The sequence below is a fragment of the Sciurus carolinensis genome, chromosome 11 (genome assembly GCF_902686445.1).
Source record: "Sciurus carolinensis chromosome 11, mSciCar1.2, whole genome shotgun sequence".
NCBI classification, from domain to species: Eukaryota; Metazoa; Chordata; class Mammalia; order Rodentia; family Sciuridae; genus Sciurus; species Sciurus carolinensis.
This window is the reverse complement of record NC_062223.1, coordinates 50,223,383-51,376,815: the sequence shown is the minus strand read 5'-3', so window position 1 is coordinate 51,376,815 and position 1,153,433 is coordinate 50,223,383. Positions and strand designations below refer to the sequence as shown.

General features: G+C 35.2%; 4 protein-coding genes, 1 non-coding gene and 1 pseudogene across 9 annotated transcripts; 2 read left to right on the top strand and 4 right to left on the bottom strand.

The window, feature by feature from the left end:
• Nucleotides 1–353,801: 353,801 nt before the first annotated feature.
• On the top strand, nt 353,802–795,115 carry Ano3 (anoctamin 3). 3 transcript variants are annotated; one of them, XM_047517051.1, is made up of 27 exons: nt 353,802–354,190; nt 597,396–597,590; nt 598,586–598,657; nt 619,596–619,714; nt 670,349–670,507; nt 681,825–681,925; nt 690,588–690,632; nt 695,721–695,852; nt 698,844–698,950; nt 701,104–701,159; nt 703,513–703,634; nt 706,868–707,002; nt 712,757–712,853; nt 718,698–718,758; nt 749,718–749,800; nt 750,215–750,355; nt 751,162–751,326; nt 758,416–758,452; nt 764,245–764,356; nt 765,116–765,173; nt 770,760–770,857; nt 773,516–773,649; nt 774,669–774,821; nt 778,781–778,928; nt 784,843–784,923; nt 785,358–785,463; nt 792,206–795,115. In XM_047517051.1, the coding sequence occupies exons 1-27, from the start codon at nt 354,037–354,039 to the stop codon at nt 792,386–792,388; spliced, it is 3,054 nt and encodes a 1,017-aa protein (XP_047373007.1). In that variant the 5' UTR covers nt 353,802–354,036; the 3' UTR covers nt 792,389–795,115. The 3 variants fall into 3 exon arrangements, with proteins under 3 accessions (XP_047373007.1, XP_047373008.1, XP_047373009.1); XM_047517052.1 differs by lacking the exon at nt 353,802–354,190 and adding an exon at nt 493,027–493,164; XM_047517053.1 differs by lacking the exon at nt 353,802–354,190 and having other exon boundaries at nt 597,510–597,627.
• On the bottom strand, nt 454,555–456,793 carry LOC124958344 (kanadaptin-like; annotated as a pseudogene).
• Muc15 (mucin 15, cell surface associated) lies at nt 717,983–732,443 on the bottom strand. 3 transcript variants are annotated; one of them, XM_047517055.1, is made up of 5 exons: nt 732,426–732,443; nt 731,736–731,801; nt 724,365–725,083; nt 722,375–722,524; nt 717,983–720,277 (listed from the first exon to the last, which is right to left on the bottom strand). In XM_047517055.1, the coding sequence occupies exons 3-5, from the start codon at nt 725,056–725,058 to the stop codon at nt 720,117–720,119; spliced, it is 1,005 nt and encodes a 334-aa protein (XP_047373011.1). In that variant the 5' UTR covers nt 725,059–725,083; nt 731,736–731,801; nt 732,426–732,443; the 3' UTR covers nt 717,983–720,116. The 3 variants fall into 3 exon arrangements, with proteins under 3 accessions (XP_047373011.1, XP_047373010.1, XP_047373012.1); XM_047517054.1 differs by lacking the exon at nt 732,426–732,443 and adding an exon at nt 731,941–731,957; XM_047517056.1 differs by lacking the exons at nt 731,736–731,801; nt 732,426–732,443 and adding an exon at nt 730,072–730,255.
• On the bottom strand, nt 786,151–786,224 carry Trnaa-cgc (transfer RNA alanine (anticodon CGC)). The gene has a single exon. It is a non-coding gene; the product is annotated as a tRNA-Ala (tRNA).
• Nucleotides 795,116–803,112: 7,997 nt separating the features above from the next.
• Nucleotides 803,113–864,841, bottom strand: Slc5a12 (solute carrier family 5 member 12). The gene is made up of 15 exons (XM_047518593.1): nt 864,503–864,841; nt 856,760–856,825; nt 855,465–855,516; nt 854,509–854,576; nt 849,083–849,237; nt 848,836–848,976; nt 836,015–836,144; nt 834,644–834,732; nt 826,818–826,930; nt 820,659–820,726; nt 815,258–815,344; nt 813,429–813,589; nt 810,038–810,141; nt 805,346–805,473; nt 803,113–803,298 (listed from the first exon to the last, which is right to left on the bottom strand). The coding sequence occupies exons 1-15, from the start codon at nt 864,839–864,841 to the stop codon at nt 803,152–803,154; spliced, it is 1,848 nt and encodes a 615-aa protein (XP_047374549.1). The 3' UTR covers nt 803,113–803,151.
• A 283,617-nt stretch (nt 864,842–1,148,458) lies between these two features.
• On the top strand, nt 1,148,459–1,152,641 carry Fibin (fin bud initiation factor homolog). The gene has a single exon (XM_047519473.1). It carries the CDS (start codon nt 1,148,891–1,148,893, stop codon nt 1,149,524–1,149,526), a length of 636 nt encoding a protein of 211 aa, XP_047375429.1. The 5' UTR covers nt 1,148,459–1,148,890; the 3' UTR covers nt 1,149,527–1,152,641.
• Nucleotides 1,152,642–1,153,433: the final 792 nt, after the last annotated feature.

The window sequence follows — 1,153,433 nt, the reverse complement described above, 5'->3', positions numbered from 1 at the left end:
GACAGTAATAGAACAAAAAAGTTCAAAAAATTGATTAAACGAAAAGTTGGTTCTTTAAAAAGATAAATGACATTGATAAACTCTTAGCCAAGATAATGAAAATGAAGAGAAAACCCAAATTAATAATATTAATGGTGAAAAAGGAAATATCACCATGGTCACCATTGAAATACAGATTAAAATCAGAAGTTACTCCAATGAAATAGAAAAATTGAAGACATTGATAAATTTCTAGAGATGTATGACCTATCCAGATTGAATCAAGGGGGTCATGGAGAATATAAACAGATTTCTTTCAAGCAATGAAATTGAACACACAATCAAAAACCTATCAATAATGAAAAGCTCAGTACCAAACGATTCTCAGTTGAGTTCTACAAGACCTTCAAAGAAAAACTTACATCAATACTCCTCAAATTATTCCTTGACATAGAAAAGGAAGGAACCCTTTCAAACTCATTCTATGAATCTAGTGATTACCCTGATACCAAAATCATATAAAGACATATCAGGAAAAGAAAACTTCAGACCAATATCCCTGATGAACATAGATGCAAAAATTCTCAATAAAATACTAGCAAAATACATACACAAAATGTATTAAAAATCTAGTGCACCATGATCAAGTGGGGTTCATCCCAGGGATGCAAGGTTGGTTCAACATACAAAAGTCAACAAAAGTAATTCTCCACATCAATAGACATAAAGACATGAATCACATGATTCTCTCAATGATGCAGAAAAAGCATTTGACAAAATTCAGCACACATTCATGCTCAAAATACAAGAAAAAATTAGGGATAGGAGGAACATACCTAACATTGTAAAAACTGTGTAAACTAGACACAAGGCCAACATCATTCTTTTTTGGAGAAGTATTACCAGAGATTGAACTCAAGGGCATTCAGCACTAAGTCACATTCCCAGGCCTAGTTTGTGTTTTATTTTGAGGCAGCGTCTCACTGAGTTGCTTAGCACTTGATTTTTGCTGAGACTGTCTTTGAACTTTCTATCCTCCTGCCTCAGCCTCCTGAGCCACTGGGATTAAGGCCAACATCATTCTTCATGGAGAAAAATTGAAAGCATATCCTCTAAAAACTGGAACTAGACAGAGATACCCTCTTCCACCACTCTTATTAACATAGTCATTGAAATCTCAGCCAGAGAAATTAGACAAAGGAAGGAAATTGAAGGGTTTGGAATAGGAAAAGAAAAGCTCAAATTATCCCTATTTGCCCATGACATTACTCTATATTTAGAAGACCCAAGAAACTCTACCAAAAAGCATCTAGAACTCATAATCAAATTCAGCAAAGTAGCAGGGTATGAAATTAACACCAAGAGAACTCAGGAAATCTCCCTTTCACAGTAACCTCAAAAAAAAAAATAAATCAATAAAACTTGGGAATCAATCTAACAAAATAGGTGAATTCACAATGAAAACTACATAACACTAAAGAAAGTAAGTAAAGAAGACTTCAGAAGAAGGAAAGATTTTCTTGGATAGGGAGAATTAATATTGTCAAAATGGCCATATTACCAGAAGTGCTATGCACATTTAATGCAATTCCTATTAAAATTCCAATGACATTCTTCATAGAAATAAAAGGAGTCATGAAATTAATTTCAAAAACAAGAGACCCAGAATAGCCAAAGCAATCCTTACTGAGAAAAGAGATGCAGGAGGCATCACAATACCAGACTTTAAATATTATTATAGAACTGTAGTAACCAAAACAGCATGGTACTGGCACCAAAACAGAGAAGAAGACCAATGGTGCAGAATAGAAGACACATATATAGAGTTATCTCATACTAGACAAAGGCACCAAAAACATACTTCAAAGAAAAGAAAGTCTCTTCAACAAATGGTACTGGGAAAACAGGAAATCCATATGTAGTAGAATTAAATTGAAACCCTATCTCTCAACCTGCACAAAACTTAACTCAAAGTGGACTAAGGACCTAGGCATTAGACCAGAGACCCTGCACTTACTAGAAGAAAAAACATACCTAACTCTTCATCATGTCAATTTAGTAAACAATTTCCTCAATAAGACTCATAAAGCACAAGAAGTAAAATCATGGATCAATAAATGGGACAGTATTAAAGTAAAAAAGCTTCTTCACTGCAAAGGAAGCAATCAAGAATGTGAACAGAGAGCCTACAGAATGGGAGAAAATCTTTACCACCTTTACCTCAGAACATTAATTTCCAGAATATACAAAGAAGTTGAAAAACTTAGCACCAGAAAAACCAAATAATCCAATAAATAAACAGACAAAGGATATGAACCATCACTTCTAGAAGAAGAAATACCAATCATCAAAAAATATGTGAAAAAAATGTTTAAGATCTCTAGAAATTGGAGTTACTCAAATTAAAATTGCACTGAGATTCCATCTCACTCCAGTCAGAATGGCAGTTATCAAGAATACAAGTAACAATAAATGTTGGTGAGGACGTGGGGAGAAAGTTACTCTGATATATTGTTGGACTGCAAATTGTTGCAACCACTATGAAAGAAATTTGGAATCCCTTAGAAAAGTTGGAATGGACCCATCTTTTGACCCAGCTATTCCACTCCTCAATTTATAACCAAAGGACTTAAAATCAGCACACTACAGTGACAAAGCCATATCAGTATTTATAGCAATTCAATTTCACAATAGACAAGCTATGAAACCAGTCTATGTGTCCAACAGATGAATGGATAAAGAAAATATGGTACAAAAACACAATGGACTGTTATTCAACCAAATAGAAGAATGAAATTATGGCATTTTCCAATAAATGGATGGAAGTAGATACTATCATGCTAAGTGAAATATGCCAGTTTCAAAAAACCAGAGGTTAAATGTTCTCTCTGATATGTGAACACTAACCCACAACAAGGGAGGGTAGAGAGGGGAAGAATAAAAGTTCATTGGATTAGACAAAGGGGAATGATGGGAAGGTAGCGAGAAGGAGAATAGGAAGAACAGCATAATTTCCTACTTTCCTAGCTTCGTGTTTGAGTACATGACCAGGGTAACTCTGCATCATGTAGAACCACAGAACAGGATGCTCATGAGAATAAGTTTTATCCATGTATATATAATATGCCAAAACACATTCTAATGTTATGTATATCTAAAAAGAACAAATTTTTTTTTTATTGTAAACAAATGGGATACATGTTGTTTCTCTGTTGGTACATGGAGTCAAGGCATACCATTTGTGTAATCATAAATTTACATACGGTAATGCTGTTTGATTCAATGTTATTTTTTTCCTTCCCCCCTGCCCCTCCCACCACTCTTTTCCCTCTATACAGTCCTTCCTTCGTCCATTCTTGCCACCCTCCTTAACCCTAACCCTAAACCTAAACCTAACCCGAACGCTAACCACTCACACCCCCCATTATATGTCATCATCCGCTTATCAGAGATATCATTTGTCCTTTGAATTTATGAGATTGGCTTATCTCACTTAGCATGATATTCTCCAATTTCATCCATTTGCCTGCAAATGCCATAATTTTATCATTCGTTATGGCTGAGTAATATTCCATTGTGTATATATACCACAGTTTGTTTATCCATTCATCAATTGAAGGACATCTAGGTTGGTTCCACAATCTGGCTAAGGTGAATTGAGCAGTAGTGAACATTGATGTGGTTGTATCTCTGTAGTATGCTGATTTTAAGTCCTTTGGGTATAGAACAAGGAGTGGGATAGCTGGGTCAAATGGTGGTTCCATTCCAAGCTTTCTGAGGAATCTCCATACTGCTTTCCAGAGTGGCTGCACTAATTTGCAACCCCACCAGCAATGTATGAGTGTACCTTTCTCCCCACATCATTGCCAACACCTATTGTTGCTTGTGTTCTTGATAATAACCATTCTAATTGGGGTGAGATGGAATCTTAGGGTGGTTTTTATTTGCATTTCTCTTATTACTAGGGAATTTGAACATTTTTTCATGTATCTGTTGATTGCTTGTACATCTTCTGTGAAGTGTCTGTTCATTTCCTTAGCCCATTTATTGATTGGATTATTTTTATTCTTGGTGTAGAGTTTTTTGAATTCTTTATAGATTCTGGAAATTAGCACTCTCTCTGAAGTACGAGTGGCAAAGATATTCTCCCACTCTGTAGGATCTCTCTTCACATTACAGATAGTTTTCTTTGCTGACAGAAAGCTTTTTAGTTTGAATCTATCCCAGTTGTTGATTCTTGCTTTTATTTCTTGTGCTATGGGAGTCCTGTTAAGGAAGTCTGATCCTAAGCCAACAAGTTGAAGATTTGGACCTACTTTTTCTTCTGTAAGATGCAGGGGCTCTTGGTCTTATTCCGAGGTCCTTGATCCATTTTGAGTTGATTTTTGTGCAGGGTGAGAGATAGGGGTTTAATTTCATTCTGTTGCATATGGTTTTCCAGTTTTCCCAGCACCATTTGTTGAAGAGGATATTTTTTCTCCATTGCATATTTTTGGCCCCTTTGTCTAGTATGAGAAAATTGTATTTATTTGGGTTTGTGTCCATGTCCTCTATTCTGTACCATTGATCTACCTATCTATTTTGGTGCCAATACCATGCCGTTTTTGTTACTATTGCTTTGTAGTAGAGTTGAAGATCTGGTATTGCAATACCCCCTGCTTCATTCTTTCTACTGAGGATTGCTTTAGCCATTCTGGGTTTTTTATTCTTCCAGATGAATTTCATAATTGCTTGCTCTATTTTTGTAAGGTACATCATTGTGATTTTAATTGGAATTGCATTGAATCTATATAGCACTTTTGGTAGTATGGCCATTTTGACAATATTAATTCTGCCTGTCCAAGAACATGGGAATTCTTACCATCTTCTAAGGTTTTCTTTCATTTCTTTCTTTAGTGTTCTGATGTTCTCATTGTAGAGGTCTTTCAACTCTTTTGTGAGATTTACTCCTAAGTATTTTATTTTTTTCGAGGATATTGTGAATGGGGTAGTTTTCCTAACTTCTCTTTCTGAAGATTCATCACTTATGTATAAAAATGCGTTGGATTTATGAGCATTGATCTTGTAACCTGCTACTTTACTGAATTCACTTATGAATTCTAAAAGTTTTCTGGTGGAATTTCCAGGTTCCTCTAAATATATAATCATGTCGTCAGCAAACAGGGATAGTTTGAGTTCTTCTTTTCCAATTAGTATCCCTTTAATTTCTTTGGTATGTCTAATTGCTCTGGCTAGAGCTTCAAGGATGATGTTGAATAGAAGTGGTGAAAGAGGGCATCCCTGCCTTGTTTCAATTTTTAGGGGGAATGCTTTCAGTTTTTCACCATTTAGAATGATATTGGCCGTGGGCTTAGCATAGATGGCCTTTACAATGTTAAGGAATGTTCCCAATATTCCAATTTTTTCTAGTGTTTTGAGCATGAAGAGATGCTGTATTTTATCAAATGCTTTTTCTGCATCTATCGAAATAATTATGTGATTCTTAACTTTAAGTCTGTTTATATGGTGAATGACATTTATTGATTTCCTGATGTTATCCCAACCTTGCATCCCTGGGAAAGAACCCACTTGATCTTGGTCACTATCATTTTAATGTATTTTTGTATGCGATTTGCTAAAATTTTGTTGAGAATTTTTATGTCAATGTTCAATAAGGATATTGGTCTGAAATTTTCTTTCCTCGATGTGTCTCTGTCTCGTTTAGGTATCAGGGTGATATTGACTTCATAGAATGAGTTTGGGAGGGTTCCCTCCTCTTCTATTTCATGGAATACTTTGAGGAGTATTGGAATGAGCTCTTCTTAAAGGTTTTGTAGAACTCCACTGAGAACCCATCTGGTCCCGGACTTTTCTTTGTTGGTAGGTTTTTGATGACCTCTTCTATTTCATTGCTTGAAATTGATTTATTTAAGTTGTGTATATCCTCCTCGTTCAGTTTAGGTAATTCATATGTCTCTAGAAACTTGTTCATGTCTTAGAGGTTTTCTGTTTTGTTGGAATATAGATTTTCAAAATAGCTTCTAATTATATTTTGTATTTCACTCGTGTCTGTTGTGATATTTCCTTGTTCATTCCGAATTTTAGTAATTTGAGTTTTCTCCCTCTTTCTTTTTGTTAGTGTGGCTAAGGGTTTATCAATTTTGTTTATTTTTCAAAGAACCAACTATTTATTTTGTTAATTTTTCTGATTTTTTCTTTTGTTTCAATTTCGTTCATTTGGGCTGTGATTTTAACTATTTCCTGTCTTCTACTACTTTTGATGTTGGTCTGCTCTTCTTTTTTCTATGGCTTTGAGCTGTAGTGTTAAGTCATTTATTTGTTAATTTCTGCTTCTTTTGTTGAATGCGACCAATGAAATAAATCTTCCTCTAAGTACTGCTTTCATAGTGTCCCAGAGATTTTGATATGATGTGTCTTTGTTCTCATTTACTTCTAAGAATTTTTTTATTTCCCTCCTGATGTCTTCTGTTATCCATTCCTCATATAATAGTGTATTATTTAAACTCCAGGTATTGGAGAAGTTTCTGTTTTTTATTCTGTCATTTATTTCTAATTTCAATCCATTATGATCTGATAGAGTACAAGGTAGTATCTCTATCTTCTTGTTTTTGCTAACAGTAGTTTTGTGGCATAAAATATGGTCTAATTTAGAAAAGGATCCATGTGCTGCTGAGAAGAAAGTGTATTCGTTCTTTGTTGGATGGTATATTCTACATATGTCTGTTAAGTCTTAATTGTTGATTGTGTTATTGAGATCTATGGTTTCTTTATTCAATTTTTGTTTGGAAGATCTATCCAGTGGTGAGAGAGGTGTGTTAAAATCACCTAGTATTATTGTGTTGTGGTCTATTTGATTTCAGGAATTAAGAAGAATTTGTTTGACGTACATGGATGAGCCAATGTTTGGGGCACAGATATTTATGATTGTTATATCTTGCTGATTTATGCTTCCCTTAAGCAGTATGTAATGTCCTTCTTTATCCCTTCTCACTAGTTTTGGCTTGAAGTCCACATTATCTGAGATGAGGATGGATACTCCAGCTTTTTTGCTGTGTCCATGTGCATGGTATGTTTTTTCCCCATCCTTTCACCTTTAGTCTATGGGTATCTCTTTCTATGAGATGAGTCTCTTGCAGGCAACATATTGTTAGATTTTTCTTTTTAATCCAATATGCCAGTCTATGTCTTTTGATTGATGAGTTCAGGCCATTAACATTCAGGGTTATTATTGTGATATGATTTGTATTCCCAGTCATTTGACTCATTTTTGTTTTTTGACATGATTTGGTTTCTCCTTTATTTGGCTATTCCTTTAGGCTAGTTCCTCCCGTTACTGATTTGCATCGTTGTTTTTCATCTCTTCCTCATGGAATATTTTGCTGAGAATGTTCTGTAATGCCAGCTCTCTTTTTGTAAATTCCTTTAGCTTTTGTTTATCATGGAAGGATCTTATTTCGTCGTCAAATCTGAAATTAAGTTTTGCTGGGTATAAGATTCTTGGTTGGCATCCATTTTCTTTCAGGGCTTGGTAAATGTTGTTCCTGGCCCTTCTAGCTTTTAGTGTCGGGATTGAAAAATCTGCCTATATTCTTAATGGTTTCCCCCTGAATGTAATTTGATTCTTTTCTCTTGCAGCCTTTAAAATTCTGTCTTTATTTTGTATGTTAGGTATTTTCATAATAATGTGCCTTGGTGTGGGTCTGTTGTAATTTCGTGTACTTGGAGTCCTATAAGCCTCTTGTACTTGGTTTTCCATTTCATTCTTCAGATTTGGGAAATTTTCTGATATTATTTCATTGAATAGATTGTTCATTCCTTTGGTTTGTTTGTCTAAGCCTTCCTCAATCCCAATAATTCTTAAATTTGGCCTTTTCATGATATCCCATAATTCTTATAGATTCTGTTCATGATTTCTTACCATCTTCTCTGTTTGGTCAACTTTGTTTTCAAGGTTAAATAATTTTTCTTCAATGTCTGAGGTTCTGTCTTCCAGGTGTTCTATCCTATTGGTTATGCTTCCTATGGAATTTTTAACTTGGTTTATTGTTTCCTTCTTTTCAAGGATTTCTGTTTGTTTTTTTTTTTTTTCAGTATCTTTAACTCTTTATTGAAATGATCTCTTGCTTCCCCATATTTTCTCTTTTAACTGTTGATTGGTGTGATCATTTAATGCCTGCATTTGCTCTTTCATCTCCTCCTTCAATGCTTGCATTTGCTCTTTCATCCCCTCGTTTGTTTCCCTGATTGTTTTAATTATGTACATTCTGAACTCCCTTTCTGACATTTCTTCTGCTGTGCTGTCATTGGATTTTATTGATACAGTATCTAGGTGTGTTTGGGACATTTTCTTCCCTTGTTTTCTCATATTGGTCAGATATCAGTGGGTCTCTGAGCTATTGCAGATTTCCTCTATTGGCTTATAGTGTCCCTGTAGATTTCCAGTATATCATCTCCCAGCCTTCAGTAGCCTGAAGTCTTGGAGGAACTTGATAATGCAGTGCTTCGGAAGAAAGTTGCCCCTAGCCCGCTACTGGTTCCAGAGCTTAGAGCTGGCTCTGTGCAGAAAGGCTCTCACTGGGTTGTCTGCTCTGAGAAGCTGGCAGTGGAAGGATCCTGCCAGCGGAGGGAGCAAGGCTGCTTGGAGAAGTCTCTGGCTGCCCTGCCCTGGTCCCAGAGGCTGCCTGCGGGTCAGAGCTTGCCGCTGGCTCTGGGACTTGGAGCTGGCTCTGTTCAGAAAGGTTCTCACTGGGTGGCCTGTTCCGAGAAGCTGGCCGTGGAAGGAGCCTACCACCGGAGGGAGCTGGGCTTCCTGGGGAAGACTCCAGCTGCCCTGCCCTGCTCTGAGAAGCTGCCCCTGTCTGGGCCTGCCACCTGGGATGAGCTTCACCTGCTGGGGGAGACTCACCCCGTGGTTCTATGTTAGTCCGAGTCCCTCAATGCCTCCCCTTCTTGAATCCTGGGTTCTGGAGTGACAGGAGATGCAGTCACCCTCCAAATAAAAATTTTTTAAAAATTTTAAAAACTTAAATGATGCTAGACCAGGAGCAGTGGTACATTCCTATAATCCCAGCGGCTCATGAGGAGGAGGATCACAAGTTTGAAGTCAGCTTAAGCAGTTTATCAAGGTCTTAATCAATATAGTGAAACCCTGTCTGAAAATAAAAAATAAAACTGGCTGGGGATGTGACTCAGTGGTTAAGCACCCTTGGGTTCAATCCCCCATACTAAAAAATTAGATGCTAAAAGCCTTAGAGTAGCATATAACATAAGCAACATTTGTTCAAAACAAACCAAAAAGTAAGCAAATGAAAGGAAGAACTACCTCTGGATTCATAATGATATGAAGTTATTGCTAAATTTTAGGCATGGTTATTACATTACATTAATGGCAAAACCAACCCTAAACTTTCAGGGGTTCATATTGAATTTTTTTATTGATAAAATGATAAAATGTCTATTAGTGGTTTAAAATAATCTAGTAGCAGAGTAGAAAATGGTTAGGAAATTGATAAAATAGTATGGACATGTATCAATAAGTATTGAAGCTGCATGATTAGAAAAGATAGATCATTACATGAGTCTAATTCCATACATTTTTAAAAATTTCTGTGGTAGGTCAAATAATGGACCCACAAAATGTCCACATCTTAATCCTCAACACCTCTTCATATATTACATGGCAAAAAATGAATTTGTACATGGGATTATTAAATGGATTTTAAGATGGAGTGGGAACTATAATATTCAGCATGAACCTGTGAAATCAAAATTGTTCTTATGAAAGGAGTTATAAAGGAAAGTCAGGGTAACTTAAAAGAATCAATAATTTTCTTTTTTATAAAAGGACATCAGGGAGTTCAGAATCAAGACAGGAGATGTTTTAATGGAAGCAAAGGTGGAAATATATGGGACTACAGTCAGGAATGTGGATTCTGGAACCAGGAAAAGGCAAAGGAAATCATCCCTACTTGGGCCTCGAGCAGGAATGCAGTTCTTTTACCCCATTTTTTATTATCTATTTCAAAACTGTAAGACAAATAAACGTTGCTTTAAGTTAACATATTTTTTTGGTAATTTGTCACAGTACCAATATGAAAATAATACAATTCTCTTGTAATATACTAAAAGAATGAAACAATGAGTTAAAACACATTAGAAATGAAAAATAAACATCATTTTATATTTGAAATTTCACAAGCCATAGAAAATCATGATGCAAACTCAAAACATCACAAGCAGAATGCTTATAAAATACAACAAATAAATAGGAAAGGGTGAATACATTTGATGAAGTTGTAGCTATTTATGAATAAATATTAAGGGCTACACTCACATTTTGTGGTGCTGGGAATCAAATCTAGGTGGGCCATTGCATGGTATGGTGACCATAGATAACAATTATGTACTCTGCATTTCAAAAAACTGGAATAAATATTTTAAAAACTTTTCACCACAAAGAAATGATAATTATATCATTATATTTGAGAAAGTATTAGTCTGATTTAAACCTTATGAAATGTATGCCTGTAATGATTATTATTTGTTTGTATAGGCTAAAAATAAAAGAAAATGTAGAAAGTAAATTTTAAAAAGCATAAAAGCTAAATATAATGGGCATTAGAGCCAATAAAAAAGCTAAGTGTTACTAAAGAGAACTTTAACAGCTGAAAGATGAGATTAAAACACACATGCAAACACACATACACACACACACACACTCAAAAAGATGCAATTACAAAGATTGCTTTATTGAAAAATACTAACCAAATTGACAAAAAGCAACAAATACTATAAATCATAAATGATTTATGACCCAAATCAAGAAAGTTTAAATAAAATGTGCAAATATCTAGAAAAAAATATAACTTGCTAAAAATGACTCAAGGATAGCCTTCATATTCTCATGACAAATTCTATGAAAAATTGCAGTATTATAAATAAATCTTAGAACCAAATAAGGTTTTTCTGTTGTTGTTGTTCTTTCTTTATTTTTGAGATAGAGATCTTTTTTGCTTAGTTTCTGGTCTTGAACTTCTGGGCTCAAGTGATCCACTCACTTCATCCTCCAAAGTAGCTAAGACAGGCATGTCCGGGTTTAAATGAATTTTCAAGGTGAGTTATAAAATATTTAAAAGCTGCATATTGTTCTTTTCTCATATAAACTCAGAAAAAAGAAAAATGTATTAATACCAACCAACACAATATGTGGGTCTAAAATTACCTCAACGTAAAAAACAGACCAAAAAATTATAAGAAAGTCAATTTTCAGTGTAAACTCATCCTTGATCATTGCGAAAAATGTCATAAGCACAATATTAGCAAAAAAAGAATGTAAAATGAATATATTTTGGAGCAAGTTAATATTTTCCCAGAAGTGCAATGGTTGATTCTGGAATGATCCAAAATTTTAATTTGACTCATGGGTTCAGAATAGGCATTTTTCAGTATAATAGAGAAAACATGATAATATAAGAACAATAAACATAATGAATGGACTAATTCCTTTCACAGATATAAAACACAAAGAACATTTTTGCATGTGTTCACAGGATACTTTGACATGAGAAGTGATGTCATATGTAAATTAACAAACATACAAAATACACTCAAAAAATTCACGCACAGTAACATGCATAGTTAGAATGAAAAAGTCACAAGAACTCATCTCCCACAGATCAACAAAATAACTAGAAAGATAGAAAATAAGTTTTCCTTTTTTAAATACATAAGCAAACAGAGGAAAAAAGATATCTAAATGAAATGAAATCTAAAAAGAAGGACAAGACACTTTTATCCTTGAGACTTGCTTAGAATAGAAGCTGTCCTGTCACAGATGGAAGACTTCTGAGTAGAAAAAAATCAAATTATCTGTACTTTAATGGGAGCCCATGGGCTAAGAGCAAGGATTAAAACACATTTGCTCTAGATGCAGAGTGAACTTGTAGCTGCCAATTCACTTTCAACTGAGTCTCTTCAGAAGGCCAGGTATCAGCACAAGGACTGGTCTCATGCAAGGAAGATGAAGACCCTATGGAATTCAGCACCACACTGTACCCAAGGATAGGACACATAACATGGTGGAGGGATGTTCTATGCAATGGAAAGTCAGGAGGACAGGAGAGTAGGAAAAACGGTCTTGCAGTCCCAAACTAATGTGTGTCCTGTTGAAATGTTCAGCCTCAGTTGTGGATGTATTCCAAGCTTTATTGTCAATGTACATAAACTAACTAACCCTTCAATAAAAACTGCATGCAGATCAACATTAAGATACATTTAAATGTAAACAGAGTAGAGGTAAGGCAATAAATTTTAAGGGGTAGATTTTATGTACTTTACCATCAACTATTATTTAATTCAGATTGGACATATAGTCAATAATTAAGAAACAAAGAAAAGAGGAAAGAACTATTCTTAAGAAAAATGCAGCATAATTAAGCATAGATGATACAGATTATGGAAATAGTTAACAGGAAAGTGAAATAAAGATTATAAATATGTATATGATTTTGTGTAAAACAGCCATCAACTCCAAGAATAGAGAATTTTTGTAAAGAGACAAAAATTGTAAGAATAAACAAATGGAAATCATAGAACGGGGAAATTAATAATCATAAATGATGCATGTTTTCTATAAACTCACCAGAAGGGTAAGCCTAGAGTGTAGAAAAAATGATTAGTGCAATCAGATACATGACATAGAAAAATCACAAAAAATTTAAATCTAGCTGGACATAAACTTAACTAAAACATGCACAGAACTTAGAGTTTGAGACTTAGAATAATATATAATATCAAGCATCCATGAAAGAGAAAATGAGACAGAACAAGTGGCAAAATCTCTCAGCACGTACTGATGAAAAGAAAATATATAGTAAGTCATATTTTAAAGATAGTCAAGATCATAACTCTCATATGAATAAAAATTAAAACCAAACTCATAGTTGATAATCGCTAAGAAAGTAGATCTCAAAAATTAAGTACGTATTACAGTTTGGATCTGGAATGTTTGGAATATTTTCTTTGTTAAAGTCTTGATCCCCAATTGTCATGCTATTGGGAGGTCTTGACAATTTTAAAATGTACAACCTACTTGGAAGAGGTGGGTTAGTGGGTGTGTGCTGTGAAGGGTACATGTTGTCCCCCATCTATGTCATTACCTCTTTCTTTTTCTGTCTCCTTCGTGGACACCGTGAGTTGAGCACCACCATACACTCCCTGTCATGATGTTCTTCTGCACCACTGACTCAACTAGTGATCAATAGAACCAGATGACCATGGACTGAAACCCCTGAAATAGTGAGCCAAAAATGAATCTTCCTTTCTGCAAGATGATTTTCTCCATTATTTTTTGTAGCAATGAAGTGGCTAATGTAGAAAGTAATGTATGTGTTAATAAGACTGATTTAGTCATTCCACAATATATGCATATAATCAAAATATGTTGAACACCATATATTCCTTGTATTGTCAATTTAAAAAAATAATGCATAATAAAAGTAATTTCAAAAGACAAATTGATATAATTCTATGCAACCACTGGAGTAACTAGACTTAAAGTGACAGCACCAAGTGTCAGTTAGATGTGACATATCTAGAGGTATGATCACATTCCTGAAGTGAGAGCAAATTGATACAAGTTATGAGTAGTTTTTCAATGTGTTATGAAATTAAAGATAAATTTTAACTCAAGAAAAATAGCATATAACCACAGAAACATTTTAGGAAGAATATTTATTATAGATTCATTCATAACAGTCTCAAACAGGAAACCACTTACATATTCTTCAACAGGAGAAAGATAAATGATGTGATATGCTCATCTAATGGTGTGTTATTTCAATTAAAAAAACCACACTCTTGGACTATACATCATCATGGAATTGTATCAAAGATATTATATAAATGAAGCCAGTAACAAATTATACTCACTCTGTTTTAGACCATTTATATAAAATGCAAGAACAGAAAAGCTAAGCCAAATGACTAAAATTGAGGAGGTTACCTGAGTAGGTCTGATAAACTGGAAAGGAATTTGCTGTGACTTTCCAAGATGATGAAAATCTTTATCCTAACTGAGATAGTGGTTAAACAGCTGTACAAAACTATCACAACCTATGAGATCGGTCCATCAAGTGGGATGATTAAACCTACTGATCACAGAAAACAAGGGCCAGGAGGACAGTAGGGTGCCTCTTCATCCCTTTTCCAATACTAATTACCAAAGGTTAACTGTCATCCCCTCCTACATACAGAACAGGTATTGATATGAATCCAATGAAGATGTGAATTTCCTAGAAAAGAAAAAAAACTGATGATATGACACATTATTTCAAAAGGCTAAGTATAATGTGAAATGGGTATGAAAAAAAATAGTAGTAATAAATTTTGCCTTTAGAGCTACAAATAAAGCAACTATGTTCAAATGTTCAAAAGTTAATGTTCAAATGCATTCTATTTGATAGCTTATATGAAGATTTCTAATGGTTACTCACCTTAAAATTTGCATTCAGTTGCAGGTGTGACAAAATAGATTTTCTCTTTCAAATACTGCCCCCATTATTTTACCTTTACTTCCAGGTAAGAAATGAAAAGATCTGACTGATTCTAATCATCATTATAAAAGCGCCAGACATTCTGGTACACAAAATAATGTCATTTTTGACAAAGATCATAGAGATCAATGGAATTACATTAGCATGATATCCCTGATTACAATTACATGTGGGAAACAAAGTTCAGATTATGGGTTTATGGGTCATAACTTTCATGAAATGTCATATAAAAGAGATGACCTCATTGGAGGTATAAAATGAAGATGTTAAAAGCTACACATGTATTTCGTTAATAAAAACTGAGTCAAAGAGAATGCATTCAGTGCATCAAAAAAGATTGTAGAAAATACCTGAATGTGCTTGAACTTTTCATGTTTAGTCCTTGTCTATTGATTACTTGTATGGCTGAAATGATTAGGAAAATCTGAAGTGAAGATCCCTGTATATAGGGAATCTGCTTTGGCAACCTCATCTTGTATATTCATTCATCCCATGTTCTGTACCATCACCTTTTCCAGCTCTGTGATCCAGGAGACTGATCTCTATAGACTCAATCTATAGCTTTAAGTTGCTCATTGTATAACAATGATAGAATTTAGAATGTAGGGTTAGAGAAATAACAGGATATTGAGAGTTGCCCTTCTACCACTGCTCCCTCCCTGTCTTGCTGTGGGTCTGGAAGTGGTTGCTTTAAGGTACTAGCTCTGTATGATGATCCCTCTTCCATATTTTCTCTCCAGACTTCACTAGCCCTGTTTCCTGCCCTGACTCTTTAGGCCTAGATGTAGTAACGGTTTCCTGATGAGGTTTGTGTTCAGTTCTCTCGCATTTTGTTAGATGCTTTATCCACTTTATATCCCTGTAGTTGCCCTATATTAAATTTGTGAGTAAACCCCATTTTCTGCAGGTGACCCAACTCCTATATCCATCAGAGACATTTTCAATGAACTCAAGATCTCTTCACAGTAATATTCATTTCTTTAGTTGTTGTTGCTTTGATGTAGGCTAAAATTTTGTGTTTGAGAATGTGAGTCCATATAATAGCTAAGATTTCATGGTGTTTTGTTTTCAAATAAATACAGCCATGAGAAGATTAAACAGTGAATCTAGGGTTCATAGAACTATAGACAACAAAGCAAGTTAAGACTGGGGAATCTGTTATTCTTAAAGGAATTTCCCTCCCTAAACATTATATTTTATTTTATGCTTTTATACAAAGGTCCTGTGGGGCTTCAATTTTTCTAGCTCATCGACTCATCAATCACTGGAACTGAAATGCCTTAGAGATAATCCTGTCAGTTCCTTCAGTTGGCTTATAAGGAAGCTGACTCCAAGGATTAAGAAGTAACTTCTTTCAAATCTAACATTTCACAGGCATCAAAACCAGTTCTGGATCCCCTTTTTCCCACATACCATGATATTAATGGGAGAAACATCAAATTAATTCCTGATTATAAATTGTCCTATACATAAGTGTTATGACTGACTTTTGACACATTTGTCTTCTTTATAGAATAGTAAACACAAAGTGTGAAAAACCATACCTGACATATGGTAAAACATCAAAAATATTTATTATTGGCATCCCAGCATAGCCAAACCTCCTGAAAACTACAACATTATATTAGCCCAGTCTGTAAATTATTTGACATTGAAATATATCTGATTAAACATGAAATTCTAAGAATGTGTGAAAAAAATAAAAGAAATATATACCTCTCATGAATCTCAGGGTTTTAGAAGTGTTTATGTTTGATATATATAACAAAACCTGAAACAATCTGGTGTAGACTACAGAAACATTTAGCAACTCAGGAAGGAGAGATAGTAAATTATGTAAAGAAGTCAGGCATGTTGGATGTGAGCCATGTGTTCCATCTTGTTTAAAAGAAAAGAAGATGTAGAAAAGGAAAACAAACTTTTAAGGTAAGAAGAAAACCTTAGCCATAGGAAAAGGCTTTAATTCATTCTTTTTTTCATTGAAACTTAATTCATTCTTTTATTCACTAAAACATTCTTCCATTCATTCACTGAACAGATATTGATACAACAAATACTGTAGAACAAAAATTCCCTTCTAATAACATCTTTATTGAATTTGGAAATAAAGCAGTTAATCAATGAATAAATAATCAATATAGTTCAGATGAGAATTATTGTAGAGATATTATTGTAGAGATAAAAGAACAGTAAAAGAGCATATGGATTGTTGTAATGTATCCAGTGGTAAAAAATGGGCTCACTTAAGTAGTTACATTTGAACAGAAGCCTGAGGAAGTGAAGAAAGTCACAAAATTTCTTTGTGATGACAGTGGCAGTGGAAAAGATTCAGGGACAGTTCTGTGTTGTCACTGTGTAGTTCCAAAGAGACTTGGAGAGAACTAGTTCCTTCTTTCCTTATAGTTTTGAAATTGTATAATACATTTTATTTTAAATCCTTCCTTCCTTCCTTCCTTCCTTCCTTGAATTGTTTTATACTTTTCTTTGAGAAAATCATTAAGCTCCTGCTAATACGTATTTTGAGAGGTGCCAAAGGGATTACAAAAACTTTTATTGTCCTTTCTTCAAATTACTTACTATCTATTGCATAAAATAAAACTGATGCGAGCAATAAAAATGCAAATTAATCTATTATACAAGCTAAACTGTACATAAAACCAAATACTTTGGGATCACAGAGAAGAAAAGAACTGATTTTTCTTGGTGTACTTACAGTTATGGATACCTGTATTTGCATATCATTGATTTCATGACCTCCTCAGGTAGTATAACTTCTCTTTATATCTTCTAAATCAGAGCTTTGAGCCTAATCTTTTTTAAATGTTTGTAAGATTTATGATAAAAAGTAAAATCAATGTTATATTATCACATGATCTGCTGTTAGTAAAATATAGGCTAACTCTTTAAGGGGAAAAGTAACCAATTGGTCTGAAGAATATGGAAAATTTTTACCAGGTCTGAAACATCTAGAGGCATAACCGATTCTTTAAAAAAAAATACCATAAGTGTGAAAAAGTTCTGTATAAATCCAAATTACAACTGACCACATTTGATCTAGGAAAATAGGAAAGTCAACCAAACTTATGTCTAAAGCATATAAAAGCCTACATGCTAATCAGTCTTTCTTTATGGTAATAAATACTTGAGACAATTAACTCATAAAAATAAAAAGGTTGTTTTGGCTCATGGTTTCAGAAGTTCCAATTACTGATCTGTGGCAATACTACCTGTAGCCTTGAGGCAAGGCATTTCCTCATAACATGAGTATATGGTGGAATAAAACAACTACCTCATGGCCAGGGAACACAAAGGAGTAAAGAGAGCGCCAGGGTCTCACGAGCCCTTAGGAAGACCTATCACCAAGTACATAAAGACTTCCTAGCCGGCCCCACCTCCTAAACATTTTACCACCTTTCTGTAGTGGCACTTTGTGAGACCACATGGACCTTTGCAGGACATTTAAGATACAAACAATAGTAGACTACAAATTTCACAGACATGATAACTTCTGGGAATATAGAAAAATGAGCATTTCACAAGCCTATAAAAAACAATCACATTTAACTTGAAATTCCGGGCAGGATTTTCCTTTGCCCCGGGCTTAGTTTTTACGTATTTCTTTTTCTTATTGTCCCCAGACACACAACAGCTTTCTGTCATAAAACTCTCTGGCAAGGGATGTGCACCTGAGTGGAACAGCAAGAAATTAAGCAAAATGTCCTGCGCTTGCCATTTTTACTTTCCATTCCTACAGTTCATTAAGAAAAAAATGAATATTGCTACATTTAGGAGCTTCAAACGTTGGAAAACACATTTACATTGAGCATTAAACCTTAATCCCTAAGTAAATTTTAAGACAAAAATGCATGATTTATTTAATTTTTGCTATGCTATTGAACAATATGAGGCACAATTTCAATTGGCAGGAAAATGGGACAGAGAAAGTATATCCTTTGCTTTCTCTGTGTGACTTTGACATTATTCTTTAAGAAAAGCTGCTGAAAATAACTTGTCATTTTAAAGTAATTTAACATACCCAAACTGACAATTCAATATGTCCCTAAGCATTTCATGATCCATTGCAAGTTTTCTAAGGATAGTCAAGGAAAAAAAATACTGAAGAATCAAAAGACCATTTCCTAAATGGATCCACCTAACAGGGAGGACATTTTCAGCATGAGGAGAGGACCCAAGAGGATACTTCAAAATAGGCAGAATCTCTGAGGCAAAAATGGATCCTTAAAGATCTAGAAATCTAGAGTATTGTTAACTGTAGAGAAGTTTTTATAGAAGTTACTGATAAGGTCATTGATAATGTATGGAACACTCTGTAATATTTATTGTGAGTGACCATCTCCAGTAATCCACAAGACATCAACATCAGTTTTTTTCAGTATATGGAATGACAACAAAACAGAACATGGGCAGCAGATGTCTTAAGTATGGTTGTTATACATTCAAAATGTAGTTATAATTCACTGTAAAGCTTGGGAATATTAATCTGAATGCCTGAGGAATTTGACAGGATATTATCATCTGTCCAAAAACCACAAGCAGTTAAGATTCAGTTCATTCTATTTATAATCAAGGCTTTCTCTCCTGTGTAACTGACTCAGTCTCCCATGTGATCAGTGTGAATCAAAATACCTCACCTTTGCTGTCAATTCACTAAATAGCTGTGCTCCTACAAGATTTCACTGAAGTCTCTTTTAGCGGTTGAATCCTGGGAGTTAAAAGGTTCCCTTAATGTGATCTAGTCTCCAACACTGTAATGTACCACATATAGTCATGCAAATAGCAACTGTGTCATATTTAAATGACATATCATATTTAAATGGATCTCAACACATAACTGTTCCACCAGTATATTGAATGATAAAAAGTAAATTCAGTGTTGTATTATCACATGATATGATTTTACCTACCATATAGGATAGCTATTTAATAGGAAAGTAACCAATTGGTCTGAAGAAAAGTAACCAATCAATCATTCAACATTGTTACTGATACATGACATGTAACCAGTTGTATTGAATTAATGCATTAATGTCCACTGCTAAATTTCATCTCAAATAATTCTTCAATTAATAAAATAATAAGAACCTTATGATGTTTTCTTACACTGATGCTATCTTCAGGAATTGTGGGGGTATTTTGTTTTGAGAATCTATGCCTGTTATTCCAAAAAAGTATAAGATATGTTTCCCTTTTCTTTATCATTTCATCTCTATGACACAAGTGCTAAAATTCCCAAATAGGGACATAATAATAATGAAATCATTTGTCATCCTTGAAGAAAAGGAGGATAGTGAAATCCTCTTCAGGATATCCCTGAAGAGTCCCTCCTCTGTCCCAAACCTGAAAAGGGATCAATAAAAGCAAGTCTAGGATGAAATTTCCAGATACGTAGTATCCTGGGGGACACTGACTTTATCTCATACATGCTGAAAATTAGAGCTAGTTGATGTTATCTGGAGAAAGCTGCTTTCTTGCATACATACTAAGTTCAAATGAAGAAAATGATGATAGGGCTCAAAGAACTAGTCAATTCTACAAATATGAAGACCAAGAAAGAAACCTAATATCCTCCTTCTATTATTCAGGGAAAGAACAATCTAACTATCAATGAAAATTTACCACAATTTATCATGTCCTACTTCTAATATTCACATAAAGAACAATCTATCAATACAAACATAGAAATGATATAGCAACAGATTTTACCTAAACATTTAAAAATTATTCTGTATAATAGTACAATATACATTATTTTGAGTGCATAAGGAACATTCATCTAGAGATACCATATTTAGATAATAAAACAAGTATCAATAAACTTAAAATACATTCTCCAAATATACTAGAATTTAAGTAAATGTAAAATCAGGACATATCTACAAAATTCATGAACATTTTGAAATTAGTATATTTCCAAATAACTATAGCAAAGGAAAATTACAAATCCTTCTAACCAAAATGAAAATAAAATCACAGCCTAATAAATTCTTGAGATGCTCTTCTGAGTTACTTCAAAGGAAATTCATAGTATCATATATGTATATTAGAAGCATAGTAGCTCAATCATATAAATTTTTCCTGAAGCACTTTAAAAATAAAAGCAAGATAAACCTTAATTAAGCATAAAGATGAAATAACAGAGGCAGAAATCAATAAAATAGAAAACATAAAAATTGTAGATGTAAAATAATGAATTCAACATTTGCTTTTTATGAGCATAAATAAAATAAACCAAAAGTAAGGGAAAGAAGTTCAGATTTTCTGAATTGAGTGTGGCAGGTGACATGTCTTTTCATTCTTTAAATGTCAAAATCATAATAAAATGTTATTAGAAACTTTATTCTGATCAATTAAAGGTAAACATAGTTGAAAATGTCCTGGAGTGATACAAATTAGCAAAAATGTCCCAAAATGAAAGAAATAACAAAGGCACAGATGTATAAAAATATTAATCTTGTTTCTATATAAAAATAGTAAAAATTGGGAATTAAAATTTGAGAAACTAAAATTTATACTATTTAGATTTGAAAGCACTTTTCATAAGTTGGACAAAATACTGACAGTAACTATATAACTGATGAAGTAAATATTTTTGAAGTTCAAAATATGGAGAGGCACACCATGTGTACTTATTGTAACATTAAATAGTGTTAAGATGATATTTGTCTCAAAATTTATAAATTTGTGTCACATCTTTTTAATGTCCTACAAATTTTTCATAGAAATTATTATTTATTCCAGAATTTAATGGGAATACACATACAAAGCAATTTTGAAAAGTTATGTTGGTGGTTTTCCTCTGCCTAATTTCAGTATTTACAATAATTATGCTGTAATCAAGATATTGTGGAATTCACATAACAATAAAAATATGGGCCAATGGAACCAAAAATAGTGTCAAAATAGACTCAAAGCCCATACTTCCCTATATTGCTAATTAAAAAGAATTGTGGAAAACCAGTTTTGGCAGTTTCTATTTGTTTTTAATGCAGTAAGCAATGTATCCCATAAAATCTACTTGTGAACATTTATTCAGTGATCAGTAAACATATTAAAATATAAATGTAATTTGAAATTCTACCAGTGATGTGAATTACCAAAATCCATCCAAAGTAAAAGGGAGAATTCCTGGTTCTGGTTCACTTGGGCTCAGTGAAACAGAAAGGTACTTGAGAAGGCGGAGTTAACTCCATGGATGATATAGAAAGGCTTTGAACACGTGAGTTACAAGAACTCAGGGACTGTGATAGCAAAACCATTGTACAAAATCATGTTTGAATGACAGCAACTGGCCTGGTTTAATTCTGCTCAAAGTTTTGGACAGAGCAGATCTCACAGAGTAGGTTAGCAGCATCGTTCTCACTCATTTTCTGATGGCTCCCCCAGTGTTACATGGTTGTTCATGGTCTCTAAGTTTTTTCAGTGGACAGAGTCAGGAGGCTTTCCACACACACACACACATGCACACACACACACACACACACACATACACACTCACAGAAAGAGAAAAATATACATATATGCACATGTTCATAAAAAAAATGACCACGTTCTTTGAGCAAGTATATATTTAATCTGAACATTTGTCCTTATCTCAATGTCTTGTTATTTTGGTTTTCTGAAATTCTTTCCTTGTCAGATTTCTCAAGACAAGCCTCGTGGAAAAGTACTCTTGATTGTTTGCTTTATTGATAATTGTTCATGTTCCTTTCCAGTTCAAAATTAACTATATTTTAGCCATCGTCTTATGACAAAATTTAAGGATAATTTTATAAAATAATTGAAAGATGGTAGAGTTCCAAGTGCTTTTCATCCAGTTTTCCCTCTTGTACTGTCCTGTGTCACCATGATACATTTGTCAAGACAGAAATTGCTACATTGCTTTGCATTGAATTCCAAAATTTATTTAGATTTCCATAGTTTTGCCATTAATGAAATTTGCTGTCCCGGCATTCAAGACAAGACAGCATAGGGCATGTATTTATTGTGTCCTTAGCTTCCTCTTGTGCATGATTCACGGACTTGTCTTGTTTTATGTGACTCAATATTTTGAGTAGTGGTCAGGTCCTTTATAAAATGCTTTGCATTTGGGATTTTTTTGGTTTTTTAAATGATGAGATCAGACTTTTGAGGGCTTGTGAGAAACACCAGAAATTTGAAGTGCTATTCTCACTGCAACATATCAAAGGTACAAACCATCACTGTGGCTTATCACTGATGATGTCAACCTACATCATCTTATCCAGCGTTTGTCAGGTTTCTCCATGTAAAGTAACGTTTCATTTTTTCTAACCCTTATATTACGTTTTGCCAAGAAGTCATTAAGTTAATTTTTTCTCAGAACCTGCCTGCTTAATGTTGTTATTTTAAAACTTCCTTACTTTCTGACATTAAAAGTCATTGCATACACAGATGGATATTCCCCCTGGACCTTTGAATCAGTCATTGCTCTCAGGCACACTGTTTCCTTGTGCTGAAAAATGACTTTTGAGAACCAGTATCTGCGTACTGACTGTGCTTGCCACTATGTGTTATCATTTTTAAGGCCAATAGGATGATATTCATCCTACTTCACATAAAATTATGTAAATGCATTCAAACAGTTTCAAACAGCATTTAAAATTCAGTATCTTCAATTGTATTTGCACTTCTTATGTTATATAAATTCAAATACACCTCTGAGACTGTGATTTCACTCCCAGAAAGTAGAGGGAGGATGGAAATTTCAGAAAATTCCTTAGCAATGAAACCCTGGACTTTCTCAACTTTGCCATGCTATAGAAAGAGGGTTGACTGGAGATTGATTTGAGCTACAAATACCTGATGGATATGAAGACAAGAGCTGGTAATACTTCAGAGATTAGTGTCTTAAAACAACTTGGTGGGTCTTGATCCCATCTATCCACTGATAACCCTTAATCAGTGCACTGACCTGGTATCTCTCTCAAATCTGGTTAATGGAAGGGGCCTAAAATTGATCCTGCACACTTTTATGATTCTGACCTGGCCTTTGGGCATCACATAGTGTAACGAATACAAAATTGTCTTCAAAAGGAAACTGTGAGGCAACTTTACTAATGAATGAAAGCAGTCTCACCTGGTCCATGTTATGAATGCCCTTGCAGTGCCTCCTGCCAGAAGCACACAGTTGAAGAACAAGAAACAGTTAATTACATAATGGACTAAAGTAATTCCCAGCCAATGATGTTACTCACTAGTGCCGGTATTATATGTATCTATCATAATTCCAAAATAGTCAGTGCATCATATGTCAAACACTTAGTTCAGATACTAAAAAATGAGCTTGATAATAGTCACTGCCTTACCCCTTACCCTAATTTAGACCACGTAGGCTTGCTATCTCCTGATATGTCGTATAGCATGGGTTCATGACTCACTTTACAAATCTTGCAGGAAATCTTACGCTTTAGTTTTCTCATATATATATATATACATATATATATATATATCTTTTATATATAGAAATATATATAAAAGTAAGACCATAATACAACAAACCTCATAGTATTATTATTTTAAGTAAGTTTGATAAAAAGTCTTTTGAAGAATATCAGTCTTTTTATACAAATTCACAATATGTTTTAGTTATTTTGACCATTGTTATTACTGATAATAGAGATTACACATGTTTTTCATTTTCAGGAAAAAATGTGAAGACACACCAGAGTATTGCTTGTAAGGAATTTAGTTACACAGCATTTATAAGAAATTTTAATCAAGTAAATAATCAAATAAATAAAATAATCAAATAAATAAAAGGAAAATTCATGTAGACCACACATTGTAAACTTATATAATTGCTTTCTCTCAAAACCTTTTAAAAATGCATACTGTAACCTATACTTTGTAAATAATTTCTCCCAGTCAATCTCAATATGATAATAACATGCCCTGAAAAATTGAAAGTGATGGTTGAGAGGACCATTTCTTATGGAACAAGAGAAATTTTAACTGGCTTGCTTTACAAGAGATTCACTCTGTTTGAACTCTCCAAGCTGAGAGGACAAAATTAATTCAGAGCTGAGGCAAGATAGTTGTGAAGCTCATTCACTAATGGTCAGATGTGAATGGGGAATAGGAGGTGTGGAACTGAAAGTTCATTGGTGAACTGGGGCCAGAGATTAAAAAGGTCATATTTAAACATGACACTGCAGTTGCTGAATAACAAGAAAACTTCCCCTTTGATTACAGCATTTAGATTTGTGAGTGAGAGACAGACGGCAATGTGGACAGACAGATTAGATTTAGACAAGATATCAAAAGTAGAGTGGCAAGGTGGGGGGCTATGGCACTACACCAAGGGACTGATGATTAGGGAGAAAGTCTTCTCTTGCCAGTTGGAATGCAAAGGACAGTTAAATGTGTGAAATGCATATTACATTTATAAATTATAAAAGCAATTTTCTTCTATGATATGAAGGAAATCCTTTGAATATCCACTTATGTAAAAAAAAGTAACACTGTGCTTTCATAAATGAGGGAAGATTTCTTTGTCCCTAATCACAGTTTGGTTTTGTTCTTCCAAGAACTCCTGAATTTGAATGAAAAAACATTATATTCACTAACTCCAGAGCATCAAGGGAAAAATAAAATATTATGAGGTCATTTTTTAATCAAAAGTGGGCTGATGTCCTTTTGAAACAGAGACAAAATGAGCACTGTTATTTTAGATTTTTAGTGTTTATTCATTTCAGTGGTATATCTGTCTCCTTTATGGTTGTTAAAAACTATTTTAATAATTTTTAGAACAACAAAAAAATCACCTCCTAGTTGGTGAATTGTTCCTTCAATATCAGAAGCCTCTCTGCAGAGGAAGCCCTGACACAACTGGAGTGTGTTCAAGAAAGTGAGAAACATTGTTTTGAAATACTGATCCTTGAGTACTGAGCATTATTATTTTTTGTCACATATGAAAAAGGCTAAAAGGAAAATTAGTATGCATTAATTTCCCATCATAGGCTGCAAGTACTTGCAAGACAATGTGATGTGAACCTGCATTTCTGAAGAATTTAAAGGAAGAAATAATATACATTTTTTCTTTTTTTTAATTTATTTTTATTGTAAACAAATGGGATATGTCTTGTTTCTCTGTACATGAAATAGAGGCATACAATTTGTGTAATCATATATTTACGTAGAGTAATATTTTTTGATTCATTCTGTTATTTTTTTCCTTCTGCCCCCACCCCTCCCACCCATCTTTTCCCTCTACACAGTACCTCCTTCCTCCATTCTTGCCTCACTCTCACCCCCCATTATGTGCCATCATCCTCTTATCAGCGACATCATTCATCGTTTGGTTTTTTTGAGATTGGCTTATCTCACTTAGCATGATATTCTCCAATTTCATCTATTTGCCTAAAATGCCATAATTTTATTATTCTTTATGACTGAGTAATATTCCATTGTGTATATATACCACAGTTTCTTTATCCATTCATCAATTGAAGGGCATCTAGGTTGGTTCCACACTCTGGCTATTGTGAATCGAGCAGCTATGAACATTGATGTGGCTGTATCTCTGTAGTATGCAGATTTTAAGTCCTTTGGGTATAGGTCAAGGAGTGGAATAGCTGGGTCAAATGGTGGTTCCATTCCAAGTTTTCTAAGTAATCTCCACACTGCTTTCCAGAGTGACTGCACTCATTTGCAACCCCACCAACAATGTATGAGTGTACCTTTTTCCCCACATCCTCTCCAGCACCTATTGTTGCTAGTGTTCTTGATAATCGCCATTCTAATTGGGGTGAGATGGAATCTTAGGGTAGTTTTGATTTGCATTTCTCTTATTACTAGAGATGTTGAACATTTTTTCATATATCTGTCGATTGCTTGTACATCTTCTTCAGTGAAGTGTCTGTTCATTTCCTTAGCCCATTTGTTGATTGGGTTATTTGTATTCTTGGTGTGGAGTTTTTTGAGTTCTTTATATACTCTGGAAATTAGTGCTCTAAATGAAGTATGAGTGGCAAAGATATTCTCCCACTCTGTAGACTCTCTCTTCACATTGCTGATTGCATGCTTTGCTGAGAGAAAGCTTTTTAGTTTGAATCTATCCCAGTTATTGATTCTTGCTTTTATTTCTTGTACTATGGGAGTCCTGTTAAGGAAGTCTGATCCTAAGCCAACATGTTGAAGATTTGAACCTTATTTTTCTACTAAAAGATGCAGGGTCTCTGGTCGGATTCTAAGGTCCATGATCCATTGTGAGTTGATTTTTGTACAGGGTGAGGAGAGGGGTTTAATTTCATTCTGTTGCATATGGTTTTCCAGTTTTCCCAGCACCATTTGTTAAAGAGGATATCTTTTCTCCATTGCATATTTTTGGACCCTTTGACTAGTATGAGAAAATTGTATTTATTTGGGTTTGTGTCCATGTCCTCTATTCTGTACCTTTGATCTATCTGTCTATTTTGGTACCAATACCATTACATTTTTGGTACTCTTTCTTTGTAGTATAGTTGAAGTTCTCATATTGCAATACCCCCTGCTTCACTCTTCCTGCTAAGGATTGCTTTAGCTATTCTGGGTTTCTTGTGCTTCCAGATGAATTTCATAATTGCTTGCTCTATTTCTGTGAGGTACGTCATTGGGATTTTAATTGGAATTGCATTGAATCTGTATGTCACTTTTGGTAGTATGGCCATTTTGACAATATTAATTCTGCCTATCCAAGAACATAGGAGATCTTTCCATCTTCTAAGGTTTTCTTTAATTTCTTTCTTTAGTGTTCTGTAGTTCTCATTGTAGAGGTCTTTCACCTCTTTTGTGAGATTGATTCCCAAGTATTTTAATATTTTCGAGGATATTGTGGATGGGGTAGTTTTCCTAACATCTCTTTCTGAAGATTCATCATTTATGTATAAAAATGCATGAGATTTATGAGCATTGATCTTATATCCTGCTACTTTACTGAATTCACTTATGAGTTCTAAAAGTTTTCTGGTGGAATTTTCTGGTTCCTCTAAATATATAATCATGTCATCAGCAAATAGGGATAGTTTGAGGTATTCTTTTTCTATTCGGATCTCTTTAATTTCCTTGGTATGTCTAATTGCTCTGACTAGAGTTTCAAGGACAATGTTGAAGAGAAGTGGTGAAAGAGGGCATCCCTACCTTTTTCCAGTTTTTAGGGGGAATGCTTTCAGTTTTTCACCATTTAGAATGATATTGACCATGGGCTTAGCATAGATGGCCTTTACAATGTTAAGGAATGTTCCCACTGTACCTATTTTTCTCGTCTTTTGAGCATGAAGGGATGCTGTATTTTATAGAATGCTTTTTCTGCATCTATTGCAATAATCATGTGATTCTTGACTTTAAGTCTGTTTATATGGTGAATTACACTTACTGATTTCCGAATGTTGAACCAAACTTGCATCCCTGGGATAAAACCCACTTGATTGTGGCACACTATCTTTTTAATATATTTTTGTATGCAATTTTCTAAAATTTTGTTGAGAATTTTTGCATCAATGTTCATTAAAGATATTGGTCTGAAATTTTCTTCCTCGATGTGTCTCTGGTTTAGGTATCAGGGTGATATTGGCTTCATAGAATGAGTTTGCGAGGGTTCCCCCCTCTTCTATTTCATGGAATACTTTGACAATTATTAGAATGAGCTCTTCTTTAAAGGTTTTGTAGAACTCAGCTGAGAACCCATCTGGAACCGGACTCTTTTTTGTTGGTAGACTTTTGATGACTTCTTCTATTTTGTTACTCAAAATTGATCTATTTAAATTGTGTATGTCCTCCTGGTTAAGTGTAGGTGATTCGTATGTCTCTAGAAACCTGTCGATGTCTTCAAGATTTTCTATTTTGTTGGAGTATAGATTTTCAAACTAACTTCTAATTATGTTTTGTATTTCACTCGTGTCTGTTGTGATATTTCCTTGTTCATTCCAAATTTTACTAATTTGAGTTTTCTCTCTCCTTCTCTTTGTTAGTGTGGCTAAGGTTTTATCAGTTTTGTTTATTTTTTCAAAGAACCAATTATTTATTTTGTCAATTTTTTCTATTGTTTCTTTTGTTGCAATTTCATTGATTTCAGCTGTGATTTTAACTATTTACTATATTCTACTACTTTTGGTGTTGCTCTTTTCTTCTTTTTCTAGGACTTTGAGCTGTAGTGTTAGTTTGTTTATTTGTTGATTTTTTTCTTCTTTTATTGAATGTGCTCCATGAAATAAATTTTCCTCTAAGAAATGCTTTCATAGTGTCCCAGAGATTTTGATATGATGTTTCTTTGTTCTCATTTACCTCTAAGAATTTTTTTTATTTCCCTCCTTATTTCTTCTGTTGTCCATTCATCATACAATCGTGTATTATTTAATCTCCAGGTGTTGGAATAGTTTCTGAGTTTTATTCTGTCATTTTCTTCTAATTTCAATCCATTATGATCTGATGGAATACAAGGTTTTATCTCTATCTACTATCTACAATGTTGTATATGCTAACATTGGCTTTGTGGCATAGAATATGGTCTATTTTAGAAAAGGATCCATGTGCTGTGAGAAGAAAGTGTATTTTCTCTTTGTTTGATGGTATATTTTACAAATGTCTGTTAACTCTAAATTATTGATTGTGTTATTGAGATCTATAGTTTCTTCGTTCAATTTTTGTTTGGAAGATCTGTCCAGCGGTGAGAGAGGTATGTTAAATCACCTAGTATTATTGTGTTGTGGTCTATTTGATTTCTGGAATTGAGAAGGACTTGTTTGATGTATATGGATGAGCCACTGTTTGGGGCATAGATATTTATGATTGTTATGTCTTGCTGATTTATACTTCCCTTAAGCAGTGTGAAATGTCCTACTTTATCCCTTCTGACTAACTTTCGTTTGAAGTCCACATTATCTGATATGAGGATGGATACTCCGTCTTTTTTGCTGAGCCCATGTGCATGGTATGTTTTTTCCCATCCTTCCACCTTTAGTGTGTGGTTATCTCTTTCTATGAGTTGAGTCTCTTACAGGCAGCATATTGTTGGATCTTTCTTTTTAATCCAGTCTGCCAGTCTATGTATTTTGATTGATGAGTTCAGGACATTAACATTCTGGGTTATTATTGAGATATGATTTGTATTCCCAGTCATTTGACTCATTTTTGGTTTTTGACACCACTTGGCTTCCCCTTTATTTGACTGTTCCTTTAGGGTAGTTCCTCCCTTTGCTGATTTACATCACTGTTTTTCATCTATTCCTCATGGAATATTTTGCTGAGATTGTTCTGTAGTGCCGGCTTTCATTTTGTAAATTCTTTTAGCTTTTGTTTATCATGGAAGGATTTTATTTCGTCCTCACTTCTGAAGGTAAGTTTTGCTGGGTATAATATTCTTGGTTGGCATCCATTTTCTTTCAGAACTTGAAAAATGTTGTTCCAGGCCCTTCCAGCTTTTAGGTCTGGGTTGAAAAATCTGCTGATATTCTTATTGGTTTTCCCCTGAATGTAATTTGATTATTTTCTCTTGCACCCTTCAAAATTCTGTCTTTATTTTTTATGTTAGGTATTCATTATAATGTGCCTTGGTGTGGGCCTATTATAATTTTCTGTATTTGGAGTCTTATAAGCCTCTTGTAGTACTTGATTTTCCATTTCATTCTTCAGATTTGGGAGATTTTCTGATATTATTTCATTGAATAGATTGTTCATTCCTTTGGTTTGTTTCTCTAAGCCTTCCTCAATCCCAATAATTCTTAAATTTGGCCTTTTCATGATATCCCATAATTCTTGTTGATTCTGTTCATGATTTCTTACCATCTTCTCTGTTTGGTCAACTTTGTTTTCAAGATTAAATATTTTTTCTTCAATGTCTGAAGTTCTGTCTTCCATGTGTTCTTTCCTATTGGTTATGCTTTCTATGGAGTTTTTAATTGGGTTTATTGTTTCCTTCATTTCAAGGATTTCTGTCTGTTTTTTTTTTTTTTTTTCTCTTTCTTTTTTTCTCTTTCTTTTTTAACTCTTTATTTAAATGATCTTTTGTTTCCCACATTTGCTCTTTTAACTGTTGAGTGGTACGATCATTCACAGCCTGCATTTGCTCTTTCATCTCATCGTTTGCTTCTCTGATCATTTTAGTTATGTACATTCTGAACTCCTTTTCTGACATTTCTTCTGTCATGCTGTCATTGGGTTTTATTGATTTAGCATCTAGGTTTGTTTGGGACATTTTCTTCCCTTGTTTTTTCATATTGGTCAGGTGTCTACCCCTCTAGTAGTGAAAATCTATTGGCTTATATTGTCCCTGTAGATTTCCAGTAACTCACCTCCTAGCCTTCAATGGCCTGAAGTCTTGGAGGAACTTGATAATGCAGTGATATACAAGGAAGCTGCCCCTCTAGGGGTGTTGGCCTTCAGGTGAAGTGTATTTTCTGCTGATGGGAAGAGGCGCCTCACTTGTGGACCGATGCTCAGTCAAAAGGGGGACTAGACTACAGGCTGGGGCATGGCTGGTCTGGGCCTGTGTCTCTGGTTCTACTACCCTGGTGGGAAAGCCTTGCCCAGCAGGAAAGACTCACCCAGTGGGGACGTCTTCCTGGGCAGCTCTCCTCTGAGAAATTCCCTTCAATCCAGAACTACCCCCTGGGCTGGGCAGCCCTCCTCTGCGATGTTCCCAGGGTTCTGGACCTACCTCCTGTGCCAGGGAGCCTCACCCTGTGATTGAGACTCTTGCTGGGCAGCCCTCCTCTTCGACGTTTCCTGGGACCCAGAACTACCACCCGATCTGAGGGACCTGGCCCCGTGAGGGACTGTCTCTCCAAGCAGCCCTCCTCTATGATGTTCCCTGGGGACTGGACCTACTGCCCAGGCCTGAGACTCTCACTCCGCACCAAAGGCTCTTCCTGGGTGGTCCTCTTTTCAATGCTCCCGGTTATCTGGGTTCACTGCTCCAGTGGGGTAGTCTCATTGGGCAACTCTACTCCACGAAGTTCCCTGCATTCCAGGACTACTGACCTGTCCAGAGAGCCTTGCCCAGTGGGAGAAACTCACTCGGCTGCTCTGAGTTGGTCTGGAGTCTCTCAATACCTCCTTTTCTTGAATCCTGAGTCCTGTCAAAGGGCCTCCGGTCTCCGGTCTCCTGTAGGTGACTCAGGAAGGGATCCACCCTTCCAATGATAATGGCCACACCCTCAGGAATACTTCAAAATGCCTGCACCAGCCTCCAATGGAGCTGGGAATCCCCAGCAAGGGTGTACTGAGTCAGCACAGAGGTAAGTGCAGTGTCCCTCAGCAGTAGGGTGGGAGGCAGGCAGGCTCAGCGATGGCATCGACCTTGGCTTAGGGGTCAGGCGGGCTGGCTAGCTCCGCTCGATGGTGTCTGACCTCGGCTTGGGGCTCAGCAGACTGGCTAGCTCAGCAATGGCTTCCAACCTTGGCTTGGGGTCAGGCGGGCCCAAAAAAAATATTTTAAAATAAAAATAGCCCTAAATGTAGGAAAGAATAGTTAAGGAAGAAAGAGAAAAAATTTAATGGGTCATGATTTTTTTTCAATGTCTACTTCTCTCCATAATCTACTATATAATCTACTATACATCTAGTTAACAGAAGACACTACAACATCCTCAAAAAACTAATTGCAGGACCACAGGTAATTGAGGGAGAATTATAAATGGAATGATCAAACAGAAAGCATTTAAAACCGTTGATCATATTTGAAATTGTGTTAACATATTTGACACACAGCCTTTTGACTGTATGTCACTGACTGCAATGACCAATAAATAAGGCACATTTGATGAAAATATAGCACTTTTAAGTTTAAGAATATTTAAGATTCATTATGGGAGTACAAGTAACATGGAGAAAATAGTGGTAATAGCAAAATGTTATGCAAGAATGTGAATATTGCATGAGCACATGAACTCATGGGCAACACTTAATATGATTCGAGTGTTCCTCAAGGCTTCCTGTAGAAGGAGACTTGGTCCCAAGACAGAATTGGGAAGTGGTGGAACTAATAAGAGGTAGGGCTTAATGGGAGCTCCTTAGATCACTGGGAGACCTGCCCTAAGAAATGTTTAAGGAAGTTCTCACAAGAAGGTGGTTATAAAAACAACTAGCCTGGCACCCTCACTCTGTCTCTCCCTCTTTCCATCTTCATCTGTCTCTGTTTATTCATTCATACGATCCCTACATGACATGAAACCATCCACCTCACTCTTCAGAGGCTGAACCAATGGAACCCACCTGATCTCAAACTTTGAACTTATGAAACTAAGAGATACATGAATCTTTTCTATTACAATGTTAGCCTATCTCAGGTATTGCATTTTAGTTATGCAAAAGCTGATTAATACAACATGTTTAACAGAGGAAGCATTAATTATACTGTGACAGAGAACTCAGACATACCACCCTTCCATAATAGGAAAACCTATCCTGAACCGAAGCCTCTCTGAAAAATTTTTTAAAAGCAAAAAATGGAGTAAAAGAAACTTAAAGAAGTGAACTACTTCCCCCAAACTTGGTGATAGGACAAACACATAGCCCTTAAAGGATACTAGCAAATCTCAGATATCATATTGTTATGCATCTACTACAAATTTATTATACATTCCAAAAAATAAGGAAATACAGCCCTGCATTAGGACACAAATAAGTCAGTTGGGTGGTGGAGAGAGAAGTGAGAGTTTTGGGGACCAGTGACAAAGGTTCTATGGCAGTTTTCATAAATATATTGTACAGTTTAAAAGATAGCACAGACTATTGAAGTGGGACATAAAAGGTACTTATTAAAAGCAGTGTCCAGAGGTGAACTGTATACTATCTTAAATAAAAATGCAACTGGATGGGATTAAAATGTTAGACATTTCTAGCTGAGTGCCTGTTTTTCTAGTGGGCCTGGAGGTCGAGGCAGGAGGGTCACAAGCAAAGTAGTGAGACTCTTTCAAAATAAAGTGTAAAAAGGTCTGGGGATGTGACTTGGTGGTTGAGCACACCTGTGTTCAATCTTTGGCATTGAAAAGCAAAGCAAAATATTAGACATTTCTGAAAGATTAATCAACTTAAAGATATGTCAACAGAATGTGTAAAACTGAAATATTCATAAAATGACTAAAAATAGATTTAAATAAGGTATGTTAGAAACCTAAAGGAAGAGAAAAGTAGCAGGAAAAAACTATCTGAAATAATTACGGTTGATGTGTTTCCAAATTTGATGAAAGCTATAAACAGACCAATCCAATAAGCTAAGAGTGTGCAGGGAGTGGGGCAACAAGGCCTTTGTAGGACACATACACACACACAAACACACACCAGCCAGGTTAAAATCAAATTGCTGAAAATCACTATCAAAGAAACTAACTAAAAAATAGCTAAACAGCTATAGCTCAGTGGTAGAATACTTGCCTACCATGTGTGAGGCCATGGGTTTTGATCACCAGCACTGAAAAATACAACCAAAGAAATAAACAACAAAACAGCCACAAATGTTGGAACTAGGGTGGAGAGATATACTTCAACAAGATAAATAGAGATCCAATTGATTATATTTTTTCTTTTCAGAAAATATGTATGCAAGAATAAAATAGAATAATATTTTCAGAGTTTAAATTGTGCAAGCCATAATGGACCCTCCAATCCCAGTCAAACCATCTAATATTTGTAGTCTCAAGAGTCATCCCAGGAGAAAAGTGGAAGAATACTCTGGTTGACAACAAATAAAATTATTAGTCATCATTCATTTTTTGGGTTTAAGACACTAAGTTTTAGGTGCTCTTAGTTTTCCACAGAACAATATACAACTCACTCAGAAATCAATGCCAGATTTGAAGTGTTACCATAACTGAAACCTAAAACATGTAGCCATACCTTTAGGATGGAATAGCAAGGGAAAGGCCAGAAGGGAGGTGAATGTTAGTGAATATTTGAGAAATAGTGAGAAAACTGTTATTAGAGGCTGTTGTAAGTTGGAGGACTGAAATATTACCCAGTGAACTAGCACAGGTACATAAGACAATTTCCAGGCAGAATGTTGCAAAACCTGGATTAAAACCTGAATTTCTTCCCTGAAACAAGCAACTTGCCAAACACAGAAGCTTCTTCCATACCTTTCTGCACAAAATTTCAAATACAGATTTGATTTGCACTTTGGTATAACTGAACTGCACAGGAGTTTAATCTACTTTAATCTTAACACACAACTCACTAACAAACATAAACAAACACACACACACAAAGAAGTCCATGATGTGAAATTTTATACCAGATTCAACTTGTGAAATTCCCTTAGGGCAGTTTAGTTATACTCGATAATTAAGAAGATGCTATTATAAGTTACATTTCTGCATAAATTTGACTATAATATACAGAATTGTAAGGCTGAATTTATTGACTTCTATTAAAAAGATCATTAAAAAAAAATTGTTTCCAACCCTCTTAAGAGAAGAAGTGTGGAATTGTCCAAGGCAATTACTTGAACATCACAGTAGGGATAGCATCTCTTCAGGTAACTCAGTCCAGCTCTGCATCCAATAGGTGACATTGAGTGAAAGCCCGAAATCCAATGAAACATTGAACCTGTAAAGATCTCAACAAGACTTTGAAGCAGAGGCTGAGGAAAATTCAGATGAGATTGCTCAGAAGAACTCTGCCTTCTCATTTCCTTACAAATGGTGCTTAGCTTTTACTGTGCTACATAAGACAAGGTCAAAAAGACAGCAGAAAATTACTCATAGAAAGGAGTATTTAACCCCTTCATAAATTTGTTTTCCACCTCCCTCCTGATCCTGTTCAGAATAAACAACTGAAATATTTCATACTTTCACTATGAAAATTCATTCCTATCTTTGAAAAGCACAAAAAGAAATTAAAAAACAAAAAACAAAAACAAAAAAAAAAAAAACTCCCGCTCTTTCAGTTTCACACTTCAAGCACCTATTGGTAAAGTAGAAAGACTGAAATCAGGGAAAAGGAAAACAAGGGAGGGAGCAAGTTTGGAGTTCATATTAGTTCTATTGTGGTTTAATTAGTATAAAAATAATTAATTGTACTGTAGTAATCAGTACAAAAATAAAACTGGTCTATTTTATTATGTAAACATTGTTTCCAATTTTGTCAAATGGATTTGTCATTAGATTCTCATCTTCCTTGTTTTCAGTCTCTGTTATGATCATTATCATGCAATCTATAATCTGTATTCTATTCTACTTCTCTTCTATTCTTCTTCAATGTACATAGGATTACATGTATGTTTATAAAATCTTTAGAACCACCACACACATGGTATTTACTTTGCAAGTGAGAACACTGATCTTCAGAAAGAGTAAATTAATTTTACAGGTAAAAAAATAACAGGTTTGGGGACAGATATCCATGTTTTTGGACTTATCAAGGAGTCTCCTATAATATATTTTGGGGTTGATTAGTTATAATAACTACCTACTGCTTTTCCAGTTTGGTTTTGAAGCACTTAGGTGAAATATGAAACTTCCACTTGTTCTATATCAAACTAACATGTGGCAATATAGATCTTTTATTTTTTAGATATTCCATTAATGGTAAAATGATTTACTCTTGTCATTTGAATTCAATTTTTCTTGGTGACTGATAATGTTAAACACCTTTTGTATGTGCTTGTATGCCATTGGTATATCTTCATGGAGAAACATCTATTATTCAAGTCTTCTTTTTCCTCCATCTTTCCCTTTTGGTGAATAGGTTTTCATTTATAAGAGTTCTTTATGCAGTAAGTGTAAGTCCTTTGACATATATATGCTGAGAAGAAAACTTTTTGCCCTCTGTACATTTGCCTATTCATTTTCTGAGCTATTTTTTTATAGAAATAACATAGATAAGGTAGGTTTCTCTAAACTTTTCTAGAAGCTGGAAACCCAAGGCTTTCCGAGATTTTTCTAACTGTCCTTCTCTGATCTCTATCCTTCATGGGTGGCTTCAGGAGGTCCTGTTCACTTCAGCTCTCTGATTTGCTTTGTTATAATTTTCAAGGCTTCTATACCTTGTTTGAATTATAAGGATGAGAGTGAAAATCATTAGCAAGTTTCCATATCCTAACCAGAAGGGAAAGTCTGTTCTGTCCAATTGTAAAATATGTTACCAAAAGTTTCATAATATAAACAAATCACTCAATAGAAATACACTAAGCTGGAGATCTCAGCCCTAAGGTGTAAGAGTAACTGATTAAAAACAATAAGCCTAGGGGCCAGGGTTGTGTAGCTCAGTGGTAGAGCACTTGCCTAGCATGTGTGAAGCACTGGGTTTGATTTTCAGCACCACATACAAATAAATAAAATAAAGGTCCATCGACAACTAAAAAATAAATAAATAAAAAATAAGCCAAAATAGCAGCAATAATTTCAGCAGGAGTCTAACCTGGCCATGGTGCCAACTCTCCTCTGTTCCATCTCTCCACTCTCAGAACCAGTGCAGGGGTGCAGAGTCAGGTGGAGCAGCACAGAATGTGAGTCATTTCACTGTCAAGGGAGCTTCAAAAAAATTGCTCCAGTTAGGGATCCTGAGAACTTGGGGGAGAAGTCCAGGGAGAAGGGTTAGGAGTGGAAAAGAACTGGTAATGAGCAAGAAGAGAAAAACATGTCTTCAAGGATTCCCCCCCTCTTAGGAGTCTTTGACAGAGATGCTAATAGGAGATTTAAAATGAAACTCCAAAGAAATAGACCTAGAAATGAAGAGGTACGTAGGTTCAAAATGCATATATGCATAAGAGATTATCAACCCCAGGATCTGAGTCCTAGACTGCAACTTCTCTTAGAGACTATAATTCTCTGTCTATTCACCAAGTCTGCTGTGGTTGGGGAGGGTGACTTTCCTTCATGATGCCTGCTGGGAAACTCTTTCCAATTGTCTTAGGTGAGCTTAGAAAATCATGTATAGGTTTTTGAACAGAAAGCTTTTGTCTGTCTTTGACAATGGGAATATCAAATATCTGCTATGCAATGATGTTTTAATGATGTTGGATGGCGCATTCTATATCTAATACTTTTGTAAAATGTCATTTAACCATGCATAATCTGGGCAAACTGAATTGTAGATTTGTTATATGATGTTGAAATGCCATATATCCAATCCAAGCTACTATTTCCTCATCTACAATATGCAGATAATAAAAGAACCTTCTCCATAAAGTTATTTTAACAATACTGGAAAAATTCTGGGACCTGTGCCTATCCTTCTGTAATAACATAATTAATGTTAGAATTTGAGAGTTTTTTAAATTAGTTTTCTTTTAACTTATTATCCAGTTATTCCCTAAGGCATTTCACAGTATTCTGATAGGAACTGATCATCAACCATAATCTGAAGGTTTTGAGAAACTGGTGTTCTACACGTTGGGGAATCTTATATTCAAACAGTGCTTAAAAGTTAAGAAAGTGTTAGAAATCACTATGTTCTTTACACCTCTTGGCCCCAGACCAATTCTATTCTCAAAACCAGCAGACTTTACAAACATTTCATAACTACCATAGCTTTCTTGTTCCTGTATTGTGGGAAAAAAGGCAGGCCGGCACAGGGAATAACTAAATAGAAACACAAATGTTAGAAATATAAATAGACATTTTTGCAAAATCTAACATAATATGTATGTGGCAAGAGACAGTTACCTAAATTGTCTCAATTTCAGTTTCTCTTTCTGTATAATGAGAAAAATAAAACTTATTTGTGGCATGTAGAAACTAATATTAGAAAAAAATTCAGTCTTTTCTCTAGCATTTATAAAGCAACAGTAATAGTAGCTATAATAATCTTATAGTAGGTAAGATAATGCTCCAATTAACGGACTCATATTTTGTTTCATGTTCAATTGATTGATATCTGAATGCTAACTTTGATTATTTTAGTGTTAAAGTCCTACTCTCTATTGCAATGAGAAAAAATAGTACTTGTTCTACCATAAAATTGTCTTTTTTAAACCACTTTATTGAGCTGAAAATGACATTCCAAAAGGTGTACATATTTAATGCATACTACTTAATGATTTTGGAGATAAGTGTACATCTATAAAATGCCTCTAAAATTGATAATATTAATATATCCACCATTTCCAAGTTTCCTCCTCCCCCTTTTACTTTATTATTTCACATTTGTGATAAAAACACATAATTACCAAGTTGGAAAATATTTAAGTACATAATGCATTGTTCTTCACTATAGATATACATTGTACCATAGATCTGGAGGACTTGTTCACCTTGCAAAAACAAAATTTTTCACCCTTTAAAAAATAATTTGGTTTCCTTCACTGATAACCACCCTTCTACTTTCTGCTTCTATGAATTGGACTATTTTACATTTCTCATATAAATGGGACCACATTCTTTCTCCTTTAACTTACTGAACTTTTTATGAAGTTTTCTAGGTTCATTCTTTATCACAAATGTCAGTTTCTGTTTTTATTAAGGCTAAATAATATTCTATTTTATGGGTATATCACATTTTCTTTATCCACTCATGTGTTGATGAACATTTAGATTGTTTCCTTCTCTTACCTATGTGAATAATACTTCAATGTGCATGAGATTGCAAATGTCCCTTCAAAATCCTGATTTTAATTATTTTTCTATGTGATATTGGTGAACTATACGGTGCTCCTATTTTAATTTTTAAGGAACTCCATATTCCAATATTCATTACCACCAAGAATGTACAATAGTCTACATTGCATCACTATTTACTTGTTTGTGTTTTTTGTTGTTGTTTTATAGTATCCAACCTAACAGGTGTGAGATGATAGTTCATGGTCATTTTAATATGTATTGGCCTAGAGAGTAGAAATATCCAGCAATTTTTCTTGTATTTGTTGGTCATTTGTGTACCTTTTTAGAAAAATATCTATTTGGATCTTTTGCTCATTTTTAAAATCTAGGCCACTATCCTTATTATTAGTAGTATTGCTATTGACTTAAAGGAGTTCCTTATATATTTTAGCTATAGACCCCTAAAATTTCTAAAAATATTTTCTCTTATTCTGTAGGTTACCTTTTCATTCTTTGATTATTTTTCTGTAGAGTTCCTTACTTTGGTTTAATAACACTTGTCTATATTTACTTCTGTTGCCCATGATTTTTATGTTATATTCAAAAATCATTGCCAAGGTCAATGTCAAGAAAAAAATTTCCCTATGTTTTCTTTGAGGCTTTTTACATTTTCATATCTTCTAGTTCTTTAATCTGTTTTATGCTGACTTGCCAGTAAAAGATAAAATCTGACTTCATTCTTTTGCCTGCGGACATCCAGTTTTTCCAGTAGCATTTACTTAGGAGACTATTCTTTTCCCATTGTGTATTCTTGGCAAGTTTGCTGAAGATATGTTAAACAGGTATGTGTGGGTTTATTTCTGGGCTATTTGATTTCATTGGTTTGCATATCTGTTTTATGCCACTACAACACTTTCTATTAAAGTAACTTTGTAATATAGAATTAATGATGCATAAATAAGTAATATCATAGGGGACTATCTTGACAATTATATGCCAGTGTATTGGATAACTTAGAAGAAATGGTTAAATCCTACAAAGTTACAACCTACCAGGACTGAATCAAGAAGAAGCAAAAACTGAATCAAGAAGAAACAAAATCTTTTAACATGTTAGTAACAGAGAATTTACTTAGTAATCAAATGTCTCTCCAAAAGGAATATATGAGTGCTAGATGGTTTTACAGGTGAATTCTACCAAATATTCAATGAAAATAAATGAAAATAAAAATTAAAACCAGCAGAGGGAGGAACTACATTAGAAGAATAGTCAAACTAGAAATAAATCAAGATGACAGGGAATAAAAATCACCGCTCAATAATAACATTGAATGTAAATGGTCCAAACTCATCAAACAAAAGACATAGACTTGCAGATCACATTAAAAACAAGACCCAACAATATGCTGTTTCCAAGAGACTCACCTCATCAGCAAAGACATCAACAGAGTTAGGTAAAAGAATGGGAAAAAAATATATCATTCACATGGATCTTATAAACAAGCAGATTTTACTATTTTCATATCAGATAAAGTGAACCTCAAGGTAAAGTTAATCAGAAAAGACAAAGAGTGTTGTTTCATACTGCTTAATGGAATTGTACAACACCACAAAATAACAATTGTAAATACCTATGCCCCAAACAATGGATCATCTATGTACATTAAGCAAATCTTTCTCAGTATCAAGAAGCAAATAGACCACAACAAAATAGTACTAGGAGAATTTTATGTATCTTTCTCATCACTGGATAGATCTTCCAAAAAAATCCTCTAAATGCCTTTCCAAAAAGCAAGAGTTAACACTTCCAAACATGCTTGATGAGGATGACCTTTCTCTGACACTAAAGTCAAAGACAGCATGGAAAAAGATCATTACAGGCCAATATCCCTGAGGTAGACAGATGTGGAATTTATCCCCAGGATGAAAAATTCATTCAAGGTACCAAAATCAATCAATATGGCCCATGACAACTAACAGAATGAAAGATAAAAATCATCTGATCATCTGAGTAGACACATAGAAAGCATTTGAGAAAATTCATTACACTTTCTTGATTAAAAACTCTCAACAAATTAGACATGGAAAATACTTCCTTCAACACAATACGACATATATGAAAAGTTCAACAGCTAACATCATACTCAGTGAAAAAAAATGAAAAGTTTTTCCTCTAAGATATGAAATAGGACATGCGTTTTCACTCTTAGTACTTATATTCAACATAATACTGGAAGTAATAACCAGATAAATTAGACAAGGAAGAAAAACTTCATTTTAGTGGTTGAAATATTGGCACCAAATCCAGTAATTTGTGTAGATTTCTTTGTCTTTGGATTGATGAGAATTGCAAATAAATTTTTATAACGAGCAAGCCCTACGGACACTTTGTGTACAGGTATGAAAATCCCACATGTAGAAGACTCCAAACTGGGTTTAATGATTTTGAAATCCCTAATCAATTTAAAATAAAGATCTCTCCTTTTCGTTTTTCACTGGGCCTATTAAGCCTACAATCTGTTAACCTGAATTATTTGCATTCACTCTATGGAATTATAGACACCAAAGTGTAAAAGCTATGCCCATGAATTTTAATATCAGTCTTATTTTTCTCTGCTTTTCAGAAAGGCACAGGCCCTGAACTTGGGTAGTTGAGAATGCTTGTGGTCTAGCTTGGTCTTTTGTGTGTGACCCATGTTGTTTGTTCTCTGCTGTTCACACTGAAAATTTGGGACTTAAGTCTCTCATACTGAGTATCATATAATGCTTCTGTTCTTTTGCAAAGTAAACATTTTAAGTCCTAAGTGTTATTTTTAAAATTTCTTTGAAAGCCTATTTTTCTCTTTGAAATGTTATATACAGTCTCTCCTCTGGTTCAGTTATTGGTCTGTTTCTGTGTTCTCATTGCCAACTGTTACCTAAACTGCTATGATTCTGCCTGCAAAGTGAAGGAAACATAGATTATAAAGCTTTCTGTGTGTGTGGGAAAAGTAATGTCTACTGGAAATTCAGTCTAAACGTAGATCTCCATTAAATAGAGAATACAGACAGCATAACATATACTTTAAAATACATAAAATGTCTATCTATCTGAAGAAGTCACTTAGAAGTAACTTGATCCTATGTTGCTGGCCAGGCCTATAGTTATGAGAGAACATTTTTGAGATCCAAAATCTATTTCTTTTTGTCAAGCAATAGTATTCCAACTTTCTTCTGGTGGAAAAATTTTTCTCTTGATTCAGTGAAACTCCATCAATTGATAGGGATAAGAAGGAGAGAAAGTAGAAATAATTTGATCTAGTCCTGGATAATCAACATAACCACAGATCCTCATCTACAGAAATTATTTGTGTGTTCTTGAATTGGGTTGTTTCAATCAAAGTGAACACCAAAATTTATGTCAAAGTTATCAAGGAAATATTTTCTCTTGTCCAATGAAAACCCTGACAGTAAGGATTATTTATGTTTAGATGTTTGTGATTATTTTTATTCAGTCTAGAAATAAAGAACACATTGTCAAAGTGTGAGGATGAGGTTTAGTTTCATGGGTCATGTTGCTCTGGAGTTTTTACATGTTATCAAACAACAGGTTGTTTGGTATACAATCTATTTTCAATTTTTTTTCTACCACAATAAAATGGTCCTTAAAAAAAAGCAAAATGGTTAATTAATCCATAACTCATTTTTCTGTGTATTGTTCTTGTTCATATTTAATTCACCTTCGTTAATATTTTCACTGTGTTTCTGATGTTTTTTAGTGTTTACAAGAATTAAGAAGAGGAAAAGTTTTGGCAATTCCAAGAATATTATTCTTTACAGTGTTAGAAAAATTATATTTTGTCTTTTAGATGTATGTGACTGTGAGATATTATTCTAATTTACTAAAATGCAGACCTAACACATAATATTTTTAAACATTCTGTAAGAAATATTAAATATTACTGATATCATATTTGAAACTTACATGGTTTGATACTAAGATCCAAGGCAAACTTTTTTTTCCTAGTTAATTTCAGTACAGATATGTATAAAATTATAATCTACATTATCCCTAATATATTTTCCAAATTTTCATGTCAACCAACAATGTTATTTGTGTACCATCTGTGCTAATATTTTAGTATTTTTCTCTAAATTGGCTCAACCTTTAAAATTTATCTAGTTATATTTTCTTAATATGTAATTTAAAAATGTTTTTATTCGTTTAATTTGTTGTACATGACAGTAGAATGCATTTATACATTTTGATCATGCGTAAGTGGAGTGTAATTCCTCATTTTTCTGATTATACATATTGTAGGATCACATCAGTCATGCAGTCATATATGTACATGAGGTAATAATGTACAATTTAAATTTTAAAGTTCCTCTGTATGTAAACAATTTATGTTGTATACAGATATTAATATCACACCTCTTAACTGATATCAAGTTGAAAGTGATCCTGTACATATTATAAAGGAGGTTCAGTTTTGATGTGCAGTGTCTCAACAACAGTATGAGTGTATCCTTGTGCATACAGTTAGTTGCTACTTTAAATGTGCAATCATACACATGTTCTTTCTGACATATATGATTAACAGTGCTCACACAATAGATATTGAATAAATGATTTTAGATTGTTTTTATACCTTGACTAAATTATAGAAGTGTTCTTGGGAATGTCTTTTGAGAAAATATTTAATTTCAAACTAGGTAATAATGAACTATAAAACATAAAAATGTATTTGATAAGGTGAATTGCACCTACACATGTTATTTTTACTTTTCATTCCCTTGTATTATAGATAGCACAGATCACAGGCTGGCATAATAAGGGATTCTGCAGAGTATTGTCTCTGACAGTTCATGTCAAATTATAGACTATAAAGAAGTACGCAAAGCCATAGCAATTTCAGTGAATTGATATAATTTTAATGTGCATCTTGCTTGATTGTTTTCCAAGAAATCAATAACAAATACTGTTCCTGACAGATGGCTCTAAAACTCTTTTTTCATACTGCAGAACAACTCTCATAGGGTATCTGTGAAATGTGGCTCAATGACACCATAGTTGACACTAAACTTGACACCGTAGACACCTAAACTTCAAGTTTCAGACTTTGAGATTACATGAGAATTGTATGCCCTGGTTCTTAATAACTGAAGCTCCACATTGAAGGATAACTCATTGTTTTTGTGGATTTTGCTAGATAACAGCATGTACAAAAATGGAACATTGACTGTGATATGTATCACTTACTAGTCCTAAATCTTTTTTTCATATTCTCCACCTAACAAGGCATCCCAAGAGTATTCCAGAAGTGTTCATTTTATGACTTGTCTATTCTTTGTTTCTACTAGAGTTTGACCATTATATATGAGGTGGGGTAGAAAAAATAAAAGGCATAGGTAGAAATAGTAAAAGAAATACAATGAATTACAATTTTTGTTTAAAGTTCTGTATACATTTCCAGGCCTGTCACTCCCTAAGTCAGTTTCTTCCAGACCTGACCCTCCCAAATTTCTGAAAAATCTCTAAACTTTACACTTAACTGTAAATTCAGCCACTTATGGTAATTAATTCTCTCCTGGTAAGTAGCCCAACAATAAACATATTAAGCAAAGAGAGGATGTTCTTAAGAAACCAATCATTTAAGAGACTTTCCAGCATTATATATTGATAAGATAATGAAGACCACATCAGCCTAAGGATCCTGAGAAAGATCCAACCACCTTGTGGTCACCAGACTAATGTCATTCCTATATACCTTCCTTTACAGATAACTCACCAAGAGTCCTCTATAAGAGGAGCCAGGGAACCCCCAAACACTTTTCATTCTGAAGATACCCCCATTCTCCCTTGTATCTGCTTTTCTAAATAAATCTCCATCTGTGCCTCTGACAGGTGTGTACTGAAATTCTTTTCCTTCCAATACACCAAATATCCCCCTGGTTCTGAGTCTAGTTCTCCCCTATTTCTCTGAGAAATCTCAAGACCTTCTTCCGGTGACATCCTCTCTTCAGTGACATGGAGTAGCTACAAAAGAGTGGAAGGTGGAGTAAAAAAATGGTTCCCTATTTTCTTATTTGTAAGTAGGTAGGAAATGAGTTTCTTTCTTAATGGCTGCATTGCTAGACTGGTAATTTCCATGTTGAACTAGAGCTTTCTCTCAGCTTCTAGTAATGATTATCACCTTTCATTTCATTATATTCATGGGTAGTACTGGCTTAACTATTCTGCTATTTCCAGGATGCTTCACCAACTTTACTGATTTTCTGTGAGTTTCTCATATAGTTCTTACATTAAACTAGATTTAATCACTCCTGTTGAGCTTTCTGGAACCCTGATATGTTGATAGTAACAGAAGATCCAAGAACATAAATTTAAATGGAAATATGAAGCTGGATTGTTTATTTCACGAACACATTAATATCCTTCTGGTCAGGACAAATGGGACCCTGGTACTATACAATTCTAAATGGCAGTGTGATTATAGAATTGCAGTGATAGTGGCAGGGAAAATAGTGAAAACGGAAGACAAGTTGTGTGACTTGGAGGACCACTGGAAGCTTATTGAATATGATGACAATGGTGATGAAGGAGGAGTTGTGGATTGTGCTGCTATTTCTGATAAAATTAGAGGTTAGACAGAGAAATGGACACATACAAAGCATTTAATGCCCAATTTAGGACAGCAGAGTAAAGACTGCTAGCCACATTTTTTTGTTTTGTTTTTTAATTTGTATTTTTGTTCTTTTTAGATACACATGACGGTAGAGTGCATTTTACCATATTATATGTACTTTTAATCATCGTGGACCAATCTCTAGGTCTGAACAGAAGTGTTGTAGAGTTGCAGAATTGATTAAAAGTTCAATATCTCCAATTTTAACATAGAAGAAAATAACATAGAAAAGTTTGACCCTTGCGGTATAGAAATGGGGAAATTTGTTTCAACTCACACGAGAATCTTGAAGATTCTTACAAAAAGATAGTCTTAACTCTCCTCTTTACCCCAGAGTCCATACTGAGAGTTAGATGTAAACAAAATAGGTACAGAAAATAAAAAAAAGTTTCAAGAAATGAACTGTACATCAGAATTACAAGATCTTTCCCATTTGACTCAGAATGATTATGAGTTCATGTATGAAATCAGACTTTTTTAAAAAAAATGGTCAACATGGATACAGTGAGATTTGATGTGTTGGCTTATCATTAGAAGTTGCATTAGTGTTCTGATCTCAATTCTATTGCCATTAAAAGATTGTTTTTACTAATAGCATGGAACAGCACATTGAAAGCTTGAGTAATGACTAGAAAAAATATCCTGCAATTGTGTTTCTAATGTAGAGGATGTAGTATATACCCCAGATGAACACAGACACTAAGTGTTGTCATTATGAGCAATTTATTGTCTCAAAAGTTCCATTAAGATTTTCTTTATCATAATGGACATCAATTTTCTGAATCTTTTCATCATCTATAAAAACAGAAAAAATTAATATAGATTCTGGCTACCTGTGATGATGCATATAAAAGTGAATGAATAATAAGGGTCCTACTTTACATTGCTCAGTTTCCTCTCTTTGCATTCATAGTCTGTGAGCCTTTATTAAACCACAATATACAGCACTCCAGTTATGTTACCTGATCTACATTTTTAAAATGAATATACAGAACTTTTTCAGTGTAAGTGCTAAATTATTTGTAGGTGTAATATTTATGCTCCATAAAAATTCAAATATCCTATTAAAATAGGAGGTGAGAGTTGCAAAATAACAGATGCCCTTTTAGGTCTATTTTATTTATTTACTACTATGTTTTGTCTGATTTGCTATCAAGGAATTATTTAAGCATTAGTCTTTAGTACCTATAGTGAATGATTCATTTTCATCTTTCCTAGATAATGCTATGGTATGATTAGTAAAGAATAAGGATTAAAGTACTATAGACATAAACTCTTAAGAATAATTACAATCTTGGGTAACTTTCATAAGTGATTACATTTAGTATAGCTAAATAAATAGGACAGATTAAAAAGAGTGCTAAGAAAAAATAATTTAAATTTTGTCTACAATTGCAATCACTTAAACCCAAAATGTTTAAATAAATGAAATTTGTCACTACACAAATGAGGAAAACAAGGGTTTGGGGGGCAAAATTTAAGTTTCTGATGTGCATATTATCTATGTACTGATGAACAACTTAGCATAGATAATCAACAGCAGAACTCCACAGAAATCCAACATGATAGACGTTACTACCCGCATTGGGAAGACTAGGAACCATAATCTTCTCAAGGCAACAAACCTACAGTTAGTAGAAGATTTCTGTAATTGTGGAAACCAATTATATTCTCTTCTTCATAAGCAGCCTTTCAGTCTCTCTCAACTCTTTCTGCCTATTTGCTTTTTTATTTTTATTTGTTCTTTTTTACATATACATAACATTAAGATTCATTTTGATGTAATAATAAAAGCATGAAATATAATCCTCCTTTCCCTTCCTTCATCATTCCCCTGTTCCCTTCCCACTACTCTCCAGGTCTCTGCTGTCTACTTTATTTTTTTTTTAAATTAGTGTCTCCTGTATGTACATGATGGTGAGATTCACTGTGGCATATTCATATAAGTACATAGGAAAGTTAGGTCACACTCATTCCACTGTCTTTCTCTATTCCTTCCTTTCCCTTCCCTTCATTCCCCTTTGTCTACTTCACTGATCTTTCTACAAATTTTATCCCATCCAGCAAATGTCATTAAGTTATTCTTTATGACTGAATATGCCATTCTTACTGGACTGAGATGAAATTTCAATGTAGTTTTAATTTGCATTTCTCTAACTGCTGATATATGAACATATTTTCAAATATTTATAGACCATTTGCATTTCTTTGTTTCAAGAAATGTGTGTTCAGTTCCTTTGCACATTTATTGATTGGGTTGTGTGTGTGTGTGTGTGTGTATGTGTGTATTAAATTTTTTGATTTATTTGTAAATCCTGGATATTAATGCTCTATCTGGGAAGCAGGTAGCACAGATTTTCTCTCATTCTATAGGCTCTTTCTTTATACTCTTAATCATTCCTTTGTTGTGAAGAAGTTTTTAAATTTGATACCTTCCCTTAATTGATATTTGAATTACTTCTTGCACTTTAGAAGTCACGTTAGTGAACTCATTTCTCGCCAACATGTTGCTCTACTGTTTCTTCTAGCAGTTGCAGAGTTTCTGTTCTGATTCCTAGGTCTTTCATCCACTTTGAGTTGACTTTTCTGCAGGATGAGAGATAGGGGTCTATTTCATCTATTTCATATGAATTTCCAGTTTTCCTGGTTCCATTTGTTAAAAAAGCTATCTTTTTTTCCAATGTATGTTTTTGGCATCTTTGTCTAGCCTGAGATAACTGTACTTATGTGGGTTTTTCTCTGTGTATTCTGTTCTGTACCATTGGTCTTCATGCCTGTTTTGGTGCCAATATCATGCTGTTTTGGTTACTACAGCTCTGTAGTATAAATAGAGGTCTGGTATTGTGATGCCTTCTGCTTTGCTTTTCTGGTTAAGGATTGCTTTGGCTTTTTGGGGTCTCTTGTTTTTCCAAATGAATTTCAAAATTGCTTTTTATAGTTCTTTGAAGAATATCATTGAAATTTTGATGGGAAGTACATTGAATCTGTATAGTGCTTTTGGTAGTATGGTAATTTTGACAATATTAATTCTCCCTATCCAAGAACATGGAAGATTTTTCCATCTTCTGAGGTCTTCAATTTCTTTCTTTTGTGCTCTGTAGTTTTCATTGCAGAGATCCTTCACATGTTTTGTTAGATTGATTCCCAAATATTTTATTGAGGATGTTTTTAATGGAATAGTTTTTCTCATTTCTATTTCAGCTGATTCATCACTAGATTATAGAAACAAAATTGATTTATGGGTTTTAATTTTGTATCCTACTATTTAGCTGGATTACTTTATGAACCCTAGAAGTCCTCTGGTGGAGTTTTGGAATTTTGGGAATCTTCTAAGTACAGGATGAGGATATAGAGAACTTAAACAGATCCATATTAAGATATCAATTAATGAAATTGAAGTGGTCACCAAAAGACTCCCAACAAAGAAAGTACCAGGAATGGATGGATTTTCTGCCAAGTTCTAATAGACCTTTAAAGAATAACTAATACCAATCCTTTTCAAATTATTTCATGAAATAGAAAAGTAGTAACACTGTCAAACTCATTCAACAAAGCCAATATCACCCTGATAACCAAAACCAAAGACACATCAAGGAAAGAAAACTTCAGACCAGTAGCATTGATGAACAAAGATGCATAAATTCACAATAAAATATTGGCAAACTATATACACATTAAAAAGATAGTGAAGATAATGTGCCATGATCAAGTAGATTTAGTTCCAGAGATGAAAGTTTGGTTTAACTTACAAAAACAAAGTAATTTACCATATAAAACAACTTAAGGACAAGAATTACATGATTATCTCAGCAGATTCACAACAATCATTTGACCAAGTATAGTACCCATTCATGTTAAAACCACTCTGGAAAGCAGTGTGGAGACTCCTTAGAAAACTTGGAATCGAACCACCATTTGACCCAGCTATCCCACTCCTTGGCCTATACCCAAAGGACTTAAAATCAGCATATTACAGAGATACAGCCACATCAATGTTCATAGCTGCTCAGTTCACAATAGCCAGATTGTGGAACCAACCTAGATGTCCTTCAATTGATGAATGGATAAAGAAACTGTGGTATATGTATACAATGGAATATTACTGAGCCATAAAGAATGATAAAATTATGGCATTTGCAGGCAAATGGATGAAACTGGAGAATATCATGCTAAGTGAGACAAGCCAATCTCAAAAAACCAAAGGACGAATGATATCACTAATAAGTGGATGATGACACATAATGGGGGTGGGAGGGGTTAGTGTTAGGGTTAGAGTTAGGGTTAGGGAGGGGGGCAAGAATGGAGGAAGGAAGGACTGTATAGAGGGAAAAGAGGGGTGGGATGGTGGGGGGATGGGGAAAAATAACAGAATGAATCAAACAACATTACCCTATGTAAATTTATGATTACACAAATGGTATGCCTTTACTCCATGTACAAACAGAGAAACAACATGTATCCCATTTGTTTACAATAATAAAAAAAAAGACTGAAAAAAAATAAATTATAAGAAAAAAAAAAAAACTAGGAATAGAAGAAATTATCTCAACTTTGTAAAGGTTATATTTGACAAATCCAAGGCCAGCATCATACTGAAGGGAAGAAAACCTGAAAGCATTTCCTCTAAAAACAGGAACAAGATAAGGATGCCCACTTTTATCACTCCTATTCGATGTAGTTCTTAGAACTCTAACCAGAACCATCAGGCAAGAGAAGGAGATTAAAATGATATAAATTGGGAGGAACTCAAATTTTCTCTATTTTTGCTTTTAAATCTTTTTTAGGTAATGGAGATTGAACCCGGAGCCTCATGAATGTTAGAGAGGGGCTCTACTACTGCGCTATATCCCCAGGCCTTTTCTTCCTCTTCAGATAGAGATGCTAGTGATTAATCCACTTCTCTTTAAAAGAAGTTTTTGCAATTCAGTTTGGCAGCCATGCCTTCATTCTCAATCTGCAATCTCCCAAGAGTACAGAAGTTTGTATATTTACTGCTTATATCATGCCATCAACATACCTAACCATTGGTCCCTTCTTATTCAACTATTGAAAGTATACAATGAATATGAACTGTATTACCACTCTTCTGTATCAGAATCTACAACCTCACCGTGACATTCAGTGACAAATGCATCTCTTCATTTAGTATATGGTATTAAGTAAAATTAGCATTTTCCATTTTTATCAGAAACAAATTAGCAACATTTGTATTGTACTACTTTATCTTATGATTTTCCTATTTCTTTATCAATTCAAAGAGCATTCTCTGAGTGCCTTACTGAAGAACAAGGATCATTTTACATGGTACTTTATGGTTCAAAAAAGAGTTTTGCCAAATAAATTCATGTTATCTCTGCATAGTACTCTTCATATGCAGAAAGTAATTATTTAGAAATTGCAATGTCTCTGCCCTTACAATTTTTATATTAGTTGGGGAGAACAGAAAGGCAGAAAAAAAGTGAATATCAGCACGATTCAAGCTAACACTGATTTTCATGATTCACAGAAATGCTTGGAGAAAGCAAGGAAATCAGGTAATCTTCTGTAAGTCATTACTCCTGTGGAGAATTTTGAAATGTGACTACGAATTGCTTTAGGGAAGAATGCTAGAAAGATATTCCAGGAAGACCTACATGCAGATAAAAATTTGCACAGATTTGAAGACAGGTTACGTCTCATTAACCAGATATATCAAATAAAAGAGGATAGAATGAGATTTAAAAGTAGCTACCTTGAACCAAATGGTCTGGGTTCACAGAACCAATTTTGCCACTTGCTATTTGAATAGTTTGAACAAGCTACCTACTTCTTTGTGCTTTAGATTATCATAGTAACCTCATAGGAATTACAAAAATTAAAAGAACTCTTATGTATGTAGACACAGGAGAAGGATGCTTTTTGGCCTTAATTTCACATGTGACCTGTATACATTTGCTTTTTGAAAGAGTAATTGAAGTGACATCATGATTATGGGAGAATTAAACATTTTCATATGCAAATATGTATAGTTAGAATACAATTTGTGCATGATTTTATGGAAATGTTCTATTGAATTTATTGGGAACACACACTGTCATAACCTGACTGAAGGAGTTTCTTAAGCCGGCATACTAGATCTTATTCTAGGTTGTGATCCCAGTCCCTCAGTTGCCATCAATCTGAACAAGTGGTTTCCAACAGTAACATTTTTAGGATGTTATGGTTTTTATCACCTGATCTAGGAAGAAACTAATGATTTGGTTGGGTGGCAGAGTTTTAATTAATCCCAAATACATCCTCAAACCCTCTGACATTTTCCAGGGTAAAGCATATATTAGGATACATCAGAGTGTTGTCAGCATCCATGTGAAGACCATGCATCATGTAGCATTTCTTCTTTACCAATTTATATTCTCAGTGCTCAATGAAGGCTGTAAGAATAGGTTGTACACATCAAAGTACTTAAAATTTAATAAAATATAACAAAATAGTGAATTAAAAGATGGCTTGGTACATCTAAAACTATTTTACCTTTAGTGCAGATGTAACTACCCAACATTTTAAAAAGTAGGTTAAATATTTTCCCTTATCTGCATAATAGGGATTTCCTGTGTAGAGATCCAGATTCATTAAACAAAAACATACTGAATTTTTAAAAAAACCACTTTTTGGCATATGGTCTGCACTTCATAAAGCTCAGTTGTTAGTTATCTCAACATTGTTCTGGGGACATGGTAAGCTAGTGGAGAGAGGAGATCCAGCATGGCAGACATTGTCTCAATTTTATAACTTCAAAACCTAAAGCTCACAGAATCCTGAGAAAGTGTGAAATTTATTCTCATTTTGATATACTTTCTTGCTTTCTATATTATTTCAGGTTACTGTTTTTTTTCCTCTAGCACAATACATCTTTGAAACATAATTTCGTAAGTAAAATCGATGTTCTAAATAGCACTTTAGCAGCAAATAGTCCTTTGTGGTAAACATGGTGCTTGTAGTCCCCATGGATCTGCCTGATAATGAATACAGAATCAGCTCTGCCTCACCCCTGAACCTTCTTCCTGCAGTCATAAGTTTCTCTAGGTAGGATGCAAGTTTCATTAAAAAAATGCAAACATCCAACCATTCTGTTCCCTTGATGGTCAGTACAAAAATGAAGATTTCTAGCTTTGAGATTTTACAAAGGCTGCCTATAACTCATATTTTTTAAAATAGTCTATAATTTCAGTTTTTAATATGTATTTATTGATTTCATTGAATAGCATTTTTTTTATATATAGTACCAGGTATAAATGTGCTTTCTAATGTTTTTGTCTCTGGTAAAGTAATAAACTAACATCATTTATGGAACTGTTATCCTCCCTAAATATAGATCTTATAGAAGTTTTTAGGACAATGATGATATTTAAAGTAATATTTAAACCTATTTATAACCATAAAGGAAAAATTAGAATCTATTTGACATGAATGTAATTAATTAATCTTTTTGGATACATCTAAAACTTAATGCAATCAGGTTATCACAAGAAATCAAGTCAAGAGAAAATGCATAATTATTTGTTTCTGTTTATTAAAAAAAATTAAACGTTTACATAAGTAGAAAGAATAGTGTAATTTAATTTATTTCTCATTAAATGCAGTATAAAAATCATTTCACCCTAAAATTTTGCATTTACATCCAAAACAAAGGTTTACAAGTAGCTTAATAGTAATAGTGAAAAGTTGTTTGTTAGTAATGAAAAAGAGATGTATACACTGCGCTAGGTATACCTTCAACAGAATTGCTTTTCATTTTCTTGTCCAGAACAAAAGCTTGACAGAAACTATGCTTAAGTAATTATCTGGTAACTTAATGAAATCAACTATAGTCACTTGGGTAGATTGAATAGAGAATATACATGAGATGATTATATATTGTGGTAAGTGTTTTGGCAGAGGTGAGCAGAGTTTTGTGGGAATGCAGAGAGGGAAACAACAACTATGTCTAGTGATAATGAGATATTTTCCTGAAAAAAGAGATACTGAGCTCAGTACTACCAAACAAAGATGACTAAAAAGAGAAGAGGAACATTTTTCCTAACAAAGATTAATATACAAAATGTATATATGCATGTAAAAATATGAAGAGAAAGCAATTACATGATTTATTTATACAATTTTGGAATTATTTTTGTGAAGCACAAACACTATGTGAAAAAAAGGGAATTAATAGTTCTCAAACTTCTACAGGTGACAAATACTTTACACATATTAACTCCTTTAATTCTCCTCTTATCTCTATTTTAATATATAATTGCCTAGATATTTTAAGTAAGTAAATGGGTGATAAGAAATTACTAACATGCCAGAGATTATATAATTACAAAACACTGGAAATGGAATTCAAACCTATGTGTGCAACTAATCATAAAATCTTTGGGTTTTCAATTAAGCTATATTGACAAGTAATTAGATATTAATAAGATCAGTGATACTAAGATGTCTTAAATGTCCATGTCCCTATTTTATATCCTCTGAATATTTTACGTTTCACAATGGAGACACAGATTTAATATTTTTCTCTAATATGTTTTCACATTTTGAAATTATTTCACATTTTATATCTCAAAGCATGATTTTAAAAAAATATGTTGTGACTTAATGGCTACTATATGCCTGAATACATTTTTGATTTGGAGCAATTGGTTGAAATTCAAGAACTAAATACACACACCAAATTTAAATTAAGAGTAAAATTACACTTGTCTTCAAGTCTATTGTTAATGTATGATGAAATATACTTTGAAATAGGTAACTTTTCCCCTAAGGAAATTTTTTGAGAGGTATAAAACTGAGAGCATTGGATGTTAAATAATAGTACAAACACTACAGCTATCCTCTTCTTTGACTAAGAAAAACTGGATCTACACCCATACTTTCCTGCCTTAGGCCTAAATGTGTCCTAGAATTATTGTTCAACACTACTGCAGATAACACAACAAAACCATAATCAGAGTTGGTAATCAGCTGTCATTCCCTGGAGTTGCTGTTCTTGAGGGTGATTTTCAACTCAAGCATGGTGACTTTGTTAATTTATACTGGATGTCTGAGATATGTACAAGTATACAGAAGAAAATTATGATATTATCCCATTTAATATGAGTTTGTGGTGAAATCCTTCAAAGCTAAAGTTTCTGAAGAGTCTAGAACATGGTCAGAACTATACTGGCACAATGGAGAATAGGAAACATGTATTCAACTTGACTCTTTTTAAAAATGTTTTAGGGACTTATTGAGATAATTTTACTTTGTCTTCTGTAACTCAGAAGATGCAAACTAATCAGAACCTCCAAAATTAAAAAAAAAAACAAAACGGAAATTATATTCCTGTTTTCAGAATAGCACCAGAAGGACATCTCATGTAGGCATTGGGCAAACCCTACCTATTCTTATCCCCAAACACAATATTTGTTAGATCTTTCCAAGATGATTAATCTCAGAGTAGATCCAAACATTTTTAGCCTGAAATTATCATAATTTACATAATTACTTGTGGGACTATTTACTCTTCAGTTTTACCTATCAGACTAATCACATGTGAGGTTAGAGATTATGACATCCTTTTCCATTTATGCATCAATGCTGTTTAATTAGTGCTTGACCCATGTAGGACATAATCAAATTTGTTGAATCAGCTAAATAAATAGACTAAGACTCTTCTATTCACACAATTTCAGACCTCTTGCCTTCATTGTAGGCAAGTGTGTGTATTTGTTTTATTCTTTTCTAGAGACAAACTATATATACTACATTTATTCATGTACATGTTCTTCAATATTCATTTCCTAACTTTTGAATCCCTTCTTATTACTATTGTTTTAAAATGATATGAGAATAAAATAAACAATCAAGCACAATCTAATTCAGAATTTACTGTATTAGACCAGATACTTTAGAAAAACATGTTCATCATTCATAAGGGTGAAATATTAGTGTTTGGATATTTGACAGTTGTATCCAAGGGCAGCAAGTGAGTGTGTGGATTTTTTAGGGTCATCTCCTTTATCCATTCTCTAAAGAATAATTGAACTTAGGTCATATTTACTCAGGGTTGCTATGAGAGCATTACATCTCCATGTCTTCAGCTGCAAATCCAATGAGCTATATGGCATTATGGGGGCAGTGGGTGAATCCCTTTTTGCTTGTTGAATACAAAGGACCCAGTTGGTAAGTCAACATGATGAGATTTTGCAGCATGAAAATATGAATACCTTGCTGTCTTCAAAACTCACTAGCCATAGATAATCTTACTTAAATATAAGTATTGCAAAGGATGATTAGCTGCCCAGGCTTGATGAGGACCACAGATATTATCCATATTTTCTTCTTTGAAGTAGAATTTAAGAAAAGTAGGCTCGTCATTATCATCACCAATTTTTCTCTGTGTGGATCTTATTTCTTCTCTGGGAAAATAATTTATTTGATATTTATTGAGTATTTAAAACATATGAACCAAAGGCTAGCATTGCCATGCAATTCTACAAATATTATTAAAACAGGCACCAGCCTGCCGGAACTTAAAGATGCGGAAGGGTTTGTGTGTCCACATGCGGAATTGTATGTTGTAAATTCTTTAAGTCACAAATTAACTATTAACTTTCCTTGTTTTTTGTTTTTGTTTTTGTTTTTTTTTTTTTTTAATAGAAGCAAAACAGCACTTGTTTTGGCTGAAGCTTTGGTTCCTTATGTTTTTAAAAAATAAGCATTCTATCTTTGGTAATTCCAAGCAGGTACCTTGAAAATAGGCTTATTTTCTGAGAAAGAAGCAGTAGAGATTTATCCTTTGCTACTAAACAGACTTAAGGCACATGCCGATGGCTGCTGGTTTTCCTCCTGAGAGATTCATTTGGACACCCTCCTCCATTTTACTATTACTAATGGATACAAATCACTGATGTACTGTGTGCCAAGTCTGAATTCCAAAGCTTTCACTTTTGGTCATTCACAAGCCGTTTTACTACCCATCTCTTGACACTTACAGCAGCAGTATATTGTGAACAAGTTACTATATTGCTTGGTAATCTTTTTGTTTCTACTGTTTGCCACAAACATTTCTGTCTGCAGCAGATGGAGTTAGACCCAAAGTCTGGAAGTACACCTGCCATGACAGAATGATGGGTCTTTCAGTTCCTGACATTAGGTTTCTTACATTTCACTGAACTGGAAATATCTCCTTTCTTTTAATCAATGAGAGGACAAAGGAGTGTCTCTCAGGTTCTTGCAATTCTGTCAAGGCTTTTTCAGGGTCAATCTGTAATAACAAGCTTAATATCTTTCAAATCATTCTGCACTCATTCCAAATCATGATTGGCAATAATAAGTATAAAGCAAAAATTTGCAGTCAAATTTTCACCTCAGGTCCTTCCCCAATCTGAAAACACCAACCAAGGGAAGATTGATCACTGATAAGATGGAGAAGCTAGATATTTGCATCCCAGGAACTAGGCTAGACTTGTTCTTCCTTTTCTTGTTCCTCTTTATCTTCATCAATCAAATTTGTAAATGATGCTGGGTCCGGTGGTTCACACCTGTAATCCCATCGACTCAAGAGGCTGAGGCAGGAGGACTGTGAATTCAAAATCAGCCTCAGCCATAGTGAGGCACTAAGCAACTCAGTGAAATGCTGTCTCTAAAGAAGTACAAATTAGGACTGGAGATGTGACTGAGTGGTTGAGTGCCCCTGAGTTCAATCCCCAGTACCAAAAAAAAAAAAAAAAAGTAAATGATTTTCAGGATAATCTCAGAACCTACCTCCTCTAGTGTGATTTCCAGCAGAAGCAATATGATTTTAAAATTGACTGAGTTCCCTCCGTGATAACTCATCCAGTCACCATCAAAATTCGATAGAAATTTTGACTTCATTAGTACATGTGAGACTTGAGGAAAATATTCTGTCTTATGCATCTCGGTTTCCTCCCTAGACAAGTTAAAGTTTAAAGACTTTCTTATAGAATTGTTAAGAAATTTTCATGTGAAAATAATACAGGATACTGAGTAAGTGAATATTTCATTCATTAAAGATCAATGAACCTTAGCTATCACTCCCATTCTTAAATTCTATCTTTATCTTTTGTGATTTATACTGTTCTTTCTTGTAATTTTTAATTCTTTTGCATTTACTTCTTATTTCTTCAAATATGTAACACTTTTTTTTTTTCTTTAACCAGGGATTGAACTAAGGAGTGCTAGCCCCTGAGCCATATCTCCAATCCTTTTTATTTTTTATTTTGAGACAGGGTGTCACTAAGTTGCTTAGGGCCTTGCTAATTGCCCAGGGGGGCTTTGAACTTGATTTTCTCCTGTGTCAGCCTCCTGATCTGCTGGGATTACAGGCATGTAACATTGTGCCTGTCTTGTAACACTTTCAATAACAAAAATGGAATTTTATATTGTTTTGTAGTTTCTTATGCCCAATTTAGATAATTGGGAGTCTGAGAAGTCACAGGGAGAATAATTGATTACATAGAGGTATGAGCTGCTGTTTATTCAAAAGAATAATTGTGCTTGTGTATCTGTGCCCACATGCACACATACAAAGGAAAGGGTAAGACAAGGACAGCCATAAGAAGTCCATTGGACCATCTTCACCTGGAGAAGTAGCTTTTATGAAAAATAAAATAATTATACTGATAAAGCATATTTTAAGGAAAGAAGAAGTCTAGTTTTTATAAAGTTTAAAAGTGGGCAATCGGGGTTGGGGCGCAGTTCAGTTGTAAAGTGCTGGTCTAGCAAGTGAGAAGTCCTGGGTTCAATCGCCAGAACCAAAAAAAAAAAAAAAAAAAATTAAAAAGAACTGTGGTTGTGGTAGAAAGTGTTATGGGTGGGGAAAAGGTGAATTGTTCATGTTATGACCAATTGAGAATGTTTATGTGGAGTTATGGCCAAGGAGTAGTGTTTTAAATTCATACAGTGACATGTTATAATTTTAAAATTCTTTATGATATTTTGCTGCCATATTTTATGTCCCCAAAGTGAATCATACATTCTGAGAAAACTCAGCATTTATGAATAAAAGTGAGTATGCTTCTCAATTTATTTATTTTCTTAAAATATTCATTTGATTTAAAGAGATCAAATTTGCCTTTTAGCCAACTTTATAAAGACTTCCTAAGACTCTGAACCTCGAGAGGTTCTGAAGAGTTTATAACTTTTAAAACTGATTTCATAAAAGAGATGAGACAAACATGTTTACTGAGATCAGCCAGTCACTAACATGTTGTCTTCCTCTTTACCTATCTTTCTACCCATCCTCTCTCTCTCTCTAGATCTGGCTCTCCAAAAGAAACAGGTAGAGCACTCGGGGAAACACATGTTGAAAATGAAGTTCTCCCCTCTCTATTGTCTCAAACTGTGTCTGTTCTAAAAATGCAGTTCTATGTGCTAGTAAGGTACAGGACAAGGGAGTGCATATGAATCAACATATAATGAATTAAAGTTTTGGCATCCAAAGTCATTTAATGGAGAGATTGTCTCACAGGGCACAATATTCTTGTTATGTAATTGAATATATAAATATGATGAATGAAACAATATAGAATCATGAAGAAATTTGCTTTACCCATAGGAGAGGAGGAAATATGAATCACTAAAGAAAATATAATCAGTTTAAATGTCAGCCTCACAAAATATTTGCCTTTGCTATAAAACTTTGCATTATTTCATGCCTTAGTGACATAGACACTCTAAAAGGAAAAACAAAAAACAATAAATTGTAGGTAATTAACTGAATATTCCTGCTCCCATTATTAGGGATATTTTTATACAGTATATCTTAGTAATAGCACTGTTATACAAAATGTATGTTTGCTATTACACACTTAATACCTAAACTTGGAAAATGTTTAAGGGGATATTGCTAATCCGTCTCTGAAAGCTGTGATTGTTAACCTATGAAAACCAGTTACCATAACAAAGGCCTTCAGATGCATTCAAAAGAGGTAGCTGTTATTATTATGTTGAACTGATTTAAGAAAACATAGGTTCTAATCAAGCGACACACACACGTAATTGTATTAAAGAAATAAAATCTATTATATATCACAAGTAACTATAATGTCATTCAGATTTCTTCTTTAATGTTAAGTGCAACCTCATTATATAGCACTTTGAGCTTCACATACTCTTTTCACAGACTAAGAAAGTGACATTGTAGAGAATAATATACCAAACTGAAACTTAAACTGAATCTGGAACACATGGGAATAAAATATATTCTGATAAAGAAAAGTGAGATCTTATCTCACTCATGAAATTTCCAAGTTTATAAATGTATGTGAAGACATTTTTTCCTTCAGTGGATGTCATAAAACTAGAATTGTAGACTTATGACATCTGATGGAAAAAATGCCATTATCCACTTAGAAGCACTAGAGAGAAAGAGTTAGCCAAACCAGCCGATACCTAATTTTATTTCATCCTGGATCACTCTGGTCAATGTGTGCCTCCTTCATCTGTGACCATCTTCATCTTTGGAAATGAACATATTTCAGTTCACTAACTTTATTTATCAAAGTCATGCCATGTACCCCATGAGCATTCTAAAACGAGTCACTGAATTAAGTTCTGGTTAATGAATAGTATTACTTAATGTCTTCATGCACAAAGAACTATATATCCACCAAAGATGCAGATCAAATTCACCACCATAAGCTCCCTAGCAAAGACAACTGACTTTACAAATTAATTATTACAGCAATTAGCATGTTTAGTAACACAGGGTGATTAATAATTTTAAACAAAAGTGCTCTTTATTATGATTTTTTTATTTGTTCCTGAAATAAATTTAAAATTATGAAGCAATGGAAAAATATTTTAACTTTCCACATTTCATTTTAAAACAGAAAGGTTTTTACTGAGTAGTTATTTAATTCATCCTTTTCATTAGGGGAAATTGGCACCACTGTCTCCTCCACTCTGTGTCAATTATAGCTCTTCTCCACATTTCCAGATTTCTGTGATATGTTGCCATAGCACAACCTGCAGACAGATTTCCCTTTTACACTCATCAAGAAGATGCCTGGACACATCAGTGGTATATGGTGCAGCAGGTGTCATCTATCACCATGCATTTCCAATTAGTTCCTTTTTCTGTCACACTAGTTAAGAAGTAAGTAATTAAGGGCTGATAGATACCTATTAGTTATGGTTCTGCAGTCAGCTCTCTTAAAAATCAAAGTCATTATATCTGTAAGTTTGCAGAATTGCTCCTTTACCAGTCTGAAACTTATGTATTAAGAATCCATTAGCAAGTCAATTAGAAACATACACTAATAATTATAAAAAAAAATTTTCCCAGTACCCCACAAGGATGAAGGTGTGTCTGCATTGGAGAGAAGTAGATAACTGAAATGTTAAAGATGGATCACTCTCTCAATGATAATCAATTAGTTCTGGGTGAATTACAAATAGAGTTAAATTTTGAACTGTATATTCCACAGAGAGAATGAATGGTGTCTCCATCTTCCCAGTGGACATGAGGTGATTCATGATGGGTATGTTAATGGCTAGAGAATTATTATTATTATTATTGTTATTATTATTTGCTCAGAAATGTTTTCTGTTAAATGTTTTATTCTCCATAATTATTGTTTTAGTTTATTGAAAGAACAACCTTAGATACTCTGAAGCATGTAGAAACTAATTTCTAAAATTTTAGGATGATTTGAGAAATCATTTTTTGCATGAAAATAATCCCAATTCACACTTTAATTAATCTATAATTTGTCGTGTTCATAAAATTCTGCAGCAGTTGTCAATGTAAATCCACTGAGAATTACCACAATTTTTATATGGTAACAGTTACTGGGAATCTATATATATATCATAGATTATTTAAATTCTCATAATCACAGTAATGGAGTATGCAAAATAATCACTGAAATAAAGCAAAATAAACATTAAAAATAAAACTATGTTGCAATACTGGAATATCCTTTAAAGCACAACAAAATCAGAACACATTTTTTTTCCAGTTTAGTTAAAATGACCCCAGACTTCATAGGATTTTAGTTTTATTTTCAGAATTAATAGAATAACAATGTTCTTGGCTACATTTTCCATGTCTCTTGGGAGAATTAAAAAAATAATTCTATAACTATTATCTTAACCAATGTAAATAATTATGTATTACTAAATACAAAGAGAAAAATTTGTATATGAATATATATTTTGCTGATTCAAATAAAAATGCATTTTCATGTCCTGATAGATGTTTTCCATTATTTTATCCAGGCTTGCTGTCATAATAATGCAGGTATGTCTTTCAGACAGGCCTAAGAATTCTATAGAACTACTTCAGAACTTGGAAGACTGAAATGCAAGCCAATGGAAATGCACCACCTAGAGGGCATTTCAACCTATTGAGGACTGCTCTCCAGCTAACTGTGGTATTGTGGCTTTTTTTAACAGTGCAATACTGAAAGTATGATTTCACTATGGACAATGGATAAAAAGTTTCTTTCTCTTCCAATTTTCCAATTCATTTTTAGTAGTTATTTGGTAGGTTCCCCCCCACCCCACAGCATCTGTGAAATTTGTGTCCCCACCGTGTCCCAGTTCCCATCAGATCCTGCAGCCCTAATGGTGAGCATAGGGATCAGGTATGTGTCTCACTGTATAAGACAAGGATGTTATTTCTTCATCTCATAATGTTAACAGAGAAAGAGGATTGGATCCTGTCTCAGCCCACATTATCACATATCAATTGGGGGGGGATTTTAATCTTGAAACAGAGGCTTGCAAAAATAGAAGAAATAATTGGACTCATTTTTTTTTTCAGCTAACTCATTATAGTCAGCTAATTTCTTTTATGAAACAATTTCTGTAATTCCTGTTTTGTAGGATTCTGTAAGTGATTTTGCTTCTGTCTTTCTGTTGGTACTGTGAGGATCCAATGCTCTTCTAGTACAATATCTTTTTGCACAAAACATTTTGCCAAGCATTTGTCTACATGACTAGTATATTAAGAGGATGAAGAGAATTTTTTTGTTTGTCTGCTTCCCTGGCATTGGCAAAAAAGGCAAAAATCTGAAAAATCAAAAGCTCATAAGAATCCAAATTATAAAGAGAACCACCAACCTTTAACTTTTCATATTTGTCTCTAGGTTTGTGGAAAAGATGAACTACGATTGTATTATCAGCTAAATTCCTGTGCTTAAGCCATATGAGAGTTTTTCGGGAAGCTGGATGTGACTGGTCTGCAAAACTTGTCTTGGGTCTGTGCAGAGATCAAAGTTCATCTTAGAGGGATCTTTCTAACATTATTTGTGGCCTTCTCAACTTCCCAAAGTCACACAGGGGTACGGGTACTCAAAAAGAGTCAGTCATAGAGATTAGGGGTCTATGTTATGATCTAAATTGTTCACCCCCCAAAATAATGTATGCATTGAAGTTATAACTCCCACTATTTCTGAATGCAACTATACTTGGAGATCACATCTTAAAGAGATAATTAAATACAGATGCGGTCATTTGGTTGGACCCTGAACTAATACGACATGTATACCAGTAAGAAGAGAACATTTGAACATAGCCTTTTGGAAGGAAAACAATGCAAACATACAGGGAGAATATAATTTTCTGCAAGATTAGAAGAGAAGGCTTAGGAAAACAAAAATCTACCCTGCCAACACCTTGTCTGTGGCCTTCTAGCCTCCAGAACTCTGAGAAAATTAGTTTCTGCTGTTCCAATCACTCAATCTGTGATCTTTTTGTTGTTGTTGTTGTTGTTGTTGTTAATAACAACTTCAGCAAGTACAAAGTGTGAGGTGAGACTAAGCTTACTACCTTAGCTGTTTACTTGATGAGCTAATTAACCTGAAGAGTCTCATTAGTCAAGTCACCAAATCAAAGCAGTTCATGATTACAGAAATAATTTGATATACTCTGACGTGACTTTATTACTGCCCATGAACATAAAGCCTAGGACCTACTCTTTAATTGGGGATCTCGGGAGATGGAAGACATGATAATAAATTTCAAAAACATTTTAAAAAATGTATTGGATTAGGGAAAGATGAGTCTTTATGTCTTAGCCATATTCTTATATCCTTAAAATTTACTGTATCTCCATATTAGGAAGAAAATATTCATAGTATAATAACATCTCACTTAGAATTGATACAAAGGGTATGTTTTTGGAAAATGTGAAGGTAGATGCTGTTACTCTTCTTGAAAGGGTTATAAATGATGGCAGGAAACAAATTAAGTGCAAGTACAAAATTTCTCCAAAAAATTAAATTAAAACATAAAAAGAACTCTCATTGTATATGAAGAAACTAATCACTGCATTGAAAATATCAGAGCAATTGTGTTGTAGCCCCATCACCAGCATGTAACACATTGCAAAAAATACCTTCTGTTCCTATTTTATCTTTCTTCACCAACCATGAAAAGTTTTATCCCAAAAGGAGGGGTCACGTAGCCTCAGACCAAGACTTTATTATTCTAAACCAATGTTTAGTTATGAGAGCAAGAATAAAAGAGCATTTCAAATCCTTCAAGCCTGAGAATAATAGAGAAGAGTTAAACAGATGAAACTTAAATTTACTATGAGATTTGAGTTTTGGATTTTAATGCAATAAAGTAAAGGGAAAGCTGTAGTCTTCACCTGGTATATTTTTAATGGATAGAGAAAAGAGATTCAATAACAATTGTTTTCAAAATTATATTACATTTCAATAGAGTCCCAGCGGATAAACAATTTTGACACAATGCACAAGAATGATCTTCTTGAAGCACAGCAAAAACAACAAAACAAATCTTCATTTGTTTCTTAAAGGATAAAGCATTCATTTCTTTGTAATCTCTTTCAAATTTTCCTTCCTACACATATATCCTGTCTACACATATTCAACCTATTCTTGTAATACATACCCTAAGGACCAATAAGCAACTTTATATTTCCCAGAAATACTGACCTTAATGATGCTTTGCCTTATACAGACCTTCATTTTAACATAATGGAGATAGAGATTATAAACATTTAAAATTGTGTTCACCTTCTTTAAAAGTGAAATGACCTGTAGGTCAGATTTTTATTTGAAAAGTCTTTTAAAGAAGATTCAGTACTATAACTTCTAAAATAGGTACTGTTAGAAGTTGTGACAGGTAAAGGGAGGGGCACGTTTCATTCACGGCCACAAAAGCTTCATCTCTTCTATAGTTTGTCAGAAGGATGTAGAGTCTTCATGATATTTGAAACTCATTCCAAAAATATAATCGACCATTGTGATTTCTATGAATAACTTACTGAAATGATCTTTAAATGTAAGCTACAAAATGCCCCTACCAAGTATGTTTCTAGGAAATTGAAAACACTACAGATGAAATTAATCATTTTTATTTCAGTCATTCCATGGTTAAATAAACTTTTTCAGTCCTTCTAAAAATCAGAAAGTTCCGAAGTCTTTAAGTATTCACCTTCTGTTTTCAGATTCACCAATAATGATTTAAAAAAAATTACTGGAGAATCATCACTAAAATTTAGAAATCCTTATTTGATCAATGTCTCCTCTAACCTCCTACCCACTCTTATTCCCTAGCCCTTGCTTTGAATATTCCTAACAATCTACAACACTTTATTGATTAGAGTAGTAAGAGCATGTCTACATTTCTAATCCCTTAATGGAAAAACAGAATGAAATAAATAAAATAAAATAAATACATACAGGATGGTGACATTTATATAATTAAAGTTTGCAATACTGACTTCCCAAGTTGAAGTAATGATTTTTTCACATTTATAAATATATTTATATACAATACTGAAGTTTACCAGTTTTAGAAATATATTTTATGTTATAGGATTGTATTTTAATATAGGAAGTTGAATATATAGCATATAATTCTATTTTATTTATTTTATTTTTTACTGAGTTTGTTTAGTTACATATAAGATTCAGATGCATTTTGACCTAATGACAAAAACATGGAATATAATTTGCTTTAATTTATTCCCCAATACTTCCCGCCAACTTCTCCTTTCCCCTGCTCCCTTCCTAATATTTCTGTAGTTTATTTGTAGGTTTAGTGTCTTGTGCATATATTTGGTGTTGAGATTCACTCTGATATATTCATGGATGTACAGACTAGAGTTGGGTCAGATTCATTCCACTGTTCTTCCCCATCCTGTTCCTCCTTCCTCCCTTCAATTCCCTTCATCTACTCTACAGATCTTTTTCCCTCTATTTTGATGAAATTACCTCTTCCCTTTTTTACCCCCTTTCTCCCTCTCTTTAAACTAACATGTTTATTAAACCATGAGAGACTGGAAAACTTAGAATAAACGATCATTCACAGACAAAAGATGGCTTGTAACTTGACGATGATTGCTAAAAGGCAAGATACCAGAGCATTAAAATATGCTTAAATTAAAATGTGGGGGGAAAAAGATTTACTAAGAAATAATAGTTACAAAAGTTGGGCTAGTTTGTCCCCTGTGTTTGGAATCCGGACAAAATGGGAGCAAATTATGAAGGGAGAAGAGGCACCCTTATCCTGGGTGAAGAATTGGGCTGCTGGTGTTCACAGATGCCTTGAATGCCTGCCATAGGACAACTACTGGCCTGTCATGCTCTTCTGAGCGCAGGTTAGTGCAAGGAACTTATCTTATTTTAAATAACTTATTGCAAAACACAATTGTCCAGAAAGGTTTAGAAGATATATTTGGATTTGAAATATATAATTATAATATAAATACCTATACAACTACTATCCAGTTTAAAAATATTTTTTAAATGCCAGAACCCACAACACACCTCCAAACACACATAATGTACCTTCCCTAGTTAACAGTCCCAGTCTCCCCTACAGGAATCACTAAATTAGAACAAAGGGATTTTTAAAATAATTTTTTACTTACTGAAATTCAATCAGCACAAGCATATTAAAAGAACCCTGACTTATAAAATATCAATACCCTTCTCCTTTCATTTGACAAAACTTTTAGTGTAATTCTTGTTTGCTTTATTTTATTATGTAATCCTATATTCTTAACATAACTACAATTAATATGTGTACAGCATATCTTCCCTATTTGGAGATATATGAGAGGAAGTTAACTAAAACACACTGAAATGAGATTTCCAGGGGAGATAAAGCAACGTAAACTCATCATTTTGCAGTTTTGAAGGTAACAAGTTCATGTTCCAGATGTCAGCATGTTGGATTTCTTCTGAGGTCAATCTCATAGACTTGTAGAGGACCATCTTTTCCTTGTGTCTTCACATGGACTTGGATTCACATTGAATCCAGGAACTTATATATGCTAGGTAAGTGCTCTAACACTGAGCTATACCCCTACCCCTTTACTATATTTAACTGGGTTATCGATTTTGCTGCAATTGAGTTGTTTCAACAAAATGAGATTTAACTAAACTTAAAAATGAATAAACTTAAAAATGAAAGACAGCTCAGCTACTTTTTATTTATGCATTTTTTCAACTGTGAAAGGGAAAACAATAGAATAAATAGCAAAACCACCTACTGATATCCAATTTTGTTAGCATAAAATATTTTCAAAAGGTAGATAATCAGCATGAAAAGACACAGATTTTCTTACAAAATGTGTGAATGTTTATAAAACTCAGATTTTTGTATTTGTTTCCCAATTTCTATAGCTTGTCTCATAAAGCGGACTAAAAGCATAGCCCCTTAACAAGCTGGTGGCAATCACATTGGTCAATTCTGAGCATGTATTTGGAAAGTTCATAACTCTCTTTTTCTTTATGTGTACATATACGTTGTGCAAACATGCAGATGTTACTTATTTCTATAAGTATATAGCACACACATGTTGCTTATTTGTGTATGTGAACACATAGTTACATGTCTTTCTCTACATATGACAATGAATATATAAGAATATGAATATACAAAATATCATGCATGCTATGATCTTATTGTCCTCACCATAACTCATGGTGAAATTTAATTCTCATTGCAAACCATGTATGAATAGGATGAAAAATTGACTATGGTATTTCTGGACATTTTGGAAGTAACTAAAGTTAATGAGACCATAAGAGTGGTGTCTTAGTCCATTGGAACTATGGCTTTATAAGAAGAGAAGACAGCTGGGTAAGGAAGTTCTGTATCATCTAGTGATGCCCTTTGTATCTTGGGACACTGCAGAATCTTCACCACCAAGGACCTCACCAGATAAGCCTGCCCAGTCTTGAAGTTCCTAGCTGTCTGAACTGTGAGACAAATAAGACTTTATTCTTTATAAATTACTAAGACTGTGGTGTTCAGTTCTAACAACAAAACATGTACTAAGACATACATACAAACATTTCCACACAAAATATTTTTCCATGAAAATATTAGAAGGTAATACTTGGTTATGCCAGATTATTGACTTAATGTGTATCTTTATTATAATAATTACATTTTACACTCTTATTTATGTTATTATGTATGCTTACATCATTTTATAAAATTTTTTAAAACATATTAGATTTACTTACAAGTGTCTTGGCATCATAACCTCAGGTTCTGCCTGACACACACACCTTTCCCGATATTGATCCTGGCCTACTATCTGATTATGTCAAAAGGTGTTTAAAGTTAAGAGTACGAACTACGGTTCTAAATTACATCCTACCAAAATGAAGTTCCTTTATGTTTAAAATATCTATTAAATATATTAACTATAGTGTTAAACAATAGAAATTTCTCTCTGTAACTTTACATTGTTAAATTCTGTCGCATTAATTGAAAGTGAAACTCAATAAGTGAGCAACTCAGAAATCAGGCACAGAGATTCACACACAGTTTATTTGCCAGTCAGAGCCTGACAAAGGCCATCGCTCAAAAAGACGAGAGAGGGCAAGGAAAATCTAACCCTGGGGTTTTTTATAGGGTTATTTTGCATAGGCTTTCATGAGCTGTCTATGCGAAGCCCATGGTGGGCTTTTCCTAGTAGAGCCTTTGGTGGGCCATTCCTAGGAATTGCTTGTGTAAAGACTTGGAGTTGGCTATTTCTAGTATGCAATGTACGTGTGAAGTTTTGTGGTAAGCCCCTAGGAGAACAAAGGGATGTTTCAGTTAAGTTGGTTAATAGGTGATGAGGGGGATGGGGTGTTATCTGCTAACTTTTCATTTTCTTATAAATGTCTCTAAGATAGGAAAGTAAAACTTGGATGGAGGAGCTACCTGCTGACCTCCTGTTTCTTTGCAAGTCCCTTTCTATGGCAGGAAAATGAAACTTATTTTATAAAATGACAATGAGGACTTAAAATGGTTGCACAGATGTTAAGCTATGGACCTTATATTAAATGTAACTAGAGATTTAATATATCTCAGAAAGAAATTCATGTAGACAGACTGTGGTTCTATTTATTGGATCATTTTCAGAACACATCTTTACAAATAGGTAATTATTTAACAGGCAATAGAAAAATTTTTAACAGACTGCATTTTGATTCATCATACACAAATGGAGTACAACTTTTTGTTTTTATGGTTGTACATGATGTAGATTCATACCATTTGTGTAATCATACATGGACATAGGGTAATACTACCTGTCTTATTTCACCATTTTTCATACCTCCATCCCCTCCCTCCTCTCATTTTTCTCTTAGTAATCTAACGTTCCTTCATTCTTCTCTTACTCCCGACTTCCATCTCCATTATATATCATCATCCACTTATCAGGGAAAACATTCAACCTTCTGTTTTTTGGGCTTGGCTTATTTCACTTAGCATGATATTTTCCAATCCCATCCATTTATCTGCAAATGCCATAATATTATTCTTCTTTATGACTGAGTAGTATTCCACTGTGTATACATATCACAATTTCTTTACCATTCATCTGTTGAAGTGCATCTAGGTTGGTTCCACAATCTAGCTATTGTGAATTGCTACAATACAGTGATATGGCTGCATTACTGTAGTATGCTAATTTTAAGCCCTTTGGGTATAAACTGAGGAGTGGGATAACTGGGTCAAAAGGTGGGTTCATTCCAAGTTTTCTGAGGAATCTCCATACTGCTTTCCAAAGTGGCTGCACCAATTTGCAACTCAATCAGCAATGTATGAGTGTACCTTTTTCCATACATCCACACCATCTATTTTTGTTTGTGTTCTTGATGATAGCCATTCTAATTGTAGTAAGATGAAATTTTAGAGTGGTTTTAATTTGCATTTCTCTAATTAATAGAGATGTTGAACACTTTCTCATATATTTATTAATCACCCATATATCCTCTTCTGTAATCTTTTAAAACATGAAAGCATCAAGGTAAAATTAAGATTTTTCACTTAATTAAATGGAAGAAAAATAGAAATTTATTTATACTTATTGCTGCCTAATAAGGAAATTACTTTGTGTTTAATACTTGTTTTAGCACATGCTTAGTTAGATATTCAAGTGATAGCTGACTTGCACATCACTGGATTTAATTTTCCAACAATTTTAATGGTATTAAAAAGCCAAATATAGTTGTATTTCCCAAATGGATTTTATCAATATATGATACATATTACATATACTAATATGATATACATTCATAATGTAGTTTATACAAAATTTTAGTGTGATTCCATAATGAATTGAATATAAGTACCACGGTGAATGAAATAACTAAAACACTAACACATTGATCAGTAATAATAGTAATATTGGCAATTCCACACAATTCAAAAGATGACACATGTACCTCTTGGCATTAGAAGAACTGGAGCTCAACTCTTTGCTCTCAGCAACCTCCCTCTCTGGTCTACTGCTTCTGTGTGCGTGACATGAGAAGGCAGAGCTGCATGGTCCACAGTATGGAAAATATTTCCTGTGTTTTTGGACTTTTCAGTCACAGAAAGCAATTGCCTTTAAAGTATGTAAGAGACGTTCCTCCCACCCACTCTCACCACCTATGTCTTTTAAAGTATAAATTAACAGGAAGGAGACTTTACATTTTAGAGTTTCTATTTCTGACTGGAGACCAGGCTTTTCATCAGATGATTTGCATAATGGAACTCATTTTAAACCTCCCAATGATGCCATGATGCATTTTTCTTACATTTTGATTGGGGGCCCAGGAAAATGGGGGAAATAGACAATCAAGAGTAGTGGAGCTACTGTTTGGACTTGGATATGTCCAATGACTGTATGTGGTATATATTAGCATGCTCATCCCATAATTCTCTCCTGCCTCAGAAATTGTTCTGAGTCACAGCATCTCTAAAACCCTTTTATCTACAAGACTGCTCTATTCAGTTAGTAGTTTTCTTATCAGTTTTAAATCAATTAAACAGGGATGAAAATTTGACAAATCTTGGGACAGAAGATAGCTCAGTAAACGCTGTTCTACAACTCTAAGGATAGTACGTCAGCTTTAGTTTTAAATGCAGTCTAACTGTAGCCTCTGTATGTTATCACCCCAAATAGGAGACCAACCCACAGAGATTTCACGTGGCTTCTTAATATACCTCAATATCTAGTGTTTTTCTTCTATTACAAGAAAAGAGAGAATCATGTTTAATCATGATAAAGTTAAAATTATATTGTAGGGTAGTCAAATGGGATAGGGAAACTCGTGAATTAAGGTTTCTCTTTGTCAGCTCTGGTACTGATGGTTAATGACTTCTGAAACCACCTCCTTCAGATAACGACTGGTGTGTTGATTAATTTTGATGTCAACTTGACTGACCAAGTAGTGTTAAAATTAAATCTTATTTTTGGGTGTGGGTGTAGTGTAGTTTCTGGAAGAGATTGACATTAGAATAAGTGAGCTCAGTAAATTGCCTTCTCCAGCATAAATGGTCATAATTAAATCTATGTAATGCATGAATAGAACCGAAGGTGAGAAAAGAGGATTTCTCTTCCCCTTTCTTGCCTCTTTGCTTGAGTTAGAACATCTCATCTCTTCTGCTCCTGCACTGGACTGTCATTTACACCCCAGGATTCCATGAATCTCAAGCCTTCTCATTGCGACCCAACTTTCTTGAATCTCCAGCTTGAAAAAGAGGTCATGGAACTTCACCTTCATGATCACATAAGCCAATTCTTCTCAGAATCTATGCTATCATTTTTATTTGATAAACTGATTTCTCTCCTCACTACCTCCTGCTCCCCCATGCCCTATTGGTTGTTGTTGTTTTTTTTTTGTTTTTTTTTTTTTTTTTTTTTTTTTTTTTTTTTCTGCTCACTGGCTTATAGAACTGGAAAAATTTAAATAGTTATATAATGCAGTTATTGTAAGAATAAGATTTGCCTTCGTTTTTCCTAATCCAGAATTCTTTCTCAGTTTATTTCCATATGAGTTAGCTGGTCTCTTAATGTATAATTTCTTTAAATGCTATAACCACAAAGTTTAAGGTTGTCCTATGTTTTATTTTGTATTGTGAATTTAGAGAGAACCATAACCTGTCTTTAAAATTTATTTTTGACATAAAGCCAACCTGTTTTGTTTCTGGAGCTTTTCTCTCTAAATTCTAGTTTTTCATGTTTTACTGGTATTACATTGTATCCTTAATCCTTTTTGAGCAGAGTCAAATAAGGCAGCTCTTGGCAAAGGGCATTTAGCATAATGAGACACTAAACATGCTCTAGAGAATGCTCTTTCCCAATCATCGCAAAACATGATGTCATTCTGTAATGTTTGCCACTAATCTTAATTTTGGAAGCATCAATGTTAAAAATAAAAATGCCAAATCAATTTTTCATTTAATTTTACCCTTGTAACCCATTAGTAACTAAACACAGAGATAAATGCCCACATTCACACTTTTATGTTTAGTGCTTTTTTTTAATGTTAATGAGTGAAGAAGTTCTATTCACAATGAGATAAATAGCAAACACTAACACAGTTTTCTCCCTTATATGCTATCAAAGAAATTTAACAAAATAAATTCAGGTCATCAATGTTTTAATAAAAACTATCAAATTTTGTTTATAATACCCATTGCATAAATTTTTATTAGAGAGTAGATAGTGGACTATTGATAGTGAAAATTTGTGTAAACTTGTTATTGTTTTAGTACCTGGGATTGAACTCAGGGTCACTCAACCACTGAGCCACATCCATAACCCTATTTTGTATTTTATTTAAAGACAGGGTCTCACGGAGTTGCTTAGTGCCTCACTTTTGCTGAGTTTGGCTTTGAACTTGAAATCCTACTGTCTCCGCCTCCTGAGTGCATGGGATTACAGGTGTGGGCCACGCCCAGCTTGTATAAACTTTTGAAAAAGCAACAGGGTACTATAGAAGAGTAGTTATGAAAATATTCCCCCATGAAATGTATTACATTATTACCAAAATAAAATACAAAATATTTAGAGTGAAGGGATTTTCAGCCATGCACTTTTTTTTATTATTAAAAGAGAAGAAAAGTATATGGTTCCACTGGTGTGCACAGTATTGATTAGAGAACACACTGTAGCTTAAGCAGTCATTAGATGTGCTACTTTTATGAAGACTAAAGGTGCCATCTTGAAAAAATCAATTTTGAAAAGTGTGTAAGAATAATAAAATTGTGTACTTACACAAAAATTACAGCTACAGAAACTTATCATGAGTCACAGATTATTATGAACACTTCATGTGAATTAGTACAATTAATCCTCACAGCATGCTATGAGCTCAGTAATATTTGCCCCTTTTATCAGACGTTTATAGCTGTCATCACTGTGAACTAAACGAAACCAATTTCACCTTCACTGCTCTTGTTTTTTGTTTGTTTTGGTAAAAAAATCCATTGTTCTAATGACTATGTCTCAATTCCTCAAACTCACTGTCAAGTGGCACATTTTGATGAGATTTAAATATCAGCACTAATTTGCTGCACAGGGAAACATTTCTCAACAAGAAGGTACATGTACATATCCAAATGTATATATGCAACAGGTTCTTATTCTCATCTCTTGAAGGAGGCAAAGTCTCAGTTCTCTGTCAGAGGACATTGAAATGCCCTTTGGATGGTTTCTTTTAGGGAGAAACAACACTGGTATAATGGGAGTCATAGTAAATTGTCTAGTTTAATCAGGAGGAAATTATTTTGTAGGTGCAGGAACAAGGAATCTTATCTGATCCCAAAGCTGGTTTCCACTCTGAGCATACACTCAGGCAAGGATTTTGGATTTTCTTAGTATAAAGAGTTATGGAATTTTCTAAACAATCCACATTATTTAATATAAGATAAGTCTCTAAGGAAAAATTACCTCTAAAGTCACCAAGCAATTAAAAATAGTAAAGCAATGACCACATAGCCCAATGAAAACACAGTTAGTGTGTCATGCTAGAGAATGTGTAATTGCCCTGAAGAACACTGGAACTATCACATAGGTATAGATTAAATTGCTCATGCCAACATTTTTAAAGCAAGTTAGAGAAACAATAAAAATCAAGACAATTGTTTTGCTTTACAAATTTTATTTTGCACATGAGTATACAATTACATTTATTCAACCAAACACTGAGTTATTGCAGTATGATATACAAAGTAATGGAATCAATTATTTTTACAGAGTTTATGCCTTGATAAATTCATGCTGTAAGTTTTCCTTTTTTATAATTCTACTTTGAGGAATCTCAAACAGGACACCCCAGGCAACTACTATAGGCATTTTGAGTGTGTGTGTATGTGTGTGTGTATGTGTGTGTGTGTGTGTGTGTAGTGTTAGTGGAAAGAACCCTAGTCTCCAGCCTGCTGGACAAGTGCTCTACCACTGACTTATACCCACAGACTCTCACAGGCATTTTTATAGACCATTCTCTAAAATTTAGTTTTACAAATGCTGTATATCATCTCATAAGAACCAAATTAAGTAAAAAAGTACACATATCTGTTGAGTTCTTATAAACAGAGATTGAGAAGTATTCACAGTGAGTTAAATCTTCAGTATAAAAAAATAGCCATATCAAATCGAAGTGATGTGAGACCTGTAAAATTAATGACAACATAGAATTAGGGCATATTTCAGAGGAAAGAATTTATTTGCCATATTCCCATATCAGTTTTACCAATCCTCTTGTGAGGAGACACCCTGTATCAATTCCCCTGTAGGGAACATACAAAATATACATTCTTCTAATTCTTGTAGTCCTAAAGTATGATCCAGTTATTATCAGAGTTATTTTAAATATCAGATTAAACCATCTCTCCTATATTTGTAATATCTGTACTTAAAATAATGTCCGAGAATGTCATTGGAATTCTGATATATTTGGTGCTTCAAGCATCAGACTGCTTATTGAAGAGTGTCCATATTGATTTTATTCCACTTTGGCTGAACCTCTTATTTTGTACAACTGGATGAATAAGAACAGAAAAAGTGGCACTCACCTGACCTATTAAAGAGAAGGTTTCCATTCCCTGTGGTATTTTCAAAAGCTGTAAATGTCCTCTCTTCTCTATTTTTCCTTTATGTCCTTCAGGCAACTCATCTGATTCCCAGTGGATGAAGGCATAGGTGAGTGTATTACAAAATTCTGTCCTGGTCTTGTGAATATTGCCAATATGACTCCAAGATCTGTTTAAACCTTCATCCATTATTATTCTGTCATGAGAATAATTTGAATAAAAAGTAAAATTTGCATTGATTTTGGTTAAGGAAAAAAAGACTAATTGGGCTAATTCTATTTTCCTTAAAATATTTTCTCCTCTCATTACGAGAACTATAATAATAAAATATTATAGTCACTCAGTTCTCTGCTATAGAGAAGATAGAAAAGTCACTATGTCTCAAATGTTCTTGTTTATTTGCAAAAAATTGTGAATGATTTCCTTCTTCATGTTAATGTCATGCCTCCTCCCGTGTGACAAAGTGTTGTGCTACCAACAGGGGATTTGATGCCAGAGTTTCAGTTCAGAATTCAGTCCCTGCCACTTACTGGCTTGGAGAGTTTAGAGAATTGACATGTTCAATTTTGCCATGGTTATGTCCTTTACAAATTGATAACAGTAATGATTACTACCTAATAGAAGTGTTCTCAAACACATGTAAGTTGCTCATCCCGTACTAATTATTTTTCTAAACAGCATTTCTGCTCTTTGATTAGATTGAAAAAAAACTTTGATGTATAGTAAAATAGTTGTGATTTTCTAGCACTGAATTCTTTTCATAAAAAAACTTGTAATTTATTAACATAATTATGACATCTAATGAAAGCCTGATCAGTGACTTTACATCTGAGCTGATTATTGATTTCAACTTATATTAATTAAAAAACACACAGAAATCCTAATGTGATAGTATAACTTGATGCTAAAATGTAAACCAATGAATTAATCATTTTAATTAATCAAAATTAATTCCAGTAGGGGGCATCTAATTCCTAAAAAAAATAAAAACATTGTGAATAAAGTGACTAATGATTTATACATGGAGATAAATTACTACCTCAAACATTATGTTAAGAAAATAACTTATTTAATAATAAACTTTCCAAATGTATCTAAAAATCAATCAAAAGTTAAGGGCACAGAAAACAATTTATACTGTACTCTTGGGTCTGCATTTTGTGTTATTAAAAGTTGTTCCTTCAGGGAGATTCAAGATGGCAGATTAGAGGAAGGCTACATTTCCATTTGATCTGTGGCTTAGTATTAGAGCAGGAGAAGCATTGCTTCTCAGCAGGGTGAATGAAAAAGGAAATTCAGTGAAATTCAATATTGGACCTTCAGAGTTGCTTAGAGACTCAGAAATTCAGGTTCATTGAAGAAAGAACAAGAAAAGTATATTGGAGCCAAGCTGGTTGCCACAGGGGCACTGGCACCAGTTTGCTCCAGAGGGAAGGGATGACACACAGAAAGAAATGTGATGAACACATTTGGTATGGAAAAATCCCTAGAACAAACAACCTGAAATTAGCTGAATCAGAGGTTGCACAGTAAATTGTTTTTAGAACAGTGCTCAGTGTTTCTCAACTAGCAAGCAGGGAACTGAGGCAGGAGCCATCTTGAGGAGGTCATGCTCTAGCTTGCTGCTGTGGGAGCCCAGGAGGTCATAGTAATATTGGCGAACTGTCCTGGCAAGTGGTCTAAGGTATACCTAGCAGAATGTGATTGAAACAGGCACAAAGAAGATTATACGCAGTGTTGTTCAATTCAGAGATACGGAGGAGAATGTAACTCACTTTCCCTTTGAGTAGGGCAGGCATGAATGCAGTTAGAGAGTAAGCCTGGAAAGGCCATATTTGTGCATGATGGATTGTGAGAGATCAGTGGAAGATTGTCTTCCTTTTCCTATGAGTAAAATTTTTGGAGGCTTCTGAGATTCAGACACCCAGTAGAGATCAGCATCTGCCTGGCCTTAGAGGTATGTGGACCTAGTATCTCCTAATCAGATACCACCCAATGAAGTCCCAAAGACCTGATTAGAGCTCAATCCCAGCTGCAAAGAATACCCTATTTAGAACTCTGCAGCAGCTACAACCTGGTAGAACATTGATCTAGTTTAACTGGAAAAAAAATATCAATGAACAATATCTATTCTGTCCTACCTTATTAGTGGTGGGGAGGGAAGCCGACAGCTCTTTCAACCAGTTTTAGTTTTAGCTTTCTCCAGCTGGCAGTTTAGTGAACACGAAAAGAAGAAAGATTTAGCAAACCCTAGTCCTTGCTCTCTCTAAGGGGTATATAGTCCAAGAAGATATGAAAGAAGGACATTGGGGTATAGGATGTATCATCACCTCATTGACAGTTTTGGCCTTATCGGTGGAGACAATTCTTCCATTTTCCATTAAGAATCCTTTTCTTGGGCTGGGGAGATAGCTCAGTTGGTAAAGTGCTTGCCTTGCAAGCACAGGGCCCTGAGTTCGATCCCCAGCACTGAAGAAAGAAAGAAAGAAAAGAAAGAAAGAAAAGGATTCTTTTCTTTCTTTCTTGTTCTTGCTATGCTGATTGGTTCTTGGATATATATACTTTTATATATTTGGTTTTTTTCCTCAATTTTAACATTCTTTTTACAATTGTCATTTTTTATTGTCTTGTCTCTTGAGAGTTAGAGTTTTTTGTCTATTTTTGTTTTTCTTTCTCTCCTTTATTTTCACCTAATTCATCCATTCATCAGCCCCCTCTATCTTTAGATTCTTTCATTTTGTTCTACTACTTCTTTATAGACATAACTCTTCTGTCTTCTCTCTGTTCACATTTTAAATATTCTAAACTTTATTTCACCTTGCTATCACATTTTTTTTTCTCTTAATGAACTTCAACTTTTTCTATCTGTTAAACTATTGGTTTATATAACTCCTGAACTTCATCACATTCATGTTGCTGTAGTTGTTAGTACTTTGAATAATGTAATTGACACCTGCTGTTTGCTTTAATGCCAGATCTCATTCACAGGTAATTATAATTTTGCCTGTTGTCATTGCTGACCCTACCATTCCTGTTTTTCTGATTGTTTGTTTTTTGTGGTAATTAGTAGTGTAGATATCATAATAAGCACTGGATGTCTGTTTTAATCCTGCACATTGCTTGCTTCAGTTGTAGCTATTGTTTGTCTCCCCCTTTTCTGGGAGGTGCTGAGACTTTAAAAGAACACAACAGGTTTACAGGACCTGTTGCTGAGCTAAATCCAGCAAAGAGACAGTACAACTGGCCCCATACACAAGTTAATGATGTTCAGATTTCAATGATATTTTAAGACAAAAAATAGACGAGTCAAAAATATCCCAAATGAACTACCAGGCCACAAATACTGATGACTGGTGGGGCCCTCTGGTTCCACTCATTGGCATTCATTTCATTAACAAAAGAAAGAGAGAATTAACACAAAGGCTGTTGATACCACATCTGTGGTGGTATCTTAATCAAGATCACTCTCATATCCCTTTAGAATACACAGATTTGTTAAGTGAAGAAGAGCAATCAAATTACTAAAATCTCCATTTGAAAATATATTGAAAATTTCACCATCAACTGATATCCAAGAACATTTTGTTAAGAGAAGACCGTACCCTAATAAAGTCTCCACAGATAAGAGTAAATGAAAGCCATCCTAACAAATCATATACATCTTAACACAAGAACTATGAGAAAATGAAGCAAAATAATGCCTCCTCGAAGTTCCTAATTCACCCCGAAGATATTGAAGTAGATAAAATATGAGATAAAAAATTTCAAAGAATGATTTTTAGAAGATGAATGAATTCCAAGAAAACTAAGAAAAACTGATGAATTAAGAAAGTCAATATAGGATATGAATGAAAAATTCAATAAGGAGATGGAACTATTGAAAAAGAACCAACCGATCTTCAAATAACATGGGCAACTTCTTCAGTGAAATAATAACAGAAAGTTTCCCAAACCTTGAGAATGAGGTGGACTTCTAGATACATGAGGTATTCAGAACTCCAAATAGACCAGGTCAAAAGAGAACCTTTTCATGAAACACTGTAATTAAAATGTCTAACACACAGAATAAGGCAAGATTCTAAAGACCTCAAGGTGAACACATCAGGTCACATTTAGAGGTAAGTCAGTCAGAATTACTTCTGGTTTCTTACCACAAACTCTAAAACTCCAAGACTGTTTAGAATGATGTTTTCTAGGCCCTGAAAGGAAATAGCTGTCAACCACAGTTATGATATTCAGCAAAACTATACTTTAGAATTGAAGAAGTAAAAATCTTCCAAGATAAGCAGAATCAAAAAGAATTTAAGACTAAGACAGCACTGCAGGAAACACTCAAAGAAATTCTATATGGAGAAATTAAAAACAAATCCCAGAACTGGCAAATGGACAGATCTGAAGAGTGAATAAATAACATCAAACTAAAAAGCTTCTGCACAACAAAGGAAACAATTAAGAATGTAAATAGAGAACCTACATAATGAGAGAAAATGTTTGCTAATTAGTCTTCTAACAGAGAATTAATATTCAGAATAAAGTACTCCAAAACCTTAACACCAAAACCAAACAAAAAGTAGCCCAATGAATAAATGGACAAATGAATTAAACAGCAACTAATCCAAAGAAGAAATGGAAATGACCAAAAATATATAAAAAATATGTTCAACATCTTTACAATTGGGGAAATACAGATCAAACTACACTGATATTTTATCTCAATACAGTTAGAATGGCAGCTATCAAGAATAAAAGTGATAATAAATGCTGGAGAGAATGTGGATTATAAGCATCTCTTTAACTCTGTTTTGGGGATCAGATGTTAGTACAACCATTATGGAAATCAGTATGCAGTTTCCTCCAAAGACTGGGAATAGAACCACTATTTGACCCAGCTATACCACTCCTTGCTATTTATTCTAAGGAATGAGTGTCAGCATTCTATAGCAATACATGTTTACCCACATTTATAGTAACACAATTCACAATGACCAAATCATGGAACAAGTCGGAGTACTTGTCAATGTATAAACGAATAAAGAAAATGTGATACATATATACATTGTATTTTATTCAGTAATAAATGAGAATGAAATTATGTAATTTTCAAGAAAATAAATGGAACTTCAAAACATTATGTTAAGCAAAAAATGCAAAGTTCAGAAAATCAAGGGTTTTATGATTTTTCTTATATGTGGAAGCTAGAGATCAAAAAGGAAAAGAAAACTGGGGCAGAAAGGCAACTCATAAAAATGAAAGGGAGATCAGGAACCAGGGGGAGGGAGGAGTGGAGGGAAAGAGGAAATGTTGGGGAATTATATTGGTCAAACTACATTGTTATTTCATGTGAAAGAATGAATATGTAATAAAAAATTTCACCATTAAGTATAATTATTATCACCAATAAAAATATGAGAAAAAAAGTTGTCCCTTCAGTTGGCACACTTGAAATATACATATATGATTTTGTCAAGGATGATTTTATTTCATAATGTTTAATGGAAAACATTTTTATTATTCTTTAATCCCTTTGCCAGGAAATATCAGAATAATATGGAATAAAACTAATTGAGTCTTCATTTCTGATTAGTTCTCTTCCTAACCATTGCCCATTTCATAAAGTATCCTGCTCAGCAATTTCAGAAAATGTGAATTTTGCTCTTTTCAAATATTATTAGTGCTTATGAATATATTTATATTGTATTTATACTCCATTTTCTCCTAATAAAAGCTATTTGAAACAGCTTGCAAAGCAGAAATAAAGCAAAGTATGACTAAGTAGCAAGAACAAAATTTAAGAAAGCATGGAAAGCAAGCTAAGGGATGAAACTTACTGCCAGACCTCATTCCTAGAACAGGATAGGACCAGGATATTCAGTACTGAGACCCAGCTCACCACTTTTTAATAGTGGAATATCTGGAAAAAAAACTTCAGTGTATTGTTCTAAACTCCTGGAAAGAAAACATGGTTTAACAGATGACATTTAATATATAGACCAGTATAAAAATGTTGAGGTCAGTTTACAGGTGCTGGTTTATCGAGACCTAATGAAATTTCATCTTCTCTCCTACATATTTGTTCATCTGAAATTCCAAGTTTATTACCTACTACCATTTTTCTATGCCTTTTGTGAAGGACAATGATAACATCTGTCTAGCTCCTACTAAGTGCAAGAAACAGTGTCAGCTATACTATTGCGTGGTTTGCAACAGTAGGGGAACTATTGGTTTTGTCATATGTACTTGTGTGTCTTCATGCTATATAGTAAGAAGATACCTTGAACAGGAAAACATTTTCTAACTCATACAAAAACGTCATTTTGGAAAATGATGCTGTATACTATGCTTAGTTAAATGTATTAACAATTTGTTTGCTTATAAACAGCCCTTTATAAAGGACTATTATTCTTATTATAAGCATATAGAAATTTAAATGTAGAAAGATTAAAATGTGTTTAAATAGCAGAACTAGTCACTGGAAAATCCAGGAGCAGAACTCAGGTCTATCTAACTCCAGGGTCAATATTTTTAAAATTTTAAAGCTACACATAGTCCACACATAATCCATCATCTTCATTAGGTAACAACATTATGCCATTTGTTTCTTCTATATCATCACCCTTTTCTCATCTTCCAGTCAACTATTTTGTAATTGTATTTACATACTAAAAAGAGGAATGTTGAGTGTTAGGTTTTATCACTGTGACAAAATACCTGAGAAAAGCAATGTAAAAGAGGAAAGATTTATTTTGGTTCATGGCTTCTAAGGTTTCAGTGCACGGAGAACTGGCTCAACTGAGTCTGTGATAAGGCAGTTATCATGCTGATGAGGTACCATGGAACAAACCTGCTCTCCTCAATTCAGTTAGGAAATAGAAAGAAGGGACAGAGAATATATAGACATGAAGGAAACACCCACAAGGACCCACTCTTTTCAATGAGAACCTGTCTACTACAATTTCTATCATCTCTCAATATACAAGCACCTATGAAACCATCAATGGATTATTCCATATGACCTAATCACTTCCCAATAGCCTCATTTCCAAACATTGCTACACTGGGGACCAAGCCTTCATTACCTGAACTTTAGGAGACATTCCATACCCAAAGCACAACATTGAGTAATATCAACAGTTCATACTGATTAGAGTTAGTATAAAGATTAAAGAATATATTTGAATTATACCTGGACATCACATAAAGAAACTGGAGACTTTGAGGGAAAATGCTTTGTTATGCATATACTATAGCATTTTCAACAAAAATATAGGGCTTTGTCAGTAAAAATCATATTTAAAGAAATTATATTTCCAAAAGAGGTCCATCTGAAAATGCATGTCACATTTACTTATACAAAAGAGTTATTCATTTTTAACTTTCCTAATTGGATCATTCTTTCAGTACTGCTGATGGATACAATAAACACAATGTATGCAAACAACTTTCTTAACACAATTTTCTTAACACAAGGACATGCTAATGGGAAAAATAATTTAAAATGGTATTCTTTTGGTAACATGCAGTATCTATTTTGAAGGCATCTGAATTTTTATATCTTCATCTATATTTGACTATTTTCATCTTAAAACAGCAGAATATTGAACATCTAAGTACTCAATTTGCCACAATGCTTTTGTAATCACAAAATATATACTTACATACCAACAATTATGCACTATGTAAAAATCTAGTTTATCCACAGCTTGAAAACGTAACTATGTCTCATCATTTGTGATTTAGTTGCAAAGCATAAAATGTGAGGACTTTAAAGAGCAGGGCATTTTTTTTTCTCATGAATCATTTCTCTTTGGTTGTTCATTATGAAATAAAGAAAAATTATAAAACTAAACACATCTTCTAAAAAATGTGATTAGTGTGAAGCAGATTCATTATGCATTGATTGACAACTGGTCTTTACTGTGCAATACAACACATTGATAAGCAACAAGTCACCTGCAGTGAATTTATCCTTTACAGATATACAACAAGAACAAAAGAAACTGACCATTACTTTTGGGCTTAATGTTCTGCTATTGCTACCTAGAGACTCTCAATGCTGACTTCAAACTGAAGTCTGATGGGAAAATGGAGCACTTGCTTCAAGACAGAAGTGCATGCAATATGTGCATGACCCTGTTCCCCTGCTGTCCTATTGGCAAACTGCATTTTCAGTGTCCCATAAGAACGAAAAGTTGTGAAATTAATACTTCAGTTGTGAAGCAGACTTTCTTACAGACTCTGAGTAAACTTTCCCTTGTTATAATCTCTCTGATAATTTGATCCGTTCCCGACAAATTGACTGTGAAAACTGCCACCTAATCTTCATCTCTTCATACCATGGAAGGATAGGCTTTAGGCATCATAATCTCCACTCACAAGTCTTCTGAAATCTCTTCCACCAGCAAGTTTAATTTAACTTCTGAGAAAAAACGCACTGAAGATTCCTTTATTTTGCTTTAAAATTTCTTGTTTATGGGTAATTTTATTAAACTTTCTTAAGAATCTGGTTTTCATTTTCATAAATTAACTTTCTTTTACTTGATGATGTTAACTTAAACCAAGTTTAAGATTTTAGGTAGATTTTAAGTAGTCATCTGTGTATCTGTATACATATCCTTCATTTGATTTTCTACCAACCATGTCAGATATTTTAGTCATAAAAAATTAGAAATATGATTGAAAGACGAGAAAAATACTTGCAGATGAGAGCAGTCTTTTTTGATTCTTTTAGAAATATTATGATATATAATGTGACCAAGTTCAAATTAGTCTACAGATAGTGAATGACATAAGGCCTAATTACCCCATTTCCGGATGTGTGAGTGAGGTCATTGCCATGAATTAATCCTAAAAGCTTCAGTAAACTTATCAGCACATATAGCTTAAAGATGAGTCATCTTAGTTAAATCCAAACCAAATACCAATCCTACAGAACAATGAGGAAATAAACTCATTGTGTGTGTGTGTTTGTGCATTATAACCAGTGCATTTGAAGGATGGTTTGCAAAACTAATTGCCAAAAATATGTAGTATTTTGTTTACAACATGGAGCATAACAATAAGTTGACTAAAGAAATATGGAGAATATTTTTATGTTACTGAATTTAGATTTAGTAGGTTTGCTTTTATAAGTTAATAGTGATGTTCAAAATTGGTGCTACCTTGCAGGTCTGTAATAATGAATAAGTTTCTTTTTCCCATAAAAGACTAGAAGACATTGAGAAAATAGAAGTATTCAATGAATCCTCCATTGGACCAGTCACTAAACCAGGAAATTTTTACATTTTATTAAAACAAACACATATATTTCCTTTTTCCTCTCCCCATTTCAGAGAGTTTTGAAAGCAAGACAGTTTTACATATACACCATTGTTTTCTGATAGGCCATACTTCAAAAAAGGCAAGAGAATTAGGAGCTGAAAATGTATTCCATTCTCTTCTCTGTTGGAAACTTCCTATTCCAAACTTAAAGCACAAGTAGTAACATTAATTCATCCCCAATTTGTTCTTAGAAGCCTTTATAGGGAGTACTCATATAATTTAGTACTGGGAAGGAAAAATTAATATATTCTGACATAATGTGATGTTGGAGGTTAGGTTAGGAGGTTTGACACTGTGGAATATGTACTTTTCCTAGCTGTTTGACCTTGAACAAATTAATCTCTAAATGCCATTATTAATTAGTAAAATAGAATTCATGGTAGTTCATGCCCTACAGGTTTGCTGTGATTTTTAAATAAGAGAACACAAATAGAGAGTTTCCCTCCCCACCTGGGTAATCTTACCTATCAAATTAATGTTGATTGTTAACATGATAACCCTGACTGCTAATTATTCAGTTTATCATAATGTAGAATAGAAATAATAACCAGCAAGAATGTGGGAAATCATCAACCCCACATAATATATATTTTAAAATTTTTTTATTATGTTAGTCCCACTCAAACTGTATCAGAAGTTATTCTAACCATGCTAAGGAGAAATGTGTGTATAAGTGATGAGCAACTAACATTGTTAGTCTGTATTTAAATCAATAATCCATATTCTACAAGTATGATCTAAATAATACTAAAATGTTTAACATAACACTTTTGCTATGGCTAGAAGGATAATGTTTGAAAAACCTTCAATATTCTCTATATCATGTAAAACAATACGTGTTTTTTAAAAATCCAAGGCAAATTTCTGTGAATATCTCGCCAAACTGCCTTTAGTATTTTTCTGGACTCCTAGATTTGACCCAGTCAGCTCATGCATAAAAACACTGAGTCAAAACTCATCTGTGCTTAAAAAGTTTAAAAGTGCACATTATACGTAGTGTTTCCAAGAACCTTTCCTAAATAAGTTCATATAAACCAGGAAGATTGACCTACTTATAGGATTGATTTTCTTAGTCTTAAATCAGATAATATAGGTCTTATTCCCTATCATTAGATGAACTTACTTTTAATAGTGCAAAGGGCCCTTTCATTTTTCTTAAATAAAACAAAGAGATGGAAAAACCTGACCTTACCTTTATGTGACTGGGCACTTCTAAGGTGCAGCATCCAATAGTGCACTGATTGAGACAGGGAGAAATGTGAACAGTTAGAAATATTCCCAGAATGCTTGGGAAGTTAAATGGTACATTAGTCTACATTTGGTAAAATGTGCCTGAGTCTAAATAATAAATATTGCTGTCATTTTCTTTTAAGCTATTCCCTTGGGGAAAAAATAATGACATATATTATTAAGAACTCCTGGGAACACAAGTCCCTTTGGCCTTAGGTCTTTGCTATTTGTAGCACCAAATGACTTTTTTTAATTTTTATTTTTTGTGAGACCTGTCTGTTTATTATCCTTGCTGCAAACCATAGGTGAAACTTGTTCTTTTGCCTTTATATCCCTTCTGGGATATTTCCCTAAATAAGTTGTGCACTTTGCACATTTTTAAATATCCACCAAGAGTGCTCAATTTTTGCAATCGTCATGAGGGTAATAATGCATATTTCAGAGAAGATTCAATGGGGTATACATTAAATGACTTGATATTAATAAATCACCCCCGTTTTTACTAAACGTGGGTCATTTTTAATTTGCAGAGTCAATGTACCTACATCTAAGTTTCTTGGAAACAGCTCCAGTCCTGGACGTTCATTTTTGAATTACACAAAAAAGAGGGAAATACTGTAACTCAACTTTCTGTATTCTTATAATAGATTATTAGTCATATTTCAAAATTATAGATAAATTGATATTGAAACTCAAGGAGCCCAAACCAGTCCTTAAGCTCCCACACCAAGCTCCCATCAGAAGAAAAGCTACAAACTTTGTTTCCTATCTTCCAATTGTTGTATTACACACTTAGGTGTCTTAGTTGTCAAAAACTTTTTTATTTTCACTTGTGTCTGTTGTGATGTTTCCTTGTTCATTCCGAATTTTATTACTTTGAGTTTTCTCCCTCTTTCTCTTTGTTAGTGTGGCTAAGAATTTATCAATTTTGTTTATTTTTTCAAAGAACCAACTATTTATTTTGTTAATTTTTCCAATTGTTTCTTTTGTTTCAATTTCCTTGATTTCGGTTCTGATTTTAACTATTTCCTGTCTTCTACTACTTTTGGTGTTGGTCTGCTCTTCTTCTTCTAGGGCCTTGAGCTGTAATGTTAAGTCGTTTATTTGTTGATTTCTACTTCTTTTTTTGAATGCGCCCATCTAATAAATCTTCCTCTAAGTACTGCTTTCATAGTGTCCCAGAGATTTTGATATGATGTGTCTTTCTTCTCGTTTACTTCTAAGAATTTTTTTTATTTCCCTCCTGATGTCTTCTGTTATCCATTCATCATATAATAGTGTATTATTTAACTCCAGGTATTGGAGAAGTTTCTGTTTTTTATTCTGTCATTTATTTCTAATTTCAATCCATTATGATCTGATAGAGTACGAGGTAGTATCTCTATCTTCTTGTACTTGCTAACAGTAGCTTTGTGGCATAAAATATGGTCTATTTTAGAGAAGGATCCATGTGCTGCTGAGAAGAAAGTGTATTCGTTCTTTGTTGGATGGTGTATTCTATATATGTTGGTTAAGTCTAAATTGTTGATTGTGTTATTGAGATCTATAGTTTCTTTATTCAATTTTTGTTTGGAAGATCTATCCAGTGGTGAGAGAGGTGTGTTAAAATCGCCTAGTATTATTGTGTTGTGGTCTATTTGATTTCTGGAATTGAGAAGGATTTGTTTGACATACGTGGATGAGTCAATGTTCGGGGCATAGATATTTATGATTGTTATGTCTTGCTGATTTATGCTTCCCTTAAGCAGTACGAAATGTCCTTCTTTATCCCTTCTGACTAGTTTTGGCTTGAAGTCCACATTATCTGAAATGAGGATGGATACTCCAGCTTTTTTGCTGTGTCCGTGTGCATGGTATGCTTTTTCCCATCCTTTCATCTTTAGTCTATGGGTATCTCTTTCTATGAGATGAGTCTCTTGCAGGCAGCATATTGTTGGATTTTTCTTTTTAATCCAATCTGCCAGTCTATGTCTTTTGATTGATGAGTTCAGGCCATTAACATTCAGGGTTATTATTGTGATATGATTTGTATTCCCAGTCATTTGACTCTTTTTTGTTTTTTGACATGATTTGGTTTCTCCTTTATTAGGCTATTCCTTTAGGCTAGTTCCTCCCATTACTGATTTGCATCAATGTTTTTCATCTCTTCCTCATGGAATATTTTGCTGAGAATGTTCTGTAATGCAGGCTTTCTTTTTGTAAATTCCTTTAGCTTTTGTTTATCATGGAAGGATCTTATTTCGTCCTCAAATCTGAAAGTAAGTTTTGCTGGGTATAAGATTCTTGGTTGGCATCTGTTTTCTTTCAGGGCTTGGTAAATGTTGTTCCAGGTCCTTCTAGCTTTTAGGGTCTGGATTGAAAAATCTGCTGATATTCTTATTGGTTTCCCCCAAACTATCCCTGTTTGCTGATGACCTGATTATATATTTAGAGGAACCTGGAAATTCCACCAGAAAACTTTTAGAACTCATAAGTGAATTCAGTAAAGTAGCAGGTTACAAGATCAATGCTCATAAATCCAATGCATTATTATACATAAGTGATGAATCTTCAGAAAGAGAAATTAGGAAAACTACCCCATTCACAATAGCCTCAAAAACAATAAAATACTTGGGAATCAATCTCACAAAAGAGGTGAAAGACCTCTACAATGAGAACTACAGAACACTAAAGAAAGAAATTAAAGAAAACCTTAGAAGATGGAAAGATCTCCCATGTTCCTGGATAGGCAGAATTAATATTGTCAAAATGGCCATACTACCTAAAGTGCTATACAGATTCAAAGCAATTCCAATTAAAATCCCAATGATGTACCTTACAGAAATATAGCAAGTAATTATTAAATTCATCTTGAAGAATAAAAAACCCAGAATAGCTAAAGCAATCCTCAGTAGAAAGAGCGAAGCAGGGGGTATCGCAATACCAGATCTTCAACTCTATTACAAAGCAATAGTAACAAAAACGGCATGGTATTGGTACCAAAATAGACAGGTAGATCAATGGTACAGAATAGAGGACATGGACACAAACCCAAATAAACACAATTTTCTCATACTAGACAAAGGGTCCAAAAATATGCAATGGAGAAAAGATAGCCTCTTCAACAAATGGTGCTGGGAAAACTGGAAAATCATATGCAACAGAATGAAATTAAACCCCTATCTCTCAGCCTGCACAAAACTCAACTCAAAATGGATCAAGGACCTTGAATCAGACCAGAGACCCTGCATCTTTTTTTTTTTTTTTTAAGAGACCCTGCATCTTATAGAAGAAAAAGTAGGTCCAAACCTACAACTTGTTGGCTTAGGATCAGACTTCCTTAACAGGACTCCCATAGCACAAGAAATAAAAGCAAGAATCAACAACTGGGATAGATTCAAACTAAAAAACTTTCTCTCAGCAAAGGAAACTCTCAGTAATGTGAAGAAAGAGCCCACAGAGTGGGAGAACATCTTTGCCACTCATACTTCAGATAGAGCGCTAATTTCCAGAATCTATAAAGAACTCAAAAAACTCTACACCAAGAATACAAATAATCCAATCAACAAATGGGCTAAGGAAATGAACACACACTTCACAGAAGAAGTTGTACAAGCAATCAACAGATACATGAAAAAATGTTCAACATCTATAGTAATAAGAGAAATGTAAATCAAAACTACCCTAAGATTCCATCTCACCCCAATTAGAATGGCGATTATCAAGAACACAAGCAACAATAGGTGTTGGCGAAGATGTGGGGAAAAAGGTACACTCATATATTACTGGTGGGGTTGCAAATTAGTGCAGTCACTCTGGAAAGCAGTATGGAGATTCCTCAGAAATCTTGGAATGGAAACATCATTAGACCCAACTATCCCACTCCTTGGCCTATACCCAAAGGATTTAAAATCAGCATACTACAGATATACAGCCACATCAATGTTCACTGCTGCTCAATTCACCATAGCCAGATTGTGGAACCAACCTAGATACCCTTCAGTTGATGAATGGATAAAGAAACTGTGGCATATATATACAATGGAATATTACTCCGCAATGAAGAATGATAAAATTATGGCATTTGCAGGCAAATGGATGAAATTGGAGAATATCATGCTAAGTGAGATAAGCCGATCTCAAAAAACTAAAGGACGAATGATCTCGCTGATAAGCGGATGAGGAGATATAAATGGGGAGTGGGAGGGGTTAGCATTAGGGTTAGGGTTAGGATTAGGGTTAGGGATAAGGAGGGTGGTAAGAATGGAGGAAAGAAGGACTGTATAGAGGGAAAAGAGGGGTGGGAGGGGTGGGGGGAAGGGAAAAAATAATGAATCAAACATCATTGCCTTTTGTAAATTTATGATTACACAAATGGTATGCCTTGACTCCATGTACAAATAGAGAAACAACATGTATCCCATTTGTATACAATAATAAAAAACTTTTTTAAAGACATATTTTATACATTTTTCTCTTAATTAGTGCTTTCATTTGTAACTTGTATGCCTTTAGTGTTTAAGTTATCAAGTTCTTGAACATTTTAGGTTAGCTTTTCCTTAAAATTTAGAAGAAAAAAATCTGTAAAACTATCTAGAGCTCCCTGTACAATGGTAAGGTGAGTTAGAATAATTCCAAAAGTCCAACACAAAGAAGATATTGAACTGCAAAATTTCCTATGATATTTCCTTTGAACAGTCATATAAGTCACAAAGAGAGCCTAAACTTCTCTTTTGTATTAGGATATTTTGAATGGTGATCATCCTTCTGTATTTTATTTTGTGAAAGTTGTGTACACGCAAACACACACATGTATAGCCCTTGGTTATTTGAAGAAGGAACTAAAATTAGCTTTCTTGGGGACTAATTTTTATAAGATTGAAAAATAAAACAATATTTCAGACGTTGTAAGGGGTTTTAAAAAGTTTTTCTACAATTCCTCCAAACTGACTTAAGGTATATTTTTCAGCAATTTCAACAGCAAATATCATTTAAACATAAAGCCAAACCACAGATCTATGCACATACAAGATTAGAATGACCTCTAAGTTCAGACAGTTTTTGGAGCTCTCAAGAGTTTGTTGCTCTACTTTGCTTTAAAAATGCATTTTCCATTCTGCTTTTAAATGCGATAATATGAGCATACATAGACTAAAATATTCATCATAGAACACAATTGGCAGCATACTAGGTCCCAGCTTCCTCAAAGTTTGTGCTAGTGGAGAGTTCTTATAAATTTTCAGTTCACTGTACAGTAGCTACTGAGAAGATGAGGAATTCTTCCCTCAAAGCCATCTATTTTATTTTTGTAAATAAAAGGTTCTTTATTACACAGCGTTTCCAAAAGAGTGTCTGAAAATATTTACTAAGCCAAAAACAAATGTTTAACTTTGGTCAACTACATTAAGGAAGACAAATGCTTAGGTGACAGATAGGAAATTTACTAGAATGTCAACTTTTCCTTGAATGTATCCTGAATACTTAGAATAGTACTTCAGGGATTATAGATGTCCACTACATTTTTATTAAATGGAAAAAATTATTTTTGTATTTAATTAGAAGCAAAAACACACATGCAAATGTACGAACTGTTAGAAAACAGAAAGCACACATCTGGGAGACTGAAAAGTTAAATTTTTAGGTTTCAAAACAAGCAAGCCAAAAGTACAACCTAGTCTCCAAACATGGTCATATATAAAATCTTAGGTGTAGGAAAAGCACCAAATATGTCTTATAAAAAAGAGAAACATATTTGCTTCCCAGAGAAAACATCCTCCAAATTTGGCAATCATTAATCCTATATAATCACTAATAGTTATTATAAATTTAGGTTCAATTATTTTACACATATCAGCAAATGTGTAAGTGCATAATTATTTTTACAAAAGAGGATAAAAGTTGTGTAAAAAGACTAAAAATGGCAAAGAGAAGATAATCTTAAGGTCTATCAGTTTAAAATGAATTCTGTGATCCCATGAAAATCAGAGATCAGTAAAATACAGGAAATGAACCAAGGGAGGGAGGAGGGGAGGGAAAGGGAATTATTAGAGAATGATATTGGCCTAATTACACCTTTATACTGTGACTATACATATGAATATATATATATATATATACACACATATATATAACAACAAATCAGACCATTATATGCCATAAAATATACCATAAAATATGGAAAATTAATATACCATAAAATATGAAAAAAATGAATCCTGAGAGAAATACATGGAAATTCAGACAATTAGTTAATTAGAATTTAATATCAAAGGGCTGTTGCCCAAACATATAATTGAAAATTTGGGGAAAAGAATATTATACTCCCAAAATAATCTGTTTCTGGACATTTTGAATGCATTTCATTATTAAAGATATAAGCCTAGACTTAGAAAAGGCAATTTACAGATTTCATCCCACCATCATCCACATGAACACTGCAATTTTATGAGAAAATTGGGATTAACAGATGAGTTTTCACATTTATTTCTTCCATGATATATAAATTTTCTTAATGTCTATGTTAGCATGATAACGTAGAAAAATAAATTTTCTTAATGTCTATGTTAGCATGATAACGTAGAAAAAAATTTGAGAATCTCACATTTTTAGATAATGCCTTTAAAGAAGTCTGGAACAACAATATGATAAAACTCTAAACTATGTCATATGGAAGTTTTTTGATTTCTTGGATAAGTATCAAATGGCATTTAATTAGATTCATGCTTCCCACATGCCAACGCACTCCAGTTGATTAGTCACTAGCATTCATTGGTCTGGTCAAGTGCTTGGTATAAAGAGTCAGTGAAGTATGCATTGGTGAGCTAATAGCAATAATCACAAGAAAAAAAAAAAAAAAACACCTATTCTCTTAATATAAAGGGCAAAAAAAAAAAAAAAGAATTTCATTGGTCTTTAAATCCATAGCTATGAATTTCAGAGGCTCTTTATACTACAAAATCTCATGACTGGAAAGGGTCTTAGATATTTTCAAGTTACCCCTTAATGCTAAAATTTTCTGAACCATAGTCCACTGATCTCTAACTTTTACATGAACTCTGCTATTAAGTACAAGTAAAGAACCATAGAGCAAAGATACTAGAGATGTATCAAATACACTGGTTCTAAGAGTTGTAGAAAAATGTCTGATTAATCTACCTTCAGAAACCTTAATTTTGAAGTCATGCCAAAATATCTAAAACCTTCTCTTGACCCAAGAAAGAGACCTCCTAATAATTTTTTTTAATATAGCTTATATTATTTCAAATTCTAATTGATATTCATAAAAATACAATTGAATTGTGTGACTATGTCTCCTGTGAACTCATTATGGTCCATTTGTGTTCTAGGAGTATTTGTAGTCTTCTGAGTTTTACATTTTGCAATATGACATTAGAGCTGGGAATGTTTTACACTTATTTCAATATGCATTATATTTAATTAATTTATTTATTGTCAAATATTACTTGTTGCATTTCTAGTGTAAAGTGGAAAAGCAAGATGAAAAAATATGCACTACTTGTCTCCCAATTTTAAGGGGGAAAAATTCAATTTTCCAATTCTATGAATGATGATCTTTGTAAAGATTTGCCTCAGAATAGGAAGGTTGACTGTATTCTTAGTTCACTGAGAGTGTTTGTCATAAATGAATGTTAAATTTTGCTGAATGCTTTCCCTATAATGGTGGATGAGGCTATATTATTTCAATTTATAAATATAGTGATTTGAATTGATTATTCTTATTGTGGAACCATATTTTTGTTTTGGTTTGTTGTTTTGCTTTGCTTTGCAGAACTGAGTATATAACCCAGGAAATCATGCATGCTAGGCAAGAGGTCTGCCACTGAAATGCTAACCATCCATAAACCAGATTTTAATTGCATGCATAAACACCACTTGATTTTGAAATAATATACTTTTTACATTAAAAAAATTATAATAGATTTATTATTAATTTCTTGAACATTGATACCCTCTCTTAGTAAATGATATTACTCTGCTGTATTTGTTTCTTATAATGTGTTTGTTTGATTTGAGGATTAAGACTATGTGGGCCTATTAAAATCAGTTGAGTCATATGTTCTATTTTCTAGAGAAGAGTATGAAGGAATGATTTAATTTATTCTTTAAGTATTTGGAAGAAAACAAAAATTAGACATCTTTGCCTTGGTTCTTGACTGCAATTCAATTTATTCAATATAACACTATTCAGATTATTTTTTTTCTTGAACGAGTTTTAACAGGCTCTTCAAGGAATTTTTGTTGTTATATTATGGGCATACAGTTATAATTTTTCTGTACTATCTAGTATGTAAACACTTACTATACAAAAATGCTAAGGAATGATGTTTAGGAAAAAGAAAATGAAATCTAATGAAGATAGAGTAAGAAGTAAAAAGTAATTAAAATTAAAACATCAGTCTTGCTGTCAGGCACTGTAGTGCATGCCTGTAATGCCCAATGACTGAGGAGGCTGAGGCACAAAACTCACAGATTTGAAGCTAGCCTTGACAACTTTGATAGACCTTGTCTTGGGGAAAAAAAAAAAAAAAAAAAAAAAAGTTGCTGGGCGTGCCTGTAATCCCAGCAATTTGGGAGTCTGAGGCAGGAAGATTATGAGTTCAATGCCAGCCTCAGCAATTTAGCAAGGCCCTAAGAAACACAGCGAGACCCTGTATCTAAATAAAATATATATTTTTTTAAGAGCTGGGGATGTGACTCAATGGTTAAGTGCCTTTGAGTTCACTCCCCAGTATCAAAAAAAAAAAAAAAAAAACTTCAATAAAGAGTTGTGGATATAGCTCAGTGGTCAAGTGCCCCTGGATTGTTCAACTCCAGAACTAAAAAATTAAAATAAGATATCAGACTTTTAGACTTACTGATACTTGTTTTTCTTATAAATTCCCTTTAATTTCTTCATAATACATGTAATTATTCAAATAAAATTAATAATGAAATTACGACTTATTTGGGGAATTAAAATATAGAGTCAATATATAGAATTAAAAAGATAAATGGTAGGCAAGTAATAATGAAGTGATACAAACAATCATAATTAGATATGAAATATTAAGGGTATTGTTCTTAGAGTATTCAACTAAAATTAGAAATGTATATTAAAAGGCAATGAAAATATTGAAATGGAATTTAAAAATTGGCAAATAACATACATCTAAGAAAAGGGAAACAAAGGAATAAAATCAAAAGGTGAAAATTAATACACATAGAATATGGTATATCCAAATCTCAAAATATCACACTATGCATAAATATAATAAGAACACACCTTAAAAAGTAGATGTTGTCAGAATGAATCAAACAAAAACAAAAACTAAACAAAAAGTTTCAACTATAAACTGTCTATGATCGTCATTTGTACTGCTGAATAAATATTCTATTATATTCACATACCATGTACACTTTTTACTAATTCACCAACTATTGTACATATGGGATATAATAATATCCTTTATTAATAAGTAAAGTTAACTTGAATATACATACACACAAGGAATTAAGCAGCCATAAATGTTTATTTCTCCTGAATGAAATCATGTAGTTACTCTGTAGTTAAGTTTGTTAAAAAGAAACTGTTTCTACAAAATGGCAATACTATTTATATACTCCCAAATCACTGAGAGTTCCAGTTATTCTGTTCATTTGTTAGAACTTGATGTAATCAGTCTTTGAAAATATAGCTACATAGGTGCATATGTTATCTGAATGGACGCTTCTCTGTTGTGTAATTGTGTTGAGCAAATTTCTATATGCTTACTCGTCATTGGTAAAATTATGTATACACATATATATGAAGCAATAAAAATAAAATCTTGACTGTAAATGATATTACTAAGTAACTAAAAATAAGAACTACAAAATTACCCACAATATTTGCAAATCTGTACCCTAAAAATTGAATCTAGTATAAAAATTATAGTAGAAACAATAGAGAAAACATATTTGCAAACTATATGCCTTATGAAAATTGTATCCAGAGTATTTCAAGAAAATTTCCACCTCAGTAATGAAGAAAAAATAACCCAATTAAAATAGACAAAGTAATCAAATAGACACTTCTCCAAATTACATATGCAAATGGTCATTAAGCACATGAAAAGATGTTCAACTTTGATAGGAATTTAGGGAATACAAATTATAAACACAACGAGGTACTGCTTCATGTCCTGTAAGATGGTTATACTAAAAAGAAAAGAATAATTGTTGGAGAGAATCTGAAGAAATAAGACCTTCAATTATTGCTGGCATGCTCAGATGATGGTAAGCTGCTAAAAAACCTTAATTGGTGCAACCACTCTGGAATATTTTGGTAGTTTTTAAAAACATTGAAATAGTATTAGCATGTCACCAAATAACTACATATTTAGGTATAAGGAAAAAGAAAACATGTTCACAAAAAGACCTGTACATGAATGCTCAAAACAAACATATTTATAATAGTCAAATACTGAAATAACCTAAATGTCAATCAACCAATGAATATATAAATAAATGTAGTATATCCCTGCATTAGGACATTCTCCAGCCATCAAAAGAACAAAGTATAATATAACCAACATTGAGCAACATTGTGATAAGTAAATAAAATCAGTCAAAAGAGACATTTTATTATGTGAAATTTATGTGAAGACATTGGGTAGGTTTTTGTTAGCCTAGGTCCAATTACGTGTGAAGTAGGATGCAGTAAACATGATAGAGGGAAATGGAAATTGAGAGTTGCTATGGACAGACTGAAATTTTTCTAAAATCAGATTATGGTAATATTTGCCCAATTGTGTGAATATATGAAAAAAATAATTGCATTGCTAATTTTGAAGAGATGATCTTTGTGGTTGGGAATTATATATCAATAAAATAGATGTAAAATAACCTTGAAAATAAGTTTGTGTATCTCTCTGTGTATTTGTGTATGAATAAACGGTTCTCTGGTCCTTACTATTTCTGAAAGGTATATAGTTTGTCAAATATTTTCAAACAATTTATGATCCTGAGATCCTAAATATAATAAAGAAAGGTACATCAAATTAGTCATTGATTAGTCTGACGCCGGTGACAGGTCCTCAGTTCCCTCATCTACAAGAATTGAAGACCCCATGTGCTGGTTTAAGAGAGAATTTCTCTAATCAAGAAATGTAATTGACTCTGGAATGAATAACTCAAAATCTCGTTTTGGATCTCCTTGGAAGCATGACTGGTAGAGAGCAATTAGCTTCCTTGGACTACAGAAGTTTTCACATATTCCAAACAAATTAGGAACTCAAATTTAAAATCTCTTGTGTGGACAGAGAATAATTTTCTTTCCAAGTGTGGAAATTGGTGCTAAGCAGTCCAGAGAGCTACCCAATTACTTGCCAGCCGCTGTGATACCAGAAATGTTTTTCTTCTAGCAAATCCTCTAGTCATAATCCAAAGTGAACACTGAATGGACAGAGCAGCAAGAGGCAATGGGAACAAGGAGGCCTAGATTCTAATTCCTATTCTCAGATGTTGGAGAAGTCATTTACAATAACCAGACTGTTTTCATTACTACTATAATGGTCTCTTTCTGCTTTAGATTTCTGTAATTCGAATATAATAAATTGGAAAAATCCCTTCAACAGTACATGAGAGGACTGTAGTCTCGCATCTATTCTCTGAGCCTGTGAATGACAAGAAGAGGAAGATGTTATAAACTTGGAATTCTCCACTGCTGTGATCTCTTATCTTGTATGATTCCACAAGCTCTGATGAAGCTCAATGAATCAATACAGCAATATCAGTAGAATTATTTTCTTCACCCAAGCTTTAGCATCACCATAACTGGGACTTGAGATCACAGATGAAATTCATGACTTTATTACTATTGTGAAATAACTGACATCTAATACCAGGGGTGTAGATAGTGGTTTCTTTTTATTCGATACCTTTTCTCCAAATATGTTGTCCAAAACACATTTATTTCCCCACAATTAAATTCTCAAAAATAACATGTATATAAATAAATATATGCATATGTGTATATTCATAAACCAACAGGTTTCCTTTGTTTAAAGTTCCTACGTGGAAAATTGGTTTGTGTTGCAAAATAGGAGCCTTATACTTTCATATTGCCTTGGGAGGTATAGACAGTAGACTAATAAAAATTTAATATGAATTAAATGTTTTTTGTACTCAGTTCACAGTTTTAATTTTCTGAGGATATTTGATGCAGTATCACACATAACCCTATTAATGATTCTATAAGACAGACAATCTTGTCACTCCTGTTGTACAAATAAAAGAGTTGAGGGACAAAGATGTGGAATAAATTATCCAAGGTCACAAAGTATTGTAAGGATTTGAATGCAGGTATTCTAACCTCTAGTTTGGTTATAATGGCCACTATGTTATAATTCCTTAGGGGGAATTTACCCTCATTTTCTTTGTAATTATAATAGCATTTACTTTTCTTCTTAAAGAAGGTATGTTAGATGTGAACTTGTACAGTTGACACTGCTTGGTTGTTTACTACAGTGGAAAACACTAGATAAATGACTTTCCAATTGCTGCCTATGTTATATTGCTGACTTAAGGAATTTAATATGTGAAGAGATTACTTAGGAGACTTAAACTAGACATTAATTATTTAGAAGATTTATAGTAGAAGCCAACCCAAACCAGATAAATCAAACTGGAAAATGTTCGATGTAGATAGTTTTATGTGGAAACCAAAGAAGAAATTGTCCTCAAGAGGAAATTTTTTAAAGTAAATAAATTAACTAACAATTAATGAGGTTTCTTTATTTAATCTTTATGTCTTTTGGAAAGTCAATATTGACTACCTCTTTTTGTCAATTCCAAAATGGCTAGACTTCCTTTGGTTCCCTGACAAACAGGGAAAACTACACCATGTCACCCTCCAGCTTTATAGGTATAGTCATGATATATTTATTTATCCAAATTGATATTCATTTGGTCTTACTCCTAATTTTAATATCCTAGTTGGGAAAATGAAATTAACCCTTTTTTTAGGTCAACCATAACCACAAGGAATTCATGAAGAAAAAAATGTGGCTATGAGGTAGATAGTTATTGATCACAAGTTGAGAATATATTCTGAAGATTAGTGATTGTTATTGGGTTTGTTAGTCACAATCCAGGTGTTCTTCCTCAATAAGAAGAACATTTAATATCAAAGATGAAACTTGGTCAAATCTTGTCCTTCAGTGCATATCATAAATATACCCATGAGTTAAAGAATAAATTTTGTTTAATATTTCAGCATTTTCCACTAGTTCTCTCCAAATATTATTAACTGATTTTTAATAATGAAAACTCTGAGGCAGATACTGTTTGGGATAAACCACCACTGGCCTAGAAATGTACAGGCAAATTGACAAGTTTCTTATTTTCAAATTATTTAGCCCGAAAGCTGCCTTTCTCAGAATTCTTTGCTCTCTTAGCTCCAATTATTATTTGCCAAAGGGAAACTTTGTATGAGATTTAGAAGGCTTATTTACAGCAGCAACTGATCCCTTCAGAAAGCATTTCAAGTCAGATGAACATAAGATTCAATACAAAGATACTTGGTGGGTACCATCTTGTCATCCTTCTTCAAAGTTCTACATCCAGTGTGCCATTCTCATTGTCAGCCCTGATAACAAAGAGCATCCCCAGTCCACTTCCAGATGCTTAGCTGCAGATTCATCCAGGAAACATTCACACAACACAGATTCCCCTGCTCCCAGATCTTTCTAAGAGCACCCTCCTCGGCATCCTGCTTTGACTACTGAAAATAATTTGATTTCTCAGACTTCCCTACAATCTCTGAATGGTTCACTCAGGCAGCTGATGTTCCCTCTGCATCTCTTTCACTTCCTAAGCCTCTGCTGCAGGTTGTGCATATGATCTGCATTCCAGAACACTTTCAGTGGCTCCATTCTACTCTTCGTAACAAAGTTAACACAGAGATGAATGAATGTCTAGTCTAGCCTACCTATGATGACTGATGTTTCCATTGACTATAGATTAACGTTAATCTCTAAAAATGACAAATAATAACAATACTTCTCAAATTGACTCAAATTGTCAATATCCTATCATAGGGACATGTATCATTTTATTGAAGTTTTATTCATGCCTCTATAATTATACTTATGAATAAACTAATTTTCCTTTCCTTAAGTTATTATTAGTCCTTACTTGGATAAATCAAGTTCAGTTCAAGATGCCACCTTCATTTTTTAATTTTCCTCAGTTAAGTATAGTGATCCTAAAATGATTTCATATCACTTTTTTACAAATAATGGTTTTATTAAAACTACCACTTTAATAAAATTATTTGTGTCAGAATTTTTTTTTCTTATACTCTAGTCCCTAAAAATAAGACCCACTGCAATAACTACTTACAAGGCTTAGTATATATTGAATGACCATGAACCTGTTGTAGAATCAATGAAGAGTTATGTTAACCATAGAAGACACATTCAATCTTAATTGAGTTTGAAGTGTCTGGGGAAGTTTTAAAAATAGTCTCAAAATTGAAAGGCAGGTATCTATGTTTTTTCTTCTTGAATGAAAGAAGTCTTATGACCACTCAAGCAACAAAGCCCAGAAAAGGTGGTTCTATGTGTCTTTTGTCTTAATCTTAAAATGTTAAAGAGAGATAAGTTCTGTCTTCTTGTTCTGGAATTCTAAATCTTAAAATTCTTGCCTTTAGGGATCTAGCCACTATACTAAGATACGTTTAAGCTACAGGAAGATACCATGAGTGGTATGAGGATAAAATGTCTCAGATAAGCTTGAGTGCAGGGGAAAATGTGTGAGTGAAGGAGTCATCCTTAATTCCCATGCACATCCCTGGAACTCTGGTTTCCTAGATTCAAATCATATATCACTCCAACAGCCTTCTGGTCCTCCCAGCTGAAGTCCACAAATTACCACTTCCATACTCTGATCCACAGCAATTTGTAACATAATGAACTATTGCTATTGCTTATAGATACTATATTTTAAAGTTTGTTTTCTATGGTAAAAATACTAGTATTTTGTTCTACTGAACAAAATCTTAGACTATGTAGCACTGATTTGTGGAACAAGTGGTAAGAGAAATCAGAAGAGCTTTATGAAGAGTGTTGGTAGGGGCACAATGTAACTTGGGAAAAATATTACTAGAAGGTGTAGTAAAAGTAAATTAATGTTCCTAATGAATTTTGTCATTATACGAAAAGAATTTGAGGCAATGTTAAAGTTTCAAATGTTATAGCTTCTTCCAGCTACCTCTGAAAGAGGAGAAAGATGAAGTCAAATTAACTAACAAGAAACTGTTAAATTTTAAATACAAAAAAGCTCAAGTTAGTACTTCTAGTGAACAAATGCTCCTTAGTAAGAAAGGTCCTCGGAGTGTAAGTTAAATTCAGCATCAATAGGAAAATATATTTTGTACATGCAGATGATGGTAAGGATGTAACTTTAAAACTGTTTAATAAGACCTCAGAAAGAGATAAGGTGATGCCTTATAGGCCCCATCCAGACAAATAAATGCCTTTTTAAAGGCTCCAAGGTTATGCTTGGCAAATGTAATCCGTTAAACAATATGACTTTTAACTTAGAGCAGTCTCACAGAGGCCCCAATACAGATAAAAGTTTATCTCAAAGTGGTATGTGAATTTGTCCATAATCTAAACAAAATTGAGAAAGTATCCACAGAAACCTGTCTGGATGGAAAGAGAAAGTGACAGAACAATATGAAACCAGGACTTTGTCCTCTGAACATCTATGTATAGAAAGTCTGTTGGAAAAATCTACCTGCTTGAATATCCTGTTTTTTATAGATATAGTAAGTCAAAGGACAAGACTAAGAAGGAAGGGGAAATATCCCCACAGAACAATCCTGGGCCTAAATCACAGAAATGGAAGCACATTCTCCATGGATTTTAGAATTGCTCCAGACCAGGAACTATTGAATATCATATTTTCCTTCACTTTGAATAGGTGTTGATCCATGCTTTTTGAATACCTAATTATTCTAGGATGGATGTGGGGGACAAATAATTTGCTTCTTTAACTCACAGAACTTCAGATTAAGGGGAATATGTAAGATATAAAACTCAAAGGATCTCACTTGAACTGGGCCTAACGTAAATGGCAAGTTTCCAATCATTAAGCAGAAATATGAAACTAAATCATGATACAGTCATGTGGGGTGTTGGGAAGTTCTGCATGTATTTTTCACATAGAGGGAATATAAATAATTTGTGGAATGAGAATTGTGGCACTTTAAACCATGACCTCAGAATTCTTGGACACTAGGGTTGTTGAGAAGTAAAGTCTATAACTCACCCTTTGAATTTGATTGGACTGTGACTTCTTCAAACAATATGTAAGCTGGAAATGTTATGTGACTTCTGAATAAAAGTTCTAAAAGGCTGTACAGGTTTTACATAATTCCTTTGAAATTAGGTAAAAACATTTTTTGTAGAGTTGGGGTATGTCTGGGGGCATAGCCAGTACATAGAAAGCCTTGTATTCAATCCCAGCACTGCAAATAATACTCATATTTTTGTGTAATTCTCATTTCTGGGCTACTGATTCATCACTCTTAGGATACAGCCAATATTTTGTAAGAGATCCATTTTTTTTTACACGTGGCCTGTGTACCTGTAAAAGTCCAGTGACCAAGTTAAGTCCAGTGACCCAGTTAAGAATGTCTGAATCCTCACAGTCAAAAAAACAGACTGTGGGGGAGGAGAGTGTACTGGAATTGCTTTCTCCTTTGCTCACTGCTCTAGTGCCCAGGTGTTGGAGTCACCTCAGATTGTTTAAGGAATTCTAGATGAAGTGCCAGACTGGTGCAGCAAAAGAGTGCCATTCCTGTTCTTCCTATCTCAGATTCTAAAGTTGCAGAAATCATGATTATTATAAAGCAGTTATAAGTGTATGTTACTAAAATATAGCACCTTGCAAACAAAGAAATCCAAATTGAAACAGGATTGATATCATATATTAGTACATTCCAAGCCATGATTTCTGGAACTGAGAGATCCTTATTTCACTTGTTTATTTTTTTTTTAAATTAAGTTCATTTATCCTCCATTTAAATACGATCTCAATTAATTCATGAGTATTGAGTCACATTTTCTTCAAATGCGAAAAGGCATTTTTTAAAAATGTTCTGTGTCTTTCTGAAAGCTTTCTCATTTGGATTTCATTGTTTCATAGCTAAATTACTACTAATCTAAATTACAAATGACAGTTCAGGAATAACTGTAAGGAGAACTTTGCAGAATTATAAAAGAATAAAGCAAGCAAAAGAGAAATTTCATTCATAGAATTTATAACTCAATGAAAAAAAAATAAATGGAGACAAACAGCACAGGTGCATACCTTCCTGTACTCATAGCTTATAGTAGGAAAATATGTATTTTTTATTTTTTTGCTTACTACACACCATGAAATGATTCCTAGAGCATTTGTACAGTCTGCTTGTTTTCAGGTCTGTGCTACTTCATAAGCAGTGATATAATACTGATTATGTCTTCATTCTAGAAGGACACAGAAACATGCGCACAAAAAATTCATGGAACACCACAAGTATGTGAAACTGGCACATGAGGAGATATTTACTACATTGTGCTATAAAACCACAGCATTCTAATTGTTCTGTGAGAAGGTAAACTTCTATAATTGAATGATTATATCCTCCCAAATTTCATAAGTTGAAACCTAATCCTGTATAAGAGGCTATTAGAGGTGAGTAATTCAGGAGATGATTAGTCGTGAGAAGGAATAGCCATGAACAGGATAAGTGTTCAAATAAAAGACATCCCAGAAAGTACCCATTTTACCAGATGAGGCAGCAAGAAGGTGCCATCTATAAACCAGGAAGTAGGCTCTTCCCAGATGCCAAATCTGCCAGTACCTTCTGTTTGGTCTCCCCAGCTTCTAGAACTTTGAGAAACAAACTTCTGATTTGTATAAGCTACTCTGTCTAATATGTTTTGTATTAACTGCTCAAACAGAATAAGACTCCTTTCAAATCACTCTTTTAGATTCAGAATCTATAACAAAATCAGTTGTAGTTGCAATCCACTCACTATATTTTCTCTAGAGTTTCAAATCTTTTAATATCAAGTATATTGAACAGAGCACTAGCGTACCAAAAGTAAGAACCAGGACAGTGACATGTATAACAGATTGTATTATACTAGGCCACTGGACCAAGAGATTCCTAAAAAGATTTGATATTTAGGAAAGCAATCTACCCATCCACTGAGCCATTGCTACTAGTGACAGAAGGCCTATGTCAAAATTCAAACCCACTCATTCCTACTGGCAATGGCTTAAAGCTAGAATCAGATGAATGGCTGCTTCTTTCTGTCTTGCTTACAGCTGTTTGCACTCTGCTTCGTTGGTTGTTAAAAGCCAGAAGCATCTCTGGGAACATTCAGAAGATCACCCTTCTAAAGGAAATTTAATAACTGTTGTCAATCTTTTCATATTTCTCCCCCATTTCCATGCTGATAAATGATAGCCTGAAAAATTGACAAAGAAACACAAAGTCTATTTGTATAGAGAACAGAAGCAACATGAGAGATGAAAAAAAAAAAAAAAAAGAACTTATGCTAAAGGCAAATTGAACAATAACATGGACATCCTTGTGAATGTACTTATTTAATCTGGCAAGTTCAAGGCCCCATGACAACTGGAAGCCTAGAATGTCTGTCCTACATTTATTTGCAAGTTCATATCTCTATGGAAGACATTCACTGGTTATTCTCTATGTGCACTTGGTAGTCTTTGCACTGAGAGGAGAAGTTTTACCTGTTCTTTTCTCAAGCAATGCCTTCACTAAATGCTAAGCAAATCAAAGAAATAGCCTAAATGTGGTTAAAGGCATGTGGTGATCTTGATAGATCACCCACTTATTCCTCTGCAGTAAGTGCTTTCCCCTTAAAGGAGAATTTTTCCTATTTTAATATTTATCAAAGCAGAGATTAAGGAACAAAGTGCCAGAGCTATTTCTATTTTGTACATTTAATAACACAGGTACAAACTCATTGTTCTTTCATTACCTAAAATGACTTTATACGTTAATTGCTATTGCTTAAATGCTTTAACCTGCTAAATACTATCTTTCCTTTGGGTTAGAACAATAAGTAAACAAAAAAGACATAATATCTGCTATTATAGATAATTTTAAAGTACATAATCACTGTGTCATGAATTGGGTAAATTCCATGATGAAATAGAATCAAAAGCAAGGTTATATAATAATAAATTCCAATTATTAAATAATAATAAATTCCAATTCTACCATCTTGAGACCTTGGGAAAAAATGAAGTTTAGTAGTATATGAGGTACACTTTAGCTGAGGAAGAGGGTTTCAAGCAGAAAGAGCAACATTCATGAAGATGCTGTGCTAAGAAGTAACCAGTAAAATTGAGAAACAGAAAGCACTGTTGTGATTGGATCAACAGAGAGGGGATCAGGGCAGGTAGGGGCCTTTAAAGCAATGTTAACTATGGATTTTGGCCTTTAGGAAAGCCATTAAAAAACCCCGAGAATATCCAGATGAAGAAGCCCTGGTGTAGAAACTTTGTTCATGAAATACACTAGTGGGGAGAGGGAGAGGGATTGAGAGGTCACTGCAAGAACCATAGAAGAGATGTGAAGGTCTTTGGTGGCATGTAGTCATGTGAAGGAATGAAGAAAAACTCACATATTTAAGAGAAATTTAGAAGTAAAACTAAAAGCATATACTAACTGGTTAGGAATGGAGATGAGAGAAAATAAATCAAAATAACTTCAAGATTTCTTAGTTCAAGTGATGATTGTTATTAAAAAGTACCTACTTGGGCTGGGGCTGTAGCTCAGTAGCAAAGCGCTTGCCTAGACTGTGTGAGGCACTGGGTTCTATCCTTAGCACCACATAAAAATAAACAAAATAAAGCATCTACTACTAAAAAAAAAAAAAAAAAAAAAAAAAAAAAAAAAAAAAAACAAGAGTACCTATTCATACCTTTGTGAAAAAGGTCACACTGTCGAATAAGATTTTTACTCTGTATCAAGTTTTAGTGTAAGGGATAAAAGCAACAGTGAGATAGGGAAAAGTTTGGTTTTCTAATAATATTCAGTTCTTTTCCTTTGCATTACCAAGTTCATTGCTCACAATGAAAAGAAAATGGTTTTCAGTAAATCAATATTTTCAACCTAAGTAAGCAATGATCATAAATTCATAGATCCCTGATTTATTAAATATAAGTGACCCCAGACAGATCAGGTATGTGCTGATACAAGCATTTCATTATGAAGGACTCTCCAGGTGGCAAAAGACTAATGTTTTGGTGATCTATTAGTATGTTTACAAGGGGATTTGGCTAGGTTGCTTGTCTCTCCTTGTCTTCTCCCTGAATAAGATAAAGTAGGTTCCATCAATTTTGTTATGTTTTCCTTCAATTGAGCAGAGAAATTCTACTTTTCTTGCTTATAAATAATACTTATTGGGGAAAATAAGCACATTTAAAAAATGTAGAGTATTTAATAATTTTTTGAAGTGCTGAAAAGCATGGTCATCAGTCCTTATGACAACCCTCTATAGTGTAGTATCATCATTTAAAGACAAAGACATGGATACCCAAGAAGTTACATAACTGACAAATGTCTGCTCTAACTCCAGTATTCATATTCTTTTCTCTCTGCCACATCATCTCCTGAATATCTTTTAAAAGGCAATTCAACAGTTATCTCATACTAGACAAAGGTGCCAAAAACACACAATGGAGAAAAGATAGCCTCTTCAATAAATGGTGCTGGCGAAATTGGAAATCCATATGCAGTAAAATGAAATTAAGCCTCTATCTCTCACCATGTACAAAACTCAACTCAAAATGGATCAAGGATCTAGGAATTAGACCAGAGACCCTGCACCAAATAGAAGAAAAAGTAGGCCCAAATCTTCATCATGTTGGCTTAAGTCCAGACTTCCTTAACAAGACCCCCAGAGTACAAGAAATCAATGCAAGAATCAATAAATGAGATTCAAACTAAAAAGCTTTTTCTCAGCAAAGGAAACAATCAATAATGTGAAAAGAGAGCCTACAGAGTGGGAGAAAAATCTTTTCCACACACACTTAGACAGAGCATTAATCTCCAAAATTTATAAAGAACTTAAAAAACTTTACACCCAAAATACAAAGAACTCAATCAATAAATGGGCAAAGTAACTAGGCAGACACTTCACAGAAGAAGAAATGCAATCAATCAACAAACATATGAAAAAGTGCTCATCTCTAGTAATTAGAGAAATGCAAATTAAAACCACCCTAAGATTTCATCTAACTCCAATTATAATGGCTATTATCAAAAACACAAGCATCATCCATTTATCAAAGAAAACATTTGACCTTGGTTTTTATAATGGGCTGGCTGGGTGGGGATGAGAGTAGAATGGAGGAACTTTAGATTACATAGAGGGAAATGCAAGGGGGGGTATAAAAATGGTGGAATGAGACAGACATCATTACCCTATGTACATGTATGATTACACAAATGATATGAATCTACCTTGTGCACAACCATACAAATGAAAAGACGTACCCCATTTGTGTACAATGAATCAAAATGCCATCTGTAAAAATAAAATAATAATAATAATAATAATAAATAACACAAGCAATAATAAGTGTTGGCATGAATATGAGGAAAAAGGTATACTCATACATTGCTGGTGAAGTTGCAAATTGGTGCATCCATTCTGGAAAGCAATAAGGAAATTCCTCAAAAGACTTGGAATGGACCCACCATTTGACCCAGCTATCCCACTCCTCGTTTTGTACCCCAAGGACTTAAAATCAGCATACTATAATAATTCAGTCACATCAATGTTCATAGCTGCTCAATTCACAATAGCTAGATTGTGGAACCAAACTAGATGCCCTTCAATTGATGAATGTATAAAGAAATTGTGGTATAGACACAATGGAATATTACTGAGCCATAAAGAAGAATAAAATTATTGCATTTGCTGATATAAATGGATGGAGTTGGAGAATATCATGCTAGGTGAAATAAACCAATCCCCAAAAAACTAAAGGCCGAATGTTTCTCTGATAAGTGAATGATGATACATAATGGGGGGAGTGGTGGGGGACAAGAGAAGAGTGGAGGAACTTTGGATGGTGTAGAGGAAAATGGGTCAGGAGACTTTGAGGGAGAAGGAAAGATAGTAGACTGAGACAGACAGTATTACCCTATGTATATGCATGATTACATGAATGGTATCAATCTACATTGTGTACAACCATAGAAATGAAAAGTTGTACCCCAATTGTATACAATAAATCAAGACACAGTCTGTAAAAATCAAAAAAATTAAAAAAAAATAAATAAACAGGAAAAAAATAAAATAAAAGGCCATTTGAAATGAAGGCTAAATAAAATTGTAAACTTACATACTTCCCACAAGGTTTAGTTAAATGAATAAAAAATAAATGTTTGAATGCATAATACAATGTTATTTTAATGGTTATATTCATAATTCCCTCCATTACAGGGTAGTCAGCCACTCTAAGCAAGATTTTTATGCAAGCTCATGATAGTTGACTGCTTAGTTTGCTAATGCTCAACTGTAATCAGATTACATTTTGACTGATTTTATTTTTTTTTAACCAGGGATTGAAACCAAGGACACTTATCCCCAACCTTTTTTTTTGTTTTGTTTTTTTATTTTTTGAGACAAGGTCTTGCTAAGTTGCTTAGGGCTTCAGTAAGTTGATGAGGCTGGCCTTAAACTTGTGATCCTCCTGCCTCAGCCTTCTAAATTGCTGGGATTACAGGTATGTGCCACCTCAACCAGCAAACTGTTTGTTCTTATTTTGTTTTTATTTTTTCTTCACCTTCTAGGCTTCCTAGATTTTCCATAAGAGTAGAAAATGAGAAAAAAAATTTCATTTTCATTTATATTTTTACTATTCAGTAGTAGAATTCACAAATCGAAATGGTTTGAACCATTGTTAATATTCACAATATTTAAGTAAGAAGCAAAACCAGGTATAAATAGGGAAACAGCACTAAAAACTGTCTCACTTGACCACTTGTCCATGAGGTAATTTCTCTTATTGATGTGAAGAACTCCCTGAAAGTAACAAAAACATATTTTGAATGGGATTAATTCAGTAATGTTATTCATCTCTACTTAATCTAATCCCAGGGACTTTTCTCTCTCCCTCCCTGTCCCAGAATTTTGGAAAACACCTCATGAAAATTCACTACATATAAGAGTGGCATCTACCGAGGGATGTAGAAGGTTGGACAGAGAGTCACTCTTACCCTCAGGATAATAAAGATGATGACTAGCTTCAAGTTCAAGACTTTAAAAGTCCTTTGGGAAGCAGAAATCATAGAGCACAGAACTGGTTCAAAAACCAAGGAAAATTCCTGGCATCAGGGAAAGAGGAAATATAAACAGAGGCTGCATGGTATAGACAGGACTCAACAGGTGGAACTAGAGCACAGCTAGAGAAACAGACAAATCCATGAAGGCTCAGAATGGGCTGAAAGGACAATTTAGATGTGTTGGCCACAGTTGCTGTGGGAATTCAAATTTATTTCTGCAGAGTAAATACTAAATAAACATATGTAGCTAGGTTCAAGGTAAAGAATCCTAAAGCACCACAACCCCAAGAGTAGAGACGTGGTTCAGAACTGAGAGTGAACCTTAATCAGAACAGAGACATCACCCTTGGCAACCACCACCTAATGTCAAGTTTGAGACTTTAAATAACCACAGCAGATTCTTAAGTGACAGGGAAAGGAGACAAACAAGGTCATCTAACTGGAATGCCTTTAAAACATAAGACAAAGGGAAAACCTAACATTTAGAAGAAAATGCATCTTACTCTGATAAACCAAAATGGTTTAGTTCAATACCATCCTCACTTAATCTAACTCTTCCAAAAACATAATAATGCATAGTCACTAAAACAATGCTTAGTCCTGTTTTCATGTCTAGTCAAAAAAAACTATGTTTTCTCCCCAGATAGAGTGTCATAAATGAGTTCTCTCTATACTAATGCAAATGTGAAAGTAAATTCATATCTTAACTTTGGAAACACATTTTTTAAAAAGAGATAAAAGTTAGTTAACATGCTATCTAGTAGTTTTATGTTCATATGTTTCCTCTCAGAAGTATATAATCTTCAATAGACTGTAAACTTGTACTCAAAAGTTCTTATTATGCTGATTTGTAAAGTTAAAAAAAAAGAAGAAGAAAGAGAGAAAACAAATTGATAGTGGAACAAAAAATATTAGTGTTAATTACAATGATATAATAGTGTGATGAAATGTTTTGTTGTCATAAATATAATGTCTATTAAACATTTAATAATGTGAAAATGCTTATGCTAACAACATAATAAAATTTGCAGATAATATTGTCACAAACATGGAAAACAGGTCACACACATAAAAATGATAATACCTATACAAGGCAGTTAATATAGTTGTCTTTAGGAGGTAAAATCACAGACAGAATTTGCTAGGCAGAAAGCCTTGTGGCTTTCCATTTTCTGGTCACAATGGCTGAGATTATCAGGTGTAAGTTTTGGTAATTATGGATATCAGTTCACAATTGTGAATAACTTAAGCACTGGATGCCAGGGTACCAGACCCTTGGAGATGATGCACAGGTGCAGAGATGCTAGAGGATGTGAGCAGAAGCTGTGCTCAGCACACACTCATCAAAACAGACAGGTTTTAGCCTTTTTACAATTCATACTCAGTGCTCATATTTTCATTGCATATCACAGACCAAATGTCGCAGAAAATAGATCTCCTTAATGGAAAAACACACGAGGATAACTGAGGAAAAGGAGGACATAAAAGATAGAGATGAGAAGACAATCATCAATCTGTTAATTATATAACACTGAATGTTTCCTGGTCTGTGAAATTAGTAAGGGATATTTTACTCATATTCATATTTTCAGTATTTTCTAAATTTGCAACAATCAATATACTTGTATAATAAAAGTAATAAATAGTTTAGTAGCATTGAATGATCTTTTCTTAGCTTATTGGACCTGCCATAGAAAATAGATTTATTGGACCTGCACAGATTAGTGACTTAAACAACAGAAATGTACTTCCTCACATATCTAGAGACTAAAATTACCCATCCTTTCTTTCTGTTGAGTTTTGATATTTCAATAGGGTTTGAAATAATACAAATGCATACCTATGTATCTCTTTAAGGATTTCTTACTTACCCTTTTTAATGGAGATAATATGGCCAATCTCTTGCTTTCCCAAAATATATGATCAACTACAAAATAACTATTCATCTTTATTAAGATGACTACAGGGAAATGTGCAGGTTCATCTGTGTTTCTAAATATGGTCTTTCAACAGGAACAATACCTAGAAATGTAGACTTCACTTATATCCTTTGTTAAAGTGATTCCAAAATTTACTTTCTTAATAAAAAGGAAATTTTTAATTTCCCACAGTTCTTTATTTATAGAAAATGAACAGTAGAATTTTACTTTATAAAACATTGATATGAATGTGGCAAATTGTATTGGATGATTGATAACACAGATAACAGATAAAGGAATTATATTCTCTCTTAAAATAAAATGTTAAAATACTTTAGTTTGAAAATTATGCAATAGCATACTATCAAAAAGTAGACACAAATATTCATACCACTTTTATAACCTCAATTTTTAGAAATTTCAACTTCAGTAGTAAACAACTTGCTTCTGGAAATTCAGTTAATGAAACATGCAATTTGACCAGGAAATCATGCACACATTCAGTCCGTTCCATATGCAGCTCATTCATTCAATTCTATGGGAGAGCAAGGGAGGAGCACAACTGAATCTGTGAATTATGAGATGGGACGAGCCACAATTGCCTCTTTATTAAAATGATTGCACATCCTTTCCTTTACATGCAAATATACACCAAATGGATCCATGTACAGAAAAGAATAATAAAGGAAGATTATTTATTTATGTTCTTCTTAAATAATAAACCAACATGTAACATGTGATAAAACCCAACACAAGGAAATCACAAATTGTAGACCAGTCACACCCTGCTAACTATTTATCTCTTTGCAGGGAAACAACACACAATAACATGTGATAGGCAATGGGGAGGCACCATACTATCCTGTTGCTGGTAAGGAACAGGTCTCTTTTGCTATGCCCAGAAAATAGGCTTTGGTATTATGTAAAATGATTTTAATTGCAATGCCACCACTTACTAGCTAGGACAATTTAGTGAGCTATTTGTCCACTGTATTCCCCAGATTGTGATTTTTTTTTTTTTGAAGACTAAAATGAAACAAAGACAACAAAAATCTTGACTGCCCATATAAAATGTTGGCACTTAAACAAGCCAATAAGTAGAATAAAGTATTATATGTCAACATTGTTTTAAGACAGAAAGAACATTTTAATACCCCAAAAAGAAGAAGAATTCAAATTCAAAATAAGAAATCACTCTTTAAATTGAAGAGAGGATGGAAGAGATGAGGATAAAGGTACTGATTTATGGAAATGTTATTAATACATTGTTGAATTTTTCTAGGTCCTTTTTCTACATCTGCATTTTTGAAAACTTGGTCCCAGGCAGCATTTACCTATGGGTCAATTGCTGTGTATCAATATTTACAAAACACAGACAAAATGGGTTTGCCTTTTCCTCTTTGTTTGTAAAATAGGATACTGCAGTTGCTCTCTATATAGTGACATCGAAGTGAAATGAGATGATGCCTCTAAAGAATACAGTGGGTGCTTAAACATGTGAATTGATCTCTTGATCCCTTTTGTGAATTAAGACATTTAACAAAAGAACAAAGAATGTATCTCAGATCAGAATTCCTTTCCTGCTTTTTAGCTGTATGAATTTGGGAAAACTAATGGAAGAGTCTGAAACAGACTAGATGATGGTATATCAAGCCTTCGTCCCTGAAACGTATAAATGCTCTCATATGAAAAAAATCATCCTTTTGTAGATGTGATTCAGCTAAAGATCTTGAAGTGTGGAGATTTTATTTTTATTATTATAAAGGTGGACTTTAAACAAAATCACAGGTGTTTTCAAGTGTCCAAAGGTTATATAGCCTATTCTCAGAGAAGACCATGAGAAGATGAAGCAGGAAGATCTGGAGTCTGGAGGGATGTGACCACAAGCTAAGGCTTGCTGACAAGTATCGGAAGCTGAAAAAGGAAGGGAGAAGATTTTCAGTTAGAGCCACCAAGGAAGGTGGCCTTATTAATGCCTTGACTTTGGCCTTGTGAAACTTATTTCAAACTTTTGGAATCCAAAACGTGAAAGAATAAATTTCTGTTGCTTTAAGTCATCCATGTAAGTTTCCTATTAAACATAGGAAACAATACAAGTTTCTTAAGACCAGCAAATAGGCTGTTCTATTTTGTGTCTTAAGTAGAGGAAGAAAAGTGAAAGGATAATAAATCTTCCTCAAGAAAATTTCACTCAGGAAGACTGGAAGATTTTCATGATCTGTGGATATCTTTGGCCTCAACTTCAGCATTCCCTTGAGAAATGACAAGTCTCCACAAAGAACTTTCCCCAAACCTGCTGAGAAGTACAGAGACAGGTCGTTCTCCACTCACTACCAGCCAGCTTCCCATTCATTGTCTCATGAGAATTGTCTAAAATGAGAAACATGTGCACCTGAACCTACTTACCTCAGTATTTTTTTATTTAGTTACCTGAATGAGATGTCCTCTGGCAAGTCAACAACCACAACTATATATCAGCCCGTATGTAACTTATTTACCCACCCTTATAAAAGTCTAAGGCAAACCAAACTTTGTTGATACAGTGCCACCATACCATCCTGCAATAGTCTAAATAAAGTCAACTCAAAGCCTTGATGTGTTTTCCATTTAAGAGAACTCATTTATCAAAATAAAATTTGTAATTAAAATAACCTGCATTAAAAAATCATGTAGTTGCATTAGTATCTTTTAAAAATGAACTAGATGGAGAGGTTTAATAGTTATTCACTGATGCCTCTCTTTGGACTTTACTTTTGTGCTCTCTGAGCACTATTGGTATTAATCACTGTTCTACATAGAAGAGATGCCACTTAGAAGGATAATAACATTCACCCCATACTTTAAAAAAAAAAAACCCAGCCTAATTTATAATTACACATAATCAGCAAGCCCCAAATTCAAGAGCTATCAGTGACATATTAAGTATCAGAATGAAATAAAGCATAAAAACTCTTCAGTTTCCTTTGCTCATTTACTCGAGAGATGGAAGGGATTAGAAGAGAACAAAAATCAAACAAAAAGTGCACTTTATTTCAAAGGGGAAAATTGGAATTGGAGTCAAGAACCATGTTCCCTGGAAATACATTTGAACATTGAGGCAGTAGTTTAACAACATCAACATTTACAAGTTTATTTAAAAAGTACTGCTTTGCATAAATTTTTTTTAAAAAGAAAGAAATTGGATGATAATAATGAGAAAGAAAAAAGTCACAAGATAGAACACAAGCTGCTGAATCTCAGCGATGAAGCTGTGTCTGAGTGTGACTAGCATGTAGGTTCTGATAAAGAGTTTCCATTGACTGATCCGGTAACTGCAGGAAAGTCACAGTCCATCTCTGAGCTCTCTCATTTGTAACGTAAAAGAGCTCAATTTGTTGAAAGCTCAACTATCTCTAGCTTGAAAAATGACGTAATTTTATTCCCAAAATATTGTCTTCTAGAGTAAAAGGCATTTATTGATAGATTCTAAAGTGAGTGTACAGATTCTCATAAACCATATTCTAAAATGTCATTAATCTACTGCAGTTAGAGAAACCTCAAACAAGTAGCAGACTAAATACCATCTTATACTAATAAGCAGTGCAGATGAGGATACCAGTTCTGTTTCCTGAATCAACCACAGGATCAGAAAGGAAGGGCCAAAAATATGTCTCGATTGAGTGGGTCATAGAATTATGAATTAATCTATGCATAGGCACATTTGAACATTATGAAATTATCTTAAATATTATCTACTTTCAGCTTTATTTTCATTCTTTCAAGTGAATATGAACATTTTTTAAGGTTATCCATAAAATTCCTGCTACGATCACAAAACTGCAATCACATGATTGCATGCACTTAATTTATGTTATGAGATGTTTGATGTGAAGATTGATACTTGGTAGAAAAAGAAGTCATTAGGTTGAAAGATGTCAGAAACATCCCTCAGGTCTGCAGTGTCTTGGAGGGGAGACCAGGTCTTCATGAAAAATATCACAGAAACAAGAATGCTGTGTATGAAGTTAATCTTTTCCGATGGTTTGTTGCACTGATGTATTTTAGCCCAAAAGGATAATGGCATGTGGTCCCTGTGACAAGTGCAGCAGGAAATGAATGACCTAGCATATTATTTAAAATGATAGATCTGCCAGAAATTCATTTGAGCCTGCAAATGCCACACAGAGAATGTGGAATAAGAGCAAACAAGAATCATACAAATCATTACCAAATTCAGTTTTAATTTGAAAAAGCTGGCAGAAGTTTCTCTCCTCTGCTTTGGGACTTATTTTCTTACTCATTCTCTCCTCTCATTGTCCTCAGACAATACTACTCTGCTAAATGAACTCCCCCTGGTCAAAAATGTGTAAGCAAGTATAATACAGGAAACTGGGCATGAAGTCCCAGTGCTAATTAAAAGGTATTGTTGCATTTCCTTTCCTCAGCACATTAGAAAAAGAAATATATTTACCTCTAAAAGTTGGAAACACTGCAAAACTCATTTAGGTTGAACATTAAGTCTCAATCCCTAAATGTAATTCTTGCTATACTATTTAACAAGATGAGACACATTTATGAGCTGTGGGAAAATGGGTTGGAGCAAGCACATTCTTTTTTTTTCTCCAGTGTTATCGTTTAAACAATATTGCCAAGACTCTTCACCCATTTTAAAGTAATTTGAACATATCTCAAACTGAAAATTGAATGTTCCCTTAAGTTCTTGTTCCATTTCAAGTTTTCTCCAGCTATTAAAGAGAATCATAGCTAAGATCATTTTTTTAACAGCCCTGTTAGGCTTCCAGAAGATAAATGTAGTATTTGGAACTCATGAATATATTAAGACTGAGTTTGTCCCTTATGTAAACCTGGGACCCTCATCACAGCTCAGGCAACTTAAATATTAAAAGCCTTAGCTGGAGGTTATTTTTTTAGATGGAACCAACAACTAGAAATAAAAATAGTGATTGAAAGAAGTCAACACACTTGCTGACATGAATGTCCCAGATGCATCTAGACAAGCCAAGATAATCAGTCTCCATAATGCCTATTTCTCCACGTCCTTTCAATGTTCTGAAAGGAAGCAGTAAAATCCACTTCTTTCCTTTGGGTATTCATAGAGGGAAACAATGTATGTTCCCTCTACTCAATGTCACTCATTCCCTGTGCTTCAGAGCTTGAGACTGATGATCCGTAGAGAGTTGGCAGAGATTTATGTAAGCAGGATTCTGCATCCAGGAAACACTTGGTTGTGGGCCAGCAGGGTTGAAGGCAAATGCAACTGAAAAGTTGTGCCCTGTGTGTACTCCTCCTATGAACACCACCAAGTTCTTGAGGCAATCTCTATGAAACATGCATTTTGCATAAAGCACTTCATTTGCATAAAACCTTTTGATGTCTTTTCTACATCTTACTTAAAGAGTCAACAGATTCGGCATTTAATGTGCAGTATAAAAATAAAACAAATAATGAGACAGACATCATTACCCTATGTACATGTAGGATTACACCAATGGTATGAATCTACATCATGCACAACCATAGAAATGAAAAGATGTACCCTATTTGTGTATAATGAATCAAAATGCAGTTTGTAAACATAAAAAATTTTTAAATGAAAAAAAACCAAATATATACTATTAAAGGTATGTTTCATTTTTTATAAAAAGTATTCAGGTGTAAATGAAACTAGTTTTAAATACTGAATAAATAATAGTACAAATAAACAAAGCCAAAAATTGTGACATGCCTGACTAAAATTGAGAAGCCTCAGTTCAGGTTAAATTCCAAACACCACAGCAGAGAGCAAAGTTCTCCACCCGTTCCTGATCTGTCTAGCTTCATTTTTAGAGACCCATTTCCTGTTGCTTGCATCTACACCCTTAGTGTACATTCAGGAGTTCCCTTGCTTGAGGGACCATGTGGGTTTCTTGTGTAAGCTGTGCCCTCTCTCCAGAATGTGATTCCTTCATTTGTTAGCTTTCCCCACCCTCACCCACACTCCTGACCCCACCTTACAAGTGCACATCATTAAAGTGCATTCTGTGTACATTTTCTTACATTTTAATGCTGGGTTAGCTGCTTCCACTCCATTGTATAACATTTGTCACTTCTGCCATGCTTCGACCCCTCCTGTGACAGCTCTGTGGGTTCATGTTACACTCAGTTCTTTTGATATTCATCTCCTCTTCTGTGTTGTATTCCCAGAAGTCACCACTCTTAATGATGCATAATTCCAACTAATTATGTTGAACAAATAGATTGTGTCCACTGCTAATTCCCAAAGCAATAAAGCATTACTAGATTTTTAACATTCTAATGTTATCTTAGAAGGAACCGTGGGCTTTACTTAATTTTTCTCTAATAGTCCACTTTCAGTATATAAAATGGTATTATTATATCCAATCTTTATGTTAATAATTTAAAGTATTTAACAAGTCTCCACATTGTCTTTGATCCTCCTCCTTTAAGATGTTGAAATTTATATCCTCTCCTCTTGAATGTGGTTAAGGGTCTACTCTAATGAGTAGAATATGAGAGAAGAGTTCTATACTTCTTACCAGATTAGCTTATAAAAAGACTATATATTCTGTCTCTGGGATGTGCTCTCTCCTTTCAATCTCTCACTCCAGAAAATGCCATTTTGTCTCAAACACTTGTTAGGAATACTAACAGCCACCCACAGCCATGATAAGAATCTGAAAGTGGATCTTGAGGTCCAGTAAAGCTTACAATGATGCCATCTCATTTGACACTTTAATTGAAGCTTTGAAAGACTCAGGGCCAGAACAACCCATATAAGCTGCAGCTGTGCCCAGATTCCTTCTTTAAAATTATTTTTTTTATTCTTAATTGAAACAAAATAATTGTACATATTTATAGGGTTCAATGTGGCATTTTACTATGTGTACAAAATATGTAATGATCAGATCAAGAAAAATACACATCTATTACCTCAAAATTTATCATTTTTTTGTGTTGAGAACATTTAAAATCCTCTCCAATAGTTATTTTGAAATGTAAAATAATTGTCATCCACCATAATTATCCTACTGTATTGTTTAAAAAGTGAAGCTTTTCTTTCTGTTCAGTAGCACCACTGTACCCATTCGCTGTTGACTCTTCCTCGCTTCCTCCCTCCCCTACAATCATCCACACCACTGGAAGACACTGTTCTAATCTCTGCCTTTATGAAATCAAGTGTTTAGCCTCCACATATAAGGAAGAGCATGCATCATCTGTCTGTCTGTATCCGTCTTATTTCTCTTCAGTCTTCCAGTTTGATCCATGTTGCCACAAGTGATAACATTTCATTATTTTTATGACTAAATATTATTCCATTATGTATATGTACCACATATACCAGATATTCTTTATCTGTGCATCTATCCCTGGATGCATAGATTGGTTGAATATCTTGGTCATTATGAATAGTTTTGCAATATACATGGCAGTACAGATGTCTCTTAGATATATTGGTTTTATTTCCTTTAAAAGTGGATTGTCTATGTCATATGGCAGTCTTATTTCTGTTTTTTTTTAGAAATATGAATACTATTTTTCGTAATGATCTTATTAATTCACATTACCACCTACAGTTTGTGAGATGTTATTTTTTGTTCTTTTGGTAATGCCCATTCTGACCAACATGATGGGGAAGATTTCTCATTATGGTTTTAAGTTGCACTCCTATGTCCAGATTCTTGATCCATTGAAGCTTAAAGATAATAAATGTACATTGTTTTAATCCTTTAATTTTAAAGAAAATTATTACTTAGAAGTGGATAACCAAAGCAAAACATAGGACTTAGGCACATTGCTCCACCTCTTTGAGTAGGAATTTCCTTGCATGTAAAATTGAAATAATATTTTCTATAATTCTTATGATGGAAAAGGACCTAGTGATTAGTCCAGCAAAATTTCCATATGTGTGCATTTAAGAACAGTTAGATATTTTCCCTCTATCTCAAATGCATGTGACTTCCCTTTCCAAACATGGTTACCATTAAATTAAATATTCATGTAAACATGCCACTGTGCTGGGATATACACAAATCAAGAACAAATATGGATAACAATAATGTACTATACATTTCAAAAAGCTAGAAGAAAGGATTTTTAAAGTTTTTACCATAAAGAAATGATAAGTGTTTGAGGAGACAAAATGCTTAACCTGATTAAAATATATAATGTATTCAAGTATTGAAACATAACATGATACTTCAATAATATGTATAATTTTGATGTGGTATGTATCCATAAAAATGCATTTTTAAAAAAATAATTAAAAGTATTGATATGACTTCCATATTGAAAAGTACCATCCTCACTTCAAACTTGATTTTGTACCTCAAGCCACTGATCAATTGATAAAGAATAATTTTTTTAATGAAAGACATAAAAAGTATGTTATCATATATCTGTGTTTCAATGAAGTTCACAACCTCATTATGCAAGTGGTCATATATGTAGTAATTCTATAATGGATAAAAGACCAAGAATGACTCCCACTACCTGCAATCCAAACCTATAGCCACATCCATAATCACCAGAAAACCCAGAATTAAAATTTCTAATTAAGGCTCTATCTCTTTATAAGTAAAGTATACCAGTAGAAGAAAGAAAGCACTTACTCAAGATCATTGTGTTATAACAGACTTGTTAATTCATACATCTCAAATTGTACTCTACAAACCACCTGTCTCTTAATGAGGTGTATGTATGTATTGTGGGGCAGGTGGAGGAGGGTTACTCTTTGTTAATGTTGATGATTACCAGACCCATGGAATTCTTACTTCTATTCATCATTTCTTGACAATGGCTGGAAACATTCATTAACTTTAAAAAAAGGCAGAGGAGCCTCCAAATGAATCTTTTACTCACACACATTTGAGAATATTGGTGTATAGTGGTTCCTTATTATCTGGATGTTCACATTTCATCAAAGGATTGTACCCAGTCTATCACTGAGCTACATACACCCTAGGCTCACTTCACAAACTTTGCAAAAGCTCCTCAGATGACATTGTTCGGCAATCAAAGTAAGGACACTGATCTAGATAGACCTTGCCACCTGGCTCATTTTCTGCCTTTGCATTGTTCATTTGGCACTTGACTATATTTGATCTTGCAACCTCTATGTTCAGAATCTGACACCCACCAAAAATTTCAACTTCTTGAAAACAGTGACAAGAGATTGTATGCTTTTAGCTGGAGGAAGAGGTGAGAGAGTTTCCAACTAATAAATGTCCCCAAAATGTGGGAATTGTCAATGGGTGAAAAGTTACCATATAGGGAAAAGGATACCAGATAAAAGAGGAGCCAGGAGCAGTGGTCCACATCTGTAATCCCAGTGACTCTGAGGCTGAGGAAGGAGCAAGTTTAAGGCAGCCTCAGCAGTTCAGGAAGGACCTAAGCAACTTAGGGAGACCTCGTCTCAAAATAAAATAATGAAGTAAAATTTAAACTTAAAATTAAAACAACAACTTAAAATAAGAACGACTTAAAAATAAAATAACGATTAGGGTTATGGCTCAGTGGTAAAATGCCTATGGGTCCAATCCCCATTACCAAAAAAAAAAAAAAAAAATTAAAAAAAAAGATAAAAGATGAAAGGCACTTGCATATTATGTGTGTATGTGTGTATCTACATATATACACACATAATTTTTACCATGTCCTACATTCTACAAGAAAAGCAGACATTTTAAGTCACTTAAATCAAGAGCAGACACATAGAAGTTTTCAATTTCATCTAATAGGAAACATATTTGGTGGTTTTTCTTTCATAAAACAGTGAATCTCACCATCATGAATATCCACAAGAAATTGGTTAAAAAAAAAAAAAGCTATGGGTAAATGGCAGAAAGATCAATAGAGGGAAACAAGCAGGGAGTAGGGAAAGGGAAGAGGAAGGAGGGGTACCATGGACTGAATTAGAGTAAAATATATTCCATGCTTGTATAAATATATAAAATGGATTCTATTGTCATGTAGAACTAAAAAAATAAAATAAAATAAAATTTTTAAAAATCCTCAGGAAAATTGACCATAAAGCAAAGTTGTTCTCCCCAAAATCAAATATTAACTTTCTCCCATGTTTCCATAATAAGCGTGAATTTAGTATTCATTTCAATGCTCTCCACAATCTCATCCCTGACTCTCTAATTCCCAGAATCAGATCCTGTGGTGCTCCCTGATGTACCCAACACTCTAAGCTATTTTAAATTTGTTCTCCTACATCTTTAATTTTCTGACTTTACACCCAATGTGAAGTTTGATGACTTCATAACTTATTTTTCCCCTCTTAAAAGTAAGTCTAGCCAGGCATGGTGGAACATGCCTGTAATCCCAGCAGTTTGGGAGGTTGAGGCAGGAGGACCATGAGTTCAAAGCCAGCCTCAGCAGTTTAGCAAGGCCATAAATTGTTTACTTGGTAAATCCTGTCTCATAAAAATAGGGGAGTTTTGGGTTGGGGTGGTGAGACTGGGGATGTGACTTAGTGGCTAAGTGCCTGGCAGGTTTAATTCCTGGTACCAAAAAAAAAAAAAAAAAAAAAAAGTAAATCCACCTTCCCCTGAAACTGGAACATTTTATTTTCATTTCTTAATAACTGTGTTATGTTCCTCTTTACATTATTTGTGTATGTGTTTAAATATCAAAAAAATTGTATGCCTGGGTAGCCTGTTTTACTCCACAGATTTGTAGATTTTTGATAGAGCAAGAAAGTCTGAAATGATTATAAATTAGTGGTGTTTTATTATTATTATTATTAGTTGTGGTGTAAGGGATTGAACCTAGGGCCCACCACTTGCTAGGAAGATTTTATTGTTTTTGTATCGTGCCTTATTTCCCTTAGCTACAGACAGATTTCTTTTCGAACAGCAAATACCTTGAGTTTTTCTCCAAATTTGTCACCATCATTGAAGACCTCAACATCCTTTCAAATTTCTAAGCAAGAAACAGCTAGTGGAGACTAACAAATTCCTTGATTAAAACTTCATAACATGCTTTAAATTGCTCAAAACAATGTTTTAATCTTTAAAAAACTCCTGTTTTTTGACTCAAAGCAAAATTCTCTTTTCCTTTAATATATCTATAATGCTAGTTATATTCAATTTTTAGAGCAATATAGAATTGAATCCTAATTTTTTTTTTCATATTTTCTCAGCTCTCTGTGCCCCAGTTGTGGGAACAGGTAGGCAGCTGAGCCTACTGGTCACCCAACTCACTCTAATAAATTATGTTCATAAAGCCCTGAGAGCTTGGTTAGAGCTCTTAAAGGGGAACATACCTTATTCATATCCAAAGAATAATTTCTTTCTTACCCTTAAAGCCAAAATGTTTAGACAATGAATATTATGCTGAAAGTGACTTTCTTAGTACAATGAACCATTTTTTTAACACTCGCATATGTTTTCACAAAAGGTGCCATTAAACCTGTGAAATGTATCTTATATTTTGAGACTTACATTCATTGGAACTTGGATTTTCTCTCTTTTTAAACTCAACTTGAAATTCCTTAGTATATTTGGGGCACAGTTTTTGAGACTTAAAAAGAAAGGAAGAAAATAAAAGTTAAAACGGGGAAGGTGGAAGAAAGGGAAAGAGGAAATACAAGAAATGAGCAAATTGTATTCCATGGAAGACTATGTTAAAATGAGCCCCAATATTATGTATAACTATGATGCACTAATTAAAATAATTTTCAAATAAAATATAAAAATATAAATGTACATTCAACAATTTGATTCATATAGTTAATATAAAACATGATACATTACAGTGCTGAAACTAATGTATAGAACTGTATTTTCCAGACTGAATGTTGTTCACTATAAAACACTTACTTTTGAAAACAAATGTAATAATTCTTAATAACTTTTATTCCTCAGTACTATTGAATGGCATTCCAAGAAAATTCCTCCAAGAGAAAGGTTTTTGTTTGTTTATTTATTTGTTTTAGCTTCTTTGTTTTGTGGTACAAACCCAAAAGCAATAATTTTTGTTTAAATTCTCTGTTCTTCAAAAAGGGGAATTCTGTCTCTTTTCACTGTTGTGACCCATACACAATAAGAGGTATGACTCTCTAAACATATTCAAGTTTGCCTTGAGTCCAAGAAGGTACTCTTATTAGTTATTTTTCCTAAGTCACTCATCTTCCTATCCTTTCCATCCTAGTGTAGCAAGCCTATCTTTGGATTCCTCCTTTACGTCTCTTCTTCATTCATCAATTTCAAACTCAGAAACTTTAGACTCAAAAGGATCTAAGAATTTCCATTCCAGAAATCAAGAATCAGTTAGTTCTCAGTGAGTGTTCTCGAGACCCTCAGAATGCACCTGACTTCACAGGAAGGAAATCTGTGGGCAAAAGAAATTCCACAAGTTACATGAAAAGAAAGATGATTTGTGCAAAGAAACTGAGTACCAATGGATACATCACTAGGCTTTCCACAATTGGATACTAGAGCTGTTTCTAGGTGCAAAATTGGTTGGTCATTTATCACAGTTGCTTAGTTGTAACCCCCAATGAAAGAGGTTAATGAATCTTCTAGATCTCCACCCAGATCAAAGGTTAACATTTCTGGGTCATCTTTCTTGTGCCCACTTTCAAGTTCATGTCTGCATGCAGCAGTCTAATGTCTACATATCCCAGGTCACCTAAGACCAGATACTTTAATGTTTTATTTGTTCTAATTAGTTGTACATGACAGTAGAATGCATTTATACATTTTGATAGATCATATATACGCTTTGAAATGTTCTTTAAAATTTGCATTTTCCCTAGTTTTCTAGAGGATTTTATTCTATATGTCAGGAAAACAATGATCTGGAAATAAAAATTTATATACTCTGATTCTATACACTCCATTCAACAGTTTTAGAGTGAGGTTTTAATTCAAGACAAAAACAAACAAAAATAAACAACAAAAACAAGGCTCAGGGTTAGATACCAGGATGACAAAGTTTTTGTACTCATACTAGCTAGTACTTGTGCTCAGAATAGGTACAGGCTAAACCACTACTTAGATGAGAATAATGAGAATAATGTATATTAGGTACTACAAAAGAGAACATTTACAGAGCTATATTCAGAATGCAAGGAAGATGAATAAATCTACTTGGAGGCAATTATTATAAAGTGAGTCATTGCTTCAATAATTCTTTAAAGATAAGTAGAAATTTGAATGATTAGGCAAAAATGAAGGAAGACATTCCAAGTAAAGGAAAAATCATGAGCAAAGACCTGGAAATGGGAGAGTTATAGATAGGATGCAGGAGCAGAAAGTCAGCCAGTTTGGTGAGTGTGATGTCCTGAAATATACATTTGTTCTCCGTCTGTATTTACTGGCATGTAATCCTTCAAACCCTTGGAATAGTCAAAATGATAAGTATATTTTACACATGCTAATAAGTTGACTGATGGCCGACAGTCCTTAGATAACTTCAGAATTGTGGCTGGTCACCTGAAAGATCAAGGCAAGATTAGAAGTAGGAACTTTCAGCCCCACCCCCAACTCTGGTGAGGGGAGAGGGTTAAGGAAGTATGCCTTTCTAAAGAAGCCTCCATAAAAACTGAAAAGGAAAGGTTCAGAGCTTCCAGACAGTCAATCAGGAGGAAGTGCCTGGAGGGTGGCATTCAGGATGGGGCAAGCAGCTTTGTCCCCTTGTCCTATAACTTTCCCCATCCATCCCATCCTCTGGTATTCATCATCCCCCGTTGTAATATCTTTACAATAAACTGGCATATTGAATTGTTTCCCTCTATTCTAACGAATACCTGAACCTGTTGATGGTGAAAGGAACCTCACCTTCTCATTCATCAGTCAGTAACTAGAGGCCTGGACTTAAAATTGGCATTCTAAAGAATGGGGCAGTCTTGAGGGACTGGATTTCCTACCTGTGGGATCTGATGTTACCTCGAGATAGTGTCAGGATTAATTTCATTTGGAGGACACAGCTGGTATCTGCTAGAGAATTGATTGCTTGCTTGAAGGTAAGGAGAAATCCCACACATTTTGGGATCCCAGAAGCATGATACGTTATGACAACACAGTAGAAGAAACTGAGCTTGAATTTGTTTCTTCTACTCAGTTTATAGGGCCGAGGTGAGGTAATTGCAGATGATAATATTAAACACATAAGCAGGCTTTGGAGATAGAATGTGTACCTGAGTCGATTGGTGCATCAGAATGATTTAGAGGTTTAAAACAGATGTGTGGTGGTATATGGCCCCTTCCAGTCTGCTGTAGCAGAGTATGAAGGCAGAATCTAAACAGAAACTAAATAGACTGAGTATAGCAGCAAGGCAGTATAAAAATGCCCATGGAGGTGATAATGAAGGGCTGAGTCAAATTTTCTATAATGGTCATATCAAAATCTACAGAAATTATTCACTGATCTTATATTTGGAATTGTTGTTGGAACCTGCATACTTTTGAAAATTCCACAGAAATAAAATATAAAGGAGAAAGACATTTTGAGCGAGAAAGTTTATCAGTTTGGATAACAAGGATTTAAAGCACTTGGAGTTCATACATGGAGACCCATATCTAGAGAGCAACAAAAGTGAAATGATAAAACACATGTTAGCAAGGATCAAAAACAACCATTAATTACAACCAAAATATATTGAACTACCAACATATTTCTTCCTATAACACCCAAAGTACAGGTGCTTCTAGGGAGCAAAGCCAAAAGGAATTCATGGAGAATAAATAAAGATTATTGCGAAAAGGCGATCTCCCCAGACATTCAGAACAGAAACCAGAGCTGTGAGTTAAGGAATGGTATGGAGCACCATGTCCAAGTAAGGAGGGAATTCTACAGTACTCATTGTTGCTGAATGATGAGAAAAATAAATTAAAACTCTCAACTTTTTTTTAAAACATTTCACTTATTGTACAATTATAACAGCATTATAGGAAACTGGAAAATAAATTCATCTAGTTTCAGGCAATAATGGATTTCTGTGTAGACTCCATGTCTTTCACAGTCATACAGATTCATATTTTCAGTCACAATTATATACAACACACATCACTTTGTATTTTTAAAGCTGTTTTTCAGGTCTTCATGTAGTTTTCATATTTATCCTTACTTAGTATAAATGTAATACTCTGTAGAGTTCAATTTAAAAATTATAAAATAATCTCCCTATGATGAGAGGTTCCATTTGTTTTCAGATTGGGTTTCAGTAGGATTGGGGAGCAGTCTTGGTATCATTCATTATTATAAATAATATCATTATAGTCCCCAGATCGGCTGGAGGTTCCTGCAGAAAACGTAATTACTTTTTTCACCATTGTATCAACTCAACATACTGCATATGTTGAGCTCAACCAGTCTTTTGATAAACTGTATTTTCCCTTTTGATCACTTTTAGAATGCAATGGAGAATAAAAGTATTGAATAAATCAATGTTTTCATGTTTACATTATCAAAACATGTCAATTTTTATTTAGTTCTGTATTATGAATTGACTAATGTGTATTAATCCTCCGTTCTATGACAACAGTGTGTTAGAAACTTGAGATCAAAGGTAAATATAGACATATGATTACTGAGCTTGAGGAGCTCACAAAAGCTGCAAATTAACATCCCTTTTCTCTGTCACTATCCCCCCCACACCAGTTATTGAAGCTGACCTGTTCCCCATAGGATAAAGAATGGAGCATCCCACACATAGTTGGGTGTGTCACATGTCCTATCCTATTCTGGAAATGGGGAGGTGACTTCCTGGAACTTGCATTTTGAACTGAGTAGAGAATGATTATAAAGGGTTGAATACATTCAGTCAAATTGAGCTCTGCTATAAAATCAAAGCCGTCCTCACACTTCTGACCTTGTGGTGTTGTTCTTCTCTAGTCCTTCACCAAGCTTTTCTTTCATAGTCTCTTTCATACTCCAAGTTTCTGATGTTCTAGCATAAACTGCCTGGGTTTTTTTGTTTTGTTTTGTTTTGTTTTTTTTTTGTTGAAACTGACCAAAATCAGTGTTTGCTCCTTATGATCATAGAAGCATGGGAGAAACTTATAATACAAAACAAAAAAGTGCTGTTGCTGGGATAGAGTTTTACACTGGGAATCAACAGGAGGGATAGTTGGCCCAATGGAAAGGCTCAAAGAATAATAGCAAACTCACAAGGAGTAATGGATGGATCACCCATTAAAAAAAATGCTGTAAATATTTACACATGTAGTTTTAATTAGTATATCTTTGATTACTATTTATTTTTCCACTTAGTATACTTACATACACAAACATACTTAATTTTCTCATGGGACAAAAGTGTAATTTTAGAAAAGATCCCAAATTTTTAATTTTGAAGCAAGGACAAGTAATATAGCCATAATACAAGATTCTTTATTTACTTGTTTTTTCTTTGTGTGTGGGATGCTAAAGAGTGCTTGGTACTTCAAAGCAAGGATAATAAGAGGACGTGAATGAATTATTAGGGTGCACAAAAAACAGAAGAAAAGATAAAGTGCAAATTTCCTTCCTCCAAAAGTTTCCTGAGAACTTTTCCAGAGCTAATCTATTAAACAGCTAGATTACTAACTTAGCAGTTCATATGTTAACTCAGAAGTTATCTCAGTCAACTTCATTCCAGGAAAAATAAGTATATGAATTAATTCTAATAATAAAACAATGAGAGCAATTGAACATGCAATCTTGTGTTTTAATTTTAAAATGTTGCATTGAAGAGCTGTTGTATGTAGCACTATAACCCTCAGGTAGACCTTTACTGAAAAATGGCTTGGCATTATTTGAAAACAATCTTTTTGACTCTGTAAATTAATTTCAGACTGAGGCCTAACCTGGAGGAAGGAAACTGAACTTTGATGCCTGAGAAACCTGAGTCCTTATTGTAGCTTAACAAAGGAAACATGTTCCCAGATAATTTATGTCAACTGAGTGTCTCAATTTCCTATTCTGTCAAATGGGTTCAAAAACACTTACATATCATGGTTTTTCTTAGGAAATGACAAAACAAATATAAAATACTATAGACCCCATTAGATACTGTATCTATGAGAGCTCTTTTATTGTATTGTAAAGACTGCGAGAGTCAGAACAAAGATTTACATCTCAATGGATGGGAAATGTAAATTCAAAATGAATGTTTTCTGAAGAGAATGATATGAGAAAATAGGTCAGGATGCTGTAGTAAGGAAGCAGACTGTCTCAAGATTTATGAAGCAGAGGTGAATTTTTATGCAACTTAATGCAATTTGTAAACATAAAATTATTTGAAGCATATGTAATAAATTTATTAAAAGTAATTGTATCTCTTTTACTATTTTTAAAACTAGAAAGGTAAATATTCAATAACTACTTATCTGTATTATCTTATTAGTGAGAAAACTGCTCTAATGAAATTATTATGTTGTTTGATTCAGGTATGTACATAATTTTTCATATCAGCATTGCCTACAAAAGCAAAAACTAAAATTAACTAATTTCCCTCAGTGTAGGAATAAATAAATTATAGTATATTTGCATATTTCACATATAACAGTGAAAATTAATCATCCTACCATGATATGAAATCATATTAATACAAGTTAAAAATACAATACTGAGTGAAGGAAAAACCACTTCCATCAAATTATACACAAAGTTCCATTATACTGAGGTATAAGAAAACATGTACACCTATGAATTGAAGAATTGCAAACACCAGAAAACTTTTAGAACTCATAAGTGAATTCAGTAAAGTAGCAGGTTACAAGATCAATGCTCATAAATCCAATGCATTTTTATACATAAGTGATGAATCTTCAGAAAGAGAAATTAGGAAAACTACCCCATTCACAATAGCATCGAAAAAAATAAAATACTTGGGAATCAATCTCACAAAAGAGGTGAAAGACCTCTACAATGAGAACTACAGAACACTAAAGAAAGAAATTAAAGAAAACCTTAGAAGATGGAAAGATCTCCCATGTTCCTGGATAGGCAGAATTAATATCGTCAAAATGGCTATACTACCTAAAGTTCTATACAGATTCAATGCAATTCCAATTAAAATCCCAATGATGTACCTCGCAGAAATAGAGCAAGCAATTATTAAATTCATCTGGAAGAATAAAAAACCTAGAATAGCTAAAGCAATCCTCAGTAGCAAGAGCGAAGCAGGGGGTATTGCAATACCAGATCTTCAACTCTACTACAAAGCAATAGTAACAAAAACGGCATGGTATTGGTACCAAAATAGACAGGTAGATCAATGGTACAGAATAGAGGACATGGACACAAACCCAAATAAATACAATTTTCTCATACTAGACAAAGGTTCCAACAATATGCAATGGAGAAAAGATAGCCTCTTCAACAAATGGTGCTGGGAAAACTGGAAAACTATATGCAATAGAATGAAACTAAACCCCTATCTCTCACCCTACACAAAACTCAACTCAAAATGGATCAAGGACCTCGGAATCAGACCAGAGACCCTGCATCTTATAGAAGAAAAAGTAGGTCCAAATCTTCAACTTGTTGGCTCAGGATCAGATTTCCTTAACAGGACTCCCATAGCACAAGAAATAAAAGCAAGAATAAACAACTGGGATAGATTCAAACTAAAAAGCTTTCTCTCAGCAAAGGAAACTATCAGAAATGTGAAGAGAGAGCCTACAGAGTGGGAGAATATCTTTGCCAACCATACCTCAGATAGAGCGCTAATTTCCAGAATCTATAAAGAACTCAAAAAACTCTACACGAAGAATACAAATAATCCAATCAACAAATGGGCTAAGGAAATGAACAGACACTTCACAGAAGAAGATGTACAAGTAATCACCAGATATATGAAAAAATGTTCAACATCCCTAGTAATAAGGGAAATGCAAATCAAAACTACCCTAAGATTTCATCTCACCCCAATTAGAATGGCAATTATCAAGAATACAAGCAACAATAGGTGTTGGCGAGGATGTGGTGAAAAAGGAACACTCATACATTGCTGGTGGGGTTGCAAATTAGTGCAACCACTCTGGAAAGCAGTGTGGAGATTCCTCAGAAAGCTTGGAATGGAAACACCATTTGACCCAGCTATCCCACTCCTTGGCCTATACCCAAAGGACTTAAAATCAGCATACTACAGAGATACAGCCACATCAATGTTCATTGCTGCTCAATTCACCATAGCCAGATTGTGGAACCAACCTAGATGCCCTTCAGTTGATGAATGGATAAAGAAACTGTGGCATATTTATACAATGGAATATTACTCCACAATGAAGAATGATAAAATTATGGCATTTGTAGGCAAATGGTCGAAATTGGAGAATATCATGCTAAGTGAGATAAGCCAATCTCAAAAAACTAAAGGACAAATGATCTCGCTGATAAGCGGATGAGGACATATAATGGGGGGTGGGAGGGGCTAGCATTAGGTTTAGGGTTAGGTTTAGAGTTAGGCTAAGGAGAGCAGTAAGAATGAAGGAAAGAAGGACTGTGTAGAGGGAAAAGAGGGGTGGGAGGGGTGGGAGGGGTGGGAGGGGTGGGGGGGAGGGGAAAAATATAATAAACATCATTACCCTATGTAAACGTAAAAAAAAATAAATAAATAAATAAAAAAAAAAGAAAAAAAAAGAAAAAAAAAAAAAGAATTGCAAACAAAAACCGATATTCTGTGACAGTACAATGTATTATAGGAGTGGGAATGAATTCATAGCTAACTTCGGTAAGTCTGAAATATTCTGGTTTTTAAGTGATTAACAGTTTTTGAGGTGATAACTCTCCTGGATCAGAGGCTGAGAGGGAACAGCTTGTCCAGTTGGCCACCCTTGGGCAAAGTCTCAAAAGGGAGAAGGTGCTATTTTTGTTTTTTGCAAAGCATAAGAGAGGTCATGTGAAAAGGAAGTGCACCTGCCTACCCAATTGGCACTATGTCTGCCCTGAAAGATCTCACTGCCCTAGCACAACAGAGCTATGGACCTCACAGGTGTATAGGCAGAGGAATTTAAATTGCACCATTTAGGCACTGAATAAGAAAAGTTGGTCTCTAAGTAGTGCTTTTAAAGTTCTTACCACAGCCACACAAAAAATTATTTACAGTTGCTCTATAAAACCATTGTCAAACATTTCTGTTGAATTTTCATTTAATATAAAATTAATGGTTGGTAAAAACAAACAAATTCATAGATGGTTTGTTAGCATTGTTAAAGTGCCTTAAAGTGGCAATAAATTATGAGAAATAGTAATGTAAGTCATACAACATTGTATATTCTCTAGGAGAGAATGACCCCATACTAACAAGAGAAATAGTATATTACTACTTCAAAGGCATACTGAAGATGAATGTTTCTATATAAAACTGAATTACTAATTCCTACATAATTAATAGACATTTCTTTCTATTTCAATATGAAATAAATCTTTGTTTACACCAGAATGGGCCTGAGAAATGACTGCTAAATGCAGAGCTTGTAACTAAACTATTGTTTGTAATTTCAAGATTCTTTAAATAATTTGTAGATTTTTCAGATCTTACATATAAATGTATGCATGACTAATATGCAGAATGAAGCTTAACTGCAAACAGTATTGGAAGAGGCAGCAAATAGTGTGAGAATTTAGGGAAAATGTGGTTTTCTTGGAAGGAAAGTGTTTTTGACAATTTAAAAATATGGACTAAAACAAAGGGATTTTTCTTTTTGGGGGGAGAATCAAAGACATAGTAACCTTAATTAGTACTGAAGTATTCTTGTGATGTGCAAGAAAATGTGGTTGTATTGTGTGTGCACTGCCATAAGTTTCATCAAAAATCTCATAAGTTATCACAAAGATGAGAATACTGTATCTGAGCAGGTAATGACTTTCTTTAAAATATAAGTGCATAATAATAGTCATGCTAATGATCATATTTTGATTTTCTATCACAGGTCACACCAAAACCCAAAGAGGAAAATTCTGAAAGAAGAAAAAGAAAAAAGTTCATAAGTTAAGTTTTTTTGTTTTTTAATTATGTACATTGCTCCATATAATATCTCAAGAAAGTATGGCGGCAATTTATTTTCATAGGAAAATAGTATGTAATTCATGTTTTTAATCAATCTTTGTTACTCAATAGCAAAAAGAACACAATTTTAAAAATTAGCAAAAGACCTAAATTAACATCTTTCAAAAGAAGACATACAAAAGGCCAATAAGAACTTGAAAAAATACTCAGCATCACTGATCATCAGGGAAATGCAAATCGAACTACAATGAGATGTCATCTCACACCTGTTAAGTGGTTTATCAAAAGGATGAAAGGTAAATATTGGCAAGGATGTGGAGAAAAGGGAAATATTGTGTGTTGATGTTGAGAATGTACATTAATTAGTATAGCCATCATAGAAAACACTATGATGGCAACTTACAAAGCTAAAATAGAAACACCATATGATCCATTCCTCTGTAGGAGATACACACACACACACACACACACACACACACATATCCTTTATATATATATATATATATATATATATATATATATATAAATGAAATGAAATAATTTTGAATTTTGAAAGGCTATCTGCACTCCCAATAGTCAGGCCATGAAATTGATCTAAATGTCCATCAACAGATGAATGGAACAAAGAAGTGTGATGTATGTACAAAATAAAACACTATTCAGCTTTAAAGGAGAGGGAATTGTTATTTTCAAAATTGTGGATGAACTTGAAGGATATAATATTAAGTGGAATAAGCCTGGTGAATACCTCATGATCTTTTATATGTGAAATCTGAAAACAATTATAATAATAATAATATTAATAGCAAATAAATAAAGTCATAGTGAGAGAGTAGAAATATGGTTATCAAAGGCTGAAGTGAGAGTCAAGGAAAGGAGGGGTGAGGAAATTGTTGGTCAAAGGGTACAAAGTTCCAGATAGACTAGAAGAACTAGGTGTGAGATCTATGGCACAGCAGGGTGACAACAATTAATAATAAATCAATAATACAAAATAACACAGGAAATTTAAAACATCTAACTAAGCACCTAATACCAAAATCTTTCTTCAGAACTTTAACCTTGTTCACTCTTCTGTTATTTTAAGAGAAACAGAAAAAACATAACTAACTTCAATTTCATTCCATCAGGAGACAGTACTTCTTGGTAACTTTTAGCTTCCTAGTCAAAGCTAAATGTAATTATGTGAATGCTTTCATATTATGTGTGTATGTCTATATATATAATATATGTGCTTGTGTGTGTGTAAAATACTACAAAACATATACTCTACATAAAATCTGAAATATATTATTTATATGTCTTCATACTTACATATATATGTAATTTATATGTATTTATTAGATGCATATATTTTACTCACCAATGTACAAATACTATCACGTTTCTTTCAACTCTTGTCTGTAAGATATTTTTCAAAATATTTTCATTATTGAGAGACATTATTATTATGAAGCTTTTACAATCCCTCATGACATATCATGGCAACATACAGAGTTACTTAAAATGTAAATCACTCACTTCAAAATATTCCCAAGAATTAATATACAGAAGGGGGAATGAGAAGGTCAAACATAATGTCTATGGTTAATTAAATGTTGAAATAATACTGGGATGTGCAGTAATAGCAGATTCTACATGTTGTCATATTTACCTATATTTTGGGCATATCTTTTGGTAGATGATAATATAAAGACAGATTTTAATGAGAATGACATAAAAAGATATATAAGTCTGTAGTAAAGAATGAACGTTGAAGTGGAGAACGAAAGCATTCCCAATCTAAAACTACTATTTAGCACCTAAAAGTGTGTGTCTGGAAACATGACGAGGTGGAATTCTGGAAGAAAATTTTTTTTTTTCACTAAAATTGGGAATTGAGTAAACTACTTGATGCACAATTGCAAATAGATGTTGACATTTCTAACAAATGCATTTTACACAGAAATTTGCTTAGGCAGTATGAGACAAAGTAGAGGGATTGAAAAGTTTGTTAATTTCCCTGAAAAATTGAAGTTTATTCTTTATATCCTTCTTTTTGTACACATCATATTCAGGTTACTGTGAAACTATTCTCATTTTTATTTATTCATTTATACAGAAATATATACAAGTCATCAAAAATGCATTGGAGTCTTAAAAGTTCCTGGAAATTTGCTGATGGGATTGCTACAGTACACAGATGGCAGTTAGCACAGCTGGAATCTGTAGATACTCAAAGAAGCAATGAGGCTTTGAATAATATTGTAGAAAAACAAATTTCTAGAAGAAAAAACTTGAAGGCTTATTTAAAAATGTAAACCATGTCACAGAGGGCCAGATCCAGGTGCTATTCTGCTCTTATTTCTGCCTCTGATAGTAGCCACAGGAAACATCAAAAATTACCTTAGGAAACCCCATACTGTTATAAAACATGTGCCTGACAAAAACTATAAGTTTAATAATGTAGTGATCAATCATTCAGCGAATAATTATTGATCACCACAATGTGTGTTTAAGGCACTATGTAAACACAACTGATTAAAGGAGATCAATGAGGAAGGGAGAGGACTTAACAGATGAATAAATAGGGTTTATTCCTGTTTTCTGTTTTGTTTTGTTTTGTACGAGGGATTGAACAGAGGTGTGCCTAACCACTGAGCAATATCCACAGTCATTTTTTCTATTTTATTTAGAGAGAGGGTCTCACTGAGTTGCTTAGGGCCTTGAAGTTGATGAACTGGCTTTGAACTTGTGGTTCTCCTCCCTCAGCTTCCTGAGTTGCTGAGACTATAGGCATATGCCACTGTGCCCGGCTAGGTTTTATTACTTATAAAAACTCACTTAGTAGGAATGGAAGTCAGACTTGTAGCTATAGTGTTACTTTCTGTTTCTGTTAAGATGGAAGATATTTGGAATATTTCTCAGAAGTAGGGACATTTCTAAATCAATTATGCTGTACTTATATGAATATGTGATGTGAAACTTTTATAATTTTGTATGAGATAAATGCTGGTAAATGCAATATTTCTCTCATTAAATGACAACCAGCTGTGTAATTTTTATAAATTACCTAATTTCCCTATACTTCAGGAAAATGAAGATAATAATGCTTCCTACCGAGTATTAATTTTGAGAGAATGAAATAAGTTCATGTAGGCATCATTTTGTCTAGTATACACTAAGGAATCACTAAATATTATTTGCTTTGATATTATTGTTATACTCTTATAAAAAATTCTCCATCACAAACACTACTCATATGAAGAAAACCATTCACATTTGATATCAGCATGCGGTCATATGTCTTATGTTCTGGAACATAGGTCAAATTATTGCTACTATAAAACTAGTGCTTAAAATTTTAAATTCATCTTAAAGAAATAGAAAGTAGGAGTTTATAAAGTAGTAACAGTATGTATTTTTATATATTGTAAGGTTAAAACTTGAAATATATTCTTCCATTTTGAACCAACAAAATATTAGAAGTGTGAAGTAACTGGGGAAGATCAGATTTTTTACTATGGTACAAATAATGAAAAAAAGATCATACATCTGATCTTTTCAGTTTATTGTAAGAGAATTTGAGATTTTACTGGGCTATTTAGTAATAGCTGATTACTAATATGGATGGGACTGGTGGAAAAATAAGTGACAACCAATGTAGCAAGCAGAAGCTAAAACTTGTCACAATAGTGCAGAATTACTCCAACTGGTGCTCAATGTCCAGGGGTGGCAAGTTCAGGTATATTTGACCAACTATTCGAGTAAGTTGAGAGAACTGATTTTAAACCCACATAGGTGGAACACAGCCTTATAGGCTTCAAGAAATGGTAAAAGCCAATGAAAATCATTGTTGTTTTAGTTGATTATCAAAGAAATAAGAGATAAGAAAAAAGGATATTTTATGTTCCCTATAGGAAAGGGCTAGAAAAGCATTAGAAAGTATTTCTCAAGTGTTTGACGAAATCAAATACACTTTAAATAATTATTCCAAATCCCAGTAGTAAACTTTATATTGATCTATAAAACACTACCTATAGTGGTCAAAATTATGAGATGTTAGGGAAGGAATTTTACTCTGTATGGCTAAAATCACCCAGTTATGTAGGTCTTTGGTAGCAAGGGTCCTTGTTGGTGGAAGGAAGATTCATGCCATATGTTCTGTATTTATCAGGTTTGATTCAGGAAGAGAAGGTATCAGTGTCTAAAAATGACATCCCATGATAAACTTAGCCATGGGAAGCTGTGGAAGAAAAGCAAGAGAGAGAGAGAGAAAAAAATGTAAATAACATCACTAACTCTATCCTGTAGTTCAAGCAAGAGCTGGACCATAGGTGTAGTATAAAAATTAGCTAGGCAGGTACAGATAACTCAAATACAATAGTATATCACTTACATCTTTGTATTTTGTTTTTTCTTTGTTTTATTTTATCATTTTCAAATTAAGTCTTAAATTAAAAAGTATAATGCTAATAGATCCTTAAGTTGGAACAAATGGCCAGAACCTCAAGTTCATTTTTATTAGTGTAAATCAAGTCTAATTGAAAAGAGGTAAGTAAACTCCTACTCTGATGCATATTGAAATTTACATTATACATAGGGCTAAGGATAAAATGTTAGAATATAAGTTTCATATGGAAAGCATGGCTATCATTAGACCAATATCCCTGATGAACAAAGATGCAAAAAATCCTTAACAAAATTCTGGCAAATCACAAACAAAAACATATTAAAAAGATAGTGGACCATGATCAAGTGGGGTTTATCCCAGGGATGCAATGTTGGTCCAATATCTGGAAATCAATAAATATAATTCATCGCATCAATAGACATAAAGTTAAGAATCATATGATTATTTCAATAGATGCTGAGAAAGCATTTGATAAAATACAGCACCCCTTCATGCTTAAAACACTATAAAAAATTAGAATAATAGGAACATAATTTAACATTGTAAAGGTTATCTATGCCAAGCCCACAGCCAACATCATTCTAAATGGAGAAAAACTGAAAGTATTTCCTCTAAAAAACAAGACAGGGATGCCCTCTTTTACCACTTCTAGTCAACATCATCCTTGAAACACTAGCCAGAGCAATTAGACAGACCAAAGAAATTAAAGGGATATGAATAGGAAAAGAAGAGCTCAAGCTGCCACTGTTTGCTAATGGCATGATTCTATATTTAAAGGACCCAAAAACCTCCACTAGAGAACTTCTAGAACTAATACGTGAATTCAACAAAGTGGCAGGATATAAAATCAATATGCATAAATCTAATGCATTTCTATTCATAAGTGATGAATCCTCTGAAAGAGAAATTAGGAAAACCACTCCCTTCAGAATAGCCTCAAAAAAAAAAATACTTGGGAATCAATCTAACAAAAGAGGTGAAAGACTTCTAGGATGAAAACTACAGAACACTAAAGAAAGAATTGGAGAAAACCTTAAGATGGAAAAATCTCCCATGTTCCTGGATAGGTAGAATTAATATTTTCAAAATGGCCATTCTTCTAAAGGTTCTATACAGATTCAATGCGACTCCAATTAAAATCCCAATGACATTCCTCAAATAAATAAAGAAAGCAATCATGGACTTCATCTGGAAGAATAAGAGACCTCAAATAGCCAAAACAATCCTGAGCAGGTAAAGTTAAGCAGGAGGTATCACAATACCAGAAGTTAAACAATACTACAGAGCAACAATAAAAATAACATGGAATTGGTACCAAAATAGGTAGACCAATGGTACAAAGAAGACACAGAGACAAACCCACATAAATACAGTTACCTCATACTAGACAAAGGAGCCAAAAAATACAATGGAAAAAAGATAGCCTGTTCAACATATAGTACTGGGAAAACTGGAAATCCATATGCATAAAAATGAAATTAAACTTCTTTCTCTCACCCATCACAAAATTCAACTCAAAATGAATCAAGGACTTAGGAATTAGACCAGAAGACAAAGAAGGTCTGAATCTTCATCATGTTTACTTAGGATCAGACTTCCTTAACAAGATACCCAAAGCAAAAGAAATCAAAGCAAGAAACAATAAGTGGGATGAATTCAAACTAAAAAGCTACTTATCAGCAAAGGATACAGTCAATAATGTGAAAAGAGAGCCTACAGGGTGAAAGAAAATCTTTTCCACACACACTTTAGATAGAGCACTAATCACCAAACTTTATAAAGAACTTAAAAACTTTACACCAAAACCACAAAGAACCCAATCAATAAATGGGCAAAGGAACTGGACACACTTTACAGAAGACATACAGGCGATTAATATATATAAAAAAGTGTTTTATATATTTTACATTTCAGTAATTTGAGAAATGCAAAGTAAAACAACTCTAAGATTTCATCTTACTCCAATTAGAATGACTATTATTAAGAACACAAACAATAATTGAAGTTGGTGTGGGTGTGGGGAAAAAGGCACACTTTTACATTGCTGGTGGAGTTGCAAATTGGTTCAACCACTCTGGAAAGCAGCGTGGAGAATCCTCAGAAAACTTGGAATGGACCCACCTTTTGACCCAGTTATCCCACTCCTTGTTTTATACCCAAAGGTCTTAAAATCAGCATACTACAGTAATGCAGCCATATCACTGTTTATAGCAGCTCAATTCATAATAGCTACATTGTGGAACCAACCTAGATGCCCTTCAGCAGATGACTGGATAAAGAAACTATGGTATATATACACAATGGAATATTATGCAGCCATAAAGAAGAAGAATATTATAGCATTTGCAGATAAATGGATGGACTTGAAGAATATCATGCTAAGTGAAATAAGCTAATCCCCCCAAAAAACAAAGGTTGAATGTTTTCCCTGATAAATGGATGATGATATACAATGTGGGTGGGGGATGGTGAGAGAAGAATGGAGGAACTTTAGATTATGTAGAGGGAAATGAGAGGGAGGGGGCTATGAAAAATGGTGGAATGAGACAGACATCATTACCCTATATACAAGTATGATTACACGAATGGTATGAATCTACATCATGCACAACCATAGAAACGAAATGATGTACCCCATTTTTTACAATGAATCAAAATGCAGTCTGTAAAAAATAAAATAAAATGAAGTAAATCAACATGACTCTTGAAGAATGCCTTAATGAATGGTGTAAACCCATAGAGAAAGAGGTCGCCACTTAAGTTCAGAGAAGTTGACAACCACAGAACCATTTTCTCTTTAATTTATTGTGCTTTTTTTTTGTTTTTTAACTCTTTTGGTTTTACACATCATACACTTGTTTGTTGTCATTTTGTGTATCCTGACAAACACTGAAAGTACCAAAGTAACTAAAACCTGACTTTTCCCTCAGTTTATTCAAACTAAAAAGCTACTTATCAGCAAAGGAACAACTATAATGTATTTACATATAATATCATTATTATTCAATGTCTGAAGTGTCAATCATTCTAATAACGGCATGGCATAAATAGGGCCAAAATGATGTCCACAAATGTACAACTAACAGAAATTGCACGTTCAGGCAATTCTCTTAATACACTCTTTCTTTTAGTCCTCCCTAGAACTTTAAAAGTCTTATTCTATTACTGTATCCACTTTAGAGATGAGAATCTGTGTCTTACAGACTAAGGCTTGATAAATCTCAAGGACCGAACAGCTAGTGAAGTGCAGTGCAGACATTCATATTAAAGTTAAATGATCTCAACATACTGGTCTCATCCATTTGTGAATCTGGAAATTAATTTTAAAAGTGTATTTTTATTCGGGTAAAGTTAATGTGAAGACATTTTTAAAGTTGAACCATCTTAAGTGATGAGTTTGGAAAATATTTCCCATACACTCAATGTGTTTCAAGTAATATTTGAGCAAGAAATAACAATAAAAATTCATAGCCCAAGATAGATTTAAATGTTCTAAAATGTTCCTGATGAGCATGGCTGCACAGAAGGAAAGGATAGGTGTCTCTGGAAGCTAAAGATTAAAATAATTACTTAACTATGGAGCTCAGTAGACATTGACTTTAGGTGAATACTTTAATATTTGAACTATAGTTATGAATATTTTTAGATAATATACTTGGTCCATCTTCGATCTCTCCTATTTTATAAATTAGAGAAAAATAGAAAAAAATTATAAAAATCATTAGGTCATCTCTAATATCTGGTGATATATAATAGTATCATGAAGCCTACACACATTTAAAAAGGAAATTAAGCCCACCAAATGTTTAAATAATGCTTTTAAGCTTTGTTGACATCCTTCTATGAAACGTTACATCAAGTTATAAAGCACCACTATTAAAATATTCTGAAAAATGCTTATTTTAGATTTAGTACCCAGTAACTAGAGGAAATGGATTAACATGTGGGCTGCTGATTAGTAGACAAACGAGGTAATTCATGCCCAGTGGGTCACGTTTTTGCTGAATTCAATTGCTTTTGGCACAGATTTTTTTTAAAATTCAGAGCATAACTTTTTATGCAGAGGGTCAAAGTGAATAATTTAATTCATCTAACTTGTGGTTCATTTTGGTTTATATCCGAACATGAACAAGTGAATAAGCTGAGCCATCCTGAGTATTTAGAATCACAACACTCCTCCATACTTACACCACCAAAATCGGGATACAAACATCTGGACGTTTGCAGAGTGACAAGGCTTTATAAATATGTACTTTTAAATTCAGATTTGAATTTCAAAGATAGTTTCTTGAAAGCCTACACTTTCCATGTCATGTGTTAGATACTGAAAGGTGTATGGATGTGCCTTTAAAAGAAATGACTTCCTCAGTAATTGAGTTGGGGGTTTAACTGCATAGCAAACTGTAATAGTTCACAAACAATCATAGGTGTGCCAATTTATAAGCTGATTTTATGTGAATTTCATATTCATAATGTTTGAAATCATTCACATACCTAAAATTCGGTTCAAACTTGAAGCAAACATATAAATATCAATAAAATTTTCTGTCGCTCTCGCCAGCAAGAACGACCCGGAGACGTGATGGGTGGCAAACTTCCCTATTAACAGCTGATTCTTCTTTTTATTTCTTCCCCTTTTGGGAAGTTATTGTCACTTATATAGGTTATATCAACTAATTAGAATATTCATGATATGTGGGGAGAAGATAGACGTATATGGGTATAACTTGAAGCACCTAAAAATCACGCAAGAATCATGCAGAGGCCCTGACCAATTACTGAGAATTCCTCAAGGTGAAGTTAGTTGTATACGTGCAGAATAGCAGTTTTTCAACTGCACTGGCAGCTTGCCAGGCGCCATCTTGGCCAGGCTCCACCTAGGGCCAGGGGTCCGGCCGAAACCCCGACAGTTCCCCCTTTTTTCTTTTAAAAGAAAAGCTTGGGACCAAGCCTGTCTTAGGCGGAGTGGTCAACCACCGTCCTTACCCGTCATCGGATAACTGCAGAGCATGCTACAGCTCCTGTCTTAGGTTGGTACGGCGTTACCTACTACCTTACCCGTCTGGTCAATGGTCCAGCCTCGCGAGCCACACTTGTGGGGAGCTGCCGGCCTCTAGGGCAGCCATGGCCTGATGGAAGATGATACAATCTCTAACTTGATCTCGGCGCATGCGCATGATAAGGCGTGTGAGGAAGATAACAGTAATAACCATGAACATACAAAAGGCTCCCATACCTGCCCATTGCTTACAAAGCTGAAAGAGGAGGATAGCCAACTTAGCACTTCGGACATAGGGGCTACATTAACTCTAGTAGCATTGAGACTAACAATTTGAGATCTAAGAATAGCAGTAAGATTATCAAATTCGTAAGACCAGTTTGTTTGTAGCTGAGCAGACAAGATTCTAGACAAGTTTGCTGCATAGCTGAAGTTATGGTAAGCTACAGGTGTAACGCACAGTCCCGCCAGATGATAAATACATCCCACGTTTAACAGTTCCTGTAAAATGTCCATTTGTTCTTGAAGTAAGTCCACTCGCTGGTTCATAAGGAGTATGCCTGCTGTTAGATGTTGGTTTAGGGTCTCTTTAGTCTGTAAGGCTGCAGCTATATTTTCGGCCAAGTGATTGACTGCTGTTGCTGTAGGTATGGCAGTTGCTAGTGCTGCTGTTGCAGAAACCACTATTGCAGTGACCATAGCCGCTGTGATGTCAAATTCTCTCCTGTTTCTTGATAGTAACACTGGCAATTTTGCATCTGTAACAGAGACTGGGACTGGTAGGAAGGTAGGAACACACATTAAGTCTGCCAGCAGGAATCTAGAAGCATTTTAGCACAAATCTAAAGTACAATTGAAAGAAGCGGTTGTTTTGTTACATAGTTGAACTGTTCCTCCTAAGAGACTAAAAAGAGGTAGTAAGTTAGTTTATTCCGTGGAAACACACAAACTGAGCCACAGCTCCAGTAAAGCACCGAGTTACCCTTATTACCCAGAGTTAAAAAACCCCAAACAAAGAGACAAAGAGAAAGTTTATCTTTAGGGGACCTGAAGGTCTCCTCTATTCCCCCTTTTTGTTTATAAAGAACATTTTTGAGGGTGAGATGTGTATGTTCAACAATACCTTGTTTTTGTGGGTTATAAGGTACATCTGTGGTTAGAGTTATTTTAATTTTAGTGAGGAATTGGTTCTTACCAATTTTAGTTTTTAAAGAAAAATATAGACTTTATAACGTAGTACAATCTTTAACAGTTGTTTAACCATAATTGTATAAACCCCTATTTTTAAGACAATTGTTCTAAAGAATAAAACTTAAGAGACACAAAGTTAAGAGTAAATTAGTGTTTCTAAGAAATCCTTGTCATTTTACCATGTCATTTTACCATATAGATTAAACTTTGGCTTATATCAGAACATTAGTATTTCACCTTAGGAAAAACCTTAAATAGCTTTAGCTGTTTTACATACATACAACCAACTTAGTTACACACAGATTTGTTGAAACTTGCCCTTTGTTACACACAGACTTTCTTATCCAGAAACATTTCCTTTTACCTTTTACTAAATATATTTCTATACCCAGAACCTTTTATTTATTTATTTATTATTATTTTTTTTTTATCTGTTGACACCTTTTTGTTCACATTTTGAAACAACACTTATGAAATTTCTGAATTTAGATAAATCACCCTATTTTAATAAGATTAAATATTTTGTTGTTTATAGTACCCTTAATTGAAACACAGTTGAAACTTTTGGGACCCTTTATATATAGAATTCCACTTGTTAGGACATAACTTTTAGTAACCTTGTTTTTAGTTTAGTGATGGCACAAAGCAAGTTTAAACCCTTTTATTTACCAACCTATGAAAACACCAATAATGTTTAAGTATGATACCCCATGGAATTTGAGGAGTTAAAAGTACTTGATGTTATTTAACAATTAGCATTTCAACTTTGTAAATTAACCAGACGTCTCTACAAACACATTTGAGTAATCCCATACATGTTAACTCCAATTTATTTATTTTATAAAAACCAAGATATCAGACAAGTGTCCTGAACAGGATCCGTTGCCTCTTTCCTGCTGAAGAAAAGTCCTAGAAGCAATTGATATTAGACATTGTTTAACATTAACATTTCATTAGTTTGACCACCTGGAAACTTGCAAGTTATTTTTAAAAATATTTTACTTTTATTAGTTTACCCAATTTAAATTGAACCCTTTTAAATCACGTGAATAAAAGTATTTGGATCCATTTTTAAATTTTAATTTTAAGAGCTCTCAGTTTTGATGCAGATAAGACATAACACCAGACAGTACGACATACAAATAACACAAAATCAAAGGCCTTGTAATTTATAGGTAAATGTTCATTGCAATGAAACAGCTGTTTAAAAAACTTCAGTTGAATAAAAAATAGAACTGATCAAAAATAAAATCATTAACCTAGGTATGTAGGATTAAAATTATGAGCTCAAAAATACAGCATTAAAGAAAAAAAAACAAAACAAAACAAGAATCCTGAAGAATAAGTCAGTTTTATGCAGCGGCCCAGGAATTTAAAACGGACACTTTTTTTCTTCTTTTCTTCTTATCTTTAGGTTACCCCCCTTTTCTCCTTGAGACGCTGTAGTCACATTCCAATGTGGCAGGGGGAGGGAGGATCACCCAGGACTTTACTTTTTAACCCCTTTTTTACCTGGTTGAGAAATCAGGTTAGGTTTGAATGCAGAAAATCACAAAACATTATTTTTTACTACTTTTAAGGAATGGAGCTGCTGAGCTCTCTGCTTAGGGGGACCCTCCCCTAAACTGATTTTTCTCTTTGTGCTCTGTTTGTGGTTTTATTTGTACTTTCTCCCTTTTTTTTTTTTTTTTTTTTTTTTTTTTTTTTTTCCACTGCGCCACTGCATATTTTTGTAAGCTCAACTCTTTTGAGTAACTCTTTTTTTTTTTTTTTGTAACGCCTTTTTTTTTTTTGTCTTCTAGCTGCTGCCCTATGCCCTCCAATTCCCTTAATGCCTGTTGACTAATTGAACCAGCTTGAGAACACTTTGTTTCTTTACTAATTTTATTTAACTCCATCTCTGAGAGTCCCTCTTCGCTCTCATCAGAATCTGACTGAGCGCTAACAGAGCCCTTTTGTGACTCTTCTTTTACCTTTTTCAATACTTCCTCTCCCTGCGCAACTGCCTTTTGTAAAGCCTCCCGAGGGGAACGCAAACAAGTTCTGACTAATGACCAAACTGCTAACATCCCTGGGAGCGTTACCGGACAGCGCTTTAAATCTTCCCCCGGGTGTTCCCACTGTGGGATAGTTAACAATCCTTCTTCCAGAAACCAAGGTGAAATCTCCTCTACCTGCTTTAAAAATGCCCAAGCAGTTTGTCTTTAAGGAAGTGCCGTTAGCTTTAAGAATTTCTTTCAAGGGACCTTCCATTCTATATCTAGCAACCTCGTTCCCCATTTTTTGAGGAAACTTTCACCTCTCGTTCCTAGGAACTTTATCACAATCACAATATTATCGTCTCTAGGAAACCTCCCTGTCCACTGACAGATCTGGGTGCACACTTTCACCGATCCGTTGCTCACCTCACTCACCTCTCCGCGGCACGTAAGATTCCCGGGGTTCAGCACCACTTGTCGCTCTCGCCAGCAAGAACGACCCGGAGACGTGATGGGTGGCAAACTTCCCTATTAACAGCTGATTCTTCTTTTTATTTCTTCCCCTTTTGGGAAGTTATTGTCACTTATATAGGTTATATCAACTAATTAGAATATTCATGATATGTGGGGAGAAGATAGACGTATATGGGTATAACTTGAAGCACCTAAAAATCACGCAAGAATCATGCAGAGGCCCTGACCAATTACTGAGAATTCCTCAAGGTGAAGTTAGTTGTATACGTGCAGAATAGCAGTTTTTCAACTGCACTGGCAGCTTGCCAGGCGCCATCTTGGCCAGGCTCCACCTAGGGCCAGGGGTCCGGCCGAAACCCCGACAATTTTCATCTTAATATAAACAATCAAATATGGGTGAGAATTAATCTGTCACAGTGTTTTAGAGACAGACTTGGTTTGAATTATCAGATTCATAATGTTGGCAAAATTACAAAAGATCTCTTTTTATTGTTGTTTTTTAGTTTACAAAATGGAGATTAAAAAAGGGAACTTAAATTATAAAGTTGCTGTAAATATTAAGTTAGCTAATTTACTAACAATGCTTAGAGCAGAATCTTACATATTATAAATGCAGTAAAGGTTTGCAATTGTTATTAGCAGCAATAAGAGAAGACTTGGTCATTTTTCACCTGTGCAAGAGAGAGGACTTTGAAGAATGTTTGTGAATAAATCAACTACACAGTATTTATAAGGAATATTTAAGAAGAAAATTGAGTAATTGCTGGGGTCCAGCCCTAGCAGCAGTCGGGGGTCCTAGGTGGATGGGAGGCGTCTGTGAGGAGGAGAAACAGCAGACAGAGACACCAAGTTGTTCTGAGGCTGAGTCTGAATGTTTATTGTTCACAGAATCTTTTTGTATGTTTTTTCTTTGGTATTGATTACATCATTTCATGGTTAATACAAGGAAATGTTAAGTAAAAAAAACTTTTAAGAGTATAATTAATGATCTTATTTAAGAAATATGTTCTTGCTGTATGATATGTTAAATTAAAAAAAAAAACAAAAAACAAAAAACAAAAAAACAGTTCCCAGCAAGGTAGAGGGCACCATGCTCTGTTTAGTTTTAATTTCCCTGAAAGAATACGTCATTAAGTTTCTACAGAACTTAACCTTTCCAAGAACTCTAATGTTAGTTATTAACAGTGGAAAGTTTTAGTTATTACTAACAGAATAGAGGAAATAGCTTATAGTTAATATTTGTTCTATTTCATGTACTCAAGGGCAGACTAAAACTCTATTTTGATATTTAAAGAACTAGACATAGGAAGAATACAAATTGTACTTATGATTAACCTATTTATTTTTTATTAAGTGGGAAAAATATCCTTAAACTTAATCATAAACACTAAGAAAGCAATGAAGACCAAGCACTACATCAAAGTTCAGAGGAATACTCTCACATACCTATATATAACTTTCAGAGAATTTGTATACTAAAAGAAATCACAGGCTCCTTACAAATTTGAGCAAATCATAATTGCTCCTTTATAATTTCATCAAAGTATTAATATTAAACTTTATTATATAATTTTGTGTCTCAGCACCATGAAATCTCTCCAGTATTCTCTACAATCTGAATCTAAGGATATACTGATTATTAGTATTAAAAGCAACTGCACATGGAGACATGCCACACCTATGGCCCCCAAGAGGAAGGATGATCTTTCACCATGTCAGGTGTTGAATCCTCTACTCCAACAGAACCGTGTCAAGTGTCAGATCCTCTGCTCCAACAGAACCATGTCAAGTGTTGGAGTGGTAGGAAATAGATGCAGCAAGTAATAGTCAATAAATAGTCAATAAAGGAATTAAATATCATGTCTACAGTTCTTAGCTTGCAAACAGTAAAAAGAAATGTAGACTATTGGTATAGTTTGGATCTTCAGTGACCACAGTAGTCCTATATGTTAAAGGTTTGGTCCCCATCGCAGGGCACAGGGGAGGTGGTGAAACCTTTATGAGCTGGGACCTAGTAGGAGGAAATTAGGTCATTGGGAGCATGTCCTCAAGGAGTTTTTAGGGCTCCAGCCTTTCCATTTCCTCTCTTTACTTTCCAGCTACCACAAGGTGAACACCTTGCTGTCACACATGGTCCCTACCATATGTCCTGCTTCACTACAGGTCTAAAGCTCATGGGATCAAGTGACTATGAACTGAAACCTCTGGAACTGTAAGCCAGAATGAACTTTCTTCCTTGTAAGTTGATTATCTCAGGCATTCTATTATGGCAATGTAAAACTGACTAACAGTTATATAATCTAAAACTCAAGGCAACTCTCTCATGGCCCATAAGATGCTGTAGTAACAATTGCTAGGAAATTGAATTTGGTGATTGAGGAAAAGAATCCCTTACCTAAACAGGGTTTTAACTAACAGGCTTCACAAATGGGTATCATTTTGAAATTTAGTTTAGTGTTTATTAGACCTTAAAAATGAATTCAGGACATTGGATTGAAAGGCATACTTAAGAATTAGATAGGAACAGAATACAGAGAATAAGGGACTGAACACAGGAAATTGAAGTCTGTCATGATAAATCTGTACCGGATTATAAAATTATTTATTTTTATAATTGCTGAGAAATTAAACATAGTTTAATTTCCAAATTGAGGAATTACAACATAATTATTACATGATTTATATTAGGATCAGCAAACTAATGGCCTACAGTCCATTCTGTGATTAAAAGAAATGTAGATGTCTTTTTAACCTTTCCTCCCAAATCTAGTCTATGAGTTTTTTTTGTAAATAAAATTTTCTTGGAACACAACCATGACTGTACATTTAGGTATTGTACATTGATGCTTTCAGTGGTAAAGTTGAGTACTTTCAAGAAAGACAATATTGTCAGCAAAACCTGGAATATTTATTTCCTATATTTTTACAGAAAAAAAGTCCAATATTTATATAGTATCATAGTCAACTTTATGTGCCACTTGACTAACATTACTTGGGGGGATTCTGTGAGGGTGTTTTAAATGAGAATAACATTTAAATTAATAAACTATAAAGCAGATCGCCCTCCATAAATGAGGGTCTCATCCATCCAATTGACTGAATGTCTGAGTAGAACAAAAGACTGGTTCTCCCACAATAAGGGTCCTCTCTGATGACCTTCAAACTGGAACACTGTTCTTCCTAATTGTACAACAACGTCCAGCACTGGAATTGCAGCTTCCTGAATTTGGATTCTAATGAGAGCAAAAGTTCTTCAGATTTTATACTAGCTATCCTCCATAATCACTGAGCCAATTCCATACACACAAGGCAGAGATGGAGTCACTGACCCATGTGATAATAGGACCACAAACCGGAACTAAGGTCATTGCAGTGCAAGTGTAAACACAATAAAATACATGATGCACTATAACTATAGATCACCAAAGTATTATTTCTTTGTCAAAAAAAAAGAAAAGAAAATTCCTGCTACAACTGTTTATTAAAGTGAAAAAGTGGCAAAACTCCCACTCCTGCATCAAGAATACGTGTCCTTTCTAATTTTGTTAGAACTTTATCCTTCCAGAAAGTTCTGAGTTCAGTAGGAAAAAGAGTGACTTCCTAGAAAATCATGGTTATGATTCTAAAGCTTCAAAGACAGTGTTTAGAAGGTCACTTCTAATCAGAGATGCGAAAGTATCTTTCTAAGGTACAGCTTAATGAAGGACAAGGTTAGAATTAAGGGTGTTTACTATTTTTCCTCCATCACTGTTCTAAAAGCTATCCTGGTAACCTGAGGTTGAGGAAGAAATCTACTTTTCACTTGTAACTACAATGGGAGAAACCTCAATTTGGAGTAGCAGCTGAGCTCAGAAGCTCTTGACCTTTGAGTTAAAGTATTATTTTTCACAAACAACCACCAGAAAGAAGAGGGTGGAATGACAGCTCTTTATTCCAGAGCCTCCTCCTTCATTATGTGAATAATAATGATGAATAGCAGCAAAGGTAGTTTGCATCTACTTTGCACATACTGATGCTTAAGGTACATTTGAGACTGCTTTTCTGAAAGTTACCTGGATGTCATTTCTATTTTTAAGTACTAGAGAGAACAGCTCTTCCCTCACCTGCTCTTATTGCAAAAGATGCATCTCCTCCTATGGTCTACTGTGGTGCCAGGTATCTTCTTGAAGGTCTAATTTAAGGTCAATAGAGGAATGAAAGAAGGGATAAATAGAATTATAAAGGAGGCTTTTTATTTTCCCAATGACCTGGATTATTATTAATTTTATCAAACAAGCTACTTCTATATTTTTAAAACAAAAATACATTGGTGGGATAAATAGGGTTTTCAAAATCAGGCAAAGATTGGTAAAAATCATCTTGTTATAGATGGAAACATGATGACAATAACAATAAACATAATGCGATTTCATTTTCCTTAGCAGAAGAGGAATATTAAAAATGTTATGGCTGGATATTTTATATTGAATCTTTTCCAGAACAGTGGATATAAAGAACTGAAAAGAGATAAAAAGATGCTAAGGAGTCATTTAGTTCACACCTTTCTATCTCTGGTGAGAATAGAATTGCAAGCATTTAAGTCAAATACTGACATATACTCTGATCATATAAAACTGGGAGGGAGAGAAGCAAAATTGAAGAATAAAATTTATAGCCTGATAGATTCCTGATGTCTCATAATTGTCTTTTCCTAGATTGGATGATTTGATTTGTGCCATATCTACGACAGTTCAGGAATAACGGCACTGCAGGGTCCAGGAGGACTAGTGTGCAATGAAGTGAATACTAAAGTGATTTAAACTTAGATTTTTTTCCTCAACTCTCTTCTCTACAAGGACTCACCCCTTTTTTGTTTGCATACAAATTCCCTGTTTGCAAATATTTCTGCTGGTGTTTCATTTCCTTTTGTTTTGTTTCAAAGTGTGCACAACAAAACATTTTGTGTATCGCCATAGTTTGAACCTGGATTGTTCCCAAAAGGCCTGTGCTCTAAAGTCTTAAGTTTCCAGCCTGCACTGTGGGGAGGTAGTGGAAATTAAGAGGTAGTACCCAAAGGGGGGCTTTCGGTGATGAGGTATGCACTCAAAAGGAATTGGGGGGTGCCAGTTCTGTTCCTGTTCTGCTTTCATTTCTGGGCTAGGAAGTGAACGGGCCTCTGACACCATGCGACCTCACCATGATGTCCTATGCTGCCATAGACCAAAAGCAGTGTGGCCAATTGGTCATGGACTGATATCTCCAAATGTGTGAAACGAAGTAAATCTTTCTTATTTATCTCAAGTATTTGTTATAGTAACTGAAAGCCAACAAACATGAAGTTTTTTAAATTGGCTTTGACTTTGAACTATTCAAAGATAGTGAATCAGACATTCCTTCATTATTTTATGAGAACTGATACAAAATAATACTTTCATTGGAAATAAACAATGATATGTTTTGTTTTGTTTTTGTTTTTATTTTTCCATTCAGATTGAGGAGGTTTTAGACACAAATGAGCTCCTCAGATGGCACGGTATTTGTTCTTGGATTCATTTCTAAGGATGCATATTCATATTGTAACTAGTGTGTATGGTACTTTGAGGAAATAAGATTCTACCTCTCTTCAATATTACATTTTCTTATCCATTTACCTTTTTTGTCAAATTGTGTTACCTTCTATTTAGCCTGGTCCATTCCTTTTGCAACTTAAATGTAGCATTTTCTATTGTATTCTTCCAGATCATAAAATATTCTTTAAACAGCAAACATGAACTGAAGAAGAGGAAAGAAGAAGCAGAAATAAAGTATCTGCAAGAAAGGAGGAAGCAAAAGGAGGGGGAGGGGAAAAAGAAAGAAGTATTACTGCTTGATGTGTAGAATAGAAATTTCCCTGCTGCATTCTCCAGTGACTATGACGAATTTGTGCGCAAATAACAAGAATCATTAGCACATTGATAGAGTTTGGATATTGCAGGTTCAAAATCCAACCTTGGAACTATACATTTTCTATTTGACATCTCCTCTTTCTTTTGTAATTGAAAGCTGAAGTACAACAGATGAGTTTGATGCCACTGGTTTTCTCTCAGTCCACATCATTTAAGTGTTGGCATAAGTGACTCTGTACAAGAAAGGTACTGCAGCATAGAGAAAAAATTATGTGCATGTAGTAGACATGCTCACTTAATCCAAAACTCACTTGTGCTTTTTATTATTCATAATATTTTATTATGATTCTTAAAAATTAAAAAAACATAGTCAAAGAAAGAATTCAGTATGAATTCCAAATGATGACCAGAAATTCACCAATTTTATGGTAGCACAGGTAATAATATGCCTAACTGAAAAAGACTGACATCATAGAAAAAATATAGAGAGACTAGCTGGGTTCCCATTTAGCTTCTTTCCCTCCATTCGTTGACTTTTTTTTTTTTTTTTTTTTGGTACCGGGGATGATTCAACTCAGGGGCACTCGATCACCACTGAGCCACATCTCCAGTCCTATTTTGTACTTTATTTAGAGATAAAGTCTCACTGAGTTGCCTTGTTCCTCACTTGTGCTGAGACTGGCTTTGAACTTGCCATTCTCTTGCCTCAGCCTCCTGAGTTGCTGGGATTACAGGTGTGTGCCACGGAGCTCAGTTACTTGACTTCCTATTATCAAACTTTAGAATTGCCTAAATCTCACACTGCCACATACCAAACATAATAGGAATCTCTTTTGCTCTTCATTTCCACCAAATGCCAACTTACTTTGAACTTTAATGATCTCTCTGTATCATTTCTACCTACTACTACCCTCCGTCTCATCCTCATCTTTCATCTACATTCACAAAGACAATAGTGTGACACTCTGAAATACATTTCTTATTACTTCATACACTAATAATTCTCCACAACCTGAAAATGTAGTTCTCTATGAGTACCCCAGTTCCACACTTTAAATGATCCCTTTACTATAGGAATAGGTTTATATTTCTATGGTAGTAAATTTTCACAAATTTAGCAGTTTTAAACAACAAAAAATTATTATCTTTCAGTTCTGAAGAGCAGAGTTCTGAAACCTGTCGCATTGAGCTCATGTGTTGGCAAGACTTTTCCTATGGGATTTTCTCAGGCAGACTCTGCTTTGGTGTCTTCTTCAGCTTCTAGGGCCCAACTTCCTCAGATCACTCCAACCTTAGTCTTCTATTGTCACATCTACTAATATTGACTGATCCTCCAGTTCTTCTTTTATAAAGACCTTTGGGGTTCCTTTGAGTGCTTTTGGAGAATTGAGGGAAATATTCTCATTTCAAAATGTTTAAGTCAATCATATCTGCAAAGTCCCTTTTACCATGTACAGTACCTTATTTACAAGTTCTGGGTTAATACATGGACACATGTGAGGATTCAGTTTACCACAATAACTGCACAATGAACATAAAATAAAATTCATCTTTACTCATAACTTTTAAATGATATTAATTTCTCAACTAATGTAGAAGATAAACTAAGAAAAAGGAGAGACAATAAAATAATAGGTATGTCAGTATTTAGCTGCTGGACCACAACTGCACCAGAAACATGCCAAGGCACTCAGAAACCTCATTGCAATGCCAAGTATTATGAATGTAGCTGAATAATACCACTGATCTGCAGATATGGTACCAGCAAATCAAAAGAGGGGTCACATTCATCAATAAGAAGTTCAGACATAGACTGAACATATGAATGGTCAGAGCAACTTTATTTATAATAGTATGATCAGTTGAATGGTTACAGAAATTTGTGGTATATCCATATGTATAAACATGAATTAATCTCAAAAGGAAAATGATGAGTAAGAGAAGAATGATTATAAAAATAACTTACTTCTCTGTGGTAAAATTTATAAACAGATCCAGCACATTATGGACTGATATGTAGCAACAGAAAATAGATCAGATCTTATGGAGAGAAAAGAGAGGGGGAAGAGAACTGATTAAAGGAATGAAGAAAACCGGGGAATGAAAAACTTGTTTTATATCTTTTTATGATTAACATTTTGTGCATGCGTGCATATATAAAAATATAAAACCATACAATTTGTATATATTTAGCTTATGGTGCATTAATTATATGAAAATAAAACTTTAAATACTTTAAGATGTTTATGACTGGAGTACTGGTAATACTCTGCAAATATTTTGATCAGAAGAAAAATAATATCTGTGTGGGTTTCTCTTAGTACATTTTTAAGACTCTCTTCAGGATTAAGTAGAGGAATGTGTACCTCCAATCTGGTCCTGTTAAATTAGCACTACATCCAAGCTGATGACAAGCCAGGCTTTTACCTCCTGCAAATTTTAGAGCTATCTTCTGTGGGATTCTTTCACCCTGCATGTATCTTTGGGCCATAACCTCTCAAACTCATCTTTGGAAATATCTGAATCTATGAATTAGGACCTACTAATTATTGCTTAGATCCCATGTCCTGATGTAGTCACCTCATAATATAAGCCAAGATCACTAGAGATTCTGTCTTTTAGCAGTCCATGGGAATAGGTTGTCTGATAAAGTATACGGTGCCTACTTACATTTGGGTTTTTAGACACACAATGAATAATATTTTACTATTACTGTAAGTATGATCCAAAGTTATTTATTGCTTATCTGGCAAACTTGATTGATCTACATAATTTATTTGCCAAGTCTGGAAATTCTCCTTTGTTTTCTCACAGTTGATTTTGACAAAAACAGAGAAACAAAGATATTAATAAAGTATGGAGTAGTTATTTCGGATATTCATCGTTTTCATATATGGATTATGGAGGTTCTTAAGAATCAGGAAGTATGTATACAATCAAAATTACTTGTAGATTTATTTCCAGCCCAATGATAAAAATGACCATGTGAGAGCATTAGGACATATGAGTCCTGTTAATGTTTGCAAGATTACAAGGGCATGAGAGAAAGAATGTGTTTCTGTAAGTTTTCAACTAATTGGTCTATCATACCTTCCCCTCAGTTTGAATAACAAGAAATCGAAGCTAGCAAAGAAAGTGAATGAGAATAAAATCAATGATGAAATGAACTCTGTTGTTGTTGAAACAACTCACTTTCTTAGTAGAAGTCATGGCCACTTACCATTTTATCTTAACTTGAATGATGGAGAGGAATATGTGGCTGTAGTATTAGAATGTGAATATAAATTTGGGAGATTTGAATTCGGGAAGAGATATTCTTATTCCTCTTCTAATGGAAAGATACATCAATTTCCAGAAAGAAAACAAAGGACCAGTCCCCACTTCACAAACTAACCAAAGTGCCCATAATCCCTTCTTTCATTACCATCTCCATGACACTAAAGGAGATCATTTCAGGGGACGAGCAAAATATCCCAGGGTGGGACACTGGAGCTCTCTAAGATATGGAAGTAGAAAGAAAAACAGCCATGGGTGAAGTTACAAAAGCAGGAAGAAATCATTTTAGCAAAGAATGTGTCAACTATGTTGTCTATTACCAAGTGGTCAAGAAAAACAAGAACAGAGACAAGACTTACTGTATAACCACAAGGGAATTATTTGTGACCTCATAAAAGAATGGTGGTCTGGGGTATGTTATCAAGGCTATTGAGAGACTAGAAAATGGAAAAAAGGGGAGAGGCAGAAGAAGGGAAGGAAGAAGAGAAATCGATATTCTAAAATAAGTTATGGTAGTTTTAGGATTGAAGTTTTTGAAGGCACCACACAGGATCATCTCTAGGTCACAAGTTGCAGAGGAGGAGTGTTGATCCAAGAGAAGAGCAGCTCTGTGGACAGTATTAGGACAGAACTTCTGTGTAGTTGAAAAATGGACTTTTTAATCTTATAATTAATATGAGTTGAGGTTTCCAGTTGAGATGGTTGTCGTCATGGAATGGTATAAAGGGAAGAAATATGACAAGGGATGAATAGATGTGCATTAACTATTTGAGAGGATGGGGGAATCTCATTATTTAGAAAGCACTACACAAGCTTCCTATGCCATGTTGAAGGCCATGTGATATCTGTGGTCCAACTATTGCCATTTCTTCAACAGCATTTAGCTGAGCCAGTGCAGGCAGAGAGAAGCTGGACATAGAGCTGAAAAATTAACTAAGAGAGAGTAAATTCATCTTCAGTGTCAGCCACAAAGTGGCAGTGACACCATGGACAGTTGGGCAGTTCAACTGACCCTAATATTATGTATCACATTATATAGATCAAGTGAAGTTTTCAGACTGGATAAAACTTAATGTGTTTACCAGTAAAGCTTCATATAATCTATTAAATATGTGAAGTAAGAAATAAGAGAAGAAAGGGAAGAAGGAACAAGCTGGGAAAAAATGGGGGGAGGTACGAATTATCCAAGAAATTCTCATTTCCATGACAAACTCTAAGAAATTAGGCAATTAATTCTACTTATTCTACTTCAAATGTTGCATCTGTCTTAATTCTGGTTTTATCACGCTAACTGCTTAGGAGCCTTGATATGCCTAAGTACAATTCTTAGGCATATTCACTCTCAATTCTGAAGCATTCCATATGATCAGATGAAAGAGCTACTACTATGTAGTTAAACTTAGAATTCCTTATATACTCTTTTAAAATATTTTTATTAGTGCAAAAATTTCTATTCTAAAATCTACACAACTTCTCATTTGATAACAGTTACTATTTGCTAAGTACTTATGATGATTACACAAGCACAACAGTTTTAGAAATCACATATAACAGCCTTTATTGCATAAAGTAATAAAGTAATAATGTATCGACTTTTCCAAAATGAAAGATGATACCTTTTGAGAAGGAAATAGGGTATTTTTGTTGAATTGCAATTATGGACTTCAGATCACATATCACATATTTCAAAATATGCTCTTCAAAAAGCATCCTAAAAATAGGAATGGTACTTGTAAAAATTGAATCGGTCTACTGTGTAATAATATTTATTATTTTTATTTAATGCTCACAACAACTCTGTAAGAAAGGAACTAATAAAACTTGGCAGAGAGAAGGAGAGAGGAGGGGAAAGAAGTTTTAAGGAAATGAACTTGTAGGAATCAATCTATTAAACATGTTATATTACTGTGATTAAAATTGCACAGCTCTGAGGAATCACTGACTGAAAGTTCTTGTTTAAAGCAGTTTACCTTTGTATTTTTGTATGTAGAGGAATATGATTTTGTTTGGTTGCCTTGTATTAACTGGTATGTTTCAAATTTATCTAATAATATGTGGGAGCCTAAATAAAGGTGAAGAACCAAATGTGTGTCTGTGTGTACACATGTACATATATATTCATGCAAATGTATATGTATACAAATATATGTTTGCCGATATTGAAAAACTACATACATAGGCACAACACAAATATAAGCAAACTTTTAATGATAGTATTAAAAACAGCACATTAAATTACATTGAAATCTTTATTAAACAATTGGACTTTTCTGGGATTAGTTTTTGAGAAATAATCCCATAAACAACTCTATTTGAATGTTTTCAACATTTTCCTGTTTTGTGCTAAGAAAAATAATACATATTAATTTGCTTTAACAAACAACATGTATTTACTGTAAATTACTCAAGTCCAAAAATTCGAAAGTTTCCAGACTTTAGTCATTTAAAAATAGTTCATGTAATGATGAATCTAACCAAATATAATTTGAGTTGAAAACAAATTTAACATGTCCATAGAGTTATAACATCAGTGTGCTTTAAACTAAAATTTTGTCCTTCATTTTGTGTCAATGAGCTCTAGAAATTGGGTAGGTGGGTTTGCATTTCACTAATGACCAATCCTATAGTGCTAACTCAATGATTTTTATGAACTGAAATTGAGATTATTGTGCAAACACATCTTTTTTTTATTTTGTTAATTTGAAACAGTACAGATTTAATGTTTTCAAAGAAGAAGCAACAGGGAACTTTTGAAAATTAAATGAAGTGAAATTATCAGTTTTGAATTTTGATAACTCATTGTGGCAAATAAATACCCCAATTCTATTTCTCAAAGCCTCTCATGTTGTAGGATTCTCCATAATGTACAAGTTTAAACAAATTATTCACAATATTAACAATCATTTTTACATTGTTATCATTCTAGCCTAATGATTCTATAGCACTGATGAAATGCAGAAAGTTAAAAATGAGACTATAAAATTTTTACTTTTCTTTTGTTTTCTAAATTCATTTTGCTTTTTTGTCCAATAATTGATACAGCTATTTAAAGAACAGAGTTCCAGTTTACTCGTTCTTGCTTAAACATTTAAAAAATATTTGTAAATGCCCAGGGTAACACATTAATCTAGTCTGCTCTTTGCTCTAGTGGATGGCCTCTGGAAACCAAAAAAGATCAATAAAAAAGGAGTCACTCAGCAGAAGAAATCTCTTTATATTTTTATTTTTTTGCCTAGAACCCAAGAATCTTGGTGGTTTATTCAAACTGAACTCTTTTTTATGTGCCTAGTTCCTATTGAACTTCTGAATTCAATATTCTACAAATGAAAGAAGCTGATCTTATATTTTTCCTGCTTTGGAAGTTCACCTAATAGCTGACTTTGCCTCTTCTTCAGGACATTAGCTGGAGGTACCAATTTATGACACTATTTGCCCAACTCCATTAGGATGGCAGCTATTGATAATTCAAAAATGATAAACTTTACCCTATGACACTAGTTTGGGTCACCAAGATTGTGATCTAGAAACATTGGTCACCTTCCATTAAAGAGTTGTCAGATACCCAGTAAATGGATGGAATTAGATGGTATCCTGTTAAGAAAAAAAAATAATAATATATCAGACTCAAAGTCAAGCGTCTTACGTTTTCTCTCATGTGGAAACTAGAGAGAAAAAGAAATAAAAGAGATCCTGAGAAAATAAAAGGGAAACTAAAAGGGTAGAGAAAGGAGATCTGGAAGAGGGAGATGGGAAAGGCCAGGGGAGGTATGGGAATGAAATTGAATGAATTACATCATGTGCATGTATGAATGTGTCATAATTCCCACTATTATGTACAATTGTGCACAATACAATTTTTAATTAATTTTTTAAATGACCTTTAATACAGTGGTAGAAATAAGAGTGGTTAGTTGAATGCAAATAAATGACTTAAGAGTTGGGATCAGGGCTGGGGATATAGCTCAGTTGGTAGAGTGCTTGCCTCACAAGCACAAGGCCCTGGGTTCAAATCCCCAAAAAAAAAAAAAAAAAAAAAGAGTTGGGATCAAACTTTTGACTGGTTATATAGCATCATTTAAAAAGTATTATGGTGAAAAGCATTAAATTATATAACATTTGATTTCAGAAAAAAAAATAAAGAGAAAAATGAATGTCATAGCCTGAAATGAAAATTAAACAGATAAAACCCAGATTCCATCCGAGATTAGAGATATAATCTTAGGCTATAATCTCTAAGAAAAATGGTTGTTAATCGTAAAGGCTAAAAAATAGTCTGGTTTATTAGAATGGCAAGTTACTAGGTCCTCCTCTGAGAGATTCTAATTCAATAGATATGGATTGCGGTTCATGAAATTGCATTTTTAATAAAAATATAAGTTTATTTGCCCATCACAGTTCAAGAAAATTGGCCACAACAGATGAATTTTGGTTGGGTAAAGAAAGTTAGTCTTCTGGCCAGATGTAAGAGACTTCATCCTGAATTGTAAGAGTGCAAGAGAACAATGATTTCTCAGGAGACTATCTTCACTGTTATCTCTTACTGAGATCGCCACAGAGTAATGTTAATGTTTCTAGTGCAGTTAGGTAGTTTTTCTCTCAATTATTTATTGAAAGAGCAAATTTGCAAACCCATTTTTTTACAAATCATTACTAGTCATAATTGGGATTAAAACAAACACACAAACAAAACAGTAGGCAAAGACCCTAGTTTCAAGGATCTTTCAAAGTCTAAATGAGGATGAATAGTATTCTATACAGAATTTCAGAGAACATGGATTTTCTTCCATATAATGCAACAGGGATTTAGAAAAAATCAGAGTAGAGTGTCATCTAGATTAAGGTAAGTGAACAAAGACTTTTTGGAAAAAGTGACCTTACAAGTGGTAGAAGGTATATTCTTCAATTCCACTTTACTTCCCAGTGCATCAGGGCCTAATTCTACCTTCTTCATATGTGTTACTATACTTAAATTGTGCTTTTAAAAATTATTCTCATTGAGACCTAACAATAGACATTGCACATACTTACATGTTGCATTACAGATGTGTGTTATATACACACATATGGAGTAATAATATGTGATATTTTGATATGTATATGCATCATGTAATGATAAAACAGGTTGCATATATCTATGTCCTCAAACATTTATCATTCCTTTATGGTGAAATCAACCTAACTCTTTTCTTCTAGCTCTTTGCAATGTCATTATCTATAGTCAAACTACTGTGTAATAACACACCCTGATGTACAAATATAATTTAGTAACAATTGATGAACTCTTTTTCAGAAAATTTCAGCTGTAAGATAGTCAATACATCAACATGAGGCTACATATACTTTCTTAATTCATTTTTAGAAACAATTTTCTTTATTAAATTTAAATCATTAATAAAAGCTTACAACGTATTATGCAATGATAGGAAGAAAGAATTGAGGTAAATACTCCAAAGTTTTGGCTCTTATAAAGTTTGCATTCTTAAAAGGAAAAATAGAAAACAAAAATAAGCAGATAAAATACAAAAAGAGGGCAGTCTAGTCTAATTCCAAGGTGTTTAGTATGAATAACTGGAGAATTTCTTAACTGAGGTGGGGAAGGCATCAGAAGAGCAGGTTTAGGGAGAGATCAAGAGTTTGATTCAGTAACATTAACTTGATTTAAAATTGTGTATTTTCAATGACCTTTCAATATATAGTATGTATAGAAATTTTTAAATCCCAAACATCACCATGTGCTGTAATATCTTCAGTTTGTATATAATTGATAAATTGATATAACAGAATGGAGGTTGTCAATTAGGCAAAGAAGATTTCATTTCAAAATTGGAGTTCTATCAGTCAACAGTGACATCCTTATTTAAATTTGATTTTCAGAACATGTCATCCATAGACTCTCAGAAGTGTTAGTTCATTGTTTGCCAATGAATCATGTTTTTCTAAGGCTCTTTAAACTCATTGATATTCTGGTGTTTCTGCTCTTTGTTTTCTCTTCTCTTGAACTTTAATCACAACAGGTCCTGGTGGCTCTGATCTGTCATCTTCCTAATCTATGTTCTACTTTCACTTGGATAAATGGAAGTTATCTAAACTTCCAGACTCAATGATCTGCCCACATATAGATTCCTTGCACATTTTATAACTCCAGCACTGAATCCCCGCCTATGTCCTGCACTGATATTCAACTTGTCTATTGATGTCCACTCTTGCCCAGTTATTTCTTATGGTTCAAATCTCCATTTAAGTGTCATCTCTTTAACCCACTCTGACCTATCACCATATTTAAATTAAGATTCCTGCTCACAGTTTCTATCCTAACATTTTTATCTTCTTCAAATTTCATAGCAAATTTGTGCCAGTTTCCTGTTTCCCCTTTCTAAAAATCTTTATGAAAAATGTTAGAAACTTGTCTCTTTTATTTTCTATGATGATTTCAGTACCAGTCATGGTTTAGATATTAGGTGTCTGCAAGGATATTCAGAGGAGAAATGATTGGATTATGAGAACTTCAAAATAATCCATGTATTAATCCACTATGGATTGGCTGGATGGTAACTGTAGGCAGGTAGGGTGTGACAAGAGTAAGTAGGTCATGGGGCATGTTTTGGGAGTTTATATTTTGTCCCTGGCTAGCAAAACTCACTCTGCTTCCTGGTGTCCATGGTGCTGAAATACTTTTCTATGCCCTGCACTTACACCATGATGTTCTGATCAGAGCTATAGTGTTGGCCTCTAAAAAACTTTTCACTTCCTCTACATTATTTTTCAGATTTTATGTTCACAGTGACGAACAACATGAATACACATGGAAATCATCCTAGGAGTTCCTTTTAAATATTGATGCCTCAGTGGTAGATCACTTGTCTGGCATGTACAAGGCCCTTTTATTAATCCCCAGCACTAATAATAATAATAATAATAATAATAATAATAATAATATGCCTGTAGTCCAGCCTCAATGATTCTGAGTTAACATTTATAGGTTGAATTGTGATATCTATGATATCAGAATTTGCTAATTACTAATGGCTCTAATATTCAGCAGTATGAAAAATCCTCATTTATATAATAAATAAATGGATAAATGGAATACATTAGTAAGGACTGCATTTAATTATCTGAGGAGAAAGAATGTATTCCTCTCCTCCCAGTAAATAGCTTATATATGAATGTAATAGAAATTTTTTAGTCTATTCTATAATTCATGTTTTTAATATTTTAGCCTTGCCTAATTGAACTTATAGGTTCATTAAAAAAGAGAACAAGGAATGGAGATTTTGCACACTTGGTTACTGTGGTCTTCCATAGTCTTTCTAATCTTTCAATGAATATAAAGTCCTTTTTGGTTCCACTCTGATAATAGGGTAACCTCTTAGAGATAGTACTTTTCTAAGAAAGAATAAAATGTACCTTGCTCTTTTTCATTGCTCCTGAAATATCAGAGTGAATTTCACCTAGAGAAAGTCACGTTTGAGATAGACAAAAGTGATAAGATGTTGATTATAAAAAATTTTGTCAGATAGACTTGTATTCTCCATCAGAGCTTTCATTCAAAAAATAGAACAACAAACAAACAACCCCCTGCAAAGACACAAGTTCTTTATCAACAGTTCTGGTGATTAATTTCTACTTCTGCCCTCTCTTTTTTCTCATAGTCTCCCCTAGAAACCTACATAGTTATAGATTGACTTCCAATTCTATTTCATACAACAATCAGTGAGACCTGTTTTACTTTCACCTGTTTCCAGGAGTGTGATAATTTCTCTGATGTATTTAGAAGATCCTGTAGTGAGAGGAATAGTTTACTTGTTTCCTACATGCTGACATAAAGGTTCTGACTATAGTGGTTTATACTCAAGGGGACATGACATGTCCACCTTTGAATCCTGTTATCTTTCTGTGAGCATCAGCCTCCCTTATTCAGAATATCTCCCCTTAGCACCACTTAAATCAAATCAGCCAGTATTCTTCTCAATTTCACTGAATTTTGATTCTGATACAACCATTTTCTTTCTTATCTCCTATTACCTCTGACTTCTATAAGATCAGAGTAGCTGATCAGATGTGATTGTGAATGATTAATGAAACATCAGGTTGCCATAAAATATCACAATATCCCATATGTTTGCATATTCAAAAATTTATTTTATAATTCCAAACTCTGAAACTAGCATTTGTATTACATTTGAAGAAACCAAGATTCAAAGAATAGACGCAGCTAATATTTGGTTTAAGTAACAAGGCAACCTGAACTAAGTTAAACATGACAAGACCAGTTGTATCTCACACACAGAAATACGAGATAGCAGATCCTGAATAAAGGAAAGGGATATTTGTCAAAATGAAGGAAGAATATAAGATTCTAGAGAAAGGTTTGTGCTATGATACTCTGACAGATTAAGGTCAGTTTGGGGCAAAATGCAGAATGGAGTAAGACCATGCAACATTAACATCCAAGCATTTGGAGGCGTGGCACAGAGGTCAACAGAGAACAGGTCTTAGTTACCATACAACCTGTGGACCAGCATGGAAACAGTACAGAGTTCATTGCTTCAAGTCACCCATTGGATCAGAAAAGCAACAGTTCACACTGCCTGTGTCTCATAAAATAGTTTACACCCTACGAAACTGCAACCATTTACATCATGCACCAGGAATGTACCTTTAAAAGTGCATTCTATTTTCTTCTAGGCTTTCCTGTAAATGGTAAGAATTTTTATATAAAGATCATAACTCATTTATTTGGAGACCCAGCGGTGTGCTTTCTACTTAATATGACAGATGATAATGCTTACTGTTAAGATGAACTTGTCTCCTGCTAGAATAGCTCTTTAGAAAGTGTCACATTTTTGAACTTCATTGTAAAAAAGCAGTTGTGAGGGAAGCAGCTACTACAATTACTGGAGAGGGGTTAGAGATAAGACAGACACACTGTTCCTTCTCATTTATCTTGTTTTGTTAAGATGCCTAACCCAGATTAAGAAAATAAATGAACAGGGTTAGAAAGATGAAGGAACATGGGGAGGAGGGTTTTGAATACAAAAAGCATGGAAGATGGTATGCCACACACACACACAACTTTTCAGTTGGTTACCTTGAGCTTGTTTCCCTAATCCTTGGTTCCTTTGACTTCATTGCCCCATTCTTCTCTATCATTACACTTGCATAGTTTCCATCATAAAATTTATTATTGACTTTATATTTAACACATACACACACACACATATATACACACATATATGCCTGCATTTATATATATATATATATATATATATATATATATATATATGATCAATGCACACTGTATACCTAGTACTTAGAAAGCTTCTCAACACATAGAAAGTGTTCAAGGAAGAATTTTTGAATAAATTTATTACCCTAGGAATTTTTTCCAAGGAAGCAAGTGAAAGTAAGTTATAAGATTCTTTATTTCTAAAAGGAACATAGATAAAATACCACTTTCTTGGTTAATGTACCATCATCTTGCCTGGCCCTTTCCTTATCTATTACTAAGGAACAGAAGGTCTTGGAATTGGAAGCTATGTCAGGAGTAAAATCAGCCGGCTGACTCTGAAAAGCTTAAACGTGATCCTTCCTTTGTAAGTTGTGGTGCAGCAATGAGAACACCAGCGAGGCAGAGCTGGAGCATCTTGGCCAAGACCCAAAGTCCACCTGGTTTTGAAATACAAATTATAGGAAGCAATGATGGTTCTTCTCACTTGAGTGAAGGACCACACATTCTCTCTAAATTGGAATGCTGGCTCCTCTAGTCATAATACATATGAAAGTGGGGTCTATGAAGAATAAAGGTATATTTTGAATTAAATTTCCTAAGTATATTTCTCAAAATTAGAACATAGACACTGAAACGAATGGAAAGTGACTTTTATATGAATGGATTTCAGCTATGTTTTCATCAGATGCTTCTTCAGCAAGGAGAGTTTTTCAATTTTAAACCATCTGAACAGTGGTTTGATTGACTAATCCTGCAAAATGTCTAATCCTGCTAAATGTTCAGGATAATCCCAAAGCCACTGAATCAGCAGCATTCAGCAATTTCTTACCTGTCATGGCTACAGCTGTGAGCTGTCTGTTTCAATCTCTTAGGTTTTTGACTCTTTCATTGCCTTTTAAAACCAGAGACCTGAATTTTAACACCTCTGTCTTTTACTTTGGCTCTACTGGATACACTGTAGACTTTCTTTGACTCCATGTCCTTTCACACTGCCCACACACCTCTCCCCAACCCCCACTTCCTCTCTTTTTCTTTCCCACACCCCCCATCACTTCTCACCCCCAGAAGCCTTGGGTTATTCTGAAAATGACCTGGCATGGCTCAGCTAATTCTCTCCTCAACTCACACCATGCATCTGTAATTTAACAGAGAGAGACAGGTATGGACACTACTTAGGTCTAAATTTAATTCAGTCCCATTAACAAGTCCTGGACAATTTTCATGAAATACAATACAATTGTAATTTCCTTTATATACTTTCTTCCAATATGTTTTCAACCAATTGACTACTATTCATTTTGAAGTTGCTGGAACAGATTTCACCTAATAAATATCATGCAAATCTTATATGCTTTGTATCTTCCTGAACCTTATAACATACTCCCTTTCCAAGGCCAATTTTGTCTCTTATTCTTCCTTTCTCCTGCCTTTTCACCAACTCATCCTTCTCAGATGCCTTTCCATGACCTGTCATAGTAAAATGCAAACTCTGCACCTAAAAAAAATCATACTCAGGTCCCTGTACACACTTTACAGAGCTTATCCTCTAGAATCCAGTCCTCACTGAGAATGTTTTATCTGCTTTGCCATTTATGTGTAGATCTGCAAATATTCCAAGCTTAGGTCTAACATATGCAGGTGCTGCTCCTTCTGCCTGGAATGCTCTTCTTCCATGAATTCATATATTTCCCTTTGTCTTACCTTTTATGTCTTGGTTCACATATTACCTTGTAAACTTTCTCTTTGGTCACATTATCCAGACATTCTCCATCCTCAAAGATTTGGTGTGTGGCATTTCCCAATGTTATTCCCTTGGTACTATTCATTGCTGTTTTAAATTATTCTAATTGCATTTATTATTTTATTATACATCTTCCACCACTCAAATGTAATATTTTCAGGGGCAGTACCTTCTAAGTATTGTTCTATGTCCTCCCTGTCATACCAATGTGTGTGTTGGGATCAGGACACTTAAGATCAATTAATTCCTTTAGAAAATTTGAAGTAACAATATAGTATTATTCACTCTAATCACTATGCTCTACACCAGATCCCCAGACCTTAACCCTTTTTAACTAAGAATGTGTACCATTTGACTATCTCCCAATTCCCCCCACTCTCCAGTTCCTGTCAACCACCTCTCTACTCTCTGTTGCTATTAATTCAACCCTTTGGTCTTAACTTTCCCCTAAAAAATTCTCAAATTGAAGTCTAGCAGCCAGAAGAAAAAGTCAAGGAGAAAGGGACAGATGATAGAGGAGCAGGTGGTAATTCTTCACTTGCCATGCATTTTGTGACTTGGACTTTTCCTTTCTTTCTTTCATCCATGAATTAACAATTTCCTTGCTAGGCTAAATATAACTCATTATTAAAGGAAAAGATAACATTCTTTTCCCTTGATATGGTCATTTGGGATGTCTCCTTTGAACATGTACATTTGATCCTCTGGTTGCTACTTATATCGGGATGGATGAAGTTTGAAGTTCCCTGTACACACGTCTACCATCTTCCATCTCAAATAAGACACAGAATACAACCACCAAAACCTTTGCCTTAAGTAGTAATTATATTTTTGTTTGTACAATCATTTATTTATTTATTCATTCCTCAAATATTCATTAAGTATTTCTGTGAACTGCACTTTTTCAAAACCAAAAGGGTTAAGACATCTAGGACTTAACCTTGATAAAGGTCACATAGGATTCCCACATAATTCTTTATGTAAAACCAGCAAAATGAAAGTTATATTATTGTTATAAGACTGTTCAGATTTTGTATTTCTTCTTGAGTCAGTTTCAGTAATTTATGTTTTTTTGTTAGTTTGCCCATCTCACCTGAGGTATATAATTTGGTGGTCATGCAGTGGTTCATAGCATTTTTTTTTATTATTATTGTATACAAATGGGATACATGTTGTTTCTCTATTTGTACATGGAGTCAAGGCATACCATTTGTGTAATCATACGTTTACATAGGGCAATGATATTTGATTCATTATTTTTTTTCCCTTCCCCCCCACCCCTCCCACCCCTCTTTTCCCTCTATACAGTCCTTCTTTCCTTCAATCTTACCACACTTCTTATCCCTAACCCTAAACCTAACCCTAACCCTAATGCTAACCCCTCAAACCCCCCATTATATGTCATCATCCGCTTATCAGCGAGATCAATAGTCCTTTAGTTTTTTGAGATTGGCTTATCTCACTGAGCATGATATTCTCCAATTTCATCCATTTGCCTGCAAATGCCATAATTTTATCATTCTTCATTGCGGAGTAATATTCCGTTGTATATATATGCCACAGTTTCTTTATCCATTCATCAACTGAAGGGCATCTAGGTTGGTTCCACAATCTGGCTATGGTGAATTGAGCAGCAATGAACATTGATGTGGCTGTATCTCTGTAGTATGCTGATTTTAAGTCCTTTGGGTATAAGCCAAGGAGTGGGATAGCTGGGTCAAATGGTGTTTCCATTCCAAGCTTTCTGAGGAATCTCCAAACTGCTTTCCAGAGTGGCTGCACTAATTTGAAACCCCACCAGCAATGTATGAGTGTTCCTTTTTCACCACATCCTCACCAACACCTATTGTTGCTTGTGTTCTTGATAATCGCCATTCTAACTGGGGTGAGATGCAATCTTAGGGTAGTTTTGATTTGCATTTCCCTTATTACTATGGATGTTGAACATTTTTTCATATATCTGTTGATTGCTTGTACATCTTCTTCTGTGAAGTGTCTGTTCATTTCTTTAGCCCATTTGTTGATTGGATTATTTGTATTCTTGGTGTAGACATTTTTGAGTTCTTTAAAGATTCTGGAAATTAGCGCTCTATCTGAAGTATGGTTGGCAAAGATATTCTCCCATTCTGTAGGCTCTCTCTTCACATTGCTGATAGTTTCCTTTGCTGAGAGAAAGTTATTTAGTTTGAATCTATCCCAGTTGTTGATTCTTGCTTTTATTTCTTGTGGTATGGGAGTCCTGTTAAGGAAGTCTGATCCTAAGCCAACAAGTTGAAGATTTGGACCTACTTTTTCTTCTATAAGATGCGGGGTCTCTGGTCTGATTCCGAGGTCCTTGATCCATTTTGAGTTGAGTTTTGTGCAGGGTGAGAGATAGGGGTTTAATTTCATTCTATTGCATATGGTTTTCCAGTTTTCCCAGCACCATTTGTTGAAGAGACTATCTTTTCTCCATTGCATATTTTTGGAACCTTTGTCTAGTATGAGAAAATTGTATTTATTTGGGTTTGTGTCCATGTCCTCTATTCTGTACCATTGATCTACCTATCTATTTTGGTACCAATACCATGCCATTTTTGTTACTATTGCTTTGTAGTTGAGTTGAAGATCTTGTATTGCAATACCCCCTGCTTCGCTCTTGCTACTGAGGATTGCTTTAGCTATTCTAGGTTTTTTATTCTTCCAGATGAATTTCATAATTGCTTGCTCTATTTCTTCAAGGTACATCATTGGGATTTTAATTGGAATTGCATTGAATCTGTATAGCACTTTAGGTAGTATAGCCATTTTGACAATATTAATTCTGCCTATCCAAGAACATGGGAGATCTTTCCATCTTCTAAGGTTTTCTTTCATTTCTTTCTTTAGTGTTCTGTAGTTCTCATTGTAGAAGTCTTTGACCTCTTTTGTGAGATTGATTCCCAAGTATTTTATTTTTTTCGATGCTATTGTGAATGGGGTAGTTTTCCTAATTTCTCTTTCTGAAGATTCATCACTGATGTATAAAAATGCATTGGATTTATGAACATTGATCTTGTAACCTGCTACTTTACTGAATTCACTTATGAGTTCTAAAAGTTTTCTGGTGGAATTTACTGGTTCCTCTAAATATATAATCATGTCATCAGCGAACAGGGATAGTTTGAGTTCTTCTTTTCCTATTCGTATCCCTTTAATTTCTTTGGTCTGTCTAATTGCTCTGGCTAGAGTCTCAAGGACGATGTTGAATAGAAGTGGTGAAAGAGGGCATCCCTGCCTTGTTCCAGTTTTTAGGGAGAACGCTTTCAGTTTTTCACCATTTAGAATGATATTAGCCATGGGCTTAGCGTAGATGGCCTTTATAATGTTTAGGAATGTTCCCACTACCCCAATTTTTTCTAGTGTTTTGAGCATGAAGGGATGCTGTATTTTATCGAATACTTTTTCTGCATCTATTGAAATAATCATGTGATTTTTAACTTTAAGTCTGTTGATATGGTGAATGACATTTATTGATTTCCGAATGTTGAACCAACCTTGCATCCCTGGGATAAAACCCACTTGATCCTGGTGCACTATCTTTTTAATATATATTTGTATGCGATTTGCTATTATATTGTTGAGAATTTTTGCGTCAATGTTCATTAAGGATATTGGTCTGAAATTTTCTTTCCTCGATGTGTCTGTGTCTGGTTTAGGTATCAGGGTGATATTGGCTTCATAGAATGAGTTTGGGAGGGTTCCCTTCTCTTCTATTTCATGGAATACTTGGAGGAGTATTGGAATGAGCTCTTCTTTAAAGGTTATGTAGAACTCGGCTGTGAAACCATCAGGTCCTGGACTTTTCTTTGTTGGTAGGCTTTTGATGACCTCTTCTATTTCATTGCTTGAAATTGGCTTACTTAAGTGTGTATGTCCTCCTTGTTCAGTTTAGGTAATTCATATGTCTCTAGAAATTTGCTGATGTCTTCGAGGTTTTCTGTTTTGTTGGAATATAGATTTTCAAAATAGCTTCTAATTATGTTTTGTATTTCACTCGTGTCTATTGTGATGTTTCCTTGTTCATTCAGAATTTTAGTAATTTGAGTTTTCTCCCTCTTTCTCTTTGTTCGTGTGGCTGAGGGTTTATCAATTTTGTTTATTTTTTCAAAGAACCAACTATTTATTTTGTTAATTTTTCCAATTGTTTCTTTTGTTTCAATTTCCTTAATTTCGTCTGATTTTAACTATTTCCTGTCTTCTAGTACTTTTGGTATTGGTCTGCTCTTCTTTTTCTAGGGCTTTGAGCTGTAGTGTTAAGTTGTTTATTTGTTGATTTCTACTTCTTTTTTTGAATGCGCCCCATGAAATAAATCTTCCTCTAAGTACTGCTTTCATAGTGTCCCAGAGATTTTGATATGATGTGTCTTTGATCTCGTTTACTTCTAAGAATTTTTTTATTTCCCTTCTGATGGCTTCTGTTATCCATTCATCATATAATAGTGTATTATTTAATCTCCAGGTATTGGAGAAGTTTCTATTTTTATTCTGTCATTTATTTCTAATTTCAATCCATTATGATCTGATAGAGTACAAGGTAGTATCTCTATCTTCTTGTTTTTGCTAACAGTAGCTTTGTGGCATAAAATATGGTCTATTTTAGAGAAGGATCCATGTGCTGCTGAGAAGAAAGTGTATTCACTCTTCGTTGGATGGTATATTCTATAAATGTCTGTTAAGTCTAAATTGTTGATTGTGTTATTGAGATCTATGTTTTCTTTATTCAATTTTTGTTTGGACGATCTGTCCAGTGGTGAGAGAGGCGTGTTAAAATCACCTAGTATTATTGTATTGTGGTCTATTTGGTTTCTGAGATTGAGAAGGATTTGTTTGACATACATGGGTGAGCCATTGTTTGGGGCATAGATATTTATGATTGTTATGTCTTGCTGATTTATGGTTCCCTTAAGCAGTACGAAATGTCCTTCTTTATCCCTTCTGACTAGTTTTGGCTTGAAGTCCACTTTATCTGAAATGAGGATGGATACCCCAGCTTTTTTGCTGGGTCCGTATGCATGGTAAGTTTTTCCCCATCCTTTCACCTTTAGTCTTTGGGTATCTCTTTCTAAGAGATGAGTCACTTGCAGGCAACATATTGTTGGATCTTTCTTTTTATCCAATCTGCCAGTCTATGTCTTTTGATTGATGAATTCAGGCCATTAATATTCAGGGTTATTATTGAGATATGATTTGTATTCCCGGTCATTTGACTCATTTTATTCATTTATTTGCTTATTTTTGACACGACTTGGTTCCTCTTTATTCGAGAGTTCCTTTGGGATATCTCCTCCCTTTGCTGATTTGCTTCTTCGTTTTCAATCTCTTCTTCATGGAATATTTTGCTGAGAATGTTCTGTAATGCTGGCTTTCTTTTTGTATATTCTTTTAGCTTTTGTTTATCATGGAAGATTTTATTTCGTCGTCAAATCTGAAGGTAAGTTTTGCTGGGTATAAGATTCTTGGATGGCATCCATTTTCTTTTAGGGCTTGAAAAATGTTATTCCAGGCCCTTCTAGCTTTTAAGGTCTGGATTGAAAAATCTGCTGATATCCGTATTGGTTTCCCCCTGAATGTAATTTGGTTCTTTTCTCTCACAGCTTTTAAGATTCTGTCTTTATTTTGTATGTTAGGTATTTTCATTATAATGTGCCTTGGTGTGGGTCTGTTGTAATTTTGTGTATTTGGAGTCCTATAAGCCTCTTGAACTTGATTTTCCATTTCATTCTTCAGATTTGGGAAATTTTCTGAAATTATCTCATTGAATATGTTGTTCATTCCTTTGGTTTGTTTCTCTAAGCCTTCCTCAATCCCAATAATTCTCAAATTTGGCCTTTTCATGATATCCCATATTTCTTGGAGATTCTGTTCATGATTTCTTACCATCTTCTCTGTTTGTTCAACTTTGTTTTCAAGGGTAAATATTTTGTCTTCAATATCTGAGGTTCTGTCTTCCAGGTGTTCTATCCTATTGGTTGTGCTTTCTATGGAGTTCTTAATTTGGTTTATTGTTTCCTTCATTTCAAGGATTTCTGTTTGGTTTTTTTTCAATATCTCTAACTCTTTATTGAAATGGTCTTTTGCTTCCTGTATTTGCTCTTTTAACTGTCGATTGGTGCGTTCATTCAATGCCTGCATTTGCTCTTTCATTTCATTGTTTGCTTCCCTTATCATGTTGATTATGTACATTCTGAACTCCCTTTCTGACATTTCTTCTGCCATGCTGTCATTGGATTTTATTGATGTAACATCCAGATTTGTTTGAGGCTTTTTCTTCCCTTATTTTCTCATGTCGTTCAGGTGTCAGTGGACTGCAGAGATGTTGCAGATTTCCTCTATTGACTTATAATGTCCCTGAAGATTGCTAGTGTATCCCCTCTTATCCTTCAGTAGTCTGAAATCTTAGAGGAAGTTGATACTGCGGTGTTCCCCTAGGAAGCTGCCTCTCTAGGGGTGGTGGTCTTCAGGTGGGGTATATTCCCTGCTAGTGGGCAGAGGTGCCTCTACTTGTTGACCAATGGTCATCCAAAGGGGAACTAGACTGCGGGCTGAGGCAAGGCCTGTTTGGGCCTGTGTCTCTGGTTTTACTGTCCTTGTGGGAAAACCTCACCCGGCGGGGAAGACTTACCCGATGGGGAGGTCTCGCTGGTCAGTTCCCCTCCTAGAGGTTCCCCTCAGTCCACAACTACCGCCTGGGCAGGGTAGCCTTCCCAGGTAATGTTCCCAGGGGCCCAGACCTACCTCCTGGGCCTGGGAGCCTCACCCTTTGCAGACGAGTCTCCTTAGGTAGCCCCTCCTCAGAGAAGCTGCCCGCAGTCCTGGAACCTTCGCTTCGCCCCTCAGCTTGTCTCTGTGTAGCTCTTCCACCAAAAGGCGCCTAGGTCCCCGGACTGTGCTTTGCACCTAATCGCCTGTCTATGCAACCCCTCCTCTGAGCAGCCCCCTGGAGCCTCGTACATATGCTCCGAGCCCCAGTGACCCGCCGCTCGCCTCTTCCTCCAGGCAGCCACCTGGTGTTCTGTGTGGGCGCTTGGAGACCAAGCAACTCACTGCGCACCTCCACCTCCTTAGGACGCCCCCCCCCCCGTTGTTCAGGAGGTTGCTCTGAGTCCAAACAGCTCGCTGTCCAGCTCTTCCTCTGGCAGCCGCCGGAGCCCCGGCGGGTTGCTCCGAAACCAACGTTGTGCTGAGCGGCGTCCTCTGCAAAGTTCCCAGCTATCCGTGTTCACTACTCCAGTGGGGGTAGTTGTCTCTTGCCGCCTGGGCAGGGCAGCCTTCCCAGGCAACGTTCTCAGGGACCCGGACCTACCTCCTGGGCCTGGGAGCCTCACCCTTTGCAGACGAGTCTCCTTAGGCTGCCTCTCCTCAGAGAATCTGCCCGCAGTCCTGGAACCTTCGCTCCGCCCCTCAGCTTGTCTCTGCAGCTCTTCCACCAAAAAGTCGCCTAGGACCTGGGACCCTGTTCTGCACCTAATCGCCTGCCTATGCAGGCCGTCCTCTGGGCAGCCACCGGAGCCCGGTGGTTTACTCTGAAACCAAGCGCTGTGCTGAGCAGCTTCCTCTGCAAAGTTCCCAGTGGTCCGTGTTTACCGCTCCAGTGGGGGGAGGGGTGTCTCGCTGAGCAACTCTACTTCACAAAGTTCCCTGCATTCCAGGACTACCGCCCCATCTGGGACGCCTCCCCAACGGGAGAGACTCACCCGGGGACTTTGAGTTGGTCCCAAGTCACTCACTATCTCCTCTTTTGAATCCTGAGTCCTGGAGCAACATGAAATTCAGCCACCCTCCAGTCCGCCATCTTGAAAACCCCCTGAATTAATTTCTTGATGTCACTGCTTGTGCTTATTGGAATCTACTACAAATTTATACTGACTGAATTGTAAAAGATGTAGAAATATTACTCCTCCACAGCTATTCTCTCTTCCACTTTTTGTACTACAATTGTTATGCATATTACATCTGCATATCTTTAAAACTCGTAATACATTTTACGTAATACTATTTTACGTGTGTCTTTTGCAAAAAGTACATTTATAGAATTTGTTATATTGACCTTTCATTTTATCATTTCTACTTTTTCATATCCTTGATCACATCAGATAGAAATATTCAATATGGTAATAAAGATACTTGCAAATAGGTTTTGGGAGAATCTACAGACAATAGGAGGAGGTGACAGGAAGGTTGCCAAGAGGATGTGGACATGCTTCACTGAGCAGGAAAATCTAACATGCATCACCCCACGTAACTAGTCAGCATTCTCCAGATGGAGAGACCTTAAGAGATAGATAGGTAGGTAGAAAGAGAGTAGATGGAGGATTTGTTAGGGAAATTAGGTTATGCGATTAGAGATAGAGAAGTTCCATGACTGCCATCTTCAAGTCAAAGACACTTTGATGCAAGTAGCATGACTAAGTCTAACTTCAGAAGCTTCAGAACCAGCAAAGCTGAAGATGTAATTTTCAGGTAAAGGATGAAGGAATCACTTACATAAATTCTGAAGTACAAAAGGTAGAATGCCTGAGAGTTGTGATTGAAAGGGAAGAAAAGCATTCCAGCCCAAGAAGAGAAAGTGTGAGGAAATCACCTTTTTGTTCTCTCTGGGCCACAGTCAGTTGGCTGAGGCCTGCCCATAGGAGAGCAGGTCTTCCCTGGTCAATTCATCTACTGACTCTCCACTCTTCTCTGGAAACACCTTCACAGACACACCCAGCAAGGATGCTTTAACAGTTTTCCATGTATTCCTTAATCAAGCCAAATCAACATCTAAAATTAATCATCGCACAACCTATTCTGCTGTTGCTAATCTTGGGCCATAAGGGGTTCTCATGAGAGTGCAACATTGTTAGCTGAGTCAAGAATAGTATTCCCCATTAAAAGTTGTTGAGGGCTTGAGATATGGGAGTACTGCTGTGAGGAATCCTATAACCCAGTGAAAAATCCTATAACCCTGAATTGGCTGACAGTGAAAAATGAAGATTGGAATTTCAGTTTCCTCTAATGATAGTATTTTATAAAAGTACAGTACAGTATTACAACCAGCATATTAACTTTGGTGGACTCAAAATGCAGAAAACATTCATTGCTGCAAGGATATTCTATGTTGCCGCTGCCATTTATAGCTACAACCATGTCTTCCACCTTTATCCCATCCTTAACTGCTTAGTAATCATGAAGATATTCTCTATTTCTATAATTTTGTCCTTTAGGAATGTAATATGAATTGAATCATAAACTGTATGAACTTTTTCATACTTAATTCTCTGGAAATGCATCTATATTGTTTATAATGACAATTAGTTCCTTTTCATTTCTGAGTTGTAGTCCATAGTATGTATGTACCAAAGTACATTCAATTATTTACCTGTTGAAAAACATTTGGCTAGTGTTTCAGTTAGGACAATCACAAATAAAAGTTCTATAAACATTAATGAGCAGGATATTTTGTAAATACAAGTTTTTTCTTTCTCTGGGATAAATACACAGGAGCATAATTGTTGATTCATATGTAAGTTGTGCATTTAGACTGCTAAGAAATGGCTCTAATTTACAGAGTAAATGTCTGTTTTCCATCACATGTACTCATAAGTATCACTCAGCAGTGAATAATCCTGTTTCATGCATCCTTTCCAGCATCTGGTGTTGCCTCTCTTCTTGAAAAAAATAGCAACTGTGATACATGTATAATGATATAATGTTTTGCATTTAATTTGTATTCATTAAATGGCTAATAGGATTTTCACATCTTTTCTCACCTGTGTATGTCTTTAATAGAATTTTTTTTAAACCTTATGGTCATTTTCTGATTGGATTTTATTTACTATTGTTGTTGAAGTGTTATTTGTATATTCCAGATACTAAGCCTTTTACACATTATCTGTCTAACAAATATTTTCTCCTAAATTGTAGCATGTCTTTCCTTCCCCTTAAAAGACCTTTGGCAGAACTAAATCCTGAAGTATAAGTTTTTAGTTTCTTTCATTCTTATTTTGATGAAGTCCATAAATATTTTCTTTATGGTTTGTGCTTTTGGTGTCAAGCCCAGGAATATTTTACCTAGCCCCAGATTTCAAATATTTTCTCCCATGTATTTTCCTGACAGCTTTACAGTTTTATATTTTCTATTTACACCAATGATTCATTTTGATTTAATATTTATATAAGACGTAAACCTTAGGTCAATGACACTCTAGCAATATTTGTTTGTAGAGTTGATTTTCCTCCTTTGAATTTTTTCTTAAATCTTTCTTAAATATCAGGTGCTCATATTTGCATGAGTCTATATCACTCTTTGACCATAGAGTATAATTTTAGATATCACATTTTTCAAGTTGAAAAAGTTCACCTCCACTATTTCTGAAATTTTATTATGCATGTTATTCATTTGTCAGATATCTTTGCATATATTGATATAACTATATAATTATAATTTTAGTCTGTTAGCATGATGGATCACAGTGCTCTTTTTCAAACATAAATTGTTCCTATATATCCCTAAAATCATATATACCAGATTGGAAAAAAAAAATGTTTTCCTTTTCACTATTACAGATCAAGAATTCAAGGTTATATAAATGAAAGGTGTCAAAGAAACTGCCTTTCATCAGTTTCTCAAAAGTTATGAGCACATTATTTCCCCTGGCTAGTCAACAGGTTCCTGAAGCTCAAGTGATTCTGTAAGCACTCTTCTTGACTACCATCCTAGCAGGGGAAATAGATTATTTTAGAACACTGGAGTTGAACATTAGCACTTTCAAGTGATATGGTTACATGGAGAGGAATAGAACTAGATCTACTAAATTACCCCTTCAAAGTAGGAACCCTGATAAAGAAACAGAGGCAAACTCAGCCACCATTTTACCCAGGAGGAATGGGGTGGGATATACAGGATGAAGGTGAGCACAGGGTTAGTGAACAATGAGGAGTTATTCCATTGGGTGAGAGGAAAAGCCTCCACGTGCCTGTTGTGGGAAGGCTTCCAAGAAAAACACTGTCTTTTTCTATAGGTGTCCTTAAAATCTGCCCAATTGTAAGTGAAGAAAACTTAGAACAGTCCAGTCCTCATTTTCCCAATAAAAATGTACACAATTTTCACTTTAAAAAAAAAAAATCATCTATTTTGAGTACCTCTTTTGTGTTGTGCCAAGCACTAGGCAGATGAATAGGGACACAAAAACAAAAGTGAAATAGACTTTGAGCTCACAAAACTACTATTTTGCATTTCTAGATAGCAGGAAAGGGAATATAAAGTGCACAGGAAATGAAATACGATAGCCTGTATAATGGAGGTCAATAAACCATTAGCAACAGAAACCAAACAAAAACCCAGTAGTTGTCATTCGTTCAACTCGAAGTCTTCCCTTCTCTGTGCAATACACATGCTAACTTGGGTCCTGTGAACTTGGCTTCCTCCATTTTCATGTTTTATCCTGATTGAATAGACCTAGACAGTTAAATGGTTGGTCAGCGTTTATGCACATATGATTGTCACATGAGGATCATCAGCTGCAAAGGAGACAATGAACTCAACACTAGGACAAAGTAAATGGCAGGTGGGAGAGAATAATGTGATGGAGATCAGTAGGCAGTGACTGCTGAAAACAGGACAACAAGCCGCGGGCCAAGGAAAAGTGACTGAGTTCTGCTGCTATGATTAATACTTAGTATGTTTCCTATCTCTCAATATAGATTCCTGCATTTCAAGTTAAATGCCCTTGAAAAATAGTTTTCAAAATATTCACCTCAAAATTGGAGTTGGACAAGTCACAGATAAAGCCCAAAGGTGGGATTACAGAAATTGATCTTGAATATCTTGAAAGATTATTTTTTAATCATCACTTAATTATTTACTTGTCTCTATCTTCTTCCCCTTCCACATAGTGTCAGCTCATCTGAAGCTCAGACTCTACCTTACCTTGCTTCCCAAAGGGTCATCCTTTCAGGTAAAAGACTATGTGGTTCCAAGAGTTATTTCAATTCAACAGAAATAATTTTAAATTCAGTACATGTCTGGGAAATACTGTTATTTGTCGACAACTCTTTTTTTTTTTTTTTAATCTTCCAAGTTGTTTTTATAGACATAGTCCACAGAGGTATCCCTAAGGAAGGCGACACTATTTTATATTTCTTTTTCCCTTAGTACCTACTAAGAAACTTTCACCCTCAATGGGAAAGAAGAAATGAGAAAAGCTTTGTCTTTGCAAGTTACTTGAGTTGATTTGGAAATGATCGTGGTTCCTGACAAGAGAGTTTTATTTTTAGAAAGGAATAGCATCTCTCAATATTGTGGTTATAATTTATCAAAGGAAGAAATAAGGCAGAAAAATGAATTCTGTTTTACATTCTGAGAAAGGAATAAGATTTATATTGCAAAATTGAGCTTCAACAACAGAAGACAATTCCTCTGGATGGGGGTTTGAAAATACACTGAGTATGTATGACAGGACACGCCATCCTCAAAGTGGTTACTGAACCCAAACATTAATCTTCAGAGGATACAAAGGGCCCCGGGAGGTTCTACTTCATTGTGAGGACCATACAAGATGTGTAAAAATTCCAGTTTTTGAGCATCAAGCCTCTTTACTGAACAAGATAAAAGTTATAGATCTTCTCTGAATGGGAGAAAAAAATGTGTACTTTCCCATAAGAGCTACTTTACAACTATAAGAATGAATATATAAATGTAACATTTATCCCACATTCATAAGGATTAAAAATGTGGGATAAAGAGGCTCAGAAAAATAGCAAGGACCTTGTTCCAGAACACCCACCTACAGCAAAAGAGTGTTAGGGTTCCAAATAAATCAGTTTGATCTGGTGCTCACCTCACCAGATCTATTGATCTTGCTAGTAAAAACACAGGGGGCTAGATTTTGCCTCCATATAAGGAAGTGTAGCTCAGCTGTCCAATGGGAAAAGGAAGACTTCACTTAGACTCTGACATTGAAGCAGTTCTACAACAGGAGTTTGCAAGCATTTTCTGTAAAGAGCTAGATAGATATTAAATCTACACTGCTCAGGCTATATGATCTCTGTTACAGCCACTCAGTTCTGCAGAGAGAATTTTAATGCAGCCAAAGGCAAGACATAAGTCAAAGAATGTGACTTTGGAAACTTCATTTGTGGACACTGAATTTTGAATTTCATGTAATTTTCATGTGTTACAAAAAATTCTTCTTTTGATTTCTTTCAATTATTTTTTAAAAATAAAGGGAATTATTAGAGGTACATAGAAAAAGGGTCAACTTTCTAGGCATTTGAGTTTTTGTTTATATGCCATGGAAGAAGCTCATTTGATGCCATCATTCTCACTTTTACTGAACACAAAGATTTAAAGCACAGTAGTATGGAGGTGGTAAGGAATTTTAAAACTAATGCACTGTAAAACTATGAATAATTATGTTAATTACAATTAAATAATTATACAGTCTTTAAAATGCATTCATTGAATACCTACTATGAGTTAGGAATTATAAGAGATTTATAACATATTGTTGAATTAAAAATGTTTTTTACCATCTTGGACTTTATAAACCAATGGGAAGTGAGTATAGATGTGTTCCTAGACATTCTCTCTCTCTCTCTCTCTCTCTCTCTCTCTCTCTCTTTCTCTCTCTCACACACACACACACACACACACGCACACACACGCACACACACAATTATATATCATGTTAACTCCAGTAAAGCACTACTTCTATTATGAGTCAAGTAAGATACACTGTTAAGGCAGCCAATGGCAATATATAAATGAAAGAATTCAACTTTGGAAAGTTTATTTATTTATTTATATTTTTACTTTTTTAAAATTCATTTTATTGTAAACAAATGGGATACATCTTGTTTCTCTGTTTATACATGAGGTAGAGGCATACCATTTGTGTAATCATAAATTTACATAGGGTAATAGTTTTTGATTCATTCCGTTATTTCCACCTCCACCCTCCCACCCCTCTTATCCCTCTATAGAGTCCCTCCTTCTTCCATTCTTGACCCCTTCCTACCCCTTACATGTGTCATCATCCGCTTATCAATGAGATCATTTGTCCTTTGGTTTTTTGAGATTGGCTTATCTCACTTAGCATGATATTCTCCAATTTCGACCATTTGCCTGCAAATGCCATAACTTTATTATTCTTTATGGCTGAGTAAAATTCCATGGTATATATATACCACAGTTTCTTTATTCATTCATCAATTGAAGGACATCTAGGTTGGTTCCACAATCTGACTATTGTGAATTGAGCAGCTATGAATATTGTTGTGGCTGTATCTCTGTAGTATGCTGACTGTAAGTCCTTTGGGTATAGGCCAAGAAGTGGGATAGCTGAGTCAAATGGTGGTTCCATTCCAAGTTTTCTAAGGAATCTCCACACTGCTTTCCAGAGTGGCTGCACTCATTTGAAGCCCCACCAGCAATGTATGAGTGTACCTTTTTCCCCACATCCTCTCCAACACCTATCGTTGCTTGTATTCTTGATAATTGCCATTCTAATTGGGGTGAGATGCAATCTTAGGGTAGTTTTGATTTGCATTTCTCTTATTACTAGAGATGTTGAACATTTTTTCATATGTTTGTTGATTGCTTGCAGATCTTCTTCTGTGAAGTGTCTGTTCATATCCTTAGCCCATTTGTTGATTGGGTTATTTGTGTTCTTGGTGTAGATTTTTTTGAGTTCTTTAGAGATTCTGGAAATTAGTGCTCTATCTAAAGTATGAGTGGCAAAGATTTTCTCCCACTCGGTAGGTTCTCTCTTCACATTGCTGATAGTTTCCTTTGCTGAGAGAAAGTTATTTAGTTTGAATCTATCCCAGTTATTGATTCTTGCTTTTATTTCTTGTGCTATGGGAGTCCTGTTAAGGAAGTCTGATCCTAAGCCAACAAGTTGAAGATTTGGACCTACTTTTTCTTCTATAAGATGCAGGGTCTCTGATCTGGAAACTTTATTTATGAACACTGAATTTTGAATTTCATGTAATCTACACGTATCACAAAAAATCCCTCTTTTGATTTTTCAACTATATTAAAAATAAAGGAAATTATTAGAATACATACAAAAGTAGATGAATGGCCTTGCTCTCATACATCTAGTAAATGATGCTGTGCTGTACATTTATAAGTTTGAGAGTAGATCTCGGGTTGCATATTCATATCACAATAGCAATGTAGAAGAAAAACGTTGCATCGGAAGATCATTCTTTCTGCTCTAGGGTATTTTCGATTGCCTTTCTCAACTACATCAATGGTATGCTGATCAGCCAGCTCTAGGGAGGGAGTGAGTCTCATTTGTGGTATTTGCCCCCTTTCCTGGTATAAGTATTCCCACTGTGGCTAATTTTAAGCTTCCCACATAATATCTCCAGCGGTAGACTTGGAAGAGATGTGCATAATTGGCTTTTCCAGCAGTGTGAAATGAGATCCAGCTCACTCAGGCTTTGTCCTACCTTATCAATGTCTCTGCTTACCTGAGTGGGTCACTATTTCCTCCTTTTTTTTTTTCAGTAATAGAATCCAGGGCTTTACCACTGAGCCATATCCCCACTCCTCATTTGTTAAAAATAAAATGTTATAAAGATTTGAGTCACAAAATCAAATAAGTCATGTATTCTGACAATGATATAGGAATATTGAAATGCAGAACATATAAAAATATTTTTAAAAGATTCTGTATAATAATGGAATTATTAGTTCAATAATAAGAGCAAAGGTATTTTTAACTCAGGATATCATATAGTCATAGGATTGTCTAGGTTATCCTATAAATTGATAACATAATATTAGGAAAAGTATTTACATTTTCTTCTCTCCATTTGGTTTGTATGTTAAATGACACACATAAGAGCATAGAATACATAGGGTTGTGCTAGATGAAGGAATTCATGCCTGCTTAATAAATACAGTTTTGTTGTGATTTCCACTATATAAAATTGTGTAAATATATTTGGAGTCTGATTTTTTTTTTCATCAGACAGAAATTAGACCACCTGTCACAGAAGTATTGTGAGCATAAAACTGATAAATGGAAAGCTTAATACTAAGATCAGGAATGATGGAGACTGTTAGAATATATGAAAACACATTACAACAAATTAGAAGTAGATAATTACATACTCAGAGTCACTTAGCCTTGTGACAACTTGCAAGATAACTCATTTTACAGATGAGAACATTGAGATGATAAGAGTTTATACAATTTCCAAAAGCTACAAGGGTTTGCAAGTGGCAATCCTGAGACTGAGTTTGATCTCTCACTTCTGTCAGGTCTCGACTCCATTCTCTGTGATGTAAGTCACTGTTTACAGGTGGCTGGACTCCCCCATATGAGTCATGGTTCCCCCACATGTTGATTCAAGATTGTACAGCAGATGCCATCCTGGTACATTTATTCATAGTTCTGATTATTGTCTCCTAACTTCTTGTTTTTGTCCTCATTTCAGATGTAATTCATTGTTGATGGTCTTCTTGTAACAGCTGTTTCAGGATTCAGCCAATCCATTAATAAAAATTTGAAGTTACAGGCTATATTCTACTTATTCAAAATTTTTAATTATATTCTACTGTTCCTGAATAATGACCTTTTATCCAAACAAGTCTATAATGAACCCAGTAGTTTGTGCTATCAGACATGAACCCATTTTAAAAATATTGAATAAGTAATCATCTGGAGATTTATGTTATATGCATGTTTGGTGTTCAGACACATGTACACACAAATAGTTTGGTACACAACTAAAGTAAATCATTATGATATATCAGAAATGGTGGGGATGGAAGGTGGAAAATATGGGGATATAGCTTAAAAACCGAACAGATACAGCACAGCAAACACCTTCAAATTTCTATTCCTGGATTGTCTGAACCCTAAGACAGCAGTTTAAAAAGACCATCAATAATGAATGGCACATGAAATGAGGACAAAACTCATGTTAGGAGACAATGTGCAGGACTCTGAATAAAATGTATCAGGATGACAAAAGCTGGACATTCATAAAATGACATGTGGGCAAATACTGAGGCATGCCATAAAGACACAAAATAGGTGGAAGGAAGGGTAATTTGTAACACTGAGGGATTTAAACTGCCCAGCATTCCTGAACACGTCAAAGGTTTTCAAGCCCCTTTTTCTTTTTCTTCTCTAAACAATCTCAAACACACAGAAGTAGTCACAAGCATAATACAAAGGCAGTGTTCTTTTCTTCTCTGAACATTGAGAGCACTGTAGTGCTCTGTCTCATTACCCCGTAGAATTTACTGTGGGTTTCCTTCTAACAAGAACGTTCACTCCTGAAGGTGAATTTGAATCCTCTTTCTCTGAACACCTTATAGGAATTGAAGTTAAGGGCCTTCAGGAGCATAAATATGCCAATTTTAATCATTCATTTAGCTAATTGTTCAAAAATACTGAGCTTCTATATGTGTGGGGGGATGGAAACCTGGGGTGCTGTCAACATGTGTTCTCAATGTGGGTCCTGGTGACAGGGCTGTGTGCAGTTAATGAACAACAATCCAGCTGTGTGCTTATGATATGCACACTTTTCTGTACATATTTAACCACTTTTTTAAAAAAAGTTATGAAAATCTGATACTGTTAAGCTTAAACCTGTGATGCTTGCAAAGCAATGTGAATGTATTTAATTAGACACTTAAAATGTCTGCAATGGTAAATGTCATGCTATGTAAATTCTATCAAAATAAAAAAAATAAGAAAGGATGTGAGCAGTGGCACACTTTGGTAATCCAGGGACCTGGGAAGTTAAAGTGGGAGGATCACAAGTTCCAGGCCAGCCTCAGAAACTTAGCAAGACCTATTTCAAAATAAAACATCAAAATAAAAAGTTCTGGGGATGTACTTTAGTGCTAAAGTGACCCAGTACTAAAAAATAAAAACAATTAAATGAAGAAACTAATTAATTAATTAATGATGTGTTTTTTTTTATTTTTTTTTTTACATTTACATAGGGTAATGATGTTTATTTTATTTTTCCCCTCCCCTCACCCCTCCCACCCCTCTTTTCCCTCTACACAGTCCTTCTTTCCTTCATTCTTGCCGCTCTCCTTAGCCTAACTCTAAACCTAACCCTAAACCTAATGCTAACCCCTCCCACCCCCCATTATATGTCCTCATCCGCTTATCAGCGAGATCATTCGTCCTTTAGTTTTTTGAGATTGGCTTATCTCACTTAGCATGATATTCTCCAATTTCGACCATTTGCCTACAAATGCCATAATTTTATCATTCTTCATTGCGGAGTAATATTCCATTGTATAAATATGCCACAGTTTCTTTATCCATTCATCAACTGAAGGGCATCTAGGTTGGTTCCACAATCTGGCTATGGTGAATTGAGCAGCAATGAACATTGATGTGGCTGTATCTCTGTAGTATGCTGATTTTAAGTCCTTTGGGTATAGGCCAAGGAGTGGGATAGCTGGGTCAAATGGTGTTTCCATTCCAAGCTTTCTGAGGAATCTCCACACTGCTTTCCAGAGTGGCCGCACTAATTTGCAACCCCACCAGCAATGTATGAGTGTTCCTTTTTCACCACATCCTCGCCAACACCTATTGTTGCTTGTATTCTTGATAATCGCCATTCTAATTGGGGTGAGATGAAATCTTAGGGTAGTTTTGATTTGCATTTCCCTTATTACTAGGAATGTTGAACATTTTTTCATATATCTGGTGATTACTTGTACATCTTCTTCTGTGAAGTGTCTGTTCATTTCCTTAGCCCATTTGTTGATTGGATTATTTGTATTCTTCGTGTAGAGTTTTTTGAGTTCTTTATAGATTCTGGAAATTAGCGCTCTATCTGAGGTATGGTTGGCAAAGATATTTTCCCACTCTGTAGGCTCTCTCTTCACATTTCTGATAGTTTCCTTTGCTGAGAGAAAGCTTTTAAGTTTGAATCTATCCCAGTTGTTGATTCTTGCTTTTATTTCTTGTGCTATGGGAGTCCTGTTAAGGAAATCTGATCCTAAGCCAACAAGTTGAAGATTTGGACCTACTTTTTCTTCTATAAGATGCAGGTCTCTGGTCTGATTCCGAGGTCCTTGATCCATTTTGAGTTGAGTTTTGTGCAGGGTGAGAGATAGGGGTTTAATTTCATTCTATTGCATATGGTTTTCCAGTTTTCCCAGCACCATTTGTTGAAGAGACTATCTTTTCTCCATTGCATATTGTTGGAATCTTTGTCTAGTATGAGAAAATTGTATTTATTTGGGTTTGTGTCCATGTCCTCTATTCTGTACCATTGATCTACCTGTCTATTTTGGTACCAATACCATGCCATTTTTGTTACTATTGCTTTGTAGTAGAGTTGAAGATCTGGTATTGCAATACCCCCTGCTTCGCTCTTGCTACTGAGGATTGCTTTAGCTATTCTAGGTTTTTTATTCTTCCAGATGAATTTCATAATTGCTTGCTCTATTTCTGCAAGGTACATCATTGGGATTTTAATTGGAATTGCATTGAATCTGTATAGCACTTTAGGTAGTATAGCCATTTTGACGATATTAATTCTGCCTATCCAGGAACATGGGAGATCTTTCCATCTTCTAAGGTTTTCTTTAATTTCTTTCTTTAGTGTTCTGTAGTTCTCATTGTAGAGATCTTTCACCTCTTTTGTGAGATTGATTCCCAAGTATTTTATTTTTTTCGATGCTATTGTGAATGGGGTAGTTTTCCTAATTTCTCTTTCTGAAGATTCATCACTTATGTATAAAAATGCATTGGATTTATGAGCATTGATCTTGTAACCTGCTACTTTACTAAATTCACTTATGAGTTCTAAAAGTTTTCTGGTGGAATTTCCAGGTTCCTCTAAATATATAATCATGTCATCAGCGAACAGGGATAGTTTGAGTTCTTCTTTTCCTATTCATATCCCTTTAATTTCTTTGGTTTGTCTGAATGCTCTGGCTAGAGTCTCAATGACGATGTTGAATAGAAGCGGTGAAAGAGGGCATCCCTGCCTTGTTCCAGTTTTTAGGGAGAACGCTTTCAGTTTTTCACCATTTAGAATGATATTAACCATGGGCTTAGCGTAGATTGCCTTTATAATGTTTAGGAATGTTCCCACTACCCCAATTTTTTCTAGTGTTTTGAGCATGAAGGGGTGCTATATTTTATCAAATGCTTTTTCTGCATCTATTGAAATAATCATGTGACTCTTAACTTTAAGTCTGTTGATATGGTGAATGACATTTATTGATTTCCGAATGTTGAACCAACCTTGCATCCCTGGGATAAAACCCACTTGATCCTGGTGCACTATCTTTTTAATATATATTTGTATGCGATTTGCTAAAATTTTGTTGAGAATTTTTGCATCGATATTCATTAAGGATATTGGTCTGAAATTTCACAACTTAAATAAACCAATTTCAAGCAATGAAATAGAAGAGGTCATCAAAAGCCTACCAACAAAGAAAAGTCCAGGACCAGATGGGTTCTCACCCGAGTTCTACAAAACCTTTAAAGAAGAGCTCATTCCAATACTTCTCAAACTATTCCATGAAATAGAAGAGGAGGGAACCCTACCAAACTCGTTCTATGAAGCCAATATCACCCTGATACCTAAACCAGACAGAGACACATCGAGGAAAGAAAATGATGTGTTTTAAAAAGGGAAAAACGAATAAATATCTGTGGAACTGTTGAAAGAATGTATAATAATGAACAAAGAGTAAAAAAATTGTTCTATAATTATGTAAATCTAAACAATTTCTTTGTTTATAGACTCTTCCCAAACTCTTCTCTATGTTCTATATTAAGACATTTAAGAGATATCCATTTGTTTACTTTTAAAATTCTGGCATATATATCTGCAAAGTTTCTTCTGTAAAAATATGTATTAATTTCTCATATAACAGCTCTAACATGCCTCTGAGTAGAAAGCATCTTGTGTTAGTAAACTTTTCAGGGAGGGATCTGAGAATATTCAAAAATTTCCTCTGCAATTCAGAACCCAGTTATTCTAATGAGTGATACTGACATAATATGCTGTTCACATGAATTCTCTGCCATTTTTTGAATCAGTCTCTCTGAACATTTCTGCCTACAAGTGAAGAAAGTTTGGTCATTATTAAACCTCAGTTTCTTCATCTCTAAAGGAAGTGTAAAATAGTTTTACCACACTCAGGCTTATTGTGATGATTAAATCAATTAACACATGCAAAATTGTTATAGCTGGCATATAGGACACATTCTAAAAATAGTTATTAGTCATTCAAATTTTATGTGCTTTCCATGCATCAGTTACTATAGAAAATCTTAGATATTTGTTTGATAGAGTGGCATAGCATCCCTGATTGCTGATCTCAGTAAACAGTGATCACACACAGTTGTGTTTTCAATCTAGAAGAAAAACAGGAACAATGAAAAATATTTAATGACCGAATCGAACTCAGATATGAGAAGGGGTGTGATCAATGAAATTTCTGTGAAGAAAGTGACATCAAGCTAAAACCTGAAGAATGAAAAAAAGGTAACTGAGAGGTGTTTTCTGTTGAGAAATGCATGTTGATTTTATTAAGTGTATGTCCTGCAAATAAGCATATTGGCAATTTGAACTATTATGAAAGTTTTACTCTCAATTTTAAGTTATTTTTTTCTTAAAGAATGAGTCTTTGATTTATGTGCTATTTGGGAGCAAGTTCCAATGATTCTTCTGCTATTCATTTTTTTTTAATTTTTCTCCTTTTTTTTTCAATGATTAACTATTTTACCAAGTCTTTAAAATAATTCCTTTAAACATTATTGTTCCCCTGCTTCCCACAGAAAGATCATTATCTGCAACAGAAACCAAGGACTGCCACAGTGAAAAACATTGAATATCTGATGCAAACTTTATCTATCCTAAAACAAATCTTACCAATGCTAGTACAAGGTGTTAACCCTAGTTTACAGAAATAGCAGCCACTTAGTGCATCAGATAATTTTATGTATTCAGTCAGCTATCAGAACCAAGCTCAAACAAAATAAAATAAATTCAATGTTGTCTAAAAACCTATAACACAACTCTGTCTCTGAACACTTTCAGCAAGTCTTTTTCAACATCTCAAATCCTTTAGTCAAAGCAGAAATTCTTTATTTACCCATTCATTCATTTTCAAGCATTATCTTTTAAAACGTTCTTATAAATTTCATTGCAGTGTCCAGTTGACCAGAGTGAGTTTGTCACAATGAAGTTCTCAAGGGTTAAAGCTTTCTTTTCAGCATTGTTCTTCTCTTAGGGTTGACCTATTTAAAAATGATCTGCTTCTCTTAATCTGTCTAAAGTTATATGTATTTATGAATCAACTACTTAGAATTGCTACTTTTTAAAAAAGACACCTAAGTTCCTTGAGTTATTTCTATGATTTATTTTTCTTTCTCTGGAGCTTTCCATTTCTCATTCTGTGAACGGCCTAATGCACGGTCATCTTTCATATTCGGGGGCTCACCCTTCACCTCTTACTTCTGCAGAAGTCTCTCTAAGCATCCTTCCTCCCTACCATCTTTCTCATTTCAATTTCCTCTTAAGGTTAGTACTCCTTGTTCCTTTGCTCTCTGAAACAGACCTCTTGGGCATGTCTGCCTCTCTTTTTCCCTCGTCAGAGGGAATAAAAGATTTAGTAACAGAGCTTTTCTCTCTCAGCAGTCAGCCACTTCTTTCAGGAGAAAATTAACAGAAATCTATCATGCCAGTGGCATTCTTTTAAAAAGCACAGAAAATCATATCAACTTTGCTCTTTCCCTTTGTTTTGAAGTTCAAAGTCAGGTTCATCTACTGTCTGGCTTCTTATCTACATCAATCTTAAGAGTTCTCTTTCCCTTCTACATGTTGAATGATTATAAACCTGATGTGTTTTTAAATTCACATGGAAAATTGAAAATAAAGAAAGAACAAATTATCTTCTTCCTCTGATTTCCTTGACCTTGATGCCCACCCATGATTTTGAGTCTAACTTATAGAGCCCTGGACACACACCTCTCCTTCATTTGTGCTGAATGGAAAGTAAATATAGGGTTGACACTGGGACATCACAGTTTTTAATTTTGCTCTGTTCTTCACCCAGGTTATGATAAATCACTCAGAAACTGATCAAAATCCACCAATCTACCAAGTCAGAAAATAATAGGAAACCACATTCTTCTGTTATAGGGATAGTGAATATGAAAGATACTTGTTGAGCAGTGGATCAATAACAAGGATTGTAATTGATTTCTTTTAAATGTTTTTAGTTGTAGATGGACACAATACCTTTATTTATTTATTTCATTTTTAGGTGATGTTGAGGATGGAACTCAGTACCCCACACGTACCACGCAAGCGCTCTACCACCGAGCCACAACCCCAGTCCCCAGTAATTATTTTTGCCCAACTACTAACTAGGTCTTTTATTATGAGAACTTAGATATTTTTATCATTTAAGTAGGATAGTAAACATAGTGATTTTATATAACTGCAATTTTATAACATTTTTATCTAACAGCAATTTTTTTTTATTTTCCAGCTTTATTGAGATAAAATTGACATATAAAAATCATATGCTTCACATTTATACCACAATGATTTGGCATATATATACATTGCAAAATGATTGCCACAATCAAGTAGATATTATTTATTACCTCTCATAGTTAGGCTATTTTCAGGTATGGATGAGTGATGAGAATACTTGAGATCTACTCTATTAGCAAATTTCAAGTACATAATATGTTACTATGAACTACAGTGATGAGACAGTACATTGAGTCTTCATGATTTATTCACCCATCTTAAGACCAAAATTCTGTACCTTTTAACCAATATTTCTCTATTTCCCTTACGTTGGGGCCCCTGGTAACCTCTATTCTCAATTTCTGTGAGTTATGCTACCAAAAAAGGACACATTAGTCAATGAAACCAAATAGAAATCCAAGAAGTCTATGCATATATGAGTAACTGATCTTTGACAAAGGTGCTAAGAACATACAATAGACAAATGAGTAGCTTTTCCAAACACTAATGTTGATAATGCTATATATCCACATCCACAGAGTAAAACTGCATACTCACCTTCACCATATTAAAAATCAAATTAAAACATATTCAAGACTCAAACATAAGACCTGAAATAAAATTATTTTTTTTTTAAATCTCCTAGAAGAAAGCATGGGGAAAGCTTCATGATATTGGTCATGGCAATGATTTTTTAGATATAATATCCAAACCCAAGCAACATAAATGGAAAAACAAGTAACACTATAACTAAGGGTATTATTTCCCTTAGTCAATATTTCTAAAAGGTTTATCCCTTAGACTGTGGCTGGACCCAAAAGCCTGAGTTCAAAGCTATGCTCTTTCCATTATTTCTTTTATTTATGGTCTCTTAGTCTGTCATGATGTTTTTATTTTCTAATTAATATTCCAAGTAAATTAAAACCTTATATTATTAGCAAGCTTTTTTTTTTTTTTTTTTTTTTTTTTTTTTTGCAGTGCTGGGGATTGAACCCAGGGCCTTGTGCTTACGAGGCAAGCACTCTACCAACTGAGCTATATCCTCAACCCAGCAAGCTTATTTTTATCATTCACCTATATTAGATAAGGCCAATTTTAAGCACAAATATTAAGAGCAATTATATTGCATGTGGAATCATGAAATGATACAATTCTTATCTGGTGCCTTGCCCAGGGAAGGTGCCCGGAAGTGGCCAGAACAGCAAATACAAATCAGACTTAGGAAGATTGTAAAGATGAAGAAAAAATCAAGTCAACTCACAGATGTGAAGGGTGTGCTCTAAGACAAGTCACAATCATGGGGCAGGTTCAGGCACTCAGCAGGCACCAAGGAACTCTGTTGTGTCACAAGCCTAATGGCCCAGGGTGAACGAATGTGCCAGCTGCTAGCCTCTCAACCATTCCACCAGGCAAGTGGAATTTCCCATGCTCACATCCAGCATAGTACCAAGAACATAGGTTGGCAGGGGAGTGTGCTGCTCAGAACCCATCCAACAGATACAGAAGCAGACAGGATAATATGGCAATCCAACCTGCAGAGCAGGCTCCATTGACCCATCAAACTTTACTTCTAACATAGGATTAAAAAGATTGAACTGTTAAGAATGGTAAAACATCAGTTAGAGAGCACTGAACCTCAAGTGTAAGGTCCTTGTTGTGATTGTGATTACCACAGTAAAACACATATGAAGTCATACCTGTATCTTTCTTTTCTTTTGTTTTCCTTTCCTTTCCTCTTCTCTTCTTTCCCTTTCCTCTTTTTCTTTCTTTCTTTCTTTCTTTCTTTCTTTCTTTCTTTCTTTCTTTCTGTGTATGTGTATGCATGTATGTGTCTGTGTGTGATGATGAAGGAAAATAATAATATAGAAACAAATCTTGTCAGGCCTTGTCGATTTATCCTGTTTTTCTTAATAATGTTATCAGTGTGACACCACTCATCTACAGAGTTGTTACATAGTTTGAAATTGGGTGAAAATTTTAAAACGTGTATCACATTATCCTAAGGAAAAGAATTTCTAGTTCCTATAACTCTTAGCTAATAATTAACTGCTTAGAGACAAGTTAGAGATTATTTTCTGTATAACTTTTTGACAGCAAAAGGGTAACAAAATTTTCAAAATTGCTGGCATTCAATTTGGTGTTTGTCTTCTTTCAGCCATTCCTAGGTTCCAAAGGGACACAATTACCATAACAAGCAAAATCTGTAAGATTGGGATTCTGCAATATAAGAGTTGAATTTTGAGTTACACAAGACTAAGGGAATATGAAACCAATCAGGGTTATTAAATTATTCATGTAACCGATAGTACAAATATTTTATTAAATGGCCTTGGCTTTTATTAGAGATGTAAACTAACTTTCCAGTCAGTAACACAGGTAGCATGGGCTTCAATAATGATTCTGTATAACAAGGAAGCACTGTGGAGCAGACTGAGTGGTCTTCTGTGGCATTAATAGATGAGGAAGCACTCAAGGAGAAAACACAGGTTAATTCTTGAGAAAAAAAAAAATCCATACCCAAAGAAAATCTGTAATGTTGCTTAAATATGCACTTCTAGAGTCACTTTATCCAAAGAAAAATGACCAGCCCTTTGTTGTTTTGAGTTTTCCTTTATCTTTGGAAGATGTTGATCTGATTTTTTAAATTCATTAATTTATTTGATTAAAGGCCAGTGTTGAAGACAGTGCCTCTACAAGGGAGATGTGTTCAAAGGATCTATTGGAGAAAGGTGTGTAGACTCTTTGGGCACAAAAGGGAAGAAGAGAGGTTCCACAATGCCAGATCCTTCATTTTCTTAGAACTTATGTATTTATTGAAATGTTCATGAGAAAAACTAATAGACAATAAGTCACACAAGTTATCTTATGAGTCATTGCCTATAATATGGTAGAACTTTAATGGGAACACAAACTTGCACATGTTTTTCTTAATAAGCCTTCATAAACATATTTTATTGTATTGAACACCATTCTTATGTAAATTTCACTACATCTTTGAAGAATTAGAATACACATTTAGAATGTATTTTAACTCAAAACACAAGAGGGCCTCTTAACCTAAGGGTTCTGAATAAATTGAGTAATATTCTGCATGGATATGCATGTGTGCACAGGTGCATGTGCTTGTGTATACATTCATATTTATGCCCTTGAAGGTTTCAGGTATCAGATTTGCCATTGTTTTTTGCTGGGTGAAACTAAATGAAAGATTGAGCTCATATTATATGGAAAATTAGAGAATATAATAACCACTGATTTTTGTTTTGACAATAAAATGTAAGACGATGTATAATTATAATCTATTCTGCTAATATTAAACATTAACAATTGATAAGATTAATTCCTCAATTATCATATTGTAGTGTTTGAAAACACAGTGGGATTTTATGGAAGAATAGAGCCCATATATTGAAATATAAGACTAAATTATTTTAAAATCCAGAAAGTTAAGTTTATAGGAAATAATTATACTGTAAGTTTTTGGAGAAGATTTACTGAAATTTATTCAATTATCATATTATCATTAGAAGCAAACTTTATGATCTTCTAAATAAGTCTACTATTTTATCATATAAAGAAAGTCTAAAGATTAAATGATTCATTCCTTGGATCACTGTATAGAAATAAATTGTAATATCTAAATTCTACCTCATGAATCTTTCTCTAACTTAACTTGTTTCCCTATTAACAGGATGTTCTCCATTTCTATAATTTAAAAATACTGCATAAATGGAATCATAGAGTTTGTGAACTTTGGGATTGGATTTTTTATTTAGCATAATTCCTTGGAGTTTCATTTAGGTTTTTGCATATAAAAATTGTCCATATATGTGATTGCTGAATAGTATTCATAGAGTAAATGCATCAGGTTGTTTAAATATTTGCCCATTGAACACATTATTTCCAATTAGGGGCTATTATAAATAAATGTGCTATGAACATTTGTATGCTTTTTTAAAATATAAGTTACTTTTCTGAGAAGAATGACCAGGAGTGAATTGCTGAGATATATGATAGTTGCAGTGTTTGGTTTTATAACAAACTGGCAACTTATTTTCTAATAAGTCATAAAAAAAATCACATCTTTTACATTTCCAGTAGAAGTCTGTGAGTGATCCATTTTCTCCATATTCTCACAAGCATTTGATATCACAATATTTTATCTGTGTTGCTAGTAATATTGGTCTTGGAGATCAGGAATGGGTCCTCCTTTCTCTGGTGTTGAATACCTGAGAAACTGTGAGGCAAGTGAGGAAAGCGAGTTTTATTTAAGAGATGGGCAGAGACAGTAGACTTTTCTGGAGAGAAAGGGGACCAGAGCTGGGTGCCCATGGCAGTGGGTGTGTGTGTTGCTCTTTTATATACCCACAGATTCTCCCCACTTTTTCTTTCTTCTTCATATAAGTGCCTGAGGGCAGGAAGGAGCAGCACAGGGGGTGATCACTTATCTTGGGAAGTGCTATCCCCTGTTAGCAACCCCTTGAGCTGGGAGTGTGATCCCTGAGGTTAGCTACAAGCAACCCAGTGACAAGCAGTTATCATCCTCTCTGGACTCCCATCATTCATTACCTACACTGACTCACAGGGCTTCTGCCCTCTGCCTCAGTTTGTTTGGGGATGTAATATTTCTGTCACCCGAGAGTAGGTGGGACAACAAGCAGAGCACTTTTTGGCAAAGAAAGCATGTGGAAAGTCAGTACAACAGGCTTATTTTAATGAATTATTCCCCTAACCTCATGTTCCCACCATCCTCATCTATCTGTCCTCTTACAGTAAATGTGTAAGAGAATTGGAATAGGGTTTTAATTTGAATTTTTCTCAATAGCAATAGAATGTATCTATTACATACATAAAATATATATTGGTGCAATGTATATATTATACATATATATATACAATACATATATATATACACTATACTATATGTTTATACTATATATATCAACCCCTCAATGTATGTTCTACTCCTCCTACATTTACTAATTCCTTAACATTTTGTCCTATTATTAGGATAATTTCATGAATGATGATTTGTATATAATGTCATCATTTCCTATAATTTCCATGCAATAAAGAAGGTTTGAAACCATGTCTCTCTGCTATTCAGCCCTATGTCCCAGCTAAACTTATTTTTTATGTAACTACTTTCCTCTTATTGTATCTTTGAGTAACCTTAAAGCAGTTGCTCTCTGTTTTACAAACTAAAAGATGTGTTATAAATAGTAAAAGGAAGAAATTATGAGTAAATAAGATTTTTTTTTTTTGGAAACTTATTTTTAAGAAAATCAGTCTAGTTGTGAGGAGCAAATAGCTGGTTTTCAAATACAGAAGGTCAAGTCTATAACAAGAATCTTGTTTGACAGAAATAGCCAAATCTAGGGTCACACAGAGTATGAGGTCAGTTTAGTTATTAAACTAGTGGTTATTTAGGTTTACAGAGAAGCAGAGTAATCCAAAGAAAATAGGGTCACAGTTTCAAATGTGCTTCACCACTGACCTTCATCTGCTTGCAAAGATCTCATGATTCACTTCACTTGTGATAGCTTTTTAAAAATTCTCATCTTACAAGGCAGATATGGTTCCAGCAATGCAGTGGGAGAACCATGAACTGAAAACTTCCTTGACTGGATCCTCATCATGAGAGTTTTTAGCTCAAAAGATACCTGCTTGAAAATATCTTTCCTAATTACCTCACCCATGACTGCCAACACATCCAACCATCTCCCTCATACAATCTTGTTTTCTTCCTTTTAGTTTTTGTTTGACTCCTCTGTAATAATGTAAACGGCCTGAGATTTTTTTAAAAGTATTCTCATGATGTTTGTCTGTGTCATCAAAGCCAGGAATGACATGATTATTACTCAGTAATTATTTCTGAATGATAAAACAAATATAGTGAGCTATAGTTTGCTCAAAGCAATAAGTGGCAGAACCAGGATGCAAATAAACCCAGTTCTTCTGGAGTCAAATTTCATTATATTTAGTCTATCATGACTTTTAATTAATTTGAGATTATAGATTTCCCTTCATCATGAATCACACATTCAAGATACTAAACAGTCTTGTATGACTTAAATAAACCCAGCCCTCCAAGACTGAGGTATTACCTCCAAATTTTACATCTAAGGTAGAGGCACATCCTTCAGTTGGTTTGAGTTTGGGCAAGGGAAGGCAAGTTCTCTTTAAGCTTTACTAGTTTGTAACCCAGATTAGATAGTACAAGACTCTTAGATGTGTGGCTGTCTGTTCAGTGACAAACCGAACTCCTATATTCTTTGAATGCTCCTAGGTAAGGGATTAGTTAACCACTGGGAAGCACCACTTCAAACACAAAATTTTAAATAATAGTTGAGACCTTATATTTAACTACAAGCTTAACACCACTTAAAGTTTATGATGATCTTGAAATAGGACAAGGACATCTTAAATTTTAAAATTTGTGCATAGATTTAAAATGTTATTTGCATGCTACAGTCTACAGATAACTTATGGAGAATGGAGTTGTTCTGCATGCATGCATACAAATATTTATTAAGATCCACTATTCTTTAGGCATCTTTTTTGAAGTGTAGTGCTTAAAATTGTTTAATTGTCCAACAGCAAAAGTGCCCAGTACTTCAAAAACAATGTTAATTATTAATACAATATATCAATTACATTGACCACATAAAAATTCCCTACTGCATAAGAGAAGAAAACAAACATGATTTATTCTGTGTTTTGATTTTGCAAAGTTTCAAGATAGGATAATATATACTTCTGATATATGATATATATTGCTTTACTGATAATGAGCCTCAAAACACTATTAAAAATACTCTAAGTCTTTTTATACTCTATTCTGTTGGTTTGAAACTGCATTAATTAAGTGCCAAGGGGAACATTAATTGGATTATTCATATCTGTTGTCTACATTCAGATCTTTTACTGAAATTACTACTAGTCTGTCAACTTTAATAAAGTCCCCTACTTCATAAAATGCATGATAGCATCAAACTGACAATTCAACAACCCTCTCTCTCCTTTTTTCAATATGTCCTAATTCTATTGCCCAATTCATATCTGATCTTCCAAATACACTAATAAATATCCAGTTTGAAAACCAAAACCCAAGATCTTCCTTTCATTCATTCTCTATACCCATACTCAAATCATCCAGTTGCCAAATACTAACAAAATGGAAATTGAGATGTTCTAAAAGATCTCTTTATTTTTCCAGTTATTATTTCTAAGGCCATAATTTCATTTTTCATTATATCTTAATGAACACTAACTTTTTCTCCTCTAAATACATTCCCACTTGAATTTTAAGGTACCCTTTTGAGAATGAATGTCAAAACTTCCTTTTTGATTTACATTGCCTCTAAAAAAAAACCTAAAAATAAAATCCAAGGCCCTTTGTAACCCAGCTCCATCCCAACTTCATAGTTTTAATATTGTTCTCTTCCTGTGACTCTTCCATCTTACAATCTCTACCCCTCCCTACATATACTCCAGGTTTTACTACATTATGTAACATTATATCATTTTCACATATTTCTCTGAAGGTGACATACTGTTCTCTCTGTCTCATATTATCAGTCCCTGCTCATACCTTAAAACTAAGCCCTACCACTGCTTCCCTGACACAACTGTGTGAAAATTCCATAGGATCTAGAGCACTACCATGCCCCTTTTTACATTCAAGTACTGCAAGAGTTTCCATGCTTTATCATAAGGGTGTCTTTCCTTGTTTCCTCTCACTAGGCCGGAAGCTCCTTGAGGCTATACACTAGTGTATAATAATATACATTATTGATTTGCGGGAGTCCACCAAAACATTAGGAGAAAACTTAAAAATCATAAAACAATAAATATCAAAGAACTGAATCATATTTATTCTCATTCTCCCTGGTCTTCAAATATTCACTCACTCATGTGATGTAGTTTATGATTAAATTTATGATAGAATACTTAGGCAGAAAGCAAAGGAAAATAACACTAATTTTCTATGCCAAATATCACCCTCTCAGTTTTATTAATGCCTCAATAGGAAAATGCTTATTGTGGGACCATTTTCGCTGTAGGAAGATAAAAGTATAAAGTAACTGAAATTTTATGAAAGACATGATTATTTCATAAAATGCCACATTCTGAAATAAGTCAATACAAGAAAAAAAAATCTCTTTGATAAAAATGAGGAAAAAAATCTGACTTTGGGGAAGATTATTTGAATCTGATTAAGGATAGAATCATATTGCATGCCATAAAGGTTTTATGTGCTATAAAATGTGAAGAGTAATTCAAAGTTGTGAACTGACAAAGGTAAAATACTAAAGAAGCTCAGAAAAGTCCTAAATTCCAGTCATAAGTATAAATCCTCCCTTAAGGATTTCTGTGTATATATTTCAACATCAAATCTAAGGAAATAAACCATTCAGGTATTGAGGTGGATAGTATTTGGATATTCCAGGCCAAAAACGGCTGGTTAACATCATCCTTGACAAGAGTCCATCTTCATACTCCCTCATATGGAAATATGATCCTATAACTTTCCCAATAGCTCACTCCATCTTCTCACCACTAGCAAAATTACATAAATACAAATGCTTTAAGTAACAAGGCTTTTCCAAAGCAGGTTCTCAACTCATGACAGAGGATTTTCACAAAGACAGTGGTATAGCAATCAGATTTGAAAACTAGAGATAGTGTCTCCAAATATGTCAGAGGCAGATATGTGTCCAGGCCAGACAGTAAAGAGAATGTGTCCCTGCTGGGGAAAGTGGTTAGACTTCCCTTGATAAGATAGTCTTTTCTAAGACCAGGGCCCTGGGTTGTATCATAGATCCACTGTATGCATTATTTGCCTGGACCTGCTTCACATCAATCCTATGCTAATAGGAACACAAATCAAGAATTTTAAACTATTGAAATCCATTGGCTCATTGTTTCCTTACCACAGAAGATGAGGAAGTGTGAGTGCTGATCTTGCAGCTGCAGTCGCCTGAAGAATCATTCAGGCATGACACAACTTCACTTGCCTGGATTGTATGCATCACAGTCCATGGTCTGATTTGTAACTTTCTTTTTTAATTTTTCAAAAAAAAATAAAGTTTAATAGAAACAGTATTGATGACAGCATGGGGGAACTAACTTTCTCTTACACTGCAGGCAGGAGAATATATTGTACAACTTCCCTGGAAGGATATTGACCAATACAGCACATTTTACAGAACTTAAAAATGATGTACACTTTAGCTGGACAATGCTTCCATCCAGATATTTGTCTTACATACAAACCCTTATATATACAAAGTAATAAAAGCACATAGATATTAATTACAGCATTGTTTGTAATAGAAAAACATTAGAAACATTTTACAGCAAAGGGTTAAGTAAATCAAAATGCATCACTGTTGCTATATGTTGTCATTTAAAAGAAATACCCTTATTGATATTAATATGGGAAGGTCTAAAATATATTAAATGACAGTTATAGAATAGTATGTGTTTATCATCTCTTCTTTGTGGAAAATACATAGAACTAAATATATTTGGGGGGGTAGCTTGCAACTTTGTTGTGTGTGTAGAACACTGATGTATAAAATTATATGTATTTACTATACATAACATGATATTTTGAAGTATATATACATGATGCAGAATGACTAAATCCATAATTAACATGTATTATCTTTTATAGTTACTGTTCCTGTGGGAGAAAACTTTATATCTACCCTCTTAGCATTTTTAAGAATGCAATGTGACACATAATGGGGGGTGGGAGGGGTTAGTGTTAGGGTTAGAGTTAGGGTTGGGGGGGGGCAAGAATGGAGGAAGGAAGGACTGTATAGAGGGAAAAGAGGGGTGGGGGTGGGGGGAAAGGGAAAAAAATAACAGAATGAATCAAACAACATTACCCTTTGTAAATTTATGATTACACAAATGGTATGCCTTTACGCCATGTACAAACAGAGAAACAACATGTATCCCATTTGTTTACAATAAAATAAATAAATAAAAGAATGCAATGTTACTAGATATAGTCAACATGTTATACAACAGACTTCTTGAATTTGCTGAAATTTTGTAACTTTTGATCAGTATCTCCCTAATCCTACTAACCACAGCAGCCCCTGTTAACTATTATTCTACTTTATACTTCTGTGACCCAATAGGCATATGAACAAATGCCCAACATAATCAATCATCTAGGAAATGAAAATTAAAACCACAACAAGATATCATCTCACCCCAGTTATAATGGCTATTACAAAGAAAAAAGTCTTGGTGAGGGTGTGGAGAAAAGGGAACGCTTGCACACTGGATGGAAATGTAAACTAAGACTGTCATTATGAAACACTATATGCTCAAAAATTTAAAAATATGACCATATGATCCAGCAATCCTGCTACTTGCTATATGTGAAAAAGAAATGAAATTACTTTGTCAGAGAGATAACTGCCCTCTCATGCTTAGTGTATCCCTATTCACCATAACCTAGAAATGGAATCAACCTTATTGCCCATAAATGGATGAATGGATAATAAATGGGTTGTATGTCTGGGTGGGTGTGGGTGTGTGTATGTGTGTATACACATACAACCCATACTATTCAACCAAAAAAAAAAAAAAAAAAAAAAGGGAAATCATCATGTGTGACAACATGTATGAACCTTAAGGACTTTATATGAAATGAAATAAGCCAGAAACAGAAAAAAATGTCATATAAACTCATTCTTCTCTGGAATCTATAAAAGTTGTCCTCATTGAACTCCATATAAATTTGAGTGCATTGCCATTTCTACTTAACTTCTAGTAAGAGTAACATCTCAGGGAACTGTATTGCTAAGAGACAAAGGTATGAGGGACACAATTTCTCACTGTATCTCCTTAAGTACCTTTCAAATTTGGTATGCACACATGAATCATTTGCTTAAAATAAATAAAAATCATAATGTAAAATTTATCTAATTTGAATATTTGTTCCCAAAGAAAGACATTGACTGGAAGTTCCCCAATGAGACACTAGTATTGGAAATGATTAGAGATAATAAACAACATAGGAATATTTAGGGCAGTGGTAATACTTCTGGGGAAGGGAAGTCTGAGGCAGTTGTTTTGGATCACAGGAAGAGAGCTACTGGAGAATAACGAACAGCCGTGATTCATCCCTGCTGGGTCTGCAGCAGGAGGAATCAGGGCAGATGGGACTAGAGTTACAAAAAGTAGAATTGTTAAAGTGCTCCACAGTCTTGGTGGAAGCTCACAACTAGGTCACTGGACCAAGTTCTTCTCAGAGGAAGTCACTTCCAGACTCTTCTTTATCTTATATGTGTGTCTTCTTCACCAACCATATAACAAAGGGTGGTTTCACTGACCTGGCTGATTTCCACGTGATGCAGAGAGCCGTCTGAGGTTAGGCAGGGCACTGAAGGATGGGGAAGCTTATGGTCACTGAGGATGACAGGAGAGGGCAGAGCTACTTTCGTGGCTGAGTGGGATTGGGAACTTATGATCAGCAACAATGGCCTACAGGAGGAAGGCAGGCTTATATCATACTTTACTTCACAGATCAGTTTAACTATGTACATTCTAAACTCCTCCTCTGACATTTCTTCCGCTGTGGTGCTGACCAATTCTGTTATTGGAGTATCTTGGGATGTTTGTGGCAATTTGTTCCCTTGTTTTTCCATGTTGTTTTTGTGTCTACCTATCTAACACTACAGATCTAAGGCAGTAGAATTTCTACCCTGTGGACTTGTAGTGTCCCTGAAGGTTTCTAGTATCTCACTTGTGAGAAACTACCTATCTCCTTTATTCTTTTGATGTCACAGAGCAGTCAGGAATGTGACCTCCTCTAGTCCACCATCTTGGTTCTCCCAATCTGTAACTTTCATAACATGCTACACATTATGCACTTGATCTCTTTCACCTGCCATTACATTTTCTGTCTTTTTATCTTCTCTGAAAAAGAAAAAAAAATATTTTATTATCTCCTCTATATGAAATTTTTACCCAAGCTATGAAATAAAATTTACCCAAGTTTTACCCCAGCCATGGACTAAAATTGTTTCTTTTGGAAAGTCTCCATTTTAAATTACTTTATTTTGCATTATTTGCATTTATACATTATTCATATATCAAAACTGTTGAGCAAATATCATGTACCAATCAGTAATAATCAGTAGGAAAATGGGTGATAAAGAGTGCACACTTGGTTCCTGATCCCTCAAATCTTAGAGAGCAAGAAAAAAAATGTTGTAAATGAGCAATGATGATTGTTATAGTTTAGATATGAGGTATCCCCCAAAAGCTCACATGTGAGACAATAAAACTAAATTTTAAAGTGAAATGATTGGATTAAAAGAGGATAAAACTAATCAAGGCACAATACCCTAACAGGGATTATGTAGCTATAGGCCGGGCAGATAGGCTGCAAACAAAGAAGCTAGGTCCTTGGAGGGCATGGCTTTGGAGTTTATAATTTGTCCCTGGAAAGTGGAACACTCTCTCTCTTTCTATCCCTGCTTCCTGGTGTCATGTTCTGAGCCACTTTCTTCTGCCATTGACCTTCTGTCATGATTGTGCTTCACTTGCCATCTAGAGACTGAGACCTCTGAAACCATAACAGTCAAATACACTTTTCTTTCTCTAAAATTGTTCTTGTCAGGTCTTTTGATCACAGTGGCAAAAAAGTTGACTAAAACAATGATAAAACTCATTACCAGTTCATAAAGAAATAACAGGAATACATGGCAGGGAGATCAAATGGTGTACAAGGCACACACTTGGAAGTCTTTTCTATAGGAAAGATGCTTCAGTTGACTGAGGGAAAGTAGCAGAAGCTCACAGAAGTACTGGATACATGGTTGCTCATTGTAGCCCATGGTCTAACACTGACCATGGCATCTGCCTAATGGTAAATATTTTCAGGAAAAAAATTAATAAAAAGTACACATTTCTTTGGTTTTTTATGTATTGTTTTCAAATTTCCAATACTTTAAGAAATAAATTATTTTAAGCTTTATATGTTACTTCCTAAAAAGTGATCAAAATTATCCTTAACGTAAATATTTTCAAGGCCTGTTATGGCTATCATATTATTATATCACCCGGGAATCATTCTCTGCAGACCAGGACACAGGTTAATAAACCCAGCGAAAGATGTGATATGTCAGTATCCTAGAACTATGATGAACACTAAAATATACTTTCTAGCTGTGGTGTGGAAGCAATGTAGGTGGAATATTATCCTATTTAATTAATAAATTGAATTATCAATTCTGATTAAAGCCAGAGAGATGCTTCCATTTGCACTTGATAGACAGGAAACCACTTGTGGCATATGCTTAGTAGAAATAAATGACCTGAATTGGAACCACCTGTAAGTCCACTCATCCATCTTGTCATCTGACTGGAAGGAAATTTTTTAAAAATTTCCCACTGACAGTTAACTTTATTCTGTCCATCTGCTGAAGGGATTTGATGCAAAGTTATTTAAGAAAACTATGTTGCAGTCACTCAAAGTGCTTGGAGTCATGTCTAATTTCATATCTAAATATGGTTATTTTATTACAACTTACACCTTGCTGCCACTATTTCAAGTATGAAATCAGTAAGAGTGTATAATCTATTAGTAGCAAAAGGAATATAATCAATTTTATTGTCTATATTTATAATAGTGAACTGGAAGATGTGTTCATATTACACAAAAATATCTAGTGTATAATGAACGGCTTTAAAATTTTTATTATTTCTTTTCACTTGTGAAAAACATTAAAATCCATTTTAAAATAATTAAAAGCATGGAATATAATCTGCTCTAATTCATTCCCCAGTACTTGCCCTTTCTCTATATATACTCCCTCCCCCATTCCCTTCTCTCTAACCTACTGATCTTCCTGCTAATACTTTTTACAATTAATGCCTTGTGGATCTACATAGTGAGATTCAATGTGTTGTATTCACATATGTACATAGAAAACTTAGCTCAGATTCATTCCACTATTCTTTCCCTATCCTGTCCCTCCTCCATCCTGCACTACCCTGTTCTTCCACTCCACTGAACTTTCTTCTGTATTGATGGAATCTGCCCCCTTTTCTTTTTCTTTCTTTCTTTTCTTCTTTTAGACTAGCTTCCAAATGTTAGATAAAACATTCCACCTTTGGCTTTCTTGATGTGGCTTAGGTGACTATGTATGATGGGTTCCAGTTTTACCCATTTACTAGCAAATGCCATAAATTCATTCCTCTTTATGACTGAGTAATAGTCCATTCTGTATATATATCACATTTGCTCTAGCCATTCATCAGTTGAAGAGCACCTACATTGTTTTCATAACTTGGATATTGTGAATTGTGTTGCTATAAACATTGATGTTGTTGTGTCCCGAAAACACTGATTGTACAATTTTTGGATTAAAACCGAGGATTAAGATGACTGGGTCGTATGGTGTTTGCATTCTCAGTTTTTTGGGAAATCTCCATATGGATTTGTAGAGTTGTTGCACTAATTTGCAGTCCTACCAACAATGTACCTTTTCCCCACACATTCTTGCCAACACATTACTATTTGTATTTTTTTTTAAAGTCCTTCTGTCTGGAGTAAGATGAAATCTCAATGCAGTTTTGATTTGCATTTCCTTGATTGCTAGAGATGTTGAAGATTTTTTAAAAATATCTACTGACAATCTGTATGTTTTTCTTCTGAGAAATGTCTGTTTAGTTCTTTCATCAATTTATTAATTAGGGGATTTTTGTATTAAGCTCTTTGAGTTCTTTAGATATTTCTGAATATTAATGCCCTGAGGAGCAGGTGGAAAAAATCTTCACCCATTCTGTGGGCTCTTTCCTCAGTCTCATGTTCCCTTTGATATGCAGAAGCTTTTTAGTTTGATCCCATCCAACTTACTGATTTTTGGTTTTATTTCTTGTGCTTTGGGAGTCTTGTTAAGGAAGTTGGTTTCTGTGCTAATATGTTGGAGTGTTAAGTCTACATATTCTTCTAGCAGTTGCAGAGTTTCTTGTCTAATTCTTTGATCTCTGATTCACTTTAATTTGGCAGGGGTCAAGATAGGGCCAAATTTCATTCACCTACAATATGTATTTCCAGTTTTCACCGTACGATTTGTTTAAAAGCCTATCTTTTTTCTCCAAAACATATTTTTCGCACCATAGTCTAGTATCAGATGAATGTAGCTGTGTGGGTTTGTCTTTGTGTCTCCTGTTCATTGGGCTTCATGTCTGTTTGGTGCCAGTGACATGCCTTTTTATTACTATAGCTGTGTTGCATGATTTGAGGTCAGAGACTGTGATGCCTCCAGCATCCTTCTTTTAGTTCAGGATTACATTGGCTCTTCTGGATCTTTTCTCTTTTTCCGTAAATGAATTTTATAACAGTTTTTTTCTAGTTTTGTGAAAAATGTTATTGCTATTTTGATGGAAACTGCATCAAGTTGATAAACCCTCAGCCAAACTAACCAAAAGAAGGACAGAGAAGGGTCAAATTTTTAAAATTGGGGATAAAAAAGGAAATATCACCACAGACACTACTGATATCTAGAGGATCATTAGAAAATCTTTCGGGATTCTTTTTCTCCAATAAGTTAGAAAATTTTAGATATATTGACAAATTCCTAGAAACACATGACCTATCAAAAGTTAACCACAAGGATACAGAAAACTTAAACATATCAATATCAAGTAAATTGCTATAGCCCCAATAGAAATCTAATGCACTGAAATTTTTCTTTTTAGTTCCCCTCTGCAATATATGGAATTATTATCTGAATTGTGTCAACAATACCACCTCAAAATAAGTCATCCTGGAATAACTTCAGTAGTTATGAAATAAATTATATGAGCTTTCTGTTCTGGTTCACTATCGCAATAAACAAAGAATCTTTGTGAATTTCATATTTGTTCAATTCAAATAGTAATAATAATGATATTGATAATGAAAACATAAAAGGATTCACTTTATCAAAGTAATAATTTAAAAAGTAGTAAAACTACTGGAATTACAAATTTCTTAAATGCTGCCCTTTTTAAGGCACTTTATGAAATTATAAAAGTTACTTTGAATATATCTATTGGTTTTAGCCAGTCAATCACATAAATCACTATCATAATAACCATACTTTCAAACATATCAGAAACCAAATTCCCATATGTTGATTATTTTATAATCATAGATCCATAGAATTTATGGAATAGAGAAGACATCAAACTCAACAGGTGTGAATATTTTGCTCAGGTATTTCACAGTGTTGCAATGCTAATAGAGGCAATACCAACTTTCACTGCACTGCTGACCTAGACCATGAATCCTGCTGAGTGTCAGTGACAGAAAAATAACCAGAAGATCCAGCATCAACTTTTCCCACTGGGACCAAGACTAGGTCATGTTTAAGGAGTTGCCTAGGGAAAAGAGATTAAGGAGGCATCAGATGGGTGACTCTTCCAGAAAGTTTATTTCCAGAAATAGTAAGCTGACCTTTGATTGAAGTCTACCAACTCTTACCACTTAGTCTATTAGCCAGCAATCCTGACCCTGCTAGAGTAAAAGAAAGCAGCCTAGCTCATGCTTAACTTCTTTGAGACTTTCTGTGTCATAATGAAATAAAGAGAGGCTTTATCCATTGTGAATTGTACTCACCTGCAGGGAATAGGAAGCCCAGCCACAATGGATTGCACAGAAGAGTATATTTTACTCACATAACAGAAGTCTGAAGAGTATATTTTACTCACATGACAAGAGGTCTGAGTGGTTGGGCTGCACAATCATGATTTTAGCAATAAAGGCTCATTTTCTCCCCAATTCCTCATTCAAAATTTAGTGAGCATGAATTCTATACCCTCTGGTTCTAAGGGCAATGATATTTAGAACACATTATTATATTCTCTGAAGGAACTCTAGGAAGTCAACTTCTTAGTCTAAAGGTCACAGAACTCCCACAGATATGTTGCATTGATAGTAAAATGTGAACAACTAAAAAAGAAAGTTTAAGAACATAAATTTTCCAAAAGAAATATATCATTCCTCAGTGACTCAGCTTATCTCAACAATTTTGGAGAGGCTGTATTCGTTTCTCAAAAGGCAAGTACTTCGAACTTTAATTTTAGTAGTAATTTGAGTTATACGTAGAAGAACCTTATTTTAAATGTCATTTTTTCCATCCATTTTCTTTTTTAAATATTAGGGAATTTATTTCATCTTTATAAGGCTATTTCCTCATTTGAAAATTAGCAATATTAGTTTCCTGATTGTTTATATACAAAATTTTCCTATATTCGGAACTTAAATAACACAGTATGTGTAAGCATAGATATTAATGGTGAATATTCTTTTAGCACAAAAATGTAGTAGGAATTTTTCTTTTCTAAAAGTCAAGTACATATTTCAGATCCTTTTTGTTGCAAATTTGCAATGAGAGGTGGGGCTACCTTTCAGTCTCTCTACCCCCATTCACAACTTAAACCTGTGCCTTGTATCAGTCTTGAATGGAATTCAGTAGATGTAATGCTGTAAGTACTTCCAAGACTAGGGCATAAAACATATCATGACTTCTTCCTGGAATGCTCTCAAAACATTAGTCCTTAAACCCAGTCAACATATTGGGATGAAGCCCATGTGACATGAAGAGGTTGCCTCCTATGTGGTTTCAGCTACCAGCCTTAGCCAAATCTCAAAGGAAAAGTTGTCTTCAACCAAAAGACAGGGGAGAGACTGCACCTTCAAATAATGTCAGGTTCCAGGAAAGCTATTAATTTTTGGAGAACTATTTTTTAAAATCTTTTTAGTTGTAGACGGACACAGTACCTTTATTTATTTATTTTATGTAGAGCTGAGGATCTAACCCAGTGCATCACACATACTAGGAAAGCGCCTTACCACTGAGCTACAACCCCATCCTCTGGAGAACATTTTAATAATGTATTGAATTAAAAATTTTCTTGCTTTATTGAGGCATAATTGAGCAATAAAAATACTGAAGATTTAAATCATATACAATGATGATTTGATATATACATATGTAATGATATACAAATTAACATATCTATCATTACAGCAGACAGAATTTTCTTATTTTTATGCTGAATAATCATCGTGCGTGTGTGATGTGTAATAATCATTGTGTGTGTATGTGTGTGTGTGTGTGTGTGTGTGTGTGTGTGTGTGTGATTTTTGCTTTATCCATTCATTCATCCATAAAGATTTAGGTTGTTGTTTTATTCAGCTTTTGCGCTGCTGGGACTAAACAACCTGACCAGAACAACTCTAGAGGAGGAAAGGTTTATTTAGGAGCTCATGGTGTCAGAGATCTCAATCCTTAGACAGCAGGCTTCATTCCTCAGACTTGAGGTAGGAAATAATGGTGGAACTATGTTTCAGAGGGAAAAAGCTCGCATGATGATCAGGAAGCAGAGAGAGAGATCTCCTCTTGCCAGATACAAATGCATATCCCAAAGATACTCCCCCCAATGCCCCATCTCTTCCAGTCACAATCCACCTGACTTCATTTACCTCTCAATTAATCCCATTAGGTGATTAATTCACTGGTTAGGTTAAGGCTCTTGGAACCTGATTAATTCTTCTCTGAACCTTCTTACATTGTCTCACATGAGTTTTGGGGGTAACACTTCACATCCAAACCAAAACAGTTGCTTTCATATCTTGGTAAGTGTGATTGATGTTTCAATAAACATATGAGTGAAAATATATCTTTAATATATTCCCTTTTTTTTTGAATACTTACCAAGAATGTGGAATCACAGGATTGTATTGTGGTTCTATTTTTAATTTGCATTCAGGGCAGCATCAATTTCTATCAAAGGATGCAAGGGAACCCTTTCCTCCTCAATTCATTCAACATTTGTTATCATTGTCTTTTTTATAATAGCCACACTTAGAGAGGTAAACGGAACTCTTGTTTGGTTTTGATATTATTACTCTGATGATTAATGATGTTGAGGGTTTTGAACATACTAGTTGGCCATTTATATGTTATCCTTAGAAAACATTTATTCAAGTTTTTTGTCCATTTTTAAACAGTTTGTTTTACTTCCTATTTCATTTTATGAGTTCCTTATACACTTTGTATAGTAACTCTGCATCAGATAAATGGTTTGCAAATATTTTTTCCCATTCCATGGGTTGACTTTTCATCTCATTGGTAGTTTCCTTTGCTGTGCAAAAGCTTTATAGTTTGATATTGTCCTGCTTGTTTATTTTTGCTTTTGTTATCTGTGCTTTTGGTGCTATGCAAAAAAAAAAAAAAAAAAAAAAAGTCTGCTAAGAATGTCAGGAGTTATATCCCTGTTTTCTCCCAAAATTGGTATTATTTCAGGCCTTACATTTAATTCATTTCAAGTTAGTTTTTTTATATGCTAAGACAAGGGGCCAACCTCATTCTTTTGCATATATTCCCAACACTGTTTATTGAAGAGACCATCTTTTGCCCAATGCTTATTCTTGGTCTCCAAGTCAAAGATTCCTTGACCCCTATGCATGGATTTATTTTGGGGCTTCACATTCTGTTCTATTGGTCTACATATCAGTTGTTTACTACTACTTTGTAATGTTTAAAATCAAGGAGTATGATGTCTTTAGCTTTATATTTATTTCTTAAAATTGCTTTATATTTGCTGTATTTTGGAGTGTTTGTTACACAATATTTCTATTGGAAATTTGATGTTGTTTTAAATGTTTGTAAATTTTAAAGCAAATAAATGGCATTCAGAGAAATGATGTTACTTCCCAAAATACCAAAAAGTAAAAATTTTGAATCTATTTCCTTTTATAAAATTTTCTCTTCTATTTTCAGCCTATTTTCTCTCCACTTAAACTGAATTGTTTTAGTTCTAAATCAAAATATGATCACTTATATCAAAGAAATTTTGAAACAGACCACTTTTGAGAAACTGCTGTCTTCCCAATGAAACTGTTTCAGTTGAATCCAGCACTTTGGTTGTAATGAGATTTATGGGGAAAGGTATTTTTTTCCATAGTTCCATTTTTGTTAAAAAAAAAATTCGATGACACACACAATTAAATGAAACAAATGTACTATAAAAACCAATATATTTTTCATGATTTTTAGTCTTGGTATTCAGCATGACTAGATAATTCACATCTTCTTAAATGCATCATAATCAGCTGAAATATTACATTCTATTTCTTCTTGTCATTCATTAGAAGAATCTTTATCTTCAAGGAGTCGCTATCTAAGAGATTAAAAAGGTAAGAGGCTAAAAACAACAAATTAAAAGAGGTGTAATCATCACTTTCAACAGAATAAATGACTTGTTCCAACTATTGTTAAGTACTATTGGTTTATTATTTGTTGTTTGTTATTTATAATTCTAGGGGATTCACAAAATTTTGTAATCTTCACGGAAAATCTATGAGTTAAGGGTGATTAAGATTATGATTTAAAAATCTGTTGGTCATGGCTCAGAATATTTAAGTAATTAATCAACTAGTAAAGGAAAAAAAGCAGTTTCTTAATTATATTTCATCCTTATTACATAGATCTGGGGAGATGAGACAGAGAGACCAGTTCCAAACCCATTACTATATTGGAATACAGAACTCAGAGTGCCCACTATCTTACTTAAAGGAATAAACATCTATTCCCTATATAACACTAGCTATTATTTATTTCAATACTTGGGTCTCAAAATTTTATGTACACCTGGTTCCATTTAATAATCTGGGAAAGAAGTTGAAGTATTACTTCTTCCTCCCTCTTTTGTCAACATATTTTGAAAACGAACATTGAAACCAAAAAGAAATTTTTGTTGTTGTTTCATTTTCTTTTGTTTTTAAGTCAAGTGGAGGTTGAACTGTCTGAAAACTAAATACAAATTGTGTGTCCTTGACTCAAGAGAGTTGTTTTAAGTTCCTTGAAACTGAGTGGGAAAAAAAACAAAGCAAGAATCTCTTAGAAATTCTCAGAGAAGATGAAAAGATGGTACCTATGCTCTTGCTTATTCACACGGCACCTTTTTATTAAGAAGTATTTAATGTGAGGCAAATAATAATGATATTTGTCAAATTTATGCACTAAGTTCAAATAAGAAATCTAATTCAATTTTCTCCCAAATGACTAAAACTAGAATCAAGATTGAATCATTTTATTCTCATTTTGAAATTTCTTTCAACATGCACAATATACAATAGGTATGTTTTCAGAGAAAACAGAGTAAAGTTGGTCATGAGATCTAAAAATTGATGCCATATCAGTATGAAAAAGCTAATATATTTTTATATAAATTTCTCCTATTGAGAATGCTGAGGAATAACTGCCAAATAATATCAGACTTCTTATTGAAGAAATTAGTTTAGGCCCTTCTCTGCTTATATCTCTTTTCAAAATAGCAAGAAAGAGAACATTCCTGTGTTTGAAGCATAATTCTCCCAGTGAGCCTTTAGGGCCAGATAGTCTCCAGAGTGAAAGAACACTAGTTCCTACTTGACTTCTCAGATATGTTTGTGACAAAGTCTGCTTGCCCCTCCTTTTTATTTTTTCTGCCCATACTGGGGATTGGACCTTGGACTTTGGACCTTCTGCATCTAAGCAAGCACTCTACCTCTGAGTCACATCCCCAACTCCACTTGATCCTACTTTTAATTAATATATTTAATATAGTTTAAACATCTATCAATGTAAGATTCTATACCATTAGCGAGCATGTAAAAATAAGTAATGCAAGGCCCTAACCTAAGGAACCATAGGTATATGGTGCCAGTCATCTGTAAAGGCCATGTTGAGTATACGTAGTGAAGATAAGATTGGCACAAAAATGATTGGTTTTCCTGGTAGGAGAGGAGAGACAGTGGTAGAAAATATTTCACTGGAAAACAAATAAGAAAACTGGAACTTATACAAGTTATAAGTTGAAATTGACTGTAGTATAAATGATAATAGGAACAGAATCAGGGACTTTGATGGGGAGTGCTCTCCTGGGGCTCTGATGTTTTCTGTGAGGCAAGGGACAGTCATAGAAGAATGAGGGAAGCAACTCAAGGGACAGAGCTGAATTTGGGATAATCAAGATGAAGAGGCTTCAGAGTCAAGCTCAGGGTTGCTGAACTATTTCTTTACAGTCAGCAGTAGCCACAGACACTGAAATTCTCAAAAATTTAGTGTTAGGTATGATTCGTAATTATTTATGGAAATCAGGTCAGTGAAAAAGATGACGAAAACACGACTTTTTCCTTCAAATTGACAGTATTAGCAAAGCTAAGTTTAAGTTGTGCACGGAGATTTCAAAAGATTAAGTGAGAACATCTCTGAAGTTTTGTAAAAGAGAATGCAGAAATTTTCTAATGATCTTTCCACCTTTTTCTGTAGGTTTAATATTTTGATTGCAACTTGGCTCGCTGAAAGTACACTAATATGTTTAAGCTAATGTTTTCTAGAATCCCAAATTCATATGGACTATTGGCTATTGGAAAATCTATTCTAAAAGAACATCCACCAATAGAACTTTATCCGGATAATGAAATGGAAGATCTATAACTAGATAAACAATTTTTTGGACCGAGAAAACATTTTGGCTTTATGATTTGGATTTTATAGAGAAAAGTATCATAGGTACACTACAAAAGTTGTGATCTCAGCTAAACACTAAGCAAAGTAGAACAGTGAAACAGACTGATGAATACTTAAATGTACAAAATAAGAGGGAGTCCCTTGGTTTAAACAAAGAAAACTAAATAATGATGTCCAACCCAGAAAATGAAGAGAATTTTGAAGAAGCTATTAAACCTATGAACACAGCAAAAAAATATAACTCAGATACCAATCAATATTGAAAATATATAATAATAATTTCTAAGTAAACATATCCCACAGATTTCATCATTTTGGGTTTAGTTTATGCCTGAAAAACTTTATGACCTAAAAAGTTTAAGGAACCTTTCCTGTTTGAGGTAAAATTCCCCAACACAGTCACAGATTTGAGCAAATACTCAAATCAAAAATATTTACAGTGTGAAGCAAATAAAGATGCTTATACTGTGAATAATCACCATTGATTAAATACTGCATTCTATGGAACAGGCAAACGAGGTCATTTCAAAGTATTTAAATTACTCTGAAGCTATTCTTATTTCTTTCAGTATAACATGTTAACTCTTAATTGAAGAATACTGTTTGGATGAAATCTTTTCCAGGACAAACATCACAAAAAAAAAAAAAACAGACAGCATTGCACTTACACTTAGTATCATAATCGACTTATAGATCTCATAAACAGCATGACAGATACCCAAGAGTATCTAACTATCAAGTTGAAAATAATATAGTAAAGTCAAGTTCTGTACCTCTGACTTCCTTAGGTATATAGATTATCTGTATTAGTAAAAAATGGATGTGTTCAAAAATTTTAATAATATATAGCTCAAAGACACACAAGTGTTTTTTTTCAATGAGATACTGCTAAAGAGGTTATTATTATAATCTTTACATAATTCACAAATTTTATTAATATAGTTGAATGTCTCAAATTTCAACAACTCCCCAATTATTGAATCTACAATTACCCTGTGTAAGTTGATAAAGATTAGAAAGATATCGTCTGGTTTGTGCTCCAGTCCATATAATTCTAAGAGAAAAAAAGAACTGTTAAATAGTTTCCTAATAAACATAAATATGATTTCTCATTTTAAAGGAAAAAAAACATATTTTTCAATGATTTATTTGGTGACACTGAAGTTCTGTTACTCTCTTGTACTTTTTTTTATATCAGCATGAACAATTAAGAAGGAAATTTTAAGCCCACTTTTTCAATGAGTAAATTGAATCACAAAACCTTTTAAAAAAAATGTTCACTTCTCTTAATCTGTCTCTGCTTGACTTTCTAGATGTCATCTTGCTAGATTTTCACCCTTTACTTTAAGTTGTTCCTTTCCTCTTCATATTGTTGACACCCCAAAACTGGATCATCCCAGAATCAGTGTTTTTCTTCCTTCAACCTACATAAACCTCTTTGGTGGTATGTAATCTGGTAACTTTGCATTGAGTACCATCCCTCTGCACTAGCAAACCCAGTTGTGTACTTTAAGTATAAATCTTGAAGTAGATCTCCAACTAGATAAACACATCCTTTCCTCTTCCCTGAATTCTAGATGCACTGCATACAACTGCATCCTCATGGCTGTTTTGTCCTGTGTCAAGTGGCTAAGATATGATACTTCCCACAATTGTCTTCCCTGTGTATTTCCAACTTTGGGTTGGCAACACAAAAGAAATAAGATTTAGAAACAAAGCAGGAATCATTAAATACCTAGTGTTGATACAGGTGCAAGGTGTTGCTGCAGCTTACACAAATTTTCACTGGTATGCTGGTTCACCTTGCTAATGAGGAAGGTCACAGTACCCAATCTTCCCTGGCTTCCATTGCATTTCTCTTCCAGCTTCTTCTATTTAGGGCCAAGCACATTGGTATCTGTGGCAAAGCCAGCCAGCTTCTTCTGTAGTTCAATTTTCATCATCGAGATTAGGAAAAATGAGAGATAGACACATGTTCTAGTTTGTTCTCACAGCTTCCACTTTTCATTATTGGTTGTCCTGTGTTTATTTTTGTGTATTAATTTCCATACCGCTAAGTCTGTTGCAATGCCTGGGTTTTCCTCAGTTGCCAGCCTGCTGTTGAACAGTGATTCCAGAAATACACTAACAGTATTGAAGTAACAGTCTTCCAAAGAATTCTTCATGGCTTCCAACATTTGGAAAGTCTAATCACTAAAATAAATCTCTTTTGCCATATCATTTTTCTGGTTATGCTTCTATGATTGAATCCTAATTGCTGTGCTACTTGAAACTCCATTTCACTTGACTTCTCAAATGTAGCATGATATAATAATAATAATAATAATAATAATAATAATAATAATACAAGTGGATTTATAATATTACTTTTACCACAAACTTGCTCCCTCAGATTTTCCAGAACATAAATAGCAATTTGGTTCTTCCTTCTACTTAATCAAGCATCTTGAAGTCATTCTCGATGTTTCTTTCACCCACGCTCAAATTATTCATTTTAGAAACTATTATCAGTTCTACCTTTAACATGCATTCTTTCCGTCTTCTTCCTATACAACATTCTTTCCCAGTAAGCATGTCTCACTGAGACAATTATGTTGCCTTGTAAGGTGACTTCTGGCTTTTTATTCCTCCTCAAAAATCTATTTCCCTATCATTATTTTTTCTTATCACTCCTCCTATTCTCCTTGTGGATGACCTGGTCTATTTACCTCCTCACTCATGGCAACTCCATGTTTGCCTTTCCTTTGGTGTATACACTCCTTTCCTTTTGCTGGACATAATTATCTGCAATCACAGGACTTGTCCTTCCAGAATTTTTAAAACCTCCAGAACACCTGCTATTTTAAAACCCCTAGTCCATCATAAAATATCTTCCCTCTCATTATATAATTTTGTCCCTTAGAGCATAGTTCTGATTATAATATTATATATATTTTACTTATTTTAAGTATGCTCTTCTACACTGTAAATTTGAGGATGGCAATGACAATAGTATAATGAAACTCCACAGTACCATGTCCAGTAAATAGGCCCATAGTAAATATTTATTGAACTAAATGAAGAGATATTAATGTGAATATTAATACAGAGACCTAAATCATTAAGTCTAGAAGAATATCTGTTACTAAAACTGGAGTTTAAGATGAAAAGAAATTCTCCACTTGTGCTAGTGGGTGAGGTTGCAAGTTTCTGCAGCGAGAAAACCCACTTTATTTTTAGTAGCCAATCACAGCAGGGAAATTCCTGCCAGCTTCAGCTCCAAGGGTTGCAGCATGCAAAGCCAGATTCTTCTCTATTGCCCAGCAATTTGATGGAGCTCCAATGGTGGGTCGTGTCCCCTGGTGTTGCAGTAGATCCCAGAAGCTCACTGCCACATTTCTTTCTGGATTTTTTGTCTCATGAATTTGAAAAATGGACTCAATAGACAATTGAAAGGGGTAGTATTTTTTTAAGTGAGGAAAAGAAGTAAACTTTTAGTAGTTTAAAGGGGGACCTGATAGCAGGTGAACTATTTAGGTGCGTTAGTCTAGGGGTTTAATATAGTTATTGTCAAAACCTATTGCCAAACAGATGTTAGAGATATGTTAATGTTATTGGTTATTCCTGGAGTCTGTAGCCTTTCACTCAGGTCTGTCCTTTATCCTGTTTCCCTTCACTCCAGGACAAAAAGTATTAGCTAGACATTTGGAATGCTTCTATAGAGCGAACTTCACAAAGTGCCTTTACATTTTAAAAAAACGTCTACTTGGGGTCCATTACCCCTGACTTCCTGATCATTTTACTATCTATCTTATCCTATTCACTAAAATAGCTGCTGTGTAAAAAGACTATGCCATTTCATCTGTTACTTTGAACCATATTAAATTTCTAATTTTTGACTAATAGCTTTATACAGATAAAATCTGCTATGGTTCAAACCTTCTATAAAATGAGGTCTTAACCAATACAAAGCACCTGGTAAATTAATCTTCTACAAAAGATATTATTCAGGGATTTTTCCTCCTTATTGTATTTATTCTGACTGCTTTCTTCGTCTCACAGTTTACCAATATATTTCAAGAAATCAGAAAACTACACACTAGTTGGATATCAGCATTATTAGCAATAAGTAGGTTTGGATTATTTAGAATGCAACTATTTGTGATTTGCCTGCACTTTTATAATTTAATACAGGTAAAATGATGGTATTGGTATTTTAGTGGGACAAACATAAAGAAATGATGTTTGAAGAGATAGATGGATTTAAATTGACTTAAACATTAAACAATGTATATACATCAAAACATTACATGATATTCCATTAATATGTACATTTTATGTTTTACATATCAGTTAAAACAATTTTAAGGAAAAAAAATGAAAGAAGCCTTACATTCTTTCCTTAACTGTAGAACAGAGAGAGTCTTATGTCAAACTATTCTTGATAATCAAAGTCTTCCTGTGAATATTGATCAAGTATAAACCTATCTATATAATTACAGGAACACATTACCTGTTCAATAATACTTTAACATCATTAAGGTAAGTATATGCTTTCCTGTGTCTATTGGCTATTCCATGGGTGTAAAAATAGAATGCACACTACTCCAACATACGGACCTCTCATAAAATGAGAACATTTTTCTTAAATTTGTTTTTGACATCTGATTTATATTATGTGGGGTGGATATTTGACAAAGGGGAAGGATAAAACATGGACTTTCCAAATCTTATTTCATGACAATGGAAACCAGACTATAAGATAAACCGAGATAAATTTCAAGTTATTGTGGAGTTTGCATACATTAATACCCTAAATATTTACTATATCATTAGTCCAAATAAAATAATCCAAGTTTTCTGGATTTAAACTGTGTATTTTATTTAATGTATTGTTTATTTATTTATCTACTCACTTACTTGTAGTGGGAATTGAACCCAGGTGTTTTTACCACTGAGCCATATCCCAGCCCTTTTTATTTTTAAATTTGAGACATGGTCTTGTTCAGTTGCTGAGGCCTTGGCAAATTGCTGAGGCTGCTTCTAATTTATATTCCTTCTGCCTCAGCCACCCAAGTCACTGGGATTACAGGCACCATGCAAGGCTAAGCTCTGTATTTTAAATGCTATCGTCTGCTTGGGGAATGTGGTGTTGAAATTTAGTTTCTACACTTGGGTTAGTGTAATGTTTTGGCCAATTTACAGACTGGCTATTTGTGACTGCATTTTACCACATAAAGGGTAATGTGTACACCATTTTATTTTATTTTATTGTTGATATTGAATTTGTTAACCTTGAGAGTAAAGTAGATAGCACATACAGTATAAAACCATTTTGATAATGCATGACACAGTCAAAACCTGTTCAAAGATATATATTTAGCTTTTCATCTCTATTGGAAGCAATTGAGTTCAAGGGTATTTCCATAGTGCCCATCTGACACTCCTCTCTCTTGCATGGGAAACTGATGTCTTAGTCAGCTTTATGTCACTGTGATCAATACACTAGACAAGAGCAACTTAGAGGAGGACAAGTTTCTTTTGGTTCACAGTTTCAGAGGTTTAGTCCGTGGTCGGCAGATTCTATAGCCCTGCACCCAAGGTGAGTAGTACATCATGTCAGAAGGGTGTGGCAGAGGAAAGCTACTCAGCTCATGACAGCCAGGAAGCAGAGAGGACTTGAGTGCCAGGGAAAAAATACAAATCCCAAAGGCCCCAGTGACTTATTTGCTCCAGTTGCACCCTATCTGCCTATACTTACCTCCTATAAATCCATTCAAATTACTAATCCTACAATGAATTAATACACTGTTAGGTTATAGCTCTCATAATCTAATCATTTTGCATCATCTCACACATGAGCTTTTGAGGGATACCTCATATCCAAACTATAACTTGCAATTATTTGAGATCAATTAAACTCCTACTTATGTCAAATAAAAATAGGCTAAAAATAAGTATGTTCATACTATTACTATTATGCTAATCTCATTTTGCATAGGAAGTAAGAAACTGAGACAAGTTAAACAATTTTCCCCCAATTCCTCTAGTGATTAAGTGTTGGAGTGAGGTTTCAAATTAAAGTATGTATACATTTAAAATTTAGAAATTTTACTGTGTATTACAACCCCTTTCCTTAAAAATACATTTGTACATATATGACATATGAGATTAAGTAAAACCTGTCAATAATTCATAGTAGCTCTGTATCACTGGTATCCTTGTAAATTCTGATTAATTAACCCTCACTGAAGGGATCTCCCAGTTTTCCCAAAGATCCATTGTATTATTCTGTTTTATGCCATGCCACTTATGTAACTTCTTTAGATCTGAACAAAACTAAAGAATGGAGGGTAAAAATAGAGCCCAATTATTTCATTGTGTATTGTCCTAGGATCTAATAATGTAGTAAATCTGAAGTACTTCACATGACCTTTGGAAATTAGCATGCCACCTCAAGTGGAAATGATTATTGGTTAGAGCATGAATAAAATATTTTCAATGATAAATCAAAGAAATTTTGAAGAGAGAGTGCGAGCTTCAAAGGTAGGCAATTTTATTCCTAAAATAGGAAAGCAATATTATCTTATTGTCCTTGCGTAAGAAATTTAAAATCTGTTGGAGATATTTCTGGAAATATTCTTTTACCATTGCCTTTGTTATAAAGGATCATATACTGATTTAGCAGGAACAATATTTCCTTGGAATACATGAGCTTTCAGAGAATAGTATATTATACATATATATAATTTTTAAAAATTGAAATATTGTACAAAGAGAACTAAAAATAGAAACAAAAACAATATTTGTAATGTAGCATCAAACAAAAACAAGTGTTAGGAAGATTAGATCTACTCTGCACTTTTTCTACAAATTATTTGGTTCAAATTGCTAAAGAGCCAAGGAAAATGATAAAGATCTTCTGCATCTATGTGCTCTTTTAGTCAGTTTTTTAGCTGCTGTGACTAAAAGACCTGATGAAAACAATTTTAGAAGGAAAAGTTTATTTGAGGGCTCACAGTTTCAGAGGTCTCAATCCATAGACAGCTGGCTCCATTTCTTGGGGCTCGAGGTGAGGCAAAACATCACGGTGGAAAAGTGTGGTGGAGACAGGATGATGAGGAAGCAGAGAGAGAGCTCTGCTCAACAAGGACAAAATATAAACCCCAAAGGGTAATCCACCTCCTCCAATCACACCCTACCTGCCTTCAGTTACTACTCAATTCCTTCAGGGGTTTAGCACACTGATGAGGTTAAGGTTCTCTTAATCAAATCATTTCTCCTCTAAACCTTCTTGCATTGTCTCACACATGAGCTTTGCAGGACACCTCACATCTAAACCATAACAGCGCCTGCCATGACTTTTACACATCTTTCACAGAACATATAAAGAAAGCAGACTATTGGACTCACTCAGAAGAACCCAGATACGTTCACTTATCTCATGGGAAACATTCTCCCTCTGGGATCTGACCAGCCTTTGCAGGGATGAAGTGTCCTTGAAGGAGCCCCAGGTCACAGAGATTGTTAGATGAGCACTTTCGTTATTCTAACTTCCTGGCCAGGACCCTGTAAAGCTTTCCTGGGACTCCTCAGCTACATGACTTCAGGAGGTGGTGTTTCCTTCCATATGGTAATGCATTTTCTTCACTTTCTCTCTCACATTTCATTTCTGCCTTTACTTTTGCTTTCATATTATTACTAAAATAAATGTTACCATGTGTAAAAAGAGTGTCTTTATTGTCTATTGGATCTAACCTGCTAAATTCAGCAGCTGCAAACATATATGTAACACTTTAACATTTCAGTAGCAAATGCAGATAAAATTCTTAATACAACTTTTAAGTGATGTATTGGACACTGAAGCTATAACCATAAAAATAAGTGCAAACAAAGCAAAAAAAAATCCATTTACAGAATTGTCCTTCCAGAGGAGTGTCTAGGGAGGTATTTTAAGGAAAGCAAATTTGACTTCAACTAGAAAATGGTTTAGAGAAGACCTTGTATTTTTTTGTGTCTCTTATGCCTTAGAAGTATCCCAACTGGACACTTAGTAAAATTTACATACATTTCACATCTGTCTAAAATCACAGAGAACTGTTCTGCCAGATGCTATTTATTCTCCTAGCATGAACAATGAATTGGGGATGACTGAGAATATGATCTAGAAAGCAAATGACACATTAGTTTTTTCTCAGAGTCACTGCTGGGGTGAATGTGAATACAACATGGTAGACTGAGTAGGCCCGCATTTCATCTCTGACTACGCAGTGCCCCCTGCCTGAATCGTTGATGTATCTCATCCATTCCTCAGATTTTGAAGGTAACCATGTAAGGGACTAGGTTGGTGTTGTTAAGTCAACTGAATTTGAAGTTGGGGAGGCAAACCCACTGTGCAATACAATGTGAAACAAGGTCAAGAATACAGTTCTTTTTTGTAGGGAGAGGGTCGTCTCATTGGTTGTTTTTTCCTAAAAGAAAAGAAGATGCTTTAAAGTTTCTTCACAAGTATTTCTCAACAAACACTTGAAGTCTGTAACAGAGGGAAACTGTTCAGCCTTATTAGCTTCAGGGGTGTGTGTGGAGGGTGTGTGTGTGTGTGTGTGTGTGTGTATGCACAGGTGTGAATGTATGTGCAAAGGTTGGGGAGAAGAGCTGAACTGTGTTCTCATTCTCAGATGTCCACAGTGACCAATAATAATCTTTCTAAGAAGAAAGAAAAATATTATAATGAAAAGATAAAGGTGAAGGTGTGTTAGGGAGCCAAAGTATGAGGTAATCTAAAAGAGAACGAGGTGGAATACTCTGAAGTAGAATCAAGGACAACTTAGTTCTGTCATCTTTCCTCCTCACTTCCATCATTTCTAGCATTGTTGTTTATTAGCTAAATTAATTATATATAAAGAGACCAATTATAAAAAGAACAATGCCCAAACCATATTGAAATGGAGAACTCTGAATTAGAACCTGAGCAACACCCCTAGAAAGCAAGTCACAACCTTTGAAGCAACCCACCAAAAATGAATAAAACTTGGTCAGTAACTGCCAGTTTTCCTAATTTTTCTCCAACTTAATATGATTCTCCCCAAATATGCTCCTATCCACAATCATATACTATGGCTACACTAATTTAGCCGGGTTCCACATGACCAGGCAAAATGTTTCCAGTCAGTGTACACCTGAAGTCTTACTATTTTCCACTGTGCACTTTCATAATTCCCCTACCTGCCTTTGAGTCTCTGCCAAGTGATGGTGGTTGACTCCCTGGCTAATCAAACTCTGAATAAACATCCTTTGATTGTACTTATTGGGGCAGTGTGCATTTATTTCCATATTATTATACTGATTATAGCAATCAGTCCATAATATTTTATCAGTTCCTAAACTAGACTATAAAAGTACACCAAATTTCATTAATTATTTCTGAAACAAAGTTTACTGAAGTTGTACTTTGAGATTCAAAGTGCCACTGGCAGATACCATGCTAATCACTTTATTTAATGCTCCCTTGTCTAGAAGACAGATGATTATTTACCTCATTTTATGGATAAAAAAACTAAGATAGAATTCTAAGTAACTTACTATAAGCAGTTTCAGAAAAGCTAATATTTGGTAGAGCTTATATTTGAGACAACTTGAAACTAAATCTACAGCCAAAAGCTAAAATAACTCCAAGAAGGTGATTTAGTACAGTGATTTAGAGATGACCTCTGGAATAAACCAGCTAGGGTTGAATTCACTACTGTACACAATTACATAAGTTGCTTTCTCTTTGCACTTCAGTATTTTTTTCTGTAAAATGGGAATAAACTATTTCTACTATATAGAAATGTTGTGATAATTAAGCTACTAAATAGAAAGTTCTTAGAATCATGCCTGCATACAGAAAAAATGCTCATTTCATATTTATCATTTTGAAGACCATGGAGAAGTCTAAGGAGGAGACGGAAATGGTCTGTCTCCTCTTCCCATGTGTTAAGCTTTCAACCTTTGACACCAGCTGTACTCGAAATGAATAATAGATGGAATTTTTTAAAATCTTAGAAATAGGGTTATATTAATGATGAGAATTCTAGTCTCAAATGAGCCTACCTGATGATTTGTATTTCATGCACCCGCCATTGGTCACTACCTTCAGTACTATTTCACAGGAAATGTTTTGTGAGGGCAATTACAAAAGCTGGAAATGCATCTTCTTCTGTAGTTCATTTCCAACCCTTAAGCCCAGGGAATTTATTATCTTTTCATAGGGCAGTAGGGATGGGATTGGAGCATCACCCAGCACAGATACAATGATTATTTGTATACTTCAGCAGTTTCTCTTAAAAGATAGAGAAAAGGCTTTGCTTGTTATTCAGTCTTCCAAATTGATTCTACCTCATGCATTTGGCTTAGATAACCTTCTGGGTAGATGAAAACTCAGAGGCACTTACCCTAGCACGTTGTTGTGGTTCAGATTCTTTGCAAGTTTCCCAAATTAAAGCAAGATTTAAACAGCAAATAAATTATCTAGCAAAACACTTGGATTTTTCCAATGTGTTTAATTTTGAAACTCTATTTAATAAAGCATTACTATCAATAAAAAATTATTTCAAATTACCCCTTGTTTTATTAAGGCTTATCATATGGGGGGAATGAGTCCTTTTTCCTTTCTCACTTTTTGTCAATTATAATTTCATGTCAGTTATAATACCTTGGAGATTTCCTGTTACAAATAATGAAGGTTTTATTTAAATTATCTTGAAAGAACAAAGCAAAAAAAATGTATAATTCAGAATTATGTTTTAAATTTTAATCTAAATACTTACTTAGTATCTTACCAACAGATGTTTTAAGAGGATATAGTCAATAAACAGAACTTACCAGTAATATCAGTTGTTTTGAAGATTTTCTGGATAAGTTCAGAAAATGGTTGCTACCTTGGCAACTGGACATTAGAATAGTAGTGAACAATTTTTTTTCTCCTAACTTCTGAAAATTGAAAACTATGAGTAAGACTAAGGGGTTGAATTTTGGATATTCTAATTGTTTGCTTTGTGATCTTGCAAAAAATATTTAAGCTTGCCCAGTTTAAATCTGAAAAATAATAACTAACTTGAAATTTTGTTTTTAGAATTATAATATAAGGTATGTATCACATGCATACAGAATATGCCAAACTTAAGTCATCTAAAACAATGTTATCACCAGTCTTGTCTTTATCCTCAGTCTCATTAATTGTGATTCCTACAATGACCAACTGACTTGGATTGACAAATCTAATTATGATCATGACAAACTAGACTCTATCTATCTAGAGTGAAGTTTGGGCATTTCATAAACATCAGAGCACTTTTATTAGTATGCTTTACAAAATCTATTCTGAGGAAATGAATTGACATTTACCAAGAATTCTCTCTCAGGAGGTGCCATGAATGTATTTTGGGATATTAATTCTTCTGGGATATCATTGGCAGTTCCAAAACCCCAAATAAATATGTAGTCCAGGGAATAGTGGTAAATTTATGAAAAAAAATGCATGACCTACCCTCTAATTGCTTTTTCTTTCTACACATCACACACATTTAGAAATGTGGAGTCTATCCTACTTGATACTGAATATTTTATCCACAGTATTTAATTTTACCTCTGTAACACTTCTACAAGTAGACAATATTCTATTTCACAGAAAAGAGAATCATACTCAAGGATAGTAACTAACTTTCAAAGAACTGCCAAGCTAAAATGGCTTAGAGAATGATCACCAATGAGTCCAGGCCAAGCAATTCATTATTTAATATAAGAGTTACATGCATAGTATAACTACAATATAATAATAATAGTTTATCAGTGAAGCCCTCACAAAGTCTAAATAACAATGAGTTAAGATTATAGACTATAAGAAAAGTTCTATGGAGCCAAGATGAAACCCTAGAATCCATCATTAACATTTATTCAGTGTTTGGTATGTGCTGGGTACTGCTAAGTGTTTTAAACATATTAGTTAATTCACTGCCCTGAGTATTAAACTATTGTCGTCCTTCACTTTATCCATGAGAAAACTGAGGATGAGAAAAGAACTTGCCCAAGGGGACACAGCCAGCTATTGATGGAGCCTGGCTGGAACATAGATAATCTAAATCATCCTGAAATCTTATCTGCCATGCAATGCTGCCTTGTTGCCTCCAGACTTTGTCCCAGTTGTTTCTGCCTCATAGAAGAATGCTCTGCCTTAAGGATGAGACATAAATGTGTAGATAGTTTTAGTCGTTTTGTGAGTGGGATATATCTTTGTATTTTTGCAATTCTTTAATTCGAGCTTCCCCGGTAAGTACAAGCAAAAACTATTGCCATATAAAATTAAAAAAAAAAAAAAAGAAACAGAACTTCCTTGCAAAAGCTGTTATAGAGATCTGAACTTTTGTAGCTGTGATTGAAATTCAGCCAGATTTGTACATAAGTAAATCCAACACTTTACATCTTACCATCTCATGATCACCTTGGTCACACAGATGCCAGGCAAGCTGAATTCTGCTGTGCTCAGTCTCCTTGCACAATCTTTGGTATTATTTTTCCATCCTATTGTTCTTTCCACTTCACATACAAAGTCACACACATGCACTTATTCACATGTTTGTTACTCCAATCCCCGAAATATAAAGTAGTCTATGTTACATTTTATAAACAATTTTAAAATAAATTACAAACGGCAAATGATTGTGCTATAATATAGAACATATCCTAACTGGGCATGGTGATGCATACCTGCAATCCCAGCGACTCAGGAGGCTAATGCAGTAGGATTGCAAGTTCAAGGACAGCCTCACTCACCAACTTAGCAAGTCCCCAATCAAATTAGTTAGAACCTGTTAAAAAAAAAAAAAAAAAAGCATGTGTATGTGTGATGTGTGTGTGTGTGTGTGAACAGAATTTCAGGAACTCTTAGAATTTTCCGAATGAGAAGACTGCCATTGTCATTCATAAGGATCCCTATGTAATTATACCTGACACAAACTAATTAGGCAATTTGAGGTAGATTTTTAAATTGTTTCAAGATAGGAACAGTCCACATCAGAAAACTAATACAAGACTTGATGGTTGGGACATTCAACTTTGCTCCACTCCCACCTCTAAGAAGGCAGGGGATCTTCAATCCTCTGATAAATGCTTCCCAATTGAAAAATAAAAATATCCACATTTCAACAGTCCAATAACTGCTTAATATGCACCTTGAGTGTCTGGGCACAGTGTCATTATCCAGTCAATCCAGATGCCTGCATTCAAAGAGTAGAGGTGACCAAAGTTTTCATTCCATGGCAGCAGCTTGAATTCTGCTTCCCTAATGGCCTCCCAACTCCACTTCTGAAAGCTCTCTCAATGTTGCTTTCATGTTGATTATCCTTCTATTTGCCCAATCGACTTTGATTCCAAATGAATATTGATAGTTTCCAAAAGCAAACTTCCATTTTAAAAGAGAAATTGTGCCATATTTGAGAAAATTCAGGGTAATTTGCCTAAGGAAAAGCTACAGTTTGTGGAGAGAAATTAATCTCAGGAGCCCCTTCAAGCCAGGAGCAAATGGAGCATGGATTATTAACCACTCACAGATAATGAGAATGAAACCATGATCACTGAATACAAGTGCTCTCTGCAGTTATGGGGTCACCCTAGCAAGTGCACATCATACAGGGAGTACACCATCTTCTCTTAGCATGGAGATGAGGGGTTGACAATGAGTTCACTTAATCTCAATATAGGCTAGCTCACTGAAGGTTCTTCATCTCTTTCTCACCTATAGGTCCTACCTCAGAATTTTACAAGCAGCTGCACAGGGAGAGGAGGGAAATAACAGTCCTTTCAGACACTGATGGAGCTACTACGCCTTGTTGCTCTGGAAAGGGTGCAGATTTCAGGGCCAGAAGATGATGTTACACATCACTATCTAATGTTCTTGGTAAAATCTGTGTGGTCACTCAAATTATAAAGCCTTTAAATTTAAATTTCAACAAGAAGGTAATAAATTGCACTTCACATGGTTTTTGGAGAATACAATGCAAATACTCCTGAGTATGCTCTGTGATATGCAAAGCTCTCTACAAGATTTTGACTTTTGTTATTTTTATTATACTATAATTCATACAACATATATTTTTCATCTATACATAACAAATAAAACCAGAAAATAAATAATGACTTTCCAAATATAAAAATAACAAAAAATAGCAAAATATTTTAATAATTTCAAAGAAAATATTAATAATATAAAATAATATCAGCTTTTCATAATTGCATATATTTCATTGAAGTGTGCATATTATGTCTGTTACCATATATGTATAATATCAGTGGTCAAGAATAACAATTTGCAAAATGATTTCTATAAAGAAAAAAAATTTACAGAGAAAATTAGGTCAGGAGTTCAAATAAGTGAATTCTATCATTACTTTTTTGGTTAGACTTCAAAATATGAATTTTCCACTACCTAATCATTCCACTAAAATACAAGGTGCTTACTGATGGTAGAATAAATCCAAACCATCAAACCTTTAAAATGCTATGATATTTTGTATTTGTTTCTAGAATCTACATAACTAAAGGTTATTATAATAGAAATACCCATTCGCCCTCTTATTTACAGCATGACTTCTTACACTGCTTAGCTCAACATGTGCTTTCACATTACACTTTATTTGATCCTTGAAATAAAACCAATGAGAAAAGAGACACACAGAATATTATTCTCATCTTTTAAATGATAAAAAACAGAATTAATACAGATTAAATACTTTGTACATTTTATAGCATTATTAATAGTTTTGACTCCATGAACTGTTCTTGGATCAAAATGATATCTGTCAAAATTTACAAGAGTATTTAGCTCAAGTGAGTAGATCAAAAGAAGGAAGAGTCCAAGATTAGGAATTGGAGATTCATGTAATTTATTTTTTTGTTTTGACCATGCACCTTGATTCTTGTCATTTTGAATAAACAGACTCTTGGGAACCATCAGAAACTGTGAATTTCCAAAAATGAACAAGTGTCCCTTCAATACTCAAAATTCAAACAAGACACTGGCAGATTGGAAGATTCATTCATACACTCAAGTAATGCAAGCATCCACACCTTTGATTTCTGCTGTGTCTGAGTTTAATGCACTTCCTGCTCAAGCTCAGTATAGCTGCTAAGGGAATCTTGCAAGACTCACAGGGCTAGGCTGTCAGTTAGACTCTTAACCTTCTGCTGAGGATTCTGCAAGTATCTTGACAATGTAAAAGCATTCTTTTCAGTTCAGATTGCTTGAAATGAGAAATCCAAGGTTAAGGTTAATGAAAATACATTCCACTTTCCTCTCAACCTCAGTGTAAGGAAGAATACATTTTTCCCCCTTCTAACCATAAATGATTAATGCTCATCTGAGAGCAAAAGAGAAAGCAGAAGTGTTAGCAAATGTTACTCACTCTAACGATGTTTGAAACAGCTATAGTCACTCAAGGGAGCTAGTAAAAGCATGTTAGAACAACTGCTGCTATTTTAGGAGGGCAGCAACTTAGAGTCTGGACAATCCATTAAACTATAGGCATTTGCAAGGCATCAACATCAGCATCTCATATTTCCATGTCAGGAGACTGCCCAAAAGCACACATAGCCCCAAGGGCTGCTATTACTGTTAACTGTATTGTTTAAATTCTTTAGCAACAAATAATAACAGAAAATTATAAAGAAAATCAATACAAATTAAGGATGCTACCAAAAAGAAAGAATCTAGACCTGGATGTGGTGGCACATGCCTAAAATCCCAGCAACTTCGTGGGCTGAGACAGAAGAATGGCAAGATCAAGGTCAGCCTTAGCAACTTAAAGGCCCTCAGCAACTTAGTGAAATCCTGTCTCAAAATAAAAATATAAAATGGGGTGAGGTTGGGGTTCAGTGGTAGTGTCTCTGGGTTCAATCTCCCCATACCAAAAAAAAAAAAATCTATAATGTAAATTACGAACTCTGAACAAAGAAAATAAATTTGAGAGTTAATATGTAAATAATGATTTAAACAAAACAAACCTACCTGGTCCACTGTATATTGAGACTTAGAGTAACATAGGGGCACAAAATCTCTTCAGAGAAAAGAGAAATAAAATAATTTGTTCACAACTAATATGTAACAGGGATAAGACCCAGATTTAGATTTTCCTGACTACCAGTTCAAAATTATACTGCGATAATAGTTTGCTCTGTACCCAGAGGTATTAACAAGGGAATAGGAAGATCAAATTTAAAACACTAGAATTAGGCAATAAACACAGCAGAGAAAGGAATCACCACAAATGCCAAGGAATCTAGGAGTCAGTGCAAGGAAAGACAGTGAATCCAAAGTGGACCAGTACACCAACAGATAGAGGTCTTTCCATACAGAAACTAAGCAGAATAAATCAGAAATACAGGCTAAAGAAGAATTTAGGGCATCTTTGTATCATATGGGCAACAATTTTGACCAGGAAGAAGGAACCAGTTGGAGAAGAAACGAATCCCAAGGTTACCACTGGAGTCCTCACAGGTGGAGCAGGATGTGGGGTGAGGAGAAACAATGATCATGTCATGGTAGTTGTGAAGTGAGCTGTGTTAGAATAAGACAGAGGATACTGCTGCTGAGCAAAACATGAGTGTCTCCAGAGACAGACACATTGGTTCAAAGTCTTTATGGCTTTTTATGTAAACTTGGGTAAGTTAACTTCTCTGAGCTTCCTTATATAGATTTTCTTCTCTGTTAATCAGGAATCATTTCACTTACCATTTTGGATTATTGCTTTGATTAGAGGTAATAAAAGGAAAATACCTTACACAGTATCCCACAAATAGTAGATACTCAATGAATAGTGAGAGTAGCTGCTTTCACTCAATTAATACTATTATTAGCTTCACATATATTTGCATGACCTAGAAAATAGAAGCACATCATTAAAGCCTGATAATTAAATGAACATTTTTACACAGAGGAGGAAAGTTTAGAAAGCCTAAATAGAGTGGATGCATCAGTCTTCATTCCATAGAACTCTAGTAATATGAGGTTAAAAAAGAGAAAGTGAGAAGAAGAAATTCCATTCAGTGGAGAAAAGGGAGAATTAATTCCAAAAGAAACCCAAGTGTTAAGTAAAGATCTATGAAATTTAGAATATCAAAGATTCTGTTCTGTTTCTGTGCTTTTAAATTTGAATCACAGAAAGGGGAGAATTCCTCATTGTTACCCATGTTACCAATAATTTCATGTTTCCTTAAATACAAAGAATATATCTGACAAAGTCAAAAATAATAATTCACAAAACTTTTAGCTTTTATGCAAAAGGAGAATAATTTGTAGAAATTTTTATATATTTAAAAAATTAGGGACTAAACCTTCTGAATGGTCAATAGAAATTGAGCTCCTCATTACTTTAATTCTGCTAGATTATGAACTCCTGGAACTCAGAGCCCTGATTTACTAGTTGGTACTTTTTTCCCATAAGGAATATTACAGTGTATTAAAAATCATCCAACTGAGAAGATATTGAATGGATTTTTTGAGTTAATAAAGAAAACACATAAAAAGGTAGTGTTTTCTAAGAATAAAATAAAGGTAGTCAAAGGTGTATTCTTTCTGTGATAAACTAAAAAGATTTGTGCAATAAAATTCTATAATAAAATGTTTATATGTTTTCTATCTTAATATTACCTAGAAAAGTCAGCATGACAAATGATAAGACTATGACAGAGATGTTGGCATTGCTCTCTGAATCGCAGAAGATAGATTACAAATTATTTACTGTATATCATGTCAAAATAAAGCATAACTATGTTTACAAATTATCTTCATTTTTATGTATGTTTATAAAACCACTTTAGAGTTCCACTCAAGAGTCTCATTATCTTCCATTATAATGTGTATTTTAAAAGTTAACTTTGATTTCTAAATGAGTGAGATAACTCCTCACAAAATGGATTGGTTATGGTAATAAAATACAGTGAATTCATGCCTTTTACAATGCTGGGGTTAAAAGTTGGTTTGTATCCAGAAGTCAAGAAGTGTTTGGATGACAATTATTTTACATACACCCACTGTGACTTCAGAAAGTTCTTTAAACTTCTGAGCTTCAAAAATTTTATCATAAAATTAAATATAATAAGCCACGCATGGAGGCACACACCTGTAATCCCAGCAGCTTGGAAGGCTGAGGCAGGACCATCTCAAGTTTAAAGCCAGCTTCAGCAACTCCGTGAAAACCTAAGCAACTTAGTGAGACTTTATCTCAAAATAAAAAAATAAAAAAGGGTTGGGTATGTGGTTTAGTCAATAAGTGTCCCTGGGTTCAATACCTAGTATCAAAAAACAAAAAAGGAAAGAAAAGAAAAGAAAAATATATATATAATAAAATCCTTCTTACTGGATTATAATGAAGATTAAATGCTTAGTTTACCATGTGGCACATAGAAACCGTCCTTAAATGTTTTTATTAATATCTTCTATTGCAACTATTAATCATGATTTTAATCAATATTTTCCATTAATGCTACTATTTTATCCTCTCATTGTTACTGTTGCTGTGATAAGTATTGAGAATTTCTTTATGAAAAATCATTTTTACATTTTGATTAGTCAATTGGATTTATGAATGCATAGTATTGAAATCACATTAGGGTTTATTTTTTGTAGGAAAAAAAAGTATAGAAAATAGCTTCACAATGAAAAGTAAATGCATTGTATGACCTCATGTAATTGTCTACTAGTCATATCATTCAATATGGAAGAACAGAAAAATTTAATTTTTTAAAGAAATGTAACTACCTGGTGTGCTGCCGCATGCCTATAATCCCAGAGGCCCCAGAGGTTGAGGCAGCAGTCAAAAGCAAAGCACTAAGCAACTCAATGAGACCCTGTCTCTAAACAAAATATGAAAATAGGGCTGGGGATGTGGCTCAGTGGTCAAGTGCTCCTGAGTTCAATACCCTGTACCATTCTCCCCTCAAAATAGCCAAGAAATATAAGATGATCAAGATGATCAAACTATAAGATGGTCAAGATCTTATTGTTACAAAATGTTCATATTTATATTTTCAAATAATTTTTAAAACTTGGTTGCATATACGACCATAGAGTACAAGTATGTGTGAGGAATAAAGACATTTTGAGAGAATTCAATTTGTGAGTTTTGATGTGGGAGGTTAATTTGCACTGTAGTAAGTTATAGTTTAATTCTTTTTTTGGCTTCCATTTCTTTTTTATTGCTATCACAATTAATTTGTGCTCTTGGTATAAAAATAGTTTTAAAATATCCCAAACTAATACATAAGCAAGCAAACCAACCTGTCAATAACAACTTATCAACTCAAATGGGTTAAATACACAGGCCCAAGGTATCATGGGAATGGTCTTTCTAGGGGTTTCCTGGAGAATGGCAGTAGACAGTGTTCTGTTTGTTCTGTTTACTCTTACAAATTAAACTACATGTAAGATAAAATGAAGATCTCCCCTTGTGGGTTATTATTGATACTAACCTGTGTTCTGAAATTTAACGTGACATTTAGCTTCTGTTCATATCCATTTTGTATGCCAATCACAACGCCAAGATTCCACAAGTGTCTTATTTAAAGATATGGGCATGGGTTTTCCCTTAGGGAACAAGGATTGGTGGGGCATAAATATCTTTGATATCATTAATTCTGATCTTTCCCATTTTGATTGTAGTCATTCAGAATAAAAAAAGTGACTGCATATTATTTTTAAATAATTATTAAATTAACCATGTTTGGTAGCACATGACTATAATCTCAGTGATTCAGGAGGCTGAAGCAGGATGATCATAATATTGAGGACAGTTCAGGCAACTTAGTGAGAATCTGTCTCAAGATAAAATAAAAAACAGAGCTGGGGATGTAACTCAGAGAGAGACCTACCTCTAAGGGTAGACAAATTCCTAGTACCACAAAAAAATTAAAGTAGCCTTATAATAACATATGATGCACATATGTAACATATATAATGTATATAAAGTGCATATGTTAGCAACATATAGTTACATCAAATATAAACTAAAAGCAAATTTGACTTTTACACAACAGAGCAATCTCAGTTTCTGGAATAGAGAAAGAGACAAGCATGGAGCTATAAAGGAGAAGTATGTATGGAGGAGTAAATCCCAGAGTATCTTATTAGATTCTGCAAGTATTTTGACTTTTACTCTGAACGATATGAGAAGTCAATTTGGAGTTCTGAGGTGAGGAAAGACCTACATAACTTTCATTTCTATAGCATTCTTGGAGCTTCTATGTTAATGAGGGACGGGGTAAAAAAGGAAACCCATCAGGATATTCTTTAATACTTCAGAAAAGAGGATGCGGAAAGGTCCAGCATGACAGTGCTGAAGACAGAATGCACAGGATTGGTTGACGGACAATGGTGTTGGGTATGGGAGAAAGAAATGTCAAAGGTACAGCCGTTTGGTTTTGTTTGGTTTTGTCTAATTTCCAAAGATGAGGAGGCATGTGGGAGGAATAGGTTTGAGGGTTGTAATTGAATTCCATGCCTCAGGTATTGTTGCAGGAAGTGGCTTTGAGCAAGAAAGGTGAGAGAAAAAATGCAACCTAGTGTTCCACTGGATTTTCCAGTTAGCAGGGCTCTATGGCAGCACAAAGAGGCAGTGATAATAATAATGTCACTGATGCTGAGGCATGCCACAGTCTAGTGAGTCGTGCTGAGGAACTAATCTTATGAGCAGAAAGGACAATATTCATGTACAGGGCCCCTATTTTCCTCACTCATTTAAAAGTCTAACTCCCTTCAAACACAAAATGGTGAAAAGCAAGGAGGAAGTAAGTATATTAGTAAATTTAAGAAACAAGTAAATCAAAACCATTAACCAAGTACCTTATCCTAGCAACACCACCCTAGACCTCTCAATAATTCTTATTAACAAAATAAATTCAAATCTATCTGATGACTAGATATCCTTTTTTCCAATTTCATATTAGATATACAAGGAAAATTAATGATTTTGAAGATAGTTACCATGAATGGATACTGATCCTCTCCTAAGCCTTTCTTTAGCACTTTCTACACATAAACCCTTTCCTTCCTCAAAATAAGTCCATAAGGCGAAGAGATTTTTACAGATGAAAAACTATGGATTCCTACAGGCTAAATTGCTTAATCTAATAGAATCAATGGATATTCAGCTCTGTCTCCTTGGACTAAAGCATTATAATGAGAACTGATGTTCAAAATGATATACTTGACACCTTGGAAGAATTCTAAACTTTAAGAGTTTAATGTTACAGAACTATTAAAGGATTAAAAGAATAAAGGTATATTTCTTTTTTGGAGATGAATAGAAGTATATCTAATTTGTGCTACTTGTTTCTTAACAAGGACATTTGATTGGACCAAAAATTCATTCCATAAACTCTTATGATTTGGGTAAGTCAAACTGCTAATCCAGCCATATAGTGATTACATATTTAAATATCTCTCAAGGAATACAAAGATCCATTCATTCTGCTTACCAATATTGTATTCACTTTTTATAAATTGTCATAACCTTTAAGCAAATGAGTATGGGTGAACGTTTACTTAACATACATCTGCATTAAAGATTATTATACTCACTAATCACAGGAAGAAACAATAAAGAGAAGGAAATAAAATTTTGTTTGCTATTTACTATTTTTTTGATGATGTCTACCCTTCCTATTGAAATGTAGGGAAAACCACAGCAAACTTCAGAAAATGGCTAATACAAATTGGCAAATTTATGGAATATTTTCCAAGACTATTTGACTAGATAAAATTTGTAAGTTATATTAAATGAAACACAACATATAATAAACCTTTTTAGATGAGATTTCTACCATTTAAAAATTTAAAATTAGCCAATATATAGTAAGTACTTATTTTTGTGGTGAAAAAAATGGCATACAATTTATGCACTCTTATTTCCTTCTGTATTTTGTTCCTACATGAATATGTTTTGCCCTTACAGTTGAGAAAATAAAATCCCTTGAAGTTTTAATAAATATTTTTAAACAATATGATAATGAAATTCATAGTATAACTCTTTCTTTAGGTTTTCACAAGTGGGTCATACATTACAATCTCTTCATAGTCCTCAGAAATTTGTGGGAGATTAGATTTAAAATAAGGTCATTTTCCAAGTACCAGTGTGTGATACATGCTCCTAGGAATCAAATATAAATTATATGAAAGGTGTGCTATGCGTCATAAGTCACAATGTGACCAGAAGAATGAAAACATAAAAAGTTTTTAAGCATCAAGACAAGTAAATACATTTGGAAAATAAAGGAAACCAAAGAATATTTTCTGGTGTCCAATTGAAGTAAAGAATTTACAGAGAGAAATTGAGTTATCATTAAATAGAGTCTGTTTCCTAAACTCTGATCTTCCCATCTGGTGGGCATTCCAATCTTATTGGTTAGAATGGATTCTTTCAGTCTCAGACTGCAAAAACCATCTTTGCAAAGGAGCTGGTCTGAAACTGTGTTCATTTGCAACTATCCCCAAATCTGTCCATGAAGCTACAATCATATCAGGAACAAATAACAATTTTTATTGTACAGAAAAAATGAGGTATTCACCTTGTTTTAATTTGCTTTTTTGGTTGTATGTGAATACATACAATCACCTAAGTTTTTATTCCTTTCCAAGGGAAACTTTTCATAAAACAGTTGTTGGTCACCATACTTGGTGCTCTTGTTTGACCACATAACAACCTTTTATTGGATACTCACATTCAATCTTATTTGTGTTGATATATGTTATGTGCAACGTTGAAAACACTATATCATGCTATATTTTATTATATGGTATGTATAGTATCCAGTATATAATATGTTTGTACTGGTATTTACATTCCAAAAGAACATGGATCATTTTGTATGATTTAAATTTAATATTTTTATATTCTGTAGAATTTAGAATAGTCTAAGAAATTTTAGGAATTCAATAAATATGTAATTTTAAAATCTGAATAAATAAACCTTACTACATATGTATACATAATAAGCAGTATTGGAAGATTCCACAATTTTTTGCCTAGTAAAACTTCTTTCATCACTTATTTATTAAAACATCTAAGCTATATACCTGAAATGCACAACCAAGTAAAGACATGTTAATATAGATTTTTAATAATGAATATATAATTAGCCAAAACAATCAATCAATCAGAACTTGTCAATATTCACCATTTAAGACAGGCAAAAAGAACTAAAGTAAATCACAACGATAATAAAAAAATCTCAGACATATTGTGCACTCAATATATATGATTCAAACTCATGTCTATTCCATTTGCAGACAGGCATAAAAATCCATTTACAGAGTGGTGACCCTGAAGCACTCTATTACATTAGGAAGTGCCCCATCCACTTCACTTCAGGGTTCTTAAGGAGGCAAGAAGAGAGCATATTTATTTTAGAGAGATTTACAGTAACAGAAGTTGGACCACAATTGATTTCTTCTTAAAATCCACTAGATGTCTCACTAGATCAGTGGTCAGTAACCTTATATTTTGCTCATTTTTAGACATCTCCCTTTGAGAATCTGATGCTAGTTCTGCGTTCTGGACAAATGAAATTTTTCCTCTACCATCTTAGATGCCCAGAGCTCTCTCTATGCTAAATCTTTATTCTCAGTAGAATCTCCCTTCCATTCTGCAGCAATCAGGAAAAATCAGCCTAGCTGATTTTCATAGAGTTTAGACACAGGGTTCCATGTCTCCTTTGTTTTAGCACCATTTGGGAAAAAAAAAATGTGCTTCTACTGTTTGGTTTGAAGTGGGTATAACTCACTCACTGTATAGATTGAGGTTGGGTTCTTTGCTGTGTCTGTAGGGATTCTGAATGAAAAGGAGATTAGAGTTATAAGTTGCTTCTCAACCCTTTAAAATATTTCTTCTAAAATCTGACATTCCCATAGTATTAATCCAATATTCCAACAAAAAACTAAAACAAATAAATATAACTCATGTCCAAAAATTCTTCCATCCATGAGGAAGACATATCATTAGTTTTATACCCCAATGAAGTATGGATATAAAAGTTAGTTACAGGGGAAAAGGGGTGGGTACAGAATATACATCTTGCTGATGCAAAAAAGCAAGAGAGTACAGACACAGATAACCAAACTCAGCAGCCAACTCCTAATTTATAATTATAGTTTTAACACTTCTCTGTTCCCTGACCCAACTGTTGGCAACCACCAATCTTTTCTAGATGTTTTATTCATTTCAAAATATTTCTTGTAACATTTTGGATATTGCCTTTTTAATTTAAATTTTACTTATCATGATTCACCTCAAATCTATCCACATCATTGCATGTGTCAATAATTTGTTCCTTTTTACTACTGAATAGTATTTCATTGTAGGGCTGTACCACAGTTAACCATTTAATAAGGGAACCAGGTTTTTTTCAGTTTGGGTTAGCACAAAGAAAGTTTCTTTGGTAACTTGTTTAGAGGTAATGATTTGAGCATAGCTCTTTATTTTTTTTTATTTTTATTGTAAACAAATGGGATACATGTTGTTTCTCTGTTTGTACATGGAGTAAAGGCATACCATTTGTGTAATCATAAATTTACATAGGGTAATGTTGTTTGATTCATTCTGTTATTTTTTCCCTTCCCCCCCACCCCTCCAACCTCTCTTTTCCCTCTATACAGTCCTCCCTTCCTCCATTCTTGCCCCACTCCCTAACCCTAACTCTAAACCTAACACTAACCCCTCCCACCCCCCCATAATGTGACATCATCCACTTATCAGCAAGATCATTCATCCTTTGGTTTTTTGAGATTGGCTTATCTCACTTAGCATGATATTCTCCAATTTCATCCATTTGCCTGCAAATGCCATCATTTTATCATTCTTTATGGCTGAGTAATATTCCATTATATATATATATATATATATATATATATATATATATACCACAGTTTCCTTATCCATTCATCAACTGAAGGGCATCTAGGTTGGTTCCACAATCTGGCTATTGTGAATTGAGCAGCTATGAACACTGATGTGGCTGTATCTCTGTAGTATGCTGATTTTAAGTCCTTTGGGTGTAGGCCAAGGAGTGGGATAGCTGGGTCAAATGGTGGTTCTATTCCAAGTTTTCTAAGGAATCTCCACACTGCTTTCCAGAGTGGCTGCACTAATTTGCAGCCCCACCACCAATGTATCAGTACCTTTCTCCCCACATCCTCGCTAACACCTGTTGTTGCTTGTATTCTTGATAATCGCCATTCTAATTGGGGTGAGATGGAATCTTAGGGTGGTTTTGATTTGTACTTCTCTTATTACTAGACATGTTGAACATTTTTTCATATATCTGTTGATTGCTTGTACATCTTCTTCTGTGAAGTGTCTGTTCATTTCCTTAGCCCATTTGTTGATTGGGTTATTTGTATTCTTGGTGTAGACTTTTTTGAGTTCTTTATAGATTATGGAGATTAGCGCTCTATCTGAAATATGATTGGCAAAGATTTTCTCCCACTCTGTAGGCTCTTTCTTTGCATTGCTGATAGTTTCCTTTGCCGAGAGAAAGCTTTTTAGTTTGAATCTATCCCAGTTATTGATTCTTGCTTTTATTTCTTGTGCTATGGGAGTCCTGTTGAGGAAGTCTGGTCCTAAGACGACATGTTGAAGATCTTGACCTACTTTTTCTTCTATAAGATGCAGGGTCTCTGGTCTGATTCCGAGGTCCTTAATCCATTTTGAGTATAGTTTCATGCATGGTGAGAGATATGGGTTTAGTTTCATTCTATTGCATATGGATATCCAATTCTCCCAGCACCATTTTTTAAAGAGGCTATCTTTTCTCCATTGCATATTTTTGGCCCCTTTGTCTAGTATGAGAAAACTGTATTTATTTGGGTTTGTGTCCATGTCCTCTATTCTGTACCATTGATATACCTGTCTCTTTTGGTACCAATACCATGCCGTTTTTGTTACTATTGCTTTGTAGTAGAGTTGAAGATCTGGTATTGCGATACTCCCTGCTTCGCTCTTTCTCCTAAGGATTGCTTTAGCTATTCTGGGTTTCTTATTCTTCCAGATGAATTTCATAATTGCTTGCTCTATTTCTGTGAGGTATGTCATTGGGATTTTAATTGGAATTGCATTGAATCTGTATAGCACTTTAGGTAGTATGGCCATTTTGACAATATTAATTCTGCCTATCCAAGAACATGGGAGATCTTTCCATCTTCTAAGGTTTTCTTTAATTTCTTTCTTTAGTGTTCTGTAGTTCTCATTGTAGAGGTCTTTCATCTCTTTTGTGAGATTGATTCCCAAGTATTTTATTTTTTTCGATGCTATTGTGAATTGGGGTAGTTTTCCTAATTATTCTTTCCAAAGATTCATCACTTATGCATAAAAATGCATTAGATTTATGTGCATTGATCTTATATCCTGCTACTTTACTGAATTCACTTATGAGTTCTAAAAGTTTTCTGGTGGAATTTACTGGTTCCTCTAAGTATATAATCATATCATCAGCAAATAGGGATAGTTTGAGTTCTCCTTTTCCTATTCGTATTCCTTTAATTTCTTTGGTCTGTCTAATTGCTCTGGCTAGAGTTTCAAGGACGATATTGAATAGAAGTGGTGAAAGAGGGCATCCCTGCCTTGTTCCAGTTTTTAGGGGGAATGCTATCAGTTTTTCACCATTTAGAATGATATTGGCCATGGGCTTAGCGTAGATGGCCTTTACGATGTTAAGGAATGTTCCCACTATCCCCATTTTTTCTAATATTTTGAGCATGAAGGGGTGCTGTATTTTATCAAATGCTTTTTCTGCATCTATCGAAATAATCATGTGATTCTTGACTTTAAGTCTATTGATATGGTGAATCACATTTATTGATTTCCTGATATTGAACCAAACTTGCATCCCTGGGATGAAACCCACTTGATCATGGTGCACTATATAGTTCTTTATTTCTCTAGAATAAAAGCCTAAAAGAATAATTAATGAATTGCATAGTAAGTATATGATTAATTTTATGTAAAACTGCCAAACTGTTTTCCAGAGGGCTGTCCCATTGTACATTCCCACCAACAATGTATTAGAGATCAGGTTCCCTGTAACCTTTTCAGCATTTGGAATTATCATTTTTAAAAAAATTGCCATTCTAATAGCTATGTAGTGATACCTAATGTACTATTAATTTACAGTTCCCAAATGCTAGATATATTGAACTTCCTTTCCTATATTTAGTTGAAATATGCATATGCTCTTCTGTTATGTGGATTTCATGTATTTTGTCCATTTTTAATGGGACTTTTGTTTGCTTTTCATTTATCTATTTATTTTTATCTGTTCTAATTGGTTATATGACAGGATGCATTTGACATTTTATACATAAATGGAGTCAGAATTCTTTTGACTGCAATTATGTAGAATTGCACCAGTCATGTAATATATGCACATAGGGTAATAATGTCCAATTGATTCCCCTGTCCATCCCAACCTCATACTCCTCCCCCACTCTCTCCCTCTGTCTGATCCAAAGTACTTCTATTCTTTCCTACCCCCTCATTGTGAATTGGCATCTGCATGTCAGAGAAAAATTAAGGCTTTGTTTTTTGGGGATTGATTTACTTCACTTAGTATGATATTTTCCAGCTCCATCCATTTACTGACAAATGCCATGATTTCATTCTTTAAGGCTGAATAATATTCCATTGTACATATATACCACATTTTCTTTATCCATTTTTCTGTTGAAGGGTACCTAGGTTGGTTCCATAGGTTAGCTATTGCAAATTGAGCTGCTATGATCCTTGATGTGGCCGTATCACTGTAGTATGCTGCATTTTATGTCCTTTGGGTATAAACCAAGGAGTGGGAAAACTGGGTCAAATGGTGGTTCTGTTCCAAGTTTTCTGAGGAATCTCCATACTGCTTTCCACAGTGGTTGCACCAATTTGCAGTCCCACCAATTTATCAATGTACCTATTTTCCCACATCCTCACCAACATTTATTGTTGATTGTATTCTTGATAATTGCCATTCAAACAGGAGTGAGATGAAATCTTAGAGGAGTTTTCATTTGCATTACTCTAAATGGTAGAGATGTTGACCAGTTTTTCATAAGTTTATTTATCAGTTGTATATCTTCTTCTGTGAAGTGTCTGTTCAGTTCCTTAGCCCATTTATTGATTGGGTTATTTGTTTTTTAGATGTTAAGTTTTTAGAGTTCTTTATATATCCAGGAGATTAGTTCCTATCTGATGTGCATGTAGTAAAGATTTTATCTCATTCAATAGACTCTCTCTTCATGGTTGTTTCCTTTGCTCTGAAGAAGCTTTTTAGTTTGAATCTATCCCATTTATTGATTCTTGATTTTATTTCTTGTGCTTTAGGAGTCTTGTTGAGGAAGTCTGATCCTAAGTCAACATGATGAAAATTTGGGCCTACTTTTTCTTTCATTAGGCGCAGGGACTGGTCTAATTCCTAGGTCCTTGATCCACTTTGAGTTGAGTTTTATGCAGGATGATGTTCAATTTCATTTTACTACATATGGATTTCCAGTTTTCCTGGCACCATTCGTTGAATATGCTATCTTTTCTCCAATATATGTTTTTGGTACCTTTGTCTAGTATCAGATAACTGAATTTATGTGGGTTTGTCTCCAACTCTTCTATTTTGTACCATTCGTCTACATGTCTATTTTGTTGTCAATACCATGTTGTTTTTATTACTATAACTCTGTAGTGTAATTTAAGGTCTAGCATTGTGATGCCTCCTGCTTCACAATCCTTGCTAAGGATTGCTTTGACTGTTCTTGGTCTCTTGTTTTTCCAAATGAATTTCATGATTGCTTTTTCTATTTCTGTGAAGAATGACATTGGGATTTTAATAGCAATTACATTAAATCTGTATAACACTTTTGTTAGTGTGGCCATTTTGACAATATTATTTCTGCTTATCCAAGAATGTGGGAGATCTTTTCATCTTCTAAGGTCTTCTTCAATTACTTTCTTTAGTGTTCTGTAGTTTTTAATTGTAGAGTTCTTTCACCTCTTTTGTTAGATTGATTACCAAGTATTTTATTTATTGCTATTGTGTATGGGGTACTTTCCTAACTTCTCTTTCAGAGGATTCTTCACTGTTATACAGAAATGCATTTGATATATGGGAGTTGATATTATATTACTTTCCTGAATTCTTTTATTAGCTCTAGAAATTTTCTGGTAAAATTTTTTGGACCTTCTATATGTATAATTATGTAATCAGCAAGTAGTAGTAGTTTGAGTTCTTCTTTTCCTATTTGTATCCTTTAATTTCTTTCTTCTCTCTAATTGCTCTGGCTACTGTTGCAAGGACGATGTTGAATAAAAGTGGTGATAGAGGGTATCCTTGTCATGTTCCAATGCTTAGAGGGAAAGCTTTCAATTTTTCTCCATTTAGAAAGATGTTGGACTTGGGTTTAGTATAGATAGCTTTTACAATGTTGAGGTTTGTTCCTACTATCTCTATTTTTTCTAATGTTTTGAACATGAAGGGGTGCTGAATTTTGTCATTTTTTTCTGCATCTATTGAAATGATCATATGATTCTTGTCTTTAAGTTTATCAATATGATGAATTACATTTATCTAATTCTGTATGTTGAATCAAACTTGCTTTCCTGGAATGAACCCCACTTGATCCTAGTGGGCTATCTTTTTAATGTGTTTTTGCATGCCATTTGCCAGAATTTTAATGAGAACTTTTGCATTTAGGTTCATCAGGGATATTGGTCTGAAGTTTTCTTTCCCTGATGTGTCTTTATCTGGTTTTGGTATCAGGGTGATATTAGCCTCATAGAATGAGTTTGAAGGGGTTCCCTCTTTTTCTATTTTGTGAAATAATTTGAAGAGTATTGGTGTTCATTCTTCTTTGAATGTATTGTTGAACTCAGTTGAGGATCCATCTGGTCCTAGGGTTTTCTTTGTTTGTAGGCATTTGATGGCATTCTTCTATTTCATTTCTTGAAATTCATCGGTTCAAATTGTGTATGTCCTCCTGGTTCAGTTTGGGTAGGCCATGTGTCTCTAGATATTTGTTGATGTCTTCAAGATTTTCTATTTTATTGGAGTATAAATTTTCAAAATAGTTTCTAATTAACTTCTGTATTTCAGTAGTGGCTGTCATCATATTTCCTTTTTCATCATGAATTTTAAAATCTGAGTTTTCTCTCTCTTTCTCCTCATTAGCTTGGGAAAGAGTTTACCAATTTTATCAAAGAAAAAATTTTTCATTTTGTCCATTTTTTGAATTGTTTCTCTTGTTTCAATTTCATTGATTTCAGCTCTTTTCTGTCTTCCACTACTTTTGTTGGTGATTTTTTGTTGTTGTATTTGTTTTTGCCTAGAGTTGTGAGATGTAATGTTAGTTTATTTATTTGTTGACTTTTTATTCTTTTAATGAATGAACTCAGTGTGATGAACTTTCCTCTTAGCACTGCCTTCATGGCATCCCAGAGATTTCGATAAGTTGTACCACTACTCTCATTTACTTCTAAGTATTTTAAAAATTTTCACCCTTAATATCTTCTACTATCCATTTATCATTCAATAGCATATTATTTAGTCTCCAGGTATTGGAATAGCTTCTATTTTTATTTTATCATTGATTTCTAATTTTATACCCTTATGATCTGATAGAATGCAGGGGGATAGTATCTCTAATCTCTCTCTCTCTCTTTTTTTTTTTTTTTGTATTTGCTAAGAGTTGATTTGTAGCATGAACTGTGGTCTGTTTTAGAGAAGGATCTATGTGCTTCTGAAGAAAGTGTATTCAACCATTGATGGGTGAAATATTCTACATATGTGTTAATTCTAAATTATTGATTGTATTATTCAGTTTAGAGTTTGTTTAGTTTTTGTTTGGAGGATATATCCAGTAGGGAGAGAGGTGTGTTAAAATCACCCTATATTGTGATCTATTTGATTCTTGAAGTTGAAAAGGATTTTTTCACTGTATGTAAATGGTCTATTGTTTGGGGCATAAATACATAGGAGTGTTATGTCTTGTTAATCAGTGTGATATGTCCTTCCTTGTCTTTTCTGGTTAATTTCAGCTTGTAGTCCACTTTATCTGACATAAGGAATGAAATCCCTGCTTGTTTATGTGAGTGATATGCTTTTTCCTATCTTTTCACCTACAGTCAGTGAATGTCATTGCCTATAGGTGAGTCTCTTGGAGATAGCATATTGTTCGGTCTTATTTTTTAATCCAATCTGCTAGTAGATGTCTTTTGATTGATGAGCTTATGCCATTAATGTTCAAGGATATTGTGGAGATACGATTTATATTTCTGGTCATTAGAGTTTATTTCTCATTTTTCATTTGAATGAAATTATCTTTTGAATGACTATTCCTTTAGTGTAGTTCCTCCCTATTTTTAAATTTTATCTTCATGGGATATTGTCCCAAAAATGTTCTGTAGTGCAAGCTTTTTGGTTGTGAATTCTTTTAACTTTTATTTGTCATGGAAGTTGCTTTTCTTTTTTTTTTTTTTTTTTTCAATCTTCAAATCTGAAGCTTAATTTTGCTGGATAAAGGCCCTTGGTTGGCAACCATTTTCTTTCAGAGCTAGGTATATATTATTTCAAGACATCCTAGCTTTGAGGGTCTGGGTTGAGAAATCAGCTGAGATTCAAACTGGTTTCCCCCACACATTATTTGATATTTTTCTTTCATGGTCATTAAAATTCTCTCCTTATTCTCTATGTTAAGCACTTTCATTATAATGTGACTTGATGTGACTCTGTTGTAATTTTGTACATTTTTGGTCCTAGAAGCCTCTTGTATTTTATTTTCCATTTCATTCTTTAAGTTTTGGAAATTTTCTGATATTATTGAAAAAATTTTGCATTCCTTTAGTTTGTATTTCCATGCCTTCATCTATCACAATAAATCTTAAATTTAGTCTTTTCATGTTTTCCCATACTTCTTGGAAGTTTTTTTCATGGTTTCTTAACATCTTCTCTACATGGTCAGCTTCATTGCCTGAGGTTCTGTCTTCCAAGTGGTGTAGATTGTTGGTGAGGCTTTCCACTGGATTTTTAATTTGGTTTATTGTTTCCTTCATTTTGAGGATTTCTGCTGGATTTCATTTCAGAATCTATCTCTTTATTGAAATAATATTTTATATCCTGAATTTCATCTCTGATTTTATTCCTGATATTGTACTTTACCTCATGAGTCAGTTTAACTATGTACATGCTAAACTCCTTCTCTGACATTTCTTCCACTGTGGTGTCAATGGGTTCTACTGTTGGCACCTTTGTTTGTGTGGGGTAATTTGTTCCCTTGTTTTTTCATGCTGTTTGTGTGTCTACTCATCTAGCAGTATGTATCTGAAGTAATAAAGTTTCTACCTGTAGACTTTAGTGTCCCTGAAGGTTTCCAGTAACTTGTCTTTAAAAGGAAGACAAATAATAACAGCAACCAATGCAAGCAATGTACAGCCTTAAACCAAATAGAGCCAAATACGACATTTACAGTTTTGTTTCAATGAACAGAAATGATGTGTTCAGATATTAACTACAATAAAAACAATGTGTTTGCCAAAGGGTTTACAATTTCAATGGTGGACAAAGAGAACAGGAGTGGTGTAGGATGTGATGTTTATGAGGAAAGAGGAGAGATGATAGAAGTAAAAAATTATATGAAGTGTGAAAGAGGGAACAACAGGAGCAAAGAGAAAGAGAATCAAGGGAAACACATGAGAAAGAAAAAATATATAAAGTATTTTTTAAAGTAAAAATAGAAAGAAAAAGGTATAAATAAAAGAATACAAAATAAAACTTTGATACTTTGTTCAGACATCCCAGTCCTCCATAAACTGAAAAATAGTTGGTTTCAAAAATGGTAGAAATGTGAAAAGAAAAAAAAAAAAGATAAAGGAAAGAAAGAGCTCTATGAAAAACTGAACAATTGTTTCTGTCGGAGTTCAAAAGTTTCTTGTAGCTTCTTTCAGCAGTTAGGTGGGGTTGTCAGCCATTCTGAACAGGGTAGATCCAAGCAGAACAGGAGAACCTAGTGGTGGGTGTAGGGACTTGGGGGTGGGTGCTGGGACCTGGAGCCAGTGGTGAAGCTGCACACTGGACTGAAAGGGTCTGCAGCTAATTGGCATGTGGGGTAATTTGGGACCTGGACAGTGCAGCTATTTCATGCACTGCCTAGTGGATTAAGGCCAGGTGCAGTGACCTGTGGGCCAACCTTGAAGTTGAGAGAGATAAGCCCAGTTGGGGGTCAGAGAGGGATTGAAGGACTTGGAATTGGGGAACTGGAGAGCCCCATAGGGAGCTGGAAAGATGCCAGACCTAGCAGGATCAGTAGATGCCAGACTGTGGAGGGAAGAAGATGGGTACTAAGCTGGTACCTAGACCTGGCAAGTGCAAGCCCAGAGTGGGCCTAGGAAACCCGGTGGGTGCTGGACCAGCTGACTGGGTGAGCTGAGGGTAAAATGGCCTTACACCCTCTCCCAACATTCCAACTCCAGCACACTACAACCAGTTCCCTCAGTTCCCAGTAGCCTCTGGGCTCACAGAGCTAGGGACAGCCCAGCTCTCTCCAGCCTCCCTATCCTGTGTTCCCCCAGGCACAGTGCACCTGGTTTCTGACTTTCCACGGGTTTGCTAGGCTCAGATAGACCCATCAGACCTCACTGCAAACTCATGGATCTGGGTTTCCAGTTTCCTTAGGCTCCATGAGTTGCAGTTCCAAGATGGTTTCTGGAGTCTGGATGATTGATAAACTCCAGTGGATAGGTTTGTTTTCGTTTGTTTTTATGTGATTAATGAGTCAAATAGTCTCTGGTTCCGCTAGGGCAGACTGCCCCTCCAGGCTCAGAAATTTTCACTTTAAACCTCAGGGAGACATGATATTCCCTCTGTTTGAATTCTTGGTAACCAAGGTAAGAGAAATGCTGCCTCATGCTAATCCACCATCTTTGATCCCCTCCCCATTCAGTTATGAGGAGTTATATATATTATAAAAATAAATCTTTTTCACATGATATATAATTTTTTTCTCAGTCTATAGCATTTTCTTCCCTTTCCTTCATAAGATATATTTAACAGATTTTGTTTAATTTTGAGGAAGACCTATGTATCAAAATTTTACTTTATTAATCATATTCTAAATGTCATGTCTAAGAACTCCTCACACAATCTAGGTCCTTAAGATTCTTTTCTATGTTTTTTTTTAAATGTTTTGTAGTTTACATTTTATCTTCAAATCCAAGATCCATTTTTTAACTTTTATATATTATGTAAGCTTAGGTCATGTTTTGCTTGTTAATTTTGTTTGTTTTGTTTTGTTTTGCTCTGATGATGAGTAACTCCAGCAAGTTATTGAGACAGACTATGCTAAAACTATCCATTCTCCATTGAATTTTGAGGAAGGAAGCACATTTTTTTTAACATATATTGAACACAAGTGAGAAATTGAAACATTTAAAGGAAACAGGGTTAAAATACTTAATAGCTTTGGATCATGGTAGTTAAACCCTTAGAGAAAATGATTTTTATCCCAGATTTTATTATGCAACATTTTTCCTTTGGGGGACAGAATCAGGTCAGGCTAGACACTTCCATCAATCAATATGCTTTCCTCTATATCTGGAATGCAGGCAAAGGAGGGGAATTTAAGTGTTTATTTCGGTTGATGAGCCCTAACTGGTATCCAAAGCCAAGCACAAATGAGATCATCTACTGAAAGAAAGTAGCTAGAGGAGAGAAAATGTCCAAGGACTAATGCCTGGGGCACCTCAAATTTCAGAAGTTAAAGATTTAAGAAAAACAGACAAGGATGCTAGTTAGGAAGTCTTAAGGACAGGAAAAAAATCAAATAAATGTGGGATCTCAAATACAACATAGGGGAACAAACTTGGTCAGGAAAGGAAATGATCACATTGCTTTCTCTCCACACAACTAGTAAATTTCCTCATTGAGTATGTGCACTGAAATTTTTAGTTCAAATTCTGTATGTGGTCATAATAAAGACTATAGGACAGGCCTAATTCTACTATGGTTTTAGATGGAGAAAATATGTGAAATAACATTTTTTAGTATTGTTATATTAGGATGGAGCATAAAAGGATATTTATTGTAAAAATCAGCTTCCACACCAACATGATTCTCTTCATGTGCTAAGGACAGTTCATTGATATTGACCATCACTTTGAGATCCTTGATTAGGGAACCCCACGTGTCAGAAAGGAAAGTTGCAAAGAAATAACAATAATTGACATGCTTTATAGTAAATGACTGTCCTGAACTCCTTTCTCTTCTGAATCATTATTTACCCATAAATGAAGGTTCCACCAAGTCAAGTCTTGTAAAGTATTAATAATTTTCATGTTCAACATCTCTAGTAATAAGAAAAATGCAAATCAAAACCACACTAAGATTCCATCTCACCCCAATTAGAATGGTGATTATCAAGAATACAAACAACAACAGGTGTTGGAGAGGATGTGGGGAGAAAGGTACACTCATACATTGCTGGTGGGGTTGCAAATTAGTGCAGCCACTCTGGAAAGCAGTGTGGAGATTCCTTAGAAAACTTGGAATGGAACCACCATTCGACCCAGCTATCCCACTCCTTGACCTATACCCAAAGGACTTAAAATCAGCATACTACAGAGATACAGCCACATCAATGTTCATAGCTGCTCAGTTCACAATAGCCAGATTGTGGAACCAACCTAGATGTCCTTCAATTGACGAATGGATAAAGAAACTGTGGTATATATATACAATGGAATATTACTCAGTCGTAAAGAATGATAAAATTATGGCATTTGCAGGCAAATGGATGAAATTGGAGAATATCATGCAAAGTGAGATAAGCCAATCTCAAAAAACCAAAGGACAAGTGATATCGCTAATAAGTGGATGAGGACATATAATGGGGGGTGGGAGGGATTAGTGTTAGGGTTAGAGTTAGGGTTAGGGAGGGAGGCAAGAATGGAGGAAGGAAGGACTGTATAGAGGGAAAAGAGGGGTTGGAGGGGTGGGGGGAAGGGAAAAAATAACAGAATGAATCAAACATTACCCTATGTAAATTTATGATTACACAAATGGTATGCCTTTACGCCATGTACAAACAGAGAAACAACATGTATCCCATTTGTTTACAATAAAAAAAATTCTGTTACAATAAAAAAAAATAATAATAATAATTTTCAACTTACCCTTACATGGAATCATTAGTTGCTCCTACAGAGAGAGAACTGACTACAATTACTAAGCTGCTATTTCTTGCTCTCCAGAAGGGTTGTTTAACTTTTCTTTGTCTTTTAAAAACAGGGATAAAGTGTTCTCTACCATGTCTCTTTCAGGCAATGTGACTGTTGATGGGTTAATGCCTGTAGACAGTTTGTCTCTCTCTCTCTCTCTCTCTCTCTCTCTCTCTCTCTCTCTCTCTCTCTCTCTCTCTGTCATACACACACACACACACACACACACACACACACACACACACACACCCCTGTTGGTTTTCAAGACCACTGAAGGAAAAACACAAGGAATTATCTTCACAGGATGGGGATGTGGGGGAAGAATCCTTTTGCCTGCAGTAGAGAACCCAGTAACTTTTCTTGTACAAAGGATTAAGATGAGTGTTCTGAATGTCTTGGAGAAACCTCCTCTTTTGACTAATTTACACTTTTCTAGGAATTCACTTGGCACTTATAGTTAGCACTTAGAAAATACCTTAAATGTTTTACTTCTTGGAAAGTTACTTTCTTCTCATACACTCTTATGGCCAGACTGAGTCCTGAAAGTAACTCTAATATTTTTTTTTTTCTTTTTCATTCATCACAACTGATCCATCTTCAAATCCTATCTTCTCATCTTCCTAAGAATACTGCTAACTACAATTGTCCCCTGGTTCTTACAGTAACCACCTGACCTCACATTCCCACTACCTTCTCATCTTGACTCTGGTGATGGTCTCTCATCTGGCCTTCCTTACCATCAGTCTTATGCTTCTGTATCCTCCAAAGATGACCTATTCATTCCTCTTTGATCTCATTTGTATTTCTGCTAGCCTACCTTAGCCATGCCATTCTCCTGAATAATGTGTTTACTGCAGTTACATTGAAGTACTTACCATTCTATGAGAGCACAGTCCATATTTTTAGCTTTGTGCAAGTGGCTTCTGTCAGAAATCCTCCAAATTTTCACAAGGGAAAACAACATGATTTAGTAATCAGGGACAAAAATTTTTGTGCTGGGATACATATGCTCAAATCCTGAATGCATCCACTTCTTAAATGTATTTTTCAAAACTGTGTTCCATATCTTTAAAGTAGAAATAGCACCTATTTTGATGGTCATTGGGTGGATTAAGAGCATCTTAACACAGGCAAATCAACTAGAATCATGCTCAGCACACAGAATAAGAGTTATATATTAATTATTATTGTTTTATATTTTGGTTCATTTCAACATGATTTTTTTAAAAAAATATGTATCTTCTGTATTTCCTATTTTGCTTAGATTCAGTACTGCATTTTGCTTTGAAATTCTCAGGATCTGTCTTTTTTATTTATTTTGATCGTTTTAGTTATACATGACAGAAGAATATATTTTGGCATATTGTACATACATGGAGTATAACTCTAATAAGGATCATATTCTTAAAGTTGTAATGTTCTCTCTGATATTTGGATGCTAACCCATAAGAAGGGAGGATGGGGAGGGGTGGAATAGAAGTACATGGATTAGACAAAGGGGAAAGAAGGGAAGGGGAATAGGAAAAGCAGTAGAATTAATCGGACATAACATTCCTAGTCTTTGAATACACGACCAGTGTAACTCAACCTATGCTTTTATAAGCCTCAATTTGCCTCTTTCTTTTCTGCAAAACTTTTCCTACCATTCTTCTACTATCACAAAAACTAGGTTCATGTTTTCCATATTGACCTTCATGTGTACATAGTATTATATCACAGGCATATTCATATTATTTGTTTATATATCAATTTTGCTTACTTCAAATTGAAGAGCATTTCAAAGGCAGGACTCAGGACATTTTATTTCGTTCTCATTTCTTGATATTGATGTAGGCAGCAGAAGAGTGTTTAATAAGACTACTAAATGAATGAAGAGTGGAGTCCAATGTCTTCTGTTGGTGACTAGCATAGGAGGATGAGAGAGAAATCACTTCTTTCCTCTTTATCATAAGTGCTTTGAGTATGAGAAATGGACTTCGATTTACATGTGTGAATGCTCAGCTCTCTGCACTCTGAAATGAACTTTCTATTCAGAAGGACATTTTCTTCATTCAGTTGTACCTTTGGAGAAATATCTCCACACCATCCACCTGACAAGTACATTGACAAAGTAAAATTGTTCGCTGAGCAGAAGTCAGATGGCTTAATGGTTAATTTGAATTGTCAACTTGATTGGATTAAGAGATGCTGATGTTTAAGAGACCTCTGGGTATATCCCTGGAGGCATGTCTAGGAATGATTGGGATGTGAGATAGGAACTGAGCATGGGCAGCACTGCCCAATAGGATGGAATAAAAGCCGGAAGAACAAGGAAACAGAAGCAGATGCAAGCTCGGCTCTTCTTGAACTGATTCTTGATTGTTGCTTCGATCACCTGAGGATATCACACTCTTGCTTCTTCACTCTTTCATAGTGGACTCTGCTAGTAATTCTCCAGGTAGTTTCCAGAAACGTTGGTCTTAGACAAGGGTAGCACTATTGATCTTTCTTGTTCTGTGTCTTGGACCATGCAGCCGCTGGTTCTTCCAGCTCTCCAGCTGCAGACGGCCATTGTGGTGGACCATCCAACTTCTGGTTATGTAAACCAAACTAATAAATTCCCTTTTTATAATCATACCTCCTGTTGATTCTGTTCCTCTAGAGAACCTGACTAAAACAGATGGCTTGTGGTAGTATCATAAGAGAAGGTTTGAGACAAAAGGTATGTATTGAAATATGTGAGCATGGTCTCACTATTCTCCTAGGTACAATAGGTATTGATTGCGCTTTGATTATTACTAATCTGGCTTTCTTGAAACCTACTGTATTTTACAGTTATATATTTTATAAATTCTCCTTTAAGTAGTGTGTTTGAGTTTATACTGTATTTTGTAGCTCAAGGTTTCAGTTTATTGTTTAAAACTGAATATAAAAACTTAGCTGGATATTTGTTTAACATTCCTATTAACAAACCAACACAAATTTCTCTAAAAAGTGCCACTATTAATGAAACTATTTCCTTCATTTTTCATAATTTCAATAAAAACTAATTTCTTAAAAATTTTAGGGAAAGAATTGTGAAAATCACATGAATATTTAGTTTCCAGAATTAATGATTAATATTATTTTATTTGTATGTGTGTGTGTGTGTTTGTGTGTGTATTCTCCTTTCTGAAATAATCTTTTTCACTATTTTGCTGTATGTTGAAAGAAATATTTTAAAATGCATCTCTGGTGATAATCAAAATATTTAATCATGAGTTTAGTTTAGGCATGTTTAAGAATATTGGCTTGAACTTCCTAATGCCTCAACATTTGACCCTACTGAGCTGTTTTCAAAAATTATAGTAATAAATTGTCTTTGCTTCAGTAATAAACATTGACTAACCCACTAGAGCCAAATACACAAAGGAAGAGAGAAAACAGATCTTTTTTCTATCCGTTTCTATTCCTTTCTGAATACCTTTAAGCAGCATATAGCATCTTGCTTAATGAGCAGACAAACATATTTGTTTTTCATTACCCAGACCTCCCAGCCTCCACTTAGTTCATTAATTGTCCTCCTGAGGAGTCAATATGATTTTTATTTCATGAGTTTATAGGTGCTGGGTTCTCTGTTTATTATCAAAATAGCTTAGCAAAAATAGGATTGTAATGAGCTTGAATTAATGTCTCCGTTTCCAGCTCAAACAGTGTATTGAACAGATCCACAGAGTATAAACCTGTTGTAGGCAAACAACTTAATAGAGAGGTGGAATATTTTGGTAACTATAAAGATAAAAATAGAATACTTGCAGCTTGCAAAAAAAGAAGAAGGATACATTAAATTCTCCTTTAAGTAGTGGGTTTGAGTTTATACTGTTTCATTTCTTTCATATAAATGGAATGTATTTGCAGGCCTAATTCTGCCATTCATGGATTGTGGGATAGCAGGTGAGTTAAACACTCTGAGACACTTTATTTATAAAAAGAGCAAAATCATAATAAACTGACAGTTTCTTGAAGAGTACTGGAGGTAATTTTTTGAAACCCCTTAACACCCAACAGATCTCATGACAAATATACTACAAATTATAGTCAAATTAATTGACAACACCTTCCTTCTCTGAGATCTTCTTTACCTCAAGGTATGGTGATTGTATTCTTTCATATAGCCTTTCTTTTCTTAGCTCTAGCTTTGCATTATACAGATACATTTTCATGGAGATTCTTTGAAGATGAAATTTCAGATTCCATCAAGTTATGGTTAAAGTCAATGCAAAAACATTTCAAGTTCTTAAATCACGTTTAAAAGTATATGGGTAAAAATCTTCTCATACTTACCCAAGAGAAAAAAAATCCAAGAAAATTTGTAGTTTTAACTGTTTCTATGCTTAAAGAAACATTGTTTCTATTGATCACATGTATATATTATTTTAAACTTTGTATTGAAAAAGAATCTGGCTCCTAGCAAGTGTGTAGTCAGTACTATGGTTGGAAATAATGGTGAATTTGACTGGGACACCTGGATAAGGTAGTTGTTCTTCTAGGAATGTCTCCTTCAATCGTGCTTTGATATCAGATATCAACAGTTCCCATTTCAGTCACAATTAAGGCAGAACCACCATTCGACATGCTATTTAAAGACATTATTCCTTAGTTTAGAAAATTTATGATTAAACTGAAATAAAAACCTTTAAGTTGAAAAAACATGCTTTGAATACAGATTTGGACCCAGACCTTTCTTTCATTATTCAGTACTTTGATGAGCAATACCTACTAATTGTGTTTATCATCCATAGATAGGGGTGAGGTTAATAGTATCAACTTTATTTATGACCAACATTCTGATTTGGATATGGTTTAAGCTTTCATTTGTTGGAAACTGGTGTAAAAAGATAGTGGGAAATTTAGGAGGTAAAATCTAGAAGTAAGTCTTTAGTCACAGCAGGTACTGCCCTCAGAAAATATTAGCAAAGTTCTTATGGGACCCTGTATCAGTTCTTATGATAGGGTTGTTATAAAAGAGTTTGCCCCTCTTTTCACTCTGGCTTTTGATCTTGTACTTTCACCATGATGCTATCCAATCATCATGTGACTCAGGCAAAGGGGCCCTAGCAAAAAGCAACAACACACAATTTGTAATTTCAGTCTCAAAAACTTGAGACAAATAAATTTATTCTGTTTGTAAAGTAACCAGCCCCAGGTATTTTGTTATAGTAATAGAAAATGAACCAACTCAACAAGGTTATCTACTTTGAAATGATAAATCTTTGCAAAAAGTAGTGGTTTAAAATGACCGCGATATGATTGTGCTTATGAAGCTAGCATTTGAATATTTCTCAGTTCTAACAGGCTGTGTTTAGATACAGTAAGCCCCAACTGGACTGTGTCTAAATTGGAGAATTGGAATAATTTGAATTTTTTTTTCACTCATATCTGGCAATTGATTCTCAATATTGATATTTTCCTTGGCTGAAACACAGACAGGTAGCCTCTCAATGTGTGCCTGGCTTCATTGCTTGGTAGTTGAGTTGTAAGGGTGATTATCCGAAAGAGTATATCATGGAGCAAATGTCACCACTTATGACCAAGCCTTAAAAGTCATGTCGACTCTTTCTCTATTTTATTTGTTGAGGTAGTCAAAAAGTCAATGAAAGGAATATAGAATTCCCATGGTATGGTTTGGATCTGGATTGTCCCCCAAAGCCTCATGTGTTGAAGGCTTGGTCTCCAATCTGGCAATATTCAGAGGTGGATCATTGGAGAAGCAATTGGATCATGAGGGCTCTGCATGAGATCATGACCTCAGCAGAGGAATATTCCTTTCATAGCTGAATGGATTACAGGGAGGTAGTGGAAACTACAGACAGATGGGGCATGTTTGGTGAAAGTTAGTCACTGACACCATGTTCTTGGGACTGTATCTTATTCCTGACTCCTTTCTTCCTCTCTTATCTCAGCTTCCTGGTTGCTGAAGAGCTGTCTTCTGTCATGCCCTTCCTCCATGATTTTATGCCAAACCTTGTGCCTGAAGAAATAGGACCAGCTGAATGTGGACTGAAACAAACCAAAATAAGTATTTTCTTATATAATTTGTTTTTGTCAGGGCTTTTGAGCACAGCAGTGAGCAGTGGACCAATACTCCATGAATCCGTCATGCTCTGAAAGAAGATGTGAGATGAGAAATATTGGTGTACCACTAAAAAAGAAAGATGTTTATATATTTTTGTATATGATAAGTGAAGAAATGTCACCACTTATGACCAATACCACCGTCAGCACCAGAGTATTTCCAGGCATTTAACACAGTATAAAAAGATATCCCAGACCATTTTCTTTGAAATTTGCATGCATAGGAAGCAATCTAATCTTCACATGACTCTTGAAATGTAATTACTATCCTCAATTTATACATAAGAAATAGTATTAAATTACTCAAGGAAAACTATACAACCAATAAATGGAATCTTTAAAAATTGAAATCAGGTATTTCTGGTACAAAGATTACATATTTTCAAAGCCAACTTAAGAAGATTTTGTAATAAAAGCATTTAAGAAACAGTTCCCACCTCTCTAAACTTCTAAAAATATCATAAGTCACTACTAAGTGATGAACAACATTTTGAAAATAGTTTATGTTCATTAATATTATTTTATTTGCTCACATTTTATTTTCCAGGCAGAGTGGTTTATGACTTCCCCGGAGTGGTTCACTAAGAAATCACCTCACTTTCTAAGACAGTAAGATATTGTAGTACAGAGATAATTGACTGTAGAATCAGAAAGTATAAGCTTTCGCCTTGGTTAAGTACTGATGATGGGGTGGAAGAAAAGAGCCTTGGACACTAGCATTATCACTGAGGAGTTGAATAGAGACTAACAACTTCCATTCTGACTTCTTGCCATGGAACAAAGCAACCTCCTTCTGTTTAAACTACCGGTATGGTATTTTTGATTTCTTGCAGCTCAATACAATGCCTAACTGATGCAGGTTCTATTTCTTCATCATCAAAACAGACTTCTCCAGGAAATCTAATTTTCTACCACAGTTCACAAAAAATGTTCCTGTTCTCAAATCCTGTAGTTAAAGAAAACATACTTCCATGCCTCTCAGGAGAGTGCTAAAATTGTTTACTTTTAATCCTGGTCATAAAGGTGAATCACTTCATATGGCATTATAGTGGATAGGTTCATGCTGTGGTGATACTATTTAAATAACATACCTATAAATCAAGGAAAATCATGATAGAAATTTGTATTTTTTATTTTATGCCATTTCATTCCTTAAGCACGTAGTGTTCTCTTTTGTTACCACCACCTGGGTAATTAGCACTAAAAATTTTCCCCAAGATTTTTAAATACAGTGTTCTATAATTAAATATGTTATGGGAATGTCGCATACACTGCCACCCTTTGGGGATATTCACAAAGCTTGTTAATATATTCAGGCTGTTTGAGAACTTTCAAGTTTGGTCAAGGATTCCAAATTACTGAACCACTTCTTTATATTTCTGCTGCTATTGCTACTCTGTGATATTAATTAACATTACTGGGAATCAACTTTTAGTAATGCTGAACATAACTATTTCATTCTATGTATGAGAACTTACTAGATATTTTCTCTTAATCTCACAAGTTTTACTTACATATAAAAAGTAAATAATAAATAAAAAGTAAAAACTAATGTATTTTAATGCATTAACTTTTTTCACCTACTTATTCTCAAGTGTGCATCAATTTACCTTTCATAAATTAATTAAAGATTAAAGGATTCATGATACTGTTGTTAGAATAACTTTTCTGGCACATACGCATTTCAAGAGAAATCAGATATAGAAAATTCTTTGTGATATCAATGAATGATAATTTCATTTCCTTATTTGTTCAGGAAAAATCCTTGGAGTCATTCTTGATACCTTTATTTTTCTTACACCCTATATGCTATTTGCCTTCAAATTCTGTAGAATCTACCATTTAAATTCATCCAAAATCCATATTCATCAAAATATGTCTTTATTTCGACCACTTCTTACCACCTACATTACTACAACTCATCTCTAAACCACCATAATATGTTGCCTGGATTATTGTAATAGTCCACAAACTCATCTCACTGTAATTATGTCCACTCCACATACAATTCATTCTAACAAGCGTCTAGAATTACTGTTTGTTATAATTTGGATATGACGTGTCTTCCAGTCAGCTCACATGACAAACAAGGCAAGAATGGTCATAGATGAAATGATTAATTTATAAGAACTATAACCTTGTCAGTGGATTGATCCATTTTGTGGATTTAAATTTTGAATGAATTACTGGGTGATAATTGTAGGCAGGCGGCACATGGTTGGAGGGAGTAGGTCACTGAGGCTGATCCCTTGGAAACTATTTCATCCTTGCCCTCTCCCTCCCCCCTCCTCTCTCTCTCTCTCTCTCTCCTCTTTCTCTCTGCTTCCTGGCTGCCATGAACTGAGAAGTCTTCCTCTGTTGTGCCCTTCCACCATGATATTCTGCATCACCTTATGTCAAGAGCAATGGGACCAGCCTATCATTGACTAAACCTTTAAAGTCATGCTTTTCCTCCTCTAAATTGTTCTTGTCAGGTATTTTGGTCACAATCATGAAAAAATGACTAATATGCCATTTAAAATTAGAATTCAGAAAGTTCATTAACGGCATCTCAACTCAAAGTAAAAGTCAAATTCCTTATAGGAAATGATAAGGCTCCTTCAAGTTACCCCTCCAACTTCATTGCTCAGCTCTTCTGTGAGTTTGCTCCTTTGCCACAGACACTTTGGCCACTCACCCACGGTTCTGCTTATGTGACAGCTGCACTTCCTCTCTTTGAACCTTTGTTCTTGAAGTTCAATATATCATTTGTTACTATCCACAGGACTCACTCCCTCGCTTTCTTTAAAAATTTCTTTTACCGAAGCCAATCTTCAGGAAATCCTTCCCCTGCCGTGAACTTATATCTGCCACCTTCTTCTATCTTCCACTCTCCCCTTCCCTTTTCTATTTTTCTTCTTCTTATTTTTTATTTTTAATTACTACTCATTGTTTATCATCCCATGTCCTACATATTTACCTTGACTATTTTCTCTCTCCACATCTAGAATATAACCTCCATGATTATAGGGATTTTTCTGATTCATTTTTCTGTTCTATTCCCAGAAATTGGAAGATTCCATGGACACAGTAATTACTAAGTCCTTAATATGTGATTGAATAAATAATCTATACTTTTTTCAACCCATAGCTATTTTAAGTCTGTTTGGCCTCATGAAACACAATAATTATATGGAATAAATAATATATTTACTTACATTTCTGCAACGTAGAAGTCCAAGATCAAGATACCAGCAAGGTGTTTCTGGTGAGACTTCTCTTCCTGGTTTATACATGATCACCTTCTAGCTGTGTCTTTGCGTGGCCATTCCTCTGTGAAGGGAAAGAGAACTCTGGTATCTTCTCCTCTTAAAGAACACCAGTTATAGGATGTTATGACCCCACTGTTATGACCTTATGTAGTCATAATTACCTCCCTAAAGGCCCTATCTCTAAACAGTGATAATGAGGGCTAGGACTTCTACATATGAACAGGGAGAGGATACAATTAAATCCTTACCATTTTTGAAAGCTGTCATTCTTACTAAAGAGTACTTATAATTTCATACTTTTACACATGACAAACACATGTGTATATGATTTTATAATATTTCAAATCAGAGAGCCCAAGAGAAGTAAGCTGTAGTGCTTAAAAAATAAACTATTCCTGTATAATATTGACAGCTGAATTTTTCAAATATTCTAAATATGAGAAGAAGGCATTTTTTAAAAATTGAAATTTTGAATGTTTTCTCTCATATGAGGAAGCTAGAGCAAAATAAGGGAAAAAAAAACAGGGATGGAGAATCCCATGAAATGGAAGGGAGATCAATGGAGTAGAGGAAGGATATAGAGGGGAGGGAGAAGAGATGGGAAAGGGGGGAGCAACAGAATGAAATCGACCAAATTATGTCGTGAACATATATGAATATGCCACAGTGTATTTCACAATTATGTATTTCTATAAAGCACCGATTTAAAAATAAATAAACAAACAAATGGGAGATCAATAGAGTTGAGGAAGGGAAACAGAGGAAAGGAGGAGCAGAAGAAAGAGAAAGTACTAGGGACTGAAATGGAGAAAGTTATATTTCATGCATATATGATCATGCCAAAGTTAACCCCAAATTCATTTATTACTGTAATGCACTAATGTATTTTTAAAAATTAAGAAATATAAATATAATGGGTAAAGACTACGTCCAAATTAGAACCTTGGGAATCCTCTGCAAACTCTATTAGTGATCCCAGTGCAGAGAAATAATAATCCCCATCATGAAACTGTGTCAGATGACAATAGTCACCTCCTTCAGTAAAAGAGTCAATGTTCCATTTAATCATAAGCAATGGAAGAAATGCAGAAAAAGACAAGATCATAAAATACCTGGTTAATTTCCCATACCTGGTTAAATTTTTATTTATCATTATAGGTGCTATTTGTTTTTTTTTTTTTTTTCATGTATATATATATATAAGAGGGATTCAGCAGTAGTATTTATTTCTAATGGATTATGAGATGCTTATAATTTGTTTTCTTTTTCTGCCATAACAAATTACTACAAATTTGGTTTCCCCACCAATAAGCTTAACTTTATGTAGATTCAATGCCCACCTAGTCTCATTTTGAGTCTCTGCTGTGGGATTCAAGGTGGACAAGGTTTTATTTCTGACTGGAGAAACTGGAGAAAAAGCTGTTACCAAACTCATTTAGGCTGTTGGTTGAATACAGTTCTTTTCAATTACCAAATTGTGGCCCCTGTCTTCTTACTGACTGTCAACTGGGAGCCACTGGGAGTCAGATTCTGTTCCTAAAGGATACTTGTATTCTTTCTAAAGTATTTCATATAGCCCTGGTAGGAATGACGATGAATCCTATTCAAACCCTGACTTCTCCTTCTGCCCCATCTTTCTAATTCCAGCTGGAGTAAATTCTTCACTTTGAAGGATTCACGTATATAATTATCAGGGTCACCTGGCTAATCCATAATAATTACCCAAACTTAAGGAATATAACTTTAATGTCACTTTTCAAAGTTCCTCTCCACTCAACATGATAAACTGATATTTTGCACATATAATGACATGAATATTTTAAAGAGGCCATTCTGCTTTATTACAGGCTTCAAAGAATTAGAAGAACAATAAAACTATTGATCTGTCCTGGACAGATCGATAAGGTATTTTGTTGCTAAAGATGTTGACTGCATAATAGAAGAAGAGTTGTCTTAAATGTTTGCTAGGAAATTTAAAATAAATGTCACTCTCTACTCTAAAATGAACTTACTTTAAAATATTTTTTTAATTTCTAAGAAAATCATGAAAGACTATACATAGTCCCATTATTTCCCACATCCTGTTTGCCCTGTTTTTGTTGTACAGCTCTGTGATACATTCCCCACAATCAATGAACCAATATGGCAGATTATCAGTACCTAAATCTCTGCTTCATTCATTTTCCACTTCCTGTCCTGGAATAATTCTCTGGAAATCTGGAATGACATGCACAAGGTCTGACTGCCCTGGGATTTCCATTCTGGAGAAGTATGTTACAGGCACACCATCTTAGGCTTTCCTACAGGCACGCAGCCAAGGGGTCAGATAAGTGAGCAAAACTATTTAGAACAACTTCGAACAGTCTACTCACAAGCTGAATTCCACTCAGTGAACTCAGTCAATGCCACATGAAGCAGAAGTTAGCCTAACTGAACTCTTTCTGAATTCCTAAACAGTGAAATATAGCTTTTAGTAAAAGAGCATTGATATTGAGATAATGTGTTGCAGGAAAGATAAAAAGAACAATCAACTCATCCCAGATTTTAAGATGCAAAAACATACAAAGTATATTCAATGAAACATTTTTAATTCCCTTCTACCACTAGGATATTGCTCAGTTTTCCAAGCTCTTATTTTTCCTAAAACTGATTTACTCTTCTTTATTCAAAGTGTCAAGCCTTCCTCTCCTGTCCTGAGGTTTGACATCCTAGTAGTTGTAGTTTGTAGGTAAAGTTGAAGACTGGAGACACCTGAAAATCAGGGCAGTCCTCTGGTCACATAGTCACCTACATGAAAGTTAGGAACTAGCAGGCACTGATGGGAATAAGATGATAGGAACAAATATTGCTGGGGAGGATATCTACAAGTATGGAAGAAACAAGGTCAGGAAGATAAGTTGTGGGGATGTGATATGACTTTGAAACATGCTCAAGTGTGTGTGTGAACGCCACTTCTTTGTCTAGGCTGGTGAACCTGCCAGGATGTTGCAGAGTTTAGTCAAGGGACATAAGTAATTGCATCTACACATAGGAAAATATAGAGGATTAAAGAAGAAAAACTGCTCTTCATGTACCTAAGAGATGTCATGGTATTTGTGGACTGGCAGTATGAAGTTATGTCCAAACCTCGCTTTCTAGAACAAATAAGAAATCAATGATGCAAAACTATCACAATATACTTTAATGAAAGTAACTTCTATAGTTTAATAGATTTCTAAAAAAGGTATTTTAGACTTTCAGAGAAGTCTAGCTGTCAGGTCCACTAATTTTCTTTATGGTAGCTCTCTGTGCAGTCCCAGAAACCCCCTCTGGGGTGGAGAAAACCCATGAAAGTAGTTGTGAACACACAGAATACAGCTCACCTATAATGCTTCACATATATTTTATTCAACAGTAAACTTTTGAAAAAGCACAGTTTTCTCTTTGGTTTGTGTGTTTTTTGGATTTCCTTCTGTGCCCATGAAAACAGCAACTCCAGTATCACAGAATCTCTCAAGGGCCTGAACACATAATAAAAAATATTACTAAAGAAAATGTGTGTGTTAACACAATCTGAAGGAATAGGGTAAGATATTCACAAATGTTTTACAGATGCAGTGTCAGGTGGCCTCTATAACCTGAAGTGTATTATTCCACTGGACAAAAGTGTTAGTTATGATGAATAAAACTGCAAAAGAATGGAAATTTTTATCATGGAGTTGGTTACAGGATTCTATGATGTAAAAACCTTTTCCAACCTATGCATGATTGACATTTTGAGCTGTCAGATTCATGTTGTAGGTACGGTCCTGAGCACTATATAATCTTTAGGCAGAATCTCAGCTGCTACCCTCTAGATGCCAAATAAAACTCAAGTTATGACTATTTAGATATTTCTAGATGTTGCCAAATATTCCCTGGGATACAAAATCATTCTCAGGTGAGAACTGCTTTCCTATAAATTGGGAAATGTGTCCCTGTAATCAGACAGATGTTGTTTCCCATTCAAGTACTATTACTTGGGAACCAGCTAAGTTACAGCATCTCTGCATTGAACTGTATTGAATTGTATAAAGTATTAGTTGTAGGAAAGACTAAAAGAATTTTAAATGGATCAATGGAATACATGGTACCCTTAGGGAAAAATAAGTCATATCTAGCAAGAATGCTAGGTTATCTGATTCTATGGGAAATTTCACCTTTCATTATCTTTGAGATACTTTACAATTCCATAACTTACAGAAAACTGACAGTAATGTAAATAATTCTTAATGATCAAAATCATTGTCTCATAAAACATTATTATTAACCTGAAGATATTAACAAGTTTTTCTTGATTTTGCATTTGCTTTTTAATTTGTTTCAACAGTTTTTATCTTACTAAATATATGTAGTACTGTAAATTCTCCTTTGCAACTCTTATAACTCCATGGTGCTTCCCTCATTAATCAGTAAATAAAATGAAATAGTGAACAAGTGTGCAATTTATATACCAATTCTATACACATTTGAACAATTATAATACTTAAAAGTTTAAAGGTAGAATCATTTTTTAAATGTACATAAATTGGATAGTAAGAATCTTAAAATAATTATTACTGTAGTTACCACTAACAATATCAAACATTAAATACATAGCAAAACAACAGAATTTTTAAGTTTAGTTATTTGTAATAGATAGCATGTTATTAATATTACATTAAAATTATGATTTTAAATATATGAATAAAATGAAAATAATGCATGGAAGAAAAGATGTTCAGTTGTTTTTTCTAACTCTAATGCTCAATATTTCCATGTTAAGGTAACCAAACCTTTGACTTTCAAAACTGTTCTTTTTCTAAGCTGCCAAAACCCTACCTAGTATTATGTGATTTCTTAGGTATCCTTTTTTTACTTTTATTATAAAGTTTCAGAAATAATTACACCAAAATAATATTTTGCCATTTATAAATCACTAGGGGTTTTCTTCCCTTATTCTAAATTAAGTCCCAACTATGTATTGAGGCCCAGTATATGCCCAGTACCGTGTTAAGCACTATACACAACATTCACAATAATGTTGATGGCTAAACATGATTGTTTATAGTTTGCTCTGTGTGAAGCATTGTGGTAGCTCTTTTACATGTATTGCTTCATATAATCCTTCGTACAAGGACGTGAAGTCACTGAGGGACAGAGGCAAGATTACACACTCCAAGACTTCAGGTTCCAAAATCAAGCACCCTTACTCAACAACCACACTGCCTCTTTCATTACACACTTTAATCCTTACACCATTCTTTTCATGTGTGCATTATGTCTCTCACTATACGGTTATGTAAATGAGTTTAGATATCCAAGTTACATAGCAAGTTAAGTAGCACTTCAGCATTTGAATCACTTCTGCGCTGCTTTCCTCTTGTAAATTCTTTCCGCCTCTTGTGTGACCTTTCACAAATTCATAGAGAATCCTTATTCCTCCTTCCTTCTAATAAGAGCATTTGCCATGAAGCCATGCTTGACCTTTCAGTTTCATATAGTTACTTTTGTAGCTCTTATTTAGACTGTCACTCAGTCCAACAGACAAACCACCTGAATATGATTACTCTATACCTTTTGCCTTAGGATTTATTTTAATTTCCTTTACTATTTAAAATACTTTCAGTTTTTCTCCAGTCACCCAAACAAATGTAACCACTTTCATATTCATTTATCTATTACACCTAGTTGTCCATTTCTCACATCTGCTGATCTATCTCAGATACCGACATGGTACTGAACACATAAAAGTCATTGGACAAGTAATTTCAGAATAAATTTAGCAGTGGGCTTGTACCTCATTTTAACAGTTCCTATTCTTATTTCTGCACATTTCCCAATCTTGAGAATCCCTCTGAGGGCCCTCTGTCATTTCATAAGTTTGAGCCTTCAACAGAGAATCTATCCTACTGTTGGGTAGATTTTTCATAAAGAACTTTCCAATATCCCCAGGAAAAATGAAGAATTTTGGCCTGGCATTTAGGACTCCCACAATCAGGTGTCAGTCAACACTTTCAGTTTTTTATGTGGTCGTTTCCTTAGACATTTGTGTTCTGCAGGTCCCATTTCAAATCACATTCACACCATACATTCTGATTTTAGAGTTGTACACTACCCTGCTTTTATATGTTTGCAATTCTCAATAAAATATATGTTATGTCACTTGTACTAGAAACATTTACAATAGCTATTATAGTAGATAAATATACATACCTTGATGATCAAATAAAATTATTTCTCATCCGACCATTTATATTAATCTAGGGTTCTTAAATTTTTCTCTGGTGTACTTCTCCAATTATGATTCTTTTTCTTAAGACAAAAAGGAAATTTAAAAAATAGTATTATTTAAGAAAAAATACACATAAAATATTTTCTCCCATTCTCTAGGTTGTCTCTTCATTCTGATGATTGTTTTCTCTGCAGTAGAGAAGTTTTTCAGTTTTAATTAATCCCTCTATTTGCTTTTGTTTCTTATGTTTTAGTGTGATACACAAAAAAATCATTGCCTAAACCAATGCTTCAAATGTTTCCCATACATTCCCTTCAAGGAGTTTCATAGTTTTACATCTTACATGTAGATTTTTAATGCATTTCCTATTGATTTTTATTCAGGGTGAGAGAGAGGAATTTAGCTTCCATTGTCTGAATATGAATATCTGGTTTTCCCAGCACCGTTTATTGAAGAGAATGCCCTTTCTCAGAATGCTCGTGGCTTTGTGGAGAATTACTTAACTAATTAATTTCCAGAATGCCTTTTCTGTTTCATTGGTCTATGTATCTGTTTTTACACCAGTTCCATGCTGTTTTGCCTATTTGACTCTATAGCATGTCTTCTAATAAGGTATTGTGATGCCTCCAGCTTTGCTCTTTTTGTTCAAGATTGCTTGGACTATTCAGGGTCTTTGTGGTTTTAGAAATAAATTTTAGAATTGTTTGATCCAGTTCCATGAAGAATATCATTGGTATTTTGATGAGGATTGCCTTGATTCTGTAAATAGTTTTGGTACTATGGACATTTTAACAACATTGATTCTTCCAATCCATGAACATAGGACATCTTTGTATTTTCTAGTGTCTTCTTCAACTTATTTTATCAGTGTTTCTTATTTTCATTTCTTGAGTTCTTTGACTTTTTTGGTTACATTTCTTTTTAGATATTTTATTTTTTGAAGCTATTGTGAATAGGATTGCTTTGCATGATTTCTTTTTCAACAAGTTTATTATTGATGCATAAAATGTTTCTTATTTTATAGGTTAATTTTGCATCCTGCAACTTTGTTGAATTTGTTCATCAATACTAATAATCTTTTGGTGGACTCTTTGTATAATTATATCACCTGCCAAAGGGAATATTTTGACTTTCTTCCACCCTAACAATCTTGGTTTTGCTTGGTTGTTATGAGTACATTGCAAGAGCCTTTGTATACTAAAATTTATAGTATTTTAAGTTATTATTTGAAAAGTACAAAAAAGTAGTTTAAGTGACAACATTAAAATGCACTATGGATAAAAAAATTTCAAATGTTGCCAGTCTCCAATTAAGTTAACCATAAGTTTTATTTTAAAAACTGAATGTTTAGCATTGTGTATGTTAAGAACATTCAAAATCATCTCTTGTACTTATTCTAAATAATTAACACAATATTTTTGACAAATATTTTAAAATCTTAAAGTACTGATTACAAAATTAGAAATAATAACATTTTGAAAGTTTTAGACAGAGATGGTAATGCCATGTGTCTTCATTTAGCTATTTTCTAAAATAAAAGAATATCTGGTTCATATACATGAGTTTTATGTTTATACATGTTCATATACATAAATTTGCTTCTCCAAACCTGCTTTCTTCATTCATTTATCTTTATCTACCTAAGGTTGTCTGAGTTAGAGAGAGAATGGTGCAATATACTTGACTTTTAAAGTATTTAGACCCTCTGACCCAAAGAGATTGACTGAAGTGTAGCAACCGTGATTGTTACTTTCGTGCACAATTTAACCTGAGGAGACCTTGCAAGTAAACATTATAGACACTCATAAATCATTTGTCTGAAAGCAAATATTCCTGCCTTGTGAAGGTCGCAGGACTGGCATATTAAAGTTAGTTTACCAGATGGCTGAATTCCAAAGTAAATCACAATCCAGGTGTTGGCAATTCCTTCATGAATTTATAGCCCACAGAGAGCCTTGTTAACATTGCATGTTAATGCTGACCATGCACACAGGAGGCTAATGTTCTCACCTTTACTATTTGGCCCAAACAAGTATTGCCTCTAACATGAATCAGGATACATAACAAAGTAGAAAAAGCAAGTAGGTGAGCAATTTTTGTCAGAGGCTTTGTCCACACTGCTCAGACATGAAAAGTAATGGCATGACCAGAAATTAGCTTTTAAAGATCTCAGTTGTCATGGTTAATTTTGTCTCCTCCAAACACTGTTTTTTGATACATGGTTTTATTTATTCTGATCTCATTTCTACATACCCATGTACAAATAGCTGTGCCAAGTAGTAATAGAATATAAAGACAGCTTGGCTTCTTTCTGATGGAGCCCACATTCAGTGCAGTGTTTTGTGCAATTTCTGCCTTTATTTCCTTTAAATTGTGAACCATTTATGTAAAGAAGCCAGAATTTTATAACAGTGATCAGCTGGAGAACTGAAGCTCCCTGGAAGAAAATCGAGACCAGCTGTCAGTGTCATGAGGTGACCTTGCACATTCTAGTTAGGGCTATATTATCCAGCAGAATATGACTTAACTAGGGGACTCATGAAACCAGCAAAGAATGCCAAACCAAACCCCAGAATGAGAAAATCTAAATCGCTACTTAAAGTCACTAGTTTTAAGGGTAGTTTTGCTCTTTGACATAGATAACTGATAGACTGTCACTTTATATTTTTTCTAATTATCCATACATGATATTGTCTGAGTCAGAAAAGTGACTCTTCAAACCTTTCCACATAATTTAGTAACATTTTTGCAGTTTGCTACTTTTTTGTACAATTCACAATGTAAGTAACTTGACTCTAATTGCTCCTACAAGTCTTCCCTTCCTGGTGAGGGCTCCTATATCACACAAAACTTGATTTATGCTTTTCTCCTGCTTGCTTACTTTGTGTTAGGTCAGTCTAATTGTCAGACCCATAAAGTACCCAAACAGGTTGACCTACGCGTTTGTACAAGAAGTTCCCAGTGCAGGCAGGAGCAGGCTCCCTACTTTGAGACAGCCAGAGATACTGATCCAAACCACTGCTCCCCACATCAGTTAAAAAAAAAAAAAAAAAAAACTGTTTCTATAAATATCATTTCCTAGAGTTCCCAACAACCACTTGCTTGACATTTGAGGAACTAATTTTTTAAAAAATACGTATAATTCTAATACTTTTTGGGTAATCAATGAAGGCTACTTTCTCTTTTACTACTGACACATCAATAGATAGATGAAACAGTAATAAAAGAGAAATTTCAGAAATACCATGATGTACATAAGAAAATCCAGGATACAGATGCATCTCAATGATGGAAAATGAGTTTTTTAATAACTTATGGTGGGCAGCCTGAAAAACATTTGAAGAGACAAAATTAAAATAATCTATTGTAAAATACACAAAATAAAAGTCCAAACTGACTTGAGGTATTTAAAAATGAAAAACAAAATAATCATATCAATACTAGGGAACATAGGCTAACTTTTGCAATCTGAAAATTAGAAAGAAAAAATTAGAAATTAGAAAGAAAAAAAAAGAAACCTTTCTCAAGTATGGCTCAAAAATCTAGTTAAATAAATGTATAATAAATTCAAATACATTACAATAGTTTGAAAGATGTAAAACCCAGCAGCTAATATTAAAAGACAGATAACAATTGAGGAAATGTTTAATGTATTTATGTGATAAGATAATCTCTCTAGCATAAAAGGCCTAATATAATTTGTTATTGTTTCGATGTGTGGTGTCCCCCAAAAGTTCATGTATGAAACAATGCAAGAAAGTTTAGAGGTGAAATGATCCCATTATGAGAATCTTAACCTAATCAGTGCATTAATCTCCTATTAGGGATTAACTGATTATTGATTTAGTGAGAGAGACCTTAAGCAGATTTGTAAATCTTTGTCTCCAAATAAAAAATGAAAACACTATAAAGTGTTCCTGGGTTCAATCCCCAATTAAGGAAAAAAAGAAAAAAAGAATGATTCTCAAGAGACTGAGGCAAATAAGATTGCCAAATTTGAGAAGAAGCTTAGAGAGGCCCTAAGAAGCTTAGAGAAGCCCTGAGAAACTTAGTAAGGTCCTGTTCTCATAATAAAAAATAAATAAATAAAAATAGCTTTGGGTGGGGCTCAGTGATTAATCAATCCTGGGTTCAATTCCTGGTACCAAAAAAAAAAAAACTTATAACCAAATCAAAATATATGATGCTTGATTGGAGACTAGAAAGAAACAAGAAACAAAACAAATCATTAGGAAAGAAATTATCCAGATAATTGGAAGAATGTTATAAGATGTGTGTGTATGTGTCTATATAATTTTATCAATATTATATTTCAAGAAAATATTTAATTTTAATTAATATTTTTCTAGAATATATATAATTTTATTAATATTATAGTTGAAGAATATATGTGTGTATAATTTTATCAATATTATATTTCTGGAGCTTGATAGTTGCATTGTGGTTATATGGGAGAAATCCATTCTATAGGAGATACTGGCTAGATTATTTAAGTTAGAAGTTGTGATGTCCGGACAATACATTCAAATTGTTTAGTCAAACAAAACAGATACATTGCTAGTAACTGATAAATCTAAATCTAAAGTGTTCATGTTTGTTTACTCTTCTACTCTTTTGATTTTTATATAACTTTATATTTCAATTGCTAAAGTGAAAAAAATATTCCCACTACCTTAACCTACTACCCTCTTGCAATGTCCTTCAGACATTTTGTTTCTGGATACCATGTCGTCTTTCATTTATGGAGCTCAGGGCAACAAGGACAATTTATTTTGAATTGAGTATTGAGTTAAAGCATTTATCTGAATAAACAGTAAAATGTTATTAATTCATGAATTGTGAGGCTCCTACATACTTAGATTCCAGTATGGTAGAGTAACTGCAGGATACAGCTTTGTATATGGAATCTTAAAAATATACCTAAGGGAGATTTTGAAGCTGATTATTTCACAATTATATTTTATATGGTTGCTAAAACTGACTGACTTATAGAATAACCTGAGAAGAAATATATAACTGTATATATAGTTGTGAGTTTTGTTTGTTTGGTTGTCTGGGCATGGATAGTCCAGTTGCTGCCAGTCCCACTGAGCAAGACCACCTGAGAGATAACTAGGATTTGTGTTTTAAATATTCCAAAGAAGCAAAATATCAAGGCAAATAATCCCTCATGAAATTGTGATTTGGGGAATCAACAATAGGTAATATTCTAATTCATCAAGATTCCTGGCAGTTTCCCATGGAAAAAAATTATGACAAGGTCTGAGGAAAGTTGTAAATCTTAGGAAGTCACTTGAAATTCTGTTTGGGGGAGCAAAATGTAAATTAAGTACATTAAATTAAAGTATTTGTTTCAGCCAATAACTTCAACATCACTTTTAGAGCACCTTATATTTTTTATTAGGACTACAGCATTTCTCTTGCTCTACAAAAAAACTTTTTGATTAATTATCATCATCTTAATTGTACACATTATCGGGTACAGTATGATAATTTTTACATGAATACAATGTGTCCTGATCAAATCTGGGTAGTAGATGCTCCCATTACCTTATCATAACTCTGCAACTCAAGCCTTTGAACTTTTCTCTTCTAGTTATTTATAAAACATTTAATAAGTTATTGTGAGCTACAGTCCCCCTACTCTGCTTTAGAAGATTACAATGTAATACTTCCCTCCAACTGTGTTTGGTGCCTCAGCTCTCACCTCTCTTTATTTCCCCCAGCACACCTTCTATGACCTCTAGAAATCACTATTTTACATTTAGATCTGCCATTTGAGTTTTTGGTCATTTGCTTTTATATCTGTCTGTGACAGAGAAATCAATGGATTTGTCTTTCTGTGTTTGATGTACTTCACTTACCTTCATGACTTCCAGTATCATTCATTTTACTGTAAATGATAGGATACCACCCTTTTTTTGCTGGCACAATAATTCTCCACTGTGTGTACAAACCTCTATCCATTCATCTATTACCAAGCACCTAGGTTAATTCCATATCTTAACTATTGTGAGTACTGTCAAAATGAACATGGGCATGTGGGCATCTCTTTGATATTATATCACTTCCTTCTGATATATACCCAGAAGTGGGAGAGTTAGACCATACAAGGATTTTATATCTAGAGTTCAGTTATGGTTTAGATATGAAGCATTCCCCTAAAATTCATATGTGAAATAATATAAGAATTTTCAGAAGTGAAATTATGAGATCAGGAAAGGTATAACATGCTCAGTGGATTAATCTACTGATTGGGATTAATTGGGCGGTAACTGTAGGAAGGTAGTGTATGGCTAGAGGGAGCAGGTCACTAGCGGTGTGCTCTTGAGGTATATATTTTGTCCCTAGTGAGCTGAGCTTGATCTCTGTTTCCTGTTGCCGTGTCCTGAGCTGCTTTCTTCTGCCACACCCTTCTACCATGATGTTCTGTCTCACCTTGGGTTCAGAGCAATGGAGTTGGCCATCTATGGGTAGAGACCTCCAAACTGACCTCCAAATAAACTTTTCCTCCTTTATGTCGTTCTTGTCAGGTCTTTTGGTCACAGCAACAAAAGCTGATTAAAACATATTCTGTGGAACCTCTCTACTTTTCTCCATATTGGCTTCATTAATTTACATTCTCATCAACATTGTATAAGAATTCTAAGGAAATGCAAATCAAAGTCACAATGAGATATCACTTCACTCTACTTAGAATGACTATTATGAAAAAGACAAAAAAAAAATGTAGTGGTGTCTATGTTGGGAAAAGGGAGCTCTTATTTTTATAAATCAAACAAACAAACATAAATCGAACATAAATCCACACTCGTAAGGTACACACAATTTATTCAGACACTCTGTGAAGGAAAAATGGAAGCTTTTTTTTTTTTCTCCTCAAAATAAGTCGTGGGAGCAGAAAACAAGACTATGCACGGGATGTCAGGATGGCAGCAATAGACCAGCTAACTATGCTACATTCTTAAGTTTAAGTGTTTCCATAGCTACTTAACGAAGGACGACAGCAGCTGGCAATTCTCTATGGACTGTCTGTGATACTCTCAGCTAAGGGCCTGTTAGACATGAAGCTTATTGGCCAACTTATATTATTATATTGCATGCACCTATGAGTATGTAACAACAAGTCCCACCACTATGTACAACTATAGTGACCCAGTAAAATAATGTGGGAAAAGGAAGAAAAAAGAAATGGAGCTGCTGCCCTGCACCACCCCGTGTTAGGACTGATGGAAGAACTAGCAAGTAATTCAGTAAATAAAAGTGGCAACAGCAGAAAAAAGACTAGCGATTTCGGTTGAGAACGTCCCATGTGGGATATTAAATGCCAGTTGAATATATCTGAATCTTATTCAGGAAGTAATGAAGAAATTTGAAAAGAATCAAATTCACTTATTATAGAGTGTATGAATGGTACAGTTTCTCTAATAACTGATAATTTTGAACATCTTCTCATGTGTTTTTAGTTCTTTGTATAACTTCTTAGAGAAATGTCTCTTCAGATGTATCCAATTTTATTTGGATTATTCATTATTCCATTATTAAGTTTTAATAGTTCTTTATATATTCTGGATTCAAGTGTCTTATTAGATGTCTGACTTATAAATATAATCATTTCTTTGAAGTTAAGAAATACACTTCAAAAAAAAAAAAAATAGAATAGTCACCTAAAAAGAAACTCAGGTTTAATTGGAACTTGCTTAAGATTGGTTAGGTTTCACAGGAGAATGAGAGCAAAATTCTAGAGCTAGACTTAAGATTTCAGGAGAATTTTTTTTTTTTTTCTAAATCCTGCACCACACAAACTGTCCTGCAAGCCAGAACACTTACATTTATAAAAATATTTTATAAAATATACTAGAAAATTTCCCATGATATAATTCTTTCTATATATGTTCTTTCCATTTAAAAATCTTAAATATTAACTCTCAAGGCTAATTCCTCACTAATTATTTTCTTTTTCTTAGGTCTAGAGGAATATTTTGGTCTCTTGAGGTACCTTCTTCCTGGATCACCTCTTGTCAGGAAAATGCACCTCAGGGGCCATAGATAAATTCCAGATAATACAGATTTTATTAAATACAGATTTTAGCAACCACATATTCATCAGCTTTTAAATGGCTTCCTCGCTACACAGAATTTTGTTTTCTGCAAGTCAACAACATAAACAGGCTTCTGAAAGCAGCTATCCCAGCAAGAGAAGCAATGGTTTATTGGTAAATGTTATCACATCTTGACCACAGACTTGGTGTGTATTTAATAGTTAGTTTGCATTTTTCAAATCAAATCATAAGTACTATCACAATATTGAGAACTATAGTCACTCTATAAAAATGTTTAAAAGCAATAAATGTGGAATTGTAATTTATATTACGTATTTTTCTAAGACTGTTGCTCTTGTAAAGTCATTCTCATAACATTTTTACTATTGTCTTCATGTTACAAGAAGAAACTGTGACACTGAAATTTAAATTTACTTGTCCACAATCACAGAAGGATTAAATAAATTCTCCATATCAGAAACTTGAGCCAGACTGGTGTAACATGCCTGCAATTCCAGCAGCTGAGGAGGCTGAGACAGGATGATCTCAAGTTCAAAGCCAGCCTCTGCAAAAGCAGAGGCACTAAGCAATTTAGTGAGACCCTTTCTCTAAATAAAATACAAAATAGGACTGAGGATGTGACTTAGTGGTCAAGTGTCCCCGAGCTCAAACATTGGTACCACCCCCCCAAAAAAAAGACAAAGAAATGAAAAATAGAAACTTGAATTTGAACCTTAGAGCCCACTACCTTAAGTACTAGAATAAAAAATGTTATAATCTAAATGCTTTATTTCTGCCTTAAGTCAAATTTTAAAATCATATTCTCTTTAGGGTTAATACTACTAATAAAATGAAAATACTAAACTAACAAGAAATACTCTGCCCTTCAGTATTTTAACTATGGTTATTTAGGGCCACTCATCATTCATTAACAAATATTTATTACATATGCATGTACTGGAGTTGTCCCAGTTTTAAGAGAGCCTGACTGGAGTCAGATTCTCATGGAATCTTAAATTTTAAGATAGGAGCAATTAAAAAAAAAAGAAAGAAGAAGAAGAAAATAATCATTTAACTTCAATGTTTCAAAAAAACTAAAATATTGGTTTCTTGATTATGATAGAAAATTGCAGAGGGGAGCAAGTTAATTCAAACATATGTTGGAAAAGTCTCTTTGAGAAGGTGACATATAACTTGAAACTGTTGGGACAAGAAGCCAGACAGGGGCTAACCTGTTTGAAAACTGCTTCAGGTAGAGGGAACCAACCGCAAGGACTAAGGAAAGACAGTTAAAAAGTAATTTTTGTCTTTTCTTGGTTTTTTCTTTCCTTGGTTCTGGTGCTGAACTTTGAATTAAGAACCTCATGGATGCTAAGTCCACACTCATCACCAAGTACTCCATCATCCACTGGAAGTTGCTTATTGATAACGTAGACTCTGGAAAACCCAGCACTAAACTCAGTCACAGAACAATTTCCATGGGGTTGTGTCTTTACAAAGATACAGGTGTCCTGCCTTATAGACGTAACCCATGAAGCAGCTTTTAATAAGCATAATAGGTTATAATTTAGGATGTGCAATGAAATCTCAGATCATCTGTTTATCCTTAAGAAATATTTAGTAACTTCTGAATTATAAAATAAGATTCTTTACTATGGCAATGCATATTTTGTGTTTATAAAAGCAACTCATTATCAAGTAAATAATATTTCCATGCATTATGGAGTATAAAAACACATTAAACTTAAATAACCATATTGGCACTGCTAGTCCTTCTTATTATGCTTGACTTTTTTTTTTCCTCATTTGCCCCTTTGTAATTTACTCTGCAATTAAGTCTCTGCAGAATTTATTTTTTATAAATTGATTCTTATCACAGTATATAAGCTTCACACATACCAAGGACATGGCCAGCTGTGTTCACTGATGGAGAACCTGAACGATGTTTATCCCATACAAAACAGAAAGTAGTAAAAGAATAAACAAATGGATGAATAAATATGTAATTATATCCAATGAATGAAAATTAAAATAAAAAAAACTTATATTTGGTCACTATCTACACTATTTTTAATAGTATAGAATTAGACAAAGTCATCTCAAGTTATTTTCAGCCTCTCACATGTATGATTCGAGTCAAGACCTAACATTTAACACTGAAAAAAATTGCTACATTGTATAAATATTCACTTACTTTTTAGCATTAAAAGGGATGTTTTACTTTGACAAATCTTTAAAAATTATACAACCAAATGGATATTATATTAAAAAGTAGAGACTGACACTTTAAATAATCTCATACTTTTGACACATGTATTGTTTTCTCCTTTTATTATTTTTCCTATTTATTAAAAATGATATTTTAAAATAATTTTTCACAACACTGAGAGACATAAGAAATAAAAGAATCTGCTCAACATAAGAGCCAGAAGTAAACATCATCTTTTTCAAGGACATCTACAGTGGTTCGTGCTGCTTTGAAGAAAAAAAAAGTCTGCTTTGAAGAAAAAAAGGTCTTCAAATTCTTAATCTCTTTTATTAAAGGTTTTTAAAATAATAATTTCTCAAAATCTATTTATTGTCATTGTTTCCAGGCTAATTTTAAGTGCAGTGTTGAGATAACACAATATATAATTCTTGCATAAGACAAATCCATTATTTTTCAAACAAAAGAAAATTAATTAGTAGTCATTTAGTGAAAAAATGTTATCTGAATTTTATTGAAAAAAATAGGACACTTATATCAACTGAGGTAAAAACTAATAATTGAAATCATTTGGGGAAAAGAAGGAATGCACTGCATCTTATTCTGATCTAAAAACTTTTGGGGAGAGGAAATTTTTATATCTTATTACCAAGATTTTTAGATAGTTGACTTTTACCTTTTAAGTAATCTTTAAACAGTATGTCAAGGAAAATACCCAATTTTGTTGAAGAAAATTAGCAACAGTAAACAAATATCTATAGCTAGTAATTGAGAAATGCAGAAGACAAAGAGTAACACAGCTTCTAATAATACAAATGTTTCCCTAGAATGATGACTTCAGTCCACCTGAAGTATCTACTTTGGAAATCTCAAGGTTGCTGGAAGAATTTACTGTTTATTTCAACAAACTCCTGAAGATAGGGTTTCTGTCTTCCAGTTTCTATGGGAGAGTAGGAGACTAGAAGCCTGCACAGTTGGTTTTGCCACATGAACCGATCTTCCTTCATGCTTTCTGTAAATTTCCACTTCCCTGACCACTAGATCCCTCTCCCCACTTCTTCATTCTTCCTATTTAACTCCCAGTCCCCTCTTAAAGCATGGAAGTTGAGTTCTATTCACCCTGAACTCTTCTTCTTATTCCAATAATTATTATTACCAATTAAGATATGTACACACTATTTTAACTAATGACTAGTTTTGTTTACTCTTGACAGGAGACAAAAGGACATATGTGTGCAGGTAAATGTTAAGGACATACTTTAGCTTGAAAGAATGGTTTCCTAGAATTGATCTCAGGACATCAAAAACAAGCCAATAGAAGCAATATAAGGAATGATATGCCTTACCTCCCTCAACATATCATGAAGGCATCCACCTAAAGTTTGCCAACATATGGGTAGGTCATGAAGATAGGAGGGGTTATCTTCCAAAGTATCTCCATTCTAGTCTAAGTCCTTGTAGTTAAACAATGGAAGTTTGTTTCTCAAACCTTGTGAATGCAAATCAGAAAGGTTGATTCTCCATATCCAATTGCCATTCAGTGGCATTACTTGTCATCAGGGAACTTGAGGCTTTATTCACTGCATCAGTTACCACCTGCAGTTCCCAAACAAAGATTTCATTGTTGACCATGTGAGCATTTGATAACAAAATTCAAAGCAAGGGTTAAATATAGAATATATGATTAGAAGACCTGGGTTCAAGTTCAGGCTTTACAGTTTGATTTACTAGCTTGGGACTGTTGTGTAAATCACTACAATCTTCAAATACCCTGTATTCAAGGTTTAGAGTACCATCATCATTTTCTCATAGGATTACTTCAGAAGGGAAATGTGAAAATAATATGAAAGTTTGTATATACACTGGAGAACTGAAAAATATTACTTCCTAAAAAAGGACTATCTATTCACATGATTGGCAAAATCATAAATCACTGGTATCACGTAAACAAACTAACACTGTGGTTACAAAATCCCTCTCCTTATCAGTCTCTGGATCCAGATCATCTTAATGAACCTATAGTAACAACACTTGTTTTCTGTGACAGTGGGTATGAGCTCAGTTTCCTTTTTTGTAAAGGTAGTTAATAATTTATTGCACTGATTGCTACATGTGTTAGATGCAACAACCTTTGGGACCCTTGGGAAAATATCTGGGAGAGAATGCATGTAGTAAATATTGACTGATGATGATGATGATGATGATATTGATGGTGATCATGACATCCTTTCCTCCTACTTCCCTGAAGAGATTTTCTTCTAAACTCTATGAATAATAGTCACTGTTTACTCATCAGAATATCCATGTCAAATTTTTTTATAATGAAAAAAAATTTTTCAACATTTTTCCAGGTTTTATTTTTGCATGATACTTAATGCCATTAAGATTATAAAATGGAAATTAGTAATTTAAATTAGAGATTTATAACTGTGAATTTTAGAGGTGTGTAAAATGTGTAGACATGGAAAAATAAAATTGGTTAACTACAAAATCTCAGATTTGTGGTAAGTTCTAAACATCAGTGAGCACAAGAATTTGGATTGCATTGAGTTTGACTTACTTCAAGGACAATTTATGTTTTCAGCTACAAAGACCTTACTGTACTTAATAGAGGTAAATAATTAGATTTTATAACCTTGCATCTTTTGAAGCTTTCATTCCTTATTTCTTTTTTCCACTGCTGAATATGTATTAGCTCTGACATGAAATCTATCTTATTAGATAGTAGGTTTAATGAATTAACATAATGTTAAAAAGCATTCAGTACCTTATAGATGGAAGCAAAAAAGATTTCAATTCCTTGATCAAACTCATTTAAGATTGGCAGGTTGGGTTGCTATGTAGAAAAATTGTCTAAGATCTCAAAAAGACAAAGCATTATGGAGATGTCTGCTAAAGGGGCATGGGAATCATAATTGGAACCATGAAAACGAAGTATATATTACTGATGATTTTTATATTGTAGAATGAATAACTAGATAATAAGAGCTCTCACAATTTACTAGCAACAATGTTTTTCCATATAAACCACAGAAATTAATCAGCGATTACTTCATTTCTGCAAATAGGACTAATTTATTAATATTCATATATTTCCTGAAAAATGTAGAGATACACACAATTTTTCTCTCAGCAGATAGACATATTACAGAAACCCTTTAGCTGCACAATTTGCATTATGAAACTTATAATTTGCATTATAAAGCTTCTTCATTCATACATATATTTGATGAAAATCATTGAGAGAGACAGAGATTGAATCCCTTTTTCTACTTCTACCTCCTCTGTTAAGGCCCAAGATTTTGAGTTGTTCGAGGATCTATTTATCACCTGGGTAATTAATACCAGAGAAGACTAGGCCTTCATAAATACAAACAGGTGATCATATAAACATTTATACAATAAGAAATACATGTATATGTGCCAACAAAAAGTCTCACAGACTAAATTTTGATGACATACTTCATTGAAGGGATCTTCATATTGACTATTCACCAAAATGCAAGTCTTCTTAATTGCATGTCCCCACAAATTCTGTTGTCTAACACACTGTAAGCATTTTTCTACCTTTTTTTTATTTAGCTAAATGTAATCTTTTTGGAAATTAACTAAAAATTAACTATTAAATTTTAAAATAACTAACTATTAAAATGAAGTATATGTTGTACAGTTATATCTATTGAACACCTGCTGATTGTCATACTGGTACAGAATTATATATGTCATGTTGCTCCATAATATTCCTGTTTAATAAGCAAGATTAAGATGTTTATTTTTTTAAGGAAAAATTAAGCCTAAGGAAGTTGAGTAAAATGAGAGTTGTAGTTGGTATTCAAATACACATCTGTCCAAAGATTTAACAATTATGTCACCTTGTACACTCTGGGTAATAGCACAAATAAATAGGCTGTTCAGTAAGTCTTACAAATATATGAATGATTGATTTATAATCAATATACTAAGGCAATTCAAACAGTTGAATTAATTGGGTGTTCATATATATGGAAAAATGATCATTAAAATTTACCTTGGTTGGTGAATTTGACACTGTGAATTACTTGTTGTTTTCCTAAAACAATCAAAAAACAAAACAGAAAAAATAACTAAAAACAACTGTCAAGTATATAAATGTGAGTCAAAGAAGAAGAAGATAATAAACAACTATGGATTTAAATACTGCTCCTTCTTAAATCTTTTGTTCAATAACTGTGATCACTTCCAACCTGTTGAACATATTTGAACTTTAAAAACCATTTATGAGCCCTGTTCTCTTTACATATTTCTCTGGGTTTGTCTACCTTCAATATTAGAATTAATCATGTCAGATCCTCTACGAACCTCCTTATTGAAGCACCAACTATATCACAACACTGACTTAGCATTTAGTTTTGTGTCCTTATTTCTTTGTACATACAGCTTTCTCTTTCTAAAATATTATTTCCCATTGTGTTTTTTTAATTGATGATGGAGCTTTAATTTATTCTTCAAGATTCAACTCTGATACAACATTCTCTGGAAATCTTTCCTAACTTTTCATAGCAGTATGTTTTGATGCTCCCCTGACTCTATTTTCTAAAACAAATCCAAGAAATATCTTCTGAAAATGGGATGAAATATTTGAAATTTTAATATCAAAGAAACTATAGCAATAGAAATACCTACACAAATCAGGTGGAATCACTTTCAATTATAGCAGCAGTCAAGTATAATATCTATGAAATTTTTTTATATTTTACTTTCCATATTTTTCTTTCCTTATAGTTCTACCTCAAATTCTGACACCTATTACTTGTCTAATACTTGCCTATTAGATGTCTATTAAATTTAATCTCCCTGCAGTCTTATTGGATGAAACTGGGCAAAGAAATTCATCTACCTTTATCAGCAATCAATTGATACTTTGTCAATGAGGCAATGAATTTAGACATGATTTCTTAAAATATCGGGCTTATCTACAGACAATGTATGGTCAGTCCTATCCTTACATCAACACAGTACACAGTACACAGTACACCAGAAGTTTATAGCCTATTCTATAAAGAGTAGAGGTTCCTAAAACTACCTTGTTCAATTGTTGACTTACAGGCTTCCGTAGTTTATGACTGGATTAATTCCTGGTTAGCTAATCTGGTGTTAAGAGTATTGTTGTGCTTACCCATAGTTAGCCTGCCAGGGAAGATACTGATAAAGGTCTACAAGGATAAAGTGTTAAAATCAAACTTACAGAACAGAAAAATTTATTTGTGATAATGTGTTGATAAATGTCTGTGTGTATGTGTGTGTTGTAAAATTGATCTAAGACTTGATTTTGTAGTAGAGTCCTAGGTAATAAGGAGATATGGAGGAGGCCTATAGTCCTTACCACATTTGGATTATTAGTGCTGTTTTATTTACCCTAGAACCTCATAGTTAGACGTGACCAAAATTACTTACATCAATTTACTACAAAGGATAAACCTCTTTTATTATAATAGAGTTATTTAGCCTTGTTTTGATGATAGAGTAAATGCCTTTTTAGCTTTCAAATCTTTAACAAGGATAGAAAGAAGTATCTTTTTAAGCTCATCAAATTAAATGTTGTTTGTAGCTTGTTTTATTGATAGAGGAAAAGGTAAACTGCTTATTTTAGCAGTTAAATCCCATAACACATTGACCCAATTTAACCTCATCACCTGATCTTTCAGGCTGTCTCACACAGTCCACAGTTCCGTTACATCACCACTTCCCTAGACAAAATGGAACCACAAACTGTTGAGCAGCTGCTTTTGGCAAGAAACTCTATGAGCTGCATCAAAATTTTATTCTTAAATTTACCAGTAGTCTGGTAGAGGGAGTTAGTTGATAGGCCAATGAACTCCTGTTGAAATTGAGATGAATGATTGACTCTGGATGTTTCAGGAGTGTTTTACAGATAAATTCATAAATTTCTGCCTACCAATTATAATTCTATTTGTTTTCTGACCTCCTGAAGATGTCTATGTTGTTCCATGTAACTATTACATCCTTCTCATTTATAGTTTTTACTTTCTGGCAGACTTCTTTGTTCATACTTCCATTTCTGTTTTCCAGCTTTTAAGGATACCACTTCTTTTTATTTCTTGGGAGTATTTTATATTACCTACCTCTTCTCTAGTCCCACAGTAGACTAGTGATGAGTGCAGTTCAGTAACCGTGTGTTTCAGTATAAGTCTTGAAGCTTAGATATCTAGAATATTGCTTAGCATATAGAATTCTTGAAATCTGTTTATGACATTAAAGAAGTTATTCAAAAATAATTATTATTTAGAAGATTTTTTTCCAGGACAATGAAAAACTGGATACATCCTTCAAGAAGTCTTATTTGCTTTCTCTTACTCAAATCAAACCAATGATAAGAGTGACTGAAAATGTTATTCATTAAACCAGTTAGATAAGGAATTGGGAACATGAAGAACTAATTTATCTATATAATACTGAGTGATTGTTTAAAATGATGCCTATCTCTATGTGTCTCCCACTCAAATGCTACTTCTCTCACACATATTTTCTAGTTCTGTTCAGATTATTTAAATCTTGCCCTATGAAGAGATTTAAAACCCAATGAAAAAAAGTATTATTACTGTTTTCCCATGGAATTTATCCACTTTACTTTTCTATTTTTTAAATAAACTTGAACTCTCCAAAGCTTCACTGTACATTTTTTTCCTTTCTTTTTCTTTTTTTTTTTATTGTAAACAAATGGGATACATGTTGTTTCTCTGTTTGTACATGGAGTCAAGGCATACCATTTGTGTAATCATAAATTTACATAGGGTAATGTTGTTTGATTCATTCTGTTACTTTTTCCCTTCCCCCCAACCCTCCCACCCCTCTTTTCCCTCTATAGAGTCCTTCCTTCCTCCATTCTTGCTCCCCTCCCACTCCCCATCATGTGTCATCATCTGCTTATCAGCGAGATCATTCGTCATTTGGTTTTTAGAGATTGGCTTATCTCACTTAGCATGATATTTTCTAATTTCATTCATTTGCCTGCAAATGCCATCATTTTATTATTCTTTATGGCTAAGTAATATTCCATTGTATGTATATATATATATATATATATATATATATATATATATATATCACAGTTTCTTTATCCATTCATCAATTGAAGGACATCTAGGTTGGTTCCACAATCTGGCTATTGTGAATTAATCAGGTATGAACATTGATGTGGCTGTATCTCTGTAGTATGCTGATTTTAAGCCCTTTGAGTATAGGCCAAGGAGTGGGATAGATGGGTCAAATGGTGGTTCCATTCCAAGCTCTCTGAGGAATCTCCATCCTGCTTTCCAGAGTGGCTGCACTAATTTGCAACCCCACCAGCAATGTATGAGTGTACCTTTCTCCCCACATCCTCGCCAACAACTATTGTTGCTTCTGTTCTTGATAATCGCCATTCTAATTGGGGTGAGATGGAATCTTAGGGTAGTTTTGTATTGCATTTCTCTTATTACTAGAGAAGTTGAACATTTTTTCATATATCTGTTGATTGCTTGTAAATCTTCTTCTGTGAAATGAACATTCATTTTCTCAACCCATTTGTTGATTGGATTATTTGTATTCTTGGTGCACCCCATTCACAATAGCCTCAAAAAAAATAAAATACTTGGGAATCAATCTCACAAAAGAGGTGAAAGACCTCTGCAATGAGAACTACAGAACACTAAAGAAAGAAATTAAAGAAAACCTTAGGAGATTGAAAGATCTCCCATGTTCTTGGATAGGCAGAATTAATATTGTCAAAATGGTCATACTACCAAAAGTGCTATACAGATTGAATGCAATTCCAATTAGAATCCTAATGATGTCAGTCAGTAGAGTGCTTGCCTTGCAAGCACAAGGCCCTGGGTTCGATCCCCAGCACCCAAAAAAAAAAAAAAATCCCAATGATGTACCTTACAGAAACATAGCAAGCAATTATGAAATTCATCTGGAAGAATAAGAAACCCAGAATAGCTAAAGCAATCCTTAGCAGAAAGAGCAAAGCAGGGGGTATTGCAATACCAGATCTTCAACTATACTACAAATCAATAGTAACAAAAACAGCATGATATTGTTTCCAAAATAGACAGGTAAATCAATGGTACAGAATAGAGGACATGGACACAAACCCAAATAAATACAATTTTCTCATACTAGACAAAGGGGCCAAAAATATGCAATGGAGAAAAGATAGCCTCTTCAACAAATGGTACTGGGAAAACTGGAAACCCATATGCAACAGAATGAAACTAAACCCCTATCTCTCACCCTGCACAAAACTCAACTCCAAATGGATCAAGGACCTTGGAATCAGACCAGAGACCCTGCATCTTATAGAAGAAAAAGTAGGTCCAAATCTTCAACTTGTTGGTTAGGATCAGACTTCCTTAACAGGACTTCCATAGCACAAGAAATAAAAGCAAGAATCCACAACTGGGATAGATTCAAACTAAATAGCTTTCTCTCAGCAAAGGAAACTATCAGCAATGTGAAGAGAGAGCCTACAGAGTGGGAGAAAATCTTTGCCACTCATACTTCAGATAGAGCGCTAATTTCCAGAATATATAAAGAACTCACTGTACTTTTTAATGATTTGTGATTTAATGAAGCACAGCAACAGCACAGTGCAGAGTGGAGGAGGAACAGAGAGAGAGAGGGAGGGGAACCTAGAGAGAGAGAGAGAGAGAGAGACAGACACAGAGAAAAGTGCAACAGGTGAAATTGACTTGGAGGACCTGTGGGATAGAGAAAGAGGTTGAGGTAAACTGACCCTGAAAAGGTAGAGGAAGTTGTTGAGTGAAAAGTGATTAAAATTACTGGGTCAAGGGGCAAAAAAATCTCGCCAGAATGAGTGATGGGGTGGTGGAAACCATTTATGAGTCTGGAGACTGGGGATTCATAAAGGAAGCTGCCAGCCTGACAGAGAAGTTGCCTCTTATAGGGTCCAGACTATGTATGGACCAGCATGATTCACAAATAAGCACAGAGGGGACTACTCCCAGTGACAATGAAAAGAGAGGGCTCTCTTTGTTGGTGGCGTCCTACATGAGAATCTGGGAAGGCGCCAGTAACCTTTTAGCAAGTCGCTTCTCTGCTCCATGACTGATCCTGGGTAATTTACAACCATGGAGATGGGCTATTTGAAGCCTGTCAACGTTAACACTCCTCCCTCTAAAAGTAGAAATTTGGGAAGGTCCCTGAGATCCAGACATCCATCAAACAGAAGGTATGGACCAAATTTCAAATAGTCACCAACAGAGTTCCAAGGTTTAGTCAAGACCAAAGTCCAGTCACTGGAACTTACAATTAAGAATTCTTCACTAGCCCTGCTGTGGGAATACACTGATTGTCAATATTCCCCAGTCTCTTCCATCCTATACTAGGAGACTGGAAGCCGAGAGTTACTACAACCAGTTTTGGCTACTGGACGACAACAAGTTTTGGCTCCTTGGAGAGAAACACAAAAATATGGGACTTAACAAATTCCAGCCCTTGATTCAAGGGTTACAGAACAAAGAATAGCAAAACGGCATAAGCAATGAACATCTTTTCTTAAATTTTTTTTAGGTATAGATGGATGAAATACCTTTATTTTATTTATTTTTATGTGGTACTGAGGATCGAACCCAGTGCTTCACTCATGCTAGGCAAACACTCCACCACTAAGCCACAACCCCAGCCCCCAGGAACATTCATTATTGCTAACAGTGTTGACCACCTCAGAAATAATGTGTCTATTTTTCTCATTAAGAAATTTTTTTTTCATATTCCATCCTTTTTCCTCTTTATAAAATTTTACTTATTTTGTTTTTTATACTGTTTTATTTTTATTTTTATCCTATTAATTATTTTTACATTCTGCATGTTTGTGTATGTATGGGTAGGTGTGTGTATGAGTTCCTGATGTGCAGACATGTTTGAAGAATATATATCTATATCTATATATAGATGTCTGTATATGTGTATATAAATGTATATTATTTTAATTTTAATTGTTCTATTTTTTAGTCATTTATTATTTAGCCTTAGTTTTTCTTTGGTGGGGTAAACTATTATGTGGGTTTGTTATGTTTTGATCTTTTATTCACCTGATTCTTACTACCATGGTTTTTTTTTCCTCTTATCACCTTTTCTCACTTCCCCCACTAATAACCTAATTTTCCAGTTCCCTCTTCTTATAAAAAATATTTTATTTGTTCTAATTAGTTATACATGACAGTAGAATGCATTTATGCACTTTGATAAATCACACATAAATGGAATGTACTTTCTCATTTGTCTGATTGTACATGTTGTAGAATCACATTGGTCATGTAGTCACACATATACATAAGGTAATAATGTCTATTTCATTCTACTTCCTATCCCCATACCTCCTCCCCTGTCTTCACTCCCTTTACCTAATCTAAAGTAAAAAATACCTTGCTCCAAATATGGCAGAGGTGTGAAACAAGAAAAAATTTAAATAAAATAAATCTTGATGGAAAATGGAACACCTATCTCCGTTGGCTTTCAAAAGTTTCTCAGCCTAGTTTCTCACCTTTCACAGAAGTGCCAGGCCCAGACTGCCCCTCACAGACCCAGTCACTATCTCACAGATTGGGGCTTCAGATGCCCCAAGCTCAGCTACTGTTACAGTCCCAAGATCTCAATGCCACTCCAGTTTGCCAAGAGACCACCAGGGATGCACTCACACAAAGGAATGACCCTGAGAAGCAGCACCAAGATGGTGGCCACCAATGCTCCCCACAGGAAGACCTCAGGCACAGCCAAAGCTGCAGGCACCCTGACCCTGAACCTGACCGGGATCCCCAGAGACAGCTGCACACCGAGATGGCAGTGGTAGCAAACCTACTGGCACCCTGGACCCCAGGCTCTGGCTGGTGTTCCAAGATGGATGTAGCCACATGGAATCAAACCTGTAGTCTTCCTGGCAGGGGACCTCTGGGCAGCGGTGCCAGCAGTAGTGGTGGGAAGTCAGTGCAGTGGGCAGCTGGTCAGTGGCAGCTGCAGTGGCAGCTGTGGCAGCACCCAGAGAAAAGACCTCCAAGAGACGGTGGCAGCAGCATCAGGGCTCCTGTTCCCTTCCTCTCTCTTTATCTCGCTATTCTTAGTTATTGTTTGCTCCTCCATCTTTATAGCCACCCATCATCTGCTACCTGTTTCCTGCTTTTCCTTTGCTCACTGTATAAATATTTCAAGCTTTCTCTTACCTTTCTACTCTATTTTCTCTTCACTTAAGGAACCACATAATTCCACTAATAGAATCAGTCATTCTGTTGTGATTGTTAATACAGCATGCAACCTAGTAGACACCTGCTGGTTAATGTCTGACCTAAGTCATGTCTAGATCATGATGTTAAATGCTGACCCCACCATTCCTGTACAAGAAGTAATCAAGATGTCAGAATAAACATTGAACATTTATTTTTAAGGCTGCATATTACTGGTTAAAATTATTAGTATTCCTTGTTTTCACCTTTCTCTAAGAGGGTCTGGGAAGTTATTGGGACACTGCAAGATCACAGAGTAGAGATTCTGCTGAGTAGAAACACAGCTCAGCCAACTAATAGCAAACCTCACTCCACACAGACTAGCCTCACTTAAGCCTCAACAATACTTCAACACATAGATAGGGGGAGAAAACAAATCAACAAGTCTGCAAGAAAGAACATTTATAGGGGACTTCAGTTTCTACTCCTGCACAATTACTCATATAGCAAAAACAAAGAGAAATCCCTAGAACATAAATGATAACTACAGACAAAAGGATGAAAATATAAAAGAGAAAGAGAAATCCAAATGGAGGATGTGCAAGTTCAAGACTTCTGAAAAAAAAAAAAATGAGGAAACAGGCAAATGAACCAACCCTGCAAAAATTCACAGCTCCCCAACAAAGAAACCCACAGATATGGAAGTGGGAAAAATTCCAAAGAAAGACTATAAAAATCTGATTATTAAAATGTGCAATGAACTAAAAGAAGATCTAAGAAATAAATTGAATGTAAGTACAGGAGCTGAAAGAACATTTCTATAAAGAAATGGATATAATTAAAAGAAACCAATCAGGAGACATAAAGAATCAAATTAAAAATTCAGTTGAATTTCATCCCAGGGATGCAAGGTTGGTTCAACATCAGGAAATCAATAAATGTAATTCACCATATCAATAGACTTAAAGTCAAGAATCACATGATTATTTCAAAAGATGGAGAAAAAGCATTTGATAAAATACAGCACCCCTTCATGCTCAAAACACTAGAAAAAATAGGGATAGTGGGAACATTCCTTAACATTGTAAAGGACATCTATGCTAAGCCCATGGCTAATATCATTCTAAATGGTGAAAAACTGAAAGCATTCCCCCTAAAAACTGGAACAAGGCAGGGATGCCCTCTTTCACCACTTCTTTTCAATATCGTCCTTGAAACTCTAGCCAGAGCAATTAGAGAGACCAAAGAAATTAAAGGGATATGAATAGGAAAAGAAGAACTCAAACTATCCCTATTTGCTGATGATATGATTATATACTTAGAGGAACCAGGAAATTCCACCAGAAAACGTTTAGATCTCATAAGTGAATTCAGTAAAGTAGCGGGATATAAGATCAATGCACATAAATCCAATGCATTTTTTATACATAAGTGATGAATCTTCAGAAAGAGAAATTAGGAAAACTACCCCATTCACAATAGCTTCGAAAAAATAAAATACTTGGGAATCAATCTCACAAAAGAGGTGAAAGACCTCTACAATGAGAACTACAGAACACTAAAGAAAGAAATTAAAGAAAACCTTAGAAGATGGAAAGATCTCCCATCTTGGATAGGAAGAATTAATATTGTCAAAATGGCTATACTACCAAAAGTGCTATACAGATTCAATGCAATTCCAATTAGAATCCCAATGATGTACCTCACAGAAATAGAACAAGCAATCATTAAATTCATCTGGAAGAATAAGAAACCCAGAATAGCTAAAGCAATCCTTGGCAGAAAGAGTGAAGCAGGGGGTATAGCAATACCAGACCTTCAACTCTACTACAAAGCAATAGTAACAAAAACAGCATGGTATTGGTACCAAAATAGAAAGGTGGATCATGGTACAGAATAGAGGACACGGACACAAACCCAAATAAATACAATTTTCTCATACTAGACAAAGGTGCCAAAAATATGCAATGGAGAAAAGATAGCCTCTTCAACAAATGGTGCTGGGAAAACTGGAAAACCATATGCAACAGAATGAAACTAAACCCATATCTCTCACCATGCACGAAACTAAACTCAAAATGGATTAAGGATCTCGGAATCGGACCAGCAACCTTGCATCTTATAGGAGAAAAAGCAGGTCCAGAGCTTCAACATGTCGACTTAGGACCAGACTTCCTCAACGGGACTCCCATAGCACAAGAAATAAAAGCAAGAATCAATAACTGGGATAGATTCAAAATAAAAAGCTTTCTCTCAGCAAAGGAAACTATCAGCAATGCGAAGAAAGAGCCTACAGAGTGGGAGAAAATCTTTGCCAATCATACTTCAGATAGAGCACTAATCTCCAGAATCTATAAAGAACTCAAAAAACTCTACACCAAGAATGCAAATAATCCAATTGACAAATGGGCTAAGGAAATGAATAGACACTTCACAGAAGAAGATCTACAAGCAATCAACAAACATATGGAAAAATGTTCAACATCTCTAGTAATAAGAGAAATGCAAATCAAAACCACCCTAAGATTCCATCTCACCCCAATTAGAATGGTGATTATCAAGAATACAAACAACAACAGGTGTTGGCGAGGATGTGGGGAGAAAGGTACACTCTTACATTGCTGGTGGGGCTGCAAATTAGTGCAGCCACTCTGGAAAGCAGTATGGAGATTCCTCAGAAAGCTTGGAATGGAACCACCATTTGACCCAGCTATCCCACTCCTTGGCCTATACCCAAAGGACTTAAAATCAGCATATTACCGAGATACAGCCACATCAATGTTCATAGCTGCTCAGTTCACAATAGCCAGATTGTGGAACCAACATAGATGTCCTTCAATTGATGAATGAATAAAGAAACCGTGGTATATATATATATTCAATGGAATATTACTCAGCCATAAAGAATGATAAAATGATGGCATTTGCAGGCAAATGGATGAAATTGGAGAATATCATGGTAAGTGAGATAAGCCAATCTCAAAAAACCAAAGTACGAATGATATCGCTAATAAGTGGATGATGATACATAATGGGCGGTGGGAGGGTTAGGGTTAGGGTTAGAGTTAGGGTTAGGGTTAGGGAGGGGGACAAGAATGGAGGAAGGAAGGAGTGTATAGAGGGAAAAGAGGGGTGGGAGGGGTGGTGGGGAAGGGAAAAAATAACAGAATGAATCAAACAACATTACCCTATGTAAATTTATGATTACACAAATGGTATACCTTTCCGCCATGTACAGAGAAACAACATGTATCCCATTTGTTTACAATAAAAGAAAAATAAAGAAAAAAAAATTCAGTTGAAGGTTTCACCAACAGATTAGATTCCAGAGAAAAATAGAACAGCATACCTGAAAGAGAGAACTTTAACTATATGCTATTTGCAAGAGACTCATCTCAGTCAAAAACATTTCTAGTCTAAAAAAAGTCTGAAAAAATTCCTGTACAAATGCTCTGAAGAAAAGTAGGAGTAGTTATTCTCATATCTGACAAAGCAGATTTCAAGCAACAATTGATCAGAAGAGATAAAGAAGGTGACTACATACTGGTAAAGGGAATAATTCAACAAGAAAATATAACAATAGTAAATATTATGTCCCAAATATCAGTGTACCTGATTACATTAAATTTTAATGTAAATAATTTTTATGTTAAATTCCAGAAAGACACCAGTGCAATAATACTGGATGATTTCAACATATCCCAATCACCACAGACAGATCATCCAAACATTAACTCAGTGAAGGTTTCTGACCAAAATAATACTATAAATCAAATGAACCTAATACACTTATGCAGAAAAATTTACCCTAAAACAGATGAGTGTACTCTCTTCTCAGCAAAATAAATCATATTATTTGTCACCAGATAAGTCCTAGAAAATATAAAAGAACAAAATTATATAATTCCAGGCACCCTGTCAGATCATAATGAAATGACAAAATGAAAGTAGAAATCAACAGCAGAAAAAACATGAACAAATGAAGACTAATGTTAAACAATAATATGTTAATAATATGTTGAACAATAATGTTAATCAAGGAATGAATCAAAAGAAATGAGAGGAGAGTAAGAAAATTTTAGAAACAAATGATAACAGAGACATGATATATCAAAATTTCTAGAAGAGCATGAAGGCATTGTCTATACCAGTGAGTGCCTACATTAAAAAACAATATATCTAAAATGGATACTTAAATGTTCCACCTCAAGACCTTAGAAAAAGAAGAACAAACTAATGGAAAATCACTAGTAGACAAAAAATAATTAAGATCAGGGGCAAAAATAATGAAATTGAGAATTTAAAAAAAATACACAGGTTCAATGCAAAGTAACTGAAAAAGAGAGAAGACACAAATTAATAACATTAGAGATGAAAAAGGAAATATCACTACAGACACTTCTTCAGAAATCCAGAGAATAACTAGAAATTATTAAAAAATTTTTACTCCATTAAACTGAAAAATCTAGAAGACATTGACAAATTTCTACATACATATGACCTGCCCAGATTGAACCAGGAACATATAGAAAACCTAACAGATCAATATTGAACAATGAAATTTAAATAGCAAATAAGAGTCTTCCAGCAAAAAACAAAAATGCAGGTCTGGAAATGTTCTCAGTTGATTTCTATTAGACTTTAAAGAAGAACTAATACTAGCCTTCCTCAAATTATTCTGTGAAGACAGTACAACCCTGATACCAAAAACAAAGACACATCAAAGAAAGAAACAGACCAATATCCTTGATGACCATAGATACAAAAATCTTTAATAAAATATTAGCAAACTACATTCAAAAACTCATGAAGAAGAGAGTGATGAGTGATGAAATGGATTTTATCCCAGGGTTGCAAGGTTGTTAAACATATGCAAATCAATAAATGAAATTCATCACATAAATAGAACTAAGGGCAAAAATCTGAAAAATATCTCAACAGATGCAGAGAAGGCTTGGGATAAATCTAATATCATTTATGTTAAAAAAATCTAGAGAAACTAGGCATAGAAGAAACTTACCTTGCCATTATAAATGTGATGTTTGACAAACCTAAAGTCAATATCATACTGAAAAGAGAAAAAACTAAAAGTATTTTCATCAAAATCAGGAACAAGACAAGAATGTCCACTCTATTCAAAAGAGTTCTATTCCATACAGTCCTTGAAACTCTAGCCAGAGCAATCAGGTAAGAGAAAGACATTAAAGAGATACAAATAGGAAAAGAAGAAGCCAGTATTTTTTTCTTTGATAATGACATGAACCTATGTCTAGAAGACCCAAAAGACTCCTAAAAATACTTCTAAAGCTGACAAATGAATTTAGCAAAATAGCAGGATGTAAGATGAATATTCACAAATAAATAGCTTTTCTGAATTCCAAAAGTGATTCTTCTGAGAAAGAAATTGGGAAAACTATCCCATTCACAAAGGTTATACATACAAATACCTAGATGCATACATACACATACAAAGTATTTGGGAATTAATCTAGAAAAGAAGGTAAAATAATTCTATAATGAAAATATTAAAACACTGAAAATATTAGATCACCGAAGAAAGAAATTGAAGAAGACCTGAGAAGAGAGAAAAACCTACCATGTTCTTGGACAGGGAGAAATAATGTTGTCAAAATGGTCATATTACTAAAAGCACTAAAGAGATTCAATGTAATCCCCATCAATATCCAATGCCATTCTTCACAGAACTAGAAAAGGTAGTTCTAAAATTATTTGGAAGAACGAAAAGACCCAGAATAGTCAAAGCAATATTGATTAAGAAAAGTGATACTGGAAGTATCATAATAACTGGTCTCAAATTACATAACGAAGTTGTAATTTAAATTTAAAAAAAACAGAATGGAATGATATTAGCATCAAAATAGATGTGAAGAGGAAGGAAATAGAATGAAAGACACATAGATAAAACCACAGTGCCGCAAACATCTGATACTTGACAAAGATACCAAAAATGTATGTTGGAGAAAAGAAAGCCTTTTTCACAAATGGTGTTGAAAAAACTGAATAACCATTTGTAGAACAATGAAACTAGATTTCTATCTCTCACGCTGCACAGGAATCAAATCAAAGTGGATAGAAGACTTCAGGAATTAGATCAGAAACTTTGCAACTCCTAGAAGGAAACATTGGGTTAACACTAATATATTCGCATAGGCACTGATTTTCTTAACAAGACTCTTAAAGTGCAAGAAATAAAACCAAGGATCAGTAAGTGGTATGCTATAAAATTAAAAGTCTTCTGCAAAGCAAAGAAATGATTAAGTGCATGAAGAGAGAGCCTACACAGTAGGAGAAAATCTTTGCCAGCTGCTCCTCTGCAGGGGATTGATACCCAGAATATATAAAACTTAACACCAAAACAAACAACCTAATCGATGAATGGGCAAAAGAACTTAACAGATATTTGTCAAAAGAAGAAACACAAATGGCCTACAAATATATCTAAAATATATTCTACTTTTCTAGCAATCAAGAAAATTCAAATCAACTACACTGAAATTTCATCTCAATACAGTCAAAATGGCAATTATCAAAAGTACAACTACTAAATGCTGGTGAGCATATGGGAGAAAAGGTACACTCAAACATTGTTGGTGAGACTGATACTTAGTACAACCCACTCCAGAAAGGAGTGTGGAGATTCCTCAAAAACTAGGAATGGAATGATCATATAACCCAGCTATCCCACTCTTTGGTATCTGTCCAAAAAAATAAAAAAGAAAAAAAATAGCTTACTATAGAAATAACATCTTTGTCACTGTTTATAGAAGCACAATTCACAATAGCCAAATTATTGGATCAGCCCTGATGCCTATCCATAGATGAATGGACTAAGAAAATTGGAACATATATACAAAGGAGATTGTTTTTATTTTTTGAAATATTTTTTTTTAGTTGTAGATGGACACAATACTTTATTTGTTTATTTTTATGTGTTGTTGAGGGTCAAACCCAGTGCCTCACAAGTGCTAGGTCAGCACACTGCCACTGAGCCACAACACCAGCCCACACAATGGAGTTTTACTCAGCCACAAAGAAGAATAAAATTATGGCATTTACTGGAGGATGGATGGAATTAGAGAACATCATGTTAAGAGAAATGAGGAAAATAAATCAGATTCAGACAATCAAGTGTCAAATGTTCTCCCCATATGTAAAATCTAGAGGAAAATATGGGGGGAAATGGAGGCGGAAGTAGACACCACAAAGATATAGAGAATATAGTAGGAAAGAAGAAAGAGATTGAGAAGGAGGAAGGAGGGACAGAAACAGGAGAAAAGGCAGAATGAGTTTCACAAAATTATGATATGTGCATGCATATTGGTATGTGCATATATATATATATATGTGTGTGTGTATATCTATATATCTCAGTGAATTCTATCCTTACGTGTATCTATAAAACATCAATTAAAAATATATAAATAAGTGGAAGACCAGTAAAGTAGAAGAATGAGAATAGAGAAAGGGGGTTGGGAGATTACCACAGTCTGAAATGGAGTAAATCAAATTCCATGCATGTATGATTTGTCATAATGAACCCAGCTATTATGTCCAATAATAATGTACCAATAAAAGCAAAAAAAAAAGTCTCTGAATAGAATATCATCTACATACTTAGTATGTTTCCAAAAGTAAACCATTGTAGTCAATGTTCAGTCCTTATATTTTTATGGGTAAAAAAATGGAAAGAGCATTGATATGACTTAATTCAAATCAAAATAAATGAAGTTCACATGGAAACTAACAAGAGTCACAAAACATTGCTTAATATTCCCAGATTTACTTATGTTTACCTCATGTATTATTTTAAAATCTTGACAATATAGTAGGAAAAATATCTGAGGTTGTATTTTCCCATAAGAGGACACACACATAATTGGCAGCTGAAATACTTGGTTTATGTAGGAAAGGGCTTGACATTTGAAAATCTCTTATTTCATGAATTGATCTTATCAATATTTATTCTAGTATCAATGTTTGATGAAGAGTATAGATCATAGAGTCAGGAAGATAGTTCAAATGTCAGTGTTACTACTGTTTCTTACAAATATAACCTTTGGCAAATTCATTAACTTTTCTTAGCTTCAATTTCCTCTCTGTAAAAAAGCGTAGATAATAAAATGTAGCAAATCAGGAAATGGTGAAAATTGAAGGAATTAGTATATGTATATACCTGTTCCTTTTGTACTAAGTAAATGAGGTTCCTGCTTGTTATATGTGAATTGTCTGCTTCATAATTAATATCCCCAGTGCTATCTAAAGGAATAACCTAATAGTTTCCTCTCTAACTCTCAGGCACACAGTTCTTTCTGTCAGACACTCTTCCACATTTTTGATTTCCTGGGTCATTCCTTTTTGTTCTTTGGTGCTCAGAAATATTCCAATTACACTTGAACTTGTTAACATATTTCCTGCCTGCTATCCCATAGTATGTTCTGCTTACTACTGCTATTTGTGCATATATCACAACTATATAATTTTCTTCCCTCATACACAAAACTGAAAGCACTTTCTTTTGGGTAATTAATTACATCTTACAATACTTTTCATCTTATATCCTCATTGGGAGCTACAGAAACTCTTGTTCATATGCAGTATATACTATTTCCAATACTGTTTTTATTTCTATCTTTAAATGCATATATTAATTTGGGGGGAACTAAAGAGAAAACACATTAAATTCTGTTTCACTGATAGACAAGAGAAACTGGAATACATGCAACCTGCAATCTTAAGCCTTTGATGGTCTTTGCTTCTGCTCCTTTACTGCCATCTTCTGACATGATCTATATTTGCTGTTGGGATCAACTGTCACTTATCTGAGCCTCTCTTTATGGAGAAGGAATTTGAACTAAACCTACTGATGCTGTTGTTAAAGATGATGTTACTTTTACCTGAAACTCAGTGCATCTTCTAACTCATTTTCCTGATGAGAAAGGCTCAATGACAGCCAAAATCTATCCATTGGAACTAAAGCAACTGAAATAAAAATATGCCTCATTATTCAATGTAAGAATTATTTCCTTGTTGATGATTTTGTGAATGTTCCCTTCAGAGTTACCAGCTACAGATTATAGTTAAATTTTAACTTAAAATATCGGTAGGTTTCATTTATCTGTAAAATGATAAGATTGAGAGTATATTCCAAGTATTTTATAGATTTTTTAAAATCTCAATTTTGTGGGAGATTTCATTCTCAGTGTTGTATATGGTAGAGAAATTTTATTTCATGAAAATTGATTTCAAAGTATGTTCACATGGCTAGTCTCAGAGATACTTTTAATCTCATGCTAAATAAGCTTTTTCCATTTCATAGTTGAGGAAAACTTACACATGTATTTAAGGCTAAAAGTAAATTCTACCAACAAAAAGTCTGTCTTCTTCCTGCCTCAGAACAAATTATTATGTTTATATTATATATATATATATATATATATATATACATATATATATATGTTATATGTGAATTGTCTGTGAAATATATATATATATATTTCAAAAATATACAAAGGTTAATTTTTATAGAAAATAATTGTTTTAGTCAGTTATTTCACAGATACAAAAATATACCCAAAGTTACACCCCAATTCCCCCCTCTCTAGCTACACCCTACCACTTCAGTTACCACTCAGTTAATCCCTATTACAGGATTAAATCACTTAATGGGTTAAAACTCTTACAACCCAATCATACCACTCAGTTAATCCCTATTACAGGATTAAATCACTTAATGGGTTAAAACTCTTACAACCCAATCATACCACTCAGTTAATCCCTATTACAGGATTAAATCACTTAATGGGTTAAAACTCTTACAACCCAATCATTTCTCCTCTGAACCTTCTTGCATTGTCTCACATGTGAGCTTTTGGGGGACATCTCATACCCAAACCATAACATTCTACCCTGAGCCCCCAAAAAGCTCACAACCATCTCTGAGTGCAAAGTACATTCTTTCCTTTTCCAAGAGTCCCCATAGTTAACAGTCTGGAAACTGCTCAAAGTTTATGTCCAAAGTCTTCCCTGAGTCTCAAGGCAATCTCACATTGTGAGCTCCTGTAAAATTAAAAGCAATTTATAAATACCCAATATAGAATGGTATAGAGTAAACATTTTCTTTCACAAATTAGGGACATAGAAAGAAGGGATGGGACCAAAGCAAGACTAAAATTCAGCTGGGCAAACAAGTCCTGTAGCTCCACATCCAGAATCTTGGGCACATGGCATCATGATGTTCTCTCCAAAGGGCTTGTGTATCTCCAACCCTGTTGCCTTGTTGTTTGCAGTCCAAGTGGCCTTTCTATTGGCTTGACTCTGCTCAATTCCTGCAGATTTCCTAGGGTGATATCCCACATTACTGGCATTTCTTTTTTTTTTTTAATTTATCTTTTAATTTTTTACAGACTGCATTTTGATTCACTGTACACAAATGGGGTACATCATTTCATTTCTATGGTTGTACATGATGTAGATTCATACCATTCATGTAATCATACATGTACATAGGGTAATAATATCTGTCTCGTTCCACCATTTTTCATGCCCCCTCCCTCTTATTTCCTTCTACATAATCTAAAGTGCCCACATTCTTCTCTCACTCCCCACCCCCCACCCCCATTATATATCTATCATTCTCCACTTATCAGAGAAAACATTCAGCCTTTGCTTTTTGGGATTGGAGAATTTCACTTAGCATGATATTCTCCAATTCCATCCCTTTATTTTCAAATGCCATAAAATTATTATTCTTTATGACTGAATAATATTCCATTGTGTATATATACCATAGTTTCTTTATCCATTCATCTGTTGAAGGGCATCTAGGTTGGTTCCACAATCTAGCTATTGTGAACTGATCTGCTATAACCATTGATGTGGCTGGGTTACTGTAGTATGCTGATTTTAACTCCTTTGGGTATAAACCGAGGAGTGGGATCACTGGGTCAAAAGGTGGGTCCATTCCGAGTTTTCTGAGGATTCTCCACACTGCTTTCCAGAGTGATTGCCCAATTTGCAACTCCACCAGCAATGTAAAAGTGCTCCACTGCAGCTTCAGCTTCCTCCTCACATCTTCACACTTTTGACTTCTCAGGGACTGCTGCGGGGACTCTGACCCTGCTGCATCTTGCCTGGCCTCCAAGGCCTTCCTTTGAAATCTTGGTGGAAGCCCCCATAAACCACTACCTCTAGCATCCTTTACTCCTACAGAGCCAGCACCATGTGGTTGATACCAGGGTTAGCTGCCATCTTGAGCAGTAGCCAAGTTTCCAGGTACCCTGGCTATAGCAGCCTCTGAGTGTCTGGATGACTGAACATGTTGAGAAAACTTCCTGGCCCCTTTGTCCAAGAAGCATTCCCCATTGGTCTCTTCTCAAAAGAATTTTCACCTTACTCCCTGAGCTTGAGATAGGTCTGGTCTTGCCAGTTCCTGAGATGTTCTCAAGTCACTTTCTTATTGTCTCTGGCAAGGTCTTTAGCATTTCTTTAGAGGCAGTAATGTCTTTAACAACTGCAACTTCCTTAGCCCTAGTTTTACTCCTGCCTTTCAAGTCCACATTTTTCAAATCTTTCTGCTCTGCTTTCTGCTCCTGATAATCACCAGTAATATCCAGGCACTGCATGAATGCTTTGCTGCCTAGGCATTTCTTCTGCCAGTTTAAGAAATACATTGCTTCTAAAATCAGTCTCACTGACAATCTCTGGATATGGGCAAAATGAAAAAGACTTCTCAGCCAGAACATAACCTCTATAGCCTTTACTCCAAATTCCAATAGAGAAAACTTCTGAACTCTCTCGAACCCTGTCTTCATTGTTCCTGGTCCTATTGGCATTCTGGTCTTCCGAGCTCCCACCAGAATTGGCCATTAAGCTCCACTTACCACAACCTAAAGCATTTCCAGCTCCTAGTGTTAAACATCTCAAAATTCCTCCAACCAATTTCAAAAAACTCAGAAAGTTTCTGAGACACATGGTCAGGTTAGTCACAGCAATGACCCCACTCTTGGTCAAATTTCTGTTTTAATCAGCTTTTATGTTGCTGTGACTAAAACACCTGACTAGCACAATTTTAATGAAAAAGTTTATTTGAGGACTCACAGTTTCAGAGGCTGGCTCTATTCCTCAGGGCTTGAGATGAGGTTGAACATCATGACAGAAGAGTATAGTAGAGGGAAGTAGCTTACATGTTGATCAGAAAACAGAGAAAGACTCCACTTCAGATATTAATATGTACCCAAAGCCATGCCCCAATTCCCACATCCTCCAGCCACCACCTACTACTTTAGTTACCACTCAGTTAATCCCTATCAGGGGATTAAATCACTGATTGTGCTAAGAATTTACAACTAAATCATTTCTCCTCTGAACCTTCTTGTATTGTCTCACATGTGAGCTTTTGGGGGACACATCACATTCAAAAAAATAATAATAATAGAACATGGACACATATAAAATATGGAATATTAAGTTTATTTCAAAACAAAAGACTGAAAAGCATTTTTAAAATGAAGAATAACATACCAGAAGAATATAGGTAAAAATCACTTCAATTCTACTTTTCTGTAGATGACAAAAATATAAGTGATGTTTCTCTTTAAAGTAAAATACCACGGGGCATGGTGGTGCACGCCTGTAATCGCAATAACTTGGGAGGCTGAGGCAGGAGGATCATAAGTTCAAAGCCAGCCTCAGCAACAGTGAGGCACTAAGCAATTCATTGAGACGCTGTCTCTAAATAAAATACAAAAAAGAGCTGGGATATTGCTCAGTGGTTGAGCGCCTTGAATTCAATCTGGGTTACCACCTCCCCAAAAAAGTACACTACCCACAAAATGTGATATGAACCAGATGATACTCTATTATGACTTTGTTTAGTAAGATTTAATGTAAATGGTTATCAATACCCAATATATTGATTAAAACTGAGTTAATAAATAGAAAGTAAGATGTATAAAAACTAGTCACTATCCCTTCACATCCCAAATGTTTCATTGATGGTCCTTGTAGACATTTAATCATTCTAATCAGAAACACCTGAAAGAACTCCATAGCAATACTTGTTTAAAAAAAGAAATATACATATATATGTTTATTTATATAAATATGTTTACCATCTATAATTTTAGATTATGGTCAGCTTAAATTTAAAACTTCTTTGTTTCATTTTGTTTCTTCTGTAGAGTTGCCTTAGTGTGTAGGGTCTACTTAAAACAATTTATAACTAAATAATTACAGATAATGAATTCTCTTTAAGTTACTTGTTACTGTCTTATACATACTTTCTCCCAATCTAATATGTTTATTGCCAGGCGTGGTGGTGCACCCCTGTAATCCCAACTGCTCAGGAGGCTGAGACAGGAGGATCAGGAGTTGAAAGCCATCTTCAGCAAAAAGCAAGGCACTAAGCTACCCAGTGAGTCCCTATCTCTTAATAAAATAAAAAAAAGTAAAATAGGCCTGGAGATGTGACTCAGTGATCAAATGCCCCTGAGTTAAATCCCCAGTACAAAAAAAAGAAAAAAAAATAACTTTAAGTATAAAAGATAGGATGAAGGTATATTTTTCACAGAGTTTATATGTAATGTTTTATTAGAAATAAGTCCATTTTCATTATTGCTAATTTTATATGTGCTAATAAAATTATAGGTGTTTCTAAAGAGAATTTATTTTTAGAGATAAATATCACTACAGTTCCCTTTTGCTATATAACAAATTAGCCTAAACCTTAATGGGTAAAAAACCCCAAGAATAAAGCCATTGTTATCTTTTATTCTGGAGGTTGAATGGACTCAACAAGGAGTTTGATGTCTCTTGTGTGGTGACAATAAGGTGGGGCTGAGCTTTAAGTCACCTCTAGGTCTCCTTACCTCACTTGTGAGGAGATTGATGCTGACTGACAGCTGAAACCAAAGTAGGGGTTGTCAGTCAGAACACCCACATGCCCTGTACTCGTAGCCTCCATTAAAGTGCAGTGACTGAGCTCAAAAGACAAGTTCCAAGAGAGAAAATGTGGGCGGCCAGTCTTGAGACCTGGGCCTGGCAACTTCTGCCCTACATATCAATTCCACCACATCCTCTTTTCAAACAAAGGAATTGTTGGTTCAAGGGGAGGAGGTACAGATTCTACCTCCCAATGTGACAAATATCAATAAAATTGGTGACCATGTTTTGAAACTGCCATAGTTATTTCCGTAATCACAAATTATTTACATACCAATTCCCTTTCAAAATCACCCAAACGCAAAAACCCTTTCCCTAAAGTAGCATATCTGTATGGATTCAGCTCAGTCTTTAGTTCTGGATATAGTTTTCTATGTCAGGCACAGATATAGATGAGAATACTGGGAGTATGGCTCCTAGAATAAAGGTTTTTTTGGTTTTTCTTTTAGTTTTTATTTTTTTTCAATTTATTCTAGTTAGTTATACATGACAGTAGAATGTATTAATGCACTTTGACATATCATACATAAGTGGGGTATAATTTCTCATTTGTTTAATTGTAAATGTCATGGAATCTCATTGGTCATGCAGTCATATGTGCACATAAGCTAATAATGTTTTTTCATCTTAGTATCCTTCCTATCCCCACATTGCCTCCCCTCCCCTTCCTCCCCTCTATCTAAAGTAATTCTATTCTTCCCCAATGCCATCCCCCGCCATGTGAATTAGCATCCGCAAATCAGAGAAAACATTTGACCTTTGGTTTTTTGAGATTGGCTTTTTTGCTAAGCAGGATATTCTCCAATTCCATCCATTTACTTGCAAATGCCATAATTTCATTTTTCTTTAAAGATGATTAATATTCCATCAAATATATATGCCACATTTTCTTTATCCATTCATCTATTGAAGGGCACCTAGATTGGCTCCATAGTTTAGCTATTGTGAATTGAGCTACTATAACCATTGACATGACCACATCACAATACTATGCTGATTTTAAGTCCTTTGGGTATAAACTGAGGAGTGGGATAACAACTGGTCAAATGGCAGTTCTATTCCAAGTTTTCTGAGGAATCTCTAAACTGTTTTCCATAGTGGTTGCACCAATTTGCATTCTCACCAACCATGTATGAGTGTACATTTTCCCCATATCCTTGCCAAAATTTATTGTTACCTGTATTCTTGATGATTGCCATTCTGAATGGAGATAGATGGAATCCTAGAGAAGTTTTAATTTACATTTCTCTAATTTCTAGAGATGTTGAACATTTTTCATATATTTGTTGATCAGTTGTATATCTTCTTCTATGAAGTGTCTGTTCAGTTCTTTAGCCCATTTATTGACTGGACTGTTTGGGTTTCTTGGTGTTAAGTGTTTTGCATTCTTTATATTTCCTAGAGATTACTGCTTTAATCTGAGGTGCAGGTGGTACAGATTTTCTCCCAATCTGTAGGCTCTCTCTTCACATTATTGATTGTTTCTTTTGCTGAATTGCTTTTTAGTTTCAGTTCATCCCATTTATTGATTCTTGATTTTATTCCTTGCACTTTAGGGGTATTGTTAAAGAAGTCAGATCCCAGGCTAACATGGTGAAGATTTGAGCCTACTTTTTCTTCTATTAGGCACAAGGTCTCTGTTCTAGTGCCTAAGTCTTTGATCCACGTTGAGTTGAGTTTCATGCTGGGTGAGAGGTACAGGTTTAATTTCACTTTATTACATGTGGCTTTCCATTTTTCTCAGCACCATTTGTTGAATAGGCTATCTTTTCTCCAGTGAATGTTTTCAGCACCTTTATCTCGTATGAGATAACTGTATTTATGTGGGTTTGTCTCTGTATCTTCTATTCTGTACCATTGGTCTACAAGTTTGTTTTGGTGCCAACACTATGCTGTTTTTGTTACTATAGCTCTGTAGTATAGTTTAAGGTCTGGTATTATGATTCCTCCTACTTCAGTCTTCTTGCTAAGGATTGCTGTGGTTATTCTAAGTCTTGTATTTTTCCAAATGAATTTCATGATTGTTTTTTCTATTTCTATGAAGGAAGTCGTTGGAGTTTTAATAAAAATTATATTAAATCTGTATAGCACTTTTGGTACTAGGGTTATTTTGACAATATTAATTCTGTCTACCTGGGAACATGGGAGATCTTTCAATTTTCTAAGGTCTTCTTCAATTTCTTTCTTTAGTGTTCTGTAGTTTTTACTGTAGAGGTATTTCACCTCTTTTGTTAGATCGATTCTCAAGTATTTAATTTGAAAAAATCGACAAAACAAAAAGTTGGTTCTTTGAAAAAATAAATAAAACAGATAAACCCCTAACCATGCTAATGAAGAAAAAAAAGAGAGAAAACTCAAATTACTAAAATACATGATGAAAAGGAAATATCACAAGAGGTATGACTGAAATGCAGAAGATAATTAAAAACTATTTTGAAAATTATGCTATCTAAAATAGAAAATATCAAAGATATCGACAAATTAGAGACAGAAGACCTACCCAAACTGAATCAGGAGGTTATACATGATTTAAACAGATCAATTTCAAGTAATTAAATAGAAAACACCATCAAAAGCCTACCAATCAAGAAAAGCCCAGAACCAGTCGGATTCTCAGACAAGTTCTACACATCCTTAAAAGAAGAATTAACACAAATACTCTTCAAAGTATTTCATGAAATAGAAAAGGAGGGAACCCTTCCAAACTCATTCTATGGGGTTAGTGTCACCCTGATTTCAAAACCAGACAAAGACACATCAAGGAAAGGAAACTTCAGACCAATATATCCGATGAACATAAATGCAAAAATTCTCATTAATATTCTGGCAAATAGCATACAGAAAGGATCAAGTGGGGTTCCTCTCAGGGAGGCAGGGTTAGTTCAATATACAGAAATCAATACATATAATTCATCTTATCAATAGACTTAAAAACAAGAATCATGATCATCTCAGCAGATACACTAAAAGCATTTGAAAAACTACATCACCCCTTCATTTTCAAAACACTAGAAAAACTAGGGATAGTAGGAACATACCTCAAGATTTTAAAAAGCTATTTATGCTAAACCCAAGGCCAACATCATTCTAAATGGAGAAAAATTGAAAGCATTTCCTCTAAAAACTGGAACAAGACAGGCACGCCCTCTTTCACCACTTTTATTCACCATTATCCTTAAAACTCTAGTCAGAGCAATTAGAAGAAAGAAATTTAAGGGATACAAATAGGTAAAGAAGAACTCAAAACTATCACTATTTGCTGATGACATGATTCTATATTTAGAAGCTCCAAAAAAATCCACCAGAAAATTTCAAGAACTAATAAATGAATTCAGCAAAGTAACAGGATATAAAATCAACACCCATAAATCAAATGTGCTCCTATACATCAGCGATGAATCCACTAACAGACGAATTAGGAAAACTACCCCATTCACAATAGCCTCGAAAAAAGAAATAAGAATAAAAGTTTTTGAGTGTAATTTCTGTCAGTACGAAGAACTCTGAACCCAGAAACAATTATTTGCCCCACCCCATGCAATTAATATAATATGCAGAGAGAGAAAAATTTATATTCAAAAAAGGATAAACAGGATTCACATAGCAGTTGCTAGGCCCTAGAAATTTTGAAGTGTAGCTAGGCATAAATTGCCAACTCTTGATTAGGGCTCAGTCCTATTGCCTGGGAATGATGCTGCAGGGCTTTTGATTATGTCTTCTGGCTTTTGTTTCCCTCCCTTTTTTGGAAGAAATTACTGGTTCTTTCTGATAGGTAGTTTCCTGTTCCTGTATTAGATGAAGGATCAAAAAAACTCATCATTTTAATTATTTATCTACTTTTAGTACAAACTGTAGTAATTTTACCAGAATTTAACAACAGGAAAAAAAATTACTTTAAATTTTTTCTAAGAGGTGTATGAATCTAATTTGGGTTACTGGAAGACGAAAACTGCAACCACAAATCTTTTTATGTTCTTTTTTTTTTTTTTTTTTTTCCCCTACCCTATGCTGGAGTTGTAATCCAGGGTCTTATACATTCAAAGCAAGCATCCTACCACTGAGTTACAGTCCCAGGTTCAAATCCATTATTATTATTATTTTTTAAGATAGGTACTTCTCTACCTTCAGTTCCTTAAGGAGTTGATGTTGGAGCACATTTTTCTGACCTTTGGAAGCTTTATTATTTAACTGAATCTGTGAGACAGACCCTTAAGACCCTTAGAAGATCTTGGTCAATCTAAATGGCTTCATGAGTAATTACATATTTCTGATATCTTTTTCTTTAAATGATAATATTCTGACCTGGGTTTTAACATCTGACCTTAAGCCCTTCTGCTCTCAGGAGATGGTAGGAATAAGAAAGTTTAATTTTTGTATCTAGAACATTCTGATTTCATTTTATTTACCAGTAGTTTCTTTTTTTTTATTCTTTAGTTCATCTTTTTTCTTCTCACATGTCATCATACACAACAGGAGGAAAACAGGATGTACTTTCACTCACTTACTCTGCCTAGAGTTCTCTTTAGAGATCTAGATCACCAGATCTATTATGAGCATTTCCTGTTTTCAACATTGCTTTGTGAGACAGTGTTGACAAATTTCTGTTATTACATTACAAAAGTTCGATTTCCTCCAGCTTTATATCATTGTCCTCTCTTTCAGCTCTCAGTGATGACTTCTCTGAAGTCATTTAGGTTTTCTGTGTTTTTCTTGGTGTCCTTTCTGCTTTACAATGCCTCTTAATATTTCCTTCCCTTCAATTTGCCAACTGCTTCAGGAGTGAATACTGTGTATTGCAAGTTGTTATTGTAGCGCAAAATTCTATGTACTGAAATATATTTGAGTTATCATCTGTTGTATGAAAAGTTTCTCCAAATTTTAAATGAATTGAAAATACAAAGTTTATTTTTACTTACCTCTTATGGTTTGGGTAGATGCCTCGGCTGAACTAGGCATTTCTTGACCCTATGTCTTTCAGGGAGTTGCTTTCAGATGGTGGCTGGGACTAGATTTATCTTGGACACTCACTGGTACTGTCGTTGATGCTGACTGACAGTTAGAGACTTTCCTATTGAGTTTCCTCACAGTGTGGTGATTTTATTTTAGTTCAAGAATGTTTCAAGAGACAGACGATGGAAGATTTCAATTTCATAAGGCCTGAGCCTAGAAAATTACAAACATAATTTCTGCTAATAATTCATTGGTAAAGTAGTCACAGGTTCATAGGTAGGGTTCACACATGCCAACTCTTGAAGAAAGAAATATTAAAAATTAGGAAGCATACTTTTAAAACCTCCATTAACACTGTAATGTTCATGGTTGAAATCATTAGCATGTCAGATTTGCTTCACTAATTTGGGGTAAAAGAAAACAACGAGGATAAAGTGTCCATAATAGATCCTTATTGAAATTGGGTAGTAGTATATGGAGTTTTTTAATCAATTCTCTCTACTTCCAGATGTCTTAAGTTTTTTATTTATATTCTGAAGTTTCAGGAAATTCTTGACCTAATTTTACATTGTTTTTCCTCAAAGTGAAGTATTCAAATTCTAATTCAAAATATTGATTGCATATAGATTGATTTTAATTATTTTTTATGGTCAGTATAAATTTTTTCTTAGAATATTCTAATGTTCTCTCAGCTCTGTTTTGTAAACTCTTTAAGCAGTGCAGAGATGAACTCTCCTAAAAATAATTTTCATCTAGTGCGCCTCTACATACAGAAAATTAGTATGAACTAATACTTCATGCCATAAATTCCTAGTAAGTTGAATATAAAATGTGAATACAAAAATTGTGAACATATAAGATAATTTTTAAAAAATTTTTGAAACTGCCTTCCTGGGAAGATATCTCATTTCATAAGAGAATAATGTGACAGATCATATTTGATATTTGCTTTGTGTACTATAAAATGCCTTACAATTTTATGCCTGAATATTTCTCTTGATCACAATAAATGTATGCTATGTGTGGCAATAAGGAATCACAGACCTTATTTCTCTGTATTTAAAAAAGACTAGGAAAACCAAAAAGAAAGTGAAAGCAGCAACTTCTCAAAATAGAAAAGTTATAAAAATAACATCATTTCATACATAAAGAGAGTGGGCAGGGGGAGTTTCTAATTGACAAAGTAGATCATACTACTCTTAGTTTGTGTATCAGGTAGGTAAAATAGCAACTTATCATCCTGACTTTCTAAAGAGTAAGGAAATCACAGAGAATTACAAATTAACTGTGTTTTCTTCTATTTTGAAGTCAGGAAAGTAAAAGTAGCACTCAGATTAACTGTACTCAAAATACAAATTACAAGACACAAAATATTGACAAAATAGGAAATGTTTGCTTTACTGATTGGCAGCTTCCAGGTCAATGAAACCTGCCACAAGAAGGTGGTGGCAGTAGTCAGGGTCTATCACATATTTTGAACATACAAGAGAAGGAAGTGAGAAATGACTGAAGAGTTCAATGCCAGATTACATGCAATCAAGATAGAAATGTCAATCAAGATAGAAAGGTCTCTGGTCCTATAAGGTTGCCAAGGGAAAGGAAAAGCAAGGAAGATCGCAGGGCATGTTGTCCTCCTGGTGGTATTCCATTTGAGTCTTAAGCAGTCTGTCACACACATCTACCCAACTAGATCTTTCAGAGTGATGGGGATGCAGTGACACAGTTATTATGATTTTAAAGCTTCAAGTAGCACATTCCATCTCAGGTGACAAATTTAGACCATAATAAATTCATTATGACCTTGCTTGTGCTTTGTACTTTCACCCTAAAACTTTATTAATACACATTGTTTTTCATAGTCAGTCTGATTTGAAATGACTAAGTATTCACCCCTTTTTGTTTTGTGTGATGACTACTATTGGTCCACAACTTGTATTTCTGGTCTGAGTCATGATGGCATCTAGCTCTCATCATGAGTCTAGACTTTTTGTAGGAATATGTCCTTACTAGCAAAACAATTTCATGTGGAACTGAGATTTCAAGATTTGAAACTTTGTCCTGATCTAATGTCCTCATTTCCTGTCTCAGTATCTCATGCCATCCTACCAGTGTCACTCCTTAAGTGCAAGGGTCTACAAACTCGATCTGTAAAATGTCAGATGGCAAATACTAGATTTTTCAGGCCTATGTTATTTTTGGCAACTTCTCGACTCTGCCATTAGAGCAGAGCTGGTAATATGCAAATTAATTACAATAAAACGTTTTTACAAAAACTTTCTTTTCAAAGCCTGGTGGTGGGCAAGATATGGGCAGAAATAGACTTGTTTCTTCTTTACTGTAACACACATGGTGATTGGGCACTTTATCTAAAAATTTACCTGCAGGCCTTGGGATTGATGTTCACCCATATCTACTATTGAAGATAAAGTACTTTTAAAAAATTGCAATTAGTCTTGTGTTCTTATTCAGACATTCAAAGTTTTTAATTTGTCCTTTTCTTTGTGCACATTCTGTAACTTGATCAGAAATTGCAGCATATGCTTTCATTGTTTTTAATCATCATTACCACCCACAACAGCAATGTGTGTAATAGACTTGTTTCTCAAAAGCTTGACTCTACTTGTATTATATTCAGGGCTGAGTATATAATTTCTAGGGCCCAATTCAAACTAAAAAATTCAGGCTCTGTTTCAAAAAGCTTGAAAAAGATTTTAGCTTTCTTGTGGTTTTTCAACTATCATGGAGTTGTCATGTGTTATTAATTTGACGCCATCCAACGGAGTCAATTTGGCATGGGAGACAAATGAAGAGCGAGGCTCTTGAATTCGGAAAGGTTTATTGTAGATTCAGGAAACCCGGGAACTGGAACCTGGAACCTGGAACCTGGAACCTGGAACCTGGAACCTGGAACCTGGAACCTGGAACCTGGAACCTGGAACCTGGAACCTGGAACCCCTGTGCTGGAGGAGAGCCGGCTTATATCCCCTCCAGGAGGAGAAGGGTAGGGCTGACACCAATTATGCGAAGATTAGGCGAGGAACCAGCTGCCCAATCATGGTAAAGGTCAAAACGAGCAGGCACGATCAGGAGCACTGGAGAACACATGTGCATGCATTGTATGTGTGGACTTGATTGAATACGGCCAATGACAAATCACCTAAGTGTGCTTATGTTAATTAACCTCCTCACTGCCGATGTGACCAAAACAACTTCTGACTGGCTGCCAGGCGCCATCTTGGCGTAGTCTGCATGGCATAGCCCCCAACATTAATTATTATATTTTCTTGAACATGGGAAATTTGTACATGAATCTAGATTCTCACAAGTGCCCATCACTAGGTAGTGCAGCATGTGCATGCCTGACCTCAATCCTCCCGATGCCAGTACCTAGTTGTCTACTAAGGGCGAAGTTGGTATAAGCCACTGGCAAGGATAGGCAATTGGTAGCTAAGAACCCATCATAGGAATGTGGAGAGGCAGTACACTGGGACCCGGTGTAAGTTATCAAAGGTTCAAGCCTCTGGCATGAACAAGCCTCATGGAACATTGTTTACATAATAAAAGTTAATGACTGCAAGACAATGACTACAGAGTAATGAACTCCAAACCTAGGGTCTTTGTGATCATACTAGTATAAGCCAATTGTGTTGATATTGATTGTAACCATCTTGTAGTAGCAAAGCCAGTGATAATCTGAGTAGCTACAATACCACTGAAAATGATGAATTGCCATTTTTTTCCTTGCTTCTTCACAAGAAAGATATAATCAGCACTCATAAAACATATGAGCAATCTAATTACCAATTCCCATTTTTGAGGACTTGTTTCCTGGAGCTACACCTGATATAATTACTATATTAGGGTCTCAGCAAGAAAATATATTATCCACTCTATTTAAGAGATTAAATATATTCAAGGAAAAGATTATTTACAAAGTTGCGAAACAAAGTTGATGAAAAATAACAAGAGAGTTTTAAGCGCCCTGAAGTTAAGAGGGATAGAAAATAGTACCATGTTTAATTTTGCAAGGAAAAACAGTGGTAGATCTTATCAGAGAAAAACCTCTAGTAGTAGAACAACCAGACAGGCACTGTAGCCTCTGCTAGAGGGACACAGCCTCCGCCAACAACAGAATAGGATGATGGAAGTTGGTAGAATAACTTTCTCTTCCTCTTCCTTTTCTGCCACTCTCTTATCTCCTGCTGATTCCTCCCATTTGCCAACCAAAGCACTCCAAATGATAGAGTTCATAAAGATAACACATTTCCCAGAGGCAGAATATCATAAAGTGAGTTGGAAAATGGAAATGGTGAACTAAAAAAGTGTGACATGAAAGTTATTTTTCACTTACATGTCTGTTTCTGTATACCCAGCAGTGTGTCCCCAACACCACTCCCAAAATATTAAAAATCATATGTGAACCTATAAATTGAGTGGGCTGATATTTTAGATTTATAGAAAACCATGAAACCTGCCCTCAATCATTTTCACATTCTGAAAATTAAAGTTTAAGAATCTCCAACTAAGAACAGTTTGACGGGTCCAAAAGTTTATATGGATTTCAATAGAACTGGTTTTCAAACTTTGAAATCATTTGTCAGAGATAAATTTTTACTTCCTTTCTGTGATAACAATAAAAATGACAACAATAGCACAACAAGAAGCATGGCAAACTGGGCCATGAGTTAAATAAATTCACTGAAACTCTACTGACAATCATGTGAAATGCACTGTCAGAGATAGTTCTCCACAGGCTCTTATTATACAAGATTTTGTTCATATCTATTTGTAGAATAAAAATAAAATAGAAGAGGTGTGGAGGAAAAGTACCTTGGCAAAAATATATAAGACAGATCATGATTACTTAGTGTATCATACTTAAGGAAATCTCAAGAATGATTGCATATTCTAGGAACTACAGTGCATGTTAATCCATTACTGTTTAGTCAGTATCCAGTGTGTTTAATGTTTGTTCTGACCTGTCTTGAAGTACAGAGAAAGAACATATACTTATGCTTAAAATAATATACAATTCTGCTTAAAATCTTATTGACTACACTATGATCATTCACTCTGATTTGTATTTTGTTTTTCTTTCTTATAATTAGAAGGAGTACACTACAAAATAATGATAAAAATATAGCAAATGTCTGTTTATTATCATTGTCAATATTATTGCTATATACAATTATGTATGCTATGCTTTTATATAATCAATAACACACAGTAGGTTAATTGGCATTAGCATCATCACAAACATATGATTAACGTGTTGCCCTATAATTTACAATGGCTCTGATGTCATATGTCAGGGGGCAAGAGGAATTTTTTGGTTCTATTATGATCTTATGGCACTTTCAACACATGTGTAGTCCATCAGAGATGAAAACATCATTATAGATAACAAGATTATATGTATTTCCATATTTCAAACATCAACAGAAGTTAACCTTCTTTAGGAATACTCCCTACTTTCTCTGACTTTAGTATACTGATTTTAAAAAAAAACAAAATAAAACAAAATGTAATGTGTTCTTAACCAAAAGTTTTCTGGGTGCTAATCTACTGAAGATGATTGTCTAAAAATAGATCAATTCATAGGTATGTTTAAAGCAATGAAAACTGAGAGATATCTGTTCTTCAAGAGTGTCAAACAAGAGGAAATCTACAGTAATTACCTAGACAAAATAGGCTTTAAAAGGAGGAGACGGGACTAATACATCTTTGATGGATATGTCTGGTTGGGGGAGTGAGTTTCCTTACAAGCAAGAAAGAGGCAATGCTTATCTCCGAGATATGATCTTTAAGGACCTGCTTAAATTACACTCATGAATCTCTCCTCCCCAGCTGATGAGTTAATGGAGTTTTCTAAGACTCTTGGCACATCTGTGGCACAACTCTCGTAGCAATGATTTGTACACTTCAGAGATTCACAAAACCTCTAGTCCAATTTTACTGTAACCAACAGAAATTTTGTCGTACAATTTTTGACTTTTCAGAAAGGAACAGTCTGGAACAAGGCAGATTTATTCTCAGTGCTGCCACTTTATTTTGATAGCGGGTAAGTTTGTTGCCTCAGAAGCCTATGAGAACATCAGAATGATGAGAAGTTCTGTTGATGCCATGTCTCTCTAACACAAATGTAGAGAGTACAAGAAAAGTCTCTCTGTGAATGTCATTCATACTGCCAACACAAATCACATCCTGGTTTTTACTCATTTTTTTTTCATATGTTTTATTTTCCCTTTTAAACAGTAATCAAGCAACTTTGATGCACATAGATTTAAAAATGAGGCTTAGGCAATAAATAATCCTGAACAGAGCTCATTTTCTGATGTGTGCTTTTCCTTTTCTTTAAGTATTTAATAGTATTAAAGACTAGATAATGAATCATAAAATGCAGTAGATATTGGAAAATAGAAATCTACATTTTAAATCTAGTGGCATGAGTTTGGACTCAAAGTCAAACTTATAAAATTTTAGGAAGCAGCACAATGTACCTAAAACAAAATATTACCAACATCCTTTTGACCAAAACATCAGTAATACTTTTAAACAAATGAATAATCTCTAAGTACAGTTAAGAACACTATTTTTCTTAACTTTCTATAAATGTAGACCTGCAAAATGCTTCTGGAAAGAAGCACACCACTTTTAGAATATTTGCAGTCTGAAGGAGGTTAGCCAGAGACTCACTATGTAGAATTGATTTCTATTGATTTCTAAGACACTGTATTATTTGTGTGTTTTTAAGATGTAAGACTTTCATCATTTATTGATACAAGTTGGCAAAATTGTAGGCTTTTTTTTTTTTTTTTTTAACACAGGATCTCACTATGTTGCCAAAGTAGACTATAATTCTCCCACCTCAGCCTCCCCAGTAACTAGCTATTGGTGTGCACTAGTACTCTATTTAAAATTGAGAAGTGAATGCAGGTAAAGGTCATTAATGAAACGGGGACAAAGATACTGTCTCAGCATTGCCTAATCAGTGCAGGAAAACGTTAGCTACTCAAAAAAGATTTTAACACTGAAAATTAGTTTTACATTTCAACTCTGGAAAGCAGTATTTCTAGAACTTTAGTCCAAAATGATCTGTACATCAAATAAATGCAGTTTTCTAAGTCACACTGTAAAAATTCTAAACCAAGATTTTTGAAGGAACAGCAGTAAGAGTATGTATTTTTAAGTAGTTTATGTAGTTTTGGCATCAAGTAGTTTAAGTAATTTTTCAAGAAAATTTCTTCACACTAAGCTTAGAGAAACCAAACTCAGAATTATTAGTAGTGTAATACCAGTTATTCTAGAATTTTCTCTTAAACCCTCATAACCCCTGATCTAATAATCACTAAATCAAATTGATTGTGTGACTTCAAAGTCACTGATGACTTCTCTTTCTTATCAGCACCAACAGTATAATTCAGATTTTACTTATTTCTAAGTAACTTTGCCTGCAGTGTTTAATACAGTAGCCACTAGCCACATATGACTATGAGCATTTTAAATGTGACAAATGTGCAAAAAAAATTGAATTCATACTTTATTTTAATTAACTTTATTATAATTTTACAAATGAATATTTCATTTTCATTGGAAATGTTAAAAGTGTATGTGAATTGATTTGTAATTATAAATATACTTTCCCAACTCATAAATTGATGCAATCTCAGTATAAATCAAATATATCTGATGGAAATTTAGCATCCAAATTGAGATGTTATTGTAAGTTAAAATTATGCTGCAGGTGGCTGGGATTGTGGCTCAGTGGTAGAGCACTTGCCTAATATGTGTGAGGTACTGGGTTTGATTCTCAGCACCACATATAAACAAATGAATAAAATTATGCTGCAAATCCCAGGAGTTTAGTAGAGAAAAAGAGAATAAAAAATATCTCAAAAATTTTATATTGTTTACCCACTAAAATACCAAATAGAGTACGAAGATATGTTTTTAAACTCAGCTTTATCTGTTTCTTTTTATGTTTCTAATGTGGTTGATAGAAAAATCTTTACATTGCATTTATGATTTTCATTATATTTCTGTTGAAGAGTTTGCACTATCTCACATGAAGTGGAGAAGGAACTACCATTGAGTGTTAGCAGAACCATCCCTACCTACTAATGAAAGAGAGATAGGTTTCAGGGGAAAAAAAAAAAACTAGCAGATATGAGGTAACAAAAAGAAGAGACAGTCATGATAGGGATGGTGGACAGGAAAACTGAAACTATAGATTTTCACACACTTCACATTTTAACGTAGACACTAAGCAAACAGAAATACCAATATTAGATTTGTTTTGCTACCAACACTTCAAGGATTTTTCCTCAGTGTGCAGGAACTGTTACTTTCTCACAAAAGACTGACACCCAGGAAACAGTAATGAAGAAACCAAGGAGTAAAAATTGGAAGGACATTATTTAAAGTTTAAAGTATCTGCAAAGTTCCAGTCATTTAATTTCATAATTAATAGTGTCATAACTTCTGCTCAAGAATTTTCTCCATAATTGTTCTTAATTTTTTTTTACAATATTCTTTCAAGAAGGATTGATTGAAGGAAGTTGTAAAATAGAGAAGAGGATCAAAGAAGCAAAACATTCAGTAAATCAACTCAATATGTGTTAAAATCAGGAAAATTATCCTTTCTTTTCTTCTTACCCTATCATTTTCTGCCATTTTAGTCTCTTCTTCTTATCTTGCTGAACAATCAAGTCCTGAAGTTATTACACAGAGATAAGCAAAGTAGTAGTCTACCCTGAGGATGATGAGCCAGGGTGGCTAAAGCAGGGTGTTAGAGCTCAGAGGGATGCTCACCCCGGGGGCAGAAATGGAAGTAAGAAATGGAAACCCAGAAGTGTAAGGAGGTAGTCCAGCATGGGACACTGAGCCTAGTGAGGAAAGGCTGGTGTCCATGTGAGGTGGGGCAGGCGGCACTTTGGAGGGTGCAGAGCCTGGGATGAGTGAGGAGGACTTCTGCTCTGTGATGATTTGAGGAACAACGTTATGGATCATGGGCATAGTTAGGAGGGCCTTCACAAGTGGGTAGCGAAGTCTGAGCACAGACGACTAGAGCTAAAGCTGAATGAAGAGAAAATTTACACAGAAGAGTGAGTCTTGTGACTAAAGGATGTTACTTAAATAGATATATCAGGGGCAATGAAAGACAACTGAGTTGCAAAACTTAGGAAAGAGAAAAGATATGAAGGTGTTGAATTTGGAAGTAGGATTGGAAACTCATAGCTACATACATACCTAGTTACATACATACCTACCTGTGACTTCTTAGCTTTCATAGTATTATTTTCTTTTCCAACACTGCAATGTAGTTTTCTTTCCCACTAGGGGCTCTTAGAGACATAACTAAATCCAAAGATAGGGCAACCAAACTTGAAGATAAACCTGGAAATGCTTATAACAAAAATAAAAAAGTTCTCCAAGGATAATTCCTAAAGGAAATGAATCAAGCATGTTCCAAGACAATTTGAGTACAAAAACAAATATGAAAGTAATAAATTATGCTCTACTTAAAAAGGGACCCCACAGGTCCAAAATTAAAAAAATGCATTAATAAATTGAAAGTTTGATAGGAAGTAGAATGTTTGACGAGCCTCCAAATTTCCCTCTACCAAATACTTATTGATTACAAAGGACAAATTAGTTCTAATTTTAATTATGAAAACCATTCTCTGGCAATTATCACCCATACCAAGATACCAAACATCATTGGGACAGTGTGAAATCTTGTGTCTCTGGTAGGCTGCAATAAAGAGTCTGAGTATAATTTCTGCAATATCCAACCAATGATCTATAACCTGAATCTACTTATCAAGACTCATCAAATTAAACCAATTAAAGAACATTCTGTAAAATGCTTGGCCTTATGAAACTACTAGGAGAAAACATAAGGGAAGTGCTTAGGACACTGCAATGAGAAAAAGTTTTTCAACTGTATCCTAAAAGCATAGGAAATAAAAGCAAAAATAGACAAACAGGATTACATTAAAGTAAAAAGCTTCTGCACAGCAAGGGAAACAGTGAAGAGACAACCTACAAAATGGAAAAAAGTACTTGCAAACTATACAAAACTATATAACGGGTTGATTTCCAGAATATATAAAGAAATCCAAAAATTAAATAGCAAAATAAATAAATAAATTACTTGCTTAAAAAAATGGGCAACAGGGCTGAGGATGTACCTTAGTGATAGAGCACTTGCTTAAGTGCATGACACCATGGGTTTAATCCCCAGAATCACCAAAAATATTAATAGTAAGATAATTAATAATAATAATAAGTCATAGATCTAAATTGATATTTTTCAAAAAAGACATACAAATGACCAGAAGGTATATAGAAAATATTTTGAACATTACTAATTATCACAGACATGCAAATAAAAACCACAATGAGACATCACCTCCTCCCAATAGGAATGACTTTGCTATATAACGGGTGTGGGGGCGTGGGGAGTGAGAGAAGAATGGAGGAACTTTAGATTATGTAGAAGGAAATGAGAGGGAGGGGGGCATGAAAAATGGTGAAATGAGACAGACATCATTACCCTACATGTATGATTACACAGATGGTATGAATCTACATCGTGTGCAACCATAGAAACGAAATTATGTACCCCATCTGTGTACAATGAATCAAAATGCAGTCTGTACAAAATTAAAAAAAATAAAGAAGTAATTTTTTTAAAAAAGGCTGAAGAATAACAAGCACTGGCAAGCACATAGAGAAAAGGAAATTCTTGTATACTTCTGGTGGGCCAGAATTTACATTTCTACCTTTGGTGGAAATGTAAACTAGTATAACTTTTAACTCAAAAGGTGAAAGGCACAACAATATGTTTCAGCAAACATACTACTAGGTAAAAATCCAGAAGTCGATATATGTCCAAAACACATCTACATTCCCTCATTTCTTGTATCACTATTCATAGTAGCCAAGATATGGAATTAACCTGTGTCCATCTACTGGTGAATGCATAAAGAAAATTTGTTTCATATACTTAATGGAATATTATTCAAAGTAGAATAAAATTTTGTCATTTCCAACAACATGGATGGAACTGGATTATTATGTTAAGTGGCATAAAACAGGCACAGAAATACAAATACCACATGATCTTACTGATATATGGAATCTTAAAAAGTTGGTCTCATCAAAGTTGAGGATAGAATGGTGGTTACCAGTGATTTGGGAAAGTAGGAAGTAGGGGGCATGGGGAAAGGTTAATTGATGTGTACTAAAATACAATTAGGAGCAGAAAATTCTCATGTGCTATGGTGCAGTAATGTGACTATAGGTAATAAGAATTATATTATATATTTCACAAAGGTAGAAGAAAGTATTTTGAATGGTTTCATCATAAAGAAATAAGTGTTTAAAGCGAGAAATATATTTAATGTGATTTAAACATATAATATGTAGATGTATCAAAATATCACATAGAACCCCACACTTATGTACAGTTTTTATGTTTCCATGTCAGTCAAAACAGAAATTAAATTTAAATTTTAAAAAACAGTCCAAAAAAAAAAAAACAGTCCATAAACTTCAAACTTCAAAAGTATCAAGGTCATGAAAGTTGAGGAAAGACATTGGAACTGTTCCATCTAGAAAATGACTAAAGAAACAGAAATAATCATTCTAAGTATGATGCTGAAATGTATTTTTGGACTCTAGAGAACATTTTTTGGAAAATGTCCACATTGGCTGTGTTCTGAAGATTAGATTGGTAATAACTCAATGTTAATTTACTGATTGCAGTGTTTTGTCATTTTGTAAGAACTCTAAAATAGCATTGTATTTCAAGAAGAGGAAGCATTATGTTCACAAATTATTGACAAACAGTTCATAAAAAAATCAAACTTACTTTACTCTTCTTCCCACTTTCTGTGCATTTCAGGGTGTTTCCAAATAATAACTGAACAAAATAGGTTTATTTTTTTAAATTCATGATTCAGTAAATTAACAATTTTCAATTATTTTCTATTTATTGAACCTCTCTTTCCACATAATGAGATGTGATAAGGAAACCCAACAAAATGGGTCTGCTCAGCTACCTCTATCACTCCTTTGAGATGCTCTTCAGACCTATTCTCTGTCTGATGAAACAAATAGGAAGCCTATACGGTGGACCAAATAGTGAATTTTCAGAATTCATATGCAGATAACTAAATCAGTGAAGAGAAAAAGGGATTTGAAAAATGAGAGGTTAAAATGCAGAGAGTATGTAAAGTATGGAGGGATCTTTTTGTTTTTGTTTGTTTTGTTTTTTCAATTAAATAGGAACCAGTCTTCTGCTGAGGAGAGGATAGATGAGGGTTTTGCAGGTAAGAGAGAAAGGAGGAATTTGAGTTTGCCCTTTAGAACAGGAGAAAGAAAGGAAAGGAGGGCTACAGGGAGTTGCTGACATTGGGGGCCCACTTGAGAGTAGATGTCATACATTTAAAGGGAGGTCATTGTGTTTTTTTTTTTTTTTTTAGAATTTTTATTCACTTTTGCTAACCAGATGGTCATGAAATACTCTGTGTTTTTTTTAAGTATATATTTTTAGTTGCAGAAGGACATAATATCTTTATTTTATTTATTTTCATGTAGTGCTGAGGATCGAACCCAGTGCCTCACAGGTAGGAGGCAAGTGCTCTACCACTGAGCCACAACCCCAGCCCGTCATTGTGTTTTTTTGTTTTTTTTTTCAGTTATATTCATCTGCAAAGGTGCAGGTTAAACTGGAAAGAAAGTTTGACTTAACTTAGATTATGCTCTATCCAAGGATGTATAAAAACATTAAAAATGGAAAAGACAATTGAGAATATTTGCAAGGAAGTTATAATGATTGACTGTGAGAATATAAGCTTTTTAAAGTTATAAATCTAATGAATACTGTTTTAGTCAGCTATTTCACTACTGTGACTGAAAGATCTGACCAGAATAATAGTAAAGGAGGAAAAGTTTACTTGAGTGCTCACAGTTTCAGAGATTTTAGTCCATAGAAGGCCAGTTCCATTCCTCTGGGCTCCAGGTGAGGCTGAACATCATGGCAGGAGAAGGTGGCAGAGGGAAGCAGCTCACACCATGGAGATAAGGAAGCAGAGAAAAACTCCACTGGCCAGATACAAATATATATACCTCATAGCCGCACCCCAATTCCCACCTCTTCCAGTCACACCCTACCACTTCAATTAATTCCAACGGGATTATTCCACTGATTGGGTTACAACCCAATCATTTCTCCTCTGAACCTTCTTGCATTGTCTCACATGTGAGTTTTTGGAGAACACCTCACACCCAAAACATAACACTGATAAAGAAAAATAGGCTGTTTTTCTTTCGTTTTTTTGTTTGTTTGTTTGTTTGTTTTTTTACTGCCTCACACTTGTTAGTGCAGATGTTCCTGAAATTCTTCCATTTCCAATAGGACAAAAGCATGCCTGCCTTTTGAAACAGACAGAGTGGCTTATTTTCCTCACATTACAGTGAATGTCCCTATCACTAGCGCCACAGTATTATTTCACAATTATCTGTGTTTTTGTTTACATCAACACTGAGGAGTTCTAAAGAATGAAAACCTCTTTTTTTCAGCACAATACCGTCATAAATCCAGATATATACTAATGTGTCAGTCTTATAGGAAGTAATTTGACAGTTTTAGAACACATCATCTTGTATCAAAATAAGAATGTTTCACTGTATATTTTTAAAATATTCTTGATCTTAGAAATTATCGACATAACTGATTGCCTTCTGGTTCTTGAACTCTGAACTAGATAGAATTAAATATTAAATTAAAAATGAGGTGTTTTCTCAGGATACTCAATTTTCACATCTTTGCATCAATTTATATATAGTTTAAATGTCTGGTTCTATTTAAAATATTGCAGTTTGCTTGTTTGTCTCAAGAGAAAAACTTCAAAAATGGTAAAGACATCTATTTCAAGGACATTGAGAAGCTTCCCAGGATTCAAATACAGAAAGTGACATAGGGTTAGACTTCTTAACAACTGAAGAGAACATCAAGACACAAGACAGGAGCTACACCTCTCAGGGTCAGAAATTGTGTTCTGCCCCTCTTTTCCTTTTGCTCTCTCCACAGATCTTTCATAGGATCCTCAATTGAACAGCATTTCACCACTGGCCCTAGCCCCTTTCTACAGACACTCATTGATTTCAAATTCACTAGCTAAATGGCATAATCCCTGTGTCTCAATCCTAACATGCAGAAACATCATCTCACTGGTCCAGATAATCTCTCTCAATAGACCTGTCTGCTGGTGGGTTCCTTATCTGATCCGTTTTCATCTCCTAGTTCATCAGGTCCATAAATTTTCAGCCTCCAAAGAATCTAGAGGAAAGCCTGAGTCAGGTCTCAATCAGAGAAGCAGAACCAGTGAGGAAAAGAGCATTATGAAATGGGGAATGTGTTATAAGAATTAGACCTTACACAGTTATGGGAGAAGTAGGACCCAGTAAGAAGAGTTGAAGGATGACAGAAAACTCACCGAAGGAGAACAATTCTCAGCATTAAATCATTAGAATGTCATGGAAATGCAAATTTGCTCCTGTAGAAGAACTATAAACTGAATGGTTTAGGGTGATTGTTTTCTGTTGCTAAATTCTCTCAGTAACACATTCCTTTGAATATACTATTGTTGATTAACAGTTTATAATACAACATGATTTATATTCATGAATACCTTCATCCCTGCAGTTTCTTTTATATCTAGGCATATCTGAGGATTTTCTTTGGTTTTAGAATATGAAAGGAAACCAAATGTCTTGCATGGTGAGTTGAAAATATGCATAGAGATTTCTGGGGACTGGAATATTCAACCATTGTTTGAAGACTGAGGATTATCACCGAAAAAATGCTGAATATCAATTGGAATTTTTTTTTCCACACAATATCTTCATGAGGAGAAATTTGCTACAATATATGGAAAAGATATGTTATGGAGAAGAACTCAGCTGTAAATGTTTTTGAGTGAATTTAAAAGTTTTCCAAGCAAGAGAACACAGAAAACTGAAAAAGCAGAAAAAAATTTCCTAAATTTTATTGCCACTTACAGAGTTATGGAGTTTTGAGGAAGAAAAAAGTCAAAATCCTTATCCCATAAAATTTGAATTTGTCATCCTCAATTTTATTTGACTAAACAGGGCCAGGTGGAATTAGGCTGCTTTTATGAGTGTCTGGCAAGAATTATCTCCTTTAAGTCAGATAAGAGGAAAAAGTGAAGGTTATGGAATAATCAGTATTGGTTTCTGATACAACAATATTTCCTATAAATCTGTATGCAGATTTGAAATTTTTGCCTTCTAATTCCATGGCACATGTGCCCAGGTCAAGTCCTATAACAGCATTTAGGAAGTTCGTCTCTGTGTTCTTGACTTACCTTATTTGAATTAGTAATGTTTATCACACCAAAGGGCTTATAAGAACTGAAAAATATTTCCCTAAAATGTAGAGTATCCTTCATGTATGTGCCAGGTAAGTACAATCTTCCAGAACCTGGTATCAAAGGAAAGTGCATCTTAAAATAAATGACACATGTGTCATAATATGACAGCATCTTAAGCTGTAGTCTATGAAGTCACCTGTCAGATGTAACAAAATATTCCCCAGCCAGTGGTGAGTGTCCTACTCATTCATAAAGATGTCTATTTCAACCATCCAGGTCATAGATACTTTGTCAAGATATTCTTCACAACTCCCAGTTTTGCTCTATCACTATGTCTTTGTCAACAAATTCTCCTATAGTCTCACTTTGATCTTAACACTTCTCTTGCTATGATGGACTGTTGCTTAGATCTGTCAAAAAAAATGTATCACTTCAGTAGAAGCTCATTGGTATTAGTGATTAGGGTGTAACTGGGCACCTTGCATATCCAGATGACTAATAAAAAATAACATAACTCTATACTGACATGATTATTTGGTGGAGAAAATATTCCAGAGGCTCAAAGTAAATTTACCTTTTCAACCTAACATTCCTTTAATCAGATCCCATAATGTCTGTTGCTACCTCAAAGTCACTGATAGAATGAGGAATACAAAGGTATAAGGAAAGAGACAAAAAGGTTTTATTGACTATGATTACAATGTCTTAAAAACTTAAAATAACGTGTAACTGCACTACCTAAAGTCACTTACAAGGGACCCCATGTAAGTGAGGACCCCCAACTCTTTAATCCATAACTTCCTGGTAGATCTTCATGACTGTAGGCCTTGACCTAGATAAGATGAATACCTGAAATATGGTAGTCTATAAAACTTAACTGTTAAATGATTGAATTAATATGCTAAAATATAGAAAAGAAATCCAAGTTTGGATATCAGAGTCACTGCTATCTATGTGACATGTTCCTCCAGGGTGACAGATCTCCTACTCTTCTATTTTGTCCATCACTATCTACTGATGAACTCCAGGGCCATTTTTCCTTCTTACACTATATATATCCCTGAATGCATGTCCAGACTTCCAGTGCAGGCTCTGACATCTAAAGAAACCTTAGCCTCAAAGGCAATATCTTGATTAGCATCTGCATCTTCACACCTCTACATGCAATCTCAGTCAGTAAAAGACCCTATGCTATGCTGAGCATCTTGACCCCTAATGACAAATTTCTCATTTCAAAACAGGATGGTGGTTTACTTTGACATGGCAAAAAAACACAATTTAAGTGTTTTGTTTAGTCACACCAGAGACAGAGGAAGTCCTTGGACTTCCACTCATTTCCTCTAGCAAAGGGACCTCACATGGTAGAAGGTAGTGGAAAATAATCTAAGTTGCATGAAAACTTCAGCAAGAATAATTTTCAAAGTACCCCACTGATATATACAAGGTGAAGTGAGGTGGGTACCTTAAAAGGGTTCCAAATAACTGTTGAGTTGGGGGAAAAAAGAATCTTCTGACAATTGTTGCAATCAGAGACATTTAGTAATGGAAGCTGCAGATACTCCTAAGATAGTGGTGACAACAGAAGAAAGAAAAATGGCAGCCAAATAACTAAGGTTTTGAACATCAAACTAGAAAAGTTTGACACTGTAGGTGATAAGCAGGCACAGAAAGCTACTGAACAGAGGCCAGACATAATCAGGTCTATCAATCAGAAAGTTCATTCTGAGTCAGGGATTCTAGAGAGAGGGGGAAGAGACAGGACAACTGTCCAAGGAAGTCCAATAGGAGAAAATGGAGCCAATAACAAAGGGAAATGTGGGAAAAGTCAGTTTATAAGAAACTTTAGACTGAATTTCACCAGAAAAGTTTTAATGAATAGGTATTGGATTGAGCAGGTAAGAGCTGGAGTTATTTGAGTGAAACACAAATCACTTCCATGTTTGTGTCATATGTATGCACTCTAATTATCAAACTTATGCTGTACTTGTAATTCTATTCATCTAATAATAAATGGAGGGGGAAGTTGGCTTGTTTCCACATGTTAACCATGATGCAGCTCACAAGCACAAGGATTTTAAGTAATAGACATCAAGGTCCTTGGCAGTCTGCATTCATAAATAAAACAGCAGTCAATTTTTCTTCAGATAAGCATATATTATACCATCATACATAAATTTAAATAAAATGTGCAACTTTGAAAGAGGGTATGAAACAGTGATTTTATTCAGTGATAGCTGAAGGACATAGAGAGCCTCGTTAAATTGCAATAAAGTTTGTCTACTCAAAATCTTCTTGATGGATAGCTCTGGGAACTTAGAATTTTCCTGGGAAAATTTATTTTTCTCTTTTTCAGAGAAAGAAAATGAAGCCAGTAAACATTCAGGCCTTCTGCCAAAGGAAAAATATCTATGCCTAGAATGGACAAATTCCCAGCATTGGGAAACTTTTTCTCTTTATCTCCATAGCATAGTCACGTCTTATTCTAAAAGCCTCTGGAAATTGCTAGAAAATTGTTGCCTAACCATTGGATATGTGTCAGGAAGACCACCTTCTCTCCTAAAAATAATTGCATATCAAATCCTTGATAGTGATTCTTAGTGTGCACACACAGTAAAATTTTTATGAAATCTAGCCTAGTAACAGCTATTCAGAATATGGAAAAAAAATACTTCTTGAGTTGCTAATGTATGCTGTGGAGTGTGCACAGTAATTCATGTTCATGATCTCACTTAGGACTTGAGACAAACCATTGAGCTGTATGTTACTATCCTGACTATACATAAGGAAATTGAATTGCAGGGAACATGAAATTTGCACAAAGTTAAAAGACTTAAATGAGTCAAAAGATTTGCATTTCTGTCAGTTAGATTTTATAGCATGAATGCTTCTTTAGGAACTCAGTTTAGAAATCAATATTTATTGAACATATTCCTAGGTGGAATTTTAGAGTTCAACATTCCAATAGAAAAAGAGACTTTGTGACTTGGCCACTCTGCAAAATGGTAGTTGAAATAGCATAGCACTATTCATGATAATCTCTCCATTGAATAATATTTACTACATGACCTCCTAATAGTAATTGGCTATACGATGACTCCAAGAGTATACTCACTGCTCTCACTAATGGCTTACCAGTCTGAGCAATCATCTCCACACTCTCATACTGCAAGTGACTCTTGAATGGCCCCTTATGTTCCACTTATGGCACTGTACACTCAATTGCCCAAGGGAAGTACAAGGAAGAATTTAAAATGTAAACTAAATCATATCATATCTTATCCTGCTCAAAAATCTTGCTAAACTTGGCTTTGATTCATGGCTTCTTCCCTGGCCTCATTCCTTACTGCTTTTCCTGTCCCTCCTGTACAGTGCAGTAGCCAGCCTGATCCTGCTGGAATTCAAAGCAGTCAAAGCTGGCACTTGCCTTCAGGTCATGGTTCTAGGCCTAGTGCAGTTTCCCTGTGATTTGCAGCTTTTATCGTGTAGGTCACTTCAGAAAGGTCCTATCTGAATGTTCTAATGAAAAAACACACTTGACTCTTCTTTCCTGTCACTGCTTGTTTTTACCTGAACAGCTCTTACCACACATATAAGCTCTTCATAAATACTTCCTATAAGAATAAATGATGGGTGAATAAAAAAGGATCAGAACCTCATTGCCACTTTTCTCCTCTGGTTTCATAAGCATTGTGAACCCATAGAGGACCTGAGAACCACTTTACACACCGACAACTGTGAACAATCATGCATTTGAACTTCAGAGGTCTGGGCAAAGCCAGGACACTTTTTTTTAAAGAATTTCTTACCATTTTATATTTTTATGTACTATCTATATATCCATCTAACAGTATTCATCCAACATTTGAATTATAATTAACAAATGAAAAAATCACATATATTTAAAACATACATGATGCTTTCAAATGCATATACTTTGTGTGATTGCCACGATTAGCATATGCATCACTGCTGTAGTTAAATGTGTGTTTGTGTGTTGAAAACACACTTAAGACTTTGCTTGTTATTTTTTATTTTTGTTATTGGTGGGAGAGAGAAATCCACTATTTTCCTATTTTCCATGAGGCAGACATTGCCTGGCAGGTCACGATCAGTGCCAAGAAAGGGAAATAGGAGATGATGACAGAGAGATGGCACAAACCTCAGGACTCTGAACCTTCCTACAGTGAACCCCAACCCCACACTTCTGAAATTTCTGCTACATATTTGACCTACTAGTACCACAGTCACTGGGATTTTTATTACTTGCAAAAGCAGTATGCTCACATCACTTGTTGGTTAATAAAAATACCTCTTAATCATAACTAATTTCACAGTCAGTATATCATTTCACAACATATATAACATTTAAAATAAGATCAACCCAAATTCGAATTAATGCTATACCTTTGGGAAGTATTTAAGGATTAGGGTATCACTGCAGTAGCTGAATTTTTACTGAAGTTGCTTTTACACCATATTATTTCTCTGTTGGCTTTCATATATTTTAGTTTTCTCAAGGACCTCTGGTTCTAAAAGATTTTTCTATCTTTGAAGTGTAATTGTCATTACACACTAAATTGATGTCTTGGTTGTGAGACAGGAGATTGATATTTCAAAACACACATAAACCCATCTGACTTTAAAAAAATTAATGGCATAAGAGAGAAAATCTTGGAAACTGCATAGAAATAAGAGGAAGCTGAGATAAATGCATGAATAGGTGCAACAGATTTCTAATTTTATATTTCCTTAAGGGAGAATATGCAAGAATATATCATAACATGAGGTAGTTGTGCCAAGCAAATGCAAAATCAGCTTCCTCCTTGACTCAGATTCTTTTTGAAATTTGAAAAATATAATATGCTACGATTTTAGCGGGGAAAGGAAGAGTCTTATGGAAAAATTGTACATGTTAAAGAAACATTAGACATAAAATAGTAAGAGAAATAATATGCTAGGGAAACAGGGAAAATTAAATTAAAATTCCGTAGGACTCTGCAACACAAGAGTTAACAACGTCATAGTTGTCCTCACAGATTTGAAAAGTACCTTATAAAGATGAAGACATTTCTGTGTTATTGAATGCTTCTATAAACAAAGGTCATGGACTGGCCCAGGGAATAATGTGTCTGGATCCTAGAATCTACATTCCATAAAAGCTGGAGACTGATTTTATAATTCATATTAATGTTAACCAGTCTGAGCTTTTGAAAATCATTTTAGAAAAGCAATTGTTTATGTCATTTCCTCAGTCTAGTTATTTGTCATAACACTGATGATGGCCTGGTTTAATGAATTTGGCATTTCCCACCCAGTATTCTACAGCACAGTAAGTTTCTCAAAATTCTGGTAACTGCAACTATAAACAAAGTAAAAATTTTAAAGAATATTTTAAAAAGGAAAAGAAAATGATGAATAGAACTGATTCTCTTTTCAAGTACATAAATAGAAAAAATACTAAAAAAAAGTGAATCTGCTTTTAAATGCATAAATTGGAAAATGCTGAAATTAACATTGAACAGAAACCTACAAAACATATTGGAGATTCAAAGATTCTAGTATGTATTTTAATATCCTCAAGGGACATATTTTCCAAATTTATGAAAATGCCTTTAACATTTAAAGAAATTAGTTTTCTAGAGAAGAGGATTTGGAATTTACTTGTGCATTTCCAAGAGAATTAGATTATAAATGAAACATTCCTGGACATTTTCATAATACTTTCCCCCAACCATTTTTCCCTCTCTTTTTTTTCTTTCATTCCTTTTTCATTAAATCTCTTCTAAATAACAATTGTGATCTATTTTTACACCAGTATACTGTAATTGTAGATTTTCTACTTTTATGACAACTTAGGAAATCTCATTTGCTACATATGCCACTGTAAATAAATAGAACTTTCTCAATAAATGCTCTTTGAAATTCTTTTTCTATTAATATTGAATCTGAAGTCTTTATCGCATTCAGAAGGTCATCAACTAATATTTGTTTGATGACCTAAAGTTTAGGGAGAGACAGAACATAAGTTCTGTGAGACAGTCCATAGTTCTAAAACCCTTGAAGGCAAGGATGTGTTTTTGGAATAGACCTGCCTTACCTGACGATGGTAAGCATCCTTATCCCTTTTACTAAACAATACCCTACATAAAGTTAATGTTTCAAGACCAATCATCATGGTAAACCCCCCCTAGTATTTGTCATGGTGAATTTCAAAGTAATATAGAAATATTAGGGCAGGCTGAATGGGATTAATAAAGACTGGAATTAAAATTTTTTTTTGAAAAATGACATAGAAACTGTTTGGAATCCTACATCTTGAGATCACTAGTGGATTCTTATTTGCTTGTCTGACAGACTGAACTAGAGGTTTCTAAACAACCAAATACTTAAAGGAGAAATGATGAGGACTTTGTGCTCCTGGCTAAATATTGCTAATATAATAAGAACTACCAAACATTTGAAAAAGTGAAATAGTCAACCAATAAAACATTTAGTCTAAGTGATACCCCCAAAATTTGAATTATTTTAATACCTCTGAGGTGAATAAAATCACTGACTCCTGCAGCACTGTGGGGATCTAGGCAAGTATCACTCAATAAGCTGTCAAACATTCATTGATCCTTCCATTTATCTGTAGCTTTGGGGATAACTTAGGAAAAGTACACAGGTTCAATATTCACAGAAAGAACTTCTTGTACTCCACACACTTTGGAGTAAATGTGAAACATGCATTTTGCCTCTATCTTCCTACTGGTATCAGATAACCCTTCATGATTTCCTCAAATTATTCCATTCTTCATTGTTCAAAATGCATTTATTTTCTCACCTTCTCTACACAAGAATATTTTGAATTTTCTCATAATTGTTCCCTTAATAGTTGCTGATAGCACTCAAAGTGGAATATCTGCAAAGGAAACATAACTCTCTTTTGTTAATATAATTTGCCTCTCACACATGGTATAATTGCAAGAATGAATAGGCTAATAAAAGTCTTCTTTCTCATAAGGTAAACAGTGTAAAACAAAACACACATTCCAATTTGGAGCAAGGAGGCTTCTCATAGACTCTTTCTCCATGTTCTTTAACAACTGAACTCAGACAGGTGTGGTGGTGTTGCACATTTGTAATCCCAATGCCTTGGGAGGCTGAGGCAGTAGGATTGCAATTTAGAAACCAACCTCAACAACTTAGTGATGCTCTAAACAACTTGGGGAGACCCTGCCTTAACAAAAATAAAATAAAATGAGCTGGAGATGTAGCTCAGTGTTAAAGACCCTCTGGGTTCAATACCCAGAACCCCCAACCCCCAAAAAAGAACAAAACACTGAACTCAACTCGAGGAAACATCTGTCTTAGTCATCTCCTTTAGCTTCTGTGGCTGTGCAACTAAGTTCTAGTGAGTAAATCAGGATTTGAATTGCTAAGAGTGACTCAGAGTCCATTCCCTGGGGGAGAGAGGATACTTGTTTTACCTTTCTCTTTGTTGTTAAGTAGGTTGAAGATGTCTGACTGGAGTTTGTGTTTTATCCTGGCTTCTTCTTTACTACCTGAGGAAGTTTAGAATGCAACTTACTTTCTCTTAGCCATTAAAGGTATTACACTCCTTTTTGTGAGAATATAATAGATAATACATTGAAGTGCTTATTAAAAACATGTTACTTTTAAACACTCAATATTAGCTCTTATCATTATTCCTCAATAGATTAATGATGAGTTCATACATGAAATGGACACTCCTACATTTTAGCAGATAAGCCAGGAAGATTTAACCAATTAGTGCAACGTATCTTCCATTTATTGAGAATTAGCCAGCTGCTCCTTACAATATAAGTAACCACATTCATAATCTTACAGTACTGATGAGAGAGAGATCTAAAATGAGGCATGAAAGGTTTGAAGCATATTAAAGTATATTTTATTCAAATTTTGAGTAATTAGAGAAATGAATTCGAAGTAAAACTGAAAACAGATGTTTTTCCCACCACTGTACTCAATATGATTTGGGTCATAAATTGATTTTTATTAAATTGGAAGCAAATATGACAAATTCCATCTGAGACATAAAATATTCTTTCTTTCTTTGGAGATTTCTTCTTGTGAAGTATTTAATACATTGTAAGTCACTTTAATGAGATCTTCTTGAAGATTAGATAATTTTTAACTACCACAACTTCAAAAGGATCTATTCACTGGTGAAGATTAATTTGTATTTCTGTGACACACACAGACACAGGAGTAATAAATAAACATTATAACTTTAAAACTGTTTGATACACTGAAAACCTAGTTTATATGTATTTTCTGCTTTCCCTTCTTCCAGTTTAATAGATATTCTTTCTGGTTTATTTTGCTACCTTTAAGTTCCCAGATAGTTCTATCCCTAAGCACATTTTTTCTAGGTCTCCTATCTGAATTAGTTCTTTCTTCTCATAACTTATATTCCATATATAACTAGTGATGTCAAAAACTGTCAAGATTGGAACTCATTTTGAAATGTAGAAAAACTCCATCAAATAGGGCTCATAACATTAATTCAGAGTCCTATTGGCGTTTTAAGTACTGTAGGCCAAGGATGTGAGACAGTCTTAACAACTCTGTAAAGCAACTTCAAGTTTGATTGAGGTTTAAGACACATATGATTGGTGAATTTATATCCTACAGGTAAAATTTATTGTTGGTGAGATAGCTTCCATAAATTTAAAGAGAAACAGCACCACCACACAAAATTATAACTATAACTCAAGTCAAATTTTCTACTGTAATAAGTTATTTAAAATCCATTTACTCCTTTCTTTCATTATTTAACCTTAATTGATCCATAAACACCTAACAAATAACTCAGAGCTGTCATTTTGAATTAAATAATAGCACTAGGCCTTGTATACATTGATACACAATCATTTGTATACAAAAGATTTTATGTACTTTTAGAAATAGTAGATATTAACTGCAAAATTTTTCATTCTGTTTTCTGATTAAGGCAGTAACACAAATGTGATTGCTTTGAAGTATGGCAGATTAGCTGCTAAAATAAATTAATCACTAATTAATTTTTTATCAAAGAAGCCTATTTTGTGAAGGCTACAGAAAAATTAGTAACTTAAGAGAAATGTGGCAAGTTCTATGATGTACATAGAATCATCTCTGCTTGAAAAGGAAAGGAAAGGATCTTAGATGTAGTACTTTTTTTAAAGGCCTGGAATTAAGCCAGATTTATTTGAGCAAGGAACGAAGGCAAGGTTGTTTAGAAAAAAGTATGTTCTAGAGTGGAAAAATGCAAAATGTTGTTTTACACTATGTAAAACTTAAGGTTTCATGGAATTACAGTGAATTACTACAAAATTGTGAACTGCGGATGGATATAAGAACTTGCTTTGGCTAAGGGATTTGGAAAACTTCCTTCTACTGCTTTTTGCCTAGAAAGTTTTGGATGAAATAATATAAATGGACCAGTGATGGTCAAATATCTTCAGCTTCATTTCTCATGTTCTATTGTAGCTGATGGAAATAGTTCATTAGTCATTTTACTCTATTTTAAAAAATTATAAATATGATGGAAAAAATTTCTGGAAGCAATTATGTCAGAACTTGAAAAGTAGTTATTTCTAAAAGATAAGAATATGCTGTTAAAAATTTCCTTCCTTGAGAAAATCAGGGGAATGGAAATGGGAACCACAAGGGTAGAAACTGCATAATGATGTTATACTATGGTAACACAGCCACATCAATGTTAATAGCAGCTCCTTTCACAATAGCTAGATTGTGGAACCAACCTAGATGCCCTTCAACAGATGAATAGATAAGGAAACTGTGGTATATATACACAATGGAATATTATTAAGTCATAAAGAATAATAATATCATGGCATTTGCAGATAAATGGATGGAATTGGAGAATATCATGCTCAATGAAATAAGACAATCCCAAAAAATTAAAGGCCAAATGATTTCCCTGATAAGTGGATGTTGATATATAATGGGGGTTAGGGGGTCAGGGGTGAGAGAAGAAGGGAGGAACTTTAGATTATGTAGCAGGAAATGAGAGGGAGTGCAGTATGAAATATGGTGGAATGAGACAGACATCATTACCCTATGTACATGTATGATTACATGAATGCTATGAATCTACATCATGCACAACAATAGAAACGAAAAGATGTACCCCATTTGTGTACAATGAATCAAAATGCAATCTGTAAAAATAAAAAAAATAAAAAAAATAAAAATAAAAATTTCATGTTACATACATTTTACCACAATAAAAAATAAATAAGCCTTGAAAAAAAAGACACTGCATATAATCTCCAGAATCTATAAAGAACTCAAAAAACTCTACACCAAGAATGCAAATAATCCAATTGACAAATGGGCTAAGGAAATGAATAGACACTTCACAGAAGAAGATCTACAAGCAATCAACAAACATATGGAAAATGTTCAACATCTCTACTAATAAGGGAAATGCAAATCAAAACCACCCTAAGATTCCATCTCACCCTAATTAGAATGGCGATTATCAAGAATACAAGCAACAACAGGTGTTGGCGAGGATGTGGGGAGAAAGGTACACTCTTACATTGCTGGTGGGGCTGCAAATTAGTGCAGCCACTCTGGAAAGCAGTGTGGAGACTCCTTAGAAAGCTTGGAATGGAACCACCATTTGACCCAGCTATCCCACTCCTTGGCCTATACCCAAAGGACTTAAAATCAGCATATTACCGAGATACAGCCACATCAATGTTCATAGCTGCTCAGTTCACAATAGCCAGATTGTGGAACCAACCTAGATGTCCTTCAATTGATGAATGGATAAAGAAACTGTGGTATATATATACAATGGAATATTACTCAGCCATAAAGAATGATAAAATTATGGCATTTGCAGGCAAATGGATGAAACTGGAGAATATCATGCTAAGTGAGATAAGCCAATCTCAAAAAACCAATGGACAAATGATATCGCTAATAAGTAGATGATGACACATAATGGGAGGTGGGAGGGGTTAGTGTTAGGGTTAGAGTTAGGGTTAGGGAGGGGGGCAAGAATGGCGGAAGGAAGGACTGTATAGAGGGAAAAGAGGGGTGGGAGGAGTGGGGGGGAAGGGGAAAAAAATAACAGAATAAATCAAACAACATTACCCTATGTAAATTTATGATTACACAAACGGTATGCCTTTACGCCATGTACAAACAGAGAAACAACATGTATCCCATTTCTTTACAATAATAATAAAAAAAGACACTGCATAATGAAATTGATAAAATTATGTAATATATGGGTATGAATATGTCACAATGGACCCCGTGGTTATACATACTTGTTGTGAATGAATTAAAATTTTAAAAATATTTTCTTAAAGTGTTTTATAATTTAAAATTTATTGAAAATTAAATACAGGTACACCACAAAATGAGGTAATTTAATTGGAAAGTTGAATGATAGATCAATGAAACTGAAAATAAGGCCAGTAGATGAAGACATAGTTCAAGTAAGAGGTAATGGTTTTCTGTAAAGGCAGTGACCACAGAGGAAGATTGCATTCCCATGTTCACTGTAGTACAATAGAAGTGATCTGCACAATGTAATATCTTCCATCTCAGTTGGTGGGGTTCCTTCATGTAACTAGAGATATTTTTGTGATCAGCTGTGTGGATAAAGTTTTTACACTGTCTAAATGAAGATGATAGTACCTAACAACCCTTAGTTATGTTTGGCGACTCTAAATTAATTCTGTATTATTTTGGAAGAGGTAGTGCATAATAAAAAGTTAAAGTGTAGAAGGCTTAAACTAAGAATCTACATCATGTTAACCATAGAAACAGAAAGTTGAACCTCATTTGTGTACAATGAATCAAGATACAATCTGTAAAAATAAAAAAAAAATAAAGAAAACCAAAACTAAGGTAATTTGTACAACTTTTCAAAATGTAATGTAAGAGTATTGTTGGCATTAATTAACTATGGGGGAAATGAAAGCAGAGAGTTTTAGAAACCTATGCCCTGAACTCACAAGGTATTCAAGAAATGTAGGTGTACGTGTTGTCTAAAACTTTGTAGAACGTGTGCCCTACTATAACACATCCTTCCAAGGGTTGGAACCTAGCTATGCCTCTACTCTTGATTTACAGCTTATCTTCATTCTTTTCCAAATTTTAAAAAAGTAAGGCAAATCTGAGAGAAAAACAGTAATTCAATTTAGTCTATGACTGGGTACCAGAATGAAAGGACAAATTTTAATAGTTCTCTGCCTAGATCCATCAGAAGAATATATGGAGTAGTTCAAATCATGGCTTAACAGTAAGAGGAATAGTATTAAGCATTGGGTTCAAGAGTACAGACACAAACATAGGAGACAATGGACCATGAGTTTCAGATAGAATCCAGTGTGTGAAAGTCCTGGATTCATGATATGGGTTATAAACAAAGCAAGACTACTGTGAGGGCATTTTTACTGGGTGATATGTACATGGATAGTTGTCCTTATACAACTTTATAAAGGGAGACTCAGAATATTTATGTATTACATGTAATTTAACATGCATACGCCCACAAGTGAACTATTTTTTTTTTTCCAAATGATGTCTTTATGTCTTTGAAAGCCATAATTTACTGCCTATACAGTATGTATCTGAGGGCTTTGAGAATTTTTAGGGATCCTTAAAATATATTCTAATTTTCTTTTTGGAAGAATCCCTGTGTCCTAGTTCACTGAAAGAGAGTATTACAGGCCTTTTCTCCTACTTAAATATGTTCCACTCTTTCATGTCTCGCATTCCTGTCCTTGTAGTGCCTAATTGTTCTTTCAGTTTATATTTGAGTTTGACAACAAAATTATGTGTTACTCCATTTCCTCTGAATTACAGTAAACAAAAATGTTTAAATATGCCAGCATTTTGTTAGAGAAATTCATGTTGGAGAGGAAAAAGGAAGGATCCTGGACAATCTAGGAAATTACTTATACTGGAAATTATTCTATTTCCCCTTAACAGGAAAACCTGGGAGAGTAACTAGCCCCATGAGAAGGGAAGAGGGTGAGAGAGTTGTTTAGAATTCTCCAAAAAAAACCCTACATTCTAAGGAAGTTTGGGGAAGGTAGGAGTCCTTGAGGTGTCCCATGTAGTCTTGGAGTTCAGCTGAACTATGTTGGTTAGGAGCAAAAGGTAGGAAGTGAGACCCGGCACAAACACTGCAATGGATTTCAGTGGACACTAGCTGCAGGCCTTGGTTACCTGGCCTCTCTGTTATGGGAGATCTGCAAGGTACCCTATCATAGCTGCCACAGATGACTCCCAAAGCTTCATGAAAAATTAAAATTTGCCAGACATCATGCACCCTATTTATTAAGAGCAATGAATATTAGTTGAATTTTATCAAGAATTTCTCATGCTTCTCCAAAAATCTTTATATAGTTGGAAAAAATTCATGAGATTATCATTTTAAAAATTATTTGCATGGATTGAAGAATTGAAATCCATATTAAAAAACATAAGCAAAATGGAGAGTAACAACATAATCTAGAACAAAATATGAAAAGTGTATTTTCCATGCTCTCGATTGTTTTCTTTGCTGTGAAGAAACTTTTTAGTTTGATGCCATCCCATTTATTGATTCTTAGATTTTACTTCTGTGCTGTGGTCTTGTTGAGGAAGTTGGTTCCTAGGACAACGTGATGGAAAGTTGGGCCCACATTTTCCTTTAGTAGGCACAGGGTCTCTGGTCTAATGCTTAGCTCCTTGATCCATTCTAAGTTGAGTTTTATACAGGATGAGAGATAGGGGTTCAGTTTCATTTTGCTGAATATGGATTTCCAATTTTCCTAGCACTGTATGTTGAAGAGTCTATCTTTTCTCCAGTGTGTACTTTTGGCACCTCTGTTTACTATATGATAACTTTATATATGTTGGTTTGTCTCTGTGTCTTCTATTGTGTACCATTGGTGTCTTCATGGCTGTTTTGGTGTCAATACCAAGCTATTTTTTTTTTTTTTTATTATAGCTCTATAGTCTTCTTGTGAGTATTGCTTTGACTACTCTGGGCCTCTTATTTTCCAAATGAATTTCATGATTGTTTTTTTCTATTTATTTAAAGAATACCATTGGAATTTTAATAGAAATTACATTTAATCTGTGTATTAGTCAGCATTTTCCCTGCTGTGACTAAATCACTCAACCAGCACAACTGTAGAAGGGAAAAGATTTATTTGAGAGTTCACGGTTTCAGAGGTCTTAGTTCATAGAAGGACAGCTCCATTCTTTGGGGCTCCAGGTGAGGCAGAACATTATGACAGGAGACCATGGCAGAGGGAAGCAGTTCACATCATTAGGAAGCAGAGAGAGAGAGAGAGAGAGGCTTCACTCTCCAGATACAAAATATATACCCCAAAGTCACACCCCAATTCCAATAATCTCCAGCCACACCCTACCACTTCAATTAATACCATCAAGAATTAATTCACTGATTGGGTTAAGACTCCTACAAACCAATCATTTCTCCTCCGAACACTCCTGCACTATCTCTCATGCAAGATTTTGGGGGACACCTCACATACATACCATAACGATCTGTATAGCACTTTTGGAAATATGGTCTTTTTGACAATATTATTCTGCCTATCTAAGAACATGGGAAATTTTTCCAACTGCTAAGGTCTTATTCAATTGTTTTCATTAGTGTTCTGTAGTTTTCATTGTAGAGGTCTTTCACCTCTTTGTTACATTGTTTCCCAAATATTTTATTTTTTGAGGTTATTGTGAATGGGATAGTTTAACTTATTTCACTTTCAACTGATTCATCATTGATTTATAAGAGTATAATTGACTTTGTGTATTAATTTTATATACTTCTGCATTGCTGAATTCATTTATGAGATCTAGAAGTTTTGTGGTTGAGGTTTTGGGCTCTTCTAAATATAGAATCATGTAGTCAGCAAATACTGGTAGTTTGAGTTATTTCCTATTTGTATCCCTTTAATTTCTTTCTTTTGTCTAATTACTCTGGTTAGGGTTTCAAGTACTATGTTGAATAGGAATGATGAAAGAAACAGTCTTCTTCCAGTTTTTGGAGGGAATGCTTTCAATTTTTCTCCATTTAGAAAGATGGTGGTGTGGATTTAGCAAATAGAGCTTTTACAATGTTCAGGTATGTTCCCACTATCCCTAGTTTTTCTTATGTTTTGAGTATGAATGGATGCTGAATTTTGTCAAATGCTTTTCCTGCATCTATTGAGATAATCCCATGATTCTTGTCTTTAAATCTATTGATGAATTACTTTTACTGATTTCTGTATGTTGGACCAATCTTGCATCCCCAGTATGAATACCACTTGATCATGGTGCACTATTTTTCAATTTGTTTTTGTATGCATTTTGCCAGTATTTTATTAAAAATTTTTGCATCAATGTTCATTAAGGATATTGGTCTGAATTTTTCTTTTCTTAATGTTTCTTTGTCTGAATATGTTATCTAGATGACACTAGCTTCATAGAATGAGTTTGGAAGGGTTTCCTCCTTGCCTTTTTCATTGAATAATTTGAGGAGGATAAGTTTCAGTTCTTATTTGGAGGTCTGATAGAATTCAGCAAAGAAATCATCTGGTCCTGGACTTTTGTTGGTAAACTTTAGATGGCATCTTCAACTTAATTGCTTGAAAATTATCTATTTAAATTTTCTGTCTTCCTGATTCAATTTGGGTAGGTCATATGTGTATGCAAATTTGTCTATCTCTTCAAGATTTTCTATTTTATTGGAGTATGAATTTTTAAAATAGTTTGTTATGTATTGCAGAAGGGTCTGTGGTGATATTTCCTTTTTCATCATGATATTTAGTACTTCAAGTTTTCTCTCTTCACTAACTTGGCTAAGGGTTTATCAATATTATTTATTTTTTCAAAGAACCAACTTTTGTTTTGTCAATTTTTTGAAGTTGTGTTTGCAGTTGTTTCAATTTCATTGATTTTGGCTCCGTTCTTAAATATTTTCTGTTTTCTACAGTTTTTGGTGTTGATTTGTTCTTCTTTTGCATGGACCTTGAGATGTAATGTTAGGTTATTTATCTGTTTACATTCCATTATTTTAATGAATCAGCTCAGTGCTATGAAGTTTTCTCTTAGAACTGCCTTCACAGTGTCTCAGAGATTTTGATGTGTTGTATCACTATTCTCATGTTTTTTGCTATTTTTTATTTTAATTTCATACTTGATTTATTGTGCTATCCATTGGTCATTCAATAGTATATTGTTTAGCCTCCAGATGGTGGAGTATCTTCTTTTATTTTATCGAAAATTTCTAATTTCAATCCACTATGATCTGATAGAATGCAATGTATTATATCTACTTTTTTGTATTTTCTAAGAGATGCTTTATGACCAAAGACATGGTCTATATTAGAGAAGTATCCATGTGCAACTGAGAAGAAAGTGTATTCAGTCATTGATAGATGAAATATTCTATATATGTCAGTTAAGTCTAAATCATTAATTGAATGTTTAGCTTCTACAACTTCTTTATTGAGTTTTTGTTTGGAGCATTTATTCAGTGATTAGAGATGCATATTATTGTGTTGTATTCTATTTGATGCTTAAATTTGAGAAGGGTTTATTTGATGTATGTAGATGGTTCATTGATTGGGCATAACTATTCACAATTGTTTGGTCTTATTGATTTATAATTCCCTTAAACAATATGAAATGACCTTATTTGTCCCTTTTGATTAACTTTGGCTTAAAGTCCACTTTATCCAATATGAGGATAGAAATCCCTGCTTGTACGTACCTCACAGAAATAGAGCAAGCAATCATGAAATTCATCTGGAAGAATAAGAAACCCAGAATAGCTAAAGCAATCCTTAGCAGGAAGCAGGAAGCAGGGGATATCACAATACCAGAACTTCAACTATACTACAAAGCAATAGTAACAAAAATGCCATGGTATTGGAACCAAAATAGACAAGTAGATCAATGGTACAGAATAGAGGACACGGACACAAACCCAAATAAATACAATTTTCTCATACTAGACAAAGGGGCCAAAAATATGCAATGGAGAAAAGATAGCCTCTTCAACAAATGGTGCTGGGAAAACTGGAAATCCATATGCAAACAGAATGAAACTAAACCACTATCTCTCACCCTGCACAAAACTCAACTCAAAATGGATCAAGGACCTCCGAATCAGACCAGACACCCTGCATCTTATAGAAGAAAAAGTAGCTCCAAATCTTCAACATGTCAGTTTACGATCAGACTTCCTTAACAGGACTCCCACAGCAGGACAAATAAAAACAAGAATCAATAACTGGGATAGATTCAAACTAAAAAGTTTTCTCTCAGCAAAGGAAACTATCAGCAATGTGAAGAGAGAGCCTACAGAGTGGGAGAAAATCTTTGCCAATCATACTTCAGATAGAGCACTAATCTCCAGAATCTATAAAGAACTCAAAAAACTCTACACCAAGAATACAAATAACCCAATCAACTAATGGGCTAAGGAAATGAATGTTCATTTCACAGAAGAAGATCTACAAGCAATCAACAGATATATGAAAAAATGTTCAGCATCTCTAGAAATAAAAGAAATGCAAATCAAAACTACCCTAAGATTCCTTCTCACCCCAATTAGAATGGCGATTATCAAGAATACAAACAACAATAGGTGTTGGCGAGGATGTGGGGAAAAAGGTACACTCATACATTGCTGGTGGGGTTGCAAATTAGTGCAGTCACTCTGGAAAGCAGTGTGGAGATTCTTTAGAAAACTTGGAATGGAACCACCATTTGACCCAGCTATCCCACTCCTTGGCCTATACCCAAAGGACTTAAAATCAGTATACTACAGTGATGGAGCCACATCAATGTTCATAGCTGCTCAATTCACAATAGCCGGATTGTGGAATCAACCTAGATGCCCTTCAGCTGATGAATGGGTAAAGAAACTGTGGTATATATATATATATATATATATATATATATATATATATACACACAATGGAATATTCCTCAGCCATAAAAATAAGAAAATTATGGCATTTGCAGGCAAATAGATGAAATTGGAGAATATCATACTGAGATAAGCCAATCTCAAAAAAACAAAGGACGAATGATCTCGCTGATAAGTGGATGATGATACATAAAGGGAGAAAGGAGGGAGTGTGTAGAGGGAAAAGAGGGGTGGGAATGAATCAAACACCATTACCTTATGTAAATATATGATTACACAAATGGTATGCCTCTACTTCATGTACAACCAGAGAAACAAGTTGTACCCCATTTGCTTACAATAAAAAATAAATTTTAAAAAAATCCCTGTTTGTTTATGAGATCTATGTGATTGATATGTCTTTTCCTATCCTTTCACCTTTATTCTGTGGATGTCTTTGCCTATATGAAGAGTTTCTTAAAGACAGCATATTGTTGGGTCTCTTTATTTTTTCCCCCAATCTCCCAGTCTATGTCTTTTGTTTGATGAATTTAGGACATTTATATACAATGTTTTTTAAAAGAAATGATTTTTATCCCCTCCCATTTTGATTCATTTCTGGTTTTTAATTTGAATTGATTTCTCCTCTGATTGACTATGCTTCTAGTGCAGGTCCTTCCTTTGCTGTTTTTCACTTTTATTTTTCATTTCCTCTTCATGACATATTTCATTAAGTATGTTTTGTAGTGCAGGCTATTTACTTTAAAATTTTTTAACTTTTGTTCATCATGGAAGATTTTATTTCATCATCAATTCTGAAACTTAATTTTGCAGGGCGTAGTATTCTTGGTTGGCATCCATTTTCTTTCAGATCTTGATATATATTATTCCAAGACCTCCTAGCTTTTAGGGTTTCAGTTGAGAAATCAGCTGAGATCCAAATTGATTTCCCTCTAAATATGTCCTGTCATTTTTTTCTGGAAGCCCCTAAAATTCTATCCTAATTTATTATTAGGCATTTTTATATTAGTGTGTCTTGGTGTGGGTCAGTTGTCTTTTTGTATATCGTAAGCCTTCTGTAATTTCTTTTTCATTTTGTTTTTGAGGTTTAGAAAATTTTCAAATATTATTTTTTGAAAAGATTATGCATTCTTTTGATTGTATCTCTGAGCCTCCAACTAGTCCCATAAATCTACTTTTCATGTTTTCATGTTACCTGTATTTCCTGGAAGTTTTCTTAATATCATGGTCTCTTAATATTTTTTCTCCATGGTCAAATTTATTTTCAAGATTATAAGTTTTGTCTTCATTGCCTGAAACTTTCTTCCAAGTGGTCTAGTCTGCTGGTGATGCTTTCCAATGAATTTTTAATTTAGTTTACTAATTCCTCCATTTTGAAGATTTCTACTTCAATTTTTTTTGAATCTCTATCTATTTATTGAAGTAATCTTTCATTTCCTGTAGTTTCTCTCTGATGTCAGTCTTTACTTTATCCTTTACCTCACAGGTAAGTTTAACTATGAACATTATAAACTAACTCCTTCTCTAAGATTTCTTCCACTGTGGTGATGGTGGATCCTGTTATCAAATTATTTTGGTTTGTTTGTAGCAGTTTGTGTCCTTGATTTTTCACGTTGTTTGTGTGTCTACCCATTTCACACTATGGATCTGAGGCAGTAGAGTTTCTACCCTGTGGACTTATAGTGTTCCTGAAGGATTCCAGTACCATACAGTTCTTGGGGAGACAAATAATACCAACAACAAATGCAAACAATATACAGCATTATAGCAAATCGTTTCTGCTATGACATCTGCAGTGTTTATTGTCACCATCAAGGAAAGAAAATTTGAGAACACTATCCCTGATGAACATAGATGCAAAAAGCTTTTTCAAATACTTGAAAAATGGAGACAAAAACACATTAAAAATACACTGCACTATGATTAAATGGGTTTCATCCCAGGAATGAAAGATTGGTTCAACATACAGAAATCTAAACATAATTTATCATGCTGAAAGACAACAATCACATGATTATCTCAATAGATACAGAAACATCATTTAACAAAATTCAGTTAAATCCCAAGGCAAACATCATTCTAAACAGAAAAAAATTGAAAGCATTCCCTCTGAAAACTAGAACAAGATAGGGATGCTCTCTTTCACCACTTCTATTCAACATAGTCCTGGAAACTCTAACCCTGAGCAATTAGAAGAAAGGAGGAAATATAGGAACACAAATAGGAAAAGAAGAACTCAATTCATTATTTTCCAATAACATAATTCTGTTTTGAGAAGACCCAAAAAATAAAAAACTCCACCAGAGAAATTCTAGCACTCATAAATGAATTCAGCAAAGTAGCAGGATATACAATTAACACCCATAAAATAATTGCATTTCTGTACATCAGTGATGACTCAACGGCAATTGAAATTAGGAAAATTGTCTCATTCACAACACCCCTCCAATATTAAAATATCAGGAATCAATCTAAAAAAAGAACTGGAAGATTCTATAATGAAGACTAAAGAACACCAAAGAAAGAAACTGAAGAAGATCTTAGAAGATGGAAAAATGGAAATAGGCAGAATTAATGGTCAAAATGGCAATACTACCAAAAGCGCTATACAGATTTAATGCAATCCCTATTAAAGTTCTGATGATGCTCTTCATAAAAATAAAAAAGCACTCATTAAAATTATTTAGAAAAATAAGAGGCCCAGATAGCCAATGCAATCCTCAGCGAGAAAACTGAAACAGGAGGCATCGAAATACCAGACCTGAAATTATACTACAGAGCTGTGGTAACAAAAATGGCATGGTATTGGCACCAAAAGAGACATGAAGACCAATGGTACAGAATAGAAGATACAGAGACAAACCTGCACAAATACAGTTATCTCATACTAGACAAAGTTGCCATAAACATACATTGGAGGAAAGATAGCATCTTCAACAATTGATGCTGGGAAAACCTGAGATCGATATGTAAGAAAATGAAATTCAACCCCTATCTGTCACCCTGTACAAAACTCAACTCAAAGTGGTTCAAAGACCAAGGCATTAGATCAGAGACCCTGTGCCTACTAGAAGAAAAAGTAGACCCAACTCTCCATCGTGTCAGCTTAGGAACCAACTTCCTCAATAGGACTCCTAAAGTGTAAGAATTAAAATCAAGAATCAATAAATGGGATGGTATCAAACTAAAACCTTCTTCACAGCAAAGGAAACAATCAAGAACATGAACAAAGAGCCTACAGAATGGGAGAAAATCTTTGCCACTTGAACCTCAGAGCACTAATCTCAAGGATATATAAAGAACCCAATAAACTTAACACCAAAAATCCAACTAATCCATCAATGAATAAACAAAGAACTGAACAGACTCAGAGGAAGAAACATGAATGGTCAAAAAATATGTGAAAACATGTTGAACATCTCTAGTAATTAAATAAAAGCAAATTAAAACTACACTGAGAATTCATCTCACTCCATTCAGAATGGCAATTATCAATAATACAAGTAAAAATAAATGCTGGCAAGAATGTGGGGGAAATGGTACACTCATACATTGCTGGTTGGACTGTGAGTTGGTGCAATTCCTCTGGAAAGCTTTATGGAGATTCCTCGGAAAACATGGAATGATACAACAATTTGACCCACTTCTCCCACTCCTGGGCATATACCCAAAGGACTTAAAATCAGCATACTATAGTGATACAACCACATTGATGTTTATAGCAGATCAATTCACAATAGATAAGCTATGGAACAAACCTAGGTGTCCTTCCAGAGAGGACCAGATAAAGAAAATGTGGTATATATACAGGATAAAATATTACTTATCATTAAGAATAAAAATATGGCTTTTGCCGCGAATGGATGAAACTGGAGACTATCTCATGCTAAGTGAAATAAGCCAATCCCAAGAAACCAAAAGCTGAACTTCTGTCTGATATGTAGATGCTAACTCACAATAAGCAGGGAGAGGGGATAGATGTTCACTGGATTAAACAAAGGTGAATGAAGGGAAGGGCAAAGAGATGGGATTGGGAAAAATAGTAGAATGAATGGGACATAACTTTCCTATGATCCTTTGTGAATACAGTACCTGTGTAACTCAGATCATGTACAACCACAAAATTGGGAAGTTATACTCCATGTATGTAAAAATATGTCAAAATACATTCTATTGTTTTGTGTAACTAAAAGTAACAAATAATTTTTTAAATGCTGTCACAATAAACAGAAAGGATATTATCCATTATTGCCTATAGTAAAAACATTGTTTATGAAAGTGTTTACAATTTTGAATGATGAACTGGGCGAGCACAGAAGAGATATAGGATGTCATTATTATGAGGGAGGAGTAGAGAAAATAGAAGTTAAATATTAAAAGAAGAGAAGAAGACAGAACAATAGAGTGTTGGCTGTTAGCAGAAGAAAGGAGACAAAGAGAATCAAGGAAAACAAGCGAGAGAAAAATTTTACATGAAATAAAAGTCAAAAAAGAAAAGAAAACAAAACAAAACTGAAATATAGTAGTCAAATATCTAGCTCTCAAGACTGAGTCACAAAAAATTACTGTCTTCAAAAAATGTTTGAAATGAGAAAAGAGACAAATAGGTGTACATGAACCATTCAGTTCACAATTAAACACAGGAAAGAAAAGGAAAAAAAAAAATATCAAGACAAAAACTTACAGAATTGTTTATGTTGGAGTTCTTGGTGTCCCTTCTCAGTAGTGTTAGGTGGGGTGGAGTGAACTGGTGAGTGTTCTGTGAGAAGAGATCATATAAGCAGAAAATTGCTGTCAAAATACATTCTGTTCCACCTCCTCTGTTGAAATTTATGCGTAGGTAGCTCCATGTTCTTTCTTGCATGTCAATTGGTTTGAAGATTTTAAACCAGTACACCTCCAAGGCCAAGGAGTTGCTGGTTCATGTGGGGAAGACTGTGTCCCAGGAATCTCTCCTGTGTTCTACTCGCACAACATAGGAACCAATTCTTTGTCACCTCCATCACCCATGGACCCTGTGTTTCCTGGTCTCTTGGGTTCAGTCTCCAAACACAATCATTCCCACCCCAATCCTTTTGATTTTCTTACTAGCACTTCACTCCCAGTTGGTCATGTAAGTGGCCAACTGAAGCTGGAGATGGTGAAACCAGGTAGGTTTCCATGATCCGTATTCATCCTGTGTAAACTCCTCTCTCTGTCGGACCCTCTCCTATTCGCTCATGCACTCTCTATGTCCTACCATGCGGGTTTGCCAAGCCTGCACTTTGGGCCCAGCTCTGGTTTGCCAGGAATTGGCCCCCACATCTGCTGTCCCCCATGTCACAGCTACAAAAATGGCTCCTTCCTCCGTCTGCAGGGAGTCTGGAGAGATGTAGCCCTTCTCCCATACAATGATAGTGAGCAGCACACCTTTCAGGTTAGTCTGGCAGTGTCATTGATCTCTGATCTCTTTGTACCCAAACACACCAAAGCATCCTAAAAATATTTGTTCCTTTAATTCCCATATCCCTCCACTTTGCTCATGGCTGTTCCATGTGGTGCCATTGTGGCACTGAGTACTCTTTCCTTATTTTATTATATCCAGCCTCCTGAGTCCCTGATACACTTTGAATGTCCAGTATTAATTTCCAGTAAAATCTCCTGACCTTTTTTTTTTTTTTCCCTCACCCACCTTGCTGAGAAGTTATCTATCTGCTTTCTTGGTTTCACACCATGGAACAGTCAGAAAAGTGTCCTCTATTCTCCCTTCCCAAACCCTAAGAGGTAACTTGAATACAAAGGAAGTTTCAAACCAAATTTATTAATAACTGCATTTTATATTAATGCATTACTTAAAGCACAAAGTTTGCTTTTTAAAAAGCTCATGTTCTCCTTAGAAGAAGCATAGCTATAATAATACAAAATGCATGAAAGTAAACAGATGGGAAATATCTTACTATATACATATATTGACAAAAATAAGTCAAGTGTTGCTGAACTACTTGTCAGACAAAGTTATATATAAGCAGTGTTAGACTTAAGGAAGATGATTTTATTTTTGTAAAGAAGAGCTAACTATGAATATGCAACCATTGTAAATTTTGATACACCCTGATAATATAACCTCAAATTTTATGAATGTAAAAGAAATTTAAGGAAATGCAGGCAATTTTATATTCACAGAATATTGTAACAATTTCTGAATAATGAAAAAAGCAGAGAAAAAATACCAAGCATATAGAAGGTTTGAATGACATCAACAAATGACTTCACTGACTACACAGAACATTTTACTCAACATCTTTCTTTGGGTCAGCAAAGTAAATTTCAACAGAAGTCCAAGAACTGACTATCACTGTCAAATTGATAGTTAAAAACATACTATTGAATAGCACAGTTGAAAATTGTTAAGATGAAGATTTTAAATGCTCTCTCACAAAATAAGAAGTAACCAAGATAATGTGTATGTTAATTAGCTTGAATGGTTCATTTCATAATATATACTTCTATCAAAACCCAAGTAGCACACCATTAAAATATATAATTTTTACTTGTTCATTTTTTAAAAGTCTAAGAATTGAAATCATTCCGAGTGTGATCTCTCTCATAGAACCTGACTTATAAACAAAATAATAAGAAAAAGAGAAGGAAGAAAGGAAGAAAAAATTTCTTTGAGGTTTACAAATTAAACAAGTACTTAGTAGTTTATAATGCAAATTAGAAAGTAATATGAATATAACAAAAATAAGAGTAATTATGAGAATCTATATTAAACTGTGTGAGCCAAACAGTAAGTTTCACTGCTAAAGCCATGTTTAAAGGAAAATCAGAGCCTTTAAATTACATTTTACAGAAGGCAATTGAAAACCAAGGTCCTATGTATGCCTCATAGGCCAATTAAATCCAAAGAGAGCAACAGGAGGAAACTTTTAAAATAAGTGTAAAAACTAATGAGATATTTTTATAAATGAATAATAAAGAAAATTAACAGTTCCAGCTATTGACAATTTGCAAACATGAATAAAATTGATAATAACCTGGGCAAGACTAATCATATCAAAGGAGAAAAGTCATATACCATCAATAACAGGGATCAAAATGGATATAACAGATACTACAAAGATTATTGAGATATTGAGAGGATATCATGAAAATGATTGAGAGGATATTTTGCAATTTTTTTAAAATAGACAAACATGAATATTACTTCCAAAAGACAATATTCTACAACTGACTCAGGGAATGAAGAAAAATGCTGAAGAGCTCCCTAACTATTAAAAAATTAAATCAGTAGAGAAGAGTTTTCAAACTAAGAAAAATTCCAAATTTATGTGGTTTTCACAGTTAATTTATTCAAACACTTTAGAAATAAATGATATTTTTAGAATTCTTTCAGAAAATTAGAAAAAGAATAATTTCTAAGTTTATAAAAGGATGGCATATTTTTAATACCATACCTCACCAAGAATATGAGAAATAAAACAGCATGCTGATCTATCATATAATCATATATGAAATGTTAGCATCTGAATTCAGCTATATAAAAAAATCAGATGTATAAAAAAATCAAGTTCAAGTTGGATTTACTGTAGGTATTAAAGTTAGTTTTAAATTTGCCAATCAATTTAATCAGAAGAGGAAAAAATATTTGTCCTTTCACTAGTAATATAAAAAGCATTTTACTTTATTTTTTTTTAATTTTTTTATTGTAAACAAATGGGATACTTGTGTTTCTCTGTTTGTACATGGCATAAAGGCATACCATTTGTGTAATAACAAATTTACATAGGGTAATGTTGTTTGATTCATTCTGTTATTTTTTCCCTTCCCCACCACCCCTCCAACCTCTCTTTTCCCTCTATACAGTCCTTCCTTCCTCCATTCTTGCTCCCATCCTTAACCCTAACTCTAACCCTAACACTAACCCCTCCCACCTCCCATTATGTGTCATCATCCACTTATTAGCGATATCATTCATCCTTTGGTTTTTTGAGATTGGCTTATCTCACTTAGCATGATATTCTCCAATTTCATCCATTTGCCTGCAAATGCCATAATTTTATTATTCTTTATGGCTGAGTAATATTCCATTGTATATATATACCACATTTTCTTTATCCATTCATCAATTGAAGGACATCTAGGTTGGTTCCACAATCTGGCTATTGTGAGCTGAGCAGCTATGAACACTGATGTGGCTGTATCTCTGTAGTATGCTGATTTTAAGTCCTTTGGGTATAGGCCAAGGAGTGGGATAGCTGGGTCAAATGGTAGTTCCATTCCAAGTTTTCTAAGGAGTCTCCACACTGCTTTCCAGAGTGGCTGCACTAATTTGCAGCCCCACCAGCAATGTATGAGTACCTTTCTCCCCACATCCTCGCAAACACCTGTTGTTGCATGTATTCTTGATAATCACCATTCTAATAGGGGTGAGATGGAATCTTAGGGTGGTTTTGATTTGCAATTCTCTTATTACTAGAGATGTTGAACATTTTTCCATATGTTTGTTGATTGCTTGTAGATCTTCTTCTGTGAATTGTCTATTCATTTCCTTAGCCATTTGTTCATTGGATTATTTGTATTCTTGGCATAGAGTTTTTTGAGTTCTTTATAGATTCTGGAGATTAGTGCTCTATCTGAAGTATGATTGGCAAAGATTTTCTCCCACTCTGTAGGCTCTTTCTTCGCATTGCTGATAGTTTCCTTTGCTGAGAGAAAGCTTTTTAGTTTGAATCTATCCCAGTTATTGATTCTTGCTTTTATTTCTTGTGCTATGGGAGTCCTATTGAGGAAGTCTGGCCCTAAGCCGACATGTTGAAACTCTGGACCTACTTTTTCTGCTATAAGATGTAAGGTCTCTCTGGTCTGATTCCGAGATCCTTAATCCATTTTGAGTTTAGTTTCATGCATGGTGAGAGATATGGGTTTAGTTTCATTCTGTTGCATATGGATTTCCAGTTTTCCCAGCACCATTGGTTGAAGAGGCTATCTTTTCTCCATTGCATATTTTTGGCCCCTTTGTCTAGTATGAGAAAAATTGTATTTATTTGGGTTTGTGTCCGTGTCCTCTATTCTGTACCATTGATCTACTTGTCTATTTTGGTACCAATACCATGCCGTTTTTGTTACTATTGCTTTGTAGTAGAGTTGAAGATCTGGTATTGCGATACCCCCTGCTTCACTCTTTCTGCCAAGGATTGCTTTAGCTATTCTGGGTTTTTTATTCTTCCAGATGAATTTCATAATTGCTTGCTCTATTTCTGTAAGGTACATCATGGGGATTTTAATTGGAATTGCATTGAATCTGTATAGCACTTTTGGTAGTATAGCCATTTTGACAATATTAATTCTTCCTATCCAAGATGGGAGATCTTTCCATCTTCTAAGATTTTCTTTAATTTCTTTCTTTAGTGTTCTGTAGTTCTCATTGTAGAGGTCTTTCACCTCTTTGTGAGATTGATTCCCAAGTATTTTATTTTTTTCGAAGCTATTGTGAATGGGGTAGTTTTCCTAATTTCTCTTTCTGAAGATTCATCACTTATGTATAAAAATGCATTAGATTTATGTGCATTGAACTTATATCCCGCTATTTTACTGAATTCACTTATGAGTTCTAAAAGTTTTCTGGTGGAATTTCCTGGTTCCTCTAAGTATATAATCATATCATCAGCAAATAGGGATATTTTGAGCTCTTCTTTTCCTATTCGTATTCCTTTAATTTCTTTGGTCTGTCTAATTGCTCTGGCTAGAGTTTCAAGGACGATATTGAAAGGAAGTGGTGAAAGAGGGCATCCCTGCCTTGTTCCTTATTTTTTTTATTTTGATTCATTGTACACCAAATGGGGTACAACTATTGTTTCTGTGGTACACAAAGTAGAGTCACACCATTTGCATAATCATACATGTACATAGGGTAATGATGTTTATCTCATTCCATCATTTTTCTTCCTCTCACCCCCCATTATGTATCATCATTCACTTTTCAGAGAAATCATTTGGCCTTTTTTTTTTATTGGCTTATTGCACTTAGCATGATATTCTCCAATTCCATTTATTTACCTGTAACTGCCATAATATTATTCTTCTTTATGGCTGAATAATACTACATTGTGTATATATACCACAGTTTCTTTATTCATTCACCAACTGAAGGGCATCTAGGTTGATTCCACAATCTAGTTATTGTGAATTGAGCTGCTTTAAACATTGATGTAACTGTGTCACTGTAGTATGCTGTTTTTAAATCCTTTGGATATAGACCAAGGAGTGTGATAGCTGGGTCAAATGGTGGTTCCATTCCAAGTTTTCTAAGGAATCTCCCTGTTTCTTTCCAGAGTGGCTGCACCAATTTGCAACCCCACCAGCAATGTATGAGTGTACCTTTTTCCCCACATCCCCACCAACACCTATTGTTGCTTATATTCTTGATAATAGACATTCTAATTGGCATAAGATGGAATCTTAGGGTAGTTTTGATTTATATTTCTCTTATTACTAGAGATGTTGAACATTTTTTCATAAAGCATTTGATTGCTTGTAGATATTCATCTGTGAAGTGTCTGCTCATTTCCTTAACCCATTTATTGATTGGGTTATTTGTATTATTGGTATAAAGATTTTTGAGTTCTTTATAGATTCTGGAGAATAGTGCTCTATCTGAAGTGTGTGTGGAAAAGATTTTCTCCCACTCTGTATGCTCTCTCTTCATATTTTTGACAGTTCCTTTGCTGAGAAAAAGCTTTTTAGTTTGAATCTATCCCACTTATTGATTTCTGCTTTATTTCTTATGATTTGGGAGTCAGGTTAAGGAAGTCTGGTCCTAAGCTAACATGATAAATATTTGAACTTAATTTTTCTTCTGTTTGGTGCAGGTCTCTGGTCTAATTCCTAGGTATTTGATCCATTTTGAGTTGAGTTTTGTGCAGGGTGAGAGATAGGGATTTAGTTTCCTTTTGCTGCATATGGACTTCCAGTTTTCCCAGTACCATTTGTTGAAGAGGCTACTTTTCTCAATTGTATGCTTTGGGCACCTTTGTCTAGTATGAGAAAACTGTATTTATGTAGATTTGTGTCTGTGTCCTCTATTCTGTACTGTAGGTCTACCTGTCTCTTTTGGTGCCAATACTATACTGTTTTTGTTACTGTTGCTCTGTAGAACAGTTGAAGGTCTGGTATTATGATACCACCTGCTTTGCTCTTCCTGCTAAGAATTGCTTTAGCTATTCTGGGTCTCTTATTCTTTCAAATGAATTTGATGATTGTTTTCTCTATTTCTATGAGGCAAATCATTGGAATTTTAATTGAAATTGCATTGAATCTATATAGCACCTTTGGTAGTATGGCAATTTCAACAATATTAATTCTGCCTATCCAAGAATATGGGAGAGCTTTCCATATTTTAAGGTTTTCTTTAATTTCTTTCTTTAATGTTCTGTAGTTCTCATTGTAGAGGTCTTTCACCTCTTTTGTTAGATTTATTCCCAAGTATTTTTTTTGAGGCTATTGTGAATGGGGTAGTTTAGACAGTCAACTCACACTTATTATTTATAAAACCAGTAAAATTCTTATTGAGTTAGATATAAAGAGGAATGTCCTTAATCTGATTTTCTAAAAATCTACAGACACAGAACAGCTACATACTTAATGAGATGTTGGAGATTTCACCTTGAGACATAGAATGAAATAAAATATTTATTTTACTGTTTCAGCTGACATTGTACAAGATTTACAAGCCAGTGAAGAAAAGCCAAAGGAAGGAAGGAAGGATGGAAGGAAGGAAGGAAGGAAGGAAGGAAGGAAGGAAGGAAGGAAGGGGAAAAGCACAAGTATTAGGAAGTTTCAGGTAGATGATTTCTATCATGGTGATGTCTCTTTATCCAATCTGATCTGAGGCATATGTAACATACCATCATATAAGTTATTAATCACTGTATCATTTCTGTATTGTTTGTAACTGTTCATTCAATGTGAAAAAAACTATCATAAGTAATATTTCCTCTTGGAATTCACATTTGAGTTGTGTTGGAGGAACCAGAGGGGAAAAAATATGGTAGATAAATTCTATGTTCCTTTTTGATATGGTCACTTAACCCACTTTTATTGATATTTTACTTATTATCATTGAGATCTATCTATCACCCTTTCTCTTGTTTCCTTTAAATAATCAATTGGTCTTACATTCTCTTGATTGACAAAGTTTTCATTCTCTATCCTAAATTCTGTTCAAAATTTGGATTTCTAAATTTTAAAATCCTCTTCTAACTATTGACATTGTTTTAGAAGTGTTTTTTCAGCAATTGTTTAGTCATACTTTACGTATTTTACCAAATTACTTTTGCTTTCCACTTGCTATCATTTTTAATTTTTTTGCAAATCCCTTGTTCTGATTCATTTATTTGTTTGACTTTTCCCTCTATTTGGTTGGAATTCTTCATTGTTTTAAATCCAAAGAAAATAGAAGGAGGTCTTGAACTTGCATTCCTCCAGCCTTAGCCCCCAGAGTTGCTGGGATTACAGGCCTTTGCCACCATGCCTGGCTACAGTCTCATTCCTTTTAATGGTGCATTTGAGAAGCCTTCTGCTCTGTCAAAGGCTGCACACATCCCTCCCATCATCCCCAAAGACATGTTGAAGTTTGTTAGATTTTTATCTTGAATCTTGAAATTCACATCAATTTGTTTACTGTCAAGGCATATATTTTCCTAAAATATTGCTGCTTTTTTCATGACATTAATATAATCCTTTGAATTAAAAATTAAAAGTGGCAACACTGTATTCCACAAAATAATGTCCTTTGTTTTCATTTTCTTACATTTTTGTCATAGGTACCATTTCTATTCTTTGAGATTGTGTTTTATATGTATTATAACCTCTGTCATAATTTCCAGATTTATAAATTATTGCTCTGCATTCAAATAATTATTCAAGTTGATTTTCTAATCAATTAGTATAACTAAATGATTGATTTTAACAGTGATTCACCAGTTATTCTAATGTCTTTATTGAGTGGACAGTTAAGTGTTATTTTTACCTATTTTCAAAAACTTTTTTATTTGTTATTATGTGTTGAAGTTGATTTGATCTGATTTCTCAATTTGATTTATAAACTGCTACCTCTTTCTCTCTCTCTCTCTCTCTCTCTCTCTCTCTCTGTCTCAATCTTTTGTATTGATCAATATTAGTCTTGTTCTGTCAGTATGGATACAAGTGGGAGGTGTGAGTTCCTTTGCCCATTGTTTGTTTGACTATTTCTAAGATCATGGAAGTGGTCAATCTATTAGGATGAGTAAAAACCTGTAATTCCCTTCAGAATGCCTAAAATGGAAACTACCACACTATCAGAACTCTAATCTTCAAGAAAAGCAGAGATGACTTAGATTAGCAAATGACAATCTGCATTTTACTCAATGCATGATCATTGCCACTGGAAAGTCAATGTGTGGGACATTTCTCGAATAGCCAAGATCCTGTGACTTACCTGTGCTTGGGCTTCAGTTCCAAACCTGTTGTGTGGCTTGGAGTGCAAAGGTTAGTGGAAATGAGGAAAGGAGAACTGGGAAGATTGAGTGTGTGCCCAAATGTCACTATTAGAAGACTGGTTTTTCAATTTCTTGAAGCACTCTGCAGTCAATTAAGGAATGTGGCCTTTTCTGTCTGACCCTAACACTGAATTAAGGAAATGATTGTGTGCTACTCTCTTGGTTTCTGGTACACAGTCAAAATAAAATGATGCTAAAGGACAAAGCAGCACATCTTGCCCTGCTCTGAACTGAGAGATGGATGGAGTTTGGGGGGCTATGATTGTTCTAAACAAAGGTCTTCCTGGAATTGACCACTGTTCAGTGTATTCAGCACTCACCTCCACCACATATTTCACAATTTTCACAAATTTTTTGATACTTTACTCCTTTCCCACTCATATATTTAATTTTTTTTCTTATTCAGTTATTTTAATGGCATTCTGCGGGACAGCATTTGGAATAAACATGGGACTCTAAGTCATGATGAAACTAGAAGTATAATAAACTTCTGTCTAATGAATTGTTTCATGCAATGCTTGGGAGAGCAAATCATCTGGGATAATGAGAATATATTGTCTAGCTTACATTTCTAAAAATTGATTATTTGAGTACCTGTAAATACACCAAAAACTGAGAAATAAGCTTATTATTCTTGTTTTAAAATATATTGTTATGGTTTTGTTAAAGTTGCCATTATTCACAATGTTTAACTATGTTTAAAATAACATAATGTAAGTTTGGATTGTTAAGAGAACCCAAGATAGATGATATCAAAATGAAGCATGCCTGAAAAGGAGAAAGGTTTACAAATGCAGCTTAAGTTTCTAAAGGAATGGTGGACTAGAGGCCTGAATTTACTGTAACCACTAGCAAGTGAATGGTTACTAAAGTAACAGAGACAAACTGATCCAGATTGAAAGAAAAATATTTGCAGTTAGACTAATAAAAGGGAAGGATATTTCTGTGTGACATTTCCCACCATCTCTGTTTGCATTCTTAAAAAGAATAATTGGAGGAACTCTGAGAATCAAGAAGACAATATAAGTGAAAAATGCACTCTGGTGTTACCTAAGATTTGTAAAAAAACTGTTCTAAGTAACAGTGCTAGATAAAATTTCATGGAAAATAACCACTCTAAAGACTTGAAGTCTCTGAGGGCTGGGTGGAAGGTAATAAGCTCTGGGGAAACACCCAACAATAGAGAAAGGCCCAGGATTCTTATTTTTAAGTATTAGCATTTGTTACCAACACTTATACTTATCAGTTAAATCTTACTTCTTATATACTATAGAATAGTAATTTCTAATTTATGGACATACAGGCTAGATCACCTAATAGTGTGGTATCTATAAGTCCAACTGCATATTAACAGTTGACACAGAAAAATCAGGTTGTTTTTTTTTTCACAAATAATGAGTGAAATTTCAAAGGAATATGTATATAGGTATACATATGCATGCAACTAATAAAATTTAATGTTTAAGTGATAGTTTCAAGTAATTATATGTCATTATTGCATTTTCATGTATTTCTACCCAAAATATAATAATATCATTTGTGCAGAGGAATGGATGACTAAATATATATTCTTCTATTCAAGATGTCCTCAGGCCTAAAACATTTACAAATCACTGTTACAGAGAATGAGACTACCCTGAGACTTCAGTAATCACTACTTTGGGGTTTTATTAGAAATTATTTCTCAGATGATTTTAAAGATAGCTCTCAAGGCAGATATCACGTTTCACAGTGACCACATTTATTAAAGCATCATCTGAAAGAGGGGCACTTCAGGGATTTGAGCACCTGTAGGAGATGCATAGAGGGTATTATGGTTTGGATCTAAATTGCTCCCCCTGCCCCCAAGAACTCATGTGTTTGGCAATGTAGCAATGTTCAGGGGTGAAAAGATTGAATTAAGAGAGCTGTAACCTGACAATTTGATGGATTAACAATCTGAATGGACTACTGGGTGGTACTGTTGGTAAGTGGATGTGGTTGGAGGAAGTAGGTCACAGACATGGCCTGACACTATTTACATCTCTGGCCCCTTCCCGTCTCTTTTTGCTTCCTATTAGCCTTAAAATTAGTATTTTTCCTCCACCACATCCTTTGGCCATAATATTCTGCCTCCTCTCAGGCCCAGAGGAAGTGAATTGGTTGACCATGGGCCAAATCTCTGAAACCATGAGCCTCAAATAAACTTTTCCTCCTCTGAGTTACTTTTGTCAGAAATGTTGGTCTCAGCAATGAAAAAAGTGACTAACACAAAGGGTTAACATTTTCTGGTAGTTAAATGTCCTCCACCAAATCTCAAGTTAAACCGTTTTGACTGTCTTTCAGAAAGTACCCTATACCACACAATATAACAGATATTTCAATTGAGAATTATAAAGCCTGTGTTTTATGTTTCTAGAACATACTCTAATTCTCTTAACTGCAATTTTTACTATTAATTTGTTTCCCTATATTTGCATTTTCCTCCTATCATCTTTTCCTCAAGCTAAGACATCTTTTATAATTTTTATTCTGTTTTCAACTTCTTATCTAAGTGTCATATAATCACCAGTATACCTTGATTATTTTAGACATTTTAGTCAAAAGATTTTTGTTTCTCTGCCCTAGATTGTGACTTATACAGGATGCTTTGTTGGATGGTCATACTGCTGAATGATAGCCATTTCCCCACATTTATAAAGCCATGTGAAACAGAGGGTCAGTTTTATTTACTTTCTTGTTTAATTAAAATGACTACAAGCAAGACATTAATCTGAATAAATTCTGCATTTAACAATAAAAGATTTGCATACTTCTTACATAAGTATATATTACTTTCTCAAATACTGTTCAGTCAAGAAAGTAAAAAAAATGCCTTAAATATGCCATTCTCATTCTTAGCACATCTATTGCCATACATAATGCCATTATCACAATAAAATCACAAAATTGGTCACAGCTCTCTTTCCTACTAAGAAGGAATCCAGTTTACATTCTTTCCAGAGATCTTGCCTAGGTATTTTAAATACCTATGTTAATATCTAATACAGAGTCAATAAATGATAGATTAATGAATAAAGCATGGATTAAGTTAAACCATGAAAAAACTCATTTGAACATCATCTAGTATGGCTTTATAAAAATGAAGAATGACTTTTGCTAAATTGCTGTTTGAAAAACCATCAGTTGGCATGCCCCGTGCTCATCACTGGATTCACAAACTAAGGCACAGAAGATGAATAAAAGTGAGATCCAAAATTAAACTTTGGGGGATGACCAATACAACTTTCTACCCAAGTTACTCAAATGGAATAGACATTTTACCTCCTAAATAGTAAACGATACCAGCCCCATCAGTGGCTACTTTTTAATCATTTTGATCTTTTATTCATTGCCTGCTAATACTTTGAAATATATTTTTGTATTTATCAAGCTGCACATTTTATTCTACCATCAGTTTATAAAAAAAAAAAAAAACAAAACTTTATTCTTCACAATCATAGTCATCTTTCAATAAGCAGCAGGACTAAAGTCTTACAATCTCGAGTTAGAAAATAGCATTCAGAATAACTTCCTTCCAATTACAGCTTTCCTCTGATGAACCGCCCCGTGGAGTACAGTTGCATTCCTTGGCAGGCCTTGGCCCCACCCAGCTGATCTCTTGTATAGAGAAATGCGAAGGAGAACTTTCAGTACCAACTTACTAAAAGCATCTCTCTGCAGCGATGCCTATGTCTCCACTTAGCCCATTTTATTTTCACTGCAGCCTCTCTGAAAGGGGATGAGTGCAGTTCTTACTTAAAGGCACAAGACATTTTGAAGAAAAACAACTCTAAAATCCATCTATCCTGTTGAAGTTGCTTGTCTAGGAAAGGCGTGAACACGGAAAACTTGCAGTCAGCTCTGTGGGTTTTATTATTCTTGGATTTCCAAGTGAAGAGAATTACAGGAGAGCCTGGAGTTGCTATTGATTAAAGTACAGTGATTCTTCCCCTTTCCTGTGACTTTTAAAACTTCGGTAGTGTGAACTTTGCTTTACATGGTTCCTTGAGAATTTTGCAATGTCAGCCATAACCTTTGAACTGGATTACCTTTCTCCCAAAGGATTCAGACATGAGCAGACTTCCAGCTCTGATTTTACTTCAACCTGTTTAACTGAACTCTCTGGTGATTCCAGCGGATTGGATCTTCAGTACTCCACTTCTGTCCCCACTGGTAAGCTAACCTTTAGATGAGTATGCTTGAGTATCTTAACTTGTACCTGTACTCTGTTAATGCCAGATGTGTGGAAAAATAAATGCTGATGCCATCTACTTTATGGTAGTACAGCTGATGCTAATTTTAGTTTATTTGGTTATTTTTTCCAAAATGTATACATATAGTTCGAAAAATTACAGAGGGATAAGAGGTTCTCTTATCGAGTAAAGACAAACTCAGTGAACTCAGAAGTATGTTACAGTGAAATGGACTTTTATTCTCTTGATGTTCCGGCCTATCAAGGCTTAATGTTGTTTGGCATGAGTGGTAAAATCATAGATCTTATCCATGAAAGCAGAGAATAAGTACTACCACCTTTCACTCATCTCTTATTTAATTATATAAAGGATAATAAATGTACTTTACATTTTCATTAAAAGCAAGAAAATATCCCTTCGGTCTGTTATTTTGTAACCTGATTTAGATTACATATGAGCTGACAGTGCTGATAAATTCAGTATGAAAAATTTTTATACGTACAGGAATTCCTATTGAAGAACATCACAGCGTTCATTCTTGGCCTGAAATTTTGAGAGAACAATGCTATGCTATTCATTGTATTCATCAAAAAATTTCTCAGACTTGGTTTTCTAATGAACAACTCTGAAATATCAAGGAATTAATTGTTTTATAGAAAATATTTATGTGATAAATGATAAATACTGTAAGATAAAACTGCATTATGATGATTTACTTGTCTTTCCTCATGAAAGAAAGGTGTGTGATGTAAATGTAAAAAGTAAGCAAACGTTTTCATAGCACTAGAGTTTGATCTTTGCCCATTGAAAAAATAATTAAAAGAATAATAAATTCAGTTTCACTACCAGAGGATTCTCTTGAGAATTTCACTCACATTTCTTTATTATGGGTTGTTGGAAAATATGTTTTATATGTTTCATAACTAATTAATTATTTGTTCTTCATAGATACTTTGTATTAGATAAGTTGTTTTATAATAGAGGCAGTTCTGCCATCAAGATATAAGCCATGCTTTTAAATTTTTCTTTCAACTGCAAGAAATCTGTATGCTGTTATTTTTTTTTCCCTTAAACCAAGGCTGTTACTGGATATTAGATCTACAGTTTCACTAAAGTAGGGAAATCAGTTCTTTACAAATGTAAATAGCTTTATAAAGTAGACTTGGACAGGAAGAAGAGGTTTAGGAACAAAGTACTTGACAGTTTAATGAAGGTTTGAATATCACGATGGTTTCACCATATTTTATCTTCTGGTCAACTCTGTCAGAGTTGACACTTCCATTTCATTAGTTTTACCGGTTGTCTTTATGACTTACACATCCATAGCTTTTTCCAAAACTTTTTAAGCCTTATTATCATACACATGTTCTATAAAAATGAATTATGCTTTCCAAGAACAGTTCATATTATTCAGGGTAATTTCCAATAACCCTGACTCCCTACCACCATTCATTAAGATCTCACTAAGATCAAATGTTGTCTTCCTACATGTCTATTGTTATCTCTATATAAAAGTTTTTTTCTGTTGATATGAATCAACAAAATATTTGTCATATACATGAAAGTGTCAAATTGCATCTTTGTTATACTACATATGTCCATGATTACTATTCTTCTAGATTGTTTTTCTTCAAGGTGCCATTTCTCAATTATTTATAGCTTATGTAATATAAATGATTAACTAAATGACCAACTAGTACATAATGGTGCATCTTTTTAAGGATCTTTCTGCTATAGGGAATACTGTTTAAATCAAGTTATACATGCATTTCATTTGCAAAAATACTATGTGGAAATTGTCATGAATTGCTACCTGATGATACTATTGTCCTTAAGAGTACCAATATGGAAATTGGTCTTCATTTGGAAATGTTTTGGAGTGTTAAACATTTCACAGTGTACTTTGATGCTAGGTCTTTAACCCTAATTCTTGTAGAGAAAAGTTCTACTTGTTTTATTCATTAAAAGTTAATTTATTGAAGACAGGATTAGAAGTTAGTGACTGGAGTGTCCATATATAAATGGAAATAAGATGATAGTTGAAGTAGGAAAAGCATGCTCTTTTAGTCTTGATGGTAGGTAGCATGTTTTAAACCTGCATGTGCACATATTCCTAGCATGGGGAAACAAAATATATAGATCATGTTAGTGCATAGAAAGTTGAGCAGTTACGTCTAAAAAGAAATGTGTCATTGTCAGCAAAAACAGCATTTGCAATTTTTATTTACATCATGACTTATAGATAACTCTCAATAGCTCTCATAAAATGTCAGTGAAGTAGTGCTCATTTATCTTAAACTTCATTCAGCAGAAGAAGAATTAAAATCCAGAAAAATAGTGCAATTGGAAAAATGTCATACATACATTATGTGTTTGATTGTGTGTATGTCTGTATGTGTATGTTGGGCAGTGGGAAGAAATCAAAAAAACCTTTATCTGTTTTCTTTCTCTAAATTCACTGTTATTTTCTACCCAACATCATTTGGCAAGTATAAAAAAGACCCATGGAGAAAAATACTTCTTTATATTCCAGAAATGCATTTGATCAGTAATCAGTACTAAGATATAAATGTCCATTTAGGATTGTGAAATGAGTTTTAAAGCTATAATAGTTCATCATGATCACCAAGATAATGATCATGATCACAAACACATATATAGCATTTCTTATGTGCCAGAGAGTGTTATAAACTTTATATAAATACATGTAATTAAATGTTATATACTCATTTAACCCCAGCATTATATCAGTTCACTATGAAGGATTAGGTAATAATACTCCCATATCAAAATATAGAAGCACAACAGACCAATTTTTCCTAGACCATACTTGTAATAACAAATGAAAGACCTTTTCAGAGGCATGCAATCTAGGTTAGAACTTAATTCTCTTACATGTTGTGCTATTCCTATGGTTTTTCCAATAAGGATGGTAAGTAATGTGTGGTATAGCAATGAGTTATTTCCCCCTATGAGATCAGCAGTACACATATTTGAAATATATTAGTAATCTGTTTCTTATGTCCAATGTGAACAATGAAAAGCAAGTTATGTGTTCATAAGTGCAAACAGTATTAACACTTATTCAGAGATATTTATAACTTAACATATCTTCAATATCTTTAAATTATCTATTAAACGCCAATAATTTGTGCAAAGTTTCTTGAACATAATTATATCTTTGACTTTTATGACTTTCTCGTGACTGACTCTACCTGATATTTAGAAGTCTTAAAATTAGGAAACCAATACCCTGCTCATGTTGTGATCAATATAAAACAAGTAAGATTTGACTAGTACTTTCTGAAGCAGACACAGGCAATATTTGAGAAGTTGTCCTCTCCCTTTCTTCATTGTTTAATTCTCAGTCAGAATGACTTATTACTGAGCCATTATGCCTGCATTCTTTGATCTGAAGGCTTCTGAGTCCTAGCTTTCTTGCCAGACACTGAGGAACTCACACCTATAATTTCTCTTTTATTAATTATTTATATTCTAGTTCAAAATGAATCCATTGGTCCATGAAATAGACATGACATTGCTTTAGAATGTGTCTCAGTACAGTTAGGTAATGAACTCCTAAGCAAAATCATTTAATTAAAAAAAAAAGAAGTACAGTCAAAGCTATCTCGATTACATGAAGATAAACTTGTGACAATAAACATTAATTTAATATATAAGGGAGTGTAAATTTATACAAAATTGATATTACTTATATTGCAGAGTGGTGGGAAATATGTTAGACTGATTCCAAAGAATTCAAGACCATTCCGCTTTTCATTTATTTTGTCTTCTAAACAGGAGTGTCCCATTGCTAGTCATATAACTTCCAATACAAAAAAGTAATATTTTAATTAATACGTTATCCTTATATCACTTATCTGATAGTGTACTTCTAAAAAATTTAGTGTTGAAAAGTTTTTTTAGCATATTGTATAACTTCCTTCTACTGTTTCACAACATAGTCTAGTGTATTTAAAACATAAGTAGTTCAATTTTACATATGTTAATTTCATTCAATCTATAATTTCACATAATTAAGACTCTAGAACTTTTTACATTGATCATATCATAAAACTCTGTGATGTGCTTTGCATATCTGGTTTTAAAGAAATAAATTATGTAACTTTGATGAAGTAGTTGGAGAATTCTAATGAACAGTCAGGATAAGGTCCTGTTCAGTTGCCAACAAGCTATATTTCCTTAGGCAAGTTTTTAACCTCATTCCTGAGTCATTTTCGTCATCTGTAATATGTCTAGATTAGATTGATTGATGTTGAACACAATCTGCAGCTATAAAAAGACTTTACAAAAAACAATTAGTTCTAGAGCATTTCCACTGTACAACATTAAGCTAGATAAAGCCAAGATTAAAAAGATGGGAAAGATATACTTCTCTCACAATAAGGAAGGGGAATAGGGAAGAATTACTTTATATTAGGTAGAGGGGAGTGAAGGGAGGGGAAGGGGTATGGGGATAGGAAGAATAGTAGAGTGAAACAGACATTATTACCTCATGTACATATATGACTGCATGACCGATGTGATCCTACAATATGTACAGTCAGAAAAATGAGAGATTACACTCCATTTATGTATGATCTATCAAAATGTATAAAGGCATTCCACTGTCATGTACAACTAATTAGAACAAATAAAATAAAAAAGATATACTTCCGTTTATAATTCAAGAAAGGGGAAATACTAATGACACTGAGCATATTATATCATTACATTGTGTGCAGGCACAACTATGTGACAATAAATACTATCTTTATGTACAACTATAATGCACCAACAAAAATGTAGACAAAAAGAATAATATTTGTATAGATTTCATAAGATGCATAGTCCTTTTACATTTCATTATCACAACCAGTTCCTAATGTTCTTGCTGCTACATTACTGCAAGTGCAACTGCTCCTGTTGCTAATTTACATGCTATTATACTAATAATGAAGAAAAGAAGAACAAATCTGTGGTTCTATTGCACTAATGAAGCCAGATACATGACATACTACACTCATTTAACTTTCTTGATAATGTTTTGAAGTACGAATAGGTTAACTACTATAATTACCTATCATTTCAAAAATAGATTTTTATGTCAGTATTCACCCATCTCTTGAGGGTGGTTTGGGATTTCATGAGGCAGACTTTGCAATGACTTCCTTGTCTCAGGAAATGTAGAGCCTGACCTCTGAGAGGTACCTCATTTCTTCAATTCTCCCATATTAATTAAGTAGCCTACAATTCAATTCCACTCTGGAGCTAACTACCCAGGGTTAGTGTAGAACTTCACAGCCTTAAAATTTCAGTTCCCCACTTCAGATGACTCTCACAAATACTGGCTGTCCAACTTTCCCACACTTCTGTATGACTTGGTTAAAAGTTTGGGGTTCCTACAACCCTATTTTCAAAATTCAATAATTTGCTAGAACAATTACATGCAGAAAACTGTTTTATTTATTACAGTTTATCATACATGTTATAAATGCACAGACAGATGAAGTGATATATGCAGCAACATCTGGAAACTTCCCAATCTAGGACTCTCATTCTCCATGTAGTTAGGTGCATCCTCACAGTTTGTGGTTGTTTTCACTGCCTCAAAAGTTCTGTGAGCCCCATAATTTTGGAGCTTTTATGGAGATTTCATGACTGTAACTCAATCTCTAGTCCCTGAGTTCTCCTTGGAGATTGGAGATTTTTATGAAGGATTCAAACTTCCAATCAAAGCTTGGATTTTGTTAAGATAGAGTGAATTAGAGGATCTGACTTTATAAGATACTTGTAGCTATGACCCATTGCCACAAGATTAATGGTAGTTATAATTCCACCTTTATCAACTATATATATCGATTCAGTGTCTGTTTGGTTTTCCTAAAGCCAAAGTGTAGCCCATGGACCACTTGCATTATGAGTACTGGAGTACATTCAAGACACAAAGATACTGTGATCTCATGCTAAACCATTTGTATGTGAAATGTGCGAATAAAACTCACAAATCTGTATTTCAAAATTCCTACTATTGCTGTCATGCGCATGAAAAGTAAAAAACTGAGGCTTTCTTTAATAGTTATAACAGGAAGTGCCCCTTGCAGCAATATCTACATTGTGGCATTCCTCTAGATGATTACTGATCATAATAAGCTACAGTCAGCTATACTCTTGCCACCAGATTCTGTACAATGATTGTATATTTATTTTTTTTTTTATTTTTTGCACCTACATATGTCCCCAAGAAGGATTCTGACTTAAATTCTTCCAAAAACTTCTGCTTCCCATTCTTTCTACACAATATCTCATTCTTTCTGCATTGAATGTCCAGCATACCCACTTTGGTAAAACTTATCTCAAAGGGAATTTATATTTTCTGAATTTAATCTTGAATTTAAATGTTTTATCTTTTAGATATTATGTTTGACTTTTAGTGTATTTCAACAAATAGAGAAAGAATAAATTCCCATAAGATGAGAGATATGCTGTACTTCCCTTCCACAAAGAGAAATTCAGCAAAGAGTTGTACGAACAGAATGAGTTGAATTATTTGTTGCTAAAATGACTTTACAAAGATGGACCAATTGATAAAAAGCTTCACTTCCTTTGTGGTAGTTTTAAATCTAACTCTGATCTCTTAATGGCTTTGCCTAAGGCCCTTCAAATCATTCCCTCTTAAGAGGAGCAATCCAGGGTCATATAATATGCATATTTGGGGTGCTATGGTAAAATAAAAAGTTAATGCTAATGTGATGTTTTAAAATGAAATAACTTCCAACAATCATCATTTTCTTAAATGCCTGTAGAAAATATTTCAGTAAGAATTAACATTTATTATACTTCACAGAGATGAATAAAAAGTGTTCCTTTCTGATCTATACAAGGAAGTGCTAATGGAAGTATTGGTAAATGGCCATTACATTACTGCATATTACCTATTATCTAGGCGAAGTTTGTTCAACTCTATAGATACAGATCCAGGAACAGAGATAAGTAGATATCTCTCCTCAAGAATTTCCTAGTATTATGTCTTCCTGATCCCAGATAAATGATTTTTACTCTGTAATCTACAGTATGGACAAATCTTGGTTTATCCATAACTTTCTACAATAAAGTTTTATGGTAAAGGTTTATGATGAGATTCTTAAGTTAGTATAATGTAATGTGGCCACAATATTGTAAAGTTCTTTCTAGGAGGCATTGATAGGGATAGCAAAGGATGTGTTCTGAACTAATATTAGGAATCCAGTATGCTAAATTTTTAGGACCAGATACAGAAAATGCACTAAACTGAAACTTGCAAGTGCTATTCTCCCTAAAAGTAAAATGATTCAAGTTTTTCTTTATAGTTAATCAAGTTCACTTTAATTTCAATGTGTTTTTGTTTATTTATTTATTTATTTATTTATATTTGGAGTGGGAGATAAAATAGTAGGTTACGGCAACATCCTGTGAATGAGGATGCTATTCACTCTTCACATATGAGAAATATCTGCGTATTCCCATGGTAAATATAGAAACAAAAGTATAAACAATTATTATTAGTTATATAGGCAAGAGAATAGAGGTTAATGAATAAGAATATTTATGAAAAAATTTGACATTTTGTTTCTAATGACTTCCAAATCACATATAGCATTTGATTCAGGGAAAGACTTCTATATCGAGAAGCTCATTTCAAAAAGAATCAAGTATATGCACAGAAATAATAGAATAAATAATGTGTATTGTAGAGTTTTTTTGATAGAAAATATGGGAAACAACTTAAGTAACTATTGATTAAATTATAAAATTAAATGATTAAATTATAAAATATACCCAATGAAAGTATGTTTTAGAGATGTATAAAAGAGACATTATTGAAACTTTTATTGACACTAGAAAATATTTGTATCATAATATTAGATATGAAAGACAGAGAATTATTTGCATACAAACAGAATTTTTGTAGCTGTGTTTGTGATTATGTAAGATTTCACATGCAAAAGCAGTATAAGAAATAGATGATGTACCAAAATAGCAAATTCTGTTATACCTGAAGGATAAAATTATTGTAAATTTTATCTCTTTTTTCTCTACTTTGTTTTCCAAATCTCCTTGGTTAGTCATATATTATCTTTATAATGAGAAAATTTTAAATAAATAAGGAATTCTACCATTTTACACACTTAAAAGAGAAACATCTTTCTTGATATTTGACAATGAGGAGGTAAATCATTCCTCAGTCCTTCAGTAAATACAGGTTTTTTGACATCTGAGAATTTTCAGGCCTATATTTGTCTCTCACACCGTCTTGAGGACCCTCTTTATTCTATTCTCCTCATTATGCTGAGACCATAGTGTAAAGGCCCACATGAAAACATTAGGTCCTCAGCATACAAATGTCCCAGTTCTACAACCTCCCAACTCTCTTACCTCCCAAAATTCCATATGTACAAAAAATACACATAAGTGATCATTTATTATATTCAAAAATAATTGTAGGTATCACATTTGTTATTTTTTTATTTGAAATATTTTCCATAAGCAAAATCTTTTCACTTTATTACACAGAGAGTGATTCATGGAAGGCAAAAACACTAGGCAAACTGAGGTACTGAGGTGTTCCATTGATTCCCCTTCTCCGTTGGTTCTTTTTAGTTATATTTAACAAGAGGATTCATTTTTGATATGATTATAAAAGCCTGGAATGTAATTTGTTCTAATTCAGTTTCTAGTACTTCCCTTCTTCACTCCCTCCCCCTCCAGTACTTCCTCCTTTCCCTCTACTCATCTTTCTGCTATGAATACAAGTAAGAATAAATGTTGGCAAAGATGTGGATAAATGACAAATATAAAATAATGTAAACTAGATTAAATTTAAAAAAAAAACAATTCTTTTTAAATTACAACTCATACATTGCTGGTGGGAACACTCTGGAAAGCAATATGGAGATTCCTCAAAGCCTAGGAATGGAGCCACCATATAATCCAGCTATCCCACTCGTTGGTATATATCCAAAAGATTTAAAATCAGCATACCAGAGTGATGCAACCACATCAATGTTAACAGCAGCACAATCCATCCACATTCTGAAGACTGGAGTTATAAAGAAAAAAGGAGGTGAATAATTACAGTCATGGGAACATCAAAAAGCTAACAGTAAAAGAGGAGAGAAAGATATGTGTACAAAACCTGTATTAGCAATAACAAAATGTTGGAAAGCAGGAGGGAGAAAATTGTATAATGGAGAAATAATTTTTATATATCAGGGTAAAGGTCAGTAGTTGAAGACAGCCAATATCTCTCTGCCTGCTTAAATCTGAAGAGGTTTGTTAAAAAAACAGTTTTACAAGTCACAGAATCATTATATTATCTTGAGAAATAGGTTTAAGTCTGTTTTCAGGAAAATAATCATTGCACAGTCCGATAATGGAGCATGCGAAAATAGGCAAAGGTAAAACCAGTTTTAGAGATCTGCTGTTTTTGGTGAGATTACAAAACTGCTTTGACCCTGGAACAACACTGATAATCACCCTGTTCCTATGGGAAAAGGACACTGTCCTGCTTTTTCTGTCAAATCCTGTGCCCTGTCTGGTTCTTCATGGGTTCGCCACAAGGCTACAGTAGGACAATCCCATGTAGGACATGTGGATTGACAGTAGTCAATAAGAGGATGCTTCAAAAGCATTCTGCGTCCCCCTCTGTATTTGAAAACTAGGGACTTGGATAAGACACCCTTGGAAACTCTTTCCAAGACTGTCTAAATATTTCCATAGGCATGTGACTAAAAACAATAATCCTCTTTATTGAAAGAATCCATGAAATCCTGCAAATCACTGTACTTTTGAGTGCTTATTGCTTAATATAAATTTGACTTCTAGAAAATCTAGTTACTGGCTTCTGATTCCTCAGCTTCCTGTTATAGTGGTCTCACCTGCCATCACTACTGGACTTTTCAAATCTCACTCTGCTGCAGGACATGGAGCTACTTTTCATCTCCTCAAGAATGTTGGAGCAAATTTTACTTGTCTATAGAGTAAGTGGCCCTCATTATGGACAATAGTGGTATTTTGCTTATTGTTATAACCAAAGAACTGCAAACCTTTTCTATGTTTGCATCTAAGTTACACATTCTCATGTTTCAGCTTTAATTTTGCTTGCCTTCTGTGTTTTCCTATATGTAATTTTGAGTTCTCAAAAGTTAAATATACTTGTTTATATCCTCTGAAAATTCAAGGCAAAAGATTCTTGTTCCAGTTGATCCACAGAAAATAAAAACTATCATGATAATCTTAGATTTAATGTTCTTATTTTCTACCTTTTCATAAGTAAACCCATAAGTAAACTATGACATGAATTTCCATACTATTCTGAGCTACATAATGTAATTATACATTGACTTATTTATATAAAAGCAGAGTTGTTAGCTAGAATAAAGATAATCCAGTTATAAATTAAATCATTACATAGAGAGAATTAGAAAGGTAGCTGCTTAGATTCTAGAGTCAGATGAGCTGTTTTAGTCAGCCTTTTAATTACTGTGACCAAAAACCTGACAAGAACAATTAGAGGAGGAAATATTTACTTGAGGGCTCACAGTTTCAGATGCATCAGTCCCCAGAGGGCCCGCTCCATTCCTTGGGGCTCGAGGTGAGGCAGAACATCATGGCAGAAGAATTTGGTGAAGAATATTGCACAAGGAATCAGAGAGAGAGAGAGAGAGAGAGAGAGAGAGAGAGAGAGAGCTCTATACAACAAGAACAAGATACACCCCAAAGACATACCCCTAAGGACCCATCTCCTCTAACCACGCCCTACCTGCCTCCAGTGACCACTCAATTAATCCCTACATCAGGAAATTAGTTCCCTGATTGGGCTAAGGCTCTCATATCCCAATTACGTCACCTCTAAACCTTCTTGCATTGTCTCACACATAGCTTTTTGGGGACATCTAGTATCTAAATCATAATGCTAGATGAGAGTATGTACTGATAATTATTAGTTGTATGAATTCAAATAAATGTTCGTTTCTATTTCTCCATATGTATTGTGACATATGAAGTGTATAAAAATCCCTATCTGATGGAATTGTTAAAAACAATTAAATAAAATAATGACAAAAAAGGAAATTAGCACCAATGCCTGCAACTGAAGTCATATATATGCTGTTATTCTAAATACAATCTATTGGAGAGATTACATATGATAATGGCATTCCTAAAGATGGTGATTGACCATGTTCTGGAGAATATAATTTATATGAGCCAAATTGCAAAATTTATGTAGTACAAACTGAACTGCTTAAAACTGAGATGCAATAATCCCCAGGAATAGCTAATAAGTGTGTATAGAATATGTATCACAAATATCAGGAGCATTTGTTTTACTTGATAAATAGATTTACATACTTTTAAATAAACAACAATTTGTCAGGGATTAAAGAAAAATATAAATTTATTTAAATGGTAAAATATCACACATAAAGAAAATTCCTATTACCCTGTGGTTGCCTATAGGTGTTCACTTTCCTATACCAATGGAGGTACATCCAAAGGGAAATTTGTGAGGCTCTGGAATTAAACAGAATGGTGTCAGCTGCACAAGGAGCTTGGTTCCTCTCAGTTCTTTGGGTGCCAATGTCCCATGAGAATGGTGGGTTCTAAATGTTCTTAAGGGAGTCAGTGATTGGACTTGAATTCAACTAAACTGAATGTTCATTTAAGCTTCATAAAAGAGTGCCCACTGCTCAGAATATCTTGTGTGTTTTTAAAGCAGCTGGAAATTTTACTTTACTTCAAAAGAACTTCACAAAAGGAAACTTGAGCTTATTGCAGTACAATAAGATTTTGAACGATCCATTAAAGTAGAAAACAGAGATATCAGTGATAATCGTGCATTATCTGGATCTGTTTGACTAAATTGAGCTTGTAAATAAGCAGAGCTAGATATATAAACATTTTATGTAAGAATGTGATATGAGAGTAAGGCCAAAAAATCTTGAATGGTTGTCTAAGATTCGGCACCTAACGACAGAGGTCAGTCTATGATTCACTGGTTTATTGAGTCCTTTGGTATCTAATTCTTGCTGGTTATCATGGTTTAAATACATGGCATGGAGTTTTTCATAAGAAAGCTATGGTGAAAACTCAGATGCACAGTAGATTTTAGAACCTGCACAAGTTTACTTAGTACTCCTCTGCTCTTTTTCAATGGGACATCTACTTTGCAGAATTGACTATGGAAATGAGAAAATATGTAGAAAAATGCATTGTTCAGGAAAAGTACATGGAGTACATATTTAGGGGTATGAGATGTCTTCCCATTCCTTTCTCCAGTATGCTGCCTACTTACATTACTCTTTGTGATCTCTCACTCCCCAAATTCTTAGGCTATTCATATGAGATGGTGTGAGAAAAAAAGGTATATATTGAATCTGAAAACTAAAAAGTATCTATGTTCATGAGTACTTATAAACAGACACTCATATTACTTGAGTTTCCTAATTAACTTCTGAAACTGCATGACTTTTAGACGAAGCTCCCTTGAGAGTGATTTGCAGTAAATCCTAAAAAGACAAAGATCTGGGAGTTTGAGCTAACCATCTTTGGTAATATAGTGATCCTATCTCATCATTTGTTGGTTTGTTTTCCACTAACTTTGAAAGCAATTATCTTTCTCTTTTATCTGCCCTGCAGATGTTTTCTTCAGCATTCTTTTCTGATTATATAAAATATAAACACAAACCAGCATTTCCTAGTTCTTCTTTTTAACTGAATATCTGGGTCCAAGGAGTGAAATTTCAGAATCCATGCCCCATTGCCAAGGCCAACATTGAGACAATTCTCAAGACAAAAGTGTTTGTAGAAGTGGTGAATCCAGTAGCTAAGTCCAAATACAAGCTTCTGGGCATCACCCAGCTTCTATAAATAAAGGTGATATATTTTATAATTTCTGATAAACATAAGAGTAAAAACAAAGAGCTTGGTCATTTTTTAAAAATCTTTTTTAGCCTTGAAAATAGATAAAACTACTCTCAAAAATTTACTTCATTTTTATAGGAATGTTTCAAAGGATTAATTAAAACAAAGTAGAACTCTATCAGCTCCAGAAAATACATATATATCAGGGTTCACAGATTTGAATGGAAATTGATTATTTTGTCACAGAGTTAAGGTAAGGAGAATATGAATTAGTGGTAGTTCCAATCTATAATGTTTTACTGTACATGAGTCAACAATATAGTGCGGAACCTACTAAAATGCAAGAATTGTTCAAAGAGAAGAATTTATTTTAAAAAATAGAGGAAGGCCTCTGCTTTTATTGAGTCTGAAAGGAGACAGTCCTTTATTCCTTCAGTGGTTATAAAGCATTTTCATTTCCAGATGGCTAAACTAGAGAAAATAATCTTCCAGGGCTTAACTGCCCCACTTCTATGTTATAATATCTATCTATTTTTGACACCCTTCCTGCTTGTTTCTCACATACACACCTCCTGGCTCCTACCTTGACCACAATTTTAGTCCCGATCCCTACAGGTGGCACCCTTTTCCTTTTTTCCCCACAGATATCACATTCTCTTCCACATCCTGTTTTCCACAGCTTTCCACTGAAGCCTACCTACTTGTTGGAGCCCCAGTGCCTCAGACTTGACTTCAACTTTCACAATTCAAGTCCAGCAAAGCAAGAGAAAGAAGTATGCCTCCCTCTTCAATATAGGTTGTAGGGAAGACTGAGGAATTTAGTGTGATTCTAGAAAGTCAAATCATAATTTCAAATAATTATGTACCTCAGACCACAACGAATTAATATAACTATGCTCAACTATTTGGGAAAACTAACACTCTATACTGTATATTACACCACCTTTAGTGTTGTGGACCAAAACAATTAGCCCTTGCAATATATGCAAGATTCTTGTTACTTGGGGCAAATAAGAGAACTATTCATTATGGTGAAGGCTGGTAGAAAGATTACTGATGAAGAATTAGTTCTGGGCTTTCAAAAGAGAAAAGGGGTCAGAGGAAAAGGGAAAGAAATTTAAAGAGCAACTGAATTTTTATAAGGAAGGACAAGGGATTCTTGGGGAAGGGAATGAAATGTGGACATAGAACATTGAGTCCTGAAGTATTCATGTGTGTGTCTGTGTATGCAGGTGTTTGCTCCATACTTTTGTGTCAGCCATGCATACAAAGCTTTTTCTTCCAGTATGAAAACTTTGACTTTCTCTTGAATTATCCCTTTCCTACTCTTTGATGACATAGTTTCTTTCTCTAATTTAAACTGCATGTAACCAACCTGCCTTCAAAGTATTTCAATTATTGAGCCAATAAATTCTTTATTGTTTATTCTTAGTTTGAGTTGAATCAGCCTTCACTTGCAAGATAAAGAGTTCTCAGTGATAGATGTGGTAAAAATTTTCCAGCGTTTTGTAGGATAGTAATGATGCCTGCCTAGCTAGTGTACAAAATTCATGTTTTAAAGTAGGGAAGGTAAGTATGAATAGAAAAATATGTGCCACCTAAACACATGTTGGTCAGTGATGGACCACATGTACAATAGTGGTTCTGTAAATCTATAATAGAACTGAAAAATTCTTATCCCCTAGTGACATTGTAAGCTTAGCAATCGGAATGTCACAGTGCAGCACAATGTGACACATGTGGTGATTCTGGAGCATGTAACTTGTATAACCTACTGCACTACCTGTCCTATGAAAGCATAGCACCTACAATGAGGTATAGTGTGTAGAACTTGGCAGTGACAATAAATGACTATGCCACTTGCTTTTTATCTCCTTTTTTCTTTCAGTTCTGGGGAGAGAACCCAGGGCCATGTGTATATGAGGCAAGTACTCTATCACTGAGTTACATCCCCAGCCTCTACCATTATTCGGGAATATATCCCTTCTACTTAAAGAAAAAGTCTACTATACAGTGGCATGCAAGTTGTGCCAACAGCAGCCCTGCTGATCTTGTTTACCATGTTTCCAAATTGAAATTTCTCTTGTACTTGATTTAATCTTATGTTATTTTGTTCATCATGGCTCTAGATTGTGTGTTTATAAATATATATATGTATATATGTATTTATTTATATATGTATATATTGAATACCTACCTATATGAATTGTTCAGTGATGGATGACTATAAGAGCCCCACTCTTCAGTGATGGATGTCTATAATTGCATTGGGTAGTAGCAATGATAGTTGCTTTACTATTTGTGGTATACTCATTTTAGCTTTCCTTCTTGTCTGGTTAAGTCCTGGTAACATGAAGCTGGGCCCACAGCCAAGTAATCATTCTCAATTCACAAAGTCTAACAAACTCTGACCTTAACCTCTGCTCTCGAGTTTCCGGTCTTCATATCCATTTGCAGCTAAAATACATGGAAACTCAGCCTCATATAGAAACTTAATGGGTCCCCAAGGCAACGCCAAGTCTTTCCTTTCCTCCCACTAAAAAGAAAAATTTTATTTAACTTTTAGGGAGAGGAGGAGGTGGCTAATCTTGGGCTGTTTACAGAAGTTCCTTCATGGTCTCAGATTGGACAAGTTTGTCTTATGTATTATAGTCTTTCATATTTCTGTTTTTCATTTCACATAGGGCTAAGATCTGGACATAAATTTATAGTTATATAACTACTGAGAGATATCATATTTAGCCATCTGTTTGGAACAGAGCCAAAGGTTCTATATTCAAAGGCTCTGCGGTTATGGAACTAGTTACACTTAATGACATCCTATACTTCTCTACTTTTACTTTGGGGAACAATGCCAAAGAATTTTATCTTCTGAGATATTTTTCATTGGATAGTAACAAAAATTAGCCTATAAATCCAATCCAGAAACCACTAGAGATACTCAATCATCCTGAGTTGCTAGATTTTTTTCATATATTTAATAGAATAGTTTATAAATGAGTCTCTTAAGATAACTCCCTTCATATGATTCTACATTCTTCAAATCAGAGATTATTTCTGATTTACACAGCAGAACATCTGGTGCACGCTGGTTGTTCCACAGATAGTTGTTAAATGAAAAATAACGTAGATAGACCTTGAATTGTGGGAGGCAGAGATTGTTAGACAAGACAGTAAAGTTGGGCCAATTTGTAATGGGATTTGGAACACAGAACAAAGGCTAAACAAACAATTTAGCGTTTATTCTTTCAGCAAAGACAAGCCACCAAGGGTATTTAATTAGTGAAGTGAAATGATTTGAGCTGAGCTCTTGAGAATTTCAAAAGAAGAAAATTTTTCTTTGGCCTCAAATCTAAGACTAATTATCTTCATAAATGTAACTTAATTTGGTCACACACAACTTAACTTTTTTTAATAAAAAGGAGGAACTTCCAAATAGTTTGAGGTGGATATGAGCCATAAGTATCCTCAAATTTTTCTTGAAATAAATCAACACACACTGCAAGACAGTGTGTGTCTTATTAACAGAGTGATGGAATTAAAGGGTCATTCCAGTTCTATAAGCTTTATGAAGTCTTAATTCCAGCCCCTTTAAATAGTCCAGTAGTGTCTCACATGAAAGACTCATGTAAGACAATACTACAATAATCTACAAGCAGGATTCATATAATGGGAGTCAGAGGCCCAAGTAACCTCTGAATCAACAGTTGTAAAACAGACTCCAGAATTTTAATCTAGGAAATCATACTTAAAAGTTCAGTATATAACTATCACATGTTCTCTCTCATAGGTGGAAGCTAAAATAGTCCACCTGAAAGTGGAGCAGAGATGACTAGAGATTGGTGAGGTTGTTCAGGGGAGAGTGGAAATGAAAGGTTAGATTTGATCAGTGGATGCTATATGCATGTATAGAATTATGACATTTAACCCCATTAATATGTATAATTGATACATGCTAATAAAAATGCTTGCCCCAAACATTCTAATATGAACTTCCATGTTTGTGTGCCCTGATATGTGAAGGTGCAAATGTTTCTGTACTTGTAGAAAAAGCACATGCTTTATACACACTGTATACAACAATGAAAAATACTTGTCTGACCATATATTAATATATTCATCATGTTAAGTTGCAAACTATTGATGTTGACTGTAGATATTAAACAAGTAAAGGTAATAATTGATCCTATAAAGTGGAATAATTCTACCTAACTCCCACTCAGCCCATAGGTTATAGATAGAACAAAGACATACACACATGCAGACACACACACATATACACACTCACATTCACAAATGCATCACATCACATTCTTTTTGCAAAGACATATTAATGTAAATTTTAAACCATAGTACATACTTTAGGGATGCATATATGGTTTTCTTCCATGATAATATGCTGATATTTCCATACACTCATCTGTCAAATCTTCCTTCCCTGCTCTTGAACAGGGACAAAACAAGCCTTGATAACACACACTGATTCTATTCCTTTGCCAACAACATTCAAGTTTATAGCAGTTAGGTTTTAGATTTAAAAGTTCAGAAAGAAATAAAAAATTTCAACATTTCGTGAAATTCAAAGTTCAGTGAAGGCAAATTTTCAACCTCTAGTCTATAAGTTTTTTCCAGTGGGTACTGAGAATTAAATTGACATAAAACAGATCAGGTAAAAAGGACACAAAATTATTTAATATAAACTTTACATACCCAGAAGCCTTTATAAGGAAATAAAGGCCAAAAGATGAAGTTAGAGCTGACATTCTGTGTGCTAAGTTAGACAACATGCCCACAATTGTAAATTTTGTATAAGTGACAGGGCAAAGCCCTTGCATGGGAGTTAGAGTTTGACAAGAGAAGACCAAAAGGTATTACCTTCAAATACTACAGTAATCTGTCCTCTGGGTGCCCAAATATCAGTTCTAAGTCTTTGTGTGTGTGTGTTGGGGGGTCCCACATGTGTGTGTTTGCATGTATGCAATTGCTTTTTAATGTTTTCTGGAGAATTGCTCTAATCCCAACATCCACCCCTCCCCTGAGTTAGTCCTACAGTACATTCCCTGGGGGTTGCTTATTCTCCCCTACTAACCCGTTCTACAAGCCTTTCTCCCTTCCTACATTCAGAACTTGTTCCTTACACAGACCCTTTCTTATAAAGGTTTCCTCATCTTGTCAGGCTCCTTTCTTAGACTGGTCCCTTTCAAAGTGTCTGGATCTCAGTTAGATTCCTAAGTATGTATCTGGTCCCAAGGACAGCACCATAATATTTCCTCCAGCACAACCTAGAAGGACAAGGAGTCAGGTAGATAAACTTCAGCCCTGTCTTTGTTGTGCTTTCAGGAACAGTGCCAAAAACCATGCTCTCCCAAATTTTTGAGAAATGTACATTTCTGTGTTGTGGGAACTATAACTTGTATAGTCATATTTCCAAATAAAGTGGCAGCTGAAATAAAAGTACCAATCCATGCCCAAGAACCCACTATTTAAGATCCAAGCTAAATAAAGTTTAAAACGTCTGTGTATCATCTCCTAGTCATTTTTATTCCTGCACATGTTCAAGGAAAATCCGAAAACCTTGTTAAGAAAAACTGAGGCATAACTACATTTGCAAAGGGTGAAGTAGCAAGAAACACTGGGGTAGCCAATAACATGGTAATGTAGTTTCTCAATTGTAATTGAACTTTTATGTATTAGTTTCCTATTGAATATATCTTAGAAACTGAATCTTAAACAGTTTCTGATCAAGGAAAGAAATAATCAAACATAATGTGATTTCTCTTTTGGAAATTGGGCTTAATTAGCAATTAAATTACTTAAATACAGTTTCATTTTGTTGCAATACTATTTCAAACTACAAACTAATTTGAGGATCTAGTTTATATTATTTGAATCTTGCATGTATATGCAACATCAGTTTTTGGCCCAAAATGTCTCATTTTGTTGACCTCCAAACCTGACTCATTCATCTCTAAATGAAAAATATTACATTATTCTATGTTTCTGAGTGAACTCATTTATTTTATCTATACTTTTATTATTTTTATAAAAATAGAATAAATACTATTTCCTTTTTGAATAACATCTGAAAAATTAGCTTACATTTTAAAAAAATTATTATCCCCATTGAAAAAGTAGGATGGTTTACAAAGGAAATTGGCATAATTTATGGACCTGCTATGAAGCTATTGCAGAGAGAAATGCATATGAAGACAAATTAATCAGAGTATTCTCAATAAAATGGATCAAGGTTAGTAAGTTATTTGTTCTCATCTAGAGAATGGTACTAAGGTTTTGACATGCATTATATGCATTGAAACATTGGACTGATCATTGAGCAGATGAATGAACACATAAGAAAGGAGCACTTTGGTGTGAGACTACTTTTGCTTCATGAATTTTTTAAAAAGCTATGTTGTTTCAGTTAATTATACTTAACTTTAAAAATAAAGTTAGATTCATAGGGATGATTTTATAAATACAAGATGGATATTATGTACCGCTTATATGAGAAATCCAAATAGTCAAATTCACAGAAGCAGAGAGTAGAGCAGTGTTTTCCAGAGGCTGGGAAGAAGGAAATGATGAAGTAAGTCAAGTGTACAAAGTTTCATAAAGTCAATAAATTGTGAACCAATAAAAGTAATTGTAGGGCAATTTCTTTTATTAATATATTCCATAAGAGGTTGAAATTAAAATATCTGTGAACTGGTTATGCAAAAGTCTTTTTTAGATGGTATGTAAGATTAAAGGCATATTTTATAGAACTATTTAATAAATCAGAGGGCTCGTATAATATTGCCTTAGTCCATTTGGGCTGCTGTAAGAACATACCATAAACTGGCAGCCTACACCAGTGAAGTTTGTTTCCTACATTTCTGGAAGCTGGGAATTTGAAGAAAAAGATACCAGTAGAGTTATCACCTAATGAGAGCCTACTGTAAGGTTCCTGGATAGACCTACCTTCTCTCTACATCCCCACATGATAGAAGCAGCAAAGGAACTTTCTCAGACTTCTAAAAAAAAAGACATTAATCCCCTTCATGAGGGTTCTACCACTGTGACTCAGTCACTATTGAAGGGCCTGCCTCCTGAAACCATCACCATGGGCATTGGGATTTCAACATAAGAATCTGGTTTTGGGGTAGGGGCAGGGAAAACATAAATATTTTGGCCACAATAAATACAAGGCATTTTCCACTTTATTTACTAATGATTGAAAATAGAGTCTCCACACAAGTACCTACAATTCTGTAGTTCATTTGACCACAGGATATTGAACGACTTATAAAATATTTAAAACTATATCAAAACGAAAACTGTTTCCATATATAATTAAAATACGTTCAGCTTTCATTGAAGAAAAATGAAAAAACATTCAGTATTTGACTGAGGCCTTAAACCACTTAGTGAGACCCAGTCTCAAAATAAAAAAAAAAATTCAGAATTTGACTTTCTATATGATTATATATAATGGTAGATGATTTTCCCTAATAACAGTGCTTTTTATAGGGCAAATGGGCTCATTTTCTATTCTCCTTTGTAGTCGAGAACTGAGATCCTAGCCTATCACACAACACCCCAATTGCTTCCAAACTTTGAGCTGATCAAGTTCACAAGCCTCTTAGTGTCCTTTATGTTAATTTGCTATTCAAATATGATGATTATTTATGAATAAGTTTATAACTGAATTCACAAATTCTTATCTCAACAACTAAATAATACCATCCTCCTGACTGGAAAGAGTGAATTTACTGATGTTGGTTTTGTGTTTTCCTCATCTATGTTAAATATAAACTTTCTCCCTGTAGTCAAATATAGTGTTTGGATGCACTCCTAGTCTTCCTTCATTCCTCCATGACAATTTTTCCCTCTTACATATTAGGCAGTTTGAGAATTAAGTTTTATGCCAGCCATTATATTTCAACAGAAATAATGACTGTCTTTTTTTTTTTTTAGTGACTACTTTTTGAACATATAACTCAGGAGGAAAAAAAGTAAACATAATCTTTGGGTTTTTTCACAGTAGCAGTCACTAGGAGCAGTGTTTTATTATTTTTAAACTGGGTGAGAATTACTGGTGGAAATTATAAACACCAAGGTTACATAAAACTGACTACTCCTTCATTTATTTTCCTTTTCTTCCTTTACAGTCTTTCATGTGTTTTTGCATACCCGCACATGCAATGGATTCACACACACACACACACACACACACACACACACACACCCTCCTCCGGTAATATATTATGCACACTAGAAAACTTCAATCCTAATTTTTTTTGATTATAAACAAATGGGATACATGTTGTTTCTCTGTTTGTACATGTAGTAAAGACATACCATTTGTTTAATCATAAATTTACATAGGATAATGTTGTTTGATTTATTCTTTTATTTTTTTCCTTCCCCCACAAACCTCCCACCCCTCTTTTCCCTCTATACAGTCCTTCCTTCCTCCATTCTTGCCACCCTCCTTAACCCTAACCCTAAACCCTAACGCTAACGCCTCCCACTCCCCATTATATGTCCTCATCCGCTTATCAGTGATTTCATTCGTCATTTGGTTTTTTTGAGATTGGCTTATCTCACTTAGCATGATATTCTCCAATTTCATCCATTTGACTGCAAATGCCATAATTTTATCAATCTTTATGGCTGAATAATATTCCATTGTATATATACACCACAGTTTCTTTATCCATTCATCAATTGAAGGACATCTAGGTTGGTTCCACAATTTGGCTATGGTGAATTGAGAAGCAATGAACACTGATGTGGCTGTATCTCTGTAGTATGCTGATTTTAAGTCCTTTGGGTGTAGGCCAAGGAGTGGGATAGCTAGGTCAAATGGTGGTTCCATTCCAAGGTTTCTGAGGAATCTCCATACTGCTTTCCAGAGTGGCTGCACTAATTTGCAACCCCACCAGCAATGTATGAGTGTACCTTTCCTCTCACATCCTCGCCAACACCTGTTGTTGCTTGTATTCCTGATAATCGCCATTCTAATTGGGGTGAGATGGAATCTTAGGGTAGTTTTGATTTCCATTTCTCTTATTCCTAGAGATGTTGAACATTTTTTCATGTATCTGCTGATTGCTTGTACATCTTCTTCTGTGAAGTGTCTGTTCATTTCCTTAGACCATTTGTTGATTGGATTATTTGTATTCTTGGTGTAGAGTTTTTTGAGTTCTTTAGAGATTCTGGAAATTAGTGCTGTATCTGAAGTATGAGTGGCAAAGATTTTCTCCCACTCTGTAGGCTCTCTCTTCACATTACTGATAGTTTCCTTTGCTGAGAGAAAGCTTTTTAGTTTGAATCTATCCCAGTTATGGATTCTTGCTTTTATTTCTTGTGCTATGGGAGTCCTGTTAAGGAAGTCTGATCCTAAGCCGACATGTTGAAGATTTGGACCTACTTTTTCTTCTATAAGATGCAGGGTCTCTGGCCTGATTCTGAGGTCCTTGATCCATTTTGAGTTGAGTTTTTTGCAGGGTGAGAGATAGGGGTTTAATTTCATTCTGTTGCATATGGGTTTCCAGTTTTCCCAGCACCATTTGTTGAAGAGGATATCTTTTCTTCATTGCATATTTTTGGCCCCTTTGTCTAGTATGAGAAAATTGTACTTATTTGGGTTTGTGTCCATGTCCTCTACTCTGTACCATTGATCTACCTGTCTATTTTGGTACCAATACCATGCCGTTTATGTTACTATTGCTTTGTAGTAGAGTTGAAGATCTGGTATTGCAATACCCCCTGCTTCGCTCTTTCTGCTAAGGATTGCTTTAGCTATTCTGGGTTTTTTATTCTTCCAGATGAATTTCATAATTGCTTGCTCTATTTCTGTAAGGTACATCATGGGGATTTTAATTGGAATTGCATTGAATCTGTATAGCACTTTTGGTAGTATAGCCATTTTGACAATATTAATTCTGCCTATCCAAGAACTTGGGAGATCTTTCCATCTTCTAAGATTTTCTTTAATTTCTTTCTTTAGTGTTCTGTAGTTCTCATTGTAGAGGTCTTTCACCTCTTTTGTGAGATTGATTCCCAAGTATTTTATTTTTTCCAAGGCTATTGTGAATGAGGTAGTTTTCCTAACTTCTCTTTCTGAAGATTCATCACTTATGTATAAAAATGCATTGGATTTATGAGCATTGATCTTGTAACCTGTTACCTTACTGAATCCGCTTATGAGTTTTAAAAGTTTTCTGGTGGAATTTCCAGGTTCCTCTAAATATATAATCATGTCATCAGCAAACAGGGATAGTTTGAGTTTTCTTTTCCTATTCGTATCCCTTTAATTTCTTTGGTTTGTCTAATTGCTCTGACTAGAGTTTCAAGGACGATGTTTAATAGAAGTGGTGAAAGAGGACATCCCTGCCTTGTTCCAGTTTTTAGGGGGAATGCTTTCAGTTTTTCACCATTTAGAATGATATTGGCCATGGGCTTAGCGTAGATGGCCTTTACAATGTTAAGGAATGTTCCCAGTATCCCTTTTTTTCTAGTGTTTTGAGCATGAAGGGATGCTGTATTTTATAGAATGCTTTTTCTGCATTTATTAAAATAATCATGTGATTCTTAACTTTAAGTCTGTTGATATGGTGAATGACATTTATTGATTTCCGGATGTTGAACCAACCTTGCATCTCTGGGATAAAACCCAACATTAGTCAGAAGGGATAAAGAAGGACATTACATACTGCTTAAGGGAAGCATAAACAGCAAGACATAACAATCATAAATATCTATGCCCCAAACATTGGCTCATCCACGTACGTCAAACAAATCCTTCTCAATTCCAGAAATCAAATAGACCACAACACAATAATACTAGGCAATTTTAACACACCTCTCTCACCACTAGATAGATCTTCCAAACAAAAATTGAATAAAGAAACCATAGATCTCAATAACACAATCAACAATTTTGACTTAACAGACATATATAGAATATACCATCCAACAAAGAACGAATACACTTTCTTCTCAGCAGCACATGGATCCATCTCTAAAATAGACCGTATTTTATGCCACAAAACTACTGTTCGCAAATACAAGATAGAGATACTACCTTGTATTCTATCAGATCATAATGAATTGAAATTAGAAATAAATGACAGAATAAAAAACAGAAACTTCTCCAATACCTGGAGATTAAATAATATGCTATTATATGATGAATGGATAACAGAAGACATCAGGAGAGAAAGAAAAAAATTATTAGAAGTAAACGAGAACAAAGACACATCATATCAAAATCTCTGGGACACTATGAAAGCAGTACTTAGAGGAAGATTTATTTTATGGGGTGCATTCAACAAAAGAAGTAAAAATCAACATATAAACGACTTAACACTACAACTCAAAGCCCTAGAAAAGGAAGAACAGACCAACACCAAAAGTAGTAGAAGACAGGAAATAGTTAAAATCAGAGCCAAAATAAAAAAATTGAAACAAAAGAAACAATCAGAAAAATTAACAAAATAAATAGTTGGTTCTTTGAAAAAATAAACAAAATTGATAAGCCCTTAGCTACACTAACAAAAATAAAGAGGGAGAAAACTCAAATTACTAAAATTCGGAATGAACAAGGAAACATCACAACAGACACGAGTGAAATACAAAACATAATTAGAAGCTATTCTGAAAATCTATATTCCAACAAAACAGAAAACCTCGAAGACATCAACAAGTTTCTAGAGACATATGAATTACCTAAACTGAACCAGGAGGACATACACAATTTAAATAAATCAGTTTCAAGCAATGAAACAGAAGAGGTCATCAAAAGCCGACCAACAAAGAAAAGTCCGGTACAAGATGGGTTCTCAGCCCAATTCCACAAAAGCTTTAAAGAAGCTCATTCCAATACTCCCTCCTAATTTATAACCCTCAAATATGTATATACCATGAAATTTCTCCAAGCAACTATTTTGATGTTTTTCTTCCTAGACATTTTTATTCAATTATTTTTAAATATTTTCAGATTATCAGAAATAAACAGCAATATTAATATTTCTTATTACTATTGATCTGTGGTAGCTTGTGCTTTGAATTTAAAATGTAAGGTGCCACTTTGTTCTCTTATGTAGACAAATTTTCAAGTTTATGAGCAACCAAATTTTTCTATAACTGTAATTACGGACTTCTCAGAAAGACGTTTAGCTTACTTTAGATTAGCATTTGCCAAACAGCAGTACTAATATGAACTGTATAAATATGCATTGATATGGAAGGATGATACTTGACCAAGTTTTTCATTACAAGCTAAATTATGCAGAAAGATCTTAAGAGAAATTGAGGAAATTGCAAGTTTAGACTGATAAAGAAGTTTTTCAAACAAAAAACATGTGTAAACTCATGGCCTCAAAATACAGTCCATACATATTTTGTGTGTGGACACAGAATTGAAAGGAAGGGGGTGAGCTGATGTCCTATGAAGTGATAGTTCTAGGTATTATTTGAAAACTTGATTCTAAGATGTCACATTAAATTGACACTTAGGTCAGACAATCATCACTTAAGCTCTGCTCTGCTATTTCAATTCTCCTGTCTTTATAATCTACTGGATCAGAGTTTCTCAACCTTTGCACTATTGACATCTTCATCCAAATAATCCTCAGGAACCTGACCTGTGCATTGTAGGGTGTTTCACACTCTTTCCACTAAATGCTAATAATAACCTCTCTCCACCCCTCATCAATTAAACAAACAAATAAAACAATTCCTCTAGGTATTGCCAGGTATCCTGCAGGAGACAAAATTACCACTGATTGAGAACAGCAATGCTAGATATCTTAAAAACATCAGTAAAATTACTTTCCAAGAAATGTTCAAAACCATGGGAAAATAATATGGTAAGATGGAGAACTTTATAAAACATAAGAAACTTGTGCTAAACATCAAAGAATTACAGTAAAGTTTTTGTGTTATCTGGGCTTCCCAAATCATTCCATTCTGTTTGTTTGTTTGTAGGTTTGTTTTTCTCTCTGAATGGATATCAGTAACCAGTAATCCTAAAGAAAATCAAACTTTTTTATTTTAATTTTGCTGGCGTAAACAAAGCTCTTTTCCTTGGGACCTCTCAGTTTTTTCATCAACCTTTTCTTCAAGACAAGATAATGATAATTTTAATTCCAGTTTCTGCGTCTAAAGAAAGGGAACACAAAATGCTGTACCTCATCTAAGGCACCTAGTCAGTTACCCCGAATCCAAGAGGAAACTAGAGTGCTAACTATGGAGACTCCGAAATCTGGCAGGAGCTCAGAGTACCACTTGCATAAGACAGAAAATTCACACAAACCAGGCAAAGCAAATTTATTAAGGACATTTAGGTGGCAAGGATAAACAGAAGTGAGGGATCCAGTCCCTCAAGGTTCAAGAAAGCTTCCCAGGGTGGATGGATTCTCACCTGCAACACCCTATACCACAGGTAGGGGACACTGGAAGCACTCCAATTTGAACTTTATACCCTGGGTGCTGCTCAGCACCCTGAATTGAAACATTACACAATATTTTGCTTTAGGAAAAACAAGGATACAGCCTGGTTTGCTCCAGACATTTCCACATTACCTCAGCATATTCTACTTCACATATTCTTCAAGTAATAGGGAAAAGAATTGGGTCATCCAAGGTAATTTGGGGACCTGTCCTCCCAAAACCACCCCAACCCAAGTCCTTCCTCCACCCCTGTCCTTTAGCAAAGCTTTTCCATTTTATATACATATAAACCTCCCTGGATTTGGTGGTGAAATTTTATCTCATTAGATTAACATAGCACTTCGACCAATACCAATGAGTGATGGCTAACAGACATTAAAGTAGGCTCATGAGGGTCAGTACTACATGTAGGATGATCAGGACTGAGTAGAGCAGCAAGCTATCCCAGGACCCCAGGGATCCTGATGAAATGTTGCTAAATGAATTAAAGAAATGAAATAGATCCTACTATCATGCATAACTAAAATAATAAATACATAAATAAAAGGATGAAAAATAATCCTTCAGGTCACCTCAATGTATGCAGGCAGGGTGCCTGCTTCCAGATCTTCTTCCCTGTGTCTCTATAGGATCTGATGTGCTTGCTTACGCACAGCACAGCAGGAGCTGTTAGCAATTACACATAGGACTCTCATTAGGCTAAAACAAAGTCCAGAGCATTCTTCTGTCTAAAACAAACTTTGTGAAGAGAAGAGGGATGTCTGCTAGTTTTTAAGGAAGTATCAATGGAGGAAGCAACATCTGTCATGGTTAGTGACAGGTCTCCTAGTATTTTTTCAGGAACACTACTTCCTACTTATGGGATGAGATATCTTATAAAAGTCAAAAACTCTGAGACATTTTTTTGAAAACTCCTAGCAAGCCTAGTGTACTGCTCTATGATGCTGACCCAATGGCACTTTTCACTCTGAGATGATATCCAAGGGCACCTCAAAATATACCCAAAGGGCAAGACCTCACTATCTGCCAGCTATCCAGGTATGACATCGCCCATCCCTTATTTGGGTCACCTTTGGCCACCAGGGAAAGGTATAATCAGTCCTGTGGTGCACATAGCTTCCCTTTCCTCATTTTAACAGGTATAGAGGCATTGGCATGCTCCAACCACATCTCACTAATTGCACAGTTGCATAAACTCAGTTTCTTCCATACACCATTGTTATGAAGACTCTACACAAAGGGCAGCTACAGTCCAGTTCTTTCCATTTTCATTACTGCCAGGACACCTCTTATCCCTTGTCATCAAAAGAGTGTGAGGCCAAGTGTACCAGACCATTATGATTTTGTTATTTGTGTCTATGATATTTTGCCTGTATAGGTCAGTTGAGCTTAAACAGGACACCTGTGGGTCTCTCTTATATGACAAGTGTCAGATCTGTACTCAGTAAGTTAGAGCTTGGTGTGTGTGTACTGGGGTAGACTTAGGAATGCTACTGTGCTTACCACTGGCAGGAAAAAAAAATGTAGAGTTAGGAATGTTACTGTGCTTACTATAGTATATGAGAAAACAAGGTCCAGGATGGAAGATTTAGTGCTTTCTTAGTTATCCATAGTGGCCACAGCTTAGGAGAGCCTAACAAATGCATTATGCTCCCAGGTCTTTGTTGCCATATCCCAGTGGAAAGAACAGATTGACAACCTAGTGCACAAACACTTCCATACCTTTCCTAAAATCTCAAATCTTCCCTGAATAAGGGAGAGGTAAAGTTGGTATAGCCACCCAACCTCTCTCTTTCTCCCTGTCTTGCTCTACTTCTCCTGGCTATTGTATTGAGGTCTTCCTGACCTATAGCTTTCTCCTAGGATGATTAGAGGTTTTCATGGGAAGAACCAAGATACTCCTCTCAGGTGACCCAGTATATATTATAGAGTTACTGGGGTCACACTAGAGCTACCTGTTGCCTGTATCATCAAATACGTGATCCCTAAAAGCCAATGGACCTTGCCTAGAGACCACAGCACCTAGACTCTGTAATCTAGAGTCTTCCTGTGTTTCTCTCTGCTAGGCAACCCACATCTCCCACCATCCTGGAACATGAACAGATAGATGTGGCAGAGAAGAAAGATTGGTGGAGTCTGTCTATGTCCCTGTAAGCTCCTGATCGGTCTCACGTTCAGTGTTCACCTGCTTTCATGCCCACCTGTCTACCCCACACACATAGCCTTAGGTCCTCCCCCATCTCCAATGTTCTCTTTATAGCAAGAATTTTTAATCGCTGTCTATTAAATTATACCAAATGTTTATAAATGGTCAAGTCAAAAAAAGTGTGCTCCCCTTAGAAAACCCTCTTAACTTTATATAATATTTTGCATACTATAGGCATTGAATTAGAATAAGCCAACATTAATCAGGATTGAGAAAGTGGCAGAAGAAGATGGACTATAAGAGACAGAGAAAATTAAAATAAGAGAGATTTTTCTGACTTGAGGACAAGGAATGGTCCAGGATTCATGGGGCCTGGAGATTACCTAATTTATGAAACCCCTTTAAAGAAATAACAATACAAAATTGTAACTAACCATATTAGGTGTGAAAGGGAATATTCATTTTGAGCAAGAAAAATAAATTACCACAATTACGTTTTTTAGAAAGCTGACAAATTGCACAAAAATGCAAACTGCAGAAAAATTGCATGTTATTTTTGTTAATTAACTGCCTGACATCCTCTATCATGATTGTTCCCTATAATTTTTGGCTTCATGTTCTTTGATAGTCTTCTCATTTGACATTGATTTTGTAATAACATTTTACACAGCCAAAATAAAAGAAAATTTATTATTTCCTCTGTCATGTTTGGTTGAAGTCCCTTCTTCATAAAAAAGTTACTTTGATGACACAATCATTTTAGTAGTATAAAAAAGTTACTTTTGATGACACAATCATTTTAGTAGTATAAGTTTTACAGAATTAGTGTCAAACTTGGACAAGTCTGTCAGTTTCATAGTTATCTATAAAATTTGGACTAATTTCTCAGACTAGTTTTTGGCATGGTGCACTAAAAGCATTGCTTTTCCTTTCCTAAGCACAAACTTCTGGAGTGAAGCATCACAGGACATTAATTTCACAATAGCAATCTCTGTCTTCATGTACTTGTGTTATCGTTCTGAGTGACTTTATGTAGTAGATGGTAGGAATATTCCTGGAAACCATCTTTACACTGGGAACATCAGAAAGACATCAATTCTACATAAGTATGGTTGCTAAATCCATAACCATAGCTCACTAAATGAAAAATAAGTGCAATATCACCCTCAACTTCACCTACTGAGTCACACAAATTCTCATGATCGCTTGAATCCCCCCTTGATATAATGTTAAGTGTGACGGTGAGGACTCAACAGACAGAGACAACAGTTCTTGTTCATTACAACTTCTGCAAATTTCACAAATTATGTAATCTTGAGAACATATTAATGGTTAGCAGCCTTGAATTTTGGGCTTAACTTATCTGTTTCTACAGGGAGAGTAAGAAATTCACTGTTTTATTCCATTTTTTTACATACAAGTCATTCAGTTGCCTAGACTACTTCCTTCCTCCTAAGCTTTCTTAAAATTGATGAAGGCACAGAAGATGGCTATGTGTCCAAAGCACAAAATATCCTGGGGAATGGGGGACACATGCAGCAATAGCAATTGAAGAAGTGAGAAAGGTGGGCAGAAACAAGGTTTACATTGAATAGTCAGAAATACCCATTATTTATACACTAATAGAAGCCACAAATGTTTTTAAGCAGATGAGTGATAGATCCAAGGACTTATGTACTAAAGTCACCTCTTCACTTACGAGCCCCAAGGAGCAGCATGTGCATATGTGTGTGTGTGTGATTCATTTCAACATTTCAATATGCACAACTCCCACAAGTCTCTTAATAATCTCTTATATCTTTATTCAGTCTTTTAATAAAAGGATACAAAACTGTTACCCTGTAAGATTTTCATTTTTGGACATATAAATACTTTTTGACCTAAATAATTGCTGTTACTAGGACAAAGACATTTTCTTTTCTTCCTGTTGTTGATGTAGAGTCAGGACCCAACATTTGAACTGTTGTAGCTATTTGCTACCACAGAAGCAGAGTTGCTGTTAGACCCCTTTGGGAAGGTTGGAATAAATTCCATTGAGAGCAGATCAAAGGAGAAGAGAAAAACTCAGTTTTTGTGACTTTCAAGTTGCTGGACCCAGTGTCTCCTAAAATCAGAGCTATCCCTTGATTCATGCAGTATGATTCAATTCTGAATAAAGTTCTCTTAAAGTCAAATAGGCAAAGCTGCTGGATTATGTTTCAATAAAAGGCAAGATATATGGCATGGCATGGCATACTTTGCTTTAGCTAAATTAATTTTGTGACATCTAACTTAAATATATTATCCTTAATCTCAATTTATGAAATGCATACTAAACTCCCAAAAATTCATAAAAAATTTATACTACTGAAAATTTGTACTATTGCCTCATTCATTTGCTGCCTTTCATTTTATGATTATAATGATTTTCTCAGACACCTGCCTGTTTTAGACACCAGACATCTTCCTTTGAACAACTGCTTTGTAAATGTGAAAGTCAAGACTGGATTGCCTATGCAATACTGCCACCTCTTGGTCATAGTTGAATACGCATGCCTACACTTTGTTCTTCAGGAAATGATTAAGGTGGTGTATGTTTTAAATTCAATCCACTAAAAAAGAAGCATAAGTTGAAGTATCCGTTTTTCATCTCTACAATTTATATTGTAACATCTTTTCCCATTGTGTCTTATAAGAGGTTCCCTACTTTCCTCTACTCACCCTGACTTTATTGATCAAGAATGACAGATTCTTTATCTGTGTGATTCCATTTGTGCTTCTCTTGTGCTTCTGGAAGACACCTCTTTTCATTCATGTCAAACTCTTCCTATATTCCTTTTCAGGATGGAATTCAGACATCCACTTCCACTTCCATGCCACCAATGGATTGAATATATTTTGCCTTGAAGGTATAAAATCATAAAAACTTTAACTTTTTAAATCTACTTGCTATACAATCAAAGCTGTTTTCAGCCTTTTTAGTGAATCAGCAGCCCAAAATAAAAGTAAAAATTGCCATAAAATTTAAATACTAGGCTTACCTATAAAATGTAATTATTTTTCTGGCTTCAACATAGTTAAGAAACTTCCTGTTTGTTCTATGCATTGTTGTTTCAACATATCAGGGACAATATATCCTAACATTACTCTGTCTCCAGATATATAGACTTGACCAAAATCTTGAGACGTTGTGGTTTACATTTTGGTTTAGTAAAAAAGTCATGCTTTAAAAAAAAATACACACAAGCTCAGGTTTTACGATTCTACATAATTCTACACTGTGATGGGAGATGCCAAGTGCCATACTCTGTCCTTATGGTTTCTGTGACCCACATAATTTTGAAGCATCTTATGCAAGCATATCAGCTAGTATAATTCTATATATCCATATATCCCAACCTGCCATTGTAACAATTTTAAAATTGGACTGCCACTGTGTGCCAGAGTGCTATGTTCCTTCTACTATAAGCATAAGGTACTCAGACTTGGTTAGCAAGAGATACTACACTAAGAGATATTTTCAACTTTCTTATTCCATTCCTGGAGTCTCTGATCACATATAGGTCTTATAAGAAATCCTGCTCGGAGATAAATTCTGGATTTTTATTAAGTATTCATTAAGGAATGCTTTAGTAAGAACATGCAAGAGAAGAGGAGGTGCCAGGATGGAGCAGAGGAAAAAACTGAGCTGCAACAATGAGGCTTTGATGATCATTCGCAACAAAGAGAACTCTGAAATATACTGTTCTGTCACTATGAGAGTTTTTCCAAATTGAAGTGAAAAGAATGGACTTTAAACTCATGCCTCCATCAGTAGTTAGATGTGAGTCCCAGAGGGAAGGATGTGCTCTTGGATGACCCTGTGGTTACCTGCATCTGAGATAATCCTAGAAAGACTAAAAGCTGAACACCCTTTGCCAATAGATAGAACTTGAAGGGAGATATGGTGTGAATCATTTGCCAAAGAAATATGTAAGCTGTCAAACTTGGTTGGTTCTATATGCTCAGAAATTCTATTATAACTGCAAAATTTTGACCAAGTAAGAAGTTTAAAATATCATCTTGTGGCAAAACCCCCATTTCCTGGTCTAGGTAATTTGAACTAAGACATATTTGTACTGTGCTATAACTCACAGCAATTTTTTCAATCTTGTGCATCTCATATTATGAGGACTCTTTTTCTACCTAGATCCCAGTTCCAACATATTGGTTCCAGGTAAAAATGTCTTTAAGGTTTCTATCTTACTGACTTTAAAATCCCTCTTCTTAGAATACTCCGTATCAGTGGAAATTCCAAAAAGACAGTATCTTCAAATGTTTGCAAAACACAACATACAACACAATTATAACTTCTGTCAGAAGCATATAAAGCTTTCAGTCATAAGCATGATATGATGTGCAGATCAATCTACTTATTCTGTGACCTTGTGCAAGCCACTCAACTTCAAGTCACTTACTTCAGCAAACCCTATTTTGTTAACTCAGGACATTAGTATTTCTTCCTCCCTTTGTGAATATAAAATAAGTAAATGGATGCGAAGGAACTTTGCCAATGACAAAGTGTGACATAAATGCCTGAGTTGTGCATCTTTTCTGGGCAGGCAGCCACATCTCATGTCTCCGTGTACATATCCTAGATCCATTTGTCTTAGAACACACTGTTCTTTTTCAATGCTAACCCCGCCTCCACTTTTTCCTTCACTTCCTCTATCCTAACAACTCTTATTGCTGACCTCTATGTCAGGTTTGACCCTCATCTATTCTCAAAACTGACAGGGAGGAAACCCTCTTCACCATTCTACGCTAGCTGCCAATCTAGATGCCATTATTTCTTTGTGGGTAGCATTGCACAGATCAGTAGTACATGTGTTTATGACTATTTAAGTTCAGTACCCTCTATATCAATAAGAGTTTAAAAAAGCAAAAATATTTAAGCATCCTAATGCATACAATTACCCAGTATTCATGATGTTATCTCATGTGTGAATTTAATAATGTAAAATATATGATATATGATAGAGAACATGAATAGAAATGATAATAAGTACTAGAAAAATTTTTTCACCTATTTACTTTTTCAAAGTAAAATCAATGCTACTATATGATCCTTTATTCCAACTCTCATTTTGTTACAGGATCAGAGCCTCTTTGCTTTTCCCTAGGATTGATGCCACATGAAGGAAGGAAGGCCATCCTTTGATGTATGTACAGATGGCCTCCTGTATGTAGTGTATACATTCCTGAACATAGATGACATTCTGAAGACCATCTGGGAATAGATCTGAGGTCTATCCTCAGCAGCCCTGCTCTTTGGTCAGGGATATTCTCTCTTTGGAGAATATGGATAGAGAATAGGAGTGTTGAACCTCTATGAGAATTATATGCATTTTTCTTGTTTGAGTGTGTTTGGATGATATTCACTAGGAAAATTCACAGTCTGGGATCTCTAGGGAGAATACTTTTTAAATTTGGTCTCTGACATACTGAACAACAATGAACCAATCATCTTCAATAGTTGATTCAATGCTCATACATTGAAGAGCAATAGAGTATATTGGTCAAAAGAAAGGCAAGAGAGTTATGGGTCAGAATTAGGCTTCTGAGGCTTTGCTTTTGATTTCTTTTTATCATAAGCCATATTTATTTTGGAAAACTACTTGTTCTCTATGCCTCTATTTCCTCCTAGTTAAAAAAGTAATCTAAAGATAATCTAAATTATATGGGAAGAGGAACATAAGGTTTCATGCAAATACTACACTTATTTTTACAAGACTTGACATTTGTGGATTTTAGCATCTGCATTGAGTCCTAGAACCCATTTCCTGTGCATGCCGAGAAACACCTGTATTACTGCTGTTATTATGCAATTGTAACTATTATTTGAAGTAAAACAATTCTAAGCTCAAAGTATTATCTAGCTACATACAAGGTATGTGAATTCAATCAACTTACAAATCTTCATAGTATTCTTTTTTAAAGTGTCTAATATAAAAACTGAGATGCAACAAAACAGTTCACAAATATTCATTCCTTTCCCTATGAAGGTGGCATTATCAAGAAAACTTTTCAAGAGGGAACAGGTCTTTTGCTCCTCTTGTCTCACAATAATGAAAACTTTTAATAAATGTGCCCTGGTCTTCCATCTAGAGAATCTTCTCTATTTAAGATCTACATGATCTGGTTGGAGCTGGCCATATTTACACCAGATTTGTCACCATGGTTGTGCCTAATTTGAACCTATAACCTAGAGGTGCTTCTTAAGAATGGAGAGGTGGAGAATTAGTGGTACATACATCTGGAGCTGCAGAGGCATCAGTGTCCATTCTATGGAGTGAACTAGACTGAGAATAATGCTAAAAGGAGAGGAGGGCATAGTCAAGAGAATGAGAAAGTACTCACTGATTAAGGCCTTGGAAGCCCTTGACCCAGACATTCATGAAAAAATATATAAATCCTAGATTTCATCATTACATAACTCAATAATTTCCTTTCTTGCATAAGTCAGTTTAAGTTTGGTTTCTGTCTTTTCATTTAAGGGTCCTAAGCAGCAAATAACATGTATATTGCTTGGTAAGTATGGTTTTATTAATATATGAATAACCACCTCTGGTCTAAGGTTATACTGACTTTCATTGAATGATTTTTTTACCATATTCCTAAAATATTAGAAGGATTAAATATGTGTTCCATAGGTTATCTCCATTGCTTTTACTAAATACTTATCTATGTAACATGGGTTGTTTTCTATGTTTCACTCAAATTGAATATTTGGAACCAGATTTAAATGTAGGATTTATGTTAATGAAATGTTAGCTTTTGAATACTCTACCAGGATAGCTAACCAAAAGTTGACAGAAAATAAAAATTATGAGACCAAATGATTAAATTATGACATTTTTACATCATATTTAAGTTAAACATGTAGCAATGTGCAAGAGAAGATTCAGACTAACATACTGTATATACATGCCCTCACTTACATTACCAATTACCAGCATAACTCACAGGGAATTGTGTGTGTGTGTTCATGTGTGTGTGTGTGTGTGTGTGTATGTGTGTGTGTGTGTGCATATATATGTGTATATATATATATATATATATATATATATAGAGAGAGAGAGAGAGAGAGAGAGAGAGGGGGAGAGAGAGAGAGAGAGAGAGAGAGAGAGAGAAAATTAGATTTATTGTAAAGAATTGCCTCACTCAGTTATGGAAACTAAATTCCACTCTCTGCCATCTTAAAGCTAGAGAACCAGGAAAGCCAATCATGCAAATTCCAGTTTGAGTCCTCAGGAGACAGAGCTAGGAGCACTGATGATGAAAGTGTCAATAAATATCAGTACAAGGATAGAAGAAGGTTGATGTCTCAGTTCAAGCAGTCAGGGTAGAGAGAGAAAGAGAAAGGGAATTCCACATCCTCTACCATTTTATTCCATCAGGATCATCAGCAGAGTGATGATGACCATCCTCATCACATAGGGATATCTGTTTATTCTGTGTGCTTTACTCAATTCAAAGGCTAATCTTTTCTGGAAATACCAACATAGACACATCTGGGTATCTGGTAACTCAGTCAAGGTGACATATGAAATTAACCATTTTATCCTATATAAAATATTATATTTTTAAAATGGAAATTCACATGCAACAATGACACAGTGATTAAGGTTAATATCATACAATTCCACTATTAAATGTATGTGTGTACATATCTCACTCCATAACTGATAACGGAGTTCCAATGAAATACCACAAGGCTCCATCTAAACTAAGGCTTTCTTTAAAAGTAAAAAACATGGCTCCCATTATCCATATTGCATTTATACTTCTATTTATGTTCTCACAAACTACCCATCAAATAGTTTCATAATTGTTAACATATACTACAATGGGGAAAAAAGAAAAAAAAAACATTTATTTAACTAAAGTCTAACATTTTATATATATTTTATTTTCCTTCTTAGTATTTAACCTGGACTTTAGTGAATCTAATGTATTCAAAAGCTTCTTCCATTAATTGTGTGCATTTATTTTGGCTTGTTTAGTTTTCCTGTCATTGTGGTTAGGTTATTCATATTAAGTTTAGTCTCTACCCTAGGTTCTTTTGTTTCTGTTTTTATTCTATTTTGTGCCTATTCACCACTAAAACTTATTGATTCTATTTGCTTTTCTTTTTTTATGAATGTGAAATATTAGCATGGCTCTAAAAGTCAGCTACATAAAGGTGCAACGGGAGAAATGCTGCTCCCTCCAACTCTTCTGTGTGTTATATGCTGATCTCACACACCTCCGGTAGTTAGCCATTGTCAATATTATGTAGTAGATGCTTCCTGAGTTTCTACTTGCAAAATTGAGCAAACATATGTATATATCCTTATTTTCCTTTCTTAGCTTAAAAAGATATCAAAAAACAGGTTATCTTTGATACCCAGTGCATTTGTAAAGCATTCCTTCTCTTTCTTCAACTGCATATTATTCTACCTTGAAAATTCACCAAGTTTATTCAATCAGTTTTCTTTACATGAACATTCAGGTAACTTTCAATAGTTTGCACTTATAAAAATAATTCTATATAAATTTGTACATATACATTTTCTTATCATTACAGGTAAATTCTTACAAGTGAAATTGCTCTGTTAAAAACAAATATACACATAATTTTGATGGCTATTGCCAAATTCCTCTCATAAAGGATTGTACCAGTTGAGATCCTCATTAATATCCTATAGATCAAGCAATCTTTCAAAGTTTTTTATTTGCTTTTCTTTATCTTCTAAAGTAGCACGATTGAGATTGTGATTACTGGCAATACTGAACATGAATTACACTATTTTCACTCTTAAAATACTGACAATTTGCTATCATCTGTAAAATCCAGGTTTTATAGAACAGGTTAAAACAGGTAGGAAGGATCATAGAATGAATCGGACATTATTACCTTATGTGCATACATGATTATACAATCTGTGTAACTACATCATGTACAACCAGAAGAATGAGAAGTTGTACTCCCTTTATGTATTATGTGTCAAAATGCATTATATTGTCATTAATATTAATTAGAATAAATTTTAAAAATTTTTAAAAACTATATTTTCTCTTTTGTACTCTCTTAGGACTAAATAGAGTAACCTACAAAATCTTCAGTATCTGAAATAGGGTAATATTCAAATCTTGTTTTCCCTGCCCCAAAACATTTTGGGTAATTGAGGGTACAATTTAATTTTGATTTAAAAAAAAAAGTTTTGTTTTTCTTAAGGAGTATAAACACATACATTTAGTATATGAGTTTTAAGTATATTAAATTCTTTGGTCAAATATGTATTTTCTATTATAATGGATATAATCTACTTTAATATTTGTACATAAACAAAGAGATACCAATCATAATACTTATTTTTAGAAAATGTCATTTTAAAAATATTCTAAAATATATCTGAACAGTTGCTCTTTCTAAAGAAGCAATAGTTACAGAAAAATAGCAACAAAAATATTGTTTATAGTCTTACAAGAGGTGATAAGTTTTATTTTTTCTCTATAAATAAAATATTTGTGTCAAAGATATTTATACTCTTCCTAAATGGAAAATAATTAATAACAGAGAAGTTATGTAAGCAAAATGCATGTGTCAAAGTTTAGGTGCCAGCCACAATTTCTAACAAGTGTTCTGTAGTTTATGATTTAGCATATTATGTTCTAGTCTTTATAGTCTTTACTTAGATATTCTACTGTTTAAATGGAAACATTTATGAATTTCACAAATCAATATAAAATTTAAAGGCTGTGCTGATTCTAAAAAAATATTTTGTTTTGTGTATGTTTATAGAAGACAAAGACGGGGTTGTTTACACAGTGTTAAATAAATTGTGTACAAATTTTGTAAACCAAAGATCCCAAGTTTAAACAGTTAAGAGAATCTCTTTACAAAAATACCAACCTCCATCTCTGTTACTATCCCTCTTGTGTTATACATAAAATTGTGTGTGTGCATGTACATGAATATATCACAGAATGAAACTTATAGGATTCAAATTATATTAAACCAAATTAACACAACATGTCACTTTAGCTTGTCAAAATCACAAAAAGGAAGCTTGAGTTCTCTCACAGCACAATTTTCATAGAAACAATTTCTATAGGAATTTCTTCAATGTAAAACTTTTTTAAAGTATTCCATAGTATTTTATTGAGTGTAACATACATTTATTTTTATTGTGTTAGAAATCTGGTATTGAATTCAATAAACTCAATTTAAAATTACAGATTAAAATTAATGACTGGTATTTGACTTAACATTACTAAGGTCTAAAATTTGAACTCAAAATATTTTAGTTAAAATATGAATCATTAAAAAATCGATTTTCCAAACAACCAACATTGAGAGACACTGCTTTGAAAAATAAAAAATAAAAATAAATATTCATATGCATTTATATCATATGTATACATTAATTCAATAATTGATTATTGTGCTAATCAGTTCTCTCTCCCCATGACAAAATGCCTGAGATAATCATCAAATTAAAGAAGGAAAGCTGTTTTTTGGTTCAGTTTCAGGAACTTCAGTTCACAGTCAGTTGACTCCATTTGGGCCTGGGGCATGCCTTAGGACAGATTATGTGGCCTAAGAGCTGGTCACCCCATGGCAACCAACAAGCAAAGGGAGAGAGAAAAGAGGGGTCTGGGATTTCAATATCACCTTTAACCCCCTTAAAGACATGCCCCAAATGACCTAACTTCCACCCCTAGACCACACCTCCAAAAGGTTCTCCTACCTTTCATTAGAACCACAGGTTGGTCACCAAGCCTATATAATACATGGACCTTTGGGAGACACTCTAGATTCAAGTTATAATACTAAGTATTGCCAATAAACATTATAGCCTCCACATAATGAAGCAAATTAGCCAGCTATTTTTTTTATTTAAGTAGGTTATATTTTTAAATAGGAGAAAATCCATAATGAACATATGAAGTACAAAAATTACATTATAGGTTAGATGGTAATAGATGTATGCTAAATAAAATATTAACCAAAGGAAAGCAGACTGGAAGACCTTATAGTATTATAAAATTTTCAAAATCTTGCCTTATTTGCTGCTATATTATGCAATTTCCTAACTATTAGTTAACTACTCCACTATTTTCAGAAAGTTAATTTGTGTCATTGTCCAAGATTTATAAACTGTAAATCAACAGTTCTACTAACTAGAGATTATATCTCCTAGCATGTTACAGAACTGTGTTCTTACTCTCCATTTTTCTTTCAAAAATTAATTTAATCATAAATTGTATTATGTGGTCAAAATATAAATTAGTATAAATTAACATTTATATTAATTATAATTTCAATTAACTGTAAATGATATTAACAGTTTCTTGGTAAGGTTTGTGAATTTTTAATTATTTATTTAATAAAAAATGGTATTATATATTCATAAATGCAATGCCTAGACATCATTAAACTATTCACATGAGAATGCATTGATTATTTAGGCAGAAAAATAACACCCCAAACACATTTTTATTAAAATAAATGGCTTTCATATTCATGTGGGACAACAAGTCATTGACCTCCCACTTTTGCTAATTAGAGCACTGCTTCATAAGTTGGGGAAGAAGAAGAACTAATTTGCATCCCTATTTATATATATATTCAGTCTTCTGAAAATGGGTTCAGATGTGTGGTTCTAAATTCTCTGCTCTTTATTAAAAATATCAGGCAATACTTTGTCTTCACAGTGTGTTCCCTCATCCTTCTCACTGGAATGCTCTTACCCCAGAGCAACACCTCCTAACCACCCAGTCTGAACATGAAAGTCATCTCAACACCTCATTTTCCCCATAGAACTGAAGTTTACTTAGTTTCCTTGTTTATTATCAACTTGTTCCTCTATCTTAGCTCTCTGAGTGCCCAGCTCCTGTCTGTCTTACCTGCAGTACACTCAGTCTCCCTTGAGTATCCAGCACAAATAAGTGATCAAGAAATGTTTGTTGAATGAATGACAATGGTCAGTGTCCCAAATTTCTCATGATTCAAACATTCTAGGCAATTTATTGTTATCCTTAATTTGACTTTTTAACTGTAAGTTTCATTATTAGGTTAAGTGGGAATCAAATTTCATTGAAATTTTGTAGAAAAGATGTATTTGTCATAGAGCAAGGTAGAGTAGAGTAGTATAATGCATAAAATAGTATAGTGTAATATAGTTTGATAATATGGTAGATTTTGTGTGTGCATTAAGATCATGGACTGTAGATTCACATTATCAGAGTTTAAATTCTGATTCTACTAGTTATTTGACTTTCTTAACCCCTCCATGCTTCACATATTTTCTTTTCTGTGAACTCAAGATAATTATAGTATTGACATCACATAGTTACTGTGAGGTCTGAATTGATTTATTACTTTTCAGTGTTTATCAAAATTCATAGCACATGGTTAACATTTGATAATGATGGTTATCATTGTTATTATTCAGAGAATGAAAGTCACATCCCTAAGATGGTTCTGACACAAATGGTAAATATAACACAGGTATGATCCCTACATATTCAAAAGGCGCACATACCAATGCGGATTGAGTACTGTTGACCTTTAATTGTCCTGGTGTTTCCCCAGATAGTATAGTTGTTTTCCAACAGCTGTTTTGGTCAGCTCTATCAGAGAATATAAAACATTGAAAAAATATGGACTATTTCACAGAGGCTGAATATGTGACTGCTGAACCTGTACACACTTGAAATTTCTTACACCAACAACATCACACTTTATCCTCAAGTTCCTCAATCTCGTGATGAATCTGTGGGAATTTTTTCATTGAGGTTGGTCCTCAGAGACATGAAATATCAGAATCAAGCTGCACTAAAATAAATTTTTTAAATATATATTTTTCTTCTTGATTTCAAATTCCATAAGACAATTGTTGTGCCTGCCTCTGTAAATAGTGCAAATTCCAACTAAATTTAATACGTGATAGCAACTTACTCCTTTCCTTGACCCAAGAATTCACTTAAATGTAAACCACTGCCACATTTTTTGTATCAGAAGACATCTTATGATTATGAATATTCTGTGAGATTCTCCAAACTTTCTTTAAATATTCAAATTTCACATTATGTATAAACAACACTTCTTAAATGTAAAATTTTCTGCTCCAATGGACATTTCTGACATGAGTTGATAACTCTGGATTTAGAAAGTAAAATAGTACAGGTGACTTAGGTTACAAAAAATAAAACTCTTTCCCAAAAATATTCATCCTGATTTAATCTGAAGTCTTAAGCTTCACCAAAGAATTCTCACTTTTTTAGATCATGTGAAACCTAGAGACCTAGGTACTGACTGGTACAAATGAATTCTCTAGGTACTTTCCCTGTTTATTCTCAGGTACACTCTTGCCTTTAAAGAACTTACTGTTTGTTAAGAAAGATGTAGACTAATAACTACAGTAAGTGATGAAAATTGCTATCATAGTGAAACTGGATTTTCAACTTCTGCTGCAGTGTTGGAGCAGACCCTTGCTGCTTGCCAGTGCCTCCTTTCCCAGCTTTTATCTCAAAGAATGCTAAGAACGTTATCTATAGACAAGGAAAGCATAAGTGTAAAAGAGTAGGATTTATACAAGTGAGAAAAAAAGAACTCCTGCAGTTGTGAGAGTAGACCCTATAAGGGATTACCATTTAAGTATTCTAGTCTAAGAGCTTGTATAGCTACTGGTTAGGGGCATTGAAAATATCTGTACTAATCAGATCTTGAAAAAGTATCAAGGCTATTGCAATATCTATGCTAAACACGTATTAGATACATACAAGGCTATTGTTTAGCATTTGAGTCTGTAGCCTTCACTCAAGTCTGTCCCATCTCTGTTTTCCTACCACCCAGGGACAAAGGAGATCACCAGAGTGTTTATAATATTACAAGTTACCTTTAACTTCATGGAGTTGCCTTTACATTGAAAAAAGTCTTAATTGGGATCCATTACCTATCCTATCTTTTTCATGAGTAATAGTTAATAGCCAATATTTGCAGAGCGTATTTTACGTTACAGAACTTAATTTGCATTTGATAAATCACATTTCAGTTCATAGTTCCTATAATTATATCAGATAGTGCTAAGGAGAATTTACATTTTTCAGATAAAACAATTGAAGCCCAAAGAACTTGAAACAGGTTTTTTAGAAATCAAGTAATAACTAGGATTCTAATCCAGCTGGTATTTTGACGCCAGGGCCCAAATTTTCAATTACTCAGCTAAAATTGAGAAATTGAGATATGGATGCAAAACAAGTAAGATTTGATTGCAGTTTTAGCTGAGATACTGCTAGAGAGCTTTCAAGGCAAATAACAGAGAATATGTGACATCAGAAATGAGTTTTATGGACTGGGGCTGTAGTTCAGTAGCAGAGCATTTGCCTAGCATGTGTGAGGCACTGTGTTTGATCTTTAATACTACATAAAAGTAAACAAATAAAATAAAGGCATTCCGTCCATATATAACTACAAATATTTTTTGAAAAGAAATGAGTTTGTTGTATGCATAAGTTTTCAGACAGATGATCAAAAAAAGACTCATTCAGGCAGAAGGTGTAGCATGAACTAAGGCAAAAAAAGAGGGAACATTGAAATCATAAACATTTCTTCAACTCTTAATAATTTTCAAATTAATTAAGCAATCTTTTTTAATTTAAAGAAAAAGTTATTAATAACCTGAAAAACAATTCCTAAAACATTGACTTTTCCTGAAAACCAAAGCTACTCAATTGAACTGAAGCTACATCTATCATGTCCAAATGTACATAAGACACAATAGCAAAAACATGAAGTGAGTCACCATTTTTAAACAATTGGAGCAAAGATAAAACACATGAGGAACAACTTGGATGATTTGTAAGGAATGGGTTTTTTAAAAACCATCTTAAAAAAAAAGAAAAAGGAAACAGGAGCTCACATGGATGATTGTATTTGTTCATTTATGTACTCTGAACCTATGAATCAGAGCATTTTGTCATACAAAGTTAGCACATATTATATAGGTACGTAGTGTCAAAGAAAAAGGACCACCAGCATTTGAAAATAGCTATGTCAACTAGGAAATAGCACTCTACAGCATTTATGTCTGTTGTCCATCATTGAATGCACTGGTAGCACTTTGCAATGAAAAAGAAAAAAAAAATAATCAAGAGAAATAAAAAGGAATAGCATGTCCCTGTTTTTCTGATCAAAATTAAACAGAGGCAAACATTAATTCTATTGTAAACTATCACCTTCGAAATACATCATTTGTGACAGAGAAAGACTAAGAACAAAACATGTTCACCCAGATCCAAACACAAGTGACTGAGCATGCCTCTCAGACCTCTTTCTGAAGGTACTCAGAAGATACTTCATAATTGCTGGGACTAAGCAAGTTGCAGAATTCTTTGCCAGGTACTTGATGAAATCATGAAGATAATTCAGTACTTTCATTTAAGACCCAATATGAACTTCTACCAACAGAATTATCCAATTCTGTCTTTACTATTCTATCCACTTTACATATTGTAATGTGCATCTAAGATCTCCATGTTTTCCCATTTCTGTATCTTCAGTAGTACTATTCCATTCATATAAAATCTACTCTGTAGGTCTATTCCTATGAATCTATTCTTTTAACTTATTCTTCAGGAAAGTTCACAAGTGACATCCCTTTCATGAAACATTTCCCATGAGTTAAGAATTATCCATGTACCCTCCTATCCAGTTCCCTACACTGTCTGTCTCCATGGTACTCATTACCTTTACCATATCATCATTGTGTGTATTTACATATCAGTCCATCCATGAATTGATAGTTGGTAATGGTTCCTCTGCTGTTTTTTAGCTTGTTAACTATTCAAGTTGATTGAACAATCTCAAGTTAAATTTCCTCATCCCAGAAGTGGACATAAAATACTTCCCTGATAACATTGTTATGAGGATTAAGTTGAATAGCAAATGTAAAGTACTTAACTCAATGTGAAACCTAAGGAAATGATATGTATGCCTATTATTATTGTTGAGATAAACAGAGAGTTTCCAGATACAGGTGTTTAGGAATCATGGATAAAGAACAGAGCAGCCTTTCTCAATTTCCTTTCTCAATTTTAGCATTTATCTTTTATAACTCCAAGGATTTTATTAAAAAGCAGAGTCCATCAATTTATTCTGATTTCATAGGTCTTGTTGTAGGGCAAATCATCTCCATTTTTAACAAGTAACCTCAATAACTCTATTACAGCCCTACAGGTGATACGGAGATAACATTTTGAAGAGGGAAGAAATGCCAAAGTAGATTTTTGATGAATGAAAATACTCAACTAGAATAAACAATAAGCTATCAACTAGAAGAGTAATACACTTTTTCAGACAAATGTAGCCAACCTGAATTTCTCTCTCCCTCTCTCTCTCTCTCTCTCCCTCTCTCTCCCTCTCTCTCTCTCTCTCTCTCTCTCTCTCTCTCTCTCTCTCTCTCTCTCTCCCTCTCTCTCCCTCTCTCTCCCTCTCTCTCTCTCCCAAGGAAAAGACAGGTCTTTTTATTTCATATGCTCTGTGCAGATTACATGTTCCTTGCAGAAATAGAGGCTTTGATGCTTATATTTAAATAAGAACACCCATGTACTTCTTTGATATTTAAAGAACAAAGGAAAGCTGAAATAAAGCAAAGAAAAAAAGTAGAGGGCAGCATCTATAAAGTAGCAGAGATTTAAAGGCAAAACTATTACTTGTAAAAAGATATGCTTTTTTATGGTTGACTAAGATCGTCTTTGTTCCTGGAAATGAAATTTAAAGTTCCCCATTATGGTTTTAACTGTTCTCAGAAACAGAGAACCTTTGTTTGATGAGTAGCCACCAGGGATTTTCATGGTCATAGAATGGTATTCCCTATCAGTAAATCTCAAACCAAGATCATAGAGGGAATGGTTTTGTTTTGATTCTCTGTGCTTCTTTGGGATTGTTGTAATTCATATATTTGGTCTCATTCCAGAAATTCTTGGGAAAAATCTTAAATAAGACCAAACTATCGGTGCTTTTTTAAATGTCCCAAGTAAGTGTGATGAGCAGGTGTCAGAACCACCACACTCCCAAAGTGTGGCTTTTAGCCTCAATTCCACCCAGGATGCTTGCTCAAAATAAAGATAACTGATTCCTATCCTAGACCTACTGAATCAGAAATCTCTTTGAAGGGCAACTCCAGCGATCTACAATGGCATAATGGCAGTTAATACCTTGGAATTTGTAGTCTAACACAACTGGATGGCAATACTAGTTCTGCTACTCAGATCTTATATTTTCAATGAAATATAATTAACAGCAACAAATGGCAAATAAATAAATAAATAAGTCAATAGAATAATGATGGTAGATTTTTCATTAGTCTAGTAGTTCTAAGAATATCTCACACATATTTTAGTACTAAATAAATGAAAACAGTGTAAGATATAAGGTCTCACTGAAGACGAGGCAGTTTTATTGACAAATATAGCTTTTAAGTTATATTTAACTTTGAATTTCTAATTTCTTAAATAAGCAGAAGTGATAGGGAAGATGCTGATTGAGTACTTTTCTGCAAGACAAATAGCTTGGAAACATTTTTAAAAAGGTGTATGAAAGACACAGCAGGAGACTCTTAGACTAAAGAAAAGTAAAAATGACAAATACTTTCACTGTTTTATTCTAAACAATATCTAGGATCAAAAAATAGACAACTATCAAAGATATTATCAGGAAAACTGGAGAAATTTGATGTGGTGAAAATATTGGATAAAATATTACTCAGCCATAAAGAAGAATAAAATTAAACATTTGCAGGCAGATAGATGAAGTTGGAGAATATCATGCTAAGTGAGATAAGCCAAACCCAAAAAACCAAAGGACGAATGATCTCTCTGATAAGCGGATGATGATACATAATGGGGGGTGGGTGGGAGACAAGAATGGAGGAAGGATGGATTGTATAGAGGAAAAAGAGGGGTGGGAGAGGTGGGGCGAAGGAAAAATAACAAAATAGGATAAACATCATTACCTACGTACATGTATGATTACATAAATGGTATGACTCTACTTCATGTACAACCAGAGAAACAAGTTGTAGCCCATTTGTGTACAATGAATCAAAACAAATAAATTATAAAATAAAGTCAAACGGGTCTAGATTTCTAATCCATAGTCTACTTTTAACAGTTTATACTATTCCTCACTGAGAACATGTCTACTAAAATAGTACTTAAATCACAGACTTGTTATGAGTATTAAATGAAATTATGCACATAAAACATTTGGCATAGTTTCTGACATATACTATGTGTGTAATAAATAACTATTAATTTTTTAAAAAGTGCTAAATTTCTCAAGTGTGATATTTATATTTTGATTACATAGAAGAATGACCTTTCATAGAAAAGACTGCAATATTGAAAACTGATGTGGTTATTGTAACATGCACTAAAATTTGATGCAAAATAAAAGGAGAAATATTTCAAAAAATGTTAACCATCCATGCAGGCATTGTGGTGCTGTATGTGGGAATCCATTGTGATATTTTGTACTCCTTTTTTGTGAGGCATAGAACTTTTTCAAATAAAGTAAAAGGAATACATAAAAGCTTTGGGAATGATTCTCAAGATTTTCCACTCCTGATTCCTGATAGTCATTTCTTTTCCATGTACAGGACAGAAACTTTTTTTGTGGTGATTCTCACATTCTAATATATTCTAGAAATCATTCCACATTGTTTCATTAAGATTATTCTTATTTTTATAACTGTTTTATAACATAACATCATCCTGTTAATTTATCATAAGTTTTCAATAATTTTCCTACATGTGAGCAAAAGGCCAAGTAATGTCTCCGATACTATTGTAATAATGCCAAATGAATAAGATTGTGTAAGAGAGTTTGTATATTTGGCACTTTTGAACATAAATTATCAGGTAAATTCTGAGAAGAATTTTTGGGTCAATCAGTATATTCTATGGAAAGTAGTTTATAATTATTTATATTATTACCAATTTCCAATCCAATGGGTTGTAATATTTTATACTCCAAAGAGCAATGTGAGAAAGGGTCTATTAACCCACAGCCTCACTAATAAAATGTTCTTATTTTCTAATTTTCAACAACATGATAAATGAAAAATTATATCTTGGTCTTAACATCGTTGTCCTTTTATGAGTGAAAATTGAACATCCTGTCATGTGTTTTAAGGCAATGTACAAATTATTGTGTATAGTCTGTGTCTTGCCTGTTTTTCCCTTCAGTTTTGGAAATCATTTTATTGATTATAAAAACTTCCTCACATAGTAAGGATAATATTCCATTTTTGTAATATTTGTATTACAAAATATATTATATTACAAAAATTTTAACTTTGAATATCTACTTTCATAAATAAGTATTTATAAATTTCATAATATTTTCTCCAAGTTTAGTTTTTCTCTTTTGATTTATGGTATTTTTATGTTGTAAATTTCACTTGACTCAGTTACAAAATACTTTTCCTCACACTAAGTATAAAATGTAAATTATATTTTCCTCTACTACTGCATGGATTCAATCTTTACATTAAGAGCTCTTCTTCACTTGATGTTTATTCTTAGGTATTGTGTGAAGTATGACTACATTGCTATCTTTTTTGTGATAGTGACCCAATTGTCTCACAGTGTGTTTTAACATTTCATCTTTCCCCAGGAATTTTATTTCCACTTATATCAGATGATAAATTTCTGTATGTACATGGTTCTATATCTAGATTTTTCTATTTTATTTTACTAAGTTGTTTGTGCATCCATGTGCCAGTCTCCGAAGGGGAATGTACTTCATCAGTTACTCAGTGACTTTGAGCATTTTAATTTACTTTGCTTTGGATACTAACTGAAAACAGGAACAAGCCATTGCAAGTGGGAGGAAATGGCATTTTCAGAAAGAGTTCTACTAATTCAATTTAGCATTGGAGACATTTTCAGTTACTGTCTCTGTGCTCTCTGTCCATTTATTTTGAAGAGATGAATGCATTACTGAAAATGCAGATGTACTGATTTTTGGAACTCCAGTAACTTTTGAAAAGAATTTAAACTCCACATTTTTCAAGCTGATCTATTTCAAGTTAACCTTCTTTCCCAGATGATAAAGTTATGGAGTGTGTCTCTGATTTTGAGTATGACTTTTGTGTAGTGCAATGAATAACAGAAAATACAGAGAAACCAACTTTAAAAATGAGTCCAATGATGTTCATAACAACAGAAAAAGACATTGTTTCAAGAAGCCTTTTCAATTACATCTTCTTGTAATCGATTAGTAGAACCGAATTAGATTAAACATAAAAATATTATTTATTCAAGCACAAGAAGTCTGTTGAAATGACTTTTTGAACTTATGAATATTTTATTTCTTTGTGATATTCTTTGTTGTAAGGAATATGTCATTTTCTTTTATTGCCCAGACCCTTCCATATTTCTGTATTGGAACCATAACTTATGTAAAAATAAAATACTAACCATGGGTTCTATTTGGATAGTCCCTCAAAATAGTCTATAAAGAGAGGCTGATTATCTAGTTTTGCCACTGGGGCAGGCAGATATTGATTGCCATATTTACAGAACTCAGTTAGTGTAGATGCCCTTTAATAACAATATGCATCTGCAGAGTATTACATAGGATTTTGTGAAGAAAGGAAAGAATTTCTTCTCAAAATTTTATTCTATGTATTAAAAATCAAATGAATCATTCTTAACTTTGGAAAGAATATACACATCAACAAGGACAGAGTGATATTTTGATATTAGTTTTTACTTGCTACACAAAAGAACTGACAAAAGAACTTAACCAACTTAAGGGGATGAAATGTGTGTCTCTATTACTCTGTGTATTATACAGTTCTGTGCCTCTTCTAGTAGTCTGTGGTGGTTGAACCAAATTAACCTGTGCTTTTAACATAGCATTTATTTTGAGCATTGCTACGTTCTTATATTTTATAATATTTCACTTAATATGCTGACTATATAAATATTTGTACAAATTTAATGTTAAGTTGTCTTAGTAATATTTTTACTGGAAAATTTCCTTCCAATATAGACAGAATTCTGCTATGGGAGAAATCCAAAAATGTTAGTAGCTTAACACAAATGGTAATTTTTCCCATCCATAGTCCTCTACCCATTCTCTTCAACACAGTGCCCCAAGGACATAGAACTCTGGATCTTGGGGTTTTGCTCTCAACATGTGGCTTTTACTCTCCCTGCAGTATAAGGAAGAAGGAATGTAGAGAGTCAACAGCTGTTACTACCTATGACTGGAAGTTGCCAACATCACTGTCCCTTTTGGTGAAGTTCACTGGCCAGAACTCTTCACATGGTCTTAAACTAACTGCAACCTAGTTACAGGGGGAACTGACAAATGCAGCTAGTGGGCAAAATATTAGTGAAGAGGAACTCTCCCTGGCACTTGCACTGCAAAATGCTTGCTCATTAATGTAGGGAAAGATTCCTTTTCTCTCCACATACATATGAAGTTTTCCCTTCTCTCATGGCAGCTCTGAGCACTTTCTGTTTTCCGGTTGGCTGCCCCTTTGTTCCCCCACTTGCATTTAGGAATATGCATTTATAATTGAGTTGAAAAATTGAGTAGAACCTACTTTCTCTGGGAGCAAAAAGTAACATTTTGATTGCATTCAGAGCTGAACAGACCCACATGGGCATAGATACAGATGCCATAAACTGTATGCAACATGATTAATCTACCCACCTACATAAAGCATGCATAAAGTATTCCCTGGTTAATCATTTTATTCTCAGTGTACAGACCACACTTCAATGGTTAAACTTCCAGGGACACTATTTTACAGTATTTCTATTGCTGGAGTCTTGCATGTGCTGTCAGAGAGCTGATTTTGTACAAAAAATTCCATTAGATTAATTACCACCATCCTTCACATTTGAAACAGTTTATCACCTTAAAGATAGGACTGAGGCACTGAATTGGTAACCAGAAGAACTAAATTACCAAAATAATTTGTCTCTAGTTAATTGTTTTCCTTTTGGGTGATTTCACCTAATTTCTCCAGCATTAGTCTCTTAATCTGTTAAATGAAAGTACTATGAAGTGAGCCTGTTTTTCCAAGTTTTGTTTATATATATTATATAGTCATTGTTCAATATACAGAGGGTTTCAGTCCCAGAAAACTTTACAATAGCAAAATCTGTAGGAGCTCAATTCCCTTATATAAATGGTGTAGTATTTGCATATAACATATGCACATCCTTTGTATTCTTTAAGTCATCTCTAGATTAATTGTAATATTGAATATAATGTGAATGCTTTGTAAGTAGTTATTATGCTACATTGCATTACTTAAGAGAAAATGACAAGAAAAAGGTCAGTACTTGTTCAGGATTGACCCAATTGTTTTTCTAAAATCATGGATCTGCAGTTGATTGTATCCAGTTGCATATGAAAGACTGACTATGTAAGTAAATATACACATAATGTATATGTGTATATAGACATATAAATGTATGTATAGTTAAAATCTGTGATGTGGTCCCTAAATACAAAATCGAAAATGAAAGTTTTATAACTTAAAAGGGGTCACAGAGAGGGGCAGGAGGATACTCTTGCTGTCTAGGTCAAATCTGAGGCACAACTAATTCTTAGTTGTCCTAGAATCACCTTTAAAATCACTGAATCTGAAGTTTTCAGGAACCTTTCAAATCCCAGTCTCTACTGTTTTTCAATTCAAAAGCAGGAATAAAGTCAGTTAGACCTCTTTCCTATAGATCAAAATTAGTAATTATTGCAAAGACTAAACTAATATTGGATTTTCCCTTAATTAGATAATATTTCCCTGCATTTATTTAACATTTAAAATGAAAGGCACAAAAGGGTTATATTTTAATTTAGTGAGATAGCATCTTGTGTATACAGAGCATCAGCACATAAAGTATTCTCTAGTATTTCTTAGTTTATGTTTCTTCACAAAGAAGAGCAAGTGTCCTAAACTTTTATATCAGTGATTTAAATGCAAGGTCAAGAGAATTCTTTTGTGCAATCAAATGTTCAAAGTGTATGTATTGTTTACCAATAACTAAATTCAACTTCAGTCTTGACTTTAAGAGATTCAGAATGCTACATTATTTAATACAAAATTTTTTTATAAAATCATGTTTAATTTAGTTTCTAATTCATTCTGATTCTAGAGTATAAAATACATAGAAGCTTCAAAAGAAGATTATTCTAGACATACTGATTGATATGCTGACAAAGTCATAGAACATTGGAATTCTTGCAGGAAATCTCTTTGCTCTACAAAAAGCAAGTTTTCCTTCCAGTTACCTGAACTTAAAGTTCAGAGTCTCTTATGTAATAAGGCCAGTGAGAACCCTGAGATCAGATATGTTTATCTTCATCCTTGATTTTCTACTATTTAAATTGGTTGAGCAGTTCTTGGACACTTCCTTGATACTACTTCCATTGCTTTCTTTGGAAAAGAGTGTAGGTCTAGTGAATTAGACTGGTCACTTGGTGTTCCTTAATTATTAAATCTAAATTTCTCTGTCATTTATTTGTCCAAGGGTTTTCACACAGAGGTTCCTGTAGACATTTGAACACTTAGCAAACAAACCCTGTTTATACCTGATGGTATGGACAGATATACTTATGAATTTATAAACCCTTCATCCACATTTTCCTTTCCTTACTACCTAATTGAATGAACCACATTTCATTAACAATAGAACTTATCCTGTTGTTTTCATGCTATTTCTAACATATGAACAAATCTCAATTTCAAAGTAAAATATTTCTGTGCTGGTGCCCTGATAAACCATTTAACTAAGCTCCCTGAAAGACAGTCAGAAGTCTCTGACCCTAAAAGAGACACTTAAGAGAGTATAAACATGAAAATTCCCTTGCGTGTAAAGTCATTCTGTCTGGCCTAGAAATGCAGGAATAAAATAGATTCTGAACATTTCACATTAATAATAATTATGCCACAGAAGGCTACCACTTTCTTACTGCATTGTATTTTGTGGGGATCATTGCTGTGGTTCTCAGCATTTCTCTGCACACATACACACACATACACACACAATTAGACTTCTGTATCAGTACTTTAGAAGAGCATACTAAAATGTATAAAAATGAAAATATATTTAGACACATTCTTTACCATTTTCAATTAGAAATTAACTCTTGAATATGAAATAACCTTAAGAAATCAATGAGGCAAACACTTTTACTTTGCAGATTAACAGAAATTAAAAGATGACAGTCTTATTCAAGACCAACAGTCAGTCAATATTAATGCTGAGATTGAGGACATAAAACCCAATTACTGTTCCACTATGCCACCTCACATTGCATTCCTTATGTGGAAGACAGTTTATGGATTAGAGAAGAGTCCGTGCCCTGGTAAATTACCTGGACTTGATGGACTAGGTTCTGACACACACTGCTCATTGACTTGTTCTAGCTGTGCTTCTGATTATTGAGCAGATCATATAGATCTAGACCATGTTTGATATTAACAGTGAGAGCAATCTTTTGAAAGTGCAATTTAATTGTAGAAGGATTTGCCAGCACATGGGTTCTCATTTCCCTAAGGAATCACCCATCTGGAAACAAATTTAACAAGACAGGCTTGTAACATTCATAAAGACAGCATGTTTCCATTCAAGCTAGTGACTTACGAATGTGTGTGGCATTGACCTGAGAAGTATTACCAGGTAAATCATGTAGTAAAGTAAAGATTGTAATTGTGCCAATTCAGTCAACTTCTTTGGGTCAAAGAATCTAAGTAGTTTAAGTGCTGAACTTTCTAGCTAGGATAACCTTCAATGGAGAAAAGATAAATGAGCTTACAAAAGGATAGTGGCAGGGCTGGAGAAAGAAACTCTCTGGGTCAGATAAACTATATTTAACATGACCCTATTTTAACAAATGAAATTCTTTATAGCTATTATAGCTATTTCAAAATTACTACCAACATTCATATTATCTTAGGAGGTTATTACTTAGCATATGGAGGAAAAGCTGCATTTTGTAAACTTCAGTTCTTTCTTAAGCTTGTGATAAAATTTAATGGTTGCAATGCTATACTAGAATTCCAATGTTAGTCTTGATATTGTTTTTCTATTTTAAAGATTCTTTCCCTTTTCCTTAAATAGTTATTTAAGACATGACACGTGTTAGCAAAGAATCAGTCTTTATAAGAACACATACCAAGAAAATATTAATATGATTAATATGTTATAATTAAAACACCTTCAGTCCAAATAGCAGTGTTTCTACATCCAGCTGAATAATGTGCAGTTAAGCCTTATGTGAAGCTCAGTGCATGCTATTAAATATTTAAAAGAAAGATGTTATAATATCCCAAGTATTCTGTAGTATGCACAAAGTTTCTTGTTGTTGTTGTTTTGTTTGTTTTATGTTTTGTCTATCTCATTTTATCCCCAGTGTAGTCATTTGAGGTTGGCCTCATTATTCAAATTCTTTGGTTTTTTTTTTTTTTTTATACATGACAGTAGAATGTATTTTGACATGTTATACATCCATGGAGTTCAACTTCCCATTCTTCTGTTTGTAACAGATGTGTAATGATGTGGAATTACGTTGGTCGTATAGTCACATATGAACGTAGGAAAAGTAATGTCTGATTCATACTACTAACTTTCCTACGCCCAATTCCTCTCCCTTCTTTTCCTTCCCCTTTGTCTAATCCAAAGTTTATTATTCCAGTTTTATAGATGAAGAAACAAGTTCATCTATTTCAAGTTGCCAAAATTGAGTGCTAGATCCTAAATTCAAATTAAAGCTCCACACTGTTTGGTTCTTTGAGTTGGTTCTCTTTAAACACATGATCGGCCTTATTGTTTGTGATACTCAGTGAGGGAAGGACCTGACAACTAGGTAGAGTTTTACATCTCTTTTCATATATTTTAGATTAATTAGGAAAGATGGTGGGATTTTTTTTTCACAACTTCAGTAAACAGCTGTTAGTATTATCCTCAGGCAACAAAGGTAATTCATTCTTCTAATTTCATTTTGTGTTTTCTGTCTGACAATAATTCCCTGAGCAACACTCTTGTAGTGTTACTGGTGGAAATGACTATGAATTTGAACAGACTTGAATCCCAATGCCAACATTTCTAACACTGTTGTGTGGTAGGCTATTCCAACTAGATAGGTACTTGTTGGATTTTTATGAGAAATGAGATATAAAACATGGGAGGGGACAAATATATCCTTTATTCAACCATTAGCAAATTGTATAGAAATGCCTTAAGTAGAAATCATCCTCCAATATTGATGTTTCACATCTTTTCCTTCAGTATATTATCTGCTTATGTGTATCTTCTTTTTGGAGTTTTTAAAATTCAGTTGAATTTTAAGTACCACCTGCATGCTAAATATGTGCTGATAAACTATTCTGTAATTTTTTTCATTATTTATGATTAGATTATGGCAGCTGTGTTTGGCTGATTGAATAACACTTCCCAGTGGACTTAGGAAGTGGGCAGGAAGAGATATCTCCTAACCACCTCATTTCAGATGCCTGTTTTACTTGCCAGCTTATATATCAATTTAGAGTCTTGGAAGCCTCAAATTCAGTTATTCTGCAAGCTGCTGATCCCCAGCACATCACCACACAAACCAGTGATTTGAAACTGTAGGAAAGAACATCACTCTCCGCAAAGATGTGTCAGAAGTAGCCTATTTATAGGACTTTTGGTTCCTAGCTCAAGTGTTTGAGTTTTTATTAAAAAGGCTACAAACTGAGAATGGGAAAATTTCACGATATAATAATTGAAGATTACTAGATACAGCAAAACAATGTTTATGAACAAGTTGGTATTAATGAACTAGCAATGATAAGCAAGCTTTTTTCCCAGGTGAGCAGATTAGTAACTCTGATAAATTGATAAGAAGCAACTTCTGAGAGCTGGCAGTGAAGTTATTTATTAGTTTACAGATTCTTCTTTTCCAGCAAGATTATTTTGGAACAAACAACTAAGTCATGATGACATAAGTACTCTACAGGCTTCTCTGAGTAATGATGACAAAAATGTTATTGCTTAGAGGGGAGTCCAGCATCCTCAGAATCTCATTTAGTAGCCCAAACACTTGAACAGAGGATGTGAATCAGAGGCTGCAGATGTCACCAATCTGTCAGCAGACCTCTGAAATGACCTTCATTTGAGTGGATTGCAAATTATAAGAAGGGGATTAGAAAGGTGATCAAGCAGGGGAAGTGAATGAGCGACTACAACCTGTTAGGAGGAAAAGAAGGCTGGGAAAAAAGACACAAAGCCTCGGGACAAGTGATTGGGTACATTTCCTGCCCTCTGAATGTTAATGGGATGGGTGAGAGTTGACCTCTAAATCCAAGTCACAACAGAGATTTTAGTAAGTTGCTTAGTGCTTCAAAATTTTACCACTTGAAACTGTATCATGTATCAAAACTTAAAAAACGATTTTGGGCTAAACTTGAAGATTCCTACTTTTACTTGTTGAGTGGATCAATAAAACCCTACTGAATATCAGAGAATCATCCACACATTTTGATAGTGCTAACTCTTGCTTTAGAATCCTTCTCATTATGTCTTTGCTTACATTATGATCTAATTTGTCTTTCAGATAGACAATAGAATGGTGGATACAAACCTGATATTTTTGTTTGTTTAGAGATGCCATCTTTCATCTCACCACTTACCTGGAAAGTTATATGTGGGTACCGTAATTACAAAAGTCTTAATGCTTATTCTTTAAGCAATATACTTATTACTTCTTCCCTGCGAGTTTTTTATATGAAATGGGGATAATAAGAATAGTTTAAGTAGTTATTTAGTGAATTATAGGAAATAATGTATGTGAAAGCAAGCAACACAACTGTTCCTCTCACAAAGCAGACACACACGGTATTTTATTTTCTTGCTCCCTTTTTCCTCTACTTCCATAGTTTTGTGGAATAAAGCTAAAAAAGACATATGTCATACAGTTTTATCCCATCTTATCTAAATAAGTGGATCTCAGTCAGAAAGCTTTTTGCCTTGCAAGGGATATTCTATAATGTCTTTTGGTTGATTTTGGTTGTTACAGCAGAAGAGGTGAATACTACTGAATTTAGTTGTTAGAGATATTGCAATGCACAAGAAAACTCCCTGCAAAAGAATATTATCCAGTCCAATATGTTAACACTATAGATCAAAATTGATGATTACTTATATGTATATTTCATTGAAAAGAATATAAAATTGAGGAAATCATCAAAATTAAGATTATCATCATTAGTATCAACATTATTGGCAAAACTATGCTACACAGATATGTATGTGTGTATGTATATACATAAATATGCATTCATATAAGCATACAGACACACACAAGGTGCTAAGATATTATGATAGTATCACATTTTGTTTTATACCATTTAATAAATGGTTGATTAAGGAATACACATTTTTATAGGCAGTCTGGTGATGTAATACAACCTGGCCTTAGTGTGTATAACTAGTAACTGTTGAAAACAAAGTAGATCCTGTAACCTGATGTGTAACCTATGTATACATAAAATCACTAAGCACTGTTGTCCCCCTCCCAAAGGTTAAACCATGGCTCTACCACTTAATGGTTTAGTTGTTGGCATGTTTGTGTGTGTGTGTGAGTACGGGGGATTGAACTTGGGGACTACTGCATGCTAAGCAAGCACTCTATCACTGAGCCCCAACCCTAGTTTACTTAGTGGACTAAAAATTAGTCCTCTTGAATGAGCTACAATTTCCACTCTATAGAAAGAAAAGGAGAAAAGGGAGGGATGGGGGTAGAGAAAATTAATGATCTATATTTCTATCCATGCTGTGGAGTCAATGTGAACATCGAAGTCATGGAATCGATGAAAGCACTTTAAAATTTTAAACTATCATAAAACTCAGACTGCCTTGTCTACTGATTTATGGACCCAACTCATCACTGAGTATATTTGGAGAAGTTTAACTTATGTTGCTGAAAAAATATTTTGTCAGTAGCTCTAAAGAGAAAGAGAAATGAATATAAAAACCTAACTCCTGTGAGTTAGTGAGACCTGACTCTTGCTTGGATAAGTGAGATTTCTGATAAATCAAAAGAACTAGGAATATAAAAGGGTAACCAGGAAAATCTAGTGCTTCCTTCAATAGTCCAAACTGTTGTACTTAGTGATGGAATTAGGGATGTGTGAGCTGCAATTGCTGATACTAGAGGAAAATTTAGGTAACTTGTTCACATAGCTTTAACCACACAGTTTCTTCCATGTTTCTTGTAAGAAATATATCCAAGACTATCCACAAATACTGGGACTCTAAGCACTGACAAATACAACACATGAGGGTGTCTTCAATAGAAGGAACCCATTTCAGTAAAAATTCCATAAGAGGATGTTAAAACTCCAATGTTCACAATGTATTCCAAAAATTTCCATATTAATCTTACATTTTGAGGAGACAAATGGGTGAAGTATGCTGGGTTTATAAGAGTAAGTACACAATATGTTAACATTTTAGTATGTTTGTCCTCAATGAATACCCTTATCATATAATATTCTTTGACTTCTTGTACTGATCATGCAATGAATTTTCAAAAGAGGTTTCTATTAACATTCTCATTGACTAAGAGGTAAAATGAGGGAGCTCACCACACATTTACCAGACTGTTCTATCAGTCAGTCACTCAACATATTCATTTATAAAATATCTACTCTACATACATCATTCTGCTAATTGCTCATTTCTGTACAGTTGTATGCTGAAATACTTGGAAACAAAAAAAAATTAAATTTCTGTAAATTGTTTTAAAGTAAAAAAAATTTTTTTTTTCTTTTTTGCGGTGCTGGGGATCAAACCCAGGGCCTTATGCTTGCAAGGCAAGCACTCTACCAACAGAGCTATATCCCCAGCCCTAAAGTAAGAAATTTTAATAGCTTTTCAGACTTCCTCCAGAAAGTTCAGTGACTAACATGAAGCTGAATATAGCTCCTCTCTAGAATTTAAAGGGCCTCATAGTTGAGTAATTTACCAAGTCATAATTACCTCTTTTCTTTTTAAACAGCATTTCATAGTATTAATTCTCTGATAAATTCTCATGTGTCACTCAATGTCTTTAAGGATATTTATGAGGTTAGGAGTCAATTTCTATCAATTTAAGTCTTAAATAATAAGATACAAAATTAAGCACACTGGGTTCATATTGATTCTGTATATCTCAGTCTATAATCACCATCTATTTATTAAATCAATGTCCAATGAAAGATCATCAAAAGCTTAAACCCACCTCCTTTAAAAGATCGCTCAAATTATCAAAAGGAGAGAATGTGTACATAGATATAATAGGTAGAAGCACCTTCTGAGTAGATGTCCACTGCAGACCATGTTACTGCCATGGGAGTGTCCACCCTATTGCTCCTGCACAGTGATGTTTATGGGTAGTAGGCTACAATAATTTCAAAGATAAACCTCAAACAAGTTGGACCTTGACTGTTCATTCTTGCCACAGTGAAATGTTCAGAAAACACAGGTATTTCCTTGGCCAGAGGAATTGGTGTTAGAATAATAAAGTCAGTTCAAAGACTAGGAATTTTATATGGCTTTTGAGAAATAAAGGTGCTTTCTTCTACTGCCAATGAAAATGGATATTGACACTTATCTCTGTCTGTACCTCTCTCTGATTTGTATGTAAATGTTTGAGTATGTGTCTACTTATCAGTTACCTTTCTACATATACAAACACACAAAAAAAAAGTCAAAAAAAGGACAGGAATAGAAATAGTGATGGATGAAAGCACACAATATTACTTAATCATTGATAGATGGTACTGTCAATCAGAACATTTTACACCATTTATTAACCCTAGGGAAGGACTCCTGACACTTTTGTCCATTGCATCTTGGTATCAGAGTTATCAAGGGAAGCAAAATAGTAAAGCTCTAATTGGAACGATGCTTTACTTATATCAGGAAAAGACAAAGCAAGATCATCCCCAATAGCCTGTTTTGATCCCTCTGACCAGCAAGTTCCCCCCGCAACCAACTCAGGGCAATTGGCCTGTAGGTGCAAATCTCCTGCCAGTGAGTGAACCCCACTCCACTGCAAAGTCTGAAATCCTAAAAGCTGTAACACACATACTCAAGCAGAATGAAGGAAGACTAGCCAGGAATAAAAGAGGAAAAAAACATTCCCATGCAAGATGATAAGCATGGAATGGACTTTTGAGCATCTTTATCTCTTGGAAAGGAAATGTTGCACACTGGAGGTTCATCATTATGTGACCAAGCAGGAGTCAATGACTGTGCACCTGAGACAACCTTTCTCAACAGGTACTGGAATGATAATATTTTATATTACATTTTTGTAGTTTACCAAACACATAAATATGACATAATCATCATAGCACACCTGTGAGATGTAAGTACAATTTTAATCCTATTTACTGAATTGGAATATTGAAATTCCAAAGGTGTTTTATGATTTATCCTATGCACAAAATGTTATATTGCTTGAGTACTGCATAGGTAGTATAAGTGAATAGAAATTCTGGGATGGAGAAGTTCTGAGAGGAGTCTGAGATTACAGAAAAGCAAAATGACATTTCAGTAGGAAATAATGAGAGTAGCAAATTTAGGGTAAGTGAAGACAACAAAGATTTGAACCTAGGTCTGATTTCAAAGCACTTTCCTGTACCTGTTCAGGCACTGCCTCATTTAACTCTAAGATAAACATCCCCACACCAAGGAAGTAAGTATGAGGAATCATAACAAAATCAATCCAAAAAACTATTTGGTAGCTATTGTTACTTCAAGACTATAGATCACTTTAATGCACAAATTTTCCTTGATGATTTCACCTTTGGTTATGTCTGATAAATCATCCTTGGTTGGTAGATCTGTGATGCTGGTAAGGTCTTTTTTCAATGGCTCAAGAGAAAACATAGTAAGATAAATAAACCTAAGAAGAACATATTTTTTCTTAAAATAATTGTCATTAAATATAATATACCAAAAAATCACATTGCTTATCAACAGATCCTCTAAGATCCTGTGTCAAAAGGAAGCCTTCCAAAGACAACAAACCTGAACACAATAAAAGAGGTTAAGTTTTTGCCTTCCAGAAGGGGGCAAAATGCCTTCTGAAGTACATGTCAAGATGAACTAGTAGTTTGTTTTAACAGGTCACTTCAAGATGGCTTTTCATCATTTTTCTTACTTGTCCTTGAAAGAAAAACATTTTTATACAACTTCATCGTCAATCTCCATCTCTATCTGAAGAACACCTATCTAAAGAAGTCTTGCTTCTTTCCTCTTTTATTTTGCCCTCATTCAAAGTGCACCTAGATTCTTTTTCTTACAATTCCAAAATCAGTCACACCCTGAAAGGTTTTCTGACAGAACAAGAAGCACTTTTGGAGAGATTCAAAATTTATTTTGACTCTATTTCAAAAAATTGTTACTTTATTGCTACAACCGACACTCCTTTTTGCCTGCCTGCACTCAATTCTCTTGTTTGTGTACATTGCCCACCTTGCTCTGCCAGCAGCCCTCTCTGATTACTTGGCCCATTAGTGACCAGGCCGACCCGAACCAACTCACTTTCTTCCAGCTACCAGGGCAACATCAAGAAAAATGCTCTGTTTTAGATGGAGTAGATCAGAAACTCTACTGAAACCTTGGTATTTTGAAGGAAGAACTATAAATATATCTCTGAGCTGGGTGCAGTGGCACAGGCCTGTAATCCCAGAGGCTTGGGAGGCTAAGGCAGGAAGATGTCAAGTTCAAAGTTAGTCTCAGCAACTTAGGGAGAACCTAAACAACTCAGTGAGACTCTGTCTCTAAATAAAATACAAAAAGGGGCTGGGGATGTGGCTCACTGGTTAGGCATCCCTGGGTTTAATCCCCAAAACCAAAATAAATTAATTAATTAATTAATTCAAAATACATCTCTGAAAAATTAAGAATTCTGACTGGCTTAGTGCCATAAAAGAAGTTGTCGGCATTTTACGAAGTTTGTTCTGCATGTAGTTGTATTTGCAAATTTTAGATTTTGATTCAACAAGTGTTTATGGAACTCAAAATAACATTTACATTACACACGTTCTTATAAAGTTGACTGGAAGCCTAGACTATAAAAGACTTGTCCATGCTGTGATGATTTTGAGGCTGTGCAACTTTGAAATATGATGTTCTAGTTTAAGAACTAGGATTGTTGTCCCTGATGGCAGGGACTACAAATCTGTGAAATGCTCTCAAGGAGGAGATAGCTGCTCATGGTCTATGCTGATCTAAAACAGTGGAATACAGAAAATCTAGCCCAAAGATGACCTTCCATGATATGGCCCATGCTGACCTTCATAAGAGGATCCCAAACTACAAGAATAATTTTATAAATTAATTTAATTTTACTATACTTTTGTTAAAATTCTTTTTTTATATATTTTTATTTTTACACATGTACACTTCTCTTTGATTAATAAAACTACCCACTCTCTCAAGGCCCTTCTTTATCTGGCTGCCTTACATTAAGAATAGGATCGAGTTTGGGCTTTTATTCTGCTTACTTGCTGTTCCTCTGAGACCTGATAGTCAACTCTGCTTATTTCCATCATCCTTTTGGCACTTATATTAAAATTGATGCCACAAGTTCAGCTTCACTTATTAGGTTGTAGCGTAGGACCACAGGGGCTGCTATTTCATTATATTTGCTTTCCTTGAGTGGCAGAGTACTTGAGATATAATGGGTATTCATTCAGTTATAGATTAAAAACTTGTGTTTCCCCAAAATACATGTGTTGAAATCCTAACTCTTAATATTAAGGTGTAAGAAGATGTGACTTCAGGGAGTTGATTAGGTTAGTGGGGTAGAGCCCTCATTAATGAGGCTAACGTTCATATAAGAAGGAACACTAGGGAGATGATTTTGCTCTCCAACAAGTGAGGATACAACAAAAAGACAGCTGTTTGCACACCATGAATTATACTCTCAATAAACACCCACGGTAAGTTCTGTGCCCAAACCTCCCAACCTCCAGAACTATGGAAACTGCATGTTGTGTAAGCCACACTGTCTATGGTATTGTTATAGCAGTTGAACTGCCTAACACACTCACTGAATATCTATAGAATTAATAAGTGACTGACTGAATGAGATACGTGGACTCTGCCTTTATATTCATCAGCAGTGTGATTCTCTTCCATTTTGTAGCTCATCTTCTTCATTCCAACACCAAGCTTTTTCTCCATCAGTCCTTCCTAATCCCCTGCTTCCTCCATTTTTACTTCTTTGTCTCCTGCCCATCTTTTACTCTGCAGTCTCCAAAGCCTGAATTTCTACCACATGAAAATAATCAGATATCTAACTTGTTTAAATGCCGGTCAAATAAGTAGTTGTGTACACATCCATCCTCCATCCTACTCGGATTCACATTAATGCGTCTTTCTGATATTCATGCTTCTGCAGACACTGGTTAGACTATAGAGCAGAAGAAAGGGAAAAATAAAAACGTGGAGAACTTACTCTTCTTCTCTGCAGGTGCTGAATCTTTCCCTTACTCAGCACCGACAAACCTGACGCACTTCCAGGTTCACACATGACACCGTATACCCTGATGTCCGGTGACACTGACTACTCCTCTTGTGCCTCCATTCCAAGGGTGTTGGTTCCTTCCCACTGTTACTCATGTCTGGGGAGCTCCACTATCTTTTACTAAACTCCCCTTCTTTCCCTCAGCTTGAGAAGTTAGTTCACAACTTAAACATTCTTTATTCTTAATATTTAGAGTAGTTTTTGTCAACCTGGTTGTTCCTTAACTAATAAAGTATAATGCATGACACTAAAAGGTAAATATAATTAAGAATAAAACAATAAAAGGGAAATTATAGAGATATGAGAAAGAAGAGGTTAAATTTTTCCCAGGTATATTTCTGAATTTTAGTGAAGTCCTGAATAATTCTAATGACATTTATCACATCATATTTATTTCAGTGATTACGGGGCAATCTTTGAAAACTGAAATAATAGCAAATACAAATGAAAATAACAAATGGACACCTGAGGATCATTTGACGCCCTAAAATGACTCATATGGCTTTTTACTCTTACAAAGACCTAAATGTAACCATGACAGGCATTACTTCATAATTCCCGGATATTAGATTTAGTTTGCTAAAAGTGAAACAATACATTTAGTTCCATATAATCATGGAAAATTACTTTTAGTTCCATATTCACCGTCAGCAAAAAGATAGAAATTAAATATTACTGGTCTACCCTGTGAAATAAGTACCACATAGCACACTTTCTTCAACTCAAGGAGGAGATTGTGGGGCTTGAAGTGACAAGAATAGATTTCCTGGAAGATTCTGCAACTTGTTCAAGGAAAGAAATACAGTTTAGTACATTTTGTAATACTTCCAAGAAATAAAATTAGAACATTTATATCTGATTTAACCATGAGGCCAATGTATTCAGTGATTTTAATAAAATGAATAAAATTATTATGTCTTGATCAAATATATTTACATGAAAGACTAACACTAATGCTCTCAAAAAATGTACCTAGGTAAAAACTTGGCCCTGTAAAATCCCTGAAATAAGACAAGGAAACAAACAACTATTAAAGCAAAGAGTAATATCTAAGACTTGGGGAGCTTATTGTGTCAATTCCTCTATTTCTAGTTTTATAATACAAAGTGGTGAAGGAAAGACTTTCATTTTAACATTGTTGTGTGGCAAAATGTACCTTTCATGAAAGTAAGGAAGGGACATTTATAATATTGCTCATTTCCTTAACCTGCTAGGGCTGCCATAACAAAGCACATACCCTGGATGATTTCAAGAAGAGCAACTTATTTTCCCACAGTTCTATCTAGGGATCTGGAGTCAAAGATCAACAAGTCAGAAAGGAAGGTTTCTTTCAAGGTCTCTTTCCTTGGCTTATGATTAGTTGTCTTCTCCCTGTGTCTGTATTCTAATTTGCTCTTTTTATAGGGACAATCATATTGGCTTAAGGCCCATCTCATGACTTTATTTAAAGTAATTAATCCCTTAAATCCCCCATCTCCAAGTACAGTCATAATAATAGGGAGTGGAGTTCACAACTTCAACAGATTAATTTTAAGCAGGCATAATTAAGCCCTAAACACTCATCCAGAAACTGAATTTCTCTGTTGGAAATAGTAAATATTGAAGTTGGTCGTTTTGGTACTAAGCATAAAATAAAGAAAGAAAATGGGAGAAAACCAGGACAAAAAGAAATATAAAAAGAAAAGGAAAATGGTTTAACATTCTATATTCAGACATGTACCAACATAATACTTCTGCATTTGTATATACTTTTTGATCAAGAATAATCACTTACCTACTTTTACATGGCATTCTTTTAGTGTGAACTTTATCACAATCCTCTGGAGAAAACCTTTAATCTCCCCCAGTTATTGATTATACTTCAATGGTTTTCCCCTGTGATTTAACATCTGGGTATTTATCAACCTGATAGCATTAGCATCTGTTAACTATAATCACATACATCTATTATCCCATCCATTACTTAGGAGCTCCTTAAGATCTAGGACTAACCAAAATAGAAAGGTGGATCAATGGTACAGAATAGAGGACACGGACACAAACCCAAATAAATACAATTTTCTCATACTAGACAAAGGAGCCAAAAATATGCAATGGAGAAAAGATAGCCTCTTCAACAAATGGTGCTGGGAGAATTGGAAATCCATATGCAACAGAATGAAACTAAACCCATATCTCTCACCATGCACAAAACTAAACTCAAAATGGATTAAGGATCTCGGAATCAGACCAGAGACCTTGCATCTTATAGAAGAAAAAGTAGGTCCAGAGCTTCAACATGTCGGCTTAGGACCAGACTTCCTCAACAGGACTCCCATAGCACAAGAAATAAAAGCAAGAATTAATAACTGGGATAGATTCAAACTAAAAAGCTTTCTCTCAGCAAAGGAAACTATCAGCAATGCGAAGAAAGAGCCTACAGAGTGGGAGAAAATCTTTGCCAATCATACTTCAGATAGAGCGCTAATCTCCAGAATCTATAAAGAACTCAAAAAACTCTACACCAAGAATGCAAATAATCCAATTGACAAATGGGCTAAGGAAATGAATAGACACTTCACAGAAGAAGATGTACAAGCAATCAACAAACATATGGAAAAATGTTCAACATCTCTAGTAATAAGAGAAATGCAAATCAAAACCACCCTAAGATTCCATCTCACCCCAATTAGAATGGCAATTATCAAGAATACAACCAACAACAGGTGTTGGCGAGGATGTGGGGAGAAAGGTACACTCTTACATTGCTGGTGGGGCTGCAAATTAGTGCAGCCATTCTGGAAAGCAGTGTGGAGATTCCTTAGAAAACTTGGAATGGAAACACCATTTGACCCAGCTATCCCACTCCTTGGCCTATACCCAAAGGACTTAAAATCAGCATATTACAGAGATACAGCCACATCAATGTTCATAGCTGCTCAGTTCACAATAGCCAGATTGTGGAACCAACCTAGATGTCCTTCAATTGATGAATGGATAAAGAAAATGTGGTATATATATACAATGGAATATTACTCAGCCATAAAGAATGATAAAATTATGGCATTTGCAGGCAAATGGATGAAACTGGAGAATATCATGCTAAGTGAGATAAGCCAATCTCAAAAAACCAAAGGAAGAATGATATCGCTAATAAGTGGATGATGACACATAATGGGGGTGGGAAGGGTTAGTGTTGGGGTTGGAGTTGGGTTTAGGGAGGGGGGCAGGAATAAAGGAAGGAAGGACTGTATAGATGGAGGGGAAGGGTGGGAGGGGAGGGGGGGAAGGGAAAAAATGGCAGAATGAATCAAACAACATTACCCTATGTAAATTTATGATTACACAAATGGTATGCCTTTACGCCATGTACAAATAGAAAAACAACATGTATCCCATTTGTTTACAATAAAAAGAAAAAAAAAAAAAAAAAAAAAAAAACACAAAAAAAAAAAAAAAAAAAAAAGATCTAGGACTAACTACTTCATCACCACATCTTCCATTCTTGGCTTGTCCCTTGGTAAGTCCTCCATTAACATAATTCATGATTCAACAAATACTGTTCCATATCTTCTGTATGTCAGGAATAGAGGATACAATGATGAGAAAAGTCAGACACAGTCCTCCTTCACTAGTTTAATGAGAGAATTTCAGAAGCAATAAATACTACACACACTCCCAAGAATAGCAACACCACAATCCATAATCATGAATGGCATCCTTCAAACCTCCTCTTCTAGATAAGGAGAATTTTATGAGAAGTATTATAACTTTTGGGCAGGAATTTCCTGCTATTCCTGGTAATCCTTTACAGCACAAATAACAGTGACTACACAATTGAGTCTGTAGTAACCGAATACCCTGAAACAGGACCATTTTTCAGAGCTTATGTGGAGAGTACAAATTCACACAGGACAGCTTTTATACTGAGCAGGATGCTTGACAAACCATAAATCAGAAAAGAAAAAAAATAGAAGTTAAATTGTTACAATTCAAAGGACATCAGTGCTGAATGGAATAAATGTCAAATAAACCTTTAATTCCAATGAGTAGCCAAGTTTGCAGTTCCACACTGGAGTGGGAAATCCTGTCCCTATCAGTCCATCTTTACTAAATCCTTATGGGCAATGAGAAAAGTATTTTAAAGGTACTCTTCCCTGGTATGAAATTTTTGATCTAATACAGTTTTATAACTAGACGTTTACACTGGGACTCATCAAATCCCTGTGTGAATTATCTAAGAGAATTTTTAGTCTACCTCTGCAAAGTTGTTCACCTTTATAAATGAAGTAATTTAAAACTTGCTCATGCCCAGCATTCAATTTTTCTGAAATTGGCTTGATCTCTTCTCATTCATTATTTCCCCTTTACCTATGACTCAGATCAAAGTCTATTGATTAGACTACACATATTCATTATTTGACTAAGACTGTTTACAGGGCACCTGTGCTAGAGAGTGCATATAATTCTAGCTCTCATACAGTTTAAATCCAAGCAATTAAAATCTAAGTCAAACAACAATTATTTCTAAGTACAGAGGAGTCAGTGTTAAGTATTTTAAAGATTTCCACACATAAAGTACAATCAGGCTCTTATAAAGAATCAACTTCCCACAGACACATCAAAGATCTGCAGTGGTTAAAATTAAATTTACCTGAGATTTTCCCATAACTTTCTAAAGCCACTTAAGGCTTTATCTTTGAGATTATGTATGAGGAAAAGTTGGGGTGAAACCCTAAAATCCTAAATGCATTTCGTCAACTAAATCTTATGCCAAGAACTCACCACAAATGATTCATATGGAACATATTTCATTCCGTGGAAGATTCATATTAAGAACTCCCTGTATGAGTACTAAGAAAAACATTTAAAACACAACTTCTCAGATTTATCAATTTCTATTAGTTCACAATGCTTCAAAAGGTAATTTTAGGAATTAGTCTTTTGCTTATGTTTGTGATCATGACTTTAAAAACATCACCATCAGCTGAGAGAAAGTGAAACTTTATTGAGTGTGATCATAATCATTCTCATAATGTTTTCCTCTTTTTTAAAATGTGGAACCCAAAAATATTTTTTTCAAATTTAGCAGTAGTTAATTCAGATTTATTGTTCAGGTAGATACCAACTAAATTTGCCAAATTTCTTGCCTTTTAGTGGCTCCTATAATAATCTTTTGTCCCTCTTTACATATTATTTTTTTCTGCTGGGCCCATTGGGAAAAACAAATTTGAGATGAGGTTGCATTTATCCTTACTCTCTGTACAGGATTTTGTAACTTCCTTTTACCTCACATTGTTCTTTTCTTTTGTATTTTTGGCACATAAAACCTTGGAAAATATTCTAAAGTAAAATTTAGCAAAGATTTTTTTTTTATTTTTAAAGCAATATATAAATAACAAAGAACAAATTTAAACATAGTACTAATGGAATAAAAAGAAATAACCATGTTATAAATACCTATGTCTTATGTTAAATCTACTTTTCTGGAATAAAATATGAAAAAAATCACCATTTAATGAATATTAAGTATGCGTGAGACATGGTCCAGAGTACTACCAAATATTAAAACATACATAAATGAACAGTTGGTTATTTCTAAGATCATAGAGCATTGTGTAGTCACAAAGCTGAAAGCTGAAACCAGGCAGATCTATCCCAATGAAATTCCAAGTTAATTCAATATACATTCCAAAGGGATTGATGATATCAATGTTCAGAGTCTGGAGGTCTCATCATAAACAAATTGGAGATGACAATACCTGACCATGTGATTACTGTTAGCATTATATGAATTAACGTATCGATAGATCCAAGGATGGTGCTAAGAATACAGTGCAAATAATTGCCCCAATGTTTGATATCTACAGAGCCCTTTGGCATAGGTAGGCAGAAAAGTTAGATAGATATTTGGATGTCAAAAGGACCTTCTACTTGAAAATTCTTTCCTCTGCTATGTTAAACCAAGGGTGTCATATAAAATACTGACTTCTTTTTTTAGCTTTTAAATATATCTAAATTAGGAGGAGATCGCTAGAACTGATGATCTGAAGACCATGGTTGCTGTCTCTGTTGGCTTCCAAAGAAGTTACAAATCCTAGCTCCAGATCAGTTCAACCACAAATTCAGGAGCCAAGCAGGATCCTTTCTTTACTTATTTCACTGACAATATGGTTCTCCCATAGTAGAGATGCAGTACTAGAGTTGACCTAGTTTAGAGTTGACCTATTTTACCATAGTAGAGGCTTAATGAACCTAGAAAGGAGTAAGAATAAGCCACTAAAAGAAGATAATGAAGATGCAACTTAAATGATGACCTTCTCAAAGTACTTCAAAGGAAAAAGTATTCAATGTATATAAACGTAGTTTCCCGACATTTCAATGAATTCAGACTCATAGGGAAGGTTTCCTCAATTCTGGATCCTAGACATAAATCTGTTTATCTTTCAGGCCCAACCATAGATGATTACAAAGACTTTACCTGACAAGACTCCAAGGGGAGCCTTCTCTCCCCTCTTAAGACTGTGTACAACCTATGCACTGAAGACTCTTATTGGAGTGACAGACAAGGACATGGTTCCTCCACCCTCCACACTGACCATGCACTTTTATGTAATCAGCTTTCCTAGAGCAAGCAGCTCCATTCAGAGACCTCACCTTGAGCCCTGAAGAATGGAGCCTGCTGTCCATTTACTGAGACATCTGAAACTGTGAGCCCCTAAGTAAACTTTTCCTCCCCTATAGTTGTTTTGGTTGGGTGCTTTTAGTTACAACAGTGAAGAAGTTGACTAAAACATTACTGTTCTATCTCCCAGCATTTTCAAAGCAGATGAGAAGCCAAATATAGGAAACTGGGTCATAGAGAATGATATTACAAATTAATTTATTCATTAAATGATCATCGCAATCCCTTTATTTGCCAGTGATTATGATAGAATATAGGAAATGAGAAGCACATATGCGTGTTCTCCAAGAGTTGATAATCAGGGGAGACAGCTGTATTACCAGCCACAGCACCAGTGTGTCTTTTACTTAATAAGTCTTCAACAAATATTGGGAAAAAAATTTATGATTAGGACACCAGTTCTGCTGCAATACTGAGGCATCCAAAAATTCACAGCCAGCTTTGGAGTTTCATAGTTTGGTCTATGTCAGAGGACCACAGAGCGGTTAACCCCAGGTCAATGGTCCTTCTTGCATACCAAGAAATCCCCACAAGCACATAAAATGGCATCCTGCATTAGGGTGGTATCTGGTTATTGGTCTGGGCATAATAGAGTGCTCAGAAGGCCCAATGGCTCATGAGTTATCAACAGGACACCCAGAGCCACCTAGATTGGCACCAGATAAGGAGAGCAGGGCAAAACCTGTGTAGATAGGCTATGGTGGCTGAGTTCCAGACACTTTTCAGATGCAAGAACTTGATCTACACTTGGGGAAAATCAAAAGCATGCCCACCACCCAGTCCAACACAGAACCAAGTCTTCTCTCACTGCCTCCGTGCCCAGGCCAGTCAGAAGATATACAGCTGAGTCTTGAACATTGTCCATGCCCCAAATACTTGGTGTATTTCAAAACTGGAAGTAGCTGAAGGTCATCTCTACAGGTTAAGCACCACAGCAAGGAGAATTTTTGTCTTTTTCATATCTGCTTTTGATTTCACATGTATCATCGTCTATGTTGGTTTGCTTGTTTTCCTGTCACGATTTATTTTTTCAAATTTTTATGTAATTTTGGAGTACTTTTAAAAGTTCATTAATTCAATTTTGTCTTTTTTAAATCTCATTTTTATTTTCCTTTCTTCTATTTTCATTTCTTTCTTTCATCATATTTTCTTCTGACTTCCCTTCTCCAGACTTTTGTTTTCCTTTTTAATTCTGTTTTATTCTTTTTTTCTTTCTTTCCTTCTTTTTCTTCCTCTCTCCCCCTATTTTCTAAATAGTTTAATGTTACTTTTATGTTCTTTGTTTCTAATCTTTCAGCCTATTGTACATAATTATCCCCTTTTCTTCTATGGTTAATGGAGTCATAGAGAACATTTTTGTTTTGTTTTGTTTCGTCTCGGTACTGGGGATTGAACCCAGGGTGCTTAACCACTGAGCTACATCCCAAGCCCTTTTTTGTATTTTATTTAGAGACAGGGTCTGGCTGAGTGGCTAATGCCTCACTAATCTGCTGAGGCTGGCTTTGAACTCATGATCCTCCTGTCTCAGCCTCTCTAGTTGCTGGGATGTGAACATTTTAATACATTTTATTTTATGTTGAAATAAAGTTTGCTTTCAAGTTATAGTTGTTATTTTCTCTTCTCAAAGCAGAGCAGGGGATTGAACATGACACCTTTGTACATGCTGAATAGGTGCTTTGAGGTTGAAATAGACCCCTAACTCAGCACATGATAAAAAGAAAGCAGATTATTTTTAAAAATCCACATGGTAGTAGCAATATCTGTCCAAATAAAAGGGCAAATTTCAACACAGAAACACAGTTAACACAAGAAAACAAAGCAATGAGATACCTTCAAAACATCAAAACATCCCAACAGTGAATCTATAGACATTAAGTGGAGGAAATGGCAAAGAATTTTAAAAATTGATGGCTAAAATGTTCATTGAATTAAAAGAACCATGGAATGAACTAAGGAAGATAATACAGGATGTAAAATAATGTTTCAAGGAAGAGATAGAGATTTTGAAAAAGAACTGTTTAGAAATTTTGAAAATAAAATGCAGAACAAACCAAATAAAAAAGTTCTATGGAAAGTCTCTCTAAAAGACTGTAACAAGAAGAAGAAAAAAGATATCAGCACATGAAAACAAGGTGGATGAACTGGAAGATTTAGACTTTAATTTTAAAAAGAGACCGTGAACTGAATATATAAGAACTCTGGAACATTTAAAAATGAATTTAAGACTCAGAGTCTTGAAAAAGGAATGGAGATTCAAGCAAATGGCATAGAAAACTTATACAGTGAAATGATAGCATGAAATTTCTGTCATCTTGGAATAAGGTGGATGTGCAAGAATTGGAGGTGTTTAAAACACCAAATAGATGTGACCAGAAAAGAATCTTTCCACCAAATAGTGTAGTTAAAATGCCAAGAAGTCAAAATACAGAAATGATTTTACAAGTGAGAGAGAACTACCTGGTCACTTATAAAGGTAAAGCTATCAGAGGTGGGATTGTGGCTCAGTGGTGGAGCACTTGCCTGGTATGTTTGAGGCACTGGGTTCGATTCTCAGCAGCCCATATAAATAGGATAAAAGTTCATTGACACCCTAAAAAATATTTTTTTAAAAAACTATCAGAAAAGCAGCAGATTTCTCAACAGAAAATGTAAAGGGCAGGAAAACATGAATTGACATATTTCAAGCCATGAAAGAAAATAGCTATCAACCTAGATTACAGCATTCAGCAAGGCTATCTTTAAAAATTTAAAGAGTAATAAAATTCTTCCAATAAGCATTAATTAAAGGAATTCATGGCTCCTATGCCAACTTGCAGAAGATCCTTGAAGGAATCCCACACACAGAAAAAGAAAATAAAAATAAACAAGAGAGTGTGGGAAATAGTAAATCTTTTTAGAAAAGTAGATAGGAAAATGAAATTTAAAGTTAAATCAAACATTAGAAATAATACAAAATTACAAGAAGTAACACATAACTCTATAATAACATAGAGCTATGTCATTATGTCGTATTATATTGAGTATCAACCTAAATGTCATCTCCCCTACAAAGCCATACCTGACTTCCTAAGACTGAGGTACAGGCCCTTCCTGAATATGCTCTTTTTTTTTGACAGTTTTAAAATTTGTTCTATTTGTACATGGCAGCAGAATGCATTTCGATTCATTGTACACAAAAGAGTATGAATTTTAATTTCTCTGGTTGTACATGATGCAGAGTTACACCTTTTGTGCAATCATACATGCACAGAGGGTAATGATGTCTGTCTCATAAAAAAAAAAAGAACGAAATCCTGTCATCCATAACAACATAGAAGGAGCTGGAGGACATTATGCTAAGCCAAATAGGTAAGGCACAGAAAGATAAATGCTGCATCATCTTACTCATATGTGGAACAGAAAAGAGCTGGTTTCATGGAAACAGAAGGTAGAAGATGGTTACCAGAGGTTGGAGCAGGGCTGACAGAGAAAGGGAAGTTGTTGAAGATATTTACAGAGTCTCAACTGGATTTCTTTCCTTTTTCCCTCCAACACCATATCTGCTTTGTTCTTTCCTCTCTTTACATGTGATGGCTCCAGAACTCCATAACCTTGGCCAAAATTGCTACCTAGATTCCTTGGTCTGGGGCATCAAGTCAAACTTAGTAATACATTTCTCAGTTCCAAATTCATTCTACGGAGAAAGAAATAGGTTGTCAAGGTATAGGAACATAACTGTCTAAGGGGTGATCCTGGGTGCATATGGAGAAAGAGGATCAACTTGGGACCAGCAGGGACCCCACTAGGATTCTGCCCCACTTGCCTGACTCTCTTATTGAAGGCATGAAAATGAGCCATGGCTCAATAGTGCAGGAGCTGGCAGCAGGATAGCAAAGTGGACAACTGGGGGTCACCCTCACTGCCTCCTAAAACAAGGTGGACCTACATCCACTTGTCTGGATTGATTTCACCTAGAAATGCAGAAACAATGATATCTTTAGAACAAGGAATGACTTCTGGGGTCAGGCTATGAAACGGGCAAATTGTGATTATGTTGCCAGCAATGAAGTTCATGGCTATGTAATCCCAAGCTCCACAGACATCCAGTGATATTTTCAGCCCAACACTCAGGAAATCTCTGATCTGTCAGTAAGGTGAGAGCTCCTGCAAAGACTTGCTTAAAAATAAATATAGCATGGGTGAACTTCTTGAGGCAAAGCAAAAGGAACTGTACAAATGTCAGGAAGAGTCCATATGAGATTTGGAAGGAGCTCTCACAGGGATTTCAGATGCTGAGGTTCAGCTCGTTTTGTTAGTTGGTTTCAGAAGTAGCAGTATGTTAAAAGTCAGCCTTGTGGAAATCCAACTTTGCATGAAGCACTGGAAATAGCAAAGCGAGCCAGATGCAGTGACCCAAGCCTGTAATCCCAGTGACTCCGGAGACTGAGGCAGGAGGATTGCCGAGTTCAAACCAGGCTCAGCAACATAGCAAGGCCCTAAGCAACTTAGTAGGATCCTATCTCTAAATAAAATATTTTAAAAAAATAATTAGTTACATAATTAAAAAACCTAAAAAGGTTACCTGAAATGCAATAACTTATCTTCGCTCCTATTAATACCATCATGAATTTCACAGAAATTTTATGTAAACACTTTGGTTTTGGTTTTTTGTTTTTTTTTGGGGGGGGGGGCAGTACAGGGATTGAACTCAGGGGCAATTGACCTCTGAGCCACTTCCCAGCCCTATTTTGCATTTTATTTGAAGGCAATGTCTCACTGAGTGGCTAAGAACCTCGCTTTTGCTGAGGCTGGCTTTGAATTCTCTATCCTCCTGCCTTAACCTCTGGAGCCACTGGAATTACAAACATGCGCCACTACACCCAGAAAATCTTTTCATTTTTAAGAGTTAATTTTTCGTGTGTCTTTGCTTTGTTCACATATTTGTAAGACCAATCAACATTGAACATAAAATAAGTAGAAATCTGTATTTGATCTTTGAGCTGGCATATTTAGATGCATGCTGTTGAAATGAAATACAATTTACCCAAATGTATTTTCTTTATTTAACAAAAGTGTCCAAATCTACTAAAAAGAAGAGAAAAAAAGGTCATATTTCACTTTTATTTGAGGCTATTTCATGACTAAACTCTCACTAAAGTGAAATATGATTCTTTATAGAAAGAGGAAAAACTCTACAATAAAGTTTCCCGGATTTTTATATACTTGATTTTGTAGTAGAGATGAAGTACCTGACCTTCTTTTGACTTTAAATGCTGAGACTTATAGTTTATAAAAGCTTACAAACACATCTGTAAACCAAAGTAATCTGTTAAAAATTGATTTTTTTTCCCAGGGGAAACTATTAGAAAGTACTCCTCTACTTCCTATCAGGATGGAGGCAGGAGTTAAAGTTTTTCTCTAAAGTCATATTGGAGGTCAGAGATTAGTTTTTTTCCTGAGTAACTCTTGAGGCTAATGATATAAGTATGGCAGATTTCAAGTAGCTTTGTGGTTGGGAGCTTCCTGACATTTAGTCCAATAACAGGATTAGGACATAAAGAGGAAATTAATATGTGAAACCCCATAAATGCTTAAATACTTCCCCTCTTCATCTTTTTAAAGAACTTCAACGTTAAATAGATCTTGCTTTAATTCTGGATTGGTTCCTTTCTAAATACATGACTTCACATATGTCACATAACTTCCCTAATGATTCTCTGTCATTGGACTAAGAAAAGAGCAATATCTTCCTCAATGGTTTTGAAATTAAAAACAAGGCACTACAATGCTCACCCCACAATTTCAATTTGTTTTGTTTTTTATCGGTTACACATGACAGTAGAACTCATTTTCATATAATAGTACAAGCATGGAATATATCATATTCTTGTTAGAACCCCATTCTTTTGTATGCACATGATAGTAGGATTAACTGATGTATTCATATAAGTACATAAGAAAATTATTTCATATTCATTGCACTGTCTTTCATTTTCTTATCCCCACTTCCAGTCCCTTCAGTCCCCTTTGTCTAATCTACTGAATATCTATTCTTCCCCTCTCTCCCATTATTGTGGGTTAACTTCCACATATTAGCAAAAACGTTTGATCCTTGGCTTTTGGGGATTGGCTTATATCACTTAGCATGATAATCTCCAGGATCATCTATTTATTTGCAAATGTCCTTATTCTTCTTTAAGGCTGAGTAATACTCCATTATGTATATAGATCACAATTTCTTTATCCATTTATCTGTTGAAGGGAATCTAGGTTTATTCTACAGCTTAGTTACTGTGTATTGAGTTGCTGTAAACAGTGATATGGCTGCGTCACTGTTGTATGCTTATTTTGAATCTTTTGGTTATAAACTTAGGAGTGGGATAGTTGGGTCAAATGGTGTTTCCATTCCTAGTTTTTTGAGGAATCTCCAATGCTCTTTTCTAGAGTGGTTTCACCACTTTGTAGTCCTACCAGCAATGTATGAGTGTACCTTTATTTCCTGGATTCTTGCCAACATTTACTGTTACTTGTATTCTTGACAATTGTCATTTTGACTGGAGTGAGTTGAAATCTCAGTATAGTTTTAATTTGCATTTCTCTAATTGCTAGAGATGGTGAACATTTTTTCGTATATTTATTGACCATTCATATTTCTTCTAAGAAGAGTCTGTTCAATTCCTATGGCCATTTATTGATTCAAATAACCCAATCACCAAACAGTTTTTATTGTTTGATTGTATGTTTGTTGTTTTCACCATATATAGGCACACCACGCAAGGGAACTCTTATTTTTAAAAAATGAGTAATTGTGTATGAGGACCTTGCTGCCTTACATGAAATGTATATTTATGTATGAGGGTCTTGCTGATTTTATCAAAAATATGATTTATTTATGAGCAAACAGATGACACTTAGCTATACTTTAGAGCCTGACCCTGCAAAAGTATCTAATGCCAGTATGCCTCAGGTATCCCAAATGATGCTGCTTTATTGACCTCAAAGAGCAGTGCATATGCAAAGATTCACTCAAAACTCTTATGATAAAAGCAGATGTCCATCCAAGCAGGTTGGCACATACCTATAACCCCAGCAGCTCAGGAAGCTGAGACAGGAGGATCACGACTTCAAAGCCAGCCTCAGCAAAAACAAGGTGCTAAGCAACTCAGTGAGACCCTGTCTCTAAATAAAATACAAAATAGGATTGGGAATGTGGCTCAGTGATCGAGTGCCCCTGAATTCAATCCCTGGTTACCTTTCCCCACCAAAAAAAAAAAAAAAAAAAAAAAAAAAAAAGCAAATGTCAAACCCCACCTCAGAAATTCTGATTAGTAAAATCAAGGATGAATGAAATACAGAAATTAATTTTTTAGCTGCTATGCCCACATGACTCTGAGACAGGTAGTCAATCAGTCCTCCTTCAAGAAATTCTGGTTTTGTTTTTGCAGGCAGAATTGATATTTGTATAATTTCTAGCTTTTTCCAAAAGTCATTCAAAACTTCACCCTGAAATGACATATGCAGGCTGTCTTAGGATAGCCATGCTATGTCAAATAGGAATCATTTTCAAAACAACTAAACTCCCCTTAAATGGATACTCCCTCAGGTGTCACACTTCAGTAAGAGGTTAACCATTATTTTCAGTTAAAACAGAACCACCCACCCTGTTCTATTTCTGTTACTATTACTACAGGTCGGACCACATTTTCAATACCCAATTTAAGGTGTTCAAAAATGTCTCCACCTCTTCCACCCAATGAAAAAATCCATTAACCTGACATCTGCTCCCTTCCCCCTCCTAGAGGTTATCTCTGTCAAAATGACACTTTCTGTCTTTAGTTTTCATTTCCTTTGGGCTTTGATAGGTAGAATTGGATGGTTTGGCTTCGAAATGATACAAATGACATTTTGTCTCTGTCACTTGACAGACTGACCTCTCCTTTTACACTAATGGGCACTCGGTAACCTTTGTTGAGGTCACCTTTGTTGCTCAATCCTGCTCTGAATTAAAGCAGCTCTGTGCTCTCTGGTCCCAGCGTGAAGCAAGCATCCCCTCTAGTGGTCTCTGTTCATATTGCAGGGCAGGTATTTGTTTCTGTCTTCACCTGATGGGGTTTTGGGGGTGGGGGTGTTTTAAGTGAGAAAGACATTCATTCACATAAAAAATAAATATCTATTTCACCCAATATAAATGTGAGAATAGCAGAGTGAATAGCAGTGTGAGGATTTTACTCAGTATTATTTTGGATGAAGTGAAATGAATATTGAGTATTTGTAAGTAATGCTGAGGTGGGGAGGGAGTAAAAGGGCAATTCCATCATATAAATAGAGGATATAGCAAATTGAAAAAAATGTGACAGAACTGTCCATTTTCTATCTATAGTTTAGCATGGATGGATTCTATCAGAAGATAATTTGTTATGATCAGTATTAGGCATTTATTCTTATTCACAAAATATCTGAGTTCTCATCTCATTGTCTTAAAGCAGTGTTAAAATCCTAATGCAATAAAGTAAAAACTCATTAGTGGAATTTTTTGAAAACGATAAATAAATAGAAGGAAGATCAGGAGAGTAGAGGAAAGGGAACAGAGGATGGGAAAAGGGAAGGATGGGATGTGCGGGGATTGAATTGGAGCAATTATATTTAATGCTGTATAATCATATCAGAATGAACCCCAATACTATGTACAACTAAAATAAACTAATAAAATCCACAAAAAATATGCTCTTATTAGTGCAATATCAATAAGACATTAAAACCTTGACTCCAAGCAATCTTTTTAATCTTTTGCAGCTTCTTCTTTTGGAATCCTAAGACTGTAACCCCATCACTTAATACAGTAGACTGAGTGTTTGAGGGCGATTTTCTTAAAGCTTGCCACCATGCCTGTGATCTAAAACATTCTCAGTAAAAACACTTCTGTGAATAAAAGATTGACTAATAACTAAACTCTTGTGTTTCCAAGTGTAATTAAACTCCTATGTTAAATATAAACTGGTGGTCCTACACTGAACTTGATTCTATGACTGATTTTCCTTCTAAGGCATGGTTAGGGGTGTTTGTCACCGTTTGTAGCCCAGCATCTTTTTTTTTTTTTTATTACTGTAGTAATGTAGTCTCATCACCCTAGAACTTCCCAGACTCTCCGTCTGTGCTTCCAAGGGCTTCCGGCGATGCTGCCTTCACCCTGCTCTGCTTTTATGTTTTATTAATGATAACAATAGTCTTAGTAATTTACTCAGAAATGGACAACACTGAAGTCTGTATTCATTTTTCTGAAAGACTCACACTTTTCAGTTAACCCAAATTTTGAAAGATGCAAGGAAGAGAACTGCTACCACAGAAAGCTAATACTATAACAATGCAGAGGAAAGAGAGGGAGAAAATGGGGTTCTGGTGATGTTGAAATAAAAATTAAGTCATGGTTCAACATGAGAGTGTATCTTAGAATGAAATAAATTTAAGATTGGGTTTTCTTTCCATAGAATCCCGAAGTGTGTGAAGTGCAGGTGTGCTTGTGTCTGTGTACACCCTACTCAGAAACTGTGGTTGTTCTTCATTTCACTGGGCTCACATAGCATCAAGTAAACAGCCATCAATAGGTGGCTCTCAGTAGTTGGGGCAAAAACATCATGGCTGGTTTGGACGTCAAATATACTAATTCTGAGACACTGAGTTTTGCACCTATGTCTCAAAGTTCTCTTGTGGATTAAGCTCAATGACCCACGGTAGTAACTTTCTGGTTAATATGATTTTCATTATCTATCTCCTCTGTATCACTTTCCACTTCTCAACTGGCTCATTCTCTGCTTCTCCTAAGCAAAATACTTGCATTTTAAATTTTGTCAGAAAATCTTCTGAGGTAATGTATACTTAGACACTGTGTGTGTGTGTGTGTGTGTGCATGCACCGGGGGTCTATTTTGGAATTTGCATTTCTATCACAAGTTGCTGTGTAGAAATCTCTATCTTCCCACCTTTATGCTCCAGTTCTTAGATATCACCATATGGCTTCAAAGTGCTACTTTAGGAAAGTCCCATTGTCCTGAAAACATGCAACTTGGTGTGTACCATGAAGTCAAGATGGGACAGACTAGGAGAGGGAAGGAACATTTGGTCAACAACACAATAATCCAGGGAAGAGAGAATGAAAGCTTCCTCCTCTGGTTCTCTAAGACTTTTATATTAGAAGTTCCTCTTCCAGTCAGTTCCCTTTGGGTGTTGAGAGATATCAGGTCTAGACAAAGAAATTGAAGACACTTCACAATTTCACCTACATCCCATTTATTATTTTGTAACATCTACAACAGTGGGAAAAAAAGCATTGTAACACAGATGGTAGATGCAAATAGATACCTTACCAGAAGGCAGTCTCTCTGAATTGCTTTTGTTTCCTATGTGTGGTAGGGTGCTATGGAAACACAACTATAAGAGGCTTTGCAAATTATATATCTGAAAAGGATTTCATATCCAGAACAAATACAGAACTCCTACAACTCAAAAACAAAAAATACACTCAAAAAAATTCGACACAGGACTTGAACATTTTTTTCCAAAGATGTGCAGAGTTAATCACCACATGGAAAAAACTCGACATCATTTGTCTTTTTGCAATGTGTGAGCTCTGACAGGTCAAATCAAGAAAGCCTGTAAGTGGGGTCTTCTAGAGGTCCAGGTAGGTAAAATAATGACAATTTTCTGAAATGATTCTCCAAAGTGACTGCAGTCTCAATTTGTCTCCCTACAATGGCTGCCAGATTGCTGATTTTCATGGTGATTGTGAGCTGTTATGTTTTAATGTTATCATGGAGCTAGAGAGAATGTGTTGGGAATTGAGTAAATCAAAACACTCCGAAGTTTGCTGTACTTAATGAGGTTCAGCAATTTTTTTGGATAAACTGTCCCTGGATCCCAGTAAAGTTTTTTGGTTCAATTCAAGGTTTCTGGAAAAAAAAAAAAAAAAAAAAAAAAGATTCTGATAATGTCTGACAAATTTCTCATTGCTTTTATGGAGGAGGGAGTTGACCAGGTTCTTATTCACCAGTTATGATGATGGACTTTCCCAATTGTTATCTCTTCCATAACCATAGTATAATATTCAAATCAGGGTAAAGTGTGTGTGTGTTTGTGTGTGTGTGTGTGTGTGTGTAGTTGTATATCATTACATCATGTGCAGAGTTTTGTAACCACTACTAAAATCAGAGTACAGAACCATCTCAACACCTCAACTTTTTCTTATTTAACCTCTTTATAGTCTTCCCTACCCTCTTCTCTCCCCCATTCCTGAAGACTGGAAACCACTAATCTGTCCTAAAATTGGTGTAATCTCAGAACTCTCCCTGTCTCCCAGGAGTGGTGCTGCCTCGTCTTTCCTCCTCTCCTCAAAGGTTGACAGGCAGTATTCATGAGGGTTCTACACAAATGTGGTAATAGGCCTTACACACAGCACCAGGGATGTCAGTCACTCATGGTCCCTGAAGCAAGAAACCTGACAGCCTCATTCCTGTGGTTGCTCAAATCAGGAAGAACATGAGAAACATCAGTCTCCATCATTGCCTTATTCCTAATAGTCAAGTAGCAATACATGACTATTCACCAAACACATAGTGTTTCCTATTCTGATACACTTAATTCTTATTATGACATTATGAAATAATTACTATTATATCTGTATTTCACAGAGCTATTAAATAAGGATATAGAAAACCTAAGTAATTTATATGGCAGGTATACTAGGTTCAAAACAATTTCTGTTAAAGGCATAAATGAAAGAAAAGTAAACAATTATTTCCTGATCATGGTTATTTTAAAAATATCATTTCTGAGCCAATTTGAACTCCTGGTGATGATAGGAAAATTAAAGAAAAATAATTAAGAGGAAATTCGCTCCTAAATTGTCATTTGTTAAGATTCTAATCAAGCTCCACCTTAGATGATTTGAGAGGAAAGTGTCTCTTATAGTTACTTTTAAAAGATAATGGAAAATTTTAAGTATCAGAAACTAAAATTTGTCCAAAGTCAAATTGGGAAAAATTATTGGTAGCAATTTTCACATGGGGAAGCAAGAATCTGCAAAAACATTTATGAAATGTTTCATCAAAATATTTTGTCTGGAGAGTATAAACTATTATATATATATATATATATATATATATATATATATATACATATATATATATATTTTTCAAAAAAGTACATAAAATTATTAAGTCCAAATACTTGATAACAAGTATTTGATAGGTTCCTGAAACCTGCCTGAAGAGACCAACCCTTATCCTTTGTCCTTCTGACTCTTTACCTCTGACTGGGGAGCAGTAGACTTTATATCCAAGCAAATGTTTTCATCAAGCTCTCACTTGCTCTCTCTCTCTCTCTCTCTCTCTCTCTCTCTCTCTCTCTCTCTCTCTTTCTCTTTTGGAAGATGTCAGTCCAACTCAGCTCATGGACCATCCACAATAGGACTATATGAATTAGCCATGATTTGTATGCTCCCATGTCAAAGAAAAAAGTACCAAAAAAACCATTAATTTCTACATACACATGCTGTATTAGGTTTCTCTAGAGGACCGAACCAACAGGATATACATGTAGGTATGATTATAAAATGGGGATTTATTAGATTGACCAGAAACTGGCTAGTCCCATAATGGCTTTCTGCAGGCTGGAGAACTGAAGGAACCAGTAGCTGCTCGGTCCAAGAAGTTGGAGCCTCAGAACAAGAGGGATCGATGATGTTGTCCCAGAACAAAGACCTGAAAACTCCCTTGAGAGTGGCAGGTCACAGTCTGCTGTGTAGGAGTTAAGGAGCTGGAGTCTGATGTTCTCAGGCAATCACAGCAACAACCTCAGCACCACCCAAGAGGAATGGAGTCTGTGTCTTCTCCTGCTTTCTTGTCCTTCCATCTTTTTGCTCCATTCAGGTCCCCAACTTTCGGGACAAGGCTGCCCACATTTAAGATGGCTCTCCTCCTTAGTTTGCTCTCCCATATATCAATAAGTCTTAAAAAGACCCTCATCAACATACCCAAAAGTCTCTTAGTCTTAGGTAACTCTTAATTCAATAAAGTTAACAATTCAGTTTAACTATCACCCATGTGTCTGCTTCAGAATTCATATTAACAGCATAGGAACTGTGAAGTATGACTTGAGATCTCATTACTTTGAATCTCAATAGAGTTCTTTTCTCCTCAATTTCACTTTGCTATTATACCATCAGCCTGCATCACAGGGTGTTAGAAAAATTTTTGGAAACTCATTTTCCCAAATTTCACTTGAAAATGTAATTGACAATGTCATTTATCTCCTGATGATGTCCCCATTATCGGCTACTGAAAAAAGACGTGTGGTCAGGTCCAGAAATCAATCTAATTGTATATTTCTTAAGAAAATAAATTTGGTGGTGTTGTTCTCTTTAGTAGATTATGTGATTCCAGTTTTTGTGTCTTCCTTTCGTTGGTTGTTGGTAAACTCACAGATCAATTTTCATTTTTGAATAAAATTAAAAGAACTACATAGCTTGCTTTCTGTGTATTAGTTCCACATGTGGATTCATCTTTGCCCAATAATAGTTTCCTTCTCTTCTATCCTCTCCCCACTTAAATAATCTTACGTGTTTTTATTCCTTCCTAAAAGACAAGATAATATAAATTAATTAGGAATTTCAATCCATGATTCCTAGCACTATCATTGTGTGGCATTTAAAAAAGAAATTAAGATGACCATTAAAAAATGAAAACAGAAGAATATATTTCTAAAATACCCAGTTGAAACAATACCTGTTGTGTATTATTTTAACCAAGCATCTGGGGAAGATCTGGGTATCATAAAGCCCCAGGAGCTTCATCTTTAAGACTCTTTGAAGAGAATAATACAAGATTACAAATATAGAATTAGAGAGCAAATGAGAAAGTAAATCAAAACAAATTACAGATTTTTAGTGGATATAAGAACTAAAAATATCACAAATTGAGAAAAATAACATAAGCTATATATCTTAAATTATTGCTTATTGCAATTCTATAACTACTTGTATTTTATTTCAGTCACATATTCCTTGAATTTTTTTTAATGTGTCTGTGTAACATTTTCTACAGAAAACAGTTGGAAGACAAATCATTACTTACTCTAACATGGTGGATGATGTATTTTACCTCACTATTATTACTTTTAGATTTGTTTTTTGTTGTTGTTGTTGTTGTTGTTTAACAATTTATTGCTATTGACATGCAAGATCTTCAGATTGCTGTTTGCGATTGCAGATTGAAGTTTTCTTTCTGTCAGTTTCTTTTCATGTATTAACTGATGTCCTGACCTTTTACATTTTCATGTGCAGAAACTACTCTGAAACCCTTTTTTGTGGGGAGACGCAGGTGGGTACTGGGGATTTAACCCAGAGCCTTGCAGCTGCTTGGCAAGCACTCTGCCACTGAGTTCCCCTAGCACTGGAACCCTCTTTGAATTGATATCATTCTCTAGTCTGTTAAACTACATAGTATAATTATATCTTGCAAAACAAAACAAAACAAAAATGTCAACAAGGGCATATTGGTCTTGGAACGTCTAGGGAAAATGAGGGACTCTGGAGCTAAGTTTTAGTAGCTTCACTCTAAATTTGCTTTGCAAGCGTGGGCTGATTGCTTGAAGCATCTAACTAGTAGCACAACACTGAGTCACCATAATTTCTAGTAGAACAAAAACTAACAGAATACATATGTTTTTGGAAAGAGATAAGGACTGCCACTTAAAATGAAAGGTTTGTGAGAAATAATTTCATAAAAATAAGACTTAACACCAACTCTCCAGGGTACGAGAAATCTGCTGTTCAAAGAGAAACCTACTGCCTTAAATTCTGATTGTTTAATGAATGAACCATTAAACAAACAACTATAAATTGTAAGGACTGCTCTGCAGGAAACAAATACGGTGCTTAAAGAAGGGAAATTAAGAGGTAAGAGACAACAGATATTTGAATCTCAAAAGTCCATTAAAGCCAAGACATGTGAGATGAGATAGAACTAGATACATGAAAATGAGAAAAGTGTAGTCAAGAAGTTGATTGCAAAATCTCCAAAACTTGTAATACTGTGACCTACTTGGAGGAACTAAAAGAGAAACAGGGTGGAATGGTTAGAATGTGGATGCTGGGCTTTGGAAGCCAGGGCAGGGAGTGTTCTACATGCAATGGGAAACAATTTACAGGTTGACTCTGAGGCTGACATGTATCTTCCATTCAGTCTACTGTGTACAACATGGAGTTTGCAAGAGCAAGAGGGAGCAGCAGGAGGGCAGTCCAACAGTCAGGGTGAGAGGTGGTGGCCACATAGGTTGTAGGATAGAGCCCAGAGAGAGGTATAATACCAAAGAAGATAAGGAACAGTTGCTGATGAGTTGAGTGTGAGATCAAGTAAGCATCCTGGATGCTGATGTGGAGAAAAATCAAGAAGAAATGGAATCAACTTAATATGTACAGCAACTCAGAGAACTGTTTTTGTACTCAGTGTATATATAAGAATATAGACATTGAAAGAGCTTTATTAACTTCCTCTGGGTCCCCCAAGAGTCACAAAAAGTCAAAGGTCAAATATTTTCTCTGATACGTGGAATCTAATCTAAAATAAAAGAGAATGAATAAAAAAAAAAGAATAGAAGAAAGTTCAGTGGAATAGACACAGGGGAATAAAGGGAAGGAAGGAGGGGTGGATAGGGAAAGACAGTGGAAAGGATCTGATATAACATTCCTATGTGCCCATATGAATATACCATAGTGAATCTCACCATCATGTAAAGCCACATGACACTAATTTAAAAACTTTTTTTAAACTCCCATAAGTAAATAGCAGAAAAATCAATTAAAAGGAAGGGAACAAGGAATGGGAGGAGAGGAGAAGAAGGAGAAGTCCTAGGGACTGATTTAGAACAAATTATATTCCATGCTTTTATAACTATGTCAAAATGAATCCTGATGTTATGTGTAATTTTTTTTTCAAATTGAAAGTTTCACTTTATTTTTTTTGTTATGTGTAATTTAAAAGAACTGCTAAAAAATAAAAATGACAAATAAATATAAGGCACAATTCCTCCACTCAATTAAAATACAGTGGATGAATCTGAATCAATGTCTTCCTAAATCCACTATCTTAAGAAATGCACATTTTTGAATGCTGATCTTTCTTCCTCTTATTGAGTTTTTGGATATTCGGTCTGGTGGTTGTCTAAATATGCGTTCAAGCCTGTGTATACTCAGATATTCTGTTAGCATTGTCTTGCTTTAAGAAATTCCACTAGAGGGAGCTACCACAACACATTTTATTTCCACTTTGTTATATTCAATTTTTTTCTGCTTTTTATAACTTTATTCAACATAACTATGCTTATAGAAATACATTCATATTGGTTAATAGAATGCAATTTATGTTTAGCTTATCCTACACAATAGTTTTGATAACTATGGCAAAATTTGTATTTACTTCTCATTCCCAGACTTAATTATAATTATTTATAAGGTCCCTTATTTATGCTTTACAAGATGGTATGCATATTTTGGAGAGAAAGAATGTGAAATGAAGAAAAAATAATTATTTGCATATTTGGCAACAAAGCATCTAATTTAAACTCTGGAGGGGGAAGAAGCTAAAAGTGTTTTAGTAATTAAGGAATGTTGTGTAAAATTTGATAGAATTCATTGTTATTATTTGAAGGTTTTTATAAAAAAAATTGTATTGGGTCTGATGAACTGCATTGTCTTTATTTTAAGTGACTATTCACTAAATATTTTTAAACAATTAAAAGTAACCCTGTACAAGTGATTTCCAGGTCTATTTTTTTTTTCTATACAGTCATATATTGGAGATCAGATGTGCCAGTTGTTGTGCTAATCACTTTGCCTATAGAAACTTATTTTAATCATTTTCCTTACATCTGAAGGATCAGATTCAGACATGATGAGGCAACCCAGAATGTCCCTTTTCTTTGTTGTGTTGACTTGTGAAACTCATTAGGACATTAGCATCAGCTACCCACAGTAAGGTACCAGTGATAAAGGCATCACTCACAGTAGAGTCCCTGAAGTGTCAGCACATGAGTCCTTCCAACTGAAGCTTGTGTTTCTAATTTGGGAATGCCTTCCTCCAGGGGATCTGACACATAAGGTGTTGTGTGTTCTGAAGGTCTTAGGATTTCATTTGCTGCCTCCTGACATCAGACAATGTGGCAGATATCACCCTTTGAATAGGCTGCGTTCCATCCTAACAGATGGCCATTAGCTCAGCCTACTGAAAAGCTTTCCTTTTCCATCTGGAAATAAGCAGGTTTAATGCTCCAAATCCTGAAAATTACAAGCAAGAAGTTCAGAAGGCTCTGAAAACAACATGTGACAACAAAATCTGGGACAGAAAACTTTCTCAACCACAAAAGATTTGCTTTTGATTTATCTTAACATTTTCACATTCAGAGATCATGAAACAAATGGCTGTTTTATATAAAGAAATAGGACTTGTCAGTACTAAGCTTAGTGGTTCCAAACTGGTTGCACAGCAAAATCATTTGGAAAAAGTGGTTAAATCTCAGGCATATAATTAAATCAGAATTGCTAGAATTAAAATCCAGGCATTATTGATTTTTTTTTAAAGTTTCCCAGGAGTTTCCAATGAGCAGTGAATTATGATTATCACTATGAATCACATTGTTTCCTAAACCTTTATTTATAAGGATCACCTTGGGATCTTTTAAAAATACAGATTATCATACAATAGGTCTGGTATAAAACCAATATTGCTGATAGCACACTGCTGTGAGCAGCAAGGGTACCAAGCAGAGTGGGTGGGCTGTCCTATCCAAAATAGACAGAGCTACCAGGGCCCTTTCTGTCGATTGGACAATATTTATTGTTGTTGGATCATAAAGAAGTTATTGGAGTGTTGAAATAATTAGAAAATAGTCCCTGCTCATCTTTTTTAGAGTCATAGCTTTGCACCAAAACCTACTAAAGAATTTCACCATAAATCTTTTTTTTTTTTTTCATGAAATCGGGAACTTAGACATTTAAATTTTCAACAGGAAGAAGTTTATTAACTGATAAAGCATTATAAATGAGTAGAAACAATGATTTTGCCCAACTGATTTTTGAGATATTACCTGTCATTGGTAAAAATTAGGTCCGTGGATATTTGAGATGTTTTTATGTCAATTAGAAGCTAGAAAGAAGTAGAATTTAAGGAGTGACTAATATATGCCACTAGGTTTGAATATATTCACCAGCAGTAAAGAACCCAGTCTGTCCTGGACATTATTGCATGTACCTAGCACACTATCTAATGCATAATTATTAAATAACCATGAGCTTTAATACTCTAGTCTGTTATCTATAAACTTTTATTTTTGAACTTAAATGGGTAAGTCCTATTTAATATCACATCCTTTCAACAACTACAGAGTGGGAGTACCTATTGTCTATTGGGCAAAGTTTCAGATCCTAGGAATACCGGTCTTTTTTATAAATATAAAATAATAGGAGAGAAATAGAATAATAAACAAGTTACCCAAAACATAAGATAAATTAGATTCTCATAAATACTATTTAAAAAGTATAATAGATTATAGGCATAGAGAATACTAACTGGGAGGAAGCAATTTTACCTAAGGTGGCCAAGAAAAGTCTCTCTTAATTAAGCAGAGGTCTGAATAATGACAAAGACTGTCATTGTGAAGAATTGGAGAAGTGTTCCAGGCAAAGATGACACCAAGAAAAAAGGCCCTGGAACAGGTGCTCCAGAGACTTCAGGAAGAAAATATGGGTGGGACCCAGGGCAAGTGTGGGAGACAAGATGGGAGAGGTAAGTGTGGACCATGAACATAAGGCTCCCTTCAGGAGAAGTTCCATTCTAATTGCAATAGGAAATCAGTGGAAATTTTAAGTAAAGCAGTATTATTATCTAATTTAACTTTTAAAATATGTGGCTTCTATGCAGGGAATAAATTATAGAGTAAAAGCAGACAGAATAAGTGAAAGTTTGTTGTAAATTTTTACCAATGACAGTTGTATATAAAACTTGATGAGTTCTGAGTCTAGGACAGCAGTGGGATGGAAATGAGAGATGGACAGAATCAGGATATCTTGTGAAGGCAGAGCTAAAAGGATCATTATCAGATTAGATATAGGAGCTGTTCCAGTTATCTCTTACTACATAAAGAAACTACACTAAGTGTGAAACCAAGATGATTTGTGAGTTACAAATTCTTTAATCCTTCTTACTGATAAGTAACATTTCATTATGTAAATAGATGTAAATATATTTATGTTTTTGTGGTAAATATATTTATGTTTTTGTGCTAAATACAAGTGTTACTCATTATATATACAAATGTTGCATATGCAAGATTTACATATCATACATTTACATACACAAATATTGTAGTCATCGTTGATAATCCATAGGGGATTGGTTCTGGGTCCCTGTTGACAACATAATCCATAAAGGCACAAATATGTAAAACGGCCTAGTATTTGCACATATCCTATGCACAACTTCCCTTATACCTTAAATCAGCTCTAGATTACTTATAACACCTAATACAAAGTAAGTAATATGTAAGTAGATGCTATACTGTATTATTCAGGGAATAATGATGAGGGAAAATGTACATGTTAATATGAGTGCAATTTTATCTTTGAATAATTTTGATTCATATTTTATTAAATATGTTATTGCAGAATCTGAAGACACAGAAAGCCAACGGTATTACATTTTACACTTATATTTAGTTAATAGATATTTGAGTCTTTGCACTTTTGAGGTATTATGAATAATGTGGCTATGAAAATTTGTGTTCAAGTTTTTGCATAACTGCAAATATTTAATTTTCTTAAATACACTCCTAGGAGTGGAATTGTTTAATCTTATGTAACTCCCTGTTTAATATTTTGGAAAACTGCCAAATTATTTTTCAAAACCACTGCATCCAGTTTTCATTTCTACCAGCAATGAATGGGAATCCAATTTCCCCATATTCTTGCTTATACTTGCTATTTTCTAACTTTTTGGTTAAAGTCCACTAGGAGATGATAAAATATTGTGGCTCTGGTTTTCATTTCCTTAATCACTAATTCCACTACACTTTGCAGATTCTTATTAGTCACTTATATATCTTCTTTGGAGATTTGTTTCTTAAAATTTTTGCCTGTTGTTATGGTTTAGATACGATGTGTCCACCAAAAGTTCATGCATGAGACAATGTAAGAAGGCTTAGAGGTGGAATGATTGGATTATGAAGTCTTAATCCAATCAGTGAATTGATCACCTGATAGGGATTAACTAAATGGGAACTGAAAGCAGTCGGGTGTGGCAGGACATGGGACATTGGGGGACATGGCTTTGGGGTATATATTTTGTAGCTGATCAGTGGAGATCTTTCTCTGCATCCTGGTGTGATGTCCTGAATCTCTTCCCTTTGCCACACTCTGTCCATGATGTTCTGCCTCACCTCAAGCCCCAAGGAACAGAGTTGGCTATCTATGGACGGAGATCTTGGAAACTGTGAACCCCCAAATAAACTTCCTCCTCTAAAATTGTTCCTGTCAGGTCTTTAAGTCACAGCAGCAAAAAAGTTAACTAAAACATCTGTTTTTCAATTGGGCTATTTGTCTTTTTCTTGTTGAATTATAATTGTTATTTATGTGAATAGTACATAACTCTCAACGGTCATGGTTTACAAATGTTTTCTCCCATTCTGTGCACTATGTTTTAACTTCCTGATGATGTGCTTTGAAATGAAGTTTTTAATTTTGTTGAAGTCAACATTAGCTAATCTCCTTTTGTCACTTTTGTGCTTTTAGTGTCATATGTAAGAGATTGTTGCCTAACCAAGATCACAAAAATGTATTCCAAGTTTTCTCCTAAATGTTATATAGCCATAGGGCTTATGTTCACCCCTGTGCTGTGGTGTAAGGAAGGGATCAACTGTCATTCTTTTAATGTATATATCCAGTTATTCAAATACTATTTTTAATAGATTATTCTTTCCCCATTGAATTGTCTTGACACTTTTATTGAATATTAATTGACCATTAAAATATGGATTTATACACTCTTATTTTTATACATCAATCTTTATGCCAGTACTACAGTGTCTTGAACACTATCGCTTTTTACTATAGCTTTACTGTTTTTTTTTTTTTTTCTTTTGCTACAGGTCTTTTTTTTATTATTATTCTAAACAAATGGGATACATGTTGTTTCTCTGTTTGTACATGGAGTCAAGGCATACCATTTGTGTAATCATAAATTTACATAGGGTAATGTTGTTTGATTCATTCGTTATTTTTTTTTCTTTTTTCCCTTCCCCCCCACCCCTCCCACCCCTCTTTTCCCTCTATACAGTCCTTCCTTCCTCCATTCTTACCACCCTCCTTATCCCAAACCCTAAACCTAACCCTAACCCTAATGCTAACCCCTCCTACCCCCCATTATATGTCCTCATCCGCTTATCAGCGAGATCATTCATCCTTTAGTTTTTTGAGATTGGCTTATCTCACTTAGCATATTCTCCAATTTCATCCATTTGCCTGCAAATGCCATAATTTTATCATTCTTCATGGCGGAGTAATATTCCATTGTATATATATGCCACAGTTTCTTTATCCATTCATCAACTGAAGGGCATCTAGGTTGGTTCCACAATCTGGCTATGGTGAATTGAGCAGCAATGAACATTGATGTGGCTGTATCTCTGTAGTATGCTGACAACTGGGATAGATTCAAACTAAAAAGCTTTCTCTCAGCAAAGGAAAACTATCAGTAATGTGAAGAGAGAGCCTACAGAGTGGGAGAATATCTTTGCCACTCATACTTCATATAGAGCGCTAATTTCCAGAATATATAAAGAACTCAAAAACCTCTACACCAAGAATACAAATAATCCAATCAACACATGGGCTAAGGAAATGAACAGACACTTCACAGAAGAAGATGTATAAACAATCAACAGATATATGAAAAAATGTTCAACATCTCTAGTAATAAGAGAAATGCAAATCAAAACTACCCTAAGATTCCATCTCACCCCAATTAGCATGGCGATTATCAAGAACACAAGCAACAATAGGTGTTGGTGAGAATGTGGGGAAAAAGGCACACTCATACATTGCTGGTGGGGTTGCAAATTAGTGCAGCCACTCTGGAAAGCAGTGTGGAGATTCCTCAGAAAGCTTGGAATGGAACCACCATTTGACCCAGCTATCCCACTCCTTGGCCTATACCCAAAGGACTTAAAATCAGCTTTACTAAGTTTTGATATCAGAAAGTGTGTCTGACAACTTGTGCTTATTGTTCAAGATTATTTTGTCTTTTTGGGGTCCCTTGTGTTTAAGAGTTTTATTTTAACTTGTAAATTTCTGCAACAACACGAATAACCAAAAAACAAAACAAAGAAAAAACAGCAAAGGAAATGCCCGCTAAAATATTGATAGAGATTGCATTTAAACTGGAGGTAAGTCAGGGAGTATTGCCATCTTCACAGCATTGTCTTCACATTCATGAGCATGAGATTTATTTCCATTTACTTAGAACTTCTTTAATTTCTTCCAACATGAAGTTTTCCAAGTACAAATTTAAAGATACAGGAAGATAATTCTTCTTTGGTTAAATTTATTGCTAAATATTATAAAATTGTTGATACCATTGTAAATGGAATTGCTTTCTTAATTCATTTTGAAATCATTTATTGCTACTGTGTGGAAATACAATTGATTTTTCAATATTATGTTTTAGAAATTTGCTGAACTTTTAATTATTTATAATAGGGTCAGTGCATTTTGTAGGATTTCATTTTACAAGGTTATATGATCTGCAAATGAGGGTAGTTTTATTACTCCCACTGAAAACATTTCATTTCTTTTTCTTCACTAATTTCACTGGTAAATGGAAGCCGTAATAATGGACATCTCTTCATTCTGAAAATATTTCATTTCTTTTTCTTGACTAATCTCACTGGTAAATTTAAATATTAATGTATATCTCTTCTTGTTCCTAATTTTATCTGAATAGCTTTCAGTCTTTCACCACCATGCATGTGCTAGCTGTGGGTTTTTCTAATTCTAATTTATTAGTATAGTTTGTTAGGAAAAATTATAAAACATGTAAAGTGATTTATATGTGTACCTGTTGTAATATTAATACAATTATACTGTTCATATTATGCACAGGTTGAGTACTCCTTGTCCAAAATGTTTGGGACCAGAAGGGTTTTGGTTTTAAGATTTTTTTCCAGATTTTAAAACATTGTGTTTGCATATACACAATGAATTGTTTTGAGAATTGTGTTTAAATTTTTCTAAGCACAAGTCTTCTTTATGTGTGTGTGTGTGTGTGTGTCTATATATACATATATATAAAATATAAATATATATGTATCATACACACATAACCTGAAGTTAATTTTAAACAATATTTTAGTGTGCCTGTCTTTTGACTGGTCTCATCACATGTAGTCACTGTGATATTTCCCACTTGTGGTATTATTTTGACACTTAAAATGTTTCAGATTTTGGACCATTTTAGATTTTTGAATTAAGGATGCTCAACCTGTAATATATTGATCAGACATTAAAACAACCTCTTTTTGTGTTATTTTACCAGAATTTTGTTGAGAATTTTTGCATCAATATTTATAAAAGAGTTTGGTTCCATTTTGTTGGGTTTTTGTTTTTGTTTAGTGCCAGGATAATACCAGTCTAATAGAATAGGTTGGAAAAGACTTGGAAGGATTAGAATTAAATTTACCTTAAATTTTCCATAGAATTTACCAATAGAGGCATTTTATTTAGACTTTAAGGAAGTTTTACAAATTATAGTCTCTTTACTTGTTTTATGAAATATTCAGATATCCTACTGTAATTTGAGCTAGTTTCAGTAGTGTATTCTGAGACTTTGTCCTTTACAAAGGCACCGAGAATTCTTATGCGTTTCTTGTAGATGTTTGAGAGAAGAATTATTAGTGACATACCATGCATATATTTTAACTGGAAAACTTAACACCTATCTCACTAAAGTATAAAAAACTACACTACTCTTATTTAGTTCACATAGAAAAAATAACCATTGATAGTTTTTTCCTTGATGGTCCCTGGTCCTTACTTGATTTGACTGGTAGACATACACACATAGACCAGAGCTAGAAGGATCTTAAAATATTGTAAAAGGATATCCATGCCATATATTAAAAATGCACTTTTCACTATTGTGAAATGTGAGAAAGTGAAATGAACAGATCAATGTGGTATCACACTAGGTTTGAAACTCTTCTCTGGCAGGAAACTACAGAAGGGTAGTAGAAATATCTATAAAGTTCTGAAGACTAGATATTTGTGCCATTGGTGTATCTGTAAGAATTGACTAAGAATCCTATATGCCTCTAGGAAAGTCCAGACTTTTGTGTCTACACATATAGCACAAGGATAGAAATAGGTGGACAAATGAATAGACCCCAGGGGGTGTTCTAAGAATCTTATGGTCTGTGAGTGTCAAGCAATGAATGTAAACCTTTCTCAAGATGTGTTGAAGTAGCGAGGCATGGTGGCTCTTTCCTGTAATTCCACTGGCTCGGGAGGCTGAGGCAAGAGAATCAAAAGTTCAAAGTCAGTCTCAGCAATTTAGTGAGGTCCTGAGCAGCTTAGTGATACCTGTCTCAAAATTTTAAAAATGTGGGAAAAAAAAAAAACAAGCTGGGGATATGGCTCCCTGGTTACATGCCCCTGGGTTCAACCTCTAGTACAAAAAAAAAAAAAAAAAATGTGCTGAAGTGTCATGGAGATACTGGAAGGTGCAGTAAATTTCATATGGCTTAATTCAAAAAAGAGGTCCTAGTATGACTAATTTTAAAACCGAAAAGCAAAAACTTGCTCCCTTATATTCATTATTTATTAGAAAAATAATACTTTAGGGAAAAAGTTTTGAAAATCTAATCATCTGCTTTAGTTCTTTATAAAGCAAAACTCGTATGACTACTATCAAGTCAATTTGGCCTGATTATTATTTATTCACTCTATTTTATAATAATGAGCAGAATTGTGTCCATCTAGAATTCTGCGGATAGACAATTTAAGTGACCTGAAACCGTATGATGTTAACAGGTTTCCTTAATGGTTGGTGGAAGTCATGCATCAACTCCCTTAGAAATAAATGTGTATGTGTTTAAATGCAAAAGTCCTGAATGTAAATTCAAGACATTCAGATCTTTAGTAAAAACAAAGATTGCCTTAAATATTTTATCATGGAGTTTAACACAATTTGCCTTGGAAATTTAGGCTATTTAAAATTAATTAAATTCTGAAATTTTGGCACCAACATTTAAATAAAAGAAAAAAAAATGAATATTGTATATAGTAAGAATGAAATTAACTATCTTTATAGTCCTTTGAATGTCATCATTCAGCTCTTCCTGACTCACGTCAATGACAAATCTATTCCCCTTAATGCAGGTTATGTTAATGGAACTAAGTTCCAAGAATGAATTACTTCCTAATTGCTGTATGACTTTTGACTCCATATTCAGTTCAGAAGGTTTTGAAAATTCTAGACTATAAATTGAGTGTAGAATTACTTAATAGCATGTCTTCTATTACATAAGCATAAAATCTCAATAAAAGCTTCCTGCATATTTTGTCAAAATGGGACTTTACCAAAGAGCAATTTGTTAGCTCAAATGTCACATAGTAGATTGTATTCCTTACTTTAAAAAATAATCACACACTATATTATGTGAGCAGTTGTTAAATAATGTCTTCTGTTCGTTAGTTTCAATAGAAAATACTGGTATAGGTGTAGGACAGAAACAATCTGTTGATTTTTCAAGAGTTATTTTTTTCTTTTTGTTACTTGCTCACAAGACTTTTCTAAGTATGAGGAGGCAAGGTGCTCAAGGACAATGGAACGTTCTCCCAGAACCTTAGATGATTGGTTTCAGAATTAAGGATAATCCCCTGCCCTTTGTTATCATTGCTTTAGGAAGGGGCACATTATCAGGTTTTAGCCAGTGACCTAAAAGGGCATGTGTGATTTCTATGAAATATTTCTATTCTTCACAAATATGCTGTTTTCCTTTCTTGCTTTCAAACATCAATATTGATGAATGGGAATGCTTACAATTGCTTGTGATCATGAAAGGGGATTTTGATCACCACTGATCAAAAGTCAGTGGAGAGCCTGAGTCATACATAATAAGATTGAATTGATGAACCAACTCTAAAACCACCTGCAGGTAAAATCACTATAAACTGTGGTCATTTACTAAAATCTCATTGATGTCATATTTTTATTACTTACACCCCAAAACATGTTGAGTGAGTCAGTATGAGTGTACCCAAATTTATTCTATCACTCTCCTCTCCAGTTCTGGTCCAAGATACACTAGACTAATTGCTTCTGAACATTTAAAAAAATTTTTTCACTTTATTCACATTTTATCCCCTAATATAAGGTGATACTAATAGAGATATATTTGTGTTACATTTGTAATATTTCACAAAGTACAACAGTGAGAAATTGATAAGCTTTGAAATTAGGCAGACTTGAACTTAAGTCCTGGGGTCATCATGTATGAACTACATTTTATGAAACAATTGACTTTACTTTTTTCAATCTGAGCTTCTTTATTAGTAAAATTGGTGTAATATTCATTGTGAACATGTTATTATGACTATAAATGGCTTGTACAGAACATAAAACACATTTGGCCCTCAATAAAATATCACTCTAATAATAGTATGAATAATTAACATTTATATAGCACTTCTTATCTTGCCATGTATCTTCATACACATTATTAGCTTTGGTTCTAATATTACCACAGTGAGTGTGGAATGATGGGGAACTGTGGTTCAGAGAGCAGGAAATAATCTCCAAAGTTGCGTAGTTTACTAATGGTAGAGCTCTGCCAGTATCCTATGAATCCTTTTCAAGGGACTTACCTCTTCCATACAGTTTAAATAATCAAAAGTCCTTCATTTCTATAAGGATCTGTGTGCTACGAAAATTCACGAGAGTAGCCCTAGAGTTAGCAGGCCGTAATCACTTGCATGTGCACCTGGCAGTCTTTCCCCACTAAGGATAAGATTTTATTTGTATAGCAACTCTGTGAATTAGGTATCTTATTTTATTGATTATATTCAAATTTTGAGTTTTGGCTTGTAAGTCAAGGGCCGATTCTCAAGGAAAACAGCCATTATCATTGCTGTATCAAAAAATGATAATGTTCACCACATACCCTGGGAGCTTGAAGTCCAATAAGAGCATGATGAAATCCACCCTTGTGGATCTGCAAAATACTTAGACATGTGGAAGGGACCTGAAATAGCAACTCAAACTGGTCCACACAATAGAAAATAGTGGGAACTCTTCAGACACTCACATGATTCATTCATTCATTCATTCATTCATTCATTCATTCATTTTATCATGCAATATAACCAGAGAGTGTATACTAAGCATAATCCCTTATCCTTCTTGTACATTCTACTTCTCCTCTCTGTGATCCATTTGGTATTTAGGCATACTAAAAGACTTTCAATCAAAGTGGGACAAAAATCTCTTAAGGAATCCATCACTGATGTCACCTTTCCTTAAGCCCAGGTGTCTCAAGCAAAAAGAGAAGTCATTCATGTATCCTTACTGACCCCAAACCTTAAAGTCCCACATTATCTTCTAAGAATAATGTTTAATATAATGAGTCAGACGTACTGTATGTTTTCAATCACAAACGTTCCACATCCTTACAGCAAAACTAGCTTTATTTTTACTGTAATAAAATATACATACATTATGGATTGCCTGAATAGTGATACATAATATATAAAATGATGCATATATGATTATAAATAATACAGCATGTATTAAATAATACATGTATGAATATAAAAGAGGAATGAACTAAAGTATGGACTCAATCTGACCAAAATCTGATGCTTATTTTTGATTTTCCACTTTGTCCATAGCCAAGTTGATGAACACTCATTTTGTTATTTATGGTATCTCTGAAATAAAGCATAATCAGTGACAATGAGATCAATCACATAAATTCCATTCTAGCTAATCATTGTAACTAGGCAAATCTCTTGATTTTTTTAATCATATCTGCATAAGCCAGATATTGGAAATATATTTCTAATTTATTTTAAGGCCTTGTATAATGCCCTATGGAGTAGTTTTAAGAATGATCAATTGAGCATCAATATTTGAAGGTAGGCAGTTTCACATGCAAAGCTTGATTGCTGAATCTTGAAGAGTCAGATGTAGCACTGACGGTGAGCAGAAGGCAAGACAATGAAATGAGGCTTAGCCAACAATGCTCTCTAGTTCACCAGTCCTTACTACCCATGTGGGTTATAAGGAAAAGGACAGCACAAAGCACAATAATGGTGAACATAGTGAGCCAGATGCACTTCCTTTTGTCACTTGCTGATATTCTTAACAAAACTATTTTATTTTGTATTATAATAAAAGTATACCTGTTATACATTTTAAATAATACATATGAATGTTAAAAAAGGGAATGTTTCATGCTTTCTGCTATACTTTTTCTTAAACTCCACCACTCCACATGGTTCACTCATTAATACTGCTTCTTTTTTTGCACTGAGGATTACCACTGAGCCAAACCCTCAGACCATTTTTATTTATTCATTTATTTATTTATTAAGACACGCTCTTGTTAAGTTGCTTAGAACCTCTCCAAGTTCCTGAGGACCTCGCTAAGTTGCTGAGGCTGGCCTTGAACTTGTGATCCTCCTGTGCTGGCCTCCGGAGCCACTGGGATTTCAGGTGTGCATCAACTCGCCCAGCTCAGTAATGCTTCTTGCATGGCCTTAGAAGAATTAGGATTAACCACTCTATACCTTCAGAATAAATAAGATTGGAACCCTGTATAATTTGATTTCTCCATATTCTTCAGCTTTCCCTTTCATCTCTCTAATCCTCCATCAGTCTGTATCAGATGTCTGGAATTACCAAGGTTTCTCCAAGAGTCTGGTCTATTTCCTACTTTCGTGCCCTGAAGTGGTCTTCCTGAATTCCCCTACACCAACTCACACCTTGTAAATCTGAAGAACTTTTCATTATTTAAGACATCCCCTTCTCAATCCAACTGTGACCCAAAACTCCCAGTTCCTCTAGATTCACTCTTTCCACAACCTCCTCTGATCTAAGCAAAAAAACAACTTCCTCTGCTTTATCCCTGGGCTCCTGGTATATGATTTATAAGTGGTTCCTACTTAACTATACATTAATGAATAATTTACATAAATATCTGAAATCTTGAGATGAACATGTTGTCTTACAATTTTTCTCCCAAGCACCAAGCATGGGGCGTAAAACACAGTAGGTACTTAATACTAATTTTTTTAGCTTATGAATTAACTTAATGAAGAACACACTGTGTTTTTTACCTGTGGAATAACTGTACTTTATGAAATTTAAAGAAATTTTAAAATATCCTTTTTAAGTGGGAAGATGAGTAAGATATCAAAGAACTTGACACTTTTATTAAATTTAAAAATTTTATCTCAAACATTGGATATTTTATACTATTATATACCATATAATTTTAGGATTAAAACATTGCCCCTGGAAAACTCATTTGATTGGAAGGCAATAACATTGAGCCACCCTCACCTTAATCCAAACTCCCTAATGGTTACAATTAGTATCTATTATAAAAAAAGATGTTCCAAAAGGGAAATAATTCTTCTAAATTGACACAGGCTGTTAAAGAAACATTCTTGAGAGTTTCTACCTCACATCCTAAAATAAACAAACAATTAAATAAAAAGATATATGGATCTAAACAAATTAGCAATACTTTCAAAAGATTGCTGAAAAATACAGAATAAACACAAGAAAAGTGGTCAATACTACCTATGCTTTTTTCTCTCACCCTGTCATTTCAATGCACACCTTTAATCTTGAATGATTTTTCAAAACATGTTTGCTATTCTTTGTACCTGGAACCATTGCTAGGAAATCATGAGGTACAATGCTTCTGTAGCTTTTGTCTCCCAAAAGAATCAGCTTTAATCTAGAGTAAGTCTGAGAATTCCATTTATAGTTTCATTGATGTAGATGTTCTTGTTCTCACTGTTTGATTTTGTAATATATGAAAAATTTACAAAAAGGCAGAGATCATTTTATAGAAAGATGTGGATGTAGAATTTTTTACACTAAAAGACATATTAAAGATTACCTGAGCATTTTGAAGATGGGGAAACTGAACCAGAGGAAAGAAAAGGCAACTTTCCAGAGATCTACTTGCATGTCCGTGTGCTTTTCATATGATTTTTTCATTGAATAATTTTTTTTATTTCTCAAAATAGATGGTTCCCTTTATATATATATATATATATATATATATATATATATATATATATATACATAAATACTTTTAAACATAAATACTCAAATCAGAAGAATTGGATGAGCAAATAAATTCAGGAAACCAGATAAATTCAGGAAACCAAAAACATGGAAGAAAAGGTCACCAGATTTTACATAGGATCATCTGAAGTTCTCTGGCCATTCGACTTCATATATTATTCAAAATATTCTATTTCACATGGTCCACAAGGTCTTCTTCTGGAACTCTGAAGTAATCAATAGCCATACTTGTCATTAAGATGGGTTCTGCCATCTCCACTTTGGCCTTCAGGTGGGACCCACACACAGTAGTCTGGGTCATCTTCAGGATATTTGGAAGAAAGTATGGGAGGAAACTTGCCTGGACCAGGAGCTTTCTTTTTCTTTAATTCATCTGTGCTTTTCTCATATTCATTCTCTGGTGCTGATGGTTCTTTGCATGATGAAGATGTTTCATTAATCTCTTGATAATCTTCATTCTGTTCCATGTGGCTGACTTGAGACATGTTTTCATGGCTTTTGTTTCTTCAGAATGTGAGATCTGTGGGAGCGCTCATTTCCTGCACTTCTGTTTCTGGCTCTAACCCCTGTGGCAGCCTGCTGCTTACATCCTCCATTTTCTCTTCATGATCCTCCTTTTCTTTTTCTTCTTCTTCGTCCTCTTCTTCCTCCTCTCTTCTACTTCAGGTTCATCATTCATTCTCATTAGAGCTGGAGGAAGTTCTGGACGCTTGTGGGGCAACTTCCCTACTGTTCCAGTTTTTAACTTGAATTTGCTTCCTCCTTTCATGGCACCAAAGAGAGGCAATGTAAGTTTCTTAGCTTTGTTTTCTGTATCTGTAGTCTGACTTTCAGTCTTTTTTAGCTCTGGAATCTCTGCTGGCTTTACAATTTTTATTAACCCTTTAAGCCTCTGTTGTTCTTTCCTCAGTTCAAAAGTTCTTAGATGAAGTTTCTTCCTGGACACACCATCTAATGCGCTCCCTGATTTCATTTCTGACATGAATGCATCTAAAGAATCCTGAGATGGGGATTCTGACAGAGCTTTGCTTGAGGACTTGAGCCTCTCAGAAATTTCAGAAAGTTCCCTTTCAGCATCATTTAACTTTGCAACCAGTGATTCAAAGGTCTCTGGCTTCTCATCAATCTTCCCAGCCTTCTTCATTCTGTCAAGACGCTTCTTCTCCACTAGACCAGTGTGATCAAGGAATGTATCATCATCACTATCATAAAAGTCTTCATCTTCCCAGTTCTTGGCTTTCCTTTTCCGAGACACTGGGATTGCTGCGACAGGAAGCAAAGTATCAAGGATCCGGCAAGCTTCCAGTGAGCACTGAATCATTGCTTCTTTTTTCTTTCCTGAGTGAATGTCCTCAGCCACCAGTTGTTTCCCAGTTGAATCATCCACAGGTAATCTCACCCTTCAGAGCCAAGTGCTATGTCCCTGTTCATCATATTCTAATTCTTCTCCTTCTGGGTCAAAGAAACCTTGGAGAGCCTTTTTTGGATCCTTTATATAAAAGGCTTCCCTTTCCTGCTGAAACTCTAAGACAATGGGATTCTCGTCTGCCTCATCCTCTACAGCATCCATCTTCTCCCATTCCCCAGGTACAACCCATTTCATCATCTTGGCCACTAGCATTCCTCTTCCTTTCTGTGTTATCCAGTTCCTCTTCTTCATCAGAATCTTCTAGCATCTTCTTCTCCAACAACATTTGTTGCTGCTTGCGTAGTTCTTTCAACTGTGTTACTGTTAACTCAGATTCTGCCTTTTCGTCTTCTTCTGGTCCCTGCAGAATAGAGGCGGGTGCTACCACCAAAGCAGAAAACGTGTCCGACGTGGACTCGACAATAGGTGCGAGGAGGGATTCGAGTTTTGTTGAGGAATGTGCCATGGGTACTTCCCAGATCGTAGAGGTAGAAGCCTTGCCCGCGGCCTTCGCATTCTCCGCCCGGGTCGGAAGCCCTCTTCGGGGTGTGCGGGACTAGCGGTCAGAGCCTTACTCCGCACTGCCGGGGTCGCCGTCAGGCTGGCTTCTTAAAGTCGCCACTCCGTTCTTGGCGACACTGGAGGATCTGACAGAGAGGGAATATCTGCCATCCTTAACCGGGTGCAATGTCTCATTGAATATTTTATCTGTGAAACTTTTATGAGAAGATCATTATGAATACCAATTTATAGGTGAGGAAACCAGCCCTAAAAGTGATTTAATAATTCACCCAAATGACATATTATTGCCTCCTTATCATGTTCCCAAGCATTTGATGCACTTCAGTGTGAGACTATATATTTGGCGAAGGAGGCTGGGAGATGATGCTGTGTTTTTGATCAGAAAAGAGAGGAGTAATGGGAGCTGAAACAATAGCACTGTAAAGTGGGCCCCTGGAAATAAAATGTGTTAAAAAGACTATTATCCTTCCCTACCCACCCCTCTTATTGTGATTTACCTTCCCCATATCAGAAAAAAATTCAACGTTTGGTTTTTTTGGGTTTGGCTTATATCAGTTAGCATGATACTCTCCAATTCCATCCGTTTACCAGTAAATGCTAGAATTTCATTCTTCTTTAAAACTGAGTAATATTCCATCATATATATGTATGTATATATATTTATATGTGTATATATATATATATATGCAAATTTTCTTTATCCTTTCACCTAGGTTGGTTCCATAGTTTAGCTATTGTGAATTGAGCTGCTATAAACATTAATGTGACTGTGTCAATGTAGTGTGTTGATTTTTAAGTCCTTTGGGTGCATGACCAATGTGATCCTGCAATATGTATAATCAGAAAAATGAGAGATTACACTCCATTTATGTATGATCTACCAAATGGATAAATGTATATTACTGTCATGTACAAACTAGAACAAATAAAATTTTTTTAAAAATTTAGAGACTATTATCCATGATTTGGAAAATTATAGTTTATACCCTTTCCTTGGAGGGTCATAAACTGATCCAGTCTGAAAACACAATGATGCTTTAATATTCTTATAAAGATTTCCACATAAATTTATAAAACTGATAGCCATTGAACTATTCTGAAACCTGTATGTGTTTACCATTTATCTGTACCTGCCACTATACTGGTATTATATATAACATGTTCTCACCAAGTTTTATTTTACTTTATTTTATTTATTTTAATTAACAAACAAAAAGCATACATACATGTCACATACCATTTGTTGTTCTAGAATATGTATGCATTGTGGATTTGAATAAGTCAAATAATAGCATACTTTTAAATATTATGATTGTCATTAGTATTGTAATTTTCATTACCAGTCTCCAAGCAAGGAAACCAAGTTCAGTGGAGTAAGCAAATCCTGTAGGGTCATGTAGCAAAACTGACAAAACCAAGATATATATCCTGTTGCCTCTGTCTGTAAGGTGTGTTCTACCTTTGCCTGTCACTGATGAAGACTGTCTGTGACTTGCATAGTTCGACTTATCATTGTCCTCTGAAACTTTTAAAAGCTTAGAATTTATGTTTTTCACTTTTTTGCCATATCCTTAAGAGACAGAAATATGTCTGGGGTGGTAATTATAGACTTCACCCATTGACAGCCTTCTACTTCTGTCTCTTCTCTAACACATCATTTATTTTGCTTTTACTTAGCAACAAACAGAAGCCTTTGAGTCAAGAGATTCATAGAGAGCAATATGGCTAATAAAAAGCACAAAATTAAATTTTATTATGCTTAAAAACATCTCACAGCAAAACAGTTATTGATACCTCTATAAAAGGCAGTTTACAGTTATGCATTTCTGTAAAAAGTGCAGATGTGAAATAGAATGCCTCATTCCTACATCAGGATGAGATGAGATTAAACATTTTTACGATGCCTTTTAACATAACTCCAGGATTTGTTCTTGCAGATGCTATGGTTTGGAAATAAATCTGAGAAAACAGAGTCTAACAGTATTTGCCTAACAACAATTTCCTCTCAGACTTTACCCCCAGCCATGATCCCACCTTTTGTGATCTGTTTGGAATTGTCTCTCTGAAGCTGACTCTCTCAAAGTCATACCACTTTAATTCATGGGCCTGGAACTTCTCTCCTGATTAAACACACTCCACTGCTAAATGGAGAGGGGGATGGTTGGCACAGCCTTCACAAAACACAGTTATCGCCACTGCTGGTATTGCTACACTATGGCTTTCCATATTATTTTTTAAATAAGGAAATGAAGACAAATAGTTTAATAGTGTCTGTAATAAGTTGGCAGTGGGTATCAAGGTTGTTTTTTCTCTTGTGTTGACAACTGATCTTATATGCAATGATATATATATAAAAATGATCTTGGTACCTAAAGTGGACAAACTTTTATTGCCAGAATGAGGTTTATTAAAACCATACTGCCTTGGTCAAGTTAGCAGTTGCTTTATGAGTTCCAGAAGGTAAACATTTCTAAAATGAGAAATGAGAAAATGTCTAGATAGGATGCTATGGCTCTTTCTGGACCTAATTAATTGACCCTCCTTTTAATGCTTTGAGGGTTACCTAATATTATGTAACATATATAAGTAATTGACACTCAAATCATGGCTCTCTTCTACCAGTTTAAAAGGGAGAGAAAATGTTATTATGATCTCATGGTAGGGTTCTACCAGTTTATCCGATTGATTTACCTCCATAAACTTGAGATTAATTTTACCATAAGACTTCAAGTTTTTTAATGAAGCTAGGAATTATGAGAAGAATTGGATCAGTCTTCCTTACTGTTTTATTTTGGGTGACAGAAAATCATCTCATAGGTGATAACTTATAGTTGCTTCTGTTAGTTCTCACTACAGTGAGTAATTATCACTAATGAAACATATAAACGGCCCTGATTTGAAAAGCAATCACATTTCCAAAATCAACAGGGCCTTAACAACTAGGAAAGGTTTTCGTAATGTGTATATCACAAGTCACATTTTATAATGGAGATACTGTTAAGTTTCTGGGACACATTAAGTACAGTTTCACTCTGAGCCCTAGAATATCAGGAATTTGAAGTTGGAACACTTCAAGATTACCTACAATTCCTAATGCTATGAATGCATCCTCTCTAGAGTTACCCTAATTAATGTTTGATCAAAAATTAACTTGGGTTACCTCTAGAGCTATGGACCCACATTCAAGACAGCTTATTTTTTAACAGGATATCTCTTAAAATTATGTTCATTCAAATATGACAAAATACAGTTTAGGAAGTAACTTATGAAATTATTTTCTCCAATTTGAAGATAGTGATTGCTGACTGCTACGTCCTAGCTTCTACTGACCAAACACACTTGGAAGCATTGACTATTCCAGATGTAACTGTATGTGAATTTATTTTTCTTGCCAAGAATTTCAGTATTTCCTTTTTATCTCTTTTTAACCAAGCCAACATCTATGAGGATCAATGTAAACTTTCTTTTATCAGAAAAATTTTTAGCAGTGAGTTTTTCTTTCAGTATCAGAAATAACCAGTGAGTGTCACTGTTCCAACACAAACACTTATGGGCTTGTCATATAAGAGTCAGCAATAACCTTGTAGGAGCTATAAGTGCTCATTGGTGCAAAGTGAAAGGCATCAATTCTTTCTGAGCCTACATTTGTATCAGGTTCCATTCTAGGCACTCCATGTATATCATTTATTTTTTTATTGACTCTTCTTAGTTATACATATGGTAGAATCCATTTTGACATAATTATACAAGCATGGAATATATCTTAACCTCAATCAGATTCTAGTACCTCTCCTTCCCTGTCCCTTTCACCATGCCCTGCTCCCTTCCCTCTTTTGATCTTTCTGCCATTTACCCAGGGTTATTATTTTTAAAATTAATTTCTTGTGGATGTACACGATGATGAGATTCACTGTAGTATATTCATATGTGTACTTGGGAAAATAATGTCAGATTCATTCCACTGTCTTTCCTTTTCTTATTCCCCCTCCCTTCCCTTCATTCCTCTTTATCTAATCCTCTAAAATTTTATTCTCCCCCTCCCCAGTATTGTGGGTTTGTTTCCATATATGATAGAAAGCATTCAACCTTTGGTTTATTTGAGGTCGGGTTATTTCACTTAGCATGATAAAAGGAGACATTATTCACGCCATTCAATCTGGAAAGGAGGCTGAGAGAAGATAAATAACTTGATTGAATGTGACATAAATCAGTAAACAACAAATGTGATCTTAGGAACCAAAACATGACACCAGAGTCCCATTTTTTCCACTACCCCCACCTGGATGCAGACTTTATCTGCAAATTGGGGAGGCTTATGAACTAGCATTTCAATCCTTGAACATGTTGGTATTTTAACTGACTCAATACATAACATCTCTCTATTTCCTGCCTGGAGATTCTGAACGATTTAGGTATAGAATACTAAGAATGAGGGATGGAGATTAAATGGCCATTTTTTTTAACTGATGAAAGCTAGAATCGAACTTAAAATATATGCAATGATGTAGCCTAATTTTGTCTTCTTGTTCTGAATCTGAGATCTACCCACACAGTGACTGACACATCCTGGAAATCCCAGGCAACCCACACAGGGGTGGTGGTACCCATACCACATGGCAAAAGAGAGAGCAGACCAAAATGAAGAGGAAAGAAGAAACTGCTGAATCAAACATTCCCAGTACTTTTTGTTTATTTGTTTACCATATTAACAACCCAAACTACTCAAATGAACTGTTTTTTTTTTTTTTTTTCAAGAAAAGGGAGACTAGTAATGTACCTTACTACAGGGAAATATAAAGAACATGAAAAATGTCCCTAAAAGTGTTATGTTAGAATATCTATAAAATCAGGCAAGATTATCTCAGGCACTACAGCTTGTTTTCCTCTGAGTCAAATGGGAATTCATTGAATAATGGGTTTTAAGCAAAGAAGTCATTAGCCGACTTTGTTTTAAATCATCTGGCTTATGTCTACCCAATCCTAAACTCAAGCCTACCACTGTATTAGGTAATGTTGACAGTAGAGAAACCAATTCAGAAACTTATAAAAGATGGCGGTAGTGTTAATGGTGATCAGCCATGGTTAGATTCAGGATGTATTTTGAAATTGGATTAAATGTGGGTTATGTGAGAGATCAGTTAATATTCTGGGTTCTAATATTTTCTCCATAAATTGAGAATAGAAAATTATGGGTGAATATGGTCTGGAAGCAAATATCAAGAGGTTCATTTGGGAATGTTAAGTTTGGGAACAATTATCTCAGACCAAGTGGAAATATGAAGGAAATAGATACATGATATAATTGCTTAGAGTTAGTGGAGGATATCCAGACTGAAAATGTATATTTGGGGATATCAGCCTACACCCACAATTAAAAAGCATGATAATGGGTAAGATTACTAAGCATAGGGAATATATATAAAGAAGAGAATGCTCCAAATGTTGAGCCCTGGAGCTTATGAAAGTTAGCAGGTTGAGATATGAGAGGATTGTCATAGGAGACTGAGAAGCAGCAGCCAGTTGGAGAAGAGCCAAGTGGATGTGGTGCCCTGGAAGTCAAGTGAAGATAGTGTGTCAAGGAGAAAGGCACCATCTATTACTTCCAAATCCCCTGATACACTAAGATGAAGACTTCACTGCCTTTACTAATGAAGAGGCCACGGATGACTTTGACAGTCTTAGAGGAATGAGGGTAACAAAAATTTATACATGATATATATGAGAAATTAGAAATAGTGAATACTGACTCTACCTTTCTCTACTTTTGTGTACTTTTAAAGTAAAAGGAAGTGAATAAATTGAGAATAATTTGCCAGAAGAAGTGAATTCAAGAAAGGTTGCCTTTTTCTTTCTTCTTTTTCTAGTATGTTTGTATAATGATAAGGATTGGCAACTAGAGAGGGAAGAGGCTTGATTGGATTCTGTAAGGAGAGAGCCAGGAGAGACTGAGCTGATGTCCTGGAGTCAGGGAGTTGGATGGAAACACCTCACCTATGCAAGAGAAGAGATGCATTAGTTGGGACTGCAGTTATCTAAAGTATCTGTCAGGAAGGTAGAATATGTGGGTACAGATGCCAGTAGGTGGGTGAGAGCTGTGGAAGTTTTCTTCATATTGCTTCAGGCTTCTCAGTGAAATAGGAAGTAACATCATCAACCAAGAGTGAGATTTGGGGAGGAGGTGTGGAAGCCAGAATTGGAAATGAAGGAATAAAATATGACAAAAGTCTCCTAGGAAAATGAGAGATGAAATGGAAATACATTTTGGGCAATGGACAGTGTGAACTTGAAGTTGTCATTATGAATTGGAAGGAGACGTCCCTCAAGTTGGTTTTGCATGCTCCTGGTGTGGTCTAGCTGCCTAGGCGTGAGCATGGAGGAGGTGTGATGTGCGTGCACACGCACTCCTCACGGTTAAAAAAACCCCATTCTACATCCCTTCTGGGATCTTCAAAGCATGTTGTTCATAATGCTTATATTCGTTTTATAGTTACAGCTGAAATAGTATTTTTAAAATAATAATACAAAGACTTGATACCTTAACTCTAAGGCAACTGCTATACTTTTTCTTCCCTTGGGCTCCCTTCCTCTTGACAGTTGATCCCAATCTTAAAACAAACAAAATTACACACCAAAGCAGCATGTTCAACTAATATGACCATTATGTAAACATGAAAATTATTTTATAGATTAATCTCCTTCCCCTTATTACACATAAGGAAACTAAAGAGTAGAGAGACCAGCCTCTACCACCAGATTCCATGCAGTCCCATGTAGAGAATTTCCCAAACGTCACCTTGTTTTCCTTAGAATCAAATCACAGATCAGATTCTGCCTATTTTATGATATTTCCAGGTTTTGTTTTTTTTGCTCTTTTTTGGCAGTCTTATAGGAACAAAATGCAATGTGTTTCCAGTATGGATACACTTCTAAGATGGGTATAGAAAAATTCTATGCTAATTCCCAGTAGATGCCTAACCTGTATATTTAATAACTTGGTTGAAGCAGAAGTAACATATCCCTGCATGATATCCCTCATATTCTTGTTAGGATAATGGCACCACTGTTGCCTGGTTAGCTCTTTACTTTCTTCGTCGCCTTTTTATATTGTTTTTCATAAGCTACAGCAAACCCATGGAAAATCCAGAGTTACAATTGTTACCATTATTATTACTTTCTAGTTTCCATTTGTAATTAAAAACCTAAATACCTGGATTATTGTCCTCACTCTAACATTGCCTTGTAACTTGGTTAAGCAATTGAGCTTTCTGGGTCACTAGTTTTTAACCCATAATACAAAGAAAATGGACTAGATCAATGGTTTAAATATTTTAAAGTAACACAATCTACACTAGGATAAAAAAATTTAATTATTTTTGTTTAAATAAAAGCTAAAGGAGCCCAGATGCCTACTCACTTAACACTCTTTCACTGCCTTTGGTTTTCTCAAGGAAGGGGCAAATAACACAACTGCTCCATAAATTCTAATTCTAAAATCAGACTAGAGTATCTAATCTTTCTTCCAGTTATCATTATATAGGCATGCTATGTTAATGGAGAGGGAAAAAGGATGAGAGAGAGAAAGAGAAAGAGAAATGAAAAGTTTAGCAGAAGATGTTTATGTTCCTGTGGTTACGAAGACCCTTCAATACCTTCTGCAGCAGACTATCTTTCTCCCTGATAATGTAGTCTCAGAGGACAGGCAGGCTCAAGGTAAGACTGAGGTAAACTTTTGCAATTTGTTATGTTAATCACTCTCTTCCATGAATCTTCTTTTCTAAGCCCTATAATATTATAAACCTGCATTAGTAGAAGAATGTTCAAAGGAGAGAAATTGGTGATTCATCCCTGCTAAGCTGGGTACTGGGAGATTATGAAGGCACCTGCCAAGATCCAACCAGTATGCTAATCATCAGGCAGTATCCATCTCATATAATTCCACTGAATGTTATCCAGTTCTTTGGAGAAGTGAGAAGGAAGACTCCTTCATAATGAAGTGATTAGTATGCAGAGTTCATTTAGGGGAAGAAAATGACAAAAGCCAAAAGAACACGTCAGATTATTTCAGTGATTTTCCATATACATACATGCAGAATTATCTCATTTTTATGTATCTATAGGATTGCAAATTTTGATGTGTATTTTTTAGGATTTATATTCAATTTTTCAATGTTGCACATAGTATGGTAACAAACATCATTGTTCATTATATATATATATATATATATATATTTTACTTTGTGCACATATTTCAGTTAAAGAACTTTCCAGCAGTGGAATTTTTTAGTTAAAGGGACTATGTGTTTTAAGTTTGTGAGTTTCTGCCCTCAAACCAACATTTGCAGTTTTAAAGTCCTATTAATAATGTATGACAGCACCCATTTCTCTATATTTTGCCTACCTTGGGCATTATAGTGTTTTGAGAAATATAGGCCATTTGATAGATGAATAAATGGCACTTTGTTTTAGTTTGTACTTTTTAATTATTAGCAATATTCCATACCATTTTTCTCTTTTTCTAGAAACATCTCCTTATATATGTCAATGAATGATGGCAGTCTAATTCTGTCTCAATATCCTCTTTCATTCAACTATTAGGATTGGACTTGGAAAAACTTTATAATTCATTTACATATTTTTTTGATTATGGTCCGATAATAAGTTAAAAAATACACTTCTTTGGCTCTATGAAAGTGAAGTGTTATGGCTGTCTGTCTGACAGCCTGAGGATGTGTTTTTGTTTATCCTTCCCCTTTTGGGTAATTGCTAAGTCCTTCAGTTGCTAGGGATAGAGATGCTGAACTGTTCCCACCAACAAAACAAGAACAAAACATACCCATATTTGAGTGGTTGTTCCAAAAGTGCTTAAAAACCTCTACTTTTTTATGTTCAGCATTCGGATTTCTATAGAATGGTTGCAAGCAGCGCATATACTACTTACAGTCTTTAAGCTAAACAACCAGCTGGTCTTCTCTCCCTTTCTCTTAAAAGCTTTTCTGCCTTAAAGGCAGAACGTTTACCTTCTTATGTTTCATGAAGCTTTGCGCTTATTTTTCCACATGGAATATATCTATATTTGTCTTTAACCTTCCCACAGATTTACTTTTTTAGAAAACCTATTTCTCTTACATCTAATACTTACATTTAACTTTTTTTTTCTTTTTGATTGTACCAGGGATTGAACCCAGGGGTGCTTCACCCCTGAACTACATCCACAACCCTTTATATTATTATTTCTTGAATTTTGAGACTGGGTCTCATTAAATTGCTAAGGACCTCACAAAGTTGCTGAGGCTGTCTGTTGATGGACCCTAGACTGATCCCATGTTCAGTTATTTGCACTGCTATAGGAACTGGAGAACCCATTCTAAGTGAAATAAGCCAGACTCAGAGAGTCAAGAGTCAAATGTTTTCTCTCATATTTGGAAGTTAGAGAGAAAAGAAATACAAAGGAGAATCTCAAGAAAATAGAAAAGATATCAGTAGGGGTAGGGGATTGAAGGAGAGGGAGAACAAAGAGGGAAAAGAGGAAAAATTGAGGAATATAACTAGCCAAATTATGCTACATGCATGTATAACAATCACAATGAATCCACATTTATGTATAATTATAATGCATCAATTAAAAATATATATGCAAATAAGTAAAATGAAGACCTGAAAGTAGTGGAAGGGTAATAGGAGAAGCTGGGGGAGTGGGATGAAAAGCGAAGTACTGAGGAATTAATTGGAACAAATTACGTTACATGCATATATGAATATATCACAATGAATCCCACAATTGTGTATAATTAGATTGCACTAATAAAAACATAAAATTTCAAAAAAGAAAGTAAGAAAAAATGAACTCTTTAAAGTTATCCAATTAGTTGGTCATGACTCACTTGCAATCTGAACTGATTCATTAGCTCTTTGGAAAGAAAAAAAAATAAAACAATATCCCACACAACTTTGGTCCTAATCAAGGAAAACAATTGTGGGTTAAGTTGTGCATCTGCATTAGTAGTATATGATTCAGTCTGATTTAAAGATCATTATTCTTTGAGTCAGTGAGTAGTTGAAGGCAATACTGAAAAGTTTCAGCTTTTCATTTAAACATCCTCTAGCTGAATATCCTTCCACCTCATTCAGTGATGGTGGCATCTAGATTTACTAACTTATTTAGGGACTTTTAACCAGATTAATATTGGCTTTTCCACTGAGATAGATAATAAACCTAAACTGTGCCTCACTCATAAATCCTAATGTAACAAGTGTTTCACAGGAATAGAACATTTGGTAATGTATAACAAGTTCTCTGGAGAGACGTTTACTCAGAAACTTCTTTTTAATGACAGGTTTCAATTCACTTTGTGTTTCTGAGGATTATTAGTCTTAGATAACTTCTTCTTTCAGTGTTCTTTATTAAAGTTTCCATAGCAACTTTTCATGCAAAACTTGAATTTTTCAGACAGATATACATCCTGACACAGGAACTAGCATTTTGAAATTGATAAACATGAATAACCAACTGTATCAGGATCTGGGGTCCTCCCATTACACAGCTGAGCATACCTAGTTCTCCTCTCTCCCTCAGCCCATACTCCATTTACAGTTTTCACTTTTTCATTGAATTTTCTTGTTTCTTCTTCCAGCTAGCTGTACCTATTTGCTAAGCATCTTTCTTGAATCCTTGCACTTATTTTGTACATTTTTTTGCTTTTAAGTGCTCATTCTTTATGTAGGTTTGACCCTCACTTTTGATTAACATCTCAATTTTGTCTCCTACCATCACTTCTCTCTTAGGTTTCTGAACCCATGTACTGAATTGTCCCAAACTCAACCCAAGGTTGGTAGGTGGGAAGAGTAGCCATTGTATCTCATTCCCATCTGATTCTCTTCACTGCATTTGTAGCTTGGTCAATGGAAAACATGTCAGATTGACTAAACCTGAAACAAAACCATGAAGTGGGGTCTCCTCTTTTCTCTATGTCTCCTCTTTATCTGATCTCTAGCCAATTGTGGAATTCTGATGTTTCTTTTGTAGTGTTCCCCACATGCTGTATTTTCAACTGCTCAGAGTTTGATTCTATATTAAGGATTCCTGATGATCTCCAGAGCTCTATGCTATGAACTTTCCATAAACTTCTGCATGTATGAATCTTCCTAAAACTTACTTACAGTAATTTGAGCCCCTTTCTTAATGTTGTTCAGTTATAGTTCTTGATTAAATGGAACAGACAAGATGATTCAGTTTCATAGACCATTACAAAATTGCATTGAACTATATGTCCTTCTCTGGATTCACTTGTTTAGAGTTCTGTAAAGATACTTCTCCCAACTCATCTTCTTCTTCCTCTCACAAAACTTTGTCTTCCATATATTTACTCATTATTACTCATACTTGAAGTAATTCTAGAATCTCTTGGTATATCCAAATTCTTTTATGTGTGAAGTTCAGCTTAAATTGTAAATTTTCCTAAGAAAATTAGTGTAAAATTATTATGGTCATCCTGAATATCTAGATTTTGTTCCTTCTAAATAATTTTGTGTTTTATAATTTTAATAGCACAACCAGCAAATATACATATACATATGTGATTCTACATATACATACATATGTGTGTATATATATATTTTTACAGAAATACATACACATATATTTATACATTATACAATATATATTATATATAATATACAATATTTATATATTATATATTATGTATATTTATATATGTATATATTTATATATATTTATATAAATGTACACATATGTGTATGTGTGTATATATATATATTTCTGCAAAGACAGAAGTGTCAAGTGAGAAAGAATAATGAATAATATGTATATATATATATACATATGTATGTATAAATATATGTGTATGTGTGTATGTATATATATGTGTATGTGTATAAATACTGTACCTGGGTACAAATTTTAACTCTGTCAAACTGTATATCTTCCAATAAGTTCTTAACCAACAATGGGTCTCAGTTTGTCATCTGTGAATCATATTTCTCAAAAAACTAGGAATGGAACCACAATATGACCCAGCTATCCTGCTCTGTGGTATATATACAAAAGATCTAAAATCAGCATACATCAAACTTTATAGCAGCACAATTCACAATAACCAGGCTATGAAACCAAACTAGGGTATCCTCAACAGATGAAGAGATAAAGAAAATGTGATATAAAATGTAATATATATATATATGGAGTATTAATCATAAAGAGGAATGAAATTATGATGTTTGCTGGTAAATGAATGGAACTGAAGATGATCATGCTAAGAGAAATAAGCCAGACCCAGAAAGTTAAGGTCTAGTATTTTCTCCAAGATGCAGAAGCTACTCCAAAATAAAGAACAAAAAAGGAAAGAAAAGAAAAGGAAGGGGAATTTCATGATAATTGAAGAAATACCAGTGGAGTAGAGGAAGTAGATTGAGGAGGACAGAGGCGGAACAGGGCAAAGAGAGAACAATGGAATGAATCGGCTTTAACTTTCCTGGGTACGTATATGAATATACCACAATGAATCTCACCATTATATGCCGCTTGCCGCTGACCAACTGGACAAACGACACGTACTCTTCAGAAGTTCATGAAGCAGCTTCCACTTTATTCGGATAACACCCTCAATATATAAGCGGTCTCATGCATAAGCAATTGTAACCAGATATGTCCATCCAATCCTATTACAGGTCAAGCCATCGCGAGCTCAAGCATACATGTAAGATATATCTGTCCACGCGCTAGGCGGCTGAACTAATTATCATACAGCCAATGGTAAACGCTTTCTGTTTTTCTCAAGGTGCATTCAGCACACCCTTTGGCTCTCTGCCAGTTGCTATCTTGGATGCATGTGGCGTAACCCTGGGCCCCAGGTCTCGCCTGCCACAATTATATATATTTGCAAGACACTAATTTTAAAAATCTGTAAGTAAATTGGAGAAAGATTAGAAGAGTAGAGGAAAGGGAATGGGGGAGGGAACAGGGAAGGGCAAGGGGAAATCATAGGGACTGAATTGGAACATATTATATTCTGTGCTTTTATAATTGTGTCAAAATGATCTTAATATTATGTATAACTAAAAAAAAACAATAAAAATATGAGTGGCTGGGGATATAACTCAGCTGGTAGAGTGCTTGCCTCACAAGCACAAGGCCCTGGGTTCAATCCCCAGCACCACAAAAAATAAATAAATAAATAAAAATAAAAATATGAAAAATAATTATTAAATTATATCCCCCAGGGGTCTTTCAGTTTATGTTGCATAAACTGATATTTAAATGTATGTCATATAAAATAGAACATACAATCTAATATTATAAAGTAGATTCTACTATTATGAAGTAGATTTCATCACTATGTTTTTATCTTAAATTCTTCAGGTCCATATCTTTTGAGGATGTTGAAACATTGGAATTAAAATAGTAAATGAATTATGGAATGATTTTTTTCTATCATGTCATAGAGTAAAATTCGTTCCATTGATATTCTGCTTAAAATGTGGGATTACCTATATAAAATATTAATTGAATAAACTGAGGTAAACTTTACTGAAATGAAATCAAAACCTTACTAAATACAAGGTACTGTTCCCAACATTTTGAAACAGGGATAAGGACACAGAAATTAATTCAAAAGTGTGGTGTCTAGCCTTTAGGAATCAACTTTTAATGAGGAAGGCATAATAAAGGAATTATTATAATTATGGGTATAAGAAGTTGCTGATTGATACAATTCACTGAATTTTTATTATGAACCAGAATCTATGCCAGAGACTTAACAAAAGCTAAATAAAATGCACTGACTAAATTTTACAATAGCATCCCAAGGTATTTATTATTAGTCCTATAGAGCAGAAGAAATAACTGAGGTCAGATGTTAATCTCCCTAAGGTCACATAGCTAGAGTGGTAAGAATTTCCTCCCAACTACATCTTATTAAGCATCTTCTAAGGTTTACATACATTTATGAGGAAATAGTTTTTTAAAAAGCTACGATTATTCTTAAATGAAGCCATCACTTGGAAAGTTGGCTTTGAATGTAGTCTTAAAGCTGTTTTAAAGATGAGAGTTTCATTGACCTGAGGGATAAACAAAGGAATTTATATACAGTTGTAATGGTTAATTTGAGTTGTCAACTTGATTGGATTAAGAAATGCCTGTGATTAAGAGACTTCTGGGTGTGTCCATGAGGGTGTGTCTAGGAATGATTGGAATGTGGGATAGTGAATGGAAGTGGAAACACTTCCTAAGTGTGGACAGGTAACTTGGATGGAATAAAAGTTGGAAGAACAAAGCAGCAGATGCAGATGCAAGCTCCACTCTTCTTGAATAGGTTCTTGATTGCTGCTTTGATCATCTAAGGATATTGGACTCTCGCTTCTTCACTCTTCCAAAGTGAACTCTGCCAGTGATTGATTCTCCAAGTAATTTCCAGAACCTTTAATCTTAGACTAGGGTAGCACTGTTGATCCCCTTGAACTGGGACTTCTGCCTCTTGGACTGCACAGCTACTGGTTCTTGCAACTCTCTAGCCTGCAGATGACCATTGTGGACTATCCAGCTTCTGGTTGTGTAAGCCAATCTAATAAATCCCCGTTTTATAGTCATACTTCCTATTGATTCTGCTTCTCTAGAGAACCCTGACTAATACAACAGTCAACAAAATGAGCAAAATCTCAAAATAAGGAAGTGTAGGTCACATTCAGGGTATTCTGGTGGCTGATGGTTTTGAAGAAGAGCAGGGAGTGAGCAAGGAAAGAGGTACAGCTTTTGAGTTTGGGTGGGCAGGATATTAAGAGTGTGTTACTCACACTGGGAAAATGTAATTGGAAAATCTGGCCATCCTAAACTCTTTCAAAGATGACAGCTAAATCATCTTGCATAACAGCAAAAAGAATCTACCCACCTGCTTACTTTCTAATGCAATTTACTGAAAATTGTGTCTTCCTACACACATCTTCAGAATGAATTTGGCCTATACCAGATAGTAATTTGGCTGCAGCTCTAGTCCATATGAATAGCTCATTTATCCACAATACTTTTCTACTCTCTTTCTGGTCTATTGAGTTTGTAAGCAATTTTTCTCCAGCTCTTTTGTTCCCTCTCACAGGCCTGCAATAGTTGTGCTCCCCTTGCTGTGGGCTTGGGAGGAGTATGTGGGCAGCTAAAGGCAAATATAATGAAGGTGGTTTTGGGGTATGGAGTTTTAGGAGCTTCCACCAGTTCTTAGCTTCAATAAAGTGTGGTACCAGCTATAGAACTTTCAATGGGTATGGAAAATTCACATTAACATTAACATGATTAACATTAATATTAAAATAATAATTAATATCAAAATTAATATGTTGATGAAAACAGCATATTCATATTATTTTACAAAATACTATAGCTCATTTTGTGAATTGCAAAACCAATTCCTATCTGAGATTATTTAATTTTATTATAAGCTTTGAATGCAATTACATTTACTTATAAATTTCTAATACAAGACCTTATACTCAAAAACCTTTGTACTACTTATTTTAAGAAGGTATTTATGTAATAGAATAACTTCAGAATATCAGTAAGTATTAATAAATTAATAGGCAAAAGACCACTTTACAAGTTATCTCATATATCCTTACTCAACTTTTACTGTAGGACAGTGAAATTACATATGATCATTGTTTAATTTATATGTATGAACACATATATTTGCATCTATATAACAGAAAATTTCCCTAAAAATCTTTAAAGTTTCTGACACCAATCCATGATAAATGAAATCAGACAATTTCAAAATATACTCAGCAATTTACTCCTTTTTGACAAAAAAGAATAAATCCATTAGTTAGCCAATTTATTCATTACTGATTAACCAGTTAATCAGTTAAGTTATCAGAGTTAGACATATAATTGGTCACTTGGAAGGTAGAGAGTTAAAACTTGAAAAACTAAAAACATAAAGTCAAACACTGACAATTTCTCTTTCAAAACTTTATAAGAAGTATACTCTGGTCCAAGATGTAAGAATCATTTTTTATTAGCATTATATCAGCATTAATAATGATGTCTTAGTTATAAGGACTCCATTTTTTAAAAAGTCTCTGCTTTCATCTGCCAAAATCAGATTTGTAAGCTGATAACTGACAATCTCCTAGCATATAAATCATAGAAGTGTTATTCCACTTTCACTGCTATGACCCAAATACCTGACAAGGTATCTTGACCTAGAGGAGGGAATTTTTATTTGGGGCTTATAGGTTCAAAGGTCATTCCACTGCATTGCTCTGGGCCTGTGGTAATACAGAACATCATGGTGTTCTGGTGGAGGAAAGCTACTCAGCTCATGGTGTATGGTGGAGGAAAGCTACTCAGCTCATGTGGGATGGGAAGGAGAAAGATGGAGGTGCCAGGTCAAAATGTAAACTTACATATATGATTACAAGACAGGTATGATGCTACATCATGTAGAGCCGGAAGAATGAGAAGTTATATTCCATTTATGTATGATGTGTCAAAATGCATTCTACTGTCATGTATAACCAATTAGAACAAATTTTTAAAAAGCATAAAACCCAAAGGCATGCCCCCAGTACCCTACTTCCTCCAGCCATATCCTACCTACCAGGATAGCAGTCCTTTTCATTATTAATTAATAATTAGTGAATTATTAATTAATTAAATTGACTATTTCACTGATTATGTTACAGCTTTCATAATGTAACCATTTTACCAATGTATTCCTGCATTGTCTCACATCTTAGCTTTTTGGGGACAACTTATATCCAAACCATAACAGCCACTTAGGATGACTTTCAGTAACTTATCAGCTTTTTCCCCGCCTCTGGTATATACTTCGCTATTATCTTTTTTCTTTAATTTTTTATTACTATTTTGTCTTTAAGTGACTTTCATAAATTAAGACATATATAGGGGCCAGGGTTGTGGCTTAGTGTTAGAGTGCTTGCCTAGCATGTGAGAGGCACTGAGTTCAATACTCAGTACAATACAAATAAAAGAATAAAACGAAGGTCTATCAACATCTAAAAAAAGATTAAAAAAAAAAAAAGACATATATAGAGGTGATTATCAGTAGTTTTAGCTTGCCCAAAGAAAGGTGGATTATGGGGTGGAAATTAGAGAAAAAGTATAGTCATTCATTAAAGAACAAGCTCTGGGAGAGATAACATTAAGGGCAATAAGCATATTAGTAGGAACCAGTGTTTCCTAAATTATTATATGCCAAGCACTGGTGGTTCATTTATTCAGTCCTTTGTGTGGATTTATTGCAACCTCCTAACAAATTTATGAGGCTAGAACTAATCAAATACATATTCAATGAATGTGGTCCAGATAGATGAAGTAACTCGTCTGAGACTGCATCATGATTTCCAATCATGTTCTTCTCCTGAAGAGACTGAACTCTTAACCCTTTATAGATATTAACAAGATCTTGAGAGTTGTGGACCCATAGTTCCTATAAGCGCAAAAGGACAGGAAGCAGACCTCAAAGAATTCAGAGAAACCTTGATTCCTTCACAGATTCCAGATGGGGAAAATGGGCAGTCAGTTACAGAGGGGATTTTGGTTTTATAGGGTACAACAAGGATGATGTAATCATTGGAAACCATGCACGTGCAGTTTTGACCATGCAGTTTTGACTTTCAGGGGCTAGTTGTACAGGTTTAAGCCAGACCCCAAGGGATGAGAACTCAAATCTTGTCCATTGTCATTCAGTACTAATTTGAAATGGAGGAAGGTCAAGGTTTATGGCCTGTCATTCTGAATCTGACTCTTTCCTTTAGGGCCCATTGTTATCAGGAATGCTCTGGGAGAGGTTTAATGTTTGGCCAATTTCCCCTTGCACCTCCTGAGCCACACTGTCTGTCCATTTATCTTGGACAGCTGTCTTACAGGAATATTGTTTTCCATAACCCTTCAGTTCCCACTGACCATGGAAATCAGAATTAAAAGTGTTTGTCGAATGGAGTGTTTTTAGTTTGTCTTCAGACCTATCCAAGAGGAAGTATATTAACAGGACAGAACAACAAACTGCTGTGTGTTGGTGAATAAATTACTAAAGAGGAGAAAGGTAACTTACTAATGAACTCTAAATTTTTTTTTAAAGCATGCCAAAAGTCTACAGAAGTCCTTATTTATATCAAAAGCCCATGACCACAGTATACACATCCCTAGTGTTCAGTAGAGCCATAATTACCTCAACACACTAGGGTTTTACATGTCTTCCTGACTTAATTGAAATCGCATTAGTAACTGTAGGGAGAGTCACATGCTTATTCTGGAAAATTGGTCCAGATAGTCCCCTTATTTTATTAAAACTTTCCTCTTCTAACACATCTCTTATTCTCCTGGACATGGTTGAAAGCACCCAGAAAACCACTCCAGATGTGGAAACTCCCACAAGCAGAGTATCTGCCTTGAAGGGAGGGAGGGAGAGAGAGAGAGAGAGAGAGAATGGCAGGGGAACTATTCTTAGGTAGTGGAATTTCCAGTGGGCTAATAACAATCTGACCAATGACTGACAAGGAAGTTCACAGGCTAACAATCTAGGTTGTAAAATGATGTGGGGGGTCAAAATAAAGGCAGCAGCAAAATGGCAGGAGAGAAATAGCTGCAGTCTTGTTAACTCATTGTCCCTTCAAGGTAAATGAAAAAATAGCAAAATATCATGTTTTTTCTTCTATTTTCTCAGGAAATTCTGCTTAAATTAGTTCCAAATTCTTTATTAGTTTTATTTTTTAATTGACATGTAATTAAGTGTTCATATTTAATGGCATGCAATGTGATAATTCAATACTGGGGTTGTAGCTCAGTGGCAGAGAACTTGACTAGCATGTGTGAGGCACTGGGTTCGATCCTCAGCAATACCACATAAAAATAAATAAATAAAAGTATTTCAAAAAAATGTTCAATATGGTATTCTGTACCCAGTTGGTGCCAAAAAACCAACACAAACAAGCAAACAAACAAACCAACAAACAAAAACCTCTTTTAAACAGCGGGCAATTAGCTTTCCATCTTCTTATATATTTATAATTTCTTAATGTTTGAAGCCTTTGAATTACTCTTTTCTCTTTCTCCATAAAAATACATAATCAGCTTTATGACCTATATTTACCCTACTATGATGTGGAACCCTAGAACTTACTCCTTCTTCTTAACTACAATTCCAAATTCTTTTTAATTTTTATTGTAAACAAATGGGGTACAACTTGTTTCTCTATTCATACATGAAGTAGAGGTATACCATTTGTATAATTTACATAGGATAATGGAGTTTGATTCATTCTGTTATTTTTCCCTTCCCCCCAACCCTCCCACCCCTCTTTTCCCTCTATACAATCCCTCCTTCCTCCATTCTCACCTCCCTTCCACCCCCCATTATGTATCATCATCCGCTTATCAGCGAGATCATTCATCCTTTGGTGTTTTGAGATTGGCTTATCTTACTTAGTATGATATTCTCCAATTTCATCCATTTGCCTGCAAATGCCATCATTTTATTATTCTTTATGGCTGAGTAATATTCCGTTGTATGTATATACCACAGTTTCTTTATCCGTTCATCAATTGAGGGGCATCTAGTTTGGTTCCACAATCTGGCTATTGTGAATTGAGCAGTAATGAACATTGAAGTGGCTGTATCACTGTAGTATGCTGATTTTAAGTCCTTTGGGTATAGGCCAAGGAGTGGGATAGCTGGGTCAAATGGTGATTCCATTCCAAATTTTCTGAGGAATCTCCACACTGCTTTCCAGAGTGGCTGCACTAATTTGCAACCCCACCAGCAATGTATGAGTGTACCTTTTTCCACACATCCTCACCAACACCTATTGTTGCTTGTATTCTTGATAATCGCCATTCTAATTGGGGTGAGATGGAATCTTAGGGTAGTTTTTGTTGGGACTAATGACACGTTAACTAACTCAGGCTGACTCCTTACTTCCTGGCAGGTGAGCAGGATCAGGGCCTCAAAGGCGGTTTCAAGGGTTGGTGTTGATAAATCGGATCACCATCAGGGATTGGTTAACAACAGTTCTGTGAACGTGATCAGCTTGTGCTTGCCATATAGTCCTATGGGACTCTCAACTGCATGAACCCCCGTGCCTGTGCCTGGCCCTTTAAGCTGATTGGTTCCCACCTATCTTCCACCCTACATAAAAGCTGTGTGACTTCCTCAGTAAACAAGTTCCTGCTGTGACTGGTCTTCCTGATGTGTCTGATTGTCCTCTGCTGGGAGGGCTGGGTGTGGGCGGTCAGTCAACCCTACCTATCCCGGTCTGACCTTCTTGGGGAGTATCCCCTTCCCTTGTCGCTGGTCGAGAAGAGCAAGGGGGCGTAAGACCCCTACAGTTTTGTTTTGTTTTTTTGTTTTTTTTGTAGTGCTGGGGATTGAACCCAGGGCCTTGTGCTTATGAGGTAAGCACTCTAGCAACTGAGCTATCTCCCCAGCCCCCCTACAGTTTTGATTTGCATTTCTCTTATTACTAGAGATGTTGAACATTTTTTCATATATCTATTGATTGCTTGTAGATCTTCTTCTGTGAAGTGTCTGTTCATTTCCTTAGCCCATTTGTTGATTGGATTATTTGTATTCTTGGTGTAGAGTTTTTTGAGTTCTTTATATATTCTGGAAATTAGTGCTCTATCTGAAGTACGAGTGGCAAAGATTTTCTCCCACTCTGTAGGCTCTCTCCTCACATTGCTGATAGTTTCCTTTGCTGAGAGGAAACTTTTTAGTTTGAATCTCTCCCAATTATTCATTCTTGCTTTTATTTCTTGTGCTAATGGAGTCCTGTTAAGGAAGTCTGATCCTGGGCTGACATGTTGAAGATTTGGACCTATTTTTTCTCCTATAAAATGCAGGGTCTCTGGTCTGATTCCAAGGTCCTTGATCCATTTTGAGTTAAGTTTTGTGTAGCATTCTGCTGTATATGAATTTCCAATTTTCCCAGCACCATTTGTTGAAGAGGCTATCTTTTCTCCATTGCATTTTTTTTTTTTTTTTGGCACCTTTGTCTAGTATGAGAAAATTGTATTTATTTTGGTTTGTCTCTGTGTCCTCTATTGTGTACCATTGACCTACCTGTCTATTTTGGTGCCAGTACCATACCTTTGTTGATACTATTGCTTTGTACTATAGTTGAAGATCTGGTATTGTGATACCCTCTGCTTCACTCTTCCTGCTAAGAATTGCTTTAGCTATTCTGGATTACTTATTCTTCCAGATGAATTTCATGATTGCTTGCTCTATTTCTGTGAGGTACGTCATTGGGATTTTAATTGGAATTGCATTGAATCTGTATAGCACTTTTGGTAGTATGGCCATTTTGGCAATATTAATTCTTCCTATCCAAAAACATGGGAGATCTTTCCATCTTCTAAGGTTTTCTTTATTTTCTTTCTTTAGTGTTTCGTAGTTCTCATTGTAGAGATCTTTCACCTCTTTTGTTAAATTGATTCCCAAGTATTTTATTTTTTTTCAAGGCTATTGTGAATGGGGTAGTTTTCCTAATTTCTCTTTCTAAGGATTCATCACTTATCTATAAAAATGCATTGGATTTATGAGCATTGATCTTATATCCTACTACTTTACTGAATTTACTTATGAGTTCTAAAAGTTTTCTGGTGGAATTTCCTGGTTCCTCTAAATATATAATCATGTCATCAGCAAATGGGGATAATTTGAGTTCTTCTTTTAATATTCATATTCCTTTAATTTATTTCATCTGTCTAATTGCTCTGGCTAGAGTTTTGAGGACAAAGTTGAATAGAAGTGGTGAAAGAGGGCATACCTGCTTTGTTCCAGTTTTTAGGGGGAATGCTTTCAGTTTTTCACCATTTAGAATGATATTGGCCATGGGCTTCGCATAGATAGCCTTTTCAAAGTTAAGTAATGTTCTCACTATCCCTATTTTTTCTAGTGTTTTGAGCATGAAGGGGTGCTGTATTTTATTAAATGCTTTTTCTGCATCTATTGAAATAGTCATGTGATTCTTGACTTTAAGTGTGTTGATATGGTGAATTACATTTATTGATTTCCTGATGTTGAACCAACCTTGTATCCCTGGGATAAAACCCACTTGATCGTGATGCACTATCTTTTTGATATATTTTTGTATATGATTTGCTAAAATTTTGTTCAGATTTTTTTGCATCGATATTCATTGAGGATATTGGTCTAAAATTTTCTTTCCTCAATGTGTCTGATTTAAGTATCAGGGTGATATTGACTTCATAGAATGAGTTGGGAAGGTTCCCTCCTCTTCTATTTCATGGAATACTTTGAGGAGTATTGGAATGAGCTCTTCTTTAAAGGTTTTGTAGAACTCGGCTGAGACCCCATCTGGTACCAGACTTTTCTTTGTTGGTAGGCTTTTGATAACTTCTTCATTTCATTGCTTGAAATTGATCTTTTTAAATTGTGTATCTCCTCCTGGTTCAGTTTAGGTAATTCAAATGTCTCTAGAAACCTGTTGATGTCTTTGAGATTTTCTTTGTTGGAGTATAGATTTTCAAAATAGCTACTAATTATGTTTTGTATTTCACTCGTGTCTGTCATGATATTTCCTTGTTCATTCTGAATTGTAGTAATTTGAGTTTTCTCTCTCCTTCTTTTTGTTAGCGTGACTAAGTGTATATCAATTTTATTTATTTTTTCATAGAACCAAGTATTTATTTTGTCAATTTTGTTGATGGCTTCTTTTGTTTCAATTTCATTGATTTCAGCTCTGATTTTAACTATTTCCTGTGTTCTACTACTTTTGGTGTTGATCTGTTCTTCTTTTTCTAGGGCTTTGAGTTGTAGTGTTAGGTTGTTTATTTGTTGATTTTTTTCTTCCTTAATTGAATGTGCTCCATGAAATAAATTTTCCTCTAAGAACTGCTTTCATAGTGTCCCAGAGATTTTGATATGATGTATCTTTGTTCTTGTTTACCTCTAAGAGTTTTTTTATTCCCCCCCAATGTCTTCTGTTATCCATTCACCATTCAATAGCATATTATTTAATCTCCAGGTGTTGGGGTAGTTTCTGTTTTTTATTCTGTCATTTATTTCTAATTTCGATCCATTATGATCTGATAGAATACAAGATAGTATCTCTATCTTCTTGTATTTGCTAACAGTAGCTTTGTGGCATAATATATGGTCTATTTTAGAGATGGATCCATGTGCTGCTGAGAAGAAAGTGTATTCGTTCTTTGTTGGATGGTATATTCTATATAAGTCCATTAAGTCTAAATTATTAATTGCGTTATTGAGATCTATGGTTTCTTTGTTCAATTTTTGTTTGGAGCATCTGTCCAATGGTGAGAGAGGTTTGTTGAAATCACCTAGTATTATTGTGTTGTGGTATATTTGATTCGTGGAATTGAGAAGGGTTCGTTTGAAGGACATGGAGGAGCCCCTGTTTGGGGCATAGATGTTTATGATTGTTATATCTTGCTGATTTATGCTTCCCTGAAGCAGTATGAAATGTCCTTCTTTACCCCTTCTGAGTAACTTTGGCTTGAAATCCACATTATCTGATATGAGGGTGGATACTCGGGTTTTTTGCTGATTCCATATGCATGGTATATTTTTCCCATCCTTTCACCTTTAGTCTGTGGGTATCTCTTTCTTTGAGATGAGTCTCTTTCAGGCATCATTTGGTTGGATCTTTCTTTTTGATCCAATCTGTCAGTCTATGTCTTTTGATTGATGAGTTCAGGCCATTAACATTCAGGGTTATTATTGAGATACAATTTGTATTCCTGATCATTTGACTCATTTTTGTTTTTTGACATGACTTGGTTTCTCCTTTATTTGGCTATTACTTTAGGCTAGTTCCTCCCTTTGCTCATTTACATCATTGTATTTCATCTCTTACTCATGGAATATTGTGCTGAAAATGTTCTGTAGTGGCGACTTTCTTTTTGTAAATTCTTTTAGCTTTTGTTTATCATGGAAGGATTTTATTTCGTCCTCAAATCTGAAGGTAAGTTTTGCTGGGTGTAAGATTCTTGGCTGGCATCCATTTTCTTTCAGAGCTTGAAAAATGTTGTTCCAGTCCCTTCTAGCTTTTAGGATCTGTGTTGAAAAATCTGCTGATATCCGTAATGGTTTCCCCTGAATGTAATTTGATTCTTTCCTCTTGCAGCCTTTAAAATTCTGTCTTTATTTTGTATGTTAGGTATTTTCATTATAATGTGACTTGGTGTGAGTCTGTTGTAATTTTGTATATTTGGAGTCCTATATGCCTCTAGTACTTGAGTTTCCATTTCATTCTTCAGATTTGGGAAATTTTCTGATATTATTTCATTAAATAGATTGTTCATTCCTTTGGTTTGTTTCTCTGTGCCTTCCTCAATCCCAGTAATTCTTAAAATGCCCTTTTCATGATATCCCATAATTCTTGTAGATTCTGTTCATGATTTCTTACCATCTTCTTTGTTTGGTCAACTTTGTTTTCAAGATTAAATATTTTGTCCTAAATGTCTGAGGTCTGTCTTCCAGGTGTTCTATCCTATTGGTTATGCTTTCTATGGAGTTTTTAATTTGGTTTATTGTTTCCTTCATTTCAAGGATTTCTGTTTTTTTGTTTTTTTTTTTTTTGGTATCTCTGACTCTGTATTGAAATGATCTTTTGCTTCCTATATTTGCTCTTTTAACTGTTGATTGGTGAAATCATTCAAACCTGCATTTGCTCTTTCTTTTCATCGTTTGCTTCTCTACTCATTTTAATTATTTACATTCTGAACTCCCTTTCTGACATTTCTTCTGCCAGGCTATCATTGGATTTTATTGATGTATCATCTAGGTTTGGGACATTTTCTTCCCCTGTTTTCTCATATTGCTCAGGTATCTACCCCTCTAGTAGTGAAACTCTGAGATATTGCAGATTTCCTCTATTGATCCTCTATTGTCCCTGTAGATTTCCAATAACTCACTTTCTAGCCTTCAGTAGCCTGAATCTTGGAGGAACTTGATAATGCAGTGGTCCACAAGGAAGCTGCCCCTGTAGGCATGGTGGTCTTTAGATGGTGTATATTCCCTGCTAGTGGGCAGAGGTGCCTCCACTTGTTGACCGATGGTCAGTCAAAGGGGGACTAGACTGTGGGCTTGGGCATGGCTGGTCTGGGCATGGGTCTCTGGTTCTACTGCCCTGGTGGGAAAACCTCACCTGGCGGGGAAGACACAACCTGTACGGAAGTCTCACTGGGCAGCTCTCCTCCGAGTAGTTCCCTTTGGTCCAGAACGACCACCTGGGCTGGGCAGCCCTCCTCTCATCCCTGGGGTCTGGACCTACCGCCTGGGCCAGGGAGCCTCACCCTGTGAGTGAGTCTCTCTTGCTGGCAGAAAGAAGCTGCCTGCAGTCTGGTCCTGCCACCTGGGCCTGGGAGCCTTGCTCTGCACCGAAGTCTCTTGCTGGGCAGCCCAATTCTTGAGACTGTAATTTAAATTTCATTGTTCCAAACCAGAAGTTGTTCCTTTTTACCACTTAGTTCCTACATAACAGCCTAAAAACCAATTTTAGCATCATTGTATTCCTTAGACAAAGAAGTGGTAGTTGGCAAAGCTATGCAAAATATGTGCAATTGAATGTTCATATTTTTATTAGTGCATGTGCTCACTCACCCTTTGCTTAAAAACACTACCACCATGACTCTGCTTTGCAACAGACACTGTAATGTGAGATTTCATAAAGAGAAAGTTTAAAGAACATTAGATTCAGAATTTGATGTTTGAAGGACCAGTATTGCATCAAGCTGAACCATTTAATAACAGAGTAACCTCAGTAGGTAACCTAACTACTTTGAATCTTGTTTTCATTAAGAAAATGAGGGCTATTGTATGTACTTCACTAATGAAGAGTGCATTTGAGTAATAAAATTATTATTTAATTTCACAGCAATTTGTTAAATCCTATATAAATAAAAGCTTTTTCATTATCACATTATAACCAAAAGGTTTATGTTGTATTATCAAATTAAATGATATATCATATAATATAATTAAAAGGGAGTATATAAAAAGAAAGAATAAAAGAAAGAGATAAAAAAATTCAACATGAGGAAAAAAACCACAAATGCTTATAATAGCAGGCAACATATTCCTGTTCATGGAAAGACACATATCCCTGTCTCACTGTTGGTTTTTGGTGGAGAGAAATTTTAACTTTAATGCAGCAAATTCAATAAAGCCTTATCAACAGATAGTTTTTCAATAAGGCATTGGAATGGAACTAGCTTCCTAGTGTGTCATTTTTTCCTGCTTATCAAACAGCTTAGGAGACAGCTCATTGAGCTATTACTGCAGAGCAGTCATTTATATGGGCTTTTGAGCCAGATTATGTGTTCAAATCTTGATTATGCATTCTCCAGCTATGCAGTTTTGACTGTTACTTAATCTCTCTATTCCTCAATTTCTTCGAATTATAAATTTGAGATTACAGTACAGAATTCATAAAGCTAATAATATGAGGCTTGAGATAAGTGCTTATTAAGCTCTTGTTAGTTGGTATTCTTACTATTATAATTTTTGTTGTTATTAAAAAAGGGACATCAGCACACAAAATTCTTATGGCCAAAAATGAACTTTCAGGGCTGTCTTACAGAGTTGTAAGGAAGCCCCTTAGTACCGTAAGTGAATAAAAGCAAAAAGCCTTTGTCTACATCTGCAGATTACTTTATTCATTTGCCAAAACTCAGGTTGTCTGGGGCCCCTTGCCGCAATCCCAGTCTGATACTCAAAGATTTTGACTTTCTCTAGACCACAGGGTTTCAGATCTCTAGCAGCACAGAAAACATGCTAAATAAATGGTAGATGGATCCAAATCACATAATAACTTATTTTATTTTCCATTTTCTCCACTTTCAACAAGAGACGTTCAGTGTAATTATAATCACAGAAATAAGATTTACAGACTTTATTTGGAGCCAATCAACCTCTCAAACTGAAATCAAGTTTCTTTTTAGACCCATCACCCTCATCATCAAGCCATGTGTTGTTGTATGGTTACTTACAGTTTATAAGTCATATTCATTTATTACTGGAATTAATCTCAATAGTTTTGTAATAGGTAATTTTTTTTTCTATTTTGCATGCAATGTCGTTGCTCTTTCTGTAAACCCTAGGCAATTCTGTAAGTATGTTGTCAGAAAAAAAAACAACCTGCTATAGATATCACACCTATCTGAGACATTCCGATAAAGGTCCATCTAGTTACATATGAGTACATAAATATCTATGTATTAGTTATATTTCCTATCTTATTTGCAGTCACTGCACTAAAAAACAGAATGCCAATAGGACAACAAATTAAGTGGTCATACCTGTGCTGGACAATACAACACAACACAGTTACCAACAGACAAGTCACATGGAAGCTGAAGGATAAGAAAATAATTGCTAGATTCTTCATGAAATAACCTAGAGAGGCTTGGGTCAAGTTAGCTGACTCTAAAAACAGAACTCTTTCCATAATTCAGGCTGTTTTAAAGTTTTATATTAAGCTTCAGAGACCTAGTTTACAGATATTGGAACAAAGGCTAAGAAAAATAAGATCTAGGCAGGCACATCCCTTAGGAAGTCATGGAGCACCATTTTTAACTGAGATCTTCTGAGGTCGAGACTGCATAACTTCCCAGCTGAATCTGTGTTTGGAAACCAAAGACAAAGCATTGTGCTGTACGTAATGATCATCACACTAAAGGTACAATTTGGTGAGGCATCTGTTAAGAGAAATAGAAAACTCAGAATAGGACTAATAGTTAAGGAGACATGACTAACTGGCATAAAAGAATCAGAGAACAACTGCTGATTCTATATAATTAAGTGCTAAATTATTTAGTGAGGATAAAGAAGTTCAGAAGACACTTTGTGTGGGCTGGTGCATTAAAAGAGATGGCACAGCAACTGGGCTTTGGAGAACTTGGATGACAAGCAGCAGGTGGAGAATGTTACAAAAGGATGGGAATAAAAAGAGGTATTTGGGCTTGCTTTTTGTGAAACACATCAAGAAACATGTTCTGACCCAAGTCAATGGTTTGTACTGAAAAAGAGAGTGAAATCTGATGAATAACGTATGTTGGGCCAGATTATGAGATTTTTTTGTCTAATTTTGTTTTATCCATACATATACATAATTTTACATAGATTCATAAATGTGGTAATGCATATGCTTTTGAATGTATGGGGTTTTCCCCCCCTTTTTTGGCTCCCTGCTTACCATTTCTTCTTCCATCCAGTTATATTAATCCACCCACCTATGCTAACAACTAATATGTAACTTTTATTTGTTTTCCCCCATTTGAACAGATGTCATGGTAAGTTAACTCATAATTTGCTATATTTTTGGGTATCAATTTTGTTTCCATTGCTTGTTACTAAGAGCGATGATGCAATGAACACCAAAACATACAGGTCATTACTTATGGTTGCTCCGTTTGTAGGGGACAGACTGATGTTAACCCTGCTTACATTTTTATTTACATTTACCTGGAGTTACTCTGCTGTCCACTTTATTATCTTGGATAATTTACCATTCTTTTCTCATTCCTGAAATATTACTTTGGTTTTCTTTGTTCTTATCATCAGATACTATAAACACGCTGTTTTGTCATTAAGATACCTGCTTCTACTTGTCTCATAATTGATTTATTCCCAGTAAAAAAGGTCTTCAGACTACTTTTAGTTTCCATTTTTCTTTTCTCATCTCCCATCCCCTTGATTGCCTTCCTTAGTAATTTTGCATCCCCTATTTCCAACTACCTAGATTTGCTGAAATAATTTATAACTAATTATAATTTATTTTACAGCATTTCCTTTTATCAGTATCTTTTTTGCTCTGAAGTCTCTATAAGAATCACATTATTACTCCTTGAATTTAATCAGATAAATACATAGATTAAAAATTAGTGATTAACTGGAGACCCAAGGGAGAGTTGATGTTTCAATCTTGACTCCAAAAGACAATTTGAATATAGATGTGTTAACAAAGATACAAAAAAAATCATCATTGGACATTCCTAAATGAATTGCCTTCTTATCTTATAAGAGGCAAGATTCTAGGTGATCAAGAATCAATAACACACACACACACACACACACACACACACACACACAATTCTTTTTAAACTGACAGGATTTTTCAAAACTGATTATGAAATTGATTGTGTTGAACAAGTAGGGAAAGGAAAGGATGAGCTCACAGTTCAAAACCTGATTTGGTATAGGAACACTGGAGTTAATATGCACTCTTTTATGAAAGGAACCATATGCAAATCTTTGTTTGTTATGAGGAATGTAATGCTATATTTTTTCCAATATTCAACCATTGTTTTACAATAAAACACAACAAACTTAGAAGTCTTGGAACTCTGAACACTCAAGGCTTATATAACCATATGCTATCTATTTTTAAAGTAATTACAAAGATGTAATCTTTATTTTGATATAGAGCTTGCAAAAGACTAAAAATATATATGCTGGTTGAATTTGGCACATTGATTTCAGTGTACATTTTTTAAATGGAAAAGTAAGTATGTAGCTTCTTCCTATCACATATAGAAATTATAGCAAGAAAGTTTGATATCAAGTATGATTTGCTAAATATTTTTAAGATGGTATAATATGGTCCACTATTCAGTGATGCTAAACATAGCTTCTTTAGAGATACCTCAATGAATAAGTCTATAATTGACATTTATCATTGATATGTAAATAGTTTCAGGTCACCAATATTTACTTTCTTAATTAACTTCTTAAATAATATATTCATGACTTGTTTTAGCAAACTGTCTCTCTATGGTATCACAAAGTTTAATTTTAGATCCAACTCAAGGTCAGATTGTCACAAAGCTTCTATTTATAGATTTGGATCAGTGAGATATATCATTATCACTTTCACAACTTCCCTTTATAGGGGAAAGAGGAATAAGCCTGGTGACACCAAACATGAGGATTGCATTTATGAAGGCAGAGGACATGCAAATGTCTTCAGGAAGACCTGACTTGTAGAATATGAGGGGTGAGATGAACTTTAGAGAAAACCTAACCCTTTCACCTTATTGCAGACAAGACATCCAGCTCCAATAAGATAAATGAATGTCCCACAGTCTGTTGGTCTTCCTTCTATGTATTTATTGTTTTAATTGGGGCATTATAATTATATATGAAAGTGGGATTCATTATGGTATATTAATGCATGCATTCAGCAAAATTTGGTCAATTTAATTCTACTCTTCCTCCCCTTTCCCATCTCTCTTCCCTTCCCCTTGATCCCTTCCTCTTCTCTTCTCTACTCTTTTATACCGCCTCTATTTTTCCTTATGTCTCTATGACTTCTGCATATTATATATAAGAGAAAACATTTGACCCTTGACTTTCCAAGTCTGGTTTATTTCGTTTAGTATGATGTTCTCCAGTTCCACCGATTTGCTAGCAAATGACATAATTTCTTCTTTTTTAATGGCTGAATAGGACTCCATTGTGTGTGTGCGTGTGTGTGTGTGTGTGTGTGTGTGTGTATCATATTTCCTATATCCATTCATCTGTCAATGGACACCTAGGCTGATACCATAATTTGGCTATTGTGAACTGTGCTGCTATGAAGATTGGTATGCAATTGTCACTATAGTATGTTTATTTCATCTCTTTTGGATAAATGCCATGGAGCAGAATAGCTGGGCCATATGGTGCTTCCACTTCCACTTTTTGAGAAAGCTCCATAATGATTTCTATACTGGTTGTACTTATTTGCATCCCAATAACATAAATTTTTTTCTTTCTCTTCACAGTTTTGCCAGTATTTGTTATTATTTAAGTTCTTGAAGCTTCCTTTCTAACCAATGTTAAGATGAAATGTCTATAGTTTTAATTCTCATTTATTGATTGCTAAGAATATTGAAATTTTTATGTATCTGTTGATAATTTGACTTACTTCTTTTGAGAAGTGTCTGGTTCATTTTCCCACTTATTGATTGGGTTGTTGGAGTCTTTTTAGTTCTTCATATAATCTGGATATTAATCCCATTAGAGGCAGCATAGACTTTCTCCCATTCTGTAAGTTTTCTGTTGATGTTCTTGATTCCTTTGCTGACACACATAAACTTTTTGAATGGTTGCTCAGTATTATGCTGATAATCTATGACAGGTCATGTTCAAATAGAGACCACAGTTTGTACTAGTCACTCCAGCTTCTTCAGAAGTCAAGCATCTATTATTCCTGGAAAATAAATATTTAACTACAAAAGCTACTATATGCCTACATTCCTAGCTAACAGGACACAACCCTAGACCAGTCAGGCACAGACCCACTTCTCAGAAGAGATAACAGCCATAAATACCTTGTACCACCACTGAGTCTTAGCTGAGTCTTCCCTTTGCTCAAAATCAAAAGTGAATTTGCTCAAGGCAAAGGGGAATTTTGGCAGTTCACCAAAACAACATAAAGTTTTCAATATGGTAAAAATATCAGTTTAAAAGTTTATGAAGATGGACATAGCATAGTAAATAAATCGGCAATTATTATATTCTTAGATTTTCCAAACAACACACCAAGAAGAGTTATGAAATACTCTGACTGGAAAAAACAAAATCATGAAGTAATACTAAGCCACAGAATAACATGCAAATCTCCAAAGGCAAAATTAACTTACTAGACTTATATTTGAACATCTTACCATTAAACTTATTTTACAGATAATAATAATAAGTAGTTATGGCTCATCGAAAATCATTTATTTGGAAAATATTTATTTAATCAGCTTTTATGTATGGAACATTTTTTAGGCACTATAAGACACAGAAAACAAATCAACACAAACTCTATCTTAAAGGATTTCTTTTGAACTAGATAAAACACATGTGCCTACTTCTGAAAGATATATATTCAATTCATGGTAGAAACATGATAAAAATTTCATGAGGTAGTGTTAATAGTACTGTATGTAAATAACAGGAGGTTAAATTCACTTCTAATTGCATTTGGGGGATGGAAATGGAAAAGGGAAATCTTTATCCATGTAATGACATTTCTCTGGTTCCTTGAAGAATGAGAAGAGTTTGGAAAACTTTTGAGTGGGAGTTTTAGAACAATTACTCCAAGTGGAGGAAACATTAAGCAAAAAAGCATCCATGATAGTTTCAAAGCAGCTTTAACAGAGATGCTTGGATTTTAAGTCTTTGGTTATTTACTGAGGAGTGGGATAACTGAGTCAAATGGTGGTTCCATTCCTAGTTTTTTGAGTAATCTCTATACTGCTTTCCAGAGGGGTTGCACCAATTTGCAGTTCTACCAGCAATGTATGAGTGAACATTTTCCCCCACATCCTGGTCAACATTTATTGTTACTTGTATTCCTGATAATTGCCATTCTAACCGGAGTGAGATAAAATCTCATGCAGTTTTAATTTACATTCCTCTAGCTGCTAGAGATGCTGAGCATTTTAAAATATATTTGATGATTATTCGCATTTCTTCTCCTCTGAAATGTCTGTTCAGTTCCTTTGACTCTTTATTGATTAGGTTATTTATTTATTTATTTATTTGGTGTTTTTTATATATCCCATAGATTGATGCTCTGAGGTGCAGATATCAAAGATTTTCTCTTTACACCTTTGATTGTTTCCTTTGCTGTGTAAAACCTTTTCAGTTTGATGCCATCCCACTTATTGATTCTTGATTTCACTTCTTTTCCTTTAAGATTCTTGTTGAGGAAGTCAGTCCCTAAGTTGACATGATTATAGAAGCTCAAATCATAATAGATAAGCTATGGAACCAATCTAGGAGCCCTTCAACAGATGAATGAATAAAGAACATGTGGTATATATATACAATGGGCTATTACAGTTTTTTTTTTTTTTTTAATAAAAGAATGACTTCATGACTTTGGCCAGTAAATGGATGGATCTGGAGACTACAATTATGCTATGAGAAATAAGCCAATCTCCAAAACACAAAGGTCAAATATTCTCTCTGATGTATGGTTGCTTACACACAACAAGGGGGTGGCACAGAATAGAAGCTCAGTGGAATACAAAGGGAATGAAGGGACAGGAAGGGAAGGGAGACAGAAAGACAGTGGAATGATTCTGGCATAGCTTTCCACGTACATAAATGAATCTATACATCATGTACAACCACAAGACTTGGATACTAATTGGAATAAGATGTACTCCATGTATGTATAAATATGTCAAAATATACTTTACTGTCATGAATAACTAAAAAAGAACAAATTAAAAAAAAGTTTTAGGAACAATATGGGAAATTTCTGAGAGCATATATGTAACTTCTAGAAAGTATAGTAATGAATATCGGCTTGTTTTAAATTAAACTAAATTAATTTTTAACAACCTTAGTAAGGCATAATTGATATACAAAGAAGTACAAATATTTAATGTTTGATCAGTTTGCACATGTGCAAACACCTGTAATACTCTTGCCACAATCAAGGTAATAGAGTCAACAAATGTGTATGACAAAGTAGGTGATAACAGATTAAACAACATGGACTTGATTCTACAGGCAATTTGAAGAAGTAATTAAAGATTTGAGGAGGGAGGGACATAAGATATGAGTTTCTGTTTAATGCATCATCTCCTTTATCCTACATGCCTACCTTGGCTTGATACTGTCTTTTCAAGCAAATCATTTTTTTTTTGTTTCTGTCTCTTTAAAATGCTGTATGTAACACCTCATCAGATGAGGTGGAGCTATTGATTTTGCTCCATTCCTTTCTCTTGGTCCCATCCATCAGCAAAGTCAGATATGAATGCTGGTCTCAGCATACAAACTGGATACCAGTAGGACTAACCTGCTTAGGTCTGTTACACTGTGCATGCAATCAGGGACCATAGGCTTTAGGGGAAGTGATTTCTAAATTGCACTTGTTCCTTTCTTCTATGATAGCATTGACTTTTAGAAAAGCTGGTTTGTGTCTTTAATAATATATAAAGAAAAACAAGGACCAGGATTACTCAATAAATTAAATTAAAATATATGTAAACATACAAATATATACATAAAGATTTTAATATATTTCATTTGTCTTTGCTTAAGGAAGGTGGCAACTGCTCAAGTCACTAAATAAACATTTTTCTGAAGCAAATTTCATCTATAAAACTAATTTATTTATTAATAAGTTTTGTCAAGTTTTTTTGACAGAAACTACAATGGTCTCTGAAGGATCAGACAATCTATACTCAATCAGACCTCAAGGAGACTATAGTGTCCCTCTAAAAAATGATTACCAAGGAGATAGTTCTTTATTGTTTGCTGTTTACAGATGAACTCTTTACCATGGGAATTTGTGGTTTCATTTCACCAATTAATACCAGAAATAACTAGGATCTTGGAGAGGAATAATTGCAAGGAGAATTTCTATCTTTGTTTGTTACCACATAGACAATGCAAAGTAGAACTGGCAATTTTAATATTAATTATGGCAATGATTCAGTACCCAAAGAGGGAGCAACAGAACTCTCGAAGCTTTGATACAGCACACAATGCAGGGATCTGTGAGATTCATTTAGTTTAGTTGAGTTTTGTATTTAAAGATTCAAAGGAATAAAAAGCTTCCCAGTGATGTAAAAAACAGACATTTTTACCTCTCTGGGAGACAAAGAGAACTGATGTCATGATAAATTAATTACATAAGGAGGGCAAGAGATAGGTGGTGAGTTGGGGGAGGGCAAAATAGCAGAAATCCCAATGACCAAAAAAAAAAAAAAAAAAAAGAAAAGAAAAGAAAAGAAAAAGAAAGAAAGAAAGAAAATAAGCAAGCAAGCCTGGGTACAAGACTGAAAAAAAATTTGGAGTTTTAGCAAGAAAGATACATGTGGATTATGTGGGGGTTTGAACATATATGTGATATGTATGTATCTCTATATATGCATTATATATAATAAATATGTATTATTTGTAGAAAGTGAAAATGACAGAAAAAGTTGGAAAGTATTTTAAAAATCACTCAGAATCTCCACTTGTGAAACTAATTAATTACTGTGGACATGCTGGCATAGTTCTTTACTGTTTTGTTTTGCTTGTTTTTTTGGCAAAACATGGCCAGTATCACATCATTCTATTTTTATTAATCATATCCTTTCACTGAACAGTACATAAAATAAACACTTTCTCGTTAAAATTCGGAGAGAGATTTTTGAAACCAAAAATAGTAAGTAAAACTAACCCAACACAGTTTAGCCACCTTTTATGTGGCAATTTAACAAAACTTTCTGTAATGGAGATGTCAACCTTCAAAATATTTGCATTTACCAGGTCACAGAAAGATGTTTTCAGAAAAGTTTTTGTTCAAATATCTTTTCCCATACTCCCAGCTTCTAAAAACACATTCTCTCTCTCTCTCTCTTTCTCCACACACACACACACACACACACACACATACACACACACTCTTTTCCTTCTCTTTGCACTGTCTTTCCTATAAAGCAGATGGTGCTTAAAATTTCCTCGGCCCCTCACAAAGCTGTTCCTCTAGCAACCTTCCCTAAAAGACTGATTTTAAAACAAGCAAAGATGTTCTTTGAATCCCCTGCTAGGCAATCTGGCAGTGCAACCCTAAATGTTTCTAATTAAAAAAATATCAACTTTATAACAAGATAGTTTGATCATAGCTGTACTGCCAAGGTCAGGGTGCAGGGTGTTAAAAATAATTCCAAACTTCCTGTTGGTTTAGAAAAGAAATGATTTCTAATGATGTTCAAAAATTCCAATTCCTCTCAGGTCGAGCAGATACATCCTTGCCTCCTGGCCTCACAAACCTTGAAACTCAGGGAGCAACAGTTCTTTTACTGTGCTTCTGTACAATGATAGATTATATGTTCCATTAGGAATTAAGGGGTTTGAATCAGGGAGTAGTGGTAAGAGGAGAAAAAGAGATTATACTGAAATGTGTTGGTCCCACTTTGGCCACTGCAGTGCATGTGCCAAAGGTATCTCACTTCTTTGGGTATTAGTGACTTCTCTTTCAAATAACGTATTGATTTCGTGTGCTCTTGAAAATTCTTGGTTGCTCTGAGCCTCAGTTTCTTTTTTAATATTAGAATCATATCATTTTACCTACTTTATTGATTTTTTAAGAGAATTAAGCTATCATGGATAGTATTTTTAATACATGTCATGTCATAGGTAATAAATGGTTCAGTATTACATACCGATTAAATGATTAAAGATCCGAATAGCTGAAGCAGAAGAAAACTAACTGTAATGTGCTAGATAGTAGCAGAGCTTATGTAACAAAACATACTAGTGGGTAAGCGGAGGTAGTTTCCTCTCCTGATATTTAAGTTTAAGAGGGAAAGATAAAAATGTATCTGCATCTCCCATTTCATTTGTCAGAGCGGTGACCAACTGTGCCCTTCATTAAAAGTGCCAATATTTGCAGGCCAACTTTTAAATTAATTCTGGTGCCTGCGTGTAATAACCAGTCTTCAAGCCTGAAAAGGGTGGGGGAGTGTGGTATTAGTAACAGCTCTGGAGGGAAGCGTGCATTTTTGCGTAGTCCTTAAGAAAAGTCTTCGTTTCCCCTGTCCGGCCAACCTCGCGCAACGCCCACCTCCACTGCGGCACTGGACCTGTGGAGGATTCGGGGTTATTCCAGGAGTAGCCACTAAGGGGAGCCGGACGCCGGACCGCCCTCCCGGTTGCCATGACAACGACACTGGCGGGCGCACGGTCTTTGGAGCTAAGCGCTGGCTAAAGCAGGTGTTGGATTGCAGTGCGCTTGCGGAGGCTTCGGAATTTCTGGTAGCCCAGGCGCAGAGTCTTGCTACTATTCCTCTGCCTCCCTTCGGGAAAGCTCCCTAGCCCAGCGCGGACGCGCAGAGTGAAAATGGTTCACCATTCAGGCTCCATTCAGTCTTTTAAACAGCAAAAAGGTCAGTGGGAATCTTGCTACCCCCTCCCCGCGGGCGTCACGTCCCCCTCTGCATGCCCTTGCAGTTGTGTAGCAGCAGCCTCTCCAGATTTAGGCGACACAGGAGTGAGGAACTCTGTGAAGTTCATAATAATAATAATAATAATAATAATAATAAATGTATATTTTAAATGCTTCTTCACTTCCCATATTACTCTGATTTTCTGAGCCTCCGCGCGGTGCCTGGGAGAAACAGTTCATTTCAGGACTTGATTTAGTGTTTCTACCTCTTGAGACTGCTTCCATACGGTGCAGAGAGCCCGTTAAGTAGGGGTTGACCGAATAACCCTGTAGCGTTTTGAGATTTGAAGACAGAAAGGTCGGACGATGCTGCCTCAGTGTGTGATTCAAATGTCTAGTAGTCTTCCCTCAAGCGAGTTCCTGCAATTGAAAGGCGATTCCCCAATCCTAAGATAAATGCATTCTTGGAGAATTCCTGAAGTTGGCCTGTCCCAGAAGAAGGTACTCTGTAACTTACTTGGAATACTTAATTTTTGTCCATGCCCCACGCCTGATAATGGGTTTCAGGTTTCCTTGTTAGTTTTCTCTTCTAGTGGTTTGGCATTCTGCTAGCTTCAAGTTTCTCCCTGGATGCAATGATTAGAGTCTCTAGGTTCATAATCAGATCAAGAATTGTTCCAAGTAATCTTCACTCTTTGGTTCTTGCTCCTTACTTTGTTTAAAAAGACTTTTCTATAGAGCACATTTATTTCAAGGCACATTCACAATTGTGTCTTATTGCCCACAAGCATTTATTCAAGAAAATAACTACCTATTTACTGAATTAACAATGGTAATTATGCCACAGTTCACCATACAGTACCTAACGTGTGCTTTCTGGAATAGTAAATTTGCTCATTCATATTGTCTGTTTTTATATTTTACTTCCTCTCCCCTGACCTTTGACTTTGTTTTTAAACAAAAACTTGAACACACCAAGGATAATTTAGAAAGAATTCCTGCATAAGGCAGAATATTGGTGTGAAAGACCTCAGAATTCCATAATTCAATACTATCCAAGATCTAGTGCTCTGGGATCCTTCAAATAGATATTAAATTGGGACTGATGGGAAATAGGGTTGGTGTAAATGAAAATTTCAGCTAATATGCAGTTCTTTTTTAATATGAAATGTTTCAAAAAATTAAATTACTTCAAGAAGTTTTATTCTTTTGAGTCATTAAACACCTGCAAATTTTCAGAATTAAGATAGATTACAGGATCTTTGCAATAGCCTCACACAATTAATAACCTTCTCTGATGCATGGCTATGGGTGACTTATTTCTGGGACCTGGGATATTGATGTCCCCTTATAGTGGATACATGTTGTGTATTTAAGGAGCAACTAATTGACAGCTTTAGGATCACTGACAAGTTGCTCAAAGTGAGTGATTAAATGTTATGCAAGTCCTGACACTTCATATTTCTTTTGTGATGCATTATGAGCCATTTATTTTCAAGTTTTTCCTTAATTTTTGTCACAAAAGGAGACATTAGCAAAACAATAAACATGGAGAAGCAGAAGGGTGAGAAAGAAGCAAGATTAACTTTCAGCTAAGTGATTCTGGTTTATTGTTGCTTAATCTTGCTTGGCATTAGAGAAAGATCCAGTTAAGGATTAGTTATTTCAATTTTTCAAATAGAAAAAAAATGATACTCTAAATGCTTTCTGACCCAGGAGGTATGCAACAGAAAACTTTTAGTGTTGCTTGTCCCCGTAACACTGCATATTAAGTGGAGAAAATTCTACATGGAACGCTGCAGTCCCTAATTTTAGGCTTGCCATTGTAACTAGCCAAAAATCTTCAAGAAAATGTTTAAATTCTTTGGGCTTTGGTTCACATATAGTATGAAGACATTGGACACCTGGACCCATGGTCTTTTTATTCAATTTTATGGGAGGTGCAGGTGGCAATATGAAGGTGGAGATGTTTTCTTCCTGAGCCAGATAAAAAGGACAACCTTATGTTTAGTTCATTTTTAGGAAATAATTTATCTGAGTAATCCTATTATAGAGTTTACTTTTATTTTAGTCAAGTAAGTCCAATGCCTTTTTTCAAAAAAGAATATTTCAATTTTATAGTACTTAGAAATAGCCTGAGATATTTTGAAAACACCATCATGTTAAGATTTTAAAAAGTTCCACTCTCCTTTGGAAACACTACACAAGCCTTGGGTATTTTCTGCTAAGTTTGAGAACAATGTAGTAGTCAATTTCTCATCCACATTTCCTCACTGTTAATACTCAGTTTTGTTCAATAAATCAATTTAGATGCGAGAATCTGTAAAATGAAATGCTATTTGTAAGCCCAAATTTCTTCATAAGCATAAACATCCTTATTTGGAGTTCTACATATTAACCCTGTATATCCTCCTTAAAATTTTAATATCTCTAAACTTCAGTTACTGCTTATTTGAAATAAAGATATTAATATCTCCTTGCAGAAATATAGTGTTTAGTAATTTGGCATGTATTAGGGGCTCAAAAATTAAGTAAATATTTATAATAATTATTATTCCAACATTCACCTATCTTTTGTCATCTCCTTGGAAGTAAAAGGAACTCTCCTCAAATCCTTTGTAATTTTTTTCACTTTCTTTTCCTTTGTTCATTCAATTTTATCACTTTGGAATTCATCTTAAAGGAAACAGTGAACTTCAGACTATTCCTGTCTTCAGTTAAAGTTATAAACTCTACCTAATTCATATGACCAACCCTCAGGGAAACTTCTGAAAAATTGCTATAGAGTAAATTTAGACATGCATTTAACTTGTTTAAAATTTCATTGCAAGTAAGTAGTATTTGTTCACTCACACTTACCATATTCTTGCTGTATTTATACTGGAACTGTGCTTATTGATAGCATTATCCAGAACACTTTTCATTCCTGAACCTGTTACTGCAAAACCCTTCTTTAGAGAAGTTGGTATGATAGGAAGTCTATCAGGTTTGTTAAATACCTTTATGAGAGTTATAGTCAATTCTGTTTTTCTAGGAAAACTTTGACAATTTTTTTTTGGCAGTGTCAGTTATGTTTCAAAGAAGGTATCCAGGTATATGTTCACGTTTTTTTACTCCACTTTAAATTCTTGGTTTTCTTATGAAGAGGTTTAATAAGTTAGGAAATAAAAAGTGAGACTCTTGGGCAGTTGTGGAGAGTGAAGGCAATGTGCTTATTTTTTTATGCAGCCAGTGTAAATTAGAGTATGTTATGTTTAGAGATGACTGGGAGTGCATGTTTGCTTTTGCCTTAGCACATTTTGGAGGAACATATTAGCTGGCAAATTAGCAGTGATTTCTGGGGAAGGTCCAGCTTTCCTTCTACCCTGGATTGCTATGTTTCCCTTGATTTTTGATGGACTCATGTGTCATATGAGAGTGGGCGATAAAAGAACAATGATAGTTGTGGCTTCTGGTGGCTGCTTTATTTACCAATAGAGTTACCAAGACACTCAGGGAATCCATAGGTCACATTAAACACAGCCTGTCCCAAAAGTCTCAAGCTTGATGGGATCAGCTGAAGCTCTGAAGTGATTCATCACTAGCCTAAAGGACATTTGGCTAAGCATAAAAAGAGTATTTCAATAATTCTGTAGAACCAAATACTTCCTACTGAAATCAGTGGTTTAACAATCTAATAATTTATATGGAGACTTGTTGACTGAAAAACACAGTCAGTTCCATTTCTCAACATAACTCATTTACTCCTGCAAGTGCCTACCTGTAAGGCCTCTTCCCAACTACCCAACTTTGTGCCCTTTCTTATTTCATGCTACAAAGGGAGACGATCCCAGGAAAATATGTAGCTTCAGAATCTCTAATATCTGTACTGTAGGCCTCCTTTCAATCTCCCTGATCTCTTTGGGATTCAGAACCTTCCTACATGCTTACCTTACAGAAACCAGAAAAAAAAAAATCTGAATCCATTTATACAACAATGGAAATTCATTCATCCATGTATGCTAACTTTTCCTTACGTTTGCAGTCTATTCTTTATTTATGATTGAAGGACAGAGAGGATGATTTCTTGTTAAAATAATTCTATTACATAGGAAAAAAGTTAAGACATTATACTTATTTGGGCTGGAATTGAATAGCAGTCTGTATGATCAGAAAGAATCAGATTTCATCTCGTTTGGAGCTCCTCTGGTCTTCTGCCTTGTCCTTTAATCTTCACCCTTCCCTTCTCTGTCTTTCCTTCCACAGAAAAGAATTCCAAGTTATTAAGAACTCTAGTTCCCCAGGAAGAGTAAGACAAGCTATGAAAATAATACAGGGAATTATCAAAAAAATAAAAATAAAAACACATGTGTCTGGGACCATTGTTTTAAAAATCTCATGGATCAAAATGCTTCAGCAAAATTAGTGTCATAATTCACAGTGGAAACACTGATGCTGAAATAATGGTTTTGAATTAGCAAGAAGAGTGTACATTATGTGATAAATGTGCATCTTCTATTAGTAATGAGCAGGAGTGAAGTTTAAAATGAATTCCACCCAAAGTAATTGTAATGTAAATATATGGGTATTTTAAACTTATCTGAAAGTTCAGTTACATTAAATAGCATTTTCCTTGAAGAGTCTAGAAATTCAATGTGTTCACTTAAAACTAGGATTTCACATTATATTTCTGCCCATAGATGTTTCTGAAAAAAAAATTGGGGATTGATAATTAAATAAATCGATTTATCAAAAGAAATTCAGCCCCTTAAAAATCAAAGGAGAACTCAACCTGTCTTTTGTTTACTATTTTAGCATTTTGTAGGTGTGCAGAAATTTATAAAATAGCATAAAATCACAGCTTAATGTGACATAGTTGTAGTCAAGTGAAAAGAATCTGCTCTAATAGAATTCTTCTGTCTCCTCTGGCACTTTGGGTTTGCTTTCTATGGGCCGTGGGTTCTTAGTGGAACATTTTGAAACAATCACACCCACACCCTCAGGGTTGTGGTGAATGATAATAATAACAAAAACAACAACAGCAAAACTGCAGCAGCAACTATTATTGTGTGGATGTTACTATTCATTGTCCTAGAATCTTAAAAGGTATACTGCACTATTTCATATTGCTTAAAGCTTCGGTAATTATGCTATTTTTCCTACCCTAAGAGATAAGCCATTTGAGGTTTCAATAAATTGATGCATTGCCATATTGACTCTTAGTGGGTGGTAGAGCTGGGCCTTCCCTGATTTTAAAATCCATATTTCTAACTACTGTGAAGTCCATAAAGAAGCCTAGCTAGAGCAGTTCTTTGGAGTTTATGAAAATAAAACATCTGGAAAGCATCTCCCTCTCATCAGATTTCCACTGCAGCTGGCTGTGGCTTTCCCCCTCACTCTAACTCATCTCTCCCCAAATGTTAGAGGTGAAGGCAGAGTTCTATCATTCTCAAGCTTGGACTCTTTGTTGCAATTGTGGCATAAGTCACCTTGTGTCTAAAATGAAAACTTGGGACAGAATAATCTCCGAGTTCCCTTCTGGCTCTACAGTTCATCAGAAATTACAGAAGTGTGAAATCATATTCAAAACCTGGCAGTGCATTAGTGAAACCATCTTGGCTGTCCCTTTGTCATTGCCTTCCCTCCTAAATTGTCCTTCAAGTAGCTGTTACTTTGAATTCTGACTGATCTTGATGTAACAGCCATGGCTACAGGATATAGTTTCACCAAAACATGTGGCTCCCATCCTCACTGTAACTGAGATGCAGCTGGGCTGTGGGGGGAGGACTTCCTGGAGTGGTAAACTGGGTGGCCCAGAATTTACATCTCTGACAATACTTTTTGCAAATGTGCTGGATTAGTAGTGATCTAGATTTTATCATTTTTCTAGGTTACTGGGCTGACCAAAAAGTGACTCCTGAAAATGACTCCTAAAATTGTATATATTTTAAATTTGCCTTTAAAACACTATTTATAGCAATTTGCGGAAGAGGGTGGTACTTAGTTTGCAGAGGTATGCACAAGATCTGTTTTCAACAAATGTTTCATCATACCCTGGGGTCTCAACCAATTAAATTCATGTACTTTTGCTTATTTTCCTAAGTTCTATGAGATCTACACTTCTCAATTTGCAAGATCCAAAGAATCATCCAGGATTCTTGTTAAAATACAAATTATTCAGTCCTTCTATACCTATTGAATCTAAACTCCAAGGGAGGGGAATTGGAATCTGTATTTTTAATAAACAAGCATCCTAGGAGATTCTTACAAGTGAGCCCATTTCAGAAGCAGTGTAGTAAAATAATAACTACACAAGCATTGAGTGAAATAATGAATTCATATGAACTATATAGTAAGCTATCAATAGATGTTGTTTATTATTAGTGCAGGTAAATTTTATAAAATCTGAATTTCCTTAGTTATAAATATGCATTTAGTACTATAAAATATAACTTTAGTGTATTTCTGTTATTAACTAAATCTATCAATTCTTCATTTTTAAGGTTTCAGTGAATTTCCTAAGTGAGAATTGCTGTACTATTTCATTTATTCCATGCCTTTAAGTTCACAGATGATCCATGTCTTAGTAGATACTTCCATAAAGAAGTTATTGGACTTGTAGAGAAGAGTTTCAGACTTTCTCTTCAGTTGTTCAATCATGATCCTTGTAAAAACCCAAATATTTTCTTTATGTTTATACCAGGTATTTTCATTTTTATTTTGTTTTGTTTTGCTTTGTTTTTTAACTGTACAACATTTTGCAAAAGAAGAAACTTTGCTATTCAGCTTTACGTTGTGAAATATCAGAATGACTTAAAAAATACTTGGTAAAATTTACAGTTCTTGATTTAAAAAATGGGGAAAATGTTCATAAGATTTCTGTGTTCTTACAAATTCACTGTCATAATATAAAGTCATTCTGCAAAAGAAAGGCACAGGGTAAAATAAGAAGTAGGAATGTCATGTCACACAGAATATAAGTGATCATGGGCAAGCAAATTAATTGCTTCAAGCAAAATCAGAATAATAAGTAAACAGTTGTTTCTGGACATTGCTGAAAGTGCCCTTGTTAAAGTGATCCATCTGATCTTCAGAAAGTGAAATTTCTATTACTTCATGTCAGAGGTGAGGAAACTGAGGAACAGAGAAATTGAGTAAGAGTTCAAGGTCACATAGCTAGGAGTGGTGGAACTAAAATATGTATCTGGCAGGTAGAAACATGAGAATCATAACTCCATGTGGACAGTACTTCCTTGTGTGTGTGTGTGTGTGTGTGTGTGTGTGTGTGTGTGTGTATGTGAAGGAGAGAGAGAGAGACAGAGAGACACACACATAGAGTGGATGGGTTTTGGTGGAGAGCATATTTTCTTTATCTCTTCATTGTGATACTAAGGTTGATTTCTGTATCTTGGCAATTGTAAACAATACACTAATGAACATGGATGAAAGTTTTCCTTTTCTCTGCATCCTCACCAAAACTCAAAATCACTTTCTTGAGATAGCCATTTTAAAGGTGTGAGATAATATCTTGTAAAGTGATTCATTTGCATTTCTCTGATGATTAGTAATATTGAGCAGTTTTTCATAAACCTGTTGGCATTTGTATCTTTTTGAGGCTGTTTAGGTCCTTCGGACATTTTTTTTTTAATTCAATTTATGTGTTCTTCTTTATTGTTTGAGGTCCTTACTTATTTTGGATATTAACTCCTTATCATAGGCATCATTTGCAAATATTTTTCCCCATAGGTAGTTTGTCCCTTCACTTTATTAATGGTACTCTTTGCTCTGCAGGGGCATTTTAGTTTGGTGCAAACCCATGTGTTTATTTTTACTTTTGTAGTCTGGGTTTTGGTGTCACAAACAAAAAAATTATTGTCAAGACCAATATTGGGTAGCTCTTTCCCTATGTTTTCTAATTGTAGTTTCATAGTTGGGGTCAATTATTGTAAGGTGTGAGATAGGGATTCAATTTCATTCTTCAATAGGTAGCTATCCAATTTCCCCACTTATCAATAACACTGTCTTTCTCCCATTGTGTGCCCTTGGCACAACTGTTGAACATCAGTTGACCACAGACATGTTTTGATTTTTTTGTTGTCTATTTTGTTTCATTGCATTATGTTCTTTTATTTTTTTTTTCTGCTGATGCTATGCTGTTTTGATTACCATTTCCTTATAGTATATTTTGAAGTCAGGTCATGAGCTATCTCTGGTATGGTTTTGGTGCTTGAGATTGCTTTGGCTATCTAGGGCATTTTGTGGTACCAAACAAATTTCAGGATTGTTTTCTCTATTTCTCTGAAAAATGACATTGAAATTTTGACTGGAATGCTATTGAATCTGAAGATCCCTATCTGTGATTTTGATGCTCTAACAATGTTAATTCTTCCAACCCATGAACTTGGTGTATTTTTCCATTTATTTTTGACTTCTTCATTGTCTGTCCTTGATGGTTCAGAGTTTTCAGTGTACTGCTCTTTCACATTCTTTGTTAAATTTACTCCTAAATATTTTGTTATGATAATATGTTGAATTTTGTCAAATGCTATTTCTGCATCTATTGATCTGATTATCTAGTATTTGTCTACATTCTGCTACAGTCGAGTATCACATTTATTGAATTTGAATATGTTGGGCCATCTTGCATCCCAAAGATAATCCACATTGATCTTCATGTTTTATCCCTTTTATCTTATAATGAAATCAGTTTGCTAGTATTTTGTTGAAAATTTGTGTACTTATGTTAATAAGGGACCTGTAACTTTTTATACTTTTAGGGATATCTGTCTTTGGCTTGAAGGTAATACTGGTTTCATAAAATAAGTTTTTAAATGTTTCCTTTATTCAGGTTTTTTAAAAAAAAAAATTATTAATTGTTGAGGAACCTTTTTTATTTACTTGTATGCAGTGCTGAGAATCAAACCCAGTGCCTCACACATGCTAGGCAAGCATTGTACCGCTGAGCTGCAATCCTAGCCCCCTCTATTCAGTTTTGGAAAAGAGTTTGAGGAAATGTTAATTCTTCTTTAAATGTTTGATAAAATTCACCTGTGAAGCTGTTAAGTTCTGGGCTTTTCATGGTTGAGAGAGTTTTGAATGCTAATCCAATCCCCTCACTTACTAATATCCTGTTCAAAATTTCTCTTTATTCATGGTTCTCTGTTGAAATTTTGATGTTTGTACAAATATATCTCTTCCTTCTACGTTCATCAGTGTGTTGTTCATTATAATCTCATCATCTTGTGTATTTCTTGTGATATGAATATCTCCTCTTTACTTACTGATTGTTTGTCTCCTATATTTATCCACCTAAAATTAGTAGACTGAACATGTCAACACAAGATGGTCTCATAGTTGTAGGGGAAGACTGTGTTGAATAATTCGAGTTGTGGAAATGTTGTGCCACGTAACTTAGATTCAAATGTTGCTTTTATGTTTTTTGCTATGTAATATTGTATGATTCTTGCATTAATTTTTAATTCTCAAAGCTTTACTTTCTCTTGCATTGGGGCTGATTGAACCTGACTTGTTATACAGTATTTAAAATAATAAGACATTTACTAATTTACTTCCACGCTTTCCTGGCACTTTTTCTGATCTTGAAAAGTCCTATGGTAGTCCAGCGTAATTCCTACAAAAAAGTAAACTCGAATTTAACACCTTTTTCTTACACTTTTAACAATTCAGTTGTTAGTTGATTTTTTTGAGTAATATCATATCTGTAAATTTCAGACTAATTGTGGTTTAAAGTTAGAAAACAAAATTACCTCTAATTTTTTATTTATTTTTCATAAAAATAGAAATTTCTGACTATTTATGACCTTTTATCATAGGAAAGAAAGCAATATTGCTCATGGAATGAACTTTTGGTAAATGGTAGCAAGAAGAATGTTTTTGCAGCTCTGGATCAAATTACAATTTCTCTTCACTATGTCTTATTTCTCATAATATGAAACAAAAAGATTTATGATGTCAAACAGGCAAAAAATTGGTGAAGGCATAAAACACTAAACTCAAATTTCATTACTAAGGCAGTAACACTTTGTTAAGTAACCTCCTTTGGGCCACTAATATTTAGAATGATGCTTTTGTTTCTCATACATTGTTTCAAGATAAATGAGTTGGTGGTGAGTGCCACATTGAACAGCTTGCATTAGTCCTAACTCTTACCAGATGTGAGTAAATCACCCACTCAGAAACTCTTAAGGCCATTTAGATAACATTATTCTAGAGTTGAAATCATGGCTAGCAGTTCCTTTATTTTTATTAAAATTTTTTTTTTTTTTTTGGTACTGGGGATTGAACCCAGGGGCTTTTAACCACTGAGCCACATCAGTTCCCTCTTTAATTTTTCTACTTTGAAATAGGGTTTTGCTGTTGCTTAGGGCCTTGCCGAGTTGCTGATGTTAACCTTGAATTTATTATCCTCCTGCCTCAGGCTCTGTAGTTGCTGGGATTACAGGTGTGTGCCATCACAGCTGGCCAGTTACTTTAGTATATATCACCCATATTAATTCATGTTTTGTAAAACATTTATGTTCTCTAAAAAACACTACATAACAAAACTGAGCAATTAATATATACACAAAGTTATTCTACTAATGTACATTAAGATACCATTCTTAAAATTTCATTCATGTAATCTGAGAACTACATGAGAAATGAATATCATATTGTCTTTAAGAATTGCATTGTTTAATATTAAACGGCAAAAAAGAGGTTGGAAAATTTGAATCGGTCTCTGCTTCAGACTAAATATTGAGGGGGGAAAATCTCTTGTAGCCAATTTGAATCATGAAAATCAATGCTTTCTTTGAAATTAATCTAAGAAAAAAATCCTTGATGTGAGTTGTACTTAGCATATTAACATATAAAAAGGTTAATGTATTTGAATTTTATATCTACCAAAAATATTTTAAGATTTAAATCTATCCATCTTCTCAGTAAATGAAAAGATGTCATCAAGTCTTTACCGAATATTTTCTGAACACCTGTCTTAAAGTCATAGGGAAATTGTAATTGAATTTACTGTATGTCCTTCAGTACTGTGTGCTTCGTGTGTGCTCACTCACACAGTGAACTCCAAAACCCAGCCAAGGAGGCACTATCAGTTCTGTTCTACAGATAAGGAAACTAAGGCACAGAAGGAGTAGGTATTCCCATTGTAAGTCACCCTGAAAAAAAATTGGATTAGGAAAAGCAATTTAATGATAAATAACCATAGTGTGCATCCAGGATATAATCTTTGCAGAACAGAAAATGGGAGTATTATGGGCTCTTGTGAAATTTAGTGATTTACAAGGTGTGATAGCAATATTGGCAAAGAATCTTTTTGAGAATCTGTTTTAGTCCATCCATATCTCACTCTTTTATAGGATATTGACAGTCTGTGAAGAAATGACTTACTGTCTCAGGAAAACTGTATAACTAGGGTATTATAAGCCTCTTTCCCCTAGAATACCTACTCCTCATTATTTAACTGTAATCTGCCTTTCAGTCTGGGCTTGATATTTGTTATATTATTTCACCTTCACACTCATATTGAGTGTTAAACTTATGTGTACTGAGATGGGAAATGACAGGAGGCTGGGTATTATGAAGGGGCTTACCCTAAGCCCCATGCTTTTGTGTTTCTGCAAATACTTATTGAATCTATCCTATGCCAAGTCTAGATTAAACACTGAAAATACAACTAACAACAATTGACATATGTTGGGGAAGCTCTGCTCAAATTTATGTTCCTTTCCATTGATATTTATGGTGTTTCAACATAGAGCTGTCTTTCTGCCAATCACTTATATTGAAGAAATAACTGGTTTTCATCTTTTTAGACACCAATTTTAGTCCTAATAGTGTTCTATGACCAGGGGTTGCTTAAAATTTTAAAAGCTAACAAAACATCTTTATGAAGTTATTGTCAACCTTGTCCTTAAACTCCTGGGAGCTGATTCAGCATTGAAATCCAAAGTGTGCTGCACATATTAATGTTTTGGAAGTATTTTTAATGCAATTTCACAATATCTAATTCTTATAAAGAAGTAGTATGATGGTAGTTGCATATAAAAGGTTCAAGTTCTTGCTCCATCACTTGCTAGCTATGTCATTCTTATAATTTCAAGCATTATCTAAAAGTGGGCTCTTTAATCCATAAAATAATGTCTCCTTTCTGTGGTTGCTGTGAATACAAAATATGGTGGCAAAAGTAAAGTAATTAGAATAATTACTAGTGACTAATAAAATGCCTGCCATGGAGTTAGCAGTCAATAAATATTTAACTATGTTGAAGAATCATTTCATTATTATCAAAAGTATTAATTCAATGATAATGAATAAATGGACATTAATTGTATATCCCACAACAGGTATTATATTGATGTGATGAAGCAGAGAGAGCAAAGATTTGTGTTCCAGCTGATCACAACCCTGTATTCTCTCAGATAAGATCAGACTTCAAAATACTTCTTCACAAGCTCAGGAAAGAGTTGATGTGAAAATTTAATCTTTCTTTCAAATTTATTATAGAATCTGGATTTCTACATTTTACCATTGTGAAAATTAGCATACGTAAAGGCCTGGGTTTGATCCCCAGCACAGGAAAAAAAAAGTAAATCACAGGTTTAGATATTTCTTCTGCTACCTACTTATGGAAATTAAAATTAAGAATGGTAATGCATACTTGTTCTTATAGTGCCTTACACATGTACAACTGTATTTAGAATAGGACACCTTAAAAATATAAGGATGACTTACAGACCCCATAATTGTTACTATGTTGTTATTATTATTGAGTTTTCTGTGCTGTAGCAAATGGTACTATTTCTAATTCTCTTGCTATAGTGAGAATTCTCCCTCAACAAAGAACTTTAGACATCTTTATTGAATCTGTCTTTGTATATGAAGGGAGGGGAAGGGGTATGGGGAGGAAGGATAGTAGAGTGAAACAGACATTATTACCTCATGTACACATATGACTGCATGACCAATTTGATCCTACAATATATGCAATCAGAAGAATGAGAAATTATACTCTATTTATGTATGATTTATAAAAGTGCATAAATGCATTCTACTGTCATGTATAACTAATTAGAACAAATTAAAAAATGTTTAAAAAGATGTCTAATAATTTTTGGTGTTATATTGCTAAAAACAAAACAAACAAAAACATTGAAGTAGTCATGGTTTGACTTCACTAATATCCCTTGATTTGGAAAAGCAATAACAGATAGGGACTGATTGGCATCCTTTCTTGCCTATCTATGTATTAGCAGCTAAAAAGTAATAGCCCAGGGTGAGTGTGTCTGTCCATACTAAATAGAAAGAGTTGGGATTGGATTTCTTCCATTGATTCCACCAAGTTTGCCTTGATATAATGGGGAAGGGAAACAGCAAAGGATTAGACACAAACCAGTTTTTAAAAGCAGAAGCCAGACAAAAGAAACTCTGTGGTAAATGTGAACAGAGGACTAGCTGGCCAAACTAGCTCTTAAAGAAAGGGAACTACTACTGACTCCGCCCTGAAAATGGCTTCTTCCCCAAGCCTCCTGAAGACTGTCACTGAACTGGCAAATGGACTTAGAACACTTGTCCTCATGAGGTTTGATTAGAGGGTGGGAACTGACAGCAGTGACCAGGAGAACCCTTGCAAACCATTTGGGATCAGTTTCCGGGGTTGTGTACTAAACTCTTCTGGTTTCTAAGATTGAGGTGGGAATGAAAATTTATTCTCTTTGCCATCTTTATGACACTTTCATTTGAAATTTCAGACAAAAAGATTAGCTGCTTAAATTTAAGAAGCCATTTTCCAAAATTCTCTTTGGTAGTGAGAAGAACTTTTTCAATAAACAAATTACATCTGTCAAAATGGATGAACCTTGCCCCCCCACACCTTTTCCCCATCTATTTTTATGCTACCTGGATTTTGTGCTTCTTTGCCACCTACTTTGCTTTTCATCTTTGGTTGGGTTGTTGTTTTTCAATTTCCTCAGCTGTTTGGAAAGCATGTTCTGCTTATGGCCTGGCCTGTGCATAATGTTCAACAAATATGATATCATTTATACCTTTCCTTCTTTGTTGTCTTGATCATGGTTATCAGTCTGAGACATTTTTAGGCAACGTGAAGCCTAACCCAGTTTTGAAATTTCTTCAAAACTTCACTTCCTCCAGCATGGCCACGGTGAATTCTATATTCTAATATTCTGTTCATTTACATGCCACTATCACCCACCCATAAACTATAATTTGTTGAGAACAGGTTGAAATTGAAATCATTGCCTGACACACAGTAGATTTTCTTTTTTAATTTTGTTTTTCAAAATATAGGAATGCAAGCGTGATGAAATGTGGATTATGTTAAAATATTTTATTTAGTTCTTTGCTCATTTTGACCATGAAAACATTTTACTGAAAATAAAGGGTTCAGTAGGTGAATAGAAATTTATACAGAGGTGCACCAACTGGAAGGTATTGCTAAGACAACAATAGCTAACTTTTCATTAAATTAAAAAAAATGTATGAATGACTTTTAAAAACAAACTGCTCTACAAGTTAGGACTCATAATTAACCTTACTGCATTGTATAATTTAAAATTTGTTAAAATGTAGAACTTATGTTAATCTAGCCACAAAAGGAAAGATAAGGGGAAAAGGAAGAAACTTTGGAGGTGATGGATGTTTGTGGCACTGATGGTTTAATGGGTAGATGGTTTCACCTGTGTATCAAACAAAAAGTTTGTCACGTTCTATTCAAACATCTACAGCTTTTAAATGAATAATGCATCAATAAATCCATCAAAATAGTGGAATAGTTACAGTGGACTTAAAAAAACAGCAATATCCAGTCCTACCTCTTGTGTTCCCCAGGACCCATCTTCAGAGGCAAGCCCTTTGGCACTTAATATTATTTGTTCTAGTACTTTCTTTCATATTTCTACATCATACACTTACTATGCAACTTATTGTTAAATTCAGATGCTGCATCCTCTCCTGTTGAATTAGTTGAAGTTTAACTTCTCATACTACATCACCACCGCCATTCGTCTTTCCTAGTTATCTCAGTATCAACCTCAGCATTGATTTTGATTAAATAACCAGTGTTCATGTGATTTTCAAGTTAAAATTGCTTAGTGCTTAATAAAGCAGAAATTAACCAATGTAATAAGCTTGATTTTCTTTCAGATGAGGTTTCCTTTCTTGTTTATTTCTGGAAAAACTTGTTTTGCATTTTCTTTATTTGCATTGCAACTCTTAATGTTTAAAATAATTTATCAAAAGCCTATCACATTTTCCTTGCACTTGAATTTATAAAATTGTATGTCCTCCCCCAACAACCGCAGAAGATGTCTTCTATTTTACCTTCATTCTTTTGCCCCAGTGAGGAGTTTTTAGCTCTCTGGGTTGATACAGAGCTGTCATATCAGGACTCCCCTGTCTAACAATATTAGTAAAATTCTTTTCTTGATTCTCTTTTACTTTCTTACTTTATTCCCTTATTTTACTGAGGCACATTATCCAGCTGATTCCTAAAAAAGAGTCAAGGAGTTAATTTTTTGAGAATTTGCATGTCATAAAATGTGTTTTTTTTTCCCCTGTCTGAAAAAGTTTGAATATTTATCTGGATAAGGAATTCTAAGATATAAATTATTTCCTCCCCAAGATGTTTATGTTACTATTCTCTTGCTGACTTCCTATAGACAAAATTGTTTTTAAGTAGTGTAAAACATTCTGGATCCTAATTTCTTTGGTGCATGTTTATTGTGTTTTCTTGTCTCCTTATTTTTCTCCCCAGGCAGTTATTCTTCTGCCTCACCAACTCACCTAAGCTTTCAGGATCTTCCTTCACCCTGACATTCTAATATGTCATAATCCTTAGTCTTCCAAGTGTTCTTCTAACTTCACTATGCTGGTCACTTAGCATGCAATTTCTTTCAGTCTACAAAGGGATATCCTTTAATTATTGGCGGTTTTATTTATTTATTTATTTTTGACTTCAACATTTTCTCATGTTAATTTAATAGCAACTGGATTCAGTAGTGTACATGGGAAGAGATCCCCAAATAGGAATAGTTTATTCAGAAAAACAATTTAACAAGACCCTTTTAATATGGTAGTTTAGCATGTCAGCAGAGACATTTACCCAGAAAAGTATATTTATCCAAATAATAAACAGTCCTTTTTTTCATATTTGAAAAGTTGCATTGTGGGATCTGTATAAATTAGAGATGTGAGGTGTCTGCTTTCTACTTTGCTAAAGATTTTAAAAAAAGGAGTATTTTTTAAAATATAAAGGAATAGCAAATAATGACAAATGTAAAGAAGTACTATTTAAGCAATTAGTAAAGAATTCACCTGATTAATGCTTAGGAAATAATTGAAATGAGCTGGGGGGAAGTGAAGTATTATTTGGCATATGTAAGAAGATTTATTGGTTAAAATCTTTTGAGAGAAAAAATTCTGATTATCAAATGTAAAATTGAGACTAGGCAAATTAGATATTCTTTTATAAAGTTTAAATGAAAATGTTCAAATAGTTTTGTTTTTAATAGAAATCTAGTCTTTTTGTCTGTAATTTTTAATGAAATGAAAATATATGCTTTAAACAGTAATTCTTACCATTAATAAGGGTGTATTATTTTATTTTTCTTCTCCTGTTTTTTGTTTCTTCTTTGCACAGTTTGCACGTATAATAGCAGCAATCCAGTAGTGTTTTTTCTCTATACCTACATACAGCACTACAATGCCCATGTAGTAAAACTTTGATGAATTGTTGGTATTTTTAAATGGCATACACTAGAATTAAAAATAGTAAACTTTGTTTTGAACTTTAAAACTTTCATAGTTATCTTATTTTTTAATTTTTATTTTTCATTATTATTATTTTTTTGACGGTGCTGAGGATTGAACCCAGGGCCTTGTGCTTGCGAGTCAGGCAGTCTACCAACTGAGTATATCCCCAGCCCCCTTATTTTTTTATTTTTAAAAAAATGGTATGCCTCTACTTCATGTACAACCAGAGAAACAAGTTGTACCCCATTTGTTTACAATAAAAAAAATGTTCTAATTAGTTATACATGACAGCAGAATGCATTTTGACACATTGTACACAAATGGAGCACAACTTCTCATTCCTCTGACTGTACATGGTGTAGAGTCACACTGGTCATGTAATCATACATGTATACAGGGTAATAATGTCCATCTCATTCCACTGTCCTTTACACCCCCACACACCCCTCTCCTTCTGACTCCCCTCTGCACAATTCAAAGTTCTTCCATTCTTCCCTACCTGCCCCCACCCAATTATGGATCGACATCCACTTAAAACAGAGAAAACATTTGACATTTGATTTTTTGGATTTGGCTTATTTCACTTAGCACGGTAGTCTCCATTTCCATCCATTTAACTGCAAATGCCAGAATATCATTCTTCTTTAAGGCTGAGAAATATTCCATTAGTCATATATACCACATTTTCTTTATCCATTCATTTGTTGAAGGGAACCTAGGTTGGTTCTATAGCTTAGCTATTGTGAATTGAGCTGCTATAAACATTATGTGGCTATGTCACTGATTTAGTATGCTGATTTTAAGTCCTTTATGTATAAACTGAGGAGTGGGATAACTGGGTCAAATGGTGGTTCCATTCCAAGTTTCCTGAGGAATCTCTATACTACTTTCCAGAGTGGTTGCACTAATTTTCAGTCCCACCAACAGTTGGTTTTATTTTAACATTTCTCTAATTTGGATTTTATTGATCTTTTTCTCAAGCTACAATAAGATCAACATTAGAATCCATAATTTGTTTCTCAAATGTTCTTTTTTTCCTTTTCCTGTGTTCCATTTTTCTTCTTGGTTTTCTTTTTTTCCACTCATCTATAGCAAATAAAATAAATATATATGTATATACATGTGTATTAATGTATATATCTGTATAATGTGTATGTGCATGCATATATATATCCTCATATATATTTATCTGTATATAAACCATTATATATTTGACTTTATTGAGATATAATTGACTTATAATTTGTACATATTTGAAGCATATGAGTTAATGTTTTGACATATATATTCACTGATACAACCACAACAGAACTAAGATAATGAAAATATAGTTTGCTCTAAAAGTTTATCCAAGGGTCCTTTATTATGTTCTTTCCTTCCTTGACTATCTCTAACATCCCTCAGGCAACCACTAGTATGCTTGTCTTACTACAGATTATTCACATTTTCTAGAATTTGACAGAAAAGTAATTTTATGTATGTGTATATATATTATGTATATATATTATGTATATACTTTTGTCCTATTTCATTCAACATAATTATTTTAATATTCATTTGTGTTATATGAATTGTTGACTCCTTGGATTGCTGGTTACTATTCTTTTATCCTTAATCAGAAATTGAATATGGTCTTTTCAATTTTTATTGCTGCCATAACATTAACACAAATTTAGTATATTAAACAATACAAATTTAATTTTTATTTCTGGACATCAAAGTCCACAGTGAGTTTCACTGGAGTAAAGTCAATTTGTGAAACTCCAGGGAAGAATTATTTTCCTTTCATTTTGTAACTCTAGTGGCTGCCTGCATTATATATCTTGTGGTCCCTTCAGTTATCTTCAAGGTCTCTGCCTCCAGTCTCTGCTTGGCTCTTCCTTCAGGTGTCCAATGTCCCTATTTCTACAGTTTATAAGAAAAATTGAGAATTATGACCCACCCAGATAATCCAGGATAATCCCTCACCTGGAGGTTCCTGATTTAATCACACCTGTATGGTCCCTTTAACCATCTAAGGTTATAGTTACAGGTTCTGGCAATTAGGTCTTGGATCATTCAGATTATCACATAAGGATATAACCAAAACATTCATTTCTGTTTGTTGATCATTTGAATTGTTTGCAGTTAAGCAACTGTTAGAAATAAATTTGCTATGAACTTTGAGTACAAATCTTTGTGTGGACAGGGATTTTCATTTCTTAGTATTATTCTGAGTTGTTGAATGACTACCTCATACTGTAGGTATATTATTAACTTTTTAAGGCATTTTCAAGCTTGTTTTTTCAATGAGGTTCTATCATTTTGCATTCGCACCAGCAGTGTATGGGAGTTCTATTTTCTCCATAATCTCACAGACAACGTACTTAACGGGTATCCCTTTGTGGTTTTAATTTGCATTTTCCTAATTACTCATTATGATGAGCATATGTTTATGTACTTTTGTTATTTAATTTATATATATTTATAAATATATCTCTATCTATCTATCTGTCTATTTATCTATGTATATATGGTGCTGAGGATTGAACCCAGTGCCCCACAAATGCTAGGCAAGCCCTCTACTATTGAGATGCAAACCCGGTCCTTGCACATGTCTTAAAAATTGGTCTGTTTGTAGTATTAAGGTTTATAATTTTTGTTTTCTTTGTTTGCAGTGCTGGGGATTGAAACCTCAGGACCTTATACATGTTAGGCAAGTGCCCTACCACTGACTATATCCCCAGTCCTGTATTTTTCAGTTTTGAGCACTCATTATATATTATCAGTACACTCTCTCTATTAGATATAAGATTTGAAAATATTTTCTCCCAGTTTGTGGTTTATCTTTTCATCTTCTCATCAGTGTATTTCATAGAGCAAATGTTTTTACTTTTGACTAAGTAGAATTTAATCAATTTAAAAATTTTTCAGATCATGCTTTAGGTATATCACACAAAATATATTTTTCTACCTCATCATCACAAATTTTTATTTTTTTCTAGTATTTTTATACTTTTATGTAAGTATTACATTTATGTCTACAAACCATGATTCACAAATGTTTTTTAAACTAGGTTGTATAGATCAAAATTTGTTGAGTTTTCATATGAATATGCAGTTGTCCCAAGATTGTTTGTTAAAAAGAATATAATTTTTCTTCTTGACTTTGCAACTTATCAAAAAATCAGTTGTTCATAATGTATGTAAATCTGTAAAAAGGCTAGTGTGTTTTGTTACTCTCTATCAATGTTTATCCCAATTTCACATTGTCATGTTTTCTATAACTTGATACTTAATAGAGAAACCACTATTGCACCTTGAAGTTTGTTTTCAATGTCTTTTTAGCTATTCTATGTTATTGTATTTCCATATGAAGCTTAGAACGAGTTAATAAATTTCCACTTTAAAAAGCTTGGAATTTTGGTCGGTATTACTCTGACTCCACAGATGAATTGAGAAGAGTTGGGATCATAAGAAAAATAGTTCTTTTGCCTTACAAACATGATGCACCCATTTCTTGTTATAAATGCTTACCATGTTTGCTGTGATTGGAGCTTCTTAACATGTAGGTTTACTGTTTTCCTCAGATTTGGGAATATTTTCACCGTCTAGTTTTTCAAATATATGCCCTTATTTTTTGTGGTTTCAAGTTAAACATATACTAAGCTTCATGAAATTGTACCACATTTCTCTTATATCCTCTTCATTTAAAACCTGTTCTTCTCTCTGTGTTTGGTTTTGGATTGTTTCTTTATTCTACATTTAAAACTTTTTTTCCATAATTATAATTAATTTGTTCTCATATATATTTTTCATACACTTTACATTCAATTTGTATTTTTTAAAAAAATCTCCTATGTTACTATTTTACTTCATGAACATATGGATAGCAATTATAATACTATTTCAATGTCTTTATTTGCTCATTGTCTCAGATGTGTCAGTTCTGGATCAATTTTCACTAATTAAATTATCTCTTCATTATGTTTCAAATTTTAATGGTTCTTTGCATCCCTACTGTTCTATTGGAAATCTTACAATGGCAATTACCTTGTTGAATTTTGGGCATTTTTATATTATATGTTGAGTGGCTATACTCCAGATTTCTTAAGAATTTGGGATTATTTTTAGGTTTTGGAATATTACATTTATATGTATATATCTAAATAAAATATATAAATATGCATATATAAATAAAATATATAAATATGTGCATGTGTGTATGTGTGTGTGTGTGTGTGTGTGTGTATATATATATGAGATAACGAGATACTCCAGAGTGGGACTCAAGTCTAAATGTGCCCTTCATTTGTGTTTCCTATAATCTTATACAATGTTTTTAGTGGACCTTACATGTTCTTTTGTTTGTTTCTTTTGTCATTGTTTATTTTTTGGGTACCAGGGATTGAACTGAGGGACACTCAACCACTGAACCATATTCCCAGCCCCATTTTATATTTTACTTAGAAACAGGGTCTCTCTCAGTTACTTAGTGCCTGGCCTTTGCTGAGGCTGGCTTTGAACTTGGGATCCTCCTGCCTCAGCCTCCTGAGCTTCTGGGATTACAGGTGTGTGCCACTACGCCCAACTGGGCCTGCATTTTCACTGCTGCCTGTAACATGAGGTGAAGTGTGGCACGTTCCCTTTGTAGTGTCATGTCAGCACTCAAAAACTTTTAGATACTGGAGCGTTTTGATTTTCAAGAGTTTTAGATTTCGAATGCCTAACTTGTACTTTAAACAGCCAAGGCTTTGTTTTACTTGGAACCAGTTTCAACCTTTTACGTTTTGCTTTTTACTTTCATGAAGTGGTACCAGGGCGCTCTCAAACTGGTGATTTCTCACTACAGAGGCGCGACTCTGGGGGGGAATTTAATGAATCTTGAGGGCTTGTAGTCTCACTAGTGGGAACAGGCTCTGTTTCCAGAGGCAGGCGATACTATGTATTATGATCTCTTATTCCCCAAAGCAGTTCTTTATTCAGGCACAGGATTATTATTATTATTGTTATTTTCACAAACACGCCCTGACCAACACTATGCTGACACCTCCGGGGACCTGCAGATGTCTGGAGCTCTCTCTCTGTGCAGCTTTCTCCTCCCTGGTGCTCTGTTCAGCAAGTGCTATGCACCTTGGTCTTCCTCAACTCTCTTCTTTGTCTCTCTCCACATACACTCTGCTGACCGTGATTGGTTCTCCTCTCAGCACACGTGTCCTGGAAACTCTCAGGTCAATAAGCTGGTAGAATCGTCTGGCTGTCCTCATTTGTTTCATCTCCAAGGGATTACCATCCTTTTACCTAATGTTGCAAACCATTATTTCAGGTGGGAAGGTATATTCAGCCCCTCTTTTTCCATCTCAGTCCAAGTGGAATTATACTGTTAGTGTGGATATACATTTATTTATATTTACATATGTACCTGTATAATATAACTTATGCATAAATTAAATATATAAATTACATAAAGCAATGTATCTATATATTATCATGTGTTTATTTATTCTTAGATTCCCATTCTTGATTTAGAATACAGAATGTTTTTCATCATTTTAATCTCTGAAAATTTTAATAGGTACCTTTTTTTGCATTTTATGGTATTTTTTCTTTCTTCCTTCCTGAATTCGTTTTTTTCTTTATCTCACTATACTGCTTTTGTTCCTTTGCTTCTTTTTAACTACATATGGTTTTCACTCTGCTTTTTGCTTTGCAGTCTTTCTTAAAAACCCACAGGTCCCTAGCTGAACTAGAGGCTTTGAAAGCCACAGAATGTCAGCAGGCTAGGCCTGTTTCCTGATGTACTTCATTGCAGGGCAATCAGATAGTAGAGGACATTCATTTTAATTCCCTTGCTAAGATAGCTGTGGAAGTAAGAAATAAAGGAGAGCTGCTGGCATTCTAGGGGGAGAACAATGGGAGGAAGCTGAGGTTTCAATTTTTATTAGGCAGAGCCTCATTTAAGCCAACTTAGTTCATCCCTGTGTGTCATATGACCCCTTTGTGGCACTAGAGGGACTTGATGGATTCAGTTCTCTGTATACAGATATCCACCTGGTTTTAGGTGTGGGTCTCACCAACTTTCTATGTTGGGCGATGAGTCAGTATGTCTAGTGTTTTGGTCCAGTTCTCCTGGAATCCCCCCTGGACTTTCTTACTTGAAGTATTGTCTTCATGAAATCTCTGGTTCCTTTGTGCTACCTTGTTTCTGTTTTCCAAAAGTTTATTGAAATCTCTCATGTAACACTACCTAGTCATGTATGACTTATAGATTAATAAGTATTAGTATTCCTTCATTTTATTTTGGTGGACTTTTGGGGGTAGATGGACAAGTCATAAATATAGTATGTTTATGAGAAATCTGTTATTGTTAAGTGAATAAACTGACATTTTTGTAGCAGTGACGGTTTTTAATCAGTACTAATAACACATGTAGAGAAGGTCCTGCATTAGGTGTATACAAGCACCTTTACTCCCAAATTTGATCCCATTTAACTTCATGCTTGATATATCAGAACTTTTTATACTTGGCTGTTAGAAACCAGGGAAGACCAGCTTCATTTAATTTCACAGCAATGAGAAGTATTCACGTTCTTAAAGAATATTCCTTAAAAGTTCCAATGACTTGAGAAAGAAGCCTATAAATGCTTTCTTAAGAGTTCTGTGTGTGCAGAAGTTTTGGGAATGTTAGATTTATTTCTCATTTTAAACGTATCATGGCATTTTATTGTTCCAGGCTTTGAATCAGAGCTATAGGAAAATGGAAACTGTAGCTTGAAGCTGGGTGCAATGGTGTATGCCTGTAATCCCAGCAGCTCTGGAGGTCAAGGCAGGAGAATTGCGAGTTCAAAGTCAGCCTCAGCAACTTAGGGAGGCCCTAAGCAACTTGGTGAGACCCTGTCTCAAAAAAAAAAAAAAAAAAATCAAATAAAAAAAGACTGTGGAGGTTGTTCAGTGGTTAAGCGCCCCTGGCTTCAATCCCCAGTACAAGAAAAGAAAAAGAAAAATTAAGAAAACAACCTGGAGTTTGAAGAGAACTGTTTTTATTGTAATATTTGTAATAAAATATAATTGCATTCAGCACAGAAATGTGTCCCAAATGCCTTTTGTGATATGATTGATGGTGTAATTGTAATGATTTATTTGCACTGTAGTTTTGCTTCTCTCTTATGAGTGCTGGGTAAAAAGAGCAGAGGACATTTGCAATAAGCATATTTATTGTGAAGGAAAAGCAAAGGGTTGATTTAGGAGTCTGGTGTCCCCTGACAACTTTTATTGTTCCTCTGATAATTTAGAAGCTCATATTTCCAACAGTGGTCCAACTGCTTTGGAACATTTCTCAGGTAGGAGTATAGGAACCCTTATAAAATTGTCTGTAAATTTTCACGTTTAATCTTTTGATACTCCACTTTCTTCTAGCCACAAACTCCTTTTTCTTACAGACTATTTTCTCTACTCTTTTCAAAATTATTCATATTCTGGATCTGCCTATGGGTGGTGAACTCAGTTCCACATATTTCTAAAATACCTTTTTGTTTTGTTTTTTTCTCTTCTGTATATACATGTCAGAATACAGCTGCCAGTTCTTTGGTCATACTCATGGATCCAAGGGAGTTAGAGAAGTTGTATATTATTTTCTCCATTTACTGTTTGTTTCTCTGTTTATGAATTTTTAATATGAGAATGGCAATTAAGTGGGACTCAGGTTGCAGCTTTTTCCCCTGATGCCCTTGGCATCCTTCAACATGCTATGGATCTCAATGATTCAAATCACAGATTGATATTTGTTATCATGATCATGTGCCAGAAAGCCTCAATGAGTCAGAAATAATTTGGCCATCTTAACTTTGAAACAAAATAATAACAAACTCCATGTGTATCTAGCCAACTTAGAGTTTTGTGTTTATTACCTCTAGTTCTCACAATAAATGCACAAAGTAGATAGAACATGGTTTTCCATTGTTCAGTCATGGAAATTGAATCTCTGAAAGTATATGTAATGTGACTAAGTTCAGATTGTTCTTTATGGACTCTACTACAGGTGTTGCTGACCTTGAAATCCCTCTTGTTCCATTGAACAAGCCAATTTATCTTCAAAGAATGATGGATAGCAAGCAAAGCCTGCAGATTTTTAAGCAGATGGCCTGGTGGCAATTATGAAATCATGCTGGCTAGCGCTGACCCCCACTGGAGGAATTTCACTACCTATTTTAAATGCATGAACAAATGTGTGTCTAGTATATGTTTCAGATTATCATTCCACCACTTAAATTAGTTTGGTATTTGGAGGAAGGAAAGACCATCCTGTATGTTCCAATGTAAAATTGTCCTTTTTTTTTCAAATATTCATTAAGCAACATTAGTTTATTGTTGTTTCATATTTTGTTAGTTGCTATATTTTTGAGTTAACTTGCATATTATTGCTTGCATCCATTTTATCATTTTGTCCACAGCATCAACAGTTCTTCACTGTTGTAGATGTTTAACAAATATTTCTTAAATGACTAGCTAACTGCATGATACAGAATCTCTCCCCAGCTGGTGGGACAAAAATATACATGTGCCAGTCAACAATAAACTGTTAGTGGATATTGGTCATTTAATAAGTATTCAACCTATTAAATGTGTTTATCAAGAAAATGGGAAAACTTGGTAGGTTGGCATAATTAGGAATGTCTTCATTTCCATCAAATTAAAATTTGTCATTGTTCTAGAGACTGTGTGTGTTCACCTTCATCCAGAAAAGGAAGCTTCAACCTATACAGATTAAACATTTCATAAACCATTCTGTGAGTTAATGAAAGAACACAAACTTGTCAGATAATTCATGTGAAAATCTTGATTAACTGATACCTACGTCCATTAGCCAGGATTCTATTTAAGGCTTCAATAACAAATGCCACATAATGTGTGGTGTAAACAATAGGAATTAATTTCTCATGGTATGGGAGCCTGGAAGTCCAAGATCAAGGTATTGGCAGGTTTGCTTTCTCCTGAGGTCTCTCTCCTTGACTTGCAGACAACTGTCTTTTGTGTCTTTCTGTCTTCTTTGTGTTTCTGTGACCTTGTCTCTGTGTACCTGCATCCTTTGGTGTCTCTTCCTCTTCTTATAAAGACACCAGTTATATGGGAGGAGGGCCCTAGCTGTATGACCTCGTTTAATCTCACTTGCTTCTTTAAAGGCCGAATCTCCCAAAAATGTCACAGTGTGAGTTAGACTTCTACCTTTGAAATTTGGGGGATACACCATTCAGTCTGTAACAGGGTCTAAGCCTATGCTTTATGTAGACATGTCCTTTTGTTGCTTTCATAGTCTTGAAACAATTGCTCTTTTCTAATTATCTTTTCTTCAAGCCTGCTTCCAGTTTCAACTGACACTTATTTTCTTCATGTTCACTAATCTAAGTTACAAGTGGGAAAATGTATGGAACCCGTGGCCTAACCCTGCTCTCAAAGGAGGAGGAAATCATAGTCTCTGAGAAAGCTAGAAGGTCTTTTCAAACTTTTTCACAGTTCAAGTGCTTGCTTACAGTTCATTAAGCTTTATAGGACTATTCTTAGAGTAGTGATTAAGGTACTTTAATCTGTAATATTACTAAAAAGATGATGTCAGCTGGGATAAATCAAAATTAACATCTGTAGAATAAATATTTTAACTACTCCTTAGGTGGATTCAAAATCACAGTAAGTGCTGTTGCCTCTGTTGGTCCCCATAGCATCAGAGACCAGGGTCTTACTCTACATCCATTAAGCTGAGAGTCAAAGATCTTAATTTCATCTCTTGTCCCACATAGAATAAGTCAGTGGCAAATTTAGACCTATCTCTGTATATGTGTCCCCTATTTGCTCTGAGGATCATCACCCAGAAGCATGGAGCTCAGACCTTCCCCGCTGAGTTTGATAACCACACTAGTTCAGCATTACTACCCTGGCCAAGATTTTCAGAAAATTCTGCAGTTATTCTAAAACATTGTTACCTGTTACCGTTGAACCTAAAAGGCCTACGAATGTCCTGAATCTTCTCTTTGCATGCCTGTGAGGCAAGGCCATGTCTCTAAAAGACAGCACTGTCTCTTTATTGATTCTCTGTTCAATTGAAATACCGAATTCTAAAAGTATTAAATTCTACCTGAGAGGACACAAATCCTGGTGACAGAACTATTGTCCAAAAGTGCTGAGAGAGCTCTCTTAGCTTCATCACTGAATACAAATAGGAAATGGCAGATAACTGCAGGTTTTGTAGAACGTGCTTGAAGAATCTGTGAGCTGTAACTTGTCTGTGATAATTGCAATTTATCTGTGACATCAGTTTCTGAATGTTCCTTGCATCAAAGTTTGTGTCAAACCCCATTATGAATGAACTTAGCTTAAAAAAATCACACATTTCCTAGAAATAAGAGTTGGCAAAGTTAGGTGTTATTTTTCCATTTATTTATGCATACTAATTTTTACTAATTTTATTTTGTATGAAATAATAGTATATTTGGCCAGTACCAAAAAACCAAAAAGATCTACATTCAAAAGCATAGGCAATTTTCTGTCTACCCAGAATTTACAGGTTCCATATCCATAGGAGTCAATGATGTCTCATTTATTCTTCTATTCCATATTAGGTAAGTTTGAGTCTTAAACGGTTGACTCCTTTTATATGGTAGAAATACATGTGTGGGTGGGGTGGTGGTGGGGTGTGTTGAAAGTGTGAATGTGTGTAGTGAGATTGAAGTGGCAAAAGAAGCAGTAGAAACTGATTTGCTGAAATCCTCAACACATTTCAAAAGGGAATCCAGGACATTTTTCAAAATGAGTGCCATCTAGAAACATTTCAATGTCAGAGGAACTATACCATTTCTCTTTAGTGTTTCCTTATTTTTGGTTTTCTTCCCAACATCATCCTTTCCCCTCTTTTTCATTCTTTTCCTCCTCCTCCAACTTTTTCTTCTCGTCCAATCCTTCCTCTCTATAACTCTCCTCTGATCCTTTCTCCTTTTAAAAATTTGTTTCAATTTGAGAACTCCAGGGCTAGAAGGTATGATATTAAGGAGTACTTCTTTTCATGTTTTCTGAATCTTTCAACAAAGAATAATATCACACTGTCAATTATTAAGTAACCCAATTATTAAGATGATTTCTTCTTTAGCTTTTTTTCTAATGTCCTTCATTGCCTTTTGGATATTCTTCCAGTTTCAGCAGCCTCTGATTTTGTTTCTTAATATCAAAAAATTAAGTATTCAACCTATTTAAATCTCCTTATTGGACTTCATCCTCATTCTGTTTTAAACTTGTATATTGAAAACATCTTGGTTTTTACTTCAAAAAATATTGACTTCTCTCTGACATTGTTATTTTCTAAATGGAAACATTTCTTTGTTGGATGTATCACTGAGTCCCCATGTGGAAGTTATCCTTGGACACTCAAATAATTTCAATGAGTGGTTCCATCTCCTGTGTCCTGCTGATTTCCCAAAGACAAAGTGAAATTAAGGAGATGAATATTCTATTCTCTCCCTCTGTATAGTCAGACTATTCTTTTGATGTAAGGATTCAGTCTGTTCTTGGATAAAAATTAAATGGCCCTTTTTAGAGCACCATATGTACTAGGAATAATTGCAAACCTTACACATGGATTGTTACCCTTTCTGTGCTCCTACCACTAAAATCTCAGACCTGAATAAATGAAGTTATGCTTCATTATGTTTTATAGAACAGGTCACTACACTTTTGTAAAGCATGTTTGGTGCATGCATTTTACTTATAATACAATCTTGAAAATTTAGGTAGCAGCACTTTTTACACTATTTCAATTCCACTTTTAATCGAATGTGAAATTGTTGATTTTGTTTGCTGTACCAGATATTGGAAATACAGTACTGAGCAAAACTGACAAAAAAATCTGATTCTCAGGGACTTACTATTCTTCTGGAAAGAGAACACATAAATAAAGAAGTGCACAGCATATTATCAAAGGGGGAAAGGGGCCATAAGTTAGCAGAGTAAATACTAGATTTTAGATAGATTGACATCTTCACTTGGAACATTTATCAACATCATGAAGATTTGAAATGTTTTATATAAACAAAACCATGACTGTATATGAATAGCCATGGTGTTTATTTTTTACTTATTTAATTTTTTATCAACATGTACTAATTATACATATTAGGGAGACAGCATAATATTTCAATAAATGCTTATAGTGTGCACTAATCAAATCATGATAATCAGCATTTCCCTCTGTTGATCATTTCTTTCTGTTTAGACTTTGAGTTCCTCTCTTCTAGATCTTAATCTATATAATTAGTTATTGTGAACTATAGTCATTACATTGCTCCATGGAACACCAGGAATTACTACTTTGATCTCTCTGTGTTTTGGGACCTGTTATCCAAACTCCTTCTACCCTCCATTCCCTCCTACCCCTCCCACCCCTTCCAGACTCTTACTAATCACTCTTTGATATTTAAATCCTCTTTTTAAGCTCCCACATGAGACAGAACTTGTGCTATTTCTCTCACACAGTGTTTAGAACAGTGCATAGTACATAGTGCTGTATCAGCATTACTTTTCAATGTAAATTAATATGAAAGTTTTGATGAAATATTTGGTTAATGCTTTTATGCAGATAAAAAGATGGAAGAATAAGCATTCTACCTGAACAAATCTTAGTAATTAAGGAGCAAGTAACAAGTAAATTTCCAGAAAAGAAAATTGAATGCAACTAGCCAGAAGTTTGTAATTATCTGTCTTATTTCATTATCAGGATTTATTAATGATTCAATCATTATGCAAATTCCAATCATAGTACCCCACTAAAGTACAGTGTGCTGATGATGTTAATTTTTCCTGATAGTAAGAGATATTACTTGTTCCCAGGTTTACTCTGTGCCAGATGCTGTGTTTGCTAAATCTTATGTCTGGATAAATTGAGGTAGCATTGAACTAGGATATTTTTAAAGTATCTAAAGACCCTTATTTTAGATGTTTCTCTGGTTCTGAATTGTGGGAGTGAGGGCAGGAAGGTGTTGCTTCATTTTAATAAATCTGCTCTTTCTCATTTCTATTGATGTTTAAGTGGCAAAGAAACCATTTAAACAGCAAATATTATTTGAGGTGATAAATATTACATTTAATCTTTAAAGCATATTTAAATATTAAGATTTTCAATGACAGTGGGAAAGAGAGATGCTTCCCAGTCCTGCTTAGGATACCTTAGAAGTAAAGAACCCACAATTAGTATATATGAGAGATAACTGAAGACCCATTTTCCCTTAAGGCGTTTATCTCTTGTTGGGATCACTCTTTAATTCCTTAAAGATAAAGAAAACTTGGACATCAAGAAGGAACAAACCAAATTCTGATAGAAGCAAAGTAATAACAATTTTCCATTTAATTAAATATAGTCATGTGCTGTGTAAAAGTGTTTTGGACAAAGGAAGACATCATATATGATGGCAGGCCCATGAGATTAAATGGCATACTGATGTGGTTTCTGTAAGTACAGTCTGTGATGTCCCACAATGATGAAATGACCTGTTGACACATTTCCTTGTTGTAAAGTATGCATGACTGTATTTTCTCCAGAGTGGTTTTGAAATTAGAAATTGCATTGGGATTTTGTCATTATAAAAATGATGAACTCCTATTTTCTAAGAGCATAAAGAGCTTTTTCTATTCATGCATAGTATAGTTATAGACATGCTTAGAAATTTATCCATCCACAGATAACAAGCTATTAATAAATATTTGGTGCTTGGAAGAAAAATGGAATGATACAACCATGAATGAGTGGGTGGGTTATTATTGACTACAGCATGTAAAACACCCAAACCATGAGATTCTTCAGTATTTCTTCCTCATTCTCTGAACGCAAGCACACGGAGACAAACAGGGTAGACATTTTAGAGTATGAAGAAAAGCCACTGCTTTATGATTTAGTAGCTTATAGTTTATTTATTTTTTTTATGGGGAAAGGGTGAGGCAAGATGATTTTGCATGAGACAGTGAGAGAAAAACTGGGCAGAGATGTAACGGCAGAACTCTCTCAGAATAGCCAAAGCATAGGATAGTTTTGCTCAGGGAAGATAAAGTCATTTCAGGCCCTCTGAAAAAGAAACACAAAACAATTACAGGAAATGATTAACTGAGGTATTTGACAGTAATTTTAAAATTGATTTAACTTTTTGAGGGCAAGAGAATTAAGTTTTTCTAGGAGTAAAATGTTATGTTTTCATAAATACAGAGTCAATTGGGAAAAAAAAAAAAAAAGCACCACATTCAGGATGGTAAAGCTTGTTGGGAAGTTGCTCAGTGGTAGAGCACTTGCCTAGATGTGTGAGGCCCTGGTTTGATTCTCTGTACAAAAAAGAAAAAAAAAATAACTAAAGCTGGAAGAAAAGGCATTTTAGACATTTAAATTTGAGATGATCAATTCAAATACTTTGAATACTAGAGAGCATACATTTGATTATTCAATGATAAAAGTCACTGTCAGTGCACGAACAAGAATGAAAGAGTTGTACAGATCCCTAAACCTCCCATTGACAGCTGTCATTCTAACCTCACATTAACTTTAATGAAATTGCACTCAGTTCTTAGTTACAGTCACCCAAAGGATGCAAATTCCACATCTATTGGGAAGAAGTGGATTAAAGACAGACAAAAGACCTGGGGAAAAGTTGCACATCACAAGAAAAAAAAAATGGAACTTTAAATCCCACATTGAAAGTCTCTATTCTTTCCATTCAAGTCTATTATCTAATTTTCTGCTCTTGTTTTGAACAATTCATTTATCAAATAAACAAACAAACAGAGTAGTTTAATAAAAGGAGGACATGCATTTTCTTCACATGTGTTCCTTCAAGACAACACTCTTCACCCAATGATGCTTCTTAATTTATTCACCCAACAAATGTGAATCTCTCTTTAGAGAAAGAATCTACTTCTAAGTGTTGCATGAAAATAGTACTATTTTAAGGAAACAAATCTGACAGCCGCATGCTATTTGAAATGAATTGAGGGAGGAATATGTTGGAAGGTGTTAGAAAAAGTTTAAACTTTTTTTTTCTGGAACACCCAAACCATGAGACATTCGGCAGTGTTTCTTCCCCATCCTCTGAGAACTCAAGCACATTGAGCTAAAATGTGGTAGACATGTTAAAGGGTGAAAATAAGCTATGACATTATGGATAACTAGTTTGTGCTTTTGTTTGTGAATGGAAAAGGGGTGAGACAGGATGAATATGCATGAGACAATGAGAGAAAAATTGGACAGCAGCAAAATAGCAGAGCTCTCACCACCTAGCAGAAGCATAGAATATTTTTGGCCATGTACTCCATTAAGTTAGATGTCAGTTTCACTTCCAAAGTTATCACTATCCCTTTCACTGCTACACTTACATCTTTGTTGACCAGTTCTTCTTTTGATTATCCATTTTTATAAAATGCAATGTGGGTTGTCACTGGAAATTAGAGAGGTAACAAGAGCAAAGTTTGTAGCTTATTCAGCTATAATTAATATATTGTGGTATGGAATATTAGTGTTGTTGGGGAATGGTTTTGTTTAATGAAACTATAGTAACTGAAATCTGTCCTTATCGGAGCCTTGCAAAACAAAGACTATCATTGAATGCTTGAAATAGAGCAACCATGTTTTGTTAGTGGATTCAAGAAATTGTGTCTATCTTGGCTGTGGCTAAGTGGGAGGGGGAATAAAAGTTGACCATGGAAACTCATAAATCCATGCCTGAAAGTCCCAATCCAAGAACAAATTTATAAGTAGCTCTTAGTTGGTCATGTTCCTGTGCACCAGGAGGAAAAGGAACTCTATATAAACCTCATAGAATTCCACATGAAGTCATTGAATGTAAATTCCACATTTATGCAAGTCAGGCCATACCAGATAGATGCAATAAAGCATAGGGAGCATGAACTGGCAAAACTGAAAAGGGCTCAAAGTCTTCTTCAGATGTTGAATGACAAAATTCAGAATATTTTCATGTTACTTATATATAAAAGTATTTGAAGATATGAGCATGGAGATAATAAAAAGAAAAAACAGTCTTAAAAAGAAACCACATGAATTTCTTGAATTATTAACATATACTCATTGGTGTAGAAAACTCACTGTTAAACTATAGAATTGACAAAGATGAAGAGAAATAATGAATTGGAATATAAATTGGAAGGAAATGCAAAGTACAACACAAATAACAGGAAGTTAGAAACTGTAAAGGATAGTCTCAGATACAGAGAATGGAATGAGAAGGTTTTTACAAGTCTCATTGGAAGCTGGGGAAAATACAACAATGGAGAGAATGGTGGTAATTTCCAGAATTTTCAAAATATATGAATATTCAATTTCAGGAAGCTTCTGAATAGAAAATACATAAATCAAAATGAATACACATCTAGGCACATTGTAATAAAATTGCAGAGGGTTTAAAAAGAAAAGCAACTCTGAAACATATCCAGAAAGAGAAATGATTGCCTAAAAATACTTAATAATTAGACAAAGAGGTGACTTCTCAAGAGTGACAATAGCAACCATTAGGCAGAGGAAGAGTATCTTCTCATTGTAGAGAAGAAATCACTATCAGTTCAGAATTTTATACTCCAAAAACCATCTTTCCGAACAACTGTGGGATAATGGCTTTTGTAGTCAGTAAAAAACAAATTTCTGAGTATAATGATTACTCACTAAAGGACTTTATAAAGAATATAGTTCAGTCAGAAGGAAATACAAAGACTGAAAGATTGAAATATCAGATGGAATGTGTCATAAAGAAAATGACATGTCAGGCTAGAGTGTAGCTCAGTGCTGGAGTGTAAGCTTAGCACGTGCAAAGTCCTGGGTTGATCCCCAGTACCACACACAAAGACAAATAAGTGAAATGTAGATAAATATAAACAAACAATAGCAATGTAAAACATATTGCATTAATACATAAATACAAAATGAATGGACAATAACAACCTAAAAATATGGTTAGAATCGATGTTTTAGGGACTTCATGGTATTTAGGAAGTGGTGTAATTGATTAATTTTAGAGTCTGATAATATATAGAGATATATTTACTATATGCATATATGTGATTATTTATACAGACAAATATAAATACAGAAATAAAAATCTACCAATTACTACTAGAGTGGGAAATTCTATAACAATGAATATGGGAAACTTTAAAAATTAGTTAAGTAAGCCAGGTGCAGTGGCACACACCTGTAATCCCAGCAGCTCAGGAGGCTGAGGCAGGAGAATCATGAGTTCAAAGCCAACCTCAGCAAACCCAAGGGGCTAAGCAACTCAGTGAGACCCTGTCTCTAAATAAAATACAAAACAGGACTGGGGATGTGGCTCAGTGGTCAAATGCCCCTGAGTTCAATCCCTAGTACAAAAAAAAAAAAAAAAAAAAAAAAAAAATGGTAAGTAAAAGAAAAACAAAAATGAAAAAAGAAATATTTGCCTCCTAGTGAAGGAAAAACATAGTGATTAGAAGAAAACCTTTGCCAGCTACTCATCTTACAGAGAATTAATATCCAGAATATATAAAGAACTCAAAAAGCTTAACAACGAAAATAAAATTCAGAAAAAAATGGGCAAATGACCTGAATAGGCAGTTTTAAAAGAAGTATACAGGCCAATAAATTTATGAAAAATCCTGAAAATCAGCATTTATCCATCAGGGAAATGCAGATTGGAATTATGAGATTCCATCTCACCCTAGTCAGAATGGCTATTATGAAAGCAAAAGCAAAAACAAACGACAAGAACAAAGTAAGAAATGCTAGAGATCAATATGGAGAAAAAGGAACCCATAGACACTATTGTTGGGATAAACTAGTACAACCACTATGGAAATTAGTATGGAGGTTCCTCAAAAAATTAAAATTATAATTAACATATGATCCATATATAGCACTTCTGTGTGTATATCCAAAAGAAATGAAGTGAGCATACAAGAGACACCTGCATATACATGTTTCATGCAATATCATTCATAATAGCCAAGGTATGGTTCAGCCAAGATATCCCTCAATTGATTAATGTGTGTGATTAAAGAAAATATATACACAGTGGGGTATTCAGCCATAAAGAAGAATGAAATTCTGCAATTTGCAGCAAAATGGACAGAACTAGAAGACATCACATTAAGTAAAATAAACTAGACACAGAAACACAAGTATCACAAGTTTTGCTGTGATATGTGAAAGATGAAAAATAAGCTGGGCATGGTGGTGCATGCCTGTAGTCCCCCCTGTTTGGGAAGCTGAGGCAGGAGGATCACTAGTTCACAGCTAGTCTCAGCAATTTAGCGAGGCCCTACGCAACTCAGTGAGAACTTGTCTCTAAATAAACTACAAAAAGGGCCACGGATGTGGCTTAGTGGTTAAGTGCCCCTGAGTTCAATCCCTGGTACCAATAATAATAATAATAATAATAATAATAAAATAAATAAAGGGAGGGAGGCAACAATTAGGAACTGGGAAGGGGGACCAAGAAGGGGAAGGAAAGGGTACAAGAAAGAATAACCATGGTGAATGCATGATATGTGTGGAAATGTCACTGTGAAATTCATTAATTTGTACAAATAAAATGTATTTAAAAAAAAAATCATTGGCTTCCTCTCATCATTCTGGACTCAGTTAAAAATCCCTACTTTCAATAGTTTTTTTTTTCCTACTGTGACCAAGCTTTCTAAGCAGCATTTACATTACTGCTCTCTAAATTCCATCCCATTATAATATTTTGTTTTATTTATGCCATCTGGAATTATTTATGTAGGCATTGAATTTGTATTAACTGTCTCACTGCAGTTGAATGTAGATACCAAGGAACTCTGTCTTGTTCATTAGCACATCATACAGAACCTGACACAGAATATGGAAATAATAGATTTATTTTTTCATTCCGTACAGAGGAATGAACTCAGGACCTCCTGATGCTTAGCGGATGTTCTGCCTCTGGGCGACATCCAGAGTTCATAATAGGGATTAATGAATGTTGACTGAAGGAATGATTTCATTGGCTCTCATGTACAGTTGGCATAGCCTAATTCCTGCCATGTGACCAGCTCTCCATCTTGTGTGTCTGATGAATATTGCCAGCAGTACCAGCAGAATGACTAGTGTGGGGCTTTTCTTGCCAGGAGCCGTGGGCAGGCTGTTTCCCTCAGATGATGACTGTCAGTTGTGTCTTAGAACTTAATAGATAACTTTCTAGTAGAGTGACAGATATTTTATTTTTAGAAATAAACATAAAATGGATTAATGTCTAAACAGTTTTAAAATTTTTTGGAAAAATATCCTTGCTACCAGAAAACTCATGATTGTATTCTTTGTTTTGAAACTTGATTTTGAAGATAAGATTATATTGGGGTTCTTTCTTGATAAATACATTTATCATCTTTTTTTATAATCTTCCTAAATTCTAGCAAAATTTGAGCTAATAATTACACTCATGTATATCTTAAATTTGTGTAAAAAGCTTTCTGGGTTTGCCAATGATATCACAGGTAAAATAGTCTGCTGAGGCCATGTTTCTTAAGTCATAAAACATGTCAGTTTGTGTTTCCTAAGGTAGAAGTTCCAAATAGAAATTATTTGGGCTCTATTGACATTATATCAATAAAAGTATTCATGCAATGACTATACCAAGTTAGAGCTTTCAACACAATCATAAGTTCAAATCAGTGGCCAACCTGACACTCCCTCTCTTCAATTTTCTGGAGTTTCTGGATGTAAATGTAATTGGCAAGAATGTTACACTAGGCTCATATGCTGTTCTTCCTCCTTCATTTTTGATAATGTCTCAGATGAAAATAATTATAAAAACTTAGGCCCCAAGAATTTTGAAAAACGAGTGCTATTTTTTAAAATTGGGAGTCTAAGAAGCAGCAGTTGTAGAAACAGCCTGTTGTCCCCAAATGCTCCTGGCCTATGAAGTTACTCATCATGCCTAAGAGATGACGCTTCTCTCTGGTAGCTAGCTTACAGCATTTATGAACCTAACCTTGTAAACTCTAGTTTCTTCCTCCTTCAGGAGACTCCAAGTTTATGCAAAAGTTTTACTGCTATTGTAGTTAGAAGTCTGTGTTACCCAAACTGGGAGAGTGCCTTCCTCAGTTGTAGAAACACTTGCATTAGTTGGCGAGGAGTTGAAGAATTGCAATTCCTGAGCATAAGCATTTTTGAGACCATATAATTTTCCTACAGTAATGGATGTTTGCAAAGGGAATTTCACTTATTGTAATCTGTGATGTTTCTAACTCTGAACTCTGAATGAACAAGTACTGATTTGAAGCATTTATGTCATTATCACTATGACTTTCAGTATTGAACTGAGTATCAATCACAGTTATATTGAGGATCTGTTAAAGGAAGTTGAGTATATAATCCCATTCTCCAAACTGTGGTCCTAAAGAGTCCATTAAATATATTCAAAGAAAAAAAAAGATATTAGTGATTGAGGTAAGAATTTTTTTCTTACTAATATTCTTACTTTGTTTCATACTACTCTTCATTATTATTGGTCATACTCTAATCACTCCCATGATTAAAGAATTTTAATAATAAAAATTTACCACTTTAAACTCTCAATTATACAAGCTCTGTGTTGGAATGTTTTTTAAAACAATTATGATTGTTTTCATCAATATTTACTAACATCCTGTAAAAGTACTTTAGAAGATACTCTTTGAGAAATGTCACCCAAAGAAAGAGTCCTTGAAAATTCTATCTCTGTCATGTTGAGCAGTGATTTTAGCAGTGAGAATCTTGACTTATTCCCACTTTTGATGATATACTTCCACAAGGACATGGTAGAACACTTTTGACAACCAAACTTAAGTCAAGGTAGTAGACTGACTGACTGTTCTAGGTATGATAGCGACTTACATAATGGGCCACCCTTAAATGAATTTAAACTATTAAGTTATGACCTCTAACATTTCAGACAATATGTTTTTAGAATAATCTCAACTTGCCTTTAGAGAAGAACTGCATTGAACAAAGAAAATGATCCTGAATCAAGTGCCAGAATTCACCCTAAAATCGGAGGGGTAAAGAATGCAGCATTCAGACTGCTGTTTAAATATGTACGTTCCCTAGTCTTTGCTTGTTCTTAATCCCATGAAAACTGGCAAGAATTGACAGTGAAGGATTTCAAGTCATGAAACAGAACAGTGATGACAATAGCTGACATTCACAGAACACACACTTTGTGCCAGACATAGTTCTAAGTGCTTTACAAAAAAAAAAAAAAAAATTGACAAACTCTGCCCTCACCGTTGTGCAATCAGGAAAAGGCAAATAGAGAAGAAGTAGTAGGTGACTTCAGACAGAAGATAGGTGAAAAGCTGCAACTATCTGCAGAAGTCAAAAAGAATCAAATTCCTCAACCCCCAACCAGCTCAGAAATGGGTAGGTCCTAAGAATCTCTTTTGGATGGGGTAGCGCCTAAAATGGATTAACAGAAAACCTTTTTAAATAAAAAGAACCCTCCACTGGATCTAAATGGTCATGACACCATGTTCAGTTTTCCTTGAATCCTGATTTTCCCTTATTTCTGAAACTAATTAATCGTTTATTCCCTTCCATTCGTTCCTTTCAACAGATGTCAGATATTTCAGGTTTCTCCATTTTTCCTACTTTGGCCAACTCACTATCTTCCTCACCTAAATTAATGCCCTAGCTTCCTATATGGCTTTCCTGCTTATATTCTTGCCCCCCTATACTCCATCCTTCCTGAATTTATTATTAATTAGAGTTTCTTTCACAAATGTACCAAAACTGATTAAATATGAAAGCAAAATTCTCTGAATGTTTCTCTTTGACCTGGTGTCTCACTCCTGTGAATATCTACCCTGGCCAATTCTACTTTGCTGACTTTCTTCTCTGAGACTATCTTGCTAGTCATGTTTCTTCTCTCTGTACTCCAAAGTTACCTCTGTCTTGTGTGCTTAGTCCGGAATGTAGGCCTTTTATTAAGTTGTTTGATGTATTTAAAGTGTTCTTTATCCTTCAAGGCTTTTCTTACACAGTATTAGTATTTTTAGCTTAAAGTTATGTAACGTTAGATACTTGGAAATTATGTAAAAAGAATATTTAAGATGGAACTCAATAAACAAAGGAATTAGTTCATTGAGGAGAAAAATTAGATTCTAAAACATATAAATACTATAAGAGTATTTGAAGCAGAGTTTTTTAACTCTTGGAAAAAAGTATTTACAAACATAGAAAGGGAGAAAGACAGAAATAATCATGATATCCTTTGAAAGGTTTATTAGCTTTACCTTGTTGCTCTAAAAAATTACCACAAATTTGGTTTCCTCAAACAACACAGATTTATTCTCTTAAAATTTCAGAGGTCAACAATTCAGGATTACATGCCTGGGCTCAAGTGAATCTATCACTAGGACTGATTACTTCTCGTGGGTCTAGAAGAAAATCTGTTTTCTTGCCTTTCCAAGGTCTAGCGGTGGCCTCTGTGCCTTGACTCATTCTCATACCTTGCCCATTTTGTCTTCAAAGTCAACAGTGTGGCATCTTCAAATCACTTTAACTCCTTGACCTTTACTTCCATTATCACATCTTCTTATCTTACTGATTTTACCTCTCCCTCTTTTTGGAACTCCTGTGATCACATTTTGGACAACTGGATGAATCAGACTCTTCTTCCTATCTCAAGATCCTTAACTTAAGGACTTAGGGATTAGTATATAGACATCTTTGGGGAGGGTGTATTATTCTGCCTACTAAAGAGGAGGATTGGAACCATTAATATGAATATGATGTCAGGTTTAATACAAACATCACAGATGTGTGTGTGTATATATATATATATATATATATATATATATATAAATATGCATGTGCAGATGAATGCAGATTTACATGTGTGTGCATATGCAGAATTTCGTCTCATTTTTCCTGAATGAACTTGGAAGCAAGGGTACCAGATAGCAACAAACACAGCAAGTACAGACATGGATTTTAAATGGCATCCTCCAGTAAAAGGAATTAGGGTTCCATTACAAATGATTAAGACTGGACCAGGGAAAATACACCCAAGTCTGCAAGAGTTTATGGTGCTTGAAAATAAGAATGCATTCAGAGAATGTGGAAGCATGTAATATGAATGGAGGCCAAATATAAGAGTAACTTTAGCATTAAATTAAATAATGTTAATAATGGAATATAACCCACTGACTAAAATAGAAATCTACTACTCCATATATAAATATGTTAAAAATCTCGAGTCTCATCAAAACTTTCATGTGGGTAAGGAAAAGAGTCCCCGTTGGAGAGATGGGCTGTCTGTAAATTAATTGCTAAGAAATTTATTTAATGGAAAAAAAAAAAAACCCAGGAGACAATTATCTCTTTTGAACCAGGGGCATGACTAATTGAACCATGCTAAAATCTGGCTCTAATAAGATGGAGGAGCCCACCTGTCCTTTATTTATTGTCTTACAGGTAAAAGGGGGACCAGGAGGAGCTGCTTCTGTGAGAAACAGGATGGGGTAGAGTTAAGCAAGCCTTGTTGCTTTAGCAGGTCATCCCAGCAAGACCTGAAAATTCAGGCAGTGAGCCACTCTGCAGGGGAACCACATGCTTTAGGCAATCTGGAACAATCTTTTAATGATTGCCATTTCCTGAAAGTCAGATTTCCATGTCTAATGTTTCAACCAAGCCTGGTTTTGCTAGTCATAGATGGCTTCCCGCAGTTAAGAAACATGTAAATACATGAGGAAGGGTGGGCTCTCCCTTACATGACAGTGCCAACTTTAACATTAAAAGGATGGTGGAGATGATCACTTTTTGACAATTATCATGGTGATGATAGCTAGTTCAGGTGGAATTTCAACAGAAACTAATGCTGGTAGGAGAAATTTTGGTGAGAAATAGAATTTTTTGTAGTTCATATTATCTGTCCACAAAATTATAGTCAGTTGCAAATTATAAAAACAGTGGTTTGATGGTGAAAAACCAATCAGACACCAATATGACTGGGTGATATAGGTTAGTGTACCACTAGTTTGCAAAGTGACTGTTTTCTTCAGCTTTTTCACTGCTGTGACTAAAGGAACTGACCAGCGCGATTATGGAGGAGGAAAGTTTATTTGAGTGCTTACAGTTTCAAAGATCTCAATCCATAGACAGCAGGCTCCATTCCTCAGGTGAGGCAGAACATCATGGCGGAAGAGTGTGGTAGAGGGAAGTAGCTCCCAATGGTGATCAAAAAGCAGAGAGAGACTCTCCACTTGCCAGATACAAATATATACCTCAAATCATGCCCCCCTTTAACCACTTCCTCCAGCCACACCCTTCCTGCCTCCAGTTACCAGTTAATCCCATCAGGGACTAATTCACTGTTTACTTTAAGACCATAACCCGATTATTTCTCCTCCAAACCTCTTGCATGGTCTCACATGTGAGTTTTTGGGGGACTCCACATCTAAACCATAACAGTGACACATGGAGAATTTAGAATACAGGATTATTTCTGTATTGTTCCTGACAGAGAAGCATGATTTGAATCTTTCATGAGAAAACATCAGATAATTCACATTGCGATTCATTCTATAGAATATAAGGACTACAATATTTAAGATTGCCAAATACTTGAAAAGTATCCCAGATTGGAGATGACCAAGAACAAACAACTAACTACATATTTCTAGATAGATCCTTGGCTAAAATGAAAAAAGAGGTACTACTGAAATAATTGATGAAATTTTAATCATAACTGTAGATTGAGGAGGATTATTGTATGAATGTTAATATCTTGAAATAATGAATGTGTTTATGTAGAAAAGTGGCAGGTTTGGCACTCCCATGTGATTAACTCTCAAAAGGCTTGAAAATGTCTCATAATAATTAGAATGGAGAGGGGACTATGGTGAGTTGATGCCAGGTTTTCATCATGAGACTGATGAGAAAGTTGGATCTTAAGACCTTTTAATTCCATGTCTTCTAATATTTCTCTCATGAATCAGCTCTGTCCTGAATTATGTTAAATTTCTTTAGTGCCTCCATTTTGACTATACTTAATCTACTGTATGATTGTATCATATTTTATATTTTAATGATATTATTTTCATTTCTTAAAATACATTATGAATTTCTTAAGTCCAAATTTTTATGAATGCTCATTGCTTGTTCATCTTTTTGATTATGTATTTTATTTTTAAAAACATTGTATGCTTATTTTATGTTATGTACACTATTGATAGAGTATCTAAAATCCTTGAGGATCTAAACCTATGGCTTCACCTTCCCCAGACTCTTATTAGTAGAGCTTCTTTCCCTGTATTGTTAGGTGATCTTTGTTATGTAATTATATTTAGTAGAGCCTAATCTGTGGGAATGCTGATAGCTTAAATCTGGGAGGCTTTTTTCCAGAGAGCATTTGTATTTTCTTTATTTGGGAGCTAGGGTGAATTTGTCTCAGACTACTAAGTCCCTATGCCCTGCTGTAATTCAGTGTGGAAGTTGGAATTTCAGTTCTGTACTTTGGATTGGCCAAGGTTCTAACCTCCAGGTAATAGGCTTTCATGTGTTTACCACTCACCATATGGGTTCCCATTCTAGATCACAATTGTTTTTAAATTAATGGACAAATGACATTGTATGTTGTTATCATGTACCACATGATGCTTTGAAGTATACATGAATTGTGAAATAGTCCAGTCTAGCTAATTAACAAATTCCTCATCACCTCACAAAATTATTTTTTACTTTGTTTTGTTATGCTCTATATGTTTTTTTTTTGTCCTTAGAAATTTCCATTACTTCCTTTGAACCCGGAAATAGAAAAGACTAACCTGAATCTAATGGTAATTTTAAAGCTCTTTAAAATGTATTATCTTTCATTATGCATGAAAAGGAACAGTTTATATTTAAGGTTTTCTTGTTTTACCCAAGGTGACTCTAAGTCCTTTGTGGAAAATAATGTTGTATATGCTTATTGTCTTGACTGTAGCAGAGAGCTTCACACAGAATAATTGTCTGTCAAATAAATATTGAATAAATTAATTAATGTCCTTTTGAAATCTCTTCCCTTCACAATAACCCTTAAACTACTAACAACAGCTAAAAGTTACTATTAATTTAAATATAATACATGATATTCTAAGTACTCTGCATGAATTATCTCACATAAGCCTTCACAATATATGAATGACAAGCAATTAATTCTTTTCTCATTTTATAGTTAGGGACACTGAGACCTAAAGAGTTAAATTAATTGTTTTAAAGGAAACTTTACAAGTGATGTCTTTGTGTCCAATTTCTTCTCTGGTGACAGCCACTTGTTGATGGCTTCATGACCCACCCCCCGTATGAATGTCAGAAACTATTATATATGAATACAGAAATATTTAACTGTATACACACACACACACACACACACACACACACACACACACAAACCTGTAATCCTCTATACGTACATGGTGCTATATAGTTGCCTTTCTTAGATTTTTCCAATTAGATTCTATCTTGTAAACTTTACCCAAATAGAATCCTAGGATTCTGTGTCATATTAGCACTTGGGATGAATATTGGAGGACATTTTATACCAGAGAAAAGTCAAATATTTACTAAGGGTAAATTTTGAAGTGTATATTTTTTTCTTTAGAGAGCAAAAATCAGTGCTTAGAGGTAAGGTGAACAGAATTTCTTCCTAAACAATGAACCCTGGGGTAATTTTGTTGGATATGTTAAATTAATTTGTGCATTCACATAATTTGATTTCCATTCTATCTCCATAGCAACAAGATAAGGCCAACGTCAGAGAGAGACCCTCTCTCTTTATTAGAGCAAAAAGTAGAAAACCGCAGTGCATCAAGGAACTTGAGAGAATAATGAGACAGGACAAATGTGCCAGCTATTGTGCTCACTCTGTGTTTGGGCTAATTTCACCTCTAAAGCCTTGATTTCTTCATCAACATAATGGGCATGTTAATAGTTCCTATCTTATAAGGATTTTATGAAGTTTAAGGCTAGACCAAAATATAACTGGGTAACTAGCAGAAAGAGGAAGGAAGAAAAGGGAGGAAACAATAAAGAAACGAGAAAGGAACAAAAGAAGAAAGAAGGAAAATGAATAAAATTCCAAGATCTGGCACATAATTTCTGCAATATATGTATTATTTTTCTTCAACTTTAGTCAGTTCAAGATCCTTATTTTCAAAAGAGCTCCTCTTTGCAAATGGATAGCTATAGATACTATTTTTTAGCCTTATAAACTTTGATTAACATTTGAAAAGAATGTTCTGATTCCTCTGAAAAGTCTTACATTATAATCTTGAATATGTATTAAGTACCACATGTTTGCTAATTTTGTCTAAAAGTTGAATATCTCCAGTTACATTTCATAGTGCTTTATCTTTTCATTGTGCTGCTCTTGAAAGGTATTATTTTCTTCTTGAATAAAAGACTCTTGAGGAATATTGAAATTCTAATTTTGTATATATTCTCTAAAATTCTGGAATTTAAAAGAGGTTTATAATAAACTTGATGTATTTATGAAATATTACAATTAAGATGCACTGTGCACCTCTGCTGCCTAACTCCAGAGGCAAGCACTGAGCACAGGTAAGGCTCTGAATTGGAAGGTAACACTTGAGAGCAGACAAGAGTGAAAGAAGAGGGGAAATGAAGACAAAAATCATCAACAAACCATTCATTTCTGCCTTAGGATGGTTTTGTCCTTTATTAAGTGTCTTCAGACTGCTTTAGTCTGTAGGAAGTGATTTTGTGCTTGGCAGAGAATAATGTGCAGAATGCTTGGAATATTACCAGGAGCATCTTTCAATTTCCTTTTAGTGAAACTTTGCAGAACTATACACAAATCATGCCTCAAATATTTCTTTTTTATTGCATGGATGTTAAATCTAAGCAATTCAAAAGAGAATCCCTTCCCATTTAAAAGGCAAAGTGGTTTTTGGTTTATTCTTTAATGTCAACTCCTTGTATTTGATGGGGCCAAGTACATGCAGTGTTCTTTTCTCCTCCCCCATCTTACCACCACCCCTTAGCCTTAATGTGAATAAATAAGCTCACTAGCTCTTCTTCCTTTTTTATAGCATCATCAGCAACCACCAGGGTATTTGGTAAATCATCATTTATTGAAAAATCTTGTGTGCATGGAGCACCAGAGCATCAGGGTACCATCCCAGTTTATCTGAGAGATAAAAGGAAGAGGTTCGTGATGATTCATAATGTTTATGTAAACATTGGGTGTGGTAGTGCAGAACTGTTGTCTTAGCTCTTGGGAGGCTGAGGCAGGAGGATCACTTGAGCCCAGGAGTTTAGAGTCAGCCTGGGTAGAAAGACCATGACTCAAAAGTATAAATTTTACAGTGTAAGATTGGGAGTATTCACAGATACAGGGATTAAAGATGAAACAATAAAAATAAATGTATATAAATATGGCACGATTTAGTAAATTATAGTACATCAAATATATAATGAATTATTACACAGTTACTGAAATTCATATTATTGAACAAGCAAGACTTGCTGGATATATGATAAAGACAATGTTCTTTTTCTCTCTGCTATGTATGGATTTTCCCCAGCTATCTATTTTTTTAACTTGTCCCTGGATAAAATATGGGTAAGGTTGCATTATCTCTGTGTCTTCCTGGACAAAAATTAATATGTCTGTTCTAGGGTAGTTGTGTTTTCTCGTTGCTGTGACCAAATGCCTGGGGAAAAACAACTTAAAGGAGAAAATATCTATTTTTGGCTCATGATGTCAGAGGTTTGGGTCCTTGCTCAGTCAGCTCCATTGCTTTAGCCTGAGATGAAGTAGAACATCATGACCTTAGGGTATGTGAAGGAAAACTGCTTACCTCTTGGTAGCTGGGAAGCAGAGTGACAGAGAAAGCATGAAAGGGGCTGGGAACAAGATATGCCCATCCACAGCATGGCCCCAGTAGCCTACTTACTAGGACTCACCTCCTACAGTTTTCACCACCTCCCAATAACGCTATCAACTAGAAAACCACCAGTGGATTAATCCATCGAGGAGACCACAGCCCTTATGATCCCATCACTTCCCAAGAGCCTCATCTCTGAGCACTGCTGCTCTGGGCACTAAACCTTGCACATAAATCTTTGGGGCACACTTCATATCCAAGCTACACAGTACTATTGACAATATTAAGGATCTCTTATCTTGGTCCATCATAGAGTAGCCCCCTGAAAGACAAGATGACTTCTGTAGCACAGGCTTGTGCTTTTCTTCTTTCTCCATAACACTGTAAATCTTTGTTCCTGGTCCTCTAGGACTAGAGCCTAGGGAAGGAGTGGGACCCTTAACCTCATCATTACTCACGTGTGGTAGTACTACACTTTCAAGGCTTGGAGCCAACCCTTCCTCCATGGGTTTATTTTTATTTTTTAAATTACTGTGTTCTTCTGTAATCCCTGGGGATCTCCCATTTGTAGAAGATATTATAGTCTTGCTGACTGCTTAGGACTTTCTGGTTCTCTCTAGTACATCCCCAAGGAGTATCATTCAACTTTTAGAAGGCGATTCCCAGGCAAAATTTAAGTCACTTGTATTAGTTCTTTTCTGTATGGCCAGTATCTAATCCAGCAGAAACATTCACGCATTCTTTGTCCTGAGTGATCTGGGCTCAGAGAATGATCCTAATACAGAAACACTTTCATTCCCCTATTAATTCTGTTAGTTAGTCACTCCCCATTTCCATATCAGATGTAAATCAAGCACCTTTCTTCAGTGCTGGAGATAGGAGAAAACCCAGGGTTCTTCATATGATTTCCTTATGACCCCTCTCTTGACATAAACTAATATTGTATGCATCCTCCTTTGAGGAGATGAATACACAGCATGCCAAAAATTCTCCAATTATTTTCAAATATTTCAAAAAAATTTCCCCTAATCTCCATTGTTCTAATCCTTTTCATTAGTCCCATGGAGATTAAGAGGACAAAGAGTCAATGAAAATTTTTCTTCATCCTTCCTTGTCTAGGCCCTGCATAGTAGATCTCTACCTTTCTTTAGGATATAACATCTAGTAGGAGGGGCTTTAACCAAATGTGAAAATAAAATTGTTTTAGCTAAAATATTCTGTTACATTTACAGTATATTTATGACTTAAAAGAGATAACTAGTATCTATCATCAGATGGCAGTAGGTGTCAGAGGAAATTATGTATGAGTACACCTTTTGCTGTAATCTGTGGAATAAACTTTGAAAGGCTTTGAATCAACAAGATTCGTCCCTCTCTCAGATCAGAATTAACCCCTAAATATTGTTGAATTCCAGGGATTGAACCCAGGGGTGCTTTATCACTGAGTTGATTCCCCAGCCCTTTAAATTTTTTATTTTGAGACAGGGTGTCACTGACTTGCTTAGGGCCTTGCTAAATTGCTGTGGTTGGCTTTGAACTTGCATTGATCCCCCTGCCTCAGCCTATGGAGTCACTGGGATCACTGGCATGTACCATTGCATGCATCCCACTAAATATTTTTAATTAGAATGTTTTAGTCAGCTTTTTTTGCTGCTGTGACTGAATGATTCAACCAGAACAATTATAGAGGAGGAAAAGTTTATTTGAGGGCTCATGGTTTCAGAGGTCTTAGTCCATAGAAGGCCAGCTCCATTCCTTGGGGCTCAAGGTGAGACTAAACATCTTGGCAGGAATGGGTAGTGGAGGGAAGCAGATTTCATCATGGTGATCAGCAGAAGAAGCAGAAGCCCAACAGCATTGTAGCAAGCCTTCTCTTGGGAAAGAAGGATAAGTGAAAGAAAAGATAGAAATTACCATATACATAGGCAGAATAAAGAGACAAAGAAGAATATAAAAAGTCCCTTTAGTACAATCAAGGGTAGATTGTACTGTGAAATGGTCCTAATGGATATATAGTGGCTAAAATTAAATTTCCATAATCATACTAATGTTGTTTTAGTGATCAGAAGGTATTCAACATTAAAAAACAACTGTAAGACTGATTCTTATTAATATGATAGTAAACATAGCAGTCTCAATATTTTTCTTTTGACGTCAAAAATTAATTTGAGAGTTGCTATCAGCATTAAAAGGTATGTTTAAAACTTCTAATGAATTGTTAATACAGACTATTAATTTTTTTTAATGTTTTGGGTGAAAACATGATTATTTTTACATTTAGACAAAACCTTCCAGTCTGCAGATATTAAAGTGAATTTACTTTCAAATCAATCTACTAACAATATTCAGTTGATTTGCAAATGCATTTTAACATTTATTCGAATGGCATTTCTAGATCATGGAATGTTTTGATCAACTTGACAAAGAAGACTGATTTAAATGTAGGACACCAAAAGTTAGATTTGTCAAAACTTTACTATTTCATCATAGAGGAAATTCTATAAGTCACTTGGTTTTATTTATTTTCCCAAACTACATGAAGACCTATCAATTTTAATATCTAAGTAAAATTATAATGTTTTCTTATTTGTTACAAAATATTGACTACAGTGATTTCCAGATCTACTTACAGGAGATGGCTTAAACAAACTTTAGCTAAATGAGAATTGAAAAAGTTATCAAATCAGGGAACTGACATGAAAAAATTATTGATTGACTTTTTTTTTTTTTTTTTTTTTTTGGGTGCTGGGGATCGAACCCAGGGCCTTGTGCTTGCAAGGCAAGCAATCTACCGCCTGAGCTATCTCCCCAGCCCCTTGATTGACATTTTTAATAATCAAACATAGATTGAATGTATTTTAAATTTGTTTGCTATAGATTTTCAGTTTTCTATGCAGTTGTCAACCTCAAAGTTAGTAGTTGATAAATAATCAAATATATAGCAAATATTTATTTCTCCAGAGGCCCTTGTCCCAGTCTCCAGATGCCCCCTGGAAATTTCATATTATAGGAACTAACCCTTGTGGAATTTGGGGGTCGAATCTGAAGGTTTAGATAAACTCTACATATGAATTCAGTGCTCACCTAGGGATTTCTAGACAAGAGTAGTTCATGCAGAGAACAGGCAGCTCACACTGGTCACCACAGATCGAGTGCCACTGAACAGCCTTTGCAGTAGGACACCAGAATAGACGGAGTAAGACATATTTTTAATGCTGGTCATCACTTCTTCTCTGAGTAACCAAGTTTATGAGGGACTAAATTTGTTTTCCTCCCTCATCATATTGTGAAACAGAATGATGTGCTGTGGGAAGGGAACAGGTTTGCAACTCAAGAATTTATTTCTAAGAACAAATGAACAGCAAAATTTTAGTGCAGTAATTATTTCTTATAGAATGCTCAGTAGATTCCATTTTATAAATAATATAAGACATATGCATACATACATAGGTATATATATGCAAATGTGCTCATATTTAAATGTTTATGTATATAGAGGATACACTCATGTATATATTTACATACTTACATAATCATGTATAGTATATGCACATGTTTTATAGATTGAACTCAAACTTGATTAGTAATGTATAAATTAACAAAGTGAGATATTATATGTTAACCATTTATAATAGAAGCTTCTCTTTCTTTTATAGAGTGATCTGTAGTTCACTGTACATTGATCCTAGAACTCTCTAGACAGCATAAAGGATGAAATAATGAGTCCCTGTGTGATAGTTCTCTCCACTGACTATAAAGTCTAAAAGTGGTGATAAGTGTAGAGCTATTATAAAGGTAAAAATGAACAAGAGGGGTGAGAATGGCTTAAAGTGAAGTGCTGTGTGCATACAGAGGAAGAAGTTACTTTGATCTACAATTTGATTGGGAGGCTGATACTTTAGATCCCAAGTCCAAAACCAACAAGCTGTGCACAGCATGAGACTCAAAGTTTGCTTTGACTTGCTCAGTATTCATCTCTTTTCCTTTTTCAATTATATATTTATTGCCAAAATTGAAAACAAAAAGAATAAGAACAAAAACTCTGGGATCTTCAATCTCCTGAAAAAGAGGGATGCGTGGTGATTCTGACCCACATTCCTGCATAGTAGTATTTATCTCGCGATGGGGAGCAGCCGTGCCTTTGAGGGGTCAGGTTATCTCCAGTTTACCAAGTCCCCACCACTCCTTCTTTCTCCACTATTCTGAGAGAAAATGTCAGTGGTCCTTTATCAGAGGATTTGAACTGCTTTTTTTTTTTTTTTCACATCTGGAACACTTCATTTTGATTTCCAGATTCCCTTGTAGGCCAATACATCTGAGATTCCAACCTCAGTGTGAGCTGCAAAATCAGGAGGAAAAAATGGACACTGTGACAAACCAGTATTATCAGATAACTTCAGAGCTATCCAGTTCAACATCCTACCCTGAAGGTTTCTTTCTTTTGTTTTTTTTTTTTTTTTTTTTGCTCTTAATGATACTGTGGTATTTAATAACATCAAAGAATTAAACAAATAATCACTTTTGTTACTATGATACTGATAGTTTATGATTGATGGTTATATTCAATTTGTCCTGTGATCCTTATAACAAAATTGGTATGGAACGGTCATTTTTTTTCCTTTGTCACAGATAACAAACTAAGGGTTGAGGATCTACTTAATCCCTCTGTGGTAGCACCAGGGCCTCCTTGGTTCATCTTGTGTCACCAGGTGCCTCCTTAGGTCCCTTCCTCAAATCTGCCGAGTATTATTTTGTTTCAGCTTCACCTTCCCTTATCCCTTGGCAATGTCTATCATTGAACAGGTCATATTCCAATGCATGTATTTGAAACTTTCCGTTTCCCCCCTAGATTGTGTCTCTCAAGTACAAGAACCTGGTCCCATTCCCATGGGTGTCCTCCCACAGCTGACATCGAATCTTCAGCTTTGAAGGAGTTGTTGCTACATGGTTGTGAAGAAAATGTCTAATTTTCTTTTAACATATTATTTGTTCTCTATGCAGTGTGAAGTTGAATTTATTTCCATATTATTATTAACAAAAATATGTATACTGTGTTTTGACTATGCATGATGAATTTGATTAAGAACTTAAATTGGATTATTTTATTTAATTCTTACAAGAACCCACACCGCAGGAACTGATTTGATGTGACTGTTTGGTTGGCTCACTTTCCTCATTCCCTGGACTGGGAGGTCCCTGGGAGTTTCACATTCTTCTCCATTCATAGGACAGGTGGGCACATTTCTGCTGCCATCTTTTGAAGATGAAGAAATTGTATTATATTGTCTCAAGCTCCTCATAAGTATTGGGGAATTTCATTCCTCAGTCCAATAAGTAACAATTAATATTGCTTAATTCAATTAATAAGAAAAAATATTGAAGACCCAAGACAAAGTGATATAGGCAATTCTCAGGCAGACCAGATCCCGAACTTGAATATCTTTGACGCTAGAAAAATATGTGCTAAATCTGAACATAAGCTTCCTCAGTGGTAAATGTGTTGTATTGTATCTATAGTTGTATCTATATATAGATTTTGCAGAGTTGTGGTAGATAAGGACTGATTCATAATATAGACTTTAAAAGTTTTCATTTGGTATCACAATGTCATTTTTTTCAGCCTTCATCCCTATTTGCAATAAAAGTTATCCAGACTTTACAAAACAAATGTAAATACATAAATGGCAAAGGATTCCAGGATTACTCTGAGAGCATTGTTACATAAAAATAGAACTGAAATTCTCAGACATAAAATGGAAACATCACTGAAAGCATGCCACTGTGCTTTATATACTTTTAAGAAGAGATCACAGTTAGATGATTTCTCAGCTGCAAGGATTGTGACACTTTTAGTTTGTCTCTCACATTTTCCTTTCCATACATTCCACTCCAAAATGACGGAGAAAACCATCACTCTCAAGTAGAGGCACAGCTTCATCACAATGCCTGTTCTTTTCAACTTTTCTCAATTGTTATAAGGATGGGTGAAAAAAAGCCCTTGAAAATAAAAGTGCTGTAAAACAGAATTATGTAACAAAAGGAATGTGTCAATAAAATCTGCAGATCTCAGTAAATATTTAACAGAAGAGAATACCAGTGTAAATCCAAGTGGCAGCTTGGATTTAGAACCTATTGTGGGAGAGCATACCCAGGCCCATGTGCCTTTCAGTATTCTGGACTCACTCTTAGCTTTTGGGAAACCAAGGAGCCCAAGTGATTTTAAAAAGCAATCTAGAGGAAGTTTTTGGAAGAAATGATGAATTTTTATCTAGCATTTAATCAAGGGAAATGGGTTTTTTGGATTTGCAAAAGGTCCCTATAATTATAGTGTTATCTTTGGAAAGAAATGGAGGGACACAGACTGGGGAGGCATGAAAAGTAGATTTCATGTGGATAGGCAATGTTTTGTGACTTAATAAAGCAAAACTGAAGCAATTTTAATGAAATGTTAATTTTGTCAAATAGGATTGTTTAGCACATGAATGTTCATTGAATTATTCTCTATTTTTTTTTCTACATATATAGGCTGTTTTATCATTCTTAAATTGATTGTCAAGGAAGATCTCATAGTGTAGTACAGCATGGGTGATTATTATTTGAACCGAGTGAAAATAACTGAGTCTGTCATTTGGGAAGATATAAAGATGAATTAAATGAAAGCAGTGCTTTCACTGTTGAATGGAGGGAGGCAGGTCTTCTTCACAGAGCCAGGAAGGATGTGCCCTGCACATCCATTTAGGTAAATTATCATGAAGCTTGTGCCTGCAGGGAAGGAAGGATGAGCGAGAAACACAAATAAAGAAGGTCCTACTTAGAAATGCAAGTGAACCCAGCAGGCAGGACTGGTTTCATGAATGTGGTAACTTTTGAACCCAGTTTAGAATTTAGGCAGTGGGTGGGGTAATGAAAGGAGTTGGTTCATTCTAGGTAGAGGGAACAGTATAAGTGAAGTCATAGAGAAGCAAATCTAAGGTATTCATACTTTCCTCTAGTTCAAAATTTTACATTTGTCCACCACAGAAACACTGTTTCCTGGCAAAACTCAAGTTGGCTCAAAATCTGCAGAGATGAAATTATGCCCAGCATCATTTCTTTGCTTTTCCTAGTACACTAATTTTATTTTCCTCCATCCATTAGTATTTTTCTGTGTTCCCCAATGCACCCTTGTGCACTGAAGTCATAAACTGTGTCACCTCTCTTACAGGCATGTTGATTCCAAAACAGAACCATGGTGAAGGATGGGGTTTGCAATGATAGAGCACCTTGCCAGAAAAACAGAAAAATAAAGCTTTCTCCATTGAAGAAGCTTCAGATGCCTCCCTTCAAATACATGAAGTCCATTAAATACCAACTCCTCTAAATGACTTTCAGAACCAGTGATCTGTCTTTGCACAGCGTTTCAATTGCCCTTGCTACTCTCTCTATGTCCTGTTCCCTCAGCACCTAGACTTTCTTTCATTTCCAGGAGAAACCTATAACAATGGTGATGGCTGGCAGCCCAAGCAGCAGATGCAGATGGGGCTCCATTGCACTATTACCAGCAGTTTTAATTTGGTCAAGTTATTTCCTCAGGGAGTGTTGAACCTTCCTTTGCAAATGGAATAAAAGTATTTAGTTTTCAGAGTGATAATGATATTTAAATGTGGGAGATATTAAGTACTTAGAAGACTTTCTATCGACATCAGTCTCTGAACATGTTTGTTTCTTAATTCCTTTTTCTTCTTTTGTCTTTAAAAATAACTCTTGCTTCTGTTGATATTTGAACCTGGAGTGTGTGGGAGTGTGTGTGTGTGTGTGTGTGTGTGTGTGTGTGTGTATGTGACCCCTCTTCCCATCAAACACCATTTTTAATGGATATGTGTTATCCCTACCAGCCTGGAAATAAGACTTTTCTCTTTCTCTTTTGTGTTTCTTCCTTCACCTTATCAACTGCCTCCCTCAAACCTGAGATATATTAGTTTAGCATATAGTCCTCTGCATCTAAATTATTCACATTCTGCAGCCTGCAAAGACTGAATACCATAGTAATTTACACAGTTTTAGGAAGGCTTAAGAAATGCATGTATTCTGCTAACCATGTGTAGACCGAATTACTTCCTTGGTAACCCAAGGAAGGATTGACACCATTGCCCTAAAGTGCCCACACCTATGTGTAGTAAATTTTCAAAGCAGAGATGTTTCACCGTTATGCTCCTGATCTGGGGCATTAACCAAAACCAAATGAGGAAACTTCAATATGAGAGGTTATCAGGAGAAATGGCCTCTGATTATTACTGGTTATGAGCTTACAGTGGATTTCTAGGGCATTTTTATAATCAAATCTTAATTCTAGGAAGCACTCAACTGCTCGTGTAAGCTAACACAGATGGGAGGCAGTTCCCATGTTTACAGGGCATAAAAATATCACAGTATACAGAGCTCATCCTGAACAACTCCTATATTTTATTTTTTGAAAATATAACATTAAAAAATACTAAAAATAATTTTGAAATGAAAATTACAAGTAAACAGACTTTAGTACATCATTTTGCATATCAGTGTTTTGTCCTTGAACTTAGGTACATTATAATTGACACAGCTTCATACATTAACACAATGTTTCTATTATTTAGCATGATGCTTTCCATAATTTGCCTTTAATAGTTTCCTTTTTCTTTTATTAAAAGATTTGCTTTCTGTCAGGCATTGTGGCTGGTACTGAAGATACAGTGGAGAAAGAAAATGTGTATGGCAGGAATGAATTACACAATCTACATACTTATATATGAAATCTGCAGGTTGTATTGCTCTTAGGACAATTTTTATTTGGTTTAAAATTATTTTAACTGATAAATAATTAAAAGGATAAAGAATACATATTAATGGGATAGCCTGTAATGTTCAGACACATGGATGAACTGTTGTGTTACATTTCCATCAGGTTAAGTACATCTGTCCCATCAATCATTCTCTATTTAAGAGGCTTCAAGTACCTACCTTCAAATAAAGTATTTCTTTGAGGTTAAAACTTTGAATATTTTTTTCTTTTAGATTTTTGTAATGGATAGTTAATTTTCATTATGTATCATCACCCTATTATGCTATAGCACATCAGAACGTGACATGGCTATCTAATTTAGTAGCACTTGATCAGTTTCCCACTTCCCTCTGTCCCTGCTACTCTCCCCAGTCTCTTGTGATGACCCTTCTACTCTCAACTTCTATATCACCCTTTTAAGTTTCCACATAGAAGTGAGATTGTGCACTTAAATCTTTCTGTGCCTGTTTTATTTCACTTTACATAGTGATCTCCAGATATATTCATGTTTGTGCAAATGGCAGGATTTCATTATTTTTATGGTGAAATAGTATTCCATGGTGTATATGTGCCACATTATCTTATTCATTTGTCTGTTAATGGGAACTTCATTTATTTCCTTTTCTTGGCTGTTATGAATAGTGCTCCAACAAACACTGATTTCATTTTTTTGGGTATAATACAGAGTAGTGAGATTGATGGATCACATGGCTGTTTTATTTTTAAAACTTTTTAATAGCCTCCATACTCTTTTCCATAGTGGCTGTATTGATTTACATTCCCATCAAAGGATTCAAGGGCTCCTGTTCTCATTCTCACCAGCACCTGCTCTTTAATCTCTTGAAAATAACTGCTCTTTTAAAATGTTTTTTTAAAAATTTTTAATTAATTTATTTTTATTGGTTCTTTTAAGTTACACATAAAGTTAGGATTCATTCTGCCAGAATTATTAAAGCACAAAATATAATTAGTTCTAATTCAGTCCCCAGTACTTCCCCTCCCCTTCCTCTCCTCCCACCCACTGCTCTATTGATCTTCCTACTATTTACTTAGGGCCTTGTGCTTACAAGGCAAGCACTCTACCAACTGAGCTATCTTCCCAGTCCTAGACATTTTTTTTTAACTTTGTCTCTTGTGGATGTACACGATGGTGCGATTCACTGTTGGTATATTCATATAAGTACATAGGAGAGTTAGGTCAGATCCATTCCACTGTCTTTCCTTATTGTGTCCCTCCTCCCTTCCCTCCATTTCCCTTCCTCTTACTCCCTGACCCTTTTTATGTTTTTTTTTTTTTTTTTAATCCCACCCAACTAATTTTGGATTAGCTTCCACATATCAGAGAAACATTCATTAACTTTTGAGTACTGGGAAATAGCCACTCTTATTGGGATGAAGTGATATCTCATTGTGATTTTGATTTGTGTTTCCCTGATGATAAGTGATGTTGAATATTTTTTTCATATGCTTGTTGGTCATTTGTACAATCTTCTTTTGAGAAATTGTCTTTTTAGGTCTATTGCCCATTTTAATCAGGTTATTATTATTTTCTGTTGAGTTTTTGGAGTTTCTTACTTATTTTGAATATCAAATACCTTGTTAACACTTTTGGTTTTCAACTTTTTCCCATTTTGGAGGTTGTTTGTTCACTCCATTGACTGCTTTCTTTGCTGTGCAGAAGCTTTTTACTTTGTCATTATCTCATTAGCCTAGTTTTTCTTTTGTATCCTGTGCTTTCTGGGTCTCTTCCAAAAAATTCTTGCCAATTCCAATGTCCTGAAGCATTTTTTTATACTTTTTTCTTGTGACTTCATAGTTCTAAGTCTTATATTCATGCTTTTAGTCTGCTTTGCAGTGATTTTTATAATCAGTGAAAGGAGTCCAGTTTCACCATTCTGCAGGTAGAAATCCAAATTTTCCAGCATCATTTCTGGAAAGATAGTCCTTTTTCCAGGTTGTGTTTATTCACGGCACCTTTGTCAAAATCAGTAGACTGTTCATGTATGGGTTTACTTCTAAGCTCTGTGTTTGTTCCATTGGTCTGTGATTCTTTTTTTTAATACAAATTCCATCCTGTTTTAATTAATATATCTTTGCAGACTACTTCGATGGCAGGTGGTGTAATGATTCTTTCTTCATTCTATTGGGCTCAAGATAGCTCTGGCTATTCTGTTTTGTTATGTTTTGTGGTTTCACACCAATTTTACGGTGGTTTTTCCTAGTTCTGTGAAGAATGCCATTGACATTTTGATACAGATAATATTACCTTGTTCTATTACTAGAAGACAAATTAGATATGCGTGGTATGATGGCACAGATGGGACAAAATTTCTGGGGGAAAAAGACATAGTCCCAAAAGGAAAACCAGAAAACTGAAAAAACCATTAATCAAACAACAACAACAAACACAGTAGTCACTGGAATTTGGCATATAGCATTTTTCTGTGAACCTAAATAGTACACATTCTTGGTCATGCAAGCGGAGTGAGGGGTGAGACTGCCCAATTATAAGACAGTATCTGCTTCAACTCTCTAAGGGAATTCCCTTCATTTATTCTCTCTTACTCACATCCTGTGTGGGGAGAGAGTGGATAACCATTGGAGAAGAAGTGGGTCAGCTAGAAATACAAGCTGGAAAAGTAGTATTAAAAAATAAAGGCAACCGGGTGTGGTGGCACATATCTCTGTGGCTTGGGAGACTAAGACAGCAGGATGGAGAGTTCAAAGCTAACCTCAGCAAAAGTGAGGTGCTAAGTAACTCAGTGAGACTCTGTCTCAAATAAAATACAAAAATAGGGCTAGAGATGTAGCTCAGTGTAGTTCAATCCCTGGTACCCCTTCCCCTAAAATAAATTAATAAAGACAAAAGGCAAGAATTATATATTTTTACATATATATATATATATATATATTTAATAAAATACCTGAGCATTAAAAAACAAAGATTTGACAAATATTAAATGAAATTGGCTCATGAAATATATATATTCAAAGTGGGGGTGTGACCCCCCGATGGGTCTGATCCTAACAAAGAGAAAAGCCCACAAATGCTTTATTTATAGTGGAACTCACCACAGGGATTCAGCAAGGAGCTTCCTCAGGAAGACAGGATAAGAGTGGAGAAAAGAGGTTGTTTAGGGCTTGGTAGGTTACACCCATCTCTGGGTGGCTGTGTTTGAACCTAGGGCTGTGAGCTAAGGCAGGGTGCCAACATGATCTCGGCTTTCTTGAAACCAAGAATGTCACCCAGGAGTTCTCTAGAAAGCTGTGTCCCTGCCTCATGATAGCTCGAACAAATCCATAGTTCATGTACAGCTTCCAACAGTTGTCCTCCACTGTCCCCATTCTGACTTCTGAAAAAAATCTGCCTTGTCATTGTTTTTCATGATCTTACCTGAGATGACCAATTGTGAATATACCCCTTCTAGAGACAGCACATCATTAGTAAAAATTCAAACCTCCAAAGCAACCTTAAAAGCTAAATAACCAGAGGCTTTTGTAAAACAAGATTATAGACTTCTTCATTGCTAGAGTTTCATTCTAATTTAGTGTGCTAGTGATTACTTGCTTCCTGACAATTGCATGCACTAATACCAATAGCCAAATACTTCATGTTTTTATATAACATGAGACTTCCCCTCTAAACCATTCTCCTCAATATTGGGTCATTTCTCTTGCTAAATTTCTTGCTTCTCTGGCTCATCTCCTGCAGCTTTAAGGTGCAGGAAGGTTAATGTTTGCAAAGCCATAGCACTCTAAATCATGAGTCAATTTTTGTTATGTGCCACAGAACATTTCCTCGAAAAGCTATTCTGTTTCTCCCTCCCTTCTTAATTTCATGATCCAATTTCATTTACCATTTGTCAAATCTTTGTTTGTTCATGTTCGGGCATTTTATTAATTGTATTTTTCAGCATTTATTTCTTTTTTCAGATTTTCAGAAAAGAAACAGGAATCATTCATCATAGGGAAGCTTTTTGATTCTTTTAGAAATTTTTTCCATTAATATTATATACTTGAGGAACAGAAGAAAATTAACTATTCTACAAGCTCGTAACAGGTGTTGTCATCTCCTAACCCTGAAACGACTGGGGAATTGCTGCTGTATGCTGCACCTTGGGGTTAAGCACACTTTGTAGAAAACCAAACCAAACAAACAAAACAACAATAAAAAAAAAAACAGGTAGTAAATACATTGTGTACTTTTGTTCTGCTAGAGATATGGTCTGTGCAGCAACTACTCATTCTGACATTGTAGCATTAAAGAGCTATAAGTCATCTTTAAACAGATAGATGGGGATGTTTTACAATAAAGCTTCATTTACTAAAATAGGTTGCAAGCTGGATTTGACCTGCAGGACGCAGTTTATCAACCCCTATTCTATCCTTTTAACCCAGGCAGTGCCACATTTTATTCTTAGAAGCTTTCAATCTCCTGCTGTTCCTAAATAAATTTTGATTTGACAGGGATAGAAAGTATAATTCAAAACAGCTTAAACAATGAGGAACATTTATTTTCTCACATAATCAACAATTCTGAATTAGGGCTCTCTCAGAATTACTTAATGCACCAATTCATCAGCTTGAATACTGCGTGCAGTGGTTTGATATGTCTATCAGGTCTATCAGATCTCATCTCTTAATGTATTGGCTTTCTTTCCCTTTCATTTTGTCTCTTGCATTTTATTTGATGAACAACTTATCTTTTATCTTTGCCCTCTCTCTAAGATTTTTGCTGGGTATATTTTCTACATGTTATTGAACATACTTAGTTCCCTATATTTTCTGTAACTTAAAAGTTTGTTTTGGAAATGTGATCAGATACAGATTCTGTTTTTATCCAAAACATCTCACAATTAGTGTTATATATTTCCATGGAGCAGCACATAATGCATACTACTCTTTTTTTTTTTTTTGCAATAATAACAGCTGTTTACAATCATTGTCTAGATTCATTATTTCACTAGGACAAAACCTCTAAATATAGAGAAATCAAAGCTCAATTAGATTCATATACACCCTCAAAGAGAAAATGTGGCAAAATTTATCAGTAAATCTTTCTGGCTCCAGTTTCAAAATGTAAATTGAATAAACCTTTTCACAACTCCTTCATTATTACATTGGAGCAATTTCAATGATATTCACCTTACAAAGATACAGCACCTTAATTATTACTGCAGTGTCAACCCTTACTTCTTCTAATTTGTTTTCTACCTAGTAGCAAGGCAAACCTTCAAAATTATCCATTAGACCAAGTCACTGTTTTTAACACTCTGTTGACTTTCCAACTCATGTAGAATGAAATACAACCCTCTGATCTCGGTCTTTGGGTTCCTATGGCATATGGCTAGTGCCTTTGTCTTTTATCTTCTTTTCTGCAACATTCCCCCTCACTTTTCTGTGACCAGAGACCTTCAGAGTTTCCTTGTACCACTTTTTAAATCAAAATAACTGTGCTTACCCTGCACTAAGCTTGGAATGAATGTTCTGGTCCCCATTTCATTCAGATTTTGCTCATTCTTCAACTCCTGAAATGGATTTTTGTTATCTTTCCATCTCCCCATCTTAAGTCATATCATTTCTCCCTCTGTGTTCTCCTGCCCCACTTCTGAATAGGTTTAAAATCTTGACATTGCCTGTCCTTACTGAGTCATTCCTGCTTGTGTGTGAGTGATGAGAAGGGAATGGTTTCTATATTCCTTGCCCTCCTGACATGCTTGGCCCGGGCAATGTTTGCCACATGGAAATGCTCAGTCATGCAGATATTTGAATGAAGATGAATCCAATCAAAGAATTGCATCAAACAGTCCCAATCTTTATCAGACCACATCCAAGTGACACAATGTGGGGCTTCTATTTTGTAAGACTCCATATTTATTCAAGAATTCTGGGCTTATACATCTTAAGAGACCAGTTTAATGTTCTATTTTGTGGTCACTGAAAAACTACTGTTTCCCAAGACAAATTTATTCTCTGTCTGGTCTATGGAATAACTCTGCTTCCTTTTCTAACTAGACCTTTCTCTACATTGTATTTAAAAAGTGAAAAAAGACTTTAAAGAGCATATGTACTACAAAGATTAGAATATTGGTAAAGTTCCTAAAATGTTGCTGATGTGCAATGAAAGTTGGCAGTGCTACTGATACTGACAGCAGGTGCAATACCTGTAGTTGCTATTATTATTCAACCAACTCCTTTTCTTTATTTATTTTTTCTTAAGTCATTCAGTTTAGTGAGGAGTTGAAGGGAGGGTCACTTTATAAACCTATCATTTTAATAATGCAAACTATTTGTTCTGTGATGAACACCCACAAGGGGAAATATAATAATGATTTTATAGAAAAGTCTTCATGAAAGATGAGATGCTTAAAGGAAAATCATAAAATCTATGCAGAATTACATTTTTAAAATCACATTACTAAATTTTGGGGATTTTTAAAATAGCTAGTTGCTAATTTCAATAAGCACTTATGCATATTGCATACACATTATACATTTATATATGTGTCATATGTAATAAAGATTTGTGTGTGTGTGTTTTATCTGAGGAAATCATATGGTAATGCCTGATACAGTGTTTGCCACATAGGAGGCGTTTAACAAATATTACTACATATGACTATATTTCCCCCTCACAAATCTACAATATTAAAAATAGGAGAAATTTTCATTGGGTGAAATGTCATTTGCTTTGTATATTATCACCTATTATCAGCAATCACCCATTGTCATATGTAGAAGTTACAATATTCCATAAATCTTTTCTGAGTTTGTGACAAATTCTATTCTTCAAGTTATTTTGTTCAGGGTTCTAGTAAGGAAAATAAACACTATGTTCTTTTATTGATGAATACATTACAAATGTGTGTGTTTAATTATTTGTTTAGTTCTTTATCTTTGATCTGTTATCTCTTTTCCTGATAAAACCCAGTATATGACATAACTGAAAATCATTGACAAGACATTAAATCTCAGCATTTACTGGCCAAGACTACACATTTTTCATATGCCAACTATTAGACAATTAAGAGTATATGTCTGTCTTATGTCACGAATTATAAGAAACAAATGATCGTCACCCCATAATGATAAGACAAGTCTTAATAGTGGCAAAACTACTTGTGCAACCTTGAGCATATGTTACATTCTCTTACAGATTTCTTGACCAATTAAGAGTATATGTTATACATTATAACTTTATGTAAGCTGTTTTCACATTTAGAGAGCATGATTGTGTTTACTAAAAATTCAGTTCCTTGCATTGCTTCCTGAGAAAGAGAGTCCTTTAAAGGGCCTGATGAATCTGCATTATAATGCACAGTTGACTATGCGCCTCATTTTGAAATTTGAAGAACTGTCTTCTTTAGCTCTACTATTTCGAAAAGTTTTTTTTTTCCATTTATTTTAAGCATAGTGGTTACTTTTGCATTTTAAGTGTTACTAGCCCAATCACTAAAGTGGATCAAATTGAGAATACTGCTAGCCACCATGATGTTTCATCTGTCAGAGTTTTTGCTAACGGACCATTGTCTCAATCCATTTGTGGTACTACAGTGAGATACTGCAGACTGGGAAATTTATAAAAAACATAAGGAATCCAAGATCAAACATACTGGCAAGTTCTGGGTGAGGTGAGAGTCTTTCTTCTTAGTCCTCACCTGGTGGAAGAGCAGAAGGGCACAAGAGCACTCCCTTCAACCTGGACACCTTTTATGACTGCTCATCACATTCACAAGGGCACAACCCTCATTACTTAGACACCCCAGTAGCCATATCTCTCAATATTTTTGCCTTGGGGATTACATTTCAACATGAATCCTGGAGGGAACACAGTCATTCTACCATAGTAATCATTGAAAGCAACACTTAACATTTATACCAAGCATTAATTTTATTTTCTAGTGGAAGTTTTCTCAGTGAAATATAAGTTCCTTGGAAAGGCTGGTTTAACATAGATAGGTTTATGAATTTATATCTTTCACAAACAAAATAAGACTGAACATGTGACATATCATTAAATTTCAGATGGTAATTTTATAGACAATAAAGCATTAAGCCATGCCAGTATGAAAGGCCCAGACATCTATGGCATGTGTGGGTGGGTGGGTGGGTTACTGGTGGTGTCTCACAGGATGATCTCCAATCCCAGTTTCCTGCATTGTTCCATAAAAACACAAAATATGTTTATTCTTTCTCTTCAAGTTTGTAACTTACTGCAATGATGATTATTTGTTTCACAGAAATCAAGACTTGATTTAATGTTTGTAAATGCTAGAAAATAGAAGACAAATTTATGTGTCAGAGTTAGAAAACACATATTTTAGAGTCTAAAATCTAACAGTATGCATTCATCAGGATGTAAACAAAATATAGCTTAGTGGTAGAGTCCCTAGCATGTACAAATCCTTGGTTCAATCCCTAGCACTGAAAAAAAAAAACAGTTTTGATAATCAAGTGTTCCAATCATTTCCCTGAACGTGTAATGAACTTACCTATCTCCATGTTTTTGTTCAGTTGTTCTGATATTTCAAATACTCAGATCTGCCTTTTCTCAATCAGATGCATTCGTCAAGACAACTCAAATGACTTTTATTTTCTGCTACTACTCCTGCTATACCCAAATGGAAATTAACGTGTGCTCTCTCTCTGCTTTGGAGCCATTGGAACATACTCAATATTAATACAATGTTTACCTGTGCATAATACACTTATTATTAAATGTATATTTTCAGTAAAACATCATGACCTGTGAAATATAACTTTCTAAAATGTTCTCAACTCTCCTTTTTTTTAGTCTCACAGCCACGACCATGGTTTAAGGGCATCAATCTGTTTAACCCTGGATAACTGAAGCAGCTCTGTCCCTGTCACCATGACTTCTCTTATATTCTACATGCGTTCATTATCTGCACTGAGGGTTCAGTGATAGTCTTAAATGCAAAGTAAATCATGACACTTATTAGCTTAAAAATGCTTGCAATTGTTGTCCCATTCCCCCTATGATAAAGTCTGAAGTCCTCCATATGCCATGCCAGGTCACCGAAGACCTGGCCTCTGCTACTCTTTGAAGTCCCATCTCTGTCTCCTGCCTTTCCCTCTAGCTTTCTGCTCTGTTTTCCAGTAAGACCAAACTTTTCCCTCACAAATTTTTTCCCTATAGTGTGACTTCTCTCTGGAAGTCACATGCTAATACATTATCTGACTAATTCCAGCCTGTTCTTCAAGTATCTTCTAAATTATCCTTCCTACAGAAAGCCTTCTCTGCTCTCCATTGTCACCCCGAGCTTGGACAAGAAGCTCCTCCCATATGCTGCAGAGACTTTGGTCACATTCCTTATCATCATGCTTCTACACTCTAATAAGTGGAAGTTCTCATACATTTCAAGGTGCCCTGTTCACCTAACATCATTTATCCTTAATGCTGATACTATCCCTGGCATATAGTAAGAGCTTGATGAACATAAAAGTATTGAAATGAATATGCTAAGTTCATGGTTTTCTTTGCAAATAAAGTAAAAGATATATTTTGGGACTGGAGACAACTGAAAAAATGCACATGAAATAGTTTTTACAACTCCATGTGTAACATTGGACCTTGTCTCTTGACATGTGCTCTATGATGACCTGACACTGAATTGACAATTATGTAACTCATGCCAATATATAAAATTCACTATATGAAGTGCCAATGTAAGTGCCAAGACATATGTGGTAAAATCACATGGACCTCTCTCATTTTCGTCAAGGAAGAAACTATCATGAAAACAATGAATACCATCTATTTTCCCCATATCAGATTATGTCTAATTATCTTGTCTCTATTTGTGCTTTGGCAAGAAAATTAAATTGTGTATAAGTAGTATGGCAATTTAAGTGATGTGACATCCACTTCTTGCTTCTAGCAAAATGATATGGTAATGGGGATGATGCTGTAAAACCCTCAGAGACAAGAAAACCATATGGCTGACTGTTAGTGTGATTAAGTAATTAAATGACTGTGTCTCAGTGATAATGTTCAGTGCTACGGTAATTTTCAACATGGTTGTAAACCTCTGGGAGCCTGATTCAAAATTCTTTTCCTCAGTCTTGCCACATTCAATATTTTCATGAATGCCTAGGATGAATTGTAAAGAAAATATGCTTTGGCATTTATAAATGTAAATAAAGCTTCAGTGAGTAGTATTTGCTCCTCAAACAATCCTCAATATTCACTTAACAAATGTGCATAAATATTGATTGGGTGTACTTTTAGTGCCTACTATGTTTGCCAGCCATTGTGGTGGCTTCTCTAGTAGTCACCCAATATAGTTGTGAATGAGCCAAATTCCCTGCCTTCTGAGAATTTAGCATAGCAGTGAGGCAGACAAAAATCAAAAGGTTAAAGAATAATATTTAATTACAGTTGGAACACCTGTAAGTGATGAGGGCATAAGCAGTGAAACCTAATTTAATTAAGGTTATGTTGGAAAATGTGTCCTGAACAGTGGAAGATCATTTACTTCTTTTGTTAAATCGAGAACTTGAATAATGGCAGATTACATATGGAATCAAATACTGGTTGATTTGGAACTGAACTCCAAGTCATTATCCCTTCAAGGAAGATGAGATGGTTTGGGCAACATACCAAAAAAGAGTGGTAGAAACAAAATTGTTGTTTCAGAAAAGGAAATAGCTAAAGAGGAAATGAGAACTATCTACAGATATTTGAAAAACTATCACACTGATGAAACGGTGCACTTATTTTGAGTTTCAGGAGGGCAGAATAAGGACCAATGTTGGGAACTTTAGGAAGGCAGATTTCTGCTCTACAGAAAGAAGTTCTCAATAGCTGGAAATGTCTGACTGTGGAAGAGGATATCTGAGGGGGTCACTGACTGTTTTGAAGCCAGGAACAACATAATCTAAGAAGGACTGCAGAGTCAAATGTTAAGAGTAGCATCAGTTTAACTTCCTATTGTTTGGGAAGATAGGTATCCTGTGCACTCAGGATGTTACTGACCATATGATACTATTTCTTAGTCAAATGTCATGGTTGAGTGGTTAATCCCTCCTAGATACAATCCCTGGTACCAAAGACAAAGAAAAAATAAAACCAAAAAGAAACAAACAAAAACAAAATCAGTTTTATTTCTGTCCTGTTCTACGAGATTCCTGGATCTCTGCCAAGGGGTTTGTCAAATTTTAGGATAGATCTTTTGGCTTAAAATATAATAATTTACTAAAGTAGACTGAAGAGAAAATTCTATGGATAAAGAGGTATCTACTTGTAAACTGTCATATGAAAAATCAACTGAAGATTGAAATGTTTATTTCATTCAGTCATTTACTTACTATGCAAAATATGCTAAGTATGGCATCCCATGATTCAGAAAATACCCAGATGAGTTAGTTGTGACTGTTTACTAAAAGTAGCTCATGGTCTATGGGAGATGACTGCTGTAAATACATAGCTATAGTTCATCTCTGGAGGCATTTATTATAATAAAAGTGCTAATGGTAATTAGACAAGCTACAGACTTGAGAATTTTGCCAGTGTGAAAAAGTTCTGTTATTTTCACTACTTCCAACAATTACCATAAACTCAACCAATGTTTCTTTTTGAGGTGGACCAACTATAGTGTAAATATTAGATAATATGAAAGTAGATCTTATGAAAAAGATTTTTTTCACATTATTAAATATATTGATTGTGCTAATAAACTCTTGCATTCTAGGAAGTATTATCTTTTGTTGATTCCGCTCAAAACATTCAGGGATATTCTCAAGCTGGTGTCATCCCCAGAAAACATGCTAACATGTTTGTCAACATGTATGCCCGTACAGACCTTCATACTCATTTTACTTCCTTCCTTTCATCTCTGATTATTTGTTCAATCTAAGAAACCAACCCTTATTTTGCCTTTTCTATTTTTTTATTATGTGACTTTATGTATTCCGTTCTGAAGCATAAGTAGTCTTATGACTGCTTTTCTTGGAATATTGAAATTTTACTTGTCCTTGGTTCCTCAGAGATTCTGAGATTACCTGTTATAATCCAACAACTTCTACTCACCTTGAAACATTTTAAAATAGGGCCAATAAAAGGGGCACCAGTGGATACCAGAGATTCTCAATATAGGCCAAAGATGAGCGTGTAGTAAACATCAAATCAACCATTATATGTATTTGAATATGATCGACAATAAGAAGTAGTTCCAAGTTCCATACAAGTTCTAAGTTTCATTCCTTAAAGAGAAGAAATAATAATTTAGAAAATTCAGAATGTTTATAGCAAACTAAGAGAACTTTTGTGAATATTCCATAGGAGTTGAATAAATACAAATCTAACTTTGAATATCAGTTCAACTATTTCTATGAGCAAAAGCAATTTAATTAGTCCATCTGAGCTTATCTTTTTAATCACCTGTTGACATGAGGCTAATGGATATATCTTGCATGATCAGAAGTGTTCTATGTAAGTAGTCTAGCACTCTTAGTATAGAAAACCCTTAATGAATACAGTTTTCATTATAATAATATTTGATTAAACAAAAATAGGAAGTCATAAAGAATTTTTATAGATAAATGATAAATCATCAAAATTATAAAAAAGTAACCTAAGCAGTATTTCTGTGTACACAAATCTAAGTGATTTTTTTCATGTTTTCCTATAGATCCAAATCACTGAACAAGCCATTTTGGAGAAAACGAACAAGCATTTATAGTCCCATCCCCAAGGGAGTGAGTCTAATTAGAGATAGAGTTTGCTCACCTGAATTACAATGAAAATAAAAATTACTTTACTAGTTAAGCCAATCAGATGCTTCCCCCCCCCGTTTTGAATATAAATTAGAATGAAATAGAATTTACTTTTAAGTGGAGAAAAGATTATATGCATGTGTATGCTTGTGCATGAATTATTAGGTATATTTAATTATAGAGAAGATTGACTTAGAATCATATTCTTCATATCCCCCTCTACTCTCAATTAAATACCTGCTCCTATTGTGCCCTATCCATCTCTAAAGTAACAAAGCCAGCCAGAAAAATCCCCTGTGTGTTTGGAAATGAATGTTCTAAGTGGCCACCATTGTCCCACAAGCCTGCAGTCCATTTCAGAGAGACACAGGAGAATCAGAACATTGTACATGTGTGCCTCAGAATGGGAAGGGCATGAATAGGTGTACCTTATCCTACAGTCCCATGGCATCCATGAACTAGATTTAGCAGCATTGCCAAGTACTGGCTAAGAACTATGTTGCCCATGGTATTCATAAAAACATCAGGAAAAAACAAAGGGAATAATGCCCAGTTCAGTAATACTTGTTTGCAAGTTGTTAGTTTATAATTCCTGAATGCTTTCTGCATGGGTGCTCCACTGAAGAAATTATTTCAAATATTTTTTATTAGAGATAATAATTAGATTGCATGGTATATTTTAATCCTGAAATAAGAATATTTCAAGGTAAATGCATCATGAATTTTTGAGGAAAACTATTCTCTGAACATGATTTAAAAATTGCCTAATTTTTCAATTTTAGTATACTCACTCTGTTTTCATACAGAAATCTTGTTATTTTAACCCATACCTAGAAATACCATAAATTTCATTGTTTCTATATACCACAGACCTACATTAAGATTTGTTTAAAAGATTTAGTATGAAACTGGCTACTTGATTAGGGAAAGGGTTGTAACATAACCCTAAAACATTAATGCCATAAACCATATCTTTTTCCTATCCTTTAACTACTTTAATATTTGAGTTTTCTTAATGTTTCCATTAAAAGAAGAGCACAGGAATTGGTTTAATAGAGATAATTTATACATAATGGCTCCTTCCCAACTATGAAATTATGCCAACCGATTTTATAACTTTTTGGCAGCTTCACAGAAGCAGAATTAAATTGAGAAAAAGTTAAATAGAATAAAAATTACTAGAACAAAATTGGAAATGAAGGTTTTGAGGCTTCTCTTAGAGTCTACCAGTATTTAACCACTGAACCCATAGATATTAAAATCTCTAAACTGGAATCATCGAGACCTTTGGAAGTTAATCTACATACAGTATTGGAATAATCCCTTGATTTGGGAACATCTTAAAATATAAAAATCCATGATCAGTGTAATCCGGTCAATTCATTGTTTTGTTGGGAAAATTGATTATCATTGACAGGACCAAATTATTTCATTCTGAAATCACCTGTCCCTTTTCTCTCACTACCACATGTGGCCATGAAAATATAGCCACAGTATCATGGTAGAGCCAAATTGTCCAGAAGCTATTTGGGGTAGATGTGCGTGTGAGTATTGGCATATGTATGTGTGTGCCAGTCCAAGGCCTTCACAATATCAGGCCTGCCTAGAATCTTCACAGGAACATCCTAGTGTTCTTCCACCAGCCCTGAGTTGACGTACCAGTTGGTATATTGAGGAATGCCATACGATAGATCTACTAGGAATTTTAGTAGATAGTGTGTTCTTCTGAAACAAGAGTTCTATTTCAATCTATTCATGCAACTATGTGCACTCAAAAAGGCCTTGTGGAGCCAAACTGAGCATTTGTGGAGCCAAACTCTGGCATGCAGAGTTTCAGTGAACTCTGACACACAATGTTTCCAGTGTCTTCTGTTTACCCATTGCAGCTTCCCTGAGTGCTGTAGGCCTCTAATCCAGTTAGCAAGTAAAAACGAAGGAGGCAAATTCAATGAAAGTGAATATCTGCATTAAGAATGAAGGCAGTGTCACAGAGCAACTCTCAGCAAATACAAAAAAATAAAATACTATCCTGCATTCTATCAGATCATAATGGAATCAAACTAGAAATCAACAATAAAATACAAAATGGAAGCCACTCCAACACCTGGAGACTAAATAGCATGCTATTAAATAATGAATGGATATCAAAAGATATCAGGGAGAAAATAAAAAAATACTTAGAGGTAAATGAGAAAACCAATACAATATATCAAAATCTCTGGGACACCATGACGGCAGTGCTAAGAGGAAATTTCCTTGCATTTAGCTCATATATTAAACGAATAAAAAGTCAACAAATAAAAGCCCTAACATTACATCTCAAAGCCCTACAAAAAGAAGAACAAATCAACACCAAAAGCAGAAGACAGAAAATAATTAAAATCAGAGCTGAAATCAATAAAAATGAGACAAAAGAAACAATTGAAAAAAAATGGACAAAACAAATGTAATAAAATGGATAAAAATAAATAAAATGGATAAACGTTAGCCATGCTAACAAAGAGAAAGAGAGAAAAAACTCAGATTACTAAAATTCATGATAAAAAAGGAAATATTATGAAGGACACTACTGAAAAGCAGAAGATAATTAGAAACTATTTTGAAAACCTATACTCAATTAAAATAGAAGAAATTGACAAATTTTTAGAGATATATGATTTACCCAAACTGATGCAAGAGGACACACACAATTTAAACAGATCAAGTTCAAGCAGTGAAATAGAAGATGCCATCAAAGCCTACCAACAAAGAAAAGCCCAGGACAGATGGATTCTCAGCTGAGTTCTACAAGAACTTCAAAGAAGAACTAATAGTAATACTCCTCAAAGAAAACTTCAGCTCAATATCCCTGATGAACATAGATGCAAAAATTCTTACTAAAATTCTGGCAAATTGCAAATATAAACATATTAAAATGATAGTGCACCACAATCAAGTGGAGTTCATCCTGGGGATGCAAGGTTGATTCAACATATGGGAATCAATATATGTAATACAACACATCAATAGACTTAATGACAAGAATCATATGATTATCTCAATAGACACAGAAAAAGCATTTGACAAAATACAGCACCTCTTCATGTTCAAGATACTAGAAAAACTAGGGATAGTAGGAGCATACCTCAACATTGTAAAATATATCTATGCTAAGCCCAAGCTCAACATCATTCTAATGGAGAAAAATTGAAAGCATTCCCCCTAAAAACTGGAACAAGATAGGGATACCCTCTTTCACCACTTGTATTCAACATTGTTCTTGAAACTCTAGCCAGTGCAGTCAGGCAGATGAAAGAAATTAAAGGGATACGAGTAGGAAAAGAAGAACTCAAACTATCACTATTTGCCAATGACATGATTTTATATTTAGGGGATCCAAAATATTCCACCAGGAAACTTCTAGAACTCATAAATGAATTCAGCAAAGTAGCAGGATATAAAATCAAACCCATAAATCAAATGCATTTCTATACATAAGTGATGAATCCCTTGCATGAGAAATTAGGAAAACTACTCCATTCACAATAGCCTCAAAAAAATAATACTTGAGAATCAATCCAACAAAAGAGGTGAAAGATCTCTACAATGAAAACTACAGAACACTAAAGAAAGAAATTGAAGACCTTAGAAGATGGAGAGGACTCCCATGTTCCTGGATAGGCAGAATTAGTATTGTCAAAATGGCCATACTACCAAAAGTGTTATACAGATTCAATGCAATTCCTATTAAAATTCCAATGACATTCTTCATGGAACTAGAAAAAGCAATCTTGAAATTCATTTGGAAAAATAAGAGACCCAGAAAAGCCAAGGCAGTCCTTAGTTAGAAGAGTAAAGCAGGAGGCATCACAGTATCAGAATTTAAACTATACTAACTACAGAGCAATAGTAACAAAAATGACATGGTATTTGTACCAAAATAGGCATATAGACCAATGGTACAAAATAGAAGACACAGAGACAAACCCACATAAATATGGTTATCTCATACTAGACAAGGTGCCAAAAATATACATTGGAGAAAAGAGAGCCTTTTCAACACATGGTATTGGGAAAACTGGGAATCCATATGTAGCAAAATGAAATTGACCCCCTATTTCTCACTGCACAAAACTGAACCCATAGTGGATCAAGAACTGAGGAATTAGACCAGAAACCCTGCACCTAATAGAAGAAAAAGTAGGCCCAAATCTTCATCATGTTGGCTTAGGACGTGATTTCTTAATAAGACTCCTAAAGCTAAAGAGGTAAAATCAAGAATCAATAAATGGGGTGGATTCAAACTAAAAATTTTTTTCTCAGTAGAGGAAATAATCAATAATGGGAAGAGAGAGCCTACAGAATAGGAAAAAATCTTTACCACATGCACCTCAGATAGAGCACTGATCTCCAGCATATATAAAGAACTCAAAAAGCTTAACACCAAAAAAAAAATTAATTAATGGGCTAAGTTACTGAACAGACACTTCACAAAAGAAATATAGTCGATCAACAAACATATGAAAAAATGTTCATCATTTCTTGCAGTTAGAGAAATGCAAATTAAAACTACTCTTAAGATTTTATCTTACTCTAGTCATAATGGCAATTATCAAAAATAAAAGCAATAATAAGTGTTGGTGAGAATGTAGGGGAAAAGGTACACTCATACATTGCTGGTTGGACTGCAGATTGATGCCACCACTGTGGAAAGCATTATGGAGATTCCTCAGAAAACATGGAGTTGAACCACCACTTGACCTAGCTATCCCATCCTTGATTTATACCCAAAGGACTTAAAATCAGTATATTACAGTGATGCAGTCACATCAATATTTATATCAGTTCAATTCACAATAGCTAAACTATGGAACCAACCTAGGTGACCTTCAACAGATGAATGGACAAAGAAACTGTGGTACATATGCACAATGGAATATTACTCAGCCTTAAAGAAGAATGAAATTATGGCATTTGCTGGTAAATGGATGGAGTTGGAGAATATGCTAAGTGAAATAAGCTAATCCCCAAAATCCAAAGACCAAGTGTTTTTTTCTCAGATAAGTGGATGCTTATCCATAGTGTGGGATGGGTAGGGAAGAATAAAGGAACTTTGGATTATGAGGGGAATGGGAAGGACAATAGAATGAGACACATTATTACCTTATATACATGTATGAAAATAGAGAAGTAAATAACAAACAAATACATAAAAGAATGAAGGTGGTGTCTATTAAGAGACAAAACATCCAGTTGGATAGCTTCAGGGTTTGATTTTGCATTTGTTTGCACTATATCTTTCCCATTGTAAAATATGACACTTTATTGATTGGGACATTTTCCTTTTTGAAAGAATGGGTAAGACATTCCAAAGCTGATCTTTTCTTTTGTGAAGCACAGGACCAGTGATTCCCTGAAAACAAGAAAGATAAAATCTGGCCTTTGTTCTCTTTTCCCCTATCTTTGAAAAGGGCATTAAGTATCTGCACAACCTAAGAGATTTTGAAAGCATTCTTTTCTATAACATTAGTCTGTCAATTTAAAATATGTTCTTATTCTATAGTGACAAAATTAGAACATTTATACTTAGATAGCTCTTAAAAGAAACTTATGAAGTGATAAATTCCCTTGAGATGCTTGACATTAGATTTTGACTAAATTAAATGAATTATTCTTACATTTTTTTCTGCTTTATAATGATTAACATTCTCAGCAATGTTTTTTTGTGGGTCAGCAATTGTTTTCTTATTAACTTACATTCCATTAATAAGAGTTCTTGCTCTATGTACCACAGACATTGTCTTCATAGGATTATACAAACTCTATTCTCTTGTACCTTAAAGAAAATGGTATTTATTTTAAAGTACTTTTTAGTTTTTCCTCAGACAATATTTGATTGGTATTTTGGTTCAGAATGAAAATTCCAATAATAAAAGGAAAATGTGAGCATAGAATTCCTGAGGATTCCTAAGTATTATAATGAGACAATTATTTAATTTAAGATCCAGAATAATTATTTACAAATCTTAACATGGATTCACAGAAAAGACATGCAAAAGAGACAAAACAGCAGTATTTTTCTTTTTGTTTTTGTTTTGTTTTGTTTTCTAATTAGAGAGTTGGCCTCAAAATTTCGAGTGAAATTATTGGTTTTGCTGAACTGGGCTATGCTTCAACTGTAAAATAACAGTAAATCTCCTGGCTTCAAAGGGTCTTTTCTTCTGGACCTGTATCTAATCTTGAATCTTACTGTCACATCCTTTCATAGCCTGAGTAAACACAAGGAAACCCTGAAGGAAAATGAAAACATACCTATCTCTATGTGTGGTCCAACATGGCTGAACTATTGTCATTGGGGTTAGCTACGTGAGCGTGTACTGTTTTCAATGTCCTCTTCGGGAGTCCCAGCAGGTGAGAGGCAGATACAACACAGAGGCAAGACAAAGAAGGAACACACACGCAGGAGTTTATAAACCCATCGGTCGACATATCATATCATTTGCTCTCTAGAACCCTGGAACAAGTGTCTTATACCATTTTATGTTTGTAAATTATTTGATGATATTCAAAATATGATTTTTAAAGATGAAGACCCAATATTAAATTAAACTCAAATTTTGACTTTTTTAAATCAAATAAATATCACCAAGAAACATAACTATTTAATAGGTGGTTAATTAACGACTAGTAATACAAACATAATAATTAATGACAGTAATGTACTATTCTATCTTTACTACATGCCAGTTGTATTTAAAACTCCATGCAGTGATAATAACTAAAATTTTGTCTTCCTGAACTGGTTGAAAAAAATTATCCAGAAATAATACTATATTCTGTTTTCTTCTAACATTAGTAAAATAATTAATTGACCCCTTTCTTAAGCTTTTGAAATTAGTTTTTAATTATAAATTTTTGAACTGTGTTCAAAAGCAGATGTATAAATCCTGGCCTTGGCACAGCATGGAGAAACCTATAAGTAGGAACAACAGCAGCAGGTGGCAACTAGTGGGAAGTTCTGTGGTTGCAAATGTTCATGACAGGCTAAAAATACAGAACAGGTTTGTGCCCCCATGTAGCGCTGCTGAGCCTCAGCAGTGCGTGGTTGAGTTTGGTTCTACATAGTCACAGAATTGCTTCTGAGTAAGATTTTGGTTTTACCAATCATGGTGTGTATGTGGAAGAGAGTAGACCAGATTTTAGTTTTTCAAAATGCCATCATAGACCTGTGAGATATTGTGGGAGTCCTCAGAACTTCCCCACTTCTTGGACAGAACACAATAGGGGTTTTCTTGCTGGGTCCGTGTAAGTGGGCCAAAACCTAAATGCCATTTTTGAGCTCCTTGGTTGGAACAGACTGTTCTGCTCTTCCTCATGCCTGCTGGCAGTGGTGTGAAGTGTAACTCTGCAGCTTGCCAGAAGCACTGTGAGATTTTAAATGTTATATCCTAATCTAAACCCAAAGTTTGTTCTTGCTAGGTGTCTCCTTCCATGAAGCAGGCAAGAATGATCAAGAGTTTTCATGTTACCCCTGTACGCACGGACCAGAAGCACACTGTGTGTGATGTGAGAAGCAGCATATGGTTTTCACAATACCTGCAAGATATTCAAAGATTTCATTTTCATGACTTGGGGCTGTGTTGAGGTCTGTCAGTGGCCATGGTAGTTCTGGAAATAAACAAACAAATGTATTTGCTAAACTTGTCAACCATGAAAAAAAGAAAAATATCTTGTCAGCCATGTACTCTATCCAGGTTCATGTGAATTTGTTAGTAAGCAACTGTTACTGAAATCTCCTTGTTTTTATCTAACTTCATACAAAAGACAGCTTGGGAACCAAAATCCTAAAAGTATCTTGACCATTCTAGGAAAAAGTTCAAATAGTTATTTTGGGTCATGAAATAGAAACAGTAAGAGGCATGTGTTCCAGGCACATAGAATGGGATGAAGAACCATCAATCGCCACAATTCCTTCCCAAATCACTACCTGTTGATTCCACCAAGGTCATTGCCAGTCTTGGTTCCAATAAGTCTTCTGCCATCTGCATGAAGAAGATCTGTGGCACATCAATTGGAGGATAGCATTCAAAGTTTCAAACATATCTGGAGGTCTTTTTAAAAGGATATCTGGCTGGGCACTTTGGCACATACCTATAATCCCAGTGGCTACAGAGGCTGAGGCAGGAAGATTGCAAGTTCAAAGCCAGCCTCAGCAATTTAGTGAGACCCTAAGCAACTTAGCAAGACCCTATCTCATAACAAAAGATTAAAAAAGCTGGGGATGTGGCTCAGTGGTTAAGTGTCCCTGGGTTTAATCCTCTGTACCTCCCCAGCAAAAATAGGATATCTGTACCCTGCTCAAAGATTTTTGTGATACTGGTGGCAACCTGACTGTCTTCCTTTAGTGTTCCCATGATTTCCAAACGCAAAAGAATTAGATCATGTGGAAATAATATTTATTTATTTTTCTTTATTTAAACTCTGTTAGAGGTTGTGGTTAGAAAGGCAGTTCAGAATGAACATTAGCTCCTGTCTGGTGTTTTCAGTCAGAATCATTGTCAGTTTTTGTGAAATTCTCTATCAATTCCCAACATAGTGTTGGTACAGTGGTTGCTGCCATCATCCACTTTCAGTGTTCTAAGAATATATAAAGAATTCATGATTTCCAATTTTTTACCTTTTGAACATTGATGCCATGAACTGCTTTTTGCTTTGAGTAAAAAAGACTCATTCCTTCAAGCATTTCAACTATTACTCAGGAGCAACGCTTAATGCCTTCTGAAACACAGAAGCTTTGAAATATTAATTAAGTGTGTGTGTGTGTGTGTGTGTGTGTGTGTGTGTGTGTATTTGGTATTGGGGATTGAACCCAGGAATTCTCTATCACTGAGCTACATCCCTATCGCCTTTTTATTTTTATTTCAAGATAGGGTCTACCTCAGTTGCCAGGTGGGCATTAAACTTGCAATGTTTCTGCCCCAGTCTTCCAGGTGACTGGGATTAAAAGCACTACTATGCCCAGCTACATGTTGTTTTAAGTCATTAAAGTTAAAGCTATCTGTTACACAGAGAAGAAAAACTCATCCAACTGTGCTGTGGTAATTGGTCATATTTCTAGCATCTCCAAACTAAGCGAGATGAGTATTTCTGTCCAAAGATCCAGAATGGAAGAGAGAAAAGAGTTTAAGATACAGTAATGAATTATGAAGGTAAATGTGACTATGTTCTGTTAAACTTCTTTCTGAAGTATCTGTATCCATGGCCCCAAAATATTGATAGACTGCTAAAGCTGATGCATATAAAGATATGTTTGTATACATATCATTAGTTTACTGATGCTTCGGTTTGGAGATAAATTACTTTTAAAAAATCTTTCAGAGTGGCAAAGTCCTGAATTAGTAGACTTGTCATTTACTTTTCAGTTAAAATTTTGTTTGGCGTTAGTATGTTGTTAACATTCACTGCCATTTAAAAAGTTATTGTTCTAAAATAAGCAATTATACCTATTAATTCTGTGTTTTTCAGTATTCTCTAGAGAGACAAAACCGATAGTGTGTGTGTGTGTGTGTGTGTGTGTGTGTATGTGCATATGGGGGGTTATAAGGGGAATTGGCTCATGATTATAGTGTCGAAAGTCCCATGAAAGGCTGTCTGCCAGCTAGCAACCCTGGGAGGCCTGTAGGGGTTCAGCCCAAGTCTGAAAGCCTGAGAACCAGGGAGGCTGATGGTGTAACTCTTAGTCTAAGGTCAGAGGCCTGAGAACCCAGCAAGCTCCTGTTCCAAGTCTCAGTGTCTGAAGTGTGAAAAACTGGTGTCATGACCTCAAAGGGCAGGAGAAGAAGAGCGTTGCAGCCCCACCAGCCCCACCAGCCCTAGAAAGAGAATGATTTCATCTCTCCTCTGTCTTTTTGTTCCATGGGCCTCGGCCAACCACTTAGTTCACTGACTCACATGCCAGTCTCCCTTATGGAAACACCTTCACAGACACAACTCAGAAATAATGCTTTGCCAGCTCTCTAGGTATTCCTTAATCCCATCAAGTTGATACTACAATTAACCACCGTGTACTCCAAGGGTGTACTTTTAATGTAAAAGTTATCCCTAGGATTTGTTATTTGACATCAGTGTACCTCATCTCAGGCCTTCATCTTGCATCGGGTTATCATAAAAGCTTCAGAAATGGCTTCTGCCCTCCAAGCATCTCGACTGATCACACCAAATCCAGTCCACATACTAGAACTGGTACAACCATCCACTCTCTACTCACAGTCTCCAGGGTACCCCAGCATTGTACAAGGCATGTTCTTATCTAAGAGGTGCTCTTAAAATATATTCTACAACATTTTACAATTAGGTTGTGTGATAAAATATATATGGGAAAAATGATCTTTTAAATAGTCTAACTGGTTCCTTAGCTGCAGGAGTTTTTAATGTCCTTTGTATAACAATTTGCATTATTTAATTTGGCTCTTAAAGTATTTGGAAGTACTTTTTTTTTTTTTTTTTTTTTTTTTGCTGTCACCCCTCAAAGCAATAATGCTTCTTGTGATATAATATGAAAACACTTGCCCACAGATAATGGTCATATTGTTTTGTGGAATATATGAATTCTTTTCTGGCTTTCCTCCACCTACTTTTCTAACCCTTCCTTCAGCTCACCTTTTCTGCTTCCTCTTCTGAATTAATTTCATTTATCTCAAGGTGATAGGTTTTCCCTGGAAATTTTCCTTTTGTACTTGTTATATCCTGCACTTGTACAAGCTCATCCAGCTCTGGTGCAAACTTGAATATGCTCTTATATCTTAGGGACCAAGTTTTACCCCTTCCATAAACCTAGACCCACCATTGATAGGACACTCACTACATGGCATTAAAGCATTTTATTAAACTTACAAAACTGACAACTGTTGGGGTCTTTAGCCCCTTGTTCTTCTCGACCAGCGGCAAGGGAAGTGGGCACTCCCCAACAAGGCCAGAACGGGAAAGGTAGGGCTGACTGACTGCCCGCACCCAGCCCTCTGGTTGGAGGACAATCAGACATGACTGGTACTTGTTTATTGAGGAAGTCACACAGCTTTTATGTAGGGTGGGGGCTAGGCAGGAACCAATCAGCTTAAAGGTCAGCAAGGCATGGGGTTCACGCAGGCGAGAGTCCCATAGGGCTATATGGCAAGCACGAACTGATCACGTTTGCAGAACTGTCATTAAGCAATCCCCAATAGTGGTCCGATTTATCTGCATAACTTTTTTTTTTTTTGGGGGGGTGCTGGGGATGAACCCAGGGTCTTATGCTTACAAGGCAAGCACTCTACCGACTGAGCTATCTCCCCAGGCCCACCATTAACTTTTGAAACCGCCTTTGAGGCCTTGATCTTGCTCACTCGGCAGGGAGTAAGGAGTCAGCCTGAGTTAGTAAACGTGTCATTAGTCCCAACAGACAACTCCTCAGGGTGTTCTTTGAGGGGATCTTGTCTTTGTACTTTTGTTTTTCCTTATGTTGATTTCTTGAAGCATAGGCGGTACCCAGTATATGAAATCTACTTAACAAATGTTTATAAAAGACAAAAGGAAAATAAAGAAAGCAGTGGAAGGAAAAGGAAGAGGTGAGTGGGGAGAATACTCTTTGATTAACATTTAAATTTTTATTATCTCCATTGACTAAAGGCTAGTTTTATATTCTTGTTTTTTCCCCTCACTAAACATTAAAAAAACTTAATTAAATGTAGCAATCATTTCGACACAATTTTTCTAACCCTCAGTATTGGTACATGTTGGTATAACATGAGATCATTTAATTCAAGACCAAACAGGTGAAGGGTTTATCTATAAAGGCCACATTTAAATTTGTTGGTGAGTGAGATTTTTTCCTTATACAAAGCACCCTTGCACATCATCAAAATGAAGTTACCATATCAGCCTCAAGGCATAGTACAGAAACTAGTGATGGTCAGAAACTTGGCTCTCCTGATGACACCCTTCAGGAAAACATCTTAGGTGCCTCCACCTAGGTCACTAATTTGTTAAAATTATTAACACAGAAACATTAGAAATTTTTGCATATTACTCCATGACCTCTATGACATTAGTATCTTTTTTCCCTGCTTAGTATCTTTTACATTTAAACTCTTTTGGTGCTGGGGATTTGGACCATGTGCATGCTCAGCACATGCTTTACCACTTAGCTACATCTTCAGCCCAGTGAGGCTTTTTTATTTATTTATTTATTGAGCAGTTAAAATCCACATCTGGTTTTATGACTTTCTTTAGGAAGTGGTACTTCCATGTGTGGGGGATTATGCTCTCAGACAAGCTACTTTCATCCCTAGAAGACTTGACAATCCTTAAAATGTAAAGGCATAAGTATTCTAACTATAATTATATGTCAAACATGAGTAGTGAATCATCATGTAAAAACCATATTCCTACATAATTTATGCTAACGTCTATGTGACACCATCTCATGCTAATTTGGGTATGACTACCATTTTCTATAGTGTATCTCTGTGCTAAAAAAATATGGATATTTTAGGAAAATGAACTTCTTGCTCTTTTTTTATACACATAAAATTTCAGAAGCTTCCCTTTTGTTATTCCGCATGCCATATATATATGGTTTAGACATGAAATTGTATTAATTACATTTTATATATCTATAATATCATTGACTCAGTTACAATAATAGCAAACACATGTAGGTAAGATATTCTAAGTGCCAGGCATTATTTTAGCACTTTATATTTACTTAATTATTGAATATTCCCACTCATACTTCTTTAAGTGCTATTATTGGCATTTTAAAGATAAGAAAATTGCCAGGTACCATAAACTAGTGGAAGTATCAACTACCCATCCATCCACCTCTCTATGAACAAAACATGGGCAAAAAATCCAGGATCTCACAAATGAATGAGAATTGTTCCCTGACTCGAGGGAGCTCTTGTTCTCACAGAAAGACATGCATGTTATTACCAGAATAGATGTACCCTGAATATGTTACAGAGGCCCAGGATATGTGGTAGCTGATGCTGCTCAAGGGAATTAAGAAACTCTCAGTGATAAGAGCTCCATTTTGAATAGAGAAATCTTCATAACAAAGTGAAGCAAAAATGAGGGGAAATGTAGATGGGTAATGTATCAGGTATTTTAAAGGAATAAGGAGACTGTATCTTTTTTTGGTGGGGCAGAGGATACCAGGGATTGAACTCCGGGGCACTGGACCACCAAGCCCCATCCCCAGCCCTGTTTTGTATTTTATTTAGAGACAGGGTCTCACTGAGTTGCTTAACACCTCACTTTTGCTGAGGCTGGCTTTGAACTCACAATCCTTCTGCTTCAGCCTCTGGAGCCACTGGGATTACAAGTGTGTGCCACTGCTCCCAGCAGAGACTGTATCTTGTGTGGACTCTATCTAATGAATTTATGAGCTTGACTAAGTTGAAATTTAGTGGGAAAAATCCCTACTCTAGATTTATGTGCTACTTCTGTTTTTTTTTTTCCTACTTTTTGTGCATTCTAAATACAGCTCTTTGCATCATTAACACCTCCTACAAGCAACAAGAATTTCTGTGACTCCAAGGTCAATTCCTCCCCAGTAAATCCATTAGAGTCCTAGGCAAGAAGCAAGAAATTTAATGGCAGTGGTGGTTGATGGAGGTACCACTTGGAGTGGTTCAATATATGGTTCATCATTCTTGTAATGATAATGTTCACCTTTTACCTATGATATTGTCAAATGAATATTTAATTTAAGCAAAAACCCATTTGTACTTAAAGCAGAATTACAGAACTTAGATTATAAAAGCACTCAAGTTTCAGATGAGTGTAATATGAAGAGCAAATGACTGGAGTCATTTGATATATTAATCTTTATAGTGTCAGGGAGTTTGATCCATTTTTTCAAGGCCAGTGTCTAGAAAGTAGATCTGCCATGTATTGCAAAAATGCTTGTCAAATTGCTGAATTACTTGCTTATGTACTTTTTTATATACTTTTTTGCTTATATACTTCTCTTGGTCTTTTCTTTAGGACACAGCCATTTGGATTCTGTGTGTGCTGACCCAGTTCTGGGTACTAAAGCTATGTATACAAATAAAACCAACACAAATCTTGACCTCATAGAATATACCTTAGGACTAGAGAGACCATAGGCTAAATAACAGCAACTAAATTAATACAAACATGTGAAGTTCTATTATAGTGAAAGTACATGCTGTTCAGAGAACATTTACCAAAAAGTGAGTCTATTTAGGAGAAGTGTTTGACCCCTCATGTACTTTTTCCTATAGCAAGGAAGATTTTTAACTATGAAACAATCTTTATGTGTGACTTAGGTGAAGAAGGCAGAAGTAAAGCATTCCAAGCAAAAAATGGGGAAAATTCTGTTTAAGTATTGCAAATTAAAGAACAGGGCACAAAGATGAAAGTAAAATTAAGGATATTCATTCCATTATCAGGATTTTAAAAACAAATTTCATTAATTTATGAAACCCTTCAAAATTTTGTATCTTTCAGTATTCTGTCTTGCCTTAAACTTGCTAGAGACCTCTTCTTAAGCATCCTAGTATATTTTAATTGAATGAGATAAATTTTGATTTTGCTAGTTATTCTTGTTTAAGGGCTGGTATGTATTAATCACCCTTGAGTCCTGCCTAGCATCTTGCACCTAGTAAGCAAGCTCAAAAGTACATTAAAGTCTATAGTTACCTCTTTTTTTACTTCTGTGTCCCAGAGTATTCACAATATGGGGGGAGAATTAAATTTATTCTCAGGTGGTTAAAGTGCATATGTTGCTTTCTACTCCCAAAAGTCATGCTGAAAGTTTCTCTGATTATGCATCTGTGCATTTGGAGTGGATAATCTCCATTTGTCTATCCACCCTTCACGTTTTACCACATGACTGTGCACCTCTGGAAGCAGATATCTCAGGGCTGTGACAATCACAAGTCCCCCTGTCTTCCATCTACTGTTTATTATTTTTGATAAGTGGAGTTAGAAGTGGTAGATCTGGTGCTGACAAGAGAGAGGTTGGGTATTTTTCCTCCTGGATCCTTGCCAGTCTGTGGGTTAGCTGTGGCTGCACTCCTCCATGACAGCAGATCCATGTAGTTCGCCAGATTTCCTCTCTCCCAGCTGTCTGTCTCCAAGATCCTGTAGTTATTCCTTCATGCCTAAGTGTGATAAAGGTTTCCGACCCTTGCTAACTTTTGTTGGTTAATACAGGTCACTCCCTTGCAAATATTTTTTTTGCTAAACTTTCTTTGAGTACTCTAATTTTGCCATCCCTAGAATTCCGATACAATAGACATTGTTTCTTCTTCTTCTTTTCTTTTTCAAAATGAGATTAAAATGAAAGAGTAAGTGAAGAGAAAACTGTTGCAAAATAAGTTTCTGAGTAAACAAAGAAATAGTATGTTGTATTGCAAAGAGGAGAGACTGAAGAATTTTGGTTTGTTCTAGGCTCCAATACTTCCTGGATGTGAGAGTTGAGACAAGTTCCTAAGTCCTTTGTGTCTGGGGACTTTTATACATAAAATGCAGACAAGTCCTAATGGGACTATTATAAGAAGTATTAATAGCATACAAATGGCAATTTGAAGATACTCAGTGGTGCTTTTATCAGTAGCAATAACTTCCACCAAAAATGACACAATCAACTAATAATCAGTAATGTCACTTTAAAGAAAATGGAGGAACAGTTATTTTGACAAGGGAGACAAATTAGAATGTGTTATCTAAGGTTTTTCCCAATGATTATTATACAGTTAAATATGCTTTCATTATATATACTAATATAGAAAAGTGAATTCTTTCTTTTAGATTTGTACTTATCATTTTATTCCTCTGTTGCCCATCAGAGATACAATTTTTTAAAATCTTTTTCATGTTGTTATTGGTGCATTATAATTGTACATTATGGTGGAATTTATGCATGCACACAGTATAACAATATAATTCAGTAAGTTTCATTTTCCAGTGTTTCCCCTTCCCTCCCCTAAATTTTATAAAACTTTATAACATTAAGCAACATCTCAGGATAGCTCTTACTCTTAGTCCATCGAATTTCAAATATTTCTGATAAAGTTGCAAAGTCCTACTAAAGCATATAGGATACAAATATATTTGTTATCTTAAAATTTCACCTTTTATGGATATAATCTAAAATCTATTTGGTAGGAACATCAAATTCTTTTGCTACAAATATTCCAGTTTCTTCAAACAATTTACTTGGTTCATTTTCTAAGATTAATATTATATAACATACTAAATATTTCTTTCTTTCGCATGAGTCCTTAACATGAGTTCATTTCCTTGAAGAGAAATTTCACCAAGAGGGTACATCTTTTGAAAAATGTGTACTTTGTGCTGGGAACAATGACCAATTTTTCTTTATTCTTGAATCTTTCCTTTAAGGTTTTCTAAGGATCTCTTTTTCCAATTAAAAACTCCATATCAGCTCAGTGCCCATTGAGTTTAATGGTGTCTGAATAACAACTCTCCCTCCTGGGAACATGGTCAGTCACAAATTATGTGAAAGCCTTTGTAGAGGATATCTTATTTGCAATTACATGTCTTCAACTTTTGTGTGTATCCAACCGAAACTGTCATTTCATCAGATTCTTTTAAATATGGGAGCAATTACAAAGTGCTTTTGGAACAGTTGGAATTTGTACTCATTGTTGCTTTAGAAAAATATGTTCTAAATATAGGATACAGCACATTTTCTATGGTCTTATAGGTTTATCTTTGAACTCTGGAACTGTATATGCCCAGCAAAACTGACATTTACTCTGTTCTGTTTTCTAGTAATTAGCTTTAGATAGGTAATTATCTAATGTTATTCATGGATACTCATTAAATGCATAGAAAAAAAAAGTAGTACAACTTGAACATAGAAGGAAAAAAGCCTGAAAATGCTGTGGGGGGTAATTTTAATCAAGTCAAGTAAAGAGTAGATACTTCTGGAAATTTGAAGCAGAAGTGTGATGACATTGAATGAGAAACTTTGTGCCCTTGAGCCTTGAGAACTCTAGGATATCAGACTTTCTGCTTAGATCGCATTGGTTTTTAGAAAAGATGATCTGTGAGATAGCTTTGGAAATTTTTGATAGCTCAGGATATAAGATAGCACTCCACAAAAAATACTTGGGAAGGAAAATGAAGGGCATTTGGGAAGATCTTTGCTTCACCTTTACTGTTATTTTCTCTATTTCCTTTAAATACTGCATTTAACAAATCTTTTCGGCAGCAATGGACTTCCTTGTTTTGTATGCATAATCCTTTGAAGAAAATGTGTTAAAGTCAATAACTATAAATAAATGAAAATTTAGGAGAAGGAAACATCAGAAAAGTATCAGCTCTTCTGATGACTTTGCTGATGTTACCTCCTGGTTTCAGGGTTCCTTGTGGGTGATTTTGTAATACCCTGTGCATACCTCTCACTGGATCCAAACACTTTGCTTATGTATCTGCTTCTCCTGTGACTGAGCACAATTTTATACCCCCAAAATAAGGGAAAACTAAGTAAAAATAAAATAAAGATAAAAAATTAGAGAAAGAACTCAAGAATTGTTTGGAATTATTAAAGAAATGATATAATCACTAGATGAATGAAAATCAGTCTTGGAAAATCATATTTATACTTTTGTGTAACTCAGTTATGCACATTGCTAACTCATGGAAAGTTTTATATTATTAATATCTGACTTCGTTTTTGTTTTTCTATGGTACTAGGAATAGAACCCAGGGCCTCATGAATGCTAGGCAAGCACTCTACCTATGAGCTACACCCTGTACCCTTAGATTTGTTATTTTAAAGGTCAGCACTAGAAATGAAATTTGGGACTGTTGGGTAGATATTTCCTATTTATATGTATGAAGTACAACATGTTCATCTTTTACCAAAATATATTCCCCAGTTTTCTAAGACTGTGTAGATAAAATTATAGTTTCTGAGGTTTTCTATAATATATTCAGAACTCTTCCTTAAAATTTGTCTGATATTCATACCAAGTAAAGTAATGGTAATGAACCATCCAGGATTGGGGAACACAAGGAATCATGTCATGTACCAAAATGATTATGGCTTTTGGAGTAAAATAGTTATAACTTTAAAATTAGTTTCTGCCAGTTGCTAGATTCATGATTCTGAGTAAGTAAATTTCTTCTCTCTCCCAATTTTATTTTACATCTTTGAAGTGGACATTATTAAAGAATGTTTTGTGAATTAAAAAAAATATTATTCAGGAAAAGTACATAGACATAAATTTGTAGAAGTTAAGGATAAATAAATAAATACCCAAAGAACATTAGTTCATATTTTTTTCTCAGTCGAACTGCACCAGTAGCTTTCTATTCTGCTTGCTTACTATACTACAAATAGATTTTTCTCCATTTCTGTAAATACATTTCAGTCTCTCTGACCTCAAGGCTTTCATGTATGTTATTAATTTTGCATAAAAGCACCCCCACCCACATACAAACAAATACCTTTGCATCTGTTAGGTTCCTTTGCATCTTTTTGGTCTAACCTGTCACTACTTCAGAGAAAATGTTGCTCACCACTTCTCAGAGTAGGTTTGCTTTGTTATTCTCCATGATGTAATGCTGCCGGTGTTTTAACAGCATTTCCAGCAATTTATATGTATACATATATTTATTTGTTCAGCAAATGTCTAACTGTGTAGAATTAAAGTCCCACAATGGCAGGAATTCTGTGCCTGCTTGTCCACCAGTATATACCCAATATCACCAGCATGACTGCAGAGAACAAATACCCCAGTGATATCTGGTGAGTGAATAAGGTAAGACAGGAATGAAACAAATAACAGAAAATTCAGCATTGTCAAACATAATTGTTAGTCTCACCCCATATTAGTTTTAAAAATATAGGGGGCCAAGATGGCGGACTAGAGGGCAGCTGCATTTCACGCTGCTCCAGGACGCAAGATTCAAAAGAGGAGATAGTGAGAGACTTGGGACCAACTCAAAGCTGCCGGGTGAGTCTCTCCTGTTGGGGAGGTGTCCCGGATGGGGCGGTAGCCCCGGAACGCAGGGAATTTGTGAAGTGGAGTTGCTCGGCGAGACGCCCCTCCCCCCGCTGGAGCGGTAAACACGGACAACTGGGATCATCGTAGAGGAGGCGGCTCAGCACAGCGCTTGGACTCGAGCAGCCGCTGGGCTCCGGGCGGCTGCCTGGGGAGGAGCTGCGTGGCGAGCTGTTTGGACCCAGAACGACCGCTTCTGAACACCGGGGGGTTGCCCGGAGGAAGAGGAGGAGTGCGGCAGGACGCTTGGTCTGGGAGTGACTGCATCAGAACCACAGGCGGTTGCCAGAGGAGGAGCTGCGTGGTGAACTGTTTGAACTCAGAGCGAGCGCTCCTGAGTGCCGGGAGGTTGCCCGGAGGAGGAGGAGGAGCGCGGTGTGTTGCTTGACCTGGGAGTGACTGCATCAGAGCCGAGGGCGGCTGCCGGAAGAAGAGCTGCGTGACGAGCTGTTTGAACTCGGAGCAGCTGCTCCAGAACACTGGTGGCCTGCCTGGAGGCAGAGAGCGGTGGGACGCTTAGTCTGGGAGTGACTGCATCAGAACCACAGGCGGTTGCCAGAGGAGGAGGCGAGTGGTGAGTTGATTGGACTAAAAGCGACCGCTCCTGAACACCGGTGGCCTGCCTGGAGGAGGAGCGTGGTGAGTCACCTGGTCTCGGAGGCACCGCTCCTGAACACCCGGGGGGCTACCCCAAGGAGGAGGAGGAGGAACAGGGCGGGTCACTTGGACTTGGAGTGACTGCCTAGGGCTACGGGTGGTTGGCGGGAGGAGGAGACCCGAAGTGAGTTGCTTGGACTCCTAGTGATTGCGTCGGAAACCGGGCGGCTGTCCGGAGGAGGAGGTGTGTGGCGGGTCTCTGGGTCTCGGAGCTATTGTACGGGGCTCCAGGTGGTGGCTCAGGGGAGGGGCTGCATAGCCAGGCGATTGGTGCAGAGCAGGGTCCCAGGAGCTAGGTGGCTTCTTGCTGGAAGAGCCGCACAGAGACACGCCTAGGGGCGGAGCGAAGTTTCCAGGGCGGCGGGCAGATTCTGTGAGGAGAGGCAGCCTAAGGAGACTCGCCTGCGAAGGGTGAGGCTCCCAGGCCCAGGACGTAGGTCCGGGCCCCTGGGATCGTTGCAGAGGAAGACAGCCCAGTCCAGGCGGTAGTTGTAGATTGAGGGGAACCTCTAGGAGGGCAACTGACCAGCGAGACGTCCCACCGAGTGACTCTTCCCGGCCGGGGGAGGTTTTCCCACAGGTACGGTAAAGCCAGAGACATAGGCACAAACAGGCCTTGCCTCAGCCCTCAGTCTAGTTCCCCATTGGATGACCATTGGTCAACAAGTGGAGGCACCTCTGCCCACTAGCAGGGAATATACACCACCTGAGGGTTACCACACCTAGAGAGGCAGCTTCTTCGTGGAGCTCTGCATTATCAACCTCCTCCAAGACTTCAGGCTACTGAAGGATAAGAGGGGATATACTAGCAATCTTCAGGGACATTATAAGTTGATAGAGGAAATCTGCAATATCTTAATGACCCACTGATTCCTGAACAATATGAGAAAACAAGGGAAGAAAATGCCCCAAACAAATCTAGATGTTACAGCAATAAAATCCAACAACAGCATGGCAGAAGAAATGACAGAAAGGGAGTTCAGAATGTACATAATTAAAATGATTAGGGAAGCAAATGATGAGATGAAAGAGCAAATGCAGGCATTGAACGATCGCACCAATCGACAGTTAACAGAGCAAATTCAGGAAGCAAAAGATCATTTCAATAAAGAGTTAGAGATATTGAAAAAAAACCAAACAGAAATCCTTGAAATGAAGGAAACAATAAACCAAAATAAGAACTCCATAGAAAGCATAACCAATAGGATAGAACACCTGGAAGACAGAACTTCAGATATTGAAGAGAAAATATTTAACCTCGAAAACAAAGTTGAACAAACAGAGAAGATGGTGAGAAATCATGAACAGAATCTCCAAGAACTATGGGATATCATGAAAAGGCCAAATTTGAGAATTATTGGGATTGAGGAAGGCTTAGAGAAACAAACCAAAGGAATGAACAATCTATTTGAAGAAATAATATCAGAAAATTTCCCAAATCTGAAGAATGAAATGGAAAATCAAGTCCAAGAGGCTTATAGGACTCCAAATACACAAAATTACAACAGACCCACACCAAGGCACATTATAATGAAAATACCTAACATACAAAATAAAGACAGAATTTTAAAGGCTGTGAGAGAAAAGAATCAAATTACATTCAGGGGGAGGCCAATACGGATATCAGCAGATTTTTCAATCCAGACCTTAAAAGCTAGAAGGGCCTAGAACAACATTTTTCAAGCTCTGAAAGAAAATGGATGCCAACCAAGAATCTTATACCCAGCAAAACTTACCTTCAAATTTGACGATAAAATAAGATCATTCCATGATAAACAAAAGCTAGAAGAATTTACAAAAAGAAAGCCAGCATTACAGAACATTCTCAGCAAAATATTTCATGAGGAAGAGAAGAAAAACGAAAAAGCAAATCAGCAAAGGGAGGAATTATCCTAAAGGAACTGTCAAATAAAGGAGGAACCAAGATGTGTCAAAAATTTTAAATATGAACCAAATGACTGGGAATACAAATCATATCTCAATAATAACTCTGAATGTTAATGGCCTGAATTCATCAATCAAAAGACATAGACTGGCAGATTGGATTAAAAAGAAAGATCCAACAATATGTTGCCTGCAAGATACTCACCTCATAGAAAGAGATACCCATAGACTAAAGGTGAAAGGATGGGGGAAAAACATACCATGCACATGGACTCAGCAAAAAAGCTGGAGTATCCATCCTCATTTCAGATAATGTGGACTTCAAGCCAATGTTAGTCAGAAGGGATAAAGAAGGACATTTCATACTGCTTAAGGGAAGCATAAATCAGCAAGATATAACAATCATAAACATCTATGCCCCAAACAGTGGCTCATCCATGTATGTTAAACAAATCCTTCTCAATTTTAGAAACCAAATAGACCATAACACAATAATACTAGGTGATTTTAACACGCCTCTTTCACCACTGGACAGATCTTCCAAACAAAAATTGAACAAAGAAACCATAGATCTCAATAACACAATCAATAATTTAGACTTAACAGACATTTATAGAATATACCATCCAACCAAGAGCGAATACACTTTCTTCTCAGCAGCACATGGATCCTTCTCTAAAATAGACCATATATTATGCCACAAAGCTAATGTCAGCAAATACAAGAAGATAGAGACAGTACCTTGTATTCCATCAGATCATAATGGATTGAAGTTACAAATTAATGAAAGAGTAAAAAACAGAAACTACTCCAACACCTGGAGATTAAACAATATGCTACTATATAATGAATGGATAACAGAAGATATTAGGAAGGAAATTAAAAAATTGTTAGAGGTAAACGAGAACAAAGAAACATCATATCAAAATCTCTGGGACACTATGAAAGTGGTACTTAGAGGAAGATTTATTTCATGGAGCGCATTTAATAAAAGAAGTAAAACTCAAAAAATAAATGACCTAACACTACAGCTCAAAGCCCTAGAAAAAGAAGAACAGACCAACACCAAAAGTAGTAGAAGACAGGAAATAGTTAAACTGAGAGCTGAAATCAACGAAATTGAAACGAAAGAAACAATACAAAAAATTGACAAAATAAATAGTTGGTTCTTCGAAAAAATAAACAAAATTGATAAACCTTTAGCCACACTAACAAAGAGAAGATGAGAGAAAACCCAAATCACTAAAATTCGGAATGAACAAGGAAATATCACAACAGACACGACCGAAATAGAAAACATAATTAGAAGCTATTTTGAAAATCTATACTCCAACAAAATAGAAAATTTCGAAGACATCAACAGGTTTCTAGAGACATATGAATTGCCTACACTGAACGAGGAGGAAATACACAATTTAAATAGACCAATTTCAAGTAATGAAATAGAAGAAGTCATCAAAAGCCTTCCAACAAAGAAAAGTCCAGGACCAGATGGGTTCTCAGCCGAGTTATACAAAACTTTTAAAGAAGAACTCATTCCAATACTTCTCAAAGTATTCCAGAAAATAGAAGAGGAGGGAACTCTCCCAAACTCATTCTATGAAGCCAATATTACCCTGATTCCTAAACCAGACAGAGACACATCAAGGAAAGCAAATTTCAGACCAATATCCTTAATGAACATTGATGCAAAAATTCTAAACAAAATTTTAGCAAATCGCATACAAAAACATATTAAAAAGATAGTGCACCATGATCAAGTGGGTTTCATCCCAGGGATGCAAGGTTGGTTCAACATCAGGAAATCAATAAATGTCATTCACCATATCAATAGACTTAAAGTCAAGAATCACATGATTATTTTGATAGATGCAGAGAAAGCATTTGATAAAATACAGCACCCCTTCATGCTCAAAACACTAGAAAAAATAGGGATAGTGGGAACATTCCTTAACATTGTAAAGGCCATCTACGCTAAACCCATGGCTAATATCATTCTAAATGGTGAAAACTGAAAGCATTCCCTCTAAAAAGTGGAACAAGGCAGGGATGCCCTCTTTCACCACTTCTATTCAATATCGTCCTTGAAACTCTAGCCAGAGCAATTAGACAGACCAAAGAAATTAAAGGGATACGAATAGGAAAAGAAGAACTCAAACTATCCCTATTTGCTGATGATATGATGGTATACTTAGAGGAACCAGGAAATTCCACCAGAAAACTTTTAGATCTCATAAGTGAATTCAGTAAAGTAGTGGGATATAAGATCAATGCACATAAATCTAAGGCATTTTTATATATAAGCGATGAATCTTCAGAAAGAGAAATTAGGAAAACTACCCCATTCACAATAGCTTCGAAAAAAATAAAGTATTTGGGAATCAATCTCACAAAAGAGGTGAAAGACCTCTACAATGAGAATTACAGAACACTAAAGAAAGAAATTAAAGAAAACCTTAGAAGATGGAAAGATCTCCCATGTTCTTGGATAGGAAGAATTAATATTGTCAAAATGGCCATACTACCAAAAGTGCTATACAGATTCAATGCAATTCCAATTAAAATCCCAATGATGTACCTTACAGAAATAGAGCAAGCAATTATGAAATTCATCTGGAAGAATAAAAAACCCAGAATAGCTAAAGCAATCCTTGGCAGAAAGAGTGAAGCAGGGGGTATCGCAATACCAGATCTTCAACTCTACTACAAAGCAATAGTAACAAAAACGGCATGGTATTGGTACCAAAATAGAAAGGTGGATCAATGGTACAGAATAGAGGACACAGACACAAACCCAAATAAATACAATTTTCTCATATTAGACAAAGGGGCCAAAAATATGCAATGGAGAAAAGATAGCCTCTTCAACAAATGGTGCTGGGAGAATTGGAAATCCATATGCAACAGAATGAAACTAAACCCATATCTCTCACCATGCACGAAACTAAACTCAAAATGGATCAAGGATCTCGGAATCAGACCAGAGACCTTGCATCTTATAGAAGAAAAAGTAGGTCCAGAGCTTCAACATGTCGGCGTAGGACCAGACTTCCTCAACAGGACTCCCATAGCACAAGAAATAAAAGCAAGAATTAATAACTGGGATAGATTCAAACTAAAAAGCTTTCTCTCAGCAAAGGAAACTATCAGCAATGCAAAGAAAGAGCCTACAGAGTGGGAGAAAATCTTTGCCAATCATACTTCAGATACAGCGCTAATCTCCAGAACCTATAAAGAACTCAAAACTCTACACCAAGAATGTAAATAATCCAACTGACAAATGGGCTAAGGAAATGAATAGACACTTCACAGAAGAAGATATACAAGCAATCAGCAAACATATGGAAAAATGTTCAACATCTCTAGTAATAAGAGAAATGCAAATCAAAACCACCCTAAGATTCCATCTCACCCCAATTAGAATGGCGATTATCAAGAATACAAGCAACAACAGGTGTTGGCGAGGATGTGGGGAGAAAGGTACACTCTTACATTGCTGGTGGGGCTGCAAATTAGTGCAGCCACTCTGGAAAGCAGTGTGTAGATTCCTTAGAAAACTTGTAATGGAAACACCATTTGACCCAGCTAACCCACTCCTTGGCCTATACCCAAAGGACTTAAAATCAGCATAGTACAGAGATACAGCCACATCAATGTTCATAGCTGCTCAGTTCACAATAGCCAGATTGTGGAACCAACCTAGATGTCCTTCAATTGATGAATGGATAATGAAAATGTGGTATATATATACAATGGAATATTACTCAGCCATAAAGAACGATAAAATTATGGCATTTGCAGGCAAATGGATGAAACTGGAGAATATCATGCTAAGTGAGATAAGCCAATCTCAAAAAACCAAAGGAAGAATGATATCGCTAATAAGTGGATGATGACACATAATGGGGGGTGGGAAGGGTTAGTGTTGGGGTTGGAGTTGGGTTTAGGGAGGGGGGCAGGAATGGAGGAAGGAAGGACTGTATAGATTGAGGGGAAGGGTGGGAGGGGAGGGGGGGGAAGGGAAAAAATGGCAGAATGAATCAAACAACATTACCCTATGTAAATTTATGATTACATAAATGGTATGCCTTTACGCCATGTACAAACAGAGAAACAACATGTATCCCATTTGTTTACAATAAAAAAATAAATAAATAAAAAAAAATAAAAATAAAAATATATCCATCAATAAGATAGTCATATTTCACCTGCAGAATGGTTGGAACTTTCACTTGTATTTAAATATGAGAAAGGAAAATATAGAAGTTGATGTGTTTTGTAGCCACATGATGGAACCAATGGAATAAGGTGAATAGTCTTATGACAGATTGCCTGTCAAGGCTGTCTGGCAGAGATCATCACCCAAGGCTCAGAAAATACAGAAAGCATTCACTCTTGATCCAATATCTACACCATCTACCACCTCTGTCTTTTTTTTTTATTGTAAACAAATGGGATACATGGTACATGGTGTAAAGGCAGACCATTTGTGTAATCATAAATTTACATAGGGTAATGTTGTTTGATTCATTCTGTTATTTTTTCCCTTCCCCACCACCCTTCCCACCCCTCTTTTCCCTCTATACATTCCTTCCTTCCTCCATTCTTGCCCCCCTCCCTAACCCTAATTCTAACTAAACATCAACCACTCCCACCCCCCATTATGTGTCATCATCACTTGATCATGGTGGGTGCACTATCTTTTTAATATGTTTTTGTATGCGATTTGCTAAAATTTTGTTTAGAATTTTTGCGTCGATGTTCATTAAGGATATTGGTCTGAAATTTTCTTTCCTTGATTTGTCTGTGTCTGGTTCAGGTATCAGGGTGATATTGGCTTCGTAGAATAAGTTTGGGAGGGTTCCCTCCTCTCCTATTTTATGGAATACTTTGAGAAGTATTGGAATGAGCTCTTCTTTAAAGGTTTTGTAGAACTTGCTGAAAACCCATCTGGTCCCGGACTTTTCTTTGTTGGTAGGCTTTTGATGACTTCTTCTATTTCATTACTTGAAATTGGTCTATTTAAATTGTGTATGTCCTCCTCGTTCAGTTTAGGCAATTCATATGTCCTTAGAAACCTGTTGATGTCTTCGAAATTTTCTATTTTGTTGGAGTATAGATTTTCAAAATAGCTTCTAATTACGTTTTGTATTTCAGTTGTGTCTGTTGTGATATTTCCTTGTTCATTCCGAATTTTAATGATTTGGGTCTTCTCTCGTCTTCTCTTTGTTAGTGTGGCTAAAGGTTTATCAATTTTGTTTATTTTTTCAAAGAACCAACTATTTATTTTGTCAATTTTTTGTATTGTTTTTTGTGTTTCAATTTCGTTGATTTTAGCTCTGAGTTTAACTATTTCCTGTCTTCTACTACTTTTGGTGTTGGTCTGTTCTTCTTTTTCTAGGGCTTTGAGCTGTAGTGTTAGGTCGTTTATTTATTGAGTTTTACTTCTTTTATTGAATGCGCTCCATGAAATAAATTTTCCTCTAAGTACTGCTTTCATAGTGTCCCAGAGATTTTGATATGATGTTTATTGTTCTCATTTACCTCTAAGAATTTTTTAATTTCCTTCCTAATATCTTCTGTTATCCATTCATCATATAATAGCATATTGTTTAATCTCCAGGTGTTGGAGTAGTTTCTGTTTTTTACTCTTTCATTAATTTGTAACTTCAATCCATTATGATCTGATGGAATACAAGGTACTGTCTCTATCTTCTTGTATTTGCTGACATTAGCTTTGTGGCATAATATATGGTCTATTTTAGAGAAGGATCCATGTGCTGCTGAGAAGAAAGTGTATTCGCTCTTGGTTGGATGGTATATTCTATAAATGTCTATTAAGTTTAAATTATTGATTGTGTTATTGAGATCTATGGTTTTTTGTTCAATTTTTGTTTGGAAGATCTTTCCAGTGGTGAGAGAGGTGTGTTAAAATCATCTAGTATTATTGTGTTATGGTCTATTTGGCTTCTGAAATTGAGAAGGATTTGTTTGACATACATGGATGAGCCACTGTTTGGGGCATAGATGTTTATGATTGTTATATCTTGCTGATTTATGCTTCCCTTAAGCAGTATGAAATGTCCTTCTTTATCCCTTCTGACTAACTTTGGCTTGAAGTCCACATTATCTGAAATGAGGATGGATACTCCAACTTTTTTACTGAGTCCATGTGTATGGTATGTTTTTCCCCATCCTTTCACCTTTAGTCTATGGGTATCTCTTTCTATGAGGTGAGTCTCTTGCAGTCAACATATTGTTGGATCTTTCTTTTTAATCCAATCTGCCAGTCTATGTCTTTTGATTGATGAATTCAGGCCATTAACATTCAGGGTTATTATTGAGATATGATTTGTATTTCCGGTCATTTGGTTCATTTTTAAAAATTTTATTTATTTATTTATTTTTTTGACACGACTTCGTTCCTCCTTTATTTGACAATTCCTTTAGGATATTTCCTCCCTTTGCTGATTTGCTTCTTTGTTTTTCTTCTCTTCCTCATGGAATATTTTGCTGAGAATGTTCTGTAATGCTGGCTTTCTTTTTGTAAATTCTTTTAGCTTTTGTTTATCATGGAAGGATTTTATTTCATCGTCAAATTTGAAGGTAAGTTTTGCTGGGTATAAGATTCTTGGTTGGCATCCATTTTCTTTCAGAGCTTGAAAAATGTTGTTCTAGGCACTTCTAGCTTTTAGGGTCTGGATTGAAAAATCTGCTGATATCTGTATTGGTTTCCCCCTGAATGTAATTTGGTTCTTTTCTCTCACAGCCTTTAAAATTCTGTCTTTATTTTGTATGTTAGGTATTTTCATTATAATGTGCCTTGTTGTGGGTCTGTTGTAATTTTGTGTATTTGGAGTCCTATAAGCCTCTTGAACTTGATTTTCCATTTCATTCTTCAGATTTGGGAAATTTTCTGATATTATTTCATTGAATAGATTGTTCATTCCTTTGGTTTGTTTCTCTAAACCTTCCTCAATCCCAATAATTCTTAAATTTGACCTTTTCATGATATCCCATAGTTCTTGGAGATTCTGTTCATGATTTTTTACCATCTTCTCTCTTTTGTCAACTTTTTTTTCAAGGTTAAATATTTTTTCTTCAATATCTGAGGTTCTGTCTTCCAGGTGTTCTATCCTATAGTTTATGCTTTCTATGGAGTTCTTAATTTGGTTTATTGTTTCCTTCATTTCAAGGATTTCTGTTTGGTTTTTTTCAATATCTCTAACTCTTTAGTGAAATGATCTTTTGCTTCCTGTATTTGCTCTTTTAACTGTCGATTGGTGCGATCATTCAATGCCTGCATTTGCTCTTTCATCTCATCATTCAATGCCTGCATTTGCTGTTTCATCTCATCATTCAATGCCTGCATTTGCTCTTTCATCTCATCATTTGCTTCTCTGATCATTTTAATTATACACATTCTGAACTCCCTTTCTGTCATTTCTTCTGCCATGCTGTCATTGGATTTTATTGATATAACATCTAGATTTGTTTGGGGCATTTTCTTCCCTTGATTTCTCATATTGTTCAGATATCAGTAGACTGCTAAGATATTGCAGATTTCCTCTATTGATTTACAATGTCCCTGAAGATTTCTAGTATATCCCCTCTCAGACTTCAGTAGCCTGAAGTCTTGATAATGTGGTGCCCCACAATTAAGCTGCCTCTCCAGGGGTGGTGGCCTTCAGGTGAGGTATATTCCCTGCTAGTGGGCAGAGGTGTCTCCACTTGTTGACCAATGGTCATCCATAGGGGAACTAGGCTGCAGGCTGAGGCAAGGCCTGTTTGTGCCTGTGTCTCTGGTTTAACGTCCTTGTGGGAAAACCTCACCCGGCAGGGAAGACTCACCCGGTGGGGAGGTCTCGCTGGTCAGTTCCCCTCCTGGCGGTTCCCCTCAATCTACAACTACCACCTGGACTGGGCTGCCTCCTTCTGCAATGTTCCCAGGGGCCCGGACCTACCTCCTGGGTCTGGGAGCCTCACCCTTCATAGACGAGTCTCCTTAGGCTGCCTCTTCTCACAGAATCTGCCCGCAGTCCTGGAACCTTCGCTCCGCCCCTAAGCGTGTCTCTGTATGGCTCTTCCACAAAGAAGCCTCCTAGGTCCTGGGACCCTGCTCTGTACCTAATCGCCTGGCTATGCGGCCCCTCCTTTGAGCAGCCACCTGGAGCCCCGTACAGTCGCTCCGAGACCCAGCGACCCGCTGCATGCCTCTTCCTCTGGAAAGCCGCCTGGTGTTCCGGTGCGGTCACTAGGATTCCAAGCAACTCACTGTGCGCCTCCTCCTCCCGCCAACCGTCCGTAGCCCTGGGCAGTCACTCTGAGTCCAAGCGACCCGCCGCACGCCTCCTCTGGGCAGCTGCCCGGAACTCTGGTGCGGCTGCTTCGGGTCCAAGCGACCCGCCACACTCCTCCTTCCCCTCTGGGCAGCCCCCCGGTGTTCAGGGGCAGTCGCTCTGAGTCCAAACAGCTTGCCGCGCAGCTCCTCTTCTGGCAACCACCTGTAGCTCTGGTGCAGTCACTCCGAGTCCAAACAACCCGCCATGCTCCTCCTCCTCCTCCAGGCAGGCCCTGGTGTTCAGGGGCCGTTGCTCTGAGTCCAAACAGCTCCCGCGCAGCTCCTCTTCTGGGCACCCCCCCCCCCAGCCCCGGTGGGTTGCTCTGAGTCCAAGTGCTGTGCTGAGCGGCCTCCTTTACGATGCTCCCAGTTCTCCAAGTTCACTGCTCCAGCGGTGGGAGGGGTGTCTCGTTGGGCAACTCTACTTCATAAAGTTCCCTGCATTCCGGAACTACCGCCTCATCCAGGATGCCTCCCCAATGGGAGAGACTCACCTGACGGCTTTTTGAGTTGGTCCCAAGTCTCTCAATATCTCCTCTTTTGAATCCTGAGTCCTGGAGCAACATGAAATGCAGACACCCTCTAGTCCGCCATCTTGAAAACCCCCCCACCTCTGTCTTTATCTGCATCTCCTCTTACCCCAAAGTAACTATTCATTTTTTTATACACATGATTAAAGGCTAGGACCTTTATTTATAGCAATGGAGAAAACTCTATTTGCAGTGTAGTAAACAAGAAAGAATAGGAAGCTACTGGTGCACCCTAGGTGGGGAAAACATATGAACTGATATTCTTTGGGGATTCATTTATTTATTTATTCTCAATTTTCATTGTCTGGACCAGGACCCAGACAGAAATCTAACCATTTAATATTATGTATCAGTGTTTTTTTTTTTTCTTTTCCCATTACTTGATTAAACCTAGGGCCTCTCACTTGCTAAGAAAGCACTCTACTACTGAGCTATATTCCAACTCTCCATGCTTGCTTTAATTTTAACTTGAATCAAGTTCTCACTAACTTGCACAGGCTGGCCTCAAGCTTGTAAGCTTTCTGTCTCAGTGCTTAGGGTAGCTGGAATTACAGACATGCACCACGGTGCACTCCCTACTATAAATGTTTCTTAAATAAAAGAAAGTATAATACATATTTAAAAGAATTAATTGGCATAAAAACTTACTACCAGAGGTTTGCCCTATACCATTTCTGGGATAGATAGAAACCACCAGTTGGTCCTCAACTAGAGGTAATTTATATAGTATTTTGATGGTAACCCAGTGTACCTTGGAGAATTCCTATCCAAAATAAAATGTTTTCTCCTTATATTAAGGGGTTCCAGAAAGCTAAGGGACTGGTTGCTATTCTTCTAGTCAATTCATAGTTCTTTCTTGCATCCTCTTCTAGGTCACATTTGCACACTGAGAGTTACTGTAAAATTAAAGAAAACATGTTTCTATAAAGCAAAAGATAAAATTCCCACTCCTAGGTTTATCTGAATTTCATCTGTTTAACTACATCTCATTTTGGTATAACTGACTTCAAAAATTGACTTGTTACTTTTTTTCAAGATTCCTATTGGCCTTTAAGAGCCATGCACCTTGGTTTCTTTCCTTGATTTTATTTGAATTCATGTGTTTGGAGAGTTCCTTAGAAACTTGGATCTTATTCATCAAACGACTACAAAATAAGACTTCTATTGACTTGAACCATATGAGTGAAATGTAGCTAGTTTTGTTATGATAAAAAAATGATAATTATGAAAAATATACCTCTCCTCAATTTTTTACCTGCCCACAGCTGTGATGACCCTAATTGTACTCCATCTCTAAGGTGAAATTAAGATAAGTAAATATAAGGCTAAAGTTTATACATGAATTCTCTATATACTTTAGAATTTGCATTATCCTCTTCACTTCTTAGCTACTACATTTGGAATTTAATATAGAGAATCAGATGTCAGGTGGATGGGTGTGGAGAGTGGTAGGGGCTGACAAACCTGCATCTATATTGTTCTTTCTGTATTTAACTTCTGTACATATAGGATTTCGAGTGATACCTTTCAGTATCTGTGAATTTTGAGGTGAATGGATGCTGTTTTGAGGATTTTCAAATTAAATTACATATGCATTATGATGGGATAACTTTAGTGTTAGGAAATCCTTGGAATATAAACCCTCTTTCTTGTCATTTATTAATATAATTTATGGCATGTTTTTTTTTGTCTCTAGTTTTGGTTTCCCCATAGTTAGTAGAAATCAAAATGTCTGCCTAATACAAATGTGGTATGTATACACAGTGGAATATTACTCAGCCTTAAAGAAGAATGAAATTATGGTATTTATATGTAAATGGATGGAACTAGAGAATATCATGTTAAGTGAAATAAGCCAATCCCCAAAAACCAAAGACTGAATGTTTTCTCCGATAAGCAGATTATGATCCATAGTGGGGAGCAGGTAGGGAAGGGGTAAGGAAGAATGAAGGAACTTTGGATTGTTCCAAAGAGGAGAGGTGGGGCGGTGAGGATGGGGAGAAGGGTAGAATGATATAGACATTACTACCCTACATACATGTGTGATTATACTACTTATGTGATTCAGCACCATGTACAGCCAGAGGAATGAGAAGTTATGCTCAATTTGTGTACAATGTGTCAAAATGCATTCTACTGTCATGTCTAATCAATTAGAACAAATAAAAATAAATAAATAGAAAGAAACTATTGGCATCACCTCTTTTAAAACTACATTGAAAAATGAAAAAAAGTTATAAAATGAAATGAAACACATATTACACATAATATATATTAAATGAAATACTATCAATATTATTAATAAATAAGCAAAAGTCTAACAACACATGTCGAATAGTCACTTAAGCATAATAATAGGCTAGAAAAGAGATGAAATCATGCTGAGGTTGCAAAAATGAAAATTAAAACATCAGGCCTTTGGGTTTTGTTTGTTGGCTTTGCATTTTGTCCAAAATCAAAAATATTGATGGTATGTAGAGTTGGCCAAGGCATAAGCAATTGGATCCTGTCTTAGACAGTTCATGTTTTTTTTTGTTTGTTTTTGTGGGGTTTTTTATTTTAAATTTTTCTTTTTTGAAACAGGGGGATTGAACCCAGGGCTTTGCAAATGCAAAGCAAACCACTTTGCCCCTGAGCTATATATACCCTTGGGCAGTTTGTGGAAGTGTGAAAGGTAAAGCTTTAAAGGAGGACCCTTTGGCATTTCCTATCCAAATGATAAATATTCATGACTTTCAACCTATAAGTTCTACCTCAAAGTCTTTCCTCTTAGAGAAATAATGTGTGAGGACAAGGCATATATAAGTATACTGGAAGGAATATTCTTTCTGAAGTGAATTATTTAAAATTACCTAAGTGTCCACTGATGGAAGAATGATCAAATGAATTATGGTTTATTCATACTGAAGAATAGTTTGAGGTAGATTTAAAAGGCTGAAGTAAGCCCGGAATGGTGGTGCACACCTGTAATCCCGTGACTCAGGAGGGTAAGGCAGGAGGATCACTAGTTTGAGTCCAGCCTGGGAGATTTAATGAGACCTTGTCTCAAAATTAAAAATGAAAAAAGGCAGGTTATGCAGCTCAGTGGTAGAACACCCCCGGGTGCAATACTCAGTGCCAAAAATAAATACATAAAATAAAAAGTCTGAGATAGATCTGTGTGGGTTGAAAGGAAAAAAATATTCAAGACAAATTAAGTGGGCAAATGTATAGGACAACACACTATGCACCCCCATTATTGTAAGAAAACTATTTCTATACATGCTTATGCATAGGAATACATAGAAAATATAAGTGATAACATTTGCTTCATTTAGTTTGGAGACTGAGTTTGGGGACGAGAGGAAAAATGATTTTGGCTTTTTATTCTATTTACCTCTGTAATTTAAAACCTTTTAAAAGAGAATATTTTATATAATAAATATCCCCCAATGAATAAATAAATGCACCAACCTCAGAGCCTGACATGTAATTGAGAGTAATAATAAGACCCTTTGCCCTTTGTGGTCTGAGGTCCAGACAAAGCACTGAGGTAAGGTGATTTCATGGTTTTGTTTTCAGAATGCAAAAATCACACATATCAACTGCTTAAGTCAGATGTCAGCCTGAAACTAGGGAGTGATTCAGGATCAAGCAGTTTGCAAAAGCTTTATCTATGCATGCAGAGAGAACGGGGGAATGTGAGGACCATTTTCCTGAAAATTATTATAAAGTTCTGAATTCTATGGCATTCACTAGGTTGATCCAGTTCCTTTGTATTGCAAATGGAGCTGTAAAACTCTGTTTTCAGAACTTGAAGAGAAAATAAGTTTACTGAACTAGCTGAGTCACAGCCCAACATTCCAGGTACTGGCAGTGCCAATGGAGATAGGCTGCTCTTAATGAGCACTCAGTGTTATAGGCATAGTCAGCTGACTTTTCAAATGCCCATTTGGCCCACAAATATTTGTTGATGCCTTTCAGGAGCCAAGAACACCTTTAGACACTGCATATAAACACAACTACAAAAATCAATACCCTCATTGAACTTGCATTCCAGGAGGTATATGGAACTTTAAAAGCTAAACAGAAAAAAACATACAGTGTGGCAGAAAATAAAGAGGAGAGATGTATCTTGGAAGTCAAATTTGTTACGGATAATGGGAAATAACCTGAAGGTGACAGTAGCAAGGAAGAATAAGGGAATAGTCTAATAACGGGAATTTGGACTGTAAGGGTTTTTGTTACTTATTTTTTCAGGGAGGAAGGATAAAGAAGAATGAACTAAAGAGGCAGTTTGCAGTTAGGAGGAAACCTACTCCATCTGAAGCAGATTAGCCTGAATTAGGTGGTTGTAGGAGGGAAAGAACCTACAAGGGAAACAGTGTTGTTGATGGGGCGGGTAAGTGGCAGGGCTAGTCTTGGGTAAGAAAATGGAGGAAAATGAATTTTCCACAGAGAAAGCTGAGGAGGATGCTAAGTGGGTTTTTCTGGTATTGGATATAAATTCTCAAGGATCTATTGAAGCAATCTGGGTGTAAGACACTGTCCGAAATAATAGAATCCAAAGACATTTGGAGATTACAATTCTGGGGATGAGGATTGACCTGGAAAAGGAGGCATTCTTTTTTGGAGTGAAGCAGTGATGGGGGCTACTGCTATTAGATGGAAGGGACTCTTACAGGAGCACAGGAATATTCTCTCTTGATCTTGCTTACTATCCAGCTTTTGTGCCAAACTATTGCTACCTCTTTCCAGCCTGTAAATCACTGCAAGCAAAATACCTGACATAAACAACTTAAAGGAACAAAGATTTTTTAATGACTCACAGTTTTCAGAGGTGTCAGTCCACAATCCGCTGGCCTCGTTGCTTTGGGTCTGAGGCAAGGCAGAACATCATTATTGGAAGGGCACTGTAGAGGAAAGCTGCTCACCTCATGGCACCCGGGAAGGAGAGAGAGAGAGAAAGGAAAATCTATATTCCAGAGCATGCTCACTGTTATGGTTCAGATGTGATATTCCCCAAAATCTCACGTGTGAGACAATACAAGAAGGTTTGGAGGGGAAATGATTGGGTTATACCTTTAACCTAATCAGTGAATTAATCCCTGATAGGATTAAGTGAGTGGTAACTAGAGGCAGGTGGGGTGAGTAAGCCATTCATTGGAGGCATGGCTATGGGGTATATATTTTATATCTGTAGAGTGGAGTCTCTCTCTCTCTGCTTCCTCATCATTATGTGAGCTGGTTCCCTCTGCCACACTCTTCCACCATGATGTCCTGCCTGACCTCGAGCCCCAAGGAATGGAGTCTGCTGTCTATTGATTGAGACCGCTAAAACCATGAGCCCCGAAATAAGCCTCTCCTCCTTTACAGGTGTTCTTGTCGGGTCCTTAAGTCACAGAGTAGTGAAAAAACTGACCAAAACACTCACAGTGATCTTCTTTCTACAATGAGGTTCCACTTCTTACATTTCCACCATCCTCCCAATAATGTCATCAAATTATGAATATATTAATGGATTAATTCTGCTGATGAAGTCAGATCCCTCGCCATTCAATCACTTCTCCAAACTCCACCTCTGAACATTGCTGCATGGGGTCCAAGCCTTCAACACATGAACCTTTGGTGGACATTCCAGATCCAAATCATAACAATCACTATTAATGCATTACGTATGTGGTTAAGGAGTAGAGAAAGAAGAGCTCTCTTTAGTAACAGTAATTTACATGTGTTGGGTTTTATTTATTTAACTGCTTGAAAATCTAAATGGTAAGGTTTATCCAAAGACAATACAAATTATTATTGTCATAACTCCCTGAATATCCATTTTCTTTTTTCAAAGAATTAAAAATTATTGAAAACTCAAACTGGAAGAGAAGCTGTTTATTTCTCAGAACTATTTGACAAAAATCTCAACATTTCCCCCTAACAGAACAGAAATAAAACTGAGTTCTAAAAGCTACATAGTACTTTCAGTTTTTCCTGAAACAAATGTTGATACTGCTGGTTACCTTGATGAGTTCTGCTTCCTCAAATGTTAAAGTATAAAACCAGAGAAGCATGGAGGCCAGTGTAGAGTAGAAAGTAAGATGTTTTATTTAAAGTATAGTAAAATAGACTTCTGATAGGAAGAAGGGGACCCAAAGGTGGAATCCGTGGGATGAGGAAGTCCTGTCCCTTTATATATCTAAAGTTTCTTTGTTCTCCTGCATTCTTCTCCCTTGTCTTGTTCATTTCCCACCATCCTGCATAGTGACTGGGAGATGCTGGTGGGGGCCAGAAGATGAGGAGCAGGTGGGCTGGAAGGGCCAAGGTGGAATGCTGGGCAGGAAGGGAGCAGGAGCCCAGGGGGCATTAATTAGCAGTTCCATGTCTATTCAGGAGTTGCTCATTAACAACTTTTTGGGAGGGGTAGTATAGGTAGGAGATTTTGGTTAATCAAAGGGCTCTGGAGACATGAACATTTCAACCTTCCAGGGACAGTCTTCCAACTTCCCGGATCCAAATCATTCTCCATTTTCTCATGCCAACCGGATCACCTATCTACACTAACTGCCTACTCGTAATTCTTGCTTCACTATCTCAAGAATGAAAGTTGTTTCTTGAACTCTGGTAATCTGATCATTTCTAAAGCTCACCTTTTTGATTTTGCAGGTATGAATGTAAGCAAAAGTGAGATAACGAAGGAAACTTCATTAAAACCGTCTCGGAGATCCTTGCCTTGCCTTGCGCAGAGCTATGCTCATTCAAAGAGTTTGAGCCAATCTACCTCGCTCTTCCAGTCAACCGAGAGTGAATCTCAGGCTCCCACTGCTGTGACCTTAATCTCTGCTGACAAAGCAGAGCAAGGTGAGCAGCAATTATTTTCTTGTTCAACTTAAAAAGAGTAAGTGCACTTCCTTTGTTCCATTTGACTAGTTTTAGTAGAGCTCTTCAGAAAGGAGACTCAAATAGGAAGGAGACGAGTACCTCCTTGTGCCAGTCAGAAGAAAAACCTGTTGTTGGTCACATGTTTTTATTCCTTCCTTGCCTTGCAGGCAACGAGTCCCATAATAATCTGGACATACTTGCTGTTTGAAGTGGAAGACAGAACAAGTGCATGAATCAGTGGTTCAAAGGGCCGCTGTTTACATTGTCTGTTTTTAATAAAATCGTTCCTTGTTAGAATTTATAAGCAATATTCAAACAAAATGTGAGCAATAAAGAATTCCATTTCCCCAAAGGAAAACCAGAGATTTTAATCTTTGACTATAAAACAGTGAAGATTTGGTTACATGAACATGAACTAGTGTTCACATTGAAATGTTGACAGGCAAGAGCTAAAATTTAGGCACATTCTAGCTAGATGCCACATTAAAGAAACTGCCTAAGCTTAGGCAGTCTTCTACACACATCTGCCTATCAGAGACATACTGTTATGCTTTTAGACCATTGCAAAATCAAGAGTCACAATCAAATCATGATCCCTATTATTCGAAGAGGAGTTTGTTTTTAATTTTCTCATTCTTCTCTAGCTTTATTTGTATCAGAATGCATTTCTTCATGTGATTCCTTCGAGTTGCTACTTCACCTGAATAACTTGAAAACTTATTTTTTAATAATACTGCAAAATCACTATGTTATAAATAGCAACTTACAGCCTTATTCAATAATGAAAGTACTAATTGTTCTAGAGGATGAAGCATAAAGATTTCTTTCCCTTATCAATTTGTTTTAAATAACTCAATTCATAAACATAAAAGTTTCTTCATATTTGGTCATCATTTGGACATTAAATATCATGGTAATTTTTCAGTCATTATACCTTTATTTCCCCAAACTAATATTTGTCTTATTTCTCTCAGTTAACCCTGAGGAGAATGAAAAAGACTCTGTGCTCAAATGTTCCTTTGCTGATCTCAGTGATTTTTGCTTAGGTAAGTTGACATCCATTATTTTACTCTTCCTTTCCCTCTCTCCAAAGGTTAGCTGTTTTCAAACCTTGAAAAGGTTTTGTCTTTAACATTCCATTGTGAGTATAATATTCTAAAGTTAAGAATTATTAAGGAAATTTTCCTACAGTTTGAAATTCAACTAATAAAACAACATCTTTATGAACAACAATCCCATTAAATAGTTAATAATTTTTGCTGTTTCTTAGTACATATATGCTAAGTAATACTACTATTCTGTATTTATCAAATTATGGCACCTGATATTTGCAATCAAAGTAATACTGAAAGATTCTGTTCTTATCCTGTATTAGAAGATATTAGAAGATAATACATTTTATTTTTCCTCTGGCAGTGACAATTGACTGAGTGTCTTCTTTTGCCTTTGGCTGTTATCACATAAGATTTGCTCTAGTTGAGCAAGGTGTAAATTCAGATCCACACATTGCTGTCCTTTCTTATGAATGACGCCTTTGAACTTGGACTTTTCCTTGTGCTGTTGGTGGTGGTGGTTCTTCTTCTTCTTTCTTCTTCATGTGTTTCTGGGGATTGATCACAAGATCACTCTACATTTTTATTTTTTATTTTGAGATAGAATCTTGCTAAGTTGCCCAGGCCGGCTTCAACTCTGGATCATTCTGCCTCAGCCTCCTGAGGCCCTGGAATTACAGGTGTGCATCACCATGCCCAGTTGGAACTTCTCCTTTTTCTAAATTAAATACAAATAAAATAAAGACAGAATTAATCACAAACTAATACTAATCTGCTCAAACACTTATTTTGCAACTTTGTAGCAAATATATTCATAACTATCAGAAATTCAGTCCTGAGTTTTCAGTAGTGAAAACATGGGGACCTGGCCATGTTGTCTACTTTAAGGGTTCTGAACCCCAGTTATACATTCAAATCTTAAAATTCCCTTGTCCCAGCTCCAGAGAGTCAGTAGTAATTTGTTGAAGTAATGATATGGGTATCCATACAGTTCTACAGTTCCACAGGCAAATATTGTGTATCCAGGATTAAGAATTTCTATCCTAAAATTTGAACCTTAGTTTCTAGGGACATTATTAAGATATTTTCATCATTCTTAAAGCCATGAACCATATAATTTATGATTCCATTGTGAATGACTACAAATTAGGTTTCTTACAATATTTTAAAAATGTCTGTAGCATAGAAACAGCACTGGTTTATTAAGTTTCCTAATTAAAGCAACCAGCAGGTTCATTTCATATAAACACCCAAAGATTATTTCACCAGAACCAATACATTGCTCAGAGTACAAAGATCTTTCCTATAGCAATTAATTCTGAAAATGGTGATTATCATCACATTTTTTTCTGATAATAAAACAAAAATAAAAACCAAAACACACAACAAGAAGAAAAATCCTGACATTTTCTTTGTCCAAGATGTCCACACAGGTGGTAAGGTTTCCATGGCATTTTCCCTAATAATTCTTCCAAACTAGTACCAGTAAATGGTTTGCCAATCACTCTGGTCATGCAAACCTTTGATTTCAATTCCATGAATCTTAGTTTTGAACGTTTGCTATTCCACATATTAAAAGCAGTTTTTCCTGGGCACTTGGTCAACCTGATGCCATAACTCCCAATTCTCTCCTCATCATTTTGGTGTGTCTCTATTATTTGGGCTACTGATGTGGTTTGCATCTCTCCAGGCATTGTACCTCACTCTCAGTTTTTCTGCATCAGTCTAGCATTCATCATGTTAGAGAAATATCCCAACTACTGAAGAGATCAAAACATTTGCTTGAGGAGGTGTTTGCCTCATTCTAACACGAAGCAACCCAGAGTCCATCTGGATGTAGATCCTAGATGGGAAATACTTTTTAGAGAAACCTCCATATCTATAATGTGGGTTCTTTCACCATCTTTGAGAAGAGTTCAAACAAAATGTCAGAAATACCAAGAGTATAATCATATAAATCATAAGTGTTTTAGTAATGCTGGTTACTTTTTCCAATTTTTCTATTACAGAGAATCAGCTTCTATGTTGGGTTGGAATTTTTAAGGACCAGCAGGCTCTGACAAATGCATCTGGTTTAATGAGTTTCCTTTCTTACAGTGGGATACTTTTAGCCATCCCATGAGAATATTAGTGCTGTGGTAGAGTTAACTGCATATGGTCAGTGCTTCATTGAGGGAGGGACTTCTTGGTTCTTTTGACTCCCAGCTGAAGTTTCCACTAAGGTTGCCTAGCAATGTGTCTATATCCTGGATGAAATTCTTGTTTCCCAGTTAGCTACTCTTCCTTCTTACATCTACTACCTGTGTGACTGTGATATATTACTTAAACTCTTTGTGCCTCAGTGATCTCATTTATAAATTTAGAATCCAGGATACATTTTCTGTAGGATTTTGAAGTAAAAAGAAGGAGCACAGTTCTACCATGGCTCATAGAACATCAAATATTTGTTCATTGTTTTACTTAGCCAGAAACTAAGCTTATCTTTCAACACCTAGTTTTTCTGGGTCCAGAGATGTTTCTATCAAACAACTGTTTCTAATATCATCAAAATATGATGCTTAAGACATTGTAGAAAAATAATAATGTACTGAACTCTTTCTCATTACACTTCTCCTTCATATCACATTGAATTCTTATAAGAACCCTTTGGAATAGGTACTATTATCAGGTGCCATTTTGTATTTTTTGTTGATAATATTATAACTTTTAATTTTGTTCTTCATATAGCAGTCATAAAGCCAGGGTACCATTCCACACTGTTCCACTAGATCCACACACGTGCACACACACAAATCATTCTACCAAGTGCTGAGCCATGTAACAATGATATTGAAATTCAGGTGTGGCAAAAATCTTATCCTTTTATCTGGGTTGCTCAGGACCATTACCCTCCATTTGCTCTTCTCAGTGTGCTGGAAAATGGCAAAGATGCAGAAATCCACATCAATAGGCTTGATGCTGCTTATGACCATGCACAGTAAAATTGGGTCACTTAGAAATCAGAAATGCAGGTCTAATCAAGACCAGCATAATTCAGGCTCTACCAACCAAAGTGCATTTATCCAACCTTGCTTTAAACTCAAGGTTTTGCTAATGTGTTGATTCCCTCAGGAAGTGTTTCCTATTAGAATGTTAAGGCATTTGTTCACTTTCTACAAACTCAATAGTTTATCTGGGTAGAGCATTCACTGTTCTTATTTCTTAAGACAGTTATGGGATCAAATGAGTGCATGGTGATATTGCATTCATTCCACAAATTTATAAAATCGCTGATTTTCATCTTTTTCCCAGTAACATTCTCTACTCAGATGATATAAGAAAGAATGTTCTACTCATGTCCCAGCCTATTCAAGAATTTCAGAAATAAGGGAATTAGGCTGAAATAACAACATTTTTCAATCATGGCAGCCCCATGGAGCTGTAAATCTTTTCAATTGATTGAACACAATCAACAAGTCCTCTCAGCTCAATTTTCAAACCTGACAACTGCTCATCATACCTGCTGCCCCACATGGTCCAGTCTGCCTTCTCTTGGTGGACAGATGCAATGGCTCTCTTTTTTTGCCCCACATTTTTTATTGGTGCATTATAGTCGTATGTACTTGGGGTTTGTTTTTACATATTTGTACATACACACAGCATACAATTTTATTTATTTATTTATTTATTTATTTTTTGTAATCATACATTTATATAGGGCAATGATGTTTATTTTTTTTCCTTCCCCCCCACCCCTCCCACCACTCTTTTCCCTCTATACAGTCCTTCTTTCCTTCATTCTTACTGCTCTCCTTATCCCTAACTCTAAACTTAACCCTAAACCTAATGCTAACCCCTCCCACCCCCCATTATATGTCCTTATCCGCTTATCAGCGAGATCATTCGTCCATTAGTTTTTTGAGATTGGCTTATCTCACTTAGCATGATATTCTCCAATTTCATCCATTTGCCTACAAATGCCATAATTTTATCATTTTTCATTGCGGAGTAATATTCCATTGTATATTTATGCCACAGTTTCTTTATCCATTCATCAACTGAATGGCATCTAGGTTGGTTCCACAATCTGGCTATGGTGAATTGAGCAGCAATGAACATTGATGTGGCTGTATCTCTGTAGTATGCTGATTTTAAGTCCTTTGGGTATAGGCCAAGGAGTGGGATAGCTGGGTCAAATGGTGTTTCCATTCCAAGCTTTCTGAGGAATCTCCACACTGCTTTCCAGAGTGGCTGCACTAACTTGCAACCCCACCAGCAATGTATGAGTGTTCCTTTTTCCCCACATCCTCACCAACACCTATTGTTGCTTGTATTCTTGATAATCGCCATTCTAATTGGGGTGAGATGAAATCTTAGGGTAGTTTTGATTTGCATTTCCCTTATTACTAGGGATGTTGAACATTTTTTCATATATCTGTTGATTACTTGTACATCTTCTTCTGTGAAGTGTCTATTCATTTCCTTAGCCCATTTGTTGATTGGATTATTTGTATTCTTGGTGTAGAGTTTTTTGAGTTCTTTATAGATTCTGGAAATTAGCGCTCTATCTGAGGTATGGTTGGCAAAGATATTCTCCCACTCTGTAGGCTCTCTCTTCACATTTCTGATAGTTTCCTTTGCTGAGAGAAAGCTTTTTAGTTTGAATCTAATCCCAGTTGTTGATTCTTGCTTTTATTTCTTGTGCTATGGGAGTCCTGTTAAGGAAGTCTGATCCTAAGCCAACAAGTTGAAGATTTGGACCTACTTTTTCTTCTATAAGATGCAGGGTCTCTGGTCTGATTCCGAGGTCCTTGATCCATTTTGAGTTGAGTTTTGTGTAGGGTGAGAGATAGGGGTTTAACTTCATTCTATTGCATATGGTTTTCCAGTTTTACCAGCACCATTTGTTGAAGAGGCTATCTTTTCTCCATTGCATATTTTTGGCCCCTTTGTCTAGTATGAGAAAATTGTATTTATTTGGGTTAGTGTCCATGGCCTCTATTCTGTACCATTGATCTACCTGTCTATTTTGGTACCAATACCATGCCGTTTATGTTACTATTACTTTGTAGTAGAGTTGAAGATCTGGTATTGCAATACCCCCTACTTCGCTCTTGCTACTGAGGATTGCTTTAGCTATTCTAGGTTTTTTATTCTTCCAGATGAATTTCATAATTGCTTGCTCTATTTCTGCAAGGTACATCATTGGGATTCTAATTGGAATTGCATTGAATCTGTATAGCACTTTAGGTAGTATGACCATTTTGACAATATTAATTCTGCCTATCCAAGAACTTGGGAGATCTTTCCATCTTCTAAGATTTTCTTTAATTTCTTTCTTTAGTGTTCTGTAGTTCTCATTGTAGAGGTCTTTCACCTCTTTTGTGAGATTGATTCCCAAGTATTTTATTTTTTTCGAAGCTATTGTGAATGGGGTAGTTTTCCTAATTTCTCTTTCTGAAGATTCATCACTTATGTATAAAAATGCATTGGATTTATGAGCATTGATCTTGTAACCTGCTACTTTACTGAATTCACTTATGAGTTCTAAAAGTTTTCTGGTGGAATTTCCAGGTTCCTCTAAATATATAATCATGTCATCAGCAAACAGGGATAGTTTGAGTTCTTCTTTTCCTATTCGTATCCCTTTCAGTTTCTTTGGTTTGTCTGATTGCTCTGGCTAGAGTCTCAAGGACGATGTTGAATAGAAGTGGTGAAAGAGGGCATCCCTGCCTTGTTCCAGTTTTTAGGGGGACCGCTTTCAGTTTTTCACCATTTAGAATGATATTAGCCATGGGCTTAGCGTAGATGGCCTTTATAATGTTAAGGAATGTTCCCACTACCCAGTTTTTTCTAGTGTTTTGAGCATGAAGGGATGCTGTATTTTATCGAATGCTTTTTCTGCATCTATCGAAATAATCATGTGATTCTTAACTTTAAGTCTGTTGATATGGTGAATGACATTTATTGATTTCCGAATGTTGAACCTACCTTGCATCCCTGGAATAAAACCCACTTGATCGTGGTGCACTATCTTTTTAATATATATTTGTATGTGATTTGCTAAAATTTTGTTGAGAATTTTTGCGTCGATGTTCATTAAGGATATTGGTCTGAAATTTTCTTTCCTCGATGTGTCTCTGTCTGGTTTAGGTATCAGGGTGATATTGGCTTCATAGAACGAGTTTGGGAGGGTTCCCTCCTCTTCTATTTCATGGAATAGTTTGAGGAGTATTGGAATGAGCTCTTCTTTAAAGGTTTTGTAGAACTCTGCTGAGAACCCATCTGGTCCTGGACTTTTCTTTGTTGGTAGGCTTTTGATGACCTCTTCTATTTCATTGCTTGAAATTGGTTTATTTAAGTTGTGTATGTCCTCCTCGTTCAGTTTAGGTAGTTCATATGTCTCTAGAAATTTGTTGATGTCTTCGAGGTTTTCTGTTTTGTTGGAGTATAGCTTTTCGAAATAGCTTCTAATTATGTTTTGTATTTCAGTCGTGTCTGTTGTGATATTTCCTTGTTCATTCTGAATTTTAGTAATTTGAGTTTTCTCCCTCTTTCTCTTTGTTAGTGTGGCTAAGGGTTTATCAATTTTATTTATTTTTTCAAAGAACCAACTATTTATTTTGTTAATTTTTCCGATTGTTTCTTTTGTTTCGATTTCGTTGATTTCGGCTCTGATTTTAACTATTTCCTGTCTTCTACTACTTTTGGTATTGGTCTGCTCTTCTTTTTCTAGCGCTTTGAGCTGTAGTGTTAAGTCGTTTATTTGTTGATTTCTACTTCTTTTTCTGAATGCGCCCTATGAAATAAATCTTCCTCTAAGTACTGCTTTCATAGTGTCCCAGAGATTTTGATATGATGTGTCTTTGTTCTCGTTTACTTCTAAGAATTTTTTTATTTCCCTCCTGATGTCTTCTGTTATCCATTCATCATATAGTAGTGTATTATTTAATCTCCAGGTATTGGAGAAGTTTCTGTTTTTTATTCTGTCATTTATTTCTAATTTCAATCCATTATGATCTGATAGAGTACAAGGTAGTATCTCTATCTTCTTGTATTTGCTAACAGTAGCTTTGTGGCATAAAATATGGTCTATTTTAGAGAAGGATCCATGTGCTGCTGAGAAGAAAGTGTATTCATTCTTTGTTGGATGGTATATTCTATATATGTCTGTTAAGTCTAAATTGTTGATTGTGTTGTTGAGATCTATAGTTTCTTTATTCAATTTTTGTTTGGACGATCTATCCAGTAGTGAGAGAGGTGTGTTAAAATCGCCTAGTATTATTGTGTTGTGGTCTATTTGATTTCTGGAATTGAGAAGGATTTGTTTGACGTATGTGGATGAGCCAATGTTCGGGGCATAGATATTTATGATTGTTATGTCTTGCTGATTTATGCTTCCCTTAAGCAGCATGTAATGTCCTTCTTTATCCCTTCTGACTAGTTTTGGTTTGAAGTCCACATTATCTGAAATGAGGATGGATACTCCAGCTTTTTTGCTGTGTCCGTGTGCATGGTATGTTTTTCCCCATCCTTTCACCTTTAGTCTATGGGTGTCTCTTTCTATGAGGTGAGTCTCTTGCAGGCAGCATATTGTTGGATTTTTCTTTTTAATCCAATCTGCCAGTCTGTGTCTTTTGATTGATGAATTCAGGCCATTAACATTCAGGGTTATTATTGTGATATGATTTGTATTCCCAGTCAATTGACTATATTTGTTTTTGACATGATTTGGTTTCTCCTTTATTTGGCTATTCCTTTAGGCTAGCACCTCCTGTTGCTGATTTGCATTGTTGTTTTTCATCTCTTCCTCATGGAATATTTTGTTGAGAATGTTCTGTAATGCTGGCTTTCTTTTTGTAAATTCCTTTAGCTTTTGTTTATCATGGAAGGATCTTATTTCATCGTCAAATTTGAAGGTAAGTTTTGCTGGGTATAAGATTCTTGGTTGTCATCCATTTTCTTTCAGGGCTTGGTATATGTTGTTCTAGGCCCTTCTAGCTTTTAGTGTCTGGATTGAAAAATCTGCTGATAATTCTTATTGGTTTCCCCCTGAATATAATTTGATTCTTTTCTCTCGCGGCCTTTAAAATTCTGTCTTTATTTTGTGTGTTAGGTATTTTCATAATAATGTGCCTTGGTGTGGGTCTGTTGTAATTTTGTATGTTTGGAGTTCTATAAGCCTCTTGTACTTGGTTTTCCATTTCATTCTTCAGATTTCGGAAATTTTCTGATATTATTTCATTGAATAGATTGTTCATTCCTTTGGTTTGTTTCTCTAAGCCTTCCTCAATCCCAATAATTCTTAAATTTGGCCTTTTCATGATATCCCATAATTCTTGTAGATTCTGTTCATGATTTCTTACCATCTTTTCTGTTTGGCCAACTTTGTTTTCAAGATTAAATAATTTTTCTTCAATGTCTGAGGTTCTGTCTTCCAGGTGTTCTATCCTATTGGTTATGCTTTCTATGGAGTTTTTAACTTGGTTTATTGTTTCCTTCATTTCAAGTATTTCAGTTTGTTTTTTTTTTTCAGTATCTCTAACTCTTCATTGAAATGATCTCTTGCTTCCGTATTTGGTCTTTTAACTGTTGATTGGTGCGATCATTTAATGCCTGCATTTGCTCTTTCATCTCCTCCTTCAATGCCTGCATTTGCTCTTTCATCTCCTCATTAGCTTCCCTGATAGTTTTAATTACGTACATTCTGAACTCCCTTTCTGACATTTCTTCTGCTGTGCTGTCATTGGGTTTTATTGATGTAGTATCTAGGTTTGTTTGGGACATTTTCTTCCCTTGTTTTCTCATATTGGTCAGCTGTCAGTGGGACCCTGAGATATTGCAGTTTTCCGCTATTGGCTTATAGTGTCCCGGTAGATTTCCAGTGTATCACCTCCTAGCTTTCAGTAGCCTGATGTCTTGGAGGAATCTGATAATGCAGTGCATCCGAAGAAAACTGCCCCTAGCCCCCTACTGGTTCCACAGTTTGGAGCTGGTTCTGTGCGGAAATGCTCTCACTGTGGGCCTGCACCGTGCAGCTGGCCGTGTGGGAGGAGCCCACTGCCGGAGTGTGGAAGGCTACCTTGGGAGGACTCTAGCTGCCTTGCCCGGCTCCGATAAGCCACCTCTATCTGGGCCTGCCACCCGGGCCGAGCTTTACCCAGTGGGCAGACTCACCTGTGGCTCTATTTCAGTCCGAGTCTCTCAATGCCTCCCCTTCTTAACTCCTGGGTTCTGGAGCGACTGGGGGTGCAGTCACCCTCTAGGCCGCCATCTTGGATCGCCAGCATACAATTTAACAATATACATTGGTCAATATCACTCCCCAGCACTAGTAGCTTCTTAACTTGTCTCTTGCGTCTTTACAGTCTGTTTTCCACCCAGCAGTTACAGGAAGCTTTAATAAAAGAAAAATTATATCTAATCACTTCTCTGCTCCAATTCCTTCTGGATTCCCATTACATTTAAAATATAAACCTACTATGGCCTTTGGGGCTTCACAGAATCTGGGTCTGGCCTCTCTGGCCCTTTCCTAATGCCTCCCTTTACTCAGTGTTGCAGCTTACAGAAGCTTCTTGTGTCCCTTGTGTTCATAGTAGGCTTGTTCTTATCCTAGGGCCTGACGCTAAGATAAACCGGATACACATCAGCTTCAATTACTGTCCCTTAATGTTGATTTATTTATGTTCATAATACTTACCACTACCCCAAATTTTGGATTTATTTAGACCCTTCCCTTTCTACCCTGTCCATTGTGTTTCCAAAAGGCAGAGAGACCTTGTCAATGTTGCTGACGTTTGTAGCACCAAAATCAAGAATAGTACCTGGCACATAGCAGGTGCTTAAAAATATTTTTAGAATTAGGGACAATATTAAATGGACATAAGACAGAGAATATTGACACACACATACATCTTTAGAGACTACTGTACAATCTGCCCATGCTTTGCTCTCTCTAATGTCATTCATCACTGAGATTTCTCACCTGTTCAGAATCAGTGCTTCGCTCATTTTTGCACTGAATATGAACTTGTTCATTTAAGTTGTGTTGACAGACCTTTGTGTAGAGAACTTAAAAATCTAAAAGTCATTATTAAGTAACAGAATTGCCTTTCTAGCACGCCTCTTACCTGAACTCCTTCCTTTTACTCAATGATTTGGGAGCATCTGCCTTTCTATAATTATAGAAGTTTGGATAGGACTATTCACATTCAGCTCACTAGTTGATAACATAGCTATTTGCATCAGTCTTGTTCATATTACTTAGTATGTACTATCTACTCAATGATGATTGAATGGCTGAATGGTGGACGGATTTCCACACTGATGAAATTTATTGACAGGATTTGCTTAGCTGTGGGTTCCTTGGCTACAGATCCCTCAGTAACCTCAGAGTGACTGTCTAGTAGTGAAACTTTAGAACAAAGATGTGCTTAGGGAAGAATAGACAACAAAGGAACAACAAATAATTAATGTCTGAGTCCTCATAGTCACCAGGTTCTTGCCTCTGAGTAAACCATATATGTATCACATATTGATATAGTCTTCAGAAGAAACTTTTGTAGAATAGTAACTTTAAAAGTCATGCAGTTTGGTAGCAGTCAGAAGGTACAGTTTTAAGGACCAACTTTGTCCTGCTCCCTGAGTACACATCATCTGTTCTTCAGTTTTTTAATTTGTGAAATGGTATCAAATTAGTTTGATACCTTCTTATACTGTAAATAAAAAGATTGAACAGAATAGAATTTTCCTATTAAGAGCTTTTGTGAGACACTAGTGAGAAAATATATGGTGGAGATGACATAAATTAAAAAGTGTGAAAATAACCTTAAGCTGTTATTATTATTATTTAATTTGTATTCTCAGCTATTCTAGTAATCCTGGAGGAAACTAATCTTAGCAATGTGTGGAAGGTTGTGCAGTTACAAGTAAGAGGAGAAAGACTAATACTACTCACATATTTAAAATTCTCCAAGAGACATTGCCTCCATTCGCAGATGTGCCTGCAGTTACAATAAAATATGATAAATTAACAACATGAATGACATTATAATAAAGAATAATGATAGAACTGAAGTCATCTACTATTAAAATTATAGTCTTGGAGTTGGCTATAGGTTTAATGTTCTGCACATATTAACCTGCTGCATCGTTCAGACCATTTTGATTTCAAGTCAGTGCTGATTTGTAAGTAACATTTAAAAGATTTAATGCATTCCTCATTGAGTCTACATAAATCTTATCATAAACATACTAGTGATGATACTAAAGATTATTAAATGCATTTATAGATTAAATTTTACATTTCTCATTGGAATGTGCATGATAATTCCATTGTTTTCCTATCAAAGTAGGTTTTATTTATTGATTTAAAAAATTTTTTTGTAGTTGTGAATGGACAGCATGCCTTTATTTATATGTGGTGCTGAGGATCAAACCCAGTGCCTCACACCTGCTAGGCAAGTGTTCTGCCACTGAGCTACAGCCCCAGCTCTCTACTTAGGTTTTACAATGGAAGATATGACCTTTGCTGGTAGCCCCAAATTACATATTTTTTGCAAATTTTGAAATATTAGAATTGTGAATTAAAGGAATAAGGTTATGTATTTATTTAATGCCTTGTTTGTTCAAGTCACTTCACATAGTTTATTCCTTATGAGAAGATTTTGTTATCCAGAATTTACAGATTATAAAACCATTCCTGACCCAGTGTCATCCAGGTAATAAGTGACAAAACCAAGGTTTTAACCAAAGTTTGTTGTAAGGAATTTTGTTTCTCTTTCTACTAAATTAGACTCTCTACTTCGACATATGAAATAATTTTCTTAAGCTTTGATAAATCCACTTTTTTATTGGGTTTCTGTCATCCTACCTTATCATTTTTCAAGTGAAAAGCAGCAATTTTTGTAATCACATTTATCCTATTAACACTTTATTCATCCTATTTTATTTTTTTATCCTTTTAACACTTGTTCCAGAAAGTAGTTTTGGTATTCAAAGTCATTGTTTCTTAATTTTTCAACTTCCTATATTTTAAGACACTCTCTATTCTGAGAAACATCATTAAATTAGTTAGGCTTTTAAGAAAAATGAGTTGCTGCTATGTTCATTAAATATATGGACTGTTTACCTCATCCTAATTTCAGAATTGCTAAAATGTATGGGATAGTCATTGAAAAAAGAAAATATGGTGCATATTTGTTATGCAACTTAGTGCTATTGCTTAAACAATGCTTTTTATTCTAAATTTAATTGATGATTTGGTTATAAATGAAAGAAATGCCTCATTTGCTCATATAAAAATTTAGTTATAACTACCTGAGGTAGTTATATGTGTTAAAGAGTAAAGCAGAAAAATAATGGTTCATGGTAAGCCAACAAATTTACTTAAGAATCAGATGTTGGGCACATGAGAAAGTGAGAAGTCAAGGTCACTCCTAGGATTTTAGCTGGCGTAACTAGAAAAATTGAATTGTTATTTATTAAAATGGTAATAGCTTCTGTTTTGTTATTCCCAGGTATAGAACATTATTTTGAGAATCAATTTTCTTAGTTTTGGATTATGGGCTGGGGATATGGCTCAGTTGGTAAAGTGCCTGCCTCACAAGCACAAGGCCCTGGGTTTAATCCCCAGCACTGCAAAAAAAAAAAAAAAAACCAAAAAATTTGGATTATGATTTTTGTATTATTCTTTAGTTGCATTGTTGAAACACACTGATAAATTTCGTCCCAAAACTTTTAATAAAATGCATATTGATAGAGGAGGCCAATGACTATATATCACTTCCCCAGCATCTTCTAGCAATTGATATCAATTTACTTAACACTTAATATACAATGAAAAATATGTACTGGCATAAAATAAGACCATTTTTATTTTAAATTCTTGGTCACAGAGGATATTAAACCTTATAATATTAATGTCTTTACTAAGTCTTCCTCACTTCTTTTTACGTGTCTGTTTATGATTTTTATTTTTTGGATCTTAATCTCCATCATGGTCAGTTTCAGGATTATAGAAGTTATATTTGTAATCCAGAATTTTTACTCTTTTCATTCAACAAGTATATTAACATTTTTATATAACCCAGTTACATTTTTTTTTTTTCATTTGTGAACATTCTGTTGCTTTAAAGTTTCCAAAATCATCATCTCTCCAAATTGCTGCTCGACAATCTATTTTCTACAAGTGGCAGTGTTACACAGTGGCTGGGAATAGAAGACTTAGATGGGCTCTCATTATGTCACAAGAAAAATGTGCAATTTCAGGTAATTACCTAAATTTTTAAATCAGTGAAAAGGAGCCTAGTGACACTAGGTTTGAAGAATTTAATAAAATAATACATGAAAAATGGCTCTCTTCCTGTTGCTCCTGTTGCTCAGGCCAGAAATATTGAGGTTATTGTTGATTTTTCTCTTTCATATGTCATCAAAAGAGTTCTATCTTTCATTCTTTCTTCTCATTCTCCTGTTTTTGCATTGGGGATTGAACCCAGGGTGGTTTACCACTGAGATGTGTAAGAACCCAGAAACCACTCCAGACATGGGAACTCACATAAGAGAGTTTATTAAGCAAACAGAGTGTCTCCCTGCAGGGTGAGAGAGAAAATGAGAGGAAAAAAGAGAGAGCGTGCACGCAAGAGAGAGAGTGAAATGGAGAGAGCATGAAAGCAAGGAGGAGAGAGAGAGAATGGCAGGGGAGGATATTCTTTTTTTTTTTGGGGTGCTGGGGATTGAACCCAGGGCCTTGTGCTTGCGAGGCAGGCACTCTACCAACTGAGCTATATCCCCAGCCTGGGATATTCTTAAGCAGTCGAATTCAGCGGGACCAGTAACGGAGAAGGATACTTGCAAGCTGACTGATGAACCAATAGCTAGCTAGGATGTGCACAGACTGACAAGAAGTTGGGAGGTGGGGAAATGACTGCAGCGTAAAGGGCGGGGGAGCAGCTTTATATTATATTATAAGCTACATCTCCAGTCCCTTTTATTTTCTATTTTGTAACAGGGTCTCAGTAAGTTTCTCAGTGTCTTGCTAAGGTGCTAAGACTGTCCTTGAACTTATGATCTTTCCTGTTTCCCTATATTGTTGGCATTACAGGCATGTGATACCATGCCTGACCTGTTAATTTTCTTTAGAAAAAGTCTTCACTAGGACAGTGATGCACACCTGTAATCCCAGTGACTTGGGAGGTTGAGGCAGAAAAATCACAAGTTCGAGGCCAGTCACAGCAACTTAGCAAGACTGTCTCAAAATCAAATATAAAAAGGACTGGAGATATATCTCAGTGGTATAGCACCCCCGGGTTCAATTCCAGGACCCAAATCATCATCATCATCATCATCTCATCATCATCCTCCTCTATCTGACTTTTAAAAAAATCCTCCCTACTACCCTGTGTCAAACCTCATCCTCTCTCCCCAAGTTTTTGCAGTTTCTTCTAATCTTCTACATTAGCCTCTTCAGCCCATTCTTTTCTCAGAAACCAGAATGATTTGTTAAATCTAAGGGAGATGATGACACTCTTCTGCTCAGATTCATCCAGTGGTACCCTGTTTAACTTGGAAACAAAACCAAAAACTTTTTAGGGCCTGCAGCCCCTCCAGACCTGCAGCACTCCCTCCATTAGCACTGTAGCATAAAATCATTTCTCTCCTTCCCTTGCCACTGGCTCTCCAGCCACACTACTCTGGTCTGTGGACAGAGAAGGACCTGATGACCCACCTGAGGGTCCTTCACTGGCAACACCCTTTACCTACAGCATTCAGCTAAGGACTCACTACCTCCTTGGCATCTTTGCTGCAATGTTAGTCACCTTGGGGAGGCCATCCTGACTACCTTGTTTAAAACAGCAAGGTTTTTCCCTACTCTCATATGTTTTCATTTCCTTCCTGCTCGCCTCTGTCTTCATTGACCATATCACTTTCTAATATGCAAGTGTGATGTTTGTTCTTTTTTAACTCCATTAATCTCAAGTTCATGAGGAAATTTCTTCGTTGTGTTTTCTATTGTATCCCAACTAGAAGAGTCCCTGGTGGAGAGCAGAACTCATCCTACATATTTAATGAATGAAGGGCATCTGCCAAAGAGTAATCATACTATCCACATAGAAATCCGCATACTTATAAGTATAAGAAGTGAAGTATAGAGTGTGAGAAAAAAACAAGTGTTTTGCAAGAAAATACAAATGATCGTAAGCCTTGTTTATATTCAGGAAAAGTGTTTGCAGAATCTCTGAAAGCAGAGGCTTCTGGTTTCTACACTGAGGAAACTTTTTATGAACAATGTAAAAGACAGCAGTTATGTGTACTTGACAATGGCAGTTTGCAATCTTGCACATACCAAAGAGAGAGTTGTTATTAGGTGGACATAAAAGAGAAGTTCTGTGTCATTTCAAGACAAATGACAAGAAGAAAAGCAACTATAACTACATATCAATGAAATAGAATTTTATTTTTACAATTTAAAAAAAATTTTTTTTGAATGATACATCAAAGCATAAGAATTATGCAAATTGATAATATACCACATAATGTTTATATTGTAGAAAGTTTAAATCAGAATACAATTTTATTTCCTTTAACATTTGTCACTTTTTTTGTGCTGTGAAGTTTTGAAATCCTTTCTTCTAGGTTACTAAAAAGCACAGTCCATTACTTTTATCTATAGTCACAAGTGCACACCAGGATCTTTTGCTCCTATCTGAGTACTTATTGACCAAGCTTTCTCTACCTCTGTCCCACTCTCCCCAGGCTCCGATAACCACCTCTCTACTCTCAACTTCAAGGAAATTTTGAATTGTGTCATTACAAATCAAAATTTTCCAAAGCAATAAGTATATTTTCCCTTTTTCCTCCTCCTCCTCCTCATCTTCTTCTTCTTTCTTCTCCTTCTTCTTTTGAATGTGCCTTCTAAGGACCAAGTCATGCTATACTCCGTAGACAATTAAAATTATGTGGTAGAGATAGATGCTAGACCCTGAAATAATTGTTTAATTTTAGAAAAATTTAAAGGAACCAAAAAAGTAGGAAAAAAAAAAAAAAAAAGAAAAGAAAGCAAGGAACAATGAAATAATTAACTAAAAGAAGAAGGGGGAAGCAAAAGGAAAACTATTGTGATGAGATTCAGAAGGGAACATGATGAGGTCTAGTTGGGACTGTGAGTGATGGGGAGCAGGAGAGGATCCGAGAAGACTTCGTGGATAGATGGTATTTGCTGATTCTTTCAAAACCAAATGACCCTTTCTCCAGCAAGGTGATGTAAGGATGTTTCTGTGCAGGAATATTTACAGAAATGAAAGACAACAAAAGGTAAAAACTCAAGCCAAAGTAAACAACAACAAAAAAACTGCCTAAAATTTTTTAATAGAATTGGGTTAAATGAGTGAATATTTCCTGTAAGTTTAATTTCTTGTGGCTCATGGGAAATTAAAGGTATTTATGAATGTAAATTGTCATATTGTTATGGGGTCCTGTTATCGACGCCTAGTGAGACCACCAGAGACTAGAGTAGGAAAAAAGTTTATTTAGGGGAGAGAGAGAAAAAAAACAGACTGACTCATCAGGACCACCACTTCCAGTGGAGCAGTCGTGGGGAGTGACTTCAGCAAGCTGGTTTTGTAAAGTGAAAACCACACACACACACACAAAAAATCTTGACAAGAAATGCAAACAGCAAGCTTCAGTTTATCTATTTCAGGCTGCATCTGGCTGGTTAGCAGGGCGGGCTAGGCTGGGGAGCTAGTCTATCCATATCTGAAATCAGCAGCTTCTGGGGCCTCCAGAGGGAAGGGTTACTTCACAGAAATGGTCACAATGACCTTAATTCATGGTCATTTGTATTGACCACAGTCAGCACAACTCAAAGATTTTATTCACACCCATTTTGGCTTGGTAAATCTTAACTAGATATATTTGTTTTATATCAGAGGGTCTCTACTCTACCTTTTTCTTTTTATAAGGGGATCTCTACTCTTTCACAATATTATCTTTATAAACATGAAAGTGGTAATTAAGTAATTTTAAAGGCTTAAAGGACCTTTGAAGGCCTTCTTGAAAAGTCTCTTACAAAGAAAAGGAAAGGGAATTACATAGGTAGGAAGTGACAAATTTAGGATAAGAAATGGCACCTTGGAACACACACGCTGGTGCACCTACCCAGTAGCAAATGCCATTTATCTATTGCTGTTTAACCACTCCAGGGTTTCTTGCTTGCTCTCTACTATCACAAGAAAGAAAAGGACAGGGTCAGGGAGGTGGGAAGGGAAAGGAAACACAACAGAAATACTGAGCACCTGTGCCTTACAAACTAGCATGTTGAGGATGGTAGGGTTTTGGTATCTTCTATAATAGATTAACCCTCAATTTTAGTTTCATTTTTGCTTATGTTTTAGTTCAAGAAAAATCTAGATATTACATTTTTAATTTTCATTTTGTTTGGTTTTCAAATAACTTTACTGAGACATAATTTACTTACCAACCAATTCACCAATTTAAAATATACAGTTTAATACCTTTTTTTAAATATCATAGTTGTGCAACCATCATCAAAATCAATTATAACACATTTCCATTACTTCAATAGGAAACAGATTTATACTCCTTAGGTGTAATCTGTTAAAGCCCCTAGAAACCAAATTTTAGGTCACCACTAATTTAATTTTTGTATCTATAAGACAGTGTTCTGTGGGATCAATTCTTACATGTTGTCTTCTTTTGAAGAGACCAATCCTAAATGGAAATGTTCCACAAAAGTCACATGAGAATCAATTTTAGAAAATAGAGTTTATAACTAGGGATTAGGAATCATAACCTTCATGTTTAATGTTGAAGAGATCATCATAAAAGCACACCTATATGTACATTGCTAATGTCTATTTCCCACTATGGGTTTTGGAATAATTCTGTGATCCTGCTCTACAATGTGGAGATCTGTCCTCGGGTCCTATTCCAGGTTCACATGGCCACTGTCAGAAGCAGCTATAGAACTAAAATGGCTAGCTTACTTCTTCACACCCAGCAACAGAGAGTGTTTCTGACTTCTGTTAAGTATAAACCCTCTTCTAATGGCTCATCTGACTGAGTTGGACCTTCCCAGGACCGTCCCTCCTTCACTAACTCAAAACCAGCTGATATGAGACTTTAATTACATTGAGAAATATGAGTCGCTGGGGATTTGCCGTTTATTGGGAAGACACTATGAAACAGAGGAAGCTAATACTTATTGATCATTACTATGTGCATAACTAGGCATTTTCATGTTATTACTTTTAATTTTCAAAATAGCTCTACCAGCAGGATGATAAAACACTGTTTAACTGAAAATAAAACTATGGATCAATAAAGTTAAGGTCATATACCTAGCATATTGACCTAAGATTGAAACCAAGTATGCATGACTTCAATGCCTGATCCAGATCTTTCAACCTTACCATGCTATCTCCAAAGAGGGAGATAAGGGCTCACCCAAGAAAAGGCACATAGCCCCTGAAGACATAGCTCTCCTACTTTTTAATTTTGTCAAATCTAGTACATCTGAATTTTGAAGATGCCTTTCTTCAGCTGTGCATTGAAATAAACTAGAAATTATGAGTTTGCTACAGCTTTCAAGAAACAATAAGTAGAGACATAGCCATTGTAGAGCACAGCTCTGGTCCAGCAGCCTTGCTCCTTCCACTGAGATTTCTTATAAGAAGGCTATTACCTGATTATGTGATCAATCTTCTGAAAAAGCAGACTTAGCATACCCTGCCTCAGAATGGAGGGGAATCTTGTGTCTGCTGAGTGCATTTAAATTGTGTGTGTATGTGTGTGTGTGTGTGTGTGTGTGTTTTGTTTTGCATGTTATACATAAGCATATTAGTGAGGTTCATTGTGACATGTGCATATATGCATATAGCATGGTTTGCTCCTGTTTATTTCCCTCCCCTTCTCTCTTTCCATTTCCCTTCCTCTGCTCTTCCGATTTGCCTTCTACTTATTTACATGCATATTTTTTTTCCATTAGTACATTGTAACTATACATAAAGGCAGGATTCATTGTGGTATATTCATTCATACCTAGTGTGGTTGACTTTGTTCCTTAGTTCTTGGAAATTCTTGAAAGTCAAAGTATGAATAAATTGGTGGCCAACTGAATGATGACAGCAGCATTTACATGACTCAACTTTAGAAAACATGGTGCTGCTCTTTTTCCTTTCTGTTCTTTATGGCAAATGTTGCATTCTTTATTTTCTCCATATTGACCGTTGTTCCATCTCACAGGTGACTCACTGCTTCACCTCTTCGAATCTAAGCTCACATGTTATTACTAGTCTCTTTATTAAAATAGCATCCTCCCACTGCCTGTAACACTTTCATCCTTTCTCCTTACTGTGATTTTCTCCAATGCATGGACCACAAAGCATATTTAATATTTTACTTAATTAAAAAAAATGTTCTCTCTTACTTGAATGTTCTATTAAGGCAGGGTCGTATTTGCTACTATGTCTCCAACTCTTTAAAGAATGTTTTGGTATTGGTATTTAAAATATAATTTTTGAACAAATGAATTATTGTTTACCTAAATCTAGGAGAAACATTATACTATGTTGACAAACATCAGCTTTGGAGTCTTATGCAGATGTGTTTCAGATATAGATACACATTTACTAGTTTAATGACTTTGTATGTTATTTACTTTTCATGTGCCTCAGTTTACTTATTAAATGTAGGTTAAAGTTATACACACTTCATAGAACTGTTCACAGGAAATAATGCATGCAAAGTCTCTCCTTCTTAGTATGTACTCAGCAATGTTAATTATCAATGTTAAGTATTATTAATAGGTCTAGGTGTAATCACTAATTACTTAGAACATTTTAACGTAACTGATCATTCATTGCATCCAAAGATAAGGTATGATGTATACAATCTTAGTTATACCACTGCTTATGTCATACTATTAGCTTCACATTATTAAAAAAAGAAATTAAGTTTTTCTTCCCTGTAATAATTCAATTGATTGAACTTTTGATCTCCTTTCTTTTTCTTTGAAACATTGAGGATCACACCCAGGGCCTCATGCATGCCAGGCTAATGCTCTTCCATTAAGCCACATCCCCAGCCTCAACTGACTGAACTGTTGAGAAAAATGTATATACTTATTCATGTCAAAATTAATATTTGATAGGTATCAACAGATTCAATGATATAACTCTATTGAAACCATTTTGATATATTTGAAATGGCTAAATATATAATCTATCTGTTTTTAAATTTAAAGTAATAATTGTATCACAAAGAATAGGAATTTTGTGAAGTATAGTAGTTCTTGGTCATAATCACAGTTCCCATGAAGATTTCCTATTCTGATTTCCTACTATATATGCTTTCATATTGAATATACATTATTGATCACTCATATACATTTTTATTTTGCAATTGATATTATAATATTTTATACTTTTTTATTCCAGTATTAACTATAATTTTTCAATGTCTCCTCTCCTTTTTTGGCAGTCATAGATTCAATTTTCTATTTTCTCTTTTTAAAATAATATAACTTCCATGGCTTTCTTCTATGAACTTTCTTTACCCTTTAGCAAAATTCACATTCATAAAACTTCCCAAATTTTTAATGCAGTTTTACTTAAGCTAAATAAATGCTTAAGAGTCTATTCACTTCTTACCAATATCTCTTATCCTTGACTTCAATATAGATCACAGGTCTAGGTTCTAATTTTTTTTTCAAAAAGCCTAAGTACATTAAATAGCACAGTTACAGAGTCATTGTGGAAACATTAATAAAATAACAGGCAGGCTTCTATATGATTTTTTTTGTAAATGTCAGGATGGATAATGTGAAAATTATGACTAGCAAAAGCTTGGGAAAACAGGAAGAGAGTAGTATATGCAATGAGAAAAAGGAGAAGAAAGATAAACATAGATGTAACTTTTTGTTTCTCTTTTTCAGCCCTAGGAAAAGATAAGGATTATATGGATGAATCAGAGCATGCTAACTATGATCGATCTCGTCTCATTAATGACTTTGTTATCAAAGACAAACCTGAATCCAAAGCAAAATTATCTAAGGTAATCCAAACTAAACTATCAATACATAATTTTATACTGCCTTTTAAAAATCCTTGATTATTAGTCTACATGGTTGGTTTTCTGTTGAAGAACACAAAGGATCACAAATGTTAATATATATCTTTATTAAGGACTCAAAGATGAATATTTATTTACAGATACCATATTCTATTTCTATTATCAAATAATTTTAATTTTATTTTATCAAAGTCTGCCACTTTCTTTTAAAAACTTAGTCTTTTAATATTTGATTTACATGTAAAACTAGCACATAGTTATGGGATACAATGTGGTGTTTCAATACATGTATAAATTAAAATGATCAAATCAGGAATATTAGAGTGTCACTTTAAACATTTATCATTTCTTTGTAAAGAGAACATTCAAAATCCTCTCTTAGTTATTTTGAAATATGTAACACTTTATTGTTAAGTCTGGTCACCAGACTGTGCAATATAGTCCTCCTATAAAAACTGTAACACTGTATCTACCAAATAGATTTTTTAAAACATTTGATCTGAAACATAAAATTGTTCAATAGCATTCATTTTTGAGATTTTCCCTTCATTTTTTATATTTTTTGAAAATCAGTGTGGTTTAATAAATTCATAAATTTTAGTATCAAATGGACCAAGATTTTGAATTTCATTTTCACTAATAACTAGTTACAATAACTTGATCATATTAATTGTTCTCAGTGAGCCTTTTTTTCTCATCTATAAAAACTGAATCATTTCTGCTTGACAAAATTATTGGAAGACAAAAATGAGATAACTGTGCAAGTGTCTAGGGGATATTAAAGCTCTTGATAGGTCAGATTTTTATAACTATTTGGGGATTGATAATACATCATTGATATTATAGTTCATCAACAAATACAATATTGAAGGAGAGTTCAGTTTTTACCATGTCTCAAATAAAATGCTTTTATGGACACTTCAAAGAATTTAAGTATGACCATCCAGCACCAAATGCCAAATTGATGCTGCTTGTTTTTATCATAACTTCATTAGATTCATATTCCCCTTTGATGCCTTCTGAGACAAATCCCAGCTCAGGCTAAGCTCATTTAAAAGAATTTCTATTGAACAAAGTAAGGATACTTCTTTAAAAAAGGAAATTTCAGTATTAGGTTTAGCCCCAGGATTGAATTATATTTCAGTGGTCAGTTTTCTCCAAGAAGGTTGATTTTATTTTGCTTAGATTATTTTGGAGGTTCTTTATTAGTTATTACTGAAAGAATTTGTAAAGAAATATAACAAGGTTTAAATATCACTCCAGAATCATGAGTGGGACCAAACATTAAAAAATTCAGGGATAATTGTTTTCTTTTTCTTTTTTTTTTTTTTATTGTAGACAAATGGGATACATGTTGTTTCTCTGTTTGTACATGGCGTAAAGGCATACCATTTGTGTAATCATAAATTTACATAGGGTAATGTTGTTTGATTCATTCTGTTATTTTTTTTCCTTCCCCCCACCCCTCCCACCCCTCTTTTCCCTCTATACAGTCCTTCCTTCCTCCATTCTTGCCCCCCTCCCTAACCCTAACTCTAATCCTAACACTAACCCCTCCCACCCCCCATTATGTGTCATCATCCACTTATTAGCGATATCATTCTTCCTTTGGTTTTTTGAGATTGGCTTATCTCACTTAGCATGATATTCTCCAGTTTCATCCATTTGCCTGCAAATGCCATAATTTTATCATTCTTTATGGCTGAGTAATATTCCATTGTATATATATACCACAGTTTCTTTATCCATTCATCAATTGTTTATACCAAGTTTCTTCATTCCTATTTGTTTGGATTTTGTTAAATAGGGTTACAGTTCTATTCCAGTGATTCTCAGATTTTCTTTGCAAATCAGGGTTTTATCTCCCTGCCTTAACTTCATGCGCTCACTGTGTCTGGTCAACATCAAGGTTGTCTGGAGTGTCTCTATAATCTGTAAAGAACTATTTCAATTGAACCAAGAGAAAGAATTATAAGAGAAATTGAGATCTTGTCCTTTAGGGTGCTTATAGCATCATCAAAAAATAAGGCTTTAAGTAATTAGAAGATGAACTAAGATTAAATATATTCTCTTATTTACCTCCCAGAATTTAACACATTGCCAGCAATGATATCCATCATTTCATTTCTAATCACAGTAACCATTATCCAAGTCTCCATTGACTGGATGTGAACTTTAGAATACTGAAGTTAAAAATAATCAGTTAAACCTGCACACATAGTTTGGTTTTGATATTAAACTATGAGAATATTTTAAGAGGTCACAATAGTTCACTAGTTCAGTAGACATCCTACTGAATTTGCTTGATTATCTCCCCATCAACTATTATAATTCTGCTCAAACTGGAAAAGCATCCAAATCACCCAAGAGATTCACACTTCCAGCTTCTATCAAATTATGTCCACTTTTATGATCATTTCATAGGTTAGAGTGCAGCACAATTTCCATTTGAAAAAAGGGTTGTACTGTAATAGCAAAAAAAAATTGTTTGAAAGTCATTTAGCTAGAACTTGCAAAGCTTATCTACAAGTAAAGAGCAAAATAATCTGCTTAGAAAATGCTTTGTGTACATTTGTCACAGGAAGTCTCAAAAACAAAAAAGCAATGACTTCAATTTTCATTGTTTGAACTACTAGCTGGATACCCTATACTTTAAAAATTTGTTGACCTTCTTTTCTTTGCAACCCACCATGAAATTATGAGTATATGTGTGCATATATTGGGAATACACCTTTAAAGTTGGATACCATGAAATTGATGATCTTCATTAATTTGTGACTTGTGAATAGCTACTTTAACAGTGTTCAAACTAACATATATATATTTATATTCATATTTGTGAGAGATTTATATATATATGAGATACACACACACACACACACACACACACACACACATACACACACACCCACACCCACATAATATTTTGTGGTGCTGGGCTCAAACTTAGGGCCTTACACATGATAGGCAAGCATTCTTCTACTGAGCTATATTCCCAGCCCTAATTTTTTGTATATATTAAATTGCACACCTAAAGACCAGTGCTTCACAGCATCATCCACTTGTGATAATTGTACTGGTTGTAATCTTCCTTGTGAATGTTATGCAACATAGCTGATATTTTACATTTTCAGTGAAGTTATGCAGATGCAAAGGGACCATTTTAGATAGGACAAAGCAAGTTCATAAAGAGTCCACAGGAAGGGAACACAAACTCAAAAGGGGAAAATAATGCATAGTGTAAATGACACAGGAAAATAACAAGAATTGAATTACAGAAAACAAATAGGGCTTTCTAACAAAGTTTTTCTTCAGCTACAAATTAGGATCATAGAAAATAACTGTAGATCCTTCTAGGTGGTGTATTACTTTCAGTTTATGAGGAAGCTTAGTTGAAATTGTCAAATGTAAAATCAAACCAAGAAATTCAGACATACGTCTGACTAGTTTGCTAGGTATCGGGGTGTAGATAGACTCCACATGTGTTTGAAAATTTGTTTTGTCAATCATTGTGCAAACATTTCCTGATTTTTTAGTCAGAGTGGTGAATTTTTATTTTCATCATGTATCCACTACTTATGATAATTTAATATGCTCAGTACATTTATAAGCAACTGTGGCTTATGTTAGGCTTAATCATCAGAATAACAAATTGTATCTCTGGAACATTTGCTTGTGTGTGTGTGTGTGTGTGTGTGTGTGTGTGCATATGCACTTTGAACCCAGGTCCTCACACTTGCTAGGCAAGCACTCCACCATTGACCTATATCCACAGCCCTAACATTTGTTTTTAAATCATGAACTTTTAGTATGTGTTATTTTTACTGAAACTCTCATGTTGTAGAGATTAAAGCCATCCATAATATTAGTATTTAATTTGATGATGTGAAATTGATAAAGCAGTAGTATTTATTAGAAAGCTAATATGTGCAAAACTTGGCACTCCAGGACAGAGGAAGATGGCAAACACTGAGGTCCAAGTATTGGGATGCAGTTCAAGAGAAACATATCTATATCTGGATAAATCCAAGAAGCTCTCAAAATGGAGATGGCACTACACAAGGTCTAAGTCTGTATTCAGTTAGCCTTGGGGTTACTTTATGTCCTACAGTTAGGGAAATCTTTAGAAATCAATTGTTCCAATAGTTCAAATAGAATTTATCTTCAGTACAGTCATTCCTAAGTATCTTGAGGGTGACTGGTTGCAGGATTCCTGTGGATATAAAAATCTACACATGCTCAATTCCCTTTCATGAAATGGTGCAGTTTGCATATACTATCTGCCCATCCCTGTATACTTTAAATCTAATCATCTCTATCTTACTTATGGCACCTAATACAATGTAAATGTTATGCAAATAGTAGTTATGCAGTAATTATGAGAAGAAAATAAAATCTTAACATGTTGGTACAGATGCAATTTTCTTTTTCTGAATATTTTCAGTATGTGGTTAGCTTAATTCATGTGTGTGGAACCCACAGATATAGAGAGCTGACTATATTCACTTCTGCTATAATCTTGTCAATTAAAACAGCTATATAAGCCCAAGTTTAGTCATTCATTTTGTAGTTTAAGTTGTCACTATCTCACAATTTCTGGAAAAGTATATATTATCAACTTCAGAACACCATAAGCCCTATACAATATTTGGAAGGAAAAAACCATTTAGGAAAGTGAAATTGTTAGCAGTGTCCACATGAAAGGTGATTGTAGAAAATTATAGAGGTCATCTCCTTCTTACCTTCTGCAACATATGGCTAGTTCTGCCAGTCTTACAGAAAATTATTCCCATTACTCTCCTATTACCTGTTGAGTAAAATATGAATACCATCTGCCAATGCCACTTGACACAGTCAAATTGAATAGCCTTGTAATCTAATTTTAATGAACTGCTGAAATATTCATGTCAAGATTTTCCTGGTCTATTGCCTCTTTGCTGTCTGATTTGATACTCGACATCCTTTCAAAGAAGTCACTGTAATTTGGAAAATAGATTTGTATCCCCAGACTCATTATTAATAGCATCTATACTTAATTTTGGCATCCAAACTGATAGTAGTAAGAGTAAATGATTCATTAACATCTATGACAGAAGCCATGGACTCTACTTTTTCTAACCTAGAATAACTCTAGGTGTTCTACAAAACAATAAAGCAAAATCAGTCCATCCTCTACCTCCATAAAAACTCTAGCAACTGCCCGCAGCTGTGTCTAGAACTGAACTATGCCACGAGTCCAGAAGATTTAAGACATGGACAATGTCAAAAGTCTCAGTCCACAAGTCAGCCAGCTCCATTCCTTTGGGCCTGAGGTGAGGCAGAATATCATGGCAGAACGATATGGTGGAGTAAAGATACTCAGATAATGGCAGCCAGGGAGCAGAAAGGGAGAGAGGAGAGGAAGGGGCTGTGGAGAAGATAAATCCTTCCAGACAAGACCTGAGAGACCTATTTACTGCAACTTGTTCCCACCTCCTAGTAGTCTACCCCCTACTAAAGTATATTCAGTATTTTCAGGAGTATATCCAATCTACTGTAACTAATCCTGTTGGGGTCAGAAACCTAATGATTCAATCATTGTTTAAAAGCCCTACCTCTGAATCTTGTTGCATTGGGGGCCATACTTTCAACACATGAAATTTTGGGCAAGATTCTAGATCTAAAACATAACATTGAGAGTTGGATTTGGGGGATTAGAAGGACTATATAATGGGATGAATGTGCCTATTTAGGAAATTTTATTTTAAAAGTAATACAAGGAAACAATACAAGATGGCAATGATGTTTTTCTCTCTTGTAATTATTGTCATGGTAATTAGACACATAGGAAGATCTCCAAATAATTAATTTATTGGTTTTCCCCATGAGTGTGTAAGAGTTCTTCATGAGAGGTTTATATTATGTTTCCTGGAGAATTTTGGCTCTAAAATGAGAACTAGAATAGCTTGCCTGCAGAAAGTTTACTTACATTTGTGGGATGTGAAAGCAATTTATTGTGTGGGCATGCCAGTTAATGCAAAGAAATGTTCTATTTGGATCCTTACATTTGACCAATTATAAGTTCACAACAAGCCAGTTCTTGCATTGCTTATACATGAAGATAGCTAGAGAAATCAAATTAGAAACTACTTGAGCATATTAAAAGTCAAATATACATCAATAAGTAGATCTCCCATCTTCACACCCTCCAGGTTGTATGTATAGCAGAAAAAGCACTGGATTGGGAGTTTTAACATTAATGTTGATAACATTAAATAATTGTGACACCTAACATTGATTAAGGACCTTTCAGGGATTTTATGGATGACTTCTATATCTTAACAACTCCTCTAAAAAGTGAAGTTTATTTTACTCCCATCTCGTAGGTGAGCACATTGAGGTTCAGATTAATAACTTTCTATTATCATTCAGCTGGTAGATAGTAGGCAGAATTGTACAGAGGATAGTAGGCAGGATTGTCAGTGTAGCACATTATCAAACACTATGGTACACTGGTAATGGAGGTGTGTGCAAGGGACTGTAGAAAACACCAGACTAGTACATTGACTATTTAGGAAGCATATTCACATGACTAGGAAATGATCGTGTACAATACCAAACAACAAATCTTGCATGTTCCTTGATATTTTATGCTTAAGAAAAAATATGATAAAATTGAGGTCCTATGTTTAGATTCCAACAAATTGCATACCTATCCCTTTCATGTCCTCTTTCTGCATTCACTTTATCATACACACTTCAAATTCCACCAAATGACTCCATCAAAATATGAATATTTTGAGAAATGTCATACTATTCTTGCTGGAGAAATAAAAGTCATCAAAATAAACACTGCTGAGTTTAGGATAATGTTTGATAATAGTAGATTTTCAAATTATCATTAATTGTATTCTGTGGTAGTTGACCTCTTGCAGGATGCAAACCTGAATTCCAGATGAATGCCCCAGTCTTGGAAACCTATTAATTTGACTAATCCCTTCATACCACAGGCACTTTAAACCCAGGGGTTCCATTTATCTACCGTGTGTTTCATGAACGTTTCAACTTACTGCATGAAATTTCCTATCATGATTTCTGGAAAATCAATTTGTAAGCATGCTGATTAATTCAAGATCATATCAATTGAGAGGTTGCTTCTTAGGTTCAGTGTCTTTAAGGTCCCAATTACAAGCTGCCCTGTGGAGGCTTCTTGACAGCAAGAAATGTAATCCTTTGTTGTATCTCATCATGTAATGTTAACTACAGGGGAGGCAAAATGTTCAGCTTTATTTGTGTATTTAGTTTTAGAGAGCAGCTAATTCTGTTGCTCTCAGATGATGATCACTTCAGCCCAGAGGTAATATAATACAGTGTCAAATTTTAAAAATGCAAGATTTTTCAGAAACTACAAAGGTTTCTATTGTACTTTTCTCCAGGGATCAAGAAAATGAGGTAGTTTCTTTTTATTTTTTTAAATTATCTTTATTTTATTTTTTTACTTATTTTTTTGTGGTGCTGAGGATCAAACCTAGGGCCTCACACATGCTAGGCGGGCGCTCTACCACTGAGCTACAACCCCAGCCCGGTAGTTTCTTTTATAAACTAGGAGAACCAAAGAAAAGAAAACAAGAATGGTGAAACTCACTCAGTTAGCTATCAGGAAAGTATTACTTGATTTGCCAATAATAAAGTTAGTTATGGTTGCCAGATCCCTATTATTCCAACTGAAACATACCTCCCACCTTTTGTGTTAATCTGCCCTGCTCGTTCAAATAGACACATGTGATAGAGTATTAAAAATTGACAGTAAAATCATCAGAATGTCACTGACATTATATGACTAAATGTCACTTACATGAATCATACATAGGCACTATTAACTGGTGACATATGAAAGCAGTCCCTAACCTACCCCAAAACTATCCCTAAAAATAAAAAGCAATACAGAAATTCTTATAAAGACATGAATTGTCTTTTTCTTTTTAAGTCATTATTCAGTCTGAGGCATTTAAAGAGTTGTCTAAAAACCCTCCAGTCAAATGCTTTGTGCAGCTTTCAATATGTAAGACTCTAGCTAATGGAAAAGGCAGGCGGTGGAAGGGAGAACTTTCAGTTGTCATGCTGAAGAGTGCTTTAAAGAAGATTGTCATTTGAGACTCTCTTGTCAGCAATGAAGGATTCCAAATGCCGCTGAACCCAGAATTCTGACTGTGGTACGTTTAAAAGTGCATCAATCTAGGAATACTATGTTACTTTTCATTTTACTAAAACATGTATAGAGAAGCCAATGACTAATTGATATGATACTGATTTCAGAATTGTGCATGGATATAATATTTCAAAATACTAGATAAATATTTTTAAATATAAGAAATAGTATGATCTAAATGTGTTTAACTATCAGTGTTTATCTTGCATGTGAAACAATTGCCACCTCTCTAAAGTTTTGACTTTTTAAATGTATTTGATTATTGATTTCATTGAAATAGTTACAAATTATACTCTAAAATAGTTCTTGATTCAAAATTATATAAAATACAACTAATAGCAAAAATAAATATTTTATATATGTTCCTAAGAAATTATTTTATATAACAAATTTGATTAAATAGCATCTGCCAAAGTATAAGGTAATAGACAAAATGAATTTAAAGAAGTATATCTCAGGATTAAATGGTAAATGACACAGGTTTGAATTTCACTGGTCTGTAAGCTAGGGAAGAAAATGTTTTCAACCTGCTGTTTTTATTTTCTCATGATTTTAAAGGCAATTAAAAAACACAATTTTTGTCCCAGTCTTTATTTTCATGTATTTGTTTTAAAATGTTAAATGCTTTCATTTGGATATCAGAATTTCAGTTTCTCCATTTACATTCAAGGTTAGCTCTTTTAAAAGGGATAATCATTGATATGGAAATAAGTGTTCTTTCCTTGAAGAAAAATAAGTACCTAAAAGCTTCCTTATATAGCATTTAACATGTAAAAGTCAGTAAGCAGAAAAAGTATACTCAAATGTATTCTCTGTAAATTACTTGTAAGGAGGAAACATTTAAAATTCACCTATTAAAAATGCAAAAGTGTTTATTTCATTAAGAGCCCTGCAGAAAACCATAGTCTCTACTGTGTCATAGACTAAAAAATGCTTGGCTTTGGGTCTTCATTTTATAACCCAGAGAATCTATGATTTTGAATGAATAAAAATGGATGGGGAAAGAATAATATACTCTAAGAAATAGCACTTAGCATAATACCTATTACGTTATGAAAATTCAGTCAGTATTTTGCTCCTCTTATCTTTGGTTCCCCTTTTACATTTCATACTGAGTATTTAGACTTGCTTCATAATTTTTATTGTTTCCATGTATACATGTCTTATTACATGGAGTTCAGAGTCATGTTCTATCCAGACAGATAACTCAGGTGTTTGGGATCTAATTTAAAGTCTTAACCTTCAGTGATTTATTTTCTCTCTCGCTCTCTTTTTTTTGGTATCACATATTTTGTTGCTCAGTGAATCAGCTGTATTTCATAGGATACACCAAATGTGAAAAACTAATGATTCCCATGTAAATACAGTACCTAAAATCACTATGGGAAAATTTACCTCAAAGGTAAAATGTCAGATAAATCATCTGAATCAATTCATTGCTTGAACCACCTTGAGAAAAATAGAAATGCAGTTTTTCCATATTGATACTTAATTTTAACTTAATAAATAATCAGTTATCAATATAAAAAGTAGGTTCATATTTGAGGACTCCTCAGAGAAAAGTATATGCTGTGTAATTAAATTTTATATGGTAAGAAATATATGTGTTTCACAATTATAAAAGCAAAGTTATAAGTAGAATTGTCACTTGTCGTTAGATTAAAATAATTTTTTCTGACATTTCTTCCTCAATGAAATGAGAGGTTATATTCAGTGGCATTTGAAGTTTAAATATCATACTTTAAGAAATTTTAGATCTATTAATCTGTAAACAAAATATGTGCATGTGTTTTCTAAATGCATACCTTATAATGGTGGTTGTCAATCTAGTGAATATCTATTTCTTTTAGGGCTTCTTATAGATAACCGGGGCTTCTACTAGCAATTCTGTCAATAAAGGCCAGTGAATCTACATTTTTAACAAGTGCCCAGGTGATGCTGAGGCTAATGGTATAGGTACCCTAACTGAGAACCACTGCCTAAACCTCCCCCTTAATATCTCCAGTGTACTGTACATTTTGAGAGCCCACTAAGTGCCTAGCTCTATACTGTCAGGGAATACATTGATGAATCAAACAGGTAAATCCCTATCATTGCAAAGTTTTCAGTTTAGCGGAGGAGTCAGAAAATTAACAGGTGAGCCTAAACAAAGTGTCTGTTTATAACTTGTCATAATTGAGTACAGGATAGTGGGAAAGTGCTACCCTAGTGATCAGGGAGGTAGCCTCATAAGGTAGGTGTTCAGGGCAGGCACTGAAAGGCAAGCCAGTAGAGGGCAGAGTGGGAGAAAGAGGCACTCAAGGCAGAAGAGTGGCCTCTGTGAGGGCCCTGGGGTGGGGACTCAGAGCTTACGGTTTAAGAAACTGATAGGTGGCCTGTGTGGCAGGAATACAGAGACTGAGCACCAGGCCCAAGATGAGAGGAGAGAGAGAGGTAAGCAGGCACAGTGTTGCAGAGGCCTGTGATGGGGAGCTGGGATGGTGTTCTAAGACTAAAGGGTTTTGAACAAATTTCTGTGTTCCTGTTGTTGCTCTGTCTCTAAGGGTGGAGAGCAGTGGTGGAAGTGGGTTTACTTGAGCAGTCCACTTGGAAGGCAAGGGTGCATTGGTCAGGAGTGACTGCAGTCCATGTGTATACAACAGACAGTTTCCAACATTAAAATGTGGAAACCACTTAGCTCTAAACACATAAGTGGCAATTACTAAAAGTCACATTAAGAATGATTACTTGATGATAGGCAAACAGGTCAAGGAAGGGAAAAAAGCAATTGGAAAGCAATATTAAAATTATGTGTGTGTGATGTATGTGTGTGTGAGCGAAATTAGTGGCACTAGTGGGGATATGGGTGATTTTTTAATTCCCTTTATTCCTGATTACTGCAATAAGAAAAAAAAAATTCACATTATTATAAAATTTATAAATTCAACTCTATCATTGACTTTGAGGTAGCAATCACAAGTTGAATTATTAATTATTTGTGTGTGTGTGTCTTTGCCTGCACACATGCCCTCAAGCCAGGCACTGTATAAAGTAGAGTGGGTACAAAATGAGTAAAACTTGATTCCTGTTCTCAAAAAGTTTGCAGTTAATAGAGACAACAATAATAGGGGCTTTCAAGGAATGGTGCTTAAATGTTAGTGCAGGTGAGCATTCTTTCTGTGGTCTGACAGTTCTTCCAGGTATGAGCTGCTCCTATCACAACCAACACCCAACACGTCTTGAGTACACTTCCCCTTCCTATACCCAGGCGCCTTTGCATGTGCTGTACCTCTGCCTGGGAATGCTCACACTCAGCATCTTCTATGCATTCTTTAGGTCTCTAGTTAACCGTTACTTTTGAATAAAGTTGCTTTTTTTCTCCTCCTCAGCACAGTGACTCGTCTTTGCCATCATATCACCCCCCTCACACACACATTCACACAATGGCAGAAATCAGCACATTGTAAGTACTTGTCCTCCTGTCTTTCTCGCCAACTACATTAGTTTCTTTTAAAGGAGAGAGACTTTGGATTATTTTTCTTTGTAATTACCTCAGCACCTTATACAGAAGCTGACTCATGACAGGAATTCAGGAAAAACTTGTTAAATGCGTGAACTACTGAAAGAGATTAGGAAAACATTGCAACTTGAGGTGAAATCGTTACTATTAATGTGGTTTTTGAGAGAAAAGGGATAGTTTATGAAGAAGTAAAACAAACTTGCTTTAAAAATAGCCAAAATTTTCTGGTTAGTTTTGCTTATAGGAATTTGTATCTATAATTTAATTGGAGAGACTAATGGATGTATGAACAAGGATAGTCATTGCATTATTATGAATTATAGCAAAGAATAATATAGCAAATCAAGCCTAAATATTCTTCCTTTGGAGGTAAATAAAGAATGATATAAAAATAAAATTGTATAGTGTTCAACTGTTTAAAAGTGTGGTGGGACAAGGCAAATGTGTCCTGCTAATCCTCAAGAGGACCAAAGGCACAGTCATAAATAAAATATCAGAATATAAAATTGTGGTAGCTCTGACTTCTGGGAAACACCATATCAAGAGTAGTGAGACCTGGTGCTATAATTCTCTGACCCAACTCAGGTGCAACAGATAACACTATGTATTCATGTAGAGGTATATGGCAGACTTTTGGTGTTTTACCCAAGCCTCACTTCCTTTGCTGGCCCTTTTTACCTATCCTAAGTTAGGCAGTCAGAATTTTCCATTCTCTTGGCTACAATATGGGTGTGTGTGTGTGTGTGTGTGTGTGTGTGTCTGTCTGTCTGTCTGTGTGTGTACACATATATTCAGGTATTGGAAGAAAGTTATTTTTAGTAATGTTAAAGCAAAATGAGCAGGAGATCATTTGCCTGGGTTTCTTTCTCTACCCAGAACTTTATGTAAGCAAACTGAAACATAAATTGGAACTTTTTCTTGTGATTGACTTGGGGAGTGGAGCATGAGCTGGAAAATACCTGACCTCAGTTGACTACAAAAAGCTAACCAGTAAATTGATGATATAACTAGGGACTTCCTCTGACACCATGCACAAATAAGATAAAGGCCAAGTATAGCCAATCAAGTAGTTTTCTTACGTTGCTTTTGCATGCAGCCTGTAAGAGTCCACTGCTTATTGCTGCTGGAGTGGAGCTCTCTGAAAACCTTCCAGTTTTGTGTGCAACACAATTCTCCAATGGTTCTTTGCTCAAATAAGCTCTCAAATTTATATTGTCTAAATGTTTTTCTTAACAGCATAAGTGAATGAGGAAAACAAAACAGAATAGAAACATGGAGAAGTAATAGTAGAGTAGAAATTCTGACAATTACATTTGGACCTGCAGAACCAACTATTTCTAAAGCTAAATAACTCTGGACATTTTAGTGGTAGAGAGCTGAATAAATACTATTGTATGAACATAAAAAATTGTTGTTGTGCTTATGGAGAAGCTGTGGTTATCATGTTTGGATTGGGTTTCTGTTATTTTGCACTCAAAGAGTCTTGGTTAATATAGCTATCCATGATATGCTATATGATAAGAAGAGATTGTGTAGCTGCATGCATAAATTCCGTGTGTGTGTGTGTGTTATATATTGCACATCTTACATAATATATATGCATACACACAGGTGTTTAATCCTAGAGAATGGAGAAGAAAGAATAAGAAACACAACTCTGAACCTGTTATAACAATTATCTCTGAATTATCTCTTGCAATATATTTACTTATGTTTTTATTTATGTGAATCATGCATTATTGGAAAAACAAAAGAGGAGCAGGGGAAAATGAAATGGAGTTGATAAATGTCATTGTTAGGAGCAGAGGAAACGGTTTTAGTTATTGGAGGAAGCTTTGAGCTAAGGTACCAAGTTTGGACTCAGTCATGTATGTACAGGGACAATGCTAGAGACTTGCCTGACTATAGCACACAGTGTGGGGAGAATCAGGCTGGAGAGAGAATACAGGCGTGAGGAAAATATGAATTTATGTAACACGTCCTATGCAGGGACAACACACACCCATAAACAGACTTCTGTGACATTCTGCAAACTTACAAAACACTATTAATACTGAGTTGAATTAAAAAATCAGATGACTAAGCAGCTACTGAACAACAGTGAAACAAAGAGAAGCTATGTTATCAGTTAACTCATTTTCCATATCTTATTCTTCACCTTAATGACAAATGGCCCCTTGAGTTTGTTATTAGCTCCTCATTTTAATTCTTAAGGACAAATAGGTCAGTGGAGAGAATTTTTTATTTATGAAGCACAAAGTGTCAGACTATGGTCTTTTATATGTTTGATAATAGAAGTATGCAAACATAAAAATTAAAAATAAAAGTAATTATAAAATTACTTGAGCAAATACTATGTACTAAAGAGTACATAGTGATATCATAATAGTCATGTCAAATAGATGTGATTCTTACCCTCCTTTAGGATTATAAATCTTTCCATATAACTTGCTATTGTCAAGAAATGGTTCCCTAGAATTAGGGTGTGGGTTTGATTTGTGGCACTTTCATTTACACGCTGTGTGACATTGGGCCTTAGAGTTCCTATCTATAAATTATGTGTGGGGGACATGGTAGTGGCAGTTAATAATACTTCTCTCACTGGGTAATTGTGGGGCATAAATGAATATGCATTAAAAAGCTTCAAATAGCTCAATGGTAGAGCACGTGCTTAATATGCACAAGGCCCTGGGTTCATTCCCTTGTACCAGGAAAACAAATTTTCTTTCTTTCTTTTTTTTTTTTTTTAGTAGTATGGGAACATACTCATATTATTAATATGTACTCATAAAAGATGAGAAAATTAAGGATTTTAGAGGTTAAAGGATTGATTCAAGAATTATAGACATAGTGGAGAACAAGCTGACCTTCCCACAAGTTATCTGATTCTGTAACAATGGGGTGAGGTTTAGGGTAGGGAAAGGAGAGACAGAGGGGAGCTGCCTAGAAGTTTGCAGAGGAATAATAGGTAGGCATGGAGAGATATCTCAGACAGAGATGGACAGTCGTGAAAGGGGAGACTTTTCTACTTCTCTGTGTGACATGGAACCTCTTCTCATTTTCCTTTCAGTGTAGATGGAAAATTCTGCTTTGTTTACTAATCTCCACAGGTGAGAACTTTGGGAAGGAAATAATGATGATGAGTGGCGTTTCATAAATGCTGTATGTTATGTTTGTAACAAAAGATCTACAGTGTTGAATATTAGAAAGGTAGTTTCTCAAAATGTTGTATTTGAGAATCATGTCTAGAATGAACCTTATTGGTACTTGGTGGGGATGGAAGGAGTACCATAAGGCTCCTGAAAGAAGTGGGCTATCTGAAACAGAAAGCAGAGAGAGAAGGGCCATAAACAAAACTGGGCTCTGTTGATGTCCAAGAAACTTCCTAAAGGAAATCAAAATGCAAGCAATATAAAAAAAGATCAGCCGCCCTCTTTATCTAGTTTATATATGCTGACTTTCCTCTGCTAAGCAATTCTTGAATAACATGGACCATAATGGAGATTATACTTGTGATTTGGGATTGATTTTTGTAGATGGCCAACAGGCCTGATCTTCTTTTTACTTTTTCTACTTTGAAATAAGTTGAGGATAGGTATTTTACATATACATATAATAAAATATACTACTCATAAATTATCTGACTTTGGGCATTTTCATTTCTATATATAAGGAGAATTCATATATGTACATAATTGAGTTTCATTTGTATTTTTTCTTGGTATTGTCTAAAATATATATTTAACATTGTCTTTTATGAAGAAATGTGTATCAATAAAGCAAATACTGTTTAAGATACTAATTTATTTAAAATAATAATTGAATAACTACAAGAGAATGTTTTTAGTATTCTCAACAGAAGTCTCTGGACTAATATTATCTACAGCTGTATTTATTTATTTATTTATTTCATGATGGCACTGCCTTGGAAAATGATATTTTCAAAAACTGCTTATCAGAGTGCTCAGAGCATTTATTTCTTTGTAGATGCAAATATTCAATCTTAGTCCCTAGGTCAGCAGTTCTTTCTTGGATAACAAGAAGACGTACAGGGTTCTGCCTTCAAGGTATTCCTCTTTATGACATGAGATCTTAGATTTGGTCAGAAGCTACTGGCAGTTTTGACACTGAAGTAGAGTGTTTTCATTAGTGAATGAAAAACAGTCATCTGTAAAGAAAGATTCAAGGATAAGAGAAATTACTGCTCTTGTGGAGCTTGCACTTTTGAATCTGTCATCTTCCTTTGATAGGGTCTTACCATGGTACTGGGTCAAAGCAGGCTGATAGGAAGGGAGGCTTTTAGTGGGAAAAAGTAGCATTAACCAAACATTTTTGTGAATACTATTAGTAAGAGTCATCACTAATGCTTTGTGTTTCTCATCATTACTACTTAATGCTACTGCCCTGTGGACACTAACCTAATTTGCAAGGGTGACTTAAAATGGTTTGACTTCCCAAGTGTCCAGGAAATCAATCACAACTTTCTTTTAACGCAAACACAATTACGTTCATTATTACTACACCACAGTGACTCTTTATCACAGGAGGCTAAAAATGCAATGTAAAAACCATAACTCACCAAAACTGTCTGGAGAGCAGGTTGGTTATCCTATTAAAACTCATCTGCTGTGGTTCCTACCTAGGAATATGGATTAAATGTCCAGAGGATATTATAAAACTTGTGTTTTATTGCTGCCTTTTCCCATGCCTGTAATTTATTACTTTACATCTACCTTTCTTCCTATAACCCATAGGGGAATTATGGAAATAGTGTAGTTATGGAACTTTACCCACTTAGAGCTGTTTGTGAGACTGAGCTGTTATGATTCTGAGGGTCATAAGTAGGCTTTCAGAATGAATTATTAGATGTATTTACTGACTCTCCTACCTAATCTGTCTAGCTTGTATACACCCACTATGTAAAAATTCCTGGGTAAGCATCACTTAATGGTCATAAACAACAAGCATGGGCATCTATCTTCATCCCACTGACACATATAAGCAGTGGTCTTAAAAATTATTGGTTTTCAAGCTACAGATATGAGACCAACTGATTCCCAAATTGCTGATAACTTAAAAAATCATGTCTTTGTACACGTTGCATCTGGGAAATGTAAAGATCCCAGTAAAGAGGAGTGTTCAAGAAATGAAAGCAAGGTATCAGAAAGCCTCATTTCCAGTAGACACCAAGAGGTCTCAGGAATAAAGAAACTGGGATCTTATTCTCTCTTGAGACTTGATTATTACTTTGGGTTATGGAAAGATAGGCATTAGGAAATTCTTCTTTTGACAAAATTCCTTTATATCTGCCCCATATCAAGACAAGAAAGAACTGACTCTTAGCCTGCTCTTTCTATGTAGTTCCTATGCCCTGTACACTTTTACCTTCTACAAATCAACACTAGATTTAGAGCAGCTTTATAATTTATAATTGTCAGAGTGTTCTTAAAAACAAACAAAATATAGAGCTTAAAAGCAAAATAATTATTTTTTATTAAATAGTGACATGCTGAGGATATTTAATTTGTTCTCATATAGTTTAATATCTTCTCTAAACACTATATGTAACTTCTAAAGCCTGAAACTATCATTTATAAAGCAATCATGATATGGACAAGCAGGAAACTCTTGTGTTTCCTAGAGGTTTTCATTTCAACATGGATAAGCAAAAATATGACAATTATTGACCTGCATCCTATACTAGGAATTAACAGTTATCTAAAAATAAAATGGCACTGAAGTTTTAGAATGAATGAGACTAAGTATCAGTGTCTTTTTAGTTAGGGAGCTGAGTTGTATGTTGTGCTGTTTCACTTCTGGAGTGCATGCTTATTTTGATTTTTCACTTCTGGAGTGATCTTGCTTAAACCTTTATGGCACCATCGGTTTTTCCTTTTTTGATAATTTTTATTTTTTAATTTTTATGTGAAAAATTGTATGTACCTGAACTTGTGAATCATCCTACTTATGTACTGTCTGATTAGTAAAACATCTGTTTGGAAAAGGTACATTTGATCAACCCCAGCTGTCAGGACAACTTCTTATGTTTAACTTATATGCCAGACATTGTTTCTTGAAGCATTGTTGGGAATATGTGTCATACTCTGTGAATGAAGAAACCAGTGGACACAGAAATCGGTAAAACCAAAGTCTATGCATCAAATTAAGAAGCAGAGCCAGAATTCAAATTTAAGTCTGTGTACCTCTGAAGAGTAAACATTTCAGTAGGAGGCTTCCCTGGCCCTGATATGAGAGAAAGAACTGAGGTAAAGAAAAAACAACAATTCCTAGGACTTAATAGGTACTTAATAAATATCTTCTTATTCAACTGTAGTGTTAAGGTATCCACTTTATGGGTTTTTTAAAAAATTTTTCTGACTAACATTTATCTTTTTTATCCTCTATCACTTGAAGAACTTTGAATGACAGGACTTTCAAAAACATATTAAATGATAGATACTTCTTTGTTTCTTCAATACATAGCACAAAATAGTCGCCAAAAGGATTTGTGCATGTGTGTGGGTTTGCTTTTTAAGTTAATGAAGTTTGCACAAGTGAGTTGCTTTCTTGGTAAGTTATGGTTTCCACTCTGATTTACTGACATTTTTAGTTATTGTTCATGGAGGAATTTGCTGTAAAGCACTGCTTTGGGCAGTTCCAACGGCTATATTGTCTGAAGCATAAACAGTATTTTAATGACCTTCTAAATCCTTCACAGAATTATAGCTTTGTGTTTGGTTTCTAAATAGAAGTGCATTATAAAGGTTTCACATCTGTCAATCAGTAACAGTGAAATATTTTTTTTCTGCTTTCCCAGCTAATGGTCTGACTACTCCTGTCTTATATTCTTATTTCTGTTTTAAGTTATGTAATATCTCTGACATTTGCCAGCTTTGAAGAACTGCAATTATTAAATAAAGATGCAGTTTGTGCATGTTAGGAATGGCATGACCTAGTCCAGCTCTGAACCTGACATAGTATCATCAGTGTTTAAAATTCATGCAACTTCTTTCTTAGCCTTTCATTCCTCTTCCTCTTTGCTTAAAGTCTCATTGCCTGAACCTCAGATGACCTAGGCTGTGCCACCTGACCTCATATGAATATTTCTTTCTTTTCTTTTACCACCAAAACTCCCCCCATCTTCTTAAGTCTTACCCTGCCAAAAAAACATTAAATAAATTCAGATTGGTTTAATTTAAGCTAAGGGATTAATGGTTTATTATAGTTAGATGTTTGTCAAAGCATAGTTTTCAGATAATTTTTAAGATTCACAGTAACAACTTAAAATTTTTAATAGGTATGAGCTTAATTTAATGTGTCAGAAAAAAAAAAAATAACCATCAGGGGGCTGGGGAGATAGCTCAGTCAGTAGAATGCTTGACTTGTAAGCACAAGGCCCTGGGTTCAATCCCCAGCACCCCCCCCCCAAAAAAAAAAAAAATAACCATCACCTTAAACTTGTTGGTTTTAGATTAACATTTTGGCAAAGGCTAAATTTTTTTTAAGTAGTTCTTCAGCCTATTCTAGAGTATTACTACCCTTTTCCATTCTTGAAGTCCACTAATGAAGTCATGAAGAACATTTTCAATAATTTTTTATGGTCTTTTCAAGTATATGGTTTGTTTCAAAATGGTCCCAGTTATTGGTGATTATTATCTTCTCTCAAAGCACTACGAGAAGTTGATCTTAGCACTATGATCATATTGAGTGGGTGGTTGGTATGGAAAAATATCCCACTCAGCACATATTAAAGAGAAAGTAGCTCACTAAAAAGACCCTCACATAACCGTGGTAGAAATAGCCATCACAAAACAACAACGAAAACAGATTTAAACACAGAAACAGATAACATGAGTAAATAAGGCAATAAGATACTTCAAAAAGTTCAAAACTCCCAACAACTAAATTCAGAGATACTGTACTAGAGGAAATACTGCACAAAGAATTTAAAAAGTAGATTGTTGAAATTATTGATGAACTAAAAGAAATGAACTTGGGAAGAAGATGCAGGATATGAAAGAGCATTTTAATAAGGAAATAGAAATTCTGAAAAATAACCAAGTAAAAATCTTGGAAATGAAAAACACAATTAACAAAATAAAAATCTAAGTGGGGAGCCTCACCAACAGAGTTGAACATAACAAAAGAAAAATATTATGGCTTCACTTGCAAGAATTAGAATATACTGAAAGTACGAAGAAGAAGGAGAAGAAGAAGAAGGAGGAAGGGGAGGAGGAGGAGGAGGAGGGGAAGGAGGAGGAGGAGGAGGAGGAGGAGGAGGAGGAGGAGGAGAGAAGAAGAAGAAGAAGAAGAAGAAGAAGAAGAAGAAGAAGAAGAAGAAGAAGAAGAAGAAGAAGAAGAAGAAAAAGGGGAAGGGGAAGAGGAGGAGGAAGAGGAGGAGGAGGAGGAGGAGGTAGAAGAAGAAGCAGCTATGAACAATGTACAAAAGTTCTGGGACAACATTAAAAAGTCAAACTTAAGACTCATTAGTCTTGAGGAAGGAGAGGTGATACAGATCAATGGAACAGAAAACTTAAATCAGTTAAATAGTAGCAGAAAACTTCCCTAATCTTTGGAATGAGATGGGCATTCAGGACTGGAGACATTTAGAACTCCAAACAATAGAACCAGAAAAAGAAATTCTCCATGACACATTATAGTTAAAATACCAAAAATTCAGAAGAAAGAATTTTAAAAGCTTCAAGAGAAACACCAGCATACTAATTAGGATAAAAACATCTTTCTCATAGAAACTCTAAAAGCCAGGAAGGCATATAATGATGTATTTCACATTCTGAAAGAAAATAACTGCCAACTAGATTACTATATGCAACAAAGTTATTCTTCAAAATTGGAAAAAAATAAATACCTTCAAAAATAAGCACAAACTAAAGGAATTCATGATCACTAAACCAGCATTGTAGAAAATACTTTTAAAAATCCTACACACAGAAAAAGAAGGTAAAAATAACCAAGAGAGTATGGAAAATAATAAATTGTTAGAAAAACAGAAGAGCAAATGAGAGCTAGTAATGATTCAAACACTATAAATAAAAATGACGGCAAGTAACACAAGTATCCCTGTAATATCACTGAATGTAAATGGTCTTAATTCTCCAATTAAAATACATAGACTAGCAGATTGGTTTAAAAAACAAGACCCAATTGTATATCATCTGCAAGAAACATCTCAGAGGCAAAGAAATTGACTAAGTGAAAACCAAAAGATAGAATATGATATTTCATGCAGACAGAATCCACACACTGGCAGGACTAGTTACTCTCATGTCAGACAAAATATACATGAATCTAAAATTATTCAGATGATACAAGATCAGTAAATATTGATAAAGGGAACAGTCCAAAAAAATACAACAATAATTGATATTTATACTCCAAATGTCAGTAAACCCTGCTACACAAAACAAACATGGCTTGATATAAGGTACTAATTGACCCCAATAGAATAATGGTGGACTTCAACATATCATTCTTGGTAACAGAAATATCTACCAGACAGAAAATCAACAATGACACAGGAGATTTAAACTTCACTAAAGATAAACTGGACTTAACAGATATCTACAGAATATTTTATGGAAATACAACTAAATTCACTTTCTTTCAGCTGCTCATGAAACATTCTAAAATTGAGTCATTGCAAATAGAAAAAAAATTGAAATAATTTCTTGCATCTTTTTATACCATGATGGAATGAAATTAGAAATCAATAAGAAAAATTACAGAAACTACATAAAAACATGGAAATTGAACAATCTCTTTTTAAAAGGATGAGTGAGTCTTTGAAGAAATAAAGGGGAAAATTGAAAATTTTTTAGAATAAACCACAGACAGAAACACAACATCCCAAGAACTCTGGAACATTGCAAAGGTATTCCTGAGAGTAAAATTTATAGCTATGAAATGCCTATATTTACAAAAAACACCAAAACAGATCTCAAATAAGGAACCCAATGATGTATCATGAGATCTTAGGGAAAAAATTAAGATTTAAATCCTAAAACTGGTAGAAAAGGAATACTAATGATTAGAGCTGAAGTTTACAAAATAGAAAGTAAAAGAACAATACCAAAGACAATACTAAATATCAATGAAACAAGGAGTTCATTCTTTGAATAAAACAGATTGATAAACCCCTAGCCAAACTAAACTACAGAAAGTGATACAAAACCCAAATTAATAAAATTAGAAATGAAAATGGAGAAATTGCAACAGACACAACCACAATGCAAAGGACTATTCAGGACTATTTTGAAAATCTGTATTCCAACAAATTGGAAAATTTAGTAGTTATATGTGTGTAGTAGGTATATGTGACTAAAACTGAACCAAGAACTTATGGAAACCTCAATGAACCAATAATAAGCAATGAGACTGAAGCAGTAATAAAAATTCTCTCAACCAAATAAAACTCTGAACCAAATAGATTCACAGCTGAGTTTTATCAGATCTTTAAAGAAGAAATAATACCAAAATTCCTCAAATTATACCATGAAATTGAAACAGAGGGAATACTTCCAAACATATTCTATGAAACTTGTATCATTCTTCTATCAAAACAAGATAAGGACACTTAAAGAAAACTGCAGACTAATATCACTGATGAACATTAATTAAAATTTTTTCAATAAAATGCTAGCAAATTGTATTTAAAAAGACATTAAACAGATTATTCATCACGATCAAGTTGGTTTCATTCCAGGGTTTCAAGGATGAGTTCAAAATACACAGATAAATGCAGTACATTGCATAAATGAAACCACAAATATCATTTGATTATATCAACAGATGCAGAAAAATCCTTTGACAAACTTCAACATCCTTTTATTATAAAAATACTGAAGAAAACTGTGGATAGAAGAAATTTACTTTAATCTAATAAAGGCTATATATGATAAACAAAAGCCAACATCATACAGAATGGAAAGAACTGAGAGCATTTCTTATAAATTTAGGAATAAGATAAGGATATCCACACTCAGCTCTCTTATTCAATATAGTTCTGAAATTCTAATCAGAGTAATTAGGCAAGGGGAAGATACAAAGTGGATACAAACAGGAGAGGATCAAGTCACATCATCCCTGTTTGTGCATGATATGATCCTATACTTAGAAGACCCTAAATACTTTACCAGAAGACTTCTAGAAATGAAAAACACATTTAACAAAGTGGCAGGATACAAAATCAACATCCAAAAATCAATAACTTTTCTATACACAAGTAATGGATCAGCTAAGAAAGATATCAGGAAAAAATTCCATTCAAAATGGCATCAAAAAGAATATTTCTAGAAATGAACTTAATGAAGCAGGTGAAAGACCTGTGTAATGAAAGAAAGAAGTTGAAGAAGACACTAGAAGATGGAAATATCTCCCATGTTTATTAGTAGGGAATGAATATCGTTTGAACAATTGCCAAAAGTCTTCTGTAGAGTCAATGCAATCCCCATCAAAATACTAATGATATTTTACACAGAACTGGACAAAAAAGTTCTAAAATTCATATAGAGCAACAAAGGACACAGAATAGCCAAGCAATCTTGAGCAAAATGAGCAATGTTGCAAGCCTTACAATACCTGATTTCACATCGTACTGCAGACCCATAGTGATCAAAACATCATGGTAGTTGCATAGAAGCAGACAAACATACCAGAGGAACAGACTGAAAGTCACAGAAACAAACTCATACAGATACAATCATCCTGTTCCAAACAAAGGTGCCACGGGCATACATTGGAGAAAAGATAGCCTCTTTAAACAATGGAACTGGGAAAACTGGATATACCTATATATATGAAATTAGATTCCTGTTCTGTATGAGAGTCAGTGCAAAGTGAATCAAATCGCTTGCTATAAGACCAGAAACTGCAAAATTTTGAAAAATAAGAATTGGGGAAATACTTATACTTTTGGCACACGCAAAAACTTCCTAAATAGGAACCATGTAGCAGGGAAATCGATGAATTGTGTGGCACCAAATTAAAAGGCTTCTGTTCAGTAAAAAAAGTCAAATAAGAGCAAAGAAACAACTGACAGAATGGGAAAAAAAAATCTTTGTCATCCTCTCTTCTGACAGGATGAATATGCAGAATATATATAAAGAATGAAGAAAACTCAGTGTCAATAATAGAATAACCAAATCAGTAAATTAAAAAAATGAACTCAATAGACACTTTTCAAAAGAATTACAAATGGCCAACAACTATGTGAAAAAGTGTTTAACATAATTAGTCATCGGGGAAATCCTAATCTTTGGATTGTGTAGAGGGGAGTGAGGGGAGGGGTGGGGCAGTGGGAATGGGAAGAACGGTAAAATGAAACAGACATTTTTACCCTATATACATGTATGTTCACACTACTGGTGTGACTCAGTACCATACAGAGTCAGAGGAATGAGAAGTTATGCTCCATTTGTGTACAATGTGTCAAAATGCATTCTACTGTCATGTGTAACCAATTAGAACAAATAAAAAGTTGAATAGTAAAAATAAATTTGTAAAACTACACTGAAATTCCATTTCACTACATTTAGCATGGCAGCCATCAAGAACAAAAATAATAATAAATGCTGGCTGAGATGCAGGGGAAAAGGAAGTCTCTACACTGTTGGTAGGAAAGTAAATTAATACAACCAATCTGGAAATCATTATGGAAGTTCCTCAAAAATTTATGATAGAACCACCATATTATACACCTCTTCCAGCATACTTTAGAGAATTATCAGCATACTTTAGAGAAAAAAAATGCATACACATGTTTATCACAGCACTCTTCACAGTAGCCAAGTTATGTATTGAGCCCAGGGGTCCATCAATAGATGAATGGAAAATGAATTTGTGATATGTATATACAATACAGAGTTACTGAGCCATAAAGAAGAATGAAATTATATCATTTGCAGGGAAATGGATGGAACAGTTAATCACAATTTTGAATTAAATAAGACAGACTCAAAAGTATCATGTTATTCCCTCATATGTGGAAGCTAGAGGGAATGAAAGGAATGGCTTGAAGGTAGAACAGTGGCCAGTAGGGTAAAGGGAGGGGCTTGGGGTAAGGGCAGAGGGGAGAGGAGAGGCAGTATTGGGAATGAAATTTATCAAATGGTGTTTTTATGTAAGTGTGAATGTCACAATGAAACCCACCATTTAGTATAATTTAGATGTTCCAATAACACACACACACACACACACACACACACACATAACTTTCAAAAAGACTAAATGTAATAACTCCTGGTGAGGATGTAGAGAAAAGGGAAAAGCTACACACTGTGAGAAAGTAAATTAACATTCGTTATGGAAAACAGTGTGTAGGTTTCTCCACAAATTAAATATAGATTTGCCATATAATTCATCAGTCCCCCGACTGTGTATATATCCAAAGGAAATGAAATCAGTATGTTGAAGAGATACCTGTACTTCCATGTTTATTGCACCATTATTCACAATAGCTAAGATATGGAAGCAAACTATCAACTGAAGAATAGATAAAGAAAAAAGTGTACATATACACTATGAATATTAGTCATAAAAAGAATGAAATTATGACATTTGCAATAGTATGGATGAACCTGAGAAACATTGTATTCAGTGAAATAATCCAGGCACCAAAAGACAAATACATGATCTTCACTCACTTATGTAAGCTAAGGAAGTTGATCTTATAAAAGTAGCAGAATGGATGGTCATAACCAGAGCCTGAGGCATGTAGAAGAGGCAGGAATGGGGAGATTTGGTCAGAAGATGTAGAATCATAGTTACATGTGATAAATTTTAGAAGTGTTTCCAGAATAGTCCTATACATACATAGACTAAAAATCAGCAAATGATTTACTGAAGCCAGGATGGATAAGAGAGAATAGGTAAGACCGGAGAATAAAGGATTTCTAATGTCTATGGAGTTTATTCTGTGTGATAAAAATATTCTGAAATGTATTGGGGTGCTCCTTATATAACTCCTTATATAACTAAGAACTCTTCTACATTTTAAATGGGTGAATTATATAATACATTGAATTTTATATCAATACACTATTCATAAAAAATTCTTAAACATTAAATATTTGTGTTCAGTAATGTGAAACAGGAAGAAGTGGGTGTTCATTCTCAAGCACTCTAAATACGATGCATATTGCTCTCATAATATTAAAGAAATATGAATAGTACCACTTACCTCAGAGGACATACTGGGTACAATCATTGATGTCTACTTTTCTTAGAAATTTGGATGACTAAACTTTTACTTTATCCAGAGGAATTTCAAAATACTTGGAGGATTTTCCTTCAGATATTCAGCTTATTCTGCTGACTTACCAAAGGGAACTTAGTTTATAGAGGCAGGTACTCCGAGAAATAAAGGGAATCTAACAGACTTGTTATCCCAGAGTTTCCCTAGTGAACCTCTGCAGGAGCTCAAGCAGAAGCTCCAGGGGATCTATGAACCCCCTGAGGTTGTATGCATAATTATTTGAATATGTAAGTTTGAGTATTTCTCTAGAAATATTCCCTATTACTAAAGAAGCATTAAGAACCAGTGACTTAATCTTGAGTTTTTCTTTCACAACTTAAAAAAAATGAAACTATCAAAATCAAAGGAGCCTCCCCATGTAGAAATAGCTAGGGCAATAATCTTTTTTTTTCTTTCTTTAATAATTTTTTAAAAATATTTTTAGTTGTAGATGGGCACAATATTTTTATTTTATTTGTTTTAGTTTCATGTAGTGCTGAAAGTTGAACCCAGTGCCTCACAGAGAGGTGCAAAACAATGCTCTACCTCCGAGCTATAACCCCAGCCCCAATGATCTTTTTTTTTTTTTTGGGTGCTGGGGATCGAACCCAGGGCCTTATGCTTACAAGGCAAGCACACTACCGACTGAGTGATTTCCCCAGACCCCCAATGATCTTAAATGCTACCTCTAGGTTCAAAATAATTTCTCTTGTATGCTCTATTTTAAAATTTACCCTATAAACACACACACACAATTCTTTCTTTCTTTTTTTTCTGCGGTGCTGGGAATCAAACCCAGGGCCTTGTGCTTGCAAGGCAGGCACTCTATCAACTGAGCCATATCCCCAGCCCACACACATAATTCTTTTGACTAATGTATCCTCACTTCCCTTTCCTCTAACTACCTAAGCCTCTGGTAGCTGCTTTTCTGCTGTGTACTCTTATAACTTACATCAACATATCAACATTTTAAGATTATCTCTCTCTTTTTATAAATATATAATATTTTTAAACAGTTTTTTAGATGTTGCTAGACCTTTATTTTTTTTAATTTATTTTTATTGTAAACAAATGGGATACATCTTGTTTCTCTGTACATGAAGTAGAGGCATACCATTTATGTAATCATACATTTACATAGGGTAATAGTTTTTGATTCATTCTGTTATTTTTTCCCTTCCCCCCACCCCTCCCACCCCTCTTTTCCCTCTATACAGTCCCTCCTCCCTCCAATCTTGCCCCCCTCTCACCCCCCATTATGTGTCATCGTCCGCTTATCAGTGATATCATTTGTCCTTTGGTTTTTTGAGATTAACTTATCTCACTTAGCATGATATTCTCCAATTTCATCCATTTGCCTGCAAATGCCATAATTTTATTGTTCTTTATAGCTGAGTAATATTCCATTGTGTATATGTGTATATGTATATATATATATATATATATATATATATATATATATATCACAGTTTCTTTACCCATTCATCAACTGAAGGGCATCTAGGTTGATTCCACAGAATCTAGGTTGATTCTAGCTATTGTGAATTGAGCAGCTATGAACATTGTTGTGGCTGTATCTCTGTAGTATGCTGATTTTAAATCCTTTGGGTATAGGCCAAGGAGTGGGATAGCTGGGTCAAATGGTGGTTCCATTCCAAGTTTTCTAAGGAATCTCCACACTGCTTTCCAGAGTGGCTGCACTAATTTGCAGTGCCACCAACAGTGTACCTTTTTCCCCACATCCTCTCCAACACCTATTGTTGCTTGTATTCTTGCTAATTGCCATTCTAATTGGGGTGAGATGGAATCTTAGTGTAGTTTTGATTTGCATCTCTCTTATTACTAGAGATGTTGAACCTTTTTTCATATATCTGTTGATTGCTTGTAGATCTTCTTTGGTGAAGTGTCTGTTCATTTTCTTAGCCCATTTGTTGATTGGGTTATCTGTATTCTTGGTGTAGAGATTTTTGAGTTCTTTATAGATTCTGGAAATTAGTGCTCTATCTGAAGTATGAGTGGCAAAGATTTTCTCCCACTCTGCAGTTTCTCTCTTCACATCGCTGATAGTTTCCTTTGCTGGGAGAAAGCTTTTTAGTTTGAATCAATCCCAGTTATTGATTCTTCCTTTTATTTCTTGTGCTATGGGAGTCCTGTTAAGGAAGTCTGATCCTAAGCCGACATGTTGAAGATTTGGACCTACTTTTTCCTCTATAAGATGCAGGGTCTTTGGTCTAATTCTAAGGTTCTTGATCCATTTTGAGTTGAGTTTTGTGCAGGGTGAGAGATAGGGGTTTAGTTTCATTCTGTTGCATATGGATTTCCAGTTTTCCCAGCACCATTTGTTGAAGAGGCTATCTTTTCTTCATTGCATATTTTTGGCCCCTTTGTCTATTATGAGAAAATTGTATTTATTTGGGTTTGTGTCCTTGTCCTCTATTCTGTACCATTGATCTACCTTTCTATTTTGGTGCCAATACCATGCCGTTTTTGTTACTATTGCTTTGTAGTAGAGTTGAAGATCTGGTATTGTGATACCCCCTGCTTCACTCTTCCTGCTAAGAATTTCTTTAGCTATTCTGGGTTTCTTATTCTTCAAGATGAATTTCATGATTGCTTCCTCTATTTCTGTAAGGTACGTCATTGGGATTTTATTTGGAATTACATTGAAACTGTATAGCACTTTTGGTAGTATGGCCATTTTGACAATATTAATTCTGCCTATCCAAGAACATGGGAGATCTTTCCATCTTCTAAGGTTTTCTTTAATTTCTTTCTTTAGTGTTCTGTAGTTCTTATTGTAGAGGTCTTTCACCTCTTTTGTGAGATTGATTCCCAAGTATTTTATTTTTTTTGAGGCTATTGTGAATGGGTAGTTTTCCTATGTTCTCTTTCTGAACATTCATCACTTATGTATAAAAATGCATTGGATTTATGAGCATTGATCTTATATCCTGCCACTTTACTGAATTCACTTATGAATTCTAAAAGTTTTCTGGTGGAATTTCCTGGTTCCTCTAAAAATATAATCATGTCATCAGCACATAGGGATAGTTTGAGTTCTTCTTTTCCTATTCGTATCCTTTAATTTCTCTGGTCTGTCTAATTGCTCTGGCTAGAGTTTCAAGGACAATATTGAATAGAAGTGGTAAAAGAGGGCATCCCTGTCTTGTTCCAGTTTTAGGGGGAATGCTTTAAGTTTTTCACCATTTAGAATTATATTGGCCATGGACTTAGCATAGATAGTCTTTACAATGTTAAGGAATGTTCTTGCTATCCCTATTTTTTCTAGTGTTTTGAGCATGAAGGGGTGCTGTATTTTATCAAATGCTTTTTCTGCATCTATCGAAATGATCATGTGATTCTTGACTTTAAGTCTATTGATATGGTGAATGACATTTATTGATTTCTGAATGTTGAACCAACCTTGCATCGCTGGGATAAAACCCACTTGATCATGGTACACTATCTTTTTAATATATTTTTGTATGCAATTTGCTAAAATTTTGTTGACAATTTTTGTGTCAATGTTCATTAAGGATATTGGTTTGAAATTTTCTTTCCTCAATGTGTCTCTGTCTGGTTTAGGTATCAGGGTGATATTGGCTTCGTAGAATGAGTTTGGGAGGGTTCCCTCGTCTTCTATTTCATGGAATACTTTGGGAAGTATTGGAATGAGCTCTTCTTTAGAGGTTTTGTAGAACTTGACTGAGAACCCATCTGGTCCCAGACTTTTCTTTGTTGGTAGGTTTTTGATGCCTTCTTCTATTTCATTACTTGAAATTGATCTATTTAAATTGTGTATGTCCTCCTGGTTTTAGGTTATTCATATGTCTCTAGAAACCTGTTGATGTCTTCAATATTTTCTGTTTTGTTGGAGTATAGATTTGCAAATAGCTTCTAATTATGTTTTGTATTTCACTCATGTCTGTAGTGATATTTCCTTGTTCATTCCGAATTTTAGTAATTTGAGTTTTCTCTCTCCTTCTCTTCGTTAGTGTGGCTAGCTAAGGGTATATCAATTTTGTTTATTTTTTCAAAGAACCAACTATTTATTTTGTTAATTTTTTCGATCGTTCCTTTTGTTTCAATTTCATTGATTTCAGCTCTGATTTTAACTATTTCCTGTCTTCTACTACTTTTGGTGTTGCTCTGTTCTTTTTCTAGGGCTTTGAGCTGTACTGTTAGGTCGTTTATTTGTTGTTTTTTTATTGAATGCGCTCCATGAAATAAATTTTCCTCTAAGTACTGCTTTCATAGTGTCCCAGAGATTTTGATATGATTTGTCTTTGTTCTCGTTTACCTCTAAGATTTTTTTTTAATTTCCCTTCTGATGTCTTCTGTTATCCATTCATCATACAATAGCGTATTATTCAATCTCCAGGTGTTGGAGTGGATTCTGTTTTTTATTCTGTCATTTATTTCTAATTTCAATCCATTATGATCTGATAGAATGCAAGGTAGTATCTCTATCTTCTTGTATTTGCTAACATTAGCTTTGTGGCATAGAATATGGTCTATTTTAGAGAAGGATCCATGTGCTGTGAGAAGAAAGTGTATTCACTCTTTATTGGATGGTATATTCTATATATGTCCATTAAGTCTAAATTATTGATTGTGTTATTGAGATCTGTGGTTTCTTTGTTCAATTTTTGTTTGGAAGATCTGTCCAGTGGTGAGAGAGGTGTGTTAAAGTCACCTAGTATTATTTTATTGTGGTCTACTTGATTCCTGGAATTGAGAAGGATTTGTTTCATGTACATGATGAGCCATGTTTGGGGCATAGATATTTATGATTGTTATATCTTGCTGATTTATGCTTCCTTTAAGCAGTTTGAAATGTCCTTCTTTATTCCTTCTGACTAACTTTGGCTTGAAGTCCACATTATCTGATATGAGGATGGATACTCGGCTTTTTTGCTGAGTCCATGTGCATGGTATATTTTTCCTATCCTTTCACCTTTAGTCTATGGGTATCTCTTTCTATGAGATGAATCTCTTGCAGGCAGCAAATTTTTGGATCTTTCTTTTTAATCCAATCTGTCAGTGTATATATCTTTTGATTGATGAGTTCAGGCCATTAACATTCAGGGTTATTATTGACATATGATTTCTATTTCCGGTCATGTAACTCATTTTTGTTTTTTGACATGACTTGGTTTCTCCTTTATTTGGCTATTCCTTTAGGCTAGTTCCTCCCTTTGCTGATTTACATCATTGTATTTCATCTCTTCCTCATGGAATATTGTGCTGAGAATGTTCTTCAGTGATGGCTTTCTTTTTGTAAATTCTTTTAGCTTTTGTTTATTATGGAAGGATTTTATTTTGTCGTCAAATCTGAAGGTAAGTTTTGCTGAGTATAAGATTCTTGATTGGCATCCATTTTCTTTCAGAGCTGAAAAATATTGTTCCAGGCCCTTCTAGCTTTTAGGGTCTTGGTTGAAAAATCTGCTGATATCCGTATTGGTTTCCCCCTGAATATAATTTGATTCTTTACTCTCGCAGCCTTTAAAATTCTGTCTGTATTTTGTTGTTAGGTCTTTTCATTATAATGTGCCTTGGTGTTTGGGTCTGTTGTAATTTTGTGTATTTGGAGTCCTATGAGCCTCTTGAACTTGATTTTCCATTTTATTTTTTAGATTTGGGAAATTTTCTGATATTATTTCATTGAATAGATTGTTCATTCCTTTGGTTTGTTTCTCTAAGCCTTCCTCAATCCCAATAATTCTTAAATTTGGCCTTTTCATGATATCCCATCATTCTTGTAGATTCTGTTCATGATTTCTTACCATCTTCTCTGTTTTGTCAACTTTGTTTTCAAGATTAAATATTTTTTCTTCAATGTCTGAGGTTCTGTCTTCTAAGTGTTCTATCCTATTGGTTATGCTTCCTATGGAGTTTTTAATTTGGTTTATTGTTTCCTTCATTTCAAGGATTTCTGTCTGTTTTCTTTTTTTTCAGTATTCTTTATTGAAATGATCTTTTGCTTCCTGCATTTGCTCTTTTAACTGTTGAGTGGTATGATCATTCAAAGCCTGCATTTGCTCTTTCTTCTCATCGTTTGCTTCTCTGATCATTTAATCATGTACATTCTGAACTCCTTTTGTACAGTTCTTATGCCATGCTGTCATTGGATTTTATTGATGTAGCTCTAGGTTTGTTTGGGGCATTTTCTTCCCTCTTTTTCTCATAATTGGTCAGGTCTCTACCCCTCTAGTAGTGAAACTCTATTGACTTATAGTGTCCCTGTAGATTCCCAATAACTTGCCTCCTAGCCTTCAGTAACCTGAAGTCTTAGAGGAACTTGATAATGCAGTGATACACAAAGAAGCTGCCCCTCTAGAGGTGGTGGCCTTCAGGTGGGTTATATTTCCTACTGGTGGGAAGAGGCGCCTCCACTTGTTGACCGATGGTCATTTAAAAGGGGGACTTGACTGAGGACTGGGGCATGACTGGTGTGGGCCTGTGTCTCTGGTTCTACCACCCTGGTGGGAAAGCCTTGCCTGGCGGGGAAGACTTACCCAGTGGGGATGTATTGCTGGGCAGCTCTCCTCCAAGAAGTTCCTTTCGGTCCAAAACTACCACCTGGGCTGGGCAACCCTCCTCTGCAATGTTCCTTGGGGCCCGGAACTACCATCTCATTTGATTGTCCTGACCCTTAGAGGGCCTCTTTCTCTGAGTGGCCCTCCTCTATGACATTCCCTGGGCACTGGACCTACAGCCCAGGCCTGGGACCCTCGCTCTGCACCAAAGCCTCTTGCTGGGCAGTCCTCCTCTACAATGCTCTTGGTTGTCTGGTTCACGGCTCCAGTGGGGGAGTCTCACTGGGCATCTCTACTCCACAAAGTTCCCTGCATTCCAGGACTCCTGACCTGTCCAGGGAGCCTCGCCCAGTGGGAGAGACTCACCCAGCTGCTGAGTTGGTCCTGAGTCTCTCAATACCTCCTCTTGTTGAATTCTGAGTTCTGTCAAAGGGCCTCCAGTCTCCTGTAGGTGTCTCAGGAAGGGAGCCGCCCTTCTGATGATGATTGCCATGCCCTCAGGAATAATTCAAAATGCCTGCACCAGCCTCCAAAGAAGCTGGGGAGCCCCAGCGAGGGTGCACTGAGTCAGCACAGAGGCAAGTGCAGTGTCCCTCAGGAGTAGGGGGCAGGCAGGCAGGCTCAGCGATGGTGTCTGACCTCGGCTTGGGGGTCAGGCGTAGACCTTTATTTTTATTAACTTATTTTATGCGGTGCTGAGAATCAAACCAAGTACCTCACACATGGTAGGCAAGCGCTCTACTACTGAGCCATAACCCCAGCCCCAATATTTAACTTTTTAACAGCAGGAGGAGATTTGGTACTGTAAAGAACTAAGCTTGTGAAAAAATAGGCATTAATGTTCTATGATATATTTTTAATGTAAACTTTTCAAAGTTTTTAATATAATGAGATTCATTTTTACTCTCATTCATAACCAACACAATAAGACCATCTGCTTTATACATTAGCAAAATAGAGTTGTTCATGAACCCTTCTTTCTTTTCCTTGGTCTCAAGAGACTCTTGTCTTACTGATAGGGATTTTAGGAGGAAGGAAAGGAAAACACAGAACTGCTGCGTCATGGAAAGTAATTTTCTGCAAATGCCAGGAATTTATCTTTTGCAAGACCCATCTATTCTGCAGAAACCAATACATTTCTCACAAGATCAAATCCATATTACTGTGAAGCTTATGGGAGATTTTATTTTTTGCCAACTCAGAGTATATGACCAATAATGAAAATACAAAAATTTAGAATAGTTTACTTTGGAACATATGTGAGTTTTCCTAATTCCCATGTGTTTTTGTCAAGGACACCAATGCTTGTGCTAATTCAGTGCCAATGTTTTGATACCCTGATCTGGAGGTCTGCCTTTTCAAGTTAAATATTCAAGTGAAACAGTAGCCTTTGACCTAGATAATGTTCTGGGACAGTTTCCATGTTTCAAAGATACCTTATTCCACTGTTCTATATTCTGACTTGACATTTTTATTTTGCAATTACAAAACTACAAATAAATTCAACCTGTCCTTGTATAATTTGACCTCTCTGTGTTGAGCTTTCCCTTGTTTTCAGGCACCTGCTTGCCTTTCATCTGTCACAAATCCAGAGCCAAAACAAGGGAGCATCCTAATATTTCAAGTACACTTACTACTGAGATGTCCTAAAAATATCTCATGTAGACTGGGTCATCTGATTCACTCACCATTGTATCCCTGGCACCTAGAAAATTAGAAATACAAAAAGCCACATTTGCAGAATCTGCATGTGTGACTCCAGTGTCCAGGTGCACAGTTTATCTCTTGATTTCTAAATCATTCTCTGTATTGAACTTGAACCCAGTGATTCCTCAATACCTTGTGAACAATTAGTTATTTTAAAATGTTATACTATGCATCATTTTTGTTTGTTTTAATTGGAAAGATTAATCTAAATAACCAGAACTAAAGATATACTAGTTTCTTATGAACATTTTGTAGGACCTATGAATTGATGCTTCTTTTAAAAAAGTTTCCTAAATACATGTTGAAAATTGCAAAGTCTCTTTTTTCACTGAAATCTTTTGGTGTTTTTCTTGAGGAGCTCCTCAAGGGACAGTATGACATTTATGATAGCAAGCACCACATTGAAATCAGGTTCCTGGGTTTTTCAAACTCTAAGTCCACAAACACTTGTAACAAAATGAAATTTGATTTTGTTTTGCATTTAAAATTTAGTCTTTTAGCAGAAAAGCTTCATTCTCCAACTATCAGTAAATTCATGATTCTGTTTTGTTTGTATTTCTGTCTGATCTCTGGCAAAAGTGAGAATACGACAGGGTAGGTTAAATAGGGTTAGTGTGGATAGTTGTCTCAGCTAACTGACATTATGGAGCTTACAGTATTTTCATATCCAAAACACTTCCTCCGAGAGGTTTATCAATTCCTTAAGGATGTCCCATAGGCTTCATGGAATTCCTTTTGATTGATAGAGACCAAGATGTCCAGTTTAATATCTCTTATAAGTATATTTTATCATTTTAATGATGACATAAGTATAAGTCTAGTTGTCTGAAGGTATGTACTATTTAGGGACCATGATTAAAATGGGAGCTTATTATTTGAAGGTCTATAGTTGTACCCATATCTAAGGTGTGTATACCACTTTATGTTTCACAGAGTATTCAATTTTACTAATTCCTAAAATAGCAATAACCTGGTTAGGCTATACAGGTAAGACAGGTAAGGAAACTCAGGTTTAAGGTTTAAGAGGTTGTTTGTTTATTTTCAGTGCTTGGAATTGAAACCAGCGCCACTTATATGCTAGGGGAGTGCTCTACCACTAAACTGCATCCCAAACTCTTATAAGTAATATTTTAAACTACTAAACAGTCATACAGTCCAAGACATTTATTTACAAGGTGATGGGTCATGCTTGTCTTTTTAATTATGATTATTAGGAATATTTGAGGTATATTGAAAATCATATTCTCCCTCTATGATTTCAAAAGATATCATTATACTCTGTCATATCTAGATATTTTATTACATGAGAGTTTGCAATTATATTATTTGCCATATTACCAGAATAAAAACAATGACTTTCTATTTGCATGTACTGCTTCCTAGAATTGATACTTGATTTTGCTGCAAGGATTTTGCTTCTCTACTTTATTTTAGTGTTCAAAAACAAACAGAAAAAATTCCCCATGTGCTTTGTATTCCAATTGGTTTGTGACATTTGGTAATACCAACTTAGATCAGAGACTGCTCTTCACTGTGGAGAAAGTAAAGGCCTTGTCTCCTAATTTCTCTTGCATGAAGGAAGGAATTACACAGATCTCAGTTGTTGTTTACATTTTTCTCTAAAACAACTTTAGGAGCACATTAGGTACTGAATTTGGCTGTCAAGTACTTATGTGAGCATTTTATGTACAGAAGCAAAGATCCTACCAATGTTAGTTGAACAATCTACATGTAGTAGAGAAAAGCCTGTCAGAGAAATGTTCAGGGTGAAGAAGAGCATTGTGTGATGCTAGAGCTGCACACCCCCATAGATGGTGCACTGTCTCCTTGATTCGTGGTAGAATTGAGCCACAGAGAGAAGGCTACTGCCTAAAGACACATGGGCAGTAAGAGATCCATGCATAAGAACCAGAGTCACTCATTTTTTCCTTTTTGTTCCTTTTAAAAATCTCCTCTCGTGAAAATTTCCAAACTGTTTTCCCTGTGTCGTTTTTGTTTTTGTTTTTGTTGGTTTTTTTTGAGCAATGTGGTGAATATGACCTTAGGTCATTCTTCCCTCATGCATTATTTCATAATATAAATTTTTAAATCAGCCTTTTAATCTCTTAAATTTTCATCTGAGTTACCAACCTCACTGACAGACAGACTATAGAATGCACACACACAGTCTCTGCCTTCTTGCATTCACTGCATAACCCTTTCCCCTGTGACTTGCTTCTAAACATCAGAGTGAGGCAAAAATGATCGGATATCACTGCCTGATAATGTTCCCTTCTACAATAGTCTCTCTTGCTACAGATTCACTTTGGACACTCCCCTTGTTGATTTGGAGAAGAAAGCAGCCATACTGGGAAAATTTACATGTCAAAGAGAATAGTAGATGGCTTCTAGGAGCAGATCTTGACCTGCAGAAAACAGCTAGCACTAAGCTAGACACTCTTAACCACAAGGAAATGAATTCTCTGGAGCATGGGAATTAGCTTGAAAGGGGCTTTTCCCTAGCCAAGACTTCACTTAAGGGAACAGCACCGCTGACTCCTAGATGGCAGCTTTGCATGAGAATATATATGCACTGCTTTAAGCAGCTAAGTTTTTGGTAATTTTTACACAGTAATAGATAATTGATACACTTATTATAGAACTTGGTATTCTGATACCTTAAAATGCAACCTCACTATTGAATTTTTGGTATACCATTAATGGACCATTAAGCTATAGCAGTCAGTGCTCATCAACATGCCAGGCAAATATAATTGATGATACACACTGAAGAGCCTTGACATATTTGAAGATTTGAGTATACCCTATTTTGTGTAATTCATAACTACTTATTAAATTAGCTCAACAGAAACTAAAATGCTCTCTCAGCATGGTTCCATGTATTCAGCATAATGAAAAGTGCAATAGCCTAATCTCAGGAGTTTCTGTACTTTTAGAAGGAACTTATTTGTTGAATTCCCTCTTTAGGATATTTTTCCTTTCCTATATATTCCTACTTAAAAAATTATGTAATTTCATTTAATAATCACCTCCATAATAAGAAGAGTCATGTCTAATAGGAAGCATATTGTATGATTTTTTACTCCTGACATTTATATATACTTTCATTTAACATATGTTTATTAAATATCCAACATTTGAGTTGAATGATGTGATGTTTAAATGAGCAAGGGTTCATCTCACTAATGTACACAGGATTTCTTGCAATAATATATCGATCTTAACATCTGTATCTGTTATGGTTTGGATTTGGCATGTCCCCCCAAAAGCATATATGTTGAAAACTTGGACCCCAGTGCAGCAATGTCCATAAGTGTGGTTTTTGGGAAGTCACTGAATCCTAAGAACTACAACTTAATCAGTGAATTAGTCCACTTATATCATGGAATACTGGGAGGTTATGGAAACAGTAGGCAAGTTGGCCATGGCAGGAGGAGATAAGTCACCGGGGGCATGCCCTTGGGGATTATATCTTTTCCCTGGCACCTGCCCCTCCCATCTGTCAGTCAAAATAAATCTTTTCACATTTAAAATGTTCGTATTTGAGTTTTTTAGTAACAGTAATGAAAAGCTGACTATCCCTTAGTTTCAGCATTTGTGAAATAAGAAAAATGGTACAAATTTTTGAGTTTTTGTAAGCAAGAAATTATTTAGCATATATAAAGTTCTTAGAATAGTGCTTAGTTTCTGTTTAGCTTATGTTATCTTTATTATTTCTTTACACACAACTTTATTACTTATTATCTTCTTAAATGGTGCACTTTTCTGCCAGGTTGTAACAGGGTCTGAGCACAAATTCTAAACAATCCTACTGTCTGATGTCAGTACTTCAGAGCTACTGATTTGCAGAGGATTTGTATTACTGAAGACCTTGTAGAAAAGAGGTTTAAAAGAGAATGTGTAATAGATATATCCAGGTTCACATCAGCAGTGAAGCCAGCATCTTTACAGCATTGAGGTGAGATTTTTGGCATTCTGAAAATTCATGATTAAAGATGATTTGCCTATGAAAACTCACATGAATAATTATATTTCATACATATTTTAAGTTAAGCTATGTACATGAATATATATGACACTTAGAAAATGAAAACATTCTTTTCCAATAAGTAGTATTTTAAAATGCAAAACCTGACAGAGAAACCAAAATTTTAATTTTTTTAGCAGCACTTAGTACATTTCCACTGTATGTGGAATTTCTTCTGAACTGCAATATATCATGTTTTTGGTTTGTTTATTTTTATTAGGGATTGTTTTTGTTATAAATGTGTGATTTTGAGAAAATAATTTCTTATTTATTTGAAATGAAAAAAAATCAAAAATATTTTTTTCTTCCTGATAAGTAAGTTCTGTGACAAGAGCTATTAATAGGTGATAGTTATAACTCTGAAACAGATTTTAATTACTTGCCCAGGCTTTTGGAATTTTTTTTCTAATTAAGGCATGTACAGCTGGAACTTCTGAGTGAAGCATGGCACCAGGCTAGCAATGTCTAGACTGCTGTCTGCTTATTCAGCATTGGAGACTGCCATAAAGCTTGTGGAAAACCACTACTGGAAACAAAAACAAAACAAAACAAAAAATATTTTTCATTACTTGGGGAGTCAGTGAGATAGGTTTAAGAAACACATGCCTAGGACACTGACATACCTTATGAACTGAAACCTTCTGACGGACACTCAAATTATGGAAGCAAATAATTCATTGATCTACAGGGGCCACACAGCCAAGGAAACTAAGGAAGAATCTGCTGCCTTTCCTAACAGGATCAGTCTTCTGAACAGCCCTGAGTCATGCCCTGCTTTATGGTCCCTCTCTAAACCTAATAAAAAGTAGACACCTACTAAATGGGCTTGGCAATAATTAATTGCATTCTGAGCACCAAAATTTAGAGGTTAAAAAGTATTGTGGGTGAGAAGACTTACTGGCAGCAGCTGAGAGCCATGCATAATGGAAGGAGTACAGTCTTTCATTTTTATAGAGTATGACAAAAGAAAATTTAAGCATAGAGCAGGAATCAGGACTCAAGAAGATTCCATCTGTTCAGAGCTATGCATATTACATAAATTTCTGCAAGACTTTAAAAATTGAACTAGAACTTCTATCCAACAAACTCCACTCCAGGTCAAGATCAGCGAGATGAGGTACAATTTGTCAACAATCAAAGAGTTAGCAAATGAATCATTCCATAGTGACCATTCCACAAATGTTAATTGAATGGGAAACATCTTTATATTCAGTATTCCCATGTGTTGAGACTAGATTTAGGGCAAAGTCAAGATGACAGAACAATGAGGAATAAAACATTTTACTACAAGATGTTGGCAAAATTACATAATTGTATAGAAATAATATATGAAATGTGACCCCTATCAACACATTTTATGCAACAAAATCAGTTCCAGAAGACTTTGGGTCTCAGACTGAAAAGACAAGCAAAACTTCTACAAACTATGGGGAGAAAGTTTTGATAAACTTGGAACAGGAAATAATTTGTTAAACAGGGGAAAATATTATTAAAAAGATTAATAAATTCAACCACATCAAAATTAAGAATATCTCTGTAATTCAGAGTTACACAGATGTTTCATTTTAAAATAGTGAAAAATACAGTTGTAGACAGCTATTAAAGATTTGAGTGCACAGAGATGTCGAAGGGCTTGTTATCTAGATTACTTGTAGAACAACGAATCATTAGAAACAGCATCAGTACTCTACTCACCGGATACAAATTGAAATCTCAGTAAATTGTTGTTAAGTACCTCTCCGCCCAAGTGGATAAAATGTAATTTTTCATAGTCTGAAAAAGAAGTTATGGAACATGAGGAACTGAAATACAATTGGTAGGGATATAAAATGATTTAGAATATTGTTTAGCATTATCTACTGAAGTTGAATGAGTTCTCTGCAAATCAGCAGTTTTTAACCTAAGTACATACCCAATAGAAATACATGCATATGTATACTGCAAGATATAAGTATAAATGTTTTTACAGTTTTGTTTAATATCCAACAATGTAGATACTCCAAATGTTTGTCAACAGTAGAAAACATAAGTAACTTTTGTTGTGTTCAAATAACATAATGCTATGTAACAGTGAAATAGAAACTACAACTGCTTGAAAATTAGAGATAGATTTCACATGCTTAACATTGCATAAAATGTCAGGCACAAAGCATTCATTGTATGTTTGCATCTGTATAAAATTTGAAACAGACTACACTAAGATGAATGTTCGAGGACATACACTTTGATGATCAAACTAAAGGAAATATGAAAGTAGTACCATAAAAGATAGGATTATTATTATGTTGAGGAGGGGAATATGGATGGAGAACCTTGTGATTAAGACACAAAATATGAGGCGACTTTCTGCAGAGAGACTCTATTTTTGGAATTAGGTAACGGTTGTGTAAGTATTTATCTTGTAATAATTCATTAAGCAATGAACTTTCATACATTTTCTTTTCTAGTGGATTTTGCTTTACTCTTATATTTAAGGAATGTTTTCTTTGTTTGCTCTGATTCCATATTCACCTCAGTGTCCTTTGGATTATTTATCTATGGTTACAGCTGTCTTTGCCCTGAGAAGATAATTTTCCAAAAAGTTAAAGAGGAGGGTTCGTTGATATAGCTCCATTTGGTACAGTGTTTGCCTGGCCTTTGCAGGGTCCTGGGTTTAAACCCCAGCACCACACACACACACCAAAAGAAAAAAATTAGAAGGATGAATTCCAAGAAGAAAAGTAAAAAAGAGGTTATTTGGATAAGTGGAGAACACAAAAAATACAATTGTGAATTAATAAATTACATGAATTTTAACTGTATTTTCATTTTTCTAATTTCTTGAAGTGAGTCAGCTAATTTGAAAGAGTTCTTCATGCATTATTTCATTTGGTGATAGTAATAGTTCTACAGTGTTGGTTGTAATATTTTCTTCATTTCAAAGCTATAGAAATTAAAATTGAACAGTGAGATTAAATTGAATGTCTAAAGATCTCAGTTATTTAGAACATATACCTATTTGAATCCAGATCTCAGTACCTTAGCCAATATGTCATACTGCATTTTACTATCTCAAAAGTGTGTTTAACAGTTAAATTAGTGACTTACAGATTAGTTACATGATGTAATTTTATATGTGTCTAACATAGACTGACAAATTCAGCAAGATAGTGTGAATCAGGTGATTATGGGGCCCCTTCTTCTGGATACGCTCGTAAGTCGTACCTCTATAACTAATATATAATAGACATAGCATTGTAACTATACTTTTTAATGTCATTGACCCCAAGTAAATGTTTAAATCCCTGAAAGTATTCACTGCCTTCTTATTTTATATCTCTAGGGTTTAGCATGGCATCCAGCACACAGTAGGGGTTAGATTAAGACAAAACTATATATATGGTTACTGATGTGATTTTTTTTGAAGAATATCCTAAAGAGTGTTCTAATGAGATGGCAAAATCTTCACTGCTATTTTGACAATAGGCTAAAATCTTTGTAAAACATCTCTTCTCAACATGAACTATCATATATTCTTGAAGAATTCTTTAAGAAGATCCCCTTTTCCAAAAGTATCTGAGCTTCATGGTTTGCCAATACATTAATGATTGAGTTGTTTCCAAAAAATTTTGTAAATTCAGACACGTACCTGATGAATGATCTGCATCTCAGCTTCCCTGTGAAAAGCTAATTTTATTCTGTCTTTTGTGAACAATAAATGTGAAGACCTGATTCTAAAGGGAACACATTCCCCATTGTAATTGGAAAACATTTCACATACCAGATAAGTCAAGAGATGAGTTTTGATTTCACGCTCCATCAGCTGTTACTTTATCAAACAATTGAAGTTGGATATAAAGGTATATGTAATAAATTTTCTGTCTGTTCTGCTTTTAAGCAACAGGTTTGAAAATGGCTTCATTTATATCCTGGTAAACTATATTCTCAGACATTATTTCTATAGTTCAGTAATGTACATTTTAGTTAATAGTTGTCATAAATTTCAAATAATGCTTTTAACCTTAAAACAGTATGAACCTATATTGACTTATTTATGTATGATTTGAAAGAGATTTTCAAATCTTGCATGCTTCTGTTTTGCCATATTCATATGTGTTATTTTAACACACCTGGTAAAGCTGACAAAACCCACCATTAATAATTTAGAATTGATAGAATATTTAGATAATAGAACAGAATGCTAATTAATGGCACTTGTGAACATGTTTTCTCACAATGAGACAAAAAATGGGTATAATACCTCAGTCTGCTTATTGTTAAAACTGTAGATATTTTTAACTGGAAAGTTTTAGTTGTTCCTCTGGAAGAGTTGAGCATTTAGTTTGCTTAAAAACATAGTAATAGATAATAATAACCAGGAGTCCACTTTCAGTCTATGCTGTTTTTAAAATATGGAAAGCAAAATGCAAGCTTTTAGAAAAATTTCCATTTTCTGTTATTTTCTTTTTTTAACCAACCAATCACTTCATTTCTAGACCTTCTTATTGAAGGACTTTTTCTTCTATCTGAATAAACATTTTTTAAATTTACTGTAAGTCTCAATCAATAACTTTTTCTTGAACATGAGAAGGTTGGTATACTTTAGGGAAAAGAAAATGAAGAGGTGTATACTATTTTATTTTTCATGCAGTCTTGCTTAGATCAGCATGGAGATTCCTGGAGGTAGTCACTGTTATAAACAAAAGGCCAAGCCATTGCTGTTGCAATGTGCTGCTATATGTGGATGTTCATCCCAGCTGCTTATGATTTGATCTGTTATGAATATTACAGGCAAGATGATGATGTATGTCCTCACAATTTCTTCTTGGTCTTATATTCTTTAAGGTAGCCCTATCTGGTTACATACAACTATGGATCTTCTTTTCCCTTCCTGCCTTCCTCCTTTCCTCCCTCTATCATTCCTCCCTCCCTCCCTTCTTTTTAATTTTTTAAATCATTTTTAGATATATAAAACAGCAGAGTGTAACATACCATATGTACATAGGGTGCAACCCATTACAATTTTGATCCCATTCTTGTGGTTAAACTTGATGTGGAGTTACACTGGTCATGTACTCATATGTGAACAAAGGAAAGTTATGTCTAATTCATTCTACAATCTTTCCTATTCCCCTCCCCTCCCTTTCCTTCATTCCCCTTTGTCTAATCCAGTTAACTTCTATACTTTCCCTCTCTACCCTCCCTTGTTATGTGTTAGCATCCATATATCAGAGAGAACATTCAACCTTTGTTTTTTTGGGACTGGCTTATTTCACTTAGCATGATATCACATTTTCTTTATCCATTCATCTGTTGAAGGCCCCTAGGTTGATTCCAAAGCTTGGTTATTGTGAATTGTGCTGCTGTAAACATTGATGTGGCTGTGTCACTGTAGTTTGCTGATTTTAAGTCCTTTGGATATATGCTGAGGAGTGGGATAACTCGGTCAAATGATGGTTCCGTTCCAAGTTTTCTGAGGAATCTCCATAGTGCTTTCCAGAGTGGTTGTACCAGTTTGCAGTCCCACCAGCAATGTATGATTGAACCTTTTTCCCCACATCCTCACCAATATTAATTGTTATTTGTATTCTTCATATTTGCCATTCTGACAGGAGTGAAATGGATTCTCAATGGTTTTAATTTGCATTTTTCTAGTTGCTAGAGATGTTGAACATTTCTTCATGTATTTTTTGACCATTGGATTTCTTCTCTGAAGTGCTTGTTTCAGTTTCTTTGCCCATTTATTGATTGGGTTGTTTGGGGTTTTTTGTTTTTGTTTTTGTTTTAGTTTTTGGTGTGAAGTTTTTAAGTTCTTTGTATATCCTGGAGATTAATGCTCTATCTGAGGTATAGGTTGCAAACATTATCTCCCACTCTGTAGGCTCTTTTCATGTTCTTGATTATCTCCTTTACTGTGAAGAAATTTTTTAGTTTGATGCCATCCAGTTTATTGATTCTTGATTTTATTTATTGTACTTTTGGAGTCTAATTGAGGAAGTGCCTTCCTGAGCCAATATGATGGAGAGTTGGGCCTGCTTTTCCTTCAATATGCATAGAGTCTCTGATCTAATGCCAAGGTCCTTGATTCACTTTGAGTTGAGTTTTGTGGAGGGTGAGATACAGGGGTTCAACTTCAATCTACTACATTGGATTTCCAGTTTTCCCAGCACTATTTGTTGAATAGGCTATCTTTTCTCCACTGGACGTTTATTGTGCCTTTGTCTAGTATGAGATAACTATTAGTGTGGGTTTTTCTCTGTGTCTTCTATTCTGTACCATTGGTCTTCAATTCTATTTTTTGGGCCAGTACCACACCATTTTTGTTACTATAGCTCTGTAGTATAATTTAAGTCTGGTATTGTGATGTCTCCTATTTCACTTTTCTTGCTGAGAATTGCTTTGGTTCTTCTGGGCCTCTTATTTTTCCAAACAAATATCATGTCTGCTTTTTCTATTTCTATGAACAATGTCATTTTAATTTTGATGGGAATTGCATTAAATTTGTATAATGATTTTGGTAGTATGGCCATTTTGACAATATTAATTCTGCCTGACCATGAACATGGGGAATTTTTCCATCTTCTGAGGTACTCTTCAATTTCTGTCTTTAGCGTTCTGTAGTTTTCATTGTGGAGGTCTTTTACCTCTTTTGTTAGATTGATTCTCAATTATTTTATTTTTTTGAAGCTATTGTGATTGGAATAGTTTTCCTGATTTCTCTTTCAGCTGATATGTCATTCATGTATAGGAATACAATTGATTTATAGGAGTTAATTTTATATCCTGCTACTTTGCTGAATTTGTTTATGAATTTTTTGGTGAAGTTTTTTGGATCTCCTAAATATAGAATCATGTCATCAACAAATAGAGATAGTTTGAGCTCTTCTTTTCTTATTTGTATTCTTTTAATCTCTTTCTTTTGTCTAATAGCTCTGGCTAGGATTTCAATGACTACATTGAATAGAAGTGGCAAATGAGGACATGCTTGTCTTGTTCCAGTTTTTAAAGGAAGTGCTTCCAATGTTTCTCCATTTAGAAAGATTTTGGCCCTGGGTTTAGCATATATAGCTTTTACAATGTGGAAGTATGTTGCTACTATCCCTAGTTTTTCTAGTGTTTTGAACACGAATAGATGCTGAATTTCATCAAATGCTTCTTCTGCATATTTTAAGATAATCATGTGGTTCTGGTCTGTAAGTCCGTTGATGTGATGAATTACATTTATTGATTTCTGAATGTTGAACCAAACTTACATCCCTGTAATGAACCCCACTTGATCATGGTGCACTATCATTTTAATATGCTTTTGTATGCAATTTGCCAGGGTTTTATTGAGAATTTTTGCATCTATGTTCATCAGGGATATTGGCCTAAAGTTTTTTTTCCTTGATTTTCTTTGTCTGGTTTGGATATCAAGGTAATACTAGCTTCATAGAATGAGTTTGGAAGGGTTCCCTCCTGTTCTATTTTATGGAATAGTTTGAGTAGTATTGGGGTAAATTCTTCTTGGAAGGTCTGGGTAGAAGTCAGCCAAGATTCCATCTAGTCCTGGGATTTTCTTTGTTGGTAGCCTTTTTATGGAGTCTTCAATTTTATTGCTTGAAATTGATCTGTTAAAATTTTTCTGTCTTATGTTCCTTAAGTTAGCCCTACCTGGTTACAAACAACTATGGATCTTCTTCTCCTTTCTTCTCTTCCTCCTTTCCTTCTTTCCTTCTTTCCTCCCTGCTCCCTACTTTCTTTTGTTCCTTCTTAGAAATATTTATTGATGCTTAGTATGTATTTGTGGGGGTTAGATGTCTGTACTACTCAGTGAAAAAACATTGAGAAATTACCTTCACAAAATGTATATTCTAGCAGGATAAGTTAGTAAATAAATAAAAGATAATTAATAAACAGATTATTTACTGCTAGATAACATGTTAGACATTAGCAGGTGCTAAGAAAAAACTAGATTAGGGAAAGTGGGATCAAGAATGAGGAGTAGTACAGAGAGCATTTGGAGGGCCTGGTGGGAAGGAGTTCTGTGAGGCCATCTGTAAGTTTGAGGCTCACTTGGATATTGCAGCTTGGAAACAGACTAGATGTGTGAATTCACAGAACTAGAGACGTCAAAGAGATGTGTCAGGCTACTGTAATAATCCAATCAAGAGGCAATTACTATACTGGTAGTTTTGAAAGTTCTAGAAATGGTAAAATTCTAAACATATTTTGCAGGCTTTTCTTTGATGGGTGAGAAAAAGGAAACAGAGAAGACTTAGGTTTTTGGTCTCAGCAGTTAAAGGGGTAGTGTTGCAATTATAATAAAGAAGGTTGGGGCTGGGGAGATAGCTCGGTTGGTAGAGTGCTTGCTTTGTAAGCACAAGGCCCTGGGTTCGATCCCCAGCACCCCCCCCCCCAAAAAAAAAGAGAAGGTTATGGGAGCACCTGCTTTTAGAAGATATGGAATTCCATTTGGACGGTTAACTCTGATATATCCAGAGGCTGCCAAGTGAAGAAATCAAGAATGTAGTTGGGTCTGTAAGCCTGTGAGCATTATTTTGTGTTGTCAGCATATAAATGGTCATGATATGGGATGAAATATCTAGGAAAGGAGTATAGATGAAGAAAGCAATAGAACCAGTGATTGGTCCATTAGCAAACCAGTGGAAGATAGAAACCATCTTATGTAAAAGAAATTCAAATACATGAAGTATACTGGTAGTCAAAGGAAAAGGATATACCAAGTAGAAGGAAGTGATTCAACTACTTATAGGTAATGTAAAAGGAGAACATAAAATTGATAACTAATATATGAACAAATTTGTCATTGGTGACTTTGAGGAGAGAAATCTCTGAAGTGGTAAAAGCAGAAATTTTCTAGAATTTGACCTTGTCTCTGATGTCCAGGTGAAAAACCCTCAATATCCCTATCATGTAATGTTTTGCTGTCATTAGCCTTTGAAACTACATAAGCCTTAATCATAGGAATATCTGCTTTTTTTGTGCCTCTTTTGTCTTTTTTTAACATAGTAGTGCACTCATCCAGATAAGTTATTAAATAGGTGAAATTTATTGTTTCACTGTTTACTTTTCTATGAAATTTGATGTCACTCTAGGCTACCATGTATTCCTGTCAACATATACTTTAAAGGGTTATGAGGATTGCATAGGAAACACATAAAAAATGTGTGGCCCATAGTTAGAGTTCAACAAGTGATAGTTGTTATCACTATTTATGATAATGATGATTATGGTGATGAAGATAATGGACGTAGAAACTACAAGACTCTAGTGTGTTCATGGTGTTGCTTGCTTAGACTTATTGTGGTACTTAATAAAATTTTCCTGGAAATCTCATAACATTGCATTCACTGAAGAACAGACTGTATATTACTTCTTGTTCTTGAGCCTTGGTGTCTCTAGTTCTGTGAATTCACACACTTGAAACTATTCTCTGAATAGCACAGCCATCAAACACTACTGAAACTACCTAACCTGTGGCTGTAGGTGATAATCTTGCAACATACTTTCTTTGTTTAATCTGAATCACTTTTTTGGTTTTTCCTTCCTGGGAGGCCAGCTCACTCTGATCCTTACTTCTTTTCTTAGTATTAATACATATTAATTGTACAAAGAGATGGTATTTACTATGTTCCCATACATGCATACATTATTATGAATTGAGAACAACCACCCTGCTTCTAGTCTCAATTCCTCCTTCCTTCATCCCTCCCTGTCCTAGTCCCTAAAAATCATTCACTTATTTTATTTACTTTTTATTTGTTTTTTCTGGATATAGATGAGAGTAGAGTGTATTTTGACATATTATACATATATAGAATAAGTGTAAGTTGTTCTAAATAGGATCTCATTACTATGGTTGTACCTGATATGGAGTTACACTGATCATGTGTTCATATATAAGGACAGGAAAGTTATATCCAATTCATTCTACTGTCTTTCCTGTTGCCATCCCCACTTGCCTCTTTTTCCTCTCATCTAATCCAATGAACTTCTATTATTTCCTCCCTGTGGGTTAGCATCTGTGTATCAGAGAGAACATTCAACGTTTGTTTTTCTGGGACTGGCTTATTTTGCTTAGTATGATATTCTCCAGTTTCATCCATTTACCAGCAAATGCCATAATTCCATTCTTTATAACTGAGTAATATTCCATTGTGTATACATGTCACATTTTCTTTATCCATTCATCTTTGAAGGGCGCTTAGGTTTGTTCCATAGCTTAGCTATTGTGAATTGAGTTGCTATAAACATTGATGGGGCTGTATCACTGTAGTATGCTACTTTTAAGTGCTTTGGGTATAAACCTAAGAGGGGTATAACTGGGTCAAATGGAGATTCCACTCAAAGTTTTCTAAGACTCTCCATGGTGCTTTCCAAAGTGGTTGCAATGTATGCGTGTACCTTCATACCCATATCTTTGCCAGCATTTATTATTACTTGTATTCTTGATAATTGTCATTCTGACTAGAGTGAGATGGAATCTCGGTGTAGTTTTGATTTGCATTTCTCAAATTGCTAGAGATGTTAACATTTTTTTCATACTTTTTTAACCATTCAACTTTCTTCTTCTGTGAAGTGCTTATTCAGTTTCTTAGCCCATTTACTGATTGGGTTATTTGTTTTTGTTTTGTTTTGTTTTGTATATCCTGGAGATTAATGCTCTGAGGTGCTGGTGGGAAAGATTTTCTCCCATTCAGTAGACTCTCTGCTCACATTTTTGATTGTTTTCTTTGTTGTGAAGAAGTTTTTTAGTTTGATACCTCCCATTTAATGATTCTTGATTTTACTTTTTGTGCTTTAGGACTTATTGAGGAAGTGTGTTTCTCAGCTGAGATGGTGGAGAGTTGAGCCTACTTTTTCTTCTAGTAGATGCAAGGTCCTCGGTCTAATGCTTAGGTCCTGGATTCACTTTGAGTTGAATTTTGTGCAGGGTTTCAATTTCATTCTACTACATATTGATTTCCAGTTTTCCCAGCACCATTTGTTGGAGAGTCTATATTTTCTCCATGTTTATGGCACCTTTGTCTAGTATGAGATAACTCTATTTATATGGGTAAGTTTCTGTGTCTTCTCTTCTGTTCCATTGGTCTTCATTTCTATTTTTGTGCCAATACCATGCCATTTTGTCACTTATTTTAAAAAGAGCTATATATGGATTGCTGTCAGGCTTTGTCAAAGCTGTCTGAGATGCCTTTGTCTGAAATTATCTGATAAGTCTCCAGATGTTAGCTAGTGTTTTTATCTCAAGAATGCTTTTATGGGAGACATGAAATAGAGAGTTGGCACAGATATCCAAATAGCTGGAGGAAAAGTAGAGAAGTTAGGATGGATAAATGTTAGTTAAGAACATGAACCTGGAGGCAGGTGAAACTGGATTCAAGTCCTGACTTCTGTGATCTTGGGCAACATACACCTTCCAAAGGAATCCATGGGGACAAGTGTTGGCCAGTAAAACTGGTTTTATTTAAGTTCTGTATAGCAAGTAAGAATATCATGTCTGTAGTCTGAGTAGTGTTTTAGAAGAGTGAAGTTAGGGAAGAGTTCTCAAAACCTGTAGGGCCTGAACTGAGTCATTTGAGATCAGTCTTGTAAGGTAGGAATTATAGTAGAAAATTGGGCAGAGTCTATGAAAAACAGCTTGCATTTTTGGATATAGCAAAAAGAGGGCCTTTGAGCAGTCTTGATGGTTCAGTGATGAGTTTTGATAAATAATCTATTATAATTGTTTTAAAATCCTATGTCCTGGAAGTAAATATTTTCTGAAGCAAGAAACTCAGGAATTATTATCTGGTTTTGGTATTGGTTCATTATACTTTTATGAAAGTATACTTTTATGCTTGATGTGAGTGCTAACACATGTTGATCTTATTTCTGACTACTTCAATTTTTTTTATTTGTTCTTTTTAGTTATACATGACAGTGGAGTATATTTTGACATATTTATACAAACATGGAGTACATCTTACCCTAATTAGGAAATGCACTGTAGTATATTGTATATATATATATGAAAGTTAAGTAAGATTTATTCTTTTGCATTAGTGTCTAACTTTGAAATGCAAGTTTAAGGTGGTTAAATGAGATAAAAGTTTAAAAGTGTTTAAGTCTGGACAAATATTAGTAAAGTCAGCATATGTTAGCTGATATTATTTTTATAGGGCTTTATTGAATAAAATACATACTTATTAATACCAACACAGTGAACCCCAGTTCAGGAATAAGACCACCTAATTCAGATTCTGGAATATTTCTTGCTGGTCAGACTCTTAAAGAAAATTGCATGCGTTCTTAATTATTTCTCTGTATCTCACGATAAGAGTCTAGATTATTAAAAATACATTTTTATTCAGATCACTAATGCCTTTTATGAAAGTATACACTTATGTAACTTACAGTTAACAATTATTGCTTTATTCACAGAATGACATGAATTACGTAGCCTCTAGTGGACTTCTATTCAAAGATGGCAAAAAGCGAATTGACTACATCCTGGTTTATAGAAAGACAAATATACAATATGGCAAAAGAAATACATTTGAAAAGAACCTCAGAGCAGAAGGCTTGATGTTGGAAAAGGAGGTAGGTGCTTTACCATTATTAGCTTTGTGGTATAATTTTCTGGAACAGATATGATCATTTGTGCCTAAGTATGGAGAAATATATCATATGGCTTCATAAAATGTATACCCATTTTCTCCTAATGGAAATATATGTACACATACACATACTCATTTTTCCTCTATGTTTCTGTACAATTTATTTTTCAAAGGACATGACTTTTTTTTTGCAATTAAAAATGGAATAAGTAATGACTGTGTCCATGTGAAATAAAAATTTCTATGGAAAAAAATTGAAATGTTGAAAGAAAAGTGTTTGCCAAACTGTTAATATCTGGTTTTGTTGCTGGAACTATAAGTACTGTTCTTCCCAATCCTCCTTTGTTTGTTGGGTTCTTAATTTTTTAAAATCGCTTATTTTATTTCTAATGGAACATTAAAAGTACCAAGGCCACTAGGAAAAAAAAAATAGGAGAAAAAAGTTGATAATCCTGAAATCCAAAAACTTCCATATCATCCTCAAAGTCCTATAATCTAAAAATTACCATTCTTGCTATTTAAATTAAATATTATGTTTTAAAATCACATATTTATTTATATTAGATAAAGAAAAAATCTTAATTTAAAAAGTTAAAAGCATAGAAATGCACAGTATAAAGCCAAAGTTCACATCCACCACCTCCTAAATCATAGCATTCTCTACTTTGGAGGTTTCAATGGCTTGATTTTTTTTACTGATATTTGCCTTTTAATATATTTTCTATATATAAACATTTTACACAAAATTAGTCATATTTATGACACATGTTATTCCACTCAATTCTGTTGTTGAGCAGTATATTATGAATATATTAATTCTCATTACTTTCAGAACTATTTTACTTGGTGCATAGAATTTTAACTTGAGGACTTATTTAGCTATTCTCCCACTGAGAGAAAAAAATCTAAATTAAATATTGGAGGTAGTCCTAACGAGATTTCCAAAAAATGGGAGCAATGAGGTATAAAGTAAACTTGATGAATTCTTTGATTAATTCTTCTTAATTTGCTTATAAAGTTAAGAGTGTTGGGAAACCCTTAGATATTGAACTCTGAAACCACTCCCCCCCCCTTTTTTTTTTTTCACGGAATGTGTCCCGGAAGCAGTTTTCTGAGGAACACACAATAGAAAGTACTGGACAATGACTTGGGGGTGACCCTGGAAAAATGAATCCACTTATATTTATTAAAACCTTTTAGTAGATGTAAAATAACAAACACACAATAACTTGGCTCTGCAAGGAAGGAATTATTTACACAATGCCAAATATTACAGAACAGAGAGAGTGAAATACAGGCCAGTCTTCTATTATCCTTTATTTGTTTGTTGTGTTTCCTCCTTTTCTGGGCAGTTTAGCCCAGAATTATCCCAATTACTGGTGAGTAATTAAATGAAGAACTATTTATTGCAAAAAAAATCTCATGAATTTAGTCTTATGACAGGCTTTTATTCATTAGATTTCTTTGTGACCTCTGCTCCATATAAATATAATTAATCTCGTCTTCATTTGTTTATAGAATAGTTTATAAGAGACTATTATAATACTGGCAGTTATTTTTCTCACCCATCTCCCACTATTTATTCAGTAAATAATTTGCGAAGTACTGAACAAACTGCTGGGGAAGCCAACGAGTAAAGTGGATCACTTCACTGCCTTTGGACTATAGAAAGTCAGATATGAAAACTGGGTATTTGTAATAAACATGGCCTATCAACTCTACTTAGTTTTCTAGGCAGAAAATTCAAATTCTCCTTGGGTCTTCCTCTCCCTTGTTCCTCCACGCTGCTCCTAAGAATAATCATGGTTGTTACTCATCCACAAAGGTTCTATTCTGCTCTAAAAGGGAAGTCCCTTCATCCTTGAACTCTCACTCTTCCATCACTGCCAAAGGTGCTTGTGTTTATGTTGGTGTTCGGCAGAACAGTATGTGTTTGTCTATTGTTATTCCTGGACATAGAGTGGCTTTTCATTCTGGATTTCAGCATGACGGTTCTTTCAGTTCACATTCACTTTCTTAGGATGTGTTCCCCACAGTTCAGTGAAGCGCCAGAACAGCTGAGTCAGGAGGCGTATCCAAACCCAGCTGTATGTTTTATTGGAACCAGCGATAGCTATAAATAGTACCCATTGTATTGAACACAGGTTGCCAATCTTGACTTCTTTCTATCCCTCATGTGCCTCCCTGTTAAAGTAAATGAATTTATTTTTTTCCTGAGAGTGCAATGGGTTAAGTTTACCCCATTTCTCCAGATTAGATATTATTAGTTTTGGAGAAGGGATAGAAATTTTTATATCTTCCCTTCAAAATGGTCTTAGAAACCTTATGAAATTGGATTCAAACTTCTAAGAAATTCTGCCTGTGTAGCAAATTTAAAAGAAAAGAAGGAAAGAAAAATGAAAAGAAAGAAAAGAGTAAAGAGAAATCTTGTCATACCCTTTCCATCTGACTAACATTTGCCTAACTAAGAGAGAACTTCAGTGACTTTGCATAAGAAGGATGATGGGATACAAGGTGGCTTCAATCTTTACTTATTGATACAGTGCTTAGAATTCTTCCTTACTACAATACTTTTCATAATTTCAAGCTGAAATAAATGATCTGAAAGAAAAGTAAATGAAACTAAAACGGCTTATAACAAGGGAAATAGTCAAGTCTGGAGGGTAAGAAAAAAATCATAAGAAAGTGAAGAAATGAAAAAAATGGTTTTAATCTTTGAATTGAGATTTGAAAAATTAATAGTGCTAAAGTAGGTGAAAAAAGGGCTGGATAAGGCTTTGCTGGTCATGCATTAGAATCCAACAATGGTCTTTCAAACTACTAATGGCATCCCCTCCCTACAAAGGCATGCTCAGACTGACTATCAGGATAGTCTTGGGGTGAAAGGACATTGACATTTTTAAATCCCAGAAAGGAAGATTACCAAACAAGGTTGAAAAGAATCACTCTATTTAAGTCAATCTGTTTTATTCTTAAACTTTTCATCATTATACTAAGAAAAATGTAAAGTTACTAAATAATTTTAAACTTGTAGTATTATTATCATATTTGTTTTCAAACAGACAACTCAGATTACTGAAAAGGAGATGGGTTTCAAGAGAATGACTGGATGCACAAAGATCATGAGTAGCATTAAAGATGAAGATAAATGGATTTCATTGGTATTTCACTAAATATATGTGTGTGTGTGTGTACTTAGTGATTATTTGGATAAGGTAAGAAATGATCTCAAGGATAACTTGAGTTTGTGACTTGAGCAATTCGTTTATTCATTCAAGGACTATAAAGGGTGTCCTATTGTATGCCATATTTAGAGTCCAAACAGAAGTCAAGGTAAAATGGATCATATTCTCATGGGAGAAAATAGACCATAACTAAAAAAGGAGAATGATATAATGAGGATAGCTACCCGATAATTAAAACAAGATAGTGTTATATTAGGAGTACGACTAGGTGCTATGCTACCATGTGCCATCTGAAAGAAAGCAACCTTAGTAAAAAGGAATCCATCCCATCGTGGAAAGATAATGAGGCAGAACAATAGCGGCAGAAGTCACAGCCAGTAAAAATAGTGCTGCCTGGAGTAGAGCTGGTTTGTGGAAGAAGTAAGACAGAGGTTAGGGGAATGAAAAGCTAGTGATTGAAGCACCTTTGAGAAACACAAATAGAGATGTTTGAAGTTTATGTCTAGAGCTGAAATGAGGAGTCTCACCTGAAGGCAAATGCTTTACTCTTTAGAATATGAATAGTGGTTTAAACCAGATATTGGGACAGAAGTCACTGAAGATAATGGGAAAAATTTAGTTGTGGGATGAGCCTATAAAGGGTAGGAAAGGAGAATAGATAGTTGAAAGAGTTGAGATAGGTGAAAGAGCAGGAGATGAGACATCACAGGGAAGAGTTGGTCATTAGGGTAAAATACTGCTGAGAAGCCAATAAGAACAGAGAGATGCCCATTGTGATGGAGGAGATGGAGAGCTTTGATAAAAGCAGTGACAACTATTTCCCTGAAGAGAGATTTGTATGTCATATTAGCTAAACTCAAAGAGTGAACAGGTGACAGAGAATAGAGACAGCAGTAAATGTCACCTACTTGCTCAGCTGTGAATGGGGGGAGGGAAACCAATAGTGGGGGGGGAGAATTCTTGTGAGATTTCGTTTCATTGTTTCTTTTATTCAACTTTAAATGTATTTCTTAGATGGGTTGTTTAAATAATGATGAGGAAGATTCAAGAGAGAAGAAAAGGATGGAGGGAAACAAAGAGAGGGTCAAGAGAGAAGGAAAGGGAAACAGAGAAGAGAGAGGAGAAGGAGGTGAAGAGAGACTGAACACACAGACAACAGAGGAGATAAAATACAGTTAAAATGCCTTTGGGAACGAGTGAGGGGGGGAATTAAAAACACAGAATATCAAGGAAATTCAAGATCATTAAAAGCAAGATAATTAAATTTAAATTTAATATTCATAAAATTTACTTAACACAGGCTTTTTTCTTTTTATAAATTTTTGATATTTTCATTCAAATTAGTTGTATACAACAGTAGAATGCATTTATACATTTTGATAGATCATACATAAATGGAGTATAATTTCTCCTTTTTCTGATTGTACATGTTGTAGTCATCAGTCATGCAGTCACATATGTACATGAGGTAAAAATGTTTGTTTCACTCTGCTACCCTTCCCACCTCATCCCCATCCCCTCCCTTCAATCCCTTCTTCCTAATACAAAGTAACTCTATTCTTCCCTATCCACCCCTGCCTTATTGTGAATCAGCATCCATGTATCAGGGAAAACATTCAAAGTTTGTTTTTTTTTGGTTTGACTTATTTCACTTAGCATGATATTCTTCAGCTCCATCCATTTTTTTAAGCAAATGCCATAATTTCATTCTTCTTTAAAGCTGAGTAATATTCAATTGTGTGTAAATATATATATTTGTATATATATATATCACATTTTCTTTATCCATTAACATAGACATTTTTACAAAAGAGTTAACTTTATTAATTATGTTCCTATTTTGAGGATGACAATATCATCTTTTAAAACAGTTAAATTTATCAGGACTAAATTTATGATTTCCAGGTTAGTGTATGCAATCAATGTACTGAGGCAAATGCAGTGTAAGTAAACAAAAACATTTTTCTAAAATAAGTATTCTAACATTATATCATAAAAATACTGTCTGCAGGTCTTAAATCAACATTTCTTTAAACTACTTGTATTACGTGTCTGTTCCTGTTTAACAAATTATCACAAATTGCATTTGTATGCTCAAAATTCTGTGGGTCACCAACTATCCCACTCCTTGGTACTTATCCAAAAGAACTAAAATCAGCATACTGTAGTGATACAGCCACTTCAATGTTTATAGCAGCACAATTCACAATAGGCAACTTGTAGAATCAGCCCAGATGCCCACCAACAGATGAATGATCAAGAAAATGTGGTATGTATATACATTAGAGTTTTATTCAGCTATAAAGAAGAATGAAATTTTGGCATTTCTGGTAAATGGATGGAACTGGAGAATATCATACAAAGGAAAATAAGCCAGACTTAGAAAATCATTGGTTGATGTTTTCTCTCATTTGTGGAAATTAGAGCAAAATAAGGGAAAGAAAGAAAGTGAGAGTTGGGAGGAGCAGATACCATAAAGAGAGATCAGTGGAGTGGAAGAAGGAGATGGTGAGGGAGAGAGGAGGGATGGGGAAGGGGAGGGAACATGGAATGAATTTAACAACATATTGTTATATGCATATATAAATATACTACAGGGAATTTCACCATAATGTATGTAACAAATTTTGATTTGTTAATCAAAAATCAACAAATTGATGAGTGAAAAGAAGATCAGTAGCACAGAGGAAGGAAAATAGGAGGAAGAAAGACAGTAGAGAAATTGGGGGAATGGTGATTGAATTCAGATTTCATGCATGTGTGATTTTTCTCAAAATGAACCCGATTACTATGTATAACTAAAACACTGTAATTAAAACAAATCTATTGGTCAAAAGTTTGGATATGACACTGCTGGACTCTTTGCCCAGTTTCTTTTGAGACAAAGTATTTGCTGGGTCATATTTGTACCTGAAGCTCATAGAGCTCAGGGTATTCTTTGAAGCTGACACATGTGTAGAAGGATGGGTGCTAACTTATGACTAATTGGAATGTAGATACTAAGAGATGTTTTATCAAAATCAGTATTTTGTGGTTTCATAAACATTTATTGCCTTTCAAAGTTCCTTCTATTGAAGGTTGTGACCTTTGGGTGCAACTTCATCTTAAATAATATTTAACTGAAAATATTTAGTACAGATTATTAGAAGAAAGAGGAAATGGATTTGTGAAAATGTTAGCAGGCATTGGATTTGTTAGCTGAAAGACGAAGGCTAGAGAATGATTCTCCATAATTTAGAATATACATTCAACAGAGTGAAGCACTGACCCCGGCACAAGATCTCTAAAACTTACTAAATTCCATGTTGATATGAATAATTTCTAGATGATAATATTATAAAAGGATCATGATGTACATTTGAAGGCCATCCAAATGAATAGGTATATGATTTATAACTGTCAGGGTAAGTGCTTGGTAATCCAACTCAGTTTTCACTTCACATCAGCTTGTCTTTTACTTGAAAGATTTAAACCATGGGATACAACATAATCTTTCTGCTCTGTGCCAAAAACTTACAGAATAACTATAAAAAGATAATTTTTAAGTTTCCTCTTTTCTCAGGAGTGACTATTCTACCTCTTGGGAATTTGGGGTGGAATAATTAAATACCAAAGTGAGTGTGAAGGTTGTGGGTGTTTTATTCCCTCTGAGAAACCTGCTTTCCTCAGGGTTGAGCAGAATAGTGCCAAGTTTGCAGCCTGTGATTCCAAAAAAAGAAGGTCCTCTTTCCCCTTCATGGCAATATTCCTTCACCGTTCCCTGCCCACTAGCAAAATATGAAACTACTTTTCTTTCATTTTTTTAAGTGGAGGTTTAGCAATAGAGAGATTAAGTTAGTTGAAGGAGTTAGAAAAGAAGAGAGTTCATGCTATTGAAAGAGGTATTTATGTGCATGTGTGTTTGCATTTAAAGTTTCATATATATAATATATATACATATATATTTAAAGTTAAGGCATACAGAATGAGAAATGGTCTATATAAGCCCATTAGATTGATATTTCACTCATTGATTGTAGTCATTTTAATGCAGAAACCTCTTTCAGAGCATCCCTTTATTTAAGGTTATTGGATTATTTCACATCCTGGAGGTTGACAGTGATGAATTAATAATCAGTACCAGGCAAGCTGTTCATAATGCTAATTTGGATCCTGATACATTGCCCTCTTCCAGATAAGTTCAGACTTATTGGTTTTCTTATCCTCACCATCTCTTGCTTAGGAAAATGTTAGATAGAATGTGTACCCAAAACAAGTTCATCTGTTCATTCAGCAAATGCTTGGTGAGCGTCCACTGTGAGTCTAACACAGGAGATGGCTGCTGTGGATATGTAAATGAACAAAACAAAGTACTTTCTTTTGTGACACTTGTGTAACTAAATAGAAAATAAAAATACTACATGAAAAAGAAGAGGAATAGGACAGAGACAAGCAAGTAGTAGTGAGTGAGCCAGTGACAGTAGTGGAGTGATGGAGGGAGAGAAGTGGTGGATGTGGTTGTGGAGACATGCAGGATGAGACATGAAGAGCTGTGGGTGTCACTGGAGAAACTGTTTTCCACTCTGGATGAAGTGGGGTTCTGAGAAATGGCATGACCTAAGTTGTGGAATCCATCTCTTTCTAGCAACAAACAATATACTAGCAGAGGACAATTTAAATACATACAGATAAACAAATCTTTCAAAGAAACCATAAAGTCTATAAAGATGCAAGTTTGTTGTTGTTTTGAGAGTTTATACTCAGTTTATATTATCAGAGAAAAAAAATTTGGCCACTTAACTTCAATCTTGATTCAGGTCACTGTATTTCAGAGTTTTTCCCAAATCATAGAGTCTTACTGGCTTTATGCTGTGTGACTCAAAGGTCTATTGGAAGGCATAGGAAACTAAGACACAGGCTCTACCAAAGAAGAACCAGCAGCTATTTCCTGAAGGGAAGAAACAAGATAAAGACTCCAGGGAAGGTTTGAGACCTATTGTCATATTGGGTGGCATCTGATTTGAAATGCATGCCCTCATATAAGAAGGAGCATACTTAGAAATAATCAGGCTCAGGCACTACGCATCCATCTCTCATGGCAAATCAACCCTGTGAGGCAGAGATCACTCCTCATACCTCATTGAGGAAACTGTGCATCAGAGTGGTCAGCTAATCCTCTCAAACTTAAGAAATGGTAGAAAGGAATGTATACTGAAGTCCCTGAGATTCCAAACCCTGTACTTTTTCTACCAGTCCATGTGATTTCTTCTAAGTAGGCAGTTAGGATTGAAGACATTTAAATTGTGCTTGGTAAGTGGAAGGCAAGTAGGTGTAACACCAGTAGCTGACACCACAGTTTCAAAAGAAAGATCTTTATTATCATTTTAAATATCAGAACTTTTGAATTAATAATGTAGGAAGAAGTATAATAAAAATGAAATGCATCTTTAACTGGCCCTGAATGGAGAAGTCATTTAAATAGATGAATGCTTAAGCTTTTTATATTCTAAAAGGATTGTGTCTTGTGCTGAGGATTGAACCCAGGGTCTCCAGCATGCTAGGTGGGGCTTTAACACTGAGCTACAAATGAAGCCCTGAACATGTTTTATTATCTCTACCACTTCTGCACCAACACCTTTACACAAAGTCTAGTCTTTCACCAAAAAGGGCATGGAATATCAACCTCATAATGTTCTTCTTTTCCTTGATTAGTGACAGATTCAAAGGTCTATAGATATCTGTGATATACTATGTCGACCTCTGTCATCGTTGATTGTAGTTTCTATAATCCTTTACCTTGATTTTGAAACAAACATATTCCAAGTAGGAAAAGTCCTTCCAAAATTAAACTGGCATGAAATTATCTTTTATTGCCCCCACCATCATGATTTGCAAAATACTAGTACCTCAGTCAAATGGAAAAGCAATCTATAATCTAAAACTTTAGATATTTAGCATACTTTATTGCATCCTTTTATATTTTCAGCAAGTACATACATATCAAACTGTCTTCAGAAGTTCTTTATTGGAGAAACCTAAAATTCACTTGATCATGAAATGTCTTCACTTATTTTTCTTTCCTTTCCATTTCTTTCTTTATTTTTACGCAAATGGTAAGCTGTGAAAGTGCCTGCCCGATAGAGTGGCCATATTTCAGACTCCTTCTAGGTTTGAATATTAGTCCAATGACATGGTTTTTTAACAATATTGTTTAGAAATATTGGTAATACAAATATGATATGTTCAGGCAAGCCCATGAAATTATCCATATTTTGAATATAGGACTTTATGAACATATGACTGTAAAAATTTTACATGTTAATTTTAAAACATGGTTTTAATTTAAGCTGACAAATTTCTTCAACGTTTTTGAGCTTTTAAGAATTGTATATTTCTTGAGAGGATACATCTAGTTGAAATTTAAATGCAAAGGTTTATCAAAAAATAGTTCAGTTGTGTCTAACCTGGAAAGTGCCTTACATTGCAAGCAAAAACAGTTCTTCTATTACAGATGTTCACGTGATTTTAAAGCTGTGTGGAGTTCAATGATAGAATGGCCATAGACTTGTATCATGCTCTGTGGGACTGAGACATGGTAGGAAATAACTGTGTAGGCGTTTTTAAAAGGTAGACTCTCAACATGAGTGATATATAATGCCTAGTCAGTTATTTAGCTACTTATATTAGATTGCTGGTAGAAAACAAGGAATCTAAATAATTGTTCAGGAACACATCTGACCCTGGACTAATGGAGTCATCAAAATATTTACATACAGTGGATCTAATTCTGGCATTTTTAAGCATTAGACCAGAGTATCTTGTTTGGTTAAAAAAAAAGCCCTTTAGATGTTTTTGTTGCACACTTGACTGCTTAAATCCTCTCATCTAGATAAAAGGCGGTTAAATCCTTATGTCTTGACACTGGCAGAAATGAAACAAAAAGCAGAGTAGGCATGCAAATTTGACAGCTGTGAGCTCCTGGGTTTGTTTGATTTACATATTCCATTTTTCTTCCAGGCTTATCATTGAACCTAGCAAGTAGTTTGAGGAGCTAGTACTTATTTAATAAAATTTGTTAGAAGAATACATGAACTAATTAGTTAATGATTGGTAACAATTTGCAGTGTTTCTACCCTCTCTGAACAGGAATGATGTGGAGTTCATGCTAATGTTATATAACTAAAAACAACTTTTAAAAAAGAAAAACGCAATCTTGAGGGTTTTTTTGTTTGTTTTGCTTTGCTTTTGGTGTTTTTTTGTTTGTTTGTTTGTTTGTTTGTTTTTGAGGGATTTTTTTGGTACTGGGAATTGAACCCAAGGATGCGTAACCACCAAGCCACATCCCTGTTCTTTTTTAGTTTTAATTTTGAGACAGGGTCTCACTAAGCTGCTGAAACTGGATTTGAACCTATGATTCTTCTGTCTCAGCCTCCCAAGCCACTAGGATTACAGGTGTGAGCCACCATGCCCAGCTTGAAATACTTAATTGGCTCAGAATTGTTTAATCCAGAATATGGATTTTGATAATAATTAATATAAAACAATCCATTGATTTACACAAGTGATTGTTTCTTGTATACAATGGTGATTTCCTGATGCACATAGAAGCCAGTACGAAGGCACCAAGGTTTTGGAAAATGAAAAACTTTTTTGAGGGTTAACCATGAAGGAGACAGGAAATAAACCCAAATCTGTCCCTTCATTGGTTGGTAGTGGGGGAATTTATAGAAGTGGATAAGTGAGAAGCTGCTTGTTGATTTTATGTTGTGAGCAAGAATCTTTAGGGTTCTTTTACATAGGCATACATGGTCAATCTGCCTCTTCACAAGTCACATGCTTCTTTTTTGGTTAATCTTGTCCTGCCTGGGTGATTCTGATTTCATAAGATCAACAGGTCATCCTCCTGAGGAATTTATGTCTAGGACTATCTAGGCCTTAACCTGTTTCAGTGGCATTTTACATTTTTGCTAAAATTTTTCCTCATTAAGAGTTTTTTTATTCATACAAACTTCCTTTAAATCAGTTAGAATGATCAATATATAACCAACAGGACAATGTTTCTTCCAAATCAAACAGTGGTAGAATATAATTGGTTCTGATTCTAAATAATGGTGCCTGTCTTGCTGTCCTTTGCAGCCAGCTATTGCAAACCCTGATATCATGTTCATTAAAATCCACATCCCCTGGGACACGTTGTGCAAGTATGCAGAGAGGCTGAATATCAGGATGCCCTTCAGGTACTTTCAAAATTTATTTCATTCTATCTTAACATATATTAAGATGAGTCTGTCTTTTACAGTACCCTGGAGCAGTGAATGTATCCCTATCTAAAAATAAAATGCTATTTCTTCCAAAATTTAATGTATCCTGGGCATTTTTTTTCCCTATCTAATTTGTTTGCCTAATGTGGTAAGCTTTCTGATTCTCTGGACACTTTATATCATTTCAAGGCAGACTTGCCTAGAGAGAGGATAGAATATTTATTTTCAGATTTTAACTTCAAACAATCCCCAAGATCAGTCTCACTTCCCATTTCATATGGTTATATATAATTCTTGTCATTTTTGTGGACATTAGGAAGTATAAATGTATAGTATCTTTATATATAAATACAGAGTTTTTCCCTGTTAGAGGTTAACAAGAATCATTTTTAAGGTCAGTTCAACATTCTTAGTACTGTCCTCTGTAGATGAATATATGATAATGAGAAGACTGTTCCTTTCAGTGATTTTTGGTCTTTCCTTTTGGCAAGCATAGATTGAAAAGCCAACTGTTTTTCCTATCTTGAGTATCTGATGTTATATTCAGAATATATCACGTTCTTCTGTAATTTCTCAAAGATAAATTCTATAGTGCCCATACTTTATGAAAAGTGTTAACTCACAGTGAAGATAAGAACATTTATACTGATATGAAACTCAATATGTTTAATCAGCTGCTAAGAAGATTTACAAGGTTCAGAGTGAATGAGATTCCAAGCAAAAGAACCTTGGTAAGTCTAAGGGAACACTAAGATTGCAATTCAAAAAATGGAAAAATTTCTCAGACTTGGTAACATGAAAGAGGTTAACTCTGAGAGAAGTGCTAATGCCTTTAAGTGTTCTGACAAACTTCAACATTATTGAGGTTAAAATATGAAATATCAATACAAACCTTTTTATATATATGAAACATCTCAAGCTTTGAAAGATGCAACCACAGCTAATGCCCAGAAATCAGAAACTGAGTAAGCATTGACAACTACTGTAACATCTTGCTATCCATATTAGACTTCAATACCTAAATTAGCTCCCATGCATGATTGGATAAGAGCTTAAGAGTTCTCTATGGAGATGGTATTCTGGAGATAAGTAAATAATACCAAAATAATCTTGACAAAATCATAAAATGAAAAACAAATGAAGACCAGTCTTTGCAATTCCTCAAAATCTTACACAAATGGTGGAAAAGATTGCCAAGAGAATCTAAAGTTTGCACATTTTAATTAAAATTGGTACCTGAAAGAAGCAAAGAGGGCCTTGAAGGTATTCCTTGTCTTATGATTAGATTGTTAGAAGTCTATAGAGGACTGCTTTCAATTCAAGTGATAAAACTGAAGTGAGAATTCTATTAAGTATGTATTTATGTAAACTACATTTCTTGACTTCCAGAATTTTCCTCCTTTGACACTACAACCTTCTAAAAATTTTTTGAAATGCTCATCTAGAGCTGATAATAACATATATATAAATATATATATATATATAATTCTGCTGACAATTGGGATACTTGATTTACTCTTTGTTGTGATTTCTTCTTTGATCTGTGCTTATTCATGTAACACAAAAATCATACAGAATAAAAATGAGATAACTTTTAACTTATTGAAGAATTTTGCAAGTAATTAACTTCAAACTTAGCATAGATATGATAAGAATTGCCTTTATTTATTCATCCTGAGACTCAAACTTCTGAAAATTTATTTGAAAATGTTTTCCGTGAGCATTAAAAGTTTTCATAGCCTCTGCTTCTTATCTTTTGCACATAGTTTTCAAGTGCATAAAAATATTCAATGAAATTTAATTTATATTTTTGAAAATATAAACCTCTGCTATATTTATTTAGAAAATTTAAGTAAAGTAGAATATACCCTTGCATTGAATACAATTAATTTATAAAACAAAAAAATTTCTTAAAATTGCAGGAAAGTAGTAAATAAAAAAAATTTAAATTGAATTATATATGATATTTAATTATTCATACTGTGTGACTTCAGTCATCTAAAATGCATAGTAATACAATTGGAAATGTATTACAAATGATTGCTCTGATGGATAGACTTGTGTGTCCCTGTTATTTTATTTGTATCCTTATAAGATTATTTATTTTCCACAAGTTCTAATTTGATTAGGTGACATTAAAATGTGATACAAATGAAGTATCACACCCAAGATAATGACCTATTTTCTGATATCTGGCCAAAATTGCTAAGAGCTTGTCCAAATTAATCCTAATTGACTTCAGGTGCCTTCATCCTTCCCCCATTTCTGCAATCAATGTTGTTTCTATGAGTTGTGACTAAATTTACAAATGTAACAAACTCGTGTCCTTGCAGAAGGAAAAGGAGAAAGTCCTGAGCAATTGTCACGACCATGTCATTTAAATGGGTTTCAGTATGGAGGCTCAGTTGGGTTGAGTGAATATGAAATTAAAACATCTGACCAAACAGGGACCACCAGACTTCTCTGGATTTTATACAAAACAGATGTTTTCCAGGTGTCCAGAAGATTGGTTTCATCTGGGAGATCTGAGAGGAAATTTGGCATTGTATAACTTAGAGTTTGGCACAGGCCTCCATTAATAAGACACAATTATACTTTTCACTCAACATAAGAGGAAGTGATGAATATAATATCAGTATATTAGTCAGTTTTAGTGTTGTAGTGACTGTAACAAATACCATAGACTGGGTGTTTTAAGTGATATTTATTTCTCACAGTTCTGGAGACTGGAAATCTAAGATCTGGATGCCAGCATGGTTGGCATCTGGCAGGGGCCTTCTTTTCCATCGTATACTCACATGACAAAGTAAGCTAGCTGTCTGGCTTCTCCTTTTAAGGGTGCTAATACCATTCATGAGAATTGACCAGATTACCTCCCAAAGTACCCAACTCCAAATATCATTAGGCATTAGGGTTTCAACATATGAATTTGGGTGGGGGGGACACAAACATTTAGTTTATTGCCATAAGTAACATATATTTGTTTTATCCAAATATTCAACTTTCATAATTGAAAAGACTGTTTTTATTTCTTCATTAGTAGTTTAAAATATGTTCATTCTGCTCTAGTCTCCATGGGGAAAATCATAGACTATGGCAACACTGTCTATAGCGCCCTACATTTCATATACTTTTTCCACCCTCTTAGTACATGAAGATGGATTTTTTTTCATTTTTTAAAAATTAAAAGTCTATTATAGTACACCAGCCTCCTTTCTATTATGTCCCTCACTCTTGCTATTTTGCATAAATTTCAGGGAACTTACTATTAGAATAATTAGTATTCTCGTGTCATTAAAAAAATTGTTATATCCCATAGCTTGCTTTGTTTCTCTTTAGAAGTAGGTTAGAAACAATTATCTTGCCACACTACAAGTGACCTCACTTTGTATTCATCAAAGTTTGGGTCTCCAGGCTGTGTGCCACATTTTCCTTTCATCCAAATGGAAATTGGAAAGAGAATGCTCTCCTCAGTCTGATGCTTCTTTTTTAATGATATTTATTTTTTTCATTTCCTGGTAAAATTGCATTTGAAAGAAAAATTCATGTACATCCAAGAGTCAAAAAAAAAAAAAAGAAAATCATTGAACTTCTGCAGTTACCATCTATTCTTATTGAAGATTGCCTGAAATTGATTCTTTTCATTTAAAAAAAAAGTTTATGATTGCTGCATTAATTAAACTTTTGGAAAATAACATTGAAATTCCCATGATACAATAATGTAAATGTTAGAAAACACGCAGCATTTTTCACAGTAGATCAAAGTAACATTACTTCCACAGGAACTTGAGAGAAGAATATCCTGTGACCGAATTTGTTGCTGAATTTTTGAGTTAACAAATTAGTGTACTTACTATAGGATATTTTTCTTTAAGAAGTGCTTCTTCAATCTTTAAAATGATTAAATCCATATTAGATCTGGGACAGGATTAGGGGATTTTTATAAATTTTTAGTAAGCATCCAAATGATTCTGATGCTGACAATAAAGAAATATTGTCTTAGAGATTTTAATATGCTAATATTCCTTATTTTAAGATAAATTTCAAGAGGATTTTGTTAATATAATCTTTTGCTAATTTCCATCTAATGCTGACATTCTCAGAACAGAGTTTGAGAAATGCTGGAACACAGAGTGGTTTTAGCACATCTTTCCAGATATTTTAAATAATAGATATAGCATTAGCTAATACCTTAGTAACAAACTTCTCATTTATTTTTAAGGTATTCCTAAAATTAGGCCTGCACATAATAAAAGAATGCATAAACTACAAGGCGGAGTGTTTTCAAAATGACCAATTTTATCACCAATTCCCAACTGTGATCACTTTTAAAAACATACATCTAAAACTTGAAATATAGTTGGTCCTCCTTATCCATGACCCATGGGCCTGGATTCAAACAACCACCAATCAAAAAATCTGAAAAAACATTGCATCTATACTGAACATATACTGACTTTTGTGGGCCATTATTCCCTAAACAATACAGTGTAATAACTACATACAGAACATTTACATTGTATTAGGCATTATAAATAATCTAGAAATATTTTAAGGTATACTGTAGGTTTACACAGGTTAGTACTTTGACAGTTTATGTAAAACACTTGAACATCTGAAGACTTTTGTGTCTGGGGAAGATTCTGTAACCAATTCCCCAAGAATATTGAGGGATGACTGTATACAAGAAGAATAAAGAACTATAAATCTGAAAAGTATTAATCACTTTTTAGAACAATATTTTTTAAACTGTGTAAAAAATTTACTGAACTATTCCACATAACTATTAGTTTTCAAATCTACTACACTTCATAAAGAAATTTGCAAATTTATTATGAAAGTTTATTAATTATAACCTATCCTGCAAAAGCTTTCAGTTTTATTATATGAAAATGAGTCTTGAATGTTTTTTAATTTTCTGACTAAACATATCTGTAAAGTTTTATTATAGCTAAGATGTCTAACCATTTCTTTCTTGTCTTTTCTTCCAAAATATATATGACCTATTGTGTTGGACATATTTTTCAAAAGCAATCAGGAAAATTTTAGGTAAAATAGTTGTTATCATATCATAAAGGACTTAGCCTAAGTCTTCTGTATTTCATATATATCAAAGTTCACTTTTAGCATTTTTATTTTGATTCAAAGGTGGCTCCTGTTCATTTTTACCTCCCTCTCACATTCAAAGAGTCAACATATTTCAAGAAGTTTCAGTGATCTAGCAATTTCTCAGGTTGAGTTCCTAGATGGGGTCAATTTCACTTTTCTCCTCAAGTTCATCCTCCCACAAATATTTTAAATGTAGTAAATATGGGGTACTCTTTTAAAACTTTAAGAACAATATTTTTGTACAATTAGGATTAAACTTAGATCACTTTTTATGCAAAAAAGCCCACTCAAAAATAAAACAAAAACATGGAGGAGCTTATTATATAGAATGAATAGAAGTAAAGTCTCTTAACTTATCAAGGAGCAGTAGGCACCAGGGCCCCCTGCATCAACTGGCTTCCTCACTTGGCCCAGCAGACATCGCCACAAGTGGCCACTGACTGTGTGGGGCGGACAGGAAACAGTAATTTCAATAGTTATTTCCTTATACTTTTGAGTGGTAATTGTAAGAGGTAGGTAGGTGGATAAATTCAGCCCTAATGGAAGGAATAAAATGGCAGAATCTTAACACTGAAAACGTAAGGGGAAAATAAAGCTCCGTATGTGAACAGTTTGCAGTTAATAAGTTACCAGATGGAGAATTAAAGGTAGAAAGGATTTGCTACTGTAGGTTCATTTATGCAGGAGAACAAATGGGGAATTGCAGGTTGTTGACCACTTCCTGCATTAAAGATACACTATATATTGTTGGGAAAATTGAATTAGAAACAATCCCTCAAACACAGAATACTTTGCCACAATGATATACAAGAAAGAAAATTATGTTGTTATTGAACAAACATTAAACCACTTGACAGTCAGTGGTCTAAGCAAGTGAAAGGGAAATCGCTTCCTGTTACATAGCCAATAAGGTACAACTCTTTGCATACTTGTTCGCAAGATAAACAGTAAAGAATCCTTAAGTGAAAGGTCTTGGCAACACTATTTTCAAACATAATTCATTGTGGATTCACCAGATAATTGGTGTGTTCATTGTTTTATTGGCTTTATACCAAAGAACAATTAAACCTATGTTTCTTTGTGACAAATGGTAATTCTGTATATTGGGGCAAGAGTACTACCCTCCCACAAAAACTGGGAGATAGGGTGCTATCCCCATGGATGTTCACATTTTAAAGAGATGGCTCCTAGGTTGAAAGCAGGATATCCTGGATCATCAAGCTGAGGAAATGCCTATGGATTTTTCTGAAGGATTTGTATATGTTTCAAAGAGAAGAGAAAGTACTTATGGAGACAAATCCTCTCAAGGAAACGCGCTAAGAAAAAAGAGGGAAGAAAATTCCCTTGCCTTTGTAACAGGGAGAACTAAGTATCTGAATTTTTAGTTTTCATTTGCTCTTAAAACCAGTGTAAAATGAATGTATATTCATCTGGTATATATTTTCCATTTACCCTTTATTTCTTCCCAAATGTTTTCCAAACAAAATAAATTAAGAGAAATACAGATTAAAAGCAATCAGTATAGAGAATAGTGTTTAATCCAAATATCACCCCTCCCCAGTGCTTTTATAATTCTCCTCACTGATCCTCTACTGATAATTGCAACTAAAACATGGTCTCCTGTGAATCATGTGCCTGGATTATTTTGATGCTGGAAAAATTTTAAACCAATTTCCTACATCTATAGCTTTAAAAAATACCATATATAGTGAATGATTTTTAAGCATAAAATGATCTCATTTATTCATCAGCCATCTGAGTGCTTACTGTTTATCAAACAATGTGTGGAGTGTTCACCAGTCACACAGAGTCAAGTAAAATAGAACTGTTGTACTATCAATCACATACTGAAATATAGTTAACAGTTATTAACCTCAGATTAAATGGCTCAAGACTGTCTACACAGAGGAGGCTCAGAAACAAGATGGACTTATAGTATAATAGGGATTAAATGTCTGCATACAAACTTTTTACTATGTTTGAGAAAATTGAGGGAAACATTTAAAATGGGATTTTAGGATAGATAGAGGAAGTTTTGAAATTCTATATTTGAATTTAGTGTTGGGATATTTAAGGGGCACCATTAAAATTCTTTTCTAATAGTACAATTAGTGATACAATGAAATAAAGTATTTCAGAAAGTTTTAAAGGCAGCTAATAATAAGAACTAAATTTGGTATCCTGACTCAGTTCTGCTTCATGGAGGTCACCCCATGAAGGAGTTTGCAGGTCCTCTAAGTTGGTTTTGGTGGTTAAAGAGAAAGAGGCATTTTACAAGGCCCAAAATAACACTCCCAATCTTCAGGTTGAGGATGCAGAGGTCATTTAGGAGACAAAACAACCTACACCACAAGAATTTTTACTTTCTCCAAATCCAGAGAGAGTTAATATTATATATATATATATATATATATATATATATATATATATATGTTAATATTGTATATATGTGCTATATATCCCTGCTTATAACATGGACATTCCCCCATTCCTTTCATCGGAAAGCTACATATTAGATCTGAGACCCCTCATGGTCTGTGCCTTGTTCATTGATCCTGACCACTTTTATGATGAGCCTCAGTTTCCTGAATCTTAAAATGCTTGTCCTGGTCCCTTGTCCATCTTATATGTTGCTACCTCTGTCTGGAAGTGGTATGTATAACACTACCCAGAGGTTTACTTGCACTGTGCCTCAAGGTAATACATCCTCTGAGAAGGCTTCTCTCTATCCTTTCTCTTCCACCTATTAAAAACCAGTTGAGAGCCCCTTCCTCAGTATTTCCATAGCACTTCCTGTTTTCCTACATTGTCACACTTAATTATATCTAGTCCCTTATTTCCTCAACTGTTAAAGAAGTACCTTGAAGGTAGAGATCTTTTTGCTCTACATTTTTTTTTTTAAATTCACACAGTTTATTGGCAGGAACATTGGACCAGATCAGCCCAGAAGGAAGAAACAGTGCTTTATATCAAACCATTCTGAACTTTTTTTACATTCATTTGTGTAGCTACCTTCCTATCATCACGAAGTAAAAACTACATGAGGAGAGAAAAACATAATTATATTTCTAACCATCATAATTCTTATTTGGGAACAGACGCCTGTAACACAAGACAGATTAAAATTTTTAGTGATTATACCTTATCTTTTCTTGGCTCAGTAGAAGTATTTTTTACATATAATTAGGAGGGTGGATAAATGGATGGTTGGGCAGGTGGATGGATGAATGGATGACTTTATATAACATGGTTTTAGTATTCATTGAGTAGCAGAAGACAGACTTTAAAAAGAGTATTTAAAATAATATGTTCCAAAAAGGCACTATTGATTTTTAAATGGTTTGTTATTAGAAACTTCAATTCTGAAATAAAATGATATGAACTCATTTTTTGTCATATATTATACTGACTTATTTCATTTGTTTGAAGTTCTGGAGCATATGGACCTTTGATATTGAAATACTGAGTATTATTTAATGATGTCACTCTTTGCTTTCACTTTTCTCAGATGATTTCTGTTATTTTTCAGGAAAAAATGCTATTACACGGATCGGAGGAGTAAATCAAAGGGCAGGTTGGTGAATAATGCTTGCTTTTATTATGACCAACTTGGCATTTAGTGAAAAAATTGGAAGAAACTTTATTATCAATAACAGCAGTTGCAAATTTTAGGATGAACATTCTATTGATTTGTTCAAGCAAAATTTAAAATTGCTTAGGCCAAATTGAACAGTGTTTAAAATCAGGCAATCTTTTTGTTACTATTTATCATTGTCATTCCTGGAATCCTCCCATGATATAATATTATGGAAGGATTTAAATGCAGGTTAATATCTTAAGAGATTTTAATTTCAAAAATAATTATAAAATTGGGATCAATGAATAAATGATGACCCACTAGAGTAGATAGAACAATATACCTATCACAGATTTTCAGGGACATTCAGTGAAATTATCTTATTAGGAGCACTAGAAACCAGAGTAATGCAGTGGTTTACTAAGGTCATAAAGCATCTTTTGCATTCCAAATCTAATTTAATTCTGCCACCTTAAGCTTCTTCTCTTATCCTAGTATTAAAAATGAGCTTCTTTACAAGAAAAAGCTTCCTCTGAAAGCCTCAGCTATTTACCTGTTGTCGTAAAGGGTAGCTATAGAAGGGAGTTAATCAAGTCACAATTCTAAGACAGAAGAAATTCTTCAACCTGAGTCACTTTGGCACTGTTTCACTGGAGGAAATGAGCTTCATTTAATGAACACTTAAACAAAAGGCTTCATACACACAAAAGATTCAATTTACAAAGAAAAAATAGAGGAATGTGGTAAAATGAGTTCCATTGACAAATGTAGTAGGAGATAACAAATCAGGATACACAAAAATAATAAAACCCATAGAGTATGAATAACAGACCTAAAATGGAAAGGATTCAATAAATCTAGTTCCTTTCCCAAAGAAAATCACTTAATATAACTTCAAACTTTATAAACCTTTACAGGAGAATGTTGACCCCTTTTAAATGCTGAATTTAGGTGTGATAGGATTTAATGACCAGAAAGTAAATTGTGGAGGAGAAAATCTTGAAGATAGAATAAATATCACAGAAATTAGTACAAAAAATAACTTTTATAGAATTAATGATGATCCTCAGCCAAGTCATATATTTCTGCCAGGTTAGTGCTCTGAGGTAGCATGAACCCTCATTATTTCCTATGTAGGTAATTGGTCCTGGTCTATGTAACAAATTTCCAAAGTCATATTTGCATAATAAAATCAAAGTCACTGACATATTACAATACCTAAATTTATAACTACAGGTTTCCTTGCTGTACTGTGCATATGCCTGTTCAATGTTGGTTGATTGATAAAGTCTCTTTATTTTGATCCCCTTTAGTAAGACTTTGTAACTACACAGTTACTAGGTTTTCTGTTAAACAAGGATTTTTCTTTCAGATACTTGCAGAAAAATAAATCCCTCATATTGCAATCTTCAAAATGTCTTTATAAAGCTATCATAGTTCATTTTTAAATTTGCATTTAGAATATGTGATAAATATATATATATAAAATATTAAAGAACCATGTTATATGAAAATTGTTCTTTTTTCAACTGAACTAGAAAAACAAACACTGTATCATATATTTCAATGTGTTTGATCTTTTAATATTTTCTGTTTAAGTCCATAAAATTTAAATTTGGTTTCCAATTGTTCCAAATGATTATCAGAGTATCTTGAACCTTAACTATAACCTTCCCCTTTATGTTTTGCTTATTACTAATAGTTTTCTTTGTTCTTTGGTTTCATGAATGCCAATAGGGAGAGGTAGGGAATAAATACTAAAAGAGTTTATAAAATTATATAATATTTTATGAAAAAAAATCCTATTATTTTTCTAAGTTATGTGTTCAATTAAGGAATTGACTGATTCCTATTTTTTAAAAAAGATCTTTGAAGAATAAAATTTAAGAGCAGTGTTTGTATACGTGTGTGTTCCTTATTGATGTAAGATTGTGAAACTTCATCTACAGACATTTTGCAAAGTGAGAAATTAAAATCAAGTATACCCATTTAATTTCATTTGTAACTTTCCTTTCTTGAAGTGAAAGATGTTTTGTGCATGGTTAATTTTGAACAGCAAACACTAGAGGAAAAATAATGGACAGTCAATTATCCAGCTTTTGAAGATCATCATTTCTCAGGGCAGGTTGAAAGGAAATAACCATAGTTTTATTATTGCTGCAATTTACTTTTTATTTGCAAAGCATTTCCACATTCGAATATTAAAGCAACTTCAAAATGACCTGCCAGGGAGTCAGAACAAAGAGTAGCCAGTTTTGCAGATCAAGGAAAATAAATAACTCCCTCGCCATTCCACCCACACTCCCTCCCTCAGCTCTTAGCTGCTTTGGCAGAGTTTGTGCTTTGACTAAGTTGTTTTGAACCTTTAATTCAGATTTATTTTCAGTTTCCATAGAATACTTCGTTTTTCCCTGATTTTAGCAAAGAACTTTGAAACTCTATTAGAAATCATCTTCATATTGTACCATGAAATCTTGCATTTGCAATTCCAAACGTATTAGATTATATTGGTAGCAGAGTGTGGCAATTGCAGCAATAGAAATAGTAGTGGCAATATTTCTTTTCACCATTATTAGCATAAATATTGATTGAGTGCATATAATGTGCTATATATGGTAGCATCAAATATTGTTCATTTAGTTCTCAAAATATTCATTGATTTAAAAGATGAATGAGATCCTTGTATCCTGGTATTCAAATTCAGGCCAGAATACATTTTACCATTGCATCAGGAAATACGTGTGAAAAGCCTAAATTGACAATATTGTTTATGTTCTGTTAGCATGATAACTGATGATTTGAAAGTTCTTTTATTTGGTTTATTTTTAAAAATTAAAATTTCACCTTCATTTCTACTTTGTAATTTCATCAAAGTCAGTAGGTTCTTGGGTGCCAGAGCACAATAATATTTTCTAAGTACAGTTGAATATTTCCTTTTATCTGATTCTCCTGGCCATTTTCTGAAGTAGGACAGATGGATTTACTAGTTCTCCTTAGAGTTAAGGAACCTGAATCTCATAGACTGGAAATGTTTAGTTCGATTTCAAAGACTGGAAATTCAGCTCTAGAACATTTATCCTTTGTTCCTAATCCATTGCTTTTTTAACAAATCTTTTATTGATTCTTTTTAGTTATACATGACAATAAGATTCATTTTGACTTAATTATAAAAGCATGAAATATAATTTGCTCTAATTCAATCCTTAGTACTTCCCTTTTCCCTTCCTTCTTCCCTCCCCCTGTTCCCTTCCCTCTACTTACTGATATTTGTTATTTAGGTATAGGTTTTTCTTTTAATTAGTACCTGTGGATGTACATTGCTTTTTTAAATTTGTTCTTTTGAGAAATGCATGACAATAGAGTGTATTTTGACATATTATACATACATGGAGTGCTAAATTTAAAAAGCTGGCTTAATTTCTCTATAATATACTTAATATATTTTACATGTCTGTGCACTGGCCTTCGGGATATGGGGATATTTTATGATTTTAGAGGCTTTCTTTATAACCAGAAGCAGCAAAGTAAGTGATCACCTCTGATATGAATTGATTATCATTTTAGGTTAGAAAGAAATTCCCTCCAAAACCAAACATGACCTGGCAAGTATTCAATGGTCTAACTTGGCAAAAGAAAAATCAAGATTTTTGCATCTAAACCTCTGTACATGATTTGATTCTTATCTCAAATTTTGCATGATAATTTTTTTCTCATAATAGACTTAAATGAAATAAGTCTTAAGATACAATATTTGCTGCCTGCCAATGCTATCCTATTTTCGAAGGTCATACACATTTAACTAAACAAATATTGAAATATGTTTTACTTGTCTGGGAACATATTTTGTCCTACTACTTCAACTTGCTATTGCAGAAGTTGCCAAAAATTGCCCAGCAGAACCTCATAGTGTGTAAATATTACATGACTTTTTTTAGGGAACACAGCTGTTATTACAGTAACTTAAAATGAAGTTTTTCAGAATCAACTCTGCAATCAATCTCTTTTTTTTTTCTTTTTGTTTCTCTATAATATAAATATGATTCTAATCACTGTGTATGTACCTCCTCTTTTTTTCTTTTTTTTTTTTTTTGTAGTACTGTGATACCAGGCATTGAACCCAGGGATGCTTAACCACTGAACCACATCCCCAACCCTTTTTTATATTATCATTTAGAAATAGGATCTTGAGGAGTTGCTTAGGGCCTCACTAAGTGGCTGAAGTTGGCTTTGAACTCAAAACCCTCCTGCCTCAACCTCCCAAGCTGCTGGGATTACAGGCATGAGCTACCACACTCCATATCTGCATTTTAACAAAATATTCAGTTCTTTTATATGCCCACAGAAATCTTAAAATTATTGCAAAAGCTCTATATCTCAGTCTTCCTTATTGTTAGTGATCAGGTTTAAAATAAAGCACCAAATTGCAACTTTCCAACAAAGTCAATATAATTTTTACTTTATGAGAAAGGAAACTGAGGAAAGAAATAGTTTAATAACTTGTGTAAGTTCACGCAACTAGTGTAACAGAGCTCTGTTTTAACCAGTTTTATGGAACTTCAAAGTCGTTTCTGTTTGTACCATAGTTGTAGCCTCCAGTACTACTAACGTGTGTCAGAGCCAGTTACTCATTTATTTATTTAGTCTCCGCTTTTGTACAGGAATTATTGCTATTTCTTTTTTAAAGAATTAGGAAGGAAAAAACCTATACCTATGGGTAGATTTGATAGATGATAACATGAAGTTTTAATAAATATATCATGTTACTCTGTTTTTATACTCTCTCCTATCATCGTCTTTATAGTGACTTAAGTAGTTTCCACAAGGTTTTCTTCATGAGGATACATAGTTGCCCTGAAAGAATGCAGGACTTGGTTTGTTTTGTTATTTATTTCTTCTGTGTTAAAATAAAAGAACTCTGTGTGTGTGTGTATGTGTGTGTGTGTGTGTGTGTGTGTGTGTGTGTGTGTCTGGTTTTTTAGAACTCATTCCTTAGTACTTGAGGAAACTACGTATTAAACCTTCCTGGAAGGTTGGCATGGCAATGTAATACCACCCACCTTGTTCTATAATGTAACTTTCTTTCAGGATGCAAAATTATTTTAAAAGAATAAAGAAGTGGATGTCCCAAAATCCAATGGTTCTTGACAAGTCAGCTTTTCCAGACTTGGAGGAGTCAGACTGCTACACTGGCCCCTTCAGCAGAGCACGGATTCACCAGTGAGTTCCTGTCTCTTCTGCCACTTGCCTTTGTACCTTTCGTTATCTGTGATTTGTTTATAGAATAAATATTCCTGGGACCATTGTTATTCTTAATGAAATGGGGCGGAGGAATGCCTCATAGTTTTAAAGTATACACTTAGGCTATAAATAGCACTTAGTGAACAATATTAATTCTTTGTTAATTTTAGAATTTTAAGACATTTAAGTAACAATTAATTATAAATTCATATACTCTCATTTGAAAGAGTTAGTCTAGCTCCTAACTCTTTTAATTACTATATTAGTAAGTCACTCAGTTAAAATAGCAATAATGATAACAGTATAATTGTTTTTAGCAATAATTTATACTAACTAATAACTTATTAAAATTATGTGTTTAATTAAATGGTCCATTTTGGCTTAAGCTTAATTAACTCAGGGGAATGAGAATTTTTTAAGGCTTATTGTATGTCTTTCTCCTTACCTATTTATGTATCTGTTTGTTTAATGATGTATTCATTCAAGTAGTATTGAGTTTCTATATGATAAAATTTGAGGATATAAAAGGAACTATGATGCAGTTTCTGCCTTTCTGGTACTCCTAGTCAAAGGGAGAAAACAAACATGAAACTTTTTAATTAAACAATATAGAGTAAACATTAAAGTAGAGATATGCACAGTGTAGTATGGGACCAAGGCTATAGGACCATATGTGCCATTCTGGATTAACCTGTCTTCTGGGATGTTGGAGGTTAAGGGACAAACAAGGCAGCTTTCCAGAGCACCAGATATGTGACACAGCCAGCAGTGAGTGGAAACCCTCCCTTCCCAACTTGTTCCTTTACTTATATTTGAGGTAGATCTAGAAGAAGCCTTTCTAAGTCTACCTCTAAGGAGTTGGGGGAAGATGTAGAAATCCATTCTAACACCAAGACTGGGGAGAGGGCACGTTTTCACAGAAGCTTCTTCAGCCTCCTGCTGGACTTTTGTAGGACCTTAAAGGATTTATGGTGTGCCAGCTACAAAACATTCTTCTGTTTCCTTGAAAACCCAAGAAACCAGACTGATCTTTGAAAAGCATCTATCAGATCACACAGGTGCCTTGCTTAATCTCCCACCCCCATGGCCGCCCATTGTATTTCTAATAAAATTCAAATACCTTTCTTATCATCTGCCCTGTGGGTGCAGATGCTGCAGCCCCTGCCCTGCACTCTCATGTCATCTTCTGCATTTTTCCCTTTTACCTAATCCAGTCATGAGAGCCTTGGTTCTATGAATCAGCCACCCATGTATCATCCCAACCCAGAGCTTTTATTCTTGCTGTTTTCTTTGCCTGACATGCTCTGCCCCCAGACCTCTGCATGGCATTTTCCCTCTTATTATTCTGCTCCCACTCAATGTCACCACCTCAGAGAGACCTTCTCTGAATACTCTGCCTCTGGGCCCCTATTTTCTATGCCATTGTCCCGTTTCATCTTTCTCCATGGACATTACATGTAATTTTGTTATTTACATGTTCTTTTATAATCTGTTTTATTTCTCCAAATAGTAAATCCATGAAAGTAGAAACTTACCTGCTTAAGAACCTGCTCAAAAATGTTTCCTCAATCTAAAGATGAGAGAATTATCAAAATGGAGTACATTTTTTCTGCTCCCTATAATTAGCATTATCCTGACTTTGGTGCTATCCCAGTACAGATAAAACATAGAAACTGTAAGGAACTCATGATCTAATAAAATAGACAAATGTACAGATTAATGTAAATCAATGTTATTTGATTATGAAAGACACAAATTAAATACACATTAAGAGGAAAGGCTCTTGGAAACCCTTTTGAAGGAAACAGCCCTTTTCAACTGGTTAAAAAATAATGAAGTAAGATGGGGAGAAGAAGAACAGACAGAGCAAAATCCAGAGGAAAAGAAGCAGCTAATTTTATGGTGATGATAAACTGAACAACTTAGCAGATGATCAGACTCAAAAAGCCAGATCTGTAAAAAATGAGACTGAGGTGTACGTTGGAGTACAAGCATAGAGATCCTTGGAGGAAAATAAGAACTTTAATTATGCTCATAGTGGACAGTTCCTGACATGCTAAAATAGAGGAGTGCTCTGTGGATCAGAGCTGTGCTTTAAAGTCAGGGGGGAAGTTGAATGTCCAGTTAGGAAAACACTCTTCTGATAACCTCAGCAAGAGGCAATGCCACCCAGATTAAGTAGGGGTAGTGCCAAAGCTAGAGAGGCACTTCAGTTAGACAAGTTGCTGTGCTTGGCAACTGTTTGAATATGGAGGATGAAGAGAAAGCAAAAATTATAGCAGACCTAATACTTCAGACTAAGTGCCTCACAAAATGGTAGCCTGTCATTCAAAGAGATAAAGCAACTGGAAACAGGAAGTGTCAGAACTTGGGTGAGACCCAATACACTCTGTTTTTTATTTTTAGTTTTTGAGGCTCCCAGTTTATGTACATGTTAAAATGTTGCTCTTATTATCATTGACATTCACATGGTCCCCTTGCTTCTCTTTCCAACAAGGGACAATGTAAGGAATTAAACAGAAAAAAAAAAAAAAAGATTATGTATGGGTCTTTGCAAAGTTCTGAAGGTAAGATAAACTAGAGTGTAAAGTGTGGCATGGAGGACCATTTCCATTTTTAATGCATCTATTTGGAATTGAATTGCTTGAGGTGGTACAAAATTTATGTGAGCCAATGGACAATCAATTATCTCCTTGTTCCATGCTAAATGAGAAACATGTGGACACCTAGAGTTCCTCATAAACTTAAAGAAGATACTTAAATAAATATTTGATAATTCCCTGCATTTCCTATGTGTGTATTTTTTTTCTCTGTAAATTGATTTTTTTTAAGAGAATGACTTCTCCTCTGCCTTAAAATATTTCACATGATTAGCTTTAATGGAGAAAACAGATGGGTGATTACCCAGGAACTATGGCTGGATTCTGTGCTCTGCTCTGAATATTAAAACCAATTCCCTCATTTTAACAGCTTCATAATAAACAATAAGGACACATTCTTCAGCAATGCTACACGAAGCCGAATAGTCTATCACATGCTGGAGCGTACCAGATATGAAAGTGGGATATCAAAAGTGGGTAAGAACATTATTTGCAAACATAGAGAAAGTAGATTTTAATTATACCCATAACTATTGTTTATTTTTCAAAAACTGAAACTTTGCCTTCATTCATTAAATGTGAGTGTAGAACACATTGAACACAAATTCGTACACTTTCTATTTTGCAGACTTTCAAAAAATATATTTTGAAGAACATTTGGCTAAATGTATCAAAATGTGCAAATACTTTGGAAGAGAAATTTTGTTTTTTGAAATGTAACCTAAAGTAATAATTAGACTTTTGGATGAAAATATATGTAGAAAGTGGTTCATCATGACTTTGCAATAGAATAAGACTAAAAAAACTTAAAATTCCACAGAAAGGAATGACCAAAGAGTTGGACTGCATCCATTTAATCCATCTATTAAAAAATTATGTGAGATTTTTTCTCCCTTAACACACAGTTACCAAGCATCTAATATGTGCTACATACTATAAAAAGTGTATGACCTAGACTGTGCTCATAGAAATTAGTTTAGTTATGAGTTTTCTCTTTATTGACTTTGAAAGATATCTACAATGTATTAAGTGGTTTTAAGTGATTTTTTTTAAAAAGCAATTTGCAAAACTGGAAGTCTAATGTAATTCTATTTCCTAAATACACATATAGAAAGGAAGGCATAAAAAATATGTAAGAAGCCTCATAGAGCTTATCTCTGAAAAGTGAACTATTAAATCATTTTAACTGTCTAAATTTCTGTTTTGTTTGAATGTTTAGCAGTTTGCTACAATCTGTATAATACTAAAGAAAATTGAGAGCATCTCACCAAAAAAAAAAAAAATATATAGAATTGCAAAATTTGCATAGAGCAGAGAACAAAACAACAAGAAACAAACAAGCTGGCCTTTTAATTCTAAGGCCGAAACCTAACATTGAAGAGATTGAATGTTAGTCAAATGTCTTAAAGTCCTTAAACTTAAAAAATGGCAATCTTTGAAAACTTGTACCAATCTCTGTTGATTTGCATTAAAATGGAGCTCACATGAGAAATATTAATTGTGTCCCTGGTTGGCCACTTTTTAAAGAGGAGCCTTCAAATTCTGTTCTCTGCTGATTAGTACTTTATGATGGAGCAGGCAAAATAATAACCTTATATACCAAAACCATATGAAAAAAAATAAAATTCAGTCACACATTTTCCAATGAAATAAAAATAGAGAAATTCTGAATATGAAATGAGAATATACCTACAGAATAGTGCTGTGTGTGCTTATATCGATTTTAAGAATAAATGGCATTTTAAATGAGTAAAATGGAATTATTCCCTTTGTAAAAAATATAATACACACAAGAGAGTTAAACATTTTTAAATTTCCTAATTGCTCCTCTCATTGTCACAAATTTGAACTATATAAATATGCATTCATCAAAATTTCAAGCATACATTGTTTATAATTTTGTCATTCTATTAAAATTTACCATTATATTTCCTCAAGTCCTTCAGTACTATTTGAAAACTTTATTGTAAAGAGATACAATATTCTATTATAAACCTTTATCAAATCACAATTATTTACTGAACACCTGATATATTGTACAGTGATAAAGGATTCCTTTGTTTTGGATGTACAAGTCTTTCTAATTCTTCATTAATATAAATAATATTGCAACAAAAATTGCTCTCTAGAAAGATTTTCCCAGTTTTTGTTCTCATCAGTACTTTTATGTGAGTGTCCATTACACTGCACTCTCACAGAAATGGGAAGATTTTGAGTGTCTCACTTTGTTGTTTATGTCCCATTGGCTTCGTGTTAAACTAGGAAAGATGTCTCAATAAAATAACCTTTTGAGATTGCTTTGGGATTGTAGAATTCCTTTGTTTTTGACCAAGTTTTTTTACTTGAGGGGAAAAAAAATGTTATTCCTGGCTTACATGATCCCAAATAACTGGGTATCAATGCTCCCCAAATGTCAAGATATGGCAAAGTAAATCCATAAAGGACACAACTAAGCTTAGTACAGGTTTCTTTCTCAATCTTATGGTGCCCATAGGAATAGGGGCTATGGAAATCATTAGGGTTATTTTAAGTTTTCGATTAAATCCTTATCCCAAATGCAGTATGTGCTCTAGAGGGAATTCTCTATTGAAACTGACTGAAGTATTATTTTCTTTTTATTCTCTTTTCAGGTATCCGAAAACTTATAAACAATGGCTCATATATAGCAGCATTTCCCCCACATGAGGTAATTTTGAAAGATAATTTCCATTATAATAAAGAAGAGAAAGGTTTTTATGCTCATTGCTCCTTCCCCTCGTTCTCCATTTGAGTTTGGCTGCTTATCCCAGGAGAGTTCAGTCACAAGTGGACCTGGGTTTTCTGAGATCCCATTATGATCTTGAGGCTATATGCTGGCTCCTCTGCTCCAGATGTTTTCTGTAGTTAGCCCCCTTCGAGTAAACCCAGACTTAGAGAGGACTCTCATGCTAGATATACTGCCCTGCACAGAGCTCCAAGCTTGATCCAGCCTGAGAATCACACCACTCCACACAGGGCAGGTTCCTGGTACGTGCTTACTTCTTGAGGATATCTGAAAACTAAAACAAGCCTACACCAAAACCCTCCAGTCTATCACCTACTTGTTCCCTGACAGATTACTACTCACCATCATATTTTTTTTCTGGGTGGGGTGGGGGGGCTTATAATATTTATTTATTTTTAAATTGGTCATTATAATAATAGTTAACAGTAGTCTCCTTCCCTTCCCCTTCCCTCCCACTGATCAACTCATTCTACTCTATTGATCTTCCTTATTATTATTATGATTATTTATTAGTGCATTATGATACATAATGCTAATGCCTGCTCCAAGCTGTAATGGGCTGATGTGACTCTGTGGTTGGTATGTGAAATGGTTTTTAATTTTTCTGAGCATTGTTTCTTTATTTCTAAAAAGGGAATAATAATAATATATACCCCTTCAGTGCTATTGTCAGCAAAATGGGAAAGTATAGACATAGGGCTGGGTACATGAAATACACAAACACATTGCTGGTTATTGTCATTCCTATTCTTTCTATAAGGAGGTATTCCATAATTAATATAAGCACCTGAGGTTGGTTTCTTGGGTTCAAAACTGTGAAAACTGTGTTTTTTTGCTCTTAACCATTTTTTTACCTCAACTACCTATATATTCAAATATATATATATATATATATATATATACATATATATATATTTATATATATATGAAGGAGTCTGACTAAGAAGCTGATAGAGTATATAATTCTCTCATTTATGAATATTGGAAATAGGAAATATGTTGGTTGGAGAAGGGGCTAAGCAAGGATGGTGGGAATCACTAATCATATATGATCCTTCCAAAAGATGTGAAAATGCATGGTGGACAAATGTAATCACTCAGTCCCTTCCATCTCATGACACTCTCAAGCCAGAACAGTGTGGTTGATTGAGGTTAAGGATCAAAATTACACCAATGATGTAATGGGTATGCCAAATGTTAACGTCTAAAGCCCAGGAATCTATGCTCTGATCACTAAGACTGGGAAAGTCATGCATTTTAGAAGAATTATCAGTCATGATTAAAAGACAGCTAAGATTTTGGCTCAGTATTCTTTTCCTACCCAATAGTAGGACAGTTCGTCCATTTTCACAAGTAAACCAACCTTTTTCCAGCAGATGCCCCATACTGAGAACATAGATCTTTACATTCATCTCTTTAGCTTCCAATATTTAGGCTTTAAATGCCTAGGCCTCCTGAGGGAAGACAACTCTGGACTGGGCTTTAATTGCACTTCTACACTTCCCTTGTTAATTGTCTATTTTGTTAAAGAGCCAGAGGTGACATCCACATGTGTTTCTCGTTGCAACTTTGGGGCACTTGCCAGCCACAATTCAAGGTGTACTCTTTCTTCATAGCTCTGCTTTGGAATATTTGATCATATGTAATCCGTATGACATATTTTCAGAGAAGAAGTAAGAAATATTTCAATTTTTTGGAATATCTTATCCAAAATAAGATTTAGATATTCTACAGTTTAAAAATATGACTAACACAGGAGGCTAAGCCCTCATTCTTTTCAAATGGTCACTTACTTGATTCCTTAGCATCTGTAAATGGAAGAAAACTTTTCTTGGACTGGATTCCTCCTTAAAGCAGGATACCTTGTGAACTGGAGTAACCTTTTTCCTGGGACTAGGGCACTTCTTAAAGCAGAATAATTCTCTTAATTTCTGAACTAAATATTATAATGATTTCTCTCATTCATGTATATTGTGTTTATTAAAAGAACACGAATTCCAAACAGTGAAACATGAAGTCTATTTACTTAAGTAAAATAGATCCAAATTGTTAAAAAAAATGTAACTTAAGTAATCGAAGAAATGATGTTTAAGTAACTATGAGAATATTTCCTGTAAAAGAGGCATCTTACCACATCATTCCAGTGATAGACTTGTTTCTGACCTCAGAAGTTTTCAATAAGTTGCTAAAGTATCCTGTTTAAGGAAATAAATACCTTTAGTTCAAATTTCACCAAGAGAATAGTTACCAATGTGTATTATTTTATCTGTTTCAGGGAGCTTATAAGAGTAGCCTGCCCATCAAAACCCATGGACCTCAGAATAGAAGACATCTGTTATATGAGCGCTGGGCACGTTGGGGAATGTGGTACAAGCACCAGCCTCTGGACTTAATCAGGTTCTGCAAATGAACTGACCATGGAAAGCAAATTGTTTCCTTCCATTGTCATTTTCTCAGAATTGCATCTTTTACCTACCATGTCATCTCTTATCAGTGTTTAAGATGCAATCTAGAAAAAGAAACCACTCTATGATTTTTCAATGACAGGAAATTGATTCAGGGACTTGGTTATGTGGGATGGAAAAGAAAACTAGTAGGACTTTTAAGTCAACCAGGGATTAGGAACAGCAGAAAATTACTAACATCCCCAAGGATGAGGGAAGAAGTACATTAACAGAGCCCAGAACCTGGACACAACCAGAGCACACACCAGAGGAAGAAAAGGATCCTGGGGTATCCTTTTGTTGTACCTTAAAGTCTTCTAGTACCTTGAGGCCCAGCTAAACCAGAAGTTACTGACAGGGAGCCTGGGTGATCTACCACTCTATAAAAAAATCAAAACAAAGAGAGGCAAAAAAGGAAAAGGAGAGCAAAGAGGAAAATCACCAACATGGCATCTATGCATATCTAGTGATTCCTCAGTGCTCACAGGGGACTGGTTCCAGAACTCTTTTTCAGGATGCTCAAGTCCCATATATAAGTTAGTATAGCATTTGCCTATAACCTACACATATCCTCCTGTACACTCAGTCATCTTTGGCTTCTTTCTAATTCCCAGGACAATGTAAATATATAAATAGTTGTTCATTGTTTAGGGAATAATGATACGAAAAAAGTCTGCACATCTTCAATGCAGACACAACTACATAGGCCGAACTACATTTTCATCTACAGTTGATCGAATTCTTGAAAGCAGAATTCAAGTAAATGGAGGACCCGCTATACTTATCCTTCAACAAAAATTTATTATTTACTCTATTCCAGGAAGTATATGCTAGTGAGTTACTATTCTCAACTTGAATTATATACCCTCAACTTGGTATATTCATTATTTATCTAATTTATTTTGGTACACAATAATGTATATATTAAGAACAATAGGTCCTAGGCTAGTTATAAATATTTATAAAATGAAAGAAACCTTAGTATTCATATTATTAGGTTATATATCTTAATATTTTAAATTATTTGTAAATACAAATGTCAAGAATAATTCATTTTTTATGTGGTATTGAAGCTTGAACCCAGTGCCCCACGCGTGCTAGGCACATTCTCTACCACTGAGCCACAACCCCAGCCAACTAAAAAAAAAAAAATTAAAAAAGAGAATAATTTATAACTATGTCAGTGAGTGTCTTAGCAGAAAACTGGTAGAACACCAAAAGGGATACTTGAAGAGAGTTTCATGGGGAATAAAAAAAACTATATATAGAAATATTGATGATGAAGCTCTCAGGGACTGGTAAAAACTTGAAGCTGTTATCAAACTTAAGTCTAAAGGACCAAAAGAAGGAAGCAGTTGTAACCTGTCAGAATCTCTAACCATTACAGGTGGGTTGCTGATAAAAGCTATGACTTCAGGAAGAAAGCAGCTTCAGGGAATGGGGAGATAGCTCAGTCAGTAGAGTACTTCCTTGTAATCACAGGGCTCTGGGTTTGATCCCCAGCACCAAAAAAAAAAAAGAAAAGCAGCTTCATCCAAAACCTGGCTCCACCCACTGAGGAACACGAGTCTTCATTGCAAAATCTGTGAATATCTTTTCTGTGTCAACACAGCTTTACCATACCAAAAGAACAAATAGACAATGACTGGTGTTTTCTAGGTTTAATAAATAAAAGGGAAAAAATTGAATCAATGATACTTAATGAAAGAAAATTCCAGTCTACATGTGGTGAAATATATACAAAATTTAATTGGCACATTCCAGAGAATAAAGTAGATAGAATGGTTCTTAGAAAGAGAAGCCTTGTGAAGGAAAAACGACAAGTGAATATTGCCCAGTTCAATATTCCCAAGTGAACCATGAAGTACAATATTTAAAATTATAGCTCTAGTGTGGTGATGCACGCCTGGAATCCCAGCTACTTGAGAGATGAAGGCAGGAGGACAGCAAGTTCAGTCAGACTCATTAACTTGGTTAGACGTTGTCTCAAATTTAAAGGGGGTGGGGGGAGGGAGCTGAGAGTGCAGCCCTGAGCACCCCTGTGTTCAATCCCTGGTGCCAATTCAAACAAACGAACAGAGCCTATAGCTGGAACAGCATATGTGTTAAGTAACAAGTAACAATCTTTGGAAGATGGGGAACCTACTGGCAGTAGAGAAATTGGGAAATTCTTATTGTTTTTACCAGACCCTTATCAACTGTATGGCAGTGAAGGCTGCAAGTAGACTAGCTGGAGAAATAATAGTTTAATAGGTATTGAAACCTCCTTGTTGGTTTGCTATTCTCACAGAACCTATGCTTACCAGATGAAAGACAATAAAATGTACTCCTTCTCTTAGCTTCTTTCAATCTTCCTATGATGGTTACTAGTGAAACAACACACAGACTTACAGCAGCCAGAGAGGAGGAGAACTGAGGAGTGGCAGGTAGCTGCCTTATGGTATTGTATGCTTAGGGCACTGAAGCATTGGGCGATGGTGTATGGGAACAAGAGCAGGGGTTTCTAATAAAGATTGGAGAGGAAGTCAGGGAAGGCTTCCTGGAAGAAGCAATATTAAGTGAAGGACCAGTGCAGGTTGACAGGGGAGGAGTTGATAGTTGTTTGGGTCTTCCAAAGATAGGGAACAACATCACCAAGGGCACTGTTGTGTCCTGTGAAAATTGCAGAGTTGAGTTTTATTGAGGAAGATTGAACATAATGAGGTAGATTGTGTTCAGCATAAGGGTGGTGGTTGAGGATACAGATTGAGATGGAAATCAAGCCTACTGTAGCACCCACTGAGGGGAGAGACTTTTTTCCTAATTTGCCCCAAAGCAATATGATTTAACCTAGCTCTGTGATGTGGAGACTAAAAGGGGAGGCTACTGGGAGAACAAAGAAAGAAGAATTAGGATGTAAAAAGTCCTAAGAACCATATTAAGAAATTTGGCACAGAAATAAATACACTTGACAAAATGGCCACAATAATTGCCCCTGTAATGTTTGGAAGTACATGATATTGCCTTTATAAGATTCATTAAGGACCTGGATTGTTAGATAGCTCAGATGGAGCTAAAGAGGAATTGAGCTGCTAGCCTCAAGTTTCCATCTGAAATCCTCACTAGTTGTAACATGTTGTAACATCAGTATTTGTAAGGTCATTTAGATCACCTTAACGCAAGCTAAAGAGGTGCTTTCTCCTGCAGGCTGTACTTTGGTGAGAAGATTGGGCTGTACTTCGCTTGGCTGGGGTGGTACACTGGCATGCTGATTCCTGCGGCAGTGGTTGGCTTGTGTGTTTTCTTCTATGGATTGGTTACCATGAACGAAAGTCAAGTAAGGTAAGCTATAAAGAGACTATCAGAGTGTTTGGCCTGTCTTCTGAGTGGGCAAAAGCTTAAGGATAATGCTGACCAGAAAAAGAAAGAAAGAAAAAAAAAAAATACAACTTTATTGTTTATTTGCTCTTTATATTTTTTTTTCTTGGGTATTTGATTATTCTGTATTGGAGACTGAACCCAGAGCCTCTCACATGCTAGGCAAGAAATGTCATCTTCTGAGCTACACATCCCCAGCTATTTTTATTTTTATTTGAGACAGGCTTAGTTAAGTTGCCAGGCTGGCCTCAGCTTGCAATCCTCCCACCTCAGCCTCCGAAGCAGTTGGTATTAACCAGCATGTGCCACCATGCCAGTTTTTTTTTTTTTTTTAATAGAGAAAAGTCAGATAAAGAGGTCATTTTGATAGGTTTATAGGTGAATTTCTCTTAGGTAAGTTCCAAGACTGCTTGCTAGTCTTGATGCCAAATTTCACTTTCAAGTATATCCCACATACTATTCTAAAGATAGTAGCAAAACAGGATTTGACAGAAGTCAAACATAACATCAGAAAGGTGATTCCTTTGTTAAATCTGCAATGACTCAAGATTTAGAAATAGAAATACATTATTCCTAGAAATACTAAATTATTACTCATCAGAGACAGGAGTCACCTTAGGATTAAAAAATCCTCTTGGCAGCATGTTCAGTTTAATATAATTCACAAGTATGTCATCAAATTCAACTTTATATGACCAAATTTAAAACATAAAGAAGCAGAGCTCTCCCCTCTCCACACTTTCTTTTCTATAGTGCATATTTTAACCATGGCCTCACTATCTGGCAGTAATCAGGACAGCTAATGTTAGTGTGACATCTGTATTAGATCATAAAATTAGTTTCTGTGAATTCTCTTTAAAACAGATGATATGCACGTCTGTGTTTACATATGTGGAAGGTATTACCTAAAAACAAGTACTCTTCATTGTCCTAGAGTTGAATCCTATTCAGTATCCAAGTTTCTTGATTTGATATCTCAAAAAGAGTCCCCTTGTTCTTCATGAGCCAAGTGATAATTAGCATAACAACAGAGATAACTGTTGCTCAAAAGCTTCAGAGGTGGGTGGGTGGCACACACCTGTAACCCCAGTGGCACAGGAGGCTGAGACAAGAAGATCATGAGTTCAAAGCCAGCCTCAGCAAAGTGAGGTGCTTAGCAACTCAGTGACACCCTGTCTCTAAATAATATACAAAATAGTTGTGGGGATGTGGCTCAGTGGTCAAATGCCCTGAGTTCAATCCCCAATTACCTTCCCCGACAAAAAGCTTCAGAGTTTTGTAAATCACTCTTCCTGGGGAAGGTGGCATCTTCCAGAGCAAACTTCTGACCTTTGTGAATATGCCCCTTTACTCTTCCCCTTTTGGGCTTTTCCCTGTGTGCTGATGAGACAGTAACCTCAGACTCAGGGGAGAGATCATGAGTTACATTGTCTTAAAAGGAAACGCCTTTTACAATGAATTAACGAATATGGAGAAAGACTGTTCACTAGCTGCTACTCCTGATGGTTCCTGGAGAAGATAATCCACAAAGTTTTGCCATGAAGTAGAGACTGTTCCTTCCACCCCCATGAAGCTGAACATGACCCAAGGGAATGAAAGGAATAGATTGAGTGTTCCTATTGATTTATGTACCAAAGGAGTACATTAGGCTTCTTTTGTATGAAGGAAGTATTCCTTAACCTTTAGTACAAGCAGTGTTTTAAAATGTGCTAGAAAAATCTTTTATTCTGCGCTTTATGGTATTATATTACTGCTACTCCTGTCACGCTATAATTAAGATCCTGTCAGACTTTCTATTCTAAACCAAGATAAGCAGCACTGAATATCTTGACTTTCAACATTTTGGGACTGAAATTTTCCGTTCAAGGTGGCAGATGTGGTTGAGTCGTAGGTGTTATCTTGGTGGAGGGCAGGGAGGAGACTAGGTTTTATTTTGTGTGGATTCATGTTTGTATTATTTTATGAAGTTCTTTTTTGTTTAGTTCAGGGTAGCAGAATAGTGGAAAGCTGCAGATGGGAGTCTACTTCTTATGATCCTACACCAGATATGATAATGTGATTAAGTTACATTTCTTAATTACCCTGTAGTTATTTGTGGGAGCACCTAACAATCAGTTTTAGAATACTTTATGTATATAAACATGTATGCACTTGCTTTACAAAGCCAAATATATTCATTTCCGTGCCTGGGAGAGAATATGTCACAGGATTTTAAGTCAATAAGCTGGTTACTGTGACATGCTTCTTAGGGACTTGGATTTCAGGATGGGTCAGAGAGTAGAAACCCAAATTTTGTAGTCCATTCCTGCCTCCTTAGCATCAGAATTCATCTAGAAACTTATGTGGTCCTCAGTATTTACCAGCCTTATAAAAGCTGTTGCTTCTTAAAGAAACCCTCAAACCCTCTCCCGGGCTGTCCGTAGCAAGGGATTCTTCATATTTCAAGGCATCTGTGATGTGCCAGGTAAAATATCAATATCCTGTAGCTAGTATCCCAGTTAGATACTATCCTCATGTGAAAACAAATTCATCTCAGAGAAGTAAGTGAATTGGTCAGGGAAATATGTCCATGAAGGGCAAGTTAAGTTTCAAACCTATGACCGATACTTAAAATTAAAAAAAAAAAAAAAAAAATGATGAGAACATTTAACACGAGATCAACTCTCTTAACAAAATTTTAACTACACATTGTTTATGCTCAATGATGTACAGAACATAGCTAAAACTTACTCATTTATGTAACTGAAACTTTACACCCATTGAGCATTGACTTCCTCTTCCTTTCCCCCAGCCCCTGGTCAAATGGTCAGATGAAAGCCTGGGTTTATCAGTGCATGTGGAATCCCAGACATTAATGGGTTCTATATTTTTATGTTTTACTCTTTTGGATACCCCCTGTAAGTGGCATCATGCAGTGTCTTTCTTTCTATGACTGGTTCATTTCCTCCAGGTTCATCCATTTTGTCATATAAGATAGAATTTCCTTCCTTTTTACAGCTGAATAATATTCCACTGTACTTATGTATCATATTTTCTTTATCCACTTATGAAGCAATAGAAATTTACTATTTCTCTATCTTTGGCATTTTTAATACTGCTGCAATGAATATGGGAGCTTCATAGCTTTTCAAAATCCTGAATTCATTTGTTTTATGAATATGTCCAGAAGTGGAAATGATGGATTATATGTAGCTGTATTTTTAACCTTCTGGGGAACATCCACATTGCCACCAAAACAGTGCATCATTTTAGATTTCTAAAACTTACAAGGGGATCAGTTTCTTCATATCCTTACCAGTTTTTATGTTCTGTATAATTTGAAAAATATAATAGCATTCCAGGCAGGGGATGTAGCTCAGTGGTACAGTGCTTGCCCAGCATGCACAAAGTCCTAGGTTTAATTCCCAGCATGCACCTTCCAAAAATAGAAAAAAATATAACAATCCTAGTAGGAATAAGGCAATCTCATTGTGGTTTTGATTTGGATTTCCCTGATGATTCTATTTGACTTTAAAGCCAATGCTTTATCCATGCTGACACACTCTTCTCCCTTATACCTATTTTTATACTCTTCTCCAAAAATGTACATCACCCAGAAGAAATCTCCCATTCTGTGCTTTGTCATGTTAGCTGAGTCACAGGATGTGTCAGGATCCTGGAGAGTGTGGGCCCAAATATTCACCCCCGATTAGACTTATTGCTTCTTGATTTCACTGTCTTTAATGTGTAGTAATTACTCTTTGGAATCAGCTATCCATGTATATATATATAGCAATAGATCTAAAACAAAAGTAAGCCACAACTCCAGTGGTACTGTGTCAAGCTCTGCAAAAGAAATTAAAAACCATTCATGATGGGGACCTCTCCCTCCCTCTAGTGGTTCAGTAAAATCAAAGAAATTGTGATAGGCTCAAATCCCTTATTTTAGCTTAAAAATTATGTCATCAAAAAAACTTTATGTTTTATGTTATGTTATCCAAGTTAAGCTTAGAAAAATCTGACAGAAAGTGAATGCAATGATTCTGGCTGAAAATAGGACCCATTAATGTCTGGGGTTCCACATTCACTGATAAACCCAGGCTTTTGTTTGACCATTTGGTAAGTAGACAAGATGATGCAGTATAAGCCAAGTTGAACTCATATTCTGTATGAAATTCCAATGCCTGAAAAATTGTTACATTTATGAAACAATGTGAAGTATGATAAGAACACTTTACATAAAAATTACTTCAAGAAATGTTTTCTTCTTGTTCCTAAAATTTAGTAATATTGCTTCAAAGAGATATAATCGTCTCTTTCTTTTAGGTTTTTATTTGTTTTATTTGTTTCCTTCTCCCTTCTACAGACATTCTGATTATTAAGGTAGGGAGTGTGAAATTGAGAGTAATATATATAAAATTGATTCTGTCATCATCACCATTAGTAAATTATTGATAAAAATTCATTTTAACATAAAACAAATATATTCCTCTTTTAGATTTGTTAAAGTCAATTGAAAACTGGATCTGTAACTAAAATACAACAACAGCAACAACAAAAACCTGAGCTCAGGTCTCTGAATTCCCTCTTGCTAGCTCTGTGATTTGAGCAATTGTCTTAAATTGAACATTGGTGTCTTCTCCTTAGAGGACATAATTACTGTTACCTGAGATGTGGGTGAAGAGTAGGCAATGTAGCAGAACTTAGTCTGCCTTTTTCCACTAAAGCATTATACCACTACCTGGAATACTTATATTTTCACTTTGTCTTGAAGTTCTGTATATCCCACACTGAAATACACACACATTCTTTTTTGCTTTGTGCATATACTTTTTATAACAGCAAATCTTGTTAGAAATCTTGCCATTTAAACTTGTATTAACAAATGCATTAACGGACATATTTTCTAACTTCTTTAAACTTCTTTTAAACTCTCCAGAGCAGATTTATTTAAATAAAATTTACTTGGGAGATAAAAAGTGAGAAAAGGCCATGTATGACAGATAAAGACACAGAGCATCCTCAAAATAGGTTGCTTTGAACTCTTGAGTCTGTAAGGCTTTTCTGAAATTGTTATTTGATTCCCTACTGTCACAAAGCCATCCATAATGTATGCTGAGATTTCAAAAAGGCAGCAAGCATAAAACCAAAGAGATAAAAGACATAAAGTTACATCCCAATTGAGCATATATTTAAGTAATAGGGTCTATGTCATATCACCATGACTGTGTGTGTGTCAAGGTGCCACATACACAAAGATCAACTCCTTCAATTTCCAGTGAGTATTCTGCACCAATGGTATGCACTGCAGTGTGTACTATAAATCAAATGAACCCTGGGCTTGAGAATCAGTTTAGTTAGATTTCATTCCAGTGTATCCACTTCCAAACCTATAAACTTGGTTAAAACTCACTTGTATACAAGATTTTCACCAGTGCCATGAGATCCTGTATCAAAGTGCCTTTATGTTACTAAAACACCTCACAAGTGTCATATAAATGCAAAACACAACCCGGTACCACCACATTATCTTAACAGAGAACAAAGAAGTGAATAAAAAGCATTATACCGCAAATATCCTCAACCATTTAAGCTAAAACCCTAACTGCTGCTTCTTCTGCCCACTACTCTGCACTCTTTCTATTTCTCCACCTCACCACTACCAGCAGGGTTTGCTGCAAGAGCTGAGTGTCTTTCTGGACACAGAGTTTCATGTTTTATTTTCTTTGATTTCTCAAGCCAAGAAATTTGTAAAGCCACAGAAGTTTTCATGTGCCCTCTGTGTGACAAGAACTGCTCGTTGCAGAGACTCAATGACAGCTGCATCTATGCCAAGGTGAGTGTGGACCTTCTCATCCCCTCCCCTCCTGCTTTGTCTAAGAAGAGGGCCCCAATTTTTTTACCAAAATTGACTGTTCTCAAAAGTTCTAACAACCATTGATACCTGAAACCAAGTCAGTCTGCTGCAATTCTGAAGAGAATACCTTTATTTGAATATTTTTATATTCCTTTGTTTTTATAACCAATAATTGCTTCCATAAACACAGATTTCCATTTGAAATTATGTCTAGGTGTTGTAGGAGAAGAACAATTATTTTTATTGCTGATGATTAAATTTGTATCTTCCACAAAAACTCATGAAGATAAAATACTTCTAATTGTACAGAGAAAATGAAAAAACATACCCCAAATTTCCAAATAGCTGTCTACCAGAATCACCTGAAGGATTTTAAAAATACTTTAAAAAGCCACATGCCTCAGCAATTAAATTGAAACTTTGGATTTGGAACCTGGATATCAGCATTTTCTAAGATTTTCCCAGTTATTCCAATGTTCATACAAATTTAAGAAACACTGACTTTTACAATTAATATTTTTATTTCTAAAACCATTGTATTGAAATACAATTAACACAGTAAAATGTATATTTTTGAAGTATGCAAATTGGCATATTTTGTAATGTGTATGTACATGTGAAACAGGTCAAAAAAATGCACCATATTCAGGATAATGAATACATCACCCTGAACTTTTCCTTACACTATCCTCACTGTAATTCCTGCCTCTCAGTCCTCCCTAAACCCATCCCAGTGCTCTGGCAACAACTGCTTTGTGTCATTATAAATACCTTCATATTTCTTAGACTCTTGGAACCATATGGTGTATAATTTTTCTGGCTTCTTTGGCACAGCATACTTATTTTGAAATTCATCCATATTGTAGCATTAATCAAGAGGTCATTCCTCTGGATTGATGAATATTATTCCATTCTATCTATATCAGAGTTTGTTTATTCATTTACCCACTAATGAACTTTTGGGTTGTTTCAAATTGTTGTCTATGTTAAGTAAAGCTGCTATAAACATTTATCTTCAAGTATCCTTACAGACAAATGTTATTATTTCTTCTGGGTAAATACCTAGGAGTGCAGTAGTTGAATCATATGATAGGTATACATTCAACCTTTGCATTAGTCTGTTTCCCATATGATAAAATATCTGAGACAGGCTATTAAACACACTAGAGCAATGTGAGCAGTAAAGACAAGAAACATTCACATATGGCAGAGAGATAAAGTGAGGAATCTGTCCAAGGAACCATTAAATCTAGGGACTTTGTTATTATACAATAGATGTATCCTCCTTTTCTGAATAGAAAGGAGTATGCATAAGGATGGACATGACTTAGAATTCATTTATAAACTTAAAATGAAGATGGAAATTTAGCTTGCAGAGGAAATTATTACCTTATTGCAGAAAATAAAACCCACTGAATGAAATACTGAATACATCTTGCATTTGTTTTTCTGGTTGACATAAAAAATAGCTACTCATTTTATGCCTTAAGACCAGAGAGGCAAAAGTGCTCACCAAACACTTCTCAAAATCAATGGCCAACAAATATATGAAAAAATGTTCAGCATCCCTAGCAGTCAGGGAAATGCAAATGAGAAATACATTGATATTTCATCTCACTACAGGTAAAATGGCAATCATCAAGAATACAAATAATAATCATTGCTGTTGAGGAAATGGGAAAATGTACACTCATACATTGTTGGTGGGACTGCAAATTAGCACAACCATTCTGGAAAACAGTAGGGATATTCCTCAAAAGAATAAGAATGGAACTATCATATTACCCAGCTATACCACTCCTTGGTATTCATCCCAAAGAACTAAAATCAGCATACTATTTTGGTAAAGTCACATCAATGGTCATGGTAGTGTAATTCAAAATAACCAAGTTATGGAAGCAGTCCAGATGCCCATCAACAGATGAATGGATAAAGAAAATGTATTTCACACACACACATTCATGCATATGTACACATAAACAAACATACACATTCATACACACACAATGGAGTTTTACTTAGCCATAATGAAGTTACATAGTCATAAAGAAGAAAGAAATCATGGCATTTGTTGGTTAATAGGTGGAACTGCAGAACATCATGCTCAGTGAAATAAGCCAGACTCAGAAAGTTAAGACTTGAATGTTTTCTCTCATATGTAGAACATAGACAAAAATTAAAAAAAAAAAAAGTGAGGCGGGTGGAATTCCACCAAATAGAAGATACATTGGAGAGGAAGGGAATTGAGGGGAAGAAAAGAGGGACAGTAAAAGAGAGAAACTGCAGAATGAAACTGACAGAATTATGCTATGTACAATATGAATATACCACAGTGAATTTCACAGTTATGTGTATGTATAAACCACTAATTTAAGAAACTATAAATAAATAGAAGGAAGGCCAGTAGAGGAAGGTAACAAGGGAAGAGAAAAGGGGAGCAAACAAGGGAGTACTGGGGATTTAAGTGGAGCAAATTGTATTCCATGTACGTATGATTACATCAAAATGTGCCCCACTGTTATATATAACTATAATGTACTGATTAAAAACTTAAAAATGGAAATTACTCTTCCAGGCCCTGGGTAGCAGCCTGGTCTCCAGGGTTGACACTGCCCAGGAGGTTCTTATTCTTGCTTTTATGGGCTTCAGTGATTTACAGGTGGTAGCTCTGCTACCTTATCTTATTGTGAACCTATGAAGCAATTTTAGAGGAAGATCCAGTAGTCCTGTAGAGAACACATAGACGTAAGTCTTCCAACCTCATAAGAAATGTTATCTCCTTAGACAATACCCATGGTTATTGACATACAACCACACTCATGCCTCTACAATAAATTGAAGATCAAAGATAATGGAGAATGCATGCTTTGTTGAAGTTTGGCTTGCTTCCCTCTTCAACACCAGCATTGCTAAATATAACAGTTGTTCATAGGTTCCCCTAAACATAAATTATTATAGAATAATTCATTGTAAATGTAAATTTGTATGTAGAATAAGTCTACTTTTGCTTTTAGAAAAGTCTACTTTGCTGCTTAGGGAATTTTCTCAAGATCCCATCTGAAGTTTTCTTCAGCATAGCAAGTATTTTTGTCTATTGGACAGAGGGACTGTTCTCACTTCACTCTCCTGCCAGTTACCTCCGATCTGACTTCGAGTTATCTATAGTGAATTTGACTCTCTCTCTTTTTTCCCTCTCCCATTTTCATTCAGCAGCTCTTTAATCAGCATCTGAAATGAAGTGCTTAGCAACTCAAGCAAGCTATAATCACAATTTTCTAATTGTTCTTATCTCTATGGTCTCCTAACATAAGATATTCCATAAGTAATAGGTCGGTAAATCTAACAATACTTTTAAACCGTCATGCTCCTCCTTAGAGCAGTTTTTACATTTTCTCCAGTTCCCATTCTAGCTTCATTTCCCATTACATACATGTAATCCCATATCATATGAATATTATTTTTATATCCACTGTATCAGATGAACATGTTTCTAAAGGCTAATGTTTCAATTTGTTGAGATAAATAATGCATGAAATATTTATTAGAGAACCTGGCAAGAAAAAACAACAACAACAACAACAACAAAGAAACTTGCTATCAAGAAAAATACTTCATAAAATATAACAAATCATGTCCATAAAACACAATTGTTATTAACAGTGGCCTTTTATTCGCCACTTTTCTAAAAGCATAGCTGTTTCTGAAGCAGGGGAGAGCCATTATTTCTTAGTGACCTTTAAGTGCCCATATGTAAAGCCTCTGTTCTAACATTCTAAGAGACTGTTTCCTGTACTAGGTCTGTTTATAAGGGAAAATAGACAGCTGTTCAGCTGCTCGAAGCCTCAGGTGTCTCTGTGGGAAGCTTCTGGAAACAAAAAGAGAGCTGGATTCCCCTGCTGGGTGTAACTTTATAAGCTCTGTAGAAGAATCTTTTATGATTCTTTTCTCTACTCTATATAATGTATGCTAATTTTTTTCTAAAAACCAACCCTCAGAATATTTTTAGAAATTCCAAGTCTTTATACTCAGAATTTTAGAGACATGCGGAATATTTTGCACCTATCCACAAACCTTTAAAAGGAGTACGTCTTCTTATGATGGCATTTTTAATAATGCTATATTATAGAAAAAATATATCTTATATTTACTGTTTTGCACATTGTTTTGCTGTGTGTTCCAGAGGTTATGATTAAAATACACATTTGTATTGTTTTAATGTCTCATTGAGAATCTTCTGGACTTTAAATTGAGCAAAGAGGACTTCATTCTAATCTGGTTTCTCTTAAAATAATTTAAGACCCAAATTGATCTCAAACTCTTTTGAAGACAGAACTCCTATTTTCTCTATATAGAGGATACTCCCTTACCTGCAGTTTCACTTTATATGAGTTCATTTACCTGTGGACCTCTGTGCTCTGAAAATACTAAACAGAAAATTCTAGAAATAAACAATTCATAAGTTTTAAATTGCTTGCTATTTTGAGTAGTATGGTAAAATCTTTGCAATGTCACTCTGTCCCTCCTAGTTTGTGAATCGTCCCTCTGTTCATCATATCCATGTTGTATATGCTACCCACCCATTAATTATTTAGTAACCTTCTCAGTTACCAGATCTACAGTCATGGTATCACAGTCTTATGTTCAAGTAACTAACATTGCATCCTAATATTACCTCAAAGGGCCTACATTATCCACCCCACTTCATCTGAACATGTACATATGGTATCATATCATCACAAGAAGCAGGGTGAGTATAATACAGTAAAATATATTGAGAGAGAAACCATATTCACACAACTGTTCTATATCATTATATTCTATTTTTTGTTATTAATCTCATACAGTGTCTAATTTATGTATTAAACTTTATCATAGGTATGTATGTTTAGGAAAAATAGTACACACAGTGTTTAGTACTATCATTAGTTTCAGGCATCCACTGAGGGACTTGGAATGGACACGATTAGTCAGAACTGTTGTAGCTACTATAATAGTTGTGTATGTGCCAAACATTTATGTCTTTGGCTATATTAATTTAACCTCACACACCAATTTACAAATATAGTGATCATATTAGACAAATAAAAGCAAGGCAAATATAATTTTAAATTTGAATTTTATTAAAATCAAATAATCTTTTTAATCCAAAACAATTAAAATCAAACACACCTCAAAGATCATATTGTATTCAATGACATCACATACTGTATCTTATTCTATATCAAGCTTCAGCTAATATCTGATTTAAAAACACTTGAACTCTGTAATAACTGTTCGATGGTTCTTAGATACTCCTTAAAACAGCCTCAGAGTAGATTCATTACATCTTATAAGCTCTGCTAGACCTAGAGCATGTTCTGAAAGCATGAGAGTGATACCACCTGATACTTTTCCAATGGAAGTGCTACCTCACTGGCAGAATTCTGCATTTGGCAACTTCTCCATTTGTGGAAGTTGTGCTAACAGAAAGTGCATCTAGGGTTACCTGAAAAGCTAAGTTCTTACATCTTACATGGTAGTTTGACTATTTGTGTCCCAAGATACTGCCTCCTGATGCTAGAAATGCTTCTAAGCAGAAGAGCACGTTGTGTTCTAAGAGACAAGAGAAGAAAAGGGGAAAATGTTGCTCTCTCACTTCTTCCATGAGAAAGTCACATAAAAATGTTGCAGGGCTTATGAAAGGCTCTCATATAATATATTCACAAATTGTGAAAAATACGTTGATTTCATTTGTGGAAAAATCATAGTACCTACATGCAAATAGTAGTCACTAGATTATTACAATCAGTAGTATGACTAATATTTTTGTTTTTTTCTATTAAGGTGACATATTTGTTTGATAATGGAGGGACAGTCTTCTTTGCTATTTTTATGGCGATATGGGGTAAGTATATGCTTTCATTACTTATGTTCCAGCTTTTATTTTCCAGGTTTATTGTTTGATTTCTATACACACATGCACAAGCATACACACACACGCACACGCACACACATGCACAATCACCATTTGTCAATTCAACAACAGTCTAGGCTGGAACTTGCTTTGTTTGTTCTCTTCATAATTCACTTCTTCTTTGGGAATTTAACTCTTGATCTAACCCTCTAATCCCTAAAGCCTAGTCCTTTCTACACCAAGGGATATACTTTTCTTGCCAAAATCAGATGATAATTTTAAAGCAAACTGAAACATTCTGGAAAACAGATTCACCTCCTGGTAATATTACTTGTGAAAGTGATGTTCAGAAGCTTATGTTTGCTTAATATTCCCATTCATCTTTTTTTCCTTTGCCTTATGGTTTCTACATTTAGAGATGCAGACTCTATTGCACATGTGATTAAACAATAGGTCTAATGTATAATAAACCCTACATCTGCCTAACAACTCAAAACTGTACACATTATATACAAGTACATTCTTTGGCTATCTTTTTTCACCATATTCCTCACTGAGTTTTTAAGGCACCAATGAATTGAAATCTAAAGAGTGCCCCAAACTTTGAAGAATTTAGGAGAGCTGTCACTTTCCTGGTTCAGATCCTCCTTCCTACCATGAGTCTACTCAATGCTGTCATTGTCAAGGGTCAGTTCCAGAAGCTGATTTTCCTTGTGCTGATGCAGAGAAGTAGAATGTAGTAGACTAAGTCTTTCACTGTTATGGCCTTTATATCCCACAGTGGGGACTGAGGGGACACTGCAGGCCATATCCTTTTTCTCACTTTAAGATGAAATTAAGTTTAAAAATATATATAATATATATAATTTATGTATATATATTCCCCAGTGTTCTTTGAAGAAAATGCTAATCCTGATTTATGACCCTAGAATTGCCCATGGAACAATAAAGCATCGACTCCATTGGTGTTTGTTCAAAAAATAAGTGAAAATATAGTTTTGGTTTCCAATTCTTGTTAAAGAATTTTTATTATTAAACTATCAAGGAGTACTAACCATGATATTGTTTCATTTTACTTGATTCCACAGATATTTCCAACTAAGGAAAAAAATGGACAAAAACCAATTATAGTTATATAATAGATGCTTCAGTCCAACAAAAAATTGTAGGAAAGGAAATCTTTTTGATGTTTTATTCCCTCTGTGTTTCTGCTACTAGTTTCATGCTTTTACAGTTCTCCCAGCACAGTCCACATGACAGTGATCTTGCATAACCTCTTGGAAGATGAGTCTTTTAAAAGGCCAAGATGTAGATGAGCACTTGCCATCTGACACCTTTACGTCTTAGTTTCATACTGAGGTACGGAGTGGAGGAATGTCATCCATGGGAATTCCATCGCGTGCATTTTCTCGACTTTCTTGCACAGATGAATCATTCACAGTTGGATTGTAGTAACTAGAATTCCCAAAACTCACATCATAAGGTTCTGGTGCATTATCTAATCGCAGAACTAAAAGATAGATAAATAACAAAATTGTTTTATACTGACAGTCTAAAAAATTCATGTTTAGGCATTTGACTATATTATCAGATTATAGGAATTGTTCTGGTTGAGTGAGAAAGTACATCTTTCATGTGAGCTTTTCAGATACTACTTTTGTAATATCATATAAATAGATATTTTTCAAGCTACATTCATTTTTTGTGACTAAGAAAACAATTTTACTTTCAAAAATTTTTGATGGCAGACCTAAAATAAAGAAACTAAGGAAGAGATCACTAAAATGTGTACCAATACCTTGAAGATTGAAATATAAACATGTGCCTCATTGAGTTTTCCAAACCTTATCAACAGGTTCAGAATTTTTAACTTCTGGTGTAAAAATGATTGAAATAAGGGCATTGAAAGTTCATTGCCATAATTTTAACAATTATCTCAACATTTGATGCTCAAGCCATTTAATGTGAAGAATGGAGGAAACTATTTGTGAAAGCTTGTATTTCTTTCTGATATATTCAAGTTATCATGCACTTAGGATTTTCTGACAGATGATCCAGGAGGTTTTTTTTTTTTTTTTTTTTAAATAGTCAATTATTTCCTTAATGATCTCAAATTCATTTTCAGAGAATAACAAGGCATGTGCTATATGTTTTAAATTCAGCTTAAATTATAAGCAGTCACTAAATACCAATTAGATTAGTAATCTGTTCACTTAGGTATTGTCATAGGCTTACCTACCCATTCTTTAAGTCACTTGTTTACAAACTAGACTTCCAGCAACCTTAGGTTTTAGGAGAGGTATCTCAAAGTTATCCTGAAGAGGTAAAACAGGTGGTGTGATTATGTTATGTCTTTATACATCCATCAGAACTATTGTGATGATGGCATCAATTTGATAGACTGAATTCTTTCATGACATACACAAGACAGCATTTTCAGTAGAAAAAAACAAAATGTTTAGAAGCCAGTGTTGTTAGAAATCCTATTCTTTAACTTTGAAAATTGTCCTATTTTATTTTGTTTTGTATGGATTACTAGAAACCCATAAGCAGAATTGGTTATATTAACAATTAATGTATTTGGTTCTGAATATGAATAATACATCAGATATGAATTGAACTCATGACAACTCAGTGTGACTTTATCCATGGTACTCATCAGGGACAGTTAAGAATTGGTGGCAAAATTCCTCTGGCAAACAAGAAAAGTTTTGTTTTTTTTTTTCTTAAAGTCTATTAAGAGAGATGAGTCAAACACATAAAGTGATTTCATTTCTGTTCTTTTCAATATATTATTAAGATTATGCTCACTGTTTTATTTTTAGTACATGTATTTATTATAATTATGATGGCTTTTTCTATTATATGATTGAAAAATTCCTGAATTAAGACATATTGTGACTTTATGTATGTGAAATTTGCAACTAGGATTAATGGAGGACTGCTTTATGTGAGTAAGTTTTGGAAGAATGAAAAGTTAAAATAATCTTTATTTATATTATTGCTATTAAGAGAACTTAAAATAGCAAAGAATGGCTTTGCAGTAAACTTGGACCCTTTTCCTCCATATTATATCATTATTTTTCAATTGTATACATATATTTGGATACTGAAATTGCTATTTAAAACCCACTTTGATGCAATGAGCAACACTTTGAAGTGGTTTTTAAATTTCAATTACTTTGGTTTTGCTCTTTAATTTTTTTCTTTTATTAATGCATTATAGTTAACACATAATAGTTTGGTTCATTTTGACAAAATCTTTCATATGTGGAATTTAATTTACTCTCTTTCTGTTCCCAGTGCCTCTTCTTTCTCTCCCGTCCTCCCTCCCCCATTCTCTTTCCTCTAATGATCTTCTTTTCACTCATTTATTTATTTTTGATTGGTGCTTTATAGATATACATACAGGTGGGGTTCACTGTGAGAGAGGAGGAGGAGGGAAATGCCAAATGAATTTGGTTTTGTTCTTCGAAAAACAGAAGGTGGATCAGAATAAATCTTTTATCTATGTTGGTCATATTAACTTCTAAATCCCCTCTAAGCAGTGTGCTCTCACTTAATTAGAATCACTGTGTCCAGTTGAGGTTCTAAAAGTCATCTTTACCTGGTTCATTTCTGTCGTCATAAAGTCGCCGATGGGAAAATGAATCCGTTTTCCTTTTTCCACACAACAAATAGCCAACGAGACTGAGCAATGAAGCACCCAGAATTGCCCCTAAAATGGCCCCAAATACTACTCCTGTATTTCTGTTCTCTAGAGGAGAAAACAGAAAACATTTACAGAAAAGAAGTAGAAAATAATTATTCAAAGCAGCAGAAATGGATATAAGTGGATTTTTTTATACACTAAAGAATTTTTAATTTTTTTTTAAAAATTAAATAATGGTGACAGTGTATATGTGTGTATTTAAGAAAAGTATTGGCAACTGTACTTAATGATAAAACTATACTTCTGATTTTGAACTACAATGAAACACTCCTAAGTCATAGCTTTATAACTGTTTTGTTACTTATTACATCAATAGGACTGAAATGTCATGTGTGTTCTCCATTAAGATCTCATCTCAGCGTTGAATGTTGCATCAGGCTGTCCATAAACCTGGAATTCCTGACAGACTTTAATGCTGAAATGAACTTTGAATTTGTTTCTATAAATAATTCAAGAGTAATGGTGCACACCTGTAATCTCAGCTATTGAAGAGGCTCTAGCAGGAGGATCATAAGTTGGAGGCCACCCTAGGACACTTAAGGAGAACCTGTCCCAAAACAGAATTTTTTTTAAAAAAGCTGAGAAGTTTGCTCTGTGGTCAAGTACTTGCATAGCATGGGTGGAACTCTAGGTTTAATGCCTATTATTACAAAATAATAATAATAATAATAATAACAATAATAAATCCAAAAAATCCCAGGTAAAAAGTGTATTTCTGAATACAACAAAGTCTCCAAGGCAACATGCTTTCAACTTTGTGTGTCAAGATGGGGGTGCAAGAGAAGCCGGAATTTCAATCTGTGTGCCTTTTGCTTAGTGCCTTATTTAAAGAGGAAATCTTCAGTGGACTACTTATTGTCCTGGAACTCACACTTAGTGTATTGTTTTTACTTTATGAGAAGTTAAGGTAGGTAGACAAGAGGGTCTCTGATTCTATGTAAAATCCCTCTTTCAAAGAAAAATTAACAATAATATTAGAGTACAGTAAAATTGTTACTAACATGAAATGGAAGCAAACAGCATTTTCTTTAAATATAAGAACAGGTAAGAGTAAGTGCTCAGTATTCTCAATATGTATATCGGGTTTAGATAAATAAGAGAGAAAATTATTTTAAAAGTCCCTCTGATGGAATATAGAAGTGCATATGAATGAAAAGATAAGTTAAAATACAATTAAAATGGAAGTACATATACATACACCACATATTGGCATATCATTGCGGTGTAATAATAAAACCTAGACTTTAAAAGTTAAAACATGTCCTATAATCTGGCAACAATGTTCAAATATCAATTTGTATATATGATTTAGTTTTCCATAATTAATATAGTCTCTGAGTAAGTGCATTAGAAGGTAATGAGTTCATGGAACACACATATATATTTTAAAAAATAAAACCATTTCAAGCATACAAAAATGAGGCTAGACCTGAAAAAATAAAGCATAGTGATTGAATTATAAATCTGTTATATCTTTTCCATTTTACATTTTAAAGCTAGACATAATTTCTAATTGAAACATGCAGATCTCCATATGATAAATTTTCTCATGATACAGTTAAAATTCATTTACACGACATTCATTAGGTATTGAACTAAAAGTGGAGGAGGATTTTCTTTTGTTAAGCTTGTCTAAATAATGTTTTAAACCCATTCTCTTCTCACACTCCCATATGATAATAATAAGCCTATGTTCAATTAATCCCTAAAACCATTTCATTATTTCCAGTGTATATAATGGTTGCCCCCTCAAAAGTAAGAACCACTTTTACTTGTTCATTCTCATCTATTTTTGTAGCATAGCACAATCCTTAAACCTAATGTATGTGACATTTTTGAAGATTTGGTTTCACATTAAAGGAAAGTTAAATCCTTTTATATTTACCTTTTTGGGGGTCTGACGTATTTGAAAAGAATTTTGAATTATTGGTGAATTTTAAGGTAGGCTGTGGAGTTGTCTTTTCTTGGTAGGGGGTAAAAGCAGCAAGGCTTTCAGTGGTTGTGGTAAGCCGTCCAGTCGGTTCCATTACCAAGGGAGTCACGGATCTGGTAGTTGGTGCTGGAGGGATGATGCTAATTGTAGAGGAAGTGTTGTCAGGAATGTTCATGGTGTCATTATCCAAGGACCAACTCACGTTTTCTGGTGATACAGCATGTGTAGAATTGATTGGATAAGGTGAGACTGGCAAAAGGCTTTTATTTGTTATAGATGAATTCAAGATCAATTTAGAAATGTAGCCATGAACCAAGGGTGGCACTGTAGAAAATGTGGTTGTGGGTCTTGGATCCCGAGAGAAGTTGTCTATTGAAAAGTTATCAGTGGAATTTATTTTTCTGTAGTTTTTGGATGGGGAAGTACTTGCCTTGGGTTCAGAGGTATTTCTGTTTGCATTATCTGAATTTGCATTTACTTCACTTTGCAAAGACATAGATTTATTTTCCATCATTACCAATCCTTCTGCAGTGCTTTGTGATATGTTTTTTCCTAGATTTTGTTGTTCATAGCTCCCAAATGGCAGTGAAATAAACAAAATTGAAATCAACATAAATTTGGCTAAGGTCAACATTGTAGTTTTCATTGATATTTGTTTTATTAAGAGGAATCTGAAAGAAAATAATAATCATTTGAATTATTAAATGAAGCATACTGAGTTATTTAAATAGTTCTATATTTTTAAAGTGTAAAAACACCTAGAAACATGTTGAAGAGACAATGTCATATTTTTACTGCAAAAATTTATGTTTTAGGGGGAATCTTGTATTTAAACTAATGTTGCTGAGCTCTATTATATATGTAATATTTCTTCCTTCCTTCTAGGAAAAGAACATGAAAATACTTTGTCAAACCGGACACCACTATCATTATGTCAAAGACCATTTAGCTTGGGATAAGTTGAAGTATAAATAAAAATTAAAATATACACAAACACATAAACCTGGATATACATATATGTTCTTATATATGTATATGAAACTATATGTAGACTGCTAAGTAAGATTCTTAAAATATTACAAATACAAGACATCTAGAGATGACTGAATACTTAACCTATTTAAGAAAACATGTTCTTTATAAAGATGTATTTTTGAATATTTTCATGAGAAGGCCATTATCAATTTTTACCATACTAAATGTGTCATATATTAGTTCTATAAACAGAGTGAATCAGAATCTCCTTTGAATACATTTTATTAGTATCTAGTTTGAGTTATTTGCCTTCGAAATTAGTCTATGTTAATGTTTTTAACTTCATGATGTTGTTCTCCCTCTTTAATTGCAAGTTGGGAAAAATTAAAAAGCTTTTTAAATTCCAGAATATGCTTTATTCTTTAATCCTTATTTTATTAATGAAGACCATGGTTGAGGGCATATGAGAAAATTTCACCTCGTCAGATGACGGTGGAATTGGAATGAAGCCCTGGACCTGACCTCTAATCCCAGCTCCCTCTCCTGCCTCGGTGAAGAAGTGCCACACAGCACAGACCATGATATAGGGAAGTGATTTACAGTCAGGTTTCTATTAATAGTCTGGCTTCTTTCACCAATAACCAGTGGAAATTTATGATCCTAATATGCAGTTGTTTTAACTTTGTTATAATGTCCAAACTGACTTCATGTTTTCGTTTTGAAGACTAACAAGTTTTAAGAAAAAGCACCCTGAACAACATCTGGCCTAGTATTCAAATATAATATCTCTGCAGTGTCCCAGGGGTTACAGAGTTTACCAAATGTATCATCTCATTTGATCTTCATAATGATCACTTGAGAAAAGATGAAAAGCTTTTATTATGTCCTCCTTGTAGATAAAGAACCTGAGGCTCAGATTGGCTACTAATGAAAACTGGCAAATGGAAGAGACAGTGCTGAAAGTCAATTTCACAGATTCGACCTAATTAGGTACTGAAATTTAAAGGACTTTTAATTGAATGTTTATTATTTTAAAAATATTAGGCTGTTCTTCCAGCACTGTTCTTCTTAGCACTGATTTTGTGTTCCATGAATTGAACCTTATTTTTCACTAAAAGCTTCCAAGGTGACTGAGATAGGAAAAAGGAAGAGGTGCAATTGTTATTATTTAGCTCCCATATTGTCTGCCATTTCTCAAGAATTCTGTTTGAAATTTTCACCAACATTGTTGATTTTTCACAAGGGCCTAAGGGTCTCCAAAACACTCCTCTGATTATGTTTTAAAGTATCCCACACATTTTACTTAAAGTATTTACACATAGGGGTACAATCTAAATATCTCCTGATAGATTGTCTTCTTCAAAAGCTTTTAGAAAGCAATTTTGCCTTTGGATTCCAAAGGTTTTAATGATGTGTAGTATCTCTCATGCTCTATGCTAATCACCTAAGAAAAGTCAACTTAAAAAGAAGGCAGGCAGAAATACAAGGATATTACAGCAGCATTATTTATGCATCTCCAACCTACTTTCCCACTGATAACAGATGAGATAGCAAACCATGGGACATTTGTATGGTGAACAATCACAAATTACCACTTCCCACAACAAATGGGGAGTATCATAAACATAATGCACAGCTTAAAACTCCAGGGAAGTTGGGTGGTTTCCCACACATACAGTTCAAGAACAGGCAGAACCCACTGTGTTAAAGTCAGAAGAACGGTTACTTGTGTAGAGAAGAAGGGTTGTCCAGGTGCGGTTTGGCAGGGGCTCCTGGTGCACTGGTAGTACTCTGTATCTTGACTTGATAGTGACCACACAGGTGTGTGCCTTTGTGGTAATTCTGTTCTGTATATTTTATTCACTTTATAATAATCAATACAATTTGTCTAGGTCCTAATATTGTTATCATAATTGGAAAATACCTTACTACTATGCATTTCTTTTATCTTAGGATTCACATGTTTTCCAATTAATTCTCACCAAAATAACCAAATAAGAAGGAAGGGTTTATAATCTCATTTACAAATGATCACATGGGGTCCAAGAATGTAAATAATGTGTCCAAGGATTCACAACTAGTGACTCAAAGAGAGGGTTAGGATTCAAACCCTGTCATATCTTAGCAAGCTCTGATATGCTCAGTCATCCCTCAACTCTCATTGACAGTTGTTTCTAGGACCCCAGGAGAATACCACAATCTGTAGATGCTCCAGTCTCTTACATAAAATGGTTAAGCATTTGCTTATAACCTAAACACATCCTCCCATATTCTTTAAATTATCTCCAGATTACACATAACTTATCATTTCTAATACTATGTAAATGCTATGTACATAGTTGTTATACTATATCACTTAGGAATATAAAAAGAAGAAATAGTCCATACACAATCAGCACAGAAGCATTTTTTTCTGAATATTTTCAATCGATAGTTGGTTGAATCCATGGATGCAGAACACACGGATACAGACTGCCATAATACAGATTGCAGAGGAATATAGAATTTGGTACTCAGTTGCCTTTTAGAACTTCATTCCAGCATTACTTTTTAAAACTCAGTCTCTCTAAATTTAATTATTTAAACTAGAGTGGCATATAATCCCATTTAAAAAAGAATATTGGAACTATAGGTTCTTCTATCTTATGTGCTTCTTAAATATACTAAATACATTTTTACCCTACTTGAAGGAATCCCAATAAAAGTCTCCATGGTTTTTTGTGGACCCCTTCACCATGTGGTTTATTGATTCACATTAACAAAACACAAGTGATTATTCCCAGGACCTATAGGTGACCAACATTTCACTAAGCGAATACCTCACCAAGCATATTTAAAATATGGTACAATTTAGGTTAGGAAAAATATATGTACCTTTTCACAAACATCTTTCTGCTTTGAACCCTGCAAGATTGGTAATAAACATGAGAATTCTTTTCACTAGGTACTGCCATGGATCTGCTTTGTGAAATATTCTTAGTCTCTCTTTTTTATCATAATTAAAGTTTGATTTTCTTTCCCTAACCTAGGCAATTTGCCTCTTCTTTTCCTCAGAGTGCCTCTCACAGGGGAACAGGACCTTAGCTGCTCTTCTACTTTTCTTAGAGTGTTACTTGAGGAATGAGGCATTGAGCTCTCACTCTCTTCCAGTAATGAGAGTCCACATATCATGAACCAACAAAGTGTGTTTTGTTGTTCCTATTTCACCTTGCCTGTGACATTGAGCCACCAAGGGGCTCTCTTGTTCCTCCACCTCACTTTTGATTGTTATTTGAAAACCTAGGATATCCACACCCCAAATGAGTCTAACATTCTATTCCTGCCTATAATTTATCTCTTGGGAAAATGAAAGAAAGGGAAGTGAGGGATTGGGCAGTATATTTGAATAACATTTACAGTTTATTCAGAAATCAGTGCAGCTGTGGGGTGACATTTTGTGAAGATTGACTTATTCCTGTTATCCTGATGTTGCAGCAGAACACAGTGCTGCTCCTGCCTCTTGGCTTCTAAGAGAACCAGGTTACACCTCTTACTTGGGTATCTTTCATTTGAGTGGGAAGAAGAATACAGGAATTGAAGCCATCAGCTATTCAACTACAGCCCTGAAGATTTGTGGGGGCAAGGACCAAGTGATTTGGGTTAAGTCTGACCCCATCTTGAAAGGAACAAGCATGTTGTTAGCAAGGTAGTATGAGAGCTCCAGAAGGCAGTAAAGACAATCCATATATTTATTTTTGCATTTTCTTTTCAGTCTCTCCATATCAATAGAGTTCAAATATTTAAACTACATTGTATACTGGTTTTATAAAGCTGAAATTATGCTGCATTATGCATGATATACTTGAGAGTACCCAGGTTCATCTGTCAGCCATGTACTAAGTGGGGGCAGACAGAAGGTAGAATGAAAGAAGGGGGAAAGATTTTGAGGGAGAGAAAATCAGGAAAACCAAATAACATCCATTTCCCTCCTGCTCTTTGCCTTGTCTAGCACTGAGTAGAAGCAATTTTGGGGGTGGAACCTCCAGAGGAATCCTGAAGGAGTAACTTAGGAACAGAAATGCAATCATCACAAACTTAAACAACTTTGAAGAGTACACTTATAAAGGGAACAGAAAAGAGAGGAGGTCTAGCTACTTTTGAACTTTAAATGCAGACCTAAAATCCCTGTGTATATATTGAGAGATTTGGGGATTTTTTTTTTTTTTTTTTTTTTTTTTTTTTTTAGTATTTCATATCTTTTAAAATAGACTTTAAAATGAGTGAGTTTTGCTTTTCAAACAATTCTTCTGCACAGAGAGAATGAAGTTATTTTCTGCCCTTTGGTACTGGCACTGAAAGGTGGTTTCACATTACTACCTTTGTTTGGAGGGCTACTGAAGGCCACGACAGGGAAAAAACAAATTCCGGTCATTAAAGGGAGCAAACCTTCATTCTGTATGGAATTTTGCTTACTCTTAAATGCATAAAGTCATTATTCTGCCCTGCCTCCCTGCTGTAACTGAGTCATACCCATTTTATACCAGGCTTTGAAAATAAGGAGGTGCCCTGGTTTGTGTCAGGTCATCAACCATTCAGGGAAAAAGAAATGATAGTCATTCTAGACTCCATCAAAAAAAGACATTTTAAATAAAAACACCAGTTATACTCAGGGGATAATACAAAACATGTTTCTAGAGTGAAATACCTAAGACTATAACTTGTCCCAACGTTTCTCCCAGTTGCTTTTGGTCTTGTCTTCCTCCAAATCTTAGGCTATAAATGATGATAGATAGGTTTTGTTTTTCCTTGTTATAGGAACCTCAGTCTGCCATGTAGCTAATATTCAGGCAGACTTAAGTGTTATTCTGAGTTGTCTTTACAAACTTGGGTGGTATTTTCTTTTCTGTGCATAAAAAAAAAACATAATAAAATGAGGACTTTAGATATTATGCTTCTAAATTTGCATCTTTTTTTCTATATTGGTCCATTATACTTATACATAATGGTGGGTTTTCTTACATATTTGTGTATATACACAATGTAAAACAACATGTCTGTTACAAAAGGGTTTGGAAGGATGAGTGAGAAGTCAAAGTCTAACTGTACCTGAGAACCTTAGGTCTATAATTTTTTATTTGATTAAAAAAAAATGAAAGTATGACTTTTCTCCAGGAAAAAGTAAATTGCAAAAATTTATGAATATCATTCTAGTTACAAATGTGGCATGCACAAATTCCCCCCAAATAGAATATCATACCACTTGCTAACTTAGGAGTTCTCAGTCAAAAACTCCAGTGATGAAATTTTTAAAAAACTTTAAAAATGAAGTGGATAACTATCATGCTTAGAAAGTATTGCCTCCAAAAGCAATGTTCAAGATCCAAGTTTCCCAGCATGGGATTATCAGCCTTCTTTCATATTTGAATGCCTGTAGGAGTAGCTTCTGTGGATCGAATAGAAAGTGGGTCAATTGGAAATAGGCATCCTTTTAGTATAAAGAGTCTAACAGTCTAACTACGCACTGAAAATAACTGTAAGAAATCTTGTTTTCATTCCGTGGTATATGTTCTGTGGGATGTCTAACTGACTTAGACTTTCAAATTTCTAACAAGTGCTAGACACCTGTACTTATCATGCTGAAAAATAATGACATGTACAACTTTTTGCCAAGTTTTCAAAAACATCTTTGAAAAAGTTGTATAGAATTCTATAATTTATTGTATGTGAAAACGGTTTTTCAAAAATGACACACTGTACTGGACACAGTGGTATACACCTAGAATCCCAGAGACTCCCTGGGAGGTTGAGGCAGTGTGATCACAAGCTCAAAGTCAGCCACAGCAATTTAGTGAGGCCTGGAGCAACTTTCCAAGATACTGTCTCAAAATAAAAAATAAAAAGGGCTGAGGATGTAGCACAGTGGTAAAGCACCACCCCTGGGTTCAATTCCAAGTACAGAACTAAATAAATAAAATGCTTTGTAATGCTTAAAGAAAGAAATTTAAACCCAAGTGCATAATTAAATCTAAGCTTTAAATTTAATATTTATGCATTTTTTGTACCTTTAAATATTTTGAGACCTTTAATAAGTTCTGACTTAAGGAAATTTTTTTATTGTAGTTGCTTACATTTTAAATAAGACTTTCATTTAACTCTTCTGCTGGTTTCATCATCTAACAACTTTGGCAGTAATACTTTAATTCATTTAACACTGCAAATCCTAATTTAGAAGGTAATTAGCTGATGAACTACTACCAGGGTCTCTGTAGCTACTTGCAGAACTATTCTGTTAAAGGTTGAGGCCACTTTGATTCTCTTTGATAAATAAGTGAGAAAGAGCCCTAAGTAACCCAGCAAGCACACACTTACCTTCAGGAATAGGACGTGTTTACAGATGGGCACTCAAATGCCAAAGTTGTCCTGACTGGAAAGAGTCTGCGGTGCATGAGAGAAAACAGATGAGTTAAGTGCGACGGTGCTACACTAAGCAAGAGGGTGCCAGAGAAACGAAATTAGGCGGGGCTGGCTGGAAGGATCTTGCTTCTGTAATAGAGCACCCAAGAACCTGACTGACCTGCTCCTCAGCCCCACACAGCAGGATATCGCCTCATTCAGGTCTTTAAAAAAAAAAAAAAAATGTGTCCAACCCTCCAGTTTTCATAGGTTGGTCGTTTTCTCTTTGGGGCAGGCCAGTTCTCAATAGCAAAACAAGAGTATCCATTTCTTGCCTTACGTGAAAAAAAGGACAGAGATTTTGATAACTTCCTGTGGTGTATAAGCAATTTCTGACACATGCTGGGTTCCCCCTCTGCCTCTGAGGACACTGGAATGAGTCATGTTCTTCACCTGTTGCTCTGTGCAGGCTGGCCCTATGTTCTAAATCATAATCAAACTTTTCTTTCCCAAAGTAGGCTGCCCTGTTTGTGTATGCAAAAAGTAGAGAGAGAAAATGTAGTGGGATCAGTAGTGAGGGCATTTGCCTTCCTGCAGTGCACTGAAATTGATTTTATAAAGTCACACTTAACCCAAAGTGAAGGAGTATGTATTATGGAGTGTTACCTTAGAAATAATCACCAGAACTGAGGTCAGGTTTCTTGCTGATTTTCAGGAATTTGGGGAGTCACTGGTGCCTATCTGAAAATGACCATGTGATCCTAAGTAATTCTGGGAGCCTTCTCAGTTAAGTAGTTTTCATCCTGTGTTCTCGTTGCTTTTATTCTCAATTTAGAAGCTAGAGAAGTGCCCAGGTAATGCTTGATTAAACAGGAGAGTTGAATAACAACCTGGCATACTTCCTTCACTTCCTTTCAGGGCTTATGAAAGGGAGAAGAGTGAAACTGGGATATTTTCACATCAATATTTGGGGACTGGCGCCAAAGTCCGTATAGCTCAGTGTGCCTGAGGCTCATACTTTTCTGTCGTACAAGGAGATAGATTTCCAGCTGCTGGAAGAGAAAATGAAACTTTAGTTAAAATGCAGAAATGAATAAGCATTAAACCGAATGCAAAGAATCTGCCCAGTTAATTGGTCCCAGGAAAGAACGAGGTAATTCTATAGGGTTAAATTTTCCAAAGCTCAAAGTGCCCTTCAGAATTTGATTAGAGATTAAAGTAACTCCTGAAAAAAAAATTTGCTGCAAGGATATCTAAGCTATATCTGCACTGGTATGAAAAGCCAATTAAATTTAATCAAACAATTGGTTACTGAGCAATGTTTTAATAGAATCCAATTCTATTACTATTTTCAGATTAGCCAATTGCTAGGGAAAGAATTAATTGTGGGAAGGGGTGTTTTCTTTTTGTATTTAAAGAACTGAATATAAATTATCAGCATTGGGTGTACCATGTCATGTCTAGTAATTTTTCAGTATACATTTAGACACATCAATACCCTTCTCTGACTTGGCAGTATAAGTGTGGCCTATACCAGGCAGGGATATTGTAAGCACTTTTGCTACAACATTGCTTTCACTGCCATAGGAGTGGATGCTAAGCTCTTGTGACCCTCTTTTCTAAAGATCCTTGCTGAGAGCTCCCATAATCCTTTCCATCATTGCCCTCCATACATCCATAACCAACTGATTAAAACTGACCCTAGCGACTAATCCTATTTACCTGTCATGAACACATCAGGAAATAAAGCAGAAAATGAAAACTATGCATAAATTTAATGCTTCAGTTGTTACTTAGCTTACTGAGTTGTAATTAGAAACCTTGGTTAAGTCACCTGAGTTGGAGCTAAAAAGAAAATTTTCGCCAAACAATTCTCACTGTTATATATTTCCAGGAATATACCATGTTCTAAGTAAAACCAATCCCATATCAGATCTCATTACTTCAGAGAAACTCAACAAAATAGAACAATTACCTGACAATTTCATCATCCAAGCCAGCTGAGATGGCACACTGTGCAATGCTTATAGAAAAAAAATTTGTACTTACCTACTATGGTGCCTTTCATCTGGTACTTGGAATTGCTTTAGGGTCATTAGGACAATAATACTCAGAGCAAGGACACGTCCTTTTTGTCTGAAATGTCAGCACCACTCATAAGAGGAATTTCTAGAAAATTAAAGCATGTTACTGTCAACAATGTATCTGAAAACAAAACCAGGATGTAACTTGGAACCACACTTCAAATGAAATCATGTTGCTCTCCATCCATTGTAGTATCTTTTTGTACAAATCCTATAGTATCAAATGCCTGATGCCAATGTCACACACAGGGAATTTGTTCACATTGATCAGATTCATTGACGGCAAGTTATGAGTTTGAAATAAGTTATAAATTGAATTAAAATTTTGTCACCCCACAGGAACATGAGTACTTTAAACAACAAAGAAATATTCCCTTAATAATAAAATAAATTACATTATGATTATATTACTTGAAGGTATTTCAATAATATTCTTTATACATAAAATGGCTAGAAATTTATTTTTAGATCATCACATTTTATTTCTTTCAATATTCTCAGAAGAAAATTATAGGGGGTAATTTTCATGAATGCTAATAGCTGTTTAATATATAACCTTGTCTGTTTACTCTTAAGTTGTGTGATGTTTTAATATGATCTTCATGTGGCTATAACTTCATAGAAAGGTTAATTGCTTCATTTTGTTGTTGAGGATATTTTAGGGCAGTATACTTTGTTGAGTATAGGTTTTGAAATGGTATATATATATATATATATCATATATATTAAGCATATATATATATGCTTAAGTATTTGTGCTTTCATGCATATATATGTAAATGGTGGGCTAAAAAGTCGTAACCTGATAAAGCACTAAAAGCAACTATAGGATAGCTCTATGTGATTCTGGTGTTTCATTCAGGCAGTAGCTCCAGAATATCACCATAACAAACTCTAGTGCATTTCTGTCTATGCACTTATGTGAATGTTTTCTCAGTTAATATCTTTATGAGAAAAAGAACTGATGCTAAAACAAAACCTACCTCATTGTAGTCAGAATTAATAGGCACCAGTGAACACCTGAATGAATTGAACAACAAACAAAATCTTCATTGATATCCTAAGGAGATGTGTTTATAATAAAATATTAGAGTATATATTTATTATTTATTAAAATTTGAATTTAATTATATTAGTTTATTAATTTAATATTTTTATTCAGATTGTTTTTTAAAGTAAGATACTAGTGGTCATAAGAAATTTTAAAACTTTATAACTGCTTTTTTATTGTTTCAGAAAAATATGACAAGATGATCAATAAAAACTTACAAATGTAAATGTATTACAGATAATACTCTAAGGGAGAAATGGAATGGAAATACATTTAAAGATAAAACGCAATGTTTAAAATTTGCAACTGAATAGATGAGCTAATTGAAAGCATTTTAAAGGATTATAATAAAGTATAAAAGATCAGTATGTAATTATATTTTGAATATTCACACCTGTAATCCCAGCGGCTCAGGAGGCTGAGGCAGGAGGATCAAGTGTTCAAAGCCAGCCTAAGCAAAAGCAAGGCACTAAGCAACTCAGTGAGACTCTGTTCCTTAATAAAATACAAAATAGGACTGGGGATGTGGCTCAGTGGTCTAATGTCCCTGAGTTAAAAAAAAAAAAAAATATGTATATATATATATATATATATATGTATATATATAGTGGATGACATCATTAAAATACACAAGAGAATAAACAGTTTCAGAAATTTATTTTAGGACTCACACAAAAATTTTTGAGACCACTGATTCACTGGATTCGCTGTATCTGTCAAATTCAGTGTGGCAAATCAGGTATTTTCAATAATTTCTGAATAATACCTAGTAATGCTTTTAGATGTTCAGAGATCCAATGTATTTTACGGAACTTTTTTTTTTTTTTTTTGCACTGTTTAGGATCTAAAACAAGTTCCCATTGTGCCTTTTTTATCTCTCCTTCAGTTCTATCAAAGAAAATAAACATAGTATGGATTGCTGAAAAGTGGTAGAAATATTTAAAAAGTAACCACTGTATTCTTCAGAGTGTTCCTTCTTGGTCACAGACTGAACCCATTAACAGAATGGCTTGTTGTATAGGTGGTCCCATGGAGTCTTCATTTCCTGCCAGAACTCTAGGGCTCCTTAACTCAATGGGTTCCCCAAACTCATGAGTACCATGGCAGTCATGAGCATGAGAGACATCAGGTTACAGTTTCCTTGTTGGATCCTGGTTTTCTGCTTACAGGTTTCATAACCATAGCTAAATAATAAGTACCATCACATTTTCAAGACCATTGTGTCACTTACAAAATAGGGAAATTAATTCCTACCTTCCAGATGTTTGTGAGGAATCAATGAGAAAAGGTAAGATAATTACAAATAATTTGACAAGTAGTGGTCATACTTGATTAGGCCCAATTAATAATTTATATTATAAATTTTTGTTTAATATGGCAAAATTAAACAAACATGAAAATTAATAAAAGTTGAGTCAAACCCAGTGAAGCTTACAAACATTTGTATTGAATCATTTTGAATCTGTGTCTCTCTCGGCATACTTGTTGCTCAATACGTATTAATTGAAAGGAAAAAGAATGAGTGAATTCTTTAATTTCAGTTGATTCTTTTTTCCTGACTGAGAAACTTTCCCTGACTACACATTAAAACTACAATCCTCTTTTTTTTCTTTTTTTGACCTAGCTTATTGCCTTCCTGCTTATTTCCCCCATTACAATTATTGCCATCTATGATACCCTATATCTTATTGTTTTTTAATTATCTGTTCCTGTACTAGAAAGTTGGCTCATGAAAGCAAACATTTTTGTTTGCTTTTTTTCATTGCTTTATACAGAGAGCTAGACTAAGACCAGTTACATACTAAATTCTCAGTAAATACATAAATTAATGAATAAGTGAGTGAATTATGTATAAGTAAATAAATGCATTTAACAATAGTAATAGCAAAAATAAGTGAATATACTATACTTAAGACATCTGTAAGCTTACTTTTTTCTTCTATCCAGAGTATTTTTCCTATTGTTGGCTCATTCAAATCTGGAATTTGATTCTTTTTCACTTAAAAATATTCTTTGGATTGTTTGGGTGAGTGCCTATGGTACTGAGAATTGAACTCAGGATCTTAAACATGCCAGAGTAGTACTCTGACATTGAGATGCAGTGATAAAATTTGCATGTACATGTAGGTCTTTGAGACATTTCCTTTAGTTCATTAGGGATGGGAGCTTGTTCACAGAAGAGTTGGTCTTTGCAAGGGATATGTCAATCTTCTGTCCTATGAGAAGGACAGACATGATGTAGAGGACATGAGCACAATTGTTAACAAAGCGGCGGGAGAAGAGGATTGCGACAATCCTTTCTTCTGATTGCTTCCTTTTTAATGATGAAGTAGACAGCAAAATTATCAACCAAGAGTGATAGGATTGTAGGTAGTGAATGTTAAAATAAAGAAGAGAGAGTAGGTTAATTTGACAGACTCAAGCATTCACTCACAGTTTGTAATCATTAATTTAAAATAAAACAAGTCACTCAGCATAGCTCTGTTTTTATCCAGCTATATTAATGTGTATGAGTACAGATAGATAATAAATGGAGTGTTGGGTTTAACCAGGGTTGTGTTCAAACCAAGGGCTTATGATGGACTGGGACAGGAGCTAGCAAGTTGAGGATATGCACATGCATTAGAATAATGATTGACAATTAGGCTACATAATAAAGAAAGTCAGGGTAAGAGGAGAGGAAAGGGCAGTAACCACATGACTGTATTGATGGATTTGAAATCTGAATTGAGAGATTGTTGAAATTGAAATTTATAGGAAGTGAAGCAAAAGCATTGAGATGATGAGTAAAGGTTATGGAGGATTTGCTATCCTTCATCATAAATCTGCTGGGGGAGTATGTGAGTGAGGTAACATATGAGAAATCAACTTTGAAGATAGAGATCAAAGAACTGACAAGCCAGGGTACTGGAGACATTATCTGTGTATATTATAATTTTCTAAGAGCTATTTTGGGAATCAAGTTGATAAGAGTTATAATAACCCAAGAGTTGGGAAATATTCAGAGAACTGAATAAGTTCCTCAGGGAGTAGGATGACCACCATGAAGAGAGGTAGTAGGAGGTACGAATCATTAATGCAAGTTTCAAATCTGTGAATCTTTGAAGAGGTAGATAAGTGGTCTTGAAGCAGAGAGAAGAGCAAGAAATTCACCCCTCATCTTCAGTACCTATTGGCATGGGAGACAAATAACCATTACTTTAGAGTATTGAATGGAAAGTAGGATTTCAGGGTAATCCCAGATTTCAATTAGAGCAAGATGTAAGGGGAAATGTTGACTGGGTAAGAGGTCATAGTGAGAGCATCTTAAGAGTTGGGGAGGAGTAGGTGATCATCACAAGAGCAATCCCCAGTCTCCTGAGGATCTGATCCAGTGGGTTGAGAGATGATTGAGAAGTTGTGGGCTTCCTTAGTTGATGGATATGAACAGGGTTAAAAGGTATCATGATATTGTCCTGATGGGACTACTTGTGGAAGGTGAGAAAACTGTATGTGTTGGAGATGGAGATGGGGATATCTTCCTAATGTGGAAAATTCTGAGCTCTCACTAGATACCTGCTGAGAGAAGAATGTTGAAGTGGAGGATTTTATTCCTAGCATTCAAACACCTCTTCAAACTGTAAGGTCAGCCTGCTGGGAAGTGATATTGCTCTCCTTAACAAATATGTAATATTCTCTTGAGTGCAGGCACCATAATTGATGCATTTCTCTGTAAGGAAATATACTATACAAATTGCCTTCCTTTAAACCCCTAATTTCATTATATAGTCCAATCTTGGGTAACTTTTGCCTAATTAACTATTTTTATATCAACATGATTTATTAAGTGAAGTTATAACTAGGCATATCTTTAATAATAGGGCAAAACATGGAAGTTTTGATGACATTATAACTTAGTTTACCACCTTTAGGACCAGATCCGAGTGATTTATTCTTTCTTGAATAAAAATTAAGGCAGATAATTAGAAAATCCTGGCATATGTTACGTATTTCTTTCGGGTTAGAAAAGTTGAATCTTGATTTGTTTCTTGGCCTAAAAGGAGAAGGAAAAGGAAACTTATTTATGACCTGAAGGATTTTGAAATCAATTTCACTGGCAACATCTAACAATGCCAAGTGCCTTTCTCATCCATTGAAAGGACTGTAAGAACCTCTTTGTAGATAACAGTGAAAACACTGATACTGAATGAAGCTAACAGTTCCTAGAAATTCCTAGCCACAGAAAAAGAAATATATTCATGTGCTAATTCAGGACAGGATTCTTAAAGAATTACACCTGGGATTTTTGTGAATCTTCCCCTCTGAATAGCACTTTAACCTGCTTATGCAGTCATGTGAATCCCAGTGATCTGGGATACACAATTGAGTTTCTCTGTGGTAACAGCTGTTTTGAGCTTTATTATCATTACCAGTAAAAAAAAAAAAAAAAAAAAAAAAAGGTAACATTTCTTGGAGGTGGAACTTTTTTTTTTTTATTATAAAATTGTAAACAAATGGGATACATGTTGTTTCTCTGTCTGTACATGGCGTAAAGGCATACCATTTGTGTAATCATAAATCTACATAGGGTAATGTTGTTTGTTTCATTCTGCCATTTTTTCCCTCCCCCCCCTCCCCTCCCACCCTTCCCCTCCATCTATACAGTCCTTCCTTCCTCTATTCCTGCCCCCCTCCCTAAACCCAACTCCAACCCCAACACTAACCCTTCCCACCCCCCATTATGTGTCATCATCCACTTATTAGTGATATCATTCTTCCTTTGGTTTTTTGAGATTGGCTTATCTCACTTAGCATGATATTCTCCAGTTTCATCCATTTGCCTGCAAATGCCATAATTTTATCGTTCTTTATGGCTGAGTAATATTCCATTGTATATATATACCACATTTTCTTTATCCATTCATCAATTGAAGGACATCTAGGTTGGTTCCACAATCTGGCTATTGTGAACTGAGCAGCAATGAACATTGATGTGGCTGTATCTCTGTAATATGCTGATTTTAAGTCCTTTGGGTATAGGCCAAGGAGTGGGATAGCTGGGTCAAATGGTGTTTCCATTCCAAGTTTTCTAAGGAATCTCCACACTGCTTTCCAGAGTGGCTGCACTAATTTGCAGCCCCACCAGCAATGTAAGAGTGTACCTTTCTCCCCACATCCTCGCCAACACCTGTTGTTGGTTGTATTCTTGATAATTGCCATTCTAATTGGGGTGAGATGGAATCTTAGGGTGGTTTTGATTTGCATTTCTCTTATTACTAGAGATGTTGAACATTTTTCCATATGTTTGTTGATTGCTTGTATATCTTCTTCTGTGAAGTGTCTATTCATTTCCTTAGCCCATTTGTCAATTGGATTATTTACATTCTTGGTGTAGAGTTTTTTGAGTTCTTTATAGATTCTGGAGATTAGCGCTATATCTGAAGTATGATTGGCAAAGATTTTCTCCCACTCTGTAGGCTCTTTCTTTGCATTGCTGATAGTTTCCTTTGCTGAGAGAAAGCTTTTTAGTTTGAATCTATCCCAGTTATTAATTCTTGCTTTTATTTCTTGTGCTATGGGAGTCCTGTTGAGGAAGTCTGGTCCTAAGCCGACATGTTGAAGCTCTGGACCTACTTTTTCTTCTATAAGATGCAAGGTCTCTGGTCTGATTCTGAGATCCTTAATCCATTTTGAGTTTAGTTTCGTGCATGGTGAGAGATATGGGTTTAGTTTCATTCTGTTGCATATGGATTTCCAATTCTTGGAGGTGGAACTGTTGCAAAGATTTTAATGAGTTAACATGTAGAATATGTAGCAAGGTGGTAGGTTCCTATATTTTTAATGTATTATAGCTATTCCTGAAAAGGGGTGTTTTAGTCAGCTATTTTTTGTTGTGACAAAAGGGCCCAATAACTATCTGGGAGGAAAGTTTTATTTGGGGGCTCACAGTTTCAGAGATCTTAGTCCATAGAAGGCCAGCTCCATTCCATGGAGCTCCAGGTGAGTCAGAATATCATGGCAGAAGAGTGTGGCAGAGGGAAGCAGCTCACGTGGTGACCAGAAAGCAAAGAAAGTGGTCTCCACTTGCCAAATACAAATATATACCCCAAATCCACATCCTCAAATTCCCACCTCCTCCAGCCACAACCTACCTCTTCAGTTACCACTCAGTTAATCCTTATCAGGGGATTAGTTCACTGATAGGATTAAGACTCTCATAACCCAGTCATTTCTCCTCTGAACCTTCTTGCATTGTCTCACTCATGAGCTTTTGTGAGACACCTCCCATCCAAACCTAATAAGGGGGATACACTTCTGTAAGAAAAAGGATGCAAAAATACAAATACTAAATTAGGTACAAAAGTAATAAAAATGAAAGTCAGGTACAATGGCTTAGTCATAAAACTCTGGAGACTGAGATGAAAGAATCACTTGAGACCAAGTGTTTAAGATTTGGCTGGGAGATAAGGAGAACCCATTTCAAAAAAAAAAAAAAAAGAAAAGAAAAGAAAAGAAAAGAAAAAGAAAAGAAAAAGGAGGACCACAAATACTCCAAAATAACATGCACAAAAATGCAAAATATTGAAAAGTAACAGTATTTTAATGAACTAACTGCTTAACAAATGTCTGCAGTGCTTTTGTTCCTCTTCATAATGATATTTAGAAAAATATTTCAGAAAGAGTATATAAGAGCAATTAAGCCTTCTAGCTTCTTTAATTAAAAGTTAATTTTTATTATTGGTAGTTTGTGAAATTTAATTTATTTTCACAATGCATTATTGTTAATATAATGTATTTTTACGATTGTGATTTGAGAAAATCTCTAGATTTTTTCATGGATGAGTTAAAATTTTTGAAATTTTCCATAGTTTAAAGCTCCATATATTTCAAATCTTATTTATCTGCCATTATCTGTCTTGAGTGACATAGAATATGCACAGATCTTCTGAGATTATTAGTGTATGAACTGGAAGGAGTTTCCTCAGAACCCATTTCTAATTAAGATGGTTAACAATAATTGAACAAGATCTGAAAGTACCTGTGAACCATATAAATATGTTTTACTAAACTCAAACCAAATGTATCTCTGATGCAATATTCAAGAGTCAGCTGTCAAAAAGTGTCAGGCACTCTACCACCTAGTGTTGGAGAAAATCAAAGATTATGGAGCTTCTAGACTCATTGAAATTGTAAACAAAGCAAATATTATTTGTTAAAAATGGCATTTGCTTGAATTTTGGACAAGATATAGGAAGATGCACAATATCCATATGCTGTGGAAACCAAGAGTTTTGACGAAGTTTCCTGTGTAAAACAACTAGCAGTGTTAAAAAATAATTGGCTATTAAAATGCATTATACCCTTTGAATAGATTGAACATAATCAGACCACTTAGAATTTGTCCCTTACATAATTTATCCAATACTCCCATGAGAATAGTTTACTATTCTCATTTTAAGTTATAAAAACAAAAGTTTATCATTGGAATTAATCCAAGGTTACACAATCAGAAAAAAATATATATAGGCACCTTTAGAACCTGGAACATTTCTACTAGAATTCATGTTTTTTATCCAGTATCACACTACCATTCTTTCTCTGTGTACAGTGTTCTGAGAATCATTGATGTTTTATTGAGAAGGTAAATTTTATTGTTTATTATAAAAGTGAAGTTAATAACTTTTTTATATTTGTTGGCTTTCATCTATGTTGTCCAGTATGGTCTAATTCAGATACTTCATCCAATTCCAGAGTGATGCTTACGGATTGAAAGACAAATATTTAACGAAGTTTAGGACCCTGGCATCAGCAATTAGAATAGATAAAGACCTCAATTCTGGAACTGTGTTCTGAAGACCATAAGCTATTCTGTAAAGGTACCTGCTCCTGGTGAAGTTTTCTGTGGACAACAGCTAGCAAGCAATAAGAAAGATAAAATTTAGAAGAGTTCAGCTGTAGTCTCATTTTTTTTCTTTTTTCCCTTATACCTGACCATATCTTTGAGTAACAGTAATATATAAGTTCTAAATATGCTGTTCAAGAAAAAAATATCCTGATGGACACACTAAAAGTTGTTATTTATGGGAAATTGTTTAAGTGTATTTTATTCCTCTTAACATGTTTAATTAATTTAGCATATATTAATTGAAACTCTAGTATATTCTGGGTACTCCTATATTCCTGGATTTAAGAAATGAAAAAGACAATGTACTTAGTCTGGTGATTTTTTGCTGGTTTTACACTTGTAAGAAAAAAATTCAATAGAATTTTTTTTTAAGTTTGTCAAATAGATAAATGGGAACATGAAGAAAGGGCCAGAAAAAAATCAACCTTGTGCTTGACAATGTTATATTTGGAAAAAGACCAAGAAGTTTTTATTTGTGTGGACACCTTCACACAAATATTCAATATTTTAGCTAAAATAAGAATCTCTATTTCTATTTGAACAAATGCTCCTGAAATGTCTAGTTAATATAAAAGTAGCAATCCATATTGAATAACATGAAGAGTTAGCTTTAGAGGAACTCTGTATCAAAGTTAAGGGTCTAATCTGGTCACAGTTGTGGTGAGAGTTCTCTCTCCCTTTGTCTCTTTTGGACATGGGGTCTTATATTGCCCAGGCTGGTCTCTAATTCATGAGCACAAGCAATCCTCCTATCATGGCCTCCCTAGTGCTGAGCAGGTATATGCCATTGCACTCTGCTGGAGTTCTCGTGTTTTAACATTCTGAGATGATGTTTATATGTAGCTTTTTATTTTTACATAGTTTTTCTATGATGAAAAACTGCCATTTGATTTCAGAAACTGGTAAATATTTAGTACTCAAGGTTCCAATGTGAACTCCACTGAGTTCTTTTTTATTTAATATAAGAGAAGGAGAAGGAGGGGAGGAAAATTGAAAATAAAGTTAGTTGTATCATTAGACCAAGACAAAATTAAATAAGACCAACAGGTCTAGACTAACCAGTTCCTGGTATGACTGTGACAAGCAGAGTTGAGAACAAATCTTTAAAATCCGTCTCTTTACACATATCGATATGCTCCTCATATCAATTAGCCTACACTATGCTCAGGCAGAGAACTCCGTCAATTGTGCTTCCATAAGATGTTAACAACAATAACAAAAACAGTAGTGTTCCCCTAACATGGAAATTTAAAATGTTCCATATTCATAGTTTTTCGCTAAATGTAGAACCTGTTTATCAAGGTTTCTATTTCTGCCTCATTCAATAGTACATTATGCTTGAGGATGTTACTGAAAATAAATTTGAGGAATGAAGGAGAGTCTTTAGTAGCACTTGGGGGCAATCCAAGTTGGCAAGCTCTGAGCTGTGCTCTGAGTCACTGTTGTTTCAGCTGAGCCTTCTTTTGAGAAGGCTGAAGGGCTCTATCTATTATGATGAAAACAATACTTGAAATTTATTTGTGTCCTCCATATTCAGATATATTTAATTTCATTTGTGTTTGAAATTGACCCTTTTTTCTCTGCCTTTTCTCAATACACCCCCCCTAAAAACGTAGCAAAGTGGTTTTAAAACTTAATAGATATTTTTCCAAATAAAATATAACTTGATTACTCAATAAATTAAACAAATACAAAAGGGGCTTCTCTGGTAAGAGACTCTTTTTCTCATCTTATCTCTAATGAACTTCCATTGGAGCATAATTCGAAAACCTGGAATAATGAAAAGAGTATATGAGTTTCAGACCATAATCTCTGGACTCTTCCAGTTACTAAATTTAGCTTAATGAACATTACTTGACTGGAACATTAATGTGTGCCAAACAATAAAAATCCTAAGTTTAAAAATTTATACTTAAGGAACTTGCCTACAAGTGTAGGAAAAATTAGGTATAGGGATAAGTATAACCAACTACCCAACTGTAATAAAGTGTTGTAGATGCTTTGACAGGTTTCCGGAAAAGGTCAATGGTAAGTTTCAACTCCTGGGCCTTGGTTTCTGTTTATGATCCTTTACATATATGACCTTGTATGTCTGTTCCTTTGGCTATTAACTTTAACAAGGAAATACAAGTACAAGGACTAGACATAGCACATGAACCTTTTGCTTTTAATATTGAAGATTGCTACTATAGTCAGAGTCAGGTGTAAAAATAATTTTAGTGTGTAGTTGCTGAGGAACAGAGTTGTGCAGTATCATATTCAGCTTTTTCTGGAATATTCCTTTCACCTCTGAGTCTTATAGGAAACCTGACTTTCCCTGGATAGCGTAGCATGATGATGTTTATGTGTACCCTCTTATTTTGACATGAATTTTCCTAGGATGGAAATCTGTCAAGTTTGGTTTTAGAAATGGGTGAAGATTTCTTGGACTGAGGGTTCATATTCTGACTTTATTATGTTCTTTCTTATTTAATCTTAGAGAAGGAGAGGGTGGGGAGGAAAATTCCCATTTTCAGTGGAGGCTTCTTATCCTCAACTCCATGTCAATTCTGTTTTACAGGACCCAGGGAAATAGTTGAAAACCTTTCCACATGGAATGGAAAAAAGAACATAAGTGCCCATATATGCATTTGGTGTATATTCTTTAGGGCATTATGTATCTATCTATAATATATCTAATTTTTCTATACCTATTTCTCTATCTGTATTGACAATTCGTTCTTTAAGAAAGCAATGACTTTTACTGTACTTCCTTTCACTTTTAAAGTATTTACATTTTAACAGTGAGTAACTTTAATGCACCTCCTCCCCTCCTCACCACCCACCACCTGTGTTTTGTGCTCATCCTGGGCCATTCATTGTTCCTCTGACCTTGCACACCAGGATTCCCTCCTGTGAACTCCATGCTCTTTGATTTCCACTGTCTTTTCTACTTCCATATCTACATACCTCCAGGATATTTCTTTATTCATGACTTTCACCACTTGGTCTCAGATTTCCATTCTCACCTATCAGCACCTTTATTTTCAAGTCTACTCATTAATATCTGTGGAAACATTATATGATAGAAAGAGTATGAATTTGGAATTAGGATCACCTAAATTCTGACCATCTGTTTGACTTTGACAAGTCATTTTAACCTTTCAGAATTCCAAATCTGTAATCTACAAAACTGTGACAATAAAAATTTTATGGCACATTTTATATACACACTCAATAAAGTAGTTGGCATACAGATTTTTGTTAACTATTGAGAGAATGAATGATAAAGACATTATGAACAATGTATCGAAAGATTATTAAAATGCTTTATAAATAGTTAGAAGTAAACACTTAAATGATAGTCATCATTTCTGACAACTTGAGTACGCTTCTGGCACTGGGTTTCTACAGTGTTCATTGCCATAACTTTGATTTCCATTCTGTCTTTTATCAGCACAACTGCTTCTCCTCTAGAAGACAGTATTCAACTTTGGCTGTAATATTGAAAGTCTTTGGAAGCTTCAAAAAATTCTCTTACTAGGGGATCACCTCCAGAGATAGTGGTTTTTTTGGTCTAAATTAGATCCTGGGCACAGGGATTTTTTTAAAACTCTTAAGATGTTAAGCACTATAAATCTCCCTGATTCAAATCTCCAGTTACTGAATCTCCCTACACTTGCCCCTTCTAAAACCTAACTGGATCTCTAATATTAATGCTCCTGTATTTTTTCAGTGTGTTGTTTGCTTCATAAACCACCTGATTCAGCCAGGATCCCAAAATTATGCTTACCAAACTTTTCATCAACCTATTATAATAATGTGACAAATGTTTGCTTGCCATTTTGAAGAACTATCAAGTACATTGTTGTGAGTCATTGATTCATGGAATCCTTCACAGGATTTCTGTCTCCTGGTGAAAGTCCCTTGCCCACTAATCAATCCTGAACTTCATGATAGTTCAACCTTCTTTTTTCAATCTCATCTTTCTAATGCCAAGGATGATATTAATTTCATACAGCTTATCTGAGAGAAAACAATCACTATAATTAAGATCTTAGTATTCTCAACCCTCAATCTCCTATTTCCATCATTTGGAAATGAATTTTTATTCCAGGGGACAGTCAGCCATATGTGAGCCAGTGGGTCACATCTTGAGGAAGACCCAGGGTTTGTATAGGACTGTATTCATTATGGAATTAGAATGAGTTTAGATGGATTTGGTCATGTTCTATTCAGGGTGGGTTTCAGATGGACTTGGTCATATTCTATTCAGGGTGAATTTCAGCCTTTCCTCCTCCCTTTAAGCCTGGCCTTCCACATTTACCTCTCTGAGACAACCTTGATGTCACTGAAGTTAGGTGCTCCTGCCTCTTACTTTTGCTGAGGTTTTGGCATAAGTAAATGTCCCTTCTTTTCAAGGCTCCTTAAAAATTACTTTCAGGTTGGGACAGTAACTCAGTGGTAGACACTTGCCTAGCATGCATGAGGCCCTGGGTTCAATCTCCAGCATTTCACACACACACACATACACACACACACACACACACACACACAAACACAATTACTTTCTAAAAACTAGTTTTTGAGGTATTTACATTCAGTGAAATCCACAGATCTAAGTACAGTTTTATCACTTTGAAAAATGCATGAACATGTATAATCCACCACTTCAATTAAAATATATCTTCATCAGCTCAGATCATTTCTGTGTAACTAACCAATCATGCCAGCCTTAGCAGCAACTGCTGTTTTAATTTTCAACACTAGTTGTTTTATTATAATTGTATCTTTATTAATATGCTTAGTGTAGGGATCAGTAAAGGATAATTTTCTTCCCTCTTCTATGCTTGGCATGTTGATAACTTTTTCTGTATGCCCTCTTTCTAATTAATTTCTAAAAGTGAGAGTATTAATTCACTTGAGAGTTTAAATTAGTAAGCCATGAATGAAATAAGTATATCTCAACTGAGATAGACTAGTTCAATATGAAGTTTAAAAAGACTGGTTCAATTTAACATTTAAAGACAACACATTACTTTCTGAGAAAGATCCAGGGTATCTTCCATTATGTTATTTTTTCATTAACAATCATGTCAAACACAAGATAACATTTATCTTCCTTAGATTTTATAGCAGCTACCTATATAGTTCAAGAACATGCTGGAAAGGTGCATTAAGAAAAGAATAAGCATCACATCAAAAATTTAAGACTTTACTGGGATTAGTGATAATTAGAATTTGATCCATGTCATGCTCTATGTTAAAAATTTTATGCCCTGGGTTCATAATCACTATATTTTATTATTTACTTAAAACCGTGGAGTTTTCCCCCTTTGATTATCCTCTATGTCTCTCCCTCTGCCTACTTCCTCTATATCCCACATCCCTCTTCAGTCCTAGATCTTCTCCTTGGAACAGTGATTGGAGGCTGCTGTTTTAAAATGGTCTTGATGTCAATGGATTTGCCTATTTTTTGCCATATGTACTCTCTTACAACTTTGCAGATAATTAGTAGGTGGTAGACTGGAAGAGTTATCTTTGTAAAGTTAGCTTACATTGCAATCATAGTTATAACATAGGAAGAACCACGATGCAAACAGAAACAAAGCCTCAAAAAGTTGACAGGGTAACGTGAGGTCTTATAGTAGGAATGAGAGAGAGAGAGAGAGACAGATAGACCGACTGAAGGCTACATCAGCAGCCAGGCATTGTGTGTGCAGAATCAATAGCAAGTTTCAGTCCTAGCTCTGCCATTTATTCACTGTATGATCTTGGACTCAGACAATTAAGCACCTTTGTTTCCAAAATCCAAATGATAAAACTATCTGACATTTTTACTTGGAACTGTCGTGAGAGTGACAATTAAAATTTGAAAAAGGATTTTGTAAATCTTAAAATGCAAAGTAAAGTAACTATGAACATTGTGTTTTTTCTAATCAATATTGGTATTCAATTTTAATTATAAAAAAAGAAACAGAACCTCACAAGCATCTCTCTGTGGCCTTCCTTTCTATTGAAGTCAAGATGAGAATGAATGCAAACAGGGAGGAAGATCTTTCTTTGATCTATCAACTTCCTGAAATTCTTTTTTCCCAAAACACATTTGTTTCTGTTTGCACTGTAAGTCTTCCTTCATTATAAGTCTTATTACAATGCAAGTTAACTTTATGAAGACAGCTTCCCTTCCCTCATTATATAAGATATAGATATAATACCCCTGAGGTTAAAATGTGTTGACCAAAATAAGAGAACAGAAAATCAGTGGATGCATGGATGAAGAGTGCTGTAGATGTTTAAGAACGGCATGTGAACTCTTAGTTAACTTCCATTTACCAGAAAGAAAATAATCTTTCTCTTAGCTGCTTATAGAGAAAATTTAGATGATAGTTCAGGCATTTCTTAATTTTTTTCATTGAATCCCTTTCAGTCCATGCATCGTCCATCAAGATATGCAGCAGAGATAGTCTTCTCTGCTATTTCACTGCTTCTCCTACCACCAACGATGGCTGCACTCCTTTCCTCTCTTTCTTCCACACCCTTCTTTTCCTGGGTCCTGAACAAGTAGCATCTGGTCTCTGTTTTCATACCCGGAAATGCCTTTGAATCTTTTGGATAATTTTGAATGAACATGTTCAGGTCAAAAAGAATAATAATGGTTATCTTGTTAATACTGACCTTCTTTCATAGCAATGGTAACACCAAAAAGTCTTCTGCTCAATTTCAACAAAAGAAATCACCTCCTCTATGTAGGAAGGCATGCTGATGGAGTGGTGTGTGTGTATATATACACACACACACAGAAGAGGGTGAGGAAAACAGAAATCCCAATATTGCTTTAATAATAGTTGATTTTAATAATTTAGTAATTTAAAAACGCTTCAGTCTGAAAAACAAAAAGAATGTGTCGTGGTTTGGGTAGATTATTATCACTATTATCGTCATTTTATATTTTATAGCCACAGTCTTCTTGGAGTTTTGGAAAAGGAGAAGAAGTGTATTGACCTATGCTTGGGACCTTATTGAATGGGAAGAAGAAGAGGTGAGATGTTAGGAAACCAGGAGATAAGGAAACTGGTATATCACATGCTGCTGAGAACTACCCAAAGCCCAGACCTCCAGGCTAGGAGCAGTCACACATCATTAGATCTTCCCTCAATGATATTTTACTAACAAGATCTCTAACTTCATGAGGATAACAGAGGTCATGATGAAGTATGTGTTTTTTAAACTACTGCTATACTGTTTCCTTAAATTGCATTAGTGGAAAATTCTACTAATTAAAATACAGCTTATGGATTATTTGGAAAGTAATTGGATGCCTATTTTTAATAAGTTGCATCTTTATGAAAACATTGTAAAAGTAGGTCAAATTTATAAGTTTTATATCAAGTCTTAGAGGGAAATTTTTTAATTTATGATTTTGATGCTTAGATAACTTTAGTTTCTCTTGTAGGAAACACTTCGACCCCAATTTGAAGCCAAATACTACAAGATGGAGGTAATAAATCCCATAACAGGAAAACCTGAGCCACATCAGCCTTCATCAGACAAAATTACTCGTCTTCTCGTGTCTGTCTCAGGGATATTCTTCATGGTAAAGTATAACCATCACTATTGGAATGTTGTGGGATTCTATGTTTTAGAGGACTTTCTCTAACCCCAACTCATTTTATGACCCAAAGGGTGTAAAAGAAACCTTGTCTTTTTCAGTATCAGGTAATTATTTTAATTAAAATGTAAATCACAGGTGGTCATGGCATTTGATAAAGGAAATTTTTGCACTTCTGTAATTTTTGCACTTCATTGGAAGAAGTAGAAATAAATTAAGATAAAATGAAAACTGTTGTGATGAATTGCATAACCTGTGTCAAAACTGAGCATTTCATTTGAAAGAAAAAATTTTGGACAGAATATGCCCCTTAGTGTGATAAATTTACACTAGAACAACTCAAACATTTCTTGTTTCTTTTTGTTTATAGTGTTTTATTTGTTTTACTGTATTTTATTGTATGTTAAGTTAACCCAAAACTTTACACATGCTAAATACACACTGTACCACTGGGCTACACTCCCATTCCCTATTCATGTATTTTAAATGGCAAATAAAATTGTATGTATTTACTGTGTACAGCATGATGTCCTGAAGTATGTATGCATTGTGAAATGGTTGCATTATCTAATTGTAATATGCATTACCTCTCAAAGTTTTCATGTTTAAGTTTAAACCTTACACTATGCTGACTCTAATGTAGCTTACTTAGTTAAGGTAGAAAATTTAATCCATTTCCTTTCTTAGAAAGGCTAGTGCCTTCTAAGGGGACAGTATTTGATCTATGGTGTTTGCTTTTGATTAGTTAATTATGTGAAACACGGTATCTTATCTGGTTTCCCACATTGCAGATTTCTCTAGTGATCACTGCTGTGTTTGCTGTTGTGGTGTACCGCCTGGTGGTCATGGAACGGTTCGCATCATTCAAGTGGAATTTCATCAAACAACACTGGCAGTTTGCAACATCTGCTGCTGCTGTCTGTATCAATTTCATAATCATCATGTTGCTGAATCTTGTAAGTGTTTACAGTTGTACTTTTCCATAGGTAAAGAGGGGTTGGGAAGGGAAAAGGACTGTTTCTTTTATACTGAGGATATATTTACATTGAAACCAAAATAAGAGCCAACTACATTTCTAACAAACATTTCATCCATGTGGATTAGAGGATATATTTTTAAAAAAGAAAGAAAATCAATGCTAGTCATATTATCTTCCCTGCCTTTTGAGTTCATAATCTAGACTTGTGATAATTTCTATTCATTAAATATCTAGAGATGGTACTAATGTGATTTTCAACAAATCAGGTATTGTATGGATTAGAGAACCACTTAAATAAGACCAATCTCATAGAATTTGTTAGAAAGACATAGACAATCTGAAAGTGCAGGCTTTTGTCTCCAAGGCCCCATGTGAAATGAAAAACAATCAGGCAGCTACTCCATTTTTCTTTCTCTGGAACTATGTCAATCTTCCTCCCTCCCTACCTACCTTGCCTCCCTCCTTCCCTCTCTCTCCTCTCCACAACCCTCTCTCTTTTCCCCACTCCCTCTTCACAGTGGTTCTCTATGAACACATGATGAATATTTGCCCTCTTCCATCAGGAGTATAAAAGCTGTCCACCTATCAGTGATCTTTCTGTCATTCTGTTGCACTGTGACATTGTTATGCCTAGTTTTCTTTGGCTCTAACTACGTGACCATTTTGACAGGTTTCTATGTGCTAATTTATCAAGGAGAGCATCTTTTTGATTCACCACATCCATTTCTTGACTCAGGGACTAAATGTATATGTCTGAGAAGGTGATATTATGTCTGTGCTTACCTGTTCAACAAAGTCTGTAAATAAAAGTCAACTGTCTTTGAAAATAGGAGGTACTAACTGGATCATCAACAATAATATCTTTATTTAGCTCTTCCCTGAACTCTACAAGGTTGATATTCTCTCCATTAGGTAAATGAAGAAACTGGGATTTAGAGAATTTAAAAACCCTTGTTCCAAATTGTATATATAATGAGTGTTAGCACTACAATATTTAAATCATGAGATTACTTACTTATATAGGTAGCTCAACAGTGCATAAATAATGATATTATTTACAGGTAATATGTATTTAGATTCAAATGTGGTAACACTGATGTTATATGTTTTTCCAGGAGGAGGATTTGCTGTTCAATTTTAGAAAGTCAGAAAGGACCTTAAGAGAGAGTGAATATTCATTGTGATAAAGTATTAAATTTTAATGCCAGGAAAATAGTTAACATCTTTAATTTAGTCAACTTTCTTCAATTTTGATTTAGTTTGTAGAAGAAGAATTTGATTTATAATATCTCCAAACAAGCCACAAAATACTTGAATTTTGTGACTTTGTATCATAGACTAAAGGATACAATAAACATTGACAAAGTATAACTTACAGTTGCACAAATTAATCTAGAATGTAGACAAAAATATATTTCCTGAAAAAATAATAATCTGATTTTAAAAGTATATCTGACAAAGATGGTATAAAAATTAAACTAAAGAGAACTTATAGTTAAATAGTTAATATTTGCAATTATAAAACGAAGTATTAGTAGGATTTATCTCTGGACAGTAAGATTTTAGGTGATTTTTTTAAATGTAGTATATAATATTTATCATATATTTTGAATTTTCTAGGTTTCTGTAATGAATATGTACTATTTAAAACTAGTAAAAGACAAATCTTTGATAATAATTTCTGTTAGTCTATATTAAAGAGATTCTCATTGATATAATCCAAAGCTCATGTAGCAGGTATTAATGTCATATTATTATTTAATTCATCATGCTCCCCACCAACCTTCCTACCATAAAATAATTGTGTCCGTTGCAGGTAGTTGGTGTTGATGGTCTTGTGTCTCTTTATTCTCCCACTTCACCTCCCATTAATCATGATAGCTTTAGAAACAGTACCCTATGTTCCTTTGTTATTTGGAAATTTGTTCCAAAGACCTACTGATCTTCAAAAACATCTTGAGTGAATTAATGAACTGAAGATGGGGAATATTTCACAGAAAAGGAGAATGAAGAGGTCAAACGTGTTCAGTTTTTTTTTTTTTTTTCTTGGTAAGTTAAGCATGACAGCTCTGGGAACAGAAACTCCAGATCTATGTTCAATCCTTTGTTCCCACCCAGTGAAATTGCCATCATCTCACCTGTCCTGAAGAATTATAATCGCAGGCTGCCTTTGAATGAGATGGGAGCTTTACCCTCAAACTTTTTTTTTTATAAAAAGTTATTTCTCTTATCACTGAGAGTGTAAAAATTAAAATATGACTGAAGTTGCCATTGGTGTACCAGGCTCCAGTTTTATATTATTCTAGTTGCTTTTTAATCAACTTCCCAAACACTGATTCCCTATCCCTATATGAGCTATCCCTATATTAGCTACCATCCCCTAGCTAGAAACAATATTCTCTCTCAGACATACAGTTTTCTCTCTCTTATAAGCTTCAGATTCAACCTTTTCTATGTTTATATGTTTGATGAGGTTTCATGTTTTTTTTTTTTTTTTTTTCCTTCCACAGCTCTTAGCATTTTACAGAAAACAAAGACCGGACTCAATAGATTGAATCTCTATTTGTACAAATGAGACCTTTGAAAGCAGATGAGGGTAGTATCATTTGAGTCATGAAAACCTCTTTTTGAGATTCTCAAAATCCCACTAGTTCCATGTGATTGAACACTAGAACCCATGTAACTTCTTAATGCTAGAAAACAAGCATTTAGGGTTCCTGGAGAAGTCAGAACTTTTGTTTTTTTCTAAATATTTATTTCTACTTGTTGATCCATTAGGAATAATGATTCAGGGATTGTTAGAAATGTAATAGACTATAAATACTTCTCATTTGCCCTTGCAACTAAGGAAAAGATTTTAAAACAAACAACATAAAAGCAGTGAAAGTGCAGCCACTTAACTAATGTGAAAAAAATGTTATATTCTTGAGATTTAATCAGCATAAAATAATAATGCTCTTCTGAATTTATGCATTTCTTTCTCCTCAGGATGTTAGTCTACTTCACAAATTATTAAACAGCCTTTCTGTTTTACCTGAATACAGAGGACTAATTAAAGAACTTAGCCAAATAACCAAAGATTTAAATGCCAAATATTATAGCACTAACATGTTTATCTAGAAAATCAGGTGCTACTTCTCTTTATCCTGTTTTCAGGCCACACTCAATATATGGCTAATAAAAATGTGCTCTTAGTTTCTTAATAGCTTGAATTTAGGATGCCTATTCCACCACTTCCCCAATTGAAGGATTTGGCTTCAGTCAATATATTCAATTACTCCAATATGCTTTTCAATTCTAATTCATATGTATTAAGTTATGAAATGTTAAGTATGGCAAATAATTTATATCACTCAATTTTTTTCTTTAAACTAGGAACTCTTAAGGTATAATACATATAGCCAGAAACCTTATGCCTGGCTTCATGCATTTCTTTTAACTCTTTCATCAGATTGGTGACTGACTGGTGTGAATTTTGCTGGGGAAACATTACTCTTACCATTCCCTGCTCACTGTTCTTATTCATGGTTCCTCAGTTCAGTTTCTTGTCCTGTTTTGCTTAGATAGTTTCAGCAACCTTCTAACCAGTTAGTCTTCCCATCTCTATTCTAAACTCCTCCTTGTGCATCACTATAGATGCCATAAATAGCATGGTTACTTTTTATCAGGAGATATTTCAAAAAACATTTTAATAAAAATTAAAAGTGTGAACCATTCCAAAATTACATATTTTTGTTGCCTCACAGTCAAACCTTAACTAACATAGCATCAGCATGACAGCTGTTTGGCATCAGGCTTAATGGGTAATTCTTAAGAAAAACATAGGATCATATAAGCAGAAGTACTCTTAAGATTATTTCAAATAAAGCTTTTCAGCTTCTGAAATGAATGAACTTCTTTTGATGGTCTTCTTATCATTAAAAAATCCATTTATCATATACAGGAATAAAAATCCCTAAATACATTTGGTTAATGTAAATACCCCAGGTTGGTTTTTGTCTTCCTGATTGCTGATCTGTTTCCTTCTCTGGAGTGCAGAGCATACATTCCTGATTCTTTCAAGGTCCTGATCACCTGAGGCTTCAAAATATACTTACCTTTTCTTAATACCTGGTTACCACTGATCAGCAATTGTTATGCAAATAGGTTATTATGGAATAGGGTGGATCAAAGGCTTGGACTGCACATCTTACCCAGGAGAGGAGGCAATGCCAAATGAATCATTTAATGAGGATTGGCTTTTCTGAAAATGTATTCATTTAGTTTGTTTCTATTTCCATGGTTTCTAGAAATACAGAAAGGTAAATAACTGGCAAAGAAAGCCTCTTCAATACTGCAAAGGTCTTCTTGGAGTTCCTTTTCACAGTGTATGCTGGACAGCAGGGTTCTGACTCAGAGGGCAAAGGAATAAAACAAGTGTAGAACTCCCTGGTGTGTCCCAGACAACCACCCTGTCCTTCCCCTCACTTTTCTGCTCTTTTCAATTTTGGCATAAAACCCTAACAAGGCATTAGAGGAAAGCTGATGATTTCTAAGATTGGAATGAATTCTAAAATTCTTGCCATGGCTACCAGTGCCCTTATAAAATGTTCCTTTCTGAGACCTGTGACTCATTGCAACCAGTTTTGTCTGTTATTGCTGCCACTCCTTGTTTCTAACTTCCTTGTCCTTCATGAGACTCATCAAGTCCACGTCAGTCTTGGGGCATTTGCACTACTGTTTCTGTGTCTCAAAGGTGCTTAGTCCATGTTTCTTCTTGGTTTCTTCTCTCACTTCATGACTTTGCTCAAGGGCTGCTCTTGTGTATCCTTTGCTATTTGTCTCTACCCACTGGCGTTTGTCTACTGCTTCACTTTTGTTTGGTTACACAAACACTACCTGACCATTAAAAGTTCCTAATGAATATTTTAACCTAATTAATACATGTGAATAATATTTGACCTAATTAATATATATGAATAAGAAAAATTCAGCTCCATATATGTACTAGTAGGTTATTTTTAGAATTATAGATTTTCCAATATGGTATTGTACATGTGTGTGAGATATGTAGGTGTCAGAAAAGTTGTTCCTAAACCCCTTCATCCTCCGCTCCTCCATATTTCCATTCCATTTCACATATGCATGTACATGCACATATAATTTGCCCTGCCAAAGTGATTTCTGCCATATACTATACAGTTGATATATTTAAAATGTGGTTTCTTTCTTCACTTTGAAGTCGTGAAGTTAACAAGTCACTTGCATGGACTGATTGTGTAGCTCATCATCCTGATGGTACCAATCATCAGACATAGCATTTGACCCTTGAATGATTCAGGTTCTCAGGTATTCCTGAAAGCTTTCCAATGGCAATACAGCATCTTTTATGATTTATAACATTTTTCCAAAGGTATTGTAATTCCTTGGAGCTTCCAATTACAGTTATTTTGACTCAAGTTTGTAGACAGCTTCTGTGTGTTAGGTGTTCAGACAAAAATCTTAAACTGTTACAAGACAGCATAGATGTTACAAGATAACCATGAGATCAAATCTTAATTTTACTTGCTTAGCAGTATTCTATGAGGCCAGGTGCCTGACATTCTAAACTTTAGTTTCCTGCTCTGTAAAATAGAGCTTTTTATACCTATTTAATAAAATTACTATTAAGGAAAAACAATATATGTAAAACACTACTTGGCACATGTGAAATACTTAAAATTGCTGTTTTGGATGAAATACTTTCAGTTCCTGTGAGAGCATTCAGCTCAGTGCAAGAGGCACAGCAGCTGCTCAAGTGCTCTCTGTCCCTTGATGAAGTCCCTCCTGCTTACCTCCTGAAAGACCTTGCTATAGTCATCTTACTTAATAAATAGGGCATGGAAAAAAATGTTACAGTGAGAGTAACTCTGGTAATCATGAAGTTAATCTTGTCCCCCAAATTGAAAATGATAGTGTGCTAATGCAGTAAATAAATAAATGAACAAACAAATAAATAAATAAATAAAACCACCTGCAGGGAAAGTATGAGAATATTGTACTCTGGGATCTTTCTGTCTCAAGATGTTTTATGTCTTAGAAATAGATAGATCTGAATCATGGCTAAGATGAATCAAAGTAGTTCAGCTGAGAGAACTGTCTAGAATATGAACAATTCTTAAAATGTTCAAGTCCATCTTTTTGGGTGAGATGGATTAAACCAAGAGCCTCCCATGTGCTCAGCAAGTGCTGTACTACTGAGCTACCACCCCAGCTCCGGATAAATAACTTTAATTTTGCATGCCAACAACATCTTATTGGATTAACCTAACTAGTAATTAATTGAATCTTGTGGTTTTGTAGTAATATTCACATGTACATACATATGCCCACAAACATATATCACCCTTGCATCTGAAACAAATATAGTTTTCCTGCCATATTTACTTAGAATATTGTAAAGTAGGTGTCCTTTACTTAAGTCCAAGTGATGATTAGAGAGTATAAGGGAAGGAAAAAGCTAGCATAAGATGAAAAATGTTATCAGAAAAATCTGTTGTATATGATATGACTTACAGCTTGAACAGATTCAGCTTAGATTCTGTTATAAATAACCTAAAAAAAACATTTTTCTTTAGAAATGTAAACTTGCACACTGTTTTCATCATAGTTTGGAATATTCTTTATCAATAATTTAGAATTAAACTTCCACTTCACCTTCCAGTATGACAAAAAAGACTATAAATTTGAAGATGGAATCTCTACTCAGCCATTAACTAACTGTCTTTTGATTAATTTTTGTCTTGTTTTCAAAGTGGATTATAAACTGAAGATAAAGATAGGCAAGAGGAAAGACTCCTTGTTGAAGATAATAAGTGTGTCTACCTGTAAATATACACATGTATACATATTTCCACATACATTGATATTGCATCTATTTTGTGTATGTTTATATAAAGCACTACATACTGTGTATTAATAAATATTTCTAGTTAATTTAAAACATAACTGCTTTGTCAAACACGCTTAAATGTACTTTGAAAAATGCAAATACCAGGCTTTTCTAAAAGAAGAGGCTAATATTTTCTATTTTTTCTCTCTATTGTAGGCTTATGAAAAAGTTGCTTACCTCCTCACTAATTTAGGTAAGTTCATTTTCTTTACTTTTTATTAAGAAAATAACATGATTGAATGAGTCTATAGTTACTTTATATATATGTTAGCATTTAAGTATCTTCAGTTATATGATTATTTATCAATAAAAATGAGAGGTAGTATGAGAAATTGGACTGTATTGAAGATAGGCAATACATGAAGTTACAATATATCATAACTAGAAATTAGCAAACACTGTTCTTATTACTAGATTTTTTTTTCCAGCTTTATAATTCTTTGGGTTTTCCACCAATATTTATTTTTTATAAGAATATTATAGGTCTACAGATATGTGACTTAAAATGTAAAACAATATGAAAATATTTATAAGAAAAACCACTTCTTTGCCACATTATCCATTTCTATTTTTTATATCCCTAAGAAACTGCTTTTAAATATTTTTATCAGTTTTCTCAGTTATTTCCCAAACTATTTCTAAAGACATGCTTCTAATGTCACTAGTGGATTTATACTGTTGAAGAACTGATTATTTCCTTCCCATTTTGAAAGTACTAATTATAAAGACTTGCTGTTCTTGATGATCCTTGCAGTGCCCCATCCCTCAGATCTCCCTTACATAACCTAATACATACAAACTGCTGTTTCTCCTCCTTCCAAAGTAGTTATGTCTTCATATTTAGCCAAACTGATGTTCACATCAATTGTGTCTATGTGACTGTTTTTATATCTAAGACATGGTGTGTATTATAATTAGATTTTAGCACCACTGTTTATATTTTCATTAAAATGGATTATTTTTATTTAAGATTTTACTTACTTTATTTATCCCAAAGTTTTTGCCAAGACACTAAATTTCCTCTGAATCTATTCAAACATATCGTGTATTCTATGCACTTGATTTTCTTGTTACATCATTCTCCCCAGCCCTCCATTGACTTTAATCCAGATGGGTTCATTCTAGGCTTGTGGCTACCTGAAACTAGACTCATTCTCACCAGCATCTTGGGAATCCTTAATACTGTTCCTACTTAGTTGATTATTACTTATTACTATACCATGTCCTCCCCTTTCTTAGATTAATTCCTTATGTTGCTACCTGCAAATAAGTTTCTTAAAGCTTTGTATTTTTAAAACATCTTTGTTCTACCTTAAAACTTGTTTTTTTTATTTTCCTGAGTGTGGAATTCTAAGTTGGAACTAGAATCCCTTAGATTTTTTTAAATAAAAATCTTAGATTCCCTTAGATTTTTAAATACACTACTTTACTATTTTCTAAATTCCAGTGTTGTTTTCAAAAACTATGATACTGTGTTCATATCCAGTCTTTTGCATGTAATCTATTTTGATTTTTCATGCACTTGTTCTCTAAAATAATTTTGGATCTTTTCCTGTCTTGAGATTTCATAGTATTGTACTTTGATAAGAGCTTTTTATCATCTGCTTTGCAGGATACTTTTAGTGCTCCAATAATGTGTTGTGTCCACCAGGAAGCATGTATTGAGATATAGTTAGTAATGCAAGAATTTTATAGGGGATAACTCCTGAGAAAGGTATAATGGAAAGAAGGAAGATTAGGCAAGGAAAGCCTCAGACATCAACGCAGAGCTCATGATCTTAACCAACCCAATGGAAAGTGGTAGGAAGTAGGCACATGTGCACAGCTACCATGATCTAGAATTTCAGTGTCTCTTTTCTATATCATTGAATTCTAATTTCTAATTTCAGCATCTCTTTTCTATATCAGAGAATTCTTGTTTCACAGATGCTGTGTCTTAATTAGGCAACATCATGTTCAAAATGCAGGCTCTGGAGTGAGATTGCATGAACTGAAGTCTACTTTATAACTTACTCTGAGTAGTTATATAGCAACAGTATATTTTTTTTCCTCTTGGTGCCACAAATTTGCTTTCTATAAATGAGGATTGTGTTTTCTATAAAGGCCACACAGTGTTATTTTGAACTGATGTTTATAAAATAGTTAGAAGAGTGTCTGACATGAAGCCTGTACTAGAAAAACAATCTAGCCATTAACCTCTACTTTCTATTTGAGGTATTTGAGGATATTTATAAAAGGATTTTTTTACAAATGGTTGCCTTTCTTTTCTTTTCTTTCTTCTTTTTTTTTTTTTATTCCCTATGTACTTTCTCTTTGTGTGCTCCTCTTATCACGTTGTTTCAAATTCTCTCTTAAGTGTAAAAGACTTTTCTCAAGTGCCAAATCAACTGATTCCCCACACACACTGTAAAGTGACGAACTAGACAGCGGAGGGGGGACTCTGTGTGTGAGTTTTCACTAGTGCTGCAGGGCAGACAAGACCCCAGCTATTTTGTGGAATATCCCGAGTGTTGGATTGTAGGTAGTTTCTCTTGGATTGCTCAATTTCCCTTAAGAGCACATTGCCATCTTCTGCTTGGTTCCCACTGTGTTGGCTGCTGAGTCAAGAAAATTGCTAGTGTTCCTGTCAGTTAGAATACAGACTTGCATATAAAGGCCCCCTCTGCAATGCCACCATATCCTATCTTCATTCATTTTTCTGTTCTTGGGAACTTTTGCCTCCAATTCTAGATCCTTTTTCTGATTCATAAGCAGATATTGACTTTCCTCTTTAGGCTTTCCCATACCTGTACTATTGCCTTTATCCTCAGTCTTTGGTTTTCACACCTACTGATGTACCTATATTAGGTACTATTTCCTTTTCACTTTCTGACACACAGGCTTCTCTCATCTCTGTCTTCTGCATTGTTCTGTCCTCTGTCTTGTACATTAATACTCTTTTGAAGACTTAATGATTTGCTTGGGGGACTAAGAAGGGGAAAGATGTAAAATATGAATGAAAATAGAAACTTTTTAAGGAGTTTCTCTACTCTTCTCCCTCAATTAAAAAAAAAAAAAAAAAAAAAAGGAAATCCTGGAATAGAACTTGTGTTCATTTTTGGAGAAAATTTTTATTATACAACTTTATGACTTTACAAGAAATGATCCCCTCAGCTCCTCCTTCTTTTCTTTTCTTTTCTTTTTTTTTTTTTTTTTTTTGTCAGTTTCTCCATTGGTAAAATTTTTAGTTGGTCACTTGATACATAAGGTATGTTCAGTTAATGGTAGTAATCTGTTTCATTGTTATTTAAATTCTGAGCTGAATTTTCTTTAGCTGGGTAATAAAACTCAAACTAAATTGACTTGCTTTTAAATTACTTTATGCCCAGAATAGAAGAAAATCTAACAAGAATGATTTGGGGGAATCATAATAGTAGGAAGCAGAACAGTTATTTGTGTTATAGAACAGAAGTGTCACAATTTCATTTTTTAAAAATTTTCCCATCTGTAAACCAGTGATGACTTAGTGTCTGTGGAATCTTAATTACTAGTTAATAACCAATAAACTATGTTAATTTAAATTAATGAAAATATTGATATTTCCTTCAAATAATATAATCTAACTGTATATGTATGTGTCCATATTCTGTTTAATTTATAGCTAGTTAATTCATGCTTCAAAATAGAGATTACATTTTACTCCTCAATGAGACCATAAACTGTTATTAAATTTTTAAAAATTTATCCTTTGATTTTTTTCCCAAATATTTTATTTTTAAAAGCCACAAAAATAAAATCAATGCTCCAATTCACATTTTTTAAAATGGAAAGAAATATATATTATTTCCTTCAATATAATATTTTGTTCACTTTTTTTGTGGTTGCTTAGAATTGTATGAGGCTGCTTATTAGCTGTTCTAAAAACAATAAGTTACATGTAATAATGAGCTGTCTACATTTAAGATAAGTATGTATTCCTAGGAATAAGTTAAACCAATTGAAGAAAGAGTTTTGACTTTGTGAAATAACAGTCCAAAGTACCCCACAGTGGTACAGACATATCAGAACTTCCTCCTAGACACACTAACACAACAAAAGGTTGTTTTTTTATACCTTGTAAAAAACAAGAACCTAATTTGTTACTAGGTGATATTAAATAACTAGGTTATCATCAATGACTAGCTACACTGGAGAAACTATAAGATATATATTGACCAGGAGACATATATGTTACCCTAGAAAACAACATCAACATTCTCAACGTTCAGAATTTGTTTTCTCCTAAAAGTTAAAAGCCAGTTCAAAATGGGTCATGATTTGTTCTAAGCTTGGGTGATTGAGAATATGGGAAACTGTTTTCTTACTTGGAGTATAGACCCAAGGTTCAACTTGAAAGACATTTTTGCAGTAAACTCCATTGTCTCAGTTACTGTGTCGTAACAAATCAGTAGACACATGGTATTTTAGAACAATTGCATGATTTTTCGTGATTCAGCAACCTAGGCTAGCTCGATAAGTAGTTTTCCTTTTCCATGTAGAACTCGGTCTGAGATGTCCATGATGGCCTCTTTTGTCCATGCCTGGGACCTCATATGGGATTAAAGAACTTGGCCTCATCTTTCTTTATGTGCCTCCACATGGCTAACTTGGGTTTTTTCTTAGCACTGTAGTAATACTTCTTACATGAGAACTGACTTCCAAAGACAATTCCCTAAACACAATTATCATCCCTCTGCTTGCATCTCCCTACTAATCAGAGAAATTCACATGTCCAAGTTCAAAGTCAAGGTTACAGACAATTACACCAAGATGTGCATACTTGGAGGAGCAATTCACTGGGGCACTTATATAAAGACCATCAAAGTAGTCTTTCTAGTATGATGCCTTTATTCTGAGAAAGTTGTAATCTTGGTCAGAATAGATAAAGCAACTGAATAGCACTCAACATGCTTCCAACCTGATTTTGGTCTTATTTCAAATCTCCTTCATGTATAAACTTTACTGGTTCCTCAAATTTCCATCCCACAATGTTCCCATAGCATAAAACAGAAAAAAAAAATTCTTAAGATCACGCCACAAAATGCATTTACCTCTGACATTCTCAGTCCCTGTTATAATGTTTGGCATGCATGTATTCATTCATAAAATAAATATACATGGAAGACCTAATATTGTAGGCAAGGTAATAGGGAGACAAACCACTATAATATCTAAGTGTATTATTTTTAATAAACTTAAATTTAACCTGCTAGCAATTTTATTACAGATTTTTCAATTATATTTTAAATTAAAGTGGTTTGTAGATTTTTACTTGTCCTATCATTTTATGGTTTGGGTGTTAGAGATTATTATAATTTCACAATTAATAAAAGATGGTTTAGTACCCACCATCATGGCATTTATTGTCTCAGTTGGTTCTAATATTCTATAAAGGACCTGTAAATACATTTCAAAACAGTGCATAAAAAATTAAAGCACCAGGTACATCATGATTTCTGACACACTTAACAAAATACAGAACAAGAAAAGATAAAACAAATCAGTAAATTATTACAAAAATAATTATGTTTGTGTTTATATCCACATTTCTATCTATCTGTTATTTATATATGTAAATCTATGTCCCTTTTGGAGACAGGGACTCAAACTGAACATCAACAAATGAAATCTAGCCATATGTAGATGAAAAGAAAAAATAATTAAATCCAAAAGGTGAAAATGACTAATAACTAAGGAACAAACACACATATATCAAGAAAACAGTAAGAATAAGATCAGATGTGACCATGTTACTATAAGGCAAACCAGAGTTTAAAATATATTTGGGAATGGGCTGGGGATATAGCTCAGTTGGTAGAGTGTTTGCCTCGCAAGCACAAGGCCCTGGGTTCAATCTCCAGTACCGCAAAAAAAAAAAAAAACAAAAAAAACAAAAAAAACAAAAAACATATATATATATATATGTATTTGGGAACTAAAAAGGGATGTTCATATTGCTCTTTTTAGAATATCCACGAACAGAATCTGAATGGGAAAACAGCTTTGCCCTGAAGATGTTCCTTTTCCAATTTGTCAATCTAAACAGTTCTATCTTCTATATTGCTTTCTTTTTGGGAAGGTAAGTCAACTTATACATGCTATCTTCGCAGAATAAAAACCAAAACCAATAGTTCCCTAGCCAGTTTGTTAACAGAGATGTTAGATTCTTGCAACCTGCCTTGGGAGATTGTCCTAATCAACCTTCATATGCATTCTCAGATGACTTCTGGTGACCACTGCCAATTAAAGTTGGCTCAAAAATTTAAAATCTATATGCTATGCTTGAGTTTAACTATGATCAGTTATTATTTTGTTAAAGAAGAAATAATGTTTGTATAGCCCCAAGTTATAATTTCTCAGTATGGAAACCATCATTTTAGTGTTTTTTTTTTCTTTTTACAAATTTGCTATAAAATGCGAAATTCAAAAGCATATTAGATTAAGGTTCTGGTTTACTTTATGTTTAACTCTCCACCCACTGTCATGGAAACATACTGATGCTTGAAACATTTTGAAACAAAACTTTCAGCACATTATGGTAATATTCTTGACCTTGATCCAGAAGACATTACAACTATGTGTGAAAGTATTAAATGTCATCAGGTTGGTTTTTCTGTACTTTCTTGACCCTTTTACTGAGTTCATGCATCACTTTTTCCTTCTTTTTAAGTCAGGTACTTTGATGTTGTCTAAGCATGGCAAAAGTCAGCTGGGACAAACTGCACCAGTGAACTTTTATGTCTACCCACACATGCACTTGGTGTGGTGGTTAGCAGGTGTTCTTCACTTAACTACTATTGAATTAATTTTATTTTTCTTTCTATTTTTTTTTTTCCAGATTTGTAGGCCATCCAGGAAAATACAATAAACTTTTTGACCGGTGGAGATTAGAGGAAGTAAGTAACCTTGTGAGGGTGGGTGAGTGGATGGGCCCAGTGCCTATGGGAGGTTGGAGGACTGGGGAGAAAATACAAAGCCTAGGCATACAGAAGGCCCATTTTTTTGTAGAGAGGAGTTCCATCAGCTTCTATAAAGAAGCAACTACACGTATTTTTAAAGTGGCTTTTGATTAGCCCAATCTCAAGATTCTGACCTCAACTCCCTTTTATTTTCTATCACATTCTTTTCTTTAATTCACAAACCCCAGGTATTTAGCTCTAGCAATTTCCTTGTTTGGAAATTGGTATTATCTATTGCATGGATTTCCAAAGTTTTAGATAAGTTAGGGAAAAGGAAAATTTCAGTCCAAAAGAAATCTTATTCAAAACACCTACCTATACATAGGTAGGCCTATCTGCCAAAGGCCCATATTTGTTTATTGGTTTGCAATATGTATGTTCTGTGGAAAACAATGTACAGGAGTAGCATCTCTACATGCTCTATACAATACAGCATGTTGTATATTTTCCCTAAGACAGAGAAATCATCCTTCAAAAGGCCAATCACTAGAGTATAGGGTCTGCTTCCTCAGACTTTTGCCAACAGAAACATTTGTTTTAAACAATCTGTTAGTCAAAAAGATATCTCTTTTAATTTTAGCTTCTTTAGCTATGAGTGAGCTGGATAGTATTTTTCATGTTTGTTGAACATTTATATTTCTGTGTATGTTTATGTGTATCATTCCTATCTATTTTCATTGGTTATTTCTCTGCTTTATTAATTTACAAACTAATAAAATTAGACTGTAATCTTTCTAAGTTGCTGTAGATCTTTCTTAATTTTGTTCTCTTTTAAGTTTGTTTTATATATTTTTTACAAAATTGTGTATCATTATCTAATAAAAATATCTAATAAAAATATCAGTTTTAAGATTTGTATCATGCCAAAAAATATCTTTTCACTTAGAGGAATTTTATATTTTATTTTATATTTTTATTTTATATTATATTTTATTTTATATTTTTACTAATGTTATTTTAAAAAGAGTAATGTATTTTACACATTAAGGATTTACTTTGGTGTAAATGGTGATGAAGTATTTTTCCCACAAATGAAAGTCACACATTTAATATAAGAATTTCTTTTACTGTTCAAAATGAGATTTTAGATTTATCATAGTCCACACATTATAATGTACCTATTTTTGGTATTTCTAGATTCTCTTTTTATTGGTCAGAATATATTTTTTCTTTTGTACTGGGCATACTTTACCACTAGCTAAATCCCCAGTTCTTTTTATTTTTTTATTTTGAGACAGTCTTGCTAAGTTGCTGAGACTAGCCTATAATTTATGTCCTTCTATATCAGCCTCCCAAGGCACTGAGATTGTAGGCATGCACCACCATGCTTGGCCAGAATGTCTTTTCCTTTTCTAGTTCAAAACTATTTTAATTATTCTAATGTAAAACCCAATTTTATACAAAGTGTTTTTAGTAGAAGACCATAATTTAGAAAGAGACAAGGAAAACTGAGGTTGGAGGTATTTCTAGTTTCTACCTAAGAAGCTTCTCAAAACTCATGAAAGGACACATTAATGATGTCTTCTCAGTTCATCTTAGAAATTGATTATAACACAGATAAAACCTGAAGTTTCCTAAGAACATAAACTTTATTAAAGCTGGGCTCAAATGCTAACTAAACTTGTACCTATTCTTTGCCTTCAATTTAATTTCTTGAGATTCTGTTACCTCATCCTAAATTGGCAACAGAAATCCTTAGGCTGACAAATTACTTATATATGTAAGAGATAATTAGCATAACATGATTAGCATCAACCTGGTACTGATTGCTAGTATGTACCAATATTCTGTCTCCTCAATAACCAAGGCATGATTCTACTGAACAAAGAAGACTAAGGCCTTTCATGATCCTGGAACTGCCTGGACATCTCCAAGTCCAGTTTTCTGTTTTCTTTCAAGGCCCAGAATTAAAACTGTATCTGCTAAAGTCTGATCACTTCCTCCATTAGGGACCCAAGGCTGATTTTTTCAGGAGTGTTCAACTAGAGTTAGTATCAGTTACAGTGATTACAACCAAATAGGTCTACATATTGATGCTACTTTGGGGCTACTGTCACCAATAATTTTAGTTGTATATTCTTGTTTTTTATTATGGAATCATTGGAAATCTTGATTGACATTTGAAAATCCCAGAAATGTTAGGAAAAATGTTTCATAACCATCCTAGACATTTTTCATAGGATATATGAGCTATGTGGTGATCATATTTTCTAACAAATTATTATGTGTTTTGAATAAAAAGTCACAAAAGTGAATAATATAGGTTTGTAATATCCCCCAGAAATCCTGTAAATATAGATATGGAAAATGTGCATAATGTAAGATAAGGATTTATCCTCTGAATTCATTCATACAAGAAATATTTATTGTCACACAATCTTTTCCAGATAACATGAAGTGTACAAATTAAGGAATCAAAGAATATGATGTAACCACAAAACATAAGAAATATTTTGTCTTTGGATTCTGACAGTGTACAATGTAATCCTTTCCCACTCAAAGGCAGATCTTTATTAATATCTATAAATCTCAATTCCTTTTTTTAAAAACTGCTGCTAAATGTAGCTGTGTCACTATTGGCAGTTGGTGGGTTTAATTGGATTGTGCATGTAAAACACTAGGTATAATTAATGATAACCATTATAAAGGTGGGAAAAAAATGCTACAATTTGTGTTTGAACACTTATGATCTGGCTAACCTGGACTTGGGAATCTCATATTATAACTATATGCTGTGTTACAACAATATTTTATGTAAATACAATATTAGATTTTTTTAAATTATAGTCAATGTTAATTGAGTGCTTACTATATACCACCAGAAATTCTTAGTGTTTTTCATTCATTAATTAATTTGATTCTCATAACAATTTTATTACATTCATTTTACAGATGAGGAAACAAAGGCTTAGAGAAGTTATATGATTTGCCTACAATTATAAAAATTGACAAAGATGTGATTCAATCTAGGCAGTAGAGCTTTAGCTTCATACTATGACTACTGCTTTCCTGCCACTATTGAGATAGTAGGCACAACCCAGGGCATAATGGAAGTTTATTTATTTTGCCAAGAGATAACTGTCCAATTGCTTGCTTATGCATGTGAGTTGGTTTTATGGTAATAATACTAAAGTACTTTAAGTGAAAGATCAGGGGTATTGGAATATGATTTTCCTGTCTATAATCATCTATAATGTGGGGCTACCAAAACCCTCCACACCAGGTTTCCACCAGGAGGAAATGAGAAAAGTATGTGAAAACATTCAGCTTTAGCTTGTCCCTGTTCATATGATTTTGATCCTGATTGGGATGAATGCCTGGGACTCCTGTATACTAATCCACACCCTTTTACACAAAGTTGGATATTTGTACCAAATAATTTTAGAGTTTTGAAAGACTGGCTTTCTTTTCTTTAAATTTTTTTTTGTACTGGGGATTGAACCTGGGGCATTTAACTACTGAGCCACATCCCTTGCCCTTCTGCCTTTTTTGTATTTTATTTAGAGACAGCATCTCACTGAGTTGCTTAGGGCCTCTCTAAGTTGCTGAGGCTGACTTTGGACTTGTAATTCTCCTGCCTTAGTTAGCTTCCTGAACCACTGGGATTACAGGCATGCGCAAAGCCATCATTATATGAATAGGGCAAACCAGCAAACAACTTTGGATCCCTTTCTCTTCCCTATAAATCTCAAAGTCATCAAAACTCCATTATAATAAAATTATAAATGACCTGTATTCCAGCTTCCCCACTTTGGCCTACTACCCTTTATGGGGAATAATGCATTCACTTGGTCCTGTAATTGTCTTCTTTATCCTGACCCACACAATATGTTGTGTTAAACCCGTACTTCAAGGCAAGAACACATTTGGTATGTAGAATTTATCCTAGTGTGGTATAAAGCAGAGCATTAGAGGGCAAAAGATCACAGCTTTCTTCCCACAGTGCCAGTCAACATTACATGAACTTAGGGAAGTCAATTTGTCTCTAAGTCTCTCTACAAAAATTAAGAGCTACGTTTTGCAACTGTGATCTATGTTCTGACCCTGTGGCTTAGTAATTACTTAGCTTCAGACCTTCTCTTGAACACAGTTATTCGATCTATGTGGCAGAGTTCAGGGGTCCTTAATTCATCCTAGAAAGAATAGCCGTGCTTGTCTAGGTGAATTTATTCCTCTTCATGCAGTAAGCCTGTCCACTGGCAAACCCTCTTTGGCTCAGAGTATTAAGTTACTGGGCTGGAACAGGGAAAGCGGACTCTTTTGCATCTTAATTATTTGTTCCTTTTGAAGTCCTACTAGTATCAATTTGACAGAAATAGAAACTGTGGATCAAAGCTGTAGAGACTATCATCCTTATGAGCAGGACATGAGCTCATTTCTAAAGAAACAGACCTACGCTTTCCCACCAGAATAGCTTCTATAGTACAAAATTTTTAAGCAAAATACATTGGTTGCAATTTTCCCTGAAATCACATTTGCATGTGTATTTTCTTATACCAATACTAAAAATCTAAAAAACAGGTGCACAGTGCAGAAAACATTGGGATCATTCTATTTTGTGATATACATTTATCACTTAAAATTCATTATCATGCATTTAGGTATTCCCTCTCCAGAAGGTAGACTTTAACACCTTTCTTCCATCTTGAAAGTGACCTAGACTTAGTGACTCACTTGTAAAGATTGAAGAGAGAAAGAGAGAATAAAATAAGTAACTTTGCAGTAAAACAACCTGGAAAACACTACATCAATCAAATAATAAGGTTAGTATCACCAGTGATATTCTGCTATGATGTAGCTCTGATAGGATGTAATTTTCACCTCTTTAATCTGCCTCCAATACACATATCCACAATCTTAACATGAGAAAACCATCAGACAAGTCCAGGCTGGGTGACATTCCATTGAATACCTATCCTAAGATCTTCAAACTGAAAAGTTATGGAAAAAATGCCTAAATCAGAGGAAGGAGGGAGATAAGAAAAGTAAATTCAATTCTACAGCAGAATGAGGAAAACTGATGAAATGCAAATAGAGTCTAGATTTTAGTTACTTGCAATGTATTAACATTGGCTTCTTAGCTTTGACAAATATGCCATGGTAACATAGGAGCAAAAGCAGAAACTGGGTGAAGAATGTCTGAGAACTCTGCAAATTTTCAAAATTATTCTGAAGTTTAAAAAAAGGTTATGAAAACAATATGTTGAAACATGTGCCATAGAGTTATTCTCCTGCTACCTTGATTGTTAAAGGATGTATAGTATTCCATAGCATTTATCAAATGTGATCATACCTAACACAGAGCTTGGCAAATAGTAAGTACTCATCAAAAATTAAATTTGTTCATGTTGCTGTTATGATTTTTAATTAATATTATACTATAACTATTGAAAAATTCCTCTTTTATATCCTCACACTTGCCATTTCTTTCTCATTTTTTTCTGACTCAATTTTAGAATTTATTGCCCAATTTAAAGGTGGAAAAAAGAGCAGATCATTATTGCTCTTCTTGTTTTATTCCAGTGTCATCCTAGTGGCTGTTTGATAGACCTCTGTCTCCAGATGGGTGTTATCATGTTTTTGAAGCAAATATGGAACAACTTCATGGAGTTGGGATACCCGTGAGCATGTTTTAACCTTGCCTTATGTACAGTTATGAAGGAGAGATAATGTGGCTGGTGCTTAGGCATTCAGGGTTGGTGACAGACAGAGGGAGTTAATTTTCCATTCTGCTCCCTACTAAATTCATGATCATGTAGAAGTAAATAAGCATTTCTGAACTTCAGATTTCACATCTCTATGATGAGATGAACGGTTATATCTCATTTAAGAACAGCTGCAGGGATAAAGGGAATATTGATGTAGAGTAACTTGTTCAACATAGTAAGGTACCTGTTGCTATTTTAAAGATTTTTGACATTACAGGTTCTGGAAGATAAAAATAATTTTTCTCGTTTCTTTGTACTACTAGCAGACTGATATCATTATTGTTACTGTTGCTGTATAAAGAGTATGATTCTCCCTAGAGAATGATCCAAGATAAAATGCTATATGAGGTTACATTTGCTACTCTTTCCAACTCCTCCTTGCCCCACAAAAATGATTTGAACAGAGCTGATTATGATAACATCAAAATAATAGTATTCAACTTTTGTCCTTTTAGATAAATTTTAACTGTCTATGAAATGCTGATAGAAATGTTGGATGTTCACTTTTATACATATTAAAATATTTTTTACACCAATATACACTTAAATACAAGATATTTAAAACAATGTGATGGTGAAGCTTTGGGACCTAATTAGCCAAAGGTTAAAATGACTATTTTGAGTACTTTCTGACTATGGGTAAAGAATCAGTCAGTTGATCATATAAATAGCTTAGGCTTAGTCATTAAATTTTACTTTAATTCTTTTTTCCTTGTGGGCCTACAAATTATATTAGGACATTCCTGAGCAGAGACCTGAGGGTTGGAGAAATGATATGCACCCTGAAGTCTACCATATAGCATTAGTTAAATTACAGCAGTCAACAGCGTGGACCCAGGATCGCCCAGACCTGGTTCTAATTCCTTCTCTGATCCTTACTAATTTCACTTAAAATTTATTTCACTTCTTTGAGACTTTTTTTTTCATTTTTAAAATGGAATTTATGAAGACTAAGTGAGGGGTTGACCCAATGGATTTTCAACCTTAATTATAAAAGACAGGACTCTTTTGTGAAGAGATTTTTATACAGATCCTCGAAATTCAAAACAGAATAAAGCAAATGTCTTCTAAATGAAGAGAAAGTCAGGAATGGAGGATTGGGGATTCTAGTCTGTTTGTGTTGTCCCTTCCTGTCCTTGACTCACCACATGAAAACAGAGGGTTTGGGAAGCATTGTGTGAGAGGACCTGAGGGACCCTGTGTAGCACAGGATCTGACCTGTCGTGAGTACTTAATAAGCACCATCAGGATGGCATAGCAGTTATTCTAGGATCAAGGAGGACTATGCCATGATGATGGATGGGCGCCATGCACACCATGCATTTTGGCAGCACATTATCATTGTGGTGTCGCTCAAGGGGTCAGCCTGATCACATACATCAAGTAATGAAGGGACTCTGGCTGGTGTTTTTCAACTCTTAGGCAAAGGCCTTGTTGAAGAAAACTTAACAGGAGTGAACCATGGTTTTCAAAACTTTTAAGTACAATTCCCTGTCTTCAAATAAAAATTTAAGCAAAACCAAAACGAAAAAAAAAAAAAAAAAAAAAAAGAAACAAGTAGACCCTTGTCAGTTCCAACCTCCAGCTTCTTTTTCATCTCTAAGAAGCTCCAGGGGCAACACTATGGGACATTTGTTGGAGCACTGGCTGGTGTTTTAATCTAGCCATGGTTAAATGAAGCTTAGATCCATTATTAATTGAAATTGAGCATCTAGTACTGTTCACTCATTTCTGTGAGATCACCTCCTCCTAGCAGTAATTTTTGCCAAGTTCTTAATTCATTATCCAGGAACAATATATGCATACCAGGATATTTTGAGCCACATAATTTCAAGACCACTCCTGGACTATAGAAACAGCTTCATTATTTCATTTCCATGACTTGGGAAATGACCTCAGGTATACAGATCCACTTCCTGGCAGCTATTCTTCACTAGAATAGCAGAATAAACTCCTCATTTTGCATATTCAAGGATTTGACAAAAATCACATCTAATGCACTACACACTGGAGACTAGAATCTAGGTCCCCTGAAGCCCCATCTATGGCTCAGTTATTTTTCATGGACCATAATTTTATTCATATACAGAGAGCACAGTCCAGAAATGTTGGGTGATGAGCAATGAAGTTCTCAGACTTAATCACAACAGCTACTATAGAAGTTTAAGTACTGTAAAAATGTGTGAGTGTAGGTGGAAGAAAGAATCATAGAAATGGATGCTTGTCTAATCCATTTCAAGGACATCTTTGTGTATAGGTGATGAAATCTTAATAAATAAGTAGGTGTTCATAGAGTCTAGGATCTCGGAGGGCTCTGGAAGGTTAGGGTCTATTCTCCCATTTTAAACCATGTTAGATTTTTTTAAAGTTTTTTATTTTTAATATAAACATTAAAAGCTATTTGAGATTTAATTTTTTTTAACATTTTAAAATTTGAGATCATCAAATATCTCCAATTCCCAGGAATGTTTAATGTAGCCCAAGGGTGTATCTCATTTCTTAATAAACTATGAGTGTTCATCAGACGCTTAAATGAGAGCTCAGAATGCTTTGGTCTGCTCTGTGATGTAGGCTGATCCAGAACTGGTGGTCACGACATAAAATCAAGCGGGGAATCCAAGATGCCTCCATACCTCAGTGGGAAAATGACTGGAATCTGCAGCCCATGAACATACATGGTCTGATGGATGAATACTTAGAAATGGGTGAGAAAAGAATATTCTGCAGAACCAGGTGGCCTTCCTGATATTGCTTTTCTAATTCACGTAGGCTTGAGTTCAAGAGAAGAAAATATGTGTCCCCTTTCCAACTCCAAGCATTCTAAACCACATCTGCATCTTTATCTCAGCAGAGACAGAGGTGTGGAGCAGTGAGTGCCCTTGGAAGGCTCACACATTTTGTTCTCTGATAGCCAAATGAGGGTTTTGTTACAGGGGAACTCCTAACTTCTGAGCAAATAGTTTGATGATCACATACAAAGAAAGTAATAATTCTTTTTCACAATAAATTTTTGCTTAGACCCAAGTCTAAGTCTTAGCTTCTTCAAGAATCTTATTTATTCGTGGTAGGAAAATAAGGATTCCTGTTCCAATTGTTAGAATTAACTGGGTGTTGACTTAATATTTGTTTTCCTCTAAGCTTCTGTTTTATCATCTATAAAAAGAAAGGACAGGACTGGGAAGATAACTCAGTTGGTAGAGTGCTTGCCTCGCATGAACAAGGCCCTGGGTTCAATCCCCAGCACCACCAAAAAAAAAAAAAAGAAAGGACAAAATTACTGTAGGTCCCTTGAGTCCACTCCAGAGCCAAGAAGTTTCCTTCAAGGCCTCCTGTTTCTCTCCTTTTTCCTCTTCTCCCCGTTCTCCACCTTACCAGGCTCCTTCTCTTTTTTTGTCCTCCCTCCTCCTCATTCAATCCCTGTTTTTTTTCTTTCCCCTTCCTTCAGGCTTTGTTATATAGAAGTAGAGAACACAGAAACTTTAAATCAACTCAATTCCCTGAATGCAGTTCTTGACATTTTCTTGCAATGTGCCCTTTAGCAAGCTTACTTAACACATATGAGTGAAAATTCCCTCAACTGCCAAATTAGATAAGCATATTTATTTTGTAGGAGTATAGAAAGGATTAAAGACAATTTATGTAAAGTTCCTATTTCAACACAAAAGAGGCACTCAATACATGATTCTGTTTATCTCATTAGCTTTCTAATGCTCTCCTTTGACAGTTTTGCAATTTGGCTTTACCACCATCTTTGTGGCGGCTTTTCCTCTGGCCCCTCTCTTGGCTTTGTTAAATAATATAATTGAAATCAGGCTTGATGCATACAAATTCGTCACCCAGTGGAGGAGGCCTCTGCCAGCCCGAGCAACTGACATAGGTAAGATTTACAAATTAAACGGTTTTTGCTTTGCTAATGCCAGAGGGTGTGCAATTCATACTTAATCACCAATATGTGATAGTATTGAGGTATGACATGTAAGAGGTGACTAAGTCATGAGGCCAGAGCACTCATGGGGGATTAGAGCGCTTGTCAAAGGGCTTGAGGGAATGGACTCATTCTCTTCTGCACTCCGACCATGTGAGGACACAGTATTTGTCCCCTCCAGAGAATGAAGCAATAAGGTGGCATCTCAGAAACAGGGAATGGGATGCTCATGAGACACTGAACTTCCTGGTACCTTGATCTTGGATTTTCCAATCTCCAAAATAGTGAGAAATAAATTCTGGTTGTTTTCAAATTACCAGTCTCACATATTATGTTGTGGCAGTACAAGTGGTATAAAAAAAGATGACTTGATATCACTTAACACCATGTGGATTTCTATAGCGGGGCTCCCTTCCAACTGTAACAAGACTTAATATTTTGGTTAAAAATAATAAAATGAATAATAATGTAGTTGGATGTGAGTTCATTTTAGACATGCTATTTAATATATTTTTGTAATTAAAAGTCTCATATATATCCTTTCATGATAATAAGCACAAATGTGCCTCATTCTATACAATTGTTACACAAAATTCCAATATGAAATTTTTAAAAATCAGTACTCTATAAAGATGGTTAGATTGATTCAGTATTTTGTTATTATAAACAACACCGAGGTGACCATATTTACACAGACTTTGTCCATTTATTTCATCAGAATAAATTCCTTGAATGGAACACTTATTCAGAGAACATGTACATATAAAATTTTGGTACAAATGTTAACATGTTTTCCAGAAATTTTGTACGAATCTGCATATGAATGTACATTTTCTAAGCCATTCTATGTATAATAAGGACTTTTAAAATTGTTCTCTCCTTGACAGTCTAATGAGGAAAATAATTTCTTGTTGTATTTTCTTGGATTTTTATTACTATAAAATTAAATGTATTTGTACTTCTTTTCTAATTGCATTATATACTTTGGCCATTATATCTAATTTGGTAATTTCTGTTTCTCTATTTGACTGTGAATCTTGATATAGATATATATGTATATCTATATACATATATATAGATAGATTTATATGTATATATGTATGTATATGTATATATATATATATAATATATATGAAATGTTTAATACATATATGTATACATATACATATAGCAAACATTTTCAAATGTTTTTAAATTATTTACTTTGTTATAAATAAAATTTTAAAATTTTCATATAATCAAGTTTGTGCATCTATCTGCTTTATAACATTTGGGACAGTCTTCAAGCCTTATATATGTTATCATTTGTGACAGTCTTCTAAATACCTTTTAGAACTCATGACTTTTCACTAGTTATTTTCAGTGTTTTGTTGTTTAGATATGTCTATATGGCATTCTTTTTTTGTTTATTTGCTGTTTGTTAGCATTAAGATTTTATTTAAATTGGTAATCTGCTTGGAATTTATTATTAATGAAATTGAGATTCCGATTTTCTTTTTTTTATTATTTAGTTTTTCCCAAGCCAATCATTAAGTAATACAATTTCTGAAATTATTTGAACTTTCTTTGTTTTGCTAGATTCTGTATAGACTTAACTATTATTTCCAGAATCTATTTGTCCCATTGATCTGTTACTTATTTTTCATATTACTTTAATAACCTTTAGTTTTGAAATAGGAAATTCAAATATATTTGAAAATAATTACACATTTTCCCCTTTGTTTTGTGGGGAATATTGCTTTTTTGAAAGACTGAATGGTTACTTTTCAGTTAAAATTTCTAGCTTGTATATTCTATTCCATAGCCACCAAAGTCTGTTTCAAATATGCTAATGTGTAGAGATTCAATGCCATACAATTTGATTTCTCAGGGTTTTTTAATTGTTTGTTTTAGAGTACCCATTCTATGAAGTAACTAAAACTATTACTCTTGCTGTCCTTTAACTTTGTTATATGTTTTGATTTCCTTATTAAAACAATCAAAACACATTAATGAAAATCTAGAAAATAAATTATAAAGATAAAAAACCCTTCCCATTCCAGTTTTAATTAACATTTATTGTACCTTCCCATTCCAGTTTTAATTAACATTTATTGTACCTTCCCATAGGTACATTATTTTATTTAAACTTTACTATATATGACTTTGCTTAAGCTAGATAACAAAAATATGTAAAAAAAAATACATAATCCCTTTCCTTCTTTTCTACCTCAGGTAGAAATTTGGCATACATCCTTTGTCGATGTTTTTCTTTCTCATACAAAATACAGAAATATAATCATGTACATAAATAGGATTCTGTATGTGTTTCTTCATAAACATTCTTCACCTCAAAAACATGAGTGTATGGCTGGGGATATAGTTCAGTTGGTAGAGTGATTTTCTTTCAAGCATTAGGCCCTGGGGTCAATCCCCAGCACTGCAAAAAAAAAAAAAAAAAAAAAAAAATTAATAGTAAAAATATAAAAGTTTAGAATCATTTAGAAATTTTATTTTTCTGCTGTTAGTAATAAGCATACATATATTTATAGATGTAAATATAGACAGACATTATGTATCATGTATCCATATGTGTGTATATAGGTACAGTGTATTTATAATATAGATCAATAAATAAGGCTACTGAATTAAAATACAAACATTTTAATTTTAAAAGATATAAGACTAGTTAATAGTTAATAATAAGTAGTAAATCATTCCAACCACAATGTAAAGAGTTTCTTCATATTTCTAAATAAAACTGAATAGTATAAGACTTTCCAATATTTAACCATCTATATTTATTAAAAAAATCTTATTCTTTGAAGGAAATTTCTCGAAATACTAGTGGTTAAAATTTCTTAAGACATTTACTGGTTATTTTCATTCCCATGATACATTTTTTATTTGTATTATTTGTCCTTTTTTCCCTTTAATTATCTCATTAAAATTTTAGGATTTTTTGCATATTAGGCACTATTCTCCCAGGCTACATTCTTTTGACTGAATATCATAACTTTTGTAAAAATAAACATTTTTGTGTGTTCAAATGTAATTTTTTATGAGTTTTGATTTCTTGCCTTATGATCTCCTCAGTTAGCTAAACCTTAAAATCACTTTTTATTTTTATTTTTTAATTTTAATTTGATGTTGGTAAAGAATTTGGAAAACAAGGAGAGGAGAAAACAAAGTTACCATGTTACCCAATCACCTTTAGCATGTTTGAGATATTTTTTTCCAGGACTTTTTTCTTACCAATATTTTTAAAGTCAGATTTAATCCTAGTTGAAACATCAGTTTTGACTATAATGAATATTACGTTGATGTGATATACAACATCAGAAACTAATCTGTTTGTCTGTATGATGCCAGATTTGGCCTCCTAAAACAGTAAATATCAACTGGTAATTATAGGTTTTATCTTTTTTTTTTTTCCTATTTTTACTTTAAAAAGAAATGTGGCAAATATAAAAGGCAAAACCTACATTGAATATAGATATTTCAGATTATGCACAATCATGTAGAACTTAAAGATATAAAATTTAAAGATTTTTATTCATTGTTTTTATTGCCTCACCAAATTCTGTATATTAGGCTTTGACATATCTTAGCACACGTGTCATGTTTCATTGTTAAAGACCTGAACCAAGTCATAATAATATTCTGATTTTCAAATCTTTTTAGATGGGATTCACCTACCCTTTATGGGAAAAATTTATGTAACAGATGCAATGCTATATATCATATATCACCAAACAATATATCACCAAACTTTATAAGTCATGATGGAGTGAGATATTATACTGAGAAAGTAATAATGAACAGAGCTGTGACTTTAACATGAGTAGAACATTCTTTTCAAAATAAAATTGATTACAGGGTTTCTGATTTGGTTAATTTTTATTCACTATCTTTAATCTTTCTCCTACCAGGTATTTGGCTTGGAATTCTTGAAGGAATTGGCATATTGGCTGTGATCACCAATGCATTTGTAATTGCTATTACATCTGACTACATCCCACGTTTTGTCTATGAATACAAATATGGCCCCTGTGCAAATCATGTAGAACAGAATGAAAAGTAAGATTTAAACATTTTCCTGATCTTTTTATGTTCATGATTAAAATGAGAACTTACTGAAACATTTTGTTCTGTGACCATTAAGAGTGATGTTTCTGGTCATTGTAATTATAATGTGTTTATTAGATGAAATCACAAGTGAGGTAAAAAAAAAAGCAGCAGTGTTTTTTACAGCAAATAATATTATAGTTTATGTTTTTCATTTGAAATGCATTGCTAATAGCAAAATGCTAAGACCTTTATGTTGTGTATAGAAGTCCAATCATAACACAGGAGGAAACCTAAGAAATCATCTAGTGCAATCTTCTTACTGCGCCGATGGGCAAATTGAAACCCACACTGGTTAATCAAATTACTGAAAGAAAAGAAAAGGCAATTTTTGGAGAGATACAGAGCATGGTGAGACTGCTTGGTATGTGCCTACAGAGTTTTAAAAGGCATTTATAACTACTGGTTATACAGATGAAGGAATCTTGGCCTCCACCATTCTAGTATAAAATCCTCTGCTCTATGGATGTTTTAAACCAGATCATCCAAGGGGAAGTTTGTTTTGTATACATAGTGGGACATTTAGCAGCATGCTTTGGCCTCTGCCTAGTAGACACCAATAGTAACTGCCTTGTTCCCCAGGTAGTGACAATCAAAACTATCCCTAGACATTGCCAGATGTGCCCTAGAGGACACCTTGTTTAGAACCACTGCTTCAAGTGATATGTTATTTCAGATCTTTCCTTATTGAAAGAAAGTGTTGGGGACGAATGAGAGACTGGATTTGCAGAACAGAGAAGAACTGGAAACACTTCGAGTATTGCAAGACTAGCCTTAGATGTGAAAGTGGTGAAAGAAGATAGAGTAGCAATAAGGAAACTGCTTCTCTTTCCAAGAGGAGCAGCTTGGAACGTGTGGCTGATGTAGCTGCAGGTTATGTGCAACAACAGGTTGAGCCTTGGTTTAGGATGAAATTAACCTTTGACTCTCCTGAGGAACTGAAGTTCTCTCAGAACACTGAAATACCTTTGAAAATAAATGCCTCATTTTCTAAAAGAGCAATCATAAAAGATACAGTTATTGTTTTATATATTGTTATTGTTTATATCTTGGGGTCTTCAAGAAAATTTGCCTTAAGTTACACATTTTAGGTTTGAGTTCTAACTTTGCCTTTTACTAAAAAGCACATACTATCTATCTGTCCTTGGTTGGTTCATAACAGAAAGTGTTCAAGGGCCTTATGATTAAGAAAGTGTCTGAGATAAGGTTTATGAACTGTAACACTCTGTAAACATAAGCTTGTTTGGGTATTAACAGTGAAAACCCAAAAAGTCTGTTTTCTAAATTCAAAAGGTCTAGAGTTACTTTATATTAGGTAGAGGGGAGTGAAGGGAGGGGAAGGGGAGTGGGGGTAGGAAGGATAGTAGAGTGAAACAGACATTATTACCGCATGCCCATAAATGACTGCATGACCAATGTGATCCTGCAATATATACAATCAGAAAAATGAGAAATTGCACTCTATTTATGTATGATTTATCAAAATATATAAAATCATTCTACTTCCATGTACAACTAGTTAGAATAGATTTTAAAAGTTAAAACAAATAGAAATAGATTTTAATAATTTGAAACATAGGCTTGTCCGCCACCCTCTTAGTAAGGACTACTTGCTAGTGACTTTATCGCCACCTAGTGGCAGGTGAAAATAAGATCGACTGGGTGTCTGTTCATGTTTCAGAACTTGACTTTCATGTAGATGGTATCTAACACCTCCATATTCACCAACTAGGGTTGTAGACCAATTTCAAACAGAGAAGTGAAGGGTTTATGTGATACTGACACCACACATTCCAAGTATTTTTTCTAAGCATGCTTAGCAGCTAAATTGGAGTGGATTCATTCAGATGAGACAGTTTCAGGCTGGGTGGCAGAAGGAAAAGACAGCAGGAAAGAGAAGGATATTGGCAAGAGAATAGCTGAAATGATAAATTATGGGACCTAGATTGGAAAAGGAAGAGAGTGAAGCCACCGCATCACTATAATTAATATTTCAAGGTTTAGAATATGACAGATATGTGGTTAAATACAGGTTGTAACAACTATTTGTCTTAGTAACATGATTCTCAACATCTTCTCTGCAGATATTTTTAGGGGTCCATAAGGTCAATATTATTTTCAAAATTACACTAAGACATTACTTCCCCTTTTCATGTATTGATATGTGCATTGGTGGTGATAAGGCCATGGTGAATAAAATTTCTGGTGGCTTTTCTTAAAGAGCGAGAATCTTTGGAACCAAACAATATAAGTCACGGTGATATTCTTCATTACCATTTAATCACTTTTAAAATGCCAGTAAAAATTCAGAATGTCTTCAACAAAGCGTTAATAATTATTAATTTTACAAAATATCCACCTTTGAATAAATATCCTTTCAATACTCTATGTAACAAAATGTGAAACGTGCATACAGCACTTCTGCTACATACCCAGATATGATGCGTGTCTCAAAGAAATGCACCATGTAGTTGGAATGCCAACGAAGAAAACTTTTTCCACATGAAATAATGACTGTCCATCAACAAGGATTATTCAGACTTGGGTACTTAGCAGTCACTCTTCTAGAGCCTGCACAAAACTAGCCTGTCATTCTAAGACAAATATTTGACATTATTTGTTACTTTTAATAAAGTTTAAACTTTGAAGTGAAAATGAGAATTTTGGATAACTTTTATCTACTACTGTAAGTTTGATAGCTTCCCAATTCTTAAAGATTTTTTTTTCCAATATAAGCAAAATTAGCAATTGTGATCTTTGTTCAGGGTCTATAGTAAAAACAAACAAACAAAAAACATCAACCTTTGGAAGCTCTGAATAATTCAGGGCACAAATATTTTCCAAATGACTGATATTTGACATTACAAAATCTTGCATGGATACATGGTTAATGTACAAGATAGACCTACGTATTTGAATGTAACTGCAGGAAATGTTCATTACTAAGGTGTAAGATTGCATATTGCAACTAAGTTTTAAGAAATTACCCCCTGTAGAGTATTAGTGTAATATCACTGAAGTGTATCCAAAATTATCTGAAATGCTATTAAAATAGTCCTTCTTTTTCCAACTACTTATCTATATGATGCCAGATTTCCTACTTACACTTCAACCAAAACAACATATTGCAACAGATTTAATATAGAAGTAGATATGAAAATCTAACTATCTTCTGCAAAAACAGACATCAGAGAAATTTGCAAACATATAAAACAATGTCATTGTGGCTATCTTTCTTCCCCCCCTTGGAAATTATAACTATTTTTCCTTAAAATGTGCCATTTTTATTAATTTACAATAGATTCAATGGTTTATTTTAAATGAGTGAATAAATATTTTCTAAATCAGTTTTAATTTCTAATGTGATAAAATAGCAATAAATATACCTCTGTGACAAAAGTTTTTCTGGTGTTCAATACTTTTTAAAATGAGACCCCAAATTAAGGATTTATAGGCATGGAGAAAGTTACCTAGCCTCTCTAAACCTTATTTAATCTGTATGATGGAGATTATAATATACATACTTTAAAGCTGTAAAATTAACTATATCCAACAACTCTTTGAATGTACATAGAACTCCAAAATATCAATGGTACCAATGCATCCTTGTCTTCCTTTCCTTTATCATCCCCTTTTCCATTCTTACCCATCTTACAAGCCAACTGGCCAATCTTTGTAACCTCTCCCTTGGATACATTGGTCCCTGCCCTTCCCCTTAATGTTTTACTACTTTGGCAGAATTCCACCCATCTCCATACTGTCTATTCTGCACTGTTCTAATGCAGCTAATGTGAATGAAGAAAAACAAAACAAAGACACTAACCAGCTTCACTTTAAATTTTGATCACATCCCTTTTGTGGACCCTACACACATTTTATTTCCCAAGTTCACTTGCTCTTCTTTTTCAGAGAAGTTTTTCATACCTTCTCCTCACTCCTTAAAGCCTTCAGCACCCCCTTCTATATTCTCACTCTCATCAGGTCTACTTAACTGGGGAAATGGACCCAATTAGTAAAGAATTTCCATAGACATCCCTGAATGAGTCTGCCTACCTGCGCCAGCATCCCACACAGCCTACTTTCTCCTAGTTCCTAGAAGTCGAACCCTCTGCTCCTGTGGAAAGCAAAAGCCCTCTAATTGTACTTTGGATCTCTTACTCAGTCTACTAGTTCTTCACTTTATCTCATACACTACAAACAGAATCTTATCTTTTTCACATTAACATTGGAACCTGCTTTTGTTTTTCCAACCAATATGTAAAGCCCTGCCATCTTCCGTCTGCCTGTCAGTGCATCCTCGTGACTTTGCTTCCATTTTGAACAAAAAACATCCAAAGAATTTTCCATATCTGTTTCTTCAATTCCCTTCTTCCCCCTCCCCCTTACACTCTTTCTGGTAAAGCTAAGACCCCACTACTCTATAGAAAGGTCATGAATTTCACATTTTGAAATTCACTTGTCAATTCCCAGTTCTCACAGTGGTTGACCTACTACCTTTGACAATCGATCATTCGTTTGATGTATTCTATTCATTTGACTTAGGATGCCAGAGACTTCCTTCCATCACTTCATTTCAGCCACACTGATCTCTACAGTCCTTAGTACACACTAAGTTTTCTGTGTCCTCTGCTCGAAGCTCACTATGCACAGCTCCCCATGGCTGCCTCCCTCAACTCCTAGACTCTACTCGGATCTTTCCTCTTAAGGATGTCTACTCTGAGAATGCAACTGAACATTCTAAATCTCTAATCCTAATTCCCCTTACTATACTCCATTATGTTGAGAGGTAGTCTGGGTTTCCATAACTTTCTTCAAGGATATCCAATTTCTTCAGAACCATTTGTCAAAAAGACATTTCTTTCATCACTGGGTTCACAACTGGATTGCAGTGACACTTTTGTCATAAACTAGATGACTGTTTATATCTGGATTTGCATTATGATTCTCTCAACATTTCCTTTGACTTATTTATCTTTCCTCGTACCAATACCACAGTGTCTTCGTTACGTGGTTACAGTAAGTGATTCAGCATGGTGATCTTTTTTTTCTTCAGCATCGACTGTATATTTTTGAACATTTGTGTTTCTTCTGTCGAGAGATGTCTGTTTAGTTCTTTTGCCCATTTATTGATTGGGTTATGTGTATTTTGGGCATTGGACTTTTTTAGTTCTTTATCTATTCTGGATATTAATCTGTCAGAACTGGCGATGATTTTCTTCCATTTTGTAGGCTGTCAGTCCATGCTCTTTATCATTTCCTTTGATGTTCAGAGCTTTTTAAATTGATGGCATCCCATTTATTGATTCTTGGTTTTATTTCTTGGTCTTTTTGAAGAAGTCAGTGCCTGCACCTATATGATGAAGTGTTGACCTTATATTTTCTTCTAGCAGTTGCAAGTTTTCTGGTCTAATCCATAAGTCTTTGATCCAGTTTAATTTGAGTTTTTTTTTTTTTTTGCAGGAGAGGAGATAGGAAACTAGTTTTGTTACTACAGTTCTTTAGTATAATTTCATATCAGGTGTATTGATGCCTCCTGCATCACTCTTCTTTCTCAGAATTGCTTTGGTTATTCTGAGTCTCTTATTCTTCCAAATAAATTTGGTACTATAAAACAGAGATTTATCAAAATTTAATACTAGGGTCTAGTCAACCATGTAATAAATATAAACCAAATGAAAGGACAAGAGAGGAACTACTGGGAGAAAATAGACAGGAGTTTGTCTCTTTGTAATGAGATATAATGAGAGTTAGGGAATGGAATAACAGCTGAGTTGCTATGGGTATATAGTTAGAATGAAATAAATGAAGAAATTATACTGGAAATTTATGAAATTCTCAATCAAATAATAATTTTCTTTTTTCCTAGTTGCTTAAAGGGATATGTCAACAATAGCCTATCCTTCTTTGACCTCAGTGAGCTTGGTATAGGAAAATCTGGTTATTGCAGGTACTTATTTATAACTTATAGTTAACTTTCCTGCTTGCCTTATAGTTAACTTTCCTGCTTGCCTTCACCATTTTGTATTCTGCCTCTAAATGTCAATGAGCCCATTTAAACTATCATTTTGGAATTTGGGCAAATCAGGAAAATGTGAGGCCTCCACACTTTGACCCTTTGATCTCTATTCTTCATATTCTTTTGTCATTGGTGGATTTTGTTTATTTATTGACATTACCAGGGATTGAACCTAGGAATGTTCTACCTCTGAGCTACATTCCCAGACCTTTTGAAAATTTTATTTTGAGATTGGCTCTTACTAAATTTCCCCAAATTGGCCTCAAATTTGTGGTCATTCTGCCTCTGCTTCCCTAGTAGCTGGGATTACAGGTGTACACCACCATGCCTGGATCTATTCTTCAAGTTCTTTCTGTATATTTCAGGTACCGAGACTACAGAGGCCCTCCGTGGAGCTCCAAACCCTATGAGTTCACCTTACAATACTGGCACATCCTTGCTGCTCGATTGGCCTTCATTATCGTGTTTGAGGTTAGTCACAAACTCGAGAAGAAAATTACTATGGGTAAATGCTTCTCCAAATGACATATCAGTTGCCTCTTTGAAGTCAGTTATTTGCAAACAAACAACAAAAAAGGACTTAAATAGGTTCTTGCAAAAGGCTCAGATTCAGATTAAATGAAACTATTATGACAAGTGCAGAAAATCAGAAGCGGAAGAATGTTAGTAAGGTAAGTTAGTAGGTATTTGCACTAGAAAATCAAGGTAGAAGAAACTAATGAAGAGTTGAAGTGAAAACTCTTGAGCCTTCTAGTGCCTAGTTTAAAAAGGAAAGGAAGGTCTTCATAATCTTATAAGAGAATCCATACCTATTCCTCACGTTAGAAAAACTGAACAATCAACTCTAAGTACACTTGTTCACATATCTCTTTGTTTAGGGGACACTGGATGATTCAATAAATTATTACTCAGAATGCTTTTATTACAGGATGAGGTGTGTTCAACTACCAAAGTCATTCAGTAATATTAAATTGTAATTCTATGAAGAAGTTTGGAAGAATCTTGTTTAAACAAAACAATAGAGTGGAGAATTAACACTGAAATACATTAACTACTCCTTGAGAAACTACTAAATCAATGAAAATACTCTAAATATATCTGATTCCTATGAAGCCAAAGAAGGAGTCACCTAAGTTTTTTTCTTTGAAAAAAATTTTTTTGCGGTACTGGGGATTGAACCCAGGGCCTTGTGCTTGCGAGGCAAACACTCTACCAACTGAGCTATATCCCCAGCCCTGAAAAAATATTTTTAAAAGCAACTGTACCTATTAACTGATTTGCAAAAAGAATTTCAAATTTTGTACTGAAATCTTCTTCATCTGGAAAATGAAGTACTTACTTGTAAAGGTTTTATCCAAGACAAAAATTCTATTTCTTAATGACTAGTTGAACCTATACAAAAGTTTCCTTATGAAGTGAGTATTTCTTATTGCAAGTTGCATAAGAGTTTAATGCATATTTTCAATTCAGTGATTCATTGAAGTCTTTTTTATTATATATGATTTTTTTAATAAACATATTTTGCCCATATATTTTTGGAACTCTAGTGAAGAAACACATACAATATACCATGATACATACATATGATTCCCTCTTTATTTTTTCTTTATTCCTTATTACTAATTCCATCACCCACCATCCCAAAAGCACCCACTCTTTTCTTCTTCAGTGTAGGCTCTTCCACTTGTTTATTTGCATAAATACTTCCTTATAAGTATATATGTAGCATTATTTTGAGTGTTCTTTTTCACAATTATTTCAGTGGTATTATGTAAGAAAATGCATTTTGTCTCTTACTCATTTATTTTATTTTTAGATCTAGAAATAAATCTATTCATAAAATCTACCCATGTTTAGATCACTTCTTCTAAATATGAGGAATGTGCTATTTAAATACAATGAAATGTCATTGTGGGTATTTAGGTCTACAACCATTCTATCTCAAATAAATCTCTTATTAATAATTGTGGGTTTGTTATAATTTAATACATTAATGGGTTGCCCAGGAACACATACCCAGGTGTGGAATTGTTAGTTTGTGTGCATACTCACTTTCATATAATGTACTACTGAGAGAATGTTCTCCAGATGGACTGGGTGAGATTTCCCTGTCCCTTATATTTTTACCAGACTTTACTATTATCCTTTATTCCAATATTTTGTAGTTGTATGAAAGACAACATTTTGATTTTGTTTTGTTTTTGCTGTTTTAATCTGTTCACCAATTGATTTAGTACTAGGAAGCCATTTTTGTTTTCTTTTTTGTAAATCGATATACTCTTGGTCCAGGTTTTTGGTTGAGTTTTCAGTTTGTGAGCAAATTTTAAGATTTACTTTTTAATCCCTAAATATAGCAAGTATGTATTCCTTTCCATATTCTATTAATTTTACTGAGAAAACATAATATTTTAATATAGTAACCTTATGATTGCTTTTCTTTTTGTTTTGTTCTATTTTATATGGATTATTTAGGAAAATTTCATGATTTAAAGTTCAAGAAAAGATATTCTGCTACACTTAGACTTAATTTTATAGTTTCATTTTTCACATGTCTTCAGGGTATTTGTCCTTAAGATACAGTCTGAGAGTAAATGATTTTTTTATTCTACATACAATAAGATAATTTGTAATGGTATTTACAAAATAATCTATAATAGTTTCAATATCTTGTGTAATTTCATTCTGTAATATTCCAAATTTTGTATATAGGTGTATCTCTGGCTTCAATAATCTGATATATTACTCCATTTCTCTGTTCTAGTTCTATATCACACTAAATGCTGTGACTTTGTAATATGTCTTAGTATCTGATAAAACAAACTGCATTCCACACTTTACACATTTCTCTTATTTTTCTTTCTTTCTTTTATTTTTTTGGAGGGGAAACTGTGGAGTTAGGTATACTTATATATATATTTTTTAGTTGGCAGAAAATTTATGCATATTTATGAGGTACCATATCATGTGCAAATCAGGTTGAACATCTATTAAAATATTTATCTTTATAGTGAAAGCAATTGAAATAATTTCTTCTAGCTTTGTTGAAATACACAGTACATTATTGTATTAGTAAGCTTTGCATTACTATGACCAAAATACTTGACAAGAACAACCTGGAGGACGAAAAGTGTGTTTGGGCTCATGATTTCAAAGATCTCAGTCCATGGTCAGTCAGCTCCATTGCTCTGGACCTAAGGTGAGGTAGGACATCATAAAGGACAGGTACAGTGGAGGATAGCTGCTCAGCTTATGGCAGCCAGGAAACAGAAACAAAGAGAGAGGACCCAGGAACTAGATATGATCACCAAAGGAAGATTCCCAGTAACCTACTTCCTCCAACCACACATCACCTGCTTATAGTTACCACCCAGTAATTTATTCAAATTCTTTAATCTACCAAATGTATCAATTCACTGATGAACTGACAGATCTCTTAATTATTTCACCTCTGAACATTCCTGCATGGCCTAACATGAGCTTTTTTTTTTTTAATATGAGCTTTTGAGGTGACATCTCATATTCAAACAATAGCATTGTACCTTGGTCTCCAAATACTCATATTTATATATTTATTTCACAAGGCAAAACACTTTAGTCCATCTCCAGTAGTCCCCATGGTCTTAATAGTTTCAACAGTGCTCAAAAATTCCATCTCCCAAAGTTTCCTGAGAATAAAGAAAAATCTTGGCTCTAAGCCCCTGCAAAAATCCAAAGCAAGTTACATATGTCCAATGGAGAGTGATACAGAACAAACATTTCTATTCCACCCAAAAAAGAAGAAGTAGGGGAATAGAAAGAAGGAATGGGACTACAACCAGAATGGAAGTTAGCCATTTCCAATACCTGGGTCTCATGGCAAGATATGAACTTCATAGGACATGTGCAGCCCAGTTCCTACAGCCTTGCTGGTTGCAGTCTATGTGTTCTTTCTGTTACACTGGCTCTGTTGACATCCAGGAGCTTTCCTCAGCAGATGTTTCATACCATTGGCATCTCTTAATCCCTGGGGTCTACATTCCAGCATACCTTCCTTCTTGAAGCTTCACACATAGCCCTCTCAGGGGCTGCCCACAGAGATCCCAACCCAGGTATATTTTTCCTGACCTTCCAAGTCTCCCTCAGAAATCTTAGTGGAAGCATCCATAACCCATAACCCATACCCGCTCCAGGATCCTGTTTATATCTGCAGAACCAGCACTGTGTGAATGATGCCAGGGTCTGCCACTAACTCAGGTAGACCCTAACCCTCTTAGACCATGGCTACAGTGGTTGCTGAGTGACTGGGTGGCTAAATATAATGAAATGTGTTTTGGGGAAACACTTCTCAGACACTCCTATATGAATAGGGTACCCCTGTGGTCTCTTAAATGCATTTTCATTTTTTCACTCTTGAACTTACCTTGGGTGTGACCTTGCTGATTATTGAGATACTCTCAAGGCATCTTCCTGTTGTCTCTATGAAAAGCACTTAGATTCTTTGAATTGGAGTTAATCTCTCCAGCAATGCAATTTTCTTGTCCCCTTTTTTACATGTGCTTCTTCTCTAACCAAACTGCAAGTTTTTCAAATCTTTCCTCTCTGCTTTTTGTCCCTGATCCTCAAAATAAACCTGGCTAAAAGTCATCAGCAATACCTATGCCATGGCCTGAATGCTTTGCTGCCTTGAAATTTCTACCACCAAACTAATTATTAGTCTGTCGTCTTTAAATTCAGCCACCCAAAAAGTCTCAGGACAATGGCAAAATATAGACAAGTTCTTTGCCATAATGTAACATGAATGGTCTCTATTTCAATATCCAATAGTCCTTGTTCCCCTCTGAAACCTCAAGAGCCACTGTCTTTACTGTCCCCATTGCTATTGGCTTTGTGATCTTCTGAAATTCATCCCCACCATCACCACCCAGAAGTGCCCAGTAAGGCCTGCTTGCAACATTCAAAGCCTTCTCCAGCCTGAACCTCCGAACTTTTCCAAACTCTTCTTGCAAACCAGTTCCAAGGCTTCTGAAACATATGATCAGGTTTATCAGAGTAGTGACCTTACTCCTCGTGTCAATTTCTGTACAATAGCACACAAGAACTTATTCTATCCAACTATAACTTTATACCTGTTGATTAACTTTTTCCCATTCCACTCTCCCCCTTTTACTCTCCCTAGCCTCTGTTAACCACTAGTCTAATCTTAACTTCTGTGAAAACTTTTTTAGATTCCACATGTTTATTGCTCTTATTTTTCAAAATTCCCATTGCTACTTTTTTTTAATTAATAAATTTTAGAATTCACTTTTCAGGTTTCTCCAAACATTGTCAGAGGCTTTGGTTAGAATCATGAGTAATTTTTGACTTACAAAAACCTGTGCTTCTTCATTGATGAACATAAAATTGGTTCTATTTTATCTTTTAACTGAGATTTAAAACAGCTATTGCTGCTTCCTTCCCTTTTAATTTTATTGCTATAAACTTTATAGATATTTCATTCCTATAATAAATTATATCCTTCATCATATGATTTGCTTGTTTTTTGATGGTGTACTGGAATGTTAATTATTTTTCTAAGAGGAACACAGTTCCTTGCACAGTATCTATTGGATTGTCTTTACAAATGATAATACTATTTTCAAATAATGACAGTATTGCCTCTTCAATTACAAAGTTTATAGCTCATCTTTGTTTGTCTTTCTATATGTCTAACACATATAGAAATATATGTTAATTAACAACAGCAATGATCAACTATGTCTTGTTCCCAACTACAATGAATGCATCTATTTTTTTAACTTTGATTTGCTATAGGTTTAAGATAATCTATTATCAGTTGAAGAAAATTTTTCTATTACTAGTTCTCTAAGAATGTCTTGATAAATGACTATTAAACTTTAGAAAATGCTTTTTAAGAATACATTCTTTTTAACATTGAATCATCCTTGCATATCAATCTATATAAATCAGTTTATATAATCATTTAGTATCATCATATAAGGCATAGAAAATATCCTTATTAATTTAAACATGATAAGTTTTTAAAAAATATATTACTATACTCTTGAGTTTCATACCTAAATATTGTATAGATAGTACATATATAAATCATCAGGAAAGAAATCCCTGAGCATCTGATTTTATATGGGAAAATATGACCTGCTGTACTGTATTCTACTTTACAATGCAGTTTCTAGGGACACAAGCCCAGATAAAAGTGCATTAGATTCTTTCTCTCTACATAAAGAGACTATTGTCTACTAAAAGTTCTTTATGTAAATGTGTTCTTTTTCACAGATTGAGTGTCAGATTATTTTTTCCTTTCTGAGAAATTAAAAGTTCTACTCTTCTTTATAGGCATCAAAAAGGAATGTATTTATAATAATAGGAGATAATATTCAGGTAGAGTTTATACTGTGATGAGTACTCCTTTAAACCTGTATACACACACACACACACACACACACACACACACACACACACATTTAAACCTCATATCCACCTCCTTGAAGAAGTACTATTTATATCACCCTTTTAGGGACAAGACATGAATGTGGGTGATGTTTTTGAAGGTTACACAGCTAATGAGTGTTATAAGATTCACACTTAAGCAGATTCATTCAACATCTGTACATTTAATCACAATCATATTACCTTTTGAGTTTTATTCTCTCTTTCATTAAACACAATATTTTTGTCAGTTTATTTTTAAAATAAAAGTATTATGTATTGTATCACAGAAGAAGTATGTGATGGCTAAAATATGTTACATCAGTTATAGTGACATTTGAATTTACTAGAGTGAAAAATTCTAGAAATGAATGTGTTGGAGTTTGATTCTAATCCTATTAGCAGAGGCAGCATATATCTGTGTTGTTTGAACTGTATGTATTATGATATCAATATATGGCTTTTTCCAGGATATGCTTTTTCTCTTTTTGTATATAACAATGCATATTAATAAAACTATTGAATAATATGCATTTTATAAACATGAATTTAATTCATTCCATCTTTATAAAATGATATCAAATATGGAAGCAAGAAGAGGAAAAGATTAATTTCTTCCTGATACTAATGTAATAGCAGGTAGCAGTATAGCATTCCTGATATTTTTTAAAATATTAATATTCAAGACACTGCCTACATTCTGATACATGATTTTAAGACAAATGCAGAATTGTTTTTAATTGTATGTCACAATGTTTGAAAATTGTACTTTCTACTCTAATTGTAGCACCTCGTTTTTGGAATTAAATCATTCATCGCATACCTGATTCCAGATGTACCAAAGGGCCTACACGACCGAATACGTCGGGAAAAGTACTTAGTCCAGGAAATGATGTATGAGGCTGAACTAGAACATTTACAACAACAACGGAGACAGAGTGGTCAGCCTGTTCACCACGAGTGGCCTTAGTTGATACCATTAGTGCAAGAGGGGAGGTACCATTAGTTGCAAAAGAAAGACATCAATTTGAAATCTAGATGAGATCTAAGAGGAAGGCATATTTGGCAAAACATAGACATCATATGCTACTTGGAAATATATCACAGCAATCTCTGGAATTTGGAATATCCAGGTTTCTAGAGAAGGAAAGGATGACTTATGACCTTAAAAAGAGGTTAGACTGACAATGTAGGAAGTCAACATCTAATTCTCAGAACCAGTCTCAGGGAGTTGTGTGGTTGGAGACCTTCCCCTTCCATCGGCTGCAGTGTACTAGGAAGGGTGGTAGTGACATTTCTAGAGATGAATGTTCGTGTAAATATTCAAAAGCCAGGCGTGATGTAAAGTATCACGTGGTCTTCACTCACATACTAATCTGACTTTGGAGCCTTCATTTGAATTGAGATGCTTACATGAAATGACTTAAATCAGTTATTGCCTTTTCTGCCAGAACTCCATGTTCCTCCAGCTTACAGGTTAGTAGGAATTTCCCTGACTCTTGAATTCATGGATCTGTTCCAGAAGGAATTTATGCTGCTTTGCATTGACTATGCAGTTGAAGAGTTGCACATAACTTTTAGTAGTCAAACCAAAAATCTAAGATTCCAAAAATAATGCAATTCATTGAAATAATGTCTATTCCATTGGCTACATTCAAGTCTATTTTATTACTGGCAGAGCCAGTTGCACTGCACATTTTTTATACTAAATAACCATATAGTTAGAAAAAAAATGGTTATTCTTCTATCATTTAGAACACAACTGATCCATACTTTACTGTGGAAGGCTGTTTTATAGTATATTTAATGTTTCCCCCTCTGAATCATTGCAAATCTCACAGAATATTATCTTGATATGCTGTAAATATGTTGATTTTCCTTGTACCTTTGCACAGTATGTAATGCAAGTTTCAATTTATAATGCAGCTCTGAGACCAGTTACACAATTTGCTATTGTAATGTTTATTCAGGAATTCTGAAACCAGATGCTCTACAACACTTGTGATTTTTCTACCATGTGCACTCACGAGCTAATGAAAACAATGCATGTATATAAATCTATATTATTTGTAAAAATACTTTTTGAGTTCTTTTTCATCAGTGAAGGGAGTTTTCTGTTATTATTTCTTTGATAGTTTGGCTTGCTTTGTTTTTGAAAACTCTGCAGGAAAAAAAAGTCAAATTAATTGTGAAAGAGATCATTGTTGCTTTGTTGTGGAATTCCTATTTTCAGTGTCAAAACTATCTGTCCACAGTCTGATAGAGCAAAAATGATGGGGCATTCAGCTAAAGAAAATCCAGACTAGGCGTTAACTATGAGGGCAGGATAAGAAGAAAGATAAGAGCTAAGGTCAGGCAATGTAGGGTAGGAGTCAAGGTACTTTTCCTTGCAAAACAAGGAAATCCAAATTTTCCTTTCCAGGGAATGACTCACTCACACACACACACACACACACACACACACATGCAAGCACACACATATAGTATATATGATTACTGTTGTTTGTCCAATTCATTCATGTCCAATTAAACAAAACAGTCATTACCAAAATTTAAAAGACCAATTTAGACATAATCGAAAAAAGATCCCTTTGTGTGTATGTTGGTGTTTCTCTAGTAAGGAAATTATAGAGGTTCACTTCTAGAAAAACATTTTTCTAATTATAATACTGAGGGGGGAAAAATTCTACCTTTCCTTCTTTTCCTCTGGGGAAAAAGTTAGTAAATTACAGTTGTTTCATGATTCTTTTCCAGGACAATTACTTCCCTACTTGTCCTCTGATTTTGAACCAGGGGAAATAGCCTCACAAATCCTGGCCATGCAGGACTCTTCCATTCAAATTACAACTAAATTCTCTAACTACACGATGGAGTTTCCAACTCCATTTTTGTAGCACCAGTGTTTCCTTCTCTTTGCTAATCATAGGCACATGCCTGAGTATAAATACTGTCTTTGTTTACCTGACATTGACCTCTTTTCCAAATTAGGAACACAAAACACGGACATTTTTCTTACACTGCTGCACATAATGATAGCTGTTTCCTTGACAATTCATCTTTTTTCAAGTTTTTATATAGGCCCATCAAGGTTTAAAAGAATACTGATTGATATGAGAAGAGAAAGATATTTTAATAAAATTATAACACATTAATTTAGAAAAGGTTTTCCCCGATAATCTTGAAACAGGAGTACAAAATGGAAAAATTATCTGAAATATTTGACTGTAGCTATGCCTTCATCATTGTTGACAGTACAGTAATGACAGCCCCTCACAGTGTATTATTAGTTTTAGATTACTTTGCTTTAGTTGAAAGAAATATTTTATATCTTCATTTTCATATGAATACAAATTATTTCTCAAAGATTTATAGCTCACACTATTCTCAGGAATTCTGTATTACACGAATGCTGCTTATATTTTCATATTCTAACTTCTTGTCTTTTTAAGCTAAAAAATAATGACTCTGTGCATGCAGTCTGCCTTGATGAGTTGTTCAAAGCTGAAGAGATTTCCCAAAGGATAATCACTCTAGATTATAGCTGAAATAGTTCACAATTGTCTGAGTTTGTGCACGTACTTTTAAGTAAAATGCTGAGTGACTGCATGATGAGATGCAACTTTTAAATGCTGCATATACTTCTAAATTGACTCGTAGCACAATCTATTGTACAATGGAATGAATGCAGAAATTTTGACTCAATAAATTATCATTTGATATGGTATTTTTCCTATAATTTGTGTGTTAAATTTAATTCTGCTGATTTTTAAGTATTAAATTGGATTTTGTTGTATGAGTATGGGGAAGGAGGATTTCTCATCCTTTAGTTCTACAAAACAGTAGGTGCTTATTCTTAACCCATTCTTAAAAAGTTATGACTGTCTTCTGATCAGATTATTGTCATCTTCAAGACATTCACACATTAAAATGCAGATGCAATGTCACATTGATGCTAATTATATTTTGTACTCAACACAGATGGAAAAGGCAGCTTGATTAGGTATTGGGAAGGTAATAAGAATTCTGTTTTAATTAGCTTTTCCTCAGTGTGACCAAAATACCTGACAAGAACAACTTAAAGGAGGAAACGTTTATTTTGGCTTATGGTTTCAGAGGTTCAGTCCATGATTGACTAATTCCATAGCTCTGACGTAAAGTGATGCAGAACACTGTGGCAGAAGAAAATGGAAGAAGAAAACAGCTCAGAAGATGGCCACCAGGAAAAAGAGAGAGCTAGCTCCACTCACTAGGGACAAAATGTAAGCTCCAAAGGCATGCCCCCAGTGACCCATCTCCTCTAGCTACTCCCCACTGCCTACAGTTATCATCCAGTGGATTAAGCCACTGATTATGATTAGCTCTCATAATCTAATCATTTAACCTCTGAACATCCTTGAATTGTCTCACACATAAGCTTTTGGGGTATACTGCATATCTAAGCCATAAGATTCCTCCCCTGGCTCCCCCAAATTCATCCCCATCTCACAATCAAAAATTAAGTTAGTTCATTTTCAAAAGTCTCCATAGTTTTAACAGTTTCAGCATTATGTAAAACTCCAAGTTGGAAGTCTCCTCATACTCAAGGAGAACTCTCATCTTGAACCTCTGTAAAACTCAAGTTCAGTACATTCAATGTATAACAGCACAGAGTAAACATTTCCATTCTACAAGGGAAAAATAGTGGCACAGAATGAAGGGATGGTACCAAAGCAAGACTAAAATTCAGCTGGGTAAACAAGTTCTATAACTCCATGTCCAGTATCTGGGTCACACAGTATCATGATGTTCTCAGTTTTGCCTCTACATAGCTGATTCCTGCAACTTTCGTCAGATGTTACATGGTATTGTCATCTTTTAATGTCAAGGATCTTCATTTCTACTTTGGCTCCCTTTTCACATCTTCATACATCAACCTCTCAAGGGCAGCCTGCAGGGACTCCTACCCTATTATGATTTCCCTACCCCACTCAGGCCTTCCTTTGAAATCTAGGTGGCAGCTTCCATGACCCCCTAACTCTAATATTCTGCATTCTTGAGCACCAGAACCATATGGTTCATTCATGGGTCTGTCACCATTGTAAGCAGTAGCCAACAACCTGGGACTATGGATTCAGCAACCACTGAGTGCCTGGTGATAGAGCATTGTGAAACAACTTCCTAAGCCCCCTGTCTAACAGGATCCCCCTCTGATCTCTTCTTGAACCTGAGATGGGTATGGCCTTGCCAATTCCTGAGATACTGTCAAGTCATATTTCCTATTGCCTCTTGGTAAAGTACTTTGCATCTCTTTAGTGGCTATAATATCTTTAACAACCACATCTTTCTTGGCCCAGATTTACTCCTACTTTTCTGGCCAAAATGAGTTTTTCAAATCTTTACACTCTGCTTTCTACTTCTAATTATCACAATAACCTTGACTATAAGCTACTAGCAATATCCACGTGACTGCCTGAATGGTATGCCATTTTGAAATTTTATCTGCCAGATTAATTAGTTCATCACATTTAAATTCATCTTCAAAGATCATTTTAGAACATGGACAAAATGTAGACAATTTCTTTGTAAAAATGTAACACAAATGTCCTCCAGTCCAATTTCTAGTAGTGTCCTCCTTCTGCTCTGAAACTTCATGAGTCCAAACTTTAATGTCCACAGCCCTGTCAGCATTCTTGTCTTCTGAGTTCCCTCTAGAATTTCCCATTAAGGTCTGCTTACAATATACCAAAGCTTTTCTGGCTTGAATCTCTAAACTTTTCAAATTCCTTCCTTCAAAATTCAAAAAGTTCCATAAGTTTCTAAACCACATGGTCAGTTAATCATAGCAACAAGTCTTCGTCTCAGTACCAATTTCTGCTTTATTTGGCTTTCCTTGCTGTGAGAAAAAGACCTAACAATAATAGTTCAAGGGAGGAAGTTTATTTGGAGCTAACGGTTTCAGAGGATCAGTCCATTAACAGCCACATAACTCGGCCCAAGATGAAGCAGAACACCATTGTAGAGGTTGTAACTAAGGATATCAGGTCAGAATATGGCAAGTAGGAAGCAGAGAGAGCTAGCTCCATTCATCAAAAACAAAATGTAAACCACAAAGGCATACCTCCAGTGACTTACTATCTCCAGCTACACCCTATCTACCTATGGTTACCGTATCAGTAGATAATCCACCAATTAGGTTACACCTCTGATAATCTAATTATTTCACCTCTGAATGTTCTTGCATTGTATCACATATGAAGTTTTGGTGGATCCTTCATATCTCAACCATAACACACCCCATCACACATAAGTTTTTTTTTTTTTTTTGGTCACGCATGTTCTGGATCTATGAATAACCATCAAAATCTTCTTGGAACAGCACTTTTAGCACAGATACAACACATGCCAAGAAAAGAGGACATTCAAGAACATCATAGCCAATAGTCAATCAAAAGCCTCCACCATGCCTAGTTTTCATTGATTTGATGGTCAATATTGAAAATCTAGGTTTCCTGCAGCATCACTTATCTGGATATGACTGAATTGATCAATTTGGGGCAGTTAAAGATAGACCCTGGATATGCTTTTGCATGCACACATCACTGTCAAATGTTTTATTACCTATTGTCTGTGGGATATGCCCGACTCAGTCCTACTATAGTCATGAGAAATTTGTACTCCATTTTCTTCCCCCATCACAGTATTATAATGAACCCCAAGGATAGTTCTAGGATTTGGTCCAGAGAATCAATGAACAACCATTTCATTATTGATATTTGTAACTCTGTTTCTGACACAAAGGGAAATATTTCTCTATATGCATTCCTATTCAAAAAAATATGCCAACATCACATTGGCCAAAGGAAAGATTAATTGGGCTTTAACTTGAATCATTGATCAGTCCAAGTTCCTGCTACCTTGGATTTGTGTCTTTGTTTTGGTGAAAAGTTACCTTCAATTGAACTTGCCATCTAGGTTCATATGAAAAACCATACTCATAACCCCATAAATGGCTTGCTTTCTAGAGAACATAAATATTATAGCCACTGCATCCTAACCTGACTTGCATTAAGACATCTTTTTTTAAAAAGTAAATGAAAGCAGACAGGTTGATAGAGAAAATTCTCATAACTGCAATCAGTTACAGTTTCTGGTACTATCAAAGTCCATACCCAGGGAGATGTAGCGGCCTCTAAATCTAATCTTACTACTCTAAGACTGGACTATTGTATGCTTCTGCACAACTCTCCTTTGAGAAAATCTCTTGTTCCACATTTACCTGGATCTAAGTAAGTGTGTGTTGCACAAGACAGTTAGCTGTGAAGGTGTTATTTCACATCTTTCCTTAAGAAGAAAGGAGTTAAACCTCTAGGTCTTGCACTGTCTGCCTTGATACTTTTTTCCATCTTAATTCTTTCTGCATGGAAAAAGTCATGTCTCTTTCTTTGTTTTTCAGAAAGCTTTGCTTCTTCAATTATTAGGTAAAAAACAAAACTTAAATTTGAGATTTATTTACACAGTCCCCATAAACATAATTGTTGTGTGGGTGACTAGACACCTTTGGTACCAAGGCTATCTGATGATTATTTTGTCAGTGCCCATGGAATTCAGTGTTACTGGGTAAATCTTTAGTCCAAATTGAATATTTTGTATTGAAAAATAGTATGAGCACATGCTACTTTTCTTGATACCTGTGTCTAAGAAAAGAGATGGCAAAGATATTTGTGGAAGCAATTTTTTGGAGATTGTGGGAGCAACCTAGGAACTTACTACCTAGGCAAAGAGTCTACTCTGCAGGTCCTCTTCAGTTTCTGCTGTTCATACACCCTATCTTTCTGACTAAAAAGCAAACCACAGTTTATCTATAAACAACCAAAAGGAAATGAAGTTTTAAAATCTTCTTCAACTTTTTCTTCTAATCTGTTAAAATGTATGTAATTAAATCTAGTAAGTTTAATTTTGGCAACTACAATTTTAAATACTGAAGACAAAAATGTACTTAAAAGTGTATGAAATTTTGATCTTGTAAAATTTATCTCCATTGGTTTCTATGTTGTCATTTTGAAGTAGGAAAAGCTACTAGAATCCTATAATTAAGAAGAGAATTTGAGGATGACCATAGGAGAGAATAAATTGCTCCATCCATTTTTTACCCCCTTCAGGAAGAGAAATTCTTTGCCATCATATATTTAACCAGATAATTATAAATGTTAATTTTCTTACTTCACAGACCATCTGAACATCTTAAAGACTTATGTGCTGTATTGTTAATCATTAAAAATTCCTTTCAAACTCTCAACAAATTTAAAGTCAATTTAAATAATTTTTATTCTGGTGATATAAACAAAATTAAGTTTTAATAAAGTGCCCATAAGTCAGCATTCTTGAAAGCAATTATCAGTAAAGATACATAAATCCATTTATGGATACATTTATAATGTATATTCCAGATCAATGAGTGACATTGCTTCATTGCTCAGTTTGCAAATTCATCCAGACTTTATTTTACTGATATGAATAAGCAATTTGGGCTGTTTATTTTCCTAAACATGCAATTACAATAGGACATTAAATAAATATATGACACAATAATCCTTAGCCTCAGAATGTGTCCAAAAAAAGGTTCTGTAATTGGTACTATTGGGTGTTCTGAAATTTGTATATACACCTGAAGTTATTATTATTTTATACAGGGGCTTGAACCCAGGGGAACTTAACCACTAAGCCACATTCCCAGTCCTTTGTTATATATTTTATTTAGAGACAGGTTCCTGCTAAATTGCTTAGAGCCTCATTAAGTTGCTAAGGCTGGCTTCGAACTGATGATCCTTCTTCCTCAGCCTCCCATGTCACTGGGATTACAGGTGTGCGCCACCATGCCCAGCTACTTGAAGTGATTCTGGAAATTTCTGAGAACAAATAGGCTAGTGTTCACAAAAGATAGTATCATTACATATTGTTCTACTTAGTTTACAACAGTCAGATTTATTTAATTATAAAACCCTCTTGATATTTACTTTGTGTGTGTGTGTGCATGCGTGTGCACATGAGTGTGGGTCCTAAATCCCAGTGGACCAAATATTACAGGCATTATCCAAAAAAGAATCCATTTTACTTAATATGGCAAAGCTTACCATGATATGTATACTGCCTTAATCTATAAGGTTTACATTGAAGATTTTTGGATAGATGACCATCTTACATTCCATTCATACAAGGAATACTCACATTTTTCATTGCAACGTTCTTCAATCAGAATTTATTTTTAAAAGAAACAAATAATTATATACCTTAATTACACATCACTCTCCACAATTTTTTCCTAAGATTAACAAATTGTATAAACATGGCACTATATTTTGCAGTATCCAGGACTCTAAAATTAAAAGATGCATACATTTTTGGAAATGCAAACTCATCTTTTGAGCATTCTAACTGCTCATTGGGAAACAACTCTTTGGGAATTTGTGACATGACTGTTAATTTATATCTTATGTTTATCTCATTTCTAAGACTTAAAGTGCACTAGTGATACACATTCTAAGCAGTGTCTGGAAAATCCCAAAAAGAAACAAAAAAATAATTTAAATGAAAATGAACACAATTGTCTTCATATACCACGGCATCATTGGATGTTCTGTATGGGCAGTCACGGAGCTAAACACTTCCTATAATATACCCTCTTGCTCTAGAACTTTAAAATTTATTTTCTGCAGTTTGGTTATTAAGTACCCACATCTGTTGGAACAAGGTGAGCTAGCACATATGAACTGGATGAGCAGAGTGTAAGACCTGTGGACATATATTTTTGACCAAAAAAGGTTCTATGGCTGGTGAAATCTCTTACAGCTAGCAAGCTAATTGCAATGAAAGTTCATTTACATGTGCTGTCCTAACAGACTTCTATAAGAAATTAGAAAAAAAAAAATTCCATTCAAAATAGCCTCAAAAAGTACCTGGAAATAAATTTAACCAAAGAGGTGAAAAACTTCTACTGTGCCCATTCTAGAACACCAAAGAAAGATCTTGAAAAGACCTTATAAGATAGGAAGATTGCCTATGTTCTTGGGTAGGCAGAATTAATATTGCCAAAATGGCCCTACTACCAAAAGCACTACCCAAGTTCAGTGCACTCCCATCAAAATACCAAAGAACAAGAAAATACAATTCAAAAATCGTATGAAAGAATAAAAGACCCAGAATAACCAAAGTAATCCTGAACAAGAAGAGTAATGTTGTAGGCATCAGAATATCAAACTCAAATTATACTACAGAGCTATAGTGAAAATAAACAAAAAAGACCAGTATTGTATTCACATAAAAATATACATAAAGATCAATGGAACAGAATATAAGATGCAGAGACAAATCCACAATAGATACAGTCATCTGATACTTGACAAGTTGCCAAAAACATACTTCGGACAAAGATATCCTTTTTAACAAAAGGTGTTGGGAAAACTGGATATCTCTAAGAATCACCCTAGATCCCTGTACCTGACCCTGCACAAAAGCCAAGTGGATTCAAAGATCAAAATTCAAAAGCCAAAGTGGATTCAAAGATCTAGGAATTAGAGGGGAACATTGCAACTGCTAGAAGAAAACACACTCCAACACGCTGGCACAGTCTTTAACAAGACTCCTAAAGCTCAAGGAATAAAACCAAGAATCAATAAGTGTGGTGGCATCAAATTAAAAAGCTCTGCACAGCAAAAGGAACATGAGTGTGAAGAGAAAGACTTTCAGAATGGAGGAAGCTCTTTGACAGTCATTCTTCTGACAGGAGATTAATATCCAAAATATTAAAAAAAAAAAACTTAGATCAATAAGGTGCTCCTTTTCTCTTTACCTTACCTTAGAGAAAGACTCCAGACTTCTTGTTAAGCACACAATCGATTTGCCTTTATAAAATGGTGGAAAGGAAGAAAGAAACACTGCCCCAACACCAGGTAGGAAAGAGAGCATTTAGTTATAACTGCTCCCACTGATGAGACACACTTATCCCCCATCTGTGCTTTGTATATTACCTTTAAAGTTTGATCAGACAGCTCTGGCAATGGGAATGACTAAAAGAGGCTTAAAGGTGGCATTGGGAGAATGCTTGTAGCATTTAAGTGTTCTGCCAGCAGCTATAAGATAGGGGGGTGCAAAACATGTCTACATATATGTGAGGCATGAGTTTGGGAGTGACATCCTTCTCATTATACCAATCGTGTCAAAGAAGCATTTACTATGCAGATTCCCTTTTCCCATTCTGCTTCTATAATTCCAAGATATTGATGGTTAAATCTGCAAAACAGAGGTTAAGGGTCAAGCTCTGTGGTAAAACAGGTGTTTAGCATGAACATGGGCCTAGGTTCAGTCTCCAACACACACACACACACACACACACACACACACACACACACACCAGAGAACAAACTAAACAAAACAATATTAAAAACACAAAGAACCTGAAGTTTAATATGACACAAATCACCTTCTTTGACTCCTTGCACTATGGTGAAATCTAGTCCCAATTTATTAAAGAAGGGAATCCCCAGGCATATACAGCATTGCTGATTTTTGCACCTCAAAACTGGGGATTTGCAAAGAATATCCTGAGGTACAGTCATTTCATCAGTATAAATAAGTATAAATAGATTCTGAACACCCTTGTCTTCTAATAATGACTGGTATACAAGTCTACTAACAATAGGCAAGAAGTGTGTATGTGTGTGTGTGTTAGTGTGTGTGCACACACTTGCATGTATTGTCCTAGAAATAAGTAATTTTCTCTAATGCCATATTGTTTTGGCTTTTGTCCTTGGGATCAGATCCTGGAACATGAGCCAGGCCTTCTTGCTGGAGTCCATTCTGCAATACAGATTCATTCCCTTGTTTCCAGGCATTCTCAAGGTTGTCCTGAGAAAAATGGAAAGACACATCATAACAAAATAGTCTTCATGTACTCCAACCCACCTAGAGGGATATATTGCTCAGGTCTCCCTTTCAAATAATAACTCCATACAAAAGTGGTCCAATAACTGAACCAAGATTTCCTAACTGATAATCTTGAGAATAACAAAAAAAAAAGTTTATTGAGCATTTACAATGTCTTGTGTTACCTGAGGAAATTTATACATCTCTCATTCAATACAGCAATTCTGTGAGGTAGTCCTCTTACCCCATGAGGAGAGAAAAGCCTGTGATTCAGAGGGCAATGGCCTGTTCCTGCCTATTGACAGCAAGCCCTCTGGAAGGTAACTGGAATACCTGCATGTAATCTCCCCTGCAGACTACTCAACGTTTTTTGACAAAGGAACCTAATAGTGACACCCTCCATCTTCTCTCCCACTCTCAACTCAGCCTTGAGAATGTAAGCTTGTATCGACAGAATTTATGACTTATATGAGGAAATTCTCAGGAAGATAAGTCTGTAAACTGGTTCATAATGTGATTCTTCAAGAACTTCTCCGAAATCCACTTACACAAACAAAAGATTATTCAACCACTGCCTTCTCAGAAAACTAAATTGCTGATCTGGATAAATGTGACCTCTCCAAACTATAAATTGTTGAATGGGGCTGACTCCTTATTTATAAAACCATTGCTTGCTTACCAAGTCTGGCTCAGGACCCCTACCCACCTCTGTTCTCCTTTTCGAACTTTCATATCATGGTTTTTTCCAGTTCTAATCAGAGCCCTGAATATGCATTTAAATATCCCCCTGAAAACTCTTGATCCCAGAACCCATTCTGAGCCTCTGAATGGTACTCTTCCCAAATCTGATAGGTATTAAATTTAGTTTTATGTCATATACACAATTATGGGGACAAGAACAATTGACAGATGAAAAATAAATGATGTGATATGGGTTAAGAGTCTGAAGTCATATGAGAGTAAAATGGGGATGAAAAAGTGGAAATAAGCTTGTACTAAAAAAGAAAACCAAAAAAACCCAAAAGATTACTCCTGCCATTCATTCATCAAGTTTGGAGGGCAGACTGATGAGCCAGCTGCAAAACCGGCAGGAAACATTGCTTCCCTGAAGTCCTGGAGCTGTCACCTTCCATAATAACTCTTTGTCTGACTATTGTACTCTTGCCAATGCTGACCTGGGAAGTTTAGGGAAGTTTTGGTTTTATTTCCTGCTTCCTTTTAACACCTCTTAGAATCCTTCAGCAAAAGCCCCAACCTTGCAAAAGACATATCCATCCCCCACTCTTGTAGAGGGTGGTATTATGTGGGTCCTCTGCAGCACCCTAGCATGCTGTATCAAGTGCAACTTGATCCGACTGCAGGCTATTCCTGATGGTTCTTGGCTAATGAGAACTTGGTAGTTCTCATATAGTGCGTCTAGCTCTGTCTGACCTAAACACACTTAGTGGAGTAAAGAGGCTGGAAAGTTAGATGTCTCTTTTTGCATCTCTGCCTATAAGTTTCTCCAGTATTTTATATATATCCCAAAGAACAAGGAATGTCTCTCTATTTCACTCTGCATAATCGCCTGCTCCCATGCTCAGTTCTCAGACAAAAAAAGCTGAAATTAGGAGAAGTTAAATAATTCATGCAAGGACAGTAAGACACAGGACTGGATTAGTCCCGAGGCTGTATGTATCTAAAGCCTGGGTTTTAGCCCTTACCAGAGACTGTGGCTCCTTGTTCCCTTTTTATTATTTATTTTTATATTTTGCCTAGAATTCACCTTCACAGGGGTTAAAAGGAACTTTGAAAATGGATCACTTGCAGTGCAGATTCAAGGCACATTTACCTATCATCATGTTCACAGGCTTAAAAGATAACCAGCTGAGGAAACTCTGAAGTTGAAATCTAGATTCTTTCAAGTTGTAACATTCACTGCTTTCTTTCACCAAGCCCTGCCTTTCCGCCTTGCAACTGGCTCAAAATGGGCAAAACAGGAATGAATCCCTTTGAGCCAAGTCTTATTTTCAAAGCTCAATCTGCTTACCTGCTCTGTCCCACGGTCATGCTGAACTCCACACCAGCACAGAGTTTTGTATTTCTTAGACCAAAAGCAAAATAAATTGCAAACTGGTCTAATTAAGAGTGGGTCAACATCCTTGCCTCTTTGGGGACCTATTAACAAAAGAACAGGTGGATTCGAATTTTAAAGGCTTCAGGATTTAAACATTTGTCAACTTGAGAAGTAATTTGCTTCTTACATAAGGGTGAAAACAGGACTGACAGGTTAATAAATAGAACTTGGTTAACTCCTGAAAGAAAGGAGTTGGGGTTACTTTTAAGAAAACCATGAACCGTCGTCAGTTCAGGTAAGCTCACATCTATAGAGTTTAACAGAGAGGACACATTTATTTTAAAATGTTTAGAATGGAAAACTCTGCTAATAACCTTCACAGGTCAACAAAGGGGAAAGCAGGAATCACATTCATTCAAGAAAGCTCTTAGTTTTTATCCAAATCAGATATAATATTCAAGGTTATTTAAGTCACTATTTGTAAAATTTTACTGTTTCCTCCTGTCATTCAAGCATCCACCTCCAGGACAAGCAATCCTGTTATTCTCCCCAGCCACTCTAGACTTTCTTCTGTGCTTTTTCATACTCTTAAAATATACCTGCTCAATACCACATTCCTTCAAATCCTGCTGTTGAACAAGATTCACAATAATGCTAAAAATAATATTTAAAGGATCATAATGTTCCTCCTCCCAAAACCTTTGCAAATTTTGGTTTATCATAACTATTTATGAATACTCAATCTCATTAAATGTTAGCCATGAGTCTGACAGCCAGATTAGTCTAAAAGACCTAAAGGAAATGGTGGAATAGGAGTTACATGTACCAAGAAGATTCTTCCGATGTACTAGACAGTGTGCCCATCCACGAGCATTTCCTCAAATTTCTTTCTAGGGACATAAAAAAGTAGATTTTCAAAATTGCAAGTACACTTTCAAATAAGATCTTCCCTGGTACTATGTGATTCTGTCAAGAGATATTTGACCAAAGAGAATTCTATTGTTATTAACAAATACTATTTATCAATTAGTGCCTTCTAAAATCTAGACACATTTTATCTAAATTACTTCCTTTAGTTAGGCAAGTGTTGTTGATGAGAAATGTTCTTAAGACCTACTAAATGATGAAGCAAGAAAGTAACCATATGTGGTTTTAAAGCCTTTAACACCCAATTTGCCCTAATGTCTGTGTATGTGTGAGGTGGAGGAGGGCAAAACCTCAAAATACTATCCGAGCATGTTCTGAATCAGAGGAATTTAATTTAGAACCAAACTGTTATGGTTTGGATGTGAGGAATCCCCCAAAAGTTCATGTGTGAGATAATGCAAAAAGGTTCAGAGGAGAAATGATTGGGTTGTGAGAGTCTTAATTCAATCAGTGATTTAATCCCCTCTTAGAGATTAACTGAGTCGTAACTGAAGTGGTAGGGTGTGGCTACAGGAGGTGGGAATTGGGGCTTGGCTTTGGGTAGTGTTGAGTGGAGACACTCTTTGCTTCCTAATGATGTGAGCTGCTTCCCTCTGCCACACTCTTCTGCCATGATGTTCTGCCTCACCCGAAGCCCTGAGGAATGGAGCTGGCCTTCTGTGGACTAAGACCTCTGAAACCATGAGCCCTCAAATAAACTCTTCCTCCTCTATAATTGTGCTGGTTGGGTCATTTAGTCATAGCAGTGAAAAAGCTGACTAAAACACAAACAATTCCAGGGTTTCAAGAAGAAGATGTTTGAAACATTCCAACAAATAATATAGATTTGAGGTTTGCTAAAAAATAAAGGAGTCTTTGTTTCATATTGATTTAGGATCTGTTTCCATCTAGAAAAAAAATGAGTTTGAAAGATTATACAGTAAAGCAAAATAGCAGGCTATAGTTCTCTATCAGTAGGAAGTTAAAAATGAAAATGAAACTTAAATCATGAGTTTATGGCTTTAATCATGAGCAAGACCTTGGGGACTGAACATAATTGAACTTAGACTACAGGACTATGGACATATGTGTATGAAAGGAGAGGTCAAAGGGAATGAGATCATTTCCTGTAGACAAATGAGTTTTTCTTAGGAAAGAAGTTTCCAGAAAAAGGGGAAATGTCATGACTTGTATTACAACTTTGATTGAATTTGGAGAAGATCCCCCTTTCTCTGAACAGAACCAACCATATACAAAGGTGATGAGTGTGACCTAGAATCCATTCCTTGTTTATTTCCTCTGCTGCCCACCCTGTGCAGAGTACAAGCCCCCTAACTCTATAGAATCCCTGATTTCAAGACATAGACTATACTGGAAGTCAGAAATGCCAGGTCAGGAATGAAAAGGAGTTCATGGGAGAGTATAAAATGTCAGAAACTTTGGAAAAAAGACACTGTCCACAAAGTTTCAATAGAAAGAGAAAGATGTGTGTGTATAAGTATATGAGAAAGAGAAAAGAGAGAGGGAAAGGGAGAGAAGAGAGTGAGAGACTAAAGGAAGGTTGGTCACATTAAATAATCAGGAATCAGAATGGTGTAGGATTTCTCAGAAACAAACTGAAAGAAGACAAATGAGCTACATCATATCATTAATATAGAGCTACACAATTCCTATTGATTTAGAAAGTAGTACAGTAACCTTGTCTGAAAAGATCAATGATCTAAGGCGAGAATCAACAAAATTTTTCTGTCAAGGACTGAAGAGTAAATATTTAAGATTTTGCTGGCCAGAGAGTCTAGGTTGCAATGATTTAACTCTCTTAGCAGAGTAAAATCAAATAATAGTAAAATGGTGGGCATGCTGTGTTTTTATAAAGCTTTCTTTACAAAAACAGGTGGTAAGTCAGATTTAGCCTTAGTTTTAAAAACTTGATGTAAGAGATAAAAATAATGGACTAATTAAAGGTTTTATATCTGAGACTTGCAGCCACCTGGCAGGTGAGATAAAAAATTGATAAGATTCAGATGAGTACAAAGAGCTGTACACTGAAAAGCAGAGCAGCATAAAGCTCTGCATAATGCTCTACTGATAATGGAATGTTCTGGCCACTTAACCAACTAACGATGATCTTTGCCCTTGACTTAGGAAGTGGTATTTTCATTTCACATGACTGTAAAAAATAATGGAAAAAAACACTTTCAGCTGCCCAGTAGAATTTTGCCAATCATAAGACTTTCAAGTATATCTGAGCCCAACATCATCTTCCAGTAGCCAATCAGATAATGATTAATGATAGAAAGCCCTGAGTGCTAATCAACAGACATAATTACATGTGTCAGCAAGCATGAGTGATGTGAATAACATGCCTTTGAGGTACTAGATAATCTGAGAAAAGTAGAATTGAAACCATCCCTATTAAGACCAAGCAAGACTAAGTTTGGATATGGCACAGGAGAACAGATCCACAAAGGCCCTGCCTTGTCTACTAATCTTATCCTACAAAATTTAAGCAGTTTTAGTGTTTTTTAAAAAAACATTCAGTGGGCATGACAGAAGGTTTTTGAAAACCCCTTAGTGACCAGATGTGAGGGTATCAAATGAGCACCAGAACCTCATTTGAAAAGATAGGCACCAGGAAGTAGGAACATGTGACCACCAAGATCAATATTTTTTCAAAGGTTTTGTGGCATGAGACACTATTAGAGTGCTGCCTCTTGGTTTTAAGGATATTTCCTTAAGATTCCAGACATTTAGAAATAAAAGATGGGATTGCATCAGGATGGCTGATCATGTTCAAGATGGCAAAAAAAAAAAAAAAAAAAAATTCAATCTAAATGTAACACAAATGTTGCTGCATCAACACAAGAACATGTCAATTCTTATGTGCATCTGGAAAACACATAGACTGGCAAGTCACAGGGTTTGAGCACACATTTCCTACTTTACAATTAGGCAGTTGAAATTTTTGCTGTCCTATCAAGTGGTGAGTGACCACCTGACCAACACAGCTAGGTGTATCCTACTGGCAGCACAGAAGTTACCACTGTAAGTCAGGGTACTAAGGCAACATTTAAAGAAAATAAAATTTCATCTGAAATCATTTTTTATAAATAAAGGCATCTGGAGAATTATTACATGAAAGACTGGAGCCACAATATATGTGCTTTGTTCTTTATCATAACCAAGATATCCTTAGATTTAAATGAATAGTTAATGGTACTTATACTCAGAATGATAAGGCATTGGAGCTTGTGTATAGTATTCAGTTCACAATCAGCAGGAAAGTTACTGTTGAGATTTTATGTTGAGTAGAAATATTGAGTCCTGATTGCTTATGAATATATAATAGTAGCATAAAAGGAGACTATTTTAATAATTTATTTAGTTAAAATGCACAGGGCAGTGGAACAAGAGTATGGGCCCATTTCACCACCCCCAAGCACCATTGCTAATCCATTACCTCATGAACTTTGGCATTAAAATGATATTGAATCATCAGAGACTATGGTTCAAAGTACAGTGGTAAATATTAGAACCAAAGATGGCTTACAGTAAAGCTGATCACTGACCCCCGAAGAGCAGCTTCCAAAGGCAACAGTAGACTCTGCCCTTCTTTTCTAGCAAATTAGCCAAGTTTGATTTCATGAGATAGGAAAGTAGTGATGGGAAAAACTACCAGTAAGACAGCTACGTAGTACACAAATGCAAGAAGGAGCTTGATCTTCTTTAGTCCCAAAGAAAGGAGTTCAAGTAACCAACCTGTTATGAAGCTAATGATTACTCCAGCAGCAATGCATCCTAGGCAGCCCACAGCACTGAAGTAAAGGTAGGAGAGCGAGTACCAGGAATCAGCAATGGCAGGCCTGTGGCGAAAAACAGTACATGTCACCAGTTTCATTCGTTCTGAAGTGAATGACTTAGTGGAATGTTCAGGCTTATTTTAGGGTCTACCATTGCTTAAAACCCCAGAACTTAACATTTTGCCATTTGGTTATTTTTTAAAGATGAGTTAATGATACACAACCTGTGCTTCATATTCCACCAGAACCAAGTCATCCTTGAATTGCAAATACTTGCAATGAATTACAAGTATTTCATTGAGGACTGTGGCTTCCATTCATTTTGTATTATTTATTTTTCAGATGTGTATTAAGCTCATATTTAGTGCCTGGAATGGAGCCAGGCCATTAATGGTCTCCATATATGAACTAACAATCACAAAATTGACTTGGAAATGCATGGTGGAATAAGAACAAAGGATTGTGGGAGCTTTCAGAAAGAGGACCAACCTAAAATGATGTCCGAGACTATACTTCAGTTCATTTTTAAAGAGTGTTTACTAATCAGGAAAGGAGAGTAGTCAAGGACAGGATTTTGTATTCTAAAAAAAGAAGGATAATAAACACAGGCCAGAGGAAAGAAATAGCATAGTGGAGTGCTAAATATAAAAAGTTTGATATTATTCAACCATAAAATTTATGGAAAGGAAGGACTCTAACTGAATCTCAGAAGAAAGACAGAAGCATGATAAAGGAGTGTCCATATGCTATATAGCAAAGACCACCTTCTTAGTGTTCCATACTGAGCTCTACTACTTCACCATCCAGGAAAGCACAGAGCAGTTCTCCACTTACTACATAGTATTACGAGCTAACATACTAGATTATGAGAGTTCACTGCATGTCTTTTGCAGAAAAGTGAGGCAGAGATGACTATTCAACTCCAGGAAAGTTTGAATTGGTAGTGATGAAAATGGAGTCCAGGTGCAGGTTTCCCATGGAAGCAATTAGGGTCTATTTCCTTTCTCAGTGAAGTAATAGATTTGTTACTTCTCAGGAAAAACTATCCATTTACAATTGATTGGTGTTGGAAAATGCAACACATAGCCAGTTGCTTACATTCACTCAGAATGAGCAGCCTCATGAATACCACTGCTTTAAAAATTTTTTTAAATAAATGTCAGAAGAAGACCCACCTCCATTTCAGAAGATACCCTCTTACTTAATATCATGTGGGACAATAAATGGAACTATGCTAGAAATTTCTTTTTCTATACCTGCTACATCTAAGGACGTCTTCCCTTGGATTCAGAGTCATCATTGCAGGATGGCATCCCAGGTAATGAGAAGTCCTTACTGCTTACAAAAATGGGCTCTAAGGTGAGGATAAAGATGAACCCTGATTTCAGTGTGAAATGAGTGGAATAAATTTATTTGTTGTTTCCTCCCTGTTCTTTTCCCTTATAAAAAGAATGAGATATATGATATGACCTCAGGGAGTTCATTATGTAGTAGAAACATAGAACAACAACAACAAAAATAGGTAGAGAAGAAGGAGGAGCGAAGAGAAAGCCGAACAAGAAGAAACAGTAATAAGGTATGACTGGTAGCACAGGGAGGATCCAGACAATACGTTGAATGCTTTGGGAGGTTGTTTTAAGCATGGGCTTCAAGATGTCAGAGTTGTAGAAAAATTTTAAGAATGGAAGGATAATTTGTTTAGGCAAGGTTTTCTCAAATTTTGAGATTCTTTGAAATCTGTATCTCTCTCTCTCTCTCTCTCTCTCTCTCTCTCTCTATATATATATATATATATATATATATACATACATACACATATATAATACTTATATTTAATTTATTTTATATATTACATGTTTATTTATGGGAACATGGGAATGTTTAATCTGGATCTTGAAAGAGGAATGGATTCTAAGTAGAAATAAATGTTAAAAGGCATTCCTTTAAAATGAATACCTTGATTAAAGACTTAAAAAGTAGGAAAGAGTGGAATCTAGAGTAGAAGAAGGAGAAGGGTGGGAAATAACAGGACCCATAGGAAACATCTGCATTCTGAAAGGCATTTCATTCCAGAATAACAAGTTTGTCCTTTTTTCTATGTAGGCCCATAGAATATTCAAGTGATCCCAGTCTGGCAGTCATGCACTCAGAAAAGTGCTTCAGGAAAATACATCTAGTGAACATTTTGGATAGAGTGGATTAGAAGAGAAGATAGAGAAATGTGAGCAACCATGAGGACAAATAGAATAATTTCACTATCCTGAATTTTTTTAAATGCTAAAAGTAGCCTCAAGACTGACAAGGGCACTGGAAAGGAAAAGCCATGCCAGGCTTAGAGAGATATCCATAAATGTAATTTGCAAAATTATCTGACAATTTTTAGAATGCTGAGCCCAGGGAAAATGAGTCATAAAGGTAAGTATTGGTGAGAATCAGAAAAGAGCATTCAAATCTGAGGACCACAAAGTCTATATTCCTAGACTTGCCCATATATTCAGTTAGAATATGAGAATGAACATTAATATAGTAAGATACAGTGGTATACTAATGTGCTTATTTGTATATATATATATATATGAATACATACATGACTATATGTACACTAATATATACGTACACACACACACACATATATATATATATATATATAAATGTACATATATTTTCTCACTTTATCCTCTCAAAAACCCAGTAAAAAACATGTTAATAGCCTCATTTTAAATCAAGGGCTTCCAGAATGCAAAAAGTGATCAGTTCCTAATTTGTGCAATGATACAAAGTAGATAAATGGTAAAACCAAAATCCAAATCCAGGTATTTCTGATTTGAGAACTCATGGTATTTTCCCTACATCATACTGTCTCCTGTATTTTGGTATTTTTGATTTCTTAACACATCTAGAAATAGAAATGAAAATCTTTTGTTAGTCCCTGTGTTCACATAGCTTCATTTAGAAGATATAGATTTCCAACAGTGCCCCAACCCAGAATTTCCATAATCATTTTCCTCATTGTTCTCAAATCTCTTCTACTCAGAATCTTTATTCTTTTAAGGACACTAATGTCCTCAGACCCACCTATCTATTTTTCAAACTTCTAAGTTTTTTCTGTTTTGCACTCATATCTTCAATTTACCCCTCTTCCTGATTCGCTCTTGTACACATGAGTACAGAGAAACAGGTGTCTGAAGAAAGTAGCAGCCCTACATAATGCTCTTCACTGTTGGGCACTGAAATTATCTTTGGAGAACAAGATATATTTCCTCAGCCTTAACCCTGAGGAATGGACTTATCTCTAACCTGGCATCCTGATCTCTGAGACATAGTGTCTGCCATATTTAAAGCCAACATACCTGCTGGATAGCATTGGTGGTGCTGCTGTCGTCACATTTGGACACTGGTCTGTTGATAGCGACAAAGGCCATGTCTTAGAGTCTGGTGCAGGGTAAACAAAGGCCCCAATGGCTACCCAAAATGACAAAGTGATTCCAGTAACAAGGCCTCCTAGTGCACCCTTGATGAAGAAAAGAAAGTTAACAAGAAATTGGACAAAACTGTCTATTGAAAGAATCATGAGATGAGGAGTACTGTGCCAAAGAGATTCTGGCACCTCAAATCTTAGTCACACAGGCTGAAACACAGCCCAAATTACCTTCAGGTCAACTCTCCCAATACAGTTTCATTTAAGAATAACTTGTTCCTTAAATGAAGACACTGGAGAATTTCATAGAGATCATTATATTTAGATTTCTAACAAAAGTTATTTCTTTTGTTTCTTCCTCCTCATTCAGAAAGATATAAAACCTTAATTCCTTGCCAAAAATAAGTTTCAGAGGTTAAGGAAACCTTCACACAATGGAGACAATGCAGTCAATGCAGTCATTTTTTCATCAACAGCTATTATACAAAAATTTTTACTCATGTCTGTCATCCCAAGTGAGTTCACTGACTCCCAAGATTTGGACATTTTTGTTTGAGTCTAAATACTAGCAAGTAAGTGTATTTAATAGTACTACCAATGACAAGGCATAAGGTGACACAAATTTAAATATTTGCTATCCTCTGTCTGTACTAAGGTGGTTTCCCTGAATAAATAAAAGGACCGTAATTTACTAACATAGATAACAAGTTAAATGCACAATGCATTAAGATCTTGTACAGCTACTGCAGAGTTTTTTTGTGGCTAGGCAATAGTTTTCCCTCACATTATCTCTCAAGAACATAAATATCCTTGTAAACACCAATATCATAAAAGTTACCAATATAGAGTTTTCCTAATAACACTGCTGGCAAAATGTGCAAATGCCCTCATATTTACTATCCATCTATTCACTTTCTTTACCCAACCCCACATAATTTGTCTAAAAAGAGTTCAATAAGGGCCATATAGCCATAGATTCCAAATCAGTTGACTTGGTATTTATGGACTACTTTAGGGCATGCACATAAATAAACATAGAATCAGGTTACCTGGAGTTTGAAAACTTTCTAAAAATAAATGCATATGTGTAAGTATATGAATGACAAAAGTGAATGGCAATTTTCTAGATTGATAAAATCATGATATTTCAAATATTTTTATAATGTTATATTACTTTTCCAAACAAATATTAATTTTCATTAAGACTGCACAGTCATTGGAGCAACATTTTCTTGAAGTCACACTCCTAACATACCCATACAGCCAAATGAAAATGACTCAGTTATCATAGTATCCCAGGTTTGTCCCATCTCTTCCACATAGATTAATCAAGTAAATAAAGCTAGTTATAATTTTAGATGACTATAGACAAAATGAAACTACATGTAGTTTTATTTAAATTTAATTCTCACAATTCTATTTTAATGAAACTATTTTGAATCCAGTGTCTTTTTTAAAGTTCATTTTGTGGTCCCTTAATTGAGAGAAGTCTTAATCTAAACCTTAAAGAATTAGCTTTGATGTCATGACATATGGTAGTTAGTTCATGATCACCTCTTTCCTTTGCTTTTTATTTCTGAAAGGGCTTTACTGAAATCAAATATAGGAGGATTTGGATTCTGTTTGATTCTTAGTGTGAATTATTTTCCTAGCAAAGATGACTAGATTTTCCAAGCAGGGGTTAGAGGAAAGAGAGGTGAGGGAATATATCTAGGGCCTTATCCAAGCTTGGTATCAAGAAGAGGGATGTAGGATGCTTACCTTCCAGTTCACAAAAGGGAACACGAGTCCCAGAGTGAATAAACCCAACATTGGTCCTCCACACATGCCATGGATGCTGAGGGCAGCCTGTGGGATGAAGCAGACCAGATGAGCTCTACAACTCCACTCTATCTGTGGCTTACTGGCACTGTCTTTCTCTGGACCTGATAAGATTAGATTCAAGTCCTGACTATGCCATTTATTAATTATGTGCTTTCCTTAGGTCAAATCTGGATCCAGCATTGTGTTATGAGAGAGAGAGAGAAAGAGAGAGAGAGAGAGAGAGAGAGAAGGAAAATTACATACACATGCGCACACACACACACACACACATGCTTGAATATATATGTGAGTATATGTGCACATGTGTGTTTGTAAAGTAAAAATACTGGTACTTGGATTTGGTTGAGGAAGTTTTCACTGAAGTTGGAATTCATATGTTTTTAATATTTTATCCTATTAAAAGTTATTTGTCTTTATTTTTTTCTTATTTTGGCTAGAGATATATTTTAGTGCTTGTCTAACATACACAAGAGCCTTAGTTCAGTTACCAGCATCCTAAAAAAATTTGTTTTTTAAAAATAACATACTTCCTTATTTCATGTTCATGTATGAATATGTAACAATAAACCCCTTCATTTATGTAAAACTTTAATGCACCAATAAAAATGTGGAAAAATAAAAATAATGTACTAAATAAATATAACTACAACTTAGGTTTTACATCTTAGTTGATCAACAGTTTTATTTAGTTAGAACAATTCTTTCTTTTTATTTTCTGGTCTATTACCCAACTACTGCCATCCCACCCATTACACCTCTAGGATATTGAAGCATTAAGTTCAGACATGTGGTGAGGCCATCAGACACTTCATATCCCATTTTTTCTCTCTCCATCACTTTTGGAAATTGAGAGAATTGTGTATCTCCATATTTCTCAACCTCTAAGTTATAGATTTCAGTGAATTGGACAGGTACTTTCCTTAAACTAATTTTCTGTAAACATAAAGCTTCATTCCATGGCCTTCCAAGAGTAAGAAAATACATACGCACTGATGTGAATGTAAGTGAGCCTATGCAAATGAAGAAACACATAAATACACATGTGTGCATGCACTCCCACAAACTACCATCAGCGAAGCCCCGTTTAGTTTCATCAAGGCTCCTACAGACAACAGAGATTAGGATGCTCTAAGATCTTATGTAAATATCCTGTTTGTCAGGGGCCACCTATGTGAAATATGGTAAAGAACTAGTTGGGCACCTAGGACAAAAGACCTCATTTAATCCTCACAGTCCCTCAGCTTAGAAGGTAACACTAACTAAATTTTGTAGATGAAAAAACTGGGGCACCAAATTCCATATTTTCTTTCCTAAAATTAGTCTTAAAAAAGAATATCAAGAGTACAGATCACTATGTCCTAATTCTTTTGTTTAAAGTTAAAGCAGTTCTTTGAAAGAAACTTCCTCTATAGTTAGAATATTTGGATTGTAATTATTGCCCTACAACACATCGCTAGGATTTGTTGAACTTTCTGTTATTAGCTCACATTCATTCAACTTCAGTTTTCTTCTTTCTTTATAAAAATATTCAGGGGCAAGAGACCTTCCAGACCCCTTTAATTTTCACGTAAGTTCTTTGTCTTTGTCAAAAAAGGTAAACTGCTATGCATTGTTAGTATTGCTTGCCCAGGTTACTTTTTAACAAAGTCAGTAACTCAGATATGTCTTCAATATGATGAAGATACGTAAGATGAAAGGCTTCCTTTTCCCCATTATTCTCAATTGAATATTCTTGATGTTTCCTCTATTGATCAATAGCACTAATTCATAGTTGCTGTGGTTGCTAAATTTGGAAGCTAATTTACTGGCTATTATATAGAAGATCAATGAAATAATAAATATATTTCTCTTTCCTCATAAAATAAAAATCAACCAGCTCTTACAAAGTCACTACTTGGGGGGAAAAAAAAAATCCTAGAGTTTCTGGATTTAAATGTTTGTGTGCATGTGTGTGTGTCTGTTGAAATATAATATACATATGTATTTCTGTGTTGGACAAAGCAAACTACTTTAAACTTTTCTTTCTTTTTGTTATTAAATATGTTTAATTGGAGGAAGATTTAAATATCATCAAACTCAGCTTTCTCCTCAATGCCTAAATCCAATCTGAGCTACTCCTACAAGTTAACAGCAATGACCAAGGGAATGTGCTTTATGGTCAGGGTTGACTAAGGAGCTTATGCACATTATTAAACCTTGCTATGCCTTAGATTCCTCATGTGTCAAGGGCAGATCATAGTACCTGCATACTATAGCTTTATTTTGTCCTATTCTTTTCTTGTTTTAGTGAGATATCAAGGTAGAATCCAAGATAAAGTTTAGAATAATTTCCTAGTACCAGGGATCACAAGATAAGGGGCCCAGAATGTGAGCGCATGTCCTTTGTTGTAACATTTTGAAATCTAGAAAGTACTTTCTTCAAGTGAGATTAAAAATGTGTCTTGAAGTCACTACAGCCCTTACCTGACAGTGCTTAGGACAGCTGCATGTTGGTTAGAATGACCTTTCACAAAGGAAGCACTGCAATTTCCTAGTGAAAGCGAGATTTTATTGCCATTATCTGATACCTCTCCCCCCCCCCCAACTCTATTATGGTTCTGTGGTCACATGTTTCAGGTGAAACAAGTTTCCTTACTGTTGGATTCCCCAGAGTCTTCACTGTACTAATGTGTACTGTGGATCTGAGAGGACAATGCAGTATGCACCATGTTCCTGAGTCTTTGAATATAGAAATTTTCTTTCTTGGAACATGTCACACATTTCACAGGATGCTGTTCTTCAGCACACACTCTGTAAAATCCCGAACTAAATCTACACCAGCAGTACTGAACAAGCAAACCAAAACCCTGAAGTGAACCAAATCAAAAATGACAGCAACATGCTGAACTGGCCTGCCTTTGTCTAAGGAGCTCAAAGCTGTCTCTCATCCTTGCACCACCTACAAGAACATGTCATATGTATGTGGTGGTTTTGTGAACATGAAATTAAACCCGGGTCTATCTTTCACACCTGTGAGATTTGGGTTTTCCATATGGGACATCAGATTATGAACAATATTTCATTAAATCAAATATAGCAAAGTCATTTAGAAAATTAAATAGGTCAATTTCATATACTTGTTGACCATTTGTATTTCTTCTTTTGAGCAGTGACTGATGTAACTTTCCTAAGTACATATATGAATACATCAGTATGAATCTCAACATCATTTATATTCACAAGACACTAAGTTAAAAAAATAAGTAAATAGCAGAAAGATCTCTAGAGTAGAGGAAAAGGAACAGGGGGAAGGAGGAGAAGAGGGAAGGGGGAAATACTGGGGACTGAACTAGAACAAATTATATTCCATGCTTTCATAAGTATGTCAAAATGAATCCTATTGTCATGTATAACTAAACAGAACCAATGAAAACATGAGAAAATTTCAATTGTTTTTCTATATCCAACAAAATCAGATGTGTTCAGAAAAATGAATGGACCATCTTGGAGACAAATACCTCTCCAAGGAAGCAGAAGATCAGAGTTTTCATTTCCTGCCTGCTAGCATCTTGTACACTGTATGAACTATGTGGTACACTTTTCAATCAACCAGGAAAGTGGGCCTAGCACTCATCTAAAGTAGGACAAGCAGGTGAGTGCAGCCTTCAATACACTCCCTACTCTTCAGTATCTGTAGGAGCCCTGGCCTTCTCTGTAGACCCTCATTTCTCAATGCAAATATTTTTGAGAGAAAACAATTTAGTAATTCAAATTATCATCAAATTAGGCAGACTGACACTTATTAAGGAATAAATAATAAATGTTATAAAAAGAAGAAAACAATAGGACTTCAGGCTTCACAGGCAACTTAGAAATCGAGGTTGTGTGAATTGTGAAAATAAACCTTAAAAAATGCACATGAGGTCACTAAAGACAAACTTCACTTGGTTGCCAATTTCTCTTTGTGGACAGGGAGATACCAGTGTGCTTCAAGCTGTATAAAGAGATTATAATCAAGCATCTGTGAAAAAATGGTAAATTCACAGCTTATCAGACAGGACACTGAATTTGGGTTCCATGAATTATCTTATATAAACAAATAGATTTAAGTCACTTAAGTATATCAGATTTATTCCCTGAATATTAAAATGGAAATAATTGAAGCTATGTAAGTAGTCTTTTGAATAAGTACAATGAACTTATTTGTAAATTAGAAGGCATTTTATAACGATGAATTCTATTCTATTAATTACTATTAATATCCACTCAATCTTACCATTGCTGTTCACTATCAAGTGGTTATTATTCATTCACTGTTATTCGTTCTTCATTTAAGCAACATTTATCAAAAATCTGGGTCATAGATATATGCGGTGGTGCACACCTGTAATTCTAGTGACTCAGGAGGCTGAGGCAAGAGGATTACAAGTTCAAAGCCAGCTTCAGAAATGTAGCAAGTCCCTAAGCAACCTGGAGACCCCCTCAAAATGAAAAGTTTTTAAAAAGGGCTAGGGATGTAGCTAAAGTCCCCTGGGTTCAATCAATCCCCTGTACAAAAAAGAAAATAAAAACACATGTCATGCCAAGAAAATTTAAAGGATGATCAGATTACACAAAGACACAAGAAAATTGACCAAGAGAATTGAATTAGAATCTGAATTTTTGCTTATTTTATGCTGCTTTGTGAGCTGGACAATTCAGGGAGTAGGGATGGGTGGGGTTCAGGAGACTTGGATCATAAACCTAACTATGATCATAAACCACCAACTAGGAGATATTCTCACTCTTTTCCATAATCATCTACAAAATGAAGGTTTTGAAATAGATTTTTCTTACATTTCCTTATAATGCTCATTTTTATGGAACTGGAAGTTGAACATATGAGAAGCAGGTTGGATTGGATAATAAAGCTGGCTGTACCCAGTTCCACCACTCTTTAATTATGTGAGTTTAGGACAGTTCTTTGTTTCTTCACCTGGAAAATGAGTACATTAATTACATTACCTCCTAAGGGAGTGATGAACATTAAATCAGGTAATACATTTAGGGCTGTATCTAGTACATAGCAGGTATTATATAAATGTTAGTTGTTGTTTTCACTATTATGGTTACTATTGATATAATTCTATAAACTTTTTAAAATTTTATCACAGTGTTGCTTGTCACTATCCATTCCTAATTGTAGTAGTTTGTGCTTTCGAAGATAATTTTGGTTGAAAACTTACATGTATATTTAATTGGGACCTGGTATGTATGAGTGTCAGTAGTTGGAGATTGGAGGAATAGGTAAAATATTAGGAAAGAGAGTAGGGGGATATGATGCTATGAAATCAAATGTGTCTTTTCCCTCATTAATTACCTGTACAACACCCCCCAGGAGAGATGCAGCCACAGCCATGGAGGTGCACATGATGCCAAACAAGAGACCTGAAAGAAAGGAAGTTATGACCATCATTTCCTGCCTTCAGTCCCTGACCAGAACTGCCCAATTCCATCCCTAACCCAAGGGATTGCAGTGAGGGCTGTCCACATGTGGACATCACAAGCCCCAGGGGGGAATTCAGGTGACCCTTCTTCTGAGCACCCGCTTTCTCATGTCAGGTAGAAGAAATTGGAGTCAAGCCTCAAATACTTTCTAGGAATAAAGAAAAAAATATTGTCCTGCAGAAACAACGTGAAAATGTGGAAACGGTCCCAGCAAATCCAGACTAAATTAATGGAAACTAATATCAGGTAAACCACTCACCAGAGATGATCTGAAAAAAGAAGCAGTAGCCCTCTTTGGATTTTAAATGGTTAAGTAACATGCATCGTACCTCACAGTTTTACTAATCAGGAAAGCTTTCTTGCTTTTTCCCTCTGGTGCTATATGCACACCATCCTCAGGGCCCTTTGTTATATTATCTAATGACTAATTTGCCTACACATCAACATGGAGAGCTTCAAAGTACTGTGCTCCTCTGGTGTCACTAAATGAGTCAGTATGTACATTTTAGTCACTTTTTAAGATGATGTTTTCTTTCAAACTATCTTTTAAAAAATTATTTGTTTACTATATACCTTTTTCAAAAATTTTTATCTTTAAAATATGCTGAATTTCCACCATAACTTGAAAACTAAATAAGAGCAGGAGAAATAAAGAGTTGGAGATAGAGACAGAGATATAGAGAAATGTACAGAAAAACACTTTGTTCATTCTGTTTGAATATTCTCTTTTTGTGAAATATTCAGTTCATTTCCCAATGTTACTATAAATTCAATTTCATTGAATTCTGAGCATAGTTTGGACACCTTAATAGATGCCAGTATTAAAAGTCAAAACTTGATCCCTGTTCCCTGAAAGCTTACATTCTAAGAATGAACTATAAATAAATAATGCTTAATTTATCCTGCAATTTACCCCAAATTAATTTATTCAGAGTAATGCCTGGTACTCTAAAAGTACTATGTGTTTTCCATTATTATTATTTTATTTCAGATTTGGTGTTTACTAATTTATCAGGTAATTATTATGAGACTCTCACTCTTGAAATGAAATCAGGCTAACAACTTTTGATGTTATGTCCTCCAACTTCCCAATAAGACAAAGAAAAATAAGGAAATTCACAATAACAACACAAACCAAGTTTGATAAATAAACGCTTGTCAAAATTCTAAATGGCCCCACTGTCTTTAAACTTGATGGATTAGACTGCAGAAAATGATGTTTGTGCTGACTCTGTATTGTTTTAAGAAAAAGGAGAGCTACATCTGCCTGAAGAAAAGAGCAAAAGATATTTTCTCTCCCTCCTATTGACTACCCTTTGCCTGGACCAGCAGCCATGGGTTCAAATGAAATTTTAGGCAACTATCCCTCAAATTCAGGGGTTCTACTTTTCTGTGGTGATAGGGAGTCCATTCAGCTTCCCTTCCCATCAAATCTTTTCACTACCACCAACTGCAATCAATAGCAACCTGCACAAGCAGGAAGTTTAAGGGAAAATTGTGGGAGTTCCATGGATACCTGAGAGCACGCCACCACACAAAGCAGTGAAGGTGGGAGGGAGAACAGTTGCATTAAGTGCTGTGGATTTTCCCAGTGCTGCTAGTCAACAGCTCAAATGACTGGACAACAGAGCACAGGCATATAAAAACCTCCACCTCAACCCAACATAGCCATGAATATCTGCTAGAAATTGAGACTTGAACTTGGAACAATGCCCATGAACTTGCTATTGTTCTAACTCAGTGAGTTAAAATCAAGACAATTTAACTTTCCAGTTAGCAATTCATGGTCATGGATATCCATCTCTGTTTTTTCAAACATAAGTAAAAAGTAAAGAGAAATATGGAATCCATGATAAATCAAGGCCAAAGAAGAGAATGAAATTATTAATCCAAAAGCTCAAATAAAGAGTACAATTTCTGGAAATAATCCTCCTGAGGAAACAGAAACAAGAAAGCCTCTAAAACCTGGCACTCTCAATATGATGCAAGAACACAGAGTTTCAATGAAGCAAAGATGTGGCAGTCAAGAGAAAACAAATGAGATTTAAAGATGGGGTGCAATACCAGTAAGTTTAGATGAAGGTGGATACAGGTGTGATAAAGCAGGACTACAAGAAAAATAAAAACCATGATATTGGACCAAGAAATTCTACTTCCACCTATTTATCAAAAAGCAATGAAAACATGTTCACAAAAGGATTTATACAAGATTATTCACAATAACCTCAAACTGAAATAGCCTACATCAATCAGTAGATATAGGTCCTCTATATCTGTGGTGTCACATTGGTAGATTCAACCAACTCTGACTGAAAATGTTTAAAAAAATGTGTCTGTACTGAACACATACAGACTTTTATTATTGTCATTATTCCCTAAAAAGTATAACAACTATTTATATCAGTATTTACATTGTATTAGATAATATAAGTAAACTAAAGATAATTTAAAGAATATGAGAAGATGTAAATAGATTACATGTGAATGTAATACCATTTTAAATGAGGAAATTGAGTACCCTCAGATTTTGATATCCATGGAATGTCCTGGAGGCAATCCCTGTTATATTCCCACATAATATATTCAACAATTAAAAGGAATCAATTACTGATACACAAAACAACATGTGTAATATAAATCTCAAAAACATTATGCTGTGAAAGAAGTCTTACAGAGAAATAACATGTACCATGTGATTTCAGACATTCTAGAAGATGCAACATTAATCTTTAATAAAGAAAAATCACATTAATAGTTTCCTCTAGAAAAAAGCAGAAGTACAGAGTGACTAGAAATCTGGACATGGGAGAACTTTCCACAGTGATGGTAATGATTTATATATTGATAAGAAGTTGGGTTATGTAAGTATACAGATTTCTCAACATCCAGAAAATCTATACTTAATTTGTCCATTTCATTATAGATGAATTTCATTTATGTATAAAATCTTGAAATAAATGCTGAATTCTAGTTAACAATACACATGCTAAAATAATGATGGAAAATGTGTTGATACCTGTAATTTACTTTTAAAAATATAAAAATATGATGAATTAATGGATGGACAGAGAGTTCAATGGAAGGTAAAAAAGCAAGTTTAAGATAATGCTAATGGGGGGTTTAAGTGATATCATTCATATGTGTACATACTGAATATGAGCCCTGAAAGGTTTTTCAACTTGGCTGTATAATTTTATTTTTATAATAAATGATAAAGAATGAAACAATAGAATTAAAATCTCATCATTGTTATTAGATTTAAGTTTTGGAAAATTCAAAGCAACATTGAGAAAAACTTGATTTTCTAAGGGACAAGTCAGGGAAAACATTTAAAAAGTGGAATAGATAGCAAAGAAGTAATCTAAATTTAAAAAAAAAATTAAATGATGGCATCATAGCTAGTCTTGGTGGCAAGCACTTATAATCCCAGCTACTGATGGAGAATGAGGCAGGAGGCCCTCAAGCCCAAGTCTGACCTGGATAACATACTAGGATCCTACCTCACTAGAAAAAAATTGATATGAAATTAATATTTGTAAGTAATAACCATACTTGCTATTAACAAATTTAAATTTTGGGAATCAGCAGGAGTTGGATAAATGAACACATAAGTACTTTCAAAACAAAACAACAAAAAAACTATCACTTTTCTACATTGACAATGAATGGGTTTTGGAGATATTATGGGAAAAGCACCTCATTCATAATATCAAGGAAAGGAAAAGAAGGAGGGGGAAGAAGAGGAAGAGTAGGAGGAGGAGGAGAGAGAGAGGCAGAGTTGAAGAAGAAACATGAGTATAAGCAATATGTAAGTAAGAAAGTAAGTAATTAAATTGAAAAAAATGTTATTGCTCCAAGAAAAACTTAACTCCTCACTACAGCATTTTTATGTCTGATTCAATGCCCTGGAATGGGGGTGAACAGTTACAGCTACATTTCAAGCAATAAATAATTTTGAAGTCAATCCAAAGAAATAAATAGACAAGAATGGCCTAAACAATTTTTATATAAAAAGTAACAACAGAAAAAATTTTAGTTTTTAAACTGAAAGTTGTAACATTTTTCTACCAGATATGTTTGATAAAAGACTACAAAGCTATAAATGAAATAAGATATCATTTGTCCTACAATTGAGAAACAATTTAAGAAAATTAAGTATGTAATATAAGACAAGTTTATAGATGAAAGAACTTCATATTATGCATTACTATTAATAAAAATATAAAATCCAATAGGAATACTGAATAAACAGTGCTGAAAACATGACTGTATAAGTAATACGAAACAACTGAAATCCTCATCTTAAAGCATAAACAAATAATTTAGATATATTGAATATTAAATGTGAAACAGAAACATATTTGCAATCTAGAAGAAATTATGTGAATGAATTTTGAATGGAAGAAATTTGTAAGTAGGAGGAAATAATGAAATTAAAAAATGATCCATATATTTGATCAAATATAAAATTAGAATTTCTGCATGTCAAAAATATGTTTAAAAATGCTGAGACATTCTGCAATAGAGGCATTACTTCTGTTATATATAAATAAACTTTTTAAACAATAAAATTCCTAATAGCCCACCAACAAATAAACAAAGTATAAAGTATTTTTTGTAAAGTTCTTTTACAAAAAATAAATGATTACTTATCATCTGGGAATACCTAAAGTATTATAAATCAAAAACTTTATATTAAAGCAAAAATGTGATGTTACATGCCCATTAATTTGAGCATTTTTTAAAAATACAAATATCAAGCACAGAGAAATATGTCACCATGCACTACTGTTACACTACTCATTGATTTGACCCTATTGGAACTGTCTTAATATGTATCAGGAAATATCAGCCAATTTGTATTATTTAACTTGGTAATTTCTTCTTGAAATTTGTACAAAGGGAAAAAATAAAGATGCAAAGATTTATGTGTGTGTATTTATCCAGTGTGATAAAAAATGAAAAAGTTATAATAATATAAAATTTAAGAAGTCATTTGATAGAATATTATAAAATCATTCAAATATCCTATTTTCTAAGAATACATGACACAAGAAAAGACTGTAGTTTGCTAGAGAAAATCAACCAGAAACAAAATTGATTAGATAAAATTTGATTTCTGAATACATACATTTTATCAAATTACCTACATTTTCTATAATGAATAAATGAAGTATATAATTTATTTATACTTAAAAAGAAGTAAACTTCTTAAAACTACACTATGATAAGTACTCCAGTGATTATAACCATAATATGCAATCTTACGGTTAAAAAGGGAGCAATTATTCTTTGAGGTAAGATTACTGGAAATTTGCTTTTAAAGGATGATTCTTTTTTTTTTTTTAAGTCAGCCCTCAAAAAAAAAAATACTGTATGACCGTATTTATATAAAACTCTAGAAAATGCAGCGTAATCCATAGTGGCAAAGCAGATCAGCGATTGCTTCAGGATGGGATAGCAAGGGACTCACAAGAGGGAGGAATTTCAAAGAGGCAGGAGGAAATTTGGTAATGATAAATATGTTCACTATTTTGACTGTGATGGTGGCTTCATGGGTACGTACCTATGCCAAAACTTAGCAAATTGAGTACTTTAAATATGTGTGGTATAAGCCAAGGATGATTTTTTTTTTTCATTGTAACAGTCATGAGTTTATTGAAAAATAGGAAAAGGGAAAGGGGACACTCAAAAGAATTTGGCTGTTTTAGAGTAATTGGTCATATGAGCAGAACATCTTCCTATGTAGAGGACTAATATGATCAATACAGCATAACCAAGAGATGTTGGTATGCTAAGTCTAGAGCATAAGATATCTGAAAATAAAGTTGATGTAAGGTGAACTAGGTGAATGTTACTTCCTATAATCTTCCTGGCATCTTTGAAAGTGTAAGAATCTATAGAGATCCTTCATAAATCTCAGTGTGCATTTGTGTCTGTAAATGTATCCTGAATAGCACATGCAAGATTTTGAGATGCACCACATGTACATTCTATGATATGGAGTAGAAGGTCTACCAACTGTACCTACATAAGCCTTTACTGATCCAGGTGCTCAGCTTGTCAGAGAGATGGGGAAAACAGCTCTTGACAAAATCCTCAAAGGTCACTGTTGCTAGGGCATTGATGCTGGCAGCCACGGTGCTAAAGGAAGAGAAAAGCAAGAACATAGTCAAAACTAAACGAGGCTAAGTCACCAACCTGCCCTGTCTCCCAGGGCAGGAAGGCAAAGCAGGGCTCTCGGAAAAGATGTAAAAATATGTCCATGATCTGGATCTCCAAGGGAAATACATAGCCTGTTCTCATTCATCAAAATTTCTTCTGTGATAATGCTTTTTAGATAAGTCCACAAACTACATGGAAAAAGTTAGATTTTTATGTTCTGACTCCCATTAATTCCCCTTAACAAATAGTAAGTTAGCAGGTAGTAACAGAGGGATTGTGTGTGTGTTTGTGTGTGTGTATGTTTGGATTGGAGTGGAGCAGGAAGTAGTGACTATCTTAACTCAGGAATCAGCAGTTTGCAACTCATTCATAATTTATGTATTAATGTGTCTGTGTATTTATTCTTTGTACTAGGTATACAGTAGTGAACAGGAAAAACATGGATCTTACACTCTTAACTGGGAATGCAGATGCAAACTAACAAGATGCCATGAAAGCATTCTCTACAGAGACCTAAACAGATCATCACAAGATTCCCTTTAGGAAGTGGCAGATAAAGACAGGTATTGAAAGGAGTCTTGCAAAGTAAGGAAAAGATGTTTGGAGGATAAGGTGAAATTATGTAGAGATGCCTTAATGAAAAGGCATTTGTTCTTTTTATATTCTGAAACCCTCTGAGGCAGCATGCAAGGCTAGCCCAAGAGAAAGACCACAAAGGTTGCAACCAGAAAAGTCACAAGTGACACAGAGAGAAACTTCTCAAGGCCTTGGGAACCCACTTTCACCATGAAGCACTCAAGATACCGGACATAGAACTTTAGGACTTAATTTTTACTGCTAGGTTCTTGGTCTTGCCTTGTGCCATTCCCTTCTATTTTTCTTTCTTTTTTCTTTTTTTTCTCTCTTGGCTTTACATCTTTTTATTTTATTTTTAATTAATTTTTTTATTTTTACAGATTGTATTTTGATTCATTGTACACAAATGGGGTACATCTTTTCGTTTTTATGGTTGTGCACGGTGTAGATTCCTACCATTTGTGTAATCATACTCCTCCTTTTTGGAATGGAAGTGAATACCCTGAACCTCTTCCACTGCTGTGTATTAAATGTCCATAACTTTGATTTCTTCAGGGCTCACAATTGAGTTCACCTTGAGCTTCAGGAGAAACTTTAGACTTGGACTGTTGAGCATGGCTGGAACAGTCAAAACTGTGGATATTTTGTGATGAAATAAGCAATTTTACATCATAAGCTAGACATGAACTTTTGGGAACCAGGTACAAAATGCTACAGTGTGAATGATGACTGTCTGCTAAAAGTCCACATGTTAGAGGCTTGGTCCCCAAGGTGGTTCTTCTGTGAGGTGATGGAATCTTTAAGAATTAAGACCTTTTGGGAGGTTCTTAGGTTGTGGAAGAACGGTCTCTAAAGATGAATATGGGACCCTGGCCCCTTCCTATCCCTCTCTTCTCTGCTTCCTAACTCATGAGGTGAGTGATTTTATTCTGCCATGTTTTGCTGTCTCCTCAAAGCTTCAAACTTATGACTACACTTGATCATAGGCTATAACCTCAAAACAATGAACCAAGATAAAAATTTTCTCTATGTAATTTAATTTTCTCAGGTATTTCATTATAATAAAGGAAAGGTAACTATACAAAATCAGACAGGTTGAAATAAGAAACAAAATGGTAGATTAGGGACAAAGGTAGGCTTACATCCTGTCTGTACAGTTTACTAACTCTCCATGGATGAGTTGTCTACCTTGTTAAACCTGTTTCCTTATCAGTAAACCAATGATAATATGAGTGAAGTTTTAGTCTCGGATGCTGTGTAACAACTATTAAGCAAATACAAATAAAGCATTCAGTATGACAGTGGTTCCATTCTGAGCTTTCTGAGGAATCTCCACACTGCTTTCCAGAGTGGCTGCACTAATTTGCAACCCCACCAGCAATGTATGAGTGTACCTTTTTCCCCACATCCTCGCCAACACCTATTGTTGTTTGTGTTCTTGATAATCGCCATTCTAATTGGGGTGAGATGAAATGTTAGGGTAGTTTTGATTTGCATTTCCCTTATTACTAGAGATGTTGAACATTTTTTCATATATCTGTTGATTGCTTGTACATCTTATTCTGTGAAGTGTCTGTTCATTTCCTTAGCCCAATTGTTGATTGGATTATTTGTATTCTTGGTGTAGAGTTTTTTGAGTTCTTTATAGATTCTGGAAATTAGCGCTCTATCTGAAGTATGAGTGGCAAAGATATGCTCCCACTCTGTAGGCTCTCTCTTCACATTACTGAGAGTTTCCTTTGCTGAGAGAAAGCTTTTTAGTTTGAATCTATCCCAGTTGTTGATTCTTGCTTTTATTTCTTGTGCTATGGGAGTCCTCTTAAGGGAGTCTGATCCTAAGCCAACAAGTTGAAGGTTTGGACCTACTTTTTCTTCTATAAGATGCAGGGTCTCTGGTGTGATTCCGAGGTCCTTGATCCATTTTGAGTTGAGTTTTGTAGAGTGAGAGGTAGGGGTTTAATTTCATTCTGTTGCATATGGTTTTCCAGTTTTCCCAGCACCATTTGTTGAAGAGGCTATCTTTTCTCCATTGCATATTTTTGGACCCTTTGTCTAGTATGAGAAAATTGTATTTATTTGGGTTTGTGTCCATGTCCTCTATACTGTACCATTGATCTACCTGTCTATTTTGGTACCAATACCATGCCGTTTTGTTACTATTGCTTTGTAGTAGAGTTGAAGATCTGGTATTGTGATCCCCCCTGCTTCGCTCTTGCTACTGAGGATTGCTATAGCTATTCTAGGTTTTTTATTCTTCCAGATGAATTTCATAATTGCTTGCTCTATTTCTGCAAGGTACATCATTGGGATTTTAATTGGAATTGCAATGAATCTGTATAGCACTTTAGGTAGTATAGCCATTTTGACGATATTAATTCTGCCTATCCAGGAACATGGGAGATCTTTCCATCTTCTAAGGTTTTCTTGAATTTCTTTCTTTAGTGTTCTGTAGTTCTCATTGTAGAGGTCTTTCACCTCTTTTGTGAGATTGATTCCCAAGTATTTTATTTTTTTCGATGCTATTGTGAATGGGGTAGTTTTCCTAATTTCTCTTTCTGAAGATTCATCACTTATGTATAAAAATGCATTGGATTTATAAGCATTGATCTTGTAACCTGCTACTTTACTGAATTCACTTATGAGTTCTAAAAGTTTTCTGGTGGAATTCCAGGTTCCTGTAAATATATAATCATGTCATCAGCAAACAGGGATAGTTTGAGTTCTTTTCCAATTCGTCAATTCGTATCCCTTTAATTTCTTTGGTTTGTCTAATTGCTCTGGCTAGAGTCTCAAGGACGATGTTGAATAGAAGTGGTGAAAGAGGGCATCCCTGCCTTGTTCCAGTTTTTAGGGGGAATGCTTTCAGTTTTTCACCATTTAGAATGATATTGGCCATGGGCTTAGCGTAGATGGCCTTTATAATGTTAAGGAATATTCCCACTACCCCAATTTTTTCTAGTGTTTTGAGCATGAAGGGATGCTGTATTTTATGGAATGCTTTTTCTGCATCTATTGAAATAATCATGTGATTCTTAACTTTAAGTCTGTTGATATGGTGAATGACATTTATTGATTTCCGAATGTTGAACCAACCTTGCATCCCTAGGATAAAACCACCTTGATCGTGGTGCACTCTCTTTTTAATATATATTTGTATGCGATTTGGTAAAATTTTGTTGAGAATTTTTGCGTCGATGTTCATTAAGGATATTGGTCTGAAATTTTCTTTCCTAGATGTGTCTCTGTCTGGTTTAGGTATCAGGGTGATATTGGCTTCATAGAACAAGTTTGGGAGGGTTCCCTCCTCTTCCATTTCATGGAATACTTTGAGGAGTATTGGAATGAATTCTTTTAAGGGTTTGTAGAACTCGACTGAGAACCCATCTGGTCCCAGACTTTTCTGTTGGTTTTGATGACCTCTTTTATTTCATTGCTTGAAATTGATTTATTTAAGATGTGTATGTCCTCCTGGTTCAGTTGAGGTAGTTCATATGTCTCTAGAAACTTGTTGATGTCTTCGAGGTTTTCTGTTTTGTTGGAGTATAGATTTTCAAAATAGCTTCTAATTATGTTTTGTATTTCAGTTGTGTCTGTTGTGATATTTCCTTGTTCATTCCGAATTTTAGTAATTTGAGTTTTCTCCCTCTTTCTCTTTGTTAGTGTGGCTAAGGGTTTATCAATTTTGTTTTTTATCAATATTTGTTCACAGAGCCAACTATTTATTTTGTTAATTTTTCCAATTATTTCTTTTGTTTCAATTTCGTTGATTTCAGCTCTGATTTTAACTATTTCCTGTCTTCTACTACTTTTGGTATTGGTCTGCTATTCTTTTTCTAGGGTTTTGAGCTGTAGTGTTAAGTTGTTTATTTGTTGATTTCTACTTCTTTTGTTGAATGTGCCCCATAAAATAAATCTTCCTCTAAGTACTGCTTTCATAGTGTCCCAGAGATTTTGATATGATGTGTCTTTGTTCTCGTTTACTTCTAAGAATTTTTTTATTTCCCTTCTGATGTCTTCTGTTATCCATTCATCATATAATAGTGTATTATTTAATCTCCAGGTTTTGGAGAAGTTTGTTTTTTATCCTGTCATTTATTTCTAATTTCAATCCATTATGATCTGATAGAGTACAAGGTAGTATCTCTATCTTCTTGTATTTGCTAACAGTAGCTTTGTGGCATAAAATATAGTCTATTTTAGACAAGGATCCATGTGCTGCTGAGAAGAATGTGTATTCGTTCTTTGTTGGATGGTATATTCTATATATGTCGGTTAAGTCTAAATTGTTGATTGTGTTATTGAGATCTATGGTTTCTTTATTCAATTTTTGTTTGGAAGATCTATCAAGTGGTGAGAGAGGTGTGTTAAAATCACCTAGTGTTATTGTGTTGTGGTCTATTTGATTTCTGGAATTGAGAAGGATTTGTTTGACGTACGTGGATGAGCCAATGTTCGGGGCATAGATATTTATGATTGTTATGTCTTGCTGATTTATGCTTCCCTTAAGCAGCATGTAATGTCCTTCTTTATCCCTTCTGACTAGTTTTGTCTTGAAGTCCACATTATCTGAAATGAGGATGGATAATCCAGCTTTTTTGCTGTGTCCGTGTGCATGGTATGTTTTTCCCCATCCTTTCACCTTTAGTCTATGGGTATCTCTTTCTGTGAGATGAGTCTCTTGCAGGCAGCATATTGTTGGATTTTTCTTTTTAATCCAATCTGCCAGTCTGTGTCTTTTGATTGATGAGTTCAGGCCATTAACATTCAGGGTTATTATTGTGATATAATTTGTATTCCCAGTCATTTGACTCATATTTGTTTTTTTTGACATGATTTGGTTTCTCCTTTATTTGGCTATTCCTTTAGGCTAGCGCCTCCTGTTGCTGATTTGCATCGTTGTTTTTCATCTCTTCCTCATGGAATATTTTGCTGAGAATGTTCTGTAATGCTGGCTTTCTTTTTGTAAATTCCTTTAGCTTTTGTTTATCATGGAAGGATCTTATTTGGTCATCAAATTTAAAGGTAAGTTTTGCTGGGTATAAGACTCTTGGTTGACATCCGTTTTCTTTCAGGGCTTGGTATATGTTGTTCCAGGTCCTTCTAGCTTTTAGGGTCTGGATTGAAAAATCTGCTGATATTCTTATTGGTTTCCCTCTGAATGTAATTTGATTCTTTTCTCTCGCGGCCTTTAAAATTCTGTCTTTATTTTGTATGTTAGATATTTTCATAATAATGTGCCTTGGTGTGGGTCTGTTGTAATTTTGTATATTTGGAGTCCTATAAGCCTCTTGTACTTGGTTTTCCATTTCATTCTTCAGATTTGGGAAATTTTCTGATATTATTTCATTGAATAGATTGTTCATTCCTTTGGTTTGTTTCTCTAAGCCTTCCTCAATCCCAATAATTCTTAAATTTGGCCTTTTCATGATATCCCATAATTCTTGTAGATTCTGTTCATGATTTCTTACCGTCTTCTCTGTTTGGCCAACTTTGTTTTTAAGATTAAATATTTTGTCTTCAATGTCTGAGGTTCTGTCTTCCAGGTGTTCTATCCTATTGTTTATGCTTTCTATGGAGTTTTTAACTTGATTTATAGTTTCCTTCATATCAACGATTTCAGTTTTTTTTTTTTTTTCAGTATCTCTAACTCTTTATTGAAATGATCTCTTGCTTCCCGTATTTGGTCTTTTAACTGTTGATTGGTGCGATCATTTAATGCCTGCATTTGTTCTTTCATCTCTTCCTTCAATGCCTGCATTTGCTCTTTCATCTCCTCATTTGCTTCCCTGATTGTTTTAATTATGTACATTCTGAACTCCCTTTCTGACATTTCTTCTGCTGTGCTGTCGTTGGGTTTTATTGATGTAGTATCTAGGTTTGTTTGGGACATTTTCTTCCCTTGTTTTCTCATATTGGTCAGCTGTCAGTGGGACCCTGAGATATTGCAGATTTCCACTATTGGCTTATAGTGTCCCGGTAGATTTCCAGTGTATCACCTCCCAGCCTTCAGTATCCTGAAGTCTTGGAGGAACTTGATAATGCTGTGCTTCCGAAGAAAGCTGCCCCTAGCCCCCTACTGGTTCCAGGGCTTGGAGCTGGCTCTGTGCAGAAAGGCTTTCAACTGGGGGCCTGCACCATGCAGCTGGCCGTGTGGGAGGAACCCACTGCTGGAGTGTGGACGGCTACCTGGGGAAGACTCTAGCTGCCCTGCCCTGCTCTGATAAGCCACTCTTATCTGTGCCTGCCGCCCAGGCCAAGTTTCGCCCAGTGGGGGAGACTCACCCCGTGACTCTATTTTTGTCCAAGTCTCAAATGCCTCCCCTTCTTGAGTCCTGGCTTCTGGAGCGACTGGAGTTGCAGTCACCCTCTAGGCCGCCACCTTGGATCGCCCCATGGAAAGAGCCTGCGGCCACAGTGGGCAGAGCCACCTGGAGAAGTCTCTGGCTGCCCTGCCCTGATCCCAGAGGCTGCTTGCGGATCGAAGCTCTCCATTGGCTCGGGGACTTGTGACTGGCTCTATGTAGAAAGGCTCTCACTGGGCGGTCTGCTCCGAGAAGCTAGCCTTGAAAGGCACCTCCCACCGCAGGGGGCCGGGCTGCTTGGGGAAGTCTCTGGCTGCCCTGTCCTGGTCCCTGAAGTCACTTGCGAGCCGAGTTCGCTGCGCTGGCTCCAGGACTTGGAGCTTGTTCTGATCAGAAAGGGTCTCACTAGGGGGCCTGCTCCGAGAAGCTGGAGAAGCTGGCTGTGTGGGAGGGGCCCACTGCCAGAGTGCGCAGGGCTGCCTGTGGAAGACTTTAGCTGCCCTGCCCTGCTCCGATAAGCCACCTCTATCTGGGCCTGCCACCCGGGCCGAGCTTTACCCAGTGGGCAGACTCACCTGTGGCTCTATTTTAGTCTGAGTCTCTCAATGCCTCCCCTTTTAACTCCTGGGTTCTGGAGTGACTGGAGATCCAGTCACCCTCTAGTCTGCCATCTTGGATCGCCTCAGCATGACAGTGGACACACAGTAAGTGCTCAGCAGATACTGTTGATTATTGCCACCATTACCCTGTCATTTCATCATCATTGTCTTAGTCATTGTCACCATCACTGTCATAGAGTTGTCAGTATACTAACCTCAGAGTTCCACTAAAGGCACAAGCCACAAAAAGTCCTGGAAGTCCTGGCATTGTGTCAAATATCTCCATGACAAAATAAGGCATCAGCTAGGGGGAGAGAAAGAGAAGGGTTGGGGGATTAATGAAATTTTCAGCAATATCTGAAATGTGGGAATGTAGCTGTTACAGTTTGGATGTGAGGTATCCCCCAAAAGCTCACAGGTGAGGCAATACAAGAAGATTCAGAAGAGAAATGGTTGGATTGTGAGAGTCTTAACCCAATCAGTAATTAATCCCCTGATAGGGATTAACTGAGTGGTAACTGAAGTGGTAGGATGCAGCTGGAGGCGGTAGGAATTGGGGACGTGGCTTTAGGGTATGTATTTGTATCTGGCAAGTGGAGACCTCTCTCTCTGCTTCCTGATCACCATGTAAGCTGCTTCCCTCCACTATACTCTTCCACCATGATGTCCTGCCTCACCTTGTAGTCCCAAGGAATGCAGCCAGTCGCTTATGGACTGAGACCTCTGAAACTGTGAGCCCCTAAATAAACCTTTCCTCTTCCACAGTTGTTCTGGTGGGGTCTTTTAGTCTTAGTAGCACAAAAGCTGACTAAAACAGTAGCTTTTCTGAAAAAGAAGGTAGGAGCTTTATTTTTCTTATATTTTCAATGTATGCCATTTTCTTGTCTATTTACTCTGATTGTTAGCAGTTAAATCTGAAAAATCAAACACTTAAAACATGCCTTCATGGTATCTAGATATTATGGATCCACCCTGTACCAGGCTTGTAGCAAAACAACCCCTGTATGACAAGCAGGATGACTGAATATACAGGGGAAGAGAAGGAGAGTTCCTCCAGAGTATATTATCTATAAAATAAATTTTTAAAACACATTTAATGTAGTATATTGGCATGATGTCTAAGCTATGTTGAGAAGACATGATCAGCAACATTATGGCAATAAGAGTCATCTTGTTCAACGGACAAATCCAAATTTATCTTCTTCTCTCCCCAGCTTTAGCTGATCTCAAGTCTTTGGACCTTGTCTTCAGGGGCAAAGCGACATTGGCATGTTTTTGTTTTGTTTTTTTGTTTTGTTTTGCTTTTCCTTTTTTTCAGTGCTCAGATTGAACCAGGACCTAACAAATACTAGGCAATTGCTCTACCCCTGAGCTACATCCCTACCTCTTAGATGTGTCCCCTTTTTACATGCTCACTTCCCTCTACTGGAACCGGTGTGTATGACACCACTCAAGCGCAGAGAAGCCAAGTCCTTGGGGTTTGAGAAGTGACCAGAGGACAAGGCAGAATAGACCCCACTTTACCAACCATGGCCAGAACCTCACTCATTCCATTTGTTCCCCACTAGACCCAAGAAAACCCATACCTGGTCTGGTGCTGAGATAATACCAGAAGTCCAAGGATCGCAGTCTTTGAAGTAGGAGTACATGATCAATCCAGAGAAGACAGCACATGCCAGAATGATCCAGAGACCCAACAAGTTAAAGTACAAGGCACTAGAAGAGAGCAATGAGTAGACTGGTCACCTTTATGTCATGTCATAGTGTAGAGAGGGCATAACCAGAGACTCTGGATTAAGTTCTGAGGGGTCCTTTAGCTCCCAAGAATCATTAGATTTTATACTTTTGCATTTGTGGGGGTGTCTTACATTTTTAGACTACTTACCAAATGTGAATAAGGTAAGATTTTTAGATGGATAGATGGATTTTCTTTTAAATTGCAAGGGCTCCCCCCGCCTGCCCCACCGCCTTTTACAAAATCTCAGTATGTGTGGTATGAGGTCTATTTTCTTGGATGAAATTCCACACACCAATCTCATTATATAACTTTAAGTGATTTTTTACCCCTACTCAATTCAGGAAACTGTCAAAAAACCAACTTACATTTTAACATCTTTTCTTCCAAAGGGATAATGAGATCATGTAGAAATAGACAAGTTATGGAAATATTCACTTTGGAGATTAATTCAGATGAAAGTTTAAGCTGAATTTTTTAAAAGATACTAGAAAGTATGAAAAGCTTAACAACATCTTAACCATATTATTTGGAGCTGTTCATCTTATTCTACAACACACAGGGTAAGCTTCCCGTTGGAAGCTTTTACAGAATCCTGTGGTTACTTTGTATTCATTCAGTCCTTTGAAAGTCAAAATCTTGCTCATATTCTTTTTTAAATGTTTGAATCATTTTTATGAGTTCGTTTCAATTATACAGAATGATGAGTTTCATTGTGTCATACTGGTGTAGGCATATAATACAATATGATTCATTTTACTACCCAACATGTCCTTTACCCTGGCCTCCTCCTTCTACTGCTCTCATTCTACTCTCTAGGTCTCCCTTCTACTTTCATGATGTCCTTTCTTCCCCTGCTAGCTCCTACATGTGAAAGAAAACATATGGTATTTCTGAGTCTAGTTCACTTTGTTTAACATGGTGTTCTATGATTCCATCCGTCTTCCTGCAAACAATATAATTTTCATTCTTCTCTATGGCTGAATAGATCTCCATTGCATATATGTACCATATTTTTCTTCCATTCATCTGTTGACAGACACCTAGTTTGAGTGTACAACCTGGCTATTATGAATTGTGTTGTGATAAACATGGGTATGCATGTGTCTCTAAAGTATGCTGACTTTAATTCCTTTGGATAAATACCAAGGAGTGGTATAACTAGATCACAGTGTAGTCCTATTTTTCGTTTTCTGAGAAACCTCTGTCCTGGTTGTATAATTTACATCCTCACAGACAATGTTATTATTATTTGTATTCATGAGGATTGCCATTGTGCCTGGAATGAGATGAAATCTTAGTGTAGTTTTAATTTTCATTTCCCTGACAGCGGAAGATGTTGAATATTTTTTCATATATTTGTTGGCCATTTGTACTTTTGAGAAGTGTCAGTTCAGTTCATTTTCTCATTTATTGAATAGGTTATTTAACTTTTAGGGTTGAGTTTTTCAGATTCTTTGTATATTCTAGAAACCATCCTTTGTCCAAAGAGTAGTAGAAAATGATTTTTCTCCCATTCTGTAAGCTATGTCTTCACTCTGTTAAGTGTTTTCTTTGTTGTGCAGAAGCTTTTTAATTTGATGGAATCCCATTTGTCAACTCTCGCTACTATTCTCTTTGCAACTGGAGTCCTATTCAGGACACCTTTGCTGTTGTCTACATGTTGAAGTGTTTCCCATGTATTGCTTCTAACAGTTGCAAAGTTTCTGGTCTTATACCTAGGTATTTGATCCATTTTGAATTGACTTTAATACAGGGTGTAGAGAGATCTCATTTCATTCTTCTACTTTTATATATTATTTTCCTAGCATCATTTTTAAGAGGTTTTCTCCTTTCCATCATATATTTTTGTCATCTTTATCAATAATCAAATGATTATACCTGTGTGGGATGGTCTCTTTGTCTTTTAGAATAAAAAAATACTGTCATCTATTTTATGGCAGTATCATGCTATCTTTGTTGCTATGGCTCTGTATTATAAATTTAAATCAGGTATTGCAATGCCTCCAGCATTGATCTTTTTTGCTCACGATTGCTTTTGCTATTCTGGGTCTTTTGTTCTTTCATATACGTTTTAGGATTATGTTCTCCAAGTGAAGAATATCTTTAGTAATTTGATGGGGATTGTGTTGAATCTGTATATTGGTTTTGGTAATAAGCGCATTTTAACAGTATGAATTCTGCCTTACCATAAATATGAGAGGTGTTTCCTTCTTCTAGAACTTCTACTCCTTTGATTCAGCATTTTGTAATTGTCCTTGTATACATCTTTTACCTCCTTCATTAAATTTATTCCTAGATTTTTACTTCTTTATATAAAAAAGCTATTGTAAATTGAATTATTTTCCTAATTTCTTGGCTGATTCATTATCAGTATATATAAAAGCTATTGATCTTTGTATGTTGTTTTGTATCCTGCTATTTTGATGAAGTTTATCAGCTCTGTAATTATTCTGGTGGAAAATTTAGGGTCTTCTAAGTATAGGATCATATCATCTGCAAACAGAGATACTTGACTTCATCCATTCCTACTTATATTCCTTTTATGTATTCCTCTTTCCTAATTGTTCTGGCTAAAATTTCAAGTACTATGTTGAATAAGAGTGGTGAGAGTGGACATTCTTGACTTGTTCCTGATTTTAAAGGAAATGCTTTTAGTTTCTCCTCCTTAGTATGTTATTGACTTTGGTTTTGACATATGTAGCCTTAATGATTTTGAGGTAAGTTCCTTTTATCCCTAGTGTCTTATTGTTTTTGCTAAGAAGTGGTGTTCAATTTTTTTAAAAGGCCCTTTCTGCTCTTATTGAGATGATCATGTGATATTTGCTTTAAGTGTATTTATGTGAGAAATTACATTTATTGATTTACCTATGTTGAACTATCCTTGCATCCTGAAAAAAAAAAAAAAACAACTTGATCATGGTGCATGATCTCTTTAATGAATTATTGAATTCAGTTTACTAATACCTATTAAGGAGTTTTACATTTATATTCATCAAAGATATTGGTCTGTAATTTTCTTTCCTGAAGTGCCCTTAGCTGGGTATCAGATTGATACTGTCTTTGTAGAATAAGTTTGGAAGCATTCCCTCCCTTTCTAATTCATGGGGTAATTTGAGGAGTACTGGCATTAATTATTATTTAATGATCTGGTATAAAACAGCTATGACTCCTTCTGGTCATGCTTTTCTTTGTTGGTAGACTTTTTATTACTACTTCAATCTCATTGTTATTATTTTATATTCTGTATAGATGTTCTCTGTTCTGTTGGTTCAATTTTGGTAAATCATATATGTCTAAAAATTTAGACTTTTACTAAAGGTTTTCTAATTTATTGGAATGTAAGTTTTCAAAATTGTCCATACTAATCCTCTGGATTGCAGTTTTGTCTGTACTAATATTTCTATTTTAATCTCTAACTTTATTAATTTAAGTCTTCTTTCTGTTTTGTTTTGTTTTCATTATTTTAGCTACTTTTTAAAACTACTTATAGTTTCAAGCAACCAACTCTTTGTTCATTCATTTTTTTACTATTCTTTCAATTTTTCTTTCCTTAATCTTGGCTGTTATCTTTATTATTTCTTTCTTTCTACTAGTTTCTTATTGGTTTTTAAATAAGTAGTTTAGTTATTTGAGATCTCTGCTATTTTATATAGGCATATATAGCTATAAACTTTCCTCTTAGAACAGCTTTCACTATATACCACATATTCTAATATGTCGTGTTTCCATTTTTCATTCTAAGAATTTTAAAATTTGCACACTGATTTCTTCCATAACTCATTCATCATTCAAAGTATATAGTTCAATCTCCATGAATTTGTATAGTTGCTGTAACTTTTCTTGTTGTTACTTTCCAATTTAATTCCATTAGGACCTGAAAAGAGTAAGAAATTATCTCAAATCTTTTCTATTTACTGAGACTTGCTTTATGCCCTAACATGCAATTTTGTAGAAACTTCTAAGACATGCTAAAAAGGAAGTTTATTAAGCTGTTGTTGGATGAACTATTCTCTAGATGTCTGTCAAGTCCATTTTATCAATACTATAATTTAAGTCTGATGTGTCTTTGTTGATTTGTGTGTGTGTGTGTGTGTGTGTGTGTGTGTATGACCTATCTCTTCCTGATAATGGTGCACACTGAACTCACCCACAATTATTGCATCAGACCCACTATACCCTTTATATCAAGTAATATTTGTTTTATGAAATTGGGCACACTACATTCAGGGTATAAATATTTATAATTGCTGTACCTTGTTGCAGTGTTTCCTTTACCCACATGCTATAACCTACTTTTTCTCTTCTGACTACTTTTTTCTTAAAGTCTTCTTTGTCTGATATGACAGTGACTATTGCTGCTTATATCTGGATTCCATTTGCATATAAAATCATTTTACTTCATTCCACTTTTAGTCTGTGGTTTTATTTGCCTGTGAGGTGTGTTTCTGGGAAACAGCATAATTAGGTCTTATTCTTTAATCCAATCTTCCAATCTGTTTTAATTGAAGAATCAAGACCACTGACATTCAGTGTTATCATAGAACAGCTTGTGTTATTCCTGTTATTTTTAAACTTCTAAAATTTGATTCATTCCTAATTATAATCTGCTTATTTATTTTTATAAAGTGATTTATTATTTCCCCTACTCTCCTGGTTATTTTTATCTTCCTTTATTTTTTGTACTATTCTTTTTATTATCTTCTGCTGTGCTGGATTAGTGGTTGTGAATTCCTTCATTTTATGCTTATCTTGGAAGGTTTTTATTTCTTCTTCCATTCTGGATGATAACTTTTCTGAATATAGTATTTTAGACTGACTGCTGTTTCTTACAGGACTTGAAATACATCATTCTATGCCATCCTGGTGTTTTGAGTAACTCATGATGGATCTGTTGCTATTCTTGTGGGATTGGTTTTATAAGTGACTTCTCTCTTACAGCTTCTAAAATTCTTTCTTTGCTCTGAATTGTTTTGAATTTTAGATATAATAAAGTATTTCTGGTTATGTCTACGTGGAATTGTAAATGCCTCTATTACCTGCATTTTTATCTCATTCCCAAGATGAGATATTTCCATTGTTATAAGAGTCTTTTTAGTGATCTGCTTCTCTTTACTTTGTGTCCAGAGCTAGGGAGTGATCGCAGTGTCAAAGTACCTATTCAATGTGCTCATAGTGCTGTGATCAATCCCTGGCACCACTGTGAGAGGAGACAATAATCACCATGTACTAACCATTTCAGAGCATATACTAATAAACTAAAAAAAGTCTAAAAAATATGCTTCACAACTTTCCTATCCCAAAAGTGGAAAAGTGGAATAAGAATAAGCTGAAAAAAATAGGTATTAAAAAAGTAAAAATATTGGGTAAAAAGGAAAGAAGGAGATACAGAGAAAGAATGGGGGAGAGAGAAGCAGAAAATGTGAGAAGAGAAAAAATAAAGGAGAGTGTAAAACTGAGAAAGAAGAAAAAAGATTGAAAGGATACATCCACTTAGCACATTAAAACATTTAAAAATACATAAAATGGGATTAAAGTTTCAATATCCAATAATTGGAGGAATCAAATCAAGAGGACAAGAGGGCAAAAATAAAAAACTAACATTAAGGAGGTTAAATTTATTCCTTGCCAAAGTATTAGAGATGGAGTAATTTCTTACTGAGCCTTCCCAGTTTGGATTCCTTTAGGTTTTGCGAGGTGTAATAAATGCCCACAACTCCTCAGTTTGTCCTCTAAATTTCTCTGTGCATTGAAGTAGTGACCACACTTTCCATTTCCATGCTCATTGGGGGCAGTATATTTAGTTTTTTCCCTGTGTAGCTTAGGTTTCTGCTATAAAAATTGCATAGAACTTAGACCCTGGCCTTATTCATATAGACCTCCTTCCACCCACCTCTGGCATGAACCTAGGCAGCTCCCACAGTTCCTTAGAATTTCCACGTTCCTAATAGCTTTCTGGAAGATCAGAGGAAACAATCCCTGACTGTGGCCCAGTGACCAGACATCTTCCTGTCTGGGACTGCAAATTGGTGTACTCAGCTTAATAAATGTCATATGCTCCCAATGCTATCAAAACAGATACCAACCTATCCTTCTCTGGCAAGGTTGTGGTGGCCCTGAATTTCTGCAATGGATTTGGGTGCTTGATATCCCTCTGCTGGGGGTTATGAAACTATGTCAGCCTGTCATAGGTATATGCTTGACTATATAGTTTGTAGTGTGTGGGGTGTGGCAGCCCATGGCCCGGGCACAGTATGCTCTCTAGGGGCTGTACTCCTGGGCACTGCTATGTGCTTTGCTCTTCTCTGCTCCAGTCTGTTTCCAATGCCAAGACTGAGGGTGGGGACATCAGCTGCTTTCACTTCATAGGGACCCCAGTTCACAAGTTACTCAGATGGTCTGGCTTAGAGGCATTTCCCATGATCATATTTGCTGGTTTCTCTAGGTAGGATGAAGCTGTAGGGATTTAATCCTTTCCATAGATGCAAGTTTAGATTGGTCTTTACCAAATGGCTGCTCACCACAGTTCTTCAACAACAAATTGAAAGAAGCAGAGCATTTCTCACACATCAGGTGGATTTGCATCTCCTACCCCAGTTCAACTCAGTCTGACTTTGCTATTGGCTGTTTCTGGCATATGCTTGTAAGCTTTGCCTCTTTCCTTCTCCCTTTGTTACACCTTGCCTCAGACCTGTCCCAGTACTGCAGGTGCAGTTTGGGGCTCATGAATTCTTTCTTGCTTTTTTTTCAGTAACTAGAGTTTCCAGGTCTGTTCAACTCTCTGACAGTTTAATATTGCATCTCAGTGCATTCCCTCTGTCACCTCACCTTGCCAATCAGCTGTTCTCTCATTGTTTTTATTCCAAACTGCAGAGGTGCTGAGGTCTGCAGGCTACCTCTCTCTGCCATCCTGATCCTGTCTTATTCATATTGTTAAGTTCATGTAAGATTTTGCAATAGGTGGGAATTAAATTGACCTGAGAGAAATGATAAACAATTTCATGTGGGGAAAGTGACAAGGAGCCAGGAAAATAACACTGAGCATTTTCTTGGATTCAATTACATTGTAATCTAAGGACACACATCCTTTTCAAAGCCCCCTAAAACCTGTCCTGTGCCTGCCTACCTGATTTTCATGACTCTTAAGTCTTATCCTCCTGTGTAAGGGAAAGATGTTAGAAAATTATCCCACGTAAAAGTTTTATTTTACATTTTAGAAAAGAGTTTTATCTCAAAGTTTATTTCCATGGAAAGGATGCTTTTCCTTTATTATTTTGTTTCTTTTTTTTTTTTTTCTTTTTCTTCTATTTCTTTTTTCTTTTTTCTTTTTATACTAGAGAATGAACCCAGGGGCACTTTAACTCTGAGTGCTACATCCCAAGTTCTTTTTTAATTATTATTTGGAGACAGGATCTTACTAAGTTGCTGAGGGCCTCACTAAGTTGTTAAGACTGGCCCAGAACTTATGATCTTTCTGCCTCAGCCTCAGGAGTCACTGGGATTTCACTGAGATTATAGACATGTTCACCACACCTGGCCAGAAGGGAGTATTTCTAACAATGTATGAGTTTTATTTGGTGGGGGTAGTGAATTATTTGATGCATAAAATAATTAGTATCCATATTTTTATTAATGATACTCTCACTATCCATAGCCTATTGACTATCATAGCCTATTGATAGCCTATTGACTATCATCTTAAAGATACTCTCTGATGTCATCATTTATAGTTTTCATAATGATTTCTGTAATTATAGCATTTATTATGAACTGCAATTGCATAATATGTTCATTGGTCTAACATCTGTTTCCCAATCAACCAATGTAATGATGTGTCCCAAGAGCATAGACTAGAGCTTTTAGAAAGCAGACATAAAATTACTTTGGTAAGAAATGATGTAAAGATTAAATGAATTAAATAATGAATGTTAGATAATCATTATATATGATTGTGTTTTTTCCTCCATTTCTTTTTTGAAAAGATGTTTGGACTTGGAATCAGGGCTTTATCCTTGACAACTGTGTGACCTTAGGCAAATCACACAGCACTCTATGTTAATTATATCACCTGTAAGAGAGTAACACATTTGCCACTCTTCTTATGTTAAGGACCAATACAAAGAGTGGATGAGTTAAATTCTGTAAATGAATACTATATAGCCCTATGGAGGACATTCATAACATTATATAAGACAATTTTATAATTTTACCAGTCAACTATGAGAGATGAGAGATAAATGGTTAGATTGTATAGAATGTTAGTCATTGTGTTTTGAATATGTTTCTCATTATAAATAGACTTTGACTATATCCAAAATAAATCCTCCTGTTTGTCAAGTGGGAAACTTCATTTATTCCACAAAATGTATTTATATGGCAACTTTATGTGTGGGCATGTACTCATTTTCGCTAGGGATAGGATGTGATGGGAAGGGCCCCAATATCCTGCACCAACTTCTCCTACTCTCATAGTATCATTTATTTTTAGTAGTCTTGAAAGATAAACAGGGGCCTGAAGGGAAAAAAAAAATCATTTAACTGACTTGAGAAATGATAAATATTTCTAGGTGCAAGGAAGATCAGGCTTAACATAAAGTTGTCTTTGGTTGAGTAATCAACATTCTTGTGCTATGGGAGTCCTGTTAAGGAAATCTGATCCTGAGCCAACAAGTTGAAGATTTGGACCTACTTTTTCTTCTATAAGATGCAGGGTCTCTGGTCTGATTCCGAGGTCCTTGATCCATTTTGAGTTGAGTTTTGTGTAGGGTGAGAGATAGGGGTTTAGTTTCATTCTATTGCATATAGTTTTCCAGTTTTCCCAGCACCATTTGTTGAAGAGGCTATCTTTTCTCCATTGCATATTGTTGGAACCTTTGTCTAGTATGAGAAAATTGTATTTATTTGGGTTTGTGTCCATGTCCTCTATTCTGTACCATTGATCTACCTGTCTATTTTGGTACCAATACCATGCCGTTTTTGTTCCATAGCACAAGAAATAAAAGCAAGAATCAACAACTGGGATAGATTCAAACTAAAAAGCTTTCTCTCAGCAAAGGAAACTATCAGAAATGTGAAGAGAGAGCCTACAGAGTGGGAGAATATCTTTGCCAACCATACCTCAGATAGAGCGCTAATTTCCAGAATCTATAAAGAACTCAAAAAACTCTACACGAAGAATACAAATAATCCAATCAACAAATGGGCTAAGGAAATGAACAGACACTTCACAGAAGAAGATGTACAAGTAATCACCAGATATATGAAAAAATGTTCAACATCCCTAGTAATAAGGGAAATGCAAATCAAAACCACCCTAAGATTTCATCTCACCCCAATTAGAATGGCGATTATCAAGAATACAAGCAACAATAGGTGTTGGCGAGGATGTGGGGAAAAAGGAACACTCATACATTGCTGGTGGGGTTGCAAATTAGTGCAACCACTCTGGAAAGCAGTGTGGAGATTCCTCAGAAAGCTTGGAATGGAAACACCATTTGACCCAGCTATCCCACTCCTTGGCCTATACCCAAAGGACTTAAAATCAGCATACTACAGAGATACAGCCACATCAATGTTCATTGCTGCTCAATTCACCATAGCCAGATTGTGGAACCAACCTAGATGCCCTTCAGTTGATGAATGGATAAAGAAACTGTGGCATATTTATACAATGGAATATTACTCCGCAATGAAGAATGATAAAATTATGGCATTTGTAGGCAAATGGTCGAAATTGGAGAATATCATGCTAAGTGAGATAAGCCAATCTCAAAAAACTAAAGGACAAATGATCTCGCTGATAAGCGGATGAGGACATATAATGGGGGGTGGGAGGGGCTAGCATTAGGTTTAGGGTTAGGTTTAGAGTTAGGCTAAGGAGAGCAGTAAGAATGAAGGAAAGAAGGACTGTGTAGAGGGAAAAGAGGGGTGGGAGGGGTGGGAGGGGTGGGAGGGGTGGGGTGGAGGGGGAAAAATATAATAAACATCATTACCCTATGTAAACGTAAAAAAAATAAAAAAAAAAAAAAAAAAGATGTTAAATCTAAAAGTGCTCACAAAAAAAAAAAAAAAAAAAAAAAAAATTCTTGGTCACCCAGTTCACTGCACATATAACAAGTCACTCCTGGTTTTAGCTTATAGCCACATTTATTATGAACTTTATATATCTATTTCTACTTGTCTATTTTGCAGGATGTATTTTCCCCCAAGTAATGTCCCCCATTGGAATGTTTTAATTTCATCAGTCTTCAATTGAGCAAAAGCAGAACATTTTGCTCTGCATTCTGCAGAGTGTGCTAGATGAGAGTCCATAGCTGACCCTGAATGACTCCCAGAGCTACAGAAGTGCCCCTGAGACTCCCACCATTTCCCCACTACAATGACCTCCCTCCAGCTGTGTGCACTTAACTGCACTGACCACTTTGTTTGATTCTTTTAAAACTCTATTGACTAAAATCACCATAATTTCTCTCAGAAAAGTTTTTCTTAACTAGATTTTATTTTTTATCTTTCTTGATCAAAAAATTTCTATCACAGCTCTGATTCCTTCATAAGACTGGGAAAGAGCAGAATCTGGTGGAAGTCCTAAATGGTTAGAAAATTATGTAAATTTTTTTTCTTCATGAGTATTACTCCTTTATTACATTTTTCATACACAATCAATGCTAATACAAGAATTTCAACTTCCAAGCCACTACTTCAATCAAACCAACACACTGAGGTTTAAAGATATATACATAAGAATGTGTACATGTGCATGTCTGTACACACACACACACACACACACACACATTCTCTTCCCTATATGTGTGTGTCTGGGTGTGTGTGTTCACACCCACATACAAGCATTCTTGAAACTTCTTAAAGCATTACTTTGTTTAACAAATGATAACCTTTTAATAAGCACAAAGCATTAGTCTTCACCTTGTGGGAAAAAATGATGATGAAAAAGACATAATAACTAAGTTTCAAGTACTAGTAGTATAGTATAGTAGTAGGGAGGAATTAAGCATGTGAACTAGAGAAGATTAAAAAACTAGACTTAACAGAGAACTATTCTGTATTTCACCAAAGGATTCTTCTCTTCAGAGATACATTCAACTCTGGTTTCTCTTAAGACAGGTTTTTAAATGAACTTTAATTTAAATGAATTTTAAGATCAAAGTCATCTCCATTTTCTGTAGTACAACTATTTGATAAGTGATGATCATGTGTGTGAAGGGTTTGTGATAACACTAGTTTAATAAGAGTAGAGTATTTCACCAGTGAATTGACAGAACATTGGGTAATGTGTTCACTTCCTTTTGAGAGTTATGAAATATGTAAGTAGTAACATTACAGTTCTCCTTCTGGAACTCAACTCACAAAATGGTTGAATCATTTCCAGATAGTTTTATGTTTTATTCAGTGCAAATAAGAAATTTTACATTGAAAGCATTTTAAAATCATGTGGGGAATATTCATAATGAAACTTTCACTAAGAAAAGTTTAGGGCATATTGACTAAGCTGGGGTGCTCGAGTCTAAAGGGGATGTGTGGCTTCTGAATTTTTGCTGTCAAGCAGATAAATATTAATAACATCATTGAAATGATTCACAAGAGCCAGGAAATATTATTTAAAGGACACACAATAAGATTTTTTGTAGTATTTCCATTGGTGATTGTGTGGATAATGAATTGTAAGACTATAGAATACAAGATGTCTCAAGATCATCTCAGAATTTGTTTCTGAATGGGGACAAAACACCATTTTAGATGCAACTCTGGAATTTCTACCAGCTTTTTGAAGGAGCATAGAACTGCCCTTGGTTCCCATTCCAGAGGACATGATGTCCTGGAGTGCTTGGAAGAGGCTTGACAATGTGTGCCTTTCTGTTCATGTCCTACAGATAGCTGGGCTAGTAAGAGCTGAAGTGGTTACAGTCCCTTTACAGCTCGCCACATTACTCTAGGTTCTCTTCTCTTTTAACCTCTCCTTGGAAACTGTAAGTGTAAGTACAAAATCAGGACTCACAAAGGAGTTTAACATAATTTGATTTGTAAACGTAAGTGAACCTTCACTTGAGCTCTATTTCTTGTAAAAGCTTGTATTAAAGAAAAATGAAACTCAAAGCTAACCACTAAAAAACCACTAAGCAACTTTTAGAACTAGAGACTCTCCAAGAAGATAGACCAAATTAAGGCAACTGTATAACTATAACCAATCATATATTTTCTTTCTTTACTTCCATGTTCATCCTTCAAGAGTCTTCCCCTTTTAGTCCCTTCGTGGAGCCCCCCAAACACTTCTAAGCTTCTTGAATTGTGAATTGTTATTTTTTCAAATAAATATTTTAAATTTTTTATTGTGCCTCAATTTACCTTTTAACACAACAGAAAATAGTTGAGCAGGTCATGAGAGTCATTTCATCATGGCAACTGTGAGCAAGAAGCATGACATTTATCTCTGCATCACCACACACAGTAAAGGCAGGTTGACTCAGTTCAAACCCCAGCTCTGTCACTTCTTTGCAGAGATAGGAGTAATAATACCTGCCTCACAAAGTTTTTGAAAGGATTAAACAAATCTCTCCATTTCTCTCCCTCTTTCACATGCATGTGCAGCTGTAGGAAGCATGTAATAACTCAATAAAGTATGAGAAGACATGGAAAATTTTTTGATCAATAACTTACAGCTTAGCATGCTTCTCTGTTTTGCAAGAGATACATCTTTGGATGGTTGATTGATTAACTCCATAGATTCCAAGCCACGTAAAAGTTCCTCCCACTGTTATTGTCCAAAAAGTGTGCCGGCGGAGGGGATCTACATCAAAACTGTGAAACAGAGTGAACAAATATTCATTCAATGCTCAGAATTATTAGTCGACGAGGTCATTCAATTAAATCTTTATAATGCCTTAAAAAGTAGTATCAGACATACTCAATTATATGTAGTCGGGATCCATTTGTTGCTTGCTCTAATACATTTTGTAATCCACCATTGAGAGCTGATCCTTGAATGAGAACTGATAAGAAGCCCACAATCATGACAACCATCTGAAATGCATCTGTCCACACCACTGCTTTTAATCCTCCCTGAAATGGATGGAATGGTATAATATTAAAAGCAAGGTTTGTAAAACCAAATCATTCATTCATTTGTTAAGTAACAGTTGATGAGCATCTTTTATGTATCAAATTCTTTGTTAAACATTGGGAATAAGTTGTAAGTGAAAGATACAGGTCCTTCCTTAATTTCATTGAGTTTAAAATCTAATGGGAAAAGCAGATATTAGATAGTAATATGATTACTTCTAATTATGGAGCATGCAATTAAGAGCAGGTTACTATTGGAGCATACAGAGGGAAGTCTTAACCAGTTCTTGTAGAAGTGGTAGTCAAGCTAATTTCTGAGGAATGAGTAGAAATTTTTCAGGCATGGCAGACCAAGTGGGGATTAGACCAACATGGTTGAAGAAAGAAGAAGCATTGTTTCCTGAGGAAATGAAAGAAAGCTTGGATATATACAACAAAACTATGGAGAGCCTAAAAGGGGATGTGTGACTTCTGAATTTTCAAGGTCAAAGCATATAGATATTAATAAAACCATTTAAGTGATTCACAAGAGCCAGGAAATATTATTTAAAGGAGATATGATAAGAGATTTTTTTTGTAGTATTTCCATTGGTGGTTGTGTGGATTATGAATTGTAAGACTGTAGAAGACAAGGTGTCATAGACCAGCTCAGAATTTATTTCTGAAGCCCATGCCCGAGATGATCAACAGTTTGAAGTAGGGTAAGGACTGAAAGAAGTTCATGGATCTGAAAGATATTCAAGAGATAACTTATGATTCATTAAACACAGGTGATTAGGTAGTAAGGGAATTAAGAATAATTCCCTGGTCTGGTTTATACAACTTAGACTTATTATTATTTTTTTTTTTTTAATGAAACGAGTGGAAGTGAAAACACTTTGGGAAATGGAGATGGTAGAACACTGAGAAAGAATAAAAACCTAGGTAGGAAGGAATACTGTATTCTATATATCTTTGGAGGAAGGAGTTAAGAGCTACAGTATGATCAAGTAGGAAAGTGAAAAAAACTAGAGTTTAAGGAAGACAAATTTAATAGTAGAACTTAATAGAATGGTTAGGCAAGAGATCAGAGCAGTGGTTATTAAACCTTTAGAATCAGAGGAATTAGTTTCCCTTTAGAATCACCGCAGGAACTTAAAAGAAAAAATAAATAATGTCGAAGTTCCATTCACAGGGTTTCTGAATTAACTGAGGTCTAGTGTTGGGGGTTTGTCCTCAGTGTCTTTTGAAGGCTCCCTAAGGGATTCTAATGTAGAATTTTAGCTGACAATGTGTGGACAAGAAGATAGGAGGAAAGAGACTGCGGCATTTAGTATTCTATTTACAGAAGCCCTTTAGGAATCCCACCATACAGAATGTATAGAATCCTACCATAGTGAAGATGGGGTGAGCAAAAAGGGAAAGATTAAATGCAGTGACATATTAGAAAAGTGTTTTTAAAATGAATAAACTCTAGGGAAATGAAGGATGTGATATTTTTAACATTGAAAAATAGAATTATCATCCCCAGTTACTCCTCCAGAGTGTCAAGAACTTCTGTGAAAAGATGACATGCTTTATCTTTAACTTGAGAAGAAAAAAAATATATTGGGGTCCTTCCAATCATTTCTTTTGTAATTAAAAATAAAATTTTATTTAAAAAATAAACTTTAAAATTCCCAATAAAGGCATAGCTTTAGTATACATTATCTAAATCGTGTTTTGAGAAACAATAAATTTCTTACCTCCCACCTCCTAGATAGCTCTATCTTGATTTCCTTTAAAGATGTTATGCTTTCCAAATTCAAATGTCAACTTTAGATTTTAGTCATATGAAGATCAAATACCAAAAGCTTCACTTTTCAGAAACTATTTGACATTGGTTATGCAAAAATTTACAAAATCCTGAGCATTAGCTACACATGCAAGAGAACAAACCACTTTATCAAATAGTCATTGAGTCCACCATAGTCAACATGAAGTCTTCTCTGACTCCTGTATACAGTCAAGTCTCTCTCTTTCTCTCTCCCCACCCTCTTTAATCAAATACGTTGAATCCAATGTTCACCTCCCTAAATGGCAAACCTCTGGATGGCAGGAATCACTTATTTTTAAAATACTTTCCTCTGATTAGTTTCCAAATGGATCATCCACAAGATGATCACAATAAAGAGCTCACAATATGAACACAGGTATTAGATAAATAGGCCGCATGCTGGTGAGACACTGAAGCCTCTAGCCTGACTGGAGAGGAGAGATTAAGGTTAAGCTTTTCTTTATGCTGCAAACAATAGGAAGCAAGAAGAGAATTAGGCCACTGAAGTGCATGAAGAAATATATGTCTGAGGAAGATTCATCTGACAGAGGCAAACAGGATGTGAGAACAAGAAGAAACTGGAGACAGAAGCCAGTTAGGAGGTAGCAAATTTAGTTCATTTCATTTTATGATGATTTTTAAAATATTCAGACTCGTTTCTAACATTGTATTTTTGGGTCTCTACTTTTTCTGTGCTTGTTTTTCTCTTTTCTGCTCATGCTTAGAGCAATCGAATGTTTTTATTTAAATTCCGCTTTTAAACCTGGTTACTCTTTTTCCAATTTAGTTACTACTGCAGGATGGTTTGGGAATTGTTCTTTTGCTTAATGCCAAAATTATATAAAAACAAATGATAATGGGTATTATTCTTATATTTTATATTATAAATAATATATGCAATTTGATATTATAAGAAAATATAACATAAGTGATAATTGACTAGACTTACTAAATATTTACTACAGGTATCCTATGATCAAAATGTTTGCAACCAGAAACATTTCAGATTTTGGTGTTTTTTCAGATTTTGGAATATTTGTATGGACTTTTTTAGCTGACCACCCTTAACCTGAAAATCCAAAATTTGAAATAAATGATCCAAAATCCAAAACTGTTCAAGGATAATGTCTACACTCAAAAAGGTTCATATTTTAGAACAATTTGATCTTGGATTTTTGAATTAGGGATACTCCTGTATTTTACTTCTTAATCATCGCTTCTTTTACTTAAAACTGGAAGACTTTTTTCTTCTTCCCTTAGTACTTCCTCTAGATTTTCCTAGGGGAAAAAGCTGTTAGAAATTCTCTTGATTCTTGACATTCAATTCTTGAAAGACAGGTGTGTTGAAAATAGTGATAGGTTGACAATTGTGTGTCCTCGTGTCTTTGAAAATACCATTCCAGAATCTCTGGTATCTACTGTTGTTGCTGTGAAGTTTGCCCTTGGTAAAAGTGCCCCTTGGTAGTTTGTTTCCCCTCTCTTGCCCTTGCTTAGGTCTTTTTTTATACCTACTATTCTATAATTTTACTAATATATCCAGGTATGGGCTCCTCTTTTTTATTTTTCTTTTATCCTTTAAGTTTGTACTTTTCTTTAATTCTATGGATTTTGTCTTTAATCAGTTCTGAAAAAAATCAGCTTATAATTTTTTGAAATATTGCCTCTCCTCCATTCTTACACTATTGTTCTCTGACACTCTAACTGGACATAAATTATATGTTCACATTTTATCTTTTATATGTCCCCATTTCTCCTTCATTTCTCCATTTCTTTGTCTTTCTGAAATGCTCTGTCATCTCTTCAGATATATCTTCTAGTAAGTGAATTGTACAACTCTTCAAATATATCTCCTTTTTATCATAATTATTACATTGTTGATTATTACCAATGCTTGTTGGGCTTTGAAATTGTATTCTTTCTTTGTTAAAGTAGATTGTGCAAATCTATGCTTTATTCAGTACCCTGCAATGCTAATGTATGCTGATCCTGAGAGGCTAAATCTCTCTGTTATTTTGCTAATCCTCTCTCAGAGTATCTTGTTATTTTCTATTTCTAAAAATATTTGGTTTTAGGATTTTAATTATGTTCGTATCTGTGGGAATTTGCCCTCTATTCTCACAAAAAGTCAAAGTGCACCACTGAGCTAGAATCACATCAGATCCCATCAGTGGTTCCAGCTAGTCCCAAACTCAGCTACTCTGCATTGCCACTGGACCAAAATTTAATAACTTGATAATAGTACTGTTATCAGCATCTGCCCTCAGGTCAGTCTCATCCTTCCAGTTCACCCTACACACCTTCCAAATGCCAGCCCTGGTAATTTATATATTTACGTTATTATGTTATGTTATTTGGGGAAAGTATTCCCATAGGGATCTATGATATCTTGCACAATCACAAAAATGCATCAAAAAGTTGTTTTATCCAGTATCTAGCTGTCCTTCTCTAGGTGGGTACATCAGAGTAACTCACCTGTCATACATGACTAGCATCCAAGGAGAAGAGCCTGTTTTTTAACCAAGGTGGGAGGAGGTATATGGGAATTATAGTGGTGACGATGGGATTAAAAAAAGGATGAAGAAGAAACTCTACATGTGTAAAAATTGTGGGATTTGCAAGTATGAAAAAGAGACAAGGGCAGTTTAAGTTGGATATTATCATATGTGTGTTACGAAATGTACCTGTTATGAGCATAAAGTCAAATTACATGAATAGTCCACTATATGATAATGTATTAATAATTTTTCTATGTAAAGGAAGAAAGAGAATCCATCTATCTGGGAAGCAGTGGCATATTCTTAACTGGTTATCTTTACCCAGAAAATGGTGTGATGAGTTAGAAGAATAAAGACTCTAGTTGCAGGGGGTTGGCAAATAACAGGTGTTCAGTGATGATTTATTGAAATCAATTAATTGTAATAATTATCCAATGTGCTATCAATACCACCCAGATTACCTGATTAAAAATAGCATGTGTAAAGCCAAATGGTAAGTATAACCTAAGATATCTATAAATGAGAGAAAAAATAGCAGTGGAATACTCTTGTTTATAAAACACCAACTATCCTTGCTCACTTAGGCATGTATTTTGCTGCTTCTCAACCGGCAGACAGTGAACTATAAACTGCTACCTATGATTTATGGAAACTATTAAGGAGAAAACTTTATTCTTTCTCAGAAGTTGCACAGGGTCAACTGTGCTCTGTCCTTTGATTGAGGAGGTATGTCTTTCATTATATCACCTTTCATAAGGAATAATTTTCTTGAGTGAAATTAGAGTCCAAATTTGCTTAATGTCTGCTTAAAAAAAAGAATTTAAAAAGAATAAGAAGAAAAACAGCAACTTCCTCATGAAAGTATGGTAGATAATCCACTGTACTACTATTTAATTTGGGAATTCCAGTTACTGTGGTAATTTGATGCCCTTATCCCAAATTAGGAGGAGTATTAAATATTTTTCCCAACTAGATACATACCAGGGTACAGTAGAATGTGCAAACAATTCCTGTTGCAAACACAGAGCCCCAGAGATCAAACCCAGTCACTGTGAAAGGAGAAAAAAACATTAAAAGAAATTTCTCTAAGCTAAGTAAAAGAGAAAATTTAATGAGGAAAAAGTCACAATTTTTTTTAGTGTATTTTATGGGCAAAATGAAATCAAATTCATTTTCCCTCACTGAATTTTCTCAGCTCTGAGAAAGATTATTTTTATTACATTTTTATATCCTAAACCAGTCCATAAATTTCATATACTGTTTGGTCATTTTTTTTTTTCCTGCTAAGATTCTGTAACTTCATCTTTGGTTCAAATGATATACATCTTTTGTTTTGTCCTAACAAAATTTGTCTGAGTAATCTGAAACCACCTAGGCATCCATGAAGAATTAAAATTTCTCAACATAAGCACATAGGCCAATTAATTAGAATATTAAGGACTTCCTATTGAAAGTGGCAATGTCACTATAAAATTTTTTTTCACTCATTTCTAATATTCTATTCTCTTGAAAGGATCAACTATTCATTGCAATATGACTATTACAGGTAACTTTCATTCTTGTGCTCTGATTATTTACTTCATGAAGTCACTGAAACATGACCACATATTATCGATAAACTTACTGAGCAATTACACACATATAACACCCAAAACCCCATCATTTCTATGATCAATAAACAAAATAAAAATCCCAAATAATGGCAATGATTAAACTGGGCGTTTAATCATTTTGCAAGGCAAAATCCAATAGCTAATTGCATTATTTCCTATGTCCAATCATCTTTTAGAGCTTTATAGAGTGACTATTACAGTAATTCAGAGCATTTTAAGCAGAGGAATATCTTTCCTAACAAGGTATCTTATATACATGTGTCCAAGTTGAGAATTCAGGCATAAAAGTAGTGGACTATGTCCATCGGAGCTTGGAAGACTCACCTTGATTGAGTGCCAAGGCAGGAGCATATACCACCACACCTGTGTAGAGAATCTGGTGGAGAACAAGAAGCAGGTAAGCAGTGGGGAAAGCCATGGAGGAAAAACTGCCTAGAATCTCTTTATTGACCTTCCTCCAACTTGTCCACCAAGCTTTCCATTCTCATCCACTCTAATTTTGAAGTCGTTTACCACTATAACTAATTTGTAGAGATGTAATCATGAGATGGGAGAAGAGGGTTGGATTTTCAAGATGACTGCTCATTTTGAGATGTCATGGTTATATTTGGTATATTTCTAAAGAATAAAAAAAAAATAGACTTTGAATTAAGCTTTTGATTCAACTTCTCTCTGCCCACTGCCCTCCTGTGCCCATCACAGTGGATTCTGTGCTGACTTCATGAGAAGTTTTGCCAAAGAACAGAAACACATTTTAGCAGTTTTCTGAAATATGGAATTTAGAGTGGAGATTGGAAAAAAAAAAAACATCTGTGAGGAGAAAGAACTCTAAGAAGACTGAAAACAAGGGTAAGGGTGACCTGCAGGTAATGAACATCATCGAATTTGCAGAATTCCAATTGCTACACTGATGCAATGGGTTCAGTTCACATTTTGTTTTAAATGGACTTTCACCATTTGGAGATGGCATCTGAGGGTTTCAGACAGCAAATAAATATGTACAGGCAGTTCAAGAGGAATTGTTTTCTACTTATTCTCTTGCTTAAATCCTTCTGGCATTAGTGGGCATTTTGATTAAGAAGAAAGGTCATCTTCTAGAAGAGAGCACATGATGAGTGGGTGGAAATTCGCCTCTGTGTCCCAGGTGAGCTTGGGGTGCATGAAGGCTCCCCAGAGCCTGAGGATGGGAAAGGAGTACATGGTAGGGAAGTAGGTACATTGGTTAGGAATCTTGTCTTAAAGGGACCTTTAGAAAAACAGGCATTTCTGGTTCAGCTCAGTTAACCATTTAAAAAAGAAGAGAAAGAAAAAAAGTAGTTACCAGATCATTTCATATTTAATGGTTGTACAGGTTAAAAATGAATGAAATATACTTGAAGCAATTTTTTTTCCCTTTGTGATTTATATATTTGTTCTTACTATTAGTCCAGATGTATGGGATCTAGCAATGTGAATGGCTCTCAAGGTGATCACATTTCTTACAAATGCTATCTTTGGAAAAAAGTACTGACTTCCTAGTATTGTTTGTCTTTAATTGAGTTAATTGCTCCCATATAAAGAAAAAGGTAACTGTATCTTGGTACCCATGGCTCCCACTTCTGCAGCAGCCAGCCCCTTACCGTCTGCACAATATAGATGACAGTTGCTGCATAGCGAACCACTTTATTGAATCGTAGTTGTAGGTACTAGAGGGAAGAGAGAGAAAGACGTGCAGTGAGTTTTAGATAAGAGCTGCTAAGAAGGTCCTTGGTTGCCTTGGTATTCCTCTGAGTTTAGTGCTTTGGACTTGCAGTGTGATTTTATAGTATGTATTTCTGGAAGCAATGGGGTGGGGGGAACGTGGATTGTTAAAAGTCAAATATATATTAAAACCAAATTCTTGTTCATGCACCTCATGAAAATAAGTTGGTTGCTTGAACAAAGCACAGGTCTTCTGACTTTCTGTCCCGGCATCTTCCTACTGGACCCGTTGAAGCCAGTTTCCCTTTATTTCCCAAAGCCCCATATTTAAGCTCATTTTTTTCTCCTTTTGTGGATCACTGCTGTAGCCCTCTGATTGGTCTCCCAATACCAAGCCTCATTCACCCTTTCCATCAACTCATATCTGCTACCTTCACTCTCTTCAACAGAGCTCTTACCTGGGTACTGGGTACGTTTTTTCCCAAAATCTTCAGTGATTTTTGATGAAACCAAGTGCACATCTCAAGTTTGATATTCCATACCCTCTTTTTTTTTTTTTTTTTTTTTTTTTTTGGTTTGCGGTGCTGGGGATTGAACCCAGGGCCTTGTGCTTGCAAGGCAAGCACTCTACCAACTGAGCTATCTCCCCAGCCCAAAACAAATTCTTTTTTTTTTTTTTTTTTTTCCCCTCTGAGGTGCTGGGGATTCAACCCGCAGGCCTTGGGCATGCTAGGCAAGCCCTTTCCAAAGCAAGCTACTTCTTCAGCTCCATACCCTCTTTTGTCTGACCTGCACCTACCTACCTACCTTGCTTAAGGCATACCACCTTTCCTTTGTTTAGGTAGAACTTTCAATGTGAGAGTCTCTCGCTCCTCAAATTTCAAATTTCAAATTTGTCTCCAAGTTCTTAGTCATTTCTCAAGAAAAATGGTTCAACGGGGTCATTCTTATTCTCCTTATACCCTCTGTTCTGAGCTCCTGTGGCACATATGCTAAAACGTTTCCATGGTTACCAGTTACTGTCTAGTAATTTGGTGTAGGATTGACTTATTTTCAAGTTGCTCGAGGATTAGTTACCTAATTATCACCAATTTGGTAGCTTAAAGCAATAGAAATGTTTTCTCTTACATTACTGAAGCCCAGAAGTCCAAAATCCATTTCTCTGGCTCAAAATCAAGGTGTTGGCAGGGGTTGTGCTTCCTCCATAGTCTCTAGGAAGACTCTACTTCTAGCCTCTGAACCTTCTGGTCATCCTTGGTTTCCACTCCTGCACTCTAATCTCTGCCTCCGTAGTCACTATGTCCTCTGTCATATTTCTCACTATCTGTCTTGTGTAAATACATGTGATTGTATTTCTACTTAAGGTCTACTTGGATAATGTAAGATATTAATTCAATTGTGTTTGTGAAGACCCACCTCTTCCCTTTTTTGGACCATCTAAGATATCACAAGTATGAGGTATTAGGAAAACACACACTTTCTTGGGGGCAGTGATTTTTTTTTTGCCAAATTTACTCATGCTGATATATATATATACATGTAAGTTGTATTCTAGTTTATTCATTTTTATCTTTGTAATTTTTTTTTGTGTGTGTGGTGCTGGGGATTGAACCCAGGGCCTTGTGCATGGGAGTCTAGCACTCTCCTAACTGAGCTATCCCTAGCCCGTATCTTTGTGATTTATCTATTCATTCATTTCATATATATTTGTTTCTTGTTTTCCATAAGACATTCACATGCTCGATAATAAGGAAATAAGATACAGTTTACATCCTAGACTATCTTACAGATTAGATAAAGCAATCATTAACAAATAGTAATAAAAATAAAATTGCAACTTTAATAGTTTTCAAGGAAGAACTACAAGAAGCTGTGAACACACTAAACAGCAAGGTGTGAGTCAATGCTGGAGGTCAGAGAAGTTTTTTCTGTGTAAGCATTCTAGAAGACATGAGTACATATTTTCCAATGCATAATAAATATGTACAGGGTGAACAAAATAAATTTTAAAAGTAGCAAATTATTTGAGGATTCAGTTTCTTGGTTATTGCTTTTGCTTTTAGTATGTTGTCTTCTCTGAATTTAAGGAAAATAATTTTTATTAAGTTATGGATTAACTAATGATTTATCCTTTTCCTAGAAAGTATATACAATGTTTCATGGCTTAAAATAGATCTTTCTTTGAAACAAAGAACTCTCGATAAAACTGTGACTCAGTTTCACACTAATCCACACTTCAAAATTTACCCTGCCAGATGTCCAGATCCTCGGGTAGAGAACCACTTTATTTTCAGGCCCCTCTTTTCAGATAGTACAAAGAGACTGGGTCACAGAGCCTATTCAGTGATTGTGTGACTTAGGCAACCAGATGAAAAGAAAATATTCTTGTGGAGTTAGGGAAAGTCAATGAGGAGGCAAAAAACTCAAATAGCACAGGATGGAAAACAGTGCAAAACTTTTGTGATAAAGATAGGTTGGGTTCTAATTGCATGCCCTTTGGAAAATCAGCTTACTACACTAAGCCATGGGTTTTCCTACCAGAGATAGAGATTGTGGAGAAACCAATGACACAGTGTGTGACCAAGTCAAGGAGAGGGCTAGGAATGAGTAGGATCTTAGGACAATTGTCAGTGTGGGTGCAACAGGCACAACTTATCGGCACTCAGTGTCCCAGTATATATGATGGCATCTAAATGCACCTGTTATTGTCTGATTGTGGACTTTCTCTCAGCCTTTGCACTGGGCAGGTCAGAAGTGCTTGGAGGTGTCATCATTGGCATTCAGCCAATGACTAAAGGGAGGTGGAAAGAAAATACACTAGCTTCTTTGCCTTTCCGGAAGGGCAACTCAGACATGTTCTATCCTGTCTCCTAGAGATCCCCAGAGAGACTAAATTCCAGCAGATTGCAGTGATAATCCACTCAAAAACATACATTGTATGAACTTCCTCTCCTTCCAAGTTTTACTTTGCCACTTGCCTTCCAGGGCTTATTGGAATCACTTCCCCCCCAAATGACTTCCATTCAAACCGTATCTCAGGATCTGCCTCTGGGGAAATGCAACCTAAGAGAGTAATATTTATCTATCTAACATAATGCAAACTCTGCATCGCATAATGAATCCACGATGACCTTCTGGAGGATGAGACCAAATATAACACAAAGAAGTGGTTTCAGTCCTATTCCTCTAGAGCAGCAGGCCCCTGGCCAACTCGGGACCTGATGGAAGTCACAAAGATGGCCCATGTGAGCAGGCAGAAGAACCTCACTGTTGTAAGGGGCCCAGTCGAGTTAGGCCAAATGGCTTATCCCCAGAATTCTGAACAAATAAGATTCTTGTTTTTAGAAATTTATTTTGGTTTGGTATTTTGCCCCACAGTAGATAAATGATACAAAAGGGGGAAAAGGTAACAAAAGCCAAAAGTACATTATCTATTTTGGGAGCTGAGTGGTGCCTAAGGCCTGGGAAAGCTTTTCTGGAAAAGGTTCCTGGAAAATGGAAAAGCTGGGAGGAGACTGCTGTAGGATCTGAGAGTCAATGGATTTTACCTTTCAGTTTAGTTTTGGTCCATTCAGTAACACTAGAGAGACAGTATTAGGAAAAGGGTATGTGAGAAAGAAGTGGACCAGAAATCAGATTCCTTGAATTCTAGTTTGATACTTGCTGATACTTCACTCTGTGATTTAAGCCTCTTTTCTCATCTGCAAACAGAAGAGACTTTTTCAACTGCATAATTCCATATCTGAATGAATGTATTCAGTGAGCCTGTCACAGTGGCACAAACCTATAATCTGAGCTACTGAGCACACTGAGACAGGAGGAGAGCAAATTTGAGGCCAACCTCAGCAACTTTGCAATTCCCTCAGAAAATAAAAAATAAATAAATAAATAAATAAATAAATGTTTTGCAGAGGTAGCTCAGTGGTACTGTGCTGTTGGTTCAATCCCAAGTAGTCCCCCCACCAAAAAATAAAAATAAAAATAAGGACAGCAAAAGATGTATTTTTTCCTTTCAATGGATTCACTCATACTATTAATAGTTGTCTTTGGTGGGTATATAAGTATTAATAGAGTAAAAAGAGAAAATGAAAGTTCAACAGACAAAGTACATCCTTCATGACTGGTTTTAAAAGGACCAGGGTGACATTTATTATCATCATGTTGAATTATTTTTAGAACCCCAGATTTGATCCTGTTGTATCTTTTCAATCTCAACAGGTATCAACTTCACTTTTCATATTAGTTTAATTTCACAAGACATAAAAATAACATTTATTCCTTTCTCTCATTCCCATCTTCAATTCATTAAAGAATCCTGGTATATGTGCCCCCACTGTCAAAACATATCCACCTGCATTATCTCTTACATAAACACATTATTACTATTTTCTCTTGGCCAATTAGTGAAACAGATTCCTAGTTAGCCCCATCTTCTTCTGTAATCCAAATCTTACACTCATTCTCAAATCCAGCTAGAATAATATTCTTAAAATATAAATTATATCATGTCACTCCTCTATCCAAATACTATAAAGACCCATTTCACCTACAGTGAAAGGTCATTCTTACAATGACCTAAAAGACTTCATAACATTGGTCTACATCCTACCAGAACCTAGATACAACAAATATTTTGTAACATCATCTACTATGCTGAAATAATATTGAATAATATTATTATTTTATACAACATCTGATTTATAAAAAATATAAATATTATCAGAACAACATCACAAAATATAATTTAGTGGAGAACCAAAAAAAAATTATCGAAAAATTATGCAATGAATAAGTGCTCAAAATCACTGTATAAAAGATAGTAAAGTCATAGTTTCTGTATTATCATAATGAAAAACTTGGTCTTTAAAATAAAAAGTAGTTCAGAAGTCATCTAGGCTAAGAAGTTCAAGAAAAATGAAAGAACAGATGCTAGCTTATAAACTAGTGTTCAGGGTAAATAGCAGACTATATATATATAGTTTTTTTTAGTATAAGAAAAAGAAGGAGTTAACCTTGACTGAAATAGAGATAACACTAGGAGACTAATTATACACTGTCCAAGTAGAGATAATGAAAATGTATGATATTGCAAATGAGCTAAACTTCATTTAAAACATGGGATGGGAATAATTCCTTATGCTCCTACTTGGGCCAGGGTGGTGGGAAAGGAGCACAGATGGCATCTCTTAGTCTTGAACTCCCACTGCATGTCAAAGCATTTAATTAGTTGGCTATTGCTATGCAACACTCACCAAAAACTGATGTGGTCAAAATCCAAAGAACTATTATCTCTCAAAACTGAGGATTGGCAGGTGTTCCTCTACTCATTTCACCAGGTCTCTTCTGTGGCTACATTCTGCTGGATGATCAACTGAGACAAAGGGTCTAAGATGGCCTCATCCTGTCTGGCAGTTGTATCATTCACAGCCTAGTGTTGGCTCTCAGCTAGTATGCCCCAGTTCTCCTTTGTGTGTCCACCTGTGTTCCAGAAGCTAGACCAGCTTTGCCAGTTTCCTTACATAGTAGAATCGGGGCAGCATTCCAAGAAGACACAATCACTTCCTTTCTTCTGATCTCCACTTAAATGCCCTATTAACATGGAAGTTTTACTTGACCACCCTCTATGAATTACTTTCTCCACCCAAACCAGCATTCTTTCTCTTATTATTTCCTTTTTCTCTATTGTTATGGTATGTAAGGTAGCATAATGATTCAGTATGTGATCTCTAAAATTAGCTTATCTGGGTTTGAAAAACTCCCACTTGATAGCTATGTGACATTCCTCAGTTTTCTAGTCTGTTAAATGGAAATGATAATAATAGTACCTATCTAAAAATACTGTTACAAGGCTAAGTTGAGACATGTAAAATAGAGATGTGCTTAGCATGTAGTTAAATATCACATAAATATGCATTATGCTGTCTTATGCATTTATTGACAACCTTCTCTGCTATGAAGTAAGCATCATGATTACAAAGTTTGATTCTTTGCTATGTTTCCAGGGTCTAAGGGAGTGGCCAGAACATAGTAGACATTTAATGGTATTTACTGAATGAATAGATAGTCATAAAAATTATATTCCAAATGTGGGTATATTTTTATTATTTAAAAGACTCTGCGTGTGTGTTTGTGTGTGTGCATGTGTGTGTGTGTGTGTGAGTGTGTGTGTGTGTTACTGGGGATTGAACTCCAGGTTTTATACATGCCAGGCAAACACTCTACCACTGAAGTACATCTCCACTTGAAAACTAAACCTTTTAACTAAACCTTTATGAAAGATGGGAGATATTACATTCCATGTGGAAAATGGAATTGAGAAATGCTAAGTAACTTGCACACAAAGTGGTCCTATTGGTAAAGAGAAATTGAACCCATATTTTCAGGTCCCAAGTTTTCTCTCTCATTCTGTTTCTCTCTTTAGCAGTTAAGTAGGCAGTTCTTTTTTGAATGCACTGTTTTGCTTGGAAAAAAATTAGCAATGTCTTTGTGAGTCAAATCTTCAAACTTAAATGGAAACTCTTAGGACATACTTATATTTTCAGAAGTATATTAATAAGCAAGGGGATATGCGTACATTTCTAGGGCTAATTGTAAATTTAGTTATTTTCTCTTGAATCTACACCCCAGGTATTAGTTATTGAATGAACCAGATTTGATTACCTTCTTTTAGGGGAAGGGGAAGTTAATGTTGACTATTTAAAATATGATCATCTATGGAATTATAAGTTTTGAGACCTTCTAGAAAGTGTTCACTTGCTGATTGCATCCAGAAGCCAAGAGAATCATTTTATACTCATTTAGCTTAAAAAATTATTAAAGATAGGTCTTTTATGAATCATCTGCTGTGACTTGGTAGGGTATGATGCTGGATAATGGAAATAAACACCTTCTTCATAGAAACTTATTTATTATTACAATTAAATTTTGGACATATAAATTCAATTTTGAAAACAATGTTTTCACTGAGAATAATTGCAAAACTAAACCTCCACTGTCTCATTTTCTCTCATAAAAAATAATTCCCATATTTTTATTATTTAGCAATTTCTTCCAATTAAAATATTTGCTGATTTTTCAAAATATCACCATTTCCCAATTAAAACTTGGAACTTAGTAATAATATGTATTTACGTGCTCAGTTTACTCTCTGATGGGAACACTACTACAGAGGGATACAGAGAAAACAGGTTCTCAGTAGAATTTGTGTACTATTAAATCATGACTAACTTTATTTATTGGTATCTCCATTTTCTCAGCGGAAAATTATAATGCTTGTGGTACATGTTCTGCTTGTTTTTCAGAATAATGATGCTAATAAAAATAATACAAATAAAAACATCTCTGTTTTCTTAAGAACCTCCCACAAACTAGATAATGCATTAGGTGTTCACATTCAGGCTGTAATTTCATCACAGTCCTAAGGGAGCCACATCATCTTTTCTGGTCTACAAAGGGGAAAACAGGTGCAGCTGTGGCCAGAGCTCAGGCTTTTCTCCAATAATATTTAATGTCTTTTTCATAATGTGTAATTGTCTTGAAAAAAATCAGTGAGTGTTCTTCAGCTACCAGGCTTTATTGTGAAGATGATGTATATCAATAGAGGGGAAAATAGGATAAAAAAAATCATTCAAGTGGAGAGAAATTACTTGGGCTCAGAGAAATTACTTGTGCAGTTCTCTTACCTCATAAGTGCTAGTGATGCCAGATCTGTAGAACACAGGCAGAAAGAGCTCTGAGGTGAAGATGACGACAAATGTATATGAAATAAAGAAAATAAGGAAGGATGCCCCAAAGCGGTAGACCTCGGAGGGCGTCCCCAAGACAGTGACAGCCGACATGAAACTGGCCGTCAGAGATAAGGCTACAGGGCCAAAACTCATTTGCCTTCCCCCTACCAGGAACTCCCGAGAAGTTGCCTTTTTTCTCTCCTTAATGGCAAAGAATACTCCAATTCCACAGGAAACAACAAACAGGGCTGAAAATACAACGTAATCCCAAACAGTGAAATTCTTCGCCTCCATGCTGGGAAGTATGATACTGGAGAGTTGCTTTCAACCTGGACTCAGCAAGAGGATGTTTCCAAAAGCAAAGCTCTGTACAGCAGATATTTTGTTGAGAGGGAGGACTGTGATTCCTGAAGATGAGGATCACAGGTACTATGCTGACCTTGAGACACCAAGTCGTACTCAAGGAAGATTTCAAAAGTTAACTGCAAAGAACTGGCAGTGGAATTGGTACCAAGAGATGAGAATTTGAAATCTGACCCTGACCAAGAGCTGTCTACTCCTCTCCTGAAGCATGTGCCACAGGGAAGGAATTCAGATGTATCCTGAGATTAATAATTACTGGGGGTGGAATGGACTTGCCATACAATGTGATCTTTTATCTCCTAGATATTTTTTTAACTTAAGGTTAAATATTAGTGGGAGCATGGGAGTGATAAAAGTTAACCACCTCAGCGTTTTTAATTAGTGAAATGAAATATGCAAAACACAAGCACAGCCCTCAGTGGTATCTCTTTCCTGGTTAAGAGGACAGAGGATTCCTACCTGCAATTGCCTGAGACAGAGCAAGGAACTAGGAACCCAGAGACCTTTGCTCAAGTCCTGACTCAACCACAAGTGAACATTTTTGACAAATCATTTAACTTTTCTGGACTTCATCTGGAGCATTTGGATAGGACCTGGCAAGGTTATTGTGACTCTCTTGAACCTCAAACTTTCTGTCCTTCTTTGTCCAGATCTATAAAATGAAAGATAATAGATCTGTCTCCTGAATTATGATCTGTGATTACAGTGGAGCACACTGAGCAGAATATTCTCTTGATTTTAGACTCAGAAAATGGATCTTCCAATAACTGGTTATTGGTGACCCTCCACTTTGTCTCCCTCTCTCCTTCATTTTCACTGTTTTACTGAATTTGTTCCCACTGACTAAGAGTTAGGAACACGACAAATGAGAAAAGAATGGGGGAAATCCAGTTATTGATTCCTGCTCTTGCTCTCATTAAACCCTGTGTTGATTGCTCAGGAACACATCCGGCAAGACTTTTGGGCCTATTTACCTATTCTGTTCATGCTTTCCTTCCATCCTCAATGAAAACTCTCTCTCTCTACCTTTGCAAATCTGTCTATGATACAAGATCTTATTTGCAGTCTCCTCAAATCTGTGCATCCTTTCCTGCCCCTCAACCTCACTTCCTGTAGAAATTGACCTCTCTTAATACTCACTTTGAATTCACTTTGAACTTCTCAATCATCCACATTTATTTTAAATGTATGTGTCTGTAGGGATCTGTCAGATGTTGCAAATGATCACTTCCTTAGAAACAGAGGCAAAGTCCTATTCCACAAGCCCAATAGATAGCAGTCATAGAACATAACCAAATACAAAAACGTAGAAAACTAAAATTACCAGTAACACCTAAAGTTGGAAACATTTCTAAACACAGGAAACTTTAACTTTCCTTTGTTCAGTACTGGGGATTGAACCCAGGGGTGCTTAACCACTGAGCTGCATTCCTAGTTTTTTTTACTTTTTGCTTTGAGACAGGGTCCCACTAAGTTCCTTAGGGCCTCACTAAATTGCTGAGGCTGACCTCAAACTTGTGATTCCCCTGCTTCAGACTTCCTAGTCACTAGAATTACAGGCATGTGCCATGACACCCAGCTAATGTTTCTTTTGACATCTAGAGAACCAAGGAGATCTTAGATTATTTGTTCAGTCTGGATACCATCTTCATTCCCTAATTTGTTCTACAGATTTGCATTAATTCTGAGAAAGTTTTATAGGCTGGACCATACTTTCAGTTACAAATGAAGATGTGAAAATTACTGGAGTTCTCTGTGTCCTGTTATTTAACTGTGTCTTTTTATTTTTTCTTGTATTTATGGAATTGATGCTATCAGTGTTCATGGGAAACTAGCTCTTTACTATATTTACCTTAATCAAGGCATATGTGAAGCATATCACATTTTATTGGCAGATATTGTATCTTTTACAAATTGAAGGTTTGCAATCATTGCATCAAGTGAGTCTATTGACACAACACCATTTTTCTAACAGTGTGTCCTCACTTTGGGTTTTTGTGCCACATTTTGCTAACTGTCACACTATCTCAAACTTTTTCATTGTTACTATGGCTATTGTGGTAATCTGTGATCTGGGATCTTTGATATCCCTCTTATAATTCTGGTGACATAAGCTGGTCATATCACACTATGAATATAAAAAATGTTGTGTGTTCCAACTCCTCCACTAACTGGCCATTTTCTCCTCTCTTTCACTTTCTGTAGGCCCCCTATCCTTGAGTCACAACAATATTAAAATTAAGCCAATTAATAACCCTACAATGTCTTATAAGTGTTCAAGTAAAAGGAAGAGTCACACCTCTCTTGTTTTATATCAAAAGCTAGAAATGATTACCCTTAGTGAAGAAGGCATATCAAAAGACGAGAGAAGCCAGAACCTCGACTTCTTGTGCAAGTTAGCTAAGTCATGGATACAAAGGAAATGTTCTCAAAGGTAATTAGAAGTGCAACTCTAGAGAATGTTATAAATTGAAACAGATTTGTTGCTGATGTGGAGAAAGTTTTAGTGGTCAGGATGAAAGATCAAACCAGCCACAACATTCCCTTAACCCAAAGTCTAATTAAGAACAAGATTCTCTTCAATTCTGTGAAGTCTTGGGGAATGGCTGCAGAGGAAATATCTGAAGTTAGCAGAGATTGGGTCATAAGATTTAAAGAAAGAAGCTATCATCATAACCTAGAAGTACCAGGTTGTTTCACAGTCTGCAAAAAGGGAAGTTGAGCAGTTGCACTATGCTGGACGAATGGGCGAACAACCAGAAAAGGAACTCAGTCTCTGTGCACAGAGGTCTGAGAAGAGCATTATTCAGGGGAGATGGAGCACTTGTCACATAGGAAGCTGCTTCTGTCTTTACTGGGTATAACACTGCTTGCAGTTAAGCTAGTCATACATTTTAAAGGTAAAGCCTTGCATAAGCAGTTATTAGCCTATTTGGCAAATTATCATTTGGTAACAGAAGGTAACAAGCAATTCCGTGAATCCAGGAGGTGACAGGCTCACAAGCTATAGAAGAACTGTTTTACTGACCACAGGAGAACATCCTGTTCACAGACCACAGGAAAAGGGGCATGGGGCCATAGTCCCTGAGTGACCTGAGAAGCACACGCTGTGTTGGCCTCCTTCCACTCCCTGAGTGGCCTGTTCGGCGTGTCTGCCTCCTGACAAAGTGCCACAAAGGCTCCTTCCGGGAGACAGATCCCATACCAGGTAAGGCAGTAAGTGCTGCTGGAGAAACTGCAGCAAGTTATCCAGAAGATGACCTACAATCATTGGTGAAGTTGACCACACAGAGCAACCGATTTTCAGTGTAGACAAAACAGACTTTTATTAGAAGAAGAGGTCATCTAGGACTTTCATAGCTCAAGAGGAAAAGTCAGTGCCTGGCTTCAAAGCTTCCATGACAGGCTGCCTCTCTTGTTAGGGGCTAATGCAGCTGGTAACTTTAATTTGAAGCCAATGCTCATTTAACATTCTGAAAATTCTTAGGACTCTTAAGAATTGTACTAAATACACCCTGCTTGTGCTTTGTAAATGAAACAACAAAGATTTAATGACAACACATTTCTTTACAAAATGACTTACTAAATACACTAAGTCCATTATTGAGAACTACTGTTCAGAAAATATTCCTTTCAAAATATTACTGCTTATTGTCAATGTACCTAATCACCCTAGATCTCTGGTGATATACAAGTTTATGGTTGTTTTCATTTGTGTTAGCACAACATTCACTCTGCAACCCCTATATAAAGGAATACTTTCAACTTACAAATCATTTAAGAAATACATTTCCTAAGGCTATAGTTGCCATAGATAGTAATTCCCCTGATGGATCTGATCAAAGAAAATTGGAAACCTTCTGAAGAGGACTCATCATTCCAGATGCCAGTAAGAATATTCATGATTCATGGGAGGAGGTCAAAATAGCAAGTTTAAAAGGAATTTGGTCTTCAGCACGAAGGAAAAGAAAGAGGAATTTGGGAAGTTCATTCTAATCCTCATGGATGATTTTGATGGAGGGGGGGTTCAAAGTATTAGTGGAGGAAGAACTAGAATCAGAAATGAAGCCTGGGGATGTCACTTGAGAATCGTTGCAATATCATGATAAAATCTAAATGTATGAGGAGTTTAGTTTCCTAAAATGGAATTCATTAATGCTGAAGATGCTCTGCACATTGCTGAAATGACACCAAAAGTTGAAGTGTTTATAGTAATACCTAAATACGGTTGCTGAAACAGTAGTAACAGTTGAGAGGATTGACTCCAGTTTTGAAAGAAGTTCTATTATGGTTAAAATATTACCAGGCATCATTGAACACAATAGAGAAGTCTTCCCAAAACAGGAAATAGTCTATGTTAATTGACTTGCTTGTCTTATTTTAAGAAATGTCACAGGTACCACCACCCTCATCACTGACCATCAACATCCAGGATGGACCCTCTACCAGTCAAAAGATTTGACTCCTTGAAGGCTCAGATGATCATTAGCAACTTTTATTTTTTAAAAAAAGTATTTTTATTCAGGGTATGTACATTTTTAGATACAAAGCTATTGCACAAGTTATAGACTACAATATTATATATCACTTTTATGTGCACTGAAGAATCAAAAAATTTTATGTGGCTTACTTTATTATTATGTTAACTTTATTACTGTGGTCTGGAACAGAAGCCACAACATCTGAGGTATACCTCTATTCTGATTATGTAACAAGTTTTTCTTGTAGAGGTCTCAGCAGAAAATCAACACCCTATCCAGCTTCCAGAGACATGGTTACTTCATGTTTTATATTAACACCATCTGCATGTTAATATCCAATTCACAAGGCATGTAAACACCTTGTAAACACTATCATTACATCAATGAGGTCCCAAGATTAAGTATTAGAAGCTTGTAGCTGAAAAGTCAATGAATGCTGCTACTTTTAATTAAATTTCATACAGAAGCAGGATTATCTATCTGACTCTGTTTAGTATTGAATTTCGAAACAGTGGGAAGCAGAGTGTCAGGAAGATGAAGAATGCATCATGATTCTCACAGAAAACAGTTTCTTGCTTTCAACATTTTGCTGATCATAAAGCACATACAATTATTAGTCTAATGGTCAGTTATTTTCCACATCTTTACACTTCCCTCCCTTTAGTATCCTTTGGTGTTCTCTTACTCTCTTCTCTACTATTAAGACTCATTCCAAGGCTTTTGCTGACTATAAGGCATAGCATCGATTTATTAATAATTTCAGGGAAAACTAAAGAACCAATAAATTAAATGGCTACATCAGTTCGAGGATACATCCTTATATCCATGTTAACATAGGAAAAGGGAATAAAGAAATGTGCCTCTTTGACCCGAAGAAACCTCAGTATTATCTCTACCTTCCTATAGGTACCCCAAATGCCAACATTCATGCTTTATGCCTTTCATGTAAGGCTCAGACCCCAGTTAGGATATGGACACCATCATCTGCCACGCAAATACGCTTCCAACAAGGTCTTGCCATCTAATCACTCACCTGCCTAATAGATTAAATTTATAGTTATTAACATCAATACTCTCAGAAATATATAACAGTTCTCCAGTCGGCATCGAGTAAGTTATAACAGGAACGTAAAAGAGAGTTTGAAGATATTGAATACTACCAAAGAGAGGAAAGGTAAAGAACTGGAAAGATGGGACATCCAAAAGGAAAAAGAGGTACCATTGTTGGAATGTTACTAAGTGTGGATGGTGCACACCATGTTTATTTTGGCCTAGAATGAAAGGGAAGAAAATGTACGTGGATAGGCCTCATCATTTTGGCCCTGCACTTTCCCCAGTTGCTCTTTTCCTTCCTCTGTTCTAAAAGTCAACCGCAGCAGGAGTCATGTAGTAGAATAAAATGACAGTTCTCTTGTTTTGATCTGAAACAGGAAAATGGAACTGTGCTTCTGAAAGATTAATCTACTCTAATAATTTTTACATAATGACTCTTTACATACTGTCAAAGGACATGGTCATGGGTGACTCTAAGGACTTCCCATGATGTAAACTGCTAATTGAAATAGGGAAAGCAGTTCTCTCCATGAAGTTCTTTCAATGAGCATGCCTATACTTAGGAGGCAAACTGATGATAGCAAACTACAGTCAGTGAAATGATTTTTTTTTCCTCAAATTATGCATAATAAAAAAAATTATTACAAAAACAAAGTATTGTTTTTTTCAAAGTGACTACCATGTTTGTGAAAATGATGGCACAGTCATGTCCCTTTGTCCACATTTCACTTTCTGTAGTTTTGGACATAGGTGGTCAAGCTCTTCCAAAACTATTCGGTGAAGAACTCCAGAAACAAACTCTTACCAAGTTTGAAATTACACTACATTTTGAGTAGCCTGATGAAATCTTACACCACCCTATTCTGTCCAGCCCAGGAAGTGAATCATCTCTTTGTTCAGGATATCCACACTGTATTAGGTCACCCACCTGTTTTTAGTCAGTTTTTGCTGTAACCGAATGCCCTGACAAAAACAAATTTAGAAAAGGAAAAGTTTATTTGGGGGCTTCTCATTTCAGCCAACTTCATTGTTCTAGGCCCAAGATGTGGCAGAACATCATAGTAAAAGAGCAAGGTGGAAGAAAGCTGCACAGAAAATGGACACGAGGAAGGAGGGAGAGAGAGAGAGAGAGAAATCTCCCTTCTCAATGGACAAAATATAACCTTCAAAGGCATGTTTCCTGTGACCAACCTCCTATATGCTAATTAGATTAAGGCTCTCGTACACAATCATTTTACCTCTAAACTTTCTTGCATTGCCTCATACATGAGCTTTTGGGGGATACCTCATACTTAGACACACCTCCCATTAGTTACTTAGTAGCTCTTTTCATTATCAGATCAACTGTCATTATGTTCAATAATCACTATTTTACTTCATAATTGTCCCAAATATAAGACTATTAATAGTGGCAATTTTATTACAGTATAGTATTGTAATTTTACTCCTTTTTATGACTTATTCTTTTTTGTAGTTATTGCTGTTAATCTCTCACTATAGCTGTTTTATAAGTTAAATTTTATCATTGATATGTATGTATAGGGAAAAAAAAAGCATAGTATATAGGATTCAATGCTATTCTTAGTTTCTGGCACACCCTGGGAATCTTGGAAAATCTGTTGTAGAAAAGGACAGACTATTCTATATTGGAGTAATAACTAAATAATTCAGCTAATGTAAGCAACTAAATCACCTTCTCAAGTCTTTATTTAAATATCACCTTCCTTGGCCAACCTATTTAAATTGTACAATATCACACTTGAAATCTCCTTTCTCTATTCAAATTTTTTTCCCATAAAATATTCCCCCTACTAATATACTATATTTTAAATGTTAGCATCTCTTCACTAGAATGTATGTCCCTAAAGACCCTGCCAATTTTGTTGTTTGGTGTACTTAGTACCTACAAGTTCTTGTCCCATGGTGAACACTCACTAAATTATATGGATTCTAGGATTTCCTTCCATGTTTGTCATCTCTATTTAATTCTTGTTTCTCTGGAAGAAAAAACTAGTATATTCTTCCAAGATTGTTTATAAAGAATGAAATATTTATCTATTCAAACATATTCCCATGTAAGTAAAAACTAAAATGTATATCCCATCCTGGCAGATTCCCAGCTGCCTTGTAGCTCATAATGACTCCAGTTGAACCTTTGTTCACTCATTGTAACTCACACTTAGCAAATACAAAAACAGATGTTGACTCGAACCTTTATTAAAGAGGCATATTTCGGAGTATACTAATTAAGACCAATGAAGGGTATTATTTAATATTAAAACAGTCTAACAGCAGCACAATTCTATAGTAAACAAGTAGAGTCATTTAAACAGAATATCCAGATGGGAGGACAGCTGAGAATGAGGATCAAGGTTCTTTGCTAATTGCCTCTAAGATCCCAAACAACACCTCTGTTAGAAAATGGAAATGTATGAAACACCGGCATGATCCATCATAGGTTTGATTTGCTAAATAAGCTCAAAGGAAAGAATTTCCTGTTAGGTTAAGACTTAGCCTTTAAAACAGGACTTTTGAATAGGCCTCAGAAAAGGAAGAGTTTTAGTCAGATTTTTCTGCTGCTGTGACTATAGAGCCTGACCAGAACAATTTTAAGGAAGAAAAGTTTATTTGCGGGCCTCACTGTTTTCAGAGATCTCAGTCCATGAACAGCAAACTCCATTCCCTGGGGCTCAAGTTGAGTCTGAACATCATGGCATGGCAGAGGAGTGTGGCAGAGGGAATCAGCTTACATGGTGATCAGGAAGCAGAGAAAGAAAGACTGTACAGATACAAAATATATGCCCCTTAGCCATGCCCTTAATGAACCACTTCCTTCAGCCACACCCCACCTGCCTCCAGTTACCCATCAGTGATTAATTCACTGATTAGGTTAAGGCTATAACCCAATAATTTCTCCTCCAAACCTTGCATTATTTCATACTTGAGCTTTTGGAAGACACCTTACATCCAAACCATATCAGGAAGAAATCTACTATGTTTTTGACACACATAGACACATATCTTATTTTGACCCTTACTATAAAGATAAGACCCTTATTTTGACATTACTATAAAAACATGGACCATTATGACATTCTTCACAGAACTAGAAAAAACAGTCATAAAATTTATTTGGAAGAATAAAAGACCCAGAATAGTCAAAGCAACTCAAAGTCAAAAAAATAATGCTGGCCTCCAAAACCTGACTTCAAATTAGAGTAGAGAGCTACAGTTTAAAAAGCAAAAACAAACAAACAAACAAAAAAATTGTATGGCAGTCACATAAAAACAGACACATACACCAGTGGTACAGAATAAAAGACACAGAGACAAACCCACACAGATAGAGTCATCAGATCCTTGACAAAGGTACCAAAAACATATATTGAAGAAAAGATAGCCTTTTCAACAAATGGTGCTGAGGAAACTGGTTATCCATATGTAGAAAAAATGAAAGATCTTTCTCTTTCACCCTGAACAAAAATCAACTCAAAATGGATCAAATTCCTAGGAATTATACCAGAAACTATGCAACTCCTAGAATAAAACAGGGTCAATGCTCCAGCATATAGGTGCAAATAACAACTTTCTCAATAGGATTCCTAAAGCTCAGGAAATTATGTCGAGTTAATAAATAGGATGATACCAATTTAAAAAACTTCTGTACAGCAAAAGAAACAATTAGTAATGTAAAGAGAGAACATATAGAATGAGAGAAAAATCTTTGCTGGCTACTCTTCTGACAAGATTAATACCTAGAATATATAAAGAACTAAAAAAACTTTACACCAAAAAAATCAAATAACCTAATTAATAAATGGGCCAATGAATTAAACTGATGGTTCGCCAAAGAAGAAATAAAAATGGCCAACAAATACATGAAAAAATATACAGTTTAATTAGCAATTAGGGAAATGCAAATCAAAACTACACTGAGATTTCATCTCACATCAGTCAGAATGGCAGTCACCAAAAATACAAATAATAAATGCTGAAGTGGATTCGAAGAGAAAGAATGCTTTTAGGTTGTTGGATGGGATTGTGTATTGGTACAACCCTTATGAAAATCAGTATTTAGATTCCTTGAGAGACTGGGTATGGAACCACCAAATAACCCAGCTATACCTCCTCCTTGGAATTTATCCTGAATAATTGAAATCATCATACTACAGTGGTACATACCCATGTTTATAGTTGCACAATTCACAACAACCAAACTATGCAACAAGCCTAGGTGTCCATCAATGGATGAATGGATAAAAAAATGTGGTATATATACACAATGGAGTTTTATTCAGCCATAAAAAAATGAAATCATGTAATTTTCAGGAAAATGGGTGGAACTAGAGACCATCATGTTAAGTAAAATAAGTCAAACTCAGAAGATCAAGGGACATATGTTTTTTCTCTTATGCAGAAGCTACATAGGAAAAAGGAAAAGAAAGGTGGAGGTGGATCTCATGGAACTCAAAGGGATGTCAGTAGAGGAAAAGGAACAAGGGATGGGAGGTGGCAAGGGAGCAGAAAGTGCTGGGGAGTGACATTGGCCAAATTATACTGCTATATTGTGTGCATGTATGACCATGTAAAAACAAATTCCATCACTATCTACAAGTACAATGCACCAATAAAAAGAGTGGGAAAAAATGGTTAAGGATGGTAAATGTTTAGTTTAGAATCACATCTAATTTTTGGTGACTCAAGAAATCTATGAGGGGTTTTCAAGATGGCAGACTAGAGGGTGGCTGCATTTCATGTTGCTCCAGGACGCAGGATTCAAAAGAGGAGATAGTGAGAGACTTGGGACCAATTCAAAGCCGCTGGGTGAGTCTCTCCCATTGCGGAGGCATCCCGGATGGGGCAGTAGCCCCGGAACGCAGGGAACTTTGTGAAGTAGAGTTGCTCGGCGAGACGCCCCTCCCCCCACAGGAGCGGTAAACACGGACAACTGGGATCATCGTAGAGGAGGCGGCTCAGCACAGCGCTTGGACTCGGAGCGACCACTGGGGCTCTGGGCGGCTGCCTGAGGAGGAGTTGCGTGGAGAGCTGTTTGGACTCAGAGCAATCGCTTCTGAACACCGGGGGGCTGCCCGGAGGAAGAGGAGAAGCACGGCGGGTCGCTTGGTCTACGAGTGACTGCATCAGAGCTCTGGGTGGCTGCTCAGAGAAGGAGGCGAGTGGTGAGTTGTTTGGACTCAAAGCAACTGCTCCTGAACACCGGTGGCCTGCCTGGAGGAGGAGCACGGTGGGTCGCTTGGTCTCAGAGTGACCGCTCCTGAACACCCGGGGGGCTACCCCGAGGAGGAGGAGGAGGAACAGGGCGGGTAACTTGGACTCGGAGTGACTGCCTAGGGCTACAGGTGGTTGGTGGGAGGAGGAGACGCGAAGTGAGTTGCTTGGACTCCTAGTGACTGCGTCACAAATCGGGCGGCTGTCCAGAGGAGGAGGTGTGTGGCGGGTCTCTGGGTCTCGGAGCTATTGTATGGGGCTCCAGGTGGTGGCTCAGAGGAGGGGCCGCATAGCCAGGCGATTAGGTACAGAGCAGGGTCCCAGGACCTCGGTGGCTTCTTGGTGGAAGAGCTGCACAGAGACACGCTTAGGGGCGGAGCGAAGGTTCCAGGACTGCGGGCAGATTCTCTGAGGAGAGGCAGCCTAAGGAGACTCGTCTGCAAAGGGTGAGGCTCCCAGGCCCAGGAGGTAGGTCCCCGCCCCTGGGAACATTGCAGAGGAAGGCAGCCCAGCCCAGGTGGTAGTTGTAGATTGAGGGGAACCTCTAGGAGGGGAACTGACCAGCAAGACCTCCCCACCAGGTGAGTCTTCCCCGCCGGGTGAGGTTTTCCCACAAGGACGGTAAAACCAGAGACACAGGCACAAACAGGCCTTGCCTCAGCCTGCAGCCTAGTTCCCCTTTGGATGACCATTGGTCAACAAGTGGAGGCACCTCTGCCCACTATCAGGGAATATACCCCACCTGAGGGTCACCAACTCTAGAGAGGCAGCTTCCTTGTGGAGCACCGCATTATCAACTTCCTCCAAGACTTCAGGTTACTGAAGGATAAGAGTGGATATACTAGCAATCTTCAGGGACATTATAAGTCAATAGAGGAAATCTGCAATATCTTAATGATCCACTGATTCCTGAACAATATGAGAAAACAAGGGAAGAAAATGCCACAAACAAATCTAGATGTTACATCAATAAAATCCAACGACAGCATGGCAGAAGAAATGACAGAAAGGGAGTTCAGAATGTACATAATTAAAATGATCAGGGAAGCAAATGATGAGATGAAAGAGCAAATGCAGGCATTGAATGATCGCACCAATTGACAGTTAAAAGAGCAAATACAGGAAGCAAATGATCATTTCAATAAAGAGTTAGAGATATTGAAAAAAAACCAAACAGAAATCCTTGAAAAGATGGAAACAATAAACCTAATTAAGAACTCCATAGAAAGCATAACCAATAGGATAGAACACCTGGAAGACAGAACCTCAGATGTTGAAGACAAAATATTTAACCTTAAAAACAAAGTTGAACAAACAGAAAAGATGGTAAGAAATCATGAACAGAATCTCCAAGAACTATGGGATATCATAAAAAGGCCAAATTTGAGAATTATTGGGATTGAGGAATGCTTAGAGAAACAAACAAAAGGAATGAACAATCTATTCAATGAAATAATATCAGAAAATTTCCAAAATCTGAAGAATGAAATGGAAAATCAAGTTCAAGAGGCTTATAGGACTCCAAATACACAAAATTACAACAGACCCCCACCAAGGCACATTATAATGAAAAGACCTAACATACAAGATAAAGACAGAATTTTAAAGGCTGTGAGAGAAAAGAATCAAATTACATTCAGGGGGAAACCAATACGGATTTCAGCAGATTTTTCAATCCAGACCCTAAAAGCTAGAAGGGCCTGGAACAACATTTTTCAAGCTCTGAAAGAAAATGGATGGCAACCAAGAATCTTATATCCAGCAAAACGTACCTTCAAATTTGATGATGAAGTAAAATCCTTCCATGATAAACAAAAGCTAAAAGAATTTACAAAAAGAAAGTCAGCATTACAGAACATTCTCAGCAAAATATTCCATGAGGAAGAGATAAAAAACAAAGAAGCAAATCAGCAAAGGGAGGAATTATCCTAAAGGAACTGTCAAATAAAGGAGGAACCAAGTTGTGTCAAAAAAATAAATAAAATTTAAAAAATGAACCAAATGACCGGGAATACAATCATATCTCAATAATAACCCTGAATGTTAATGGCCTGAATTCATCAATCAAAAGACATAGACTGGCAGATTGGATTAAAAAGAAAGATCCAACAATATGTTGCCTGCAAGAGACTCATCTCATAGAAAGAGATACCCACAGACTAAAGGTGAAAGGATGGGGAAAAACATACCATGCACATGGGCTCAGCAAAAAAGCTGGAGTATCCATCCTCATTTCAGATAATGTGGACTTCAAGCCAAAGTTAGTCAGAAGGGATAAAGAAGGACATTTCATACTGCTTAAGGGAAGCATAAATCAGCAAGATATAACAATCATAAACATCTATGCCCCAAACAGTGGCTCATCCATGTATGTCAAACAAATCCTTCTCAATTTTAGAAACCAAATAGACCATAACACAATAATACTAGGTGATTTTAACACGCCTCTCTCACCACTGGACAGATCTTCCAAACAAAAATTGAACAAAGAAACCATAGATCTCAATAACACAATCAATAATTTAGACTTAACAGACATTTATAGAATATACCATCCAACCAAGAGCGAATACACTTTCTTGTCATCAGCACATGGATCCTTCTCTAAAATAGACCATATATTATGCCACAAAGCTAATGTTAGCAAATACAAGAAGATAGAGACACTACCTTGTATTCTATCAGATCATAATGGATTGACATTAGAAATAAATGAAAGAGTAAAAAACAGAAACTACTCCAACACCTGGAGATTAAACAATATGCTATTATATGATGAATGGATAACAGAAGATACTAGGAAGAAAATTAAAAAATTCTTAGAGGTAAATGAGAACAAAGAAACATCATATCAAAATCTCTGGGACACTATGAAAGCAGTACTTAGAGGAAAATTTATTTCATGGAGCGCATTTAATAAAAGAAGTAAAACTCAACAAATAAATGACCTAACACTACAGCTCAAAGCCCTAGAAAAAGAAGAACAGACCAAGACCAAAAGTAGTAGAAGACAGTAAATAGTTAAACTCAGAACTGAAATGAACTAAATTGAAACAAAAGAAACAATACAAAAAATTGACAAAATAAATAGTTGGTTCTTCAAAAAAATAAACAAAATTGATAAGCCTTTAGCCACACTAACAAAGAAAAGACGAGAGAAAACCCAAATTACTAAAATTCAGAATGAACAAGGAAATATCACAACAGACACGAGTGAAATACAAAACATAATTAGAAGCTATTTTGAAAATATATACTCCAACAAAATAGAAAATTTCGAAGACATCAACAGGTTTCTAGAGACATATGAATTGCCTAAACTGAACGAGGAGGACATACACAATTTAAATAGACCAATTTCAAGTAATGAAAAAGAAGAAGTCATCAAAAGCCTACCAACAAAGAAAAGTCCAGGACCAGATGGGTTCTCAGCCGAGTTCTACAAAACCTTTAAAGAAGAGCTCATTCCAATACTTCTCAAAGTATCCCATAAAATAGAAGAGGAGCGAACCCTCCCAAACTCATTCTATGAAGCCAATATTACCCTGATACCTAAACCAGACAGAGACACATAGAGGAAAGAAAATTTCAGATCAATATCCTTAATGAACATCGAAGCAAAAATTCTTAACAAAATTTTAGCAAATCACATACAAAAACATATTAAAAAGATAGTGCACCATGATCAAGTGGGTTTCATCCCAGGGATGCAAGGTTGGTTCAACATCAGGAAATCAATAAATGTAATTCACCATATCAATAGACTTAAAGTCAAGAATCACATGATTATTTCAATAGATGCAGAAAAAGCATTTGATAAAATACAGCACCACTTCATGCTCAAAACACTAGAAAAAATAGGGATAGTGGGAACATTCCTTAACATTGTAAAGGCCATCTATGCTAAGCCCATGGCCAATATCATTCTAAATGGTGAAAAACTGAAAGCATTCCCCTAAAAATTGGAACAAGGCAGGGATGCCCTCTTTCAGAACTTCTATTCAATATCGTCCTTGAAACTCTAGCCAGAGCAATTAGACAGACCAAAGAAATTAAAGGGATACGAATAGGAAAAGAAGAACTCAAACTATCCCTATTTGCTGATGATATGATTATATACTTAGAGGAACAAGGAAATTCCACCAGAAAACTTTTTAGAACTCATAAGTGAATTCAGTAAAGTAGCAGGTTACAAGATCAATGCACATAAATCTAAGCATTTTTATACATAAGTGATGAATCTTCAGAAAGAGAAATTAGGAAAACTACCCCATTCACAATAGCATCAAAAAAAATAAAATACTTGGGAATCAATCTCACAAAAGTGGTGAAAGACCTCTACAATGAGAACTACAGAACACTAAAGAAAGAAATGAAAGAAAACCATAGAAGATGGAAAGATCTCCCATGTTCTTGGATAGGAAGAATAAATATTGTCAAAATGGCTATACTACCAAAAGTGCTATATAGATTCAACGCAATTCCAATTAAAATCCCAATGATGTATCTTACAGAAATAGAGCAAGCAATTATGAAATTCATCTGGAAGAATAAAAAACCCAGAATAGCTAAAGCAATCCTCAGTAGAAAGAGCCAAGCAGGGGGTATCACAATACCAGGTCTTCAACTCTACTACAAAGCAATAGTAACAAAACGGCATGGTATTGGTACCAAAATAGAAAGGTGGATCAATGGTATAGAATAGAGGACACAGACACAAACCCTAATAAATAAAATTTTCTCATACTAGACAAAGGGGCCAAAAATATGCAATGGAGAAAAGATAGCCTCTTCAACAAATGGTGCTGGGAGAATTGGAAATCCATATGCAACAGAATGAAACTAAACCCATATCTCTCACCATGCACGAAACTAAACTCAAAATGGATTAAGGACCTCGGAATCAGACCAGAGACCTTGCATCTTATAGAAGAAAATGTAGGTCCAGAGCTTCAACATGTCGGCTTAGGACCAAACTTCCTCAACAGGACTCCTATAGCACAAGAAATAAAAGCAAGAATCAATAACTGGGATAGATTCAAACTAAAAAGCTTTCTCTCAGCAAAGGAAACTGTCAACAATGCGAAGAAAGAGCCTACAGAGTGGGAGAAAATCTTTGCCAATCATACTTCAGGTAGAGCACTAATCTCCAGAATCTATAAAGAACTCAAAAAACTCTACACCAAGAATGCAAATAACCCAATTGACAAATGGGCTAAGGAAATGAATAGACACTTTCCAGAAGAAGATCTACAAGCAATCAACAAACATATGGAAAAATGTTCAACATCTCTAGTAATAAGAGAAATGCAAATCAAAACCACCCTACGATTCCATCTCACCCCAATTAGAATGGCGATTATCAAGAATACAAGCAACAACAGGTGTTGGCGAGGATGTGGGGAGAAAGGTACACTCATACCTTTCTGGTAGGGCTGCAAATTAGTGCAGCCACTCTGGAAAGCAGTATGGAGACTCCTTAGAAAACTTGGAATGGAACCACCATTTGACCCAGTATCCCACTCCTTGGCCTATACCCAAAGGACTTCAAATCAGCATACTACAGAGATACAGCCACATCAATGTTCATAGCTGCTCAGTTCACAATAGCCAGATTGTGGAACCAACCTAGATGTCCTTCAATTGATGAATGGATAAAGAAACTGTGGTATATATATACAATGGAATATTACTCAGTCATAAAGAATGACAAAATTATGGCATTTGCAGGCAAATGGATGAAATTGGAGAATATCATGCTAAGTGAGATAAGTCAATCTCAAAAAACCAATGGACGAATGATATCACTAATAAGTGGATGATGACACATAATGGGGGGTGGGAGGGGTTATTGTTAGGGTTAGAGTTAGGGTTAGGGATGGGGGCAAGAATGGAGGAAGAAAGGACTGTATAGAGGGAAAAGAGGGGTGGGAGGGGTGGGGGGGGAGGGGAAAAATAACAGAATGAATCAAACAACATTACCCTATGTAAATTTATGATTACACAAATAGTATGCCTTTACGCCATGTACAAACAGAGAAACAACATGTATCCCATTTGTTTACAATAAAAAAAAGAAATCTATGATTTTACAACTAGTATTTATTACAAAACAATATCAGTTTTATCACTTTTTTTGCCATTTATGGGAGACTTTTCAAAAGACTTAGAGAAAATTTTGTTTCTCTGTTCTGTCAACCTGAACATTGTTAATCAATACATCTTCAGTGACAATAAGCAATGATAACCAAGGCACTTCTGTGTTGATCCTGGATACTGTTACATTTGCAAAGGCCTTAAAAGCCAATAAAATTTCAATTAAATTCAAGGAAGTTTTAATACTGAGTAGTTTTATTACTCAAATTCTTTGGAAATATACTTCACATATGGTATAACTGACAAACTTAGAGAGAATTTGACCAGTTACCATGAAAACTCTTGAGCTCCTCACTTCGGATCAATTCCCATGTTCTTCATGCCACTTCTGTCCATCATTAAGTATCACGGTAAATTAATGAGTGCCTTTGTCTGCTTCTTAAGTGGAAATCCAGTGAATATTTGTCATCATTAGGGGCATACAAATAAATGTATCCCGTTTTGTAAGTGAACATTGTCACACAAAATCATGGTTTTGACAAGTCACTGCTAAAGAAAACTACATGCTATAATTAACATTACACAACTTATTTTTGTGAGATTTTCTTCGAGCACCACCATTATTTCAGTGAATATGTTCTCGTGTTTTTAGTGGCAAATTGAAGGACTTGCTGTCCTCCTTCACAAGTGATGAAATGGTAACAATGGAGTAGATGAAACTGGAGTTTTGAGATGAAACTCCATTCTCCATTCGTTGCTTCTGCTGGCAGGTGGGATCTGCAGAGGCCTCTGCAGTCGAAATGGGCTGTGCCTTCCTGGTTTTCGGCAGATCCCAGCAGAACACCTCAATCTCTCCTTCTTTCAGGGTTCTTGTCTCACGAATTCAAAGAATGAAATCCATAGACCAGGATGAGTAGAGAGTAGGATTTATTGAAGCACAGGAACAGAACTCTGCATGGCAAGGGGGAGCCTGATACCACATTTTCTCCCTCCAGGGTGCTAGTCTGGAAGTTTAAATAGCACTTGGTTCACTGGTTCACTGCTATTGACCCAAATTTATGCTAATTAAGGCTTGGAAAAAGTACTAACACTATCCATCCAAATTTATGCTAATTAGGACTTAAAAAAATGTATAACTCTATAGGTCAGTTCTTGAGTCCCAACTGTCATTCAAGTCTGCACCACTCAGGTCAGAAAGCAGGAAGCTGAGGTTGTCCCATGGAACGGGCTTTTGCTGCAGGCCTCCATATGGTGCCCAGGCCTCGCTGGGGAAAGATGGCAGGTCAGGGCACCTTGGCTCGCCTCCACAACAGCTCGCAGTAACTGGATGGTGGACTCCAAGTGATTGTTGGCTGGGCTTGCCACCTGGGCTCTCACCAGGGCTTCCACTCAGCGGGGCTGCACTCGCCGCTCACTGCAGCTCTCGACTGGAACCCCTAGGCTGGCTACATGGCTTGGCAGCAGGGAGGCCATGTCAGTGCATCCACAGGTCACTCATCTTCAAGCACGGATCTCCGAGTCCTGTCAGTTTGTGAGTACATCTTCAGGAATTCCATGTAAGTAAGTGACCAGGCTCTGGATGGTTCTGATTTTGGCTAATGATACATGGGAAACTCCTCACAGAATTTCTGTCAGCCTTCAGCTCCTCAGGTACCTCTTTAGAATTTATTTAAATCAAATGAAAATGCTTTGTTTCATATTAGAATCAGACAGATCTGAGTTCAGCTCTTAGTCATCAGCCATCTTCCAACTTTGGGCAAAGTTCCTTTAACTTTTGAATTAAAGATTCTTCCTCATGGAAACCAGAATTATACCTAATTCATAGGGCACATGGGAGCATGGGAATAATTTGGCACAATTGTCTAGCATTCTTTTCCTGAAAAGGTCTAGAGACATACTCATACAAATTCCATATAAGGATTTTTGGATGATTCTGCCTTGCCGTGGAACTCAAATTTATTTTATTTGTAGTACTTTTTAAATTGAAGTTGCTTTTGATGGCACTGCTTATGGTTTGGGGATGATTTTAATTAAGTTAAATGGAAATGATTGACACATACTTAAGTGCTTGATAATTGAAAGCTTTTCTAAGAATGAAGACTGGATAAATGTTGGTCAGATAGAGTTGGGTTCAAAACTTGGCTGAACTACTTATCAACTTTATCAACTTTGACAAGTTACTTCATTTCTTTGGCTGGGAACTTATTCATCTTAAAATGGAAATGGAACCCTTTTCACTAGATTGTTATTCGCTGGATTAGAGATATATGTCTACCTCACACAGAACAGGGCACATCATAGGAACTTCAAAAATGATTTCTCTCATTGTCATTATTATTAGCATCTGTCACACTTTAACATTTGTGCCAGAATCTTCAGGTACATTCTGGAAAGAATGGTCAGAAAAATAAAACAGGTGCTAACTTATTATCATCTGTAAATATTTACTTTCCAGCCTAGGGATTCAAAACTCAGATTTCTGATTTGGAGTTCCTATGGTCTTTATGCTTTATGTAGACATTTTATTTAATGCCTAGTTTATAGACATTATTTCATTGAAATTACACAATATCTCCTTTTGAGTGCTGCTGTACTATTTATTTCTATCTTTTTAGACAAGCTCTTTGTATCTAGGGGGCAGCAATGTTCTTATAAATGTGCTAAAAACTCTGGCTTAGCAGAAATCTGTCTAGAAAGCCTGAAACTGTCTTCATTCTGAACTACTACATGTAGTTGAAGTTATTATATTTTCTCAGTAACTTCATGACTTTTTTATGTTTTACAAAAGCAAGAATATGGCCAATTTTGCAAATGCTGTAACCTTTTCCACGTCATTTCATTTTGCAAATGCTGTGAGCTTTCCCATTATTACCGTGTACTCATATAGCAACAGTGATATGAAAAATTCTAAACTAGAATGTAGAGAAGAATGTGTAAGAAAGTACATTTGCAAATTATTTTGTCATGTAGTATATTCTTGGACTTTAGGGAATTAAAAAGGAAGACTGTCATTATACTATGTTTATTTATGATCTTGCAAATTCAAAACCCCAGTCCATGAGTCCATGTGCCTGCTGAGTATCTTTTTGAATTATTAGACTTTGTTTGAAGTCTGTGAGATCTTTGGAATAGCTGGGCTTTTTTGTTTTTTGGTTTTTTTTTCCTCTCTGATGGGAAAGCTTTATTTAGTACCAACTGGGAATATATAGTGAGATTTTAACAATAACAGCTTTTGATAAAAATCTCAGATGAACATTGAAAACCAAATGAATGTACTTTTTAAAAAATTTTTGATAATTCATCATCAGTCTAATTTTAAAAGCTGTGTCTAGTTTTCCTAAGGAAGGAGAGTTGGGATGAGTCAGGGAGGGCACAATTAACCTGAGGAAGCTGAAGGAATCACCGGGCAAAACTTCCAATATTTTCTAAGTTAGATCAAAAGAATTTAGAATTTGTGTGAAAGGGACTAAGTTTGAGCATAGTTCTGTTGATGTTCTGTAGTGTGATCTTGAGCAAAATAAATTCCTTTGCCCTCACAGTAAGGATACTACTTAACCTTAATGGACTGTTTTAAGATTCCCACACTATAAAGGTGGGACTCTGGCATATACAGTCACAGGGAGGAAGAGATAGAATAACAACAGTCTTGAACTTACACATCTAATAGAACTGAATCGCTTTTTTTGCTATATTATTTGCAAACTCTGATTTAGACTGATTGCTTAATCTGTTGAACTTCCTTTCCCTTAAAGTAAGAATACTATAGATAATTATGAGTACCAAAAGAGATTGTATGTATGAATTAATGCCTAACACAGTGTCTGTCATACACTAGATGATCTCCATACATATTCTGTTCTCATACAGATAATATATATTCATATGTGTATATATATGAATGATATATGTACATTATATATGTATTATGTATAAATATGTTCTGTGTATATATTTTATATGTATATATGTATAATGTATGTACTATAAATATTATATATCTGAACTCTGTATAAATATGTTCTCCATACATATTAGTTGCTTCTTTTATTAGTTGTATTAATAATGAAATTAATTTAATAACAGAAGTATTTGTTGAACACCAACTGTATGAAAGGTTTAAGTTGTACCCAGGAAGTATGCAAAGGTAAATGAAACCTGACTCATTTTCTCAAAATCATAATCCAGTAGGTAAATGGAGATAAAAAGATAGGAGAGTCAATCTGTAAATAGAGAGATAACACAATTTATGATTCATTATCCTAATAGTGAATACTTTGACAGTGAAAAATATCTAATAGTGTTAATAGGCTGGGCAGAGACATAAACAGAGACTGCCCTCAGCAAACCAAGATGTATGGTCACCCACTTTATAAAGGACATGTCAGACACTAGGAAGGGAGACTAGATTTGACTGACCTCCTGCCATTGCCTCAGGCAAACTTTCAGGCCACTAATGGATAATTTGCTTCTGATCACTGAAGTTTCTAGAATGCCACTCCAGCCCACACTTCATCGTGAAGTTTGTGCTGGGAAGATGCTTCAGATCAAGAAGCAACCCATCCTCCACCATCCTTGAAAAAGCGCCACCCCCACCCAGAGGCATTCCCACCCAGGTAGGAGAATACCCACACACTGCCCTAGGTCTGCCAGTGAGCTGGACTTCTTGGTGTGCTTATTCTCAGTCACTAAAGAATGCAAATGCCCCAAATATCCACAGGATTAAAGTCAATCTCATTGTGAAAGAGAAAAAAAAAAAATAAATAAAAGCAAGTCAACCTAATTAGACTAGCAGACTAATAGAAAACTTATGTTGATTTTGTCTTTTTGTGCTCAATTTAGGAGCATCTCTATTATTTACACATAAGGATCAACTGAAAATATTTATTCTCCAGAAGGACAGTTCAATTTTTAGGAAATACGGCTCCATATGTCCATCTACTAATAAGGAATACCCCCCCAAACCAACTGACCCTAAGAGAGGTCTTATGCCTTGATTAAAGGGTTCTTGTCTCAAATGCCAACTAAACTTGTAAATCTGGCAAGAACTTTTTTTAGATTGGAGATGAGGAAATCAATTGGTAATCTTTAAGACAGAACTAAATATTTACTTTTAAGAAGACAAGGTGTCATGGTGGACAAATCTGGATTCTTTTCCAATCTGTGTTTTACTCAACAAGTTTGTTAAAAATTACAAAAATAATTAAGTCCACCTGTCCTCATCTGTAAAATGGGAATAACACCAGCAAGGATAGTTGTGAGGGTTAAATTAGATAGAGTCTCACTAACACAGGGTCTAAATATCATCAATTTACAACTTATGTGAAAATTTTTTCTTCATTAAAACTCTTAAGAATTTGTTTAGCAGTTTTTACCCAGTCAAGACTACTTTTCCTTCAGTTAAGAGTTTATTTTTGGACTTTGACTTTTGTTAATGATTGCTTCATCTAGTGATAGATGTCACTGCCTATCTGTGCCAAAGGTCACTGGTTAAAAGCAAGGTGTATAAATAACTTATATGAGTTTATGAATGATAAAGATCTTCCAAGGAATTGTTAAGTGTGAAAGGGAAAATAATATGATTTACTTGCTATAAAAAGGAGATATTTTTCATCATTTTTAGGACCTAAATCCTCTTGGAAGAAAACTTTATACAATCTGATTTCACATTCTATCTTCCCAGGGAACTGAAACTCATACTACAAAATCTTATTTCTAAGAACAGTCCATGAGAAAGAACTTATGGAAGAGAAGACAGAAGAAAAGAAATGCACTTACTTACTATGTGCCAAAGAATTGAACACTGCATATTGAACTCAGATATCGTCCCCTTGGAAATAGAGTCTGAAGTTGCTCCAAGCCTCACTAATTAAACTACCTCTGGATATTCAGAGATATTTCCACAATCACATTAATTCCCAGAGGTCCATCTTTTTCAGGATTATCAGTACCCTTAGTTAAAATGTAGTACTGGATAAAGGAGAATTTACTGACATGGGTACCCTCTTTCATGATGATTATTTAACACTGTGGAAGGACCTCTCCCCCAAGCCCAGATTGAGCATATTCACTACTAGAATTATCCTCAGAGAGCTTAAATAAATAAGTAACTAATGAATCTTACTAAGTGAAGCTGAAGTACCTGAATTGCCATGACAGGTGGCAGTGTCAGGGAAAGGGACTAAATGACAGGGTCTCCAGTCTAGCCATGATAGAAATTTCCAACACAAAAAGACATTCTACAAAAACATCTACCTGTGCTCCTTGCAAGCACAAGGCCCTGGGTTCAATTCCCAGTACCCAATAAAAAAATTAAAAATTAAAAAATCATCCATTTTCTCCTTTGGTGTAATTTGGCTCGGTACAATTTCTTCACCTTAACTCAGTCTGGAACTTCCTATGTCCACTGAAAACTGTAAAGACAGCTTTGACTTAATGCAGTAAAAGTTTCAGACTGTATTTTGTATGGGAGCAGGAGTGTTTAGTCTTTGAGATGCAGATATAATAAGGTCCATATTGATGCTGCTACAAACAAATCCTCTGAACTCTATTTCTTAGACTAAATAAACTAATATGAATCTTATTTATCTGCTACTATGATTCTACATTAAGGTGTACCTGGTATCTATATAGTCTATTAGCATTGTAAAATATTTAAAGTTATTTGAGAGTGAGTCAAATTTGTTCTAATGGATATATTTCAAAATCATCCAGAGGGAAAAATAAATTCAGGGTTGGGTTTTGGGATACCTGGTTCAAGTTCCATAAATTAGCTCGTGTATTAATTTGGATCTTCTACAAAAAAAAAAAAAAAAAAAAAAACACAAGTAAATAATTTCTGCCCTTTCTGTACATTAAGAAAATAAGATAATTAAATGATAAAATAGATTTGAAATTAGAAATAATTTAGAAGGATTTTAGTTTACTAAATGAGATTCTGATAAAACTGTAATTATCAGAGTGGTTATGTATTTATGCATATGTGCAAATTCTATGTAAATTAACTTCTGTATTCATTCAAAACAATTGATGGTGAAGGTTTTTTAAGAGTTGGGGAGTACTACAAGGTAATTAGTTAATTGGGGCTGTTGCCCATAGAAGAAATTAATTTAGTTCTTATGGGCTTTTGATTAGCTTCCATGAAGGTAGGTTCTTATAAAGGGGTAGCACAGATCTCTCCCTGATCTCTGCTTCTTGTTTCCCCATATGATCTCTCTTCATATGTATTCTCTCTATCATGTCATCTTCCATCTTTTGACACAGACAAGGGCCAGAATCATCACCCAGGCCAGTCAGATACTGGTGCCATGCTTCTGAATACTCAGAACTGTTTTTTTTTTTTGCAGCATATAATTTTTTTTTCTGTTTTTTTTTTTTTATTGTAAACAAATGGGATACATGTTATTTCTCTGTTTGTACATGGCGTAAAGGCATACCATTTGTGTAATCATAAATTTACATAGGGTAATGTTGTTTGATTCATTCTGTTATTTTTTCCCTTCCCCTCCACCCCTCCCACCCCTCTTTTCCCTCTATACAGTTCTTCCTTCCTCCATTAAGCTAAGTAAATCTCTCCTTTAAAAACTGTCCAGCCTCAGGTTCTAGGTGGGGAGTTGGCAAACTGTGGTCCTCATTTGATTTGACTGCCTATATCAATTAAGTCTTATTGGATCACAGCCATGCCTAGGCACTTAAAATTGTTTCTAGCTTCTTCCCTGCTACAACAATAAAAGACTCTGTGGTCTGCAGTGCCTGAAATATTTATTATCTTTCACTTTACAATAAAAGTTTGCCAAGTCATGTTCTAGATACTGGAGAGGTAAAATATTTAAAATATCATAAATCTTTAAAAATATTTAGTGTTGTTTAACCTACAACATGAAGTAGAATATGTATGCAATTTTCCTTGTAATCCCCAAAATAGTTCTTTTCATCACGCCATTATTGTGGATGGAAGAGTTGGAAAACCAGAGAGTCTGTGAACTAGAACAGTTGCCCCTCGCTTCACTTTACTTCGGCTGCTCATGAAATGTTGGGTCAGAGAATTTTCAAACTCTTCCAGAAGTTTCTCTGTCTGGATCTCTCCCTGAAACTACATAAAATACAAAGAAATATTCTTCCCTTTTCATCTTCCTACTTATCAGTAAATATTTACTGTGAAATCTTGGCAAGATAAATGTGTTTATCCATGTTCACCTTTACACATTTATTAATAAAATGACTCTTTTTGTACAAATGTACCTGTTAATAAAGCAGTAAGAACAGGCTTGTGTTTTTGCTGGAGCTTAAAAATGAACAAAGACTTATTAGTAAATCCTTACCTGTTCACACTGTACAAAAAGGCATTGGTTGTTAGCTATTTCCTTATCCCCAAAGCTATAACTCAATGAAAGTACTTTAGTGGCCATCAAGAGAAGAAAGGGAATTTACACTTCATAAATAAATTGATGTTATACTTCATTGAAAAAGCAATTTTTATCAGAAACAAAAGAAATGACAGACATACTTATGTTAACATTTGGGAATTAAAGTGTAATAATTAGACAAGCCTATGAATTTTCTTTTTTTATTTGTTATAATTTGTTGTACATGACAGTAGATTGCATCTATACATTTTGATATATTAAACATAAATGGAGTATAATTTCTCAATTTTCTGGTTATACATATTGCAGGATCACACTGATCATGCAGTCATATATGTAGATGAGGTAATAATGTCTGTTTCACTCTACTATCGTTCCTACCCTCACACCACTTCCCTGCCTCATCTGTAAAGCACAAACTGTAAGAGTAATCACAGCAGATGTTTATGAAGTTTAAAGAAAATAATATATTCAAAGTGTTGAACCCAATTTTAGTGCATGATAAGCACTTAATATATAGTAGTTGTTATAGTAACTGTTATGATACAAGTCCCCAACTGAGACTTAGACCCCTATTGTGCTTAAAGGGTGACTCATGCTCATTTTTCTCTATCAAATGTCAACTGCCATTGTTTCTAACAGTAAGGCTAGAGCATGATGAATTGATATCTTGTGGAGAATTAAATATATCATCGTGGCCAAGAAAGCTATAAATTGTTTTCCAAACCTTTGTTTGCTTTCTATCCTATCAGTAAAAACTTTTCATTGCTCCTCAGTATATGTGTGTGTGTATATATCTATCTCTCTCTATATGTATATATACATATACAGAGATAAATATATAGTTTACTTATCAATTACTTAGATGTGCTGATAAATTATATGAACTTTATATTCAAATATAGGCACTTAAAAGTAGATCTATATATTAGAATATTAGATATAATTTAAGATTAGATATATAGATATTAGATCTATATCTAATACTTATGTATATCTTATAAGATATACTTATGTACTATAAAATATTAAGATATTTTGTTAGCCTCACATTACTATAATGAAATTTTGAAGATAATTAACTTATAAAGAGAAAAGGCTTATTTTGGCTTGTGGTTTTGGAGGTTCCAGTCCAAGACTGGGTGGACTCCTAGTTTACAGCCTTGGATGGCAGTGCTAGATGGTATTGACAAGGATACATTGTAGAACAAACTGCTCACCACATGAGTCAGGAAGCCAAAGGGAGAGACAGGGAGGGACTGCTGTCCCAGAGTCCCTCTTGGGGGCACTTTTCCAGTTGACCTAAGGATGTTCTACAAGGCCTCACTTCTCAAATTTCTACTCTGGGAACAGTTTTTTCTTTTTAATGTATGGACCTTTGTGAGAAACAGTATCATAACTAAATCATTTATATATGAGACATCCCAATATTTTCCTCTATCTCAGTATACCTGCTAGTAAACAAACATCTCTTTGCAGACCACTGTATCTGATACTTTTAAGTAGATGGGAAAGAACACTTGATTTGGGTGTTTGAGAGTCTGAAAATGTATTAGTATATTTTGTTAGCAAAAAAAAAAAAAAAAAAAACCTGTGGCTAATACTTTATAAATAAAAGAGATTCATATAGCTCACAGTTCCAGATAACCATAAAAGTGTGATGCCAATATCTTATTGGTTCCAGTGATACCCTTCTTATCTGGCTCATAAAATGGCAGAGGACATCATGGAGAGAGTGCATGTGAGGAGACTTATGGAGAGAAAGGAAGTCAGAGATCAGGAAGGGGCCAGTCTTGTTCTTTTTATAACAACCCACTTTCATGGGAACCAACCAAAATCTTGTAAGAACTAAATTAATCCTGTCTATGGGAAGTACTACCAATGGCCTATTTACCTTGCCCAGAACAAATATATTAAACAGTTCCAAACTTCCCAATATCACCAACACACACAAATCATAGTAGAAAATGTTTACGAAGTTAGCATGTACTTCATAGATACTACTACTGATAATAATTATGAAATATTAAATGTTAAATATATTCCAGCCAGAGGGTTATCAAATTGTATATTCTCTTACATAGTACCCATAATCACTGTGAGATAAGATGCTATTTTTATACCTAATTTTATACAGGGGGAATATAAGAATAAAGGGTCTAAGTAACCTGGTCAAAGTTACTAAGTAGTAAATAGTATGATGATTTGCAACTATATCTTCTTCCCATAATCAGGGCTTTTCTCCTTGGTGAGATCATAATAATGATAATTATTATCTCCATTAATATTTAATACGTATTTATTGACCACATTATATGCTGGCACTGTGCTAAGTGTTGCTGTGAGTACAGGATAAAATATTTGTTAACAAACTTCATGGAAAGTGAGATAGGTAAAAATCTAATTATGCAAGTTGACAGAAGTCAGAGAACTAAGTGAGAAATAAATTACTTTGGAGAAAAATTCTGGAGTTGCAAATGACTAAACAAATAGGAGTCAAATGGAAAAGAGAAAAATTGATGGTTTAAGACTGGTAAACACTGGAAGGAAAAATTACAAGTGAAAAAACTATTATGTCAACTTCAAGCAACAGGAATTTCTAATGTTTAATTAGAGATTTTAAAAATATATATTACCTTGTCTTGTTTCACATTTTAAAGGAATGTTTTCCATTTTTCCACATTCATTCTGATTTGCCTTTGGGTTTGTTGTCTATAGACTTTATGGCATTGAAGTAAACTCCTTGCAACCCTGGAATAAAACCAATTTGGTCATTATGTACAGTCTCTTGCATATGTTAGCGAATATGATTTGCTTATAATTTATTAAGGATTTTGGCATTGAAGTTCATCAAGGATATTGGTCTGTAATTTTCTTTCCTAGATGTGTCCTTACTTGATTTTGGTATAAGTGTGATACTGGCTTCAGAGAATGAATTTGCAAATGCTCCATTTCTTTCTACTTCATGAAATAATTTGAGGAGCATTAGCATTAATTCTTCTTTAAACATCTAATAGATTCAATTGAGAATTTATCTGGCTCTGGACTTTTCAGAAGGGTTTTTATTGCTGTTTCTATCTCATTGCCAGTTATTGGTCTGTTTAGGTTTTCTATGTCCTCTTGAGTCAATTTTGGCAAGTCATATGTATCTAGGAATGTATCCAGTTCTTTTAGGTTTTCCAATGTATAGAAATATAAATTTTCAAAATAGTACCTAATAATTCTCTGGATTTCTGTGTTATCTGTGTTGATTTCTCCTTTTTCATCTCTAATTTTATTTAATTGGGTCTTCTCTCTTTTTCTTTTGTTTAGTTTGACTAAGGGTTTATCAATCTTGTTTATCTATCCAAAGAACCATTGCTTCATTTCATTAATCCTTTGTATTTTTTTATTCTCTATTTCACAGTTTCTGGTTCTGAACTTAATTATTTTTCTTCCTTCTACTGGTTTTGGAATTGATTTGTTTTTGTTTTTCAAGGAACTTTGGATGCATCATTAGGTTATTTATTTGGAATCTTTCTGCTTCTCTTCTGTAGGCTTTCATGGTTATGAACTTTTCTCTTAGAACTGCTTTTATAGTGTCCCAGAAGTTCTGAAATGTTCTAGCTCTATTCTTGTTTAATTCTAAGAATTTTTAATTTCTCCCACGATTTCTTCCATCAGTAATTCATTAGTCAAAGGTGTATTGTTTAATTTTCATGTTTTATATAGTTTCTGTGTGAATTTTAATTGTTAATTTCTAATTTCATTTCATTATAATCATATAAGATGCAAGGAATGACACTGAATTTTTTTATATTTGCTAAGAGTTGTTTTGTGGCCTAAAATATGGTATGGTCTGATTTGGAGATGGTTTCATGAGCAGCTGGAAAGGAAGTGTATTCAGCTGCTATTGAATGAAATATTCTACAGATGTCTGCTACATCCATTTGATTTATAATTTTTTTTTTTTTTACATTTAAAGTATCGTTACTGGGTTTACATCTGGATGATCTATCTATTGCTGAGAAAGTCTCCCATACCTCTATATAGGTGAAAATGCCCACAGTCTTTGAATACTAAAAATTATAATCGAATGTGATCAATGGGAAACATCTCCATAGAGCACTGTTAAAAAGAATAAATTTGAATTTTCTTTTCATGTACAAGGAATCATGTTCCTTCTTGAGAATTTGGAAGTGTGAACTTCTTACAAGATTCATATTCTGGTATTACCTCATTTCCCACAAAGACAACTAGATGGTACCTGCAATGATTTTTCCTTCTCTTCACTTAGATAAAAGTAGACATCTTCTTTTACTTGATCTTGATGAGCTTTTACACAGCTCAAGTATCCTTCTTAACTCAACACTGCAGATAACCATTAGTAATCAGTCTGACAGCACAACAACAGAAATGTATTTATCACTCTGGCCTTTATCATGAAATCCAATTCCAATTCAGCATTTGAAAACTTTTGAACTCTGTTCCCACAGACCTTTAAGTGTTCTACACTAATCTGCTCTTATCCCAACTACTTCTGAGGTCAAACTGGTTTGACAGCTAAACCAATTCAACTACTTTACTAAGAGTCTGAGTTATACTTTAGTTTTCTCTGAGAGGTAAAATGTAGATGATAATAGGATCGATCTATAAGGGTTATCATGACAAGTAAGTAAATAAAATCATGTAGTGCACATACAAGGATTCTCTTATTAATTCTCATAATAAACCTAATGGGTTAATTATAGTAAGTATTATTTTTCACAACAGAATTTTTAAAAAATCTATAGCAACTCATACATGAATCTTTAACCTCTTATTTGCTAAAGTCAAGACCAGGGAGTTGATTTCAGAGTCTACACCCTATTTAACAAGATATACAAGCCCCAGCTGAACCCTATTTCAAGTTATGTAGTAGACAGACAGATACAAGGGTAAATTAGATTTGGTTTTGCTCTGGAAGAGCTTTAGTAAGAAGGCTGTCAGAAAGAATTGTGATATGATATAAATAAAAGGAATCTATCAGTAGCTATTTAATAAGAACTACCTCTCAAGGTCCATTGGGATCAAAAATACACACAAGACTGATTTTCCCCAGAGGAATTAGAGTAAGTGATGCTAAAATGGCAATACACAAGAGGAACCTAGAAGGATGAGTAACTGATGTTAATTGGTACAAATGGAAAGTAGACAACCAGGAAGTTCAGGCAGAGGATAAGTATGTGGAAAACTGTGGAAGTGAGGCACAAAACAACGTTGGGGTTATGCTGTAATAACACTGAAGTGGAGACTTTGAGTAATTACAGAAGCAGATGAAGGCGAGTCTGCTAGGCGGGAAATAGACCCTGCCTTGGAAAAAATGATTTGATTTTTCAAGTGTACATTATTTTCAGAAGGAAATACATGATCAAATTTGAATTTTCAGTTATTCTTTCAAGTGTGTATTGACTACCACAATGTGAAAGGCAGAGTAATGCCTCATTCTACCCTACATTGGAATAGAAGTATTTTCAATAATTTCAACATTTTAGTAATTTCAACATTGATTATTTGACCAAGGAACCTTCTGCTCATGGGAAAAAATGACACAAGGCAATTTGAAATCCACCATGTCTTTTCCTCAAGAAAAACATCTAATGAATAGATGGATATTGTGTGTATGTTCGTGTGTTTGAACAGATTCCAGATAAAATTTTTTGCACACTGTGAAATTCTAAGACATTTCTATAATATCTTTTCTGTCAGTTTAATACACAGAAAGCTTCTGTGTTACTGTCCTTTCCCTGGTCTGGGAAACATCCCCAGAATGCAGCAAGCTCACACATGAAGGTACACTGTGAATTTCTAGGAGTCTGCAAACACTGAAGACAGTGAGTCATTCAGAATAACGTTAACGGCCAAACTGCCGGAAATGAGCCACACAACCTAACTCAAATGACCCTTTCTTTCTAAAAATTCATAAAGTCTTACCGTATGAGGCCCCACTCCTGCTCTAGCACATAAATAGGATTTGCAATCATAATCTATAGACTAATGGCTGAAGCAAGTCTAATATGATCCAGCTGTGTTCTATGAGGAACATGAAGCTGAGGTGGAAACGTGGCCTGAAGGACCACAAGATGGCAGCCTCCTCAAATGTAACTCTTGGGTAGTTTCTTTAGCACTACTGGATTTTGGTTGATAAGGCTAAGGACCTGGAGTAGAGGAGGATTGGAGTAGAAATTCAATCAGGCATTACAAATGAGTGAAAAATAACATTCCTTTTAACATTTTTTATTTGTTTTATTCTCAGAAAGATGCCGAATGCCCCAATATGTTACATGGTTCTGCCCCACATTTCCTTCTGGGCCGACTGCTGAGCTTGGTAGACCTCAGGCCAGGTAAGGCAAACTCAAACCTAGAAGACAAACCACATAAGCCTTTTCCCGGCCCTGGTGGCCACTCATCTCTGCCCCTACTCCTACTTTCTTTTCCTTTAGGGTTTTTAGTGTTTGAAAATTACTTACTTTTACTTAAATTCTAATTTCAATTTAATTTTCTCCCCATAGCACATCCTTTTATCTACATAATTTTTCTTTCAAAAATTTTAGGGAGAACAAAAATAATTTCACTTAATAGAAAATGTGTTTGGGGTTTCTTTTAATACCATTTAATTTTACATATAATATATACTAAATGAGGAAAGTTTTCAAAGTACAAAAAAATGAAAAGGCATATCATAAGCACATAATCTTATCACCAAAATATAAACTTGGTACACACACACATGGGATTTTATATATATAATTATTTTCCAGTGGGGGCTTTTACCATATGTACATACCATTCTATAGATTTTTAAAAGATATAATAGCATATTATATATACTTTTCTACATCAAAACATATACTTCATAAATCTTCATGGTTATACAGTGTTTTGCCCTGTCAACGTGCCATAGTAAGTTTAACTAAGCCTTTAGAAGAGCATTTTAAAGATACTATAATTTAATATAATGAACAGTTAAAGAGGAGAGAAAGAAAGAATAGAAAAGAAGGATATAAGCAAAAGAAAAAGGATGCAGAACAGCAAAGGAAGAAACTCTGAGGAGGAAAGAAACAACCAAGGAAGGAAAGACCAGGAGACAGAGAAGTAGGGGCCATGTGAAAGTGAAGGGAGTATGTGGGGGCAGGGGGCAGTGGTGGGGGAGATGCTCTGCAGTAAACCATCAAGCTAAGGTTTGGGCTTTCATATGAGTTCCAGGTTTCAGATTATCAGACATAATCTTTGTCTTCTGAAGGATTTAGTTTCTTTTCTTTCTTTCTTTCTTTCTTTTTTTTTTGGCGGTGCTGGGGATTGAACCCAGGGCCTTAGTGCTTGTAATGCAAGCACTCTATCAACTGAGCTATCTCCCCAGCCCAGAATTTAGTTTCTGATAGACAATTGTTCTATAGTTGTTGTTTATCTAAAAGGCTGATAAATTTTCACTTAAGGAAATAGCAAAGGAGTGAAAAAGAGAGAAATTAACATAGATCTAATTCTCTGGTAGCAGATATAGAGCACAGGAATGTAAACCTAAGATTTGGAATTAAGGAAATGACTTAATCCATAGGGTGAAAGAAGACACAAACCTATTTCCACTTCTAGTTCATTGTTTAAGCTTGTAAAGAGAATGCCAGACATAATAATTTATAAAAAAAAGTCTATGAAAACAATTATATCATGTAGGAGGTGATAAAATATATGTAGAGAAAAACTACATATCCATACATTTTTTAGTAGATGCAGATAAAACAAAAGATGTCTAAGGAACTGAATTGGAGCTCGCTGTAAATTTAGGGTCTTTTACATACAGGGGAGTGTTGCTCAGTGGAAGAGCTCTTGATAGCATGTGCTATGACTTGGGTTCAATCCTCAGCAACACAAGGAAAATAAATGGGGAATCTAAGGGGATGGTAGAAAAATAATTTGAGTTTTTACTGAATAGTATTAAATTTTTTGAATTTTTATAGTAAGCCATGTATTGCTTTTAATCAATAAAAATAAATGAATAAAAACCATTAACTCACTAAACAAGGATCATTTATGAACAAAAGGGAGGGAGATGAGCCCCCCCAAAGTGCACTCTGGTCTCACTAAGTTCTCCAGTAGCTTCAAAAAACCTTATTCTCAATTGGTGTCATGTGACTCTCATATCATACTGTGCATTTTAAACCTCCATTGAAGAAAATTCTTTGTGAGGCTTGTATCTGGACCACTTTATCTTCAAATAGTAGCAGATGGTAAATCTCAGGAAAGAATAGAATGGATTAGCATGCTTAAGTCATTAAACTGATAAGTTTCATAGGGATTTTTAAATTCAGAGGATTTTTTCTCCCAGGAGTAAAGCAATAGGATGAAAAAGTAAAGCAAAAGGAAATCCTAAGTTCCTCTAGTAAAGGTATTCCAAAAATAAAGGTGATGGAATTAGGATGTAATGATTCCCCCAAATTTTAGATCTCAGGCTCCTAGTTGTCTGCAAAGATGGTAATAAAATTTTGTAAGTCGTTATGTATTTTTCTTAAGGCCTATTGGTAATCAAATATTTTACTACAGTAAGACACCTATGTAAGTCTGGAATCATCTCAACTCTTTTAGATACATCATGCTAAGTTCTAAATTCCATATTTCTAATGACAATGGGAAAGCAATTAACAATTATTTAATAAATACAATCTTCACCCTTTTTTTTTAACTAATAGAAATTATATATATTGGGGCTGGGGATGTAGCTAAGTTGGTAGAGCACTCATCTAGCATGTGCAAGGCCTTGGGATCAATTTCAAGCACCTCAAAATATTTACCTATATATATTTATAAACTGCATTATTATGTTTTTATAAATGTATGCATGGTGGAATGACTAATAATTAACACAAGCATTATCTCACATACTTATCATTGTTTTGTGGTGAGAACACTTATAATCTATTCTCTTAACAATTTCAAGTATAAAATAATTGTTAACTATAGTCCCCTTGATACAGATCTCTTGAGCTTATTCCTTCAATATAACTGAAATTTTATATTTTTAGATAAACATCTCCCTACCTTCTCATGCCCTAGTCTACCTTTCTACTCTCTGCTTCCGTGAGGTTGACATTTTTAGATTCCACGTATAAGTGAGATCATGCAGTGTTTGTATTTCTGTGCCTAATTTATTTCATCATTTTGTTGCACATGAAAGGATTTCCATCTTTTTAAAGACTGAATAGCATCCCAGTGTGTGTGGTACCACATTTTCCTTCCTTTTGGATCTCTACTATTTTTATTAGTTATTTTTAGTCATACATGGCATTAGCGTTCATTTTGACACAATTATAAAAGCATGGAATATAATTTGCTCTAATTCAGGCTCTAGTGCTTCCACTTTTCTTCTCCTCCTCCCTCCCCCTGTTCCCTTCCCTCTAACTTGCTGATCTTAATGCTATTTATTATAGTCTTTTTAAATCAGTGCCTTGTTCATACCCACAAAGATGAGATTCACTGTGAGATATTCATATATGTACATAGGAAAGTTCATTCCACTGCTCTTCCCTTATCCCATCTCTCATCCCTCACTCTCAGTTCCCTTCCTCTACTCCACTGATTTTTTTTTTTTATTTTGGAGGAATCACATTTTCTTTAGCCATTCTTCTATTGATGGACACTTAGATTGATTGCACCATCCCTACCTCTGACATTGAGTCTCACCATTTTCTGAGGCTTCACCTCTCACCTTTCTTTAATCTTCTAGCTTATTTCCTTCTCTGTGTCCTACCCAGTGACTGACTACTCTGTTTTGCCTCAGGATCTTTCTCTGTGCTCTGATCATAACTTCCCAGGATTCCAGGCTTTTATCCTTGACTACTGCAAAGGATATTCCCTCTAGGGTAGAATGAAATCTACCTTTTCTTCATTGATAATATGCTCTTGCCTGCAGTCAGGCAGAATCTTTGATGTATCTGGTATAATGGTGATTTTCTAGAAGCAGATACCAGGCTTCTAGTCTAGTAAAATAAAACAAACAGACTATTGGTCATGCTACTTGGAAACTTTTAATGAAGATCATGGGACTTACCACAAATATGAATAATTTTTAATGAAGTCTTACTTTTTGGTTCTAAAGTAATAAAAAGCATCCCTTCTTACTCACTTCATTTTTCTAAGAGAATTTCTAAAGATTAATTTAGCTGTCAAGCACTGTGGGGACGAACTAAATTATTTTAGAGAATCTATTAATTCCTTGGAAAAATTCAAGAAGGAAATATTATTAATCTCTAGCAATTCATATGTGCAATAGGCAAGTCCTATAATGCAGTGTAGTGTCACATAAAATATGTGAAAAGTACTATTTAAGTACAGATTCAGAAGAGCTGAAAGGAAGGGGCTGGGGTTGTAGCTCAGTGGTAGAGTGCTTGACCCACATGCATGAGGTACTGGATTTGATCCTCAATACCACATAAGTAACTAAAATAAAGGTATTGTGTCCATCTACAACTAAAATTTTAAAAAAGAAGAGCTGAAAGGATTAGAAATGTTTGAGCCAGTATCCAGAAGTTCAGTGCAAAAAATAAATAAATAAATAAATAAAATAAATAAAAAAATAAGAATGGAAAAAAAGGAAAACCCAGTGGAAGGAACAGAAATGTGCATGGTTAAGTGGAAGACTATATGCATAATATTATTGCCAGAGTTAAAAGTGGTGGGATTGTAATGGGAATATGTCCAAAATGAATTACAAGTTCCGAAAATACAATACCCTAAATCCCAGGCTATGGAGATTTCACTTCTTTCTATATTCCATGAGGTGTCCTTGAAGGATTTTGAGTGGGAAATGCTTTCTGCACTATGCTTTAGAAAGATTTACCTGACTGCAGCAGCTAGTTAGTAAGATTGGAGGCCAGGAAACCCATTAGTAAAATAATTCCAGGGGCAGATGTTGAAAACCTGAAATAGTACATTATGAAAAGAAAGAGACTGTGTTTTGGTCACAAAAACATCTATAATCTGCAAGGGTGCACACTGAGATTTTCCCCATAGTTCTTAACTTCATTCTTGTCAGTGCCCATGAAGAAGGCATAAAGTAAATATTTCTGCTTTAAAAGGACTTTATGAAACATATATAAATCATGCACACTCCAAAAGGAAAACTCTGACAAAGCAAAGACCTGGAGTTTACATTTCCAAATGTTGTTTTATCCTTTAAATTATACCATCAGCATAGCCAAAGAAGGGGAATTATAAATTTTACTGCTTCTGTAGTGGTAAATGTCATCCATTTGCCTCTTTGCAGGAGGGTGAATTTCCCAGGTTCATCCTGGGAAGTTCATTTTGAATGAACTATATAAAATACAGTCATGACAAGGTTAGACTTCAGAAATTTTAAACCTAAAAGTAAAAAAAAAAAAAAAAATTAATAAATGTGAGGACTTGAGGGACAATTAGAATTATCCTACTCTGCAGATTTCTCTCTTTTCATTAGCAAGGATTCTTTTCATTAATTTCTTCCTTTAACAAAGAGTTTGTTCTTGGTCATGACCCAAGAGGACCATGTTTCATTACCAATGTCTACTCTACCATAAACATCTCAAAGAGCCCTATTTAGTTATCAATAGCCAGGTGGCAGTTTTCATAACCAGTATGATCTTTAAATAACCAGTGTGATCTTAATGCATCAGTAAGTTATAAACAAAATCAGACACTTGACAGTTTGTTTCATGGCTTATGATTTCCATTAAACTTTCAGAGATAGTAAAAGCAATTTAATGATTCTTGTCATTACTACCTATTCCTGAATCCTTAAGGATCCCAGGGACTTTGGGTGAGAAATAGTAGCTAGTTCTAATGTTATTTCATATGATAATGAGGAAGAGGGAAATGATAATGAGGGAGAGGGAAGTGAAGTGACTTTCGGGGACATACAAGTATCATAACAATCCTATAATTTAATCTTAAACAGCTTTTGGGGCCAAGAAAAAGAGACTAATCTTTTCTCCTTTACATATATAGTTTTTCATTGGTTCTTTTTAGTTATACATGAAGTAGAATTCATTTTGGTATAATTATACAAGCATAGACTATAACTTATTCTAATTAGGAGGAAAAGGAGAGACTAATGTTGAGATCTGCTTCAGTGGTCCCTTGTGTCTCTAGATTGTAAAGTATATTACATGCTGTTCTGGCTTCTGACCTATATAGGCCTTTTGAGCTCTGCTCTTGTCTGTATGTTTTTCCTTAAAGTGTTTATACCAAAAGAAAAAAAAAAAGCAACTGTCTTTGATCCCATGACTTGCTTAGGTAATTTCCCTAGGTTGCTTTCACACTGCCATCTGGACATATTACCATTCTCTTTAGATCACTTTTAAGCAACCATGACAAGGAAAAATTTTAAAGAATAATAAAAAGATCAGAAAGACCAAAAGAAATAAAATCCCATGAAACCCAGAAACAATGGAAAGAAGCAAGACAGGACTGATTTTCCTGGAGGGAAAACATAGTTGCCTGGTAATTTCTTCTGTCTGGGACAAGAGGCCTGGCTGTATCACATCCTCCTCAATTGTTCTTCCTCTGATTTCTTCTCTTTTGCTCCTGCCTTCTTCATGCTATGTGAGTGGGTCCTGAGGCATTTTAAATACCAGATTTCTGTTGAACAGTTCTTGTCAATGCAAAGAAAGAATATAATCAAACTGATTTTTCACTCATGAGTTTGATTCCAGACAGTCTATAAATTAGCATTTGTAAAAGGATTTGTGGGTGATGAGGCATTCTGCTAATGTGCAGACTCTGTGTGGCCTGAGTAAATTAGGGTATATTATTGTGATTAGCAATGTTTTCAGAGCAATGTTTTATGCTTATATTATGAAGTAGAAATTAATTGAGACTCCTGTCTAGTCCTGTAGTATATGATCAAATCTCTTATAACTTCCTGCCAAATATGTATCCAATGTATTTCTCAACACCTTCCATAGCAATAACAAATATTGGCCTGCTATGACTTTTGGAAACTGTTTTCTTGTAATAAACAGAAACTGGTCTCCCTGTGGGCTGCTCCATTTATTTTCTTCTTCTTTTTATCATACAGAATAAACGAAATGCCTTTTGCCTCTAGTGTATTTTTCTGATATTTCAGAGATGCTATCATAGTGTCTTTGAATTTTCTTTTCTCTAGAAAAAACATTCTTAGTTCTAAGATGTGTTTATAAGATATACATCTAGATGCCTGTGCTCCTGTTCCTACTTTTCATGCTACCCAGAACTAGATGCAAATACTTTTTGAAAATATTTTGGAAAACAACACAAGTAATATATATTTACCAAAGGAAAATGAGAAAGCACAGACAAAAAGCATTTTTAAAAACTCATTGGTGCCAGGCATGGTGGCACATGTCTGGAATCCCAGAGGCTCAAGAGGATGGAGCTGGAGGATTGTAAGTTCAAATACAGCCTCAACAAAAGCAAGGCGCTAGGCTGGGGATGTGACTCAGTGGTTGAGTGCCCCTGAGTTCAATCCCTGGTACTCCACCCCCCAAAAAAATCACTGGTGAAGAATTTCTGTGCAAAAAAGCATGTAGCCTCCCCCAATTATTTATACTCATACAAACACTGCTAACTTTTAACAGGCTACTTAACTGAGGCTGAGGCAAGTCCATCTGAGGCTGAGGCAAGTCCATCTATGTGCACTGCTGAAAATGCACACCACAAATTCACCTTGGAGGAGAAGGTGATCCAGGAAGTCTCACTTAACTGATTTCTCATAATTGTATAAATTTAATGTTCATTCTCGCCAGTGCTCTAAAGCAGAAGTCAGCAAATTTTTATAGTGAAATGCCAGAGAGCAAATGTTCAAGGCTTGTGGGCCACATCCAGTCCTTATAGATTGGTGCTACTGTTGCTGCTCCTCCTCCTCCTTCTTTTCCTTTGTTCATTTTTAAAAAGTTAAGGGCTGGGGGTGTAGCTCAATGGCAGAACACTTGTCTCACGTGATGGAGGCCCTGGGTTCCATCTCCAACACACACACAAATACATACTTCTGTAAAGGTTAAAAGCATTCTTAATTTACAGGCCATTCTGAAACACAGCAGTGACCAGATTGTGCCAGTCAGCTATGTTTTTCCCACCCCTGTTTCTGAGAGGGGATTTAATAGAGTTTTGCAATTATATACCAAGGCTGCCCCCTGAATACTCTAATATGTAGAGTTCATCACTGGGAATGATGGTTAAAGTTGCATGGGAATCAAGGATACCCCCAACCCAGGGAAGAAAAGAATAGAGACCTCAAATACCTCCCTTTCAAGATCCAACTTAGTAGAGCCATTCTGATAGGCTGAGGTGTTCCCAACTGAAGTGTGAAAGCTGGAAAGGATACCAAAGGCTGCAAAATAGAATTAGCTAGGAGAGTAATAGACATCTGGTTTATTGGCTTTCAGCCTTAAATGGTTGGGGAAGAGAAAAGACTTACTTAGTTCATGACTGACTAAGCTAGTCTAGTAAAAAGATTATGCTTTGGAATTAATGACTAAGGGTGTGAATATATTCTTGGAAAGTCTTAATTCTCAAAGGAGCGCTCTGTTTTAGTCATAGATTATGCTGTAGTAACAATTATGCCAAATCTCCCTGGCTCACTAGGATAAATGATTATGTATCACTTCCAGTCTGATGGACAGCTTTCCCAGCGCTCTCCTGTATCCAAGTGATCCATCAAATGACCACTCAGATTCAAATTTTTTCTGTCTTTTGATGTCACCATCTTTAATGAATAACCTCTGTGTTTGCCATGGAAATAGAAGAAATGGCATAGGCAACCATTCAGGTTGTTAGAGTCAGGCCTGAAATTGGCATGGATTACTTTCTCTCACATGCTTTGGTCAGATTCTATTCATGGGGTTCTAAACTAACTTCAAAAGAGACTTGGAAATATAGTAATCCTACATGCCCAGGAAGAAGAAAACTATTGCTTAATATCTGCCCAATCTTAGCTGTACTCCCTTGACCCACATGTGTGTGTTGGGCAGAGTTGGGAGAGTGCATGTGGCCTCTGCCATTATCTGAAACAGCACATGTGCAATCATAGTAGTCACATGTATGTGTCATAACTTTAAATACAAACTTTTGCTGGCAATTTATTTGGGAAGATGGAAGTGTTGGCATACTGAAACTAGACAAGTGACTATTCTAGTTATCATATTTTTTCTTTTTCTTGTATTTGGGACCCAGAGGTAACTGGGCCCTTTGAGAGCTGAAGATTTTCAGAAAGTAGGGTGTAGGAGTCATTCCACAGTGCATAATAGTCCAGAACAATATGCTGTACACAATAAAGGTATGTGATTTTTGTCACTTTACAAAATAAAAATAAATAAATAAATAAAAGATTTTATTCCTTTCCTTAACTTAGATACGGGCATATAACTGAACATTGAAAATATTCAGAGAACTTAGAGTTACAAAAAATGAAATTGGATGGTGAAAAAAATAACCACATTTTCAATCAAGAAGGGCCCCTTTATGAGGATTAGAGATGTTTCTGATGTCTAAATAATTATACCTGACTTGTTTCTGTCATTTGTTAGGTAAGTTCTCCCAGTCTCCCATAATTTGAAGGAGTTACATAATGTTTTCTCAGTAAATCATTATTTTTATTAAAGTGTGGCCAGGGTCATATTCTATTGCTCATGATCCAAAAATATCTAAATAATATACATTTGAATCCCAATAAAATATTTTTATTCTTTTGTTGACTAATACTGTTTCATTTATAGTTTATTGATCCACATTGTCTAGATAATTTCTTCATCTTATTCTGTTAGATATCTTATTCTCCAATGAATCTACCTCATTCTCTGTGCAGTCATGATGAATGTTCCTTCAGTGTTGTCTTGAAATCTCAGATAGATGTATTTCTATCTGTAAGAAACATCTTTTTCCACTTTTGTAATTTTTTTAAAAATATTTTTTTAGTTGTCTATGGACTTTTATTTGATTAATTTATTTGCATGTGGTGCTGATAATCAGACCCAATGCCTCACACATGCTAGGCAAGTGCTCTACCACTGAGCCACAACTCCAGTCCTCCACTTTTGTAATTTTAAGACATTTTTTGACCTCATATTTGCAAACATTTCATGTGAAATTTAAAATAACCTCGATACATATTTTTTATTCTCCTTAATGGATCTCTAAAAATTTAGCATGTCTCTATTGTTCAACATAGAAAGTATATATCTCGCTCAAAATAATGAAATTAGAGTGAGTTATTCTTGACTTTATGTTACAAACAAGCTAAAAACTTAATGACAAATCAACAAGAAATATCTGTTATTTATCACATATTCTGTGGCTTAGGAATTTGAAAGTATTTAACTCGGCAGTCTGATTCAAGGTTTCTCGTGAAGTTACAATCACCTTTTGGCCAGTTTTTAGTTACCAAAGGACATGACTAAGACTGAAGAATCTAATTCCAAGCTGACTCACTTATGTGGTTTGCGAGTGAGCGTTGGTTGTTGGTTGGAAGTCTCAGCTTCACTACATAAGTTCCCTTTACAGGACTGCTTGAGTATCCTAAGGACATCGCAGATGGCTTCTCAGAGATCCAAAAGAACAAGGAGGAAGCTCAATGCCTTTTATGTCCTTGTATCATAAGTCACACACTATCAATTCTACCATACTCAGTTTGTCACACAGATTACATTTCCTTTGTTATGGGGGAGACTTCACACAAGGGGTATAAATATCAGAAGACAAAGATCATGGGGCCATTTTGGAAGCCAACTACTTCAGTCAGTTGTTTACTGATGCAGTTCAATAATGCAGCTACTTTAGCCACTTAAGTCAGTCAATGGGTCAGGTAAGCTATTTACTGCATTAATTAAGTTTTGCTATGTATTGGGAAAAAGTACAGTGCAGTACATTCAGGAATTTTATTTTTTCAATCTGTGTACAACATCCCATTTCATTCCATTTGCCAAGAATTTCTTAGTCTCCTATGAATGTAAGCTCCAAGATTTTTGGAATTATTGCCTTACTGAAACATCATTAAAAGATAAATTACTGTATCCCTCCAGTCAGTGTAATAAAACTTAGTTTACTGAAACTAAGCTCTCACTCCTCTTGCTTTTCACATACTTAGACCTGAACCACTTTCCCTGCTTTATATCATACAGCACATCCAAAGATGTTCCCAATTGCTCTCAAACTTAGTAGACCTCTTTGGTGTTGTTTTCTTGACTATGACATTGAATTTCTCCTTGGACTACATGCCTGTTTATCCCCATAGTTTCCTCTACACAAGTCATAAAGGAGTCATATTTGAGTCATTTAGAAAGAGTAGTCCCTGGACAAAAACTGTTTCTATGGTTGATCATGAGTTATGGAAGCAGAATAGTGATGCCTCTCTGTTCTGATGGAATCATATAGTACTGATTGAGAAAAATGTACAACCTTACTTCTGGGCAGCACACAAGGGCAGCGTGGACACAATGAGACTAATAAAAGCACAGTGTTTCTCTAATACATTATTGATGGCAATTCCAGGAGTACAAGAGACCATGAAGACAGGAAGGATTTTAAGGAACAAGTCACAGGTAGAGAATACAGTGAGGTTTCTTTAAGGATGCGGATAGATACGGGCACTGAGAGGTGATTCATTAGACTCATTCATTAGAGGTGAGAGAAATTACTTAGTAGCTATAAATGTCATATTTGCTCATTCATCCATGTTAAAAATTCCCCAAGGACTCCTTGAAATTATTGGAAAACAATTTGAGGGAACCTAAAGATTCTATGTAAAAACAAGTCTTGTCAAAGAGTCATTGAATTAAATTTTACTGTTATTTCAACCTGCTTTGTCACCACGAAGCAAAACAGGTCAGGAAGAGTCTAGATTTAGTTGTGTAGTATTTCAGTCTTGAGATATTTGTTAGCAGGTGATCAGTTCCAGTTTTGGGTGGAAGTCTGACAAAAGAAGCAGCAATAGCATTTGTCCTATTGTCATACCACTTTAAGGTTTGGAAGCTACTTTCACATTCATTACCTCCACAGTTCTGAACAGAAATCCGTAAACAAAGAACTTTGACTCACATATTTTAGAGACACACAAGAAAATCAAAGTCCTGGGTGTTAAAAGATTTGCTCAAGGATGTGCAGTTGGTAAATAGTAGGTTTGGAATGGAGACTAGGAATTTGTGCACTAAATACTATGCCATTTCAGCTGCAACCAGGTTTTTCAACTGTTTTTGAACCCTAAAATTCTACAAATCTATCTAAAAAGGAGTTTCAGAAATCCAGAGACAGATAAATTCTCTTCCACTATTTAACCAGAAAAGTATTGACTTTATATGAATATTTTGGACATCCCCAAGATATCTATTTGGAATAACATAAAACTTAGTGTGCACAAAAACACACTGTCTTGCATTGCAATGAATGGGATTTCAGGTTGGTTAACAAGGCATTGAATAAGACCTACCCTATAGCACAAAGCACAAGAGTAGTTTTTCAGAAGTTTGTTTGACTTTGATTAGCCACAAAAATAATTTGATAAAAGACAATAATTATAACTAGGAAGTGCTTTTCATTCACAATATATTTTTTAGGCCTTTACTGAGTTGCAAATACTGTGTTAATGCTTTAATTCTTCCATCAAAAAATAAGGTTAATCCCAACGCTCAAGGCTGGGTACAAACATAGGTGGAAGTTAAGCAGTTCTACACATAGAGGAAAACCAAAGGGAAGGACTTTCCAACAGAACTTTGCACAATAATGCAAATGTTTTGTACCTGCATTATCTAATATGACAGTCATTAGGCACAGGTAGCTGGGTAGCACTTGCAATATGCATAGTGCAACTAACTGAATTTTTAAATTTTATTTTTTAAAATTTTAATAGCCACATATAGCTACAGGCTGCAGTAGTGGACAGGGAAGCTATAGAGACTTGAAGAAAATTAAGGCTGATAGTGCCTACAGACAACAGCATCAACACCAGCATGACCATCATCAACATAATCATTGTGATCATTGTGACCATCACCATCGTTGCCACCATGATCATCATCATCACATTAGCTGCAACAATCATCACCTTTCACTGGATTGTTGTGGTCATCTCTTAAATGATATGTTTTCATTCAGGTTCCCCTTCAGTATATGACAACCAGACGTCCTTGATGAAAGCAAAATGTGATTTTATCATGGTTCTGCTTAAAATATTACAATGGTCCTGGGTTAATTTAGGATAAAGTCACACTCCTTAGCAAGGTGCATATGCTCCCTTTTCCACCCCATATCCAGTTTCACATGATTTTCCAGTCATATCTCTATTTTTTCATATATTTTATATTCAGGGATACAAAATCTTATTTTGGTATCCTAAATATGTTATACATTCTTTGATTTTTGTTTTTGAACTTAGTTTCCAGGCTTGGATAAATTTCTATTTTCTAGAAAATGTTCTCCTTTAGTTTTTGACCAAATCCTAGCCATCCTGCAAGTCTCAGCATCAATGCTATATCTTTCATAAAATCCAATTTCAATCCCTTGGACAAGGTGACTTGGAGTCCTAGCTATGTTCTTTTGGAACACCTGGACTTAGCTTATTATGAAACTCACTGGGCTTTATTGCAGTTAGTTTTTTTAATGTCAATCACCCTCAATCTACCATGAGCTTCAGAAGAACCCAAATTTTACCAATTTTTTCAACATGTGTCCCTTATAACCAAAATTCTTCCAGACAAGAAAATGATTATTTTATAAATACTGACTAAACACATGCATGAAAAAATGTGTGGGTGCATGTCTTTCCCACTGGGAATCTGTCCCCAATTTCCCCACCACCATTACCAACTCCTGCCATTTCCAGAGAGTACCATAGGTTTTAGGCCCATTATCTCCTCCTCTCCTTCCAAATTTTTCGACTTTCTAAGTTAATCTAACTAATTCTTACTGTTCTTGATCACCAATGGCTATTTTTTTCCATTATCAGAATTAAAATCTATATCTAAATAGAGTCACAATAGGAATCCCTTGATTTGTTGGCAGATCCTCGCCTAAATAGGAATTTCTTATAATTGATAAGTGGATGTGAAAGAAGTTTAGAATAAGAAAAGTTCTCATTTTCACTTTCTAGACATTTTAATTGTTCACCTATTTTCCTTGATAGATAAGTCTAGTCTTAGACTTCTTTCTTTCTAAATATACATTGTCAGCGAGGATTCTTTGAGTAGACTCCAAGGACACTTAGAACTGGAAAAACCAATTTAGTTGGAAAGGGGTGGTGGCTAAACATAATGAGAGAGTGGGGGCATAAAAATGAGACAGGAAGCAGAGAGTCAGGGAAGGGAACTATCTGTTGCTAAACACAACCTGGGTCAGGGTCTGTGTTGGAATTTCTCATACATTAACTCATTGAGGACTCACAAGCACTAATATCTTTCCCATTTTACAGCCAATAAAACTGATGTTGAAAGACGTTGAGTACTTATAAGTGTTACAGGACCTTCTGGGAAACTAAGGCAGTGTGAAAACTCCCCTTCCAACCCTGTTTCTTGCAATCAAGTCGGAAAGATTTCAGACATGTCACTCAGAGTAACAGGATTGAGTTTATTAGAAGGAATAGGAAAGGGGACACTCTTAAGGGGGAGAAAGTGGGTCCTCTCAGAGAAGAGAAGGACAGCATGCCCCTCCTGCTCTCCAGTTTTATTGGGGATCCCAGAGAAGTTTCCAGAGAGTCCCACCCAGGTCTACGACTTGACTTTTAGCTGACAACAAATTGACATCATACTTTCAAGTCCCAACTGCCATGACAACTCTTGGTCAATTTGGCCTAGCCAACCAGTTTTAAGTGTATTCTTAACCACAAATTCTTACAGATTTTATTGTTAGGAGGACCTTATCTCTCTGAGTTCCAAGAGCTACTCTGAAAAAGATCACAACAGTGATCACAACAGGGCTATTTGTGTTCCACTTATTGACATTATTTTGGGTCTGCATTTCTCTTGTAGATAGTATGCAGTTTGCTGAAAATATGACATATCCTGTCCACTTCGGCCAGGCAGAGCTGCACGTAAATTACGTCTTAGGAAGAAAGTGTGGGTGGGTAGGTCAGTACAGTAGGCCCATTTTATAGAATTATTCTCTTAACCTCATGTTCCCACCACTCACATCTGTGTGTCCACTATCATAAAGTAATATGGTTAGCAAGCATAGAAGTCAAACTCAGTCCCATGCACATAAAAGGTTCACATCATTACACTGTGCTTTCTTTTGATAGAAAAACAGATCAAGTCAGAACATTTTGGAAGAATGGCCGTTAAAATAGCAAGTTTAGAGAGTGTTCTCTGAGCTGGACAGAAGGGGAAAGTGGAGAACAGAAGAGAAGAGAATGGTCTGCTTGAGAGAAGTGAAAGAACCCCACTCCTTCAAATTTGCTGGCCTCATTACCAAATACCCTCCCTATCAGAGTCACTCCTTTGACATGAAAATGTCCCATTAAAATTTAGGGACTATGTTATATTAAATAAGTCTATAATAATAATAGGACAGCATGTATTATTTATGACCCTAGGTAAACATACACTATTTTCTTCCTACTGTAAACTTTTTTCCTTTTTTCCTAATAGCATATCAAATTCCCTTGGGGAAACCATTCTTCTTCCCTTCCTTCTTAACCCACATAGTTAAAATAGCATTAACCTACCTTCTCCTTCCAGAGCTGTATGCTTGATGCAGGTAGGGAACTAAACCCTCTGAGTGGTAAATAAATAGGTATATGACCACTCAAGCTGAATCAAAAAGAATCCTATCCTGGAATTTTTTTTTACTTAAGTAAGTGTGTTTTACTTTGCACCACAGTTTCTAAGCTTGTAGGTTGGTAGCTGGAAGCTCCTGGAGGTTAATTGTCTCATTCTATCTTGAGTGCCAACCTGAGAAATGGAACAAAGCCCTGCAGAACAAAGTTCAGAAGAGGGGAAAAGCAGATGATTGATGGTGAAACGTGAATATCTGCACCCAGCTGTACCTGCAATTGTACTTCTTTTTCAGTTCATTTTATTTATGCATAGTATTGGGGTTCATTTGATATAATTACACAAGTATGGAATATAATCTGCTCTCATTCAGTGCCCAGTACTTCTCTTTTCCCTCCCCTCCCTCCATCTCCTTTCCTCTGCTGATCTTCTACTTATTTATAGCTTTGTTTTTTTTAAAATCAGTGTGTTCTTGTGATCCAACGTCTATCCATATGACTGTTCTCTGTTTTTCAAAACACGGTTTTAGTTTGGTTTGATCACTTGTAAACAAAAATCCAAAGTAATTCAGTTGCTATTCATATAAGTCAGTCCTGAGCTGTCACTGATTATTAAACTTGGAAACTTACTCTAAATTTTAATTTGCATTGTCCTTTATAAAGACAATGTTTCTAAGTAAGAAAACTATACTAGTGACTAGTGCAACCAAGGAAATGAATTTTTAATTTTGTTTCATTTAAATTTAAATAGCCACATGTGGTTACCAACTACAGTATTAGACAGTGCAGCTATAGAGGTTTGCATATTCTTCTCTGCCAGTTTTAATTTCCATTTAGACCAAACATAATGCAACTCTGGCATGTTTGCTGTTAAACTATCATTGGAATATGATTAGTCATTTAGAGCCAGATATTAAATGTAAAGCAATGCCAGTCATTGTACTGATTGTTTTAGTATGTCTTGGAAAACATAGTTTTTTAAATGAAAAACATGCTATTTGTTTTAACATATAATAATTCAGTTTTGTTATTTTTAAATTACTCAGTGAACATATATATTATGGTTTAAATTAGGTGTCCTACAAAAGCTCATGTGTGAGACAATAGGAGAAGGTTTAGAGATGAAATAATTGGGTTATGAGAACTTTAACCTAATCAGTGCATTAATCCCCTGATAATTGAGTGGTAACCAAAGGTGGGCAGGGTGTGGCTGGAGGAGGTAGGTCACTAGTTCGTGCCTTTCGGATATGTATTTTGTCACTGGCAAGTGTAGTCTTTCTGTCTCTGTCTCCCTGACCCCTTCTGCTTCCTGGAACCATGTCCCCAGTTGTTTTCTTCTGCCATACCTTTCTACCATGATGTTGTCTTGTTTCAGGCCCTAAGGAATGCAGTTTCCATTGATGGACTAAGACTTCTGAAACCATGAACCCTAAAATAAACCTTTCCTCCTTAAAAATTTTCTTGTCAGATCTTTTGGTTGCAGCAATGAAAACACTGACTATAACAATAATTTTTAAAAATTTCTATGTATTCATTCTTGAGACAGTAAATATCAATAGGTATAAATCACGTACATAAGTCTTCATTGGGCTGTGCAGTTATTTATAGAATATAAAGGGACTTTTATATTTTTCCAAAAAAGAAAAAAATGAGAATCATGACACGTTTCTGCTTCTCAAAAGTAAGAAAAATGTGATTATCCTTTCTTCCCTCAGGTAACAACTTTTATAAGAAAGGAGAAGCTAAAAAATAAATTAATTAAATTTTAAAAATACTTATAATTAGAGAAAATGCTTTAAAGTAAATAAGTACAGGACTGTGATAGAAACACTTTGAAGAAAAATAGGAGGATTCTACTTTAACTGGGCTATTCAGGGGAGCCATGTTTGGGGAAAGTGACAGTTAAGTGGTGAGATGAGGTATCAGTCCTGCAGGGAATAGTGATGAGTGCACAGGTAATAGCGATGCAAAGACTCTGAAGCAGTGTAGAAAGCTTGAATTAGAGCCAAGCATGGTGACAAACGCCTGTAATCCCAGCAATTTGGGAGGTTGAGGCTTCAGAATTGCAAATTTGGGACCAGACTCAGCCATCTCAAAATAAAAAAGAAAATGGGCTGGGGGTGAGGCAAAGCACCTCTGGGTTCAATCCCCAGTACCAAAAACAATCAAACAAACAAACAAACAAACAAACAAACAAACAAAAACCCCAAAACCAAACCAAAACAAAACAAAACTTAAAACAAAACAAAAATCCTTGCACTAGAGTACAGAATTATATCATTTAAAAAACCCATATTTCACTCTCACAAACCAAAACTGTTTTCTTAGGCCAGCCATGTTAGCCCTTGGAACGATCCACCTAGAAAATAGGGTGGAGATTGCTTCGGATCTTCCTGAGTGAGGGTTTCACATGCAGTTAGTTGGAGGTTAATCCAGGGCTTACTGTCTTCCTTGGCTCTAAGAAGTGGAGTTCTCAAGAGCAATGATTTTTTCAGCAGTGCCTGGAAACTGCTGTTGCAAGAAGTAGTAGGAAAAAGGGTGGGATTCAATTTCACAGGAAGAATACTTAAATGGAACCTATAAATTATGTAGCTATGTTTCTATACCTTGGCTCCATTCTGGAATTTTTCAAAATAAATTATTTGGGCCAATTTTACTGTGGTGTTGAATATTACATTGTGCTCTGTGGTCTCTGAAGCATGTGCCTCTTGCTGAGCCAGCATTTTGAAAAACTGCTGTGAGCCACTGAAGACAGACACAGCTCCCAGTGAAAGTCTTCTCTTATTCCCCACTCCCCTAAGACACTGTAGAGGGTTCAGCATGGAACCTAAACCAGCATCTTTGGAGGAGGTGAGAGAAACTATATGTACTGTTATGGAGTTTCCTTATTTTTCCGAAGGTCAAAAGGTAATATATCACCTCCTTTCTGGAGTGAGTCTTTACAAAAAAGCAACTGAGCAAACTTTAAATGATAGCATGAGTCACTATCACTGCGCACTTCCATGAAGAAACATTAGACCACGAAGGTCAAGCATATTGCTGGGTCAGAGTGACAAAACAACTGGTTAACTAGGAAATTCGGCAGCCTGCAATTTGATTTGTAAATCACGTTCCTGATTTATAGCCTTGCAATCTAAAATGCCTGGGTTGCATTGGAGAAACCACAGGGACTTTCCCCTCTGGAGAGGCAATGAGACAATTTATCTGAGGCTCCTCCATATGACCCTCTCCTTCATAAAAAGATATTTATCCTCTGAATTACTTTTATTATCCCTGTGCCAGTGACTCAATCTTTATGTCCAATTCTGACCTTCCTGAAAGTTAATATCCTTTATGTTTATCTTCTGGATTATCTCATCATATAGCCAGATGTCCAAAATCAAACCACATATCAAAAATGAATTCCATGACTCTGCTCTCAATGTTGATGTAATCTCCTATCTTCCCATCTGTGCACCTGGCTGCTTTTATTTTCCAGTTTGGGAAGTCAAAATCTAGAGGGTATTCATGGTTTCTGTACTTTATTGTTCATATCAATTCTGCCAGCACTACTCTGTAAATAACTGGCATAGATGGCAGGTAACCTTGAGTCAGGTACACCTAGAACTGGTATGCTTCAATCCAGGCACACCAAGAGAATGGAGGCAGTCAGTCACCTGGTTCCAGGTGGGCTTGATTCTCTGTCCCAGGACTGTAAAGTTGTAAGAGAGCAATTTTCAGGTGAGATTCCTGAAAATGGAATCACATTAATAGAAATGCCTTAACGAGAAAGTGCATGAAATTTCAATTTGCTAGACTCCTGAAATAGACCTGGATATTTTTTCCTTAAGGATTGTTCTTTAAGTCTTCCTTTAGTTCTGTGAGATATCCCAAGAATTTTCCAGTGAATTCTTTCTTTAGAATAGGTAGAGTGAAGTTGAGGGACTGTAAATTGACTCTTCTTCTCTTTCTTCTTTTTGTTTGAAACCAGAAGAATCTAACTAGAATTAGGTAAGACAACTTAAAACCAGAAAATTACAAGAAAGTACAAAGAATCCAACATGTAAACCAGATGAGTGGTGCTGCTCTAACTAAAGTAAGTATGAGGGGTATCCACAAGCTCAGTTCTCTTTTTCTTCACTCTTCTTTTCCTCTCTCTTTCTCCCATGCTCTGAGGTAATTGCTAAGGCTTTAAGTAGAACTTTGAAATTCTATAGTATGCAGATATAATTTTTATATCCATCCATCCACAAATCATGCCAATTATTTCTTTAAAATGATTTTTCTTCTTCCCATCCCACTATTACTAGTCTGATTTTATATCATTTCACATATTTTATTAACATAGTCCTAGTTGTTTCCTCTGTGGACTATTTTTACCCATTTCAAACCGTCCTGTGCATGGTTGTGTAAGACTGGGTATGGCTACATATTTCTTAAAACTCTACAAAGCCTCCCTTATTTCATTACAGGAACTCCTAGGCCCTTCATGAACTGAGTAACTGTTAGCTGAGGCAACTCTGGTTTTAATTACTTCTCAAAATGCATCCTTCAATGTGGGCAGCCTAGGAATCTTACAGTAAGAACACAATCATCCCTGCTGTTATGTTTTAATCAAGAGTTTTTCCTCCCCAGAGTGGAACTTCCTCCCTTAATATGTAACTCCAGTCCCACTCACACTATTCCCTAATCTGAAATGGCATTTAGAGTCTACTGCACAATATTGAGCCTGTAATTAGCAACTCTCCAGTGGTGTTTTGTAATGGTGCTCTGTTAGTCTGTGAGGAGTATTGGATTAAGTTCCTCAATTGTACTCAATTTAGACCTTAATTTCCAACAAGAAAAGTATATTTGGGCATATCTGAAGCCGATGGAGTATGCCCAACAGGTTTATATTTTTATGGTTTGCCAAAGATCATTCTAAAATGATCCATCTATGGAACATAGAGATAAGGTCTCTAAGCTCTTATGAAGACAGATACCCAGTTACAGAACAGAGGAATGAGCTTCAGTACAATACTGATGGGTCAATTCATATTATCAAGATTTTCTCCAGTAATGTGCCAGAGTCTCAGGCAGAAATAGTTGTTGAAAATAAGTGATTTTGCTAAAATTTTTATTGAGACTTTGGAAGTAATGTCTCATAGTCTATATAGGATAAGAGAGAATAAAGAATAAATGCAAGAAAGGATGACTAAAATATTGTGAAGACACACAGGGGTTGTGCAAAGTGACCAGGGTAAGAACACCAGAACTCTGTAACAACAGAGTTATTATGACTCAGAATGTTGGTGTCCTCATTCTGCAAATGGTTGGTACCTCAGCATGGCAGCCAAAATGGTTATATTCCCCAACTTCATTACAGTCCTCTAAGAAAGTGGTAAAATTTCCCATGTAAGCTAAGAAAAATGAATTCATAAGCACTCAGAACTACTCTCTGGGGGCACCCCATACATTAACTGAGAAAGGGCAAAATTCAAAGAAAACTAAATATCCCATGCTTCCCATAATTGTGCTAGTGAGAACAGAATTAAATATTCAACTTTGGTATGGTGCTTGTAGACTGATTTGACACAGAAGACCATGGGTCCTGGAAATACACATGTCAGTGTTACCTAGCATGGCTATATGTTCCAGCTGCCAAAAGGAGTTCTAGTGCGCATGCAACTCTTTAAAATGGCCAGTTATGGGTGAAAATTATAGTCACCTTGCTATTTATAGTCTTTTCAAACTATAACATCTGAAGACCCCACAGTTACAGGTTCTGAAAGTGAGCTTCAACTTCAGGGACTTGGGGTGACTTAAGCTTCACACAGAAAGGAGGGAATGAAGGAAGAAACAGCTAGAGAGGTGCTAAATTATTTTTGGAGCGATATAACTTTTTTGTTCTCAACTTCTGAATTGATGAAAATTTCTCCTGAGTCTCTTCTGCTCTTATTAGTTTCAAAATTATCTTCTTCTATTCCACCTTTTGTTTTGTCATTTTTCACTTTCAAACAAAAGAGATGTGGTTAAGGGAGATTGAATGGGTCATCGTTAATGCAGGATTCCCCCAACTTAATCCCTTAAAATGTAACAGCTGAAGTTAGTGGAACCCTTTCACATTTGTCATCCCATTAGACTCCTGCAATAATCTTGAAAGTAACTGCTGTTCATATACCATTTTACTGGTGAAACTCAGTCCAGGGATATCATGTGATTTCTCAGGTTGTTAGAGAGAAACAGCATGGAGACTCCAAGGCCAGTCCTCACAGCTTTAGTCCAGATTTCCTTCCATGATAGCAGATTAACTTAAAGGTTCCCCACAGTTTCCATCATCATGGGTACTTGACCAGGACCTTCTGTCGATTTCGTGCGCATTTTCATCTTGCACTATACAACTCAGCATAAAGGTTCTTTCAGCACAGCAGGTCCTCTAAGGACTTAGTCAAGAGCACACAAATTACTTTTCTATACCAAGTTTCAACTTATCACATGAGAGAGAAAGGGGTCAGGGGAGAGTGTCCTGAGTTAAGACCTATTGGATATGTGTCTCTGTGTTTACAGGTGTCTGTCAAATCACCTCAGATAGTAGTAATTTGTATTGCCAGATTTTTTTTTTTTAACAGAAAAGATGACACATTTATCATATACAGCACGTTGCTTTGAAATGTATACATTGTGGATTGGCTACATAGAACTAATTGACATATGCATTTCTCACATATTATCGTTTTGTGGCAAGAACACTTAAAAGCTAATCTCTTAGCAATAGACCTGAGCTAGTAAGCCACACAAATAAGTAAGCATTTTTAAAAGTGAAGCACTTGGGAAGAAATGAAATATAATATGTGAAGACGGTCCTTGTCAGTATTTCACAAGATATTTATTGGTTTCTCTCAAGTATGTCCTCCACTTCCATAAATAATAATGGATGTTCCAAATTTTTTAATGAAAAAAAAGAAGGAAATTTTTTTTTTTTTTGGCATAAGAGAAACATCAAGTCTCTAAGAGACTGAATTCCTGAGAAATTCTGATGGCAAGGAATAAAAGTAGAGCACAGTTTCAGAATTAAATAATTCTGGCAAAATCTCCTAGTAGGTTTCTCAGACAGGTTTATTTCTTGGACAGCAGGCACAGAAAACTGAGTTTCTTCTGCTCCTCACTTCACTGCACTCTTGCTCAACTATTCCAGAAAATCCCTTCTTCTTCCTCCTCTTCCCCCACCCCTCCCCCTTTCCTCTTCCTCACCTTCTCCTTCTCCTTGTCCTTCTATTCTTCTTCCATTTTATTATTATACTCTCCTTTACCTCCCATCTCACTGTCATTTCTCTACCACCCCTGCCTTTAGGGTAGATCCAGCCCACCATGTTCAATATATTCCTAGGTAAGTATCTCTCCCTGAACAAAGTTTTGCTTCTGTGTATTCATTTCAATCTATGTAAAAATATTTTGTTTCAATTCTTAATTTTCAAAATTTAGCAATTTTTCTAAAACCTAACCATAAATGTCTAACTGGTTTAACATTTACTAGCAGAACATGAGGTTTGTCAAAATCTCAAAAACACTTGACATAAACCAATTTTAAAGTTTTGTTAAAATAGATTATTATTTTAATTTAGACTTCTCAGAGTACTATCCATTTAGATAGCTCATCATAAACATATTGACCACCATAGAATTTACAGACTAGTGGCTAATGCAAAATGAAAATAAACATCAATATAAAATATAATGCTAAGTAGTGATAAGTGGTATAAAAAAGTTTAAGTGCACAAATAGGGAAGGAGTGTGATATATTAATGATGATGCACAGAAAAGCTCTTTCTCAGGAGACTGTATTTGAGAGAAACATCAATTTGGGAGGAAAGAAACTGGATATACTCAAGGAATGAATTCAGTGCAAATAGAAAATAGCAAACACAAAGGCACAAGTTCAGCAAATATGAGATGCAGCAAAGTCCATGTTGCCACACATGTGCCAATCACAGTAAGAGTGGCAGGAAGGCGCATGGGAAGGACAGGAAGAAAAAGGGGGAGGAAAAGGTGGGAACCTGAACCAAAATTTCCATGCGTGTATGTGTTTTTCAGGATGCACTCTCAACTACTATGTATAACAATAAAACTCTAATTAAAAAAAATGGGTGGAAGATATAAACAGAGATCAAATCCTAGAAGATATAGAGAAGACTAATAAGCATATGAAAAGAGACTTGATATCATTCCCCTAGGGAACTATAACTTAAAACAACACCGATATAACCATTGCACATCTACAGGAATGGTTAAAATCCAAAACGTTGACAAAACCAATTGCTTAGCAAAAATGCAAACCCATAAGAACTCCCATCTATTGCAAAATGTACAGTCACTTTTCAAGACAGTTTGTGTTTCTTACAATGGTGAACACTACACTATCCAAACTTCCTCTTCTTAGGCATATACTTAAATAAGTTGAAAATTCATGCCCAGAGAAAGAAAGAAAACAAAACATAAATATTTACAGCAGTTCTATTGATAACCACCCAAAACTGGAGCAACCAAGATATCTGTCACTAGATGTATAGCTATATAAGCTATGGCATTCACATACAATGGAATAAGTAAATAAAAAGGAATGCGATATCAAGTAAGGCAAAGACACATGGATGAATCTTAAATGCCTGAGTGAAATAGAGCCTTCTGAGAAGAACAGATATGGGATGTTTCCATTTACATGATATTTTTAAGAGGTAAAAGTAAAATGACCAGAGATTACTAGGGGAAGAAGGTAGAATAAGTTAAGCAAAAGTGGATTTTTGGAAGACTAAAACTTTTTCTGTATGAAACTACAATGGTGGATACATGAAAATATCATTGTCAAAAAACCTTAGAACTTTATGGTAGAAAGAATGAGTCTCATTGCATGAAAATTTTAAAAAATAGGATATTGGGTATGCTAGAATGGAATAAACATTATGAAAACAACAACAACCAAAGAATCCTAAGAAATGGGAAAGATCGTAACCAGCAGAGTAAGGAGACAAGATCTTAGTCATGCCAGGGCATTTACAGTTTAGTGAGGACTTCATATTTTGTCTTGAGGGTGATGAGAAGCTATCGGAAGATTTTAGTTGAAGAGTAAGTGCTCTGATTTACTTTTTTAAAGGATCACTTTAACTACTCTATGAGAAAAGTCTCCAGATTGTAATTGTCCAAGTCCGGGGAAGTGGGGTGTGGGGGGGGGCCTCTCAATCTCAGGAGGTTGTGCAGAAGTGAAGATTCTATATAGAATTATGTTACAAAGTTGTAGGAGTTACTTGTAAATGGGAAAAGGAGAGTGAGAGAAAGGGTGATCAGAAAGAGAATTCTTATAATTCTACAGGTATTACAGGTGCTGCCATTTAGTCAGAAGAAAAACATTAAGAAAGAGTATAAGAGGTAAAAATATTTTTTACAATGAAATGCAAAATGGTTTTAATTTTTTGACCTCTAAGTTGCTTTAATGAAAATAATCTTTAAGGAAAAAAAATCTTAATTTGTTCTAATTGTAAAAGTCTTGCGTACACACTGTAAAAAAAAGTCAGACAACATAAAAATGTATAAGAAAGCAAAATTATTTGAAAGTTCAGAGACAAGCCCTATAAAATGGTTTTTAATTCACATTTGAAGAAAACTATTAACTGATATTACAAATGCATATCTTACCAAATTTCTGCATCTGTGTATTAATAATAACACATAAATCACCATGTTTGTGGTTTCTACTGGAGTTCTAAAAGCAAAACAAACTCTTTAAAATAAGATTTCCTTAATGTACCAAAACTATCAGACTAGTTTAAGATCTAATTTTACTTCGTTCATTCCTTTATTCATCTACTGATGCCTCTACATTTATGCCTTCATTTAGCTATTCAAAAACCACCTTTAATATGCATATGGCTCAGATTTTACATAGGCTTCATTGAATTCAGTGACTGTCATTTTGTTACTTTATCCTGGCACACAAAGAGAATACCACCTGGTGATCTCACTGGGACAGTGTTGTACCTTGCTCATTTTTTTTAAATTAAATTTTTATTTGTTCTAATTTACTTGTACATGAAAATAGAATGCATTTCTTCATTTTGATAGATCATATATAAATGGAGTATAATCTCTCATTTTTCTGATTATACATATTGTGGAATCACATTGGTCATGCAATCATATACGTACATGGGGTAATAATGTCTGTTTCACTCTATCATTCCTACCTCCATACCCTTTCCTCTTCCTTTACACTCCCCTCTACCTAATATAAGGTAACTCTATTCTTCCTTATGCCCCACTTATTGTGAATTAGTGTCCACATATCAGAGAACACATTCAGCATTTGGCTTTTGGGGTTTGGCTTATTTCACTTAGCATGATATTCTCTAACTCCATCCATTTACCAGCACATGCCAAAATTTCATTCTTCTTTAAAGTTGAGTAATATTCTATTGCATATTTTATATATATGTATGTATATCACATTTTCTTTATTCATTCATTGTTGAAGGGCATCTAGGTTGGTTCCATAGTTTAACTATTGTGAATTGAGCTGCTATAAACATTGATGTGACTGTGTCACTGTAGTATGTTGATTTTAAGTCCTTTGGGTATAAACCAAGGAGTAGTATAACTGGGTCAAATGGTGGTTCCAATCCAAGTTTTCTGAGGAATCTCCATGCTGCTTTCTATAATGGTTGCACCATATTGCATTCCCACCAGCAATGTATGAGTGTACCTTTTCTTCCACATTCTCTCCAACATTTATTGTTGCTTGTATTCTTCATAATTGCTATTCTGATTGGAGTAAGATGAAATATTAGAGTGGTTTTTATTTGCATTTCTCTAATTGCTAAAGATGTTGAACTTTTTTTCATATATTTGTTGATCAATTGTATTTTCTTCTGTGAAGTGTCTGTTTAGTTCCTTGGCCAATTTACTGATTGGGTTATTTGTTTATTTGGTGTTAAGTGTTTTGAGCTCCTTATATATCCTGGAGATTCAATGGTTTATCTGAGGTGCATGTGGTAAAGATTTTCTCCCAATCTGTAGGCTCTCTCTTCACATTACTGATTTATTGTTTTATTTATTTACTTATTTATTTATTTAAAAATAAGCTTTTTAGTTTGAGTCCATTTATTGACTTGTTATTTAACTTCTTGCATGTTAGAGGTCTTGTTAAGGAAGTCAGATCCTAGGCTGACATGGTCAAGTTTGGGGTCTACTTTTTTTCCCAGTAGTCACAGGGTCTCCGTTCTAAGTCTTTGATCCACTCTGAGTTGATTTTTGTGCAAGGTGAGAGATAGAGGTTTAATTTCATTTTGTTACATGTGGCTTTCCATTTTTCCCAGCACCATTTGTTGAATAGGCAATTGTTGAATGTTTTTGGCACCTTTGTCTAGTATGAGATACCTGTATTTATGTGGGTTTGTCTCTGTGTCTTCTATTCCGTACCATTGGTCTACTTGTCTGTTTTGGTGCCAATACAATGCTGTTTTTATTACTATAGCTTTGTAGTATAGTTTAAGGACCAGTATTGTGATGCCCCCTGCTTTACTTTTCTTGTTAAGGATTGCTTTGGCTATTCTGGGTCTCTTATTTTTCCAAATGAATTTCATGATCGCTTTTTCTAGTTTTATGAAGGATGTCATTGGGATTTTAATAGGAATTGCATTAAATTTGTATAAATTTTTTGATAGTATGACCATTTTGACATTATTAATTTTGCCTATGCAGGAGAATGGGAGATCTTTCTATCTTCTAAGGAATAATTCTCCTTTAAGTTTATATTTACTTTGTTCTCATCTTTTTTTTAATAAAGTAAATGTTCATTTTTTCACAGGGAAAACATCAGTTTTGTTGAGCACCTACCAAGTGCCAGGTATTTTGGTAGCCATTTCACATACTAGGTAAGAATTTGGTGTTTTAGTCAGCTTTCTTATTGTTGTGACCAGAAGACCTGAAAAGAACAACATATAGGAAGAAAAGTTTATTAGTTCATGATTTCAGAAGACTCTGTCCAGAGTTCTGGACCCAAAGTGAGGCAGGACATCATGAAAAAGGGGATAGGGAAGGGAAGCAACCCAGGATATGGCAATCAGGAAGCAGAGAGAGTTCCACTCACCAGGGACATAATATCAACCCCAATGGCATGTTCCCAGTGACCCACTACCTCCATCCACACCCTACTTGCCCAGAGTTACTACCCAGTTAAACTATTTCAGTGGGTTAACCCACTGATTACGTTACAACTCATAATCTAATAATATCACTTCTAAAAATTCTTGCATTGTCTTACACATGAGCTTTTGGAGGACACTTCCTACTTAAACCATAGCATAAGGTTATAATGCCTGCTGACCATTGCAGTGGAGATTTTGGGAAGACCATATTAGATATGGCATTCTGGGACCTAGAGGAGTAATGGGAGCTAGAGACAGGAATTTGGGATTTATTAGGACACAGATGGCCTTTAAAATTATGAGACTATTCAAAACCACCCAGGGAGAGAATATAGTTAGATGACTAGGAATCCAGAGTGTGACCATTGTAGCATACAGTGGTCAGAACTAGTAGAAGGATCAACAAAAGAGAGCGAGTGGGAAGATCCTTGAAAGTGGAGGGGAGCCAAGAGACCTTGGTATCCCAGAAACCAGATGAGGAAAATATTTCAGGAAGAAGCTGACTGTATTAAGCAAATCAGTAAGATGAAAATTAAATATTGACTCATGCATTAATCATCATGGAGATCTTTGTGACAATGACAAGAGAAATTTAAGTAGAGTAACAGGGGGAAAGTTGGAATGAGTGCAGCAGGAAGTAGGAAGTGAAGAAGTAGAAAGAGTGGGGCTGGGAGTTGTGGCTCATGCTTGCCTAGCATGTGTGAGGCACTGGGTTCAATTCTTAGCACCACATAAAACTAAATAAATAAAATAAAGGTCCACTGACAACCAAACACATACTAAAACAAACAAACAACAAACAAACAAACAAAAGAAGAAGAAGTAGAAAGAGTGAACTTGGAGAACTCAGGAGTTCTCTGCAGAGCAGAGAAGGTAAACAGGACTGAAGTCAAGTGGGAATGTGCCTAAGATGAGGTTTAGGAAATATTTTGTTTTATGATTTGGTGATTTTATTTTGCTTTGTTTTAAAATGTGGGACTCCTCAACAGAAGAGGAAAAATTATGCTCTAGTAGACAGAAAGAATAATTGTAGGACAAAAGTCCTTGAGCAAGGAAAAAGAAATGGCATCCAGGGCACTTGTCACATGGGTAATCCTCAATAGGAGCAGGCAGAGTTCATTCCAAGTAACAGAAAGAAGATGAAGCTACAGACACTGAGGCAGTAAAATAATAAATTGGGTGGTGGGAAATTAAGGGAAATAAGGGGGTGTTGGAATATTGAAAAGAGATGTAATGGCATAACTAGAAGGAGGCTGTGAGTTGATGGTAATGCAGATGTTTTAATAGTAATTGTCATAATTTAAAGTGGAAAAGGACCACCCAGGAGTTGAGTATTCATATTCCTGTGCCTTACTCCCAGGTGAATGTGCAACAGTTTGGGATCATACTTGGAGAAATTTCAATGAGACTGAAACAGAGCAATGAGGAGTTATCTCCTCCATTGGGACAGTATAACAGCCCTAAGATCCAAGGAGTATAACTCTCTTTAGGGTCTTAGGAAAGATAAATGGCAAATACATGGATTTCAGGTCTAGGCCAAAAGGATATCCACAGCAGCTAGATCTGACTGTGTGTGAGAAAGAATAAGTTATGGCTCCAGTATGTGATACTAAGGGCATTCTCTACTGAGGCAGAGTCCAATGCAAACAAGTACGTCATCCAAACCAGTGTCAATCTCAAAGTCCAGAGTGATAAAAACCAAATGAGAAGCAACACAACTGCAAGTGGAGATAGCAAGGTAGAGAGCACAGCTTGAGAGAACAGAAAGACCAGAGATGTAGTCGCTGAAAACTACTAGTGGCATTTTTCCAAAATGTCATGCCCACTGATTAGGAAGGAACTGTAGGATTATCAGGTCTGGTCAGCTTTGGCTTCTAAGTAGAAGCAAGTTTAAGCCTCAGGTACATGTGACCTGTGTCCACCTAGACCTGTGAAGTGTACAGTTTGAACGACCACAGGTGGCATGACACAGTAACTTCTAGAATGAGGAATCCTTGGAGATATCCCCCAAGGTAGGTGCGGACATTCCTGCCACCAAGGGATGTATGAGGGTACTTCCCCTTCTTTTCATAAACTAGACTGAAAATCAAATTTACAAAAGATCAGTGGAGTAGAAAAAGGGGAATGAAGGGAAGGGAGTGGGATGGGAGAAGGAAGGACAGTGGGATGGATCTGACATGACTTTCTATGTACATATAGGAACACACCATAGTGAATCTCACCATCATGTACATTCACAAGAAATTAATTAAAAAAAAAAAACTATGGATAATTGGCAGAAAGATTAGTAGAGGAGAGGGATCATGGGTGGGGGGAGGGGAAGGAGAGGTACTGATGACGGATTTAGAACAGGATATATTCCATGCTTTCATAAATATGTCAAAATGAATTCTACTGTCATGCATTACTAAAGAGAACCAAAAAAGTACATAGATTTTATACCCAAAAGGGTGAATTTTACTGTATATAAACCATATCTTTAAAAAAGTACCTCAACTAATAAAAATTGCTTATTAGTAAAAAAAAAAAAAATTAAAATGCATTAATAACTGATGGCTGCCAGCCATTTCACCAAGTATTTTACATGGGTTCTTATTTAAAACTCACAACAAACTTATGATGATATTTATGCACAGACTCGACACAGGATTTTCTATGCCTCTGTAACTTCTTTAAATTTTAATAATTAAATAGTGAGCATATGTTCATAGTTACTGGGTGCTACATGGTTTAATGGAGGTACTTTTTTCATTCTCATTTTATAATGAACAAAGCAAAATTCAGAGAGAATAAGTAGCTCACCTGTGCTCTAGATAACACAGCTATTAGTGGTAGAGCCAAACTTTGGACATGCTTAGTCACTTTCCTAGACACATACTCTTAATTACTGTCCCAAAACAAAGTTCTTATATTCTCATTATAAGGAGAATTATTACCTATATAATGGTGGCCAGATTTCTAAGAGCAAGAATCTTATATTTTAACAAGTACCAATATGTGCAGAATTACAAGAGAACTGTATCATCAAAAATTTCCTAGAAAAGTTAGATCTAACAAAGGAGATTAAAAACCACAAGAACTAAATACATTAAGGAATACTGAATCTCCTACAACAGAGAACAGTGATGGAAAGATTCGTGAAATTCAAATAAAGTCTATATTTGGCAGGGGAGAAAATTACCCCACAGCCTCTGGGATCAGGGCAGGGCAGCCAGAGACCTCTTCAGGCGGCTCTGCCCACTCCGGCTGCAGGCTCTCTTCTCGGGTGATCCAAGATGGCGGCCTAGAGGGAGACTGCACCCCCTGTCGCTCCAGAACCCAGGAGTTAAGAAGGGGAGGCATTGAGAGACTTGGACTGAAATAGAGCCACGGGTGAGTCTGCCCACTGGGTAAAGCTCGGCCCGGGGGGCAGGCCCAGATAGAGGTGGCTTATCGGAGCCGGGCAGGGCAGCTAGAGTCATCCACAGGCAGCCCTGCGCACTCCGGCGGTGGGCCCCGCCCACACAGCCAGCTTCTCCAGGTTCTCGGAACGGAACTGGCCCACTAGTGAGAGCCTTTCTGACCAGAACAAGCTCCGAGTCCCGGAGCCAGTGCAGCTCAGCGTACTCTGGCACGCAAGCAGATTCAGGGTCCAGATAGGGCAGCCAGAGACTTCCCCAATTAGCCTGGACCCCTGCGGTGGGAGGTGCCGTTCAAGGCTAGCTTCTTGGAGCTGACTGCCCAGTGAGAGACTTTCTACATAGAACCAGTCACAAGCCCCCGAACCAACAGAGAGCCTCGATCCGCAAACAGCCTCTGGGATCAGGGCAGGGCAGCCAGAGACCTCTTCAGGCGGCTCTGCCCACTCCGGCTGCAGGCTCTCTTCTCGGGGCGATCCAAGATGGCGGCCTAGAGGGAGACTGCACCCCCTGTCGCTCCAGAACCCAGGAGTTAAGAAGGGGAGGCATTGAGAGACTCAGACTGAAATAGAGCCACGGGTGAGTCTGCCCACTGGGTAAAGCTCGGCCCGGGGGCAGGCCCAGATAGAGGTGGCTTATTGGAGCCGGGCAGGGCAGCTAGAGTCTTCCCAAGGTAGCCTTCCACACTCCGGCAGTGAGCTCCTCCCACACGGCCAGCTGCACGGTGCAGGCCCACAGTGAGAGCATTTCAGCACAGAGCCAGTTCCAAATCGTGGAACCAGTAGGGGGCTAGGGGCAGTTTTCTTCGGATACGCTGCTTTATCAGATTCCTCCAAGACATCAGGCTACTGAAAGCTAGGAGGTGATACACTGGAAATCTACCGGGACACTATAAGCCAATAGTGGAAATCTGCAATATCTCAGGGTCCCACTGACAACTGACCAATATGAGAAAACAAGGGAAGAAAATGTCCCAAACAAACCTAGATACTACATCAATAAAATCCAATGACAGCACAGCAGAAGAAATGTCAGAAAGAGAGTTCAGAATGTACATAATTAAAACGATCAGGGAAGCTAATGAGGAGATGAAAGAGCAAATGCAGGCATTGAAGGAGGAGATGAAAGAGCAAATGCAGGCATTAAATGATCGCACCAATCAACAGTTAAAAGACCAAATACGGGAAGCAAGAGATCATTTCAATAAAGAGTTAGAGATACTGAAAAAAAAACAAACTGAAATACATTGAAATGAAGGAAACAATAAACCAAGTTAAAAACTCCATAGAAAGCATAACCAATAGAATGGAGCACCTGGAAGACAGAACCTCAGACATTGAAGACAAATTATTTAATCTTGAAAGCAAAGTTGGCCAAACAGAAAAGATGGTAAGAAATCATGAACAGAATCTACAAGAATTATGGGATATCATGAAAAGGCCAAATTTGAGAATTATTGGGATTGAGGAAGGCTTAGAGAAACAAACCAAAGGAATGAACAATCTATTCAATGAAATAATATCAGAAAATTTCCCAAATCTGAAGAATGAAATGGAAAACCAAATACAAGAGGCTTATAGAACTCCAAACATAAAAAATTACAACAGACCCACACCAAGGCACATTATTATGAAAATACCTAACATACAAAATAAAGACAGAATTTTAAAGGCCGCGAGAGAAAAGAATCAAATTACATTCAGAGGGGGCGATCCAAGATGGCGGCCTAGAGGGAGACTGCACCTCCGGTCGCTCCACAACCCAGGAGTTAAGAAGGGGAGGCATTGAGAGACTCGGACTGAAGTGGAGCCACGGGTGAGTCTGCCCACTGGGTAAAGCTCGGCCCGGGTGGCAGGCCCAGATAGAGGTGGCTTATCGGAGCCGGGCAGGGCAGCTAGAGTCATCCACAGGCAGTCCTGCGCACTCCGGCGGTGGGCCCCGCCCACACAGCCAGCTTCTCCAGGTTCTCGGAACAGAACTGGCCCGCTAGTGAGAGCCTGTCTGAACAGAGCACGCTCCGAGTCCCGGAGCCCCTGCAGTGCAGTGTACTCCTGCAAAGAACCAGCGGAGAGGCTCGATCTGCAGTCAGCCTCAGGGATAAGGGCAGGGCAGCAGGAGACCTCTTCAGGCGGCACTGCCCACTCCGGCTGCGGGCTCTCTTCACGGGGCGATCCAAGATGGCGGCCTAGAGGGAGACTGCACCCCCGGTCACTCCAGAACCCAGGAGTTAAGAAGGGGAGGCATTGAGAGACTCGGACTGAAGTGGAGCCACGGGTGAGTCTGCCCACTGGGTAAAGCTCGGCCCGGGTGGCAGGCCCAGATAGAGGTGGCTTATCGGAGCCGGGCAGGGCAGCTAGAGTCATCCACAGGCAGTCCTGCGCACTCCGGCGGTGGGCCCCGCCCACACAGCCAGCTTCTCCAGGTTCTCGGAACGGAACTGGCCCGCTAGTGAGAGCCTGTCTGAACAGAGCACGCTCCGAGTCCCGGAGCCCCTGCAGTGCAGTGTACTCCTGCAAAGAACCAGCGGAGAGCCTCGATCTGCAATCAGCCTCAGGGATAAGGACAGGGCAGCCGGAGACCTCTTCAGGCGGCTCTGCCCACTCCGGCTGCGGGCTCTCTTCACGGGGCGATCCAAGATGGCGGCCTAGAGGGAGACTGCACCCCCGGTTGCTCCAGAACCCAGGAGTTAAGAAGGGGAGGCATTGAGAGACTCGGACTGAAGTGGAGCCACGGGTGAGTCTGCCCACTGGGTAAAGCTCAGCCCGGGTGGCAGGCCCAGATAGAGGTGGCTTAGCAGAGCCGGGCAGGGCAGCTTGAGTCTTCCCAAGGTAGTCTTCCACACTCCGGCAGTGGGCTCTTCCCACACGGCCAGCTGCACGGTGCAGGCCCACAGTGAGAGCATTTCCGCACAGAGCCAGTTCCAAAACGTGGAACCAGTAGGGGGCTAGGGGCAGTATTCTTCGAATGAGCTGCTTTATCAGATTCCTCCAAGACATCAGGCTACTGAAGGCTGGGAGGTGATACACTGGAAATCTACTGGGACACTATAAGCCAATAGTGGAAAACTGCAATATCTCAGGGTCCCACTGACAACTGACCATTATGAGAAAACAAGGGAAGAAAATGTCCCAAACAAACCTAGATACTACATCAATAAAACCCAATGACAGCAGAGCAGAAGAAATGTCAGAAAGGGAGTTCAGAATGTACGTAATTAAAACGATCAGGGAAGCTAATGAGGAGATGAAAGAGCAAATGCAGGCATTGAAGGAGGAGATGAAAGAGCAAATGCAGGCATTAAATGATCGCACCAACCAACAGTTAAAAGACCAAATACGGGAAGCAAGAGATCATTTCAATAAAGAGTTAGAGATACTGAAAAAAAAACAAACTGAAATCCTTGAAATGAAGGAAACAATAAACCAAGTTAAAAACTCCATAGAAAGCATAACCAATAGGATAGAACACCTGGAAGACAGAACCTCAGACATTGAAGACAAAATATTTAACCTTGAAAACAAAGTGGAACAAACAGAGAAGATGGTAAGAAATCATGAACAGAATCTCCAAGAACTATGGGATATCATGAAAAGGCCAAATTTGAGAATTATTGGGATTGAGGAAGGCTTAGAGAAACAAACCAAAGGAATGAACAATCTATTCAATGAAATAATAACAGAAAATTTCCCAAATCTGAAGAACGAAATGGAAAACCAAGTACAAGAGGCTTATAGAACTCCAAACATACAAAATTACAACAGACCCACACCAAGGCACATTATTATGAAAATACCTAACATACAAAATAAAGACAGAATTTTAAAGGCCGCGAGAGAAAAGAATTAAATTACATTCAGAGGGAAACCAATAAGAATATCAGCAGATTTTTCAATCCAGACCCTAAAAGCTAGAAGGGCCTGGAACAACATATACCAAGCCCTGAAAGAAAATGGATGCCAACCAAGAATCTTATACCCAGCAAAACTTACCTTCAAATTTGACGATGAAATAAGATCCTTCCATGATAAACAAAAGCTAAAGGAATTTACAAAAAGAAAGCCAGCATTACAGAACATTCTCAGCAAAATATTCCATGAGGAAGAGATGAAAAACAACGATGCAAATCAGCAACAGGAGGCGCTAGCCTAAAGGAATAGCCAAATAAAGGAGAAACCAAATCATGTCAAAAACAAATATGAGTCAATTGACTGGGAATACAAATCATATCACAATAATAACCCTGAATGTTAATGGCCTGAATTCATCAATCAAAAGACACAGACTGGCAGATTGGATTAAAAAGAAAAATCCAACAATATGCTGCCTGCAAGAGACTCATCTCATAGAAAGAGACACCCATAGACTAAAGGTGAAAGGATGGGGAAAAACATACCATGCACACGGACACAGCAAAAAAGCTGGAGTATCCATCCTCATCTCAGATAATGTGGACTTCAAACCAAAACTAGTCAGAAGGGATAAAGAAGGACATTACATGCTGCTTAAGGGAAGCATAAATCAGCAAGACATAACAATCATAAATATCTATGCCCCGAACATTGGCTCATCCACGTACGTCAAACAAATCCTTCTCAATTCCAGAAATCAAATAGACCACAACACAATAATACTAGGCGATTTTAACACACCTCTCTCACCACTGGATAGATCGTCCAAACAAAAATTGAATAAAGAAACTATAGATCTCAACAACACAATCAGCAATTTAGACTTAACGGACATATATAGAATATACCATCCAACAAAGAATGAATACACTTTCTTCTCAGCAGCACATGGATCCTTCTCTAAAATAGACCATATTTTATGCCACAAAGCTACTGTTAGTAAATACAAGAAGATAGAGATACTACCTTGTACTCTATCAGATCATAATGGATTGAAATTAGAAATAAATGACAGAATAAAAAACAGAAACTTCTCCAATACCTGGAGACTAAATAATACACTATTATATGATGAATGGATAACAGAAGACATCAGGAGGGAAATAAAAAAATTCTTAGAAGTAAACGAGAACAAAGACACATCATATCAAAATCTCTGGGACACTATGAAAGCAGTACTTAGAGGAAGATTTATTTCATGGGGTGCATTCAAAAAAAGAAGTAGAAATCAACAAATAAACGAGTTAACACTACAGCTCAAAGCACTAGAAAAAGAAGAGCAGACCAATACCAAAAGTAGTAGAAGACAGGAAATAGTTAAAATCAGAGCCGAAATCAACGAAATCGAAACAAAAGAAACAATCGGAAAAATTAATAAAATAAATAGTTGGTTCTTTGAAAAAATAAATAAAATTGATAAACCCTTAGCCACACTAACAAAGAGAAAGAGGGAGAAAACTCAAATTACTAAAATTCGGAATGAACAAGGAAACATCACAACAGACACGAGTGAAATACAAAACATAATTAGAAGCTATTTCGAAAATCTATACTCCAACAAAACAGAAAACCTCGAAGACATCAACAAATTTCTAGAGACATATGAATTACCTAAACTGAACGAGGAGGACATACACAACCTAAATAAACCAATTTCAAGCAAGGAAATAGAAGAGGTCATCAAAAGCCTACCAACAAAGAAAAGTCCAGGACCAGATGGGTTCTCAGCCGAGTTCTATAAAACCTTTAAAGAAGAGCTCATTCCAATACTCCTCAAACTATTCCATGAAATAGAAGAGGAGGGAACCCTACCAAACTCGTTCTATGAAGCCAATATCACCCTGATACCTAAACCAGACAGAGACACATCAAGGAAAGAAAATTTCAGACCAATATCCTTAATGAACATCGATGCAAAAATTCTCAACAAAATTTTAGCAAATCGCATACAAAAATATATTAAAAAGATAGTGCACCACGATCAAGTGGGTTTTATCCCAGGGATGCAAGGTTGGTTCAACATTCGGAAATCAATAATGTCATTCACCATATCAACAGACTTAAAGTTAAGAATCACATGATTATTTCAATAGATGCAGAAAAAGCATTTGATAAAATACAGCATCCCTTCATGCTCAAAACACTAGAAAAAATTGGGGTAATGGGAACATTCCTAAACATTATAAAGGCCATCTACGCTAAGCCCATGGCTAATATCATTCTAAATGGTGAAAAACTGAAAGCGTTCCCCCTAAAAACTGGAACAAGGCAGGGATGCCCTCTTTCACCGCTTCTATTCAACATCGTCCTTGAGACTCTAGCCAGAGCAATCAGACAAACCAAAGAAATTAAAGGGATACGAATAGGAAAAGAAGAACTCAAACTATCCCTGTTCGCTGATGACATGATTATATATTTAGAGGAACCTGGAAATTCCACCAGAAAACTTTTAGAACTCATAAGTGAATTCAGTAAAGTAGCAGGTTACAAGATCAATGCTCATAAATCCAATGCATTTTTATACATAAGTGATGAATCTTCAGAAAGAGAAATTAGGAAAACTACTCCATTCACAATAGCATCGAAAAAAATAAAATACTTGGGAATCAATCTCACAAAAGAGGTGAAAGACCTCTACAATGAGAACTACAGAACACTAAAGAAAGAAATTCAAGAAAACCTTAGAAGATGGAAAGATCTCCCATGTTCCTGGATAGGCAGAATTAATATCGTCAAAATGGCTATACTACCTAAAGTTCTATACAGATTCAATGCAATTCCAATTAAAATCCCAATGATGTACCTCGCAGAAATAGAGCAAGCAATTATGAAATTCATCTGGAAGAATAAAAAACCTAGAATAGCTAAAGCAATCCTCAGTAGCAAGAGCGAAGCAGGGGGTATTGCAATACCAGATCTTCAACTCTACTACAAAGCAATAGTAACAAAAACGGCATGGTATTGGTACCAAAATAGACAGGTAGATCAATGGTACAGAATAGAGGACATGGACACAAACCCAAATAAATACAATTTTCTCATACTAGACAAAGGTTCCAACAATATGCAATGGAGAAAAGATAGCCTCTTCAACAAATGGTGCTGGGAAAACTGGAAAACTATATGCAATAGAATGAAACTAAACCCCTATCTCTCACCCTACACAAAACTCAACTCAAAATGGATCAAGGACCTCGGAATCAGACCAGAGACCCTGCATCTTATAGAAGAAAAAGTAGGTCCAAATCTTCAACTTGTTGGCTCAGGATCAGATTTCCTTAACAGGACTCCCATAGCACAAGAAATAAAAGCAAGAATAAACAACTGGGATAGATTCAAACTAAAAAGCTTTCTCTCAGCAAAGGAAACTAGCAGAAATGTGAAGAGAGAGCCTACAGAGTGGGAGAATATCTTTGCCAACCATACCTCAGATAGAGCGCTAATTTCCAGAATCTATAAAGAACTCAAAAAACTCTACACGAAGAATACAAATAATCCAATCAACAAATGGGCTAAGGAAATGAACAGACACTTCACAGAAGAAGATGTACAAGTAATCACCAGATATATGAAAAAATGTTCAACATCCCTAGTAATAAGGGAAATGCAAATCAAAACCACCCTAAGATTTCATCTCACCCCAATTAGAATGGCGATTATCAAGAATACAAGCAACAATAGGTGTTGGCGAGGATGTGGTGAAAAAGGAACACTCATACATTGCTGGTGGGGTTGCAAATTAGTGCAACCACTCTGGAAAGCAGTGTGGAGATTCCTCAGAAAGCTTGGAATGGAAACACCATTTGACCCAGCTATCCCACTCCTTGGCTTATACCCAAAGGACTTAAAATCAGCATACTACAGAGATACAGCCACATCAATGTTCATTGCTGCTCAATTCACCATAGCCAGATTGTGGAACCAACCTAGATGCCCTTCAGTTGATGAATGGATAAAGAAACTGTGGCATATTTATACAATGGAATATTACTCCGCAATGAAGAATGATAAAATTATGGCATTTGTAGGCAAATGGTCGAAATTGGAGAATATCATGCTAAGTGAGATAAGCCAATCTCAAAAAACTAAAGGACAAATGATCTCGCTGATAAGCGGATGAGGACATATAATGGGGGGTGGGAGGGGCTAGCATTAGGTTTAGGGTTAGGTTTAGAGTTAGGCTAAGGAGAGCAGTAAGAATGAAGGAAAGAAGGACTGTGTAGAGGGAAAAGAGGGGTGGGAGGGGTGGGAGGGGTGGGAGGGGTGGGGGGGAGGGGAAAAATATAATAAACATCATTACCCTATGTAAACGTAAAAAAAATAAATAAATAAATAAATAAAAAAAAAATGAAAAAAAAAAAATTACATTCAGAGGGAAACCAATAAGAATATCAGCAGATTTCTCAATCCAGACCCTAAAAGCCAGAAGGGCCTGGAACAACATTTACCAAGCCCTGAAAGAAAACGGATGCCAACCAAGAATCTTATACCCAGCAAAACTTACCTTCAAATTTGATGATGAAATAAGATCCTTCCATGATAAACAAAAGCTAAAGGAATTTACAAAAAGAAAGCCAGCATTACAGAACATTCTCAGCAAAATATTCCATGAGGAAGAGATGAAAAACAACGATGCAAATCAGCAACAGTAGGCGCTAGCCTAAAGGAATAGCCAAATAAAGGAGAAACCAAATCATGTCAAAAACAAATATGAGTCAATTGACTGGGAATACAAATCATATCACAATAGTAACCCTGAATGTTAATGGCCTGAATTCATCAATCAAAAGACACAGACTGGCAAATTGGATTAAAAAGAAAAATCCAACAATATGCTGCCTGCAAGAGACTCATCTCATAGAAAGAGACACCCATAGACTAAAGGTGAAAGGATGGGGAAAAACATACCATGCACACGGACACAGCAAAAAAGCTGGAGTATCCATCCTCATCTCAGATAATGTGGACTTCAAACCAAAACTAGTCAGAAGGGATAAAGAAGGACATTACATGCTGCTTAAGGGAAGCATAAATCAGCAAGATATAACAATCATAAATATCTATGCCCCAAACATTGGCTCATCCACGTACGTCAAACAAATCCTTCTCAATTCCAGAAATCAAATAGACCACAACACAATCATACTAGGCGATTTTAACACACCTCTCTCACCACTGGATAGATCGTCCAAACAAAAATTGAATAAAGAAACTATAGATCTCAACAACACAATCAGCAATTTAGACTTAACAGACATATATAGAATATACCATCCAACAAAGAACGAATACACTTTCTTCTCAGCAGCACATGGATCCTTCTCTAAAATAGACCATATTTTATGCCACAAAGCTACTGTTAGCAAATACAAGAAGATAGAGATACTACCTTGTACTCTATCAGATCATAATGGATTGAAATTAGAAATAAATGACAGAATAAAAAACAGAAACTTCTCCAATACTTGGAGACTAAATAATACACTATTATATGATGAATGGATAACAGAAGACATCAGGAGGGAAATAAAAAAATTCTTAGAAGTAAACGAGAACAAAGACACATCATATCAAAATCTCTGGGACACTATGAAAGCAGTACTTAGAGGAAGATTTATTTCATGGGGTGCATTCAAAAAAAGAAGTAGAAATCAACAAATAAACGACTTAACACTACAGCTCAAAGCACTAGAAAAAGAAGAGCAGACCAATACCAAAAGTAGTAGAAGACAGGAAATAGTTAAAATCAGAGCCGAAATCAACGAAATCGAAACAAAAGAAACAATTGGAAAAATTAACAAAATAAATAGTTGGTTCTTTGAAAAAATAAATAAAATTGATAAACCCTTAGCCACACTAACAAAGAGAAAGAGGGAGAAAACTCAAATTACTAAAATTAGGAATGAACAAGGAAACATCACAACAGACACGAGTGAAATACAAAACATAATTAGAAGCTATTTCGAAAATCTATACTCCAACAAAACAGAAAACCTCGAAGACATCAACAAATTTCTAGAGACATATGAATTACCTAAACTGAACGAGGAGGACATACACAACCTAAATAAACCAATTTCAAGCAAGGAAATAGAAGAGGTCATCAAAAGCCTACCAACAAAGAAAAGTCCAGGACCAGATGGGTTCTCAGCCAAGTTCTACAAAACCTTTAAAGAAGAGCTCATTCCAATACTCCTCAAACTATTCCATGAAATAGAAGAGGAGGGAACCCTCCCAAACTCATTTTATGAAGCCAATATCACCCTGATACCTAAACCAGACAGAGACACATCGAGGAAAGAAAATTTCAGACCAATATCCTTAATGAACATCGACGCAAAAATTCTCAACAAAATTTTAGCAAATCGCATACAAAAATATATTAAAAAGATAGTGCACCACGATCAAGTGGGTTTTATCCCAGGGATGCAAGGTTGGTTCAACATTCGGAAATCAATAAATGTCATTCACCATATCAACAGACTTAAAGTTAAGAATCACATGATTATTTCAATAGATGCAGAAAAAGCATTCGATAAAATACAGCATCCCTTCATGCTCAAAACACTAGAAAAAATTGGGGTAATGGGAACATTCCTTAACATTATAAAGGCCATCTACACTAAGCCCATGGCTAATATCATTCTAAATGGTGAAAAACTGAAAGCGTTCCCCCTAAAAACTGGAACAAGGCAGGGATGCCCTCTTTCACCACTTCTATTCAACATCGTCCTTGAGACTCTAGCCAGAGCAATCAGACAAACCAAAGAAATTAAAGGGATACGAATAGGAAAAGAAGAACTCAAACTATCCCTGTTCGCTGATGACATGATTATATATTTAGAGGAACCTGGAAATTCCACCAGAAAACTTTTAGAACTCATAAGTGAATTCAGTAAAGTAGCAGGTTACAAGATCAATGCTTATAAATCCAATGCATTTTTATACATAAGTGATGAATCTTCAGAAAGAGAAATTAGGAAAACTACCCCATTCACAATAGCATCGAAAAAAATAAAATACTTGGGAATCAATCTCACAAAAGAGGTGAAAGACCTCTACAATGAGAACTACAGAACACTAAAGAAAGAAATTCAAGAAAACCTTAGAAGATGGAAAGATCTCCCATGTTCCTGGATAGGCAGAATTAATATCATCAAAATGGCTATACTACCTAAAGTGCTATACAGATTCAATGCAATTCCAATTAAAATCCCAATGATGTACCTTGCAGAAATAGAGCAAGCAATTATGAAATTCATCTGGAAGAATAAAAAACCTAGAATAGCTAAAGCAATCCTCAGTAGCAAGAGTGAAGCAGGGGGTATTGCAATACCAGATCTTCAACTCTACTACAAAGCAATAGTAACAAAAACGGCATGGTATTGGTACCAAAATAGACAGGTAGATCAATGGTACAGAATAGAGGACATGGACACAAACCCAAATAAATACAATTTTCTCATACTAGACAAAGGTTCCAACAATATGCAATGGAGAAAAGATAGCCTCTTCAACAAATGGTGCTGGGAAAACTGGAAAACCATATGCAATAGAATGAAATTAAACCCCTATCTCTCACCCTACACAAAACTCAACTCAAATGGATCAAGGACCTTGGAATCAGACCAGAGACCCTGCATCTTATAGAAGAAAAAGTAGGTCCAAATCTTCAACTTGTTGGCTTAGGATCAGACTTCCTTAACAGGACTCCCATAGCACAAGAAATAAAAGCAAGAATCAACAACTGGGATAGATTCAAACTAAAAAGCTTTCTCTCAGCAAAGGAAACTATCAGAAATGTGAAGAGAGAGCCTACAGAGTGGGAGAATATTTTTGCCAACCATACCTCAGATAGAGCGCTAATTTCCAGAATCTATAAAGAACTCAAAAAACTCTACACCAAGAATGCAAATAATCCAATCAACAAATGGGCTAAGGAAATGAACAGACTCTTCACAGAAGAAGATGTACAAGTAATCAACAGATATATGAAAAAATGTTCAACATCCCTAGTAATAAGGGAAATGCAAATCAAAACTACCCTAAGATTTCATCTCACCCCAATTAGAATGGCGATTATCAAGAATACAAGCAACAATAGGTGTTGGCGAGGATGTGGTGAAAAAGGAACACTCATACATTGCTGGTGGGGTTGCAAATTAGTGCAGCCACTCTGGAAAGCAGTATGGAGATTCCTCAGAAAGCTTGGAATGGAAACACCATTTGACCCAGCTATCCCACTCCTTGGTCTATACCCAAAGGACTTAAAATCAGCATACTACAGAGATACAGCCACATCAATGTTCATTGCTGCTCAATTCACCATAGCCAGATTGTGGAACCAACCTAGATGCCCTTCAGTTGATGAATGGATAAAGAAACTGTGGCATATTTATACAATGGAATATTACTCCGCAATGAAGAATGATAAAATTATGGCATTTGTAGGCAAATGGTCGAAATTGGAGAATATCATGCTAAGTGAGATAAGCCAATCTCAAAAAACTAAAGGACGAATGATCTCGCTGATAAGTGGATGAGGACATATAATGGGGGTGGGAGGGGTTAGCATTAGGTTTAGGGTTAGGTTTAGAGTTAGGCTAAGGAGAGCGGTAAGAATGAAGGAAAGAAGGACTGTATAAAGGGAAAAGGGTGGGAGGGGTGGGGGGGAAGGGAAAAAAAATAAACATCATTACCCTATGTAAACGTAAAAAAATAAATAAAAAAAAAAAAAGAAAGAAAATTACCCCAAAATGTAGTTTATATGTTTATTATCTCTCTGGAGTGTCTCTCAGTTGGGTCCTGCCACAGCACCCTGCTGGCAAGCATCCTGTCTTCTGAAAACTCTGTAAGCACAACTGGTTCTCCTACTCACAGAAATGATTATGGTAGTTGTGGTCAAAGTCTGACTCTTCTGGACTCTGAAATTCTGTATGTTCAATACCAATACAGAAGATTTCAATCCTCAGGGAATAAATACAAGAAATGAGCTTCAGAGATTGCAGTATATAATGAAAAACAGCTGCCACATGACAAACTGTTTTGAATGACTGGAATTCACACAAGCGCTGAGTTCCTAGGTCCTGGTATTTAGCTTTCCAGGCATCCTGCTCTACATCCTGGGCTATTTAGCTACTATCCAAGATAACCTACTTCTCTGACTGCAAATGTCATTCATTCACGTCCTCTCTAATTAAAATAGAAGTTACTTAGACCTTATGGAAAACATTAAAATATGAAAAGTATACACTTTTCTTTAACTTTCAGTGATACAAGAGGTGAAGGGAGGGCCACAATTATGAAGAGGGAGTAGTTCCAAGAATAGGTATTTAACCTTGGTATGCAGGAAAGATGACAGAACTATGACCCCAAGATAAACCTTTTATCATATTGGTTTTGTAGACCAAGCATGTATATTGCTTTCCTGAAAGTTTAGGAGTGTTTTTTTTTTTTTTTCCCAAATAAATTTCACACCTGTGGATCATAATCTTCCTCAGATTTACTGGCTACATCAACGTTATTGGCAAACCATTGCTGTATTCAGAATTGGAGTCATTCATTCTTTTAATCAGCATTTACTACCAGGCTCAGCTGTTAATCTCCAGGAGTGTACACAGTTTGATAGGCAAGATGAGATGTGTATAAGGCGAGTAGGCAGATGCCGAGAACACAAACTCTAGAAGAGCATGTTGGAGAATGGAAGAGGCAGGGGTACAGAAGAGATGGGTGATGGAGCTACATGCCAAGCACAGGGATTGTGGTCAGCACAGAGGTGAAAGAGAATGACTGAACCCCTCCAGGAAAATAATTCAATAAGATTTTTGTGTGAGATTACCCTTTTAGTAGAGTGAAATGTGAATTGTAAAGTAGAGAAACCAGGAATTGATGGGAAATTCAACTGAAACTAAATGTCTATGAGATAATAGCTGGAGAGAGATATAGGGTCAAAGTTGCAAAAGAACTTTCAGAAAATAAAAGATTATGAAACAGAGAGAGTATGTATGGAAAGGGAAAACCCCAAAGAAAAATAGATGTTGAGGATCCAGGGAAGAGAAGGTTAAGCGGTAGATTATGACTGAATAGATAGGAAGTTCTAGGACCCAGATATGCAAAAGAATACTCTGGGAAAACATAGAGGAACTTCTGTCACTAGTGGGTTGAAAGTGGGAATGCTTACATAAGCACCCATTTAAAATTCTTCTGTTCTTGCTTTCACTCACTCAACACATGACCATTCACATCCTGAATCCCGTCCCTCCCTCCAAAAAATCACCCATCTTTAGTGTTTCAGACATCCACAATGTGTGTTTGCTATAAGAATCTATGCATTAAGGCTGCATAGAAAGCAACCCCAAAAGAAAAACTTCATTATAAATTTGAAAATTGAACGTTCCACCCTATGACTCAATTCACAAATTGTAGCAATATTTTCATAACACAGTTATAGAATAGTTGAAAATGCTCATTCTTTATTTAATTTCATATAGAAATTATTTAATACTAATAAGTGACTATTAAAACTGGAAAGAGATATTCCTGTTTTTCCCATTCAGAGCTCATAAATACTAGACTTTTCTGCATGTTATAAATTTGAAGACAATTTTGTGAGAGACTTAAATGTTTTTGAAACCATATCATAACATGAAATGCAGATGTGCAATTATGTTCATAAAATAAAATGTATCTCTATTTTTACTTAAAAGACTCAATCTAGTTTTCCCTGACTCAAAAAAAAAAAAAAAAAAAAAAAACTTCTTGTAATTTCAAGTTAAATGACAGAGAAAATTACTCTGCTTAAGTAAAACCTCTTTTATCAGCAGGGTTTCCAATAGGTTGTATGACCCACCATTTGCACACCTGAATAAATAAATGTTAATTGATGTTCAGGGCCTGAAGTAGCTTTCTGATGCTGTGTAACAAATTACTACAAACTTACTTATAGTTATAAACATTTATTATCTCACAGTTGCATGAGTCAGAAGTCCCAGGTTGGCTTAGATTCATATCCCAGCCTTCTCAGGTAGTTAGCAGAAATCACCTCTTTGTGGTTGTAGGCCTGAGGTTTCCTCCCAGCTGTTTCTCACTCACCATCTTGCACTGTCTTTCGGCAGCTCAAACATAGCACTATACTTCAGGGCAAGAAGGGAGAAAAGTAAAAAAGCCTCTCCCATGTGTGATAACAATACGTATTTATCTATATGCACGAATCTTGTGGATACATGTACATACATACAGTAATAATCACAATTGTGACATCCCATCACACTTTGCTGTATTTTATCCATTAGAAGCAAGTTGCATTTCTCATCCATAAAGAGTGTGAACATACGGCCTCACTAAGGTCTATCTCTCACAGTCCAGTCCCCATGAAACACACAACATTTTGGTAAATGAAAGGAAGATTTATTCATTTCCATGAAATTTTAAAGCCAAGCACATACTATGACATAATATTCCACCAATAATATTGTTTTACAGTATGATTGTGAATATCTGTATAATTTCATATATTTACCTTTTATAGATATAAACTCACTATTATCTATTGAAAAAAAAAAGAGTAAGGAAAGAATGGGAGGGAAGGGAACAGGAAAGAAGATGGTACAATATAAATTCCATATTAAGAACAAGGAGGAAACATAAGATTATTTTCTCTTGTTATTGTTGGAACAAGCAGACCATAATTTGAGTAGGACAATCATAAATAGTAGTAAAACTAGTACTAATACAATCTATTCAAAATAACATCACAGAGAATAGAAAACACACCTACTTATAACACAAAATTCTGCATAAATTATCTGTGACTTCTCAGGGACTCTGATGTCCCTCCAGGAACCCAAATAAAGAATTCTTGCCAAAGATTAAAAAAATTATTACATATATCTAGCATAAAAGTCAACCAATTTGTTTGTGTTTTACTCAATAAATCATGGTAATTTTGAACAATTAGATTACAGTATAAATCACGTGTATGGTACATCGAATTACCTGGTGCTCCCCAAAAGCATTGAACGGATACACTGGTCTAATCTGGGAGATGGTGTTAATTGGAAAACAAACATTTTTAAAAGGTATATAGCAACATATTGCTTTTGTATACTTACACATATTTAGAGAAATACTAAATGTGTACTGTTCATATTCATGCATTCATCAATTTTATTTATTTTAGTTTTTGTCAATGTTAAGTTAATTGTTTTAGTTTTTATCAATATTAAATTAATTCTGGTTGGCTTATTTTTATTAATTTCTGGTTGGTGTCTCCTAATGTAATGTCAGGCAGAGACAAAATCAATCTTACTTAAGAATAGGCTTCAGAAGGACCATGTGAGAAGGGTTAAGGAATAAGGTACTAAGATGTAGGCAGAAGATTCCTAGTGGTGCCATCATTTTCTTGTACTTACAGGCTGGGGTTTTACTATCTTACATGAAGCAGCCACCTCACATTTTCCTGTAGTGTGATCTGGGCAGCTCTGTAAGTCTTTATAGAATAGCTTCAAGAGAATGTGATTGCAGAACCCAGAGGGAAATACTGGGTGGAATAATGGGGTGTTTTGCATTTGCATTCTATTTCTTTTCTACTGCATATTGTCAAACAGTTGTATAACATAATGATCAGTTCAAAAATCAAAATTGGGCTCGAATTTCCAGATCCATCAAATTACTACCTAGTCATTTTATCACAGATACATTTCCTTAACTATGAAGTAAGACTAAGAGTAGAGTTGTCACAAAGTAAATATGTAGTAGAGTGATTTTTATTGTGGTGGTTGTCATTATGTATAGTAGCAAAATCAGCATCATTATCGAAAAGAAAATTCCAAAAGGGGCTCGGAAAGTTTTCTTCCAAAAAAGAAATAGGGAAGAGATGTGATGGAAATATTAAAAGGGTAATTAATACTTGATCTTCCAAATATACTATGGGTATCAGCTAGAGCTCTACTATCATTTTCTTATTGGGTTGTCACATTCTATATTCATTACAAAATAAAAATATTTTCACCTCCAGAATGCTATTTTATTCTCAATTTAGCAACATATCTTTGTGTCATCCTAACAAAGTCCACCCCAGATGATACAGGTCAATGTTAGATGTCAACTATGAGCAGCTTCTAGCACATCTAGTTGAGACCAAGTGGCTTATGTTGTCTCTGTATCTTGTTTCTGAAATGAGTTAAACAGGTTTATTCTTTCCTCTTCAGCTAATTAGAGAAGGAAAAACCTGACACCTGTGATAAATAATCCAGCCTCACAAACAACACATCTGGAAAATGTATCAGGCGTTCCATGGGAAATAAATCTGGAAATTTATTCGGTAAATCATGGGTGTTTTGAAAGTTTAGATTGTAGAACAAAACAAATTACAAAATGAAGGTTTTTAAAAATGAGCTTTTTCCCCTGGTGATTTTTCCATGGGCTAATAATTCATGGTGTTTTGTTTTCTCTAGACTCTGGAAAATTAAGAAGAGAAGGAAAAATAGGAAAACATAATCCGGAGTTTAGAAGTACCATGTGCAAGGCTCAGCAGCTGTGTTTCTAATTACACAGGGGGAGGCCTTCAAAATGGCTATTTCCAAGTGCTTAGCTCATGCCATTGGAAACTACAGGGGTGCATTTGTTTTTTAAAAAAATCTACTTGGTTGTTGAGTAATATCTTTCTTTTTTCTCAATAACAATAACATGTTGTAGTTAAAAGATGTGCAATAAATTTATTCTAGACAACATAGTTGTGTGTGTGTGTGTGTGTGTGTGTGTGTGTGCCTGCGTGCATATGGGGGGGATAAAAACCACTTTAAATTCCACCTAGACATAATTTTATATACAGTTTCATACCTTTATAGGAACTCCTTGCTTCTTTCCAACATTTATTTTACTAAGATGAGATCATAATAAAGGATATTTTAAACATAATTGTTAGGAACAATACCTTGTGGTCATCTCTATACCAATAAATACACACATTTATTAATTATTAATTTTGAATTTTATTTGCATAAATTATTAAGATATAATATAACAATTTGATACATGTCTATAGTGTGCACTGGTCAAATCTGGGTAGTTAACATTCCCTTAAACTTTTCCTTTTGATTTGCCCATGTACTTATACGTATTCATGGATACAGTGTGATGTTTAAATACTTGACCTGTACATGTTCGAATCTTTTTATCATTACTGTGTTTGGAGTCTTCAAGCTCCTCTCTTCTAGTTGTATATAAAACATACTAGGTTATTGTGTACTGCAGTCACCCCACTGAGTTGTAAAATCCTAAATATAACTCCATTTGTACTTTGGCACCTGAGACCCAAACTCCCTGTACCTTCCTCCCACCTTCCCCGTCTCTAATTATCACTGCTTATGTGCAATAAGTCAGATAAAGAAAGACAGATCCTGCATGTTCTCTATGGCATTTCTTTTTTTTAAATATTTTTAATTGTCGATGGACACAGGACATTTATTTTTTTGTGGTGCTGAGTCTCAAACCCAATGCCTCACATGTGCTAGGCAAATGCTCTACTGCTGTGCTACAATCCCAGCCTACACTTTCATTTTTAATGGCTGAATTGCAAACCTGTGAGCTCTAGGATTTATTCAAACCCGCCTTCGGTTAACTGTCTTATAAATAAAGACTGCTGTGCTGTAGTTTTGGTACATTCATATTTTCATACAGGATTGATTCTTTAGTATGAATTTCTGGAAGTAAAGTATCTGCACTGAGGCAAATGGATTTTTAAAAGAAATTTGTTACATATCTCGTAGTCAGATTATTCTCCAAAGAGGTGTATCAGTTTATATCATCATTTGCAACTTTCCTAAGACACATTTTTTTGTATATGTGTTGGCAATGGAATTTATTTTTTTATTTTTAAAAAAGGGTATTCAATTTGATACTTTTAAATTGATATCTCAGTATGGGTTAATTCTATATGTTTAATTACTTGTTTAAACATCCTTTTTATTGATTAATATTTATTCTCTTAAGAACTATCTAATTATGCCATTTATTAACTTTGTATGAGTTTGTTGTAAGTTAAGGATACTGATCCTTATTTCATTGTAGTTACCACAAATATTTTTCCAGCTTTGTATCTTTAATATAGTTTTTTGCCACTTTGTTTGCAGTGCTTTGGCTATATGTCTATATGGAAATGATAAAACTTATTCTAGTAATTTCTATTTAAGGATATACTTTCTCCCTTTGCTTGTAAGTATACAAAAAGGCATTTCCCAAACCCAAATAACAAAATCACCACGCCTATTTTATTCTTTAGAGAAAGCATTACATTCTTCAATCTATCTGGGATTTACTTTACCATAATATATGATTGATGTGAGATTCCATGTCCATCCCCCCCTCCCAAATAGTTATATAGTTGTGTAAACTCCATTTATTGGCAGGGTGGCAGGGTTAGGGAAACTTCTTACTTTGGACATACAGTTCTTGTTTTGAACCTCTTTATTTCAACATCCTTCTGGTTTGTTTTACAATACAGTATGTTCATAGTCAACAGTACAAGTACCCAGGTAGATATTTTCTCCTTTCCCTTTGTAGTTTTCTTTAAATTAAAGTTTAAGTTTCTAATATGTTCAAAAGATAATCTTCAGTATTCAATGCAAGTGACAGTTTCATCAAACTTGAGAATGAAAAGGAAAAATATTTCATGAGGCTAAAAACTAATACTGCATGCAAAATCCTCAGCACTATGTCTGACTATGGTAAGTCATTGTTCTTATTATAAATTTATAAATTTTTCAGGGCTTTGGATTTTTAAGATTTAACCTAAACGTAAATTTAACACTTCAATGTAGTAAAAATAATCAGCTGCCAACACATAACAATTACCAACACATTTGGGGTAGTACTAAACAGAGGAAATTGGTAAAACTTTGAAGTTGAGCTCAAGAAGATCCACCTTGGTCTAATAGAGGTAGTGAATGTGCAAGTAAATAAAAACGATTCAGCAGATGATGATGAGACACCAAACTCAGAGAAAGCACAAAGTCATTCATCAAAAAAAAATTAAAAGGAAGCAGGGAGCACTAAGTACTTTATAGGAAAGGATAACTGAGCGATTTCTTTTTTTGGTTCCAAAGAAGTACATTTTAAAATTTTTAAAAATTTGTTCTAATTAGTTATACATGACAGTAGAATGCACTCTGGTTGTACATGATGAGGTGTTGCACCAGTAGTGTAATTATACATGTATATAGGATAATAATGTCAGTTTCATTCCACTGTCCTTCCCATCCCCACAATCCCTCCTTTCCCCTTGCTCCCCTCTACACAATCCAAAGTTCCTTCATTCTTCCTTCTTGTCCCCCATTATGGATCAGCATCTTTATCAGAGAAAACACTTGACCTTTGTTTTTTTTTTTTTTGAGGGGGGGAGGGTTTGGCTTATTTCACTTAGCATGATATTCTCTAGCTCCATCCATTTACCTGCAAATGCCATAATTTCATTCTTCTTTATGGCTGAGTAATATTCCATTGTGTATATGTACTGAATTTTCTTTATTCATTCATCTGTTGAAGGGCATCTAAGTTGGTTCCATAATTTAGCTATTGTGAATTGAGTTGCTATAAACATTGATGTGGTTGTGTCACTACAGTATGCTGCTTTTAAGTCCTTTGTGTATAAACCAAGAAGTGGGATAGCTGGGTCAAATGGTGGGTCCATTCCTAGTTTCCTACAGAATCTCCATACTGCTTTCCAGAGGAGTTGCACCAATTTGCAGTTCCACCAGCAATGTATGAGTACACATTTTCCCCCACATCCTTGCCAACATTTATTATTACTTGTATTCTTGATGATTGCCATTGTGACAAGTGAGATAAACTCTTAAAGTAGTTTTGATTTGCACTTCTCTATTTCCTAGAGATGTTGAACATTTTTCATATATTTGTTGATGGATTGTATTTCTTCTTCTGTGCAGTGTCTGTTCAGTTCCTTAGCCTATTTATTGTTTGGGTTATTTATGTTTTTGGTGTAAAGTTTTTGAGTTCTTTATATATCCTGGAGATTAATGCTCTATCTGAGGGGCATGAGATAAAGAGTTTCTACCACTCTGTAGGCTCTCTCTTCACTTTATTGGTTGTTTCCTTTGTTGAGCAAAAGCTTTTTAGTTTGAATTCATCCCATTTGTTGATTCTTGATTTTACTTCTTGCACTTTAAGAGTCTTATTCAGCATATGTGAATGGGTAGGCAGACAAAATGTTTGAGGCAGGGAGTTCACCATTAAACCTTCCTTGAACTTTTCTGAATAAATATATTTTCCATCCAAAATATTTCACTCATATTTCCATTACAATTACAGTAATTAATAATCTCTGAGATTTTATGATGTGCCAAACATTGTTTAAACCATTTATGAAGATAAAACATTTAATTTGTTCATCCCAGTCTCCTGTCAGCTAGGTCCTATTGTTAACTCCATTTTATGGATAAAGAAATTGAAGCACATTAAACTTAAGTCATTTGACCAAGCTGGTAATAAGTGTCTGTCATAGTGCTCACCTAGCATTTTGGTTTTAGATTCCACAGAGAATTATTATATATAACATATTGCCTCTTGTCATATATCAAATTTAACATTTGTTGGAAATATTATTTACTATACAAAATAAATGTGATAGTTATAAGTCATGGTCCTTTGTAATTTCTTTTTAACCTAGAGTGTACGTATGTGTGAGTGAATACACATTGGTTCAAAATCTAGAAATAGCAGGTCCCTTTCTCCATTCTTTCAAAAAAAAATGTGGTACATGTATACAATGGAATATTACTCAGCCATAAAGAAGAATAACTTCATGATATTTTCAAGTAAATGAATCTAGAGTCTATCATGCTCAGGGAAATAAGTCAGACCCCAAAAGTGAAAAATCAAATGTTTTTGCTGATATGTGGAAGCTAACCCACAATAAGGGGAGTAGGGAGGAAAAGAAAAGAAGTTCAGGAGATTAAACAAAGGTAAATAAAGGGAAGAGAGGGGGGATAGGAAAAGAAAGACAGAGGAATGAATCTGACATATTTTTCTTATGTGCATATATGAATATATCACAGTGAATCCCTCCATCATGTACATCCACAAGAATGGAGCCTTAATTATAATAAGATATATTTCCTCAACATATAATTACATAAAATGGATTCTAATATCTTGTAAAATTAAAAAGAACCAGTAAAAAAATGTACCCTCAGTGACAATCTAATTTGAATCTAGTGTTCTATTCTTTGACCTGACATTCAATTTAATATTGTGAAAAACAATGCTTATGGTTCAGAAATCTCACACTGATTTCCAGCACCGAACTTGTTATCAGTCTCCCTAAATTTGCTCACTTTAACTATTTTTCTGTTCCTCAGTTTCTGCCTCTATCATCCTCTGTGTGGCATAAATTGGAAATCTGTGGGTAAAAGTTTATAACTTTATGGTGTATGCAGCTAGGAATCTATGGCTGCAGAGTAGATCCTCTGACCTTAATTTTCCCCTCCTATATGGTTTGTTTGGAAAAGGCACTTTTCAATATTTTTTAAACTAACCTCCAAGCAACTGATAAACATGGTATGAAAATATCAATTTTTCTAATAAATATTTATTCATTACATACTATAAAGCATTGTTATTGAAACCTTGAAAGATATCATTGTTCCCTTAAATTAGGAGAAGTCTCATCACAGAGTCAAAAGTGAGAGAAAAATGGAGGAACTTTAGATTACATAGAGGGAAATGGGGGGGTATGAAAAATGGTGGAATGAGACAGACATCATTACCCTATGTACATGTATGATTACATGAATGGTATGAATCTACATCGTGCACAACCATAGAAACGAAAAGATGTACCTCATTTGTGTACAATGAAAATATGCAGTCTGTAAAAATAAAAAAAATTAATAAATGACTAAAAAAAAATAAATAGAGCCATAACTCAAGAAGTTATAGTTAACTCCTGCCTCTACTACTTTTCTCCTTGTATGATCACACACACATTATTCAAATATATACTCAGTAAGTAATTGAAGGAAAGAGATGGCATGGCATTTATGTAAGTGCTAAAGTTATTATTAACATAATGTTATTAACATATAACATATTAACATACAACATTTCACATTAATATATAATAATACATAGTGCTATGTATCTTTTTCTTATAATAAGAGGCAATTGCCCTTTACTACATGTGAATCATCAAACTGTGATTTTGTTTAGAAAGTTGCATTTTAAAGAGTACATACATAATAATTATTATTATAACAATAACAGCACTTTAGCAAATATGTTTTACATTCTAAGAAATTTTATATAGGCTATTCTGCTGTTTAATCTTACAAAGTCCTGGTGAGGTTCAGAGTACTGCCTTCACTATGTGGATGTGGACATTAAAGCTCCGAGCAGCAAGTTGGAAGGAGGACCAAGATTTGAACCTGTTCTCACTGGCTTCAAAATACATGTTCTTTGTCATACACTTTGCTAGTCAAAAAGTTTTTCAAAAGTAATGAAGTAAAATAATTTATGGACATCTATATAGTCCCTAAAGAATGACCATGAATGTCTTATTATCAGAAATTTCAGTATGGACTAAAATACACTTGCTCTACTACCCAGGTCCTAGACACAAGGGACAGAGGAAAAATGCTGTGTATTTAACTTGAACTCTTGCAGCTGAGTGTAAGCAGTCTCGTTGCAGAGCCAGAGTTCTGCCACTCATTGCTAATGTCCCTTTTTTTTCTGTGGTAGGGCTGGCTTCCCAATGTCTAGTTTTCTCAACTACCAGATAATTTTAGGATAAATGATCCCTAGCTTGAATAATAGAGCCAATAATTTTCCAGAACCTAATGAAAAAAATCCCTCCTAGTGCTTTAAGGGGAAAGTCTTGTTTATTTCTGAGGTTAGCAACAATCATAAATATTTGAGTTCATGCAAGATTCCAAAAAGTCCTGTAAATGTGGAACCAATTTTAAAACAAGAAATAAGGACCAGTTTTTAAAACTATTAGCCCAACATCTGTGATCTATGATAGAAGGAGAGAAAGACTTTGGTAAGACAGAAGATACCATATATAGGAATGGAACTTCAGTGGAAGATAAACATTGGTCATTTGGAAGGGGAGTTTTATCTTCTGAGTGGTGGATTTGTTTTAATATTTACTTATAAAGACTAAGGTGTCCATTTTATTATATTGTCTTCTACATAGACTAAGAAAGAAACAAATGCATGACAGAGTCCTTCTTGCTGGGACCACTAATGGCCTATAAAATGACTATTTGGATTATTTTATAATTTTTGCACTCCCAATAAACTCAATGCCCTCAGAATTTATAAACAAAGAATGGAAAACTGACTAAAGAAATGATACATGTAAATTTCAGAATGAAATTTATCCTATTGGGTCAAGGTACAAATATAAGTTCAGTTGGTTTATGATGAATTACTATAGGTTTTAATCTACTTGAATCTTTTTACAAAATAAAGTGGCAACGACAGGAGAAAGAATCCTAAATTTGCTTCTAAATATACAAAAATAGCAATAAACTTTACCTAAATGTAATGATGGTCCAAATAAACTCATTTCCCTTCATTTGATATTCTGAGTCTCCAGTTGTGGTTGCTGGATAAAATTTTGTTATTTTAATGAAGTTGGGCTTTTTGGAGATTAAAACTCAGAAAACAAATATTTTTACTGTTTTGTACACATAAAGAAACCACATCCCTCAAAGGGGAAGCTTCAGGTTGTATGGACTGTTAGTTTCAGAATAAGGACTAGAAGGACTAGACACAGGGATCTTGATTTCCAGCTCAGTATTCAATAAGCTCTATAATATGTTCATTTGTTTCCTCAAATGCAAATAATATAAATATATATTCCATCAGGCATTATGCCAATTTACTGTTCTAAGGGGAGGAAAACTTAATTGATCTCATGAATGTCATGGTTTATTAAGAATCACAGGAGAAAAAAATATGCTGGTAATCATACATGTAATTAAATAGTTTAAAATGTGAAAAGGGCTAAAAAGGAATAGAATGCTTGAAAGTGTACAACAGGAGTTAGTATAGAGCAAAGGAGGAGAGGCACGCTCTCTCTAAGAAAGAGGCACGTAACAAGATATGAATGACATGAACATGGCTGGAGGAGGAATTCACATGCAGAAAAGCTCAAGGAGGCAGCAAGGCCGACACCTGGGAGGAACTGAGAGGTGGTCAGTGTGCCAGGTGAGGTGAAGGATGGGAGAAAAGGACCATGAGATGAGGCCTGATGAGAGAAGGGCCTGTGACTCTGTCAATAACTTCTTAGAGCCAAAGAAAAGCCACTGAAGGTCTACAAGCAAAGATAAGGAAAACAACCTAACTTACATTTTCAAAATATCATTTTCTTATCTTGTTTTCATCAGATTTTTCTCTGCTGTGACCAAAACAGTTGATGAGAACAAATAGAGGAAGAAAAGTTTATTAGGTGCTCATGGTTTCAGAGGTCTCAGTCCATAGACGGCCAACTCCATTGCTCTGGGCCCAAGAAGAAGCAGAACATCATAGCGAAAGGATACGGAGTAGAAAGACAGCTTAGGGCACAGCAATCAGGAAGTAAAGGAAGAACACTGCTCACCAGGGGGAAAATATAAACCCCAAGGGCAGACCTCCATGATCTACCTCGTTAGCCACTGCCTACAGTTACTGCCCAATTAATCCATATCAATGGGTAAATCCACTGATTAGGTTAAGGCTATTATAATGCAATCATTTCACCTCAGAATGTTCTTGCATTGTCTCTCATGTGAGCTTTTAGGGGACACCCCATATCTAAACCATAAGATACTTGATTGAAATTAGATTTGAGGGAGGAAGTTAAAAAGAACTGGTATCATAAACTATGTCGATGGTGAGAATGATGGGAAATAGGATGATTTGAAACCTGTTTGGATGCTATAATCAATAAGACTGGCTTATTTATTAGTTATGAGAAGTGAAGGAGGCCAAGGTGTCTACAGATATTTTTCTGTTTTGAGACTTGAACATCTGGTTATATGATGGTGCCATTATTTATTCAGGGAAGAGAAGATGAAGAACAGGTTTCAAGCTGGATGCTATGGCACAGACCTGTAAACCCAGCAGCTCAGGAAGCTGAGGCAGGAAGATCACATGTTCAAAACCAGTCTCAGCAACTTAGTGAGACCCTAAGCAACTTAGTGAGACCCTGGCCCTGTCTCTAAATAAAATATTAAAAGGTATTAAAAGGGTTGGGGGTGTGTTTCAATGTTTAAATGCCCCTGGGTTCAATCCCCAGCACACACACACACACACACCAAAAACAAAAACAAAAACAAAAACCAAAAAAAAAAAAAAAAAAACAAAGAAAGAAAGAAAAAACAGATACAAATGAAGTGATAGGCAGAAAATCAGTTCAGAGGTTAGGGTTTGATTCATTATATTTGCTCTGGCATATGGTGATATAAGAATGGTAGTCATAACTGGAACTCAGAAGAATGTTGTAGAAATAAAATATTGTTTATTATTGGTATATGGCTGAAGTTTCAAGTCCACATGAATGAAAGATGTTGGTTAAGCAGAGTATGAAGTGAGTTGGCAAGATTCAACCACTTGACTCAACAGTAAAAGACTCAACAAGATTGAAGTCTGAGAAATTCCAACATTAAATAGTTAGGTAGGGGTTGGTGACATGGCAAAGACAGAAAAAAAATACAAAATTAGGAGGACAAACATATAGGATACATACTGTCATGGAAAATGAGATAATGCAGACATTTTAGCCTTATGATTTCAATATTTTTCTGCATATATCATAAGCATAAAATTTCAAAGAAGCCCACATGTGCTTCAGATCTTTCCTGTTGTAAGCTGGAGATGAAGATGTGGGCAGGATATTAAAACTTTCTTATCTATAAATTTCTTCGTTTATATTAAATGACAGTGTACATCAGGATAACATGTAAACTGTTATACTTTGTAAACTGAATTATTATATGTATGCAAGGTTTTGCCATTAGTGAGTGAGTCCATAAGATTTAATTATTATGGATTTGCTACTGATTTCTACTGATTTTAGTTGCTACTATGATACCTAATTTACAAATGTGTCCAATTTGATAAATATGAATCACAGTATTAGAATTTATTTATTGGGTTAGCACATTTTGTGTGTTTATATAGGAGACTTAAATGAACAATAACTAATAATTTCATCAGGTCTCCTTGTTGGGTAATTCAAGCTAAAACTGGGAAAATAAGGAAGGCATGTGTAGGAAAACTGTGAAAAGGGAGTTAGTGTTCCTCGTGATGATAGCATTTGTTAGAGACCTCAAATTAGATTAAAACTAAATGAATTGGGCTGGGATTGTGACTCAGTAGTTGTGCACTCGCCTAGCATGCGTGAGGCCCTGGGTTCAATCTCCAGCACCACATAAAAATAAGATAAAGGTATTGTGTCCATCTACAACTAAAAAATAATAATAAAAAAGAGTGGTAGGGGTGGGTTGTTTAAAAAAGCTAAATGAATTAATATTTTCTGCTGCATATATTCTCCTCTCTTCAGTCCTATCAAAAACAGTTTTACTCTGCTGTACTATTATCTTTTCTTCCTGCTCAAGGCTTATATCGTCTTTAATTCTTGGAATATTTCTTTCCTCCTTCCCCTTGTCCATGATGGGGAGTTTCTCAGGACTCCATCCATGTTGAACAACAGTTAGCATTTGTTAAGCCATTATGCAGTCTTATATCTTGGAAGGACAAGAGAAAGCAAACAACTATTTTGTATGGAAGAAGGGAAGTCCATATTAATAGTTGTTGGGACCTGAGGAAGGAGGAGTGAGAAGGTACGAGTTCCAGATTTCAAATCAGGTGTGTACTAAATTAAGAGATTGAACCTGTCACAGGTAGGACTTAGAAAAACTCTCCCTTCAGGGAGATTCTCTTTAAACTTGCAAGCCAAATATTTTACTGGCACTTGACAGATGTTGAGCTTAATGGGTTGCTAATAAAACGTGTTTGTCACCTTTCTTCCTTTGAAATAGTTCTTTAAAGTGATCAGATTATGGGTTGGTGATGGATAGGAAGATAAATTGAACCATGACAGACATTGAAAAACCAATGAGAAATGCTCAAGAAACTCAGAAGGCAACTTGATCAGGCTTCCCACATTATGGTTCCAGCTCTGCCTGAATTAACTAAAACTGTTTCAAGTCCTCCAAGTCCTCATGGGTAAAATTTAAATGATAATCTTTATTCTTCTACATGGTATATGTTAAGATGTTAAGCAATACCTGCATCTCCTATTTGGTCCTTTCTGTGATTTGTAGCCATTGGTCATTTCTCCCTAATTTAAGAATTCCTGGCAACTTAAAAGCAGGAGGCAGAGATAAAGACGTGATCTCAGTACTCTCCAAGGTTAATTGATGCTATCTTCAGACCATATAGAAACATCGATTGTACCCAGGTTGCCAATATATTTGTTTCAATGGAGAATCAGCAATTGATGCCTCAAGTTTAGTGTTATCATTTTTTATATCAATGTAATGGTATAAAAGGAGACTTAGTGAGAAAATGTGAGTCCGTGAATTCTTCTTACCTTTTGGAAGTGGGAATTATCAATGATATCAAAAGGTAACTAGGAGGAGATGTGATATCCATTCAAATACTACTGCATTTTTTGTGTCATTTAAATTTTCAAGAAAATAGTCATAGGTGGTTTTTCTAGCTCTTAATGAACATGAGAAATTGTGCTTAGTGATTTTGAATCCTTTAGGGTTTCTGATTCCTTTGTTATTTCCTTAACTTTAAAAATGATTGAATGAAAGACTTCAATATCAATTGAATCTTGGAATATAGGCTGGCATTTTAAAAAGGGTAGCAGAATTTTTCATCAGTAGTTGAGACTGCTTGGGACAAAGAATCATACAAACAGAAGACATAATTGTGTTCAAGAATTTCAAAAGCAGCCAGAAAATTGTTTAGAAGATGACATATTCTAAAACAAATTTTTTCAAAGTAGGATCCCTGAACCAGCAGCATAAGTATCATCTGGGCATTGTTAGAAATGCTAGTTCTTGGACCTCATGCCAGACCTCCTGAATCTGTATCTTAGGGATGGGGCCTAACAATATTGTTTTTTTTTTTTTTTTTAAATAAGGCTAAGATTGGAATTCTGGTAATGTTTGGTAAAGATCTAGAGGTACAATTTTTCCTCTCAGATGAAATGAAATTCCTCATTTTTAGATGTTGATGGAAAATAATATTCTATCTCTCCTTGTCCTCATGTTTCTGTCTGAGGCTCTTAAGATGTTTTCCTTTTCTTTTTAGTATTTTATTTGGGAGGTAGTTTTCAAATCACAAAATAGAACAGCATCTTTCAAGTGGTTTCTCTCATACTGGAGATATTTCAAAAAAAGGAATTTCATGACAAAAACATAAGCCTAAAATTTCTTCACATTTTCAAAAGAGGAATCTTGGGCCTAGTTTAAGATCAACAAGTTCATCTGTGGCAGAGCCAACCTTTGCAGCATGTATTATTTAAGTTCATGCCCAGTGTTCCCCTTCCACTGCTCAGTACTATGGGTTTATACCAATTCCATCATGTGCTTTGGGGAATCCCTGAGTTCTCATTTATCACATGACAAAGAGGTGCAGAGTGTTTTTTCTGGGTTACCCAAAAACCACAAAGCAGGAAGTAATGCCAGGAACATTGTGACAGCATGAGGGACCTAAGAAATGGATTGATTTATGAAATTCTAACACCAGAAAAAATTTTGAGAAGCCACCCACTTTGCCCTAGCTTTATATTCTGCATGAAATACTTTCCCTGATTCTCTCTTTCTGGAGAATGTCTATTTATCTTTGGTGTCAACTTTGAATAGTGCTTTCTCTGTTAACTTATCCCGAATACTAGTCTAGATTCGTTACTGTCTCAGCACCCTATTTGTTTCCCTTCACCCTTTAGTAGTATCATTTGATTGTCTGATAGGAAACCTGGGGTACAATCTATCATACCCTACAGTTTACCTCCCAAATTACTGAGCATAGAACCTAACATGCAAATTTTAATTAATATTTTCTGACAGAAAAGAATGTATGCTTTTACAATTATATGTATGGATGTATATATCTTAAATATCTTCTCTTTTTCTTAGGAAAGACCATGCCAAAAGTAACTCCTTTGAAAGAATGTATAGAGCCCAAAACATATTTTTGTTATTCTTTCCAACATGGGTCCATTTTTGGAAAATGAATCTTTCTAATGGACACTAGTATATCATTTTAAGTCTTATGTACTTTCCTTCATGACATCATCGAAAATGTAGAACATCTGAGCACTAGTACTTCTATGTAATAAGTCATATTTTCATTTTAAGTCTTCCCTGTTCACACTGTTCATCCAACTTCCATTCTGTTCTGGATCTAGAAGATCTTTTATTTGTTGTATCTTGAGATATTGAGAGAATTCATTCAGCTCTCAATATCCAAAAACATGTCAACTATTACTCTATTTTCAGTATTCCAGTCTTCCAGGCAAATTATTCACAGTTTTTCTTGAGTAAAGAATAATGTAATTTGTTCTCTGTTACTTTTCTAATAAAGTTCAAAATGATACTGATATTTTGAACACAAGAAGCAGATAGTTGCAATCCATGGAAAATTGAAAAGACCTGAAAATTAACAATGTATGTGTATGTACATATATCTTTGAAAGTCATAGGCTATAATTTAAGTATCACCAATGTTTCCTTTATTCCTCAATAAACCCAACATTGAAAGCTCTTCCAAGACCCACTGACATGCAATTATGTAATGTACCTGAATATGTTAATTCAAATTGACATTTCCAGTCTTGATCTTCTGAATTTTCTTTTAGGCACAAAATTAGCCATTTCAGATACCAAAAAATGCTCTTCTTCCAATATTTTCTACATTGGTTGATAATATCATCCTTGACCCAATAACCCAATAAGTCCTTTCATCATGATCCTAAACTTGACCTCCTGCAATCCCCAATACTGCCTTTAAACCTAACTTTCATGTTTCTTACCTGGACTATCTTAACTGCTTTCTTTCTTTTTTTGTCTCTCTCTGTCTTCTATCATTAACTTTATTATTGATTCTTTTCACCCAACTGCCTGCGTCCATTATATTCCTCTTGTATTATCCATTCCTCATAGAGTAACCAAATTGATCTTTTAACAGTGAAATTTAGATTAGATCATCCTCCTGCTAGCCTCTCTCTGACAGCTTCATTCACAACAATCTATGCTCTTCCCATGTCTACACAAATCTGCACGATCTTGTCACTGACTCGTCATCTCCCTCTTCACTGTACTCTGTTTGCATGGACTTATCCCTATTCCTAACATCAGTTCTACCATGGGTCTTTGTACTGGCTGTTTTTCTTGCCTGAAGTGAAACTTTTCCAAGACCTTCACCTGGCTGGCTGCTTTTGTCATTCAGGTCTGGCTCTAATGTTATCTCCTGAAGAAGATGTTGCTTGGCCATTCTGCTTAATGCTTATTCCTTGTCTTCACATGATAACTTTTCATTGTATTACCTTGCTTTCCTTATTTTTTTCTTATTAGCTAAAATTATATTTTTGGGGGTTTGGGGGATGCCTAAAATTGAACTCAGTTGCACTCAACCACTGAGTCACATCCCCTGCCCTATTTTGTGTTTTATTTAGAGACAGAGTCTCACTGAGTTTGGTACCTTGCCATTGCTGAGGCTGGCTTTGAACTCATGATCCTCCTGCCTCGGCCTCAGAATTGCTGGGATTACAGATGTGTACCCACTGGACCCAGCTATAATTATCTTCTTTATTAATTTGACTAATGTTAATTTTTCCATTTCCAAGTAATGTCAGAATGCCCTACTCACCATGACTCACCATGGATTGTCCAAGTTTAGAAAACCATGTATACTAGATGCCCAAGAGTTATAAAAAATTGCTTACAGTATTATTTTTTGGGAGTTGAGTTAAATTCCTGAGAGAAAAGAAAATTTTCTTTATCTCCTATAGTGCCTAAATTTATTTTTGCTATAGAAAGTACTAGTTTTATAATAGTAAGTATGTGTGAATTTTGAGTGGGGCAAAGGAAATGAGCACCAACATTATAAAGGAGATGAATTATTCATACTATGACTTTTTTTTCAGATATTTTAACTTTGAAACAATTATAAATTCAGAGTGTTACAAAGAAACACACAGAATTTCCAGAGTCAACCCAGTTCCATCAGTGTTACCATCTTATACAACTATACTACATAATATCAAAACAAAGAAATTGACATTGCTGCAACCATACATCTTATTCAGATTCCACTGGCTATACCTGAACTCACATGTGTGTATGTTTGTGTGTGTGGGAATATAACTCTATACACAATTTATCACAGGCACCATCTTTCTTGAGTAACCACCAAAACATTACTATGAGACTCCCTCCTGTTACTTTTATAGCCACATCTATCCCCTCCCGATACTACTAACCTGTCCTTCAAACTTAAAATTATGCTATTTCACAAATACAACATAAACATACAATATATATCCTTCTGAAATTGGCTTTGTTTCAATCACTATGGTTCCTTTGAGGTGTATGCAAGTTGTTGAACATATTGATAGTTTGATTCTTTTTATTAATGATTGATTTTCTATGATACAGATGCTCCATAATTTATTTAACAGTAGTTTCCACTTTGGGTCTAAAGTTACTGTAAATTCCTATGTGAAAATAGGTCTTCAATTCTAATTGGATAAATGTCCAAATGTGCAAGAGTCAGGTCACATGCTAAGTTCAATTTTATTTTTGAAAGGAACTGTCAAAACTATTTTCCAGATAGCCATATCATTGAACATTCCCAATAGCAATGAATAAGTGATCTTGTTTTACTGCATGCTCACTTGGTCTTATCATTTGCCATTTTAGTTGCAGCATCTTAAAATATTGATTGGCTCATCTATTTTAAATTTTTAAAAATTACATATCTTCATTTATTTTTTTATTTTTAAATTGACACATAAAAATTGCACACACTTATGGGAAAATTAAATACTTTCTAAACAAAGCATTTAGTAAATAATTCACTCACAAAGAAGTCAACTGCATCCTGGGGTATTTGAACCAAAAATAGAATTTTTTTAAGTATATATAATGTGCAAATTTTTAAAAAAGAATACCAATGCAAAACAATTAAAAGATTAAAAAACACAGCAAACAATCAAGAAATAATTTTCCCTAAGACTTTTTGGCAAACACTGTAATTTTAGCCCCTATGGTTAAAAGCTGGATTTTTAAAAATTATAATATAGCTGCACAAATTGCCAGCCTTCTTAATAAAATGTTTGCATAGTTAGAATTATAGTACAAAAATCAATTGAGCAAATTTATTAAGCACTAGAAATAAATATCCAAGTAAACGAAACTGTTAGGGAAGATTTAGTCCAAACAAAGAACTCATAGAAATATAAAAGCAAGTAAAATGACTAGTGACAAGAACCAGAAAAATAAGAGTATAAAGACATAATAAAAATCTTCCTACAGCTTGATTGAGTCATGAATGTTATACATAACTGGAAATATGAGTTATAACCTTATATATTCTGGGAACAATTAAGGTCAGTGTTAAATAAGGTCATCGATGTAGTAGTAATCTCCTCTGTGGCTGATCACATGACCTGGCCTGCCTAGTTCTTAATTCATAATCATGATTCACATTAAAACCACTAGCTCAATGGGAAAATTTGAGAATAGGTTCAAGAGAATCAAAGTAACTACTAAAAGAAATGGAAAATGGATGAGAATCTATCATCCTTCCCTTTCCTGACTGTTATCTGCAGTTTGGTTGAACTCCAGTCATTGAGTGAAGACTTATCAACAAGGTACAGCAGAATGAGTGACAAGTTCAAGATCCATGACACAGTCTATCTTAAAGTGTTTCTGAGCACAGAAGACCAAATGCAACCTGCATAGGACTAGAACTCAGAAACAGACCCTCCTACTGCACTGGGACAAGTTCTAAGATGCAGTGTGCTTCACAGTAGGTGCTAGACACTTGTGGTCTTTTAATATAAATTAATTAAAATTAAATAAAATGTAAAGGTTTTTTTTTTTTTTTTCCAAGATGCTGTAGTTACATTTTAAGTGTGCAATAGTCCTATTTAGTTAGTGGCTAACATTTTCAGAGAAAACAGAAAAGTTCACCACAGTCAAAAGTACCATTGGCCAGCACTGTTCCGCCATCACTGTTCTAGAGAAATGTATTAAATAATGAAGGAAGAATTCTAGTCAAGCACTTGGAGGATATTAGTTTGTTGGGAATCCTTAACTGAGTGGCTTAAACAAAAGAAATTTATTGTCTTATAGTTCTGGAGATTAGAAATTTGAGATCAAGTATGAAAAAGACCATTATCCCTCTGAAGGCACTTGAAATTCTTCCAGTCCTCATCCTAGTTTTTGCTTGATTTGTGGTGACATAACTCTTATTTTCACACCATTGTCTACATATATGTTTCTGTGTCCAAAATTCCCTTTTTCACAAGAACACCCGTTTTCTACCAGTATTCCACCATTTTTATACCCCCCTCCTCCCTCTCATTTCCCTCTATATAATCTAAAGTTCCTCCATTCTTCTCTCACTCCCACCCCCACACCCCCTATTATATATCATCATCTACTTATCAGGGAAAACATTAGGCCTTTGATTTTTTGGGATTGGCTTATTCACTTAGCATGATATTCTCCAATTCCATCCATTTATCTGAAAATTCCATAATATTATTCTTCTTTATGACTGAATAATATTCCACATGTATGATTACATGAATGGTAGGAATCTATATCATGCACAGTCATAGAAATGAAAAGATGTACCCCATTTGTGTACAATGAGTCAAAATGCAGTCTGTAAAAATTTAAAAAAATAAAAAAGTAGAATCTGTAGATTTAAAAATAAGATAGACACAAAAATGTCTGTGGTTACTTCTTTAGAAGATAAGAAATAGAGATAAGAACTGAAAAAATCTATGTGCATACTAGATATTGGTGCATTACATTTGTAAAGTTGGTGAGGTATCTAATAACAATATATATTTAATGTAAATGAAACTTCATTTTAATGAAAACATTTTAATGAAAAAGATATTTGAATACCAGTATTACAGTTAAATATGCAGTGTCTTTCCAAAGCTCCTGCATGACTATGTAAGAACGATCAGAGGTGAATGATTAGATTATGAGAATTATCAGTGGATTAATCCACTAAATTAGTGGGGTGGTAACTGTAGGTGGGTAGGGTATGTTTGGAGGAGGTTGGTCTTTGGGAACTTGGCTTTAGGGTTTATATTTTGTTCCTGGTGGCAGAGTTTTCTCTGCTTCCTTGTTGCCATGTGCTGAATTTCTTTCTTCCATCTGTCTTTCCTCTGACATACCTTGACATTCTGCCTCACCTTAGACCCAGATCATGGCCTGAACATCTGAAACCATGAGCTAAAATGAACTTTTCTTCCTCTTTATTATTCTTGTCAGGTATTTTGTTTACAACAATAAAAAAAATAACTAAAACAACTATTTGGATTAGGGTACCTGATTTTAGTATGTCCTCATTTGAATGACTATCTACCATGATCCTATTTCCAAATAAGGTCATGTTCTGAGGGACTGAGGGTTAGCAATTCAACATATACACTTAGGAGTACTCAGTTAATCCCATAATACACAGTATGCAGTATGTATGATGATGTTTATGAAGTATCAGCAGGACAAGAAGACCTAACATGGTCCAAAAGGCACAGAAAGGAAGATAGATGTTGAAGAGTAACAACAGAAAATTTAGAACAAAGTATTACACAAAGAGTGTGGCCACAAACATCTGTGATAAACTAGCAGAAATGATTTTTCTTAAGCCCCTTTTCCTTTTATAATTGCCTGCATATTCAGGACCAGAGGATTGAGGCTCAAGGACAGAATATTGGTTTCCTTCAAAAGAAGGTCAAGCCAAGATTCAAAAGAGCCTGGAGTGCTCATTAGCTCATCAAGAGTAGCACCAAAGGACACTAAATAAGAGAAGTTTTCATTTACCAAAAGAAGGTATCAGGTAAAAAAATGTAATCTCAGAAATTAACAAATGTTCAGTTATCATCAAAGTAGAAGCCAAGACCAGAACAGTAGAGATGTGGAACTAATCCCCATGAATTAAGACAGACTTCTTAAATCTGCCCTTCAATCTTCAGAACTCTAAAGCTACCGCTTCCAATCAAGCCTGGATATCCTGCCCTAGCATTATTCTTTTGAACACTACTCCATCTACTCCATAATTACTTGACTGGGTCAACTATATAAGCTGTTTATGATCTTCCTGACTTCTGCTCTAGTTCTCATTAGCTTCTGTTGCCTTTGAAACAAAGTTCTCCATTCTCCCTTATCGGTTACTTCTCTGGTTACTAGAGTTTGTTATCTCCTCATCCTCCTTTTCTGTCCCTCAAAATCTCTAAGACAATCATCTCTTCCCAGTTCAGCTGTTCTGGGACCTCCTTACAACAGCAACCTCTTCCTACAATTAGTTGATGTTTGTTCACCAAAGAGGTATACTGATCATAACTGTTTTTGTACCTCTTTTCTTGTCTGGGTAGGAAAGTATAATATCAACTCTGAGGTTGAAATGAAATTTACAAAGAGCAATTCATTCACACAGCTTCTTCAAGTCCTTCCTTCCTTTTTTCCTCAGAGAGACTATAATCCTAGCTTTCTGTTTTCTACCAGAATCACTTGTTAGACTTCTAAGCCTAGAATGGATACAGAAGCTGCCTATGATAAAAATCTTTAGACAAGATAAATGAAAATAATATGCTATTACTATCTGTAGTAGTAATTCCTATTTATATGGGACATCTAAATCTGTACTACCAAATTCGAAACTTACTTTTTTGGACCCAAATCTTGTGGGTCAGCAAGACTTTCAGAAAAAGGAATGGTGATTTCCTAGTGTAGGAGAAGGTCCTTGGGTACAGGGAAGTACATTTGTGTGTGTATACTTTGGAAGAGGAAATTCAATGCCCCATATTTCCAAATGCAATCCTGTCAGGTACACATATACATAAAAGCATACTCTGGCCAGACACAGGGGAGCATACCTGTAATCCCAGCAGCTCAGGAGGCTGAGGCAGGAGGATTGTGAGTTCAAAGTCAGCCTCAGGAAAAGCTAGGTGCTAAGCAACTCAGTGAGACCCTGTACCTAACTAAAATACAAAATAGGACTGCGGATGTGGCTCAGTGGCTGAGTGCCCCTGAGTTCAATCCCCAGTACTCCCCCCCAAAAATAAACATACTGTGCCTGCAAATTTACTATAACACTCTATCGTGCTTAACAACCTACTTTTTATTCTTTTTTCTCCCCACTTTGTTTTTAAAATTTTTCAAAATATTTCTCATTTTTAAAGACTGCATTTTGATTCATTGTACACAAATGGGGTACAACTTTTCATTTCTATGGTTGTACATGATGTAGATTCACACCATTTGTGTAATCATACGTGTATATAGGGTAACGATATCTGTCTCATTCTACCATCGTTCATACCCCCTTCCTTTCCCCCTCCTATTTCCAAAGTTCCTCCATTTTTCTCTTAGCCCCTACCCCTCCAACCCCATTATGTATTATCAACTTATCAAAGAAAATATTCAGCCTTTGGTTTTTTGGAATTGGCTTATTTCACTTAGCATGATATTCTCCAATTCCATCCATTTATCTGCAAATGCCATAATATTATTCTTCTTTGTGGCAGAATAATATTCCATGGTGTATATAGACCACGGTTTCTTTATCCATTCTTCTATTGAAAGACATCTAGGTTGGTTCCGCAATCTAGCTATTGTGAGTTGAGCTATAAACATTGATGTGGCTGCATTACTAATTTTATGTCCTTTGGGTATAAACCAAGAGTGGACTAACTGGGTCAAAAGGTGAGTCTATTCCAAGTATTCTGAGGAATCTCCATACTGCTTTGCAGAGTGGCTGCACCATTTCACAATTCCACCAGCAATGCACAAGTGTGCCTTTTTCCCCACATCCATGCCAACACCTATTATTGCTTCTGTTACTTTTTATTCTTAATAATATTTTGATCTTTAATTAACAATTATTCAATTTCATAAACCATTCTTTGATAAACTGTTGGGGGCTATGCCATGCGAACTCGCCGAAGATGGTGCCTGGCAGCTAGCCAGAAGCTGTTTTGATCACATTGAAGGTACGGGTGCACAGGTGTTCTCAAGTGCTCCTGCTTGCGCCTGCTCATGATTGGGCAGCTGGCTCCTCGCCTGATCTCGACTGGCATGGCTCCACCCTCCGCCTCTTGTAGGGAATATAAGCGGACAGTAGGTAGTAGAGAAAGAGCAGCAGCATGCAGAGAAAAGTGACAAGGAGCAGCAGCATGCAGAGAAAAGTGACAAAGAGCAGCAGCAGGCAGAGAAAAGTGATAAGGAGTAAGGAGTAGCAGCATGCAGAGAAAAGTGACAAGGAGCAGCAGCATGCAGAGAAAAGTGACAAGGAGTAAGGAGCAACAGTAAGAGGAGCAGCTAGCAGAAAGAAACAGAGGAGCCATTAGCAGAAAGGAAGAAGAAGAAGCGGCAAGCAGATAGAAACAGCGAGTAGGAGCAGCGGTGGAAGGCAGATCGTAGAGTGGAGAGCGGAGAACTGAGAACACATCTTTAGGTTGCAGATCACAGATTGCAGTACGTGGGACACATCCCTAAAGCACCTTAGGTAGACGGACCCTTAGTTCACAGGATGCAGGACGCACCTTTAAGAAGCAGCAGCAAAACTGAAAAGACATGGATTTCTGAAAGTGTAGTCTCTCTCTCTCTTAAGCAAAGTCTTTCTCTCTTATGCAAAGCCTCTCTCTCTCTCTCTCTCTCTCTCCTTTCAAAGCAATCAAATCTCAGTTCCTCTATCCTCTATACCTGCGCAAAGTGTTGCTGCAGGCGGTGACAAATTGCCTTGGGTGGCGACAATAAACATTTTGGGAATGCATTTGGTAGAACATGTCCTATTATTTAATTACAACAATAGCAAGTTCTCTTCTCTATTCCGTTTCTTTTCCTCTCTAGAATATGACTCATTGGTCAAAGGGTACAGGCATTCAAAAGTGGTTTTATCAATAAATAGCCACATCTTTGATTTATGAAAATGTCCAGTGATAATGTTAGGTTTGAAGCCTTGAGGCCTTCTAAGTCAAGACTGATCAGCCTTTGACTAGCATTTTGCAGGCTATGATTCCATAGAAAAGAGAAGGTATACAAAGCATGCCCGACCTGGGAAGCCACACAGGAGGCAGTATCAATGGGGGTGATACAGCAGCCAGGTCTACTCCCTGCCCCATTCCAATTTTGTTCTAGAGTAGATCACAGACTAGCTGTTCACCACCACCTTAGACAGCAAGTATCTGTTATAAATTTTTCACATTAAAGTAGTATATCATTTTATCTGTTTTAAAAATTTCTTTTTATAAATATCATTATGCATTGTCTTTTTAATTTGGAATGGAAATTTTTGAACTCTATTGAAAACTTTGTCACCATTCCCCAGTCTTAATAATTCCCAACTCCTGTTTGATGTTATTTCTACATTTTCCCCATTTATTTTTCTCTATCCCAAACCCAAATTATGATGAAGCTGATCCTTAGCACTGTATCATTTCACTTTTCAATATTTCAGTATGTGTCTAAAAGATAAGAACTCTAATAAAAATCTGAACTATCATTAGTATATTTTTTAAAAAACTAAAATCATATCTTTATTATCCAATACTTGGTCAGTGTCCAAATGCCCTCCAACTTGTCAAAATATTGTTTTCTTTCTGACAGTTTCTTTCCTTGAGTGTGAACCTAAATAAAGTACATATGTTACAATTAAATGTCTTAAATTACTTTCATGCTATAAGTTCCCTCCATCACTTTTTCCCCTTATAATTTATTTATTAAGGGGAATTATTTCTCAGAAATAGGTTGTTGGTTCTTAGAATTTTTAACAATCTATATTTTGGTGACTGATTACTTGTGACGTAGTTTCACAATATCTTCAAACAGATATTTTACGAAATTTATAGTTAGAATGAATCACCTTGATCAGATCTGGGTACCTTATTTTTGGCAAGCATAATTCATGAGTGACATACAACATCTGACTGTTTCTCAGGCAATTGTTTTTTAGATTAGGAGTTAATTTTTTAAATTTTGTGTTTTATTTATCATAAGAAGTTCAGTATTTCTGTAGCATTTATCAAGACTCAAGGAGTGGTATGAGATGACATTAGAGATGTATTTCCTTATGAGATATGCAAATATGCCAGAATCTTAACCTGCACCCAATATTTAAGAGGCCATAACCTGATTTCACACAAGAAAGTAACACAATAAATTTCTGTTATGTGAATACTACCTACTCAGCTGTGTAAGAAAGGTTCAGAAAAAGAGAGAGACTGTAAAATTAAGAGAAAAAAAGTAAATGTTGCTATAATAATTCAGTTGAAAATGAGTTTGTTGAATGGAATAAAGATTATATGACTAAATTAATAGATACCGTTTCCACTTTCTAGTTAACCTAGTTTAATCTGGATTTGTACGTTACTACCCTATTAAGCTTGCAACTTCAAAAATGAACTAATAATCATCGAATCACTAAATGTTAAGCCCTCTGCTTAGTCCTCATCTCAGTGATTGTTATGGTTAAGTGAAGATTGCAATGTACATTTACTATACAACTCCTTGTTAACCACAGCACACCACATCACCTCCATGAGGTAGAATAACAACAAAGGAATATTCTAACTTGGTTATGATGAAAGCTGAGAGAACATGAAAGACATGGCAAAGAGTGACCTCAAGTCACAGTTCAAACAAATCAGAACAAACAGGAAGAGTCACAGACCTTAAGTATAAGTAAGCCAGTTAAATTCCTGCTCTCAAAAGAAATAACCCAACCTATTGAAATCTAAGAAAATGAAACACAGAAACATATGTGGCTGACACTTGAGTCCCTATTCTATAAACATTTATTAAAAAACTATAATATTTGAGATGATGGAATGATTTTTTTTATTTAGAAATTTCTCCATTAACTCAACCTATCAGTTCTATATCCACTTCCCCTCTGAAGGACCCCTTGATTTCTTATCAGATCTTAGCAAATATTACAGTTTTTTCATAAATGTATGAAAGATGGTGAATGAGACAGACATCATTACCCTATGCACATGTATGATTACATGAACGGTGTGAACCTACATCGTGCACAACCACAGAAATGAAAAGTTGTACCCCATTTGTGTACAGTGAATCAAAATGCAGTCTGTAAAAATAAAAATAAGTAAATAAATAAAAATCATGGTTTGAGATGAAAATGATGTGATCAAAGTACAAATACTTGTATTCACCTGACTGGGATAAAAGTTCTTTTTGGTATAGAGGAAGATAAAATTTGGCTAGGCAATTTAATCCAGGATTAGAAATGTAAAGATGAATAATTGGACTTAATCCATTAGACAGAGTTGGTTTAAATTTTTAATTTTATTTGATTAATGTATTCATTTACAGGACTGGAGATTGAACCCAGGGGTACTTTACCACTGAGCTACATTCCCAGCCCTTTTTTTTTTTCTGATACTGGGGATTGAACTCAAGAGCACTTGGTCACTGAGCCACATCCCCAGTCCTATTTTGTTCTTTTTATTTAGGGACAGGGTCGCGCTGATTTGCTTAGTGCCTCGCTTTTCCTGAGACTGGTTTTGAACTCTCAATCCTCTTGCCTTAGCCTCCCTAGCTGCTGCAATTACAGGCATGCACCACAGGGTCCCGCCCCAGCCTTTTAAATTTTCACAGAATCTTGCTCAATTGTCCAAACTGGTCTCAAACTTGTGATCATCCTGACTAAACTTCCTCAGTCGCTGGAATTATAAGCATGCACCATCACACCTAGCTAATTTTTAAATATTTTTAATTGACACATAATTATTGTACATATTCATGGGAACAGTATGATATGTCAATATATGTATACTGTGAATAATAATTAGATCAGAATAATCAATGTATCCATTACCTCAAACATTTATCATTTCTTTGGGGAACATTCAAAATTTTCTCTATTTGTTATTTTGAAATATGCAATTAATTACTGTCAACCACATTTACACTATTGTCCTACAGGACATTAGAATGTATACCTCCTATTCAATTGTACCTTGTTCCCATTAACCATCCTCTCTCTGTTCCCTCTCCTCAACCCTTGCCAGCTTCTGGTATCTATTTTACTGTACAATATCAATTGTTTTAGTTTCTTCATAGAAGTGAGAACATGGTTTATTGTCTTTCTGAACATGACGTCTTTCACTTAACATAACATTGTCTAGTTCTATCCATCTTACTGCAAATAGAAAGATTTTATTTCTTTATCACTGAATAATATTCCATGGTATATACACCATATTTTCTTTACCCAGTCATCCATTGATGAACAACTACTACACTGATTCCATATCTTAGCTACTGTGAATTGGGCCGCAATAAACGTTAGTGAAAGTATTTCTTTGACATACTGATTTCCTTTCCTTTGGATATTCACCCATCAGTGGTATTACTCAGATCTTATGGTAATAATATTTTTTTGGTTTTTAAGGAAAGTTCATTTATTTTTTCATACTGGTTATACTTTTTTATATTCCCACCAACAGAGAGGTCTTTCTCTGCATTCTCACCACCATTTTCTATTTATTGTCTTTTTGATTATAGGCATTCTAATTGGGGTGAGGTGATACATTCATTGTAGTTTTGGTTTGCATTCCATAAAGGCTAGTGATGTTGAGGATTTTTTCATATACTTGGTTGCCATTTGTATATCTTGAGAAATGTCTGTTCAGATCATTTGCCCATTTAAAAACCAGTTTATTTGTATTTCTCCTGTTGAAATTTTTGTTTTTTAGTTCTTTGTATATTCTGGTTGTTAATCCCTCATTGGATGAATACTTTGCAAATATTTTCTTCCACCTTGTAGTTTGTCTTTTAACTCTGCTTATTGTTTCCTTTGCTATGTAGAAGCTTTTTAGCTTAACGTGATCCTGTTTGTCAATTTTTGATTTCATTGCTTGTGCTTTTGGAATCATATCCAAAACATTTTTGCCCAGACCAATGTTCTGAACATCTGCCCTATGTTTTCTTCTAGTGGTTTATATTTTAAGAAGATTAAATTAAAAGAATGGATTAAAGGTGGAGATAAGCCAGAAACTGGGAGATTAACGATTTAATCTTTTAGGTCAATCTAGGGTGGTGACTGTGGTAATGAGAAGAGATGATAGATCTGTATCTCATTTTGAAACAAGAAATATGACATTTTCAAAATGAAGGAAAAAAATCTGACACATTATGTAAGATAACTTTTGTATAATATATTGATTGAAAACTTCTACATTCACATATATGGCATAAAAGAATGAATCATTTCAGTTTCAAGTTTAGAAAACATCTTGAAATTTCTGTATTTTTCCTTTGATCCTTGTCTTGCTCTGTTTTAAAGAACCACAGTAAAGTGGTCTGTTTCTCACATGGAAGAATATTGTTCTGCTTATTAAAGAAAAAATCCAACCTGAAATTCAAAGTCAGATATGTAATTTAAAATTGGCAAACTATTTATAACTTCTTTGGCTTCACTTCTGTATAAGTGATTCTTATTCTGTGCTACCTAAAGTTATATGCTTGTCCAAGGTTATACAAGTAACGAGTGCAAGAAATGGTATTAGAACATGAGTCTCCTGGATCTTAGGCTAATGTTCTTTCCACTATGTGATCACATTAGAAAAGATGCCAACTTATCCCTTGGCTGAAATGAGTTGGAAAAAAAAAATATATGGAGTCAGTTAAAAGCTTGTTTGGAAAATGACTCCCTCACTTATTGGCCAGGTTTCCTTTCAAATGTAATGATACTACAGATAAATACATCAACATTTACCTAGTGGGAACTCTCTTGAGACCCAGAATAACGACTTCAGCTACACAACCAATCTTTTTCTTGATCCAGAGTAAAAATTTCATCTGAAGACATTTGAAAGAGTAAGAATGAAAGAGTGTAAATTTATGGAGAAATGCTAAAATTAATGTAAAAAATGTACCTGCCTTTGTTGTCAGTGGTGGAGGGCAAGATGGTGTGAAAGCCTACTGCAACCACTCTCTCAACACGCTAACAATTAGCATATGATAAATTTAAATTTTTAAATTTTCAATTAATGAAGAGGACAGAACACATTATCAGTGAATGAACAATTCCATAAAGTTCAGTTTGACACAAACAGAGGTTACTATCGGAGCAAAGTGGAGCTCAGAGTATCTGCACCAAGGAATATAGAGAAGAAATAAACAGGTCTGACACAAAGAATCCCAGGAGCCAGGGAATCTTGTAAAATAGGTATAGCAATGGAGGACAGGGAGGAGATGTGGGGCTGAAAACAGGAGGAGGAATCTTTCTGCATAGAGACATCAATGGGACACACTCACATTTGGTTTGTTCCGTCCTGGTACCTGGTAGGATTGTGCTATCCTGCTCTCATGAACTCAGAGGGGCCATGTGTCACTTCCTTTAACAGCTGTGACACTTCACTAAACTTTTAAGTTCTTTGGCATTTTACTTGCCTGGTTGTATACTAGCTGTTAAGCAACACAAACTTACTCTCTTTTGGAGGCATCTCTTTCTCTGCTCCTGATTCTAGACTTCTGCAGCTTCATCCTAGATTTCCTATTTTATTACTGTTCATTCTCCACGGGTGATTCCATCTATTCTCTGAGTACTGTACCTTCTGCACTTGTGACTCTCAAATTCACATACACAGCCAAGATACTCCGCTGACATACTGATTGTGCACTTAACTATTCACTGATCATTTTTACTTAGATTTTCTGTAGACAAAAAACACTAAGTATTTTAAATATTTTTTTCCAAATTTTATTTTCAAAATTTACTGCATTTTTTCCCATGAATGATGTTACTGTGAATATCATCATATTAGAACAAATTGTCAACTGAGAGTTCTTTTTTGAGTCTTTCATGAACAAATCTTGTCTTAATAAATGTACAAAAATAGACATAAAAATCAATCTCACAATATTTTCCATACAAATTTGTGACCATTTTCATCAATTTCTTAAATTGTCTTCATTGAAATTTAATGCACATATGATAAAATTCATAACTTCTAGTGGAAAACTGGATGAATTATTACAAATTCACTCATATCATCAACATGCCATTCATAAAATAGTAAGATTCCACATGGAGATTTTTTTCTTTCCTGGTTGTCAGGTGAGTATCCCCTATCTATTTCCAATCCCAGGCAACCACTAATCTGATTTCCAATGCCATATATTAATTTTGAATCTTCCAGAAAATCATTTAAATACTTATATAATGTGCTTGACTTGACATTTTCTTAAAAGATTATTCTATAAAAATGCTATACACATCTTTTGTCAGATACATGTATTGCAAAAATTTCTTATTTTCTGTACCTTACACTTCAATTACCGTAACTGCCTTTTGAAGAGTGTAAAGTTTTAACTTAAATGAAGTCTCTGTTATGTTTTTTTCATTATTAGTGTATTTTGTAATCTATTTTTAAAAAGAAACTTGTGGCTTAGCTCCAGGTCACAAAGAATTTCTCCCAGAAGTTTAAGGGAAGCAATAATTTTTATTCTGAGAGCAATAATGAACACTCCGAGATAGATTTTTAGCATGTTTTGGGGCATTTCAGACAAGAATTGCTGATAAGACAGACTCAAAAAAGAACTTTTAGTTTATTATTTGCTTTAGCATGGTGATATCATTCATAGTAACATGTAGTAGTAGTCAGAAGGGCAAAGTTTTTTTAAAAGTTTAGTTTTGTTTTTGAAATGTGATTTCATATGATGTGAACCAGGGATCACAGGGTACATGTTGTTCCATGTGGATCAAGTTATTGCTATTTCACTAAAAAACAAACAAACAAACAAACAAACAAAAAAAACTATCCTTCCCAATGAATTATTTGGTTGCCTTTTCAGAAAACCAAATGGCCATGAATGTATGGGTCTATTGCAGTATTTCCTTTTATATTGTATTCATCAATGTATCCATGAGTATGCCAATGTCACACTCTCTTGATTACTGTAGATTCATAATAAGTTTAGAAATCAATTAGTATATATCCCCAAGTCCAAATTTTGTTCAATTGTTTTCTTTTTCCATTTTCAAATTTTCTTTGGCTATTGTGGGTTCTTTGTATTTACATATCAATTTTAGAATTAGCTTGTCAATATTTGTGATAAAGTAAGCCATCTGAGGTTTTGGTTACAGACTCTGTAGATTAATTTGGAAATAATAACCATCTTGAAAAAGATGCTGAAATTATCAGGCTTTGATTCTTTATATTAAAAATCAAGAAACAAAAAAAAATGGTTGAGATGTGTATTACACAGATTAGGTAAGATATTGTGTACCTAATTTTTGATCATGCCTTACACATAATGAATGCTTATACTTATTGCTATTAATTTCATGTGTCATCTCATGTCATTAAAACCCTAACCAGGTAAATGGAGCAGGACTTAGCATCAACAGGTATTTATTAAGAATCCTTTGCTAGAAGATTTTGGTTAAATAAATACATAATCAGAACGTGAAGTATCTTATTCATTCAAAGCCAGGGCTGGTGGTGTGTCTCAGTGGAAGAGAAATCTTGCCTACCATGTATGAGGCACTGGGTTCAATTCTCAGCACCACATAAAAATAAATAAACTTCCATTGACAACTAAAAAAATTAAAAAAAAAAAGAAAACACACAGTCAGTGAGTGCAAGAGGCAGGTCTTGAATTAAATATGTCTTCTAATTCTGATTGTCTCTTTACTATAATAGGTATTTAGATGGCATTATGGAAGAAGGCAAGGGGTTAGAGAGCTCAGAACAATGATTCATCCTAAACAGAACCAGAATAGGAGTTGGAAAAATAAGAGACTCTGGGTCCTTAATTTCTTATTGACTCCCAATCCCGAGTTCACCATACTTTTCCTTTCCCCTGTCCTCATTGGCTATTATGTTTTCCAGAGACTCATTTTTTCCAGTCTTCCTACTATTAACCTAAAGGGTAAAGCATTTGTAGATCCTCTGACTTCTTTACCTGTTATGGTTTAGATCTAGATTTCCCTCAAAGTCTCATATATGGAAGATTTCATCCCCAGTGCAGGAATGTTCAGAAGTTGGGCTTTGGGGAAGTGATTGGACCATGAGGACTCTGAACTAATTGGTGGATTAATTCATTAAGGAATTCATAATTTGAATAAACTCTTGGGAGGTGGTGAAAAGTATAGGAATTGGACCTAGTAGAAAGGAGTGAGTTCTTGGGTGGATAACCCTGGGGACTCTATCTTGATCCTAACTCCTTCCTCTTTCGCTGCTTCCCATCTGCCAAGAAGTGAACATCTTTGCTCTGCTATGTCATTTCACCCTGATGCTCTGCCTTACCTCAGGCCCAAAGTAATAGAGCTGACCAATGAGGTACTAAAATCTCTGAAACCAAGAACCAAAGTTAATCTTTCCTCCTTTAAGTTGTTCATATCAGGTATTTTGGTCACATCAACTAAGAGCGAACTAACAAACTACCGTCAGATCAGCCAAGTAAGTTGGGATTCACTCAGCATTCCATCAGCACTTCTGTCCTGAGCATCTCCTGGCAGCAGTGGGTTTACCCTCAGGCCATTTCCTGACATCTGAGATGCACTTGACACAGACAAGGGATTCATGCTTTAGTGCAAATAACACTGCTTGCTTGGTTTTGTTTACCTTCTTTGACACTTTACACTTATTTAGGATGACCTCTTATGGGAAGGTTTGGGATATTTAATACACTCCTTCTCTTTTAGCCTTTTCTGGCTTCCTGTCCATTTCAGGTGCTGTTTCTGAGCTAAGTTTAGTCACTGAAAGAATAACCCAAATAAATTAACTGAGAAAGGCTGCGAATTGAGAATGTTCATGCCTGGCAAGTCTACCATTTAGTAGAAACAACTGAATTAATGTTTGAAGGGATATGTAAACATTTACTTTATGGTTCTGTGCCAGGTTTCAGTGGAATATTAATTTTTATGGACACACTAATAAACTGGTGCCACTTTCAGGTGAAAAAAAGAAGGGCGTAATGGAAATACTGACATATCCTTGAAATATTCTATTTTATTCACCTCAAAATTATAAACACTTTTACTGACTTGAGGGCCTGGAGTGGTTTGGGTAAACTAGGATATGTTTTCTAATAAGATTTCAATAGAATAGTTTCTGTTTCTTCCAATCAGTTACTGGTACTAAATGTCATGCTTAAACAATGTCTCTCCCCAGATCTGCCACATGAAAACAGTTAAATATAGTTCAACAGTGAGTAATTTCCAGATGCTAAGATCCATGCAAAAGCAATGAAGACAGCAAAGTTACAGACCCTGCTCAAAATAAATAAATAAATAAATAAATAAATAAATAAATAAATAAAATTTAAAAAAAGGTCATTCAAAGGACTTTCAAGATCTACCATCTTGAGAATGACCAAAACACTCCAGATCTTGGAGAAATGAAATGTTCCTGACTAGACAGAAGGTCCTGAAAAAGGAAGTGGATTTTTTACCTTGAGGTGAACTAGAGACTGTTTCTGAGGTACAGGCAAAGTCCCAGGAGTGTCATTGAGAACTAAGGATCAAAGGAAACATAAGAGACACATAACATGGTTCTGTGACACTTAGACCAGCCATTTTTCTTTAATGTCTAGGACTCAATGAAAATGAATGTAGACTTCACTAAAACAGGTTTTAATTATAGGCTGAGCCTAGGACTTGAGAAGACATAAGGAATATCCTCTTAGGAATATAGTTTTAGGCATATTCTGGGGGAGATTTTTAAATTTATATTAGAACCTTGTAGTTATATATAGTAGCTGGGTTCATCCTTACATAATCATACATGCATGGAACTCAATTTCAATTCACAATACTCCTTCTTCTCTCCACTTTTCCTTTCCTGACTCCCTCCCTTCCCCCATTCTCCTACTCTGCAACATTTCCTTTCACTATTCTATTTATTTATATTCTGTTAGTTCTTTACTTACACACAAACGTGAAATTCCCTGTGGCATATTTATATATGCACATAGCATGACTTTTTAAGAATTCATTCTGAATTGATTCCCTTTTCCCATCCCTCCCCTCTGCCTCTCAATCAACTTCTACCCTCATGATCTTCCCTATAACTTTATGATATCCTATTCTTTGCCTCTCCTGTCCTTTATTTGACTCTAGCTTCCACATATGAGAGAAAACATTTGACCTTTGATTTTCGGAGTCTGGCTTATTTTACTTAGCATGATATTATCCATTTCCACCCATTTAACAGAAAATGCCATAATTTCATTCTTCCTTATGATTGAGTAGAACTCTATTGTATATATGCACCACAGTTTCTTAATCCATTCATCTATTGATTGACATCTGGATTGATTCCACAATTTAGATATTGTGAATTGTGCCGCTATAAACATTGAGGTGACTGTACTGCTGTAGTATGCCGAGTTTAGTTCTTTTGGGAGAATACCGAGGAGTGAGATAGCTGGGTAATATGATGGTTTCATCTCTAGTGTTTTGAGGAATCTCCACACCACTCTCTAGAATGGTTGTACTAGTCTGTAGTCCTACCAGACTGTACAAGCATTATCTATTTTCTGGGGAAATTTTTTAAAGGGTTCTATTTACTTAGAAAGCCTGGAATTTAATTAATTCATTTTGTAGCTTATTCGTATCAGAGAATAAGTTATACAAATTTATTGAATTTTCTACATGAGCTACTGTCAAGCTGTCTTTGCTCCATTTCATGCTACTCTCAGAAAAGGCATAGTTGGACACATTTCTCAAAAATCTGGGGTAGAGGACAGGATTTTATAAAGTTAGTTATAAAAAAAAGTTATCTTGGGCTGGGGATATAGCTCATTTGGTAGAGTGCTTGCATTGCAAGCACAAGGCCCTGGGTTCAATCCCCAGCACCACAAAAAAAAAAAAAAAAAAAAAAAAAAAAAAAGTTATCTAGGCAAATTGGATGTACTCAACTGTATGTGAACAAACATTTGATGACTACTGTTAGATTCCAACCTGTTATTATTGTGTGATTAATTGAACTTGAATAAAGGTTAAGAGTGGTAACTTCTGTCATATTTTATCTCAGAATGAAACTTTAAATACAAGTACAAGAGGAAGTTAAGAAAATTAATTTCTCCAAGTTTCAGCTCTTTAAATAATAAATAATATAATACTATAACTTATGTAAGAGTTTTATGAAAACAAAATAAAATGATTTACATAAATTCCTTAGCAAAGAATGTGGCACATCAGTAGCATCCAAAAGACATAACCACTTCATTAGAGCGAATTGGCTGGACTGTTTTACTGTCATGAAGATAACTGTGTGGGGTTTCTTCCATCTAAATTCTATTCTTCTACTGTCTTACTGAGACCAGGTGAGCTCCTAGGTCCTAATACTGCTTGTTACGGAGAAATTGGAATCTGCTTGGGTCCTCTGCATGGCCCACATCTGGAGTATCTCTCAGGCTGCTTTGCTTTCTCTCTTCAATTCCTGCTTCACATCCAGAGCTTCAAACTCACATTTCCCTCTGCAGTCATACCTCCCTTGTAGACTAAAGAGACTGTCTGTATACGTGTTGTCCTTCTGGTCCTGTTCTTTGGTCAACATGTGAAAACTATTACACAGATAGGTTGACAGAGCTGCACAATTGGAGCTGGTTGCCTTTTCCATTAGACTCAACCTGAAAGAATGGTGCCACAATATCCTATGCAGAAAGTGCTTCCTGGTTCTTATAAAAGTTTGGTCTTGAAAGGACTTCTCTGGAGTGATCTATATTAATGTACAGGATGGCAGCTTATGGTTGAAACAGAGGTCTAGCAAACACCTCAACAACATGAGGAGACAGGGGGTTAGGGCACAGGCACACTTGATGTGAACCTCATCTCAATCACTACTAGTCATGTGATGCTACATAAGTGATTTGACCTTCAAGAGGGACATATTTCAGCTGTAAAATGGATAATTGTGGCACCTGATGAATAAAGTGATCATAAGGATTAAAAGATATAGGACCATCACAGTAAGTACTCAGTAAAGGCTAACTACTATGAAGGCAAGACATGGTCTTAGATAAGCATCATAGTATCTTTCTAAAAATGGGGGCTTTCTTCCTTCTTCCCTAAAACTAGAAGTTGTCCAGGGACTATCCTTCAGGGACTAGAAAAACCACAAGGGTGCGCATTTGGTACGTAGAGATGGTGATCAGGGTTGTTAGGGGAGGTCTGGAGAGCTACCTTTAAAAATACAGCATTTCACCATTCTATGCTTGAGCCCATACAAATTCCACATGACTATAACATGGAGCAAGAATAGTATTTTGTTCATTAAGGTGTGTGTAGCAGTGAGGATGGCTTTGGGATGCAAAGAATGAGGATGATGGGGCAGGAGAAAACAAACCAGATGTCAGACCAGGAAGTTAATCCATCTACTTAAGCCAAAGACCTGTCAACTACAGAATGGAAGAACTTCCTTGGCTCCAGTGAAATGAGATTCTGTTCAATAGATGTGAAGAAGGAAAAATGCTCTTGCAAAAGCCCTGTTTTAAGTCTACCAGGGAGCCTCAGGCATTGAGAGCTTTAAAATCTGACAAGAATCAAAATTAAAGTTCACTTAATCACATTGAGAGGAAGACTCCATGAACTTCATCATGGAGGTTATTTCATAATCTTCACAAGCTTCCCCTGGCTCTATTTCAAGCTATGTGCAGAATCATGGGTCACTCTTTCATTACTGCTAGGGTTGGAAGAGAAACAGAAGTTTGACTGGCATTTTACTACATAAGACTTGTTTCAAATCCAGCTCCAATTATGCAATGTATTTCAGCCTGTCCATTTCACAATAGCTTTCACATGTTTCTGTATATGAATATCTAAACTTTTCCATTCTATGAATTCAGATCTTTTCTACAAAATCCTGTGTGTTCTCAAAAGTTTATTCATGTGACTTGGGGGATTTAGAAACAAGACATAGTATGTGTTGTGGTTTGTATGTGAGACGTCCTCCAAACCTTTCTGTGTTAGTGCAGCAATATTCAGAGGTAAATTATTTGGTTCATCAGTCCATCCTAATTTGGAAGGTCTATTGTTCTGCATGGTAACTCTGGGCTGGTGGGGTGTGGTTGGAGAAGGTGGGTCACTGGAATGTGCCTTGGAAGGGTTCATCTTCACCCCATCCTTCTTTCTTTTCCTGGGTACCATGAGCTGAACTGCTGCTTTCTTTCACAGTGCCCTTCCACCAAGATGCTCCACCTCATATTAGGCCCAGAGAAACCATGGTTGCTCTGGTCATGGTTGCTCATGGTCATGGTCAGTCAACCATGGACTGAACCTCTGAACCAATGGCCAAAATAATCTATGCTCCATCTAAGTTGTTCTTGTAGAGTATTTTAGTGAAAGCACAGAAAAATTGACAGACACAATGCTTTATGTTTGACATAATTTATGTGTTTATTGATCTGAATCTGGACATGAATATTCTTTTGTTTTTTTTAATATTAGAATACCTAAAGTATTCTACTCCAGGAATCTCTGAGAGTCAGAAAAGATAATATGTTTGATACATTTGGGAATAATTAATGTTAAATAAAAGAATAAGTTCTCTTATTAAGTACTATTATTGTTGCTATTTTTATAATGCCAATTACAGTCAATGTAAGCTCATATTTGTGAAACAAAAAAAAATTGAAATGGTATCAAACACAGCTATAAACTTCTATCCATTTAAGGATGTGTATAATGCAGTAAATAAATGTATAGGCTGTGGAGCTAGGACAATTTCAAGGAGTTCTGTCATTTGAGTGGTGAGGGTACCAGAGAGAGTGATAAATTACAGTAGAGATTCTACTGGACAAATTGACCAAAAGTCAAATTTGCTTTTAGAGCTTTTCATAGTTTTCTGCTTTCACACCAAGTCTTCAGTTCTGTCTTACCCAGACCAAATTTCTCATATATATTGATCTCAGACACTTGTCTAGTTTATCACTGTTTCTATATGTATATTCTTGAAGGAGTAGTTAACTACTGAGTTTAGGAGTGACACTTGATTCAACTTTGTGTTTTGTGATGTATCTAGAACTTGGGCCTTTGTTCTTAAGTGCTAAGGTGTTATAAGCCATCAGGTTTCCTCTCACCTACACAGTTCCCAGCCTTACTAACTGAACTCACCAAAAACTTTTCCTGAGGCTTTTACCCCGAAGCCCTGGCATTTGCTCCATGTCTGTCCCTCTATCTATGTTTGTTATTCAAATCTTTATATGATTTGAATTGTTTTCATGGATTTTCTAGCCCAGTAGTTTGTTCTAACATGTCATATCCTTCAGCTAGGCTATTTCCTTCACTCTTATTCTTAAGGACTTAAATAATCCCTTACATGAAATAATCCCCATTTGATAAATGTCTGATGGCATGGGTCCCACATTAAAGTACGAGAAAAAATAGTTTCACTGCCCTAAAAATTCTCAGATTCTCTATGTTCTGCCTATTTATCCTTCTCTTCCCCTCAACACCTGGGAACCACTGATCTTTTTTACTGTCTCTATAGTTTTACCTTTTCCAGAGTATCAGAAAATTTGAAATATACACTATTGCAATACCCAGGATTCTCTAAAGAAATAGAGCAAATAGGATTTTATATATATATATATATATATATATATCACACACACACACACACACATATAGTGAGAGAGATAGATTTATTATAAGAAATTGGCTTATGCAATTGTGCAGAAGTAGAGATTGGGAAATCCAAGATCTTCAGGGTAAGTCAACCTGCCAGAGACCCCAAAAGAGCCAATGCTTAGATTCAAATCCAAAGACAGAAAATACTCCTAGTCTTAGAAGGTTGCCAAGCAGAAAAAATCCCCTCCTACCTAGAGAAAGTCAGTCTTGTGTTCTATTCATGCCTTCACCTGATTGGATGATGCCCACTCCACCAATTTAAGGGATAATTTTACACAAAAACACTCTCACAAAACACTCCTTATACTGTCTGATCAAATATTTGGAATACCAGAACCCAGAATCATAGACACACAAAATTAACCATTGCAGTTGCAAAATCTTCTCAGATTGGTTTTGTTCACTAAGAATATGATTTGAATTTCCTCTCTGTCTTGGCATGGCTTAAGAGCTCATTTTCTCTTAACCTTGAATAATGTTCCATTGTCTTTATACAGTATAATTTGTTTATCCTTTCACCTACTGAAGACATCTTGGTTGCCTCCAAGTTTTGGCAATTATGAATAAAACTGCTATAAACATCTGTGTGAAGGTTTTTGTGTAGACAAATGTTTCTGATTAATTTGGGTAAATACCAAAGAGTGTGACTGCTAGTTCATATGTTAAGAGTATGTTTAATTTTGTAGGAAAAATTTCTGTTGTTTTAAGCCACGATGCTTGTGGTAATTTATTGCAGCAGTCCTAGGAAACTAATGCAACCATCCCTATATAAAATGAAGAAAAGACAGAAGTATGTATCTAGCTGTTTTACTTCAATAGAGGCAATGGGCTTAGTATTAATGGAGAAGAATCTGGAAATGACCTTTGGCTAGGGAAACAACATATCAGAAATAGCTCATTATTTTAGATCCTGGAAAGGTAGATCTGCAGGACATTTTCCTACTTGAATTTTCTCTGATACTATAATAGATATTATTATTATAATAGAGGTTATTATAATAGACATTATTATAATAACTTCTGGCATCAGAGGTTAGAACCTCTAATAACACAAATAAGAGTCAACATTTACTAACTTTATAGTTTAGAAAGTACTCTCTTTCTGCATTGACTCTGTTCCTAATGACAACACAGGGAAATTTTCAGTACTTTGAAACATAGATGTGAACCCCAGCTCTGATGCTTATTATTTGGATAATCTTGGCCATGTCACTTACCTCTCAGTTTTGCCATCTACAAAGTGTGACTAATACTAATATTTAAATAAATAAATAAATAAATAAATATGTGGGTTATGGCATAGTAAGCACTCTATAGATATTCATGGCATTTATCATTATTGTTATAATGGTAATTTATCATTATAATTAATACTATTATAAATATTAAAAAAATCTAAGGTTGAGTAAGTAAATAAACTTGCCCTTGATCAAATAGTTGTGAATGATAGGTATCTGACTTCAAACTCCTTCAATATGCAATCCTCTGTACAAGGAGGGTAGAATATATATTTAAACTTCTGTAAAAACTGCAACTTTGCACTATCCATTTTGTCAAGGGTAATTTTATATTATGCATAAAATAATCAAGACTAGTTTTCAAGACTGTACAAGGCTTTGGTGTGAGTTTTCAGGTACACATATACATAATTCATGCAAACCATGGCACTTTCATATGGTCTAAAATTGCAAAATTGATCTGGGACAAATCAGAACATGTGTTGCTTTATTTCTCTTTCCCAAATGGCATTTAATCTTTTGGGCAACATACTAGGAAAGGATTGTGCACATAAATTATAGTTTTAGAAAACACAAGAATATATTTAAATACATATGCCTACACATATGTACAGACTTACAGCTTTATTTTATTTTTATTTTCAGGACAGCAAGTACTATCACTTCACAAATAACATGGATATCCACCATGGTAAGAGTACTAAATACTGAAGTATTGCATTCTGTGCTTTTTGTATACTTACTTATTGAGCTTTCACAATCATTTAGCAAACTATTTACTATTATTATTCATTTTCAAGGTAGAGACACCAAAGCTAATAGAATTCCCCCATGATTATTTTCTAAATCCTTAAACTCTTGACAGTAGAGTAAAAACATACTCAACTCTGTCTTGATTCAAATCTCAAATATGTATGTTTTGTCTAATGAAGTTAATGCTGTTTAATATTTTAGTTAAGCTGAAATAAGGATGAAGTAAATCAAAGGCCAGGAAAACCTAATTACCCCACAAAGCCATACATTCATTCCTGATCTGAAGTCAACCCTGCAGTTCCACTTAGCAGTCAAGGTTTCAGGTACTGGGCCAGTAGTGAATCTGAGCTTTGTTTCTGGATGATGGCCATAGGAAGCCTTGCTGGAAATTTTTTTTTCTTTGGGTGGGTGGTTTATGCCAACTTAAACAAACATTGTAGGTTCAGGAGATTATTCCATGGATCCATGCACAGTTTTAAACCCACAATGTTAAAGAAAAGTGCTTTAGAAAAAGCATATTCAAAATATAAAAATTAAAATTTATGCTACACTACAGGACAAATGCTGCCTTCCAAAATGGAAAGGGGGGAAAAAAAAGAAAGAGAGACTCCATATTGTCAGATTGCATATAGAGATGGGAGGATTTACTGAGAACAATATTTCATTATGTACAAATAATCTAGTTCACAATTTTGGCCATTTGTTTTATGAATGTTTACATTAAATTATCAGAAATCATTTGCACAAAAATGGAAATAGAAGGTATTTCTATCCCCCAAAAAGGTAGACATAAAAATTTTTCATCTATTTTTGTCCAGAGAAGTTTAGTAATAAGAATTTTGAAACTCCAAATTATCAGAATATAGAAGAAAATTACTTGTGTTTTATTTATTAGCTAGTTCTTTAACACAGTTGTTGGTTGCACATTTTAATGAGTTTAATCAAGACTCTCCAGATACTTGAGTGTATCTAAATTAAAAGGCCTTCCTGAAGCAGTAAATTTAGTTTGAAAGTGCATGAACAAACATGCAAAGGGGAGAGATCGATGAAGCTAAAACAGTTGGTACCCCTCAGTGGACAATTGACAGTCTGTGCTTTCTCAGCATAATTATAAGTAACAAAGTCTTGGCAGAACTGGGACTATTGAAGATCTGCCCAGAAGGTGAACAATGCTGCTGTCAGAGAAAAGGGAGTAGAAAATAGAGACATTTTAAAACATTTCAGAAATGTTTCAGGAATTTAAATTTAAGGTATACAGATTCTTGACTCATTCCTATTATTGTTCCTTCCAGACTTTCATATGCCTATAAATCCCCAATGGGTCATATTAAAAATAATTTCTGATTCAGTAGGTTTGAAGTAGGGCCAAGTTTTGTCATTACTAACAAACTCCCAGGTAACACTGATGCCAGTCATTAATTGACAAACCTACACGGTTTACGTGGAACAAAGAAAGGTTTTCCTAGGACATGGGACTTTTAGCTAAAACTAAAACAGACCTGGATAAATTAGGATGTTTAGTCATTCTCTATTACCACATTTTAAGTATAAGAAGCCAGGTTTTCACTGAAATCCAACAAAAGAATTTCTAATCATGCTCAGGTATTTGTTCATAATATGAGAGCAATGGACAAACATATAGGTGCACTTGATAGTGCATTAAAATGCTGCTTCTTTGAAATTCTTTCCTATGTATAAATGAACAACTTCACTGGGTCAGATCTGCCTTATAAATCCAATTCTGACCTAGGTCTAGTTCCTGTTCTTAACCTTTTAAAAGGCATCAATATGTTCCAAATAATCTTTCTGGAAACAAACAGCTCTGCATATTTAATTAAATCACAAAATTTAGAACCCTAAAGTGCAGGATAAATATTCTGCTAATATTTGTATAATGTAGACACTAAGGGAAACTCTCTTGACATTGCAGTCTTTACCCTAATTCAAAGTCAGGCTTTCCATAGAGGAATTTGAATCCTGCAGTAGACTTAAAATAACTTTTGCAATAATAAAACCCGAGCCCAAACCATCATTTTATTGACCTGAAAGAATATTCAGCTCGAGTTATAAATATTATTTAAATCTTTCTTTAGCGTGATGTCTGTCATTTGCTAAAATCTTACAAATAAGCAAAGAAAAACATTGTAAAATAAATAAATAAATCCAGGCTCAGAGATATTGGAACTACTGGAAAAGAAAAGAGGATATGAAGTTAGGAGTACCAGGAATAGAATGCTACAGCTTAAATATCTCCAAAATTCATCTTGAAACTTAATCCCCAGGAAGGCGATGTAGAGAGGAAGAACTATTTTGGATTAAGCTATGAGGATTCTGCCCTCGTGAATGGGATTAATGCCCTTATAAAAGAGGTTTCAGAGAGGTGCCTGGCTCTTCTTTCTCTTCTACCTGTGAGGACACAGTATTTGTCTCATTCACAGGTTGTAGCACCCAGATACCATCTTGGAATCAGAGAGCAAACAATAATTTGCAAATTACCTAGTGTCAGATATTCTTTTGCAGCAACAGGAATGGACTGAGATGAGTTATTTACAACACAGTAGCTGGCTTCCCACAGAGAAAGTGAGAGAGGGAGGGAGCTAAAGAAAGGAAGAAACCAGAGTCATTTTGGAACTGAAGCTCATAATTTATGTCCCATTATTTCCACCATATTCTGTAATAGAAACACGTCACTACATCTATCTTACACAAGCACATAAATACCAGGAGGTGAAGAACACTCGGAGCCAATGTTAGATCTTCATGATACAGATTGTCTAGCAGAAGTACGGAGTTCCTATGAAAGCAGCTAGAAATGATGCTTAAAATAAGGTCCCTGAGAGAAATAACTAAGGCATCTCATTTTTTATTCAAGGCCCACTCTAACTATTACCATCTATAAATTTTTCTTGACCTGCCCTGCTTCTCACCACAACAAAGAATTCCTTTGCTGCATTTCCTACAGTGCCTAATGCCATGTCAACCCTGATATCTATTATAATGGATCATAGCCACTTGTTGACATGCTCATCTCTCCCGAGAGTTATGTGAGGCACTATTGGACAAGCACTATTACCTATTCAGCTTGACCTTCTTCCATGCACTAATTGAAACTGTGGATTCCAGATCACAGTGTATTTTTGAAAAACAGACTTAAGGATGCTGAATGCCTAAAGGTTAAGTGGGGAAAGGTTAGGGTTACAGGCTATGGAAGTCCACGGCATGGAAGTGACTCAGAGAAATAGTCAATCCTGTGCTGGAGACCTTACACTTCTCCTCCTGTCCTACTCTCCACACTTCTCCCTCCCTCATCTGTGCTCCAGGAGACAAAACCTAAGGAACTGTCATATAGGTTCCTTACCTTCTGTTTTCTAGAAATGCTCTGTCAACGGGAGACACCTGCAGAGACCAGAGACCCAGAAAGAGGGGGTAAGATTTCCCTGGTTATTTCCCTCCCAGTTTCCATGGGCTGCCTGTGGACTATGAAGGTCATAGTGCCTTGCAGGTCTTTTCCTATATACAGTCACCCTGCTTCTGGCTTCTAGTAACTTCTCTCCCCTGCTCTCCTTAGCAGCTCCCCTGCTCCTGTTGGCCCTGAGGAGACACAAGACCTGGGTTGCACTCTAACCCCTGCCTACACCTTTCAAAATAGTGCTTTATTAGTTTCTACTCAAATTACCTAATTAGAGTAAACCGTTTCCTGATAGGACCCTGATCAACACAGTTTCCAGTGCTAGGAAAGGCCAGCTTACTCTGGAATTCATCACAGGAAAAAAAGAATACTAAGTAAAAAAAAAAGAACCCTGATGCTATTGGATTATATGTACTCTAAAATTGTGAACAAAGAAACATGGCCCCATGGCCTCATGGAGCTTATGGTTAAGTAATTATCTTCCAATCATGTATAGAGATTTTTACTTGTTTGGTTTTCTAAAGGAATAGTTTTTTAAAAAAAGATATTAGTAAGATAGAATGTGAAAAGAAGACCTTATTAAACTGCAAATAAATTGTCTCAAGTTTAAGAGAAAAGAGGAGGGGAATAAGATGCAAATGTAAGTTACAATTGGTGATAGAAAATGCCTTGAGTGGTCATAGTCAATTCACTACTACACAGGAAGGAAGATGGAAAACCAGCCAAGAAAACTGTGCGCAGATTTATAGTAACAGTACAGTTGAACATAATACCAACTAGGAGCAAATACGAGGCCCCACTCTAAGTCCTTAAGTGTTTTTTTATACCTAATTCCCACAAAACACTCTGAAGCTACCACATATAATTCATTTTTAAAGATGGGGAACTTTAGACACAAATGAATTAAGCAACCTATTATAAGCAAACAGGAAGTGCAGGATTGGGGTATAAACCCCAAACTCCTCTTCTTAACCATGATTTAATATTAATCAAGGATAAAGTAAAGCACTGTTTTATGTAATCTAGAGCATCATTCCAAAGACTAATTCCATCTAAAATACTTGGTCATCTAGTCCAGAAACAGCTTAGGGTGAAAGGTCTTTAAAAGATTTTTACATATCGACTATAAGCCAAAGGTCATTATTTGTTGGAGCAAAGAAGTAGAAAACCCAGACTAGTGTTTGATTCCCCATCTTTCACTTATGCCCTCAGAGTTGAAGGAGTCCATGCCATCTTCTGATGTAAAAGTTCAAATTGTGTTGGAGAATCATGAAGTCTCTTCCTGACTCTGCATACTGGCAAAGTAAAACCACATGGAAAAATAATTTTCCTCCATTTGCCTTCTTAAATACTTCCCTTATTTAAAATCTTACTAATCATCTATTGACAATGCTCTGCCCACTCTGTCAGACCAAAGCCTTGGGAATCCATTCCTTCTGGAACAATTCCAAATAAACTCAGTGACCATTTAGCACCTTTTCCAATGATGAACTGCATGGAGCTTCTTACTCTCAGCAGCTGGGGAATTTGTTTTCATTCTTTTCACTCATGGCCAGAAGCAAATCTATCCTATTTAATTTGTTCCCATATGCATAGACCTCACTTTTTTTTTGCCTTAGTGACAGTGAAAGGGAAGCCTTTTAATATTTAGCAAGTTCGAGTTGCCTACTGTCCACCATAGCTATTACCCAATTCCAGTTTAGGACAAGTTTAGAATCATTTTTTCTTTAATGTTACAAAGGAATTAATAAAAAGACAATTGGCATGGCAATTGCAGTCAACAAGTTACAATCAACAAGATTTGTTATTCTCTAGATGTAAAATTTTTCCTCCACCATCCGAAGCTCTCCACAGCATAGGTGTATGACTTCAGTGAATGCCAGGAGAATAATTAAATTTATGTGGAGACATATGGACTCTGCCCCCCACTCCCATGAGGGAAAGAGAGATTTGGAGTCCACCTTTATACCGACTAAAAAGGATATGGAAGTAAAATTTTAATGACTGGAAAAACTATTAAGAAGAGAATATATTTTATTCTTCCAGAGCCACAGTTTTTTAAGGCAAACTGTCTTAGACCTCTCCAGTGGTTACAACCCCAGGAATCAATGGAAACCTCACAAATTGGGCAGCGTCTCTGCTCTACCATCAGAGTGGTTATTTAGATTGAGGGATGGAATGTTCTAAGACATGCTTCATCTGTCTGGGTGACAGTTTGGCCTAACTGGGCTAACAATTGTTTTTTCCAATTGCCCTGTTCCAGTTACCATGGTTGTACAACAAATCACTTTAAAATTTAGTGACTTGAAACAAGAATAATCATTCATGATCTTTCATGATTTTGTGGGTCAAGAATCTAAGAGAAGCCAATACAGGCCTTCGAGTTGAGGTCTCTAATGAGGTTGGAATCAGACAATGGCTACGACTGGTATCACAACCAACTTCACTCTAATCCTTTAATACCTGAGAGGGAACAGAAAAAAGCTGGCACAGCTGAGGTTCATTTCTTTCCAGTATAGGGACTTAAGTGGGGCTGGACTTTTTACTTGATTCAATGTTTTCAAGATACATGTCCCAAAAGGGAGAGAGCCACAGTGTCACTTCTGGTAAGCACTACTGGTTGAAGCAGTAACCGTGCTCTACCTGTGTTAGCGGGGAGTAGCATGAGGAAGTCAACCCATGTTACATTATAAGAATATGTATGATGGTTGTCTTTGGAAAATGCAACATGTGACATCCTTCCAAAAAATATATCCTTGACAAAAATAACAATATCCTACTTGTGATGGCAAATTTTTAAATATCTCACAGTAACAACATTTTGTTGACTAAGGATGTTAAGTCAGTTAGAAGTAGTTTTATATACTCAGTTTTTAGATTGTTGGACTAATCTAATTAGGAGCAGAGTCAAACTCTCAACTCCTCATAAGAGATTCATGAGCTTACATGGTGAGGAAAGAATCATAATAAAAATGGGAAATAAATTTATAGTGAGCATCTACTATGTGTCAGCTACTGCCACATATTAATTACATAAGTTCTGATATCTATTAATTGAACAAACATTTATTAAAAGTCTCTAATATTTCAACAGTGAGATGTTTATAAATAAGAGAAATAGGATAGACTCTGTTTTAGTTCCAGAAAAATGAAACAATTGAGGCTCAGAATGTAAGCTTCATATTCTGTCCATTGATAGTTTTTTGTTTTTTTTAATTGTTGGTGAGGGAAATGAGAGGGAGGGGGTATGAAAAATGGTGGAATGAGATAGACATCATTACCCAATGTACATATATGATTACACGAATGGTATGAATCTACATCGTGAACAACCATTGATAGTTTTATTTGTATGGATTTTACACAATAATGGGATGCTAACTTCCAAATTATTGGAAAAACTTAAGTCCTACATTACTTTAGACAAGGAATTGATTAGAAAAGACTAGACACTGAGAAATGGTCAGTATTTTTATCTATGCTCTTATGGGATGGAACTTGAGGCAGGAACTAGAATAAAGAGAAGAAATGCAGGAAGGAGAAAGACAAGATAATATCATACCCAGAGAGCAAAGTCAAGTATGTACATGGTCTTCTTTCCAAGAGCAAAGAAGAGACACCAACTAGATTTTTTTTTTTTTAGTGCAAAGTCAACATTTTAGTACTTTCTTTACAAAACAACAGTCACACATTTATCATCATCAAACAAGATAATCTTGTTTAAATCTATTTAAAAGGAAAAATTACAAGTAATTTTAAGGAAAGAAAGATATTACCCTTCCTCCACATGCACTTCAGTTAGAGCACTAATCTCCAAAATTTAGAAAGAACTTAAAAAACTTTACACCAAAAATACAAAGAACCCAATCAATAAATATGCCAAGGAACTGGCCTGTATTTGAATTTTATTTTTTATTATTATTTTTTATTTTTACAGACTGCATTTTGATTCATTGTACATCTTTTCATTTCTATGGTTGTGCACGATGTAGATTCATACCATTCGTGTAATCATACATGTACATAGGGTAATGATGTCTGTCTCATTCCACCACTTTTCATACCCTCCTCCCTCTCATTTCCTTCTACATAATCTAAAGTTCCTCCATCCTTCTGTCACTTCCCACCCCACCCCCATTATATATCATCATCCACTTATCAGGGAAAACATTTGACCCTTGACTTTCAAAGGAGCTAAAAACTTACAATGGAGAAAAGATAGCCTGTTCAACAAATGGTGCCGGCAAAATGGAAAATTCAAATGCATTAAAATGAAACTAAACCTCTCTCTCTCACCCTGCACAAAATTCAACTCGAAATGGATCAAGGATTTAGGAGTTGAACCAGAGACCCTGCACCTAATAGAAGACAAAGTAGGCCCGAATCTTCATCATGTTGGCTTAGGATCAGACTCCCAAAGCACAAGAAATCAAAGCAAGAATCAATAAATGGGATGGACTCAAACTAAAAAGCTTTTTCTTAGCAAAAGATACAATCAATAATGTGCAAAGAGAGCCTGCAGTGTGGGAAAAAAATCTTTTCCATATGCACTTCAGATAGAGCACTTATCTCCAAAATTTATAAAGAACTTAAACAGCTTTACACCAAAAATACAAAAAACCCAATCAATAAATGGGCCAAGGAACTGGACAGACACTTTACAGAAGAAGACATACAGGCAATTAATAAATATGTGAAAAAGTGGTCAACATATCTAGTAATTAGAGAAATGTAAATTAAAGCAACTCTTTAGATTTCATCTTACTCCAATTAGAATGGCTATTATCAAGAACACAAACAATAATAGATGTTGGCCTGGCTGTGGGGAAAAAGGCACACTTGTACATTGCTGGTGGAGTTGCAAATTGGTGCAGCCACTCTGGAAAGCAGTGCAGAATCCTCAGAAAACTTGAAATGGACCCACCTTTTGACCCAGTTATCCCACTCCTCATTTTATACCCAAAGGACTTAAAATTAGTAATGCAGTCACATCAATGTTTATAGCAGCTCAATTCACAATAGCTAGATTGTGGAACCAACCTTGATGCCCTTCAACAGATGAATGGATAAAGAAACTGTGGTATATATACACAATGGAATACTATTCAGCCATAAAGAAGAATAATATTATGGCATTTGCAAATAAATGGATGGAATTGGGAAATATCATGCTAAGTGAAATAAGCCAATCCCAAAAAACCAAAGGCTTAATGTTTTCCCTGATAAGTGGATGATGATACATAGTGGAGTTTGGGGGGTGGGAGGGTGAGAGAAGAATGGAGGAACTTTAGATTACATAGAGGGAAATGAGGGGGAGGAGGGGGTATGAAAAATGGTGGAATGAGACAGACATCATTACCCTATGTACATGTATGATTACATGAATGGTATGAATCTACATTGTGCACAACCATAGAAACGAAAAGATGTACCCCATTTGTGTACAATGAATCAAAAAGCAGTCTGTAAAAATAAAAAATAATAATAAAAAATAAACTTCAAAAAATATTATCATGAACTATTTTTGAACTAAAATGCACTGAGAACTGCTTAGCTATTTATTTCCCTTATTGCTTAGTTTTTATATCTTTATTTCTCTACATCCATAATTTATTTAAAACTCACATGCAACTTATTACAATGATAGGATGAATATGAAGTAGATAAACAGTAAATATTTGGGTTTTAAAACTTTTATTTATATGTGAACATTGGGAACCTCATTTCTATGACAAATTCTGTACAAACCAATTTAGATGGAAGTGAATATTTATAACTATAATGTTCATTATTTTTATTGATGTATGTCAGGTTCTTTGATTAAATGTACTTCATTTTATACTACAAACCTGTTATGTAGGTACTATCATTCCCTTTTAGAGACAAGGAACCTAAAGTACAGAGAAGTTAAATAGCCTAACCAAAGTACTGGGTAAGAAAATACAAAAGACAGTATTTGAACCTGAGTCACTTGACTTACTTCGAGACTCTGTTTCAGTATGGAAAAGTTGGTCCTTTGAGTCATTATATTCCACTAGGAATATAATTTTCACTAACGTAGCTAAGTACTATGATGACACATCAATCCTCAAGCCAGTAGCCCTGTATTTTCATTTTACCAGCTGGTCAGATTTAGGCAAGTTAGTTAACCTCTCTGTTACACAGTTGATTTTATTGAGATTATATGGAATAATTTGCATTGAAAATTTGTAAAAGTGGCTCTCCTAAAGTCACCCATGAAGATATTATTGCTAACACTACAACTACTATTACTTTCTTTGTACTAACATTGCTTTATTGAATAAAGCAATGTTAGTACACTATATTTATAAGATAACTGACTTGTGTTAGTGATACACCCTGTAACTGACTTGTATTAGTGATACACCCTGTCTAGGAGCAAAGCCAAACTTTCTTAGGATAATTAAGTTTGGCACCAATAACAAGTTGATCTAGGTGGTGGGTTTTAGCTGCTAAAGAACATCTGGGGGCGGGCCAAGATGGCGGACTAGAGGGCGGCTGCATTTCACGCTGCTCCAGGACGCAAGATTCAAAAGAGGAGATAGTGAGAGACTTGGGACCAACTCAAAGCCGCCGGGTGAGTCTCTCCTGTTGGGGAGGCGTCCCGGATGGGGCGATAGCCCCAGAACGCAGGGAATTTGTGAAGTGGAGTTGCTCGGTGAGACGCCCCTCCCCCCGCTGGAGCGGTAAACTCAGACAACTGGGATCATCGTAGAGGAGGCGGCTCAGCACAGCGCTTGGACTCGAGCAACCACTGGGGCTCTGGGCGGCTGCCTGAGGAGGAGCTGCGTGGCGAGCTGTATAGACCCAGAATGACCTCTTCTGAACACCGGGAGGTTGCCCGGAGGAAGAGGAGGAGCACGGCGGGTTGCTTGACCTAGGAGTGACTGCATCAGAGCCACAGGCAGTTGCCAGAGGAGGAGCTGCATGGCGAGCTGTTTGAACTCAGAACAACTGCTCCAGAACACTGATGGCCTTCCTGGAGGAGGAGAGCGGTGGGACGCTTGGTCTAGGAGTGACTGCATCAGAGCCACAGGTGGTTGCCAGAGGAGGAGGCGAGTGGTGAGTTGATTGGACTAACAGCGACCGCTCCTGAACACCGGTGGCCTGCCTGGAGGAGGAGCGTGGTGAGTCACCTGGTCTCGGAGCCACCGCTCCTGAACACCCGGGGGGCTACCGCAAGGAGGAAGAGGAGGATCAGGGCGGGTCACTTGGACTTGGAGTGTCTGCCTAGGGCTACGGGTGGTTGGCGGGAGGAGGAGACCTGAAGTGAGTTGTTTGGACTCCTAGTGACTGCGTCGGAAACTGCGCGGCTGTCCGGAGGAGGAGGTGTGTGGCGGGTCTCTGGGTCTCGGAGCTATTGTACGGGGCTCCAGGTGGTGGCTCAGAGGAGGGGCTGCATAGCCAGGTGATTGGTGCAGAGCAGGGTCCCAGGAGCTAGGTGGCATCTTGATGGAAGAGCTGCACAGAGACACGCCTAGGGGCGGAGCAAAGTTTCCAGGGCTACGGGCAGATTCTCTGGGAGAGGCAGCCTAGGGAGACTCGCCTGCGAAGGGTGAGGCTCCCAGGCCCAGGAGGTAGGTCTGGGCCCCTGGGATCGTTGCAGAGGAAGACAGCCCAGCCCAGGTGGTAGTTGTAGATTGAGGGGAACCTCTAGGAGGGCAACTGACCAGCAAGACGTCCCCACCGAGTGAGTCTTCCCGGCCGGGAGAGGTTTTCCCACAGGGACGGTAAAACCAGAGACACAGGCACAAACAGGCCTTGCCTCAGCCTGCAGCCTAGTTCCCCTTTGGATGACCATTGGTCAACAAGTGGAGGCACCTCTGCCCACTACCAGGGAATATACGCCACCTGAGGGTCACCACCCCTAGAGAGGCAGCTTCTTCGTGGAGCTCTGCATTATCAACCTCCTCCAAGACTTCAGGCTACTGAAGGATAAGGATATACTAGCAATCTTCAGGGACATTATAAGTTGATAGAGGAAATCTGCAATATCTTAATGACCCACTGATTCCTGAACAATATGAGAAAACAAGGGAAGAAAATGCCACAAACAAATCTAGATGTTACATCAATAAAATCCAATGACAGCATGGCAGAAGAAATGACAGAAAGGGAGTTCAGAATGTACATAATTAAAATGATTAGGGAAGCAAACGATGAGATGAAAGAGCAAATGCAGGCATTGAACAATCGCACCAATCGACAGTTAACGGAGCAAATTCAGGAAGCAAAAGATCATTTCAATAAAGAGTTAGAGATATTGAAAAAAAACCAAACAGAAATCCTTGAAATGAAGGAAACAATAAACCAAATTAAGAACTCCATAGAAAGCATAGCCAATAGGATAGAACAGCTGGAAGACAGAACTTCAGATATTGAAGACAAAATATTTAACCTTGAAAACAAAGTTGAACAAACAGAGAAGATGGTGAGAAATCATGAACAGAATCTCCAAGAACTATGGGATATCATGAAAAGGCCAAATTTGAGAATTACTGGGATTGAGGAAGGATTAGAGAAACAAACCAAAGGAATGAACAATCTATTTGAAGAAATAATATCAGAAAATTTCCCAAATCTAAAGAATGAAATGGAAAATCAAGTCCAAGAGGCTTATAGGACTCCAAATACACAAAATTACAACAGACCCACACCAAGGCACAGTATAATGAAAATACCTAACATACAAAATAAAGACAGAATTTTAAAGGCTGTGAGAGAAAAGAACCAAATTACATTCAGGGGGAAACCAATACGGATATCAGCAGATTTTTCAATCCAGACCCTAAAAGCTAGAAGGGCCTGGAACAACATTTTTCAAGCTCTGAAAGAAAATGGATGCCAACCAAGAATCTTATACCCAGCAAAACTTACCTTCAAATTTGACGATGAAATAAGATCATTCCATGATAAACAAAAGCTAAAAGAATTTACAAAAAGAAAGCCAGCATTACAGAACTTTCTCAGCAAAATATTTCATGAGGAAGAGATAAAAAACAAAGAAGCAAATCAGCAAAGGGAGGAATTATCCTAAAGGAACTGTCAAATAAAGGAGGAACCAAGATGTGTCAAAAATTTTAAATATGAACCAAATGACTGGGAATACAAATCATATCTCAATAATAACCCTGAATGTTAATGGCCTGAATTCATCAATCAAAAGACATAGACTGGCAGATTGGATTAAAAAGAAAGATCCAACAATATGTTGCCTGCAAGAGACTCACCTCATAGAAAGAGATACCCATAAACTAAAGGTGAAAGGATGGGGAAAAACATACCATGCACATGGACTCGGCAAAAAAGCTGGAGTATCCATCCTCATTTCAGATAATGTGGACTTCAAGCCAAAGTTAGTCAGAAGGGATAAAGAAGGACATTTCATACTGCTTAAGGGAAGCATAAATCAGCAAGATATAACAATCATAAACATCTATGCCCCAAACAGTGGCTCATCCATGTATGTTAAACAAATCCTTCTCAATTTTAGAAACCAAATAGACCATAACACAATAATACTAGGTGATTTTAACACGCCTCTTTCACCACTGGACAGATCTTCCAAACAAAAATTGAACAAAGAAACCATAGATCTCAATAACACAATCAATAATTTAGACTTAACAGACATTTATAGAATATACCATCCAACCAAGAGCGAATACACTTTCTTCTCAGCAGCACATGGATCCTTCTCTAAAATAGACCATATAATATGCCACAAAGCTAATGTCAGCAAATACAAGAAGATAGAGACACTACCTTGTATTCTATCAGATCATAATGGATTGAAGTTAGAAATAAATGAAAGAGTAAAAAACAGAAACTACTCCAACACCTGGAGATTAAACAATATGCTACTATATGATGAATGGATAACAGAAGATATTAGGAAGGAAATTAAAAAATTCTTAGAGGTAAACGAGAACAAAGAAACATCATATCAAAATCTCTGAGACACTATGAAAGCAGTACTTAGAGGAAGATTTATCTCATGGAGCGCATTTAATAAAAGAAGTAAAACTCAAAAAATAAATGACCTAACACTACAGTTCAAAGCCCTAGAAAAAGAAGAACAGACCAACACCAAAAGTAGTAGAAGACAGGAAATAGTTAAACTGAGAGCTGAAATCAACGAAATTGAAACAAAAGAAACAATACAAAAAATTGACAAAATAAATAGTTGGTTCTTCGAAAAAATAAACAAAATTGATAAACCTTTAGCCACACTAACAAAGAGAAGACGAGAGAAAACCCAAATCACTAAAATTCGGAATGAACAAGGAAATATCACAACAGACACGACTGAAATACAAACATAATTAGAAGCTATTTTGAAAATCTATACTCCAACAAAATAGAAAATTTTGAAGACATCAACAGGTTTCTAGAGACATATGAATTGCCTAAACTGAACGAGGAGGACATACACAATTTAAATAGACCAATTTCAAGTAATGAAATAGAAGAAGTCATCAAAAGCCTTCCAACAAAGAAAAGTCCAGGACCAGATGTGTTCTCAACCGAGTTCTACAAAACTTTTAAAGAAGAGCTCATTCCAATACTTCTCAAAGTATTCCAGAAAATAGAAGAGGAGGGAACTCTCCCAAACTCATTCTATGAAGCCAATATTAACCTGCTACCTAAACCAGACAGAGACACATCAAGGAAAGAAAATTTCAGACCAATATCCTTAATGAACATCGACGCAAAAATTCTCAACAAAATTTTAGCAAATCACATACAAAAACATATTAAAAAGATAGTGCACCATGATCAAGTGGGTTTCATCCCAGGGATGCAAGGTTGGTTCAACATCAGGTAATCAATAAATGTAATTCACCATATCAATAGACTTAAAGTCAAGAATCACATGATTTCGATAGATGCAGAAAAAGCATTTGATAAAATACAGCACCCCTTCATGCTCAAAACACTAGAAAAAATAGGGATAGTGGGAACATTCCTTAACATTGTAAAGGCCATCTACACTAAACACCCATGGCTAATATCATTCTAAATGGTGAAAAACTGAAAGCATTCCCTCTAAAAACTGGAACAAGGCAGGGATGCCCTCTTTCACCACTTCTATTCAATATCGTCCTTGAGACTCTAGCCAGAGCAATTAGACAGACCAAAGAAATTAAAGGGATACGAATAGGAAAAGAAGAGCTCAAACTATCCCTATTTGCTGATGCTATGATGGTATACTTAGAGGAACCAGGAAATTCCACCAGTAAACTTTTAGATCTCATAAGTGAATTCAGTAAAGTAGTGGGATATAAGATCAATGCACATAAAGGCATTTTTATAAGGCATTTTTATACATAAGCGATGAATCTTCAGAAAGAGAAATTAGGAAAACTACCCCATTCACAATAGCTTCGAAAAAAATAAAGTATTTGGGAATCAATCTCACAAAAGAGGTGAAAGACCTCTACAATGAGAACTACAGAACACTAAAGAAAGAAATTCAAGAAAACTTTAGAAGATGGAAAGATCTCCCATGTTCTTGGATAGGAAGAATTAATATTGTCAAAATGGCCATACTACCAAAAGTGCTATACAGATTCAATGCAATTCCAATTAAAATCCCAATGATGTACCTTACAGAAATAGAGCAAGAAATTATGAAATTCATCTGGAAGAATAAAAAACCCAGAATATCTAAAGCAATCCTTGGCAGAAAGAGTGAAGCAGGGGGTATCGCAATACCAGATCTTCAACTCTACTACAAAGCAATAGTAACAAAAACGGCATGGTATTGGTACCAAAATAGAAAGGTGGATCAATGGTACAGAATAGAGGACACGGACACAAACCCAAATAAATACAATTTTCTCATACTAGACAAAGGGGCCAAAAATATGCAATGGAGAAAAGATAGCCTCTTCAACAAATGGTGCTGGGAGAATTGGAAATCCATATGCAACAGAATGAAACTAAACCCATATCTCTCACCATGCACGAAACTAAACTCAAAATGGATTAAGGATCTCGGAATCAGACCAGAGACCTTGCATCTTATAGAAGAAAAAGTAGGTCCAGAGCTTCAACATGTCGGCTTAGGACCAGACTTCCTCAACAGGACTCCCATAGCACAAGAAATAAAAGCAAGAATTAATAACTGGGATAGATTCAAACTAAAAAGCTTTCTCTCAGCAAAGGAAACTATCAGCAATGCGAAGAAAGAGCCTACAGAGTGGGAGAAAATCTTTGCCAATCATACTTCAGATAGAGCGCTAATCTCCAGAATCTATAAAGATCTCAAAAAACTCTACACCAAGAATATAAATAATCCAATTGACAAATGGGCTAAAGAAATAAATAGACACTTCACAGAAGAAGATATACAAGCAATCAACAAACATATGGAAAAATGTTCAACATCTCTAGTAATAAGAGAAATGCAAATCAAAACCACCCTAAGATTCCATCTCACCCCAATTAGAATGGCGATTATCAAGAATACAAGCAACAACAGGTGTTGGCGAGGATGTGGGGAGAAAGGTACACTCTTACATTGCTGGTGGGGCTGCAAATTAGTGCAGCCACTCTGGAAAGCAGTGTGGAGATTCCTTAGAAAACTTGGAATGGAAACACCATTTGACCCAGCTATCCCACTCCTTGGCCTATACCCAAAGGACTTAAAATCAGCATATTACAGAGATACAGTCACATCAATGTTCATAGCTGCTCAGTTCACAATAGCCAGATTGTGGAACCAACCTAGATGTCCTTCAATTGATGAATGGATAAAGAAAATGTGGTATATATATACAATGGAATATTACTCAGCCATAAAGAATGATAAAATTATGGCATTTGCAGGCAAATGGATGAAACTGGAGAATATCATGCTAAGTGAGATAAGCCAATCTCAAAAAACCAAAGGAAATGATATCGCTAATAAGTGGATGATGACACATAAGGGGGGGTGGGAAGGGTTAGTGTTGGGGTTGGAGTTGGGTTTAGGGAGGGGGGCAGGAATGGAGGAAGGAAGGACTGTATAGATGGAGGGGAGGGGTGGGAGGGGTGGGGGGAGGGGAAAAATGGCAGAATGAATCAAACAACATTACCCTATGTAAATTTATGATTACACAAATGGTATGCCTTTACACCATGTACAGACAGAGAAACAACATGTATCCCATTTGTTTACAATAAAAAAAAAAAGAACATCTGAAACTAGCCATCAGAACTAGATTTTAAAAGGACTGATCAAACATAACTTTTCTATGTTCATATATGAATGCACCACAGTGAAACTCCACATCATGCACAACCACGTGAATGGGATCCTGATTAGAATAAATTATACTCCATGTATGTATATATGTCAAAATATGCTCTATTGTCATGTATATCTAAAAAGAACAAATAAAAAAGAAAAAAGAAAAGTCAAAAGGAGTGGTAACACCAAAAATAAGTTTTTACTTTCTGCTTGCAGCCCCATTATATATACTGGGTTGATTTTTCAGAAGATCAATTATGATTCTCCATAATGCATCTCTTTCTTGTTCTTTTCTTTTCTTTTTTTTTTTTTAACCAGTGCAGGCAATTTGAAAGAATAATTAGTGGTAGGGATGATTTTTTTGTGTATGCAGAATTAGAAAGAAGTATGACTGGAGAAGGGAAATACCAATAATGTTTATCCAAATCACAAAGAATTACAATTACAACTGAGAGAAATATGATTTAGGAGTCTTATCTTACTCTTAAAATCAGAGTTTTCAGGTGATATATAGGCACCTTATTTAATCTGAATTTTCAATAAGCAGCAAAAATTTATTCATATGTAGGAAATATCTCCTGAGATTCATACCTAAAGTAGTTACCTGATGGGTTTAGTTAGTTTCATGCTTACCAGTTTTACCTTGGAGTGTTAATAGCAAGTGAAGCCAGGCTTTAGAAATACAGAGCCCTTGTCTGAGTGTGATGCCAAGTGAGGAGTCACAGCAAAATTTACAAACTAAGCCCTGACCCTGTCTCCTAAACTCCTGTCCATGAACCCTGTATTACTTTTGAAACCTGAACTGTGTTGAATCTGTAATTCTGAACTTTCCCTTTCCACGATTGATCTCCTTTGGTTTTCCTTTGAACATCCTTCCTATCATCTTCTACCCATCAGATTCCTGAATATCCTTCAAGGTCTATTTATAATGGTTGGTTCTCTACTTATCCTATGGCACAGAGCTCTGGAGAAATGACATGGATTTTCAGTGGAATCTCAGCAGAACTGAAGTACGCTCTTACAGAGTCAAGGTGGTTGAGAAGTCAGTGGGCCTTCTCCCCTGTCTTCCCTTCATCATCTAGATATGTCAAGTAGGATGACTTTGAAGCCATGTGTGGACAATAGGAAAACCATGACACTTTTGGAGGGGTTACAGGAGTATCACACTTTTGGAGGGGTAACAAGATGATCAATAAACACCTTTGGCCAAGGAAGAGAATTATCTCTACAATGAAAATTTCAAAATGCTTATGAAAATTTGAAGAGAACCCAAAAAACATAGACACCCCATGTTAATGAATTGAAAGAATTATTGCTAAAATGTCCTTACTACCCAAAGCAATCTACAAATTCAATGCAATACACATAAAATACCAATTGCAGTCTCCACAAAAATAGAAAAACCTAAAATTTAGATGGAACCACAAAATATCCCAAATAGTTAAAGGAACTTTTAGCAAAGTGAACAGAACTGTAGGGATCACCATATCTAATCTGAAAACATACTACAAAATTGCAATAACCAAAATAATATGGTACTGGCATAAAAACTGACCCATAGATCAATGAAAAATAAAAGAGAACCCAGAAATAAATTCATACATCTACAGCCAAATGATCTTTGACACAGGTGGAAATTGGATAAAGGACAGTCTCCTCAATAAATGGTGCCAGGAAACTGGATTCCCCTATGTAAAAGAATAAAACTAGACACATATCTCTCACCATACACAAAAATAAATTTAAAATGGATCAAAGACCAAAATGTAAAACATGATACTACTAGAAGAAAAACATAGAGGAAACACTTCAAGACATCAGTGCAAGCAATGATTTTATGGATAAGACCCCAAAAGTTTAGGTGACAAAAGCAAAAATAGACCAATAAGTTTATATTAAAGGAAGACGCTTATTCATAGCAAAGGAAATAATCAACGGAGTTAAGAAATAGCCAAGAAACTAGGAGAAAATATTTTGCAAACTAATCATCTAACCAGAGGCTAATATCCAGAATATAAAAGTAATTTACACAATTCAACAGCTAAAAAAAAAATCTGCTATAGAAATGGACCAATAATCTGAATAGACATTACCAAAAAGAAGATATGCAAATGATCAACAAGTATATGAAAAAATACTCAATGTCACTAATTGTCAGAGAAATACAAATCAAAACCATCAAATACCATCTCATTTGTCTTATTAAAAAGACAAAAAAAAAAAAATAACAAATGCTGGCAAGGATCTAGAGAAAGGGAAACTCATATATAGTGTTGATGGGAATGTCAGTAATGCAGATATTATGTAAATCAGTATAAAGTTTCCTCTAAGAAATAAGATTAAAGTTACCATATGACCCAGTTATCCCCACCACTCAGTATATATTTAAAGAAGAAATCAGTATATCAAAGAAATACTGCAACTCCCATATTTGCTGCAGCCCTATTCGTAACAGCCAAGATGTGGAATCAATTCAGATATCCATCTACCACTAAATGATGAAAAAAATGTGGTACATGTACTCAGTAGAGTATTATTCAGCCATAAAAAGGAAAGAAATCCTATCATTTATGGCAACATGAATGGAACGGGGAGCATTATGACAAATGAAATAAGCCAGGCTCAGAGAAAGACAGATATGTTCTCTCTCATATGTAAGAAAAAAAGTTGATTTTATAAAACTAGAGAGTAGAAGAGTAGTCACAAGAAGACAGAAAGGTGAGGTTGGATAATGGTTTTGAAAACATCATTACAAGTCAGGCACAGTGGTGCATACCTATTATTCCAGCAACTCAGGAGGCTGATGCAGGAGGATCACAAGTTCCAGGCTAGCCTGAGCAACTTAGCGAGAGCCTCAGCAACTTAACAAGCAAGACCCTGTCTCAAAATGAAATATAAAAAGGACTGTACATGTATTTCATTGGTAGAATACCTCCATGTTCAATTCTCACTACCAAGAAAAAAGGTATAACACAAAAAAATGCTAAATGTTTAAGAAGAGTGAAATGCTAATTACCCTGATTTGATCATTACACATTGTATACAGGAATTATCACTCTGTACCTCAAAAATATGCACAATTATTCAAATTGTTTGGAATTTTACAGAAACAAATTAACTTTTATTGCTTTTTTGTTTCGTTATTGTTTAGTGTTATACTAACTAATGTTGAATACTATGAACCATATCCTACTTCATGAAGTTTCTAACCTTTAATTAAGAATACCATCAGACACTAAATTCAAGTGTGTGTGACACAGATTTCACACTTAAAGGATTCGTTACTTAGTAGGAAAAATAGGCATGCAATTATAATAAGGAATAAGATATTTAGAGATTTGCGTGTAACATACTGTGATATTTACTTTAACCTATATTATTTCATTTGATCCTCATTTAAAAAACAAGATTTAAGAAGATACCATTATTATTGTTCTCATTCAACCAATAAAGGAACAGGCTTAGAGATGTTATAAAATTTGCTGAAAGTCACACGACTAAGTATAGAAGTCAATTTTTAATCCCAGGCAAAGTCTCATGATGAATTAACACTGAAATTCAGTATAATGAAAGTTAGACTAAGAACACAGAGAAGGACTGGCCAGTTTTACTGGTGCAGAGTCAACCCAAAACCTTTTTTAGAAAAGCGGATTCTTCAGCTGATTCTGAAGGGATGAAGAATTACAGAATCATACTTCGGACTCTATTGACCTGAAAGGTGACAGAAACCACTGAAGAGCTAAGGGGAGGAAAGAGAGTCAATCTTATATTCTTCATAGGTTTCCTCAATTTTTTTTTCCAGAAAATACCCAGATTTGCTCTATTGTGCCAAATACATGGTTCTTAGAGCACTGAAGGAATTCAGTTTCTTTTTGTAGACTTTTCTGGAAGAATTCTCCTTGTTCTGAACTCCTTGTCCTTTTTTGTTGTTGTTGCTTTCTTTTGCTGTTGGATCTCTTAGAAAACATTCCAGCCTGTCACCATGTCAATAGCCAAATCAGGCTGCTGATGAGAACAGCATGCTATATTAGTAATAGGAAAACAAGGTTGTAAACCCCGCTTCAAAGACTTCATGTTGCTCTTGGCTATAATTGGGGGAAAGGCCTGAAGAAGTCAGGCCTATGAAATACGAAAGCACAAATACTGCTTCAAATGGGTCAGTGGTTAGGCAACACAGTGAGCCCTGGAAAAAGCAGCCCCTGGCAGAGCTCTGCACACATAGTAAGCATTCAATAAAAACAGGTGGAGTGAAGTGAAATCAAGAGGGACCTCTGCTCACCTCCACTGGTACTGAGATGGGAATTGCTCAGCACATTCACTTTAGTTGTGTGTGACAGGCTGAAGAAGGGAATCAGGCAAGTGGGCAAGAACAAAGGAGAACTTTAAGAAATAACCTTTTATCCAGAATTAGACTTCCAATTGTCTCATTCACCAAACATGAAATTGCAAATAAAATCAAAATGGTCTTTGTTAAGATCAAAGTTTTGCCATTTTGTGCAGGAAAACTTCTCTCATACAAGCACTCCTACTTATAGGAGAAATCTCTCCTCTATCACTCTTATTTGGCCAAAGTGGTAAAGTTTATATGAGTAGGTTTAATATAGAAAATGGTAGAGTGATCGGAGTTTGTTTACTATAAGAACCATTTGATTTTTCTGTTCATTGTAGGTATTCAATAAATGCTTGCTTATTAGAATAATGTAGGAGAGAGAACTGTATGGTATTCAAATAACTACAAATTTAATACACTGAGTTGTATGATTTCCTGTAGCAAACAATTTGGAGCAAGAGTAATGATTAAGGCAGGGTTGTAGGTAACACTGATCTGGGGGGAAGGTAAGGAGTGTCCAAATTTTGGCCCTGTCACTCTCTTATGTGATCCTAAGCAATTTTCTTGACCTTGCTATACTTTTATTTTTCTATAAAATGAAAATAATTTTATCTTTATCATAATACCATTTGAGGATTAAATTAGATGATATAGGTAAAATACATATTGGATAAATATGTCACCTATGGGGCATTAAGTTTGAGGACAGCAAACTCCAAGGACAAGGCTAATCATCAAGGAGGGCTCAATAATTAGAGCAATGTATTATTCATGGCCTGCATCCATTTGGATTGGTTAGTTCCTGTTACATGCCCTTAATATATATTTTACCTCTCACTTCTTCCTTGGGAAATCATTGCATCCCATACTCTAATAATCAATTGATACCTCTCAATTCTGACCTCAGGTCATAAAGGAAAGTATTGAGTTAGATTCAGAATATTCAAAGAAGAAATAGATTCTGACTATTCTCTCTAGGACGAAAGCAGGTTATTATTTTTCAGATATTTCTGTCTTGATCTTCCTTGAATGAAACTTTTTATACAAATCAAGTGGCAAATCATGATTCACTTGCAGAAACGCAGAAATCCCTGATGAGGCTACTAGATCTGGTAGTAGCTCCGCCTCATTTACTGCTGAAGAATTATGTTCACAGGAAGGGCACGGGTTCAGATGAAAAGAAGTCTTGTAAACAGGAATGCTTTGTCAAAATGAACCAAGTAAGCATCCAGGCACCAAGGCAAAGATCCTAGAGCAGGGTTTGGGTGTGGCCTCCGGACGGTGGCTTTGCCTACAGAGCCAGCATAGTCTTACATAACAAGGAGCCTGTTTAACTCCAGCAGGAAACCCAAGTCCAGACGACACCCTGCCTGCAGATGACTGCCAGGTAGCAGCCTGACTGCTTCTTTTCTTTCCTCTTGCACTGAAAGAGACCCAGGGCAGACTTTTCCCTCACACCCTGAATTCATTAGACTTATTTTCTCCCAACCATGCTGTGGAGGTTGAATTGCCCTCATTCATAAGTTGACTCCAGATCAAGAGAAAGAGACAGCAGGATCCAGCTATGGCACCTAATAAAATGTGTGCAGTGGAAATCGCAAGAGAAATTGGAAGAAAAATCCTAAATAATAAGAATCCTCAGGAACTTGCACTGGAATTCCAACAGTTTTTACAGGTCATAGGGTGGAAAGATGCTTTGGGCTTAGTATTTTTTTAAAAAATACCCTCTTTACCCTTAATCATCACTTTATCCCTGGTTTCAAATGACTCTCAAGGGATTTTGACTCTCCGGACAAACCCTTGTTCTTTAAAGAAAGTGATTGAGCTTAAAGGCAGCCCAGAGGAAAGGGCTTGAGAATCTGATTGGTTTCAGCCCTCAGGGGCCGTACTCCCTTCTCGGCTGAGCCATCTCCTCCCAGTACTGCTCACTAGCACTGTTCATAATTATCTACTGTCATAATGCTGTTGCTTTTGGCAATAAACACTTTGCACATTGCTACTGGTTTTTGCCAAGACAGCATGCCCCACTCAGATTTATGATCTAAAAGATGCAAGACTAACTTTCACATCATAGTCCATTCCATAAAACAAAGCAATTTTATAAAAGGCCTTGTCTTTCACCTTGTCCACATCTCTTCCTTTCCGCATATCCAGGGCAAGCTGCGGAATGTGCGAGTGGAAATGGGAAGGCTTTTTAGGGAGAAAATAGCAGAGGCTTAATGGGTAATGTGTTTGAAGTCTACTTCTCCTTGTCAGGTACTTTTCTTTCTTATGAAGAAGAAGGAGAAGAGAAGGAGAAGGAGAAGAAAAAGGAGAAGTTGTCAGAGGTAAAATCATAAATAAAACTGAAACTTCCCATTGATACCCCATTTTCCTCTGTGTCCTTCAGCACCTTTCCCAAGCATCCATCTTATCTAAGTCAACATGCCGCAGAACACAATAACCTTTACAACCAGAGGCACCTGGGATTGAATTCACTAAATATCTTAGTCTTGATCTCTATTTTGTTAAATAAGTAAATAAACAGCATAAGAATACTCTTTCCTGACTGATGAAGGACTCAATATAAACCTATGCTGAAGTCTCTGATACAGGATTAGCACTTTAAAAAAAAAAAAATGTGAGCTTCCTTCTTTCCTTCCCTTCTGTCCTGCTGTCCATAATGTCTTCCCTGTATGCTCATGGATCACTTTTTTGGCCATCCCTGAGCTACGCCCAAATGCTATTGGCACCGACACTTCTGACTTCTAAGTTGCCCGTTGCCTCTTTCAGTCTCTCAGAATGTTGCTCTGCCTTCTTTTGTTTTGAGAACCTGACCACATTTAGAGAAAAATCAGATTACTCAGTGAATCTATTATTCCCCTTTTAAGTGACAGTCTCATTTTAATAAAAACATAGGCAGGGTTGGGGTTGTGGCTCAGTGGTGGAGCACTTGCCTAACACATGTGAGGCACTGGGTTCGATCCTCAGCGCCACATACAAAACTAAATAAAATATAGTATAAACAAAACAAAACAAAAAAAAACTGCCTTTAAAATAATAGAGGCAATAATTGCAAACAAAGTCTTGAGACTCTTGAGTGCACTAGGTTAGCAAATATTCATTGTGTATCTACTAATGCACAGCATTGGTTTACATGAGGAAGTGATAGAGATTTAAAAAACGGGGGGTTTCCTTACATAATTTGTAGTCTAGTGTGAATGACAGACACATAGAAATAACAAAAAGACTGAATTCCAGTGAGGGCTAAAATAGAAGTTGAACCAAGAGTCATGGGAGAATGTGGGAGAAGGAGATGAATTCCAGCTGGAGAAATATAGGCACTTTTCTTCCTGGAGGCATATGTGAACTAAATTTTTAAGTATGGGGTTTGGGAATGACATGAGGAACTTGAGCAAAGACCCAGCAGTTAAAAACTGCATACTGGTTTTGGAGAATAGCAAGTAGAAGGTGGCAGTTGTAAAGCTTATTAGAGACTGGGAATATCAAGTACAGCAGAAAATAAAATTATAAAGTTGGATTAAACTCTTCATGGCAGCTTAAGGCATCTGAACTTTTTACTTGTAGTAGAAATCCATTGCAGATCCTAAAGCAGAAAAGGTCATGACTATTTTTATACTGTAGAGAGATCACTCTGGCAGCAAATTTGTATTGGAATCAAAGCGAAGCTGGTAGCAAAGTGACCAGTAGAAATGCTCACTGTAATTCGGGTCCACAGTAACAAGGCAGTAGCTGTCAGGGTAATGAGGTGGCAGAAGCAAGTAACAGATGGCAGGGAAATTTAGGAGGCAGAGACAACAGGGCTTGGCTTTCACTAAGTACAGAAAGTGCCACAGCAGGAAGAGTTGAAGATTAATCTGAGTTTTTTTTTGTTGTTGTTGTTTTGTTTTGTTTTTCTGGAAGACGGTGAAGCCATCAGTGAAATGGGTAAATTATGAGTTTGGTTGGGGGTTCACAATAAAACAAAATAGCATACAGGCAGAACTTTCCTGATCTTGGACAGTTTTAAACTCTCTGGATCACAATTTCCTCAACTATAAAACGGGCATCATTTATGTTGTGATTATCTCACTGGGTTGCTGTAAAAACTGGGCAAGGTCATGAGTGTGGTGTGGCTATATTTTCTCAACTGTCAAATCCATTCCCAAAGTGAGGAATCAGTAGAGCAATTTAAATTCCCCTGCTTTTCCCATAAGGACAACTTTATGGAAATCAGCATGAAATTCCTTTCCCACAAAGCAACACCCTGACCTGCAGTGAGATTGTTTAGAAGTCTCAAGAAAATGTTTTCTAAATAACATGTATTAAAATGTGATCTAGCAAACTCTGATTTTTCACTGCCAAAGCCTTCTGGATTGAATCAGCTCCATTTAGAGGTTTGGCCAAACAGGTTTTCAAAATAGAAATGGAGAACAAAAGCCATTGTTAGGGAAACCTGAAAGGTTTCCATTTCCTGCAGCATAGAAGGGCTTAGTGTATGAATGAAGCCACTCACTAGGCTGAGGCTGGAATGTCAATTAATTTTAGCAACACAAATCCTATGAAACCTTCTTTACTATTGAACTGTAGAAGGATTTGGTATGTCAACTCAACTGTCAACTCTATGTGCCTTCTTAAAGTTGACAAAGGTCTCACTGGGTTGATGGGAATCCTGAGACTGGTGAAGAGGATCGCCAAGATATGCTTCTGAGAAGAGTCATTATAGCATCTGATTCTCTGCTGGAAATGTTAAGTAGCTGAAAGAGAAAGAAGCATGTGGTCAGAAGCTGCTTTACAGACTTGAGATTATGACATGGAGACTTTGTACTTGTCCAAAATCTAATTACAATATTAAATGAATTACATTTTCCTTACCCAGTTATGTATGTATGTGTATATTCAGCCCATTTATTTATTTATATCCAACTTTTGTCTCACAAGGAATTAAAGTAGTTTTACAATTAGCAGTAAAAGACAAAGGAAATATATGAGGAAATTGGAACAAATGGAAAGCAAGAACAGATTACAAATATGGCGATAGTGTCACAGAGTTGGGGCCTTCAGGGAAACTGAGACAACCTGAAGGTCCCCCTACCCTTCAACCCCTGACTCTTGTAATCAAGTCAGAAAGATTTCAGACATGTCATCAGAGTAAGAGACAATGAGTTGATTGAAGGGATAGGAAAAGGAAAAGAGGACACTGTCAAGAGAGAGCAAGTCCTCGGAGGGAGGAGAAGGACAGCATGCTTCTCCTGTACTCCAGGTTTATTGGGGATCCCAGAGAAATTTCCAGAGAGTCCCCACCTAGATCCACCTCTTGACTTTTGACCGACAGCAAGATGACATCAGGCTTTCAAGTCCCCACTGCCGTAACAAGTCTAGGTCACATTGGCCCATGCTGACCAGTTCTAATTGGATTCTTAACCACAGATTCTTACAGATTTTATGGTCAGGAAGAATTATCCTTACCTCCCTGAGTTGTGGGATCTGACCTGTGTAAAGGGTCACAAAATCTCCCCCTTTAGGGTAACTTGGGTTCCTCTCATCATCAACATTATTTTAGGCCTGCATTTCTCCTGCAGATGACAGGTAGTTTGCTGAGGAATGTGACATATCCTGTCCTTTAAGCCAGGCAGGGCTGTGAGGACATTACTTCTGGGAAAAGAAAGCATGTGGGAGTCAGCACGGAAGGCCCATTTTATAGAACGATCCCCTTTCCTGTGTTCCCATCACTTCCATCTGTCTATCTGCCATTGACAGCACAAAGCAAAACAAAGCACCATACATTCCTGCCAGATTTGCCAGGTAATTTGACTTTAGATATCTTGGTAGCCAAAGTAAGCATCGAAACATGCTCAGTCAACCTAGATGCCCCTCAATTGATGAATGGATAAAGAAACTGTGGTGTATATATACCATGGAATATTACTCAGCCATAAAGAATAATAAAATTATGGCATTTTCAGGCAAATGGATGAAGTTGGAGAATATCATGCTAAGTGAGATAAGCCAATCTCAAAAAACCAAAGGACGAATGATCTTGCTGATAAGCAGATGATGATACATAATGGGGATGGGAGGGAGGCAAGAATGGAGGAAGGAGGGACTGTATGGAGGGAAAAGAGGGGTGGGAGGGGTAGGGCGGAAGGCAAAAAAAATAACAGAATGAATCAAACACCATACCCTATGTAAATATATGACTACACAAATGGTATGCCTCTACTTCGTGTGCAACCAGAGAAACAAGTTGTACCCCATTTGTTTACAATTAAAAAAAAAAAAAAACATGCTCAGCACTCATGGATAGTCAGAAGACATGGCAGATACTTCTGGCGGGAAGACATGATCCAAGTTTCACTATGGACCTTCCCAAAGGTAACACCTTGGAATACATTGGATGACATCTTCAACTCTTCACTTTATATATATTATGGAAAGTTTCATATGATTGTCTTTATTATAATACTCCTCAATGAATGAAGGCCAGTGACCTAACGCATAGTAAAGAGTTCAGTGTATATAAAGATGATTTTTAACACCAATGACAAAATTGAAATTCAGGCTATTAATTCAGGCTAAATTATATGTAAAAGTGAAATTTAGTGATGTTGATAGCTGTTCTGTGATTATGTGGGATATCTTTATCTTTTTTAAATATACATTAAAGTACTTAGAAGTAAAGGGACATGATGTAGGTACTCTCTGCTCACACAGTTCAGGAGAGAAAGAAAGAGATCAGAGAGCAAGTGATAAAGCAAATGTGTAAAAATGACCAAAACAGGTGAATCTGATTAAAAGCTATTTTGATGTTAAATATTCTATTTTTATCTTACAATTCTTCTAGAAGTTATTTCTGTAAGTTTTTTAAAAAGTTATAATTTTCATTAGAATTTAAATGCAAAATTTATGTTTAAAAACCTACAAGTATTTTTGGAAGTTACAAAAGTAAAAAACACTCTTTTGGTTTACATGTAAAAATTACTTTACTATCCTTAAGCTTTCTGGGTAATTTATTTAAGACTATATTATCTATGTAGAAACATACAGTGGCTATAAAAATTTGCAATTATTGTAATGATCTTACTTGCTTTAAAAGTACTTTTTATTGATTATTGTAAAACGGGTACACTTATCCATAAATGCATAAGTTTTAGAATTCAAAACCAAAACAAAAAAATAATAAAATATAATCACTTATCGTGTTATTACTCAAATACATTGTATGAATATCTATTTGCACAAAAATAGTATTATTGTATAATATGAATTTGAAATCTGCCATTTGTAATGCAAATTTGATATAAATAGTTTTCTATGAAAATTAACCCTTTAAACAACTGGAATCATTTATTTTCTTCTCTGTAGATTATTAGTTAAGCTGTTATACATGGAGATGAAAACTTAGAAAACGATGTAACTATTTCGTAAATTTTAGAAATTGCTCACAATGTCTTTTAGGTCAAAAAATTGTTCCTGAATTATTTAAGCTGACCAGAAGGGAAAGCAATAAGCTATCATTGACCAAAGTTAACTTCTATGCTTTTATTTAAGCAGAATTGATAGGAAATGGGATTTTCACTTTACTAGAATATTTTTTCCAACACAAGTTAATAGCAGAGCTAGAGCAATTAAAAGAAATTATGTGTTTTGTGGAATCTTTTCTAATGAACAGAAACTCTAGTTTTCAGTTGACTTTCTGTTTTGTTTTTCAGCTGAATAATATTGGAGGAAAACAATAAACAAGAATTTAAAGCATAAATGGAGGGAAACCTTAGAAGTTTAATGAGTTCATTGATTCCATCATGCCCAGCTAAAACTTTAATGTGAATGTATTGAGGAAATAAGAAAATTTTATAGTAAGCTATCATTTCTATCTGAGTCCTTGGGAATTTCATACATGGACATTTAGAAAAAGAAAACAGTAAGACCCCTTTTCAGCTGGGGAATAATTGCTAAATTTTCATAAACACCAGACTATTCTAAAAAGCCAATGAGGCATTGACTATTACAGTCATTTAAGGTGAAATGGGATGTTTGCTTTACCGGGAAGCCAACTTGGAAAAAAGCAAGTTGTGGGAATGTCTCTACAACACAATTTCATGCAATTTTGAAATAAACTATATTTGGGGAGACTCTGGTCGGGGACGGAATAATGTGATTTTAGGTTGGAGATAGTTTACCTAATTCAGTGTGCTTTTCTTCCTTTGAAAGTCCCTAAAAAGACTTAATGTTTACAAAATTCCTAATCTACTTTTCTGCTCAGAGGCTATCCCCCAAACCAATTGGATTTCATATTTGACTTTTCTTTTGAACTGGAAAAGGGTTTGTAAATGCAAAATTTGGAAATATTTGTGTTGTCCTGTTGTATCCATTTCTTTCTGATCACATTTCTTATTAAATTCCATTTCCCCAAATATCACAAGGACTACAATTTTCCTACTGATACTCTATATTTATTCTAGGACCTCAGAGCCCTAAAATACTGAAAAAAAAGAATAAATAACATAATCAGCAACCATAGATCTAATACAATTTAGTTGAGTTCTCTCAGAAAATAACATGCCACAATTCTGTGAAGTCCTTAAAGAACTTTTGGTCTCCAACACTATTTAAAAAAAGATAATTTGGGGCTCAGAGTCCTTTCTATGAACTAAGCATATAATCATCTACTTCATCCATGGGAAAGACCTACCCAAATAAGGTCTTCAGTTTTGAAGTTCTGTTAGTGAATATTGGAAATCCTAATGCCTAAAAGGAGATTATATTCTCTTCAATTTCATGGTTGCAGAATACAAGTTGCAGAGAGATATGTGATGTTAGCCATGGACAATGAGAGAGGGTGTGACAGACTGGGTCTAGAACCCAGGACTTTGCTGTCTTGTCAAGCAAATTTTTTGTGCTATTTCCAATTTTGAGTTGGGAATTTCTAATGAAATATAAAATAACTGTAGACAACAAGGATATTTTGATACTCGACATGTTACAGATGTTTGGAATTTAGCCTTCAAAATATTTTTCCAATAGTTCTTAGACTGAAAACATTTTGGTTGGCCTGGAAAATATGTATCAATCTTAAGTATGATTATTCTCTAAACTCCTTTTTGTTAACTGGATTTACTGTATTACCCCGTTTAATTTGATATTATGTACTCTTTGAAACAGTGAATTTGGGAACAATTTGTCTCATCAATTGCTGCTCCATAATATGTGGAGAGTTTTCTGATGGCTTCCTTTTTTAATCCAAAGATTCTGGAGATCCTGGTATGAAAAATGAAAATAATTATATGACTAATTAAAATAAAATTATTTGCATATTTATCTCAATATTTAGGATTTTGTTTTGTTTTATTTTCATTTTTTGTACTGGGGATTAAACCCAGGGGCACTACACCATGAAAAAAAAATTACCAACCCTTTTTATATTGAAACGGATTTTGCTGGCCTTGAACTTATGACCCTTCTGTCTCATTTATTACCTTCCTGAGTCACAAGGATTACAGGCATGTGCCACCATGTCTCCCGAATAGTATTTTAGGTTAAAGATTTTTATGGTATGATATTGTTAAGCTAATCAATTATCCTTTTCACATATAGACATACTATAAAGTTTTTGTTAAAGACATTTCAAAGAGGGGAAATATGGATTCTTTTGCTTTTTTTTTTTTTTTTTTTTTGTGGTACTGAGGATTGAACCCAGGGCCTTGTGCTTGCGAGGCCAGCATTCTACCAAATGAGCTATCTCCCCAGCTCACATGAATTCTTTTGGATCCTAATTTTTATTAAATACTGTTTATTCTACAAATAGTACATAATAATGCTAAACAGAGTAACAAAGAAGGGAAGAGAGAAAAAAGAAAGGAAGGAAGGAAAGAAGAAGGAAGGAAGGAAGGAAGGAAGGAAGGAAGGAAGGAAGGAAGGAAGGAAGGAAGGAAGGAAGGAAAGAAAAGCATAAAAGGAAGAAAGGAAAAGATGGATGAATAAAAGTTACCTGTAAGTCTTACCTTAAATCAAGTAACTATCTTCAGTTTTCACCTTCTCTTCTATATATGTATAGTATCATAACTGTGAATAAAAATAAGTGCCATTTTGATTCTGGAGTAAACAGACACTTCATCATAGATATAGGCATTGTTTCGAGTATTATAACAATTTGCATTACTGCCATTTTTAATGCCTCTTTAATGTTGACCAAATTGAAGAAAACTGCCTCACACAAAACACTCTATCCTTGGGAATTTCATTGTTTTCCAAGTTTTGCTAATGTAAATAACACTACAATAAATATGTTTAAGCAGGTATCCTTTGCTTTTATGTAGGGCATAAATTTTCAGGTTACACACACAAAGAAACATGGTTCACAGTAATGCAAAGTTTTGTGGCTCCAAATTACATAGATCAAATTGCTTTTCAAAAATGTTATAGTAACTGATGACAAGATAGAACATCCTTAGAATCCTTCAAAAGTGACACAGATTGTAATTTAAGGCAACTTTTATTATAGGGATAGTGTTATATTTATGACTACATGACTACACTGATTATATTCTACTTTCCACAAACACATGGAATTAGAAAAAAAGTAGGTCACATCTTTCAGGTTTTATTCCCAAGTTCTCTCAATAGTGAATATTGATAGGGTAAGGGAAATGAAAAAAACAAAAATGGAAGAAAGCTTTATAGTATATTCAGGTTGGGGATTATGTGGTTGCTGAAAAAAACAGTTTTGGAAAAATTATTTAATTTCTGCTGTTTATAAATTCAGTAAATTAGAGTATTAAAGCAAGTCAAGTAAAGGAAAAATTAGTTGTCCTTATCTGAATATATAAGGTGAAATCTTATTCTTTGTATATAATACCCAAATATCTTTCTCTGCCCTTATAAATATCACAGAACTGAATGTCCATGAATTCATCCTATTTCTAAACTGTATTCTAAAAAATTGTTTTAGTCTCCATTCCACTAACCATTCATATAATTAAAGATTCAAAAACTGAGATTATGAGATCATGTGTCTACAATGTAACTTAACCATGGAAAATTTGAAAATACTATATTGAATTTATGAACTTTTGGATTTATTCAAATGGTTATGGTGTCAAATAAATGGAACTCCATATGAGACTATCTAATAAGTTTTACTGAATTTGTCATTTGTAGTAAATAACAAAGTTTACAAAAATGGTAATTCAAACACACTAATAGGTAAATTCAATCTAACAATGAAACCAAAATGTTATTTTGAAATCATCATATTTTGACAGAAATATTTAAAAAGAAAGTAAATTAAAGATTTTTCTGGTATTAGAAACAAACTTAATAAACCTAGAAAAAATGAAATAACTACCTCATTTCACTTCCCCAAAATCCAATAGAAAGCATAATTTTCTTAAATCCATGAGAAATACCAAATAATGTGGAGAAAAATCTTATGAATATAAGAAAAAAGATTTCTAAGAAAGTCACTGAAGTCATTCTTAATCTAAATATGCAAAAATACAAATCTAAATATTATTTGATATTCACCAAACTCTGTCTAGTGGCTGAGATGGAGAACAATCCTCTATTCAGAAGTGGTCTTTTAATATATAAAAAATACAAAAAAAATTGGGAGAAATATCAGCCTGGCTTTTTATACATTCTGATTTTCAATTTCTGAATTCTTTTCACTTATTTTCCAGAACTAAAGTGTATTATTTGAATCCTAATTTAGTTTGTATGTTTTCTGGTCCCTGCCTTAACTTAACAGAAGACAATTTATATTTGACTATTTCTAATTTTATTGTAAAGGAAAACATAATAATAGTTTTATTATTATGAGAATAACTAGCCATAACTCAGCCATATCAAGGCATGTATCTTTGGACTCTAACATGCATTTTCTCATTCAAATTTCACAACAATCCTATAAAAGACACTATTATCTTCATGTTATTGATTTGAAAAGGGACTCACAGAAAAATGGTGTCTCCTTTAGTGTTAAAGAAATAGCAACTAGTGAATTAGCATTTGAGCTCAGCATTCTGTTATTCCAGATTCATATATCTATCTAGTGTACCTCATAATTCTCTGATAGTTACTTGGGCAGTGGTGTTATCTTCAATAGGTGATAGTATTCCATTGAATATGATCAATTTTCCAAGGGTAGAGTCTTCAATATGTTAGATCCAAATAAAGATTTGGGTGGATATTTTAGCATCATGAAAACATATTAATGATATCTAAAGTGGTCAATTTAATTTAAAAAATTTAAGCACACATGGCTTATAGAAAAAAAAGGAAGTGATTTTTCTACTTCCTAGAAGGGCCAGGAGTCCCTGGGCAAAGTAAGAAGGAGAAAATTTCATGAAGAAAGACAATCCTCAGGGTATGTGACTCAGCCTTAGGGTCCATTCCTTGAAGCTACACTATAGAAGGAGACTAGGCAGCAGGACAAATAGCAGAGAAGATATGAAATAGGTTCATCTTGGCTCCCAATCCAGAGAAATGAGCCAGTCTGCTGCTCCATCTGGATCATCTGGGTGGTCTCAAAAGGTGGAACTAAACAGAGCAGTTCCTGGTCCAAGCCTGGAGATCCCATATGTGCAAGGGAAGTTAAGTATTTGAAGTATTCACAGTAAATCGTGCACTTTTTCTTTTGCTCTGAAGGACTTTGAAGGGCCTGGTTTCTCACTAAAATGGTGCATATAAAGTGAATACTAGAAACAATTAGAATATTGCTATCCTCCAATGAAAAAGAAAATGTTTCTCTGATGTGAGGGCAATCTGGATGTGACATCTGTCACTCCATTGATGGCCAGGGTTGATTCAGCTGATCTATCTTGCTGGGTGGGCATCCCCTTCCTCCCTCACAGCTCCATGTGTGTCCCTCCTGGAAGCTGCACGCTGGATCCACAGAGAACTACCTTTCCCGAAGAGAAGGACTGTTCTTCCATCAAGGGAATACAAGTATCTGCACTCCCCTGCTAGAACCTCTAAACAAGCTCTCAAGAGCTCTAATCATCTCCACCCAAATTCTGAAAAGAACATATATCAAGTGCCTACTGTATACCAACCACTGTAGTTGATTTATTTTCTCATGTAATAATTCTTTCAACCTCTGAAATAGATAATAGCATCTACATATTACAGGAAAGAAAATAAAGGTTCAAGGACCATGCCCTCAACATCTTATCACTAGAAAATGAAAAGTTAAGAATGCTAGAAGATCCTGAAATTTTTTAATTACTTATTTTTTTAAAAAAATTTTTACAGATTGCCTTTTGATTCACTGTACACAAATGGGTACATCATTTTGTTTCTATGGTTGTACATGATGCAGATTCATACCATTTGTGTAATCATACATTTACATAGGATAATGATATCTGTCTCATTCCACCATTTTTCATACCCCCCTCCCTTTCATTTTCTTCTACATAATCCAAAGTTCCTCCATTGTTCTCTCACATCCCAGACTCCCCACCTCCATTATATATCATTCTCCACTTACAAGGGAAAACATTCAGTCTTTGGTTTTCTGGGATTGGCTTATTTCACTTAGCATGATATTCTCCAATTCCATCCATTTATTTGCAAATGCCATAATATTATTCTTTTTTATGGCTGAATAATATTCCAGTTTCTTTATCCATTCATCTGTTGAAGGGCATCTAGGTTGTTTCCACAATCTAGCTATTGTGAACTGAGCTGCTATAAGCATTGATGTAGCTACCTTACTGTTGTATGCTAATTTTAAGTGTTTTGGGTATAAACGGAGGAGTGGGATAACTGGGTCCATTCCAAGTTTTCTGAGGATTCTCCACACTGCTTTGCAGAGTGGCTGCACCAATTTGTAACTCCACCAGCAAGGTAAAAGTATGCCTTTTCCCCCACATCCATGCCAACATCTATTATCGTTTGAGTTCTTGATAATAGCCATTCTAATTGGAGTAAGATGAAGTCTTCAATCCTGAATCTTAATGCAGTGTTCTGACTTACTCTCAGTCAAGCCTTACTTTCTGTGTCATAGAAGGACAAAATAGAATGACCTATTCCCATTGCGCTCAGTACAGTAACAGCATTAATAAGGTTTCCCAGTATTTTGTTTTGTTTTGTTTATTACTTTTTCTCCCTTTCAGGATGTCAGGTCAGTACACCAACTGTAGCGGTTTGCCTTGCTTGCTCTGATAACATTCTAGGAAAACCACAATTAAAAATGCAAGTCAAGACAGCAGTAATATGTTTAGGAATTCTCAGCCCATCCAACAGCAAAGATACTCTTGTGACATGGTAAGAGAAATTGTGTTCTCCTGAAACTGTTCATCTAATACATAGCCATACATACTTCAAAGAACCAGGAGATAATTGTTTTGGTCTTATTCAATGATTCTGTAAAGGAATTAAACGCTATTACAGTTGTCTTTTGATAAAAAAAAACTTATAATTGAATATGCCTTGGGAAATAAGTGAAATACATTAATGTTTTATGAAGACAAGCCAATAATTACATCTCGCTGCCTCTTCCTACATATGAGTATAATTTTATGTGAAACTATATGGGGACTCTGGCACATCTGCTTCTGAAGTTTTTCTACCAAGTTGCCAAGGAATAGTTTAGAAACCCGAATCATTTTTATGCAGACATTGATAAATTTACAAGCATTATAATCCTTGCCTGACAATTCTTAGCTATTCTTTTATGTTTTATGAAAAGCCATGTTTTCGTGATCATCGCAGGAAAAACTTCAGCAGAAATCATTCATTAAACTAGTTCTATAAATCCTCTATTATTTTTTTCCAGTTCACATACAAGTCCATGCAATTATATACAAATATAACTTTTTCAAAATTACTTTCACATTTATCTTTCTACCTCCTCTTCTATGCATTTCTCAGAGGATAGTGGAACTTGGTCTTACTTCCTCTATTTAAAAGTTGAGGAAATGGAGTCACAGAAAAGCAACATAGTTAATGCCACAAGGTTGTTTGGTGGCAGAAAAATGATGAGTGCACAGGTGTTTTTGATTCCAAGCCCTTACATCATTTCCCAAAATGAGTTTTCTGGATTACTAGTGTTCTGATAAATGAAAACAGGCATTCTGGTAAAAATCAGTGTTTCCTGATCACTGTATAATATAATTTCACCATTGCTGGTAGATTTTTATAGCAGTCATGAGATATTAAAGGTCACTGAGGTCCTATAATTCAAAAAGAATGGTTAACCTGGAGTTTCCTCAACTTTTTTGTTCAAGAATATCCTGCAAACCCACCACTATTTCACAGTACACACTTTAGAAAATGCTGATTTACAGCACATGTGGAAGACTTACTTCCCTCTCAGGACTGAAGTTATTTATGCATATCAACTATCCCTTTATATTTTGTTCCTCAAAAAGTTTAGAAAATTCTAGAACTCAAAGTAGAAACTAAATATACAATTATCGATTGAATGATAAAATATAAAATATAGGTATTTATAAGTAGAGGCCTAAATGTTATTTTGATGTGCTTGTTGAAATCTTGAACCAGGTCATTGAAAATAAAAGGGGGGATCTATTGAAAAGTCTCCACAAGTTGAAACATCTAATGCATTGCAAGTAGGAATAAACATTATGAAAGATGGCAATGACCTGAATAAATCAAATAAATTAATAAGTATGTACCAAATATGTATTGAGTACCTACTATCTTACAGGTACTACAAAGGTTTTCTTAATCTGCCCTCAAATTAAAAAAATAGGTAATGCTGCCATTCAATAATCAAGTAACTTAACAAATATATATTAAGTATCTGAAAGTAGGGTACATACTGGTAAGTAAAAAAATTTAGTGAATAAACCTACATACAATCATTGCCTGCAATGACTTATGTTAGCTTCATTACTAATTGATAGATCTCAGACACAAGTCCTGATTGAACAGGCTCTTTCCTTTGGACCTCTCTGCCTTAGTAAGTTATAAGACCAAGTTTCTTATTTGCTAACAACTAACTATATGAACTTGATTATGTCATGTAAGTTATGTGCGTGTTATTTTTCTTGATTTTTAATGATTACAATGGTTTTATTTTATTTTATTTTTTGGACTAGGGATTGAACCCAGGAGTACTTAATCACTGAGCCACATTCCCAGCCCTTTTTTATATTTTATTTAGAGCCAAGGTCTCGTTGAGTTGCTTGGGCTGGCTTTGAACTCTCAATCCTCCTGTCCCAGCCTCCAAGTCACTGGGATTACAGGCATAGGCTGCCACATCTGCCCCAATTATAATGGTGTTAGAAATAAAAATGGAATAGCTAGCTCTGGCAGTAAACTTTTTGGTGTGGGTTACTTCTTTGTGGCTAACCTAAATATTGTTGTGTCACTTCTATTGTTACATGCCCTCTCATTCTGGTTGTTAAATATTTTAACTATCACTGTAGGTTGGGGGAACTAGCATTGGAATAAATTGGACCTGACATTTTTAAAGTCCTAAAATTCTGTGATTTAAGGTCCAAGGACATGCATAGCCTCTTTAATTTCCAATGGAATTTATGAAGATGCCACTAGCCAGATGAATATGAATAACAATTTTGTTGAATTCTGGTCTCGAAGCCCAGCCATGTAGTTCAATAGCAAACCACATATCCTTGGTGTCCCTCTCCTCCCAAAATTATTCCTTCTCCAAACCCAACTCATCTGAAGAAGGTAGTAGCACTTGTCAAGTTAACAAAGTTAACATGGACTCAGATAATTTCAGCCTTTACATTGAAGATCAATGTCAAGCTAAATAGTATATTCAGCTCATTTGGGTTCAAAATGAAGTGACAGCTTTGGCTTGGAGATTTAAGAAAAAAAAAAAAATCCCCTGAATTCAATAATGTTTTGAGATGCCAGAGTCATCTTGTTTCAGTTATCCCAATCAATAAATATAACTTGATGTTCTAGGAGGAAAGAATCAAAAATATTCTTTGTTTCCCAAATATCGTACACTATTCACAGGTGTGTTGTGTCGGTTAAAACGTTTTCAACTAAATCAAAGCCCCATATTCCCATTGGCCATTCATCACTGATGATTCGTAGCAGTGTCCCATGCAGATTTCACAGCTGTTGTGAAGTAACTCTTGATTTCTGCCAAGATCCCAGGACGACTGAATTACTGTGAGTCATGATTCCCCCAGAACCGGTAGAACTCCTTTTTGTACAACCAGGCGAATGTATCTCAATAACAGCTTTTCTGCCAGGGAAAGTACAGGTAAACCTTGATACTAAAACATTTCTTGTAGTTTGATTTGGCATGAACTGAGTTGGAGTCTTCCATGGCTTTACTATATAATTTTTGAAAAATTTCGCACTTTAGGAGAAATGGTCATTGTCCTTTAAAATTAACCACACAATAATCTATCGCTATCACTCTTATGAACCTAGCCAGAAAGATTTGTAACATGAACCAGGATGGTCCATTTCATTTAAGAAAAGGAAAATTTCAATGGCTTGTTTGAACCTACTTCTGTTCCTAACTTGGGTCAAAATATTTGCTAGGGCAAGAACTTTCTTTGAACTTATGTTGTCTGGTTCCACAAGTGGTAACAGTAAATTAACACTTTTTTTGTTTGTTTGTTTGTTATTGGAGATTGAATTTGGCACTTTACCACTGAGATACATCCCCACATCCCCAATCCTTTTAATTTTTTTTTTTTGGGGGGGGGGGGTTTGCTAAGTTTCTGAGTCTGACCTCGAACTTGCAATCATTCTGCCTCAACCTCTTGAGTGGCTGGGATTACAGGATCACACTGCCTGGTTTTCCATTCGCATGTTATATAGTTTTAATTGTTTCTGTAAATGCTTGTTCATACTGCAGGCATCAGTTTGAGTCATCTCCTTTATGACATCTTCCCTAGTTTCTTTTTGGCCTTTTTAGCAATTAAGTGTTTTAAGACAAAACTACGCAATGGTGCTCTGTGTAAATTTACTTGTTTTATGCGGTTCTTTCATCTTCTTCCTTTCCTTCCAAGTCTAAAAAGATATTTAGTATATGAGCTTTGGAATCAGGATTTCAGCAAAATCAAATCATAACTCCTATACCTGCCAATTGTATGACTTTGGACAACTTTCTGAACTTTTCTGTGCTCAAATGCCTCATCTATAAACTAATAATCATCATAATAAAATAATTTGATATCATTTTATTCAGGTAATAGAATTTCCCACATAATTATATAATAGTGATTAAATAAAATAATTAGCACCCTTAGTGAAATGCCTGAGATTGTATACATTCACCTAGAGTTTTACTATCAATTCTGGCTTCTAGAAATTAAGACCAATAGTTTATGCATCAACCATCAAATTCAAGTCTGAGGAAGTGGCAGAGTTGAAATCCAAATTAGGCTTGCCTTAAGTCAAGGTCCAAACTATATAAGTGGATGTAGAATATGTTCAAAGAACAATAAAAATTCGCTAAAAACATTATGATGAAGTTTCACACTCTGCTTAGTCAATGTGTTTATGATCAGGCAGGAAATGAGTGAAAGAGCCCCATTGAGAATTGAAAGAGATAACAGCATTAAGACACTGTGTTTAAAACCATCTTATTATATTAGCTTCTGATGTAGACACCTGGAAGCTCGCATTCTTCCTTCCATGTCAAAGCTTCAGTTCCTACAACAAATATTCATTCCTGTACCTCTTTCTGAATCCACTTTTCAGTTCAACCTACCCTGCTTCCTCACCTGAACCTTCTCAGATGATTCTTCCTTATATCCTATGGTTTTTCTGCTTAAAGTGTGGCAAGTAGACCAACAGTAACAGGAGAGTTTTGTTTTGTTTTGTTCTTTTAGTTATGCATAACCGTAGAGTATAATTTCACTTATTTATACAAACCTGGGGTACACCTTATTCCAACTAGGATTCCAGTTTTGTGGTTGTGCATGACGTAGAGATTCACTGTGGTACATTTATATATGTACATAGGGAAGTTATGTCAGAATCATTCCACTGCCTTTCTTATTCCCAACCCACCTCCCTTCCCTTCATTCCCCTTTGTCTAATCTACTGAACTTCTATTCATAGCCTTCCCTGCTTGTGGTGTGTTAGCGCCTACATATAAGAGAGGACATTCGACCTTTGGTTTTTTGGAACTGGCTTATTTTACTTAGCATAATAGTCTCCAGATCCATCAATTTTCTGGCAAATGTCATAAACATACATTGGAGAAAAGATAGCCTCTTCAACAAATGGTGCGGGGAAAACTGGAGGTAGTAGAATTAAATTTAACCCCTAATTTTTGCCCTGCACAAAACTCAACTATCAACCAGGCCGATCAAAGACCTAGACATTAGACCAGAAACCCTACATTTACTAAAAGAAAAATGGGCCCAATTCTCCATCATATCAGTTTGGGAACCAACTTCCTCAATGAGACTCCTAAAGCACAATAAGTAAAATCAAGAATCAATAAATTGGATGGTATCAAACTAAAAAGCTTCTTCACAGCAAAGGAAACAATCAAGAACATGAACAGAAAGCTTACAGAATGGGACAAAATGTTAGCCACCTGCAGCTCCATATAGAGCATTAATCTCCAGGATATATAAGGAACTCAAAAAACTTAACACACACTAAGGAACTCAAAAAACTTAACACACACACACGCACACAAATAACCCAGTCAATAAATGGGCTGAGGAACTAAACAGGCACTGCACAGAAGAAGACATACGAATGAGCAACGAATAAATTAAAAAAATGTTCAACATCTCTGGTAATTAGAGAAATGCAAATTAAAACTACACTGAGGTTCCATCTTACTCCAGTCAGAATGGCAACAATCAAGAATACAAGTAACAATAAATGTTGGCAAGTATGTGGGATAGAGGGTACACTCCTACATTGCTGGTGGGATTACAAATTGGTGCAACCACTCTGGAAAGCAGTATGAAGATTCCTCAGAAAACTTGGAATGGACCCACCATTTGACCCAGTTGTCTCACTCCTTGGTATATACCCAAAGGACTTAAAAACAGGAAAGTTGTTAAATTCAAAGTTTTAGCCCCATCACACAAAATTTATAGTCAGAATTTTTTCAACAGGATCTCCATAAGTATGTCATTAACTTGTAACTGAGCGCTCGGTCCTTGTCCCCAATGCCAATTAATGCCAATTTAATAATGAGGACATGGTTTAAGAAAAAGGAAAAAGTTGTTTTATTGCTTTGCTAGCAAAGGAGAAATACAGGGAACTCCTATCCCAGAGACTGTGATTCTCCCCATCGGCAGGAACGAGGGGATTTTAAAGGAGCTCTTCTAAGGCTATATTCCAGGTGTGCCCTACAGGGGGTTCCAGGGTGCCCTGATGGTGTGTTAACATTCACTTGTTCTTTTGGGAGATATTCACTTTGAAATTTCTCTACCAGATATCTCAGGGTAATCTTGTTCCCAGGCCCCAGGTTAGGGAGAAGAGGAAAAGGAAAACATGTCCCTTTTAAAAATAAGCCTCAGAATTACATTCAAAAGGTGTAGTGGACCACTATTACACCACTATTTTGGTTTGAGAAGCAGAAGCAGCATGTCCTAGGAAATCTCCTGCTCCCCAAGTCCTTTAAAATGAAGGGAACACTCCTTTTATTCTAAACAAAATCTTGGCCCCTTTCTGACTCAATGACCAAACAAACCCATATCTTTCTTTAGCCCATGACAACATGCAAATCACTATCTTCCTTTTGGCCATGTAGCCACTAAATAAGTTCTAGGCAGGAAAAGACTCACCTTCTTTCTAAGCTGTGTCTCTTTTTTCAGACATAAAATTAGACATGATCATCAGAGACTAAGCTGGCAATTTGGCTCAGTCTTAGAAGATGGTCATCATTATTGATTGCTTCTGCAAATGTGTTTGAACATTTCAGGGTCAACACTGATAATCACATTTCTTCTCTTACCCTGCATCTGGCTATCATCTCTATTTTGATGATCTTCAAAATGGCTGACCTCATGTTAACTCAAAGTCAGTAATGTTAGTATTATTTATTCTTTTCAAGCTATTTTTTGATCCCCAATTAAATCTATATATTTTTAAGTCAGGGACCATACTGTAATCCTGCAGGATTTCAAAGACCCCAGCACAGAACTTGATACACTGTAACTCTCAATTCAGACCTCTGGTTTGATCAAATGGTGATGAAATATTTCCTTCTTGTCTAAGGAACTTTCAGGACCTTGGCATTAGCATTTGGAATTGCAGTTTTTACTGAACATGTTGAAGAACCAAATGATTTATTGTCATCATCAAGCCTGCATTTCTCATGTGATCATGTGGCTCATATATTTTTACTGGAAAGAAGGGATCTTCTTGTCACAGTGACAAACACCTTGTGTTGCATATTAATACAGAAAATTTAGTGTAATGAAAACAGTGTGGAATTAGAAGTGTTGTTTTCAAGTCCCTGAGCAGTCATTCATTGTGTGATTTGAATCCAGCTACCAATTATTATTCATCCTGTTTCCTTGTGTGAAAGAGAATGATGATAATGTCAATCTCATGGGTTTGTTATGATTTAAAGACATAAAGGGTGAAAAACCTTTAAAGCAATACAAAGCTGTATGAAAATTTCCTAGATCCATTATTCTAAATTATGATCTTCAATATTGGAATTTTCATCATTTATCTTCTAAGTGTGGTAGTATTTAGTACTAATTCAGAACTAACACCACTTTTTCAAACTTCGGAATTAGGATATGACGATATAACTACTTGTTCTTTCCATCCTCCAAGTGAACCATGAAAATTTCAAAATTAACAAGGGAGTTGTGCAATGATTCAGATGACTGCGAAAGATTAAAATTCTTTGAAAAAATAAACTTGATGTCTGAGCCTTTCTCAGTTTGGTTTTTGAAGAAGGAAGTGTGTTTCTTGATGCTGGGAATGATGCTAAGGCCATCCTTATTTTCAATTATCCCTAGGCTTCTGGACTTTTCTAAGAATGTTTATCAAAGATGTGTAAGAGTTTTAGTTTTGGACAATGGAAACAAAGGGAGGAAAGAAGGAAAAAAAGAGGGTGAGAAGAAAGAAAGGACCAAAGAGAGAAGGCCAGGTATGAGTCATGATGCTTGATTTATGTTGTTGTCAAGTGTTAAAATGATAGAGTCAATTTACTGAATTGGTCAATGTTTTAAAAGTCTCTATTTTAAACATTTGTCCTGCCTTGAAAGGACTTGTATTTTCTAAAGACATCCACAATAATATCTCTTGTCACATATACTCCTGCAGTATGACCTTGCTGTTCCACAAATAGACAAAGTCTATTCATCACAGCTTTTTGAATTTGATCCAAACCTATAACTGCTTGGACCAACAGAATATGGTGGAATTGATGCTGTCTAGGCCGGTTTCTAGAAAAGCTCATAATGTACCTGGAAGCTTCTGCTTTCTACCTGTTGGACACTGTAGCCATAGTAGAAGCTCACCATCCTCAGACCACCACACTGGGAAAGGCCAGAGGATTGGGGTCCCAAAGAGATGAGTAAGTAAAGAAGCTGTCTTGGAAGCAGATCCTCCAGCCCCAACCTCTACAGATGAAGCCAGTGGGGATCAGGTACAAATTTCCCAGATGAGCATTTCTAAAATTTCTGCTCCACAAAATTGTGAGTGATTAAAAATACTTGTTTTAAGTCACTAAGATTTAGTGGTATTTTACATAGCAAAAATAAACTAAAAGGGATTCTTATCCCAGAATATACAAATTCCTGTTAACTGATACAAATAAAATAGACAATCCAAATTTAAAATGTGAAAACAGCTTCAATGGTTAAGAGGATATCTAAATGTTCAACAAAAATGAAAATATGCTCAATATTGTTAGACATCAGGAAATACAGGTTAAATCTACATCTGCCACGAGTTGAGGATAATGCTCAGTAGAGGAGAACACTTGCCTAGCACCTCAAAAAAAAAAAAAAAAAATCCATCCTCTCAAAAAACCAAAACCAAAAACAAAACAAAACCTGCCAAAATAGCCAAATATTAAAAAGTTGATGATACCAGGTATTGGGGAGGATGAGGGCAACTGGGCAAATCATTCAAGAAAAAAACTTTGTCAGTACTTATTAAAATTAATTTACAGGGCTGGGGTTGTAGCTCAGTGGTAGAGCACTTGCCTCACATGCATGAGGCACTGGGTTCGATCCTCAGCACCACATAAATAAATAAAAGTTTTAAAAAAATTTTTAAAAAATTAATTTACATATACTCTAGTATCTACAATTCTGTTCCTGAGAATTCCTAGAAAATTGAGTTCTACATCCACCAAAAGACAAGAAAAGAATGTTTATAAATGTTTTAACCATAATCTCCCAAAACTGGAAACATCTCCAAACCCATCAACAATAAAATAAAATAAATGAATTGGGGTATATTCACATAATGACATGCTGCTTGACAATTAAAAGCAAAAAAAATCACTGATATATATATATATATATATATATCTTGGCTGAGTCTGAGGGAGATAATACTGAAAACAAGAAGTAAACATCTCAGTATATTTTCATACACACGTTTTCATACACAATTAAACTTTTTTACTGCCTTCAAAAAATTAGTTGAGATTGACTTATTTCACTTAGCGTGATATTCTCCAACTCCATCCATTTATTTGCAAATACCATAATAGTATTACTCTTTATGGTTGAGTAATAATTCATGGTGTATATATACCACATGTATATATATTCATGGTTGTATAATAATTCATGGTGTATATATATAATCTAGCTATTGTGAACTGAGCTGCTATGAACATTGATGTGGCTACATTACTGTAGTTTGCTGATTTTAAGTGCTTTGGGTATAAACCAAGAAGTGGGATAACTGGGTCAAAAGGTGGGTCCATTCCAAGTTTTCTGAGGATTCTCTACACTGCTTTCCAGAGTGGCTGCACCAATTTGCAACTCTACCAGCAATGTAAAAAGTGTGCCTTTTTCCCCACATCCATGCCAACATTTATTATTGTTTGTGTTCTTGATAATAGCCATTCTAATTGGAGTAAGATGAAATCTTAGAGTTGTTTTAATTTGCATTTCTCTAATTACTAGAGATGTTGAACACTTTCATATATTTATTAATCGCCTATATGTCTTCTTCTGTAAAATGTCTGTCCAGTTTCTTGGCCCATTTATTGATTGGGTTCTTTGTAATTTTGGTGTAAAGCTTTTTAAGTTCTTTATAAATTTTGGAGGTAAGTGCTCTATCTAAAGTGCATGTGGAAAAGATTTTCTCTCACTCTGTAGGCTCTCTTTTCACATTATTGATTGTATCCTTCGCTGAGAAAAAGCTTTTCAGTTTGAGTCCATCCCATTTATTGATTCTTGCTTTGATTTCTTGCACTTTGGGAGTCTTATTAAGGAAGTCTGATCCTAAGCCAATATGATGAAGATTCGGGACTATTTTGTCTTCTCTTAGATGCAGGATCTCTGGTCTAATTCATATGTCCTTGATCCATTTTGAGTTGAGTTTTGTGCAGGGTGAGAGATAGAGGTTTAATTTCATTTTACTGCTTATGGATTTTCAGTTTTGCCAGCACCATTTGTTGAACAGGCTATCTTTTCTCCATTGTATGTTTTTAGCTCCTTTGAAAACCAAAGGCCAAATGTTTTCCCTGATAAGGGAATGGGGGTGGGGGGGGGTTGGGAGTGACAGAAGAATGAAGGAACTTTAGATTATGTAGAAGAAAATGAGAGGAAGGGTATGAAAAATGGTGGAATGAGACAGACATCATTACCCTATGTACATGTATGATTACACAAATGGTATGAATCTACATTGTTTACAATCATAGAAATGAAATGATGTACCCTATTTGTGTGCAATGAATCAAATGCAGTCTGTAAAAAATTAAAAAATAAATAAATAATTTTATAAACAGATCCCATACGTTCTCAGGCATGGTGGTGCACACCTGTAATCCCAGTAGCTTGGGATGCTGAGGTAGGAGGGTCAAGATTTCAAAGATAGCCTCAGCAAAATTGAGGTGCTAAGCAACTCAGTGAGACCCTGTCTCTAAATAAAATACAAAATAGGACTGGGGATGTGGCTCAGTGACTGAGTGCTCCTAAGTTCAATTCGTGGTACCAAATAAAAAACCAGATCCCATACATCCTATATTAGTTAATTCCTAGACATATCACAGTTTTGTTACTATTGTGAATATCTTTGTTTCAATCATTTTATAACTGGTTATTATTGATTTTTTAACTTGATTTTATATCACTTATATTATTGAGCTTCATATCAACTCTAATTGCTAAAATCCCTGCAAGATTTTTTGTGTTGATAATTATATCATATTCAAATGAAAAAAAAATTAGTTGAGTTAGGCTCCATTCCTGCAACTCAGAAGGCTGAGGCGAAGGATAGCAAATTTGAGGTCAGCCTCAGCAACTTAGCAAGGCCCTAAGCAATTTAGCAAAACCCTGTGTCACAATTTAAAAAATAAAAAGGGCTGGGGATGTAACTCAGTGGTAAATCACCCCTGGGTTCAATTCCTGATAGCAAGGACAACAACAACAACAAAAAAATTAGTTGAAGATACACTGTAGTATGTTAATAATACTTTTGTGTCTATGGTTTAAAGCAATGAAAAAATCTGGTATCATTTGACTTCTGGATAACATTGAATGTATTAATTTGTAGAAGTAAATTTTTCACCAAATACCTCCACAACATTTGCATAATTAATAAAAATACTCATTTAACATGTTAGGCTTTTCCGATATTTCTACCAATAACAATAGATTCCAACTCTTCAAATTATACAAAAATGCAAGTCAAATATACTAAATCATTCAAAATATTTCAACTATTTTTATCACACGCAAATCCTCACAACTTGCACTCATCATAAAAGCAACCAACGCACTTATGTTAAAGTCATTTAAAAGTATTAAATACCATAAATTTCTATTTATTCCTCTATTAACATTTTTCTTATTCTGATTTATTATTCCTCCCAGGGCTATAATTGTTCATTCTCCAGCTAAACAAAGGGTTTGATTTTAAACAGAGAATAGGTGAAGATTTGGTTAGAGTGTTTCCTCCAAGAAGCATCCACCTGAGCTTATTATCCAATTAAACTGGTTACATTTTTACTCTTTGTCCCTTATACCTAAACACTGTGAAAAATATTAATCTGACAAGTCCTATAGCCTCCTGTAGTTTTTAATGTGTGTGTGTGTGTATGTGTGTGTGGTGGTGTGTGGGGTCAAGTACAAGTTTTATTATTTTTATCAATCTGATGGCTGTTGAATGCCTCACATGATAAAATGGCATAAAAAATACTTTACAAATGTCTGTTCTGGATGTTTTTTTAATTATTATTGTATACAAATGGGATACATGTTGTTTCTCTATTTGTACATGGAGTCAAGGCATACCATTTGTGTAATCATAAATTTACATAGGGTGATGTTGGTTGATTCATTCTGTTATTTTTCCCCTTCCCCTCCACCCCTCCCACCCCTCTTTTCCCTCTATACAGTCCTTCCTTCCTCCATTCTTACCATCCTCCTTATCCCTAACCCTAAACCTAACCCTAGCCCTAACACTAACCCCTCCCACCCCCCATTATATGTCCGCATCCGCTTATCAGCAAGATCTTTCATCCTTTAGTTTTTTGAGATTGGCTTATCCCACTTAGCATGATATTCTCCAATTTCATCCATTTGCCTTCAAATGCCATAGTTTTATCATTCTTCATGCAGAGTAATATTCCATTGTATATATATGCCACAGTTTCGTTATCCATTCATCAACTGAAGGGCATCTAGGTTGGTTCCACAATCTGGCTATGGTGAATTGAGCAGCAATGAACATTGATGTGGCTGTATCTCTGTAGTATGCTGATTTTAAGTCTTTTGGGTATAGGCCAAGGAGTGGGATAGCTGGGTCAAATGGTGGTTCCATTCCAAGCTTTCTGAGGAGTCTCCATACTGCTTTCCAGAGTAGCTGCACTAATTTGCAACCCCACCAGCAATGTATGAGTGTACCTTTTTCCCCACATCCTCGCCAACACCTATTGTTGCTTGTGTTCTTGATAATCACCATTCTAATTGGGATGGGATGAAATCTTAGGGTAGTTTTGATTTGCATTTCTCATATTACTAGAGATGTTGAACATTTTTTCATATATATGTTGATTGCTTGTACATCTTCTTCTGTGAAGTGTTTGTTCATTTCCTTAGCCCATTTGTTGATTGGATTATTTGTATTCTTGGTGTAGAGGTTTTTGAGTTCTTTATAAATTCTGGAAATTAGCGCTCTATCTGAAGTATGAGTGGCAAAGATTTTCTCCCACTCTGTAGGCTCTCTCTTCACATTACTGAGAGTTTCCTTTGCTGAGAGAAAGCTTTTTAGTTTGAATCTATCCCAGTTGTTGATTCTTGCTTTTATTTCTTATGCTATGGGAGTCCTCTTAAGGGAGTCTGATCCTAAGCCAACAAGTTGAAGGTTTGGACCTACTTTTTCTTCTATAAGATGCAGGGTGTCTGGTCTGATTCCGAGGTCCTTGATCCATTTTGAGTTGAGTTTTGTGTAGGGTGAGACATAGGGGTTTAATTTCATTCTATTGCATATGGTTTTCCAGTTTTCCCAGCACCATTTGTTGAAGAGGCTATCTTTTCTCCATTGCATATTTTTGGCCCCTTTGTCTAGTATGAGAAAATTGTATTTATTTGGGTTTGTGTCCATGTCCTCTATTCTGTACCATTGATCTACCTGTCTATTTTGGTACCAATACCATGCCGTTTTTGTTACTATTGCTTTGTAGTAGAGTTGAAGATCTGGTATTGCGATACCCCCTGCTTCACTCTTTCAACTGAGGATTGCATTAGCTATTCTGGCTTTTTTATTCTTTCAGATAAATTTCATAATTGCTTGCTCTATTTCTGTAAGGTACATCATTGGGATTTTAATTGGAATTGTGTTGAATCTGTATAGCACTTTTGGTAGTATGGCCATTTTGACAATATTAATTCTGCCTATCCAAGAACATGGGAGATCTTTCCATCTTCTAAGGTTTTCTTTAATTTCTTTCTTTAGTGTTCTGTAGTTCTCATTGTAGAGGTCCTTCACCTCTTTTGTGAGATTGATTCCCAAGTATTTTATTTTTTTCAAGGCCATTGTGAATGGGGTAGTTTTCCTAACTTCTCTTTCTGAAGATTCATCAATTATGAATTAAAATGCATTAGATTTATGAGCATTGATCTTATAACCTGCTACTTTACTGAATTCACTTATGAGTTCTAAAAGTTTTCTGGTGCAATTTCCTGGTTCCTCTAAATATATAATCATGTCATCAGCAAATAGGGATAGTTTGAGTTCTTCTTTTTCTATTTGTGTTCCTTTAATTTCTTTGGTCTGTCTAATTGCTCTGGCTAGAGTTTCAAGGACAATGTTGAATAGAAGTGGTGAAAGAGGGCATCCCTGCCTTGTTCCAGTTTTTAGGGGGAATGCTTTCAGTTTTTCACCATTTAGAATGATATTGGCTATGGGCTTCGCATAGATGGCCTTTACAATGTTAAGCAATGTTCCCACTATCCTTAGTTTTCTAGTGTTTTGAGCACAAAGGGATGCTGGATTTTATCAAATGCTTTGTCTGCATCTATCAAAATAATATTGTGGTTCTTGACTTTAAGTCTGTTGTTATGGTGAATTACATTTATTGATTTCCAGATGTTGAACCAACCTTGCATCCCTGGGATAAAACCCACTTGATTGTGGTGCACTATCTTTTTAATATATTTTTGTATGCAATTTGCTAAAATTTTGTTGAGAATTTTTGCATCTATGTTCACTAAGGATATTGGTCTGAAATTTTCTTTCCTCGATGTGTCTCTGTGTAGGTATCAGGGTGATATTGGCTTCATAGAATGAGGTTGGGAGGGTTCCCTCCTCTTCTATTTCATGGACTACTTTGAGAAGTATTGGAATGAGCTCTTCTTTAAAGGTTTTGTAGAACTTGGCTGAGAAACCTTCTGGTCCTGGACTTTTCTTTATTGATACGCTTTTGATGACTTCTATTTCATTACTTGAAATTGATTTATTTAAATTGTGTATGTCCTCCTCGTTCAGTTTAGGTAATTCATAAGTCTTTAGAAACCTGTTGATGTCTTTGAGATTTTCTGTTTTGTTGGAGTATAGATTTTCAAAATAGCTTCTAATTATGTTTTGTATTTCACTCCTGTCTGTATTCATATTTCCTTGTTCATTCCGAATTTTAGTAATTTGAGTTTTCTCTCTCCTTCTCTTTGTTAGTGTGGCTAAGGGTTTATCAATTTTGTTTATTTTTTCAAAGAACCAACTATTTATTTTGTTAATTATTTCTATTGTTTCTTTTGTTTCAATTTCGTTGATTTCAGCTCATGATTTTAACTATTTCCTGTCTTCTACTACTTTTGGTATTGGTCTGTTCTTCTTTTTCTAGGGCTTTAAGCTGTAGTGTTAAGTTGTTTATTTGTTGATTTCTACTTCTTTTGTTGAATGTGCCCCATGAAATAAATCTTCCTCTAAGTACTGCTTTCATAGTGTCCCAGAGATTTTGATATGATGTGTCTTTGTTCTCGTTTACTTCTAAGAATTTTTTTATTTCCCTCTTGATGTCTTCTGTTATCCGTTCATCATATAATAGTGTTTTATTTAATCTCCAGGTATTGGAGAAGTTTCTGTTTTTTATTCTGTCATTTATTTCTAATTTCAATCCATTATGATCTGATAGAATACAAGGTAGTATCTCTATCTTCTTGTATTTGCTAACAGTAGCTTTGTGGCATAAAATATGGTCTATTTTAGAGAAGGATCCATGTGCTGCTGAGAAGAAAGTGTATTCGTTCTTTGTTGGATGGTATATTCTATATATGTCTGTTAAGTCTAAATTGTTGATTGTGTTATTGAGATCTATGGTTTCTTTATTCAATTTTTGTTTGGACGATCTATCCAGTGGTGAGAGAGGTGTGTTAAAATCACCTAGTATTATTGTGTTGTGGTCTATTTGATTTCTGGAATTGAGAAGGATTTGTTTGACGTACGTGAATGAGCCAATGTTCGGAGCATAGATATTTATGATTGTTATGTCTTGCTGATTTATGCTTCCCTTAAGCAGCATGTAATGTCCTTCTTTATCCCTTCTGCCTAGTTTTGGCTTCAAGTCCACTTTATCTGAAATGAGGATGGATGCTCCAGCTTTTTTGCTGCGTCCGTGTGCATGGTATGTTTTTTCCCATCCTTTCACCTTTAGTCTATGGGTATCTCTTTCTATGAGATGAGTCTCTTGCAGGCAGCATATTGTTGGATTTTTCTTTTTAATCCAATCTGCCAGTCTATGTCTTTTGATTGATGAGTTCAGGCCATTATCATTCAGGTTTATTATTGTGATATGGTTTGTATTCCCAGTCATTTGACTCATTTTTGTTTTTTGCCATAATTTGGTTTCTCCTTTATTTGCTATTCCTTTAGGCTAGTTCCTCGCGTTGCTGATTTGCATTGCTGTTTTTCGTCTCTTCCTCATGGAATATTTTGCTGAGTATGTTCTGTAATGCCGGCTTTCTTTTTGTAAATTCCTTTAGCTTTTGTTTGTCATGGAAGGATTTTATTTTGTCATCAAATCTGAAAGTAAGTTTTGCTGGGTATAAGAGTCTTGGTTGGCATCCGTTTTCTTTCAGGGTTTGGTAAATGTTGTTCTAGGCCCTTCTAGCTTTTAGGGTCTGGATTGAAAAATCTGCTGATATTCTTATTGGTTTCCCCCTGAATGTAATTTGATTCTTTTCTCTCACGGCCTTTAAAATTCTGTCTTTATTTTGTATGTTAGGTATTTTCATAATAATGTGCCTTGGTGTGGGTCTGTTGAAATTTTGTATATTTGGAGTCCTATAAGCCTCTTGTACTTGGTTTTCCATTTCGTTCTTCACATTTGGGAAGTTTTCTGATATTATTTCATTGAATAGATTGTTCATTCCTTTGGTTTGTTTCTGTAAGCCTTCCTCAATCCCAATAATTCTTAAATTTGGTCTTTTCATGATATCCCATAATTCTTGTAGATTCTGTTCATGATTTCTTACCATCTTCTCTCTTTGGCCAACTTTGTTTTCAAGATTAAATATTTTTTCTTCAATGTCTGAGGTTCTGTCTTCCAGGAGTTCTATCCTATTGGTTATGCTTTCTATGGAGTTTTTAACTTGGTTTATTATTTCTTTCATTTCAAGGATTTCTGTTTGTTTTCTTTTCAGTATCTCTAACTCTTTATTGAAATGATCTCTTGTTTCCCGTATTTGGTCTTTTAACTGTTGATTGGTGCGATCATTTAATGCCTGCATTTGCTCTTTCATCTCCTCCTTCAATGCCTGCATTTGATCTTTCATCTCCTCATTAGCTTCCCTGATTGTTTTAATTATGTACATTCTGAACTCCCTTTCTGACATTTCTTCTGCTGTGCTGTTATTGGGTTTTATTGATATAGTATCTAGGTTTGTTTGGGACATTTTCTTCCCTTGTTTTCTCATATTGGTCAGATGTCAGTGGGACCCTGAGATATTGCAGATTTCCTCTATTGGCTTATAGTGTCCCTGTAGATTTCCAGTGTATCACCTCCCAGCCTTCAGTAGCCTGAAGTCTTGGAGGAACTTGATAATGCAGCGCTTCTGAAGAAAGCTGCCCCTAGCCCCCTACTGGTTCCAGGGCTTGGAGCTGGCTCTGTGCGGAAAGGCTCTCATTGGGGGGCCTGCACTGCACAGCTGGCCATGTGGGAGGAACCCACCATCAGAGTGTGCAGGGCTACCTGGGGAAGACTCTAGCTGCCCTGCCCTGCTCTGATAAGTCGCCCCTATCCGTGCTTGCCGCCCAGGCGGAGGTTCACCCAGTGGGGAGACCCACCCCGTGGCTCTATTTTAGTCCAAATCTCTCAATGCTTCCCCTTCTTGAGTCCTGGGTTCTGGAGCGACTGGAGATGCAGTCACCCTCTAGTCCACCATCTTGGATCGCCCTGTGGAAAGAGCCTGTGGTCGGAGGGGGCAGGGTCACCTGGAGAAATCTCTGGCTGTCCTGCCCTGATCCCAGAGGCTGCTTGCGGGTCGAAGCTCTCCTTTGGCTCAGGGACTTGTGGCTGGCTTTGTGTAGAAAGGCTCTCACTGGGTGGTCTGCTCTGAGAAGCTAGCCTTGAAAGGCGCCTCCCGCCGGAGGGGGCCGGGCTGCTTGGGGAAGTCCCTTGCTACCCTGTCCTGGTCCCTGAAGCTGCTTGTGGGCCGGAGCTCACCACACTGGCTCCGGGACTTGGAGCTGGTTCTGATCAGAAAGGCTCTCACTGGGGGGGCCTGCTCTGAGAAGCTGGAGAAGCTGGCCGTGTGGGAGGGGCCCACCACCGGAGTGCGCAGGGCTACCTGGGGAAGACTCTAGCTGCCCTGCCCTGCTCCAATAAGCTACCTCTATCCAGGCCTGCCGCCCAGGCCGAGCTTTACCCGGTGGGTGAGACTCACCTGTGGATCTATTTTAGTCCGAGTCTCTGAATGCCTCCCCTTCTTGAATCCTGGGTTCTGGAGCAACTGGAGATGCAGTCACCCTCTAGTCCGCCATCTTGGATCGCCCCCTGTTCTGAATGTTTTGATGTTTATATACATCAGATATAAGCCTTGTTTACATTTCTTTATTCTGAATGAGTCTTTCTTGAGTTAAACCCATATTTCAGTTAATAGTTACACTGAAATTTTACTTTTATTAACCTCTAAACTCTGCAGTATTATGCCAGAAGCGCTGTTTCCCTGACCATGAACTCTTATAAAAGATAATTTTAATAACTGCTTTAAATTCTGTTAAGAATGCACTTAGAACAAAAACAAAGAATGCACTTAATTTCTACAAATTTTGTGTATATCCCAAAGTAGAAAATGGTCATCTATAGTGCTTTTCACTAATGAATTTAGCACACATTTTCCTATAAATAAAATATTAACTAAAAATAGCTGAACAATACCAACTCAAATGACAGAAATATTTATGCCTTCTTTTCTCTGTAGGAGATTGTACATATTTATTTGTTGGTTTTTAATTAAATTGGAAGTTTGAAGTCATTTAGTATTACCAGTGATTCCAAACTCAAGTCTGACATTGGTAATAGTCATGAATGTCATTGCTCTCAAAGTTGCTACTGAGATGAAAACTATTAAAATCAAGAAGAAAGAACATCCAGATGTGAACAATTAGAAAGTTTCCCACATAACTGCAAACTAACTTCAAGGTGTGGAATAAATGTCATTTCCTCTATAAAGCTATACACTTTGAAAAGTCAAAATGGAAACACCAATAGGAAATATTTAGAATTTGACAAGATAATTCTTAAATCAAACTAAAGATTGAGCAACATAAGTAGCAGATTTTTAAAGTTGAAATAGCAATAGTAAAACATGTTATTATATATACAAAATAATACTGAATGGGGCTGGTGACTTAAAGAATAAAAAGAATTACAAAGGCATGTGAAAGTTTTAAATAAGGCAGATTATTCAATAAATGGGACAATGTTTGACCATATGGAGAGAAAAGAGTAAATTATTTTTCTATTTCAGAGCCAAAATAAATTCCAGAGAAATTAAAATTCAGTATAAAAAATGAAACAACAAAACTACCACAAGATAATATTTAATATTTGTATGAACCATGGCAGGACATTACTTTCCAAGAGCTGCATATCTAACACCAAAGGCAGAAAATGTGTTTAACATAAAAATTTATAAGATATAAATATCTCTGGAAGTAACATTTAAAAGTTAAAGGCATGATCCTCAAATGTGTCAGAAGTCAAGAAAGACAGGGAATGACTGAAAACCACTCAAATTTTAACAGACAAGGAGACATGAGGACTAAGTGCCATGTGTTATCCTGAATTGTATTTAGGAATTTAAAAAAAAAGACATTAGTGGAAAAATGAGTAAAATCCAAGTTCTGCTACTTATTTAATAGAATTACAACAAATTTAATGTTTTAGTTTTTATCATTGTTTTATGGTTATGTAAGATGTTAAAACAAGCAGAAGTGAAATATAGAGTAGATGGAAGTTTTCCAGATTGTTATTCCACCCTCTATAAATCCAAAGTAATCTTAAAATAAAATTAGAAAAAATAAAGGTAAATAACAAAGTGGGAAATTATTTTAAATTATGGCACATGAAAGACATATCTTTAATATCTGAAGATCTCCTTCAAGTCCATATAAAAATAATGTTCTAATGAAGAAAGGATTGAGGGATAGATCAATAGGAATCACAAAAAGAAACATAAATGGATAAAAATTTTTAAGATGTTCAGTCTTTAAAAATGCAAATTACATAATATAATGCTTTTTTCATCTGTAAAATTGGCAAAGATTTTTTTAAAACATTTATTACAGTCTTAGTAAGAATATGAGGAGATGTAAACATAAAATCTAATCATCTCAATTTGTTTTTTAGTAATGTGTCCAAGTGTTGATCATCTCAGTGATTTATCTGAGGCTGTAATTGTCAACAGACACAAAGCTTTAGACACATGGAGCAGCATTGATAATAAGAACAAAACTGGAATCAGTTTCTAAATAGCTTCTAACATGAGATAGATAAAATGAATTATGACAGGAGCAGTGGCACACGCCTGTAATCCCAGTGGCTCTGGAGGCTGAGGCAAGAGGATCAAGAGTTCAAAGCCAGACTCAGCAACAGTGAATTGCTAAGTAACTCAGTAAGACTCTGTCTCTAAATAAAATACAAAATAGGGCTGGTGATGTGGCTCAGTGCTCAATGCCTCTGAGTTTCGTCCCTGGTACCCACTCCCCCAAATTATAATTGTTCCATAAATGGAAGGGAATACAGTAATTTTTAAATGACATTACCTGAATAGACAAGCACGGAGGCAGTCTTAGGGCAGTGATCCTTCTCCACATGATACTGCAATGGTGGTGTATGTCATGCACATTTGCCCAAACCCAAGGTGCATGCAATAGCAATAGAAAATGCTAAGGTAAACCCTGAACTTTGGGTGATAACCGTGTGTTAATGTGGATTCAGTGATTATAACAAATATACCATTCTAGTGTGGCATGTTTCTAATTGGGGAGACTATGCATGAGGAAGACATGGGGCAGATGCACAATCTCTGTAAGCTCTGCTCATTTTTTCTGTGAATTTGAAACTTCCAAAAACTAAAATCTATTTCTCTCTCTCTCTCTCTCTTTTTTTTTTTTTTTGATCTTCAAAGCTGTCCATTTTAATCCATGGAATATGTGAATATGTTACTTTGGCAATAAAACTAAGGTTTAGGATCTTGATGTGGGGGATATCATCCTGATCTATTCAGATGGGCCTCATCTAGTCATGGGAATCTTTAAGAGTGGAGAACTTTTATCAGCTGTGGTTTGTCAGACAATAAGAGATGCAAAACCAGAAGCAGGGTCAGAGAAAGGCTACACTGCTGTCTTTGAAGACAGAGGAAAGGGGTCATAGATCAAGGAGGGTGGGTGGACAGTAGAAACTGGAAAAGGCAAAGAAATAGAACACTCAGAAAGGAATACAGCCCTTCTAAGACTTTGCTCTTAGGTAGATATGACCCATGATAAAATCTGACACAGAACAGTGAGAAATAAATTCTTATTGTTTAACCCACTAAATTTAGTGTAACTTATTATAGCAGCAACATAAAATTAATATATTACAGGAACTTTAGATAAAATGTATTTCTTAAAAATATTATTACAAAGAAAACATTAGTGACATGAGACACAATAATATTGTGAAATGAAATTTTCCGATAGGAACTTTTCTCCTTGATCATGTCTTGTTTTTCTGTAAAAACCTTAAGTATTTTATTTTAAATTTTAAAATAATAGAATGTTGTGGGTAGGAGGACAAGAGGACATGGAAGTCATAGGGCAAACTAGGTTAGAAAATGGAATTAAAACAGAAAAATGTATTCCCACTGAGTTAAGGCAGAATGAGGGAGGGTATGAAATGATGGGTTAGATTCAGGACTGAGCAATGACCGGAGAGTATTTACCTGATATCCCTTGACTTGGTAAGTGATGTGTATGTTGGGAAACACAGATAAAGGATAAGCTACGCAGAAAAGCAAGTAAAGGGGGCTTCAGTTCTAATTGTAGGTTTTCCTAAGGTCTCTGCATTCAGTTGCCTGCAATTATTTCAGATTGTGAGATCAGTGTTATAGTATTACTAGTATACCCCTTTTACAGACTTTTAGCAAATTTAATGGAATGTCATGTATAAAGTGCTTAGCACAGTGCTTCACACAAAGTGACCAAAAAATGATGAATATTTTTTAAATTATCACCTTATCATTGTCAGAATTCTTATTAGCAAATTAAGGCTTAAATAAGTTGACTGACTTGGACAAGGTCACCCAACTAAAAAAGAATCTCCGCTCAGACTTGTATTCTAATCTACATAACTCTGAGAGCCTTTTCTCTGTTGCCTGTTTTGAAAATTGGGGGGATGGGAGTGGAATACCAGGATCAGAATGTTTTTTAAAAATGAAGTATTACAACTCTACCCAGCTTGGGAATGTAAAACTGCTGATTCAATGCATTTTGTAACAATTCCATAGATGTTTAGTTCTGACTATTCATTCTCTGTGTACTTGGGGATTGCCACAGTACTCTTACATTCTATTTATAATTAAATTTTCTTCCTGACTATGATAACATGGACTCATCTTAATTATTTTTTAAATAATGGAGGCCATTCTCTTGACCATGATGTTCTATTTCCCTAATAACTTGAAAAAGAGATAGACCACCAGAGCTGGTTCCTTCTCCACATTGCCCCACACCGTGCCATTCGAAAAATCCATTTACCTTCTGCCTCTATCTGCCTCCTCAAACTCTTCCGTTTTCCCTTCCATGAGTACTTTTGGTTTAGTGCTATTTTAGGGTTCCCCTGCACTCAGTCCCTTCTAGTTTAGTAATACTTATTTTGTGTTTAATTCCACCTCCCAGTCACACTCTGATTATCCACTTACATTTTGACTATATGGCAAAAATTATCACTCTTGCTTTCTTTCCAGTTCTTATTCCACTGTCTTGGAATTTCATTTCTGATGTGTTTGCTTTTGGTTCAGAGTTCCTACATACCATTCCCTCAGATGAGGCAAATAAGTGGTACCTATTCTTCGATGTCTTGAAAATATGAACATAGCTTGCTCTCATCCAAATAAGTTGATGCCATGCTCAGATTGCAGTCCTTTTTGCTAACTGTTCTCTACCAATTTTAAGCCACCTGTGTTGTATATGAGAATCAACAATTGATGCAAATTTTATTCTTGGTAGGTAATTTTCTTGACTTGAAATTTCTGAATTTATATTTTTATTCTTGCAGTTGTGGAATTTTTTTTTTTACATGTTTTAAAATTTGTTAGTGCTCTCCTCTGGCAGTAACACTCCTCTGGAAATGATTTCTCCTGTCTCCTATTTGTTCTTTCTCTATTTGCTGAGTGGTTTTTGCCTAATCAATAGATTTCAGGCCTAGCATTCTTATGTGACAGCAGTCTGGTTATCAAGAAGCCCAGAAATACCTATACATGTGATCCAGGGTCATATAACTTGTATCTGAAGAAATCTGCTCTGCCTTACTATCTCCAGAGCTGGCAGCAGCTGACAGTCTGGTCCCCTTCTAACTTATGGAACAGATGATATTGAAATCACTTGCTCTACTTTGACACACCTCTTCCTCCTCAAAATGTGGTCCTTGGACCAGCAGCAGTGACCTGGAAAGTAAACATTTTGGACCATGAGTGGGTGCCCAGGATGCCCAACTTGCGTGATCACCTGCCTTTCCCATCAGACAGAATAGATTCACGGTTTGAGCAGATTGTGCCTCAGAACATCGGCATTCTCTTGGCACATTGTATTATTTATGTTTGAGTCCAATCTGCCTAAACGGATGATTAGTAAAATAACATATGACAAGTGCGTACACTCCAGGAGCCCCCAAATCATAGAATTGCCATATTCCACAGATAATTTGAGATTCAGAATTTGTAGTAGCATGTTCCAAGTTCTGTAGAATCCTAGAATTTATGAGCTATGACATATTTTTTGGAATGAACAGATTCTTCAGAAGCAAACTTGTACAACTTTGTCATTATTCATAAATACGTTTCAACTTTAAGAAGTCAACTCAAATTTCATCAATGATTGCCTTTAAGCATCAAAGTGCATTTTTAATGCTTTTAAAGGTCTTATGAAGTTGTCATTGAACTGAGAAGCATTATCAATGAGTGGCCAAAATTCTGAAATCAATGCAGATAAACAAAATACTTTTACAAAGTCCCCCTTCCTTCAATGTAATCAGGCATCAAAACTATCCAATATTCTCCTTCTCCTTATATAATTATTCCTGTTTTAAAAGCAAAACTTGGATTCATTTTGATATGTTCAATTTACATAATCTAATATCTGTCATCCAATGAGAAACACATGATGGAAACCTATTTAAATACATGTAAATGTCATTAATATATTTGTAACGTGATGTGAGGTTGGCTGGAATTTGTCTGGAGCTTTTGGAGTATTCATGGACAAGTTTGATATGTCACAAGATGACAACAACCCACAAGAGTAAGGTTAACAGTCAGACTGGACTTAACAGGAGAGTGTTTTTAGTTATCGTGTTTTTCTTCTCCTTTGATAATGCCACATTTATTTTTTGTTATGAGATTTGGATTACTGGGGTGATTGGAGAGGAAGAAGTAGTAAGCTGTTTTACAAATTGGCCATAAATATTAGCTAAGTAAAATTTAATCCAAAATTACATACTTTACACTACATTTGCTATATTTTCTTGCCATCTCCCACAAAGCTGTTGTGTGAAAATATTCTAAGATTTCTCAAGCCACCCTGGCCCATGTTCTCTTTGATATCATGGGACCAGAAGGTGTACTATTGCAGATCTTATACAGTAAAAACATATTTCTGAGGTGTGTGTGTGTGTGTTTTGCTGGGGATGGAATCCAGAGCCTAATACATGCTAGACAAGTACTCTCCACTGAACTATACCCCTAGATTAGCACTGCTAAATTTATCATAGACTATTAAACTACAAAGCAATTGTTACCAGCACATTCTATGCTCTTAAAGTCAAATACATCACAGAACCCTCATTATACTTAATATTTCACCAAATTTTGGTCCCTGGTTCCCTGGTTATGTTCTATTAATCAGGTACAGACATCACACCTTCCTTAGGTAGGAAATGAAGAAATTAGGAAGTACCATGGTGAATCTCACCTTTATGTACACCCACAAGACACTAGTTTAAAAAGAAAAAAAAGAAAAGAAACTATAATATCAGAAAAATCCATAGAGGGAAGGGAACATGGGAGGGAGGGAGGAAAAGAAAGTACTAGAGACTGAATTAGAGCAAATTATATTCTGTGTTTTTATAATTATGTCAAAATAAATCCTACTGTTATATATAATTAAAAAGAACCATGAAAAAGATTTTAAAAAGAAATGTAGGAAGACCACAGCTTGGTGATGCACCCTTCTCCTTATTTTTAATCTTGACAGGTCTGGTTGCTATTCCGTTGTATAGAAACAGGTACTACCAGCAAAACTCATCTCTGCTTACATGACCCACCTTTTTCTGGCACTCCTTCATACCTGTTCCTTAGCATCTGGACATCCCTCTTCCTTCTTTTTCACTCTATAGTCTGTGTACTGTATATTTTCTAGGTAGGACTTCCACTGATATCTTCTAATGACAGAGATGGGAAGAACTACGGAATTCATATAAGTACTGATTCCTCTTTTTACCTGGGAGGAATTATTAGCTCCAAGAAGTCATTAGACTACATTGTCACAACCACACTTTGGTCATAATAGCACTACATTCTGGGTCTTCTAACTGTTAAATGAGTTTTCTTTCTACTCCTTTCATACCTGGTAGCATAGTCAAACAAAACAAAACTGACGTGTGATTTATTATACAATTTTTTTAATTGTCTTCTTTTTTTCTTTTTGTGGTACTGAGGATTGAACCCAGGACCATGTACATGCCAGGCAAGCATTCTATCACTGAGCTACATCCCCAGCCCATACAAAAATATTTTAAATTATGATATCATGATATTTTAAATTGAAATTTGAGTATCTTAATCCCTCCATCTCCTGCAAGGCTAGTGTAGGACTAATTAAGATTGAGAAGACACTTCTCTGATATTTATTATTTGACCACCATTTAGAAATACTTGTTCTAGAAGGTAAATATCATTTAATTAGGGATGTTGTCTATTTAGTGACTAGAGTCCAACAAACAAGCTTGGTGGCAAAATCAAGTAATGAGCATGCATTAACTTTCTGAAAAAGACAACTTAAAAAGGGGTGATTTGGGGCCCAGTTTGTCTTAATGGAAAATACATTATCTCACAAATAGGAGCTTATTTCATGCTTTCTGCTAATAAGGGAGCCAATGTTGGAATGAAGGCCTTGGGGTGAAAAAAAAAAAAAAAGCGAGTGGGACAGTTCTTTGGCAAGGCTGCCTAAGGGATTTGGCTTCTTGACAGTGAAAATATCCTCAACTATATAAATTATTCAGGTTGGGACAGACTGAGTCTTAGGCTTCCTTGATGGAGTCATATGGGAAACAACGTCTAGACATCAGAAATCAAGTTTTTGCTTTTACAACTCATGGTTTAAAAAACTGCTAAGAGCAATACCTTCAGTGGACTCTAATATATAGTTCTGTAACGTCCATCATGTGTTTTAGCAGCCATATGAAGCAGACATTTTGACCCATTGGAAAAGTTCAATTGTTCTAAATGGTATCACCATTTGGAAAAGTACTACTTCTTGTTTGTTTGGAAAACATAGTTAGACTCTTAAAATAGTGCTTTCTAAGGAGAAGAGATTTGTCAGACAATGAGCTTGCATCTGCTGTGCATGAGCTATGCATGAGCTCTACAGTGATAAACCTTCCCATTGCCTCTCAGGAAAACAGAGCCCCCTCTTTAGAGGTTTCTGGTATCAGGGGCATTATGATATGCAATCAACAAAACTGTGGGCTAATTTCTATTTGAAATGACTACTATGGTCAAGAAAAGCAGTGACTATTTTGGATGTAAAAATATTCGGAAGAGAATTTAAACTCTGCAACAACAGATCCAAAATACATTCAGTGTGCTAAGAATCAATGCAAAGTCTTGCATTTTGGTTCTAAAAGTTAAATACCCAACCACAGCCTGAGGAAGGCTTGGTTCAACAAAAGCACTTCTTGGTTTTTCAGTTTACTACAAGTGTGTCTAATAAAATTCCTCATCTGAACCTCAGAACACAGAAAATAATTTCAGTGACACTTTTCTCAGTTCTTCCCAGGATGGTATACATGTGGTACCAGTCTAGATGCACAGGAGAAATGTAAATTCATTGTATACAGTGAATGCATTTGTGCACTGGAGCTTGATTCTCTCATGGGACTCCAGTTGAGAAAGACTGCTAGACTCCAGCGTAGACTAACCTTCGCCCATACTTCCTCCCTCATTGGCACAATTGAGTACAGGGACCTAAAGAATTGTTGTGATTTAATAGTGTTCTGATTTAAATTCAGGTCTTTAACTAAAATCATGATTCTTTCCTGTTTCTTCTACAGTGTCAAAAAAACAAAGAGGTACAGATACTCAGGAAATATAAGAATGTTTTTAATCCCCAAACTAGGAGATAGTTCATGAACACAGCACTTTGTAATTGGGTCTTAACTATGTGATATGATTTTCATTGTTGAGATGAGAAAGGACAGGCCTGGTAAAAATCAGTGAGATGCATCCAGACCTCAGATATACTGAAATGGAAGATTTATAAAGGAAGGTCAGTTGTGATTATGTGGCATAGGAGCTAAACACAGCTGAAATATTTGGGAGGCAAAAAAGACATCAACAGAAATGAGCATTGGGAATGAAACTGTCCAAATTATATTGTTGCACTGAGTGATCACACAAAAACACAACAACACATCCCACTATTACGTGTAATTAAAATGCATCAATAAAAATATATAAATGTTTTAAATACCTCCATCATAAACAAAAGCAAAAAGAGGACATGGACACAAACCCAAATAAATACAATTTTCTCATACTAGACAAAGGGGTCAAAAATATGCAATGGAGAAAAGATAGCCTCTTCAACAAATGGTGCTGGGAGAATTGGAAATCCATATGCAACAGAATGAATCTAAACCCATATCTCTCACCATGCACGAAACTAAACTCAAAATGGATTAAGGACCTCGGAATCAGACCAGAGACCCTGCATCTTATAGAAGAAAAAGTAGGGCCAGAGCTTCAACATGTCGGCTTAGGACCAGACTTCCTCAACAGGACTCCCATAGCACAAGAAATAAAAACAAGAATTAATAACTGGGATAGATTCAAACTAAAAAGCTTTCTCTCAGCAAAGGAAACTATCAGCAATGTGAAGAGAGAGCCTACAGAGTGGGAGAAAATCTTTGCCAATCATACTTCAGATAGAGCACTAATTTCCAGAATCTATAAAGAACTCAAAAAACTCTACACCAAGAATGCAAATAATCCAATTGACAAATGGGCTAAGGAAATGAATAGACACTTCACAGAAGAAGATGTACAAGCAATCAACAAACATATGGAAAAATGTTCAACATCTATAGTAATAAGAGAAATGCAAATCAAAACCACCCTAAGATTCCATCTCACCCCAATTAGAATGGCGATTATCAAGAATACAAGCAACAACAGGTGTTGGCGAGAATGTGGGGAGAAAGGTACACTCATACATTGCTGGTGGGGCTGCAGATTAGTGCCGCCACTCTGGAAAGCAGTGTGGAGACTCCTTAGAAAACTTGGAATGGAACCACCATTTGACCCAGTATCCCACTCCTTGGCCTATACCCAAAGGACTTAAAATCAGCATACTACAGAGATACAGCCACATCAATGTTCATAGCTGCTCAGTTCACAATAGCTAGATTGTGGAACCAACCTAGATGTCCTTCAATTGATGAATGGATAAAGAAACTCTGGTATATATATACAATGGAATATTACTCAGCCATAAAGAATGATAAAATTATGGCATCTGCAGGCAAATGGATGAAACTGGAGAATATCATGCTAAGTGAGATAAGCCAACCTCAAAAAACCAGGACGAATGATATCGCTAATAAGTGGATGATGACACATAATGGGGGGCGGGAGGGGTTATTGTTAGGGTTAGAGTTAGGGTTAGGGAGGGGGGCAAGAATGGAGGAAGGAAGGACTGTATAGAGGGAAAAGAGGAGTGAGAGGGGTGGGGGGGAGGGAAAAAAATAACAGAATGAATCAAACAACATTACCCTATGTAAATTTATGATTATACAAATGGTATGCCTTTATGCCATGTACAAACAGAGAAACATCATGTACCCCATTTGTTTACAATAAAAAAAAAAAATTTCCCTGTCCTCGTGCAAATGGCATTTTCAAATAAAATTGTTCTTCAAAGTAAAAAAAAAAAAAAAAAAAAAAAACTGGAAAAATAAAGAGCATTGGGAAGAAATCTCTAATACTTCTGTTTCTAATCGATTAAATGTTAATGACTTAATTGTCTATGATAACATTAAGATCACAAAAGACGGTCACATACCTGTAGCATCCTAGTCAGAGTTATGGTAAGCAATAGGGGATCTGCTTAGATCCTGCTTAGGATTAATGTAGAACTAAGGGAATTGCTTTGATGGGAAAGTAACAAAGTATTATGGCTGGGAGTGATATGTGCAGTCAGACAGACCTGAGTTGACATCACTACTTCACTTGCTATTGCTTGTGCAAACTGGAAATTGTGCTGTCGGCTTCAGTTTCTACATTAGCAAATGGGTTTAAAAATACCTGACTAAAAGTCATTTTAAGTTTTAAATGATATACTGTGTGTGTGTGGGTGTGTGTGTGTGTGTGTGCGCGCGCGCACAGAGCCGAACATATTGCAACTTCTTAATAAATGGTGATGATGATTAGTGATGGAGAGAGAAGGAAACAGAAATGACAGGCTCAGGGCTGGGTTATCAGTAAACTCGCCATATGCTAGAATGTAGGGCTTAGGAAAACGGGTTGAAAGGGCAGTCAAAAATAACTCAGAACTTTCAAATATGTGTGGCTGTGAAAATGGTGGTGCCATTAATAGAATCGAAGTCACTAGTCTATGGTATGTTCAGATTTGAAAGGGAAAAGAAAACAAATTTGGAGGCTTTAAGAGGGCATGATCTCACCTCTCCAACACAAAAATTTAGCGCCATTTAGTCCATCCAGAAGAACTCAAAGTTTCATTGCAAAAGCAGCTCTCCAGCCTTCTGCAGCTCTGAACTCTCACTGCTCTCCAAGGCTCTTTGCTAATCAAAAATTAAGTCCACAGACCAGAAGCATCTGGGTCCTGCAAGAGCCCCCTAAGAGTTTGTTAGAAATGCAGAATGTCTAGCTTCTCTAAAGGCCCACTGAGTCAGAATCTGTATTGTGACAAGAGTCCAAAGTGACTAGAGGCTCTGCTTCAGTCAACAGTTGGAGGTTGGAGGAAAAAAGTCGGTTAATTAATTAGATGACTCACTCTCAACTGTAAGCTCTTTAGACTAACCTGATTAAAGAAATTTTCCTGTGTTCGTTGACTACATGAATGAATTAAAGAATCTGATAACATAGCTTCATTTGGCCTCAGTTTGTTCCATTTTAAATTTATTGGTCCTTTACAGGTCTGGGAAAGAAACCACAAACAGATGTTTGTATTTTTTTTAGAAGTAAAGTCACTATGGAACTGAAATATTCACAAACTTAAATTCCATAAGATAATAAAAATTATCACAAAGTGATGGCACTTTTTCCTCATAAAGAGAAGATGGCTTGGCTCTTAGTATTTTGCTCAGGTTTTGAAATAAAAACTCTTCCATTTAATGTACTCAAACCATATGTTAGATTTTATTTTGCACATTTGCCATTTAAACCCCTACAGTTTTCTTCTGCATGCTTCAGGTGTAATATATCCTAAAGCTGTATATAAAGCAAATTATTTTTGACAGTAGTAATTTAGAAGAAGCATTCAAAATTATGCCACATTAAAACATCTGGAATTACTCAAAGTCATAGTGGAAGTATTTATTTTTATTGTCACAGTAAATCGTCTCTATTACACATTTTGCAATGCATTCAATTTTGATTTGTAAAAATTATTTCAGAGACAGTTTAATGCTTTCCCTCCTACATAAGGAGAATAGAAAAATTTTAAATGTAGATATTAATAACTTGAATAAGATTTTTGGAAACATATGAGATTAACCAATATTAATCTTTTCATACTTTTGCTTAAAATAGAAAGGGTTGAGGGCATAGCTCAGTTATAGAGCTGCTTCCTTAGCTTAAGTGAAACCCTAGGCTTGAGCCTCAGAACTAAGAAAATAGTCATAAACCATTACCCATATTCATCTTATGTAGCTAAATACTTCTGTTTACTCATTCAATGAATATTTGTTGAGCACTTACTATGTGTGAAGGTACCAGATCCTGTTTTCTGCAGACTTAACAAAATAATATTGAATAGGAAATATTTTCCCTGAAGGAAGCTTATAGGAATCATAAATGATGTACTATTACAATTATGAGACCTGTCCAAGATGAAGTAAAACTATAAGTTATGGGCTTTTAAAATTTTCTGAAGAAGGCATCCTGAGGAGGTGATGATACTGGTAATGGATGGAAGGAGTACGTGGCAGTAAATTTAGGTGTCAAGAATGACAGAGAGATTGGTCAGAGAGGAGGAAGCAGTCAAAGAATGTGAATTCCAAGTGCAAGAAACAAAGGTACTGTGGCATGGAACGTTAAGTGATGTAAAAAAGACCAGCACTGTGGCAGGGGTGCATGGAACAGAGAGCAACGAGTAATGTATGAGGTTGGAGTGGTCCACAGAGGTTAGACCAGCAAGATATTGTGACGCATGAAAGGGTGTTACTCTTTCATGCTGAGGATCAGCAAGTTTGACTTAAGCAAAAAGATGCCATTTGTTGGGTGTACACTGATGCAGAGAAAATAAGGAATAAATGAGAGAAGACTCTAGAATCTATCCAAAAAATTCAGTGTTATGGCAGGTTTACCTGTGACTCCTTCCAGAGGTCTTTTTTTTTAACCTTATCTGTCACCACTGTCTCGAAACAACAATACATCTTATACTTACTACTCTTCCACAAATATCACATCCTCTTTGCGTCCCTAGTCTTCAAACACAGTGCTTCTTCTACCCAGAATACCACTGCCTTTCTTCAAAGCCTCCTTGACAGTCTTCCTCAGGAAGAGCTCATTGTCCCACTCCCTGCTGGCATTAACTCCTGATTACAACCAGGCAACGTAACATTTACTACGTGGCCTAGGATCATTTTTTGGTTTTCTTCATCAACAGATCAATGGATTTGATTATTTGATGCATTTGGATTATTTAAACCATGCAAAATAATTCAATGCATGTGAAAGTCCAACATGTAACACAGAAGTGAAGGTTTTTTTTGTTTATTTGCTTGTTTGCTTGTTTTTCAACTTACAGGCAAGGGTGGTTCTGGTTCTCCTCTAGATTTTCTTGGAGAAGAATCCAAAAAGATCCCAGGTTGTCAATACCTAGAATCTAAAATGAATGAATAAAACACACATTGTAGATCTTATATAGGTGAAGTTACTTTCTACCACAATTATTATAAGATGCCAGGACGCCATAATCTATTGCCTTTACAGGTTTCTAGGCATAGGTCTAGCAATATTTTCTGTACCTGACAAACTTCTGGACTAGATTGAACTCCCTACATGGTTCTTTTGAAGCCATTCTTACTTGGCTTGAGATGAAAGGTAAACAACCCACTCCACCCAACTCTGTTCAGAAGGTATGGGAACAGAAAGGCGAAATAGAATGTGAAGTCCAACAAACATCTCCATAGAAGTTATTTGCAAAAAAGATATCCTCCTTTTTGGTCTCTGAAACTTCTGAAGTATCACTGAGGAATTTGTTGAACTGAGAATTGCAAAACTGAATCTCAACTATTTCCTATGTTGGTCTGCATAGATAATCAACATCTCACTCAATGATGTAGGGGCACTTAGAACTTCTGGCTTTATCACCAGTCTTGAGAATGTCAACCAACACTCGAACAAGGAATATCATGAGTCCCTTCTGTTGAATATACAAGGCTTATCCTCTGGTATAAAAAATGGATGCTGCTCATATTCAGGATATCAGGTTCAACATCTTATTTTACAGACAGCTCTCACATCACTGGTGTCTTCTAGGCCCTTTAAACAAATGTGAGTCCTGACCACATGCCAGACAACAAATGAAACTGACTCCAGGAGGCTTGCGTTGTGTTGTGTGTGATTGACAGTCCATAAATAAATAAATATATGATATATGGTAATAAGTGTTCCAAAATGAAAAAAATAAAAACCCTACCTAGGGATTAAAAAGTGATATAGGAACCAGGCGCAGTGGTGGCACATGCCTATAATCCCAGCAGCTTGGGAGGCTGAGACAGGAGGATCTCAAGTTCAAAGCCAGCCTCAGCAACAGTGAGGCACTAAGCAACTCAGTGAGACACTGTTTCTAAATAAAATACAAAATAGGGCTAGGAATGTTGTTCAGTGGTCGAGTGCCCCTGAGTTCAATCCCTGGTACTCTGCCCCACCCCACAACAACAAAAATAGCAATATAGAGAAGGAGTTTGCTCTTTAAATAGAGTGGTCAGTCAAAGTCACTTTGAAAATATATTTGAGCAGGTATCTTGAATAAAGTGAGGTGGCAAATCTGATGATAACTTGAGGTCTTTCTGGCAGAACAAAATGCATGAGATGGCAGCAGGACTGGTGTGTTTGAGAAGCATCAGGGAGACCAGATGTCTCACTGAGTAGCCTAGGAAAGAAATTGCAAAAAGAGATGATTCAGAGCAAAGGTAGGAGAACAGGTGAAGCAGAGCCTTAAATCCTGCTCTGAGGAAGACAAGGCCTTAGAACACTATGAACAGGAACAGTGGCATGATCTAACTTTTAAAAATCATCACAATATTTGTACATATTTATTACATGCATATTTGACATGTGCGTATGATGTGTAATGGCAAAATTGGGGCAATTAGCACTTCTTCCATCACCTGAAACATTAATTATTTCTGTGTATTGAGAAAATTCAGACTCTTCTGATTATTTTGAAATATGTAATAAATTGTTATAGACTGCAGTTATTCTCCTGTGCTATAGAATATAGAACTAATCCTCTTACCTGGCTGTACTTTGGTAACCATTATCTAATCTCTCAATCCCCTCTCCCCTCCTCTTCTCAACCTCTACTGGTCACTACTCCACTATATTCTTTTATGAGATCCAACTTTTCAGCTTCCACAAAGGATGGGAACTTGCAGTATTTGTCTTTCTTTGCTCTGCTAATTTCACCTCAAATAAGGCCCTCCAGTTCCATCCATGTTGCCATGAATGACAAGATTTAATCCTTTTTATGGTTGAATAATATTCCTTTTAAAGAAATTGCCCTAACTGCTGGATTCAAAACAAAAACAAAAAACCTGAACAGGAAAAGTTCTTTAGCAGGAGGAAGATCAAGCTAGAGGTGCTGCTATAATCTAGGAGAGAGAGAGAAAGAGATGACAGATTTAGGAAGTGGTTGAGGAAGCTATAGGAAAGGCCTGACCTCTGGATATATTTTAGGATTTGTTAATAGATACTGTAGGAGGCTGAATGACAGTTATCTAAAATATCAGGCCTTAATCCTCAGAACCTGAAAATGCTATCTTATTTGAAAGAAGGGTCTTTTGCAGATTTGGTTGAAATTTTTGAGACAAGGACATTACCCTGCTTTATTCATGTGGGTCCTACATGCAATCACAAGTGTGAGCAGAAAGGTATAGGAAGCCTCAACACGCACACAAAAGAAGAGAAGGCAAAGCACTGCTGAGGCAAAGGCTGGTTCCAAGTCACAAGTCAAGGAATGCAAAGACCCAGCAGAAGAGACAAGAAACAAATTCTCCTCCAGGGCCTCTTGCACCTTAATTTGGTCTGCTAAACTAATTTTAGACTTCTGGACCCCAGAACTGTTAGAGAATAAATTTTAAGGCAGTAATCTTGAGATACTTGGTTGCAGCAGGCTCACAAAACTAGCAAAGACTTGATGTCACATGTAAAAGGAAAAGAGGAGCCAGAGACAACTGGAGACAATTTTGTTCTGGTTCAGTGAAGTGGGGATGTTTCCAATTCCTGAAATGGAGAAGTCTGGGACAGGGACAGCTTTGGAGGAGAAAAATAAAATTATGGTTTGGACATTCTATGTTTGAGATTATTATCAGGATCTAAAAGTAGAAATTCAGAAGACTATGTGAGTTTGGATTTGAAAGAACAAGTCAGGACTTGAGGTAGATATAAGAGTTATTAGCAAAAATAAAAAAAAAAATTATTAGCATACAAGTGGTAGTTAATGTCACAGTACAGAATTAGGAAGCTCATGAGACAGGGAAGGTGTTCGATGACTGAGTTCTGAAATTTCCTTGTTTGGACATCAAGAAAATCAGAAGGACCTAGCAAAAGACACTGAGAGTAAGCTGTGACTCATTCATGAAAAGGACCAAGAGAAGATGGTGTCCTAGATTCCAAATAAAGAAGGTTTCTCATGATGCAAGGAGCAATTCTGTCAAATGCTACTAAAATTATATAGAGTAGGAAAGTTTAGGCAGCAAATAGAAATCTTTGGGGAGTGGAGCTATAAGTGAAAGGAAATGGGAATAAAACCAGAGGATCAGGTAGCAGTGTGTTTTTAAGATGAGAATTGCCACAGCAATAATATCATGGTCTTAACGGGGTCAGTGATCAGAGGATGGCGAGCATATGAGCTGACTCAAAGAGGATTATGAACATAACATTGGGAATGCTTCTGCAACTGGGAGAATCTACTCTTTGAAATCTAAGAAGATAATCAAGTTTTGACATGGAAAGAAGTTTTTAAATAAAAAACATTTGAGGAGGATGATATGACAAAATGTTTAATGACGATAAAATTAAAGATAATGAAATACAGGTTTATATAATGGTTTGTAATTTGGAAGGTCTTTCCTAGGTATTATTGTCTTCCCTTCTTACAACATCCCTGTGATGTTAAGTGGTGGTAACCATATTTGATAGAGGAGTGAACTGGTTAAAGTGATTTGGCCAAGACCTAGGGAGCTAGTAAGCTGTGACGTGAAAATGTTTAAAGAAAAGCAGTCTGGAGTTGATGCAGCACATAGGTCAATAGGAGAGAATAATAAATAGAAAAAAGAAAAGAGGATAATGTAATAACCCGAATGGAATTTATTAAAGACCTAATGAAGACAGTGTGTGCCAATATGAGCAGGATGTGTTTATGCATATGCGTGTGCAAGTGAATGCACTTATTTTTATAGTCTCGGGCCATGGTATGTTACAGGAGCATGATTTTGCAACATCACCATCTCAATAATACAGTATCTTTCATATCTATATTTTGTTTCAAACCTCTTTAATATTTATTACTTCATTTTAGAGTTATATCTAAAATGAACTGTAGATCATTGATATTTTTAAATTTTATTTATTTTTAATTATACAGAATGCATTTTGATTCATTGTATATAAATGGGTACAATTTTCCATTTCTATGGTTGTACAGAATGTAGATTCATACCATTCATGTAATCATACATGTACATAGGGTAATGATGTCTGTCTCATTCTACTATCTTTTTCTTCCCCCACCCCCTCTCCTCCTCTCATTTCCCTCTATGATCACTGGTATTTTATAGATGGGAGAATTCAATTTTCAAAATGTATGACTTGACCAAAATTGTGAGACTGGAATGTAAAAGAGAAGTTACTCAAAATTCAAACTTATAACTCTAGACCCAAACTAATGTTTTTATGAAATAAAAGAAGGAAGAAAAGAATGAAAGTAGACTGGAGAAGTCCAGAAAGGTTTCACAATAACGAGTCTGTGATCATACTTGCCAATTAGGTCAAACTATTATTGGAAATAATATCCTTAAGGAGCTACTAGGTTTGGGAAACTCAACTGCTCCTAAGTAGATCTATCCCAGAGAGCATTCCTGGCTTTTGGACCTATATATCCACTGAACTTGAAATGCACTGTAGCATCTTGAAATCAACATGCCCTAAATTCCCTTCACAATTGTGCTTATCTTTTTGAATTCCCCATTGGGATAAATGCTACTCTGCCAGGAGTCTGAGATAGAAATCTTAAAATTATCCCCAGTTCTCCTTCCTTTACTCTCTGCATCTAATCAATTATGAACACCTATCAAATCTATCCCTCCATTTCTCTCCTCTGAATCCTCATTGCCATTCTTAATTCATTACATCTGTCTTTCATGCTCCCTTTCTGCAGTTTCCTCCAATTTGTGCTCCTTGCCACTGGTCATTTTTTATACTATGATAAAATCTTCACTTTGATATATTTGTAATTCTAAATTGAAAAGAATATCATATCACCCCACAACTTACACTTTCCATCATTTTCCTATAATCTCCAATTCTAGTTCAAACCCATCACACAATATTCATACACTTGACATCTTACTGCCATCTACGATTCATCTCCTTTCCATTAATGTGTACATCGCATAAGGTTTAAATCAGGTTAAATATATTTATCTCCCTAAACACTCTCCCTTTGTGGTAAAAATTTTCAAAATTCTTTCTTCCAGCTTTTTGAAATGTACAGTACATTATCGTCATCTATAGTTACCCTACTGTGCAAAAATAGTACACAAGAACTTTTTACTCCTATGTAACTCCAACTCGGCACCCATTGATCAATCTGTTCCCAACCTTCTCTATCCCTCTGCTTTCCTTGGCCCCTAATAACCACCATTCTACTCTCAACTCCAATGAGATCAACTTTTTAAAAGTCCACATATGAGTGAGATTGTGTGGTACTTGTCTTTCTGTGCCTGGCTTATTTCACTTAACATAATCATCTCCAGTTCTAACCATGTTGCTTCAAATGAAAGGATTTCATTCTTTTCATGGCTGAAGACTATTCCACTGCATATATGCACCACATTTTATTTATCTGCTCATCAGTCGGTAGATGTTTAGATTTTTTTCCATTTTTTGGATATTGTAAATAGTGCTGCAATGATCATGGGAGCACAGGTGTCTCTTCAACATACTGATTCCATTTCATTTAATGTACATACCCAGCAGTGGGATTGCTGGATCATATGGTAGTTCTACTTACAGTGTTTGTGAGAAACCCTTTTCTGTCTTCCATAAGGGTTGTGCTAATTTACATTCTCACCAACAATATGTAAGAGTTCCCTTTTCTCCACCATTTCTCACCAGTATTTGCTATCTTTAGTCTTTTTGATGAAAGTCATTCTTCCCAGAGTTAGGTGACATCTTAATGTGGTTTTGATTTGTATTTCCCTGATGATTAGTGATAAGCAGTTTTATTAAAAAATTTACCTGCTATCTTTTTTAAAAAAATCTTCTTTTGAGACATGTCTCTTTAGGTCTATGGCTCACTTAAGATTTTTGGTTTTGGTATTAAGTTTTCATAATTCCTTGTATATTCCAGATGTCAACCTTTGTCAGATATAATCCCATTTGTTTATATATACAGCAACTTTTTAATTGTTCTATTGGGTTTGCAGTTATTATTTTTTCCTTCACTATGTTATTAAACTCCTTGAGTATAAAAATTCTCTTATATATCTTATGTATCTCCAGTATGCTTGGCACACTGTATGTCCTAAATAACTAACTGATAAAGAATGGAAAATGATATATTAATGGAATGCAATTCCTGAGGAACTGAAACTCAAAAGAATGAGATCAATCCAACTTACAGCATAAATTTGGATATTTTCCTTTCACTTCCAGACCTTGGTTTTCTCATCTTTAAATTCATGCCTCTTAACTAAATACTCTCAGAGGCCCCTTTAGCTCTTCAATGTTCCAAGAGTATCTGTTTGAAATCGAGTTGTGTTAATGTGGTTCTACTTTTTCAGCAAAGTCCCAAAACATGCAGAGTCCTCTAGCTACCTGAGAAAGTCAATTGTCTTCCAAACAGTGAACAATATATTTCCTAACCACTGGCTGAAATACTTCAATCTTTTATAAATAGAAATCTCCCAGTATTAATAAACATAATTGATTGAACCTAGAGATTGAGGTTTTGGAAAGTATGAACAGCTTTCTCATCTCTTTTGGAAGATGAGTATGATTTGAAGGTTTCATCTGAAGTCAGTTTGTAGATGAAAATCCCACTTTGGATATAAATGGCACTCATGCTCAGATTCTTTCTGCTTAATCTCTAAAGTCGTTTGCTAAGTTCAAAAGTATTTAGCAAAATAAGAATTTTTGACAGAATCTGTATTTCCCTAATAGCATTTGGAACTAAAAAAGGCTTCTTGCTATGGAATATTCATTATTGGCAATTTGGGGTGTATTTGCAAGCCACAAAAATTCTCCACTGATTATAGACTCTCTCCAATTTGTTATAGAGTTATTCTGGAAGCAGCTGAATTTGGTCACATTGGAGCCAAGGTATAGCAACCTTATGCTGAAAACACACATGGCCCCTGAGTATCATGTTATGCTGTAACATGGCTGAGTGGGAGATATCATGTGAGACTTTTGGAATACAGGAAGATATTTTTAAACTACTATTTAGTCATAGTCAATATATAAGAAAAGCTGACATTAAGAGACACTGAATATGATAACCCTGTGAATTCTATGACTCTAATTACATGTGTCTGTGAGACACAAGAAACTGAGTCTCCGAAAAGTCATTGATGCCGGATGGCAGAAGTTCATCTTGCAGTGGATGTAATCCCAATTATTGCCTGCTAAACATAACCTTTGGTCGTCAGAATGTCTGCAGCTGGTGTATAGATGTGGTTCATGTCATAATTAACACAAAAGCAATTTAAAATTTGCTGTACTCCAGTCGTTTCTAAATGGTGGCTTTAAAAATGTAAGCTTAAGTTAAAAACATCTAAATGACCACAATTTATTGGTGCAAAATTTATATTTCATTTGTTTTAAATAAACAAGGATGGTTTAGGGACAAACCCCTTTCATATATACACAGAAGTTTAGGACTTGATGCGTCTGTTTTTCTGGGAGGTATCGTTTATACTGGCACAAGGTAATAATTTGGCACAAAGTTAAAAGAAGTTGTTTGGTGAGCAGTTGAACTATAAAAACCCTATGTAATTAAAAATAATAAATGACTATTTGGAGAGTTTTTTTCAGTGGTTAAGAAGCAATGTGTAAATTTGGATAGAGCAATGCTCATTTCCTCATTTTGGATGTTAACATTTGTTAACATTTCCCTGTCGGACTTAAAACTAGCAGTTTCAATTATGAAAGGTTAAACAGAAAGGGTCCAAGCATGAGTGCCATTTACACCTGAATTGGGCTTTTCATGTACAGGCATAAATGTGCCTCACCCCAATGCATTTTGTATATTCCCTAAGGAAAGTTAATACACTGACATTCCAGAACTGTAAAGGGTTATATATCTCATTTCCAAGGGGCTATTGGTCCATCTTCCTAAATAAATACCTGTATTTTCTTCTCTTCTTGTTCCACAGTGATTTTGCCAAGATACTGTGATCCAATTCCTGACTGTTTATGGGTATTAGCATGGAGACAGCCACTGTAACAGCACAGGCCTCCTACAAAATCCAATTTGTTAAGATCTGACAGTGTGGATGATAAGCATGAAAAGAGAAATGTAAACAAGACACAATTGTTTGGGTTTTTGCTTGTGAAAGAGAGGAAAATCAATGATGTGTTCAGAAAAAGCAAGTTTCCCAGGAAGCAAAAATGGAATCTCTCACTGTGTAGGTTAACTCTGCAAGAAAAACAGATGCGTTCTTGCATGCAAGCTGAAAGTTCCCAAGAGACACAACCTGTTCTGCTCAGATGGGAGAATGAGAGAAACAGACACTTTGACCTGTTTTCTGGTTTCTTTCTCTTGCAAAATGTTCAATCTTCTTTCTTCCTCACCTTCTCTCTTCTTTCTCCTTGCTTTCTTCCTTTTTGATAATTATTGCTCTTCTGCCCATTTTTCAGTTTTGTCTATAGCTAATTAGTGTCAGGCACTGTTCTATGCGATGCATGAATAACTCAATTAAAATTTAAAACTCCATGGATTTATCTTCTAGGAGGTCACAAACTCATGCTGAAAGTGAGAAGGCATGCAACATATCTTCACAAACTACAGCCACCAGCTTATTACATTGAAATTCAAGGCTGTAATTATTCATAAATATCACATAAATAAAATATTATTAGATAACTTCTTTCTTACATACATATTTGATGTTAGAAGTGTTACCTACAAAGGATATTTCTCCAGGTTTGTACTATTATCAATAAGATAGTTTGCCTGAGATTGTAGAAAATTTTGTAAGTATCTTGACAGACAAGATAGCATTGCATGTGAGTGTCTCTGGGTCATTCCCCCCAGAAGGTCCTTGACAACAACCAACATGATATTGAGTTGGATGTCCTTCATCAATACTCTTGTAGCTCCCTGTGAATTCCTATCTTGTGACACATAGCACTGATGACAGACTTGGTGGGGAAAAAAAAATCTCCTTATATTAGTAACTCTAAACATACCCCTATTGTCAATATCTATTATCAATATTTTGCACCCATATCCCACATAGCTATGAAATTATTTCTCCATCAGTTTGGGGCATGCTTACTGTACAGTTCAAATGTGAAATGCCCCCTGCAAAACTCATGTTTTAAAATGCAGCAAGGTTCAGAGGTGAGGACTTTTTTATGCAAAAATTAAGGCTGAGACCTCATGAGTGTGTTAATCCATTTTCTGGATTAACCCATTGATAGATGAACTACTGGACGGAAACTGTGGGCAGATGGGGTGTGGCTGAGAACTGTATCTGTCCTTGATTCCTTTCCTTCTCCTTGCTTCCTGGCTGCCTCGAGTTGAGCAGCTTTCCTCCATCATACTTTTCCTCCACGATGTTCTGCCACATCTTAGGCTCAGAGCAATGGAGTTGGCCAACCACAAATTGAGATCTCTGAAACCATGAGTCAAAATGAATTGTTTCACTTCTTAAGTTGTTCTTGTCAGGTATTTTGGTCACAGTGATGAAACTCTATTGCTAGTTTGTCCTCTAATTACTTCAAGGTCTATAGAGCATCACTATATGTAGAATCCTGAATATCTATGTGTTTCATGGGATGACTTAATGTTCCCTCAAATTCATATGTTAAAACTCTCATCCCCAGTATCTCAGAATTGAGCCTATATTTGGAGATAGGAACTTGAAAGGGGTAATTAAATTAAAATGAAACTGTAATGGTTAACTTCAATCCACTATTACTGGTGTCCTTATGAGAAGTAGAGATTATTAAACATATACATACACAAAGAAAAGACCATATGAAGTTGACCATTTGAAAGCTGAGGAGGTAGACCTGAGAGGAAACTAACCCGGGCAACACGTTTATCTCAAACTTCAATCTGTGGAAATGAGAAAATTAATTTCTGATGCATTTGCTCCAAAGTCTGCTTTATTTGGCATGGAAGCAACCCTGGAAAGCTAATGCAAAATGGTGTGTTTCCCAAAATGGTGGAAGTATTTGACCCTCTAGTCTGTCATGGTAACAACTATGCCACACCAGTGGTAGAGCCTATGAAGCTTTCTTTAAATATTGCATCTCTGCTACCATGTGGCAGCCCCAAGCCAAAGATTTTTCAGCATTTTGGCTCTTGAGATTCACCAACATCTCTAATCTTTTCAACTGGAGGCAGTATCTCTTCTTTGATATGATGTCTCTTAAAGATGATTTTCCTCTGTCTCTTAAAAACTTTACATCATTTTTTTCAGTGGATTTTACTTCTATAAAACTTAAAGAGCTGAATTTTAACTGCTGCTTTTTTCTACTCAAGTACCTGCCAGTATTGTTGATTATCCACAAGAGAGCAGAAAGATGGGAGGCGAAAAGATTGAAAAAGTATAGAAAACAAACACAAATTAATTACCTCATAATTATTCTATTCAGAAACCACTATGGTAAAATTCTGAGGCCTAAATAAACTTGACTTATTCAAGAGAGAACAAAAATATCAGTGTAGTTACAGTAAGGGAACAAGAGTAGGATCAGGGCAACCAAGTTAAAATGGCTGGACTCAGAGAGAAGATGGTGGCTTGAGCTGAATGAGGGGTGAGGTGGGGTGGTATGCCCATATTTCAAAGATACTACAGGGATCATGTAGTCATGATGTAATCATCAGGATTTTTCACTCTCTTTGTCAGATAAAGAATGAGAAGGTATAAAAACCTAGCACTTTGACTTCTGGGTTGTACTTCCCAGGAGATAAGATGGTGCCAGGACCACAGAAACAATGCTACAAATGTTGTTAAATCTTCTGAATTTTATTATCATAAGAGTTTGGGCTAATCATTGACCTTCTAACCTAAGCTTCATCCCCCCATCATAGCCCAGTCTGGAGTGCTATTACAGCAAAAAGCAGAAGGAGGAGAAAGAAAAGAAAAAGAAACTAAGACAGATCTGAAAAACTACTTTATATTGGTAGGCTCTTTAATTTTCCTTCATCTTTCAGTCTGATTTCTATGCCTGGTTTTGATTGTTAGATTGTGACTTGGATGATGGTCCATATCTAAAGTGACCTCCTACACTACCTAGATTCTATTGCTAGTTTGTCCTCTAATTACTTCAAGGTCTTTGAGCATCTTATATTCCCAACTCATATTTAATAGTCCTCTATGACTCTTACTTGTTAAATGGTATTGACCCTAATGTAGGACTTCTCTTTCATTTCATAGAGAAAATGTAAGCATCTTTTTCTTATTCTCCTATCTTCCATGCCTCACTTTTAGGAATTTTTGGACATTACTTCTTAGACATGGTGATACTCTCTCACCAAAGGGCTGAAGTAGGAAACCATCTTCTTTCTCTCTTTTTCTCCATACTTCTATGAGCCTAGACCTGCAAATTGGTTTATGACACTTGGTGTGTGAAATGGACAACATAATGAGACTAAAACAAAGAATTAGATAGATGATAGAAAGATAAATACAATGGTTGTCATTTGTATAGTACTTACATGCAACAAAATACCATATATTTTAGGTATACACATGTATCTATAGAAAAGAAATGCATGGAAATAATAAACACCTTCAGAAAGCTGATTTTCTCTAGGAAGAGAAATGTGATATGCAGTGGACCTATTTTCTTAAATTAAATGATGTGTATATAGTTATTCTTTATTTTATTCTTTCTATCTTTGTATATATTTCTCATATTATAATAAAACATTTTTGAAGAAAAAATGTGAAAAGAGACATTGGGAGAAAATGTGAGAAATTCAAGTTCTCTGTTGGACATCGTAATTGACTTCAAGTATTAATTTTCCTCTGCCTCATTACATATCGGTCATGTGTCTTAAGGAAATGACTCTATCTCAGAATGGACCTAATTCATCTACCTCAACCATGGCTAACTCTTCTCCTTACCACTGAGTGACTGAGTAACAGATCTAAGTACTTCTGTATATGGCAATGTTGATTGTTGATTCAGAAGAGGTACATAATAGGTTGGTTCTATCAAAGGAAAGATTTTGGGATCTTTTGTTTGTTATTAGTTGTTTCTTGTGAGACATGGAGAAAAGAAGCTCTCTGATACCCAGTAAACATGGATGATGAAATAGTCCTTATGGTACTGGTGCCATCATAGAATCATTAGATATAGAAGGAAAATCCACACATCAAGTAGTTGGGCAGAGAAATTGATTGAAACTAAGTCCTTGAAGATATTGCTGAACTGATCCCTGCCTCTCAACTTCCAATTCTTTTAGCCAATAGTTTTCTGCATTTTTAAGATCTTATTTTTTGGTTATGTTCAGCTAAAGGCATTCCAAAAAGTAAAAATAAATATGTAGCATCAGAATTGAACTCTTGTTAAGTTTGCCATAGAGTCAAGATTTACCAGTTTTGAGTCAATTGTGCAATGATCTCTTGGGTAATTTCTTTGTTTTTATTATTACCATTGCTATTTAATGGAAGTAGAAAAAGGAAAAAGAATTCGCTCTTTAAAGAATCACCAGAATGTAATGTGTATCAGAGAGCTCATCCCAAGTCTATATTATGTCCAAGACTGGAAATTTGGGTCCAGTCTGGTGTATAGACAGGACAACTCTGATAGAAAACTGGAGGTTGGGATTTTTGTGGTGAGAACATTAAAAGAAGCAAACAAACAAGCAAACAAAAACCTAGGGGTTAGGATGTCTTCTAAATAATCCTGTTTTAGAAAATGGATGAGGTATATATGAAAACCAAACTATTTAGTCACTGAAATTGTGGTATACAGTAGTAGAATGTTAGCATCTGTGAGGGACAATGATTATGCATTCCCAAGTATTCCCTTCAGTGAAGGACTGGCTATCCCACTTCCTGTGAATACAGGTAGCCCTGAGCTGTCAACTCCATTGAGAATTGTGTTAGCTGCAGAGCCACCTCCAGGTTGTGTTCATTTCTGGGACAACCTACATTCAATGACTGGTCTATATGAGTATATACAGATCTGCCCATTTTAACCCAACTCAGGATAAGTCTGAAGGATGGCTCCAGAGCTACCCATTGGATCAGGTGATTCTGTCAGTGCATCCATATCACAGTTTAGCTTCCTCTTCTGCACGATATTGCTTCCTTTATTTCCATTCTACAGGTATGGATCCAACATCACTTCTTCATAAATAGCCCAGAAACTGCATCTCAGAATCTATTTCCCAGGGAATTCAACCTCCAACAGGTGTTACTTGGCTTTTTATCAGGCGTGGGCCTTGGATGCATGTCTGATTCCTGAAGAGAGAGAGTATGTAAGTCAAAACTGACTACCAAACCCAATAATATATTGGCGATCAAATAATATTACTTTAAAAGCTAAAAACCTAACCTAATGTAGAAAGTACTGTTCAATTTTTGATCTTGGAACCTAAGGGTGAATGCTAGCAGAACAGTAACAGTGTATCCTCTGCCTTGTGAAATGTCTGCCATCAACCAGGAACTCTCATGCTGAGTTGAGTAACTTCATAACTACATGATAAAACAAAGTACTGGTGATATGTGAATAATCCAATGATCCAAAACCTGGCTGGTCATCAGATCAACTGGAGACTTTCTTAAAAATATAGGTCTCTTGGCCCCATTCAAGGCCTATTGAATCAAAATTATCTAAAGGTAGGGCCTGGAAATCTAATTTTTTTCAATCTCCTAAATGACTCTAATAAAGATGGGCTTATGAATTACTGGCATAGAATATATGTAAGAGATCTCTTCCAATTGTAATTGGAGGGAACCTGTCAGTATTAAAGCAAGAGGATTCCAGTATCAACAGAATGGATGGCATATTTGTATGCTGAGACTATTGAAGTCTCAGGAGAAAGCATGGTATATCAGAGATGGAAACTGGATTTGAGAATCAGGAAAATCCAGATTCAGTTTGGACTCATCTATTTGTTGGCTCCATGTCCCTGGATAAAACATATAAATTTTTATTGTCTTGGTTTCTGTACCTCTATAATGTGGACAGGAGCACCTCAGTTATTGGGTTGCCGTGAGAATTAAATTGAAGGTCCTTAGCACGTCTATCACCATATCTGGCATTCCAGTAAGGGATAAATTAATATTTCACAAAAGAGATGTAGAAAGTAAAGATCAGTAACAACTACAGTGTCTTCCTCCTCTGATGCAAATTTCTACAAGAATATTTGGAAGGCATTGGTCCCCTTGGAATTGTTTAAATGTTTTCTTGTTTCTTTCAGAGCTTTAACTTGGGCTAAAATTGGTTTAAGGACAGAAGATAATTCTCTAGTGACATGAAGTTTTCTAGTACTGGGAGTAGTTCTGTATGTAGGTCATTGGCCTTGCCTTGAGCAAAATTGTTGTTAGGGATTTGAATGAAAATATACAAGGAAGGCTGATCAAATCTGCAAAGGACAAGAGCAGGGAGGGGGAGCTACTGCGTGATTTATCTAAGTAGATTACACAAGACATTGTGTATTATCTCAGTAGGCCAAAGTGGATACGAAGCAAGGCAGCTGGCACCAGAGTAAAACCCAGCATTGAGATCCAGGATATTTTTTCAGATGAAGGATGTGAGGGGCTTAATAATAGTTACTGTGGAAGTCTCCTAAGAATTTTAATTCACAAGAGCGATTTTCTCTTATCTACTTTGTTTGTACTCACATAAATTATCATTCCTAGGTCTATAATAACACAGAACATTTTGTTAATTATTTGTTTAGAACCTATCTCTATTCTAGTTCATATGTACAGCATAAAAACACATAGACTATGTCTTGATCATCATTAAATATCCAACATTAACCTGGCATACAGTGTATGCTTACTAAATATTTGTCACATGAGTGGAAATAGGATGAATGAGAAACCCTCAAAATCAGAGTCTGAAAGAAATGGATGAAAATATATCCCTTTATTGACTAATATCAATGAAACTACCACACAAAGAGTAACTTTGCCTGTATAACGGTTTTGCAAGTATAACGGGATAAAGTACCATTTCCTGAATTTGACTTGCAAGATAGTCTGAAAAATATAAATACTGGGAATGAAGTGAGGGGTCCCTGTGTTCAGAAATGGTCAGTAATTTCTTAACATTCTAACACTTCAAAATTCACAATGTGTTGTACTATGTTGAAGGCTTTGAGAAGTTCTGTTACAAATGGACCTACATAACTTTGTTATGCCAGTGTTTAACACTGTTGTTGAAGAATTAATTTAACCATGGAATAATTTTGTCTGAGAGAGATACCCATCATGCACTTGGAGACAACTGCTGGAGTAGAAGCTCTGGACTAGGAGTCCAGGTCTCTCGGCTTCCAGCCCTGACTCATCATTACTGACCTCATGTTCTTGGACATGAGGCCTGAGCTTTCCTTTCTGAAAAATCAGTTATTGGTGCTGGATTTCCTGTCATCATTTTTAGTTATGCCTTATGAACCATGGAATTGGGAGCAGGCTCCAGCAGTATTTGTAAGTATGTTAGAATGGTGAACAGTGTTACTTCTCCCCAATCCCCAGTTCTCCTTTCCCTTCTGGATATATGTGAGACTACACTTTACAGCACTTTGGGGCCATCTAGTTCTAATGAACTAAGGCCAATGGATAATGAAACGGAATGAGGAACTTCCAGGCTGAGACAGTGAAAACCTCTGCATCATTCTCCAGTCTCTCTTTCTTCTCTTCCAGCAAACATGGAGAAAGTTTCACACTGAGATGGTGGAGCCACAAGACCAGGGTAGCATAGATTGCTGAATCACTGCTCTGGCAGCTGCCCTGGAGAGTTACCTGGACTTTCACCAGATTTTGCATTAGTAAGAAATAATTTAAGGTGCTAAATCACTGAGGTCTTGGAGTTGTTTGTTACCACAGCATTAACTTAGCCTCTCCTGACTAATAAAGTGAGAAAAAGATTTTAATGTAAAAAGCATGCAATCTCATTTTTAGTGATCTTCTGAAGCAATGTTTTATTAGCCTTTAGGTTCTTGCAATTAAAAGATCATCATAAATGAAAACTATTAATCCTTTGACTTCAAATAATGTTATTTAGGTCACTATTTTAAATGCCAAATTTCAGCAAGGAAATCATAATACCGTTCTTTAATACAGACCTTACACTCCTGACTTCCAAAGAGTTCAGATTGCTTTTACACATGTTATTCGATTTATGCTCCTTCAGTCCAGGGTTGTAGGGAAAGAAAGATGTTATGTCCATTCTACTAAGAGCAGGATGTAATGATTAGAGAATGCAGGTAATTTTTGGGGTCCCCAGAGGGAACAAATTTTATAATCATGTTTCCACCTCACCCATTTCAGGGCTGTAGGTACCCATTCATTGATTTTGGATGGCTCTGCTGCTTTGTAAACTTTCCTCTTCAAACTTCCCTAGCAAATTCCCTGGCCCTGTCTACTGGCATGTTTTGTTTAATATTTTCATTTTAACAATCTTCATGGGTTTCCTGCAACAAGAGGAATAATATTTTTGGCAATGAAAAGAGTCAGAAGCTGAGAAACTGAGGGTAAGAGAAAGATATACAAAGGAAGGTCATCTCTTACCCTGCCAGAAGTTCAGTCAAGTGAGTTAAGGAGGTAGGTGGAAATAAGGAACACATGAGCACAAAAGCATGAATGAAGAATAACAGGCTGAACATGGGACTGATCAACCTGTAGGTGTTGTGCAGGTTCACCCTGCAGAACTGAGCTGAAGATTGTGAGAGATGCTGCTTTTAAACATAGTCACTGAAACTTGATTTGTGGTAGAAATTCTTTCTAGTTTGAAAGCTAATAGAACAGTGGCTTTATTTTTTATTTTGTGCCTTACATACTAGACATCACATAATAATAAATTAACAAAGAAAGGAAAGAAGATGCAGGGAAGAAATAGTGCATCCTATTTTTAATTATCCATCCTAAACTCATATATATATACAGTTTCTTCACACATTTACCCAGTAGGAAATAGGAACATAGATATTCTAGGGATGTTCAAATAAATATAATGCTGGTGACATTGGTGTTGCTACAGAATATAATGATACTACTCTGAGATGTAAGAGGCCACAAGTACTGGTCATACTCATCTTGTACATGGCTCTAATTTGGAAACTTCAGACAAGCAATTTATATTATCTTTCCCTGAAGAAGCTAACAATGTAATTAAGTAGACTTTATTAATAGATAATCAAAAAATAGATGAAATGATAACACGAGATGGTTAATCATCTATTCTAAAAGGTCTCTGTTCCTTGTTTTTATTTCATATCAAATGCCATAATTTAGTTCAAGGCAACACTGCCTCTTCTTTGAGCTACTACAAAGATTATATCCTTCTTCTTCTTTTCCTCATCTTCTAACATTTCTTGAATACTTACTATGGTCTAGCCTTAGTGCTAAGGATGTACATAAATTCCATTATTTGATTTTCATACTATCTATAGAATAAAGTCCTAGCTTTTGAGTGTGTTTACAATCTGGGCTTAGAATTAATTTTCAGCTTCAATTATACCTATACACCTGGAATGATCAATTAAAGTGAACTCTAGGAGATAATAAAGATATTGTATCTGTGAAATAAAAAGAAATCACCATGAAGAGGAAAGGGAGAAGGGAAGCAAGGGAAAAAGGATAAAGGAAACTGAATTTAAAAGATCATTCAGAAATGAATATATGACAATTAAATTTAAAATTAATTAAAATATCCAAAGATCAGTAAAGGAAACCCTTAAGTCAGAAGTAAAAGATTAGAATAGGAGGAAAAAGATGAGAAGATAAGAAAATCATTAAGGAAGGGTCAACTTTTTTACTGAAGAGATCTAGAAAAAGAAAAAAAAAGGAAACAATAGGAAGAAAATTACCAAATAATTTAAGGAAATATCCTTCAATGAAGGACATGTGATGCCAGAATGATATCACTCAGTCCACCCCAGCTGCCCAGTCACCATCAGTAACTGAAAATATTCAACATCCAAACAACGTGGGTCCTATTGCAAGTTCTCACAGGGAGGCACTTGAGGATGGAGGTTAAGTATGCAGAATATTCATTAAGGAGGGCTCTCATAGACCTAGATCTGTGGAACAGTAATGAAGAATTGAGAAGTCTGAATGGAGCCATGGTAAAGTCTCAGTGAGTGTCTAGAAGACCTGAGTTCTGGAAGTTGCAAAGCCTTTCAGAGTTGTCTGTACCTCAAGGAAGAGGGCCAGGCCTTTATGCCTGACATTCATCAGTCATTGACTGCAGGTTGCTCCTGGAAGAGGGCATGACTACAAAGGTGGCAGTCGTCCTCAACTTAAACAAGAAGGACATTGGCTGTGGGCCATCTTCTATTACTACTCCCAGCAGCTGGAGGAATGAATAATTCTTTTTTGAAGGGAGATTGAAGGGGGTGTGGATTACAGCATCTGTCACAGGCTCCATCCAGAATGTCCTTGATTTGTATTTGTGTGCAATGGCTTAATGTCAAGCCCTTGTCTGGCATATTGAATGAACACATGATAATGAACAAACCATACTAAGGCACATGACTGTCAATTTTAGAGTGTCTGAGTTCAGATGAAATATAACACACTCCCAGAAAAGAGGAAAAAACGCATTACATGGGCTTGTATAGGAAACTGAGTGAAATCAGACTTTTCTGAAGCAACATTGGAAACTAATTGCAAATGGAAAGTTACTTTCAACCTAATCTTAGCACCAAGTCAAATTATCAAACAAGTGTGTGGAACATGTAAATACATATTCAAGACCTGGTTAAATTCAAAAAGTTTACTTCCCATCTTCCCTGTCTTACAAAGATACTGAAGAATGTTATCTACAAATGAAGGAGCAAGTCAAGACAGAAGAAGAGATGGTATCCAGGAAACATGGGATTCCCCCATCCTAACCTATCCCTCCTCACTAAAAGAAGAAAACAAGAGAAACACCAATACTTAGTGTAGCAATACTTGGTGTACTCAGTAGCAAGAGCGAAGCAGGGGGTATCCCAATACCAGATCTTCAACTCTACGAGAAAGCAATAGTAACAAAAACGGCATGTTATTGGTACCAAAATAGACAGGTAGATCAATGGTACAGAATAGAGGACATGGACACAAACCCAAATAAACACAATTTTTTCATACTAGACAAAGGGGCCAAAAATATGCAATGGAGAAAAGATAGCCTCTTCAACAAATGGTGCTGGGAAAACTGGAAAACCATATGCAACAGAATGAAATTAAACCCCTATGTCTCACCCTACACAAAACTCAACTCAAAATGGATCAAGGACCTCGGAATCAGACCAGAGATCCTGCATCTTATAGAAGAAAAAGTAGGTCCAAATCTTCAACTTGTTGGCTTAGGATCAGACTTCCTTAACAGGACTCCCATAGCACAAGAAATAAAAGCAAGAATCAACAACTGGGATAGATTCAAACTAAAAAGCTTTCTCTCAGCAAAGGAAACTATCAGCAATGTGAAGAGAGAGCCTACAGAGTGGGAGAATATCTTTGCCACTCATACTTCAGATAGAGCGCTAATTTCCAGAATCTATAAAGAACTCAAAGAACTCTACACCAAGAATACAAATAATCCAATCAACAAATGGGCTAAGGAAATGAACAGACACTTCACAGAAGAAGATCTACAAGCAATGAACAGATATATGAAAAAATGTTCCATATCTCTAGTAATAAGGGAAATGCAAATCAAAACTACCCTAAGATTTCATCCCATCCCAATTAGAATGGCGATTATCAAGAACACAAGCAACAATAGGTGTTGGCGAGGATGTGGTGAAAAAGGAACACTCATACATTGCTGGTGGAGTTGCAAATTAGTGGAGTCACTCTGGAAAGCAGTGAGGAGATTCCTCAGAAAGCTTGGAATGGAACCACCATTTGACCCAGCTATCCCACTCCTTGGCCTATACCCAAAGGACTTAAAATCAGCATACTACAGAGATACAGCCACATCAATGTTCATAGCTGCTCAATTCACCATAGCCAGATTGTGGAACCAACCTAGATGCCCTTCAGTTGATGAATGGATAAAGAAACTGTGGTATATATATACAATGGAATATTACTCTGCAATGAAGAATGATAAAATTATGGCATTTGCGGGCAAATGGATGAAACTGGAGAATATCATGCTAAGTGAGATAAGCCAATCTCAAAAAACCAGGACGAATGATATCGCTAATAAGTGGATGATGACACATAATGGGGGTGGGAGCGGGTTAGCATAGGTTAGGGTTAGAGTTAGGGTTAGGGAGGGGGGCAAGAATGGAGGAAGGAAGGACTGTATAGAGGGAAAAGAGGAGTGAGAGGGGTGAGGGGGAGGGAAAAAAATAATGAATCAAACATCATTGCCCTATATAAATGTATGATTACACAAATGGTATGCCTTGTCTCCATGTACAAATAGAGAAACAACATGTATCCCATTTGTATACAATAAAAAAATAAAACAGCTCCACCACTAATGATTTAATTTTACTCTCATAAGGACCAAAATGAGTGAATTTTTATTCCCTTTTATACCTTTAACTGCCAGACTATGATAGGTAACTATGATACCTATCAGACTATGATAGTTTTCTTGTTAATTCTCTACAACACACTGACATTTAGATTTTGTGTATGGGTTTTGGTTTCAACCAAGTTTTAAAAATTCCATCTTAATAGCATCCTTTGTTAAATAAATGTTGTGGAGTCAATGTATAAGAAGAATTTTCCTGGGCTGGGGTTGTGGCTCAGTGATAGAGTGCTTGCCTAGCATGTGTGAGGCACTGGGTTTGATTCTCAGTACCACATAAAAATGAATAAATGGAATAAAGGTATTGTGTTCATCTAAAAAAAATTAGAAGAGTAACTTTCTTGTAACTGAATTCATCAAATAAAGAAATACAAAGCCAAAAAAAAAAAAAAAAAAAAAAACTTGGAAAAGAAGTACTCCAAAACTCCACATGCCACATCCAGGGCTGCAGGCTTATCTGAAGGCTTACCTAAGAAGGGCATGGGAGGATTCTGCTTCCAACCTCACTCATACTGGCCGAGCACTTTATATAGTGCTCAGGACTTTACATAGTCCTCAGGACTGACTCACAATATGGCATCCGATTCCTAAACAAGTGAGCAAACTGAGACAAAAGCAAGAAGAAGAGCCCAAGTGCCTACAAGAGTCTCCAAGGTAGAAGTCATAGTCTTTTTATTCGGAAATTACATCCCATCATTTCTGCATTATGTCATCAGAAGGAGTAATAATTTCAACTCACATTCAAGGTGGAGATTACAACTAAGCATAAACTCAGAAGGAAGGTATGTTTCGGGACCATCTCAGAAACTGCTTACAAGTGGGATGATAGATGCTCAGCATTCCTATAAAACTGTCCATCACCATTTGAGCAAAAATAGGAGGAAAGTTCTTTAAAAGAAAAATATCAAAATGGGATGAAGAGATTGTTTAATAAATGTGATACATGTGTCAGTACCTGTGAGAAATAGTATTGAGAAGCATATTGAAATTGTGTTATATTTATAGGATTGTTGAAAAGTTTTATACATTACAGGCTGGGGATGTGGCTCAGTGGTAGAGCACTTGCCTAGCTTTCACAAGACCCTGGGTTTGATCCCCAGTCCCACAAAAAGAAAAAAAAGAAAGAAAGAAAATTCTGAACACAATTTTAGTGAATAGAAAAGAAACAATTACCTTGAAGAAAAACAAAATACAAAAAAGATAAAATATTTTCATAGAATACTCTTTGCTTAGGAGCAAAAATATTTACATGGACAAAGCTTTGTAAATGATTATTTGACAAAATTGAGACATAACTATGTTCAGGGGAGAGTAGGGATAAGAACCGTCAGGGGAAAAGGGAGTTGCATATTGTCTACTAAAACAGGAAATAAATAATTTCTAAAGTTAAAGCCAGGTGAATAAATAATTCCTAAAAATCTAGAAATCAAGAAAATCAGGCTTAATTTATTATTTAGAAATAAGAAAGAAAATATCAGAAAAAAGTCAAAATATTTGAAAGTTGCATAATAATGGAATTAGAGTTAATGGGACAGAGCAGAAGGCTACCGTTTTTTCATTATAATGCTTGAAAATATCATTCGTTTTGTTGTTTTCTTTTTATTTAAACTATGAGCATGTTTATTTGGTGAAAACAAAAAAGTAAATTAAAATCGAATATATTAAGCCCTAAGATATCTTAGGCACTGTCTTAGATGAGGATAGAAAGTTGAATAAAGACAGTCCCTGACTTCAAATTCTTATGATCTAATGGAAGCTTGGATACAAAGGAAGGATTTCTTTTTTTTAAAAAAAATTGCTTTAACAATTTGTCTTATTAGAGTTTCTCCTTACTGAAATAGATGGGAATTCTGATTAATCAAAGCTTCAGGGTTTTATTTATAAAACTGAGTTTTAATTGCTAAGAAGAAAGTCTCCCTCCACTTTCGCCCCTCTTTACGTTTCCTTGTAAATTTCCCAGCCCATCATACCACCTTGCACCAGAGACACAGAAGGAAGAACTGACCCTGTCCTTTTACTCAAATTGAAGAAACTTGAGAAAGCAGTGGGGTTCAGCAGCAGGTGAGCTCAGAGGTAAAGGAAATTTGGATGTCAGCAACCCATCTGGGGCTGCTTAGCAAACTGACCTTATTGGCCAGGAGTTAGAGGATGCTGCCTCTCAGTCCAAGCCACTGATCACATCTAAAGTGTTATGCTTGAAATCCAGAGAAAGACAGAAATATATTCATTGGAAAATAAGTTTTTACCATAGAACTGCTGAGAAAGGATAAACTGTAAACTAGTTAACATTTTTCCTCTGGGCAGCCAGTCAGATATTAAAGTGAGCTGGTGATAGGTCTTGTAAATATTATTTTCATGGCAGAGCAATTGCAGAAGCACAAACAGCTTTATAAACACCAACAGCTAGACAGTTAAAGGCGATAACCTTAGTCTTTAATTTTGCCTCGGGTAGCATGCAGCTTTGAGTGGAAAATCGTCTACTAGAATGACAGAGGAATTGAATTTTGAAGCCTGTGCATCCACAGAAAATTTACTGTTCTATGGATTCAATAGTTTAACAGCCTGACTTTCAACAACTGCTGCAAAGAAGAAATCGCTGGTATTTATGCTGCCATTAGTTTGTAGTTTTTGTGTTTCATCAAATACCATGAAAACAAAGACGGCAGATCAATGGTCCTCAAATTAGAAAATAGGGAACATAAAAATATTGATGACCAACCCTCTCCCATGCCAATGAAATGACAATCACTTGGGATGAGGTTTTAGTAATGCCCTTTTTAATAAGCATCCTAGGTAAGTCTAGTATGTTAGCACCATTGGAGAGAATGTTAAGAATGGAACTGTGTGATGGGAAACCTGTGGACTTGGAACATGTCCATCCTCTATTTACTGGTTCTGTGACCTTGGTCCAAAAACTTGGTTTCTTTATGTCTCAGTGTCTTCATTTGCAAAATAAGGACAAAATTCTCTTATCCAAGGTCCTCTAAAAAACCTTTGTGAACTGTGGGGCTCAGGATGAATCCAGTTGGAGGTTATTCTGACCCTAGTCCTAAGCCACAGAAGTGTCAAGTAAGAAGAAAGAGTAAAAACCACAGGCACTCCAAGAGTTAGAGTCTCTGGATGCTCAATCTGTCCAGAAGAAAACTCTTGGAGACACAACATTAAGATCATCAAAGCCTAAATGCTTGGCTCTGTCTGAAACCATCTGTAAAAAATGAAATGTTAAGAGTGGAGCTGTAGGAATCGGCAGAGTGGGAGAAAAAAGATTCAGGGAGAAGGCACTCACCAGACCTCCATGGTCTCCCTAAAACCCCAGCTAGCACACTTGGTTTCAATTTAGGCTGCTTCTGCACTTTGAGTACAAGACTCATGCAATGATGAGGGTGAGCTGCACGGTACAGAGTAAACTCCTAAATGGCAATACAAATAGTAATGTCTCAATTCAAAGACGTATTCTCATTACAAGGCTGTGTCTATTTACATAGTCACAGATTGAACTCTACACATGAAAAGAAGCAGAGAAAAGAGGGGCACGCCAGCCATGAAGGATGTGAGTCCAAAGGTTTGGACCATTAAGTCATTATTATCCAATATCCCAGGGACAGTTCAGGATACAGGACTGTGTCTGTACCTGAAGCTCACTTTACCCAGTAGACCTAAGCCCCCAGCAATCAACATACTCCACAGGGGTCCTGGCAATCATTCCCTTCCAGCTGGCTTTCAGGAGACTGTAATCACTGTGGAGGCAAAAGGAGCACAGGGTACCCTGGTGGTTACTTTCTGGAATAGATAAGGTCTGAGCTGAAGTTCAAGGTGGACAGGATGGAACAGGCAGAACACAGAAGCCATGTTAGTAAGCAAGCAACATGACTAAAGGGAAAACTGAAGGCAACAAAAAGCCAACGTTAATTTTAATCTATTTCCAGGCAAGGAGGATCAACTTATATAGAGGTGAAAGTAGTTCTGGCAGAGGTTAGTGCAGGGGTGGCATTTTTCTCTGCCACATTCCGGAGTACAGATTTCCTCCAGGAAAGATGTTTGGAGAGATCCATGGTTTTTAGAGGAAAATGCAGACCGCCTTCTACTTATTGCCCGTTGATTCACCATCTATTTACTCCACATGATTTTTAATGTCTTCTGTGAGCCAGAATCTATGCTGAATATTGAGGACTCATTGCTGAACAATTCATGATTCCTGTCGTCCAACGGCTTATAACAACCCTGCCATTAATAAAGCACAGGGAAATAGACTGGACAAGCTGTGTGACCTTGAAAAAGTGACTCACCTTTCTGAAGCCACAGATTTCAAAACTTTAAAGTGAGGTAATATTTATAACCACTTCACAAGGTGGTTAAGAGTATTTAATAAGACAATGCTTATAAAGCACTCAGCACACATAATAAGCACTCTATAAATATTAACTATTGTTGTTTCTAGTCACATCACCAGGCTTGGTCAGGACAAGAAAAAGAGAGGGATAGGTTGTTTGCTAGGACTGAAACCACTGTTAGCACTCACCCAGCAGGCTTCTCTGAGCAAAGGAGCATGCATCTGGCTGCATTCCACAGCTCTAACCTTGCCACTGAGCTTCTATGCTTCTCCCTGAGAACTGTACTCTGAGTCCATGAGTGCAACTGGTCATTCTTACAGTTTAAGCCTACTAGTTCCCTACCATATGCATGCTATATGTGTGCTCACTGTAAACAATCGTGCATGAAAAGAAGAGAGAAAGTGACAGTTATTGCCCTTCTGGTGGAAGAGATGGAGAAACTTATAATAGACATTGTCATTTATAAGAAGTAAGAGAAACCCTTGGACTGCTCATGCCAGAGTTTCCACTTGGACACAGCAGCTGTGGGCCAGATGGTCCTTTGTGGGCAGATCAGGACTGGGAATCTGAGTACAGCTTGTGATGATGAGGAGGAGCAAATGCAAAACAAAACTTGCTTTCTCTTGGAAAATATTGCCTCAGCCTGCTGAGGGAATTTGCCTCATCAGTAACCACAGTCAGCAAGATGATGATTAACAAGAGACAATGGACCTGAGCCTCTACCCTCTTATCTTCAAAGAAAACCTGTGGGCTCCTACAGTACCCTTATTTCTGGCAGGGAGCCAGGTAATGATTTGGATTCCATCTTTGATGATTCAAAAAACATAACATGATTTTAGGATTCAATATCTTTGGGGTATGGGGATTTGGCTTCCTTAGTGGAAAAGGTTTTTTTGAGATATTTGGATGTTGTCAAGGTTGAAATTTTGGGCCTTACCTTGATGATGCAAGTTCTTTTATTTGAGTGTTCCTTAAGGTCAAGGACCGCATCTTAGCAACTTTTATAAGGCTGACACTTAAATGTGTTCAATAAATGAACTGGAAAGCTGTACCTCCCAGAAGATATAAGCATAAATACCAGTCCCAGGAATAATGTTGATTATCAAACAGGGAAGCTTAAATAATATCAAAATGCAATTATTTTCCTTGCCACCTTTACAAAAGAGATTTAAAGCATCCATTTACTTTTAAAAACTGTGTATCTTGAAAGTAGTAAAATTATGTGAAACCGAAATCATCACATTTCTATATTATTTGTAGTTCCTTATATAGTAATCAATATTTTAATGTTCTCATTTCTCAAAATATATAAACTTGAAAAACTGTCCCTGTTTTTTGACAGTTTCTTGCAAAAAATAAATACAAAAAAAAAAAAAAACAACTCATGGATTTGGGATTTAGGTTTGTATTTTTTAAGTATACCTATCTTGGAACTATATAGCATACAGCATGTAACATGGCACAGTGGACGTGATGATGTGCTGTCAAATTCCCGTTTTCTCATCCAAGAGCCGTTAGCTGTATGCCAGTTGCTGGGCGGGCCCAAGATGGCTATGGTTAGGCCCCCCTCATCAAGGCTTCAGGCAGGCTACATATTTAATATGTAGCTGAGGTCATGAACACCCTGATTCATTGTATGTACTCAGAGTCACAAACATTTGCTTGTGAGTATGTGCCCACTTATGTAACATTTTGACCAAGGTGCCTTCTTTGTCTGGTCTGCATATATAAAATAGGCCCATGGAAGAACTCAGGGTCTATCCCAAGTGTACTTTGCATTTTCCTTCACCTGCTGGGATTCCAAATCTGTTTCCCAGGATCTGAGCCCCCTCCCAACATTGTCCTCAACTGCAGCAAGTCACCTTGCCTGAGATCATTCCCTTCCTGGAAGATACAATGAGTATCAAAAAAAGCCTGTCCATTTCAGCAAGACAATTTTGATGGGCTATTTTAGTTCCAAACTTCCCTGATAGCATTCCTGATACTGTTTGGACACTGCATTGAAGCTCAGTTTCCACATCTGACTAGTCTTGTGTTCCTTCCCTTCCTTTCAAGAGCACTGATCCAAAGAGAACCAATAACAAACTTCCTGATACCTAAATTCCTTCTCTGAGTGTGCTTCCCAAGTAACCCAACCTGTGCTTTTCAACTCAAATGTAAGTTTCCTTTTGTTTTTTTACTTGTTGTATTTAGATATATATATGACAGTAGGGTGTATTTTAACATATTATACATATATGGGGAGCAACCCATAACAAATTTTGATCCCATTCTTGTGGTTGAACATGATGTGGAGTTATACTGGTCATGTATTCATATGTGAATATAAGAAAGTTATGTTCAATTCAGTCTACCATCTTTCTTATTCCTGTCCCTCCTCCCTTCTCTTCATCCTCTTTGTCTAATCCAATGAATTTTTATATTTGCCTTCCCTATCCTCTCTTGTTATGGGTTAACATCTGTATGTCAAAGAACATAGGACTTTGGTTTTTGGAACTGGTTTATTTCACTTAGCATGATATTCTCCAGTTCCATCCATACTAGCAAATGCCATAATTTCATTCCTCTTTATAGCTGAATTGTATTCCATTATGTATATATACCACATTTTCTTTATCCATTCATCTGTTGAAGGGCACTTAAGTTGGTTCCATAGTGTAGCTATTGTGAATTGAGGTGCTATAAACGTTGATGTGACTGTGTCACAGTAGTGTGCTGATTTTAAGTCCTTTGGATATAAGCCAAGGAATGGGATAACTGGGTCAAAATGGTGATTCCATTTCAAGTTTTCTAAGGAATCTCCATACTGCTTTCTAGAGTGGTTGTACCACTTTGCAGTTCCACCAGCAATGTAAGAATGAACCTTTTTCCCCACACACTCATCAACATTTGATAATTGCCATTCTGAATAGAGTGAGATGGAGTCTCAGTTTAGTTTTAATTTGCACTTCCCTATTTGCTAGAAATGTTGAATGTTTTTTCATATATTTGTTGAACATTTGTATTTCTTCTGTGAAGTACCTGTTTGGTTCCTTAGCCCATTTGTTGATTGGGTTATTTGCTTTTTTGTGTTAAGTTTTTTGAGTTCTATATATATCCTGGAGATTAATGCTCTATCTGAGATTGTAAAGACTTTCTCCCATTCTGTAGGTTCTCTGTTCACTTTCTTGATTGTTTTCTTTGCTATGAAGAAGCTTTTTAGTTTGATGCCATCCGATTTATTGAATCTTGATTTTACTTCTGGCACTTTAGGAATCTTATTGAGAAGTCTGTTTCTGATCCTCTATGAAAAAGAGTTGGGCCTACTTTTTCTTCTTGTATACACAGGGTCTCTAAGGACAGGGATTATTGTCTGTCTTATTCACAGATACTAGTATATCCCTAACTCCTAGAACAGTATCTGCCAAATAATATGTGCTTAATAAATATTTGATGATTAAATGAGGTTTCATCTACCTGTACACACTATCCAGGAGCAAAATAAGAAAGTTGACAATAAGGTGAAAGTTCTCAGAAGAGATCTACAAGACTTATATTATGAACCAGAGAACCCAAAGAAGCAACATTGTGGGAATAGCATATGATCCAGCCAACCACTTAATTCCTTCCTTCAATATTTATCTGGGTATTTGCCAGTTACTAAGTGAAAGAAAATGAACAAATAATCAGAGCTTTCTCTTGAGTGACTTACTATTTATTTATGGAAAGAGATGAAGAAACTGGTGATTTGGTAAACTTCAAAACTGGGAATTTAAAAATATCATGAGGGCTGAATCAAGATTTATGAAGCACTCAAAACATCATCAATAGTAGTCTCTCCCTTTTAATTAATAAATAAAATGATAATGGACAAATAATATTATCCCAGCAAGGAAGTACTTCTCCAAGAGACATTACCAAATACAAATCCAGAGATGAGAGAGTGTGGCAACTTCATGGACCTGCAGGAACTGGCTTAAAGAAATGGAGAGGGAGAAGTGAAAGGAAGAAAGACTAGAGAAGAGAGGCAGTGGGTAGGTGGGAAGCCCATGATGAAAGCCATCTCCTGGGAACAGTGGCAGATTCACCAGATCATAAACTTAGATCAAATCTGAAATAGGTAGCAAAGATCAAAGTCATCTGACTATTGGAGTATCTTTACTAGATCACTTGAATATACAGATGGCTGAAGAGAACATAAAAATTCCTCCCACAGAATTTTTTTTTTCCTCTCTGAAGACAATCATTGAGTATAAGGACATTTCGGTCTTGAAGAAAACAAAAACAGCATGGTATCTGTAATATTTAATTTTGCACATTTTTATATGACTATGGAACTTGGTTGGACTCAAAATGTGCTGGGAAGGTTTACATAATGCCAAACATTCTGAGGATATGAACACAGTGGACTCAAAGAAAAATCACTTACTACAGTGGAGGAAACATGGTCAAATTCCTTAATTCTTGAAGATGTTTCAATGGTATGTCCATTTTCTTTCCTCTTTGCAAAAGTAAAGAATATATATATATATATTATATATATATATATAATATATATACATATATATTATATATATTCCTATATATAAGAAAAAAATATATATACATATACATGTATATACACATATAGGTATATATATATGTGTGTGTGTGTTTGTGTGTGTGTGTGTGTGTGTGTGTGTGTATGAAGCTGTCTTTGTTTTGTGTGTGTGTGGTATTGGGGATTGAAACCAGGGGTGCTAAGCTACATCCCCAGCACTTTATGCTTTTACTTTGAGAAAACATCTCTCTATGTTGCTGAGTCTGGTCTCAAACTTGAAATCTGCCTGTCTCAGCCTCCCAAGTCACTGGGATTACAGACATGTACTATGGTACCCAGCTAAAACTCCTTCTTGAGTGTTCTGAAATGCTCATATTTCCAGTTAATAGGGATCTACCTAATCACAATTAAATACAATATTGTCTGTGACTGACTTTAACTTTCCAATAAAGCCGTGACAAATATAAATGACTGAACCAGTGCCTGCCAATATTCTAGTGAAGGACATAACAAAATACTGAAACTATTAACAACTCTTTCTGTGAACTATTGGCATATTTTATCATTGTTCCTCAATATAAAACAGAGAGCAAATCATCATCTTGAAAAACACAGAAGTTGGGCAAAAATAGTTTTGCAGATTTTTCTATATAAAGCATATAGTCCATTTGCAAGCAGAATTCAAGGAGGGTTTGCATAATTCTTGAATTATCTTGAGAGCTGGACGTTAGAAAAGCCCAATGTTCCCTCCCTTTGCTCCCAAGACAGGTCATGCCCTTCTTCATTTGGCCTTACGCAGTCTTCCAGAGTTCACTTAATGAGGACCACTTCAAGCAGAGTGATATAGAATCCCTGTCATGATGTGTGAGATCATATTGGAGTCGAACCAGGAAAGACATAAACAAGCTGGCTTCCAAGCAGAACATAAACCTCACATACCCTTGGCAATGTGTTTGCAAACTGAGCCCTTCGTGTCTGGCTAGCATAAGGCAAGAATCCTTCACTTCTTATGGAAACGGAAAGCCAGTGCTTCCCGGTTTGCTTTCAAACATTGCCTGGGACTCAGAGAAGATCCCATGCATGAGGCAATCATTTCAGCAGTAAAATACTTGGAGAAATGTCAAGATGGAGGTGGTTTCCAGCTCAAACTTCAACTAAAGGCTGTAGTTAAAGCATGAGTTCAGAAGGTTTTGCTGTAGAATGCAAAAGGTTGTTAATACCGCCAGAACTACATTTCCCTTTTCTCTCCCTTTCAAACTTTTCTGCATTCCTTTTGTTCTACTCTCTCTTAATTTCCTAGTCTCTTCTCCTTTCTTTTCTCTAGCTTTCTTCTTTTCCCTTTCTTTCTCTTTTCTTTTTTCAATAACTTTTGCATCCCTCCCTCCTTCTTTCCCTTATCCCTCTTCATTTACCTTTATATATTTCTTCACTCCTTCCTTCATATTTAGAAACTTAAATGGTCAATAAAAGGAAACTAAAGCAACCAACAGAAAATGTTTTGTTTAATTATAATTACACTAGATCCACATTATCTAAAAAATCATGTGATTTTAGGACAATGAGAAGAGAATTATAGGGAGCAGAGATTTAGCTCAAAGGGAGACACTTGCCAATTGTGTGCCAGGCCCTGGGTTCCATCCCTAACAGTACAAATGAAGAAAAAGGATGAAGTCTATATTCTTTCCTTTTTGCAAGGCAAAATAAGATGTACATGCCATTGAAATATGAGCACTAGAGAAGATAGTTGTGAATGTTTTCCCTAACGTAGGTAGTAATGTTTTCCCCTTCTTCTTCCACTATTTTCCACTATTTTTTCTTATTCTCCCATTTTACTTACTTAATCATTTTTCAAGATGTATAGAGAGGGGACCATCATCCTATGCTATAGATTAGGGAAATAAAAACATTAGGGATTATTCAGCTCAAGGGTGGCATAAATCAGTGGCTTTACTCATCTCTTCATGTAACAATAGGGTTAACAAACACTTACCCCCACAAGGCAATTACACATTTATACCAACATGTAAGACAATCATGGTCTGTCATTTGGACAAAAATAACAGTGGAATAATTCTAAAATAACACCACTGTGAAACACGATTGTACATCCATGAAGTCACTTAACAGATGTTTATAGACTGCTTTTTATGTGTGCTGGCATCACAGATACAACACTGCACTGGATAAAACTAATCCAGTTTTTATTTTGTGGATTACAATTTTAAAGTAGGAGTTCTTATTTGACAAACATTATGTCATATGGACTTAAAACGAGGTCTTTGTAATCAGGGAGATCTGAAATCCAATTCCGACTTAGACTCCTAATGGTTTTGTGACTTCAGACAATTATTAGTATTGCCAAAACTGATGTTTTTAATTCACAAAATAGAAATAGCTACCATATTCAGAATGGTTACACTTATGAAAGTTATGTGCTGATCGTGGTGCCTGGCACTGTAGAGCCTTCATATTTTAAAAAGTATATGCAAAATGTACTATGGACATGGTTTCAAAACTTGGTAAATTTACTAAGAATCATTCATTTGTACACTTAAAGTGCTTGAATTTTATGTTATGTAAGTTACACCTCATTAAAGGATTTTTTTAATTTGTTATTTTTAGAACAATAAAGTCTTGAAAAGAGATACAGGTTATAATGACATAGAAATCTAGGGGAGAAAAGTTACTTCTTGAATACAATGAGAAATACAAAACAGAAAATGTTTTGTTTTAATTATAATTATACTAGATCCGCATTATCTAAAAAATCCTGTAATTTTAGGATGTGAAATCGTTCACCATTCTTAGAAATTAGGGAAATAAAGATCAAAATTGGACTGTGATTTCTCACTACAGTTAGAATACCAAACATCAAGAATATAAATGATAGTAAGTGCTGGCAAGAATTTGATGAAAATATTCATACATTATTAGTGGGACTTCATAGTAATACAACCACCTGGGAAAGTGTTATGACAATTCTCCATAAGACTGGAAATGGAACCAACCCATGACCCAACTTTCCCACTTCTCAGTATTTAGCCCATAGAACTAAAATCAACATACTGAAATGATATATGCATACCAAAGTTTAAGCTGCACAATTCATGATAGCAAAGTTATACCAGATGAGGTGTCGAGGAGCAGAGGAATAGATAAATAAAATGTAGTGTATGTATGCACAATGGAGCTTTACTTAACTAGCCAGAGAGAAGAATTAAATTATGTCATTTGTGAGTAAATGGATGGAACTGGAGAACATCACACTAAGTAAAATAAGACTCAGAAAGTCATGTATCAAATGCTTTCTCTCATATGCAGAAGCTAGAGAGAAATAGGAATTTTAAAAAGAGGAAATGCCATTAAATAGAAGAGAGAACATTGGACCAGAGAAGGGGATTAAGGAGTTGGGAGAAGAGATGTGAAAGGGGAGGAACTACAGAATGAAATTGACCAAATTATTCTATGTTCATATATAAATATACCACAATGAATTCCACTTTTACATAAATCTTTAATGTATCAATTAAAATAAATAAATAAATAAATAAAAGACCAATAGGGTAGAAGAAGGAGATTGGACAGAGAGATGTTGGAGGGCAAAGGGAGATAATGAGGATTGAAATGGAACCAATAAATTATATGCAATATGAATGTGTTGACATGAACACCACTACCATGTATAACTGTAATGTGCTAATAAAAGCATTTTTTTAAAAAATATGCTTCTCCTAAAGGGAAAAGGACAGGGAAGGAAAGGCAGGTATGAAAGGTGCCAAGAGATTCTTAAGAAAGAATAAACAGACATGCAGACATGAGTCTTTAGATAAGGGAATGCATTTTAGTGAAAACATTGTAATCAAATTTGTATATGGAGTCTTAATTATTGTAATAAAAATTTTGGATATGACCCATGAAATGTGAAGAAATGTAAGTGCTTTGGAGTCAAAGATAAAAAATTTGCAGCTATACTTTATTGATGCTAATGAGAAGACTACACCCACATCCCAACAAGGATAGCAATGACCTGGCTAGAACAGGGAAGAGCAAGGAGGGCTCAGATGTAAGCAACCCCAGGAAAAGGGGCAGGTGGTTTATTGAATGGCTTAGAATGTTGCATTTTAGGTAGATGAAATTTGAATTACTGATAGAACATTTTTATATGTTAAAAATATGAGTCCAAAATTTTGGAACCATTCATATCAGAAATAGTGCAAGATGAGTTCTGAGCTACTAAATAGACCATAAGTTTGCATCTCATGCCTAACCCCTTAACCTGCTTGACTGAGGCTCTTGTTAGGTCTCTGTATTACTACAACTGCTCACGTGAGAATCAGTTTTTTTTACTGAAGATGTCTGATTTTAACGGATGTCTGAAGTTTTCATCAAATTCTCAAAAAAGTCTGTGACCCCAAAAATGTTAAAAACCACTGATCTCAGCAATCAGTTGAATGAAATAAATCAGGGATTTGTTTAAACTTTTCATTCTTGCATCCAAATGTCTGGCTTAGACGAATTCATAGAAAAACTGTTTGGTCCCATTGTTGGCACTTGGTCTCATTTTCCAATTCCATTTTTTACATTTCAGCTTCAGTGTCAGGCTCTAGGGTCCAGATATTTGGCCATGGCTATTCTGGTTTCTATCCAGATTTAAACACATTTTTAAAATGCTCTACTCGTTCATGTTTAATTAGGAAGAATTATCCTCAAAAGCATTTCTAATCTGGAACATTCGTGTTAATTGCACTGACACGGCCAAGACATTTTTCTGGGGGTAAAATATGCATTAAAATACCAGGATGTCATATGAAGTGGACAGATGGAAAGTTTTTAAAAAATTATACCCAGGTAGTTAGTAGGCTATGCTACTAGCATAGGTATATAATGTAAATGAGTTGAGAAAATTTAAGAATATGTTGTTTTGCCAAGAAAGAAGCCTAAATGAAATAGTTGCAAAATAGCTCAGATGCTTTTGTTGACATGGCTCATTCTTCTTTCTTTCTCAGTCTTGCTTTTTCCTTGAAAAAAAATAAAAACTTTAGAAAGGTTGTCATGTGTAAAAGTCTTTTAATTAGACTGTATGGTACAAAGATGTTTCGGTGAGAGAAACACAGATGTTGGGTAGAGAAACACACCCAAGTTTATTGCTTTTTTAGCAACTGCTTCATTCTGTACTTGGAAACCCTAGAATTAGGGCCAGCTGGAAAAATTCAGCCTCCCAAGTTGTTGGGTAAAAGGAGAGGGCATCTCCTTCTTGTATATGTGCATGCCTCCATCACCTGGAGAGCTAATTAAATTTGCTGGAAGGAGTGCTCAGGGAACAATAATCTCAGGATAGAATCCTCCCAGGCCATGAGAACCAAGGGCTATTTATCATAAGAACTCAGAGGAAGCACAGTTTGGACAAAAGAAGCCAAAGTGAAAGAGTCACAGGACCAAACATCAAGTCTTAGTGGGGAAGAAAGGGATGGTTTTAGGAGGATACATAGTAAAATACACTGCTGGATGGAGAGAAGCCAGATGGAAGCAGGTATCAGAAATGGTTTAAGGAAAGTGAATCAAAACAAAGATGCCAAATGACCAAAGGGTATGCTGTGGCTTTCCTTATGGCTGTGTTGAGGCTCAGAAATGGTTAAGTAGCATAGGCAGAACCAAAATACAGATATTGCTCAACTTATGATGGAGGTACAGCCAAAAAAAACCATCGTAAATGGAAAATATCAAAAATCTAAAATGCATCTAATACACCTAATCCACAGAACATCATAGCTTAGCAATACAGTACACTCTGGAGTAATGATTTTTACTTTCATGATTGTGTGGGGACTATCTATAAAGGAAAGCTGGTGTGCTTAACAACTTTGTAGTATGCCAAAAGCTATTTCTTTTGTCCATGCTCAAACTCCTCTGGAAAGCAGCATGTCTCATCTTTGTGAAACTCCAGCATCTAGAAAGACATTCTTTTTATTAAGTTGAAATCTTCCTTCTGATAGGACATTGTAGGAAGACCAGCCTTCTGTCCCCTGGTAAAGAGGGAGACGCTGGTTCTTTCCAGGACTTCAAGAGCCCATGCCACTGTATCTATTAGAAAGTGATAGTGATAGAAATTTGTCAGACGATTTTCAGACTTCGAATGCATTTGAGACTCTAGTTACTAAAACACTTCAGAGCACTACCAGGTAGTATGATGGAATGCTGGGTTTGAGGCTCCAAATCACTGTGTGGATTTTAAGTAACTATTTAGGTTCATTTGTCATGTGATATGCTTGTTTTCTTAGATTCACTTTAGGACTGAATATTTCCAAGCAGGGGATGGTTCCCAAATGTTTGTTCCCATGTGGCAATAAGTTCCCCATAGATCTCATCCAAAAGAGAACAGAGTCTTATGTGATAAAGATCCATCTTTGGACTACAGTTTGGGCATTTTGTGATTTAGGCATACAGATGAATGCAAACCACCGTGGAGCATAGTCAGAAGGGCTACCCTCTCTACCTTCTGGTACATTTTGTACTTCAAACTCAGTTCTATCCTATAAAGACACAAACAGTATGATGAATCCTGATGCTACAAGGTAGGCAGTCGGATTGTATAGATAGATAGTCATCATGCAGCTCTAAGCACTTTCTTCCCTGAGCAGATGGCTCCAGAGCGTTGAAATAGTCCTTAGGGAGCAACTTCCCTGCTAGACAAAGGTAGCACCCTCACTCACTGCTATGAACTGTCTTTCCAGAATCCGTGCCCTAATCCCCAATGTGGTATTATTTGGAGATGGGCTATTTAAGAGGTAACTACATTTAGGTGGAGTCCTGGAGGTGGCGCTCCCACAATGAGATTGGTGCCCTTTTAAGAAGGTGAAGTGACCGGAGAATGCTCTCTGTGTGCAAACATTCAGGAAAGCCCATTTGAACACACAGCCAGAAAGAGAGCTCTCACCAAAACACCAAGTATGTTAACATCCTGATCTTGTGCTTTCAACCCTCAGAATTCCAGGAAATAAATCTTTGTTATTTAAGTCACTTATTATACAACAATTATACAACATATGTTATATAGTAGCCTGAGTTGATCATGACACTAATTTTGTCCCTTTCCTCTGAATATTCAATTGTTCCTATTTTCCTGAAATACAAAGCAGGAGTAGAATATATTTTATAGATCTATATAAATTGCATGTTATCTCATCAAATCAGGGCATACATCACCCTATATTTTTGAGATTACTATTTTGCTTATATGACTTCTACTCATATTGCTCCCATACCAATATAAACCTCCCTTTCTTACCTTGGTACTCTCATTTTCAAGACTAACTTTCCAGGACTCTAATTATTAATCCATTGCTAAGTAGTTACTTAATTTTGACAACATATTTAGTGTTATAATAGATAACAAGAAAAATAAGGTGTTGTCTTGCTTGCCTTGTCTAGCCTAAGTGATAAAGCAAAGGTAACCAATTAACCCAAGTCAGCTGTTTCCACAGTCAGGGAAGCTAAAGCAGCTGACAGAGGGGCAGATTCTATATGAGCTCAAATGATCAAGAATCATTCTAAAAGGAACATGACACTTGGCAGTATCAATTGCTAGCTAAAGAGAAGCAAGAATTCACTCCACAAATATTTATTTTTACACCTATTAAATGGCAGGAATAAAAAGGAAAATTAATTTAATTAGGTCTTAGAGAATGTGCTGATGTAACCTACTTTCTAAAAGCGTTGAGGATTCCCCAAGTGCTCACATGCTTTGCTAAATCGGTCTTCTGGAAAGCAGACAAAAGTGCCAAAATCACTTAACACTTCCTTTGCAGTTGTCCACAGAGAAGAGAATAGATACATGAGAACTGTGCATTCACATCTGTTCCTAATTATGATTGATTTTCACTTTGCTAATATGCATTTAGTGTAGATACCCTTGTTGGCTTATGTGATAGAGTCATTGGCATTAGGCCTGAAAGAAAATAAAAGACTACTGGTCACTCATGGGACAGTGATTACACATGGCTCACCATGAAAGAGCCCACCCATTCCATGAATCTGTGCATAGTTTCACCTCACTGTCACCCTCAGAGGCCAGAAGCATAAGTACAAATACACCAAAAGCCCATTATGGATGTGTTAGAATGCAACAGATTCGAGAGACTTCAGAAAATAATTAGTGCTGATAATGGAAAAAGGTTTATTTTGCATTTAATCTCATGTGCATGCTTTGCATTTAGAAGATATCAATAAAATAGACTGGCTTCTTCTAGCATGGTTTTGAGATAATTCTCATCTATAAACAGATTCATTGAGAATGTGTTCCCTAACTGATCAGCAAGGCCTGTCTTCAGCATAGAAGGAATATGTTGTCATAAAAGGAGTGCTACATATTTGCAATCTAGGTCAATATCCTCCTCACACAAATGGGAAAACTGGGGTAGGGGGTCATGGCTTCACTCAGGGTCTCAAAGCTGGCAATCCCTGTCACTATCTCTAAGATCCATAGATTCTTTTTCTTGCTATGTATCTTTTTATTTAATTTCAACCTTTGCTTTGGAAAAATTAAGCATATTATAAATATACCTAGACTCCAAATTAGGAGACCTAGTTTGAATTTGGTTCTGCCTTTGCTAATTAAAAAAAATGAAAAAAAATGCTAGAACTATAATAATAATTCCTCAGCACTTGAGAAGATCATATAGATGCCCCATCAAATGCATTCCTTTTATAGGTGAGAAAAATGGTCCAGAGAGGTTTCAATGAATTAGTAGAAATTCTAGGATTAGAATATGTCTCCAAAGTTTCATTCCCCGGTACTTTCTCAGAGCATCATCCCTAATTTGTAAAATTGACTTAATAAATAAGTGTTTATTAAGTACCTACAATGGGGCAGGCATTGTGCTAGAGTCAGGGGTGGCGTGAGAGCCAGTAGTTTAGTGAAGGAACTGGTCATGCAAACAAATAATTTTCTTAGTTTAATGAAAGCCAGAAAAGGCTTGCATAAAATGCCACATAATGATAGTAGAAGGGCCACTCATCCCTTGAGTCCTGGAGGTCTTTGCAGACGAGGTGAGTGTTTTGATGAGTCTTAAAATATGAATAGAAGCTTCAAAGAAGTACAAAGCAAGCCAAGGCATTCCAGATAAACAGTAGCACATGAATACAAGCACAGAAGTATGAAAGACACGAGGTGATTTAGCAACAGCAAGTCCTTCGGAAACTTAAGAGAGGTGGACAAGGACACAAGCAAAAATGGTCTTGTGCAATGCACTAAAGGTTCAGACTTGAAAGGAAGTGAAGAGTTACTAGCACATAGGAAGGAGAGTAGCAGGATCATCTCCCAGCTTTGCCAAGGTCATTACAAGAATGTGAATAGAAGAATCAGAATGGTATGAATCTACATTGTGTACAATCATAGAAATAAAATTATGTACCCCATTTGTGTGCAATGAATCAAAATGCAGTCTGTAAAAAATTAAAAGCTAAATAAAAAATAAAAGAATCAGAAAGGTAGGAGTTCAGGTTGGAGACAAATGCAAAGGCTGATCTAAGAGAGAAAAGGTCTGGGTTAAGCTGGTAGATAGCCCTTCAGAAGAGAATCAGGAGGTGAGGAAGGAAACATTGCCAAGGAAGAATCAGTGACTTCCATTTATATTGGAAATGAGGGTTGAGAGAGGAAACACCAAGAAATAAAAAATAAAATATTGTTTACCCTGTAGGTAGAAATTAAATAAGATTATGGATAAGAAACTATTTGGAAAAGAAAACATTTGGAGCTTCACATGAGCAAATTGTACTATTTCAGTTTATCCTTGGTCACAAGGAAATGTGTCAAACACATTGTGGACAAAGTTGAACCATGAAAAATAGCACAGCACAGCAAATGATTTTGAATATATCCATCGCCCCAACCTGCCAGCAATCATCAACAGCTTTATGGAGAAGCGTTGCAAAGTGGGAAGGACCTCGGAGATGAATTGACCTCACTTGCTGTGAAAGAAGCAAAAGGTTATGGCTTGCATTTCCTTAAAGAAACTCATCTACCTCTGGGAAGAGGCAACCCTCTGAGAATTTCTTGTACCAAACGACCTAACAGCCCTTTCAAGAGAACTACCCTAGGTGAGTGGCAGACAATGTTTAAATGTGTGAATCTGGTTTCGCTAGTCCACCAGCAAGCTGCCAAATTGAGCATTTTGGTAATTAGCAAAACATCTGTAACGGGATTAGTGTGTCAGAAACAGCTGCTGCTTCTTTGATAGGAGAATGGACTAGGAAATTTGGACATGGACTTCACTTTAGCCCAGCTGTTTCCCATTTGAAGAAAGGATAAAGGGTAGACACTGAGTCAGTGGGAAAGCATCAAGACAAAAGTGAAAAAGAACATGATTTCAAATCACACTGGCCCTCAGTTGATTCAAGTGCATACCATTGGCATGTGGTGAGCAAAGCTTCCCTGTGCGCCACAGTCCTCAAGCTAAGCTCCTTTGCCAAAAATGTCCCAGTAAAAATATTTATATGAAATACAGCACAAAGGCAGTGTTAAGAGCACTGCTGACCTCTTAGAGTTTGACTTCATCTCTTCTCAGCAACAAGAGCTTGGAAAACCTACTCCCTGTGAATGATGCAAGACTCTTGCTTATACTCGCTGGTTTGAACACTTCCTCCTGGCTATAAGCCTTCACAGGCAAGGAGGAGCATGAGGGAAGCATCAATGGATTAGAGGACTCCTTCCATGGAAGACACGTTCCTGCTGAGAAAGGCTGGGCAAGTTCCTGGAAAATTCAGACTCTCACCTTGTACCTGGGAAAGGTGCCTAACTGGATTCCATTATTCATTCAAGCAACCAATCCACCTGTGTTTACTGAACACATACTACACACTAAAGGTGGTGTGCTAAATGCAAGAATCATGTGAAAGGACAAAGCTGATAGTCTTCACAATTCAAGGAAGGAAAAATACGTGACAATAATTGCTCAAATAATTTTTTAAATTTCAGTAATCACACAATTGAGAAAGGCAACTGTCCAAATGAATTCAGTGGTGTCACAGTTATACAGCCTTAGGCTGCTCTGCATAATGGTACTGATCCTTAAGATAGACCAGTAGCTTACATATCCAGTATTCAGTAAAGATGGACCGTGGAGCATCCATTCCTTTATGACCTTAGACCTTCTAGCTCAGGTCCCCCTGTGACTGTTTTCTGCTTTCTGTTCCTAAAATATCTACTTGGCTTCTGGCTCATTAGTTCCCACTCTGTGCTCTTTTGTTCTACTGATCAGAATTCTATTTCTCCGTCTTCAGTACTCAATGAGACACCCTTCCAAGAGAAAATTAGATGAGTATGACTTCATTTAATGAGATCAGAGCTGAACTCAGAGTCAGCCTTTAGGGACAGGGCTGAGCAAAGCTTTTGGCCAAATTATAAAGAAGGCAAGTCTTGTCTTTGATGGTGTGAACCTCTTCAATTAGGCGCTGTTTCTTCCACTTCTACACTCCCTGGCCTTGTCCACTATCTTCCTCATCTCTACCTTTCAAAATCATTTTGGTTCTTCGACTGCTTAATTGCCACCCTTTCCTGCTTCCCACTTACTGACAGACAGCTCCTTTAAATGTCTATACTCCTCTCGAGTCATCAGAGCCTGTCTTATTCTATTTTGCTGATATTTTATTTTGCTTTCAACTAAAATGGAACCATGTCTATTCATCTCTATTCTGTGCTGCCAACAATACAGACCTTTGTATGTAGTAGGTGCTTAATTACAATACTTTAAAACAGGTCCTACAATATGTGTAATCAGAAAAATTAGAAATTATACTCCATTTATGTATGATGTCTCAAAATACATAAATGCATTCTATTGTCATGTATAACTAATTAAAACAAATAAAAAATGCAATCATAAAAAAAGTTTTTCAAGTTAAGTGTGTGGGTGGGGTTATTTCTGAATCTTGACACTACCTTTTACAAGCAAACAATTCACCTGTCTCTGAGTCTCAGTTTATTCATCTTGTCAAAAAAGTAGAGTAACAGCAGTGATTTCACAGAACTTTGAAGATGGTAAATGCTATACATATGGAAACCCTAACCTAGAATCTAGTTTATGGGGGGTACTCAGTAAGTTCTGACTCTTTACTTCTCTCATTGTGTTTTTTCTAAATTAAAATAAAATGAAATTTAAAATGGTAACATTGAGAGATATTAACTAGCCAGATTTTTCCACAGTCTGCTTCAGTCATTATCACATAGTTCCATTGTTTAGAACAAGTGTGTGAATTTTTATACAGTCTACAGGCCAAAATTAGACCAACTCTTGTGTATTAGTCAAGGTTCTCTAGAGGAACAGAACCAACAGGATACATATCTATCCTTATAAAAAGGGAATTTATTAGATTGGCTTACAAAACCAAAAACTAGATAGTCCATAATGATTGTCTGCAGGGTGGAGGAACCAGTAGTTCCAAGATGATGAAACCTCAGAACAAGAAGGATCAATGATGCTACCCCAGTCTGAGATCAAAGGCTTCTGGAAAAGTCTTGAAGAATCACTGGTGGAGTACATATTGGAAGAGTGAAGGAGCAAGAGTATGATGTCCTCAGGTGATTATAGCAGCAATTAAGAACCCATTCAAGAAGAATTGAGCTTGTATCTGCTATCACTTCCTTGTTCTTCCAAATTTTATTGCATCCAAGCCTCCAACCTAGGGAGGGTCTCTACTTCAGTTTGCTATCCCACTGCCAATCATTTCCAGACATACCCCCACTGACACACCCTGAAACTTCTTAAACTTAGATATCTCTTAATCCAATCAAGTTGACAATTCAAATTAACCATTACAATTTGTTTTTATAAAGTTTTATTAGAATATACCATGCCCATTCATTTACATATTTACTAAGGCTTCTTTCACATTACACTTGCAGAGTTTAATAGTTGCAATAGGGAACATATGGCCATGACTCCATGCTTTCCAGTTAAGTTAGAACTCTTTTCTTGGAAAACCACTATGACTCTTCAACCATACCACCTCCAACAGACAACTTACCAAGCCACTTACACTGTTCTATGTTTTCATAGATGAAACAGCAGATGAGTGAGAATTAAACAAGATTCTACAGCAGTGGTGAAGGGAGAAGGGAAGGTCTGAGGTAAAGTGTCTGATTAGGGAAGTAAGTTTTATTTTGTGAGAAGGAGAGTGAAAAGTTGATAATCAGCCACAGAAGCAATGTTGGTGAACCTGAGGAAAAGGAATCTGAGCATGGTAATAATAATACTAGTTACCTATCTTCACCAGAGTTCCCCAAAGGAGAGACTAGTCAAAAGCATATGCATAAACTCCCAGAAAACAAAAGTGAAAGAAAAGAGGAAGTGGGCAGAAAGGGAAGGAGAACAATTTTAATAGAATCCCTATAACAAGCAGTACTGAGTGCTTTATCTCATGGGGCATCTTCAGAGACCAGCCTGAAACTATTGTTCTCTAAAACTGTCTGTCAGGGGTAAAAATAAAGGACAGCTTCCGGCTTCTATTAATGATAGTGTTTTCCACAGGACATGGGTTATGCCTCATCTCAGGATTTTTCTCTCCAGCTAGAGAAATCAGAACCCAAGTGGCAGGAGCATTATCTGCAGCACAAACCACAGTGCAATGAGTGGACTGGCTGACGTGCATAAGCTTAATCTTCAGACTGTCTTGATGGCCTGGGCAAGTGAACCAAGGGACAAGCGTGAGAATCTCAAGGTCTGGAGAACCCCAGGAGTAAGAGAGAAATATTGGGGCAAGAGACAAAAAGAGAGAAAAGGCACTGCCAGGTCATGACTGCCACATGAAACCAGGGACTGAAAAAATTCTCACAGTGGCCTTGGTGGCCCAGGAAGAGAGCATCCAAAAGAAATGGTACCCACCATGAAGGGCTGCCGTGTGGATCAACAAAGAGTGAACTTCTGCTTTGTAGTCTGTAGAACAGTTGACACCAGGCAATCATCCTAGAAAGTGAACAGTCACATAGACCAGAAACTTGTGGAATCTGGGGAGGTAGTTTAATTGGATCTGGTACAGCATGGTTTATTGAGCACCTACTGTAACCAAGGTCATATATATAAATATATATATATAAATATATATAAATATATATATATATATAAAACTTTACCATGAGGTTAAAACAATAAACTCCACTTCATATGAGTAAACCCAAACCAAGAATGGCTAAGTAAATGACCAGATATCTTGACAAATTTAAGACATTTGGGAAATGAATTTAGTCCATCCTAGTCCATCCTTGGGAACTGAACTGAAATCCATAGGAAGAACTTATTGGAAATCAGAGCTTAGAGTAGGAATTTTCTATAAGTCTGAGCTAGTTTTCCCAAGATGTGAACTATCATACAGGAGAGTGAGGTGCCCATAAATTGCATACTGAAAACCCAGTGGGTACTCTGGGAGAAAGAGGCAGGATTCTTTGGACTGGAAAAAGTTGACCTAAATGAAGGCAAAAGTCTTCTAGTGTTCCTCTTAATGAAGAAAATTTTAATACCAACATATCTGTACTTTTTCTGTTATGCATATGTCAATGCATAATAAGAGATGCTTTAAAATAATAACAGTGTTTGGATCTTAATACATTCCAAGCTCTTGAGAAAGAGCTTTATACATATAAGTCAATCTGCCTGAAAACTGTGAGTTAATTATTATCATTATCCCCAGTTTATAGAAGGGCAAACTGAGACTGTCAGAGGTAAAGCACAGAAGTTTGCCCCAAGTCCTCAGCTAGCAAGTGCTATTAGTGGACTTCTGAGCGCTAAAGTCAATGCCCCTGCCTACTTTGCTTGCTGCCTCAATTATTCTATATATTCTTGTCATAAACTTGAAAGTTTGGGAGACCAAGGTCCTGGGGAAGAATAGCCACATGTAAAGATACCAGAAGGGTCCCTCTGGAAGACAAAGCTACACTTTAAACACTTAACATTTGTTCTGTCCAAATTCCCTGAAAATCCTTTGCTCATGAATCCCTTATTTTTCCATTGCATTTAAACGCCTCCCAGACTGTTTGCTGGCATTTAAAATGTTTTGGAAAGCAGTTTTGCAGGTTGCTTCCAATGAAAAGTCAACAAAATCATCAGAAGACAGACCTGCCCCCACCCCCTCCCTAGGAAGAAAATGAGACTGAGGAGAATGAAGCAGTTGAAATACGGGAAAAATAGTTCTGGGAGCAAGATTTTAGCACAAGAAAGGGCTCACGCCTGGTACTAATTTTAGGTGATTCAGGCATAGTTAAGTCTGCAGGAAATAAAAATAAAAAGGAAAGGAACTTCAGCTTCTGAGGGGTCTGGCATCAAGAAGCTGCAGACAAGATAGTCCCAAACTGCATCTGTGGAAAATCACAGCTGTAGAGAGCTACGGCGTGATGGCTAAAAGCTACTGCCACATTGCTTCCAACCTCTGCTCAAGACAGCACGCATTTGTCGATGGTCTGCAAGGACTCAGTAAAAATCTTTAAATATTTAAACCACATTTTAATTTTGAAAGGACACATGCTGCTACAATTTACTTCTTTGAGTTTTTTTCCACCAAAACTAAAATGTTTTGTCATGAGTTACAATCTAACACTCTCCTCAGTTTGGGGTCACGAGTGTGAATTCTGGAGTCAAGAGAGCATCAGTGTTCTCTCTCTGTAAGACGGATTCCTGAAGAGTTATACACAAGTTCAATGAAATAATGTATGCTACGTGTTTGAGTTTCCAGCACTCAGTAAACCTAAAAAAAAAAAAAAAAAAAAAAAAAAAAAAAATTAGCAATTATAATTATTTTAAACCTTCTCCTGTAAACAAAAGAGAAAGTTATTTTTCTAAGTGATAATCTGAGAGTAGACTACTTATCAAACTGTTGGGAGTCAATGTTTAAAGTACAGTTATGCTACTAAGTTGCAGAAAAAGTTAATTAACCATCACATCCTCTCATGCCTTTCATCCCTTCCAACTAAGTCATTTTAAGACACTCCATAGTCTTGTGCTATTTCCATTCTAGTCCAAGAAACATGCCCCATCTGGGTGGGACACCCTCTGCTTGCTTTCTCCATCCTTCACTCAATAATCACCCCTCACTCTGCTTTGCAAAATGGAACACTCTTCCTCAGTCTACAACTTTTCCCCTTTTTTCAGAAGATTCTCATTCTCAAGACCATAAGTAACTAATTAGGATGTTAGAGGATTAAATGAGATGACATATAAAGTTCTGTAACTTCTGGCACATAGTAAGACAGTTGCACAGAAGCACCTAAATAGTACATTAATATTCCTCCCCTCCTCTTGACAAAAATGTAGGCCCTGATCTGTCTGTCCTCATGGTTTCTCTACTCTGTTACGTCTTAGGTTAACCTGTTCATGCAGGATATATCATTTCAAGCCTCTCCAATTCTTGAGCCACAAAAGAATAAATGACTAATGGTGAGTGAGCAGCTGGAATGGGGCCAGTATCACCTCATCCCGAAGACCTTTTCAGTGTCCCATTGTGTCCCCCTATAGCTCTTCTTAGACTGCATGTCCTTTATAAGTTACAGCTCATCTCTCCCATCAGATTGTGTGCTTCTTGAGGGCAAACACTAATCTTACCTTTTTCCCCCATAACCTTGCCTGACACAGAGTAGGTATAAGACATGAATTTACATTTTTAGACAGAGAAGCTACTTAGGATCTATTTGAAATGATAGCACAAAAATGACTATTTTCCTGGTCTACATGGGGGCTGAACCATAACCTTACATGTGTCACTTTTGGAGACATCATATATGTGTGCATAATTTAGGCAACTGGGCCTACTTTGAACTACTGAGAACTCTGAACTCAAGAAATGCTGGACACCCTACTTTGAAACTGCTTTTTCTCGAACTGAATAACTATTACATTTCTAGTTTTCTTAACTGGGACAATTGAGTAGAAAATCCAAAGATACCATAATGGAAGAAGGCTGCAGTCTCCAGCTCATCCTCAATTAGACCTCATATATTATGGTCCACTGTGACCCCACTGGAGGCCCCTCATGACTGGTTGCTTAGAATATCAAGCAGTATCCTAATGTTTGTATATGACATTGTCTATACTTTTGTTTCTGGGCATTAAATATTTTGCTTTTTGATTTTTAATAGAAACCAGACATCACGTCATGGATGTGTCATTGAAAGCAGAGCCAGACTTCCTGTTCTCCCTGGGAAGAATTCAATGGCTAGTGAAAGACATGGAAGAGGTCACCCTGGAATTCAGCTCCAGCACATGCAGGCCAGGAAACCACCAGATACAAGGAAACAAAATGTAAAATCAGCTTTACTTAGAAAGCACGGGGTAGCTTCTGAATAAACCAAGTAGCATCAGTTTTCCAGCATTGATGTATTCTTTGGACAAACAGGGATTTGCCAAATACATGCCAATGTCTGTGTTGTGTTTGAATCACAAATAGGGTACACACACATGCACATGCACATATAGATGGTACATTCAAGGAACAGATTTTGGAATGGTTCAATCTTCCAGAACTGATAAAAATTACAAAATAATAGATGATGCATGGTTGTACAGATAAACATAAGGAAACAATGAATGACTTTAAGTGTCAGGAAAAATAGCCCTATGAAATTCTTCTGGTACAAGTCATCCATGTGATTTTTCCCTTGTTGTGGTATCATAAAATATTATTACTGTCCATTGTTAAACAAATTATACTAAGGTAAACTATACTTTTTCATGTAAGATTCCTATTTGCACTGAGAAAAAATACCTATCATGTGCTAACTATATAACTTTGCCTGGTGGCCCTGCTTGCTCACAATATCATTGAATTAGAAGAACACAATTGTCCATAGGCTATAAGAAAGTTATCCTTGAGAAGCCACAACCCCACCATCTCCAAAATACTAGGAGGAGACCAGAAGCCTGAAGAATTTCCAAAATAATCACCTCCAAGACATTCATATTCTGAGACAAGTGGTACTTGGAGGGAGTGATGTCTTTCACCTTCCAAAAGCTAAAAGTAATAAAGCATTGATCTAATAATGCCTGATCACTGTATATATTTGAGCAATAAAGAATATGTGAAACATTTTGGATAATTTTGCTGATATGAAATTTTATTGACTTTACAAGTAGAAGAGTCAGTTTGCATCTAGCACTCAAAAATAAGTCTTTCAGTTTCAGAGCAGATTGCTCTCCTCAGAAACTTTTAGGTGAAAATGATCAGCATTTGAACAGGCAGAGAGGAGTAATAATAGTAATGTGCATTGACTGTGATTGGGCTAAATACCATGTTTAATATTTTATATACATTATCTCAAAGCATCCCAAACAATCTTTAAGTTAGAAGTTCTCTTCAGCATTTTATAAATAAGGCCTAAGGTCTTACTCTCTTAGATGTTAGAGGCAATGTTCAGATTGAGTCTTTCTAATTCCAGAACATGAACTCTTGGTTCCATACCAGCTCTTAAAGAAATGATATGGCAAGTTGGAGTAGTTACAAATCATGCCATTTCTCAAGTACAAAAACATCCGAGAAAGCAGTGAAAGTGGTTCAAGATTATTGTTTGTATTCAAGTCTAATGCTAAAATGTAATTAGTCATGGATAGCTATGGGGCATCAAAGCTCCTGAACTTTGCTCTTTCCTGCATTTAATACTGAGGTTTTTCAAGGCATGGCTTTTTGTAAATGATGGTGCAGCTACTTATTGGCTTTCCTTTGCTCTTTTAATTCTCCAGATCATAATCCAGATTGCAATCAACTGAAATTAATATGTACGTGAGAAAGGTATGGAAGGTCTAGTTTTGAATCATCTTGGTATGTAAAATTCTAGAATTCTAGATGTCTTATCTGTTTGGTATGCTAAAATGAAATACCACAAAATGGGCAGCTTATAAGTGACATAAATTTCTTTCTTTTTGGTCTGGAGGTTAGGAAGTCTAAGATTAAAGTGCCAGTAGTTCTGGTGTTTTGTGGGGGGTTTGTGATTCACAGATGACACCTTCTAGATATGTCCTCACATGATAGAAGAGACAAGGCCGCTATTTGAGGCCTCTTTTATAATGTTACAAATCCCACATATGAGGGTGCTGCTTTCATGATCTAAGTAGTTCCCAAAGGCCCCACTCCCTAAAATCACACCACTGATTAGTTTTCAACACATGAATTTTGGGAGAACACAAAGATTCAGGCTATAGCATGAAGTCTGACATGGTACCCATTTATAAAACCTCTAATTACAAATGTAAAAAACGTAACAATAAACTCTCTCTTGACTCAGGATAATGTGTTAAGCAATGGGTAGAATTAATGGGAGGAAACTGGGGAAATTATAAGAACCACTTTATGAAAATATCTTGAAGTAGATGTTGAAATCAAGGCACATTTTGACTTATTTCAAGGTATAGGCCGTAAGTAAATTAAAATTGCTAAGATACAAATGGTTTATATCTTTAGATATTATCTTTAGATCCTAAACACTATGGTTCTGGGGAGAGAGAGATCTGATAAACTACAGTAGTGATGTATATGGTCAGGTCAAAAAAAAATCTAATGTGTAATATTTGAGACTTGGACTTTATTTAGTGGCTTAGGAAGACAAAACTAGCAAAATTAAAGTGATGAATTAGAGGGCAAAGTTGGAGATTAGGAAGCACATAAACCAATAATTTGGAGAGGAATGAAAAGGAACTGAAGAAGGAAAGTAGCATTAGGGATGGAAAAGAGGTCATGAATTCAAGAGATACTAAGATGGCAGATTTGACAAGACCAGATTTGAGAGAAGTAGAAAAGAGGGAAGTTAAGGAGAACCTCCAGTTCTGATAATCACACCTTTGAATTAGCTCATAATTCCAAAAAGCTCTTTATAAATTGAGAAGTGAGCTATTGTGTTTCATGGACTAGGAGATCAATGGCAGAAGCAGAGAAGATGTGGATTGTGACTTCAAAGTTATCATGAATACACTTTACTGAATTTATATCTCCATCTAGCAACAGGTTAAGTCTACAGTCTTTTCAAAGGTAATTTGACTAAGAGCAAAATATTTTGAATAATACTTTTATTGCAGAAAGAGAACAACCATTTCATTATCTCTGCAATGAGTTCAGCGCTTGTTCTCTTTTATATCAAGGAAAGAAACTCCTGCAATGTAAATCCATCCTTTATCACGCTTTTTTTTAACCTTGGGGACAACAGATTTTATAAAATTAATTACTGATTTTCAACATACTCTCGGAATGAATCCAAGTGTGACACACTTGTTTGTTTTTGTACTTAGGTACATGCTATAAATAGTCCATATTTCCAAAGTTAAAAATTTATATAACCTACTTCTATAAATTATTCCCACCCCAAGTCATTCCTAGCCTCCTGCAAGTAAGATAACGATCTTCCTGAATTTTGTATTCATCGTTTCATTGTTTTTGATACTGAATTCACATTGTAAATATACATTTTTTATTAAGAGTATATTTTTTGTTCCATCTCTAATTAGGATAGAGAAAGTTTTAAGTTGTTTCCATGCTAACAATGAGGAAAAAGCTAGATAATCTTTAAAAAAATCCTAAATTGTTCTTAACCCCTCAGAAAGCTGAAGGGGTAAGCAAATCAAACTAACTGAATTCCAAAAAGTAGATGGTAGATCTCAGAAGAGATGCAGGACCTCTTTCACATTTGACAGAGCATAAGAGAAGGAGAGAGCCACAATAAGAGTGGACAAAAGGAAAATAACTACAACTTTTAAAAACTTTACAGTCAAGTGAGGACTAGCATAACAGTCTAGAATAACTGGGAGCCCCAGAAACCAGGGTGTGTTTTCCATGGATCCCCATTAGTAGGTAATTAGAGGTATGAAGCTAGAGAAAGAGATTGCAGAGAACCACCTTCAGTGAGACAGGCATGCAGAAGGTGATGCTGGAGCACGAGCCAGAAAATGCACTCCCTCCCTTGGACCTTGTTCTTACATGAAGCAGTTGCCTTAATAAGAAAGGGTTCCTGATCTCAGAGTCCTGGCAAAATTTGCTGTTTTGTAGCTAACGATTTAAGTTAAAGCACATTGAGGAGAGGCAGAAAATATTTCTACTTCAGAGGTCAGGCAGAGATCTCTTCTTTCTGAGGAAAGGCAGAAGTAATAATAATCTTTGGTTCTTGGAGAGACCTCTGCACTGACAAAAAGCAGAGGTCAGCTGTCACTGAAAAACAATTAGGACTTTGCATGTGTACATATATTGATATATTTATATAAAATATAATTTATGTGCATATATATGTATATAAAATATATGAATTTATATATGGAAATGTAAAAATACATAACATTTTAGACATGATAGTAATATTTGATTTCCAAATGTAAAAAGTAATTGCATTTCTATAATGATCACCTAGGGTCATGAAGCATTATCATTTTTCTTGCTTAAATTTATTCGCTGATATTTATTTAAATATTTTTGCATCAGTGTTCAGGATATATGTTGGCATGCAGAATTCTTGTCTTGCAATGTCTTTGTTTAGTTTTTGAGCCAAATATGCTGAGATCACACAAGCAATGGGAAGGTAATTTCTCCTCTTCCATTTTCTCTATGAATGTGTATAGAGTTGATTTAATTTCTTCCTTATGTGCTTGGTAAACCTGGTCACCTGTCCCTGAAATTCTCTTTGTGGGTAACCATTTACACTTCATATTTAATATAAAAATAAGCGTATTTAGATTATTTATTTCTTCTTAAGGGATATTAGGTAGTTAGGCTCTCTCAAGAAATTCATTTATTTTATCCAAGTTATACATTTTATTGGCATAATTTTTTCTTAGTGTCCTTTTTTAGGACTTACAGAGTACACTTCTTTCATTCTTAATTCTAAGTAATGTCTTCTTTTTTACCCTTTGATAAGCCTATTGATCAATCAACTTATTAATCTTTAAAATACCATTCTATTGTTATATACAACTAATTAGAAAAAATAAAAAATTAATAACAAAATTTTAAAAATAAAAAACAAAAAAGAATATGGATGACTGGGTGAATAAATATTCAGCAATCTTTAGTATTAAAAATATTTAGTATTAGAAACTGTCAATCTATTTTTGGTATCTGCAATACAGAAATAAACTATAAAATAAAATAGTTCTCATAAGAAAAAAAATCACTATTAAGTTTTAATTGATTTTTCTCTGCTGCATTTCTTGTTCTTACTTTACTTCACAGAAAATATTTCCCTGACAATTTTTTAGTACTTGAATGATGTTTTAATTTTTTTTCTAATACACATGGGTACTGTATTTTTTAAACTTTTTTTTTTATTTATGTGTATTATCTCTTTTTTCAAACATTAATATTCTCTATCATTCTTTTTTCTAATTTTTTCTCATTAGTTATACATGACAGCAGAATGCATTTAGACACATTGTACACAAATGGAACACAACTTCTCATTCCTCTGGTAGTATGTGGTACAGAGTCACACTGGTGGTGTAATCATACATGTACATAGAATAATAATGTCTGTCTCATTTCACCATCCTTCCTGCCCCCACATCCCCTCCCTTGCCCTCTATTGCCTCCGCACAATTCAGAGTTCTTCCATTCTTTCCTAGCTCTCCCCACCCCCATTATGGATCAATAAGGAAGTCAGTTCCTAAGACAACATGGTGGAGATTTGGGTCTATGTTTTCCTCTATTAGGCACAAGTTCTAGTGTCTAAGTCTTTGATCCACTTTTAATTGAGTTTTGAGCAGGGTGAGAGATAGAGGTTTATTTTCATTTTACTACATATGGATTTCCAGTTTTCCCAGCACCAATTGTTGAAGAGGCTATCTTTTCTCCAATGCATGTTTTTGGTGCCTTTGTCTAATATGAGATAACTGTATTTATGTGGGTTTGTCTTGGTGTCTTGTATTCTGTACCATTGGTATACTATCGCGCTCCCTCTGCCCGCAGAGAGAGACACGACAAACGTCTGAAGCTTTGGAAGTTTATTATGTACAGTCCCTCTCCTACACTTCCCTTACTCCTAGCTTCCGCGCACTCCCAGCTTCTCTTCTCTCAGCTTCTTCTTACTCCCAGCTTCCCGCTCAGCTTCAGCCTTCGCCTCCGCCGCTTCTTCCGCTTCTGCTGCCCTCAGCTTCTTCCGCTTCTGCCTCCTCACTCTCCCACCCACCAGGCTTATATACACTTCAACCAATCAGGGGAGAGTACACAAGGTAAACGCGGACAGCTGCAAGTATAGGATAGGTACACGAGGGGGGCGTGCTCTAATCACATCCTTAACTAGCCAATCATTGGAATTCGCTGGTTGTTTACTGTATAGCTGGCCGCTTTTGGCTCAGCGTCAGGCGCCATCTTGACCATGCCCAAGGCTGGGGGTCCCAGAAACCCCGACAGTATACATGTCTATTTTGGGGCCAATACAATGTCATTTTTGTTACTATTGCTTTGTAGTATAGTTTAAGGGCTGGTATTATGATGCCTCCTGCTTCACTCTTCTTGCTAAGGATTGCCTTGGCTATTCTGGGTCTCTTGTTTTTCCAAATAAATTTCATGATTGCTTTTTCTAGTTCTATGAAGAATGTCATTGGGATTTTAATAGGAATTGCATTAGATCTGTATAACACTTTTGGTAGTGTGACCATTTTGACAATATTAATTCTGCCTATCCAAGAACATGGGAGATCTTTCCATCATCTAAGGCCTTCTTCAATTTCTTTCTTTAGTGTTCTATAGTTTTCATCATAGAAGTCTTTCACATCTTTAGTTAGATTGATTCCCCCAAGTTGTAGATTTTTTTTGTTTTGTTTTGTTTTTGAGGCTATTGGGAATGGGGTAGCTTTATTTCTCTTGCAGCAGATTCATCACTGATATATAGAAATGCATTTGATTCATGGGTATTGATTTTATATCTTGCTACTTTGCTGAATTTATTTATTAGTTCTAGAAGTTTTCTGGTGGGATTTTTTGGATATTCTAAATATAGAATCATGTTGTCTGCAATTAGTGATAGTTTTAGTTCTTCTTTTCCTATCCATATCCTTTTAATTTCTTTGGTCTGTCTGTTTGCTCTGACTAGAGATTAAAGGACTATATTAAATAGAAATAGTGAAAGAGGGTATCCCTGTCTTGTTCCAGATTTTAATGATAGTTTGAGTTCTTCATTTCCTATTCATATCCCTTTAATTTCTTTGGTCTGTTTGCTCTGACTAGAGATTCAAGGACTATGTTGAATAGAAATAGTGAAAGAGGGCATCCCTGACTTGTTCCAGATTTTAGAGGGAATGCTTTCAATTTTTCTCCATTTAGAATGAGGGTGACCTTGGGTTTAGCATAGATAGCTTTTTCAGTGTTGAGATATGTTCCTACTATCCCTAGTTTTTGTAGTATTTTGAACATGAAGTGGTGCCGTATTTATTCAAATACTTTTTCTGCATTTATTGATATGATCATATGATTCTTGTCTTTAAGTCTATTAATGTGATGAATTACATTTATTGATTTCCATATGCTGAAACAACCTTCTATCCCTGGAATGAACTCAACTTGATTGTGGTGCACTATCTTTTCAATATATTTTTGTATGCTATTTACCAGAATTTTATTGAGAATTTTTGTGTCTATGTTCATTAGGGATATTGGTCTGAAGTTTTCTTTCTTTGATGTATCTTTGTCTGGATTGGGTATGAGGGTGATACTAGCCTCATAGAATGAGTTTGGAAGGATTCTCTCCTTTTCTACTTCATGGAATAATTTGAGCAGTATTGGTGTTAAGTCTTTGAAGGTTTGCAGAACTCAGTTGAGAATCTGTCTGGTCCAGGGATTTTCTTAATTGGTAGATTTTGATGGTGTTTTCTATTTCATTGCTTGAATTTGATCTGTTTAAGTCACGTATGTCCTCCAGATTCAGTTTGGGTTGATCATATGTGTCTAGAAATTTGTCAATGTCTTCAAAACTTTCTATTTTATTTGAATATAAATGTTCAAAATAGTTTCTAATTATCTTCTGTATTTCAGTAGTGTCCATCATGATATTTCTTTTTCATCACTAATTTTAGTAATTTGAGTTTTCTCTCTTTTTCTCTTCATTAGTGTAGCTAAGGGTTTATCAATTTTATTTGTTTCTTCAAAGAACCAGCTTTTTGTTTGTCAATTTTTTGAATTGTTTCTTTTGTTTCAAGTTCATTGATTTCAGCTCTGATTTTAGTTATTTCCTGTCTTCTGTTTTTGGTGTTGATTTGTTCTTTTTCTAGGGCATTGAGATGTAATGTTAGGTCATTTATTTGTTGACTTTTCATTCTTTTAGTGAATGAGCTCAATGTAATGAATTTTTTCTGGTAGCACTGCTTTCATAGTGTCCCAGAGATTTTGATATGTTGTATTTTTATTCTCATTTACCTCTAAGTATTTTTTTATTTCCTCCATGATTTCTTCTGCTATGCAATTGTCATTCAATAGCATGTTATTTAGTCTCCAGGTATTGGAGTAGCTTCTATTTTTATTTTATTGTTGATTTCTAGTTTCATTCCTTTTTTTTTTTTTTTTTTTTTGTGGTGCTGGGGATTGAACCCAGAGCCTTGTGCTTGTGAGGCAAGTATTCTACCAACTGAGTTATCTCCCCAACCCCCATTATGATTTGATAGATTGCATGGTAGTATTTTTATTTTTTGTTTTTTTTGTATTTGCTAAGAGTTGCTTTGTGGCATAACATATGGTCTATTTTAGAGAAGGATCCATGTGCTGCTGAGAAGAAAGTGTATTTGTTCAATAATCGATGAAATACTCTATATATGTCCATTATTGATTGCAGTATTTAGTACTATAGTTTATTTGTTTAGTTTTTGTTTAGTAGAGTTATCCAATGTTAGCCCAATACATCAACCTGTATTATTTTGTTGTGGTCTATTTGATTCTTGAAATTGAGAAGGGTTTGATGTACGTAGATGCTCTATTGTAAATACATATTTACAATTGTTATGAATTGCTGATTTATGCTTCCCTTAAGCAGTATGAAATGTCCTTCTTTGTCCCTTCTGACTCACTTTGGTTTGAAGTCCACTTTATCTGATATGAGGATGGAATCCCCTGCATGTTTATGCAGGAATCCCCTGCATGTTTATGCAGTTCATGTGAGTGATACATTTGTTCTTTTTTTTTTTTTTTTTTCCAACCTTTCACCTTTAGTCTGTGGATATTTTTTCCTAGGATGTGAGTCTTTTGAAGACTCACATAATGTTAGGTCATTTGTTTAAATCCAATACCTAGCCAGCCTAGGTCTTTTGATTGATGAGTTTAGGCCATTAACATTCAAGGTTATTATTGAGATATGATTTGTGTTTTGTGTTCCTGGCCATTTGGGTTTGTTTTTGTTTTTGTTTTTGTTTTTGTTTTTTTTTGTTGTTGTTGTTTTGTTTTGTTTTGCTTTTTTGTTTTTAACTTGACTAAGTTTCTCCTTCGATTGATTTTTCCTTTAGTTTACTTCCTCCCTTGCTGGTTTTCATTTTGTTTGTTTTCATTTTCTCCTCATGGAATATTTTGCTAAGAATATTCTGTAGTGCAGACTTTCTTGTTGAGAAGTCTCTTAACTTTTGTTTATTATGGGAGGTTTTAATTTCATCTTCAAATCTGAAGCATAGTTTTGCTGGATATAAAATTCTTGGTTATCATTCATTTTCTTTCAGCACTTGATATATGTTATTCCAGAATCTCCTGGCATTGAGGGTCTGGTTTGAGAAATTAGCTGAGATCCAAATTGGTTTCCCCCTATATGTAATTTGATATTTTTCTCTCATAGTCTTTAAAATTCTATCCCTATTCTGTATGGTAGTCATTCTCATTATAAAGTGACTTGGTGTGGATCTGCTATAATTTTGTACATTTGGGATCCTGTAAGTTTCTTGTAGTTGATTTTCCATTTCAATCTTTAGATTTGGGAAATATTCTGATATTATGTCAAGGAAAAGACTGTGAAATCCTTTGGTTTGTATCTCCATGCCTTCATCTATTCCAAAAAATCTTAATTTGGTCTTTTCATGTTATCCCATATTTCTGGAAGTTGTGTTCATGGTTTCATACCATCTTCTCCATAAGGTCAACTTTATGTGCAAGAGTATATTTTGTGTTCATTGCCTGAGGTTCTGTCATCGAATTGGTCTAGTCCGTTGGTGATACTTCCCATTGAATTTTTAATCTGGTCTGTTGTGTCCTTCATTTTGAGGATTTCTGCTTTCCTTTTTATAATTTCTGCCTCTTTATTGAAGCAATCTTTTGCTTCCTGTATTTTCTCTCTGATATCATCCTTTATTTTAAACATCAGTCTAACTATGTAGTTCTAAACTCCTTCTCTGACATTTCTTCTACTGCACTATGAATACTATTGTTGGAACATCTTGGTTTGTTTGAGGGACTTTGTTCCCTTGTTTTTTCATGTTGCTTGTGTGTCTTCCCATCTAGCAATATGGATCTAAGGCAGCAGTACAGATTCTACTCCGTAGTCTTATAATGTCCCTGAAGGCTTCCAGTACCTCATCTTTAAGGGGGGCACCAATATTAACAGTACCCAATGCAAACAATATACAGCCTTACACCAAATAGCTCCTATTAAGTCATCTACAGTTTTATCATGATAAACAGAAATGATGTGTTCAATTATTGTCTACAATATAAACAGTAAGTTTGATAAATGGGTTTACCATTTCAAATGATAGACAAAGAGGGAAAGAGGTAGTGTAGGATGTAATACTTATGAGGGAGACAGAGAGAAGATAGAGGTAAAAATTCATAGTAAGAGCAAAGGAGGAATTAATAGAGGTTGGCTGTTAGCATGAGGAAAGTGAGAAAGAGAATCCAGGGCAAGAAAGAAAAAATACACATACACACACATACACACACACACACCAAACTGTAATATACTATTCAGACATCTAATCTACAATAAATTAATACATGAAAAATATTTGATTTCAAAGATGATAGAGATGTGAGAGGGGGAAAAAAAAAGAGGAAAGTCTCAATTGAAAATTCACAATTGTTTCCATTAGCTTTCAGAAGTTTCTCAGTTTCCCTTTTCTGCCAATAGGAGGATTTGTCTGAAGTTTGATGGTTGCTCCAGTCCAGAGGGTGCCAGACTGGTTGGTTGGTTGATCCAATAACAAGATGCCCTCACACCCTCTTCCAGTTTTTCTACCTACTGTAGCTGGCCCCTTCTATCCTTGCACACTTAAGGACTCATTGGAGAGAGTTGAAGAGAGGTTGGTTCTCTCCAGTTTCTCCAACCTGTGCTCCCTCTGAGGAATTGTCCCCAGTATCCAGGTTTCCATAAGCTTGCCAGACCCAGACTGGCTCACACAGACCTAGACTGGCCCACAGAGATCCAGCCACAATCTGAGGGATCTGGACTTCAGATTCCCCAGGCTCTGCTTCATTGCAGTCCCAAAATATCATTGCCATTCCAACTCGCAGAGACCACCAGAGATGCGCTCACACAAAGGAGAAACCTGCAAAGAGGCAGCAAGATGGCAGCCACTAGTACACCCAGTGGGGGGACCTCAGGTGAAACCACACCTGTAGGTACCCTGACAATAGATTTCCAGGCCCTGGGTGTGTCCCCAGGCTGAGGTGGTGAACCACAAGATGGCAGCAGTGACAGGGGCAAACCTGCTGGCCCCTTGACCCTGAACTCCCAGGCCCTGGCCAGTGTCCCAAGATGGCAGTGGTTGCATGTAACCAAACCTGCAGGTACTCCAGCAGTGGACCTCCAGGCAGCAGCAGGCAGCAGGCAGCAGGCAGCAGGCAGTGGGTAATCAAGGACTAATGGCAAGCAAATGGCAGGCAATATGCAATGCACAGGTGAATGTCAAGCGCACAGTGGTGGTGATCCATGAGTGATCTGTGGGCAACCAGGGTGGTGGGGCAAACAGCAGGGGATCAGAGCGGAGCAATGGCTCCCTTGAAGAGAAACAGTATTTCCTCTGCTGACTCCCGAGTCAGGGAGCAACAAGGAATGCAGCCTCCCTCTAGTCTGCCATCTTCCAGAATACTATCATTTTTTATCTTTAGTTTTCAGCAGTTTAATTATGATGTGCCTAGGTGTGTGTGTGTGTGTGTCTGTGTGTGTCTGTGTGTTTCTGTGTGTGTCCTACAGGTAATATAATGGATGGAAGGAAATAAAATGCTTTCTCCCTGAGGATCAGAAGAAGGCTGATTATCTTACTGTCACCACTTCACTTAAATCTGGACAGGAGGTAACAGACAGTGCAAATCACAGGGTCGGGAGCTGCAGATCAGACAAGAAGATAATAATTCTTTATTTGCAGATGAGATGATCAAATACATTGAAAATAAAATATTAGAGCTGTAAGTAAGTTCTTTGATGGCTTGAAGACCAATATAAAATTCAATTCTATGAATACAAACTAGCAACAAAAATTGAAAAGTTTAACTACCATTTTCAGAAACATGAAAATATTTGAAGATAGATTTTAATGAAATATTATATTTGTATATTAAAAAGCAGGAAGAATTCATACCTTGAAATGCAGTTTTACTTTGAGCAACTTGGACAAAGATATCATTATTGAGGTAAAGAGGACAGGAGAATAATATGTTTGCATTTTATGCAAACATTTAATGTTTTAATTTAATGCATTTAATGCATTTGTTGCTATATTCTCAACATTCAGGACAACAGTGAAAAAAATAAGTTTAAAGATGAATATTTCATCACAGAAAATTTTCTTCACAAAAATATAAAAATAAATAATTATAAGGTAACAAATAAATTAAATTTCCAAATGGTTTTGGTTTTGTTTTTTTTTTGTTTTGTTTTGTTTTGTTTTTCTGGTTACTCAACCAAACAAGGAAAGGTGCTTATTTGTGGGGAGTTAATTAAATGTTGGTTGCAGCAACTAAAAGAAAAGAAAAATGAAGACATCTTTAAAAATCTAGTTGGTCAAAGAATTGAGAAAAATGTCAATCATCAATGAAGAATAAAATTATTTTAAGTGTTTTTCTTAGGTTCCTAATGAATCAATACTGTTCAGTTTTTGCTTACTGTTCAGTTTTTGCTTACTGAAGGGCTCTATGTTGAGTTTGAAATGACTAAGAAATTGATCTGAGCAGTATGTGTGGAAAAACTACAGGCAGAAGACATAAGATGAAGAAGATAATTCAATATAACACAATGCAATTTGCTTCTATTTCCCGAAGTTAAATCTATTATTACAACAAAGCTGTATCATAAGTAATGATGATTTTAAAATGAATGAAGGAGAATAAAACAGTTGAACACATTACAAACCTTATGAAAAGTAAGGTTTTTTTTCTTAGCACTGTGATCATTGATCATATTATTCATCAATAGACACTTTGCAGAAAATACTTTGACCATCATGTGATATTGTCCCAGTAAATTCAAATAATGTGTTTCATTTCTTCTTAAGAACTTAATCATCATCAGTTTTGTGATTTTTTTAAAACATTGGACCTGCAAATTTCTCCTAAATGTTATGATGCTATTATTTGGCAGTTCAGTGATCTACCCCTAGCAAAATTTTGTGGCTAATTTTTGAAGTGCATGCTTCAATAGAGTCACCCAGCATTCGTCTACTCCTGTTTGGGACAAAAACAAAGCAACAGGTGTACAACTGCTTCAGGAAGTTAGTGGACATTAATGACCACTGGACATTGACAGCAGAGAAAATAAAACCTGGCAAAACTCAGATCAAGGGAGAACAACCAAACAGGAGAAGAAATGCCCCATCAACTTGTGCTTGTCACCTCCAACAGGGGAAATGGACTCTCCCCTCCAGGAGGGTAAAGGCAGAAAAGATCACAATGTGGCACAAAGGGTTACACCTGCAGGAAAACAGCTTAAATAAGTCAATGAAGTGGGATCTATACACGCTAGTTTTAGAGAAGAAATTTTGCTGCATCTTTCAAAAAATTCTGAGTGCTATATTTAAGAGCCAATTGGAAAAGGGTCCTATTGTCTGAGACTGTACATCTCTGGCATAATTACATTTTAGGGTTCCCATGGATACCCTGCAGCATTGACTGAGCAGATGGTGACCATACAAGATAGTCTTAGCTCAGAGTTTTAAGCTGTGGGAGCACGGAATCAGAAGTTTCAGTGAAGTCACCCTCTGTGACTGGAAGCAATACCAGTTGTGTGCGGTTTCACAGGGGCCAGGTCGGAAAGTACCTGAATTGAGGGCAGCAGGATGCTCAGTTCCCATCACCCCTACTCCCACACAGAACTCATTGATCTAATTGTTTCCCCAACCCTCAGGAACCCTGGCATTTTACACACCCCCAAGCATGCAGACTAAAAACTTTCAGAATAAATACACATCTGTAATAAGACACATTCTACCCAAAACTGAATGGTGAGAGGGTCTTGCCCACTGCTGCCCCAGAATTTGCTATGCCCCTGGGGGTTGAGACTAAAAATCTCTGATGATAATGTATGTCTGGGGCAGCCAAAATTCTGCCATTACCAATTGGGTGAAAAATACCTGAAACAGTCTGAATTCTGCTCCAATAAGTTTGGAGAGTTTCAATCATAACCCACGACCCACACCCATACCTGGCACATTCCAACCTTAAACCTAGAAAGATTAGATCAGGATAGTCAGTGATCACCCACCCTTGCTGGAATTTCCAAGCATCATGGCTAGCATGGACAGGTTTTACTCATTTTTTTCTCTCTATTTTATCTTTAACTTACTTTTTATCTTCCTTTTTTTTATTGCCACTTTTATGTTATTTCTTTTTTATGTTTTAACTTGATTTTTCTTCTCATTTTTCTTTTTCTCATTTTATTCCTATTGTATTAATTTTTCCTCTTCATTCTTCTTCTTTCTTATCTATTTTTATCTTTACCTTTTTTATTTCTTCTTTTTCTTTTTGTTTATCTTCTGACTGGATATCAAGTCCAGGGCCCCATACACATTGGCCAGGTTCTTGATCTCTAGACTACACTCTAAGCTCAGTCAAGAGGAAATAAGTCCAATTTCAGACACAACCCAGTCCCATTCAAACCCTGGTGGAAACTACTTAAAGAAAAGGGGGACATAAACTTGCAGCAGTTGACCTATAGACAAGCAGCCATAAATAGGTGGGGGCTGAGGTTCAGTCCCTGGGCAAATACCCCCAGAGTAGCTGCAGAAAGAAAAAACACAGTAGATGCTGACACCACATCTATTTGTGTCCTCTACATCAATTACAGTCACACCCAATCTGATTATACAGAGTCATGAAACTGAAAGTGAGGAGTTACTATGATTCCAGCACTTGTCCCTCTGCATGAAACACCTAAATCAGAGACTGTGTACCTGTCTCTAAGCAGGGATCAAGAACTTTTCAACATGACTGGAGTAACTAGTACCAAAAGTTCTTGCCAGTAACAGAGCTACTATTTACAGTACCTGTGGAAATACTCAACTCTTTGGAACCATAACCCTCATGAAAGGAGAAGCATATAAGGTGCATCACCACCCTCTGCTGCCTGCACCTTATATGCCAGAAATATCAGGGTATCCCCATCCTTAGAAGACTTGCAGAAATAATGGTCCTTCCTGATTCCAATCAATGTTACTCTGTGCCCAAACCCATGAATCACAACCAAAGAAGTTGCATCAAAATTATACTATAGAATCTAGTTGGATTTAATGCAACAAATCAAAACTTCCAGTCACATTGGCAGAAGAAAGCCACAGACTGAGAAGGATGTCACATAAAAGTGGGAGAGACATTCATCCCATCAGATACACAAATCTCAATACAGAAGCACAAGAAACATGAAAAAATGAAACAAATTAATGTTCCTCCTAGAGTTACTAACTCCAGAGTAAGAGATTCAAAAGCTATCAAAGTGGATGAAATGCCAAAGAATTCAAAAGAATATATTTTTTAAAAATCAAGAAAATCAAGAACACAAACAATAATAGATGTTGCCGTGGATGTGGGGGAAAAGGCACACTTTTACATTGCTGATGGAGTTGCAAATTGGTGCAGCCACTCTGGAAAGCAGTATGGAGAATCTTAAGAAAACTTGGAATGGACCCACCTTTTGACCCTGTTATCCCACTCCTCGATTTATACCCAAAGGACCTAAAATCAGCAAACTACAGTAACACAGCCACATCAATGATTTTAGCAGCTCAGTTCACAATAGCTAGATTATGGAACCAACCTAGATGCCCTTCAGCAGATGAATGGATAAAGAAACTCTGGTATATATACACAATGGAATACTATTCAGACATAAAGAATAATAATATTATGGCATTTGCAAATAAATGGATGGAATTGGAGAATATCATGCTAAGTGAAATAAGCCAAGCCCAAAAAACCAAAGGCTGAATGTTTACCCTGATAAGTGGAGGATGATATATAATGGGGGTGGGGTGGGGAATGAGAGAATAATGGGGGGACTTTAAAATATGTAGAAGAAAATGAGAGGGAGGGGATATGAAAAATGGTGGAATGAGACAGATATCATTGCCCTATGTACGTTTATGATTGCACGAATGGTATGAATCTACATTGTGTACAACCATAGAAACGAAATTACGAACCCCATTTGTGTACAATGAATCAAAATCAGTCTGTAAAAAATTAAAAGCTAAATAAAAATAATTAAAATTTTAGAAAATCAAGAAAATACAAATAAATAGTTGAATGAATTAACCAAGACAATGAAAGCTATTAATCAGCAATTCAATAAAGATACAGAGATTTGAAAAAGAACCAAACAGAAGCCTTGAAAATGGAAACCTCAATCAGAGAGATTTAAAAAAAAATAACAACTCAGTTGAAAGCCTAAACAATAGACTGAATCTAGCAGACAGAGAAATATCAGAGTTAGAAGACAATTCTGCCATAATATATTCCATGCATAAAAAAGGAAAAAGAGAAAAAAGAAGGAAGAGAACATACAAGATCTCTGGGACACCATTAAAAGATTAAACTTCCTCATCATTAACATACTGGATGGAGAAGAGCTACAGGCCTAGGGCATAATAAACTTTTCAATGAAATAATAGCAGAAAGTTTCCATAATCTTGGGGAGAACATGGATATCCAGGTATAGAAAGATCTAGAACTCCAAATGGACATGAGCAGAAAAAAAATACTTTTGCAACATATAGTTAAATTGCTAAAAGTACAGAAAAACAAAGAATATTAAAATCTGCAAGAGAGAAAAGCCAAGTCACATTTATAGGCAAACCTATTAGACTAACAGAAGATTTCTGACAAGAAACTCTAAAGACCAGGAAGGTATGAGATTTTGAGTTTCAAGTTCTGAAAGAAAATAACTGTCAACCAAGATTATTATACCTAGGAAGGTCATTTATCAGAATCAAAGGATAAATGAAAACCCTCCAAGATAACCATAAAATAAGTGAATTTATGACCAATAAGCCAGCATGATGAAAGATACTTAAGGGACTCATATCCAGAAGAGGAAGAATGTGAAACAATAAATCCTGTTACAAGAGTAGACCCACTAATGAGAAACAGGAAAGAGTCAAACATTATCAACACAGTAAACCATCAGACTTCTAGAATGAATAAAAGATGGAAAAAAAAAAAGACAGAATATCCAAAACAACCTGAAAAAAATTAACAAAATGAAAGGTAAAAGCACATGCCTTTCAATAATAACACTGAACATAAATGGTCTTAATTCTCCAATTAAAAGACACAAACTGGCTAAATGTTTTAAAAAACAAGACCCAACAATGTGGGTCAAGACCCAATAAGAACTCATCTCATCTACAAATACATACATAGGATAAAAGGGGAAAGATTAAGAAAAATACATTTCAAGCAAATGGAATCAGAAGACAAACAGTAGTATCTACACTTATATCTGACACAAACAGAAGAAACAAAGTTCACTATATAGTTATACAGTGAATAGTATGTCAAAAAGCTATAAAACTCATGAACATATATGCATAGAACATCAGAGCACCCTATTTTAGAAAACCAATGCTACTAGACATAAAGGAAAAGATAGGACCCAATACAGTAATAGTGAATGACTTCAGTATCTTACTCTTATCAATAGACAGAACATCCAGACAAAAATTCAGCAAAGAAACATCAGAGTTTAACTACACTATAGATCAAATATACTTAACAGAAATATACAGAGTATTCCATACAACAATTGCAGAATTCACATTCTTTACATCAACACAAGGAACTTTTTCCAAAAGAGACCACATATTAAGTCACAAAACAAGACTTAACCCTTTTTTAACTGAAATAATTTATTGCATCTTATTGGATCATAATGGATCCAATAAATATCAATAGAAACTGCAGAAATTATACAAACATATAGAGATAGAACAAGGTGTTTTTGAGCAAAGTATGAGTCATTGTAGAAATCTGGGGGAAATTTTAAAATTTCTAGAATAAAACAAAAGTGAAAACACAGCATACTAGAATCTGTGGGTGAAAACAGTATTACAAAAGAAGTCTATAGCAATGGGTGTTATGTTTAAAGAGAGAGAAAGAAAGAGAGAGCTCTCAAATAAATAACCTAATAAATGATGCATCTCAAGGTCTTTAGAAAAGCTGGAACAAACCAAACCCAAAATCTACACAAGGAAAAAAATTATAAAAATCAGAACAGAAATGAATGGAATTGAGACTAACAGAATAATAAAGGATCAATGAAACTACTTTTAAAAGATTAATAAATTGATAAATCTTAAGCTAAATTAGTCAAAAGACAGAAAAGAATCAAATAAATAAAATTAGAGAAAAAAAGCAACATTACAACAGATACCACTGAAATTCAAAGGAATATTTTTGAAAAACTTTGTGCTAATAAATTGGAAAATCTAGAAGAAATGGACAGATTTCTGGACATCAATGACCAACTAAAATTGATTGAAGAGAATCTAAAAATCCTAAATAGGTCAATAACAAGAAATGAAGTTGAGGCAGTAACAAAAAGTCTCCCAACAAAGAAAAGCCCAGGATCAGATGGATGCACTGATGAATTTTACATGGCTTTTAAAGAACTAAAACTGTATTGAGTGCTACTGGTATTGATCTCCCCTTCAAAGGATAGGTAGTGGAAAACCGCAGGGTCATAATAAGCTTGCAAGGGGGGAACTTCAGTATCACCGAACTTCACTGCTAGAGGGGAATATATAGAAACGATATTAAAAAAAAAAAAAAACAGGGGAAGAAAGCATCCCTAACAACCAAGATACTATTGTGATAGAACCCAATGACAGCATGGCAGTAGAAATGACAGAAAAAGAGTTTATAATCTGCATAATTAAAGTGATTTGTAAAGCAAAACACAAGATAAGAGAGCAAATGCAAGCAACGCATGACCATTCCAGTAAACAGTTAAAAGAACAAATGCAGGAAGCAAAAGAACACTTCAATAAAGAGATAGAAATTCTGAAAAAAAAAAAAAAACAGAAATACTTGAAATGAAAAAAATGATAAGCCAAATTAAAAACTCAATAGAAAGCATAATCAACAGAATAGATCTTGTGGAAGACAGAATCTCAGAGAATGAAGACAAAATAATCTTGAAAATAAAGTTCAACAAACTGGGAAGATGTTAAGAAGTCATGAATGAACTTCCAAGAATTATGGGATATCATGAAAAGACTGAATTTAAGAATTATTGGGATTGAGGAAGGGGCAGAGATACAAACCAAAGGCATGAACAACCTGTTCAACAAAATAATATCATAAAATTTCCCAAACCTCAAAAATGAAATGGAAAATCAAATACAAGAGGCTTACAGAACACTAGGTGCACAAAATTACAATAGATCCACACCAAGACACATTATAATAAAAATACCTCACATACAAAATAAAGATAGGATTTTAAAGGCTGTAAGAGAAAAGCATCAGATTACATAGGACAAACCAATATGGGTATCAGCAGATTTCTCATCCCAGACTCTAAAAGCAAGAAGGGCCTGGAACAATATATTTCAAGCTCTGAAAGAACACAGATGCCAACCAAGAATCCTATACCCAGCAAAACTAAGCTTCAGATTTGATGATGAAATAAAATCTTTCCACAATAAACAAAAGTTAAAAGAATTTACAAATAGAAAACCTGCCCTATAGAACATTCTCGGCAAAATATTTTGTGAGGAGGAAATAAAAAGCAACAATACAAGTCAGCAAAAGGAGAAACTACCCTAAAGGAAAAGCCAATCGAAGGAGAAACCAAGTGAAGTTAAAAGCCAAAAATAAGCTAAAATGACAAGGAATACAAATCATATCACAATAATAACCCTGAATGTCCATGGCCTAAACTCAATAATCAAAAGACATAAACTGGCAGATTGGATTAAAAAGAAGGCCCCAAAAATATGCTGCCTTCAAGAGACTCATTTCATAGAAAAAGACATCCACACACTAAAGGTGAAAGGATGGGGAAAAACATACCATGCACATGGACCCAGTAAAAAAGCAGGGGTCTCCATCCTCATATCAGATAAAGTGGACTTTAAACCTAAGTTAGTCAGAAATGATAAAGAAGGGCATTTCATACTGCTTAAGGGAAACATAAAACAGCAAGATATAACACTTTTAAATATTTATGCCCCAAACAATGGAGCATCTATGTATATCAAACAAACACTTCTCAATTTTAAGAATCAAATAGACCAAAACACATTAATAGTGGGGACTTTAACACACCACTCTCACCACTGGATAGATCCTCCAAACAAAAACTGAACAAAGAAATTATAGAACTAAATAATACAATCGATGATATAGATTTAATGGATATTTACAGAGTATTTCATCCATCATCGAGTGAATATACTTTTTTCTCAGCAGCTCATGGATCCTTCTCCAAAATAGACCATATGCTATGTCACAAAGAAGCCATTAGTAAATACAAAAAAAAAAAAAAAAAAAATAGAGATCCTACCCTGTATCCTATCAGACCATTATGGAATGCAATTAGAAATGAATGATAAAATAACAAACAAAAACTTCTCATACACCTGGAGACTAAATAATATGCTATTGAATGATGCAATGATAACAGAAGACATCAGGGAAGAAATAAAAAAATCTTAGAGGTAAATGAGAACAGCAACACAACATATCAAAATCTCTGGGACACTATGAAAGCAATACTAAGAGGAAAGTTCATTGCATTGAGCTCATACATTAAAAAAATAAAAAGTCAACAACTAAATGACCTAACATCACATCTCAAAGTCCTAGAAAAAGAAGAACAGATCAACACCAAAAATAGTAGAAGACAGGAAATAATTAAACTCAGAGCTGAAATCAACAAAATTGAAACAAGAGAAATACTTCAAAAAATTGACAAAACAAGAAGTTGGTTCTTCGAAAAATTAAACAAAATTGATAAACTCCTAGCCACAGTAATGAAGAGAAGGAGAGAGTAAACTCAAATTACTAGAATTCATGATGAAAAAGAAAAGATCATGACAGACACCATTGAAATACATAATATAATTAAAAGCTACTTTGAAAATCTATACTCCAACAAAATAGAAAATATAGAAGACATTTACAAACTTTTAGAGATATATGATCCTCCCAAACTGAATCAGGAAGACATACAATCTAAACAGATTAATTTCAAGCACTGAAATAGAAGAAGCCATCAAAAGCCTACCAACCAAGAAAAGCCCAGGACCACATGAATTCTCAGCCAAATTCTACAAGACCTTTAAAGAACTGATACCAATACTCCTCAAAGTATTCTAGGAAATAGAAAAGGAGGGGACTCTTCCAAATTCATTCTATGAGGCTAGTATCACTCTGATACCAAAACCAGACAAAGACACATCAAGGAAAGAAAACTTTAGACCAATGTCCCTGATGAACATAGATGCAAAAATCCCTAACAAAATACTGGCAAATCGCGTACAAATACATATTTAAAAAATAATGCATCATGATCAAGTGGGGTTTATCCCAGGAATGCAAGGATGGTTCAACATCCAGAAATCAATAAATGTAATTCATCACATCAATAGACTTAAAGTTAAGAATCACATGATTATTTCAATAGATGCTGAGAAAGCATGTGATAAAACACAGCACCCCTTCATGCTTAAAACACTAGAAAAAATAGGAATAGTAGGAACATACCTCAACATTGTAAAGGCTATCTATGCTAAGCCCACAGCCAACATCATTCGTAATGGACAAAAACTGAAAGCATTCCCTCTAAAAACTGGAACAAGACAGGGATGCCCTCTTTCACCACTTCTATTCAACATCATCCTTGAAACATTTACCAGAGCAATTAGATGGAACAAAGAAATTAAAGGGGCACAAATAGGAAAAGAAGAACTAAAGCTATCACTATTTGCTGATGACATGATCTTATATTTATAAGATCCAAAAATCTCCACTAGAAAACTTCTAGAACTAATAAATGAATTCAGCAAAGCAGCAGGATATAAAATCAATATGTATAAATCTAACGCATTTCTATTCATAAGTGATGAATCCTCTGAAGGAGAAATTAGGAGAACCACTCCATTCACAGTAGGCTCAAAAATAAATAAATAAATAAATAAAATACTTGGGAATTAAAATAACAAAAGAACTGAAAGACCTCTACGATGAAAACTACAGAACATTAAAGAAATTGAAGGAAACCTTTAAAGATGGAAAGATCTCCCATGTTCTTGGATAGGCTGAATTAACATTGTCAAAATGGCACTCTACCAAAGGCACTATACAGATTCAATGCAATTCCAATTAAAATCCCAATGACATTCCTCGTAGAAATAGAGAAAGAAATCATGAACTTCATATGGAAGAATAAGAGACCTCGAATAGCCAAAACAATCCTGAGTAGGAAAAAGTGAAACAGGAGGCATCACAATACTAGACATTAAACTATACTACAAAGCAATAGTAAAAAAAAAAAAAAAAAAAAAAAAAAAAAAAAAAAAAAAAAAAAACCAGAACACCATGGTATTGGCTGGCACCAAAATAGACAGACCAATGGCACAGAGTAGAAGACACAGGGACAAAACCACATAAATACAGTCATCTCATACTAGACAAAGGAGTTAAAAACATACAATGGGGAAAATATAGCCTGTTCAACAATTGGTGCTGGTAAAACTGGAAATCCATAGGTAATAATATGAAATTAAACCTCTATCTCTCACCCTGCACAAAACTCAACTCAAAATGGATCAAGGACATAGGAATTAAACCAGAGACCCTACACCTAGTAGAAGACAAAGTAGGCCCGAATCTTCATCACATTAACTTACAATCAGACTTCCTTAACAAGATTCCCAAAGTGCAAGAAATCAAAGCAAGAATCAATAAATGGGATGGACTCAAACTAAAAAGCTTTTCTCAGCAAAGGATATTATCAATAATGTGAAAAAAGAGCCTACAGAGTGGGAGAAAATCTTTTCCACATGCACTTAAGATAGAGCACTTATGTCCAAAATTTATAAAGAATTTACAAAACTTTACACTAAAAATACCAAGAACCCAATCAATAGATGGTCCAAGAAACTGGACGGATACTTTACAATTAGAATGGCTATTATCAAGAACACAAACAATAATAGATGTTGCCATGGATGTGGAGAAAAAAATCACACTTTTACCTTGCTGGTGGAGTTACAAATTGGTGCAGCCACTCTGGAAAGCAGTGTGGAGAATCCTCAAAAAACTTGGAATGGATCCACCTTTTGACCCAGTTATTCCACTCCTCAGTTCATACCCAAAGGACTTTAAATCAGCATACTACAGTTACACAGCCACATCAATGTTTATAGCAGCTCAGTTCACAATAGCTAGATTGTGGAACCAACTTAGATGCCCTTCAATAGAAGAATGGATAAAGAAACCGTGGTATATATACACAATGGAATATTATTTGACCATAAAGAAGAATAATATTATGGCATTTGCAAATAAATGGATGGAACTGGAGAATATCATGCTAAGTGAAATAAGCCAATCCCCCAAAACCAAAGGCCAAATGTTTTCCCTGATATGTGGAGAATGATATATAACGGGGGTGGGAGTGGGGAGGTAGAGAAGAATGGGGGAACTTTAGATTATGTAGAAGAAAATGAGAGGGAGGCAGTTATGAAAAATGGTGGAATGAGACAGATATCATTACCCCATGTACATGTATGATTACACAAATGGTATGAATCTACATTGTGTACAACCATAGAAACAAAAAGATGTACCCCATTTGTGTACAATGAATCAAAATGCAGTCTGTAAAAAATTAAAAGATAAATAAAAAAAATACTTGCAAGTCAAATTCAACAGCACATTAAAACCAATCACATACCATAATCAAATTGATTTTATTCTAGGGATGCTAGTGTGGCTTGACATTTGCTCATAAATAAACATAAGGTAGCACATAAACAGAGTCAAGGATAAAAATCACATGATCTCCTCAGTACAGGCAGAAACAAACATTCCTTTGATAAAATTCAACAACTCTTCATTATAAAAGCCCTGGGAAAATTGGGCAAAGTGAGATCATACCTCAACACAATAAAGGCTATGTATGACAAACTCATAGCCAAAGTCATAATGAACCGGGAAAACTGAAAGTATTTCCTCTAAGATCATGGTGTCCACTCTCATTTCTCTTATTTAATAAAATACTAGAAATTCTAGCCAGAACAATCAGACAAAAGAAAGAAATAAGAGGCATACAAATAAGAAAAAAGGAAATCAAATTATTCCTGTTTGCAAATGCTATGATTCTATGTATAGAAAATCCTAAATTCCACCAAAGAATTTAGAACTAAAAACAAATTAAGTAAAGTAACAGGATCAAAATAAGCCTAAAAATCTGTAGCTTTCTTATACACCAATAGTGAACTTGCTGAGAAAGAAATCAGAAAGCAATTCCTTTCCAAATAGCCACACACAAAAATATAAAATACCTAGGAATAAACCTAATGATGTAAAAGACCTCTACGAAGAAAAATATAAACTACTGAAAAAATAAAAGAAGTCACTAGAAAGTATGAAGACTTCCTGTGTTCATGGACTGGGAGAATTGATATTGTTAAAATGACCATATTACCGAAGACAATCTATATATTCAATGTAACCTCCATCAAAGTAACAAAGACATTTTTCACAGAACTAGAAAAAAACACCCTAAACTTCATATAGAAACACAAAAGACCCCAGATACCTAAAGCAGTTCTGGACATAAAGAACAAAGCTAGAGGCATCACAATACCTAATTTTTAAAAACACTACTAAACCACAGTAACAAAAATGGCTTAATGCTGGCATACACACATGCAGACCAATGGAACAGAATGAAGGACCTAGAACAGCTAATGCATAATAAACAAAGATAATAAATAAAGATGCCAAAATACATATATTGGAGAAAAGGCAGACTTCAAAAACTGGTTAACTGGATATTTACATGTAGAACATTGAAACTAAATCCGTATCTCTCACCATGCACGAAACTAAACTCAAAATGGATTAAGGACCTCGGAATCAGACCAGAGACCCTGCATCTTATAGAAGAAAAAGTAGGTCCAGAGCTTCAATATGTCAGTTTAGGACCAGACTCCTCAACAGGACTCCCATAGCACAAGAAATAAAAACAAGAATCAATAACTGGGATAGATTCAAACTAAAAAACTTTCTCTCAGCAAAGGAAACTATCAGTAATGCAAAGAAAGAACCTACAAAGTGGGAGAAAATCATTGCCATTCATACTTCAGATAGAGCACTAATCTCCAGAATCTATAAAGAACTCAAAAAACTCTACACCAAGAATGCAAATAATCCAATCAACAAATGGGCTAAGGAAATGAACAGACACTTCACAGAAGATCTACGAGCAATCAACAAACATATGGAAAAATGTTCAACATCTCTAGTAATAAGAGAAATGCAAATCAAAACTACCCTAAGATTCCATCTCACCCCAATTAGAATGGTGATTATCAAGAACACAAGCAACAACAGGTGTTGGCGAGGATGTGGGGAAAAAGGTACACTCATACATTGCTGGTGGGGTTGCAAATTAGTGCAGCCACTCTGGAAAGCAGTGTGGAGATTCCTCAGAAAGCTTGGAATGGAACCACCATTTGACCCAGCTATCCAACTCCTTGGTCTATACCCAAAGGACTTAAAATCAGCATACTACAGAGATAGAGCCACATCAATGTTCATAGCTGCTCAATTCACAATAGCCAGACTGTGGAACCAACCTAGGTGCCCTTCAATTGATGAATGGATAAAGAAACTGTGGTATATATATACAATGGAATATTACTCAGCCATAAAGAATGATAAAATTATGGCATTTGCAGGCAAATGGATGAAATTGGAGAATATCATGCTAAGTGAGATAAGCCAATCTCAAAAAACCAAAGGACGAATGATCTTGCTGATAAGTGGATGATGACACATAATGGCGGGTGGGAGGAGTTAGTGTTAGGGTTAGAGTTAGGGTTAGGGAGGGGGGCAAGAATGGAGGAAGGACTGTATAGAGGGAAAAGAGGGGTGGGAGGGGTGGGGATAAGGGAAAAATAACAGAATGAATCAAACAACATTACCGTATGTAAGTTTATGATTACACAAATGGTACGCCTTTACTCCATGTACAAACAGAGAAACAACATGTATCCCATTTGTTTACATTAAAAAGAAAACCTTAATGTAATCCCAGCAACTCTGGAGGCTGAGGCAGAAGGATCACAAATTCAAGGCCAGCCTCAGCAACTCAGCAAGACCCTAAACAAATTAGCAAGACTCTGTCTCAAAATAAAAATAAATAAATAAAAAGGAACATAAATGGTCAACATATATATGAAAAATTGTTCAACATCACTGGCAATTAGAGAAATGCAAATTAAAACTACACTGAGATTTCATCTCACTCCAGTCAGAATGGCAATTACCAAGAATTCAAGTAACGATAAATGTTGGTGAGGATGTGGGGAAAAAGGAACACTCATACATTGCTAGTGGGACTGAAAATCAGTGCAACCATTATGGAAAGCAGTATGGAGATTCCTCTGAAAACTTGGAATGGAACCCCATTTGACCCAGTTAGCCCACTCCTTAGCATAAACCCAAAGAATTAAAATCAGCATACTACAGTGACACAGCCACATCAATGTTCATAGCAACTCAATTCACAATAGCTAAGCTATGGAACCAATGTAAGTGCCCTTCAACAGAAGAAAGGATAGAGAAAATGTGGTACATATATACAATGGAATATTAGCCATGGAGAAAAATGAAATTATGGCACTTGCCAGAAAATGGATGGCACTGCAGACTATCATACTAGTGAAATAGGCCTATCCCAAAAAACCAAAGGCTAAATGTTCTCTCTGATATGCAGATGCTGACTCACATAGCATGGGGAGGGAGGAAGGGTGGTGGAATGGGGAACTTGCCTATGCTTATATATGAATACACAACCAATGTAACTCCACATCATGTACAACTACATGAATGGGAAGTTATACTCCATGTATGTATGACATGTCAAAGTACATTCTATTGTCTTGTATAACTAAAAAGGAAAAAATTTAAAAATTAAATTAAAAATAAAATAAAAAAGACTGGAAGGTAGCTCCATGGTTAAGCACCTCTGAGTTCAATTCCTAATACAAAAAAAAACCAAAAAAAAAACCAAAAAAAAAACCTACTGAAAGACCCGAAACTTTGAATATACTAGAAGCTAGAAGAAAACATAGTGGAAAGATTTCAAGGTACTGGCCCCCAGGCAACAATGTACTGAATAGGACTCAAATAACTCAGGAAACAAGCAAGAAATGACAAATGGAATTACATCAAATCTAAAAGCTTCCAGACACCAAAAAAAAACAACAGAATGAAGAAATGACCTACAGAGCGGGAGAGAATCTTTGCCCGATATTCATCTGGCAAAGGATTAAGGTCCAGAATATACAAAGAACTCAAAAATTTCACAATAAAAACAAATAATCCAATAAATAAATGGTCAAATGATCTGATTATAGACGTCACGGAGTCTCTTTCTCAAAGGGGAATGTATAAATGGTCAATATGTGAAAAAGAGTTCAATACATTTAGCCATCAGGAAAATGTAAATCAAAACTACTTTGAGAACCCATCCCATGCCAGTTAAAATGACTATTATCCAAAAAGCAAAAATATAGCAAACACTGGCAAGGTTGTGAAGAAAAAGGTTGTTGCGAACAACAGTGTATACACTGTTGTTGGTAATGTAAATCCATATATCCACTATGGAAAACAGTATGGAGTTGCTCCTTACCCCACCCCGAAAAAACTAAACTAAAAAAAGAAGTACCATATAATTCACATACCAATCCTGGGTATGAAGTTAGCATACAAAGGTAATGAAGTTAGCATACAAAGACGTATGTGTATATTCATGTTTATTATGGCATTAGTCACACTAGCTAAGATATGAAATCAATCTGGATGCTCATCAAGAAATGAATGGATAAAGAAAATATAATAGGACATACACAATGGAGTATTATTTGGCTGTAAAGAAGAATGAAATTCTACCATTTGGAACTGGAAGATATCATATTAAGAAACATAAGCCAGTTCCACAAGGCAGGGATGTCCTCTCTCACCACTTCTATTCAACATCGTCCTTGAAATTCTAGCCAGAGCAATTAGAAAAACCAAAGGAATTAAAGGGATACAAATAGGAAAAGAAGAACTCAAACTATCCCTCTTCGCAGATGACATGATTATATATTTAGAGGAACCTGGAAATTCCACCAGAAAACTTTTAGAACTCATAAGTGAATTCAGTAAAGTAGCAGGTTACAAGATCAATGTTCATAAATCCAATGCATTCTTATACATAAGTGATGAATCTTCAGAAAGAGAAGTTAGGAAAACTACCCCATTCACAATAGCCTCGAAAAAAATAAAATACTTGGGAATCAATCTAACAAAAGAGGTGAAAGACCTCTACAATGAGAACTACTGAACACTAAAGAAAGAAATTAAAGAAAACCTTAGAAGATGGAAAGATCTCCCATGTTCTTGGATAGGCAGAATTAATATTGTCAAAATGGCCATACTACCAAAACTGCTATACAGATTAATGCAATTCCAATTAAAATCTGAATGATGTACCTTACAGAAATAGAGCAAGCAATTATGAAATTCATCTGGAAGAATAAGAAACCCAGAATAGCTAAAGCAATCCTTAGCAGGAAGAGCGAAGCAGGGGGTATTGCAATACCAGATCTTCAACTGTACTACAAAGCAATAGTAACAAAAACGGCATGGTATTGGCACCAAAATAGAAAGGTAGATCAATGGTACAGAATAGAGGACATGGACACAAACCCAAATAAATACAATTTTCTATACTAGACAAAGGGACCAAAAATATGCAATGGAGAAAAGATAGCCTCTTCAACAAATGGTGCTGGGAAAACTGGAAATCCATATGCAACAGAATGAAACTAAACCCCTATCTTTCACCCTGCACAAAACTCAACTCAAAATGGATCAAGGACCTCGGAATCAGACCAGAGACCCTGCATCTTATAGAAGAAAAAGTAGGTCAAATCTTCAACATGTCGACTTAGGATCAGACTTCCTCAACAGGACTCCCATAGCACAAGAAATAACAGCAAGAATCAACAACTGGGATAGATTCAAACTAAAAAGCTTTCTCTCAGCAAAGGAAACTATCAGTAATGTGAAGAGAGAGGCTACAGAGTGGGAGAAAATCTTTGCCACTCATACTTCAGATAGAGCGCTAATTTCCAGAATATATAAAGAACTCAAAAAACTCTACACCAAGAATACAAATAATCCTTAATCAACAAATGGGCTAAGGAAATGAACAGACACTTCACAGAAGAAGATGTACAAGCAATCAACAGATATATGAAAAAACGTTCAACATCTCTAGTAATAAGAGAAATGCAAATCAAAATTACACTAAGATTCCATCTCGCCCCAATTAGAATGGCAATTATCAAGAACACAAGCAACAACAGGTGTTGGCGAGGATGTGGGGAAAAAGGTACACTCATACATTGCTGGTGGAGTTGCAAATTAGTGCAGCCACTCTGGAAAGCAGTGTGGAGATTCCTCAGAAAGCTTGGAATGGAACCACCATTTGACCCAGCTATCCCACTCCTTGGCCTATACCCAAAGGACTTAAAATCAGCATACTACAGAGATAGAGCCACATCAATGTTCATTGCTGCTCAATTCACCATAGCCAGATTGTGGAACCAACCTAGATGCCCTTCAGTTGATGAATGGATAAAGAAACTGTGGCATATATATACAATGGAACATTACTCCGCCATAAAGAATGATAAAATTATGGCATTTGCAAGCAAATGGATGAAACTGGAGAATATCATGCTAAGTGAGATAAGCCAACCTCAAAAAACCAAAGGGACGAATGATCTTGCTGATAAGCAGATGATGACACATAATGGGGGGTGGGAGGGGTTAGTTTTAGGGTTAGGGGTAGGTTTAGGGTAGGGTTAGGGAGGAAGGCAAGAATGGAGGAAGGAAGGACTGTATAGAGGGAAAAGAGGGGTGGGAGGAGTGGGGGGAAGGGAAAAAAATAACACAATGAATCAAACAACATTACCCTATGTAAATTTATGATTACACAAATGGTATGCCTTTACTCCATGTACAAACAGAGAAACAACATGTATCCCATTTGTTTACAATAAAAAAAAAGAAAAGAAAAGAAACATAAACCAGTTCCATATATGGAAACAAACAAACAAACAAAAAGAGATGCCCTGAAAGTGAAAGAGGGACTATTAGGGACTGGGAGGAGGGTCAGTGAGCAGAGGGAGGCGGGGTGAGGGTGAGCAGGTTCAAAGTTTATATGGTGTTTGGAAATGATATTGCAAACCATTAATTTGTGCAATCAATATACATTAACAATTATAATAAGAAGAAAAGAGAAAAATGAATATGAAAATGCCATTAAACTGACATCTAGAAAAGGAGGTAAACCAGGAGTAGTTGATGTCACAAAAGTCAAACATACTCCAAAATGAAACAACGAAGTAATTGACTGGCAGCATCAGCTACTAGCTGGAACTAAGGTGAGACACAACTTCCTTGAACTGAATTTATCACACCCAAAGTTGATATGTTAATAAAATAGTTCTTATCTCAAAAGTTCCATTATTAAGATGGAATATAATAATATATATAAAAATGCTGTGATTATAAGTTATAACAGTACTTATTAGAACAGAGGTTCTTCCAAACTGAGTCAAATCTTCTTATAGAATCAGAATTGTTCCCTAATCTACCTCCATCATTGCCCCATCTGGTTTTAGCAAACTGGTTTAGGTGTGGGTAACCACAGTCTAATTGAAATACAATGATTCCCTATCTGAAGTATTTCAGAGGCAAGACCTGCTCAGCACTATGAAACTCTCTTTCAGGACAGTGGGAATGGTGTATCAAATCCTTACAATCTTTCTGGAATAAAGAGTCAACTGATGCAGGTAGCCTCTGAGCCACAACGCCATAGACAGAGAGAGTAAGCAGTGGTCTGAAATTCTGGTAAACAGTGCCCTGAACTTCAGGAAATCATAAAAGCAACTGAATGCTAGCTGTGTCTGAAGCTCTCTGGCTTTTAGGCATGATCAACAGTGAAGGTAAAAATGCACAAATATAAATGTGTCTCTACTTAACTCTGGACCTTTCGCTTCATGGATTTTTATTAAAAGACATTTGCAAAAGAACAAAGGTCAGTTATATTTTCCTTTTTTTCATAATGATGTATTAGAATTGTTCAATTGAAAAAACATGTTGGCTCAATAATTCTCACTTGCAAAATGTGTATCATTTTAAGACCCAATAAAAAAGGGGGAGGAAATAGTACTGCAGGGTAAATATTTTTGGACAGACAGAGCCCTGTATTCACAACATGTTGGAAAGGAGGAGAAACTACTTCTTTGATTAATTACCTATGGAACAGAAAAGTGATGGATCTGAGATAACGACACATAGGAGAACTAGACAAATGCATATACTTTGGACAGAAACAAGCCTGGGTTCAAATCCAGCTTTTCCACCTTTTAGTTCTGTGTCCTTTTAAAGAATTTGCAATCTCACTGAGACTTAGTTTAATTTCCAGTAATCTGAAGGTAATAGCATTTATGTTCCATAATTGTTATATGGACCAGATAGTCTTAATCAGATAAAGCATACATGTGCCTGGTACACGATTGGAGCTTGGAACTGAATAAAATGGATGATGACATTGTTGATAACATAACAATATATGAGAAAAATGCAGTTTAAAAGAAAAAAAAAGGAAATTGATGCAAATGCTCAAAATTGTTGAGCAACAATTTTGCCTAAGAGGTGATTTAAGAAAACTGAAAGTGTTTATGAGTCTGTTTTTTCTCCAAATTGTAATAAATCTATTGAATTTATGGAGAAACATTCTTATTAACAAAATTTAGGTTCGTAATTCTGAAAATAAGAATATTTCCCCATGAAACATTTGGGCTAAACATAATCTAGGTATAAACAATTTAACCAATATCACTGAGAGCTTACCATGTGATAAAATGCAATGCTTAATGTTTTAAATACATCTTCTTTTGGGTTAACTCCTGTAAGTTGTATGAATTAATGGCTTTCAGTGTAACATTTCCGTATGGGCATAGATCATATCCACCCTCTATTAATTCAATCCTCTCTCCCATTTGTTTTCTTATTAATCCTCTCAAGAATCTTTCTGTAACAACGTTCGTGTTAGTGTCTCCAGAATGTGGAATCAGAGAACCATAAGCAGGTTTTGAAAACAAATCTGTTGGATTCCTGAGCTTGTGAAATTTCTGCCTCTACTTTACTGAAAAGCAGATTATCAATGAGACATTCGGCACCATGCTTTTACCAAAAGAATGTTACTAACAGGGCAAATGTGAAATGGAAACATATGGAAACTGCTTTCAAACCTTTATCCCTCTTTGAATAGAGTTTTAGCTTTCACAAAGGGTTGTTGTATGCACTGTCTATTTCATCTTTAAAGCACAAGTTTGGCACTGTTGTAATTTCCAGTTTGTCTCCAGTGCTTAGAATGGAGCCTGGCACACATAGCATTATCCAATAAAGACTTGCCCAGGATGAACATACAGATGAGTAAGTGAATTACTTTGTAGCAAATTGCCTAGAGCCTTTGTTAAGAGAAATGGAAGGCTAAGATAAATGCATGTTGTGATAGACATGATCCACGCAACAACTGTGATACAGCCTATGTCAAATGACACCTTATACTTGGGTGTAATTCCTGGTGGAAAATATTAAAGTAGCTTTTTTTTCTTTCTTTTTTTTTTTAATTTTGATTCATTGTACACAAATGGAGTACAACTATTGTTTCTCTGGTTGTACCAGTAGAGTCATACCATTTGTGTCCCCAAATAAACTTTTCCTCCTCTAATTGTTCTTGTCAGGTCTTTGGATTGCAGCAATGAAAAAGCTGACTAAAACACTTGTCTATAATATTAAACCTGCACCATTCCAGAGGTGTCATTCCATTGAAGGCTGACTCCATTCCTTGGGTCTTGAGGTGAGACAATACACGGTGGCAGAAGACTGGTGGAGAAAAGCAGCTCAGGACAGGATGATCAGGAAGCAGAGAGAGCTCTGCTCAGCAAGGTCAAAATATAAACCCCAAAGCCATGCCCCCAAAGCTCACCTCCTCCAGCTACACCCTACAGTTACCACTCAGTTAATCCCTATCAGAGAATTAATTCACTGATTGGGGTAAGGCTCTCATAACCCAATCATTTCCTCTAACCTTCTTGCATTTTCTCACACATGAGCTTTTGGGGAACACCTCACATCTAAGTGATAACAAAAAGATGTGAGAGAAACTGCAGTTGGAAAAAAAAGAAAAGAAAGAAAGAAAACAGAGGAAATTAGGGTAAATGTATTGGCTCCCAAAAGTTCAATCTTAAAGATATAAGAAGAAGTTTGAGACTGAGAGATACTGTTGCTCCCTGGTGGGCAACAAGGTCCGATGTACCTCCTCAGGGCCCACCTGAGGAGAATACGGGAGGAGCAGGATGATGAGTGTCGGCAAAGGAAACACACCAGAGCCCGGAGGCCTGTCAGCGCACAAGGCACAGCAGGGACTCAACTTTATTGTACGGGTCAGGCGTATATAAGGCCTTAGGGGGTGGAGATAAGCAGGCCAATCAGGGAGTTACACAGAACTGGTTGCTGGGTAAGAACACATTTTTCAGTTTCCAGGGGAGAGCGGCAGTACAAGGAAGTCCCGGTAAACTGTTGGCGGGTCAGGCAGTGCCACGTATGAGGAAGAAGTTGCCATGAGGGTGCAGCCGCCATTACAGGGCGCGTTCCCTATAAGATACAAGGACTGGCACACAAGTCCAACAAGCAATTTTGCATAAGTTCAACATGGGAATAACCTACTCAGGATCTAAATCTGAATGTCTCAAGAAGAGGAGTTGGAAGATTGAGGACTGGTTCACAAAGAATATAGGAAAAAAAAGAGTCTCAAAGGAATTCTTAACAGTGCTAGTCAAGCACAGTTCAGTGAGGAATGTGCCATGGTTGAGGGTCTGGCCTCTCTGGTTTTCCTGTGGCAGTAAAATCCTTGTGTGGGGATAAATCAATCAATCAATAAATAACAGCAGGAACAACAACAGCAACAAAAAAGTCTGCTCAATTGAGCCTAGTCCAGTTAAATATTCAAAATATTTATAACTACTTCATCTTGCATCTACAGTGTGCTAACTACAGTGCCTGAGTAGTGGGCTTCTGAAAATAAATACACTAATAACTTGATACTTTCCTATACAGCCTGAGAAGAAGACAAATTGTGGTAGAAGTCATCATCTCTCTACATCCTTCAGGATTGACACAGCTAGATTATGATAAAAGCAATCCTGAAATCTCAGTAGCTTGCACACCAAAAGTTTATTTTCCATGCTGTGTCCAAATGACTTGGCAGCAAGCTTCTACTTACTGTAGTAACACAAAGGACCAAAACAAGGGGAGACCCCATCTTCACACATACTTCCTAGTCTTTCAGCAGGTAGAAGAGATGACCTTCAGATAAAAGTTTCCAGGACCAAAGAGTTCTTTGGGAATTCTCTCTCAAGATCAAAGTCTTTAAGTTAATATACTGTTAGCATAGAAGAATCTTTAAAAATGTGAGTGTGTGTGTGTATGTGTTTGTGTGTGTTCTGATTGATTCGGTGTCTGTTAAACCAAGGGATTCATCCTATTTTCCTTAATCAGACAAAGTTTTATTTTTATCACATATCATGTTTTTTTTTTAATCCTTATACTAAAAGATTTGGCTAAAATAAAACAATACAAAAGTTTAACTCTATGTAACAATGTGTTGCTCTATGTTGACAAATTCTGCCATAATGATTGCTCATAATGATTCAAGACCCAATCAGTTTTTCTCAACAATTCATACTCTAAATCCTGGGGGATTTACTATGAGGTGCTCAATGATCCGTCACAGTTACAGCATTTCTTGACTTAAACATTCAAAGAGAAATAATTTCTAGTTTGGATGGTTGTTCTTGACTCATGCTTCCATTGCCAGAGGAGCACTGAGCAGAACAGGTTAAACTAAAAGAAAAAGTTGGCTGGCATGTCCCGTCATATGTCAGAGCAGGAAGCATACATCATACAGTCTTCAGAGGGTAGCACTAGTACCAACAAACATGTGACACCAGAATACGAAGCTCAGCTCAGCCTAACACTTTCCAATAATGGTATAAGTTTCTCTTTTCCCCATTTCTGGAGGAGTTCAAACGGTAATCTCTTGGGACTTTTCCTAGGGTACTTTTGCTAACACTGAACAACCACTTGCTAGGGTTGTGACTGAGTATATCCCCATAGTGCACCGGCAGTTGGATTAGAAACCACCTAACCATAAGATTCTTCTATTCACCATTTCAATTGAAGAAAATGAGAAAAATCAATTTGATTAGCATTAAATATAAGAGCAAAGTATTTTTCTCTGTCTCACAAAGGGAAGCAGGTGATTCCAGGTTTCAAGGTGTGTCTCCCAGTGCAATCTGGGTTGTACATAACCCCAAATCGACCTTCTGTACCAGATTTCCAGGAAGAAGTGGAGAAATGATTGAAGAAGTTCATTGTGTCTCTGTGAACTGTCATTTTTTTACAATTACATTGGAGGCTCTATTGGTGGCTGACTTGGCTATGAGAAAACAAATGAGTGCTATCATATGTGATTCTTCAATACAAAGATTTGTATTCAAAAGTAGTTGACATTTTACATCCTTGAGACTGGGGCACATCTTTGATAGAAAACAGTACCTCTTTATCAGACCTTCAAAGTTGCACTATAGATGTAAAGTTCCAGTTTACGATATATACAATAAACAGCAATTAGATAAAAGTTGCAAGTTTAGACGTACACCTACTTCCTTCACTTCAGGCAAGGTTCGGTAATCACTTAGGACTTTTCCTAGGGAGCTTCTGCTGACACTGATGCAAGATTCAGACTCATACAGTTAACACTTCATCTAACCATTGATGGATGCATTTGTTTAGTCCAAGAAGTGGTTCAATAGATTTTTCTCAGGGAACTTCCTGCCAGGACTGTGTGCCCCTCCTGAATGAAAGTCTGCAGACAAGGAGGGCACTGGAGATGGTTCTAAGAGTCATACCCAGGGAGACCCCTTGAGAAAAGTCACCCATCATCTAAATTTGCTTTGCTTATGTTACTCTTCTTCCCCATTGAAGGCATGCACATACACCCACACACATTTTTCAGACTGTCAGCTGGCTAGCAAATAGCAGAAAAAAAAGAAAGTTAAATACAAAGAATATGCCAGAAGATTTGTGCAAATCACATGGGATGGTAAGTGAATATGTGTGATATTTTTTGGTCCTTTGCAATCTATGTGTAAAGGGATAAAAAGGGAGAAATGCAAATAAAAATAAAATTAGTTAATTTTTGGCTTTGATGCTTCTGGAAGCTCAGATCCTGGCACAAATAATAGGTTTGCAATAAAATTTAACTAGTCAGTGTTTCCTAGTACAGAAAGAATATATAGAACCTCTATGGGCTGGAGGAAAGAGGAGGAAAATTTTCAGAGTAAATTAGTTGGATAAAATGTTATAAGCCAACACCTTTTCCACTCCAAGAACAGAGCCTTGGGGTGGGAACAGGGTAAAGCAATAGAACTCATAACATAAATTTAAATCCAAAGCAAAAAAACTCATGCCTTTTTTTTTCTGGATAAAGCCCAGCAAAATAATAAACACTTTTTAAAATATGCCACACTTCCAAGGTCTGGTAGTAGTGGATATTGTATAGGGGCCTGTTGTATCTGGAGGTGTTAAAGGACTGCAAGACCCTCAGAATTTTTCCCGTTACCATAGCATAAAAAAGTGAGTAAAGTTTTCTTGATGAATTATTAATATTTTTCTGGCTATTTCTTCTGTGTCCTCACCACATCTGGTTCTCACCCTAGCAGCATATGATGGCTATGTTTATCATGTATTTTGAGTCAGGAAATATATCATTACGTCAAAAGTGATCTTGCTTAATCAGAATCACTACCTTCTCACTTCCCGGATGCCTCTTCCATAGACCATAGGAGAGTGAAAGGCAAAGAGTGGGGACCTGGAACTATCAACCAGGAAGTTTCCAAATATGCTATAACAAGAAAGATCACTTAACAAGTGTCCAAAATATTGCTCTAGGAAAGATAGTTTGTAACAGCTTTATTGAGGTTTAATTAACAAACAATAAACCACACACATTTAAAGTATAAAATATGATCATTTGACAGAAATACATATGGACATTATATATATATATATATATATGTATGTATGTATATAATCATTACCGCAATTAAAATAAAGAACATATTCATAATCCCTAAAAGTTTCCTCATGTAATCAGCATAGATGGGTTTGCATTTCCCAGAATTAAATATATGTAAAACCATACCATACTTACTCTTTTGTTTTCCTGACTTCTTCCATTTAGCAGAAATATTTTGAGATTTTTCCATGTTGTGGCAACTATTAACAGTTCATTATTTTCCATAGCTGAATAGTGTCCCATATTATGAATACAGCATAATATGTTTATTCACCTGTTGATGGACATTCTGATTATTTCCAGATTTTGACAACTGCTAATAAAAGTGCTATGTACATTCATCAGTCATTCTGTACAGGCATATGCTCTCATTTATCTCGGGTAAATATCTAGGAGTGCAATACTTGAGCCAGATGGTAAATGTAGGCTGAACTTTAAGAAACCATCAAACTATTTTCCAGTGTGGTTGTACAGTCTTACACTTCTGCTACCAGAATATGAGAGTTTCAATTGCTCCATCTCATTTTAAACATAACATTATCATCTTCAAGTTTTGTAAGTGCCTGTAAATGTGTCATAATATCTCATTATGGTTTTAACTTGCATTTTGCTGATGACTAATGTTGAGAAATTTTCATATGTTTATTTGGCAGTCATATAGTTAAGTGTCTGCTCCATTCTTTTGCTCATTTGTTTATTGTTTTATTATCAAATGCTGGGTGTTCTTTGTATATTCTGAATACAAATTCTTGGTCAGATATATGATGTACAAATAATCTCTCCTGGTTTGTGGCTGTTTTTCCCATTTTCTTATCAAAATCTTTTGAAAAGAATTGCTTAATTTTGGTGATGTCATCTCTATCAATTTTGTCTTTATGAATTACACTTTGAAAACATAACTAAGAAATTCTTGCCTAATTCAAGTCACAAGATTTCTCCTGTTTTCTTCTGGGAGTTTCATAGTTTAGGTTGGAAATTTACAGCAATGATCCAGTTCAAGTTAATTTTTATAAGGTAAAAGGTTAATCATTTTTTATATAATTTTGTATACGGACTGAAGTTCATTTTATTGCAAATGGATATTCAAATATTCCAGCTCTACTTGTTGAAAAATTGTCTTTTGTCTACTGAATTGCTATTGTACCTTTGTCAAAAATCACTGATCATAAATGCACAGGTGTGTGCATTCATGGATTTCATGGACTTTTTTTATTGATCTTTCTTCTCCATTTGATGCCAATAAGACACCGTCTAGGTAACTGTAGCTTTTTAATGTCCTAAAGTCATGTGGTGCAAGTTATCCAAATGTATTTGTCTTTTTCAAAGGCATTTTAACTATACTATAACCTCTACATTTCCATAGGAATTTTAGAAACAACTTGTTCATTTCTACCAAAAAAAAAATTTATTTTGCTAATATTTTGACTTCCAGATCCATTTTCTCAATAGCAGAGGATACTACACAAGAGGTGTATCCTTCTCTACTGTGACAGGTGACTGTTTACCCATTTCTCAGGAATCACTGTCTCCTATCACCTGATGCCCAATGACTTGAAAATTGTTGTTTATTATACTGTTTCTAGAGTTTTAATTATTTGAGATTGGAAGGTATGGTCAATCTCTGTTACTCCATCTTGTCAAAAGCACAGTGTGATTTTTTTTTTTATTTTTAAAGTTTATTAGTTCATTATAGTTATACATAATGCTGAGATTCATTTTCATATAATCATACATGCATGGAATGTAATTTGCTCCAATTCAGCACCAGTACTTTCCTATTCCCTCCCCTCCTCCTTCTCCATGTTCCCTTTCCTCTACTCAACTGGTCTTACTTCTATTTATTTATAGTTTGTTCTATCAGAGCTTTATAGGTATACATAAAGGCGAAATTCACTGTGGTATATTCATATATGTATATAAAATAGTTTGACCAATTTCATTCCACCATTTTGCCCTTCCTCTCTTTTCCTGTTCCTTCTCCCTCTCCCTCAATCCTTGTGAATTTTTTTAATGTCTGAAGTTTCACTATAATATGGGAGTCAACATATTCTGATCATATTTTGGTTTCGTTTGAGATGGCTTTTTTTTTTTTTTTTCCAATCAATAGGTATTTTTCCTCAAATAAAAATACCTGGAAACCTCTTCTTTATTTAGGATTCAAGGTCAGGATTCTAACATATTAGAACAGAGCCAAATACGGAAGCATTGATCTACATCTTGCCAAGCATCTAAAATCCAGACATATCCAAATAGCCTAATGTTGGGTTTCATATGGATGTCATATCTGAATGTTCACTTTTTGTTTTTCCTGTTACTTGTTATAGCTCAGTATTCATGAGTGTTAACCACAATGTATTCACCATTCCAAAACTAATCCCTTCCTTCTCTTCAGGCAGCTTTGGAATGCAGCCATTCTGAGCCAAAGAGAGCTCAGGAAGTGAAAAATAAAAAAATACTTTTCTCTAATTGGGGATCTTAAAAAAATTATTCTACAAATGGTAAGCAAATTGTTTAATGACAAATCACTTCTAGTTATTTTTAAACATGTTTATATTATTTCTGACAGGAATAATTTTTTTCTTTTATTGAGATCATTTTGTCCTTTTCCATTTGGCTCCTGATTTTGAACTAAAGCCATTATCAATAAACCATTTGGGAGAGAAAAGAGGAAGATGACTTATCCAGGGTAGAAAGCCTCATGCTCATTTTATCCAAACCTATACATGGTCCCCAGCAACAGATCCTCAGTGAAGAGATTTGCTGTTCCTTACACTCACTAGAGTTTCTAAGAAAAGATGGGGATCACTTTTCTCTTGTGTTCTTGCTTTATTAAGCATCTTTAACTCTACTAAATTCTGTACTGCCAAACAGTATTATTATGTTACAAATCACTCCACTATTCTTAAATTATAAATTGCTGTCAGTTTGTACCAGACACTGGCATATTTTTTGTGGTGGGGGGAGTGCTCTCTACCTTTAAAATATTAGGAATCATTATAAACATCATCATTTACTTCGTTACTTGACAGACCTCCCTGGTAGCACATGTTGTATTTTTAAACTTTTTTAAAATCCAAAATTTTTTTCATAGCTTTGAAAAACATTTTCAAAGGACATCTTTCCATGATTAAAGTTAAAATTAAGAAAAATTGTGTTGTAAAGTTTATTAAAACCTGCCTTCTTTATTTTTTATCTTTGAAAATAGGAAATTATACCATACCTCCCATTGCCATATGGACAATCACACATCTTCAATCTTGATTTAATCATCTCTGAGAAGAATACCATTTACACTAAAAGAATTGGAAGCAAAATATCCAGCAATGTGGATTTTTAATTTTTTCCTCATTTATATTGTAGGATACAAATTGGACTACAAAACTACTTTGTAAAAATCCTGTTCATTTAGTTGATGGTATGAGGCAAAATCTGGGGAAGTAGCAGTTCCCTGAATAAATAACACAAAGAACCTGGAAATGAGACAGGGGAAAAAAAAAATTAAAATTCAGTTGTCCTAAATTATTTAGACTGACTCTAATTCCCGGATTTTAGGCTTTCTGGCTCTCTCTCCAGCTAACCTCACATTGCCTTATATATCACAAAACAACACACTAACATGGAAATGCATCTCCCCTCATCTTTCCCTCCACCCGACCCTCAATGTTATCAAAGAAATCTTGACCCATAAACATCTAGAAACTTAACCTCAAAGTTCACAATAAAAGGACATGCTGATTTTATTTTGATATTTGAATGAATCTATCAGAGGTTCTTGAATCCAAAGGGCGTGTTTATTGACTACAGAGCCAAGTAGTTTAGGACACTAATGCAAATGAGTCCGCAGTGGGCAGACCCAGGACTGAGATGCCAGAGAAACTGTGTGTGAAGAATGTGAAGTCGCAGCCCCAGGAAGCGACTGCTTTTAGAATGCAGCCCAAGATTTTCTAACTCTCTATGCTGATTCCCTCCGGTTCTTTCTTCTTCCTGAAATGTATGATTACACAAATGGTGTGACTACATGGTGTACAACCAGAGAAATGAAAAGTGGTACCCCATTTGTGTATAATGAATCAAAATGCAATCTGTAAAAATAAAAAAAGAAATTTTTAAAAATGTATACTTTGTGGAAAATGGAGAGAATGCAGACGAAACTCAAGAAGCTTGTCTCAATTTCCCGAATCGCTCCAGACAAATCATACCATCTTTGTTTTGCATACTTGCTTTTGTTATTTTCTTCATTGATCTTTTTCCATACAGAGTTGTGTTGTAATCATTTCCCATTTTACTAAAAATATAAAAATATTTCCAATTTATGGATGTACCAAGTATGTAATCCTCTTTTTAATTTTTTCCTTCTTCTATTTGGGGCATCTTGCTTCTTCACAGATTTCTATTCTCAGAAGCCATGTAGCATTGAATATCTTTGCTCATATCTTTCTATGCAATTTTGATTATTTCCCTTTTATATATTCTAGTGGCAATAGTATTGGGTCAAAAATATGAAAAGTTTTCAATTTCTTGATACAAATAACCATATTGTTTGCAAAAAGATCAAACACATTTATATTCCCACCTTCAATATATGCGAATGCTTGCTTCTTTTCTGTCACTGTGGCATTAGAAAACATATTTCTTTATACTAAAGTATTGGGGAAAATGTTATCACATTATTTTTATTATTATTAATTGCCTTTTTATTACATGTAAGGTTGCATACCTCATATGTTAAGCAGGAATATAATTTTCTCTACTGAAAACTGCCTTTCTGTGCCTTTTCCTCATTAATCTTTTGAGGTTCTAGTGTTTCCTATTGACTTCTACAAGCACAATATGCACTAAGAAGATTAACCATTTCTTATCAAAATGTATTGCACACGTTGCTCCCTTTCCTATGACTATGAGTATTTTTATGTACTTTTTTTGGGGGGTTTGGTACTGGGGGATTGAACTCAGGGCACTCGGCCACTGAGTCACATCCCCAGTCATATTTTGTATTTTATTTAGAGATAGGGTCTTACTGAGTTGCTTAGCACTTCACTTTTGCTGAGGTTGACTTTGAACTTGTGATCCTCCGCCCAAGCCTCCCAAGCCACTGGAATTACAGGTATGTGCCACTGTGCCTGGCTCTTATGTACATTTTTATGTAATGAACACTGTCATTCTTTTGCAGCTGTCCATTATTTTTCTTGTTGTTCATCCTTTGCATAATTGCACACTAAAAGTAAGAAAAAAATCACTACCACCAAATCAAGAGTCATTTTTCATCAATACAAAATCTACAGGGAAAGTTTATCATCAAATAAGTTTGCTTCTCCTGACTAAACAATCCTTAGCTATATGGTATATAAGCATTGTTGCAGAATCTTGACTGCACTAATGAATTGTGTCTCAAGTCTATACCTACAGTCCTCTCAAATTCATGGATCAAAGCACATGCTTAGTATTAAACTAGTAGCTTCACTTGTTTTTTAATCATTTGCTTAATATTTTTTATCAACAAACATTGCTGAATTGCCTACTCTGAACTTGATCAACTTAAATAGTATACCAGTTGTAAGAAAGAGCATTCCTTAAATTAAGATCCAATACTTAAATATCATTTTTAAATGGATTGTGACATGGCAAATATCATTCTTCTATCTGCATGTCTTTGACATTTGGGATCATTAGGGTCATCAGGAATAAAAGCCAAGTAAGGAGTAATTAGAAGTGAAATACAGGTGTTGATTAGAAACACACACACACATATATACACACACACATAAACACACACACACAATAAGCAGCAAAATAAGAAGAGGAAATTGAGTTCACTCTGGAAGTAGGATCTGGAAATAAGCTTTCCGAAGCATATTCAGACTCCCGCTCCCAAAGGCAACGACGACAAGCCCATTTTGACTCATCTCCAGAACAGCCCCTATCATCCTCTTCCAGCTGCATTTCTTTAGGATTAAAAATTGTGTTTGGATTTGGATTAAAAACATAATTAAGGGTTTGTTCACTGCAAGACAATTTTTAAATCTCCAAGATCTTGGAAAAAGGGCAGCCAAGAACCAAGAAACACAGAATGTAAGATGTTCCTATTTTTTGGCAAAGAAAAGAAGGAGAGGTGCTGTTACTAAGGCTACCACACCCCCCAGCCTCTGCCCCAAATGATTGATGGGGGCCATTTGTTTGGCAATTTTATGAACTCCTTTATAAGTTTTGTTAAGTCCAAAACAACAGGGCCCTGAGTAAGGGGACACACTGACTCAGCTCCATTGTGCTTAGTAACTCCAGTCAGTGGCTCTTAGCCTAAAAAAATCCCATGACACTTCCGATACTAATCAAATATGAACTTTCAGGTCCTTAAGTTGTCATAGATCTGGTGGGTCCTTTTTGTTTGACCCTCAAGTATACCTCCAACCTTGTAGACTTTGTCTACCACTCTTCCTCATACCCAACAGATTGCATAGTTGCCTCTACTCCTGTTTCCCTGTGTGGTTGCTGAACACAGTGCTTGCAAAATTGTTATCTTCTCTGTCTAATGCTCTCTCCCCCTTTTCATTTCCTCAATTCTTTTGAACCTGAGAATTAAAGTTTAGAGAAATGTAATAAGCTGGTGTTTGTGGTCCACCCCTCAAGTGCATATGCTGAAACTTGCTCACCAATAAGATGGTATTAAGAGGTGTGGACTTTGGGGAATGACTAGGTTATGTGCATGGAGACTTCATTAAGGGATGAATTCACATAAATAAGGGACCCTAAGGGCTCCCTTGTCCTTTCTACTGCATGATGGCACAGCAAGAATACACCCATCTGTGAGTTGGATAGTGAGCCCTAACCAGACACCATGCTGACATCTTGATTTTGAACTTTCCAGCCTCTAGCACTGAGAAAAATAAATTTGTGCTCTTGATAAGCCACCCAGCCTATTATTTTCTGTTACAGAAGCCCAAACAGACTAAGTCAAGAAGAAATAAAAAAATAGCTTGCAAAGGGAGAATAAAAAAGATCTAATTCTCCTTCAAACCTGGCTGGATTAAAAATCAGGATGTGTACTTCAAACAGCAGAAAAGTGAAAATCTTTACCAGGCAAATTGCAAATTATCCTGCAGGGTGGTCTGATGCTTCTTCAGTTCACAGACTACAGTTCTCTAGTCCCATATGGAGAGACACTGCATAGTTTACTAAGGATGGGTCAAAAGTCTCCCTTCTGAGTGATACTCCCCTCTGCACATTCTGAACATTGGAATTCACAGGGTTCTTCCCCTTCTTTCCTGCCAGTATCATCCAGATTCAGTGTGAGGCCATCACTGCCTGACTGTTAGCCAGAAAAAACACATACTCAAACAGATTATCTGACCATTATTAAATAATAGAATTCCTTAAATTCTACAGTTTAGCTATCACAACAACAAATACAGGGCCCTTGCTAAGTACTTGACTCTTAACATAAATTTATATATTGATGAAATCACATTCTAATGGGGGAACATAGGCAAATAAATAATGTAATACATATTATAAAACAACGAAGTGTGAACTGGGGATATAACTCAGTGGCAGAGTCCTTACTAGGCATGCTGGAGTACCTGGGTTCAATACTTGGCACCGTAAAATAACAACAAAAACAAAACTCCCAGCAGGACCTCAAACAATTTTTTTTAAAAAAAAAAGGCATGATTACCATTGAAACATTAACTATAAAGATATCTTATTAAAACATTAAAGTATTTTAAGTGATCAATTTTAGCTAGGGTGCCAACATACATTCATTGAGCAACTTCTGTTATCTAGGCACTATGCTAAACGTTGAGAAGCAGACGTAAACATAGCTCCTATCTTCACATGGTTAAGTAAAGCTGGAGAGAATAAACCTAGAACAAATAAATATAAGAAGCATAATTATAAATAATGGAAAGTGCCATGAGAAAATGAAGAGAGTGTTATAAAAATATATGATGGGGAGAACTAATCAGTATCCAGAAATCAAGCAGAGGCTTTCAGAAGAAATGACACCACAGTTAAGACATGAAACTGGAGTAGACGTTAGACAGGAAAGGAGCTAGGAAAGAAGTTTGCAGGCAGAGACATAGCCTGAATGAAGACTTTAAGATGAGATAAAATTTTTTGGCTTGAGCCGAGTAAACAAAGTTGGGAGTCACAGGACATAGAAGTTTAGAGACAAGGACCAGACAATTCAAGATTTGGTAGGCCAGCTAAGACTGATTTTCACTCTAAAGTAATGGGACAAGCCATTGGAGAGTCAGAAACAGGGGAAGAAATACCTTCCAAATGATGTTGTGTTCTTATCATGCATTTAACTGAATACGGACAGGATTTGGTCCTCTGGCACAAGATACAACCTCTTCATAGCACTATCCTTTTCTGAATGAAACCCTACTCTCATTTTCAATGGTTGCCTCTCTTCATTGAAGAGCTGTTCAGTGTTCAGCTGTTCTTGCTGTTCTTTCTTCTCTTCCCCCAACACACACAACATAGTATCTGTGTCCCCAGAATTCCCTTCAGCCAAGCCAAACCATGGTCTTCCTATCTTGTAGGATGCTTTTCTCACTCCAGCTGCTTGGAAAATTCCATCCCCTTGACCTCCTTCCCTTCCTTCAGATTATCATTCTTACTTTTACCTCATAGACTCTTTCTAGATCTTCTCTATGATTTGGTGTGCATGGTTTTAGTCAGCTTTGGCTTTCACCTGATGAGAACAACATAGAGGAGGAAAAGTTTATTTCGACTCACAGTTGCAGAGGTTCCACCCATGGTGTGCTGACTTCACAGTTCGGGGCCCAAGATGAGACAGAACATCATGGCAGAAGGGTTCGGTGGAGGAAAGCAGTTCAGGACATGACAACCAAGAAGATGAGAGAGAATTTTTTGCACCAAGGCAAGTTACATCACTAACCAATGGCTAAGTGCAAAGGGTACATTTGTCCCTTCTGAGCCAATGCATTTTAAATATAGCACAAGACTCCAGGGTCCTCTTTCTCTGCAAAATCAACCAAGGATGTCTCATGTTTCAGATGGTGCAAATGAGTTCCCATGTAGAGAAGAGTTGCTAAATTACCTGGATCTGCAGTGAACTTGAATTTATTATCATTTCTGTGATATTTTATTTTATTTTATTTTATTTTATTTTATTTTATTTAGGGGGTGGGTACCAGGGATTGAACTCAGAGGCAATTGGCCACTGAGCCACATCCCCATCCTTATTTTGTATTTTATTTAGAGACAGGGTCTCACTGAGTTGCTTAGCACCTCACTTTTGCTGAGGCTGGCTTTGAACTCTTGATCCTCCTGCCTCAGGCACTGGAGCTGCTGGGATTACAGGCAATCTACCACTGTGCTCAGCTCTATGATGTTTATTACAATAACATAATATAGCACATTCTCACTAACATAGAAAGATTTTAAGAAATTATCACACTCTCTACCCACATTATCTTTATTTCCTTGTAAGCATTCTCACCATTTCTGAGGATGTGTTTTATTAACTATATTTGATAGTAACTTTGTTTTTTTTGTGATTATTCTTTTTAACTTGATTTTCCCATGCCCCTCACCAATGATCTTATAATAAATATAATAGCCACTTCGCTGAGTTAATGTAACAGTTAAAACAAATTAATCAAACTTATTTCACACTTTTCTTCCTTTCCTGCTACCTCCTTTCCTTCCCTAATTTTCTCTTATCTTTCTTATTTTTCTTTTCTTCTATCCTTCTTACCCTTTGCAAGCAATGACTACTTAATGACTACCACAAATTATCTTTGATGTGATTACAAATAATCACTAATGTGCTAAAATAATATCCTTCTCTAAATCTTCCCTGTGTCTCCCTTTCCCCTTTCTTCCCATTCAGTGGACCCCTGATGTGGTCCAGAATTACATCCTTTGTTCTTTTCTTTTCTTTGAATGGATCCAGGGACTCAAGCTTACAGTTTTGGAGATGTTGGGAGTGAGGGATCTCATCATTTAGAGTTTCCTTCTGCATTTCTAGGCTGCAGGATCTAATCCCCCAAACTCTCTTTATAGTTAATGCATAGAAGCACCATTTATATAAAATCTCAAGCAGTAAGAGGACCACAAAAACTTTTGAGCAAGGGAAAATCAAAGAGGAGCCTTAAGCTCATGCTTCCCTCTCAAAAGTGATAATTAGTCCAAAAGAACAAGATTCAAAGTGCACTGAAAACAATAAAGCATAAGCAGGTCTTAAACTAGTCAACCTTGCCAGCACCATGTAGCAGGAATTACATGAAAATAGCTGAGATTGGGCAATGGTGTTTGTTTACTTGTATTATTCCAGTTGCAGCTACAATGTTCATTCTTTATACTTACATTTACCAGTTCCTGTTTTTCCCCGGTGTGTCCAGTTTTCAGTGTTAGACTCAACTGCTGCTCCTATCAGCAGATTTACTTCTTGACTTTACTCTTCCAACTCCTCTGTTTGGCATGTCTGTTTTTGGATTTCCTTTGACTCTATGTATTGTAGGTCAAACCTCAGAAGCCTGCCTTAGCTCTGACCCTAGCAGACCAGCCCAGGGTGGAACTGGGCAGATATGAATTGTCTCCCCAAAAAACCAAATAGTGAACAAAATGAAATGTTTAAACAAAAGGTCAGGATGTGCTGAGAGATGGCTAGCACTGACTCAAGGTTGATTGCTAGGTAGTCAAGAATTTTGAACGTCAGTTGTTAAACATTCAAATGATTTAAACTTATAATTAATGAAACTATATTAAAATAAAGGAAATACATATGCAAAACTCAACACTTCCAGCTACTAGATGCTTACTGTTTTCTATTCTCTTGGGGTTATCTGCATCTAATCTATCTGCACGGTGGGAAGGCTGTGTAATGATGCACTATTGAACATATTTCCCCAACTTTGCATCAGTGATGTTGGTCACAGTGAGAGTATTGACACTATGAAAATGAGCAAATGCTACAGATGAGAATCCCACCACCCACATACAGCCAGCTGCTAAACACCTAACAGCACACTACTATAAAAGGGTAGCAATGTCTGCCAGATGTGGTTAGTGAAGACAAAGACATGGGATAGAGACAGTGTTCATAGTACTTCCCTAGAATTCACTCTTATACTGTTTCTTTCCTAAACAGGACCTTAAGCTATCCAGTCACAGAACTTATATGGTACCTTGATCTCAGCTGCAGAAATGGGCCTATATTTTCTTAAGCCAAGTGTTTTATCAAAAGCTTCTGAACATAATAAACCTGGTTGAAGGATGGACTCATGATTCAAATCAGGCTATTTGTGGACACTGGGGCTGAGTCAAGTTGCTTGAAATTGAATTATCAGGAAATTCAACCTGTAATTCCTGCTAGACATGAACAAGGGAGCATGTAGCCCCCAAAGACACTGGTAATCATCTTGGAACCACAAATGAGAGAGACTGTCCAAGAATGATTATAAGCTGAGGAAGTAGAACCAAGAAATGGTGAGAGAACTAGGTACTGGACCAGGATTTGTCTGAAAATTTAATCTTAGGCTTTGTGTGAGTCAATGAACTTCCCTTTTCCTCTAGTCGGAGTGAAATTTACTTTCATTTACTCGCACAAAATGATTCCATTCTAATACGTGACATGGCACTTGTATCTTTAAATGAGGTAACTGCAGAAAGAAAGTCAATACACTTAGCTCTTTTCTTCTCAGGACTTTGTCTATATGCCTGACTCTCCAACCAGTGAGAAAACGTTGTAGGCTGACAATTTTTTTTTTTTTTTTTTTACTGCACATCATTGTATCTTTAGCTAAATTAACAATACACCCTGTAAGTAGGGAGTAAGTAGTAAGTGCTTAAAATAAGTTTACTTAATTGAATTGGTTAGTAAATCATAGAGGAATTGTGCAAGAATGGAGTGAATCAGAGTAAATTCCTCTTCTCTTCTTTGGCCAAACAGCCAATTTGAATCCATCTGTTGTCACTTGTGAATGTCCCAGAGAAACAGGAATGAAGCAATACAACTTGTGAATCCAACAGTTCAGTCTGCAAACTAGAGGAGATTGTAGTATTCTGCTGGGAAGAGTGAAAATTAGCTGTCGTCTTCTAGTTGGCAAAACCACTAAGAAAACTCCTATGTTTGCATAATACTAAGTATCTGAATAAGAATTAAAGTGTGCAGTTAACATGCCTCAAAATATCTATGCATGTGATAGCACATCAACAAAATATCCAGTTACTCAACTGAACTTCCCTTGTTTATTCAAGAGTCCAGGTTGTTTGTGTCAAGAAAAGCAATGACAATGAGTGTGACAATCTCAGAATTGTGCAGCACTGAGATTCTCAATGAAACTGGTCCTTTATGATTGGAGGAGGGAGAGAGATTCGGAGCACTGGTCAACCAACGTGAGTCTTTCAGTTACATTTCAAGGCAGAAATAGATGTGCTGGTTCTATTTCTCACCTATTGCCTGTTTTCTTTTCTGTACAACCACACCTCTGTCCAATATACATACATTGTATTTATTCATATTAGATTGATCGTCTCTCCATATCCCAGAATGAAAGTTCTAGGAGGATAATTATCCATCTCGATTTTGTTCACTGCTCTATTCTCAGTACCTAAAATAGAATCTGGAACAAAATAAATGCCAAAGAAACACTGACTGAGCAAATGAATGGCCTGTAAGATGGCCATTTGCTAGTCAATTCAGAAATAAGAAACTAATGAAAAAAGTAAGGATTTTTCCTAAATTAAATTAAAAGACTCTGTACTTTAATAGTTCAACTAGTCTGTATGACTATAAACAATTTGTTTAACTTCCTGCCCTTTCATTTTTCCTCTTGGAAAATGAAGACAACTGTGCCAACCCTATATTCTCCAAAAACTTCTAAGTATTTCATAAGAGGCAATAGTTGTAAAGTCTTAGGTTAAAGAGTCAGTACAGGAGTTCAGTATGGATGGTTTTCCATAAAAATTAAACAAAGATCTCAGTTGTCCTTAACCCATTAAATGACAAAATTCCATTTTCAGGTGTTTTTGTCTTATGCCTATTAGCAACTGTGTATCAATCACATTTCTATTCCTATTGCTCTCAGATTATTGTCATTCTAAATTTTAACTAAGCATTTCTAAACAAACTGCCATTGCCAACTCTGAAAATTTGCTTTCAAAGGCAATTGTTTTATAGATAAAAATAGGTGTACTCAACAAATCCAAACCAATATTTATTTAAACTTATGAAATTGATTTCTCCAGAATAATCACCCTTCCCTGCAGTGTTAACAGCAAAACAGGTTTTTTGTTTTAGAAATTCTAATTTTTCTCTTCTCATTTTCCCCTTTAAGTTGAATTCTATTTTTCAGGGTGTCTCCTTCCTATCTTTAAAATGAGACCCTGTACCTTTAATAACAGAGACCTGGTGAGAGGTTTCCTTCCAAACTTGTTCCCTGGCTTCCAAGTGACGAAACCAGCTGTAATTTGAGAGCCCAGAGATCCTTAGGATATCTTTAGCCAAAGGAAAAGCTCCCTCCGTATTCCCACCCAGTCCAGAAGTTGAAAGTGTCAGAAAGCAAGAGCCTTTCTCTCTAGCTACACGCTCCATCTCCCAGGAGCAAGGGCAATCTGAGAGTGGGGCCACAGAGCCGTGCAGCTCTCTGCAGGAGGGCTTCTCCCCTCCTCCCAGTGATCCGGGCTGGAAGAGAGCCGGCCGAGTTCCAGCCACCGAGCAAAACACAGAGCGAGGTCCACCCTGCGCTGTTGCGGGGCAGTGCTACCCAGTCGCTGTTGCTCACAGCCACATGAAGCCTGCTGGGGTTCAGGGGCCACGGTGCAGCAAGCCGGCTGGGACTGAGGAGGACGCTGTCTCAGGAAGGCACTGACTCCCAAGGGGACCCCTCTCCTTGTTCCTGGGCAAAAGAGTCTTCTACTGGGGTCCCTGGTGATCCTGAATATTCAGAATGGTGTTCCTGAAATTCCTCTGGATGGGTTTCCTCTGCCACCTGTGTCAGGGCTACTTTGATGGCCCTCTCTACCCAGAAATGTCCAATGGGACTCTGCACCACTACTTCGTGCCCGACGGGGATTATGAAGAGAACGATGACCCAGAGAAGTGCCAGCTGCTTTTCAGGGTGAGTGACCGTCGGCGCTGCTCGCAAGGGGAAGGGACCCAGGCCAGCAGCTTGATGAGTCTCACCCTTCGAGAGGAGTTCACCGTGCTGGGTCGCCAGGTGGAGGATGCTGGGCGCGTCTTGGAGGGCATCAGCAAAAGCATTTCCTACGACCTGGATGGGGAAGAGAGTTATGGCAAGTACCTGCGGCGGGAGTCCCACCAGATCGGGGATGCCTACTCCAACTCCGACAAGTCCCTCACTGAGCTGGAAAGCAAATTCAAGCAGGGCCAGGAACAGGATAGCCGGCAGGAGAGTAGGCTCAACGAGGACTTCCTGGGGATGCTGGTCCACACCAGGTCCCTGCTGAAAGAAACGCTGGACATCTCCACAGGGCTTAGGGACAAATATGAGCTGCTGGCCCTCACCATCAGGAGCCACGGGACTCGGCTAGGTCGACTGAAAAACGATTATCTTAAAGTATGAGGTGGAAGGGCACAAATACCAGAGAGGAATCAAATCAGCTCCGGTGGAGGGTGGGGAACATATGAGGGGGCTAAATTTTTCCTTATGCCTATTATATTTTATACCCAGGTTTGCACTTTGAGAATGAATCTGAAATCATCTTTAGAAAAGAAAGGTTTGAAAGGTTAAGTGGTTTGTTTTTAGTTTTAATTCTGTACATTATTTATGTGATTGTTACAGATTTATCTATCCATGGGAAAGAACAATTTAAAGCAATGCTCCCCTCTTTCCTAGTGAGCTTTAAAATAACTCTGCAGAGATATTTGTTTCAGCCACATCCAAAAGGAGACAGTCCATGCAGTAGAGAATGATTAAACTTCCCCATCCTGGAGATTGTGGGGCTATTCCCAAGGAGCCTAGTGCCAAGTTCCTTTCACCTTCAACTTTCCCTCTTGGGTTCTGAAACTGAGGTGCCTGTTTTTCAAAGGAAGTCCAAGGTGTTGCTCTTTATGCCTGCAAGTCCACGGAAGTTGCTTGTTTCTTATTCTGCTTTTCTCTCTTATTTATTAACCATGGTCTGTGAGTTGGTTTTGTTTTTGCCTTTTTTTGTAAATGTATTGTTGGGAAACTACGTGCAAATCATCCTTCCGCAGGAAGATTTGCAAGTTTCCTCTGTGGGTCTAAGTGTAAGTGGCAACATTGAAGAAGTCTAAGCTTTGTGATAGTTGCCCTCTCCTGTTGACATACTGATTTGCTATGTGTCATGAAGTGTGTCTATGCTTTGTCATCAGTGCAAAAGTCAATTACAAAAAACGTAGTTTGAACACCCCACCCAGAAGCCTATGACTGAGGTTGTCAATGTATTTTTTCTCATTCAGGGGTTTGGCTTCCCTTTGCTTATTGGAAACTTGTACTTCAATGAGGGGGGATTCTAATTCTAATAACTCCTTAGCTAAGTTTTATTATTCAGCCAATAAATGTGTTTTCACATAATACTGGCTTATTTTCTAATTTATATCTATAGCTTTCATATTTCAAAAAGGGGCCCATGAAAGGAGAGAGGATGGGATTTAAGCCAGTTTACTTAGCATGTATGATAAAGAAGGAAGAATAGCTATGCATTTAGCAATTCTCCCCTCCCTGCTAACCCTTACCATTCTCACGAGGAAAAAAAAAATCTAGCTTATGCCAGAACTTTAATCTCTGCTGCTCTACTTAAAAACTCTTATTTTCTCCAGTTTTTCTCATAGACTCAATTGGAATAGTGCATAACGAGACTCATACCTTATTTGCCCTCATTGTGCAGAGGGGGGATTTTATTCTAATTTATTAGAACCATAATAGATACTTAATTATTTCAAAACTAAGTCTATGTTATTTAATTAACAGCTTTGAAAGGTGGACATTCATTTTATCCCATGTCTTCCTCTGGCCAGTCCTCACCCCACTCTCTCACACATACATACATACATGCACAGGAAAATGAATAAATGATCATGTTCATCTGTTGAGTAGCAAGTCATTTATTTTTCCTCCCATATGTGAGGAAACCAGTTTCAAACTATTTATATGAAGTTCCAATATCTTCCTACTACAGTAGGGAAAACTGAGGCCCCAAAAGAGTAATTGCATGATCCTCAGCTAGTGGTAAGAACCCCAGGACTCTTAGATTTAAGTGTAGGACTTTCTTACACTACTCTTCCTAAAGGATACTGAGAGAGAAGAGAGAATGGTTGGAGGCTGGTCCCTTTGCTTAGCTATTTTATTAAATACAATAGAACAACTTATAGAACAGAACTTAAAAATCCTCATTTATAATTTTTTTTTCATCATTAAGGGATTTTAGCTGCCTTTCAGATTTGTGTGTGGGAAGGAGTTAAATGATGACTATTTAGAAGGGCTTCCTTCTTTATTCTATGAAAAAAATCAGAAAAAAAATAATAGCAGAGACAGAGATGATATCTGGTAAAGTTTGCAGATTAAAGACAGCATCACTTCCTGTCTCAAAATTATCATATCACTCACTTCAAGGTGCTCAGGTATAATCCACAGACATATCAAATGCCATATTTTTGATTTTCCCAACCATAATAGGAAGATGTTGGACATGTGATAGGGCTGAAAAACTGGTTTCCTTATGTATGCTAATTCAATCCATTGGTAATAGTTGCATACAACTATTATGTTAAGAAGGATTCAAAAGGCACAGAAGTAAAGAATACTGTCCCCAATTAGGGATGTCTTCCCTGGGTGCAGGAAGGGGCGTGGCCACACATCTGCTACAAATTTGAAAACGCTGAAATAGATTATGTATGAGGTTCTTTCCAATGCTAGCTTTTTATGATTCCTGCAAAACCAGAACGAAAGTATCTGGCATTGAATTACTCCATTCAAGGCTAGATGTGCATATTGCCAATAATCCCTCAGAGTCTTATGTAAATGGTCCAGAGGGTAAATGGCAGCTTCCAGGTGCTGGGAAGGAGACAGAGCTGCCCTGAACAGCCAGCCGAGAGGCTGGCAGCAAAAGGCTTTTCTAACTCTCTTATGGTGGGAAGTCAGGAGACTCAGATCTTTCCTCTCCACTTCCTCATTATTCTCATTAGTCTTCCTTACTCACAGAGTGACACATTCTCCATTACAGCAGTGGTCTTTTACTTCTTAGGTCATGAAACATTTAGAGACTCTGAACAAAACCACATGCTCTCTTCCAAGAGAAATCTACTCACAAACACATCTATACAGTTTAAGGTATTACCTGTTTTCATAAATATTTGTTGACCTCTTAATTTCCGGCAGATGCTCAGTCAGGTTGTGAGTAATTTGGGGATGTTACAAAGCCTTGGGACTATATCTGTGGACCAGAAGTTTAATAAAGCCTCTTAAAGTTTTATTTGGAGCAGAAGGCAGTTGTTATTGTTGTGATCATTATTATCAAATACAGCGACAATCATTTTTTTAGGAAGTCAATATACTGGTAAGACCCAATGCTAAGAACTTTGCCTGAGTTAATTCTCTTAATTCAAATAACAAACTGTATGAGGAATTTTATAAAAGACAGTAATACATTTCAAGCTCTTATTTATAATAGTGTTTATGATAGAGTGAATTCTCAATAAATGGTAGTTGTTATACTGTTTTTATTATTATCATTTTTTTAACTGTGACCCAAAAGTCCTAGGAACTTTCAGCAAGGTTAAAACTGTGCAATGTCTTCTGTACTTCATTGATACTTATTGAGGGTGACATGTAACCAAATAAAAGAAGAATGTGGAGGATAGGGGTCCAGTGGAGCCTCTAGCCATCTGTTCCAAATGCTGTCTCTATAGTTCAGCTGCCCAAAACTGTCTGTCAGTCAGAAGATGATTAGCTCCTGTGTTTATACAATATTTCATTGATAATTTCTTTGTGAAATGCATTGTTTTGTACCACTAATTCTCATTCTCTCAATCTGAGCATGTGAAGAATTCCATATGTCCAATTTGAAGCATTTGGTAGGTCTCTAACTATCTGGAGATTATTGGTGAAAGATAACAGACTACTTTGACCTCTGCAAGATCACAACCTGGTCATGGAAGTCACCAGAAGCCTCCAGAAGTCAACAGGTGTGTTATGCATAGCAGCACAAAGAGGCTGCCCAACAGTTCACATATTCTCCATTGCTTTTTAAACTCCTGTGTACAATTCTGCTAAAGAAACAGGCTCAAAACTTTCTGAAAAGCCTTGAAACTTAGACTATAAACTACTTTAGTAATTTATAAAAATGTCTATGAAAACTAACAATATGAAATTACTCTAAAGGTCTTCAGGGAATTTTTCAGAGGATGATTATTAGAATTGTCTTGATATGGAATATTATTTGGGTAGGAAATAGAAATGCTAAATGTGTGATTTACACATACTTAATATAAAAATGAAAACATTTGGAAGC

Bases quoted from the DNA above. Each gene is read 5' to 3' on its own strand.
- Muc15 (XM_047517055.1), bottom strand. From the start codon at position 725,058: ATGAAAACTACAATGTTGACCTTAGCCAAATTTATGTTGATTTCAATT. The intron at 722,525-724,364 runs GTAAATATAAAA...TTTCTCCTCTAG, and splicing joins TACGTCAGACCCCCAAAAAG to AGAACAGAAATACAGGAGTA. The intron at 720,278-722,374 runs GTAAAGATGACT...TCTATCTTTTAG, and splicing joins TGACGACAGAAATGAACCAG to TTCTGCGATTAGATAATGCA.
- Ano3 (XM_047517051.1), top strand. From the start codon at position 354,037: ATGTCAGCCATAACCTTTGAACTGGATTACCTTTCTCCCAAAGGATTC. The intron at 690,633-695,720 runs GTTGGTGAATAA...ACTTTCTTTCAG, and splicing joins AGGAGTAAATCAAAGGGCAG to GATGCAAAATTATTTTAAAA. The intron at 785,464-792,205 runs GTTAGTCACAAA...CTCTAATTGTAG, and splicing joins CCTTCATTATCGTGTTTGAG to CACCTCGTTTTTGGAATTAA.
- Slc5a12 (XM_047518593.1), bottom strand. From the start codon at position 864,841: ATGGAGGCGAAGAATTTCACTGTTTGGGATTACGTTGTATTTTCAGCC. The intron at 855,517-856,759 runs GTAAGGGGCTGG...GTTCTCCACCAG, and splicing joins TCATCTATATTGTGCAGACG to ATTCTCTACACAGGTGTGGT. The intron at 820,727-826,817 runs GTAGGTACAGTT...CCTTTCTTTCAG, and splicing joins CTGGATCAGTAAAGGCTTAT to GTCTCTTGTTTGGCATCATG.
- Fibin (XM_047519473.1), top strand. From the start codon at position 1,148,891: ATGGTGTTCCTGAAATTCCTCTGGATGGGTTTCCTCTGCCACCTGTGT.